The sequence below is a fragment of the Mus caroli genome, unplaced genomic scaffold, assembly GCF_978045245.1.
Source record: "Mus caroli unplaced genomic scaffold, Mus_caroli_1 scaffold_3, whole genome shotgun sequence".
Classification (NCBI taxonomy): domain Eukaryota; kingdom Metazoa; phylum Chordata; class Mammalia; order Rodentia; family Muridae; genus Mus; species Mus caroli.
In genome coordinates, this window is record NW_028227258.1 from 72,523,306 (window position 1) to 73,618,702 (window position 1,095,397).

The window sequence follows — 1,095,397 nt, forward strand, 5'->3', positions numbered from 1 at the left end:
AGATAAAAGCAGCAAGGCTGGGAGAAACCTGATGTGTCCGGGTTCAGGACATTGCTGCAGTGCAATGGAGAAGCACCTAAGGCCTTGTTGTAAGCACATAAAGGGACCAGACGCATCTGTGGCCTAGAACCGGGATGAATATAAAGAGCTCCTGCACCTGGGTGCCTTTGAGAGGTTACCATGGCAACAGCTCGCTAGTCCTGAGGTCTGTCCTTGGGTCCAGCAGAGGAGACTGGGAACAGCTCTCAAGGGTAGTATTTACCCTAACTCTCAGGAACTAATAGGGACAGACAGGACCAGAGGTGACTCACTCCACTCCACTTGTCATTCTGTCACAGGTGGAGGGAGGGAGGGAGTGTGGTCAGGAGGTTGCAAGAAGCAGAGAGAGAGAGAGAGAGAGAGACATAGGCTGGTGGTGAAAGGCTGGGTTGCGGGCCTGTGGGGAGCCTGGAAAGGCAGTGAGAACAGATGAGAAGCAGAATCTGAAGGGAGAAGTAACAGGCTATGGCCCCCGGGAAAGCAGTTTTGGGGACTGGCTAAAGGAATGATGTTTTCCACTTAAATGTAGAAGGCCCTGCAAAGGGTGTGGCGGTACAGGACTGTAGTCCCAGCCTCTCAGGCCCCAGAGGCAAGAGGATTGAAAGTCTGAGGTCAGGCAGGGATATACAGTAATATCCTGTCTCCAAATAAAAATGGCAAGAGGTGCCACTGGCAGTAAAACCTTTGCCTGCCACACAGGGCGTCCTGGGTCTGACGCTAAAGAGAAGGGGAGAGAAAAAGAAACAGGACAGGAGAGAGGTATGGGTGAGAGAAGGGAGGCAGGAGAATAAGAGAATGAGTGGAGAAGGAGGAGGAGATATTGATATCTGAGAGGAAGAGAGGTAAGGCCCGACTACCCTCCACTCCAGTGAGACCCTCACAAAGCTCCCAGGGACACTCTGAGGGCAGCAGCCCCCAGAGAAAGGATGGAAAGTCAAGGCAAACACCACAAGCTTCAACTAGGCAAGTCCCAGCACAGACCCTAAAGAGCCAGCAGGGCCCAGCGCAGCACCCAGTATCTCTGCTCCTAGAATCACTTTGCCCTGGGTGCTGTCCTTCAGCCCTCAAGCACCGGCAGGGAGGGAGCAGAAGGCACTGCCTCCAGCCCTTCTCACACTCCATCCCACACACTCAGAGGAGCGCCTGTGGTCAGTCTTCAGTGTCACTATAGGTTGTGAGAGTGACAGAGAGAGGGACCTTAAGGCCATGGTGGGTATGAGGCCCTTCCCCCATGGGACCCCAATGTACCTGGTTCCCTGGCCCTCCCCAGCATGCCCCTTGGGTTAATGGCTCTCCTGTCCTTCCTAGATTGGTAGTTGCAGATGCAGTTCCACTGATAAAGCCCTGAGTGTGTGAGAAGAGAAGAACCAGGCTAGAGGGACTCTGAGACTCCAAAATTTATTATCCAACAGACATGAGCTCTTGACATGGAAACCAGATGCCAGAGAGCCCTATACCAACACCGTCTAGGAAACCAAGGCAGGCCTATAAATCCCCATCTCCAGACCCAGCACCCCCACAGACATGCCAGCCTGTCTGCCTCTGGCCTTGAGCTTTCACCCCGCCACCAAGGTCACCACATCTGTATAAACAGGTCAATCTCTGAAGACCCTCGAGTGAGCAGCAAAAGCAGGGTTAAACCTGCCTTCCTTCTGAGGGACACTGGTCCAGAGAGACAGGGAATACAATTGTCTTTCCTGGAGCCCCCAGCCTACAACACTGACCTGTGTAAGGTAATGTGCCTTCAGTCTAACCAGAGCTCCTGCTGCTGCAGATTCCATGCATATTAAAGGGTCTACAGGCCTAAGGCCTCACTCCCTGGTTCTGATACACAATAGACTTTTATTTTCAAAAAAAATGTGATGAGTGGTCTTTTTTTGTTTTTGCGTGTATGTTTGTGTACCGTGTGTGTGCCTGGTGCCTACAGAGCCAGAAGAGAACATCAGATCCCTGGAAACTAAAGTTGCAGACATTTGTGAGCTACCATGTGGGTGCTGGGAATCAAACCTGGGGCTTCTGGAAGAGCAGCCTGTGCCCTCAGTGGCTGAGCCATCGCTCCAGCACCACACAGTAGACTGTTTAAACATTTGTGGAATGAGCCACCCTTTCTACCTGTCTTGTCTAGCACGGAAATTAAACAAGCCACTGCACTTAAAAGCCTTTTAACAGTGACATAAAAGCATTGCTAAATAATTCAAAATCGATTCCAGCACATTCTAGAGCCTCCTGTTTTGTTTTGAGACAGGGTTTCTCTGTTTAGCTCTGGCTATCCTGGAACTCACTTTGTAGACCAGGCTGGCCTCAAACTCAGAAATCAGCCTGCCTCTGCCTCCCAAGGGCTGGGATTAAAGGCATGCGCCACCACTGCCCAGTAAACCTACAGTTCTTAATCCCCTCCTTAACTGACCTGACCTGTGTGGTCACTGACCCCTACAGTCCCTGGGAGAGTTCCAGAGCTAGAAGCCCAGTGTGCTACCAATAGCGTAGAGGTTAGAACTGAGGGGGAGGGGCGTTCCTGAAGAATAACCAGGGGGATTCTGGGAATTCTTGAGAGCTAGTTAAATGGGTAGGGGGTCTGGGGTGTGGGGTGGTGACCAGGGGCAGGAGGGAGAAGTCTAGAGAAATGTGGAGCCAGAGCGCCACCTAGTGGCTCCCTCACCTCTGCAGACCCAGGTTAGCGTGTTCCCTGCCCTCCACAGCACGCTCCAAAAAAGGGATCAATTCTTGTGTGGCAGAAACAGGATGTCTGCTTCCTTGCTTTACTGACTCCATTCCCTTCAGCTCTCTTTCTGAGGATAAGAACACCACACTGTGGAGGATGACCTGGCTTGAGGCCACCCAACCTAGACTGTGAGACAATTGGTGGCTGGACTCAAGGCTAGGCTCCTTGGGGAAGGTGGGCGCACATGGGGAATGGATGGGAAGGCCGAGTGCAGTGCCTAGATTGTGCCTAAACACCAGCGTGGTGACTACAAGGTGTTCCTTGCATTTAGGGACCACCTCAAGTGACAGAGCCCTGCCATGGTGGGACAGCTCAGGTGGGGAGGTGAAAGCTGCAAGAGGCATGCATGGTGAGGGCTCCTCAGGCTTAGGGACAGCTGTCTCCACAGCTAGCAAAACCCCAAGGCAAGTCTGGAGCTAAGTCTCTAACCAGCAGCTCCAGCACAGGGTGGTAGGCTCTGCTGTGAACCCAGGATAGCCACAAAAAAGGACAGCTCTCTGGCTTCAGAATAAGAGTCCTCCCCAGCAGGCTCCCAGCAGGCCCCTACATGTCACTTAGTACCCAGGGCCTTTATCTTTGCATATGTCTGCTTAGACAGTTCAGCAGCGCCAACTATGGCCTTTTTTTTTTCTAGCAAAAGTAGTACCAGTGCAGGGCCAAGTGCGTTGCTCTCTTCTGTGAAGGACATTCAAGGGCACCAACGAGCCAGGAGGGGCCCGCTGGACAGTGGGAGCATAGCTGCTAGGGTCACATAACTCCAGGCATCTTGAGCTGGGTGCATGCCAAGGCCGGCTGTTGCAGCAGGACAGGGCTCAGCCTTGGTGGTAGTGGTGCGGATGGCGGCTGTGCTCTTCCCTGGGCCCCACAACTCTGGGGTTCCAGGAGTGCTTCTCCTTCTTTCGCGACCTATGGGGGAGACAGGGAAGGAAGCAGGAAATGGCCTTTAGGAAACAATGCCACATACTGAGATAGGACCCCCTAAGGAGAAGGAGCCCTGTTCTTCTGGTGGAGGCCAGCTCAGGTGACTGCCACCAAGCAAGGGAGGAACCTGGGCTCCAGGATGAATCCATTGGGGGAGACAAGGGGCCCTCTATGTACAGGCAAGGTGGGGAGGGGGTCCTGGCTCAAAGGGGAACCCCTCAGGACCACCGCAGCCCCTCATGGAAAGATGGGAAGTGTACCCAGAAGCCTTCTTTTTCTAAGGCCAGGGGATCAGAAATGAAGAGAGAGACTCAAGCTACAGACCTCTTCATTCAGGGCCCAACGCCTTCAAATCCCTCGGCTACTCCCTCCCCCGCCCATCCCCAATTCCCACCTCTTCTTCAGTGCCTTGTCCCCAAAGAAGTGGCCGAAGACGAAGTCCTCAAAGTCATCCACTTCATCATCGTCGCCTGTCTGTTTCAGTGCCACCTCCTCCAGGCTGTCCTCCAAGGCATCCACAAAATCTCTGAAGCGAAGCCGGTCGTGCCTGAAGACGCCATCTTCTCCAAAGTAAGCAGGTGAGAGGGGCAGCTGTTTGGTCAGCTGCCCAGCCCAGGGCAGCCGAGACAAGTATTCTCTCAGCACAGAGGCCAGCTCCTGCTGCCGCACAGGGGCCAGCTCCATACCAAAGAGGGCCAGGCCCTCCTGCCGGGCACAGTCGGCCACACCTGAACAGCCCTGAGGGGGCCGGTACTTGCGCCTCAGCAGCTCCTCCCAGGAGGACAGGGCGTCAGGGCTGTTGTCTTTCCCCCAAGAATGCTTCTGCCTTTCTCCAGATTGGGAGTTCCCATCTTTCCAAGGGTGTACCTTGGGGTCCTGTCGCTTGCTGTCCTTTCTGCTCCCAGATTCATCCGCCCGCAGTCTGTCCTCCCTCCAGCGCCCAGTGTGCTCCCGACCCTCATCCCTCCAGCTCCTTTTCCTCTCCTGGCCAGACTCCTCCTTCCTTGGCTTCCAGTGCTCAGCCTTCTGATCCCTCTGCCCACCGCGCCACTTCTCCTTCCCACTCCACTCCCTGGGATTCTGGGTGTGAGGCTTCTTCTGGTGCCAGGCTTCCGAGTCATTGGGGGACCTGCCAGTGTTGATACCCTGATTCTCCAGGCCCTGCAGTGTCTGGGCCAACATGTGACCGAGTTCAGCCAGGCCAGCATGAGCTGGGGCTCCCCGGCCAGCATCCCGCAAGCCCCTCTGCAGGTCACGGTGCACAGACCCCAGCAGCTGCCACTGTCTCTGCAGCTCCTGCCTTAGGGCCTTGGCCTCCGCCTCAAGCTGCTTATGCTGCTCCAATAAGCTGGGGTCTGGTTCCTGCCCTTTGTGGCCTTGTTCTTTAGTGGCCTTGCCATCCTGTGGACCTCCACCCCAGTTGAGACACACCCCATCCACACCCCGGACACAGTTAGCCTCTAGCCCTTGGAGTCGGGCCCTTAGCTGCTGCAGTTCTGACTCTAGGGCCTGGTGGGAGGTCTTGCCCTGCTGCAGGGCTTCCCGGAGCCGGGCATTCTCCTCCTCCAGCCCTTTGGGCTGGTGCAACAGGCTCTGAAGTTCTTCTTTCTGAGCCTAGAATGTAGTTAGAAACAGAAGAAAACAGAAGTCGTCCTTGTCAGGGTGGGCACAATGCCTTCTACCCCAATTCTATTCTATTAGAGTGGGCAAGGGCTAGAGATGCAGTTCTGTTGGTAGTGAGCCTGCGTAGTGCGTGCAAGGCCCTGGGTGTGAGCCCAGTGCTGCCTGGAGAGCCAGAACGGCTCCTCCTCTTCTTCACCCCTTGTCTGGGTCAGTTCCTGAGATGGTCGAATCCTACCCAGCATCTACGTCCTTACACAACAAACATATACTCTTTAGACCCAGCATAGCCACTAGCTAGCTAGCCCTCCCCGTCCCTCTTCCACCCCCTCTACCCAGAGCGGACACTGCGCATTGATCCTAGCACTTAGTATGAGCCTTGGCGTGTTCTTCAAATGGGAAGACCTTACTCATCACTCAGAGGTGACCTGGCATGTAAACCAGGCACACCGGCCCTAACACAGTCCTTAGCATGAGGGAGGCAAGCAAGACCAAGAAGATGCCCTCACTACAGTGGCAAAGGGCGAGGCTCCAGGGTCAGGTGACTAGGGAAAACTCCCTCTGGGGAAGCCCACTAGGACATACTAGGTAAAGGAGGCCAAATGAAGCCCCCCCCCCCCTCTTGCTAGGGCCCACCTGCAGCTGAGCCTGCAGCAGCCGGATATCCTGGTTCTCCTTGGCCAGCTTGTCCAGCAGAAGCCCCATGCTCTGCAGATTGGGGACACTGTCTGGTGGGACACTTGAAGCCTGCAGGTGCTCTATCTCATCCTGATGATAGAAGAGCAGCTACTTCGTGCTTCCTCCCAGGCAGGGCAACCCAGCTCCTCCCACCAGTGCTCCCCCCCCCCACCTATGGAAAACCCATACGCACCTGCCTGTTCCCCACAGTCTCTACCAGTTCAGTCTCTGGCCCGGTTTCTGGAAAGACCTGCAATTCGGCTTCCTCCATGGGTCCTGTGGGTTAGTGAGCACCTGAATCCCTGGTCCACAGAGCCCATCACCCCTCTCCTAGTCACCCCTCTTTCACTGAGCACACCCCATGGCCTGTCACACACCCCATGGCCTGTCGTCCTGCTGAGTTAAAGGGATAAATGGCACCCTGAACAGCTGACAAGTTCAACAGCTGAAGAAATAACATGCACCTCTGAACCTGAGAGCCTCTCCCCATACAACACACATTACCACCCAACACAGACAGAAAGCCAGGGCCTCTCCTGCTCACCAGTCTCAGGCTCCAGCAGTGCACCTGAAAATGAAGACAGTCTGGTGAGGCCTCAGGGAAGCAGGCAGAGGTAGGTGTGGACAGGGCAGCAAGGCAGGGCCAAAGGACAGACTGGAGGCCCAGCCAGTGGTACTCACCAGAGAACAGGAGGATCCCTAGGCCCAGAAGAACCAGGGCCCCCAGGAAACACATGTTGAGGGAGATGCCCAGCTCTCCACCTATACCCTCGCCCTTGGCCTGGTCCTCCACATCCACGGGTACCACGGGCTGGGCTGAGCTGGGCTCCCGGCCCCTCCGTCTCCGCAGACCCTCCAAATCTACATCAGTGTCATCGTCACTGCTAGAGCAGCGATGCTCTTTCCAAACTAGAGGAAGGGAAGAGGAAAGGGCAGTGAGACAGGCAGAGGTGACACAGGGACACAGGGAAAAGGAGGAAGGCACCAGGAGGCCCAGCCCTGGCCACAGAGAAGGCACACGAAGACTGCCCACTCAAGCTGCGTACTAACTGACCGGCCCTGTCCAGTCACTGACAAACATCTACAAATAGGAGCGGCTTCTATAAAATCCTTCTTCTTTCAGTAGGCCTCACATCAAGTTTCTACACAGGATCCCACCATCTTGGGCCCCCCGCTAAACTCCTTGGCCACTGTGCTCTTTTGGCTTTTCCCAGTCCTTTTCCCTCATAACCTCTTACCCAGCCCACTCTCCTGCCCTCCGAGGTCTTCCCAGCGTCCCAGGCTTGCCTCTCTGACTTATGTGTCCTCTAGTCACATTTTTCAGGGTCTCCCCCTCAGGGGGACATTCAACCCACTACCCTCCGACTCCATCTTTCCTAGTGTGTCCCCGTACCTTGGGTTCAGGGAGAGGCACACCAATGCCTTTCTGGTTAACCTCAATCTTCCCTCTCTAGCCCATGTCGGACAGTTCTCCACTTGATGGCCTTCATAGTCAGTAGACTCTCTTTGCAGGCCTCACAGTCCCTGCCTGAGGTCCCACCTCAGCCTCCCCTGGCTATTCGACAGAGATGGAGGGTGTGGGGAGGTGTGTCTCCTATCACCTCTGCCACTGCCTTAGACAGACTGGGGACTAGCCCCAGTCTTTTGTTGGTGCCATGTTCTGAAGTGTTTTTTCCTGACCTATTCTATGCTCAATACAGCTTCTCAAATGTCACCTCCACCTGTCCCTGTCTCTCCCTCCTTCTTACCCACCACCTGACTGAGCGGTCTCCTGCCCACTCCTTCAGGAACTGATGAATCGAATGTCCTTTCTGCATCCCTGATAGTCTGACTAGATCTGTGGCTTAGGCCAGTCAGCTTCTTACACAGTCCCTCCTGAGCCTTCCACCTTCCCTCACCATGGGTCCAGAGCCAGCACAAGGAAAGGACTCTGGAAATAAAGGGTTTGTTCGAGAACAGGTTTATGACCTGTAGGTCGAGACCCTTTAGGAGTCAAATGACCCTTTCACAGGGGTTACCTAAGACCATTGGAAAACACAGATATTTACATTATGATTCAATTACACATATGAAGTAGTAATGAAAGTAATTTTACGGTTGGAGGTCACCATAGCATGAGGAACCGTATTAAAGGTCACAACATAAACCGGGCAGTGGTGACACATGCGCACGCCTTTAATCCCAGCACTCGGGAGGCAGAGGCAGGCGGATTTCCGAGTTCGAGGCCAGCCTGGTCTAAAGAGTGAGTTCCAGGACAGCCAGAGCTACACAGAGAAACTCTGTCTTGAAAAACCAAAAACAAACAAACAAATTGGTCCTTCAACCTTCATTAGGAAGGTTGAAAACCACTGCTCTAGAAACAAGAAAAGAGGACACCCGGAAGAAAGGAAAGAATCAGCTAGCCATGGGCCCTCCTTCAAGCTCCCTAACTTCTCTTGTCTGGAATTCCAGACAGTTGTGAGCTGGCATGTGGGTGCTGGAATTGAACTCAGGCCCTCTGAAGAGCAGCTAGTGCTCTTGACGACAGAGCCATCCCTCTACCCCTCCATGCTTTCTAAAAGGTGGGCAACGGAAGGCAAGATGGCCCCTGACCTGCTCTGGGACTTGAGGGTAGGTTCTGTGGATGGATCTCACTCTCCAGGTCCTGTGTGTCTGGTCCGAGGCTCGTCACCACAGGAGTCTCCTGCGAATCTTCCTGGACCACTGTGTCTCCAGGGATCTCCGTCCCATGACTATCGGCTCCCAGAGTGCCCTGATGTGGACGAAGCTGTGAGACGTGCCCTCTCCACTCCCCCCTCACCCCCTCCACCTGCCCCAGGGAAGTACCTCACCTTGGCCGCAGACTCCTCTGTCAGAACAATAGTTTCTTTCTGGGAACTTTCCGTCTGGAAAAGCTTCTCTGTGATGGAAGATAAAGCCCAGAAAAACCCACAGCCCTGAACTGAACAGTGCAGCCCTTTAGCACCCACAGGCCCCAGCCACTTCAGAGAGTGGCAGCTCATAAGGTCAGACTAATAAGCAAATAACGTAGGTGATCACCCTTCCCCCCATTAAAACGATAAGAGGACAGGTTACACCCAACCCTCCATGAACCCCCATTACCTTCTCCATCCAAGGTCCCAGCTAATTCTTTACCATCTGCCTTGGAGGAGTCCCGAAGGGCCTGGGAGGCTCCCTCAGATTCTGGGTCCATCCTGGGTTCTGGGCCCAGAGTCTCCACAGGCAGATTCTGGCCAGAGGGAGATGAGAACTAAGATATTTTGTGAGACCATCAGGACAAAATCAGGAGCAGAGATTCCCCGATTGGATCTGAGGGGGCTAGCTGCACTCAAATATCACAGCCCACATCTCAGAAACTGCAGCCTGCTCTACCCTGGTGCTATCCAAAGTGGTTATTCTACTCTGCAACTTCCTACCCTTCCCCATTGCCCCAGAGGCCAGGTTTCTATGAACTCATAGCCCCAAGTAAGGATCTGGGACCAGAACATTCACCCAGCAGACCCTGAGAGAGGCCAACAGTATCTGGGACCCCTGCCCCTATCATCAGTGCTGCGCTCCTCATAAGCTAACAACCCAACCCAGACCCAGGTCACGGTTATGCTCTCAGGGACACCCCTGAAGAGAGAGAATTATTTCTGGACGTAGAGCAGAGTCCTCTCCTCTGCCCACCCACACATCCATCTTCAGTTCTCTGGCCTTTCCCATTGGCCTATATGCCCCCAGATCTCCCAGCAGCTACAGGCAGAGGCCCAACTACCCCCAGCCACAGCCAGCCTGACCCCATGGTGCTGGCTTGCAGCCTGACCCTTAGCTCTGACTACTCCACTTGGGCAACTTTTCTGCACACAACTCCTTGGCAGACGACACCTGCCCACCCCAGGACTCCGCTCTACGTCCAGAAATAATTCTCTCTCTCTCTCTCTCTCTCTCTCTCTCTCTCTGTATGTCTGTGTATGTGTGTCACTGTGTGTCTGTCTGTATGTGTCTATGAAGGCACACATAATACCACAGTATAAATGTGGAGGTAAAAAAAATCAACCTCAGTCAGGTGTTGTAGCACATGCCTTTAATCCCAGCACACAGGTGGCAGACGCAGATGGGTTTCTGCAAATTTCAGGCCAGCCTGGTCTACATAGTAAGTTCCAGACCAGTCAGGGCTATTCAGCAAGAAAAGGGAGGGGGATAACTCGCCTCAGTCCTCCCCCTGTGCCTCTTTTGAACATTATCCTCTGCTGTATTTGCAGAGGAGCTGGCCTTGGACTTGTGAGAATTCTCCTGTTTCCTGCTCCTATCTCATTATAGGAGCAGCAGGACTGCAAACACGCACGAGCATATCACAGTGTTAGTGGCTTTGGGGAGCTTAACTCAGGGTCGCAAGCTTATGTGGCAAGTGCTTTACCCACTAAGCCCAACTTTCCAGGGGGGAGGAATGTGTGTGTGTGTGTGTGTGTGTATCCACCTCCTCTGTCTCCTGGCCACTGTGGATAAAGCCATAAAGCCATGCATACCTGGCTCAAGGATAACTTTTTTTTTCCTTTGGGTTTTTCGAGGCAGGGTTTCTCTGTGTAGCCCTGGCTGTCCTGGAACTCACTCTGTAGACCAGGCTGGCCTCGAACTCAGAAATCAGCCTGCCTCTGCCTCCCAAGTGCTGGGATTAAAGGCATGCGCCACCACCGCCCGGCAAGAATAACTTTTGACCTCAGTATATTCCTTGGCAATTTCCAAATCACCTTTTCCTCAGGGTTACCCCTCCAAGGCAAGGATCACAAAACTGATTTATAATAAAGGATGAACAGGTGAAATACTTGGCCCAAGTCCCCCCGCTGTCAGCAAAGGCACTATGACAGGAGACCAGGGCCCACTGAGCACAGGGCCTATCTTAATTCCCACCATTGAGCACTGGTCCTTGTATTCTACTCTAAGGTCACTGCTGAGGTCAACTCCTCACCCCCAGTTGGTCTCCTAAAGGGCACCTCAAACCCAACAAGTCTAAACCGAGTTCTGTGGCTTCTCTAGCTCCTGGTGTTTATTTATTTAATTCATTAATTTAGTGACACAAGGTCTCATGTATCCCAAAACTTGCTGTGTAGCCAAGGGTAACCCTGACCTCCTGACCCTCTAGCCTCCATCTCCCAATTAATGGGCTTACAGCTTGCTCCACTGTGTCCAGTTCCTCCTAGTGGCTCTAAGGAAGTCTCTGAGGTCCCTTAGACACATGCTGCCATCCCTCTCTAGCTACAAGTGCCCAGCCTACCAGGCCTTCTCCCTTCTTGGTGGTACCAGGAGCCCTCTGGTTTCCTGCCCTAACAAATACCACCTGGAAAGCTAGAGAAGCTTTGAAAGCACTGTCCCTGTCCCCATCCAGCCACACAGGCTTGGTCCCCTGCCAGTGACTCTGAGTGTTAGGCTACTCTCCAACTCAGCAGCCCTGCACTGTCCGCTCATCAGATGACACATATGCTGGCTAATTTTATGTCAACCTGACACAGGCTAGAGTCATCTGAGAGGCCAGAACCCCAACTGGGAAAATGCCCTCATAAGATCAGGCTGTAACCAGGCCTATAGAGCATTTTCTTAATTAGTGATTGATGGGGGGAGGACCCATCCCATTGTGGGTGGTACCATCCTGGGCTAGTGGTTCTGGGTTCTAGAAGAAAACAGGCTGAGCAAGCCATGGGGAGCAAGGCAGTAAGCAGCACCCCTCCATAGGTGCATCAGCTCCTGCCTCCACGTTCCTGCCCTGTTTGAGTTTCTGACCTGACTTCCCTCAGTGATGGACTGTTACCTGAAGTATAGGTTCAAATAAACCCTTTCACCCACAAGTTGCTTTGGTCACGGTGCTTTATCACAGCAATAGTAGCCCTTAGACAATACCCTTGAAGAGGCCCTTCCAACAGAGTTTATAGCAGGTGTCCGTCCACCTTATCCTAAGGCTCTTCAGTCTCCTCAACATGGCTCGCCTTCATCACCTCATGACCTTACTCTTGCTGCAGTCACACCAGAAGTTCCTCTCTGCTTCCCTCAGCTGACCTATCTGGTCCCTTCTTCCCTGCTCAGCCCAAGCCCCAACAGCAGAGTTCCGTGCCGGATCTCCTCCCTGCACTGGAGCTCCATAAAAGCCCATAGGGACTCTGCAATGACCATTAGGACCAGGAGGAGAACAGGACAGATCCAGAAAGCAGTGTGGGAAGCCAGGCCAACCTAAGACTTCCTCAGAGGTCCCAATGAAAGGACAAAGGGAACTTTAGTTCTGTGTCCCTTGTTCATGAACAGGCTTGGCAATGCTGGTCTAGGGCTGCAGCCAGGGTCTTGAAGGAGTCAAGGTTGCAGTTTCTGGTGACTTGACTCTTTCCCCTAGAATGTGGCTATCCAGCCCAAGGCAGCTGAGTCTGAGGTATCCTGTGTTCTTTGCCAACATTGTCTGACTTAGCTCTCTGCTGATCTTGGCTACTTCTTCCTGTAAATAGCATACAGGACACCGTACCTCAGAGTAAACTTGCTTGGCATCAGTAGCCAGCTTGTGTAAGACTCTGGGTCCCAGCTGTTGCTTTGATCTTCTTCATTCCCTAATCCCTAGCACTCTCACTCCCACGACCACACCTTGCTGTGCAGGACCCTTACGCCTGCAGGTTCCGGACAAAGCAGCCCACCCCTGAAGGAATCCCCTCTCCCATGTGCTGCCCAGGCCCACTCTTCCTACCTCAGAGCCAGCGAGCACCCAGCTATTATCTGAGTCTGGGCAGGAGGCCATAGTTGTGGAGGTCCAGTGCAGCTAGAGTGGCCACCTGCAGAGAAAAGCTCTCTTAAGAAAGGGAGTTCCTGGGTGTGGAGGCCTACACTTGCTTTTAATCCCAGTGGCTCTTTGAGTGTGATGCCAGAGCAAGTTCCAGGATAGCCGGGGCAACACAGATGAGCTTTGTTCCAAAGAAACAACCAAAAGATGAAGAAGAAAGAAGAGGAAGGAAGAAGGAAGAAAAAGAAGGAGGAGGAAGAGGAGGAAAAAGAGGGGGAGGAAGAGGAAGAAGAAGAAGAAGGAAGAGGAGGGAAAGGAGGAGGAAGAGGAGAAAAGGAGGGAGAGGAGGAGGAAGCAGAGGAGGAAGAGGAAAAGGAAGAAGAGGAGTAGGAGGAGGGAAAGGAGGAGGAGAGTTCCCTTCAGGAGAGGCAGACAGCAGCAGCAGGATTTCAGGCCTCAAAAGATGGGCAGTCTCCTCAGAACCCCGGGCTGGACCCAGTCCTCCTGCCCCAGGTCCCATAGCTTTCCTGACGGTATTCACTTCACTCTGCTAAAAGCCACAGGAAAGCTACCTCATTCAAGGGTCCATAGGACCTTGGAAAACTGCACTGGCCATAAAGATTCAAAGAGGAACAAAGGCTGAGAAGTCCAACCCCTGGTGTTCTGGCTAGAGGAGGAATCTCAGAGGCTGACTGACTGAAGAGAGAAGGAAATGACCTGGGTCCCTTTCACAATACCTGGGTCCTCCATAGTCCCCAGTGTCCTCCCACAGAGCCCAAAGAGAAGGCCCACCAGCCTCCTCAAGGCCCAAGTGTCCCAGTACCCACCCACCATCAGTCCTCCACGCACTGGGGGCACTTAGGGCAGTGGTTCTCAACCTGTGAGTCGACATCCCACAGGGCTTACACACCAGATATCCTGCGTATCAGAGATTTACACTAGGATTCGTGACAGCAGCAAAACTACAGTTCTGAAGTAGCAACGAAATAACTTCACAGTTGGGGGTCACCACAACATGAGGAACTGTATTAAAGGGTCGCAGCGTTAGGAAGGTTGGGGACTACCGGTTTCGGGGTTCTCAGCACTGGCTGTGCAGGGCTCAGCTAGGATTACCACTGGAGTGAGCAGGAAGGAAGTTTTCCAATATTGTAGGGCCCAGTGGCCCACTTGGGTCACTCCCTCCCAACCTTAAATTGTACAGGTTGATCTCTGGGATCTTGAAAGTGACTGGGGAGAAGTGGAGGAGCGGGGTTGTGGCAATTACCATCGATAAATCACATTATGATCTGCAAAATGGGGGGTGGGGAACTGGGCCTCTGATCCTGTCCCTTGCTAATCATCTTGGAGGGCAGCTGGGGTTAAGGTATCACCCTCCACTTCCAAAGACCAGTATAAAGCAAGGCTGTGCCCTTGAGCCAGGGAGGTGCAACTGGGATCAAGCAAGAGGATGGAGTGACAGACAGCTAGCTGACCCACTGGCAGAAAAGGCAGAATGTGAAATTTAACTGTACCAGCCAAATGCTCCCCAACTACTCCCACTGGGTTTAAGTCCTGCGTGATTGCCTTAAAAAATCCTGTGGCTCCTGTTGGGCAAGATTCAAGCCCAAGATAGGTAAAGGACATCTAGTGGTGTCTTCCACAATGCTCATGTCTCCTAGACGCTGGTACCCATCCCACACAGGGACAAAACAATTGCAATGACTTCCCTATACCAAGTCCCCCTAAAAATACCTGAACTCCCCACCCCCTTCTTCTAGTGACACCCACACAGTCATCTTCCTTCAGCTTTCGGCTCTCTGCCCCTCCACTGTCCTGCCATCCCAGTTGCTGTGTGTGACTGCTAACAGGTGGCAGCAGGAAGGAAGTGGCCACAGCAGCTAGAGCAGAAGTCCCTGTTTATCCCTGGCTGTTTACAGCCTGCTCAGGTCCTCCAGAACTCAGCACCATGGCAACCAGGGTGATGTCAGACCCATCGTCTCCATGGAAATCGGCAATGGTATGGTATTTGGGTCAACAAGACAAACCTAAAACTGAAGCAGAAGCCTTCCTAGAACCCCTGCACTCGGGGTCCCAACCCTTGATACCAAAAAGCATCCCCGCTTTCCCAGGCCGGCACATCGGCACATTAATACCTTATTAGGAAGCCTGTCTAAGCAATCCAGCGCCCACTTAGCTGCCACCCTTCCCAGCTGTGATTTTAGGGCAGTCTTTGACCTCTATGAAGAAAACCCACCCACTACTCTCCCCTTTTCACTCAGGCAGGATTCCACAAAAACTTCTGCTGTTTCTAAAACACGGCTAAAAAGACAGTGTTCCCAGTCTGCACAAAACTGGGAAGTCTGGTTTGATACGCCCTTGATTGTCTCTAACTTCCTTCTCTGTCTGACCTTTAAAGGGAAGGACCTGGGACCACAAAAACTTGCCTGAGTTCCTGCTTCGGAATCATCTGTCTCACTCCTTCCCCGCCCTTCGGTCCTGTGTTGGGCAGTATGTGGACGCCGGGGCTGCCCACTCCTTTTATACAGCTTTGCCCTCTTTTGTTATCTGGGGATAAAGTGGGATCTGTAACGCCCCTTCCCGGTAAGGGCTTTCTTTACCTGACCCAGCTCTCGCTTCAGTCTTCAGCTTAATTTGTTGCAACCTCCCGTGGTTTCCAGCCCAGGAAGACAAGAGGGGAGTCACGTGGCTAGTGTTTGACCAGTGAAAAGTCGACTTCCCCGCGGGGGTGTGTGAGGGGGAACTTTTGACCAATAAAAAGCTGGACTTGAACGCCCAGGCAGGGAAGAGAAGACCTACGCAGGACCTCTCTCCCTTGGTTTATCTTTTGGTGGGCAATTTGGTCTCCAGCAAAGTAAATTTGGGGGACCCCCCCCTCTTTTCTCAGTGTCTAGTGTCTAGTAGGAAGACCTAAAACTGAAAGGTGCTGTCTGATGAGGCAACAAGGACCAGGTGCCATGTTGGGCCCAGGATAGACAGAGACAGCTGTAGGATGGGGGATGGGGTCCGGTGCAAGTTGTGGGTTTAGAAATAGCCCTCTCACCACTCCTATCCGCCCCAACGCAGACTAAGGATGCCACTACTTTGGATATGGAAGACGGCCAAGCATGGTGATGCCAGCTCCTGGGAGACAGAGGCAGGTGTGCAGGTGGATCTCTTGAGTTTGATATCAGCCAAATCTATATATAGTGAGTTTCAGGCCAGTGAGGGCTACGTAGTGAGATCCTGCTACACACGCACGCACGCGCGCACACATATACACACACACCCTGTGGGATGTCTTAGCTGGGTAAAACTTCCACGTGTGCACATGTTTGCACCTCAAGAGATCATACAGACACAAGGTAATAAATTTTTTTTTTTTTTTTTTGGTTTTTCGAGACAGGGTTTCTCTGTATAGCTCTGGCTGTCCTGGAACTCACTTTGTAGACCAGGCTGGCCTCGAACTCAGAAATCCGCCTGCCTCTGCCTCCCGAGTGCTGGGATTAAAGGCGTGCGCCACCACGCCCGGCTGGTAATAAATTTTAAAAAAAATTAATGGAGGAGGGAGGTGCTATAATCCCAGCACTGGAATGACTGAAGAAGTGGATGTTGAAGTCCAGTCTGGGCTACTAAACAAATCCCAAACCAAAACCAAACTAAAACAAAAGCAAAAAAACTCAGACAAACAAAAACAATGGAAGAACAGAGGCAGAAAAGCATCCACAAATTAAACTCAGGGCTGGATGTGACCCAGCAGTGGAGCGCTGTCTGTCATCTGTAAAATGGAAAGGGAAGCATTTAAGAAATTTCAAATTTTTATGTGGATGGGTGTTTTGCCTACATGGCTGTAACATTCTAGAGTTACAGATGGCTGTGAGCTGCCACGTGGGTGCTGGGATTTGAACCTGAGTCCTCTGGAAAAAACAAGAGTTCTTAACTGGTGAGCCATCCAGCCTGAAAACTCAAATTTAAAACCAAACAAAAAAGAACCCCACCTTACTTGTGTGTGGGGATACACACCAGCCGTGGGCACAGGGCAGAGGGCAAGCTGCCACGTCAGTTCTCTCCTTCCACCCCTGGGTTTCAGAGATTGAACTCAAATCCTCAGGTCAGCCCAAAGTATCTTCACCTGCTACCTCCTTGGGCACCCCAAATAAATGTTTGAAATAAAAACTCTGGACGCGAGGGAACTGAAAGCTTTAATCCAGAGCTCAGGCTCTGATGCCAGAGGCCTTGGCTCCAACCCCATCTGGCTTCCGACTAGCCCAAGAATTGCTCCAAAAGTGGAGGTTCCCACATTGAGGATCTACAAAGTGGAACAGGGAGGCTGGGAACCTGCTCAGCTCAGTAGCTTGAGCAGGGACAGCCTCAGGCTCTAGGCATCCCCCTAGCAGGGGCTCAGCCTAACGGTTCTGCGGATGAACAAAGGAGTCCTTGTTTGGATTTTCAAGTCATTTTATTAATCCAACCGTACAAAAAGATCCTGTAACCACATCCCTGCCAACCCACTTTCTTCCAAAAGGTAGCAGAGAAGAACAAGGAGATGGGCCCTCCCCGGGAGCATTTTACAAACCATGGAGACAACACAAAAGTAGTGGCAGGTAACATGGGCGAACAAAACCACAGCACAACACAAAGCTAAGTAGAGGGGCTGCCTCGTGTAGTTTAGGAATTGGGGAGCAGAGTAAGAAGCAGGTCCACCCTCACCCTCTTCAGCTTCCAAGGTTGCCAACTCTTGAGAGTCTTCTCTCTCCCCATGCAGGGAGCATGAGGGCTGAGACGGGACATCCCTGAGGGCAGCCTTCAAGGTCAAGCTGGGCACCTCAGACTCTCAGGAGGGCCACACCCAAGCCTGCCTTCCCCACCCATTTGAGGAATGGACTTTTAGGTTAGCTGGAAAGAAGAGCAGCTGAGAGAGGCTCCTGATCAGGCCTCGATCCCATCTCTGGCAGGGAGTGCTACAAAACCAAAAATAAACCCAGCCTAATTGCTGGATCACCAGGCCCATGATGACATCGCAGGATAAAAAAGGCTAAGCAGACCACTTCAGGTTCTTCCAGCTTGTGGTACCATGGCTTTGAGGGTCCTGCTGCTCGGCCCCATGTCCCCAAAGCCATGGCAGGGCCTCCCTTGGATCCTTTCATCAGGGGAAGGAGTGAGGTATAAGGGCTTCGTGCCTTCCCAAACGTTTTCCGGAGACAGAGGATATGAGGGCACCAAGAGCTGAAAAATAGCACTGTCCCACTGTGCACCAGATTGGGGGGGGGGGGAGGGGGGAGTGTTACACCTGCAGTCCAGACTTCCAGGGGAGCCCCAACTTCAAATACTCTGGTCACTCAGACCACGTATCCCAATTTTTGGCAAAACATGGTCACTGAGAGAAACAACCACAAGAGAAGCTGAGAGAGGACAATGACTTTGGTATGAGGAAGACATCCTCTCAGCATCTCTTACCTACAGTCTTGAAGCCCCAGACAGGCAACTGCCCTAGTCAGGAACTCTATTTCCTCAAGGTATTTGGTGCTCTGAGGGGAATGGAGTAAGTCAGGTGCAGGGGAAGCAAAGGGACAGAGAGAAAAAGAAAGAAATCCCCATTTGTCTCCAGAACCCAAGGAAAGGGGCTCTACCTCAGGGAGCCAAGAAACCTTGAACATTCGACTCCAAGAGCTACAGCAGCAGCCGTGGGGCTATACAGGTATTGTAGGCACGGGTGTTGGGGTCATCTGCGCACAGGACATCCTTGCTCTCTAAAACTTCCTCCAGCCCATTTTCTCTTGCAGCCTCTGGTTAGACTCTAGGAATGGCTCTGCTCAACCAGGCTTTGGCTTCCTGGATCTCTGAAGGTACTCAGCGCACAAGTTCCCAGAAAAAACAAAAACAAAACCAACAACAACAAAAGACAAGCAACCCAGGCTTTTCTGCCTGTCCGCCTCAGTTCCTTTTCTGCTTCCAGGAAACATGTTTCTGGCTCCATGGAGATGGGATGCCGGTGGTGGAAGACAAGGAAAGAAAGAGAGCCACTCTGCAGGAGCACGGTGGAAAAGGTGCACTTCCCCAGGCCATGGTACTAGAGTCACCCATCGTTAGCAGCCACCAACTGGCCCATGCTCTCTCGGATGTAGACAGACTGGATCTCCTTGGTCTTGAGGCAAAGATCACAGGCCCAGACGGCAGAGGCCTCCGTGGTCAGCAGGCCATAGGCACTCTCGGTCATGCCAGTGCACTCGCGGTGAAACCACTTCTGGCAGGAGGCCTCACACAGAATGGCATCCTGGTCATCATTCACCTCGCTACGGCAGGCACCACAGGGGTACACCAGGCCTGGGGGAGGCTGGGGCCCTGAGCCTCCCCCTGCCTTGCCGGGGGGTGCCAGACTGTTGGCATCTGGAGTGCCCCCACCTCGACCGCTGCTGCTAGGGGGGAAACTGGGCTGATTCCCATTGACAGCAGCAGCGGGGGAGCCCGAGTGGGGCTCCTGGGGAAAGGCGGTGGGAGCAGGTGGGTTCAAGGGCTTCCCACCATCCTCACCGCCAGGGCCAGGAAAACCAGGGTCTGGACCAGGGAAGGGACTTGTGTTGGGGGGCAGGCTGGGGAGTCCCTGACCAGGTCTCTGAAGAGAAGGACCAAAAGGTGCTCCTGGTTGGGTAAAGCGTTGGGGGAGAGGAGGAGGACCCAGCTCCCCTCTAGGAGGCTGTCCCATGGTCGGTGAGATCATGGGACCAAATCCACCCACTGGGCCTGGCATCACCTGCCCACCAGGTGGGCTAAAGTTTTGGCCCAGAGACTGGTTAAAGGGTTGACTGGGAAAGTTCATGTTGCCAGGGGGCGGGTAGCCAGGGCCCTGAGGGGGCATATTAAAAGCTGGACCCATAGGGTTGGGAGGAAAAGGAGGGGGCTGCCGACGGAGTGGCTGGGGACCCCCTCCTCCTCCAGTGCCGTAGCCTGGGGGTACCTGGCCTGCCATGCCCCCCTGTACACGAAAGCCTCCAAAGGGCACCGGACTGCCGAGGAACGGAGGGCCTGCGCCCCCCACTTTAGGGGCTCCGAAATCATCTTCAAAAGGGTTAGAAGCGACCAGATGATCCACCATGGGGGTCGGGGGTGGGGCGAACTCCGTCAGATGTGAATATGCAGGACCCTGGTGAAAACAGGAAGAAGATGGGAGACAGAGGCCAACAAGGAGAACACTGCAGACACAACACAGTCTTTGGAGGCTGACGCAGCTCAGACCCAAAACTCTGACTGACCTTAAGACAAGCTAGAGGGTGCAAGGCAAAAAGCCCACGGTGCAACAACCCCACGGTGCAACAGCACTGTTTAAAAAACCAAAACTCCAACAAGGCAGATAGGGTTGGAGGGATATCTCAGTGGTTAAGCACCAGAGTGATTCCCAGTACCCATGTTGGACAGATCACATCTCTGGCCTCTCACACATCATATAGCTAAATGCAACAACAACAACAATAATATCAAAAATCACAAAAAATACAAAACCCAGGTCTGACCCCAAAGTAATTAATTTTTAAAAATTTTAAATTTTGAGACAGTGTCTTTTATAACCCAGGCTGACCTTGAACTTCTCACTATCCTCACCCCCCTGCCTCTGTCTCTGGGATGTGTATATCTAGTTTATAAGGTCCTGGGGTTTGAACTCACGGTTTTGTGCACAATAGGTAGGCTGGCACTCAGAATATTTATTTGTTTGTCTAGAGAGTTTCTCTGTGTAGCCACCCTGGCTGGCCTGGCCCAGGAAGTATTTAATTTTGTAAAACTAGTATTTTTCTCAATTTTTATAATAGGAACAACGGTTAAAGCACTGTAGCATTATGACACTTAGAAAAGATTCAGTAAGCTGAGCCTGGTGATACATGCCAGTCATACCAGCAACAAGAAAAGCAAGGCTGGGCACCTCATCTCAAAAAAGTAGAATCCAGGCTAGAGAAATGGCTCACGGGGTTAGGGGCACTTGCAGCTCTTGCAGAAGCCCTGGGTTCTGTTCCCAGCACCCGCGTGGTAGCTCACAGATGCCTCTCCTCCAGTTCTGGGAAAGGGACCCCACACTTGTCCAGAGGGTCCCCAGCACTACAGAAACCAGTATGGCGGTGCACATCTGGAATCCCATCACTTTGGGAAGCCAAAGCAGGAAGATCATAAAGATCCAAAGCCATTCTTAGCTACACAGCAAATATGAAGCCTGTCTGGGACACAAGAGACCTTGCCTCAAAAAGGAAGGGAAAGGGGCTGGGCTAAACGCTGTCTTCAAGACAGAACTAGGATCTGAAAGGAAAAAGAAGGCAGAGTATCTGCTTTTTCTTGACCCTGCACCTGGTGGAAAGCACAAGAGGGCAGCCAAGTACACTGCTAGACAAAGCAGGAGGGGCTTCTACGAGACTCCCACCACAGACCCCCACTTACCTGAGTATTGGACTTTCTTCGCTTCTTTTCAGGGCTCTTCATTTGCAGACCTAGAAGAGCAGCAATGGGCAGACGGAGGCAAGTTTTCCTGAGGTTTCTAACAAGTCTCTTTCCTCCCAGCCACTCTCCAGACTCTAACTTCCACGTACACTTGCTTACTTATTTAAGAAACAGGGGTGAGATATGAAAAATGGCTAGTATGACTATTCTCTCAGCTACGTCTTCCTGCAAATCAAAGATAACCCAATCTCTTGAAACTACCAAGTTTGTCTCAATTCAGTGTCATCCAAAACCTGAAGTGTTCTGTGACACCTGTCTCCAACTACTGACCCTTCTCACCTGAGGCTACCTCCAGGCTCCTAGGCAACCTCCCCCATCCCCCAACCGTTCCATCCGAGGTTCCAGGGTCCCGGGCCTCGACAGCCCCTGCCCTTCTCTGCGCTCTCACCGGCCTTGCCCTGCTTCCTCCCGGTGCTGGGCGGCGCGGGGGGCGGTGCGGGGCCGCTGCCTCCCTCCAGCTTGTCCGGTGGGGGCGGCGCCGAGGCGGCCATGGATTAGGGACCCGAGTCAGCGTCGGCGGGGGATGGAGGCGTCCTCGGGCCGCACCATCGCCCGGAGGGGAGTCAGGGGCAGCGCAGCCCCCCCGAGCAGCAGCAAGCCCTAGCCACGCCGAGGGGGAAAGCACAGAGACGTTGCACCAACTGCGCGCCTGCTCCAGACTCACCGCCCGCCCGCAGCCACAGCAACCGGAACCGGAACTCCAATGGGTCACCACCACGGAACGCGGTGGGGAGGGAAAGCAGGGAAGGGCCCAGACGCCGCACCCAGGAAGGCTGGGCCTCGCCACGCCACTCCTCCGAAGTGCGCCTGTCGCCGCCCAGCTAGCCCGGTAGCAGAGTGGAACGCACCACTCGACAGGGGCCGTGCGAGCTGCGGGTGGGCCTGGGGGCGGTCCAGACACGCCCCTTCCCGCCGCGAGCCAGTCGCCTTGCAGACACGTCCCTACCGCACAGCCGCGCAGCTCCCCAAATCTCTGCAAACTGGTGTCTGCGGGCTGGCGCTGGCCTGGAGCCCACTGGACCTAGCCCAGATGGGGTCCGTCACCACCTTCCACAGACAGCCCCCATCAATCAGACTTTCCAAAGGTGTTGAGAGGTCGAGGTAAAAGAAATACGAACTTTAATGAAGACTATTTCCCTTTGGTATAAGACATCCAAACCAAAAATTTGGCGACCATTCCTGTCCAGAAAGCCTACATACAGAGTGAGCTTGCAAGGTTTCTGTGCTGGCCGCAGCTGCCCGAAAGCAGAAAGTAGGATCTAAAACTATCACATCCTAATCCCACAACACCGTTCAGCCAAATTTCTGCTCAGTTGTCTTGGCAAAAAAGAAAAAGGGGGTGGGGGGGGGAGTGGGGTACAATCCTGTCCTAGTTAAGGCCAGGGAGTAAAATCCCAACAGTTGTTTAAAGAAAATAAAAGTTTGGAAAAGTCATCGAGGTGATATATAAATGTAATTGATTATCATAATTCTGTGCTCAAAAGTCAGCAATGAAAAACAAAACCAGGAAAATAAATCTACAGCCCTAAAACGTATACATGTTTTTTAAAAAAGAGAGTGCAGTTCCAGACCTGCAAATGGTATTGGGGATTGTCTACTGCTTCAGTCTTATTGCCTCCACAAAACCCACACTGACTGTACACATACTGGAGGCCCAAGTCAGTCACACACACCCATCCCAAAGGAGGGAGGTGGGATGGGGTTACAGTGAGGGCTATACTTTGGCTGTAGACTATAACACACATGCAAACATGGGAGGAGCAGGCTTGAGAAATGTATACAGACCCCTTGGAGGAAAGGCATTGAGGTCAGGAGGCACCGAGCAAGACAGGTCTAGTCCTGCCCCTCCCCGCTACCATCAGGAAGAAGGCTCTGGGGTACTCGCTCTTTTTGGTTTTTGGAGACAGGTTCTCTCTCCATAGCCCTGGCTGTCCTGGAACTCACTCTGTTGTAGACCGGGATGGCCTCACAAATCCTCCTGCCTCTGCCTCCTGAGTGCTGTGATTAAAAGCGTGCGCCACCACATCCTGGCTTGGGCAATCTCTTAAAAGGCTGCACATCCGAAAGGCAGAGGAGGTAGCTGCCACTCCTGTCCCTATTCTCCCTAGACACAGGAAGGGGTGCTGAATAGGACAGGGCTCCAGAAGCCAAGGTGTCAGTAACCCCTGTCCACACTGAAGGGCCTGAGAACTCTGCATTAAGTATCTGCAGACCTATGATGGTCAAAGGCACAAAGTTTAAGGGGAAGCAGAGGGAGTGGGATATGTTACGCGGGATCTGGGGTACCCTGAAGACCCAGGAGTAAACCAGAGGTATAATTATTTCCCTTCCCCCAAAGGGCAGTTGCTCCACTGGGCCTATCATCACAGGGCATTTTCCATTATAAGAACCCACCCTTTGGGGGGAAAGGCATCAGGTTGGCACAGGCAAGGCCCAGACAAGGGACCACTCTGCACATTAATACTTTGGTGAGGTTTGGGCAGAGGCAGGATGCTACCCCGGGCTCCTTACTGAAACCCTCTTTCTCTCTCTCAAGTGGGCACTAAACCCGTGTCCTCGTTGCTCCCAGTTCCCACCCAAGGCCAGACCCACAAAACAGAGGTCCCACAAGTTAGAGAATACGGGAGACGGGAATGGAGAGCATCCTGTTGGAGAGGCTGAGAAGGATCACACTTTCCGATCCACGGGTTGCTGTAGGCACAGTTCGCTGCCCGCAGAGATGATGGGCAAGTGATTGTCCATGTGGTAGCTGATCAGGTGACTGACACTCTCAAAGCGGTGATCCTTTGTCCGAACCTGGGAAGCAGGGAGAGAAGGTCGGGTCAGAAGAAGAGCTCAGGAAGACCGAGGAAGGCGGGCCAGCAGCCCTGATTATCCAGGTGTCTTTACAGAAAAGACAGTCACATGGGTGGGAATGGGCAGTCAGTGAACTGGGCGAAGGGGAAGGAAACCAGAAATCATAGAAGCTGACAGTGAAAATTCTGACTTGAAGGAAGCTGGTGTCTCTCAAGTGACCAAACAATGCAAAACCAATGTGGAAAAAATGCTGAGAAGAGAAAAGAAACTGAGCAGAGCGGTGGCGGCACAGCCTTTAATCCCAGCGCTGGGGAGGCAGAGCAGGCAGAGTGCTTCAGTTCGAGGTCAGCCTGGGCTACAGAGTTCCAGAGAACTACACAGAGAAACCCCGTCCTGAACCTCACCACCACCCCCTCTGTCACACTTACCACACCTTCAGGGTCCACCAGCAGCAAGTGCTTGGGCTGCCCACTCTGCAGGCCGGTGAGCACATACTGGCCAGGCGTGGTCGTGCTCTCTCGCACCAAGAAGTCACCATTGAGCTGCAGCAGCGCCTCGGCCTCCCGCCGGCTCAGCTTCCCATGGAACCAGGGCTCCCCTTGCAGCTGCTCAGCCATGGACATGGACTGCAGTGGGGGTGGCACCCGAAGTGCATCTTCAAAGGGCTCTAGGGGTGTAGAGAGACAGACAGCTGGGAGAGGTGCCCCAGTATCACCTGTGACCCAGACTCAGTGTGGGAAGCCAGAACAGGCAGAAAAGAAGGAAGAACGGAAGGTGGGACTACAAGAGACTCACTCACTCATGTCAAAAAGGTCTCGGGGTGCACTGCCATTAAGAGAAGGATTTGGGGGCCCAGCCCCACCCCCAGCCTGCCGGGCCTTGTCTAGATTCTGGATGTTGACATAGGAGGGGTCATCGAAGAGTTCTCTGCCTGTTAAGGAAAAAAAAAAAAAAAGACAGCATCAATCCCAGCCCCGCCTCCTGTACTCATCTCTGTCCGTATCAGCAAACTGTGCTCACCTGGGCAAGGCGGCGGAGGCAGCATCTGTTTACGGACTTCGTGGTCTCCTGCAGCATGCTGCCCTATAGGCTACAGAAGAAGAAAATTGGGTGAGACCAAGGCCCTAGCCAGCCATTCCCACCCTGGCCTTAAGCATCTCCATCCTGGCTCCTTACCAGTGTAGCTCCCAAGTGGCTGGACATCTGGGCACTAGGCAGAGTGGGTCGAGCAGCCCCTTCCCGAAGCCTCATATCTACCACCCCACCAAGAGGGGGTTCCTTCCCTGGAAAGTCATTGTAGTACTGATGGTCAGGGGGCTCTTCTTCCTCCTCATCCCAAGCTGAACCATCAAAGCCAGCCATCCTGAAAAGAGAAGGATGAGAGAAGAGGCAGGTGTTAATCTGTAGCTAGGAGACCCAGGAAGGGAGAACAGTGATCACACACTAGGCACATACTATGGCTCAGCTCTGAGGCCTGATGCTATAACCCTGTAAGGCTGGCATTCCTTCCACAACTTAAGAAACAGCAATAAAAATTGGGGGTGGACTTTTAATCCCAGCACTCGGGAGGTAGAGGCAGGCGGATTTCTGAGTTCGAGGCCAGCCTGGTCTACAAAGTGAGTTCCAGGACAGCCAAGGCTACACAGAGAAACCCTGTCTCGAAAAACAAAAAACAAAAAAAGGGGGTGGGGGGTGAATGGGGGTGGAGAGATACACACAAGATCTCTTAACTGAAATTAAGAAATAACTCTCGTTTTTTTCATCTCTTTTTCCTCCCTCATGTGTAGACAAACCAGAAAAAAAATTGTGTCTGTTGTCATAGTTATTTGGACTTGCTTTAGCAGGGAAGTCAAGATACTTTGTGGTACTGTGGTACTTTAACTATTTAACTTTTTCTTTAAAAATAGGTATACAAAAATCATTATTTGTCTGAATTCTCCAACAGTTGCTCCAGCTGGATCCAAAGACAAGTCTGCAGACTTTATCTGGCTTTTTCCGACTTTGAAATCCATTCTCTCTGAAGACAAGTCGATCTTCATTTAGACAAAATGGCATCTCTATTTAAAGATTTTGGCTTTATATGGTACTGGAAAGAGCTAAACAAGATAGAATTCATGTATTTTAAGGAATTACTCATACTTGAAATTCTACAAATGGGTCTAAAACAGATTTCTTGGACTGAAGTAAAGGAAGCATCTCGGGAAGACCTTGCCATCTTACTGATAAAACATTGTAACGCGAATCGAGCCTGGAATATGACCTTCAAAGTCTTCCAGATGATTGGTAGGAATGTTACCACTAATAGGGCAACAGGAGAGATTGCTGCACACTCAACAATATATCGAGCTCATTTAAAGGAGAAGCTGACCCATGATTGTTCTAGAAAGTTCAACATCAGTATTCAGAATTTCTTCCAGGATGAATATGATCATCTTGAGAACTTTCTTGTACCAAACGGAAATGAAAACAATCCAAAGATGGTTGTCCTGCAAGGTGTAGCTGGAATTGGCAAGACTATTGTGTTGAAAAATTTAATGATTGTCTGGTCAGAAGGCCTGGTATTTCAGAACAAATTCTCTTATATCTTCTACTTCTGCTGTCATGATGTGAAGCAATTGCAGACAGCAAGCCTGGCTGAACTGATCTCCAGAGAGTGGCCTAGCCCCTCAGCTCCCATGGAGGAGATCCTATCCCAACCTGAGAAACTCTTATTCATCATTGACAGCTTAGAAGGGATGGAATGGAATTTTACCCAACAGGATTCGGAGCTGTGTGACAACTGCATGGAGAAGTAGCCAGTAAATGTATTGCTGAGCAGTTTGCTCAGGAAGAAAATACTCCCCGAATCATCTCTCCTCATCTCCGCTAGTTGTGAGAATTTTAAGGAATTGAATGACTGGATTGAGTACACAGATGTGAGAACAATAACCGGCTTCAAGGAAAACAATATTAATATGTGTTTCCACAGCTTGTTCCAAGATAGGAACAGAGCCCAGGAGGCCTTCAGTTTGATAAGAGGAAATGAGCAGCTGTTCACTCTATGTCAGGCCCCTGTGGTCTGCTACATGGTGGCTACTTGTCTTAAAAATGAGATAGAGAGTGGAAAAGACCCAGTCTCCATCTGCCGACGTACCACCTCCCTGTATACCACTCACATCTTAAATTTGTTCATTCCCCACAATGCCCAAAATCCAAGTAACAATAGCAAAGACCTGCTGGATAACTTGTGTTTTCTAGCTGCAGAGGGCATGTGGACTGATATATCTGTGTTTAATGAGGAGGCTCTAAGGAGAAATGGGATCATGGATTCTGACATCCCCACACTGCTGGATATTGGAATTCTTGAGCAGAGCAGGGAATCTGAAAATTCTTACATATTCCTCCACCCGTCTGTGCAGCCATGTTTTATCTGCTACATAGTGAAACGGAGCACTCTTGTCAGGATGTTTGCTTTATAGAAACACTCCTGTTTACTTTTTTAAAGAAGGTCAAAAAACAGTGGGTTTTTTTGGGCTGTTTCTTCTTTGGTCTTTTACATGAAACAGAACAAGAAAAGCTGGAGGCATTTTTTGGCTACCACTTATCTGAAGAATTAAGGCAACAGCTGTTTTTGTGGCTGGAACTCCTATTGGACACTTTAAATCCTGACATAAAAATAAATACCATGAAGTTATTTTACTGTCTGTTTGAGATGGAAGAGGAAGTCTTTGTACAGTCAGCTATGAACTGTAGGGAACAGATTGACGTTGTGGTTAAGGATTATTCTGATTTTATTGTTGCTGCCTACTGCTTAAGCCATGGTTCTGCACTGACAGACTTCTCCATTTCAACCCCAGATGTGCTGAATGAAGAGCTAGGCCAGAGGGGAAAGCTACTCATACTTTGGCATGAAATATGCTCTGTGTTCCTATGGAATAAAGATATCAAAATACTCAGAATGAATGACACTATTTTCAATGAACCGTTCTTTAAAATCTTATATTTTTATTTGAAGATGTCCAGCTGTATCCTTAAAACACTTGTGGCAAATAATGTTTCCTTTTTATGTGATAAGCGTCTATTCTTGGAATTGATTCAAAGTTACAATTTGGAGGAATTGTATCTCATATCCACATCCCTCTCCCACAGTGATGTGGAAATGTTGTGTGATATCTTGAACCAGGAAGAGTGTAAGATACGCATACTGCAACTGCAAATGACTGACTTTGATAAAGAATCCCAGGCATTTCTACGTTCTGAGATACAAAGAAATAAAATCTTGAGGATCGAAAATGGTGTGTAAGCAGAAGCAGAAATCAAGGGTGGAGATTCTGATGCAAGAACAATGGATGTATTGTGAACTCAAACTACTTCTGAATGAAAGAGAGGAGGATCTTTATTTTGTCCTATTGTGTAAAAATTACAGGTCACTAACACTGCAGAGACAGGATTTCTTTTTGCCACATTCAGATGAGTTTTACAAGATATATGTGGCTTCCTTTTCGCACTACAGTTTCAGACACTCATGCTAAAATGACTGTCTTATAATGATGTTTTTCTAACACAGGTTTCTTAAGCACCTAATAAAGGGTAAAGTATCTTTAATTGTTTGGAATCTTGTAACAAGAGTTTTCCTTTATTTTGTATTACTGGAGCTATAGTGTAGGTCCAGGCAATAATGATACCCAAAAGGTTGTGGGGAAATTTTAGTTGGCTATGCATGTGAAGCCAGTAGCAGCAGCATGAGCAACTGCTCACTCAGATAATGGAAACTATTGCTGTTTTTCTGTTTTGTATTAAAGAATGACATAAGCATTAAAAGAAAAAAAAAAAAAAAAAAAGAAATAACTCTCACTTTTGACAGCTATGCTACCTCCTCAGAGGCGTGGACGCACTATCAAACCAAGCAGATATCCAGAAGGATTTCACACACAACGGGCCTGCTGGTCACACTGATTATCTCTTGAGACTTGAAGAAAGAAGCCTGGGACTCTCGGGTAAGAGATGCTGGGACTTGGGAAATAGCTCAGTTCCTAAAGTGTGAGGATCAGAGCTCAGATCACCAGGATCCGTGTGTAAACCAGGCCACCTGTACAGTGGTGGCCACCTGCAATCCCAGCACCCTTGAGGCAGAGACAGGATCCGGAGCAAACTGGCTGCTGCTAGCCCTATCTGACAAGCTCCAGGTCAGAAAGAGATCCTGCCTCAATAAAGTGTGCCACACCAAAGGAAGACACCTACATCAACTTCAGACCTCTGTACCCACACACAACATAGGCCCCAAATGCACACACATACACGTACAAAAGAAAAAGGAAAAAGATATTCTCTTAAACCAGATTTTTTTCTTTTCTCTCTAATCCCCCCCCGTGCACCCACCCCTTCTTTCTTCCTTTCTCTCTCTCTCTCTTTTTTTTTTTTTTTTTTTTTTTTTTTTTGTTGGTTTCTCTATGTAGCGCTGACTGTCCTGGAACTCCCTCTGTAGACCAGGCTGGCTTCAAACTCAAACATCCTACTGCCTCTGCTTCTTGAGTGCTGGAATTAAAGGCATGGTATCAGTCCAGATACCGTAATGACCTTCAGAGGCAGGAGAACACAGAACAGTGAGTGGGGGAGCGAGTGCTCCGGGGTTAAGCCCACTGCTGACCTTGCAGAGGACCCAGGTGTGGCTCCAAGCACTCATGTGGCAGCTCACAACCACCTGGAATTCTACTCCCAAGGGACCCAGTGCCCTCTTCCGGCTTCCATTGGCACTGCATACACTCGTATACATGCAGTAAATTACACATATGATAAAATAAAAATACATCTCTAAGAAAAACGAAAGTGTACAAGAACACAGGGATGGGCCAAAAATGAACAACTTGAGAATTCAATGTTCATTCAGCCAGAAAAAGCAGTCTAGTGGAAGGTGCTGGGCTCTAACTCCACCCTAGGCAAACAAAAGGAAGAAACTGTCCCTGCAGCAGGCATGGCCCTCAGGTCTCTTGATGAGCCACTGGAGAGCTGACACAGCAGAGGAGGGACGCAGGGTCACACAGGTCATTACCTTTTCTGGACCCCTTGGAACTCAAGCATGGGAAGGCACCGACTTCCTAACCCATCTCGAGGCTCAAGAGCTGCCTCGCCGTCTTCCCAGCAGCTCACCTGTCATGGGGGGTGACCAGCTTCGGCGGGTTCCTGAGATACTGTTTGAAGCGCAACTCAAAGGCCTGTCCGATGGTGCTGATGACATCCTGAGCAAGCCCTTCAGGACACTCCAGGATATGGCAGGCTGGGGCACAGTGGAGACCACCAGTGAGCTCGGAGGCAGGGGGCTGGCACGACCTGTGGGAGGGAGCCCCCACCCCAATCCCTCCCAGCAGGGGAACCCTATCAAGTGTGACTGCTTCTCAGATAACTGGGCCCACCCAGTGCTGCCCACAAGCCTCACCTCTCTGATTCACAGGGTCTTTGGCAACATAGGCAACATACTCAGCTGTGTCCTGGAGAGGGTAGATTCAGGAGACCAGTTAGCTAGAGTTTACAGCTCCTGATACACTAAGACTCTGTCCCTTTCAGACATATCACAACCCTTGCACCCCACTTCTTTAGCTAGTATCTTCTCTCTCCCTCCCTCTTTTGGTTTTTCAAGGATTTCTCTGCATGGCCCTGGCTGTCCTGGAACTCAAGAGAGTCACCTGCCCGGTGAGTGCTGGGATCAGTGTGTGCCACCACACCCAGCCTCTAGCAAGCATCTTTCTAGCCCCAAGTGTCTTCTTCCCCACCCCAGTCTTTCCTCTGGTCCCCAACTCACCGGATCCCCACCGGACGCGAATGAGATAGATTGCATGTGATGGTTGGCAATGATCTGATGAGGGCGGGGATGGAGAAGGAGGGGGATGGTAAATGTCAGGCAGCCTCGGGGCTTGTGGCCCACCCCAGTGCAGAACCTTGGAGCCCCAGGCTCATTCTCTTGGTCTTTTACCCAGCGTTCTCCTGATTTCTTTCTTCTTTTGGTGGGGTGAGGTGCAAGGACTCACTGTGTAGCCCTGACTGGAACTCAAAGGCATTCACCTGCCTCGGCCTCCTGAGTGCTGGGATAAGGGTGTCACTATCCTCAACCTTTCTAGTTTCTTCCTCCTCTACTGTCCAGTTGTTCCTGAGGGCTCCGAGCTTTTGGTCTCTGATTCCCATTTGATGCTCCCGTAACTATCTCTGGTCCCTTTCAGCAGCCCTACCCACCTGTTTGCAGTCGGCTGCCATGAGGTTAAGGCTGCTGGTAGACACAGTGAGAGTGATTGGCATTCCAGCAAACTTCAGGTTACTCCTCCCCAGGATGGAGCTGAGTGGGCGGCTACAAGGCTGGGAAAGGGCCCAGAGTCTCAGAATCTGAGCTTTCCCAGCCTGAGGAAACACCTGTCCCGTCCACTATGCCCTGCAGTGCCTTCCCCCTGCCTCAAATACCCAGCCCCAACCACCACATATACCTTTCTCCTCCTTGTCGCCCCTTTGGCACCAGGCACAGCTTCACACACCAAACTGATGGCCTCCCTGGAGAAACAGGAGTACTCAGAACCACCACAGGCTGCCCTGCTGGCTGGGGCAGCCACAGAGCTGGGGGAAGGGAAGACCAGGCCAGACTCCCAGAGCACTCCAGGCTCTTTGTCGTGGTGGATTGAATTAAGGGCCTTTAATATTTGATGACACCGAGGGGCCGCTTCCTGGCTGATTGGGTTAGGGCTTCAATGGCTATAGCCCCACCTCTTCCCAGCCACCGAATGTTCCATTCCCTTCCCCAAAGCATCAGCATCCTCCTAACCCTGCCTTTTCTAGTCCATCTTCCCGCAATCTCCAAGGCTGGATAGAGAGGGAAGGGGTGCTCCAGACCAGAGCTGGCTCTTTTTAGTCAGACCTACTTCTTTGACTTTCAATTCTCTCACCGCCCATGAGAAGTCACCATCAGAAACACCACCAAATGCCCAACTTCCTCCTCCCCCTTACTGAGACTTCTGTAACTAGAGTAATCTTAAGACTACAGCAATATACCCGCCTTCCCACTAACCTGGTGACCTGAGTCCGGGTATTGAAGTCAAGGGCTCGCATTGACTGTAAGACCTCCACACAGCCCATGTACTGTAGGGGAAGGAGGGAAGAATGGATCAGCTGTCCCCATCCCCCACCCCACACGTGCAAGCCCTTTGCAGAAGGTTCTAGGGCTTTGCCTTATGTAGTCCTTACTCCCTAAGGAAAGTAAGTTGAAGTAGCCTTCCTACTGCCTGGGGCTACCACCCCATAGGTGTATGGCAAAGGGGAAAAAGGGAAGAAGACCACAATGCACCATGGGGGGGCCTGCGAGAAGAGTAGCAAACATTGGGTGGGATGGAGTGACATCTCTGGAAAAGGGAGGAGTCTAGAGGGAATAATCAAGAAGTCATTTTCATTCAACTTTTACAAAAAGCCTCAGATGTGCTTGGGCTCTGTGTGAACTGGGGGGGTCGGGACCAAAGGAGGAAAGGCAGAAGATTCACAGGCTAAATTAAGGGCAGAGACCTGAAGAAGGAATGCACCAGGTCTAAGAACTGAGAGAATGGCACAGATGTTGCTGGGGGAAGAGCAGGGAGTCCCCGGCAAATCTGGAGTGAGCCGAGGAACTGGACGGGAGGGAGTGGGAGGGGGTTCACTCACCCGAACCAAGTAGGAAACCCCAGGTCCCATGACTTTGTCGTTGGGATGCAGCCAGCCTCGTGTGGGCTTATTGACAAAGCTCCCGTGTCTGGTCCACTCCTCGCCCCCCAGCTGGCCCCCTTCTACCCGAGTCCTGCGCCCGCCGCCTCCACTCAGCTTGTTCATGTCCTGGAGGAGGGGCAAGAGGCCTGAGTCCCGAAGGGCTGCCCCTGCACTCCCTTCCCCATCTTCAGCAGCCTTTCCTGGCTCCCCTTTAGGCCCCAGGCGCCCCCCAGCAGGATTGGCCAGCTTCAGGTTGCTCATCCGGGGAAAGAAGGAACACAGGGTAGTCGGACTATCGTCCCCCGGCAGAGGAGGCAGAATGGGTCCCAGGGATGAAGCTGATGGGGAAGGTAGCTCCTCCGGAGGGGTAGACCCCGAAGCCCCCTCCTCCAGCGATGACAAAGACTCATTCCGAAGTGGGTTGTACTTCGGCTTGGGGGGTAGAAGATCCATGGCTGGGGTGAGAAGAGGGGCTGCTGCCCGGCCCGGCCCCCCTGCCAATTCAGGCAAGGGGGCCAGGCAGGGGGCATCCCCAGGCCCTTAGCCTAGTCTGACCTCGGCAGCCCGTTGATAACAGATGACCTGGGGAGGCGAAGGACTAGTGACCTCTGCTCTCCCAACTCAGACCTAGACAGTTTGAGACCACATCCTTGCCCAGCCCAGCTAGGAAACCTCTACTGCCTGAGGAGTACAGGCTGGACCCAGAGCTTACTGGCTCCTCCCCAGAGGCGGGGAACTAAGGAGAGAGACCAATCCCCAGGACAGTGCTGACTCACAGGCTCAGAGGGGCTGAGACACCTCCCCACACAATTTGTGCAAGCCAGGCCACTTTCCCAGCCCAATACAAACAACTGTCTGGGAAGGAGGAGGTGCCGGGCGCGAAAGAAAGATGGAAAAATAAGCAAAAGAGAAAAAAGAAACGAAGGAGTTAAGAGAAACTCTGGACCAATCCAAACCGACGTGGGCAAGCCAAAGAGAGCAGGAAGACAGGAAGGGATAGAGAGGAAACAGAAGCTGCTGGGCGGGGAGGGGAAGGGGGGAGATGTCCCCCAGAGTTTAGCATTTCCTTTCAGTCCTGGCTGAAGACGTGACTAGCCCCCTAGCCCAGACCACTCCCATCCCCACCATACAGTGAGTGTGGTAGCTCCAGGGAACCTGGGCCATTAGCATTCTCCACCACAACAGCTGTGGACCACAGTAGAGAACTAGGGAGGGAAAGTAGTCCCAGTGGATATAGTGCGAGGCCAAGAGGAAAGACAAGCTGAAATGGGAATAAAGGCCAATTTATTGGTGGTGCATTAGGGGGCTACCAGACAAGAGCTAGAGCAAGCCTGTTTCTACAAGTCACCAAGGACCAACAGACTTGGGGGGGTGGGGGGGTAGGGCTTCCCCGAGGATACAGAGAGATGCAGCCACCCCTTGGACCTACAGATATACTGTTACTCCTTACAGGCTGTAAACCACCTGACAGTGTACCTCAGGCTAGTGGAGGAGTTGGCCTTGGAAGTAGGGGAAAGAAACAAACAGAACTGGTGCCTACAAGCCACAAAGGGATAATAGGGTCATAAACAAATCTGTGTTAATAAAGACAGGAAGGAGAAAGGGATATTAGAAGTTGGAATCTGGCCATAAGTGCATAATAATACCAAACCCATATTTCTTTGCCCACAGTTTCCTGCCACAGCTCTGCTAAAGGCCATTCAGGAACTTAAAGAAAGTGACCAATCAAAATAGCTCCAGAATAAACTATCGCTTTATTCCCTTTAAAAAAAAAAAAGTAGCTGGGCGTGGTGGCGCACCCCTTTAATCCCAGCACTCAGAAGGCAGAGGCAGGTGGATTTCTGAGTTTGAGGCCAGCCTGGTCTACAAAGTGAGTTCCAGGATAGCCAGGGTTATACAGAGAAACCCTGTCTCGGAAAAAAAAAAAAAAAAGTAACCAAATACAAGAAGTAAAAGATACTTTTTGCTTATTTGCTTTTTCAAGATAGGGTTTGTCTATGTAACAACACTGACTGCCCTGAAACTTGCTTTGTAGACCAGGCTGACCAGGCTGGCCTCGAACTTACAGAGAACCAATCACCTGGGTTTGCCTCCACTTGCCTAACCGCTGCTGTGGCTGCGGAGGCTGCTCAAAGTGTCAACCTTCAGACCTCTTCAGTAGCACTTAGAGCAGCTTAAATACCACCCTTCATTCTTTCCCCTGTTCTTAGTCCCCATCCTAGGAAAGCTGTTACTGAACACCACATCTCTTCCTGAAAAGAAATGTTGTCATTCTGTTTGCTAAGACCTCAGCTCTTACACTCCCAATCACACAAACACACCATGGTGTCATCTTGAGAGATGGTTCTTCCTGGGAGCTTTCATATCCGAAGGCCAGGGATGAGCAACAGGTGCCCGCATTTGGAAGAAAAAGTCAACACGAGCCTTTAAATTTGCTTAGAGATTGCCTCCTGCACCCAAGGCTAGGTAGTGAGGGCAGGAGGAGAGCCGCGTTAAACACCTCGCTCCGCACAGCAGGGAGGAAGCTGGAGGGGCAGGAAATAGCAGGAAATGGCGAAAGCCTCAGGAATGTTTCCAGCAGGGAAGGTTAGGCAAGTGGGGCCAGGATGAATGCCAAACTGGAATATCTGGATAGGGGGAGGGGTCTTGTAAAAACAGCGGAAAGGACGAGAACCTCTTCTCCTGTCTCCAAAACAGTTTTTCTTTTGACAGCAGGAAAACTTTGGCTCCCGTTAGGCTCTCACAAACCAATGCTTAGTCCAATCCAGGCATGGGAAGGTGCCATCTATGGCTGTCTTTGGGATGGGGTCTGCTCCAGAAAGGAGTCAAGAGTCTCCTTTCCTTCATCCACTCTCCAGCTGTAAACGAAACTCAGTCCCTTCGACTTAATTCACTCTCGAAGGTTACGGGGGTGGGCGAAGAGGGGAGAGGGGCGACGCTGCTAATAAGATCACTCCTTACAACCACAAATTCAACCCCCACCTTATGGAGCACCAGAGCTCTGGAAAATTAAGCCCAAAGCTTAAAAACAAGGAGAGGGATATAGAAGCGGATGAAACGTCAGGAAATTAAGACCTGGGTTTTGCGGCACTGACCCAAGCCCAACAGGAAGGAGAATCCTGAGGGGACGAGGTCCCTAACAGGGAGTGCGGCACATTCCCATGATCGGACGTGGACAGTGGAAGGGGCGGGTCCCAAAGGGGCGGGGTCCCAAAGAGGCGTCACTTCTACAAAGTCACATCGGTCTTTCAAAAGCACGGTTTTCCCTCTTTTGGAAGCCAGGCAATGGATAGACTAGGATCAGCCGAGAATCCTGAAGAGGCATACTCAGAGAACAAGGAAGACTAATCATATGGTCCTGGGAAACACGTCTGGGGGTGCGATTCCCAGGGAAGTAAGACCACAGGGTGTGGTCGCGATCATAAGAGACAAGTCGGGGTTCAGGGAGCCCCTTGAAGTAGGAAGGTGGGACTTCCGGAGAGGGGTCTCGGGGGCGGGACTTATACAGCAAGACCGGAAGTAGGGTCCTGGGAGAGGGGTTCCGGAGTGGAAGAGGAGTTGGTCGCCACAGAAAGAAAGTCTAGACTTACCAGGGTCTCATGGAGTCTCCGCACCGCACCGCGGGCCGATCTGGTTCCGGATCACGCAACTGTCTGCTTAAGTCACCGCCCCAACTTTCACCCCAGCCTGGGCCTCCCCAGACAAACTTTATTACACTCACTTCCGGCCTCACTAACCCCTGACCCCCTACCTCGCTGTCCCTCCTTTACCCGTCTGCTTTCCAAAGTTGGCCAATGGCTGAGCGAGCAGGCTCAAGGGGCGCAGTGAGAGCCAATGAGAATCCTAGTTTGACCCAGCTCATTCTTCAGAAACCTGAGCACGGCTCTCCATTTACGACTTGAAGAGACGCCAAAGCAAGCCAATCGAGGACTTCAAAATGGAGCTGTCCCGCCTTCGGCTGCAGAAACCAATAGGAAGTGCGGGCGGTGTGTTTGAAAGCGAGGCCAAAGAGGGTGGGAGCGCGTGCTGCTGGGAGTTGTCCGGAGGCCAGCGGCGCGGGGCTGAGCGCCCTCCGACAGAGCAATCATGTCCCACAAACAAATCTACTATTCGGACAAATACGACGACGAGGAGTTCGAGTACCGGTTAGTGCCGGCGCGGGGACTACAGACAAAAGAGCACGCGAGGAGTTAGTTACCTAGGCCGGAGTGGGAGGCGGGGGATGGGGGCGGGGGGACAATGTAGAACGGGCGCGTGCGCAAGGAATTAGCGGGGAGTGGGGTGGGGGTGGGATTGGGTACAGCAGCAAAGCACATGCGCAAAAGGTGAACGGAGGATGTAAAACAATGAAAGGGAACTTGGAGTTGGCCGGCTGTTAAATTGAAGCGTCTTGTAGCTCTGATCAGTTTTACCTTTGGGAATTCACATCACTAGAGCAACTTTGTTGTGGCAATTTCCCTAATAGGAACTGCTCGCGTTACTGGAATTTCAAAGTCTGCTGGGAGAAAGAAGGTAGCCCGTGCAGAACTGAAAGTTTCATGCTCTTGATGAAAGGACGGTTCTAAGAGAGCCTCAGTGTTGGTGGTTTTTATTTTGTAAAAAAGATGAGTAGTTGTCAGCCTTGTTTTAGATAGGCGTTTACAGGACTTGGAGTGGCATGAAGACTGTGGACGTAGGTAGATACCTTTCAAATACTTGATCATTCATGGCGCGCATAGAGGTTTCAAGTGTTTTCTGTTAAGGTGCAAGGTAAGCTGGTACGGTAGCTCACACCTTTAATCTCAGCATTCTGGAAGCTGAGGCTGCAGGATTGTCATAGGGTCCAGCCCAGATCACACTACAGAATGGAACCTTGTCTCAAGTGCAAAGTACTCAGCTGTTTTCCACGTCTGTAACAATGTTACACTTACAGCATTTGCTTGGCTGGAGAAATGAGTGGCTTCATCTCCGGGAAGCTGTAACTCCAGTTTAGCCGTGGCATTTTTGTTTAAAGGAGGGGTTTGTTTGGGTTTCGTTTTGTTTTTGGTTTGTTTGTTTGTTTGTTTGTTTGTTTGTTTTGGTTCTGTGCATCGAAGTCACAGAATGGAAGTTCTTTTCTGACATTTGGACAACAATTAATGGCGTGAGACTCTTGTTACTATCACAAAGGAAGAAGCATTTAGTACATCTTCACTGAGCATGATAAAGTAAATCTACTTGAGGTAGCCTGAGTCAAGTCAGGTAATTTTTTTGCCATAAACTTATGTTTGGGAAAGCTTGGGATTTTCCAAGTGTCATAGCACATCCCTTAGAAGTATGAACATTTGCATGTTTGTCTTCATACCTGTTCCGTACCCCACTCCATAAAAGACCTTTCCACACAGTCTAGAGTGGGTAACCAGCTAGAGGCCTGTGAGGCCTGTGATCAAAGGAGAAACAACTATCATCAGTGTCTCATACCAGGAGTCACCCATCACATTGCTCATTTGTGGTTTTAATAACTCTTATGAAAGTGGTCAAAACCCATGGTGTTTTTATTTTGGTTTTGCTTTCTTTCTTGTTTTTGTTTTTTGTTGTTGTTGTGGTTGTTTGGTTTTGTGTTTTTGAGACAGGGTTCATCTGCTGCTGTGGTTGTCCTGGAACTTGCCCTGTAGACCAGGCTGGCCTCAACTGAGACCCACCTGCCTCTGCCTCCTGAGTGCGGGGATTAAAGGAGTGCCCACACTGGGCTAGCTACTTATTTTCACAGATTCTCTGTAGCACAGGATAGCCTGAAACTCCTGGTCATGCTGCCATATCCCCGAGTGCCAGAATCATGGCACATGTGCCACACTCCGCTCTCAGTATGTAGGTCAGTGTCTGACAGACTGACAGCTCTGACACAGTCCTCACTCACATCCCCATGTTTCTGTTACAGGCATGTCATGTTGCCCAAGGACATAGCCAAGCTGGTCCCTAAAACCCATTTGATGTCTGAATCTGAATGGAGGAACCTCGGCGTTCAACAGAGTCAGGGATGGGTCCACTATATGATCCATGAACCAGGTCAGTGAAATGTAGGGAGATTACAGAGCAGAGCAGTAGAGGGAGGAGGGCGTCAGTCATTGGAGGGGACTCTTTTTTTTTTTTTTTTTTTTTTGGTTTTTCGAGACAGGGTTTCTCTGTATAGCCCTGGCTGTCCTGGAACTCACTTTGTAGACCAGGCTGGCCTCGAACTCAGAAATCCGCCTGCCTCTGCCTCCCAAGTGCTGGGATTAAAGGCGTGCGCCACCACCGCCCGGCAAGGGGACTCCTTTTAAAGCCACATATACCCTGGTTATGGCCCCTGCAAATCACTGGATCTGTTCCAGATAAGCAAAGACAGTTAATTCTATTGTAATACTTCTGTGCATGGCAGAAAGGGCAGGCTCTCAGGCTGTGTGCACCTGCATGGTGTGAAGAGTTCGTAGCACTGCACTGCGCAGTAGCATGCACTATCGACTGCTCAGAATGCTGGGAGTTTCTTTCTTTTTTTTTTTTTTTTAAAGATTTATTTTATTATATGTAAGTACACTGTAGCTGTCTTCAGACACCCCAGAAGAGGGCGCCAGATCTCGTTACGGATGGTTGTGAGCCACCATGTGGTTGCTGGGATTTGAACTCTGGACCTTCGGAAGAGCAGTCGGGTGCTCTTACCCACTGAGCCATCTCACCAGCCCGGGAGTTTCTTTCTTAAATTTCACTATTTCTTTCAGAACCTCACATCTTACTGTTCCGGCGGCCACTGCCCAAGAAGCCAAAGAAATGAAGCCAGTGAACCGCCTTCCGGCCTCGAGCTTTCCACAGCTGTCCTCACTCCCTACCATCTTTCTGATCTTGTGATCATGTTGCTTTCTTATTTCTCACTTTGATATGTAAAGGATACACTGTTTGAATGTGCTGGTACCTGCTTTGCTTCTGGAGTTGAGCCACCAGTGCCACAGCCCTGTCAGATGAGTGTGACCTCAAAGCCCTCGTGCTCGGGACCCAGCAGGCCATATTTGTCATTTGGCAGAAGCATGTGAAATCAGATCATGGCTGTTACAGGGATGGTGTGAATTTGCTGATGTGGTTTTTACTATTGGGTATTGTATTTATGATGACTTATGGATTTGTGTTTCAATGTATTGGAAACTTTGCATTTTATCTGACAGATCTCTTCCATGTTACAAGCCTTGATTAAAGGAAGTTTTTTATAATCTTAGCACTGTGGTTATAAGATCGTCCCATCCCGTGCCCTCACTCCTTCATTTCCTCTGAGCCATCTCCTCTCCTGCACCCCAGTGATACACGATGGAATCATTCTGACTCTACACCCTTCAGGTGGATAATGGAAACTTGGCTCATTGCAGTGAAGAGGTTTAGTTGAATGTTGCAATAACTAATTTATAATGTTTGAACTGGACTCACTGTAAAAGCATTCACTGAAATGTATTTCACAGATTACTAGCCTAAGATAATGGTCTTATTGGTACAGCCTTGTCCCATCAAAGCAGATGAACTGATTTACATAGTCCAGTCGTGTTGTCGTTTATGCAGTCCCAACATTTGAACACCTGAAGAGCGTGCAAAGACATGGGAGTGGGATTAAGTGCTACATAGGACTCCAGCCTCTGTGAGTAATGGCTGGGGCTGAATTTCAAGTACTGAGACCTCCAAAGTCACTCCTAGAGTGGGCTGAAGACAAGGCTCTGCAGGTAAGAGCACCAGTGCTCTGTGAAAGGACCTGAGTTCAATTCCCAGTGACCATGTTGGGAGTGCTCAGGACCACCTGTAACTCCAGCTCCAGGAGACTGAACCACCCTCTTCAGGTCTCTACTGAGACCAGACACACCTGGCATAGATTCTCACCCAGAAGTTTAAAAAGTGGGGGCTGGAGAGATGGCTCAGTGATTAAGAGCACTGACTGCTCTTCAAGAGGCCCTGAGTTCAGTTCCCAGCAACCACTTGGTGGCTCACAATAATCTGTAACGGAATCTGATGCCCTCTTCTGGGGTGTCTGAAGACAGCGACAGTGTACTCACATAAATGAATAAATTTTTAAGAAGTGGTTGATGGGAGGAGAGAGGGCTCAGTGATCCAGTCATACACATGGTGCAGAGCATTTATACACGTCTAAGAACCTTTAAAAGGTGGCTTAGCAAGTGGGCATTCCTGCCACCACTGTGCCTGCCCGACTGGTGCAAGGAAAGCTCTACTGTAAGGTGTTCTCTGCCTAGAGCTGTGCGGTGGCACATGGACACACAAACCCTCTCCATGTTTGAACTCTTTTGTCTCCAAGTAAATCGTCACTGTTGTTTTTATCTTTTATTCCTAGTTCAACTGACATTATTTTAACTTTTTTTTTTTTTTTTTTTAGATGTATTTGGTTTTGTGACAGGCTCTCACTATGGACACCAGACTGGCCTTGCCTCTGCCTCTTGAGCGCTGAGATTGAACCTTTACACCACTATGCTATGCCTGGTTTCTGGTTCATATTGTATTAGTATTTTGTCCTCACATATATGTGTCCACATGTGATGGCTGGGCATCAGAGCCTGGCCTCGGCTGGCCTGGGACTCACTCTGTTAGAGTTGTAAGCTACCCTGTGGATGCTATGAACCCAACCCAGGTTCTCTAACAAGCAACAAGTGCTCTTAGCTGCTGAATCATCTCTCCAGCACCGTTAACTCACAAACCTAAAGGCATCCACATCCCCTGGAAATGTTCAGAGGGCAGACTCTGGGCACACTGTTCCATGGAATCCTGAGAAATGGGCTCAGCAATGTGTTAAAAGTTCAGTTGTTCTACCAAGCACATAAAAACTTGGAACATTTGTTTAAAAAGAAGTCAGGGGGGCTGGTGAGATGGCTCAGTGGGTAAGAGCACCCGACTGCTCTTCCGAAGGTCCAGAGTTCAAATCCCAGCAACCACATGGTGGCTCACAACCATCTGCAACGAGATCTGGCGCCCTCTTCTGGAGTGTCTGAAGACAGCTACAGTGTACTTAAAATAAATAAATAAATAAAAAGAAGTCAGATAACCTTTTCTTTTGTTGTTTTTGTTTTTGTTTTTCAAGACAGGGTTTCTCTGTGTAGCCCTGGCTGGCCTGGAACTCTGTAGACCAGGTTGGCCTGGAACTCAGAAATCCACCTGCCTCTGCCTCCCAAGTGCTGGGATTAAAGGCATGCACTACCACTGCCCCACTTGTTTGCTCATTTTGCGACAGGGTCTTACTGTATGCCTCCACCTCCCGAGTGCTAAGATTAAAGGTATGTACCACCACTCCCAGTTTAGTTTCAAAGAAGTATATAATACTTTCTGGTCACACTCATTCCCCTACTCATCCACACCCACCCACCTTTTAAACTAAGGAAACCCCACAGGACTTACTACTTAAGGCTGGTCTAACATTCACTGTGGCATTTCAAGATCGTGTGGGCACCCCTTCACCTTTCTGAACCTGTCTCCAATAACATAATTCTTTTTTTCAGTCCTGGGATATGAACCCAGGTCCTCACAATGCTAGACCAGTGTTCTAACACAAAGCCATATTCCCAGCAGGTTCCCCACATTTCATGAGAGCATATTTATTTGAAAAGATACTGTGGTTTAGCATGCCTCCAAGTCACAAGAGAAAATCCCAGGAGAAATGTAGATGTCAGACCCCATCCAAACCTACTGGGTCACAATTTACATATCGTAATCTCTAGGGATAGGGAGATGGTTCAGCAGGTAAGAGTAAGGCTCTGCCACCCAAATTGGACCACCTGGGATAGATCCTAGGCCCCACATAAAGGTGAAAGAAGGGACTCCAGAAAGTTGTCCTCTGGCTTCCATACACATGCTTGGACACTGCTGTCCTTTCTAGTCATACAATAATAATAAAAGCTTTTTTTAAAAAAACCCAGATGATTAAGCTATTTTTCCCCAGCAAAGCAAAGGGTGGAGGGGCACTGAAGTAGTAATGAAATCGGATGTTGTGAGTACCCAAAGTGAGTCCAAGGTACTCGTGCGTACCCCTCTCTCCAGGGACCCATCATTGGGAAGTGACGTTCTTCTGGAAACAGGTGGAGCAGGAAAGGGTTTTTACATTTTAAAGTCAGAGAAGTTTAAGTAGTTTTTCCCTTTATATTAGAAGCAAACGAAGGTTCCACACCCTGCAGCTCACACCTCATTGTCAATGCTAATAACATCTTCACCTTCCCCACGCCTTTAATCCCAGCACTTGGGAGGCAGAGGCAGGTGGATTTCTGAGGCCAGCCTGGTCTACAAAGTGAGTTCCAGGACAGCCAGGGCTATACAGAGAAACCCTGTCTCGGAAAAAAAGAAAAAACATCTTCACCTTCTCAAATTTAAGAGGCAAAGCCAAGCGGTGGTGGCCCACGCCTTTAATCCCAGAACCTGGGAGGCAGAGGCAGGAGGAGTTAATAAACCTGGTCTACAGAGCGAATTCCAGCTACACAGAGAAACCGTATTTCGAAAGAGGAGAGAGGGAGAGAGACAGAAAGAGAAATGTGATGCAATGAAGTGTAGTAACACATGCCTTGAATCCCACCACTCCCCAGGCAGTTCGAGACTAGGCTGATCTGTTTAAACAAGTTACTTCCAGGGCTATATACTGGGGCTCTGTCTGAACTGTTTTTTAATATTTGAATGAAACAGAATCAGACCTTCATTTTCTTCTAGTACTACAAAGCAGTACCCAACAGTCTTTAAAACATCTCCCAATATTCTCCCTTCGCGTTCCAGAACTCTTTAAGTCCCGCCCTCCATGGGCTAAGGCCAGGCCCCTATTTTTACTTCCGGACAGTGATGACTACATGGTGTTGCCAATAACAACTTAGCATTTCCTCTAGCTCCTCGATGAGGCGCGTGAGCGATTGCCGGTTAGAGCAATAGGACCACTGGTAGGAGTGAGCGACAGCCAGAATAACCAATCAACATGAAGCATTGTAAGGCGGGACTTTGAGTACGGAAGCTGTCCTAGGACATGCGGAAAGGAAAGAGCGAATGACCCTGTGCAAGGGGCAAAATAGAGGTGGGATGATACGAGATCAGTGATCTGAAGCCTGGTGAGAAAAAGAGATCCCGGGATAGAAAGGGTGCAGAAGTAGGTTGAGCCCTGGTCATTGGCGGAGGGAGGAAAGAAATGCATTTAAAGGGACCCTAAAGCCCAGAATAAGGTAGGCATTTAAAGGGACAGGTGATCCGAAGAGAAGAGACATTTAAAGGTGCAGACATACCCAAGATAGGGCAAATTTTAAACCTGCTCGGCAGACGGAGATATCTAAAGTGGTAGGTCTTGGGAAAACATGGCACTTTAAAGGAATAGGAATCGAGACGCTTTTAGGAACCTGGGGCTTAAGAGTATGTTAAAGAGGCCGGAGTAAGGGTGACTAAAGAAGATTGAGCCTTCCTTCCTCTAAGAAGGAAGAAGGTACACTCCTGACGTCTTAATTGTCCTTTCTGGCTCTTCCAGGTTCCCACAACCCCGGACTGTGTACTCAGGGTATGGCCTCCTGCATCCTGTAGACCTGGCGGCCTCTCAGTACTTACGGCCCCAATTTGGGGTTCTGAGTGGCTACTGGAAAGCCTTGCAAAAGAGCACAGAGGGCAGGACCATGGCATCTAGGGCCTCTGAACTGCCCCCAGGACCAGGGCGCAGCGTGACAGCAGGCATCATCATTGTTGGAGATGAGATCCTTAAGGTGTGTCTGGAACGGAAGAGGGGAAGAGTGTGGCATTCTATTGTCGTGGACTCTTTCCGGTGAAAGGAGGGAAACTGGAGTAGGAATCCCCTTTCTTGCCAAAGTCCGGCCCTGGAGTGAGTCCTAACATATTGGAGGAAAAGTGACCCTTCGGTTGAGTGTTTCTATTGAAAGATGGGTAGTAACTTCCCTACAACTTGCTACGAAGTATGACTGGGGGCAGAGTAGCCACATAACAAGTGACAGGTGGCACAGCGAGTAGAGGAAGCTCAGCAGGCTGGCTAGAAGGAAGGTACGAGAAGAAAGGACTTTATTCTGGCCGGCCGGGGTGCTGTTAGAGGATGTGGCAAGCATGGGTTGGCAACAGAAATAGTTACCCTGATCTTTTGTAGTGTCTACCAGAGGCTGGTCTGCACTTAACTATATCACATGTGGCCTTAAAAACTTCAATTCCATGAAGTTGGGGTTTTTATTACAGATCTCTATAAATTATGAAATAGCCTCAAGGAGGTTAGGAAACTTACCCCAGGTCACAAGCCTACAAAGTCCTAGGAACAAAGTGATACATGCCTTAACCTCCAGCACTTGGGAGGCAGAGGCAAGTGGATCTTTGAGAGTTTGGGGCCAGCCTGATCTACATAGCCAGTTCCAGAACAGCCAGGGCTACACAGAGAAACCCTGTCTCAAAATAAATTAAAAAAGGAAAATAGTGGACGAGATGGGATTCTAGCCCAATTCTTCCTTACTCCAGAACACAAACCTTTCTGAGACAGAGTCTGACTGGGTATCCCTGGCTGGCTTAGAGCTCTTGTTTTATGTTAACCAGACTGGCTTTAAACTCACAGAAATTCACCTGCCTCTGCCTCTGGGGTGCTGGGATTAAAGATGTATGCCACCATGCCAGGCTTAAAGATTTTTTATTTTATGTTTATATATCTGTATGTTGGGGTGGGGGGAGTGCCCACAGAGGTCAGAAGTTACAGATTCCATGGAGTGGGACTTACGGCTGTTATGAGCTGCCCAACCAGTCTGGGAACCAAGCGTGGGTCCTCTGGAACAGAGGCAAGCACTCTTGGCTACTAAGCCAGCTCTTTGGCTGGCTCCAGAACACAAACTCTTCATTTATTTTATTTGGAGACAGGGTCCAACACAAACTCTTTAACTACTCATCCCCCTGTCGAGAGAGAAAAGTAGAAGTTAAGGCTAGGAAAGAAGACAGGGCACACAGTATAGCCAGCCAGCTTTAATGATTGCAAAAGAATTTGAACTTTATTCTGTATGCAATTGGAGCCAACATGTTTCTGAGCACAGAAGTGATTCAGCGAACACAGTGACGCATTAAAAAAAGTTACTTATAAGGCAGGGAGCAGAGCATAGTGGAGAGGATTGAGGACTGGGGGGATGGAACACTGGGGGTGTGGGGGGGTAGGGGATGGATGTGTGGGAGGCTGGGGGCTGGCCCAGAGCCTGTCAACATCACCCAGGAGAAAGACTCTAAGGAAGTGAGAATGTGGAGGAGAGAGATTGGAGAGGTTTTAGAAGTGGGGTTGATTGAAATGAAAGGCCTAACTGACCATGACTACATCTGAGAGGTCACTGAGCAAAGTAACCAGGGTCGTGGTGAGGCTGCTCAGTATGAACCTGAAGCCAGGGACTAAAACTCAAACTGTTGGGGTCGGTGACCAAGTTCAAAGAGCCACAGAGAATTAATGATTGAGTCTATATCAAGTCAAGCTCAAAGTGCAGAACTGACTATGAAATCTATAAATCCAAGTGAGGTCAGGACGAATGACAGCCAAGGTGCCCCAGGGAGAATCCCTTCTTCTCTACATTCAATTTGGTTTCTCGTTCTTACTCCCATTCCAGGCTCCCTGGCAGTACCCACCTCCAAAACCCAGCGCTCCATCACTAGACAGATGTAGCTACCTCCCCATCTGCTCTTCATTTCCCAGTACTGACAATCTTGTCTTTCCCTTAATCCCTAGGGACACACGCAAGATACCAACACTTACTTTCTTTGCCGAACCCTGCGCTCCCTGGGGGTCCAGGTTTGCCGAGTCTCTGTTGTGCCTGATGAAGTAGCCACCATTGCATCCGAGGTCAACTCATTCTCCAGGCGCTTCACTCACGTCCTCACCGCGGGGGGCATCGGCCCCACTCATGATGATGTTACCTTTGAGGCAGTGGCACAGGCTTTTGGAGAGGAGCTCAAACCACACCCTGAGCTCCAAGCAGCCATCAAAACCCTAGGAGGGGAGGGTTGGGAGAAGCTGTCAATGGTGCCCTCCTCTGCCCGCCTGCATTACGGTACAGATCCTCGAACCGGCCATCCCTTCAGATTCCCGCTGGTCTCTGTCCGAAATGTCTACCTCTTCCCAGGAATTCCGGAGCTGCTGCGACGAGTTTTGGAGGGACTGAAAGGGCTGTTCCAAAACACAGCTGTGCAGTTCCACCTGAAGGAGTTGTATGTGGCCGCGTCAGAGAGCTCTATCGCCCCCATCCTGTCGGAGGCTCAGGCCCACTTTGGGCGTAGGCTTAGCCTGGGTTCCTACCCTGACTGGAGCAGCAACTACTTTCAGGTGAAGCTGATTCTAGACTCCGAGGAAAAAGAGCCTTTGGAGGAATGTCTGGCCTATCTGACTGCACGTTTGCCCCAAGGATCACTGGTCCCCTACCAGCCCGATGCTGTTGAGAAGGCTGGTGAGGCTGTGTACAAACTCGCGGAGTCAGGTAGGAGTCTCCTAGGGGAAAGCAGTGTGGACCAGAGTCTGGGTTCTGCTTTAGGTTTAATAATGCTTTCAGAGGCCTTCCCACAGATGCAGGAAAAAGGTTGCTTTGTTCATTTCCCCAATAACTATTGATACATCCTCTCACCAGCGCTGCGCTGGGGGGGTCACAGTTGGTATAGCTTGTCAGAACTGGCGTGCTCTACAAAACGGGTTAGCTGGTAAATGGGTGGTTGTATAGGTGAGATGTGATTCTGAAATGGATTCCAGAATTCCACACCAGAGAGACCAACTTTGATCTGGGGGAGGAGAAGGGTTCTCTGGACTAATGGCGGCACAAAACAATGTGGAAAGAGACTGACAGGAAGCAGGTGGGGCTGTGGAGAATGAAGGGAGCCAGAGCAGCCCTCAGTCTCTGCCCCGGAGGAAAGACTAAAAACATGGTCATGTGAGGGGGGCTCAGAGAGCAAGCAGGGAGGCAGAAGATGCAGGGCAGCACGGAAGAGTTTAGATTTACCCCCAGAACATGGGGACAATCATGAAAGTCTTTAAGCAAGGGTCACATGACTTCTTTGACAGCCATGGATACCTTGCTAGCCTTCTTGTATACCTAGCTGACGTTCTCTTCCCTGCCTGCATGGCAGGCTCTTGTCTGGGGAAGAAGGTAGCAGGTGCCCTACAGACCATCGAGACTGCCCTGGCTCAGTACCATCTCCCCCAGCTCTGCGTGGGCTTCAATGGGGGCAAGGACTGCACCGCACTCCTGCACCTCTTCCATGCAGCCGTGCAGAGGTAAGCCTACCCCCGGGAGCTAAGGCCTCAGAAAGACCCACCTGAAACCTCTTCAGCTCCCCACCCCAGAAAGCACAGCGTCAGCATGCACAGGTGGTGCTTGAGAGGAAGGTAGCTAGGTGATCAGCCAGTGCCGTTTCCCCCATACTCATTGAACATCTGGCACATGTCTGGCCCCAGGTCTAGGTGTGTAGTCAACCACAGGAAAGTCAACAGTCCAGCTGGGGAGGTGAGATTTACTGGCAGTCGTAGAACCTGGCGTGGTTGCAGCCCCAGCAGTCAGGGAGTGAGGTTGCTTCATCTGAGCCCAGGAGCTGGAGGCTAGCCTAGGGAGTGTTTTGTATGTGTAAGCACCTAGTGCGTGCGTTAGTCAGAAGAGGGTGTTGGACCCATCCTCAGTGCCAGGACTTACAGATGGCTGGGTTGTGGGCTCCCATGGGAATTCTGCAGATGGAACCCAGGTCTTCCGCAAGAGCAACAAGTGCTTTTAACTGCTGAGTGAACTCTTCAGCCCAGGAGTTTTGTTTTTGGTTTTTTTTTTTTTTAATATTTATTTTATGGGTATAGGAGTACACCATATTGTCTTCAGACACACCAGAAGAGAGCATCAGATCCCATTAGAGATGGTTGTGAGCCACCATGTGGTTGCTGGGAATTGAACTCAGGACCTCTGCAAGAGCAGTCAGTGCTCTTAACTGCTGAGCCATCTCTCCAGCCCTTTTTGGTTTTTTTAAGATTTATTTATTCATTTAATGTATATGAATACACTGTTGCTGTCTTCAGATACACGCATCAGATCCCATTACAGATGGTTGTGAACCAGCATGTCTTTGCTGGGACTTGAACTCAGGACCTCTGGAAGAGCAGTTAGTGCTCTTAACTGCTGAGCCATCTCTCCAGCCCCCATAAGTTTTTTGTTTGGTTTGGTTTGGTTTGGTTTGGTTTGGTTTTTCCAGACAGGGTGTCTCTGTATAGCCCTGACTGTCCTGGAACTCACTTTGTAGACCAAGCTGGCCTCTAACTCAGAAATCCACCTGCCTCTGCCTCCGGAGTGCTGGGATTAAAGGCGTGCGCCACCACACCCGGGTCCCATAAGTTTTTTAAAGCCCTATCTTTAAAAAAATAAAAAATAATCTCAGCTGGCTGTGGTGGTTCATGCCTTCAACCCTAACAGAGGCAGTAGAGGCAGATTGCTATGATTTTGAGGCTATCCTGGACAACCTAAAAAGCCAGTGAAACCCAGTTGTTATTTTTTTTCCCTTGGGGCAAGGGGAGTTTTTTAATCTTGTAATAACAAAACTGATGCTTGGGTTTGAGGTCAGAATGAACTAGGCAAACTGGCACATGCCTATAATCCCAGCCCTGGGGATGCTGAAGCAGGAATACTGCAAGTTTGAGGCCAGCTGCTGCATATTCAATTACCGCCCAAGCTCCGCAGCAAGACCCGGCCTCAAAGCAAAAGAATAAGAGATCAGGGTGGGCTTCTCAGGAAGTGGGTCTGAGTTTGCTGGGTGGAAAGGATAAGGAAGAGGGAGAGAGCATGGGTGCCAAAGAGACTCCTGAGCTCCCTGGAGAGCAGTTTCCTTCTCCATACTGGCAAGTCTGTGGATCCTTACTCTCCCCAGAAAATATCCTGATGCTCCAAAACCTCTCCAGATCCTGTACATTCGTAGCATCTCGTCCTTCCCTGAGTTGGAACAGTTTCTGCAAGACACCATCAAGAGGTATTGGACCCTAGAGGATCGGGCTCCCAGAGGGCCTTGGGAGGATCTACCCTGGTCCTCATCTCTGTTCTCTTCCTCCCTAAGGTATAATCTCCGGGTGTTAGAAGCTGAGGGTAACATGAAGCAGGCCCTGGGTGAGCTTCAGGAAAAGCACCCCCAGCTGGAGGCTGTCCTGATGGGCACTCGACGGACTGACCCCTACTCCTGTAGCCTCAGCCATTTCAGTCCCACCGACCCCGGCTGGCCTTCATTCATGAGAATCAACCCGCTGCTGGTAATGAGACAGGATTGTTGGCCTCCGGTCCCTAAACCTTCCCAATGCCCATTGTGAGAAGGCTAGAGCCAAGGTGCCCAGTCTTCCAAGGCAGGCAGTGCTGATCATTCATCCTTTTAACCAATTAAACTGAGCACTGATTAAGTGGCAGGCAGTGTGCTTCTCCCTGTGGAAAAAACAGTGACCTGGGCCTGTGCTATCCAATACGATAGTAGTCATTTGTTCATACTTAAATTGTAATTGAACTGAAATACAGATTATGGGGCTGAGGATGTAGTTCGTTTGGCATAGTGCTTGCTTAGCACACCTGAAAATCATGTACTTGTGCCTATAATTTCAGCCTTCAGGAGAATTAGAAGTTTAAGGCCAGGGCTGGCAAAATGGCTCAGTCAGTGAAGGCACTTGCTGCCAGGCCTGATGGCCTCACTTTTATCTCCAGGACTGATATGGCAGAAGAGAACTGACTCCCACAACTTGCCCTTTGACCTCACACATTCCCTGCCTCCCCCGCCCCCCCCCCAAAAAAAACCACAAATAAATATAATTTTTTTAAGGTTCAAGGAAAGCCTTGGCTACACAGTAAGCTTGAGGCCAGTCTAACCATCAGATGCTATTTCAAAAATAGAAAGAAAAAAGTACAAATTACTAAAACCACTGAGAGGCTGAGGTAGGAGGATTGTGTGAGTTCAAGCCAAGCCTGGTTGAAAAAGCACTGCCTCAAAAAACCAAAGCCCCGATTACTTACTTTCAGGAGATGAAATTTATGGCAAGAGACTCATAATGTCTTTTCTTTTGTTTTGTTTTGTTTTTCGAGACAGGGTTTCTCTGTGTAGCCTTGGCTGTCCTGGAACTCACTCTGTAGACCAGGCTGGCCTCGAACTCAGAAATTCACCTGCCTCTGCCTCCCAAGTGCCCGGTGTCATTTTTTTTTTTTTTAATTAGATAAAATTTAAATGTCAATTCTAAGGGCCAGGGATGGGCTTGGGTGAGTCCTTGCCTAGCTTGTATAAAGCTATAGGTTCGACTCCTAGTACCACATAACACGAGGATGTAGCTGAGCAGGTGAAGTGCCTCCTTAGATGCACAAAGCCTTGGGTTCAGGCTCTACCACCGTGCTTGCCCAAGCCTGCCCATCACCACTCTAAGTACAGATCGCTGGGGACTTGGGAGGACAGAAGTTCAGGTCATTCCCAGCTCAGCAGTGAGTGAAAGGACAGCCTAAGATGTATAAGGCATGCCTAGTACACACCTCAACTCCCAGCGGGTGGGAAGATAAGGCAAGAGGATGGCCATCTTGAGAACTGCATGAACTACACTATAGGACCCTGCTAGGAAGAAAGGAAGAGAGAAAGGAAAAGCAGGAAGGGAAGGAGAGAAGAAAAATTAGGCCAATATTTTATGTGTATGGGTGTTTTCTCCGCATGTATGTCTGGCTACCATGTGCATACTGAGTGCCTGAGGAGGCCAGAAGAGGGACTCAGTGCCCTAGAACTGGAATTACAGATGATTGTAGTCACTATGTGGGTGTTAGGAATCGATCCTCGGTCCTGTGGAAGAGCAATCAGTGCTCTTAACCTCTGAGCCATTTCTCCAGCCCCCAAACTCACTTCTTAAGTTATTCCTAGCCACATTTCTTTTCTTTTCTTTAAGATTTACTTATTTATTTATTTTATGTATTTATTTTATGCACAACTATAAGCTGTCTTAAGACACACCAGAAGAGGGCATCAGATCTCATTATAGATGGTTGTGAGCCACCCTGTGGTTGCTGGGAATTAACTTAGGACCTCTGGAGGGACCACTGAGCCATCTCTCCAGCCCTCTAGCCACATTTCAAATCCCGCAATATGAGGGAGCATGTGGCTAGACAGTTCTACTGTGGCAGAAAGCTCTAGACTTGAACACAGCCCTCATCATGTGGAATTTACTCCACGGAGGTAGGTGACTGGAAACGGAATCAGGCAAAGGATAAAGACTTTCTCCGGCTCTCTACTGAGCCCACACAGAGCATGGTACACTAGCGATCCAGATAGCAAGACTTCCTCAAGGCCAGGTGAACAAAAGTAACTGGGATGGGCCCATCCCCAGGATGGTGTGGTAGGTGTGGCTGAGGACAGGTCTAGTGACTGATTGTCATTTCCCAGGACTGGACCTACAGAAACATCTGGGAGTTTCTGCGGCAGCTGTTTGTCCCATACTGCATCCTGTATGACAGAGGGTAAGGTGGTTGATGGGCTGGGGTGAGAGGATGCTGGGATAGAGAGAGCCCACCCGTCACCCACATCCCCCACATGCTCCTGTCTCAACACTCCAGGTATACATCCCTGGGGAGTCGGGAGAACACAAGACAGAACCCGGCCCTGCAGTGCCTGAGCGCAGGAGGACACCCTGTGTACCGCCCAGCATACCTACTGGAGAATGAGGAAGAGGAGAGGAATTCCAGAATGTGATCTCACACAAGCTGGGGACAAGACAGAGGGAAGGGGGCTGGCCTGGGCTACCTGTCGCGTCAGTAAAGTGTACCTCACACCCCACTGTTGGTGCCTGTTGCTCTGGCTGTGCCTTCCTGCTCCGAGGTCAAGGGAGGCTGACAGATCTGAACTGGCAGTGCTCCCTCGGGGGTCCAGGAGTAACGTAGAACATACTAGAAAGGAGCTGCCCCAGATGGGTCTCAGTGTCAACCACAGCCAGAGCCCACCACAGGAGAAAAGGCAACCAGGCAGAGCACTGCCGGCATGGACGGGAAGTTGATCTTTCCTGACTGTGGAGGACAGAGGATGGAGCAGCCAAGCCCGCCTGCCCGCCCTAACCACCATTCCTGTCTGAAAGGCTGAGTCAGCCTGCTGGGAGGCCCAGAACCTTCTTTTGCTAGACCCTAGAGCCTTTGTTTTTAGTCATGAGGCCTGAAGGGGTGGGGACAGTGGATAAAAGGTCCCAAAGGCAGTGTCCACACCCTTCTGCTGAGCTGCTGTCCACATGAGGCCACCAACGCAGCCCCTGACGCAGGCCCTGCCCTTCTCTCTCAGAGATGCTCTTCAAGGCACTGGCCTCCAGGTGCCCATCATTAAAATGGGCACAGGTTGGGAGGGCATGTATCGAACCCTGAAGGAAGTCGCCTACATCCTTCTTTGTTGCTGGTGTATCAAGGAACTGCTGGATTAATGGTGGCAGGGAACACCCCCTGTCACCCCCTGACACCAAGACCTGCATCCCTCAGGTGGGGAGGGGAGGGCAGACTCTCAGGAGGTGTGGCTGCAGCTTCTGGGGTGGAGCCTGCAGCCCAGCTCTCCCATCTTTTCTATAGCCCTAAGACTCCTGGAGCCAGCTGGACTTCACCAAGGATGGGTTACAAAGAACTGAAGAGAGAACCACGAACCTTGCTCTGAGCTGTCCATCCGTCTGACCTGCCTCACCCTGGGGCATCTCTCCTCAGCTCCCATCTCTGCTGTGTTCCTGGTATGCATGAGCTTGGCTCAGACTCCATTGAGACTATGGCAGGATCTAATATTCCTCCAAAAATTGACACAGTGAGCCCACCAACCCGCGTACTTGAAGAACTAGGAATGGACTGCCCCTAAGATACCTGGTAATCACTCCACTATAAATATAATAAATAGGCCTCGAGGCCAAAAATTCTGAACGTTCAAAGGGGAATGAGGGCATGTGTGCTTGGCAAGGGCTTAGAGCCGGAGGGCAGGAAGAAGGGCAGATCTCGGGAGTAGTGACACCAAGAACTAGCTTTGCTGACTCTCTGTTGCCAGGATGGAAGAGCAAAACAGAAAAGCCATGTTCCTCCCAACCAACTTTTGTGCAGAGAGGACAGAATGGAGCAAGCCCTATTCTATGAGGCCTGGGATGCTAGGATGAGGACCCAAAGACTCAGCCTTTTCCCAGAAGATGTGACCTAGGCAGCTCCCTGTCCTAAGGAACACAGGAACACGGGAAGTGTACTCAGCTAGTCCCAGTTCCGATACACTAAGACACCCTAAGAGAAAGCACCCGTGAGTTCATACCACCCCTTCAAGCCTGTCACAGCACACGTGTGACAGGACATAGTCTGCGTGAGTGGACGGCCTCCTGACTTGCCCTTGGCAGCCACCAGCACTTGCTTTCTTTGAACTGTTAGCAGCCTGTGCACATGCGTGTACATCAACTTGTTCACACGCCATCCCCACCCCACCCCCACCCTTACCAGCAGTAGCACTCTTTGGCCTAGCCATTGCCCACCTCTCACCTGAAGCACTGACCCGGGGGTAGTATATAGCTCTCTGCCCCATCTCCTGGAGCCAGCTCTTCTTTGACCTTTGGCTTAGTTAGCTCCTTTTTCTCGGGGCCTGTCTGTTTTTATTGATTATCTGGTTGGTTGGTTGAGTTTCCGTGTTGGGGTCTGAACCTAGAACTTTGTACCTACTCCTCTCCCTATACCACAGCCTGATTTTTGTTGTCGTACAGATACTATATGTACTAGTTGTGGTAACCCACACCTTTAATTCCAGCACTTGGGAGGCGGAGGCAGGAAGATTTTGAGACCATCCTGATCTACAGAGCACATTCTTCAGTGAATAAGTGAATATGAATTGGATAATCAAATGTTAAAATTAGTGAAAGAAGCAAAAAAAAAAAAAAGATTTATTTTTTGTTTGTTTGTTTGTTTTTTCGAGACAGGGTCTCTCTGTATAGCCCTGGCTGTCCTGGAACTCACTCTGTAGACCAGGCTGGCCTCAAACTCAGAAATCCGCCTGCCTCTGCCTCCCGAGTGCTGGGATTAAAGGCGTATGCCACCACGCCTGGCTCAGGAATTTTTTTTTTTTTTAAAGATTTTTGACCTTTCAGGAAAAATGAAAAAACAGTGTCACTGACAGCTACAGGTGGTGGTAATGGCTCCTCCGTTCCCTTATTGGAGCCAGGGCTACACAATGAGACCCTACCTAAAAAGAAATGAACAAATACTTTCTAAAGAAATACTATATGCCTGGGCAGTCAGGAAGCAGAGACAGGAGTGTCTCCAGTGCAACACCAGCCTGGGCTGTACTTCCAAGCTATCTCTGGGTACATAAGAAATCTGTCTCAAAATAAATAAAGAAAACAAAAATGTCGGGATATAGTTCAGCAGTGGGATGCTGTGCAGGGCCCTGAGATCCCCAAGCAAGGTGTGTGTGTGTGTGTGTGTGTGAGTGTGTGTGAGTGTGTGTGAATGTGTGTGTGTGTGTGTTTGTGTGTGTGTGTGAATGAGAGTGAATGTGTGTGTGACTGGGAGGATCACATGGCAATGTACACCTAAAGAATTCTAAAAATGCAGGGTAGTGGCTCATACCTAAGACCCAAGCATTTGGAAGGCCATGACAAGAAGATTGCCTCAAGTTCTAGGTCAGCCTGGGCCAGAATGAAACCCTGACTCAACAATCAAACAGAAAACAACAATAAAATTCTAATAGCAACAGTTTCTCCAAGCCCCTGGTCCCTGGAGGTAACCATGAGACAATGTACACAAAGACAACATATTCACTGCTAACAAGTAGAGCTATCTACTGTCTACCAGTTGGGTGCTTTGGATAAGCAGGAGCCAGAGTCCTGTCCTTGTGGAGCTTGTGTTCCAGTCGGTGAGAAACCCCTGTCACACTGTAGAGTTACGTATACAGACATGTATATTTAACATGTACATGTAGACCAGGCTGACCTCAAACTCAGAAATCTGCCTGTCTCTGCCTCCCAAGTGCTGGGATTAAAGGCGTGTGCCACCACGCCTGGCTTGTTTTGTTGTTTTCATATACTGTTTCTCTGTATAGCCCTGGTTGTCCTAGAACTAACTCTATAGACCAGGCTATCCTTGAACTCAGAGATCTACCTGCCTCTACCTCCTGAGTGCTGGGATTAAACAGGTGTGCCACCATGCCCAGCTCATTGGTTTGATTTCTGAATCAGGAATCCTAGCTGCCCTTGAATTTGTGGCAGTCCTCTTGCCTCAGCTTCCCCAGGCCTGGGACTATAAGTTCTCTCAACACCTGCAACACGCAGCTCAGAAATGGCTGCCTGGTTGCTTCTGAGCCTCCTGCCCCAGAACACTGCGGGACTGAGAAAGGTCTGGCCCAGGCAGGGAGAGCTAGTGTGCAGGCAAAGATCCTACCTTCCCTTTGAACCTGGGGCTTTCCTTTCTCCTGAGCCCGCCCTCTGCCTGGCCAGCTCTTACTGCTCCCTAATTGAGCCCAGGCTTGCTGCTACCTTCTTTTCCTTAGAGTCTAAGCTGTCCAGTAGAAGTGGATCCCAGAGTCTGAGATCTGAGCACAAAGGCTTTTGCTAGAGGAGAGGATGTCTGGCAAAGGGAAGTGGCAGATGGAGGCAGCAGAGTCCAGAGCTGTATGCTGTGGGGACAGGTAGTGGGGGGCTGGCGGGAGGAAAGAAAGAGGAAGACTCATGGAGACTCAAAGAGAGCCACAGCTGGAGAAAGCTTTGTCACAGCTGGAGAAAGCTTTCCCAGGGGAAGACTTGTCACGCAGTCTGGAAACACTTTCTAGACTGGATGATGCTTTGATCCTTCTCACAGCCGGCTACTTCAAGCAGGGTGTGCTGCTCACATTTATAATGCAGTAATCCAGCAAGGGGATTACTAACAGTTTGGGGTTAGCCAGGGCTGCACAGTAAGTTCAAAACCAGCCTGAGCTAAAGAGTGGCCCAGTTTCAAAAAAGCAAAATATTTATTTTAGCCGGGTGTGATGGAGCACGCCTTTAATCCCAGCACTCGGGAGGCAGAGGCAGGTGGATTTCTGAGTTGGAGGCCAGCCTAGTCTACAAAGTGAGTTCCAGGACAGCCAGGGCTATACAGAGAAACCCTGTCTCGAAAAACCAAATATATATTTTTTTTATTTTATTTATATATGTGAGTATGCTTTCTTCAGACACAGCAGGGGAGGGCATCAGACCCCATTACAGATGGTTGTGAGCTATCATGTGATTGCTGGGATTTGAACTCAAGACCTCTGGAAGAGCAGCCAGTGCTCTTAACTGATAAGCCATCTCTCCAGCCCGAAAATAATTTAAAATAAATAAATAAATAAAAGTCACGTTGTAGCTCTGTCCCACTCACTGTGTAAATGAGACTGGCCTCAAACTCAAAGAGTTGCCTGTCTCTGCCGCCTATTTTTTTAAAAGTACACTTCAGGGTTGGCAAGATGGCTCAGTGGATGAAGGTGCTTGCTGTCAAGCCTCCTCATTCCAATCCCCAGGACAGGACACACATGATGGGAAGAGAGAACCAACTCCTGCAAGCTGTCCTCTGACTGCCACACCTGAGTGAGTGTCTGTGTGCTCAGGAGAAAAAGTAAACTTCAAAAGTAGGCAGGCTGGAGTGCGGTGGTGAGACCTAACTCAGAACCAACCAACAAACAACCCTACCCCCCCCCACACACACACACACACAGAACAAAAGCAGGAAAGATAACTAACGTTAAAGGGAATTATTTCACATTAACTTGAACAAACAGGCCCAAAAAGGGAAGCGATTCATCCCAAGGTCAGAAGGACAACACTCTTAGAACACTCAGTAGAACAGACATTCAGTGCACCCACGTTTCCACATCTCAACTTTAGGGCTTGCCAGGCGGGTAGCACACACACATCTATCTTCCCTTTGATTCTGGAAGCTGATGTGGGCGGTTTGATCCCGGGAGGTGGAGAACAGCATGAGCGATATAGTAAGACTCCTGTCCAGAATCAAAATCAGGATTCCTCGTTAACCTTCCTTCCTCGTATGATTGGTTTAATTGAGCCAGGCAGTATTGGCACTCAGCACTCAGGAGGCAGAGAGGTGGGCTGATCTACAAACCTAGTCTACAAAGTGAGTTCCAGGATAACTAGGGTTACACAGGAAAACCCTGTCTTGACAAACAGAAAAAGAAGAAAGAAAAAGAAAGAAAGAAAGAAAGAAAGAAAGAAAGAAAGAAAGGAAGAAAAGAAGGAAGGAAGGAAAGAAAGAAAGAAAGAAAGAAAGAAAAAAGAAAGAAAAGAAAAGAAAAGAAAAGAAAAGAAAGAATTTAGTGGGCCAGGAGGCAGAGGCATCCCTCCTAAGCAGAAGCTGATTCCCATCAAAGCTCCAAGATCACTGTGTCCTTTGCTCCTTGGACCAACTTAAGGTCCCATCTAAATACCTTTTGACTACAATGGTTTTCCTTACCAACAACTTTCCCATTTTTCTAGAAGAGAAAAAGACATGTGGCAACTTCTCCCAATGCTCTCAGCCCAAAAGAGCTACTCGGGTCTTGAACACTCTACCTGTGGCTTCAGGAGCCTAGGACAGGGTGGGTAGAGAAGCAAGATACCAAGACAGAGAGGGGAGTTACTGCCTGCCCTGGGCTCCTTGAAGCCCTCTAGCAGGCACAATAGATAGGGGACTCTTTGGGGTTGAAAGGAGCAGACTAGACCAACAAGCTAAACGTGACCTTCAAGAATCACAGCAAGAGAAAAGCCTTCTATCCAAAATGTCTGTAGATTACATTCCAGGTAGAACCAAGGGTGCAATGTGAGAGACAGAGTTGGGGGTGGAGCACAAAGAGGTAAGAAAGAAATCACAATAAGATGAATCTGAGGGCCAAGGGGGACAGCCCCACATTTTCACAGCAGACAGAGAGGAGAAGCTGGCAATCACTCCTGGGCACAGACACCCCTAGGCACAAGGAACAATGCTCTCATTTGCATTTCGTTTACATAGGAGTTATTTCCCCATCCCTAGGAAGAAGCCTCTGGCTTCTCAGACTTGAGCGTCTTTCCCCAGCCTCCTAAAAAGTATCCATTCCAACCAGTTAGCTACCCACAGCTCCTTATCTGGCCTGGTCTGAAGAACCGCTACCCTAACCGGTAACTGGAAGGGGTTTAGGAGCCTTGCGCCACCTAGTGGCAGGTAGGAAGCAGGCTGCGCGCAGAGGGGTTCTGTTTTGCCTGTCTGGGACGTGGAGTTTTGGAAAATGTTCCCCGGAGCTTCCTGAAGCTAAATTTACCTTCCCCAGCCCTGGGGGGCGCAGAGATCCCAGCGGCGATTAGCACTGCGCTGCAGCGGGCTCCAGCCGAGAGGCCCAGAATAGGCGCGCAGTTATAAATAGTGCTACCCGCAGGTGTAGGGGGGGAGTCGGCGGGAGGGGGTACCCTTGGCAGCCACCGCCTCTTCAGGTGGGTTGGGCGGTCGCGGTAGGGGTTCTGGGGGGCGGCGGGAGGGAGGGGGCTGCGGTCTGAGCGCCCCCAGCGGTTTCCTGGGCGGCGGGTTTTTCGAGGGAAGCGGAGGCAGCCGCGGGAAAGGGGCGGGGGAGCAGCGATTAGGTGGGCGCCTGGAGCAGACCGAGGCGCTGCTTTCAGCTCAGCGCCCCCACCAGAAACAGGCCCCCAGACTCACTTTAGGACCCTGACATGGAAAGCCTCGCCTCCAGCCGCACACTTCCTCCGGGACTCCGCAAACTTGTAGCTGCTCAACTCTTCTGTGTACTTGGACCAGCCAGTCTCGAAACCAGGCCGCCACTCAGAGTCACTATTCCCAGCTTTAGTTATAAAGTCCTTCTTGCTGGAGCTTTTATCCTTCTCAGGGCAAACATCTCATTCTCGGGGTATTTACTCACCTACTTCTCTCGTGCATTAAAGTCTAGAATCTAGAAAGTTGCCTGAAGATGTAAAGTCTGAATGTGAGGATGGGGGACGCTCACCAGGAAGCCCCTGCACACCCCACACTCGCCTTCCAGTTCTATAGCAGCTCAGGTGTATATGGGATTGATATGGGGGTCAGGGGAGACGCCAGATTCCCAAGAAAGGGGCGGGGTCCCACTAGCGCTTCTTGGCCTCGGTCTCTGGTTTGGCAGTTACGACCCAAAGCGGGGGAGGGGATTTAGACAGAAATTTCAAGTCGGTGTTCCCCCAACATGAAAGGGAACTAATAACTATTTGTACCACAAGGAAAAGAAAAACATGGAAACATGGAATGGAAAAGAGCCACTAAGGAACTAACAGTAGATTTCCAGGACTGCTAAAAAATGATAATCCAGCCGCAGAAAGATCCGGGTTGTGTCTAGCCAGAAGCAATTCCAGAGGCAGGGGTGGAACAACAGAGCGGTTCGCGTCTAAGTCCCTTAGAGCTAGTTGACAAGACCCTCACTCTTCTGGAGCCCTGGGCCACTTTCCTACCCTCTCCCAAATCTTTTTCCTAGGTCTTGTACCCTTCTCGTGAAAGCAGTTTTCCCTCCACTTTACTTAGGTGTCTAGTACTGTTGCCTAGCAAGGCTTACTCCCTGGTCAGCAGGACCCTGACAGTAGAAGGAAGGGAAAAACCCTAGTCCAGACACTTCTTGCTCGGAATCCTTCCGACGTGAAACAGCCCTGCGGGGCCGCTAGGAAAACCTGGAGCAAAGATCAGACTTGACCTAGGGCGTGCTGGTGTTGGGGGCGGGGGAAAGCGGGACAGAAACGATAGGAAAACCCGGAACGGATTGCTTGAGCCAGAGTTCCTCATGCTAGCCACTGGTCCCTATTGCCCCCCTAATTCTCCAGTGAGATAATGTCTGGGGTGAGGGGCTGTTTAGTTTGGCTTGAGCCCTCCGGGGCACCTCACACTTTCCGCCCCTGGCTGAGGGGCAGAGCAGCGGCCTCGAGGCTGAGTCATGTCAGGGGGGAGAGGAGAAAGAGGGAGGGAAGGGCCGACTCCACCCCTCCCCCTGCTTGGGGATCCCGGGTCAGCCCGGGTGAGGGCCAGGGCCCCCCTGGCACCGCCCATTGTGGTCCAACAGGTTGAGCTGGTGTCCTGCGGAGCCACCTGCTGGAAAGGGAAGGAGGCCCCCTGCGGAGGGAGCTGGGAAACAGAACAAGTCCGACCCGGTTCCGCCTGGCCTGCTGCTGCGAAGCCGAACCTGGCCCTAGAGAGCGGGATTTGACTCCGTTTGAAACGAGTGGGAGGGGCCCTTTTGGGGTCCATAGCATCGCCAGCCCAGTTGTAAGCGTCCCTCAGAGGCTACCATTCTTTGGGTCGGGCACTTAAATACGAATACCAGTTCTTCCCAAACCCACTTAAGCAAACATCCTAAAACACCCAGGTCTCTATCGTCACCTGGGGGTCTGAGTGAATCTGCGCCAAGATCCCTCCACGGTAGGGTCTCAGTTTCTCCACTAAAAGTACCGGCTGGTTGAAGGCAAAGCGCTGGGGCCCCAGAGGGAGCGCACCTCCCCCTTCCCAGACTCAGTCCCTCCCCTTTGAAAATGCCAAGGCAGCAACGGGCACTGGCTAGAGCGCAAAGGCTCCTTGCCCCGGGCACTGTTCCCTCCCCGCGGGGCGCCGTCACGCGTGGGGAGGGACCTAGAGTGCCCACAGCCTCGACTCCCCCGCTCCCTCGGAGGGGGATGGGCCAAGAGGCTGAAGCTCAATGTCTAGAGGTTCTCTCTCTTCCTGGGGCTCTGACCTGGTTAAAGCCCCTCGGCAGGACCCCACTCTTTCTAAATTTTAGGTCTTCATCCCCAGCAGCGTATCCGTAACCTCTCATACCATTCCCTCCCCAGGTGGTGACCCTACAGAAGCCCCTCTTGAAAGAGAGGAAGTCCCTGAGGGGGCTGCTCCATTCCCTGGCCACTGCGGACACTGTCTTCGGCCTCCCTCCCCTTCTGGTTTCTGGCCAGCCCAGGCTCCACCCACTCCCTGGATGAACCCTAGGCGCGTCCCACATGGGATAGGCGGGTGTTCAGGCCAATGGATGGGCAGGGCGGTGGCGTGCAAGGGGTGGAGCTGGGCAGCAGCAGAGGGCTGGACAGAGTCGGAGGCGGAGCTCCAGTTAAGGTGGACCGGAGGAGATAGTGGTAGAAAGCAGAGAGGGAGAGGGATCGCGGCAGGTGAAGGGAGTTTGAAGGGAAGAAGGGAAAGGAAAAGGGTGGGAAAGGCTCAGGGAGCGAAGCAAAATCTCGGAGAAAAGGGACGAAAAGGAGGGAGGGACCCATATGCTCCCTGCTGGAACTAGCTGTTGGAAGAGGTGGAAGTTTATGTCCTTATTGGGCGGAGGGAGGGGGTGCCTGGGGGGGGCGGATGAAAAACCAGGAAGTGACAGAGGGTGTTGCTAAGGGTGGGGGGGGAGTTTGGGGGTGGCAGGGGCGGGGGGAGGGAGGGGAGGGATGGGGGGAAAGCAAGAGAGAGGACAGGTGAGACAGCAGGACAGGTGAGGCGGGCCTTGGGGGGGGGCGAGTGGGAGCCAGGTGAATGTACAGCTCTCCGCGGCCAAGGGGGGGGCGGGCAGCAGGAGGAGGCAAAGGGTGGCGGAGGAGGAGCCCCCCAGCAACGAGCAACGAGCCACTGACCGCGGCCTTCTGACCAGGACCGGAGCAGAGTCCCAAGCCCCCCAGCCTGGCGGGGGACGCGCTTCTTCCTACACCCTGTGCCTCTGCAGCTCCAGCGAACGGACCCAACGGCTGAAAGGTAAGTGAACCCCACTTTTTGTCCCTTGGCTCGGGGTACACTAAACTCGAGCCTACTGCAGTGTCCTTCGTGCGTCCTGTGAGACCCCTGTACACACACGTACACACACACACACACACACACACACCAGATTTCAACCAGTCGCATTCCCTGTAGCTTTCCTGGGTCTTTGAAATTGGTTTTAACTTGGAGGAAAGGTAGAGAACTATGGACTATGGCCTCCCCCCAACTCTGAGCGGAGGGTCTCCAGAAACTTTCTTTGCACTTCTAATATCATACAGACCGTGAGCTACGGGATGGAGAGGGGGTGAGCTGCACTGAACTTACCCCCACCCCCAGTCGCTTTTGTGACTTTAGGGGGAGACCCCAGACCCGACCGAATGGAGGGAATGGAAACCCTGACGGACTCTAATTAGGACAACGCGTGTCCCCACCCACCCACCCAGCTCCGCGCCCCCCTGGCACGGTGGGCTGGACCCAGGCCAGTGGCACGGGGGGTGGGGGACAGCGGGAGGAACCGCGGCTTGGGGGAAAGTTACCGGCTGGACTATTCGGTTTCTTGCGCTTCCCGAGCCGCGTCGTCTCTCCAGCGGTAGTGCGGCTCAGCAGGACGACCCCTCTGCCCCTCCCGCTCCGCAATCACATTCCGGTCTCTCAAGCCTCAGGCCCACCGCCACCTTTTCAAAGTCAGCTTTTGCTCTCACAACTCCCGTGCGAGGGTGGGTGATAAGAACTCGACCTACCAGCGGTCTTGCCGCCGCCGCCGGCGCACCTGCCCTGAGCAGAGTGGGGGTCGCTGTGTGGTAGAAACCTAGTGCGCACCGCTGGCCGAGGTTGGCCATTCAAAGGGGTGGGGGGCGCTGCTTTCCATTTCCAGCTTTCTCTCCCCTCCTCCCACCCCACCCAAGTAAGAGAGCGACGTGTCCTGGCCAGAGCGGGGGGGGCGGGAGTGGGGGGGCAGCGTGGGCAGCGGGTTGTGCCCGGACACGTGCCTGCCCAGGCGCCCCGGCCCTGCTAGTGTTTGGAGAGAGGGCGGGTCCCCTGCCCCCCGCCCCGCACAACCCCCATGTATCAAAGGGCGGCTGAGACGTGGTGAGACCTCGGGGCGCCCTGGGGGGGCGGGGGGTAAGGCGGGGAGCCTGGGTCCGGAGCAGGGGAGGGGCAGAGGCGCCGGTGCTAGCTGACCCACAGGAAACGAGCACTGCTGACCTAGTTTGGGACACCGGAAGTGGGTGCTGGGGAGAAGGGGAGACCGGCAAGCTGTCCTGGCTTCCGGGCCAGGTGGAGGGCGTTCTTGAATTGACCCCCTCCCGAATGCCTTGGAGACCCCTAGCTGCAGCTGAGAACGGGAATGAGTCAGCGCAGCTATTTCTCCTTCCCCCAACTTATTCCCAGAGGAGGGGACCGTTTATCAAGGGTTGAGGGGAGTCAGATTGGGAAGTGAGGAGTTAAATAAACCAAGATAGGAACTCTCCGTTCCCTTGAGGCAGTGTGTGTTTTGGTGGGGGGGGGGGCCGCTAAGGCCTGGAGGATTATTGGGTTGCGTTTTGCTACCCCACACACACCAACTGGTTTGGTCACCCCTGTACCCTCCTGGCACTGCTTATGGAGCTGGCATGGAGTGGACATTAGATTGGGAGGAGATACTGGGCATAAGAAGTATTGTGTTGGGCAGGAGAAGGGCATATTTCTGACTTGGTTTGGATGGTAGTTAGTATTCCTCCTTCGTGGTAACAAGGACAGGGGGCTCCCCCCGGAGCAGCTGATGAAACAAGGAGAAATCTCTGCCAGTGTCTCCTGTCCCTGGCCCCCGGGACCCCAGCTCCCCCAGCGTGCCTGTTACATGGTTGCTGTAGGCACGCTGTTGCCTGCTGACACCCCCAGACACTGTCCCCCCTCCCTTGGGTACCACCATCCCCAGCCTGGGGTCAGGAAGGGGTTAATACCATCCGAAAGGGGCTCTTGGGAAGAAAGCAAGCAGTGCCCACTAGGCTCAGGTGTCAAGGAGACAGGCCTGCTCTAATGGGGCCCTCTCTCTACTACTCAGTCCAGGTGCGACAGCCCCGGTGGCTGGGAGACAGGTGCTGTCCTCTTCCCCCTTCCCCATGGTGCCCCCTGGCACCCACCGCCCCCAGCTCCTCCTTGGCCTAGTGCCTGCCCCAGGAGGGCGCGGCGGGCAGCGGGGGCTGGGCTAACAATGCACCATCGGGCCCTTTGTGTGCTTGCACTTGGCACCCTGGGGAAGAGTGGGGGAGGGGACCCAGCAGGCATGGGGGGGGGGGGTGGAGCACCTCTGGGGTGGGGACAGTGAAGGCTTGGGGAGAGAAGCTGAGAGTGAAAACAGGTGGGGAGGAAAGGGAAGTAGGTCAGATAGAGTGCTGGCCCCCCATTCCCAGCCAAGGCTAAGATGAATGGTATCCTGAATGGCATTGGTGTTGGTACCTGAGGCCCAGCTCAAGACCCATTTGGGGGTCAGAACTTACTGGGCCAGCAGACTGCTCAGGTGGAGGAGGCAAGGCCCTCCTTTTGATAGCTGAGAGAGGGAGAGACCCAGTTCTTTTGGCCCAAGGCCAAAGACCTAAGCCAGGGAGTAGATGGGCTCCAAACAGGGCACTGCCCTCTGATAGACGCCTCTGGGCCTGCTTCAGGGCTTCCTGCCTCCAGCCTGCTTGGCTCTCTGACCTTCCTGAGAGTTAAGACAGCCCTGCCACCAGGCCTTGGGGCTTGTGCCTGTTTTGGCCCAGGGCTAAAAAGGAGGGTGGGGGAGGAAGGTGGAGACAGGCAGATGGATGGGACCCTGGCATGGGGTGTGCCTGCTCTGTCCTCTTCCCCCCTCCTTCTGCTGAGTAAACCCGTGAGTAAACTTGACGTTTTGCCCGGACAGTTTGAAGTTGCCTTGCTGCCCCCCCCCCTCCAGTCCTGCCAACACCACAGCAGCCAGGTGCCAATGCAGGCCTGGGGGGCTGAGAAGAAAGCGTAGAATGACTGATCAAGAACTGGAGGGTGAGAGACCCCATTACCACCACCACCACCTAGCCAAGCTAAGGCCTTAGCAATAACCCTATGACCTGTCAGCGTTTGTCACAGAACTTCAGGGACCCCAGAAAAAGTGTCCTCAAAGTAGATATGTTATCCATCTCTGACCTCCACCTCCACTAGGGAAAGACACCCAGATGCCATCTGGCTTCCTGCGATGCCATATCTTTTTATGCTCAAAGGCCGCGCTAGTCCAAGTACCTTTAGCAAATGTCTCAGTGGGGCTAAAGAGGATTCCCTCTTTGTGGCCCACAGCCTGGGATGGGTAGGAAGCAGGTGACACGGGACCCTTTAGCCATCTCTTCCCTGAGGCTTCCTAGCTCCTAAGGTCTCTGCCCTGCCCTTACCTTGACTTCACACCTGGACCTAACCCCACACATGGCTTCCTGCGCTGTGTTCACCATCAGCCTAAGTCCTTCCTTGCCCCAGACTCTTCCTCTGCCTTTTAGCTTTCTTAGCTAGCACCTTCAGAGGTCCCTAAGCTGCAAATACCCATACCACATCCAGACATTGAGGGTACCTATGGCAAAAGATGGCCAACAAATGGAGCCAGTCACCTACCCACACACATACATTAATTGGATATCACTTAACATCACCATTTCCTCCTGTACCTTCGCAGGTCACCAGAATGGTGGGAGAAATGCCTTCCCAGTCTCTGCCACGCCTCAGAGTGGGGCTCCCCCAAGACCTTGCTTTCGACTTCATGTCTCTGGCTTCAGTTTCCTTCCTGTTTCCACTCCCCCCCCCCCAGCTCCTCCCCAACCATATACCCCTTTCAACAGACATCCTCTCCTCCTTCCTTCCTCCTTTCTTTCCCCTTTGCCTGGAGTAAGGGGGTCTTCTTTACCCACCATGGACTTACTAACCTGTCTTACACTTCTTAAATCGTGTTCCACTTAGAGAGATCTGTGACCATTCTTTCTCTAACCTACCAGCTAAGCTCTTGGGAAGAGAAGAACCCAGGGCTTCTTAAGGGAACTACAACTCCCAGTGTACATGCAAAGCAGCTGTGGTGCACACTGGGAGTTGTAGTCCTTGAGCTCTCAGTTTGGCCAAGTCTAAGAGTGTATCTGGGTAAGGGTAAAAGTCAGTACTGGAGTGGGTTGCAACAGAGACCCTCTGTATTCTCTTTACTTTGTTCTTGCCACTTCATTCCCATATGACACCAAGTATTGACATCCATCTCCCATTGCTGAGACTGCCCATCCTCACCTTAGGAGGAGCCCCACCCAAGAGATGCCCACACCCTGCCCTGATGCCCCTGGCAGGGGAAATGAGGGGCCCCATGAACTCTTTCCCTGCCCCCTGCCCTCCAGGCTAGTTCCCTCCCTTTATGGGGATCAAAGGGCAGGGAGCAGCCCCACCCTACTCCCTCACAGGCTACAGGCATTAGACTGGGGCTCTGAGGAATTGCGGGGACTTTGGTGCCCAAGCATTTGTAAGGGGAATGCTGGGAGATTGGCGCCTGGTGACAGGAGAGACACTGGTCCCCACCTTGGGGCGTGGATCCTTCGGTAACTGCTCATAGGCCTATCCATTCTCAGTATCAGCCCTAAGCAATATGCTTCCTCTTAAGGAGGTGGCTTAAGGACAGGGTCTTGGGGCTTATCTATAGGACCTCAGGGGCCCGGGCCCGCCTGCCTGGCACCAAGGCACAGAAGTGACCCTCCCCCACCCCAGGCCCACAGTTGGCATAGGGCATTGCGAGCAGGGGGTAGGAGGGAGAGGCGGGCAGGACTGCCAGCATCCTGGTGGGTAGCTGCCAGCCAGGCCGGGAGCCGGTGAGGAGCAGCAGGCCAGCGGCACTGAGCCAGCAGCTGTTGGGGGTAGCAGGGAGGGGGTATCTTCAGGGACATTTCTGTGATTCTCTCTGAGCCTAGCAGGATGACCTACTGTTTGGAGGATATTGGGGTACCTTCCACTCCAAGAATAAGAAATCCCAGGAGTTACATGACATTTTGTGGCCCACCCAGTTCATCTCAGAACTTTCCTGAGTTGCCCCCTGAGGCCCAGGCGGGTCCCACCCAACCAGCCAGGGTAGCGTAGCTTGCGCAAGGGGTGGGGCGAGGAGCTTCCCAGCATATGCCCCCTCCCGCCTCCTTCCTCTTTCGGTGCCTACAACTCCCCCAGTATGTCTACCCCTCCTCAGCCAGCTCTTGTCCCCCTGGTCACTGGGGTCTGGCATGAGTGCTGCCCCCTGGCCTGGTTGGCAGGGCTGGTGCCCTGGCGAGGAACTGTGGTATGTGAGTGGGTTTGGGGTGAGGCTATGAGGAGGGCGGGTGCTGCCTTGCCCAGCCCCTGAGGGCCCCAGCCTGGTACAAGGTGAAGAGAATCCGGACAGCTCCCAGAACAGGGCAAGAGCTTACTAGGGTCTGGAGGGTCTCTCTATGTTCCCCTAGTTCCACATACCCTGAGGGGCTGGGACCTAGGCACCTGTCACCCCTGGCACTGAATGTTCAGAGTTCCCCTCCTCCCGATTTGGCCAAGGCTGTCTTCTGTCCCCTCCCCTCCCTTCCTTCTCCTGGTCCCACCTCCAACAGCCTCTCCCATTGCTCCTCACCTCTGTCCTCCTGGACTGGGCCGGCTCCTACCTTTCCTACCCCTCACCTTTTTCCCCTTTTAGGACTGAGTAAGGACAGGCGGGGGTGGGGACAGCTGGGGCTCTGGGCACTGCAGGCAGAGACTCTGGGCCTTCTCCCACGCTGCCAGTCCTTCTGTAACCCCTCCCTCCAAGCTGGGGGGAGGGGGACAGCACCCAGAGGGTTAAGGCTGTAGGGGGAGGGGCTGGGCCAGGTCGTAGGCGGCCCCTTTGAAGGAGGGAGCTGGAGTGGGGACCAGTCACCCTACCCCCCCCCCAAGTTATCCCTCCTCCACCCCTCCCAACGTGCTGCCCCCAGGGGCCAGGAGGAGTTGCCGGCAAGGCCCCTCAGCGTTCAGGTGAGTAGGCCCAGCTCTGGCTCAGGAGGTCAGGCCCCAGGGGAGGCTCGGAGGCCTAGAATTGGCCAAGGGTTAGAGGAGGACTGAAAAACAGGCTAGGAAGAGGGTGCCCAGATTTCATTGGAGGCTTTAGGGAACAGAGGAGCTGAGGTGTTAGAGTGAGGGGAAGGCTTCAGAGTCTAAGGGATCCAAGAGGACCAAGAAAGGCAGAAGAAGGGTCCTACGGAGGCTGTGCTTGCTGGGCCAGGCCAGGAGGTTGGACAGGCTGGCAGGGAGCTGGGCTCCGGGGACCCGGCTGGGGTGTCTTCTGGGGCTTGGGGGGGCTCAGGTTTCTGCCTGCGGCTAAGCGGGTGTGGGGTTACCAGCCAGCTTGGTTACCCAGCCAAAGACATGGCTGGGGGGAGGGGGATACAAGGTAGACCCTGGCACATTGTGCAGGCTCCTTACCCCTAAGGAGAGCTGGTATTGCCCAGTCAGACTGTGCTGGGAGCCCTGATGACCAGGGTCTGTCCAAGCAGATAGTCAGTTACCTGGCTGGGGTGGGCACTCGGGAAAGTCCACTAGCTTCAGGGCTGGAAACTTTGACGGGCAGAGGCATTCACTGTCCCCCTTACCCCACATCCGCTCTCTCTGCACACTCCACCTCTGCCACCTCTTTTCTCCAAGTGGCTCCCAAGTTTTGGTCCTCTGCTTCCTCCAGAAGGCAAGTATGGGTACCCAAAACTCAGCCATCTCTTCATAAGACCAGGACTTGCAGAACAAGCCCTGGTCCTGACTCAGTTCCTCTGGCCTCTGTTCCACACAGGCATGGAGGGATGCTTGGAGCGTGGTAAAGGTTGGGCTCAGGAGATGCTTTAGTGAGAGAAGTAATAGGAAGAGGGAGAGAAACCCTATGTGGCGGTGCTTCCTAGCAGAAGTCCCAGGGACAGACACGGTGGAGGTCATATGGTGGGACACCCATAAGGGCTAAGGAAGGAAACCAAGGTTCAATCTCGTGCTGGGAAGACAAGGCCCACAGAAGGTAGGAAAGGGTAGAAAGAAGAAAAGAAGTCCAAACGAAAGCCCAGAAGTAAAGGGCAGCTGATGAGCCCCCAGAGGGGGCGAGGGAAGACTGGAAAAGAGGTGCCCCTCTCCTTTCTCCGCCATCTTTATCTTGTTCCATTCTCCTTGATGGGCTAAAGAGCTGTGTGCTAGACCTGATGTTACAGAAGGAAACTACAAGGGAGCAGCTGTGGTGTCCCTCAGTCTGGAGCCCCTGCACCAGGATCGGGGGACTTGGTGGGAGCTTAACCCCCACGGCACCGGGAAGCAGCCAGCTCCCCTCGCCTCCTTCCCCCTTCGTGGCTTGCGGTCTCTCTTCCCCGCCTCGGCCCCCAGGAAGTGTGAGTGCTGGGGGTGGTGAGGTTAGGAGGGGGGAAGCGCCACATGGGGGATGGGGAAGACTTGTAGAAGTTTAGAGGACCCGGAGGGGAGGGCTCCCTAAGTGTCTTGGGCATCCCTGGGCCCGGGACCTGTCTTTTGACCCCCTCTGTGGAGGCTCTTCTAATCCTCTAGTGAGGCTCAGCCACCTCACCTGCCTGAAACTGGGTAGTTCAGATATCTGTGCTTCTTGGACCCCATGAGTCTTGAGAATCTTGAGAAAGGACGGAAGGAACCATGGACGAAGGATTCCTGGGTCCCTGAGGACTTTGGATTGGCTGTCCAGTTTCCCTACCCCTCTGGTCCAGCCACAGGCCAAAGCCCTAGCTAGCTTCGTGCAAACTGGGTTCCAAAAAAACAGGAAGAGAACCTGAGGCTGGAGCCCGGGTGGGGGCAGAAAGGAGAAAGAGGGGGAGGGGTGGCCAGCCCAGGCACCAGGAGCACTGGGCAGTGCCTTGGGTCTCAGTCATCCCTAGCAGGAAGGCTTTTCAGCCTGGCCCTCACCCTCTCGCCCTCCAAGCTGCTGCTCCAGAAAAAACAGGACCAGGCACCTCTCTGGCTCCCTGGCGGAGCTGGGAGAAGGGGCCTTGGAATGGGGGGTGGGGGGTGCTCTGTGCGCCCACATCTATTTTTTACGCCACTAATCCTGCTTCTGCCGGCTGCCCCCCACACACACTAAGCCCCAGTCCCTAATCCCTAAGGTGGGGAGAAGGGGGGCCAGCTTTACTCAGCTGCCCCATTCAGGGCCTCCTAGGCCTGCCCTTCAGCTGGCTCAGGCCAGCAGGGTTGGCTCTCAGCTCTCAGAGCCCCTCAACCCTAGTGTGGAAGCTGCCTAAGGTCAGCATCTGGAAGATTCTAGTTGCCTTTGTCTAAGTCAGCCGGTGCCTCCCCCTTTCGGTGGTTTGATGGTGGACACACGCTGGCAGGTGCTTTAGGTACTGATGGTAGGTGATCAGAACTCTCACCATTGTCACTCTGAGTTTTCCCCCACCAAAGATGGTGCAGGCTTGACACAGGGCCCGGTTTCAAGAAAGCTGCCCACTGGCTTGGCCGGTCTAGCAGGCCTGACAATGAGGGGAGCCTGGGGGGGTGGTGTCGAGAAAGAGGGGAGTGATGGGGCGTGGCCCCCAGTTCTTTCCCCTACCAGGCAAACAGACCAAACAGACCTTGCCTGGTTCCCTGGCATAGCTGCCCCCCCCAACCACCACACACACCCATGCCCACAAGGTCTTAGCAAGAGGGGGCATGCCAGGCTGGGTGGGGATGGGCAGCCTACATGGGGCGTCAGGGGACTGGGCCCTCTGGGATATAGATGTGGGAAGGGTGCCCAAGGTGGGGTGGGCATACTGGCACCAGTGCCCCACCCTGGAAGAAAGAAGGGGAGGCCTCCACCCCACCAACTCCTCCCATATGATAGGGCTAGGAGTGCCCCCTTGGCCTGGTTGGCAGTAGCATAGTTCCAGGTGGCACCTCAGTTGGTATGGGTGCCAGGGCTAGGGGATTTCCCAGAACAGCCTCTCCTGCCCTGTATGCCATCTGCCTATCTAGTCCTTCCTCGATACATTGTGGCCATAGGTATTGGATTTGAGCCTAAGGAGTTAAAACACCCACCCTTGCCCAAGCCCTATGTGAGTTGGTGGTGAACTACTCTGAGCCTGTGACCTGACAGCAAGATCAGCCAATCGGTACAGTACACCTGCCGTACCAAGTTGCCACAGAGATCAGCCCTGGGGTGGGAGAAAGGAGGCAGGTTTACCAACGGGAATGGGTGGAGTAGGTAGGGAAGGAGGGTGAAGGATAGGGTGAGCCACGTGCCTCTGGGTACCCAGCTCCCAGCCAATGGGTAGCAAGGAGTGCCCCACTTGTGCCCCTTAAGAGGAACATGCACTTGGACCCTGGAGGGTGCCCACTGCTGCCTACCTGATTTTTATTTGTTCTTAAGTCCTGGGGCCATTAGCCTCTTGTATTATAGTAAAGTACTGGGAGTGGAGAGGACTCCCAGACTGCTTGGTCCCCAAGGGCGGGAAGTGGTTTGGGAACTTAGAGTGGGAACAGGTGAGATACCTAAGGCTGCCCAGGTGTAGCTTCCAGACAAGTGGATACCATTCACTCAGGGCTCCCAGGTAAGCGCTCTGGCTTTGGAGTGAAGGTGGCAGCAGGCAGGCCACTGTGGCAGTGTTATGTCCTAAAGAGGAAATAAGTAGCCCCTGACTCACACCCCTGTCCCCCAAAACTCTTTCCCATAGGTGACCAGGGTTGATCAACCAAACTGATGGAAGGATTGTCTGGACTAGCCTTTCGCATTGCAGTGGAGGAGGAATAGGCCTCTGAAAGGAAGTGGTTTGTCCTAGGTCAAGTAGCTCCCTAGTAACCTGGCTCCCTCAGGGTACATTCAGGGAAGGAAGAGGCAGGGCTGTCTCCTAGTCAGGCCGAGACCATATGTGCGCTGGAATCTGTCCTGAGGCCAGACTACTGACTGAGCCCCTACTGTGTGTGTTCGGCATTATGCCACACCTGGCCTGATTTACCCCTCGCCACAACCCCTGGGGTCAGCTGGAATTATCCAGTATTGCAGATGAGGAAAGAGGCTCCGAGATAAAAATCACTTGCTTAAGATCACAGAGCTAAGAATTCAAACTCAGGCCTGGCTGACTCCAGAGCCCAGAGCTGTTGCAGTCTCTAGTAGCTCTAGACTAACAAAGTATCAGGACTGACCTGCCTGCCGAGCAAGCGAGCCGTTTGCAGCTGTACTTCCCAGCCCCGGGTTGGTTTTTGTGTTGTGTTTTCGGTTTGGGTTTTTGATTGGTTGGTTAGTTTGTTGGTTGTTTCTGGTTTTTGTTTGTTTGAGACAGGGTCTCCTGACATAGCCCTGGCTGTCCTGGAATTTAACTCTGTAGGCCAGACTGACCTTGAACTCGTAGAGACCCGCCTGCCTCTGCCTCCCAAGTGCTGGGATTTAAGGCGTGTGCCGCCACTATGCCTGGTGTTCCCAACCCCTTCTTGTGTAACTGTAAAGTATAGGCCACACCAGGGACTGAGCTCCTGCTGTGTGTTAGGCACTGGGCCGTACTTGACTGCATTTACCCCCTCACCTTAATGACTTGTTCAAGGTCATTCAACTAAGCCACTCCACAATCCTTCCCTACCCCCTGTGACGAAGGTGGGCCAGGCCCTGCATGGAGAGACTCTAAGTTGGGCCAACGACTGGAATGAGAGGGGAGAGAGAGAGAGAGAGAGAGAGAGAGAGAGAGAGAGAGAGGAAGGGAGGGAGGAAGGGAGAGAATAGTTTAAGTGGGGAGGGGAGAGGAGGGGTGGGACTTAGCTTTTTGACAGTGATGCTTATCTGTGAGGGTACAGGAAGTACCTGCCCAGTGACACCCCAGCATATGGTAGCTGTTCCTTGGCCCATGCGGGAGGGAGGATGTGGGGAGCGGGGATCTTGAAGGAAAGATGAACTTTTGGTGGCTGGGGAATGTAGCTTGGGGAGGGGCATGGGGGGAAGAGGGTGGCTTCTTTTGTTTGTTGGGTGTACTATGCTTGTGACAGAACCCAGCCAGGCCTGGCCTCTCCCAGAGCTATGGGGAGGCTCCACTACACATTTTTCTGATGACAAACATGGGTCTTTTAGTCAGTTTTTCTTGAAGCCTAAACCAGGACTCCAGTACCTAGCCTCCCAGACCAGAGCATCTTCTAAAGGGATCAGGGGATGGGAACAATGAAATGCAAGTCTGCCTAGGATCACAGGAAGGCGGGCCTGCAGAAGCAGGGTAGAGCCATGTTAGAACCAGGAAGGTGGTCTGGATCTGCTGACTCGGGGTGACCCTATTCACTTGGCACTGCACCCGGAAAGCCAGTTGCTTGTCTGTCTGAACCGCAGTTCCCTTGTGCATGACATGGAAGGTGATTTGGGAGGGTATGGGCCAGAATAAGCGCTCTTTTAAAGATTTATTTAATTTACATATATGAGTACATCATCATTGCTCTCTTCAGACACACCAGAAGAGGGCGCCAGACCCCATTACAGATGGTTGTGAGCCACCATGTGGTTGCTGGGAATTGAACTCAGGACCTCTAGAAGAGCAGTCAGTGCCATCTCTCTTACCCTCACCCTCTGCTTGACCCTGCAGGAGAAGATGGGGAGCCCCGAGGATGACCTGATTGGAATCCCATTCCCAGACCACAGCAGCGAGCTCCTGAGCTGCCTGAACGAGCAGCGCCAGCTGGGCCATCTGTGCGACCTCACCATCAGGACGCAGGGTCTTGAGTACCGAACCCACAGGGCTGTGCTGGCTGCCTGTAGCCACTACTTCAAGAAGCTCTTTACGGAGGGGGGAGGGGGAACCGTGATGGGAACAGGGGGTGGTGGGACGGCTTCTGGGGGAGCAGGGGCCGGTGTGTGTGAGCTGGACTTTGTAGGGCCGGAGGCCCTAGGTGCCCTGCTCGAGTTTGCTTACACAGCCACACTGACCACCAGCAGCGCCAATATGCCGGCTGTACTCCAAGCTGCTCGGCTACTGGAAATCCCATGTGTCATCGCTGCTTGCATGGAGATTTTACAAGGCAGTGGGCTGGAAGCCCCCAGCCCAGATGAGGATGACTGTGAGCGAGCCCGACAGTACCTGGAGGCTTTCGCCACTGCCACCACCACAGCCTCAACCTCAGGAATGCCCAACGGTGAAGACAGCCCTCCACAGGTGCCCCTCCTACCGCCACCGCCACCACCACCTCGACCTGTCGCCCGCCGCAGCCGCAAACCCCGGAAAGCTTTTCTTCAAACCAAAGGGGCCCGAGCAAACCATCTGGTCCCTGAGGCACCCACAGTACTCACCCATCCCTTGACCTACGAAGAAGAAGAGATGGTTGGTAGATTGGGTAACAGTGGGGGCAGTGGGCTCGGAGATAGCTATAGTCCTCCCACAGGTGCCGCCTCACCTGCCGAGGGGCCCCTGAACTATGAAGTCTTTGAAGCTGAGGAAGAAGAGGAGGAGATGGCATACCCCCCAGGCTACGGGCTAGCCCAGAGTAACGAGCCTTCGCTATCACCAGAGGAGCTGGGCTCAGATGAAGATCCCATCGACCCCGACCTGATGGCTTACCTAAGTTCGCTGCACCAGGATGCCCTGGCACCAGGCCTGGATGGCCAAGACAAGCTGGTGCGTAAACGCCGTTCACAGATGCCCCAAGAGTGCCCAGTCTGTCACAAGATAATCCACGGGGCAGGCAAACTGCCTCGGCACATGAGGACCCACACTGGTGAGAAGCCCTTTGCCTGTGAGGTCTGCGGTGTCCGCTTCACCAGGTGAGCACCAGGTGGGGACGGCCCAGAATGGGCTGAGGGTGGCGTGGGGGCCAGCTCTCTGGTGGGTTCCTAGAATGAGGTGGGAGGCCAAAAGAGGCAAACAAGGGCATGATTGGGAGTGGGCTAGTTCCCAAGAAGATTGAACTGGAAGCAGAGGAGCTCATAGTGCCAGGGCCCATTGAGTTAAGGGCTAATCAAAAAGGGTCTCCTGGGGCAGCAGTGGGGAAACCACATTGAGGAACCAGGGTGGGTCAAGGCCAAGGGGCGTGGCTAAGATGGGCTGGGGATCCTATCCTGAATCCTGAGTGTCTGCCCTTTCCCCTGCTCGTACTAGGAATGACAAGCTGAAGATCCACATGCGGAAGCACACAGGAGAACGCCCCTACTCATGCCCCCACTGCCCAGCCCGCTTCCTGCATAGCTACGACCTCAAGAACCACATGCACCTGCACACCGGGGACCGGCCCTATGAGTGCCACCTGTGCCACAAGGCCTTCGCCAAGGAGGACCACCTGCAGCGCCATCTCAAGGGTCAGAACTGCCTGGAGGTGCGCACCCGAAGGCGCCGCAAGGATGACGTGGCAGCCCCTCACTACCCACCGCCCTCGACCACCACCTCATCCCCTGCTGGCCTCGACCTCTCCAATGGCCACCTGGACACCTTCCACCTCTCTCTGGCTCGATTCTGGGAGCAATCGGCCACCACGGGACCCCCAGTCACTACACAAGGGCCCCCTGAGGAGGAGGAAGAGGAAGGGACACCCACCACACCACAGGCCGAAGGTGCCATGGAGTCCTCTTAAAAGAGGGATGAATGGGCAGGCTGGAACAGCACAAGGCCTGGGACACCACGCCAAGCAACGGGGAGCACATAAAACAAGTGGTATCGGGGTCGGGGGTGCTGAACCTTCTTGGTATCAGAATCGAACGCCTCTTCCCCCCAGAGCCTTCATTCCAATTACAAGCTGAGGTTTTGGGGCACAAGCTCTCTAGATTGGGGTGATCACCCAAGGAGTTAAACATGAAATATATGTCTGTTTGTCTGTGTGTGTGTGTGTATATATATATATACACACACACACACACACACAATAAAGGTGGGGTCCCTGTCCCCAGCCACTACTGGGGAATTGAAGCAATAATCTATCTCTGATTTGTGGGGTCCCACTTCGGCTATGCGGGTTTCTAGGAGGCTGGGGCTTAGGACCAAATCCTTGCCCTACTCCCATGCCCCCTGGGTTTTGGCTGTGAGGGGGTGGACTGCCCCTCCTTCCTGGTTTCTGTTCCTTTTTCCTGGCCGTAAATTATGCAAAGGGGGGTGGCAAAGGAAGGGTAAGAGGGGGGAAACAAGGTAGAGGCTTGAAAGACTGGGGTGGCGGTGGGGACTGGGCCTGTAAGGACGGAGCCATCCCAGTCCCCCTCCACCCAGTTCCAACGCTGAGTCATGGGGTCCTGGAGAAGAGGAGGGCAGGGTGGCCTGATTGGCTCGCCCGCCCCTGGGGGTAGCAGAAGGTCTCCGCCCAGCTAAGGGAGCTCTCCACCTCTTCCCTCCCGCGTCCCGGGGCAGGGAATGTCTTGTTCCTGGCGCTCCCTCCCTGGGGCCAGAGGGCAGGGCGGGCCGGGCGTCTTACCCTCTTCTCCTCCCTACCTCCCCGCCCAGGTGCAAGCGGGAGCCGCCTCTGCTGCTTGCTGCCCCTGACTCACGCCGCCCCCGGGCTGGCGGGCGCTGGGTGTGGGATGGGGTGAGGGGTTGAGGTAGCCTTGTGGGGAGCGGGCAAGCTGGCGCCATCTGGTGGCCATGCCCTGTAAGGGCGAGCGCCTCCCCCCCCCCCCGCCCCCCAGCGACCACTTTTCATGAGCTAGAGTCACAGCCGTCCAGGCCTGTGAAGGGGTGCCCCCTTGCCAACACGGTGGCTAGGCAAGGCAACTCACTTGCCCCTGGGAAAAGTGAGCTGCGGAGCAGACCCAGAGGTAAGGGAACCTTCCCTCAGACCTTGCCTGGCACTCGGGACTGAGTCCACCCCTGTTCTGTACATAGCCTCTTCTGATGGTCTTGTTGAAATCCAATTTCACATTTTTAACTATCAATTTTCCTGGGGTGGGGAAGAGTCTTCACCCCACCCCTTCCTCGCTGGGTGCTGGACCCCCATTGCGGCCTGGGCTCTGCCTTGCACTATTTACCCCTTTGGCCTAGTGGCCCTTCCCCCTCCTGGAAAGGGGCAGGTTCAGGGGCCCGGTGCTCTCCTCTCCCCATGCACCTCCATGCCCATTTGCACAGCTGCCCAGGTACCCCCAACAGTGGGGAAGGGCCACACAGGGAGGGGTGGCGGGACCAGTCCCTGTATCTATTTAAAAAGTGATGATGTAATATATTAGGAGGGAGGTCAGGTACCCTGGGCCTCATCTTAGCATTTCAGGTGATAGGGGAGCCCAGGGCTGGAGAAACCTGGGGCTTAGTCCCAGAGAGTGGGGACAGTGGCCTCCACTCTCTCTCCTTGTGGCTTCCCCACTCAGTGCCTTAGTGGGGGAACACATTCCCCTCCCCCATTCCCTTCATCTACCCCTGCCCCCTGCCTCGGGTGTAAGTGACAGGAAGAAATAATAATAATTTAAGATTCATATTTGTGTCCACTTTTGGTTCCTTTATTGGGGGGGGGGAGGCGAGTGGGAGGGGTCGGGAGGTTCTGAGGCTGGGGAGGGGGCTTCTTTGGGGACAGTGGATTTCCGAAGTGGTGCCTGGGGTTCTGGGAGAAAAAGGAGGCCCACAAAGCCCAATGAGCTTCTGGGAGATGCTGTGGATGCTTCCTCTGAGGTCACTGCTTTCTGTCCTGGTTACTGGGAGGAGAGGAAGGACCAGTAAGGTCAAAGTCACTGGTGGGTAACCTCCGCCACCTTCCCTGCTCAGGCCCTAACTGCCGCCCTCCTGGCATCCATCCCTGTTCTTCCTTTCCTCTCCCTTTGTTTTTGTAACTTTGTTTCTGTTTTTTTGAGACAGAGTTTCTCTGTGTAGCCCTGTCCCTGTAGACCAGACTGGTCTCAAACTCACAGATCCGCCTGCCTCTGCCTCCCAAGTGCTGGGATTAAAGGCGTGCACTACCGCCCAGTGCTCTTAATGAGGACCTCTCCAACCCAGCCAGGGTATCAGCAAATTGCCCCAACTGCTCAAAGGCGATTGTCTCTGTTCCCGAAATTACTCATCCCTTCTTCTCTCCTACTGACCCAGAAAAAGACTTCAACTCTCAAACTTGTGGCTACCATATTTGCAAGAGAAAACAATGGGATCAGCCTTCCAGAAGCTGAGAGAGGACAGTCACTACACATTTCAAACCAGCCTGGCCTACAATATTGAGGCCCTGTCACCAAAGGCAAAAACAAAACAAAACAAAAAACAGAACAAAAACAAAAAAACCTCCTCTGACTAAGAACAAAGGCTTCACTATCACCTGCCCTTAACTCTACCTGGAAGTCCCTCAGCCTCCCAGGGCCAGTTTCTTTGCCCCACAGCAGACATTTCATCCTCTACCACCCACTCTGAAAACTATGTCACTCCCAGCCACCTCTCTGGTCTCAGCAGGTGTCCTTGCCTCCTACTCCCTAGAGAAATTGAGGCTGGAGCAGTCTCGAGTCTGTTTAGAAGGGTCTCCACTCTTCAGTCTCAGAGCAGCCCCTCTGGCTACCTCATGCACCGTCGCCTGGCCCAGCTCTTCCTCTGGTACCTTAGTCCAGGGCTGGAGGTTGAGCTTGTGCTCTCACAAAGCACTCTGCTACTACACTGCATTCATAGACTTCAATGCTCTTTTCCATGTCCTAAATGTACTAAATGCAGAAACATCTGTTGGTGCCATGTACCTTGTATGTGAAGCCAACTCTTTATCATCAGGCTTCCTTTTTTTTAGAGCCAAGCATGGTAGCACATAACTTTCATTCTATGGAGACTGAGGTAGAAGGGTTACAAGTTCAAGGCCAGCATGGACCACATAGTAAGAATAGGCGGTAGTGGCACATGCCTTTAATCCCAGCACTTGGGAGGCAGAGGCAGGTGGATTTCTGAGTTCGAGGCCAGCCTGGTCTACAAAGTGAGTTCCAGGACAGCCAGGGCTACACAGAGAAACCCTGTCTAAGAAAACAAAAAGAATAGGGAGGCAAAGGCAGGCAGATCTCTATGAATTCAAGGCCAGCCTGGTATATATAACTATGTTGGGCCAGCCAGAGGCTACATAGTAAAACCCTGCCTCAATAAAGTAATTAAGCCCTCTTTTTAATTGCAAATGTTATATTAAAGGAATCCTAAAATCATCTCCCTCTTTAGAAGCCACATTCTCTATTTCTGAGTCTTTATCAGTTGCTTTGTGATCTAGTTTTAGCCATCCTGATACCATGAAAAATGTTCCCACAAGCCATACATACCAGTTGTCTGGTCCCCCAGCTGTGGATGGAATGTTGGTCCCAGCTTGCTCATGGTTTGCCTTTCATGGGCTAAGCTCTCCTGCTCTCTTGAGCCTCTTCCCTCAGGTTCTGCCCCTGTCCCCCTCTTTCTGCCTCCTTAGCCTATTACGGTAGCTCCCAGTAATAGATTCAATTTCCCATTTCTCCTTACTTTAAAACTTTTTATTGTATGTGTATGTCTATGTCAGTATCTGCCACACGTGTGGGTGCTTGTTCAGAAGTCACACGAGATCCCGTCTGCAGCTTATGAGTCCCTCACCCCTTAATATGAATGCTAGGAAGGATTTTTTGGAAGAATAGCAAGTATTAACCCCGATGCCATCTCTGTCCTTGAATATTCATTATCTTTATGAATGTTTTGCTTGTTTATATGTGTGAGTTCTGTATGCATGTCCAGTGGCCACAAAGTCCAGAGGAAAGTGTTGGATCCCCTGGAATTAGAAATACTCATTAGCTGCAATGTGGGTGCTGGGAACTGAGCCTGAAAGTAGCCCAAGTGGTTTTGTTTTGTTTTTTGAGACAGGGTTTCTCTGTGTATATCTGGCTGTCCTGGAACTCAACTCTGTAGACCAAGCTGGCCTGGATAGCTATCCACCTGCCTCTTCCCCCCAAATCAAATACTGGGATTAAAGGTGTGTGCCACCACTGTCTGGCTATCAAGTGCTCTTACCTCACAGCTGCCTCTTTAGCGTCTTTCCTTCCTTTTGTCTTTTCTGGTTTTGCCAAAATGATCTGGTTAGCATGGAACTCACTAAGTAGCCTCAGACTTCTCTGATTGTTAAGCCAGGATCTCCCTAGGTAGACCTTACTGTTCAGGAACTCACTATATAGACTAAACTGGTTCTCCCCCCTCCCCCCAACAGACACACACTTATCTTTGAAGACCACAAGCTTGAGCAGGGTGTGAAACACCCGGCTAATCCCAGCTTTAGAGAAGGAGTTTTGAGCCATTCTTGGCTACATAGAAAAATCCCATTTCAACAAACAATAAACAAAAAGAACTTAGGCTGTGCTCTGTGTGTGTGTGTGTGTGTGTGTGTGTGTGTGTGTGTGTGTGTGAGAGAGAGAGAGAGAGAGAGAGAGAGAGAGAGAGAGAGAATGGCCTGATGATAAGAGTAAACACACCTTTAATCCCAGCATTCCGCTAAAGCAGATGCCTATCTCTCTGAGTTCAAGGCCAACCTGATCTACATAGAATGGAATTCCAGGCAAATCAGGTCTACTTAGTGAGACCCTGTCTTTAAAAAGTAAAATAAAATAAGATAAAAAATAAAAAAGCCCTATCTTGCATGTGCAAGGCTAGAACCCACAAGGGAGGAAGAAGAGGAAAAAGGAAGAGGGGTAAGGAAAAGAGAAGCAGACACAGTGGTTTATCCGTAATGCCAGCCTTTACTGTAATCCCAAACAGGAAGGACGGTAAACATTTGAGGCCAAGGCCAGGAATGACCCTCCCCACCTTTAATCCCAGCAATGAGGCAGTAAAAGCAGGTAGATCCCTCTTAAATTCAAGGACAGCCTGGTCTACACAGAATTCCAGGACAGCCTGGTCTACCCATTGAGACCGCGTCTCAAAACAGAAAGAGAAGAGATAAAAGTGAATGTGTCCCTTAGCCACCTAAGACCCCCCGGAGGCCAGGGAAGCCTCCCCCACCCCCCAGTCCTTCCCACCCTGCCTCTTACAGCGAGGTCCCACACCCAGCACAAAGCACACACACCCTTGGGCTTTATTTACCCTCCTAAATGTTTTACATTCTCCAAACTCAAAGGTCTCTGCTTCCTTGCCTCCCTTAGCCTGTGCCTAACAAACCCCAGGCTGCCCCAAACCCCAGCTCATTTCTCTCCTTTTCAGGGAAGTCTTTCTTGTAGATTGGTTGGGGTTTGGTTTGGTTTGGTTTGTACCCACCCCAGCCCCTTCCCCAAATAAGCTTTCTCTGTGTAGCTTGGCTGGCCTTGAACTCACAGAGATTTGCCTGTCTTTGCCTTCCTAGTGCTGGAAGTGTCTTCCCGAGTGCCACTCCACACCCTGCTCTGTGAAGTTTCTTTTTCTTTTTTGAGGGGGGATGGGGAGTTCGAAACACCTCGCCCCCACTACACACACTGTAAGCTAAGCTACTCAGGCAAGGGGGCAGGCTCTCGGGAAACTCTTTGTCTCCTCTGCCCTATCTCCTGTCCCTGCATTGAGGCAGACACTAGCCTGAGCAGATGTGACAGAACAGGTACCATTCCCACCTGTTTCCTGCTCTCTCGGGCTCGGAGGTGGACTTGTCTGAAAGGTTCGTGCCCAGGGCTTCCTGAAGCTGTTGTCGAAGTTTCAGCTCCTGCTCCGGGGCCTTTCTTCGAGCTGCAGCCAGCCACAGCTGAGGACCCTCTTCATCACTGGAGTCCCTGCAAAAGCCTACTGTCTCAATGACCTAAAGATATCCTGGAAGAAGGCCATTATTCCCACTGCCCCCCACATACTGCAGCGCCCCCATCTCCCAATCCCTGAGAGACTCACAGCTCCAGGTCCAGGTGCCCCTGGTTGGAGAGTGGAGCAGAACACACAGAGCAGGTGTTGTTTAGGAGCCGGAAACAGGTAGGGCAGTAGAGACCTAGAAGAGACCAGGAGGGAAGGAGGCTTGAGTTAACCCCTCATACCTTGTGCTCCCTAGTGTTTGGCCTTGCCCCCCACCCCCCAGCCCAGCCCTGGAAAGACCATCCTTATCAAGTATGCCCAGTAGGAAATTGTGCGGGGGGGGGGGGGGGGGGGCGGGGGGAGGGGGAGTCAAGGACATTATAGGGGAAAGGGGCTAAAGGAAGGCTGTTATGTAAATGAGAAGACACATAGTAATAGAACTATGTAAATGAGAAGATGCATTGTAATGGAGCTATGTAAATGAGAAGGTGCATAGTAATAGACCTATGTAAATGAGAAGATGTGTAGAAATTGAAGGGTACAGACATATAAAGGTATGGGAAAATACCATAAAGGAAGAACCATGGTTGATCATCATGTGCAAGTACCAAGACGGATGGGGGTACTCACCTCTGCAGCCTGGGGTACTGCAGGACACAAAGTTCTCCATGCCCCCTTTGTCTTCAGGCTCCCCACAGCCCATGCAGTAAGACTGCTGCAGCGAAAACGGGCCAAGCAATGGTCTTAGGAAAGGCAACCTTAGAAGAAAGGTAACCGATGTCAAGCTTAGCCTTTCCCAAACCCACACCAACCGCCAATGGAGAGGGAGGCCTTCCAGTGCCCTAACCACCATCTTTCTGACTCTAGCAACCTTTTCTCCATTGCCGGCCCCTCCCCCCTTCCCTTCACTCCTCACTCTCAAGAACCTTTAGCTCTTTGGGGCTGGAGAAATGGCTCAGTGGTTAAAATCGTTTGTTGCTCTAGCAGAGGACCTGGGTTTGGTTCCCAGCACCTACATGATGGGTCATAGTCATCCATAACTCGTTTTAGGGGATCCCATATCTTCTTCTGATCTCTATGAGTACCAGACATGTGTTTGGTACACACAGTATCCATGCAGGCAAAACACTCGTGCACATAAGTAAATCTTTAAAGAGAAATCTCATCCTCAGGACTGGAAAGGTGGCCCACCCAATGGAGAGCACTGCCTGCTCTTTCAGAAGATCCAATCCCCAGGATATTGGTTCTCTGCCAGCACCACACGCACACGGTGCATGCACCGAACAACCATTCACATTAAGTAGAAACAAACATTTTTTGAAAATAAAACTCTGCTCCTGGGTTGGAGAGATGGCTCAACAGTTAAGAGCACTGACTGCTCTTCCAGAGGTCCTGAGTTCAATTCCCAGCAACTACATAGTGGCTCTCAACCATCTGTAATGGGATCCAATGTCCTCTTCTGGGGTGTCTGAAGACAGCTACAGTGTACTCATATAAATAAATAAATCTTAAAACAAACAAACAACAAACAACCCTCTGGTTCAGGGTATGAAAGTTATGGATTAGATACCTTCTCAACCAAACATCTTGTCCTTGGGAGGCACAACCACCTATTGTGCCCTCTGGCTCTTGTTCTGCCTATTGCCACCCTGGGTCTGTAGGGAAGCACGCTAGGCTCACCGGATGGCCAGCACCTGGAGGATATTCATTTGGCCTTGGTCAGCTGCCCGTCGCCTCACTGCTCGCTGCACTGTCGCCATTATGTTGGTCCGATGGCTCAGAAGCATGTTGTAAAGGTAGGTGATCCTTTCCTGGGTTTGGGAAGGTGGGGGACAAGTGACCCCCAGTTCCCCCAGAACCCACATTAGTCAGCTCACAACAGGCTGTGACTCCAGTCCTAGGGGATCCAACACCTCTGGCCTCTGTGGGGCCACAAACACATGGAATATACTCACACAGGAAAAAAAAAAAAAGATATACCTAAATAAAACTTTAAAAAGTAAAAGAATCCCCTTTAACCGCCTGTCTGGGAGTGGGGGTGGGGGTGGGAGGCTGGAGCAATGGCTCAGGACTTAAGAGCACTGGCTGCTCTTCCAGAGGATCCGGGTCCCGTTCCCAACACCCACATGGAAGCTCATAACTGTAACTCCAGCTCCAGGAATCCTGACAACCTTACGCAGTTACACATGCAGGCAAAACAGCAATGCACATAAACTAAAAGTCAATAATAATAATTTAAATAGCTGTCTGGCAGCCTAACCAGACTCCGTCCTTCATCTTGGAGTCCCTGCACAGCAACCATCATATGGTACACCCGAGTGGGTCACACTGCCCTGCTGCTATGGTTTTTGCAAAGCTTTGGAAGCACTGACATGCCTCAGGGTCCCCCCCCCCCCCCCGGGCTCAAAGGATATGGTTCCTCCCAGCTCCACCCGAAGGCCCGGTCTTTGCTGTAGGCTCTGGTAGAGGACTAAAGACTGGAGCTGCCAGGGACTTCAATATCCTCAAAGCCAAGACAGCCAGCCACCAACTTAGCATCAGGGCCTCCTCACCTGTTCCCTGCTGGGGTAATAGGAGGCACAGATAGCACGCCGCAGCCTGCTGACATAGCTGCCAAACAGAGTGACGAAGAAACACAGACCGTACATGGTACCTGGGAGCACAGCACACAGTGAGCACTACCCAAGGCACTAGCCACACTCCTGGTCCACGTGCTCTCCTCCTCCCCTCTTCACTCCGAGTGAGGTAGATACCAATAAGGATGTAACCCTTAGCATCTGGTTCTGAGGGATGCAGGGTGCAGCGCGGCGACAATACACTGACGTTGCCTTGTTGCATAACATCAAACGCTGATGCCAGGTCACGGTAAATATTCCCTGAGTAGCCGGACCCTTCCACCGATATAGACACTACCACAGGGCCTGGCACAAAGATACTATGAGAGACACTCAAGATAATGGCCCAATCTCTGCCTGGAAAGTAGAGCCAGGCAGATCCTAGGCATAACCCACACCCTCATCTCTGATCCCTCAAGGTACCCTGAGGTCTGGCCTCCTTCCTAACACTACAATCCAGCTAGCTGACACTGCTATAAACTTTTTTTTTTTTTTTTTTGTTTTTTTGTTTTTCCAGACATGGTTTCTCTGTGTAGCCCTGGCTGTCCTGGAACTCACTCTGTAGACCAGGCTGGCCTCGAACTCAGAAATCCATCTGCCTCTGCCTCCCAAGTGCTGGGATTAAAGGCGTGCGCCACCACTGCCCGGCCTGCTATAATCTTTATGACCATCCCAGAACCATTGAAATGTTGGCTGAACACGGACAATGTTTTCCTTTGGTTTTAGAGACGGGGTCTCACTATGCAGCCTTGTCACTCAATCCTGCTGTCCTGCCCCAGCCTCCAAGAGCTGGGCTTACAGGGCAGGACCACACTCTCATGCTTACAGGTGTGCTTTACTTTTTTACTGAGTTTCAATTTTCCTTTTTTGTTTGTTTGTTTGTTTATTCATTTGTTATTAATGCATGTGCATGCATGCATAGGTATATGTGTGTGCCTGTGCGTGTGTTAGAGCATGTGTGTATGTGTGTATACATGTATGTATGCACGTGTATATGTGCGTGTGCTTGTGCATGTGTGCATTTGTGTGTGCACATTTGAGCATGTGTGTGCATGTGTGTATGTGCATGTTTGTGTGTGTGCATGTTTGTATGTATGTGCATGTTTGTGTGTGTGCATGTTTGTATGTATGTGCATGTTTGTGTGTGTGCATGTTTGTATGTATGTGCGTGTTTGTGTGTATGCATGTGTGTGTGTGTGTGTGTGTGTGTATGGCTAAGGGGGCATATGTGCCACAGCACGTGTGTGGAAGTTAGAGGATGATGTGACTTGATCATGAAGGTGCTAAACAAAAATAGTCTGACTCCTTACAGTAACCCAGTCGGCAGCCATTGCTCCATTGCTCAGATGAGCGACTGAAGCTCTGGGAGGTTAAGCAAGTTGTCCTTTGTATGTGGATGTGTGTGCTGGGGCTGAATCAGGGTACTGAATTGTGCTGGGACTCCGGCTCCGGCTCCCAAGCAAATTGCTTAAATTCACATTCCTACAAAGGACAGGGCTGGGATTTGAACCCAGAATAGTTCAACTTAGAGCTTGTGCCTCTAGCTATGCTGTTATGCTCTATCCTTGACCCAGATGGGAGGCAGAGGTTGGAAGAGTGGATAGCAGTGACATGAAGATCCCAGAGGGGGGAAAAAAAAAAAAAACAGGAAAAAAGCCGGGCGTGGTGGCGCACGCCTTTAATCCCAGCACTCGGGAGGCAGAGGCAGGCGGATTTCTGAGTTCGAGGCCAGCCTGGTCTACAAAGTGAGTGCCAGGACAGCCAGGGCTACACTACACAGAGAAACCCTGTCTCGAAAAAACCAAAAAAAAAAAAAAAAAAAAAAAAAGAAGATCCCAGAGATTCCCCCAGGAGAAGGAAGGAGCCAGGGACGAAGAGAATGCATGGCATGAGTGGACACGGGATGGGATGGGCACTCACTGCGGGCTACAATCTCGCCCTGGAGGTGGTACCGGGCCAGATCGAGTAGCCAGAAGACGCCATAGTCCAGAAAGACCAGGAGGAGCATGATGAGGAGATGGCGGGCGAGGTTAAAGATCTCCAAGGTATAAAACATCTGTTCCCGCTGGCTCAGGAACATGGAGTCTGAAGGAGGAGGTAGTCAGAAGTGTGTTCCCTGATTCTCCTGCCCACGTATCCCAGCTCCTGGGAGGTGCCTGCTCGTATCAAGTTCAGCTTAATTTAATTTAATTGCTCACCCAGAAGAGCACTCTTCTGGGGACGGGGCTTGATGGTTACATGGAAAAACCTTGCAGCTCTGCCTGGGCTCGGTATCTCATCCCTGGACCCTCTGTGTTCTTGCCTGACTCCTACCTCCTTTCCATATTAGGATGTCCACCCCTCCTGCCTTCACCTCAAAAAGCCTTCCCAACTTCACATCACTGTGCCATGTTGTTCCCTGTGTCTCCATCTCAGAATGAAGCCATCTCTCTTCCCTCTGGCCCCTGTATGCTCTAAAACAGTCAGAGATATACGGGGCTGAGGGAGGCCTGGGCTGCTCCAGAGTTCTTCCTTTCTGTCCTCAGCATCCTCACCTGGCTGGATGTAGTGTTTGGCCTCATGAGAACTGAGAGGCAGCACCGTAGGCATCCCTGCAAGGGAGCGTACTGCCTCCATGTCCAGGAAGCGCCTGGTGATATAGACATTGTCGAATTTGTCGGAGTTCAGATAATAGTACCGGTAACACAGGGCTCTGAGGAGAAGCACATATGAGATTCCTTGGCTTTCTTTCCCAGACCTCCAGGTACCCCAGGCTATGCTTTCTTGCCAGTTCCCCCCCACCCTAAATGCCATGGATGGTCAGCCCCACAGCCCTTCTCGCCCTTGGTTGACCCTCACTGGATGTAGAGAAATCCAATGAGCAGAGGCATGGTGTAGCCCATCAAAGACAGCGCCTCCCTGGCAGTGTACAACTTCATGCTGACAGCCTCCTGCAGGTCCAAAGCCACCTGGGACAGGCTCCGAGAGGAATTGAGGTCCACAGAGAAGTAGTGGGTGGCTGTCATGTTGAACTCAAACTCACGACGTAGCTTGCCAAGCAGCTTCATCACGGCTGGGACCGGTGAGGTCAGAGGGGACACGAGCCGAGACAGGTGTTAGGAAGACAGAGGGGCACGGTGTGGGGGCTGTCCAGGCTCCTGCCGGTGCAGGACTCACAAGCTAGAGCTCCTGGGGCCCAGACCTACTCTAGAAAACAGTGACAGCTTCCAGACACACAACACTAGATTTGGCCTAAGGCTCCGGCTTCATCACGAGTGAGCCACGACCTACGCTCTGGTTCCTCCCAGCCCACGTGACTTATGCTCCAGCAGGGAGGCCCTGTTCCTCCTGGATTCTGCTCTGGAGTCTGGCTTTAATGAGGCTCCTCCTCCACCCACTGGGCCTCAGTTTCTCAATCAGATCAACTTAGACATTAGTTTGGGTGACCCTGCAAAGTCCCGTCCTGCTCTTGCATCCCACTATAGATGGACCGGGAGACTTCAGCGCCAGTGGCCACAGTGAGGCGAACACTGGCAGGAGGAGGTCGGGGTGGGGGTGTCACTCACGAGTGCGGATGGCCGTTCGCAGGAAAAATTCGAGGTAGGAAGGTATGACACAGAATTTCTGGACCACTGAGAGGCAGGGGGGCTGAGGGTCAGGAGGAGCCAGCCTGCCTGCCCACCCCTACGGAAACTTCTTCTCAAGGGGCCGTCTGGACTTTCTGCCTTTCCCATCAGTCTCTACACGTGCTAACAGTTTTGGGCCTTTCTCTACTCTGCTTTCTTAGCATTGGTCCTTCCTTACTTCCCACCTTTTCCCTCCCTGACCCCAGAATCCTTATGAGCCCCACACTCAACACCTCTCTTATAGTATATCTCCTGTGCCCACCCTCTGACTGATCCTGCATTCTCACATCCCCTCCCCATCCCCTGCAGGGGATCCCCCGGCTCTCTCACAGCTGGCAAATCCACAGACCAGCAGTTTGTAGGGCAAGAGCGCATAACACAGGTGAGGGAATCCCGAAACGACCTTCATACAGTGGGTCTTGGCATCATCAAACACCTGTGAGCATTTTGAGTAAGGGTTGCCCAGCTCGGAGTTGCACACGTCACCAATATGAAGGAGCCAATACCACACATTCTGCAGGCACCTGGCTGTGGTCAAGAACAAACCCAGGGTAAAGCCACAGGTACTTCAGACCACAGCCCCCTCCCCAAGGGCCATTCTATATCAATTTCAACCAGCCTTTTTCAGTGACTTCAGTAAAACAACCCCACCACCACCACCACCACCACCACACACACACACACACACACACACACACACACACACACACACACAGAGAGAGAACTGGTCAGGGGTCAGATATGCTGTGTGGAGTGAGACCTGAGCAGGCCTGGAAAGGCACTTAGGATAATGAGATTGGGGGCATTTTGACCTCCCAAACCAAACATGCAACACACCTACCTATGTGTTTCACGGCATCTATGATGGACCGGAAGAACTTGCGTATCCGGTCACCCACCACTTTGGCCTTCTGGGCAATAGCTTTAATCTTAGACAGAGCACCTGAGGGACAAAGGGCAACATTGCTATAGGTGTCACCCTGCAGGAGCTGAGAGTCTCACCATTTCCTTGGGTGTGGGGGGGGGAGGAATAAAAGGGGGCTATCAGAGCCATCAGGGAGCCTGGATGCTGGGCTGTGAAAATGACCAGGTAGAGGAGGAGGCTGGAGGGCAAGGGGAAGAGGATTTAGCTGGACTGGAAAGTGGCTTTCCAGGTCCAGCCACTCTTAGGGTAGGACACAATTCCAGCAGAAAGCAACCAAACGCAAGCCCTGCAGGATGGGAGCCAATGGTTAGGCTGGGGTGGGCCTTACTGACAAGGGGCTGCTTGGCCCGCTCCAGCATTTCAGCCGTCTGGTTCAGGGCCAGCTCTGCCCCACAGGCCACAGCTTCACTTGCCCGGGTGAAGTTTTGCAGTGTGTTCGCACAAGGCCCTTGTAGCACCAGCCCAAAGGAAGCTACCAGTAGCACCAACCGGCTCTGCTCTGCGGAGACAGCTCAGTTACAGACCAGGGCCCCGTTAATCCTTAACAGGGGCTTTTATAATACTTCCCTCCCTACCCCAGCCGACCCTGCCCTGCTCCCAGGCTCACTGGAGAAGGCCTGTGGAAGCAGCAAGAGCACAGAGACTCGGACCTGCCTGGAGAACCCCATGCCCAAGCTCAGGAAGGCAGCCAAAGTGACGGTGGTCACCAGGCAGCCAAAGGGGCTCTGTCCTTCCCCTAGAAGCTCTAGGAGCCCAAAGGCGGTGGCCAAGGACAAACCCACGGTAAAGCCACAGGTACTCCGGACCACGGCCCGTGCTGTGCTGGACCCCTCCTCCATGGTCAAAACATCAGCATTGACTATGGCTGCTGGGACCCAAGGCCAGTGTGTCTCCAGGAAAGACCGGGAGAGTCTTCAGGTTCTATGGACCTGGAGTTCTTCATTCTCTGCTAAAGTTCCAAAGGCTTGTACCATGGGCGTGTCTCAGAACCCACTACCCAGTTGTTCTGAGGGCTCCCAGAGCTGAGGAGTTGAAGGACACAGGCCAGTTGTGGACTGTGTGTGAAGCAAAAGACAGGGGCGGCATGGCATTCCTCTCATCAACACTTCACAGCCTGGGGATCTTTGAAAAGATTTCCAGGATAAAAGAGGTTCTCAAGAATAGGCTGCTGGACCTTACAAAGGGTTACCGAGCACAGGAGCAACAAAGGAAACGGCCCCACACCAGTGAGACAGCCCTCAGATGCCAGCCTCATTCCAGCATCCCCCAGGCTCCTCTTTCCTCTCTCCTCTGCTATGGGGCCATCCACCTCCCATCCTCTCTCAGTTCAGCCCTCTTCTCTTCTCCTCCACTCTGGCCTTAACTCCTCTCCTCGGCATCCCTCTTTCTAGTGTGCTCCACGCCCCCACCACCAGGATTCCCTGGTGTCTGATCCTCTCAGAATCTCAGGGCCTGGGGCTGGAGAGATGGCCCAGTGGTTAAGAGCACTGGCTGCATTTCCAGAGGTCCTGAGCTCAGCTCCCAGCACTCCCATGGCGGCTCACCACCCTATATAATGAAATCTTATGCCCTCTCTGAGCACACATGCAGACAGAGCACTCAGATACATAAACTAAGTAAATAATTTGGGTGAGGAGTGTTTCAAGACCCCCAAACTTTGAGGGCTGGGAGAGATGGCTCAATTGTTAAAAACATTTACTGCTCTCCCAGAGGACCTGATCCAACACCCACATCAAGCAGTGTACAACTGCCTGTGACTGTAGCTCCAGGGGATCCAACACCCTTTGACCACCAGCATAAACATTATGTATGTAAACTCAGACACACATACACTCATAAATAAGAATAAAGTATTAACCTAGTGAACCTCACTCAGTTAGAAGAGGCTATGAGCTGAACTGTCCCCCCTTCAGTCATACAGGGGCTGCTCCTCTGGAGTCTTCCAGTTTCCTGGATCCGGTTCCTGTGGCGACAGCCAGGGGAGTTTCCAGTAACTGCTTTCCTGCTAGGAGCAGGCACTGGTGGGCTCCTGGCCATAGGCAAGTATGGGAGCTGAAGGGCATGGTTGGGGCAGGGCTGGAGCTAATCGCTGACTTTTGGCTTCACACTGTTCCTTCAGGTCTCTTTCAGCTCTTGGTGAATCCCATGAACATTTATGAGGAGCAGAAGGTGGTGGCGTTATACTGCTTGGCAAGTTAGTAATGGGTAAAAGCTGGGCGTTAGGGACCTGGGGGAAATGGGAGCTTGCTCCTTCTGTGCCCCAAAGGCCATAGCTTTAGCCTCCTCTTACACATTACTAACCAGTACCCCCAGAGCTCATCTCTCTAGCTGCATTTGTAGCAGAAGATGGCCTAGTCAGCCATCACAGGGAAGAGAGGCCCCTTGGTATTGCAAATTTTATATGCCCCAGTACAGGGGAATGCCAGGGCCAAGAAGCGGGAGTGGGTGGGTAGGGGAGCAGGGCTCAGGGAGGGTATAGGGAACTTTCGGGATAGCATTTGAAATGTATATAAAGAAAATATCTAATGCAAAATAAATAAATATTAAAAAAAGAAAGAAAGGAAGGAAGACAGCCGGGAGTGGTGGCACACGCCTTTAATCCCAGCACTTGGGAGGCAGAGGCAGGTGGATTTCTAAGTTCGAGGCCAGCCTGGTCTACAGAGTGAGTTCCAGGACAGCCAGGGCTACACAGAGAAACCCTGTCTGAAAAAAAACAAAACAAAACAAAAACAAAAACAAACAAAAAAATCAGATATATTTGGATACGGTGCCTCACACCTAAAACCCCCAAATTTATAAGGCTAAGCAGGAAGATGTCTATGAATTCAAGATTCCCTGGCCTACACAGTATGCTCCAGGCCAGTCTGGGGTGCCAAGGAATGGCTCTGGCTAGAGGTTTTTAGGTTACAAAATACCTACCACAACTCCACCTAACACATCTCTGTGCATTATTCTCAAAGACCAGAGAAGAAACAGGTCTCTCCTGCCCCTGTTCAGGAACCAGGAAAACTTGCCAGGAGGCATTTCACATCTCTCTTTATGGAAACTGATACCCTTCCCTAAATCTGTCCCAACCCAGGGGCACTAGCTTATTGAACACATAGAGTCTTTGGCCATGAGGTCGAGACTACAGAAGACTGTTTTCTTGTCTGACCTCTGTGCTCCTGTCCTGGGGACGACCTAACCTCACACGTGTACAAGTCCCTGGTGTGCTGACGAGTTAGGCCTTATTTGAAGGGGTTAAAGGGTCATGACTATTCTACATCAGGACTTCAGGCTCCCATGCTCCTAAAATGTCACCTCTCCTCGCTGCTCCAATCTGCCCCCACCTTGTCTGCCCCTTAGCCCTGGGTCCTGCAGTGAAAAGGGGTCGTGGCTTCTCTTCCACTCCTTTCTCCCCTCTTTTCCTCCTGCCTTGTTTTGAAGCAGTCTCTGATAGTTTCATCATATATGCATATAATGCATTTAGTCCCCGTCCCCTCCCTTTTTTTGCTTTTCCAAGCAGGGTTCTTCTGTGTAGCCCTGGCTGTCCTGGTATTCACCCTGTAGACCAGGCTGCCCTGGAACTAACAGAGATCCACCTGCCTCTGCCCTCTGAGTGCTGGGAATAAAGGCGTGCACTACCACACACTGGAGTGAATTTTTAGTCTTTTTAACACCACCTTCCCTCCCCTCCCCCCGCCCCACCCCCACCCATGAGACCTTTCTTCCCAATAAGCCCTCCTCCCCTTTGCACGGCTTCATTCTGTGTTTAATTAGAATTCCTTGAACAAACATGGGTAGGAAGCTATTTACTGGAGCAAGGGCAGTTTATCAGTAGCTACACCACTCCCTCTGGCCTCTCCTCCCCACCCCTACTCAGCCCACCACACCACCCTGTATCCTTTCCCCACCTAAACAAGGTCTCAGGTAGCCTCGGCTAGGCTTGAAACTCCTTGTTCTCACCTTGCAAGTGCTAGAGTTACAGGCTTCCCTTCTGTTTCTTCCGATGTCAGAAAGGGGAGAGGAAGAATTAGAGGGAAAAGGATAAAAATCTTTGTTTTGGTTGGTTTGGTTTTTTTTATGATGGGGAGGGGGCCAAAGTCTTAAGACACCAATGCCGTTATAATCCTTCACCAGTGCCCTTGGCATGGCAGGTTCTTTTGGGGGGACTCAGATGGGTCCCATAGCTTCTTGAGCCAACCGTAGGCTCCTCCTTTGAGATGTGCATCCACCCCAAGCCCCAGCAGGCTGCCCTTGTGGATGGAGAGTCTCAGGCCCGCTGCCTTCAGGACTTGCTGTGTACCTCATAGTCGCCCTCTCCCCTAGAGAGAAGTTGCACACTCTGGGATCTACACAGGAGAGGGCCTGGAGCAACCTGGCCAGCTCTTACAGTTCTGCCGAAATCTAGCCCATGAGGAACAAGGCAGGGTCCCTCCCTGTGACAGGCCCTAGAGGGTCTGGACTTGACCTGTGATGTCCTATGACTGTCCTCCTGTGCCTGCCGACACAAAATGTTACCCTTCACTTCCAGAACATTCACATTTCTGGTTTATTTTTTTATTAATTAAATGGTTGCTCTTGTAGCTGCGACCATCCTGGAACCAACTATGTAAACCAAGGGGGCTTTGAACCCACAGAAATCTGATCTGCCTGCCTCCCAAATTCTGGTTTTAAAGGCATATACCACCGTACCCAGCCCTCCTCCTCTTCCTCCTCCCCCCTCTGTCCTTTCTCCCCTTCTCCTTTTCTGGGTAGGGTCTCATAAATCTCAGACTGAGGATGGCCCTGAACTTTTGTTTCTTCTGCCTCCACCTCTTAGTGCTAATATTAAAGGCATATACCGCCATGACACCTAGGTTTGGGGTTGGGTTGGGTTGGTTTTGGTGCTAGGGGTCAAACCCAGGGCTTCATGAATGTCCGGCAAGCGCTCTATCAGCTGGGCTACATCCCTAGTCCTTTTCACTTGTTGACAGAGTCTCATGGAGTTGATCAGGCTGACTGTGGGCATGCTCTTCAGACTTTTCTATCCTCCAGCCTCAGCCTCTTGAGTAATTAAGGTGATAGACATGTGACACCAGACCCAGATTTCTCTATTTACAATTATTTACCTATTTAGTGTTGATGACTATAATACCTAGCCCTCCTCCCCGGCTACACGCGGGCTGGGTAAAGTAAAAGACTAGCTTTTCCCTTTGTGTGACGCTCCTGGGACATAAAACAGCGATCTGTCTGTCTGTCTGTCAGCTATTGTCTCAGCTTCAGTATTTGGTTTCCAGAAGGCCAAGACTACAGAACAAGTTTCTTTCTCTGCCCTGTAATGCGTAGATTGGTTTAGGCAAACCCAGACTCAACCCCCAGGGGCCAGGGCAGAACCAGGCTATTGTCCTTGAACAAAATCCAAGTTGTGTTAACAAGTGAGAAGGCAGAAGGAAAAAAAAAAAAAAACAACTGCTGGGTGGCATCCAGGGTCTGCCACAAACCTGTATGTCTAGCTGGAGCCATGGGGGAGGAGTGCAGCTGACAGGGCACAGGGTAACAGCAACTTGAAGACCTGGTGGGAAACGGGCATTGGCCAGGGCCCTGTGGACTTATGGGCAAGAGACTCAGTGGCCTGGGATCACCAGAGAAAGTGGGAGGGGCCGATCACCAGGGTCTATCAAGCACATCTAATGGTTTGGAGCCTATCCACCAAGTGTAAGAGGAAGACAGATTGAAAAAGGGAAAGGCCGTGATCCGAGTTATGCTTTTATAAGATCATTGTGGCCACTGAACTGGAAGGCAGTGAGGGAGGAAGTATGAAGACCAGTTAGACCACAGTACTGCAAAGATGGCTCAGTGGTTAAGAACACTGGCTGTTCTTCCAGAGGACCTGGGTTCTATTCCCAGCACCCACATTGAGCAGCTTACAGCTATAACTCTAGTCTAGGTAGGGATCTGAAACCCTCTTCTGGCCTCCATGGGATGAGTGTGCATGGTGCACATACAGGCAAAACCACTTATCCACGTGAAGTAAAATAAGAATTAAACAAGGGAAGCCTCAGTCCAGGCGCCTGGGGTAAAGCTCACCGGGCTTCCCATGTGCAGGACCCCAGCATTGCAACAGTAAGCTCTGGTCCCAGTGAGTGATCACCGGGGACTGTGGGAGGACAGTGCAAATGGTGGGAGCCTAAGTATTTGGGGTTGGCTCTGGCCATCATTAGGCAGAGACTCCATCTCCAAGGGGATCGTCTTGTACCCTGACTAGCTCATGCTGTTCCTTTGTCCTGGACTGCCATCTGTGTCTCCCAACAACAGTTACTCATCTCCCGGGCCCAGCTGACACGTCATCTCCTTTGTCCAGCCTTCCCAGCCCCACCCCTCCCTGCAGAAATACCCACGCCCTCCTTGGCTCTGCAGCCCTCTGCATAAGCCCCTCCCTGGTCCACTGAGCACGTCTGTCCTGTGGTAGTCATCTGTTTATATGTCTGTCTTTCTCTGTGGATTATGAGCCTCATGGAGCTCGCTGTCTCCATGCAGAGACCACATGTGCTTCTGCTGTAACCACACACACATGATTAAGGGCTACCACATGGGAAGCTTAAGGACGTGCACCGGAAATGTCCAGGGAGGACACTGCTGACTGCTCCTCTGACCACCTTGTCCACCAGTGCCCATTTTATCAACACGTTCCCTTTGCCTGCTCTGCTCCCTCATCACCTAACATAAATATGCATCCAGCTTGGCACCCACTCACCTCACAGGCACACTCACGCGTGGCGTGGCCATGACTTTTCTATCCATCCCTCACCATCTCCCCAGGACCTTGCTGAGACAGACACACAGCTGTGCTCCATAAATGGCTGGTAGATGAATGAATAAATGAATGAGTGGGGCCTGAGAAGTCGATCAGAGCAGGTGTAAATGGAGATAAGGGCAGAATAGATCCAGGAGAAGGCTGAGGCAGGTGGACGCCTGATAAATGGCATTCGAGGCTGTCTCCTTACTTCATCTCCCATGTTCTGGATCTCCCAATAGGCTTGGGGGCCATCGGCTGGGGTACCTCCCCTCACATCCGCTGTGCCAGTCTCCTGTTGGTACCCAAGATGCTGGGCAAAGAAGGCAGACTCTTTGTCATGGGATATGCTTTGGCTGCTATCTACAGTGGTAAGGAGTGGCTGCCCCAAAGTACCAGTTGGTGATGCCAAAGTAGTGACTCTGGGCAGACCATCCAGGGGGGTAGGGGGGAAGGGGTCGTCATGTTGCTGAAAGAGGAGAAAGTGTGTGTGTGTGTGTGTGTGTGTGTGTGTTCCAACCTGCTGCATTTCTCAAAGAGTGTCTTTCCACATTTTGGCCTCCTTCATTTATTTTGTCTGAAAAGACAAGGATTGAACAAGATCTCCCATAGACTTGCTATCATTATGGAGGCCCAGAAGGTGGCCTATGGTCTAGAAGGTGATCTGTATGCAAAGAAGGTTCTAGGGTGGCTCTAAGAGGGGATTGACTCTGCAGAAAGTCAATCTTACAAAGGCCTACTGGGCCTCTTCTGCTAGGGCCGGCGGCCAATCTAAGGTCCAACATCAACGAGGTGATAGCATCCCTGGGCTGCACCGTGGAGCTGCAGATCAACAACACCCGATCCGCCTGGCGAGTCTCCACAGCCCCTCTGCGGGCAGTGTTCAAGGGCATGGTGGTCAGCATCCTGTATAGTCCCTATCCCCAGGACTGAGTTGGGTTGGACTGGGAACATGGCCCTGGATATATGGCCCTCGCAGGGAGCTCCTATTATATTTTGTACCACTATCCCCAGACATTGCAGAGCCCTTCCTGATCTTGGGGTGTTGAAAAACCAGGAGGTCAACATACCATAGGGACAGACATACTTGCATATTTCCAGATACCCACATGGGCAGAACTTGCTCAGCTGAATGAAAATGTTAGGAAATTAGGAATATTGACTTTTGGAGTCCAGAGGATCAGAGAATGGAATATTTGGGGCTACTGGCTGGGGATGGTGGTGGGGTGGGTGGGAATGTTGGAGATGAGGATTGTGGGAGAGGAGGCCATGGGGCTGTGGGAGATTAGCATTAAAGAGCAACGTTCACAGTTATGGGAACCACTGAGCAATAAGGATGGAGGAAGAGAGAGACCCAAGGAAAAGCTGAGGGTCTGAGGAGTGTGGCAAGGCTACCGAGCATGTGAGCTGTGGGGAACTGGCAGGAGGCTTTTTGTCTCAGGCCTAGAGCCCTGTAGGTGTGGGTAAGAGCATTGCCAGAAGACAAATTGGGAAGCAGAGTCTTTTCTGCCCCCCTCTCTGCTCCCTCCCACCTTCCTGACCCCAGGGCAGCAAAGATTCATTGAATAAAGAGATTCAGAACATCTCGACCTCCTTTGAGGAGATGGATGAACAGGTGAAGAGTGATGCTGGCTACACATCTGAGGACTGGGACAAGAACAGAGAAAACGCAGAGATGTTCGGAACCTCCCGAGTCCGACCCTACCTGTCCACACAGATGACGTATGAGCTGAGGACCAGGCTACGTTGCACCCGTGAGGAGTATTCCTGAGCAGGGCAGGGGTGGGCAGACTTTGGGGCCAGGTTCTAGGTCAAAGCATGAGAACCTCAGACACTTCTGTCTTTTTTTGTTTTGTTTTGCTATAGATGTGGTAAATAAAGCCATACTCAGCTGCTACCGCTGGTTTGATAAAAAGCATAAAAACTGCATGCGACGCATCCACCTCCCGCTCCTAAACAACATGATCTGCGTGCCAATGAAGTTCAAGTTCCTCTGTAACATTGCCAAGGGTTAGTGGCAGGATGGTGGGGAAGGGACCCCTGGATTAGAGGAGATGAATCCTCGGGGACCACAACAGGTGTAAGGCAGGAGGAGCAGAGGCAGGTGTAGAGTGTATGTGCCCTGGGTACATAAGTTCACTCCCTACTGACGGCTCTGTAGTGAAGATGGGCTCCGGCTAAGCTCCGCATCCCATCTCTCCACTGGAAAGTCCTGGATAATAATAGTTCTCACCCCCGTAAGGGTTTTGAAACTTAATGGGCTGATGCATGCCAAGTCCTAACAGAAGTGGTACCCAGAGGAACTGCTCTAGAAATGCTGGATACCATGATTAGTATTTGGTATGGTTAAGGACAGATGTGAAAATGGGAATGAAGCACCAGGCCATGTAGCTGTGTGGGAGAACCCAGGGTTAGTAGAGGAGGCAGGAGTGGGTGCCTTGGAAAGTCAAGGGCAGAAACTCCTAGATGAAGAGGCTCAAGGGAGGGTAGCCAGGCCTGGGATGCTGCCTGGATGAAGAGGCCCTGACTTGGTCCTACTGTCCACCAGTGATGGAGATCTGGTGTTACAAACGCATCCCCGTGGAAGGCAACTTTGGGCAAACCTATGACTCGGTCAACCAGTCTATCCATGGACTGTCTGGAGAATTTTCAGCCAATATTAACCTTAAGGTAAGGGGTTGAGGTGTGGAAGTGGGAAGGGTGCAGATGGGGAGCAGGAGGGGAGGAAGGAAGCCATCTAGGCCAGGATCAAGACAGGAGAGAGGACAAGAGGAGAGGCCCAGGGAAGAGGTGTCTGAGCGTGAAGCAGGAGTGAGAGGTGACTAACCCGACGGATCACGCCAGCCTGGGGAAGGAACGGACATGTCTGGCTTGGGGGGTGGATGGATAGCCAGGCATGAGATGGTGTCAGTTAATGTGGGTGCAGGGAAGCAAGATTGTCACAGAGACTGGTGGACAAGTGAAGGGTCAGCTCCTGGCGGTCCTGGGAGAATGGAGGACATATGTAGGGTGCCAGTGGAAATGTGTCATCAAGAGGCTGGTGGTGTGCAGCGAGAGCGTAGCAGGCTGTTTGCACATGTTCCCTTCTCAGGAAGAGAAGCAGTCTTCAATGGTAGGTCTCAACACCACGAACTGGGAGCACATGGGCACCGAGGTGCGGGACTATGTTCGCCAGCAGGAGACCTATCTGCAGTGGGCTATGGGACTGCTGCACCTGCTTCTGTCCTGCACGTTCCTGCTGGTCTTCCATTCGTGAGTCACCCGCCCCACCTGCTGCCCCTTCCTTCACCCCAGGGGCAGAGCCCTGGTATAAGAGATGCAGGACCAGATACCCCTAATTTGGAATCTGACTCTGATTTGCCTGTTTTCACGGCTAATGGGCATATGGAGATTTTGTAAGAAGAGGCATTACCCGTTTTCCTACTGTCTTTAAAAAGGCAACCATCTTCATTTTTCTGCCTCCTCCAGCACCCATCCTAACACTGGCTTCCCCCGCCACACACACATTTAGCTCTGACTGTAGACTTTTTTTTCCCTTGCCCTTCTTATTCCCCTTGGCTCTGACTTTGTGTGCCATTTTTATCATCTAGTCTTGCTTTCATTCTCTCCTGCCTGCTGTGTTGGCAACTTCTTTCCTTCCATTTAGAACAAAGTCCACAACCCTACCCAGCCAGGTGTCCACCTGGGGCTGCCCTGGCCCTCACTGGGCTCAGGTTCTCCCACTGACTTCTGGACCTTCTCCTCTTCTCCTCCACCCTCCAGTGTCCAGGCTGAGCAGGAGATGAATGAGTGCAGCCATAGGGACCTTTGCTGTCTGTCCTTGTTCTTCAGGCTAGAGTGGCTCCAAGTGAATGATTAGGTAGCCAGGGCCCCGTGGAAGGACAAAGGTGAACAAGCCATATTGCTACCTTGGAGACACTCCTCGCCTAGTTGAGATGGTGAAAAAGACACTCAGAAAACACAAATGACCCAAGGGTCACAGTATGGACTGGCTGTGGGGACAGGCATGGGATACATGGAGGTTTCATAGGGGTGGCCATAGCTAAGCCCTGCAGAAGGCTGCAGGTAGGATCTGTGGTCAACGGAAGGACGTGTGGTGTCCTGAGCAAGGACCTCCGCATCTGCAGTTTACAGGCCAGTGGCTGGGTGGAGGGCTGAACTGAGGGTGGCTTGGCTAGAGTCTGGAAAGCTCTGCAGGAAGGGCCCTCAACAGGAAGGTGACCACAAGATGGATGAGGATGGGGGTGGGTGGGTAAAGGGGGGTTGGGGCCACAGGCACAGAGACCAGGCTAGGTCAGAGGTTAGGGAATGAGGACAGAGTAAGGCAGGGCAGGAAGATAGCCCAAAATGGAAGGAAGTGGAAAGACGCAGCTGTTCTGAAAGCCAAGCCTGGAGAGGGAAGGGAGAGTCTAAAGTCGCTGCCAGGCTTTCAACCTGGGTGAGATCACTCAGAAACAGGACAGAGCTGGGGGGAAGGGATGTCTTTAGCCCAGAAAACCTAACACTGCAGTGGTAGGTCTCTCCACAAGGGGGCGCCCCAGTCTATCGTTGCATTTCCTGAAGACTCCCAGTGGCATTGTTCTTCATAAGTGGGATTTATGTTTCATAGTTTGCAGTTTAACATATTTCTGAAATCTTAACATGTTTTCACAATTAGAGTTTTTCCTTAGGAAGCAAGTATTTTTCGGGACTTTGGGAGCTACAAAGAGAATACTCACATATATATGTACACATATGTCTACACACACAGCTCAAGGGAAGTCAGTGAGGGCAGGGTGTGCTGGAAAGATGGGAGGTGTCTGGATCTGAGTTTTGTTTGAGGTGTGGAGCAGATAAAGCTGGAGGGCATGGTGGAGATCTCCTTTAGTCTCGGCACTCAAGAGGCAGAGACAGGCAGGTGTCTACAAGTTCAAGGCAAGCCAAATAAATAAAATGAATATGGGAGCCATAGTCCTGAGTGATTCCTGCAATTTGGAGGGTTTCCTGACTCCATGCATCTATTTCATTCTTCCTGCAAGACAAACGTCCGCCCCTAACTCACAGACTGGCCACGCCCTCCCTTCCTCTGTCAGGCCTCAGCAATCGCATGGGTGGACATCTATGAACAACCAGAAGGCAGGGTGGAGCCTGCTTCCTTCATTCCTGGGTCACCTGTCCCAGGCTTCAGAGACAGGGATGCTCTGTGAATGCCGGTTGATGTGATGACTGTGTCTAACAGAAGCCGGTGGCTGGGTGTGGATGGGGAGACACTGATGCAGGAAGATGGAGACAGCCCCGCCTTTCCCTCACAGAGCCTTCTCCTACATGGACCACTACAACTGGGACATCCGCTTTGACAACATCTACATCAGCACCTACTTCTGTCAGATCGATGCACGCAGGAAGAAGCTGGTGAGGGAACTCAACTCTGCCTGCCAGAGGACACCTTATTGTGCCCCGTGTGGAGAATGAGGGCCCTTAGTATTTTTATCTATAATGATATTTAAAATGTTTTTGTATGGGTCTGTATGTGTGATGTGGCTGCTGGGAACTGAACCTGGGACCTTTGAGTAGAGCAACAAGCCCTCTTCACTTTTTTCAGGGCAAACAGAGTCTGTTGCCACTCCGCAAGGCAGAAAGGAAATCTGTTATCTTCCCTTTCAAAGCTACTATCCAGGCCTGGGAAATGCGCTATGTGGTGAGACTGGAGGGGGCAGTGGGTCTGGGGATGGGGGTTGGGGGGGGGAGCAACTTGCCAGTGGGACTCTGAGAGTGGAGGGCAAAGGGCAGAGAATATTCCAAGCTCCAAACCAGGGCAGAGGTACCCAACTCTGCCTCCCTGGGCTCCCTACAGATAAGAGAGCTCCTAGAGACCCTGCCTATCGTGCTGCTGCTGCTGGTGCTGTGCGCGACCGACTGGGCACTCTACTCCGTCTTTGACACCATCCGCCAGCACTCTTTCGTGCAGTATTCCTTTCGAAGTGAGCCTGGGGCCAACCCCCTCCTGCCTCCCATACCTCTTCCTTCCTTTTCTGCATCCTTTCCCTCTGTCCTCTATAGTTCCAGCTCTTACCGGAATCCCTCTCTCCACCCTGACCAGGCAGTCACAAGCTGGAGATAAAAGTCGAGGGAGACTCCATACTCGCCAAGCTTCTTCGTAAAACCATCGGTGCTCTGAACACCTCCTCGAGTACAGATGTGGAAACAAACAACATGCGTGAGCAATGCTAAAGGCTGGGATCTGTGGAGTCGAGGGCTAGGGTACGATCGGAATAGGGTGGGGTTGAAGACTGGACTTTTTGCAAGTGGAGTGCTTGAGATCAGAGCCCAGGCGAGCTTGGATCAGAGAAAAATGGTTGCCAGAGCTTTGAGGTCTTGCCTCCTCCTTGTCCAGTAGACCTTTCTGCCATAATGAAATTGAAATCAAGCAGCCTCCAGAGGTGGTGATGGGCGAGGGGGGAGGGGAGGGCAGATCATAAGTAGCTATGGTATTTACAGAGAAGCTTTGCAAGATGGAGAAGAGGCAGGGGAGTCAAACTGGAAGTCCACCCTGTACCTCCAGGGTAGGGAAATCAACTTAAGGCTGCCCTCAGCTGGTACTGACCAGATTGCTAATGGTCATCTTCCTTCTCCCCCAGCCTGCCTGCCTCAACCCATGGGCCTGAATGCCAGGGATTACTTCAAGGCCTCACTGCCAACCCTCCTGCTTGTGTGTCTCTGCCTAGCTCAGGCCTTTGGCTACCGACTCCGGAGAGTCATCGCAGCCTTCTATTTCCCCAAGGTGAACCGGCAGACAGCTCCACCCCTGAGCATGCAAGCTTACAACTCCCTACTACCCTACAGTGTCCTCCCCTGCCCTAATCACTATGGCTGGTTCCTCTTGCTTCCCACCCAACCCCTCAGCGAGAGAAGAAGCGGGCTCTGTTCTTCTACAATGAGTTCCTGAAGAAGAGATCAGCTTTCACTAAACTGAAGAGGGCCGCCATTATTCGGAGGGCAAATCAGCAGAAGGCTCCAGTAAGTCCAGTCTCTAGCAAGCCTGCCAGCTCTCTACAGGGTCTGCAGACTCTCCGAGAAGGGACACCCTTTTCAGGACACCCAGCACCCTCAGTGTCCCAGGCCCAGTGGAGCTGAGTGGGTCTGGCAGATACAGGGTAGGTCAGGGCTGCATCTGTCTTTGAAACTCAATACTCAACCCAGCTGCAGACATGCATGGGACTTTAGGAAGTGACAGAAAGGAGACGTGAGATTGGGTGGTCCGTTTGTAGGGCAACAATGACCCCATAAGAAAGAGCACACAGACAAGCCCAAGGTGGTTCTGGGAAATGGAGAGGAGGCAGGTGGCCAGGGGTCAGTGGGACTTCAGGAGGGAACATGCAGTCTTTGGAAGACACAGAACTGGAACTGCGGTTGAGTCCACACATTCTGAAGCTGAAGGAGCCAGGGGTCCTCACTGTGTCTTTTTCCCCCTTGGAAGAACAGTGTAGACAGGTCTGTGAGGCCATTCTGCAGAGTTGGAAGAGTGGTATGGTGGTTGGCTGCCAGAGAAGACTTGGTTTGAGTCCAGCTCCATCCCTGCCATGGTATGGCAGCTGTGTGACCCTACTCAACTGCCAGGTCTTGCTTTCTCTTCTCTGTAAGATGGTGTTAACCAATTCATTTGTTCAGTTGTTACAATGCCTGGGTTATACTTCATTGATGCTGGTACACACACACACACACACACACGCACCACCAAGCCTGATGACCCGAGTTCCATCCTCCAGGCAGAAGGAGAGGACTCCCCACAAGCTGTCCCCTGACTGGCACACATGCCCCAGGGCACACATGAACATCAGCAGGCTAGGATCCCTTGACCTGGTCCTGAAGTAGACTGAACTCGAATGGCTAGATGAAATAGGAGGGTATGTGTTCTAAGCTGAAGGAACAGTGTGTGAAAAAAAACTCAGAGGTCAAAGTGGATGCCAAGGTCAAAGGGCAAGCTAAGGGAAATGCAAAGTGCACAGATGTGGCAGGAGCCGTGGAGGCAGAGCAAGGCTGGGAAGAAACAGACCTCTGAGCACTTGAAGGGCAGGCCCAGCTCTGTTCTTCTCTGGCAGGCAGTGGCGGGCCCCTGGGATGTCTTAGGCAATGGCCAGGGAAGAATTCCTGGCAACTGTATGAGGAGGGTATTCGGAAAGTGAGACAGTGGAATGGCCGCAAAGCTTGGGACTTGGTTCCTGCCAGGTTTGACTCAGATCTGACTTAGGAAAGTTACACCATCTTTCTGAGATTTTTTTTTTTGGGGGGGGGGGGGGATTGGAGACAGGGTTTCTCTGTGTAGCCCTGGCTGTCCTGGAACTCACTCTGTAGACCAGGCTGGCCTCAAACTCAAAAATCCACCTGCCTCTGCCTCCCAAGTACTGGGATTAAAGGCATGCACCACCACCGCCCGGAGAGATTTTTTTAAAAAAAGACTTAATTAAAATGTGCACTTATTTAATGTGTATGGGTGTTTTGCCTATGCATATGTCTGTGTCCTCATGGGTGGCTGGTGTCCAGGTAGGCCAGAAGATCATCCAGTTCCCTGGAACTCAAGTGGCAGGCAGTTGTTAGCTGTGCGGGTGCTGGGATTCAAACCTGGGTCCTCTGGAAGAGCAGTCAGGGTTCTTAACCGCAGAACCATCTCTCTAGCCCAGTAAGGTGTAAATTGTGCCCTCCTCCCTTCTAAGCCTAAGAACCAAATTAAGCTGTTCCACAGGTGTACATAGTTGTTGTGGGTCATCTTTGGGGAGTGAGTTTGGGCACGCCAGGCTCCGCATCCCATCATGGAGGAGAAGACGACTCTTTAGATTTTCTTCAATATCACCCTCCAGGGCTCTTCTTGTCTACCCCAGTTTCCTCCAATATAGCATTGCCAGGCCTTGGGACTTCATACATTAAGAGCTGCCCAGTGCCCCTGACAACCCTTTCTGCTCAGCCCACTTGGCATTAACCAATCCACCTCATTTTCCAACAGCCCCACTACCTGGTGGAGGCTCTGTACCGCCGGTGTCCTCTCCTGCACCGCTTTCTGCGTCAGCGCTGTGTGGTGTGCCAGGCAATGGAGACGCCGGATTCCTACGTGTGCCCCACACCAGACTGCAAGGCCCTGTACTGCCGGTCGTGCTGGGACGACATGCAACGGCACTGCCCGGTGTGCACGCCACGCGAAGAGCTCTCATCATCCGCCCACAGCGACAGCAACGACGACGCTGTGTATGGCGATTGAAGGGATGCTGCCCGCCTTCTTGCTTAATAAAGTGTGAAGCACGCTCCTGCGGCTGGTGCTTCGCAGGGATCGGGGATTGGGTGAGCCGGAAGAACTGGCCCGCACAATCTTCACGAAGCCGGGCTACAGACCGGAGGCAGGATGGAGGGAAGGCGCGAGCCTTGTGGTGTCCAAACTGATCCCGGTAGCTGCCGGAAAGAGGCTGAGTTGAGCGGCAGGGGCGGAGCCTCAGACGGGGCGGGGCGGAGCCTCAGACGGGGCGGGGCGGGGCCTAGTTGCTGCGCTGCACCGAGCTGGTGTCCCGCAGGGCTGTGGCTGCTCCTCCACTCGTAGCCCCGCACCTGCTGCCCTCGTCCAGCCCGGAGCTCCGTGGCCATGCGGCTGGCGCTGCTCTGGGCTCTGGGACTCCTGGGCGCGGGCAGCCCTCGGCCCTCCCCGCCGTTGCCAAATATAGGTGAGTTCCCAGCGGACAGTGGGTCGAGGGGATGATTTGGAAAGAGGTACAAGGAAACCCGGAGGCAATGGGGTGCTGGGGTCTGCCGGAGCCTAACCAGAGGGCAGCCTGCGTGATCTGCTGACCAAAGCCTAGGGCCAGGTAATTTAGAGAAGGAAAGGAAGAGAAGGATGGGGAGGAGGAGGAGGAGGCGGGAGGATGGCGTCCTGAAGTCCGAGTTATCCCCGCAGACACTTTGAGTCTCCGGCACTGAAGAGCGTGCGCGGGGGGTGGGGGTGGGGGGCTCAGATCATGGAAAGAGTCACTCCTTAGGGCTGACGTCTTCGTCTCTCTAGGGCCTAGCTGACAGTTCTACTCTATGAAGTGCACGGACTAGGCACGGCTAGTGGGGTTTTAGTGAAAAGGATTATTTTCAGCCGTTCATTCCAGACCTGGGCGGCCAGCACCGCTCACTCGGGTGCGGTTGCCACCAGAAGCCTGGCGGAGCGGGAGGGGCCCGGAGGAGCCAGGGGAGGGAGCTTTCGCCAGGAAAGAGACTGGGACACCAACTCCTCCTTGGAACTTTCACTTCCCGCTGCTGTCTTGGGCTGGGGGCCGAGAGGGTAGGCGGGGGTGGAGTGTCCGGAGAGGAGAGGGCCATTGTTGGGGGGTGCTGGCGGAGGAAGCGGAGGCTGTTGGGAACGGGTGCGCCTGCCTGGGCATCAAGGCTGTTTAGGAGTGTTTGCACTGCTCACCCAAAGATGGGTGTTCCCGGCAGGCATCTCTACTGTGAGGGAAAAGGAAGGGCAAGTGGGCACCAGGCCACAGACTTCTCCTAGTCCTAAGAAAGGGCATTCCTGATTGGGTGGGGAGTGTGATTGGGAAGGGATGGGAACAAGGGAGGGCCCCCGAGAAAATCTTGGGATTGGCCAAAGGGAAGGCAAGGAGGAGCTGCAAGCTGGATACTCTGAACTTTGTTTGGGGACTTATGGGTGAAATCCGTAAGTTGGGGAAAAAAAAAAAACCCTCCTTCCCATATCCTCCTTTAAATCCTGGCACGCACTGCAGGACCGCTTAAGTCACTGATATAGCCTTCTGTGCTGAGGGTCGGTGGGTCTGAGGAGACTAGTGATTCCAGCCTTGCTAGGGATTTCCTCAGCAATCTCTTAGGATGTTCTGGGACCCTGCAGGAGGCACTGAGGAAGAGCAGCAAGCCAGCCCAGAGAGGACACTGAGTGGATCCATGGAGAGCCGGGTTGTTCAGGACAGCCCCTCGATGAGCCTAGCAGACGTGCTTCAGGTGAGGGACAGCCTGCTAATAAGATTTTCTCTTTTCTCGCACTCCACAGTATTAATCATCTTGAGGGTAACAGGTCCACCCTGGTCCCGCTCCTTTCCTTCAACCCCCCCCTCTCCCTGGCTACACTCAGCTCCATCCCCTCTGCACATACGTGTCTGCCTTGGCCCCAGCCTGTCCCTCCATCTCCATCCCCTCTGCACATACTTGTCTGCCTCATCCCCAGCCTGTCCTTCCATCACGTACACTGGGAGAGTTCTGACACTAAGCCTCCTCCTTTCCATTCACATTGTTCTCTTTTTCAGTAGGGGAGAGATTTGGAAGGGGACAGGGACAGACAGACAGATACACACTTTCTGAAGCTGAGTCAGAGGAAGGGCTGGGGCCTGTGCTGGGTCCTTCATGATGCTTCCTCTCTGGGCAGGAAGCCGAGAAGGGGTGGCTCAGATACCTTCCTTGACCTCCCCACATAAGCCCCTAGAACAATGCCCAGGCCAGGCAGGGTTTCCTGGACCCTCCCATGGGATCCCCCAACAAGTGACCTAATCACTGGTACTCTCCCGAGAGCCTGAGGTTTTCTGGTTTTATAGGATAGAAGTTGTGGGCAGGGCTAGGGGAGGTGACATGCCTCTGGTGTCCACAGACTGGTTTACCTGAGGCCCTGAGGATTTCCTTGGAGCTCGACAGTGAGAGTCATGTCCTGGAGCTTCTACAGAATAGGTAAGGTGGCAGGCGGGAATAATTACTGGGAGGTGATTTACATAACCTTTATTATGCAGTGAGGACTACACTCAAGGACTCATTAACAACAATCCTGTAAGGTAGATGCTATTACTTATTATCTTTGTTTAACATTTGAAGAAGTTAAAGCCCAGAGAAATTAAATAACTTGCCTGAGTTCGTACAGTTATAGATGTCAAAAATCATACTGGGACTCAGACAGGCAGGAGGAGGTGACAGCGCATCCTCAGACTCTGTGGCCTAGGAGGGACTGAGTAGTTAGTTTGGTGGCATTGCCTGGTTCCTAACATACCCTTGCCCACCTCAGGCCCTAGCTTGTCACCCCAATACCCTGTGAAGTGGCTCAAATCCTGCCCTCTTTTTCTCACAGAGATCTAATCCCTGGCCGCCCAACTCTGGTGTGGTACCAGCCTGATGGCACCCGAATGGTCAGCGAGGGCTACAGTCTAGTGAGTCAGGCCTTCTGGTGCTGTTTCAGGCCTGGGCAAAAGAGGGAAGGAAGAAGGGAGGATGGCAGCCCTGGAGGAAGTGGGAGGGTCCTGCCTGCCCTTGCTGGCAAGCTGTACTCTTGGGTTGTCTGGTCTCCCCTGTGGGCTGGTGCTAACTAATGTGGCTTCCCTGCTGTAGGAAAACTGCTGCTACCGAGGACAAGTGCAGGGCCACCCCAGCTCCTGGGTCTCCCTCTGTGCCTGCTCTGGAATCAGGTACTGTGGGTGGGTTAGCTACCAGGGGAGAGGATCCACACAGGCAGGGAGCTGAAATACTCTGACTCCCTGTCTTTTTCCTTAGGGGGCTGATCATCCTGTCCCCAGAGAGAGGCTATACACTGGAGCTGGGCCCTGGGGACCTTCAGCGTCCTGTCATTTCTCGGATCCAAGACCTCCTGTTGCCGGGGCACACTTGTGCCCCAAGCTGGCATGCCTCTGTGCCCACTCGGGCAGGACCAGACCTCCTTCTGGAACAGCATCACGCTCACAGGGTGAGGAGGCAGCCTGAGAGCCCAGACCCCAGGGATGGTTGCTGCTGCTGAGAGAGCCATCCCCATGTTTCAGACATGGTGTGAACACTTCCTCGCTTGCTCTTCCTAGCAACCCAAGAAGGCAGGTGCTGCCCAAAGCTCTATTTTCCAAGGAAGAAATCCTAATTTACAAAGATGGAGATTACACTACAGTGTGAAAATTAAAGTGAATTGATATGGCAAGTGCTTAGAACTGGTGCCTGGAACACTGTATGTGTCAGCTGTTATTTAATTGTTATTTAGTTGTTTTTGTTTTTCTGTTTGTCTGTTTGCCTCCTGAGTAACGGGATTAAAGGTCTGCTCTACCATACCTACCCATAATAGGTTTTGATTTGCTTTTGTTTGTTTGTGTTTAAGATAGGGTCTCTCTCTATATAGCCTTGGCTGTCCTGGAACTTAACCAGGCTGGCCTTGAACTCACAGAGATCCACCTGCCTCTGCCTGTGCTGGGATTAAAGGCATGCACCAACATGCCTGGCTTTAGTTAGTATTTCTTAAAATTGGGAAGCCAGGTTTGATGGTACACAACTGTGTCCTAGCAGCTGTTTGGGGATCAGAGGCAGGAGGATAGAGTTCAGTGCCAGCCGGAGCTGCACAGCAAGACACTGTCTCATAAAAAAACCAAAAGCTTGCTTTGGAGTGGGAAAATAGAGTCCCATTATGGGCTTCATAATCTGTCCTTGGCCCATTCTGGGCAGGTCTCTGAGCTCTCACACACCCCGTGAGGTCTTCATCATTTTAACTACTCAAAGTGGGTATGGACACAGCTTACCCAGCCCTGGCCCTGAGGAGACTCTGCCTGACACATCTCACTTCTTATCCACAGTTCAAGCGAGATGTAGTAACAGAGACGAAAATTGTGGAGCTGGTGATTGTGGCTGATCATTCAGAGGTGAGTGTGTTGACCCCATAGCCCTCTCCTGCTTCACTGCCCCACCCCCCACTTTCCCACATTTCAAGATAACCCCACTCTCCCCGCCCACCCCCCACCCCCAGGTCAGAAAGTACCCTGACTTCCAACAACTGCTGAACCGGACACTAGAAGCGGCTCTCTTGCTAGACACAGTGAGTCTGGAGCTGGGTAGGAGGCCCAGCCCTCCCTTACTGTGGCCCTAGCCCCATCACTATCTTACTGCAGCCCCGCCCCTTTTCTGAGCCTGGGCCCTTTCAGTTCTTCCAGCCCTTGAATGTCCGGGTAGCCCTTGTGGGCCTAGAGGCATGGACCCAGCACAACCTGATAGAAATGAGCTCCAACCCAGCTGTCCTGCTAGACAACTTCCTCCGCTGGCGCCGGACAGACTTGCTGCCTCGACTGCCCCATGACAGTGCCCAACTGGTGACGTAAGGATCCCAAACTCTGCTACCAGGGCCTGATGCTATCCTGTCACGGCTGAGTGTCCATCCATCCCTTCATCTCCCGTGAGGCTCTGACAATGATGGCTTTAGACTCTGATCTCTCACCTCTGTCCTGCAGTGTTACTTCCTTCTCTGGGCCCATGGTGGGCATGGCCATTCAGAATTCCATCTGTTCCCCTGACTTCTCCGGAGGTGTGAATATGGTAAGCTGTCTGCGGGTCTCCTCATTTCCCCATACACTTCTCCAGTGTTTGGGGCCTTTATTCATTGAACACTGTCTTCAAACTTGTCCATTCTCAGAGCTGTGGGGAAAGAAGGCAGAGGGCCACAAAGTGGCCTTTACTTATCATAGAAATTGTGTGTGGCCAGTTGATTGTAGAATACAGTTGTCACTTTATGACACCTTTGCATTTCTAGGGGGAAAGAGGCCCAAAGGCAGAGGTGATATTTGGGGGATATATATAGTGTGTGTGTGGGGGGGGGGCGGAGTTTAGCTAGAACTTAGGTCTCTGGCACCCAGGCCTGGACTCTCCTACTTTAGTCAATTAAGGAGGGAGGAATCAGTATCCAAGGCAGTGGATGAGGAGGGGATGGGAATAGTCGGGGTAGGCTGACCATTGTGTTGAATCCAGGCTGGGGTTGGACCTCGAGTATCTCTCCCCCCCCCCCAATGATAGGACCACTCCACAAGCATCTTAGGCGTTGCCTCCTCGATTGCCCATGAATTGGGCCACAGCCTGGGTCTGGACCATGATTCGCCCGGGCACAGATGTCCCTGTCCAGGTCCAGCTCCAGCTAAGAGCTGCATCATGGAGGCCTCCACAGAGTGAGTAACTAGGGATGGGGTGAGGTGGGGGGATGGGATGTTAGGGTGCATGAGGGTAAGGCAAGGTGTGAGAGCCTCTGCCTAGCTCCCCTGGTTGCTCTCCTCAGCTTCCTACCAGGTTTGAACTTCAGCAACTGCAGCCGACAGGCCCTGGAAAAGGCCCTCCTGGATGGAATGGGCAGCTGCCTCTTTGAACGGCAACCCAGCCTGGCCCCTATGTCCTCTTTGTGTGGAAATATGTTTGTGGACCCCGGAGAGCAGTGTGACTGTGGCTTCCCAGATGTGAGCCCCTGACCCCAAAGCCTTGCCCACACCCATCTGTGTCCTCGCCCTCATTATTCAGCCCTGAGTTTCCTGTGTAGCCTCCTGGCTTTGAGGGGCCCGCTCTCGTTCACTCCGTGCCTTTGATACCTGGGTTTGCTCCCTGGGTGGACGGGAGGGCTTGTGCGCAGGCGCTGCTGTGAGACTCGGGCCCCCTCTGAACCCTTGCCTACAGGAATGCACTGATCCCTGCTGTGACTATTTCACCTGCCAGCTGAGGCCAGGAGCCCAGTGTGCGTCTGATGGACCCTGTTGTCAAAACTGCAAGGTGGGCATGGACCTGGGACTAGCCCCCGCCACCGAGCTAACCTGCCAGGTGCCAGGCTCAAAGACTCATCCTGAGCTCTGACCCTGAGCTCCTGGCTGACCCTGCCCAGTACCTACTTTGATGCTCACTACCCTCCACAGTTGCACCCAGCTGGTTGGCTGTGCCGCCCTCCCACAGACGATTGTGATCTGCCTGAGTTCTGCCTAGGAGATAGCTCTCAGTGCCCGTCTGACATCAGACTTGGGGACGGTGAGCCTTGTGCTAGTGGAGAGGCTGTGTGTATGCACGGACGCTGTGCCTCCTATGCCCGGCAGTGCCAGTCACTTTGGGGACCTGGGGCCCAGCCTGCTGCGCCACTTTGCCTCCAAACAGCCAACACTCGGGGTAATGCCTTTGGGAGCTGTGGGCGCAGCCCTGGTGGTAGCTACATGCCTTGTGCCCCTAGGTAAGTGGGAAAAATGGGCTTTTCCTGAGTTTGTGGGCACCTTGGTGCTTCTTCTACCAACCCTTCTTGCCTTTCTCCCTACCCCCAGAGATGCCATGTGTGGGCAACTGCAGTGTCAGTGGGGTAGGAGCCAGCCTCTGTTGGGCTCAGTCCAAGATCGGCTCTCGGAGGTCCTGGAAGCCAACGGGACACAGTTAAACTGCAGCTGGGTGGACCTGGACCTGGGCAATGATGTGGCCCAACCTCTTCTGGCTCTGCCTGGCACTGCCTGTGGTCCTGGCCTGGTGAGTAGCCTGGGCGATTGAGACCGGGTGGGAAGCAGCCTCTGACCCATAACAAGCCAGATTCTTCAGGCCAAACAGTCTTGTTTCCCCACCCAGCTTCGGTTTCACGTCTGTAAAGGGGAGCCTCACAGCCCTGCAGGCCCCAGTCCCTCTAAGGCTTTGAGAATGTGATCTTTGCTCTTCTCTTTACGGAGCAGGTGTGCATCGGCCACCGATGCCAGCCCGTGGATCTCCTGGGAGCACAGGAATGTCGAAGCAAATGCCACGGCCATGGGGTGAGCTGGTGTGGAAGAGATGAAGGGGGAAAGGGAGCCCGCTGAAGGGAGAAGTCCGGACTTGGAAGCAGACATACCTTGGTTCCCATCTTTGCCACTTCCCGGGATATTTTATTAGCCTTCTTGGGCTGTTTCCTCTTCCAAGTGGACATAATAATGGTACCCATATCCTGGAGGGCCTGAAAGTGGCTAACTAGTGACCAGCATATTAAAAGTATTAACTTAGCCGGGCGGTGGTGGCGCAGGCCTTTAATCCCAGCACTTGGGAGGCAGAGGCAGGCAGATTTCTGAGTTTGAGGCCAGCCTGGTCTACAGAGTGAGTTCCAGGACAGCCAGGGCTACACAGAGAAACCCTGTCTTGAAAGACAAAAAACAAAAACAAAAACAACAACAACAGCAACAAAAGTATTAGCTTGCTGGCATTTCCCCTGGCATGGATAAAGACTCCCCCTCTCCAGGACTGCCTGTCTACCCATTCTCCGAAGCATTCCTGACAGTCTGAGAAGCTTTAGGGGATAAAAAAGAATTCTTGAAAAGCCAGCAGTGGTGGTACACGCCTTTAGTCCCAGCACTTGGGAGGTAGAGGCAGGTGGATTTCCAAATTTGAAGGCAGCCTGCTCTATAGAGTGAATTCTAGGAAAGTCAGGGATACACAGATAAATCATGTCTTGAAAAACCAAAGCAAAATAAAACAAAAAGGAAAGCCATACACAGGGAAGTGGTCCAATCTGACAGATGCCCTCATTGCTTGCCTTTTGTCCCTCTAGGTCTGTGACAGCAGCGGGCACTGCCGCTGTGAAGAGGGCTGGGCACCTCCTGACTGCATGACCCAGCTCAAAGGTAGCTAGAGGATGGGCCCGGGGTATTGGGAAGCTCTGACCGTCTCCTCTCTCCTTCGTCCCCTTCCTGACCCCTTTACTCTCTGTCCCTTGACTCTGTGACTCCTGAAGGTGTCTCTGGTTCCTCAGCTTCCTCCCTATCCCTGCTCCTCTCTCAGGAGAGAGTTCTTAGCCAGATCCACCCTCAGTTTGGACCTCTCTCCATAGCAACCAGCTCCCTGACCACAGGCCTGCTCCTCAGCCTCCTGTTGTTATTGGTCCTCGTACTACTTGGTGCCAGCTACTGGCACCGTGCCCGCCTGCATCAGCGGCTCTGCCAGCTTAAGGGATCCAGCTGCCAATATAGGTATGAACATCCTGTCCCTGCTGCTGTTTCCTTCAATCAGGGACAGTTCTGGAGCCCTGATTCTAAAATCCCCAAGCCATACAGTCCTTACCCCTTGCTTCTAAGTTCCAACTCTCAAATTCTGAGTTTTCTGACTACCACTCCTACACACCTACCTGTCATCTCTGTGTGTTTCCCTTAACTTCACCCCCAGATACAAGGGACACTTCTCTCAGGACCCCAAGGTAGGGGAAAGGTAGCCTTCTTCCAGGATGCTCAACCACACCCTTGAAGCACACACAACTACCCTCCAAGGGCCAAAGGGTTCATTTCTCCCAGATCAGCAGATAGGTGACTAGTCCCATTTTTTTCTTTGGCTTTCTTCATACTCAGGGCACCCCAATCCTGTCCTCCTGAACGACCAGGACCTCCACAGCGGGCACAGCAGATGACAGGCACTAAGGTAAGCCCTGGATGCCAGAGGAAAGAGGAGTCCACATTATTTGTAGAGGTAGCACTAAGGGTTCAAGACTCAGAAAGACTTGGAGTGCTCAGTCAATCCAAGGACTCAGGACCAGTAAGTAGCAGGCAGAGAAACAAGGACAGCCAGAGTGGGTGAGCCAGTCACCACCAGAAGGCTCTGCTGAGCTCTTTCAGCTGGCCCAATCAGTGGCTTTGAGAGATGGTTCTATCCATGCCCTTCACAGCGACCAGAGCCATGGGATAATGGGGCCTTGTGCAAAAGGACCTTCCGTGTGCTAAGATCTGATAAGGCCCAGGACATCATGTGTGAAAGGATGCCAAGTGCCCAGGGCCTAAGCCCTCTACCTTTAATGGCAAGAGGGTGTGTATGGAGTCAGCCTGCATGTCCCCTCCAGCACATGCCCCTCCCCGCATGCAGCTCAGTGACCTCACTGCCTCTGGGGCCCTGCTGCCCTGTCTGAGCACTAACCCCTTTCTGCCCACATCTGTCTGTTTCCTCTTGCCTACTCTGCCTGTCTGCTCCTCCTGCCTTCTCAGCAAGCTAGTGTGGTCAGCTTTCCAGTGCCCCCCTCCAGGCCGCTGCCACCTAACCCCGTGCCCAAGAAACTCCAGGTAAATCTGGGCTGGGCCTTGCCCTGGCTCAGGACAGGTGGGAGGTGTGGTGCCCAATCGCAGTTCTCATCCCTGCTTCCCCTCAGTGGTGTTCTTCATTAGGAGACCAGGGTGCCCCCCTCAGCCTTCAAAGTCCCAGATGCAGCAAAGGGTGAGCCTCCCGCCATGGTCTCTACTACCACCTGGTGGTTTATAGTAGGACTGCAGCCATCCAGGGACTCCGTGATCGATCTGCACCTTCCTTCCCCGGGGCTCTGCGCATGCTCCCATTTTCCTCTGGACACCCCCACCCCCACCCTCGGCTGAGTTTGCATGTCGACCCCTGGGTAGCGTCTGCATGCTCACTACCTTGGACCATGCTTTCCAAGCCACTGCTCCTCTCTTTGTTCAGGCTGCGCTGGCTGACCGATCCAATCCCCCCACTCGCCCTCTGCCCGCTGACCCTGTGGTGAGGCGCCCAAAGGTAACAGTGAGGGGGAACAGGACATTGCCTCTCCTACCTAAAGCAATGGTGACAATGGGCAATGGGAGACAGGTTGCCTCCCTCTGTGCCTGATGGCATGTATCCCAGTGGCACCTTTGGTAGTGACAGGTTTGTTTGGAGACAAAGGTGACCACTAGCACCGCTCTTAGAACCCCTACATTTGTGGGTGAGAAATATGACATCTTTCCAAACTGGCCTTCTTTCTCAGTCTCAGGGGCCTACCAAACCCCCACCCCCAAGAAAGCCACTGCCTGCCAACCCACAGGACCGGCACCCACCAGGTGACCTGCCTGGCCCAGGAGATGGAAGCTTGCCGCTGGTGGTGCCCTCCAGGTAGGTGAAGAGGGTGTTGCTGAGGTTAAGTGACTTGCTGCCAGCAAGGCATCTAGGCAGGAGTTCTGACCATTTTTCTTCTTGGCTTTTCTAAACTCCAGGCCAGCTCCACCACCCCCTGCAGCATCTTCGCTCTACCTCTGACCTCTGGAGATTTGGCTGCCTCCTGCTCAAGCTCTAAGACTCAAAGAAATGGAACCTCTGCCCCAAACACTAGAGAAGCAGGAGAACAGACAATTTGGTGTCCAGCCCTAAAGAACCACCAGGCACTGTTAAGCAATACCTGGGGATGCACTAAAATAACTGCAGCGGGATGCTGGGGAGGGGCTGAGGCCGGGGCTGGAGTAGGTGGCAGAAGAACATGGACACTGTCTATCTCTGCTCTGTTATAATAAATGTGAGATCTTGGAATGTGTCTGCTCCTGGAAGCTGGGTAGTTCCTGCTGTTTGCAGGTCTGGCCACTAGGAGACGCTGCAGGGTCAAACCAGGGCCTGTAGAAGAGGATCACTTCCCAGAAAGGGTCAACAAGAATGTGTCACTTAGGATGCCTCTGGCTTGCTTCTGCCCAGTCTGGGACCGATGGCCTCTGGACTCCAAGTTCTCCCCGGCAATGCTGCTCAGCCCCCACCACAGCTAGAGACAAATGACCTAAGTCGTCAGACCTGCATCCCCACCCTCTGACCAGTGGCTGGGAAAATGGATCTGACTGGCGTTCTCAGAGCCCTGAGCCTGGGTGGAGCAGGGCAGCGGCGGCTGCTTGGATTCCAAGGCTTCACACCTGCCTCCACCTCCCTGCCCCCACCTGAAGGTTCCAGAACAAAGGTGCTTTGTGCTTTGTACTGATTGCTACCACCTCATCATTTAGACCTCAGGACTGAGGCCTCCTGGGAGAGAGAAGGTGTGTGCGGATAAGGGGCAGGCTGTGTCCCACAATGGTCACCCAGCACGATGCTCTAGAGGAATGTCAGGGATGTCCCCAGAGCCACTTCAGTCCTTCCCCTTGTACCATCTGCGTGTACAAAGCAAAAGAACAATGCATGGAAGGTAATTCTGCCTCAGCCTCCAAAAGTATCTGGGGTTTCAGGTGCTGGCCATCGTGTGTGTGTGTGTGTGTGTGTGTGTGTGTGTGTGTGTGTGTGTGTGTGTACATGTCCTGCCCCCAAATAGGAACTTGCTGTGTGCTGACTAGAATGCTGGATTCTTCTATGGGTGTAATTCATGTGCCATCCAGCTCTGGCCTCCCAGACTTCAATGAGGCTTTCTACCTTGAACCAATGCAGACACAAAGGACAAGATCTAAACATAAACCGAACCGGCCCTCTTAGGTGGTGCTGCACGAACCGCGTGGCTGTAATCCCAGCACTGGAGAGGATAGGGCAGGAGGATCATTGCCAGTCTGAGGCCAGCCTGGCTTATAATAGAAGTTCCAGGCCAGCCAGACTTTAGTGTTAAGACCCTGTTTTAAACAAAATAAAGTACAAATAGGATTTGAAAGAAGACAGCCTTGGTAAAGTGCTTACCTGAGTTTGGATAACCAGCACCCGAGTAAAAAGCCCTAAGTTTAGTGGTTTATTTCTGTAACCCTTCCGTTGGTGGGAGGGGTGAGGTGGGGCTAGGAAACAGGAGTACCCCCCCCTCCTACCCCAACCCCAAGCTTACAGGACTGCAAGCCAAGCCAACCAGGGTTCAGTGAGAGACCCTGTCTCAAAAAATAAGGTGGAGAAGGAATAGAAGCGAGACCTCAACTCGCGCCGACACGTACACACACATAGAAAACCAAAACCCTCAAGCATTAATTCCTTAGTGTAATATCCACCATGCCACCCTCTTCCAGCAAAGTGAGATAACCAAGGGACGCTTTGGCTAACCTGGAGCGCTCGGGGCACAGGAAGCACAAAGGGTTAACAAGAGTTGGCGCTGGGTAGAGAGGCGGAGACGAGTTTTCATTGGTGGAAAGTTACCCAGGGGTGTGGTCTAGGAACCTCCACACCCCTCCTCCGTTCCGTACCCCCCACCCCCCTCCACTTTTGTACCTTTCTCGCCGGGACAGAGAAGTGGGCCGGGACCAGCCGGGCCAGACCAGACTGGACCCCAGGGGCGATGCGGCTGCTGCCCCTGCTGCGGACTGTGCTCTGGGCCGCGCTGCTCGGCTCGCGCCTGCCGGGGTGCTCCAGCCTCCGCCACCCAATCTACTGGAACTCCTCTAACCCCAGGTAGCACGGCCGAGCGAGGCCAGCGCCGAGCTGGGCCCGCGCGCTCCCAGGCTGTGCGCGCGCCCGCTGCTCGCCTTTTTGCAAGGCGCTGTCTGAGCCCTGCCCAGCCGCGCGATGGGGCTCCTTTGTTTGAGCCGGCGGGGGAGGGGCGAGGCGTGCCCGGGGTCCCCCCCCCCCGCCCGCACGTGTTGGGGGGGCGAGCGGAGGACCCTAATCTTGAGGGTGGTCGGTTGGAGTCTGAGAGCAGGGAGCTGAGGGGGTCTGGGCCGGTATTCCGGGTCCCGCCCCCCTTTTTTAGGGAGCCCAAACCTCCCGCGGGGCGGGAGCTGGGGTGGACCGCTGAGAACCAGGGAGGGATTTTTGCCCAAGAGAAAGAACGTGAGTTCCTCTCTGGTTCTGAGAGCCTCTCGGGCCCCTGATAATCTCTGCTTCCATCTTGATCTTATTTCTGTCCAATCCTGGCCCTGTTCTTCCATCTGATTCACCTGTGGGCCAGTCATTTGACCTTGCTCACCTCAGTTATGTCATCTACAAAATGGGCTAATAATCCCCAGTACCCTGGGAAGCAAGTGGACTGACTGAGGTCAGGCTTGTGGAAAGGAGTGCCGCTGTACAGATTTCAAAGCTTGTTTCTTCCCCTCTGCTGAGCTGGCTGCCTTTGAACCTCGGTATTTTTTGCTGTTTGCATCCTGCTTCCCATTCCTCCCTGCCTCTCTGCCTTCCCCATCTGTTTTCCTTTCTGATTTTCTACTTCAGACAATCTGTGGCTCTGTTCATTTATTCACTAACATTTGATAAGCACATACTCTGTGTGTGTGTCAAGACCAGTGCTGAGCTGCTGGGCTTTACCAATGAAACCCTGTCCCATGGGAGGCCGCAGCCTCCCGGGGAGGGCAGGCCTAAAGATAGTCGTTCCAATACCAATACCGGTTGATAAGCGCTATTGTCCTGGACTCTGACTTCTTCTATCTCAGTTCCAGACCAATCCCTCAGCCCCCCAGCTCTTGAGTTTCTAGTTCATTCACCAAATTCACAAGTATTTCCTGAGCTCTGGCTTGGCAGGGGGTGTTTCTCCACACCCAGTGTGATGAAGCATACAAAGATCCTATCTCCCCTCTGTTCCTGGTTCCTTCGCCTGCTAGTGGTCAGAGCCTAGCCCAGGAATCCTTCTAATCAAGAGTCGCCACAGCAGGTGGTTCTTGGCCACCCACTGAAGGATGTTTAGAGGCCTTTTCTAAATCATGCTTTGTTGTGTGTGTGCCTGTGTTGGACTCATTCGGTTGTGTGGTGCTGTGGGGGTGGCCTGTCTGTCCCGGCCCCCTCGGGCTGCTTCTGAGAGGAGAGGAAGAGAATCTTAATTGTGTGGAGGGGGCTGTCTTGATAATCAGCATCTACTTGTCTGCTTAAGAAAGGAAGCTGGACTGTGTGTGGTGGCCTGTAAATCCCAGTCTTTGGAAGGCTGAGGTCGCACATGGGGCTCACAGCCTCTGCGGACTCCACCGCCTCCAGAGGACCCTCCGTCAGCCCCTGCACTCACACATACCCACATACACATTCATGCATAGCTAAAAAAAAATGATAAAAGCCGGGCCTGGTGGCGCACGCCTTTAATCCCAGCACTCGGGAGGCAGAGGCAGGCGGATTTCTGAGTTCGAGGCCAGCCTGGTCTACAGAGTGAGTTCCAGGACAGCCAGGGCTATACAGAGAAACCCTGTCTCAAAAAAAAAAAAAAAAAAAAAGATAAAATGAATGAAGACTGAGGTAAAGCAGGAAGATCATGAGTTCAAGGCCAGCCTGGGCCATATAGTAAAATCTGTAAAAAGTGAAAAAGAGCCCACCTATTCATTTTCTTTTCACTGTGGGGGGCAAGAGTCTACCTCTCGCTGTGATGACACTGAAGACCCTCCCAGCTCCTGCTTCATGTCGGTAACTATTCTGTGGACATATATATCTGTTCCCTGCCTCGGTGTCCTGGCAACGTTCGTCCTCTTAGCAAGCACAGATGGTAGGCCAGGCCCCATGGGGGTGGGGGAGCAACAGGCTGCAGGGAAGGTGCCCCTATAGATAGGGTGTGGTGATGGTCTCCTCGACAGTAAGCAAGCCTTGTGGGCTGGGCACTGCAGCTTCTAGCCTCGCTAACACTGACACGATGGGCACACTTATTTATCAAGGAGAGGTTCAGTCTGGGAATTGGCGCAGGCGTGTAAGCTCAGCTACTTAAAAGGTTAGGACAGGAGGGTCGTAGATAGGTTCAAGGCCTGCCTAAACTATAGAACCTGGGCGATTTATCAATACCCTGTTCCAGGAAAAAAAAAAAAAAAGCTAGTTATAGCTCAATAATAGAACATTTGGTTCAATCCCAGCTACCAAAAAGAGGGGGGACATTTTTTGAAATGGGGTGGATCTCTCTTAGAAACTCATGCGTTCCTGAACTATCCCATCTCTAGTGGGTATGACAGAGGCAGGCTCAGACCCCACATGTGCCCCAGTGGTCCTAGGCTATGGCCCGTCAACCCACACTCCCTTGTGCCCACAGGTTGCTCCGAGGAGATGCCGTGGTGGAGCTGGGCCTCAATGATTACCTAGACATCTTCTGCCCACATTATGAAAGCCCAGGGCCCCCAGAGGGCCCGGAAACCTTTACGTTATACATGGTGGACCGGTCAGGCTACGAAGCCTGCATGGCAGAGGGGGCAAATGCCTTCCAGCGCTGGAAATGCTCGATGCCTTTTGTCCCTTTCGGCCCCGTTCGATTCTCAGAAAAGATTCAGCGCTACACACCCTTCTCGCTGGGCTTTGAGTTCTTGCCTGGAGAGACTTACTACTACATCTGTGAGTGCCTCTTGGGGAAGGTGGGGGAGAAGAGTGGGACTTTGCCTTGTGTCAGAGACCTCTAAAGTAAGGGGAAAGGAAAGGCTGTGGGGAAGGGGGCTGTGGCTCCTGATGCTTAGAGAGGTGGGTCGAGCCTGGGACGAGGTTAGGGAACAGCTCAACTGAGTCTGCAGGGAAGAGTGTGGAAGCCAGGAAGGACTAGGGAGATGCTGAGAGCTATGGTTGGGCAGGTACCTGATGTGCCTCCCAAAGGAAGAGGGCCTGCTACAGCCTATCACCAGGGGATGGTTTTCTTCTCTAACTTCTTCCTCCCAATTTCCTACAGCGGTGCCGACTCCAGAGAGTCCTGGCCGGTGCCTGAGACTGCAGGTGTCTGTCTGCTGCAAGGAGAGTGGTAAGTGAACCCAGGGCCTCCCAGGTAGTCCTTCCAGCCAGTCTGGGAAGGAGAAAAAGACTGGGGAGGAAACAGGAACATCAGACCTAAGGGGTCCAGACAGAGCGTCAGGCTTCAAACCCTTCTCAGCTAAGTCATTCCTATGGGAGCATCCACCACACCTTTTTAAAAGCTGAGCACAGAGAATGGGGTGTCCAAGGGGCAAAACCCTCCCTTTAAACTCTTAATTGGGCTTGAAGACTACTGGCTAGGAAGACTTGAAAGTTGGGGTTTGGGAAGGTAGTGGATGCTTTGGGGCCCCCTCTGGGAAAGGCCCAGAGCTGCAGAGGCAGCCCTCAGACCCAGCAGTTCTGTTCCTCTCCCTTCGGAGTCAGCTCATCCTTGGGAGTCCTGGAGAAAGCGGTACGATACGTCCGGGTGGCGGGGAGGACACGCGCCCAGCCCCCTGTCTCTCTTGCTGCTGCTGCTGCTGCTCCCCATTCTCCGTCTCCTGAGAGTTCTGTGAGCCAAGTACACCGTCGTCGTCGTCGTAGTCGTCACCTCAAGGAACCACAGCCCTTCCCAAGATCCTCTGTGGAAGGGGTTCCTGCCACCATACAGGCGATGCCAAACCAGGCAGACAGGATGAAGCTTTGATGTGCAAAGTCGGAGGATCTGAGGTGACCCTTGTAGGTGACTGCCCCCTCACCACAGGCTGAAGAGGGACCTGTAAGGCAGCTGCCGACAGTCCGGAGGTGCCCACGTGCTTTGATGGTCTTGTCTCCTCCCCTTGAAAGACTGGGATTTCAGGGGATCAAATCCTTGAGACACTGAGGGCCCAAGCCAAAGACCTGGGAACAGGTGGGCTCCTGGCCAAGAAGCAAAGGAGAAGCCATGGCATCTGTGCCCTCCAGGCCTCTTCCCAGGAGCAATTGTTGCCCCTTCCTGGGGGCCGCTCGCTTGTCTTCTGTGAAGACGGACTTGCCATGAGGTTGAATTTCATGCTGGTTTGTATTTTTTATAAAGTGTTTGGACCAAACCTTCAATATATCACCCGTTCTAGTGGGGCATGGTGGCTCACACCTGTAACCCCAGCACTGGGGGGATGGGGGTGGGGAGAGTGAGCAGGAGGCCAGATGGGTTTGGAGACCCTGTCTCAAAAAAAACAAACAAACAAAGCAGACCACCACCTTGGAGAGCAGTGAGCAGGCACAGCAGGTGAGAGTGCTCACCACAGAGCCTTGACCACCTGAGCCAGGTCAATCCCTGGAACCCACACGATGAAGAGAGAGAACACACCCCCCAAAGTTGTCCTTCGAACATGCTACACGGCGTGTCAATGGATATGCCGCACATGTGTACGCACGCGCGCGCGCGCACACACACACACAAATAATAAACTTAGGTTAAAAACCACCCTTCTTTGTGTGGCCTTCCCTTGTGGCTTCTTCCCTGACACCTGAGCTCCCTGGGGTCTCAGCTTGGCTTGGCCTGACCCCCATGCCAGCTGTGTCCAGGCCCTCCATGCCAGACATCAGTGGGCACCCTTCTGGGCAGTTTGGGATAGATGCCAGCAGCAGCTGTGGTGCTTGGCACCCTCTCCCACCTCTCCAGCCATCCTCCCGTGCTAGGTGGCAGATGATGTTGACAATCCACTCTGGCAGAGCCTACTCCGGGTACTGGGATAAAACGGGGGTGGGGGAGGGGGACAGAAAAGCACCTGGGTTTCAGAATGCGGGAGTCTTAGCGTCGTGCCCCCACCCCCTCCCCCCATCCACTAGGGCACTCTAGGCGGTGCCTGGCCTAGAACTGGGAAGGTGGGGTCAGATCAAAGCCTTCTTCCCCAGCGGCCTCTTTGTTCTGAGCTTTTATAAGGAGAAGGGGGTGGGGCTCAAGAGGGAGGGCTCCTTCACTCTTAGTCCGATACTGTTGCATCTTCTCTCAGATAAGACTGACATCCCCTAAGCCGACCCGGTCCATCTTTTTTAACCATAGCCTAGGTGAAAGCAGGGAGCGAGCACCCCTTCCCCTGTAACTGTGCTCTGCCCTTCCTGGTGCCCCGCAGGCTCCTCTGGCTAGGTGCCGGCCTGCCTGGCATGAAGCCAGCGATCGATAGGTGGATGTTGTGCTGATTAGTCCGACCCGGCTGCGGCAGCGAGAGGCGGTGTGTGAACATTATGGGGTGGGGGTTTGAGGGGCAGGCACCAAGATGCTGGGGATTGCGAAGCCTTCTCCCATCTTGCACACCCAGGTCAGACCGGTTCCTCTCTCTAAGGGAATGGAACCTGTCTATCACACGACACAGACTTTGGCTCTCACAGTTCGTTATAATTCTGTGGCTCTAGCCAAGGCCCAGGGTTAAGGACCGTGGCTGCAGGCAGAGTAGATTTTGAGTTAATAATCCCTTTATTCGAGGCCACTTTCAGAAAATGCCCTGTTATCAAGTGCATGTGTTAGGGTCCTGACCCTAAACTTTGATCTTTAGCAATTAAAAGATGTTTGTGTGAAGAAGAGAAGGCAGACTAAGAACTGTGGGAGGAGCTGTGGGCTGGGTCTTTTGGTCTGGCGTTGGAGTTCCGTCGCTGCCATCTTCCTGGAGGGCGTCTCTGTTGCCATGGAAACCAAAGATACAATTTCCTGGGTCCCTCAAAAGAGAAATCACAAGCAGGGCAAGTCCAGGGCAACCGTTTAGTGGCCCCTGCTCTGGATTCAGAAATACGGTGTCTCACCCACGTCCCCGTGGGTCTACCTCTTCATGGACCCAGAAGGAGTACTGGCAAGCAGCATCAATTCCATGAGCAATAGGGACTGGGAACCTAGTTGGCTTTTCTTGAGTTCAGACACATGGCCTCAGTTTCAGACTGCTTTTGACACAGACTCGCGGGTTTGCAGACAGCCCAGGCCTTTGCAGGTGCAAGGGCGGATACTGGGGTGGGCCCAAGAACCAGACTTAGGTAGTTGCAAACTAGCGCCCTCAGACTGTAGGCCTTCAGGCCAAGCCATCCCCCTCTTTTTCTGTTCCCTTCTTCACAGTGTGGACCCTGTACCTATGGCAGTTGCCCAGATACTTCCTGGTAGAAAGGTCTGATGGAATCCGCTTTTAGGACCAATCCAGGCTCTGGGCGGCCCTCCCACACCTGGCCCTACTCATGAGAAGTGTTCAGAGGCACAGTTCCAAGAGGTTAGGCAGGCCTGCAAGTTTTGGGGCGTCGCCAGTCTCCCCTAAATTCAGCGGCGCTAGACGGCTGAGGGTGGGGCCCTCAATTTACTAAGCCAACCCTAGTCTCAGCGGTACAGATGCAAAACCTTAACCTCTCCCTGCCTCCCTGGTTTGAGAGTCTCTTGCCTAGATTCTGCTCCACACTTACCAGGTTGCAAATTGCCATTCACATTCCGAATTGGTTTTTCTCTGTGGCACCCCCTTTTCTTCTTGCTTCTTTCATATTCTCTTCATCCATTCATTTATTGAGTGCTCTGTGAGCTCGATTGCCATTCTTTTAGCCACACTAGCTGGGGTCGTCGGGGGATCCCCAGCGGTGATGCAGTTGAAAACTGTGGACTCTGGCTTCAGAACAGCCAATAGAATCCCGGAACCTGGGGCATGAGGTCATCAGTGGCAATCTGCATTGGTTTAGGCCTGGGAAAGAAGGTCCCCATAGCAACCGACGGTGCGTCCAAGCATAACCTTGAGAGTGGTCATTGCTCCAGCTGCTGAGCTCTGTCTACTGTAGCTGCTTTAAGAAAGTAATGGGATGAAGAAGTTGGAGTGGTGTTCAACGTCCTAGGTTCTGTAGCCTTCGCCCAACCAAGCTCTTGTCTTACTTAAGATTCCTTTTCTCACGCAGAGCAAAGGTCAGAGCCACTTACCTTAAAAAGTCGAGGTTGGGGTTATTTGCAACAGCCCTGGTGCCTTGGGTGCAGAGTTACTGCCATGGGGAATGTCAATTCTGAGATCTGTGTGTTCATCTGCATATCGTCTGCATCTCATTTGCATTCTGTTCATTTAAGGTCAAATTGGGCAGACATCTCCACCTCCCTATCTCTGTCACTTGTCTGTATCTGTAATCTATCCCTTGGTGGCTCTGTATTCCTCTACTGTCCAATTCCATGATCCCCACCCCTCCTCCCACTTTCCAAAAATCTCCTGGGGGTAGGAAGTGGCAGAGACTAGCTAAAGGAGAAAGAATAAGGAGTCTGCCTTGCCTCTAGATGTTGGTGACAGATGGGGAGTGCTGGTCTATACTGCCTGGAGACTAAATTGGCAAAGCTAGTGGTGGGGGGAGGTGTCCCAGCTGGGTTGAAGGTCTCCAGGGCCAAATCACCCACATGCCTGGTGGGATGCTAGGACTAGGGATGCCGGGTTCCAGCAAGGAGCAGGCTTGTCCACCTGTCTGGTGCCAGGGCAGCTTCCTTCCCCCCAATTAAACACTAATGAGGTGTCATTTAACCCTTACCTTGCCTACTAGCTATCATGTATATGGAACTCAAATTCATGGTCTCACACTGATAAAAAAGAGGAAAAGAAAGCCTGTGAGGAAACCCAGACAAGGCACCTGGACACAAGAAAGGAGGCACAGATGCATGGGTGTGGTGGACAGAATATTCTCTGTGAACTCTCGAGGGATTCTAGGAATGAGTAGCCCTGTCTAAATGTATCCCCCCTCCCCTCATGGATTTACAATTATCTATTAAACACCTCTGCTACCTAAATACCAGACTGCAGGTTGGATGCTGAGAATGCATACTGGCAGGGGACAACACCCCTTCCCTTAAGAAATCTTCAACAAAGCCGGGCGTGGTGGCGCACGCCTTTAATCCCAGCACTCGGGAGGCAGAGGCAGGCGGATTTCTGAGTTCGAGGCCAGCCTGGTCTACAAAGTGAGTTCCAGGACAGCCAGGGCTATACAGAAAAACCCTGTCTCGAAAAACCAAAAAAAAAAAAAAAAAAAGAAATCTTCAACGAACGAGTACTGGGCCGTGGTGGCACATGCCTTTAATCCCAGCACTTGGGAGGCAGAGGCAAGTGGATTTCTGAGTTCGAGGCCAGCCTGGTCTACAAAGTAAGTTCCAGGACAGCCAGGGCTTTACAGAGAAGCCCTGTCTTGAAAAAAAAAAAGGAAATCAGAGATAAGAATTTGAGGCCAGCCTGGTCTACAGAGTAACTTCCAGGATACCCAGGGGTACACAGAGAAACTGTGTCTCAAAAAAAAAAAAAAAAAAAGGAAAGAAAAAAAGAAATCTTCAGAGATAGACCAGCCAGGCCAGCCATTAAATAAGTATAACGTCAAGTGCAAGCATTAATACAGAGCTACATACAAATGATTCGGGACACAGGGGAGAATAGGCTCTAAGAAAAGGTTTTGGTTGAGAAGATCACCATTGCCGGGGGTGGTGGCTCACGCCTTTAATCCCAGCACTCAGGAGGCAGAGGCAGGCAAATTTCTGAGTTCGAGGCCAGCCTGGTCTACAAAGTGAGTTCCAGGACAGCCAGAGCTATACGAGAAACCCTGTCTCGAAAAACCAAAAAAAAAAAAAAAAAAAAAAGAGAGAGAGAGAGAGAAGATCACCATTTAAGCCAGCAGATGTGTGTACATTACAACTCATGATGTTTCTGTGGTTTTCAACATAGTAAAGTTCTCTCTCTCTCTCTCTCTCTCTCTCCTCATGCCCTCGTGTAGAGGTAAACATACTGTGAAGGCATGTACCCACAGTCCTTAAGGTGCATCTCAACACAGACCTCCATATCTCGTGAACACATACTGTGGTTTTATTACAGATCAATGTTTGCTGTGAAGCTCTTGTGCAGATTGGCCTGAACCTGCCCAGCCCGGGGAGAGACGTGGAGAACTGATGTTGGCTCCACAGGAAAGGTGGGCAGACATCTTCACATCAGAGGGCAGACACCCACCTCCTGAAGTAACAGCAGCCTGGCCAAGGGAGACAAAGGGCTGGGCTCCAGGCTGTAGCTACTCCTCCACATGGTGGACCACTCTGCCTCTGCCTCCCCAAATGACATGGGCATCCACCAGGAGCCCAAGTCCCCTCCCCCTCCGCTTCTGTGTAAAAGAACAGACCAGCTCAGACCTGTCTGCTGGCTGGCTCTCTCCCTGGGGAGCTGATCCTTTCCAGGGGACAGGAGAGGGCTGGGGAAGGGCTCGCTGAGAGGTTGCCAGATACTCCACCCTGACTCTACAGCCTGCATTTCTCCCCACCCACTCTGGTCTTTGCCCAGGCATAAACTCCTCCATTGCCAGGGATGTCCTGATTGTTGGACAGAGGGTGGGGGCCAGAGCTCTAAGGAAGATGGGGGTCTGCGTGGTGATACCCAGTTCAAAGACTTCTGCCTCAGGTCTTCTAGTCTCCTCACAGCCACTTTCTAGAAGTCAAAACTTGGGAGCATTGGATCTCGGAACAGTTTGAGACTAGGAAACAGGTGTGCAGTCTGAGAAGGACAAGAGGGTCTGCGCCCACAGTTTGAAGAAGGAATTTTTCTTATTTATTTATTTAGACATGGTGTAGCACTCACTACCCTTGAACTCATAGAGATATACCTGCCTCTGCTCTGCCTCTTGGATGCTGGGATCAAAGTTGTGCGCCACCACACTAGGTTAAGACTTTTTTTTTTTCAATACGACTCTCTTTTCCTTCAATCTACTTCATCTTTTGCTATTCTCTAAGCCATAGGTCACATTTCTTTCTGTGATAGTTGTCAGGAAAGCTTTAAAATGAAGGAAAACAGTGGAAACAGATTCTGGGCTAGTCTAGGTGGGCAGAGCAAGGTAACCTCTTACTAATGATTCTGATGAAACCTCCATTAATCAAGCATCTCTTGAGCCCTAAGCACTGGGCTAAGTGCTTCCGAGAGAGTGTGGGTCTTGATCTTTGCAGCAGCAACTTCTCAAGCAAGGCAAGGTATGATTAGCCCCACTAGAGAGATGAGAAATGCAGACTCGGAGAAGCTAAACGCCAGGCAAGGCGCAGAGGACTACCTACTAGGTTCATGCTGACATTGTCCGTGTTTCCTCCTTCCCAATCTTTCTTCCAGTACCACCAAAGGTACATTCATCCCTAATGTAACACCCCAGAGATGTCACCTTCTACAGCCCCCTGGGCTTCCTAGGCCCAGTAGAGGAATCAGGGCATGGGTAGGAACTGGAGTTGTTACACTTTGACCCCTCCCCCCCAAGCCCTGCATCCTAATTTCCTGTATCCTTAGACAAGGGGCACTGTGTCCTCTGCAGTCAGTCCTATTGTCTTTATCCTACGTGTGTCTCCATGTCACCTCAGGGAATTCAGCATACCACAGGGCCCGGTAGACACACAGGCTCAGAAGTCAGAAGAATGCAGCACCTGGCCCCACCCCATGGTACCCAGGTGTCTGGGCTATTCACACAGGGGAACACCCGGAACACCCGTGACCCTGGGAAAGGTGCAGAGCCTGTGAATATTTCATGTCAGGAGCCGGCGGCTGCCGCTCCTGTTCACATCATGCCCAAGCTTCCCTCTTACAGGCTCCTTGTTTATTTGTTTAATGAATTATTTATCCAGCCCCCTCCCCTTGCAGTCATCCCCTCCCCCAGGCCCTAGCCTCCATGATTTATTGAACTAAGCTCAGCTCTGTGGTTGCTACTCCACGTCCTGGGAGCTGCCTTGGGCTACACAGCCTGAGTGCTCCTTGCGCCCTAGACCTGCTCAGCTTCCTGATTCCTTGGCTCCCCGGGGTAGGGAGAAGACAGTACCACGTCAGAATTTGGGGGGAGTATGAACTCAACCTTCCCAGGAAGGTCATGGCACCCAGTCCCAGGTCCAGTGGGGCCGGAGGCGCAGAGGATCAGAGCCATGGAGAGAACTCTGGCTTCACAGACAGCAGATTAGAGTCAGGCCTAAGAGTTTCACACTTAGGTGACCTACTTGACCTACTGTGGGCGATGAAACCAGGAAGGGATTTTATTAGTAGCAGGCAGCTTGATCATTATTATCACTTTGAAACAGAGTCTCATTTAGCCTAGGTTGGCCTCAAACTCATTTTGTAGCTGAGGATGATTTTGAACTTTTGATCCTCCTTGCCTCTACCTCCCAAACTCTGGAACTATAGGCACCACTCTACCTGATTTATTTTTTAAAACTTAGGCTGGGTGGTGGTGCTTGCCTTTAATCCCAGCATTTGGAGCAGAGGCAGGTGGATCCCTATGAGTTGGAAGCCAGCTTGGTCTACAAAGCGAGTTCCAGGACAGCCAAGGCTACACAGAGAAACCCTTTCTTGAAACAACAAACAAACAAACAAACAAACAAACAAAAAGACTGGGTATGTTGGTATATGACTCTAACCCTAGCAGCCAAGAGGTTGAGGCAAGTGGATCTCTGTGAGTTCAAGGCCAACCTGGTCTACACAGGGAGTTCTAGGACAGTCAGGACTACATAGTGAGACCCTGTCTCAAACAAGCAAACAAAATGCCTTATTTTATAATTTTATGTGTATGTTTTGCCTGCATGTATGCCTATGCACCATGTGTGTGTGTAGTGCCTGAAGAGGCCAGAAGAGGGGGTAGGATCTCATGGAACTGGAATTACAGGTGATTGTAAACTGCCATATGGGTGCTGGGAATCGAACCCAGGTCCTTTGCAAGAGTAAAAAGTGTTCTTACCTACTGATCCATCTCTTCAGTCCCTAACTACACTTTTAAAGAATGAAACAAAAGACAGCCATAAGAGCCGGGCGTGGTGGCGCATGCCTTTAATCCCAGCACTCGGGAGGCAGAGGCAGGCGGATTTCTGAGTTCGAAGCCAGCCTGGTCTACAAAGTGAGTGCCAGGACAGCCAGGGCTACACAGAGAAACCCTGTCTCAAAAAACCAAAAAAAAAAAAAAAAAAAAAAAAGACAGCCATAAGGACATATCCCTTACAGCAGTGGTCAGTATTGCTTTGTGAAACTGCCTGTATCCCATGTCACAGTGCTGTAGATGTGTGTGCACATATGTACTGGCTGGCAGCACCAGACAGATAAGCTTTTCCTACTGCAGGTCAGTCAAGAGTGACTGGAGTCACAGATAGAGACAAAGGTCCATGCCCCACTGACAGAGGACTCCTCCTGCCACACATCAGGCCCTAGGCACAAAGAGCAACTCATCCCACACACAGAGAGACCAAGTCCTTCAAGAATTCCAGTCCCGCGGGGCAGTGGTGGCGCACGCCTTTAATCCCAGTACTTGGGAGGCAGAGGCAGAGGCAGAGGCAGGTGGATTTCTGAGTTCAAGGCCAGCCTGGTCTACAGAGTGAGTTCCAGGACAGCCAGGACTACACAGAGAAACCCTGTCTTAAAAAACCAAAAAAAAAAAAAAAAAAAAAAAAAAAAAAAAGAATCCCAGTCCCAGCTGGGCAGTGATGGCTCACACTTTTAATCCCAGCACTGGAGGCAGACGCAAGTGTTTGAGGCTAACCTGCTCTAAATAATGAGTTCCAGGACAGCCAACAATATATAGAGAGCCTCTGTCTCAAATAAGTAAGTTAGTAAATAAATACATAAACTCCCAGTCCCCTTAGGGCTTTTGAGCAGCTGTAGCTAGAGATGCATATACTGCATGGTCTGTACACAGAACTGCTTCTTACCCTTGTGAAGTTTGTACTTGGCACAAAAAAAGTTACAACATACACAAAAAGAAGCTGGCATTAGCATTAGCTCACACTCCCTTACTAAGATGGGGCGACACATAAGCCCACTTCCCACCAAAGGAAGTTGCACGTTTTTTGTTTGTTTTTTTGTTTTTGTACAAAGTACCACTTGCCAAGAGTGCACTCTAGAGACAGAATCTTCATAGAGGGGCCCAAATCAGTCAGCTAACACTTCCATGGAAGAAGCCTGGATACCAGAGGATCAGTTCCCACAGACACAGGCCCCACAGAGTGTTCAAAGTCTGATTTTGGCCAGAGAAAAGAAAGATGGTCTTAAACCCAGGGTTAAACAAAGAGGGTCCCAGGGAAACAGTTCAAGGAAAACAGCCCCCCTTTAAAAAACTATTTATAATTATGTGTGGACCCCCCTTGTGTGTGTGTATGTGTGTGTGCACATGTGAGTATGTGAGTAGTACAGGTACCTTTTGAAGGTGTAAGATCCACCGGAGCTGGAGTTACAGGCAGTTGTGAACCATCTGGTGTGGGTCATGGGAAATGAACTTGGGTCCTCTTAGAAGATAGCAAATGTTCTTAACCTGTGAGCCGCCTCTCCCGCTATGAAGCTCTATGGATGAATATTGGTCAGAGAGGGTGGAGTACAACATTCTAAAGAGAAATGTCTTGGCTCTAGAGAATGGGGCCCAAATCACACAAATCTTTAAATTAAAGCCAGGTTTTATTATTTGTGTATTTTTCCAGTTATGGGGGTTGAACCTAGGCTCTCATACAAATGTCCTACCAATAAGTATATTCCCAGTTTGGAGCCCAGATTCTAGAAACAGAAATCTTACGTTTTCAAAAAAGAAAAAAAAAAATGGAATTCAAAGTTCTGGACCAATTCAGCACCCTGCACTGGTACGCTTGTGGGCAGGCTACCTGGTGACGCTGCCTTACAGAGAGAAGCTTACTTCTTTGAAGCAAAGGTATGGCACGGAGGGGCTGGGGCTGGGGCCGGGGCTGGGGCTCCCGGGAGTAGGCAGTTAGCATTATTTGGGTGAAGCAAATCTCTTTGGGAATGAAGAGAGCTGTTTGCAAAGTCCCTCACTCCCATCTCAAAGGGCCTCATTTATTTTCTGGCTCCCAAGAAGAGAGAGAAGGTACCTCCCAGGAGTGGAGAGGTACCCCCCAGGAGGACAGCACCCACTCTTGCCTAGCAGCAGGGAGGCATGGTACCTACTGTGCATGCGGTGCCCTTCCCCCAAGGCAGGCATGTGGTCAGGGCCTTGTACTGCCAAAGGTAAACTGACGGAAGTGCTGCTATCTTTCCTACCTCTTGAAGCACAACAAAACAGCAATGTGCCTGCCTCCCTGGGCACAGGTGCTGTGGGTTCTAAGAACCCAGTCAGGCCCGGTTCTGCTTTGTCTTTCAGTCTGGGCTTCTGGGAAAGAGACAAGATAAGGGGTGAATGCCTAGTAGATCTGTATTCTGGATCCCTCACAAAGAGGGTGGTATAAGTCAATCACATGGGAGAAGAGTGTGTCTGTATACTGCAGTGTCTCTGTCTAGGGGCCTATGTTTCCACCAATTTCTTCTCTATAGGCACCTTGTGTGCCTAGATTGGACTGTATGTCAAGTGTCCATGGCTCCTGTTTCTAGATATGGACACCTTTATTTTTTTTCTCTCCCATCGCTACGTGCATGGCATCTTTGTGCCTGTATGTCCCTAAGAAGACAACTGCTGTGGCAAGTGCTGGAATATAAGGTGCCCTCTGTCCTTAGAGAAAGCGTCTATGGAAGCAGGAATGAGCGTGCCTAAGGACATCACTGAGGGAATCGGAGGCAGTGAGGGGACCTCTGTGGGCTTTCCAAGAACACTGCTCCATTCCTGCCTGGCTCCAACTCGCCTTGGCAACTCACCACCACCAAATACCTTTGCCCTGGATTACCATAGAAGGCTTAGACTTTTTTTTTTTTTTTTTTTTTTGAGATGGGGTGGGGCGTGTGGGGGTCTTGCTATGTAGCCCTGCCTGGCCTGGAACTTGTTACACAGATCAATGTAGGTGCCCTTGAACTCACAGAGATCTGCCAGGCTCTGCTTCTAGCGTGCCAGGATTAAGGGAGTATAGCTACTGTGCCCAGCCCCCAGAAGGTGACACTCTGGGCTGAGGTGTTCTGCTTTGGCTTCAGGTGAGGGCCTTCAGGCAGCCAGCTGTTAGCTCCTGGTACCACCTTGAGGGCTTCCCCTTCTTGTGTCCATTTAACTCCTTGCACACATGGAAAGGGGTGGAGGAAGTAGAAGTCCGATATGGGTCTACTCTTGCTTATTCCAGACGTAGATCTTGGCTCAACACCCCCACACTCTATGGAGAAAGGTGTGGACCTACACCAGATGTATGTCCAGGTCTTGGCTTCCAAATCCTTCTGTGAACTCCAAGCTTGGGGGAGCTAAAGACGCAAACCTCTGCAGCAAGTCACCTAGGAGAGAGGAGAGGCGCGTTGTTCCTAAAGGGGCTACACAGTATGGGTCGCCCACGCGCGGCGCGCTCTGGGCTCAAGTGGGGCGGAGCCCCGCGTGAGCGCGCCAGGGGCGGGGCTTCGGGGGCGCGCCCAGAAGGGCGGAGGGAAGGATTGTGGGCGTGACTAAGATTGGGGGCTGGCAGCGGCGGCAGCAGGGAGCTGGGAAGCTGAGAAGCCGGGAGCGCGGGGCTCAGTCGGGGGGCGGCGGCGGCGGCGGCTCCGGGGATGGCGGCGGCTCCGCTGCTGCTGCTGCTGCTGCTCGTGCCCGTGCCGCTGCTGCCGCTGCTGGCCCAGGGGCCTGGGGGCGCACTGGGAAACCGGCATGCGGTATACTGGAACAGCTCCAATCAGCAGTGAGTCGGGGACCCGGAGAACCCGTGCGTCCCGCGTCAGTGATGGGGGAGCTGGTGGGCCCGAGAAGTCCTAGGGGAACCTGGCAGCATTCCTGGGAGACAGGCTTGGTACCGAGAGGCGAGGGAGAGGGGACGCACTATGTGGGCGTCTGTGAAACTCGGGGGTGTCTGAGAGAAGCTGTTGGGGCATAGTAAAGAGCGCTCTGGCCGTGCGGAGGAGGCTGTTGGGGGTCCCTAGCCCCATCTTGGTTTCTCTTCACACTCGCCAATGGAATAGTGTTCTCTGTCCCGTAGTCTCCCCCACCATCCACGCTCCTTTTGGCTAGGTTGAAGTCTGTGAGTACCGGTGTGCTGGGGATAGGCCGCTGCGTTTGGGAGCTGAAGGATGACCTGTTTTCAGCCTGTAATGTTGATGGGGTTCTGCTTAAGACTCTTGGTTTTAAAAGTGGGGTTCGGCATTAAGGCAGGAATTCCGATTCTCCACCTCCTCAGGACGAAGGGTAAGGGGTTGCTCTGGTTGTGTGAATAAGCCCTGCTGGGGTGAGCCGGGGCAGGGTCGCGAAGTTGGGGGGCCCTAGGAACGCAGGGTACTGGTGAGAAGGAAGAAGGCAGAGATGTCGGCATGTCTCTCTCTCTCTCTCTCTCTCTCTCTCTCTCTCTCTCTCTCTCTCTCACACACACACACACACACACACACACGCACTGAAGCTAGGGACGGCGTATGGCACTGAGTGTGAACGGGCGTGCGCGGCTGTCAGTGTGCGTGTGTCTGTGTGTGATTTGTGTGTCTGCGTCGGCGACCGTCTAGGGGTGGGAGCGGGCGGCGGGTCGGGGAGGGGGCTGCGGTCGGTGTCCGCGTGGCCAGTCTTGTCTGGGCTGGGGTGGCTCTTGGCGCCGCCGCGGTCTGGGCGGGTGTCAGGGCGGCCGTGTGGTTTCCTCCGGTGTGTGGCGCGGCGGCCCGGTGCCGGCTGCCGGACCGGGCCATCATTCTGCACAGTCCTTGCTGCCCTTGTCTTCTCCCTGCCGAGCTGTCGTGTGTATCACTCTGGCCACCTCAGTGTATTGGTAGGGGGATCCCTGGGGACACGGGGATCACTGTCACACCTGCCCGGGCGGTGGCGGCAGCTTTGCTTCTGACTCTCCGCCCTGGGGGCCGACTAGGGAACAAATGGTGAGACCCCAGGGGAGGGGACCTGAAGGGCCTCGACCACGACCCCCAACCTTCCGGGGGAGGGGCTCCTGCTTGCTGCTCTGCTCTTTGTTGTTTGGGGCTCTGCGCCTCCCCCTCTTTCTCCTCGCGCCCAGAGTGTCAGACTGGGGGTGGGGATGAGCTAATGACGCCCCCCTTTCGCTTCCCATGGAAACCTCGGGGGTGGGGTTGCAGCCCCTCCCCCCCGGAGCGGGACTCCATCCTCCCCGGGGGGCCCCGAGGGCTGACTCCCCTGCTGTATCTATCTTGCTCATCCCCCCCTTAAGATTTACACGTCCGACCCCCGCCCCGCTACAGTCTGGCACGAGCAGAGAGCTCGCAGGCGAGAGACCCTGGGTTCCCCGCCACCCTTGGGGAACCCCACTGCTGGTAGCTTGCCAGAGCCTAGGGGGTGTGGAAATAGCCTTGGGGGCAGCGTTGATCAGGTTCACCTCCCCCGCATACACCTGGGCGCAGGTGAAAGCTCCGGAACGGGATGGTTCCCAGAACCTCCTTTCGCCCTCTCCACTCCGGTGTGGGCAGGGACCGACGGAGGTAGGAGGCGGCGCACACGGGACCAGGAGGCCGCTGCCGCCCCCGCCCCGCTTCCCGGGCCTTTGTTGCCGCTGCGCCCGGGCTCCCCGGCTCTCTCACTGCGGCATCCGCGGCCCCATAAATCGTGAGAGCGACGTGCTCCAGAGCCGGGAGTGGAGAGGGCCGGGGAGCTGGGGGCGGGGCCGGGCTGAGCCACAGGCTCCCAGGCCCCCCCCAGTCACGTGATCTAGGTTCCTGGCTCCCACCTCCCATCACGTGTAGAGGGTCTCTGCCCCTTGGGGTCACGTGGGGAGGGTCTGCGACCCCGCCTCTTGGGGTCACGTGGGAGGGTGCTGGTGGGACACGTGCAATAGCCTCCTTTGACAGACCTGCAGTAGCCTCCTCCGACAGACCTGGGGCGTGTGGCTGGGTCCTGGCTATCTAGCCATCACCCCTTCCCCCAATCAGCCCCTTGAGTTATAGTCCCTGGAATAATCGAGACCTTTTCCTAACCTGGCCCAGAAACTAGGACGCGGTGGGAGCAACCTTATTGGAGAGAGTGGTGAGAGTGTGAAGCCGTGGGGTCTCCTGCGTCGGGGACTGAATGGGGGCGGAGTTGAAGGCCAAACACGTCTTTTCCCCCTCTCCAGAGCCTCATTTCTGCGAACTAAAACGAAGGTGTTGCTACTCTCCTCTAGAGCATCTTCTCGTGATCTCCCTACCTATCTAGGAAACCTTGCTGTTGCTGATGACTTTCATTCACACATTCATTCAACAAATATTTATTGAGACCTCTACTACGCCCGTGGTGGTCTGTTTTCGTCTGCTCGCCAGTGTGTCCAGATTTCTCTTCCGCGCTGTTTCCTCTGCTGTGGGCCTCTCTGGACCCGATGCTGACTCTTTGCCGTTTCTTTTTTCCCCAAGTCTTGCTTGGTTCTCATTCATTTCCTCCCTTTCCTGGTTTCTGGCTTCCCCTCTCTCTCTGTGCCTCCCTTCCTCCCTTTCCCCTTTCGGGCGAATCCGTCTGTGTTCGCCTCCCCTCTGTATATGGCAGAGTCTTTCCATCCCTATGTGTCTCGCTTTCGGCGAGACCTCGCTCTTCTCCGCCGCTGCAGATCAATAAACCTCCGCCGCCGCTGCTGTCGCTACTGTCGCAGGGTCGAGGGGCGGGGGTGACCGGCGCGCTGCTTCCCCTCCAGGCCGAAGCTGGCGGGGCGCGGGGGTGTCAGTGTGCAAGCGCCGCCCTGGGAGCGTTCCCGCCGCCGCCGCTGCCCACCCCCACCCCCCAGCCTTGGCGCGCGGACTCCACGCCGCGCACACGTGGTCGGGCCTCGCCTGCTGGAGCGGGCGGCGCGCAGCCTCGGGGACGCGCAGTAGAGGGGAAGAACCTAGTCTCTGCATTTTTCTCCACTCTCTTAACTCTACATCTTGGCTTCTAAAGCCGAGGATAGGGGTTTAACAAGTTCAGAGTCTCTTGGGAGCTTTTCTGTTCTCCGGGGTCTTGTTAGACACCCTGTTTACCTGCCCCTAATTGTCCCAGGGGGAGACGTTTGCTCCTTCTCCGCTCCCCCACCTCCCGTACTGTCCCCCGCGGACACTGAAAGCTGAAGGCTGAGTTCCGCGGGCCTAGGAAGCAGGGGCGCTGTTGATGTGAGAAGAGTCGGGATGCACCCGGGCGTTGCAAGCCGGGTGGGACACAGTAAGCCCTATAGAAGAACAGGAGAACGCCTTTCTGCGGAGAGGTAGGAGGCAACAAGGAGATGACATGGAGGGCTGAATGGAAACTCCCTGAAGGAGCAGGGCACACAGTCCCCAGATGCTAGCCCACCCCACGCTGAGAGCAGGAGGGGGGTAACCCTCGAGGCGTGGTTAGCAGCTGGGGCCTATGTGCACCTCCCTGCGCTGCTAGGCTAAGTAGGATGACAGATTCAATTAAAGAGGTTGTGCCTAACAGACAGGTCGGGTCTCCTAGGAGTTATGGTTTGGGATTCCTGGCACCCGGCCTTCTGCTCTCTCCACCAGATACCAACTGGATACAGCTACCTTGCCAGGAGGTTTTGAACCACATGGCCAGGTTGGGCGGGGGGGGGGTGCATTTCTGGGGCTTTTCTGCCGTCAATCACAGAGATAGGTAAGAGGAGGCTTCTTCTCTTGTCACTGTCACACAGCAACCACTAAATATACCCAGTTCACAGTCTTGAGGAAACTGAGGCACCACCTGTAGGAACATCTCTGGAGTTAGCTTAAAATCCACTGTAATGGGTGTGTGGTTGAAGGGATGGGGCAGCTGCAGGGAGGAGCTGCTTCCAAATCAAACCGGATACACGGGTGAGGCCAAGGGAACAAGGCCCCAGGGTAGCTATGGGGCTGCCCCAGGTCTGGCACCTTGTGCTGGCTAGCTGGCCGCCCCCTCCCCAGGTCCTTAGGGAAGCAACAGGAGCCGAGGGTTTGGGATGGACACACAATGCATGGGTGGTGCCTGGGAGCAATCAGGCCTTGTCTAACCCGTTTTCCTGCTCCCAGCGCCCCGTCGAGACTCCTGCCCACCTGAGTGCCAGGGACAGGGAGGGGCCCGAGTGACCCATCACTCCCATGGGAACCAAGTGGGACTGGTGGCATTCCTGATGACTCAAGAAGGCTGTGCCCGTTCTTACTAGAGAGTCCAAACACCAGCTGTTACCCATCTGCCTCGTTGCTAGTCTTGGGGGCCGGGCAACACAAGTACAGCCAACGATGTTGGGTAATGACAGGGAGGACCCTCAAGGCCTCATCCCGAGAAGAGGCCTCCAAGATCGTTTCCCTAATGTGTCTAATTATTGTTTGTGAAACAAGGTTCTGCTTGGTGACATGGGGAGCCAGTTCTTTCCCTCAGTGAGTTCTCAGGGTCTAGGGACCCCAATGGATTGACATTTACCCGGTGGCCCATGCTTCCCCGTGCCCACGACAGTCCCATAGCACTACCAACATGTGTGCATACTTGCCTTAAAGAAGTTAAAGACGACTTCTACCCGCTCTTCCACACATGTGGATTGAGGTGCCTCTGACATCCCTACACTGTTCAGTGCCACCACAAAGGATGTTCACAGCAACACTTAGATGGGACTGTCAGGCAGGTGAGACTTCCAGGGCATCCAGATCTGCTTCTCTGTCACAGAGACTCATCTGGAATGTGGCAGACACAGTCATCTTGTCTAGGCACTGTGCTATCATTACTCCACCTATCGTGGGGGTTGGGGGGACAGTGGCATCTAGGTGAAGAAAGGTGTGGAATGAAGCAGAAGTCCTGGCAAGATGACAGGTCAAACCTGAGCTCTTCAGCTCCCTGGTTTGTGTCAGGTTATTGGGGACCTAATGGTTTATGGCCTCAGGATGGAGGGAAATAGGACTCAGAAGCACAAAGATAGAGGTCTTGTCATGTAGGAGATTCAAGGCAAACCCCGAAGATTGTTGGGACCAGCTAAAACTGTCATAGGTGCAGCACACATGCAATTTAGCTCTTCTGAGTATCTGCCGCTTGTGAGTGGGTGGTGGACATTTTTGTGTTGGTGCCATAGAGCTTGTGCATGCATGTGCGTGAAGCCGCCATACATGTGTGTATGAGGGCAAGTCCTGTCGAACTGGCCTGGGGGGTGGACCTGCAGCAGCAAAAGGCATTCAGGGGGGGAGGGGGAGGGGAAGGGGGAGGGAGAGGGAGAGGGAGAGGGAGAGGGAGAGGGAGAGGGAGAGAGAGAGAGAGAGAGAGAGAGAGAGAGAGAGAGAGAGAGAGAGAGAGAGAGAGAGAGAGAGAGAGAGAAGAGCGCTTGGGTTCCAAGGAAGGAATCTCTCTACTTTCACCCTACCCTTCCATTCCTTCAGTCCCTCCTCTGGCCAGCTGAATTATGGGGAATGGTCTAAGGAAATCCGGGTCTAGGTCTGGGAGTCGTTGGGGCCTGTGCGTTTCTGTGGCAACCAGAGCTAGGTTCCTTCTTTCCTCCGCCCCTCTCCCTTTCCTTTCCTCTCCTTCCTTAAGAGGTAGGCCAGGCTTCCTTGTGCTTTTGCTACCCTCTGGTGGCCACCAGGGGAAGGACAGGCCCAAAAGGAGAGGACACAGGGGACTGGCACACTAGACCACAGGCACAGAAATGAGCTGAGAAAAGATTGTTGAAAAAGCCAAGAGAGTGAGGGACTGAAGTGTTATGATAAATATATATATATATATATATATATATATATATATATATATATATATATATATATATATATATATATAATATATATATAGTGTTCTAATGAAGGTCCGCGGGGTGTTGACAGGGTGTTGACATGGAAAGCCTTGGAGCATTGGGGTTTCTTCTCTGACCCACTTCATTTGTCCACAGCCTGCGGCGAGAGGGTTACACCGTGCAGGTGAACGTGAACGACTATCTGGATATTTACTGTCCGCACTACAACAGCTCAGGGCCTGGCGGCGGGGCGGAGCAGTACGTGCTGTACATGGTGAACCTGAGCGGCTACCGCACCTGCAACGCCAGCCAAGGCTCCAAGCGCTGGGAATGCAACCGGCAGCACGCCTCGCACAGCCCCATCAAGTTCTCTGAGAAGTTCCAGCGCTACAGCGCCTTCTCGCTGGGCTATGAATTCCATGCCGGCCAAGAATACTACTACATCTGTGAGTGCCAGGTCCTGGGTCTTCTGAATGACGGGGTGGGGTCCCGGGGTTCCCCAGCCAGCGGTTGTAGTGGTCACCAGGGATAGGCTTCAGGGTTTCAGCTCTGAGAAGTTGCAAGGCTGTGGGGGTGGGGTAACAGTCCCAAAATTGGATCGCAGAGCATTTCTGTTGGGATGGGCTAGCTACGAAGTCATGGTGACCAATGTCCAAAGAAAGATTGGAGCAGGGACTCGGGGACACAGCCGGATGCAGGCAATTTGGAGGGGGGTGAGAGTCTATGTGAAGGCCTCAAGGGCACCAAGTGAGTGAAAGAAATCTCCTCCCCAGCCACGCCCACTCACAACCTGCACTGGAAGTGTCTGAGGATGAAGGTGTTCGTTTGCTGCGCCTCCAGTGAGTAGCGTCGGTTTCCTACCACGTCCGCATCCTTGCCTCCCTGCTTTGGGGCTCCCTTGGCTTCCTGGGGATGGGGGCGGAGGGCACAGGCGACCGGGATGGCTCCCCAGCTGTAGCAGGGGGAGGGGGTCCTGGCCCTGACTTTCCCCTCCTCTCTCCCCACCCGCACCCCACCCCGCAGCATCGCACTCCGGGGAGAAGCCGGTCCCCACTCTCCCCCAGTTCACCATGGGCCCCAATGTGAAGATCAACGTGTTGGGTGAGTCTGCGCAGCGCCCTCTGGTGGCCACTGCTGGAATCGCAGCCCCCTTCCCAGTGCATGCTTCCCACCTCCCGCATGCCTTCCCTTGGGACACGAGCCCTTCCGGCCCCTCCCCCGTGGGTGGTCACATCTCTGGCTCCACTGCTGCTGCTGCTGCTGCCGCCGCCGCGTGCCCCCCGCCCCAGCACACAGCCCAGCCCTTACCAATCTGCCTATTTATCTTTCCACAGAAGACTTTGAGGGAGAGAATCCCCAGGTTCCCAAGCTTGAGAAGAGCATCAGTGGGACCAGCCCCAAGCGGGAACACCTGCCTCTGGCCGTGGGCATCGCCTTCTTCCTCATGACGCTCTTGGCCTCCTAGCTCTGCCCCTTCCTATGACAGAGAGAGGTGGGACAGGGCTGAGAAGGAGCAGGGAGCTTGCTGTGGGGCCTACATCCTTCTTCCCATGGTTGGGAGCGGGGTCTGCACTGTACATCTCTTTGGGCCTGCCCTCTTTGCCCACACACTCTCTAGGACAGGCACCGTAGTGGATCAGGCACAGGGACAGCCACAGGTCCCAGGTGGCCTGTGGCTTTGGTAATGTTTGGTACCAAACCTGGGGGCTATAAAGGCAGTGCTCAGGACTCCCTGGCCCCTGGTACCTTTCCCTGACCCTTGGCGCCCTCCCTCTTTGTCCCCCAAGAGGCAAGTATGCCCCAGAGAGAACAAACGAAGCATGGGAGGTGCCCCCTGTCACTCTCCTCTGGGGCAGAACATGGGGAGGGGACTAGGTGGGTGAGGGGTGGAGCCTCAGGCTGCCCCTTCCCCTGTTTACAGCAATAAGCAAGTCGTCCTCGTTCCACTCCCACATAGAGGACTGTGGTTTGGATTGAATCCAAGTTTACAAATAGACACCCCTGGGGGGGATCAGGCAGTGGACAGGGGTGGGCATCGGGGTGCCAGACAGGCATGTACAGACTCTATATCTCTATATATAATGTACAGACAGACAGAGTCCCTTCCCCTTCTTAACCTTGACCTATCTCAACTTCCCCTTCCAGACTCAGACTCCTTCCCCCACCAGGTTAGGCCCCCCCTTGGGACCCCCCTGGCCCCTCTTTTGTCTTCTGTGAAGACAGGACCTATGCAACGCACAGACACTTTTGGAGACCGTAACAACAATGCCCCCTCCCTTCCAGCCCTGAGCCGGGAACCGACTCCCAGGACCTTGCCCTGCCCACCCTATGTGGTCCCCACCCATCCTGGGCCTTTTTCAAGTGCTTTGGCTGTGACTTTCATACTCTGCTCTTAGTCTAAAAAAAAAAATAAACTGGAGATAAAAATACCTGAGTGTGTGTGGTTTCAAAGGGCCACGTCCCTCTGCTTCACTGGCTGAACCAATCCTGTGGGGCTCAGGTCCCGGGTGAGCAGGCATTCTAGGTCAGAGGTCACAGAGTGCCTGACTCTGGGGTCCAGCTCTGTGCGGAGAGAGGGACAGAGCTTCAAGTTGAGCCTGGCTGACTTTGGGCAGGTTCCTTAACCTTTCTAGGCTCCCACAGGGAAAGTGGTGTGAGTACCCGCTTCCCAGGCCCTGTGTCCCCGAGTTAGGGCTCAGGCTGGTGTGCTCTATGCTGTAGTCAGAAGCTTTTGGCTGGGTCCAGGGATTTCAGGAGATTTGTGATCCTAGATAGGAAAAAAAAAAGTTACATGGTTATTTTCACTCACCTGTGACAAGTTTAACATTCCCTTTCTGTACTTGGGCAACAGGCCACAGCAGCATAAAGAGTACATGTGACTTTGTAGCCAACAGAAATCCCAGATGTTTTCAGACCTGCTTTATATCTGAGAATATCATTTATGTGTCACTACTTTGAAATGATCATAGTTGTTAGACTTTACTTGTTTTTAACATGTTAATAAAGAAACATATATATTACATACCAAAAATGTAAATGTCTCTTAACTGTGTTTCAATAATGACACTTTGAGGTTTTATTCATTTGAAAACGTGCGCCCTGTTGGGGCCTGGGCTCCACATAACCACAGCATCGTGTCAGGAGAGTGGGAAGGACAGGTCATGTGTGAGACCATCACAGAAGCTGCTCAGAATACAGGGAGGTGACTTTCTCACAGCCCAAGGGACCTTACCCTACCCTTCTCTTATTGGCACCAAGGACAGGCTAGACCCTAGGTAAATACCTCTCCTCTGTGCTTCTCCTATGTGGCTGTCAGCGGTCTCCTATGTGCACTGTGACAGCGGTAGCCAAGTATGGTGGTACATACCTGTAGTCTAAGCACTCAGTGGAGCTGAGGCAGGAGGACTACTGCAAGTTCAAGGACAGACTAGACTCCTGAGTGTGACCCTATCTGAGAGTGTGCAGTCTCTGTAAGTTTTTGCTATCACCTAGCAGATGCTTGGAGTGGAGGACAGGCAGGGAAAGAACCCAGGGCAGATGGTGGACCAGTGTGACACACTACTGTACCAAAAGACAGGAAAGGCAGGCTCCAGTTTTCCATGCTCACAGTCGATACTCAAGGAACACCTGCCAAGAGCCAGGTTCTGGTGGGACAGAGAAGACATTGTCTGTACTTTCAGACACGATGATTTCCAGGTGTGGGCTGGACACCCGTAATCCTGCTGCTTGGGAGACTGAGGTAAGAAGACAGAGTTCAAGGATAGTGTGGGCCACATGTGCTTTGTCAAAACACGACCCGGGCCAGGATGGCTCCATGGCAAATCACTTGTGAAGGTCTGATGACTTGCATTTGATGACAGAAGCCGCATAAAGGCAGGAGAGAACTGTCAGATGGTGTCCCCTGTTTCTACTTATACTCAAGTGAGCGTGTGTGTGTGTGTGTGTGTGTGTGTGCGCGCGCGTGCACATGCACGAGTACGCACACACAACTGTTTTTTTTTAAAGATTTATTTATTTATTATATGTAAGTACACTGTAGCTGTCTTCAGACACTCCAGAAGAGGGCGCCAGATCTCGTTATGGATGGTTGTGAGCCACCATGTGGTTGCTGGGATTTGAACTCCGGACCTTTAGAAGAGCAGTCGGCGCTCTTAACCACTGAGCCATCTCGCCAGCCCCACACAACTGTTAAAGCTCCAGTGCTGGCTAGTTTTATGTCAGCTTGACACAAGCTGTTGTCATCTGAGAGGAAGGAACAACAACTGAGACTATGCCTCCATAAGATCCAGCTGTAGGCAAGCCTGTAAGGCATTTTTTAAATTAGTGATGGGTGGGGGAGAGTTCAGCCCATTGTGAGTGGTGCCATGCCTGGGCTGGTAGTTTTGGGTTCTATAAGAAAGCAGGCTGCGCAAGTTGTGACGAGCAAGTCAGTAAGCAACACTCCTCCAAGGCCTCTGCATCAGCTCCTGCCTCCAGTTCCTGCCCTGTTTGAGTTCCTGTCCCAACATCTTTCAATGATGGACTATGATGTGAAACCATAAACCAAAATAAACCCTTTTCTCCCCAACTTGCCTTTGTTTGTTTGTTTGTTTGTTTGTTTCTGGAGTCAGTGTTTTTCTTCATAGCCTTGGCTGTCCTAGAACTTGTTCTGTAGACCAGGCTGGCCTCAAACTCAGAGATCTACATGCCTCTGCCTCCCAACTGCTGGGATTAAGGACATGTGCCACCCAGATGTGTGTGTGTGTATGGGGGGTACCAACTTGCTTTTTGATTATGGTGTTTCATTGCAATAATGATAACCCTAACTAAGACAGCTCCTACTTAATTCCATATCTCTTAGGGTGTGCTGGCTAGTTTTATGACAACTTGACTCAAGCTGTAGTCATCAGAGAGGAGGGAACCTCAACTGAAAAAAAATACTTCCATAAGATCAGGCTGTAGGATATTTTCTTAATTAGTGATTGATGGGAGAAGGCAGCCCACTGTTGGTGGCACCATCCCTAGGCTGGTGGTCTTGGGATCTATAAGAAGCACTCGGGAGGCAGAGGCAGGCGGATTTCTGAGTTCGAGGCCAGCCTGGTCTACAAAGTGAGTGCCAGGACAGCCAGGGCTACACAGAGAAACCCTGTCTCGAAAAAAAAAACAAAAAAAAAAAAAAAGGAGGCTGAGCAAGCCATGATGAGAAAGCCAGTCAGTAGCACCCCTCTGTGGCAGCCTCTGCATCAGCTCCTGCCTCCAGGTTCTTGCCCTGTTTAACTTCCTGCCCTGACTTCTTCAGTGATAGACTATATACGACATGGAAGGACAAGACAAGTAAATCCTTTCCTCACCACCTGGCTCCTCATCACGGCGTTTTATCACAGCAATGGTAACCCTAACTAGGACAGGGTGTGTGATCAAGAATCAGTAATGCGCCGGGCAGTGGTGGCATAAGCCTTTAATTCCAGCACTTGGGAGGCAGAGGCAGGCAGATTTCTGAGTTCGAGGCCAGCCTGGTCTACAAAGTGAGTTCCAGGACAGCCAGGGCTGTACAGAGAAACCCTGTCTCGAAAACAACAACAACAACAACCAAAAAAACAAACAAACAAAACAAAACAAAACAAAAGAATCAGTAATGCGCACGCACACACACACACACACACACACACACACACGATGAGGAGCAGATGCAGTATAGCATGGTTAATTGCCAGGGGCAGTGGAAATAGCTGGGGAAATCCCATCTTTGCTTGGTCAGAGGAAGCCTGCTTCATGGAGGAAGTACACAATGCCAGCTAGCTCTCTTGTGGAGTACAGAAGGCCTTGCAGAGTGGACATCACCCGTGAGGGGACAGGGGTCAGGTGAAGACCCCTGAAATTTCTAGGCCAGGAAAGGCTGGTGAGGGATGGGGTGCTTGTGGTTTCACAATGTAGAATAGGTGTGTCCGTCACTATTCTATTGCTGTGAAGAGAGGCCATGACCCAGACAACTCTCATATAAGAATGCATGTGGTAGCTACTTCCACTTTACGGTCCATTATCATCATGGTGGGAAGCACGGCAGCGTGTAGGCATGATACTGAAGAAGTGACTGAGAGCTATGTCCTAATGCTCTGGCAGAAAGGGGGAGAGAGACTGGGCGGGGAATGGACTTCTGAAACCTCAGAGACTCACCTTCTCCAACAAGGCCACACCACTTAATCCTTCTAATCCTTTCAAACAATTCCACTCTCTGGTGATGAAACATTCAAATATATGAGTCTGTAGTGACATTCTCATTCAACCTACCACAGTAGGGCTTAGCAAGAGGGTAAAGATCCTTCCACCAAGCCTGAAGACCTCAGGGTGATCCCTGGAGAGCACATGGTAGCAGGAGAGAACTATGTTCTGCAAGTTGGCCTCTGACATCAGCAATACCCTGGACAAAATAAGTAAAAGAAAAAGTTGTTGTTGTTTTTTTGTTTTTTCCCAAGACAGAGTTTCTTTGTGTAGACCTGGCTGTCTTGAAATTTGCTCTGTAGACCAGGCTGGCCTTGAACTCAGAGATCCAGCTATGCTGGGATAAAAACTGTGCACCACCACTGCCCAGCAGAAAAACAAAATTTTAAACTCTAGAAATAGTCCAACTGTAAGGGGCTGTGGATTTGGGGATAGTGAAGTAAACACATCTTTGTTTTCTCATCCCTGTGGCCTCTTAGACGTTGCTCACTACTGTAGTAACACACACGACTGTCTAATAAAATTATTTTTGTTGCTACCTCATAACTATAATTTTGCTACTGTTATGCATCATGATGGTAAGTATCTGTATTTTCCAAAGATCTTAGGTGACCTGGATGAAAGTGTCCTTCGACCCCCAAAGGAGTCATGACCCACAGGTTGAAAACAACTGGTCTAACGTGTTGTATTGCTTGACTAGGGTCACACAGCCTGGCAAGTGGTAGGGCTGACAATCAAAGTGGGTCTCAAGAGCTAAGCTGTAGCCCAGTGGGAGAAGACTCGCTTAGGATGCATGAGGTCCTGGGGTTGATTCTCAGCCTCACAAAACCAACAGAAACAAAGTGGGTTTGACTATCACCATGCTCTAATCATTGGCACCTGTATCAACACCTGGAACCTTTCCCATAAATCTACACTGCCCTTGCCTGTGCTCATGGCTTGTTATTTCTTTGTCCTGTGATGAGAAAAAGTTCTGAAGACCCCAAGCCTACATGAGGTGGGTCATCCAGACCCCCCCCCCTTTTAAGATTTATTTTATGTATGTGCATACACTGTCACTGTCTTCAGACATACCACAAGAGGGCATGTGATCTCATTACAGATGGCTGTGAGCCATCATGTGGTTGCTGGGAATTGAACTCAGGGCCTCTGGAAGAGCAGTCAGCGCTCTTAACCTCTGAGCCATCTCTCCAGCCCTAGACCCTTCTTTTTACAGATGGGACAGAGAGAGTAGTAACTCAGGCACAGGCACTCAGGTGTCTAGTTCAGAGCCAGGACTAGAACTCTGTATACTGAGCCTTCATCTTCTCTTATGTCACACACAGTCCTCAGAGGGGAAAACGTCCGCAGTCAACAAGGAATGACAAGGAGGAGGTGCCACCCCTTCAAAAATCCTTTCCAGTTCCCTGACCCTGTGCATGAACATTCTCCCTCTCGGCCAGGAACAGTTCTAGTTCATTTGTTTTGTTTTGTTTTTTAAATTTCAAGTCCTTGTCATTTTAGATTTTTTTTTAATTTTTAATATTTTTTATTACATATTTTCCTCAATTACATTTCCAATGCTATCCCAAAAGTCCCCCATAGCGCCCCCCACATCCCTACCCACCCATTCCCATTCTTTTGGCCCTGGCATTCCCCTATATTGGGGCATATAAAGTTTGCAAGTCCAATGGGCCTCTCTTTCCATTGATGGCCGACTAGGCCATCTTTCGATACATATGCAGCTAGAGACAAGAGCTCCGGGGTTCTGGTTAGTACATCATGTTGTTCCAACAATAGGGTTGCAGATCCCTTTAGCTCCTTGGGTACTTTCTCTAGCTTCTGCATTGGGAGCCCTGTGATACATCCAATAGCTGACTGTGAGCATCCACTTCTGTGTTTGCTAGGCCCCTGCATAGTCTCACAAGGGACAGCTATATTTGGGTCCTTTCAGCAAAATCTTGCTAGTGTATGCAATGGTGTCAGCGTTTAGAAGCTGATTATGGGATGGATCCCTGGATACGGCAGTCTCTAGATGGTCCATCCTTTCATCACAGCTCCAAACTTTGTCTCTGTAACTCCTTCCATGGGTGTTTTGTTCCCAATTCTAAGAAGGGGCACAGTGTCCACATTTTGGTCTTCATTCTTCTTGAGTTTCATGCGTTTAGCAAATTGTATCTTATATCTTGGGTATCCTAAGTTTTGGGCTAATATCCACTTATCAGTGAATACATATTGTGTGAGTTCCTTTGTGATTGTGTTACCTCACTCAAGATGATGCCCTCCAGGTCCATCCATTTGGCTAGGAATTTCATAAATTCATTCTTTTTAATAGCTGAGTAGTACTCCATTGTGTAAATGTACCATAATTTCTGTATCCATTCCTCTGTTGAGGGACATCTGGGTTCTTTCCAGCTTCTGGCTATTATAAATAGGGCTGCTATGAACATAGTGGAGCATGTTAGTTCATTTGTTTTGCTGTGACAAAAATAAAAACAAAAACAAAACAAAACAAAAACCTCTAGTGAAAAAGAAGGTAGTTTCTTCAGTCTGTCACAGCAGGGGCGCTACTGTGGCAGGAGGTTGAAGCCCCTGGTCACATTACATCACCACCATGGTCAAGCACAGAGAAACCAAGTGTGAAGCCAGGAATGATGCTTCACACCTTTAATCCCAGCACTCAGGAGGCAGAGGCAGGTGGATCTCTGTGAGTTCCAGGCCAGCCTGGTCTACAGAGTGAGTTCCAGGACAGCCAGTCAGGACTACACAGGGAAGCTTTGTTTTAAAAGAAGAGAGAGAAGGAAAGAAAGTCAGGAACAAAGAAAGGAAAAGGAAAGAAAGAAGAGGGAAATCAAATGTCAGCACTCTCGCTTGATTTTATTTTTTATCGTTTAGGACAAAGTCTCATTATATAGAGCAGGCTGGCCTCGAACTCACAGAGATCCATGTGCCTTTGCCTCCAGAGTGCTGGGGCTGAAGGTGTGCACCACAGGATTCAGCTCTCTTAATTAGCTTTCTCCTATCTTGCATTGTTCAGGACCCCCTGCCTTGGAAATGCCACCCACAAAGAGCTGGGTGTTCCGACTTCAATTACTAGTCATGACAGCCCCACACAGACATGCCCCAAGGCCAACCTGATGGAGATAACACTTGATTAGGACTCTCTTCCCAGGGGACTCTAGGTTGTGTCTATTTGGCAGCTAGAATTAAGCAGCACAGGGCATTGATTTACAGAAGCAGGAGCAGAACTGGGGACCGGGCTCAGCACTTAGAAGAACACAGGCCAGGGCCATCCCAATGCTGCCCTAGGGCTTGGTCTTTGGCTGATTTTGATGTCCCCATCCTGAAGCACGGGAGCTCTGAGGTAAGGCATTCCCAAGCCAAGGAGCTGTCTGCACAGTAGGAAAGCAGGCTCCTAATGGGCAATATCCTGAGAGGCTTCTTCCTCCTTTAGCTTCATAGCAACAAGGACACCAAGAAGGGTCCCAAGTGAGTCTCGCCTATCCAACACTGTTGCACCCCAAAACAAAGCTGGCCATGGGCTTGGTTCGAAGTAGCCATGTTCTTCTCCCTTTTCTGCGTGAGAGTACGCTCCAACTCCGTCAGCGCCAGCGCCAGCGCCAGCCCCAGCCCCAGCTCCAGCGCCAGCTCCAGCCAGCTATGCTCAGGGCCAGGACAGGGCTCTTTGCAATCCAGGCCTGAGATCTGAGCCCTACTGATTATTATGGCTGGGAGCCCGCTCAGCCTGAAGTTCTGCTTAATATCCACCAGGTGGCGGAGCATTTGGACTGAGGGGTCAGCCATGGTATGTGTAGAGCTTGAGATGTTGTTAAGGTTTTTTCTTCTCCTTCTCCTCCTTCTTCTGTTTGTGTTTTTGTTGTTGATGTTTGTTTGTTTTATTTTGGTTTTTCTTTGATGGTGGTAGTTGTTTGTTTGTCTGTTTTGAGACAAGGTAGTTCTGGCTGTCCTAGAGTTGGCTATGTAGACCAGGCTGGTCTCTAACTCATAGAGATTCACCAGCCCTCCCAAAGCAGTATTAAGGTGTGTGCTACCAAACCTGTTTTTTGTTTGTGTGTTCGTTTATTTTTAATTGTTTTTTCTGTTTTCTTTTTAAAATTGAGACAGGCTTGTGAATTCCAGGCTAACCTTGAACTCCCTAAATTATGGAGGATGGCCTGGCCTCCTGATCCTCCTGTCTCCACCTTCTAAGTGTCATCATGGGACTTACAATGCCATGCCCACTTTTTATTTCAATTTATTTGTTTACCTATTTATTTACATATTTATTCCCTGGCTGTCCTGGAACTCACTCTGTAGATCAGGCTGACCTCGAACTCATATGCCTGTTCTGCCTCTTGAGTGCTGGGATTAAAGGCATGTATGTGCCACTACCACCGGATTCTTGCCCAGATTTTTTTTTTAAAGATTTATTTATTTATCATATGTAAGTACACTGTAGCTGTCTTCAGACACTCCAGAAGAGGGCACCAGATCTCGTTACGGATGGTTGTGAGCCACCATGTGGTTGCTGGGATTTGAACTCTGGACCTTCGGAAGAGCAGTCGGGTGCTCTTACCCACTGAGCCATCTCACCAGCCCCTTGCCCAGATTTTTGTTTGTTTGTTTAAAATATTTATTTATTTATTTATTTATTTATTTATTTATTTATTTACTATATGTTAGTATACTGACACTGTCCTCAGACACACCAGAAGAGAGCATCAGATCCCATTACAGATGGTTGTGAGCCACCCTGTGGTTGCTGGGATTTGAACTCAGGACCTCTGGAAGAGCAGTCAGTGCTCTTAACCACTAAGCCATCTCTCAGGCCCCTTGCCCAGGTTTTAAAAATTATTTATTTATATTTTAATTTTATGTGTATGAGTGTTCTAGCCCCATATGCTTATGTGACTCTGTGTGTGTGGGGTGTGTGTGTGTGTGTGTGTGTGTGTGTGTGTGTGTGTATTTGGTACCTATGGAAGTCAGAAGAGGGTGCCAGATTCCCTGAAACTGGAGTCAAGCCCAGGTCCTCTGCAAGAGCAGCAAATGCCCTTAACCACTGAGCCATCCCTCCAGTCCCCGCTTCCTCCCCCACCCCAGGGCCTTGCAGGACACCCCAGGCTGGAAGTGATTTGTCTGCATTAGTCTGGTGTGTGCTGGCATTACAGACACGTGCCACCACGCCTGGCTCTTTTGTTATTGTTTATTTGGACAGAGTCTTATACTGTAGCCCACTGAGCCACTGCCCACCCCTGGTTTGCGAACAATTTGTGAACTATGAAAGGGTGAAGGAGTGTCAGCCATGGAAGAGCAGGGGTGGGCTTGGACCAGTCCACATCTGTCCAGTCTGGAGCTGCTCAGCCCCCGTATCTTGTGCATCCCCCCCCCTCTCTCTCTCTCTCTCTCACACACACACACACACACACACACACACTGCTTTTGTGGCAGCTGGAAACCTCAGTTGAATGTGGTGGTGACATTTGAGGCATCTGGGATGGACACCAGGATGCCAGCTGGAACCAAGAGACAAGGACTGTGCCGTGAAGGAGCAGAGGGCATGGATGAAGATGGAGGTGAACATGGTGGGGAATAGGAGCTGGCACGGAGAACATGGGTGGGAGATATAGGGACACCCTTAGCCCCAGGACAAAAGACTGGGAAAGTGTGGGGCTGTCCCAAGGGAGGGCCAGACTTGCTGGAGCCCGATCAGCTAAAGACTCTTCAGGACCAGAGCAGCAGGGAAACCCAGGCTGTGGGTCTGCAACTTGATCTGGGAGTCCAGCTTCCTCTAGTCTCCCTTAGCTTGGCCAGTGGGGGCAGATAAGGCCCCTCCCCTGGAGGGTTAATACCAATCTCTAGGCCTTCGTAGCAGCATCTGGCCCCTGGTAATTGTAGGGTTGTCAAGCCTGGCTATAAAAGACTGGATAGGCCAGCACAGAAACCAGGGAGAACTAGACTTGCCCGACCCTGAGAGGCTGGGGTTGTCCAGGGAACACTGCTTAATCCACATTCTAACTCATAACTGCACACTCTGGTTCACTCCTGTTCCCAGAATCTCACAACTGCCCAACCCCCACCCAGCCAAACTCACTGTTCAGTGGGGAAAATGGGGCAACAACCCTGAAGGGGCCTTAGAAAGGAAAACATGGGCTTGTTTACACAGCTGAGGTGCAAGGGACCTCACACTATGCCAGAGGGACCAACTAGCTCAGATCTCCACAGACAGCCTCAGTCCCACAGACCACGGACATACCGCACACACAGGTGTGCATGCTCGAAGCACTTCCGACTGCAGCTTATACACACAAGGAAAGGGGTTTACAAGGTACCCAAGCCATACTTATATCCAGGGTCACACAGGCTGACACAGAAAATGACACAGTTGCCCATAAAAGTCAGCTGACAGTCCCAACAAAACAAACAGTGTGTGATGCCAACAAGGGCAGTGGCCAAACAAACTGGGCAAAGTCAGGAGTCTGGGAAAGGGCAGAAAGGGCAGAGGGGTATTGGAGCTGTGCTCCCATTCCTGGGATCTGCAGGGCCCAGCCACAGCCACACACAAGACACAAAAGCAACTCAGGCACCTCTAGAGAGCAGGGCTCCCTGCTTCTACCCACATATTCAGAGACACAGCCCACGGCAGCACCTTGATGCCCACAGACCTCCCTCCAGGGGCTGGAACACTCCTCCCACACACTGTTTTGCAGATGGAGAAGACAATGAAGGACTATCTGGAAGAATTTAGCCTGAGGTCAGAGAGACCTTCTGCCCACACCACAGACAGGCTTACCCAGTTACACACAGAGGCACAAACGCACACACACATCCAGACTTTGAGCCTCAGGGAAGGGCTGGTGGAGACTGACAGTGTCTGTCTCACCCACATGGGGCCATGCCCATGTCTGCCTACCTGGGCCCCACACAAGCCCATAAGGAAAGAGCCTACAGAGATGTCCCGTGGCCAAGAAAGCTGATCCTGTACTCCTCTGTGCACTGGGGACAGACAAATAGCTTCCAAGAGTGAGAAAAGGGAGTGATCCCTAGAAAGGCCTCCACCACGGATCTTGAAAGCCTGCCTTATTCCCTGAGTGCCAGTTACCCACACAGCTTGATTGGAGCTGTGCCTTGGGTTTAGCTGAGCCTCCTGGTGCAACCCTGTAAGTTCAGCACTTAGGAGCTGATAGGAGGGTGGAGTGTTCAAGGGCAGCCTCTGCTATACAGAGAGGCCAACCTGGGGTACATGTGATTCCCTCTCAAAAGAAACAAAACAATGCACACCTTTGGACACAGGACCCGGATTAGGGTGACTGTGGGTTGTCAGAGGTGGCTTTGAGAAGGATCTGAGGCCTTGGGATGGTCGACAGCTTGCTAGGTGGTACTGGAAGAAGAGCAATGGAGGCCCACCCTTACCGCAGGGAGATGGAGCAGCCAAAAACAAGCTGATCCAGAGGGCAGAGGCTGCTGCTTCATAGCGTCTACAGTCACAGGAACAGTCACAGGCAGAGCAGAGCACGCCCTTCTAACACAGAGTGCTTCTGTGAACAGCGGTCCTTGAGTGAGGTTACTCCTCACTCCCTAAGATGCCACATTGGCCCCACCCTGGCGGGAGCACCTTTCCCGGGGTTAATGAAGCTGTGAGAATGGAGTCCCCTGGAGAGTCTCCCATGAATCTGTGGCCCTTTGTCTGTCAGGCAGCCTGTCTGTTGGGGCCCACAGTTAATGAACCTCCTTCTCTGGGGCCACTGACAGCGAGCCCTGACATTAACAGTCTCTGAGATTTCCAGGTCTAGGAAGAGCAAGTGGGGGTGGGGGGATTGTGCCCCCCCCCACTCCATCCTGCCTGTAGCAGTTTGTCAGTTTGGAAGCTCTTTTCCTTTCTCCTCCTCCTCCTCCTCCTCTTCTTCTCCTTCTCCTTCTCCTTCTCCTTCTCCTTCTCCTTCTCCTTCTTCTTCTTCTTCTTCTTCTTCTTCTTCAGATTTGTTTATTTTATGTATGTGAGTACACTGTAGCTGTCTTCAGACACACCAGAAGAGGGCATCAAATTCCATTACAGATGGTTGTGAGCCACCATGTAGTTGCTGGGATTTGAACTCAGGACCTCTGGAACAGCAGTCAGTGCTCTTAACTGCTGAGCCATCTCTCCAGCCCTGGAAGCACGTTCTTAAGAAGGAGAGGTGCTCTATCTGGAACACCAGTTTGGTGAAGACTCCGTGGGCTTAGGGGCCCCACCCCGTTGCCTTGCCAAGTGGGCAGCTGGTGGCTCCCTGTGACCAGAGCTTTATTTCATTCCCGGTACTGGCGCATTTCAGCTTTGCTTGACATGTTCCCTTTAGGACAATGAACGCATCCTCAGACCACATTCAGTATTCAGATACTTCAGACCAAAGGCTCAGTCTATGCCCTGTCTCCCAACCCTTGCTCTCCCCGACTGTCCACTATATCGCATTAGATATAGTTAGTGGGCTTATTTGTACACAGCCCAGCCCACTATATATAATGTGTACTGTGTGTGGAAGTGGATGCTTTGACTGCTTGTATATCTGTACCCCACCCAAGTGCGTGGTGCAGATGAAGTCCAGAAGCTGGGTCCCTTGGAACTAAAATTACAGTTGGTAGTAAGTCATTATGTATCTAGGTGCCCGACCCAGGTCCTCCGCAAGCGCAGCCAATGTTCTTGGCCCCTGAGCCACGTCTCCAGCCCCCATCAACTGTCTTGTTTGCTTGTTTGTTTGTTTGTTTGTTCACAGCTGGTGTGATGCTGCACACCTTTAACCCCAGCATTTGCTTAACCCCAGCACTTGGGAGGCAGAGGCAGGTTGGATCTCTGTGAGTGCAAAGGCCAGCCTGGTCTACAAAGCCAGTTCCAGGCCAGCCAGGGTTATAAAGTGAGATATTGTCTCAAAAATAAAATAAAATAAAGAAAGTATAAAGCACTTACAGGTTTACTGTTTGTTGAGCTTCTCTCAACCTCTGTGTGGATGAAGATTTCTATCAGCTGTCAATTTTCTTCTGCTTGAAGGATTTTTTTTTTTTAAGAAAACATATCTTACAGTGAAAGCCTGTCTCTGACTGACTGTTTCAGCCTTTAAACGTCTGAAATTGCCTTTCTTCACTTTCTATTCCAAAGGCACTGACACAGATTTCCAGCTCAGTTGTCTCTTGCGCCATAGGCTTCTGGAGAGGGGGTCAGCTCCTTTCTAGTCTTCACGCGGTGAGCTTGCTCCTAAGTTTTTCCTCTTTGCTGGTTCTCAGCAGCTACAAAGACAACCTAAGGAAGGCAGAACCAAAAAGCAGCAGTACTAAGCGCTGTAGCTTTGGTCGGGAGCAGCCAGCGGCTAGGGTGCTCAACCTGAGCAGTGCAACCTCTGTAAGCATTTATAGGCAGCCATAGGACAGCAAACGCATCTACGCAAGCAGAGGGGTGAGTACAAACTTTCAGTAGCCACCTTCCTTAGATTGACCCTATGACGGCCTTTAGACATTCCATTGCAGTGAATGAAAATAGAAATTATAGCTGGGTGGTGGTGGCGCACTCCTTTAATCCCAGTACCTGGGAGGCAGAGGCAGGCAGATTTCTGAGTAGAGGCCAGCCTGGTCTACAGAGTGAGTTCCAGGACAGCCAAGGCTACACAGAGAAACCCTGTTTTAAAGAAGAAGGAGGAGGAGGAGGAAGAGGAGGAGGAGGAGGAGGAGAGAAAACAGAAATCATAAGCAGGGTGTGGTGGCTTCTAAGAAGCCTGACACACACGAGCACGTGCGCACACACACATGCTCATGCACACACACACACACACACACACACACACACGCCTATCCCCTCAACACACAATGTCCTGGAAGCTGGGCGTGGTGGCTCACACAGCAATTAAATCATAAAGGCACGTGGAGCAGGAGTTCAGCCTTAACCTTGTCTCAAAACAAAACAGAAAACAAATTAGGGCCAGCAGGGCTCAGAGGGTAAAGGGACTTGCCTGACCCTTGCGTTTGCTCCCTGGAACCCACATAGTGAAAGGAGAAAAGCAACTCACAGATTGTCCTCAGACTTCATACATGAGCTTGCAATCACACACACACATGCGTACAATAAGTAAATATTTTTAAAAAATTAAAAGCCACTCCTCCTCAACCTGGCTTTGTAGCCATAATAATCAGTAAATTTATTGCAGTTCTGTTTTACGGTGTATATTTATGGGTGTATTGCCTGCATTATCTGTCTGTGCATCCTGTATGTGCCGACTGCCCTGAGAGTCCAGATGAGGGCATGGGACTGGAATTACAGCCAGAAGCCAGAAAAGGATGTTGAATCCCCTGGAACTGGAGTTACAGATGATTGTGAACTATCACGTGGGTGCTAGGAATCAAAACCAGGTCCTTTGTAAGAACAGCAGGTGCTCTAACCACTGAGCTCTCTTTCCAGCCCCATGTATAGTCTTTTGTACAGTGTTTTGAGGTGGGAGGGGAGTAGAGACTGAGATAGGGGGATGAGTCCAGGGCCTCAAGTACTCACATGTACCAGACCAACCCTTCTTACTTGTTGTTCTTTTGAGCCAGCATCTTGGGCTGGAGAGATGGCTCAGCGGTTAAGAGCACTGACTGCTCTTCCAGAGGTCCTGAGTTCAATTCCCAGCAACCACATGGTGACTCACAACCATCTGTAATGGGATCCAATGCCCTCTTCTGGTGTGTCTGAAGACAGCTACAGTGTACTCACCATATATATAAAATAAATAAATAAAAATCTTAGAGAGAGAGAGAGACAGAGAGAGACAGACAGACAGAGAGAGAGACAGAGAGAGAGAGAGACAGCATCTTGTAGCTCAAGGTCAGTCTTAAATCCCTGATCAATCTGCCTCTGCCCCTCAAGTGCCAGGATCACAGGTGTGCATTGCTGTGCCCAGCTTGAATATATATGTATGTGTATATGTATGTGTATATGTGTGTGTCTGTGTATGTACATTATTTTCCTTCCCTTTCTTCCCACTAAACACTCTCTTATATCCCTCTATCTTGACTTAAAAAAATTAATAAACTTGGGGCTGGAGAGATAACATTAGTTGTTAAGAGCACTGGCTGTTCTTCTGGAAGACAGGGGTTCAGTTCCTAGGACCCACATGGCAGCTCACAACTGTCTGTAACTCCTGCTCCAGGGGATCTGATACTCTCACAGACCTAACAATTATTGATTGAATTACTGATTAAATAATCAATTATTGTTTGAATATGAGACATTAGGCATTTAATGGTTTTTAATGCTAGATTTTTAAAAATATTTATTAATTAATTTTTATGTATGTGTGTGTGCTCTACCTGAATGTACACCACCATGCCAGAAGAGGGCAACAGATCACTGAATAGATGGTTGTAAGCTACCATGTGGTTGGTAAGAGTTGAACCCAAGACCTCTGGAAGAGCAGACAGTGCTCTTAACCGCTGAGCCATCTCTCCAGCCCTAATAGAAGACTTTTTAAAACATTTCTTTCGGGCTGGTGAGATGGCTCAGTGGGTAAGAGCACCCGACTGCTCTTCCGAAGGTCTGGAGTTCAAATCCCAGCAATCACATGGTGGCTCACAACCATCCTTAATGAGATCTGACTCCCTCTTCTGGAGTGTCTGAAGACAGCTACAGTGTACTTACATATAATCAATAAATAAATCTTTAAAAAAACAAAAACAAAAACAAAAAAACATTTCTTTCAATACTTATAAGCCTTCTTCAGAAATTTACATGAGTTTCTCAGGACAGAGAGACAAATGGTTTGCCTTTGGGGGAGTGCAGGGTCTCATGTGAGCCTTGAATGGGCTGTGAGGCTGACCTTGAACTTGTGATCACTCTGATTGCACTTTCCCAGGTGTTTGCCACCACATCCAGGTGGATTGACCCCTCAAAGGTTCACTGCTAAGTGATATTTGGCAAAAGAAGAGCAGTCTTTGACCTAGGGCTAATCTAAAGAGGCAATATCATCCCGGAGTGTGGGCTGCTACACCAGCTAGCCAATCAGGAGATAGAAACCACACAGTACTTTGAGCAGGGGAAGTTTAATGTGAGAACTTATTAACCATAATAAGGGCTTACAGTAGGGAGGGGTTGCCTGGCAGAAGTCAACAGAACTCCAAAAGAATACGGGAATTGTCAAGCACACTTATAGTGCAGGAACTCTAGAAGCTGAGGCAGGAGAATTGCTTAATTCCAGGAGATCAAGGCCCACCTGGGCAACATAGTAAGTCTCCATAGTCTAAAATAATAATAATAAAAATAATGATAATAATTTTTTCAAGGAGAGCACGGGGAATGGCGGGTATAACGGCAGCCACTTCTCCAGTGGTCCCGCAGAGGAGTTTCAGCAAATCAGCGCGGATGCATCAGTAAAAGAAAGCACTTTTCGCCGGGCGTGGTGGCGCACGCCTTTAATCCCAGCACTCGGGAGGCAGAGGCAGGCGGATTTCTGAGTTCGAGGCCAGCCTAGTCTACAGAGCGAGTTCCAAGACAGCCAGGGCTATACAGAGAAACCCTGTCTCAGAAAACCAAAAAAAAAAAAAAAAAAAGAAAAAAGAAAGCACTTTTCTCAGACTGTCTCGCAAGCGCCCCCTCCGGTTTTACAGAGGCTTTGAAGTTTAGAGGCTATGCATCTGGAACCAGCCAAGAGTAGTCATGGCAAGACTGCCTTTCCGCGGTGGCTTGTGGGATGATGAAGGATTGGTGGCCCTGGTGAGAGCTCTGCTTTCGTTCTCCCACAGTTCTTAGCAAACGAGACTGGCTTCCCCGCAGGCTGCTGTTACTCATATGAAGCTGAAGACCTGAGGGACGCTGTACCAGTTTCCAAAGTCCCTTCTCTGTGCAACTCCTGTCTAGGACTCTGTGCTGCAAACTACAGCTGCCTTGGTCTTCCTGGGCTGCATTCCTTCCCTTCCTTCCCTCAGAGAGACTCACAGGCTGCATCTCCCACACCCAATCCTGGAATATCCACCCACGAAGCTGCGTGGTCTTGGGGCTTGCTTCATTCGTGTTTGCCCTCTCAAATAGCACCCCAGTTTCTCCTCTTCTCCTGTGTCTGATTATCAGTAACAGGAACTATTTATTTATTCGAGACAGGGTTTCTCTGTGTAGCCCTGGCTGTCCTGGAACTTACTCTGAAGACCAGGCTGGCCTTGAACTCAGAGATCACTTGCCTCTGCCTCCCGAGTTCTGGGATTAAGGGTGTGCCTCACTACTGCCAGGCTGTGTGTTTAGCTATTTAAGGCAAGAGAAGAAAATGGTCCCTGTACTCCATCGGGACACAGTCCAGAGGTTTATGGAGTGGGATACAGAATGGGCACAGTGAGAGAATACGTGCTTAGCGCTTTGGAAGCCTGAAGCACGCTCTCAGTGTCAAACACACAACAAAGCTGAGACTGTGTAAGTGGCTGCGTGGATAGGGACACTTACTGCTCTTGCAGAGGACCTGGGTTCAATTCCCCAGCCAGCTAGGAGACCTCCAGACCTAGGGGGTCTGACACCCTCCTACATGCACGTGGGACACTTACATACACTCAGGCTCACACACATTAAAAGATAGAATCAATACATACTTTCTTTAAAGACAATTCTAGTCTGGGTGTTGTGGTCCATGTATTTAATCCTAGCTCTCAGGAGGCAGAGTCAAGTGACTCTCTGTTAATTAAAGGTCAGCTTGGTCTATATAATGAGTTTGAGGCCAGCCAGGGCTGCGTAGTGAGACCCTGTCTCAGAAACAAACAAAAATAAAACCCAAAAATCAAACCCAAAACCATCAAGAACTCAAAACCACCTGTGATTTGGGGAGTCTTTCCTCCCCCTGCCACCATGACTCTGACTTTGTTTGTTTGTTTGTTGGTTGGTTTTTTTCGAGACAGGATTTCTCTGTACAGCCCTGGCTGTCCTGGAACTCACTCTGTAGACCAGGCCGGACTCGAACTCAGAGATCTGCCTGACTGCCTCCCAAGTGCTGGGATTAAAGGTGCGCACAACCATGCCTGGCTTTGTTTGCTTTTTTTTTTTTTTTTTTTGTTTTTCGAGGCAGGGTTTCTCTGTGGTAGCCTTGGCTTTCCTGGAACTCACTTTGTAGACCAGGCTGGCCTCGAACTCAGAAATCCGCCTGCCTCTGCCTCCCGAGTGCTGGGATTAAAGGCGTGCGCCACCACGCCCGGCTCTTGTTTGCTTTTTAAATAGACTTTGCCGAAGCCCTGCAATGCAGACCTAGGGGTTGGAGAGATAGCTCAGTCTTGAGGAATGCCTGCCCCAGAGGACCTGAATTCTGGTCCAAATACCCACACCAGACGGCTCCCGTAAGCACCCGTAACTCACATCTCCAGAGTATTCAATAGCTTGGGCTTCTGCTGATACCTGCATTCACGTGTGTATACCCAAAAGCAGATACACACCTGCATGTCATTTAAAAGAATATAAATAAGTCTTTTAAAAGAAGGAGGAAGAGGAAATGGGTGTGGCCTATGCATTTACTCCTAGCACTTGAAGGCAGAGGCTGGTGGATCTCTGTGAGTTTGGGGCCAGCCTGGTCTACAAAGCAAGGTCCAGGACAACAAGAGCTATTGAGACCCTGTCTGGAAAAAAACAAAAACAGAAAAAGAAAGGAGAGGATGTGGAGCGTGACGCTTCCCACAGAGCCCCTTGTAAGACCTATGATGTGGCTCAGTGGTAAAGATGGAGGCCTGGCATGTTGGGCTCTGGTTTTCATCCCAGTACCAGAAAAAAAAATAAAATAAAAAAATAAAACAAAACAAAATGCTTCTATATATCAAATTTTATAATCTGCCCCTCTTTTATAACAGGGAGGCCTTGTATTGTAATACACACATCATCCCTTTAACTGTCTCTAGTTAATTTTACTAGACCACAGCGATAGTTTTACACAGTTAAACGGGACCAAGCAACTTTGATGAGAAACCATAGTTGCTGCTGTTGATGGAGGATCTCGGTGGGGGAGCACTGCCTGGTATGTGCAGGGTCCTGAGTTCAGTCCCCAGAGCTACTAAACAAAACAAACTAAACAACCACAGCTCCCTTGACAGCTTTCCACAGCTCCCAATCCCACAGGCAAGCCCTCTGCTGGATTCTCTTCTATGCACCTTACATTTCCAAAGCTACAGTCTGCGAGGAAAGCTGTCTTCTTGTGTCAGTGTTAGATTTTAGCACCCTGCCCCAGGAAGGTGAGGGCTTGGTTTTTTGTCTTACCCCGACCTGGTGCAGGGCCGCACACCCACTCCCGATGGGTTAAATGAAACGATTTGGTTAGATCAACACTTAGCATTTAGTTGGTTCTGAAACTGTAACCACTCTCTCCCCACCGAGCGAGCCATGTGTTTGTCTGTGAGTCATTCCTTTCTTCAGCATTTTCTTTCGCTGGGAGCTAGTAATTAACAGGAAAGACCAACTACCCAAGAGAGACAAGGCCAGAGACTAGGAACAGTTCACAGGAAGGAAATGCAAATGGCTTTTAAATTTTTAAAAAGATGCTCAACCTCACACAGAAGATAAGTGAAAATTAAAACTACATCGAGAGAGCGTTTCTCATTTCTCAGCTTGGCAAGAACCCAGAAGTTTACAACACAGTCTGTTGATGTGGTCTTTGGGAACAGGCATTTTCCTGCATTGCCAGGGGGAAGCAGGAAGAGAATGGGGGATAGCAAGAAAATTATCATCTATGCATCTCCCTGCTACCCCACACTCTCACTCCATGGAGCCCATCCCTCAGCTGTGCTTGTGCACGTGGGCATGATGTGTGTGTGTGTGTGTGTGTGCACATGTGTATGTGCATCTGTGTGCATGTGTATGTGCATCTGTGTGCATGTGTGAGTGTGTGTGTGTGTGTGTGTGTGTGTGTGTGTGTGTGCTTACTCATTGTGACACTCGCTCACAATAGGAAAACACTGGAAACACCCAATGTGTCCCTCTCTGGAGGGCTGCTTAATTAAACTGAGGTATGTCCACAGAGTGAAACCCTAAATCACAGAGGAAGCTCCCCACTTCCCCCATGGAAAGACCTTGAGGATAGACTTTGAAGTAAGAATAGTAGACCAGGGCTGGTGAGATGGCTCAGTGGGTAAGAGCACCCGACTGCTCTTCCGAAGGTCCAGAGTTCAAATCCCAGCAACCACATGGTGGCTCACAACCATCCGTAACGAGATCTGGCGCCCTCTTCTGGAGTGTCTGAAGACAGCTACAGTGTACTTACATATAATAAATAAATAAATCTAAAAAAAAAAAAAAAAAAAAAGAATAGTAGACCAGATGGAAAATATAAGAAAAACAAGATGGAGGCTGGAGAGATGGCTCAGTGGTTAAGAGCACTGACTGCTCTTCCAGGGGTCCTGAGTTCAATTCTCAGCAACAACATGGTGGTTCACAACCATCTGTAATGGGATCTGATGCCCTCTTCTGGTGTGTCTGAAGACAGTGACAGTGTCATAGGACAAACTTGTAGAGTCAATTCTCTCCTCCTTCCCCCTCTGTGTGGGTTCCCACCCTCATTTATCTCCTTTTGAGGAATTAGTCTTAAAGGTGTGGAGGACCAAGGGTAGCAGCCTGTCCTTATTGTCCCAGAGTGAGGGCTGACAATGGCTAAAGGCTTTTGTAGGCCTGCCTTGTTATAAATGGAGCTCAGATCTGAACGTGCATCTCTGGACTTTGGATCCTCAGCTGTCTGTGGTGACACTCTGATCCTGTTTTTCAAACCCTCAGGGGACTAGGATGGGACTAACCACACAGGCACGTTCTCCAAACCACCTGAACATGACTGTCACCCTGCGGATAGCAGCACAGCTCACCAAATGACGGGAGAAGATGCCACAGCACATGCCAGCTTCCACACATCTTGGAAGACAGACAGCAGGGTGGGAGGGAACAGATTTTTGGAGAGAGGAACTAGCTCTAAACTGAGGCTGCAAGCTGAAGTTCAGCCGAAAGCGAGATTGCCAGCTTCCTCTGAAGCCAGGAAAGGCTAAGGGCTTTGAAGGAATGGGCCATCTCAAGGCTGCGTATAACCCAGGCTCGAAATGGGGGTGGATCTGGGCTGGGAAGGAGGAGATAAGGCAGTCAGGCTCCACGTCTTTCTTGAACACCCCCCTCCCCACCCCCCAGAAATGAAGCAACTATATCCCACAAGCTTTCTTGATCCCCTTGACCAGTCATGTGCCAGCCTCAGGGGACTTCTCCAAACATTAGCCTAGCAAGTTGTCCCCAGGCTAGACACGTGGCTCATTTGAATGCACAACTTCCTTTAGAAGGCTTGAGCTGGCTCACAACAGCCAGCGAACAGATCCACAGACAGGCTGCATTTTCTTCTTTTCTTTTCTTTTCATTTTATTTATTTTTAATGTATGCACGATCTGTTGCATGTAGACCACATGCCAGAAGAGGGCATTAGATCCCCTTATAAATGGTTGTGAGCCATCATGTGGTTGCTTGGAATTGAACTCAGGACCTCTGGAAGAACAGTCAGTGCTCTTAAATGTTGAACCATCTCTCCAGCCCAAATAAAATAAATTAAAAAAAAATAGGCAAAAGAGGGATGGAAATGTAAATGAAATAAATACCCAATAAAAAAAAGAACATTAAAAAAAAAAAGAGGGATGGAGTCAGACCTAGTGGCCTATGATTCTAGCTCCTGGTGAAACTGAGGCAGAAAGGTCCAAGTTCAAGGACAGTCTAGGCCATAGGTGAAACTACCTCAAAAAACCTAAAGCATTCGAGTGAGGCCGGAAAAAAATAAAATTAAATAAATAAGTAAATAAATCCTAAAGCCAACCAAACAACCAAAACATAAGAGAGCAAGAAACCAAGCTAGATCCATGTCTATTATATCAGAACTTGGGGAGGCAGAGGCCAGAACAACAGATATTCAGAGTTATTCTCCACTACAGAGCAAGTTTTAAGATAGCCTCAGCTACAGGAATCCCTGTCCTAAACCACCACAACAAAACCAAAACAGTTCAAACACAGGGAGAGATGTGGGACAGTGAGAGAACATCTGCCTGGCAACTGTGAGACCCAGGGTTCAATCCTAGCACGAGAAACAGAAGAGGCATTTGAGAAGCAGCCAGACCCCTGAAGAAAATGGCCCCCCAAACTATGGAACCTCCGCAACTGTGTCAGTGCCTTCTGAGCTGGTAACTGCTCCCTGTCCTGAGAGCTAACTGTATCAGGCCACACCTCTTCTGTCTGACTCTGAAGCACAAGCCAGGAAGCAATATTAGCAGAACAGTTAAGGTCCAACAACAGAGGGGACCAAATTCCCATTCGCTAACGCTAAACCTTCTCCCAGTCCAGGACTGTGTGAGCACTCCTGCCTACATCCTTTGTGACCGAGTGACATCACATGGCCACAAAATAAGGACTGGGTGGTGGCCAGGCCTGTGATCCCACCTGAGCTAGAAGCTGAAGAGGGTTACAAGGTAGAAGCCAGTTTGGGTAACTTAGAAAGATCTTTTTTTTTTTTTTTTTAAATATTTGTAAAGGCCAGGAATACCCTAACAGTGTTTGCCTAGCACCCATAGGGTCTACTTCATCGCCAGCACCACAGAAAGAAAGAAATGAGGACAAAAGGAAGGGAGCGAGGGAAAGGATAAAGGGTGGCTCGCACCTATAATCCTAACACTTAGCAGGCTGAGGCAGGGGGTGATTTTGGAGGGCTGAGCTCGAGAACAGCCTGGCCCACATTGTGGGTTTCACGTCAGCCTGGACTACAGAATAAGAACCCCTCTAAAAGCAGCAACAGTACCAGAAAGTGCTGCTTAAATATAATAATGTCTCATGTCCTCTCGAAAGAGAGTCATTCACACGACTCCCAGGCTTACACCAGCAAAGCCCACAGGAGTCTGCGCGTGGCTCGGCCGTGTGCCATAGCGCACCCTGCGTCACACATCACGCCACACACATCCCGAGCCATGTCCAGGAGGACTTTGTTCTGACACCAGTTTCACAAGATTTCAAGCAGCAGTGCAGGGTTCACCCAAGGGCAAACAAGCTCCAGAAACATCTACCGCTTAGAGACTTCCTTGTTTGTCTGAAACCCACGTCTTCACTACAACATGGTTTAGGACTTAGAGATGTCCATGACACACTCCCTCATGCTGGGATTTCTTTTCTGGAAAGGAGAAACTTCCGGTTGTCACTATCCAGTCATACTGTGACCACAGGGGAGGCCGGGGGGTGGGGGCGGGGTGTAGAGTGCAGATGTCACTGTGTGGGCACTGGCAGAGGCCACAGAGTCACTGCCTGCCAGGGGCAGCTCTATAGCCTTGGGATCTTGACGGTGTCTCCATGAGGACACCAACTCTGGCCATTGGAGTCACCTCAGGATTGATTGTCAGGCCATGTAAAATGCCTACGTGCCTGGCAGATCACATAGGATCAACATGCGGTCATAGTTACTGTCACTAGTAAAAGCGCTCTGTTTCCTGGATATTGATAAAGTATTGAGTCATGAAGGCCACAGGAATTCAGACGGTGTGGCTATCATCAATCTGTCCTTTGTAGAGGACAAACAACAGAACTCCTGGTTGGATTTCAGGTAAACAATTCTTGTTTGTTTGTTTTAATTTGAGAAGGGGGGACATTGGGCTGGCTCCGCAGGGAGGTTCTTGGTACCAAGCCCAAGGACCTGAGCTGACTCCTGAGAATCTTTTCTTTGCTTTTGTTTTGTTTTGTTGAGACAGGTTCTACAGAACCTTGGCTGCCCTAGAACTCATTAAGTGGATCAGACTGGTCTTGAACTCACAGTGACCTGTCTGCCTCCGACTCCTAGTGCTGGAACTAAAGCTGTGTGCCACCACATCTGGCTGGAAAGTTGTCCTCTGACCTCTACGTACCGTACATACCCTGACACAAACACACAGACAAATAAATACAAAATATGTAAATGTATGTGGGTATGGATTCCCAATATCACATCAGACATGTTTGTACTAGACAAGTCTTCGGTATCCCACAATTCCATTCAGCCACACAGGCTAAGCTGTATGAATGGGCAGCTTGGCTAGGCTGGGAGGAGATGGTGGTGGGAGCTCTAGGCCGAGCGAGAGCAATGGCCTGTGTACACAACTGCTAGCTGTGGAGCTGGGCACTTTATAGGAACCTCTGCAGCCTCCTGAGGGAGTCATTCCTTGTCCTGTACAGATGAGAGAGCTGAGACCTGAACACCTGTTTCTTCTGTGGCCACATCCTGGAGAGCAAGGCAGAAAGGGCGGGGGGGGGGGGCCGCAGGGGTCTGGCCCAGGTCCCTTTCAGCACACACAGGCTTACTGGATAATACCACCACCACCACCACCACCACCACCACCACTATTTCTCCTTCCTTCCTTCCCTCCTCCCTCCCTTCTTCCTCTGGGTCTCCTTCCTTCCCTCCCTTTAACATTCCCGGGGAAGGGGAAGCAGGCACATTGTGGGAGACTGAATTATTTGTCTGCATCAGTACTTCTCCGTGTTTCAGTGTCGTGTTCCACAGCTCTAGGAGCGGGTCTGGCTGCCAGAGTGTCACCATCCTTCATTAACTAAGGGCCAGGAAGTTTCACGATAAAGACAAGCCTACCGCAGATCTTTCCTACCCCACACAAACGTGGTCTCCGAGCAGATAAGATAACAAACGTTATACAGCACAGGTAAAGGGACAATTTTAATTTTACCAGCTCTCTTTTTGTATGGTGTGTGTGTGTGCGTGCACGTGAGTGATATATATTCCCTTTTAGAAGAAGATAACATCAGCAGGTCAGATCAAAAGCACCGCCCGAGCTCAGGGACCCAGCACGCTGCCAGGAACACAACAGCCAGGGAAGACCTGTCTCTGCTCCTCAAAGGCCTGGCCATAGGAAGGGACACATTCAGTTACATTTGAGAGGAGAAGGGACAAAGTGGCCCGGTGGGATGGATTGTTATCGCTGGGGAAAGACTTTCAGGAAACCTGGATGGACACGTGTGTGTGACAGGGGACTGCGCATCTGGCTTATCTCCGTTGTCAAATTTCATGTTGGTACACTCTAGTTAGGACGTGCTGTTGAACAGTATCACACAGACCTGCATCACTGTCCCTTGGGGCCATTAACTAATGATTTATAATATGGTGGTTTTTCAAAGATGCTAATTTCTCAGACTCACTAAACCAGCCCCCCAAGGCTACAGGACCTTTACGGGCATTCCAACACTACGAAGGCACACCCTGACCAACAACAGGTCTCTCCCCAACCCCATGTTTGGATGTTTGGGGCCTCCCGGCATCTCTACCTACTCTCATTAACAGGACCTCCAGGCCACACAGACACATGCATTACCAATGCCTGTATACAGTGCCAGACAGGAAACACGCTGGAGGATTTGAAACAATTTTAAAATGTGCCTTCAAATTTTACAGCTTACTTTACTTGCCCCGGGCGGAACCCAGCTTCTTATATAAATATCACCCCAAAGAGGCCTGGGTTATATCCCACCCAGCTCGGGGAGCTGGGCTTTTCTGTTAAGACTGAGATGGGGAACGGGTGGGGGAGGGGAGGCTTTGGTTGAGTTTGATTAGTTCGTTCCATTTCTTCCGTGTCTTGGTGGTCACTGACTTTCCTAATCATGTTTCTTTTATAGGCACTGCCAGTAGCCAAAGTGGGGTGGCATGGTCTTTGTTTCTAAGACTACTAACTAACCACCCAGTCAGCCTGAGACAAAAATCCAGGAGACTCTTGGTGGACCTCGGGAGAACGGGCTTTCCTAGCCTCGGAGTCAAACAGGGCCTAGGATCAGGGCGACCAGAGACAGGCGCCAAGTGAGGGCCCTGGGCTGAGATGAGCTACACCTTAGTTCCTAGCCTCTGGCCACATCCTCTACCCAAAGGCTCTGCAGATCTCATGACTCTCACCCGCTCTCCTCCTGACTCTTACAAATCTGCTTCCTGATAACTGTACCTCTTATCACCAAGGTATGATTTCATGCAGTAATATTCACACATTTTATTGTCGTTTTGCTTTATTTCTGGGTTCTGGGGATCGAACCTAGGACTTGCAAACCTCTGAGCCAAGCCCCCAGAGCCCTTACTCATTTAAACTCCGTATCTGTAGATTCTTCTCCATGCACTCAGCCATGGACAAATCCTTTTCAGGAAAAAAAAAAATGTGTCTATACTGAACATAGACAGACTTTTTTCTTATTGATACATTTGGGGGGGGGGGTTGAGACAGGGTTTCTCTGTGTATCCCTGGCTGTCCTGGAATTCACTTTGTAGACCAGGCTGGCCTCAAATTCAGAAATCTGTCTACCTCTGCCTCCTGAGTGCTGGGATTAAAGGCATGCGCCGCCACGCCTGGCTAATACATCTTTTTTTTAATCCCTCCCCCACCACAGCTTCCTCCTCATTTCTTTTTTTTTTTTTTTTTTAAAGATTTATTTATTTATTACATGTAAGTACACTGTAGCTGTCTTCAGACACACCAGAAGAGGGAGTCAGATCTTGTTCAGGATGGTTGTGAGCCACCATGTGGTTGCTGGGATTTGAACTAAGGACCTTTGGAAGAGCAGTAGGGTGCTCTTACCTGCTGAGCCATCTCACCAGCCCTCCTCCTCATTTCTACTCTACATCTCCTCTCCCCTACTTCTCCCTTTCCCTCCCTGTTTGCCCCCCACCAGAGAAGAGCAGGCCTCCCAGTGATAGTTGGTATTTCATTTTAGAAAGTAATTTGGGGGTGGAGTTTTTCAAAATAGGGATTCTGTGTTTAGCCTGGGTTATCCTGGAACTTGCTAGAAAACAGCTAGACCAAGCTGTTTAAGGGGGGGCTGGAGAGATGGCTCAGCAGTTAAGAGCACTGACTGCCCTTCTGGAGGTCCTGAGTTCAAATCCCAGCAACCACATGGTGGCTCACAACCATCTGTAATAAGATTTGAAAGTAATGCCGGGCGTGGTAGCGCACGCCTTTAATCCCAGCACTCGGGAGGCAGAGGCAGGCAGAAGTTCTGAGTTCGAGGCCAGCCTGGTCTACAAAGTGAGTTCCAGGACAGCCAGGGCTACACAGAGAAACCCTGTCTCGAAAAAACCAAAAAAAAAAAAAAAATTGATGCTCTCTTCTGGTTTGTCTGAAGACAGCTACAGTGTACTTACATATAATAAATAAATAAATCTTTTTTTAAAGAGTAACTTTGGGGGACTGGGGAGATGGCTCAGTGGGTAAGAGCTCTGACTGCCCTTCTAGAGAGTCTGGGCTCAACTCCCAGCAACCACATGGCAGCTCACACCTGTCTGTAACTCCAGTTCCAGGACTTCTGACACCTCACACAGACATATGTGCAGACAAACACCGATGTACATAAAAAAAAATCATTAAAGGAGTAATTTTTTAAAAAAGATTTATTTATTTATATGACACTATTTCTGTCTTCAGACATGTCAGAAGAGGGCATCAGATCCCATTACAGATGGTTGTGAGCCAACATGTGGTTGTGGAAATTGAACTCAGGACCTCTGGAAGAGCAGCTAATGGTTTTAACCACTGAGCCATCTCTCCAGCCCCCAAAAGAGTAATTTTTAAAGAAAAGGATGTAGTGATTTGTGTGTGTGTGTGTGTGTGTGTGTGTGTGTGTGTGCCAGTGTGGGCGAGTGGCATATGCATGTGTACGCAGGTAACTCAGGAAGCCAGCGGGGAGAACCCAATGCCTGGAGCTGGACCCCAGGTCCCTGGAAGAACAGCAACTGCTCTTAACCACTGAGCCGTCTCTCCAATGCTTGTTCTTATTTCTCTCACCTTTTCGGGTTTTTTGATACAACATCTCAGACTGGAGAGATGGCTCAGCCAGTGGATAAGAGCACTGACTGCTTTTCCAGAGGTCCTGAGTTCAATTCCCAGCAACCACGTGGTGGTTCACAACCATCTGTAATGGGATCCAGTACCCTCTTCTGGAGTGTTCAAAAAAATAAATTTAAAAATCTAAAAATAGAAACAAACTCTACCTAAATAGCCTTGGCTACTCTGGAGCTTGCTATGTAAACCAAGCTGGCCTCGAACTCACAGAGGTCCTTCTGCCTCTGCCTCCCATGTGCTGAGGTTAAAGATGTGTGCCACCACATCCAGCCTCCTGCACACAATACAACTACAATCCTTCTGCTCTCCGCTCCCCCTCCCCCAGATACCTAGGAGCACTCTGTACACACCGAAAGTACTCGCGTCTGTAACTGCCTCCCAAAGAGCTGTGTGACCCTTTGCATTCACCCTCCCTGCCAATTCTACTCCTGGCCCAATCTCAGTCAGCCACTGAGCCATCTCTTGTCATTACAGATTAGACTGTTCTATTCTACAGCCAAGTCCCCTTTTCCTGTGGGGCAATAGATGTCTGACACCAACCCTCCCTCACCCCCCTCACCCCCTGCCTTGCCATCTTCTAGTCTTATAGAACATTCCAGTGTGTCCTGACACACAGGGATCATGTCTATCAGGGGAGGGTTCTGCTGAAACAGGAGTCTGTGAGACAGAGTGAGGCTTCTGGGGGAGGGTCGTGAGTTTGTCCTCAGCCTAGCAGAGAGAGGTTGGCATAGAAGGTGGCTAAATGTAGCCTACAGTTGGAGAAATTTCACTTCAAGCTGTGCAAGGGGTTTGACTCCTTCTGATGCTGACCGATCAAACCCTGGATCTTCAACCCTGATCTCTTTGTTTTGGGTGCTCTCACCCAGGACAGAACTTAGCTTGTTCTGGCTTCCTGCAGGAGTGGGTTGCTGTCCTAGGAGGGGCTATAGCAAGTCACTTACTGAGAACCTGACAGCTTGTGTACTCGCTGGGGTCAGAGGTCACCGAGCAGTCAGGAGTGACGGCCAGACAGGCTGAGGAAGTTTCCAAGTTGACTCATTGGAAAGATGCTGTGCTCAGACAGAGCTGAAACCCTAGTACAAGCCAGCAAAGGGGCAAGCAGCCAAAGTCACTCTCTGGCCAGTCCCATGCAAGGTGGTGGCACCTTCCATGTGCCACTGGGACTGAAAAGTGACACATGGAAACAAACAGCTGCCGTGGGAACTTCCTAACAGAGGTGAAACGAGAAAGCTCCTGATGCCCCAGCTCCTGCCAGCAGGAACACCACGTGCCACACTGGAGGGAATAGCTGCCACCCTCAGCAAGCACAGACACACAAGCATGAAGCTCCCTCTGGGGAGGGTGGCAGGGTTTGAGTGGAACCTACCAGGACAGTGGAAGGCCCACATGTCAGTAAGCAGTGGAGAGAACCCATTAGGTTGCAACTTACTATTATGGGTTGTTATAAGAGCCACTATGAAACAGCTCATGGAAAGTCTCTCTGTGTGCCAGACCTGCCAGCCACCAAGCACTTTAAAACAAAATCTCACTTAATACTAAGCACAGGCAGTATATTCTTTTTTCCTAGAGGAGGAAGGGGGCGCCTGTGACTTACCCAGGGTCAGGGGTATACTGGCATGGGGATTTGCATTCCTGAGAGAAAGTCCGTCTCTAAGGCCCATGCTCTGCCGGGATAAGGCCTAAAGACACCAGTGACTGGAGAGCTGGTGCTACCCGTTCCCCCTGTCTCCACCCACCTCTGTCTCCCAGCCCCACTCTGAGAAATAGCCACACTTGCTTGAAGCTCTCACCTTCTCCTCTTAATGGAGTCCCCCCCCAATCCTGTTTCCTCATGCATCTCCTGGGTATCTCTGTGGCTTCCTCCCTCCTTATCTACAGCTTGGCTTTCCCAACCCAAAGGAAATCCTTACAACTGAGCCTGCAGGTGCAGGCCTGCAACCTCAGGGTTCCCTGGGATTCCCCTTCATCCTCAGGTTAGGTAGGGAATACCCTATCTCTCAGCCACTGTAAGTGTCCCGAGCCTGACTGCTCTCTATGCAACAGCTCTTGGTCACCAGGTTAGGTTGGGAAATGGCCTTATAGACCAGGACAGGTTGAGATGAGCCTCCTTCGCACTGACTGAACCGTAAGCGGGGCCTCTTCCTTCAGGACACCAGCCAGTCATTTGCCTCGCTGACTGAGTGCCTGTCTTGCCCTTCCCTCTTCTGACACCTCTCTGACTCCTTGAGGCAGGGAGCTTCCAGCTCTCCGGCCCTTCACATGGTGATTCAGGGGAGCGCAGTTAAATCCTGGGCTCATTTTCCACACCCTGAACTGAAGGAACTGTACCCAGATCTGGGCCCCAATTTGCAGCTTCTTGACAATTCATTCTTCAGGAAATTCCAAGCACTGAAATGTGACCTGCTAAAACGGAACTCTGTGTCCTTCCTGCAAACACAGATCAGCCCCACCACCACCACACACACACACACACACACACACACACACACACACACACACACACACACTGTATGCACGAGACCTCCATCCTGGCAGACCCTCATACCCACTACCTACTCCCTCTCTGATGGTCCAGGTTCGGGCTTGTCAGTGACTAAACTTGATCTGGGTCTCCCTTGAAGCAAGAAAAGAACTCACTGGAGGGAAATGGAAGCGTTAGCAGTTCACAGACCGGAAGGAAAGGGTCAGCCCTAACCTGCCTGAGGGATAGAACTCAAAAAACAGAGTGCAGCCACAAGTGAAATCAGGCCCATGACTGACTGCTGAGAAGTGAATTCTTAGCTCAGTGATTGAGCGATGGATTGAGCTTGTCTGGTGCATCGGGAGTCCTGCGGGCGGGGGAGGGGGGGGAGTGTATGATTGCCTGGGCATTGGGAGACTAGACCTGGGCAATCAACTAGTGATTCTTAATTTTCCTAACAGTGCCTACCACCACAGCTCCTGATGCTGAAAGAATGGCTCACCTCTTTACCACATGTACACACACACACACACACACACATCCCAAAGAGACTGTTTCTGAAATGGTCTCATGTCTATTCCTAGTGGGCTGCCCCAGGCCTCAGTATTTCTCTCGAGGAATGGGTAATGCAGGGCTCTCAAGCTATTGTCTTGTTACACACTCTGGCTTTACTACTTTCTAACTGTGTGTTGTCAGGAACACCGCCAGCTTCTCTGTGCTTCTATATGCAAAATGAAGACACCAGTATAGCCTAGCTCCTATGTTGATTTTAATAGTGAAAGAAGGGCCTTATTGAACACAAAGGGCTTCAAGTGAGCCCAGGCTGGAAAATGCTTCCATACACATGAGCTAACACTGTTATTATTCCCCAGACACTGGCCACTATCCTTCAAACCTCTCCCAGTTCTGTTTCCCTTTTGCCTAGGGAAACAGTCAAACCCATCCTGTAGGCTTGTTTTTGAGGCCAGCCTGGGGTGGCCTAAGGGCTCCTTCTCCAGTCCAGTTTAAAATGTCCCAGCTCAACTGGGGCTGGATAGGTGGCTCAAGGGTTAAGAGCACTTGTTGTTGCAAAGGACTCAGGCTTGATTCCCAGGACCCACAAGGCTTACCTTACCACCTCCTTGGGAACTGTGCTCGCATGTGGTGATTCATGCACTATACATAATAAAATTAATCTAAAAAATATTTTTAAAAAATGCCCCAGCATATTTCAATTCAGACTCCTTTCACGGGAGGACCATCCCAGAGTCTGTTTGGCACATTCCCTGACAGAAACACCCCTCCCGGCCCCCCTGTTCACCTAACCTTGTGTTCTACTGTATCCTTCTGCTCCAACCTCTCTGAGTAGTTCTGGTCCCTACCTTGTGCCACCCCAGCTGTGTCTCCCGCCTATGTCTCTTGTATTACCCCCACCATTAGGAAGTCCATCCACACTCCTGTTTAACAGCTAGCGCAGAACCTGCTGCGCAGAGCCAGTGTCCAGCATACTGTTAGTGCTAAGGCCGCAAGCAGGCTAGAGACAGACAACCAGAGAGGAGGCAGGAAGAACAGACAGGGGAGAGACAAGCATGGCTCCATGGGACAGACACTCTCCCCATCTCCCCCACCCCCACCCCCGACTCTTGCAGGTGCCAGACCAGACAGTAGAGCCCCTAGAGTCCCTCTGGTTATGCACTGTTCCTTCCCATGGCACCACTTTTCACAAGCTTTCCTACCACCCACTGTCTGCCAGACTGTGACCCCGATCTCTTGCTGCCATGGCCCTAGGGGATCTGTCACATCCTTACAATACAACAACTCTTCATGCTCATGAGCCTCCCCCTCCTACCATACTGTGTTCTAGAGTCTCCCTCCTCTCCTCCAGGAGCACAGTATCTAATCAGCCTGGAAAGGCTAGGACCACAGGCTGCTAGAGGAAGCCTCCTCCCCCAGGCATGCCACCGGCCTTCTTCCAGTCAACAGTTTATTCAGTTCCTGTATTTCCAGGAAGAGAGCATTCTTGCCTCCATTTCACAAGCAGGGTCTGAGGAGACAAAAGCAGCCATTAAGGATGAGAATAAATAACTTTCTTCAGTTTCCACAGCCAAGACACAAACTCGGACTCCTTGGCACCATCCTTCTGACTCACGTGGCATTGCCAGGCGCCCTCTGAATCATGGTCTCTTAGTAGGTTCCTAGTGCACAGGTGAGCACTATCAGGACCTCTGCCCACTTCAGCTGAAGGCCAGGCTGGCTCAAGCTCTGGGGACAGAGTCTCAGAACCCATGGCAAGAAGGTCCTCCTGTCCTAGGACCTCCCATCCAAGCCTGCTCTTTCTTCTGCATACCCACAATGCTCTGGTTCTGGGGCAGAGACCCTGCTCTAGTCCTTTCCTTCTCTGAACACAGGCTCTCCGTTTTCTCGTGGCAGCTTTCTCAAGGCACTTGGAAGCCTTTCTTTCACTCCTGGGACCTTGGATATGGGCAGTGGGCAGAAATAGCTCCTTAGGGCATAAGCTCCACCAGGGACTAAGACCCAAATAGCACCTTTCCTATCTGCACCTCATTCTCCTTAATTGCACAGGAGCTCTGCCTGAAGCAGTGTTTGTGGTGTCCCCAAAAGACCCAAGACATCAAAGGCACAGGTGAACAATACCATCATAAACAAATATAAGAGCTACAGCAAACATAAGAGCTTCCACCCTGGCCTCCTGAGCATCAAGCCATAACCTCTCAGGGTGTTTGCAGGAAGAGCCAGAGCTTGTGCATTTCAGAGGCAGCTTCCCTGAGTGATGTTCTCTGCTCTTCCAAACTTTCCACAGTGACCATCTTAGCCATAATTGGAAAAATATTATATGGTTGCTCACACCTGTAAGCCCAGCCTCCTCAGAGAATGAAACAGGAGGGCTGAAAGTTCAAAGTTAGTCTGGGCTACATAAAGTCAAGGGCAGCTTGGGCAATCTGGCAAGATCCTTGGCCTCAAACAAAATAGCAAAAGGGCCGGTGGTAGAAAGCTTGCTAGGTGTGTGTACATGAGAGGCTTTGGTCCAGCACTGAACAGCTGAGGCCAGCCTGAAGCCCACACCAAGCCCTGGGAGAGAGTGTGTTCTGGGGACCCTTGCCACCTTTCCTTCCCATAGCCCCTGAAGCTTGAAGGTGTTGTGTGACTCCTCCTCAGAAGGTGTGAGCACCTAGTCATACCAGACTGAGCGGCACTGGCAGTCCTGTGCGGTGAACCAAGGAGTTACAGGGTTAAGCGTGATAAAGGGTTAGGAGATGGAGGGTAACCCCAAAACAACTGCATCACCAAAACAAGCAAACAAAAAAAAAAAACAGAAAACAATACCCCAGCATGAGAAATCACCTCATCAAAGTCCCTCTTTTAGTTAGCTTTCTCTCTCCTGTAATCGCTAACATGCACACGCACGCACGCATGCACACACATAGAGACCAGAGACCATAAGCGATGGCAGGATTACATACACTGAGGGTGGAGGGCACACAGGAGTCCCCGGGTCTCAGGTAAGGAGTTAATGAGTCTTCCTCCACCTCCCAACTTTCCACAGGGGATATTAATATCCCCGATCCTGTCAGAGTGCCTTGTGGATGCGGTTAGCCACTCTGATTTCAAGAAGGTAAATGACCATGTCAGTCACACAGGATGGAGTTCTATACCAGCATCGACTTGTCAACCAGGCTCATGAGAGAGCAGACAGGTAGAGAAGATTGGACCTCAGACGTCCTCTGATTATGGGGTGGGAAAGGGTTTCTGGGCTTTGTTGTTGTTTTTGTTTTTTTGTTTTTTGTTTTTTATTTGTTTGTTTTTTGTTTTTTTGAGACAGGGTTTCTCTGTGTAGCCCTGGCTGTCCTGGAACTCACTCTGTAGATGAGGCTGGCCTCAAACTCAGAAATCCCCCTGCCTCTGCCTCCCAAGTCCTGGGAGCAGGCTAATTTCTGAGTTTGAGGCCAACCTGGTCTACAGAGTGAGTTCCAGGACAGCCAGGGCTACACAGAGACATCCTGTCTCGAAGGAAAAAAAAAAAAGAAAACAGAAAAAAAAAATAAAAAAGACAACTCTGTGGGCCGGAGAGATGGCTCAGAGGTTAAGAGCACTGACTGCTCTTCCAAAAGTCCTGAGTTCAATTCCCAGCAACCGCATGGTGGCTCACAACCATCTGCAATGGGATCTGATGCCCTCTTCTGGTATTTCTGAAGACAGCTATAGTGTACTCATACATATAAAATAAATAAATAAATCTTTAAATAAATTTTTTAAAAAAGTAAAAAAACAAAAAGACAGCTCTGAGTGCGGCCCCAAGCTGGGCGCCCATGCACTAATGCAGCCTTCTCAGGCATGGTGTCCGGGTCCTTCACAACATGATCCCTACACCAGCGCCTGTCTCCTCTCCTACCACTCCACCAGATTCAGTTTGATATTCTGGGATGTCGGCTATACCAGAGTGTTCTCTGCACATTTGTTCCTCTGTGTGTTTTCTCTCTCATGCGGATATGTGTGAATGTCTAAGTAACCTCTAAGACCTTTTCAGGTAAGATAAGGCTTTTGATTCTGACTAGCAAAAGCTTTTTTAAAAATTTATTTATTTATTTATTTATTTATATGTATGTAAGTACACTGTTGCTGTCTTCAGACACCCCAGAAGAGAGAGTCAGATTTCGTTACGGATGGTTGTGAGCCACCATGTGATGGTTGTGAGCCACCATGTGGTTGCTGGGATTTGAACTCCGGACCTTCAGAAGAGCAGTCGGGTGCTCTTACCCACTGAGCCATCTCACCAGCCCTTTTTTTTTTTTTTTTCAGTATGAGCACATGTCTGTAATCTCAAAAGTTAGGAGGCTGTGGTAAGTGGACGATGAGTTTAAAGCCAGCCCATGGACACCAGGGAACGTAGACCAGTATGAGAGGGTTTGTCTCTAATGCTGGGATTAGAATCTTGGTCCTCTAGATGGACAGCCAGTGATTTTAACTGCTATGCTATGTCTCTAGCCCCTTAACTCATGCCTGTAATCCCAGCATTCAGGAGGCAGAGGAAGACAGATCTCTGTGAGTCTGAGGCCAGCCTGGTTTATCTAATGAGTTCCAGAACAGCCAGGGCTACATATTAATGATACCCTATCTTTTTTTTTTTTTTTTGGTTTTTCGAGACAGGGTTTCTCTGTGTATCCCTAGCTGTCCTGGAACTCACTTTGTAGACCAGGCTGGCCTCGAACTCAGAAATCCGCCTGCCTCTGCCTCCCGAGTGCTGGGATTAAAGGCGTGCGCCACCACGCCCAGCTTTGATACCCTATCTTAAACAAACAAACAAACAAGCAAACAAAAAACCCCAGCAAGACAACACCCTCATTAGAAGCTCGTTTCTTTACCTCCCTGTATTTTCCAAACAGAAAAAATGTGCACACATTTACTCTGTACAGATGGTGAGAGACTGTAGACTTTACTTTTCTAAATTACCTTCAGAGTGAGGCAGAAACGCTCCAAATTCAGGGCCCACTGTTCTACTGCCTCATCCAAGGACCCAGAGATGCCCTGGGGCCTGAAGCATCCAGTCAGGCTGCTGAGTGTTGGTGGCTGCTGTAGTCTGGAAAAGTTGCCTTCGGCTAGGCAGTACTCTCTGTGGGAACAGGATCGCCCCACCCCCACCCAGCACACCCAGAGTTAACCCTACCCCCAAAAAATTCCCAGAAGAAATTCACAGATGGGTTTTCCCCAGACAGACAGCTCATACATATTTGCCACTTAGCACAGATGTTTGCCTGGGGATGGGAGTGCTGAGAGACAACGCAGGTACACAACTTTAGGGTAACAGGTAGCCCCAAACAAAGCCAGACACGCCGGGGCGAGCTAGAACTGAGACGCCCAGGAGGCTTAGATTTTATTCTGTGTTCTGAAGTCCCTCCTATTGTCTGTGTCCGCATCTCACAGAGCCGCATCTCCTCTCTGCCCACCAGGCGGCGCAGCGGTTCCAGGAGCACTGCGAATGTGTTGCGGGACTGAGTCTCAGCACTTAGCAAGATTGTTTTGCCAAGCGTATTTCCTCTACTACCCAAGTCCAGGAAAACATGTGCCCAAACCTAAGTTCACTATCGACTTCAGGACTCCCGGAGGGAGAGACTTTATCTTAGCCTCATCCTTGCGGCCTAAGGTGCAATACCCAGCCAAGGGGTAGCCAAAACAGATGAGCTACCTCTACAAGCGCAAAAACATGGATAGGATCAAGGCCTGAAGTGAAAATGCTGGAGATCATCCTAAGCCAGAGGCTCTGCGTCCAGTCAGTGCCCAAGTTTCAGCCACCCTCTCCATCCAGTTTGCTCCAGCCTCACACTCCGGCAAGCAGGAGGTGGGCACGTCCACCCTAGGCTGAGCCCAGGGAGATCGGCTGCCAGCAGAGGTGATCCGGACCAAAGCCGTCTTCCCCGGAGGCAATTTTTGGGCTATTTTCTCTAAAGATGTTCCACTGTCTAACTCTGCGAGTTTCTCAGCAGCCACATGTTTACACCTGTATAGTGAGTGGCATTACTCAACAATGACCGGCTACTGTTAGCGCTTGCGCCGGCCACTAAGCAGAGAACAGAACCAAACCCTATGAAGTAAAGGAACCCTCGTGGTGTGCGTGGGAGACTTTCACCTTGGTGTTCCTCCAGGTGAGCAAAAAGCGCGTGAGGTGCTTCCCTAGGGCAGCGGATAAACTTCGAACCCGGAAGGAGGGACGAGCCGCACGCATGGGACTCAGGCACGTCGCCCAGGGCAGGTTGCGCGCCGGTGGCGTATGCTTGAGTAAAGACGGACCCTGACCCTAGGGCAGGGTTAGGGGCGCGGCACCTTGTTGGAGTTCAGTAAATATTTATGGTGAGAGCGACAAGCAGGGCCCACCTCCTAGGAGGGAAGGAGGAAAGCCAGAGCCCTCCTCAATTCCTGGCTCCTCCCCTGCAGGCTCAACACCGAGCTGGCCACGGCGTCCTGGCCCGATGTAATTACAGGGTCTGCAGCCAAGCCTGGCCGTAAAAAAGCGGGATGAAACGGCCTGGAAGCCTCGGAAGCTGGGCCGGACCCTGCAAAGATCCCCGGGTCCGCGGCTTGTCCTGATGCGCAGCCGCAAAGAAGAGAGACCAGGGACAGAAACCCCCGCCCATCACACCCTGCAACGCACACGGGCTCACCGCCACACACGCAAACTACCAAGCACTCAGCTTTTGACTTTACGGCTCCAAGAATGCACTCAAGCCTAATCAAACACCTGCCCGCCAGCTCCATCTCAGGCGCAGACGCCGCCAACCCCTCTCCAGACAGCTGCTGAGTCGAGAGGTGAATTCTTGCAGGGTTGTTTACATGGAGCGGGGGAGGGGTTCTGAGCCTGGTACTGAGAGCCCACCGACTGGAAGACCCAAGTCAGACTCAAACACAGCCGCCCAAACTACCCCCACTCCAATCCACCCCCGCTGCACGCCCAAACACGTTTCTCCTCTTCTTCACACACTGTTCACAAACATTAGCATATGTATGTCAGGCGTTTCACACGCTTCCACACACAAGTGTCTTTACACCTACCCGCCATCACACGCATTTACACACGCCATATGTACATGTGTCAGGTCGGTTAGTTTGTCACTCTTCATGACCATATTCCCATATTCCATCTGCAAGAGCGCATTCGCTCAAGACACACGTGAAATGTATAAACAGGTCATTAGCGTAAGTTGGCGCTATTGCAAATATTAGGAACACCCCCCCCCCCCCTACAGCCCCTGAGCCCAACTATGAGTTCTCGCATAAAGTACTGATGGACTGAGTAGCCCTTATCCCTGGCCGCACATGTTACATGCTCGATCACACACAACGTCGCACTTTATTCCCGGCATCTAAGCGATGACACAATCTCTTGAACAAAGACAACATTGACAAACCCAACAAAAACAAACAGCCGCGTCTGTGTGGGGAGGGGCAGCCAAGCCAGAGTCAAGGCATGGGGGAGTGTTACGGGGGGGGGGTCACGAAAGAGTGTGAGAAGGCGAGTGCGCGGGCCTGGGTGTGAATCTCAAGAAAGGTGTGGTTATATCCCCCCACCTCATACCCTGACAAGATTGGCGCCCCGCGCTGCAAAACCGAGTCCTGAAGCCACTGGTTCCCAGACCCACACGTATAAGTTCTTCCATTTTTCCAGCTTGCGATGGCTTTCAGTCCCACAAAGCCAACAGAGCCTCACATAGACACCCCCACCCCCGTAAGAGAGCACACACAGCTATGAGAGGATCTGTGCAGACCCCGGAGCGCTCTCCATCCCTGAGATATGGGAGTCCTTCCTCCCAGAGCCTTTTCCCTTCCCCCACCTCCACCGTAGCCATCAAGCCCTGGGGCAGCGCGCGTCGGGCGGGGCGGGGGCGGGGCTGGTGTTGGAGGCGCCAGCCCAAAAGGCGGAGTCGAGCAGCGAAGAGGCCAGATTTGTGATCGTGGTGCCTACTGTACCGTGGAGAAGCCTGTGGGAACCTTACACTGCAGAGCTCTCGTCCTGGCCTGGCCCGGCCCCGCGCTATGGAGTTCCTTTGGGCCCCTCTCTTGGGTCTGTGCTGCAGTCTGGCCGCTGCTGACCGCCACATCGTCTTCTGGAACAGTTCAAATCCCAAGTAAGCCCTGAGACTCCCTGGCATCCTGGGTGCCGGGTTGGCAATGGCCTTTCGCAGGGTAACTGTCCCTGCCAACCCCTGGCCTGCGCCTAGGAGAGGTGGCCAGGGATGGGTTGGACTCTATAGCTCCCCACCTCTGTCTGTATCTCCCCTTACTACCTGGCAACAGCCGACCTGCTCATGCCTGCTTGCACAGGCGCTGGCTGTTTCAGACCTCTCTTTCTGCCCTCTGTAACCTCATCACTCTAAAGTAAGGATCTCCTGCTGGGTGCTCCTGCCTTAAGAATTGGAACGTCGGCCCTGGCCTCCGGGGCTCTCTAAGTCCCATGAAACTCCTGTGCACTCTCATTTTTGTGTGCCACTTGGGCGTTTGTATACTAACAGGCACCTATGGACGTCAAGAGTAAGCACAGCGCTCAGGGGGGCCCTGGAAAGAACCTCTGTAGGAATCTAAGTTTTGGGCATTAGGTATTCATTCTGTGTTTAAGAGACCCTGAAGAGTGCCTCCAAGGTTTGGGGGGGGCATAAATTAGGCACATGCTGTGCATGGGTCGACCGAGGGAGTGGCTGAGGTGGTCACACTAAGGGACTGGTAAGAGGAGTGTCTCTGGAAAGCTTAGGGAGGAGCAGAGTGGGGCTTCACAGGGCTACAAAGGCTGTAACAGGAAGGAGGTAATTTCTCCAGAGCAGGTTTTAGGGCTATGAAGCAAATGGTATTGAGAGGAAGACACTGTCGGGCCCTTTGTTCTTGCCCTTGAGTTTCTTCAAGTTATGAGAAGAGTGTTAGGGCAAAACCTAAGAGGGGGATATGGTGGAACAAGAAGAAGCCGCCCAGCAGCCTAGATGAGAAGTCGAGGCCACAGAATGCCATTAAATCCCTCCCAGATCCAGTGAGCCTGCCTCCCCTTCCCCTGAGAGAGATGCTGGGCCAGTTTCCACTGGCACTGCCTATCGAGGGTCTGTTGTCTAGGGCATGTCGGAGGGCAAGATAGAGCCAGCTGCCACCCTGAAGGCGCTGTCTTCCTGGCCCTGGAGTGCTGCTGCGGCCCGCCAGCCCTTGCGCCTGCCCCTGAGCCTGCCCCTTGCCTTCCTGACCTAGTCCTGCCCTAGTAGTGGGAAAGAGCAAAGTCCCTGTTTATGCCCATGCCAGGTGTCGGCTGAAGGAGGAGGAGGGGACGGGAAGTCATGAGTAGGGAGGGGGGAACCCTGGCCTTTTCCGTTCCCAAGCTCCCAGGTTTCCTCTCTTTCAGGAAGGAGCCTCTTCCTTGCCCCCCTCCCTGTCTTCCCCACCACTAATAGAACCCCCTTTTCCAAATGGAGACTAAGTGTCACAGGCAGGTTAAGTGTAGGAGATAGTACGCTAAGTATAGCTTCAGCCCTGGCCCTCTGGACACACACATAACCCTGTCTTATTTACAGCCACAGGAAAGCCAGTCTAGAGTGGAGGTCATGGGCGGTCTAGCCAGGCCCAGCTTGGGGGAAGAGATGAGGTGGCAATGAACAGGGCGGGTGTAGGGTTGCATAGGTGACTCAGGGTAGTGGGCATTAATCCTGGGCTCACCAGGCTCCAGGCAAAGGCAGTGGCAGAGAAAGGTGCCATGTGAGCTAGGCCCTGGTCCTGGAGAGACAGATACTCAGCTATCAGATTTCTCTGCCGCTTGTGCCCAGAGGCCAGCACTGGGGCAAACCAGTCCTGGGCTGCCCTGGGGTCCTGGGGGCTGCTCACTTTTGACGAGGTAAAATTTCACAGGCTCTCAAGAGCGCCTGGGCGGGTAGCGAGGTGGATGAGGCAGGAGTGAGTCAGTGCCCATCACGGGAATAGGGGAAAGACGCCAGGCCCAGAGCTGAAATACCTGTTCTGAAATGGCTTCTATGTTTATCTCTCCAGAGAGGAATTTTAAAAGCCTCCCTCTGCTTCTCTCTCTCTCTCTCTCTCTCTTCCCCCCCCCGTGGGGGAGGGGCCGGTAAGTCTCTTTCTAGAGGCTGCAAGCTGTTGCAAGGCCAGGCCTCTAAGGGGTCATGATGACTGGGTAGTGGGTGGCCACCGTGGAACCCCACCATCACCATGGGCACCACCCATGCCAAGGACTCGGGTTGAAAGCAAGTTGGCAGGCAGCTCTGCTGAGCCTCTCCCTGGCAGTGCTTGGGGGAATTCAGAGAAGCTGCCTGGCTTTCAGTGGGAGGGGGGAAGCACTTTCCTGCTGCTGAGACCCTACCCAGGCTGGAGCCAGGTGTCTGGAGCTCAGGGGGAGGGGCCAGTGGGCAGTCAGGCTGGAGCCTGCAGGGCTTGGGGGGACCAACCAGGGGAGAGGAGCTGGCTCCACCTGGGGAGGAGGGAAGGGCTGGGGCAGCCTCAGGTCTAAGAATCACAGTGTTTCATCAGGGGAAGGCGAAATTGTTACTCTTGGAGATAAAATCACAGAGATTTTCAGGAGTGAGAAAGTGGACCGAGGAGATCAGGAGGACATAAATCCGAGTAACAGTAACAGGAAAGGAAGGTTTGAGGGACACTGAGAGGGTTTGATTATCTGTGAATCTGTTGGTCTGGGCGTTGGGATGCTGAAGTACACTGGGAATCTGAGGGAGACTCAGTGTGAGGGGCGGGCGGGATGGGGTAAGACAGGGATGTGACAGGGCTCAGAAGGATGGGAAGGAGAAAGAGACCTGGGCTCCTAAGCACAGATCAGCCCAGAGTGCAGTCTATACACCAGCATTTAAAGAAGTCCCCGGGGAACAGTCATCAGTAGAATAGAAAGGAAAGTGGGCTACTGGGCTACGGAAATGTTTAGAATCCCTTGCTCGGGCGAATGCCTGGAGTGTTCTAGAAGGCACTTCGGTACCCGAGAGACTCTTGGTGGATGTTATTTGGATAATGAGTAAGAGATGGGTAGTGAGGGAACGAAGAAGTCAAGATCAGTAAATACGGGAGATGAGGTTCTGGAAAGCCTTTGGGACCCCAGTGTGAGATGTGAGGGACAATGTAATGCATTGGAAGTTCAAGGCTCTGGGCTGACTTCTGACTGAATGGCTTCCTCCTGCTTTGCCCGGGCTCAGGTTCCGTGAGGAGGACTACACGGTGCACGTGCAGCTGAATGACTACCTAGACATCATCTGCCCACATTACGAGGGCGACTCTGTGGCAGATGCAGCCATGGAGCGATACACACTGTACATGGTGGAGCACCAGGAGTATGTGGCATGCCAGCCCCAGTCCAAGGACCAGGTCCGGTGGAATTGCAACCAGCCCAGTGCCAAGCATGGCCCGGAGAAGCTGTCTGAGAAATTCCAGCGCTTCACGCCTTTCATCTTGGGCAAGGAGTTCAAGGAAGGACACAGCTACTACTACATCTGTGAGTGCACAAGGGGCAGGCCTCAGAGCACTGGTGGCCTCATGCTTAGTGGAGAGTCAAGTAGCTGAGAGCCTCCCCTTCAGAGTCTAAACTCAGTTTTCTCCCATTCGCATCAGGGATGTGGTGCGAGCTTCAGGTGTCTTAGGCACTCTGTTTGGTAAATGGGAACAAAGGTCAAAAACACTCCTAGCCCCTGTCCTCGAGGAAGCTGGGAAGGATCCCGAATAAATCAGCAGGGCAGGAGAGCAGTGTATGATAGACATGAACACCAGACATTGGGAAAATGTATATGAGAACCCTGTCTTCAGACACACCAGAAGAGGGCATCGGATGCCATTACAGGTGGTTGCAAGCCACCATGTGGTTGCTGAGATTTGAACTCAGGACCTTTGGAAGAGTAGCCTGTGCTCTTAACTGCTGAGCCATCTCTCCAGCCCCGACACTTGGGAAAATGACCCATGTGCCTGCCCGAGGTCAAAGACAGAAAAGGCCGAGTCCAGAATGACTGGAACAGGAGGGCACACGTACAAAAGGAGGGTGACAGCTCCTGGAAAGAGAGTACATGAAATAGAGTGCTGTGCTCGCTCAGAATGTGGGTCGGACAGATTCTTCAGGCCCAGATACTAGTGAGGGTTCAGACTTTCTCCTGAGGGCAGCAGAAACCTGTTGATGTATTCTGAGACCAGGCAGGCCAGGGGCTTTGTGAAGACCAGATCCGGGCCTTAGTCTTCTGGCTGAGTCTAGGTCAGCATGGTAGAATATGGTCCAGGGAAAGAGGGGGTTACACATGAACACCTCACCCAACTTCAGATTGGGGGCGTGAGATGGGCTGGGTGGAGGGGACAGAGTCCACGGCCCTGTCATTCCACTGCTAAAGCTGAGCGTTGTTCCAGAGAACGGGAGATGGGGCTGCACACTGGTCAGAACGTAGATAAATGCCACGGGTAGCTAGCTAGGTGTGGGCTCACCCTGTAATCCTGGTGCCAAGTTTCAGGTCAGTGTGCACCAAAGCGAGACCCTGCCTAAAACAGATTTGATAGGAATGTCCATCAGTGAAGAGCACTGGTCGATTCCTAGCCCCACGTAGCAACGACAAGTCCAATGGAGCTCCCGTTCCGGAGGATCCAGTGTCCTTTTCTGACCTCTGAAGGCAATAGGCACACAGCACAGGACCCAGACAAAGCATTCACAAGAGTAAAGTTAATTTTAAAATATTTTAAAGATATATATATATATATATATACATATACATATACATATATATACATATATATATATATATATATATATATATATATATATATATATATACACACACACCATTGCTCTCTTCTGACACACAAGAAGAGGGCATCGGATCACAACGGATGGTGGTGAGCCACCATGTGGTTGCTGGGAATTGAACTCAGGACCGCTGGAAGAGCAGTCCGTGCTCTTAACTGCTGAGTCATCTCTCCAGCCCCTTTAAAAACATTCTAGGATTCTTTTTTTGTTTGTTTGTTTTTTTTTGTTTTGTTTTGTTTTTGTTTTTTTGTTTTTTGAGACAGGGTTTCTCTGTATAGCCCTGGCTGTCCTGGAACTCACTTTGTAGACCAGGCTGGCCTCGAACTCGGAAATCCGCCTGCCTCTGCCTCCCATGTGCTGGGATTAAAGGCGTGCGCCACCACGCCCAGCTTAAAAACATTCTATATATAAAGATTTATTTATTGCTGGGCAGTGGTGTCACATGCCTTTAATCCCAGCACTCGGGAGGCAGAGGCAGGTGGATTTCTGAGTTCGAGGCCAGCCTGGTCTTCAGAGTGGGTTCCAGGACAGTCAGGGCTACACAGAGAAACCCTGTCTCAAAACTCAAAACAAACAAACAAACAAACAAACAAACAAAAGATTTATTTATTTAATTTATATAAGTACACCAAAGCTGTCTTCAGATGCTCCAGAAGAGGGCATCGGATCCCATTACAGATGGTTGTGAGCCACCATGTGGTTGCTGGGAATTGAACTCGGGCCCCCTGGAAGAAAAGTTAGTGCTCTTCACCACTGAGCCATTTCTCCAGCTCTAAAAACATTTTTAAAGATTAAATTTTAAAATCAGGTGCAGACGGGGGAAAGGAATTGAAGTGAGTAGGGACAGGTCTGGTGGGACACACCTACAGCCTTAGCCCTGGGGAGGCCAAAGCAAGGAGAGTTGGGAAGGTTAGTTTAAAGCTGACCTGGGCTACCATATAGAAACCTTGTCACAAGAGGGAGGGGGACACTGGAGAGGTGGCTCAGCAGTTAAGAGCACTGATTGCTCTTCCAAAGGTCCTGAGTTCATTTCCCAGCAACCACATGGTGGCTCACAACCATCTGTAATGGGACCTGATGCCCTCTTCTGGTGTGTCTGAAGACAGCAACAGTGAACTCATACATATTAAACAAACAAACAAACAAACAAACAAACAAAAACGAGCAAGCGAGCGAGAGAGCGCCAATGAGATAGCTCAGCAAATAAAAAGGCGCTTGCTGCCAACCTGACAACTTGGATTTGATCCCCAGCTCCCATGTGACTGAAGGAGAGAATTTGCTTTCCCAAATTGTTCTCTGACCTCTAAACATGGAACACACACACACTGAATAAATATTTTATACAGAGAAGGAGGGAGGGAGGGAGGTGATGCTTGCCTATAATTCCAGCACTCAGAAGGTAGAGGCAGGAGATCAGAAATTCAAGAGCATCCTCAACCGTACATAACATGTTCAAGGCCAGCTTGAGCTTCATGAGATCCTGTCATCCCAAAATTTAATTAAGTTTTTTTAAAAAGCAGTTACTGCACAATCCTGACAACCTAAATTTTGTCCAGAGCCCACATCAAAAGCCAGATGCTATAGTGTACATCTGTAATCCCAGCACTCTGATAGGGAGATGGAAAGCAGACACAAGAGACTTAGCCTTAGTGGGGTGTGAATTAAAGTGCACACCTTTAATTCCAGCACTTGGGAGGCAGAAGCATGTGGAATTCTGTGAGTCTGAGACCAGCTTGGTCTACATAGTCTGTCCCAGAGCAGGCTCTGTAAGGAGACCCTGCCTCCAATAAATAAATAAAAAATAAGCAGAGCAGCCGGGCGGTGGTGGCGCACACCTTTAATCCCAGCACTTGGGAGGCAAAGGCAGGCAGATTTCTGAGTCTGAGGCCAGCATGGTCTACAGAGTGAGTTCCAGGACAGCCAGGGCTACACAGGGAAACCCTGTCTCGGAAGAAAAAAAAAATTAAACAGGGCACGAGTCAGACAATTTTGAGCTCCTGTCTTAGCAAAGGCTCTTTCCTTACCATCCTATGGATTTATTTTACAGCCAAACCTATCTACCATCAGGAATCCCAGTGCTTGAAGCTGAAGGTGACTGTCGATGGCAAAATCAGTGAGTGTCAGGCCCTGTGGACCACCTCCTTCCATCCGTGCTGGGTGGGCGTGGTCTAGTGATCTGGGATGGGGGTGGAAGTTGCCTCTCTGCCTCCTGGTGCAAAAAGCCTGATCTACTTCCATTCTTATTTTTCAGCTCATAGTCCCCAGGCCCATGCCAACCCACAGGAGAAGAGACTCCAAGCAGGTAGGTAGCCTGAGCCAGTTTGGTCTGGGTCACAGGAAGGGGTTTGTTTAAAGAGGCTGAGGAGTAAGGTGGCTCCCTAGCCACATACGGGCTGACTAAATCCTGTGTGGCTGGAAGCCGATGCAAACACTTACCTTGTCTGTCTTTGCCTTCTCACCTCACAGATGACCCGGAAGTACAGGTTTTGCACAGCATTGGTTACAGCGCCGCCCCCCGCCTCTTCCCACTGGTCTGGGCAGTATTGCTCCTACCACTGCTGCTGCTGCAATCTCAGTGAGGGTGTACGCTTGCCCTGGCTTATGGATTGGAATGGGACTAAGGGGCAGGGATAAGTACCCCAAAGCCCCAGCCCTGGGAACCTCTCCCACTACATGCACAAGACGCCACCATGAAGCCTTAGAAGGTTCAGTATTAAGGGTTTTAACCGAAAAGAGTTTAACCAGCCCGACTGTGCCATCCCTGCCTCCACTTCAGAGGGATGGAGAAAGAAGTGGAAAAGGTCCTTAACCTGAAGTTTCTACCTTTAAGCCAAAGAAACAAGATGTGCAGACCTGGCCCATTAAGAGGGCTCAGTGGGAGAAGGGCTAAAAAGAGCCCGAGGTCATGCGGTTGGACACTGAACTTGGTAAAGACGTCCTTCTCCAAGGAAGCCATAATGTGCAGATGAACTGACTGAAGGAAAAGCTTGAGACAGCTTCCTGCGGGGGAGCCAGGTACAGGAGAGGCAGCTTGGGCTGACCCAGCATCTCTGCAAGATTTCCACCTGCTGGGCTGCCAGAGAGGTTTGTAGCCCGGCCCTGACTGTATCCTCCCCATCCCTGGGGCAACATTCCCTGGAGCTGTGCCAACAGGAGGACTGAAAGCAGCCTGGTTTTAGAGTGTAGATGTAAGGGCAGTGCCCGTGTGTACAGTCTGTGGAGTTTAGCTTAACGGGCAGGGCCCACATGTACAGTGTCTGTATATATATGTGCTGTGTCTGCTCATTTCTATGACTGCAGGGTTTTTTTTATACCGTGTTTTTGGATTCAAAATAAATTGATGTTTTTTTATGGACTTGCTTTTCTGCCCCACCATGTTGATTTGTGACCACAGTGTCCCCGCTGTGTGTTAGGCTGTGTGCTAAACAGAAGCAACGTGGGGGGAGGGGGGGCAGGTATAATGCACAGCTCCTCTTGCGGCTGAGGTGGGAAGGTTAAAAACTTGAGATTGCATGAGCAACTCAGACCTTGCCTCAAACTCAAAAATAAAAGGCTGGAAATGTACCGCAAGAAGTAGAGGGTTACCTAACATGTGTCAGCCCTGAGTTCAGTCCTCAGGAGCACAAAACATAAGTAGCCAGGCATGGTGGCTCTTGCCTGTGACCCCAACACTCAGAAGGTTGAAGCAATGTTGCCAAAATTCCAATGCCAGCCTGGGTTACAATGTGAGACTTTGTCTCACCAAAACAAAACCAAAAAAGTAAGTAAAAGACAAAATAAATAAATGGCTAGGATCAGGAAAAAAAATACATGACAAAACTTAGTTTTATTTTTTTATTTTATCTCTTTCTAAAAAAAAATACATGCTTCTTACCAGGCTAAAGGAGGAGTGTTTACTCCTGAGGGTTCTGCACAACTCCCTGCAAGAGTGGGCTATAGATTCCTCTCCACACCCACTCTTTGTTCTTCCTGTCCAACCTCACCAGCCTCGAGCGCTGGGCTTTGGCACACCATGCAGGTACTCATGCTGTCTGGGTGAGTCAGGGAGCTGGATGCCAGCTGAAGCATGTGCGCTGCCCCACCAGCAGAGCCGCGTGGGAGGCTGGGAGGGAAAGTTCCCAGCAGCAAGTTTGTTGGAACAGGGGGCCAGGGTAGGCATGTCCTTGGATAGGGCAGGTCGTGTAAGAGAGGACATCTGAAAGAGGATGGCAATTCCTGCTATTGGGGGACAGACTGGAAAGAGGTTTCAATAACCTCCAGGAAAACCCTCCCAAAGCTGGGTAACCAATGGACTGGGGGCTCCTTGAAGACCTGAGAGACTAAATTTGAGGTTTGTGGTCCAGCACACAAGAGCATACAAGAACACAGAAGTTGAGACTAGTGGTCTAGATGATGCAAGGGGTGCGCAGTGTGAGGAGGGGCCGGGCCGGGCCGGGGACAAATGCAGGGGCACTACTAAAACCACTAAACGCAATCTGAATGGCACGATCAGGACCCAGGCCCGCACATTACAGCAAACCACCCGGCCAGCACGCGGCGCTGGTTTGGCTGGGTCCCCAGTTCCGGTGAAGTTCGGGCGAGGGCGGGTTCCGGCGCGGTTCCACGGGGAGGGGCGGAGCTTCGCCTTCCGCAGCTCCTCTGAGCTGCTGGAACTCCGCGCTGGGCTAGGGAACCGGCTCCGGTGGGATGGAGGCGGGCGGCGTGGCAGACTCTTTCCTTTCCAGTGCCTGCGTGCTCTTCACCCTGGGCATGTTCTCCACTGGCCTGTGAGAGTGCGGATGGACTGGGCTGGGGCAGGAAGTCAAGAAATGAAAGCGGGCAAGAGACGTGGCTGCAATTTCTGGCTGCTTTTGGAACCCAGAATAATAGTGGAATAGGATTGGATGATCTGGGGTCCAAGGCGAGGCTGCCTCTTGGCCTGAGGGGGGGAGATCTGCTTGTCGTTCAGGATGACTAGCAAACACCGAGGAATCTTTTACCCACTCCTAACAATTTCCTTTGGATCCCTTCCAGCTCGGACCTCAGGCATATGCAGAGGACACGGAGCGTGGACAACATCCAGTTTCTGCCTTTTCTCACCACGGATGTCAAGTGAGAGTGTTGTTGGCTGTGATGGGAAAGGCTGCGGGAGGTGCAAGAGATCCCTGGGGACCCGCTGCAACCCCAGCAGCCCCTTGGACCCTAATCCTCCTTCCCTCACAGCAACCTGAGCTGGCTGAGTTATGGAGTCTTGAAGGGAGACGGGACCCTTATCATCGTCAATACCGTGGGGGCCGTGCTTCAGACTCTTTATATCCTGGCATATCTGCATTACAGTCCCCAGAAGGTAGAGGCCCTCCCTTGGACTCACCTCCACCCCACAGCTGGCCATGTTGGCAGAGCATACAGTTCTATTTCCTGGAAGCTTAGTGGGACGGCATTAATTCCCTTTCCTAGAAGGCCCTTGTGGTTCTCCTTGCCCATGAAGTCAACCCTTCAAAATGCACACAGAGCCACCCACCCTCCCCTTGTTCGAAATGCTGGTGGCTTACCCAGCCCCAGCCCCGTGGTGTCAGGATATCCTGTGCTCCCCCAACAGGCTCGGGGGAGAGGGCTATACTGTCTGGTAGTTCCTTTAGGGTTAGGACCAGGGCCAATGGCTAAGAATGGCCATTAGCTCTGCTTCCCCACTCAGTCATGCTAACATTTATTGGTCTCTTATTGTACATGTATGTGAAGCTCACATTAAAAGGGGAGGGAGATAAAAAAGATGGTTCTCCCCTTCCCTGGGGACCTCCAGTGTTGTGTGGCTGAGACTTCTCTCAAATAACTGAGTGGTGAGAGGCTGACATGAAGGCCGGGATAAAAGTTGATTTCCGCCGGGCGTGGTGGCGCACGCCTTTAATCCCAGCACTCGGGAGGCAGAGGCAGGCGGATTTCTGAGTTCGAGGCCAGCCTGGTCTACAAAGTGAGTGCCAGGACAGCCAGGGCTACACAGAGAAACCCTGTCTCGAAAAAAAAAAAAAAAGTTGATTTCCCCATTAGAGCATGGCGGAAGACAGGAGGAGGCAATTCCAGCAGAGAGATGAGTGTTCTGGGTATAGATGCATGTAAGACGCCTCTCCCCTGCAGCATGGTGTGCTCCTGCAGACGGCAACCCTGCTGGCTGTCCTTCTCCTGGGTTATGGCTACTTTTGGCTTCTGGTGCCGGACCTTGAGGCCCGGCTTCAGCAGCTAGGCCTCTTCTGTAGCGTCTTTACCATCAGCATGTACCTCTCCCCACTGGCTGACTTGGTGAGTAGGGGTGGCCAAGAGGTAGGGGAGAAGCGGAGAAGGGCTAGGCTCCCTGAACCAGGGACTGGCTAATACTGGGGCGGGGGGCGGGGCCCAGCTCTTGGAAGAAATCAAGGTAGCAGAGGTAGGTGAGTGGGATGCAGGAAAGGGCTGAATGAAAGACACACAACAGGGATTGTGGTCTTTTTTCCGTGAGGACATTCTCTGGGAGGACTCAGGAATGGTTCTATGAACCTGAACCAGGCACATTTTTGCCGTAGGCCAAGATCATTCAGACTAAATCAACCCAGCGCCTCTCCTTCTCGCTGACCATTGCCACGCTCTTTTGCTCCGCCTCTTGGTCCATTTATGGGTTTCGCCTCCGAGACCCATACATCGCGGTAAGCAAACTCTAGATAGGGACGTTGGGTCTACAAAGCAGAGAGTCTGGTCTTTCTAGCAGCTTTTTGATTGCAGGTGCCCAACCTTCCAGGAATTCTCACCAGCTTAATCCGCCTCGGGCTTTTCTGCAAGTACCCTCCTGAGCAAGACAGGAAGTACCGCCTCCTGCAGACCTGACCCCAGGCACCCGAGTGCCAAGTCGATACCAAACAGAGCTCCTGTTTCTGCTGGTCCTTGTGACCAGTTCCATAGCTGCAATGGGTTGTGAGAAAAAGATGGCTTTGAAACTAAAGGGACCAAAGATCTTTCCTTAGAGCAGATAGGACCTGTGGGATGAAATCACATTTTTACAGGAGATCATCTTTTCTCATTTCGGAGGCTGAGGTGGTATTAGTTGAATGTGCCTTAAAATAAATTGTACCCCACCCCTGCCTGCAGAGTGATGTGTTCTTCACCATTCCCAACCTGCCTGACTTGACAGATGGAGGGCCTAGTGCCTGGAGGCCTGTAGGATTGGCTCAGAAAAGGGATTTGAAAGAACTAGAAGTTAGGATTGGAGAGATGGCTCAGTGGTTAAGAGCACTGACTGCTCTTCCCAAGGTCCTGAGTTCAGTTCCCAGCAACCACATGATGGCTCACAACCATCTGTAATGGGATCTGATGCCTTCTTCTGGTGTGTCTGAAGATAGCTACAGTGTACTCACACACATAGAATAAATAAATATTTTTTGTTTTTTTTTTTTTTTGTTTTTCGAGACAGGGTTTCTCCGTGTGGCCCTAGCTATCCTGGAACTCACTCTGTAGACCTGGCAATAAATCTTTAAAAAACAAAAAACAACTAGAAGTTAGAAAGATCCAGGAAGACCTTTTAAAAAGAAAAGGAACCTGGCAGTGGTGGTGCACGCCTTTAATCCCAACACTTGGGAGGCAGAGGCAGGCAGATTTCTGAGTTCGAGGCCAGCCTGATCTACTGAGTTCCAGGACAGTCAGGACTGCATGGAGAAACCCTGTCTCAAAAACAAACTAACAAAACAAAACCAACTTGAAAGCTGTGAAGAATGGAAGGAAGTTAGGGACCCATGTTTCCTGCACAGCCTTGTATGGGAAGCCTGTAATTGCAGCACTTCCGAGGTTGAAGCTGAAGCAGGAGGACCACAGGTTGAGGGCAGCCTGGGTAGCACAGCAGGTTGGTTGTAGGCCAGGTTGAACTACTTATTAAAACCATATACATAAGTAAACAAACCTGTTTTGGGGATATAGTTCAGTTGTGGACTTCCAAGTTTGAAGCCCAGCATGACATAAACTAGTCATGGTGGGTTTAGCCTGTAATTAGACGTTAGAATCGAAATAATCCCCAGCCAAATGGCTGGGGTCAAGGCCATTCTAGGGTACATGGCATCCTATTTCAAACAGAAAAAGAAAATCTTGAGAAGGGAACAGAATACCATCAAAATGCAAAGCTAAGTAAGGCCTGATAAGGTGATTCTCCTGCCCACTCACTTCTTGACCTCTAGTATATAGAATCCCCATCCCACACCCCACCCCACCCCACCCCATCCCTATCCTCCATACTCAAAACTACATAAGATTAGAAAATAAAACTGCATTTTAATTCGGAATGAGGAAAGATGTCCAGACTGGAATGGGTTTAGGTGTCAGAAGCGCAGTCCCCTGCGTGCTAAATCAGCTCGGGCCTCCACGATCTGGCTCTGCAGCTCTCGGGCAGCGTCCTCGCAGTCATGAAATGTAGCTACGCGATAGCCCACCGTGCCCAGGGCATAGCAGCCAGCGGACACCAACAGGTAGGCAGGCAGTGGCCACAGGACCTCTCGGCAGGAGAAAGGCAACTCCAAGCCCAGTGCTCCCATGGTCAGGGCAGCCCAGGCAGAGCCCAGGAGAGCCAGTCCCCAAAGCCACTGTGTTAACTTCGTCATGTTGGCTGCAGAGAGAAAAATCAAAGCTATAAGGGTTCTTTCTACCGATCCCCGCTCTGCATCTGACATTTATTCCCAGTCGCCGCCACCCATTTCCATCTTTCCACTCTGCCCGCCACCTAAGCGTACCTCCGTGTGTCGCGCTGACAAGGCCCGCATCAGCATCCGGAAGTCCCTTTCTACTACCGCCCTTTTTCCGGGCTGCCTTCTGGGAACTGTAGTTCTTAGGACAATTTCGGCCGCGCTCAGATCCAGGTTGGTTATACACCGCTCTTCGAAAATCTGAGTTCAGAAGAGTTTTTGCCCTGTTTTGTTCTGGAGACCCACATCGATACCGGCTGGAACTTGTGGACAATCTGAGGATACGCCGAATCGCTGCGTTAAGATGGGAGTGTTAAGTCGCCCCCCTTAAATAAACTAGGTTCTCCAGGGCAGAAAGCCCACTCATTCAATTATTCAAGCATTCTTCCAACACACCCATCAATCAGCAAAGATGAACAGACTGCCTCACACCTGCTAGGCAAGTTCTCAACCACTGAGCCCTTTTTATTTTGAAACAGGATTTTACAGAGTACCCAGAATAAACTTGAACTCCAATCTGAGATCCTGTCTTGAAGAAATAGGCTGGTCATGTCAAATTGAACCGCAAATCACAGGCCCATATACCCGTGATTCCAAGGCAATTCAACAGAAGAAGAAAGAAGACCGTGACCATTACAGGATATGATAAAGGGTTGCTTGCAAGGGGATGGAGAGGTGGCTCAGCAGTTAAGAGCACTGGCTGCTCTACCAGAGGACCCTAGTTCAATTCTCAGCACCCACATGGCAGCTCACAGCTGTCTGTAACTCCAGTTCCAGGGAATCTGACACCCTCACACAGACATACATGCAGGTGAAACATCAATATGCAGAAAATACAAATAAATTATTATTTTTAATTTTTTTTAAAAAGAGGTTGGTTACCTTTAGAGATAACAGTTTAAATAAAACAAGGGGGTTTTCTTTAGCTTGATTTTTGGGTTATTTGGGTTTTAATATTTATGTGTGCGTAGATGTGGCTATCTGAGCGTATACTGGGTACATTTAGGTGCCTGCAGAAGCCAGAAGAGGATATCATATCCCCTGAAGCTGGAGTTACAGGCAGTTGTGAGCTGTCTGACACTGGAGCTAGGAACCAAACTCAGGTCCACTGGAAGAGCAGCAAGCACACTTAACAGCTGAGCTGTTTCCAGCCTGGTGTTAGCTTTGTTTTGAGACAGGGTCTAATGTAATATATTCCAGGCTGGCCTAGAGCATGGGATGTAGCTGAGGATGGCCCTGAACCCTTGTTACTCCTGCCTCTGCTTTCCCCGGGCTAGAATTAAATGTGTGTGTTAGCAAACCTTCCCTCAAGCAACTCTGTCGTCGGGAAAACGAGTCAATGAGGAGTGAGAAAGTCCTGGCGACATCCACGTGACCCCAAGGCTCAGGAGGCAGGGCTGCTCCAAGTTCAAGGCCAACATGAGCTACATAAAGAAGGCCCTGATTTAAAGGGAAAAAAAATCTGGTCTGAGTGGATTGAGGGTCCACTTGGAAATCACAAAGTGGAGATAGAAGTAGACTGTAACTCCAAGACCTCACACAGACCCATGTGTAGGCAAAACACCAGTGCACATAAAATAAAAATTAACAAATGTTCAAAGACCCATTGTTCAAAGCTTTGTAGCTGGATTGGAAATTTAGTTTACTTTGGTATGTCAGAAAGGAATCCAGAGGGGCTGGAGAAATGGCTCAGCAGTTAAGAGCGCTGGCAGCTCTTCCAGAGGATCCTCTGAGCTCCATTCCCAGCACCCACATGATGCCCTTAACCTTCTGTAACTCCAGTTTCAGGGCGTCTGACGACACCTTATGACTTCCCGAGGCACCAGACACATGCTCAGACATACATGCAGGCAAAACACCCATCCATGTAAAATAAAAGAGAAACAAACCAAAACCCTTATTTTCTCAAAGCCTTCAATGTTAACCAACAATTATTATTTATAAAACAAAAACAAAAAACATGTTACTGAGATGACAGACAAGAGTGAAATGTGCCGTTTTCTTTTTTTGTTCCCTTTCTTTCCTTTCCCTGAGACAGGGTTTCTCTGTGTAGCCCTGGCTATCCTGGACCTCTTGTTCTATAGCCTAGGCTGGCCTGAAACTCACAGAGATCCTCCTGCCTCTGCCTCCTGCTAGGTTCAAAGGTGTGCTCCACCACATGCTGGCCTCAATTAAAAAGTCATTTATTAATTTTTATTTTACATGCATCGGTGTTCTGCCCGCATGAAAGTTTGTGTGAGGGTGTCAGAGCTTGGAGTTACAGACAAGGGTGAACTCAGTCAGCTCTCCAGCCCTTCAGAATTTTTAATCATAATTTAAATTTGTTTTGAGAGTATAATTATGCTACTTTCCCTCCTCCATTTCCTTCCTCCAACCCCTCCCTTGCTCTCTCTCAATGTATGGCCTCATTTTATTTTTTTAGATTTATATTCTCCGTGTATCAACGGTATGCCTCTATGTATGAATTTATCACACATGTGCCTGCTACCCAAGGAGGTTAAAAGAGGCTGTCAGATCCCCTTGGACTGGAGTTACTGATGGTTATAAGCAAAGTGGCAGTGACTGAACCTGGCTCTGCTACAAGAACTGTACTTGATCATCTTTTGTTGTTGTTGTGATTTTTTTTCAAAACAGAGTTTCTCTATATATCCCTAGCTGTCCTGGGACTTAGTCCATATACCAAGCTAGTCTTGAACTCAGAGATCAGTGTTCCTCTGCCTCTGAGTGCTGGGATGAAAGGCATATGACATCACATGATCTTAACATCTATATAGAGAGAGAGCTGAGGCCTCATGAGTTTTCCTCCTTCCAGGTTAGCATGTCTATTAGGTCTCTAAGTGTGGTGGTTTAGCCAGTCGTGTTGATGAGGCTTCATGCAAGTAGCTTCTACATTTCTAGAAGATGAAATCTCACAGCTGATTCACTGGTCCTCTGGCGTTCTCTCTCTCTCTCTCTCACTCATGATTTATTTATTTTTCATTTACTTGCATTGGTGTTTTGCCTGCATGTATGTCTGTGTGAGGGAGTCAAATCACTTGGGACTGGAGTTTCAGACAGTTGTTAGCTGCTATGTGGGTGCTGGAATTGAACCCCTAACCTTTCATTAGAAGAACAGCCAGTGCTCTAAACCACTGAGCCATCTCTCCAACCCCTCAAACATCTCTCTTCCTTTTTTTTTTTTTTTTTTTTAAGTTTTCTCTCTAGCCTTGCTTTGTGGCCTGTACCAGGCTGGCCTGATGCTCAGGCTCCTGGGATCGCATTCAACTGAACTCTTCACATTCTTCCTGAGCTCATTTTCACACCAATAGCAATGTAAAAATTAAATATTAAATTAGCTAAAACTGCCGGGCAGTGGTGTTGCATGCCTTTAATCCAGGCACTCGGGAGGCAGAGGCAGGTGGATTTCTGAGTTCAAGGCGAGCCTGGTCTACAAAGTGAGTTCCAGGACAGCCAGGGCTATACAGAGAAAACCTATCTTGAAAAACCAAAAAAAAAAAAAAAAAAAAAAATTTAGCTAAAACTTAGAATACATTTAAGTCAAGGAGGTAAAGTAAGACTGTGTGTTAGGAAAATGAGAATCAGTGACAATTAAATCTTCCTTCTATGGCGAGTCTACTAGGAGGCCGTGCCAGTGGGCACAAAGGTCATCACCTAAATAAATAAATAAATAAATAAATAAATGAATGAAATCAGAAGGAAGGAAGGAAAGAAAAACAATCTTATATTATTTAGAAATAGAGATGAAAATCTTAGGAGCAAGCAGCAGCTTTGGGATGAGAGACAGGAGTTCAGCAGGGGAGGACAGGAGGGGGAGGGAGAGCTAGTTTTCATTAGATACTTGTAAAACTGACCCACTTCCATAACTATGTAAGTAAGTTCCTTTGTTAAAGACAGTTCCTTAAAGAAGAATGCCTGCCCGCGGTGACGACCTCCCTATGAGAACATGCCCCTCACAAAGGTTCTCCCCCATCCCTCTCCAGAAATACAAGCCGAAAGGAAAGGCCCTGTAGTATGCCCTGGATATGAAATGCCCAGGATGCTTCTAATCCCCACGGTCTTGTCCACACCCAAATGCTATCTTGCATGTTGGCTGCTCCAGAGTCTCAGCCTACAGCAGGAAAAGCAAGGCTGACAGAAGGGTGGGGCCTCAGGCCTACTCAGGAAGGAGGCAAACACAGGCCTGGCTAGACTCCTGCTACAAAACAGAGCAGAATTGGAGGCTACTGCAGCATGTTGTGACCATTAAACGGTGTCCCACAGGCCAAGATACACGCAGGCTGCCCAGTGAATAGTTATCTTTCTGCCAATGATCATTATTAAATTCTTTTTTATTTTTGAAGGGCTGAAGCTGGGAGGTAGAAAAAGATGCAGAGCACCAAGGTTCTGCTTATTTTCTTCAAGAAAAGGAAGGGCCGAAGGGACGGGAGAGATGCTCAGTGGTTAACAGCATTGGTTAAGCCCAGGGTTCCCGACACCTACAGCAGCTCACAGTCATCTGTAACCCCAGCTGCAGAGGACCCAATGTTCTTTTCTGGTCTCTGCAGGCTGGTGGTGGCCAGGCGTGCCTACAAAATGCTCAAAACTGTTTTATACCCTGGGACAAGGGACTGGGATACATATTTTGCACATCAAAGCAGAATTGACCTCCAGGTTCTCCCAACATCCTTCAGTCCCTACCTAGCATACCCTGTCTTCCAACCCAGGAGCTGGGCTGCCCTTCCCCAAGAGGCTCTTCCCTATATAATGCAGACATCTTGGTCTCCTCTCTCCCCCCTCCCTAACCCTCCCCTTCTTTTCTTCTCTCTCTGATTGCACCCTTTCTCTCCCTCCACTCCAACCTCCCCACGGTAACTTGCCTGGCCTCAGTCTTTGGGGCCAGTGAACTCACCTGAGAGCAGTTTTCCAATAAACCTGCATTTAATATAATCTAATCTGGCTTGAATTGACTCACTTCACTGGCTGAGAAATAACCTATCAATAACAATAAAATAAAAATAAATCTTTGGGCTGGAGAGATGGCTCAGTGGTTAAGAGCAATGAATGCTCTTCCGAAGGTTCTGAGTTCAAGTCCCAGCAACCATATGGTGGCTTATAACCATCTGTAATGAGATCTGACGCCCTCTTCTGGTGTGTCTGAAGACAGCTATAGTGTACTTACATATAATAATAAATAAATCTTTAAAAAAAAATAAATCTTTAAGAAGGGAGAAGAGGGCTGGAGAGATGGCTCAGCAGTTAAGAGCACTGACTGCTCTTCCAGAGGTCCTGAGTTCAATTCCCAGCAACCACATGGTGGCTCACAACCATCTGTAATGGGACCTGATGCCCTTTTCTGGTGTGTCTGAAGACAGTGACAGTGTCCTCAACATACATGAAATATATACATCTTTTTTTAAAAAAGGGGGGGGGAGAAGAAATTAAATGAGCAGTATCCTAATTCATCACATATTAGAGGTGGGATCTCAAGGAATATGGATTGTTGGGAGAACCTCTGGAGGGCCAGATGTGGCTGAGTGCAGAGGAAGGGCCGAGGGTTCAGTCCTCAGCACCAAACACAGAAAACAGAAAAATCTGCAACTAGTTTGCTGTTTAAAAAAGAAAAGTTAGATTTCAACCTCATACCTTATACCAAAATAGCTCGTCTGCAGGCTGGCGAGACAGCTCAGCAGTTAGAGCACGAGCTGCTCTGGCAGAGGACCTCAGTTCCCTTCTATTCCCAGGCCTGGAGGCTCACAACCTCCTGTAACTCCAGTTCCAGGAGATTCCATACCTCCCTCTGGCCTCAGAGCACTGTACATATGTGACACAGACAGACATGCAAGTAAAAATAAAACCTTAAAAAAATTACCTAGTGAAGAGACTGCAGACAACCGAGCATGGCGGGCAGGGCTCTGTCAGACCTGCTCTTCTCCCCCATCCCCTCTGCCTTACTGAAAACTATTAGATTACGTTCCTAAAGCCAGCCACCAAGACCCATTCCCTTATTCGGCCACTTCCTCCCCCTGAGGCTGACCACCAAGGTCCAGCTATCAAAGTACTGAAATCCAGCAAGCAAAAGCCCCCTTTGGCTCATCCATTCCACCTGTCCAATCAAAATTAAACATCTTAATGCGGGTGTGTGTGTGTGCGCATCTTTAATCCCAGAGGCAGATGGATCTCTGTGGGCTCGAGGCCAGCCTGGTCTACAGTAGAGTGAGTTCCAGGACAGCCAGGGGTGTTACGCAGAGAAACCCAGTCTCTGGAAAAACCAAACAAAAAAAATTAAAACACTTCATCCTAACACAGTGGGGGTTCCCCCTTTTGCCTTTATAAACCGCCATTTGCCCATGGGCCCTGTCTGTCTCCTCTCTATTCAGAGGCAGTCCTTTGTCCTCTGGGACAAATATTACCCCCTCCACTTGCTGCCTTCCCCTTCTCCTTCCTCCTCTATCTCTAATCTTTGCCTCTTATTTCCCGCACCCTTTGTCCCTCTGGGGCAGATAAGTCACCTTGGTGCTGAGAACTTTGTTTTGGGGTGCCCTGACCCAGTAGGAGGCCCCTTTCACCTAGCGCACTTTTAAGTAAATATGGGACCCAGATGTGATGACCTGGGCTTGTAATCTCGGCTTTTGGAAAGGTGAAGCAAGAGGCCTGTCGTGTATAGTCCCAAGCAACCAGGAGGCAGAGGAAGGCAGGTCTCTGTAAATTCAAGGCTAGCCTGGTCTACATATCAAGTTCTAGAACGCCTGGGCTACACAGAAAAACCCTGACTGGAAAGACAGAGGAGGAGGAGGAGAAGGAGGGGGGGGACCGCAACTGCAATAACAACAGCTATATGGAGGCTGGAGAATTGGCTCAGCAGTTAAGAGCACATATTGCCAGCGGACCTGGATTCAATTCCCAACACTTACATGGTGGCTCAGAACCATCATTAACTCCAGTTCCAGGGGATTTGCCCACGGTACACAGTCTTATGTGCAGTCAAAACACCTATCCACATAGTAAAGATAGTATCTGCTAAACACTTCCCAAGAACCCACACTGCCTTCACCGACCTTTCACTGATCAGAACTGTCTCAGAGAAATTCCTTCTGCTTGTGGTTGCTGGCAATTTTCTACCTTTCTAGCTTAGGTTTCAGAAGGAAACACATTCTAATCCTGAGGGCTCCTTGTCCTAGTCACTGAAGAGTGAGGAAGGTTTACTGTTAACCAGAACGCAGAGAAGCAAGGCTGGACTGCTGAGGCGGAGAAGACTTCAGGGATGCCCAGGAACCTGACTCCACTCTGGCAAGATGAGTAAGAGCTGTCTAGGTCGAGAGGCAGCGTGCAGAGGCAGCTTGCAAAGCTGAGGAACAGCTTGAACAAAGGCTTGAAGGTGTGACAGTTCATGCTGAGTAATTCTTGTGGCTGTCTCCAGAACTACGAATGCTTCACAGGGTGGAAATGGCAGGAGAGGCTGGGAAAACTGGTCAGGACCAGGTGATTGGGGACCCCTGTAAAACTATTGTGTTGTATTAGGGAGCTGGAGAGATGGCTCAGTGGCTAAGAGATACATACTGCTCTTTTGAAGGACCTGAGTCCAGCTCCCAGCACTTACATCAGCTAGCTCACCATTGCTTATAACTCTAACCCACAGGATCTATAACCCTCTTCTGATCTTCACAGACAGCAGTGTACATATCATGAATTAATTTTTAAAAATCTATTTTTTCCTGGTTTTTGGAGATGAGATCTCTCCATGTACTCCTGGCTGTCTTGGAGCTCTCTGTGTAGACCAGGTTGGCCTCAAACTCATGGAGATCTGCCTGCCTTTGCCTTGGAGTGCTTAGATTAAAGGCATGTGCCTCCACACCCGGTTTAATAAAGAAACAATTATTGTAAAGCACTCCTGGCAGCAGGCAAGAGCACTTAGGACCTGAGTTTAGTCCCCGGCACCTCCACAGAGTTCACAACCATCTATAACTGCAGGGGATCTGGTGGCCTCTTTTGTTCTCTGCAGGCACTAGGCACACACCTCGTGCACATACATTCCAGCAAGCAAAGCACAGACATAAAAGCAAATAAGTCAAAAAGGTATCGGTACAGGGGTGTACAGCTCAGTAGTAAAGAGCTTGCTTAGCATGCACAAATCCTAGGGTCAGCCACCAGCAGCTTGAGGAGATGTGTTTATGGTGAAGGTAAGGGTTTGGTCAGGGGTTCATCTACATACAGGTACCCACGGATGATTACTGAGTCCTTCAGGAGGGCTCCAGGTAGTCAGACTCTGTCCATCCCTGCCCTCGAGGTGAGGTCCCCACAGTTTCCTGGGGGTTACAACAGTCATACATATAATCAACAAAACACATACTGGGAAAATTACAGACAGGCTTTACTGGGTAATGACAAATCAAAGATGTCGTCCTGATTAGGGAAAGGGTTCAGGCGAATCAGGGTTCTCAGAGAAGTCGCCCTAAAGCATCCAGACAGGAAACCATGGCAGCCTTAGGGAGGACGGACCCAGAAATAGACCTGAGCAGTTGGCAGAACCATGGGGCTCATCTGAGTTTAGTGTTTTCAAACTGCCTCAAGGCAGAAGCTGGGTTTCCCCCGAAGAGCCCAGCGTGCCGTGGTATGCGACTGGTGGCTGTCCTGACTGTCCTGTCATAAACACCAGTGGGGTCTTTGCAAATGCCCACTGCCATCACAGAGACAATCGGCAGGAGGCAATAAGGGAATGAGGTTCGACACAACGTAGCACGGTGCTGGTTCAAACTTCGAAGGTCTGACACCCAGGCAGTTTATTTTAGACTAAACATGTCTAAATGTACAGTTTTGGGAAAAAGTTTCCTGGTAACAATTATCTCAATCCCGTGTGCACAATGAGGCTTCAGGCGTGACTACACTGAAATACTTTTGCAAAGTACATATGACGTCTTCCATAAAGATGGGTTTGACAGCTTAAGGGCCTAGGGGAGAATCTCCTGTGGTCTCTGTCATACATAGAGCACAGAAGTCACCAAGCTATTAAGCACGTGTAACATCTCCCCTAAGGATGGGTTCTGTTGACTAAGAAACAAAACTGAATATAAAGGTCTAGGGAGGGAGAGTCTGGGGGTTTGGTTGTACCATGGCCCTGCAGACTGCATAGATCACCAGGCTACAAACTACATCCACTCCCAGCCTTCTGTGTGGAAAACAGGTAGAGCTCTCCTACACTGAGACAGTGCTTCGTGTTTGACATTCCTGGGTTCCCTATTGTTTATCTGTAGGCACAAGAACCTCCTGCCACCTAAAACACCTGTTAGTTAAGGAAGTACAATGTTGTCCTAGTCTCAGAGACTCAGGGAGCTGCAGCCATAGGCTAGCCTGAGCTTGAGTCTGACCAGCCTAGACAACACAGCACAGTGAGACTCTCCTGTAAGAAATGAGCAGCTCTGAGCAGAGTGTAGATCAGTGGTGGAGTATTTGCCTAGTATCCACAGGTTCTGGGTTTGAAGCTTCACTTCTGCAAAAAAAGAAAAAATTAGTCAATTAGGACTTACCTACTAAGCCGATCTATTAAGCAGACAAATCCCTTCCTTTCAATAAGGTGATACTGTAAGACAGAGACAAGAAGCAAACAAATATTTATTATATCAGGTAGAGAGAAACATCCATCATAGAGAAGGCTGAGGCTAAGGGATGGTCACATGCTTGCAACCATCCTGGGCTAGGTCGCAAGCATCATGCCAGCTGGTACAATATAGCAGGATTGTACCCCAGGAAAGCTGAAAAAGGGCTGGGGAGGTAGCTCATCATGTCAAGGGGCTTGCCCTGAGTTTTATCCCTCGGACCCACAGTTAGTCCTCTACTCTACAGTGCAGAAGGAGAGCGCTGACTCCTACAGTTAATCCTCTACTCTCCACAGGCATACCGGACAGAGCACACACAAATAAATACGTGTAATACAAGACAATATTCAAGGGGCTGGAGAGAGTGCTCAGCAGTTAAGAGCACTGACTGCTCTTCCAGAGGTCCTGAGTTCAATTCCCAGAACCACATGGTGGCTCACAACCATCTGTAACGGGATCAGATGCCCACTTCTGGTGTGCCTGAAGACAATGGCTGTGTACTCATATACATTAAAAAAAAAAAAAATGGCCGGGCGTGGTGGCGCACGCCTTTAATCCCAGCACTCGGGAGGCAGAGGCAGGCGGATTTCTGAGTTCGAGGCCAGCCTGGTCTACAGAGTGAGTTCCAGGACAGCCAGGGCTATACAGAGAAACCCTGTCTCGAAAAACCAAAAAAAAAAAAAAAAAAAAAAAAATGTTGAAGCTGGAGGCCGGAGCCCATGGGAACAGCAACTGTGAGTGTTGACAATGTGCTGCCTGCCAGTCCCAAGATTGTGTAGTGTCGCGCAGTCAGGCTAGCCTTTCCTTCCTTTTGTGAAAACAGCGCATGAGTCAGGGTTCTCCCACGAATCAGAGCCAGTGGCAGAGAGAAGGGGCCTGGTAGACTGACTTTTAAAGAATTGGCTCAGCAGTCATGGAATCAGCCAAGTCCAGAGTCTGACGGGTGGTTCAGCAGGCCAAGGCCCAGGAAAGTTCCAGTATTTCAGCTCAAGTCCAGAGGCTGTGTTCCCGTTCAGCTCCCTCCCACTAAGGGACAGCCATGTCTTGTTCTAACTATCTGACCTTCAGCTGTTCAGATGATGCTGATCCACGACAGAAACAGCATCTGCTTTACTCAAAATCTACCAATCTGCTGGGCAGTGGTGGCGCACACCTTTGATCCCAACACTTGGGAGGCAGAGGCAGGCGGATTTCTGAGTTCGAGGCCAGCCTGGTCTACAGAGTAAGTTCTAGGACAGCCAGGGCTACACAGAGAAACCCTGTCTCAAAAAACAAAAAATACAAAAAACAAACAAACAAACAAACAAACAAAATCTACCAATCTATTTTTTTTTTCAAGCTGGGGTTGAATCCTGGATTTCTTGTGTGCTAGGTAAGTGACCTCCACTGGCCTCCTTCACTTTTTCCTTTTTCTATTTGTGTGTGTGTGTGTGTGTGTGTGTGTGTGTGTGTCTGTGTGTCTGTGTGTGTGTGTGTCTGTGTGTGTAGATAGTGATGTCAAGAATTGTACTTGATAGGCTCACAACCAAAAATGTAAGAGTTCGGTTCCCAGCACCCACAGCTGTCTCTCCAGCCACCTTTTTTGGCTTATACCACACCACACACACACACACACACACACACACACACCCCACTCCGAGTGAGCACGCAAAATTAAAAAGTAATAGTTAAAAAAAGAAAAAAAAAGAAAAACTAAATTAAAAAAATACAAAATAAAAACAATTGTACTTGGGGCTGTAGAGATGGCTCAGCAGTTAAGAGCACCAACTGCTCTTCCAGAGGTCCTGAGTTCAATTCCCAGCAACCACATGGTGGTTCACAACAATCTGTAATGGGGTCTGATGCCCTCTTCTGGTGTGTGAAGAGAGCTACAGTGTACTCAAATATATAAAATAAATAAAGGGGCTGGTGAGACGGCTCAGTGGGTAAGAGCACCCGACTGCTCTTCTGAAGGTCAGGAGTTCAAATCCCAGCAACCACATGGTGGCTCACAACCATCCGTAACAAGATCTGACTCCTTCTTCTGGAGTGTCTGAAGACAGCTACAGTGTACTTACATATAATAAATAAATAAATCTTTTTAAAAAAATAAATAAATAAAATCTTTAAAAAAGAGAGAGAGAGGGAGAGAGAGAGAGAATCATACTTAATCGCTCTTCCACCATATTCCTTGAGGCAGCATCACTCATGCAAACCTGGAGCTCACTCACTCACTCTACGGGGCTAGTCTTGCCTGCCACCCAGCTTGTTCTAGGAACCTCCTGTCTCCACCCACTAAGCCTGAAATCACAGATAGGCTACCACACCCATCTGGCAGTCTATATGGAACCTGAGGATCTGAACCCAGTTTTTAACTGAGTACAAGCGCTTCAGCCACTAAGCCATCTCTCCAGCACCCTGCCCCGCCCCCTTTAAGATAAATTAATCTCATCTAAAACTCAGTGTTAAAGTACTCATCTACCATGGTGAGACCTTAGTACCTGCCCCGCCCCAAAAGGTGTCATCATCATATAAGATACTCCTCAGCCCAGCCTGGTAGTGCACACCATAATCCCAGCACTCAAGAGGCAGAGGCAGGTGAATTTCTGAGTTCAAGGCCAGCCTGGTCTACAGAGCAAGTTCCAGGACAGCCAGGCACGCACAGAGAAACCCTGTCTTGAAAAAACAAAAACAAAAACAAAAAAAAAGACAAAATAAAAAGGAAAGAAAAGAATAAAAACAAACGTTTCTTAAATATAAGACTTCCGGGTCTGGAGAGATGGCTCAGCGGTTAAAAGCACTGGCTGCTCTTCCAAAGGTTCTGAGTTCAATTCCCAGCAACCACATGGTGGCTCACAACCATCTGTAATGGGATCTGATGCCCTCTTCTGGTGTTTCTGAAGACAGTTACAGTGTACTCATATACATAAAATAAATAAATCTTAAAAAAAAAAAGACTTCCCACAGGATTTAGATTTAATTCAAACCTTTATCCCTATAATCTAGGGTAGCTATTATTCAATTCATTTTACAGACAAGGTGTCTAAAGTGTGGAGAAACCACTCACTCTGTCCCTGTCACTCAATCTGCCCCGTCACTCAAATTTGCTCCTGTCACTCAATCTGCCTCTGTCACTCACCTGCTCAGTGTCAGAGTTCAAACTACACCTCTGAACTGTCTAATTCAAGGTGCTTCTCTTGGAGCTAGGATGTAGCTCTTGTGCTACTGTGCAGGAAGCCCTGGATCTACACCTGGTTCCAAATAATGTTAGGCCTGGTGGCTCAGACCTGCAATCCCAATACTGGAAAGGTGAAGGTAAGAGGACCAGAAACTGGTCATCTTTAGCAACACAAGGAATTCGAGGCTAGCCTGGAATACATGAGACTTTGATTCAAAAAGCAACCAGGGCTGGAAAAAACGGCACAACTCCGGTTGAGAGCACTTGTTGCTCTTACAGAGGACCTGGGCTATGTTCCCAGTGCCCGTAGGAGAGTTCACAACCATCTGTAATTCCAGTTCTAGAGGATTCAGTGTCTTCTTACAACCTCTGCAGGCACCAGGCACACAGACGGTGTACATAAATATACAGAGGCAAACACTTGAGCACATTAAATTAAGCAGCAATAACAAACTTAAGAAGCGTCTCTTTCAACCGGGCATGGTGGCGCACGCCTTTAATCCCAGCACTTGGGAGGCAGAGGCAGGCGGATTTCTAAGTTGGAGGCCAACCTGGTCTACAAAGTGAGTTCCAGGACAGCCAGGGCTACGGAGAAACCCTGTCTCGAAACATCCCCCCTCCCCGCCCCCACAAAAAAAAAAAAAAGAAGTGTCTCTTTCCCACTGTCTCACAGTGCCTACAAACCTAAAGTTGGCCTGGAGCACAGTCTAGAGACAGGGCTGGAAAGGGTGGGTCCCTGCACCTTGCGCTTACTAGCCTCACCCCTAGTCTCCCCACACAGGTGGATGCACACACCCAAGCCCCAGAAATCCTTTCAAAGTGCTTGAGGGCAGAGCTCAGGGCAGTTTACCTAGACACAGAGAATACAGCCCTTCTCTGCTGAGCCTGGGTCAGTGTCTTTGCTCTCCAGTTCCCCTAAGCTCACAGTGAAGCCTCTGCCTCTTGCCCTGGAGGCCCCCTCTGCTTTTCTTTCCAGGCTTTCTCAAGGTGTGAGACATTCTCTGGGAACCTTGAGGTTCCCTCCTCACAGTGAGGAAACCCATTTGGCTTAGGCTTTATTGCTTCGGGGGTGGGGTGGGGTGGTGGTGGTGGTGGTGATGGCTCTAATTAAAGTTTCTGGTGTTGTCCCCCAGTGTAGCTGGAGTCAGATCCTCTAGGAAAACAGAAGGAATTGTCCATAAAAAAAGAATGAGCTTTTACTTTTGAGTTTTCAAATATACATAACACAGAATAGCCCAGCAAATCCGGTGTGCCCGTTGCCACAGACCTTGAAGGGACATAATAGAACCTTAGTTTATCATGGGGATTTCTGAGTCCTATAGAGACTGTGTGGCTAGCACACTTGCCACACCATGCTAACTAACTGTTCATGTTGGGCTGGGGGAGATGGGTCAGTGGAGAAAGGGCCGGGTGAGGAGAGGAGTTCATATCCCAAAAATCCAGGTGGCCATGGCAACCTCCTGTAGTCCCAGCACCCAGGAGGCAGAGACAAGGGCGTCCCAGGACACGCTGGCTACCTTGACTAACTGGAGTCTGTGAACTCCAGATTCAGTGACGCTACCTCAATAAATAAGGAGAGGCTGGGGAAGACACTAGACTTTAACTTTGAACTCCAACTTTGCATGCCTACGTGTGCCTATCCACCCATCCGTGTGCTTGTGAATATGCATACATGTGAGGACACCACATACACTCTACATGTACAAGAAAAATAATTTGTTAAGTAGACGCATGCCTGTTTTTTTCTGACTGTCGCTGGAACCTCTATAGATTTAGGGACCTGGATCTCTCTCCAGTTGGCAAAGGATCTGAATCCCAGGAAGGAGCTGCTGAGACCTGTGGGGCCCAGGATTCCCACCTGGCACAGGCCTGAAGAGTGCGGAAGAGCCTAGCTGGGTGTGGCTGCCCCTTGGAGCCTAAGGGAAAGCTTTGAAGTCTTCACTCCCAGTAGCTGACCTAAAGCTGTTTGCTATAGGTATTTGAGAACGCCTAACTCTATAGCCAGTTAGGGGCTTCTCCCTGTGCCTCTGTAGGAACTCAACCAAGCAGCATCTATGGTACAGCTTGTATCTGCACATCTGGCTCTCAGCCCTAGAAAGGGTGGACTGAGGAACCAGATCCTGGCTCTGGCCCTTGAGCCCCCAGGAACTTCCATTTCCCTGGAAGGGAAGCCAAGAAATGTACCTAAAGGGGACAATTAAGTGCCCCGGCTGTCTGCCTTAGGGCTCTGGCCATTGTTTGCTTAGGAGGTAGCACTATTTGTAACCTGTCAAGGACTGTAGACTCCAGCAGTCCCCCAAAGAAGGCAGGGCTGCCAACTTCCCATTCTACCAAGGTTCCCACAGAGCCCACCACCCAGTGACTTCACAATGGATTTCAGTGTATCCTTCTCACAGAACCCTTTCCTTTGTGCCTCTGTCTCTCAGCTTCTCTGTCTCTATGGGTCTCTGCCTCTCTCTTGTTTCCCAACATCCTTCCCCAGGCCCTGGGGAGCAGAGCTGTGGAGGCAGGGGGCAGTGGGAACAGGACAGTGTCCGGTTCTCACCAAGGACAATAAGGGCCGGAAAGGGCTGGAGCCAAGGGCTGGCGCAGACCAGCCCTCCCGCCTGCCCTGGGCGCCCCCAGGTCCCGCCCTGTCCCATTGGTATGCCCTAAATGCCAGGCACTTTTCATGCTTGTGCCTGTCCCGGGGAGGGAGGCCAATCTAGCCCACTTGCCTCAGTCTCAGTGTCCCATTGCCTTCTTGAAGGGTGGTATCACCTTTGACTCCAAGGAGCATGTCAGGTCAGGGGCCAGAAGCCTCGGGCCAGACTACAGCGACTCCGCCCACGTATTATTTACTTCTGTTTCCGGAGTTGGGGGCGGGTGCCTGTGGGTGTCGCTGCCACGTGTGAGTGAACAGGAGGAAACATCTGCCTCCCTCTGTCCTCCGGGGAGTGGGGGTGGGGAGATGCCCTGCTCTCCCATAGGTCTTCTGCCACCCGGCTGGAGCAGAGTCCCAGGAACCCCAAATTCCTTTGTCTCTTTCACCTTCAGGTCTTGGAAGGCACCATATCCTCGGGTCCCTTTACCTAATGATGGTGATTAGAGACTGTGATATCTCTGTCAGGGTTAATTGGCAGGTCAGGTGTGTATAGCCTACAACTAGACACCACAGATAGGCTGAGTGTAAAGCTGCTATTGGCGCCGACCTGCCTTGTGAATCCACCCATTCCTGAGGGATGGGTCACTATCCCGAGGCACATACTGCCCCTGGTCCTACACAGTAGGTGACAGCAGATGCATCGATTCCTTAGCACTGCTGGGTCACCTCTGATCTTCCCCTCACATTCCTAAACCTTAGAAGTGGTATTTGTTAACTGCCTGACTCCACCCAAGCCTTCTGAAAGCCTCTGACCCTCAGGAGGCCATATCCCAGGGCTATGTGTCCTACCCAGTGCTCCTACTCCAGGCAAGGAGAAAATCAAGGTCTGACTGTACCACCTAGAACCTTCCCATAGACCCAGGACCTGTTTTGGACACCCTCCTTCAGAGGGCTCTACACGCCACACTTCAACCTCAAGTAGATGAGCTTTCAACTGCCACGCTCAGAAAGACTGATCTCTACTGAAAATTCTGCCCAATTCCTAGCCCAGGAACAGGAAGTGATGCTTCTAGCCTTCCAGTACGGTGCCTGGCCTCTTGAGTTCCCTAGATTGGCTTCCAAAGAATTAGAGCACCGCCTAGTCCTTTAGGACCAATATGCAGGGAGAGGTCGGCCTGAGTATCCAGGATAGATGGGCTCACAGCGCCCTCTGTCGGCACTTTATGCAAAGTGTGCAGTTCCTCCTCCTGGGCCAGGTAAAGAGTGATTGACTGGGCAGTGTGACCTCTTAATAATCCTTCACCAGACCTCCTTAAACACTTGGCTTCATCTTTACTGAGCCTTATTCCCTAACCTTTAGGTGCCTCTAAATGTGCAGGATTTTGTCCTAGAAGGGTTGAAGGATAAGTTTTTTCATTCAACCAACCTACTTCCCACTCTCAGGCACTACTGAGTATACAAAAGTGACCAAAATGGGTGGTTCCTAAAGTTTGGAGCATCCACTGGGAGAGGGGAGGGGGGACTTTGGTGCTCTAAAGGACAAGCACTGTGGACAGAGAGCTGCTTCTCATGACAGCACAGAGCAGGATCTGGGGCCACTTGCCTCATTTTCATCAAGACTTGGCTGAGGCTGTGGGCTGGCTGCTCTTTGATCTAACCTGAAAAGACTTATGGATTTCTTACTATCTTGAAGACAAGATAAATGGGGGAGGGAAACAAGATTGCCAGAGTGAAGAAGCAAGGGTCAGTGACCAACCCAGGGTCCTTACACGCACGCAGTGTGCACCCCCCCCACATATGTGCACATACCCCCCCCACACACACACACACACACACGCGCGCGCACGCACACCAGTTAGGTTCTGAAAGGCAGGTCCTCCTGTGTCATCTACTCTTTAACCTCTCTCCCCATAGGTTAAGACCCCGATCATTTTTGCATTCTTCTCCCACAATGACTCTTGTCAGTGGAGGGCGAGGATGCTGCAGCACCTGCCCAGCTCGGGCACTGGCAGATGAAGTCAACTGTCACAGTTCACAGACACAGCTACAAAGACCCAACTTTATTACTCATTCACAGTTAGTTTCTCTTCTTGCCCTTGCCAGTGATTTTGGCCGGTGTGAGAACTGGAGCTGTTGCCTGGTACAGAGTGGACGATATCTTGTTGATGTAGTACAGACCAACCATGGAGAAGATGAAGCTAGTGGGTGAAAATAAGTCATTATACCAATAGGCATGTTGCTACTAAGGCAGACACCAGCTTCAGGTAAAGAATTCAGATTTAGGCCTGGGAAACTAAGGACAAAAACGGGGAGGGGGGATGGCTCAGGGGTTAAGAGCACTGAACTGCTCTTCCATAGGTCCCAAGTTCAAATCCCAGCAACCACATGGTGGCTACAACCATCCGTAATGAGATGCCCTCTTCTGGTGTGTCTGAAGACAGCTACAGTGTACTTACATATAATAAATAAATAAAACTTTAAAAAAAATAACAGGGGGTGGGGGAACAGAAGAGGTGGCATATGGTGGGAAGGGAAGGGACGATTAACACCATAGGAAGATCTGGTCCCACAAGACACGGTGTCATTGTACCGTTTGCCCAGCTGTCAGATACGTACCAAGTGGTGACACAAACTCGGTGGATGAGGCCCGAGGCAAAGAGCGCCAACAGCAAGCAGAGGAGAACTGGGGAGACAGGAAGAGGGAGTGTCAATCAGGAGGCGCTCAAAAGAGCAACAGAAAAGTAGGAGCAGTCTAGAACCCTGTGAGGAACCTGCTTGAAAACTTACGTCATGGGGACATACACCTTTAACCCCAGCACTAGAGGCAGAGGCAGAGAGATCTCTGTGAGTTCGAGGCCAGCCTCCTCTACAGAGGGAGTTCCAGGACAGCCAGGGCTACACAGAGAAATCCTGACTAGAAAAACAACACAAACAAAATAGGTATGCCTTGACAAAAGCAGGGATTTCAAATGCCTTGTGCCTGAACACTTGTTCAGGACACGAAGGGAAGATATGAATGGCGTTTTGTTTGACTAGCTTGGCTCCATGTGTCATTTAACTTCCTAGCCCCCCAACCCCCGCACATACACAGAAGAAAGTGAACGCTGTGGTATATGCCTACACGTGCTGGGAAAGCCAGTCCAGAGGATAAGGCAGGAAGCATCACGTAAGCTCAGGAATCCAAGGGGGGGGCCAGCCTGGGCTACACAGTGGGAAGGCCAGCCTGGGCAACACAGTGAGATCCCGCCTCAAAAGTAAATCAATAAATACAATGTTCTAGAAGGGCGGAGAGCAGGCTTGTTCCCATGACTTAGGAAAGAGGATTATGGCCTCTCTAAGAGGACAGGATATGGATGAGAGGATGGAAGGGGCTAAGAGGTCCACTTGTCCAGCTGGAGCCAGAAAGGAAGGCAAAGAAGAGGATTTTTTTCTTCTCACTTCAAGACAGGTTTCACTGTGTAGCTCTGGCTGTCCTAGAACTTGCTCTGTAGATTGCCCTAGCCCTGAACTCACAGAGACCTGCCTCCCTCTGCCTCTAGTGCTGGGATTAAGAGCCTGTGCCATCCCTGTCTGGCTGAAAGACTCGGTTTTTGCCTTCCAACAATTTCTTTCAGCATATAAGAAACACATGGGACAGAGTGGAAGAGACAGAAGCTCTGGGCATTGCTGGGCGGAAGCTCTGGAACCTGCAACAGGGCCGTGAAGACATCAACCTGGAGCCAATGGCGGGCTTCGGGGTTTCTGGGTGAGTCTTTCACGGGGCTACAACAGCTTGATTTTCCCAGCACGTGGCTTTCCAAGTGGCTTGGTCCTGATGCTGGCTTTGTTTTATGAGCCCTATTCTCCATCAGATCTCTATATGAACCATCTAACAAGGATTTTCACACACAAAAACTGGTCTATCAGGGCTGAAGATGTGCCTCCGTTGGGAGAGAGCTTGCCTAGCATGTTCAAGGCCCTGGGCTCAACCCCCAGCACCTCATAAACTGTGGAGGCAGGAGGATCAGCCAGTCAAGGGTTTAGAGTCATCCACAGCCACACAGGAAGTTCAAGGCCAGCATGGGTTATTCTCTATTCTCCTTCTGTCAGGGGTCCTGCTATTGGTAACATCCCAGTGAACACAGACTTCACAATCTCCTCCAGCAGCAGTCAATAGTGCGGGCTCAGTTCCACATCAGAATCCCTCCGTGGGCTTGGTCTTGCTTTCTTTCCTCACAGGGACAAAGAACACCTTCTCCAGGATGCCTATCAGACATCAGCCCAGGCTTGACTGTTCACTTGAAACCTGTCCTGAGAGCAGACCAGATTGGCCTTTTTCTTTCTTTTCCTCTCCCTCCCCTCACCTCCCCCCTTTCCTTTCTGTGCTTCTCTTCCAGCTCCAATAAAATGCTTAATCTGAGAGCATCTTCTGTCTTCAAGATTGTGTTAAGCAAATGTATTTCTCCTTTACCATCTAAGCACAGGGAAATTCGGCATCATGTTTGGGAGAAGTTTTAAAAAAAAAGGAGTCCAGTTAACTATTGAGTTTCACTTACTCTCAGGGAAGATTTTTGCTTGGAAGCCTTTACCAAAGACCAGATTCTCCAGATTATTGAAGGCCTGGGTGATGTAATTAAGGAGAAACTCACGCAACAAGACAGGGCTAGGAAGTAGAGGGACCGCAAAGCCCTTGCCACCCACCCCCGCCCATGTTCTGTTCATACACCCCCGCCTCCCCTTCCAGAGCCAGGAAGATACAGTCAGGGAGAAGACGAAAAGGCCGGAGCCCAGCAGGCCCCCCTGAATGGTGAGCCACTCGGTGGAGGCCAGCTGGCGGCTGTAGATCTGCATGCCAGCGAAGAGCAGCAGGGACAGGAGGGAGGACAGCGCCAAGGAGGTCCCGGTACCGACTACTATAAATGAGAAAAAAGAGTCAGGCTAAGATTCACTCCCGAGCTTGGCTCACCAACCACTTCCAAGTGACCCAGCCCCCACCCCACGGCGACCTCCAGGAACCACCCGGTCCTGCACACCCAAGTTCCCGCCTGTCCGGAGGAAATGCTAGTTCCCAGGACACGTCAGCTTTACCGAGGCTACGGAGAAAAGAGGACCACCCCAACGCCCACCCCCGCTAGTGCAGCCCGGGCATCCCGCCGGTGCGGTTACCCATCACGCCCCGTCCGTGGTCCAATCCGTGTCCCTGGAGAAAGAGGGGAGCCAAAGCCGGCGCGGTTGTCTGTACGCAGGCGTCGGGGCCAACGTGGACTTGCTTTACTTCTTCCTCTACGCGCCTTGGGTGCAGCGCCCTCTTGCGGCAAGGAGGAAATAATGCTTCGAAGAGCATTCTAGGCCACCGCCCTACTTGGTCTCCAGCCTTCTGTAGCCAAGGCATCTGCTGTCTCTCTGGACAAGCTGCACTCACATCTTTTAGTCATGATCCCATGGCCTAGAGTCACCTGTGCCTTCATTGCTATTCATGTCATCTCCCGTACAACTTCCTCAGACCTCCCTGATCCACTATAATTGCCTCAACAACTCCCGAAGATATGTTCCACCCAAGATGTAGCACTGTCCACCTGGAGTTCTTCCTCTGAAACGAGCTTCTTGCTTTATGTGACTAGTATGACCAGGAATCGATGCAAGCTTCTAATAGGAGGAATGGTTCCTACCTCAAATACCCTTCCATGTTACCCACCCCCTAGACCGCCTTTGGAGAACCACGTGGGAAGAACTATTTCCCACCCCCTACCTCGACGGACGCAGTTCGAAGCTAGTCCCTGGAGCATGCGCAGTGACATCTCACCCTCCCCACCCCTCCCTTCACCCCACCCGGCTCCTGCATTAAGCCCCGGGTTCGCAGCAGCAGCCAGGATCGGGCACCCGGGGGCGGGCGGGCACAGTAGGGCCATGGCTGAGGGTGAGGATATGCAGACCTTCACTTCCATCATGGATGCACTAGTCCGCATCAGTGTGAGTTAAGGTGGGGTCAAGGGGAAGGGTGGGGATGTAAAGGGTCGGGGCAAGCCAGACCCTTGAACAGGTGGGGGTCCAGGAAGAATATGGAATATAGAGAAGGGATTAGTTAAGTCAGAAATGACTGGGAGGGCGGAGACGCAAGTGTGGAGGGATCCTGGGGACAGCCGAGTGGTGAGACTCCCGTTTGCTGGGGTGTAGGCAGCGAGAAGCTGCCCGGACCCAGCGGGTAGGCTTGGGGTAGCTGCCAGGCGTGCACCAGGACTATGAGAAGGGGCATGTGTGAGCTTGGATGTTTTCCAAGAAACTGAGGACAGGTGTGGCGGGACGGGTGGTGGTGGTGGTGATGAAAAAACCGCTCCTGGGTCCAGTTCCCAATTTGGACCCCTCCCGACCCCCCACCCTACCGCCCCCAACCCGCCCCCCCCCCGCTAGCTGCCGTGCAGCCTGCGGTTGCCATGGTAACCCGTGCCCGTCTCTCCCAGAGGCGGTGCCAACCCTGCTCCCCCCCCACCACTTCCTTCCCCCTCCCTCCCTCTCCCTCCCTCCTTTGTGTCAGCTGCGCCCCTGACCGGGATGGCTGCGAAGAGAGGGACCAAGGTGAGGTGTGGGGGTGGGGAATAGCCAGAAGACCCCTCACCAAAAGGGGGAGGGATACTTCCGGTGGGGAGGGGGCAGGTAGGCGGGGCGCTCCCTCCTCCCCCACCCCAGATTGGGCAAAGGGTTGAAGCAGGCCGAATTTCTCCACCAGACTGGGCCTGATAGCTCTAGTATAAGAAGGCGAAGAGGGATGGATTGATTTGGGGAGACTGGAAGAAATAGAATTGAAGAATGGAGGATGGGTGCTGGGGCGCCGGCCAGTGCCCAGCCGGTTCAGAGAGCTAGCGCACCCTGGCCGCGGGGAGCAGTCATGCGTCTAAGGGTTGCTAGAGAAAGGGGCGGGGGACAACACCCAGCTGTAGAATGGGTGGTGCCCTTGAAATAAATGCTATTAATCCAGAGATGGAGGGATGGAGACAGGTGAGGCGGGAGGACTGCCTGCCAGCACTGCTGCAGCGGGAGTGATGGGGGTGGGGCGCGATGGTGGGGGAGGCCAGAGCTCCAACTGTACCTTCTTGATGGGCCTTAAGCTCCCCAAGAGGGGAGCCGAAGCAAGAGACAGAGAGCTGGGGAGGTGTGTGAACCAACGAAGGCGGGTACTGGGCCAAAGCAGTAGGTAGCTTGTGCTGCCCTTCCTGGCAGCCAAGGGACCGGGCTGAGATTTGCCCAAGTGTCCTAGCTCTCACACAACCTCCTGGTCCCTCCACAGACAAGCATGAAGAACATGGAGAAGGAACTGCTGTGCCCAGTGTGTCAAGAGATGTACAAGCAGCCACTAGTGCTGCCTTGTACCCACAACGTGTGCCAGGCCTGTGCCCGGGAGGTTTTGGGCCAGCAGGGGTACATAGGCCATGGTGGGGATCCGAGTTCGGAGCCCACTTCTCCTGCTTCCACCCCTTCTACCCGCAGCCCCCGCCTCTCTCGGAGAACTCTCCCCAAGCCAGATCGCTTGGACCGGCTCCTTAAGTCAGGTGGGGCTGGGGCCTGTGGGATGGGGTGGGGATGTAGAAAGATGGAAGAGGGTCAGGGGCATCTGTCTGTCATTCTGGGGTGGAGCTTCTTACTGCTTGTCTGAAATTCTAATGAGAGTTGATCTCTGGCGCAATGAAATTCCACGTTTTAATTGACCAGATGTCACCCACCCCAGCCAGTTGTAATTCTCACCTGTGCCTCCTGGGTCCATCTACAGGCTTTGGGACATACCCTGGGCGGAAGCGTGGTGCCTTGCACCCCCAGACGATCCTATTCCCGTGCCCAGCCTGCCAGGGCGATGTGGAGCTGGGGGAGAGGGGCCTTTCCGGGCTTTTCCGAAACCTGACCCTAGAGCGAGTAGTGGAGAGGTACCGCCAGAGTGTGAGTGTGGGAGGAGCCATCCTGTGCCAGTTGTGCAAGCCCCCACCACTAGAGGCCACCAAGGGCTGCACAGAGTGTCGAGCTACCTTCTGTAACGAATGCTTCAAGCTCTTCCACCCCTGGGGCACGCAGAAGGCGCAGCATGAGCCCACGCTACCCACTCTCTCATTCCGCCCCAAGGTGAGCCAGTTCTTGCGCGGTCTGAAGTGGGAGGGGCCACAGTGGTGCTGAACCAGGGGTTGGAGATGACTGGCATGTGGAGTTCTAAAGAGGGCTAGGTAAGGGTGTGTGTGTGTGCGCGTGTGCGCGTGTGCGTGTGCGTGTGCGTGACAGGGACTTAGAGCTGGAGAGAGACAGCTCTCTGATTAAGAGCTCTTCCAGAGAATCACATTTATTTCCCTGTAATTGCAGCTCCAGGGGTACATCACCTCTGGCCTCTTCTGTTTCCTGCACTTACATGCACATTTCTACACATGGACACATACACATAATTCAAAATAAAATATTAAGAAAAAACAACAGGACAGCGTTTTGCCATATAGCCCAGGCTAGCCTTGAACTCATGGAAATCCCATTTTCTCGGTTTCCTGAGCACTAGAATTACAGACATGCACCATCACACCTGGCTGTCTATCAGACCATGTCTCTAACATCCACTAAACAGAAGATTCAACATCTATGGGTCTCTCATCTCAGCAGCTGCATAGAGATGAGAGAATCTACTCTGCTGTAACTATACCTGCAGGGCTGTTGATAGGATCACAGGAGATGTTTGTTATCTGGCTAAGCATGGTGGCGCGTGCCTGAGCCCCCAACACTTGGAAGGGTGAATAAAGAGACTTGGAGGTTAAAGGCCAGCCTGAGTACACAGAAAAACTCTGCCCCAGAGTTTTTATTAAAAAAAAAAAGTTATGGGGGACTTTTGGGATAGCATTGGAAATGTAAATGAGGAAAATACCTAATAAAAATATTTTTTAAAAAAGTTGCTTCTATGCAGGATGCTTTTCTAGGAGTTGGGCGCAATGGTGAACAAAGGTGAACTCTATCACCATTGTTATACTATGAACTTAGGAAGTAGATGGAGGAGCAGTGCTAGGCCATGGCTTGGTCAGTTCACAAATGCTTTAATGCCTGGTGTTCACCATTGGGTGGCGCTAGGGAGCACAATAACTAGTTAGCTATTTCCACTTCCTTCTCTTGACTGCTGGAGAGGGGCAAGCAATTGCTGGTAGGTCAGCATCCTTACACACACAAGTGGCTGACTGTTTCATTATCTTTTACATCCCTAGGGTCTGATGTGTCCAGACCACAAGGAAGAGGTGACCCACTACTGTAAGACATGTCAACGACTGGTGTGCCAACTCTGCAGAGTACGGCGTACCCACAGTGGGCACAAGATCACACCAGTGCTCAGTGCCTACCAGGCCCTCAAGGTAAAGACCCCCTACCTCCTCAGCCCTAGCACTAACACACACCACCACACACCTCCTACTGACTTGCTTCTTGCAGAGCCAGGATGATGCCCACCTCTTTCTTTGCCCTTAGGATAAGCTAACAAAGAGCCTGGCATACATCTTGGGAAACCAGGACACTGTGCAGACCCAGATTTGTGAGCTGGAAGAGACCATCAGGCACACTGAGGTGAGGAAGGGCATGGACGTGCGCCTTCAGTCCCTCGTGGGTGGCTATGTCCCATTGCCTTACTGCCAGTTCAGAGCCCACGGTTGGAGAGTGTGTGTTGGTGGAGGCTCTGGTTAAACTTCATTGGCAAGAACACCAGTACCCTGGGTTGGGCTGGAGCTGGGGCTGCAGGGAGCGTAGGAGGGCAATAGCTGGGGGCTAAGGAGCTCAAATATCCTTAGATTCAACATGAGCACAACCATGAAGCTGGGGTGGGGAACAAGCACCTTCTGTTGGGTTGTCTGGATTAGCGGGCAGTGCAGTAGATGGTGGTGATGGCACAGTCACCAGTGTGCTGCAGCTAGTGGTCCACACGTGGACATTAGTGCCGTCGTGGCGTGGCCTTTCTTATTTGGGTGAGAAATAAAAAGATTAAGACTATGAAAGAGCTAGAGTAAAATATGAGCAGTTAGTGTAATGGTGACTTCAAGTTGCAGTTGCTGGACAAACTGTAGGCTCGGAAAGGGCATTTACTGCATTTTCTGACGTGCATCCAGATAGGAGGATATTTTGGAAAAGGCCCTCCTTCACACACTGAGGTCCCAGAACAGTCTTGTTTGACGGATACTGGAAACTGGGGCTGCGATGTATCCAAATGACCAACTATTTAAAGGAGCTCTTAACGCCCACTAGTTTTTAGCCTTTCCCTGTTTGTCTCTTAGCAACATGGTTAGGATCGACTACTCCAGCCCATAAATCCACGTATCCCATCATTTCTTCACAAATACAGTGCCCTGGAATGGACAGGGCCTGTGGTGGGGCATGTGCATCTCCATCACGGGGGGCGGGGGCACATGAGGGCTGGAGAGACGAGTCAGTGGCTAAGAGCACCTACTGCCTTTGCCGAGGACCCAGGGTCAGTTCCCAGCAGCTACAAGGCAGCTCATGATCACCTGGAATCTGCTCCAGGGGCTCTGATACCGTCCTCTGGGCTTCAGGGGCTTCTACACACATGTGGTGTACATAAACACGCACACGCGCACACACACACACACAATCTCATATACACATACGCACACACACACAATCTCATATACACATACGCACACACACAAATGAAACAGATATTTTAAGGTAAAAAATATGTTGAAAGAGTAGGCATACCTTCTGCTGCATTAGTACACGAAGTTAAAAACGTAACTGCAGTGGTTTGGTGAGATGGCTCAGTGATTAACAACACTGGCTGCTCTTACACAGGTCCTGAGTTCAATTCCCAGCAACCACATAGTGGCTCAAAACCACCCATAAAGGGATCTGTTGCCCTCTTCTGGCATGCAGTTAGGGTGCTACTAAATTTATAAATAAATATATAAATAAATACTTAAAATGCAACTGTATGGTTTTAGAATAACTCCTCGGGTGTTATGCATGTGTGGATGTGTGTGTCTGTGAGTGCACCCCATGCGGAGGGGTGGCCCATGGAATGTGTGTGTCTGTGAGTACACCCCATGCAGAGGGGTGGCCCATGGAGTCCCAAGGTACTGATCTCCTGGACCTGTCATTACAGGTCACTCGGCTACCTTTGATAGATGCTAAGAAGTGAGCTCAGTCCTTGCTCGGTGCTTACTTGCTCTTCTCACTGAGCTATCTCTCCAGCACCTGAATTATTCTTTTAAAAAAGTTAAATTAATAAGGGAAGGAGAGTTGGCTCAGTGGTTAAGAGGACTGGCTGCTCTTCCAGAGGACCTGGGTTCGATTCCCAGCACCCACATGGCAGCTTGCAACTATCTGTAACTCCAGCTTCAGGGTTTCTGACACAGACATACATTCAGGCATAACACCAACGCACAAAAAAATATAAATAAATGATATATTTTTTAAATTATAAAAACTAATTAATTAATTAAACTTTTAAGTGGGTCACCATGTCTTATGCTGTGATCCCAAGACTGGATAAATTGAAGCAGGGGGATCTCTCTTCAGTACACAGTGAGTTCAAGGTCAGCCTGGGGTACATGAAACCCTGTCTCTTATAGAGATCCCCAAATAACGGCTGGAAAGAGAGATCAGTGGGGTAGGAGCACTGGCTGCTTTTCCAGAAGACCCAGAGTCAACTCCCAGCACCCGCATGGTGGCTCGCAAACATACGTAGTTCCAGGTTATCTGATACCCTCTTCTAGCCTCTACAGATAGCAGGCACACACTTGGTCCTCAGACACACATACAGGCAAAACCCCTATGCACATAAAAATACTTTTTCAAAGATCCCAGCCGGGCAGTGGTGGCGCACACCTTTAATCCCAGCACTTGGGAGGCAGAAGCAGGCAGATTTCTGAGTTCAAGGCTAACCTGGTCTACAGAGTGAGTTCCAGGACAGCCAGGTCTACACAGAGAAACCCTGTCTCGAAAAAAAAAAAAAAAAAAAAAAGATCTTAAGTAGATATAAAATTAACAGGACTCTTGTATTTTTGTTCTATATTCATTTTGGCTTCCTATATCAAGCGAAAAATCTAGGAAATAGAAGGGGCTTGCTTCCCTTTAGCCTACACTTACAACGTGAGCATTCAGACAGTTAGTACAAATGGTCAGGAGGTGACCATATCTGTGGTATAGGTGCTTTGCCAGTCATGATCCTGGCCCCATAGAGGGATAGATGAAATGAACAAAATTCCCCAGCATAGTATGGTGTGGTGTCTTGGGGGCGGGTGCAAGTGCTGGTGTAAGTCTCTTATCCATTGGGTGTTCCTCCTTGGACAGGTGAGTGGTCAGCAGGCGAAAGAGGAGGTGTCCCAGCTGGTTCGGGGACTAGGGGCTGTGCTGGAAGAGAAGCGGGCCTCACTGCTTCAGGCCATCGAAGAATGCCAGCAAGAGCGCTTATCTCGGCTCAGTGCCCAGATCCATGAACACCAGAGCCTGCTGGATGGCTCCGGTCTGGTGGGTTATGCGCAGGAAGTCCTTAAGGAAACAGACCAGCCTTGCTTTGTACAAGCAGCCAAACAGCTGCATAACAGGTACCGAGGGGCATGTCACAAGGGAAGGGTGCAGGCTCCAGGGAGATGGGCTCCGTGGGTGTCACTAACAGTAGCTAGAATACACGGGTGGAGAGCTGTTGCCTCGAGGGGTTTCATTTGGCCAGCCTGATGCTAGTTTCTCAAGAGTGAGGGAGTTCTGATGCAGTGGCTCTAGGGATAGGTAGGGTAGGATGCCAGGGAGGGGTTGATGCCCACCTGGCAATACTTGACCCTTGCCTACCCCGCTCTAGGATTGCCCGAGCCACCGAGGCCCTCCAGACCTTCCGGCCAGCTGCCAGCTCCTCCTTCCGCCACTGCCAGCTGGATGTGGGGCGTGAGATGAAGCTGTTGACCGAGCTTAGCTTCCTGAGAGGTAAGGAGCTAGCCAGGCCCGTGTCCAACCAGAACCTTCTTCCCTTTCCCCCCTGCAGCGGACCCGGGGGGCAGTGCCCACCAGGGACCTCCTGGCCTCCTGCCTGGCCTGGCCAGCCACTCCCACCCAGCCAACCCCGCCACACCCACACCATCCTACCGCGCTCAGCGCTGCTTCTCCCTCTCTCTTTGTAGGCTGTGGCCACCGCGGACTCTGCTCCGGAGCACCCCAGGCAAGTCAGCAGCCCTGTCCTGGGGGCCCTGCCACCCGCTGGGCCCCGCCCTATTCCTCTCCCTGTGCTCCCACACAGCCTGGCCACCCACATACTGCTTCCTTCTCTCCTAATGTACCCTGAATTCTTGGTCCTTCCACCTTCCTTCCTTAGACTGTTGCATAACCCTGGTCCTTCTGACCTTTCGTTATCTTGACCCTTGCCCTCTGAACTCCCATTCTCTTCCTCTTGACCTTCATGCACCGCTCGCTCGGCTAGCAAGCTCGCTCCCCTCTGCTGCCTTCCTGTTTTCCGTCTTGCTGACCCTGTTACCTCCCTCCCAATCCTTCTACCTCCCTCCCCGCTCAGGGCTCTCTTGCCTGGGTTCCAGTGGCCTTTGCCTGCCTCGTTCTGGGGCTCCTTCTTACCTCAAAGAGTCTCAGCCATGAGGGTCCTCAGAACTCATTTGGTCTCATGCTGTCATTTGACTGAAGAGAAAACTGAGACCCAGAGAGGGAAAGTGGCACACTTCAGGCCAAATTAGGGTAGTGGCAAACTAGGACCAGAGTTCGGGCTCCGCCCCTGTCCGGTGCTCGCCCACTTCTTTCTCCTTTGGGCCCTGCCTTGTCCACCCAGTGCCTAGAAAGTTCCTTTCCCCAGCTCCCTCACCTACACTCACCCCCCCGGCTCCCGCTGCTTCCTCTTTCCTGCCTGAACCACTCTCCGTGCCAGGTCCTGATTGACCCCCTTGTTTCTTCCAACAGTGCCCGAAGCGCCCGTCATAGACACCCAACGCACCTTTGCCTATGATCAAATCTTCCTGTGCTGGCGGCTGCCCCCTCACTCACCACCTGCCTGGCATTACACCGTTGAATTCCGGCGCACAGATGTCCCCGCCCAGCCAGGCCCTACACGCTGGCAGCGCCGGGAAGAGGTGAGGGGCACCAGCGCCCTTCTTGAGAACCCCGACACGGGCTCTGTGTACGTGTTGCGTGTCCGTGGCTGCAACAAGGCTGGCTACGGAGAGTACAGTGAAGATGTGCACCTGCACACACCCCCAGCCCCTGGTGAGTACACAGACAAGAGGCTTCATGTGGTGGACAGAGATGTTCACGCAGAGGGTATAGGATGGCCCAGGTACTCAGCTCAATCCCAATGGGCACCGGAAGAGCAGTGCAATACAATTTAATTTATATAATTTGTACAATTTAATGTGTGAGTTGTACTCACTTCCTCTAGAGCTAGACTGCCCAGGTTCTAAGCCCACCTTTGCCCCTTGACAACTGTGTCTTGAGCCACATTTTTCTCCTTCTTTGAACTTCAGAGTCCTCTTCTACAGAAGTAATAATAATATTTAATAGAGTGGTTTGGTAATGACACCATTATTAAATGGTACGTATAAAAACCTAGCTTCTAGTTGGGCGTGGTGGCGCATACCTTTAATCCCAGCACTCGGGAGGCAGAGGCAGGCGGATTTCTGAGTTCGAGGCCAGCCTGGTCTACAGAGTGAGTTCCAGGACAGCCAGGGCTATACAGAGAAACCCTGTCTCGAAAAAACAAAACAAAACAACCTTGCTTCTGACTTATAGCAAGGGCTCAGTCAATGTTAGGGAAGTGGCTTGCCAAGTGTGGTCAGCACTCAGGTGAAAGGGCTGGGTTGAGGGGTCAAGTATGGGAACCAAAGTGTGGGATGAAAGGTTCAGGTCAGCGGCGTTAGGAATGGGACCAGGTGGAACAGGACCATAGTGGAGATGGCCCACAGACAAATCATGGAGAATGGGTTGCAGAATCATTGAATTAGCTAGAGATGGGACACTGCTTTCTCTGCCCACCAGTCCACTTCGGCTATTCCTGGCTTCCCAAGTCTGTTTGGGATGCTTCTCTCTTCCCTACATCTCTATTTCAGTTTCATACGCCCTATTCCCCTGGGCCCCTGACAGCTCCTGGTGACTGAATTCCTTGACAATTTGTTCCCTGTGCCCAAAATTCCCAGTGTTTGTGCTGACACCCCACAGTCCCCAGTACCAGTGTGTCCCTGAAATCCTTCCTTCTGTCTCAACCTCCTGCTTCCAGTCCTGCACTTCTTCCTTGATGGCCGCTGGGGTGCGAGCCGAGAGCGGCTAGCCATCAGCAAGGACCAGAGAGCGGTGCGGAGTATCCCAGGGCTTCCCTTGCTGCTGGCTGCTGAGCGGCTGCTCACGGGCTGCCACCTGAGTGTGGACGTGGTCTTGGGTGATGTGGCTGTGACCCAGGGCCGCAGCTACTGGGCCTGTGCGGTAGACCCTGCCTCCTACTTGGTCAAGGTGGGCGTCGGGCTGGAGAGCAAGCTTCAGGAAAGCTTCCAGGGTGCCCCGGATGTGATCAGCCCCAGGTCAGGCCCTTCTGCAAGGGGGGAGGTGGGGGAAATGAAGCTCTGGGAAAGAAGCTGGGGTTGGCGAGGGTGGTGACGGGCCTCCAGACTTTCATAGGTGGGACTGGGGCTGGGTAAGAGCAAGGAGCATGGAAGCCAGCCCGAGAGGCTTGTGGACGGAAGAGATGTGGGCTCAGCAGAAGAGACTTTGAGGTTTTCAGAGTGTATGGTTGGAAAAAGGGTTAATAGAAGGCAGAGCTGTTACCTCTTCCTTCCATCTGTCACTCGAGCCCAGTTCAGCACCTGTCTAAGATCCCGTGTCCTAAGATTCCCATGAAAAGTTTTCTCCCTGAGACCTCCTTCACCTGCCTTGTCAACATCTCCATGTTCTTCCTTTAAACAAATCTCCACAGCCGTCCTTGCCTCTCAGTGTCTCATTCACATCCCCTCATTTCAGTCCTGAACCTTCTCTCCGAGCTCTCTTATCATCCAGCATCCCATTTCCTCAAGATGTCTCCTCCCCAGCACAGATTCCCTTTGGAATTCTGTCAACCGTACTCCTGTATCCTTCCAACATCCTGATGCCAAAGCATCCCCACCTCTCTTCCGACATCCTTACTCTGCTCCTGCCCTCACCCCACCTCGTCTTAATCACGGTGACCTCATCCTTCCAACATCCCCGGCTGCCAAAGCCGTGTCCCTAACCTGATTTCCCTAGCACCACGATTCTCAGCACCTTCTATCCTGACAAGACCCACATTTCTCCAGTGTGCTGTACCAACAGTCCATCTCTTCCTCCCCATGACACCTTTCTCACGCACTCACCTTTCCTACACAGACAAAAGCCTGGAGACTTACAGTCTAACCCCCCTCAACATGTATTCACCTTAATACCTGCAACCTCCTGTCCCCCAACATCCTTCCAACATCCCACCCAGCTCCCTGATCCCACCCCACTCCCTTCCTCTGCCTCCCAACATCTTTCTTCTGGATTCCCCCTCCTACAGATACGACCCAGACAGTGGGCACGACAGCGGTGCTGAGGACGCTGCCGTGGAGGCGTTACCACCCTTTGCTTTCCTGACCATCGGCATGGGCAAGATCCTGCTGGGTTCCGGAGCGAGTTCTAATGCGGGGCTGACAGGGAGGGATGGCCCCGCTGCCAGCTGCACAGTGCCCCTGCCACCCCGCCTAGGTATCTGTTTGGACTACGAGCGGGGACGGGTCTCCTTCCTGGATGCTGTGTCCTTCCGTGGGCTGCTGGAGTGCCCCCTGGACTGCTCAGGGCCTGTGTGCCCTGCCTTCTGCTTCATTGGGGGTGGCGCTGTTCAGCTGCAGGAGCCCGTGGGCACCAAGCCTGAGAGGAAAGTCACCATTGGGGGCTTTGCCAAGCTGGACTGAGCTGTTCAGGCCCCCTCTCAGACCTGAGTTCTGCTCCCCAAGCCTCTGGGCATCGAGTTTGTTTTCCCAACAGCTTCTCCCCCAGCCTTTCCCTAACCATGTGGCCCTGCCCCATACCTTGCCAGCGGTGTCTTCCCAGGGCTTCCCTTGACTAAGGGACTTTCCTCTGCTTATCTCTGGATGTCCTTCATTCTCTGTGTTACCTGTTGGCCTAGGCCGCAGACTCATCATGTCTCTGACCCAGGTCCCGCCCTTGGCATCGTAACCAAGGCATAGAAAGCCCTGTTCTGTCCCTGGCCTGTCCAGGAGGGCGCCTGGAACACTGGATATGACTAACAACTCTGCCCTTGCCTTGCCAAGCCCCCCTGCCCCACTGATGCTGACTGCAGCCTTGGCAGCCAGGCTTTGAGCCTCCCAGTGAGACAGAGGAGAACCTATCCTGATTTATTTGGGTCCCTATACCCTCCAGCTGCATGTCCCTTCTGTCCCTCTTCTCCTCTTGCATGCTTTACCTATCCAGCACCCATGCCAACGTGCCAAGTCTCCCTTGGGAACTCAGTTAAGGCTGGTGTCCCCATTGGGTTGGGCCAAGCTAGGCCTCTGGTGCCTGCTACTGCCTCCGTACAGTGGGCATTGCTAGGCCTATGCTGAGCAACAGCTGTAATTTTCATGGTTTATAAACAATAAACTGTGACACCAGGCACATTTCTGTTTTCCTAGAGTGAGACCATTCCTGATCATTTCTGGTCCGACCCATCGACACCCAAGGGTAGGAGGTCCTACTACACCTAAGGCCCAGACCCCAACAGACTCTCACCGCCAGGGGGCGCAGCACCGACTGCTTGCCTAGAACTTTACCTTGGGTATCTGGACCGCAGACATGGACCCTGAGGGGATGTAGCTGAGGGCGTGGCATGGTGTCGACCTAAAGGGGTCAGGGAACTAGAACCACTTCCTCATTCCCAGGGTGCCAGAGAGCCCACCCAGAGGCAGTGGCGGGTGGGGTGGCTGAGGGCCAGGGCCTGGTGCCAACAGCACCCGGATCTGTCCCAGCCCTGGCTTATCACGGCTGTGTTGACTCTGCTACTGTTATCTGTGGTCCAAGGATTTGCTTCACACCTGGACAGCTAAGAATAGAGCTGCCTTAAGGGCACTGTGCCAGTCGGAGAGGGGCATGGGCTGGCCTCCGAAGAGAGTCATGGGTGCGAGCTGAGGCCAGGTCTGGGGCAGGCCCACTGGAGCTTGCCTAAGTTTCGTTTCCTCCTTCCTGCAGGGCCGCCAGGCACAGGAGAGAGGCAATTCCTTGGTTCTTTCTCAGGCCACCTCTGTGTCCCTGTGTCACCTCTTCCCCATATCCCTGTTTTCGAATGCGGCCAGCCTTCCAACCCTCTGTGGCTCCTTGCCTTCGGGAGTCCTCCCCCAAAGGCCTCTTCCAGGCCCTTTATAGCCTCGTCCTGGCCGCTCTGACCCAAGAGTTGCAGATGAAAAACCACAGCTGGCATAACTAACAGGAGGCCATCTTTTATTCAACTATGTTTGGGTTCCCATCCCTGTCTTCAGTTTTCCAGGCCAGTCCTTCTGAGAGCCACCACTACCCCAGTGTCCCCCAGGGCAGGGCTGGGCTTCACCAGACTTATGTAGTTGAGGTCCTTGACAAAGGACGTGAGCAGCCTACCAGAAGTCCTGGCTCACCAGCCCAGATCAGAGTGCAGGGGTCTGGCAGTGACCACTGAGGGAGCGGACTGCCAAAGCTGCCCCAAGTGGGTGGGGTGACTTGCTCCTACAAGTTGGCAGAAGTGGTTGCCACAGCTGGGTTGGTATAAGAGAGGCTGCTACTGCCATTACCTGCCGAAACCTGAGTGAAGGGGAAAGAAATTCAGGGAAAAAGAATCTTCCAGGTAAAACCCTGAAGGCGCCTGGGGCCAGGGGCCTGGCAAGCTCTCAAGGGGTTAATTCCGAGTGTGCACCTGCTGGCCCCAGAGCTGCCAGGTGACTGTAAACACACAACTCCAAGGCCCCCTTCCCCCACCCCCCTCCGCGTGGCTGTAGGTCCCTAGCCCTCTTGTAGGCCCCGCCTATCTTTCTCTCCTTTTAGTTTTTGATCCTCTGGCCCAAAGAGCTGTGTGTGTGTGTGTGTGTGTGTGTGTGTGTGTGTGTGTGTGTGTGTGTGTGTGTATCTGGAGGAGGAGGAAAGTGGGGCAAGAAAAGGACGTGCTTGTCTCCTTCCCCACCCACTGGCTTTTCTGTCTCACTAGCCTTTCCGTCTCAGGTGGCCACAGTAATTATTTACGAGACTCCGCAGGGAAAGGCCTGAGGGAGGGAAGAGAGAGGGACCCTTGCTTTCCTAAAACTCCCTCAGCACACTCATCTAGCAAGAGAAATCTCTTCCGCCAGAGCCCTCCCACCCTACCCCAGCCCCCTGTATCTACTCTCCGACCCCTAGGAGGTCAGCGGGGAATGCAGTGGGCGGGGCTCCCAGGGGCACAGGATCTCCTCGCCTCACCTCTGGGCATCCTAATTAGTACAGATTGGTACAGGTAGACGACGGCGAGGCTTTTGGGGGAAGACTGGTAGTGCAGACACTTTTTTTCTGTTGTCTCCCATGGTCTCCCAGAACTCGACCTCCATTCCCAACCTTGCCGGGCTCCAACTGCTCACCTCTCTGGGGTTCCTTGGGTTTCCCAAGCTCCCCTTCATAAGGCCCCACCCTGCCCAGGTCGCTGGCCCAAGCTGCTGCGGGATACACTTTACCTCCTCATAGGGGCTACGCTTGGTACTGCCAGGGGGTACGTAGCGTCCGTGAGTGTGGTAGGTAGGGTATTCACTCATGGGATGGTAGGTGTCCTGGGTTGGAAAGATGTCCAGCTGCCCATAGCTCTTTCTGCGGCACTGGCACACTGCCTACGGAGACAGGAGATTGGACTGGCCAGCGGGGTTCCACTTACCCAGGGCACACCGCGCCTCGGAAGGCCTGAGACTTACCAGGGCAAGGAAATAGGCGATAGCCAAAGCAACCAAAATACAGACCAGCACCAGCAGGGCAATGCCCCAGCCTGGTACCCCAGGCCGGGACTGGGCAGAGGAAGGGGACTGCATCTCATTCACTAGAAGGGAAAACGGTGGTCAGGGAAGTCCCAAGGGAGGTGGATTTCCCACTCCTGGCACCAGAAGTAAACAGGCGGTAGAACCCCATACTATGGTGCCAGGCTGCAGCTGGGGCTATCACCTCACCTTTGACTTCTGAAATAGTCAGATTATAGTCATCTGCCTCCTTCTTATGCTGTATAAGCTGTGACTTCACGTCAGAGGCACTAAAAGTACCCTCCCGGAAAACCACGGTCGATTCTACCACCACGGAGCCTGGCCTGGTCACAGAAAACGGGGAGCTCAGATAGACTCTCGGCTTATAGCTCAGCACTCCTCTCCTCACCCCCACCCCATCCCGACACCACAAAGTCACGAGACTGCCCATGCCTCCCCCAAGTCAAATCCAGAACTGTACCTGAACTTGATGCTAGAGATCCCCAGAAAATCTCCGTTAAAAATCTGCAGAAACTGGGAGAAGAGGAGAAGACTCAGGAGTGATGTGAGAGCCATGCAGTCCTGAAGAGTTATGTCAGGGGACACATGGCAGAGACTAGGCTGATACCCACCAATCCAGAAATGTTCCTCTTCAGTTCTTGGTAGTAGTTGGAGCTGGGGTCTTCCAGAGAAGAATTAAATGGGTGATTTTGAATGTAAAAAGACAAGAAGAAGAAGGAGACCCCAACAGACAACTGGGGTGAACTGTTACTGGAGAAGGTAGAAAATGGTACTGTGCTATAGTAAGAGCTGCTGGCAATAGTGCTGTGGCTGGAGGTGGTGGCCATGGTAGGAGAAACAGGGTACTGACTTGGCACTGAAGGCTGAGTGCCATTGCTGACTGGAGTTGTAGCTATTGCAGATGTATTATAGACTAGACTGGTAGCTGAGCCCAACACAGAACTGGTAGGTAGCACTGAGGAGCCATTGTGGTCTGGGATGATAGCTGAGCCTGATGTCACTTTGGTAGTAGAGAATGGCCTGCTACTGTAAACTGGAGTGGTGGCCAAGTCTGATTCAGAGCTGTTAGTTGTAGTTGAGGTACCACTGTGGTCTGGACTGGTGGCTGAGCCCAGTGCAGAGCTGGTAGTTGTGACTGAGGTGCCATTGTGGTCTGGAGTGCTAGCTAAGTCTGATGTAGTCTTGATGTTTTGGATGGAGGCACTACTGTGGACTGGAGAGCTGGTGGAGTCCCTTAGAGGGCTGGTGGCTGGGGACGAGGTGTCACCATGGGCTACTGGAGAGCTGGTGGAGTCCACTGGAGCTGTGGTGGCTGGGGATGAGGTACCACTGAGGACTGCAGTACTGGTAGAGTCTTCGGGAGCTCTGGTGGCTGGAGAAGAGGCACTACTGTGGACTGGAGAGCTGGTGGAGTCCCTTGGAGGGCTGGTGGCTGGGGACAAGGTACCACCGTGGTCTATTGGAGAGCTGGCAGAATCCACTGGAGCTGTGGTGGCTGGAGCTGAAGAGGTGCCACTGTGGACTACTGGAGAGCTGTTGGAGTCTTTTGAAAGGCTAGTGGCTGGGGAAGAGGTGTCACTGTGAACTACTGGAGAGCTGGCAGAGTTCACTGGAGCTGTGGTGGATGGGGACGAGGTACCACTGAGGACTGCAGTACTGGTAGAGTCTTCAGGAGCTCTGGTGGCTGGAGAAGAGGTGCTACTCTGGACTGGAGAGCTGGTGGAGTCCCCTGGAGGTCTGGTGGCTGGGTCTGAGTTGCTGCTGTGGACTGGAGTAGTAGCCGACGTTAAGGAACTGCTGGTGTCCTGAGATGAGGTGACACTATTTTCCTCACTTGGAAGGGTAAGAAAACCTGAACCAGAGTGAAAGATGAGGGGTAAACTGTTTTTATGCTCACAGCAGCACTAATCAACAGAGTTGGACACTGGGTCGCTTTGGATAACATGTGTGATGTTTTAGTTCCGGCCAGAGCCAAAGTTGTAAAAACAACAACAACAACAACAACACCTACTGGGTTGATGAATAAAAATCAGAGCAAGAAGAAAAATATAAACTCTGAAAGCAAAGTAACCCCGGAAGGAAGGGGGATCATGTTAGCATCAGGTAGCCCCTGGTTTGCCTTCATCCTGACAGCCTCCCTCCCTAAGCAGAGGTCTCACCTCTGCCACCTCTGCTTCTGGCTCATTTATTCCTCTACTTGAGACAAGTATTCATACTGTAGCCTAAGCTGGCCTTGAACTCTCTGTGAACCTGAGCGTCCAGGGTGTGGGAACTATAGACTGGAACCACTGCACACGGCCCCATTCTTCCACTCCGGAGCTACTTCTCCTGACACAGCCTCTCTTCTCTACTCCCCACAAAGAGTATTTGCCTACTAGAGTGCCCACTCTCCTGAGGGGTCACCTCTTCTCAGCCTCCTTCCTTAGCCTCTTCCCCCCACCCCGGCCCATACTGGGCCATACCCGTATAGATGGCCATTTATGACTGTCATAATCTACCAGTAAGCAAACTCCACAGAAAGACTGGGAGTCCCACCTGAACAGCACAGCCCCTCCCCACCTTGCGCCTCTCACCTTTTAGACTTGCTAGAAGTAGCAGCAGAAAGAAAGGAGCCCGAATGCCCGGGGTCATGGTGGTGGTGAACAGGCGGGAAGGGGCTAGAAAACAGACTCAAGGCTGGCGCTCCGTGTGTGCGGTGGAACAGCGCTGGTGCCTGCTGCTTTATACCAGTCCCCCTCCCGCCCTAGGCACAGTCAGAGCAGGTGACAGGTAACAAAACTCCGCCCCCTCCCCTATTCTTTTCCTCCTCCTCCTCCCCAGTCATTCCTGTGTAGGGTACTTGGGCTCCAATCACTCAACCTTATGACAACCTGTTTTTTCTCCATTTGGCCTCCCACTTTTACCAACCGCTCCTTGACTACCCCAGGTGTGTATGTGGAAGAAACCTGGGGCCCCCTGGCTCTGGTTTTAGTCCCAGAGCGACCGCCAAGAAGAGGAAAGGGAACACAGAAAGGCCCTGGACAGCAAGACATGGGAAGTCCATCCCTAGGTCCCCCATCTCTTTTCCTATTCTCTCTGCGGGTCCTTGAACACCACTTCTCATAAGTTGAGAGGACATAAGGGGGCTGGATAATAGTGGACAGGTCGCTAGTTTTAGTCTCCCTCCCCGCAGCACCCCCCCCCCCGCCACTTCCCGGAACAGCCCCGCCCTTCTAGCCGCTCCCCGTACTCTGAAAACCACAGTCCCCGCCCCTGCCAGACTTTCCAGTAGCCTGGGTCTCTCTTTGGCTTTCTCCCGAGAAAGGCGGTGGGGGAAATTTCCACTTAAAAAGGACGAAACTTGGGCTCCACTGAAGCCTAAGGTCCTTCCTACCCAACCCTCCACCTTGAGTGGCAGGTTGACCGGCCCTTCTATCCGGAAACGCCTGCCCTCTAGTGGTCACCGCGAGCGTCGCACGGCGTACTCGCACCAGCCGATAGTTTGGCAGCACAGCCAAAGTTGAGACAGATTAACTAAAGGAAGTTAATTGTGCCTTGGCGAAAAGAATCAGTGCCTCGGACAGATAGGAAAGAATGCACACTGTGGGGGAGAAGCAAGGGTCATTACTTGGGCTACTAGACTTCTGGGGATTGTGTTTGCGGGTAGGGTAAAAGTGGTTGGACCCCCAAGGTATGTGGAAGGGGGCATCAAGTTGTGTGATGACATTGAATTGGGGGGGGGGGGGTAGGACGGGATATGTCTAGGTAGCTAGATATTTAGGAGGCAGAGATTAAGTAGGTGGGCCAATCGTGGAACATGAGAACGTTGAGATGTATCTGGGAAAGGAATAATATTTGGGGCGAACAAGCACGCGAAACAAGGCAAACCCGTGTGTGTGTATTTAGGGAGAAACGAAAGGTGTTCTGAAGGACAGAAACAGTTGAATTTGGGGAGGGCTTTGGGTTCACAGTAGCACGGACTGAGGATGCCAGGCCGGATCCCGCAAGCGGAGGTTGCGGAGTAAACCAGCAGGAGCAGTTACAACTGTAGTAGGCAAACAGTTCTTAGTCCCAACGAATACAAAACGGAAACGAATACTTTAAAAACATTTCGGGGGTGTAGGAACGGAGGCGTGGATCCCACGCTCCCGCCGTGTGTCCCGCCTCTGAGAGGCTTTGTCAGGCCTGCTCCGGGCGGAGTGGAGCCGCCCTACGTCAGCTCGCCCACAAGTATTTAGGTGGGCGGCACCAAACCCCAACTCCTAGGATTGCCAGGCAACAGCCATTCAATTCGGTTGCTGGGACACCCGTCACCATGGCAATGGCTCCGCGCCTCTCAGTCTGAGTATTTAAAGAGCAAGCGCGCGCACTGCTTTGGCGTTGGAAAGTGGCCTTCGGGGCACCAGAAGCTCCCCTCCTCTCCTCACCCTTTCCCTTTCGCCACCTTTCACTCTTCGGGTGTTCAGGCTCTGGCGCACCTCTAAGGTGACCTATACTCCCCAGAGCACTCCTGTCCCTGGGTTCCAGCGGCCCAGGTGGTAGGGAGCGGGATTCCAGAGCCCCGGGTGGGCGGGAGGGACGGGACGCGGTGCAGTGTTGTTCTTTCCCCTGCCAATATTGCACTCGTCCCGGCCTCCGGCCCCCCCGGCCCCCCCCCCCGGCGCCCCCTCACCCAGAGTGGGGCAGCCCCGGCCACCGGGCTTTCGATCTCTACCAAGCTTAGACTGAAGTGTCGCCGCTACCACGGTAAGTAAGTGGGGCTGGAAGGACCTTAGCCACCCTCCAACCTCATCCTTCATTTGGTCCTTTTCCCACCCCACCTCAACTTAGTCAAACTCTCCCTAGCTCTCTAACTTGCAACTACCAGCCTTTCCCCCTCAGGTTCCTTTCTGGGCCGGAAAAGGTCTAAAATAAACAATTGCACTGACTTAGAAAATAACTGAAACTTTATGGCAATGTGCTGTGGTCTTTCCTGGGGTTAGAACCTGAGTAATAATACCCCTTGAAAGTCTCCCAACCCCTGCACAATGGGGTCGCCACCCCTCTGGGGCTGAGCTCCCTGGTGGGTGCCAGAGAGCCATCCGTTAGGTTGAGGGGCTGTAGGTTAGACCCCAGGGTCTCCAGAACAGAGTTCAACGGCCAAAGGTCTCCAGTCAGGATCTGAGTCCCGTGGCCACCTCCTCACACTCTTCCCTGGAGCAGCTGCCTCCGGAATGGCTCAAAGTCCTCAGGCACTGTGTCTGCAGAGGGAGAATAAGTCAGGGTCAGAGGACATGGTTTTCCCAGGGCACAGGTCAAGTTGACCGCAGTCTAGAGGCTCACCATTGCATCGGTACTGGAGATTGGACCAAATGATGTTTTCTTGGGAGAAGCAGAATACACCGAGACGCCCCCCTCGCATGGACGTGTCAATAATCACCCCAGAATCCGCCACTAGCTGGGGACCCTCATAGAGCTTCACCCTGTTGGGAACAGGGGTATCATTGGTGCTAAGGTGCCAATGAGCACTGTGCCACTGTCCTGGGGTCTCCTGCACCCCTCCCCTGGGGCTCTCTAGTCCTGAGGGAAGGGAGGGAAGGCTGGAAGGGGAGGAGAGGTGCTTTTTCTCAGGCCTCGGGCCCCTAGCTCTTTGTCCAGCCCCTTTTGCATCTCAAAGCACCAGCACATTCCTAGTAAGGATTGGGTTGCTATGGCAATGAGCACAAAAGGCTGGGGGTGAAGTCACCCGCTTCCCAGGCTCTAGTCCACCACCCCTCATTTATCCTCTGCCCTGGCGCCCCACTGCTCTAGGTACCTTAAAGAGGAACCGGCTCAGCCCTGGGCTTCAAGGCTGCTGGCCACAGGAAGCCCCGCTTCTAAGCAGACCCCTTCCCTTCCCTTCCCTTCCCTTCTCCAGGCACTGGCACCAACTGGGGATACTTGGAGGGAAAAATCAAACCAGAGAGGCCTGCAAACTCAGGTCTCAATCGGCTCTTCTATAAATCATGGTCCCTTTCCAAAGTCCGATGCTGCTGGAGCAGGTTCTGGACACTTAGGGGCTGGAAGGGACAGGTTCTTCCACAGACTGCCCTGGTCTAGAGGCTCCCAGAGCACTGAAGGGCATCTAGCTCAACACCCTGGATCTAGAGGGGAAATTGGATGCAAAGGAAAGGTGTTCCTGATACCACCTCCTCCGTGTTGGGAAGGGAAACCGGAAGGAACTGGCTGCAAGCCCTACCAAAGACAGCAAGGAAGTGAGCAGAGGGAAGGCCACAGTCCCCAAGTCCCTGCTAGCTAGAGGGCACAGGAGGCTGAGTCTTGCCCCTGCCCCCTCTCCAGGGCTCAAGCCTTTTCCCTTACCGAATGTAGCCAACTTGGGGCCGGTGGAGCAGCCGCCATCTATAGGATGTCTTGTCTCGCCAACCCACATTCCGTGGGTCAGTCCACAGCAGTCGTACCTGATCAGGGGTGTGGCCAGTATGCCACAGAGCATTCCGGAGGTGCTCACCTGGGCCAGATATGGATGTCACTGCCTGGGAGTCATTGACAAAGATAGTGCATCAATCACAGGACCAGGGTGAAGGGAGACAAGAGACGGGAAGAGCTGGTGAGAAAGGAAGTCGGAAGGAAGAGGAAGAATTCTCTGGAATTCCACACAGTTGAACTCCAGAGCACATGTCTGGGTAGGGAAGCTCAGAGGCAGTGGGGGCCCTGAGGTGGGGCAAGAACAGCTTTAGGAAACTCACTGGGTTGGGGAAAGTGGGCAGCTGGGGATACCTTGAGCTGCAGCCCTGGTTGGGCCACTGCTCGGAAAGGCGTGGCCTGCCAGTAGGTCTGCTCCGTCTGTTTCCACATGACCACGTAGAAGCGGCCACTGTCCTGGTAACTGAAGAGGAAACCCGCATAGTCATCATCAGTGACTGTGTTCACGTGGAAGGTGCCTTCAAAGTCCACGCCGTTAAAGGCCGTGTACCCTGGAGTGGGAACAGAGAAGTGTTAGGGGCAGTACAGCTGCCAGGCGGCCTACTGTGGGTGGGTATGGGCGGGCGCAGAGATGCCTGCTGCATACAGGACTAGGAAGGCCCTGCAAATGCTCCGTCTACCCTCCATAGGAGCCTTCCCTTTGGAAACGACTGAGCCGGGTGTCCTTTACATACCAACTGCAAGACCCGGGTCACTGTTCATAGTCTGAACAATTTCCATGCCCTGGGGTTGATAAAGGAAGAAAGAGAAAAAGCCCTGATCCAGGCGCACAGTGACACCCCAGGTCCCAACAGGCAGCCAGGTCTGACAGCGCCTGCCCAGCCTACTGCCCCCGCATACCTGGTTGAGCACTACCCAGTTTGGATCGATCTGGGCGTCACCCTCGGGATCCAGGATCACAGTCTGATAGGCCCGGAAGTCTGTGAGGGTAACTTCTGCACTCTCTGGGCACACGTCCAGAGGGTCAACCACTGCGTCATTGTCAAAGTCATCTTCACAGACATCACCCACACCGTTGCCTGCAAAGAGCGACTGTCACCGCCAGGCTCTTCCTGAGTCCTCCCTACCCTTCCATCCTCCATTCCCTCCAGTAGGCTTGCCTTCTGAGCACAGCCTGATCAGCTAAACCATCTCTGGGACTCCAGTCTTACCATCTGAATCCTTCTGATTAGGATTGGGTACCAGGCGACAGTTATCAGGCCCGGGAGGAATGTAATCTGGGACACCGTCATTGTCATCATCCCCGTCACACTCATCTCCAAGCCCGTCATTGTCAGAGTCCAGCTGAGAGCTATTTGGCAGCTGAGGACAGTTGTCCTTAGTGTCCTGGTGCCCATCTCCGTCGCTGCTCAGAAGAAAATGAACAGATCCCAGCTGAGAGGGTGGGCTCCATCTTTTCCTTCTGTGTGCTCTCTGGGGCCTGCCTACCCTCCAACTTGGTTCCCTTGCTATCATTCAGAGGAGATGGCAATCCAGCAGTGGGAATGGAAGGTAGACAGTGAGAATGACTTCCTGCTCAGCAGGGGTGGTGAGTTAAGCTTACATTACAGAGACAACCAAAAAAGAGGAGAGGAAAAAAAAATATCCCTGGGAGACCCTGGATGTCTCGGCCCAGACCCTACCTGTCTTCGTTGGTGTCACAGACATCCCCCACCAGGTCGCTGTCTGCATCTGTCTGAGAGAGATGGGTCTGATGTCACCATTTCCTGATAACTGACAGGGTAAAGGACTGGGCCTCATCCCCCAATCCCCACCCTCCCTCGCCCTGACACTCCCCTGTACCTGGGTAGGATTGCTCATTTCAGGGCAGCTGTCGCAAGCGTCTCCCACTCCGTCTTCATCCCGGTCTGTCTGCAGTGGGTTGGGTACTTTAGGGCAATTGTCCAACCCGTTGGGGATGCCTAGTGGACATGAGAAACGATGCTGTTGCTGCTCGTGGGGCACACTCTTCTCAGTTGGTGGAAGGCCCGAGCTTTGTCAGGAAACCCGCTTGTACCTTGTGTGACCTGCCTACATCTTGCCTGACCACATCTTGTTCTCGGGCCAGTGATTATAAGCCTACTTTCCCCATTGCCACTGACTTCCAAGCTCCCAGCCTCTCCCCTTAGATCCCCCAGCCATCCCCACAGCCCCAGGCTTGCACCATCCCCATCCACATCGTTGTCACAGGCATCTCCTTCTCCATTGCCATCCGTGTCCTTCTGGTCGTTGTTGGGAACATTGGGACAGTTGTCGCAGGCGTCACCAAATGAATCTGTGTCTGAATTCTGCTGGTCCTTGTTGGGAAACAGTCGACAATTGTCCTAGACAAAGGGGTGGGGACAGAAGGGTCAGAAGTCCCCATACTTACTCTGTCCATGTCCTTGTCCTGTGTTTGTCCACTGCTTGGTGCTGTCCCACCCACTCAAGCAGGTACAGATCTCCACAGTTCATTTCATAGGGATGTTTCTAGAGAACTGCCGAGGGCCAAGAAGAGGCAGGATAGAGGGAGGGATTCACAGGAGAGACCACAACACGCGGAGAGCACAGGAGCTGAGAGGGGCACAGCATCCTTGGCCTTTAGATGTTTGGTTTTGGTGGTTTGTTGTTTGTTTTGAGACAGGTTCTCACTATGTAGCCTTTGTTGGCCTGAAATCCACTATGTAGACTACAGGGCTCCTGCTGCCTCAGCCTCCTGAGAACTGGGATTAGAGCAGCAGAGAGGGGGCCTGGCTTTTCTTTTGTTTTCATTTCATCTCTTCTTCTTTCCTTTCTTCCTTCCTTCCTTCCTTCCTTCCTTCCTTCCTTCCTTCCTTCCTTTCTTTCTTTCCTTAAGATTTATTTATTAGCTGGGCGTGGTGGCACAAGCCTTTAATCCCAGCACTTGGGAGGCAGAGGCAGGCGGATTTCTGAGTTCGAGGCCAGCCTGGTCTACAAAGTGAGTGCCAGGACAGCCAGGGCTACACAGAGAAACCCTGTCTCGAAAAACCAAAAAAAAAAAAAAAAAAAAAAAAAGATTTATTTATTTTTATGTATTTAGATCTTGTGTGCATTGGTGGTTTAACTGCATATATGTCTATGTAAGGTCCCCTGGAACTAGAATTACAGGCAGTCGTGAGCTGCCATGTGGATGCTGGGAATTGAACTAGGGACCTCTGGAAGAGCAGCCAGTGCTCTTAACCACTGAGCCATCTCTCCAGCCCACTTTCCTTTTCTTTTTGTTTTTTTTAAGATTTATTTATTTATTTATTTATTTATTTATTTATTTATTATATGTAAGTACACTGTAGCTGTCTTCAGACACACCAGAAGAGGGAGTCAGATCTCGTTATGGATGGTTGTGAGCCACCATGTGGTTGCTGGGATTTGAACTCTGGACCTTCAGAAGAGCAGTCGGGTGCTCTTACCCACTGAGCCATCTCACCAGCCCCCCACTTTCCTTTTCTTACATGTACTTATTTAAGTAGTATATGTATGTGGCCACACAAGTGCCACTGTGCCTATATGGAGGTCAGAGGACAATTTGTAACACTAGATTCTCTCCTCCCACTATATGAGTTTCAGGGATTAAACTCAAGTCACTAGACTTGGTGGCAAGTGCCTTTATTTGCTCTGAGCTACCACACTGGCCTTGGTTTTTTTGTTTTGTTTTGTTTTGTTTTGTTTTGTTTTTGTTTTTTTCCAGACAGGGTTTCTCTGTGTAGCCCTGGCTGTCCTGGAACTCACTGTAGACCAGGCTGGCCTCAAACTCAGAAATCCTCCTGCCTCTGCCTCCCAAGTGTTGGGATTAAAGGCGTGCACCACCACTGCCTGGCCCTTGTTTGGTTTTTAGAGACAGGATCTTATTCTGTAGCCCAAGCTGAGAATCTCCTGCCTCTTTCTCTAAGTGCTGGGATTACAGGCGTGCGCCACCATTGCAAATCTACCTCAAAGTTGTTGTTTTTATGGACGTACACTATTACTTCAGACATACCAGAAAAGGCATCAGGACCTCTGGAAGAGCAGTCATTGCTCTTAACTGCTGAGCCCTTTGTTTTGTTTTGTTTTATTTTGTTTTGTTTTGTTTTGTTTTGTTAAGACTCATTTTATTTTCTCTGTATGGGTGTTTTGCCTGTGCCCACATGAGTGCAGGGCCCAGAAAGGCCAGAGATGGAACTAGAGTTACAGATGTTTGTAAGCCACCCTGTGGGTGCAGAGTGTTTTGCAAGACCAACAAGTGCTTTTAACTGTGGAGAGCCCCACCCCATACCTCAACATTCTTGATACCATCCCCGTCAGCATCGTCATCACACTGGTCCCCGACACCATCGTTATCAGCATCTTCTTGCCCAGAGTTGGGTGTCAAAAGGCAATTGTCCTGAGGTTCAAGAGGAAGGGTATGGGTGAGTTCTGGGGAGCCATCCTGCCCTTCACTGCTCCCCCACAGCCGCTGGTCTCACCTGCTTGCAGTGCTTGTCGTTATCCATGCAGGGAAGAGCCTGGTCAGGATAGCCGTCTATGTCTGTGTCAGGCCCACACACGTTCCCGTTCCCTGCCCAGCCCACGTTACACTAGGCAAAAACATATGGTCAGCGTTAGCCATTGGGCCTTGCATCCCTGTGCCCTGCCCCATTACTCTCCCTGCTCTGGGCTCTGTTCCCCACATTAATAAGCCTCCAGCCTGTGCTTACCTCTTTCCCATGAAGGCACTGAGGTCAGTCCCTAAATTTTCACCAGTTTTATACATTTCTCCAGAGCCCTCCCTTTTTCCTCCTCATCTTAGATCTAGGTTACCTGGCATGACACAGCACCATTGCGTTCAAAGAGACAGTGGGCGTGGATGTGGCAGGGGCTGTGGGTAGGGCTGTGGCAGGTCCTTGCTGGAACGCAGCCCTGGCTCTGGTTCCCCAGGAAGCCCAGGCGGCAGGGACCACATTTGAAAGACCCCTAAGAGTAGGGAGGTGGAGTTAAGAAAGGTTGAGCTCCCCAGGGGCCCTGGCCGAGTCTCATTCTACCTGTGGAACCTCAGACAGCCACTCAGAACCGCACCTGCTATATCTATCTCCTTTAGGTTCTCAGGACAGACTTTTTTTTTTTTAATTTTATGTGCATTAGTGTTTTGCCTGCATGTATGTCTGTGTGAGGCTGTCAGATATTGGAGTTACAGTGTGAGCTGCCATGTGGGTACTGGGAATTGAACCCAGGTCCTTTGGAAGAGCAGTCAGTGTTCTTAACGACTAAGCCATCTCTCCAGCCCCAGGACAACTTTCTTTAAAGGCAGATAATAACCCTATTTTTCAAATGAGGAAACTGAGGCTCAAAATGATTAAATAACTTGCTAAAGGTCACAACTGGTAAAAGGCAGAATCAGAACCTAGCCATCTCGGCCAGGTTCACGGGAACACTCGAGTGGTGCCCAAGGGGGACAGGAAGAAGTAGGAAATTTGAAGAGGGAGTGACACAGTCTCCTTTCCCCAGTCATAAGCAGAGCAGGGCATTCAACTCACCACCGTGTTGGTGCAGATGGAATTTGGGTCACAGCCTCCGTTGTTACCATCATTACATTCGTCAATGTCATTGCAGACCTAAAAGGGCAGAGTAGAGGGGGATCTCATGGATACAGAAGTCACTAATGACAGGGCCGGGTGAGCACTGGCATGTTTAGACCCAAAGCCAGAGCTGGTGTAGGGGAGTCTCATCTCATTTTTCACAAATCCATACAGACTTTACCATCTGACCTGTTTGCTGGCTCGAGCATAGTCGATGCCCACACCAGACACTCGGGTGCCCTTGTACCCTGGAGGACAGGCCTCGCAGTGGAAGCCAGGCATGGTATTGATGCAGCTGGACCCCGGGAAACAGGGGTCAGTGTGAGCACACTGGGGACCAAATGAGAAGGCAGACGTCAGGCATTTTCCTGGGGAAGTGAGCAGCTGTGTGTGATCCTAAGAGCATCACTCCTAGTCCCTGGGCAGCGCTCTCAGCCCAACCTCCAGTGCTCCATTTCCCCTGGCTGGCCATCTCAAACTTCCCTACCTCTCCCCCAGCTCCTTCACCACATAGCCCTCTAGTCTACCCTTTATCTTTTTCCTCCTTCCTGTGCTTTCTGGCCTCTGATCTCTCCTGAATTCCTCTGCTTCTGAACAACTTTCACCCATTTTTTTTTTTACCCTCGAGAGCCCCGCCATCCCTCACCTCGTTGATGTCATCACAGTGGGTGCCGTTGCCCTGCAGGCCGGGTGGGCAGGGCCCACAGCGGTAGCCTGGGTACTCATACACTTCCATACAGTCCACGCCTCGGAAGCAGGGGCTGGGGCTGCAGTGTGAACGCTGCTCGTGGAAACCTGGGAGGTGGACACGGTCAGAGCCACCCTCGAGGGTCACTCTTCGGATGGCTAGAAAGGAGAAGCTGAAGCTACACGGTGGGGGGCATAAGCAGTGCTCTCTGGGGCCCTCCTCTCCCACTCACCGCACACCTGACACTCCATGATGGTGTTCCGGATGAGTGACATTTCCTTCACCTGACGAGTGAGGAGAAGTCATCTCTCTGCCACTGCCATCACACCCCACCCCAGAATCGCACCCTTGGCCTGCCCGCTCAAACCTGGTCTCGGATGTCGTCCCGAAGCTCCACTAGGATCTGGTTGAAGAGGGTGAGCTGGGTGACCAGTGCCTTGGTCTGCTCCCCTGTCAAGGGCCAGGGGATGGAGAGACTTAGAATCGGGGAGCCACTCTGGGCCCTCTTTGCACTGTAGGTCAGCTCTTGTCCCCGAAGCCCACACCACACCTTAGACCCCACCCATGACAGAGGACCACCCTTGCCTCTACCGCCTCTTCATAACTGACTCACCTAGAATGGATTGTAGTGCGCTGGTCACTAGAGAAGAAGTGAGAGCAGTCAGTGGGAGATACTAAGGAAGTGGGAAGGAAGGGGATCTAGAAGAAGGACAGCCCTGGACCCTCAAGAAAGATGAAGCAGTGCAGAGTATCAGGACAGAGGCAACCCACTACACAGCCTTGCGCATGGTAGGCAAGCACTCTTCACATAGCCCCTTACTGGGTCACAGCCGCCCCTTCCATTGGGCTAAAGGCCCTCTGGGCATTGCCTCATAGGAAGCCAGAAAAACTCAAGTCTTCATTCTCAGGCATAGTAGTTGCAGGAGGACTCCAAGTGAGAGGCAACCCAAAGTAGGGCCAGGCCCCCAGTACATTCCATTTCAAACCCTTCCCCCAAGCTGCCCCTTCAAGAACCCTTTCAAGTCTCTGGGAGAAGTGGGTGTTTGCTTAGGTAAGAGTCTCTAAGCATCCTTGTCACAGACCAGGATGAGAGGCCTTGGCTAAAGGTGCCACTCAATTGTAGGTGACAGCTGCCAAGAGCAACTATAAAAATCTTGAGACTAAGCCATTACCTTACTCCTTAACCCTAGAGTTCCCCGGAGTTACAGCCCTGCTGGATGATCTTATTTTTCTGATCTACACCTCCTACACACGAGTCAAGGATAAAAGACTTGGAGTTGGGGGTGGGGGGTGTTGAAAGCCTCAGGAATGGTCAAGCTAAAGGAAAGGGTGTTAACTGGGAGGAGGTCAGAGGATCTATTACCTGCATTGTGAATGGATTCATCTCCTTGGAATGGACATTCACTCAGGGCTCCTACCCGAGCCATGGATCCACCCAGAATAATTTTCATCGATTCCACAAAGCCCTAGGGGTCAGCAGGGAGGCAGGCGGATCGAGCAGCTCCTCTCGGTGCTACAAACCATTTTCCCCAAACCAGAGGTTCCTTCTCACCTGCATCCTCAGATAAGCCTTTTGTCCAGTTCTGATCTCCAGTCCACTGACCTCTGCTGGAGGGATCGGGGCCAGTGCTGGAAGGCCAGCATGTTGGTCACCCAGTTTACAGTCCACATACAGCTGCAGGCCAGGACTGGGTCGAGAAGGTCCTCGGAGTCGCAGGAGAGCCGTGTGTGTGCGCCCATCAGCCAGGCCTGCTTGCTGTAGGTTCACTGCGTGGACTTTGCCATCTTCCCGCTGGTACCGCACCAGCACTGCCCAGGATTGGAGGTCAGTATGTGCACTAGCCCCACCCCATGTTCCAACTGAATTCCATCATCTCTTCTATATACCAATATGCCACCCCATGGCTGTCTGTCTCTTTGGATTTTTGGAGACAGGTTTATCTGTATAGCTCTGGGTATACTGGAACTCACTCTGAGGACCAAGCTGGCCTCAAACTCAGAGATCTACCTGCCACTGCCTCCATCTGCCTGGAATTAAAGGTGTGTGGCATGACAGCTCAGAGAGAAACTACAAATTAGGTTAATTCCTAATGTGTATCTCTCAGCACCTTGTATGTAACAGGTGCACAATAAATGTTTTTCAACAAGGCGTTGATGTGACAAGCACTCACAGGACCAGGCATGTGGATCTCTGAGTTCCAGGCCGGAGCTACGTGGAGAAACCCTATCTTGAAAAATAAATACATGTATAAACAATGAAAGTAGTAAATGAATGCTTTTCAAATTGGCCTTAGATGACCTTATTCTCAATGTCTAGAAGACTGTCCTCTCCCAAGGTGGCAACTAGATCCGTACCCACTGAACTTTAGCAAAGATCTGAGTGGTGCTGCCATTGCTGGGACACAGAGCTGTCCCACCCTCCCTGAGCATCCCAGCATACAACCTGCCATACATCCCTATAAATACCAGCCTGACCCAACTGTTTGAGTTCCTCCATACCAGTATCCCTAGTAGAGGTCGTGGAGAATAAAGAGGCACCTGGGAGAGGGCATGAGGGAGACTGCTCAAGGGGTCATTGATGCTGGAAAGGGGTGCCCACCAGTCACCTTTGTTGATCTTGCCCACAACAGAGGCCTCCAGCCATCGTGTGTTGTCTTGGCGAGAGTAGAGGCCAAAGAGGACACCACCTTGCTTTGGAGGGAGGCGGAAAGTGGACAAGAGGTAGATATCCCCAGCAGTGAGTAAAGCTGTCCGGATCTTCTCTGCCACAGCTACCATCTGCCTGGATTCGCCCACTGTCAGCAGGTCAATTACTGGCCAGATAGGGATTTAAAAGTTAGTGGAAGTGGTTGGAGTCTGAGGAAGGCCTGCCCTCTCTCCTGAGCAATCAGAGGTGAGGCATCCCTAATTATCATCCTCCTGCCTCTGAATAGCATCCTCAAAACTCAAACTCGTGAGGGATGGTGGTACATGCCTGTAGTCTCAGGCTGAGAGGACTGCCTCAAGCAATCAGGCAGTCTCCGCTACATTAGAGCAGGCTACAAGACCCCATCTCTAAAAACAAAACCATTGGCCCTTTTTTTTGTTATCAAGGCAATGCTTCCCTCCCAGCACCTTCTATCCCTTCCAAAGCCTTGGGAACCTAGAGGCTTAGAGGCTTACAAATACCAAAGCCACCCGCAAACTTCCTATGTCCCACCAGGTGGCGCAAGGGAGACATTGCTGACTAGAGTCTGGAGTGGCACCTGGTGCCCACAGCTCAGGAACCATTGCTGGGTTTAGCACACTCCAAACCCTGGTGCTGGTCCTCCCATCCCAGGGGCTCATCACACACATCTTACAGCTGTCTTACAAAGCACTCTGACCCTCCCATCGCTATTTAGTCTTTCCCCCCTGGGAATGTAGGACCCAGCCAGCGTCTCTTCCTCCTGTGTCCTGGCCAATCTGTGGTTTCCCTTCCAGCCAGTAAAGAATCTTTGCTTGTGTCATCTGCTCCTACTACCTCTCCTACACCACCCATGGGCCATCCCCCTACCAGACCTCCGGGAGAGTTCAAGCTGCCCAATCCCCACCCCCGCCCTATCTTTTAGAAACCAAGAGCCAGAGTAAAGGGGTGGGGGGGACCAAGCCCAGGGTCCCCACCGTGCAGTCACTATCAATCAAGCTGCTTGCCCAGACTATCCTGTTGATGCTCTGAGACTAACTCAGTCGTGGAATCCTCCTGGGTCCATCCTGGTCTCAGTGCCTGACACTGCACCGATCTGCACTCACCCACCACTCTGGTGCCCACCCCTCCTACATTATCACCAACTCTTCACTCTTCGCAGTGTTAACTTTTCTCTCCAACCCATTTCAGGACCCTTCCCTCTCTCTCAAACTCACATGTGGTCTGTTATTTGCCTGGGGGCAAAAGAAAGGAGACAAAGAGGTGTCAAAGGGGATGAATGCAGGCTTACCCTGAAGGTCCTGACTGCCACATGTGTAAGAGCAGAGGAGGAAAAGAGCCAGGACACCCCAAAGTTCCGGCTTCTCCATGCCGCTTAGCCGGTTCACTACCCCTGGCAGGCAAGGCGACTGGGAGGGAAAAAGACTAGGCGGAGAGCAGGAGCAGGAGGGGGGCGGAGGGACTGAGGAGCGAGCTGGGGGGTGGGGGGAGCAGGCGGGTAGGGGGGGTTGAAACAAAGAGCTGCCAATCACCTTGGAGGCATCACCGGCTCCCGAAACCAGAGGCACTGGGAAAGAGTCCCAGAGCTTTCCTTGCCTCCTGCTCCACCATAATGATCCTCCTCAAAGATGCTTCCCTTTAGCCTGACATCTGGTTCTTGGGAGCTTTCAACTTAACAGCGCTACCAAATGCTACTGTTCTCTGCAAGCAATGGTTGGAAAAGTCAGAATCCCCTGCCTTGGGCAATTCTAGGTTCTAGGCATTATTTCACAGTTGGCGGAAATGGATGGCAGTGGACCATCCTTTGCTACAGTGCCTAGAAGACCACGACACGAGGCTTATTGATATGGCACAGCAAAAAACAAGTTTTTATTACAGTGTGTTGCGTCCCTGACATGTGTCCATTCCCCTCACTCTTGGGAAAATGGAAATCTGGAAGCGACCGACGAGAACTTGATGGCTTTCTAAGACATCAGAAAGGGGAAAGCATCACCAGAGGCTGGAGCCGTAAACTAGAAGACAGGAGCGAGGATGGGACTGGGGAACACTGGGTACCGCGGGATGGCCCTGTCCGGGATGAACCCGAGGGGAGCTGGGGACCGACCAGGAGTTCCCGTTACGAAGGCAACGACCCGCGAGCCGCACCTCCCCTTCCCCCACTCAGGCCCCAGCCGGGCCTCAGCTCGGGCGCCGCCACCGCCCCTGTTTTGTTTCCATGGCGACAGGCAGCGCGAGGCCCTCTCCAAACATAACGCGCAGTGGAAAACATGCGGCTCGGGGGACCCCCCCGCGGCGTCCGCTCGGGGCTGAGACCTGAGAGGACCCGGGGTTGTCGGGGCCATGTGCAGTTTGGCAAGTGCCCCCAGAGACCGACAAGCCGCACCAGATGCCCCTCTCCCAAGCCCTCCGTGTCGCCGGCGGTTCGTGGCTACGCTCGGCTGAGGCGCCGCGAATGTCCCAAGCGCGTCTGGACCGCGGCCCTGCTGCCTTACGGGGGCCGCCTCAGGACGAGCCCGCGGCGCTCCCCAGAAGGCCGATGCCCCACCTCTCACAGCCCCGCCGTGGCTCAGGCCGCCAAGAGCCACGCCTCCCCAGACCCCAAAGCCCCGGAGGCCAGGGAGGCGGGGACCAGGGGCGGTTCCTGGCGAGAGAAGGCCGACGCTTACGAGAAGGTGCTTCCGGGTCAGAGAGCGTACAAGATGGCGGCGCCCATGGAGCTGTTCTGCTGGTCAGGGGGCTGGGGATTGCCGTCGGTGGACCTGGATAGTCTGGCCGTGCTGGTGAGGGCTCATGCACGTGTCTTCTGATCTCTGGAGAGCCGGAGTGGGTGCTCGAGCTTTGCCGAGAACCCAGACGCAAGCGTCTTGAGAGAAACTGAGGCAGTCGAAGGCCGATATGGGCTCCGCGCCTCACGCCCTGATTTCCTAGGATCGATTTGTGTAGCAGTGGAAGTAGGCTTGGTCAGGGCTTCAGAAGATGGGTTTAGACCTTGCCTATCCATTTATTGGCTGGGTGACCTTGGGATAACCCCTTCTGGACGATCTCTTCTTTTTCCGCTATGAATCCACTGAATCTCGTTTTCATAGATCAGACAGCCCCACAGCCAGACTGTAGGAAGAGCTTTAGAGCTAGGCAGACTTGCTTCACTTCATTCAACGTCTTCGGGATTGTAAAAAACATTTATTATGCCTCTTAGAGTAAAAAACATTCCCTTGCAATACGATTTTGACTCTTGTATTGAAATTGTTAACAAAAAGGCAAACATGTAAGCAAATAATGAAACGATCACGTGTATTGATGTAAAGTAGAAACAATATAGAGACTGCCAAAGGGAATCAGTACTTCCAGGAAGAGGGAAGTTAATTAGGAAAAGCTTTGGTGAATAGGCTTTACAATGTAGATGGCATAAGGGTAGAAATCTTTTCCTAATGTTTAATCTTGGAAATGGACATATAAACATGTCCATGAACTGTCTGGTCCAGTTTGCCCATTTGTAAATAGGAATGACACCCTCTTTCCACCTCTCCTTTTGGTATAAAAGTGCTAAGTATAGACCATAGAACATAATTTACTGAGTCACGGATTCTTTTCTTGGTTTCTTTATGAAGCCATACCTTGGTTTCTCTACCGTCTGCTTCCTTCCCTGCAGACCTATACCAGATTTACAGGCGCCCCACTGAAGATACACAAGACCAGCAATCCTTGGCAGAGCCCTTCAGGTATCCCTGAGGGACGGGGATGTGCCAGGGGAGGAGCAGGGGACAGGAATGCAATGCAAATGCTGTGAGTATACTTCCTTCTCAATTTCAGGAACCCTGCCTGCCCTTCGAACCAGTAATGGGAAAGTCATCACAGTGCCACACAAGATCATCACCCATCTTCGTAAAGAGGTAGGTGGCTTGAGTGGGGGCTGACAATGGAGGAAACCCAGTCCGTGAAGTGTAACTTTTATTTATTGGCCACCAGACACAGGCCAGGCAAAAGCAGTGTGATCCAGAGCAGGGAGGAGCAGCATGGGGGATGCAGTGTGACTGTGACAAGCAGTTGGCCAGATAGTGAACTTAAGGGGCTGTGGGGTGGGATAAGCGGAGAAATCAAATGGGCAGGGAGGAAGAGAAATACACAAGCTGATGACACATGGAAAATAAAGAAGAGTAGAGAACAGCAGCTGGCTTCGGGGTAGACCGGAAAGGAATTTCTAATATAAACCGTCATGGTGGTACACGCATATAATCCCAGCACTTGGTAGAAGTGGGATGATCAGAAATTTAAAATCATCTTTGGCTACATAGTGTGTTTGGGGCCAGCCTGGAAGACATAAGAACTCCTCTCAAAAAAGAAAAAAGTCACTGGGCAGTGGTGGCACACACCTTTAATCTGAACACTTAGAAGGCAGAGGCAGGCAGATCTCTGTAGTTGAAAGTCAGCCTGCTCTATAGAGTGAGTTCCAGGCCAGCCCTGTCAAAGAAAGGAGTAAAAGTCGGGGGAGAGAGAGAGAGAGTGAGAGAGAGAGAGAGAGAGAGAGAGAGAGAGAGAGAGAGAGAAACACAAAGATTTCTAAGGACTATTTCTCTTCTCAAGTGCTAAGTTATGCTAGATACAGGACTCAGGATGGACAAAGCTTCGTGCCAGGTTTGGATGATTAAGAATTACAAGAGAGTAGAGGCCTTGGCTTTGTTATTCTGTCATTGACTATGATGTTGGATAGGTGATTTAACTTCTCAAAGTAATAAACTATTTGTTTTGTAAGCATTTATTTCTCTTCCTTTGGGGGGTGTGTGTGAGCACATGCCGTGGCATACTTGGGGAGGTCCTTGGACAACTTGGTAGACTTAAGTCCTTTCCTTCTGCTATGTGGCCTCCTGCAATGGAGCTCTCATCACTGAGCCTGACAGCAAGGACAGTTACCTGCTAAGGCAGCTCACCAACTACACTTCCTTACTTGTAAACTAGGGTGCTTAGGCAGGATGCTCTCAGAGGCCTGGCATTCACAGCGTTGTTTCAAGAGGGAACACAGAGTCAGAAATAGAATCCCCTTTCTCATTTCTACTTTCCAGGGAGCTGGGGAAGTAATGGAAGCTTAGCGGCCTGGAGAAACCGGATCCAGATACAAGCCAGCGTTCCTGGCAGGACCCGTGTTACTTGCATATAAACACAGCCTTTTCAGTTTCCAAAGGGTTTTTTCCTAAATTATTTCCAAACCCAGCCACATCGAGAGAAAAACATTACTGTCTCCTTCCATAAAGGAGAAACTGAGATTCAGGGAAATTTAAGAGTCATCTTCAAGAGGCTCTGCAGGTTCAAAGCTTTCTTAGTCTGTGGAGGGGGTACTAAGGAACAGCCTGAAGCCTGGAAAGGTGGGCCACACTAAGACAAGACGGAAATACCGGTGGGATGAAGATACAGTAGTGGTGCACAAGGGTTTGGAGTGAAGTGCAAGACATAGCCAAGAGCTTGCTGTGGGGGACAAGCTGGGGTTGGGGTAGCTGGATGTAAATTGACTGGGTTCAAGAAAGGTAAGGATGGTGCCCCCTGACTTCTGAGGCCCAGCCTGCAGCCGAGTGCCTCGTTGCTAGCTCTGTGGTGTGGTGTCTAGATCAGGAAGTTACTGTTAGAGAGCTGCTGTCGGCGGGCACCCCGCCAGCTTTCCGTGGAAAGTCCGGGAGCTGCTCCCACTTTGCGGCCAGGCCTTCTTCCCTCCCCGCAGTGGGTACAGGACCTTGACAGCCAGTGGGCTCCAAAGCCCAGGCTTTCTGCCAACAGCAACAGGCTACTCGCTGGGCTGAGGCAAGGAGACCTCAGCAGGAAAGACTCCTTCTTCTACCTCTACTATGCTTGAGGCTAGTGTGGGGTTACTGTTCCTTCCCTACTGGAAAAAAAAAAAAAAAGTGTCCCTGCAATCCTTCAGTATTCACCCCATGAACATTTCTTCCACAGAAGTATAATGCCGACTACGATCTGTCAGCTCGCCAAGGAGCAGATACCCTAGCCTTCATGTCTCTGCTGGAGGAGAAACTACTGCCTGTGCTAGTGAGTACGCCCAGACCTAGCCGTCACAGCCCGCACACAAGGGAGCAGAGCCACAGAGCCGTGAGACTTAGAAGCCCACCCCGTGACAGGCAGGTACACAGGCTCAGGCTTTCTCTTCCTCTCTGTCTACCCAATCCAGATCCATACTTTTTGGATAGACGCCAAGAACTATGTGGAAGTGACCCGAAAGTGGTATGCAGAGGCTATGCCCTTTCCCCTCAACTTCTTCCTGCCCGGCCGCATGCAGCGCCAGTACATGGAGCGGCTGCAGCTGCTGTGTGGCGAGCACAAGTCAGAAAACGAGGAGGAACTAGAAAAAGAGGTAACTTGGGGCTAGGAATGAGAATCTACAGTGGGAAGTGTCACAGCTCCCACAACCACATGCTTCGTGTCCCTTCCTCCAGCTATACCAAGAGGCTCGGGAGTGCCTAACCCTTCTCTCTCAGCGTCTGGGCTCTCAGAAGTTCTTCTTTGGGGATGCGTGAGTCTGACTCCAAGGGGGAATAAATGGATGTTGGAAGAAGATAGGGGTTCAGGTGTCAAAGCCTGGGCAGAGGTGTGAACAAGGGGTTCTTAGGACAGACACTGGCTCTGGTGACGGGGCGCTGTGTGTGTGGCTAGAACCTCCTTGGTGGTACAGGAGGGTGGGATGGGAGAGGAGCCAGGCACAGGAGGAGACTGCTGGGCTGGGCGCCACTCAATGTGTCCATTATACTGCCGTGGGATAGAGCTCCATTCAGGGCCAGGCTGGCGCCACCTGGGGAACTCCCCTTACCAAATGTAGAGCTAGGTGTCCTGCTCTTCCCTGGATGACCCCTGCTGCCCAGAGCCTACACCTCTGAAGCAGACTTTTTCCTCTTGCTCCATGTTGTCCTCTCTGCAGTTGTCCACTTCCATCCCGCCCTTCTCTCTCTCTCTCTCTCTCTAGCCCTGCCTCCCTGGACGCCTTTGTTTTTAGCCATTTGGCCCTGCTGCTGCAGGCCAAGCTGCCCAGTGGGAAGCTGCAGGCCCACCTTCGGGGGCTACACAACCTCTGCACCTACTGCACCCACATCCTCAACCTCTACTTTCCCCGGGATGGAGGTGAGGAGTGGTGGGAGAGAACAGAACAGGCTGGGGTCCACGGGGGTCTGGCTCTCTGCTCACCTCCCTTCCTCCCCTCCTAGATGAGGTGCCACTTCCACGCCAGACACCAGCAGCCCCTGAGACAGAGGAGGAGCCATACCGGCGCCGGACCCAGATTCTCTCTGTGCTGGCAGGGCTGGCAGCCATGGTGGGCTATGCCCTGCTCAGTGGCATTGTTTCTATCCAGCGGACAAGCCCTGCTCGGGCCCCAGGCACCCGGGCCTTGGGCCTGGCTGAGGAGGATGAAGAGGACTGATGGCGTTCCTGTTCCCAGGACTGATTTTTCTACTCGTGCATTCCAGCTGTCCCTCGTCTCCCCATGGTTGGAGCAGCCAAAAAATGGGGCGCTGTCCTCAGAATAAACCTGTTTACACTAACTGGGATCAAAGAATCCCTTCTTTCTGTGGCTGCTGCCATTCTTAGATGCTACATTGAGGATGCAGAGGTGCAGGTCTGCCCTCTGACCCTCGGGTTTTAAGCTGCTTCACCCTTAGACTGACTATCTTGCTCCTCCACACAGGTCCAGCTTGCCTAGGCATCCCCAACTTGCCTAGGCATCCCCATCTTGTGCTTCTTAAATGGTGAACTCACCCTGGACGTAGGCACAGCTTCCACAGGCAACCAGTGCACAGCACACACTTTACAACCATGGGAAGCTGGAGGGACTCTAGGGCTTCCCTCCCATACACAGCACATACTAGAAAAGAAAATGAGACATCCAAACCCTTGGCCCTGCCCCGTGTCACTGTAAGGTCCCCCAGGCCCTGCCGTGCCTCCTTTAGTCACAGATAGCCCAGGAGCGAACTCTCCCTTTAATGTCCATGCTAAGCCCAGGTGCCTGCTCAGGTGTCAGTTCCATCACTGGCGACGCCACAGGTAAGTGTGAATGGAGTAGCCAGGTGAGACGGTCTCCAGGAAGCCCAGGTCAGGATCACTGATGGTAAGAGGGACATCCTCCGAAGATCTGGAGAGAAGAAAAGTCAAGACTCAACCTGCTGGTGCCAGCCACCTCACACGGCCAGGCCCAGACCTGCCCTTGCACCCAGCTTACCGGTTTAACACGACCACAACTGCAGAGCCATCAGGGCGTAACAGTGCTACTGTTTCCAAGTCAGTGCTCTCACTGGCCACCAATGCCACTCTCTGGGATCCCTCAGGAATGAACTTGCTGAACGTGAAGATAGAAATCATCAGGACCCCAGGCTTCCCTGGGCAGCACAGCCAGACTCTTAGGCTGAGCCTCAGCTGTGCCACTGGGCCTTGGTCCTGTCCTGTGGCAGGACTCTAGCATCAGTCATCTGGGGATTATCTGTGGCTCTGATGCCACCTTGTCACTTCCCGCCTACATGGTGCAACAGAGGAGGAGTGTGCCCCTTCCAGGGTTGCCACCCTAGAAACCTTCCTGCTCCCTCATGGGACAGAATGATGTAAGCCTGATACAGACAGATGATAGGCCTCCTGTGGAATGGGGTGCCCGCTCTCTCTACTCACCTGAAGTGGCCAAGATGGTAGAACATGGGCTGTTTGTAAAATGTGTCTTTGGGGATGTCGACAATAATGGGGCTATCAACAAAGTTGCGGACCCAGTTGGGCCCTCCTTCAGGATTCAGGGCAAGGTTCCAATCCGTCCATCCAGTTACATGGTAAAGGAGGTTCTAGAGTAGAGGCCAGGGTAAAAAGATAAAGATGGCTATCTATCCCTAGAAAAGACAGCCAAGGATTACAGAAGGACTAGGAGTGGTTTGTTCCTCTGAAGGGACACTCTGTCTCAGCATCTGAGGATGTGAGGACTGTGAAGATGGAGGCATCTCAGGAGCTGAGAAAGCTGAGGTAGATATGCCTGCCAGGGACCAAACATGAAGAAAAAGACTGATGGGCATACACATCTGTGAAAGAGAGGATAACCATGGCATCCCACAGTTGCCCCAAAGAGAAGGCTGGCAAGCCAGCTGAGGGGGAAGGCCCATTTGCCTTTGTGAGATTAGGAAAGGGATCTCAGATGGTGTGCTTTGGGAAAGGGAGACAGGCGGCTCACTGTAATGATGCTGTGACTGTACTGCATCCCTCGATCCCAGGAGCCCAACCGAACACTCTGTTCCCAGAACTTGGAGCCCACGCAGGCCTCTGAAGCAAAGAGCATTGTGTTGGGGAACAAGCGGTGTGTCTCTCCTAAAGTAGCTTTGGCTGGAGCCAGGAAATCCATATACCAGTGAACAGCAATGCCATGAACATACTTAGCTGCCTCTGGATCAGAGAGCACCTGCATGGAGAGAGGAAAGGAGCAATAGGGAAGGGAATCACTGACCACAAGCCCTGCACAGAGCTGTGAGAGAGGAACTACATGTCCTGAGGAATGAGTGGTAGGACCCAGCAACCAGATGGCCTTACACTGACAGCAGTGATTCACAGGGCCCTGGAAAGTCCAGAGTGGGCAGAGCCCCAGGCAGCCAGACCCAGCCTAGGGTGTTCCAGGAGTCACAAGCTGGAGCTGGTAAAGTTCTTGCCATGCAGCTGAGGACCTGAGTCCCCCAGCACCCACACCTATGCACTGTCCCAGCACTGGGCAGGTAGGGACAGGTGGCTCCCTGGGGCTCAGTGACTAGCAAACCTAGCCTAATCATCGAGGGACTCAGTGTCAAAAACCAAAACAAAGAAAAAAGTATACCGAGCTCAGCTGCTCTTGATGAATTGTCAGATAAGGCCCACATATACACCTCCCTGCACATAAAAAAGGAGTTGAGAGGTCAGGTATGGCGGTATATGACATCAATTGCAACACTTGGGAGACAAGGGGCAAGTAGATCTCTAAGGAGTTGAAGGCCAGCTTGGTCTATATAATTTCAGATCAACCAGAGCTATCTGGTGAGATCCTGTTGTCTCAAAAATCAATCAATCAATTAATTAGTAGAAGTCAGGAGTGGTAGATGCCTACAATCCCAGCACTTACGAGTCAAAGCATGACTACAACTTCAAGGCCAGCCTAGTTTATATAACATGACCCTATCTCAACCCTGGCACCAGGGAACGTACTCTAAAATTGGAGCCAGTCATTTTGGATGGTAGATCTGGAGTCCATTGGAACACCCCTGGGAAGTTCTAGCGCTTACCACCTCTGCCCAGCGGGGTAGCAGCAGGCGCTGGTCATCTAGCATGAGTAGCTTCACATCATGGGAACTGTTGGCAAGGGCTGGCCCTAGGTCACGGGAAATGAAGTCTCTCTGGTGTTCAGGAGTGAAGCCCAGGCACTGGAAGGGGTACCCCGTGAAGAGCCCTGCCGTAGGTTCATTCTCCACTGTCACTGCCCAGAATCTTAGGCCGTACTTAGTGTAAGCATCCAGAAACCTGGCAAGAGAGAAAGGGCCTGAGTGATCAGGGCAAGAAAGTGGACCAAGACACGGGCAATAGGTAAAACTAACAAACTGAAAGGCACAGAATGTTGAAAGTGGAGCAGGTCAAGGGATACGATGTAGACTACGGTGTCCAGATCCCTGGGCCCCGATGATCCCTTACTTGACAAAGTAATTGGCCCAGGTCTGGTGAAAGATATCCCCTGGCTGACCCTTGAGCGACCCCTTCCCATTCACTCTTCCATTGGTCTTGAGCCAAGTGGGTGATGTCCAGGGACTGGCAAAGAGTGAAATGGGGCGTGAGGACATCTTCAGGGCTTGGTGAATCAGGGGTATCTGGAGACAAACAGTGAAGGGAGAGACACCCAGAGCTGGAACACATACTAGTTCTACCAGTGCATCAGGTCCAACCATCAGCCCTCACCCTCCTACCCCCAAGTCAAATAGGCTGCAGAATGTTCCATGTTGCTCTACAGACAGCTCTAACCTGGACCTTCCCAGCCCCAAGACGGCAATCCAATAGGGCTGAGGCAACTAGAATGCCCACCTTGAGCTTGGTGTCTTCTTCTGGGAGGCTGAAGTTGGATAACTGGAAGTCGTTAGGGGTGTCAGCATAGGTATAGACACGGATGGAGAAGTCACAACTGGCCATGGGTACCCGGATGATGTTATATTCAATTCCTGCAGGAATTGATGGCCAAGATAGGGAGATCTGAATCAATAGGAGAGTATGGAGCCAAGTGTACCATGCCTGTGATCCCATTCCTCCTGAGGGTGAGGCAGCCAGATCAATGTGAGCAGGCCAGCCAGGGCTACAAGGCAAGACCCTGTCTCAAAATAAGATAAGAGCCAGCTGTGGTGGCACACACCTTTAATCCCAGCACTCGGGAGGCAGAGGCGGGCGGATTTCTGAGTTCGAGGCCGGCCTGGTCTACAAAGTGGGTGCCAGGACAGCCAGGGCTACACAGAGAAACCCTGTCTCGAAAAACAAAACAAAACAAAACAAAAAACAAATCAAAATAAGATAAAATAAAATAAAACAAGGTGAGTATGAAAATTGGCTTTAATCAGTTATTAGTCCTCGATAGGCCAGGGTCTAGGTGTGGGCTTGTGGAGACCAGAACCTAAGTGAAACCGAAGCCCCTTCTGCACATGTATTTCCTAAGTACTCAGCAGAGTATTGAAAAAGGTGATCGTATTTCAGTGGCACTGAGTCAGGAACCATTGGCCTGGTACACTTGGTAGCATAATGCTTGTAATTCCAGCACTTAGAAACTAAGTCAGAAAGAGTTTCGAGGCAAGCCTGGTAAAGCAAGGTAGGGATGGGACAAAGGGAAAGAGTAAGAACTGAGAGGCAGGCTGGGGATGTAGTTCAGGTGGCAGAATGCCTGCCAAGGATGTGTGGCGCCCTAAGTTTGAGCTCCAATACTGTGTGAACTGGGCTTGCTAACGCACACCTGTAACTCCAGCACTCAGGAGACGAGGCTACACTGACTGGAATTGTCTGGAATACATGAGGTCTACTCCAAGTGCGTTAGAGAGGAGAGGGGAGAAGAAAAGGAAGGGAGGCAAATGTCCGGGAAAAGTATGGAAGCAAGAGCAAAAAGCCTGGCAAGACAGCTCAGTGGGTAGACCCCCGGCACTAGCCCATGAGTCCCATGGTGGAGAGTAGACACCCAAAAATTGTCTTCTGACCTCCCCCTCAGTCATGCACAGCACATACAAGAGATAATGAAATATAATAAAAATTAAAAAAATAAAATAAAGCCAGAGTATGAAAAAGGGCATAAGTTACAGTGTACCACCTTGCTCTGCCCTCCTCACCTTCGGTAGAGAAGTAGGATCTCAGTAGCAGCTTCTGAGTAGGTGGGGACAAAGCAAGGATGTTGAGTGCAGTGGCATCTGTCATGGCGCCTCCAAATCCTTTCACTTTCTGGAACTTCTTTTCTGGCTGCAAAGTGAGGAGTAGCCCTGGGAAAAGAAGAGGAAAAGTCAGAGTCCAGAAGAGGGCATGCTGATCACTGGTGTGACTTTGGGTCCAGGCTTAGAGGGACAGATAAAGTGGCTACCTCTGCCAGTGCGGTTGGCCTGGATGGCCCCGACACTCAGCTCCATCCGACGTCCACGTCGAGTGCTCTCGTAACGGCTGAAGGTACCCGGAGCCGGTAAGGTCACAGGGTCAAGAGAGTCACAGTACGATGCATTACAGACACAGACCACTGAGCTGTAGCCAAAGCTTTTGGGGATGCAGGGTTGGGCACCTAGGAGGCAGGGCACAAGCAGAGGCAAGCATCAAAGCGGGTTTATGAGGGAGTGGGCATGTTAGGTACGGAGACAGAACAACAATTTAAAAAAAAAAAAAATCCTTCCACCATACTCCCAGCCCAAAGATGTCTCAGGCACTCTAAAAGAGTTACAGAGTCCCTACTGAAATGTCAGCACCATAATGTAAGGCTACCAGAGGACTTTGCGGGCAGCGGACACCTTCCTGCCTCCATCTCCATCCTAGACTCACCATATGCCCAAGATACCGCCTGAAATAGGAAGAATCCGATGAGCCTGGCAGCCATGACACCAGCACACTTCTGAGAAGAAAATGTGGAGGAAAGGTTATAGTGTAAGACTCTCTCTACCCTGCAACCACCCTCCTGGCCAGAGTTTAGCTGCCTGTGGATGCTCACAGCATAGGCTCCCACCTTTATTAGTGATTAGACAGTGCCCGTAGGCCCTGGAGGCGGCCTGCATTCATTCACTCTGCTAGGGAGTTTGCTGCCCACTGCAAAGAAGACTCTCTTCACTCTTTACCCCCATCGATTTCAACCTTCAGCCCTCCCTCCATCTGTGCCCTCAAAGAGCCATGATGCCCTGAATTTAAAAAAAAAAAAAATTGAACTCACCGAATTCCATAATCTAGATAGACAGAATTCCAGAAGCAAGATTGACAAGGCAAATTGTAACCCTGCCCGCTTACCTTTCCAGAAGATCTTGGAAGCTGGAGCTACTCAGGATCCGTGAATGAGAAGACTGTGGAAGTTTCAGTGCCTTGGAGGGATAGAAGACCTACCAAATAAAACACAGAAAGATATCATATCTATTGGAACCGACTAGCACGACAAGTTCATTCCTGCTTAATGGCTTAAAGGGGCGGACAGAGTCACATGATGACTAAGCCGGTCACGTGATGCAGGAAGTGAAGCAATCGAAGCCATATTTGTAATGGGCAGTTGGGCTCTTCCAGGTTGTTCATTCATTGCATACCCTGTGAATTTTGGGGAGGCCTAAAGGATGACAACTTTAGGAAGAGAATTCTATCAAGGATTCTATGGACAGCTGAGTAGAGGCTCCTAAATCCAAGACAGAGAGGGCCACTGTATTCACATGCACATACCGACACACAGATATACATGATTTAAAAATAAAAACAAGGGGCTGGAGAGATAGCTCAGCGGTTAAGAGCACTGACTGCTCTTCCAGAGTTCCTGAGTTCAATTCCCAGCAACCACGTGGTGGCTCACAACCATCTGTGATGGGATCTGACGCCGTCTGGTGTCTGAAGACAACTACATGATACTCATGATATATATAAAAAATAAATAAAATCTTTTTTTAAATATTTATTTATTTATCTATTTATCTATTTATCTATTTATCTATTTATCTATTTATCTATTTATCTATTTATCTATTTATCTATTTATCTATTTATCTATTTATTTATTTATTTATTTATTTATTTATTATATGTAAGTACTCAACATTCAAACACACCAGAAGAGGGAGGGCATCAGATCTCATTACAGATGGTTGTGAGCCACCATGTGGTTGCTGGGAATTGAACTCAGGACCTCTGGAAGAGCAGTCACTGCTCTTAACCTCTGAGCCATCTCTTCAGCCCCAAATAAAATCTTTAAAATAAATAAATAAAAACAAAATTTAGAACCCCCACATACAGCTTGGCATTGGTGGCACCTGCCTTTAAATCCCGCACTCGGGAGGAAAAGGCAGGCAGATCCCTGTGAGTTCAAGGCCAGCCTGGTCTACAGAGCAATTTCCAGGACAGCCAGTCCTGTTACACAGGGAAACCCTATCTCGAAAAACAACAACAAACCCCACATACACACAATCTTTATCCTAAAGAGACTAGTGAGACGCATGAGTCAGACACTTACACGGAGTTACAGGCGAAGACAGACAGAAATGTTGAGAGGTATACTTACAAGACTCCTTGAGAGGAAAAGGGACCCTTCGCAGAAGACCAGGTGGGGGAGTCACAGTAAGTGCAGGGAGTTGCTGTCGGGCTCTGGTGAGCAGGATGGAGGGAGGGCGTAGTCCCCGCTGGCCCTTTCTGGATTCTCTTGCTTTATCATCAGATGCTGGCTGGAAAGCTATTCACCCTTCCTTACAGGAACCTGGAAAATGCTGTCTATCTTTGGTGGACACAAGAAGAGGGCTGTCGTCCGGGTTTCCTTGTGAGCCACATTAAAGTTGATGAATTGGCAGTGACACATACAACATGATCTGACTAAGTCCAGGTCTCTACGCCTGTTTCCACACTTGCCCAACACAGACATGAGCACAGTTTCTCAGAAGCATGACTGCAGTTAGCAAGAGAAGTCAAGGGAAGGGAAGCGTGTAATTACACATCAGGAGCTTTGTGCTTGCTGAGTGAGGTTTTGACATTCTTAGAATTACCACATACCCTTTAAAAAATTGATTAGTTATCTTCTTCAGCTCTGGCAATATTTAAACCACAGTTGCTTGGAGCTGCATTGGTTTGAATCCTGACAACTGGCAATCCTATACTGTTTGGTTATCACTTTAAGAATTGGTAAATCAGGGGGGCTGGTGAGATGGCTCAGTGGGTAAGAGCACCCAACTGCTCTTCCGAAGGTCAGGAGTTCAAATCCCAGCAACCACATGGTGGCTCACAACCATCCGCAAGGAGATCTGGCGCCCTCTTCTGGAGTGTCTGAAGACAGCTACAGTGTACTTACATATAATAAATAAATAAATCTTTAAAAAAAAAAAAAAGAATTGGTAAATCAGTTCCTCTATGCCTGCTCCTCATCCATCAGAGGAGGGACAAGCCACCTCCTAGGGCTCTTGTGAGGTTGAAGGGTAGCTAGGTATGGCTATGAGAGTGTTGCACACCAATGGTTGCAACCAAGCAGGCCTGTGTTTATGGGGGAAACCTTCAAGGAAACATTTGACCTGTTGTGGGCAGCCTCAAAGCCTTTCAGTAGCTATTATGTCAGAGGGATAAGTGCCAAGTTGTTATAGTAAACTGCACTACTGTATGACTATGGCTGTCTGTATTCACCCTCCTTAGACTTCCTGATTTCCAGGAAGTGTTGCCCAAGACCTGTTTATTTCATTCACCCACAATTCCACAGTTGTGACCTTAATATGTAATATACAACAAGCACCCTATATCTCTGCCCAGAGCTGACTTCTCTTTCCTTTCTTTCTCTTCCCCTTTCTCTCTCTGTCTCTCTCTCCTTCCTTCCTTCCTTCCTTCCTTCCTTCCTTCCTTCCTTCCTTCCTTCTTCTTTGTCTTCTTTTTTTTTAGACAGGGTTTCTCTGTGTAGCCTTGGCTGTCCTGGAACTCGTTCTGTAGACCAGGCTGACCTTGACCTCAGAGATCAGCCTGCCTCTGCCTCCTGTGTGCTGGGTTTAGAGGTGTGGACTACCACAACCCAGCCAAAGCTGATTTCTTTTTTTCTTTCTTTCTTTCGTTCTTTCTTTCTTTCGTTCTTTCTGTCTGCCTTTCTTTTTTTTAGATTTATTTATTTTATGTATATGAGAACACTGTAGTTATCTTCAGACACACCAGAAGAGGGCGTCAGATCACATTGCAGATGGTTGTGAGCCACCATGTGGTTGCTGGGATTTGAACTCAGGACCTTTGGAGTAGAGTGAGTAGGCTCCTTCTTTTCCATGTTAGGTATTTTAGGGACCAGACTTGAGCTGTCTGGCTACTACACAATAGCGTACTCGCTGAGCCTTTACCTTTTCTCTATTTGTAAAACACAAGTCTTTTTGCAACTGTTTTGGTTTGCTTTTGTAATACACAGCATAACTAAAACACAACTCGAGGAGGAAAGGGTTCATTTCATTTTACGACTCCTAGACACAATCCATCACGGGGGAAGTCAGGTTAGGAGCAATAGCAGAAACTGGAACGATGACTGTGCTCCATGGTTTGCTCTGCCAGCTTTCTTAAACCCAGGACTACCTACCTATCCAGGGGTCGAGTAGTACCACCCGGTGCTCTGGATCTTCTCATACCAATCAAATATCAAAAATATGCTCCACAGACTAATCATTAGATGAGAGTCTTCATCAGATGTCTAGGTTTGTGTCAAGGTGACAAAAATTAACTAGCACACCAACTAATAATGATAACAGGATGGTTCCGTGCAAATGCTGGGAAGGAAAAAGTTAACGCACCAAACCCAGTATCAATTCTGCCTGAAGTCTAATCAGAGAAACAGCAGCCCCAACCGGAGGCTAAAGGAAATCACAGCAGCCAAAGGCAAGTGGGCGGGACGCCATACGGGAGCGGGGCGGGGCGTGAGGAGGGGGGTGGGGCGAGGTGTAGTGTGAGGGTGGGTCTGTGGGAGGGGCCTGAGGCGACTGAGGCGTGAAGATAGAAGCTGCTAGAGGCGGGGGCTGGGCGTGAGATTCATGTCGGGGGAGCGTGAGGTGGGCGGGACGCGAGGCGAGTTTCCCTCAGTGCCTGCTGGGTTAGAGCTGCAGTACCAAAATGCGCAGGCGCGGAACTGGAGGCTAAGCTTTCGGTTTAGCCAGGAGGTTGAGGCTCCTTAGAAAGTGGGATCCCAGGCCTTCTCTTCGTTGTTTCTCCTGGGACAGAGTCGTGTAACTGACCCGCGTAGCCCACGTGAAGCCTAAGCTTGTTGTTAGTCTATAGTGTAGACTACACAAACAGGGGTTGAGGCGAGGGTGGCTGATGCGCCACTGTGTCTGTAGGGCCAAGCACTGCGAATAGGTTAGGAGAGGCGATTGGGTTTGCAGTGAGCTTACCCTGTGCGATCGGATCAAGATAACTGAGTTTACTCCTTAAGGAACCTCAGCACAGGGAAGATTTAAGTCTCCAGAAACTGCCCGGGTGAGGCAAGGTTCTTTACCTCCTACTTGTTTTTGTTGTCCTGGCTGCATACCAACCCTTCCTGAGGCTACACTCTCCTTGTGAATTATTCAAGAGCCCTTGCAGCCTGATATCATCTCTGGGCTGTGACTCTTCCTTTTCCCACTCCTGGAGGGCATCTTGCTGCTCCCGCAGTACTAAGAACCTAAAACTCTTTAGATTATTTTGCTGCCACTTTGGGGCGTTTTTGGTTTTAATTTTTGAGACAGGGTGTTTCTACCCTGTCCTGCCTGGCCTTGAACCCTCGATTATCCTGCTGCCTCAACCTCTCAAGTGCTCAGTGAGAGCCACCAGGACTGGCATACTAAATGTTAGCTAAAAATAGATACGCTTAGGGCGGGGGACTGGGAGGAGGGGGGTAGATACACTGTTAGGTTCAATGAGCAAATCCCTGATCTGGAACTTAGAGTCTAGGGTGATGCTAAAGGCGGGGGTGGGGAAGTGTGCTGGAGAGATGGCTCTTCCAGAGGACCCCAGGTAGTTTGTAGTATCCACATCCAGTATCTCCCAGCTGCTGCTAACTCCACCTCCAGGGGATACCAGCTCTCACGTGGGTATACACATAATGAAAATACATCTTAAAACTGAGCATAGCCCACACCTGAGTAAAGCAGAAAAACAGGCAGATGTCTGTGCATTTGAGGCCAGGCTAGTCTACATAGGAGTTCTTGGACAGCCAGAGCTATGTAGAGAGACTCTGTCAACAACAACAACAACAACAGCAATAATAATTGTGATGGTTTGTAAATGCTATGCCCAGGGAGAGGCACTATTAGGAGGTGTGGCCTTGTTGGAGTAGGTGTGTCACCGTGGGTATGGGCTTAATACTCTCACCCTAGCTGCCTAGAAGTCAGTATTCTGCTAGCAGCTTTCAGATTAAGATGTAGAACTCTTGAAAGGTGGTGGTGGCACACGCCTTTAATCCCAGCACTTGGGAGGCAGAGGCAGGCAGATTTCTGAGTTTGAGGTCAGCCTGGTCTACAGAGTGAGTTCCAGGACAGCCAGGGCTACACAGAGAAACCCTGTCTTGAAAAAACAAAACAAAACAAGATGTAGAACTCTCAGTTTCTCCTGCACCATGCCTACCTAGATGCTGCCATGTTTCTGCCTTGATGATAATGGACTGAACCACTGAACCTGTAAGCCATCCCCAATTAAATGTTGTTCTTATAAGAGTTGCCTTGGTTGAGTACTTGGGAGGCAGAGGCAGGTGGATTTCTGAGTTCAAGGCCAGCCTGGTCTACACAGAAAAGCCCTGTCTCAGAAAAAAAAAAAAAAAGAGTTGCCTTGGTCATGGTGCCTGTTCACAGTAGTAAAACCCTATCTAAGACAATAATAGTAGTTATCATTAATGTTAAAAAAGAAAAAAATGTAGGCGGGTTTCATTTTATATGCTTTATGGGGCATTGATCCCAGGGCCTCAAATGCTAGGCAAGTACTCCAACACTCAACTACATCCCTAGACTTAAAGTAATTAAAAATAAACTATTTGTTTATTTTTATGTATGCATCTACCTGTATGTATGTGTGTGACCATGCGAGAGCCAGCAAAGACCAGAAGACAGTGTCAGAGCTCCTGGAACTGGAGTTACAGATGGTTGTTGGCCATCTGGTGAGAGCTGGGAACCCAAGCCAGCTCTTGGAGAGTCACAGCACCTTTGAGCTGTGTTCCAAATGCTTGATTTAACAAAGGCAAGGTCTTTGTAGCTTTGCTGACCTGTAACTCACTAAGTAGGCCAGGCTGGCATCACATTCATAGACAGCTACTGCTTCTGACTTTGAGGACTGGAATTAAAGGACTGTGCACCACACCTGACCCAACAGCCCCCTGATTTTATTTTTATTTTTAATTTTTTTTTTTTTTTTTTTTTTTTTGGTTTATTCGAGACAAGGTTTCTCTGTGTAGCCCTGGCTGTCCTGGAACTCACTCTGTAGACCAGGCTGGCCTCGAACTCAGAAATCTGCCTGCCTCTGCCTTCCAAGTGCAGGGATTAAAGGCGTGTGCCCCCACGGCCTGGCTTTATTTTATTTTTTAATGTGTGTGTATGATTGGTTTTTCATGCATCTATGTTTGTGCATAGTGTACATGCTTTTCCCTCGGAGGCCAGAGGAGGGTATCAGATTCCCCTAGAACTGGAGTTAACTGCCAATTGGTTGTTAGCTGCCATGTGGGCACTAGAACGGAATCCAGGTAGGTTCTCTGGAAGAGCAGCTAGGGCTCTTAACCACTGAACCAACTCTCCAACTCCAGAGCTTCTAAACCTGACTCCCCCGAGTCCCATTCCCACAAGTGGCTCAGTGGGTGAAGACTCCCAACCTTGCTGACCTGAGTTTGATCCCTGAGGCTCATGTGCTGGAAGGAGAGAACAGACGGCTACATATTATCTTCTGACATCCCCCACACACACACACACACACGCATATGTGCACTGTGGTGTATATGTGTAAACACACTGACATGCACACACATGCATGAGAGGAGGGGTGGGAATAAAACAAACAAACAAACAAACACACACTAGTAAGCTAGAGATACCAGAAGTAGGACCGCTGGCTGCTCTTCTAGAAGACCTAGGTTCTATTCCCAGCAACCACATGGTCGTTCACAATTCTCTGTAACTCCAGTTCCAAAGGTCTGATGCCCTCTTCTGGCCTCCAAGCATACTGTGCACACAAGAGCTGGACAGGCATTTATGTAGACAAAGTATCTATCTATCCATCTATCTATCTATCTATCTATCTATCTATCTATCTATCTATCTATCTAAAAGTGTGTGTATATTGGGAAGCAGAAGCAAAATGGATCTCTGTGGGTTAAAAATGAGCCTGGTCTGTATAGTAAGTTCTAGGCCTGCCAGCAGTACATAGTAAAAATTAGTCTTCAAAAAACAAACAAAAAAGAAAAGAAAAGAAAAGAAAAGAAAAGAAAAGAAAGAAAAGAAAAGAAAAGAAAAAGAGTGGAGGGAACAGAAAATATTTCTCTTTTCTTTTTTCCTTCCTTCCTTTCTTTTTTTCCTTCCTTTCTTTTTTCCTTTCTTTCTTTCTTTCTTTCTTTCTTTCTTTCTTTCTTTCTTTCTTTCTTTCTTCCCCTCTCTCTTCCTTCTTGACAAGGTTTCTCTGTGTAGTCCTTGGCTGTCCTGGAAGTTCTGTAGATTGGGTTGTGCTTAAACTCAGAGAGATCTGCCTGCCTCCAGGGCTGAGGTGTATATCAGCACTGTCCTGAAAAAATATTCCTTAATGAGAGGGTAAAGGGAAGGTTAAGACTGGAATCAATCTTTTAAAAAAGGGGCAGGGTGGGGGAGCTGGAGAGATGGCTCAGCAGTTAAGAGCACCAACTGCTCTTCCAGATGTCCTGAGTTCAAATCCCAGCAACCACATGGTGGCTCACAACCATCTGTAATGAGATTGGATGCCCTCATCTGATGCATCTGAAGACAGCTACAGTGTCCTCACATATAATAAATAAATCTTTTGTTTTTTTGTTTTTTTTGTTTTTTTGTTTTGTTTTTTTTTTTGAGGCAGGGTTTCTCTGTGTAGCCTTGGCTGTCCTGGAACTCACTTTGTCGACCAGGCTGGCCTCGAACTCAGAAATCCACCTGCCTCTGCCTCCCAAGTGCTGGGATTAAAGGTGTGCACCACCACGCCGGCATAATAAATAAATCTTAAAAAAAAAAAAAAGACTGGAATCAAGTGATGGCATTATAAGTTTTTGGTGCTCAGCGACATTCTGCCTGTGGTAAAGTGGGCAGGAGATTGAAGACCACCTCAATTTATTTATTTAGAGATCAGCCTGGCTTCTAATTCTGAAACTTTTTTTAAAATCAGCTTTGAGGACAATTTTATTAGAGTTTCGAATTTACAAGAAAAGCCATTAGTAATATAAGCTGTGAAGCTGGGCAGCCTTCAGGAGATGGGAGCTGGAGAGGAGGAAGAGAGAGGCATGCATTTTTGACTTAGGCTAGCAATGTCCAGCAGTGCCGATGCAGCAAGCACTCATGAGGCAAAGCAGCAGCTTCCGGGGAGGGGCAGGACGCTTCAGTGGAAGAGTCTGGGAAAACAGACCTAGGCTGTTTCATCGTTGTTTCTTCGCTTGTTTTGGGATGATTGATTTTCGAGCCACATTTAATAACCGTGACCCAGGAACACAGAATTATCTTACCCCCAACTTCCGTATTCCAGCATGGAAGAAGGTTCATGGTTTCACAGAACAAAGAAAATCATACATCCAGGCAAATTTAAAATCCATCGATGGCCCCATATCTCAGCACTCGGGAGGCAGAGGCAGGGGGATCTCTCTGAGTTTGAGGCCAGCCTGGTCTACAGAGCTAGTTCCAGAGCTACACAGAGAAATCCTGTCTTAAAAAACCAAAACCAAAACAAACCAAAGTTGGCAAATATATAGGCAGGGTACTTACACGGAGAAGGGGCACTTTCCTGTAGGCCTCAGATGCTGTCTAAGCTTTTAGGTTCATGGGAGCTCATGGGATGCTAAATGAATAGATTCCAACAGATTAGTCCCAGGATGTTAGTCAAGTAAGGAATGGCTATTGAGGTGGCTGAAGGTAGCCCAATAGCCCAGTCTTTGCAGACCACTGCTGTTCTAAACAGTTGGTCTCTACAGACACAGCCTCTTTCCAGTTCTTGTTCACAGTTCCCCTTGTTAGGGAAACATCATATTTTGTACAGTCAAAGAGCCACATGTTATTTATTAAATATTACAAGGCCCCATAGGAAGGCTTATTCCCAGGATACTTGCTAAGGTTTTAGCTAGCATCCTAAAGCAGAAAAATATAGAAAGAAGGAAATGTAATTTGCTAGGTATGGTGATCCGTGCCATTGACCCCACTGTCTGGGCTGCAGAGGCAGACAGATCTCCATGAATTTGATGCCAGCCTGGTTGAGTTCCAGTTAATCAGAATGACATAATGAAACCTTCTCTTTTAAAAAGTTACATTTTTTTCTGAATTGGGACTCAGATAAGCACATAGATTTAACAGAGCTACATGGTATAAGTAACTGCCTTTGATACTATTTTAAATAATCAATTAGTCAATAGGGTTGGATAGAAGAGAACTATTTTTTTTATTTAAACTTTTATTTTTGTCTTTTGTTTTTTTGTTTTTTTTTAAGATTTATTTATTATATGTAAGTACACTGTAGCTGTCTCCAGACACTCCAGAAGAGGGCGCCAGATCTCATTGCAGATGGTTGTGAGCCACCATGTGGTTGCTGGGATTTGAACTCTGGACCTTCGGAAGAGCAGTCGGGTGCTCTTACCCACTGAGCCATCTCACCAGCCCAGAAGAGAACTATTTGTTTTGAGGTAGGGCTTCATTCTGAAGCCCATGGCCGGGCCTTGAATTCAGGAGTCTTCCTGCCTCCGTTTCATACGTGCTGGGATTACAGACCTGAACCATCATTTGGAGAGAAGGTGGCAGGCTGGCTGGGTAGCTAGGAAGATGGTGAAACAGAGATGTCATCATAGGACTGTTGTATTGGATGAGGGAAACCAAAATGAAGACCAAGCTTTTGGGATGTGTGAATGGATACTGGCAGAGTTATTACTGAGATGAGAGTAGGGGAAGACCAGATGTGAGGGCAGGGATCAAGAATTCCATTGTCGGGCTGGTAAGATAGCTCAGCGGTGTAAAAGCAGGTAAAGGATACCCAGAGAGTAAAGAAAGAAGAAAAACAGGAAACTGTGGTGTCTTCAAAGATGAGGAGGAAACTCACACGAAAGGTGCTGGTGCTGGATCTTGGTTGATTGCAGAAGTGAGTAACAACTTTGTAAAACCGGCATGACATGATAATGCTGGGCTGGAACCTTGCCACTCGGCAAGTGGCAACAGAAGAGTCAACTGTTCAAATTTGGAGAGCCTGAGAAACAGCTCAGTGGTTAAGGTCATCCAAGGGTCAGAGTTCAATTCTCAGCACCCACATGGCAGCTCACAATCATCTGGTAACTCCAGGTCTAGGGGATCTGAAGTCCTCTGGACTCTGCAGGCACCAGGGAAGCACTTGGTATGCAGACATACATGCAAGGAAAGCATTCATACACATTAATAAATACTTTTTTATATATTGTTTAAGGTTGGGGTTGGGGAAATAGCTCAGTGGGTAAGTGCTTGCCTTCAGCGTGAGGACCAAGCTCAAAGCCTTCAAACCTATATAAAGTCTGGCCCTGTAATCCCAGTTGGCTTGTATGGTAGAATGAGGATTTAGGAAACAGGGCAATCCCCAGCTGAGGAATAACTAGCCTGGCAGATGCAGCAGATAAGACAACAGAGATCCTGTTTCAAACAAGATGGGAGGCAAGGTCTAACATGTCCTCTGATTTCTGAACTTGCTATGGAACATGTACCATGTCGTGTGCAGTCTCACACTTACCAAAACACACACACACACACACAATGTTGTTCTGTGCTGTGCAAACCTGGTCACCCTAGTTTGATTCCCAGAACCCACTCACATAAAGGTGGAAGCAAAGAGCTGACTTCACACAGTTGTCCTCTGACTTCCACACATATGCTGGGGTGTGCATGCTAATATATCACACACACATACACACACACACACACTTCTCCAAAAAGCACCCCCAAAACATAGTTTCTTTAAAAAACAGGCAGTGATGGCACAGGGCTTTAATCCCAGCTCTTGGGAGGCAGAGGCAGGCGGATTTCTTGTGAGTTCTAGGATAGCCTAGTCTAGAGTGAGTTCCAAGACATCCAGGGTTCTGTAGAGAAAACCTGTCTCAGGGAGGAAAACAAAACAAAACAAAACAAAACAAAACAAGGAAGAGGAGAAGGTAGGGAGGAGGTGAAGACAATTTATGTGAGTACACTGTCCTGTCTTCAGACACACCAGAAGAGGGCGTCAGATCCCATTACAGATGGTTGTGAGCCACCATGTGGTTGCTGGGAATTGAACTCAGGACCTCTGGAAGAATAGTCAGTGCCCTTAACCACTGAGCCATCTCTCCAGCCCATTTCAAACATCTTTAGTAAATCCCAACACCACTTTAACAATAACAGAATACTCCAAGAGAGAAGGGAGAAATGGAAATTTATTGAAGGCTTACTCAGTGTTACAAACATTCATGTTCACAATGTTTTACAGGTCAGGCAATTAAGGTTAAATAACTTGCCTGAGGTCATGCAGCTAGAGGTGGCAAAGCTGAAAAGCCACCTAGATTCATGTCTCTTTTTGCCTGCCCTATCACCCCTTGGCAAGGCACAAATCGCTGTGTTCTTAAACACTCAGGCTTTTGCCCCCATACAGTGCCCTGGAATATCAGAAAGAGGCACTCTCATGCGGGGGGGGAGGTTACTAATTTTCCTCTGTCAATGCTGTAAGCAGGGGGCATTTCCTCCCACACCCATGCAGCACAGGACAGAAGCTCTGCCCTTCAGAGAGGCAGAGGCAAGCAACAGGAGCCCTCAAAGGCAGGCAGGAAAGGAACACCTTGGGAGAGTATAGAGCGGATTTCTTTTTGAGCCAGCCAGTGGTGCACAGGGCTGCTGAAGGCTGCTGGTCCTAACCAGCTGATGCTTATGGCTCCAGCATTGCTCTGATCTGTTCAGTGTAACATGCCCAAATCAGAGCCCAGTCTCCCGGCTGCCTCCATTGAGGCTGAGGCTGTGTGGGCGGATGCCATGCTCTAGCCTGCGGGCAGACAAGAGTCGCCTTAGGGAGGAGCCAGAGCTCAAATCACCACAGCTGCGAAGGTGGAGGCTCTCTCGACCTGGTCGTCCCCATGGGCTCCTGCGCACCTGGAAGAGGACAGAGAGAGGGCGATGGTACAGGCCAACTAAAGCGCCAGGCTTTTCTAGGGATGCTCCAGGTTCCCCTAACGCTTACTTGCTTATATCCATGGGCTCCAGTTCCTGTAGGGTCTGGGGACTTCCTAGACAGCTGGAGGAAACGAGTGACCAGGCCCCGGCCTGGCCAGCTTCCTTTCAGGTCCCCTAGAGAGTGGGCAGGTGTAGGACCTGAAGGCAGGGGAACCTTCTGGAAGGTGGGCACTGGGCGGCGTTTCTCGGCTGAGCGAGCACGTAGCAACTTGGGAGAAGGGCAGCGGGCTAGACGGAAAAGGCAGGCTTCAGAGCAGAGCCCTGCAGAGAGAGAGTAAGAAATGTGTGTGGGCTACCCAGTGCCCCCTCACCCTCCGGCTGCCTACCCACACGCCTGACCTGTGTCTGCAGAGGAGACAGAGGCAGCTTCTTCCTCAAGCACTTTGGTATAAAGGTCCCTGAAGTCAGCTGGGGAGGAGAAACAAGGACAGTGTGAGATTGCTAGATGAACACACCTCTCCTCCATCCGCATTCAAGGAGCGATCACCTCTGCCTACAACTAAATGCTATGATGTAGGAAGGTGGGCTCTTTAGTGCTGTCCCTCACTGCTTTTGCCTCCCCAGCTCTGTTTAGGGTCCCCACATGGGAGTTCGGGCACTTCCTGTGCGGCTGTGAACTGTTTCACTTTATCTCTTTAGTAACTCAGAGACCTGTGGTTGATCTGTTGCTATAACGGAGTGGTTATGTAGCCTAGGCTTAGGCGCTGTGGAGATGGTTTCAAAAACCAAGTCCTCCCACCTGGTTAGCTGTGAAGCCTCTGTCCCTGGGAGGTGAGCATTCAGAAAGGACACTGGGGGGTGGGGGGTGGGGGGTGGGGTGGGGAGGGAGGTAACTTCACCTCCTCCCTTAGGAATCTCACAGGGACCCAGTCCTAGTGGATTATCCTTCCCCAAACTAGGCTCACCGATGTCGCTGGAGGTGGTAATGCCAGGGTCGCTGTGAGACCTTGGCAGCAGCAGTGGTGGAGGGGGTGTCCGGTGAGGAGGCCGGTGTCCGGGTGGGGTGAGGGAACCTGAGCTATCACTGAAGCGTCGAGCTGGTGCTCGGGCAGGAGGGGGTGCAGCTGAGCGGCTGCCTCCTCGGGGGACCCGCCGCCTCAGCTCGGGGAAACAAGGTCCCACCCAGGGCGGCCAGCCTTCTAACCGGTGGCAACTGCGAGCAGCTGTGGGGGCACCCAGTGGGGGTGGGGCTTCAGGGGCTGAGCAGGAATAGGAGCGGGCAGCCCGTGGGGGTCGCCTTGGCAAGGGACTGTCTTCAAAGGGACCCCGGAGGCCGCAGTCCAGGCTAAGGCAGTAGCCTGCGCGGCTGCGCTGGATGGAGCGGAAGAGCACATAATCGACGGAGCGCACAGAGCCCTGGAGTTCCAGCAGGCATGAGTCTTCTGAGGGGCTAGAGCCCCCAGGGAGGTCGCCAATGGCGGACAACACCAGGGACCCACTATCCATGGACACTGTGGGTGGCGAGGGAGGGCGAGGTGGGATTTCATCAGGGCAGTTGCTTTTGCCCATTTTGACTCCAGCTTTTATCCTCAAGGAGACAGACAGGCCCAGGGTTCTAAAGCAGCTACTTTACTCCAAACCTTCAGCTGAACTTGGCTGGCTTTGTTTCCCCTCCTTCCGGCCCCACCCTGCCCTTGTCCACTCTGGCCCATTCTGCTCACCGTCCACAATGGAGGCCACCCGCTCACAGACACAGGAGCCATCGTGAAGCTGAGGGTCAAACAGAGTGGCCTGCAGAAGACACAGGATCGAAAGTCCAGCCTGTCACACTGGCATGGCCACTCCCATGTACTGGCAAAAGCTTTGGCGACCAGAGATTCCAGAGCAGCTTTGTCACTCTGTATGAATTCATTACTTTTTGTTTGATTGCTTTTTGTTCTCTTTTTTGAAGACGGGGTTTACTGCGTAGCTTAAGCTAGCCTTTCAACTCCTAACTTCCCAAGTGCTGTGATTGTAGGCAGATGCCACTCCAGCTGGCTTTGTATAAGTCGCGTAAGGGGGCATCAGTTTCCATATCTTTATTTTTTATTTATATTTTGAGAAGGTCCCTGAAGCCCTGGTTGGCCTAGAACTCTCTATGTAGACCAGGTTACCCATGGTCTTGTGGCGCTTGCTGCTTCTGCCTCTCCAGGGCTGGGATTACAGGAGTGAACCATCATGCCCCAGCTACACATCTTTAAAAGAGAAATACTAGCCGGGCGTGGTGGCACACGCCTTTAATCCCCGCAGGCAGGCAGATTTCTGAGGTTGAGGCCAGCCTGGTCTACAGAGTGAGTTCCAGGACAGCCAGGCCGATTCAGAGAAACCCTATCTCAAAAAACCAAAAGAGAGAGAGAGAGAGAGAGAGAGAGAGAGAGAGAGAGAGAGAGAGAGAGAGAGAGAGAGAGAGAGAGAGAGAGAGAGAAATACTAGTTCATCTCCCACCCACTTCAGCAGCTCTAGGACAGATCAAAGATGCCAGCAGGCTGGTATCCTTGCAAGCAGCCGTCTCGGCTCCATACACTGCTCCCAGCTACACCAAGCTCTTTCCTCACCTGGCTATCTCTTCGCAGCCCCATGACGGCCTCGTAAGAAGGGGGGCAGTCAGTAGGATACAAGGGCACTGGGCTATCCATGGAGCCATTATACGTGATGCTGGCAGGATGAGGGAGAGGATCAGGGTCTGGAAAATAACTCCTACTCCACAGCTATGCCTCCCAGCAATCCAGCCCCCCCCCCAGCAGCCCCTTGCTCCCCACCCCCACCCCCAGCCTTACCTTTGTGCATCTGTCTCTGAACTGCAGGTGTACTCTGGAGGGTAGTAGGGTGGTGGGGGCACAGGCGGGACAAATTCCTCCAAGTCCAGCATGGTGTGTAGGAGAGGAGCTGGAGGCGAGGAAGTACAGGCCAGAGGCCCTAGGGGGCCTGAGACTGACCGTTCAGGGGCAAGCTGCTAGAGAGCAAGCCTGGTTTCAAATTTCTTCCCTTTCTGCTATTTTTATGGCCCTACTTCCACCAAGAAGATCCAGTTCCACTCTTCCTCAGCCACACCCAGCTTCTTCATCCTGCCTCAAGCTGAACCTCCAGCTCTGGCTTTGTCCACCCATATATCTCTCCTTTTCTAGTTTCACATCTATCCATAATTGTCACCTGTTCCCTGTCACCATACATACGACTACCCATCCTTTATCCCCTCCTCTTCGTAGGACCTTCCCGATTCCACCCCATCCAGTCTTCCTCACTCTACCTTCAGCACTTAAACATCCCCACAATAAATATCCTCAGGTCACCTGTAGCTATGCCTGGCAGGCCCAGGCCCAGAACACACACACACACACACACACACACACACACACCTGTCTGCTTGGGCCTTGGCTCCCTTCTTACCATATGTAGCTATGCCTGGCAGGCCCAGGCCCAGAACACACACACACACACACACACACACACACACACCCAGCTCCCACCACACCTGTCTGCTTGGGCCTTGGCTCCCTTCTTACCATATGCACCAGATCCAGGGAGAAGATCTGGACACAGCAGACAATAGCAGAGAGGGTACAGATTATTGCAGCACAAATGGTAAGGCCACAGACACTGAAGAGCAGGTTCTGGAGAAGATAAAGGAGAAGAGTAAGGGTCCCGGGACAGGAAAACCTTACACACTTGAGCCTTTGAAAACTCCAGGAGGGGAGCAAAGGAGAAAAGGAGACCCAGAATAAGAGTGTAGGGGGAAAGGCTGGGGAGGGCTTCTTCACCTTGAGGGCCCCTCTGGCTTCATCACAGGTGGAGTTGAGGGCAACTTTCAGCTCCTGGCCCCATTCTGGGCAAGGTCTGTGTAGGGGGATAGGGGGGCAGCATACACAGACCTTCCCTTCCTGTGTGGGAGTGCAAAGGGCAAGGCAGCCTAGGTCAGAGCAAACTCAGGGCTTCCTCCCATCTCTCCTAACCCCTTCCTTCCAGGTCTCCCTCCTCAAATCTCACCATGGAGCACTCTCGGAAGTCCCGAGCCAGCTGAGCATTCTTACAGGAGAGAACAGAGCCAGCCATGCTAAGCATGACACAGAGCACCGAAAGCAAGGAGAAGAAAGAGATCTGAGGGAAAGAGGGTGGCATCTCAGGGCTGGGACCTTCAGCAGCATCCCTCTTCCACAGAATGAGCCACCCTCTTCTCCTATCAGACAGCTTCTGCCAGCCTTATACCAACTGGAAAGCTCCTCGGGGCATAGGGGGGGTATCCCCTCCGGTGCTGGGCACCTGCTTCCCAGTGGGCATCGGGTCTTGGCACCTACCACTAGAGTGAATGGCCGCTTCCAGGACACAATGCCAACCAACCCGGAGAACGCCAGCTAGGGACAGAGTGGGCACAGGCTCAGCTTGGCAGGGGAAGCACCTAAGTGAGCCCCTTGCCACAGGATGCACCCAGCCCTGCAAGGAGGGAGAGGACCGGGAGAAGAAGGAAAGACAACCATGTGGGCTTGCAGGTGAGGAGGGATGGGGCCTAAGAAGCTTCCCCCACCCCAGTACTATATACTCTTTGGACCCCACTCACCGAGAACCCAGCCCAAGATGGGCAGGACCTCTTGATGCTCTCGGTGGTGGTGACAGAGGAGGCCACCATGCTGAAGGTTATCACCAGGATGCCCAAGAGCACCTGGGCCAGCCCCAACGTGAGCAGGGCCTGGAGCCAGGGTCGGTGGAGGCGGAGGTGGGTAAGGCCCCGGGTACTGGGCCGGCTGGTCAGCGAGCGACTGGAGTCACTGGGCGAGGGCATCATGCCTGCCGCCCAGTTGCTCGCACCTCGCTCGGTCCCCCTTGATACTTGTGAGCATCTCAGAAGCACCCAAGCCCTGGTTCTTTATCCTTTCCACAGCCCTCGCTGTAAAGCCCACCTCCTGGCTAGGTCCTCTGGGGCATCGCCCAGGGACGCAAGCTGGAAGGAGGCCCAAAGGAGGGGCGTCACGAAGGGACAGTGAGGGGCTCCCTCCCCACCACCAAACGGGTACCGTGCCCGGGGAGGCGATGAGGACGCGAGGGCACCGGTTCATTGCATTTCCTTAATGAAGAGGGGTGCCGAGAAGGGCTGATCCCAGACTGAAGAGTAGCGTTCCGGAACCCAGGCAAGGGTGGGGAGGGCAAAAGCGAGAGGGATGCAAACAAGTCTACAGAGAGGGGAAAGGTCGGCATGCAGGGACTAGAGGTGCATTTGGCCATTCAGGGCCGCCTGGTGGGGAGAGGCCGCGGAAACTGTCTCCAGAGTCGCGGACCCGCTCCCCTCCCCACCATGCTCGGCTTCCTTAGCTCCTCCAGCTGCAGCAGGTCAGCCTGTGGAGGTGGGGGATGGTGGATGGTGCGTGGTGCGGAGGAGGGGTGTGGTGGGTGGTGCAATGCATCCCGGGAGCTGTAGTCTGAAAGCAACCCTGGGGAAGGGAGGAGATAGGGAGAGGCCCTCCTCCATCCCTAGCCTCGCCCTGAAGCCTGAGCAGTTAATGATCATTTCTGGGTCCATTTTCTGCCCTACGCAACGCCTCAGGTTCCTGGGATGAGGTGTTCACACCAAAGGGGACTGACTGCTCATCCATCATTAACAGAGGCGTGGCAAACTGAGCTGGGGCTCCCCCATGTCTCCGGCCTATCGGCCTGCCCACTTTGAAAAGTGCAACCCTCTCCTTGCAGAATGTTTCCACCCCAGCCCCTCACTCCATACAATGGCCCAATCTCCAGTAAAGATACAGGAAATGGGTGAGTTCCAGTTACACTTTTTTTTCTTTAATTTAAATAACGGAAGAAGACATCCTTGGCACAGCAGAAGGAAACTGGGGTTGGGGTTGGGGTTGTGTGAGAGGTGGCGGCAGCAGTGTGGCCAGATGGGAGATAAAGGCAAATAATGACTGAGTCACAGCGGGCTCTCCACACCTCAAGTCAGGCTTAAAGTCATGGCTGTGGAATGAAGAGCCCTACAGAAGTCACCAAGTGGTGATGGCTCCCTGAATCCCAGAAACTTCAGGGATAGGGGCTATCTTGGTTTCCACAGGTGACAGGGCCAGGGCATCCCAGCCGGTGCAGCAGGGGTCAAGGGGCCCTGAAGGCATTTTCAGCAGCTCCCGCAGCTGCATTGGCAGCAGCAGTTCGAACCGCAGGGTTGGAGAAGACACCAGCAGCAAATTCTTGCTGGGCCTTCTGAAAGCTGGCACCCGTTTGGCGGTACAGGGAGTGGATCTGCAAGAGGGAAAAGATTATAAGCGAGGCAGGCCCCTCCCATCCCAGGAGGATGGCACCACTCACCAGTCTCCTGCTGCTTTGTACCTTTCCTTCTGCGTTGGCACTCCCTCCAAACACACAAACTCACCCACCCAAGAAAGTCCATTAGTTGATAACCCACCCGCCCTGCCCCATTTCCTTAATGTTCCATTCAGCAGCCCCTAGGGACCCAATGATCTCACTCCCCAGCCCCACCTTCTCCCGCCCGGCCCTCACCCGCTTCAGCATCACGATTCCCAGCACTGCGATGCCGGTGAAGAGCAGGGCGACGAGCAGCATGAGCACCGCCACGGCAGGTTTGGATCCCACCACCACGAGAGCAGTCACCCAGCCGCTGTGGGAAGATGCACGGGTGAGAACGGACCGCTCCGCCGGGGCTCCGCTTGCCCCGCGTCCCCTAGGTCTAAGAACATGCTCCAGGCTCATCAGCGGTCAGGGCCTCAGCCAATATAGCGGCATCCCATGAACCAATCCCACTACATCTATTCTCTTCACACTTTTAAGTCATTTCTGAAGCATGTGCTCCTAGCTCTCCTGGCATCCTCGTGAAAAACAGATTCGAGCCAGGCGTGGTGGCACACACTTTTAATCCTAGCACTCGGGAGGCAGAGGCAGGCGGATTTCTGAGTTCAAGGTCAGTCTGTTCTACAGAGTGAGTTCCAGGACAGCCAGGGCTACACAGAGAAACCCTGTCTCAAAAAAACCAAAAAAATAATCCCAGCACTTGGGAGGCAGAGGCAGGCGGATTTCTGAGTTCGAGGCCAGCCTGGTCTACAAAGTGAGTTCCAGGACAGCCAGGGCTATACAGAGAAACCCTGTCTCGAAAAAAAAAAAAAACAAAACAAAACAAAAAACAAACAAACAAACAAACAAAAACCAAAAAACAAAAACCAAAACCCAAACCCCAAAAACCAAAAAAACAGATCCTTCTCACTTCTGGGCACTACCTTGATCTTTAGTCCATTGTGACATGGCCCAGGAAAATTAATCTTCAGCCTCTGCCTGTCTACTGCTGTCTTGGCTCTAGCCATAGAGTGCCCTGACTTCAGTTACATTAGCCTCTCCCAAGGAAAAGGCCCACATGACCCTTTGTTGGACAACCCCATTAACTGAGTTGCCCAGTGTGGGAGGAAGGGCTGAGGACGCATGGGAGCTCACACACCTGAAGCCCCACCCTGGGATGCCAATGGCCTGGAGGACAAAGAACACATCCTGGACGAAGAAAATGAAGAAAAAAACGAAGAAATTGAATGAACTATCACTCCTGCAAAGAGAAAAAAGCAAGTGTGGGAGAATTAGAAAATGAGGTTCAGAGCAGCTCCCATCACCTCTTACTGCATCTCACTGCAGCCCTTCCTCCCATCACCTTTCATTGCATCTCACTGCAGCCCTTCCTCCCACCACCTCTCACTGCATCTCACTGCAGCCCTTCCTCCCATCACCTCACTGCAGCCCTTCCTCCCATCACCTCTCACTGCATCTCACTGCAGCCCTTCCTCCCATCACCTCTCACTGCAGCCCTTCCTCCCATCACCTCTCACTGCATCTCACTGCAGCCCTTCCTCCCATCACCTCTCACTGCAGCCCTTCCTCCCATCACCTCTCACTGCATCTCAATGCAGCCCTTTCTCTCATCACTTCACCACAGCCCTTCCTCTCATCACCTCTCACTGCATCCCTTCCTCTCATCACCTCTCACTGCAGCCCTTCCTCCCATCACCTCTCACTGCATCTCAATGCAGCCCTTCCTCTCATCACCTCACTGCATGTCACTGCAGCCCTTCCTCCCATCACCTCTCACTGCAGCCCTTCCTCCTATCACCTCTCACTGCATCTCAATGCAGCCCTTCCTCCCATCACCTCTCACTGCATCTCACTGCAGCCCTTCCTCCCATCACCTCTCACTGCATCTCACTGCAGCCCTTCCTCCCATCACCTCACTGCAGCCCTTCCTCCTATCACCTCTCACTGCATCTCACTGCAGCCCTTCCTATCACCTTTCACTGCATCTTACTGCAGCCCTTCCTCCCATCACCTCTCACTGCATCTCAATGCAGCCCTTCTTATCACCTCACTGCAGCCCTTCCTCCCATCACCTCTCACTGCATCTCACTGCAGCCCTTCCTCTCATCACCTCTCACTGCAGCCCTTCCTCTCATCACCTCTCACTGCAGCCCTTCCTCTCATCACCTCTCACTGCAGCCCTTCCTCCCATCACCTCTCATTGTATCTCACTGCAGCCCTTCCATCACCCCTCTCACTTACCGGAAAGCCTTATACATTGGGCGGTACCAGCAGACAAAGGAGCAGGGAGTGAAAAGGAGCAGCCAGAGCATAGACAGCCCAAAGCCTGAGCCACTGCCGGTGTCCACACAGAACCTGGCCAGGCAGGCGAAGAAGTTCAGGAGAAGAGCCAGAGTGCTGCCTGAGGGGCAGAGAGGAACAGGGCATAGTGAAGGGACCCTCTGGACTGCAGTGAAGCCTGTCACATATACCTGCCCAATGGCCCTCATCAAATGTGGCAGCAGAGAGAGAAGATCAACCCCACAGATGAGGCTTGGGCTCCTTGCAAAAACTTTGAAAGAATTCAGAATACATTTATGCATGGTGACAGAGGGAAGGGGCAGGCTAAGAATATACATACAATAAGAAAGAACAGCCTACAGATTCTTGAATAGATGCTAATAAATGTCTTGCTCTCAGAGTTGTGTTCTGGGGCATTTAATAGATTAATCTGTAATGTCTGTCTCCCAAAAAGTTTTCCTACACTTACACATCCAGAGGTAGTACATGGTGGACACTGTCTTCTGAAATTCTTGGGGTATCTCCATAGAGATGTCTTGGAAAAAGCAAGGCTTTACAGGGCAAAAAGACGGTAGGGGAGGCCAGTTATTCTGTCGAGCTGTAAGGCACAAAACCAGGAAGACATCAAATATCAATGCAAGTCAATCAGAGCCACACTCACCTCTTCCTCCACTCCTGTCTTCTCAATCAAATAAAAAGAGGCAAATAGTGGATAGCGGCAGGCATGGGATGCATGCCTGCAGTCCCACACTGTGGAGGCTGAGGCAGGAGGACAGAGAGGCCCAGCCCAGTCTGGTCTACACGAGACTCTTTGAAGACAAAACAAACAACAAAGAAGTAACAGTAAGCAAATAGTTACTACTCGAAATATCAGAGGCTCCCAAGAACCTTGCCCAGGTTGATTTTATTCAGCCCTCACAATTCCTCACTTTGTAAATTGAGAAGAACATTCTAGAAAATAGGAAGCTGAAGTGTTCACTCTAAAGTTCCAACGGTTGGGGTGCGTATCAGTGGGTTGGGGCTGAGACACCCCAAGGGTGTATACCGCCCAAAGGGCTACAGAGAAGGCTCAGTGATCAGAAACACTTGCTGCTCTTGCAGAGGCCCAGAATTGCCTGCCAGGACCCACATGTGGGCTTACAACATCTGTGGCCCTCTTCTGGTCTCCAATGGACACGACATACATATGGTGTGCTGATACACGTGCAGGCAAAACACTCATACGCATAAGATAAAAATATTATAAAGAAACCTCTTAAAAACAACCCATTCTGTTGTGAGCCCATGGCTAAGAAGTGTCAACTATAACTAAACTCGAATTTAACAGTGTGACTGACAACCCCATGCTCCTTCCAATCTGTCACCCTCACCAGGCCTCACTTACTGCCTGCACCACCCAGGGCGACATGCTGCAGTTCTCGCTCCCGGCGGTCCAACTCCTCTGCCTTGCGGTTGAGTTCCTCCTGCTTCTTCAGCAGCTCAGCAGTGGCTGCTGCAGCTGAGGCCTACCCAGCATGAGAGAGGCAGCATGAGAGAGGCAGGCGTGAGAGAGGCAGGCGTGAACTTGAGGCCCAGCCCTGACTCTTCTCCCACCACCCACACACACTCTTTACCTGGGTGCTGTAGGAGCCGTAGTTCCTGGGCTCTGTGGGGCTGAGCTTTTTTGAGGACTGTACAGAGGGAGCTGAGGGTGGCGGTAGAGGTGCTGGGGCTGGGGCAGGAGGCTCGTAGGCTGGTGGGGGCTGCTGGAGACAAGCCTTAGACATCACCTAGTCCCTGTAACTTAGTCATCTAGTCTGTGTGCAAGCATTACCCAAGTCAGCAGCATATCCCTACAAGTTGGGAACCTCGTTAGGTTTTTTTTGGTTTTGTTTTTGAGAAGACAGGCACGTGGGTTGATCTCAATCTTACAATCCTCCTGCTTCAGGCTAAGCCCTGGGATTGACAGCTCTGTGCCACTTCCTAAACTACTTGTGTGAATGTAAGTTGGGCAACTCCATCAGAGCTGCAGCAGTCCTGCACAGCCTCTTACATCCAATGCCATCAGCAATTATCCACATCTAACTTTTCTAATTTTTTAAAATTACATTTACCTATTGTGTGTGAGAGTTCATGTGTGTGTGTACACTCTCTCATGGTATGCACATGGATGTCACATGACAACTTATAGGAATGTGTTCTCGCCTTCATCACCTTCTTGGGGGACTGGCTGAAGTCAGGTTTTAGTCTAGGCTGCAAACTGAGCCTTTACCCATTAATCCAACTAACTCTTTGTTTTTTGAGACAGGGTCTCACATGCCATCCTGATCTCCAACTTGCTACTAGCTAAGGGTGACTTCTTATACACCTGCCCCTACCTCTCAAATGCTAGGATTATATACCCGGGCCACCATACTGGGTTCATGTAGTGCTGAGGGCTAGGGTAGTACACTTGGTAGGCAAGCACTCGACCAACTGAGCTACATCCCCACAGCTCCCCCCTACCCTTACTTTCTTTTACTGCCCTCCTCATTTGCCCTCTGATCGCAGGGGTTTCTCAACTATGACTCGCCCCAACCTTGATGCTCTTCAAACAAGTCTTCCCTGGACTGACTTCTATAACTCAAAACTAGATGACCCTTTTGTCCGAGATTAGGTTTGGCTTGGGCTCCTTTGTCTCTCGGGAAGCTAAAAGCACATCACTTCATCATTTGGTTGCACTAACAAAGTCCCCAGTATGCTCAGACCAAGCTCATGGTACACTCGGCTTTCCCTGCTCTTCTGTGCTCCCTCTAATTGCTCACCTCTCGGTTCTCAAAGGGGTTGTAGACGTCCAGCGTGGCATACTGCTGGCTGGGTCGGTGCTGGATCACAGCTGGGTCCTGAGAGCAGAGACGGGGCTCAGCGGGCAATCGGTGTCAAAGGAATTCCTAGGAACTTCCCGAAACTGCTCGTGGTTCCAAGTACTGAGCCTTTGGTGCCACGCCGTTGTTCCCAACATTTGCCTTCAAGTCTATCACTCTACATAGCTAGAACCCGCTCATTAAAGGGGCAGAGCCCGCAACCCTTTAGCTCCCCATGTTCACTGGTCTCTAGCTACCGCCACCTTCACGTAGCGACACTTCTACCCTGGGTCGTCACAAATGGGAATAGCATTCCGACCCCACAGAACTGGGAATAGCAGACTGGCCAAAGAAGGCCGGCAAAATCACCTGAAAGGGATTGTCAAGCTCTCCGGAGTCGGGGAATGGATTCCCGGTGTCTCTGCTCTGAGCCATGTTTGCAAGTGAACCCGGCCGCCCCTGCCCTCCACGCCCCTGCCGCGGCAGTACGGCGGTGGCGGCCCAAAGAACTCCCTCCGGTGTGCTTGGTCCACTCTCTTCCCTGTGCTCCAATTGGTTGAAGCAACCGGAAGAGTCGCGAAGATTCCCGCAGTAGCAGTAGACTGCGCCTGCGCCTCAGTTGGGGGGAACGACGACCCAAAAGCGGGAAGTACCGCACGTGATATCCCTAAGCCAGTCTCCGCAGCCTAGAGTCACACTTCCTCCACGTGACTTCCTAGCAGGCAAGAACTACATATCCCAGGTAGCCTCATGTTAAGCAGCTCAGAAGGTATCTTTGCGCACAGGTCAGTGGCGGGAGGCTCAGTTTTCTTCACGGGTTTCTGGATCTATTGGAGGGCGTAACTTCAAGGCTACTGTCACTATCCATTTATTTACAGGGCCAAAGCTATTTCCTGACATTCACTACTCTAGATCACACAAGTTCTACCTGATTGCATCTATTTTAATTTTTACTACCTCAGAATACAAAGTGCATATAAGTGACTCTAAGTTGGCAGGACAAAGAGGCCTTTATACCCAAATTCAGATGGTTACCAATCATTTCACCCCTTCACCCCAGTACCCTCGAACCTCAAATTCCAGGGATTGGGGGGGGGTCAGATGAAGCATGTCATTTTATTTCACAAAGACTGTACAAAATCCCTTATAAAACATGGGGTAGACACCACCTGGTTACGTCATTCTGCCCCCCATCTGCCTCCACATGAGGGGCAGATGAGGTTGGGAGAGGGTAAATACTAGTATATACATGTCAGGGGTTGAATCGATAGGTACAAGTTCTGTCATATTTACACTATTCCACATATTCACAGGTACAAAGGAGCCAGGGGCTGGAGAGAGGGCGAGTTCTGGCTCTGTTCTTTTGTATAAAAAAGCACCAGTGTCCTGGATTGGACACCCACTGCTACACAAGGAGCAGGGGGCCCAAAGCCTGATTGTCACCGACTGATATCCCGACTGGAGTCCCACAACTTGGTGTTGGGTGGCTCAGTCCGAAGGCAGGCGAAGAAAGGATGCTGAAGGGCTTCACCTAAGGTCAGCCGCTTAGCAGGCTCATACTCTAGCATATTTTCAATCAGATCGAAGAGCTGGTGGTGGTCCTCTGCCTCTGAGGTCAGATACCGCTGGTGGAGGGCAGGAAGAGGGTAAGGCAATGCCTTACAAACTTCATTCTTTCTTTCCTTTTCAAGACAGGGTCTCACTGTGCAGTCGAGGCTGTTCTGGAGCTACGCACTGCAGCTGACTTGGAACACCTGCCTCAGCCTCACAAGAGCCTCTCGAGTGCTGGGATTGCAGGCCTGTGTCACCTACAACTCCCTGCTTCCTCTAAAGCCCTACTTTTGCTCTTTATAAAGAGAACCAAAGCTCAGTTTGCATGGAATTTGAAAGCTACCTTATCACATTATGTGGTCATAATATTTCTGATATTACAGCTCAACCTACCTTCCCACTAGCACAATTAATCCTTCATATTCGAAGTTTTACTTGTATATACTTGTCAACCTCATGAATCTTCCTTAGCTCCACATTAAAGTGTAAAGTGTAAGCTTTTCAAAGGTAGTTTATTCTTTTCTGTCTGACCTTAAGAATCCAGACAACTCTGGTTGTCTACAGAGGAGGTTATCTGTGAACCCTCGCTCTCCTCTGTCCACTGTTGACCATCTTCTGTCAATGTCCTCCCCCTCCTGCACTAACCTCCACTTATAAAATGCACTCCAGGGACCAACCACCCTAAGAAAGAAGCAACCTTTAGATGGTGGACAGTACTTCTCCCTGGCCAGGCTCACCCGCAGAGGTTTGCAGTTCTCACGAACGTAGCGCCCGGCTGAGGTGTTCTCATCCCAATCCAGGCGACCTCGATAAAAATATTTCTGTTTTCTGGAGGAGAAGGGGAGGTTTGTGCATTTCTATAAAATCCTTTCCCTTGTTTACCCAAGTAAGTGGGGGCTAAGGAGATGTCAATGAGAACAAGAAAATGATGCCTAACAGACAAATAATTCCATGAGGAGAGAAGCTCTAGTGCCTCCCGCGTAAGGGTCACCTTGTTTTTCTGATCATCCGAGAAGGGACAGGACCCAGGATCCTTTCCATCATGGCTAGATGCTCTCTGTTGTCATGGGTCTGGGAAACAAAGAGAGCAGAGCATAGGACGCAGCAAGGAGCGCTGGGGACTAGTTGCCATATGGGCAATATAGAGGACTGAGCAGGAATGTCCTCCGCAGACCAAGAAACCCAGCAGCCCGGGATCATCCACCATTTACCTGGAAGAGGGTGAAGCCAACGTAGTACTCAAAGATGATGCAGCCTATGCTCCATACATCGCATGGCTGTGACCAGCCCAACTCTGTAGTAAGGAGGAAAGAGGACTAAGATGCCTAGGATATGGCCCCCCAACCCCCCACATCCCACACCCTGGGCAGCCCTGAGCTCCCTTACCCAGGATGACCTCGGGGGCTCGGTAATGGCGAGTGGAGACAATGGTGCTATGGTGTTCATGGTCAAAGGTGGCACTGCCGAAGTCCACCACCCGCACGGCTGTGCTCTTCACACTGCGCTCATCTCGCTTCTAGGAGCAAAGCAGATGGGATGACTCTCCATCACACTGGGGCTCAGACACAGATGGGAGTGACTCTCCATCACACTGGGGCTCAGATACTAAGTTACTTCAGAGTCTGAAAAGGGTAGCCTGTTCCCTTATACCCAGAAAAACTAGGCTCCTAGTATTTTGTTGTTTAAAGCAGGATCTCCTTATGTATCCCAGGCAGGCTTTGAACCTGCAGCAATCCTACCTCAGAGCCTCCCAAGTGCTGGGATACAGGCATATGCCACCACACCTAGCTCTCACAGTAGCGTTGTAAGAGCAGGAAAGGAAGAAGACTAAGAAATGGTATGGAATAATGTGGAAGTCTCAAAAGTACCAGACCACTAGAGCCAAGTGTCTGGTGTGCTATCTGAAAATATGTCCTGTGTAGCAAAGGGTGAAGAAGACCTTTAGTGCTGATACCTCCAGCAGTCAAGCAATCAGTTTTCCTGCCACACAGAAATGCACATCTCAGAAAGGGAAGGTGGACACTTTCCAAACTGTCTTTCAATTTCAGTCTTCTTAAATGGTTCCCTTCTGACTTATCACTGTGGTATACTGCTTTTACCCAGCTGGAGCCAGACAGGAGGAAATTAGTAAAAGGGAAACACAAGAACCAAAAGCCAAGTGGTCCAGTGGTCTGCTCCTCTGGACAGAGGGCAGCTCCTGTCCATCTTACCTTCTCTAGGTTGTAGGTGAGTTCGTAGTCTGAATTCACAAACAGAATATTTTCAGGTTTGAGGTCCGTATGTGTCAACTTGTTATCATGGAGGACTGCAGGGGAGAAGGCTAGATCAGGCTTGATCCAGGTGGCTAGAACTAACTGCCAGCAACTGACCCCGTACTGAATACTAAAGACAAAGCTGGTGAGGAGGCAGGCCCAGACTACACTGGGGCTACTTTCTGCACTCCAACCAAATAAAATGGCTGGCCTAAGCGCTGCCCTTAGTAATATAAAGTGCACACAGAGTCCATCTGATAGACAAGCAGCAGTATACGTAAGTGGGAGCTTTTGTTTGGTCTTACGGTTGATCTCTGTGACTGCCTAACGATGCAGAGAAACAACTACTCTAGATTCTGAAGCTGGTGCCTCAGCTGAATGACCCAGGGTTCTTGCATCTGCTTTATAAAGAGCACCTCATTAGACAAACCTAAGACTCTAGCAAGAGCACCTCTGTGCTTGTTGTACAGTACTTTTCCTAAAAAAGGGATGAGGAAAAGACACTAAGTGCTGTGGGTTTGCAGTAAGAACAACTGGTGATGGTAAAGATGTCAGACAAGGCGGTAAGCGGAGGAGGGGCTGCCGTGACAGCAGCAGGTGTGAGAGTGGGCTGACTGCTTAGGGGCTTGCCTAGCTCACAAGTGTGCACAAGAGGCCTGATGGAGGAAAGGGCTGCCCCAGACTTCACCTCAGCCCACCCCACTCACACTTGACGGCCTGGCAGAGCTGGAAGGCCATGTGGCGCACTTGGTGGATGGGGTAGGGCAGGTAGTTGTTGTCTTTGAGGAAATCGAAGGTGCTAAGGCCCAGAAGCTCAAAGGAGATACACATGTGGCCATGGTAGTCAAACCAGTCAAACATCTGGACACAGAGGCTGGGGAGAGACAGGGGAAGTTGGATGTCTAATAAGTTCCCAAAGCCCAGCACCCCACCAAAACGAAAGACTGCATGGTTGTTGATTCCACAGTCGTATAAAAACATGCTAGCTAATGTCCCTGATAAGGACTAGGAATGTAGTTAAGTTGGCAGAGTGCCTACTTAGCATGCAGAAGGCCCAAGTTCAATCTGCAGCATTCCATATAACAATTATGATGGCATGAATCTGTAATCTCAGCATTCGGGAGGTGGAGGCAGGAGAATCATAAACTCAAGATTATCCTCGACTACATAGAAAGCTTGAAGACGTTTGCCTGGGCTACATGATACCCTGTCACTTAAAAAAAACAACCAACCAACCAAACAAACAAAAACAATTAAAATCATCAACAAAATTCAGGTCATCTAGAGAATGGCCAAAAGGAAGGACCAAAAAGTACTACCTGCTAAATTCTCCCAAACATATTTTTGTACTATTCTGAATAGTTCAAATATTATTCACTGTAATAGGGGGTTGTAACTCAGGAATACAGCACTTTCCTGTTATGTAAGAGGCCATTTCAAATCTCAGCCCTCAAAACAAGGAAAACAAAATCTATTTGTCAAGCAGGGGGTAGGAGGTGTACTTCTGCAATCAGAGCACACAGGAGTCTAGAGCCAGGGGGGGACCACAATGAATTTGAGGCCAACTTAGGTTATGTAGTATGATCCTATCTCAAATAAAAAAATTTTAAAAATGAAACAACAGAACAAAACAACTATTTGCTCAAGACCTATTAGCATGAAATTCCAAACAATATGGGTTCTCAGTTACCAAAGTCACCTTTTTTTGTTGTCTGGGTCTCACTCAAGCACAGTCTGACCTGGAACTTTCTATGTCCTGGTCACATCCTGGTCTCAAATTCATGAGCAACTATATCCCATCCCCATCCCCTGAAATTTAGTATCAGCCACTGTGTTGGCGAAGTTTATAGTGTATGTTAAATATTATTTGGGCTGGGGATATGGCTTCAAGTATTTGCCTAGCATGTACAGAAGTTTAATACCTGATACAAATAAAACTAGGTACACTTTGGGATGGAGAGATGGTTAAGTGGTTAAGAATACTGACTGCTGGGCTGGTGAGATGGCTCAGTGGGTAAGAGCACCCAACCGCTCTTCCGAAGGTCCAGAGTTCAAATCCCAGCAACCACATGGTGGCTCACAACCATCCGTAACGAGATCTGGCGCCCTCTTCTGGAGTGTCTGAAGACAGCTACAGTGTACTTACATATAATAAATAAATAAATCTTAAAAAAAAAAAAAAAAGAATACTGACTGCTCTTCCAAAGGTCCTGAGTTCAAACCGCAGCAACCACATGGTGGCTCAACACCATCCATCACGAGATTTGAGTCCCTCTTCTGGAGTGTCTGAAGACAGCTACAGTGTACTTACATATAATAAATAAATAAATCTTTAAAACAAACAAACCAACCAACCAACCCTAGGTACACTTCTATAATGGTAGGTAGAGACAACAGGATCAAGAGTTCAAGGTTATCCTTGCCGTTGGCTATAAGAATGAGCAGAAGCTAGCCTGGGCTAAATGAGGTACTGCCTCAAAACAAACAAACCAATCAACCATCACTGTAACAATCTTATTTAATTTTAGCCAATGAGTAGCATGCCAACAAAATTGTTACTGTATAAATACCCACAGATTCAGCACAATTCTAGAGCCTGTTCCTCTTCTTCTTCAGTTAGAATCAAGTCCTGTTGCACTTCAGGACAGTGTTCTACTACTAGCAGTCCCCATGTCTTCTTTCAAGGATTCTATTTTAACGATGTGAGCTAGTTACTGCATGACTGCGGATTTCTGAAGAGGCTACAGGTGCTGGGTCCCAGAGCTATTTTGTGTAATTTCCAGACAGGGCTTCGCTGCATAGCCCTGGCTGTCCTAGAACTCACTCTGCAGACCAAGATGGCCTCAAACTCAGAGATCTGCCTACACATGGCTCTGAGTGTTGAGATTAAAGGCATGCACAACTAGTGCCTGGCTCCCATAGAGCTATTTTAAATTTCTGTGTGGGTGCTGGGAACTGAACTCAAGTCTTTTTTTTTGGGGGGGGGGGGGAAAGGGTTTGAGACAGGGTTTCTCTGTGTAGCCCTGGCTGTCCTGGAACTCACTTTGTAAACCAGGCTGGCCTCAAACTCAGAAATCTGTCTGCCTCTGCCTCCCAAGTGCAGGGATCAAAGGCGTGCGCCATGACCGCCCGGCTTATCCCATCACTCTTAGGATGAGCCATCTCTCCCCTCATGTCAAATTTCTGCTTCAAGTTCCAGAACAGACTGTGTTTCTGTGTATTTTACTGGGGTTAAATTTAGGACCCTGTGAGATAGTTGGCTGGTACTCCATCCCTGGGTTACAATCTCTAGCTCCATTTCCATTTATGAGAAAAGATCTTTCTTACTAAAATTGCCCAGGCTGTCTTAAGCTTCCATCTGTCTTTCCTCCTCTCCCAAGTGGCTGGGATTACAGGCCTGCATCACCTACAGTGATGCCCACCAATGCCAGGCCCATTCATTCCCTGACTGCAGGTGTTGTAACACAAGCTGATGGATTAGAGACTATATCCTGATGCTCTGCCACAAGCACAGGATCAAGTTTAATGGGTGTGGCACATGCCTATACTCTCAGCTCTCAGTACGCAGAGGCAGAAGGGTCTCTGTGAACTTGAGGAATGCCTGTTCTACAAGCAGGTTCTGGCCAGCAAGAGCTACACAGAGAAAAACATGCCAAGAGAAAGAAAGAAACAGAGAGAGAGAGAGAGAGAGAGAGAGAGAGAGAGGGAGAGGGAGGGAGGGAGGGAGGGAGGGAGGAAGGAAGGAAGGAAGGAAGGAAGGACGGACGGACGGACTGGATGTATCCCCTGCCCGCCTAGTCCCAGCCTGGAGCCTTCCTTCTCGACAGAGCCCCTCGGCCTCCTCACATGTTCCTTTGGTTGCTTACTTCTTGTTGTCAGGATCTTTCTCATTGATTTTCTCCAGCACGTTGATTTCTAGTCGGGCTGCTTCCTTGTACTTCTCCACATTCTTAATGATCTTCAGGGCAACTCGTGCTCCACCCCTGTAAGGTAATAGGGGAGGCTTTTGTTGGGTTCAAGAACATCTCAGATTGAATGATCAGTGAGTGATTAATGGATCAGACTAAGAACTTCTGCCTGTCTAATCTCTAAACATATCCGATGCCCTGACAATCGTCTCTGCCTAACAGATGTGGAGTAAGCGGCAGGACATTAGTTACCTGCGATGGTCCACACACTGCACAACTCGGCCGAAGGTCCCTTCTCCTAAGGTGCTTACAATTTCATCTGAAACGAAAGAAAGCAGGGTCGGGGAAAGGGAGGGAGAAAAGGGGGGAATGAGGTGAACTGGAAGAAAATAGGGCACAGCAACCTGGGGTGAGGAGATGAAGGAAGGGGAACAGATATAGATGGCTGCAGGGGAAGAAACCCCTGTGTGATTCCCACCACCTTTAACCCAGGGGCCATGAGATCTGGGAGTGGACAACAGGTCAGTTCTCAACAGCAACTCAAACCACCCAGATGAGCAACACCACTGAGAAAGGCACAAGAGGCTGTGACCTGGGTTGGCATGGGACATTAGGATGGCTATGGGACCATTACAGGCTATAGGATTGTTACGATTTGGCTTGTACATCGCTCTTGTAGCCAGTCCCCGACGTGGTAGATGAGGTGGCCCTCAGCGTCGTCCTCTACACTCTTGGCTCTCCGGCTGCTGTGCTGCTGTCGGGGGGTGGGGGGGGTCGGAGCAAGCCAGGTGTCGGATCGGGGGCCGGAGGGAGACGGGGTGGGTGGTGTAGGGGTCACCGGTCACAGGCGCCCAGCCAGGGGGGACAGACGATGATGGGGGACAGTGGAAGGGAACACGTCAGATGTGCTAAGGCGGATCGGTGTGAGAAGAGAGAAGCGGCGCATAATCCCAAGTCCCCAAACCCAAATCAGAGCAGGGAGAGGCACGGGCAGAGCAGGAAAGTGATGATGTTGCCAGTGTTACCCACAGTCCCATGCTCTATGAAGCACATTTCTAGGCAGACGCAGTTTCCCCTTGCCCCCCAACCCAAAATTGCCCACTCAGGGGCCACAGACTCCAGGGCTTGGGAGACACAGGTCTTTCAAAACCAAGATCTTCATAAAAAAACCAGAGGCCCTAGGGGCAAAGCAGCTGCTCCCAACACAAGCCCAGCATATCCAACATATCACCGAGGGCATAGAGGATGTATGACCCTCCTACTGCCAAAGTAGGTCTGGGAACCCTCGAGAGTCAGAGAGCTCCCAAGAGGGTAGGCATACTTAGTGCCCACTCCAATAGTCATGCTCCAAAGCATGACTGAGAACAAGGGGACATTTTACTCATCAGGGTCCCTGAGGGACTGAAGAAGAATGGGGAGAGTAAAAGGCCTGGGCTGGCACTCACTGAAGATGAGCGGCTGAATGTCCGGCTACGTCTTCTCCGCCTTCTGTGTTTCCTTCGGCTGCTGCGCTGGCTTCGGTAACTGCTGTTCTCTCGATGGTATTCATAGGAATGCCGAAAGTCTGTGTCATAGTAGGCCTCTCCTCTGTCCCGGCTGTAGTCATTGCGCCTGTAGCTGCCACAGTATCGACGATCGTACAGCCGCCGATCGGATGAATGATCATCATAGCTGCTGTTGGATTAACAAATACCCACTAGCAATGTCAGTCCAGGCCACATTCACCGCCACAGCAGGCAATAGGGTCCTTTCTTAGGAAGAGCCCAGTGGTGCTTCCACACACCTACTGTCACTAAGACCTCCTCAAAGGCCCCTGCAGAAGTCCTCGGGGGCCCATCTCCTCCTCTCCAATGATCCAAGGGAACAAAGAACCAGGCTGCTCTCTACTGTTTCCAAATGAAATCCAGCCCTGCTCTAATCCAGTCCATTCCTCTCCATATCACTGAATTATTGAAACACTGCAGACCTAGCTTTCCTGTTAGCACATGAGTTCTTTTTAGCTGTTAGTCCACGGCATGCGCGCTTCCTGTCACCCAAAGACATTTCCGCCTGATTTTTTCTTTTCTTTTCTTTTTTTTTTTTTTTTTTTTTTTTTTTTTTTACAGGTTTCTCCGTGTAGCCCTGGCTGTCCTGGAACTCACTCTGTAGACCAGGCTGGCCTCGAACTCAGAAACCCGCCTGCCTCTGCCTCCCACTGCTGGGCTTAAAGGCGTGCACCCCCACCGCCTGGTGCCGCCTGATATTCACTAGTCCCACTAGTCAAGTTTCGGTATCCCTTTCTTTAATCAGACACGGCAGTGCACGCTTTTAATCCCAGGACTCTAGGAGAGGTGGCAGATGTTATCTCTGATTTCAAGACCACCCTAGTCTAAACAGAAAGTTCTAGGCCAGCCAGGGCTACACAGTAACACCTTGTCTAAAGAACAAAAGGAAAATGGCTAGAGATAGCCCACTGGTTAAGAGCACTGATCGCTCTTTCAGTGAACCTGAGTTCCATTTCCATGACCCACACAGCAGCTCACAGCTGCCTGTAACTCCAGTTCCAGGACTCCCATACTCTCTTCTAATGGACAAAGGCACCAGGAATGCATATAATGCAAGGTATACATGTGGGTAAAACACCTATACACATAAAAAATTTTTAAAAAGTTGTTTTCCCTGAACTACATATATCTAGAACCATTCCAACAATGCCTGGTGGGTGCAGCTTTAATCCCTAAGTACTTCCTCTAGAAAGCTCCTTTCAAAAAACATATTTTCCCCCATTTGAGAGTCTCATTATGTAGACCAGGCTGACCTCAAACTCAGTATGAAGCCCAAAGTAGCCTTGAGCTCATAATCCCCCTCCCCTCCCATCCCATGTGCCCACCACCAACCTGCCCCATCCCAGGTGCCCACCACCAACCCCCCCTCCCCTCCCATCCCAGGTGCCCACCACCAACACCCCCCGCCCTTTCTTTGCAATGGCAGGAAGTGAACCCCAAACCAAATCCGTGTCAGGCACATTCGTCCATACCTAGGCCCTTGGCCTTCAACCAGCTGCTGAGCCCACTGGCCTCATCATGTAACGTAACCAGTGACCTGCAATCAGTCTCTCTTACCTTCGGGACCGAACGTGGTAGCTGTCCTCCCTCCGCCGCCGCCTTGTCCGGTCACTGCTACTTGACCAGGAGCGACTTCTTCTTCGCTTATGCTTTCGGCTCCGATAGTGTTCATGGTAACTCCCCCGGCTACCTCGCTCTGAGGAATGGTACCTTCGGGGATGGGGCATCTAGAGAGGAAGGAAAGGCAGAATGGTAGGAACACTGAGTTTTCATAACCGTTCTCGTGGAATGCCTCTGACGCAGAGCTGCTTTCTGTCCCTACGTCCTTCAGCACACAAACGCCTCGCTTCCTTTCCTGGTAATAATCTTCCCTTTATGGACTATACAGCCACCTACAAATTTTGGCTGAGAACTCAAGAAAGTCAAATTCAGTTGCTCTACCTCAAACAAGGCTCCATGAAGACCTTCTGGTCTGAGCCACAGTTCACGACAGGTGACAAGTGTGTGGCTGATAAATACTGCCACAGTTCATCTCTGCTGCCATCTAACATGCGCAGCTGTGCCATCCTGAGTGCTTCACAAGCAAACAAAATAAAGCTTTAGTTTACATGGTTGTTTTAGTTAACAGCTCATCTTCTCTCCCCATCTAGACTAGGAGTGTCACAAGGGCAGTAATTTAGCTTCCCAGGATTTTACAGATAACTGGTAGCAAACACTAACAAGTTCTAGAGATCAGGATGTGGTCCCACAAATGTCTCTCACATGCCTGGCCAAATTTTTCACAAAGTTGTAAAACAGCACAAGGGAAGTGTGTCCATCCCAGCACCACTGGATTTATTAAGCAGGAAATAACTACACTGTTCCTTTTCTTTTGGGTTTGAGACAGGGTTTCTCTATGTCGCCCTGGCTGTTTTGAAATTGATTTTGTAGACTAGGCTGGCCTGGAACTCACAGAGATCCACCTGCCTATGCCTTCCAAACACTGAGATTCAAAGGGTGTTACGCTGCCCCAGCCCTTTTCTTTCTCTCTTTCTTTTATTGAGACAAGGTTCTATTATGTAACCCTGGCTGGGCTAGACTTGCTAAGCATATCTGGCAGAATTTGAACTCAGAGATCTTGTTAGCGTCTGCCTCCTGAGTGCTGGTATGAACGACTTGCAAAACCACACTTGATATATCCTAAGCTGGTGTCGATTTTGATATGTAGCCTAGGATGGCCATGAATATTTTCTGATCCTAATTCGGTTCCAAGTGCAGAAATTACAGATGGCTGGGGCTTACAAAGGCTGGAGATCAACCCAGGGCTTCATGCAAGTGACCCTCACCATATCAACTGAACTATATCCCTAGCCTACTAAGTACTTCTTAATTAATATCAGTAATAATTGGCCGGCAGCTGGGCCTCCATTAAATGAAACTGGTCTAATTAGGGTTCATGAGTCCTGTTTTGGTCAAAGGGGGAAATCAGAGCAAAATCACTGTCATATCCAGCAATACGACGAGCCTCGGGGGCAGTCTTGGCCCAGGACATGAGGTCTGTAGGTTTGACTCCAACATCTGGTCACCATTCTCGGCCGCTTCCTCACAACCTTCTTAAATTAAGGAAAGTGAACCTATGATACACTGACCTAAAGTGGCTGACAGGAAACCAAGAAGATGCAAGCACGAGGCTTTCCCCAGGAAACCCTATCTTGATTAACTTAACATAAATGCCATCTCACTTTGGACACCAACCAACAAAGCCACTGCATTCTTTCCTAGAAAAGCATATCTAGTCTAACTTTCTCAACTTCTAAACCCTGTTTCTTCCTTGCTTACTCAGAGAAGCTAAAATAATTCCCTAGTCTCAAACTCTTCCTCTACACTGCCATCTTAACACTTTTCGGTTCGTATTAAACCCTTGGTCCAACTTTTGCACGGCTGGGACCGCTCCGGTCTCTACCTCATCACTTCTACGGCTCTTCCAAGTTTACTATAGGTCTTGCTGCTACACCGAAGCACGTCGACCTCCCTCCCTCTCATCTCGCTACTCTGCTGCTTCGAAAGCCCGACACTCCTAATTTCTCCACATCCCGTTGCCGTCCGTCTGGCGGTAGCCATCTTTCCGCGGCCCCAAGGTCCGCCAGCCCGCGCGCTCACCGTTCTGGCGGCGAGGCCCGTGCGCTTGTCCCACAGGAAGTCCGTGATGGCGGCGGCACTGCGGCCGGAGTCCCGGCACCCCCGCGGCGACGAAGTGCGGTTCCACCCCCCAACCCGGGGCCCTGGGACCTCCCGCCCCGTTCCCGGGCTCTGCTCCAGTCCCGCCCGCCCGGGCTCCGTCCCCGCCCCCAGGATCCGCTCGGCGCCTCTCGCACCGCCCCCGCCCGGGGCCCGATCCCAGCTCGGTCTCCGGCTCTGGCCTCTCCGCTCCGCCGCCGCCGCCGCCGTGAGCGAGCACGCACGCACAGACGCACGCACGTCCTGCGTCACTTCCCAGCCTCTGATGGGCTCCGCCCCCCGACACCCGGCCCTTCGGGCCAGTGAGCCGCTTCCCCTGCGCCTTCCAGAGTCAGAGAAGCGCTGGGTGCGCCTCTTGGTTCGGGTCCCGAGGCGCTCGGAGCTTGTCACGTGTTTGTTGAGTCTTAGGTCTTTTTATCCTTTCCCATGACACCTTCCTTGCTCTTCACCAGAAGACAATTTGTGGCTTATTTAATATTGGCTGTTTTAAAGGATTGTTAGTTATTTACATTGTATCGCTGTTGAGCAAACCACTCCAGTGAGGCTTTGTGAAGTCTGGTTCTTCAAGCAAAACTTGAAAATATATACCCGCCTGCTTCCAAACGCCAGCAAAGAAAGGCTCCCTCTTTGTTCTGCACAAAAGTATTTCATGTTTGGGGCAGGTGCACAGACATAGAGGAAGGAGAATCAGACGCTGTGCGCCACCACTGCTGGGAAATCAAGGTTATTTTTGCTATATAATGAATTTAAAGCCAGCCTGGGTACACTGATACCCTGTCTCAAAAACAAAGGTTTTGTTTTGTTTTGTTTTGTTTTGTTTTATCTTTTGGGGTTTTTTTTGTTCTTGTTGTTGTTGAGGGTCTGGAGAGATAAGTTAGCAGTTATGAGCACTGGCTGTTCCTCCAAAGGACCTGTATTAGTTCCCAGCCAACCCCCACATGGTGACTCATGTGCCCTGTGACTCCAGTTTCAGGCCATTCGACATTCTTCTAGTATCCTCAGGCATTTCATGCATGTAGTGTACAGATATACGTGCGAGCCAAAATATTCAATGCACATAAGAAAATACAAATAGATAAATATGTATTAAAAAAAAAAACAAGGAGAAAACAGCACTATTTAAAGGTACTAGGAAGGGGCTGGAGAGATGGCTCGGCTCGGTGGTTAAAAGCACTGACTGCTCTTCCAGAGGTCCTAAGTTCAATTCCCAGCAACCACTTGGTGGCTCACAATCATCTGTAAAGGGATGTGATACCCTCTTCTGGTGTGTCTGAAGACAACTACAGTCATATACCTAAAATAAATAAATAATTCTTAAAAAGAAAAAAAATAAAGGTACTGGGTAATTGTCAGAAAGGAGAATTGGAAGGGAAACAAAATAACCCTCAGTTAATAAATATATTAAAGTTAAAGAAAATAAGAGTGAAACTGGGTGAATAGTCGAATGGAGACTAGACTGATTAGCAAGAAATAATTTAGAAATTCCTTGTGTTAAAAAGAGATCCAAGTTTCTGAGTTCGAGGCCAGCCTGGTCTACAAAGTGAGTTCCAGGACAGCCAGGGCTACAGAGAAACCCTGTCTTGGAGAGAGAGAGAGAGAGAGAGAGAGAGAGAGAGAGAGAGAGAGAGAGAGAGAGAGAGAGATCCAGGGGGGCTAGAGAGATGGCTCAGTGGTTAAGAGCACTGACTGCTCTTCCAGAGGTCCTGAGTTCAATTCACAGCAACCACATGGTGGCTCACAACCATCTGTAGTGGGATCTGATGCCCTGTTCTGGTGTGCCTGAAGACAGCTTCAGTAAATAAATCTTTAAAAAGTCAAAACAAGCCGGGTGTGGTGGCACACATCTTTAATCCCAGCACTTGGGAGGCAGAAGCAGACGAATTTCTGAGTTCCGGGGCCAGCCTGGTTTATAGAATGAGTTCCAGGACAGCCAGGACTACACAGAGAAACCCTGTCTTGAAAAAAACCAAAACATGAAAAAAATAAAAAATAAAAAAGTAAATGAAAAGTAAAAAAGTCAAAACAAAACAGGGAAACTAAAACAAAAACAGCAGAACTACGCAGTCCATCACCTGCAGCTTGTGTAATTACTCAGGGCTGGAGAGATAGCTCAGGGGTCAAGAGCACTGGCTGCTCTCCTGGAGTGAACCAAGTTCAAGTCCCAGCACCCACATGGTGGCTTATAACTCTCTCTAACTCCAGTTCTGGGGGCTCTAGTGCCCTCTTCTCACCTCTGCAGGCACCAGGCACACACATGGTTCATAGAACAGACGTAGGAACAAACGCCTCAGACAGATAAAGTAAACAAATACAATTTATAAGTAATTAAAAGTTGCTGAGACTAAGTTCAAATTTTTAGTGATTGGTAAGTTTCACTAAGGAGCTTAAATGTATTTCTTTTTCTTTCTTTCTTTCTTTCTTTCTCTTTTTTATTTTATGTATAATATAAAACCAGAAGAGGGCATCAGATCTCATTACAGATGATTGTGAGCCACCATGTGGTTGCTGTAAATTGAACTCAGGACCTCTGGAAGAGCAGTCAGTGCTCTTAACCACTGAGCCATCTCTCCAGCCCTTAAATGCATTTCTAAAACGGAGACACTTGGAAGGACTTTAAGAAAAATGAACAGTTTCATGTGGATGTAGAAAGTGTACTTGGAGACTGAGACATGAATTCGTCTAGGAGAATTTGCTGGAGACTTTTTTTTTCCTTTTGAGACAGTCTCTCTATGTAGCCCTGGTTGTCCTAGCACTTACAATATAGCCCAGGCTGGTGTCAAGTTCACAAAGATCCACTTGCTTCTGCCTTCCAAAGACTGCAACACCAAGTCCAGCAGACTTTGAAAATTATTAAAAACTTCTGAGACCAGGTAGAGTGGAACACATTTGTAATCCCAGCACTTGAAATACAGAGGAAGATGAGAAGTTCAAGACCAGCCTGAGCTACAGCCCATGTCAAAAACAAAATGTAAACTTCCTGAAATAATTTAGTTGGAGATTATGAGGGTTTATCTCAGGCAGTGGCTGTAAGAAGAGGAAAGAAGCCGGGTGGTGGTGGTGCATGCCTTTAATCCCAGCATTTGGGAGGCAGAGGCAGGCGGATTTCTGAGTTGGAGGCCAGCCTGGTCTACAAAGTGAGTTCCAGGACAGCCAGGACTACACAGAGAAACTCTGTCGGGGGGGGGGGGGGGGGAACAATCAACCAAAAAAAGTTGTTATACACATAAAGCCATTCTGTCCCTGACCCTCAGGAGGTCCCCAGGCTGCATATGCCCTAGTGAGTTTCCCGCCTCCAGAAGCAAGCTGCGCACACACACACACACACACACACACACACACACACACACACACACACACACACACACACACACACACACAGCACCCACCCATCCCCAGGACCCCTAAACCACGCCCTCTCGGGAAAGTGTGGGCAGCAGTTGGGCCAGCGGCCCGCCCCGCCCGGTCTCACGCAGCCCTCGCCAGGGGGCGCAGCTCTCGCACGTCTGTCGCCTGCACACGCCCCCTGTGCCCCGGGCGCACGCGGGTCGGAGCTCCCCTGCCTGGGCTGCTCTCCCAGGGACCTGCGCGCCCGCCATGGCCCTGGACCGGTTGGGGAGGCCCTACGAGTGAGGGCAATCATGGAGGAGGAGGCGCGGCCGGCGGCGGGGGCCGGCGAAGCGGCGACCCCTGCACGCGAGACGCCTCCTGCGGCTCCCGCCCAGGCCCGCGCGGCCTCAGGTGGTGTGCCGGAGTCTGCGCCCGAGCCGAAGAGGCGGCAGCTCGGGACGCTGCTGCAGCCGACGGTCAACAAGTTTTCTCTCCGGGTCTTCGGCAGCCACAAAGCAGTGGAAATCGAGCAGGAGAGGGTGAAGTCCGCCGGGGCCTGGATCATCCACCCCTACAGCGACTTCCGGTACGGGGGGCTCAACGGGGAGAGCGAGGGACACCAGTGCTACCGGCCGGGTGGAGTCACCTCCCCCAACCCAACCTGGGAATTCCTAGGCGGGTTTCCCCGAGGTCCTCAGTGTTTTGTCAGGTTAGGGAAGCATAAGGGAGAGCGAACATCAGGTAATATCCGAGGACTTGGTGCACCCAATGCAGGAACCTCATGGACCACAGAGAGCATCGGAGTTTGGAAACCTTGCCTCTTTTCAGTACTGTTTTCTGGGGGTGTGGGAAATTATATCATGCTCCAAAGCTGGGAGACCTGAGGAAGAAGCCTAGTTCCACTCTCTACCACGCTTTAACCACACACCGAGCACTTGCCCAGTTCAGTAGAACAGATCAGGGACGCTGGGAACGCTGGAGAAGAACAGGGGTCAGTCGGGTCCACGGCTCTGTTTGCTGTCCGTGGTGCTGAAGGCGGAATGCGGCTGGGCGGGGCGGGTACTCAGAAAGATTGGGGAGGAAAGCAGGGGCTCGGCCACCGCCCAGGTGTTTCCCGGAGAAAAGGGACAGAGAACGGGATGTAGCCATTTCACAGTCCCCTTCAGGCTGTATGTCTACATCAAGGTCGCTAGGGGAGAAAATCAGCCCTGCCCTTGGGGACGGTGAAGGACAGCTTTCAGTTGAAGAAATGAGGTGTGTCTCTGGAGCTTGGTAACACAATCGGAGGCCCAGACAGTATCTTCCATTCTCAAACATTCACTCCCTGTAAATAGTCCCCTATTCTGCGTTGTTCTTTCCAGTCCTCTTTATTATTTCGCTGTCACCTGCCTATCTGCTCTTCAGCAGATCCCTCCCCTCCCCCAGTTCACCCTCAGACATATCCCCAGAAGCCATATCCCCCTCAGAGTTGTGTTGCTTCGCAATCCTCTACCACATCACCCGCTGGGCTTGTGACTGCCTGTGAGTCAGGCTGTGAAGATGCTCTGATGGCGCGGCCAACCTTTCCTCCTCTCTCCCAGTGTCTCACAGTGTAAGATTTCTCCTCTGCAGCTGTGGAAGGGGAGGAAGAAACATCAGGGGTTTGTTGCTGAGCGCAAACATTCAAGTCTGAGGGGCATTCAGGGGTGGGTCTGGACTTGGGAACTAACAAGCTTTTTTGGAGGTTGAGAGGATTGATTTTTGCAATCAGATTCAGAAGGGACTGTGTTTAGGACTTACGCAGGGATTAGCCCTGAAACCATCATGTGTGTTCCAGTGTTTTTTGTTTGTTTGTTTGTTTGTTTTCCTCTGAATGTTGTCCCCTGCTTCCCTTCTGACCTCATATCTACAGTTTCTTCTGAGGCAATGTAGCTTGCCCTTGCGCATCTCAGCACAGGCAGTCTGGAGGAGGGAAGGGGTGCATAGCTCAAGCCTCGCTGCCTTGGGATCTCCCAGGGAATCCTCTATGTGGATAGCCCATCTGTGGAGGGGGATGGGCATCCCTGAAAGGCCCAGTTTAGATGAGTACAGGGTAGCCTCTTCCCGTCCCCACCCCCACCAAGGATGGCAGTTCCTCACCTACAGAAAACCAGCATCCCTGTTGCTCTCATGTTGGAGAACAGGAATGGAGTGGGGATGATAGAGAAGGGAAGGACAGCTTAGACTAGAAATAGAGACCTGGAGACAGGAAAAGAATTTCCAGAAATCTGGAGATGAAGAGTGTATGCACCATAGCAACAGCTACAGTGTAGACAGCACTGCTGAGCCCGACAACCCAGTGAGGTCAGCGCAGGCTCCCTAGTTTTAGAAAATTACTAAACAACCTTGGTGCTAGTATATGTGTGTGTGTGTGTGTGTGTGTGTGTGTGTGTGTGTGTGTGTGTGTGCATAGGTGTGTATGTAGCTGTGTTCATGTGTACTTCTTGAAAAAATGAGATTTATTGTATGGGTTTGAATGTTTTGCCTGCATATAAATCTGTGCATTATGTGCATGCAGTGGTTGAGGAGGTCAGATCCCCCTGGCACTGGATTAATGGATGGTTGTAAGCTGGCATATGGTTGCTGGGCACTGAAACTGGGACTTCTGCAAGAGCAGCGAGTGCCTTTAACTGCTCTCCAGCCTGTGTGCATGTGGGTTTTTGCTTTTGTTTGTTTGGCTTTTGTTTTGGTATGTTTGTTGCTGTTGCTATTTGTTTTGTTTTGTTTGAGACAGTTTTGTTTTGTTTGTTTCTCTGTGTAGCCCTGGCTGTCCTGGAACTCACTCTATAGACCAGGCTGCCTTTGGACTCAGAGATCCACCTGCCTGTCTCCTAAGTGGTAGGATCAAAGGCGTGCACCACCACCATCCGGCTTAATCTCACCATCTTCTCTCAAATCCACTATTCTCACTTTTCACGGGTGGGTGAAATGTGCTAGGAACTGAAGCTAGCTCTTCAGACACGCCAGGCACACACTTTGCCATTGAACTGCACCTTTATTCCTGCATTCGATTCTGTGGTACTGAATCTGCCAACAGGCCTGCCCATGTAAGTTTAGTTCCTGGGACCCACGTGGTGGAAGGGGAGAACTGATTCCTACAAGCCATCCTCTGACCTTCATATGTGTGCTGTGGCATGCATACATGTACACGTGTGTGCACGCACACACACTAGTATATTGCTATGTATTCTACTTCCTCATTCTCAGTGGGGAAGGAAGAGGAAGAACCTCTCTGTGCTTTTTTTCTTTTTTACTGATCTTTTTTTTCTGCTCTTTCTCCTTGTTCCTTTCTCTCTTCATTTAGAGGTTTTAGTTATTCGCCCCCTTGGTCCTTTGGGCCATCGTTTTTTGTCTCTTGATTCTAACTTGTAAATAAAGAAAATAGTATTGAACAGTAAAAATAATTTTGCCATAAAGTAACAATAAAATAGAAAGGGGCTGGGGCGGTAGGATAGATAGCCTAGCAGCTAAAGGTGTTTGCTGCACAGACCCAGGAATCCGAATTCAGCCACTGGAGCAGAGAAAGGAGCGTACAGGTCACACTCTGGCTTCCATATGCATCACATATGATGGATACACAAATAATAATAATAATAAGTAAAATAGAAAGGCTTAAAAATGTTTCATCACTTTTCTGTGTCCATTTTGGAGCTTTGTGTACATGGAATCATTTGATTTGTACCATTGTGTATCTCTCTCTCTGTCTCTCTCTCTCTCTCTTAAAGAATTATTTATTTATTTTATGTAGGTGAGTACATTGTCTCTCTTCAGGCATACTGGAAGAGGGCACCATGTGGTGCTGGGAATTGAATTCAGGATCTCTGGTAGAGCACCAGTGCTCTTACCCACTGAGCCATCTCTTCAGCCCACCATTGTGTCTCTTGCTTCTTTTGCTAAATGCTAAAATGTGAGACTCAGGAACTGGAGAGAGAGCTCAGTGGTTAACAGCACTCTCTGCTCACTCCTGCTGCCTAGTGTTCATGGTACTGAAAGGTACCCTTCATGCTACCAGAAGAGAAAGGTAACTGCCAGCCCAGCTACAAACCCTGTGCTCTACAGTGATGGCTGCCTGCCTGCACGATACATTGGTGCAATAGCAGCACGAAGGTTGTGGATCTAACTAACAGCTAGGTGATAGCTTTAAGGCTTGCTCCATGAGATGCAGCCCATGCCTGACACTGCTTAGAAGCCAAGAACCTGAGACTGGATAGGCCATGGAACTTTGAGAAAACCAAATACTGTTGCTCTGCTAAAGATGTGCAGGAATAAAATAGCCCTATGCACATCCAGCCATACTCATTGTCTTAGTCACTGCTCTATCGCTGTGAAGAGACATCATGGCCAAGGTGGCTTATAAAAGAGAGCAGTTAATTGGGGGCTGGCTTACAGTTTCAGAGACTTAGTCCATTATCGCAGCAGGGAGCATGGCACTGAAGCAGTAGCTGAGAGCTGCATCCTGTTTCATTGGTGGAAAGACAGAAAGAGAAGCTGGGCCTGGTGTGGGCTTTTGAAACTTTAAAGCCCACATTACTGACCTACTTCTTTCAACAACCACACACCTACTCACCCACCTACTGGACAAGATCATACCTCCTTTTTTTTTTTTTGGAGACAGGGTTTCTCTGCCCTGGCTGTCCTGGCACTCACTCTGTAGACCAGGCTGGTCTCGAACTCAGAAATTAGCCTGCCTCTGCCTCCCAAGTGCTGGGAAAGTGAGAGACCTTGGAACTCTCAGTCCTAAATGGCAGGTCTCAATCAAAAGCCTCTCCTGCAGGACTCAGGGAACTATGCAAAAGAGGAAGCAGAAAGGTCATAAAGAGCCGGAGGAGATGGAAGACACTAAGGAACAAGGCCTTCTAGATGCAAGAGGGCTGACACATATATGAACCCACAGAGATTTGGCAGCATCTATGGATATACACAGGCTCAAACCAGATGGGGTGCCAGCATCGATAGGGAAAGCGGGCACAAGTCTCCATCCCTAAGCCAGAAGCTATCTCCACTTGACAACCTCTCAAGGGGAAGGGAGAGGGGAACTCTCCAATGGTGTCTCCCGGGGTATACAAACCGTAAAGGCAGGCCACAGGTCAGCAGTAGATACCTAACACAAAATGAATTCAGTGACACTTTTGGAAGATGTTATCTTATAGTGTTTAGTCTGGGCATTTTCTTAACTTTATATGTTTTTTTTAAAATATAATACCAGATTTTGTATTTTTGTGGGATTTTATGTGTGTGAATGTGTACGTGTCTGCATCTGCCTGTGTGTGTGTGAATGTGTATATGTCTGTATGTCTGTGTGTGTGTGATTGTATCTGTGTCTGCATCTGTCTGTGTGTAATGTGAATGAGTGTGTGTCTGCATCTGTCTGTGTGTGTGAATGTGTATGTGTCTGCATCTATGTGTGTGTGAATGTGTGCATGTCTGCATCTGTGTGTGTGTGTCTGTATCTGTGTGTGTGTGAATGTGTGTGTGTCTGCATCTGTGTGTGTGAATGTGTGTGTCTGCATCTGTGTGTGTGTGAATGTGTGTGTTTCTGCATCTGTGTGTGTGTGAATGTGTGTGTTTCTGCATCTGTCTCTGTGTGTGTGAATGTGTGTGTCTGCATCTGTCTCTGTGTGTGTGAATGTGTGTGTTTCTGCATCTGTGTGTGTGTGTGTCTGCATCTGCTTGTATTTCTTGTGCTTTTTCTTTGGCACTTTTTTCCTGCTTGCTTGTTTTGTCCTATTATTTGTTTGTATGTTTGTTTAGTTGCCTGTTTGTTTTCTTCTTCTTCTTTTTTAATGACTTATTTATTTTACGTATATGTATACTGTAGCCATCTTCAGACACACCAGAAGAGGGCATCAGATCTCACTATAGATGGTTGTGAGCCACCATGTGGTTTGTGGGAATTGAACTCATGACCTCTGGAAGAGTAGTCAGTGCTCTTAACCACTGAGCCATCTCTCCAGCCCCACCTGTTTGTTTTTGAATGAAAGAGAGAAAGAGAGGGTGGGTCTTGGTAGGTAGGGAAGAGGGGAGGGTCTAGAAGGAGTTGAGGAAGGGAAACCCATGATCAGACCATGTTGTATGAAAAAATATCTATTTTCAATAGAAATTAAAATTATTTTTTAAAAAAGAAGTACTGACCGCCCTTGTAGAGGATTTGTGTTTGGTTCCCAGCTCCACGTGGGGGCTCACAACCTTCTGCAACTCCAGTTCTAGGGATCTGATACTGTCTTCGGGTCTGTGTGAGCACATGTGTACTTACATATGTTAGGGAAAAATAGCTCTAGATTTGCCCGATCTAGGCATTTGCCTTATAAATATAATATCTGGATCATGTGTCTTTTATAGGGGCTTATTAAACCATTAATTCCAACAACACCATTGCTTGTTTATACACAAGGGTACAGAGTTGCACAGAGTGTAAATACCTACCTGTACCAAATAATGCTCTTTTCACAAATGGTGGTTCCGTCTTTGCTCTCAGTGGATTTAAATGAAGGTTTTGTGTTGTTTTGTTTTGGTTTGGTTTTGGTTGTTTGCTTTTTTTTTTTTTTTTTTTTTTTTTGGTTTTTCGAGACAGGGTTTCTCTGTGTAGCCCTGGCTGTCCTGGAACTCACTCTGAAGACCAGTCTGGCCTTGAACTCAGAAATCCATCTGCCTCTGCCTCCTGAGTGCTGGGATTAAAGGCGTGGGCCACCACTGCCCGGCTGTTTTTGTGGTTTTGTGATCTTGGCCCCTCTTGGCTGTCTCAAACTACCGTCTGCCAATCGAGTTTCAGGAGTGTGACAGAACCTTGCTCTCTATCCCATGCCCACTTTAGGTTTTACTGGGATCTGATCATGCTGCTGCTGATGGTGGGGAACCTCATAGTTCTGCCTGTGGGTATCACTTTCTTCAAGGAGGAGAACTCTCCACCCTGGATTGTCTTCAATGTCCTCTCTGACACTTTCTTCCTGCTGGATCTGGTGCTCAACTTCCGAACTGGCATCGTGGTGGAGGAAGGTGCCGAGATCCTGCTGGCGCCAAGGGCCATCCGAACGCGTTACCTGCGCACCTGGTTCCTGGTTGATCTGATCTCCTCCATCCCTGTGGATTATATCTTCCTAGTGGTGGAGCTGGAGCCACGACTAGATGCTGAGGTCTACAAAACGGCGCGGGCCCTGCGCATCGTTAGATTCACCAAGATCCTTAGCCTGCTGCGGCTGCTCCGCCTCTCCCGCCTCATCCGCTACATACACCAGTGGGAGGAGGTGGGGTGGGGAGGTGGGCAGGGGGCGTATCATACTCCTCAGAAAGGTGCTATGGGTGGAAGTCCTGGTGATTCCATGGGGTGGGGAAGATGCCTGAGGCTTCCAAGTGTGAATTCTTTGCAAAGTTGGTGGGAGAGAAGCAGGCATAGAAGGAAGGTTCAGGGAATGAGGCCAGGGTGAGGGTGGGGTACAGAGCCGTGGCAAACACTTGAGGGTTAGTTGATTCTTGACTGGAGGATTGGGTGTGAATAGGCGGTGCCTCTTCCAGCAGCAGGGTTTAGTGGCTCAGAGCATACTCTGCCATCTTATCAGTTCTGACGGTGTTACCCAGCTCTTTTTATTTTAAGATAGGACCTTACTAAATCGCTAGAGAGGGCCTAGAGAGATGGCTCAGCAGTTAGGAGCACTGGCTGCTCTTCCAGAGGACCCAAGTTCAATTTCCAGTACTTACGTGCTGGCTCACAACTGTCTGTAACTCCAGTTCAAAGGGATCAGACACCCTGTAGCCTCCAAGAGCACCTGGCATGCATATGATACACAGATATATATGTAGGCAAAATACCCATATTCATAAACTGTGTTTTGTTTTATTTTTTGAGACAGGGTAACTCTAGGTAATCCTGTTCTGGATCTCGCTATGTAGATCAGGTTGGCCTTGAACAGAGATTCACCTGCCTCTATCTCCTAAGTGCTGAGATTAAATGTGTGCGCCACTATACCTGGCTCTTTTTTTTTTTTTTTTTTTTAATTGAAAGTGAAAAAGAAAAAGTTGCCTAGACTGGCCTTAAAATTCTGATCCTCCTGCCTCAGCTTCCCTGGTAACTAGGATTATAGACACTTGACACCAGGCCAGGTTAATGGCTATTTTTTTTTTTAAAATTCAGAGATACTGGGAAGGGGGGAGGGAGGGTCAAGAGGAATTTGCAAGGCTGGGACTGGAGGGGACCAGCAGAGAGGGGTTCCTGTCCACAGCAGTGCCTCCTCGGACTCCTCAGATCTTTCACATGACCTACGACCTGGCCAGTGCAGTGGTTCGCATCTTCAACCTCATTGGAATGATGTTGCTGCTGTGTCACTGGGACGGCTGTCTGCAGTTTCTGGTCCCTATGCTGCAGGACTTCCCGTCTGACTGCTGGGTCTCCATGAACCGCATGGTGGTGAGAAGCCCCCCCCCTCCCCCCAGCTCTGGTACTCCTGGGCCACAGGGAGCAGAAGGCAGGAGATGATCCAGAAGGGAAGCAGCAGACAGCAGATGGGATTGCAGGGAGGAGAAGGGTAAGGAACGTAGATAGATGGAGGAAGAGCTTGCTTGTCAGAGGGATCAGACAAAGAAGGGAACCTAGGCAAAAGCAAGGGTCCCCACCAACGGAAGAAACCCAACAAATGCCTGCCGAGAGGAGGGTCTGAGGTAGAAGGGGTACGCACAGAACTTAAAGGGAGAAAGGGGGGCAGGTCGATAATGAGACTCGGAGGGGCCCAAGCCCTGTTCTGCAACATCCTCTGCCCCCCAGAACCACTCGTGGGGCCGCCAGTATTCCCACGCCCTGTTCAAGGCCATGAGTCACATGCTATGCATTGGCTATGGGCAGCAGGCACCGGTAGGCATGCCTGACGTCTGGCTCACCATGCTCAGCATGATTGTGGGCGCCACGTGCTATGCCATGTTCATCGGTCACGCCACCGCCCTCATCCAGTCCCTGGACTCTTCCCGGCGACAGTACCAGGAGAAGGTCAGCAGGGACAAGGGAGGGGAGGGGTGGGCTTGGAGAAGGGCTGGAGATTTGTTCTGATGGGCCCCTATGTCCTTTCCTGCCTCATATCCATTTGTCCCATCTACCTGTGTGAAACACATCTGTGACTGTCCCTATGCCTCTGTCTTTGGACCCTCCCTCTCCTCTGTCCACATTTGGGTTTTTCTGTAACTGCGCAGTCTGCGCAGTCTTACTTGTATCCACCATTTTCCGTATATCCCTTGCGGTTCTGGGTGTACCACGTTTATCGCCTCTGAGTCCAACTTGTTCTGCACACCCTGAGCCCCACTGTTTTGGCCCCACATCTCCACATTCTTTTCCCACTGGCAACTGGTGTTACCTCTCCAGTACAAGCAGGTGGAGCAGTACATGTCCTTCCACAAGCTGCCCGCTGACACCCGGCAGCGCATCCACGAGTACTACGAGCATCGCTACCAGGGCAAGATGTTTGATGAAGAGAGCATCCTGGGGGAGCTGAGCGAGCCACTTCGGGAGGTGGGGCCGGGCTGGACCTTGTGGGAAGGGCTCTTCTAGGATCTGGGCTTCTGGATGTGCCGCCTGGGTTACAAGGGAGTGAGTGCTTGGGAGGGGAGACAAGCACTTGAGGGGAGGTGGCTTTTTGTGCAAGGTCTTATGGAACTGTCTCAGGGAGGTCCCCACACGGGTTGTAGCATCCCCATCCAGTAACCGATCTTGACAGGTGGACGGGTTTTCTGGAGACAGAGGAGCTTGGGGGCGGGGCATCTTCCGGCAGGGGGCAGAGCCTGTCTGATAGGCCCCGCCCATGTCCAGGAGATTATTAACTTCACCTGCCGGGGCCTGGTGGCCCACATGCCGCTGTTTGCTCATGCTGACCCCAGCTTCGTCACCGCAGTGCTCACCAAGCTCCGTTTTGAGGTCTTCCAACCAGGGGACCTGGTGGTGCGTGAGGGCTCCGTGGGCAGGAAGATGTACTTCATCCAGCACGGGCTGCTGAGTGTGCTGGCACGGGGCGCCCGCGACACCCGCCTCACTGATGGATCCTACTTTGGGGGTCAGCAGGCCTCGGGGAAGGTGGGGGGTCATGGACATTGTACAGACGGCAGTTGTTTTCTAGGACCAGGGCCTCTCCCGTTGGTGTTACACAAATCACAGAACAACCCTTACCCAAACCTCATTGAGTCCGATCCAGGCCTGAAGCTCTGTATTTTATTTTATCTTATCTTATTGTTTGAGACCAGGTCTATTATATAGCTCTGGCTGTCCTGGAACTCACTATGTAGACCAGGCAGACATCCACCTGCCTCGGCTTCCCAAGTGCTGGGATTAAAGGCATGCACCACCATACCAGGTGGCTGGGCTTTTAAATTTATTTTATTTTTAAAAGCGGAGAGTCTAGTGCATGGCCAGGCTACAAGCTACTGGGCCAGCAACTCTGTAGGATTATTAATGACAAAAATGCAAGGACCCCATTGTTGATGGAAACCCAGGGATGAAGCAGGGCTGTCCCACAGACTTAGGCTTTGTGGAGCTGTCTGAAAACCCAGGCTGTGGCTTTGGAAGAAGTGCAGACAACCACTGCCCAGAGTGACTTAAGGCTCATACAACCATCCAGCCGCCTAAGCAACCCCTACCTTCAAGCATCTTGTCAGTCCCACTTTGTGTCTGTTTAGCCTGCTTTTCTCCTCCCAAGTTAGGAGTCGGGTACACCCTGGGACAGAGCGATAGGACTGGGGTTGGAGTTAATGTGTAGAGTAACTGAGAAGAACATCTGGGGCTGGCAAACCTGTTTGTCTGGAGAGCAGCCTTCCAGATGTGCAGGTATGGAGACAGACAGTGCTTAGAGCAGTAAGGGACCTTACGCCAGGTAATCGTTCATTCTCCCAAGTATAAGGAGGAATCTGAGGGTGCTGGGTTAGCTGCTGCAGGCCTAATTGGGGGGTGGAATGGGAGCTCTGAGCCACTTCCCCACTTTTGCAGAAATCTGCCTGCTGACTCGAGGTCGGAGAACAGCCAGTGTAAGAGCTGACACCTATTGTCGCCTCTACTCGCTCAGCGTGGACCACTTCAATGCGGTGCTTGAGGAGTTCCCAATGATGCGCAGGGCTTTTGAGACGGTGGCCATGGACCGGCTTCGGCGCATCGGTGAGGCCTGTCTACTCTGTCTGCTCTGGGTCCTGGCTGGGCCTCATCTCATGAGCCTAGCCCCGGTGCTTTGACAGCACATCCCAGCCCACCCAGTTCCAGTCCATGCCTCCAGCAGGCTGTTAGCACTGTTGCTCACTAGACTTAGCCCTAGCGAGAAATAGCCGTGGAGTGTCTCCCCAAACCCTCATTCCTCGTGTCCTTCTGGGCACTAGTTCTTAACCTCGCAATTTTTTATTGCTACCACCTTCCTGCTTCTCTTGCAAAGCACTCTTTCCATATACCTGACTTCCCATCCCTACCCCTCAACCCCCCGGCCCCCCCCCCCCCCACACACACACCGTGGTTATCCGGCCTCCATCTTAGATGCCTTCCCTTTCCTAACTTCTTGGTCCTGGGACAACTTGTAGGCAAAAAGAATTCGATACTGCAGCGGAAACGCTCTGAGCCGAGTCCAGGCAGCAGCGGTGGCGTCATGGAGCAGCATTTGGTACAACACGACAGAGACATGGCTCGTGGTGTTCGGGGCCTGGCTCCTGGCACAGGAGCTCGACTCAGTGGGAAGCCAGTGCTGTGGGAACCACTGGTGCACGCCCCTCTGCAGGCAGCTGCTGTGACCTCCAACGTGGCCATAGCCTTGACTCACCAGCGAGGCCCTCTGCCCCTCTCCCCTGATTCTCCAGCCACCCTCCTGGCTCGATCTGCTAGACGCTCAGCAGGCTCCCCAGCCTCCCCACTGGTGCCTGTCCGAGCAGGTCCTCTGCTGGCCCGGGGACCCTGGGCGTCCACTTCTCGTCTGCCTGCTCCACCTGCCCGAACCCTCCATGCCAGCCTATCCCGGACAGGGCGTTCCCAGGTATCTCTGTTGGGCCCTCCCCCAGGAGGAGGTGCTCGGAGGCTAGGACCTCGGGGCCGCCCACTCTCTGCCTCTCAACCCTCTCTGCCTCAGCGAGCAACAGGGGATGGCTCTCCTAGGCGTAAAGGCTCTGGAAGTGAGCGCCTGCCCCCCTCGGGGCTCTTGGCCAAACCTCCAGGGACAGTCCAGCCACCCAGGTCATCAGTGCCTGAGCCAGTAACCCCCAGAGGTCCCCAAATTTCTGCCAACATGTGAAATCCTAGGTTACACTGGCCTTAGCTATTGGCACGCAATAACGTGTGCCCGAGGGTAGACGCCCCTTGGGGGAAGGCTGTGGGGGTCCTAACATACTGCCCTTTATCACCACAAAGCTGTTCTCTGTGTCCTCAGCTCAAAGCAGCTGCAGCCTGCTAATCCTAATCACATACCCATTTATCATAGGAACCCCGTGCCTACCATGTTCAAGGCACTGTGCTAGGCACTGTGTATCCACTGCCAAGTAGAAATGACTCGAAGCCCTTTAACAAGGGTGTCCCCAGGCCACGGTCCTGCCAGGCGCAGGCCTGGGCCCACAGCCCTGCCTTTCTTTATTAAGCACAAGTACTTGCTGCCTCCATCACTGCCGAGTAACTAGACGGCTGTCTCCCTGTCAGTGACCCTGCAGGTGGTGCCAGCGCGTCCTCTCTGGCCATCTCCTTTGTCATAGCTGGGTACCGTCAATTATCTAGTACAGCCAACAGATGTCTAGAGCCCTGAGTGTGAACATCGACGCTCTGACTGCCACCTGTGGGCCCTCCTTGTCCTCACCAAGTGAGAACCCAAGTCTGCTCACTGTAGTCTGCCCTCCGCAGCTCCTGTGTGGACGCACTACCTTTATGAGCTAGAAGCTGCTCTTCACTGTGCCCCCTGCCTCAGTGGTGTTGCCCCTAAAGCTAAGGGGCACGCGGCACCTCCTTACTTACTGTGCCAGCCTAGTTCCCCCCAGGTAGGGGGCCAGGGGCTGAATCCTCATGTGACCTTTTATCTTTCCCTCTTTGTCTTATTTATTCATTTATTAATTTTATTTATTCATTTGCTAATTTGACTTGTTCACTTATTCACTCATTCCTTTGTCTGTCCTCCCCACCTTCTGGTAGGGGCCTAGGGGATATCTTTGTGGTCCTTGCACAATGCCATCTGCAGCAATACTCAAATTCTGTGATGAGGTAGTGGGGGGGGGGCAGCAGGAGGCCTGAGCTTAGTTTTTTCATCCTCATCTGGGTTTGCTGTTGTGAAGAAGAGGGGGGTCTGGAGTATCCAATCCTAGGAAGGGTGGGCCAGTAGCCCCTCCACCTTCTCAGGGACAAGAATAATCCCCTGGCCACCCGCTCTGTCCCCTTTCAGAAGCACCCTGTAGCATGGACAGGTGGGGCCAGGATCACACATCTCTTTGGGTGGGAGATTCTAGGATTCTTTGCCTGTGGGAGTTTTTTTTTTTATAATTGCACCTAAACAGTTGGGTTTAAAAGAAAAGATTCATTTTTGCTTCTGATCTGATTGTGGGGACAAAGTGGTTGTGGAAGAATTTCATCTGACCCAGCAGATCAGTGGGCAGGAGAACAGCCAGATTAGTGGCTCGTAAGCTCGGCTCCATGGTTTGTGGCGTCAGTAAGAAAATAAGACTACTTAAAGTCCAGCTGGTCACTCATGCCTGCAGTCCTTACCCTCAGGAGGGTCAGGCAGGAGGATTTCTAGGAGTCTGGGGCCAGTCAGAGCTATACAATGAGACCTTGTATCAGGAAAAAAAAAAAAAAAAAAAAGCCAGTTTGGCTTAGTTCTCTCCAGTACCCATCTACCCCAATCTTCCCTAAAGTGTGGAGCTGTGCTCCTTGAAGGAGTATTCTACCCTGACTTGAGGCCATCAGGAGGTGACACTTTGCTAGAGAACTAGAGGTCATGAGGGCTATATCCGAGGACAGAGTGTTTTAAAATAATGGTTCTATGGAATTTGGATAAGTTTACCCAGTTTCTACTCCCCCATTCTAATTATCAGGACCCAGGAGGAATCGAATTAACCAGCTGGGCTGGGATTAAAGGCTCAGGGCATCTTAGAGTCCAGCTGAGCGGATTGAGACAGGGATATACAACTGATGCTGCTGGGTGGCCTGTGCGTAATTGGACGCAGACATTCAGGGCCTGTGTGAAGCACCAGAATGGGGCTAGATGGCAGATGTGGGACTATGGGAGGGGTGTGGGTTGAAAGAAATGGGGTGCAACTAGGTCAGAAAGGGGAGAGGCGTTTCAGGATATGGTCAGCACCCGCATAATGTTGGTATAGCCAGAGCCAGGTCGCCAGCCTGTCACCACAATCACCAGATCACCAACTCGGAGGAAGCCACGAAGCTTTCCTGGTGGAGGAAAAGGTGACAGTCATTGAAGAACCTAGGTTCAGCCATTACCCTCCACCACCTCAAGGCCACCTACCCAATAGGTGAGAAGGAAACTGAGGCAGTGGTTTGAGAGGATGTGTGTGGAGGGAATGTGCTATACTGTTTTTAAGCATTAAGCCTCTGCACCTATGCGGGACAAGGACAGATGTGGCCATGACAACTATAAATTTAGTTCCAGCTCTCCTGGCTTTGTCCTCCCACCTCTTCTTGCTCCTTGTCCTACTAGGTTGTGGTGGACACAGCAGCGATTTCTCAGGGGTCCTGTTTTCATTCCTTTCCTCTCAGCTTACCCCCCTGCTTAGAGTCCAAGACACGCCCATCTTAGTGACTCCTAGAAAACTCTTGGACCAGTGAGGACAGGCAGAACTTTTGAGTCAGGGCAGGAAGACAGGCTGGGGAGGAGAGGGCAAGGCTCACCACTTTCAATGCCAAATTGGACCCTTCGGTCCACATCATCTGCCCAGACAGCCTCTGGAGGCTCACGGTAGAGCAAGGGGAAGACTCCTCGGGACAGGTGGACCTGTCTGGCGGCCTGGGCAGAACGAGTCACAGCAATGACAGCAGCCCGAGGTCGGTAGCGAGACAGAAGCTGAGCTGAGCTGTATGAGGGAGAGAGGGTTAGCTCAAGAGTGTTGACCCAAGAAACAAGAGTTTGAATTATGGTTCCAGGTGTCACTGACAAACCATGTGGCCCTGGGTAAGTTATACTTCTCTGATCTCTGCCTTTTTCACTAAGTATTCAGAATAACTACCATGTTGTAGAGATGGCTCAGCCACTAAGAGCCCATGCTGGGTTAAGTTTTCAACACCAGTACAGCAGCTAACAATGGCTTTTAAGTCCAGTTTCAGGGGTCCTAACACCCTCTTCTGGTCTTCACCGGCACCGGACATGCAAATGGTGCTCAGACATACAAACAGGCAAAATGTCAATCCATATTAAAAATAATATTTAAAAGATAAGTGTAAAACCTGGGCTAGAGAGATGGCTCAGTCCTTAAGAGCTCTCTCTCTCTCTCTCTCTCTCTCTCTCTCTCTCTCTCTCTCTCTCTCTTTTGATTTTTAGAGACAGGGTTTCTTTCTCTGTATAGCCCTGGCTGTCCTGGAACTCATTTTGTAGACCAGGCTGGTCTCAAACTCAGAAATCCACCTGCCTCTGCCTCCGGAGTGCTGGGATTAAAGGCGTGGCCACCACGCCTGGCTCCTTAAGAGCTCTTAGTGCTGTTTCAGAGGACCTGAGTTGGTTCCGAGCATCCACATCAAATCGCTCACAACCAACTGCCTGTAACTCCAGCTCCAGAGGGTCCAACATCCACTTCTGACCTTAGCATCGTACACACACACATAGAAATAATAACAAACCCTCTAAAAAATTAGAAAGAAATGTAAAACCAGCTAGCCATGGTGACACATGCCCACAACCCCAGCCCTTGGGGTAGAGGCTGAAGGTTAAGTTCAAAGGCTACTTCAGCTACAAAGTAAGTTTCAGGCCAGCCAGGACTAATGCGACCCTATCAAACACATAACAAAAAAGGGTAAAACTGTCTAGAAGGTGTTATGTTTGTATCATACCCAACCTCCATATGTCACTTAACCACTTAACATCTTTTGTTAACCTGCACAACCCCATGGGGGTGGGGGTGGAGGGGTGACAGATGGAAAACTCACACAGACCCATGGAGCCAGAAGTGGCTTGTGAGGCCCCTGAGAGTTACTTAGGGTCTCACTGCTAAATTTGAGAGAAAAATCCTCAGCTCTCGGGCTTACAGGGCTCTTCAGCAACACCTCAGCCTACTGAAGACTTCTCAGTTCCAGTTCTTCAAACGCCTAAGGCAACCGTGCTTAGGTTATCACCAGCCAGGTCCCTGGAGCTCACGGGCTCTGGTTCTAGAGTACTCAAGAGCCACCTCTGCTGGCCTCTAGAGTCCATAGCTATCCCTTTTCTTGCCCTAAAGCAATACTTTTTAAAAATCACCCATGGTATCAGCCGCCCCTGCCCAAAGCCCTGTTTCCAATACGTTTCTCACCGGCCAGTCTTGGTCAGCACAATGATGGCTGCGGCACAGCACTTGAAGGAAGCCTCCACGGCTCCAATTGCAGTGACCTCGGTTGGGTCACGGCTCAGCGGCGCTGCCCGGCGTAGCTCCTCAAACAACTGGCGGTGGTACACAGCGGCCTCTGCCTCCCGGGCAATCTGCAGGCACCAGTAGGTCAGGTTGAGAAGAGTCAATGGGGTCCCAGAGGGGTCTGTGTTCCTGGCCCATCAGCTTTTCAGGACTGAGTTCCTACCGCATGTTGCATCTTTACAGCCTCCACGGGGAAACTGCCTTTGGCAGTCTCTCCAGACAGCATGATACAGTCAGCCCCATCCAACACAGCATTGGCCACATCGCTTGTCTCCGCTCGAGTTGGTCGAGCCTTAGTGATCATGCTTTCCAGCATCTGAATGACACAATGGATGGCAAAGCTGTAGAAGTCTCATTCTGATTGGGGACCCTGCCCATGCTATTTCTCTAACACCTGCACTCTTAGATTGCCAGGGTTACACTGAGACCCTGGAAGTTCATGTCATCATCATTTGTAACCAGACAACAGACAGTATCATATGGATCTAAGGTTACTCAGCACCTCTAAAGCCTAGCCCAAGGGTTCACTCCAGACCTGTGTGGCACAAACGACAGGCTTGCCAGCCAGGTTGCAGCGTCCAATCATCATCTTCTGAGCCAAGAAAACCTTCTCTGCTGGGATCTCAATGCCTAGGTCACCCCGAGCCACCATGATGCCATCGCTCACTTCTAGGATCTCATCAAACCTGGGTGGTTGGAGGAATCCAGGCTAAGGCAGAGTCAGGAGATGCCGGGGAAATAGCATGCACAAGAGGGGCAAAGGAAGGGAGAGGGCTGACGAGACCAAGGACCAAGCCTCACTTCTTCACGCCTTCATGGTTCTCGATTTTGCTGATAATTTTGATGCCCCGTCCTTCTGGCCCCAGGGCATCCCGGACTGCCACCACATCACTGGCTTTCCGTACAAAGGAGGCAAAGATGATGTCCACATTATGCTCCACCCCGAAGCGCAGATCCAAAAGATCTTGCTCAGACAGCCCAGGCAGGTCCACCTCGGCATTTGGCAAGTTCACACCCTTCCTGTTGCCCAAGAAACCACCGTGTTCCACTTCGGTCACCAGTCCCTCTGGGCCTGCAGGTATAGAAGAGCCAGTGTCTGCCAAGACTGAGCCGGGATATAGGCATGGCCGAGGGAGCTCTTAAGCTTGGATCCTCAAATGCCCAGCCCCAACCCAGGATGGCAGCAGGGTCCACTAGGCCAGGTGGGGAAGCAGACACTGCTAGGGGAAGGTGTGGGTGGTCTAGAGCAGACGGAACATAGAAACCCAAAGGAAGAGAAAGTGCCCCATTTTGGGGGCGCCTCATAAGATCAGAAAGCATTTCTGTACCAATTTTCCGCACCACTAAGGAGATGAGCCCGTCGTCAATGTAGATGCGGCCCCCCACTGCAACGACCTGGGTGATATTGTGGTAGTCCACCCACACTGTCTTTGCATCGCCCCTTGTCCGGAACTTCGGATCCACAGTCACCAGCACCTGTGAACCCTTCACAATTTCCACCTCCGACTCTGGACCCTGGAGGGGGTGGGGTGGGCAGAGAGGCCTGAGTTTCACAGCTGGGCCCTGAGCAGTGCTGACCCTCTCTCCCTCTCCAGGGCTCTCACACTCCTCCAGGCCCCAGACAGAGGCTTGCTTCTCACCCCCTGCAGGACTCCAGTGCGTATCTCGGGACCCTTGGTGTCCAGGGCGATGGCCACGGGTCTGTAGCTGAGTGGGGAGGTTGCAAAGCTCTCAGCCGCCTCCCGGATGTTGGCGATGGACTCTGCATGGTACTAGCAGTGAGAGAGAGAGAGCGAGAACACAAAACCAGGATTATAAGGCAAAGCGGACAGGACCTGGGGCATTCTCCAGCTCCGCCCTCCACGACTTCCCCACACCTCATGGGAGCCATGGGAGAAGTTGAGTCTTGCAATGTTCATCCCTGCCTTGATCATCTCCTTGAGGCGGTCCACAGAGCGTGACGCCGGCCCTGGAACCAGAGAGCCCACTAAGAAAGTCCTCCCAAACCTGACAGCCAAACCCATCTACAACATCGGAGAGACTCCCCCCACCCAGGAGTCCTTCGAAGTTCCTCTACTTCACAAATGCGTTTTGCCCACTCCGACCAGTATACACACCCTTGAGGAGGCAGTTTGTGGGGTGTCTAATCTCAGCCAGGCCTTAGGCACCTTTGTTAGCAAGTGACCTGATATTAAGTGCCACACTGTGGAGGTTACTGTAGGCTGTGAAGGGTCAGAGCGTGAGGCACTTTGACAGCTGAGGGGTCTCCCTGACAGAGCTGAGATCTGTCTCAGTCCCCAGCCTCATGGATCTTCAGCAGCGGCAATGGCAGCAGCAGAGCTTGATGGCACTCCTCTCCCTCTTCATTCCCAGCTTCCTTTTCTGCTGCTCGGGAAATGGAGGCCAGGGCCACTGGAGACAGTCAGTGTCCAGCGCTGAGCTACACCATCCTTTACTTATTCTCCACCCTTCTTCCCATCTATTCTTCCTTCTGAGACAGGGTCTCCTGTAACCCAGGCTAGCCTTGGATTTGCTCTGCTTCTGAGGATAACCTTGGGCTTGGTTCTCCTGTCCTCACCTTCCCTGCGCTGGGGTTAAGGGTGTGCTCTACTATGCTAAATTTATGTAGCGCTAGGGCCTGAGCACAGGGCTTCATGCACACTAGGCAAGTATTCTATCAACTGAGCTACATAGCCGCCCTCTTTCTCCTTGGGGTGTGTGTGTGTGAGTGGTGTGTGTGTGTATAGTATATGTGTGTGTGTGATATGTGAGTGGTGTGTGTGTATGGTGTATGTGTGATATATGTGTGTGTGTGAGTGGTGTGTGTGTATGGTGTATGTGTGATATATGTGTGTGATATGTGAGTGGTGTGTGTGTATGGTATATGTGTGTGTGTGATATGTGAGTGGTGTGTGTATGGTGTATGTGTGTGTGTGGTGTGTGTGTATAGTATATGTGTGTGTGATATGTGAGTGGTGTGTGTGTATGGTATATGTGTGTGTGTGGTGTGTGTGTATGGTATATGTGTGTGTGTGGTGTGTGTGTATAGTATATGTGTGTGTGTGATATGTGTGTGGTGTGTGTGTATGGTGTATGTGTGATATATGTGTGTGTGTGAGTGGTGTGTGTGTATGGTGTATGTGTGATATATGTGTGTGATATGTGAGTGGTGTGTGTGTATGGTATATGTGTGTGTGGTGTGTGTGTATGGTGTATGTGTGATATATGTATGTGATGTGTGAGTGGTATGTGTGCTGTATATGTGTGGTATATATGTGTATAGTGTGTGTGCAGGATATGTGTATGTGTGGCACATGTTTGTAATCTGTGAGTGATATGTGTGGTGTATGTATATGGTGTATGTGTGTGCATGTGTGGTATATGTGTGTATGTGTGTATTTGGTGTGTTGTGGTGTGTGTCTGTTTGGTCCTCAGCTCTCATTATTTCTACCTTTACTCCTCCATGATCCCGACTGTCCTTATACTTGCAAGGCCATCTGTGTGCAGATGACACCTTTCCTTCTTCTTATTTATTTTTGAGACAGGGTCTCTGTTTAGCCCATGTTGACCTCAAATTTACAACAATCTTCAGATCTCAGATGACAGTGGCTGGGGTGGAAAGAAGTGGATCATTCTAAATGCTTTGTTTGAAGGTGGAGCCATGGGAATTTCCTGATGCGTTGATAGACTGCATGTGAGTCACACGTTCAACATCCAAGGAGAACAAAGGTCAGGAGAGTGGTGGAGGTATAAAATAGGAATCAATAGCTGGGCGGTGGTGTCACACACCTTTAATCCCAGTACTCGGGAGACTGAGGCATGCAAATCTCTGAGTGCAAGGCCAGCCTAGTCTACAGAGTGAGTTCCGGGACAGCCAAGGCTACATGGAGAAATCCTGTCTTAAATAAGTGAATGAATGAGTGAATGAATGAATAGGAATCAGGCTCGTGCCTGTAATTTCCACACTAGAGAAACTGAGCCCTGCCCTCGCCCTCATTCAGCCCCTCACGCTCATCTGCCACCTCAGCAATGGGGAACTGAGGCAGAAGAGTCTAACCTGGGATACAGGACAAGAGACCCTCCATCAACAAGCTGAAAAGCCAAAAAGAAAAGAAAAGCCAGAGCAAGCAGGTATAGTGGGACAAGGCTGTAACCTCGTCAGGGAGGCTGAGGCAGGTTGACTGTAAGGTCACAGGTAGAGAGGGAGTCAAGGCCAGCCAGGGCGATCCAGTGAGATTGTATCAAAATAAGTAATACAAAGAAAGGGGCAGGTGAGATGGCTCAGTGGGTAAGAGCACCCGACTGCTCTTCCGGAGGTCCGAGTTCAAATCCCAGCAACCACATGGTGGCTCACAACCACCCGTAATGAGATCTGATGCCCTCTTCTGGTGCCTGAAGACAGCTAAGTGTACTTATTTATAATAAATAAATAAATAAATAAATAAATAAATAAATAAATAAATAAGTAAATAAATAAATATCTTAGGAAAGAAAGGAAGAAAGAAGGAAATACAAAGAAAGCTACAGATGTGGACCTCTCAGGACCTTGAATCCAACCTCAGCCCCACCCCTCCTAGTCTTCTCCGCCCCCAGTCTCTTCAGCTCCTCCAGGCTTCCTTTGGATCTGGGCGTTGTCTTCCCTTTGCCTGGACTTCTCTTCCTCCAGGTATCCACAGAGCCCTTCTTGCTCCCCCTTTCTTGCTGTCTTTTTTGTTTTCTCCTCTTCCTCCTTCTCTTCCACCTCCATTTATTTGTTTGTTTGTTTATTTTATTTAATTTTATTTTCAGAGTGTCATGTAGCCTAGACTGACCTCAGACTTGATAATAGCTGAAGATGACCCTGAACCTCTGGCTCTCCTGCCTGCACTGCCCAATGCTGGGACTACAGGCGTGTTCCAGACCAGACCAGCTTTTTATGATGGCTGAAGCTTCATTCGGGGAAGGGAAACCCTCTACCAACTGGCTAGTTCCCCAGTTGCATTTTTGTGATTTGGTTGTCATTGTTTTTGAGACAGGATTTTACGTTGTAACCCCAGCCGGCCTCACTTTCTTAGTGATCCTCCTTCCTAGGCATTCAGAGTGTTACAGGGGTGGGGGTGGGGGTGCAGCATCGTCATTCCCATCCTTTCCCCTAGCTGCCCTGGTCCCCGGTTAGGACCACAGTCTTCCTCTAGCTCTCATCCTTCATATTCCTGACTACCTTTTCTTTACTCATGACTTTCTAACATACTGAAGTAGCTTTTTATTTATTTATTTATTTATTTATTTATTTATTTATTTATTGGTTTTTCGAGACAGGGTTTCTCTGTATAGCCCTAGCTGTCCTGGAACTCACTTTGTAGACCAGGCTGGCCTGGAACTCAGAAATCTTCCTGCCTCTGCCTCCCAAGTGCTGGGATTAAAGGTGTTCGCCACCGCTACTTGGCTCAACAAGCATTTGTTAAACTGGGTGTGGTATCACATACTTATGATCTCATTAGGCTAATACAATATAATATGGGCTACATAATAAGCTTGAAACTATTCAAGGCTACCCGAGACCCTGTCTTAAAGACCCAGCCTCAAGTGGAGCAAGGTGGCGCATGCCTTTAACCCGACCCAGCTCTCAAGAGGCAAAGGTAGGTGGATTTCTGAGTTTGAGACCTGCCTGCCCAACAGCCAGAGCTACAACATAAAAAGACTCTGTCTCAGAAAAAAAAAAAAAAAAAAAAAGAAAAGAAGAAGAAGAAGAAACAAATACAACAACAACAACAAAAACCACCCGCAACACCACCACCACCTGCAAATCTCACAAATATTTGTTGAATGAATGACCATGGCAAAGATAGCACAGTAAGGAGACACCAGAACCATGCGGGCAGCCCGGTGTGGCGGCCCAGGGCTGGGTGGTCTTACCGATGGTGGCAATGATGCTGGTGCTCCGAGCGGCCACAGGCTCTGAGTCGATATCCAGAAGGCAGAGGTGTTCCAGGAAGGTGTCCGCCATAGCTGCGGGCAGTTGCTGCTGCTGGAAGAAGGCAGTGCCCAGCTCCTGGGTCAGCTGGGCCACACTGGCACGTCGCAGGTATCCTGCTGGCCCTGCGGTAGATGGGGACTCAGGATCCTGCACAGACAATCGCCTATCCCCCATGTGCTTCCTGCCAGTTCACCCTGTGTCTATTCAGCCCTCCGGTCTGTGTGAGGAGGCCTTCCTTCAATCTGAGTGTCACACATTACTATGTTTAGTCTCCAGGGTTCTGTGGAGCAGGCTGTTAGGCGTGCTCTATCCCAACTTTACAAGGAAGGAAAAAGACGGAGAGAGAAAATGCACTGTCTAAGAAAAGGGCATCTTCCAAGGAAGATGATTCAAATCTAGGTCTAGCTCAAAGCTGAGTCCTAACTATCCCAGCTACCAAGACCCTCCCCCACCCCGCCCCCTGCAGACCACTCAGCCTCAACACCCCCAGAAGCCTCCCTCGAGCCGGCATCTCATTCTCTAGGGAACCTCTCTGTTACTTTTCCTTGTTTACTTCCTTCCAGTTCCAGGCAACTCTCTGGCTTCCCCACTCCCCTCCCCCTCCAAGTTCCCTCCATCTATACAGTGCGGCTCCATCCCCTGTCTGCCCCCTTAGGGGGAAACCCCGTAGCTTGACCCAGCACCTTCCATACTGTTGCGTACCTGCTGTGTCTGTGGGTCTGCTTTATACTCTGCCTTTGACAGTGGGATGGGGCCTGGCACAGACGAGATCAGTCCTGGTTAAAGTATAACCAGCTAGCATCTCTCTTGCCAATGGAAGCCTTGTACACTGAGGGCCAGAGTCCAGGAACCACGGGAGTGCCCCGTGGCGTCCATGCTGCTGGATCCCCTTTGGCCTGTCTGCAGAGCCTGGATCAAAGGCTCAAATCAAATTTAACAGAGGCTGTAGTGGGCATCCTTCCCGCAAGGCCTCCACCCCCAACACTGATTCTACCCTAATTCTCCTCTCTGTTCAGTGGCTTCCCTTCCTCTTCTTACCTCCTGGAGCCCCACTTAAAGCAGACTTTGCTAAGTCTTTTTGGGACCTAAAGATCCAGGGCCAGAGCTGCTGGGGTAGCGCGTTCTCTTGGACAGACATGCTTCCAAAGTGTGGGACTGGGGCTGGCTGCAAGAACCACAGACTGGGAGGAGAGTGTACCGTAACTGCTGGTCTTATCTGCAGGAGCCAGAGAATAGAAAAGAGGCACACCCAGTCGGCAGCCCCATCCCCACACAGAGTCCCTTCTTGAGGGCTGTCGGTTGTCAGTCCCCACATCTTCCCTTCCCCTAGGTCGTCCGTTTTTCCTGATCACTTTTTAGTCCATTCATACTGTGGGCCCATCAGCTTCAATAGAGACTAGTTCATCGCCTGTGATACAATCCCTTTCTCTTTGTATTTTAGTGACAAGAATCTTAGGTATATTCTCAGAGCAAGAGCTTGAAGGTGGGGACTAGATTGTGGGAAAAAGGGAGGAACTTTTTCTTTTCTTTTCTTTTCTCTTCTCTTCTCTTCTCTTCTCTTCTCTTCTCTTCTCTTCTCTTCTCTTCTCTTCTCTTCTTTTCTAGATAGGGTTTCTCTGTGTAGCCCTGGCTGTCCTGGAACTCACTCTGTAGACCAGGCTGGCCTCTGCCTCCCAAGTGCTGGGATTAAAGGCATGCACAGGGGTACCCTTTGACAGAAGTTAGAGGGTATCTCAGTTTCTCGCATCTGTTCCTCTGTGAATCCAAAGATGAAACTATGAACAGTTCTAGGCACTAATTGATAAACTTGCTTAGATTGATGTTGACGAACCATATTAGTAAACACAGGAAGCCTGAGCACAGGGGAGTTCTTCAGCCACCGTGGGGACATCGCACCCAACTCACTCTTTACCAAGGCACCGGGGAGAGTGACCTTGCCTTGCTGACCACCATGAGCATAAGCTGCAGTCCTGCTGGCAAAATTCCCTGTAGCTACCCCGACCGACCGACAGACCACCTGGCGCTAACTTTTTTCCCATATCTCAGATGACCCTAGACTGGGGATTCTCCTGACCCCATTCTTGGGTGACTTTCAAGTTCAGTAAAGTTGCTAGAACAGTGGGATTCTCTGGGAAGGCTTCCATGACATTCTCACTATGACAATGGCCAGTGACAACCCTGGAGGATACAAGCAGATAGAAAGATGGAACCTTCGCCCTCCGTGAATTTTAATATAGTGTGTGTGGGGAAACGACAGACTACTAGCAAATAAATAAATGCTTTAAACTGGGTACGGGGTGTCAGGCATGGATCATAGTACTGGGTAGGGTGGGCGGGTGGGACAGTGATGTATCTTAGTCACCTATTAAATAAGATGAGGCTTTCTTTAATGTGATTCTGCTTAAGCTATTAAGGAGGAGAAGGCACCAGCAGGGGCAGAGGAAAGAGTTTCCTGTAGGTTACATACATCCCATAACTCTGAGGAAGAAAAGCTTTTTGTGTAAGAGGAAACTGGTTAGGGGGACGTGGCCATGGTAAACCTGGGCGCCTGAGCAAAGAACCACTGGTATGGCTGCCAGGGACATAATACAATTCAAGTTAGGTCTTAGGTAGCTCTAGCTGACCGATGGAAACAGTCATGGATTCAGGAGACACAGGTGAGCCTTGGGAGTTGCTAGGGTGGGAGGTGACAGGCTAGCCTGGGTGGCACTGTGGGGGAAGGGAGAAGTCTGTGAGATGTGTTTTGGAGAAAGGCAGACAGAGCAGAATGACTGTGGGGCTGTGCTGGTAAGAGAGGCTTTCAGTGCTTAGAGTGTAACATGGAGAAGAAGGCAGTGCCCAGCTCCTGGGTCAGCTGGGCTACACTGGCACATCGCAGGTATCCTGCTGGCCCTGCGGTAATAGGGGGACTTCTTTTGCTCTGGAGTCAAATGTCCGTCTACCTGCCCTTGCAGAACCAGCACCGAGGCACAGAGACAGGAGGAAGTCATCTTTCTCTGAGGGTCACCTTGGAAGATGTGACAGCTAATTCTGAAACACCCTGTATTCCTAGGATAGGAGAGCAAAGGGCTTTCCTGGGGAGGTGAGACATAAGGCTTCGGGCTGGGTGGATTCTCCCATGGACTCTGACCTGCAGTAGTCACAAAGGCCAACCAGGTCTAGGTGGGCCTTCTCTTGAGCCAAAGGATTAGGGAGGAGCTGAAGGGAGAAAGGGCACAGAGGGCTTTTCAAGGGGCCCCTGATATAACCCAAGCAAGTGGGAGGAGAGGAGAGCCTGTTGCCCATTGAGATAAGTGAGGAAGTAGGTTTAAGATGGCGGAACTCAAGGCTTTGGACAGGGCTGTGTTTGAGGTGCCAGTTAATCATTAAAATCCAGGGCTGACAGCTGAATATGCTCTGGCTTTCCTGTCATGACCAGGAGGGCCCAGGGAGCTGAGGAGGTGTGCCATGCATCTGGGGCTGCTCCAGACCCTGTCTCTGGCCCCTTCTTCTCTGATTTGGGGCAAGGAGCAAAAGGCTTTGTCCTTGACTTCTACAGAGTTTGGTCAGTGGAGAATGGCACCCATGGGAGACTGGATGAGGAGGAAGCTGGGGGGCACATGCTCCTACCAGAGGACACTCTCTGCCCAGATTCTCAGAACTACCCCTGCCTTTGGGGTAGTGAGTTCACTGAGGCTATCCTTGGCTGACACCCTGGACTTGACTGGTCCTGCTGTCCATATCTCTGCTGATAATTTTGTTTTCAAAATTATCCCTCTAGTTTGAGGGGATACTTCATTCCCCAGAGGAACTGAGTCCCAGGCTGAAAAGGATCTGCAGAGATAGTGCGGTGCCTGAGCCTGCCCTGACACCAACAGACTGTGTTCCTTGGCCCTAGGGACATCTATAGAGGGAAAGGAGAAGTCTGCAGACTGGTTGAAAAACAAAGTCAGATAGGAGGAAGGCAGTGTTCCTAGGGGGAATTGAGTATGGGGTTTCCAGGGTGTCCGCACTTAGAATACAGAACAACTATCGGTAGAGAGATATGGCAGATTCCAAGGACTGGGGACATGAGCCTCATGCCTGCGGTCAGGCACTGTCACCGGGCCTGTCAGTTTAGTCAATATAGTTTTCCTTATTTGAGTTTTACTCTGATTCTGAGTTCCTACCCCTCCTGTCAGGCCGAGAATTCCATCGCCTTTCTCGGCGCTCTCCTCACCCAGATGCAAGCGGAGGGCCCCTCATCAGTTCTCCATTCTCTCTAGAGGTTGTCACATGTGGGAATCATTGATACCTTTAGGTCACAGGTTTGGGGCCCCAGTTCTGGGTGCAACTCACAGCTTCTGAGAACCAGGACACTCTCCTCTCTCTCTCTCTCTCTCTCTCTCTCTCTCTCTCTCTCTCTCTCTCTCTTCCTCACCCACCCCATCTCTGCTTTCCACACACAACACACACGCAGGCACATCGCAATCACACACTTATGTGCACACACACCCCACACCCCAAGCAGCCAAGTGCAACTGTGTCCTCGGGCCCCAGGAGGACGCAGCTTTTCTAACACAGCTTTACTGTGCATATCAGCCCAAGGGCCTCGGTCGCCTGTGAGGAGCGCTAGAGAGCCGTGGTGTCGGGCAAGGCAGGGGATTAGGCGTCAGATGGTTCCTCTGTGAACGGAGATAGTCAACCCTGGGGAAGGGTTCAGGGTGATAAGTTGGGGGTTGCACGGGGTGCTATGATCTGCAAGCTCCCCAGCCGCTCCTCCCTCCGCGGGGGCTGGGTGTGTTCGAAATGCGTTTCTGCGTATTTGGGAGGATGTTTGTGCAGCACACGAACTGCACGGTCCACTCTGGTGCCGGATGGGGTTCCTGAGTCGCCTGTGTATCTCCTCAGAAATAGGCCATGCAGACACGAAGGACAAGATCACCAGAAGCACAGCAGGACAAACACCACCGGCCTTTTCACTCTACCATCCCCCCTTCCCCTTGCTCGACTCCCATCTCCCCACCCCCACCCCACTCCTGCCCCAGCTATCAACCCACCATGGACTCGTTTGCAGTGAGGAGGACTCAGCTCAGTTTTTGTCTGGGACTCCGTAAAATCCACCCACAGTACCCCTCAATTACCCAAGTCAGGAATCTGTTGGAATGGAGTTAGAGATTTGTTTCCACCGTCTGTGCCACCCCCATTTTCTTTAAATTTCTTTTATGTGTGTGGGTGTTTTGTCTGCATGTGTCTGTGCACCATGGGGGTGCCTGGTGCCAGCCAAAAGAGGGCATCGGATCTTCTGGAGCTGGAGTTACAGATGGTTGTCAGCTTTGCTGGCACCCTTAAGTAGACTTCATTTTCTTCTTTCATTCAGTTAATTTAGAACACACAGTAAGCCCTATCTTTTAGTGCAGGACTGTCATCTCAGCTACTTAGAAGGCTAGGGCAGGAAAAAATAATCACATGTCCAAGTCCCACCAAGGCTGCAGAGGGAGTTCGAGGCCAGCCTGCGAAGCTTAGCAAGCCTCTCTCAAAATGGAAAATGGCCCTGGTGAGACGCTTCAGTGTATAAAGATGCAGGGCTTAGAAGCAGTTCCAAGCCTGAGCCTGATCCCCAAATCCACATACCAAAAGGAGAGAACTGATGTCTACAAAGTGTCCTCTGACTTCCACACCCTGCTATGCACAGTGCACCCCTCCCCCACAGACACATTTTAAAAATGTAATTAAAAAAATCTAACCAGGCAAGCTGGTGCATGCCTTTAATCCCAGTACTCAAGAGGCAGAGGGAGTTGGATCTCTGAGTTTGAGGCTAGCCTGGTCTACAGAGTGAATACCAGGACTGCCAGGGTGAGCCTATCTTGGGGGAGGAAAAAGACTCAACAAACCGAGTGCAGTATATGGTGTGGTACATGGTGCGGTGCTTGATGCAGTGTGTGACGCAGTGCATGGTGCAGTGTGGTGCAGTGCGTGGTGCAGTGTGGTGCAGTGCGTGGTGCAGTGCGGTGCAGTGCGTGGTGCAGTGTGGTGCAGTGCGGTGCAGTGCGTGGTGCAGTGTGGTGCAGTGTGGTGCAGTGTGGTGCAGTGCGTGGTGCAGTGCATGGATCTTATTTGGCTGCTGCTGCTGCTGCATCCTTTGCTGACAATGGATCCAGCTCTCCAAGTTTTCATCATGGAGCAGGGACCATAGACTCTCCCAGAACTTCCCCAGCTCCCAGCAACAGATTGGGACAAATTAAGGCACTCTGCCTGTGCCACCGCACAGTGAGAGGCCCCAGCTGTGAACCCCCCAGTACCTACCAAGTTCCAGTGTCTCGGGTGTGATTTGCCCACCATTACTGATTTAAAGCTCACTTAATAAATTCTTATGTAAGGTTGGGAAACCGGGTCATTAAAGGGGATCATCGGGCCTTTCTGCGTATTCAGTGTGGTCTTTGAAGTTGTCTGTCTAGTGCTTCTCAAACAGGAGTTGCAGGAAGTTCAGGCCACAGTTGGGAAGAGGCTAGACCATGTCACAGCTGAGAGTGAAGCTGAATTGAATGAGCCCCAGCTTCAGGACCTTGAGGAGCAGTTGGAGCAACGACAGAAGGAAACCTTACTTGGCAGCAGGGGAAGTTCTGGTAGAGGCGGGGCTCCTGGAGAGGCCTGACCCATGGTCAGGACTGGAAGGAAAGAGGTGGCTCTAGTGTCTATATGACGGTAGCCAATAAAATGTAGAAAACAGAACAAAACTAGAAAGAACAACAAAACATAAGTTACCTAGATGGGGGCTGGAGAGATGCTCAGTAGCTGAGAGGACTGACGACTCCTCCAGATCCCAGGTTCAATTCCCAGAACCCATCTGAAGGCTCACAACCTTCTGTAACTCAAAGACACACCCTCGTCTGGCCTCCTCAGGTATCATATGCATAGATACATATGTAGGTAAAACATCCATGCACATAAAAATAAATAACATTTAACAAATAAAAGAACAGACACTGGGGCCCACGAGATGTCTCAAGAGGCAAAGGTGCTGCTGTCAAAGCCCAAGGACTGGAGCTCAAAGGGGAAAACCAATCCCAGAAGTCGTTCCTTTTGTTTGTTTGTTTGTTTGTTTGTTTGTTTTTGGGTTTTTCGAGACAGGGTTTCTCTGTATAGCCCTGGCTGTCCTGGAACTTGTCCTCCCTATACGTGCAGTGGTGCACACATGCACACAACTAAACAGACATCCAGACATTCAGAAGGAAGTAGACATTGGATGGAAATAGTCAGTGGATTCTCAGAGACAGAATATACCTCTGAGAAGGACTGGAGTCCTTTTCTAGCAGTTAAAGGAAGCAGGATTAGGGACAGAGAGGTGCTTGTGTGCTAAGAGCACCTTCTGCTCTTACAGAGGACCTGGGTTTGATCATCACACCCACGTAGTGGCTCACATCCCCCTGCCACCCTGGTTTCAGGGGATCTCTCACTCTCTTTTGTAGGCCACAGAGGAGCCCTGAGTAGGCACGTTGCAGACAAAGGCAGGGCCATGTCATGACCCTTGACCCTCAGGCTCTGAGGGACAGCAAAGCCTGCCTTGAGGGACCAAGCACAAGTGTTGATAGTGTCTGTGGAAAATGTCCACCGTAGCTTTCTACCCTGAATGTTCATGGCCTGAACTGTGTCCTACAGAGACTGATGCTACCAAAATAAGGTAAACTTTCCTCCTTAATCCAGCTGTCCCATTACCCTGCCTTCTTGCCTATCTGTATGCAGTAATGCCGCCTCTTCTTCAGCTGTACATAATGAACGTTGAGCTTCTGGAGTGCTGTGGGTTTCTCCATCAGAGAGCCTGTCCATCCCTTATTCTGGCTTTCGGTTTTGTCTCTGTTATTTCTTCTTCCTCCTCCTCCGTCCCTTCTTCTTGGTCTTTTTGAGACACAATTGCTCTGTGTTAACAGCCCTGGCTGGCCTGGAACTTGCTAGATAAACCAGACTGGACTTCAGCTCACAGAGATCCACCCGCTTCTATTTCCTGAGTGCTGGGATTGATGGTGTGCACCACCACATCCGTGTACTTCTGATATTTCTTAATCCCTCCACTTCCCTAGTCAGCTCTGACTTAGCTCTTCTGCAAGAGCACCAGGCATGCATGGTCTCCACACTCATCCAGCCAAGGAAAACATTCGCACACACACCGAGCCTGAGGAGAGAGGGAAGCTGGAGTAGATAAGAGGGAGGCAGCTTAATGTCTTATTAAATAGTAAATTGTATGGCCCCACTTGTCTTTCCTGAGATGACCATTTGGGACAAAGGGTTACTAGGAGTCAGGCTCTGAGGTTTATATAAGGCATCATGAGTCTGTGGGTCTGTGATCCCAGCGATCAGGGTCTGATTGTTAGAACGTAGGGTTTTTTTTTTTTTTCCATTTATGTACTTTTTGTTTTATACTTTTGTCTTTACAATTAATCAAAATAAGAAAATTCAGGTCACACCCTAATTTGGTGATATGGTTTTTTTTTTTTTTTTTTTTTTTTTGGTTTTTCGAGACAGGGTTTCTCTGTGTAGCCCTGGCTGTCCTGGCACTCACTTTGTAGACCAGGCTGGCCTCGAACTCAGAAATCTGCCTGCCTCTGCCTCCCGAGTGCTGGGATTAAAGGCGTGCGCCACCACGCCCGGCTGTGATATGGGTTTGTTAATGTGCTATGATCAGGGTTTCGATGGGTAAGCTGAGAGGACACAGAGGTGACATCTGCCCGAGTGGGGATGGTCTCTCAGAGAAGGTAACTATCAGCTGTGTTGGATGGTGCTTTGCTGGGGCCAACATGTGAAGGAGTGTTTTCCTGAAGTGGACACAGGTGGGAAGCTAAGACAGACTCAGGAGAGAGGATGTGCTGCTAAAGCAAGCACATGAAAGGACACGTGATGACGGATTCATTGCTAACGACACACATGTATTGGTCTGCCTTATAGTGTTGAGCTGCATTTGTCAGGACTCCATTAAGAGAAACAAACCTAAAAACTTCTGGTGGTGTGCTGTGATTTCTTGCCCCTTCCTCAGACTCAGGCTGATTGACAGAGTAACGTCAGTGAGAGACTCATAATTGAGGCAAGACCCATGGAGGACACATGGTGTTTGGAGGGTATAAAAGGACTCAGTGGACATTGACAGAGGCTGATCTAGGCTGTGCAATGCTTGTTGGTCTCAAATATTTGTGTATCTTTGCTTCCCTAAGAAAGGCACAACGAACGGAGAACTCCTGGCATCCCTTCTGGTCCCTCCTGATGATTTGTGCCAAGACTGAGGGCGGGTTGTCTCTGGTAGGTCCTGCCACCGCTGCTGATGCATGTTTGCTATCCCAATTCTGCTGAAATGGACTGCTGGTGTATCTGTGAAGTGTTTGTGAATGGACTGAGGTGCTGCTGTTAGTCTGTAAACTGAACTGCCGGTTTCCAGACAGTGCAGATCTAGAAGGGAAGTTAAAGCATTTAAGAACCATCATTAAAAACAGGCTTTGAGAGCTGGAGAGATGGCTCAGCGGTTAAGAGCACTAACTGCTCTTACGAAGGTCCTGAGTTCAAATCCCAGCAACCACATGGTGGCTCACAACCATACATAATGAGATCTGATGCCCTCTTCTAGAGTGTCTGAAGACAGCTACTGTGTACTTACATATAATAATAAATAAATAAATCTTTAAAAAAAACAGGCTTTGAAAAAATTAAAGTTACATAGCTGTTTGGTTTTTTTGGTGGTGGTGGTGGTGGTGGGTTTTTTTTTTTTTTTTTTTTTTTTTTTTTGTTTTGTTTTTTTTTGAGACAGGGTTTCTCTATGTAGCCCTGGCTGTCCTGGAACTCACTCTGTAGACCAGGCTGGCCTCAAACTCAGAAATCTGCCTGCCTCTGCCTCCCGAGTGCTGGGATTAGGATTAAAGGTGTGGGCCACCACTGCCCGGCTTAAAAAAAAAGATTTATTTATTTATTTTATGTATATGAATACACTGTATCTGTACAGATGGTTTTGAGCCACCATGTGTTTGCTGGGATTTGGACTCAGGACCTTCAGAAGAGCAGTCAGTGCCCTAAACCACTGAGCCATCTCCTCTCCGGCCCCACATAACTGTTTTCAAGACATGAATTCAGGTTGTGTAATAAGAGATTACAGAACACAGTAGGGGCTGAGGGTCTGGCTCAACTCTTGCCTGTGTGCCCCAGACTCTGGGTTCAATCTCCAGCACTGAAAAACAGAAAAACAAACACAAGGTGCCTCGAAGGTTCTACATTCTGTGGAAAGACACCATGGCCAAGGCAACTTTTATAAAAGACAGCATTTGACTGGGGGCATGCTTACAGTTTCAGAGGACGAGTCCGTGGTTATCGTGGTGGGGAGCATGGTGGCACAGAGGCAGGCATGGCATTGGCACAGTAGCTGAGAACTAGATCCTAACCCACAGGCAGAAAGCAAACAGACACTCAACATGGCCTGGGCTTTTGAAACCTTGAGGTCTGCTCCTAGAGACATCCATCATCCAACAAGGCCACACCTGATCCTTTCCAAGCAGTTCATCAACTGAGGTCTAAGCAGGCAGAGATCTGTGAATCCATGGGGCCATTCTCGTTTGAACCACCACACAAAGGTTTCAAGCAGGTTGAGCCAATGGTTTCTCATTGCTGGAGCTGTGTTTTCAGATACTCGAGGAAGCATGCCCATCATAACTCATGGAAAACACATCCTATGTACTTTAGGGATGAGACATTAATACTCAGTGAAGGCAGGTCATTGCTCTAATCACAGAACCATATGACCACCACTCAGCTTATCATCCAGAGGCTCCTGTACGGTTGGGGAAGGCATGTTCTTCCCATGGACTCCTTGAGTAACGAGTGTAACTCATGGTTAACAAGTGTTTCCCAGAGAGGTTAACCTATGTAGAGGAGAACCCTGAAGTGTCATGTCCTGGTTTAACTGGGCCAAGTATTCTGAGTTCTACTGGGAAGGTCATTTCTTAGAGGCTTCAGACTGGAAATAGGAAATTAAAATATTTAAATTAACTTATTTTTATTGCATTTCTTTAGTGCACGTGCCCTGGTGTGTGTGTGTGTGTGTGTGTGTGTGTGTGTGTGTGTGTGTGTGTGTGGAGTGTGTATGTGCATATGCATGTATGCACATAATTCAAGTGTCATGGTATGCCTGTGGAGTTCAGAGGACAATTTGCTGGAGTTGGTTCTTCCTACCACATGTGCTCTAGGGATCAAATCCAGGTCATCAGGTTGGGCAGCAAGTACCTACCAACTAAGCCACCCTGTTCACCCTCCATCTTGTTTTATGTGGTCCAGGTTGGCCTTGAACTTGCTTTGTAGCTCAGGTTGGCCCTCAACCCACAGAAATATTCCTGCATCAGTTTCCCAAGTGCTAGGATTGTGGGCATGAGCCACTGTACCCAGTCTGCTGCCCCTGTCTCTGTCTTCTATCTCCACACTGCTGTGTCTTTAATATGGAGTTTGTTAGGAGTGGGAGTAGATATAGGTAATTCTTTGGACCTAGGTGGATTTAATGTTTATGAAGATTTTCCCTCGGGACTGGGGAAATCGGATCACAGAAAGGGATTTGGTGACCTTAGCACCAGAAGCAGAATCTCAAAGTCACACTTGGCTTCATAGTGAGCTGGAGCCCAGCTAAGCCAGGCTATTATCTCAAGGACAACAAAACAAAGTAAAACTACCCACCACCACTTTGTTATTTTGGATGCTTTGTCTTTTGGGGGTGGGCATTGCAAAACTTCCTTCCTCAGGGCAGACACATGAAAGGCCCACCTACCCCTCTTCCCAAGGGTCCAATGACAAACTGAGGCGTGCTTCCAACAACCCGCACTCTGAGGGAACCAGTGACTTCCTTCCAGAGCGTAGATGAGGGGTTCCTCAGGACCCGTGAGGCAGAACTGGAAAGTCTTTATCCAGCATGGATGAGGGCTTCTGTGTAGCTGCCCAGGTACTGCCTCTTTAAGGACACATGCAATTAAGGCAGAGTTCTGTAAGTCAGATGGGAGGAAATAGGTGTATAGCCAGAAGATCTCTTGCCTCTCTATGCCCCTCTTAACTTCCTATTTCCAATCAGAATCCTCCAAGAAATGACCTTCCCAAGATAACAACAAGCCCAGATGAGCCAATGCTTTTGCAAGAGGCCACAGGTAAACTCCCCAAGATGACGTTTGCTTAGCTTGGAGGACAGTCATGTACAACATTGACTTAAGGGCTCTCTTGGCCTTAAACTCTGCAGTCTCTTATTGTCGTCTCTCTTCTTTGACTTTTTTTCTTTTTTTTTTTTTTTTTTTTTTTGGTTTTTCGAGACAGGGTTTCTCTGTGTAGCCCTGGCTGTCCTGGCACTCACTTTGTAGACCAGGCTGGCCTCGAACTCAGAAATCCGCCTGCCTCTGCCTCCCGAGTGCTGGGATTAAAGGCGTGCGCCACCACGCCCGGCTTCTTTTTTGTATTAAATAAATAAGTTTATTCAATACAGGACAATCTCCTCCAGCTACCTCACTGGCCTGCCTTGTCTTTGTCCTTGTCCTTGACAGAGTGTCTTGGTCATAAAAATGGGATTCCTATAAAATTACAGTTGACCTTGTTCAACCATTAGCAGTCAGCCACAACACAGAGGGGAAGGACCTTTGGTGGAGGCAGCCTGCAGTCCAAGGCAATCTGTCCTGCTTGAGCAACAGTTCCAAGAAAAAGAGAGAGCATTGCGACCTGCACACACCCTCTGCTGTAATCCCTGCTCCCTCATTCCCACGGCCCTCACCCATCCCTAAAAAAGGTCCCAACCATTGCCTCACCCCGCCCCACCCCCAACCTCCTGTCTGTGGTGTGAGCTAATGAACATCTTATATGTTGAGGTCAGACTCTAGTCTCTTTCCTGTCTTTTTTCCTCTTCACTCTGCACTCAGAACCTATTCTTCTCCCTGTCCCTGACCAGAGAACTGGAACTCTGACCCGGCCTTAGCCTTGGCTTTCTGACCAGCATCATAGGGAACATCCTCTGTCAGCCGGCGGGTGTCTCTGCCTCATCTCTTGCGAATTAAGTGTGCCAGTTTCAGGACAGCTACACTGCTAGGTAACGGGAAAGATCTCTGGGACGCAGGTGGGGGACTGGACCCCTCATTTCTAGGGTACTGTTAATCTCGCCAGGGGGAGAATAAGGACATTACCACAATTTTGGGCCAAAGTCAAAGCAAGGTTGATTTTTATTGGGGTGAACCTGAGAGCTGGCCAGTGGCTGCCTCCCAAGTCAGATTAAAGAGAGCAGCCCTGAGTCCATTTTTTGGAGCACTTTTAAGGAGTAAAATCACAAGTAGTTGCAAAGCAGGTTTACAGAAGACGATGAAGCGGTAAAGAAGTACAGAAAATCTCAAAAACAGACAAACAAGTGGGTCATCGCCATGTGGTTAACATGTGATGAGGGACGGTTAGGAAGGGTTTGGCTGCTCCTCAAAACAAGCCAAGATCATGGGTTGAAGTAGGTCATGTTCCAGAAAACAGAGAATATTAATTATTTATTTTTTTCTAGATTTTTTTTTTTTTCTAAATAGGGTTTTGGTTTGTGTGTGTACTCACAGAAATCTGTCAAACTCTGCCTCCTGAGTGCTGGGAATAAGGGCATGCACCGCCACACCTGGTTCATGGGGAAGAATCTTTTTTTTTTTTTTTTTTTTATTTTTGGTTTTTCGAGACAGGGTTTCTCTGTGTAGTCCAGGCTGTCCTGGCACTCACTCTGTAGACCAGGCTGGCCTCGAACTCAGAAATCCGCCTGCCTCTGCCTCCCGAGTGCTGGGATTAAAGGCGTGCGCCACCACGCCCGTCGGGGAAGAATCTTATCCAAGGTTACCTGCAATCCTTTTAAGCACTCCAAGAGTGGAGTGAGGCAATCTGGTCATTATCCAGCATGTACTCAAAGAATCATGGGAGGTGATTGCCAATAGACTATTTTGTAAGGGGTGAATATTTTCTGGTAGGGTTTCACTGGACCCTGAGTCAGGTAAAGGTATTACCTCCAGTCTTTTTGTTTGTTTGTTTGTTTGTTTTGTGGTTTTTCGAGACAGGGTTTCTCTGTGTAGCCTTGGCTGTCCTGGAACTCACTTTGTAGACCAGGCTGGCCTCGAACTCAGAAATCCACCTGCCTCTGCCTCCCAAGTGCTGGGATTAAAGGCATGGGCCACCATGCCCGGCTTTACTTTTTGTTTGTTTGTTTGTTTTGTTTTTTGTGGATTACCTCCAGTCTTAAGAGTATAATTAGGGGCTGGAGAGATGGCTCAGTGGTTAAGAGCACTGACTGCTCTTCCAAAGGTCCTGAGTTCAGATCCCACAGCCATTACAGATGGTGGCTCACAACCATCTGTAATGAGATCTGATGTCCTCATGCCCTCTTCTGGTGTGTCTGAAAACAGCTACATTGTACTTACATATAATAAATAAATAAACCTCTTTTTTTTTTAAGAGTATAATTAGGGTTAGAATCTCCTTTAAAGTCCTATTCATCCTCTGCCTTTTTTGAGCTCTGAGGATGACAGACAACAAAGTTCCCAATGTATTATAAGAGCCTTAAGGAACAATTGAGATAACTTAGCCATGAAGGTTGGGCCATTGTCCGACCCCAGAGAGATAAGGAGGGAATAATTTTCATTATTAATTTGTTAGCTACTGGGGGCTGAAGAGATGGCTCAGTGGCTAAGAGCACTGACTGCTACAGTGTACTTACATATAATAAATAAATAAATCTTAAAAAAAATTTGTAGCCGGGCGTGGTGGCCCACGCCTTTAATCCCAGCACTCGGGAGGCAGAGGCAGGCAGATTTCTGAGTTCGAGGCCAGCCTGGTCTACAGAGTGAGATCCAGGACAGCCAGGGCTATACAGAGAAACCCTGTCTTGAAAAACCAAAAAAAAAAAAAAATTGTTAGCTACCACTTAGGCCCTTTCTGCTCGGGATGAGTAGGGACTCAGGGTCTAAGTCAGGACTCCCTTGGCAATGCCCTTCTTTCATGGACATAGAGATGAAAGGACTTGGACACAGGAAGAGTTAAAGTAGGGGCCTCCTGGCCCAGGACTTCTTTCTTAAAGGCTTGTTCGTGTTTCCAAAGGAATGTTACAGCTATAACTGAGTGCGAGGGTTTGGCAATTTCAGCAAACCCAGGTATCCAAGGATGGAAATATCCAACAGTTCCCAGAAACTCCTTGGTTTCTGTGGTTGGAGCTGGGATTTGTGTTATGGCCACTATGCAGGCCTGGGACAAGAATCTTTTTCCTTCTCTCAGTTCATATCCCAAGTAGATAACCTGAAATAAGCAAACATGGGCTTTCTTCTTAGAAACTCTATAGCCTAACTGGGCTAGAGTTCCCAAAAAGCCTAGAGTGGCTCTCACACAATCCTTGTCTTTAGTAGCCAATAATAAATCATCCACAGATCGAAGCAAGGTTAGCTCAGGATACTTACTGTGGAAGAGACCTAAATCCTGGTGGAGTGATCCATCAAAGATGATGGGAGAGGTTTTGAACTCTTGAGGCTGCCTGGTCCAAGTTAGTTGCTCTGATATCCCCAGCTCAGGGTGAGTTCATTCAAAATGCAAAGATGACTGACTTAATTTTAATTACGGGTTGGAAAAGAATGTATCTTTTTTTTTTTTTTTTTTTTTTGGTTTTTTGAGACAGGGTTTCTCTGTGTAGTCGTGGCTGTCCTGGAACTCACTCTGTAGCCCAGGCTGGCCTCGAACTCGGAAATCCACCTGCCTCTGCCTCCCGAGTGCTGGGAATAAAGGCATGTACCACCACGCCCGACTAGAATGTATCTTTTTTTAAGTCCAAGGCAGTGTAAACTTTGTGGCCTGGTGATAAGAGACCGAACAAAATGTAAGGATTTGAATCAACCAGGTCAACAGATCTTACCATCATTCACTTCCTCCGAGTCGTGTCCTGGTCTGTAGTCTCCAGTTCCAGATGTTTGAGTAGGCAACAAGAGAGTGTCCCAGATAAACTGGTAAGAAGTCAGTATGCCTGCTTCAAGGAGATGCCTGATGTGATCCCCGAATCCCTTCCCTGGCTCCCAAGCAGATGAGTATTGCTTGACACAAGTGGGCATCACCCTAAATGTTAGTGACAGTATGATGGCAGGCACATGTTTGGTCAGGCCAGGAGAATTGTCCTCTCCCCAAACTGTAAGACTTTCCTGGATCAACAACTTTTCCCACCCCCCTTCCTGTGAATGGGTTGGATTTTGGAGGAGCAGATACGCCTCTCTTATTGGTCAGGTTAGAGTTAAAGCCTTAGCAGAAGCCGGGCATGGTAGCACACCCCTTTAATCCCAGTACTTGGGAGGCAGAGGCAGGTGGATTTCTGAGTTTGAGGCCAGCCTGGTCTACAAAGTGAGTTCCAGGACAGCCAGGGCTACAGAGAAACCCTGTCTTGAAAAACAACAACAACAACAACAACAACAACAACAACAACAACAACCCTGTCTCAAAAAACAAAACAAACAAACAAACAAAAAAAGCCTTAGCAGAGCCTCCCAGTTGCAACCTAGGAGTATCTCCTGAGAATTATATTGTTGCCTGGAGCTTGTTCAAGACATCCTGTCCTGGTAAAGGGTAGGGACATTCAGAAATAAAATGATAAACGAGCAAGTCACACATTCTCTGCTCTAGATTAACAGTATGATCAGTGGAACATTTATATTCTTGGGATCTCCTGGACTTCCATGACTGCTCCTATGTGCCCTTGGGGTTCCTGTAATACTGAACAGGTAGTTCCCTTGTCCACCAGAACATTTACAGGTTGGACCTGATGGTAGAAGGAGCCTCAACCTCCATAGCCAACCTCCATAGCCAATTTCCATAGCCAAGATTGACTTGGGTCCATGGGGCAAGGTTACCTGTTTTCATCCTGGACAGCCGTGTTCTCATGCTAAAGGTAGCCTGCCCCCAGTTGCTTCCGACTGGGAAATAAAGTTGCCAATGGCCAATGGCTAGGCAGGGAGACAGAGGCGGGACTTTTAGATTTCCCAGACAAAGAAGGAAAGGAAGGAGAAGGAACAAATTTGCCATGATGGGGAAGCAGAAAAATCAGACTTAAGAGCCCACTAATCAATATGTAAGAGTCTGGGAAGCGGCCCCAGAGGCCATTCTCCCAATTGGGTCTCAGGTAGCAGAGATGAAATATAGATTTAGCAAGTGTTAATTCAGGAATATTGGAGGTGAATGTGGTAGCCATGGCTTAGGAGTGGCCCAGCCATTGAGCAGTTAAGGCATATTAAATATAAAGGGTGTGTGTGTGTGTGTGTGTATGTTTACTCTTGAGAATCCAGAGAACTCTTGTGGATAGCAAGAAGCGCCATCACCTGATGGGAGCTAAGAGTGAATTCAAGGTTGCGCTACCTGTGCATAACTACATTTTTTTTTATCCTGGGGTGCATGGGCAGAGTTGAAAGTGGGTTAGAAGCCAGGCCGTGGTGGCACACGCCTTTAATCCTAGCACTTGGGAGGCAGAGGCAGGTGGATTTCTGAATTTGAGGCCAGGCTGGTCTACAGAGTGATTGACAGGACCGCCAGGGTTACACAGAGAAGCCCTGTGTCAAGTCAAAACAACAACAACAACAACAACAAAAAGAAAGAAAGAAAAGAAACAAAGAAACAAAATAAAATAAAACAAAAAACAAACAAACAAAAAAAGAAAGTGGGTTAGAGTGCAGCCACAGTGGCACAGCCGGTCTTTGTCAAAAGATCTTTGCTGTCTCTGCTGTCAAACACCTAGGTTATTTCTAATAGTTCTGACCCATTCTTTCCTGCAAACGCATCCATCTTTTGTATCTTTTTACAAATGTCAAGTGTTGGCCGAGTAACAAAGGCCAGGTTAACCAAGTCCTCTGGGTCTATAGGGGAAATAACGGATAGGTGTCCAAGGGGCATTCCAGAAAAGCTGAAGGTGATTCATCTCGGCTCTGTTTCACATCTGCTACTTTAGACAGGTTAGTGGGCTTTTGTTCTGCCTGGTTCATCCTTCTACCAGAACCTGGTGGTTCTCACTGAGTGACCTCTTGTCTCCCTTGGGATATCCAACCTGGCAGAGTGAGGCCAGTTGCCTCTACTATCCATCATTAGTCTTTGAAGCTGTTCCGGAGAGTGCTTAAGCTGACTTTGTGGCAGTCCATCCCCTATCTTTGGTAGTGAAGAGGGGATGGAGAATTTGTTGACAGTCATCCCACGTGGGGAGGTATTGAAAAATATAGGATCAATTAGAGAAATTAAGGAATTTATGTTGGGCTTAAAGGGGGAGTATTGATCTGATTTTTCCTCTTGTAGAAATCTGTAATGGAAAAGGGATAATGGGTAGCAATTGTCAGGAATGAGCCATAGGGGAGGGAGGACAGAAGGAGGTACTGCTCAGAAACAGGATTGGAGGAAGAGAAGGAGGAAGAGTTTCGAGAGTCATATGGCACCCCCTGGCAGGTGTGGAGAGGGGAAACACAGGGAGGTAGAGAAGATCTAGGGAGAAGGAAGACAGGAGAGATAGGGAAGAGCTAGGTGGCAGAGTAGAGGTTGAAGCAGACAGAGAGGAGAGGGCAGAGTGGGGCTGGAGATGGTAGCCAAGGGTTGTGAAGGAGGAGGTGAGCAGGGGAAGTGGGTAAACATGGTTATGTGGAGGGAGGAGACATTGTTTCTCCTGTGAGTCCTGCAGAACGGTTTTCAGAAGGGGTGCCCGGACCTCGGCTACAGGTCCTCAAAAGGTCCATCTGCCGACAGTCAGAGCTTGGTCATCTTGCTCATTTCTAACCAAACAGACCCTCATTCAGGAGCCAGGGTTGGAAGTTGCTTCTGTCAAAGGCAAGATGTTCCCATTCTGATCTGGATGGTTGGGTTTACTGAGGGTGACATTTACTGCTGCCCAGGCTATGTGAGAACCAAAAGTGCCCTGGGGTGGGGATGGGGCAGTCATTTCCAAATGTGGGCTATTCGGTTTCACAGAATGTTTGGAGATGACTCTTGGTGATAGGATATTCATAATCATCCTGGACAATAGATAAAGATAACCAGCTGGGCAGTGGTGGCGCACGCCTTTAATCCCAGCACTTGGGAGGCAGAGACAGGCAGAAACCCTGTCTTGAAAAACAACAACAACAAAAAAAGATAAACCAATTAACACAGAACACAAGAAGCACAAGAAATGGAATGGAGAGAGTAAAAATCAAAAGCAAGACATACAAAGACAAACAAGATTAAAAAAAAAAAAAAGACCAAGAACCTCAAGTGGGCATGTGACATCTCACTTTTTAAAATATCTGGGTTCCATCAAACCCTTCCATTTCCCAGATTGGGATCCCCACAGACCAGATCACGTATTCCCAGGAGAGGCCTCCATAGATGCTGCCTTCCTCAGCACAACTGTCTACCCTGATAGTTCATGAAACTGAACGCTCTCCTCAGAGCATTGAAATGCCTTTTTTTTTTTTTTTTTTTTTTTTTTTTGGTACGTGAACCAGTCACCTTCTATTGGACACTAGTTCTCAGTCAGTGTATGAGGGTTCAGCTAGTTGAATTCTTCCTAGGTCAGAGTGGGGCAGGCAGTTACACTTGGCCATGCAATGCTCTCTAGCGACCCTTCTTCAGTGGTACTTGTGTCGCCGCTCATGTTTGAGTTCCTTGGAAGAAATGTAGTAGCTGAAAAACACGTAGGCAGCCAGCACCATGTTAATCCCTGAGATGCTGCTTTTCTGAACATTGATGTCCTTGTTGTAATACCGGTCATCCCCTCTCCGAAAGGCTCCTGCAGTGCCACTGGCAGTGAAATCCCTCATCAATATCCAGCCTGGTAGCACTCCAAGTTTGACCTCCATGAGCTTCTTCTCCTTCAATGGCTTGAGCAACGCCATCTTGAAGTCCTGGTCTGGAAGGTCTGGAAGGTGTACACCTCCTGAGGCAGCCCTTCAACCCTGGAGCCCCAGAATGAAGATGCAGCTTTAGAATTTGGGTGGTCTATCTTGCTGGGGCCTCCAGAAAATGTGAATCCCACTGAGGGAGAACAAGTCCACTACCACGAGCCAGTCAGTGGTGGCACAAACCTTTAATCGCTGTGCTTGGTTGGCAGAGTTAGATGAATCTCTGAGTTCCAGGACAGCCAGGGCTACACAGAGAAAACTGTATCTTGAAAAATTAAAACATTTTTGAGCAAAATTTGACGTAAGCACCTGAGAATTGGCTAGTGACTGCCTCCCTTGGGTTAAAAAGAGCAGACTTAGGCAGAGGCAGGTGGATTTCTGAGTTCAAAACCAGCCTGGTCTACAAAGTGAGTTCCAGGACAGCCAAGGCTGTACAGAGAAACCCTGTCTCAAAAACAACAAGCAAACAAACAAACAAAGAGCAGACTGAGGGCCCTTTTAAGTAAAATCATAAGTAGATGCAAAGCAGAGTTACAGAAGACAATAGAGCAGTAAAGAAGTATGAAAAAAATATAAAAACAAAACAAAACAGCTGTCACCATCTCATCTCAGGTAAAGCTTGCATTCCTTCCCATCCCCACTGCCTTTCCACAGATGGGGTATGAGCCTTAGAAGAGGACTAAGGAAGCCCAGAAGGTTCATTGGGAATATAAAAACACACCTACCTGGGCTCTGGCCAGCATCTAAAAGAAAAAGACAGAATAAAAAAAAAAAAAAAAAAAAAAAAAAAAAAGCTCCACTTTTCTGAGTCAGGCCCCAAAGGTGGGCATCACAGCTGAACCTCTTTTAGACTGTACTAGGGGGCCAGAATTCTGAGAAGAAAAAGCACATTATCTAATCTATTTGCCTAGGAGTGGTCCTGTCCTGCCCCCCTTCCCCCCAGTCAGGTCCCAGACCCGCCCAAGTGGATCAACATTTAGGGAGGAGATAATGGCATGTCTCCACCTAGAGGTGATTCTGCTCCTTACAGTGTGTGTTCACGAAGAATGTGTCTACTAGGGCGCAGGTGTCTTGGAGAACCTGTCATTTTGTTTCATTGTCTCTTGCTTACTGTTCACATGCCAGGCTAGCTGCTGGGAATTTACCTCTGCTGCCCACTTCTTCATACGAGCATGGGTTTACAGGTGAGCGCTGCTACCTGTCTGACTCCACGTGGGTTGTGAGGATCTGAACTCAGTTCCTCAACCTGGTATAGCAGCGTTTTATCCACTGAGCCACTGGCCCAGCGCCCTCCTTCAGACTCTCACATAGTCTTTAGAAATTAGTTAGATACAGTTACCTTCATCTTTCACATAAAATCCAGAGGGGTAGCTTGGGGTTGGCCTGGCCAGATGGCTCATCAGTTAGGATCATGTGTGCTCCTGTGGAGGCCCTGGGTCTGAGCTTCAGTACCTAAGTCAGAAGGTTCAAAAGTGCCTGCAATTCCAGCTCCAGGAGACCTGACACCGCTGACCTTGTGGGGTACCTGCAGTCATGTGCACCCACAACAGATACACATGTGCATGTGTGTGTGTGCACACACACTTAAAAATAACAACAACAACAGAACAAGACACCTGCAATATACCGGTACCCTCAATTTCATTTATTTGTTTAGATATTACACATTCAATTAGAATTCAAATGGGGGCCAGGAAGCACAGTGCATGAAAACTGTCTGTAGGAGGCTTAGACCCAGAACTTTCACTTTATCTGGTTAAGGACAGAGACAACTACAATGAGAAACCCTGTCTCCAAAAACAGAAATCAAAACCAAAAAAGAAAGGAAGGAAGGAAGGAAGGAAGGAAGGAAGGAAGGAAGGAAGGAAAGAAAGAAAAACAGTGACCATAGGCTAGAGAGCTGGCTCAGTGGTTAAGAGCACTGACTGGTCTTCCAGAGGTCCTGAGTTCAATTCCTAACAACATGGTGGCTCACAACCATCTGTAATGGGATCCGATGCCCTCTTCTGGAATGTCTGAAGACAGCTACAGTGTACTCACATACATAAAATAAATAAATCTTAAAAAAAAAATTAAAGAGAGAGTGAGTGAGAGAGAGAGAGAGAGAGAGAGAGAGAGAGACTACATCCCAGAAACAACATATACTGAGATCTCCCTCCAGTACAATGTCCTAATGATGTAGAAACAGACTTGTGGAGTTTTTATGGTAACAAAGGAGGTTATACAACAAAGCATTTAAAAATGGGTTGTGGCCAGGCAGGGGTGGCACATGCCTTTAATCCCAGCACTTGGGAGGCAGAGGCCCGGCAGATTTCTGAGTTCAAGGCCAGCCTGGTCTACAGAGTGAGTTCCAGAAACCCTGTCTCCAAAAAACAAAAAAAGAACAAAAAAGAAAAAAGAAACTAAAAATGGGTCGTGTAAGCAAGGGTGCAGCGAGCTCACCAAACTGTGCCACTCTGTGAGTGGAAACAAAGGTGAATGGGGATCAGTCGGCCAAGGTTATCTCTCCATGGGGAAGGGGAAGCAGAGAGAAGCAAAATGGGAGAAAGCACGCAGCTTCTCGGACAGACAGGCTGAGCCCAGCTTGGACCTAACCTACTGGTGGAAACAGGGAAGTGGATTACTGCAGACAGGGAATCTCAACTGCAGGCCTCAGATCCTACCTGATCGCTTCTTATCCATTCCACTGGCGCAGTTAAGCTTTTGTTAATACATTCCAAAGGGTTTTATTTTAAGCCTATCAGGCTGTTAGGTCTGGCACATGGTGGGTAAGGAATTGCTTTTGGGGGACCTAAACACAGCCCCAAAGAAGTTGTATTTAGGCTCTGGACCTGCAGCAATCCAAACCCTTCACAGCCATTTTTGTTTGTTTGTTTTTTCAAGACAGGGTTTCTCTGTGTAGCCCTGGCTGTCCTGAAACTCACTCTATAGACCAGACTGGCCTCAAACTCAGAAATCTGCCTGCCTCTGCCTCCCGAGTGCTGGGACTAAAGGTGTGTGCCACCATTGCCCGGCTTGCTATTGATATTTTTTAAAAAAAGATTTTTTATTTGATGTTTACATAAAATATAGGTTTTTGCCTGCATGTGTATGTCTGCTGCCTGAACATAGTCAGAAGATGGTGATGGAGTCCCTGGTGTGAGCTTCTGCAAGAAAGCAACTGGTGCTTTCCCACCCTGAGACAGCTCAGCACGAGGCAGGGGGGTTTTAATCAGCTGCTTTTCAGGAATGCTGATTGACAAATTTCCCCCAGCAAGGCAGGGTTTCCTTTTGTAGCTCTGGCTGTCCTGAAACTCCCTATATGGAGACCAGGCTGGCTGCAAAATCAGGGCTCTGCCATCCTCTGTTGGGAGTAAAGGCTGTACTGGCTCTGATTGGCCTTTAATCAGTCAACTATTGGTGGCTCCTAATAGCAGCTGGTCACAAGATCATAGGATGACTGTACACTTGAAACTTCCAGTTAATAATTTATCATGTATCCATGATGAAATGGTGATAAGGAGACCTGACAGTTCTTCCAGACTGTCCGACGGGTAGGAAGGTGACCTGCCCAGCTCCATGAGCACAGAACTATTTTGTGCTCAGGACTTTTTTTTTTTTTTTTTTTTTTTTTTTTTTTACCTTTTAGAACTTTGTTCGGAAGCCGGGCGTGGTGGCACACGCCTTTAATCCCAGCACTCGGGAGGCAGAGGCAGGCGGATTTCTGAGTTCGAGGCCAGCCTGGTCTACAAGTGAGTGCCAGGACAGCCAGGGCTACACAGAGAAACCCTGTCTCGAAAAACCAAAAAAAAAAAAACAAAAAAAACACTTTGTTCGGTGTATCTCTTTATCTGGGTGTTCCTTCTGAAGAAAAGAAAGAAAGAAAAATAAGAAATAGAGACCATTTGTTTATTTAGGTTTTTTTTTTTTTTTTTGGTTTTTCGAGACAGGGTTTCTCTGTGTAGCCCTGGCTGTCCTGGCACTCACTTTGTAGACCAGGCTGGCCTCGAACTCAGAAATCCGCCTGCCTCTGCCTCCCATATTTAGTTTTTTTAAGACAAGATTTTTCATTGTAACCCTGGTTGTCCTAGATCTTACTCAATAGACCAGGCTGTCCTCAAACTCAGAGATCTGCCTGTCTCTGTCTCCTGAGTTAAAACAGAGGAAGTCTGGACATAGTGGCATACCCCTTTAGTTCCAGAACTTAAGAGGCAAAAATGGGTTTATCTCTGAGTTCAAGGCCCACCTAGCCTACCTAGAGAATTCTAGGTCAGCCTTTCTCAAAGAATCAAAAAAACTTTTTTTCTTTTTAATAAAAAAAAAGAAAGGGGCTAGTGAGATTGCTCAGTGGTTAAGAGCGCTGCCTGCTCTTCTGGAGGTCATGAGTTCAAATCCCAGCAACCACATGATGGCTCACAACCATCTGTAATGAGAAACAAATAAGAGAACCTAATGGTCCTGATGGAGTGGGGTCCCAGGTCAAGAAGGGAACCAGGGTTGGGGAAGGGGGGAAAGAATGTTACAGTTTTAAGTCAAAAAAAAAAAAAAAAAAAAAAAAGGAGAGAGAAGGCTGGAGAGATGGCTCAGCAGTTAAGAGCATGGGCTGCTCTTCCAGAGATCCTGAGTTCAATGCCCAGCAACCACATTGGTGGCTCACAACCATCTGTAATGGAATTTGATGCCCTCTTCTAATGTGTCTCAAGACAGCTACAGTGTACTCATATAAATAAAATAAATCTTAAAAAAAAAGAAAAGAAAGCCAGGCATGGTGGCGAAAGCCTTTAATCTCAGCACTCAGGAGGCAGAGGCAGGCAGATTTCTGAGTTCAAGGCCAGCCTGGTCTACAGAGTAAGTTCCCGGACAGCCAGGGCTACACAGAGAAACCCTGTCTCAAAAAACAAAAACTAAAACAAACAAAACAAAACAAAAGAAAGAAAGAAAAAGAAAGGAAGGAAGGATGGTAGGAAGGAAGGATGGTAGGAAGGAAGGAAGGAAAGAAGGAAAAAACACTCCCTGGGGTGGCAGTGGGCCGGTGAACTGGAAAATGAGCCGCTTAGGAAGCCACACACCAGTGAGTTCCGAGCCTTTGTGGGTTATTTACTTGGGGCAGGGCTTCTCCTAAATTTGCATGGCCTTGGCTTCTTTCTGCACAAGCTCCATTTGTAGCCCAGGCTTCCACCTTTCTCCCCTTACAGATGGAAATCTTGAAGCCTCTCTGGTCCCTATGAGAACCTCCTTTGAGAGCCATGGTCCCAGAAATTTTGGAGGGTAGGTAAAAATTGCTCCTCTAAATCTTCTTCCGTGGCATTGAAGGGTGTGGCTTAGGCATAAGAGTGACCGCAAGACTCCCTACTCTTTTGTCTTTTGGTTGGAGAGGAGACTTGTGGTTCCCTATAGTATGAGTTGGCTGGGAACTCTGTGTCACAGAGTCTTTGGTTTGAGCAGGCCTGATGGCCCATGCTTTTAATCCTAGAATTTAGCAGATTAAAGGCAGAGGCGGGCAGTTATCTTTGACTTTGAGTCTAGCCTGGTCTGTATAGTAAATTCCAGGATGGTTAGGACAGCAGCCAGGCCTACATAGTGAGGTCATGCCTCTGCTTCACCCCCAACCAACCCTGCCCCCCAAAAAGTTTAGTATTTGAAACAGTCATAGAGCTTAGATATCACAAATTTTACAATTTTAAAACATGGGGTTTAATTAAGAGTAACATTGTTGGGGTGTGGGGATCACCACACAACCCATGCATACACCAATCTCAGCTAAGGAAGAAGAGCTTATTAAATGCACACCATAGTACTGGATGTCCAGGTCCACAAGGAGGAAAAACCTAATTGTGGCACCAGTCTATCCTCAGGGTAGGCTTTTTATAGGAAAAGCCAAGTTCACCAGTTTAAAGGACAAGGAGAGGAGCAGTTGGCTTACTAGGCAAACATTATCAGCTAACCTTTAAGCTGAGTGGTCCTGCGTTCGGAAAGGGGGAGGAGTGGATAGGGATACGTGGTGAACAGGGGAATTTCAGAACATCGAGATAACAGAGCATGAGTATTATAATCATAACTTTTTGGCTTATTAGTAGCACTCTTCAGTGTCAGCCACATGAACAACAGTGAGCTCATGGATAGGTGCAGGAAGGGCTGCCTGGTGGTCAGCTCTGACTCAAGATATTTTAGACAGAACAGTTCATATTGAACTTTGATTTGATGGGTCCTATGTAAAGCTTTGTGGAATCTCTTAAAATTAGCAAATCTGGAGCTGGAGAGGTGGTTTAGCAGTTAAGAGCACTGACTGTTCTTCAGAGGTCCTGAGTTCAAATCCCAGCAACCACATGGTGTCTCACAACCATCTGTAATGGGGTCTGATGCCCTCTTCTGATGTGTCTGAAGATAATGACAGTGTACTCACATACATTAAAAAAGAAAAAAGAAAAGTTAGCAAACCTCATACAGAACAAAACAAGGAATGTGGTCAACACGTCCTTGAGCCAAGTCAATTTTTTTGTGTCAATGACTGGCAGGCATGTTACAGCAACAATATGAAATAGCTGGCAGGCATGGGACAAAATGGCTACAGCTATTCGGAGGTGTGTGTGTGTGTGTGTGTGTGTGTGTGTGTGTGTGGAGAGAGAGAGAGAGAGAGAGAGAGAGAGAGAGAGAGAGAGAGAGCATAACATACATGATTAACTCCTGACCTCAGAAAGCATGAGAGCCTGGAAAGCTATGGCCACGTGAAGAACCAGCCTGTGTCCATCTTATAAGAGAAACCAAGTTCACTTCAGCTTACCATTAAACCTCTTGTTTCCCAAGGATTGGGCTGTGTCTCCTCTGTAACCTTAACCACAATAGTTTTGTACTGCCTGTTCCAGGAATGGCAGTCACGTGCTTGTTTCATGGTATCTTGCAACACTACCTTTGTTTCAAAAGGTTGTGTGACCACCTGTGACTACCCAGTATGCTCACCTTGCCCCCATGTCTCTGTTTCAGGAGGTCATTAGGACCAACTTGCTCTGCACGTGTTCTGCTCCTGTGACCCTCCCTAGTTTGCTCATCAAATCGCACATTTGGAAACCCTTATCCCTGAGCTATGAAATCCTTGTCTTCTCACACCCAGTGCTGGCCTCTCAAACTCCCTCAGTGGGAGGCATCTCGTGTACGGGAACAAATAGTTTACTTTTTGGTACTTATTTATTTATTGTATGTATATGAGTATACTGTCTTCAGACACACCACAAGAGGGCATTGGAACACATTACAGATGGTTGTGAGCCACCATGTGGTTGCTGGGAACTGAACTCAGGACCTCTGGAAGAGCAGTTGATGCTCTTAACCGCTGAGCCATCTCTCCAGCGCCGAAGTAGCTTACTTTAACCAACTGCTTGCCTTAGTTCATTTGGCCATGGTGATTTGGGTCAGTGGTCTTTCTCCTCCCATCTTTGGGATCAGCACATGTTTGTCTAGGAGAGCCATCTATGTATGGTTTGTTTGGGGAATTATTAAACAAAAACAAACACACACACACACTGACCAGTGGTTTTATGTTAAGGATGCAGCAAGGGTAGCAGGGCTGGAAGAGGGCTCCTTTAGCAAGAGGTGCTGATTCAGTCCCAGCACCACATAAAACAGAGGGATGAACATCTGGAATCCCACTGCTTGGTACAGGAAGATGAGACATTCAAGGTCAGCCTTAGCTACAGAATGAAATCAAGGCTGCCTTAGATACACGACTCCTAACTATTTTTTAAAAAGTAATAATAATACGAGGAATGTTCTGGTAAGATGGCTCAGCTGCTGAAGGTACTTGCCACCAAGACTGGAAACCTGAATTTGACTCCTGGGCCCCACATAGTGAGAGAATGTCATGTTGTTCTCCAACTTCCCCCTGTCCACACAGATATACACACACCCAATAAATTGTATTCATTATCTTAAGAGAGATACACACAGCTATACTGATTAAGGTAGTTAAAAATATGTGAGTCAGCCAGGCAGTGGTGGCACACGCCTTTAATCTCTGCGCTTGGGAGGCAGAGGAAGGCGGATTTCTGAGTTCAAGGCTGGCCTTGTGAGTTACAGGACAGCCAGGGCTACACAGAGAAACCCTGTCTCGAAAAACCTAAGTGGGGAGGGGAAAGGATATGAGTCCTAGGAGCTGGGGAAATGACTTAAGGGTTAAGAGCACTGCTTGTTCTTCCAGAGGACCCAGGCACAATTCCCAGCACCTATGTTCCAGCTCACCATTGTCTATAATCCAGAGAATCAGATATCTTCACACAGACATACATGGAGGGATACCAATGCACATAAAAATAAAAATTAAAAATTAAATAATTTTTAAAAGTATATGAGTCCTTTATTGTCCAGCAACCATGAGGGGACTCATGACTCAAAGACGCTTAGTACAGAGGCACAGACCTTTAAAGATTCCAACTACAAAGACTGTAATTTATGTCCAAGTAGAGTGAAAGGTGAAAGTAACTCTGAAGCATGTATTTGTTTCTGGCACAACATTAATTATTTTAGGTGTAATGTGACAATTCTTTTTTATTTGCACCTTACTTCGGTTATTTTAGTTTATGCTAAGATTGTATAAACATGAATTGTTTTGGCTAGCACACCCAGGCCATAGTCAAGGTCATGGAAATCTCAAATGTGCTGCCAAGGCAGATGTGACTCTTGTAGTGAGGGATAGAGAGCCAAGAACTGTTTATGTAAATACAAAGAGAATTCAGGACAAGGTGGTGTTACCTTCATCACTTCAAAATAAACAAAAATTTCTAAAAATGAATGTAGCAAGACACAAAAAACCTTGCAGGAGAAACCCAATGGTAGGATGTATTTAACGGAAGGTAGTGTGCAGTTGTAACCTATCAGTGCCAAGGGCACCAAACATCCCGCAGACTCACCTTGCTAGTATATAACAGCGTAGTAAGCTATAAGTGTTTCCCTGAACTCTGTGAGACTCTAGAAGGCTGTTTAATCAGACAAGGGAGTCACAAGACCCCTAGCTTGCAGCTTGTATGTTAGACACACAGGTAACAGCCTCCACTTTGTGTCCATGCTGGAAGCAAGGGGGAAAAGGTCTTGCCGTGCTGTACCCTTAGCCTGGAAGGTCTCTGCAAACCCCGGCTATAGTGGGGCTTTCTCTGATCTGCCAGGGGCACAAAGAATGACTCAGAGTCTTCTACAGAGTCTAAAAAGATTAGGCCTCTCTTTAGGACAGTCTCCCGGCTAGGTCATCAAACAAGGCTCAGCTTCTTGAAGACAAATTAAAGACAAGTTAAATCCCTAGCACCCGAGCTGGGTGTGGTGGTGCACAGGTCAGGAGGCAGAGGCAGGCGAATTTCTGAGTTCTAGGCCAGCCTGGTCTACAAAGTGAGTTACAGGACAGCCAGGGCTACACAGAGAAACCCTGTCTCGAAAACCCAAAAAAAAAAACAACAACAAAATCCCTAGCACCCACATCAGGGGTTTAGAACCATCTAGATATCTAGATGAGGATCTAGCTCGTTGGCCTCTGAAGGCACCCCACTCACATGCGCTCTCGCTCTCTCGCTCCAAGGAAAGAAAAGAAAAGAAAAAGAAAGAAATGTAGTACACCTAATTGGCATCTTCAGCAACTTGGGCAATTGAGTTGTGAGTTGTGGGAAATGCTCAGCCACTTGGTACAAATTGGGGGAAGAGGGGACAGTTTTGCTTTTGTTGATATAGAGAGGGAATGAAGTTTTCCCCACAGACTCTCACAGGAGCTCAGATACAAAGTTGGACACAGTGAGCCGGACTCCTGACAGGCAATGCAGAAGAATTTGGTGTGTGGCTTATGTTTACTCTGAGAATGAAATGAAGACTTGTGTAGGTTTTAACATCTCATTGAATTTTACCAATGAAGACTCAGGAGCCAAATGCTGGTGAAAACCTGCTAGACTCAGAGAGGCAGAGAAAGCACCCAGTGGATTTCTCTCCACAGCTGGCACGCCAAAAGGAAACTCCTTCATACCAGCTAAAAAACCCTCAAATTGAATGTTGCTTACTTCCTGTGTGTGTGTGTGTCTATCCGTCCTGACTTCCTCTCACTCTCTATGGGTTTTTCCCATGTTCACTCCCTGTCAACTGGTTGCTTGCTCTGCCTCCTGACCTGTGGTTGACTTTATTTGATTCTGTTTATAATAAACAAAGCTCTTGGATTAACGGTGTGTGATAGGGCCAAGCCACACCACAACTGGAAACAGTTTTTCCAGTAAATAATAAGCAATAATACCAAGTTCTGTAAAATGTTCATATCAGTCTCCTATACACTCAGAAATTTGAATGTCCTGAGCAGTTTGTCATCCGAAGCTGATCTTTGGGTGGTGCTTATCAGCTTAGTGGCAATCCTGGCTTGGCAGAACACAGCAGTCAACCCGAAGGTGTCTGTCCACTGTTTGCACAGAACCTAGCAGCAAAAGAGGCATGGTTTGCATTAACACAATTCAATTGAGTTCGTCATTTCAGGGCCCCATCATCTTCTTGGAAACCTCAAAAGGTACTATTAGGAATGGTAGATATTTTAAACATTTTAAATGCCATATTCAGCTGAAGTGGAAATTTCTGGTTTCTTTTTTTTCTTTTTGTTGTTGTTTGTTTGTTTTGGGTTTTTTTGTTTGTTTTTTGTTTTTTGTTTTTCGAGACAGGGTTTCTCTGTATAGCCCTGGCTGTCCTGGAACTCACTCTGTAGACCAGGCTGGCCTCAAACTCAGAAATCCGCCTGCCTCTGCCTCCCGAGTGCTGGGATTAAAGGCGTGTGCCACCACGCCCAGCTAATTTCTGGTTTCTTTAGACTCAGTTATGGCATGTGATATTTTGCTGAAGCAGACACAGATGAGAGGATGTTTTGCTGAAGCAGACATGTGAAAGCATGTGATGTTTAGAAAGGAATATAAACACAGGTGAGTCACGAGGCTCTTGCATTGGTTCACCTTGCACTGAGTCTCTGATCTTCACTCGGTGTGAATTCATGGAGAGTAACCATTTTGATCCATGACCAACAGCTATTTGATATTGTGGCTGTAATATGCCTTCCAATCATTGAAAAAGAAAAATAACTTGACTTGGAACAGGGTTGTGCTGAACACACATACCCTGTTATGTTCTGTATGTCATGTGGTTTGTTAATCTTAAAATACTCCCCAACTGTAGGCATTCACTGAGGACCAAGCAAGACAGGTGTCAGCTTGAACTAAGGAAATGTGGGGAAAAAAAAAAAGATGGACCACCCTACAGCCTCCCTGCATCTGCATATATTCTCATTGTGACTTTTGTGGTTTTACAAGCTGGCCCTGAGAAATGTCCAGTGCACAGCTTTGAACTCTTGAGCCTGAACTGTTCCCCAGGCCCATCAGTCTTGGAATGTGAGTTCAATAAACCATCTCTGTTTTACTGAGATCAGTGTTTGTATGGTTTATGGGGTGACTCCTAGACCCCAACAGCCTCTGTCACACCAAGGCTCTGGAGCCAAATGGGAATCCTTTCAGGCCCCTGCAAGTGCTCACTGAGAGAAAGCATACAGAGAAAGAGGATGCTTGCACACAGAAGCCTCTACAGCTGGGCTGTGGATGTGGGCTCTGGAGAGAATGAGAAAGAACTTGTTTTGCAAAGTGTTTATCCGGGGCTGTCCTGCACAGTGCTCTGATCCCATGCCGGGAGCCCCTACTAAGACCTCTACTTGCTATAAATACAGCCCTGAGCTGGCCTGGTGGTTCACTCTGTCCTCTTAGGAGACTGAGGTAGGAGCCTTTTCTGGAGTTAGAAAGAGACCCTCCCTCACAAACAAACTCGATCGACCAAACCACAAATTACCTCAGCTAATTCAGCGTTGATGTCATGAGGTGAGTGTTCCTGAACTGTATGGGGCTGGGATGACTGGGCTAGAAGATGGGAAGACAAGATTCAAGATTGCTTTTGGCATTTGAGCTTAGGATTGTGACCTTTCATAGAGTGTTTTCTAGTACCAGAGCCTCTTATGGCCTGGTGCCTGTTTTGCTTGAGCTGCTCCCCTCCCATCTCCCTACTTCCATTTGTTTTTGTTTTTGATAATGGTGATGATGGTGTGTGTGTGTGTGTGTGTGTGTAGGTGCATTCATGCTGCTGTGTTCTTGGGGACGTAAGAGGACAACTTTACTGAACTCAGTTCTTTCCTTACACCAATGTGAGTTCCAGGAATTGAACTCAAGTCTCCAGGCTTGGCGGCAAGCACCCTTATCTATCAAGCCACCGACCACTCACTAGCCCAGTTTTTTTTTTTTTTGTTTGTTTGTTTGTTTTTGTTTGTTCGAGACAGGGTCTCAGGCAATCCAGATTGGTCTCAGGGAACTTGATTTCTTGACCTTCCCAGAACTGTTCTTCCAGGACTCCTTTTCCTCCTTCCTCTCTTCTGTACAACCCTTTGCTTCTTACCTATCAAGATAGACTGTGATCTTTCAGACTGTGAGTCAGAACAAGCATTCCTCCCGCGAGTTGCTCCTTAGCTGCAACAATGAAAAGGGGCAACCCATGCCAGGCGTGGTGGCACACGCCTTTAATCCCAGCACTCGGGAGGCAGAGGCAGGCGGGTTTCTGAGTTCAAGGCCACCCTGGTCTACAGAGTGAATTCTAGGACAGCCAGGACTATACAGAGAAACCCTGTCTCAAAAAAACAAAACAAAACAAAACAACAAAAAAGAAAAGAAAATGGGCAACCAATATAATAAAAATGATATTATAGGGCTGGAGAGATGGCTCAGAGGTTAAGAGCACTAACTGCTCTTCCAGAGGTCCTGAGTTCAATTCCCACCAACCACGTGGTGGCTCACAACCATCTGTAATGGGATCAATGCCCTTTTCTGGTGTGTCTGAAAGACAACTACAGTGTACTCATATAAATAAAATTAATCTTTTAAAAATGATATTATAGGAAAAAATGTACTTTATTTTTACTAATATGTCTCTGCCACAGGTTTGTATGTCCTGGAGGGGCTGAAAGTTTCAGGCAGTGTTGATCAGCCTGATGCTGGGCACTGGGAACCAAGTTCTGGTGCTCTGGAATATCTGGAAGCACTTCTTTTTTTTTTTTTTTTTTTTTTTATTTAGGATTTATTTAGGGCTGGTGAGATGGCTCAGTGGGTAAGAGCACCTGACTGCTCTTCCGAAGGTCCAGAGTTCAAATCCCAGCAACCACATGGTAGCTCACAACCATCTGTGATGTGATCTGACACCCTCTTCTGGTGTGTCTGAAGACAGCTACAGTGTACGTACGTATAATAAGTAAATAAATATTTTTTTTAAAAAAGGATTTATTTATTATTATACGTACGTACACTGATACTGTCTTCAGACGCACTAGAAGAGGGTGTCAGATCTCGTTACGGGTGGTTGTGAGGCACCATGAGGTTGCTGGGATTTGAACTCAGGACCTTCGGAAGAGCAGTCAGTGCTCTTAATCACTGAGCCAGCTCTCTAGTTCCACAACAATAAAGGCTTATTCCTATGTTTCCTCATGAGATTTTTTTTTATGATTTTACCTTTTAATTTATGAAATTAAATACACATTTATACATCTAAGATTGTGTGTATGTGTGTGTGCACGTGCGTGCATGTTTGACAGGTGCTAGTTGCTCACGCTCATCATCCTATCCTTTCAGGCTTTAGCCTGGTTTACACTCACCTAATATATATCAATGCTTCTCAGAAGACATCCCAGACAAACTCTCAAAAAGTTACAGTCATGCACAAAAATTAGTTGTTACCTGTGTTTTTGACCAAGTAATAAAAATTGGGGCTCCTGCAACCCCTTCCTTCAACCTGGTAGGTAAACTGAGTCTGAGCAGCAGGTTGAGCATTGTATTATACAGGTTACAACTGACAACTAGCAGTGAGGATCTACTAGTCAGATCTGAGGGGAGTCTGTGGAGCTTAAACACCTGCCCAGGGCTCAGAACCTTGTTCTGTTTTTTTTTTTTTTTATTGTTGTTGTTTTTGTTGTTGTTGTTTTGTTTTGTTTTTTGAGACAGGGTTTCTCTGTGCAGCCCTGGCTGTCCTGGAACTCACTCTGTAGACCAGGCTGGCCTCGAACTCAGAAATCTGCCTGCCTCTGCCTCCCAAGTGCTTAAAGGGATTAAAGGCGTGTGCCAGCACTGCCTGGCTTGTTCTACTTTTTTTTTTTTTTTTTTTTAGATTTATTTATTTATTATATGTAAGTACACTGTAGCTGTCTTCAGACACTCCAGAAGAGGGAGTCTGATCTTGTTACGGATGGTTGTGAGCCACCATGTGGTTGCTGGGATTTGAACTCTGGACCTTCGGAAGAGCAGTCAGGTGCTCTTACCCACTGAGCCATCTCATCAGCCCTTGTTCTACTTTTAGTAGCCCTTCTGATCACCTCTCCATAGAAGTTGGGGTTCAGCTTAAAATGAAAAATCGAGCATGTTAACTGTCTAGGGAGTAGCCCCACCTTTAGGTTTTTTAAGCCTTTAGTAACTTCTAGCAAGAAATCAGTGGGTGTTTTCCAGAAGGAGCTACAGGAGTGACCAGAGATCCTGGTGGTGCTTTGAGTTTTAGGTTACTTTGGACAAAAATAAAACACATTGCATAATGTGCAAAAAAAAAAAAAAGTTACAGTCTTTGCTGGGTTCATTTTCTTTGCCAGCTAAAGAATTAAAAGGCAGAAAAGATATGGAGTGTAGCAGGTAAGAGCCGGGGAAGTCTCAGACAAAGCAAACGGGAACAGACAGAATCCACAGTCACAGAAAGGCTTTTATTACAGGTGAGGAAACGCGCACACACACACACACACACACACACACACACACACTCACACACACACACACACACACACACACACACACACACACCAGCCACACAGACTCTCCACAAAGCCGAGGGAGGATTCAGGAATCAGGTGGTCAGTTTTTCCTAAAAGTCTCTGAGGGAGCTTCCTTCCCTATTTCAGGGTAGGCTAGTTTGAAAACAGACAAGAGGACCAATTGGCTCACAACTGTTGTGTAAATATGTCATGAACTGCCTTGAATCAACAGTGGCTATGCTCTCAGAAGGAAATGTTCACAAAGCCTTTGTTCTAACCTGAGAGACTTTTGCCTCTGGTCAGGACTGCGAGGAAGAAGCCAGTCATCTTGGAAGCCCACCATTGTTATTACTCAGTCACAGCCCTTTCCACGTCTGTCCCCCTATCAGGGCGTCTACCACCTAGTCCCTCAGTATGAGGTAACCATCTTTTTTTTTTTTTTTTTTTTTTTTTTTGGTTTTTCGAGACAGGGTTTCTCTGTGTAGCCCTGGCTGTCCTGGCACTCACTTTGTAGACCAGGCTGGCCTCGAACTCAGAAATCCGCCTGCCTCTGCCTCCCGAGTGCTGGGATTAAAGGCGTGCGCCACCACGCCCGGCTGAGGTAACCATCTTAATTTATTCTTTTGCATTTGGAAATCCAGTGGTTGATAGCTCTTCTCTTCTTGCACAGACTTGGCATCCTGACAGTTAATTGGGTATTACCATGAGTTTGTTTCATGACTATTTTTGTTACCCTGGCTTGTCTATGTTTCTTATGTTGTTACTGTCCAAAGGAGGTCTAAAGAAAACTCCATTTCCTCAAATTCTGACCAAAACTAGCATTCGTCAGGAACTTGTGAAGCCGGTTCCCCTTTACCAAAGGGGTTACTTCCCTTACGTGGGCAGAAGGGACAAAAATTATGCCGGCCTCCAGGCTCCCCCAGTATATCCAGGCTCTCACAGTATATCACATGTACTTGGCTCTTCTCAGCTCCCCCATTATCCTAAACGTCTCTATCTCAGGAGCTTCTCTTCCCTCACTTCACATTCTTATAACCTCAGCTATGCTGTTTTGGTCCTCCCTTAAGCTCCCTACCTTCTCGTATGCATGGTCTGTCCCCTCTGCGAGCCATGTTCAATCTACTATTTTCTCACTCTGTGAGTTGAAGTTTAGCCAGGTCTACAGTGCGAGTTCCAGGACAGCCAGGGCTACATAGAGAAACCCTGCAGAATAAACCAATGTGTAACGTTGATCTTGTCTAGACGCTTCAACCTTTTAGTCCGGAGTGGTAGTGGTCTCTTTCTTTGGGACAATGAAACATTTCTAATACTTCAAGGACAAGTCCATTAATGTCTGAGGTGGTTGGTAGTTTCAGGTCTCTTTCCTGATCGCGATGGGGTTTGGGGTGGAGTAAAAAGGAGTCAACGTGGTGGGCTGGCAAACTGTGAGGCCGAAAGTTCTAACATCTGCTTTGAGTTTCTACCTTTTTGCTTCAAGGGAGCCAAAGTACCTGAGGGAAAAGGTGTTGTTTTCTCTCATATAGTCATATAGTCTTCCAAGTAGCCTAAAACTCATTACACGACCCGTATTGGTTTTAACTCTTTTTTTTTTTTTCTCCACCCCCACCCCATGGCTTTAACTCTTGATCTTATTGCCTCACCCCTTCTAAGGGTTGGAAAAATGAGCGACTTCACCTAGCTAGAATCAAAGATGTAAGAAGTGATTTGCCAGAGTTGGAAATAGGAAGCTGCAAGGCTGGTTATTCCGGGATCTTAGAAACACTGTCAACCAGAAGCACCGGAAGAACTATAGCTAGGAATTAGATAGCCAACTTCCCAGGCTTTCGGTATGGGTGTACCTACACCACCGACCGCCTAGTGGGCTGATGGTCCGCGCGCCACCCTTTCATTGGCCAGTCGTCACAAGGCCCATGCTCACACGAGGTAATTTAGCCAATCAGCGAACTAGGCCGTACCCACCCCGAGACACAAGTCTGAGTTTCTTGCCGCCTAATCCGTGGCATGCCGGGAGTCGTAGTATTATATTTAGGTTCTGCCTCCTGAGCCTGGAGACTGGGAACTACAACTCCCAGAGCGCTGAGCGGATGCACGCTCAGCTTTTAGGTGTAAGCCGCAAACATCTTGGACCCCGGGAGAATCCGCGTTGAAGAACAGGTGAGAGCTATTGTTGGGGCTGGAGCTGAGGTTTACCCCTGTCTCGGGTCGGGTGAAGCTCCGAGGCACCAAAGGACCAGCCCGTGTTGGAGTTACGGGTCTTGAGGTCGGTGGGCCAGAACGAACGGTTTGCTTGTGCCTTCGTGAATTTCTAAACGCTGGCGTCTTCCTCAAGTCCTCCGTACGCCAGGCCTTTAGTTTACTCTTGTGAGTCCTCCCACGCCCACCTGTTGCTCGGAGGCCGGCTGCGGTTAGCACCAGTGCCGGGACAGATGACAAGCGCACAGCACCTTCGGCCCCAGTCCCCTCATTGGGACTATCTAAGAGCTTCCCTCTCTTTCCCCTACATGTGGACCCCTGGGTTCCAGCTTTGGCTCTTCGTCAGCTCAGCTCTCTTACATTCACTGAACCTCAGTTTGGTGTCTCCATTAACATTGTGACTTAAGGACCTTGCATCCCGTAATTCTCTGTTCCGAATTGTAGTGAACGCAACCTTGGAAGTAGAAAGCGTTCAGTTTTAGCCATTTTCGGTTTAAGTGAAGATCTATTGGATCTCAGTCACTCCGATAAACTTTTCATTTCCTGTGTGTTTTTTATGTAATCCTTGAGTTTAGAAGCGGGGTGGGGCGTTCTAATGCAGGAGGTAAAAAGCTTGGCTTGGGGGATACCTTAGGTAACTGCTACCAAGCATCTGCCTTCGGTGCTTGCTCCTGCAGGGAGTGCTTGGTGCCCCCACCCCCATGCACACCCAGGATGCCCCTGTCCCGCTGGCTGAGATCTCTGGGGGTCTTCCTGCTGCCAGCCCCCTGCTGGGCACCCCGGGAGAGGTGGCTTGGTTTCCTACAACGACCCTCCCTGGCATATGGGTGTCCAGTCCTGGGGGCCTGGCACAGTGCCCGCTGGTGGTGCCAAGTGTGGACAGAGGAGCCTCGGTGAGTGTGGTTGGGGTGCGGGGCTTCGGGGAGGGAAGCACCCGAGCCACCCTCTCATTTGTTTGTGTGTGTTTTTTTTTTCCCTCAGAGCATTTAGCTCCTCTGTCAGAATGAATGGGAATCAGAAATTGGATGTTTATAACCAAGAAAAGCAGAATTTCATCCAGCACTTCTCCCAGATCGTCAAGGTGCTGACTGAGAAGGAGCTGGGACACCCAGACATAGGGGATGCTATTGCCCGGCTCAAGGAGGTGAGGGATTCAGGACTGAAGAAGCTGGTAGAGGTGTGGATTCATGAGGGGTTTTGATAAGAGCGAAGTGACTACCTGAGTCTCTGGAGTAGATGGGTCCCTGCTGCACGTCAGCCCTCCTCCGGGATGTTTGGCTCCATGACTTTTGACCATCTAGACAGCTTTGCTTGAGAGTAGCCTTGGACCCAGTAAAGTTTGATTTCATGCCCTGAAACTATGATAGGATCTTAGTAGATACCATGAGGCTGTTGGCACTGAGGCCTGAGGGAAGTTATTGTATTGTTAGAAAGACTGTTCTACTGGAGTTACCTAGTTCCCTCCAGTGTCTTCAGACAGAGTTTCATGTTTTTTAAGCCCACATGGCCTCAGACACACAACCCCCACCTCAGCCTGCTGTGTGCTGTGTCAGTGACAGTACCACCGTGCCTGGATTGGGAAGTCTTTTAAAGACAGACATTTTTATTTTCACTTTTTGTACATTTGACGTTTTGCCTGCGTGTACGTATGTGTGAGGATGGTTGTGAGCTGCCATGTGAATGCTGGGACTCAAACCCAGGTCCTCCCGAGGGGCAGTGCTTTTCATTGCTGAGCCATCTCTGTAGCCTGGGGAGTTCTTACTGTATAAATGTTGTCTCATCTCTGAGGAAAAAACCCAAAGAGGAGAGTTTTCTTTGTCTATGCTGTGTCGGTATTAAAGAGCTAGCTCCTTAGTTAGTTAGCAGGGAGCACAGTTGAGAAGGCCCCAGGAGGAGGACGTTGGAGGGGTCAGAAATAGCCCTGAACCTTGCTGTCCCTTCAAAGCCTTCTTTTGGCTAACTTTGGAGAAGCCTCGTTTTTTCTTTTGTTTGTTTTCCCTAGCCAGGGCTGGCTAGAACTCATTATGTATCTGAGGCCAGCCTCAGACTCATGCAGTCTGCCTGCCTGCCTCCACCTTCTGAGTACTGAGATGATAGGTGTCAGTCATCCCTCCACACCAGGGCCCTTGTCTTTAACACAGGCTTGTTGGCAGGTGGTCCCAGTCCTCCACTTGGGGGAAGAATTGGGTGTATGTTATATAGCAGGTACTTGGGTGCCACAGGCCATAGGATGTTGGAGAAGGAATGAAGAGGGGAGTGATCCAGGGGCTCTCCAAGGGGGAGTTGGGGTTCAAAGAGGGAGAAAGGAAAAAAATCTCTTCAGGTCCCTGCTGTGTGGACCCTGATGTCTTCTCATCCTGCCTCAGGTCCTAGAGTACAATGCCTTAGGAGGCAAGTACAACCGGGGTTTGACCGTGGTACAAGCCTTCCAGGAGCTTGTGGAGCCGAAGAAACAGGATGCTGAGAGTCTTCAGCGGGCCCTGACAGTGGGCTGGTGTGTAGAACTGGTAAGAGCGGGCCAGAGGAGCAGAGGGTCCTGCAGTTGGGTTCCTTGATGAGGAGACTAAGCTTGTTTTTTGCTTGTGTTGGTGTTTCTGTGTCTCTTGTGTGCTGTAGTCACATTTAGGCAGTGTGAATCACTTCAGGGACTGACAGGCGGGCACAGAGAATTTTCAGAAATGTTAACCTTAAATCTCACCAGATGGTGGTGGTGGCCCACGCCTTTGGTCTCATCACTGGGAGCAGAGGGAAGTGGATCTTTTTGAGTTCTAGGCTAGCCTGATTTACAGAGTAGGTTCTAGGACAGCCAGAGCTACTCAAGAAACTCTTGTTTCAAATAACAGAAACCTTAAGCTTCCTGAACTTAAAAAAAAAAAAGAAAAGGAAAGAAGTAGTTTTGCCGGTTGGCCGATAAGTGCATTAGCTATCCGAGCAGAAGAGCCAAATTGGGCTGCCAGGGCCCTGTGACAATCCAGCTGTGGCAGTGAACACAATCTGCATGGTAGGTAGAGGCAGGAGGCCGGCTGGGCTGCCTGGCTCAGTGAGAGCCTGTTTGAAGGGAACGCATTGCTGTGACAGGCGAGACACCTGCATCTTCCTTAGGCTTCTGCTCCCTGGGCTCATGTTCACACTGATGCACACATCTGTGTGGTGGCTGGGACACGTGTGTAATACATATGGCCACCTAGTGCTGGGCACGGAGACAGGCAGGTCCCCAGAGCTTTCTGGCAAGCTAGGTCAGCCAGTCAGTCGGTGCCAGGCTCAGGCTCAGTGAAAGAAGGTTTGTCTCCAAAAAAGGAGGTGGAGAATGTGGAGGACACCTGATGCATGTATGTGCTCAGTCCAGACACCCGTGTGAACACGTGTGACACAGACACATGCACACAAGACTCAGAGCAGCGGCTCTGTCAGTGCCAGGCAGGCAATAACACTTGTGTTCAGTTCCTCACTATCCATATAACAGCTGTGTGCATCTGTAATACCCTTCCTGGGGTGGGGAGAAATGCAGGTCCCTGGAGCTTGTTGGCCAGTCTGATGCAGTTTCAATGATAGACCCTGTCTCAAAGGATAAGGTAGAAAGGCTGGAGAGATGGGTCAGTGGTTAAGAGGCACCAGGGTGGGCTGGTGAGATGGCTCAGTGGGTAAGAGCACCCGACTGCTCATCTGAAGGTCCAGAGTTCAAATCCCAGCACCCACATGGTGGCTCACAACCATCTGTAATGAGATCTGATGCCCTTTTCCGGTGTGTCTGAAGACAGCTACAGTGTACTTACTTATAATAATAAATAAATAAATCTTAAAAAAAAAAAAAAAGGGGGCTGGCGAGATGGCTCAGTGGTTAAGAGTGCCGACTGCTCTTCCGAAGGTCCCGAGTTCAAATCCCAGCAACCACATGGTGGCTCACAACCATCTGTAACAAAATCTGATGCCCTTTTCTGGAGTATCTGAGGACAACTACAGTGTACTTACATATAATAAATAAATAAATCTTTAAAAAAAAAAAAAAAAGAGGCACCGGGGTTCAATGGCTAATACCCATACGATGCCTCACAACCGTGTGTAACTTCAGACCTAGGGAATCTGATACCCTCTCTGCCCTCGGTGACCACCAGGCATGCACATGATTCGCAGACACTTGCAGACCAACACCAGAGCGTATGAAAGAGTGCTCGGTTTGGGAGCATGTGAACTGAAATTGGAATAATGCAGAGAAGATTAGCATGGCCCCTTTGCAAGGATGACAAACTTATGAAATGTTCATTCTCTTTTTTTCCTTTCTAGCTTTTCATTTCTATCAGATGTGTGAAAATACATAAAGATTGGTACCAAAAATATGATATACAAAATTTACAAAATGAGAAAGACATCTCAAGAGAACCCCACCCCCACCCCAAATGAGGAAGGCATCCAATGTTGACCTCTGACCTCCACATGAATGCATTTGTAACACATCTGCACACAACACACACATACAAACATCTTTGACATGTTCACTTACAGAATGATTTTCCGGAGCCAAGTGAAAGCTGCTTCCCTAAGATAGTGGACGTGCCCCCACCCCATGGCTCTAACTTGTTTCAGACCTGGCTCTTGAATGTCTGACTTTTTTTTTTCTGGGTGGGTGAGGGGTTTCCAAGGTTTTCATGAAGCTCAGGGTCTTGTCTATTATAAACACTCTTATCCCTTAACTACATCGCTGCCCTTTGGTTTTGGTTTTTGGTTTTTCAAGATAGGGTTTCTCTGCATAGCCCTGGCTGTCCTGGAACTTACTTTGTAGACCAGGCTGGCCTCGAACTCAGAACCACCTGCCTCTGCCTTCCAAGTGCTGGTATTAGAGGTGAGCTCCATCAGTGCCTGGCTGTTTTGTTTTTGAGACAGATTTTCACTGTGTACAGCTCATACATACTCAAGATCACCTTGCTTCAGCCTTCCGAGTGCTGGGATTATAGGTGTGTGCCATCACACATACTGATTTACAGTTTGTGGTGTTTGGATGATGTAATGATAGACTTCTGTTGAGAATCCTAGGGATGACAGGGTGAGTCAATAAAAGTTCTGGAGCCCTGAGTTTGATCTCTAGCGTCCATGTACGAAGATGTATACTGACTCCCAAAAGTCACCCTCTGACCTCACTGCATGCTGCGGCATGCGAGCATCCACACCGAGGCACACCTCCCTCACCCCTGATCAGTGGAGGGCTGGTAATGTTCTAGTGGGTAAAGTGAGTCCTATCCCAGAACCCAGGGAAGGAGGGAAAGGGAAAAACAACTCCTAGAAGTTGTCCTCTGACTCCTACTTGTGTGCTGTGGTGTGTACATACAATAATAGAAGCCCTTGCACACAATAATAATAGAAGTTTGTTAAAAGAGAAAAAAGTGCTTCATTTTGTTGTGGGGGTCAAAAGCCTTCCCTACCATATGTAAAGCCCCGCGTCCCATCCTCAGCACCTTTAACACAGTAAAGCCAGGTCGTTCAGTTAAAGCACTTGCTGTGTGACAGATGTGTAGCCTGACTGGAGCGGGAGGTGGTTCAGTGTTCAGGAGGTGGGCTGAGGACCCTGAGGTTGAGGCCAGCCTGGCCTTCATAGTGAGGCTGCCTCAAGGAAACAACCCAGAAGTGTCACGGGTGTTGTTCAGTCTTTCATCTCCTTAACGGCGAGCTCTTGGGAGGCACCACTCTGAGGTCAGGGCTAGGCTCTGGGGATATCAAGTGAGTCCTTTGCTGAGATGAAGAGCATTTGCCGGCAGGCAAAGTAGCTCAGTTGGTAGCATGGAGTCTTGGGTTCACCGCCCAGCTGTGTCCAGAAGCAGGCACTGCAGCAGACGGCTGCAATCTCAGCACCTGGGACGTAGAGGTAAGGGCAGAAGGGCAGGTCCTTGGCCATGTAAGGAGCTAGGCTCTCTCCAAAGGGAAAAGCCATTTAGCCAGGGAGGTGCTCCTGGAAGTGTGACTGTCAGCCCACCACTGCGGGGAGTCAGGGTGGCAGTTAGTGCAGATGCCATGCATGCCGGATGATGGGGACTGGTTTGTTCCTATAGCGAGCTGAGTCTGCTCCCTCAGACACCCCAGCACTGCCTGCCCAGAGGTGGCAGCACTCACTGGGAAAATGCCTCACAGTCTTGCCCATGCCAATCTGGTGTGCGCATTTTTTAAGTTGAGAGTCACTCTTTCCAAATGGCTGTAGCTTGTGTCAAGTTGACCTTAAACTCACCAACACAGTCACTTACTGGGGTAGAAATTCACTGATGCTTTGGACAAGAGCGAGCCACATGAAGTTGTTTTACACTCTCTTGGTACCGGGGACTCTAGAGCCTGTTAGAGGTGCCAGAGGTGTGTTTTAGTTCATTAGCCTGAAAAAAAAAAAGGATGCCTATGTGGTATCTGAGAGGAGGTCTGGTGACTTGATAGGGTCCCCACAGCCAACCTTTCTACCCAGTGTACAGCAGTGGTCAAAGCAGCAGCTGTCTCTGAGAGAGAGCTCCTCCCAGAGCCCTTCGGTCTTACCCTGTTCCTCTCCTAGCTCCAGGCTTTCTTCCTTGTGTCAGATGACATCATGGACTCTTCCCTCACTCGCCGGGGACAGATCTGCTGGTATCAGAAGGTAAGGCAGGCAGGAAAGTAGCAATGGGCCACAGGAGAGGTGGTTGGGGTGTCTGCTGTGATGGTTTGAATCTGGCCAGCAGTAACTTGTTTCACACTGTTCCTAACAGCCAGGCATAGGCTTGGATGCCATCAACGACGCTCTGCTTCTGGAAGCCTCCATCTATCGTTTGCTGAAGTTCTACTGCAGGGAGCAGCCCTACTACCTGAACCTGCTGGAGCTCTTTCTGCAGGTGCATTGCAGTGGGGCTGGGGACCCACACCTGTCTCCTGTAGCTCTAGCCTCTGTGGCACGTGCTCTGCTGTGCTAGACTGGGAAGTGTGCAATGGCAAGCAAAGGTAGTGAAGAAGGCAGTCATGTGATTGTGAGCATGGACGGAGCTGCTCTCTTCCCTCCTGCCTGCCTGCCTAGTTGTCAGCTGCTTGGGATGCAAGCATTTCCTGGTCCCGGAGAAAGCCTGGCTTAGAGACCGTGTGTTATTTTCTTCCCTAGAGTTCTTATCAGACTGAGATCGGGCAGACTCTAGACCTCATGACAGCACCCCAGGGCCATGTGGATCTTGGTAGATACACTGAAAAGAGGTGAGGCCACTAGCAATCATGTGTAGACAGAGACTTAAGATGGGCTGTGCCCTCATGAATGCATCTTCTCCCCTGACTCAGGTACAAATCGATTGTCAAGTACAAGACGGCTTTCTACTCTTTCTACCTGCCTATTGCGGCTGCCATGTACATGGTGAGTCGTGGCACCTCCACTGGTTTCTCTCGGGGACGCTGGGACAGAGGGCATTTACTGTGTGACGTGTGACCTCGGGCAAGCCCTCTGTCCCTCTGATACTGGAAAGTGAGCAGAGTTGAGGCCTCTGGGTGGTACATCTTGGGGGGTGGGGGGGGCAGAGCAAAATTGAGGCTGAGGCAGGAGACTGACTAGGTGTGGAGGTGGTTCATGGGTCAGGTCTTCGTTTCATTTTGTAAGAAGTTGAAGTTGAAAGTGGAACCGTAATGGCTGCAGCTCCCAGGGGAAGATGTTGTGTGGTCATGCTGCCTGCCCTGTCTCCTTCCTACAGGCAGGCATTGATGGGGAGAAGGAACACGCCAATGCCCTGAAGATCCTGATGGAGATGGGCGAGTTCTTCCAGATCCAGGTAGGCAGGTCCTGCAGCCCAGAGTGCATATTTTCTCTTCCCCGGCCTGGAGGCCTTCTCATCTCTCCTTTATGCCTGCTGCCTAGGACGACTACCTTGATCTCTTTGGAGACCCCAATGTGACAGGAAAGGTCGGCACTGACATCCAGGACAACAAATGCAGCTGGCTGGTGGTTCAGTGTCTGCTACGAGCCTCTCCTCAACAGCGCCAGATCTTAGAGGTGCTCGCGTGGGGCCTGGGAGTGGCATGTCCCTTTGCTAAGGGGATGGAGGAGGGGTGGTTAGGAAAGCAGGGTGATTTTGCTGTCCAGGAGACATTAGGCAACTAAGTGCAGTTTGGTGTTTGTGCTGAAGGTGGCTAGCAGGCAGAACCGCGGAGGTTTCGGACAGTGCCAGACAACGCATGCTGCCCAATAACTTAGCGGTGTCACGACCGGGAAACCCTAGAGGAAGTAGAATCCAGAGCCAATACCTGAACTTTGGGGTCGGGAGGCAATGCTTGATATCTTGGATCCCCAGAGAGGAGAGTTTTGCCAGTGGTCTGGAGTGAATGAATGAGTTGTGAGGGCCTTTGGACCCAGCCAAGTAAAGCTGTTTTCGTGTTTCCAGGAGAATTATGGGCAGAAGGACCCAGAAAAAGTGGCTCGGGTGAAAGCACTGTATGAGGCGCTGGATCTGCAGTCTGTTTTCTTCAAGTATGAGGAAGACAGTTACAACCGCCTCAAGAGTCTCATAGAGCAGTGCTCTGCACCCCTGCCCCCATCCATCTTCATGGAACTTGCAAACAAGATCTACAAACGGAGAAAGTGACCCCGGAATTGGAGAGGCTGGGAGGGAGGGGTCTCAATAAATTATTGTTCAACATCCTCTGGTTTTATGCTTGTGTCAGTCAGGAGTTCGCTTTATCCAGAATGCAGGGGTGGGAGAGGGCAGCTTGGAATCCAGGTTGGCAAAAGCATTCCTTGAGACCCAAAGCATCTGCTTTGTAGATGGGTGACATAGGCACAACGTCAAGTGTTGCGTGGGGGTTGAGGGGCGGTCCTGAGCTATGCCACGCCCATGCGTGAAGGGGTGCGGCTGCGCAGCCACAGTGGGTTTTGCCGGTGCCCCTCCCCTCCGCTCCGTTCCCTGCTGGGCGGGGACGCAGACGAGGTAGCCAAAGCGATTCCAGGAGGACTGCGGTGAGGAGGGCTCGGTCTGAGGGTGCGGATGGATAGATGCATGGATGGATGGATGGATGGATTGATAGCACAGGAGAGGAGCAGTTAAAAGAATAAAGAAATGGGCGATGGCTGGGTGATGGGAGACGACACAGAGTGAATGGACAAATCTTGGCGTTGCGGTGGGTGAGGACACAGGAGGAAGGCTAGAGCTGAACGGGGACTGGGACAGATGCAGAGCTGATAGCAGAATGCTTCCCCTTGCTCCAGCCCAGACCCCTCTCCTGCGTTGACAAACCAAACCCTTCGTCTTGTTCCCCACCATCCATCTCACTAGAGCATCCGGGCGGGGTCTCCTTCCTCCCAGGGTTAGGCTGGAGGACAGAGCTTGATTAGGAAGAATCGGTATATTCTGGGCCCTATTCTTTTTCAAGCATCGCACCCCCATATTCTGGGCCCCACTCTTTTTTTCAAGCTTCGCAGCCCCACAAAGATCAGAGTACAACTGCATTCTCTGATGACCCTCCTTTCTCCGTTCCCTGGAGGTTATGTTCCGCTCCACCTGCAAATACTGCAGTGGGAACTAATGGCCTGTCCGTGGTGATTTGAATCTCATTTAAATATTTCCCAAAGCAGCCAGATCCTTCCCAGGCCTGTTCTAGTCCTCAGTCACCTCCGGTGCCCTTACCCGTGATCTAGGTTTCAACCACCCCTGTTTTCTAGGTCTGCATCTACTCTGTCAGGTAGGTGGATGTGAGACGCTGGATCCTCTTGGTTCTCTGAAAGCCATACGTCGTCCTCCCTCGGCACCATGCTGTCCCCTCAGCGGGCTTTACTCTGCAACCTCAACCACATCCATCTCCAGCATGTCTCCCTAGGCCTGCACTTGTCCCGCCGTCCTGAACTACGAGAGGGGCCTCTGAGCACACCCCCGCCCCCGGGAGACACCGGGGGCAAGGAAAGCAGGGGGCCCTGCAGCGGGACCCTTGTGGATGCCAACTCCAACAGTCCAGCTGTGCCCTGCAGATGCTGCCAGGAGCACGGGTCCAGCATAGAAAATCAGCAGGACCCTTCCCAGGAGGAAGAGGCTGCTTCGCCTTCAGATCCAGGATGCTCTTCCTCTCTCAGCTCCTGCTCAGACCTTAGCCCTGATGAGTCTCCAGTGTCAGTCTACTCGCGAGACCTGCCTGGTAATGAGGATGCCAACCCTCAGCCTAGCATCTTGGAGCTGGGCTCTCCTCTGGCTCCAGCGGGCCCTAGCACCTGCTCTCCAGACAGTTTCTGTTGCTCTCCTGATTCTTGCTCTGGAATATCTTCTCCACCTGGACCTGACCTGGACTCGAACTGCAACGCCCTGACCACCTGCCAGGACCTACCTTCCCCAGGCTTGGAGGAAGAGGAAGACAGTGGGGAACAGGATCTTGCTACCTCTGAGCTCTCAGAGACCGAAGATGGGAGAATCGACGCAGGGAAAGCAGAGCCCAGTTGGAAAATTAACCCCATTTGGAAAATCGACACAGAGAAAACTGAAGCTGGGTGGAAAACCATCGAGGACAGTGACTCTGGTCGGAAAACAGACGAAAATACAAACTCGAGCTTGAAAACGGAATCTGGGAAATTGGCTTCTTGTTTGAACACCAATTCTGGTTCGAAAATAGATGCAGGGAAAACTGATGGGGGATGGAGAGGTGACGTCAGCCAGGAGCCGGTGCCCCATCGGACAATCACGTCCTTCCATGAGCTGGCCCAGAAGCGCAAGCGGGGTCCAGGGCTGCCCCTTGTGCCGCAGGCCAAGAAAGATCGCAGCGACTGGCTCATAGTCTTCTCGCCCGACACTGAGCTCCCGCCGACTGGGTCCCTGGGAGGTTCTTTGGCACCTCCTCGAGAAGTCACCACCTTCAAGGAACTCCGGTCGAGAAGCCGAGCCCAGCCTCCGCCAGTCCCGCCCCGGGATCCCCCGGCTGGGTGGGCTTTGGTCCCGCCTCGACCGCCTCCCCCTCCCGTCCCTCCGCGGAGGAAGAAAAATCGACTTGGGCTGCAGCCTATTGCAGAGGGGCTGTCGGAGGAGGGCAGGGCGGCCAGCCCCCGGGCTGGTGAGGAGGCATCCGCCCCGCAGGAGCCCGAGGAACCGCGCGCGCACGCCGTGGGTAAGAAGCGCGGACCCGCAGGAGGGCGGGTCCTGAGCCCGCCCCTGGTCCCCTCCTTCTGCAGTGTCCTTCCCGCCCCATCTCCAGGGCGCGCTCTGGGAAAGGGAAACTGGGTGGATCTTGGAGTGAAGGGACTAACTCTTTGCTCCTCTCTTTCCCGCCCCTCCTTGCCTGGCTGCCGGCCGCACTGCCCTCCCCCCCTGCACCTGGCCCCGCCAATCCCGCCTGCAGCCGGTCCCTCGCTATTCCCTCGGCCCCCGGTTTTCCGGTTCTCGGCCGACGGGCGCCCCCTGTTGGAGGGTGGGGGCGCGGGCGCACCCGGGTCCCTGCTCTTTACGCCTCTGACCGGGTGGTCCAATTCCCGGCTCCGGCTGCTGGGGGCAGCGAGTCCTCCGGAGGAGCAGCTCCTGCCTGTGCGCCTATCCCCAGTGGGAGCTTATTCTCCTCCAACTCGGGGGGCCTTGCCTTGCCTGGCCAGCCCCGAACTGGCACTGCTGCTATCCCCGCTCTTTCCCAGAAGTAGCACCTTCCCCGCCGCGGCGCCCCTACCCCGCCAGGTTCCCGCCCCCCCGCTGCCAACACCACCGTGTCCGCCGACCGCCCCTCGCTGGACCAGAAGGCCACCACCTCCGCCCAGGCAACGTAAGACGGACCCGGGCCAGCCCCGCGGGCCGCGCCTCGGCTCGCTGTCCTTCCAGTACTGGGCCAGCCTTTATCTGGGGTGCCTGGCTAGGTCTCGCCCTTGGAGTTGGGCAGGCTCCTTGCGGGCTCATTAGTCCCGGGGAGCCTGGTCTTGCTGGGGGTGAGGAGCGTGACTGCTCCCCTCGCTGCACAGAGGGCTCCACCTGGTCTGCCCAGCTTAAGAGGTCTATTGTTAGGGACCTGGAGTCACACCCTCTGTGGAATTCCTCCGCTAGGGAAGTTCTTGGCCTCGGTGGTTTGGACCTATTGTCCCCTCCCAGGAGATTCTAGCCGCATCCTCTCCATTACTCCCGCCGCAAGTAGGGTGAAGCTAGAGCCTAGCATTGACAAGGTGCAAGGTGACTACGTGGGTTCTCCAAGATTCCCCACCCTTTCCCGTCTGTCTGTCTTTTCATTGGTCGAGGCTCCCACGTGCTCGGTGTGGGTGCAGCCCTCGGTTTCCTCGCCCAGTCTTCTTCCTTCTTAAAGGCCCAGCTAGCTGGTCGGTGTGGCTCCCCGACTAACCAGAGAGGAAGGGCAATGGGAACTGAGGTGGGGGCGGCGAGGGCCGGGGTTTGCTCTATGCCCCAAGTGGCTATGTTCTTTCTTTCCCCCCTGACTCTCAAACTATGAGACCAAGGGAGCCGACGTCCTCTGTGTAACCCTTGGCAAAGAAGCGTCATCGCGTCCTTCTTCTGTCACTTAGTGCGCAGTTCCTGGTCGTTTGCCGGTGTTCCCGGGGCTCAGCGGCTGTGGATGGCAGAAGCCCAGAGTGGGACTGGCCAGCTGCAGGAGCAGAAGAAAGGTACTTACCCTTCCCGCCTTCTGAATGACCCTTGGTATATAGCTATCCACCCCAAACCCCCGTTGAAACCAGGGGCTTTGATGTGTCTTCCTTCCATCTCCACCCAGGTCTCCTGATAGCTGTCAGCGCTTCAGTGGACAAAATCATCTCGCATTTTGGGGCTGCTAGGAACTTGGTTCAGAAGGTGAGTTGGTTTGAGGGAGGTGTTGGAAGATTTACTGTAGTGCGGGGGAAGTGGAAAGACTCCGGAACACTTGGCTAGCCACGCCTCTGGACCCTCTTGCTTTGCACTTTGCACATTACTGCGCTGTTCCCAGGCTCAATTGGGGGATAGCCGACTGAGCCCAGATGTGGGGCATCTGGTATTGACCACCCTCTGCCCGGCCCTCCATGCTTTGGTGGCTGATGGGCTGAAGCCATTCCGGAAGGACCTCATCACTGGACAGCGTAGGAGCAGCCCCTGGAGTGTGGTGGAGGCATCTGTGAAACCAGGTGAGCCACAAGGGAGTGGGATCCGATGGGAGCAGGGCCCGGACCTGGCTGACCCTTGCCCCCATCCTCAGGTTCCTGCACACATTCGATGGGATCTCTGTACAGCCAGGTCAGCCGACTGGCCCCGCTGAGTAGCAGCCGCAGCCGCTTCCACGCCTTCATCCTGGGCCTCCTCAAGTGAGTGTGGCCCTTCCCCCACTGCTCTGCTGGCCTTCGGAAGCACCAGCATATCATGGCTAGGACACAGTAGTGGAAGCTGTTTCCAGAGACCTCCCCTCTCCAGGGTTTTCCCTCATTCTCCACCTCTTCCCTGAATTTACCACCTCTCCTCTCTCCTCCAGCACCAAACAGTTGGAACTGTGGTTTTCCAGCCTCCAGGAGGATGCAGGTCAGAAGCTGGGATGGGAGGGCATGGTACTGCGGGGTGAGGAGAGGACAGGCTCTCTTGCTGGTCCCTACTGAGGTCAGAATACACATCTAGGGGAAGAGTATGAGAAGAGACTCAGCCCAGGCTCTCCAGCCCTTCATATTTTTCCACTTGAGGTCTTCCTTGCCTTGGGGCCATCTCTTGTTCCCTACACCTGGAATAGGTCCCTTCCCCTTCTTGCTACCTCATAGCTTTCAATTCTCCTGTGGGTCTCTTCCTCAGCAAGGGTCCAGCTCTACCCTGAAAGGCAGGTCCCCACCCCTGTGTGTGTTCCCAGGCCTTTCCCTTTCTAGCCTATACAATGTCTCAGTTAACAGCACTAACTCGATAAGTCTCCCTCAGGAGGCAATGGTTCCACACGGGCAGAGAGATAATTGTCAGTCCTGTAGCCCAACTCTTCCGGCCTCCGTTGCGCACCCAGAGTGAGAGGCCTGAAAGATGTTTGCGGACACTGGAATTGGTGCAGGAGCTGGTCCGGGGCTGATGTTGGCTGCTCTTTTCCAGGCCTACTGTCCCTCTTGTATCTGCCCACCGGATTCTTCTCCCTGGCTCGTGGTAGCTGTCCATCCCTGGCTACAGAGCTGCTGCTTCTGCTGCAGCCACTGTCGGTGCTCACCTTCCACCTGGACCTGCTCTTTGAGCACCACCACCACCTACCCGTGGGCCTGCAGCAGGCTCCTGCCCCTTCATGCCCACCTCCCGCCCTCCAGCAGACTATGCAGGCTGTGCTGCACTGGGGGGAACGTTTGGCTCAGAGTCTCCGAGGGACTTCAGGGGAGACCACTACAGACTCTTCAACCCCTTCAGCACGCCCTCCACCAGGCAGCTGGTGGGATCAGCTGACCCAGGCTTCTCGGGTCTATGCCTCTGGAGGCACTGAGGGCTTTCCTCTTCTCCGGTGGGGACCCAGGCGTCATGGAACTACAGCTGAGGCGGCACAGGAGGCACCTCCGCCCACGGAACAAACCACACCAGGAAGAAGCGTGTGGTTGGGGCGGCTGTTTGGTGTGCCTGGGTGCCCCTCAGAAACTGAGAGTGGCGCCTTCAAGTCTAGGTATGTACACACCTGCGTTTTGTCCCTTTTCTGACCTTCCGGTCTCATCAGCGCCCCCCAGCGGCCAGTCAGGATCCTTTCAATAATAGGCAGGCAGTTGGTTTTTGTAGCCATGGGCTTTAATGGTTACATTCACAAATGATTACATTTTAGTGGCTACATGCAGTTCCCGATTTCAAGCTGAGTGGTGGTGGTGACGCCTTTTAATTTTTTTTTTTGACCGAACATCACATTGGCTGCTTCTGAAACATACCAGGAACGTCTCTTCATAGTATTCCAGCCCCTCTCTCTAGAAAGCTACTACCCCAACCACCCATTCAGCTAACTCTTTCACTTCCTTACAGTTCGACCTTGATTTAAGAATGAGGTCTTGGGCTGGTGAGATGGCTCAGTGGGTAAGAGCACCCGACTGCTCTTCCGAAGGTCCAGAGTTCAAATCCCAGCAACCACATGGTGGCTCACAACCATCCGTAATGAGATCTGACTCCCTCTTCTGGAGTGTCTGAAGACAGCTACAGTGTACTTACATATAATAAATAAATAAATCAAAAAAAAAGAAAAAAAAGAATGAGGTCTTCTCTAGTCAGGCAGTGGAGGCGCACGCCTTTAATCCTATTGAAGGCAAAGACAGGCAGATGTCTGAGTATGAAGCCAGCCTGGTCTATAGAGTGAGTTCCAAGACAGCCAAGGCTACTCGGAGAAACCCTGCCTTGAAAAACAAAAAGACAAACCAAACCAAAGTTCTTGATTTCACAGCTTGGCTTTTAGAGCTGAAAATATTTATCTCACTCTTTAGAAGAAAAAAAAAAAAAAGATATCTCTGACCCCAGTGGAGCCTCCTCATTGATGTCTGGGGACTTTGGCTCTGACTCCACACCTATGTAGACCCTGATGGATCGATCCATAGACCTTACAGCTGCCACTCTGCCCTCGGCTCTGATGTTCCCCTGTGTGCCACTTGGAGGATTCTTGGGTCCTTTTTCTGGGGTGGTATGGCTTTGGTGACCTACATTCTTCCCTCTAGGAGACCATCCAGCTGGTTGCCCCCAACAGTAAGTGTGCTGGCTCTGGTGAAGCGGGGGACACCTCCTGAGACTCCTCCAGAGGAGCTTGTGAGCTCACCAGGCAGCATGGTGCAGGCTGACAGGTAAGGGCTGGGAGAAGCTTCTGTGTGCCTGGGGGTTGTCTCCATAGTGTGGGCAGGAGGTAGTGGGAAAGGCTTGGTTTCTTCCCTGCCCATCACGGCTGCGGCACTAATTTCTTTGATCCTTAGCTTCTTTCTCTGGAAAAGAAGATGCTGGTTGCGGTGGCTGCAGTTGGGAGCCTGACACAGCAGGGTCTTGAGTTCCAGGCCAGTTGTGGCTCCTGCACAAATGTGGTGCACAGGACATGTATGCAGGCAAAACACAGTGCATATAAAAAAAAAAAAGCACATGAAAACCTTTTTTTTAAAATGTATTTATTTACTTTATGTATGTAAGTACACTGTTGCTCTCTTCAGAGACACCAGATGAGAGAGCATCAGATCCCATTACAGATGGTTGTGAGCCACCACGTGGTTGCTGGGATTTGAACTCAGGACCTCCAGAAGAGCAGTGAGTGTTCTTAACCCCTGAGCCATCTCTCCAGCCCCCCAAAAACTGTTTTTTGAGACAGGGTTTCATTATGTAGACCACGATGGCCTTTAACTCATAGAAATTCATCTGCATTGCTAAAGAAACATTATGCAGAGTCAGATTTATTTATTTATTTGAGACAAGGTTTTCTTGTATAGCCTTGGCTGTCCTGATACTTGCTTTGTAGACCAGGCTGTCCTTGAACTCAGAGAGATCTGCCTACCTTTGCTGGGACTAAAAGTGTGTGCTACCAAACTCTGGTTTCTTTTTTATACAGGGTTTGTTTATGTAGCCTAAAGTGGCCTTGAACTCAGTATGTCTCAGCCTCTCAAGTGCTGGTGTTAATGGTGTGCACTACCATGCCTGCTTAGACTTCTATTTTAAGGCCCTGTTTCTTCTGGGTATTTTCAGTCCATTTGAAATGAGCTTCTTTTTTTTTTTTTTTAGATTTATTATTATAATTAATTACACTGTAGCTATCTTCAGACACGGCAGAAGAGGGCGTCAGATCTCATTACAGGTGGCTGTGAGCCACCATGTGGTTGCTGGGATTTAAACTCAGGACCTTCGGTAGAGCAGTTAGTGCTCTTACATGCTGAGCCAATCTCTACATTCCCCCTGAATTGAGCTTTTTACATTACTTGTATTTATTTGGGAGGCAGGGTCTTACTATGTAGCTTAGGTTGCTGGAACGTGGAGACCTGAGTGCTGGCATTACTGGTATGTGCTGTCACACCTCACCTGAATTAAGTTTTGGACAGTCATCTTCTCAGGCACTTCTTTGTGCCAGGATAGAACAAATATGACCCCATTTTGTTCATACCCCACTTTTAAGAAGCACATAGTCCACTGGAGATGAGGGTGGCTGGCATGTCAGAGAAGCCTGGCCACACATAGTGGTATGTCTGTAGCCTGGCTAGGAGCAGACAAGGGAGCTGCAAGCCGTTGGAACCCCTGGGATCCCTGGCTTGGGGCTCAGGTGTTTTCAGTATTGGTTCTGGCATGTGTCTGGAAGGGAAAGTGGAAGTCACAGTGAGGGGACTTAAGTGTGGAGAGTGGAACTGTGGCACCTGACAGATGGATCAGCCAGCCAGCCAAGGACCCAGCGTGTCATTCCGAGGCAGTGACAACCCTTGAAGGGGCTAGAGTCTGAGGATGGGACACTTGGTTATGCTTCAGGAAGATCTGTGACTGGCATGTGGAGAGGGGAGGGGAAACCAAGAGAAGGTCTTGGAGATAAAGGATGCCATGTAGCGAGTGCCCCAGAGAAGCTAGAGATCCAAATCAGGGCAAGGTTGTCCAGCTGAAGAGCACAGAGGAGATGAGGGATGGATTGCCAAGAACAGAAGAGTGGGTGCTCACCCCACATCAGGAAGGCCATCTTATTTGCATATGCGTAATTTGAAACACCAGAGGGAAGTGCAGTTTCAAGTGAGCATTTCAAGAGTGGATTGTGGTTCAGGAGGGCCAGGGCCCCAGAGTCCACATGTCAATGGGTGACCCATATCTCCAGCAAGTGTTGGCTGAACCAGCAGGCCAATCTGCCATAGGACAGGCCAGCCCGGGGACCGGGACATTCTGTCCCTTCACCCTTCTTCTTGACTTTCCGCAGGGCAGTCCGGGCTCTCTGTGACCACACTGCTGCAGGACCTGACCAGTTGAGCTTCCAGCGTGGGGAAGTACTTCGAGTCATTGCCACAGTGGATGAAGACTGGCTTCGCTGTGGGCGGGATGGTGTGGAGGGACTGGTGCCCGTGGGATACACTTCCCTTGTTCTGTAGCTCAGAGCCTGCCTCCTTTCCCTAGGCTCATGAGTATTGTCCATGTGAACTTACCATGCCAGGGGCACTTGTCCTTCTGCAAACCCACATTTCTTCCCATATCTATTTCTGTGGACAGTTAAAAATAAACTTTCCTTCCTCCCTCACCACCCACCTGTGAGGTGAAATCTGCTCTTGCAAATATGTAGAAGGGACTTCCTGTCCACAGGATTCCTCTTCTCCATCTGCACAAGAGAACACTGTCCTTCCTATCTGCAAGTCAGTATCTATGCCACCTCCTCCTTCACCCAAGTGGACTGTGCCAGTATAGTACACATGCCTTTGCCCCCAACCCTGCAGGACCTGTGGTCTCCTCACTCTGTCTCTAGCCCTTGTTGCCTGTATTTAAGATGTACTCCTGCTGTGCTAAGTGCTGGACAGAAGCCTGGACACCCCTGGTGGGTGGGCCTGTGGCGTTGGTCTGCCTCTTTCCTTCTTTGTCCCAATAAAACGTGGGAGTTGAACAGATATGTGTCCCTGTGGGTTTCACCATATAGGTACTGCTGTGGGGGAGGGAAGTACTTTGATTGTAGTCCAAGGCAGATAATTTTTCCCTAGCCAAGAAAGTTTTTTTTTTTTGGGGGGGGGGGCACGGAGACAAGGATCTCACTACGTAGCCCTAGCAGGTCTCAAATTTGCCCAAATCTGTCTGTTTTTTTACTAGTGTTAAAGGTCTGCGCTATCACACCTGGCTCAGACAGATGCAGGTTTTGCAGGGTTTTTTTCTTTTTTTTTTTTTTTTTTTGGTTTTCCGAGACAGGGTTTCTCTGTGTAGCCCTGGCTGTCCTGGAACTCACTCTGTAGACCAGGCTGGCCTCGAACTCAGAAATCCGCCTGCCTCTGCCTCCCGAGTGCTGGGATTAAAGGCGTGTGCCACCACCACCCGGCTTATTTACTTACTTATATGAATGCTCTGACTGCATGTATACCTGAAAGTTAGAGCAGGGCATAGAACCCATCATAGATGGTTGAGCCACCATGTGGTTGCGGGGACGAACTCAGGACCTCTGAAAGCAGTTAGCTGCAAGAGCAGTCAGTGCTCTTAACCACTGAGCCATCTCTCCAGCTCCCAGGTTTTTGTTTTTTTAAATATATTTAATTTTTATGTGGGCAGGGGCACATCCATGCCATGGCTAACATGTGGAGGTCAGAGGACCGCTGTGGGAGTCTTTGTTTCCACCCCATCACTTTATCACAGTGGTTCTAATGCTGTGACCCTGTAAGTCAGTTCACACTGTGCTGACCCCCAGCTATAAAATTATTCATTGCTACTTCATAACTGTAACTTTGCTCCTCTTATGAATTGTAATGTAGGGCTGGAGAGGTGGCTTAATGGTTAAGAACACTGACTGCTCTTCCAGAGGTCCTGAGTTCAATTCCCAGCGGGCGGTGGTGGTGCACACCTTTAATCCCAGCATTTGGGAGGCAGAGGCAGGTGGATTTCTGAGTTCAAGGCCAGCCTGGTCTACAGAGTGAGTTCCAGGACAGCCAGGGCTATACAAAGAAACCCTGTCTCAAAACAAACAAACAAACAAACAAACAAACAAACAAACACAAAAAACAAACCCTCCAAAACCCCAAAACAAACAAACAACCCCCCCCCAAATTCCCAGCAACAATGGTAGCTCACAACCATTTGTAATGGGTTCCGATACCCTCTTTTGATGTTTCTGAAGACTGCAACAGTGTACCCACATACATGAAGTAAATGTATAAACCTTGCAGGAACAGGAGGCCTTCTAACCACTTAGTCATCTCTAACCCCTGGGACTTCCTTTTTCTCTATTTATTTTTGTATGTGAAGGGACACGTGTGCCTTACATATGGAGGTGAGACAACTTTTGGTAATGAGTTTTCTCCTACCACTGGAGGTCCTTGGGATGGACGTGGTTCACCAGTTTTGATGGAAAGTGCCTTACCCACCGAGTCAGCTCGCTGGCCCCTCTTACTTTGGTTTTAGAGCGCTGTTTCACTGGCCTGATGGAGCCTGAATAAAGACTAGGTACAATGGAGGCCTAGCCCTGTAATCATGCTTAACTAGATTTTGAAGTTAAAGGAAGGGTTGATGTTGAACTGACAGTTTTTCGTCTAACACTACCAAGCAAACTACCTTAGCATCCATTTTGGTTAGGTTAGTTGAGTTTCCTTCTAACCTTTGGGGGAAAAAAGCTAAACTCAAATGTCCTAGGGATTCATTATAAAGGATTGTCTAGATAGAGTAGTATTAAAAAACAAAACAAAAGAGAACAGAACACTATAATTATAATCACGCAACAGGAACGCCAGGGATAAACAGACCGAGGCCTTAGAAGTGAAGTGGGGTTGCGGAATTTTATCTTTGGACATTCTGAGTTAGTGATAAGAAATGTGCTTTGAGGGGATAAGATCTTTAGCCTGCCTAATGTTTGGCTGTAGGTGTCTGCACCTGCTTCTATCAGCTGCCGGATGGAGCCTCTCAGAGGACAGATATGCGAGGCTCCTGTCTGCAAGTGTAGCAGAATCAGTAATAAGTGTCAAATGCAGGCTGTATCCCATGATGTGGGTCTCAAGTTGGGGAATCATTGGTTGGCCAGTCCCTGAGTCTCTGCTCCATCTTTATCCCTGCACATCTTTTTTTTTTTTTTTTCTTCCTTTTTCGAGACAGGGTTTCTCTGTATAGCCCTGGCTGTCCTGGAACTCACTTTGTAGACCAGGCTGGCCTCGAACTCAGAAATCCACCTGCCTCTGCCTCCCAAGTGCTGGGATTAAAGGCGTGCGCCACCATGCCTGGCATCCTTGCACATCTTGTAGGCAGGACAATTTTTGGGTCAAAGGTTTTGTGGGTGGATTGGTGTCCCCCTCTCCCCACTGGAAGCCCTGTCTGGCTATAGGAGGTAATCACTCCTCTGCAGCTAGGAGACTTAGCTAGGGTCACCCCCAGAGACTCCTAGGAGTCTCCCCCATCCCAGGTCTCTAACTCACTTTAGAGATATCAACCTTCCCCACATCGATCATGTGGGTGCTTAGGGATCCAAGCTAAGCTTTCTCCACTGAGCTATCTCCTCACGTGTTTATCCTTCAAAGGGCCAGAGTTTTGAAGCTGAGGAGAAGGGTGACCCCGTAGGAAGACCAGCAGTCTCAATTAATCTGGACCCCTGAGATCTCTCAAACAATGGACCACCAACCAGGCAGCATACACCCGCTGATATGAGGCCCCCAACACATATACAGCAGAGGACTGCCGGGTTTAGTGTCAGTTAGAGAAGATGCACCTAACCCTAAAGAGAATGGAGGCCCCAAGGAGTGGATAGGTTTGGTGGGGTGGGTGGTGGTAGGGTGGGGTCATCCTCGTGGAGACAGGGTGTAGGAAGGAGGCATGGGATGGGGAACAGTCAGACGGTGGATCAGGAGGAGGATAAAATCTGGAGTGTAAAAACAAAAACAAACAAACAAAAAAAGGGCAAGAGAGATGGCTCAGTGGTTAAGAGCACTGACTGCTCTTCCATAACTCATGAGTTCAATTCCCAGCAAACCATATGGTGGCTCACAACCATCTGTAATAGGATCTGATGTTCTCTTCTGGTGTGTCTGAAGACAGCTACAGTGTACTCATATAAAACCAATAAATAAATCTTTAAAAAAAACCAAACAAAATCACAGAGTCTCTCCTGCTCTTTGTTCTTGTTCCTTCCTGGCTCACTTTGGCCATTTCTAAAAATGTACCAGTTTTTTTAAAATTTATATATATTTTTTTTATTTTTGGTTTTTCGAGACAGGGTTTCATTGTAGCCCTGGCTGTCCTGGAACTCACTTTGTAGACTAGGCTGGCCTCGAACTCAGAAATCTGCCTGCCTCTGCCTCCCAAGTTCTGGGATTAAAGGCATGTGCCACCACGCCTTTAATGTACTACTCGAACACACAAATAGTTGGGAGTCTCTTAAACACTGGTACTGAGATATTTACTACAGGTTATTTAACCTTCCCAAGCCTTCATTTCTGCTTCTTTAGAATGGAGATAACAACTTCAGACTAAAAGGAGGGCTGCCTGACTATGCTACTGTGGAGTTACTGTTTCAGTGCTGGGTCTACACACCTTACTCGAGAGCACTGCTCTGAAAATCAGAATATAGCACACAGGGGCTACTTACGGCAGACACTGTCTACACACAAAGTACAACAAATGCGGCCCTGGGCTAGGAAGTAGCTCAGTACTTGTATGGTGTGCACAGGGCTCTGGTTTGGGTCTTCAGCTTTCCTGAATAAAGACAAAGGGAGGCCGGCATGCTGGCACTCACCTTCACTCTCAGCACATTTTTGAGTTCTAGGTCAACCTGGTCAATATACTGAGACACTATCTCAAATTAAAAAGGTGGCTCTAAGCATAGCATATCTGACAAACAAATGTCGAATGTCTGTCCTGTGCTCTCTGTGGTGCTTACTGGACAGGCTGAATCCAGCTAGACAGACTCTAGAATAGAAGAGATGGCTCATGTGGGGCTTAGGCTTAGGAGAGTGATGAGAGCGTTTCAGAGAGCTTGTCCTTAGAAACGAGGTGAAGATGGTGCTGGAAGGTACTGCAGGTAGGAAAGAGGCACAAAGACTCCACAGTTAGGAAAAGTTGTTTCCATTTAATGCTAGACTTTCAAGGATTGAGATGCAAGCCTTTATGCAATTACATCCAATGTTAAAATTGGTAATACATAATTTACAAAGATTAACATCAAAACAATCATCTATTTAGATATGCTTTTCTGTAAAAAGGAAATATATTAGCAGCATTTATATTTTCCGCAATCACACAGCCTACAGACATGCAGACTAACTCTGTATCTATTTGCAGTGATGTAGTGCTTTGCCCCGCATTTCGAACACCAAAACCCACCTGGCAGCTGGGGGTTGTTTTTATTTTGTTATTATAAAATAACTGAAAAATAAAAAAGGCATTAATTTCTACACCAGTAAGAAAAACAAGTTTTTTGCACTTACCTAACATTTGATTGTCTAAAAAACATTTCAGTTTTTAATCTTTCAACAAAAGAAAGATAAAAATGACAGCGTAGTGTCTTTTGCTTCTGTTCTTGCATTTTACAAAGTTTTTTCTTTCTTATTTTAAAATTTTAGTGTTTAACACTATTAAAGGAAAACATTGAATTTAATCTCTTTCTTGTCATTTTCTTGCTTTTGACTAAAAGGAGACCCCCAAAGTGCCCTTAGTCCTCCCCCCTCCCCCTCCCTGCAATGAGAAACAAAAGAAACCACTCCAGTGGGCTTGGCCATGCGCTCCCCAGCGCCACGCGCGAGCATCTCATACCCAGGTCTCGTGGTAATGTACAATGCTTCTCTACAGTAAGAAAATACTCCAAACTATTTTCTTAATTTCTCTTTTTTTCTTTAATAAAATATTTTGCTTTTTCTCTGCTCAAGGGGATCTATGCCATCCCCTCTTTCTCTCTCTCTCTTTTCCCTTAAGAATAACACAGAAAGGAGAAAAAGAAAACCAATGGAATGAAGGTGGTCAAATGTCTCTACCTAAATGAGTCAGAGCGTCGTCATCATAAGGGGAAGGAAATGTACAGTTAGGACATCATTGGTCCAGTATCGGAAAAGAGTAATGAAGATGTGTTTACTAATGTATTGCTTACCAACCTCACAGCACACACATACGCACACGCGCGCACCCACCCCCACATACACACACTCGCACACACACACACATATATATACACATACACACATATATATATATACACACACACACACACATATATATATTTATACACACACACATAACTTGGCACATTTAAAAACCATCTTTTCTCTTATAAGAACATCTAGAATGTATGCATATGCATGTCTGAGAAGACAAAGCAAAGCTTTTTCAATTTTTACGTGTAAAGAGACAGTATGGTCTGGTGACTTCTGGTCAAGAGACTGGGTGAGAAGGCGACCCTGGCTATACCTCCTGATGATGAAGACATTCAGAAAGGTGGAAGGGAAATGGGACTCGTGGGAGGGACGGACACCGGAACTATACAGTTAAGAAAATAAGAGTAGTGTTTTAGTCGGTAACCTACACTTAGAACAAACACTCAGAGAGTGAACACTGCTCAACAGTTCTGTAGTGAGTTTTGTTAGGGGAGAAGTGTAGAGGGGCTTATGCAGTTTTACAAACCGTTTTTCTTTCTTGGATGTGAATCTTTTGCACAGCAGACACACAGGAAGAGAAGCAGCATGTGTGCTGGCGGGGACTGGGCTTTCTCAGGAGGAAAAAGTATGTTCGGCAGGTTATGAAGGGTAAACCAAAAATAATTACCAATACTGCCCTTGGGACCCCATGGGGGCCTCTCCGCCTCCCTGATTCTACTGACTCTACCCTGGGAACAGAGGTAGGAGAGTGGCAGCAGTTCTCAGTGCTCCGAGCAGCTGATTCATGGCCTAGTACTTTGACCTGGTTGGGCAAGAAGGAAGAAAGAACTTTCCTGTTAAAGGAACTTAAGAGAGGCCTCAGCTACTGTGTCTGTCTAGGTCTCTGACGTAGCTCTTAGAGCTAAGAGATAAGTGGGGCAGGGCTGGGATCGGGACCCTTCCCTTTGGATTTTGAATTTACACCTGGGCATAGGAAGCGGCTCCTTAGTGCCTGCAGGATCAGAGGGCAACCCAGAAAACCCCAAGCTGTGAGGAGTATCAAGTGCTGTAAAGTACCAATAGCTTCCCTCCTCTCTGTTAACCCTTAGGAGAAGCCAGAAGGAGAAGTAAACCCAACCGGCTCAGACAAGCCTACTTCCTTTCCCTTCCCACCAGCTCCGAGTTTTTAGAAAGTACCATGTCAGAAACGTGACCTCACTCCCCTTGCCTGAACAGAACTTTTCTGCCCCTGTCCATGTCCAGAGAGCAAGAGGCCGGACTTGATGGTGCCGTTGGATCCCAGGTGCTCGCTCGAGGTTCTCATCCTTTTGAGAGTCACTTCCGAAAGCTATTTTCTGGTATAAACAAAGTGCGCCTTCGCAGTTTCCTGCCGGACCCTTCCTCCAGCAGGTAGGTCACGTCAATGGCTGAAATCAGAACCAAGACAGCACATCAGATGTCACTCTTCCGCCCACACTCTGGGTGTGCACTCTAGAGAACTCAGGATTCATGCTCTAGAGCATTAGGTCTGCTCTGAGTCCTAAGGTCTTGTTTTGAAGTGTGCCCTGGCTCTCAAAAAGAAAAGAAAAATGGTTCTCTAGGGTTTGAAAGACACCATCTGATCTTAGCATCACTCCAAAGACATGACTGAGCCAAGTTTATGAAAGAATGAAACCATTTTCTTAGAACATGTTCCATGTTGGCATAATAATTAGACTTTGTTCTAAATCTGGACAAAACTAAGTGGTTTGGGTCTTGGCTCAGCGGTTAAGAGCACCGACTGCTCTTCCGAAGGTCCGGAGTTCAAATCCCAGCAACCACATGGTGGCTCACAACCATCCGTAGTGAGATCTGACGCCCTCTTCTGATGTCTCTGAAGACAGCTATAGTCTACTTATATATAATAATAATAAAGTTAAAAAAAAACCCAAAAACAACTCAGAGGTATAATGTATTCTCTATTACATCTAAGGTACTAGGTTTATTTTCCAGTACAGCACACATGCTCAGACACACACATAGACACACATACACACAGACACACACACACATAGACACACACACACACACAGACACACACACACAGACACACACACATAGACACACACACATAGACACACACACATAGACACACACATAGACACACACACATAGATACACACACAGAGTTGCTTTTTTACTTCTTTTTTATTTACCTCTCATTTATTTTCTAGCCTAATTATGAGCCCGAGTCTTACCATTTTTCCCAGGTATTTTCTCAAGGAGGTTGAGCAGGATCTGGTTGAGCCGTTCCCTCTGGCTGTGCCTTCGCTCCTCAGGTGTGCTGGCTAACTGGGCTTCTTGACTGCTCTCCTCTGGTTTCTTTTCAGTGTCCCCGATGTCCCCAGTGGCTCTTTCCTGGTCTGGCTCCTCAGGGCTGGGCACTTCCCTGGCTGCTTGCTCCTGACTAGCCAGCACCTCTTCAATCAAGGGCAAAGCATCATCTTCTTGTCCTAGGTCTTTTAGGGGTGGCTTTGAGCGTTCAGACTTCCAGGATGATCTGCCAAAAGGATGCGTGAATTCAGGGCAAGGCCAAACAAGGCACTTGGAGGGTGGGAAAATGACACCAAGGAGCCTAAGGATGGCCTGAGAGCCTGGAATCTGGCTTGAGTTACAAAATCTGAATGTTAACACTAGAACCCAAATCTTTCTCCTATCTTTGCAAACTTTTCTCTGAGATTTAATCTTTTCTTTTTATGTTCATTTGTGCATGCTAGTATTCTACCACTTAGAAGTTAATTTAATTTCCATTTTTGAAATTAAACCTTTCTTCTTGGTCTCAGAAATCTGAAGCAAAAATGAGATAAAATTCCATGAACACCCCTGGCCTGGTAAAGCTGCTTAGTTCCCTTTGATTGCTTTAGGAACACAATGGACACACAGCCTGTGATACCTGCAGTCCGACTACAGTAACCTCTGAATAGAAGTCTACTGTGCTTACATCACTTTTCACACCTGTGTCAATGTGTGCAAGCACGCCTGTGTGAATGTGTGCATGTATGCATGCACGTGTGTATGTATGTGAGTGTAGGTGCCCACGGAGGGCAGGAGGTGTTGGATCCCCTGGAGTGAGATTTACAGGTGGCCATGTACAAATGGACATGGATGGGTACAGGGAACAGAATTCATGTCCTCTATAAGAACAGTAAAGGCTCTTAACCACTGAGTCATTCCTACAGTCCCAGCAGTGGCTATTTATGCTCTTAACTGAGAGACAATAGAAAAAGCCTTCATGAGGAACATCCTTTTCATTTACAAAACAAGCAAAGACTGTAAATGTGAACAGTGCAATACTGTCTCTCACTCTCTCTTTTTTTTCAAGGCATGGTTTCTGTGTATAGCCCTGGCTGTCCTCAAACTCAGAAATCCGCCTGCCTCTGCCTCCCAAGTGCTGGGGTTAAAGGCGTGCGCCACCACTGCCCAGCTGACTGTATCTCTTTTAACAGATGCATCATCATTTTATGGAGAAAGTTCAGTTCATAAAGATATATTCTGAGTCCATCTGCAGTTCTGTTGCTCACCTTCTCTTTCTCTTATCTTTGCATCCCCCTATTCTCCCTAAGGATTTGTAATGGTACTGCATCTCTCCCACTTTCGTGATAGCATTACACTGGGCTACCCTACACAGAATAGCCAATGCCAGTAGTAAAGACAATGAGGAGCTACTGGCTTTCTTGTTCTATATTATCTCCTGGCTAACCCCTTAAAACCCTTATATTCTTCTAAGACTCACCGTCCTCCATTCCTCTTGTAGTTGTCTGGGACATAATGAGGCTGCAGAAAAACAAGGGGTGGGGAAAGAGGGAGGTAGACACATTAATGTTGGATCTGATCTGGGGTCACTAGTGTAAGGAAGGCAATTTGGGCGGCCTGCCTATCTATCTATCTATCTATCTATCTATCTATCTATCTATCTATCTATCTATCTATCTAGGGATGCTGACATCTTCCTTTTTTGCTTTGCTTTTTTTCTTTTTCTTTTTAAATTTATTTATTTATTTTATGTATATGAGTACACTATAGCTGTACAGATGGTTTGAGCCTTCATGTGGTTGTTGGGTATTGAGTTTTTAGGACCTCTGCTCGTTCTAGTTGGCCCTGCTTGCTCTAGTTGGCCCCGCTCAGTCCCTGCTCACTCCGGTCCAAAGATTTATTTATTATTATACATAAGTAGCTGTCTTCAGACGCACTAGAAGAGGGAGTCAGATTCCATTACAGATGGTTGTGAGCCACCATGTGGTTGCTAGGATTTGAACTCAGGACCTTCAGAAGAGTAGTCAGTGTTCTTACCCACTGAGCCATCTCGCCAGCCCCCTCTTTTCCCTTTTTTACCACCAGGAATCAAATCACTTTTTCTGTCTCATGCCCCTACCAAAATGTTTTATGCTGTTATAGGCTCATAGCAGTTACAGGATAGAACCTCTGTAAGCCAAAATAATGTTTTAAGCAGATTATCTCAGGAAGTCTGCCATAGCAAGAGAGAGCTGACTAAAACACTCTCACTTTAGAAGAACAAAAAAGGATGAGGAGCCTGTCAGTTAGGGTTTCATTACAACAAAGAAATGAAAATGACCAAAATCCTATATAGCAATGAATGAAAGTCATTGGTCTGTATTCTCAGCAACTAGAAAAAAAATACCCAGGGAGGAGGCGAGAACGAGAAATGTAAACATGAGCAAGTAGTCTACCAAGAAGCTACTTTTCAGATTCATTTAATGATCTTATCTTACATTTAAATTCATTCATTCATTCATGCATGCATCCATCCATCACATTATATTCGGGTGTACAAGCAGCACAGCTAAGGTGTGAAGGGTTCTCTCTTACTATGTGGGCTTTGGGATCAAACTCAGGTCTTCATGCTCTGAGGCAACTGCCTTTATCCACTGAGCCATTTGTCTACTCCCATGTCTTATGCATGGTCTGTTCAAGGCACTAAGTAGCCCCTTCCTAGCTGGCCTAGCTTGCCATACAGGCCATGCTGGCTTCAAAATCACCTGCTTCTGCATCTGCAGGAAGACTGGGATTAATGGTGTCTGTCTTCACACCCAGCCATGTCTTGTATTTTTGATTTAGACGTAAGAAAAATAAAACATCAAAGAGTTTTTACAAGTTAAGATTGCGTGGAGTTCCAGGTAAGCGTAGGTTCCATGGCGGCTGTGAGGCCAGCCTGCACTAGAGTAAGTCCTTGTTTCAGAAGCATAGAGAGATTACTTTTACAGGGACTATTCTTCACAACGCTTACTGAGACAAGGGCTCACTGTGTCTAACTGGTCTAGAACTCGCTATGTAGACCAGGCTGGACTTCAGCTCATAGAGATCTACCTGCCTCTGTATTCCAAGTGCACTGCTTCTTACAATTATGAATATGCGGACAGGTAGGTGTAGAGTACCAGGAGAGTACTCCGCAGATAAAATATTCATCATACAAGCCAGAGGATCAGGGTTCAAATCACCAGGACTCACATAACAAAGCAGGGTATGGCCCAGTGATGGGTGTATGGTTACTGGAGTTTGCTGGCTATCAGCATCAGGTATAGTGAGAGACCCTGTCTCAAGGGCTTAATGGTGGAGAGCAGAACAGGCAAGCCAGTCTCCTCTGGCTTTCTTACTTGAGCTTATACACACGTACACACACTATACATACTATTTTTTTTTTAAAAAGGAAAAGATAGCAAGGCCTCAAGCATTATGCAAGTAATTCCAGCACTGAGGGGCATTCAGCAAGTGAACTTAGAATTCACGATCAGCTGAACCAAGTGGTGGCGCCCTGCCTCAGAAGAAGAGCAAAGGTAACTTACTGAGAAGTCTCTTTTGGGAGTGAGCTTCTTGGGGAAATGATCAAAGGCATAGGGTTTGGTGCAGACCGGATAGCGATTCCGATGAATCTTGTAAAAAAGGTGTGCCGACTTGTCAAGCCGATAATCACAGATATACACATCTTGTTCCTTTATTCCTTTGGGTCTCCCTGTAAATTCAAACACTGTTACAGAAACTGACTTCCCAGGCTCAGAAATGAGAAGTGGCTCAGCTGCTAAGAGCACTGCTGCTCTTACAGAGGACCAGAGTTTGGTTCCCAGCACCCAGGGGAGAGGACTCATAGTTGTCTGTAAGTCTGGCTCCCAAACACACCAGTATTCACACACAAATACCTACACTTAGCCACATTATTAAAGATAGAATAGATCCAGGCCCAAGAGTGGTGGTGCATATCTTTAATTTTAGGAGGCAGGAAGATCTTTGAGTTCAAGGTCAAAGAGGCCTGGTCTACATAGAGAAGCCCTGTCTCAAAAAAAAAAAAAAAAAAAAAAAAAAAAAAGAAAAGGAAGATCTGAAACAAGGATAAGTAATTGGATTTTCCTTTGTTTCCAAAATCAGCCCAGTGGATAAGATCTATCTAAGAGAGAAATGACAGAGCCATTAGGAGGAGACACTGTAGTGATTAGCATTCTGTGGTTGTAAAGACAGTAGAGTTTAAAGTATTGCTACCCAAAGGAGTTGGAGCATAGCTGTGCAAAACAGTAACAGGCTGTAAAGAGCCCAGAAACTAGATTGAATGTGGCAGGGGTTTTTGAGCAAACCCTGAGGGACAGAATGGTTCATGGGGATGGCATGACACAGAGCATCCTAAGGACGAGGCAGCACACGACAAAGTGGAGACTTCCTTTTAAATTGGAGAGGTGTAAGCAGTTTGTCAGTATGGAACAGAATATTTATTATTGTAAAAAAGTTTTTGCTATGATACTGAAATAAAGATACAGATAGCTAAACTCTGGCTAACCATGGCAACAAACACACATCAAGCTAGCTATAAATTAGAGCTTCTGTAGATTATTTGATCTTTGTAAAACTCAGAAAAACCTGGTTTCAAATTAAGGAAACTTAGGCTTGGTTAGGCTTGGTCAAGTATTTAGGTAGTGACATGAGATGGACTTGGATTTTAAAATTCTGGGCCTGAGTGTTGGCCTGCTGACCTGAGTTCAAGCCCCTAAGCTTACATGAAGAGAAAAGGTGGCAGTGATGCTGTGACTACATAAGTACGGTAAAAGGGACGCTGAGCCTTGTGTTTACACACTAAAATGCCTTTATTAGTTGTCTATGGTGGTGCACAGAAACCTTAATCTCAGTATTACAGAGTCAGCGGTAGCTAGATCTGACTCTGGAGTTCAAGGTCAGTCTAGTCTACATAGACAATTCCAGGCCAGGTTAGCATAGTAAGATCATGTTTCAAAATGAATAAATAAGTAAATATACCGTGGTTTATTAAAAACAACCACAAAAAACTCAAGAGGGGGCAAGGATGGTGGCACACCCTTTAATCCTAGCATTTGGGAGGCTGAGGCAGAGTTAAGACCAGTCTGGTCTATAAAGAGTTCCAGAATAGCCAGGGCTACAGAGAGAAATTCTATCTTGAAAATCCAAAAGAAGAGTGGTTCTCTCTGATGTTTCACAGCTAGTGTCAGTATTAAGAGAATCCTTTTCAGTACTTTTAGATTTATCTTTTTTAATGTCTACGATGTTTTGTCTACATATATGTAAGTGTACCATGTATATGCCTGGTACCCAGGCGAAGCCAGCAGTAAGGTTTGGATTCCCTACAACTGGAGTTATAAATGGTTCTGAGCTGCCATGTGGGTGCTGGGAATTGAACTTGGGTCCTCTGCAAGATCAGTGCTCTTAAATGTTGAGCCGTCTCTCCAGTGGCAAAGTGACCTCCTAACAAGCCTCCATCATTTATTTACCTTTACAGTAGGTATAAAGGTCCAACACACAGCAGGTCCCAACTACAGCCTCCAAGGGAATGATCTCATAGAGGGGCACCCGGAACAGCTCGTTGTGATAGAACCGACGGGATGGAGAGTGATGAGTCTCATGCGGGCGGAAATAATGGTGACCAAAGGCAAACCGTTCTTCTCTTTAAAAAAAAGGAAAAAAGGGATAATGAGACAGGCAAGCTTATTAAGTCTACCAGCAACTCTACCTCAGTGCCTCTGCTGGAGGGAGGAGAGGAACCAGCACTTACTTTTCATTCTTCCAGAGCTTCTCGATTCTAAAGATGTCAAGTTTATCTCGGTTAATGTGCGATAAGAGTCTGTAGGACTGACGGACTGGGTGGCCATCAGGCGTGCGCCGACTGTCCCTCATCAGGTACACACAATCACCTGGAAAGGCAGGAAACAAAGGAGGACATTCATGCTGACCTCTGGATGGACTCCATAAGGAATCCTTCTAGCCAATGCAGGCTCTAAATGGATCCGAGGAGGGCAGGCAGACACTTCAGCAGTTAAATGAGCGAGAACCTCGGTTCAATCTCTATCCAGTATTACAAAGGAAATCAAGGGAAAATAAAGCCAGCATTGTGACAACTGTTTTCTTTTTTTTTTTTTTTTGTTTTTCGAGACAGGGTTTCTCTGTGTAGCCCTGGCTGTCCTGGCACTCACTTTGTAGACCAGGCTGGCCTCGAACTCAGAAATCCGCCTGCCTCTGCCTCCCAAGTGCTGGGATTAAAGGCGTGCGCCACCACGCCCGGCTGACAACTGTTTTCTTTTTTTTGGTTTTTCAAGACAGGGTTTCTCTGTGTAGCCCTGGCTGGCCTCGAACTCAAAGATCTGCCTGCCTCTGCCTCCTAAGTGCTGGTATCAAAGGACAACTATTTTTAATTCTACACTGAGAATTATAGATGATCTCTTTATTTTTTGTGTGTCTTTTTACTAGGTTTATCAGTATTTTTTTAAATTTTTTTTATTTTGCCTTTGAGACAGGTCTTACTCTGTAGCCCTGGCTGGCCTGGAACTCACTAAGTAGACCAGGCTAACCTCAAATTCAGAGATCTACCCTTCTCTGCCTCCAGATGGGATTAATGATATTGTGCCATTACACCTGGCCAACTAGGTTTAAAGTTACTATAAGGACTTTGGATACAGCTCAGTTCTAGGTTACTCGACCTGTATACTTGAAGCTTTGGATCAATCAGCATCACAGCAAACAGAAAGTAAGTGGACAGAAAACTAGTGTAAGTCAGGCAGAGTAGCTGATACCTCTCATTCCAGAACTTGGGAGGTTGGGGCAGGAGGACACCTGGGAGTTTGAGGCCTGGCCTGAGCTGAAGTCTGAAAAACCAAAACCCAGTAATAACAAGATACAACCAACAACAATAACACCTTCTCCCTCCTCCCAAAGAAAGGCTATCACGTCAAAGGAAGGGACTCATAAGGCCCACCCATTACTGAAGAGCTACTGACAATGGTTGCTAGAAGTGGGGCACAGAGTCACAGTCCTCAGGGTTACAGCCTACAGTAACCTTCCCTTGCTGAAGCAAACAATATATCCTTCCACACAAGCCCAGGCAGGCAATCCTAAGCATGCAAACATGTGCGCGAGTGCACACACACACACACACACACACACACACACACACACGCGCACACGCAATGCGGGGTGGGAAGGAGAGGAGTTTGAGCCCTTTTCCTTACCCTGACGAAGCAGCAAGTCATCTCGGAGTAAACAGATGAAGTAGACACAGCCGGGCTGGGCATAGTGGGGCCTAGGGATCATGGGTACCTCCTGATAAGAGCAGAAAGTCAATGGGGAAAGTATTACATTTGGCCTAATGATCTCAATCCAAGAGAGGAAAAGAATTAAAATTTCCGATCCAATAGTTTAAAAAGTCATTTTTTTTACATCATACATGTATAAAAAAGATGGAAACCTCTAGTCTTTAAATGCAGAGAAATTAAAGTAGATAACAAGCCTGACAGGTCCAGTGTCTGAGACAATGCTCTATGATGCATTAGTTCTGAGACTGTTGTGAAATCTCAGCAGCATCTGAAAATGTGTGCAATGGGGACTTCTCATGACAGTTTTGTCTGGAGCCCACCTGGAACAGGTGTGTACTGTTCAAGGCCAGGGAAGCCAAACACTCTAAAATGCATCCCTCACAGTAAATTCTCCAGTGTAATATGACAACATCACTATGGTTAGGAAATGCTGCCTAAAACAGGTTTCTGAGTTCGAGGCCAGTCTGGTCTACAGAGTGAGTTTCAGGACAGCCACAGCTACACAGAGAAACCCTGTCTTGAAAAACCAAAAAAAGGACAGGTACTGGTGGCACACATCTTTAATCCCAGCACTCAGGAGGCAGAGGCAGGCAAATTTCTGAGTTCGAGGCCAGCCTGGTCTACAGAGTAAGTTCCAGAATAGCCAGGGCCACACAGAGAAACCCTGTTGTCTTGAAAAAACCAAAACCAAAACAAAAAAAAAGAACAAACAAAAAAACCCAAAAAACCAAACAATGCCCCCCAAAACAAAAAAAGAAATGTTGCCTAAATTCTTCATGTTATGGGGGTGACTTAATCAAGATCATACACATTTACTGTGTCTGTACATGCATGTGTGTGAGGGCACTTGCTTGGCATGGCATACATGTGGAGTCAGAGGACAATAAGCAGTTCTCTTTTTCTACCTTGTGGATCTGGGATTGGACTCAAGTTGAGAGGCTTAGTAACAAGAGCTTTTAACCACAGAGCCAACCTGGCAGCCTAAGATCATATACACAAATACAGCAGGACCTCGGTAAGAACCCACCCACCTTGGTCAAGTCACTGACTCTTACTTCAGTAAGTAAGGCTGAGGGCAAAGGGTGTTTCTATTCTTTTCTCTTTTCTTCCTTTCAAAGATTTATTGATTTATTATATGTAAGTACACTGTATCTGTCTTCAGACACACTAGAAGAGGGTGTCAGATCTCATTAAAGATAGTTGTGAGCCACCATGTAGATGCTGGGATTTGAACTCAGGACCTCTGGAAGAGCAGTCAGTGCTCTTAACCGCTGAGCCATCTCTCTAGCCCACAAGGGCTATTTTCAACAAAACACTACCTGATAGAAATGGCACTTAGAACTCTATCTCTACCACTGAGAGGTTAAGGAAAGAAGATGGTGAATTTGGAGCTAGTCTGGGCTACACTGTGAGCTTGTACTTCAAAAATAGAATAAAACAAAATGAATCTCAGTTTTATATAGTAACCACCTCCACCTTCTACCCCTCCCCCTCCAGATGGTTTCTCTGTGTAGTAGGCCCTGCTGTCTTGGAAGTAGCACTGAAGACCAGGCCAGCCCTCACCTCAGGGGTCAGCCTGCCTGTCTTCAGAGTGCTGAGATTAAGGTGTGTGTGCCACCACTGCCTGGCTCTATACAGTACTATTTCTTTCATTTCTTAACTCTGGTTCAGCTTACCCTGTCCACAGGCCGAGGGTCACACTGCTCACAAAGGTAGTGCTCCACGTCCGTGTTCACACCCATGCAGTCGCAGTGCTGCCACACCTATGAGACAGGCACACTTGACAAGGCACTTACACTTAGACAAGTCCTGAGAACTAAGAATACTGGTGATATCAATAAAGCAGCAGACAGGGCAAGGTAAAAGAGGAATTATACCAGAAGGTTATGACTGAATTAGAAATAAATGAGAAAAATAAGAGGAAAACACAATGTGTGAATATAATTACAAAAATCAATTTTAATATATAGATCTGGACAAACAAAATTTGAGGTGAGGAGGAAAAATGAAGATGAATATACTACTGAATTATCACTTGTGATGTAACACTATTTATGCTACAGCCACTGGGACTGTCTTTATTTCCGTAAAGATTGCCTCTTGGGTTTACTTGGCGTTATCCTCTCAATAACCGGACATACTGTTCACAGCTCCATTATCACACCAGACAACAAGCGTACAGGAATGGAGGACTCTACACACTAAGTCCAGGCCGAGTCTTGCAGTAGCAGCCCTCTGTGGACAAACTTATATGCACTGAACCTGCCTGCTTCCGTGCGTTACACCGTGTGCCACTTCATGACTTCAAGGGAAAGCACGAGGTCAAATGCTACCCTTCTATGTGCAGCTTTTGTGAGAAACGTAGTTAAAGTGGGCAGAAGGAAGAGGAAAGGAAGCTGTTGCAAGTGGAAGATAAAAGAGGGGGAAGGCAGTATGGTGAACAGTAGAGGACAAACAGACGCTGGCCTAAGCCCCTGCGCAGCGCCCTGGCACTCACCATGCACTTGTCACACTGGATCATGAGGCCTTCATCTTTGTAGAGGCCGCAGATGCAGCGGATAACATCATCATCCTTCTCGTGCCCGCTCTCCTTCTCGGAGACTGAGGTCTCGCTGCTGTCGGCCTCACTGGCCGTTTCTCCCACAATCTCATCGATCTGAGCCGAAGCTTCATGCCGGGCGCTGTAATAGGCCTTTCGTAAGCGGCAAACATCTCTCCCAATTGGGGATTTACGTCCATAGTACTTCTGAAGAAAACAAAAGAAATCATTTTTGCTTTTCTCCTTTTGGTTTAAAAATAAACCTGCAGAGGCAGCATGATTTTCTTTATTATTCCATTTTGGCTAACAAATTGAACTATAATGAATTAAAATTAGAATTTACATGTTTCGTTTTTTTCTATTGCTTTGTTATTGAATTTCTGTCAAGAGCCTTACTATCCCATAAGATCAAATACACAGTGATCATTAAATTTTAATTAATGTTGCAAGCATAATGTGTTGTAGAAATTTTCCATTTACCTTTGTCTTGCAAATGCTTGGAGCACATAGTAAATGTCTGTGGGAGCTGGGTTAACAGAAACTATGCTGTAATTCAAGATTGACACTCAATAATCTCTTACCTCTTTAAGATCCTTTCTTATTCTGTATTTCAGCCTCTCTTTACACCAGAGCACCTTCTTTCCTGGTCACTACATAGTAATACTCTAAGCTTGTTTTTAGAGGCAGGGTCTTCTTATACAGTCTGGTATGGGCTAAAACTTGACCTCACCTTCTTGCTTCAGGCTTAAGTGATTTCAGGAATGACTCACTAAGCTTAGCTTCATATATACTTATTTTCATGAACAAAGCAATGCCAGATACACAATACATTGGTAAAATATTTACCTAATATAAAAGTTCAGGACAAAATTAGGGGTTTACAAAGATTAGACTGTTTTGAGAAACAACTCAACCATCTATTCCAGAGTTTCGTGTGCTGGTGCTGGGCTGAGATTAAAGGTGTGTGACTACATCTGGCCTTACCTGCTAACTTCACATATGTTTTGAGATAACGTACGTCATCATGCTCATACAATATGAGTACTTTTACTGACTGAATGAATTTTTGATTAAAAAATTATTATTGCCATGTGGGCATATACATGCCATGGCATGCACAGAGGTCAGATAATGACCCAGCAGAGTGCAATCCCCTCTTCCAACATCATTACATTGTGAGCTCTGGAATAAGTCAGGTTGCTAGAATTGCACAGTAAGAACTTTTACCTGAAGAGCTATCTTGCTGACGGAGAAACCACCTGCCACTTGTCCAAGACGGGTTCAATGGAAGGAACTCTATGTAGACCAGGCTGCCTTTGAACTCATAAGAGATCCTACCTACATCTGTCTCCCAAGTGCTGAAATTAAAGTTATATACCACTACACTTGGTCAGAATATATTTATTTATTTATTTATTTATTTATTTATTTATGGTTTTTCGAGATAGGTTTTCTCTGTGTAGATCTGGCTGTCCTGGAACTCACTCTGTACCACTACACTTGGCCAGAATTTATTTATTTATTTATTTATTTATTTATTTATTTATTTATTTATTTATGGTTTTTCGAGATAGGGTTTCTCTGTGTAGCTCTGGCTGTCCTGGAACTCACTCTGTAGACCAGGCTGGCCTCTGCCTCCCTAGTGCTGAGATTAAAGGCGTGCGCCATCTCGCCCGACTTTTTTTTCTTTTTTCCCAGAATATTTTTAATAAAGAGAATTTTATGTTACTTAGCAAAATGCAATACATACTCTTAAGAGTACTTAATGAAAATAAAATGTCTTGGGTCTGGAGTAATTAAGACTACTAAGCATTCTTGCATTGAAGGTTCAGTTCCTAGCTCCACATGGTGGCTCACAACCACCTCTAGCTCCAGTTCCAGGGGATCTGACAATCTCTTTTGACCCTAGTGGACATTGCACACATGTAGTGTGATTATATACACTGATAGAAAAAAATAAAATTACTGTCAGGCTGATAAGATGGCTCAGCAAGTAAAGGTACTTGCTAATTCTGACAACCTGACTTTGACCCTAGGGGCCCACAAGCCAGGAGGACAGAACTTAGGCCTTCACATGCATGTTATGACATGTATATATACATACAACATTGCTACGGATGTGCTCTAATTTAGCTTTGAATTAATCCAGCCCCCAAAATCGGGAATCTGTGTGTCTAAACACCAAAGGTCCTTGTCTCCAATTGGCTTATCATTAATCAATAAAGAGCCAATGGCCAATGGTTGGGCAGGTAGACTGAGGTGGGACCTTTGGATTTGTGTGGCCTAGGAACTAGAAGTGAGGAAGGTCAATTGCTATGACTGGGGGAGAAGGAGGAGCTGCAGGAGCCAGCCAGCCATGTCAGAATTCTGGTAAGTAGCCACTGGCCACTTCCGTAACTGGGCCTAAGGTAGCAGGGGAAGGTTCAGGAGTCTCAGAAATACCGGAGGGGAGCATTGCATTTGCTGGCAGAAGGTTTAAGAGTGCCCAGCATTGGGCTGGTGAGATGGCTCAGTGGGTAAGAGCACCCGACTGCTCTTCCGAAGGTCCAGAGTTCAAATCCCAGCAACCACATGGTGGCTCACAACCATCCGTAACAAGATCTGGCGCCCTCTTCTGGAGTGTCTGAAGACAGCTACAGTGTACTTACATATAATAAATAAATAAATCTCTTAAAAAAAAAAAAAAAAAAAAAAAAGAGTGCCCAGCATTTGAACTAGTCACAGTAAGTCAAATTTAATTGATGTGTGTGTGGTATGTGTGTGTGTGTGTGTGTGTTTCATTCTCAAATCCAGAGGGCTCTGGCAGGTGGCTGGGAGTGTGACCAGCTGGGAGCACAAAGTGGTGTAGCTAAACTCACCACTACACAATGTACACAATTAAGCCAAATAAACAAATGTAGTAATGAAAAGAAAATTACTGCCTTTCCCAAGAGTAAACTTAAATCTCATCAGAGCAGATTTCTTTTTTTTTTTTTTTAAGAGATTTATTTATTTATTATATATAAGTACACTGTAGCTGTCTTCAGACACTCCAGAAGAGGGCGCCAGATCTCGTTGTGGATGGTTGTGAGCCACCATGTGGTTGCTGGGATTTGAACTCTGGACCTTCAGAAGAGCAGTTGGGTGCTCTTACCCACTGAGCCATCTCACCAGCCCAGAGCAGATTTCTTATATTTGTATATTAAGTGAGTAAATACCTCAGCATTCCGAAAGACCTTAAGCATGTCAGCATCGAAAGCTTCCACTGTTTTGTAATACCCAATGAGGATCTGCTTCTCTATGGTGCTGAGATCCAGGGGGTCAGAGATCTTCTCATAATAGTCAGCATTTCTGGAACACAGAGCAAGCGGTTAGTTGGTGCACTGGCTTCTTTTCTGAGCTCTACAAGGCTGTCAGAAAAGTACACGTACTTTTTCTTTGGGGGAAGATTCAAAAGTGGAGCTGCAAGGGCTTGCTGGGAAGAATCTGCAGAAGAACACAAGGGTTAGTACAGATATTTAAAAGACAAGGGGGGAACCTTAGTCTCAATGTCTGCCTGCCTGCCTGCCTGTCTGTCTGTCTGTCTCTCTCTCTCTCTTGCTATCACTTGAGATGTGCTCTGTAGTTTAGACTGCTCTACAGCGCATGGTGAAAAGGGTACCTGGACTTACTGACTGTCTACCAGCACAGCTGGCTTGCATTATTTTACTAAACTTTTATTTTTCTTGGCTAACTGTGATGATCCCTGCCTGTAATCCCAGAACTCCAGAGGCTGACAATGTTGAGAGTTTGGCTGGCTTACACTGTTTCAAAGAAGAAAAAAGGACTTTTTTTTTTTAAAAAATTCTTTTTTAAAGGGATGCTGAGGATAGAACTGAGAGCCCTGTACATGCAGTGGGAGGCTCCAGCCTATGAACACCCTCTCTTTTCTTTGTGGAGATAGTAATTATTTTTATGTAAACGAGTGTTTGCCTTTCTTTGTGGAGATAGTAATTATTTTTATGTAAACGAGTGTTTGCCTAGCTTCATGTCCGCACATATATGCAGTGTTCCACATGTGTGATGCAATGCCATGTGGGTGCTGGGAATTGAACCGGAGTCTTGTCAAAGACCAGCCAGTGTTCTGTACCATTTAGTCATCTCCCCAGCAGTACAGTGTCCTTTAAAAATAACATTTTATGTTTTATGTGTATGGGTGTTTTAGGTGTATGTACGTTTGTGTACCACATGTGTGCATGGTGCCTCTAGAGACCAGAGAGGACCAGATAACTGAATGTCAATCACTGGCAGCTGTGAGCCATCATACAGGCTGGGGATTCAACCTGTATTCTCTATAGGAGCACATAGTACTCTTAATAATACTAAGCCATTGTTCTGGATCCTAAAGGTCTTTGAACTAAAAACACTAGAAAAATCCACACTGAAACTTGGGAGGGAAAAGGTAACTACTTTGAGGCTTGACAGTCAAACACTCACCCCCACATCACAAACAGTAATTTAAAAATTGAGGATTATGACGGATATAGTGCATATTTAAAATATAACACAGTGATAGTAAATAAAAATAGTTTCTCATGAAGAATGTGAGCTGTAACTATTGAAATAGCTAGGGTATTTAGGGAAAATTCTTGCTTCTGCTCATTTGCCTGCTAGTTTCAAAGGACTATGCAAGCAAAGAGAAATGTAAGTTTCTCATTCTTGTACTAATCCTGTTATAGGGTGACAAATCTTTTTTACTTTATATGTATTGGTGTTTTGCTTTCATATTTATCTGTGTGAGGTGGTCAGATCCCAGGCAACTGGAATTACAGACAGTGCTATGTGGGTGGTGGGAATTGAACCTGGGTCCTCTGGAAGAACAGACAGTGAGTGCTCTTAACCACTGAGCCATCTCTCCAGCACATCTTTATTTTAAATATTTATTTGTTTTGATGGGCATGAAAGTGCACCACCTGCATGCACTGGGATGATAAATCTTTTTACAACAAAAAGATTTCCATATCCACAGCCTCTCATAATTGTTTGTAATTGATATTCCTGTTGGTGTGGATTCGACTGAATTCCAAATAAGAATTTAGTAAATATTAATTTTTTCATTCAGTTATGTTGATACCCATAGCATTCAGTGAGGGACTTTTCTCATTTGCTATCTCATTTCTGTTTTCTGTTTTTTTTTTTTTTATTTGATTTTTCGAGACAGGGTTTCTCTGTGTAGCCCTGGCTGTCCTGGAACTCACTCTGTAGACCAGGCTGGCCTTGAACTCAGAAATCCACCTGCCTCTGCCTCCCAAGTGCTGGGATTAAAGGCGTGCGCCACCACTGCCCGGTGCTATCTCATTTCTGATGGTGTCCTGTGCAGTGAAGGAAAGCAGTGACCTGAGAGTAGCTCCCTCCATGTGAGTCAGACCAACCGGGTGTGGGAGAAAGGGAAGCTCCACCTTCCAGAGACACACTGAGACAGGGTGTCACTATGCAGTCTTGGCTGGCCTGGGGAATGCTTGCTGTCCTCAAACCTCCTAAATGCTGGGACTAAAGAACCACCATGGGCACCCCCCCCCTATTGTTTGTTGATTCTGAGAAAGGGTTCTCTGTGAAGCCTGTTTTTCCTGGAACTCTTGAACTTCATCCACCTGCTCTGCCTCCTAAGTGCGGGGATTAAAGGGGTGACAAAACTTACACCTAAAGTAACACTTTTTTTTTTTTTTTTGAAGATTTGCCATCTCTCCGCCCATTTTATTTTTTTGATGTTGTAAGGACTGCTCAGGGTCTTGCCAGTGAGGCTTACCTGCCAGCTTAGCTCCCTCCTTACTATATTCTTGGGGTTAAGAAAGGAATGTAAATAAATAAAACAATTTAAAAAAAGAAAAAAAGCCAACAAAATATAAAAGATGAAGAGTAGACAAAACCTAACTAACCAAAGCAAATTCTCAAAATGTAAGGACAGGAAGTAAGACAGATAAACCAAAGTCAATCCTAAGAAGCTACAATTATGGGGCTGGAAAAGTGGCTCAGTGGTTATGGGCACTGGCTGCTCTTGCAGACAACCAGGCCTCCAGTTCCAGGACATTACACACCCTCTTCCAGCCTACAGGAGCACCAGGCAAGCATGTAGTATAGACAACACCCCCCCTAAATAAAAATTAATTTGAATAAGCTACAAATATAATAAAATGTTTCACCCAGTTTCATAGTTTATGTCTCTTTTTAAAATTTTATTTACTTTTATGTGTCTAGGTGTTTTGCCTCTATGTGTATCTGTGTACCACATGTGTGCTCGATGTTTCTGAAAGTTAAAGGAGGACATTAGACTCCCTGGAAATGAAGTTACAGACAGTTGTAAATTGCTTTGTGAATGTTGGGAAATCAAACCCCGGGTCCTTATTATTTAATAAAAACAAAACATTTATTTCGTATGCATGTATGTGTGCCAACCTATGAATGCAGTGGTGCATGCATGGTCAGGAAGAGGCAAACTCTAGTTGTCAGGCTTGGTGGCAAGCACCATGAGCTATTGTGTAAACCCAAAAATCTTTCATTTTTAAACACCCCTAATTTTCTGATCAGAAAGTTACTTACACCGCTAAAATATTTAGCCCTAATTTATAGTTGCTTGTTCATTCATGACTGTGTTTAAAAGACATGTCTTGTAAAAGGAAAGGTGGGGGCTAGAGAGATGGTTCAACAGCTAAGAGCACTGGGGGTTCCAGACTATCTGGGTTCAATCCCCAGCACCCACATGGCAGCTTTAAATGTCTGTAACTCCAGTTCCAGGGGATCTGACACCCTCATACAGACACACATGTGGGCAAAACACCAATGCATATAAAATAAAAAATAAATAAATCTTAAAATAAAAAAGGAAAGGTATTTACATGAATTTTTTCTAAAAAATTTATTATCATTTAATTATCTATCTATCTATGGATGTTTAGCCTGAATACACATTTGTGCATTTCTTAGAGCCCTGTGTTTTTCCACCCGCTGTGCACTGTCGTGTCTGTGTGAGCCTGTCAGATCCCCTGGAACTGCATGTGGGCACTGGGCACTGGAAGTGGATTCTCTGGAAGAGCAGCAGCCAGTGAGCTTAACTGCTCAGCCTTTTCTACAGCTCTTCTTGCTTGAACTGGATTTACTGAGGGTTGTGAGGAGTCATGTGGCTGTTGGGAATTGAACCTGAGGCTCTGGAAGAGCAGCCAGTGCTCACAATCATTGAGCTATGTGTCTGCGTATGATGGCTCACATCCTCCAGAAAGTAGTTTTAGGAGATTCGATATTACTTGTGTCCACAGGCACCTATACTCAGGTATATATACCGACATGCAGACACATATAGCTACAGCAGTGGCTGGAATGATGACTTAGCTGTTAAGAGCAGCACTTGTTGCTCTTACAGAGGACTGTGGTTGGATTTCCAGCACCCATATGGCAGTTCACAATCATCATTTTTTAAAAAAATTATTTATTTATTTATTACATGTGAGTACACTGTAGCTGTCTTCAGACACTCTAGAAGAGGGCGCCAGATCTCATTACAGATGGTTGTGAGCCACCATGTGGTTGCTGGGATTTGAACTCAGGACCTTTGGAAGAGCAGTCAGTGCTCTTAACCGCTGAGCCATCTCTCCAGCCCCCCACAATCATCATTAACTCGACTTCCAGGAGATCTAATGCCCTGTTTTAATTTTCTCAGGTACGCCTGGCAATCTATTCTTACAACTCACAAAAAAGCAGAAGAAACAGATTTTACCAAGTCATCTCTTCATCCCTTCATGGTCCATGAAGATACACGTGCCATGCCTTGTACACAATTAACAATATTAATGTGCTGGGAGTGGCAGCATATTAACCCTAGCACTCAGGAGGCAGAGGCAGCAGGTATCTGAGAGGTGGCTCATGGGCTTACGGTTAGGAGTGCTGGCTGCTCTGTGTTCTGTTTTGGAGACAGGGTCTCACTATGTAGCTCCAACTGGCCTGTGCCTTTCTCTATGTGGCCCATGCTCATAGCAGCCTCCCTAGTGCTGGGAAAGGCATGTGCCGCTGCACTTGTAATTTACAACTGTGATATCATCTCATCCATGGAAATTACACTATCCTTTAGCTAAAAAGTTATTTAAAAATACATTACTTAATTATAAATAATAAACTCAAATTGATATGTTCAAGACTAGAGGTTATTTGCTCTACAATTCTTTATCTCTGTCGACAGGTAGAATGAGGGGCAGGAAGTTAAGCAGTTAAGAGAACTTGACTGAATTAAGAGAAGACTGAGTTTGGCCGGGCGTGGTGGTGCACACCTTTAATCCCAGCACTCGGTAGGCAGAGGCAGGCGGATTTCTGAGTTCGAGGCCAGCCTGGTCTACGAAGTGAGTTCCAGGACAGCCAGGGCTACACAGAGAAACCCTGTCTTGAAGAACAAAAACAAAAACAAAAAAAGAGAAGACTGAGTTCAATTCCTACTACCCGTATTAGTCAGCCTGTTCACTCTGGCTCCATGTGATCTGGTGCCCTCTTCTGACCTCCATGAGCACTGCATGCACACAGACAAACACCCTCCCTCCCAACACACAATTGTTTTAGAGAAATAGAAGAGGGGATTAAGAGACTCAACAGTTGGGAGAACTAGCTGGTCTTTCAAGAGGATTCCCAGCACACACAGGGCAGCTCATAAGCATCTATAAATCCAGTTTCAGGGGATCTGATGCACTTTTCTCTCTTCTGTCGAAGGCACCCCCCCCCCCATAAAACAAACAATAACCTAAAAATAATATAGAGACAAATGTTGACTCCATGTCCTAACTTTATCCTCCCACGATGCTGCTTGTTTGTGGTTCTTGCTCTTGGGGAAGAGTGACATGTGTACCTCTGTAGGAGATGATGCCATCACAGATCTCTTTGAAGATCTGTGCTAGGCGCGCTGCCCGAGCCACTTCCAGGTTTTCCTCTGCAGCTGCCAAGCGTCTTGTTCGAACAGATCTAGCCGTCTGCAGGGCAGAGAACTGGGTCATGAAGACATCTGCAAGGAGAAGGTGAAAAGCAATTCTAGGAAATGAAGAATTTGATATATCCTTTTCTTTTCCAGTTGACTCCTGCAGTTTTTTTTTTTTCCTTGAGGATATTAAGTAGAATTAGTGGGCAGATAGTTGCTTCTCTTCCCCTAGAGAAAAACCATAAAACACTCGTGTTTCTGTAGTGGTAAATGCTACATAGTGCAGTAGCTGTGTATGTGCAGTTCAAAGTAAGCCTGACCCACCTCACCCTTCCTTTTTTTTTTTTTTTTTTTTAAAAGATTTATTTATTTATTACATGTAAGTACACTGTAGCTATCTTCAGACACTCCAGAAGAGGGAGTCAGATCTCGTTACAGATGGTTGTGAGCCACCATGTGGTTGCTGGGATTTGAACTCCAGACCTTCGGAAGAGCAGTTGGGTGCTCTTACCCACTGAGCTATCTCACCAGGCCCCACCTCACCCCTCCTTGCATAATACACTGTTTTTTTGTTTTTTCTTTAAAAGTCACTCAGCAGTTGAGAGTGTGTACTGCTCTTGGTGAAGACTTGAGTTTCCCATATCAGGAGGGTCACAACCACCTCTAACTCCAGCTTCAGGGTATGTGATGTCTTCCTTTAGACTTATACACTTACATGTAAACATTTGTAGATGAGTTCATGAGTGAGTCTAGGCTACAGGCAGCACTCTTGCTTATAAGAGTGCTTATAAGCACTCTTGCTTATGGTCTTGCACTGCTGCTAAATATCTTATCAAAATGAATATGAGCAGGATGATGGTTGACTGGAGAGAGAGAGAGAGAGAGAGAGAGAGAGAGAGAGAGAGAGACAGAGAGAGACACAGAGAGAGATAGATATCTCGAGGACAACCGAACATGTGTGTATGTTCACTTAAGGACAGGCCTATCACTATATAATTTTGGCTGTGTTCTGCTTCAGTTTTCTGAATACTGGGATTATAAGAATGTGCTATCACATGAGGCTCAAATAATGCTTTTTATATTCATCTATTTAGTGTAGAAGCAAGCAATCACAGGGAATTGGTTAGTAATTTGGAACTCCTTTTGTTGCATACACACACACCGTCTTCTAAAAAGTGGTAGCCTGAAAAACAAGTGGTAGCCTGAGACACTTGTTTTGTTTTGTTTTGGTTTTGGTTTTGAGGCAAGGTTTCTCTGTGTAGCCCTGGCTGCCCTGGAACTCACTCTGTAGACCAGGTTGGCCTTGAACTCAGAAATCCACCTGCCTCTGCCTCCCAAGTGCTGGGATTAAAGGCGTGCGCCACCACTGCCCAGCTAGCCTGAGACACTTAACTGCTCTTATTAACTCTTGCACACCCCTCTCTGAATAACTCAGCTAGCACCTTGTAAGGCAGGACCCCTACTGGCATGGAGCTGCATAAACACCCACTCTTTGAACAATGGAATAAGTTTGTCTTTCCATTAAAAAACATCTAACTTAAATTTTTAAAAATTGTACTCCACTTATGAGTAAGCAGGCTGAGCTGGCCTAAACTAGTTTTGAATGCATGCACGGTTAATACAAAATGTATCCTTAAAGTGAATTTTTGGGGGGAAATCCCTATTTACCATATTATGCCTATGCACAATGGAAGGTGTGCAGGATTAAAATAAGATGTATCACAGGAAGGGGCATGTGATAAAAATGGTTATATACTTTGATCTGTCTGCTAAAATAGGTCCTCAAACTCTGATGCTCACAGCCAAACTCTTGTATCTCATAGCTGACTGAGCACCTGAGTACATTCTACTACTTGAGAAGCCCGATGGATGGCACGCTTGACAGTAATCTCACCTATTTTATCATTTGCTTTGAGTAAGCTGCTACTTTTGAAAATCCACGTGAGCCTTTAATTCTTTGAGTAAGAAGTCAAGAATATGGCAACACCGAATGTGTATATTCAGTAAGTGATTGTAAGATCTTATCTGTTTGGTTTGTAACTTCAAAGAGATTCCAAATTGCTGAAAGGATTTAAAATTCTGGGAAAATCCAATTTTCTCTGGGCTGGTGAAACTGCTAAATAAGCAAAGATGCTTGGTGCAGAGACTAATGACCTGAATTGGAACCACAGGACCCATGCAGTCGAAAGAGAACAGACTCCCGCAAGCTGTCCTCCAGCCTCCACATTCACCCTGTGCCAAATCTCCCAGTGTCCCGCGTGTGTGTGTGTGTGTGTGTATATAAAAACACCCCTTTCATTAAGTCCAAAACAAGAAACAAAATACTTTATGGGGCTGGAGAGATGTTTCAGCAGTTAAGAGCACTGACTGCTTTTCCAGAGGTCCGGAGTTCAATTCCCAGCAACTACATGGTGGCTCACAACCATCTGTAATAGGATCTGATGTCTTCAGCTGCAGTGTACTCACATACATAAAATATATAAATCTTAAAAAAAAAAAAAAAAAAAAAAAAGGGAGAGGAGGAGGGTTGGGGAGGATGAGTAGTTTATTTCTGTAAGACAAAGGCTCACTCTGTGGCCCAGGGTAGTTTCAAACTGTCTGTCTTAGTCTGTCAGTGCTCAGATAAGTTTCATTAAGTCATTTGCCTGGCTCTTTTTTTTCTTTCTTTTTTCTTTTCTTTTTTTTTTGGTTTTTCGAGACAGGGTTTCTCTGTATAGCCCTGGCTGTCCTGGAACTTACTTTGTAGACCAGGCTGGCCTCGAACTCAGAAATCCGCCTGCCTCTGCCTCCCGAGTGCTGGGATTAAAGGCGTGCACCACCACGCCCGGCTTTTTTTCTTTTTTAAACAGTGTAGTATTTCATTAGCTAGCTCAGGTTAGCCTCCAATGCACTGTAAAGCCAATGGTGACTTTAGATATTTTATCCTTTCAAAGAGAGTGCCATCATGTCTAGCTTCTCTCTTTCCTTCGTATTTTACTTATTTTTTTAAATGCTCATATATATCTAATTCTGTTTTATTTGTGTGTATGCATATCTATGCCTACATGCTGTGCCCATGAAGGGCAGAAGAGGGTACTGGGCGCCCTGGGGCTGTAGTTCCAGAAGGCTGTGAGCTGCTATAGCAATGATGGGAATGGACCGTGGGCCCTCTGGAGGAACAGCCGGTGCTTTTACCACTGACGCTCTCTCCAGTCTTCACGGATACATTTCAGTATCTTCTGGGAAGATAAGGAATAGAATATTCAAATTTTATTCTAAATTGTTAACTATTTCCTTCCTTCACACCTTTACTCATTTTTTCTTTCTTATTCCTCCCTTTATTGGAAAAAGACAGGGTCTGTGTGGACAGTCTGTGGCATGGAACTGGCCTTGAGCTCTAGGTCTTCCTGTTTCCCCTCTGAGCGCTAGCATCACAGGCATTACCACAGCCTGCACTAAACACCTCATTTGGACTATTTCATGGTCCAGGTTTAGTTACAACTTTAATCTGAGCACTTCTGAGACAGAGGCAAGTGGATTGCTGTTGAGTTCAAGGCTAGACCGGTCTACACCCTGAATTCCTAGGACAGTCAGGGCTAAACAGAGAATTCCTGTCTCAAAAAACAAAACAAAGTAAGACAAAACAAAACAACAACAGCCTGGTCTATACAGTGAGTACCAGAGTTACACAGTAAGACCCAGCCTCAAACGCACGCAAAGACAGACAGACAGACAGACAGACAGACAGACACACACAGAGGGACAGACAGACAGACATAGAGAGAGAGAGACAGACAGAGAGAGAGAGGCAGAGAGACAGACAGATCATTATCTCATCTGTTCTGGATACCAGTGCAAACAATGAAAGCTGTTTATTCTAACAGTCACTTAAAAAGTAATCTAGATGCTTCTATATATACAGTACTCATTTGAATATGGGAGAAAAGTATTTGAATTTATAGTTATGGGTTTTTTTTTCCTTCCCATAATGCATTTGGGATCATTGATCTGGTCCACACAAATAAAAGGAGTCTTAGTCTTCACATGTGAGTGGCACATGTGCCCTGACACTTGCACACACATTAAAAAAACCCAGGGGAGCTACAACAGGATATCATCATGCGGTCTTTCCAGCCAGGCAATGGTGGTGAAGATTTTAATCCCAGCACTTGTGAAGCAGTTTGAGGCCAGCCTGGTCTACACAGTTCCCAGGACAGCCAGGGATACACAGTGAAACCCTGTCTCCTAAGACAAAACAACAACAAATATTAAGCCTCCCGATGCTTTACCAGACTTAATGTTCCCGTCGTCCCTACAGAGGCCGTTCCAGCGGGTGTACAGCGATGCTGAGTGGATGTCACGGGTGTGCTTGACCTCCTCCTGCTTCTGATGGATCTTTTCCCAGTTCCGGACCAAGAACACATGGTGCTTTAGCACGAAGTTCCTGAAAGAAAAGAGGACAGTATTCCTTACTAATCCCTAAGACTTTATTACATGTCTACACTCTTAACTGCTGCCAAGAGGGATCGGTAGGGAGCTCAACAGTGAGTAGGGTAGACAGCTGCAGAACTGGGTCATCTCAGCAGTCAGGAGGGTGACAGAGAAGGTTCAGACTTGAAAGCCTGCCTGGGCTACAGGAGTGAGACTTGTAAAAGGCCAAACACCATTTTCCTATATTATCTACAAACATCTGCAAGAAGAGCAGAGATTTATAGAATGTTTATACAAATCTAAATCTTGTAACCTAGCTAGGCATGGTGGCACATGCCTTTAGTCCCAGAGGCAGGCGGATTTCTGAGTTCGAGGCCAGCCTGGTCTACAGAGTGAGTTCCAGGACAGTCAGGGTTACACAGAGCAACCCTGTTTCAAACAAAACAAAACAAAAAAAATCTTGTAACCTTCTAGTTTTAGATCTTGTAACCTTCTAGTCTCAGGCTTTCAAGTCCTGAAAATAAATAAGTATACCAGAACATCGAGCTATTTGTACAAATTGTGTGGTTTTGTCTTAAAAAATATTTATTTATTCATAAATTTATTTTGAGACAGAGTCTCACTATACCTCTGACTGACCTTGGGACTTTCTATTTATACCAGGCAGGTCTGGAATTCACAGATATCTGCCAGTCTCTGCCTCCCAAGTACCAGGATCTATTTTTATTTATTTATTTGAATTTTTCATCTGCATGTACATATGTGTAACATATATATGCAGTGCTCATGGATGTAAGAAGAGGGCCTTGGAACTTTTGGAACTAGATTAAGCAATTGTGAGTTAGTGTGTGCATACTCTAACCACTGAACTATCTCTGTTGCCTCTTCAATGCTTTCACTGGTTTTTTTTCGAGACAGGGTTTCTCTGTGTAGCCCTGGCTGTCCTGGAACTCACTTTGTAGACCAGGCTGGCTTCAAACTCGGGAATCCACCTGCCTCTACCTCCTGAGTGGTGGGATTAAAGGTGTACGCCACCACGCCCGTCCTGCTTTCACTGGTTTTTTTTTTTTTTTTCAAGACAGGGTTTCTCTGTGTAGCCCTGGCTGTCCTCGAACTCAGAAATCCGCCTGCCTCTGCCTCCCGAGTGCTGGGATTAAAGGCATGCGCCACCATGCCCGGCGCACTGGTTTTTAATGAAGTATATGCATGCGTGCACACACACACACACACACACACACACACACACACACACGAAACAGTATGTTGTTGCTACAAAAGGCCAGAGTTATTGAGTGCCCTGAAACAAACTAGGGTCCTGCGTACCAGTAGTACTCACTTTTAACTTTTGACATAGCTTTTCTGCTCATTTTAGATTTTTTTCTTATGTTTTTAAAAACGATTTATTTTTATGTGTACAAGTGCCAAGGAAATCAGAAGAGGGCAATGAACACCCCAGAGAAAAAGTTACAGTCAGCTGTGAATCACCAGGCTATGAGTTGCCCAACATGGGTGCTGAGAACTAAACTCAGGTCCTCTGGAAAGCAGCAAGTGTCTAGACCTCTAGTCATGGCTCTTGCCCTTTTAGCCCTTGTTAAATTATTATTACTATAATTAATGTGTGCATGCTTGCATGATATGTGTATAGGTAGCATATGGGCCACAGCAAGCACTTGGAGATCAGAGGATAGCTTTGTGGAATCAGTTCTCTCCCTCTGCGCCTTTATAAGGGTTCTGGGGAATCGAACTTAGGTCACCAGGCAAGTGCCTTAATCTGCTGAGCCATTTCCAAAGCCCTGACCTTGAGCTTGTATACTCCTGCCTATACCTCTCAAATTCTGAGATTACAGACTTGTGTTTATGTGGTACTAGGGATCCAATCCAAGGCTTCTTGCATGCTAGGCTAGCATTCAAGCAACTGAACCACATACCAGCCTTTGCTTACTTACAAAAAAAAAAAAAAAAAAAAAAAAAAAAAACAACCACACACACACACACACACAAACCCTACACAAACAACAACAACAAAACCCCTTTTATTGATCGTCATCATTGTCCTTGTCATCGTCATGTTCGGGTATGGGTATGGAGGGTTAGTGTGCCATGGCATACAAATGAGACTCTGTTCTCTCCTTATATGATATGGGCCCCAAAGATCAAACTCAAGTCACCACGAAGTATTCTAACCCACTGAGCCATCTGACTGGCTTTCTTGTTTCCTTTTGATGGGGACAGTTCTTATCAGAATAAACAAGTGCTCTTAATTGCTGAGCAATCTCTCTGGCCTCAAGCTTAGTTAGTTTCTTTCTTTCTTTTTGGGAGACAGGGTCAAAATTCAGACTGGCCTTGAACTCACAGAGATCTGCCTGCCTCTGTCTCCTGACTGCTGGCATTAAAGGTGAGCAGTCATGTATGACTCAAGCCTACCTTTTGTTTAATTTTTAAAATTTTGTTTATGTATGTACATGTGTGTGAGTGCATGCTATGTATGTACAGGTAACTGTGGTGACCAGAAAAGGCTGTCAGGTTCTGTGGAGCTGTAGTTATAAACAATTAAAACCTCCAAAATTATAAACTACAGACAGAAAAATACTCTTCATTTTTAATTTTTTTTTTAATTCTACGTTATGTGTGTATAGGCTTCTTATGTTTGTTGGTTGGCTGGTTTGGTTTTGGCCTGTGCAGCACATGCTGCCTGCTGCCAGGAGAGGTGTCAGGTGACTGTGAGTGCCCATGTGGATGCTGAGAATTGAACTTGGATCCTCTAAAAGAGCAGCCAGTCTAAGTTAGTCCCAAGTCTAAGTTCTAGGATCTCACACATAGCTGCACTTTAAATCCCAGCACTTGGAGGAAGAGGCAGGTAGAACTCTGAGTTTGAGGCCAGCCTGATCTACAAAGCAAGTTGCCAAGGCTACACAGTGAGACCTTGTATAAAATCAAAGTGCATACACTTTTGCCTACAGTTGGATTAACACTTCATGTAGAGAACAGTCCAAACTTCATAAAGTTCAGCAATATTTAACAAGCAAATCATACAATTTAAAAAGAAGACACTACCAAAATTCCATTTTACCTCTCTCTATTGGACATTGGCTTCATCTGTAACTGTGGAGTCAATCTTGTTGGGGTGTTGATGTTTTCACTGGGCTCTTCAGAGGGATGGCCTTTCTAAAAATTCATGTGGGGGGAGAACACAGGGAGGAAAAGGAGAATCTATCAGACATCATCTCTGAAATTATAAAGGTAGGGTTAAGACAAAAGTCTGTGGTGACCCTTGTTCCAGTGTCTGAAGGGGGCTGTGAGCAGTCTTTAGGGAAGCCATGAGGTCTTGGTTTACCCTTTTCTTCAGCTTGTGCTTGGACTTCCGCTTCTCTTTCGCCCGTGCAGACTTTCTATGCGTGCTTGAAGGCTGGCTGCCTTTATGGCTAGGGAGTCCGTTCATCCGTTGACTCTTGCCTCCAATGATTCCTCGACACTTCTCAAAACCACATTTACAAAGTTGCTGTAAACAAAGAGGATTTTTTTTAACATTGTACATTTCTCATCACAAGTTCAAATTGTCTGAGCAATTAGATCCCCAAAGTTAAGCCTGAATTAAGACATTTAAATGCAAACATGCAAGTAATCAATTGAAGTCTATTCTGGTGGCTTACGTCTCAGCACTTGGTAGACGAAGGCAGGAAGATCTGGAGTTCACCGTACAACAGAGGCTATCAGAGAGAAGCCTGCCTCAAATAAACCAAAACGGACGAAGAGGAGGCTGAGAGGACAGGGAGGGAGGAACTGACTCTAACAGTGAAGTGATGACACAGGCCTCTGACCTCAGCACTATAGAGGCAAATCAGGATACCTACGGTTTCTGTTACAGACTAATCAGCCAACCGATCAAACCGATCAATATGAAACCAGCCTGGTTTATATAGCAAGTTCTATAGCAAGACCCTCTCCTGAAAACTGAAAACAAAAAAAGAAAAGACTATACTTAAGTGTAGTGACACAAAAGGACGTGACTGAAGGATGACAGCAGGGTGCAGTAGTTTTCAGCATTCTGAGACGGTGAAACCCACATATTAAAAGAGTGAAGAGCAGACTTTCTCAGTGTGACTGGCTCTCAAGGGCTCCCTCTTGAATTTTAATCCTTACCTGTTTTTCTACATTGAAGGAATGGAAGTTGTAATCATAGGTAAGCTCTGTCCCAGCTGGCACATCCTTAAGTGCATACAGTCCAATACGGTACACTCCATTAACAGACCTATTTAGAATATAAAGAACAGAATTAAAAGTTGGGATTTCTCATCACAAGATAAGCAAGATAACATGCGTCTTATCATACCGTGATAGGTGAACAGCCCACCATCATACTTCAGTCTTGCTCTTTCCTTTTATTTCCTGTCCTTTTTTTTTTTTTTTTGGTTTTTCGAGACAGGGTTTCTCTGTGAAGCTCTGGCTGTCCTGGAACTCACCCTGTAGACCAGGCTCGCCTCTAACTCAGAAATTTGCTTATCTCTGCCTCCCAAGTGCTGGGACTAAAAGCGTGCGCCACCATGCCCAACTTTCCTGTCCTTTTTTAAGAGAATCAACTGCCATCAAGCCTTTAATTCCAGCACTCAGGAGCAGAGAAGCAGACAGATCTTTGTGAATTCTCGATCAACTTCAGCCAGGGCCTTGTACAGAATCCCTGCCCCATTTCCCTTCCAAAGACAAGTCTCACTGTGCAGTGCTGGCTGGCCTAAAACAGAGAGACCAGTCAGTTTCTGTCTTGAGGGCCACCCCAGCTTATTATCATTATTTGGCATGGTCTCACGTAGCAGCTTATGTTGACCCAAAGTCAAGAGATAGCGAAGGATGACTTTGAACTGTTGATCCTCCTGCCTCAACCTCCTGGGTACTAAGATGACTGGCCCATGTTATCACACAGGATTTATTTGTTATTGGTGATTGAACAGAGCCAGGCTTCTGTACATGTTAGCTAACCATCTTATAGCTGATCTGTATCTCTAGTCCCTTGTCTTTTTACAGAGCCTCAAATTCATAGTGAAGCACCCTCCTGCTTCAACCTGCCTAGTGGTAGGATTATAAACATGCATCACTATGTTTGCCCTTCCAGAGAGCACCCTCCTTCTCTCATAACACCCCCACTCCTATTCCAAACAGGATCTTGTTTGTAGTTCTAGTTTCCTTGAATTCTTTAGGTAGACTAGACTGGCCTCACCATCACAGATACCTGCCTTTCTTTGCCTCTTGAGTGCTAGGATAAAAGGTAAAGGCTACCATGGACACTGGTGCTCAGCTTTCACATGTGTAGTAGGGGTTAAATGTAGGACCTGACTGGAAGCACTTTACAGATACCTCCAGTCTGCTGAGTTAGCCACTCCCCACCCACCACCAAGTAACTTGGTTTACTGGGCACCTGTCTTGCTTCAGGCTTGTAAGCACTGAGATTACAGGTGTATATTAGCAGACCATCATCTTGCATTCTTCAAATCTGAACTTAAAAATTTTGTTGTTGGTTTTTTTTTTTTTTTGCTTTTTAAGTGTATCAGTATAAATGGATGCTATGTTTGTACAAGTGCCTGTGGAGGCCAGCAAAGGTGTTCCCTGGAGCTGGATTTACAGACCATTATAAACTACCATGTAGGTGGCTCTGAAAGAGTAGCAAGTATTCTTCCTTATCCTTTTTTAAAAACATGATTTATTTTATTTTGTGCGAGTAGGTGTTTTGCTTGCATGTGTGTCTGTGTGAAGGTGCTGGATTCCTTGGGATTGGAGCTACAGACAGTTGTGAGTTGCCGTGGGGGTGCTGAGAAATGAACTAGGGTCTCTGGAAGAGCATCTAGACTACTGAGCCTCCTACTAGTATTCTTTTGATGACCAGAACTACCTTTGTTTGCAGGGGTTTGCTGGATAGTTTTATGCTAACTAGACAGAAGCTCAAGTCTTTTAAGAAGAGGGAGCCTCAATTAAGAAAATGCCTCCCTGAGATCTGGCTGTGGGCAGGTCTGCAGGGAACCTTTGTAATCAGTAACTATGAGGAGGACCCTACTCCTTGTGGGTGGTGCTACCCCTGGGCTAGTGGCCCTGGGTTCTATAAAAAAGCAGGCTGAGCTTGTTTCTATAGAACAGCTTTGGGGAGCAAGCTAGTAAGCAGCGCCCTCCATGGACTCTGCATCCGCTCCTGCCCCCAGGTTCCTGCCCTCACTGCTTTTGATGATGACCTGCCACATGTAGCTGTGAGAGGAATAAACCCTTTCCTCCCCACAGTGCTTCTGGTTATGGTGCTTCACCACAACATTAGTAATCTTCACTGAGAGAAGGCGTGAGATCAAACTTAGGGTCTTCTTAGTGTATCTGAGGAAGTTACTCTTACTGGGAATGATTAGAAATTAATCTATCCCGCCCTTGAGTACTTGAGACAGTCTTACTACATAGGCCAGTCTGGCCTCAAAATCATGGTGATCCTTCTGCCCCAAAGTCTGATTATAGACAGGCGCCATCACACTAGGCTTCAGACATTTCTTTTTGAGGTTATCCGTACCTATTCTCTGTACCTACCCTACATCCAAGAAAACATGCTGTGCATCTTTCTGGAAACTTGCTGTCACATGTGGATTAGGACAGAACAAAGTTGGAAAACCATCTTTATTGAATAGCAGCTCGTCATGAAGCACGTGACAGTATTAAATTGTCTGAAATCTATGTCCTGAGTCCTTTATAAGATTTGAAATTTCCTGTCCCTAGAGGTGTAGCAGATGTGGCTGCTGTGTCACGTGTGAGTCAGTAGGTGGCAGAGAGAAGAGAGGCTATGTCTGCCCAGTATTCTGACCTGTGAACATCCGAATGATTAGTAGCCTAATTCCTTGAAAAAAGTGAGCCGGAGATCACTACCAGTACAGAGCCAGGGAGCTAGCCTGAGACTCCCGCACCAGGCAGACCTGGAAGGGCTCCCAGGACAAGCAAGTTGGAGACTAGAAGAGCTCTGCCTGGGACCAGAGGCCCCAGGTGTGAGTGAGACCAAGAAAGACAGCCACTTGGACAGGCAAGGAGAGGAGTGTATCTCAGATGAACATCAGAATGGTGCCATGGGAGCCCGATGGGGCTAGCCTGAGATGAACCCATCTTGTGCCACACTGGTCTGGGGGTACAGACCATGCTTGAGATGTCCCTGCCTGGTGCCATAATGCATGAGCAGGGCTTTGCACGTCTGAGACCACTTCTGAGATGGCCCCAGACAGAGAACTCAGGAGCCTTTAAGAGGAGCAAGTGAATGGTTGAGAAACGGAAGAGAAAGAGAAATAAGGATGTAGTCACAACTAAGAGAGGCAGAACTGGACACTTACAGGTAGTGAGGAGCAGCCTTGCATGAGTAGCCAGTGATGCCACCTGAGACCATGGTCGGGACCTGGCCTTTGCTGTCACCAAAGGGCACATCTGGGAGCAGTGGACTGTTAACACAGAAAGCCAGACAGACATCTCTGGTCTGAACTGCCAACCGTGGTCTTGTCAATGTCTGAGGGCTATGCAGAACTGGCCACTCTCCTCACCTGGGCATTGTGGGAGAGCTGGCTCTAGAGGTAGGAGTGCAGGATCCCTGACACTGACCCTAGCCAGGGTCAGTAGGACTTATGAGAGCAGCCTGCACATTACAGGAGAGCTTGATCTACCACTTATCTCCCTGTGGCAGCTTGGATGAGGGAAAGATACCCTCTTCCCCCATCCTTCTTCACCATCTACAGCAGGAAGGAGACCTGGACCTGGGATCATAGAGCAGAAGAGCTGGCCCTGTCCTTCACCAGGTGTAGCACTTAGAAGAGCATCCCCTGCACCTCACTTGGGCAGCACAGTATAGCTGACCAGGGTTGCTAGGGTTATGGGTGTGAGAGCGTGAGAGGCAACCCTGCCTCTTGCCTGCTGGCTGGTGGGATTGATGAGGAGGGAGAGACACCCTCCTTCCCTGCCCTCACTTTTGGCAGATGGGAGAGCTGGCCCTGAGATTCTGAGAGTGAGAGTACTGGCCATGTCCCTCACTGGCTGCAACACTTGGGAGAGCAGGCCCTGCACCTCACCTGGGCAGCAGGGTAGAGCTGGGCCTGGGTGTGGGGCTGCAGAGCATGAGCGATGGTGGGCTGACCGGGTCAGATACTCTCAGGTCCAGATCCAGGGCTTTGAATTGTCCCACTCCAACATCTACCCCATTGATGAACTGCTAGAGTGTACGAAGGGGCTGGTCCTACAGATCTAAAGCCTATCTCCGTGACATAGGGCATCCACAGGGTATCTGAGAGGAGTCCCAGTGAGGTGCCAGTATTGATAGAGTAGCAGAAGCTAGAGGACTTGTACCAGACCAACAAGTCATTATAATGAACATGTGCAGGCAAAGAAGTGTGGACAAAAGGGTATAACTGTGGGACACACTGTGACATACTACAGCTTCCACAGCAAGATTCTTTCTTTCTCTTTGTTCTAGGGGAGGTTGCAAGGGTGGGGGTCTTAGGGGGAGATGAGTGGGATTAAGGTATATGATGTGAAATTCACAAAGAACCGTTAAAAAATTTAAAGATGAAACTTTAAGTAAAAAAGAAAAAAGACTTGAACTTTGAGAAGACAAGTTCGTCCACTTTCTTCATCTAGCTGATCTCCTCCTGTCCTCTCTATGTGCTCTGTAGGAAGGCACACGTGACGTATCACTTTGGACAGGGTTTGATTCAGAAGATTCTGGCTTTCAATTCTCTGTATATAAATGATTTATTTTTATGTGTACATGTGTGTCTGTGTGAAGGTGGTGTCAGATCCTCTGGAACTAGAGTTACAGACAGTTGTGAGTTGACAAGTGGCTTCTGGAACTTGACTCAGGTCCTTTGGAAAAGCAGCCAGTGCTCTTAACCACTGAGCTATCTCTTTAGTTCTTCCCCCCTCCTCTTTCAAATAAATTATTATTTTTTTATGTATATGGGTGTTTTGCTGCATGCCTGCCTGCTGCCTGTAGAGGCTGGAAGAGGGGGCCAGATTCCTTGGGACTGGAGTTACAAGTAGTTGTGAGCCACCACATGGATGTTGGGAATCAAACGCAGGTCATTTGGAAGAAGAGCCAATGTTCTTAACCACTGAGCCATGGCTCGCTCTAGCCCCATGGCTTTCAACTCTCGAGCCTTGTCTCTCCTTATCGGACTGGGATCAAAAGCCATGTACTGTCACACCCACGTGAGTGAAACCTTGTTCTGAGTCATGGTCCCTGTAGTTCAGGGTGGCCTCGGGAGTGGGGAATGACTTGGAACTATTTTAAACAATTTTTAAAATTTATTTACCTTTATTTTACTTGCACTAGTATTTTGCCTGCATGTATGTATATGTGACAATGTCAGATTTTGGAGTTACAGTTGTGAGACGTTATGTGGGTGCTGGGATTTATGCCCCAGACCCCTGGAAGAGCCTAAACAGCTGAGCGCTGAGCTATCTCTCCAAGCTCCAACTTGGAATTTCTAATTCTCGGGCCTGCACATCCCGAGGGCTGAGATTATTGTACCAGTGTCTGTTTTGAGTTGCTGAGGTCCATCCTTGGTAAGCACTGTCCTGAGTGAACTGTATCTCAGCCCTTGATTACTTCTTATCTACTGTGCAGGTGTGGGTCTGAGACAGTGCTTTCCCAAGAATCCCACCCAAGCTGCTGAGCTCACAGGTCAATCCTATTTTATTTCTCCTTTTCTCACCACATCATTTAGTGAGGGCTTTCAGTATAGCAGAATATTAGACTTGTTGACAATGGCTGTCTTTCACATTGTTATTTATTTTCAGTTTTTACTGCACTTACTGAATGTGTGTGTGTTGGGGAGGGGCAAGGAAGAGCTCAGAGGATAACTTCAGGGAGCTGATACTCTCCTTCCACAATTTAGGTCCTAGGGATTGAATGCAGATCCTCAGGTCAGGCCGCCGCATGTGCCTTTATCCCATAAGTTACCTCACCATGACGATAGCCCTAGATTTTAAGAATAGTCCTGCTATTTTTGAGCAATTGTCTCCTATACCCAACTTGACATTAAATTATTCACAGGAGGATCAAGAAGCTGAAAGTCAGATTGGCAAGATGGCTCAGTGGGTGGAGGCAATTGCTACCAAGTCTGATGACTGGAGTCTCTAAGACTCACATGAAGGAGAGAAATAATGTCTACTGAGGGGTGCCATGATAGCCACAGGTGCTCTGTCATCAGCACACACATACACATACTGAGAAAGAAGTAAACACACACATCAAGTTCCTTGTCTTCAGGTAAATGAGTGGCTTAAGCCAGTCTGGGCTACGGGGAATCCTATCTCAAAAACAAAGAAAAACTCCTAAATTAAACAAAGTAAAGTATGTCTAACTTTATTAATGAAACATGGGCCTCAAGTTTCCTTTTTTTTTTTTTTAATAATTACATTTTCTTTCTTTTTTTTTTTTTTAAAGATTTATTTATAATATGTAAGTACACTGTAGCTGTCTTCAGACACTCCAAAAGAAGGAGTCAGATCTCATTACGGATGGTTGTGAGCCACCACGTGGTTGCTGGGATTTGAACTCTGGACCTTCGGAAGACCAGTCAGATGCTCTTACCCACTGAGCCATCTCACCAGCCCCGGGCCTCAAGTTTCTTTTGGTATATGATTTTATTTCTACACTCCATTTCTTGGGGTATATGTTCAGAGTTTCCAGTTATGTGATTTTTAGGAAAATGTGTTTTTGAAAGAATTTACCCTTTTCTCTAACTTTTTCTATATGAGAGTTCAAGGCAGAGTAAGTTCAAAGAGTGGCTACAAAGGAAAACTCTGTCTTGAAGAACCAAAAAAAAAATTGAATTTTTAAGACGATCCTATTAATTCATGACACATTTTTAATCCTAGGATTCAGGAGGCAGAGACAGAGGAATCTCGGCAAGTTGTAGGCCAGGCTGGTTTACATGGGAAGTCCCAGGATAGGTACAGTTACAAAGTGAGACCATATATCATCAAACAAGAAAAAGAGGTGTCAACTCTCATATCGAGGTCATCTCATTTTTATTTTTCAAACACTTATATTGTGTGCAGGCATATGTATATGTGTGTGCATACATATGGAGGTAGGGACAACTTCTAGGAGCTGGTTCTTGTTTTTACCATGTGGGTAGATCCATGAGAACATGGACGAAACCTCAGGGTGTTTGGTTTGGCGGAAAGCATCTTTATTTACTAGCTGAGCAGCCTTGTTTTGTTTTTTGTTTTTATGTGTGCCTCACTACACAGCTCTGGCTGGCCTGGAACTCACAAAAAGTCTACTGGATTTCTGAGATTAAAGGCATGCATCACTACACCTAGGTGCCCCTCCAATTTATTTCTTTTATTTTATGTGCGAAGGCTTGCATGTAGTATGTGCACTGTTTGCATACCTGGTACTCTGGAGGCTAGAAGAGAAGCCAGATATTATGGAGCTGGAGTGACAGGTAGTTATGCTCTTAACTGAACCATCTCGTCAGCCATTGAATGAATGAATGAATGAATGAATGAATAAATAAATAAATAAATAAGACAGAGTCTCACTATGTAGTCCAGCAGGCTGCCTTAATCTCAATATTCTCAGGTTTTAAGCTTCTCAAGAGCTAGGATTATAGATGTGTGCCTATGTGTGGAGTATATGTCTGTGTTGTGTATGTTCTTTCTGGAGGCAAGAAAACTGATGTCCTCTTTAGCTCTTCCAATCCCCTAAAGTAGATTATAATAGAAACTAGATCAAAATTTGTTTTGGAAGATGGGGAGGCTGGCTGTGGGAGGAGAAGGGTAAGCTGGGTATTGTAGCTCAGACTTGCAATTTTGACACTTGGTAGCAGAGGCAAGAGAATTGTTTTATATCTGACAACAGCCTGGAACAGATGTGCATGAGCTCCAGGCCAGCTAGTACTATATAGTGAGCTCCTACTTTGGTTTATTAGTCTTGAGATATGGACCCACTCTGTAGCTCTGGCTGGCCTGGGACTCATGCTGCAGAGCAGGCTGGCTGAGGCTGTGCCTCAGCTCGGGGAAGGCAGGCCTGATTTTCACTCGGCAGAGGTTGGGATGAGTTTCTGTGATTGCTAGGTAAGTGCTCCATCTCCAGTCTCTCAACTTCCAGAAATGTTTGCTATGTTTTGTTTTCACAGGGGTGTGAGTTTTGTGGATAAATATACTGGTTAAAAATTAATAAATACTCAGCCGGGTGGTGGTGCACACCTTTAATCCCAGCACTCGGGAGGCAGAGGCAGGCGGATTTCTGAGTTCGAGGCCAGCCTGGTGTACAGAGTGAGTTCCGGGACAGCCAGAGCTATATAGAGAAACCCTGTCTCAAAAAACAAAACAAAACAAAACAAAAAAAAACCCCAAAACATACTTACTTAAAATCTATGTATTTTTATGTATGGGAATTACACTTTATTAAAATTCATGACCTCTGTAAAAGCAGTGTGTGTTTTTAACTGCTAACCATTTCTCTGTCTTCAGTGATTCTTTCTTTTCTTTTTTCTTTTTTTTTTTTTTTTTTGGCTTTTTCGAGACAGGGTTTCTCTGTGTAGCCTTGGCTGTCCTGGAACTCACTCTGTAGACCAGGCTGGCCTCGAACTCAGAAATCCGCCTGCCTCTGCCTCCCGAGTGCTGGGATTAAAGGCGTGCGCCACCACGCCCGGCTCTTTCTTTTCTTTCTCAATTAGATTTGACCATTTAAGTGAAGGAATCTCATGTTTCACAGTCTTTTTTTTTTTTTTTTTTTTAAACAAATCCACTCGATAGGTAGGAAGTTTTCAGTATAATAGCTGAATAAAATGGCACATGTAGTTATCTAGCACCCAGTAAGTATTCAGTAAGTACTAGGGTCAGTGTTTCCATGCTTGCTGTAAAAGAAGTAAGGATACCCCCCCCCCAAAAAAAAAAAAAAAACCCAGCAAAAGTTACTCTGCCTAAAGGATCTGGTATAATTATAGGTCTCCGATTCACCTTTTCATGCTTTCTTACCATTTCTGCATTTCACAATTTGGGTCACAGCTGTGGTTGATGAATCTGGCCTCATTTCCCATGCGGTAACTGTCAATCACCATTCCGCTATCCAGGTTTAAACAGTAGTGGTCACTGTGATTATGATATTGTTCAATCATCCTGTTCCTGAAGAAGAGAAATAATTGAAAGCCAATTATTGATTAAATTGGAAGGCAGCTACTTTCACCATGAATGCTGAGTCACTAACTAATGATTAAAATAACATTAAAGTTTCTATCTTTGATTCTCTAGTTTCCCCTTGCAGATCTATCATTGTATTGGAATATCATTATTTACCTGAATTCCTGTTCGCTGACAACTTCCCCTAGGTATTCAATGATGAACTGGCCAGCTTTTAGGGGTTCTTTGGTTCTAATTCCCCAACCTTTTTCCTCAGCTCGAAATCGTTCCAGACACTGCACCCACTCATGTCTCTGTATCCTCTGGTTACAGCACTGCTCACCACAGGGGCAAGTGTTAGGGGAACACTCAGCAAAGATCATTCTAGAAAGTAATAATTGTAATCAATTTACACAGTACATTTTTACTGTATCCATTTTATATATTCAAATTATTTTAAAGTTTAATTAATGAAACAATTTTGCCCAGGGTAGGTAAATATCTAAAGATAAAAACGATACCTAATTCTAAAGTTAACTTTCTTTTTTTTTTTTCCTGACACAGGGTTTCTCCGTGTAGCCCTGGCTGTCCTTGAACTCAGAAATTCACCTGCCTCTGCCTCCCGAGTGCTGGGACTAAAGGCGTGCGTCACCACTGCCTGGCTAAAGTTAACTTTCTTAATTTTAGAGTGAGAACACAGACAACACTTTACTGCCATATAAAACTCACGATCCTCTAGTTTGTCTCAGGAGACTGGGCACATTTAGGGTGGTACGGCTGTAGATACGCTAGTCTTTTTGTTGTTTTCTTTTCTTTCTTTTGTTTTTTGAAACAGGATTTCTATGTAGTCGTGGCTGTCCTTGGACTTATTTTGTAGACCAGGCTGGCCTCAAACTCACAGAGATCCACCTGCCCCTGCCTCCTGAGCGCAGGGAATAAAGGTGTGTGCCACCATACTTAGCCCCTGAAGTGTGTATCTTATTCTGGATTTGAGTGTTTTGCTTGCATTTATAGATGTGTACCATGTGAGGCATTGTTCATGTAGAAATCAGAAGAGGCCATTTGGATCTTTTGGAGCTGGATTTATGGATGTTTGTTAACTACCACATAGGTGCTGGGAACTGAAGTCTGCTCCGCTGCAAAAGCAACCTCGACCCTCGACCATTGCACCAGCTTTTCAGCCACGACTTTTGATCTTAACTTACTTTCCTGAGTGCTGGAATTACAGGCAAGTAAATGAGACCCAACAAAAAACCTTGAACATAACAAATGAACAAATGTTTATATACAACTTCTTGATGTGTTTTTTGAAAACACAAGAGGGTAAGACATCTAAGTGAGATAAAGGTACTTGCAGTGTAGGCTTGGTGATCTGAGTTTGATATAAAGATGACAGAATCAACTCCACATGCTATCCCTGCACATCATACACAACAGTAACAGTATCCAACTTTGGGGAGGGTGCGGGACTGGGTCACAGAAGACAGTGTAGACTGGCCTCAACTCACACTGTGTAGCCCAGGCTGGCCATGAATTTCAGATCCTTTCTCTGCCTTCTTAGTTGCTGCAATTTTAGATCCGCATCACATGCTCTTTCAACATTTCTGGATCTTTTTATTTTTAAGACTGTGTGTGTGTATGTATGTACTGTGTGTCACTGTATGTGTATGTATACTGTGTCCAATTATTTTTGAGACAGGATGGATCCCTTACTAAAACCAGAGAACCAGATTGGCTAGATTTGGGTAAGTAAGCTCTTACTTGTCAGTAAGCTCTGAGAATGTGATCAATCACCCTGCCATGGCTGCCGCCACCACCACCACCACCACCACCACCACCACGTTAGAGAGTCACAGACACAAGACATGGGCATTTATGGAGGTACTGGGATTTGAACTCAGGTTCTAATGCTTGCACAACATGCACTTTACTAAGTGAGCCATCTTTCAAATTTACAGAGCATTATCATATATGGCACTGAAATGCACACTGAGGTGGGGCTGGGGAGATGGTTCAGTGGTTAAGAGCATTTAGTGCTCTCCCAGAGGGCCTGAGTTTGGTTTCTAGGTGGCTTATACCATCTATAACTCAAGTTTTAGGGGACTGAAAAACTTTTCTGGCCTCTTCAGTGTATTCATTCACACATTCATGCACACAGAGGGAGACAGAGACATACACGATATAGTACATATACTAACAACAAATGTAACTGGAAAAAATTTTAAAAGGAAAAAATTGTACAGAAATTTAAAAAGTCTTTGTAACACACACACACACACACACACACACACACCCCTGGAGTGCGTGTCGCGGTCTACATCACTTTCAGGAGTTGGTTTCTCTCTGTTTACCATGTGAGTCCAGGGACAGAACTTAGGTCGACAGGATTGGCAGCAGCTTCTTTACATTCTGCACCATCTCCTCAGCCTCAAAAGTCCATTACCTATTTAGAAGAATTGTCCTGAATCACACTTCTTACAGGACAATCTGAAAACAAATACAATTCAACTATGTGATGACTGATCCTGCTGCCAGGGAACAGGTCACATATTGTCTTAAAGTCAGCACTCAGGAGGCAGAGGCTGGCAGATAGCTTGAATTCTAGGTCAGCCTGGGCTACACAGTCTAAAATGTTTAATTTTGTGGACACTTTAAGATTCCTGCTATTGTTGGGCATGGTAGAATATACCTTCAACCCCAGTGGAGTTAGAGGCAGGTGGATATCTGTGAATTCGAAGCCAGCCTGGCCTCCAGAGCATGTTCTAAGACAGTCATGGCTACATAGAAAACCTGTCTCAAAAAAAAAAAAAAAAATCAACCAAACAAAACAAGATTTCTGCTCTCCTACCAAATATTTACACAAATTTAAAAATGTGAAAACAAAAAGCAAAGGCACTATAGACAACAAAAACTGGATGTCTTTCTTGTGCTGGAGGAGGGTAACAAAGGTATATGTGTGTGAGAGAGGACAGGGAAGGACTGGGAAGTGAATGTGATAGGAGTGTATGATGTGAAGTCCCCCCAAAATAAATAAAAATATTATGTTGGGGGCGGGGACAAATCAACACGTTAGACAGTTCTATCTAATGGAGACTTTATAATGTGTTATTTGATAAATCTATTAAGCCATACGATTGATTTTTTTCTTACACATTTGTGAACTTATCACATTCTTCATTTTGTCATCTGTATTATAGATTTCTTTGTAGTGAGCAGCCTAACATGACATTATTTGTGAGCATTGTAGTTTGGGGCTTTTTTTGGGGGAGGGGGGTTTGTTAAGTCGGCTTGTTAGTACTGAATATATAGGTGCCAGTCTAATGTGAAAAAGAAAATACCCATGCCAACAAAAGTGATAGAAAATAACCATTTGAAATGGCAAATGGTCACATGTCAGTTTTGTGGTTACATCTTAAGGCCACTTGGTCCTATCTTATTTTTCAATGTTACTAGGACAGCTCAGGATCTTCCCAGCTTGGCTCCCTCTTTTCTATGCTCTAAGGTTAAGAAAACTGCAAAAAGCCAACAAAATATAAAAGATAAAGAGTAAACAAAACAAACTAACCAAAGCAAATTCTCAAAATGTAAGGACAGGAAGTAATAAGACAGATAAACCAAAGTCAATCCTAAGAAGCTACAATTATGGGGCTGGAAAGATGGCTCAGTGGTTATGGGCACTGGCTGCTCTTGCAGACAACCAGGCCTCCAGTTCCAGGACATTACACACCCTCTTTCAGCCTACAGGAGCACCAGGCAAGCATGTAGTGTGCATATGGACATGTAGACAAAACCCCACACACATAAATAAAAATTAATTTGAAAAATTAAAATAGCCACAATTGTATAAAAATATTTCACATAGTTTTAAATTTTACTTGCTTTTTATTTTTTTAGAGACAGGGTTTCTCTGTGTAGTCATGGCTGTCCTAGAACTTGATTTGTAGACCACACTGGCCTCCAACTCAGAGATCCACCTGCCTATGTTTCCAAGTGGTAGGATTAATGACCATCACTGCCCTGTAAAATTTACTTATCATAAAAATTCAAAATGTGGGCTGGTGAGATGGCTCAGCGGTTAAGAGCGCTGACTGCTCTTCTGAAGGTCCTGAGTTCAAATCCCAGCAACCACATGGTGGCTCACAACCATCCATAATGAGATCAGACACTCTTTTCTGGAGTGTGTGAAGACAGCTACAGTGTACTTACATAAAATAAATAAATCTTTAAAAAAAATTCAAAATGTATGTATGGCTGGCTTCACACACACACACACACACACACACAAATAAAATGTCAGATTCCAATGTAGTATTTTGTCTGTGCCTCAGAAGTACAAGGGTACACACGGGTGTTCAGCACATGTCAAGCTTATTAGAGACATTTAAAAAAAATCACTGTAAAAGATGTTTTATTTATTTTATATTTATGGGTAATTTGCATGTAAACAATGTGCCTGCCTGTTGCCGATGGAAGTCAGAAACTACTGAGGCTGAAATTCCGGGCTCTTAACCTCTGAGCCAGATCCAATAATGACTCTTTTTTTCCTTTTTGAGACAGGTTTCTCCAAGTAGCCTTGGCCGTCCTGGAACTCACTCTGTAGATCAGGCTGACCTCGAACTCAGAAACCCACCTGCCTCTGCCTCCAAGTATTGGAAGGAAAGGTGTGCACCACCACATCCTGGCTCCCCGGACATTTGTAATAGTGAGACACTGAAAAGACATTAGTTGACCAAAACAGAAGAGGCCAATTTTGGCCTATCAACTTGACAGATGACAGAAAGTCATCAAAGTGATGATGGATAAATTTAAAATGTCTGTAAGTAGCTGGGCATGATTATTATCACAAAGTATAAAACTTGCACGCACACACACACACACACACACACACACACATAAAACCACAAAAAATAAATAAATAAAAGCAAGCCAGGTGGTGATACACAACTTTAATCCCAGCATTTGGGAAGAAGAGGCAGGAGGCCAGCTTTATATATACAACAAGTTAGAGGATAGTCAGGGCTACACAGAGAAACCTTGTCTCATAAGAACAAAACAACAAAAAAAACCAAGACAGGTTAAAAACTTAGACAAAAAGACTGTTTTGCGTTTGAGGCCAGTTTGGGCACATAGTACTAGCTCAGCCAAGCTAGTACTATGTGCCCAAACTGTCTCAAAAATAAAATAAAAATATCAGAATATTTGTGAGTGAAAAGTCAGTACCAAAAAAATACTCATAATTGGGGCTAGAAAAATATTCCCTCAGTAGTTAAGAGCACTTGCTTGATGCTCTTGCCAAGGATAGGGATTCAGTTGCCAGGAGACACAGGGAGGCTGACAACCACCTGTAATTTAACTCTTCCTGCATGACTGTCGTGTACATAATCTTACACACACACACACACACACACACACACACACAAAGTATTCTTTCCTAAAAACTCATTGCTTACACCAACATTATTACCAATAATAAAACTGTATTTATGTATAAACTATCTCATATGCATTTACAGTAGACTAAGTCAGGAAGGTCCCCACCTGGCATGTGCAAGCCAAGCTCTCCAGCTGACAGGGCACTGGAGGACTTCAGAAGCACTTACCTCTGGCAATGGTCATGATGTAAAGGATACTGGTATGTCTGTTTTTTTTCAGACAGGGATTAGCTATGTAGCCCCAGCTGGCCCAGAACTTACTTTGTAGAGCAGGACAGCCTAAAATTTGTGTGGTTCCTGTTGTCTTAGCTCTTCGAGTGCTAAGATTATATGTGTGTGCGCTGCCACACCCGGAATATTAGGATTCTTTGCTTTCTGTAAATTCATATGCATTACTAAAATTCACAAATTCTATCTTCCCTCTTTCCCTTTTTTATTAGGCATTTCCATTTTATGCCTGGTAGAGTATGCTTAAAATTTCAGCACTTGGGAGGCTAAGCGGGAAGAGCAGAGATTTAAGACAACAGAAAACAAATAGATCCCACTAAAAACAGCCACTATCTCCAAGTGAGTCAGCCCAGCACAGACATGGTTCTGATGATACTCTTACCCTGTCACAGCATCAGTGGCCACTGACCATGTGTATGCTTACACATGCTAATAGTTTCTTAGCATAGTTTCCCTTGAATAGTGTGCCTTTCCTTTGCACTGTCCCTACCAAATGTTGAAAGCTAGAAAGGCACTTAACACTTTGCTTGTTAACCATGTGATGGTGGCACCTTTTATCCCTGAACTTGGGAGGTAGAGTCAGGCAGATCTCAAGTTTCAGGCCAGCCTAGTCTACAAAGAAAGTTCCAGCGCAACCAAGGCTGCCACACAGAGCAATCATGTCTCAAGAAAATCAACTGACAAAATAAACAGAAAATATTTTGCATATTAGTAGATTACAACATCTCATATCATCCTCGGAAACTCCTCCCCCCCCCCCCCAGCCCGGGGAAGGTAGCACACAATTAACCATTCCTACGTCTCATCAATAGTAAGAAGATTTTAAGTTTAGGTACACAAGCTTCTTTCTGATGCTGTTTTCAGTCTGTTAGTATCAGTGTGCTCCTCTATGTAGAGGAAGGAAAGGTCACACTGCACACATACACAGTCCTCAGAATGTGGCTTTAGAGAATCAGTTACAGTACCTATTTAGGCATTCATCCCCACAGCCCTTCCTGGTGTCGTCATCTGGCTTCTTACAATTACAGGTGGTAGCCTCATAACCAGAAAGTGGTTTGACATCAACGTAGACATCTTAGAAGATAGAAAATAAAAGTTTTTGAACATACTGAATTATCTTTCAAGTGTCAAGACAGGAGGAACATTGATGTTTTGAAGGTGGAAAAAACATCTTCTAAGTTACTCACTTGAACGGATTTTTTTATACAGGGGGACATCTGGCTTTTTGTATAGCTAGGAGAAAAAAAAAACATTGATAAAGCATTTTGCTTCAAATGACAGTGTGGCATCAATTCCTAGAAATACAGGAAGTGTCTTCTGTTCATACAAAAATATCTGTAGGCTGCTGGGTATGATGGCTCTCCTCTATAACCCTTGGGCAGGAGGGTCACTGTGAGCTTAATGTAAGCCACACAGTAAATAATTCTGAGATTTTCTGACCTGAATATGACTGAGGAAAATACAGAGTGATCTTTTTTATTTCATCCTTATAAATAAAGGGTGACAGAGAATTAGAATTAATAAGTACTAACTGGTTTACAAAAAGTGACATAATCTTTTGAGCCACCATCTCCAGCCTTGGATTGCCTGACGTTTTCTATGTAAACCCTTGGATCTTCTGTGTCCCTTCCCGAGTGATGGGATTACAGGTGTGTTTAAGAACATCTGGCTTAGAGCAATACACTTTCAATTTTTTTTCTTTTGTTGCTGGATAACAATCGAAAAAAGCACTCTGAAGGCCAAAGCTATTATTGATTTGCATAACTTAAGATTCTATTTGCTCCTATGACAAGGGAAGGGGTTGGAAGTACAGGTAACGTAAAGGCAGCATGCATGTTCAAGCCTCAGCATGACCCCTCCCCCAAAGCACAAAATCCTGTAACCCCAAACACGTGTAACGTTTGTTTATAGGCAATTGTATGAAGATAGGAAGATTAACTGGCCTCTCGGCTATCACACTCATTGGCTGGAAATCTGAGGAGAGCAACATTAAGATGTTCACTAGGGTGTCTAATCAACAAGCAGAATGTGTGGCTGGTGCTTATCTGCAATTCCAGCACCGTGGAAATGAAAGCAGGAGGCTCAGAGGTGTAGGTCGGTGTTAGCTGCACAGCAAGTTCAGCACTAGCCTGGGTAATACGAAGCACAGAGCAAAGAGCTCTAATGTTTGAACTCAGGTGTGTAGCGACAGATACAGTAACTGACTAAACTCCATCATTCAGTAGTGTGTTACAATTCACTTCATCACTTTCCTTCAGTATATGCTGAAAGCCCCGTATCAATAACAAAAAATGAGGGGGAAAAATCCCTGCCTAAAAACAAAGCAAAGGCAATTCTTCTAACCAAAGATAATAAAAATGGACATAAATATCCAACTTTTTCATGTAGGCTCAGGGTTTTCCACCTGTACACAGTTCCCAAAATAATGACTGAGACCTAATAACTTATAAATCAATGCCTGGGCCATAAGCTACGGCTTGTCCCCACTAGCTCATATCTCCATTGGGCGGAGCCTACTCTATGTCTGCCATGAGGCTAGTTATGTTTCCTCAGTTTCCTGTGCCTGTCTTCCTCAGGGTCAGGGCTGAATCTCTCCATCTTGATTCTTTTCCAGATTCCTCTCTCTCTCTCTGTGGATGTCCCACCCTCTATTTCCTGCCTCAGCTAATAGGCCATCAGCTTTTTATTGACAGGTGACACTTCCATACAGTACACAAGAGATTCTCTCTACATTTGAGACTTGATTGTTGCGTTCTAGTCTAAAGGGAGATACAATAATCCACCCTTTTATATTTCATCATCTCTACACCCCTTCCCCTCCCCCCATATTAATACTCTTTAAGAATTCAGAGACCATCAGAGAAGAGGAGGCAGAGGAGACTGCACTGGCTTTGGTTTTCCAGCGTTAACTTTTGTTTGGAGACTATGTAGCTCTAGTTGACCTGGAACTCACAGCAACCTCTGCCTCTGCCTCCTGACTGCATGAGGAGCTGTCACCACTACACCCAAGGATAACTTTGACAGTATTTTAGCTAAGCTGAAAAATCTGCTATTTATTTCATTTGTATGAATACTTCTGTCCCCCTACGGTTGTTGTAAAGATAGAGCCTAGAACCTTTAACTAAATTTAAGGCCTGAGGATTCTTTTTTAAGTGTTGTTGGCAGTTCATCTACATTCTCTTAAGACCTGCATGAAATAGAATTCTTTTTTTTTTTTTGGTTTTTCGAGACAGGGTTTCTCTGTGTAGCCCTGGCTGTCCTGGCACTCACTTTGTAGACCAGGCTGGCCTCGAACTCAGAAATCCGCCTGCCTCTGCCTCCCAAGTGCTGGGATTAAAGGCGTGCGCCACCACGCCCGGCTATGAAATAGAATTCTTATAGCGCAAACTCTTTGCTACCAAAGCAATAAGAACAAAAGGTTGCCCATTGAAGCAGGAACTTACTGTAATTCTGAAGTATGAATAAAGGCTTTGCCCATTAAATATGTACACAAATTCATTTTTCTTAGTCTCTAATCTTTTACAAGGACAGTTCCCAATATATCCTAAGATTTCATCACATGGAACCAGAGGAAACAAACTTATCCTCCCTACTCCCTAACCCTCATCATTTAAAAAGAAAACCTGGTAAAAGAGCCCCTTTGTACCTGATTATGTTTCCACTGCCAGAGAATATCATAGGGAAGCTGGAAGTCAATTCTCTTCTGTCTGAGATACTTTCCTGAAATTAAGAGACACTGTCAGTTTCAACAACTACTCTCATACGCAGTCCATACAAAGAGAGCAAATAGTCACACTCAAAATATATTTTAAGCTTATCATCTCTAGAAAAATCAGATAAATGCTACAAAGGGGCTAAGGGCTGACGAGAAGGTCAGGGGTCAAGAGCTCTTGCTGCTCTTGTGGAGGACAGGGCATCTGTCAGTCCAGGTTCAGGGACCTGATGTCTTCTTCTGACCTCTGCAGGCAGTAGGTACACCAGAATGCACATAAATTCATGTAGGTAATACAGTCATACACATTAACAACAACAACAACAATCTAAAAATACTAACGGGGGAAGGGTACAGAAACCCAGGCTGGCTCATGGATAAAAAGTTATCTGCTATCCAGCTTGACTGACTGAATTCTATCCCTGGAGCAAACATGCTGGAGGAAAGAAACTGAACTTCTACAGTTGTTCTTTTGCTTTCACGCAGCACTGTGAAACATATATTCCCACATACAAAATTAAATTTAAAAAAAAAAAAAAAAACAAAAGAAAAGGGGCATACTTGAATTTACATAACTGAAGAATACATGTCACCCATGAAATGGCTCAGCAGGTAAAATACCTTGACCCTGGATCTGAAACTCATGGTGGAAGGAGAAGCAGTTCCTAAACGATGGCCTCTGACATATTATATATATGAAGAGAGAGGGCTCAGGCTTAAGACTGCATACTAGTCTCTAAAGCTCCTGAACTTGGATCTGAGCACCCATACAATTATATGTAACTCCAGCTTCAGAGGATCTGACATCCTTTTCTGGCTGCTGAACATGTAATATACTCACATATAGACACAACTACCCCACTTTAGTCACAGCACTGAGGAGGCAGAGGTAGGGGCAGGCAGATCTTGAGTTTAAGGCCAGGCTACACAAGGTATGGGAAAAAGTATATATAAATAGATTTAAGATGCTAGTAACATTTTCCTGCACCTTGAACTACTATTTTCTTTTTTCACTTCTTTTTTTTCCCTTCCTCTCTCTTTTTTTCTTTTGGAGACAGAGTTCCTCTTGTGTAGTCCTGGCTGTCCCAAAACTCAGAGATCCTTATGCCTCTACCTCCTGAGTGCTGGGATTAAAGATGTGCACTACCACCACCACTACCACCACCCAGCTTCTGTAGACTCTTAATACTGACAGAAAACAAATGTAATAGTCTAGACTCATCTTTAGAGAAGGGAACTGAGTCTTGTTCCTGTATGCATTCCTGACTGTACAGGAACTTATTATGTAGACCAGGTTGGCTTTGAACCGCATACACTGCTGGGATTAAGGGCAAGAGCCACCATGTGTGGTATTATTCTTTTGTTTGTCTGATTTTTGAGACACAGAGAACAAACTTTTTTTTTTTTTTTTTTTTTTTTTTTTGGTTTTTCGAGACAGGGTTTCTCTGTGTAGCCCTGGCTGTCCTGGCACTCACTTGAGAACAAACTTTTTATGAGAACAGTTGATTCTATTGTTTGCCTGCAATACATGTTTTCTCTAGAAAATGCAAAGATAGACAGAAAGGTTTTGAACTTCTTTAATAAAAAGTTTTTCCTTATAGGTAAGGATTCATTCACATGTGCGCCAATTGACCTTCAAACCAGAACTCTGTTCACAGGTCCCATCTAACATTTTCCTTGGACCAAGACACCAGGACTGACTCGAGGCATTACTAGCAATACTCACATTCCTCTTTGTCTAATGCATGCAATGATGACAACCAAAAAAAAAAAAAGGTCTATATGATCGTGAGTGCTAAAATTACCTACATGAAAGACCTTTCACCACAGCTAAGTATGAACTGAGCCATTAAAAATTAGGAGATGAGGGGCTCAGCCGTCAAGAGCTCTGACTGCTCTCCAATGATTTGCTTCCAAGAATCTAAAGAAATGTACTGGAGAGATGGCTCAGCGGTTAAGAACGCTAACTGCTCTTCCAGAGGTCCTGAGTTCAATTCCCAGCGACCACATGGTGGCTCACAGCCATCCATAATGGGATCTGGTGCCCTCTTCTGGCCTGAGGATGTATATGCAGCAGAGCATTCATATTTTAAATAAATCAAGTTTAAAAAATTAGGCTATGAACTAGATAATGGAAGCTTGAGGACTGAATTCTTGCACTTGCAACATGTGTTCAACATTTTCTCAGGTGACAAAGCCTTCAGTAGCCAGAACAGAGTACAATTGCTCTCAGAATGAGATGGAAAGCAGAGCAGTGATGGCTCAGCTGAAATGGAGTCAGACAGTGAAGCCCGAGATGTTCAAGGACTAGAGGTGAGGGGAAGTATCTTAAATTAGCAATGGTTGTGGTACACAGGCCTTTTAATCTCAGCTCTTCAGAGGCAGAGGCAGTCAGATTCCTACTGAGTTCCAGGACAGCCAGAACTGCAGTGTGAGTCCCTACCTCAAAACAAAACAAAAAAAACCTATGGTCATAGACTATCTCTGTTTGGGAGATAAAGATGGCTCAGCAGTTAAGTACACTTATTGTTCTTCCAGAAGATCCAGGTTTGGCTCCAAGCACCATTATCAGGTGTTATAAAATCTATAAGTTTCAGGAGATCTGATAATCTTTGATTTCCACAGGCACCTTATACAAGTGGCTCACATAAACCCACATAGGCATACACATAATATAAGTAAATAATTAAAAGTAAAAAAGCGGAGATGTGATTGTCCTTGTGAAGAGCTTGTAGGTCAAATCTTCACTATAGTAAATAAGGATATCATTCATTTGAAAGGATTACCTATACGTTGCAATAAAAGGCACTGTAGACTTCTTTGCAGGGCCGAATACAGTAGATATTACTACTGTTATAGACTGTAGAGCAGTGGTTCTCACACTTCCTGATGCTGAGACCTGTAATACAGTTTCTCATGTTGTGGTGACCCCCAACTATAAAATTGTTTCAATGCAACTTCTTAACTGTAATTTTGCTACTATTATGGCTCATAACATAAATATCTGATATGTGGAATATCTGATATGTGACCCTCAAATGAGTTGAGACCCAGAAGTTGCAAACTGCTGCTGTGGAGGGAAAAGGAAAGTAAGGGGAAACTATGAACTGTTAAAGAGCCAGAAATGGCCAACCAATCACTTTTGAAACTCAGTGAAAAACAACAAAACAAAAAATCAAAACCACAAAAACCCTGGTACTTGAGAGGGGCAGCTACTGTGATATCCCTGATGGTGTGGTTCTCAGACGTTAGAACTATTATCTGGCTGGACTGTAGACGAGCCCTGGCATGCTGGAGCAGAGTTTACTTATTCAGGTAGGAACTTTGAAGACAGAATACTGAGAGAAAGTTTTAAGTAGAGGCCTAGTTCATAAGGTTTAAGAGTGGATCAAGGAATCAATAAGAAAAGGACCATTTATGTAATGTTCCATCAAGAATCTGCCTTAATTCTGTTTAATCTGAGAATCTGAAAAAGCTGAGTTAAATAGTAGACTAAACTGCTTGGCAGAGGAAGTTTCAAGACAGGAGAGAATTCAGGCTGGTGTTTCTCAAGCAACTACAACTGGTCCAGAGTGTGGCACCACTGTGTGAAGCTGTGCAATTGCACTGGGACAACAGGAGGTGTCCTGAGGGTAAAATGCACCTGCCCAGAGGCTACATCTTGAGAAGATCCAAGCTCATTTGAAGGAAGGCTGCCTACAATGAAACAGACAGCTGCTGAAGGAATTCCTTGTCCTCCTCCAAAGCATTGACCCAGGGCAGGTAAGATGGCTTATATAGGTCTAAGTACTTGTTGTGTAAACTCAATGACCAGAGTTTGATCCCTGGAACTAATATAAATGTGGAAAGAGATAACCAACTTGACAAAGTTATCCTTTGACCTCCATATACATGCTGTGGGATGAACTTCCTTCACACAAACATGCACAACACACACATGCATACACGCACCCACATGACATATATATGTTGAAATGCAGCAAAAAACGGATGTCTTAGTGGTTGAGAGCACTGGCAGAAGACCCTAGTTCGATTCTCAGCAACCACATGGTAGCTCACAATCATCTGTAGCTGCCTTAGTAATAGGGAAATCTGACATCTTCTGGCCTTTATAGATACCTGTCATTCACTGAGTGCACAGACAAGTGTAGAAAAAATACTCAGACAGCATAATAACAACAACAAGCAAACTTAAACAAAAAGCAGGTACCTAAGGATGGCACATAAAAGCTGACAGAAGCTGGCACAAGGGGGCCAGGCGAGATGTCAAGTAGCTAGAAGACTTATGCACTGTTGTCAATTTGCTGGTAAGAAAGTAAGACTTAAGGAGTCATGGAGTTTTCTGTGTGATTTCAGAGAATAGGTGTGGCCAGGGAATGTGCAGTAGGGCTGGCATTCTTGCAAGGGGGCACTGGAGGGCCAGTGCTTCAAGCTGTGAAGGCAAAGCCTAAATTGAAATGGAGATTCCAGGAAATTGGGAATACCTGGACCGCGGCCTATCCAGTATGCAGAGGAGTGGGCGTGGGACGGAGCAGACTGGGAAAGAATCCCAATAGGTGCTATAGTAAAGATGGGGAGTGGGCTCTGCCCGTGTGACTGTAGTATGAGCCCCAAATGACAGAGAAGGAGTTGTAAGACTTCGTTTTTGCTCTGCTAGATTTTACTTGCTCGTTTGATTGTTCCTTGTTATGCTTAAATTCTTTCCTCTTAAAACAGGAATGTGCTGTTAATGTTGGAAATATGTAAACTGTTTTTTTTTTTTTTTTTAATTCATAGGTAAAGAAACTGACTTTATTCTTTTTTTTTTTTGAGATGAAGTTACACTATATAGCACTTGCTGGCCTTGACTTCACAGACACCCACTTGCCTCTTCTTCCCAACAGTTAGAATAAAAGGCATGCGCCATGCCTGACTAGAAACTGACTTTTATTTATTTATTTTTATTTTTTTGGGTTTTTTTTTTTTTTTTTTTCAAGACAGGGTTTCTCTGTGTAGCCCTGGCTGTCCTGGAACTCACTCTGTAGACCAGGCTGGCCTTGAACTCAGAAATCCGCCTGCCTCTGCCTCCCAAGTGCTGGGATTAAAGGCATGAGCCACCACTGCCTGGCTTGTAACTGACTCTTAATGTGCTAAAAGTTTTAAAAACTTCATGGTCTTCTAAAGTTGGATTGAATGTATTTTACATTATAATACGGGAATAAGCCAATGAACAAGAGGTAGAGTTATGATATCAACATTCATTTTCATTTCATTTTTCAATGGGATTGGGCCATTGGGATTGTCTTGATTATACAACTTTAATGTGAGAAGACCAACCTTAATTGTGGGTGGGACTAATTCCTAAGCAAAGGATCCTAGACTATAAAACGAGAGCAAGCAAGCTGAGCAAGTACAAGCACTGGTATCTCTGTTTCTCGACTATGGAGCAATGTGATCAGCGGCTCCAAGCTCCTGCTGCCCTGATATCCTGGCACTGGTGGACTGACCCCGAAAGCCGTGAGCCTATGAACCCTTTCTTTTTGTGCTGCCTTTCCTAGGATACTTTTCACAGCAGCAGAAAAAGAAACTAAGACCATCTGTATTCCTTTCCTTGATTACAGATCTTTTCCTTGAAGCCAGAGATAGTAATTAATTTCTAAAAACTGAGATGAGGGCTGGGCATGGTGTGCACATTTATATACACCAGAATTTGGAGATAAAGTCAAGGGGAAGAGGAGTTCAAGGTTATATGTATCAAGTTGAAGCTGGTCTAAATTATATAAGACTATCTTTTTTTTTTCTTGAGACGGGGTTTCTCTGTGTAGCTCTGGCTATATTGGAACTTGCTTTGTAGACCAGGCTGGCCTTTAACTCATCTGCCTTTGCCTCCTGAGTGCTGGGATGATAACACATGGGCCACCACTGCTCAGCTAAGACTTCATCTTAAAATAACAAAAATAAAACTCCCAAATAGATAAACAAACAATAAAAGTAAGATCCCTCTAAAGAATGTCTTTGATCAATTTCAGTTCATAATGTGTCCCAGGAGAACCTACGTAAGATTCTCATTTGGGGGTATGGGGTATGTGTGGAGAGAAGCCTTAGAGGTTAAGAGCACTGGCTATTCTCCCAGAGGTTCTGAGTTCAATTCCCAGCAACCACATGGTGGGTCACAGCCATCTTTAATGGGATCCAAAACCCTGTTCTGGTGTGTCTGAAGACATCGATAGTGAACTCACATACATTAAAAAAAATAATAATAAATTCTCACTTGGAAGAAAAGGAATAATGCCCATTACTTAGCTAATACCCATTTTAAAAACAAGAAAACCAGGACTGGTGTATAGATCAATCCTGGATGTCTCTAAATCAGTGTAGCTGTGGATGTCCCTGAGCTTCAGATCTTCCTGCCTTCACCTTGAGTGCCAAAATGACATGGACATTGTTTGCCTAGTCCTGCCCCTGGTTCCTGCAGTACTGGGGATCCAATCCAGGCTTCCTTCTTGTCAGGCATACACTCTACCAGCTGAACTAAATCCCCATAATCCTTGTCAAGATTTTGAAGAATCTGAACCCAGCACAACAGAGAATACAAGTCCTTTCCTAAGTTCACAATCCACAATCTCTTCTTACCAGTAAGTGCTGCGGGCTGATTACTCACCAACATGAATGGGCGCGGGGAACAACCCATACTCGTGCTCTCCTGGAGTATACTCCAACTTTTCTTTCTTTAATTGGATCAATCGGCTCTTTGGGCTGTGATGAGAAAATGAATAAGAAACAAAGCCAATCAAATTTCTTCCTGAGGCCAAATGACAATAAATGAAATCTGGTAAGATGGCTCAATGGCTAACAGCCCTTGCCACAGAGAATGACCATCTGAGTTAGAGCCCTGGGAACTCTACTGTTGAAAGGATCAACTTTTCAACACTTCTTTGTCCTCAGTGTGTATGTGTGCAAGCCCATTTCAATAAATGAGTACAAAGAAAAACGTTAATCTAAAAACCATACTTAAAAACCTCAGCAGTTAGCCGGGCAGTGGTGGCGCACGCCTTTAATCCCAGCACTCGGGAGGCAGAGGCAGGTGGATTTCTGAGTTCGAGGCCAGCCTGGTCTACAGAGTGAGTTCCAGGACAGCCAGGGCTATACAGAGAAACCCTGTCTCGAAAAACAAAAACAAAACAAAACAAAACAAAACAAAAAAACCTCAGCAGTTAATAGCATTGCCTGTTTTCTCTAAAGAGAACCTGGGTTCGGTCCCCAGAACCAATATCTGCAGCTGGAGAGGATCTGGTACCCTCCTATGGCCTCTGAGGTATTGTCAGGTACCTGCAAGCACCTGTGAATACACAGAAATAAAAATAAATAAATAAACTGTAAATTCAGGAAATCCCCTCTGAGAGGTTCTTTACTACTGTCTAAATTAAAAAAAAAAAAAAAGATTTTGAATTTCATCAGATCTGATTTTATCTTATTTGTTTAGTAACAGCCCTGGCTGTATAGGTAAGAAGGTCTGCAGTCATGGAGGCAATGGAGAAGGAGAGAAGTCACAGTTCAGCCTTATCTCCACATATGCACATGGCCACCTGCACTCATGCAGACATAGCATACAAAAGAAAACAACAAAAAAGGGGGTTATTTTATATGTGTTTTGCTTGTATGAGTTCAGTTGTCACATGTATGCTTGGTGCTTGCAGAGGCCAGAATCGGGTAATGGATTCTCTGAAACTGGAGTCTTCTGCAGGATCACAAAGTGCTAAGTACTAAGCCATCTCTGATTCATTTGTGTGTGTGTGTGTTTAAAGACTGAATTTCTCTGTATAGCAATAGCTGGCTGTCCTGGAATTCACTCTGTAGACCAGGCTGGCTTTGAACCAAGAGATCTGACTGCCTTCATCACTGAAGTGCTGGGATTAAAGGCGAGCATCACTAACAACCTGGATGGAAGAGGATTTTAAAATGAATTTCTTTATGATTATCAGTAAATGTTGGGTTAATACACTGTTTGGTTCAAAGTGGGCTTATAAAATACTAGTGCTGGAGACAATATTGTGAACAAAAGCCTAAACAAAATCCCCCGGGAGTCTCAAAATCCTGTTTACCAGGAAAAGCACTGCCTTCCTTATCTCCCCCTGCCCATAAAGGTCATCTACCTCAGGTAAAGAACATCTCGGGCTCAATTAATCAAAGTAGCCTGCACCTTGCCAACTATCTTATAAAACACGAATACTTTGCTGCCCAGTTGCTGTTTTCTGTTCCCAAGACAGTCTTTGTGATTTGATCCCCAATAAACTTTCTTACTACCCAGAGAATGGTTCAGCTTGGCATTTTCACATCTCTCACAGATACCTATTGTATGTGTATATTTTTCTTGGGGAAAATTTTTTTTTTTTTTTTTTGGTTTTTCGAGACAGGGTTTCTCTTTATAGCTCTGGCTGTCCTGGAGCTCACTTTGTAGACCAGGCTGGCCTCGAACTCAGAAATCCGCCTGCCTCTGCCTCCCGAGTGCTGGGATTAAAGGCGTGCGCCACCACGCCCGGCTCTTGGGGAAAATTTTTATGGGTCAAAAAAAAAAAAAAAAAGACTGGAAAGAGCAGGACTGTGCTGGACAAGTGCTCTATGAAGACAGTAACCAAGCCTTGGGCTCTTAAGTCTAATCTTTCAATTCTATATTTTTCAAACTGCCTATGCCTCTCGAGTGATGGGATTAAAGAAAACTTTAAAAATACTCCTGAACCTCCTGCCTGGCTTAATGACTGTTTCACTTTTTTTTTTTTTTTCTTAAAAAACATCCTGAAAACTGAGTTCAGGCCAGCTGTGGCAGCCCATGCCTACAATCCCAGTCCTTTGACACGAGGCTAGTTTTTAACTTTACCACGAACACCTCTTGGTGTTTAAAATCACCATCCTCCGTCCCCACTGCCCCCCTTCTTAAAAGACAGGTCAGGCAGATATAGTTCCCTATGTACTTGAGGTGGCTCTCACTGCTTGCTCTGCTGATCCTGTGTGGATTATAGACAAGCCCAACCATATTCAGGTATGAAGCACTAGATATCAGTCAGATCTGGGCTTTCAGCTTAAGGTATTTACCAAGAGCCAGCCTAAAGCTTTCTCATTAGAATACACAGCTGTGACCGCAGGGCCGAGCTGAATGGCTGGTCTACACTGCCAGTGCTCGACTCCATGGCAGTGAAGTAACAAAGGAGTGCTTAACAAGCTGTACCAAGGGTTTATAAAGTTCTCCAAACAATGCAGGAAAGTTTATTTATTTGACAAATTATGTAAGCAACAAAACTCCAAATACATTTATCTGAACAGACAGTGTTATTGAATTTCCTTCCTTCTTTCCTTCCCTTTCTGAGAACTGTCTCACTATGGAGACTGGCAGGCATGCACAGAATGATGCCCTTGAACAGTGACAATCTTCCTGTCTCTGCTCGGATTACAGGTGCACAGCATCACACCTAGTATTCTTTCTTACTTTTAAACAGCAAAGGAATAATTAGAATACAAACTACAGAATGGATCTTAGGGGAGGCTAAACATTAAGAATGATAATTGTAACCCTCTAACCTACTGCAGCATCATCATCAGTCTAGTGAATACAATGGTATCTGAGAGTGCTATACACATAAAATATATTACATATATAATGTATATTAGATTATATATAATATGTGTATGTGTGAATGCACATACAAATGTGATTCATTTTTTACCTTTTTAAAAAATATGGAGGGCTGGCGAGATGGCTTAGTGGGTAAGAGCACTGACTGCTTTTCCAATCTACCCATGGTATATAGACATACATGTGGGTAAAGCATTTACTGATACACACAAAATAAATCGTAAAAAAAAAAAAAAAAAAAAGGGGGCTGGCGAGATGGCTCAACGGGTAAGATGGCTCTTCCAAAGGTCCTGAGTTCAAATCCCAGCAACTAGGTGGTGGCTCACAACCACCCATAATGAGATCTGACGCCCTCTTCTGGTGTGTCTGAAGACAGCTACAGTGTACCTATTTATAATAACATATTTAGGCCAGTGCAAACAGGGACTGAGCAAGCGGAGCTGACTGAAGCGAGCAGAGGTCCTAAAAATTCAATTCCCAACAACCACATGAAGGCTCACAACCATCTATATAGCTATAGTGTACTCATATACATAAAATAAATACATAAATAAATCTTAAAAAATTATGGATGGATAACAGGTATTAGAAAATATAAGTTTACAGTCACTACTACTTACTCTATTGTTTTGTAAACATCAGAATACAACCCAGCTCTCTGGTATTTCTTCTTTGGAGGACGTGGGGCCTTCTTTTCTCGTGGGATGAGAGCCAGCACAGGTTGCAAGGTATTTTCAGGTTCAGAAGGTTCAGCAGGCGTTTCAAGAGGACTGGGAATTTCAACTGGTGTTTCTATAAAGCTAGAAAAAGTGTCTGGAGATGTTATTGTGAAAAATAATTATATATATTATATTATTTACTTATAAACATAAATATTTTATATATAATTACATTTCATATTTTATATAATACATATATGTGATCACACACACACACACACACATATTTTGGTAGAGTCTTGAGCCTCCCATTCCCATGTACTGATATTACAGCCATGCTTCAAGCATGTTGATGCCTACTTCTAATGTCTAATGCCAGAGTCAGGCACAGTCCTCTGAGCTGGAGGCCAGCCTGACCTATTCTACTGAGTTCTAGGTTAGACAGATCTACACAGTAAGACCCTGTCTTAAAGAAAGAAACATAAAGGCACATGAGTGAGGTGATCAGGGCCTTTCATTCTACTGCTTAGAAGTTGAAGCAGAGAGCTGAAGAGATGGCTCAGTGGTTAAGAGCACTGGCTGTTCTTCCATAGGTCCTGGGTTTAATTTCCAGCACCCACACGTCAGTTCACAACTGTCTGTAACTCCAGTTCCAGGGGATTTGACACCCTCACACAGACACACATGCAGGCAAAACACTGATGGAATAAGATAAACTTAAATAAATTCATTTTAAAAAGTTGATGCAGAAGGATCAGGAGTTCAGTCATTCTTGGCAGCACAGAAAGTTCAAGATCACCCTGAACCAGAAAACCAAATCAGTGCAGTCAGGTGTAAAGGCTCACACATGTAATCTCAGCACCCTCGAGTTATAAGTTTGAAGGTAGCCTAGCACAGGCTGTGTCTGAACAACAACAATCTTCAAATGCACAAATCTATGAACAATACTACTACCTAGGCTGAGGCAGAGGGATGCCAAGTTCAAGGCTAGCTTGGACAGCTTACTGAGACTTTCCAAAAAGTTAACAACGTACTAAAAATGGACTTGAGACTATGGATATAAAAACCATTCACATTTTTATGAAAAATATAAACTTGGTGTTTTGTTTTGTTTTTTTTCCCAGACAGGATTTCTCTGTGTAGCCCTGTCTGTCCTCAAACTCAGAAATCCACTTGCCTCTGCCTCCCAAGTGCTGGGATTAAAGGCATGCACCAACACTGCCCAGTTTGTTTTTTAGGTTTTTGTTGTTGTTGTTGTTGTTGTTTTTAACAACAAGAACCTAAGATATCATGAGAAAGACCTACTCAAATAAAACAAGGCAAAAGCATAACAAATTTACTGAAAGTCAATAATAAAAAAACAAACAAACAAACAAACAAACAAACAACAAGACAGTGAGAAGAGGCAGGGGTTCAAGAATTTCCAAGGTTATCTGGACTAAACAGAAAGTTCAAGGCCACCCTGAGATACATAGGACCCCATCTCAAACAAACCAATCAACCAAAATCCATCAAACTCACATGCATTAGAGATGAGTCATGTGTTAGCAAAGGCAGAACTAAGGGGGCAGAAGCATCATTAGTTTAATGCACCACTGGTTATATGAGAAACTGTCTTGAACCAAACAAAATGATGCTATCATGTTTGATATAATGAATAACATTTAAGAAATCTAGGGCAAGGGAGATGGTATACAAAATGCTTGCTATGTATGCACGAGAAACTGTGTTTGACACACAGAATTCATGTAAAGGTATGGCAATACATGCTTGCACTCATAACTAGAAAGGCAGAAACAGAAACAGGTAAGTTCCTGGGGTTTTCTGGCCAGTCAGCCTCACCTAAGTGCTAAGTCCCTGGGTACTTGTCTCAATAAACCAAGTGATGGCTCCCAGTGAAAGAAACCTGAGGCTGATCTCTGGCTTTCACATGTATGTGCATACATGAGCACTCCCACAGATGCAAACAAGCTACCCCCTCTCCTACCATAAAGAAATCTAAATAAGGCAAGGTAACAATGTAGCATACACCTTTAAACCCAGTACTCCAGATGTTGGGCAGGAGGGTCTCTGAGTTTGAGACCAGCTGACTCTACATAGCAAGTTTCAGTTGAGCCAGGGCTACATAGTGAAGATAGGAAGAAAAACTACCAACAAGGTGAGGGAAATCAGTATAGTGGCCATGCTATCTGTACTCTCAGAATCCGTGAGCCGAGATACAATGTTTGTTGAGAATTTGAGGCTAACCTGAATCCAAGTTTGAGACCCTGTCTGAAAAATAAACAGCAACAAAACAAAACCCTATCACAACAATAACAACAAAAAAGGTATTTTTGGTTCCAACAAAGATGGGGCAGGCACATGATTATTCATGTTAGCACCACTAAAAGCTGAAACAGTTATAAAGTAGACTATAAAAGCTATAAAACATAGCTACAAAATGGTACCAAAAGTTTCCCAGATATTCTATTTGCCTCTCATAAAAAAACTTAAAGACTTAAGTGGTTTTATTAATGTAAGGGCTAAAACAAATGTTTGTCTCATGAACATTTACATCACTGTAAATGTCTTTAGCCAGTGCAAAAAAAAGATTAAAAAAGACCAACTCTTAAGAAATGAAGAGCGGAGCTGGAGAGATGGCTCAGCAGTTAAGAGCACTGACTGCTCTTCTGAAGGTCACTGAGTTCAATTCCCAGCAACCACATGGTGGCTTACAACCACCGTAACAAGATCTGGCGCCCTCTTCTGGCGTGTCTGAAGACAGCTACAGTGTACTTACATATAATCAATAAATCTTAAAAGAAAAGAAAAGAAACAAGGAGCAAAAAGAAAAAAGAAGATTCGCTACAGAATAGCTTACAACTGCCTGTAACTCCAGCTCTAGAAGATCCAACACATATATACATAATAAAAATAATAAAGTTGGATGGAAAGACTGCTCAATTGGTTAAGTTGTTCCATGTAAGTACGAGGAACAGAGTTCTCAGCACCTAAGTAAAACAACATCAACAACACACCTTTTTTACTTCCAGTACTGGGGAGAGTAGTAAACCCTAAGGCTTGCTGGCCAAAGTCTCTAGCCGAATCAGCAAAGACCACGTCCAGTGAGAGATCCTACTGTCTTAAAAACTAAGGAGAGTGCAATTAAGACACCCGACATTGACCACTGGTTTCTGTACATGTGTACTTAAGAATGTATGTCTGTACATGCACACATAAGAATGTAGTCCTACACATATATCCACACATAAATACATATATAAAACTGTAATTAGAAGTGTGGAATTTAGCCGGGCGTGGTGGCGCATGCCTTTAATCCCAGCACTCGGGAGGCAGAGGCAGGTGGATTTCTGAGTTTGAGGCCAGCCTGGTCTACATAGTGAGTTCCAGGACAGCCAGGATTATCCAGAGAAACCCTGTCTCAAAAAGAAAAAAAAAAAAAAAAAGTCTGGAATTTTGGTTTCTTTAAAAAGCACAGAAATATTGTGTTTTTGTTTTAATCCAGATGTGGGGTATGGGGCTGCTTAGCAGCAGCTGACTATGATTTGCCTCGTGCTCTAACAGAGGCATGGTTTTGCCAGCTGCAGAGAGTTTCTGCAATTGTGTGACGTTTGGAATTCTGGGAACATTTCAGAAAGTATATAAATTTCAGAGCTCCAAGAGGCAGAATTTGTGGTTGGTGGTTGTTCAAGGGTGTTGATTGCAGTTTTTTAGTAATTGTGCTCAATGAAGAAACAAGAAGAAAGAAGTTAGATTCAGATCTTTCTACACAAAACAAAGACAACAAAATAAAACAGCAATGCAGACAATGTGGTTCTATGTAAAGGAAAGGAATACAGGTAAAAGAAAAGAAGAGTCAGAAACAGACCCAAACAGCTCGGGCTGATTACTTTCCTTTTTAACTTGTAAAATAACGCTCTTTGCTCTAGGAGATGGTCCGAGTTTGGTCCTCTGGTCAGTAGCTCCCTGCAATTGCACCTCATGGAGAGTCAACAACCTCTCTGGCCTCCACAGGAACTCATGTACAATGCATACCCAGAGGCTGGTTACATAGACTAAATAGTTCCCAAGAAATACATTTAGCCAGTAAATATATGAAAAAAGGTTAATATCAAAGCATGAAAAACAAACTGTCAAGCAAATAGAAAACAATACCAGCCAGGCATTCTTATATTAGAGAAAGCAAATTACAAACCAAAACTACCAGAAGAGATTAAAAGAGACATTACAATTTGATAAAAGGAACAATTAATTAAAAAATTCAAGTAATAAATATGGGAGCCCCCTAAGATCATAAAACAAACACAGAAGAAAACATAAAAGACCACCCAGGTCCTGACACAGTAATAGTATGGGACTTCAGTACTGTGTTCTCATGTTTAAGTTTTCTAAACTAAAACCAAGTAAAGGACCATCTGCACTAAGCATACTAAACATCAGTGGTTCTCAACGCTCCCAATGCTGTGCAGCCCTTTAATACCATTCTTTCTAGTGTGCTGACCCCAAACCGTAACAATAATCTGTTGTAGCTTCAGTACTTCTGCTACCAGTAAGAATCATAGTGTAAATACCTGAGGTGCAACCCCAGAGGGGTCGAGGTCCACAGGTGGAGAACTACTGGGGTTTTCAGATAGAGAATATACCACCCAACAGATAGGGAAGACACGGTTTTCTCAGCTGTACATGGAGCCTCTTCCCAAACCAAACACATAATCGTCAACAAGCAATCCCTCATGTATACGAGACCATGTGATAAAACAGGAACCAACAGTAAGACCAACCACAGAAACCATGAAAATATTTGAAGACCAAACAACACATTTGGATGAATAAATAACAGGTCAAGAAATCAGACGAAATTAAAAATTTCCTAGAGACAAATTGTAATAAAACACAAATTAACAGAACTTCATGCAGTCAAAGCAGTTCTGAAAAGAAAGAGCATAGCAATGAAGTGCTCATATTTAAAAATCTGAGGGAGCTGGTGAGATGGCTCAGTGGTTAAGAGTGCTGACTGCTCTTCCGAAGGTCCTGAGTTCAAATCCCAGCAACCACATGGTGGCTCACAACCGTCCGTAATGAAATCTAATGCCCTCTTCTGGAGTGTCTGAAGACAGCTACAGTGTACTTACATATAATAAATAAATAAAATCTTAAAAAAAAAAATCTGAGAGGGGTTGGAGACATGGGTTAGAACATAAGAACACCAGCAGTTCTTGCAGAAGATCCAGGTTCAAATGCCCGCACCCATGGCAGATTCCAATCATTTGTAACTCTAGTCTGAGGGACTCTGACACCATCACTCTCTGGCCTCTATAGGTACCAGGCATACACATGATATGCATGTGTGTGTACATATATACAGACGAAACACCCATACAAAATAAAGTATTTTTTGAGATATCAAACAACTTGATGATGTAATTCAAGGGGCTTTAAAAAACAAGTAGTGAATCCTAAACAGAGTAGACAGTGAAAAATAATACAGGTAAGAGAAGAAATTAATGATAAAGATTAAAAATCAGCAAAGGAGTTGGTTTATTGGAAGATTGAGATTAACAAATTCTTAGCTAATATGAGAGACAGTGAGAGAGAGAGAGAACACATAAATTAACAAAAGAATGTCATTACAAAGGCTCCAATAAAATAAAGAATGTTATTAGAGATTACTAAGAAAATTTATGATCTGGCCAGGCACAGTGGCATATGCCTTTAATCCCAGTAGTTGGGAGAGAGGTAAGCCAATCTCTGTGAGTTCAAGGCTAGCACTGTCTACAGAGTGAGTTAAAGGACAGCAAGGGCTACATATTAAGACACTGCTAAATAAATAAATAAATAAATCTTATAACGTAAAAAGCTAGGTAACTGAAAAGAAACAAAAGAATTTCTAAATGCATTTCCATCACATTTAAGTACAGATAAGTAATTTAAAGACACTCATTACAAGTAATGACATAGAACTAGAACCACAAGTCTCCCTCCAACTGAAGAAAAGCCCAAGACACTACACACCATGTTTATTGCTGCTCTTTCCAATGCTGGCCGATAACAAATAAATGGATAAGGAAAAACTGTTACATATATAAAATGGTATGTTACTAAGCATTAAAGAAAAGTGTAATTACAGTATGATTTAAAAATTGCATGTTATTAAAATGTACAATATTAAGATAATGTTCTTCCGCATATGAGAATCATAAAGTATATGTTCATATGTATACGAAGGTACATGTGCTACAGTATAACATATTGAGAGGAGAAAAATGGTGAATACTTGGAGGAAAAAAGGTTGAATGGAGGTCATGGAGAACTGAGTTATGAAAGAAGATATAAACTAAACTTTTGTAGTTTCAGTGTTTTGGGGGAGGGGTGATGGTTGATAAGTACATAAAAATATACTTGACAGCAAAAGTGGAAAAATCCACGGAGTAGTGGTGGTGCACGCCTTTAATCCTAGAACTTGGGAAACAGAGGCAGATGGATCTCTGTGAACTCAAAGCCAGTCTGATCTACAAAGTCAGTTCTAGGACAGCCAGGGTTACCACTTCTCCATCCCTCTCCAAAAAAAAAAAAAAAAAAAAAAAAAAGTGTAAAACTTAGCTACTCTAGTAAACAGAAGGCTCACTGAAGCACACAGACTTTGGCTCTGTTACTTTTGATACATGATCTGCAAGATTTTTAAACAAAAGTCTTAGTTACTTAAAAGAATTGCTTTAAAGTTAAAGCAATTTTGTACTCCTCCTCTTCCATATTCTGTATCTCCCTCCTGTCCGTCCTTCCTTCCTCTTTCCATGTGAGGATCAGACAACCATGCAAGCTTCCAAAGGAGGGAAGCAATCCACCAGCTCTGATGCCTGTGAGCCGCGATGACCACCAGTCTAGCACAACCATGAGGGTACAAGCTTGGCACACTTATCTTGGTGGTAACCAACAGCTCTCTTATGAGACCCTGTAAGATCTAGGAAATCATGTCTGGCACTGGATGAGTATTAGCCAACTATCCAGGGCTAATTAAGTAAGGTTCTTGGAGGAAATCCTACAACTGCTGCTTTATTAAACCAGCCGAATCCCTATCTACACTTTAACTACTTACCCTATACCTGTAACGTTTTTCAAAACATATATTCAATAATGGTTCTTAAACACTTTAACCTCCTTTGAGGCCCACCAAAGGTAGAGGGGGAAAAAAGGTATGGGGAAAGTGGACCTGTTTAGAAAGGTTCTTTGGAACAACTCCTGCCTGTTGTCTAGAAATCGGCAGTTCAGCTAAGCAGGTATCAGCAGCAGAAACAGAAGAGGCAAGAAACCGCAGCACACCACCAAAAGTTGTTTGTTTGTTTGTTTTTCTTTTCTTAAAGATTTATACATTTTCTGTATATGAGTACACTGTAGCTGTCTTCAGACACACCAGAAGAGGGCATCAGATCCCATTACAGATGGCTGTGAGCCACTATGTGGTTGCTGGGAATCAAACTCAGTACCTCTGGAAGAACAGTCGGTGCTCTTAATCACTGAGCCATCTCTCCAGCCCACCACCAGAAGTTTTATAGTGTGTTTCTATCTATGGAGTCCTCCCAACAAAAGGAGCTCAATTACACAGTGTAAGGCAGATCAAAACGTGTGTTGTTAACAAAGAATCCTTCATCACATGTCCTTTTATATGCTTGCTTTAGCAGAACATCCTTTTTCCCTATGTCTGCTTCGTTCAAAGTCTGTCTTAGCTTCTCATCTTTGTCCACTTCAGGAAAACATTTCTTCATGTGTTTGTCCCAGCAAAACACCATCCAACACAACCGACTTTACAAAGAACTCTTAAGTTTCTACTTCATATCCCCACATAAGTGTAACTCTCACCTGCCACCAAGGAAAGTTCTCTTTGCAACCAAACCATTACAGAAACCCACAACTGATCAAAGTAAAGAGTTACGGAGCCCAATCATGAAGGATCTACAATACAGGTGCTACATGGAATGCTTGGAATCGTTCGGCTTATTTCACTTGTATTTCATCTTTTTAAAAGTTTATCTAGAGCCAGTGTCTTAGTTAGGGATTCATTGATGTGAAGAGACACCATGACCATAGCAACTTCTATAACGGACATTTCATTGAGGCTGGCTTACAGTACAGTGGGTCAGTCCATTATTATTATGGCAGAAAACATGGTAGTATCTAGGCAGGCATGGTGCTGGAGGAGCTGGGTTAGGAGGAGGGTCTCATTGCCCATATCTACAGTGACACACTTCCTCCACACACTATTAGACCACACCTCCTAATAGTGCCATTCCCTGGGCCAAGCATATTGAAAGCACTACAGCAAGATGGCTCAGGAGGTAAAGCACCAGCTATGCAAGCCTGACACCTAAGTCTGATGTCCAGAAAGGGAAGTGACAGCGCAGAGTTGTCCTAGGACCTGGGACTACTCTGACAGGATAAGCCCATGTGCACAACATACAACAGAAGTAGTCTTTAAAAAAGTCTTAGTGTTTAAGGCCAAATAGTAAGTCATTAGATGTAAAACTGCCACTTGTCTACAGATAAACTTTGCTGTTTGCCTTTGTCTAATGTTAAAATGCATTATAAATACTGGTATTTAAGGCTACACTATTTCTTTGAGTAGACACCTAGGGTATCTCCATATACTTCATAAATTCTCCTTTATTTTTCCATCCCTTATCCTTACTATGAATTATAATGGCTATAGAGTACTAGTACTTCTTTGTGAGTTTATTATTTATACTGAGTGTATATTTTTATATACTCTCTGAGAAAATGTCTATACAGTTTCTTGGTCAATTCCCCGTGTTTTTTTTTTTTTTTCCTTATTGAGTTTCAGAAATCCTTTATAGTTATTGACCAAATAGTTTATCTCAAATGTTTTGGAAGGTATGTTCACTGCCATGTTGATTTTGTTGTTCGCTCGCTCATTCATTCATTCATTCATTCATTCATTCATTCATTCATATGAAACAGGGTGTCACTCATTCATTCATTCATTCATTCATTCATTCATTCATTCATATGAAACAGGGTATCACTCTATACTCCAAGGTGGCCTGGAATACATAGCAATACACTTGCCGCAGCCTCTTAAAGTCTGGGATTATAAGAATAGCCTACCATCCAAGCTACACTTTTCTATTTTTATAAAATATCATTGGGACTTTGATGGATAGTTCCCCAAATCTATATAGAACATTAGAAAGTTATGACATCTGAATAGTATTTAGCTTTCCAACCACCAACAAAGTTTGACTTGTGTAACTGCTGAGCCATCTCTCTAGCTCCTCTTCCTTTTTCGTGTGTGTGTGTGTGTGTGTGTGTGTGTGTGTGTGGTGTATGTGTACATGCATGAGAATGGGAGTGTGTGCATGCAGATCAGGGGTTCAGAGGGAGACAGGAAGAATCATGCTCAATTGCTTTTCACTCTATGTCTGCGATTACATTTCATTCTCCTGCCTAAAAAAAACTAAATGTTTTGGGGCTGGAGAGATGGCTCAGCAGTTAAGAGCACTGACTGCTCTTCCGAAGGTCCTGAGTTCAAATCCCAGCAACCACATGGTGGCTCACAACCATCTATAATGAGATCTGATGCCCTCTTCTGGGGTGTCTGAAGATAGCTACAGTGTACTTAAATATAATAATAAATCTTTAGGCCGGATTGAGCAGGGCTGGAGCAAGTGGATCGGGGCAGACCGAAGTGAGCAGAGGTCCTGAATTCAAATTCCCAGCAACCACATGATGGCTCACAACCATCAGTATAGTTATAGTTTACTCATATATATTTTAAATAAATAAATAAATCCTAAAACAAAGCAAATGTTTTCTGATATCATGTGATATATATGAATTCTTCATAGTAGTACTATTTCAAGTGTTGCTCATGGAACATATACATCAAATTTGCTTGGCGTTTGCTAGCCGTGACCATGTCTGAATGGGGGTGTAACTCAGGAGAAGGGTAGGTACTTGGCATGTGTGAAGACCCATCATCTAAAACTAAAAAGAAATGCAAAAATAAAAGAAAACCTGAAACAACCCCAGCAAAAAACAAAAGCAATAAAAAGAAAGGAAAAGAGATGCTAGAGGCTAAGGCAGAAAGGATGGTGAATTCAAGGCCTGTCAATACTATGAAAGCAAGGTCAAAGTCAAATCAAACAATGCAGTGAGACCCTGCCTATGAAGACAAACAAATAACAACAGAATCAAAGACAAATACCTGTATCTGGAATGCCATTAAATTAGCTGTGAGGTCCAGGACAGGTTTTTTTCCCCCACCCATCCCCCACTCCGCTTGCTTTGGCCCCGCTTGCTCCAGCCCTAGGATGGATATTTTAAGTAACCTTGTTGGTCTTTGACTTGGCCCTAACACTATGGATTGGATTGTTATCTTTTCTTTGTCATGTAGAGCCAAACTGATTCCAGTCCTGCTCTGACATCCAATTGTAAGTAATATAGTGACTCTGCTCTGTGAGGACATCAAGGTCTGAGAACTGTTTTATTCTGGAGTGAAGGGGGCCTGGGGATTGAACATAGGGTCTGTAGCATGAAACTTAAGAGCTCTATCATTGAAATACATCCCTTCTAAGTTTTGTTGTTGTCGTTTGCTTGCTTGCTTTTTGTTTTCTCAAACCACACTGGTCTTGAACTTGCTACACATCCAAGGATGATCTCACATTGTGGATCTTCCTGCACAGCCCTTCTTAGAGCTGGAATTTACAAGTGTACACCATCATGCCAGTTTTATGTGGTGCTAGAGATCAAACCCATGTTAGGCAAACCCTCCTTCAGCTGAGCTACAGGACCAGAGTGTGGATGTCTCCCCCATGTACTACAGGCTAACTCTGAACTTATTATACAGGTGAGGCTAATCTCAAACTTTTGAGCATAGCCATGTCTTGTTTCTTAGGCTGTATTTTTTGGCTTTATGATGCAGTCTTGCTTTGTAACTCTGCCTGAACTCTCATTACAACTTGCAATAATTCTCATACTCGGTTGTAAAAATGGCTCAGCAGTTTAGAGTTCAAACAGCTCTTTAGAAGATCTGAATTCAGTTCTCAGTAACATGTCAAGCAACTCACAACTGATTCTAAGTTCAGCCGAAGGCATCCGACACTCTCTTCTGGCCTCTGTGGGTACCTATATTCAAATGTACATAGCGACACAGGTAATTAAAACAACAACAACAACACCCCAAAGATCCTCCTGTCTACATCATAAGTGTGAGATTACATCCATAGACCACCTGTTATCTCTCTTTATATATTCTGGATACCAGTAAATTATGAACAGCGTGTCTTGTAAATACACCCTACCATAATGGAGTTATGTTTTACTTGTCAGGATGTTTTTTGGTATATAGAAATCCAAACTTACAATCCAGAATAACAATGTTTACTCTTATGGTTGCTGCTTTTGAGATTTCATAAAACAAAAACACTTAGGGGCTGGAAACATGGCTCATTGGGGGAAGAGCACTTGCTGCTCTTCCAGATGACAAAGGTTCAAATTCCCAGCAATAGAATCCATATGGTAGCTTACAACTATCTGTAACTCTAAGTCCAAGTAATCTGATACCTTCTTAGGGCTACTATGTTCAACACACACATGATGGAAAATACACACACACACACACACACACACACACACAAACACTACTGCCCTTTCATGTTACCTTTAAATCTCTTGGAAAATAAAACAGACTTTATAAATATCAGACAATTTTTCAGGAGCTGGAGAAACAGCTCAGAAGTTAAAAGGTCTGGCTATTTTTCTAAAGGTCCCAGATTTGATGATTCCTGTAACTCACAGGGCAGTTTATAACTGTTTTTAACTCCAGCCCCATGAGATCTGACATTTTCTGGCCTCCATGAGTATCAGGCATATATGTGGTACACACAGATACATTCAGACAAAACATCCATATACATTAAAAGAAAACAACAACAACAACAACAAAAACCCCAACAACCATGAGTTAAATTTGGGGATGGAGAGATGGCTCAGTGATTAAGAGCACTTGTTCTCAGAGAGGAACCAATTTCTTGCAGACAAATGGTGGTTTAACCCGCTTTAATTCCATTTCTAGGGGAACTTGTCTGACCTCCAAGGATACCAAGTCTGCATGTAGTGGCACATACATATGGGCAGGCAAAGCATTCACATATGAAATTCATACATCTAATTTAAAATTTTTAAAGGAAAAAAATTGTACATCCAGAAATTGTCAATCCAGACATTGTGGTACATTCCCTTTAATCCCAGCAGAGGTAGCCAGATCTCTGTAAATTGTAGGTCACATTGATCTACATATCAGGTTCCAGACCAGATTGGGATATGTAGTGAGATCCTGTCACAAAAACAAATACCAAAACCAAAAACTTACCCCAACCACAACCTCCCACCCTCCCAACAAACAAACCAAACACAAAACAAGAACAACACAAAAATAAAAACCAAGACAACCAAACAAAAATAAACTATGAGACTAGGGATATGGTTCAGTGAGGAAAGGTAGCTGCTGCCAAGCTGCCTTGAGTTCAGTTCCTAGAACCCACACGATGGAAGGCGAGAACCAACTCTTTTTTTCCTTTCACAGGTGTTGTTTTGATATTTTATGAAATAATGACCTTCCTGGACATAAAAAGAAACATCCAGAAACTAAAGAGAAGCTCAGTGGTTAAGAGCACTGGCTGCTTCTAGAGAGCCTAGGTGGAAGTCTCAGCACTCATGCATGAATGGGACTCTAGTTCCAGGGGATCTGATACATTCTTTTGGCCTCTGTGAACACCAGCATACAAACGCTGCACAGCCATACATGTAGGCAAATACTCATACATATAAAATTCATTAATTTACTAATTATTTTAGAACTTTTAATCCCAAACTGGGGTTTCTACCCCAACTTTGAGCGGATAAAAGACATATACAAGCCGGGCGGTGGTGGCGCACACCTTTAGTTCCAGCACTTGGGAGGCAGAGAGAGACAGATTTCTGAGTTCGAGGCCAGCCTGGTCTACAAAGTGAGTTCCAGGACAGCCAGGGCTACACAGAGAAACCCTGTTTTGAAAAACGAAAAAAAAAAAAAGACACATACAACCTTTATATTTACAAAAAGCCTTACATGAGAGCTGGGCAGATATCTACCCTTTATGCTATTAAAGTCTCTTTTTTATCAATAACCCTGAGTTATTATTTACTATGCTTCATCTGGGCTGCTCTTAATTTCAGAGCCATGTTTTCACAACTCCTAACCATGGCAACTTTTTCTTCCTTCTTATCTCCTCCCTCCCCATGGTTTTCCCCAGCCCACCCAACCTGGGAACCCTAAAACCAGATTATGTACTAGATGTTGGCATCTTTATATACCAATCGGAAATAATTTGGGGGCAACCAGGTCTAGGGGTTAGCATTACACTACACAGTCAAAGACCAAACCTCAACAACTAACCAATTTATTAATCTTGAGACAAGGGTCTCTCTGTAGTCCTAACTTCCCTGGTACTGGCTATATCTACCAGCCTGGCTTAAACTCAGAGATCCTCTTGTTTCTACCTCCTGAGTGCTGAGATGAAAAGCCTATGCCATAATAAGTGACTAAAGAAAAATTTTCAAAAATGTTAAGAGAAAACTTGCAGGGCAGCTAAGCCCCACATTTCTACAGCTGCCTGGAGGAAGGAGATGGAGAAGAGGAAGAAAGCAAGCCAGGCCTTTTTGAGTTATGCCCAATTCATGCCAAAAGCAAGGCAGAGTCAGAGGAGTGGACTGTACCAGAGAAAACATACTTTAGGTTCTGGCATTATACAAAAGAAAATGAGTGGAAAAGTCAGGACTCAGAAAAGGAAACAGACCCAAGAGTCTTTACAGAGGCTCTGTAGCAACTCCCTTTGAGCACACCATATTCAGTGAAATAAACCAGCCACAAATAGACATTTACTATATGATTTCAGTAATAAGCAGGACTTAAGAGTAGCCAAAAATCACAAAACAGAAAGCAGGATGTTAGGTTTTAGGGGGTGAGGAGGCAAAAGGGAGTATATGGAGTTATGAGATCCTGTCTCAGCAATATCCAAACTGTAGAGCAGAAAGCAAAATAACACAACCCCACCCCACCCCCAGCCCCCACAGTGAGTGTGAGAATGGAGGAGGGGAGGACAGGAAAGAAGGGATGGAGGAACTGATCAATGGATTGAAGCTGGGTATAGTGGCACATACTCACATCTTAGGCTGACATTTCTGAGAGCAAAGCTAGTTTACATTCTAGGCCAGTCAGGCTACAAAGAAAATGCCTCAAAAAATTTTATTTTCTTTTTTTTCTTTGGCTGTGTATCACAACAGACTTTTAAATTCATTTCCTAAAGGAGTTTTGTATTTTGAATCTTTAAGCTCTTTTACTGTGTGTGTGTGTGTGTATGTACATATGTATGTATGTATGTACGTATGTATGTATGTACGCATGTTTGCTTTTTTGGCCACCTTTATTGATATGTGGCTTACGATACACTGTCAGTACAGCTTAGATTATCCTTCCAACTCCAGATCATTCCCCTTCAGCTTGGAGTCACTGGCGTGCCCAAGTACCTCACCCAAACCATCTTCCCATCGTAAAAATCAGGTTTTAAGATTTGGCTACATAAATAAATTACAGTTCAGAGACTAGGTCACCAGGAAAGATGCTTGCTGCCAAGCCCAATGGGCCGAGTTTGATGCTGGGACCCACAAGCTGGCAGAGGCCCCATGAGTTGTCCTTGGGGTTACCCCACACCCGACATAGCATGCATGCGCTCACACAAGAAAAATAAGTCATAAAATAAAGAAGTTAACTACTGTTATTCAGATCATAATATTTTAAGAAAGATATTACCTTTTATTGTTTTCTTGCTCTTCTTCCTCTGGTACTGTCTTCTGCTTTTTCCTAGTCTGTTCTTCTAACAGCCAATTTTTCCTCTTCAACCCCTTCTTATGTTCTGAATTAAGGTTCACACTCTGAACCACAGCCTCGATCACATCAGTAACTGTGTCTGGACTTAGGTGCAGGGACATGTCTTCGCCTTCATTCAATTCTGGGTTGACAAATTGGGCAGCCTGGAAGGCTTGCATTGACACCACTGCTTGGAGGGGGCATTTCCGAGGTCGACCTGGTCTGCGTTTCACAAAATTGTTTCCTGTCCTGGCCTGCCTTTGAAGTTTTTTGGCTTTTAAAATTTTATTAACATGGTCCAGGTTTTTCTTGGTGGCCAAGATTTTGTCATAATTGCACATTTTCCGAGCTTGGCGTTGCATAGCTTCAACTACACTTCTCTTGATATGATGGGGGGAACACCTACTTGCTAACTTTTCAGAAAGAAGTGGGATATTATTACAAGAGTCATTCGGGACTGCAGGCACTAGAAGGCTGTCTGATTTACCTAAGGCTCGCTCCTTGCTGTAGCTATGGCCTGGACTGGAAGAAGGTGGTGCAGACACAGCTGTAATGGAAGCATCACCGTTTTTCTCCATGGACTCTTGCTCATCGTGTTGTACTATCTGCTGCAACAGACTGTCTACAGAATCATCCATTGAAGCAACCAATCTGGGACTTCTGGAAGGAACTCCATTCACTAAAAGAGACAACACAGCACACACAGATAAAAATTTGATCACTTCGTAATCTAAATTACTTTGTCTCTTTATGTTTGCTTCTCAGCCTTTTGAGACAAGGTTGTGCTTTGAAGCCTCTGCCAGCTCAGAATTCACTATGCAAATCAGACTGGCCTTGAACTAACTAATGACTAATCTGCCTTGCCTCTGCCATGCTAGGATTAATATGTAAAAAAACCCCAGCTTTTAACTTTATTAATTAAATCTTTATTTTGACTTATATATGTGTGTATTGCATGTTCATACAGTTGCCCATGGAGCCAGAAGAGGGAGTCAGGGCTGCTAAAGCTGATGAGCAGCAGAGCTCTAACCACCAACCCACCTTCCAGTCCGTATTTACTTTGTTAAGATGGATTTTCTGGAGCTCAAGATGGCCTTAAGTCTACCATATTTGAAGACACTCTATTAGTGGATCATTTTAAATTCCTAATCCTCATGTCAATGTCCCCACATGCTGCAATTACAAGTGTGTACCATGCCTTTCTATACTGACAAAAGATAAATATTAAGGGCTAGACAGAGACTGGATAAAGATCCAAACTTGTCTTTCTTTCTGAGCACTGAAGATGAAATTCAGAGGCTTGCCCATTTGAAGCAAGTTGTTTACCACTCAGCTAAATCCTGAGCAAGATGGGTTCTTCCCCTTCCTTCTCTAGTGCTTTTAAACAAGGTGTTGTACTGCTTCCAGGCTGACCTGGAATTCACTATAAAGGTTATCCTCCTCCCTTAGCTGCCTAGGTCCTAGAATTAAGTCATATACCATACCTGTGGCTTTTGTTTGTCTATATGTTCATGTGAATCCAAACTTAACATTTGTGTGGGGAGGGGAAGGAGGAAGGATGCTAATCTTGGGGTTTCTCATGAGATAGCCATCTTATTATTTTTAATTGAAACCAAACACATATCCTTTTTAAAAACATTAAATGAGGTGAACCACTAAGTCATTTCTCTAGCTCCAAGACAAAGAACTTTTCTAGGGATCGAGATTTTAAAAGTTGGACTGACTACATTTCACATCCTGAGAGTGTATGAACAAGGGTTAGAAGTTATAGCTTAAAAGTGGATATGTTTGGGTGTCAAGTTGACAAGGGGTGGTGTTCTGATGGGGTTCTGAGCATGCCTGTAGGAGATTATCTTTTTAAAAGAACTTTTGTTTAATTTTGTTTTTTTGTTTTTAAAAGGAGTCAGATCCCCTCTAGAACTGGAGTTACAGATAGTTGTTAACTGACAGGTGGGAGCTGAGAATTGAACCCAGGTCCTCTGGAAGAACCCAGATCTATTAACCCAGGGGCCAACTCTCCAGCTTTGATTTTTTGTTTTTTAGATTTATTTTATTATTATATCTTAATACACACTCTTGCTGTCATCAGACACACCAGAAGAGGGTGTCAGATCTCATTATGGGTGGTTGTGAGCCACCATGTGGTTGCTGGAATTTGAACTCAGGACCTTCAGAAGAGCAGTCAGTGCTCTTAACTGCTGAGCCATCTCTCCAGCCCTTGTTTAATTTTGTATGCATGATGTGCACGTATACATGGAACTGTGCATGCATGGAGATCACAGGATGACTTTCTGTCGTCAGCACTTCCTCCACTTTGATGTGGACGTGGAGGCTGAGCTCAGGTTGTCAGGCTCAAGCAGCATCTGCTCACCTGCGGGGCCATCTCTTCAGCCCAAACTTGGTTTAATAACTACAGCTATAATAAAGGGCTAACAAATTTATCCCCTGTATTAGTTAGGGTTCTCTAGAGAAAGAGAACTAACTGATTTAATGAGGGGGGATAACACATACATGTATATTTTAAATAGATTAGCCGGGTGGTGGTGGTGGCACATGCCTTTAATCCCAGCACTCAGGAAGCAGAGGCAGGAAAATCTCTGTGAGTATGAGGCCAATCTGGGACAGCCAAGGCTATGCAGAGAAATCCTATCTGGAAAAAAATTAAACAAATTGAACAGAAAATTATGGGGTATAAAATTTAACTTAGTGTGGATGAAGTATTTGTGCAATAGCTCATGTATGGAGAGGCCAGGGTGCCTCGTTATCATGTGGGGGGGGTCTTATAAGCCTTTAGGCTTAGTAGCATGTGCTTTTAGTGAACTATCTCATCCTTCCCTATTTTCCTTGCTTATATCCAAATCTTCTTCTTTTCTCTTAAAATGAAACAGAGTCTTATTATTTAACCCAGGTGGCCCCACTCCTGAACATTCACTTGTCTCCTCCTCCTGAGTGCTGGGATCCAAGGCCAGCTTGTTTTCTTCTTATTATGCTCTGTCAACCACCTTTGCTTGCACTTTTTATTTTCTCCTCTCCCTCCTCTTCCTTTGGCTAACATATGCTTTTCTCCTGTCTGTCTGTCTTTCTCTCTCCGCTTCCTATAATTCAGCTCCCTGTTTTTAGGGTCTCATGTAGCCCAGGCTGGCTTTGAACTCCTGCATCTATCTACCTTCCATCTGACAGAGCTACAGGCATGCAGTAGCACACTGTAGCTCTTTTTTTTAGGGGGGGGGGTAAGGGGGGTATCAATGCCAGGCTAGCCCAGACTAGCTAAGAAATAGTAGTTATCTGCCTGCTTTATCCTCTCTAGTGGTAGGACTATCAGCCTTAACCAATAACAAAAAGAAAATGTTTCTTTTTTAAACTGGTGAAGAAAATGTTATTCTTTTACTTATTTGTCCCCAGTTACATAGGCTTAAGCTTAAGGTCCTAAATGGTCATGGCATGTATCAGCCTCTAGAGAAGCAGAGAACAGAGGTAAGTAGCATTGAAATTTCAGGTATGAATCACATCCATGACCCACTAAAATAATGTTACTTCCCTCCCTCCCTCCCTCCCTCCCTCCTACGAATATATTAAAGGCTGGTTCCAAATTAAAAGTGTCTCTAGACCCTAGTGCTGGGATTATACGCATATGTCATAATACTATGCAAAGTACTGGACCTCTCTATGTACTCCAGGCTGGTCTTAAACTCAAAGTGCTCCTTTTACCCTAGCCTCATGCATGGCTCAGAAGTCTTGGCTGGGTGGTAGTGGAGCACACCTTGGAGTAGTCCCAGCACTCAAGAGGCAGAGGGAGGCGGATCTCTGTGAGTTAAAGGCCATCCTGGTCTACAGTACAAGTTCTAGGACAGCCAGGACTGCACAGAGAAATTCTGTCTTGGGGAGGGTAAAGGAAATCTTCGTCTATCCCAAGGTCAAGATTTTTTTAGTTTTATGGTTTTAAAATTTTCATAGAGACCTATATCAAGTTAAACTTTCCATGGAATACAGTCCTCTCTTCATAAAGCCAGGTAGCTGATATCTGAGTTAAGAAGACTTGTCTTCATGTTTGTGAGGAACATGCTGAAAGGACAGGAGTGCTAGCTCACACTGCAATCTTCCTACTTCTGAGGTTGAGACAGGACTTCTTTAATTTCTATCCCAGGCTGAGCTACACAATGATTCTAGGCCATCCTCAACTATACAATAAAACCTTGGGTCTTAAAACAAACAGCTGAACAACCCGTCCATAACACCAACAACACTCTAACCAGAAATGAATCAAAAAGCAATGTATAGGGTAATCCAGATAGCTCAGTGGGTAAAGGAACTTGCTACCAGGTCTCATGACCTGAGTTTCATCCCTGGAACCCACAACGTGAAAAGGTATTACTGACTTATAAATCGTCCTTTGACCTCTGTCCTGTGCCCTTGCCACGCAAATAATAAATAAATAAATAAATAAATAAATAAATAAATAAATAAATAAATAAGTAAGTAAATAAAGGACCTGTTTGTGCCTCACTTAGGATAGGTACAGAGGATAAATATTCCTTTTCTGCTTTTCCATATTACTTGGTTAATTGACCTTCTGAGGACAGGTGGTCCAGACTGACTTGTTAGGGAGCTGTTCAGGCCCAGGAGCTGACTGTCTATTCTTTCACTAATATCAACTGTCTTTTTGTGGGTATGCATGCTGTATGTACATGTTTGTGTAGGTAGTATATGCACAATACATGCAGGTACATGTATATAGTTACATGTTTGAAGAGGCCAGGGCACAATGTTGGGTGTCTTTTTCCATCTTCCCTTTTTTTTTGAAACAGGGTCTGGCACTGAACCTAGAATTCATCAATCTGAATACACTAGTCTGTCTCCACACCTTTAGCACTGGAGTCCAAGACATGTTTGCTTTATGTGGCCTTTGCATGGGTGCTGAGGCACCAACTCAGGGCTTTGTGCTGTGCGCAGGCACATTACTCCCTGAGCCATCTCCCCAGGCTATGGTTTACATTAAGCCATACATACGTCTTCAAATTTTGTTTCTAAAAGAATGAAACTACTCTAGTATTTTACGTCTGATATATACGTCTTCTGCTTTGTGTGTCACTGGTGATTTAACGTAGGTTCTTATGCAACATGACATGTATGAGCACGTGTAAGCACAGACACAGGGTAACATGTAAAAACACAGCAATGTAACTAAATAGATGTGCCACTGTGAAATCCTTATCACTCTACATTTTAAAAATACAATGAAATACATCTTAGAATCAGCCTGTCATTCAAAGCCATTTAACACTGCACATATAGGTTGGTTTGGAAAATCACGTTTTAAACAATGAAATTTCAGACAGGGTCTTGCAAAGCTGGCCCCAAACTCGTGGCAGTATTTCTTGCCTCACTCTCTCCAGTGCTGGGATTACCAGCTCACTTTGTACTTTTTAATTAAGTACTTAATGGGACATTTATCTTCAACTATGTAATGGGTGACCTTAAACTCCTAATTCTACTTCTACCTCCCAACTGCTCAGATTATAGGCAAGTAACAATGTAGCTAACAATAAAAATTTATTAAAGGGCTCAAGCCATATATTACAGAATACACTCTTTTACATCATGTCAAGTAAAAAAAATGTGTATGCATGTTAAGTCTGAGTATGTGCACAGATGCAGAGCTCTACAGAGGCCGATGGTCAGCTCCCCATGGTCAGGTCCTCTGCAGAAAGAGTACATGCTCTTAACTGCTAAGCCACTGCTTCAGTGCCCTCACATTTCTTTTTTGAAAGTAAAACTATTGAATATTTTCAATATACATTATCAGTGATACTGAGATGACAGGGCCACTTTAGTTTGCTTTACAATCTGTAAATTTGTTAATCTCAAATCCCAGATAGGAAACTATTGTGAAAATCTGGTAAAACAATAATAGCACTCACCTGTTGAAGAAGTACTCTCAGATGAAGACCTTTTACGAGTAGGGCTACAATTTGTGCTTTCTGATGATCGCTGGGAAGGTTTATCGGAAGCTGACTGGGAACCTGGGAAGAAAGAAAAAGAACTCATAGGACCACTCCCAACTACGTAAGTGTGAAAGCATGCTGTGTCACAACAGTGACCTTCAGCTGCTGTCACTGCCCTTCCCTGGAATACGAGATGGGTCAGCTCACAATAAAAAGAAGCAGAGGATAAACCATGCTTGATGTTGCTAACAGAATTTCCAAAATATCATAAAATTTGTATATCAGCAGAGAGAAAACTAGTTCTAAAGGTAAAATAAAAATAGTGATTTAGTTTTATGTACCATCACTATGAAAAATTAAAGTATTTGCTAATGAAAATCAAGTCTAACCTGTTATTTTTTATTAAAATGAACAATATAAATCAACAAACAAAATATAATACAACTAACTGAGAAATAACTGATGTGGGAAAGTCATATCCAACTTAGGCATCTCATTTAATGAATTCAGATAAAAAGGTAGGTGGTTGGGTCTCAAGTCCATTTTATACAATTCGCAAATTAATTTTTACATTCTGTTCTCTTCTATAGAAAATTCAAGAAGAACTGGTTATTAGCATATTTGTGGAATACATCTTTAATGGTACACACTTAAAGTTACCTCATAAAAACATTCAATTTCCCTTCAAAAAGTCTTTTAATTTTAGCAAAAACTCCAAATTTATGCAGCATAATTTAGTACATCTCTTGCTCAGGAGAAAATGATGTTCAGAAATTATTATTTTCCTGCAAAAAAAGTTATTTGTTTTTAGTACTTCTTCCCTAATAACCTAAAAAGACAGCTGTTGAAAATACATATTGATTTTTTATTTGCCAAAGATTTAGAAACATTCACTTTTTAAAAATGTATGTAAAATAAGCTTCAACATATAACTGGAGGCACAGAAGACAGGAAAGCAAAGGCTTGAAGAGGAGAGCATTCAGACTCGTCTCCAGGATCGGACTCTCTAGTGAAGACAGGATTTAATCTCTGAACAACAGCACAGCACCAGAAGAAACGACTGGAGCTAAGTTTCTATGATTTCCCTTTTTCTAGGAGAAAGTGCAGATTATGAACTTTGTTTGTTTTTGTTTTAAAGAGTTTCTTAAGTCACACCACTGCAGTCATTCTCTTAGTAGGCTACTGGCAGTACTGACTAGGTTAAGATGTCTAACTTGCCATTCAAGAGGAGATGTCAGATACTGGGGAAAATGATGTTGTAAACAGTGCACCTTACTTCTAAAATACAGTGATGGCTGATGTAAGATCTACTCAAGAATAAAGATTGTTTAGTCTTGAATTTCAAAGAGATACAAAAGGGATTTGAAAACTAGCAGTACAGTAAATCCCCATGGAGTGTGGCTCAGATAAAGAGTTCTCTACAGAGCTAAACAGTATGCTATAATAAAACACTGAAGAAGGGTCAAGGCATCAATGAAAAAAGAATTAACACAGAACGCTTCATATACGGACCAGATAGATACATTTTTCCTACCCAGACATGCAGACAAGACAGAAAACAACAGTGGCCGAGAAGCTGAGACATCATTGAGCTCTATCACCATTCCTGATGACTAAGCAAACAGTGTAGATTAAGTGCCAGGGAATAAATGGGGTTGGTTTAAGAGGGCTCTTAATGAAGTCTTCTCTCAGTTATAAACTACAGCTATTGGGTGTATTTTCCAAGCCTGGTGTCTGGATTGATACTATGGAGGTGGGAGGAAGGAGGTGTAAAGAAGAGCTCACTAGTCTGCCCTCTGGGAACTGATTGAAGGTTATACATGTCACCATGCACTACATCTCAGATGACATTTGTGCTTTCTGTTCTTGGGTTCTAACTTCAGTTTCTAGGCTATCTGTTAACTTTCCCCAAATTTCTTGGTCATCTTCAAGACACTCTTCAACTATACCTTTGATCATCAGGGTATCCTGAGAATCACCCTGCCTGGCCTCACCCACCTCAGGGTAAAAGAGGGAACAGGCACTTTCTTCAAAGCTCCTTCTTTTGGTGGCATCTGGAGCTGCTGAAGAGGCAGTGGGAGGTGGAATGGGGGTCAGATCCCCGGAGATCGTTATTGGCAGCACTGTACAGCAATTCCTGAGAAACTGAAACAATTGAGAGAGAGATGGCTTAGCTCACTTAGCTTCTGAGCCATTTTTCATTTTCTGAAAGTAATGGACGCCAGCAGCCTACTATTAGGATTTAACAGAAGAATGGAGTAAAAAATTCAGGAAGGCTTTCATTTTTCACTTTTAAAAGTATGCTCGAATCACTTTTCATAGAGTAGAGCTGTTAACAATAGTGCAATTTAGAGAATAAAATTGTATTGTATCCCTGAGATATGATCAAAAGCAGTGCTAATAGAAACAGTAAGAGGAACAGTGAAAAAACAGTGTTCAATGATGTAAAGTAAAAAGATTTAAGACTGGAAAGCAATGTTGCAACTTATAAGCAAGAAGTAGCAACCTGTTAAAGATGTACAGAGTATTTTAAAATTGGCTTAAGTCATGTGAAATCCATAAAAATCCATACTGCCTTAAGTTTCATTATGCAGCTGGGTAATTAGGGAAGAATAAGAGAATATTCAGAGAGAACTCATATGTCTATTCTAGCAGAAACCCCATTTTATCTGTGTTTCCAAATATAAGACAAAATGAAGTACAGAGTAGAGCACAGGACATTGTTAACTATATGGAGTATGGAGAAAAGCAATGTAGGTTTGATTCTTCGTTTTTTAGCAAATTAAGAATCAGGATGAAGGCAAATAAACATACCTAAGTCTGGCTTATTAAAGTTACTCTAAATCACAGGGCTGTGTTGCATTCCAAAATGGAATACTGTAATACTAATATTACCTTACAAAATCTACTGTGGCTTATAAATGTTACTGAATACTACATATGAAGAGGGTCCTAATATTGGTCATGGGCTATCTCTTTCTTGGGGAGAGAATGTCAATGACTGAGCCCAGGGTCTTGTGCACCACTACACTACAATCAACATTACTGTGAAATAACTTTTAGATGATAAATAAATATGTAACTGACACATTTAAGCCAACATTCACTATTAAAAATTGAAAAACAGACACTTATGGCCAACTAGGGAGCTGAAACCAACTTGTAGTTATTAAACATTCACTTTAAACATACCAAGTGAATACAATTAAAGATGTCCTCCTAAACAAGTATACCCAGGGCAGGCGAGGCCTTGCAAGACAGCTAGAAAGGCATCTGAAATTAGCCTTCCAATCTCACCTTAGCTTCTCTAGGGATGGGGGGATGATCTAAACCACAGCAATAACACCAGATACACCAACAGAGGAACTGGAATCAGGTGTCTGGGTTTCTGTTCTGTTCTTTGACAAAGGACAAAGCAATTTTCTGTTTTCCCTACTTATTTTTTTAGTTCTTCTAATTCATAGTCATTTTCTAAGGGGAGTAACTACTTTGTTGCTGTACCTAGCTTGGAAGAAATATTACCTGTTTCATTTATGGTAAAGTAAGATTTGCCAGCTAAGATGTGCAAAGATTCCATTCCTCACAGAATAATGTGTTGCTATGGATTTAAGTTCAGGAGAATCTGATACTGCCACACACACACACACACACACACACACACACACAGAGAGAGAGAGAGAGAGAGAGAGAGAGAAAGGAGAGACAGAGAGACAGACAACAACAAAAAAAGTAGAGATCAGAATTTTCCGTAATTTCCCATCTCTATTTAAAACAAACACATAATGAGATACCTTAGGAAATAAGGAATATAGATGGGAAATTTTCAGTTCATTGAATTTTTGGTTAAAAACATTACTGGGTTTTAGCAACAGCCCACAGCCTAGAAATTTAGAAACTACATACACATGAGTAAAGCAATAATTACACAGAGACAAAGAAGATGTGCTTAAATACACTGGACTTTTAATACTAAAGGTATGGTAATTCTTGGGAGTCAATTCTTTGTTTTGTTTTTTATTTTGTTTCTCGAAACAGAATTTCTCTATGTTACAGCCTTACTGGTCCTGAAAACTTGCTCTGTAGATCAGGTGGGCCTTGAACTTAGAGATGGACCTGCATAGCTGGGAGCCGATTCTCAATATTTGCTGGTAATAAGGCATTTGTGTAACGAATGAAAAGTACTACCAAGGAGGGAAACTCAAGTTATCACAAACTAGGATAATACATACAAGGATATAAGAACTAAAAATATGTGTAGAAGCCTTTTTAATTATAGGCTTTCTGAATTTCATTTGTCCATTATATGATAACTTATAAGACAAGGCTTTGAAAAAATATTTGTTATCAATTTAAACAAAAGGGAAAGCTGGTATAGATTGTACATACAAAGATGGGGTAAAATGCCAGAAAATTGAAAAGGGAAAAAAAGAACTCCCTGGATTAGGTATAATAATCCAATCTTACAGGCTGGAGAGATGGCTCAGTGGTTAAGAGCACTGACTACTCTTCCAGAGGTCCTGAGTTCAATTCCTAGCAACCACATGGTGGCTCACAACCATCTGTAATGGGATCCAATGTCCTCTTCTGGTGCATCTGAAGAGAGCAGCTGTGTACTCAATACATAAAATATATAAATCTTTAAAAAAAAAATGTTCTGGAAATGAGTTACTCATGACTGGCATACAGGCTGATAAAATGTCTTTAAAAATCTAATCTTATACAATCCACAGAAATAAGTGAAGACTAAAAAGCTGTTCTAAGGTTGATTTATTACTTATGAAAATATTGATCACATCTACTATAAAAATGAATACTATCTTCAGATATCTGGGTGTAAGCAAAGAGTCAAACTGTTGAAGTTATTACAAGCAATAGAGAAAACTGCCATTGGTGCTAAGTGTCTCTGTATGTAGAAAGGTAGAAAAATCACAAAGAAAACATGAACACACAGTCCAATGAGTTGACTCTAAACAAATTCGAAGTACTTACTGAGCAAGACTGATCCCTGAAGCCACACCAGAGAGAACTGACTCTCAGAAGTTTTTGGCTTATCTTCACATACATATTAGGGCATACACCGGGCCCCCTACCCCCATTTTTTTTTTTAAAGACAGGGTTTTTCTATGTAGCCCTGGATGTCCTGGAACTTGCTTTGTAGATCCACCTGTTGCCCACTGCCTTCCAAGTACTGGATTTATTTATTTTTTAAAGATTTATTTATTTATTTATTTATTTATTTATTTATTTATTATATGTAAGTACACTGTAGCTGTCTTTAGACATACCAGAAGAGGGCATCAGATCTCGTTAGGGATGGTTGTGAGCCACCATGTGGTTGCTGGGATTTGAACTCAGGATCTTTGGAAGAGCAGTCAGTGTTCTTAATCGCTGAGCCATCTCTCCAGCCCGCATGTACTGGGATTAAAGGTGAGCACCACCATTCCCAAATGTAAACAAAGATATATGCATATGTATGTGGACACACACAAAGACACACATTCTCACTCAGACATGAATAAAAATATAAAAATAATTGTAAAAAATAGCTATGCACGGTGGCGCAAAACTTTAATTCTAGCATATGATAGTCAGAGATAGGTAGATTGGCCAAAAAGCAAGGATATAGTTAAGATTCTCCTCTCAGAAAATAAACATAAAACACTATAAAACAAAGATCCAACCTAACTACTTCACTGAGGCCCTAACAATTCCACACTAAAATATCAACTTTAATGATGCTAAATATGAATTAGAAAAGAACACAGTCAACAAGCACGATGGCATCTACCTTTAATTCCAGCACTCAGGAGGTAGAGGCAAGCTATCCTGGTATACATGGTGAATTATTAGGCAGCCAGAACTACATAGTTAGACTCTTGACTCAAAACAAACAAACAAACAAATAAACAAGAAAATCTGGAATCTTCAGTCTAAATTTATATTAAAGGCTTTTTACAAATTTATATACTACATGTCATGTATACCTTATTTGGAATTTAACAATAGAGGCTTTTTACAATTTATAAACTACAGGTTTTGTGTATACCTTATTTGGAATTTAACAGTAAACACTCTACTAAATAGGAAATTATTTAAATGAGCAAAATGTCTGATGTTTCCAATGCTAGAAATATCTTTGGGCTAACCATGGAAGAATGTGCTAGATTTAAAATGATGCTTATTAGTGAGTTAAAAAAAAATACAGACTTATTTCAAAACAGTATTTCATACTAGATTTATAACAAATCACTTCTTCCTAATACAATTAAAGCACGGCACACATTTTAGTTCTAAGTGTGTGCAGTGTGCATATGTGCACTGGTTTGCATACATGACTGTGGGCACATGTGTACACTGGGATGTCTGACTGAGGTTGATGTTGGGACTCATTCCCAGTTGCTAATCAACCTTACTAACTGAAGTAGGGTCTCCTTAATCAAACTGAAAGCTTGTTGGTACTGACAGTCTTGCTTGTCAGATTGCCTGGAGACTCCCCATCTCTACCTGCTAAGGCTAGAATTATAGGCAGGCTGCTATGTCAGCCTTACATTCATGTGGGCATTTTAACAGTTGAGCTATTTCTTCATCTCTAATATTTGAAGACGTTGCTAAAGGTTTTGTTTGTTTTTTTGGTCCTGGATTTATGTTCTGAATCTCTTGAATAGCATTAAAAGTTTCTTGTCAAGTTGAAAATTGACAAAAAAGCTGGTTCTTAATAAAATCAGTGGTTTCTGACCATACAGTCCATATACCTCATCAGTTAAATGCACTGCAGGAAGGAAGGGTTCAGAGTCTATGTTCGTCGTTTTTAAGCTAAAAACAAACAACAGAACCCCAAACAAAGTGTTTTTCCTTCCTCTAATTAGAAAATTCTCTACAATTCCCAAGTTAGATTACATTAAAATGGAATTCCCTGGAAACCTCCCAGAACCATCACAATCTATTTTAAACCCTCACCTCTGCATGCTTATACTTTACTTATGGGTGTATCTACGATAAAACTCTAGAGAAAGTGTCAAAACCAGGATATTTTCATCAACTGATGTTTATCCCCTTCAGGTAAAAAAAGAAACAAAACTAAGTATGCTTTAAAATGAGAGAGAGGGAGAAAGGGACAGAGGGAGGGGGAGGAAGAAGGGAGAGGGAGAGACCGACAGACAAAACCAATGTGTCTTCAGAGTGATTCCAAAACAAAAACTAAGTCATTTGATTTATTCAGGAGGGACAAAATGGTGGAATGCCTGAAGTATAGAACATGTAATGTTTACATGCAGCCAATCATTTATACTGCTCCACGATCCACTCTTCATTGTCCACTTTGAAATCAGAATGTTCTGCCTCGCACAGCTGGTTATGAGCTAAATATACTACAGACAAGCTCAGTTTGATGGCATGTACCTAAAGTTTTGGTGGCACACTCCCATAATCCCAGCATTCAGAGGCTGAGGCAGGGGGACCCTGAGTTTGAAGCCAGGCTGAGCTATATTACAAAATCTGCCTTTAAACAAACAAACAAGAAAAACAAAAACAAAAAACAAAAAATGCTGTTTGTTATTCTGGTACACACCTTCAATCATAGCTCTTGGAGACAAAGGCAGGCAGATCTCTGTGTTTGAGGCCAGCCTGATCTAAATAGTGAGTTCTAGATCAGCCAAATCCTTGCAGAAAGACCCTGTCTCAACAAAGAAATCACTAAATTAAGTCTGGAGAGATAATTCAGGGATTAAGAGGACCCAGGTTCAAGTCCCAACACCTACACAGTAGTTCATAATCACCTATAAGTTGTAATTATCTGTGGATCTGATACCCTCTACATGCCTCTGAATGCAAGTGATGCAGACGTACATGCAGGAAAAATACCCATACACATAAGATAAAAAGGAAAATTAAAAGTGAACCTCTGTTAGGGGGTAGAGGAGTGGCTGAGGGTTGAGGGCACTTAGTGTTCTTTCAGAGGGCCTCTATTCACTTCCCAGCACTCATGTCAGCTGGCTCACAATCACCTGGAGATCTGATGCCTGGAGCTCTCTACTTGCAGCATGTCAGGGAATATTCAATCACTTTACCTACTCACAGGTTAAGTTAACCTTAGCCTTCATTACTATGTGTCATCTCCCCAGTCTATTCTTTGAAAATAAGTCAGTATGTGCAGTTAACATGCAAGGAGTCCCAGGGCTGGAGAGATGGCTCAGTGGTTAAATGCACTGGCTGCTTTTGCAGAGGTTTCAGGCTCTTTTTCCAGCTCCTACAGGCCAGTTAAAAACCATCTGTAATCCCAGTTCCAGAGGATCTAACAGCCTCTTCTGGCCTTGAAGGAGACAGGACATGTGTTTCAGACACATGCAAGCAAAACACCATATACACATTAAAAAAAAGATAAAAAAGAAATTCCACCCCTTGAAAGGGGAAAATCTTCATGCATCACTTCAAGTTGCTCTGTATAGAACTTGTGTCCTTTCATTTATTTAGCCAATCATTTAGTTCTATCAGCATTAACAATTGTGTATTTATTTTAAGGTTATACCCAACATTATTAGCATTATTTAGTGACTTGAATTGTTCCAAGTCTTGCCACTGAAAGTTGTGTCATGCCAGGCGGTGGTGGCGCACGCCTTTAATCCCAGCACTTGGGAGGCAGAGGCAGGCGGATTTCTGAGTTCGTGGCCAGCCTGGTCTACAAAGTGAGTGCCAAGACAGCCAGGGCTACACAGAGAAACCCTGTCTCTAAAAAAACAACAACAACAAAAAAAACAAACCAAAAAAAAAAAAAACAAACCAAAAAAAAAAAAAACCCAAAAAACAAGAAACAAACAAACAAAAACAAACCAAAAAAAAAAAGAAAGTTGTGTCACAAATATAAATTTTCAAAGGTGATGATTTTTAACACTGTGAGGGGGGCATTTCAACATAATGAACTTTAAGTTATATAAGAAAAACAACGATAAACCTTGGAGATCAATTTAAAGCAATGCTGTTTTAAAAACCTTTACAATTCAAGAATAGACTACCAACAAAAGCAACCACAAACAAACAAACAAAATCACACACACACAAACATGAACGCACAAAAACAGTAAACAAACCCATTAGAACTGCTATGAAAGTGTTAAAGCATGATTTAGAGGGATAAACTAATTTTTTTGAGTCATAGTCTTTGTAATCCTGGCAGAACTAAAGCTTGCTATGTAGACCAGTGTAGCTTCAAACTTACAGAGATCCGACTGCCTCTGATCCCACAGTGCTGTGATTAAAGGTGTGTGCCAGCATCCTAACTAGTACAATCCAGCTCTTCTCTTTTTTTAAAAAAAGATTTATTTATTATTATACATTAGTACACTGTAGCTGTCTTCATATGTGCCAGAAGAGGGCGCAGGATCTCACCACGGGTGGTTGTGAGCCACCATGTGGATGCTGGGATTTGAACTCAGGGCCTTCAGGAGAGCAGCCAACACTCTTACTCGCTGAGCCATCTCGCCAACCCCAATTCAGCTTTTCTTACTTAAGTTTTTTCACTTTCCATTTATTCTTCAGCCTGCAGAAACTCAACAGATTGCTCTCAAACTGAGACAATATAACTGATAAAGCCCAGGCTGATCTATAGGTCCCTTCTGTCCCTTGCCTCCAGGGTGCTTATAGGCTTGTGCATACTCCACATATGGCTAGTACTGGGCAATCTTGACAATAAAGTTAAGAAACCTCGAAGGCTGATGATGAAGCATAGAATGGTGCTTACTACCAAGTCTGATCCTAGAACACACATTAGAAGGAAAGAACTTACTCTCACAAGTTGTCCTCTGACCTCACCACATATCCTGAAGTGGGAAGCATGCCACAGCCTATATAGGTGCACTCACAGGATTTCAGTTTTCTCCTTTCACAATGTGGGGTCCAGGAATTGAACTCAGGTCATCAGATTTGGCAGCAAGTATCACAGGACTATGCTATTTTGCCACCACCTACCTTATTTCTTGAGATAGGGTCTCTTAATTGAGCATTGAGTTCATGGACTGGCTAGATTGGCTGGGCAATGAATGCCAGGGATTGGCCTAGGTCTCCTCCAATCTTTAGCTGTGATTACAGGCACATGCCACCACACTTGGATGGGTTTTAGGTCTATTAAGAGTAAGGCATCTCTCTAGCCCCTTCACCTAAGTTTGGACAACCCCTCCACCCAAGCAGGTCTTTGAGACAAGAACTTGTTATGCAGTCTTGCTATTTGCTATGTAGCTAAGCATGACCTCAAATTTTTTTGCCTATCTTCTTAGTGCTGCGAACTGTCCCCCCACCCTGCCCCCAGGTTTATGAGGGTTTTCCACATGTGTGTCTGTATATCACATGTGTGCCTGATACCTAAGAAGGTCAGAGGAGGGTGTTGGAGTCCCTGGAACAGGAGTCACAGATGTTTGTGAGCCACCATGGGTGCTGGGGATATAACTTAGGTTCTCTGCAACAAGTGCTCTTAACCACTGAGCCATCTCTTCAGTCCCTGTGTCGTTCTAACATGCCTACTGCACAGCACTCATCGTTAGGTGCACCCTCTCACATAGATTCTGAGACAGGCTAGACAGACAGGTAAGGGCACAGGGGAAGGGAAGAAGCTCATCTTAGGATCAGCCAAGAGTCAAGAATTCTAACACAATTAACAGGATTTGAAATGGAGGCCACATTTCTTTTATATACAGATACTTCAAATAATTGTCAAAATAGTAATGAATTGTGAGTAAGGCCTAAGCATATAGCTTTCTTTCTTAGTTATAAGCCTGTAATTTTCTAGAAATCTCACAAAAAGATTCCATTTATTAAAAAAAAAAAAGATATGTCTTAACTACCTTATGAAAACTTTGTGACCTATGTAAGGTTTTACACCGTATTGGATTGGACCCCATTCAAGGCACCTTTACAGCCACCTACCTACCAATATAATCTCACTCACAAGGGGGAGGACTGCAGTACAAACCCATTTTTAAAAACATATCAAACAAGACGTTGAAAAGGTTTTATTAAAATAACTACTCAGACTGTTGTAGACAGCAATATAGGGCTGTATCTCTGCCCTCTACCCCATAGCTTAACTTCTCTTTAAGATATAGATCCATGTCTCGTAAGATAGAAAGAAAGCTAAAGCTATTTTGTTTTGTTTGTTTTTGTTTTGTGAAGACAGGGTTTCACTGTGTAGCCTTGGCTGTCCTGGAACTCACTATGTAGACCAGGCTGGCCTCAAACTTACAAAGGTCTGCCTGACTCTGTAAGTCTCTGCCTCCCAAGTGCTGGGATTAAAGATATGTACCACCACCACTCAGCTTTTTCTTTTAGTTTTTAAAAATATGTATTTATTTTGTGTGTATGAGTGTTTGCACATATTGCACGTAGATGCACCACATGGATGCATGGCACCCAAAGTCAGAAAAGAATGCCATCAGATCTTCTGGAACTCGAGTTACAGCTGTATGCTAAAAGGTAGATGCTGGAAACTAAACTCTGGGCCTCGGCAAAAGTTGCCATCTCTCCAGCTTGCTAAATCTATTCACTATCTCTAATATTCTCCTCTGTGTAATACTTCATTTCACTTCATCTCAGGACCATTCAACTAAATGGCCCCAAATAAGTACACCACCCCAAATAACCACGCCTTTTCTTCTCCTAAGTAGTCTTAGCTCTCTACCTTGCAAGAGTCTGCTGTACAGGGATGCAAACAGAGGATATGATTCTGTTTGTTAATCTACTATTTCCACATTGCTGTCCTTGTCACTGCAAGAGCTGATTATCCTTCTCCTTTAAATCTTAACTCTGGGGGCAAAGAGTCTAGACCTTTACCCAAGCTAGGCAAGTACTCTACCACTGAGCCCCTGCCTCCCAAAGTCACTCTTGGTCCCCCACATCTCTCAAAAATCTCTTTTCTTGATTATTGTACTTCTGCAATGTGTGTGTGTGTGTGTTCCTTTCCAGTTCAGGATGTTCAAAATATCCTTTTTGCCCTACATTTCTCATGCCAACTCTTTTATCCTTAGGCTGTGTTAACTCTGTAGGTAATTAACTCTCTCCCATCTCTTCTTCTAATTATTCTATAATACTAACTACACAACAGTTCTCTCAGTTACATCATTATGTACTTGCTTACCCAACTCTATCATCTGACATCACAACAATGAGAAAGATAAGGTGTCAGACATCAGATCTTTGCTTACTACTGCATGTTAATAGCTAGAGCATTGCTCATGTTTCTGGAATTCAATAAATGAATGAAAAAATTAATGAATAAATAAATCTACAGGATTCTGTTTCTCCCAGTAACTGTTGCACATGCTGCGTATCCTATTTAAGTCTTTTCCGCAGGAGGTCATTCTCTGAATTAGTCTCCTCATTTCAAAGAATCCTATACCCCCTCTTTTGTACTTTTTATCATCTAAACAACAACAACAACAACAAAGTCGAGCACCCCAAAAAACAAAAGAAAACTTTTATTCTTCCTGGTTCAAGATAGGTTCATACCACAACACAAAGTCCCGCTGGGCCTGGAATTTGCTACAAAGACCAGGCTAGCCTTCAATTTGAAGTAATCTTTCTGCTTCTGTTTCCCAAATACTGAAATTACGGGGTAGGACATGTACCACCAAGCCCTTAACTTCACAATTAAGGAAACCTAATACAATTTTTGTTATTTATTCCTTTCTTCAACAGAAAAACAAGGGCCCCAAATTACAACACCTGGCAAATACTTGATAATTCAAAAACTGGCATCGGTTAAATATTTGTATAAAAAAAAAATTCTGTCAAAATAATTACAGAAGTTTTTCCCTCCACATCCAAACAGAATATTGGGGCAGTAGTGGTGCAACTGTACAACAGAGAAACCTAAAAAGATATTAAAAACAAAGAAACAAACAAACAAAAATCTTCTTGAGGGTTACATAAAAAAGGTGGGGGGGGGGGAGAGTCCAGCACATGGTATACATCTTTAATCTCAGCAAGAAACAATGGGTGGGTTCTCTATGAGTTCAATGATACATAGTGGGTTTTAGGACCGCCAGGTCTACACAGTGAGACCCTGCCTAAGGAATAAAAAACAAACAAGAAGAAATATTTTAGTTAGGGTGTGGTAGCACACGCCTCTGACCCCAGAACTCAGGAGGCAGAGCAAAGTGGGCTTTCTCTGAGTTTAGGGTCAGCCTGGTCTACACAGAAAGTTGTAGGACAGCCATGGCTGTTTAGAGTCTCTATCTCAAACTAAAAAACAAAAACGAACAAATTTTTTATTTTATTTTAATGGAGTTTAAGTGTTTTGCCTGCATGAATGGTCTGTGCACAATCTGCATGCCTGGAGCCTAGAGAAGAGGCTATCGCATACCCAGAACTGGAGTTACAACAGAGTCACTATGTATGTCTGTAAGCACCGAGCCGTTTTTTCCAGACTCCCTTTTATTCTTTTTTTTCCTCCTGCCCTTAGTCTACATTTTTTAAAGAAGTAAATCTAGACGGGTGGTGGCGGCGGCGCACGCCTTTAATCCCAGCACTCGGGAAGCAGAGACAGGCTGATTTCTGAGTTAGAGGCCAAGCCTGGTCTACAGAGTGAGTTCCAGGACAGCCAGGGCTACACAGAGAAACCCTGTCTCAAAAAACAAAAACAACAAACAAAACAAAACAAAAAAAAAGAAGTAAATCTATCTTTTCCACTAAGACATAATTTTGATCTTTCAAAGTTCATGAATAAAGAAAATTAGAAAAATATCTTCTTGTCTCTGAAGGTTCTAGTATACAAATGTTTATTTATTTAAAGGAATAAATAAATGAACACTCTTTGCTTACTGTGGTGAGCACTATAGTCACACGTAACTCTAACACTGTGCCTGGGTCACCTCTGGAAGATCAGACACGACAGCATCACACTTTACAGCTGAGTCTAGTAACCACCAGCGATAAGTTAGGAATATCCTTCATTTGAATAAGCAATGATTTCAGTTTTATCTCCACCTTCTCCATTCTCAAAAACCATTTTTCTAGGACCAACAAATGAACTACTTACTATGTTTCATGTCTTTTTGTATCTAACTGAAATAACTTTTATGGAGATGCCTAAAAGTACTCAGGGACTGAATATTCACTCAAATCTCAGTCCTGAAAAGTGTTCAGTGGTAAATCATCACCGAGACACGGGAAGTTTGGGTAACACAGAAGTATCTGTAACCACTCAACTAGCATACACTAACTACTAGCTACAGCTAACAAGCATCACAAGCCAGTTCTCACTGAAAGAACCAAGCACAAGCTTTTGTGCAAGGAAATTGGAGCATTTCTCTTGGTTTCCAATTTTTTTTTAAATGATACCTAAAAAAATAATTGATAGATAGATACACAGACAGACATTAATACAAATATATCACTTACCTTACTTCTTAAATAAAAGTAAAATAAAAATTTGGAGATTTCAAAATATATTTATAAAAACAAAAATTAATAAAGTATAAACTTATTAAAGAGGTCAATATATAAACCCAGAAACCAGTGGGAAAATAATTTATTATTGTAACACAAATAATAGACAACAAAATAACCCACTTACCTGCCAACGACTGTATTGCCCTTTCACTGGAAGGTAACGGTTCCTTTCTGTGAGGCCGATTTAGTGCAGTATCTTGTACAGGAAAGAGTCCAGGGCTGTCAGTTAATTTCTTCCGGCAACTGGAGTTAGGGTTTGAAACTCTGCAGCTGCCTATTGCACTTGTAAAAAGGTTCATATGTTCATCACTGCTGGCTGGCTCAGAATTGGGAGTAAATCCTCCAAGGGACAAACCGGGAGAACTTTCCGAGCAGTCAATTTGTAAAGGTGTTTGCAATCCCAAGGCTAAAGAACTTGATTCTGAAGGCTCTCGAGAAACCCACTGTTCTTCTCTGTTTATTAAGCTCTTTGAAGGAGAGAGATGAGGGCAGGACATGTGACACCTGTGCTTTTCCTTATGCTTATATCGATCTCCAACAGTATCCTTACCAAATCGGTAACGTTTCAAAGACTCCAAGACCGATCTGGAAGAGCCACTATCCATGGAAACCTGGGGCTGTTCAGAACGGTGCTCTCTGTGTTTGTGACGATGTCTGTGTTTGTGCTCCACCATCCAACCATAAGCCATCTCCGGAGGTACACTGGGGTAGGTGCTCATGGAAAGGAGAGGAGTCCTGCTGGTTGTAAGAAAAGCCTCCTGTCTAAGGAGCTTATGCTTTTTCTTATGATATTTGGTAGGATTGAGCAATAAATGACCAGCATGCATATAGGAGGGAGGTGGCAGTGGAGTGGTGAATGAAGGAGATGGAGGCGGTGGATAAAGAGTGGGGGGATACCTTCCATAATACCCTAATCCTATTGGAGCAGCTGTAAGGGGTGAGGGAGAGTAAGGCATGCCATAAGACGGATAAAATCCAGTACTAGATAAAGGAAAACTAAGGCTGTGCATAAAAGGCATTTCTGCCATTGCCTCCCTCATCTTAGGGGGCCTCCCTCGTTTCTTTTTTAAGTCAGGTTTCCGAATGTAGTGCAATGGGTCTAAGGGAAAAGAAGGATGTGTATAGAAACTATTAAAGTTGATTCGAAAAATAGTTGGCAGGAGGTCTCGGGGAATAAAATGATGGCTTCGATGGGTGATCCGAATCTCACTTAGACGACTTATCAGCTCCTCTAGTTCTGCGATGAAGTCTGGATCCTGCCTATTTCGAAGCTGGGGATATTTCTTTTTCCGTTTTCGCTTCTGTCTTTTCATCTTGTCATAGCTGAGGTAATCGTGGCTCCTGCGCTTACATTTGTGTTTGTGTTTTTCTTTGAGACTGTTTAGGACGGTAGAAGTTTCAGGGGGAATCAGAGAAATGTGCTCAAAAGAATGTCTCCTCTTTTTCTGTCCACAAAACTTCTCTGCCCTGTCTGATGTGCTATTATTATCTGTCCCAATGCCACTGTCACTGGGAATGGTCTCGTCACTATGAGACTCACTAACTGGGGAAGGAGTGGCTTCTTTCAGAGATGTGAGTTCACTCAAATGAGAGGGAGAATTTGGCAACAAAGTAGGAGGAGAGAGTCGCCTCCTGCCCTTGGAAGCCTTCTTCATTGCAAGAGTCTGAATCATACTGCCCTGTCTGGAGTGCACATGCAAATATGGCACTGAACTAGGTTCAACAAAGCCTGCGTCACTACTAACAGGGCTCTGACCTCCACTAGTCCCAGAAGACTGAGAGCAAATAGGTGATGGAAGGATCTCAGAGCTACTAGCAGGTGAAGGCAGTAAAGGGGGGAGGATCTGTCCTAATGCTGACCCAGCTGCCTGCTGAGCTGTTTGTTCAAGCACAGCAAGGCTGGCAGGGCTACCAGAAAGCAGGCCATTTAAGACGGTTTTTGGTTTCCGCCCCCTTCTCTTCCCTATGTAAATGGTCCCTTTCTTGCTGACATTGATTTGTTGCCCCAATTTAGAGCCAAATGTGGCAGCGAGACTTGAGACTGTATTGTGAAGCTTGGACTGCACTTTTCCTTTATTACTTGATTCTACAGAACTTGAAAGAATCTGATTCAACAGTTTTTTTCTCTTTAAAGTCTTCATTTTATTTATTTTGCGGATAATTGTTTTCATTAATTGTCCATTGTTTCGCTTGCTAATTTTTTTATCTGGTTCCATCTCAAGGTCACTCATACTGCAGACACTTTGCCTGTGACTGTCATCTAAGTCGTCTGTGTCCTGAAGCTGGTCCTCACTCTCAAAGAAGTCACTGCCACTTCTATGGTTCTCACTTTCAGACTCTAGCTTACTTGGACTTTCAGTGGCAACAAATGGAGCCACTGACAGGACAGGGGGCTTCATCTTCACTGGAGACCTCATCTGCCTCTTAGGCCTGCCTCTTTTTTTTGGAAAAGGAGATACAGACAAACTTTGTTTGAAGGAAGGAATTTCAATTTCTGGTTGTAAAATTGGGGGTTCTTGCTCTTCTTTAGACTGTAAAGAAAAAACTTTAGAGGCAGGTATTTTTAAAGTCCTTTTAGGTGGACCTTCCAGCTGAGGCATTTCCTTGGATTTAGGTCTTCCTCTCTTGGGCTTATAAATATCCGACAAAAGATCGCTAGTGACACACATACTGGAGGACAGTTTGTGAGTAATAAAAGACTTATGAGATGGTTTCTCGCTGTCAGTTAAAAGAGCAAGAGATGGAGCTGAAGACTTACTCAACTTTGGCAATCGGCGTTTAAGGAAGTCATGATCGACGAATGATGATGCTCCGATAGTTTTCATAAACTTCGCTGGCTCAGAACTATTTGATAGTGAGCTACAAGAAACATTCTTAAAAAGCTCTGATCTTTCTAAGTCTAGTCCTTTTGGAGACCGGCATGTGCTTCTTGCTACCACTTTAGTCCACCGAGGTTTTCTTCCTTTTCTTTTTTTCAATGGTTTGGACTGGAAACTCGAGCTTAGGCTTTCAGCAACCTGGCAGTGTTTGTCTGATGCAGTGACTGCACCAAGCTTTAAAAAAGGTTTGTTACTAAACAAACTAGTAAAATTAACAACGGAAGGAGTAATTGCATGAATACCAGAGTCAGAAGTCAAACTTGCCTTTTTTCCCAAGGAAGAACTTATTCTAGGAATATCTAGATGTGTATTTTTTGATTCATTTAGTTCTTTATCAATTCCTTTACATTCAATACTTATGCTATGACCTAATGACCTGTGACCAACATTCAAGTGGGTACTTTCAGCAATAAACTGGTTCTTTCCAATAGATTCAGAGATTTCTTCCATTTGTTCTGCTGTAGAATTTAAAAGTAATGGGTTTGGAACCAACTGTGAAGAAGTTTCAGGGGGACTCCTGGTTAAAGGATTAATAGACACAGGAGGTGACGAGGAAGGAAGATTGCTTTCTCCTACTGCACTGAAGGGAGATTTAGCTGTAGAGGCATCAGAGGCACCTCCTATTTGAAAGTCAGGAGAAGTGCAATACACAGGAGGCTGCTTTTCATGCTTTGAGGTTTCAAAGGCTCCCCTTTCACTAGATGAGAAATTGTCTTGCTGAATGCATGCTCCTTCATTAAACATTTCTTTCTCTAAATTAGTAATTTCTTTTCGGACTGAAAATTTTTCCAACATGCTTTCTTTACTATGCCGCATAACACTCTTCTCAAAAGCTTTGCCGGTAGCACTGTCTTTCAGAGACTCAGGAAGTTCTTGACTGTCATGATTACTTATGTTTGCACTACAGGAAGCCTTAAGTTGTTCCTGAGAGGGGAGCAGTGCTTCAGATTTAAGGTTTAAGGCATCTTTACTGCCCAGTTGTCCTGCCATAGGACAATTTAATAATTTCTTTCCAATGTCCTTATTAACCAATCCCATTGCTGAGCTTGCTACAATCTTCTTCGTAACATCCTTGGCCACTAGGCCAACTGTAGAACTCAGTTTCTTTCCCAACTCTTTATTAACCAGTCCAACTACGGTGCCAAGTCCTAATTTCTTGCCAGACTCTTTATTCACTAGCCCTGGAACAATACCAATGCCTAGCTTCTTTCCTGATTCTTTGCTCAGCAGTCCAACTGTAGTGATAGCCCCTGGCTTTTTGCCTAAGTCTTTATTAATGAATACGGCTGTAGTGCCAGTTCCCAATTTTTTCACAGAGTCCTTATTGATCAGGCCTACTGCTGCATTGAACATAGGCTTTTTCCCTGGATCTTTAGTTACCAACCCAACTGCTGTGCTAAGAGCTGGCTTTTTAATTAAGTCTTTATGAATTATTCCAGCTATAGAGCCGACACCTGGTTTCCTGATCAAGTCCTTGCTAACCAATCCAACTGTAGTGCCAGTTCCTAACTTCTTCGGTTTTGCCTTGGAAGACTTGGAAGGAGGACAGGTAGCAATGAGCTGTGCCAACTTTTCTGTTACACTAGTTCCTCCATTAAGTAATGCTCTGTCCTTTATATCAGGATCGCGACTGCCAACAAGAGATGGTGCTGCACTAATGTAATCTGCCATTTGTGAATGTACTGGAGAAAGCTTCTTAGACAAAGGATTACTTTCCCCCTGTGAATGAAGATGGATGCTTTCTTCAGCTTGGCAGTCGATGGCTGTAGCATCACCTGCTTTCTTGAACAATTTTGAAGAGTCCTAAAATTTGAACAAGAAAAATGTTTCAGAGAAAGCAAACTTTTAACTACCCATTATAATCTAACAAATTAATTAACTACATATCATATGCATACATACGCAGCAAAATATTTTTTGTTGGATTTAGTGTGTGTGTCTGTGTGTAATGAATCACTCATGTACAAGTACTCACAGAAGCAGAAGATTCACTGGAGCATGACTTACAAGCCGTTGTGAGCCACCCAATGTAGGTGCGGGGAAACAAACTAATGTTCTCTGGAAGAGCAGCAAACACTTTCAGCACTGAGCCATCTCTCTAGCCTCAGGAAAATACTTTTCAGAAAATTAGTGTTAGGTGGAGCATAGTGGTACATGCCTATAACCTCAATACTTGGGAGGCTGCGCCAGGAGTACTACTATGAGTTTGGGCTCAAAAGGAGGTATAACCCGAGTTCAAGGGTAGACTGAGCTATACAGTAAGAACATATGAAAAAGCCAAATCAATACAACAACAAAAGAAAATAAAACTAACTGGCAAGATGTAAACGTACTTGACACCAAGCTTGACAACCTGAAGTTAATCCCTAGAAAAATAACAAAGTAGAAGAAGGCCATCAACTCTACAAGTTGTCCTCAGAACTCCACCCACATACTGGAGCACAGATAACAACATACGCAGACAGACCCAAGTGAGTATAAAACAAAACGAAAGTACACTAATGTCATTTTTTGTTAGTTTATGCACTGTTATATCAAATGCTATCACTATTGTTTCTTTTTCTTTTTTGAGAAAAGGCCTTAACTCTATAGTCATGCTGGCCTCAAATCCTCAGTGTTCTGCCTCTTTCAGTCTCCTATGGAATTATAGGCATTTATCAAGACTTCTGGCTTAAGATATTTTCTTTGTTGATTGTCAATCATATAAACCTACATACTTATTTTAGATATATTTTCATGATTTTTGACATAGTAAATTAATACACTTTATCTTACTTCTGACTAATGATACGAATGTGGGCTGTTTTTTTGTTTTTGTTTTTGGTTTTTGGTTTTTGGAGACAGGGTTTCTCTGTATAGCCCTGGCTGTCCTGGAACTCACTTTGTAGACCAGGCTGGCCTCGAACTCAGAAATCCGCCTGCCTCTGCCTCCCGAGTGCTGGGATTAAAGGCGTGCGCCACCACACCCGGCTGGCTGTTTTTACTTTATTATTTATTTACTGTGTATGTCTGTGGAAGGACAACTTGAAGAAACTGGCTCTCTCCTTTCACTACATGGTCTCCAATGTTTGAACTCAGGTTGACATGCTTAGCACCAAAAGTGCCTTCACCAGCTGAGCCCTGCATCACCAGCTTTAATAGCAAAACTTTGGAACAATCCAAATGAGTAAATGAAATAGAATGAATGTATGATAAAGGACAAAAAAACCCTGAAAAGCCTTCTGGTATGGGCCGGTGCCCTGAGCAGACCTTGGGCATGAACCACAACAGCCAGAGGAAGCTCCACTTCCAAGCACTCTAACATGCCCAGGACCACCGGATCCCAGGAGTTTGGTCACACCAAGATCTCAGGGTCCCAGGATCCCAGGATCACAGAGACAGCTGAACTTTGAGGAGTTCTGATAAAACCAGAATCACAGGAAGGACGGCTCCAGTCAGATATAGTGAGGGCAGGCAGCACTAGAGATAATCAGATGGCAGGAGGCAAGCGTAAGAACATAAGCAACAGAAACCAAGGTTACTTGGCATCATAAGAACCCAATTCTCCATATCAAGTCTTGGATACAACATCACACAGGAAAGCAAGATTCAGATCTAAAATCACATTTCATGGTGAAAGAGGACTTTAAGAAGGACATAAATAACTCCCTTAAAGAAATACAGGAGAACACAGGTAAACAGCTAGAAGTCCTTAAAAAGGAAACACAAAAATCCCTTAAAGAATTACAAGAAAACACAACCAAACAAGTGAAGGAATTAACAAAACCATCCAGGATCTAAAAGTGGAAATAGAAACAATAAAAAAACCACAAAGGGAGACAACCCTGAAGTAAGAAAACCTAGGAAAGAGATCAGGAGTCATAGATGCAAGCATCACCAACAGAATACAAGAGATAGAAGAGAGAATCTCAGGTGCAGAAGATACCACAGAAAACATTGACACAACAGTCAAAGAAAATGCAAGAAGCAAAAAGCTCTTAACCCAAAACATCCAGGAAATCCAGGACACAATGAGAAGATGAAACCTAAGGATAATAGGTATAGAAGAGAGTGAAGATTCCCAACTTAAAGGGCCAGTAAATATCTTCAACAAAATTATAGAAGAAAACTTCCCTAACTTAAAGAAAGAGATGCCAATGAACATATAAGAAGCCTACAGAACTCCAAATAGACTGGACCAGAAAAGAAATTCCTCCCGTCACATAATAATCAAAACATTAAATGCACTAAACAAGGAAAGAATATTAAAAGCAGTAAGGAGAAAAGGTCAAGTAACATATAAAGGCAGACCTATCAGAACTACACCAGACTTCTCACCAGAGACTATGAAAGCCAGAAGATCCTGGGCAGATGTCATACAGACCCTAAGAGAACACAAATGCCAGCCCAGGCTACTATACCCAGGAAAACTCTCAATTATCATAGACAGAGAAACCAAAATATCCCATGACAAAACCAAATTTACACAGTATCTTTCCATAAATCCAACCCTACAAAGGATAACAGATGGAAAACAGCAGCATGAGGGAAACTACACCCTAGAAAAAGCAAGAAAGTCATCTTTCATCAAACCTAAAAGACAGCCACACAAACATAATTCCATCTCTAACAACAAAAATTAATAGGAAGTAACAATCACTTTTCCTTAACATCAATGGACTCAATTTCCCCCCAAAAGACATAGACTAACAGACTGGATACATAAACATGACCCAGCATTCTGCTGCATCCAGGAAATGCACCTCAGTGAAAAAGACAGACACTTCCTCAGAGTAAAAGGTTTGAAAACAATTTTCCAAACAAATGGTCCAAAGAAACAAACTGGAGTAGCCATTCTAATATCAAATAAAATCAACTTTCAATGAAAAGTTATCAAGAGAGATAAAGAAGGACACTTCATACTGGTCAAAGGAAAAATCTACTGAGATGAACTCTCAATTCTGAACATCTATGCTCCAAATGCAAGGGCAGCCACATTCATTAAAAAAAAAAAAAAAAAAAGACAGAAAAATGAAAAGAAAAAAAAAACTTTACTAAAGCTCAAAGCACACATCACACCCCACACAATAATAGTGGGAGACTTCAACACCCCACTCTCATCAATAGACAGACAGACCATGGAAACAAAAACTAAACAGAGACACAGTGAAACTAACAGAAGTTATGAACCAAATGGAACTAACAGACATTTATAGAATATTTCATCCTAAAGCAAAAGAATATACCTTCTTCTCAGCACTTCACAGTACCTTCTCTAAAACTGACCATATAAATGGTCACAAAATAGGCCTCAACAGATACAAGAAGATTGAAATAATTCCATGCACCCTATCATGTCAGATCACCACAGACTAAGGTTGGTCTTAAATATCAACAAAAACATCAGAAAACACACATATACATGGAAGCTGAACATCGCTCTACTCAATGATAACTTGGTCAAGGAAGAAGTAAAGAAAGAAATTAAAGGCTTTTTAGAATTTAATAAAAATGAAGATACATCATAATCAAAACTTATGGGACACAATGAAAGCAGTGGTAAGAGGAAAACTCATAGCTCTAAATGCCTCCAAAAAGAAACTGAAGAGAGAACCTCGCTCCATATATGACAGTGCTTGTTACTTAATATATGACTATGCTTGTTAGTGATAGCATGATAATTACTTGATTACAAGCATGCATTTATTTTTTAAAAAAAGCTAAAAAAAGAAAATTATTTTAAAATGTGATTGAGAGGGCTGGAGTGATGGCTCAGCGGTTAAGAGCACTGACTGTTCTTCCGAAGGTCTTGAGTTCAAATCCCAGCAACTATATGGTGGCTCACAACCATCTGGAATTAGATTTGATGCCCTCTTCTGGAGTGTCTGAAGACAGCTACAGTGTACTTACATATAATAAATAAATATATAAATAAATCTTTTTTTTAAATGTGATTGAGAATACTGTCATTTTGTATGTGTATCTGTTGTTTGTTTATTTGATTTCTTTGGGGGAGGGAGAAGGAGGTGTCCTCTTGACAGGGTATCTCTGTGTCATCCAGGCAGTCCTGGAACCCACTTTGTAGACCCGGCTGTCCTCAAACTCAGAGAAGCACCTGTGTCTACATCCCAAGTGCTGGGATTAAAGGTATACCGCCGTCTGGCATTGTATTTGATTTCCTTGAAAATCAGTAAGATAGTATTAAAAAGTATTTTGAGTTGGATATAATAATTCCTATAATCTGGCATATGGAAAGTCAAGGCAGGAAGATTGCTATGCATTTTAATTAATCCTAAGGCTACAGGTGAGGCCATGTTTCACAAAACAAAAAAGAAGAGACTTGGGAGATATTTCAGAGAATGGAATGTTTACTGCACAAACATCAAGACCTAAATTCAGATTTCAACACTTATGTAAATCTAGATGTACATCTGTAATTGAGCACAAGAGGCAGACAGGCAACCCTAGGCACTTGCTCTAAGTTCCAGTTAGAGCAATAGAAGACCACACTCAACAACTTTCGACTTTGAAGAGTATGCCCAGGCAAGCATGCCTACACATACACACAAACAGAGGAAGAAAATATTTTTGAAATATTGTTAAGAGATATTGATAAGTAAGAAACCATGTTAATATCATTCGAAACTAAATAAATTTGGCAAGTTAAGAAAAGAGCAGAGCTGGATATATAGATCAGAATAGTATCTACCTAAGACAATCAAGTTCATGGGAACAAGTGCATTTGTGGAGGCCAGAGAACAATTTTGTGGAGAGAGTTTTCTACCATTATGTAGGTTCCAGGAAATGGAGCTCAACTCACAAGTGCCTTTTTATACACTGTGCCATCTTACGTGCTTTATAATGTACTTTTCTAACCCTGTCTAAAAAAGAGCAAGCCAAAACTAGCAAAGGAAATTTAATTTCTTCAGAAAACACTACAATATAAAAATGTCAATAGCAATATATAAATTATATATTAGTAATTTCAACAGCAAGTTTTTCCTGCTTAAACTTAAAGAAATGTATAAGATTTCTTCTCACCTCTGCTGAGACAGGGTGTGTGTGTGTGTGTGTGTGTATGTATGTATGTATGTATGTATGTATGTATGTGTAATTCAGGCTGGCCTGAAACTTAAGCTCTTCCTAGCATAATGGATTTGTCTCCATACCTGGCTTTATTTATTCATTAATTCTTAAAATTTGTGTGAAGATGGCCACAAAGGCCAGAAGTGAATTTCATATTCCTTGGATCCTGATGTGGGTTCTGGAATCTGAACTCTCGTTTTCTGGTAAAGCAGTAAATTCTTTTAACTTGAAAACCATCAATCTTGCCTTAGATTCCATTTATAACTATTCCCAACATAAAAATGACCTCAAGAACACATTTCTGGTTTAATCTCGTCTTTTGGCATGTTGCTCTATAAATACCTATGTGGGGGTATGAATAAAAATGGCCCCCATTGACTCATACACTAGAAAACATACTTATCAGGGAGTGGCACTGTTTGAGACGGATTAGGAGGTGTGTGTCACTGAACGTGAGCTTTGAAGGTTCAAAAACCCATACCAGATCCAGTCTCTCTTTCTCTGCTTCTCTGCCTGCAAATGAGAATGTAGTTCTCAGCTACTTCTCCAGTACCACATTTATCTAACTGCTGCCATGCTCCCTGCCATGATGATAATTTACTAAGTCTCTGAAGAAAATGTAAGCAGTCCCCAATAAATTAAAAGAAAGTCCCTGCTTTCTTTCCCGAGTTTTCTTGGTCATAGTCTCACTTCATAGCAACAGAACAGTAACTAAGATACCCTTTCTGCTTGTTAGGTTAGGCTCAGGACCACCTGGACCGCAGGGACCTCTTTCTGTCTCCATCCTCATAACTGATTTTGTCTGTAAGCACCATACTAGTAGACTTCAAGTTCTCAGAGGTGTATCATGCCCCTTATAATACACATGTATTAACTAAAGTGGCCCTTCCTGCCTGCCTACTTTCCCCACATTCTGAGCTCACACATTCCTTCCTCACAATGTAGATTTTGAGAAAGAATCCTTTGTCTTCTGCACAGGAATCAGAGTCAGCCAGATTACAAGCACATTTTACTTTTTAAAAAAAAATTATTTTTATTTATGTGTATTATGTATGTGTTGGTTTGTACAAATGAGTACAGGGCCTGTGGAGGCCAGAAGAGGAAGCCAGGTACCATGGCTACAGGCAGTTAGTTACAAAGCATCAAACATGGGTGCTGGGAACCAAACTTAGGTTCTCTGGAAGAGCAGCAAATACTTTTAACTACTGAGTCATTTCTCCACCTCCATGCAAGCATATGTGTGTGGAACTTCTCCCTCCCTTTTGAAATCCAAAAGAAGGGATTCTCAACTTTGAGTCTGAGTTCTCCTAAGAGTCGCTACCATGCTGCATGTCTGGCTATGGCATTAGTAACCTTCCTAATAAATCTCTTACTCAGAGGAACCCCATAGCCCTCGAAAACCTGAGCCATTAAAGTGCCCAGTGATCAGACAGGAGACAACTCGTGTGTCACTATATATTCTACCACGACTCTCTCTACATGTCACATTCCACAAAAGCTGCCAGGCTTCAGGCTGGCAAACTGGCTCAGCAACTTGCTCATGATCCAAGTTCTATCTGTAGAACTTAAAGCTTCAAGGAGATAACTGACTCCACAATGCTGTCCTCTGATAGCTCTCCATAAGCTGTGGCACGTGTACCCTTATACACATACACACATGCACACACACACACACACACAAGTTCTAGGTTTTGTTATACATGCATTTAATTCTGGACTCTCCCTCAGAAATCTTCACTTAATTCCACGCAGCTATATTTGAAAATTAATTAGTAATTGCACTTACTAAGTAATCTAGTAATCTGTATGTGAGCAGCTCTGGAATGACTTACAAATTAAAATGAAATAAGAGATATGATTAGAAAACTATAAAAATAAGCATGTAAATTATTGAGTTAAATTAATGATTTTTAGGCTCAATTCTCAAGCTATGCCTTCTGACAGTTTGGTTCAATGATGACATCCGTTATCAAGAACAACAATGAAACAAACCATTCAGTCCTCAAACCTCATTCTGAACATAAGAAAACGATGACAATTAGAGCACACGCAGCCTTCCTATCCATTCTACAATCTAAGAACAGTAAGGACTGGAGAGATGTCTCAGCTGTTAAAAAGCCAAGAAAAATGAACTAGGAAACCAAACAAATATTTCATGAGTAACATCCTATTCGCCAGTGAATGGACATGACAGCCACTGACCAAACCCGGGCCCAACAAGTAACTTGTTCTAGACAAAGAGGAAGAGGAGGGATGTGGACAATGAAATGTAAAAATTGAAAAGTCACCTTAAGAGAAAAATAAATAGAATCTTACACTGTAGTTTCAAAACAGAAAAAATATGTACAACAGAAGCAGACTTAAGGACAAGAGAGATGAGGGAATATATTTAAGTCTATGCTTGCCTCCCTCCCACATTCCCTTTCTTTGGCATACCAACTTGTACTTTTACATTTTTTAAAATGCAGTTATTCATTAATCTTTTTACTTAAAATTTTATTTCTTTTATCTGTATGAGTATTACCCTGTATATGTGTGCATATATATTGATGTGTATAGGATATCCACGGAGATCAAAAGAGGATACTGGAGGGCAGATGGTTGTGAGCTGCCATGTGGATAATGAGAACCAAACCTGGGTCCTCTGCAAGAGCGGAAAGTACTCTTAACCAGTGAGCCATCTTTCTAGTCTCTCAACTTAGTAAACTTAAATTTGCTTCTTAAGTTTGGGTAGTTTAATTCTCAATGCTCAAAATTACTACTAAGTATACTTAAGAAATTTCCTACTTGTTTAATAATTCCTGTCATAATTGCTCAATCCTATGCAAAAGAGCTTAAAAGGAAAAGGTACTATGTTCCCTACTTTGGTTTATATGTATCTGCTTATAATCTAATCTCTTCTGTAGAATTCTGCAACCCCTGCCCATATAACCATGAAATGGATAAAGATCTAAAGGAAATTTAGCAATTTTGTTTTAATGTGACAGCTATTCTCTCTCTCTCTCTCTCTCTCCATAAATGCCAAAATAAAGAGAGTGAAGACAAACTTTTCTATATACACTGGACTAGAAGGAAGGAGTGCAGGGTCCAAGCAGATAGCAGAGAAGGACTCACCAGTCTTCCCGTCCCCACCAGAACCACACACAACACTGAGGCTGCAGAGACCACACCTCCTCATATAGATTCCTTGTAGTGCTTTAACAAGTAAATCCTATAACAACTGCATATGAAGTAAAAAGGAATGCTGTGAAAGAGGAATACTCTTGTACAGCCAATTCTATGAAGATCCATGCAGTTTTTAAAATTATAGACAATAGAAAACTTTTTATCTTTTACAGTTTCTAGAACTCAAGTCAATTTATTTTTAAATGTGGTCTTTGATAAGTAATCCTAACATGCAGCATCTTAAAGTCTAAATATCAACGTCTTCATAGTATTGTTTGGAACTTTTACTCAAAGTCACGCTCATGTGGGAACATCTCCAAGACGGACGGCAGCGTGGGAGAACTGGGCAGCGTGCGAGAAAATAAATAGGAATGGGAATGTCAAGGCCTGTGACACGCTGACATGACCACATCTATGGGTAATAGGTATAGGAGAAGAAGCTGCTTTTAAAGGCGTGGAAAACATTTTTTAGAAATTGAGAACAAATTATTTCTCAAAGTTAGGAGAGAGATGCCAATCCAGATGCAGGAGGCATTCAGGACACTAACACCCCCAGAAAAGCACCTCCCTGGCCATGTTACAACGGCACATACACCATGCCCTTCAGACTAGTGAGCCAAAGCTGTAAATGCCAGGAGACCTGCACAGGTGTTCTGAAGTTATGAAAGACAACTGCCAACCCAAGCTACTACTATACTCAGCAAAACTACCTGTCATAACTGGAAAGAAAAATAAAAACATTCCATTAAAAAAAAAAGGTTAAAGAAAGCTCTACAGAAAATACTTGAAGGAATCCTTTAGACTGGAAAGAAAACCAAATCCATCTACGAAGCCACAGAAAAGAATTATGCTAGTATAATAGTTCAGTGAGAAGGAAGAAGAAAAAAGACCAAACAATACAAAATCAACTAAATGATAGGCACCAACACACACTTTTCAATAACTCTTGAGATTAGTGCTTTTAACTCCCCAATCAAAAGAAAGAGACTGGTAGACTGTCAACTGCTCTAAGAAATGTATATTACCACAAAAGACGGACACTACCTCCTGTGGAAAGGTGGAAAAGGTGTTCCAGGCAAGTAGACCCGGAAATGAAGCAGGTGTCAGACAAAACAGACTGATTAAGAGAACATTCCATCAAAAGGAACATTAAGATTCCAAACAAATATGCTGCAAACACAGGTGCACCCAGTCTCATAACACAAATGACAGCACAAGTAAAGCCACAGGCTCATCGAGCACAATGGCAGTGGGTGACTTTAATACCCAACTCTCACCAATTGACAGGTACTTACAACAAAAAATAAGCAGAGAAACATCTGAGTTAAGTGACATCCTAAATCAAAGGATCCCAGCAGACGCCTGCCTGGAGAGCATCCCTCTCAAACACTGCACAACACATTCTTCTCAGAAGCCACTGGAACTTTCTCTAAAACAGGTCATATATTAGGTCCACAGCATAACAGAGGAAGAAAAATCCTAGAGCAGACACGGACTTACTGAGACTAAACAACACACTACTGAATAATGAATAGGTCCTTCTAGAAATCAAGAAGAAACTTTTATTAAAAATTGCAGGGTTGGTGAGATGGCTCAGTGGGTAAGAGCACCCGACTGCTCTTCCGAAGGTCCGAAGTTCAAATCCCAGCAACCACATGGTGGCTCACAACCATCCATAATGAGATCTGATGCCCTCTTCTGGTGCGTCTGAAGACAGCTACAGTGTACTTACATAAATAAATAAATAAATAAATAAATAAATAAATAAATAAATAAATAAATCTAAAAAAAAAAAGGATCTTAAAAGAATCACAAATCTAAACTTTTAAAAAAAAATTGCAAACAAACAAACAAACAAAAAAACCCCACAATACAGCAGCTCTGACAGGGTATGAGAAAACCAGTCCTAAAGTGAAAGTTTGGAGCTTTAAGTGTTTATATTAACATACATACAAACACCACAGAGAAATCAGCCAAATGTAATGATATACCTTAGGGCTAAGTTAAAAGAAAAACAAGTGAAACCCCTGAACAGTAGAAAGATGAAAATCATTAAGATTAGGGCATAAATTAACAAAATGGAATCTAACAAACACAAGCAATATACACTAAAAAATGAAACAAAAAAACTGGCTCTTTTAAAAAGATAGAAAAAAAAGTTGGTGCTTTAAAAAAAAAAAAAATTGGTTACTTAACAAGGTAAAAAAGCCTGAAACTAAACTAACCAAAAAAGAGATCAAAGTTATTTCAATCAGATCCGGAAAAGGAACCATTACAATGGATATCAATAAAATTCAGAATATCATTTAGGTCTTATCTTAAAAACGTATTCCACTAATTGGGAAATCTAAAAGAAATTAATTTCTAGATGCATTATCATCTACTAATGAGACTTTAAAAATGTAAACATATCTGTAGCAGTAAGATACAAACAGGAATTAAAACTCTCTCAGGAGGTAGTGGGGCATGCCTTTGGTCCCACTCTGGAGGCAGGCACTGGCAGATCTCTTAGTTTGAGGACAGCCTGGTCTATAGAGCAGGTTCTAGACAGCTATGGCTACTCAAGAAAACCCTGTCTCACTATCCCCAGCTCCCAAAACCCTCACTCAGCTAAAAAGTGGCAGACACAAATGGATTCAGTGGTGAATTTTACCAGATCTTCAAAGATAGAACACCAATGCTTTCCAAACTATTCCATAAAATAATGAGGGAAATGGCTGGAAAGATTGGCTCAGCAGTTAAGAGCTTCTACTGTTCTTACAAAGGACTAGGGTTTAGTGCTCAACACCCACACTAGGTGGCCACAACCACCTGTTACCAGCTCCAGTGAACAATCATATGTTTGTTCTCTTCTGGCATTTAAAAAGAAAAAAGGTCATTTACCAAGAGCAAGTTTGGTTTATTCCATCGATGAGGGAGGATTCAATGTGTAAGTCAACAAACTGATTCAAGAGTAGAAAGCTGGAGAGATGGCTCAGTGTTAAGAGCACTGACTACTCTTCCAGAGGTCCTGAGTTCAAATCCCAGCAACCACATGGTGGCCCACAGCCATCTGTAATGGGATCAGATGCCTTCTTCTGGTGTGTCTGAAGACAGCAACAATGTACTCACATACATTAAATAGATAAATCCTCATTCATTCATCATTCATATATATATTGAAATCACATAGCCATCTCAATAGTTACATTAAAAAACTTGACAAAATGCAGTAACTTTTCATGGTAAAAGTTCTGAAGAGTTTGGGCACTGTGGTATATGCCTTTAATCCCAGTACTCAGAAAGCAGAGGGAGGTGGATCTCTGTGAATTAAACGGCAGCCTATATAGAGTTCCAGGCTAGCCAGGTCTGCATAGTGAGATCTAGGAGGGGCTGGGGAGTGCCAAAGATGGAGGGAGGGAGAGGGAAACTTTTAATAGAAGGAATATTTCTAAACCTAGTAAAAGCTGTAAATGACAAACTATAGCCAACATTATATATTAAAGGGGGCGGGGACTTCAACAGCATCTCTATTAAAATTAGGATTAAGACAAGGATGTCCACTTTTTTCACTACTAGGAGGTCTTAGAGCACTAAGACAAGCAAATAAAAGGGATACAAATAGGAAAGGAAGAAGTCAAAGTATCTCTGTTTGAAGATGGTATGACTATATACCAAAGAATTCTTAAAGCCTCAATCAGAATCTTAGACACCTTAAGCTAAATGTATATATGTATATATATGTATGCATGTGCACATATATACATATATACATACGTGTGTGTGTATATATATATGTGAGTGTGTATGTGTGTATGTGTGTGTATATACATATATGTATATACACACATATGCGCAATAGCCTTCGGATATATCAACCACCACCACTCTAAGAAAGAAATCAGAGAAACAGTTTTACTCTCAGTATCTTAAAACAGGGGTTGGGGGATCCTAGGGAAATGTCTCACCAGTTAAGAACACATACTTCCTCTTTCAGAATATCCAAGTTCAGTTCCCAGGACTCATGGGGTGGACACAACCACCTTTAACTCCAACTCCAGGGAGATCCTACACCTCTGGCCTGCAAGGACATTTACACCATAGGCACATGCACAAAGAAACCAGAAGGAGGGGGAGAAATAAAAGTAGAAAGAACATGTGTTGAAGTAGAAGATAGAGCTGGGAATGGATGTGATAATATATTCTATACATATATAAAACTGCCAACAAATAAGTAAAAACAGAAAGTTTTGCAAATGATGTATCAAATCCAGACACCACAAGTAAAGACTGATGCTATGCACAGAGATACATGCTTACCATGCCTACAATCATAGCACCAAGAAGGCTAAGGCAGGATCTTGAGTGTGAGGAGAGCCTGGTATATACAGCAAGTCTGAGGTGAGCCTAGGCTCAAATAGTAAGAGCAGTTATGAATAAAAATAATTAAAAATTTTTTGTATTCAATGCTGAGGACTGCATACAAGTCTCAAGCATGCTACAGAACTACTTTACAAACTGAACTATATCCAAGCTCCCAAAACAATTTATGAGTTGAAAACTACACACATGGCAAATTGTTTATCAACTGCTTTAGATAATAATATCTAAAGGAAACTAAACAACCAAAGAGTTGGCAAAATGACTTTTTGGGGGAGGGTACTTGCCAGCAAGCTTGCGAACCAATTCAATCCCCAGAAGCAACAACCACATCCACATACTGTGGCATATACACATACATACATATACATACACACACACACACACACACACACACACACACACACACACACACACTCGAGGTTCAAAACTGCCTACAACCCCAATTTTCCAGGGAATCCAACACTTACTTAATTCTGGCTTTTGTGGGCAACAGGCACATGCCACAATTATTATTTATTTATTTATTTATTTATTTATTTATTTATTTATTTATTTATTTTTGGGACAATGTCTCACTATGTAGTAGTACTAGCCATCCTGGATCTCTCCATATAAGTCAAGCTGGCCTCAAACTCAGAGATCCATCCACCTGTTTCTGCCTCCCAAATAACTGAGTGCACTACTGTTGGACCTGAAAAATAACTTGGTTCCCAGCAGAGCTAAGGCTCGAAATCCCAGAGACCTTGAAGGGATGGTAGGTGGGCACCAGGCCCTGTTACTAGCTGCAGCCCTCCATAGATTTGTGGACATCAGTCATGTAAGGGCAAGGTCCCAAGCCCCTCCACATATAGAGGACATGACCATAGGCTCAAGACAGATCTCCGTTTTAATGAGGTACCTGAAGGCCTGGAGCCAATAAACTCTCCTTCCCAGACATTCCTCCCTGCAAAAGGTATTTAAGCTCAGGCCCACCCTGAGAAGTGCCATATGGATTTACATCCACTTTCTGCCATGACAATAAATGTCTTAAAACCACGGACTGCCTCTTTTCACTTGGATCTGCATGGGGTGCCATGGAAAAGGCCTTTGCCTACAGAGCCACCATCTAATCTCCCTTAGAAGGCCTCTCTGCACTCCCAGCCACAGCAGCCACCAAGCCCAAGTCCAAGCCAAACACCAAGCCAAGGACTCTCCCCGTGGAACCAGCTGGAGGGAGTCCTCCCCCAGGGCTAGATCCAGCGGGGGTGGGGGTGGGGGGGATGATGGTGACTCTGTTCTAGGCTCTTCCATGGCTTCCAGCAGCGCCTGGATGCCCAAGAGCCTGAGAACCAGATGGCTCCAGCCTTGCGGACCACCAAGCCAGCTCCAGCTGTCTGGCACCTCAGACTGCTTACCCACCCCCAGTGTCCTGGGGCTGCCCTTCAGCCCAACACCTGTCTAGCAACAGCATGGTCAACTCCCCGTGTCCTGCCTCTCCAGTGGCCATGCCCTGTGGCAGAGTGGACAGGGACCCCAGAAGCCTACACACTACCAAGGAGGCAGCTAGGTACTTTTTTGTTTGTATGTTGCTTTGAGTGAGGATATCCTGCACTGGTTTCCAGAGACGCTAGGACTGTTGATCTGCAGTGTGCCTTATGTGAATGTCTTAGAAAAAAACTCATTCGACAAAAGCTTTCAATTCACTATGTTAGTGAATGACATCCTTCCAAACATGCTAAAAGAAAGGTGCTATGATAACCTTTTATTTCTGAGCCTCAGTTTCATTTCTGTTACTATGTTTATCCCTTCATTATTGGAAATAGAAAGGCAAGATTCAAAAATTTACATTTCCAAAAAATAACCTCCAAGGTTTTTTTTTCCACTGTCACATTAGGAGCAACAATCTGAGTATGCCCCTATTAAGACATCATAATTTTACAAATAAAACTACAGATACACATTTATACCTGTAAGATGACTCAGCTGGTAAAGGTGCTTGTCTTGAAAGCCTGCCCTGAGTTCCATCCCCAGAAGCCATGTGGAGGTGGAAGGAGAGAACTGACACCCAAGTCGTCCTCTGACCTCCAGGTGCAGGATGTGGCACCCCCACACACACTCACAAACTGAGTAATTTCAAACTATAGACACAGATATATTAACTATGCTCTTAGCATTCCTTCTAGCCCATTTAGAAACAACTAAAGATTAGACTCATACTTCTGGGATCTGTACCTAGTATAGATAAAGATTAGTAGAGAAATCCAGGTATTGACAATGACTGTCCTGTTGCACAGTTCACTCACCCATTTGGAAGGGCAGTGCTCACTCTTCTCATCTGTCATCGTCCCACTTTTAAGTGCTTTCCTTGAGTGCTTGATGGTTGTCTTTATGGCAGGTCGACATACATAGTTCTCCAAGTTCTTTGGAGGCTTTTTAGTTCTCTTAGCCTGAAGGCCAATTTTCAATTTTAAATTTCCCTCTGAAAAGTTTGTTTCTTTCACTGAAAACTGTTGCTGTGCATCCGTCAAACCATCCTCCTTTCCTGCTTCTGTGCCCCTTTCTCGATTCCGCTTGCGAGGATCCTCTTCTTCTGTGGTACCCTCTATTTCTACTTCTCTTTTGCTGGCCAGAGTGCCAGGATTGATGGTAGAAGGACTCTTTCTTGAAAATCCTTCGGAATCAGAACCCAATCCTAACATAGCAGTATTCCTAGGGTCCATCACAAGTGTGTTATTGCCAAAGGATCTTACAAAACTTTTACAGAACACTGTTCCATAAAAAAATAGGATTTTCCAAAACTTGCAACCAGCATCTCTTTCCCTGCAGGACAGATCATAACAAAAATTTATCAGAAAATAATTAACATAAGAAAGGAGCAATAAGGACAGCAGAACAAGCACTCACACACATATTGTTTATACATACACATATATATGTATATGTATCTAACAGTTTTATATGTGTATCAGTTAAATTACAATGTCTTTAGAATACATACAAATCATTTACTTGTAAATTCACTTAAAATGTCATATTTCCTTTCATTGTTCTGTAGATATGAGTAAGCCACAATACTACAGCACAAATCACTGTTACAGCAGAGCCTGGAGGCCCATTCCTAAATCACAGCTCTTCAGGAGCTAAGACAAGAGGATTGAAAGTTTGAGGCTGGTTCAGGGAGATCCTTCTTTCTCTTTCCTCTTCCTCCTCGTGTGTGTGTGTGTGTGTGTGTGTGTGTGTGTGTGTGTGTGTGTGTGTGTATCTTGTTCTTTTTTGACAAAGGATCTCATGTAACCCAAGATAGCCTTGAACTTGTTATACAGCTAAGACTGATCTTTGCCTAGCACGGTGGTGCTCATCTTTAATCCCAACACTTAGGCAGAGGCAGAGAGGCAGAGAGGCAGAGAGGCAGAGAGGCAGAGAGGCAGAGAGGCAGAGAGGCAGAGAGGCAGAGAGGCAGAGGCAGGTGGATCTGTAAATTCAAGACTATCCTGCCTACAAAGCAAGTTCCAGGACAGCCAGGTCTACATAGAGAAACCCAGACTAAAAACCATTGCAAAGCAACCAAGAAGCTTCTGCAACTGATGTCCAAACCCAAATACAACCTAGAAATAAATCTGTTATTTTAATCTGTTTCTGCCTATAAAGTTCAAAACCCTCCTTCTTCAGCCTCCAGAATGCTCAGGTTACAATGAACATCACTATGCCTAGTATAAAAATTCAATTTTAAAGAAATGTATTTTCCACATTTTTAAACAAAATTCATTTGATTAAAAATGAATTATTTTACTAGCTTTTTGTCAATTTCAGTGTTCAACCATTTTTTAAAAAAGATTTATTTATTTTATGTATGTAAGTATACTGTTGCTGTCTTCAGACATACCAGAAAAGGGCATGGGACCCAATGGCAGATGGTTGTGAGCCTGGTGCTCATCAAAGACAATCCTCTAGAACTGGAATTACAAATGATCTCCGGTCACAATGTGGGGGCTTGGAATCCCACCTGAGTCCTCTGCAAGAACAGAAAGCTCTTAACTTTTTGTCATCTCTCAGACCCAAATAATTCAGTCTTCTTAAGGACTGACAGGCTTGTTTTGATGTCATATATCTATCTGGCAGAGCAGCTTATCTGTATCATTTGTCTGGCATGAGCAAGACCCTGAGTAGAATCGTCAGCAATGGCAAAAACATAGCTGTACGAAATGATGCATGCATATAATGCCCAAACCTGAGAGCTCTGAAGCAGAACTTCCAAGTTCACAGCCAGAAGGGACAGTTTAGTGAGACTTTGTCTCAAAAACAAAACAATAAACAGGAAGAAAACAACAACAAAACATATGACTAACTAAAGATCCAGGCCTGCAATCCTGAAAAAGAAACCTTATCCTTCAAACAATTTTTTATCAGTGTAAAATGTTTATACTTTAAGAGTGTCGGTGGTTCTGTAACATGCTTTCTCTCCATATAGAACATAAAGCTCTACTGGTTTTTGTGATAGATTCAGAACCCTGAAAAACAAGTTTTTCCACTCAATTTAGCAATGACAAAACTAGAACTAAATTTGATTTTAGTTTTAATTACCAGAATTTCTATGAATTATGCTCAATAATACAGAAATATTAAAGTTTGATAAAAGAGTACTTTCCTCCCCCGATGGAGGAGCTAGAGAAAGTATCCAAGGAGCTAAAGGGATCTGCAACCCTGTAGGTGCAACATTATTATGAACTAACCAGTACCCCGGAGCTCTTGACTCTAGCTGCATATGTATCAAAAGATGGCCTAGTCGGCCATCACTGGAAAGAGAGGCCCATTGGACACGCAAACTTTATATGCCCCAGAACAGGGCCAAAAAGTGGGAATGGGTGGGTAGGGGAGTGGGGGAGAGGGTATGGGGGACTTTTGGGATAGCACTGGAAATGTAATAGAGGAAAATACGTAATAAAAAAAATAAAAAAAAAAAAGAGTACTTTCCCCAAATCTAACAAATCACTGTTGGTTCATTCAATCAATATTATACTATCTGAAAGTTAAAATAAATAAATAAATAAATAAAATATAAAACCAACAGTCCCCAACCAAAACTTCTGGCATCAAATGTTCTAGACCATGGACTGCAGAGTTTTTGTTGTTACTGTTTTGACAGCATTTCATTATTGACCTTGAACTTGTGATCCTTCTCCTTCAACCTCCGAAGAACTGACCACTACAGCTAAAACAGGCATGCTGTTTTGAATGTCTGAAGTAATACAGCTTGTGAATGGCATTTTTTTCGGTTTGGGGGATGTGTTTCTATCCAGAATTAGAGTGCCAAGTTATGTATAACTTATTCTGTTTCCTTCTATAGTATATTTAATTTAAAATATAGTTACAAAGAAAAATAAAGATTTAAGAACTGTTGCCTTTCTGCTTAAAGAAGCAAATTCAACATTCATTTTAAATGTAGTTTTGTGGTTTACATGTTCAAATCTCTGGAACAATCCAGAACAAACTAGTGAAACTGAAAAGAAGTAAAAAGGATATGGGTCAGCTGATAAGAGTGCTTGCCTAATACATATCAAATCCTGGATTCTACCCCAGCTCTGGGAAGGTGGGGGCAGGACAATCAGAAGTTCAAGGTCATCCTTGGAGCAGGACAGCAAGTTCAAAGACAGCCTGGGACACATAAGACTACCCTACCCCAATAACCCTACCCCAATAAACAGAAAAAAAGTCAACACTAGCTTCATGGCATAGAACCCGTATACCATTTATGTTTATACCATTATGAACAAATTGGAAAATTAATTACATTAGTAGGATACACATTTATATAACTACAAAATATAATAATCTGACAATATGGTAGAATTATTTATGAATTTTTTGAAATCACCACAATAATTTACAAATGTTATTTGCTGTCTATTTGGCAACGTGCCACTAAATATCTAGGAAAGCAACATAAAGTTACCATCTCCAACTAGGGCACATATGAAGACCTAGACTTAATCCCTACCACCACATACAAAAAAACCAAAAACAAAACAATAACTGCATACAGTGAAATACTTCTGCAATTCTAACACTTAGGCAGGAGAGCAGGAGAGTTCTAGGTCATATATAGCAAATTCAAGGCAAACCTGGGCTACATGAAAGAGAAAAAACAAAAAACTACCTCCTCTACATATATGTAAAATGTCTGAATGGAAAAAACTCAAACTTGCTCTTCCAATCATACCCTATTTATTCTCTCAAGTGAATTCCTCTGTCTACTGCCACAATAATCCCATATACAAGTAACAAACAATAGATCTGATAAAATAAAAAGGCCAAGGACACAGCTCAGTGGGTTTGTCTTCAAATAATGTACACTCTCACACAAACATGCATTAATGAACACGTGAATACATATTACTACAGTGTTATGAGGCTGTGGGTATTACTTAGTACAGCATTTGCCTATCATGGACAAGGGTCAACCCCGGTACAGGGAGGGAGAAAAGAAGGGAGTGAGAGGAGGAGGAAGGCAGGCAAGCAATGCTTTGGTCTCTGGTACAAAATCACTACGACAATTTAACTATATGTGGAAGAACACTTACTGCTTAGATCCCTTTACTACTACCAGGAATGGGATGGAAATAACCATAGTTTGATAGAACACAATTTAGCAAAGGAATGTAAAACTTTATCATAAACTTTATAAGTACTACATGAGTCCTGATAGTAAGTTTAACATTTATAACTTACAATTAAAGTACCTAACATTTCACTAAGCTTTTACTATATGCAAAGCTCTACACTAATGCTTCACACATCTAACTTAAGTCTATCACCATGAGGTACTTACTATGACTTCCTTTTTTAGATGAAAAGACAGGCTTTATAGCCAATAAAAGAGTCAAATCTACCATTTAAGGATCAAACAGGTTGGCCTGGTTTTTCTTAGCTGCGTCATATTGCCTTTAAATAATTTTCAGACCTGACTTTTACTCCTCTCTGCTACATTTGGAATTCTATTAACCTTCCTAGTATTTCTCTAACCATTCATAGATCCATTAAATGTATGCATGCAAATGAGGAGAGAGGTGGACTAGGGAGTTGTACCTGAGTGTGAAAGGTACCAACAAACAAGTTTGCCCCTGAATATCTTCAAGGCCTGAGGAACGTTGTCTCAAAAAAGAAAAGCCAAAACAAAATTTAAAAAAAATAGTAAAACAAGTAATTATCTGTCACCAAATGACAATGACTGTGCTTATTAAAGTTTATCAAGCAAACTCAAAGAAGTTAAAACTCACTGAAATACCTGCCTTTTAGAGTTTGTATGTGCAGGATGGAGGACAACCTTAGGGAATCAGGTCTGTGGGTCCCAGAAATCGACCTTAGCGCAGATACTCAGATTAGCAGTCAGCACCTTTACCGGCTGAGCCATCTCACAAGCCCACTTAAAAACCAAACAACCGGGGCTGGTGAGATGGCTCAGTGGGTAAGAGCACCCGACTGCTCTTCCGAAGGTCCAGAGTTCAAATCCCAGCAACCACATGGTGGCTCACAACCATCCGCAACGAGATCTGGCGCCCTCTTCTGGAGTGTCTGAAGACAGCTACAGTGTACTTACATATAATAAATAAATCTTAAAAAAAAAAAAAAAACCAAAACCAAACAACCAAACAAAAACAAGATCAAACTATATATCCTTGACTACCCTAAAACTTGCTATGTATGTTGACCTCGAACTGAGAGGTTCACCTACCTCTGTCTCCAGAATGCTGGAATTAAAGTTGTATATCACCAAGCCAGCTCACTGGCTCACCAAAATTCCAGCCTACTGGAGGCAGCCCCCCAGCCCCTGTCCCACACCTTTTTTTTTTTTTTTTTTTGGAGACAGGCTCTCACTATGTAACTCTGGCTGTAGCCCCAATATGAACTACTTCTAAGGTGAGATGAGAGTCTGAAACAGGAAAACCAGAAATTCAAGGGCTATCTAGCCTGAAGTTACAAACATATAACTCCATGTAACATAAGACCTTGCCTCAACAAGGCAAAAAGCAAGAACCAACTCTGGGAAGCTGTCATATGACTTCCACGCTCTCTCAAGGTATATATGAAAACTGTGTGCATGCATAATAACATTTTTTTGAAAATTGAAATTCAGGAGGCAGCGGCAGGCAGAACTCTGAGTTCAAGGCCAGCCTGGTCTATTGATCAAGTTCCAGGACAATCAGGGCTACACAGAGAAACTGTGCCTCAAAAAGCAAAACAAACAAACAAATAAAAATTGAAATGCACTGGCCAGGTATAGTTGTGCATTCCTTTAATCACAGCCTTCAGGAGGCAGAAGCAGGTGGATCTCCGAGTTTAAGGCCAGTCTGGTCTACTGAGCAAATTCTAAATCAGCCAGGACTATACAGAATTCTGCCTCAAAAAACAACAAAGAAAATGTCTCTGTCCCTTTCCCTCAACATAGTAAGAAATATGAGAGCACTGGAAATCTGTAGTTAGTTGACTGATGAATGAATGCATAAATAACTGAAGGAAAGTGTTTAGGTCTTTGAAGCTGAGCGTACTGATTGACACCTATAATCTCAGCACTGTATAGCTTAGGTAGGAGGTCTGCCGTGACTTGTGGACCAGCTTGAGTTATATATAGTGAGTTTAAGGTTATCCAGGACTACACAATATGAGATGCTATCTCCAAACAAATAAATAAAATAAATAAATAGATAAATGGAGGTTGGGTGGAGGCTGTTTTAACTTTTTATTTACTTTTATATGTTTGAGTGTGAATAGTTGTATCACATACATGCCCAAGCCTGGTGGCCTAAGAAGTTAGGAGAGGAGTCAGATTCCCTGGAACAGAAGTTATGCCTGGTGGCCTAAGAAGTTAGGAGAGGAGTCAGATTCCCTGGAACAGAAGTTACGCCTGGTGGCCTAAGAAGTTAGGAGAGGAGTCAGATTCCCTGGAACAGAAGTTACAGATGATTGTGAGCCATTATGTGGGGGGTGCTGGGACCTGAACCTAGGTTCTCTCTGCAAGAGCAAAAAGTACTCTTAACCTATAAGCCATCTCTACAGCCTCAGAAAGAAGATTTTGAGTAACTCAGCAGTCTTGCTCAATAACACTTGTTAGGATAATTCTGAGACTCTCTTTTTATTACACTTATTTCCTTATATGGGGGTGGGCATGCATATGCAACATGGGTATCAGAGAACAACTTGAAGGAGTTAGTTTTCTCCTTTCACATGTAGGTTCCTTCAGGTTAGGTAGCAAGCACTTTTAACTGCCTGAGCCATCTCTCTAGCCCTTACTGGTTTTGTTGTTGTTGTTGTTGTTGTTGTTGTTGTTTTGCATTTAAAGGTTCATTTTATCTTAAATTATATGTGAGTGCAGGTACCTACATAGTCCAAAAAGCATCAGACTCCCCGGACTAGAAGTGGTTGTGAGATGTCCAACAAAGGTGCTTGGAGTCAAGCCCTGCTATGGCACTATGAGCTCCTAACTCCTGAGTCACCTCTCTAGCCCTGCTTACTTGTTTCTAGCTGATTTGAGACAGGTTCTCTTTATGCAGATCTGACAGGTCTAGGACGCTCCTTGTAGACCAGTCTGGCCTTGAACTCAGAGGTCTTGTGCCTCCCAAAGGCCTGTGCCATCACACCCAGCTTTTTATTATTTTTAAAGATTTACTTTGTTTTGTGTATATATGTGCTTTGCCTTTATACATGTCTAGGCACCACATGAGCAGGTCAGATGATGCAGAGGGTTGTGAGATGCCTGCCATGTGGGTGCTGAGAATCTAACCTGGATGCTCTGAAAGTCCAAGTGCTCCTCATAACCACTAAGCCATCTTTCTAGTTCTCCATTATGGAGGTTTTTGTTTTTAACAGTAACAGATTAACAATGTAAGCTTTAGAAATATGTTATGTGACATTATCTAACAATTAACTGTCTTTTTAAAAATTTATTTTATGTGCACTGGTATTTTGCCTGAATGTAAATCTGTGCGCTGGAGTCAGAGCCCCTGGAACTGGAGCTGCCATTGGGGTCCTGGATCAAGTTTAAGACAAAGCTGAGTTAAATAGTGAGTTTCAGGCCAACTTAAACTAAGAATGAGACCCAATTTCAAAATAAAACATAATTAGATAATTAAATAATCTCTTAAGAGTGACGAGAGTGTCTGTTCCCAGAACATTCTCTCAGCTTAAGAGCAGCCTTTGCTGTCACCGTCTTGCTTCTGCTCATGATGAACACCACACGGGTTCTAAAGTAGGAAACAAATCCAAAAGTACAATTTCCCAACTACCCATACATAGCGCTCATCGTCAGAACTTCAAAAATCAAACCAATATGGATTTCATTTTGTAAATAGCAAGATGCCTTGGGACTGAACAATTCTGCTCTTGTTCAATGTCTCCAATCCAACCCATTTCTTTGTGGTGATGGATTCCACTAGAAAATGTTTTTAACATTTTGTCAGTATGACTAAAACAATTGAAAAGTATCAACATGTTACTTGTAGCTTATGAATCTGATAAGAGCCAACAAGCTTTTCTGACTAATATGAGAACATCTAAAATCAGTGATGGCATTCTCTGGTTACTTTCGTTGTTAGAGGGGTTCCCTAGTGACAACATAGATTACCAGGAGTCAGCACACGGAAATAAATTCTAATGATCATTAAAAAGAGTATCTTAAGAGTTATATAAACCTATCTATGGAGATTAGTTTTCAATGTAAGAATGAAAGAGCAGGGGCTGGAGAAATGGATGTTCTTCTTCCAGAAGACTGTAGTTCCCAGTACCCACAAGGTGGCTCATAACCACCTCTAACTCCAATTCCAGGGAACTAAACCTCCACTTCTGTCCACATCGGCACCTGATATACAAATGATAAAGACAAACATGCAGCAAAAAAAAAAAACATACACATAAATAAAATTTTTCTTTAAACTGAAAAAAATTAAGAGTAAAAGTAATAAATACTAAAAATAAAATTCATAGATTCTTCAAACCTGTAAAATACAATGACAGAAATACAACTCTAAAATAGTAATTATATTTAAGTTAAATTCACCAGACTCTGCTATTAACAATTCTAATGACTCAGTTAACTAAAAAAAAAAAAAAAAAATTTCCGAGGCAGGCTTAGCATATGCCTATAATCCTGGCACTTGGGAGGTTTAAGAGTCAGGTAGACTAGAAATTCAAGGTTGCAATCCAACCTAAGTTACAGGAGACCCTACTTTTCCAGGTAATTATTAGGATGACAAGCAGAAAGGCTAATATTCTCATACAAAGAAAGAAACAGGAGTGGGGTGGTAGTTCAGCTGATAAAGTTCTTGCCTTGTAAGTGTGAAGCCCTGACTCTGAGCCCCAGTACCAATGTAAAAAAATGCCAGTGTGGTGCTTGCTTATGATCTCAGTGCTAGGATATACATAGCTGGAGCTACCACCTAGCCTACTAGTTGAGCCACAAGCCAGCACAAGCCAGTAAGAGACCCTATTTCAAATATCAGATAAACAGCAACTGAGAAGGAATGACACTTAAAGTCTTCTCCCACTTCCACTCACGAACACACAGATACATATATGCAAAAGAAAACACAAACATAAAAAATTACAGCTAGGCGGGCGTGGTGGCACACGCCTTTAATCCCAGCACTTGGAAGGCAGAGGCAGGCACATTTTCCTTTTTTGTGGTAACAAGGTTTAGAGTATCTATCTCGTTCTTTTTGAAGGCTGACACAGTATGTTTTTAAAATACTCAGCAGTTAAGAGCACTTGCTACTCTTGTAGAGACCAGCGTTTAGTTGCCAGTACGAGGTTGGGTTGTTTGATCCACCTTTATCTCCAACTCCAGGGGGATCTAATACCCTCTTCTGGCCCCTCAATGTACTCTCTCTCAGTCTCTCATCTCTCTGTCTCTGTCTCTCTTGCTTCCTTGTGCATACACCCACAAAAATAAGTATCTTTAAAAATTCCTTAGCCGGGCGGTGGTGGCGCACGCCTTTAATCCCAGCACTTGGGAGGCAGAGGCAGGTGGATTTCTGAGTTCGAGGCCAGCCTGGTCTACAAAGTGAGTTCCAGGACAGCCAGAGCTATACAGAGAAACCCTGTCTCGAAAAACCAAAAAAAAAAAAAAAAAAATTCCTTAAAATATTCAGACCACCATACTTAATTCAAATAGCAATATGAAGTTTTGTTTTGTTTTGTGGAAACTGCAACTATATACACAACTATATACACGGTCAGACTTCTCCACTATGCACAAACAAATGGGCAGGAATGGAAGTGGCCATGTCTTTATTAGCAAAGCACAGAGGAAACCTTAGCGGCAATGGAAGTGTTAATACTGTAAAGCCGATGCCCTGAAAGATATCTGCAAGTTCACAATGTAAAAACAGGACATCATCCTTTTCTACTTCTGGTTTTGGTGTGTTTGAAACAGGGTCTTACCATGTAACCCAGGCAACCTTTAATTGGATGGTCTAGGTCTTTTCCCATCCATAAGAATTTAAGCCCCTCTCTCCCCTGTGCCCCCCTGTGTGTGTGTGTGTGTGTGTGTGTGTGTGTGTGTGAGAGAGAGAGAGAGAGAGAGAGAGAGAGAGAGAGAGAGAGAGAGATCTTTAAGTATTTGTTTTTGAGACAAGATCACAAAATGCTACCTAGGCTGACCTCTAACTCATGGGCTTAAGTGATCCTCCAACATACATAGCTCATGTTGGCTTGGGCCTCTAACTCCTGGACCTAGAAGGCAGAGGCAAGATGACTTTCTTAAGTTTGAGCCTAGTCTGAGCTACATAGTGAATTCCAGGATAGCCTAGGCTATTATGTGGGATACTGCCTCAAAAAAAATTAATTTTGAAGTATGTGAAATACACAAAGGATAAAACATAGGCTTCTGTGAAAAAAAAATATGCTTATGCCTATACATACAGGCATATGGCATATATAACAAAGCAACATCATGGACATACTCATTAAGCATTGGAAAGAACACTAAACTTTTCACAAAGTTTTACAGAGGCCATTCTAATACAAAAAAGGGATGGAGAGATAAATATATATTAATGCGTATGCTGTGCTCAGCACTCACGTAGTACCCAACAACCATATGTTCTCAAGATCCAAGTCCCTCTTCTCACCTCCACAGATACCAGACACACACATGGTACACATGCATATACATAAAACATACACATAAAATAAAATAAGTCTAGAAAATAAAAAAGACAAAACACTCAAAACACTTTTACTAAGACCCCCACAGTCTATCCTGTTAAAATACCTTCTCCAAAATAAGCCTTTCTTTTCTTTTTTTTTTTTTTAAAGATTTATTTATTATATGTAAGTTCACTGTAGCTGTCTTCAGACACACCAGAGGAGGGCGTCAGATCTCATTACAGATGGTTGTGATTTACCATGTGGTGGCTGGGATTTGAACTTGGGACCTTTGGAAGAGCAGTCAGTGCTTACTTAACCGCTGAGCCATCTCTCCAGTCCCAAAATAAGCCTTCCTTAAACGTCTACTTTTTTTAAAGTACACTATTTTTTTTTTTTTAATTTCAAATAGTGGTTTCATGGGTAACTGTCAAATGATTCCTGAATTTCACATCCAGAAGGATTTTTTTTTTCATTTTTATATACCTCCAAATGTCATCAAGACCTTTTAACAGAAATTTCCTACAGGTAAACAGTAGTATCCTGGACTCGTGAAACCCCTTTTTCAAAAAACAAAGCAAGCTACTGGGATTAAAGGCATGCTCCACCACACCCAACATGAAGGCACTTTAAAAAAAATTTTTTTTTTTACTTTTATGAGTATGTGATTGTACCAAAATGAGTTTATGTCTACCACATTCATCCAAGAACTTGCAAAGAAAGCGTTGGATCCCTTGGAACTATAGTTATGGGTACTTGTGAGCTGCCATTTGAGTACTTGAGGACCAAGCCTAGTCTTTTACAAAAGCAGTTAAGTGCTCTTAACTAATGGCCATTTCTTTAGCCCCTGAAAGGATTTTAAGTATATAACCTTACATATAGTATATGCATTTTATAGCCTCCTAATAATAAACAAAGACCAGCAAGGTAGCTCAGTAAATATATGTGCTTCATATATGTGCTTCAGACCTGATTCTGAACAGAAACTACACAAAGATGGAGATGACCAACTCCACAAAGTTGTCCTGACTTCCACATGTGTACCATGACAAGCACATCCAGACACATATCAAGCACATACATGTAATAAATAAATTATTAATTAAAATAATAAATATTATCAAAAACCCTTTACAAGTTGTAAAATCTCGATTCATCCTAATCTGAGAGTCCCCAATATTATGCAAGTCATAGACTCATCTGGATTCAAATATCTAGAACAACAGACACTAAATACCATTCATCTTAAGTGTTCTCCATGTAGGAATAATGAAATGTGCTTATAACTAAACAAAAATCAAAAAGAATCAGGAAGATGAATTATCTGTATTAACATACAACTCAGAAAAAGACACTATTTCTCAAAGATGAGAATATATCCTTATCAAACACAGTCCACAATTATTTACTAACTGCAGAAATACATTTTGAGAAAATAAATTTCTTTTCCCTTTCTGGTGTTTTGAAAGTCTCACTCTACAGCTTAGGCTAGCCTAGAACTCACTATGTAGTCCAGGCTGGCCTTGAATTCACACTAATCTTCCTGCCTAGGCTTTTCTAAATGCGCTGATGGGTCACCATGCCTGTTAAGTTCTCCTGATGACACACTCAAGGTCTGCTCCAGCATTCACCTTCAAACTTAAATACATCTACACCTAAACACAACTCAAGAGAAAAGTGGGTATTTAAAAACAAGACCTTCTGAACAAACATTGGTGTGACTTTCAGTTGTAGTAACAACTGAAGCTCCTGAAAGCACACGTCGTAGCTGGGCACAGTGATGCATGCTCTTAGCCCCAGCCCTCAGGCCGGAGCCAGCCTGCTCATCTACACACTAAACATAAGGTCTCTATTTCTTCCGACTCTCAGGATGGATATAGACATATACATATCTCCTCTAGACTAGGAAACATCCCATGAGTACAGTAGAGTTAGCTCAAAGATCCTTTCCTCATTCTCCAAGTGGGGAATCTGTCCTACAAAATTAGCCTTTCCAAGAATTCCTACAGTCCAGCCAAGACGTTCCAATATCCAAAGGCACATATCAATAATTTACAGATCCCAAAAACAGTTTACTCATAAATGCCAAAAGAAACTGCCAAAGCAGCCAGGCAGTTGGCTCATGACTGTAACCCCAGAAGGCTATGTTAAGAAGATTACAATCCTCAAATTTGAGGCCAGCCTGGGCCACATAATGGGTCCTGGGCCAGTCTGGGCTATATAGAGAGTGAGACCCTTTTTCAAAACAACAAAAGGAAAATGTCAAAGAAGGTATACTCTATTACAAACATACCACCTGTTGGATGATGCTACTCTTGTGTCCATCTGCCTAGATTCTTTCTAAATTAAGTAGCTTTTTAATTCATATTCTCTCTCTCTCTCTCTCTCTCTCTCTCTCTCTCTCGTGTGTGTGTGTGTGTGTGTGTGTGTGTGTGTGTGTGTGTGTGTGAGTGTAGTGTGTGTGTGTGTATATAGTCATCAGCAGAGACTGGAAAAGGGTGCATCAGATACCCTGGAGCTAGAGTGGACCCCAGGCCTCCTGTAACCAGGGGCTGACCTTAAACTTAATGTGAAGCTTGAGCTCAGGCTCCTCCTGCCTCAGCCTCCAGAATGCTGGGATTGCAAGTGTGTGCCACATTCAGACTGGTTTTTAAAAAAGGGTTGGTAGTTTCAGTTCCACAGATTTATTTGCTCTCAGTATGTTCACATCTCCCCTCTTATGCATCCCTATCTATTCCAACAACCTAATCAACAGATCTTGATAATTCTTACCCCAAGACAGGAATCAATTATTTTGTGGGATGAATCCAAAAAGATCCTGTCACTGGCAGAAATAAAGTCAAGCTGCCCAAATAAGAGTGTGGCTCTTTGGTAGAATGCCTGCTAGCAGGGTTAATCTACTTCCCCTAACCCCCCCCCCCCCACACACACACCCAACCAACAACAAACAACAGCTATATAGATACAAAGTAGGCTGTGGAAGCAGTTTAACTTTTTTTTTTTTTTTTTTTTTTTGGTTTTTTTGGAGACAAAGTTTCTCTGTGTAGCCCTGGCTGTCCTGGAACCAACTCTGTAGACCAGGCTGGCCTCGAACTCAGAAATCCACCTGCCTCTGCCTCCCAAGTGCTGGGATTAGAGACATGTGCCACCACTGCCCAGCAACACATTGGAACTTTCATACATTCTAAGCTGTCAGAAGTGCTCCGCTTGCTTTGTAAACACAACGAAATTACAAATACCTATCTCATATAGGACAGTGTATATTCTATACATGTTTGACACTTTAAATTCTCCCAAGCATAATCTGACCAATCATATTTACCTACTTTCAAAATACACTTGTATTTGGCAATATCAATCTCCTGAGGCACTATGATAATATGGACAATACATTACTAAATTAGTAATCAAAATATCTCAACATTGCCACTAATTTAACACATGACCTTGGAAAAGTACCTCTTTATGCCTGGATTTCCTATTTTCCTCTAATTTTTACAGTTTAGGATTAGGAAGAAACTGAAAGAGTACTCTGAATATACAAACTTTATGCTAACATAAGCACTACTATAAATCCACACGGCCAAAAACATCTCCCCTTATTCTCAGCGATCACTCTGAGGATGTTGGTCTGGCTTTCATATTTACACAACTGACTCTATTCAAAGGCACAGACTGTGTCAAGTTTCTCCCCTTCCTGATCTTAGCATGCATGCTGTATTATCACACCATACTAATGCTAAAATACATGCACATTTATCGACCTAGAGAACACATGTCCCAGCATTTGTTTTTAAATAAGCTAACTTACAAAGGGAACGTCCCCGAATGCAGGCAAACTCTCCCTGAACACGCTCCATCCTCGCATTATACACATATAAACAGAGCAGCTATAAACCAACAGACCATCTGGTCTTCAAGACCGAAAACATTTCTTTCCAAGTAGAAACCAGCCAGTGACATTCATCAAACTTATTAACACTCAGATCACTATGTCACGTCTGCATATATTTCCGCCTTTCCAGAACACCACAGATCTTGTACAGGTAAACTACTCGCTGAAGATCATCTCCCTTGCTACTTTTGTCCCTTACTTAAACAGACATAAACTGGATCTTGGGGGATGCTCCAATCGGGCCTACCACACAAACTAACCTGTCAGGGGCACAAGCGACTCCGCCTCCACTCGCTTACTTTCCCGTCCCCCTCCCCCAAACCAAGAGCCCGCTGGTCAGGGACACCCCGTCACCCCGCCTAGAGGGACTTCCCGGTAAGCTCAGGATCCCTATCCCTGCTCTCCCCTCCCCCATCCTCACCCCGCTCTCCCGGAGGTCCAGGTCCGGGGGGGGGGGGGGTGACAGCGGATCCCGGGTAGCCAAGCAGAGACTACTTGGGGCCTTCAAAGGCCTGCTCACACCGCACTACTCACCGCGCGAGGCCGAGAGCGCCGAGTGCAGGCAAGTGGAGAGAGAGGGTGGCAGCCTGGCGCCTCGGCTTCCCTGGCTCCACACTGTAACCCTCCCCGCTTGTCAGGAGGCGGCCAGCGGGTAAGCGGACCGGCGGAAACGCGAGAGAGGAGAAGCCAAAGGCGTAGGTCGGGAAAGGGGAAACCGAGAGAAGGCGGGTCCGGCAACCGAGACCGGGATCGTCTCCCCCCTCCGCAAAGCGAACCCAAAATGGCGGCGGGAGCGGCAGCGGCGGCGGCAGCGGCGGCGGCAGCTCTGGGGAGGGAGGGAGCGAGCGAGCGAGCGAGCGAGCGAAGGGCGCCGCGTGCCCCCCCTCCCGCCTCCCACTCCTCCCTCCGCGCGCTCTTCCCGCCGCCCTCCCTCCCTCCCTCCCTCCCTCACCCGACTCCGGCCGCGCAGCGCGCACGCCGGCCCGCACGCTTCCGAGTGGGTCCGGACCGGTCGCGAGCTGCGCCCTCCAACCACCGCCTCGGGCCGCCCCGCGCCGCCAGCACCGACGCGCTCGCTCCGGGGCCTCGGGCTCGCGCGCTCCCGACTCCCTCTCGGCCCTCACGCGTACCTTCCGTGGCGCGAGCCCGAGCCTCCTCCCTCCTCCTCCTCCTCCTCCTCCTTCTCCTCCTCGGCTCGCCTCCCTCTCTTCCCCGCCCCCACGGCTACCAACGGCAGCCACGGCCGCCGCCGCCTTCACCCCCACCCCTCGAGCGTGCGCCTCCCACAATCCCCCCCGCGGGACGTTCCATTGCGCGCCCCTGCCGGGGCAGGGGAGAAGCGGGCACGCCCGCGCTGAAGAGGCTGGCCGCAGGGACCGGAATCTTTTGAGTAGCGAGCGAAGGTACCTAGGCGCGGACCTCCTGGGACGGGCCACCGCGACGCCGAGGCTTGCTGCCCGCTTCCGGCCGCGGGGCGGGTGGCACGGTGCCCCTCCGCTGGGCTGTGGTTGCAGCCGCGGCGACTGCGCGTTGGGTAGCTTCCTGCCACACGACCCGAGCTTGCTTCACAGCTGCAGGACGGGGTGCCTCGGATCCAGCCGCTGGCGGTGTGTGCGGGTCACCGGAGCAGGAGTCCTAGTGGTGGACTCATGGTAAGGAGACTGAGCCACACAGGGGATGCAATGATGAAGGAGGGAAAGGAGCGTGTATTTGAACTGCCCCGAGATAGGGAATGAGGGCTGCAGTGTCGGTGACCCTCCAAAAAGGCATCCTCCAGACCCGGGGCTGCGGACCTGGGACCCGAGGAGGAAGGGGCAGAACGGCTGTTTATATGTTAATGTAGTTTAACCTTGTTAAAGTCCCAGAGGGTACCTATGCTCTGTGATGCTTGTGTGATCCTTGTGCACTTCTCAAAGATTGTGCGAACTCGGTTTGCAACTGGCAGCCTGATGTTAGAGTAGTGGTTCGCAGCCTTCCTAATACCCTTTAGTACAGTTCCACATGGTGACTCCCTACCATAAAATTAGTTTTGTTGCTACTTCGTAACTGTAATTTTGCTACTGTTACGAATCTTAATGTAAACATCTGATATGCAGGATATCTGATATGGGACCCCTGTGAAAGGGTCGTTAGACCTCTCCTTGGGTCGCCACCCGCAGGTTGAGAACGAGTGTGTGAGGGGATGAAACTATGCACTGAGATTTTATTTCTGGATTTGATCTTTCAGGCCTTCAAAATTTTCCAAGTTATTTATGAGATGCTGGTAGTAAAAATTAGCTAACCCCAAAATATGCCTTCAGGGTTAGAGTATGAAATAATGAGATCATATATGTAAAGTAGAATTAGCTCCTGGGTACGGGGAAAAGGCAGAGTATTCTTGTTATCATTTACAGTGCTGTTGATGTTGATAAGACTTGTAGGTGTAATTGGTAGTTTGTGTTCTATTCATCTAAATTGCTAGTTAAACCAGACCTATGGCATTCATTGGCTGCTAGTATTTGTTTCCGTGTTGACATTGGATGAGTGAATTCAGGACATGAGATGTTGAAACCCGAACGTTTGATCTACTCATTTTTAGTCTCCCACAAAAAACAAAGCAAAATTTTAGAGGAATGGCACCTTAAGTTTCCTTTCTTATCTGTGAATTCTTACCTTTGTGATTCAGGGGAAATTTAAACATTACTGTGTTCCATTCATCTTCAGAACCCATTCAATTAATAGTCAGTCTTTTTTTGGAATAGGGGTTAAATTGTCTTTTGAGTGGTTTTTTGTTTGTTTTTTGTTTGTTTTAAAGAGACAATCAGCCTTAATTGCCTAGCTGTGAAGTTACTTTTGCTAACCAAGCCCTAGCTGATTCATGCAGCCTACCCAGGTTTACACAAATCTTTCTTCAGTAGCTTCCTGTGTGCAACTTTGTATAGGTGTGTGCTTGCATGTGTGCAGACTGTCCGACTGATTTACATGGTCTATCTCAAAGTACATGGAAATGTTAAAATCAGTGTCGCATACTTAAATACTAGAACTAGAAAGCTTAAGGCTATAATCTCAACACTTGGGAAGTGGAGGCAGGAGGATGGGAACTTCGAGGTCATCCACAGCTATGCAGCAAAGTCTTGACTAGCCTGAGTTCCTTGAGACAGTCTCAGAACAACAGCGGGGTTGGGGTGGGGGGCAGGTGAGAGAAAGTTAGAGTCTGAAGAGCACTGACGGACTCCTGTACTGTTCCTGTTGAACCCTTACAACAGGGAGACTTCCTTTTCCAAGCAAAGCTTGAAGTTCAAAGAAATCTGTAACTTGATCTTTAGACTTTAGTTTCCTGTCTCTTAAGAACCTAACTTTCCCCTATACCACACTGCCTTCTTTATTTGTATGTGTGTGTGTATGGGTGTTTTGTTTCCATGTATGTCTGTGCATCCTGTGTGTGTATGTGTGTGCGTGTGTGTTGCCCCGAGAGGCCAGAAGAGGGTGTTGGATCACCTAAGATTGTGAGCCCCTGCATGGGTGCAGGAGATGGGGGCGAGGCACATTAATTTTCCTTCTGTAGTCCCAGTGTTTCTCGAGGAACCCAAACCTGGGCAAGTAGGAGCAGAAAATGTAGCATAAATATGTTTGATTGTGCTGTGCGCATGTGCATGCACACTCTTGGGGTGCCAGAGGTCAACTTTAAATGCCACTATTGAGGAGCTAGTCTACTAGTTTTTCCTGTTTTGTTTGTTTTGGGTTTCTCTGTGTAGCCCTGGTATCCCTGGATCTCTGTAGACCAGGCTGAACTAAGATTCCCCCTGCGTCTACCTCCAGTGCTGGATTTAAAGGTGTGTGCCATTGTACCAGGACAGTAGTAGTTGTTGCTGTTGTTGTTGTTTTCTGAAATAGCTGCCTGCCTGGAACTCAGATGAGCTGGATTTGATTAGTTAATGGCCTGACTGTCTCCACATTACCCAGTCTTGGGATTATAAAGTATCTACCACCATGCCTGGCTTTTTTATATGCCTAGGGATTAAATTTTAATGACAAGCACTTTGATAACTGAGTCATATTTTTCAGCCAAAGCTGTTTTTTTTCTAACTGAAATTAATGAAGACAACTAGTCTTCACTAATTTCCATACAGTCTTTCTCAGTCCACACAATTGAGTGCTGACTTAATATACACAAGGCCTTGGATTTGATCCCCATTACTGCCAGCTCAGTTCCCTGCCCCAGAAATAGTCCTCTGTGCAATTATTTGGTTCATCAATGTGATTGTATTTTCTACTTATGTAGTTGTTGTTTTGAGACAGAGTCTCACCATGTAGTACTGTGTGGCCTGGAACTTGCTGTGTAGAAAACAGGCTGGCTTTGAACTCACAGATTAAAGGCCTACATATACATCCCCACACCTGGCTGTTCTTGCAAGTTGTTGGTTTTTTTCTTAAAAGTATTTTAAAGGGGCTGGAGAGATGGCTCAGGGGGTAAGAGCACTAGCTGCTCTTCCAAAGGTCATGAGTTCAATTCCCAGCAACCACATGATGGCTCACAACTATCTGTAATTGTATCTAATGCCCTCTTCTGGTGTATCTGAAGACAGCAACAGTGTACTCAGATAAACATAAAGTAAATATTTCCTTTAAAAAAGTATTTTTAAATGATATTGAAAATGTAATTTGGACCTAAGTGTTGTGGCTCATACTTGAAATCTCAACCTTTGGGAGGCAGGAGGATTGCTGAGAGTTCAGGACCAGTCTATATGAGTGTGAGACTTTACAGATGGGTAGGTAGACAGACAGACAGAGAGTGAGTTAGCTGGCTAACTAGCTGGGGTGTCTTTTAGTAGTAGAGCATTTGTCTAACATGTACCAGGCCCTGAGTTGATCTCTAACACCACTAAGATAAAAGCCAAACAAAATGTAATTTAGTATAGGTTAGTTTGGTTTGGTTTGGTTGGGTAACGGTCTCACAGAGTGTAGGCTAGCCTTGAACTTACTGTACAGTGGAGGATGACTGACTTCCGGTCCTCTTGCCTCCACCTTTAATGCACTGTGTTTACAGTGGACACCCCTGTACCCAATCTATGAAATGCTGGAGATGGAGCCCTGAGCTTTGCGCTTGCTATGCAAGTGCTCCTCCCCAGCCCTGGTTTGGTCTGCTCTTTTGGGATTGGGTGTCACTCAGTGCTATCCTAGAACTCACTTTGTAGACCAGGTTGTCCTTAAACTCACAGAGATCCACCTGTTTCTGCTTCCCAAATGCTGGTATAAAAGGTGTGGGCCATTATGGCCCAGCTTAATGAAGACCAAGAGAACTAAGTAAAACAGATAACAAGTGGAGTATGTAGAACCTTGTTCCAGCCTGTGACCAAGAGTTTTGAATCATACTCTCAGCAACAACCATGCCCTATAGCTGCCTCCTCCACTATAATCTACAACAGTGGTATCATTACTCCTTGCAGTAAAGGTATTCCAAGGCTAAATAAGTTTGGAATTTAAAGTAATATCTCTTAGCAGTCTTAGTAGCACAAACCTACCATCCTGGTACTGGGAGGTAGGGGCCATACTTGGCTACATAGCAAGCTTGAGGACAGCCTGAGCTATATGAGACTGCCTCAAAACAACTAAGTAGAAAAATAAAACACAGGTCTTTATTACAGTTTGAATATGTATTTCAAAGTTTATCATGAAATTAATGACTGCACTATTTCTCAAATTTCATGTTAAACCTAAGTTAGTAGTCAGCAAACATCTTGGGAAGTGATGCTTTTGGGCTGTAGTTTTCCTGTAGAGCAAAAGAGCCTTGGGTCCCTGCAGGTGATAGGGAAGCTGGTGGTTCACGCCTTTCCTCCCAACATTTAGGTGTCAGAGGCCAAAGGATCGCTGTGTGTTTCAGGCCAGGCTGGTCCACATCATGAGTTCAAGACTGCTAAGGTTACAGAGAGACCCTGTCTCAAATTGGAGGGGGGAGCAGTAGAGTTGTCTTGTTCACCTCTGTACCCTACATATAGCTGAGCATGTAGAAGTACTTCTCATGTTTCTTTATTAAAAAGTATACGGTGACTAAAAGAATATGGGATTCAAAGGAGTTTGTGACTCTATGGTTGTTTTTTTGTTTTGTTCTGTTTTGTTTTACAGTGTATTTATTTGGGGGCTGGAAAGGTCTCAGTGGTTAACTGCCCAGGCTTGAGGAGTGGGAAACAGACATACATGCAAGTGCCTTTATAGACATACAGACAGAACACTCATAGAAATAAAATGGGCAGTGGTGGTACACGCCTTTAATCCCAGCACTCGGGAAGCAGAGGCAGGTGGATTTCTGAGTTTGAGGCCAGCCTGGTCTACAAAATGAGTTCCAGGCCAGCCAGGGCTATACAGAGAAACCCTGTCTCAAAAAAACAAAACAAAAAAAGATAAAATAAAATGGAAATATAATATTTTATTAAAAAAGAATTTATGTATTCTACATGTTTGCCTGATAGTTGTGAAGACCAGAAAGGGGCACCTGACCCCAAAGTCACTGTGTCATGCTGAACATCAAACCTGGGTTCTGGGCCTCTCACCTGCTGAGCAGTCTCTCCACTATGGTTTGTAGCCATCTTGACTGCTAGAGGCTTCATCTTTGTTCATTGTATTCCCTGGTATTGGCACATAGTAACAAGTGAAATTTGTACAACTTTGTTGTTACTGTTGTTGTGTTAATAATTAGCACAGGTGGCAAGTAACAGCTATCAAGAGATTTCATTTACTCGGTCAGTGCTAGGTAGTTGTTGTTACATTGAAGTACAGGAATCTCTATCTGTGAAAGAATTTGTTTTCTGTAAATGCCAGGGTCAACAATGGGAGCTGGAGAGGTGGCTCAGTTTGGAGCATATTTTGCTCTTACAGAGAACCTGAGTTCGGTTCCCAACGCTCACATGATGTCTCACAGCTGTCTATAACTCCAGCTTCAGGGGATCCAGTTTCCTCTTCTCATCTCTTAGCACCAGGCATGGATATGATACACATGCACATATGCAGGCAAAATATTCATAGACATAAAAATAAGTCTTAAGATTAAAAAAAAATTAAAGTCAACCATGGTTCAGAAATATTTACTGGAAAAATTACAGAAACGAACAATCTCCATGTTAGACTGCTGTCCTGATCAAGTTGATGAAATCTTATGTTGTACCACTCCATCTCACCTAGGACCTGAACCATCTCTTTCTAGCATAGTCACACTACAATGCTGCCCACTAATCGTTATCTTGGGTATCAGGTGTGCTGTGGTTACAGTGACTTTGGTTGGCCCTTTCTGTTTAAAGATCCAAAGCTTAAGAGTGAGGATGCTGAAGGAGTTACAAAGACAAAGTTTGGAGCTGAGATGAAAGGATGGACCATCTAGAGACTGCCACACCCGGGGATCCATCCCATAATCAGTCTCCAAACGCTGACACCATTGCATACGCCAGCAAGATTTTGCTGAAAGGACCCTGATATAGCTGTCTCTTGTGAGACTATGCCGGGGCCTGGCAAACACAGGAGTGGATGCTCACAGTCAGCTATTGGATGGAACACAGGGCCCCCAATGGAGGAGCTAGAGAAAGTACCCAAGGAGCTAAAGGGATCTGCAACCTTATAGATGGAACAACAATATGAACTAACCAGTACCTCCCAGAGTTCATGTTTCTAGCTGCATATGTAGCAGAAGATGCCCTAGTCGGCCATCATTGGGAAGAGAGGCCCCTTGGTCTTGCAAACTTTATATGCCTCAGTACAGGGGAAAGCCAGGGCCAAGAAGTGGGGGTGGGAGGGAAGGGGAGAGGGGGAGAGTATGGGGGACTTTGAGGATAGCCTTTGAAATGTAAATGAAGAAAATACCTAATTAAAAAAAAAATGAGTGAGGATGCTGGTGTCCAGCATGGTTTACTCACCTTTAACCCCACCCAGCACTGGGGAGGCAGAGGACAACCAAGGGCTGCATAGAGAAACCCTATATTCCAAAAAATAAGATAAAATAAGAAGAGAGTTATAATGCTAATAATTCAGATATGGGGGCTGGTGAGATGGCTCAGCGGGTAAGAGCACCGACTGCTCTTCCGAAGGTCCTGAGTTCAAATCCCAGCAACCACATGGTGGCTCACAACCATCCGTAAGGAGATCTGATGCCCTCTTCTGGAGTGTCTGAAGACAGCTACAGTGTACTTACATATAATCAATAAATGAATCTTTTTTAAAAAGAATTCAGATATGCTAAAGAGATGGTATAAGGTGCTTCCTTTAAGTAGAAAGGTGGGGGTGCTAGTCCTCAGAGGCAGGAGAGCCAGGAGACAGACTCCAGCCTAATCTGTATAGTGACATCCCATTTGAAAAGAGAGGGTTCAGAAAGGGGAGAGGAAGGGAAGTGACCACACTCATGCAACTTACTATATTTACTATAATTCTATTTATTTAAATGAGGCATTTATTAAAATGCCTTAATTTATTCTTTGAAATTTGTTGTGGAAATGTATATAGTGAAAAAAGTGTATGTATTTGGTTTGATGCAGTGTATGGTTTCAGACTAACACTGGGTGTCGGGTCTTGTTTGTTTATTGGGATGGGGTAGATACAGTGTTACTCTGTAGCTCAGTCTCTTCTAGTCCAGGCTCTCCTCAGTCCAAGAACTCCTTCAGCTTCAGCATCCCAAGAGCTAGAATTAAAAGCGGCATGAGCCACTCTACCCTGCTTCTGATGAGATCTTGAGGACATACTTTATTTTAAATTTCTTTTCACTACCAAAAGAGTAGCATTTTCTAATTAAATATTTCTACCATACAAAAAACGGATAAATTTAGCATGTGGTATAAAGATAATAATAACCCTCATGGTATGAAATAATAACCAGTGTAATAAGGTCTGATTAGGGACTGTGGTTGAACACTCGCTCCTCAGGTGATGGTGCTGATGGGGGGGGGGGGGGGGTTAGGAGGTGGAGGTTCACTGGAGGAAGTAGATTGCCCAAAGATGGCCCCTGAATGTAGGTACAGTGTGACCAGAAAGAAGGCTCCTGTTTCTGCCACTGTCTATTGCCCTATCTCCTCCCTTTGTGCTCCATGATGGATTGTATGTCTCTGGAACCCAAGAGCAGTTTAAACCCTGTCTCCGCAATGCTTTTGTAAGAGTGTTTTATTACACCAACAGAAGAGGAAGGCCCATCTGTTAGTGTGATTGCTCTCACCAACAATCCCAAGAAGCAGGAGACAGAGTTTGAAGGATCTGTACAAGTTCAAGACCAGCATGGTTTATGTAGTTCCCTATCAGCTAGGGCTACATAGTAAGACTGTCTCAAACAAACAAACAAAAAAACCAAAGGAATAATAAAATAAATACTCATGTTGGATTACCAGTTCCCAGTGTTCCCCTAAGTGTCGCTGTTATTTCAGAGCTTACTCTTAGCATTCGCTTGCCTTTCCAGTCCAGTTTTGCCATCTGTGTGTGTCCTGCAGACAGTGAGTGACGTTTCAGAGGTTTCTTGTGGTCTGTTTTCTCGGGTAGGGTGTTATTTATTCCAGGCTGGCCCTAAACTATATAGCTGAAGATGGCCTTGAAATTCTGATCTTCCTGCATCCACCTACTCGGTACATGGTTTTGAAATTTAGTTTATTTAACAGGATACATAATAATTTTCATTCAGGGGGGCTGGAGAGATGGCTCAGTGGTTAAGAGCACCGACTGCTCTTCTGAAGGTCCGGAGTTCAAATCCCAGCAACCACATGGTGGCTCACAACCATCTGTAATGAGATCTGATGCCCTCTTCTGGTGCATCTGAAGACAGCTACTGTGTACTTAGATATAATAATAAATCTTTAAAAAAAAATAATTTTCACTCAGTAATAATTTTTGTTTGTTTGAGACAGGGTATCTCTGTGTAGCCCTGGTTGCCCTGGAACTCACTTCATTTGTTAGATCAGGCTGGCCTTGAACTCAGAGAGACCCACTTGCCTCTGCTTCTGAACTACTAGGATTAAAGATGTGCACTGCCTTGCCTGGCCAGTCTATATCTTCGACATTGACCCATTCATTATAGCTTCTTTCCTGCTATTTCTATGGGTCAGTGGATATTTTACTTTAGGTTTGTTTGTTTGTTTGTTTTTACAATTTTCAAATAACTCACACTCCTCTGCTATAAACATTCTTATATTTTCCAGTGTATATGCATATGTAGTTTTCTAGAGTAAATATGAGAAATGGAATAGCTGCATATTCATATGTCTTCAACTTTGTATATTGTGGCACTTCTTCATTAGCATCTCATTATGAAGGCTTTAATTTCATTTTCATGACTTGTAGTGATGTTAAACTTCCTGTATAATGTTTCCTAAGTGAAATGGTTTTTCTTGTCTTTTGCCTAGTTTGTTGATGCATAGATGGTTTTCATATATCTAGACAGTATCAGATTTTTATATTACTTATGTTTTTATTAAATAGTGGCTTACCTTTTTTTCCTCTTTGTCTTTTTTTAAGAGAACAAAGACCATGCTGACAGGAATAACAAGGCTTTTCTCCAGGGTCCAGAAGGTGAGTTTCCACAAACTGCTTTACTTTCAGGTAAAATTCTCAAGGTGGTGCGCACCTTTAATCCCAGCACTCGGGAGGCAGAGGCAGGCGGGTTTCTGAGTTCGAGACCAGCCTGGTCTACAAAGTGAGTTCCAGGCCAGCCAGGACTATACAGTGAAACCCTGTCTCGAAAAACAAAAACAAAACAAAACAAAACTTCTCAGAAGACTACGGCAAGATGACTGGGAGTTCAAGGCCAGCTTGGCCTGCCAAGTGAGAGTCTGCCTAAGCAACAGGCAGAGATAGTGAGCCTGAGGTAACGTGCGAGGAGGAGGGGCCATTTTTACAAACTGGTAACTTTGAGATAGCTGGCTATTTAGACACGCCACTTTTGATAAGAGACTAAAATTGTGTAGAGAATGGACTACGTGAGGAGGGTGGGAAGGTGGCGAGTTAGTCAGGAGGTAATGCCACTCAAACGTGAGGGCCTGTGCAGCACTCGAGTGAAAGCTGGCATGGGCTGAAACACCAGAGCTGGTAGGCTGGGTGTCAGTAGACCCCTGAAGTTGATTAGCTGGCTAGCCTAGCCGAATTGGTAAGCTGCAGGTCCACTGAAAACCCCTTAGTGAATGAAGAAGTAAGGCAGAAAGCAGTCAGGGAACACACTGGACATCCTCCTCTAGCAGCCACCACATGTGCGTGCATGAACACACACTTCCATGACACACACAAAGGAGGAGGACAAGGTAAAACCTTCATCTGGGCTGGGGATAAAGCTCCGTAAAATACTGACTGGACTCAGGAAATCCCGGGTTAGATTTCCAGTGCCACATAAACTGAACATGGCAGCAGCAGTGCTAAACAGCACTACTAATCAGGAGCGCAGACTTTGGAGGTAGCGGCAGGAGGATCAGAAACTCAAGGTCATCTTCAGCTATACAGCACATTTGGATCTAACCTGATTTACATGAAACTCTGCCCACAGCTCACAAAAGGTAAGGGGCTAGAGAGACGACTCACAAGTTCAGAGTGCACTCTGAACAAACCTAAGGACCAGAATTGGAATCCCCAGCATCCACAGAACAAGCAGAGCCTTCCACAGACACTTGTAACCCCAGGTCTAGCGGAATCTGGCAGGTTTTTCTGTCCTCCACACAACTAACACACACACACACACATGCACATACAATGAGGCAGACCTATACAAATAAAGAATAAGACCATAGTGAATTGGGCATAGTATCACAGTCCTGTCGATAATCAAAGCACTTGGGAGACTAAGATACAAGGATCAAGGCTGGCCAGGGCTCTATAGAGAAACCCTGCCTCAAAGTGAGCAAACGTGTTATACTACTGGTTTGTTTTAGTCTTTTTAATTATTTACCAAATATTAGTTGTTTCATTTGTTTGTTCATATTTGCTTTTTTAAAACAGAATTTCACTGTGTAGCCCCAGCTGGCCTGGAACTCAAAGGAAATGCATCTGCCTTTGTCTCCCAAATGGTGGCTGTAAAGGCACACACCACCACTCCCAGTGTGCTTTAGTGCCTTGGCTCCTCGTGACAGTGCACTGTCCTTGTTTTAAAGTTGCAGAAACTAGAGATTAGAATGGATAAGTAACCTACTGTGAAAACTGAAATTGTCAAACTTTACGGAGATGCTGACTGGTGACCTAACCAGTGTCCATGTGGTGTCCATGTTCTCCAGAGGCACGCAGTTCCAAGGTCATGAGAAAATGACCACTCTGACTACGTGGTACAAAGGCAGCACCTATGACAATCACCAGGCCTGGGTTTGCTGAGAACGGGAAATCCTAGAGGCCTGAGTCTGGAGGGTGAGAACTGAAGAAGAAAGGGTTGCTTGCAACAGATCCTAGGATTCCATGAAGAGTTCTTAGGAGTGGAACATTCCCCTTATCCAGTTTGGGATTGGGAGGAGGGGTTTGCTCTTTCCTTTCCTTTTCCTTTCACCCCTACACTGAGATTTATAAAAGGCCTTTGTCCATTTTAGTGAATCAAAGCAAAACAAAAATGTTACAAAAGAAATAAAAGCCAGTATTGGGGCAAGAAAGAATATTGGCTTGGTGTCTACGAGCACTGGCTGCTCTTGCAGATGACCTAAGTTTGGTTTCTAGCACCCATGAGGGCTCATAACCACCTGTACCTTTAGTTCTTGGTGGCCCAGTGCTCCCTTCTGGTCTCTTCCATACATACAGGCATAAAAGTGATACATATAAAAATAAGGGCCAGGTGTGATGGCTCACAGCAGGCAGAGACAGCAAATCCCTGAATTTAAGCCCATAGTGAGTTCCAGGTCAGCCAGGGTTCCATAGTGAGACCTTGTGTCCAGAATGGGTGTGTAGTTATAGAGTTGGCTCATGGTGAGGAGCACTGGCCCCTCTTTCAGAAGGTCTGTGATTGATGGCTCACAACCATCTGTAACTCCAGTTCCAGGTTGGCCTCTGAGGGCACACTTGTGGTGCACAACCTTACGTGCAGGCAAAATACCCATTCACATAAAATTAGAATGTATAGTTTCTTAGTGTATATGTTTTCAGTTTGGCTCAGGATGACCCTGCGTGGCTCATGGGTAGTGTTTGACGGACTGCATTATGTTCACTGTGGAACTAAGCTAAGGGAATTCTACATAGAGCTGTTTATCCTAGAACTCAGACTAGCGGCTTAGTTCCATTTATAACACTTTAAGATATAAGGAATCCATTTTGTTAGTTTTTTATTTACTGAAGGGGGAAAAAAAACCCTGAAGTCATCAGAGTACTGTAGAAATAGCACCACCTTGTGGCCATTGAGTATTTTTAGTTAATTTTATTTACATGTGTGGTTGTTGCCTGCGCCTATTTGTGCACTGTGTGCATTCCTATTGCCCCTGGAGGCCTGAACAGGGCGTAGATACTGGAGGGCATAGGGACTGGAGTTACTCATTTTTGTGAGCTGCCATGTGGGCACTAAGAATAAACCAGGGTCTTCTGGAAGACAGCCGATACTCTCAACACCTGAGCCAGCACCCAAGCCAGCACCTAGTTTTCTTAATTTAAGAAAATGTATTCCTAGCCAGGCATGGTGGTGCACACCTTTAATCCCAGCACTCGGGAGGCAGAGGCAGGCTGATTTCTGAGTTCAAGGCCAGCCTGGTCTACAGAGAGAGTTCCAGGACAGCCAGGGCTACACAGAGAAACCCTGTGTGGAGAAAAAAGAAAGAAAGAAAATGTCTTCCTGAATATGAGCATGTGGAGGGCGCACTTATGGAACTTAGTTCTTCTGCTTTTACACGGCTTCATGGTGACAAGTTCACCAAGAGTACATAACAAGCAGCTTTACTCCTGAGACTTCCCAGAGATGTGGCAGTTGTGGTGGCACATACCTGAAATCCAGGTGTTTGAAATGCTGAGGAAGGGATTCTGAGAATTTAAGGCCAGCCTGATCTATATAACAAGTGCCAGGACAGCCAGGGCTAAATCGTGAGATCTTGTCTCAAAACAACAAGACCGATGGTAGATGGAAGGAGCCTGGCGCCTTCTCCTGGTACTCAGGTGTGTTACTCAGGTGCTTTCCTGAGAGAGCAGCTCTTCCTTTGTCTTCTGTATGTTTAGTATTCTGGCTTTGCTGGTCCTGTATTTTCAAAAGGTTTTGCTGGCAAGAACAGGAGCTGGATAAAGAGATGGCAGTCTATCCTCAGCTCGCAGTGGATGTCCTTGGATGTGGTGGGGGCTGCAGCTGCTTGCTTCCTTCTTCCCTCCTTATATTTTGCTTTGTGTTTAATCTGTATGGGTGTTTTGCCTTCCTGGGTGTCTGCATATACATGTGTTCCTGATGCCTGCACAGGCCAAAAGAGTGTGTTGGAGCGCTTTGAACTGTAGTTACAGACAGTTGTGAGCTGCACATGGGTGCCAGGCATTGAACCTGGATCTTCTGGAAGAGTTAGGCCATCTCTCCAGCTTCCTCTCTTCTTTATCCTTCATTCCTTTAGCTTGAGATAAGCTATTCTGTAATCTAGGCTGCCACAGCAAGAGAGGATGGAGCTTAATAGCCACTCTCAGCTGGTTTTCATTTTCAACAACTGACAGTATTCCCACTCCTGGCTCTGTAGCCAGCTGTAATCTCCTAGCAGTGGGTTAGAGGAATATTTGAATTGTTTGGGAGATAAACCTGCCTCTGCTATAAATTTGAGTTATATTCTAACCTATTTCTTTGCACTGTTGGTTTATACTAAAATCTGCCACTAATATTTCAGACTTGGTGTGCACTTGGGAGGATGCTTGGAACCTCCATACATGCACGAGTGCATGCAAACACCAAGCACATAGTAATATGAAGGGCTGAGAGATAACTAGGCAGTTGTTTCACAAGCATCAGGACCAGACTCGGATCTCAGCACTCACATTATAAGCTGGGATCTCACATGCGACCACAGTTCCATCTATGAGAGAGGAGAATCACTGGAACTGCCATCGTCCAGACAGGTGGAGAAAAGTATGGATGCGCCCACCCACCGTCCCAACCCTAGGTCCAGGGAGAGTCATTACCTCAATGGCCCAACACTGTCTTCTGGCCGTGTGTGCACAGGCATGCTAGTGTGCTCCCAGGCATATGCACTAAGTAAGTTCTCGAAGAGGGTTGGCAAATGGTCAAGCAGGTGAAGATCCTTGTTGCCAAGCCACCTAGACTCTGTCCCAGCTCGCGTGATGGAAAGCAAGCACACCTCATTTCCACAGGTTGCCCTCTGCTTCCCCCACACTTCCCCAGGCTGTGCCCCGCATACCACATAGAGCATTAATGGATAAAGAAGTATGAGAGAGTTAATGTAAGGTATGAAAAAAGGCTTGGCAAAGTGTCTCATAGGGTTACAGAATGCGGTGCCAAGCATGGTCACCCACAAGATGATAAAGAAAGGTCCTTCCTGTTGTCCTTGGGAACCATAATATGATAGAGAGGAGAGGACCTTCCCTGTTGTCGTCAGGACCTACAAGATGATAGAAACAGGACCTTTCCCAGTTATTCTTTGGTTTCCACATGTATACATTGGCATGTGCACATCCATACAAACAAGCACAAATAAATGTATTTTTTAAAACATTTTATGTTGGGGTAGAGACAGGTGGATTTCTGTGAATTCAAGGCTAGCCTGTTCTACACAGTGAGTTCTGGGTCAGCTAGGGGTAAGTCCCTGTCTAAAAAATAAAATAAAAAAAGATTTTTAATGAAAACAAAAGGTAATGGAAAGAGTAGAGATTTTAGAGTCAGTCTTGGATATCGTGTTAGTTAGGGTTTCTCATATGGTGATTAAACACACAGACCAAAACCAGTTTGGGGCAGAGTGGTTTTGTATTGGGTGGCATGTGGAGACCAGTGTGCCGTGGAGGACACTGCTGCCCTGTGAAGCTCTCCTTGCTCACAGCTCCCTCTTCTGTTTCTCTTGAATTTCTCCCCTAAGCTGGAGGCTTCTGTGAAGGCTTACTGTCTTTAAGCTTGCTGGAGGGAGTTTTTCCTTTAGGAAGCATCTCATAGAGCCCAAGCTAGACTTGCCCCCCCCCCCCCCCCCGCTCCCACCGAGTGCCAGGATCATAGACATGCACCCTTGTGCCCTGCTAATTTGAGAAATTTTCTTAGTATTTTTCTCATATTTTTCTCCTGAAATGTCATTTAAATCTCCCACCCCCATTCCAGAAGTTTCTGAGTATGGTTAACTAGTTCCCCCTAGCTGGACACTTTACATGCTCCCTCATTACGTGTCCCTAATGACAGATTCTTACTGTGCCGGTCATAGCTAGCAAGGCCAGGCATGATACACTCAGCACTATGAGGAGAAGCAACCAGATCTTCAAGGCTAGACACAAGTCAGACCCTGACAGAGTGTAAGGGATGGGGAGAGTGGTCACAGGGTACTCATAACGTCTCCTTTACTCCCAGCACTCTTTCTGGAGGCAGATTAGAGGCAGCCAGACCCATCCAGGCTGTGAGCACGAAGCAACCATTTATTGCCAGCCATGCTGAAGCATATTGCACTGACCCTCACAGTGGAGGCTCCTGTGCCATTAGGAGCCCTGTATAGCAGTGGGACGTGGATTAAACACATTTTCTACGCTGCACATGGGTCCACCTGCCCTGTTCTTCCAGCTACTCAAATGTGGAGATAAGAGATTCACTGAGCCCAGAATTCAAGGCCAGCCTGTGCAACTAACCAAGACAGAAAAACACAAGTATGGCTAAGAGAGAAGGTTCAGCCGACACGTTAGTCTCAGTGCCTGGGAAGTGGAGACAAGAGTGCCATGAGCAGTTAGCTTAGCAGTGGCTGCGCTGACAGATTGGTTTCCGTTGTAAGACAGAGCCCTGGCGTAGCAGTATACATGCTAAAACAGATTCAGAAGCTAAAAGATGTGACTGGATTTAGTAAAGATCCGTTCTATATAGAACTAAAACATGTTTTAGTGTCATGATTCCCTGATAGAGACATAGCTTGAGACCTCAGTGTTACAACAAGCATTGAAAAACCAGATGATTCCAGAACCCTGAAACATTTTCTTTTGTAGTTGGACCCGAGGTGTTTTTTGCACATGAGTGTTCAAGCAACTCAGAACAGTCAGGCTCCAGCTGAGCGTCCCAGAACTGTTTCCCGCACCAGTGACAGTGACCCGGTAAGTTGCTGATGTGGGTGGGTTTCAGAGATTATAATTTGTGTTGCCATATTACTCCTTTTACATGTCAGGATACTGGTTTTTATATATTGTTGGGTTTTTTTTTGGTTTTTCGAGACAGGGTTTTTCCTTGTAGCCCTGGCACTCACTCTGTAGACCAGGCTGGTTTCAAACTCAGAAATTCACCTGCCTCTGCCTCCCAAGTGCTGAGATTAAAGGTGTGCGCCACCACTGCCCGGCGATATATTGTTTTTAACAAATCTCAATTGTTTGATTTTTAATCAATGAAGTCTAAGAAGCCAGATGCTGGGGTGAAAGCCTGCTAGCCCAGAGGAAGTACCCAGCTGACCTTCCTCTTCAGCTAACATCCCAGAAGCAATGCCTGTCTCTCATGCAGTCTCAAAAACTCTTTCAAGCCAAATGTCCCTCCCTTCTACTTCCTGTGGTGTCTCTCTACCCATCCTCCTGACTCCCTCGTCCTATTACTTCTTAATAATCCTGTGTCCCTCCCTGTCAGCTGGCTCTTGGCCTGTGGTTGACTTTATTTAATCCTGTTTATAATATTCAAGCAGAAAGCTCTTGGATTAAAGTCATGTGCTAAGGCTGAGCTATACCACAACTAAAAACAAGTGTTTTTCATTAACTAACACATCTTGGGGTTCACAGTGTGATCAAATCTCCTGCACCATACATATGCTCAGGTAGGTGAGACACCTGGGCTAGCACTCTTAACTCGCACCTTCCCTTGTTGCTCTGTGGTGCTGTAAAAATATAAAGTACAAAGCTAGTCCAACTTCTTTCTAATGTGATCTTAATAATGAATTCACCTAGTGAATCTTTCTGAATTAAAAATTAGCTAAAATTAAGCTGGTATGGTGCACACCTTTCATCCCAGCAAAAGCAGATGTCTCTCTGAGTTCAAGGGCAACCTGTTCTACATAGTGATTCCCACAGCAACCAGGCTTTGTAGATAGACTCCTTTTCAAAACAAATTGGCTACATTCAGTTCCTTCTGAGATAAGTTTCTCAGGAATTATGTCTTTTAGTTGGGCCCCACTTTCCTCAAATGAGCACTTGGTACATGTTTTACACTTCTGGTTTAAGAGCACCCTTCACGGGTCCTGGTTCTTCAGCCCTGCTGTAAACAAACATGTGGGGCCTGGGAAAGGTAAGCTTGTGGGGTAGGCTTGACGAGTATTCAGGTGTGTCACGAGTGCTGGTGCGTGCTTCAATCCCAGCACTGTTTTCCAATAGTCAGAAGTGTGACAGCACAGCCTTCCTTTCCTGGCAACTTTCCTGGTGCCTTGTCTGCAGGACTGTTCCTCCTTTGACTTTAAACCTTGACAGACTGGGTGCTTTCCCCATGCCCAGGGCTGGTGTCATCGCCTAGAAATAAATCAGTTGTGTGGTCTCTGTGCTTCTTTAATGTGAAAGAAGAGCTTCATGAGCCTTTTTTCCATGTTGTCCCAAACTCATTCTTTCCATCTTGATATGGCCGTAGTGTGGCTGTGTAGACATGTAAAGAGATGCAGATGCCCTGCTCCAAGAAATCATCTCAGCCGGGCGGGTTTAACTTTTGTCCTTAACAGTCACCTGGTCTCATGAATGCAAAATGAAATAAATTAAGGAAGTCCTCTGGAGTTTCCATGGAAACAGCATCATGCAGCTCTTGCCACATGACTGGAGCATCTCTTCATAGCTTAAAAGAATCCAGGTGGCAAAAACTTTGTCCCCATCAGCAGTTATTTCTGAAAAACTACTTTTCATCAGGCCCCTGGTTTGGGGTCGCCAGCACTTTGTTATATGTATATTTGTTGTGGATTTCTGCCTGTGTTATGTGGAGATCAAAGGACAAGTTTTGGAAATTTATCTTGTTCTACCATGTGGCTCCTGTATTTTGAACTCAGGTTGTCAAGGTTGGCAAAAGGTATGTTTATTCATGAGACCTGTCTTGCTATCCCAACACCCAATGTTTTAAATGAAAAACCTGGCCTGCTGGCACACATGTGTAATCTCAGCAGTCTGAAAGTTACAGCAGGAAGACTGACAGAAGATCCAAGCCAGCCTGAGCTACACAGCAAGACCATATCACAAAAAGGAACCCTTTCCCCACTAGCAGATGTAACTGTGTGCCCAAGCTGTGGCCTCTGCAGGCAGTGTCTGCTCTGTGTGGTGGTGGTGGTGGTGGTTAGCTGTATGTCTTTAGACTTAATGGGATTTTTATTTTGTTTGTTCATTTATTGATGCAAGGACTTTATAGCCTAGGCTGCCTTGCGATGCAAGATAATTCTCCTGCTTCAGCGTTTGCGTGCTGGGATAATAGGCAGTATATAACCACACCCAGCCTAGCTTCTTGTCCAAGTCTAATCACTTGTGCCCGCTTGTCCTGCTTGTGTGTGTTTCCAGGCTAAGCATGGGGAGCAGCATGAGGGCCAGCACTACAGCATCCCGCTCCAGGATCTGAAGACAGTGTTCCCTCACGGCCTGCCTCCTCGATACACGATGCAGGTACTCCAGCACAGATGGGGCAGGGGGTCCCACAGTACAGGGCTCAGATGGTGGGGACAGGGCTGAGGGGAGGTGTAGAGGCTTTGACATTTCTGAAAATCAAAAATCACCTAAGGACTCGCAGGCACCTCGTTTAGGATGTATCTTTTGTTAGCCACTTCAGTACGCTTCAGAACCAGGAAAGGATTCTTTTATAATCAGCACCTTTTTCCTTGAGTTACTGAGCAAGTTTCCAGAACTCTTGACATTTCAGATACTTATTCTAAGTGAATTGAAGGTAGGTGTGTGGACACATACCTGTAATCCCAGTGCTTAAGAGGCAGCAGTGGAAGACTGGAGAGATGGCTGAGCAGTTAAGAGCACAGGCTGCTCTTTCAGAGGTCTTGAGTTCAATTCCCAGCAACCACATAGTTACTCATAACCATCTGTAATGGGATCTGATGCCCTCTTCTGGTGTGTCTAAGACAGCTACAGTGTACTCATATAAATATAAATACATAAATCTTTTTTTAAAAAGTAATATTATAAAGAGGCAGCAGTGGAAGGATTGCTTCAAGTTTGGGACCAGTTTGGACTGCATGGTGAGTAATGGGCTAGCCTGGGTTACATACAGTATGGGGTCCTAATTCAAAACCTCATGTTTGGAGACAGACCTATCAGCCTACCACCCTGAGAGTAGAAGCAGGAAGAGCTTCAAGGTCATCCTTGCCTACATGAGATTTTTTTTTTTTTTTTTTTTTTGGTTTTTGATTTTTTGAGACAGGGTTTCTCTGTGTAGCCCTGGCTGTCCTGGAACTCACTCTGTAGTCCAGGCTGGCCTCGAACTCAGAAATCCACCTGCCTCTGCCTCCTGAGTGCTGGGATTAAAGGCATGCGCCACCATGCCCGGCGAGATCTTCTTGGGGGGGGGGGGGGAGAAGAGGAAAGGAGGAGGAGGAGGAGAAAGAAGAAAGGAAGAAGGAGAAGAAGAAAGGAAGAAGGAGAAAGAGGAAAGGAAGGAGAAAGAAGGAAGGAGAAAGAAGAAAGAAGGAAGAAGAAGAAAGGAGGAAGAAGAAAAGGAAGGAAGAAGAAAGAAGAAGAAGGAAGAAGAAAAGGAAGGAAGAAAGAAGAAGAAAGAAGAGGAGGAGGAGGGAGAGAGAGAGAAGAAAAAATCATGTCTGTGCTAAACAGGAATGATTTTCCAAATAAATCGTATGTATGTATGTAGTACGTTCAGGTGTACATATGGACATATATAGAGAACCCTGACATCAGACTGAAGTGTCCTTCCTCAAGAGACATTCACGTTTTACTGGCTTGTTTGTTTGTTTAATATAGGTGTTTTGTCTTCATGTTTGCCTGTTTAATATAGGTGTTTTGTCTTCATGTTTGCCTGTGTAGCACATGTTTTCAGTGCCAGAAGAATCAGGCATGGGTGCAGGATCCTCTGGAGCTGGAGTTAGACAGTTGTGAGCAGCCACTGAAGTGCTAGGAACTAAGCCTGGTACCTCTGCAAGAGCAGCCGCTCTTAACTGACTAGCTTCTCTCCAGCTCCCCCTTCCCCCTTTTCGTTTTTTAACAAGAACTGGGGCCTGGCCCTTGCTAGTAAGCCACTGGCTGGTGACAGAGCCTCAGGCATCCACCTCTCTAAGCTCTGCTGCCAGGGCTACAAGCACACTCCTGTGCCCTGATATTTTTTATGGGTGTTGGAGCTTAACCTCTGGTTCTCATGCGTACACAGAGACTTTGTCACCTGCACTGTCGCAGTCCCGGATTTTTCTTTGTGGTGTTGCTCTTGTTTTTTATTGGGGGACGGGGGTGGGGGTTGACTCGCATGGTATTTGCGAATTTGTTTTTGTTTGCGTGATTGGTATTGTTGCGGGCTCATTGTCCTGGAAAGGGTACGACTATGTTATCTTGGCTAGCCTCCAATTTGTAACAATGCCCCTGTCTCAGCCTACTTAGTGCTGGTTTAATAGTTACCTACCACCACACCTGGTTCTAGTATGAAGGATTTTCTCAATGTGTTTATTTGATTTTTTCTTATTGTCAGAGGTGGGAGCACTTGACGCACCTCATGTGTGGGTGTGAAGATAATTTGGGGAATTGGTTCTCTCCACCTTGTTATTCTAGAAATGACACTCAGGGCATCTGGCTTAGCAGCAAGCAAGTTGTAAGGACTAATATTAGAAAGGAAACAAGCTCGCAGTAGTGGCACATCCCTCCATCCCAGCGGTCAGGACAGAGGCAGGCAGATCTCTTAAGTTCAAGGCCAGCTCGGTGTACCGGTCTACAGAGTGAGATCCAGGATAGCCAGGGAGGGCTACACAGAGAAACCCTGTCATAAAAATACAAAAGAAGAGAAGAAAAAGGAATTAACTTCTAGATCATACAAACATTGTCATCAAAATTTTTGTTAGGATTAGAGGCATGGCATCAGTTAACTTTGTCTGGGAGCGAGACGTCTTTATATAAAAGCAACCATGCTGGATCTGAGGTATAGCTTAGTTGTAGGGTGGGGTGTATGCATCCATTTGCCTGGTATGGGTTTTATTCCTGCCGTCACAAAATAAAATATGAACAAAGAAGCAGCATCAGAAGGTAGCTACTTATGTTTCTTGATATGAAACAATAAACCTCAGATATCCACTAAAATGCATGGATTGATTTTCATATTTAACCCAAGCTCTCAGACCTGGATACAGGTGAGTTTAGGAATCTGGTTTGCTGTGTCTTAGTTAGTGTACATGTGGTTAGAAGGGCTAGGAGTTCCATGCCCACCATCTTTCTCCTGTTTGCTTAGGTGAAGACTTTTGGCGAAGCTTGTCTGATGGTCAGGAAGCCAGCTCTCGAGCTTCTGGGCTACCTGAAAAATACCAATTTTGCTCATCCAGCTGTGCGATATCTTCTTTGTATCCTTTTATGAGACAAGCTCATGCAATACAGCTCTGGCTAGCCTCAAACTTACCAGATCTGCCTGCCTCTGCCTCTCCTGAGTGCTGTGATTGAAGACTTGCACCAGAGAAATGCTGTTGGTGGGAAACATGTTGCTTCTGATGGTTATTTTGGTTTTGTTTTTGTTTTTTGAGACAGGGTTTCTCTGTGTAGCCCTGGCTGTCCTGGAACTCACTTTGTAGACCAGGCTGACCTCGAACTCAGAAATCCACATGCCTCTGCCTCCCCAGTGCTGAAATTAAAGGCATGTGCTACTCCCAGCTGATGTTTTCTTTAACATACACTTCAGATGGGGAGAAGGGGACAGGAAAGACCCTCAGTCTCTGCCATGTGGTTCATTACTGTGCAAAACATGACTGGCTGATTCTGCATATCCCAGATGGTAAGGACTTTCTGTCTGTCTTCTCTGTCAGGCAGTCACCTTGCTGTGGGCAGCACTGTGATTGCTTAGGAGACAGTGGCCATACTATACTACCCTTGCTGGTCTGAATTCTTGAGCTGAAGCACACCCACTCCTGCCTCAGCCTCGCAAGGGTCAGCTACAGACATATAACACTTTGGTTTAGGTTTGTGTCAATTACTATTTTGTGTTTGGAGTGTCCACAGATCTGCACCGCTCCTTGACACTTTAGAGCAAGTTTGGTACAAATTTGAGTCCTCATGCTTTGCATATATCCTCCTTTGTTCAGAGTTTAAATATCCACATTTTTTTTTTTAAGATTTATTTTTATTTATATGAGTACACTGTAGCTGTCTTTAGACACACACTGGAAGAGTGCATGGGACCTCATTATAGATGGTTCTGAGCCACCATATGGATGCTGGGAATTGAACTCAGGATCTCTGGAAGAGCAGTGCTCTTAACCACTGAGCCATCTCTCCAGCCCCAATATCCACATTTTCTAATTTGCCTTTAAAAATTAGCAGTAAGCAGAAACGGCAGTCCACTTGATGTCTTATGTACTGATTATAATGTAATGTCCGGTCTAAGGTCAAGGACATAGAGGGTCAGTCCCCAGTACCACCACACAAAAGAAAATATGTTCATTTGTTGTTGGTGGTGGGTTTTAATGTTTCTCATAATTTAAACAGTCATTTGTAAGGCAATCAGATGATTCAGCAGGTAAGAGCACTGGCTGCTCTTGCCAAGAACCCAGGTGCAGTTCAAAGCAGCAACACAGCCGCTCACATCTGTACCTCTAGTACAAAGGGACCAACACCTCTTCTGTCAGAACATCCATAACACAAAATGAAAGAAATCAATTCTTTTTTTACAAAATAAAAAACCAGTATGTCAAGTTTCTTCTGTTCCTAATTTGTTTTCTTATCCATTTTTAGCTCATCTTTGGGTGAAAAACTGCCGGGAGCTTCTGCAGTCCACGCACAACAAACAGCGCTTTGATCAACCCTTAGAGGCCTCTACCTGGCTGAAGAATTTCAAAACTACCAACGCGCGCTTCCTGAGTCAGGTGACAGCTCCGGAATTCCATGGGAAATGACTTTGTCTTCTTGGTACCTTGAGGAGTTGATACACTGTAGAGAATTGGCACTGAAATCAGGAATAAATAAGCCATTTTGTATCCCTTTCCTACTTATGGCTCACAGTGGGCTCATAACTTAAAGAGGTGGCTGCAGCAAGCTGTTTTCTTAGTGACTAGTGAAATAAAAGTCTAGACTGATTTTTATTGTTCCTGAGAAAACCTTGAATCTTTCACAACAGAAAGGTTTTCCTCCACATAAACCAGAAATGTGAGAGTAAAATTATTCACTCCAGTTTTGATTTATTCATTTGCTATGTAGATTGGGCTGACTCTGAACCTACTATGCACCCCAGGCTAGACTTAAACTTACAGTCCTTCTGCCTCAATCAGGAAAGCTAACCCCAGCGTCTAGTCTTAGAGTGAGCCCTACACTAAAGCCTTACCACTGTAAGTGGAAAGACTCAGAGACCATGTCTCAGCAGATGACGCTCTTCTCATGGTACCTCATACCCTGAGGTAGAATCCAAGGATCCACGTGTTGGGCAAGTTGTCTGTGACCTCCACACCTGCATCATGGCTCACATGCACCCTCGCGTACATACATACATACACATACACAGATAAATACATGTAATTTTTAAAATGTGAGTGCCAATACTTGGGTGTAGCCTGGGGAAAGAGCACTTACCCCCAACTGTCCCTCACCCCACACACAAAGCTCCAGGAGAAGTTAAAAGTCTTTCATTTCTGCATTGCATCTCCTGTGGTTCAGCTGACCCCTGTGCCTTCCAGATTTGGAACGGCTTAGGCCTAAGCCAGCAGCCTGTTTTATTTTCTTATTTTGTTTTTTCCGTTTAGATAAAAGTTCAAGAGAAGTATGTTTGGAATAAGAGAGAAAGCACTGAGAAAGGCAGTCCTCTGGGAGAAGTTGTTGAACAGGTACAAGAAACACCAAAACACCAGTTACACCATGTCCTAGCCAGAGCAGGCAGCAGTACAGTCCTGCCTCTCCCCACAGGGCCTAACCCGAGTGAGGAACGCCACTGACGCTGTTGGGGTTGTGCTGAAGGAGCTGAAGACTCAGAGTGCCCTAGGGCTCTTTCACCTCCTGGTGGCTGTGGATGGAGTCAATGCCCTCTGGGGAAGGACCACACTGAAAAGAGAAGATAGAACCTTGGTAGGAATGTAGAATTGTTTCCTCTGACTTTCTTCTGGATAAGATCTGAGGCTCTCTTCTGAGGGACCCAGGGAAGGTTTTGAATTATATGGAGATGGAACCATAGGTGACTGGTTAAGAGCAATGGCTGCTCTGGCTGGGGACCCAGGGACAGTTCCTAGCAGCCAGTGGACAGTTCACAACCATGTATCACTCTACTTCCAGGGTCTCTGCCATGGGCACATGCATGCATCCAGGAAAAACACTCATACACATAAAAGTAAATAAATCTTTAACAACAGCAATAGAAGACTGAATTGTAAAGCCAGCAGTGCAGCTGGTTGTAAGTACCACATGTGGTGCGTGCATGTGTAGTGTATGAGAGCCCAGGCTCCATCTCCAGCACTGCGGAAGCAGGGAAGAGAGACACAATGAACTAGCTTCAGACAAGAAAGTGACGTGTCTTAGTTGGCTTTCCGTTGCTGTGGTAAAACACCATGAGCCAAAGTGACTTATAAAGGAAAGGGACAGATCTACATCACACAGCCCACTGAAGGAAGGTAGGGTGGGAACTCAACTGAAGCAGAGGACCTGGAGGAGTGATGCTGAGTGACTTGCTCCCCCTCCCCTGTTCAGTTGGTTTTCTTGTCCTTGTGGGATGCTCCCCCTACCCCATCAACACTGATCCAGACGGCAGCACTTCCTAACGTTCACTCTTCCCCAAACACTCCTGGCTGTGTCAAGTTGACAAAAACTACGCAGCACACGATGCTGCCTGCGCCACCATGCAAGGCAAAGGAACCTGTGAGAAAGAGGAGGACAGAGGACACGCCAGGCTCTCTGCTTCCCTCCTGCTTCTAAGTGCTGTGATTTGGAAGGGAAGCTGTGGTCTCCAGGGCTCAGAAATGTTGAGGGTGCACTTGGTACAGTTGACCTCCCTCCTCCTCTCTGCTTCTTCCTCTCCTTCCTCCCTCCCTCTCTTATTCCAGAGGAAGTATGTTCATGTGCTATGGTTATAGCAGTTAAAAAAACTTTTTAAAAATCATTGTCAAGTCAGTTTTCTTAAGTAAGCAGCCAAGACAAGTCCTAACCTCTTCACTCTCTTGTTGACAACATGTAGATTGCCCCAGAGGAACTCTCCCTTGTCCACAATCTAAGGAAAATGGTGAAAAATGACTGGGTGAGTGCCTTGGTGCTCAGGACTTGCAGGAACTATGTGCGTCCTTACTGTTCGTTTGTCTTAAGAATCATTTACACTTGGACAGAGCGGCCCAGCAGAAAGCTCTTTACCAACAGAGCTTTTGCAGTAGTATGTGTGTGTGTCTGTTTGTCTGTCTGTCTCCCTGTCTGTCTTTGTCTCTCTGCTGTTTGTTTGGTTGTCTAAGATACTAATTTTTGTGGCGCGCTCTCACCGTGTAGTCATGGCTGTCCTGGAGCTCATAGAGGTCTGCCTCCTGGGTGTGGAGATTTAAGGCACACACAAGCAAGATATGATGGGCTCACTCTGGCTCAGGCTGGCTTAGAGCTCACGCTGCCTCGGATCTGAACTCCTCTGCTTCATTCAATTGTTTAAGTACTAGGAGTGCAGGAATCGCAGACAACATTGCAAATAGAAGCTATAAGACCTTGCTTATAAACTTGTAAGACCTATAAGTCTATTAATTCTCAGAGGCAGATCTAGAACTAATGACTGATTTTTTTTTTTTTTTGCCAGTTATTTTTGCTCAGCCACAGTGTTGTGAGACAGTCTACAGATGATTATGTACCATGTCTCTTACTTTCATCTTTTAAAGTTCCACTTTTTTCTTTTTTTTTCAGCATGGAGGTGCAATCGTGTTGAGCTTGAGCCAAACCGGGTCTCTCTTTAAGTCCAGAACAGCCTATTTGCCGCATGAGCTGCTGGGAAAGGTCACAGCCTGGAGAAGCCTGCTTCCCTTAGAGGAACCGTTCTGTCTACAGGCGGTTCTCAGCCTGGGTAGAGGGAGGGTCACCTGTCAGATGTCCTGCATGTCAGATGTTTACACTATGATTCCTAACAGCAGCAAAACAACAGTTATGAAGTGGCAACCAAACAGTTTTTTGTTTGGCGTCAGCACAACCTGAGGAACTGTAGTGCAGGGTCACAGTGTTAGGTAGGCCGAGGACACAGAGCTAAGGGACTGTCTCTTTCTTCTTTAATGTCTCGGGGTTCACATGCCTTGACATGTGAGTGGAGATCAAGGTACAATGTGCAGGAATTGTGTGGAATCTTTTTGCTTTTCTTTCTTTTTTTTTTTCTTTTTTTTTAAAGATTTATATGTAAGTACACTGTAGCTGTCTTCAGATGCACCAGAAGAGGGCATCAGATCCCATTACAGATGGCTGTGAACCAACATGTGGTTGCTGGGATTTGAACTCAGGATCTTTGGAAGAGCGGTCAGTGCTCTTAACCGCTGAGCCATCTCTCCAGCCCCCGGAATCTTTTTTATTTTGTCATAATTTCACAGAATTCCATATCCTATATACTTTTCACCTCATTTCTAGAAATGTCAGCTTTCCCATTTTTTGAAAGTTTCATCAATAGTAACATGAATAGAAACATTTGTTTTCTCTCCGATACTATTCTTTCTTTGCTAAGTGGTAGATTTGTTTGGGGCTTTGGAAATTTTTGGCAGCTAAACCCCAGTCCTGTGCATGCTAGACCGGTCGTGGAGCTGACTCCCCAGCCACAGTATGAATGTGTAAACTCTGAACCAGGCTCACTGTGTATCTCTGGCTGGCGTGGAACTCCCTATGTAAATCAGGCAGGCCTCAAAAAAAACTCACAGCGATCCCCCTTGGCCTTCCAGGCTCTAGGGTTCGCACACCCTGCTGGCTTTAGATTCTTAATTAGTGAGGGTAAGACTCATGCTGCTTTTTGCCTTGTCATTATTTAATGGTTTTGTTTTAAGATTTAAGATTTTTTTATTTTTTATTTTTTTAATTCTTGCCTTCATGTGTGCCATTGCTTTCTTTAAACACAAAAGAGGGCATCAGACCCCATTACAGATGGTTGTGAGCCACCATGTGGTTCCTGGGAATTGAACTCAGGACCTCTGGAAGAGCAGTCAATACTCTTAACTGCTGAGCCATCTCTCCAGCCCTATTTTATGTTTTTAGTTGGCTTATTTTGTTTTTGTTTTGAGACAGGCACTCACTATATATCCCAGACTTGTCCTGAATTGGTGGTTTCTGTGGCAATGCCCAGGCCCCCTACGCTCATTATCTCCTTGTTAAATAACATGTTTGTGGCAATGTAAGCACTCACTAGGCACTGTGTATACAGTCCTAGGTGAGGCAGAAGCTAAGAGCAGGGCACTGAGTGCGAAACCGAGTGATTGTAGAGCAGAGTAAAGAAAAGGACCCATCCTCAAAGCAGTCAGTCTCTGTTGATCTCCTTCTCAACCAACACTGCATCCCTTATCCTTTTTGTCTCCAGGAAGGATTTAGTGCCCTAGAGCCCTTTCTTCCCATCCTCATTCCCAACTATAATCCAAAGGAGTTTGAAAGTTCCTTCCAGTACTACTTAGAGAACAACTGGCTTCAACATGAGAAAGGTCAGTCATGTCACCATCCGCCTGCCAGGCTGCCCTCAGCATCATCTGCTGAGTCCCTGCACCAGGTATCACTGTGACCTGGTGCCTGTAGCTTTCTTGGGCTCACAGATCTAGAAAAGTCATTCATGGCCTCTTGAGTTCATGTTTCTGGACTTGTAAGAAAGTGATACATTTTGGCACCAGGAGCAGAGGGTGTTCACATCCTTATAGGCAGTAGGCAGAGGCAGAGAGACAAGGAGAGGCCTGGAGAAGGTATAGCCCCTAAGGACACTCCCATAGGAACCTGCTCCTTTTGCAGAGCCCAAAACCTACAAGTTCTCAGAGCCTCCCAAAATAGACCCACCAGCTGTGGACCGAGACACACACTCAGTGCATGATTTACAGCGGGCACTGCTGACTCAGACCGGGAGAGACGCTCACTTTCCCTCAGCAGTGATCCATACAATAAGAGAATATACAGATGTGGTTGGAAGATGGCTAGTGTTGGTGCTACAGAAGGAAGCATTCCAACCCAGCTGCTGGGTAGTTTCTGCAGCTCTGCGCTGCTGCTATCCTCACTGATGCGTGCACTTGCCCGGTGGGCTGCTTTCTTTATTATTTTTTGGCAGCATGAGCCCTGGCCAGAAACAAGGATTGTCTGTGCTCTACTCTTTTTTTATTTTTTATTTTTTTAATTCTTTCCTTCATGTGTGTGTGAACCACGTGCCCAGGTGTTTGAGGAGGTGGTAAGCCGCCGTGTGGGTGCTGGATGTGGGTCCTTTGCAACAAGTGCTGTTTTAGCCGCTGAGCTAACTCCAGCCACAGTGTGCTCCTATGAAAGACTGCTGAGCCACGCAGAGGAGTCGATACTGTGCAAGTGGCTGGCACCAGACCAGGTCCTCGCTGTCTTTGCTCTCATGCTCAGCAAGTAGTAACTCTTTTCCTTTTTCTTTGTTTTTTTGTTTTTTTGTTTTTTGTTTTTTTAAGGCAGTATCTTGCTGTGTACCCATGCTTATCTCCCCCTCCCCTCCCCCCCAAGTCCTCTATCTGAGGCTCCTGTGCTCAGCATGTACTGCCACACCGGGCTCTGGAAGCTCTTAACTCTTAATGCCAGATTTGATGGCTTGCATTGCAAACATTCTGGCTGTTCCCCAGAATGTAGAAAAGATATAGACAAAGTAAAGTGCTCTATCTCTTGAACAAGAAGAGCCAGTAATGACTGCCTATGCTCCCAGTTGACTCTGGGCTGCCTGAGACCTTGGCACAGATAATAGTTGGGTGTGAAGTCCCTACCTAGCATATGCAGAGCTCCGGCTTTGTTCAGTGAGCGCAGCAGCAGTGTGGTGAGCCAAAGGTGCTCAGTTGGGATTGGTTCAGGGGTCTCTTGTCTGGACAGGGAAGCTTCTGACATGGTCGTGTTTGGCTCCATTTCAGCTTCAACAGAAGAAGGAAGGAAGGAGCTGAGGTTCCTGAGTAACTGCAACCCCGAGCAGCTGGAGCGGCTCTGCGCCTCGCTGTAAGCAAGGACAGCAGGGGCCGCATGCTGGGAAGACAGGTTTCCTTCAGCTACTGCACATGAGGAAGTCCCAAGGTTCCAAGCTAAGCACCCTGACCTCACTGATGGACTTGAAACGATAGGATGTTGTTGTCCTACAGCTAACACCAGTTTTCTGTTCGGGTTTTTACATTAAAGAGATCTGCTCCTGAGTGCTGTATTGGATTTGCAACAAGAAAGGTTCTCACACTGGCCAGACTCAGTTTCTCTGGTGTTCTGTTTGCTGGCATCTGAAGAAACTCATTTCTACAGAAATTACTACTTCTGTCTTCTGGATTTAAGTCTGTTTAGGAGACCAAGATTTACAGCCGAATTCCTAATAGACAGGTAACTCTTCTCAATTCCTGTTTGTACTTTGATTTCGTGGAACATCGGTGAAGCTCCAGCTGAGTTCTGGCAGGATGGTGTGGCCAGCCCCTTGCCACGTCGTCCATGCCACGAGAGCGCCCATGATGTAGAGTGCATTGGCACTACTGCAGACAGAAGGGTATCTGTGTACACGCCTAACAGAAGTGAAGACACAGTCACTCAAATCAGAGTTAATCCTTTTTACTTTTGTATCGTTGTTTGCACACATCCAGAGGTCAGGACAATTGTGTAACTGAGCCCTCTCCTTCTGTGTTCATTGTCAGGCTTGTAGGTTACATGGCAAATGCCACCACCATCTCACTGGCCCCAGGAAGCTACCACACCCAGGCTGCTGCCGTGGGTTTGCCTTCTTTTCTGAAACCAAACCTCACGTAGCCCAGACTGAGCAGAACTTAGTGTGCTGGCAGGATCATCTTAAACAACCCCCACCTCCACCGAGGTGCTTAGGGTAGATAGAGGTGCCATGCCCAGTGAGAATCCAGATCCCATTTCCACATTTCTCATGCACTAGCCCTTGGCTTCTCTTGTTTCACCTTGCCTGGTGGGACAATGATGCTAAACTGTCAGGGCATTGTGAGCACCTCGTACTCGGCAGGCAGCTGTTGACTGCTAGGTAGTTTCTTCCTTGTCTTGGAGGTTTGACGCTTTATGTAAAGAATTCCCTGTGAGAACCTGAACACCCACCATGATGTTATCCTGTCGGTTCAACAAGAGATCACTCATATCTGATTCAAGACCAACTCCCACAACTGCAAGGGCTGTCAGTGAAAAAGTATCCCACAGTGCTGGGATGCATCCTAGGGACCTGACTTTGACTTTCCCAGACATTTTGAGGAAGGATGAAAAACTTTTTGATCCCTGAAACTGGTTGACATCTTTTATAGTCACACCAGGCATCTTGCGCCTCCCACTCATGCCCTACAGGGGAAAGGCTGTTTCAGTTTGTTTTAATGTAATATTTCATTGATTTTGTTTGTTTCTTTCTTTGTTCCTTGAGACAGATTTTCTCAGTTTAGCCCTAGCTAGCTATCCTGGAGCTCACTCCGTAGACCAGGCTGGCCTCAAAACTCACCTGCCTCTCTCTGCCTCCCAAGTGCTGTGATTAAAGGTGTGCACTACCACCACCCAGATAGTATTTTCATGTATTGATTATTTGGGAATCTCACATCATGATCTCTCCCACCTTCCAGTCCTCCCATGTTCGACCCCCACCCCATCCCACAAAGGGGATAAAAGCCCATTTTGTGTTGTTCATATACTCAATGGAGCATCAAAGGCCTGAGTCTCTCCATCTGCACTGCCCCACCGCCAAAAGCCATCAGCTGTTTTTTTTCCTCTCTCTCTCTTCTTTGATGACTTCCTTTTTTAGGCTGTTACTTTTTTTAAGGAGGCTGAGGATGTTACAGAAGCCTTCTATGATCCTCTTTCCCAACTCTGTGTGTGTAGTCGTCAGGAACACCACAAGAGCAGCTTCCTTGATCTTTACAGTCAGCGGGGACGTGGATCCCAGGTTTCCACATGGTTTCCTGGCAACAGCACAAACCAAAAGATGTCCACTTTGTGTCTCCCACATCAGCACATGCCAAGGACCTCCACCCACAGGTTGGCAGGACAGCCCACAGTCATCAATGTGGTTCACTGCCATAGCACAGGCAACTGACCAACAGGGCGTCCAGGAGAAGCAAGGAGCATGGAGGCCTATCAAGGAGGTCCAGTCGGGAAATGGCCTGTACACCTTGAATATGTCACTGTTCAGAGCCAGAGGGATCACTGGGCTGGACAGCTTGTTGGGGGCTGAGTACATCACTCTGCCCACACTATATTGAGTAAAGATTTGCCCTCTGTCAACCACAGCCTCTCTCACACCTATCATGGCTGTCGACTCTCCAGTTTTGCTTGCACTTGCTGCTTAGCTCCCAGTAACCACATGGTGGCTCACAACCATCTGTAACACATGTATGCCCTCTTCTGGTGTGTCTGAAGAGAGGGACAGTGTACTCACATAAGAAATAAACGGGGGGGGGGGGGGGAGGCTGGAGAGATGGCTCAGAGGTTAAGAGCACTGATTCCAGCACTCGGGAAGTGGAGGTCTGATTTCTTTTGAGTTTGAAGTCAGCCTGCTTTACACAGCCATTTCAGGCCAGCCAGGAGCTACATACTGAGACTCCATCTCAAAAAACAAAACAACAACAAAACAAATAACGAACCAAACCAAAGAACAAATGAAAACAGCACTGAAGTACAATCAAACTACATAAACACGCGAGAAAGGGACTACAATCTTTCCCAGAACCTAACAGAACCACTGGTTTAGCAGGGCTGGGACATTAAAGATGGGAAAAGGAAGTGAGTGGGAGGGTCCAGAAGAGTCGAGTTCCCCGTCGGGTTTTTTTATCCCCTCGCGTGAATTATTAGCTACAGGAGAGAGAGAGGCATCTGCGCGAAGAGAGACAGAAGCAGGTGAGAGGACCTTCCATGACCTTGGCCAGACCCGCTACACTCTGAGGCGCAGCAGGAACGGCGTGACCACGGCCGATCGCAGCAGCTTCCGACGTTCCAGAAGAGGAAGAGGCGGGCGTGAGCTGCGGCCTCGGACACCAACGAATCGGGAGGCCAACGGGAAAGCACGTGCTCGCGAACCAATCGGGCGCGGGAGCCGCCCCTCCGGCTGACGGGCCCGCGGCGGCGGTGGAGTGCCCCAGAGCAGCGGCGGTATGGCGGGCGGGGCCCGCGAGGTGCTCACGCTGCAGTTGGGACATTTCGCGGGTTTCGTGGGGGCGCACTGGTGGAACCAGCAGGTCAGGCCCTTAGCGGCAGCCCGGCGCTCCCCGCAGACAGTACCGGCCCTGCCCCTCCTTCCCCCTCCGCTCAGCCCTGTGAACCCTGCAGGATGCTGCGCTGGGACGCACGGCCGAGGACGAAGAGTCGCCAGGCGAGCTGTGCCCCGACGTCTTGTACAGAACAGGCCGGACACTGCATGGCCAGGAAACCTATACGCCTCGACTCATCCTCATGGATCTGAAAGGTGAGGCGATGGCGAGCTCAGCCAAGTTTTCCCGTGTGGCGTGAGAGGGCCCTAGCATCAGTTCACTTCAGATACCGGATTGGGCATAACCCCCGAGGATGCCGAAAAGGCAAGTTTACTTCAGGATCTGGCTCTGGAATTGTCAGTATAATGTTAAAGCTGCTTGCACTCACACCTACAGGCGGACCACAGCTTGTTTTGTTTCGGTTTTTTGTTTGTTTGTTTTCGAGACAGGGTTTCTCTGGGTAGCCCTGGCTGGCCTCGAACTCAGAAATCCGTCTGCCTTTGCCTCCCTAGTGCTGGGATTAAAGGCGTGCGCCACCATGCCCGGCTGGACCACAGCTTTTGACAGAAGGATGGATTCCATATTCCCTGTCCCATCTAATGTATATCTAAGCGCCATGTGTAGTTGGGCACGCCCTTAATCCCAGCAAAGGCAGGTAGAAGCTCTGAGTTCAAAACCAATTTGTCTGTATTGTAAACCACTCAGGGCTACAAAGGGAGACCTCATCTTGGTCGAGAGGAACTGCCACACCATGTTCCCTGACAGGTGATCAGTTTAGTCTTGATCACATGACCCCCCTCGGTTTGACCTTGCCTTTCATTTCTGGGCAGGTAGTCTGAATACCCTAAAAGAAGAAGGTAACCTCTACAGAGACCGACAGCTAGAGGCTGCAGTAGCGTGGTAAGTATCACTCCTGTGAGCATGGCCCACTGTGTGTACATAGACGGCTGGAGAGCTCTGCAGAGGGATGCTTTCTCTGCTTAATCTCTACTCTTTCAGGCAGGGGAAGCTCACCACACACAGAGAAGAAGCCCACCCAAAGAACCCAAACCTCCAGGACCTTCTGAGTGCAGAGGTGATGATGATGGATGGGGCTCTGTCCCAAACCTTTAAACCTGCTACAAGCACAGTAGCTCTCGGATGCAGAGCAAAGGGTTTCTACTCACTGTAAATGCCGGAGAGGAGTATTTTTTGCAAAAAGCACCGTTGTCTCTGAACTGGCGGGAACCCAAAAACTGGCTCAGAAGTTAAGAGTCGGGCCTGGCTGGGCGGTGGTGGTGCACGCCTTTAATCCTAGCACTTGGGAGGCAGAGGCAGGCGGATTTCTGAGTTCTAGACCGGCCTGGTATACAAAGTGAGTTCCAGGACGGCCAGGGCTACACAGAGAAACCCTGTCTCGAAAAAAAAAAAAGTCAGGCCTGTTCTTCCAGAACTCTGAATTGAGTTCCCAGTGTCCATATCAGGCAGCTCACAGCTGTAACTTCAGTTCCTGGGGTTCTAATACCCTCTTCTGGCTTTGGGTACCTCATGCACATGGTGTACGTAAACTTACACAGATACACACATATACACAGAAGTAAAGATAAGCCCATGGCGGACAAAAACAACCTGGAACTAAAATCTTCTCACCCCTCCCAGGGAGTGCGGAGTAGTGACGGTGCCTGGAGGGCCAAACTGATCCAGAATATCCAAAATGGCAAAGGTGAGATAGCCCTTGATGCTGGACACTGGACAGAGAAGCATCTTGGGCGATGGTTCATCGCATCAGCTGTGTCCTCCCACTAGTCATCCCTGCTACAGATTCCAAAATCCCTTATCCCCACAGAGAACAACATCAAAGTCTGGTCAGACTTCCTCAGAGTCCATCTCCATCCACGGAGCATCTGTGTGATCCAGAAGTACAACCATGATGGGTATGGGGACTGCGGCGGCTGTGAGGCAAAGCTTAGGTCCCCCCAACACTGGATAAGGCTGGGGTCCATCTCACCTGCCCTCCAGAACAGCAGACTGAGGAGTTGAATGCAGGGCTGAGTCTTTTATCATGGTGATTTTTGGCAGTGAGACAGGCCGGCTAGAGGCTTTTGGCCAAGGGGAGAGTGTCCTGAAGGAACCCAGGTACTTGGAAGAGCTGGAGGACAGGCTGCACTTCTATGTGGAAGAATGTGACTACTTGCAGGTAACTGTGTGGCAAGGTGGATGATGTTGGAGTACAAAGCCTCCTCGTCCTAAAGTCCCCCCCCCCCCCTTCTTTTGGTCTTCATCTGTCTCCAGGGCTTCCAGCTCCTGTGTGACCTCCATGATGGCTTCTCTGGAGTAGGTGCTAAAACTGCAGAGCTACTACAAGACGAGTATGCAGGGCGGGGAGTCCTAACCTGGGGCCTGCTCCCGGGCCCCTACAGTCTTGGGGTGAGTGGAAGCTGAAAGAGCAAGCAGCAGTTGTTGGGAAAAGAGGATCCCACTGTGCAAGTTGCCTGATGCAAGCCACTCCCATTTCTATTACCAGGAGCCTCAGAAAAACATCTATCGTCTCTTAAACACAGCATTTGGCCTGGTGCACCTGACTGGATACAGCTCCTTCGTCTGTCCCTTATCCCTTGGAGGGAACCTGGGCCTGCGACCCAAGCCGCCTGTCAACTTCCCTTCCCTACATTATGATGTAAGGCTCAAGCTCAGCATCTGTGGCATCTGTGGCATCTGTCCTGTGTTTTCTGTGGCTCTGTCTGTTCCCTCGCCCCTGACTCCATGTGGCTGTGTGTTGCCTAGCACATGCTGGGGAGCCCTTCATAACAGCAAAGAGGTTTTCCAGCTTGAACTTGGCCCCTTAGCGGCTCACGTTTGTCCTGTTTAAGGACAGTCTGATTTCCTTCCCTGGATGTCTGTCCTTCATGTTCTGCCTCCACCTATTTTCCACACCCAGAAGATGCAGTGTTCCCCTCCTGTCCCACTTGACAGGCCACTCTGCCCTTCCACTGTAGCGCCATCCTGGCGACAGCTCTGGACACGGTGACTGTTCCCTATCGCCTGCGCTCCTCAATGGTTACCATGGCTCACTTGGCTGATGTGCTGAGTTTCTCTGGGAAAAAGGTAAGGAGCTGTGTGAGGGGCTGACCCAAAGCTCAGAAAACCCTTTGTAACCTGCGCCCTCCCGGTGTTTAGGTGGTGACAGCAGAAGCAATCATCCCCTTCCCACTGGTTCGAGGCCAGTCCCTTCCTGACATCCTGACGCAGCTTGGAGAAGCCACCCCATGGACCTCCCTGTCTGCATGCGGAGATTCTGCTGGACATCGGTGCTTTGCCCAGTCTGTGGTGCTCAGAGGCATAGACAGAGCTAGCCACACCAGGTAAAGACTGCTGGGTCTTCCAGGCCCCTGTAAGTACTGGGCATGTCTGTTTCCCTAGCATGCCTTCTGACACCCATTTTCTGCTACCATGGACGCCTTACCTAGAAAGCTCTGGACCAGTTTACTTGATGGCCCAAGAATGTATGAATCTTAGCTTATATTCGTGCAGCCAAAGGTAAATGCGGTTTTGTCCTTGCAGTAAACTCAACCCAGGGACACCTCTGCCCTCTGCTCTCCATGCATGCGCCTCTGGAGAAGAAGTCTTGGCCCAGTACTTACAGCAGCAGCACCCTAGAGTCTTGAGGTCAGTCCATATACACCTGCCCTTCCCCAGGCCCCTGCAGCCCTGGCCCCCTGCTCATCACCTCTCTGTCTGCAGTTCGTCACATCTGCTGCTGACTCCCTGCAAAGTGGCTCCTCCATATCCACACTTCTTCTCAAGCTTCAGTCAGAAAGGGCTGGCCGTGGACAGTCCCCCCAAGGGCACAGGTAGGACATGAAGAAAGCGAACATTTGAGCTACATAGGAACAGTTTTACTCTTTCTCTTCCTGGATTAAAAGTGCAAAGAAAACCAAGTTCACAGTTCAGTGTTCCTCTGCTTGACTACGAGCCCCTGGGGAGCACACAGAATGGACAGCACACGCGTCACCGCTGTACCTCCCAGTCAGGTCTACACGTCCCAGAGCAGACCCCAGCCCACTCAGCCTCCCTCTTCTTTCCCTCTGCAGCAGTACAGAGCATCCCTGTGTTTGGAGCCTTGCGTTCAACTTCATCCTTGCACCGGACCCTGGGAGACTTGGCTGAAGAGCTCAGCAGACTTGACCTCCGGCGCTGGGCTAGCTTCATGGACGCTGGCGTGGAGCAAGATGACATGGAAGAGATGCTGCAGGAGTTACACAGCTTGGCCCAGTGTTACCAGGAGGGTGACAGTCTCTCGAACTGAAGTCCAGGGGAGGGTAGTGGGAGATAATTTATAATAAAAGCTGCCGTGCAGGAACCCAGTGTGTAGGGACCTGTTACTTGACATACGCATTTGTACATTTAAAAACACTGAGACCACCAGACTCCTAGGCAAGCCCCGAGCTCCCTCAGTGCTATGTACAGATTGGGCTTGTAGGGTCTTCACCAACGCCCCTGAGAGACGAGCTTTAGAGCCATCTCCATACTTGCTCCGTCCTCAAGGTCTCCACGAGTGAGGTGCGCTCCATCTCCAGTGCTGATGGCTGTAGGGTGGGTCCTGGCAGATGTCACTCGTCTAGCTCCTCTTCTGACAGCAGGTCCCCGTGGTCAGAGAGCTGGTCTGCGTTGCTGGTGCTGGTAGCATCGTCCTCGTCCTCAGAGCTGGCCTCGCAGGCCGTGTGGAAGAGCTGCATGAGCTCTCGGAAGCGGTGGGAAACCTAGGACAGGAAGAGGGCCATGCTCTTACAGTGGGTGGGCAGGCAGGCAGGCGGACGGGGACGGGGACGGGGCGGGGCGGGGGGCAGGGTTGCGTCTTATGTATAGGAAAGAGAACCGCGCACACGCATGCGCACACACACACACAGTATGTGTGTACCTTTAATTCCAGCAATCAGGAGGCTGAGCCAGATGGATCTCTGAGTTCAAGTCGAGACCACCTGCTCTACATTGTTCTAGGCTTTCCAGACACAGTGAAAATGCTGTCTCCAAAGAAACCCCTCCAAAGAAACCCTACCCCAGGCAGGTCAAGCCTTTTTCAGACCACTCTTTAAAGTTGCTGCCTTGATTGTGACTGTGACCCCAGCTGGTCCCATCCTCTCACCTCTGTTCCCATCATCACCTGCCCCTCCCACCTTACCTCAACAGGGGTCTTATTTCCCAACTGCTGAGAAATGACACTGAAGGTGTGAGGCTGTGCTCCCTGCTCCTGGCACATGGTGAGAATCACTCGGTCTGCTTCCCTGTAATCCAGGCAGGATGGTTAGCTCCAAGCTTTTTCGATCTGTATTAAATTCTGCAAATACAACCCATCTATACCTACCTTGTCCAAAGCACCACCTTCTCCCCAGTGGAGCTGACCTTGCTGTTGTTGGCACAAACGGTGGCTTCTGAGGCTTTTGGTAGCACCCCTTCTGGGCCCATGCCTTGTGTCCCACTGTCTTCAGCCAGGACCTCTCTGGCAGTTTTGGGAGCAGCCTCTGAGGCCCTGGCTCCTGATGACTTTTCACAGATAGGGGCCGCCACATGGGCTGCCTCTGCCTCAGCTCTGCTCTCAATGAGCCAATGCTGACTGCCTGCGTTCCCACAAATGTGTCTGCTCCCCATGTCTCTGGTCGTCACGGAAACAGGACTTGGGAGGGGAGCAGGGCGCTCCACAGTTCCTGGCAGCCTCTCAGTTTCTGATGCTTCTCGGTGGGCTGCAACAGCCTCTGAGTTAGCAGCACCCTCTTCAGGAGGTAAGGAGGAGGTGCTGAGGCAGGAGACAACTTCAGGCCCAGCCTGGTTTCTCCTGACAGAGCAGACTACAGCTCCAGTCTGAGGAGGAAGCCGAGGAGTCTCTGCTGAGCAGAGCGCTGGGCCCTCCAACAGCAGCTCCATGGGAGTCACTTCTGCAGGGCACAGCAAAGTACTCCCTACTGTCGACCCTGCTTAGAAGGAATATGAGATCAGGGTATGCACTGGGAAACACAGCCCTGGGGAGCTACAACAATGTAGTTCCAGTAGAGAGGCTGCTCGAGAGAATGGAGCCACTCAAAGGAGGCCAGGGTTGGTAGAATATTGATTACACAAGCCTAGGGAAAGACTTTAGGAATCTGTTTTATTGTTATTTTTGAGACAGGGTCCCACTATGTAGCTCTGGCTAGTCTGGAACTCACTGTGTAGACCATGCGTGTGAGAGACGGGAGTGGGAAAGGGAGTCTCATAGTCTGTCCACGACAGCATGGCACGCCCACCATTGCAAAGCTGTTACAGCAGCTGACATAGCTTGCTGCAGTGTGGGGAAAAGCAAAGGCAGGAGCAGCAGCCGTAGCGCGGTCAGTCACTCACCTGGAGCGGGGGCCTCTCCCTTTCGCGTGGTCCTGCCAGTCTTACTCTGGGTCACCTCCATGTTCTCTTGCTCCTCCTGGATTTCCTCTTCTAACAAGTCCTTGCCTTGCCCTGCTTCCTTACTGCCAGGCACAGTACTGGCCTCGTGGAGGGGGCCGCTGCCCACCAACTCAGGGGGCTCCTTGCTCTTGTAGGGTTTGCTGTCACAGACCTGCAAGGGTGACTCTAGGTTAAAAATGCTCTGACCTTCCTATGTCTCAGGCCTCCCCAAGGCAAGGCCTCTGCTGGTGCTCAGCAAGTCAGCCAGCGTGCTTTTCTAATGAGGACTCTATTTGTGATACCCTCAGCAAGTCAGCCAGCGTGCTTTTCCAATGAGGACTCTATTTGTGATACGCATCCGCTCACTGGGAAGATCCAAAGTTGTCTTTACTCCGTCTTGCTCACAGGCTTATTTGATGAAAAGAAAGGGAAAGCGAAGGAGACAACTGTAGGGCTACCTACACTGATGTCCCACAGAAGCACAGACTTCCTAGAGGACGTCCCCAGACAATCACAAGTCTATGAGGAGATACTTTAACTACAGCTTTACTCTCCATTTCTAGAAGCATTCGTTTTATTCATTTTATGCATATCATGGCTATGCATATTCATTTTATGCATATTCATGCCTGCATGAATGTCTGTGCACCATGTGCCTATGGTGCTGAGTCCAGAGGAAAGGACTGGATCCCCTGGAACTGGAGTTATAGACAGTTGTGAGCTGCCGTGTAGGTGCAGAGAAAAGAAGCAACGGCCCTTGGAAGGCCAGCCAGTATTCTTAACTGCTGAGCTATCCCTCCAACCACTAGTGTTCTGAGACAGGGGCTTTATGTTTGCTCCATGCTATACAGTGTTTGTTTCCCAGCCCCTGGTCTCTGTCTCCCAAGATGTGAACACCATATTCAAATCAAAGACTGGTTTTATTTTTCCTTTAAAAAAAAAAAGCCTACAGCACCCAGTATTCCCAGGTGGTCTCCCATTCAAGTACTAACCAGGCCTCGACCTGCTTAGCTTCCAAGACCAGACAAGATCAAGCGCATTCAGGGTGGTATGGCCGTAGGTCATAGACTGTTTAAAAAGGAAAATGCAGACAGGAAGTTGGGGAGCGTACCTTTAATTCCAGGACCTGGGAGGCAGAAGCAGGTGGATCTCTGTGAGTTAGACACTAGCCTGGTCTAGAGAGTAAATTCCTGGACAGTCAAGGATATACAGAGAAACCCAACTGTAATCCCAGTACTTAAGTAGTGGAGGCAGGAGTCCTAGGCTGACTACATGGTCAATACAGCAAGGGCTACATGAGGCTTTATCTTAAAAATTTTAAATCAACTCAGAAAAAAAGGGAAAAAAAAATCTAAAGCTGAAGATGTAGCTCAATCGGTGGAGTGCTTGCCTACCATAAAAGGAGCCCTGAGTTTGATCTCAGCTACACATAAAATTGAGTGTGGGATTTATGTCCAAAGTCCTAAAACTCAAAACATACAGACAGAAGGATGGTGAGTTTGGGGTCAAGCTGGGTTATGTAACAAGTCACTGTCTCAAGACCAAACAACAAGACAAACCATGACAACAAAAGGAAAAGTCTACCCATGTCCTTTGGCTTTGAGAGAGGGTGTTACCATCCCAGGCTGCCCTCACACTTATGATGTAGCTGAGCATGACCTAGAACTTCTGATCTTCCTGCTTTCACCTCCTTCTCATGTGGAGTTTACAGGCCAGGCATCTGGCTCCATTTTAGATTTTGTAGAAGGGTCCATTTATTTTATGTATGTGCACATGTGTGTACTGCATATAATCTGATGTATATGATCACTTTATAAATTCAAAGAGACACCAACCTGTAGTAGCAAAACAGCACCTATCAGGAGTGTTGGCACACATCTTCACTCCCAGCTCGCAGAGCAGAGGGAGGAGGATGTGAGGCCCCAAGCCCCATGCCAACAAAGCCAACAAAGCCAACAAAGCCCCAGCGTCTGCACAGTGGCAGTGAGGCCTGGGCAGTCCCCACACCAAGCGCCTTTCTCACCTTGCTGCTGCAGTGACAGTTTCTCCTTTTGCTCTTCTTCAGCTTAGATTCGGGACCTCCCTCATGGCAGGAACAGGAACAGTCCTTGGCTGCTTCAGGCCATTCGGTGTCCTACAACAAACCCCGGCTTCATTAGCCGCCCACTCCTTTCAGAAGTGAGAGAAACAACTGAGTTGACAGGCCTCCCACTCCTCCTTGAGAATGTACCACCTTACACTGAGGGGACACTGGTCACAGTCCCTTAGGAATCCCTGAAGAGCCTACAATGATCCAAAGAAAGAGGCATGCCATAGGCCCAGGACAAACTTAAGTCAAACAGATTTTAAAAAAGAAATGCACTGGGGAACTCCAGAGTAGATCCAGGTCACAGACTTTCTGACTCCCGGTGTATTCTCTAAACTCTTAGAAATGACTTTGTACAGTGACTACTCAATAAAGCCAAAACCCGAAAACCGTTATTAACTCGATGCACAAGTTCTCAAGGCCATTTATTTACTCAAAAGCTTTGCAGAGAGACACTAAAGAAATGTGGCTTTACGAGGCTAGAGAAGCTAGCTAGAGGGCTGGAGAGATGGCTCAGCGGTTAAGAGTGCTGCCGGTTCTTCCAGAGGTCCTGGGTTCAATTCCCAGGACCCACATGGTGGCTCACAACCATCTGTAAAGGGATCTGATGCCTTCAAGACAGCTACAGTGTACTCATATACATAAAATGAATGAATAGTTGTTTTTTTTTTAAGAGGCTAGCTAGAGAAACAGCTTGGCAGTTAAGAGAGTGGCTGCTCTTTCAGAGCATCCAGGTTTGATTCCCAGTACCCACATGGTGGCTCTCTGATAGCCTCTTCTGACGTCTATGGGCACCAGGCACAATATGGTTGGTACACAGATGTACATGCAGACAAACATGTAAGCATATAAATTAAATTTAAAAGCAAACAAAAGAAAACCCACAGATTTAAAGACTTCTGATTAGGCGTGGAGGGATTTTCCTTGGATCCCCACACTGGGAAGGCAAAAGTTGGCAGATTTCTGAGTTCCAGGACAGCTAGGGCTACACAGAGAAACAATGTATCAAACAAAACAAACCCCCCACACACCAAAAAAAAAAAAAAAAAAAAAGACAGGCAAACAGTAGATAGACAACATCTTAGGCCAGTGAGATGGCTCAGTGGGTAAGGCACCTGTCGTGAGTGAGGCTTGAGAGCCGGAGTTGAGTCCCTGGGACCCAAATGGCAGGAGAAAATCAACACCAGCTGTCTTCTACCACCAAAAATGTTCCATGGCGTCCATGCATTCCCCATACACACAACATACACGATCGTAAAACAACAAACACTCCCCAGAGTCGCCCACACCTCTAATTGCAGCACCAGGAAGACAGACAGCTAATCTCAGAGGCTAAACTGGTCCATATAGTAAATTCCAGGACCAGTTTAGCTCTACTTACTACAACAACAACAACAACAACAACAAATCTTTAGAAATAAATTAGTTTGGGGAAACTGAAGGGATGGCTCGGTAGCAAAAGCAATTACGTACTGATCTTGCAGAGAAATTAAGTTTAGGAGTCCGCAAAGTAAGAGGCACACAAACCGCCTCTTCCGGTCTCTGTGCGCACCTACATTCACACTGACATTTTCCTACACAGAAACACACTGTTCTCTAAGATTACTACATCTACTACATACACATATGTGCATACATGCACACTACCGTATGTATGGAGGTCTGAGCATAGGGACCTGATTTCAACCTCTTGTCACCAGGCTCTGATCCATCTTAGCCCAAGGCTTTCCTGGTCCTAAGTATGAGCAGCCTCTCCAACTAGAAATAAGTCATACATCAGTGTCCCAACACCGACAGCTGAAGGGTCTCACTCTGGCATTAGCTTGTCTATGCACTTCAGTTACATAAGTAAAACCCGCTGCAGTATTGATATGACAATTTCATGAACTAATTAATAACCTATACAATGCTGTCACATATAATACAACTGCTACATTTGCCAGTTGTAAATTATCATTATTTTTTCCAGGGGAAAAAGTTAAAAAAAAACCCAAAGGTAAGAAACATGGCAGCTCTGAGCTAGGATAAAAGCATGAAATACCTAGGGGTATTTTGTTTGATTGTCTTGTATTTGTTCCCTTTCTTTCTTGAGGTAGGGTTTCACTATGTAGGCTAAGCTACCTTTGACGCAGCACAATATGCCTGCCTCAGCCTCGAGGTGTAGGAATGCCATCATGCCTGGCTGTGACTCCTTCTAATGAGGCTTGATGGGTCCTCCTCCCAACTACTCTGGGACCCTCCACAGCAGCCTTACCTGTGGTTTGTGCCCCATAAGCATCTCCAACCTTAAGACTTGGAGCTATCCTATACATACCACTGATATGTACAAAGTAGAATTCACAGCGTGAAAGAAGCAGCAATTTCCCCCAAAGCATGCATACCTTATCTTGATGCTGAACCCCAATCTCTTTTCGCCTCTTGCTCTTGGAGGCTGTGGACACCTTGGCAGGCTCTTCTTCCTCTTCCACATCAGGGAGTATCACTTCTTCAAAGCCATCAAACTAAATGAGAGTTGGTGGCAGTGAGTAGACTTGGGGACCCAACCCCTGCCCCAGGCAGTCTTCCCCTTGGCAACCTATACCTCATACTCTTTCTCTTCAGTCCAATTGATCTCTTCAAAGTCACCCATCCTGCTAGCTGCTGGGCGCAGATGATCAAAAAAGATGGAGAACTCATCCTGCAGGTGGTCGTGGCCTCTGAGGAGCTGCCACATCTGTGTCTTGAGCTGGGGAAAGTTGTGAAGGCTAAGAAGACATCAGCTGAACATCCCTAGACTGCGCTAAACCAGTCTCCATGAAGCCCACATTCTGCCTTTGACAGAGGCTAACTTTTTTGATTTTTAAATTATTTTATTTTTAAATTAAGTGTGTGTGTGTGTGTGTGTGTGTGTGTGTACACACCGCAGCACACCTGTGGAGCTCAAAGGGCAACAACTTCTAGGAGTCAGTTCTCCCCTTCTACCATGTGGATTCCAGGGAGCAAACTCAGGCAGTGAGTGCGCACAGGCCACTGTGTGCCATGGAAAGTAATTAATTAGCACAAACTCATTCAGGTCTCAGGGGTTTAATTTAAGTCATCAGGCAGCTATCAAGTTTACCAGGTAAGCCATCTCATCGGCCCATGGATCCTATCTTTGATAAATAAGAATTGTCAAACTTTTCCCTGCTTGCTTGCCTACAGCAGTGGGAGTTAGGGAGGGAGGGAGAATATTAGTCACAAATACAATTCCCAAAGACAGTACTTTTCACTCCTGCCTGACTGGTCCCCTGCATAAGCAAACCCTTCAGCACCCACTTTCTTCAACGTCTCTCCTAGAGCACTGATGAGTGGCAGTCAGGCTCTGGATTGTCCCTGTGCTTCATACTATACTATAGTAGCTAAGTCAAAAAACACACTTGCTTTCTGCATTTCCTTAGTTTATGGTAATCCAGAGGGAAATGATATGGAACGCATTAGGCAGGCACAGAAGTAACATTTAGGAGGCAGGACATGGGTGCTGGAGACAAGAGCACTTGAGGGCCCAGGTTAGGTTCCCAGTACACGGCAGTTCACGACCATCTGTAACTCTAGTTCCAAGAAATACAATGCCCTCTTCTAACTTCTACAGGCACGAGGCATGCATCTGATGCACAAAGATGTGCACATAACACACGCATGCACATAGAATCAATAAAGCTAGCGGGAAGGAACAAGCTGCCGGGAAGCGGGACGGGGAGCACCTCGGCGATGTCCTGAGGAACGCAGTCTGCACAGCCCTGGAGAACCTTGATGATCTTCTGGTGGTGGGAGGGGTTCTCAGCAAAGCAGATCTCCAGCTGCCGGAGGAACTTCCGGCTTTTCTCAAAAGCCTGCTGCTCCTCAAACTATCAGAGCGGAAGGAAGACAAGAAAGGAGTCACTACACAGCTAAGCCGGACAGGAAGGCTCTGAGAAGAGCTAAGAGCAATGGGTCAGAGGCACTGCTCATGACAGGTGTCAATTTAAAACCCAAGAAATGGTTATGTGAAAGATTTACTAGATATGTATCTCTCTCATTAGTAGGAGGCTGAGACAGAAGGATTCTAAGGTCAAGGCCAGCATGGGGTTCACATGAGAATTATCTCAAATAAAACAAATAAGATATATATATATATATCTAAAGTTCTTCATTATTTTATTTTATGGATTATAAAATAAGATATTTAAACTTAAGTGGAACGTCAGTGTACAAATTACTTCTACATATAAGCTCATTTGATCCTCAATAGTAATGCCAGAAGGAAGATGGACATTAAATGTATAGTTAAGCCACCATCAAATGAGCACCAATCTGTCAAAATGATGAGGTTACTCTTTATTCCTGTTTCTTTTTCCACCTATCAGAAGAAGAAGACTAGCCTAGAAATGATATTGCATATTCATATTCATTCCCCCCAGCCCCCTTCTCACTCTCTGTGTCTTCCTCCCTCTGCCTCCCAAGCACAGGGATAGTACTTAGGAGTCACCACGCACAACATGTGTTTCCTCCCATTTCAACTCTTAGTCTCCAACTCTTTTTCTTTTTGAAGACAGGCTTTCACTATGGACCACAGAATCCAGAATTCTGAACAGGCATCAGACCTAGGCTGGCCATGAATCAGCAGCAATCATTCTGGCTCAGCTTCCCGAGTGCTGAAATTATAAGCATGTATACACACAGACACATACACACACAAGCACACACACAGACACACACATACACACACCAACACAGACCACACATAGACACTACATACAGACATACACATACACACACACCATCTTCTTGCTCATTTACAATTCTCTAGTCTCTTGCTTATCTTATCTTGTTCTAGTTTTCTATGAATAATTATCATCATAAAAGATAATGTACTATATACTTGACTATTTTTATAATCTTATGTTACAGACTTTTTTGAGACTGAAAACTCTTTTGAGGGCAGAGAAATTAATATCCTTTTAACTGCTATTGTAAGCCTCAAGATTTGTCTGACACTAAACAATTGCTTAGTATAAAGGAGATGGCGTATGACGGCACACGCCTTTAATACCAGCACTTGAGGGGCAGAGGCAGGAGGATCTCCGTGCAGCCTCGCCTAAACAATGAGCTCCAGGCCATTAGAGGCTACCTAGAAAGTCCATGTATTTAAGAAAAAAAATTTTTTTTTTTGGTTTTTTCGAGGCAGGGTTTCTCTGTGTAGCCTTGGCTGTCCTGGAACTCACTTTGTAGACCAGGCTGGCCTCGAACTCAGAAATCCGCCTGCCTCTGCCTCCCGAGTGCTGGGATTAAAGGCGTGCGCCACCACGCCCGGCTAAGAAAAATTTTTAAATGTACTTTTCACCAGTGAGGAGGGAGGGCAGAGTGTGACTTATCAAGATCTCCACTTGTACTACAGATAAAACCCTGTAAACAAACGGGAAATCTGGAACTGTCTTGATTGACTGCATTTGAGCCCCTCTGCCTCTGCCCCGGAGTCAGCTGTAAAGTCTTTGCCCGTCAAAGTGGACTTACGAGCCCACACGACAGGGCTTGCTCAGGCAGCAGGAAAGCAGCAAAGTCCTTCAAGAGCTGAGGCCAGTCTTGGAGAAGGGTTTGCAAGCTTTTGAAGAGATCCACAGCGTTGTGCATTTGGGTACTTGACTCAAATTCATAGATGATCTGAAGGAAATCTTCGTATTTGCCAGGGGTGTGCTGGAGAGCTTCTCGTACCTACAAGGAATACTTGCACTGGTCAGCATCCTTCTGTGGGCCTGCAATCCTAACCAGCAAGGGCACAGAAGGCAGCTGTGCTCACACGGCTCCGAGAGCTCCCTTCAGAGGCACTCCTCCGACCCAAGGAGTAACACCACACAGAACAAACAGCAAGGCACAACTCCTTTCCTCTGAGGGGCAACTGGACAGCCTTTAAACCTTTAAAAACTAGGGATTGATTTTCATAGGTTCTGACTTCAGCACTGCATCAACCAGGTAAAAGGCATGTGGATATGAATTCTAAGACACGAAATACCAAGGTACAGAATACACAAACTTAGAATGTTACTAAAATGATAACAGACAAGAAAAAGTCATGCCTACCCCTCGGAGGGCCTCCCTCTGCTGAGTTAACTAAGGAGGAAGCTGCACAGTGTGCCTAGACACACAAGACCAAAGAGCGCTCCCGAGCCCAGCTCTCCCAGCCTGCACACCCTGAATGCTCAGTAAAGGTCCTGTGTCAGCCCAATCTGGGAAGTCACAACTTGCCATTGAGGGAGGCAGTATCTTAATCTCTGGGTGAAAGAGAGATGAGATGAGTGAGGGTAGGGGGACCGATGACCAAGCCACACATCTCCTGCTGGCTGTTAGAGAACGCAGTGGCAGACACAAAGTCTATTGTGCACCTAGAGAAAAGACTTAGTTTTTGGTTGTTCTGGGGCTGACCCAGCCTTGCCCATGCTGGACAAGAACTCTGGTGCTAAGCCACCGCCCCCCCCCCCCGCCCCCCATCATGTCTAAAGCATCTTCCCCCAAAGCAGCAGCTACAAATGCTCAGAATGACAGGAATGGCAGCAGTTGCCTACCCTGGTGAGATAAGCCTGTGCGAACGCCAGGTCCTTCTGCTCCCTGAGTGGGTCCCGGTCGAGAATGTCCTCATCATACAGCAACAGCAGCTTGGAGGTGTCCTTGCTGGCCCGAGCCCGACTCCCCCGTTTGTTTCGAGCCCGATGACTGCTCCGTCCCTTTCCAGCAGCTTTGATGCTCTCCCCTTGGAGTAGTGAAAAAGATTCTTTCTCAATCCCTGAAACTGCCATCCAGCGTAAAGGCACCCCGTGCACTCCGACTAATATCACGGCACAGCTAGGGAAGAACAGCTAGGTCAGCAGCAGAGCCAGCCTCCACGACAGCACCAGTACTGCCCAGTGCACCACACGCCCTTCAACAGTCCCCGGGACGCAAGCTGACCACGAGCTCTGCAGCTGAGAAAGGAGGCCAAGGCTGGGGAGGGGAGAGGTGGCCTAACAGAAGAATACCACCTGAGCTACCTCAAATGACAGAAGAGAAGCTGAAGGAGGAACATGAAGGCCAAACAGCTCTTAGCCTCTAGCACACAAGAGGCAAGAACCACGGATAAACACAGGACAACCTAGTGTAAATCAGGTGTTGATGAGCATTTAACGCTCTGCAGAGGGGCGGCTCTCCTCTGTCTGGGGAAGGAAGAGAAGCTCCTGGAGACAAAGCCCACTCTGCACTCTGTCTCTGGGCAATGCAGCCTGGAGAGCTGCTGCACTTACCTGCGGGGGCTATGCTGGTCTCTATTTCTGGAGCAGTCTGAGGTGAGGCCAAGGTAGAAGGGGGTTTCTCAGCAGCATCTCCAACTGCTTCATCGTTCACTTCATCCTCTTTTTGCAAGGTTTCCATTCCTTCTGCCTCTTCTTCCTCCTCTTCTTCTGGCTCAGAGTTCTCCTCCTGGGAGTTCTCTTCCTCAGACTCACCCTCCTGACTCATCCGCCTTTCAGATGCCAGCCAAGTCAGTTTCTCCATTGTTTCCTAAAAGCACCATTTTGTTGAGGTTTTGTCTGCTGCTATGCATTGTAATGATGAAATGTGTACCAGAAGGTCTACTTATGAGTGATTTCTCCTGCTTGCCATCTTTAGTTGTGGAAATCTTGTTCTTTAATTTAAAGATACTGGTTGAATAAAAATGGCTACAACCAATGAGCAGAGGGAAGAGACATAGGCAGGCTCTTTAGTTACCTGCTTGTGCGTGGCAGAAGAGCCAAGACAGAGAGAATGAGGAAGAGGAGAGAGGAGCTGAACCATGAGCACACGGCCAGGAGAAACAGCAGCTGTTTGGGGAGCACCACAGGGCAGGCAGCCAGGCCAGCAGTTAGGAAAGTAGATTAGGGGGAACCCCAGTAATTATCAAAGCCAAATGCACTAAACAAAGCCTGGGTCTCACTCTTTTGTAAGGAACTCAGGATAGGATGAAACTGGTTGTACTACACCGAAAATGTTCCCAAGGGCTCCTTGCAGCTCCCGGAAGCTGAAGTACAGGAGCAGCAGCATGAGGCACAGATGCAAATCAGGACCAAAATGAGAACTAGAGAAGCCTGAGGTCCTGAACACAGCTTTGCTTAGCAACCTTTTACACCTTTTCTTTTTTTTTTTAAAGATTTATTTATTTATTATATGTAAGTAATACTGTAGCTGTCTGTCTTCGGACGCACCAGAAGAGGGCATCAGATCTCATTACGGGTGGTTGTGAGCCACCATGTGGTTGCTGGGATTTGAACTTCGGACCTTTGGAAGAGCAGTCGGGTGCTCTTACCCACTGAGCCATCTCACCAGCCCCCTTTTTACACCTTTTCTTCTCCTTCTCCTCTCCCTCTATTTATTGCTTTGCTTTATCTCTGTATGCCTGGGGATTGAATCAGGGCCTTGCACAAGTTAAGTACATGTGCTACTTTGGTTTGGTTTGGTTAGGTTTGGTTTTTCAAGACAAGATTTCTTTGGCTGGCCTGGAACTCACTCCATAGACCAGGCTGGCCTCAAACTCAAGAGATCTGCCTGCCTTTGCCTCCCAAGTGCTGGGACTTAGTGTGAAACACCATAGCCTGACAGGTAAACTAGCTCTACTGTTTAGCTATTCCTCAATTCTTATGACTATTTAACATTATTTTTAATTATTACTGTATAATTTTTAAGTTTTGCCTGCATGTCAATCTGTTCACCACATGCCTGCAAATGGCATCAGATTCCCTCCAACGGGAGTTACTATGGGTCGTGAGCAGCCATGTGGGTGCTGTGACTCAAACCTGCATTTGCTGGAAGAACAAGTGACCCTAACTGAAGAGCCATCTCTCCCGCATCTATGGGCTTTTCTTTTTAAAGTCAAACTTGCTGATGGCTGTGTACAAGCCCTGAGGAACATGTATGCCATTGCACTCGGGACGGGTCCGTGGAAAATTCATGATAGTCACTCTTTTATACCACGTGGTACTAGGGTGAGCGACAGGTAACTTTACCTGTGGCCTCGTTGCCATGAAGGGTTTTTGTTTGCTTATTTATTTGTTTTTGTGGCATGTAATGTATGTTCTAGGCAGTCAATGAGGCATCTCAACAGGTACAGACACCTGCTGTCGACTCTGACAACAGAGCTCAGCTCCTGGAACCCACATGATGGAAGGAGATAGCCACATGTCCTGGTCCTTTGACCTCTGCACATGTCATCGCATAGACTCACCATATAAATAAATGAATAGTGTAAAACATTTAAAAAAAAATTAAGTGTGCTCAAGTAATTCAAATTAACACTTCAATAAGTTCAATTCAAAGAACATGTCCCCATGGGCTGGTGAGATGGCTCAGGGGGTAAGAGCACCCGACTGTTCTTCCAAAGGTCCGGAGTTCAAATCCCAGGAACCACATGGTGGCTCACAACCATCCATAACGAAATCTGACTCCCTCTTCTGGAGTGTCTAAAGACAGCTACAATGTACTTACATATAATCAATAAATAAATCTAAAAAAAAAAAAAAAAAGAACATATCCCCTATAGACAGCAATTCACACAAAGGTCAAAATTATGTTCCACAGATCCTCAAAAGTCAAGTAAGGGTTTATGACTATAATGTAATAGAGTAAGCATTGTACCAAGTCCCCATTCTACTTGGAACCACTCTGGCCCTTACCTGGAGCTCTGGGACAGAGAGCACAGACTCCTCAGAAGCTGATGACAGTTCATCTTCTTCATCTTGGGTGAGGTCATCAAAGTCCTCCTCGTCCTCTTCCTCAGGCCCGTCCTTCTCCCCTCCAGTGTCTGGTCCTGCTGGGGTTCCTACAGACTGGCCGTCAGCATCGGCCGAGTCCTCAAGCTTCCCTGGAGGACCGCTCAGCCCTGCGCCCTGGCCCATGGAGGACGGAGTGCTTTTTGGCAGTCCTCTGCTTGCATGACTACTTGTTCGTCCCTCAGCAGCAGCGTCTTGGGGCACAGAAGGGGATTTGGCGGCCTGCGTGTCTTCCCTCTGCAGGACTGTCTGTTTTCTCATCTCACTGGCACTACTCAACTTCTCCCGTGGGGGGTCCCTGTCTAATTCCATAGAGCATTCCTCTTTCACTTCCTCCCCAAAGTCCTGCTTGGGAAAGTTGCTGGGGATTTCCACCATGCAATCTTCAGCTTCCATCTTGACCATATTTAATAAATCCTTCGACGGAGAGCTCAGAGAGTCCTGGAGATTCTGAGGCAATGGCTCCACAGCATGCCCACCATCTTCTGTTTTCACAACAGTCCAGCCACAGACACTCTTTTCGGAAGAGCCTTCCTGGCTTTCTGTTTTGACAACAGTCCAGCTGCAGGCACTGGATTCAGAGAATGCTTCCTGGCTTCCCGCATCTACTGAAGAATGCCAGGACTTGGGCTCCTCTTTGGAGAAGACAGTGGTACAGAGAGGAGTTAGCTCCTGGGGTTTTAATTTGGACTCAGGGTTCTGAAGAACATTTTTCCCTTCAGCAACATCCAACTTCACTTGGGCCTTATCTTCAGAAATAGATGTCACAGGAAGTGTCAGAGGATTGCTGGAAACAATTAGGGGGGAGATGGAGGAGGCCACAAGGGGCTGGTTTAATGAACAGGGGAAAGTAGTGGGGTTAACAAGGAGAGTGGTGATAGGAATGGACTGGGGACTTGGTGCCACAGCTGCAGTAACAGGCTGGATCATGTTACAGCCACCACCAAGGCTCACAACCTTTACTGTAGTGGCAGGAACTGTGAAGATGACGGGTGTTGGGTGGATGATGGGAGCAGGCTTCACACAGGAGGACGCCTTGGCTCCTTTTCTTCTTGTGGGCTTCCGCCTCACATATGGCTTTCGAAATTTAGAAGGGGCCAGAGAGGGCAGCATTAACTTGGGTGCAGAGGAAGAAGGAGGTGCTGACTGAGTCTCAGACAAGGGGAAGCTGGTCCTGGCTTCAGACCCACAAGGCATAGCAGGTCGTGCTTTTGGAGACTCAAACCCATCTTCTCCACGAACCCCCACTGAAGGGAACCCTGGAAGTGTCTGTAAGACAGCGGCTGGCTGGATTAGATGAGGAATCTGGACCACTGTGTTGCTTGGAGGAACTTCTGATGGAGTTGGCCAGGTTGCCACTTTCCCAGGGTTGAACACTGGCTGAACAGAGGGGCTGGGTTGGATAAGGAGGGGCTTCTGGACCAATGGCCGCTTCTGTCGCCAAGCCTTTCTGGAGAAACGCTTGGAACCCGGCTTCAGTTTGAGAACCACACCCTTGGGCAGCAGCAGTGGGTACTGAGGTTCATCCCCCAGGGCAGGGCTGGCTTTCTGTAAGTGCTGATCGCTGCTGCCCTCAGTGGCTGTGGTCACACTTCCTCCCTCTGTAGCGCCTTCCACTATGTTCTGCAGTTCATCCTGAATGGACTGTAGACTGGCCTGCAGGACAAGAACGCTCTGCTCTAGAACACAGCAGAAGTTAAAGGAAAGGAAAACTTAGCTTTCTGGATTCTGAGCACTACTGAAAGGGAGCCTCGACATATGGCTCCAAGACGGGTATTTCTCTGCATCAATTTTCTAAGACAAGAACATTTCAATTCTATGAACTCGTCCAGACTTTACTTTGGGAAATTATCATGTAACTCCTACAGGAGCGGTCAGTGACTTCTGCCTCACACAGATGTTGAAGGAAGGCCTGACCTTTAACCAGAAGGGAAGCCGGTGTTCTTCCTTCTCAAAAGGTGGCTTCCACTGATGTGGCTGGATCTCTTCACAGCACCTCACCAGAACTGGCAGCTGTTTGGTCTTCTTATAAAACTAAACATGAAAACACATAGTATGAGTCATATTCGTTCAGACTGGTGAATGGGATGGCTGAGAGTTTCATAAACACACAAATGTATCAGAAGTATATGCTAAATGTTTCTGCATTTCAAAAAAAGTATTTCTAATTAATGAAGATTTTGCAATTATTTGGTATCTAAATGCAAACATCCATTTTGATTACCATTAAAACTCAAACCTATCTTTCTCAATGACCCCCACTGTAGGGAAACATGGAAGTTTAGGTCAGAAAGAACAGAAGTAATGGATCAAAATAGTCTCATTAAATGTCTTCTCTTGCACACAGAGCTTTACCTCATTTTATACACAGAAACTACATTTTTTAAAAAAGATTTATTTATTTATTATATGTAAGTACACTGTACCTGTCTTCAGACACACTAGAAGAGGTCTCAGATCTCATTATGGATGGTTGTGAGCCACCATGTGGTTGCTGGGATTTGAACTCAGGACCTTTGGAAGAGCAGTCAGTGCTCTTACCCACTGAGCCATCTCTCCAGCCCCCCAGAAACTACTTTTAAGTAAGTAAGAGTGTTAACTGGAAAAGACACTATGAATCAAGCATGATGGAACCTGACTATAATCCCAGGGAAAGAGGAGGAGGAGGAAGAGAAGGAAGAAGAAGAGAGAAAGAGACAGATTATGTTAGTTTCATTTTAAAAGCAACTGGGCTAGGTGTGGTGACACATACATTTATGCCAGCACTTGGGAGGAAGAGAAAAAAGTGTCTCCATGTGGTCAATATACTAGCCTGGTCTACATAGTAAGCTCCAGGACAGACAAAGGTCCACAGAGACTCAGTCTCAATCAATCACTGAATAAATAAATGAAGAACATACACTGAGAGACATTGCCTCAAACAAACAAACAAGTTAGCTAATTACTAGAATAAATGGTGCAGTCAGTTGGCTTGAGCCTGGTACAAGGAGGAACAGACTTCCTCAAGTTGTCCTCTGACCTCATGTGCATACTGTGACATGTGTATGCTCCTACCCCTGTAAATAAGTGTGATTTTAAAAATAAATAAATAAATAAATCAGGAAGATTGACAGAAGGCTCAATAGTTAAAAAGTTCTGCTACTCTTACACTAGACGTGGGATCAGTTCCAAAACCCACAATGGGCAATGAAATCAATGCCATCTTCTGACCTCCACAGGCCCTGCACAAATATGGTGCACAAATGCTCAGGCACACACAGATGCACATAGAAAATGACAAAGCCTTTAAAAATGTGCACGCCTTTAATCCTAGCACTGGGGAGGCACAGGCAGGCAGATTTCTGAGTTCCAGGCCAGCCTGGTCTACAGAGTGAGTTCCAGGACAGCCAGGGATACACAGAGAAACCCTGACTTAAAAAACCGAAACAAGGACTGGTGAGATGGCTCAGTGGGTAAGAGCACCCGACTGCTCAAATCCCAGCAACCACATGGTGGATCACAACCATCTGTAATGAGATCTGACTCCCTCTTATGGTGTGTCTGAAGACAGCTACAGTGTACTTACATATAATAAATAAATAAATCTTATAAAAAAAAAAAAACAACAACAACCCCGATCTATTTTGGAAATAGTGAATGAATAAGGAAGGGTTCTAGGGACAGGGTTCAGTGAGACATCAGTGTCTAACCCTGAAGGAAGGAGGCAGAAAAGCAGGGAGAGGAAGACAGTCAGGGGTCCAGGACTGAAAGTTAGTAATTTAGGCCTAAATCCACACACCAAGAAGTCAGTTCCAACCCTGCTGAGTAATACCACAGTAAGCCTACCACCTTCCCAAACACCTGGGCTACGAGGAAAGGGGATAAAACACTTTTACAACAAAAGCCTCCCGTCACTGACAGCTGAGAGGGAAAGGAGGCAGAGGGAGTTTTCACACTTACTCACTCACTCACTTTAATCACGTTGTTAGGAGCTCTGTTCAGGTTGAGGTTCTTGATTCTCACCGTCAGCTGGTGAGCAGTCTTACAAGTTACAAGGTACTTGCTGATCAGAGGCTTAGGAAACTCAGTCCCTTCGAAATGCTTCAGTCCTAAAGCTAACAGACTGAGAGAGAATCAAAGTCACAGACGGTTCTACAAGGAGCTCTTCAAACTGCATGCTTCACAGCCTCCTCCCACACCGTTAGAGAGTTACAGATCACTGCATATTTTAAGAACCAAACATGATAAGCTCAATGACCCTGGATTAATCCCCAGCACTACTGAAAATAAATGTGCTTAAAGCTCTTTGCACTAACATCCTCGGTGACAGAAAGAAAACAAACAAACAAAAAAAAAAACAAACAAATACAAGCAACTGCATACTCTGAACACGAAGGTGGCTGAAACAGGAGATGCCAAAGTCAAGACCAGCCTGGCTCCTTGGCACAAGCAAACTCATTGGTTACAGTGCTTGCCTGACATAGGGAAGACCCTGGGATTGAACTCTCTCATGCCCTAGACTGGTTTCAAGAGAACACAGGGCCTGAGAAACAGCACTGAACAAGCAGAAATGAGACAGCATACAATTCACAAACAAGCAAAAGAGCATTACACATCAGAATAAGTCATCCCAGGCATGGTGGCACACTTCTGCAATCTCAACACTTGAGAGGCTGAGGGGGGAGGACTCCTATAAGCTGGGGGCTAGCACAGGCTACATGATATCACTCTGTATCCAAACCCCTCCCCCAAAGGTAAAAACCAAAAAACCAAATTCCAGTACCAAAATAAAAATACAAGCCCAACCAAACAAAACAAAAAGCCCTAAAATCACAGTTCTTAGGATGTGGAGGGTTCAAAGTTCAAGGTCATACACAGTTATATGGCTGATACAAGTCTAGCTTTGGATCCATGAGGGCCTAACTCAGACAACAATAAAGATATCATGAATAACTCAAGCATAAAATGACAATCTGAAGTTCTTGTGTTTTCTTTTGCTGTTGTCTTGTTTTGAGACAAGTTTTCCCTGTATAGCCCTGGCTGATCTAGAACTTTCCTTGTAGACCAGACTGGATTTGAACTTACAGGTCAGGCTGTATCTGCCTCCCAAATGCTAGGATTAAAGGCATGTGCCACCATCACTGAGCAATTCCCTGTATTTATGGCTGTTGGGTTTTTTTTGTGTTTGTTTTTGGGTTTTTGGTTTTTTTTTTTTTTTTTTTTGAATTTTAAAATTAGAAGGGGGAGCATCAGAAAATTAAAGGCTAAGAACAAAAAAATTAAAAAAAAAAAAAGACCCACGGTGTGTGTGTGTGTGTGTGTGTGTGTGTGTGTGTGTGTGTGTGTGTTGGAGGGCTGAGTGCTTAGGAGCACAGCCTGCTCTTGCAGAGGACCCAGCTTCAGTTAGCACCCACATGGTGGCTCCTAGGCCTTTGCTGGCCTCTGCCAGCACTGTCACGCACAAGCTGCACAGACATACAAGAAGGCAAGACATCCATACTCAAAAATAAAATCAGAATAAAGTTTTAACAGTATGTATGGCATCCCCTAGGAAAGACAGGACTGAAACAAATACACTCCTGTCTCTACATGGGTTTTCTTTGGTCTATGTCCTTGTCACTCACATCTCATTTGCCCCAGGCTTCTCAAACCACTGTCTCTGTCTTTCCCTACTGCACTAATGTCAGTTTCACTATACGTACTTGTCCTCAGCCTTGGTGAAGATGGTCTTATCCCGAGGATTATTGGCCTTCAGGGAACGTATTGGGAGGAGCTCCGGATACATGAAAACCTTGTTTGTGGCCAGGATCCAAGCCACTTGCTTTGGCAAACAGGGAAATTCACTGGCTGTAAGAAAGAACATCTGAGATAAATATAATCCAAGGACCAAAGAGTTTCACCAAGGCCTAAGTCCACACAGCACTCACACAGGCTCTTCCTCAGACTTGACCCCTCAAGTTTCCAGTCACTCCAACCTAACACTTGCTAACAGGAGGTCTGCCAAGCTGATTCTCTTGTCTATTCCTATAAGGTACACTTTCTCCACTGACACAGACACACAAGGCACTAAGAGAACCCACACACGCTGCTAGACTCACAGTTTCTTTACACCCAGGTGGTGGTGGTGCACACCTTTAGTCCCTGCACTTGGGAGGCAGAGGCAGGCGGGTTTCTGAGTTTGAGGCCAGCCTGGTCTATAGAGTGAGTTCCAGGACAGCCAGGGTACACAGAAAAGCCCTGTCTCGAAAAAACCAAAAAAAAAAAAAAAGTCTCTACAAGACAAAAATATCTTCAATAAGACTTTTGTTCTTTCCAGAACATTACAATTTGATTATTGGCTCTGGATGCCAGTGAGATGTCTCAGTAGACAAACCTGCCCCTGAGCCTGCTGATGGCCTGAACTCACTTCCTGGGATCCACATGGTAGAGGGAGAAAAACAACACCCAAAGCTGTCCGGTGTACTATGGTATGTGTGCTCCCTTCCTCTCCTCTCTCTTCGTGTATATGTGTGTGTGTGTGTGTGTGTGCACGTATGCGTGCAATTAGATCTATAAATATAATATTAAAAAATATAGAAAGTAGCAGTGACATACCCAATTTGAATATAATAGTGCTGTGAGAGTTTAGTCTCAAGTTAGAAATGGAACTATAAACATTTGTCACTCCGTATAGGTAAGTACTTTACCAATGAGCTACATGCCCGGTCTCCTTGAATGTATAAAAGACAGAGAGAATAAATTACAAATCTCCTGTGCCCTAAGAATTATAGCAAAAACATTAACGACTCGAGTCTTTCACTGCCAATCTCAAACTGGACTTGACACAGTCATCTCCTACCAGTCTTCTTGGCGGTTTTATGAGGGCTGCAGTCAATGCTGACGTGGGTGAAGTCTTCAATGAGCTGCATAGCTCCCATCCAGTTACAAGGCTGGAATAAGGTCTGGAACCTGGGGTTGAACTGCTGGTGAAGGGCAATGGAATTCTCAGCAAAGGTGCCCAGCTCTTTCTGGGGAGAAAGGACACAAAGGAGTTCTGAGGTAACTCCAGACAACCAATACCACAGTCCTCAAGCTCTTAAGGGGGAAGGGCCTTCCTGCCACAAGATCAGTCGTAGGCAGAAAGAAATCTTTAACTGATATCATACCATTATAAAATCTGTCTTTGGCCGCAGTCACTCAGGAACTAGATCTACATTCATTTGTCTTTTTTTTTTAAAAGTTATTTACTACAAGCATTGGTGTTTGGCCTGCATGTATGTCTGTGAGGGCATCAGACTCCCTGGAACGTGGAGTTATGGACTGTTGTGAGCTGCTGCCAAATGCATCCTGGGAATTGAACCCAGGTCCTTTGGAGAAGCAGCCCCATGCCCTGAAGTCTCGGGCTGTGACCCCCTCAGCCTTCCGTGCATGTTCTGCTCTCTAGGCACAAGGACGATTCAGCCGCTGAGCCGTTACAACGGATGCTAAAAGCCCTAGACTCAACCTCAGCAGTGTGGGGCGGAAGAATGGCAGGATGTTAGATTCCCCCACACACACCCAGCTTTTCAAGACTGTCTCGCTCTCTAGGCCTGAACAGACTAATTCAGGCTCCTCCATTCTCATTCACCAAATACTCAGTACAGAAAATAAACAGCATCACCACACCTCTAGACTTGGCTTTTCTTTTCTTTTCTTTTTTTTTCTTGGGGGGGGGGGTTGGTTTTTATTTTACTTTTCGAGACAGGATTCCTCTGTGTAACAGCCTGGCTGTCCTAGAGCTCACTCTGTACACCAGGCTGGCCTCGAACTCAGAGATCCGCCTGCCTCTGCCTCCTGAGTGCTGGGATTAAAGGCATGTGCCACCACCTGGGCTGCCTCCTGTTTTTTGTTTTTGTTTTTAATTTCATATGGTCTGGAAAGCTGGCTCAGCAGTTAAAAAGCACTTGCTGCTCTTATAGAGGACCCAAGTTCAGTCCCCACACCCATGAGGTGGCTCACGGAAAATCCATGACTCCAGTTCCAGGCGATTTGTCACTTGGTCTCCACAAGCATGAAGTACATATGTTGTGCAGTAGTAGGCAAAATAGTGATAGGCATAAAATAAATCTAATTTTCAAAAGGTTTTTGATAATATGTCAAAAATATTTTTTTTCATGATCTTCTGAACACAACATTGCCACAGAGGAAGTTTGTCATATTGGCAAGCACCATGAAACCACAATGGCTTTGTCCAGAGTTTTCCTCTCAGAAAGCCCCTCACAATGGAAACTTCTTTCTTTCCTCTTTGAGATAAAAGGAAGAATGAGAAAGGACTGCGGGGGGGGGGGGGGGGGGGGAGGAAGAAGGCAGAGTGGGGAGGAGGGAGGACCCGATAAAATGTATATATCTTTCAGGGGGCTAGAGAGAGGTTCACTGGTTAAGAACAAGCACTGCTCTTCTGGAGGTCCTGAGTTCAATTCCCAGCAACAACATGGTGGCTGACAACCATCTGTAATGAGATCTGATGTCCTCTTCTGGTGTGTCTGAAGACAGCTACAGTGTACTCGTATACATAAAATTAATAAATAAATAAAGAGAGGAGTATCAAAGGCCATGGAGCTCAGTGAGTGAATGCTTGCCTAACACACAGGAAAAGCCTTGGGTTATACCCACAGTGCCCATAAATTGGGCACAGTAGCGTGCATCTGTAACTCTAGTACTGATGGAGTCGAGGCAGGACAATGAAGTCAACTCAAGAGTCTGAGGCCAGCTCGAGCTACATGAGATCCTGTCTCAAAAAAAAAAAAAAACAAAAAACAAAAAATTCTCAAGATGAGGAAGATGCAATTTAAATGGTGTTCAAGTTTCCCCAGACTTAAGTGTTCTGTCAAGCAAACAGAGGAAGTCACAGGACAGGCAGTACAGTGAACAAACACATCCAGGAGAGAAGAAGAAGAAATGTAGATTACAACCCGTGCATAACATTAACAGTTTAACAGATTTCATACTTAAATCTTCCGAGTTATGGATGTATGGAACCTTACAAGAAATACTCTGGTGGTACTGGCCTCGGAGCTGAGGTTGGGGTTGGAGGTGGTGAGAAGGTAGATTTGTGTCAAGAGCTGAACATGCTGGGAAGGAAAAAAAAGACACATTATAATGTTTCCAACTGTACCACATGTATCTTGCTTCTCAGTGAGATGAGAGCAAAGCAGGATCTTGGCATATTTGAGTTATGTTCCTTTGGCCAAAACCAAACTCAGACACACTTGACCCTCAAACTAGAGAGACTAAGACAGAAACAAGAAAAACTAATACAGGCGGATATTTGAGTTTGAATGTAATACTAAGAATTCTGAAATCTCCAATCCTACACATTATTTCGGTCTTTATTTGATTTCCTACCTGACCCACAGGCCACGAACATAAAGTTCTCTCAAGGTCGTAGCAAACAGATAGTCCTATGGCCAACGGTTCCAACAGGAAGTAGGACAGCCACCTCTGACTTTACCACACTGCTCACTTCTAGCTTCCGTGCTAAGCCAAGAAATAATACAAATACAAACAAAGAGAGAAGCCTTGCCTGCTGCATCTGCTGCTGAAGCCTGCTCCTCTGTGCTGGGTTGAGGACCAGAGTCTGATGGACAGTCTCCTGCGGTTTCAGCTTCTCCACCTCAGGCTGCTGTCTGACTGAGGGTTTCTTCATCTTCAGCTGCTCCAGCAGCTCCTTCACTGTCCGGTGCCGCTCATTTAGTAAGTTGGCCAACGGCTCCTCAAACCTGTTCCAAAGAAGAATAGAACATGCATTTTCTCCTAGGTCCACAAAACAGCAAATTCCTTGTAACAACAAAACATGAAATCTGTTTTACTTTGATCACGATGTCTAACTATTCTTGATCCTTAAGCAAATATTTCCCTTGACTGTTAGCACTATATTCAAATAAAAGAAGTCTGAGCCGGGTGTGGTGGCGCACGCCTTTAATCCCAGCACTTGGGAGGCAGAGGCAGGCGGATTTCTGAGTTCAAGGCCAGCCTGGTCTACAAAGTGAGTTCCAGGACAGCCAGGGCTATACAGAGAAACCCTGTCTCAAAAAAAACCAAAAAAAAAAAAAAAAAAGAAGTCTGGTGTTAGAGGATAGTTTGAGCTCATATCTAAAATGCTTGAAGCCCTGGGTCAATCTCCAACAATTCCAAAGAATATTCTGAAATATTTTCCACCTTATTGTAATACAATTACTTCTCTGTATAAAACACACAGAGATAAGAAATGAAATGAAAATCTAGAAGCAGAGAAACAACAGTGTAATACAATACCACAGGCTAATGGGACCTCATCATCCTTGAATTATACTAACACATACTACTTTATGACTTCTTCCAAATTGGAGGGACTCTAGCTAACTCCAGTGTGGCAAGCATGGCTCTGGCAGGCCTTGCCCCTCTCTCCCATTCCTTCTAGCTTGCTAAAAACCATTATAGCTAGCCAGCAAGGTTGATTCCTTTACTTGGCTACTTCCTCCTCTTGAGGCTGACAAAGTATTTAAGTCCAGATATCAAAAAGTTCCCTTTGGGTCACCTAATTAAGATGTCCACTTAAAATTAAAACACCTCATCCTAACACAGGCTTTTCCCTTGTACCTTTATAAACCACAACTTGCCTATGGACCCTGTCTGTCTCCTCTCAATTCAGAGGCAGTCCTTTGTCTTCTGGGAGAAAGACTCCTCCCACTTTTCCCCTGTACCCTTCCCCTTCTCAGCTATCCTCTATCTCCTGTCTTTGTCCTTTATCCCTGCTCTCTGTCTCTCTGGGGCAAATAAATCTCCTTTGCGCTGAGAACTTTGTCTTGGTGGTCCTTGGCTGACACTCTTCCTAACACCAATAGAACAAAGTATATTCCAAAAGTATAGCACTTGGTCTCTCAGTGACCTGCTAAGCCAGCCCTTTCCATTCCAGCTGCCCTTCATTCATTTCTTTAAAAAAATCAAAGCCATAAATGAGGATGCACTAGAATGGAGAACACTTGTTTTGTAAGTATTAGTTCTGGGTTTTATTGTCAGCATCAGAAACAAACAAAAATAACAAATAAGTCTAGCAAGACCTTTCAACAATGTTTACAAAAAAGAAATACACTAAAATCTAAGACAGCTCAGATGAAGAGACATGAGTTGTTAGTTCAAACATTACTATACAACCGCCATGAAAATAACTTCTTTTTTTTGTCTTTTTTTTTGGTTTTTCTGAGACAGGGTTTCTCTGTGTATCCCTGGCTGTTCTGGAACTCACTTCAGACATTCAAATTCCTTTCTCATGCTTCCTGACCATACCAGAACACCCTGACCATAACTGCTACCCTACATCTTGTTCTGGATAAAAATAAAACAAAAGATAAAGGTGACAATATTCAGAAAAACAGCTGCTCACATGGCCAAGACCAACAAGTTATCAAATTCCCAGGAGCCTTCAATATTATAGCAATAGTTAAAAGATAAATTTTTGGCTTAGTCAGGGTTTCTATTCCTGCACAAACATCATGACCAAGAAGCTTGTTGGGGAGGAAACGGTTTATTCGGCTTAAATTTCCATACTGCTGTTCATCACCAAGGAAGTCAGGACTGGAACTCAAACAGGTCAGAAAGCAGGAGCTGATGCAGAGGCCATGGAGGGATGTTACTTACTGGCTTGCTTCCCCTGGCTTGCTCAGCCTGCTCTCTTATAGAACCAAGACTACCAGCCCAGAGATGGTCCCACCCACAAGGGACCTTTCCCCCTTGATCACTAATTGAGAAAATGCCTTACAGATGGATCTCATGGAGGCATTTCCTCAACTGAAGCTCCTTTCTCTGTGATAACTCCAGCTGTGTCAAATTGACACACAAAACCAGCCAGTACACTTTTGTAACAGGTTGAAGATATTTTCTTTTTTCTTTAGATTTATTTACTTTTATTTCCTGTGTATGAGTGTTATGCCAACATGTATGTCTGTGTACCACACTGTTGTATAGCAGTTTTCTCCAAGATCATTGAAGGAAGCTCTTCATGCAAGTTAGAAAATAATTCAAAAATAGCTTCAGGAAGTCCCTGAAACTGAACAACCTCACTAGACCCCTCCTTCCTAAGAGGAAACAATCATAAGGGCTAAGAGTGAGTCTAAGATAAGTCAAGCTGCAAACAGAAAGGATCAGCCAAGCATCTTAAGAAGCAGAAACCAGCAGAGCAGCCTGGAAGATTAGATCAACAGACCCACATAGAAAGAACACCCCAAACTGTTTAGCTGCCTGTAGTGTGCTCTTAGGTTTCCAGATTTGGTGAGCTGTCACCCACGCTGGGGTGAGTTTTGGGTGATTCAGCTGTCATTGAGTCATCTCTACTTCTGTAATTAAGCCCAATAAAACTCACTGGATCAGACTGGAGAGATGGCTCAGCAGTTAAGAGCACTGACTGCTCTTCCAGTGGTCCTGAGTTCAATTCCCAGGAACTACATGGTGGCTCACAACCATCTGTAATGGGATCCAATGCTCTCTTTTGGTGTGTCTGAAGACAGCTACAATGTACTCATATACATAAAATAAATAAATTTAAAAAAAAACACCTCACTGGTTCAACAAGTTGAACTTTGTTCATGGTATCTGTACTTTGGTCTGGCCTGGGCTCCCTATGTGGAATGAATAGACGTGTGTGTGTGTAATGAGTCTTGTGTCACAAAACACAAGGACATTGTGCTTGAGGGGGCCAAAGGAGGATATCATATGGAACTGGAGTTACAAACAGTTGGGATCTACCAAGTGGGTTCTAGGAATTGAACCTGGGTCCTCTGAAAGAATAGCCACTGCTCCCATCTACTGAGCCATCTCTCCTGGCCCACAAAAGACTTCGTAATGAACTTATCACTTCTCCTGGAAATAAAGACATAATCAAAGGTAACTGGAGGCATATCAGACACAAACAGACCAACAGAGACAAGCCATCAGGAACAATTGGTTAACTCCAGCTAAGGTCCCTAGTAATACTAGGGAATGGAAGACAGTAGAGGCTAGGCATTACTGAGAGAATGAGGAATGAGCAGTTGCTTCTGAGGTCAAATTTACTGAGCAAAGTAAGCCAGTGTTCCTGTGTTCCCAGGAAAGCTAAGAGGTTGACTCTGAGGGACACTGACTGATACAGGGCTTTAGTAGCTTTGCGGAGCCCCATGGTGGAACATGACACTTCAGAGCTAGGTGAGGGTATGGCCGGTCTGAATGATTAACAGTGCCATTAGACGAGAATGAAACAAAAGGAAGGCAGATAAAGGGGTCTTCCTAAGACACCCAGATGCAAATGTGGAATGGTCTGTATCAAGGAGAAACTCCTTTGGCAGTTTATAAAAGCAGGAAGAAAGATGGAAATGGACCTGTATTCTCAAGCCCTGGGCCCTTCCAGCAGCTATGTACAGCTGATGGAAAGATGTGGTCACATTGGTTCTCCCAGATCCTGGCATAATGAGTTCCCTTCCAAAGGAATTTAGCAACTCTGAGCCAAGCTCCTGAACTATTCTAAGGTATGCACAGATCACTTGTTTCTGTTGGCATCGGCCACCCACCAGATTCTAGAATCTGTCTATTCAGGCACTTCTTCCCTCCACCTATCTAACCATCCATCTCCCCTTGCCAACTCAAAAGTGTCTTTTGAGCCCTACTGAGCCCCTTTGGGGTACCCACCACATGGGCATCTCACTCCTATGCTCTTTGGGGTGCCCCCACATGGGCAATTCTACTTATAGAGACACTTGCACCTCTCCAGCTATTTTCTCCTCTACTTGCTCTACACAACTGTCTCCCTTTCTACTGGGTAAGTGTCACGATGGAGATGCCTGCTTTGTCGACTTTAATTATGAAAGCTACGTCACTGTGACAGAAAACTTATTCTAGCCTAACAGGGCCCCTATCACCTGAGAAAGTGACACCTCTTCTCTGAGACTTCAGGAATTTCTCTCTTGACCAGTCTCTTAGTGTGCCTGGGAAGAACCTGACTGAAATTCTTAACACCACACTTACCCTCTGCTCGCTCTCCTACAGCTCCTCCTACATCCTTGGATGTTCCTCATGGTACCCTGGGACCTGCTTGCTAAGGTCCATAGTTTCTCTACATGCTCCAGGTCTGCAGCACTTTTCCTGCCCCTTGTCCAAGAAGCTCCCGCTGCATATCTCCTTGTGCCCGCCTGGGCCTGACACTTCCTTACCTCCCTCCGCCTAGCTGCAATGTCCCAAAGCCTCTACAACTTGGAACATGGAGACTGGAGCTTTAGTTGTCCCTCCCTGTGGGAAGCCACATGTGCAGTTGCAGGGTGGCGCTGGCTTCCGCTGGCCACCACCCATACATAGGCAGTAAAGTTCTTTTGCCAAGATGAGGTTTTGAGAATTAACCAAAATTAACCAATCAGATAAGAGACAAGTTAACCAATCAGATGAGAGACAAGTTAACCAATCAGATGTAGGCATGCAAATGAGGTGAAAAGTATAACCCAAGCACAACCAATCCGGGTGTGAGACATGCCTCCTATATAAGCAGCACCAGTTCTGGGCTTGGGGTTCCTTTGCCTCTGAAATCAAGCTCTCCCAATAAACGTGTGCAGAAGGATCCTGTTGCAGCTTCGTTCTTGCTGGCTATTCTGGTGGGTGCAAGAACCTCCCTCCTTGTCCCTGTGGCTCACTGGTCTCTTAGCTACCTAGACCTCCCTGGGGTGGAGTTCTTTTTGAGCCCTTCCACCTTTTCTGCAGAAGGATCCTGTTGCAGCATTATTCTTCCTGGCGAGTCGGGCGCGCACAAGATCCATTCTTAAATCTTTATCCCGATGTTTTCTCGGCTTTACTCTCAAGAAATCTTTTAAGACTATGCTGCAAACTCATCTCAGAATTTGTAAATTCACTGGATTTCGTTAAAGACTCTATAAAATCTGTAACAAAATTTGGCTTCAAACTTAACAAAAGGCTTCTAATTAAAAATCTATGTGTGTGTGTGTGTATATATATATATATATATATATATATATATATATATATATATGAGTGAGAATGACCCAACTCTTGCCTAAAATATACTGTATACGTAACTGTTGGGTTTAACTCCTGTTTTAAAAAGGCTATTTATCAAGGCCAGCCTGGTCTACAGAGTGAGTTCCAGGACAGCCAGGATACACAGAGAAACCCTGTCTCGATAAAACAAAACGAAATAAAACAAAACAAAACAAAAAGGTTATTTATTAGCAACCAACCAAGTGCTCTCTTCCAATATAGCTGGTGACCTCATCAAAATGTAAGCAACTGCATGGCTGACCACCATCTTCACTAAGGTTAAAGGAAGGTACATGCACTATGTTGTCACCATCTTAAGATAACCACAGGGCATAATTCCTGCTGAGCCCTCAGTTTATTGCTGCATCTCTTTTTAGAGGAAGAAAGCAACACGTCTAAAATATATTTTGGATTGGTATTGATTTTTGCATGATGATAAAAATAAGTTTATAAAGGTATATACTTAGATTAACAAAAGTTAATTTAAGATTTATGGTTAACTACTTAGATCTTTCTTTTCTTTTTTTTCTTTTTTTTTTTTTTTTTTTTTGGTTTTTCGAGACAGGGTTTCTCTGTATAGCCCTGGCTGTCCTGGAACTCACTTTGTAGACCAGGCTGGCCTCGAACTCAGAAATCCTCTTGCCTCTGCCTCCCGAGTGCTGGGATTAAAGGCATAAGCCACCACGCCCGGCTTTTGCTAACTTTTCAACACCAGACTTTCTAAAAAATTTAGATAAATAATATGTGTTTAAAAATTATATTTGAAAAGAAGATTTATGAATTCCAGGGTCACAGCACCAGAAATCTGACTCCTCTTTCTAGCTCCCTTTGTTGAACTTTAGCTATTAGGATAAACTAAGTCACACTAAAAAGCCCCATGATAGATGACAGTTGGGATCTACCAAGTGGGTTCTAGGAATTGAACCTGGGTCCTCTGAAAGAATAGTCACTGCTCCCATCTACTGAGCCATCTCTCCTGGACCAGAAAAGACTTCATAATGAACTTATCACTTCTCCTGGAAATAAAGACATAATCAAAGGTAACTGGAGGCATATCAGACACTAACAGAACAACACAGACAAGCCATCAGGAACAATTGGTTAACTCCAGCTAGGGTCCCAATCTCTCAATTGGCCTGCCAATCCTCCCAAGTGCTGGGATCAAAGGCGGGCACCACCAACACCTGGCTTTTGTTTTTTGGTTTATAATTTTGTGTTTTTTGAGACAGGATTCTCCTTGTAGACCAGGCAGTCCTGGAATTTTCTCTGTAGACCAGGCGAGCCTCAAATTCAGGAATTCACCTGTTTCTGTCTCCCAAGTGCTGCAATTAAAGGCCTGAGCCACCACCACTCATCTACTTAATAAATAATGATCCTCAAAACTTTTTGGAGATCTGCTGAATATGGCTTTTAAAATGTTTAATGCAAAAAATTTTACTATGACTGACAGAGACCTCCAGATCCTAGCAGTGACCTCAAGGTCTCCAAAGAAGATGATGGGTCACAGAAGAACTCCACCCGGAACATGCTTTACCTGTGACAAGGACAGCTTCTACGAAACACTGCCCTTCACCTTGCCGACGACGGCAGGACCTCTACAAACTGTGGACCAAGTGCAATACTGCGGAGCTGACTGCCCCACTTTGCCTAGACAACACAGACTGGTCCTCCAAGCTCCTCCTCCACAGCAAAGTCTGTTGGATCTTTTGGGCCTGATGGCCAAAGGCTGTCCATAGAGCTTGACTGTCAGGTAGCCAGTAAGTATCTATTATGTTTAATAGACTCAGGACCTACTTGATGTATACTTATTGAATCACTGTCGGGTTCCCAGCTCCTACTATGACTCAAACACGTGAGTCTACTGACTTTTATGCAATGTGGATCTCAATAAAAATTGCACAGTGGTAATGCTAACATATGTAAAATTTTATCTTTTGATAAACTTAAAATTCTTGTAAGTTGAATGGAACTGACTTGAATTGTCTCTCCCAGGTAAAATAGACTCCATATAAGTACTGTCACCCAACAGCCTAAGTTTCCCATCTATTGCCTACTCCTGAGGGTAGGAGCTTTCTTTCTCCCCTGGTCTTGGGACTCCCTTCAGCCAACTACCAGGATCGTGGGCCAGGAAATTTCAAATGTACACCCTGGATTAAAAATTCCCCCCACATTCCTTAACTTTACCTTCTCTCTCTAGTGATCTGTCCCAGCAGATTTAAAATCAACTCGGCCAGCTCCAGGGGTCAGCGCCACAGCACCCTACCCCAGGGGTCCAGCCTCACAGGCTGCTCCAGCCAGGTCCGAGCTTCCCTGTCTCTTTTCCTATCTCTGCCCAACAGAGCTGGGACAGGAACCACAGAACCTGCTTGTCCTGACTTTGGCCAGCATTCAAGTTTTCTTGGGTCCCCAACTATGACACCCAGATGTCAACAGGAAGTGGTCACAGAGATGATGTCACCCCTCATCACTTCTACTCTAACTCTGTACATACTGGTTACTTACTAGTATATACTTCTGGCTCTTAGGACATCAGAGCAGGGTGTTTGCTCAACAATGCCTAAGTGGCAAATTAGATGTTAATGACGAACGAACAATGAACACAAGCATCATGCAGACATTCAGTGGAGGGGAGTTTCTGTGGCTGGCCATGTGAAGCTCTCCATACCGCTCCAGCACCACTCGCCTGGAGGAGCTGCTCGAAGGCCCAGCTATGCTTTCTCTCCTTTCCCAAACAGATACAGCCTTGTCTATAGCTGCTCTGCCCCAAAACAAGGAGAGAGTTTTCATTTGTTAGACAACAAACTTACCTCCAGGGCTCCCCATCCTAAGTAGGAGGCTGATTAAAGATTAATAATAATTTAAAAAACCAACATCAAACCTTTTCAAAATACATTAATCGGTTCATTCTAAGTCTCAGCCAGCATACCGCATACCGTAGGGCTTGAGGAGTGTTGAAGCTAGGCCGAGACTCTGTTACACGCTCCTCTTCCTCTGGGCCATCATCTTCCATATTTGAGAATCCCATTTCATCTTGGAACTGTGGGGGTGGGGGTGGGGGAAAGAGGAGGGTTTTCTCAAGGGAATGGTCCCTGTTTATAAGCCTCTCCAGCAATGAGAAACGTAAGTAAAACCTACAGAATTCAGGACTTTAATAATGTTGCGACCCAAAACAGAGCCGAAAAGGCTGGAGTTGGCTCAGGGGTTAAGAACACTCGTTGCTCTGCCAGAGGACCCAGGTTCAAGTCCCATCCCCACACGGTTGCTCACAACCATCTGTAACTCCAGTCCAGAGAATCCAATGGCCTCTTCTGACTTTCAGAGGCACCAAGCATGTGGTATACAGACAGACATGCAGAAGAACCACATACTCACTTAAAAAATAGAATTTCTCAGTTTTCAACAAGGGACCTCTTCTCTGCAACTGACAGAGACCATTACAGAAAACTACAACCAATCAAAATGCAGATCTGTGGAGCCCAGTCACAAAGAACATGTCTACAGCATACTCCTGCCCAGTGAAAAAGGACATATCACAACACACTCCTACCCAGTTGCAAAGGACACATTTCAACACACTCCTGCCCAACCACAAGGGAAATAACACACTCCCACATGTAAAGGTCAGGGAACATTGCAGGAAGGGAAGGAGAAAGACTAAGAACTAGAAGAGCAGCTAGAATCACTCAGCGTGGGTGCTGGGAACTGTAGTGTAAAGCCTCCGAGTCTGCCCTTGAGTGAAATGAGTCAGCAAAGCCTTTCCTATGTTCAGGTCAATCAAGAGAAACTGAGAAATTGTTAAGAGACTGTTTGAACCTTGAAGGAATGTTCTCTCTCTAGAGAATCTGCATTCAGGGCTACATGAGAATTTGCAGCTGCACTGTCCTTGGTCTTGCACGGACCTGGCAAATCTGGAGTTCTTACTTTTGATTATGGCTGGCCATGGTCAGAAGGGACTGAGATCTGTGTGCATCGTCTGCTGGTGCCCAAATTTGTGGACCACGAGGGAGAGGACTCTGACCAAGATTGGACATGAAAGAAGGTGGGCTTACAAAAAGGTAAACCCATCTCTAGGATTATGGCAGAGGTCATGGGCAATTCAACAGCTGATCTGTGTGATTTCTCAGGAGCAGAATTATTGCCTACGTCTACAAAAAAACTCAAATGTTTCCAGTAACAATGCAGCAAATGCCAGCAGATATTCAACATCCTCAAGGGTATGTAAAGATTGACTGGAAACCGACATATATAAAGATTTGAGGTGATTAAAGGAATCAGTGGTAGCATACGGAATGCATTCCACCTATTGTGAGACAGGTAAAAAACAACTGAGCTATACAAAATAGAATTATACCACAAAACGGGAAGGGCTAATGACAGCTATATTAGAAGCTGGTCCTCAATTACGATGGCTACATGATGGAGAGAGGAATAATCAGGCTAAAAAAATAAACATAACAAAGGATCATTTGCTAGGTGAGGGTCAATCTGCTGGCTGGTATAAGCAGATGCGACTTGATGATGCTACTACAGCACAAGGTCATTTAGTGGCTTTAAGGGCTTGGGGCAGAGTTGAAGAAGCAAGAAAAAGGACCAATCTTTTACTAAAATTACCCAAGGTCCTGTTAAGGTTTTCACTGACTTTTACAAAGATTAATCAGCAGTGCAAAGCCCAGCAGTGGTGGCACACACCTTGAATCAGAGGCAGAGGCAGGTGAATCTCTGAGTTTGAGGCCAACCTGGTTCCAGGAGAGCCAGGGATACACAGAGAAACCCTGTCTGGAAAAACAAAAAACAAAAACAAAACAAAAAATCCTTCAGCAGTACAAAGAGCAATAGCAGATTCAAGTTGTAAGAAAGTCACTACTTGAATCTCTGGCTTTTGAAAATGCAAATAAAGAGTCCGGAGCCAGATGGTGGTGGCCCACGCCTTTGATCCCAGCACTTGAGAGGCAGAGGCAGAGGCAGGCAGATTTCTGAGTTCAAGGCCAGCCTGGTCTACAGAGTGAGCTCCAGGACAACCAGGGCTCTCTCTGGAAAAACAAAAAACAAACAAAAAAAAATCCTCTAGGTGTTACAGAGGAATGGGTTAGAAACTACCGCTAATGATCAACCTGCTGCATATGGTGCAACTTCAGCTGGACAAACAGCTAAAGGTTTTAACTCTCAGAAAGAATGATGCTTTAACTGTGGGAAGGCTGGATACTTGAGGAAAAAAAAAGAATCTAGACATTTGCTTACTAAAGGAAATGCCGCATTTCAAAATAAACTAAATATACCACCAAAATTTTGTGATAGATGTGAAAAAGGCTGATAGTGGGCTAATGAATGTCAATCAATAAGAGATCTCCAAGGTGATTTTTTTACCATCAGGAAACCAGACAAGCGGAGCATCTCTGGACCCAAGAACAAACAACACAAGCCAATAATGTCGTGTCAGCAATGGACTAGTTCACCAACAAGGCAATCGGGAATGTAAACTCAGTTTTGGAGAAAAAAAAAAAAGTTTATTGTATCTGCAGGATTAATAGCTGAAGATTATCAAGGGGAAACTAAAATCAAGGCTTATGTCAGGAAAACAAACCATACAATTAGAGCCAGGTGATTGATTGTTCAATTACTATTATTAATCCCATATCACAAAGGTAAAGGAGCTCCAATAAATAGGACAGGAGGATTTGGAAGTTGTGGTGATTTGAATAGGCCTGGCCCAGGGAGTGGCACTTTAGGAGGTGTGGCCTTGCTGGAGGAAGTGTGTCACTGTGTGCACCCCCCACTAAAATTAAGGATGAAAGGCCAAACTGAAGGTAAATGATATTCAAATTAGCAGTGTAGTGGATACTTGGGACAGATGTATCTATAATTTCTGAAGAAGCTTAGAATCAAAATTGGCCTTTGCAAGAAGCCTCCACTTCCTTTATAGGTACTGCACCGATAGCTCCTGTGAACCAGTGTCAACTGGAGTAAATGCCCAGAAGGACAAGCAGAAAGGTTAAAACCGTCTGTGGTGGACACAGCCATAACCCTATAGGGAAGGGATTTGTTACAACAATGGGGAACTCAAATTAGTACTCCTTCAAATTAGTATTTCAGAAACAGCTCAGAAGATTATATTTAAAATGGGTTATATTGCTGGAAAAGGTATTAGAAAACAATTATCAAAGATGATCACATGATATTCGGGGCTGTCAATAAGCAGGGGAGAGAAGGAATTAGCTTTCCAAATTCAGACTAGAGGCCACTGTTCATAATATGCTAAAAGCCCTACCTTTAAAACGGTTAGATGGACATGAATAGATCAATGGCCCTGAACAAAAGAAAAATTACCAGCTCTTGATCAACTGGGGCAGAAACAACTGGATGCTAAACATACTGAGGAGTCTACTAGTCCTTGGTATTTGTAATAAAAGAGGAATCAGGAAAACGGAGACTCTTAACACATTTAAGAGTGGTAAATAAAGTAATGCAGCCTGTGGGTTCTTTGCAGACTAGAATTCATTTACTTTCTATACTACCTAGAAATTGGTCTACAACAGTTACTGATTTAAAGGATTGTTTGTTTGTTTGTTTGTTTGTTTGTTTTATACTATTCCCTGGCAAAAACAAGACAGGGAAAAGTTTGTTCTTATTGTGACCAGGTATAATGATGCTAAACCTGTAAAGAGATATCAGCGGAATGTTCTTCCTCAGGGAATGTTAAACAGTCCAATGCATGTGAATATTTTGTGCAACAATGGCTACAATATTCTGTAACCTGTTTTCTCACTCCATTCTTTCCCACTATAAGGACAATACTTTATTGGCTGATTCTGATACAGATCCCTTAGAAAAAAATGTTTAATGAAACACAAAAATATTTTACCTTACTGGGGACTACAGATTGCACCTGAAAAAAAAAAATACAGAAAGGAAAGTCTATAAATTATTTAAGATTTAAACTGAGTCAACAAAAAATTCAACTTTAAAAGGCTCAGATTTATAATAATTAATAAATTTCAAAAATTATTGGGAGATATTAGCTGGTTATTCCTTACTATTATATTAACTATTCAAGAGTTAAGTAACTTGTTTCAAACACTACAGGTTGATTCAAATTTAAACAGTTCATGAAAATTAACAGCTGTAGCACAAGAGGAAGTGGCCCAAGTACAACAGAGATTATAAGATACCTATATGTGGCAGATGAGATCATAAATATGACAATATTTTAGCTGTTTTACTATCTAATCATTCTGGAATAATTTGGCAAAAGGAAGATAATGTCTTAGAATGGACTTTTTTTTTTTAACCAACAGACTAAAAAATTAAAAACCTATATAGAAAAAGGTTCTGTCCGGGCGTGGTGGCCCACGCCTTTGATCCCAGAGCTCGGGAGGCAGAGGCAGGCGGATTTCTGAGTTTGAGGCCAGCCTGGTCTACAGGGTGAGTTCCAGGCCAGCCAAGACTACACAGAGAAACCCTGTCTCGAAAAAACCAAAAAAAGAAAAAGTTTCTGAATTCATTATTAAAGGCAGAATAAAACTTTGTCGGTCAACAGAATTTGATCCCACAGAGATTCTAGTCCCATACACAAAGGCTCAAATTACAAAATTATGAATTATGATGAATGAAGATAACTGGCAAGGGGCTTGGGAGAAATGAACAATAAATACAGCAAAAAAAAAAAAAGACTATAGTTTTTTAAAAGGACAGAATAAATTCTCCCATGAATATTAAAAAAAGAAAATCACTCATCTGCAAAGCTTTTACACCGTTACAACAATGCAGATGAATTAGGGAAGTCAGGTGAACACCCAGGAGACAGAAGTAAAGTAGCTCAAGTCCCTGTTCTTCTGCTCAAAAGCCGGGATAAGATGCAATTTTTAAGGTACTCTTAAGATTTTTCTGAAGCTCTGAATATAATTAAATTCTCAATATGCAGAAGTTGTTTTACATATAGAAACTGCTGAACTTGTTCCTGATAACTCAGAATTAACCTTGTTATGTTTGCAATTGCAACAGGCAATTAGAGGCAGAGAGTACCCATTGTATCTAACTCCTATTTGTTCTCACACTGGATTGCTACAACCACCTACACAATTGAAATAAATCAACTATCAACAGGAAATATATTAGAATCAAATTTTCAATGAAGCAAATCATGTTAATAGTAAAGGTCTGAAGAAGAGGTTTTCAGTGACATGGTGGCAAGCTAAGAAATCATTAAAACTTGTCCCAATTATTACCTGTAGAATCAAATCTCTTTACCTGCAGTTAGTAATCATAAAGGCAAACAAAGAACTGAAATTTGGCAAATGGATGTATTTCATTTAACAGAATTTGGAGGGCTAAAACTACGCATCATACTGATGCTTATTCAGGGTCTCAATAGTTAGCTGCCTTAAGGTCTGTATCGGCAGATTCTGCAATTACACATTTATTACAAACAATGGCTATTATGGGGGATCCTATCACAAATTAAAACTGATAACCTACCTGCTTATGTTTCTAATAAAATGAAACCATTTTTTTACATGATATTACATAAAATCATACTACAGGTATTCCTCATAACCCTATAAGACAACCAATTGTGGAAAGATCTAATCATACATTAAAAGAGATGCTTTTAAAACAAAAAGGTGAAACAATAAGAACCCCCAAAGATAGATTGAACAATGCCTTATTAACTTTAAAAGTTTTAAAAGCTAATAAAACAGGAACAACAGCAACTGAAAGGCAGTGGATAACAGAAAAAAAAAAATGCCTTATGGAAACAGGCAACCTCAGGAGGTAGGAGGTGGGGGGACCCTCCAGAATGTACCAGAGACCTTGGGAGTTGAGAAACTCCCAGGACTCAACGGGAGGGACCTTAAATGAAATATCCTACAGTGGGGAGAGGGAACGTGTAGAGCCCACCTCCAGCAGGTGGCATCAAGTGAGAAATACGGATGCCATTCCACAGTCTAAACTCTGACCCATAATTGTTCCTGTCTGAAGAACTACAGGGATGGAAGTGGAGCCTGAGGAAAAAAAGGTCCAGCGACAGGCCCAAAGTGGGACCCAGCTCAAGGGAGGCCCCAAGGCCTGACACTATGACGGAGGCTAAGGAGTGCTCACAAAAAGAGGCCTATCAGGACTATCCTCTGAAAGACCCAACAAGCAGCTGAAAGAGTCAGATGCAGAGATTTGCACCCAACCAATGGACAGAAGCTGCTGACCCCTGTGGCTGAATTAGAGAAAAGCTAAAAGATGTTGACGAGGACTGGCGAGATGGCTCAATGGTTAAGAGTGCCGACAGCTCTTCCGAAGGTCCCGAGTTCAAATCCCAGCAACCACATGGTGGCTCAAAACCATCCATAACGAAATTTGATGCCCTCTTCTGAGGACAGCTACAGTGTACTTAACATATAATAAATAAATAAATATGCTGAGGAGGAGGGTGACCTTGTAGGAGGACCAGCAGTCTCAATTAACCTGGACCCCCCAAGAGCTCTTAGACACTGTTCCACCAACCAGGCAGTATACACCAGCTGGTATGAGGCCAACACATATATAGCAGAGGGCTGCTGGGTCTAGGTTCAGTCAGAGAAGATGCACCTAACCTAACTCTTGACATAAGTCAAGAGACTGGAAACCCCAGGGAGTTCAGAGGTCTGGTGGGGTGGAGGGGAACATCCTTGTGGAGTCAGGGGAATGGGGAGGAGGTATGGGATGGGGAACAGTGAGAAGGTAGATCAGGAAGAGAATAAAATAAAATTAAAAACAAAACAAAGGGGGCTGGTGAGATGGCTCAGTGGGTAAGAGCACCCCACTGCTCTTCCAAAGGTCCAGAGTTCAAATCCCAGCAACCACATGGTGGCTCACAACCATCCGTAACGAGATCTGGCGCCCTATTCTGGAGTGTCTGAAGACAGCTACAGTGTACTTACATATAATAAATAAATAAACCTTTAAAAAAAAAACAAAACAAAAAAACAAAACATGAGAATGGAAAGCCGGGAAGGCATTCTGATGGGGTAGAGGATATGCCTTTATTTCTCCAGGAGGAAAAACCCTGTGGGCTCCAGCAAAACTAATTAAAATCTGACGTGAGCAAGAGAAGAAGGCTTGGCTGCTGATGTGGATAGCATGGCTTTAAGAAAAAAAAAAAAAAAAACCAAAGATTTTGAAGCAGACAGCTGATCACTCTCCATGGGACAGCTGAAGAAACTGGCTGACGGTGGGCAAACGATAGTTGACCATCTGGGAAACCTCGGGACACTACAACCTGCTTCTCGCCGGGCTGTCCGTGGCAATCGTACACATAATAGTCACAAATCATATTTATTGGGGCTTATATTTGTACTCCACCAACTGACATATTAGTAAATTGGGGAGACATGGGTATTTCTGTGGTATACAATGAATCTTCTTGGATACCTGGTCTTTAAGACCATCATGGACCTGCTCAACCTGCAGAGGAGGGCAAAGAAATCATAAATTATACTGTGGAAAGTAAAGGAATTTTACTTGTATGGGTAATGGAATTCATTGTTTAAATTTAACTTCTCAAATTTGGTTATCTAGAATTGCTCATAGTACTTCACAGAATTCTTATAGAAAAGTTCCTATTCTTTGTGCATGGATTTGAGGATAAATACCACTATTTCCGTAAATGTACCATCTTGCAAAATACAGATTACTAATAAAGACTCTGATTGGATACACTGACAGCAACATATAGGTAGGAAGGAATCCTCAGGTGCCAGTTAATAGCATCCGAGAAGAAGTCATTGCTTGGAGCCCTTATGGGTCCCCTTAAGTACTATACTCTTACTCAGAATTGAAATGGCAATTGTCCAATTCAAGTACAACTGTGGAGTTGCCTCTGATTCTAGATACTCTATTGAGTGGCATGGAGATGGAATGTCAGGCCCTCTATTACAATCTGGTAATTCTATCCAGGCTAATTTGCAGTAATTGGCAAGTGCCTTTCAGCACTTGAAGCAAGGAACAGAGAGTTAAACTTTTAATGATGACAGATTTCATTTGTCCTTTAATTTAGATCAAAGTCACACCTCTATGGCTTGTATGCCTTTGCCTTATCTGTTAATGTAAGGACCCATGCAATGGCACACTAATAATCCTAACATTACCTGTGCATGCTGTGCTCTTATGCCTGTATCAATGCTAGTATGTCTTTAGATGTCACTACTCAAAGTGGATACCAGTGAGGTTGTCAGGACCATATCAAGACTCACCCGTGATAATGCTACTACAGACCCTTGCTGAAAGAATATTGGAAAGATCTCAACAGATGGTGGGACTGGTAACTGCTGAGGTCCTGGGAACCATCACATTAATTGATACTGCTACCACATCTAGAGTTGCTCTTCATAAAGAAGTTCAAACTGCTGAATTTGCTAAAGACTGGAATACACATTCTCACAAAGTTTGGACTCAACAAAGACAGACAGAAAAATGTTTGGTGCAATAGACAAATTGACAGAAGCTGTAATACTCATCGGAGATCAATCAGAATTACTGCGAGAACAAATGAAATGTGACTGGAATGTCGTCACTTCTTATTGTGCTACATCTTTAAGATTCAAGGATGGCAAATATGATTGGGAAAAAGTTAAAATGCATTTGTTGGGTCATCCTAACTCTCTTATCAAATGATTTATGATTTGCAGCAAGAAATTATAGAAACATTTTCAAAGAAGCTGCCTGGAATAACAGGGAGAGATGTTACGGAACATCTTAAAGGTGGTGTAGCTTCACTTAATCCCATGAATCACTTTGATATGTTTCTTGCTTTTGTGATTTTTACAATTCCTGTGATGACTCTACTGGCTTTGAAATGTATGCTGATTTATTTGGATAAAACTGTCAGACAACTAGAAAGACAAAAGAGCATTTTTACTGTACAACTCCATAATCTCCAACAGAACTGTTATCCCTAACACTTAAAACAGAAAAGGGGAAGATGTCGTGATATGGATAGTAGTAAGCCTTTGTGCCTGGCTTTGAGAGAAATGTTTAGCAAAGCCTTTACTATGTGCAGGTCAATAGGAAGAAGCTGAGAAACTGTTCTGAGACTCTTTGAACCTTCAAGAAAAGTTTCTGTCTAAAGAACCTGCACATGGTGCTGCATAAGAACATGGGACTGCACTGCCCTTGCTCTTAAGCCACTCCTGACAAACCTGGAGTTCTTACTTCCAATTCTGGCTAGCCATGGTCAAAGGGACAAAGATCTGGGTGCGTCGTCTGTTCTCATGGGCAAGGGCCAGGGCAAGGGCAAGGGCAAGATAACCGTGGTATTTGGAACCTTTTTCAGCCCCAATTAACCTTGAATGATGTTGGACTAAAGTAACTGGAGTGAGCTACCTGGCTGTCAGTCTTTTCCAAGAAGACTAAACCACTCTGCTCCTTTGAGAAATGAAGGCTTAGCATCTCGGTGAGCTTCTCTCTGCTGAGGCACCTATGAGCCAACATCTGACCCTAGGTCCTCTGGAAAAGCAGCAGATGCTCTCAAATTCTGAGCCGTCTCTCCAGTTTCTGAACACAACCAAAAAATCTTCAAAGAGACAGATTCACCTGCCCCTTCCCTTTACAACCCCCCAGCCGAATCTCTCTTAGGAGGGTAAACTTTCCTGGGCTAAACAAATTACTGCTTCAAGTGAAAATTTACCTAAAATCAAGAGAAAATTATATATATATATATATAAAAGTCTGTGATCAGGATCCTAATGATAGCCTGCAAAGGTAGCCCGTGGGAAAAGCATGTAGGTAATCAAGAGTCTATGACTCAGAATTTTCTGGCTAATCTACTCCTAGGTGGCCCTGACCCGGGCAGATCATTCTGCTGAAAAGACAATTTCGAAGAGCAAAGGACAGAGATTAACTACTGAATTCCACTAACCGAATGACTCCAAAATCACTACTCACAGTCTCAAACAGCTCTTCCATCAGCCCATTCACTTCTTTTTCTGTAAAGAAGGAAAGGAGTTTGTTAGCAGAACTTAGGTCCATTCTGTAGTAAGAAAGAACTCTAAGGAGACAACAAATGCTGTTTCTACAAAGCATCTGACCAAGGCTCTATCCATCCACCATGCAGCAACTCAAAAACAGTTATGAAACATCAGCCATTTCTCAAGTCCTGCTCAAGATGCCTGAGACACGTGAAAGAACAAGATGGGAAGGAGTCTATTTCCATCAAGTTTAAAGTCTAGCAGGAAGACAAAGAAAATGTTCACTGATTTTATAATAAAAATGGAAGTATAATCCCAGGTCTCGGGAGGCTGATGTAAAACAGTTGTTCATAATTCACAACCATACTGGGCTGCTGCATTAGTCAGTAACAAACTCTGGCTGGCTACATAAATGACATTCTGTCTCAAAAGCAAACAAGACGAACAGACATACACATAGAGAGCTATCTGATAAAGCAAGCTGACCCCTGCCTGACTCTCCATGTGGCAATCTCTTCTGCTTGCAGTGGGTCTTCTCTGTCCTATTGCTGTTCACTACAAAAGTCTTAACCCTGCTTCACTAGCTAAAACATCTCATCTTAAGTACTTCCCTAAGCCTTGCACAGGACAACCTCTTTCAACAGACTGGGAATCTCTAAGTGACCCACCTAGTACCTACTGCTTTCTAAGCTCTTCTCTTTCTAGGCTCACTGCCTGCAAGACAAGGCCATGTCCAAATTCATTTTGGCATTCAAAGTATAATACGACCCTTGCCAAGTAGAAAATGACAAACATAGGGCCATACAGTGTACAAGCAAATAGCAGCTTTCTGCATATACAGCTAATTTAAACAACTACAGAAATGAACAAAGGAGACTTAATTGTCTTAATTTCAATTAGTCACAAACGTCTAAATCATCTAAATACTAAACAAAGACAAATGGAAAAGGCAATAAGAGACAAACATACTAGTGATTCTCACTGCTCGGTCAGTACGGAAATCCTCGGTGTCTGGTTCATCAAGATCTTCCAGGAAGTTATACTCTGGATCATCATCATCATCTGCCTCATCTAGGGGGAAATGTTTTAGATGGTTATTCCCAACTCTGACCTGGTTTTCTCACAGAAGGTCACACTGGGCTGGAATGAAAGGAATGAAGTTTATCAGGTCTGGGTGGGGGCTGGGTGGTTCACAAGATCTGCAGTTGGCTTGAGAGCCTGAGAGAAAAAGCCTTCTCCAAGTTTCAGTGTTGCAGCTCTTTCTGGGGGTAAAAAGGGCCATATAAACCTTTGGGAGAGAGCAGGGGTTTTCAGAGTGGGAGGTTTATTGGCTGGGGCTGAGGTGCTGGGAATGCTTTGTTTACATATAGAGGAATTTCAGGTACTTGATGTGTGTGTGTGTGTGTGTGTGTGTGTGTGTGTGTGTGTGTGTGTATGTATGTATGTATGTATGTATGTATTTCTCACTTTGGCTTTCTGAGACAGGATCTCACTGGGTAGCCCTAGATGAACGTAGGCTTACTATGTAGACCAGACGGCCCTTCTTTTTCTTCTGAAATTCAGGGATTATGGTCATGCACAATTGTACCACCATGCCCAGACCCCAACTCTGTACATGTACCTATAGAAAAACAAATGATAGAATCTTTCAACAAAACCTATATATAAATGCAGTTTTTATGTCATTGCCCTTCCTTATGTATATGTATGTCCAGAAGTCTTGGTGTGTATGGGAGTCTGGATGAGAAAGCCCCTCAGAGCCTCATATATTTGAATGTTTGGTTCCCAGTTGGTGCAACTATTTTGGAGAAAGATTAGGAACTGTGGCTTCCTTGGAGGAAGTGTGTCACTGGAGGGATGGACTTTAAAGTTTCAAAACCTCACCGCAGGCCCATTCCCTCCCTCTCCCCCCTCCCTCCCTCCCTCCCTTCCTCCCACTTTCAGATAAGACATAAACTCTTAGCTACTTACTGCTCCAGTGCCATGCCTGTCTGCCTACTACCACACTCTGACAGGATGGTCACTGACAATCTACACTGTAAACAAGAGCTCAATTAAGTGCTTCATGGAGCCTCTTCACAGCAATTTAACAAAATTTAAGACAGCTTGCATGTGGGGCTCAGAGAACAACTTTATAGGAGATGTTTCTCTTCTACCAGCACATGGATCCTGGGGATGGAACTCTGGTCGCTGGGCTTGGCAGCAGTCACCTTTACACACTGGGCCATCCTGCTGACCTGTGTCTTTCTTTCTTTTCTTTGAGATAAGATCACACTAAGTTACATAAGCTGGCCTAGTGGCTATGTAGCCCTCCTTGGAGGAAGTGTGCCTCTGGGGCGAGGGTCAAGGTCATGATTCTCCTACTTAACCTCCCAAGTGCTAGGATGACAGACACGTGTCAGGATGGCTCCCTTGCCACCCCTGACTTGTTGCACCTCCCTTCTCCTCTGAGCCTGGCTCCCTTCTCTCCTCCACACAGCACTCACTCTCAGCAAGCAGCAAGGCAGGAAGGGGAGTCTACCCGGATGACTCACACTGGGAGTCACATTTGTGCAGTGTCTCACAAAAATAACGTTTCGATTTCTTCTTTTCACATTATATTTATTGTGGGTGTACATGCCTGTGTGGGGGTGCCAGCATGGCATAGCACACACGTGTGAAGCACACAGTGGACAACCAGCACAAGCATGCTCTGAAGATGGTACTCAGGGCGTCAGGATAACAACAAGTCACTTTACTCAACGAGCTCTCTTCTGGCCCCAAACCAACATTTTATGGAAAGGTTATCTGTACAATGACATAGTGAGAGGAGGAACGAGGCACTTCCCAGACATTAGGGCAGGACTCTGTGTTAGGTCCTCAAAGCAGCTCCCAAAATGGCAGCACTGATGGCAATAGTCTGGAACAAACCTGAGCTCAGTGTTGCTAGGAAACAGAAACCTGAAGCGTTTCTCAGAAGCCCTTAGTCAGCACTGAGCCCTCTGCCAGGGCTGCCAGCACCTCCAGTCTGACAGAGCCCCAGGCTCTTCTAGAGGCTGAGTTGTGCTTCCCACCCTCCCATACGCTCCTATAAAATCCAATAAACTACTGGAGCTGGGCACTGCCCTCTGCAGTCCTTAAAGGTATCCCAGCAAGGGTGTTTCCTCTTTCTTTTCCCAATTAAAACTGTTCTTTCCTTTGACAGGAGTGGCTGTGTTCAGGATGTCTTGCTGTGCCCACTCACACCCTAAAATTGTGACATCTGGGGCTGAGTATGGACATCTTTTCCCTAGCAAATTCAAAACCCTGGGTCTGACTCCAACTCCACATATATACACAAGATGTTAGTTATGGAGAGTTATGTCTTACATGACAAAAAAGGCATGCAGCCAAACATATAACCAACCTGACAATATTCAGTACAGGCATGACAGAAGACGAGAGTCACACACAGAACCATCACCAGGACAGAAAAGTGTCAGCCTCTGTTAAATACTTCTCCTGAGTACCTAAGAGGGGGCCGAGACACTCGCTAGAAGGGACAATATATCACTTACTATGGTCTAATCCAAAAAAAGAAGAAGAAGATGATGAAGAAGAAGAGGACGAAGAAGAAGAAGTGGAAGAAGAAAAAGAAGAAGAAGAAGAAGAAGAAGAAGAAGAAGAAGAAGAAGAAGAAGAAGAAGAAGAAGAAGAAGAAGAAGAAGAAACAGGAGGAAGAGGAAAAGAGGAAAAGGAGGAAGAGGAAAAAGAGGGGGAGAAGGAGGAAGAAGAGGAGGAGGAGGAGAACGAAGAAGAGGAGGAAGAGGAGGAGGAAGAGGAGGAGGAGGGGGAAGAAGAGGAGGAAGAAGAGGAGAAAACAGCCAGAAATGGCAGGCCATGCCTTTAACTCCAGCACATGGGAAGCAGAGACAGAGGCCAGCCTGTTAGCATAAGGGGTTCCAGGCCACCAGGACTACATAGTGAAACCTTGTCTCAAAAAGACAAAAGGAAAGAGAATGTATGGATTATATGCTATTTAAAAAAAAAAAATCTAGTCAGGCTTGGTGGTGAATGCCTTTAATCCCAGCACTTGGGAGGCAGAGGCAGGCGGATTTCTGAGTTCCAGGACAGCCTGGTCTACAAAGTGAATTCCAAGACAGCCAGAGCTACACAGAGAAACCCTGTATCAAAAAAACCAAAAAAAAAAAAAAAAAAATCTCAATTGTATGAATAAGTAAAAGAAGCAACCCAAACATACATAAAAATACATATAATAAAATTCTTCTGTGGAAAAACATTCTTTTGTTTGTTTTAGACAAGGCTTCTCTATGGAGTCCTGGCTGTCCTGAAAGTTGCTCTATAGACCAGGCTGACCTCAAATTCAGAGATTCACCTGTCTCAACCTCCAGAATGCTAGAACTGAACATGTGTGCTGGCCTGGTAGAAAAACATTCTTATTTGAGATAACTATTGCTTAAATTAAATACACAGAGACTACCTGGAAAGAAATTAATAGCTAGACATGGTGGCACACACCATTAATCCCAGAACTTGGGAGGCAGACTCAGGCAGCAGCTCTCTGTGAGTTAAAAGCCAGCTTAGTCTACAGAACAAGGGGTCCAAGAGAGCTCACTGGATGATGCTTATATGCCATGGATGAAACCCAGAGTTCAATTCTCAACACTGCTTAAAACCAGATGTGGTCGTTTTAAGCCTCTAATATCTGAGACCCTGATTCAAATTAAATTCCAAAATTAAAAAAATGATTAAAAAGCAAAAAGCCTGGGCTGGCGAGATGGCTCAGCAGGTAAGAACATTGACTGCTCTTCCAAAGGTCCTAAGTTCAAATCCCAGCAACCACATGGTGGCTCACAACCACCCGAAATGAGACCTGATGCCCTCTTCTGGTGTGTCTGAAGTCAGCTACAGTGTACTTACATATGATATTAATGAATAAATCTTTCTTAAAAAAAGCCTCCTTTGGTGGTGCACACCTTTAACCCAGAGCCTGGAAGACAAAGGCAGGCAGTTGTATGGAAGTTTGAGGTCAGCCTAGTCCATACAGCAAGTTCGTGACAGCTAGGACTGCATTGGGGCTGGAGAGGTGGCTCAGCTAGAGTGTTGCTGCTCTTGCGGAAGACTGGCGTCTACTTCCCAGCACCCACATCAGAAAGCTCAGTCACCTCAGCTCCAGCAGCAGGGGATCTGATTCTGGGACACAGACACACATATAACTAGGAAGTGTAACAGAGGCCAGCTACATAGCTCTGCAGGTAAGGGTGCTTGCTGCCAAGGGAGACAGCCTGAGCTCAATCCTTAGGGCCTGAATGGTGGGAGAAACTAATTTCTGCAAGCTCATCTGTGATTTGTTTCTTTGTCTGTTTGTTTGTTTTTAGAGACAGGATGTCGCTGTGAATTCAAAGGCACCCAGGTCTACATAGCAAGTTCTCTAATACTCTTTGGGCTAGCCTAGAACTCACTCTGTAGACAGGATGGTCTTTAACTCACAGTGAGTTGTTGGACTTGCCTCTCATCTCAAGCCTTGGGATGAATAGTATGTGCCACTACACCAGCAACAGAATTCCAAGACCCCAGGCTGAACTTCCAGCCCAGTGCTTATTTGTTACTCTTTCTTTTCTTTTCTGGTTTATTTATTATTATGCATAAGTACACTGCAGCTGTATTCAGACACACCAGAAGAGGGAGTCAGATCTCATAACGGATGGTTGGGAGCCACCATGTGGTTGCTGGGATTTGAACTCAGGACCTTATCCACTGAGCCAGCCCCAGTTGTGGCTCTTTCAGAGAAAGCAGGTTTGATTCCCAGTACCCAAAAAGAGGCCATAAAGCACTCGAGCTCCAGAGGATGTACTTTCTTCTGGCAGCCACCAGAAGCAAGCTCCTGACTGGATGTAAAGCAGGAGAACTCGAAATCTATAGGTTCTGATGTCATTTCTAAGTGGAAAGCTCTATGGCGAATCACCTGCTCACAGAGAAATTAGCACCTCTTTCTACTGTATGAGAAATTGTACACGAGTGTCTGTGTGCGTGTCTGTGTATGTGTGTGTGATTCAGAGTTCTCTCCCTCCACCATGTGGATCCTAGGGATTACAATCAGATCATCAGCTTGGTGGCAGACTTCTTTTCTTTTTTTCTGGGGGGGGGGGGGGCGATATTTGAGAAAGGCTTTCTCTGTGTAGCCCTGGCTATCCTAGAACTCACTCTGTAGACCAGGCTAGTCTCAAACTCAGAATCCATCTGCCTCTGCCTCCTGAGTGCTGGGATTAAAGGCGTGGGCCACCACATCCAGCGGTGGCAGACTTCTTATCCTGCTGAATCTACATACTGAAATCATTGAAATCCTCTATATTGATTCTGGTATGTAAACAAAAGAAAAATTTTAAAAAGCCTATCCTTTTTCTGCAGGATTCCTTTTTTGTTTTTATTTCTTTGCTCATTTGATTTTGGAGGCTAGGGATGGAACTCAGCTGGCTCCACAGTGCTAAGCACATGTTCTACCCCTGAGCTATATACAGCCCCTGCCTCCACAATACCTTTTGTTTGAGACAAGTATCATTATGTTCCCCAGCCTAGCCTCAAGACTTACAGCATCTTCCTCTTTCAACTTCCCAAATATCTGAAACAAATCTGAGCCACTAAACCTACACACAGACACACACACACACACAGACACACACACAGACACACACACACACAGTAGAACACAGTAGATAACTGCAAACAAAATCACTCACCCTCGTTCTCCACATCATCATTTATGAGGCCCCCGAGCCATTGCTTCCAGTCCTCATCATCAGCTGTGTTTGGGTCATACATGTCCGGAGTGATGTCTGGCGCCTGAAGCTCAGCCTCTAGCTGGCCCAGAGGAACATCTTTCAGTGGCATCTTAGAACGTGTTCGGAACGCAATGAGACTATCCTCCATGGGCTGGGCGTGTAGAAGGAAAAGGCATTCAGGATGTGAAAATAATGCTTCTAAATTCTCCACACTGCACCCTCTGCAATGCATCCTATTAGTATATCTCTCCTCAAAACAGTGTAGGTTTACTGTCTTCCTAGCTAGGAATGGTGGTGTACGCCTTTGATCCCAGCGCTTGGGAGACAGATCTCTGTGACTTCCAGGCCAGCCAGGTCTGTATAGTGAGAGTGTTTTGTTTCCATAAACAAAAAAGGCATGACAATGTGGGTTCACTTTCTTGTGAATCTCCTTTTTATTTCCTGTAGGTTTCAGTTCTCTGAATTTTTTTTCTTTTTATTAAATATTTAATAAAAATCATAAAATCATAAAAGCAGTCTTTCACTACCACAAATTATGCATTGGAGTTTGCCGAGTTTGGAGAAATCACAGGGTCAGCACATCCCAAGTGCAATGGGTAAGTAAGCCTTGCCCCGGGAAAACCCCCTTCTTAATCATGGCACCTCTCCTCCTGTAAGTATGCTATTTTTTTTCAAATTTATTTTTTATTTCGCATGTGTGTGTATGTGTGTTGCCTGCATGTGCACCACACGTGTTCAATACACAAAAAAGAGGAAGTTAGACCTCCTAGAAATGAAGTTACATATGGTTGTAAGCAATAGTGGTGCTGGAAACCAAACCGGTCCTCTACAAGAGCAGACAGTGCTCTTTGGACTCCTGAGCCATCTCTCCAACCCAGTCATCAGTTATAAAATATACATTTTCAACAACATTTCTACGTGCTTTGAGGGATATAATTTATGTAACATAAAATCCATACTTTTAAAGGTTATAATTGAGTGGACTTTAATATACTCACAAAATGATATAATCAATTCTGAAGCACCTTCAATATTCTCAAAAGAAATCCCATACTCACAGTAGTCACTCCTTTCTAGCTCCTTCCAACTCTGACTAACCTCTAACCTAGCTCCTGTCTCTTTGTCACCTACTTACTGGAGGATTTATGTACGGGAAGTATACAATGTACACTTAGCCTGCTGCAGAGTGCTTGCACTTTACATTGAGTTCAAAGGTCATCCCACCTGTCCAGGGCCCAGGAGTGCTGCACCTTACCATACCATATTTTGTCTACTCATTTACCAGATCCTAGACAGAGAGGACATCTCTGATAGGACTACTATTGGCTGGAGGGATAGCTCAGCTCTTAAAGGCTAGGCTCACAACCAAAAATCTAAGAATTCTATTGCTTGACTGGTAGTGGTAGTGCAAAAGGCAGGCAGAACTCTGTGGGTTTGAGGCCAGCCTCACCTACAGAATGAGCACCAACACAGCCAAGGCTACACAGAGAAACCCTGTCATTAAAGAAAAAGGAAAAAAAAAAAAAAAAAAAAAAGACTTCTGTTGCTATAAACATTTGTGTGAAACTTTTGATTTCTGCTTTGTTTCCATTTGTTTTGTGGTGGGGGTGGGGGTGGGGGTGGGGGCATCTTGACTTTTAGCCCAGGCGAGTCTTGAATAGGTTATTGCCCTGCTGAAATTCTAAGACACTTTATTTTTTCCTATTTAGGGTGACAGCCTGCAAATCCCAATGCTCTTTCTGTTCCCATTCTTGCAGTGCTGGGGTTACAGACACACTAAACCAAGCCAGACTGGTCAGAGGGACGAGGGTGCTTGCTAGGCTCCGATTTCAGGTTCTCATGGCCGTGCAAAAAGCTCTCTTAACTACTGAGCGGTCTCTCCAACCTTCATACAAATTTTCACATTTTTCTATCTTTTTGAAGACTGGCATTGGACTTTGAATTGGATTGTGTGTAATGTGCACACTGCACTGGTAAGATGTTCCTCTCCCGACATTAATCCTTCCAGTCTAAGGGAGTCATCTTGTGCTTTCCTTAATTTGTTTCTCCATGCCTTAAAGTTCTCACTGCACAGGCACTTCCTCAGTGAGGTTTATCCAAGCCCATATCACCCAGGCAATTATGATTAGAATTCCTTCTGATCTCTTACTCAGCATGCTAATCACTGGTACAAACAGACGGATCTGCTCTCTATATGCCAGTTATATATGCTAGTCTGGGGAGATGGCTCACAAAGGCACTTGCTTCACAAGCCTGAGGACCAGAGTTCCAGCTCCACTACAAAAAGAAAGGGAGGGATGGTCAGAGAGACAGTTCTGTGGGTGAAAACGCCCTAGCTTGGTTCACAGCCACAGCGCCTCACAACTGCCTGGGACTCCAGTTCCAGGAGAACCAATGGCCTCTAAGAACAAAGAAAAGAAAGGTGAGTATGGTGGCAAGGTCTTGGTGAGTTCCTGGCCAGAGAATGGTGCCATCTCAATCAATCAATCAATCAATCAACCAATCAGCAATGAATAGAGAGAGACAGACAGACAGACAGACAGACAGACAGACAGAATATGCTTGTTAGGTTTAAGGGTATTTAGATGACGTCTTTGATGTCTCTTAAGTACAGTGTATCAAATGTAAATTTTTCTTTTGTATCTCTTTAATTTCTTTATCCTCCATTACTACTCTAGCTAAAACTTCACGCACTGTATTGAACAAGGGTGAAAGAGTGGACACCTTGTGTTGTTCCTTACCCTACTGGAATACACTGAGTCTTCTCCATTCACCATGATGCGGGGGAAAGGTCTGCTCATGCAGGCTATGATGCTGACACGTGCTCCCTTCATTGCTGTTCTCATTACGAGTTAAGCTTTTTTCAAAGATCTTTTTCACGTCTACTGATATGAGCATGTGCTTTCTATCTTTAAGTGCATTTAGAACATACATTAAATGTATTGATTTGTGCATGACGAATCATCCCCGCACTTCTGAAATGGTTCTAACATGATCTCACTATATCTTTGGTCTAGAACTCACTATCTAGAGCACCCAAAGAGATCCACCTGCCTCTATCCTGCCTCAAGAAGAGGCCATTACTTTTTCGTTATTATACATCCCCCTTAAGAGGACAGACTCCATGGGCAGTGCTCACCACCATCAGCATCCTTCACTTGGTTTGGAGTCAGAGTCTCCTGAGCCCAGGCTGGGCTCCCCTTGTTACCTAGCACCTACCTCCCTAAGCAGATGTCGGGCATTGCTATTGCTACTACAGTGTTAAGGATTTTAGGAATTGTTTGGTTTTTAGTTTTTGTGACCCAGGGTTTTACCACATAGTCTTGGCTAGCCTGGAATTCACTATACAGGCTAGACCGGCCTCAAACACACAAAGATCTACCTGCTTTTGCCTTTCCAGTACTAGGATTAAAGGCACGTGCCACCATGCCCAGCAAGGATTTTTCAAATCTATTACTCTGGGGGTTGGGTGGAGGGGCCTATGTGTGTCTGTCACACAGATGTGTGAGGAGCAGGAAGACTCTAGGGAACTAAATCAGATTGTCAGGCTTTGTTACCAAATAACTGTCACTTGGTGAACCTTTCTGTTAGCCTTCAATTGATTTACTTTTATGTTATAAATATACTTATTTTCGCCTGAACGAAATACACCATTTGTATGCGTTAATCTACAAAGAACAAAAGAGGGCGAGTGATCCCCGAATTGGGAGTTGTAGGCAGTTGTGAGCTAAATGTGGCTGAGTCCTTTGGAAGAGCAGCCAGTGATTCTGTTTATTTGGGTGGGGGGTTGTTTTGTTTTCTTCTGTTTGTTGCTCTGAGACAGGGTTCCCTGGCTGTCCTGGAACTCACTCCATAGATCAGGCTGGCCTCGAACTCAGACCTAAAGGAGTGCGCTACACCAATCTTGACATCAGTGTTCTTAATTACTGAGCCATCTCTTAGCTCCAGAATTTTATGTTCTTTAAACTGATTGTAGTTTGAAGCCTCTGATCAAAAATGCAGCTTGTAAATATTTTCAAATATTCTAGGTTTGTCTTCACATTACCTTTCTTTTTTTTTAATTTGGTTTTAGTGCTAGGATGAAAGGCATCTACCACTATGCACAGCTTATCTTGCTAATTTTAAATACTCTCCCACTGTTTATTCCTTTCTTAAAACCTGCCAATCTCAGTTGGGCATGGAGGTGTGTACCATTTATCCCAGCATTCTAGGGAGCTATGTTTAAGGCCAACCGGTCTACCTATCAAGTTCCAAGACTTTCTTCAAGGACTACCTACTATGACCCTGTCTTTAAAAACAGAAAGTAAGAAAAAAAAAAGCCAGACTGGGTGTCTTTAATCCCAACACTTGGGAGACAGAGGCAGGTGATCTCTCAAAAAACAAAATAATAATTAATAATAATAACAACAACAATAAGAAAAGTACTGCGTTTTTACCTGAAAAAGCAGCAGCACAAAGGCTGAGAATCAAAGACAAACAGTAATGGGACATCCACTGAAGAAGAAACTGTCATCCCCGTCAGCCCCACCACCTTATCTGAGCAGAAAGTAAATAACGGTAAGTTATTCTCTCGGCAACTCCCTGGCGATGCTTACCTGGAAAGAGTCCATGCAGACAGGACTAGAGGCCAGCTCCTCATCCACCGCATCTAGCTTCTCCATGAAAGCACTGTCTCTGCTCTGCTTTGGTTTGGGAGGAGGTGGAGGCCCCATGGGCACGACCTCAGCACTGATGTGCCTGAGGGCGGGGGTGGCAGCTTTTTCAACCTGATTAAAAAAGGACACTGTGTTAGGAAGAGAGGAGGGAGAGGGAAAGGCGGGTCTTCCACATGCACTTAACGGGGCCATTTTCCTCTTTTCTAGATGCAGACAGATGAATGGCAACTTCAACACACAGATCGAAGTAGCTATCCTCTTATTTCCAATGAAGCAAACAGAACCCTACTTGGCTTTAAAGATAGCATGTAAAACGTGAGAACTCAGAAAACCTCTCTGCCAGGACTGGGTCTCAGTCGTCTCTTAACTGCTCATTCCCTTGAAGAACTCTGAAAAAATGACAACCCAAAATTCCACTGATAGATCAGCTACTTATAAAAAGCAGCCAGTGCTCATCTAGTGTGTAAAGTCTCTCGTCTGACGCTGGTTACCTCGGACAACATGCCACTCTCCTCATCTGTCTCGGCCACTTCAGAAGACAGCCGCAGTCTGGATCTCTTCACTCCCCGTGGAGACGAAGCAGTGCTTTCAACATCACTTTCCAATAAGCTCTAAAACAAACCCAGGGCGCTCTCATGTGTGTGCCCCAACCTCCGCCCAGAGCACAAAATGTCACAACAGAATAAAGCACAAAATAGCAGTCATTTGGGGTTTGGGTTGGTAGGAGGGCACAGCAGAAGACTAGAAGAATGCAACCAAGCCTGGCAACCTGACTCCAACTCCCACCATCCACAGGGGAGAAGGGAAGAATCTACTCCTATCAGAATGTCCTCTAATCTCTACCACCAAACTGTGGCACACGCACACAAACAAACAAACAACCCCACATGCAGGTATATACATGCATATATACACACACACACACGTATATAATATGTGTCATAGAAAGAATATGTCATGCATATAATAACTGTATATGTCACAGAAAAAAATGAATTTTCAATGACTTAATAGCCTAGAGATGGAAAGATGGCAGGAATCAAATCTTTCACCTCATCTCATTATAAACTGTTAAAGGGTAAGGCATTAACAAAAAAACAAACATAAAGAAGAAGAAAACCTTTTTTATAAAAGGCCAACCATGGTGGCTCACACCTTTAATTCCAGCACTCAGGAGGCAGAGGCAGGAGGATCTCTATGACTTTGAGGATAGCTTGATATACCTAGGGAACTCTAGGCTAGCCACAGCTACATAATGAGACCCTTTCTCAAAAATAAAATAATTAATGACAACAACAATAAAGCTCATGAACAGGAAAACTCACACCGCAGTACATAAAGGTCTCTATCAGGGGATACATGAGGTCACACCAGGTGATAGGTATAGAGCTGATGGAACCATAAAGAAACAGTAGCTACTATCAAGACTTCAGGGTTGGGGTACAACTTGTCTGTTGGTTTCTCAAACAGGGCTTAAAACATATTGTTAGCTAAGGATAAAGTTGAATGCCTGACCCTCCCACCTGCACTTCCCAGGTACTTTGTGTTATATGTTATACTTCATAATTAAATTTAGGGAGTTTGAAGAACACAATAACACCTCACAGCAAAGCAATTTCTAGGAGAAGCAGGCCTCAATCATCTCTCTAGAATGGGTGACAACGCTAATTCCCCAAGTCAGCCCTTCCTATGAAGCCCAGCTTCACTCTCTACTAACAATGAGCACCCGCTGACCTCTTCAGCTGTCTCATCCTCCTCTTCCTCATCTGGCGAATACTCTTCATCGGAGGAGTCATCTTCTTCAAGGGGAATATCCACAAACTGGGGAGGCTGCTTTAATAGAAACACGCACACAAAAGTGGGGGTGGGGTTACAGAAAGACTGCTCAGCAGCCAAAGGCACAGCCCAGCAACCTGAGTTCACCCCTCAGGACCAGCATAGCAGAAGGAGAGAAGTAATTCCCACAACCGTCTGTCCTCTAACCTGCACAGGCCATGGCAGGTGCTCCCTACACTCACACACACGTGAATACATAAATATAAAGTAACGAAGACAAGAAATGGAATAGGGTGGGAGACTAGAAAGCTCGGGGCAGAATGCATGTTCCCTATGCATAAGGCTCTGGCTTCTAGCAGCAACAGCAGCAGCCAGATGGAAAAAAGAAAGAGGAGGGAGAGAAGAAGGGAGGGAGGGAGGGAGGGAGGGAGGGAAGTAGGGAGAGGAAGCACAGATCACACACATTTGGAAAATAAAGTGAAGATATTAGGGAGAAAATAATTCTATAAGTGTAATGTACAGCCATATCAAACAACACAGGCAGTATTTGTACAATTCCACAAGGTATGATGTTAGGTGTAACAGAATGGAAAAACCCAAGCCTGTAAATAAAAGAAGACAGGTCTACAAGATAGTGAATACAGAAGAAATAGTTAGATTTCAAAACTGATGAAGTATTTTGGAAAAAGAGTAACAATGACTGCTTCTAAGTTTACCTTAATTTCACTGGCTTTCTTAATTGGTGAAATATTCCAAGTTGGAATTACCTAATAAAAAGAATGCACGTAATAACATGAAGCTGTTTTCCTTTTACTAATAATCAGAAAGAGCCATCTGCTTAGTAAGTAGCTAGAGTGGGCTATAAGTGTTGACTGTCACTAAGCACAGTATACTAAAATATCTGCAGGATGTATAATCCCAGCACTTGCAGGGCTCAGAGGAAGAATGTCAAAAGCTCAGAAGAGCCTGGGCTACTCAGTAAGATCCCGGTCAGCCTGGGTCGTAACATGTGACCTGCCTCAAGCAACCCACCACCACACCACCAAAGCTTCACAGCTGGCAGAAGGGAGCACTACCCAAGGATGAAGCCCGGGCGCCCTTGACCCATGCCAGGGTACCACAGGAAAAACTGGGCGGGGCTCTCACACTCAGAATTCCATGTATATTAGGCAAGCTCACACTGAGCTAAGAGTCCCAGCCTACACAGAATTCTATCAAGAGGCAAACCCAGGCCACAGTCGTTCATGACTTCTTTCTCTGTGAATAACCTGGAACGAGATTCTACTTCCCAAGATAAAGAGAAACTCCAGAACACGTACCACTCCTTTCTCCACTACTTCCTTCAGTTTAGAGCGGGTCATCTTAGGCTCCTAAGAAGGGACATACAGTTATGATGTCATTTTTCAAGTCTGAGATGTGTCAAGTTGTTTACAAACACCTACATGGCCTCCCACACTTGGAAAGCCTGACAAGAAGCTACTCACAAACAGCGGCATGTCTTCTGTCTCACTGATGGCTGCCTTCATCATAGCCACAACATGTTCATTTGTGATTACTTCCTGGGGGGAGAGAGAGGAAATCCCACGTTAGGCCAAAGCCTTTGCCGTCAGGACTATAGTCAACTGTACATAACTCTGCAGCTAGAATTGTGGAGGATAAATAGTAGCTAGATTCTCAAAAAGCTTCAACCTGGGGTCAAGTGAGGCAACTAAAGAGAAAGAAGACAAATGCAATCCTTCAAACAATGTAACAGCAAATGGCCCCACTCATTACCTGCTACTGGAACCAGGAATATGCATACCAGGTAAGAGGAGGAAGAGAATTAGGTATCAAAGGCATTATTTTTTTTTTTTAAATCTTGCTAAGGATAGAACCCTGGCCACACTTGTGCATGCTAAGCAAATACTCTGCCCGCTCTCAAAGGCATTCCTTACATATGTACAAAGCACTACCAACTACCATAGCTGTTTTTCTGACGTGGTCCATTATTGATCTACTCAGTGGAAGGAAGTATAGGTAGCTCATCTTCTCGACACAGGTGTGTGCTGAGTGCAGAGAGGCAGCTGTCTCAGGATGTAAAACACCTTGCCATACACAGAAGACAAAATTGCCAATCACAAAGCAGGAGTGGAGGGCTTATGTATCTGCTCCCTCTGGAAGTTTCCGTGCAGACTGAGCAGCTGCCCACGGTGACTCACATGCAGGATGTTTCGGACATTGACTGCCGTCAGATTGTGCTGCTTGGCGCCATCCTCCAAGGTGCGGTCCAGCATGTCATCCAGTTTCGGGTCATACGCCATAGTCCCTTGCTCTGGACCCTTTCCATCTCGCTTCCTCTTAGTACCCTTTTTAGTTATTTTCTTTTTGTCACTTTCTTCACTGTCTTGCTCTTCTGCAAATAAGCCAAAAACATCACCAGGATCTCCTAAAATACTCCTCTAGGAACTTAGGTCCAAACCAGCAGTGAAAGAAAACCAACCTGGCTGCTGTCTGACTCAGAAAACCAAACAGCATGATGCAGCAGTGATGGTTTATCATGAAGTTGGTAATGGTACTATGAAACTAGGCATAACAGCTAACACTCAGCTAGGCACTGGTAGTGAGCACCTTCAATCCCAGAACTAGGAAGCAGAGGCCAGCTTGGTCTACACAGTGATTTGCACAATAGCCAGTAAGAGCTAAATAGTGAGACCTTGTCTTGAATAAAACAAAACAAGATAGCTAACACAAGCCAGGAAGTACTGGCACATACCTTTAATCTGATCTCTAGACAGAGACAAAAGCAGGCAGATCTCTGATTTTGAGGCCAGCCTAGTCTATAAAAAGAGTTACAAGACAGTCAAGGCTACACAGAAAAACCCTGTCTCAAAATAACAAAAACAAACAAACAAACAAACAAACAAACGCTCTTTCTCTCTCCCTCTTACTCTAGCCTTTCTTCTCTCTCTCCCTTTCCTCTTCTCTCCCTTTGGCCATGGCTGGTCTCTCTCTCTCTCTCTCTCTCTCTCTCTCTCTCTCTCTCTCTTTACCTTTTCTCTTTCCCCTGCCTTTCTACAATAAAGCTCTAAAAGAGAGAGAGAACTCTAGGAAGAAGAGAAAAAACTGACACTCATAAAACATATCCTGGCAACCTATTTGATAGAGACTATTAATTTTCCCATTGTTCAGATGAGAAAACTGAAACAGAGAAGAAGTATCCCTGCCAGATCTAGTGGCAAATCTCTAACACCTTGGGACAAGAAGGCAGGAGGATCACATATTCCAGGCCACAAGTGTACAGAGAGAATATGAGCTACATAAAGAACCTTGCTTGGGCTGGAGAGATGGCTCAGTGGTTAAGAGCACTGACTGCTCTTCCAGAGGTTTTGAATTCAATTCCCAGCAACCACATGGTGGGTCACAACCATCAATCCTGAAGTGTGATGCCATCCTCTGGCATGCAGATATACATACAGATAACACACTCATACATATAAAATAATTTTTTTTTTAAAGAACCTATGCTTTTCTGGGCACGCTGACCATGCACCTTTAATCCCAGAAAGAGGCAGGCAGATCTATTACTTCACAGCCAACCTGGTCTACATGGCAGGATTCAGTCCAGCCAGGGTTACACAGTAAGACTGTATGGAAAGAAAGGAAGAAGAGAGTAGAGAAATGGCTCAGCAGTTAAGAGCACTGATTTCTCTTCAATTCGGAGCATCCACAGGGTGGCTCACAAGTGTCTGTAACTCCAGCTCCAGGGGATCTGATGGCCTGTGGTCGCAGCAGGCACATATATACAAATTACCATGCAGGCAAAAAGCTTATCTCATATAGTTTAAAAAAGAATATGTGCCTAAACCTGCAAAGACTTGATGAATCAGGGTGGGAGGCATGGGGGGAGGGTGTCCCTACCCTCTCAGAGGAGAAGGGAATGGGGGATGGGGAGGGATTCTGTGAGGGTGAGACTGAGATAGGGGGCCGCTAGACTGGGATGTAAAACAAGCAAGCAAACAAACAAACAAATGAATGAATTCTACAGGATAATATATTAAATGAGACTTAGGAAAATATTTATAAAATATAAAAAATAAGAGGGGCTTGAGATCAAGCCTAACTGCCAAGCCCTGGAACCCACATGGCAAATGGAAAGAACCAATTTCTCCAAGTTGTCCTCTGACATCCATAGGTGCACCATGGCACCACTCCCTAAACAATACATATTCAACCCATACATACGTACATACATATATAAATCCTAATTCATTCAATTTGCTTAAGATCCCAAGATAGATGTATTTTACTGAAGAAAATACTGGAGATTCGATCACCATGGTAACAGTTAATTTATTAAATTGGTATAGAAACCTAGAATTTCTGACATATTATCTGATCTGTATGGATTAACAATTTCACTGCAGAGTCTAGAATTAGATTTGGTATGTGTTGAATATCTGGATATGATATCATTTCCTATACTAGCACTTCTAACATATATAACCTTTAATAAAAAAGAAAAAAGAAAGAAAGAAAAGAAAAGAAGAGAAAAGAAAAAAGAAAATGGAAGAAACGTAAAGAAATACAATGAATAAGATGGTATACACCAGAGCTGGAGAAAATGGCTCAGCGGTTAAGAGCACTGACTGCTCTTCCTGAGTTCAATTCCCAGCCACCACATGGTGGCTCACAACCATCTGTAATGGGTTCTGATGCCTTCTTTTGGTGTGTCTGAAGACAGCAACAGTGTACTAACATACATGAAATAAATAAAACTTTAAGAAAAAAAAAAAAGATGTACAATACCAATAATGATTGTTCATGATGAATAGAGGCAGAAGAACTAGGAGTTCAAAGCCAGTCTGAGTTACATGAGACATAGTCTTTAAAAAAAAAAAAAGCAACAACAAAACAAAAAAACAAGAGATCCACTCCTGGAAGCTTATATCTATAATCTCCCATAACCTTAAAGGCTGAGACAAGAGAAGTGCTTCAAGTTGAGATATAGGCCAGCAGAGGTGAGATCCTATCTCAAAAACAAATACAAAAATGAAAGGCTGGAGAGCTGGCTCAGTGGTTAAGAGAATATACACTCAAACTGAGGTTTGATTCTCAGAACCCCTATCAGGTGGCCCACAACTGCCTGTGATTAAAGTGACAGCTTTGGTCTCCAAGGGCACCCACATCACATGCACACACACACACACACACACACACACACACATACATGTATATATATAATGAACTAAGAGTAAAAAAAAAAAAATTTTTTTTTTAAGTTTTTTTTTGGCTTTTCTGAGACAGGGTTTCTCTGTGTAGCCCTGGCTATCCTGGAACTCACTCTGTAGGCCAGGCTGGCCTGAAACTCAGAAATCTTCCTGCCTCTGCCTCCCAAGTGCTGAGATTAAAGGCATGCACCACCATACCAGGCCTCCCCCCAAAAAAATTTTTTTAAAGAACACATAAACAAAGGTGCTATAATGGGTTTTTTTTTGTTTTGTTTTGTTTCTGACACAGGATCCTTGATATTTAGCTCAGGCTGGCCTTCAACTTCTGCAACTTCTGATCTTCCAAAGTGCTAGATTTTAGGTAAATGATACTACACTAGATATCAATCATATACTGAAGCCAAACATTCTAATTCTAGACCCTGCAGTAAAACTGTTTATCTAATCCATACAGATCAGATAAAGTCAGAAATCCTAGGCTTGGGTCTCAATTTCACATACCATGGTAATGGAGTCTCCAATATTTTCTTTTCTAAAATATGGCTAACCATGCATTAAGAATTTGACACAGGCCGGGCGTGGTGGCGCTCGCCTTTAATCCCAGCACTCGGGAGGCAGAGGCAGGCGGATTTCTGAGTTCGAGGCCAGCCTGGTCTACAAAGTGAGTGCCAGGACAGCCAGGGCTATACAGAGAAACCCTGTCTCGAAAAACCTAAAAAAAAAAAAAAAAAAAGAATTTGACACAAGCCGGGAGTGGTGGCACACGCCTTTAATCCCAGCACTTGGGAGGCAGAGGCAGGCGGATTTCTGAGTTCGAGGCCAGCCTGGTCTACAGAGTGAGTGCCAGGACAGCCAGGACTACACAGAGAAACCCTGTCTCGAAAAACCAAAAAAAAAAAAAAAAAAAAAAAAAAAGAATTTGACACAAATTATACGAAACAAAACTTATCCAAGTACTTTAAAGCCAATGAAATATACTACACAAAGATAATTTAGCAGCTGAGTGTAATGGCACATGCCTTCAGTCCCAGCACTCAGGAGGCAGAGACAGATGTATCTCTGCAAGTTCAAGGCCAGCCTGGTATACAGAGTGAGCTCCAGGACAGCCAGGGCTACACAGAGATACCCTGTCTCAAAATAACAACAATAACAACAACAATAATGTTTCATTATCATACCATTTGTGCTATAAAAAGGAAACAAGGAACAATAACTTAAACATATCCTCTGAACTTACACAAGAGAGAGGGAGGTAAAGTATCCCTGCTCTACAGAAAAGCAGCACATATAATCTGACAAGTGGGGAAACTTGGCTATAGGATTCTAACAAATTAGAAGAGATTATCACAGACATATCAACAAGGCAGATCCCTTTCTGGTATCTCTAGTTTGCTGCTATTTGAAAAACATGGAGTTACCAAAGATTAAGATTAACATAATCTATCTGCAACCCTGTAGGTGCAACCTTATGAATAACCAGAACCCCGGAGCTCTTGACTCTAGCTGCATATGTATCGAAAGATGGCCTAGTCGGCCATCACTGGAAAGAGAGGCCCACTGGACACGCAAACTTTATACGCCCCAGTACAGGTGAATGCCAGGGCCAAAAAGTGGGAGTGGGTGGGTAGGGAACTGGGGGGGAGGGTATGGGGGACTTTTGGGATAGCATTGGAAATGTAATTGAGGAAAATACCTAATAAAAATAAAAAAAAAGAAAAAAAAAGGATTAACATAATCTGAACTGAGCGTGGTGGCGCACGCCTTTAATCCCAGCACTCGGGAGGCAGAGGCAGGCAGATTTCTAGGTTCCAGGGCAGCCTGGTATACAGAGTGAGTTCCAGGACAAGCCAGGGCTACACAGAGAAACCCTGTCTAGAAAAAACAAAACAAAAACAAACAAACAAAAAAAAAGATTCACATAATCTTCTATGTTTAAGACAAAACACAAGGGATGCTGGAGAGATGGCTTAGAACACTAGCTGTTCTGTCACAGAAGCCAGGTTCAGCTCCCAGCACCGACACAGTAGCCCATTACTGTTTTAACTCCACTTCCACAGGACCAGACATACTCTTCTGGCCTCTACAGGCACCAGGCACACTCATATACATAAAATAAAAATAAATAAATCTTAAAAGAACCCCCTTATGAAAGCTGGGGTTTACTTAATGGGTAAAGTGCTTACCATACAAACATGAGACTCTGAGTTCAATCCTCAGCATGCACATAAAAATTAGGCACAATGGTGCTTTCCCTGGGTTCAGTGAATGACATAAACCTGTAATTCCCACAGTTTAAGAGGCAGAAGCCAGGTGTGGTGGCACACGCCTTTAATCCCAGCACGGGAGGCAGAGGCAGGCGGATTTCTGAGTTAGGGCCAAATTGGTCTACAAAGTGAGTTCCAGGACAGCCAGGGCTACACAGAGAAACCCTGTCTCAAAAAAAAAAAAGAAGAGGCAGAAGCAAGACAGTCAGACACCAAATCACAGATTTAAGAACCTCTCTAAGGCTGGGTGGCAGTGGCACATGCCTTTAATCCTCGGGAGAAGGGCAGGACTGGGCTAGGATATGTCACAGATGGTAGTTTGCCTAGCACACACCAAGCACTTCCTTACCCAGAAGCACAGAAGTGAGAAGTGGTGACACACAAGGGTCATAAATATCCCTGGTGACAACCTGAGTACCAGTGCAGTCGCAGTTCCATGACAACCTTTCTCAGAATACAGACACCACAGAGAAGGGGAAAGGGAAATGGACAACCCAGAGCAAGCTGACACTTGTTAGTCCCCAGTGCCTGATGCTCTAGAGGCAGAGGTGAGGGAGGAGCAGGGGCTGTATCTGTAACCTACAAGGTGTCTTCTGACTTCCAGACAAGGTGCAGCAACTCCAGCAGACTCTCCTGCAGGCTGTCCTCTGATCCTCATGCGGACACTGCCGCACAAGCACCGCGCACACACACAATAAATAAATGTTCAAAGAAGGACAATGAGTGCCAAAAGCCAGCTTCAACTACACAGAGAGTTGGCAGCTAGGCTGGGCTCCATGAGTCCCTGTCTCAAAAAGAAAAAAAAAAAAGCCCATGAAGCATTCTGATATATGTTTTTAATTTTATTTATTTATTACATATGTGTCTTCTTATTGAAAATCCCCTGTGTAAATGAAATCTGTGGGGCTTTTTTTGGTTGTTTGTTTGTTTCGATTTTTCGAGACAGGGTTTCTCTGGGTAGCCTTGGCTCTCCTGGAACTCACTTTGTAGACCAAGCTGGCCTTGAACTCAGAAATCCACCTGTCTCTGACTCCCAAGTGCTGGGATTAAAGGCGTGCACCACCACACCCGGCCCAAAATCTGTTTTTTAATTATACATTAAAACCTTTTAGGAAAAAAAAAAAATGTTTAAAGAAACTGAATTGATAGTATTAAAAATTCTTGCTCCAAAGAAAACCAGAATTGGAAGACTCACTGGTAGATTCTATGAAAGAAATCATCTGTGGTAGAAATAATACATTTCACTAGAAAAGTGGTTTTTTAATTATTTTTTGTCATTTACATTTACGTATTTATGGAAGGGGTGCCACAGCCTAGTGTCAGAGGACAATCTGTAGAAATCCGTTCTCTCCTGCCACCAGTGGGATGCAGGGATCCAACTTAGATCATCAGGCTTGGCAGCAAGCAATGTACTCTCTGAGTCATCTCAGGAGATTTAGTTTTTCACACACATACAACACACACACACACACACACCTACCTAAATAAAAAATAGTTAAGAAAAAAAGCCACAGCCGGGCGTGGTGGCGCACGCCTTTAATCCCAGCACTCGGGAGGCAGAGGCAGGCGGATTTCTGAGTTCGAGGCCAGCCTGGTCTACAGAGTGAGTTCCAGGACAGCCAGGGCTATACAGAGAAACCCTGTCTCGGAAAACCAAAAAAAAAAAAAAAAAAAAAAAAAGCCAGACTGTGTGTATAGGTAGCTTACACCTGTAATATAGAACTTAGAAGGACGAAACAGGATTACTGAGAGTTCAAAACTCTAGCCTAGGTATACAGTGAGTTCTAGGCTTCCTGGTCTACAAAACACAAACTGTCTCATTGAGACAACACTGAGAAGTACTCGTGAAAGCTTAGGCCCAACGAGAGAGACTAGAAGCAAGTCCCTAAAGGATACAAACAGGCCAAGGAACTACTGTAGTGAACAATTTCCCAACAGTGAAACCTCCGCATGCAGACCAACAACAAACAAGGAGCACAACTCAGCCTCTTACATAAAGCAGCTCAGAACAGCTAGATTCCCAATAGCCTGTCAGTCTCTGCTGCAGCTACAGCAACACCCAGCAGAAGGATGGCCGGGCTCTGGAAAGTGGAACACAGCTAGGAAAGCACAAGATTCATCTTGGAAATTTTACCCCTTAAATGTTCAGCACTGATGGACAAATAAAACCATTTAAATGCCTGCATCTCAGGGTAGTCTGCTACTAATCCTATTTCTCAATAAAAATCAGGCAGAGACTATTAATGACTGCTTCTATTTCTTTAGGGGATATAGGACTGTTTAGATCATTAACCCGATCTTGATTTAGCTTTGTACCTAGTATCTGTCTAGAAACTTGTCCATTTCATCCAGGTTTTCCAGTTTTGTTGAGTATAGCCTTTTGTAGAAGGATCTGATGGTGTTTTGGATTTCTTCAGGATCTGTTGTTATGTTTCCCTTTTCATTTCTGATTTTGTTAATTAGGATGCTTTCCCTGTGCCCTCTAGTGAGTCTGGCTAAGGGTTTATCTATCTTGTTGATTTTCTCAAAGAACCAGCTCCTTGATTGGTTGATTCTTTGAATAGTTCTTCTTGTTTCCACTTGGTTGATTTCACCCCTGAGTTTGATTATTTCCTGCCTTCTACTCCTCTTGGGTGAATTTGCTTCCTTTTGTTCTAGAAGCAGTCATTAATAGTCTCCCAACCAAAAAAAGCCCAGGACCAGATGGGTTTAGTGCAGAGTTCTATCAGATCTTCAAAGAAGACCTAATTCCAGTTCTTCATAAACTATTCCACAAAATAGAAACGGAAGGTACTCTACCCAACTCATTCTATGAAGCCACAATTACTCTGATACCTAAACCACAGAAAGATCCAACAAAGATAGAGAACTTCAGACCAATTTCCCTTATGAATATCGATGCAAAAATCCTCAATAAAGTTCTTGCTAACCAAATCCAAGAACACATCAAAACAATCATCCATCCTGACCAAGTAGGTTTCATCCCAGGGATGCAAGAATGGTTCAATATACGGAAATCCATCAACGTAATCCAGTATATAAACAAACTCAAAGACAAAAACCACATGATCATCTCGTTAGATGCTGAGAAAGCATTTGACAAAATTCAATACCCATTCATGATAAAAGTCTTGGAAAGATCAGGAATTCAAGGCCCATACCTAAACATGATAAAAGCAATCTACAGCAAACCAGTAGACAACATCAAAGTAAATGGTGAGAAGCTGGAAGCAATCCCACTAAAATCAGGGACTAGACAAGGCTGTCCACTCTCGCCCTACCTATTCAACATTGTACTTGAAGTCCTAGCCAGAGCAATTTGACAACAAAAGGAGATCAAGGGGATACAAATTGGAAAGGAAGAAGTCAAAATATCACTTTTTGCAGATGATATGATAGTATATATAAGTGACCCTAAAAATTCCACCAGAGAACTCCTAAGCCTGATAAACAGCTTCAATGAAGTAGCTGGATATAAAATTAACTCAAACAAGTCAATGGCCTTTCTGTACACAAAGGATAAATAGGCTGAGAAAGAAATTAGGGAAACAACACCCTTCTCAATAGTCACAAATAATATAAAATACCTTGGCGTGACTCTAACTAAGGAAGTGAAAGATCTATATGATAAGAACTTCAAGTCTCTGAAGAAAGAAATTAAAGAAGATCTCAGAAGATGGAAAGATCTCCCATGCTCATGGATTGGCAGGATCAACATTGTAAAAATGGCTATCTTGCCAAAAGCAATCTACAGATTCAATGCAATCCCCATCAAAATTCCAACTCAATTCTTCAACAAATTAGAAAGGGCAATCAGCAGATTCATCTGGAATAACAAAAAACCTAGGATAGCAAAAACTCTTCTCAAGGATAAAAGAACCTCTGGTGGAATCACCATGCCGAACCTAAAGCTATACTACAGAGCAATTGTGATAAAAACTGCATAGTATTGGTATAGTGACAGACAAGTAGGCCAATGGAACAAAATTGAAGACCCAGAGATGAACCCACACACCTATGGTCACTTGATCTTTGACAAGGGAGCTAAAACCATCCAGTGGAAAAAAGACAGCATTTTCAACAAATGGTGCTGGCACAACTGGCGGTTATCATGTAGAAAAACACGAATTGATCCATTTCTATCTCCTTGTACTAAGGTCAAATCTAAGTGGATTAAGGAACTCCACATAAAACCAGAGACACTGAAACTTATAGAGGAGAAAGTAGGGAAAAGCCTCGAAGATATGGGTACAGGGGAAAAATTCCTGACTAGAACAGCAATGGCTTGTGCTGTAAGATCGAGAATCGATAAATGGGACCTCATAAAATTGCAAAGCTTCTGCAAAGCAAAAGACACCGTCAATAAGACAAAAAGGCCACCAACAGATTGGGAAAGGATCTTTACCTATCCCAAATCGGATAGGGGACTAATATCCAATATATATAAAGAACTCAAGAAGATGGACTCCAGAAAATCAAATAACCCCATTAAAAAATGGGGCTCAGAGCTGAACAAAGAATTCTCACCTGAGGAATACCGAATGGCTGAGAAGCACCTGAAAAAATGTTCAACATCCTTAATCATCAGGGAAATGCAAATCAAAACAACCCTGAGATTCCACTTCACTCCAGTCAGAATGTCCAAGATCAAAAATTCAGGTGACAGCAGATGCTGGCGAGGATGTGGAGAAAGAGGAACACTCCTCCATTGTTGGTGGGATTGCAAGCTTGTACAACCACTCTGGAAATCAGTCTGGCGGTTCCTCAGAAAATTGGACATAGTACTACCGGAGGATCCTGCAATACCTCTCCTGGGCATATATCCAGAAGATGTCCCAACCGTAAGAAGGACACATGCTCCACTATGTTCATAGCAGCCTTATTTATAATAGCCAGAAGCTGGAAAGAACCCAGATGCCCCTCAACAGAGGAATGGATACAGAAAATGTGGTACATTTACACAATGGAGTACTACTCAGCTATTAAAAAAAATGAATTTATGAAATTCCTAGGCAAATGGATGGACCTGGAGGGCATCATCCTGAGTGAGGTAACCCAATCACAAAGGAACTCACACAATATGTACTCACTGATAAGTGGATATTAGCCCAGAAACTTAGGATACCCAAGATATAAGATACAATTTGCTAAACACATGAAATTCAAGAAGAACGAAGACCAAAGTGTGGACACTTTGCCCCTTCTTAGAAATGGGAACAAAACACCCATGGAAGAAGTTACAGAGACAAAATCTGGAGCTGTGACGAAAGGATGGACCATCTGGTGATTGCCATATGCAGGGATCCATCCCATAATCAGCTTCCAACCCTGACACCATTGCATACACTAGCAAGATTTTGCTGAAAGGACCCAGATATAGCTGTCTCTTCTGAGACTATGCTGGGGCCTAGCAAACACAGAAGTGGATAATCACAGTCAGCTATTGGATGGATCACATGGCCCCCAGTGGAGGAGCTAGAGAAATTACCCAAGGAGCTAAAGGGAACTGCAACCCTATAGGTGGAACAACAATATGAACTAACGAGTATCCCGGAGCTCTTGTCTCTAGCTGCATATGTATCAAAAGATGGCCTAGTCAGCCATCACTGCAAAGAGAGCCCATTGGAATTGCAAACTTTATATGCCCCAGAACAGGGGAACCCCAGGGACAAAAAGGGGGAGTGGGTGGGTAGGGGATTGGGAGGGTGGGTATGGGGGACTTTTGGGATAGCATTGAAAATGTAAACGAGGAAAATACCTAATAAAAAAATAAATTAAAAATCAGGCCGGGCGGTGGTGGCGCACACCTTTAATCCCAGCACTTGGGAGGCAGAGGCAGGTGGATTTCTGAGTTCGAGGCCAGCCTGGTCTACAAAGTGAATCCCAGGACAGCCAGGGCTACACAGAGAAACCCTGTCTCGAAAAAACAAAAACAAAAAAAAAATCAGGCAGAGATCTGGAGAAAAATTACTTGTGAAAAAGGCAATATTGTTGGGCTAAGGCATGGAGGCAAGGGCTAACTGTGTCCAGACTCTCATATGAACATTTGGCATCATATGTCATTTCCATAAGTACCTGAAATGGAAAATCTGTTCCTGGAAAGCAATGCTCAAAAAATATTGCAAGGTGCAGCAGGAGAAATGCTCTGCAGTTCAGAGAACTTGCTGTTCACAGAGAGGATGGGGTTCAGGGCCCACACGGTAACACACAGGCACTAGCAAGCATGCAGTCCACATATATACATGCAGATAAAATCCTCATTGCACAAAAGATAAAATAAATCAAAAAAGATATTTTAAAGTTCTTTGGTGTAAATGAAGCAGTAAATATCCACCTTGATATTTTAATAAATATTAATCCACTAATGGAAAAAATATATTCTACTCTGAAGGGGGGAAAAAAAATCAATCTGAATGAAACTTTCTTTTAAAGATTTATCTAATTATTTCATGTACGTGAGTACACTGTCTTCAGATACACCAGAAGAGGGCATCAGATCTCATTATGGATGGTTGTGAGCCACCATGTGGCTCACAGGATTCAGGAGGCACAGGCTTCTGCACACTCGGCAGGACCTCAAACGACTGAGCTATTTCCCAGCCCCCAAACTATATGACTTATAGACAAAATAGACAAAAAACAAAAGACAAGCCGGGCGTGGTGGTGCACGCCTTTAATCTCAGCACTCAGGAGGCAGAGGCAGGAGGATTTCTGAGTTTCAGGCCAGCCTGGTCTACAGAGTAAGTTCCAGGATAGCCAGGGCTACACAGAGAAACCCTGTCTCGAAAAACAAAAACAAAAAACAAACAAACAAAAACAACAGAAAACCTTTGTGATTGGAGGTGAAGTGACATGTGACAGCTCTGCATACCCATAATCAAGGCTCTCACACCGAAGCTGTATTGCAAGAGTTCATGGCCAACCTGATTTACATAGCTGGGAGCCAGCTGAGCCAGCGAGCTAAAGGAAAACAATATGAAATAGCTCTCCGTGAGTTAAAGGTAAAGTGTTGGGAAAAATAATATTGGTAGTATTAGAAGATAATCTCTATTATAAAATATAAAAATAGGAGCCCATGTTCTATTTGTAAATACTTAGCCAGATGGGGCAGCATACATGTGTAATGCCAACATTGGACCTTGAATTCAAGATCAGCACACCATACAAGGACAAAGGGACTGCTCCCTGTTCATTTACTAATTTACTAAATCAGTCACTTAGCCTTCCTTGGTCTTGCGACTTTAAGTGCTTGAGTTATAGACACTAAGATAGATTCCGCTAGACCTTACTGAACAACCCTCTTTCTTGCCTTTGCCAGGGTCTCAATACACAGCAGGCTAACTGAAAACCATGGCAGTTCTCCTGCTTTAACCTCCTAAACACTAGCACTACAGGTGTGTGCCTTTTCACTGAAAAGCTACATTTATGACGAAGAAATCGCAAGGGAAAAACTCTCATTAGAACACATAATCAAGTTTCCTATAAGATCCACAAGTGCATACTAAAGCCATGGGTGAGGACTGGGAAGCACGTATGCAGTCCATGTCAAACTGTCCCAAGTTATGCCATTACGGAAACCCTCAGCAAGAACAACCTACACTGAGAGCAAGTTCACTCTGAAGCACTGGGAAAACTCTATAGGAGCAACATCCTACAAAGCAATGAGGTGTTCAGCACTCCCCACAAGCGACCCTGGCGAGATAGTTCACGCGTGATCCCAGCATTCAGAAGACACTCAAGTAGAAGATCAGCAACTTCAAGGTCACGGGCTATAGTGATTTCCAGGCCAGTCAGGGGCACAGAGGAAGACTCTCCTCAAATCAAATCAAAAAGGTCAGTGAGGGGCTGGTGAGATGGCTCAGTGGGTAAGAGCACCCGACTGCTCTTCCGAAGGTCCAGAGTTCAAATCCCAGCAACCACATGGTGGCTCACAACCACCCGAAATGAGATCTGATGCCCTCTTCTGGTGTGTCTGAGGACAGCTACAGTGTACTTACATATAATAAATAAATAAATCTTTAAAAAAAAAAAAAAAAAAAAAGTCAGTGAGATGGCTCGGCACTTGCCACCAAGCCTGATTTCAAGCCCAAGCCCAAAGGACAGGAGCGACTTCTGCAAGCTGGCCTCTGACCTCCACACCACTGCCATGGAGCACAGCCACATGCATGAGAGGGCACAACACACACAAGAAACAGATTCAACAACAAAGATTTAAAAGTGCTTGGCAGGGCGGTGGTGACGCACACCTTTCATCCTAGCACTGGGGAGGCAGAGGTGGGCAGATCTCTGTGAGTTCGAGACCACCCTGGTCTACAGAGTGACCATGAATAAAGTAGCCTGTATGTCTAGGACAAATCACACAGGCTGTATGGATAAAAAAGATTCAGGCACATTAAAAGGTTATTTGTTTTTAATAAGTGGTAATAGGATACAAAGCCATAGCTATTCATCCTGACCCCTGAAAACAATTTGTTTCTTTCTTTTGGTTGTTTAGTTTATAACACGCCTTTAATCCAGCGACTGGAGAGTCAGAGACAAGTCAATTTCTATAAATCTGAGGTTAGCCTACTCTACACAGTAAGTTCCAGGACAGCCAGGGCTACATACTAGAGAGACCCTGTCTCAACTTAAATAAATAAATAAATAAATAAATAAATAAATAATTCCCACTGAAAGGGAAACTAAGGCAGAAGTATGCAAAAAAAAAAAAAAAAAAAAAAAAAAAAAGCCGGGCGGTGGTGGCACACTCCTTTATTCCCAGCACTCGGGAGGCAGAGGCAGGCTGATTTCTGAGTTCGAGGCCAGCCTGGTCTACAGAGTGAATTCCAGGACACCCAGGGCTACACAAAGAAACCCTGTCTCAAAAAAAAAAAAAAAAAAAAATTAGTATACCAAATCTGCAGGCACCTTGGCTCCCCAAGTGAAACCATACTTCAAAAACAAAGAACACACCAATGAACAAGCAAAGGACGTAACTGTGGAAATACACTCCCTGTCATTGCTCACTTAGAAACACAGGCTAAAGCTCCAATGCAGGACCACTGCATCACGGCTGCTCACTTCTTTCCTTCCTCCCTTTCTGAGGCACTGTCATTCCTGATCCTCCTTCAGTCTGACCATTTCTTTTTTTTTTTTTTTTGGTTTTTCGAGACAGGGTTTCTCTGTGTAGCCCTGGCTGTCCTGGAGCTCACTTTGTAGACCAGGCTGGCCTCGAACTCAGAAATCCGCCTGCCTCTGCCTCCCGAGTGCTGGGATTAAAGGCGTGCGCCACCACGCCCGGCCAGTCTGACCATTTCTTATGAAGGTCAGCACCCACCCACCATGACTTGCAAACACTCCTACTTACCAACCAAGAAAGAATGAAAATGCTGCTAAGATGCCTGGGGGGTGGGAAGGCTGAGAAACTGCTTTAAAGCAAGCATGCAAAAGTTCTGTGTTTAATTCCCAAAACAAAAAGGATTCAAACAAGAAAACATTACACAGCAATAAAAATGAAATCTACGATTTTCGACAGTATGAATGAAATTTTATACATATAACGCTGAGTGGAAAACCACCACCAAAAAGGAACACATCTGATCCCATTCATTTTATGAAGGCAAACAGGTTGAGTGACACATGCCACTAGAAGTCAGGATTTATTACTACCAAGGTGTAACTAGCAACTGAAAGGGAAGGCAAGGTTGACTCTCAGTAGTGAACTCCAGATGCTGCCACTATCCTGACAGACAATCCCAGCTATCTGATGTCATTATTTACATTCTATATTTACATTATATACATTACAGTTACTATTACACACTCTACACTTCCATAGTCTCTTGCTTTGGTACCGATAAAATTGTTTCTGCTTTGTTTTTTTGTTTGAATTAAAAAGAAAAAGCCTACCGGTTGGAATAAAGAGTCCACCGTCCTCCATCTCTTCCTCAGCTTGGCGAACCAGAGGTCCGAGTGGCTTGTCTTGAGGGAAGGCAGAACCATCTGGCTGGACTGACTTCCGAGGCTGGGCACCTGGTTTTGCAGACTGACTGCTGGATGACAGCAAAGGAACCTCCCCTTCGGAACGCATCTCAAGTTCTCCTAGAAGAATCGCAAACATTGCTCCACACTCTCTCTGCCCATGATTATTCATGTGCTCCTGCAAAAGTAGCATCTTTTCCTGAGACCTTTATGATAGACACCTTCAGGAAGCATATTAGGCACACAGGCTTTCCCTTCTCGTCAAGATGGGCTCCCAAAACAAAGAATGAAATGAAAACTCAGATCCAAATTATTCATCCCGAGTTCACAGAATGAATGATGCATAATTGCTATGACACTTCCTATTCAAATAAGCTTGGAACTCTGTTTCCCTAAGAAAATCAGACCATGGGGTGAAGATTTAGTTCAATGGCAGAGTGTCAGCCTAGTACATATGACACCCCTGGGCTCAGTTCACAGCATCAAGAAAACAGAAATCAGAATATAGGGTAGAGGGTATAAGAGGACAAAGGGACAGTTAGAGCTGACCATTAACACTACATTTCACCAACTATAAATGATATAAAATGTCCAAAGTAGGGGCTGGAGAGGTAATTCAGAGGTTAAGAACACCGGCTGTTCTTGTAAAGCTCCCAATTTCAATTCCCAGCACCCATATTGCAGTTCCTGAGCACCTGTAACTCCAGTTCCAGCTGATCTCTTCTGCCCTCTACATGCACAAGGCCTGCATCAGGAGCAAAGGCAGACACTGTGTGCTGGGAATGGGAAGGAACCCCACACACTCATTTGTTTGCATTCTTACTCCCTAATGGGTGAACCCTCTGAGAAAGATTCGAAGGATTAGGCTTTATGGGAGTGGGTGTGGAATTCTTGGAGGCAGAGAGTCACTGGAGTGGGCTCTGAGGTTTCATAAAAACCCATGCCAGGCCCAGTGGCTCTCTGCCTGCTGCCTGTGGATCAGAATGTATCTAGTTCTCAGATACAGCTAACTAAGCAGGCTGCCACACCCCCCACCATAATGAACTAACCCTCTAACTGTGAACTAACTGTAAGTAACCCCCCAATTGAATACTTTAAGAACTGCCTTGGTCATGGTGTCTTTTCACAGCAAGAGGAACCATAATAAAGACATACATAATTTTTTTTTTTTAATTTGTAAAAAGAAAAAAATGGGGCTGGAGAGATGGCTCAGCGGTTAAGAGCACCGACTGTTCTTCCAAAGTCCTGAGTTCAAATCCCAGCAACCACATGGTGGCTCACAACCATCTGTAATGAGATCTGACACCCTCTTCTGGAATGTCTGAAGACAGCTACAATGTACTTACATATAATAAATAAATAAATCTTTTTGAAAAAAGTAAAAAAAATGTCTAAGGCATACTGGCAGACATCTGTAACCCTAGCACTGTGGAAGCTGAGGCAGGATAGTGAGTTTAAGTCTTGGGCTATATAGCAAGGCTAGGTCTCAAAAAAAATAAATAAATAAAAGCAAAACAAACATTCCTCACTCTAATTTATTTTTACAGAGTAAATGAATAAATATACAAGGACTCATTCCATTTTTACTATCAGAAGACAATGTAAACAATCACGTGTCAGGGCAGGTAGTCTATGGCACGACTGATCCCAGCACTTGGGAGGCCAAATTCTGGAGAACACTGCAAGTTGGAGGCCAGTCTGATCTTCATATGGAATTCCGGAGAAAGAAAACAGGAATAATCACGTTGTCATAGAAAGACTGTAAGCAGCCAGGCATTGGTGGTGCATGCCTTTGATCCCAGCACTTGGGAGACAGAGGTAAGCAGATTTCTGAGTTGGAGGTCAGCCTGGTCTACAGAGTTCCAGGACAGCCAGGGCTACACAGAGAAACCCTGTCTCAAAAAAATGAAAAAATAAAAAATAGAAAGAAAGAAAGAAAGAAAGAAAGAAAGAAAGAAAGAAAGAAAGAAAGAAAAAGAGAGAGAGAGAGGAGGAGAGAAGGAGAGAAAGAGAGAAAGAGAGAAAGGGAAAGAGAGAAAGAGAGAGAAAGGAGAGGGGAGAGGGGAGAGGGGAGAGGGGAGAGGGGAGAGGGGAGAGGGAGAGAGGGGAGAGGGGAGAGGGGAGAGGGAGAGAGGGGAGAGAGGGGAGAGAGGAGGGGAGGGGAGGGGAGGGGAGAGGGGAGGGGAGGGGAGGGGAGGGGAGGGGAGGGGAGGGGAGGGGAGGGGAGGGGAGGGGAGGGGAGGGGGGGAGGGGAGGGGAGGGGAGGGGAGGGGAGGGGAGGGGAGGGGAGGGGAGGGGAGGGGAGGGGAGGAGAGGAGAGGAGAGGAGAGGAGAGGAGAGGAGAGGAGAGGAGAGGAGAGGAGAGGAGAGGAGAGGAGAGGAGAGAAGAGAAGAGAAGAATACATCTTTTGAAAAGGCAATTAAAATTTAAATAAAAGCAAAACCAAAAATTGGAGCTACTGAAAGAGGAGGAGCAATGCAGAGCTGGGGCTGTCCCTAGGTCAGAGCTAGGACAGAGCACACTCTGCCCCAAGACCAGAGCCTCAGCACTGGAATAAACAGATGGCTGGAGACAAGCCCTTCTCTGCCTCCTCTCTCTTTCTCTTCAAGTCTTCCTAATTCTGTCTCTTTGGGCACCACCTGAGAGGTAGGTGGAGTTAGAGTGTTTGCTCACCATACACAAAGGAAGCTCTGAATTCAATCCCCAGAACTAATTAGCAAACAAACAAAGTGATAGACAAGAAAGTGACTGACAGCAATTTCTGCTGTTCTAACAGACGACCTCAGTTTTGAGCAGCGCCCAGATGGGCAAGCTCATCACCACTTGCAACTCTGGCTACTCCAGGAGGCCTGAGGTGGGACATTGCCTGGAACCCAGGAATCCTGGGACTGCCTTGACAACACTGAGGAAGGAAAAAGACAAAGATGACTTCAGAGTCTATAAGCATAGTTTAACAATGTAACAACCATAGTGAGATGCTGATACTTTCATAAATTATGTAACTGTTCTGTATTCCTTCAATCTTTCTACAATCAATAGGATGTTGTTTTCCTAACTAGTAAAACAAAATGTTGAGCCAAGTGAGGTGGCTTACACTTGAATTTCTGCACTTGGGGGCTAAGGCTGGAGGCCAGTCTGGGCTAGAATGATACTCAGTCACAAAAATTACTTGAAAACAGGGTTGGGTACAATAGCAGGGCTCTTTAATCCCAGATCTCAGGAGGCAGAGGCTAGAGATCTGAGTCTGAGTTCAACTTGGTCCACACAGGAAATTCTAGTAAGAGCTCTATACTGAAACTGTATCTCAAAAAAAGAGAGAGCGAGCTCCAGCAAAGCACAGAGAGACAGAAACTGGTGACATTCCTAACTGGCACCTCACCACTTCTATGACTCCAGTTCTGGGGGATATGGTGCCATCTTCTAGCTTCTCTAGGGCAGACGGAGGGGTGGAGGGACTGTGCCAGCTTAGAGGTACAAGCCTACATATATACTTCAGCATATGAGAGGATCCAAAGTTCAAGACCATCCTTACATGGTTTGGCTTTAAGACGGGGTCTCGCTGTGTAGTTGCTCTGTGTTTCAAGGGGAGAACTGAGATAGCTCCTGTCACCAAGACATACTACTGGAGTTGGACACCAAGAACCCAGACGATGAAGAAGAGAGGTTGACCCCCAAAGTTGTCCTCTGATCCCCACATTAGAACCACAGAACACACACACCCACACACACCTCACTACACACAGATGCATAAACAGAATAAATTAAAACATAATTTAAAAACAGAGAAAAATAAAAATAGTATACTCTAAATTTTAATTATCTTGAATAGTTAATATTATTGAGTGATCACATAGACCACTGAAGTTCAAATCCAGAGCCACGAAAATGTAAAGCATGAGTCCCTACAGGTGACCCATGACTCACACGGCCCAGCCCTTGGCTTCTGACACAGTGCATACTCTGGCTTCAAATTCACATATAGGAAACCAAAAATTATGTATGTACATTTTGGAAAATATTAAAAAATTAAAACTCATCTTCAGGCATGGTAGCACGATATGCAATTAACCATAATTTTTGCACTCAGAAGGTAGAGAGGCAAGAGTCATTTGTTGAGGAACAGGCAGGACTACGAAGGGAATTGCAGACTAACCTGAGCTACAGTGGGAAACCTTATCTCTAAAATCCAAAAGAAAATTTAAAAAGAGGATAAAAACAACAGGAGGCTGAGGACATGGCTCAGAGCCCATGTCTAGTATGTACATGCCTTTAGATCTCTGTTTACCTACTGGAAAAACTACAATGTCTAAGTATGCAAATTAAAATTCTTTGACAACTGAAACCTAACCTGCCATTCACAAGTCACCTTTCCCTACTTCTTCCAAGCTACTACATCACCACCTATTCAAGTTGTTCCTACTCCAGGTGACCAAGGCTCTATTATGTCCAACTGCAATCTTCAGTGCCCTCAGTCCAAAGCGTTCCTCATCTCTGGAAACCCTTTCTCCATGTGCAAAGTCTTCCTTTAAACTACTGCCCTCGTCCCATGAGACCCACCTCATGAATACAAGACTAATGAAGTGCACAGTTCCCCTCTCCAGATATGCAGGATAAAGTCTAAAAGGAAAAGGGGAAGAAAAGGCTAGAGAGACAACTCAAAACTTGACAGCAATCATTGCTCTTGCAGAGAACCCAGGGTTGGTTCCCAGCACCATACATGGTGGCTCACAACCACTTGTAATGTCAGTGCGAGGGGTTCTGACACTCTGCTCTGGCTCCACAGTCACCAGGTACACACATAGTGCACATATACACATGCAAGTGAAATACCCATATAAATACATTGTTTTAATGGGGAGGGGATAGGTCAAAGAGAATATAGAGAATTGGAGAGGAAAAGAAATTCTCACCCCACTTGTAAGGTTCACAATTCCAAGCCCAAACCACAGCACTTTCCCTTTACAGATACATTTCTCTGGAAAGGCAACACAGAAAGAGAAGATGGGCGAGGTGATAGTGGCCCATGCCTTCGGTCCCAGGATTCAGGAGGCACAGGCAGGCAGAACTCTGTGAGTCCAGGGCCAGGCTGGTCCATAGAGAGTTCTAGCACAGCCAGAGCTACACAGAGAACCCGTCTCAAACAACCATCAAAACAACACAACTAAGTGACACACAGGTTACCTGTCTGTGCCTTACTGAAGTGCTTGGGGCCAATAAGAACATGTGTATTTGTGAGATTTATTAGTGATGGGATCTAAGCTTAAACCTGTAATTCATTTACTTCTCGTACACAGCGCTTGTGCAGTCTGACAACAGTCCTATACAATATTTTTCTGATACCTTGCAGTTTGGACATAGCTCCCCACAAGTTCAGATATGGGATTTTAAACTTACAGCATCCTGTTAGCACTCCAAAAGAAAAGTGTAGAGCGTTTTGGAACTTAGATCCTCAGACCAGAGATGTTCAACCTAAACAGGAAAGGAAAAGGCAAGCCAGACCTTTCATCCTTACCTCCTTCCATCTTGGCTTCTTCAGCAGGCTCTCCTGAAGGAGGCTCCTCTGGGACAGGGTGATCCCCTCGGTCTTCCCTGGTAACCTGCCCAGGCGTGAAGACAATTTTCTTCCCTTTCCTTGAGGCAGAGGCCTGGAGTCTCCCTTTATCCATGTGTACAGGAAGGGAATGAGAAGACTCCAAGGAAGGAAGGGGTATTTCCTGAGAGACGGCTACATCAACGGATTCCAAGACTGCTAAGTTCACATGCTGGGTGAGCATCTTCGAGTTCAAAGACAGCCCCTCTGCCCTGAGCTGATCGTCTCCATCCTGCATGGAGTGCCCTTCAGGGCACACTGCACTGTCCTGACTCTGACCCCAGGACAGGGACTCTGACCCGCTGTCTGGGAGCTGGTCTGTCTCTGGCTTCACAGCTTCCTCTAGGTCCAAGTCATCACCCTCCTGGTCATCTTGCTGCTGAGAAGACTCGGTCACTGAAATTCTTCTCTTCTTACAGGGCAACATTTTACAAGTTCCATCCTAGAAGCATAAAAAACAAGCCCTGATCACTTCAGTGGTAGTTAACAGTAGTGACATTTGCTCGAGTATCATTTCACACACCCCAAGTTCAATCATGAGCATGGTATTTCACACCGAATGCCTAAGACTTTTAGCAGAAGATAAGAAATTCATTACAGTACCTCAGCTCAAACTCCACACTGAACACTATGCTACCTTGACTAAGCCATACCTTAATCTCTTAAGCTTCTGTTACCTCAGACTTCATGTGATAGTGCAGGCCTCTTCCCAGCCTAGGAAGAGGCAGGTGGATCTCTGTGAGTTCAAAGCCAGACTGGCCCGGAACTGGCCACCTACACTCACATTCACATGCCCACACACAGACACATAAGGAAAATTTTTAAAAAGTCAATCTTATAGCATTGAATATCACTCTTCTAGTATCCTTGTCTTCCAGAGCTATGAAGTCAGTGAGAAAACAGAATCCATGACTGGTTTCTCTAGTATCCAGCATTATGTGGCATTGTAGACACTCTGTAATTCTTCCCTGAAGAGATGAATGAATGAAAGTGGCCTAAACAAAGTTAGGCTGCATTTGGACCAAACAGGGAGCATTTCCATAGGTACTGGAGGGTGAATTCCAGCCTGCTGTATATCTCAGGGTGATCGTGTGTTGTGATCTTGCTGCTTCCACTGACAGGTGTTTCAGCACATCTCTTTAATCATTTAGGAACCCAGAGTTTTATGCATGTAAGGCAAGCATCTACCTCTGACTTCATCCCCAGCCGCCGCCCCCCAACACACACACACACACACATACACACGTTGCATCCTTCTATGCTGGAAACCCTTACTTTCAGACATAGGGCCAAGACCAGAATAAGCCTCATTGGCAACCTTCTCACCTGAAAGATCACTCAAAACTACCAGAGAAAACTTACTCAGAGTTTGATCTATAAAGCTAATCTTAAGCCTCCGCAACTCAAGTTCTCTAGAGCATTAAGGAAGGCCCCTCCTGCTAAGAGCCCAGTTTCTTATCTTCGTAAAGCTCAATAACCAAGAGAAGATTCGCTGATCCTGACGGGGAGGATAGTAAATGAGTACGGAGGGGAGTGGGGATAACCTAGGTGATTCCTATTTTCACAGATGACTTCCTAAGGTTCACAGAGAAGGAAGCAGAGGGGAAGCGGGGAGAGAGGGGCAGCCAGGGGCCATTCAGTCAGAACTGTGAGAGGATCGCTCCAAGCGCTTCAAACTACCATACCTCCAAGAGTCTGCTCCCTTTTTGTTGTTGTTTGTGTTTTTGTTTTTTCGAGACAGGGTTTCTCTGTATAACCCTAGCTGTCCTGGAACTCACTCTAGAAATCCGCCTGCCTCTTGCTCTCCAGTGCTGGGATTAAAGGCGTGCACCATCACCGCCCAGCAAGAGTCTGCTCCTTGAAGGCCAGGAAAGGCTGACCAAGAGTGAGTGAACGCCACCGAGCAAGCAGTCCCCAGATCCCCCCTGAACAAGCATTTCACAGGAGTCCTAGCTCCACTCTCCACCTCAGCGCTCAACGTTAGCTCAGGTCCACACCAGCACGCACAGCCCTGCTACCCGATTCCCCTCCCGCACCGGGCACCCAGCCTCGGAGCAGACGCCCCTCATCCTCGGCACCCTTCCCCCGGGAGCCCCACGTCTAACGTGCTGCTTCCCGCCCCACCACACACTACCAAATACCCTCAGAGGCCGGCTCGATCCCGCGGAAACTCAGCTCCTACGCCAGCGGAAGTAACGCAACGGCACCGGCTGACGTGCGCGCCCCCGAGGCGCGTGACCTTCACGTCAAGGAGCATGCGCGAGACGTCCGGCGCCATCTTATTTTAGGGCCTGGTGAAGCCACAGCCCTGATACGTCAGTTCATGGAAAAAGTAACCCAACACGACAAATAGATGGATGAGGAGGAGGCAGACGTAGCCCTGATTTCGAGGCCAGGCTAGTCTACGGGACGAGCTATAGGACGGCCATGGTCACACACAGAAACACTGTCTCGAAAACGAAGAAAAAGTATGAAAGAAAGGGAAGGAGGGAGGAAGGCAAGTGTTGGGGGAGACTTCCTACTCTTCTCCAGTTACCGACCCAACTCAAAACCTGGGGGTGCGGAATCCTTGGTTTCCATAGTGTAAGTTGACAACTAGTCACCCTCCCCACTAAATATTTGGAACATAGGAAGAAAAGGAGAATTCCTAAAATTCAGAGAGATGCTTCATATAGCTGAGGTCAAAGCCAGATTTGAACTTGAGATATAGTAGTTATTCATATCTGCATAATAGTCTTTATTTTGCAAAATGGTCTCTTTTAAAAAAAAAAAAAAAAAAGCCGGCCGTGGTGGCGCACGCCTTTAATCCCAGCACTCCGGAGGCAGAGGCAGGTGGATTTCTGAGTTCGAGGCCAGCCTGGTGTACAAAGTGAGTTCCAGGACAGCCAGGACTATACAGAGAAACCCTGTCTCGAAAAAAAAAAAAAAAAAAAAAAAAAAAACCAAAAAAAATAATAATAAAATAAAAAAAAAAGATTTATTTATTTTCCGTATATTAGCACACTGTCACTGTATTCAGACACCCCAGAAGAGGGCATCAGATCCCATGACAGATGGTCATGAGCCACCTTGTGGTTGCTGGGTACTGAACTCAGGAGCTGTCAGGGGTGCTCTTAACCTCTGAGCCATCACTCCAGCCCGCAAAATGTTCTTATACCAGGTGATTTGGTCACCACAATAAATCCTGTGTACCAATGAATTTTTTTATCACTTTTTTCCAGTTTACAGATTCTAACCCTACAGGACAGATGAACTCACAAAAATACCCAAATATCAAAAGGAGTCAGGTATAAGATATTCCAATTCTAGCTTCTAATGTATAGACCCATTGCTCAGTAAAGAGCCTGGGCCATAATGTTCAAAAATTCATTTTTTTTTTCTGGGTTCAAGGCCAGCCTGGTCTACAAAGTGAGTTCCACTACAGACAGGGCTATACGGAGAAACTCTGTCTCAAAAACAAACAAACAACCCTAAATTTGGAAACTTGAATCCATACTGTGTGTATTTATATATGTATGTACGGATGCAGAGTTGACATTTGTTTTAGGTTGGCTATGGTACACTGTACCATGAATACCTCCCTGTTTAAAATCATCATGTCTTTTGTAGTATATGCTTTCATTTCCAGTTATCTCTCTTTAGCCTCCAAATACCAGGTTAACGAAAAACACAGTCTTTGTGGGTCTTTTCCTTTGAAGTAGTATAAAAGCAGTTTCCCAATTGAGTATAATAATTTGAAAAAAAAAAAAAGTTTTGAGTGTTTTGTTTTTTGTTTTTTTTTTTTTGGTTTTTCGAGACAGGGTTTCTCTGTGTAGTCCTGGCTGTCCTGGAACTCACTCTGGTAACCAGGCTGGCCTCGAACTCAGAAATCCGCCTGCCTCTGCCTCCGGAGTGCTGGGATTAAACGCGTGCGCCACCACGCCCGGCAAGGTTTGAGTTTCAGTGATGACAAAAATTATGCTTAGGAAAAATAATCAGGAAACTTTAAAAATCAAATTATTCATCTTTTCTAGTAGCTTCTCTAACTTAAAAAATACACTTTTTGGGGCTGGTGAGATGGCTCAGTGGATAAGAGCACCCGACTGCTCTTCTCACAACCATCCGCAACGAGACCTGGCGCCCTCTTCTGGAGTGTCTGAAGACAGCTACAGTGTACTTACATATAATAAATAAATCTTAAAAAAAAAATACACTTTTTAAGCAGGGTGGTCTATGACTGTAACACTAGCATTTGGCAGGTGTTGAAAGGAGTTCAAGACCAGCCTGGACTACACAGTAAGTTCAAGGTCAGTCTGTATTATCCAAGACCCTGTCAATAAATGTAATTAAAATTACTCTTGACAGGCCGTGGTAGCTCAAACCTGTAATCCTATCAATAGGAGATTTCCAGTCCAGTAGAGGCTGGCTACACAAATGAGTTGCAGAGCAGCCTGGTTGAGAGACTGTCTTTTTAAAAAAATCACAACTTCTCTTCTCTTGTCATTGGCGGGGGTGGGGAGGGAGGGGGCATTAAGAAACCAAAAACACTCTTTTGGTCACAGCTGGCCTGCTCTCAGAATCAAAACCCAAACCCTACAAAGGAGAAGAAAGGCGACAGGCCATTAGCAGAGACGAAGGAAGCTCCAACTGCGGAGAAAAGCCAGGTTCCAGGAAAGAGCCCCCACCTCGGCTACATGTTCCCCATGTCCTCAATCTAACGTCAGAGCCACCCAAGCAAGTGCAGCAGGGTGAACCGACTCATTATTATTATTATTGCATATTTTCTGGTGTTTTATACTCCAGAGTACTGGGTTTAAAAGCATGCTTTTTTTTTTAAGATTTATTTATTTATTATACATTTATTATACATTTTATACATATTATACATTATTATATATTTATTATACAGTACACTGTAGCTGTCTTCAGACACACCAGAAGAGGGAGTCAGATCTCATTACAGATGGTTGTGATCCACCATGTGGTTGCTGGGATTTGAACTCTGGACCTTCGGAAGAGCAGTCAGGTGCTCTTACCCACTGAGCCATCTCACCAGCTCGGCCTGAAACTCTTGATCCTTCTGCTTCTACCCAGTTTTCAATCTTTAGTCAGTTTCCATAAATGCCTTTACTGTTCCAGGAGTGCGCTAAAATAATAGCCATCAATACTGAAACAGTATAGAATTTTGCTTTTCTCAAGTCCTCGGACCCAGAAGGTTCAGCTTCTAGCTATATAAACTCAGGCAACTAGAATTACAGCTTCAGAAGACGCTAAAGCGACTATCTTCCTGCCCTTCTGTATTTGGAGACCTATCCAAGACTCTCCTTGACTCTCCTTCCTCACCGACTCGAGTGCTATAGTCACAAGGATGTGCGACTGAGCTCGCTAAACACCTACACTTCTTACTGGGCTTTGAAAGTTAGCCACAAACGCCCACAGCCTGTGAATGGGCGGAGATTCATCCTCGGAAAAACTCGGCAGTGGGCGGGGTCTTTTCTCGAAGAGCTTCCGGAATCTTTCGGGCAGAGGCGGAGTCTTCTGCCGAGGGCCGTTCGGAAAGAGGCGGAGCCTATCTCTCATCAGGACCAGTCTGACTGCACCTGCATCCTTAGCTCAGAGCATCCCTGGAGCATCTAAGAGGAAAGCGCAGCTAGCAACCAGGGATCTTACTGCAGGGGCAGTCGGCCATGCACCTTCCCCTCCCCTGATCTGGAGGTCTACAGCCGCGGCCTCGGTACTGACCGAGATTCCCAAAGTTGTCTGACCTCTGCAAGAGTGTTTCTATCAACAGCCTCTGATTACAACATGGCTGAGATCACAAATATCCGCCCCAGCTTTGGTAAGTAGAGCCTGACAAACTAATTTGGGGGCGATCAGTGCCGTTGCAATGCCAGATAGCTGAGGAATGGGCGGGGAGTGAAGTCCAAATGGGACCCTCTCACTGCCAACCCAGCCAGAATAGGGCCTGAGGTCATGAGTAGAAGGCTGTGGATAACCTCTGAATTTCAGCTGTGGGCTGCAGGCTCTAGCAAGGGCAGAGTGCCACCGAGGATAGGCAAGTCCAGGATGCTAAAACCTTGATGGTAAACCCTTGATGGTGCACTGTCAGCACGACTGGAGGTGAGAAATGGCAAGCTTGCGGAGGATGTGAACAATCTCCCCACCACCACCCCCTTTCTGGAGGAAGAGAGGTGAGGTAGGCCGAGCCCTACCCCTAGGGGCACGCAGGGCGATGCCCCTTCCTCCCCCTCCTACTTCTGAGGGCTGCAGAAGAGGAAAGTGGCAAGGGGGATGGGACATCAAGATGGCAGCGTGGAGACTATGGGCTGTATGGCTGGAAGCCAAGAGAGGCGGAGGCCTCCAGGGAAAGAAGGGTGCGGGGGTGGGGAGCACAAATGAAGCCACTCCTTAAGGCGGTCAGAGGGTTGCTAGGGCTGGGGTAAACTGCTAGCCCTGCATGCTTCATTCTGCACCATAATGGTGTAGTCTTTTGGGGTGTTACCAAATGGCACTTGGCCCTGCCAGCGGAGAGATGACGTGATGTCTATTTCTGAAGCTCCTGGCAGTGCCTGGGTGCCCCTTCCGGGGCCTTTGTTCCCCGTTTTCCAGGTTTGGCTTTTCAAAAAGAGGTACTCACCTGTGCTGGTGCTGGCCAGGGAGGCAATCCTGGCCTGGGGGAGGGGCTGGAGAGGCCCAGCCCGAGGGAGGCCACTTTATGTACAAAAGAAAGAATTATGTCATCTCGGAGCTGCTGGTCTGAGACGTAGCCCTCTGGGTTCTCAGAGCACTTTTACACTCCCTGGGGCAGAAAGTACTGTGGTAAATAGGTGGGAAAGAAAGCAAGAAAGGCTTGGCCAAGTCGTTTCCTCTTGGGGAACTCCTCCATAAGCATCCAGGAGCGCAAGCTTCTCATGCTGTGCTCCACACCACATAAATAAGTAAAATAAAATTGTCCTTCGATTGGAGGAATCAAGTAAGAGTTGTTGCAGAGTGAACCTAGAACCTTCATATTCCTTAAGAGAGTATATCCCTCAGACAATCCAGGTGTGAACATTAGGTTCCAAAATTTAGGGTAGAGACACAAGCCATCTTTAAAAAAATAAAATAAAAATGGCTTTCTTGGCCTCCTGGGAGGAAGAGAAGGCCTCCTGGGAGGAAGAGAAGGCCTCTTGGGAGAAAGAGAAGGCCTCCTGGGAGAAAGAGAAGGCCTCTTGGGAGGAAGAGAAGGCCTCCTGGGAGAAAGAGAAGTCCTCCTGGGAGGAAGAGAAGACCACCTGGGAGGAAGAGAAGGCCTCCTGGGAGGAAGAGAAGAACACTTGGGAGGAAGAGAAGGCCTCTTGGGAGGAAGAGAAGACCTCTTGGGAGGAAGAGAAGGCCTTTTGGGAGGAAGAGAAGGCCACTTGGGAGGAAGAGAAGGCCTCTTGGGAGGAAGAGAAGATCACTTGGGAGGAAGAGAAGGCCTCTTGGGAGGAAGAGAAGGCCACTTGGGAGGAAGAGAAGACCACTTGGGAGGAAGAGAAGGCCACTTGGGAGGAAGAGAAGACCTCTTGGGAGGAAGAGAAGGCCTTTTGGGAGAGTGAGCTGGGCCGGCTGAAAGAATGCAACCAGAAGATGATCTCAGAAAAGAAGGCCTTGGAGATCAGAGTAGAAGAGCTTCAGAAGCAGCCCCAGAAGATTCTGGAGCAGACAGTGGAAATATGGAAGTAGAAGGAAGCTGTAGCATTGAGGAAGCAGCAGGAGAAGGAGAACTCTATCCTGTCAGAACAGCTCAGCAGCTACAAGATTTTTTTTATCAGGAGAGACAAAAAGACCAAATCTCTGATGAGAACAAGGTGCTGCAGAGCTTCCTGGATAACAAAGACTTCTCTTCACCTCAAGGAGCTGCTGAGCCCTAAGTCTCTTCATTTCAAGTTGCTGCTGAGCCTAAAGTCCTGTGGCCCCAAGGAGCTGCTAAACCCGAGAGCCTGCCACGCAGAGCTGTTAGCCCAAGCTTAGTCTTTTATAAATACAAATCTTGTGATATGGGAAGACCTCTTCATGACAGGATCCCACCGGACTGGGAACAGCAGGAGCCTCAAGATTTGTATTGTCCATTTTGTTTAAAGATCATCCCAGGAACCAAGAAATGGATCTCCAAGAACAAGGCTCCTGTCCTTGTCATTGCCTAAGCACTCCAGCCTGCAAGTCTGTGCTGGGCCAGATTACTACTGGAATGTGGTTCCTACCAGAGGACGGCCTAGCCAGAAATCATTAGGGGTTCACAAAACTGCTGCTTGCAAAGCTGTCTTTCTGTAAGATGAAATTGAACGAACGCAGCAGCTGCCACCTTGTCACAACCAGACTCTCAGCCTGTCATCCCCAGTGCCCAGGATGAAGGTACCTGCTAATTCACAGCAGCTGGCTGACACTAAGTCACTGTCTTCTGAGATGCCTACCTCATTCAGTCAGGCCTTGGGTGCATTTGTGTTTGGGCCTCAATCCTAACCTTGAGGAAAGCAAGCAAGAACACAATGAAGTGATGAATTTCTTTATCTTCCTTGGGCCTTGCTACAGTCCTGCAAAACTGTACAGAAAAATATCCCGAGCCTTTGGTCCCCCCCCCCCCAGCAAGAACACACTCAGGACAACCGGAATCTTCTGCAACAAAGCTTTATTGCTTACTTCTCAGGAAGACCCCGACCCCAGAAAATGGAGTCGCTTATATAGCCCTCAGCCATGACGTTTCAGCACCTGATGTGGCATGACAGCTCCTGATTAGTTGCTCGCCCATCACCCCACTATTACGCCCCGAGAATGGGCAGTGATTAGGAGTGAGTTCACTCTCGCACTTGCGCACAAGGCTTGTTTACTAGTTAGGCACAGCAGAGGCCAACGCCATCTTATAATGGTGATTGCTCCTGGCACGCATGGCTCTCCACAGCGATTGCTCGCGGCAAGGCTCTCCACATCTCCCCCTTTTTATTTTATTAAATTGAGGCTGGACTAGGTCTGTGTAATTATGCCCATCCGCTGTGGCTCCTGTCTTAGGTCGTTCCTCCAATGTCACAGCCTTTCCTGTCATAGGGTAACCCTATCACCACCGACCCCGTGTCTTAGGTTGATCTGTGCATGAGGAAAGTTGCCCATCCCTGGATACCGCAGTGCTATGTGACAGTAACTACTAAATGACCTAGGGAGAACTCTACAAAAGAGGCCAGCCACCAATGTCAACTAATTTTTGAGCATAGATAGCCAGATTTTGGGGGAGGGCCCTTTCTCAATGGCAGCAAGTGCTTGAGCTATCACAACTTTGTCACGTGTTTGTTGGGTTCTGAGCTTGCAAACCAACCAGAGCATGAACACAAGTCCACAGCAGGTGGCAACACCAAATAAACCCACCCCACCCATTCCTTAAAATAAGAAAATGCAGATGAAATCCAGGAGGAGAGGCCCTCTGTCAATGACAGGTCCACTCGCGTTGAGTTGATCTTTAAAACTGCCACCCTCAGGACCTCAAGAGTCTCATCGAATCCCTCCGACCAATTTCCTGCAAGATACAAGGAAAGCTGTCTAGACAGATTGGCTACATATGTAAAATTTTCATATTGGACACTGGTAATACACAGAGCTTCCAGTTTTCTTTCACAACCCAACTGGGCCATCTGGTATAGAAAGCCTATCTGTTCCTCTGCCAGGTCAAGGCGCTGATTCAAAATCATCAGCCCTCCCTTTAACTTGGTACTAGCAGAAGTTTGGACAGTGATGGCATCAGCCAGATCTGCTGAAAGCTGATTTAAGTTTGTGCCTGATTGAACCGTACTAGCCATAGCGTACCCTGCAGCTGTAGCAGCAGCTGCACTGGCTGAAATTGCTATGATCACGGCAGCAGTAATTCCAAAATCTCTTTTTTGTCGAAACAGAGATAAGGTGGAAGGTGTTTCCACCGGAACAGGGATCCAACGTGGGATCCGTGCCACCATGGCATGGGCGTTCTTTGTTACATCACAACATTGAGATATCCAACAAGAATCATTGGAACAGACTTCAAATGAATCATTTGAAAGAATAAACAAGAAAGGGGGGTAAACACAGACTGGGGTAGATGGGTAATTAATCTGGTTTACCAAAGTTTTATTGAACCCAGTGATCTCTACACTGATATTAGTATATCCAAAAGAGTCCTGGGAGGCAGCATGTATTCCCCAATACTGAGAAAATCTTGAGATGGCAGTAAAAGCAGCCTTTCCAACTGCTCCTCCCTGGATAAAGATCAAAGGATTGAGTTCTGTACAACTGCCATTGACTCCACAAAGCACCCACTTGTGAAACGGATGCATTCTAAAGTCCTGTATGAAAAGTCCCTTTTTCATAACAAATTCCTTCTCTGAGTCATCTATCATGTTGGGAGAAAAGGAAAAGGTTTTACTCTGATCTGCCCGAGTGATGGAGGACTGACAATCAGACCAAGGCAGGATCAGCCCTGCATCTTCCAAGCTACAATGAGGGGCTATTTTTGGTTGGTGGGGACGTTCTTTGTCTGAAAAGTTAGGTGGTAGAAATGTACCATTAACCCAAATTGCCTCCTTCCAGAAGGTCCAATTTGTAAAGGTTATATCTGCGTTGGAAGTATCTTGGGTTGTGCTCACCCAACCTCCTCGGTGCTCATTAAACTTCCCCAAAGCTCGAGCTGTGAGGGTTGATACATTTTCCTGGTCCATTAATTTGAAAGCATAAAGAACCCTGTTCTAATAAAGAGCGATTTTCTCCTAACGGTGCTCGGGTGGGATCATAGGGTAGATACGGTAAATCTAATGTTTTATTAGTAGTAAAGAATTTTGGAAAAACTATAGCATTATGGCGAACTGGCATTGGTTTAGGGAAAGTCGAGAGAATGGCCCATCTCTGTTCGCCCCTCATACTAGGAACCTGAGACAAGTTCAGCATTGTCAGGATCAGGAGCAGTCCTCGGATGGTCAGCATCTTCCACACCATCCTTGATTACTATCTTGCGGGTGAGTCGTTCCGGCAGCCAAAATGGGTTGTCTTCACTCTGTGGAAAAACACAGACAGCTCCCCTGGATCTTATCAAAATAGGATCTGGGCCTTTCCACAGACCAGTTAAGACATCCTTCCATTTGACCATTTCTTTTGGTCTATCAGGGTCTGAGCTATGTCGATCAGCTGCAGAGCGACCTTGCTCGTCAAGATTCAAAAAATTAAGTGTAAAGAGTGCCATAGAGGGGCTGGTGAGGTGGCTCAGTGGGTAAGAGTACCTGACTGCTCTTCCAAAGGTCCGGAGTTCAAATCCCAGCAACCACATGGTGGCTCACAACCATCCGTAACAAGATCTGACTCCCTCTTCTGGAGTGTCTGAAGACAACTACAGTGTACTTACATATAACCAATAAATAAATCTTTAAAAAAAAAAAAAAAAAAGAGTGCCATAGATACAGCTACTCTTGGCACTGAGGGCAGAGTCTCATCAACTCCCCCTTTTTGTTTTATAAGATAAGACTTGAGTGTAACGGTGGGTACGTTCCACAATGCCTTGTCCTTGAGGATTATAAGGAAGGCCAGTCAAGTGAGTGACATCCATTTGATGACAAAATTGCTGAAATTTAGTAGAGATATATGCTGGCCCATTATCAGTTTTAAGAATTGTGGGCTTGCCCCAAGCACTCCAAGCTTCTAAACAGTGCTGTATAACATGAGAGGCTTTCTCACCTGTTAAAGGTGTAGCAAACATAACACCAGAGCATGTGTCAATGGAAACATGTAAATATTGATTTCTTCCAAAGGAGGAAATATGAATGACATCCATTTGCCAGACCTGTAATGGTCTGATGCCTCGGGGTTTACCCCTACATAAGGAGTAGGCAGGAATTGACAACAGTTTTGACATTGGGTGACAATGTCACGAGCTTCTTTCCTAGTTAAAGTGAAACGGCGGTGTAATGTTTCAGCCGTCACATGGAAGCATTTATGAAACTCCCTTGCAGCCTCTGCCTATGAGGACAGAGCAGCAGCCACGATTCTAGTGGCTTTGTCTGCCAAGTCATTTCCATGAGACATGGGGCCAGGAAGGCCAGAATGAGCCCTGACATGAGTAATATACACAAGATGTCTTCTATGTAACAAGGCTGACTGAATTTGCTGAAAAATGTGAGCAAGCTTGCTAGAGGGTCTAATTAAGCCAGCAACTTCAAGCATATTAACTGCATTGACCACATATAAGGAATCAGATAGAATATTGAGCGGTCCCGGAAAAGTATCAAGGACTTCTAGAACTACCAAACACTCTACAACCTGGGGTGATGTCTCATTATATTGTTTAGATGTTACTTGGCCATTTACTACATATGCACTTATGCCAGATTTGGATCCATCTGTATACACTACTACCCCATCCAGAAGTGGGTGTTTGGCTGTTATTACTGGAAACACTATGGCTTGGCTTAAGGGGAATTGTAAAATTGGATGTTTTGGATAATGATTATCAATTTGTCCTGAATAAGAGGCAACCAATACTGCCCAATCGTTAGTTGTTGCTGCCAGGGTTTGAACTTGAGCAGAAGTATAAGGCACGATTAGCATATGAGGTTCTTTCCCAAAATGAGTAATGGCTGCTTTTATTCCCCCTAAGTGCAAGTTGAGCAACTGCATTAGGATACCACTCAATGATTTTTGCAGGGGAAGCATTAGGATGGACCCACAATAAGGGTCCTTTTTGCCATAAGACTGCTGTTGGTAACTGTGCAGTTTTTAATATGCACAATTCAAATGACTTTGACTCCTCAATGCGTTGTAATTGAGCATCTTGTAAGGCCTTTTCTATCGTTTGTAAAGCTTGACATGCAGCTGGGGTAAGTGCTCTGTGGGAGGAGATGTGGGTATCTCCCTCTAATATGTCAAATAAGGGCTTTAATTCTGCTGATGGAATTTTCAAAAATGGTCTTAGCCAATTAATATCTCCTAGCAGTTTTTGGAAATCATTCAAGGTATGTAGTTGATCTTTGCGAATCTCTAATTTTTGAGGAACAATTTTGTCAGGATAAATGAGTGACCCTAGGAAGGCTCCCATTCAAGCAACTTGCACCTTTTCAGTGGCCACCTGCAATCCCCATTGCCCTAACATTTTTACTAATATAGGGTATGCATCTTGCAATAATTGTGAATTTTTATGGCAAATCAGAATGTCATCCATATAAATTATCACCTCTAATGATGGACAATGCTCTCTAAGTGACTTAAGTGCCAATTGCACATACAGTTGACACATGGTGGGACTATTCGCCATCCCCTGAGGTAGGACCTTCCATTGGTATCTTTGATCCGGCTCTAAATGATTAATGGCTGGGATGGTAAATGCAAATCTTTGCCTATCTTGAGGGCATAAAGGTATAGAGAAAAAGCAATCTTTAATATCTATAATTATAATTTCCCAATTTTTGGGTAAGGCAGAAAGCAATGGTAGCCCTCACTGAACTGGTCCAAATAGATGCATTTGTGCATTAATAGCTCTAAGATCATGTAATAAGCGCCATTTGCCAGATTTTTTCTTAATTACAAAAATAGGTGTATTCCAGGGTGAGGTAGACAGCTCTAAATGACCCAAATGTAGCTGTTCAGTAATTAGTTTTGTGGCTGCTTCTAACTTTTCAGAGGAGAGAGGCCATTGAGGAACCCATACAACTTCCTCTGTAAGTCATGGTATGGGCATGGAGCCCTCAACGGCCCCTAGAAAAAACCCAAACCTTGTCTCCCATTATTACCTTTTTGAGGGATAGGTTCAAGTTTACCCTGCTCTCCTTTCCCTAATCCCCTTCCTTCTTTATAGCCCATTTTCTTCATCATCTGAACAGCTTGTGGCGAGTATTCATTAGTCAAGGTCAGTCCTAGTGCCTGTAAAATGTCTCTCCCCCAGAGATTTACTGGGAGTGGTAAAACATAGGGAGTGAATCGTCCTGTTTGACCTTCAGGAGCTGTCCAGCTCAAAGAACGGGAACTAATAGTGGGACAGGACTGATAACTGAAACCTTGCAAAGAACGTGATGACTGAGTAACAGGACAAGTTTTTGGCCACCATTGGGAAGAGAGGATACTTTTATCTGCTCCTGTGTCTAAAATCCCTTTAAATTGTTTTCCTTCTATAACTAATTCTAAGAATGGCCTGGAGTCAAGAGGCATCACTAAGTAAGCAGAATCATTTCCAGTAGAACCAATCCCTCTGGTAGCTCGGGGGACACCAGAGGAAGGAAAACAGCCATGTAGGCTTGGCAAAATTATTAACTGAGCTATTCTATCCCCTTGTGAAATAGAAAAGACACCCTGAGGACAGGAACAGAGAACTTGAAGTTCCCCTTCATAGTCTTGATCTATGACTCCAGGGTGAACAATAAGACCTTGTAAGGTAAGGGAGGCCCGGCCCAATATTAGGCCGACACTCCCGGATGGCAGAGGCCCTTTATAGTCAGTAGGAATAGGCTGCACCCCCATTTGGGACATTAGCATGAATTGGGTGGTGGTACCCAGCTGATCCTTCTGTTGCCCTGCGGACTGTGGGGTCCACCTTTTGCCAGTCGAGGTCCCATATGTTTTCGGGCCCTGAGACCTGAGAGCCCTGTACTGGTTTTTTGGAATGGTCTCATTATCTACTGCTTGAGGGAATCCTGGCTGCAGGGGCCTGCCTCGAATGTCCCTGACTGAACGACAATCTCTAGCCCAATGATATCCTTTTCCACACTTAGTACACAGTCCTGGTGCTCTCCTTTTGACAAGGGCTCTACAGTCCTTTTTTAAGTGTCCCAGTTTGCCACAATTATAGCAGAGTTTGAACTCAGCCATGTCAGGGCGTTTTTGCCCTTGTAGAATGGCAGCTGCTAAAGCGGCATTAGTGAGTGGCCCTCCAAGCTCACGGCAAACCTTCAACCAGTCCTGCAGTCCCTTGCTCTTTCTAAGTGTAATAGCCACCCTGCATTCCTGGGTAGCCTGTTCATAGATCAACTGTTCAATTAAAGGCATAGCTGTCTCTGGGTCCCCAAAAATTCTCCCAGCCGCTTCTGTCATTCTAGCCACAAAATCTGAGAATGACTCCTGGGCGCCCTGGGTAATCTTGTTCAAATGCCCACTTGCCTCTCCCTTCTTAGATAGTGCCTTCCATGCCTTAACTGCAGCAGCTGAGATCTGAGCGTAAGCTCCCCAATGGTAATTTGTCTGGTTATTAGCGTGTTGTCCCTGACCTGTAAGTAACTCAAAAGTCCATGTTCCTTGGTCCCCTTCAACATTGGCATTGGCCCTTGCCTGTGCTTGGCAGGAGACTTGCCATAAAGCTTTCCATTCTAAATACATTCCCATGTTAGGAGATGCAGCCTTTACTACGGTCATCCAATTGCCAGGGGTCATTGCCAGAGTCGCAAGCCTTTCAACTTGGGCTACAGTAAAGTTGGCATTGACTCCATAGTTACGGACTGACTCCGCTAGTTCTTTAATCTGTATATACTCCACCGGGGTGTGAACGCATCTGCCCTCTGCACCTTCAAAGACTGGGAACGCTTGCTGCACTTTTCTCTGTTCCTCTTTTGAAATGAATGAGTCTGATTGATACCTCTGCACATAGGGCGGAGGTGTACTAGGACCCAGAGGTTGCAGATCTGAAGATCACATAGTGATTTGACATTTGTCTCTAGCTACTTTTGCTTTCTTTATGTTATTCTGTGACTGATTAGCTCGTCTTTCATCTAGCCGGTATCTTTCTTCCTCTATGTCTGTCTCCTCAGAGGAGCTAAGTTCCTTATCCAATTCTGAGCTACTGACAGCTAGTGCCTTGAACTCATCTAATGGCGGGTAGAGGCTCCTTTCCTTATGTGCCTCTCCAGTTCTTTCTCTCTTCTTCTCTCCCTTTCCATCCCTTTTTCTAATCTCTCCCAAGGCATTCTTTCCTTTATATCTCTTTTCCTCGGGCTCAAGGCCCGTGGAAAGGCCTATATTCTTCGGTGCACCTTGTTTCGTCCCAACTTTCAATCTCTCTCCCAACTCTGCCTCTGATAGACTGTCTTGAATTTCGTCCAAAACCTTCTGCCCTGCTTCTACCATTTGCTGACAATCCTCATCTGTTAAGCACGATCTCACCAATTACCATAACGGCATGATCCCTGCTTTAAGTTTGCCGTTCTGCTGTTCCCTAACCAGATCTCCTTTCACTTTGTCCCAAGAAGCGACAGTTAACGAACCTGAGCAAGCATACCATGGTGCCACACAGTCTATCTCCCTGACAAATGCCTCTATACTCTTAGTGGCGATTTTTAGGCCACACTGCTTCAGGACCGACCTTAATGCCACTACTACAGAGTGAGAAATTCCCATACTGCCGCTGTCCAGTCCTGACCGCGACTGAAACTGGTCGCTGTCCAGGCGCTGTCTAGGAGCTGTCCGAGACTGAAATTGGTCGATGTCCAGGCGCTATCCAGGCCTGACTGCTACTGGGAACCAGTCAGCAGTTCCAGCGGTGGAAGCAAAAGGAAACTGAAAGGGAAAGTGCAATCGCTGTGCAAACAATCAAAAGGGCCTCTAACTCTGGAGAAATTTCAAGACTATACTTACCTTGCAGAGCTGTAATGTCCCGCAGTTCTGGTTCCACCCCCACCCCACCCCCCCCACCCCCCACCCCGCGAACAAGGGATCTCCCTTGCTCTGGTGTGATGGTATAAAGTTCCCAGGTCTTCGGTGCCACGTATCCCGAGCTTTTGTCCCCGCCAGCAAGAACCCACTCAGGACAACTGGAATCTTCTGCGACAAAGCTTTATTGCTTACTTCTCAGGAAGACCCTGACCCCAGAAAATGGAGTCGCTTATATAGCCCTCAGCCATGATGTTTCAGCACCTGATGTGGCGTGACAGCTCCTGATTCATTGCTCGCCCATCACCCCACTATTACGCCCCGAGAATGGGCAGTGATTAGGAGTGAGTTCACTCTTGCACTTGCACACAAGGCTTGTTTACTAGTTAGGCACAGCGGAGGCCAGCACCATCGTATAATGGCGATTGCTCCCGGCACGCACGGCTCCCACAGAAAAATCTCAGATCTACTTGCTGTGATCAAAGATGTGTGCCAATCACACCTGGCTTTCTTAGGAAAAATGGAGGTGTGCAGAGGAAACAAGGCTTCCTTCTATCTAGAACACTTTCTGTTCCTTTCTATACATATAGCATGGGTTATGTCATATATGGAGATGTTTTAGTCTTACTCTGGCTCCTCTGGAATTCACTGTGTAGCCCAGGCTGGTCTGGAACTAGACAATCCTGCTGAGTCACCTTTCAAAGTGCTGAGACTGGTCCTGAGCCACTGCTGTAGTCTGTAGGCCTCTTAGTTGCTAATTAAGGAATTGTTAGGGGCTGGGGAGATGATGGCTCAGCTAGGGGGGTAAGAGTACTGACTGTTCTTCTGACTGTTCAAATCCCAGCAACCACATGATGGCTCACAACCATTTGTAACAACATCTGACTCCCTCTTCTACAGTGTACTTACATATAATAAATAAATAAATAATAAAGTAAAAACAAATGGCTCTCTCACTCCCAAGTAAGAGGTATATGTAACTGAACAGAACCCAATGTTCTCAACATAACAAGCCATCAGATCTCAGCGAAAGCATCCAGACAATGGATCTTCACACCCCTCAGCCCTTGTTCCCATTTGACCCCAAGGCTGGATCTTATTGTATTTCTTCAGCTTTGCTCTCTGTCTCTATCCTTGAAGTCTTGAGTTTCCCAGACCGAAATCCATTTTGTGATCACATGAAAAACCCAGGATTTTCTTCACAATCTTTTGCTTCTCAAACTCTCTTTTTCCAGCAGTCTCCTTTCTCTAATTGCAATTCTAGAGCCTTTTGAGAGTAGATGAAACAAAACCTAGACTTGTGGTTTCTTTACTTCCTGAGTTCAAGGCCAGTTTAGGGCTACTTCCTGAGTTCAAAACCTGACTGGACAAGGTCATGAGATTGGTCTCTAAAAACAAGAAGCCAGGAATGGTGGCTCAAGGCAGAGGTAGAAGTGTCATGAATTCAAAGTAAGCCTGACTGAGTCCAGTCAGCATGGGCTAGGTTGAAACCTTGAAAAAATAATGCAAAGTAAAAAAGTGATCCAAGCATGGTGGATCACACTACAGTCCTATGGCACTGGGAAGGTGGCGTTGAGAACATTCAGAATTAAAAGACCAGGGCAAGTATGTAGAACACTTGGGCTCACACCTAAAAAAATGAGTTCTAGCCTTAGAGCCCACATGAAGGTGGAAGGAGAAAAAGGACTCCACAGAGCTGTCATCTACCTTTACCCATACACTCATGGCATGTCACACACACACACATGCACACATAGTAATATGGTTTTTGAAATAATTAAAACAAAAAATTCAAGGCCAGTTTTTGGTTGTATAGCCATTTTGAGGCCAGCCTGGGCTACATAAAAAAAAAAATTGAACAAACAAATAAAAAATACTCAGGGAACTAAAGTGTTTGCTCAACAGTTAGGAGCACTTGTTGCTCTTACAAAAGTCCCAAGATTAATTGCCAGAGCCCACATGAAGGTCCACAAAGATCATAACTACAGCCCAGAGAAATCAGTGTCCTTTCCTGAGTTTCACAGGCACACAGGGGGTGCACATGCGTGCAAGCAGGCTAAACACTCGCATATTTAGAATAGTCACATAAATATTAAATAAAACAAAATTTAATATATTTTTAAAGAAATTATTTTATGTATATGAGTATACTGTCACCATCTTCAGACAGACCAGAAGAAGGCATCAGATCTCATTATGGATGGTTGTGAGCCACCATGTGGTTGCTGAGAATTGAACTCAGGACCTCTGGAAGAGCAGTCAATGCTCTTAACCACTAAGCTATCTCTCCAGCCCTATTTTTTTTTTAAGAAATTAAATAGTCTAATTTTTTTTAAATTCTGGTCTGAGCAGAGGCCAAAAGAATTGGGAATATCTCCTGTGTCTCCAGATCCCTAGACCTGTATAGATTGTCCCAAAGAGAATTGCCGCTCTGACCTTTATATTTGTTACAAAGTCCTTTAAAGTCCAGGCCATGACAGAGGATACACAGGTCAACATTCAATTAGATATGACCTTGAAAAACAAAAAGTAACCAATCAGGAGAATAAATTATTTTCTTCTTTATTGGTTGAATCATACATCCACTCTGTGTGCACAGACACAAAACACAAGACAACCTAGGATGTCAGTCCATATCATTTACCTTCTTTCAGAAAGGGTCTTTTTGTTATACTTTGGTTTGGTTTGGTTTGGTTTGGTTTAGTTTGGTTTGGTTTTTGAGACAAGTTCTCACTATGTAGCTCCAGATGGCCTGAAACTGAATCTGTAGACCTGACTGGCCTCAATCTCACAGGATCCATCTGCCTCTGCCTCCTAAATGCTGAGATTAAAGGTGTGCACCACTATACCTGACTGCTCATTGTCTTTCCTTCTTCATGGCTTTTTGTTTTGTTTTGTCTTGTCTTATTTGAGACAGTATCTCTCTATAAGATTATGGTTGTCCCTAACCTTGCTCTATAGATCGTATTAGTCTCAATCTCACAGAGATCCTCCTTCCTCTGCCTTTTGAATGCTAAGATTAAGGGAGTTTACCACCACACCTGACACTCATTTGTTATTTTTCTTCTGCATATAGAAGGCTAGCTGGGCCTTGAATTTCTGGAGATTCCTGTCTTCCAATAGGACGTATAGACATACAGATGCATGGGCTGTGCGCCCAGCTTTTACCCGGGTTCCCAGGATTCAAACTCACATTCCTGTGCTTGTGAGAGAAATACTTCTACTCACTGAGCCATCTCCCTAGCCCCAATTTGTTTGTTTGCTTGCTTGTTTGGTTTTTTGGAGATAGGTTCTCATGTAGCTCAGGCTAGCCTAGAACTCTCTCTGTAGGTGAGGATGACCTTGAATTCCTGATCCTCCCACCTCCACTTCTGAGCACTGCAATTGCAAACATGGAGATCAAACTCTGGTCTCAAGCAGTGAGGACGAGCATAATATAAATGGAGCTACATCGCTAGCCCCACAGCTACTTAAAGCATTCACTGAGCAGTGAGCTGGGCAGTGCTGGTGCATTCCCTGAATCCCAGTACTAGACAGGCATTGGCAGAGGATCTCTGTAACTTTGAGGCCAGCCAGGTCTGCGGAATAAGTTCTGAGAGAGCCAGGGCTACACAGCAAAAATACATCTTAAAATTTTATTTTATTTTATTTTATTCATTTCCTCCCTTTCCCTCCAAAGCACAGGGATAGTACTTAGGAGTCACCACGCACAACATGTGTTTCCTCCCATTTCAACTCTTAGTCTCCAACTCTTTTTCTTTTTGAAGACAGGCTTTCACTATGGACCACAGAATCCAGAATTCTGAACAGGCATCAGACCTAGGCTGGTCATGAATCAGCAGCAATCATTCTGGCTCAGCTTCCCGAGTGCTGAAATTATAAGCATGTATACACACAGACACATACACACACAAGCACACACACAGACACACACATACACACACAAACACGAACAGATACACACACAAACACAGACACACACATAGACACTACATACAGACATACACATACACACACCATCTCCTTGCTCATTTACAATTCTCTAGTCTCTTGCTTATCTTATCTTGCTCTAGTTTTCTGTGAATAATTATCATCATAAAAGATAATATACTATATACTTGACTATTTTTATAATCTTATGTTACAGACTTTTTTGAGACGGAAAGCTCTTTTGAGGGCAGAGAAATTAATATCTTTTTAACTGCTATTGTTAGCATCAAGATTGGTCTGACACTAAACAATTGCTTAGTATAAAGGAGATGGGGCATGACGGCACACGCCTTTAATCCCAGCACTTGAGGGGCAGAGGCAGGAGGATCTCCGTGCAGCCTCGCCTAAACAATGAGCTCCAGGCCATTAGAGGCTACCTAGAAAATCTATGTATTTAAGAAAAAAAAAATTTTTTTTTTAAAAATAAGTAACTTTTTTTTTTTTTTAAGATTTATTTATTATATGTAAGGACACTGTAGCTGTCTTCAGACACTCCAGAAGAGGGCACCAGATCTCATTGCGAATGGTTGTGAGCCACCATGTGGTTGCTGGGATTTGAACTCTGGACCTTCGGAAGAGCAGTCGGGTGCTTTTACCCAATGAGCCATTTCACCAGCCCCTTAAGAAAAATTTTTAAATGTACTTTTCACCAGTGAGGAGGGAGGGCAGAGTGTGACTTATCAAGATCTCCACTTGTACTACAGATAAAACCCTGTAAACAAACGGGAAATCTGGAACTGTCTTGATTGACTACATTTGAGCCCCTCTGCCTCTGCCCCGGAGTCAGCTGTAAAGTCTTTGCCCGTCAAAGTGGACTTACGAGCCCACACGACAGGGCTTGCTCAGGCAGCAGGAAAGCAGCAAAGTCCTTCAAGAGCTGAGGCCAGTCTTGGAGAAGGGTTTGCAAGCTTTTGAAGAGATCCACAGCGTTGTGCATTTGGGTACTTGACTCAAATTCATAGATGATCTGAAGGAAATCTTCGTATTTGCCAGGGGTGTGCTGGAGAGCTTCTCGTACCTACAAGGAATACTTGCACTGGTCAGCATCCTTCTGTGGGCCTGCAATCCTAACCAGCAAGGGCACAGAAGGCAGCTGTGCTCACACGGCTCCGAGAGCTCCCTTCAGAGGAGTAACACCACACAGAACAAACAGCAAGGCACAACTCCTTTCCTCTGAGGGGCAACTGGACAGCCTTTAAACCTTTAAAAACTAGGGATTGATTTTCATAGGTTCTGACTTCAGCACTGCATCAACCAGGTAAAAGGCATGTGGATATGAATTCTAAGACACGAAATACCAAGGTACAGAATACACAAACTTAGAATGTTACTAAAATGATAACAGACAAGAAAAAGTCATGCCTACCCCTCGGAGGGCCTCCCTCTGCTGAGTTAACTAAGGAGGAAGCTGCACAGTGTGCCTAGACACACAAGACCAAAGAGCGCTCCCGAGCCCAGCTCTCCCAGCCTGCACACCCTGAATGCTCAGTAAAGGTCCTGTGTCAGCCCAATCTGGGAAGTCACAACTTGCCATTGAGGGAGGCAATATCTTAATCTCTGGGTGAAAGAGAGATGAGATGAGTGAGGGTAGGGGGACCGATGACCAAGCCACACATCTCCTGCCGGCTGTTAGAGAACACAGTGGCAGACACAAAGTCTATTGTGCACCTAGAGAAAAGACTTAGTTTTTGGTTGTTCTGGGGCTGACCCAGCCTTGCCCATGCTGGACAAGAACTCTGGTGCTAAGCCACCGCCCCCCCCCCCGCCCCCCATCATGTCTAAAGCATCTTCCCCCAAAGCAGCAGCTACAAATGCTCAGAATGACAGGAATGGCAGCAGTTGCCTACCCTGGTGAGATAAGCCTGTGCGAACGCCAGGTCCTTCTGCTCCCTGAGTGGGTCCCGGTCGAGAATGTCCTCATCATACAGCAACAGCAGCTTGGAGGTGTCCTTGCTGGCCCGAGCCCGACTCCCCCGTTTGTTTCGAGCCCGATGACTGCTCCGTCCCTTTCCAGCAGCTTTGATGCTCTCCCCTTGGAGTAGTGAAAAAGATTCTTTCTCAATCCCTGAAACTGCCATCCAGCGTAAAGGCACCCCGTGCACTCCGACTAATATCACGGCACAGCTAGGGAAGAACAGCTAGGTCAGCAGCAGAGCCAGCCTCCATGACAGCACCAGTACTGCCCAGTGCACCACACGCCCTTCAACAGTCCCCGGGACGCAAGCTGACCACGAGCTCTGCAGCTGAGAAAGGAGGCCAAGGCTGGGGAAGGGGAGAGGTGGCCTAACAGAAGAATACCACCTGAGCTACCTCAAATGACAGAAGAGAAGCTGAAGGAGGAACATGAAGGCCAAACAGCTCTTAGCCTCTAGCACACAAGAGGCAAGAACCACGGATAAACACAGGGCAACCTAGTGTAAATCAGGTGTTGATGAGCATTTAACGCTCTGCAGAGGGGCGGCTCTCCTCTGTCTGGGGAAGGAAGAGAAGCTCCTGGAGACAAAGCCCACTCTGCACTCTGTCTCTGGGCAATGCAGCCTGGAGAGCTGCTGCACTTACCTGCGGGGGCGATGCTGGTCTCTATTTCTGGAGCAGTCTGAGGTGAGGCCAAGGTAGAAGGGGGTTTCTCAGCAGCATCTCCAACTGCTTCATCGTTCACTTCATCCTCTTTTTGCAAGGTTTCCATTCCTTCTGCCTCTTCTTCCTCCTCTTCTTCTGGCTCAGAGTTCTCCTCCTGGGAGTTCTCTTCCTCAGACTCACCCTCCTGACTCATCCACCTTTCAGATGCCAGCCAAGTCAGCTTCTCCATTGTTTCCTAAAAGCACCATTTTGTTGAGGTTTTGTCTGCTGCTATGCATTGTAATGATGAAATGTGTACCAGAAGGTCTACTTATGAGTGATTTCTCCTGCTTGCCATCTTTAGTTGTGGAAACCTTGTTCTTTAATTTAAAGATACTGGTTGAATAAAAATGGCTACAACCAATGAGCAGAGGGAAGAGACATAGGCAGGCTCTTTAGTTACCTGCTTGTGCGTGGCAGAAGAGCCAAGACAGAGAGAATGAGGAAGAGGAGAGAGGAGCTGAACCATGAGCACACGGCCAGGAGAAACAGCAGCTGTTTGGGGAGCACCACAGGGCAGGCAGCCAGGCCAGCAGTTAGGAAAGTAGATTAGGGGGAACCCCAGTAATTATCAAAGCCAAATGCACTAAACAAAGCCTGGGTCTCACTCTTTTGTAAGGAACTCAGGATAGGATGAAACTGGTTGTACTACACCGAAAATGTTCCCAAGGGCTCCTTGCAGCTCCCGGAAGCTGAAGTACAGGAGCAGCAGCATGAGGCACAGATGCAAATCAGGACCAAAATGAGAACTAGAGAAGCCTGAGGTCCTGAAGACAGCTTTGCTTAGCAACCTTTTACACCTTTTCTTCTCCTTCTCCTCTCCCTCTATTTATTGCTTTGCTTCATCTCTGTATGCCTGGGGATTGAATCAGGGCCTTGCACAAGTTAAGTACATGTTTGGTTAGGTTTGGTTTTTCAAGACAAGATTTCTTTGGCTGGCCTGGAACTCACTCTATAGACCAGGCTGGCCTCAAACTCAAGAGATCTGCCTGCCTTTGCCTCCCAAGTGCTGGGACTTAGTGTGAAACACCATAGCCTGACAGGTAAACTAGCTCTACTGTTTAGCTATTCCTCAATTCTTATGACTATTTAACATTATTTTTAATTATTACTGTATAATTTTTAAGTTTTGCCTGTGTGTAGATCTGTGTACCACATGCCTGCAAATGGCATCAGATTCCCTCCAACGGGAGTTACTATGGGTCGTGAGCAGCCATGTGGGTGCTGTGACTCAAACCTGCATTTGCTGGAAGAACAAGTGACCCTAACTGAAGAGCCATCTCTCCCGCATCTATGGGCTTTTCTTTTTAAAGTCAAACTTGCTGATGTCTGTGTACAAGCCCTGAGGAACATGTATGCCATGGTACTTGGGAAGGGTCCGTGGAAAATTCATGATAGTCAGTCTCTTTTATACCACGTGCTACTTGGGTGAGCGACAGGTAACTTTACCCCTGGCCTCGATGCCATGAAGGGATTTTGTTTGCTTGTTTATTTGTTTGTTTTTGTGGCATGTAATGTATGTTCTAGGCAGTCAATGAGGCATCTCAACAGGTACAGTCAACTGCTGTCGAGTCTGACAACAGAGCTGAGCTGCTGGGACCCACATGATGGAAGGAGATAGCCACATGTCCTGGTCCTCTGACCTCTGCACATGTCATCACATGGACTCACCATACAAATAAATGAATAGTGTAAAACATTTAAAAAAAAAATAAGTGTGCTCAAGTAATTCAAATTAACATTTCAATGAGTTCAATTCAAAGAACATGTCCCCTATACACAGCAATTCACACAAAGGTCAAAATTATGTTCCACAGATCCTCAAAAGTCAAGTAAGGGTTTATGACTATAATGTAATAGAGTAAGCATTGTACCAAGTCCCCATTCTACTTGGAACCACTCTGGCCCTTACCTGGAGCTCTGGGACAGAGAGCACAGACTCCTCAGAAGCTGATGACAGTTCATCTTCTTCATCTTGGGTGAGGTCATCAAAGTCCTCCTCGTCCTCTTCCTCAGGCCCGTCCTTCTCCCCTCCAGTGTCTGGTCCTGCTGGGGTTCCCACAGACTGGCCGTCAGCATCGGCCGAGTCCTCAAGCTTCCCTGGAGGACCGCTCAGCCCTGCGCCCTGGCCCATGGAGGACGGAGTGCTTTTTGGCAGTCCTCTGCTTGCATGACTAGTTGTTCGTCCCTCAGCAGCAGCGTCTTGGGGCACAGAAGGGGATTTGGCGGCCTGCGTGTCTTCCCTCTGCAGGACTGTCTGTTTTCTCATCTCACTGGCACTACTCAACTTCTCCCGTGGGGGGTCCCTGTCTAATTCCATAGAGCATTCCTCTTTCACTTCCTCCCCAATGTCCTGCTTGGGAAAGTTGCTGGGGATTTCCACCATGCAATCTTCAGCTTCCACCTTGACCATATTTAATAAATCCTTCGACGGAGAGCTCAGAGAGTCCTGGAGATTCTGAGGCAATGGCTCCACAGCATGCCCACCATCTTCTGTTTTCACAACAGTCCAGCCACAGACACTCTTTTCGGAAGAGCCTTCCTGGCTTTCTGTTTTGACAACAGTCCAGCTGCAGGCACTGGATTCAGAGAATGCTTCCTGGCTTCCCGCATCTGCTGAAGAATGCCAGGAGTTGGGCTCCTCTTTGGAGAAGACAGTGGAATGGAGAGGAGTTAGCTCCTGGGGTTTTAATTTGGACGCAGGGTTCTGAAGAACATTTTTCCCTTCAGCAACATCCAACTTCACTTGGGCCTTATCTTCAGAAATAGATGTCACAGGAAGTGTCAGAGGATTGCTGGAAACAATTAGGGGGGAGATGGAGGAGGCCACAAGGGGCAGGTTTAATGAACAGGGGAAAGTAGTAGGGTTAACAAGGAGAGTGGTGATAGGAATGGTCTGGGGACTTGGTGCCACAGCTGCAGTAACAGGCTGGATCATGTTACAGCCACCACCAAGGCTCACAACCTTTACTGTAGTGGCAGGAACTGTGAAGATGACGGGTGTTGGGTGGATGATGGGAGCAGGCTTCACACAGGAGGACGCCTTAGCTCCTTTTCTTCTTGTGGGCTCATATGGCTTTCGAAATTTAGAAGGGGCCAGAGAAGGCAGCATTAACTTGGGTGCAGAGGAAGAAGGAGGTGCTGACTGAGTCTCAGACAAGGGGAAGCTGGTCCTGGCTTCAGACCCACAAGGCATAGCAGGTAGTGCTGTTGGAGACTCAAACCCATCTTCTCCACGAACCCCCACTGAAGGGAACCCTGGAAGTGTCTGTAAGACAGCGGCTGGCTGGATTAGATGAGGAATCTGGACCACTGTGTTGCTTGGAGGAACTTCTGTCGGAGTTGGCCAGGTTGCCACTTTCCCAGGGTTGAACACTGGCTGAACAGAAGGACTGGGTTGGATAAGGAGGGGCTTCTGGACCAATGGCCGCTTCTGTCGCCAAGCCTTTCTAGAACCCGGCTTGGAACCCGGCTTCAGTTTGAGAACCACACCCTTGGGCAGCAGCAGTGGGTACTGAGGTTCATCCCCCAGGGCAGGGCTGGCTTTCTGTAAGTGCTGATTGCTGCTGCCCTCAGTGGCTATGGTCACACTTCCTCCCTCTGTAGCGCCTTCCACTATGTTCTGCAGTTCATCCTGAATGGACTGTAGACTGGCCTGCAGGACAAGAACGCTCTGCTCTAGAACACAGCAGAAGTTAAAGGAAAGGAAAACTTAGCTTTCTGGATTCTGAGCACTACTGAAAGGGAGCCTCGACATATGGCTCCAAGACGGGTATTTCTCTGCATCAATTTTCTAAGACAAGAACATTTCAATTCTATGAACTCGTCCAGACTTTACTTTGGGAAATTATCATGTAACTCCTACAGGAGGAGAGTCAGTGACTTCTGCCTCACACAGATGTTGAAGGAAGGCCTGACCTTTAACCAGAAGGGAAGCCGGTGTTCTTCCTTCTCAAAAGGTGGCTTCCACTGATGTGGCTGGATCTCTTCACAGCACCTCACCAGAACTGGCAGCTGTTTGGTCTTCTTATAAAACTAAACATGAAAACACATAGTATGAGTCATATTCGTTCAGACTGGTGAATGGGATGGCTGAGAGTTTCATAAACACACAAATATATCAGGAGTCTATGCTGAATGTTTCTGCATTTCAAAAAAAGTATTTCCAATTAATGAAGATTTTGCAATTATTTGGTATCTAAATGCAAACATCCATTTTGATTACCATTAAAACTCAAACCTATCTTTCTCAATGACCCCCACTGTAGGGAAACATAGAAGTTTAGGTCAGAAAGAACAAAACTAATGGATCAAAATAATCTCATTAAATGTCTTCTCTTGCACATAGAGCTTTACCTCATTTTACACACAGAAACTACATTTTTAAAAAAATATTTATTTATTTATTATATGTAAGTACACTGTAGCTGTCTTCAGACAAACAAGAAGAGGGCATCAGATCTCATTATGGATGGTTGTGAGCCACCATGTGGTTGCTGGGATTTGAACTCAGGACCTTTGGAAGAGCAGTCAGTGCTCTTACCCGCTAAGCCATATATCCAGCCCCCCAGAAACTACTTTTAAGTAAGAGTGTTAACTGGAAAAGACACTATGAACCAAGCACGATGGAACCTGACTATAATCCCAGGGAAAGAGGAGACGGAAGAGGAGGAAGAAGAAGAGAGAAATAGACAGATTATGTTAGTTTCATTTTAAAAGTAACTGGGCTAGGTGTGGTGACACATACCTTTATGCAGAAGTTGGACTTTATGCAGAAGAAGGACTTGGGAGGCAGAAAAAAAAGTGTCTCCATGTGGTCAATATACTAGCCTGGTCTACATAGTAAGCTCCAGGACAGACAAACGTCCACAGAGACTCAGTCTCAATCAGTCACTGAATAAATAAATGAAGAACATACACCGAGAGACATTGCCTCAAGCAAACAAACAAGCTAGCTAATTACTAGAATAAATGGTGCAGTCAGTAGGCTTGAGCCAGGTACAAGGAGGAACAGACTTCCTCAAGTTGTCCTCTGACCTCATATGCATACTGTGACATGTTATGCCCCTACCCTTGTAAATAAGTGTGATTTTAACAATAAATAAATAAATAAATAAACCAGGAAGATTGACAGATGGCTCAATAGTTTAAAGTTCTGCTACTCTTACACTAGATGTGGGATCAGTTCCAACGCCCACAATGGGCAATGAATTCAGTGCCCTCTTCTGACCTCCACAGGCCCTGTACAAACAAGGTGCACAAATGCTCAGGCACACACAGATGCACATAGAAAATGACAAAGCCTTTAAAATGAGCCAGGTAGTGGTGGTGCCCGCCTTTAATCCCAGCACTCGGGAGGCAGAGGCAGGCAGATTTCTGAGTTCAAGGCCAGCCTGGTCTACAGAGTGAGTTCCAGGACAGCCAGGTCTACACAGAAAAACCCTGTCTCAAAACACCAAAACAACAACAACAACAACAACCCTGATCTATTTTGAAACAGTGAATGAATAAGAACGGGTTCTAGGGACAGGGTTCAGTGAGACATCAGTGTCTAACCCTGAAGGAAGGAGGCAGAAAAGCAGGGAGAGGAAGACAGTCAGGAGTCCATGACTGAAAGTTAGTAATTTAGGCCTAAATCCAAACACCAAGAAGTCAGTTCCACCCTGCTGAGTAATACCACAGTAAGCCTACCACCTTCCCAAACACCTGGGCTACGAGGAAAGGGGATAAAACACTTTTACAACAAAAGCCTCCCGTCACTGACAGCTGAGAGGGAAAGGAGGCAGAGGGAGTTTTCACACTTACTCACTCACTCACTTTAATCACGTTGTTAGGAGCTCTGTTCAGGTTGAGGTTCTTGATTCTCAATGTCAGCTGGTGAGCAGTCTTACAAGTTACAAGGTACTTGCTGATCAGAGGCTTAGGAAACTCAGTCCCTTCGAAATGCTTCAGTCCTAAAGCTAACAGACTGAGAGAGAACCAAATTCACAGACGGTTCTGCAAGGAGCTCTTCAAACTGCATGCTTCACAGCCTCCTCCCACACCGTTAGAGAGTTACAGATCACTGCATATTTTAAGAACCAAACATGATAAGCTCAATGACCCTGGATTAATCCCCAGCACTACTGAAAATAAATGTGCTTAAAGCTCTTTGCACTAACATCCTCGGTGACAGAAAGAAAACAAACAAACAAAAAAAAAAACAAACAAATACAAGCAACTGCATACTCTGAACACCAAGGTGGCTGAAACAGGAGATGCCAAAGTCAAGACCAGCCTGGCTCCTTGGCACAAGCAAACTCATTGGTTACAGTGCTTGCCTGACATAGGGAAGACCCTGGGATTGAACTCTCTCATGCCCTAGACTGGTTTCAAGACAACACAGGGCCTGAGAAACAGCACTGAACAAGCAGAAATGAGACAGCATACAATTCACAAACAAGCAAAAGAGCATTACACATCAGAATAAGTCATCCCAGGCATGGTGGCACACTTCTGCAATCTCAACACTTGAGAGGCTGAGGGGGGAGGACTCCTATAAGCTGGGGGCTAGCACAGGCTACATGATATCACTCTGTATCCAAACCCCTCCCCCAAAGGTAAAAACCAAAAAACCAAATTCCAGTACCAAAATAAAAATACAAGCCCAACCAAACAAAACAAAAAGCCCTAAAATCACAGTTCTTAGGATGTGGAGGGTTCAAAGTTCAAGGTCATACACAGTTATATGGCTGATACAAGTCTAGCTTTGGATCCATGAGGGCCTAACTCAGACAACAATAAAGATATCATGAATAACTCAAGCATAAAATGACAATCTGAAGTTCTTGTGTTTTCTTTTGCTGTTGTCTTGTTTTGAGACAAGTTTTCCCTGTATAGCCCTGGCTGATCTAGAACTTTCCTTGTAGACCAGACTGGATTTGAACTTACAGGTCAGGCTGTATCTGCCTCCCAAATGCTAGGATTAAAGGCATGTGCCACCATCACTGAGCAATTCCCTGTATTTATGGCTGTTGGGTTTTTTTGTGTTTGTTTTTGGGTTTTTGTTTTTTTGGTTGTTTTTTTTTTTGAATTTTAAAATTAGAAGGGGGAGCATCAGAAAATTAAAGGCTAAGAACAAAAAAATTAAAAAAAAAAAAGACCCACGGTGTGTGTGTGTGTGTGTGTGTGTGTGTGTGTGTGTGTGTGTGTGTTGGAGGGCTGAGTGCTTAGGAGCACAGCCTGCTCTTGCAGAGGACCCAGCTTCAGTTAGCACCCACATGGTGGCTCCTAGGCCTTTGCTGGCCTCTGCCAGCACTGTCACGCACAAGCTGCACAGACATACAAGAAGGCAAGACATCCATACTCAAAAATAAAATCAGAATAAAGTTTTAACAGTATGTATGGCATCCCCTAGGAAAGACAGGACTGAAACAAATACACTCCTGTCTCTACATGGGTTTTCTTTGGTCTATGTCCTTGTCACTCACATCTCATTTGCCCCAGGCTTCTCAAACCACTGTCTCTGTCTTTCCCTACTGCACTAATGTCAGTTTCACTATACGTACTTGTCCTCAGCCTTGGTGAAGATGGTCTTATCCCGAGGATTATTGGCCTTCAGGGAACGTATTGGGAGGAGCTCCGGATACATGAAAACCTTGTTTGTGGCCAGGATCCAAGCCACTTGCTTTGGCAAACAGGGAAATTCACTGGCTGTAAGAAAGAACATCTGAGATAAATATAATCCAAGGACCAAAGAGTTTCACCAAGGCCTAAGTCCACACAGCACTCACACAGGCTCTTCCTCAGACTTGACCCCTCAAGTTTCCAGTCACTCCAACCTAACACTTGCTAACAGGAGGTCTGCCAAGCTGATTCTCTTGTCTATTCCTATAAGGTACACTTTCTCCACTGACACAGACACACAAGGCACTAAGAGAACCCACACACGCTGCTAGACTCACAGTTTCTTTACACCCAGGTGGTGGTGGTGCACACCTTTAGTCCCTGCACTTGGGAGGCAGAGGCAGGCGGGTTTCTGAGTTTGAGGCCAGCCTGGTCTATAGAGTGAGTTCCAGGACAGCCAGGGTACACAGAAAAGCCCTGTCTCGAAAAAACCAAAAAAAAAAAAAAAGTCTCTACAAGACAAAAATATCTTCAATAAGACTTTTGTTCTTTCCAGAACATTACAATTTGATTATTGGCTCTGGATGCCAGTGAGATGTCTCAGTAGACAAACCTGCCCCTGAGCCTGCTGATGGCCTGAACTCACTTCCTGGGATCCACATGGTAGAGGGAGAAAAACAACACCCAAAGCTGTCCGGTGTACTATGGTATGTGTGCTCCCTTCCTCTCCTCTCTCTTCGTGTATATGTGTGTGTGTGTGTGTGTGTGCACGTATGCGTGCAATTAGATCTATAAATATAATATTAAAAAATATAGAAAGTAGCAGTGACATACCCAATTTGAATATAATAGTGCTGTGAGAGTTTAGTCTCAAGTTAGAAATGGAACTATAAACATTTGTCACTCCGTATAGGTAAGTACTTTACCAATGAGCTACATGCCCGGTCTCCTTGAATGTATAAAAGACAGAGAGAATAAATTACAAATCTCCTGTGCCCTAAGAATTATAGCAAAAACATTAACGACTCGAGTCTTTCACTGCCAATCTCAAACTGGACTTGACACAGTCATCTCCTACCAGTCTTCTTGGCGGTTTTATGAGGGCTGCAGTCAATGCTGACGTGGGTGAAGTCTTCAATGAGCTGCATAGCTCCCATCCAGTTACAAGGCTGGAATAAGGTCTGGAACCTGGGGTTGAACTGCTGGTGAAGGGCAATGGAATTCTCAGCAAAGGTGCCCAGCTCTTTCTGGGGAGAAAGGACACAAAGGAGTTCTGAGGTAACTCCAGACAACCAATACCACAGTCCTCAAGCTCTTAAGGGGGAAGGGCCTTCCTGCCACAAGATCAGTGGTAGGCAGAAAGAAATCTTTAACTGATATCATACCATTATAAAATCTGTCTTTGGCCGCAGTCACTCAGGAACTAGATCTACATTCATTTGTCTTTTTTTTTTAAAGTTATTTACTACAAGCATTGGTGTTTGGCCTGCATGTATGTCTGTGAGGGCATCAGACTCCCTGGAACGTGGAGTTATGGACTGTTGTGAGCTGCTGCCAAATGCATGCTGGGAATTGAACCCAGGTCCTTTGGAGAAGCAGCCCCATGCCCTGAAGTCTCGGGCTGTGACCCCCTCAGCCTTCCGTGCATGTTCTGCTCTCTAGGCACAAGGACGATGCAGCCGCTGAGCCTTTACAACGCACGCTAAAAGCCCTAGACTCAACCTCAGCAGTGTGGGGCGGAAGAATGGCAGGATGTTAGATTCCCCCACACACACCCAGCTTTTCAAGACAGTCTCGCTCTCTAGGCCTGAACAGACTAATTCAGGCTCCTCCATTCTCATTCACCAAATACTCAGTACATAAAATAAACAGCATCACCACACCTCTAGACTTGGCTTTTCTTTTCTTTTCTTTTTTTTTCTTGGGGGGGGGGGTTGGTTTTTATTTTACTTTTCGAGACAGGATTCCTCTGTGTAACAGCCTGGCTGTCCTAGAGCTCACTCTGTACACCAGGCTGGCCTCGAACTCAGAGACCTGCCTGCCTCTGCCTCCTGAGTGTTGGGATTAAAGGCATGTGCCACCACCTGTGCTGCCTCCTGTTTTTTGTTTTTGTTTTTAATTTCATATGGTCTGGAGAGCTGGCTCAGCAGTTAAAAAGCACTTGCTGCTCTTATAGAGGACCCAAGTTCAGTCCCCACACCCATGAGGTGGCTCACGGAAAATCCATGACTCCAGTTCCAGGCGATTTGTCACTTGGTCTCCACAAGCATGAAGTACATATGTTGTGCAGTAGTAGGCAAAATAGTGATAGGCATAAAATAAATCTAATTTTCAAAAGGTTTTTGATAATATGTCAAAAATATTTTTTTTCATGATCTTCTGAACACAACATTGCCACAGAGGAAGTTTGTCATATTGGCAAGCACACCATGAAACCACAATGGCTTTGTCCAGAGTTTTCCTCTCAGAAAGCCCCTCACAATGGAAACTTCTTTCTTTCCTCTTTGAGATAAAAGGAAGAATGAGAAAGGACTGGGGGGGGGGGGGAGGAAGAAGGCAGAGTGGGGAGGAGGGAGGACCTGATAAAATGTATATATCTTTCAGGGGGCTAGAGAGAGGTTCACTGGTTAAGAACAAGCACTGCTCTTCTGGAGGTCCTGAGTTCAATTCCCAGCAACAACATGGTGGCTGACAACCATCTGTAATGAGATCTGATGTCCTCTTCTGGTGTGTCTGAAGACAGCTACAGTGTACTCGTATACATAAAATTAATAAATAAATAAAGAGAGGAGTATCAAAGGCCATGGAGCTCAGTGAGTGAATGCTTGCCTAACACACAGGAAAAGCCTTGGGTTATACCCACAGTGCCCATAAATTGGGCACAGTAGCGTGCATCTGTAACTCTAGTACTGATGGAGTCGAGGCAGAACAATGAAGTCAACTCATGAGTCTGAGGCCAGCTCGAGCTACATGAGATCCTGTCTCAAAAAAAAAACAAAAAACAAAAAACAAAAAATTCTCAACATGAGGAAGATGCAATTTAAATGGTGTTCAAGTTTCCCCAGACTTAAGTGTTCTGTCAAGCAAACAGAGGAAGTCACAGGACAGGCAGTACAGTGAACAAACACATCCAGGAGAGAAGAGGAAGAAATGTAGATTACAACCCGTGCATAACATTAACAGTTTAACAGATTTCATACTTAAATCTTCCGAGTTATGGATGTATGGAACCTTACAAGAAATACTCTGGTGGTACTGGCCTCGGAGCTGAGGTTGGGGTTGGAGGTGGTGAGAAGGTAGATTTGTGTCAAGAGCTGAACATGCTGGGAAGGAAAAAAAAGACACATTATAATGTTTCCAACTGTACCACATGTATCTTGCTTCTCAGTGAGATGAGAGCAAAGCAGGATCTTGGCATATTTGAGTTATGTTCCTTTGGCCAAAACCAAACTCAGACAAACTTGACCCTCAAACTAGAGAGACTAAGACAGAAACAAGAAAAACTAATACAGGCGGATATTTGAGTTTGAATGTAATACTAAGAATTCTGAAATCTCCAATCCTACACATTATTTCGGTCTTTATTTGATTTCCTACCTGACCCACAGGCCACGAACATGAAGTTCTCTCAAGGTCGTAGCAAACAGACAGTCCTATGGCCAACGGTTCCAACAGGAAGTAGGACAGCCACCTCTGACTTTACCACACTGCTCACTTCTAGCTTCCGTGCTAAGCCAAGAAATAATACAAATACAAACAAAGAGAGAAGCCTTGCCTGCTGCATCTGCTGCTGAAGCCTGCTCCTCTGTGCTGGGTTGAGGACCAGAGTCTGATGGACAGTCTCCTGCGGTTTCAGCTTCTCCACCTCAGGCTGCTGTCTGACTGAGGGTTTCTTCATCTTCAGCTGCTCCAGCAGCTCCTTCACTGTCCGGTGCCGCTCATTTAGTAAGTTGGCCAACGGCTCCTCAAACCTGTTCCCAAGAAGGATAGAACATGCATTTTCTCCTAGGTTCACAAAACAGCAAATTCCTTGTAAAAACAAAACATGAAAATCTGTTTTACTTTGATCACGATGTCTCACTATTCTTGATCCTTAAGCAAATAATTCCCTTGACTGTTAGCACTGTATTCAAATAAAGAGTCTGGTGTTAGAGGATAGTTTGAGCTCATATCTAGAATGCTTGAAGCCCTGGGTCAATCTCCAACAATTCCAAAGAATATTCTGAAATATTTTCCACCTTATTGTAATACAATTACTTCTCTGTATAAAACACACAGAGATAAGAAATGAAATGAAAATCTAGAAGCAGAGAAACAACAGTGTAATACAATACCACAGGCTAATGGGACCTCATCATCCTTGAATTATACTAACACATACTACTTTATGACTTCTTCCAAATTGGAGGGACTCTAGCTAACTCCAGTGTGGCAAGCATGGCTCTGGCAGGCCTTGCCCCTCTCTCCCATTCCTTCTAGCTTGCTAAAAACCATTATAGCTAGCCAGCAAGGTTGATTCCTTTACTTGGCTACTTCCTCCTCTTGAGGCTGACAAAGTATTTAAGTCCAGATATCAAAAAGTTCCCTTTGGGTCACCTAATTAAGATGTCCACTTAAAATTAAAACACCTCATCCTAACACAGGCTTTTCCCTTGTACCTTTATAAACCACAACTTGCCTATGGACCCTGTCTGTCTCCTCTCAATTCAGAGGCAGTCCTTTGTCTTCTGGGAGAAAGACTCCTCCCACTTTTCCCCTGTACCCTTCCCCTTCTCAGCTATCCTCTATCTCCTGTCTTTGTCCTTTATCCCTGCTCTCTGTCTCTCTGGGGCAAATAAATCTCCTTTGCGCTGAGAACTTTGTCTTGGTGGTCCTTGGCTGACACTCTTCCTAACACCAATAGAACAAAGTATATTCCAAAAGTATAGCACTTGGTCTCTCAGTGACCTGCTAAGCCAGCCCTTTCCATTCCAGCTGCCCTTCATTCATTTCTTTAAAAAAATCAAAGCCATAAATGAGGATGCACTAGAATGGAGAACACTTGTTTTGTAAGTATTAGTTCTGGGTTTTATTGTCAGCATCAGAAACAAACAAAAATAACAAATAAGTCTAGCAAGACCTTTCAACAATGTTTACAAAAAAGAAATACACTAAAATCTAAGACAGCTCAGATGAAGAGACATGAGTTGTTAGTTCAAACATTACTATACAACCGCCATGAAAATAACTTCTTTTTTTTTGTCTTTTTTTTTTTGGTTTTTCTGAGACAGGGTTTCTCTGTGTATCCCTGGCTGTTCTGGAACTCACTTCAGACATTCAAATTCCTTTCTCATGCTTCCTGACCATACCAGAACACCCTGACCATAACTGCTACCCTACATCTTGTTCTGGATAAAAATAAAACAAAAGATAAAGGTGACAATATTCAGAAAAACAGCTGCTCACATGGCCAAGACCAACAAGTTATCAAATTCCCAGGAGCCTTCAATATTATAGCAATAGTTAAAAGATAAATTTTTGGCTTAGTCAGGGTTTCTATTCCTGCACAAACATCATGACCAAGAAGCTTGTTGGGGAGGAAACGGTTTATTCGGCTTAAATTTCCATACTGCTGTTCATCACCAAGGAAGTCAGGACTGGAACTCAAACAGGTCAGGAAGCAGGAGGTGATGCAGAGGCCATGGAGGGATGTTACTTACTGGCTTGCTTCCCCTGGCTTGCTCAGCCTGCTCTCTTATAGAACCAAGACTACCAGCCCAGAGATGGTCCCACCCACAAGGGACCTTTCCCCCTTGATCACTAATTGAGAAAATGCCTTACAGATGGATCTCATGGAGGCATTTCCTCAACTGAAGCTCCTTTCTCTGTGATAACTCCAGCTGTGTCAAATTGACACACAAAACCAGCCAGTACACTTTTGTAACAGGTTGAAGATATTTTCTTTTTTCTTTAGATTTATTTACTTTTATTTCCTGTGTATGAGTGTTATGCCAACATGTATGTCTGTGTACCACACTGTTGTATAGCAGTTTTCTCCAAGATCATTGAAGGAAGCTCTTCATGCAAGTTAGAAAATAATTCAAAAATAGCTTCAGGAAGTCCCTGAAACTGAACAACCTCACTAGACCCCTCCTTCCTAAGAGGAAACAATCATAAGGGCTAAGAGTGAGTCTAAGATAAGTCAAGCTGAAAACAGAAAGGATCAGCCAAGCATCCTAAGAAGCAGAAACCAGCAGAGCAGCCTGGAAGAAGATTAGATCAACAGACCCACATAGAAAGAACACCCCAAACTGTTTAGCTGCCTGTAGTGTGCTCTAGGTTTCCAGATTTGGTGAGCTGTGTCACCCACGCTGGGGTGAGTTTTGGGTGATTCGGCTGTCATTGAGTCATCTCTACTTCTGTAATAAACCCCAAAAAACTCACTGGATCAGACTGGAGAGATGGCTCAGCAGTTAAGAGCACTGACTGCTCTTCCAGTGGTCCTGAGTTCAATTCCCAGGAAATACATGGTGGCTCACAACCATTTGTAATGGGATCCAATGCTCTCTTTTGGATTGTCTGAAGACAGCTACAATGTATTCATATACATAAAATAAATAAATTAAAAAAAACACCTCACTGGTTCAACAAGTTGAACTTTGTTCATGGTATCTGTACTTTGGTCTGGCCTGGGCTCCCTATGTGGAATGAATAGACGTATGTGTGTGTAATGAGTCTTGTGTCACAAAACACAAGGACATTGTGCCTGAGGGGGGCAAAGGAGGATATCATATGGAACTGGAGTTACAGACAGTTGGGATCTACCAAGTGGGTTCTAGGAATTGAACCTGGGTCCTCTGAAAGAATAGTCACTGCTCCCATCTACTGAGCCATCTCTCCTGGACCAGAAAAGACTTCATAATGAACTTATCACTTCTCCTGGAAATAAAGACATAATCAAAGGTAACTGGAGGCATATCAGACTAACAGAACAACACAGACAAGCCATCAGGAACAATTGGTTAACTCCAGCTAGGGTCCCAATCTCTCAATTGGCCTGCCAATCCTCCCAAGTGCTGGGATCAAAGGCGGGCACCACCAACACCTGGCTTTTGTTTTTTGGTTTATAATTTTGTGTTTTTTGAGACAGGATTCTCCTTGTAGACCAGGCAGTCCTGGAATTTTCTCTGTAGACCAGGCGAGCCTCAAATTCAGGAATTCACCTGTTTCTGTCTCCCAAGTGCTGCAATTAAAGGCCTGAGCCACCACCACTCATCTACTTAATAAATAATGATCCTCAAAACTTTTTGGAGATCTGCTGAATATGGCTTTTAAAATGTTTAATGCAAAAAATTTTACTATGACTGACAGAGACCTCCAGATCCTAGCAGTGACCTCAAGGTCTCCAAAGAAGATGATGGGTCACAGAAGAACTCCACCCGGAACATGCTTTACCTGTGACAAGGACAGCTTCTACGAAACACTGCCCTTCACCTTGCCGACGACGGCAGGACCTCTACAAACTGTGGACCAAGTGCAATACTGCGGAGCTGACTGCCCCACTTTGCCTAGACAACACAGAATGGTCCTCCAAGCTCCTCCTCCACAGCAAAGTCTGTTGGATCTTTTGGGCCTGATGGCCAAAGGCTGTCCATAGAGCTTGACTGTCAGGTAGCCAGTAAGTATCTATTATGTTTAAGAGACTCAGGACCTACTTGATGTATACTTATTGAATCACTGTCGGGTTCCGAGCTCCAACTATGACTCAAACACGTGAGTCTACTGACTTTTCTGCAATGTGGATCTCAATAAAAATTGCACAGTGGTAATGCTAACATATGTAAAATTTTATCTTTTGATAAACTTAAAATTCTTTTTTTTTTTTTTTTTTTTTCGAGACAGGGTTTCTCTGTTTAGCCCTGGCTGTCCTGGCACTCACTTTGTAGACCAGGCTGGCCTCGAACTCAGAAATCCGCCTGCCTCTGCCTCCCGAGTGCTGGGATTAAAGGCGTGCGCCACCACGCCCGGCTCCTAAACTTAAAATTCTTGTAAGTTGAATGGAACTGACTTGAATTGTCTCTCCCAGGTAAAATAGACTCTATATAAGTACTGTCACCCAACAGCCTAAGTTTCCCATCTATTGCCTACTCCTGAGGGTAGGAGCTTTCTTTCTCCCCTGGTCTTGGGACTCCCTTCAGCCAACTACCAGGATCGTAGGCCAGGAGATTTCAAATGTACACCCTGGATTAAAAATTCCCCCCACATTCCTTAACTTTACCTTCTCTCTCTAGTGATCTGTCCCAGCAGATTTAAAATCAACTCGGCCAGCTCCAGGGGTCAGCGCCACAGCACCCTACCCCAGGGGTCCAGCCTCACAGGCTGCTCCAGCCAGGTCCGAGCTTCCCTGTCTCTTTTCCTATCTCTGCCCAACAGAGCTGGGACAGGAACCACAGAACCTGCTTGTCCTGACTTTGGCCAGCATTCAAGTTTTCTTGGGTCCCCAACTATGACACCCAGATGTCAACAGGAAGTGGTCACAGAGATGATGTCACCCCTCATCACTTCTACTCTAACTCTGTACATACTGGTTACTTACTAGTATATACTTCTGGCTCTTAGGACATCAGAGCAGGGTGTTTGCTCAACAATGCCTAAGTGGCAAATTAGATGTTAATGACGAACGAACAATGAACACAAGCATCATGCAGACATTCAGTGGAGGGGAGTTTCTGTGGCTGGCCATGTGAAGCTCTCCATACCGCTCCAGCACCACTCGCCTGGAGGAGCTGCTCGAAGGCCCAGCTATGCTTTCTCTCCTTTCCCAAACAGATACAGCCTTGTCTATAGCTGCTCTGCCCCAAAACAAGGAGAGAGTTTTCATTTGTTAGACAACAAACTTACCTCCAGGGCTTCCCATCCTAAGTAGGAGGCTGATTAAAGATTAATAATAATTTTTTGTTTGTTTGTTTGTTTGTTTTTCGAGACAGGGTTTCTCTGTATAGCCCTGACTGTCCTGGAACTCACTTTGTAGACCAGGCTGGCCTTGAAATCAGAAATCCGCCTGCCTCTGCCTCTGCCTCTGCCTCTGCCTCTGCCTCTGCCTCTGCCTCTGCCTCCCGAGTGCTGGGATTAAAAGCATGCGCCACCACCCCGGCTAGATTAATAATAATTTAAAAACCATCAAACCTTTTCAAAATACATTAATCGGTTCACTCTAAGTCTCAGCCAGCATACCGCATACCGTAGGGCTTGAGGAGTGTTGAAGCTAGGCCGAGACTCTGTTACACGCTCCTCTTCCTCTGGGCCATCATCTTCCATATTTGAGAATCCCATTTCATCTTGGCACTGTGGGGGGAAGGGGGGGAAGAGGAGGGTTTTCTCAAGGGAATGGTCCCTGTTTATAAGCCTCTCCAGCAATGAGAAACGTAAGTAAAACCTACAGAATTCAGGACTTTAATAATGTTGCGACCCAAAACAGAGCTGAAAAGGCTGGAGTTGGCTCAGCGGTTAAGAACACTCGTTGCTCTGCCAGAGGACCCAGGTTCAAGTCCCATCCCCACACGGTTGCTCACAACCATCTGTAACTCCAGTCCAGAGAATCCAATGGTCTCTTCTGACTTTCAGAGGCACCAAGCATGTGGTATACAGACAGACATGCAGAAGAACCACATACTCACTTAAAAAATAGAATTTCTCAGTTTTCAACAAGGGACCTCTTCTCTGCAACTGACAGAGACCATTACAGAAAACTACAACCAATCAAAATGCAGATCTGTGGAGCCCAGTCACAAAGAACATGTCTACAGCATACTCCTGCCCAGTGAAAAAGGACATATCACAACACACTCCTACCCAGTTGCAAAGGACACATTTCAGCACACTCCTGCCCAACCACAAGGGAAATAACACACTCCCGCATGTAAAGGTCAGGGAACATTGCAGGAAGGGAAGGAGAAAGACTAAGAACTAGAAGAGCAGCTAGAATCACTCAGCGTGGGTACTGGGAACTGTAGTGTAAAGCCTCCGAGTCTGCCCTTGAGTGAAATGAGTCAGCAAAGCCTTTCCTATGTTCAGGTCAATCAAGAGAAACTGAGAAATTGTTAAAAGACTGTTTGAACCTTGAAGGAATGTTCTCTCTCTAGAGAATCTGCATTCAGGGCTACATGAGAATTTGCAGCTGCACTGTCCTTGGTCTTGCACGGACCTGGCAAATCTGGAGTTCTTACTTTTGATTATGGCTGGCCATGGTCAGAAGGGACTGAGATCTGTGTGCATCGTCTGCTGGTGCCCAAATTTGTGGACCACGAGGGAGAGGACTCTGACCAAGATTGGACATGAAAGAAGGTGGGCTTACAAAAAGGTAAACCCATCTCTAGGATTATGGCAGAGGTCATGGGCAATTCAACAGCTGATCTGTGTGATTTCTCCAGGACAGCCAGGGCTCTCTCTGGAAAAACAAAAAACAAACAAACAAAAAATTCCTCTAGGTGTTACAGAGGAATGGGTTAGAAATTACTGCTAATGATCAACCTGCTGCATATGGTGCAACTTCAGCTGGACAATCATTAGCTAAAGGTTTTAACTCTCAAAAAGAATTATGCTTTAACTGTGGGAAGGCTGGATACTTGAGGAAAAAAAAAAAGAATCTAGACATTGCTTACTAAAGGAAATGCCGCATTTCAAAATAAACTAAATATACCACCAAAATTTTGTGATAGATGTGAAAAAGGCTGATAGTGGGCTAATGAATGTCAATCAATAAGAGATCTCCAAGGTGATTTTTTTACCATCAGGAAACCAGACAAGCGGAGCATCTCTGGACCCAAGAACAAACAACACAAGCCAATAATGTCGTGTCAGCAATGGACTAGTTCACCAACAAGGCAATCGGGAATGTAAACTCAGTTTTGGAGAAAAAAAAAAAAAGTTTATTGTATCTGCAGGATTAATAGCTGAAGATTATCAAGGGGAAACTAAAATCAAGGCTTATGTCAGGAAAACAAACCATACAATTAGAGCCAGGTGATTGATTGTTCAATTACTATTATTAATCCCATATCACAAAGGTAAAGGAGCTCCAATAAATAGGACAGGAGGATTTGGAAGTTGTGGTGATTTGAATAGGCCTGGCCCAGGGAGTGGCACTTTAGGAGGTGTGGCCTTGCTGGAGGAAGTGTGTCACTGTGTGCACCCCCCACTAAAATTAAGGATGAAAGGCCAAACTGAAGGTAAATGATATTCAAATTAGCAGTGTAGTGGATACTTGGGACAGAGGTATCTATAATTTCTGAAGAAGCTTAGAATCAAAATTGGCCTTTGCAAGAAGCCTCCACTTCCTTTATAGGTACTGCACCGATAGCTCCTGTGAACCAGTGTCAACTGGAGTAAATGCCCAGAAGGACAAGCAGAAAGGTTAAAACCGTCTGTGGTGGACACAGCCATAACCCTATAGGGAAGGGATTTGTTACAACAATGGGGAACTCAAATTAGTACTCCTTCAAATTAGTATTTCAGAAACAGCTCAGAAGATTATATTTAAAATGGGTTATATTGCTGGAAAAGGTATTAGAAAACAATTATCAAAGATGATCACATGATATTCGGGGCTGTCAATAAGCAGGGGAGAGAAGGAATTAGCTTTCCAAATTCAGACTAGAGGCCACTGTTCATAATATGCTAAAAGCCCTACCTTTAAAACGGTTAGATGGACATGAATAGATCAATGGCCCTGAACAAAAGAAAAATTACCAGCTCTTGATCAACTGGGGCAGAAACAACTGGATGCTAAACATACTGAGGAGTCTACTAGTCCTTGGTATTTGTAATAAAAGAGGAATCAGGAAAACGGAGACTCTTAACACATTTAAGAGTGGTAAATAAAGTAATGCAGCCTGTGGGTTCTTTGCAGACTAGAATTCATTTACTTTCTATACTACCTAGAAATTGGTCTACAATAGTTACTGATTTAAAGGATTGTTTGTTTGTTTGTTTGTTTGTTTGTTTTATACTATTCCCTGGCAAAAACAAGACAGGGAAAAGTTTGTTCTTATTGTGACCAGGTATAATGATGCTAAACCTGTAAAGAGATATCAGCGGAATGTTCTTCCTCAGGGAATGTTAAACAGTCCAATGCATGTGAATATTTTGTGCAACAATGGCTACAATATTCTGTAACCTGTTTTCTCACTCCATTCTTTCCCACTATAAGGACAATACTTTATTGGCTGATTCTGATACAGATCCCTTAGAAAAAAATGTTTAATGAAACACAAAAATATTTTACCTTAGATCCTAAATAAAACTATATTTTAGCTGTTTTACTATCTAATCATTCTGGAATAATTTGGCAAAAGGAAGATAATGTCTTAGAATGGACTTTTTTTTTTTTTTTAACCAACAGACTAAAAAATTAAAAACCTATATAGAAAAAGTTTCTGTCCGGGCATGGTGGCCCACACCTTTGATCCCAGAGCTCGGGAGGCAGAGGCAGGCGGATTTCTGAGTTGAGGCCAGCCTGGTCTACAGAGTGAGTTCCAGCCAGCCAAGACTACACAGAGAAAACCTGTCTCGAAAAACCAAAAAAGAGAAAAAGAAAAAGTTTCTGAACAAATTATTAAAGGCAGATTAAAACTTTGTCAGTCAACAGAATTTGATCCCACAGAGATTCTAGTCCCATAAATAAAGGCTCAAATTACAAAATTATGAATTATGATGAATGAGGATAACTGGCAAGGAGCTAGGGAGAAATTAACAATAAATACAGCAAAAAAAAAAAGACTTCAGTTTTTTAAAAGGACAGAATAAATTCTCCCATGAATATTAAAAAAAGAAAATCACTCATCTGCAAAGCTTTTACACCGTTACAACAATGCAGATGAATTAGGGAAGTCAGGTGAAGACGCAGGAGACAGAAGTAAAGTAGCTCAAGTCCCTGTTCTTCTGCTCAAAAGCCGGGATTACATGCAATTTTTAAGGTACTCTTAGATTTTTCTGAAGCTCTGAATATAATTAAATTCTCAATATGCAGAAGTTGTTTTACATATAGAAACTGCTGAACTTGTTCCTGATAACTCAGAATTAACCTTGTTATGTATGCAATTGCAACAGGCAATTAGAGGCAGAGAGTACCCATTGTATCTAACTCCTATTTGTTCTCACACTGGATTGCTACAACCACCTACACAATTGAAATAAATCAACTATCAACAGGAAATATATTAGAATCAAATTTTCAATGAAGCAAATCATGTTAATAGTAAAGGTCTGAAGAAGAGGTTTTCAGTGACATGGTGGCAAGCTAAGAAATCATTAAAACTTGTCCCAATTATTACCTGTAGAATCAAATCTCTTTACCTGCAGTTAGTAATCATAAAGGCAAACAGAGAACTGAAATTTGGCAAATGGATGTATTTCATTTAACAGAATTTGGAAGGCTAAAACTACGCATCATACTGATGCTTATTCAGGGTCTCAATAGTTAGCTGCCTTAAGGTCTGTATCGGCAGATTCTGCAATTACACATTTATTATAAACAATGGCTATTATGGGGGATCCTATCACAAATTAAAACTGATAACCTACCTGCTTATGTTTCTAATAAAATGAAACCATTTTTTTTACATGATACTACATAAAATCATACTACAGGTATTCCTCATAACCCTATAAGACAACCAATTGTGGAAAGATCTAATCATACATTAAAAGAGATGCTTTTAAAACAAAAAGGTGAAACAATAAGAACCCCCAAAGATAGATTGAACAATGCCTTATTAACTTTAAAAGTTTTAAAAGCTAATAAAACAGGAACAACAGCAACTGAAAGGCAGTGGATAACAGAAAAAAAAAATGCCTTATGGAAACAGGCAACCTCAGGAGGTAGGAGGTGGGGGGACCCTCCAGAATGTACCAGAGACCTTGGGAGTTGAGAAACTCCCAGGACTCAACGGGAGGGACCTTAGATGAAATATCCTACAGTGGGGAGAGGGAACGTGTAGAGCCCACCTCCAGCAGGTGGCATCAAGTGAGAAATACGGTTGCCATTCCACAGTCTAAACTCTGACCCATAATTGTTCCTGTCTGAAGAACTACAGGGATGGAAGTGGAGCCTGAGGAAAAGAAGGTCCAGCGACAGGCCCAAAGTGGGACCCAGCTCAAGGGAGGCCCCAAGGCCTGACACTATGACGGAGGCTAAGGAGTGCTCACAAAAAGAGGCCTATCAGGACTATCCTCTGAAAGACCCAACAAGCAGCTGAAAGAGTCAGATGCAGAGATTTGCACCCAACCAATGGACAGAAGCTGCTGACCCCTGTGGCTGAATTAGAGAAAAGCTAAAAGATGTTGACGAGGACTGGCGAGATGGCTCAATGGTTAAGAGTGCCGACAGCTCTTCCGAAGGTCCCGAGTTCAAATCCCAGCAACCACATGGTGGCTCAAAACCATCCATAACGAAATTTGATGCCCTCTTCTGAGGACAGCTACAGTGTACTTAACATATAATAAATAAATAAATATGCTGAGGAGGAGGGTGACCTTGTAGGAGGACCAGCAGTCTCAATTAACCTGGACCCCCCAAGAGCTCTTAGACACTGTTCCACCAACCAGGCAGTATACACCAGCTGGTATGAGGCCAACACATATATAGCAGAGGGCTGCTGGGTCTAGGTTCAGTCAGAGAAGATGCACCTAACCTAACTCTTGACATAAGTCAAGAGACTGGAAACCCCAGGGAGTTCAGAGGTCTGGTGGGGTGGAGGGGAACATCCTTGTGGAGTCAGGGGAATGGGGAGGAGGTATGGGATGGGGAACAGTGAGAAGGTAGATCAGGAAGAGAATAAAATAAAATTAAAAACAAAACAAAGGGGGCTGGTGAGATGGCTCAGTGGGTAAGAGCACCCCACTGCTCTTCCAAAGGTCCAGAGTTCAAATCCCAGCAACCACATGGTGGCTCACAACCATCCGTAACGAGATCTGGCGCCCTATTCTGGAGTGTCTGAAGACAGCTACAGTGTACTTACATATAATAAATAAATAAACCTTTAAAAAAAAAACAAAACAAAAAAACAAAACATGAGAATGGAAAGCCGGGAAGGCATTCTGATGGGGTAGAGGATATGCCTTTATTTCTCCAGGAGGAAAAACCCTGTGGGCTCCAGCAAAACTAATTAAAATCTGACGTGAGCAAGAGAAGAAGGCTTGGCTGCTGATGTGGATAGCATGGCTTTAAGAAAAAAAAAAAAAAAAAAAACCAAAGATTTTGAAGCAGACAGCTGATCACTCTCCATGGGACAGCTGAAGAAACTGGCTGACGGTGGGCAAACGATAGTTGACCATCTGGGAAACCTCGGGACACTACAACCTGCTTCTCGCCGTGCTGTCCGTGGCAATCGTACACATAATAGTCACAAATCATATTTATTGGGGCTTATATTTGTACTCCACCAACTGACATATTAGTAAATTGGGGAGACATGGGTATTTCTGTGGTATACAATGAATCTTCTTGGATACCTGGTCTTTATGACCATCATGGACCTGCTCAACCTGCAGAGGAGGGCAAAGAAATTATAAATTATACTGTGGAAAGTAAAGGAATTTTACTTGTATGGGTAATGGAATTCATTGTTTAAATTTAACTTCTCAAATTTGGTTATCTAGAATTGATCATAGTACTTCACAGAATTCTTATAGAAAAGTTCCTATTCTTTGTGCATGGATTTGAGGATTAATACCACTATTTCCGTAAATGTACCATCTTGCAAATTACAGATTACTAATAAAGACTCTGATTGGATACACTGACAGCAACATATAGGTAGGAAGGAATCCTCAGGTGCCAGTTAATAGCATCCGAGAAGAAGTCATTGCTTGGAGCCCTTATGGGTCCCCTTAAGTACTATACTCTTACTCAGAATTGAAATGGCAATTGTCCAATTCAAGTACAACTGTGGAGTTGCCTCTGATTCTAGATACTCTATTGAGTGGCATGGAGATGGAATGTCAGGCCCTCTATTACAATCTGGTAATTCTATCCAGGCTAATTTGCAGTAATTGGCAAGTGCCTTTCAGCACTTGAAGCAAGGAACAGAGAGTTAAACTTTTAATGATGACAGATTTCATTTGTCCTTTAATTTAGATCAAAGTCACACCTCTATGGCTTGTATGCCTTTGCCTTATCTGTTAATGTAAGGACCCATGCAATGGCACACTAATAATCCTAACATTACCTGTGCATGCTGTGCTCTTATGCCTGTATCAATGCTAGTATGTCTTTAGATGTCACTACTCAAAGTGGATACCAGTGAGGTTGTCAGGACCATATCAAGACTCACCCGTGATAATGCTACTACAGACCCTTGCTGAAAGAATATTGGAAAGATCTCAACAGATGGTGGGACTGGTAACTGCTGAGGTCCTGGGAACCATCACATTAATTGATACTGCTACCACATCTAGAGTTGCTCTTCATAAAGAAGTTCAAACTGCTGAATTTGCTAAAGACTGGAATACACATTCTCACAAAGTTTGGACTCAACAAAGACAGACAGAAAAATGTTTGGTGCAATAGACAAATTGACAGAAGCTGTAATACTCATCGGAGATCAATCAGAATTACTGCGAGAACAAATGAAATGTGACTGGAATGTCGTCACTTCTTATTGTGCTACATCTTTAAGATTCAAGGATGGCAAATATGATTGGGAAAAAGTTAAAATGCATTTGTTGGGTCATCCTAACTCTCTTATCAAATGATTTATGATTTGCAGCAAGAAATTATAGAAACATTTTCAAAGAAGCTGCCTGGAATAACAGGGAGAGACGTTACGGAACATCTTAAAGGTGGTGTAGCTTCACTTAATCCCATGAATCACTTTGATATGTTTCTTGCTTTTGTGATTTTTACAATTCCTGTGATGACTCTACTGGCTTTGAAATGTATGCTGATTTATTTGGATAAAACTGTCAGACAACTAGAAAGACAAAAGAGCATTTTTACTGTACAACTCCATAATCTCCAACAGAACTGTTATCCCTAACACTTAAAACAGAAAAGGGGAAGATGTCGTGATATGGATAGTAGTAAGCCTTTGTGCCTGGCTTTGAGAGAAATGTTTAGCAAAGCCTTTACTATGTGCAGGTCAATAGGAAGAAGCTGAGAAACTGTTCTGAGACTCTTTGAACCTTCAAGAAAAGTTTCTGTCTAAAGAACCTGCACATGGTGCTGCATAAGAACATGGGACTGCACTGCCCTTGCTCTTAAGCCACTCCTGACAAACCTGGAGTTCTTACTTCCAATTCTGGCTAGCCATGGTCAAAGGGACAAAGATCTGGGTGCGTCGTCTGTTCTCATGGGCAAGGGCAAGGGCAAGGGCAAGATAACCGTGGTATTTGGAACCTTTTTCAGCCCCAATTAACCTTGAATGATGTTGGACTAAAGTAACTGGAGTGAGCTACCTGGCTGTCAGTCTTTTCCAAGAAGACTAAACCACTCTGCTCCTTTGAGAAATGAAGGCTTAGCATCTCGGTGAGCTTCTCTCTGCTGAGGCACCTATGAGCCAACATCTGACCCTAGGTCCTCTGGAAAAGCAGCAGATGCTCTCAAATTCTGAGCCGTCTCTCCAGTTTCTGAACACAACCAAAAAATCTTCAAAGAGAGAGATTCACCTGCCCCTTCCCTTTAGAACCACCCAGCCGAATCTCTCTTTGGGGGCTGAACTTTCCTGGGCTAAACAAATTACTGCTTCAAGTGAAAAAATTACCTAAAATCAAGAGAAAAATTTATATATACATAAAAAAAAGTCTGTGATCAGGATCCTAATGATAGCCTGCAAAGGTAGCCCGTGGGAAAAGCATGTAGGCGATCAAGAGTCTACGACTCAGAATTTTCTGGCTAATCTACTCCTAGGTGGCCATGACCCGGGCAGATCATTCTGCTGAAAAGACAATTTCGAAGAGCAAAGGACAGAGATTAACTACTGAATTCCACTAACCAAATGACTCCAAAATCACTACTCACAGTCTCAAACAGCCCTTCCATCAGCCCATTCACTTCTTTTTCTGTAAAGAAGGAAAGGAGTTTGTTAGCAGAACTTAGGTCCATTCTGTAGTAAGAAAGAACTCTAAGGAGACAACAAATGCTGTTTCTACAAAGCATCTGACCAAGGCTCTATCCATCCACCATGCAGCAACTCAAAAACAGTTATGAAACATCAGCCATTTCTCAAGTCCTGCTCAAGATGCCTGAGACACGTGAAAGAACAAGATGGGAAGGAGTCTATTTCCATCAAGTTTAAAGTCTAGCAGGAAGACAAAGAAAATGTTCACTGATTTTATAATAAAAATGGAAGTATAATCCCAGGTCTCGGGAGGCTGATGTAAAACAGTTGTTCATAATTCACAACCATACTGGGCTGCTGCATTAGTCAGTAACAAACTCTGGCTGGCTACATAAATGACATTCTGACTCAAAAGCAAACAAGACGAACAGACATACACATAGAGAGCTATCTGATAAAGCAAGCTGACCCCTGCCTGACTCTCCATGTGGCAATCTCTTCTGCTTGCAGTGGGTCTTCTCTGTCCTATTGCTGTTCACTACAAAAGTCTTAACCCTGCTTCACTAGCTAAAACATCTCATCTTAAGTACTTCCCTAAGCCTTGCACAGGACAACCTCTTTCAACAGACTGGGAATCTCTAAGTGACCCACCTAATACCTACTGCTTTCTAAGCTCTTCTCTTTCTAGGCTCACTGCCTGCAAGACAAGGCCATGTCCAAATTCATTTTGGCATTCAAAGTATAATACGACCCTTGCCAAGTAGAAAATGACAAACATAGGGCCATACAGTGTACAAGCAAATAGCAGCTTTCTGCATATACAGCTAATTTAAACAACTACAGAAATGAACAAAGGAGACTTAATTGTCTTAATTTCAATTAGTCACAAACGTCTAAATCATCTAAATACTAAACAAAGACAAATGGAAAAGGCAATAAGAGACAAACATACTAGTGATTCTCACTGCTCGGTCAGTACGGAAATCCTCGGTGTCTGGTTCATCAAGATCTTCCAGGAAGTTATACTCTGGATCATCATCATCATCTGCCTCATCTAGGGGGAAATGTTTTAGATGGTTATTCCCAACTCTGACCTGGTTTTCTCACAGAAGGTCACACTGGGCTGGAATGAAAGGAATGAAGTTTATCAGGTCTGGGTGGGGGCTGGGTGGGTTCACAAGATCTGCAGTTGGCTTGAGAGCCTGAGAGAAATAGCCTTCTCCAAGTTTCAGTGTTGCAGCTCTTTCTGGGGGTAAAAAGGGCCATATAAACCTTTGGGAGAGAGCAGGGGTTTTCAGAGTGGCAGGATTATTGGCTGGGGCTGAGGTGCTGGGAATGCTTTGTTTACATATAGAGGAATTTCAGGTACTTGATGTGTGTGTGTGTGTGTGTTTGTGTGTGTGTGTGTGTATGTATGTATGTATGTATGTATTTCTTTCTCACTTTGGCTTTTTGAGATAGGATCTCACTGGGTAGCCCTAGATGAACTTAGGCTTACTATGTAGACCAGACGGCCCTTCTTTTTCTTCTGAAATTCAGGGATTATGGTCATGCACAATTGTACCACCATGCCCAGACCCCAACTCTGAACATGTACCTATAGAAAAACAAATGATAGAGGACGAAGAAGAAGAAGAGGAGGTAGAAGAAGAAGAAGAAGGAGAAGGAGAAGGAGAAGGAGAAGGAGAAGGAGAAGGAGAAGGAGAAGGAGAAGGAGAAGGAGAAGGAGAAGAAGAAGAAGAAGAAGAAGAAGAAGAAGAAGAAGAAGAAGAAGAAGAAGAAGAAGAAGAAGAAGAAGAAGACGACGACGACGAAAGGAGGAAGAGGAAAAGAGGAAAAGAGGAAAAGGAGGTATAGAAAAAAGGAGGAGGAGAAGGAGGAAGAAGAGGAGGAGGAGAAGGAAGAAGAGGAGGAAGAAGAGGAGGAGGAGGGGGAAGAAGAGAAGGAAGAGGAGGAAGAAGAGGAGGAGGAGGGGGAAGAAGAGAAGGAAGAGGAGGAAGAAGAGGAGGAGGGGGAAGAAGAGAAGGAAGAGGAGGAAGAAGAGGAGGAGGAGGGGGAAGAAGAGGAGGAAGAAGAGGAGAAAACAGCCAGAAATGGCAGGCCATGCCTTTAACTCCAGCACATGGGAAGCAGAGACAGAGGCCAGCCTGTTAGTATAAGGGGTTCCAGGCCACCAGGACTACATAGTGAAACCTTGTCTCAAAAAGACAAAAGGAAAGAGAATGTATGGATTATATGCTATTTAAAAAAAAAATCTAGTCAGGCTTGGTGGTGCACGCCTTTAATCCCAGCACTTGGGAGGCAGAGGCAGGCGGATTTCTGAGTTCCAGGACAGCCTGGTCTACAAAGTGAATTCCAAGACAGCCAGGGCTACACAGAGAAACCCTGTATCAAAAAACCAAAAAAAAAAAAATCTAAATTGTATGATTAAGTAAAAGAAGCAACTCAAACATACATAAAAATACATATAGTAAAATTCTTCTGTGGAAAAACATTCTTTTGTTTGTTTTAGACAAGGCTTCTCTATGGAGTCCTGGCTGTCCTGAAAGTTGCTCTATAGACCAGGCTGACCTCAAATTCAGAGATTCACCTGTCTCAACCTCCAGAATGCTAGAACTGAACATGTGTGCTGGCCTGGTAGAAAAACATTCTTATTTGAGATAACTATTGCTTAAATTAAATACACAGAGACTACCTGGAAAGAAATTAATAGCTAGACATGGTGGCACACACCATTAATCCCAGAACTTGGGAGGCAGACTCAGGCAGCAGCTCTCTGTGAGTTAAAAGCCAGCTTAGTCTACAGAACAAGGGGTCCAAGAGAGCTCACTGGATGATGCTTATATGCCATGGATGAAACCCAGAGTTCAATTCTCAACACTGCTTAAAACCAGATGTGGTCGTTTTAAGCCTCTAATATCTGAGACCCTGATTCAAATTAAATTCCAAAATTAAAAAAATGATTAAAAAGCAAAAAGCCTGGGCTGGCGAGATGGCTCAGCAGGTAAGAACATTGACTGCTCTTCCAAAGGTCCTAAGTTCAAATCCCAGCAACCACATGGTGGCTCACAACCACCCGAAATGAGACCTGATACCCTCTTCTGGTGTGTCTGAAGTCAGCTACAGTGTACTTACATATGATATTAATGAATAAATCTTTCTTAAAAAAAGCCTCCTTTGGTGGTGCACACCTTTAACCCAGAGCCTGGAAGACAAAGGCAGGCAGTTGTATGGAAGTTTGAGGTCAGCCTAGTCCATACAGCAAGTTCATGACAGCTAGGACTGCATTGGGGCTGGAGAGGTGGCTCAGCTAGAGTGTTGCTGCTCTTGCGGAAGACTGGCGTCCACTTCCCAGCACCCACATCAGAAAGCTCAGTCACCTCAGCTCCAGCAGCAGGGGATCTGATTCTGGGACACAGACACACATATAACTAGGAAGTGTAACAGAGGCCAGCTACATAGCTCTGCAGGTAAGGGTGCTTGCTGCCAAGGGAGACAGCCTGAGCTCAATCCTTAGGGCCTGAATGGTGGGAGAAACTAATTTCTGCAAGCTCATCTGTGATTTGTTTCTTTGTCTGTTTGTTTGTTTTTAGAGACAGGATGTCGCTGTGAATTCAAAGGCACCCAGGTCTACATAGCAAGTTCTCTAATACTCTTTGGGCTAGCCTAGAACTCACTCTGTAGACAGGATGGTCTTTAACTCACAGTGAGTTGTTGGACTTGCCTCTCATCTCAAGCCTTGGGATGAATAGTATGTGCCACTACACCAGCAACAGAATTCCAAGACCCCAGGCTGAACTTCCAGCCCAGTGCTTATTTGTTACTCTTTCTTTTCTTTTCTGGTTTATTTATTATTATGCATAAGTACACTGCAGCTGTATTCAGACACACCAGAAGAGGGAGTCAGATCTCATAACGGATGGTTGGGAGCCACCACCTGGTTGCTGGGATTTGAACTCAGTACCTTATCCACTGAGCCAGCCCCAGTTGTGGCTCTTTCAGAGGAAGCAGGTTTGATTCCCAGTACCCAAAAAGAGGCCATAAAGCACTCGAGCTCCAGAGGATGTACTTTCTTCTGGCAGCCACCAGAAGCAAGCTCCTGACTGGATGTAAAGCAGGAGAACTCAAAATCTATAGGTTCTGATGTCATTTCTAAGTGGAAAGCTCTATGGCGTATCACCTGCTCACAGAGAAATTAGCACCTCTTTCTACTGTATGAGAAATTGTACACGAGTGTCTGTGTGCGTGTCTGTGTATGTATGTGTGATTCAGAGTTCTCTCCCTCCCCCATGTGGATCCTAGGGATTACAATCAGATCATCAGCTTGGTGGCAGACTTCTTTTCTTTTTTTCTGGGGGGGGGTGGGGGGGGCGATATTTGAGAAAGGCTTTCTCTGTGTAGCCCTGGCTATCCTAGAATTCACTCTGTAGACCAGGCTAGTCTCAAACTCAGAAATCCATCTGCCTCTGCCTCCTGAGTGCTGGGATTAAAGGCGTGTGCCACCACATCCAGCGGTGGCAGACTTCTTATCCTGCTGAATCTACATACTGAAATCATTGAAATCCTCTATATTGATTCTGGTATGTAAACAAAAGAAAAATTTTAAAAAGCCTATCCTTTTTCTGCAGGATTCCTTTTTTGTTTTTATTTCTTTGCTCATTTGATTTTGGAGGCTAGGGATGGAACTCAGCTGGCTCCACAGTGCTAAGCACATGTTCTACCCCTGAGCTATATACAGCCCCTGCCTCCACAATACCTTTTGTTTGAGACAAGTATCATTATGTTCCCCAGCCTAGCCTCAAGACTTACAGCATCTTCCTCTTTCAACTTCCCAAATATCTGAAACAAATCTGAGCCACTAAACCTACACACAGACACACACACACACACAGACACACACACAGACACACACACACACAGTAGAACACAGTAGATAACTGCAAACAAAATCACTCACCCTCGTTCTCCACATCATCATTTATGAGGCCCCCGAGCCATTGCTTCCAGTCCTCATCATCAGCTGTGTTTGGGTCATACATGTCCGGAGTGATGTCTGGCGCCTGAAGCTCAGCCTCTAGCTGGCCCAGAGGAACATCTTTCAGTGGCATCTTAGAACGTGTTCGGAACGCAATGAGACTATCCTCCATGGGCTGGGCGTGTAGAAGGAAAAGGCATTCAGGATGTGAAAATAATGCTTCTAAATTCTCCACACTGCACCCTCTGCAATGCATCCTATTAGTATATCTCTCCTCAAAACTGTGTAGGTTTACTGTCTTCCTAGCTAGGAATGGTGGTGTACGCCTTTGATCCCAGCGCTTGGGAGGCAGATCTCTGTGACTTCCAGGCCAGACAGGTCTGTATAGTGAGAGTGTTTTGTTTCCATAAACAAAAAAGGCATGACAATGTGGGTTCACTTTCTTGTGAATCTCCTTTTTATTTCCTGTAGGTTTCAGTTCTCTGAATTTTTTTCTTTTTATTAAATATTTAATAAAAATCATAAAATCATAAAAGCAGTCTTTCACTACCACAAATTATGCATTGGAGTTTGCTGAGTTTGGAGAAATCACAGGGTCAGCACATCCCAAGTGCAATGGGTAAGTAAGCCTTGCCCCGGGAAAACCCCCTTCCTAATCAAGGCACCTCTCCTCCTGTAAGTATGCTATTTTTTTTCAAATTTATTTTTTATTTCGCATGTGTGTGTGTGTGTGTGTTGCCTGCATGTGCACCACACGTGTTCAATACACAAAAAAGAGGAAGTTAGACCTCCTAGAAATGAAGTTACATATGGTTGTAAGCAATAGTGGTGCTGGGAACCAAACCGGTCCTCTACAAGAGCAGACAGTGCTCTTTGGACTCCTGAGCCATCTCTCCAACCCAGTCATCAGTTATTAAATATACATTTTCAACAACATTTCTACGTGCTTTGAGGGATATAATTTATGTAACATAAAATCCATACTTTTAAAGGGTATAATTGAGTGGACTTTAATATACTCACAAAATGATATAATCAATTCTGAAACACCTTCAATATTCTCAAAAGAAATCCCATACTCACAGTAGTCACTCCTTTCTAGCTCCTTCCAACTCTGACTAACCTCTAATCTAGCTCCTGTCTCTTTGTCACCTACTTACTGGAGGATTTATGTACGGGAATTATACAATGTACACTTAGCCTGCTGCAGAGTGCTTGCACTTTACATTGAGTTCAAAGGTCATCCCACCTGTCCAGGGCCCAGGAGTGCTGCACCTTACCATACCATATTTTGTCTACTCATTTACCAGATCCTAGACAGAGAGGACATCTCTGATAGGACTACTATTGGCTGGAGGGATAGCTCAGCTCTTAAAGGCTAGGCTCACAACCAAAAATCTAAGAATTCTATTGCTTGACTGGTAGTGGTAGTGCAAAAGGCAGGCAGAACTCTGTGGGTTTGAGGCCAGCCTCACCTACAGAATGAGCACCAACACAGCCAAGGCTACACAGAGAAACCCTGTCATTAAAGAAAAAGGAAAAAAAAAAAAAAAGACTTCTGTTGCTATAAACATTTGTGTGAAACTTTTGATTTCTGCTTTGTTTCCATTTGTTTTGTGGTGGGGGTGGGGGTGGGGGTGGGGGCATCTTGACTTTTAGCCCAGGCGAGTCTTGAATAGGTTATTGCCCTGCTGAAATTCTAAGACACTTTATTTTTTCCTATTTAGGGTGACAGCCTGCAAATCCCAATGCTCTTTCTGTTCCCATTCTTGCAGTGCTGGGGTTACAGACACACTAAACCAAGCCAGACTGGTCAGAGGGACGAGGGTGCTTGCTAGGCTCCGATTTCAGGTTCTCATGGCCGTGCAAAAAGCTCTCTTAACTACTGAGCGGTCTCTCCAACCTTCATACAAATTTTCACATTTTTCTATCTTTTTGAAGACTGGCATTGGACTTTGGATTGGATTGTGTGTAATGTGCACACTGCACTGGTAAGATGTTCCTCTCCCGACATTAATCCTTCCAGTCTAAGGGAGTCATCTTGTGCTTTCCTTAATTTGTTTCTCCATGCCTTAAAGTTCTCACTGCACAGGCACTTCCTCAGTGAGGTTTATCCAAGCCCATATCACCCAGGCAATTATGATTAGAATTCCTTCTGATCTCTTACTCAGCATGCTAATCACTGGTACAAACAGAGGGATCTGCTCTCTATATGCCAGTTGTGTATGCTAGTCTGGGGAGATGGCTCACAAAGGCACTTGCTTCATAAGCCTGAGGACCAGAGTTCCAGCTCCAGTACAAAAAGAAAGGGAGGGATGGTCAGAGAGACAGTTCTGTGGGTGAAAACGCCCTGGCTTGGTTCATAGCCACAGCGCCTCACAACTGCCTGGGACTCCAGTTTCAGGAGAACCAATGGCCTCTAAGAACAAAGAAAAGAAAGGTGAGTATGGTGGCAAGGTCTTGGTGAGTTCCTGACCAGAGAATGGTGCCATCTCAATCAATCAATCAATCAATCAATCAACCAATCAGCAATGAATAGAGAGAGAGAGAGAGACAGACAGACAGACAGAATATGCTTGTTAGGTTTAAGGGTATTTAGATGACGTCTTTGATGTCTCTTAAGTACAGTGTATCAAATGTAAATTTTTCTTTTGTATCTCTTTAATTTCTTTATCCTCCATTACTACTCTAGCTAAAACTTCACGCACTGTATTGAACAAGGGTGAAAGAGTGGACACCTTGTGTTGTTCCTTACCCTACTGGAATACACTGAGTCTTCTCCATTCACCATGATGCGGGGGAAAGGTCTGCTCATGCAGGCTATGATGCTGACACGTGCTCCCTTCATTGCTGTTCTCATTACGAGTTAAGCTTTTTTCAAAGATCTTTTTCACATCTACTGATATGAGCATGTGCTTTCTATCTTTAAGTGCATTTAGAACATACATTAAATGTATTGATTTGTGCATGACGAATCATCCCCGCACTTCTGAAATGGTTCTAACATGATCTCACTATATCTTTGGTCTAGAACTCACTATCTAGAGCACCCAAAGAGATCCACCTGCCTCTATCCTGCCTCAAGAAGAGGCCATTACTTTTTCGTTATTATACATCCCCCTTAAGAGGACAGACTCCATGGGCAGTGCTCACCACCATCAGCATCCTTCACTTGGTTTGGAGTCAGAGTCTCCTGAGCCCAGGCTGGGCTCCCCTTGTTACCTAGCACCTACCTCCCTAAGCAGATGTCGGGCATTGCTATTGCTACTACAGTGTTAAGGATTTTAGGAATTGTTTGGTTTTTAGTTTTTGTGACCCAGGGTTTTACCACATAGTCTTGGCTAGCCTGGAATTCACTATACAGGCTAGGCCGGCCTCAAACACACAAAGATCTACCTGCTTTTGCCTTTCCAGTACTAGGATTAAAGGCACGTGCCACCATGCCCAGCAAGGATTTTTCAAATCTATTACTCTGGGGGTTGGGTGGAGGGGCCTATGTGTGTCTGTCACACAGATGTGTGAGGAGCAGGAAGACTCTAGGGAACTAAATCAGATTGTCAGGCTTTGTTACCAAATAACTGTCACTTGGTGAACCTTTCTGTTAGCCTTCAATTGATTTACTTTTATGTTATAAATATACTTATTTTCGCCTGAACGAAATACACCATTTGTATGCGTTAATCTACAAAGAACAAAAGAGGGCGAGTGATCCCCGAATTGGGAGTTGTAGGCAGTTGTGAGCTAAATGTGGCTGAGTCCTTTGGAAGAGCAGCCAGTGATTCTGTTTATTTGGGTGGGGGGTTGTTTTGTTTTCTTCTGTTTGTTGCTCTGAGACAGGGTTCCCTGGCTGTCCTGGAACTCACTCCATAGATCAGGCTGGCCTTGAACTCAGACCTAAAGGAGTGCGCTACACCAATCTTGACATCAGTGTTCTTAATTACTGAGCCATCTCTTAGCTCCAGAATTTTATGTTCTTTAAACTGATTGTAGTTTGAAGCCTCTGATCAAAAATGCAGCTTGTAAATATTTTCAAATATTCTAGGTTTGTCTTCACGTTACCTTTCTTTTTTTTTAATTTTGTTTTTAGTGCTAGGATGAAAGGCATCTACCACTATGCACAGCTTATCTTGCTAATTTTAAATACTGTCCCACTGTTTATTCCTTTCTTTTTTTTTTTTTTTTTTGGTTTTTTGAGACAGGGTTTCTCTGTGTAGCCCTGGCTGTCCTGGCACTCACTTTGTAGACCAGGCTGGCCTGGAACTCAGAAATCCGCCTGCCTCTGCCTCCCGAGTGCTGGGATTAAAGGTGTGCGCCACCACGCCCGGCTATTGTTTATTCCTTTCTTAAAACCTGTCATTCTCAGTTGGGCATGGAGGTGTGTACCATTTATCCCAGCATTCTAGGGAGCTATGTTTAAGGCCAACCGGTCTACCTATCAAGTTCCAAGACTTCCTTCAAGGACTACCTGCTATGACCCTGTCTTTAAAAACAGAAAGTAAGAAAAAAAAAGCCAGGCTGGGTGTCTTTAATCCCAGCACTTGGGAGACAGAGGCAGGTGATCTCTCAAAAAACAAAGTAATAATTAATAATAATAACAACAACAATAAGAAAAGTACTGCGTTTTTACCTGAAAAAGCAGCAGCACGAAGGCTGAGAATCAAAGACAAACAGTAACGGGACACCCACTGAAGAAGAAACTGTCATCCCCGTCAGCCCCACCACCTTATCTGAGCAGAAAGCAAATAACGGTAAATTATTCTCTCGGCAACTCCCTGGCGATGCGTACCTGGAAAGAGTCCATGCAGACAGGACTAGAGGCCAGCTCCTCATCCACCGCATCTAGCTTCTCCATGAAAGCACTGTCTCTGCTCTGCTTTGGTTTGGGAGGAGGTGGAGGCCCCATGGGCACGACCTCAGCACTGATGTGCCTGAGGGCGGGGGTGGCGGCTTTTTCAACCTGATTAAAAAAGGACACTGTGTTAGGAAGAGAGGAGGGAGAGGGAAAGGCGGGTCTTCCACATGCACTTAACGGGGCCATTTTCCTCTTTTCTAGATGCAGACAGATGAATGGCAACTTCAACACACAGATCGAAGTAGCTATCCTCTTATTTCCAATGAAGCAAACAGAACCCGACTTGGCTTTAAAGATAGCATGTAAAACGTGAGAACTCAGAAAACCTCTCTGCCAGGACTGGGTCTCAGTCGTCTCTTAACTGCTCATTCCCTTGAGGAACTCTGAAAAAATGACAACCCAAAATTCCACTGATAGATCAGCTACTTATAAAAAGCAGCCAGTGCTCATCTAGTTTGTAAAGTCTCTCGTCTGATGCTGGTTACCTCGGACAACATGCCACTCTCCTCATCTGTCTCGGCCACTTCAGAAGACAGCCGCAGTCTGGATCTCTTCACTCCCCGTGGAGACGAAGCAGTGCTTTCAACATCACTTTCCAATAAGCTCTAAAACAAACCCAGGGCGCTCTCATGTGTGTGCCCCAACCTCCGACCAAAGCACGAAATGTCACAACAGAATAAAGCACAAAATAGCAGTCATTTGGGGTTTGGGTTGGTAGGAGGGCACAGCAGAAGACTAGAAGAATGCAACCAAGCCTGGCAACCTGACTCCAACTCCCACCATCCACAGGGGAGAAGGGAAGAATCTACTCCTATCAGAATGTCCTCTAATCTCTACCACCAAACTGTGGCACACGCACACAAACAAACAAACAACCCCACATGCAGGTATATACATGCATATATACACACACACACGTATATAATATGTGTCATAGAAAGAATATGTCATGCATATAATAACTGTATATGTCACAGAAAAAAATGAATTTTCAATGACTTAATAGCCTAGAGATGGAAAGATGGCAGGAATCAAATCTTTCACCTCATCTCATTATAAACTGTTAAAGGGTAAGGCATTAACAAAAAAACAAACATAAAGAAGAAGAAAACCTTTTTTATAAAAGGCCAACCATGGTGGCTCACACCTTTAATTCCAGCACTCAGGAGGCAGAGGCAGGAGGATCTCTATGACTTTGAGGATAGCTTGATATACCTAGGGAACTCTAGGCTAGCCACAGCTACATAATGAGACCCTTTCTCAAAAATAAAATAATTAATGACAACAACAATAAAGCTCATGAACAGGAAAACTCACACCGCAGTACATAAAGGTCTCTATCAGGGGATACATGAGGTCACACCAGGTGATAGGTATAGAGCTGATGGAACCATAAAGAAACAGTAGCTACTATCAAGACTTCAGGGTTGGGGTACAACTTGTCTGTTGGTTTCTCAAACAGGGCTTAAAACATATTGTTAGCCAAGGATAAAGTTGAATGCCTGACCCTCCCACCTGCACTTCCCAGGTACTTTGTGTTATATGTTATACTTCATAATTAAATTTAGGGAGTTTGAAGAACACAATAACACCTCACAGCAAAGCAATTTCTAGGAGAAGCAGGCCTCAATCATCTCTCTAGAATGGGTGACAACACTAATTCCCCAAGTCAGCCCTTCCTATGAAGCCCAGCTTCACTCTCTACTAACAATGAGCACCCGCTGACCTCTTCAGCTGTCTCATCCTCCTCTTCCTCATCTGGCGAATACTCTTCATCGGAGGAGTCATCTTCTTCAAGGGGAATATCCACAAACTGGGGAGGCTGCTTTAATAGAAACACGCACACAAAAGTGGGGGTGGGGTTACAGAAAGACTGCTCAGCAGCCAAAGGCACAGCCCAGCGACCTGAGTTCACCCCTCAGGACCAGCATAGCAGAAGGAGAGAAGTAATTCCCACAACTGTCTGTCCTCTAACCTGCACAAGCCATGGCAGGCGCTCCCTACACTCACACACACGTGAATACATAGATATAAAGTAACGAAGACAAGAAATGGAATAGGGTGGGAGACTAGAAAGCTCGGGGCAGAATGCATGTTCCCTATGCATAAGGCTCTGGCTTCTAGCAGCAACAGCAGCAGCCAGATGGAAAAAAGAAAGAGGAGGGAGAGAAGAAGAGAGGGAGGGAGGGAGGAAGGAAGGGAGGGAGGGAAGTAGGGAGAGGAAGCACAGATCACACAAATATGGAAAATAAAGTGAAGATATTAGGGAGAAAATAATTCTATGAGTGTAATGTACAGCCATATCAAACAACACAGGGAGTATTTGTACAATTCCACAAGGTATGAGGTTAGGTGTAACAAAATGGAAAAACCCAAGCCTGTAAATAAAAGAAGACAGGTCTACAAGATAGTGAATACAGAAGAAATAGTTAGATTTCAAAACTGATGAAGTATTTTGGAAAAAGAGTAACAATGACTGCTTCTAAGTTTACCTTAATTTCACTGGCTTTCTTAATTGGTGAAATATTCCAAGTTGGAATTACCTAATAAAAAGAATGCACGTAATAACATGAAGCTGTTTTCCTTTTACTAATAATCAGAAAGAGCCATCTGCTTAGTAAGTAGCTAGAGTGGGCTATAAGTGTTGACTGTCACTAAGCACAGTATACTAAAATATCTGCAGGATGTATAATCCCAGCACTTGCAGGGCTCAGAGGAAGAATGTCAAAAGCTCAGAAGAGCCTGGGCTACTCAGTAAGATCCCGGTCAGCCTGGGTCGTAACATGTGACCTGCCTCAAGCAACCCACCACCACACCACCAAAGCTTCACAGCTGGCAGAAGGGAGCACTACCCAAGGATGAAGCCCGGGCGCCCTTGACCCATGCCAGGGTACCACAGGAAAAACTGGGCAGGGCTCTCACACTCAGAATTCCATGTATATTAGGCAAGCTCACACTGAGCTAAGAGTCCCAGCCTACACAGAATTCTATCAAGAGGCAAACCCAGGCCACAGTCGTTCATGACTTCTTTCTCTGTGAATAACCTGGAACGAGATTCTACTTCCCAAGATAAAGAGAAACTCCAGAACACGTACCACTCCTTTCTCCACTACTTCCTTCAGTTTAGAGCAGGTCATCTTAGGCTCCTAAGAAGGGACATACAATTATGATGTCATTTTTCAAGTCTGAGATGTGTCAAGTTGTTTACAAACGCCTACATGGCCTCCCACACTTGGAAAGCCTGACAAGAAGCTACTCACAAACAGCGGCATGTCTTTTGTCTCACTGATGGCTGCCTTCATCATAGCCACAACATGTTCATTTGTGATTACTTCCTGGGGGGAGGGAGAGGAAATCCCACGTTAGGCCAAAGCCTTTGCCATCAGGACTATAGTCAACTGTACATAACTCTGCAGCTAAAATTGTGGAGGATAAATAGTAGCTAGATTCTCAAACAGCTTCAACCTGGGGTCAAGTGAGGCAACTAAAGAGAAAGAAGACAAATGCAATCCTTCAAACAATGTAACAGCAAATGGCCCCACTCATTACCTGCTACTGGAACCAGGAATATGCATACCAGGTAGGAGTAGGAAGAGAATTAGGTATCAAAGGCATTATTTTTTTTTTTTAAATCTTGCTAAGGATAGAACCCTGGCCACGCTTGTGCATGCTAAGCAAATACTCTGCTCGCTCTCAAAGGCATTCCTTACATATGTACAAAGCACTACCAACTACCATAGCTGTTTTTCTGACGTGGTCCATTATTGATCTACTCAGTGGAAGGAAGTATAGGTAGCTCATCTTCTCAACACAGGTGTGTGCTGAGTGCAGAGAGGCAGCTGTCTCAGGATGTAAAACACCTTGCCATACATAGAAGACAAAATTGCCAATCACAAAGCAGGAGTGGAGGGCTTATGTATCTGCTCCCTCTGGAAGTTTCCGTGCAGACTGAGCAGCTGCCCACGGTGACTCACATGCAGGATGTTTCGGACATTGACTGCCTTGTGTTGCTTTGTGCCATCCTCCAAGGTGTGGTCCAGCATGTCATCCAGTTTCGGGTCATACGCCATCGTCCCTTGCTCTGGACCCTTTCCATCTCGCTTCCTCTTAGTACCCTTTTTAGTTATTTTCTTTTTGTCACTTTCTTCACTGTCTTGCTCTTCTGCAAATAAACCAAAAACATCACCAGGATCTCCTAAAATACTCCTCTAGGAACTTAGGTCCAAACCAGCAGTGAAAGAAAACCAACCTGGCTGCTGTCTGACTCAGAAAACCAAACAGCATGATGCAGCAGTAATGGTTTATCATGAAGTTGGTAATGGTACTATGAAACTAGGCATAACAGCTAACACTCAGCTAGGCACTGGTAGTGAGCACCTTCAATCCCAGAACTAGGAAGCAGAGGCCAGCTTGGTCTACACAGTGATTTGCACAATAGCCAGTAAGAGCTAAATAGTGAGACCTTGTCTTGAATAAAACAAAACAAGATAGCTAACACAAGCCAGGAAGTACTGGCACATACCTTTAATCTGATCTCTAGACAGAGACAAAAGCAGGCAGATCTCTGATTTTGAGGCCAGCCTAGTCTATAAAAAGAGTTACAAGACAGTCAAGGCTACACAGAAAAACCCTGTCTCAAAATAACAAAAACAAACAAACAAACAAACAAACAAACGCTCTTTCTCTCTCCCTCTTACTCTAGCCTTTCTTCTCTCTCTCCCTTTCCTCTTCTCTCCCTTTGGCCATGGCTGGTCTCTCTCTCTCTCTCTCTCTCTCTCTCTCTCTCTCTCTCTCTCTCTCTTTACCTTTTCTCTTTCCCCTGCCTTTCTACAATAAAGCTCTAAAAGAGAGAGAGAACTCTAGGAAGAAGAGAAAAAACTGACACTCATAAAACATATCCTGGCAACCTATTTGATAGAGACTATTAATTTTCCCATTGTTCAGATGAGAAAACTGAAACAGAGAAGAAGTATCCCTGCCAGATCTAGTGGCAAAGCTCTAGCACCTTGGGACAAGAAGGCAGGAGGATCACAAATTCCAGGCCACAAGTGTACAGAGAGAACATGAGCTACATAAAGAACCTTGCTTGGGCTGGAGAGATGGCTCAATGGTTAAGAGCACTGACTGCTCTTCCAGAGGTTTTGAATTCAATTCCCAGCAACCACATGGTGGGTCACAACCATCAATCCTGAAGTGTGATGCCATCCTCTGGCATGCAGATATACATACAGATAACACACTCATACATATAAAATAATTTTTTTTTTTAAAAAAAGAACCTCTGCTTTTCTGGGCATGCTGATCATGCACCTTTAATCCCAGAAAGAGGCAGGCAGATCTATACTTCACAGCCAACCTGGTCTACATGGCAGGATTCAGTCCAGCCAGGGTTACACAGTAAGACTGTATGGAAAGAAAGGAAGAAGAGAGGGGTGCTAGAGAAATGGATCAGCAGTTAAGAGCACTGATTTCTCTTCAATTCGGAGCATCCACAGGGTGGCTCACAAGTGTCTGTAACTCCAGCTCCAGGGGATCTGATGGCCTGTGGTCTCAGCAGGCACATATGTACAAATTACCATGCAGGCAAAAAGTTTATCTCATATAGTTTAAAAAAGAGCCGGGTGTAGTGGCGCACGCCTTTAATCCCAGTACTTGGGAGGCAGAGGCAGGCGGATTTCTGAGTTCGAGGCCAGCCTGGTCTACAAAGTGAGTTCCAGGACAGCCAGGGCTACGGAGAAACTCTGTCTCGAAAAACCAAAAAAATAAAAAAGAAAAATAATAAAAGAAAAAAAAGAATATGCGCCTAAACCTGCAAAGACTTGATAAACCAGGGTGGGGGGCATGGGGGGAGGGTTTCCCTACCCTCTCAGAGGAGAACGGAATGGGGGATGGGGAGGGATTCTGTGAGGGGGAGACTGAGATAGGGGGCCGCTAGACTGGGATGTAAAGCAAGCAAGCAAACAAACAAAGTCATATTAAATGAGACTTAGGAAAATATTTATAAAATATAAAAAATAAGAGGGGCTTGAGACCAAGCCTAACTGCCAAGCCCTGGAACCCACATGGCAAATGGAAAGAACCAATTTCTCCAAGTTGTCCTCTGACATCCATAGGTGCAGCATGGCACCACTCCCTAAACAATACATATTCAACCCATACATACATACATACATACATACATACATACATACATACATACATAAAACCTATTTCATTCAATTTGCATAAGATCCCAAGTGGGAAGATTGATGTATTTTACTGAAGAAAATACTGGATATTCCATCACCATGGTAACAATTAATTTATTAAATTGGTATAGAAACCTAGAATTTCTGACATATTATCTGATCTGTATGGATTAACAATTTCACTGCAGAGTCTAGAATTAGATTTGGTATGTGTTGAATATCTGGATATGATATCATTTCCTATACTAGCACTTCTAACATATATAACCTTTAATAAAAAAGAAAAAAGAAAGAAAGAAAAGAAAAGAAAAGAAAAGAAAAGAGAAAATGGAAGAGACGTAAAGAAATACAATGAATAAGATGGTATACACCAGAGCTGGAGAAAATGGCTCAGCGGTTAAGAGCACTGACTGCTCTTCCTGAGTTCAATTCCCAGCCACCACATGGTGGCTCACAACCATCTGTAATGGGTTCTGATGCCTTTTTTTGGTGTGTCTGAAGACAGCAACAGTGTACTAACATACATGAAATAAATAAATCTTTTAAAAAAAAAAAAGATGCACAATACCAATGATTGTTCATGATGAATAGAGGCAGAAGAACTAGGAGTTCAAAGCCAGTCTGAGTTACATGAGACATAGTCTTTAAAAAAAAAAAGCAACAACAAAACAAAAAAACAAGAGATCCACTCCTGGAAGCTTATATCTATAATCTTCCATAACCTTAAAGGCTGAGACAAGAGAAGTGCTTCAAGTTGAGATATAGGCCAGCAGAGGTGAGATCCTATCTCAAAAACAAATACAAAAATGAAAGGCTGGAGAGCTGGCTCAGTGGTTAAGAGAATGTACACTCAAACTGAGGTTTGATTCTCAGAACCCCTATCAGGTGGCCCACAACTGCCTGTGACTAAATTGACAGCTTTGGTCTCCAAGGGCACCCACATCACATGCACATATACATACACACACACACACACACACGTGTATAAAAATAATGAACTAAGAGTCTTTTTGGTTTTTCTGAGACAGGGTTTCTCTGTGTAGCCCTGGCTATCCTGGAACTCACTCTGTAGACCAGGCTGGCCTGAAACTCAGAAATCCTCCTGCCTCTGCCTCCCAAGTGCTGAGATTAAAGTTGGAGGCCAGTCTGATCTTCATATGGAATTCCAGAAGAAAGAAAACAGAAATAATCACGTTGTCATAGAAAGACTGTAGGCAGCCAGGCAGTGGTGATGCACGCCTTTAATCCCAGCACTTGGGAGACAGAGGCAAGCAGATTTCTGAGTTCGAGGTCAGCCTGGTCTAGAGAGTGAGTTCCAGGACAGCCAGGGCTACACAGAGAAACTCTGTCTCAAAAAAAAAAAAAAAGAAAAGAAAAAGAAAGGAAATAAAGACTGTAAGCAGGCTAGGTGGCCCATGCCTTTAGCTCCAGCATTGGGAAGGCAGAAAGTGACCTGAGATCCAGGACAGTCTGGACTACAAAGATGGAGAGCAGGAGCAGGCAAGGGCACAAGGTGGACTGAGAACCTGCCCATCAAGCTGTCCTTGGTCTCCACATTCTCTTGTGCACCACCACACACATACACACAAACACCCCAGAGTCTGGCATCCCTTTATCCCAACACTCAGGGGGGAAAGGCAGCTGTCAAGGACAACCTGGTCTACAAAGTGAGCTCCAGGCAGCAAAGCTAAACAGTAAGACCCCCATTCTTTTAATTTACACTCAATCTGCCACTTCCGAGTACCCCCACTTCCATAGTCTCTCTCGCCATTTCCCCTCCCCTTCTCCCAGAGAGTGGAGCAGCCCTGACCCTGGCACATCAAGTCTGTAAATGGCTAGGTGCTTCCTCCTCCACTGAGGCCAGACAAGACAGCCAAGTGAGGGAACAGATTCCACAGACAGGCAACAGCTTTGGGGGTAGAACCCACTCCAGGTGTTCAGAACCACATGAAGACCCAGCTAGCTGCATATCTGCTAGGTGTGGAAGGGCATAGGTCCAGCCCTCAAAGATAATTTATTTTTTAGACCAGTCAAGTGCAGTTGTGACTAGAGAGAAAGTGTAGGAGCTTGCAGTCTCCTGACTCAACTTCCCAAAGGACAACATTACAGATACACACCACCACACCTGGGTACTTTCTGTATTTCTGAAATTTTCTTATCTGTTTGCATAGTCTTCAATTAAATGTTCTCATTTCAAAAGGGGTCCAAGTGGCACTGGAGATGTAGCTTAGTTGGTGGAGTTCTTAACTAGCATGCATAAGATCCTGGAGTGGACACCAGCAACCACAGAAACCTGGAGTAGGGTTCATGCCTGTAAGCCCAGCACTAGAAAGGAAAAGGCAGGAGCAGCTCAAGTTCAAAGCTAGCCTAAGTTACAAAGTTCAAGGCCAGCATGGGCTCATAAGACACTGTCTTAAGAAGGAAACCTGGGGCTGGTGAGATGGCTCAGTGGGTAAGAGCACCCGACTGCTCTTCCGAAGGTCCAGAGTTCAAATCCCAGCAACCACATGGTGGCTCACAACCATCCGTAACGAGATCTGGCGCCCTCTTCTGGAGTGTCTGAAGACAGCTACAGTGTACTTACATATAATAAATAAATAAATCTTAAAAAAAAAAAAAAAGAAGGAAACCAGCCGGGCGTGGTGGCGCACGCCTTTAATCCCAGCACTCGGGAGGCAGAAGCAGGCGGATTTCTGAGTTCGAGGCCAGCCTGGTCTACAAACTGAGTTCCAGGACAGCCAGGGCTACACAGAGAAACCCTGTCTCGAAAAACCAAAAAAAAAAAAGAAGGAAACCAAACTATTTGTCTCTTTCCTCAGTTGAAACATATTCCCTATGGCCATGGAGAAGTATCTACAGGTGATAGTGGCCCATGCCTTCGGTCCCAGGATTCAGGAGGCACAGGCAGGCAGAACTCTGTGAGTCCAGGGCCAGGCTGGTCCATAGAGAGTTCTAGCACAGCCAGAGCTACACAGAGAACCCGTCTCAAACAACCATCAAAACAACACAACTAAGTGACACACAGGTTAACTGTCTGTGCCTTACTGAAGTGCTTGGGGCCAATAAGAACATGTGTATTTGTGAGATTTATTAGTGATGGGATCTAAGCTTAAACCTGTAATTCATTTACTTCTCGTACACAGCGCTTGTGCAGTCTGACAACAGTCCTATACAATATTTTTCTGATACCTTGCAGTTTGGACATAGCTCCCCACAAGTTCAGATATGGGATTTTAAACTTACAGCATCCTGTTAGCACTCCAAAAGAAAAGTGTAGAGCGTTTTGGAACTTAGATCCTCAGACCAGAGATGTTCAACCTAAACAGGAAAGGAAAAGGCAAGCCAGACCTTTCATCCTTACCTCCTTCCATCTTGGCTTCTTCAGCAGGCTCTCCTGAAGGAGGCTCCTCTGGGACAGGGTGATCCCCTCGGTCTTCCCTGGTAACCTGCCCAGGCGTGAAGACAATTTTCTTCCCTTTCCTTGAGGCAGAGGCCTGGAGTCTCCCTTTATCCATGTGTACAGGAAGGGAATGAGAAGACTCCAAGGAAGGAAGGGGTATTTCCTGAGAGACGGCTACATCAACGGATTCCAAGACTGCTAAGTTCACATGCTGGGTGAGCATCTTCGAGTTCAAAGACAGCCCCTCTGCCCTGAGCTGATCGTCTCCATCCTGCATGGAGTGCCCTTCAGGGCACACTGCACTGTCCTGACTCTGACCCCAGGACAGGGACTCTGACCCGCTGTCTGGGAGCTGGTCTGTCTCTGGCTTCACAGCTTCCTCTAGGTCCAAGTCATCACCCTCCTGGTCATCTTGCTGCTGAGAAGACTCGGTCACTGAAATTCTTCTCTTCTTACAGGGCAACATTTTACAAGTTCCATCCTAGAAGCATAAAAAACAAGCCCTGATCACTTCAGTGGTAGTTAACAGTAGTGACATTTGCTCGAGTATCATTTCACACACCCCAAGTTCAATCATGAGCATGGTATTTCACACCGAATGCCTAGGACTTTTAGCAGAAGAAATTCATTACAGTACCTCAGCTCAAACTCCACACTGAACATTATGCTACCTTGACTAAGCGATACCTTAATCTCTTAAGCTTCTGTTACCTCAGACTTCATGTGATAGTGCAGGCCTCTTCCCAGCCTAGGTAGAGGCAGGTAGATCTCTGTGAGTTCAAAGCCAGACTGGCCTGGAACTGGCCACCTACACTCACATTCACATGCCCACACACAGACACATAAGGAAAATTTTTAAAAAGTCAATCTTATAGCATTGAATATCACTCTTCTAGTATCCTTGTCTTCCAGAGCTATGAAGTCAGTGAGAAAACAGAATCCATGACTGGTTTCTCCAGTATCCAGCATTATGTGGCATTGTAGACACTCTGTGATTCTTCCCTGAAGAGATGAAGGAATGAAAGTGGCCTAAACAAATTTAGGCTGCATTTGGACCAAACAGGGAGCATTTCCATAGGTACTGGAGGGTGAATTCCAGCCTGCTGTATATCTCAGGGTGATCGTGTGTTGTGATCTTGCTGCTTCCACTGACAGGTGTTTCAGCACATCTCTTTAATCATTTAGGAACCCAGAGTTTTATGCGTGTAAGGCAAGCATCCTACCTCTGACTTCATTCCCAGCCGCCGCCCCCCCCCAAAACACACACACACACACACACGTTGCATCCTTCTATGCTGGAAACCCTTACTTTCAGACATAGGGCCAAGACCAGAATAAGCCTCATTGGCAACCTTCTCACCTGAAAGATCACTCAAAACTACCAGAGAAAACTTACTCAGTTTGATCTATAAAGCTAATCTTAAGCCTCCCCAACTCAAGTTCTCTAGGGCATTAAGGAAGGCCCCTCCCGCTAAGAGCCCAGTTTCTTATCTTCGTAAAGCTCAATAACCAAGAGAAGATTCGCTGATCCTGACGGGGAGGATAGTAAATGAGTACGGAGGGGAGTGGGGATAACCTAGGTGATTCCTATTTTCACAGATGACTTCCTAAGGTTCACTGAGAAGGAAGCAGAGGGGAAGCGGGGAGAGAGGGGCAGCCAGGGGCCATTCAGTCAGAACTGTGAGAGGATCGCTCCAAGCGCTTCAAACTACCATACCTCCAAGAGTCTGCTCCCTTTTTGTTGTTGTTTGTGTTTTTGTTTTTTCGAGACAGGGTTTCTCTGTATAACCCTAGCTGTCCTGGAACTCACTCTAGAAATCCGCCTGCCTCTTGCTCTCCAGTGCTGGGATTAAAGGCGTGCACCATCACCGCCCAGCAAGAGTCTGCTCCTTGAAGGCCAGGAAAGGCTGACCAAGAGTGAGTGAACGCCACCGAGCAAGCAGTCCCCAGATCCCCCCTGAACAAGCATTTCACAGGAGTCCTAGCTCCACTCTCCACCTCAGCGCTCAACGTTAGCTCAGGTCCACACCAACACGCACAGCCCTGCTACCCGATTCCCCTCCCGCACCGGGCACCCAGCCTCGGAGCAGACGCCCCTCATCCTCGGCACCCTTCCCCCGGGAGCCCCACGTCTAACGTGCTGCTTCCCGCCCCACCACACACTACCAAATACCCTCAGAGGCCGGCTCGATCCCGCGGAAACTCAGCTCCTACGCCAGCGGAAGTAACGCAACGGCACCGGCTGACGTGCGCGCCCCCGAGGCACGTGACCTTCACGTCAAGGAGCATGCGCGAGACGTCCGGCGCCATCTTATTTTAGGGCCTGGTGAAGCCACAGCCCTGATACGTCAGTTCGTGGAAAAAGTAACCCAACACAAGACAAATAGATGGATGAGGAGGAGGCAGACGTAGCCCTGATTTCGAGGCCAGGCTAGTGTACAGGACGAGCTATAGGACGGCCATGGTCACACACAGAAACCCTGCCTCGAAAACGAAGAAAAAGAATGAAAGAAAGGGAAGGAGGGAGGAAGGCAAGGGTTGGGGGAGACTTCCTACTCTTCTCCAGTTACCGACCCAACTCAAAACCTGGGGGTGCGGAATCCTTGGTTTCCATAGTGTAAGTTGACAACTAGTCACCCTTCCCACTAAATACTTGGAACATAGGAAGAAAAGGAGAATTCCTAAAATTCAGAGAGATGCTTCATATAGCTGAGGTCAAAGCCAGATTTGAACTTGAGGTATAGTAGTTATTCATATCTGCATAATAGTCTTTATTTTGCAAAATGGTCTCTTTTTAAAAAAAAAAAAAAAGCCGGGCGTGGTGGCGCACGCCTTTAATCCCAGCACTCCGGAGGCAGAGGCAGGCGGATTTCTGAGTTCGAGGCCAGCCTGGTCTACAAAGTGAGTTCCAGGACAGCCAGGACTATACAGAGAAACCCTGTCTCGAAAAAAAAAAAAAAAAAAAAAACCCAAAAAATAATAATAATAAAATAAAAAAAAAAGATTTATTTATTTTGCGTATATTAGCACACTGTCACTGTGTTCAGACACCCCAGAAGAGGGCATCAGATCCCATGACAGATGGTCATGAGCCACCTTGTGGTTGCTGGGTACTGAACTCAGGAGCTGTCAGGGGTGCTCTTAACCTCTGAGCCATCACTCCAGCCCGCAAAATGTTCTTATACCAGGTGATTTGGTCACCACAATAAATCCTGTGTACCAATGAATATTTTTATCACTTTTTTCCAGTTTACAGATTCTAACCCTACAGGACAGATGAACTCACAAAAATACCCAAATATCAAAAGGAGTCAGGTATAAGATATTCCAATTCTAGCTTCTAATGTATTGACCCATTGCTCAGTAAAGAGCCTGGGCCATAATGTTCAAAAATTCATTTTTTTTTCTGGGTTCGAGGCCAACCTGGTCTACAAAGTGAGTTCCACTACAGACAGGGCTATACAGAGAAACCCTGTCTCAAAAACAAACAAACAAACAAACAAACAACCCTAAATTTGGAAACTTGAATCCATACTGTGTGTATTTATATATGTATGTACAGATGCAGAGTTGACATTTGTTTTAGGTTGGCTATGGTACCCTGTACCATGAATACCTCCCTGTTTAAAATCATCATGTCTTTTGTAGTATATGCTTTCATTTCCAAACAGTTATCTCTCTTTAGCCTCCAAATACCAGATTAACGAAAAACGCAGTCTTTGTGGGTCTTTTCCTTTGAAGTAGTATAAAAGCAGTTTCCCAATTGAGTATAATAATTTGAAAAAAAAAAAGTTTTGAGTTTCAGTGATGACACAAATTATGCTTAGGAAAAATAATCAGGAAACTTTAAAAAAGCAAATTATTCATCTTTTCTAGTAGCTTCTCTAACTTAAAATATATACTTTTTATGCAGGGTGGTCTATGACTGTAACACTAGCATTTGGCAGGTGTTGAAAGGAGTTCAAGACCAGCCTGGACTACACAGTAAGTTCAAGGTCAGTCTGTATTATCCAAGACCCTGTCAATAAATGTAATTAAAATTACTCTTGACAGGCCGTGGTAGCTCAAACCTGTAATCCTATCAATAGGAGATTTCCAGTCCAGTAGAGGCTGGCTACACAAATGAGTTGCAGAGCAGCCTGGTTGAGAGACTGTCTTTTTAAAAAAATCACAACTTCTCTTCTCTTGTCATTGGCGGGGGTGGGGGGGTAGGGGGCATTAAGAAACCAAAAACACTCTTTTGGTCACAGCTGGCCTGCTCTCAGAATCAAAACCCAAACCCTACAAAGGAGAAGAAAGGCGACAGGCCATTAGCAAGGACGAAGGAAGCTCCAACTGCGGAGAAAAGCCAGGTTCCAGGAAAGAGCCCCCACCTCGGCTACATGTTCCCCATGTCCTCAATCTAACGTCAGAGCCACCCAAGCAAGTGCAGCAGGGTGAACCGACTCATTATTATTATTATTGCATATTTTCTGGTGTTTTATACTCCAGAGTACTGGGTTTAAAAGCATGCTTTTTTTTTTTTTTAAGATTTATTTATTTATTATATGTAAGTACACTGTAGCTGTCTTCAGACACACCAGAAGAGGGAGTCAGATCTCATTACAGATGGTTGTGATCCACCATGTGGTTGCTGGGATTTGAACTCTGGACCTTCCGAAGAGCAGTCAGGTGCTCTTACCCATTGAGCCATCTCACCAGCTCGGCCTGAAACTCTTGATCCTTCTGCTTCTACCCAGGTTTCAATCTTTAGTCAGTTTCCATAAATGCCTTTACTGTTCCAGGAGTGCGCTAAAATAATAGCCATCGGGCTGGTGAGATGGCTCAGTGGGTAAGAGCACCCGACTGCTCTTCCGAAGGTCCAGAGTTCAAATCCCAGCAACCACATGGTGGCTCACAACCATCCGCAACGAGATCTGGGGCCCTCTTCTGGAGTGTCTGAAGACAGCTACAGTGTACTTACATATAATCAATAAATAAATCTTTAAAAAAAAATAATAGCCATCAATACTGAAACAGTATAGAATTTTGCTTTTCTCAAGTCCTCGGACCCAGAAGGTTCAGCTTCTAGCTATATAAACTCAGGCAACTAGAATTACAGCTTCAGAAGACGCTAAAGCGACTATCTTCCTGCCCTTCTGTATTATGAGACCTATCCAAGACTCTCCTTGACTCTCCTTCCTCACCCACTCGAGTGCTATAGTCACAAGGATGTGCGACTGAGCTCGCTAAACACCTACACTTCTTACTGGGCTTTGAAAGTTAGCCACAAACGCCCACAGCCTGTGAATGGGCGGAGATTCATCCTCGGAAAAACTCGGCAGTGGGCGGGGTCTTTTCTCGAAGAGCTTCCGGAATCTTTCGGGCAGAGGCGGAGTCTTCTGCCGAGGGCCGTTCGGAAAGAGGCGGAGCCTATCTCTCATCAGGACCAGTCTGACTGCACCTGCATCCTTAGCTCAGAGCATCCCTGGAGCATCTAAGAGGAAAGCGCAGCTAGCAACCAGGGATCTTACTGCAGGGGCAGTCGGCCATGCACCTTCCCCTCCCCTGATCTGGAGGTCTACAGCCGCGGCCTCGGTACTGACCGAGATTCCCAAAGTTGTCTGACCTCTGCAAGAGTGTTTCTATCAACAGCCTCTGATTACAACATGGCTGAGATCACAAATATCCGCCCCAGCTTTGGTAAGTAGAGCTTGACAAACTAATTTGGGGGCGATCAGTGCCGTTGCAATGCCAGATAGCTGAGGAATGGGCGGGGAGTGAAGTCCAAATGGGACCCTCTCACTGCCAGCCCAGCCAGAATAGGGCCTGAGGTCATGAGTAGAAGGCTGTGGATAACCTCTGAATTTCAGCTGTGGGCTGCAGGCTCTAGCAAGGGCAGAGTGCCACCGAGGATAGGCAAGTCCAGGATGCTAAAACCTTGATGGTAAACCCTTGATGGTGCACTGTCAGCACGACTGGAGGTGAGAAATGGCAAGCTTGCGGAGGATGTGAACAATCTCCCCCCCCCCCCCACCCCCTTTCTGGAGGAAGAGAGGTGAGGTAGGCCGAGCCCTCCCCCTAGGGGCACGCAGGGCGGTGCCCCTTCCTCCCCCTCCTACTTCTGAGGGCTGCAGAAGAGGAAAGTGGCAAGGGGGATGGGACATCAAGATGGCAGCGTGGAGACTATGGGCTGTATGGCTGGAAGCCAAGGGAGGCGGAGGCCTCCAGGGAAAGAAGGGTGCGGGGGTGGGGAGCACAAATGAAGCCACTCCTTAAGGCGGTCAGAGGGTTGCTAGGGCTGGGTGCATGCTTCATTCTGCACCGTAATGGTGTAGTCCTTCGCGGTGTTACCAAATGGCGCTTGGCGCCGCCGGGCGGAGAGATGACGTGATGTCTATTTCTGAAGCTCCTGGCAGTGCCTAGGCGCCCCTTCCGGGGCCTTTGTTCACTGTTTTCCCGGTCTGGTTTTTCAAAAAGGGGTGCTCACCCGCGCTGGTGCTGGCCAGGGAGGCAATCCTGGCCTGGGGGAGGGGCTGGAGAGGCCCAGCCCGAGGGAGGCCGCTTTGTGTACCACAGAAAGCATTACGTCATCTCGGAGCGGCTGGTCTGCGACCTAGCCCTCTGGGTTCTCAGAGCACTTTTACACTCCCTGGGGCAGAAAGTGCTGTGGTAAATAGGTGGGAAAGAAAGCAAGAGAGGCTTGGCCAAGTCGTTTCCTCTTGGGGAACTCTGCCTTAACGATACAGGAGCGCAAACTTCTTATGCTGTGCTCTACACCACATAAATAAGTAAAATAAAATTGTCCTTCGATTGGAGGAATCAAGTAAGAGTTGTTGCAGAGTGAACCTAGAACCTTCATATTCCTTAAGAGAGTATATCCCTCAGACAATCCAGGTGTGAACATTAGGTTCCAAAATTTAGGGTAGAGACACAAGCCATCTTTAAAGAAATAAAATAAAAATGGCTCTCTCACTCCCAAGTAAGAGGTATATGTAACTGAACAGAACCCAATGTTCTCAACATAACAAGCCATCAGATCTCAGTGAAAGCATCCAGACAATGGATCTTCACACCCCTCAGCCCTTGTTCCCATTTGACCCCAAGGCTGGATCTTATTGTATTTCTTCAGCTTTGCTCTCTGTCTCTATCCTTGAAGTCTTGAGTTTCCCAGACCGAAATCCATTTTGTGATCACATGAAAAACCCAGGATTTTCTTCACAATCTTTTGCTTCTCAAACTCTCTTTTTCCAGCAGTCTCCTTTCTCTAATTGCAATTCTAGAGCCTTTTGAGAGTAGATGAAACAAAACCTAGACTTGTGGTTTCTTTACTTCCTGAGTTCAAGGCCAGTTTAGGGCTACTTCCTGAGTTCAAAACCTGACTGGACAAGGTCATGAGATTGGTCTCTAAAAACAAGAAGCCAGGAATGGTGGCTCAAGGCAGAGGTAGAAGTGTCATGAATTCAAAGTAAGCCTGACTGAGTCCAGTCAGCATGGGCTAGGTTGAAACCTTGAAAAAATAATGCAAAGTAAAAAAGTGATCCAAGCATGGTGGATCACACTACAGTCCTATGGCACTGGGAAGGTGGCGTTTAGAACATTCAGAATTAAAAGACCAGGGCAAGTATGTAGAACACTTGGGCTCACACCTAAAAAAATGAGTTCTAGCCTTAGAGCCCACATGAAGGTGGAAGGAGAAAAAGGACTCCACAGAGCTGTCATCTACCTTTACCCATACACTCATGGCATGTCACACACACACACATGCACACATAGTAATATGGTTTTTGAAATAATTAAAACAAAAAATTCAAGGCCAGTTTTTGGTTGTATAGCCATTTTGAGGCCAGCCTGGGCTACATAAAAAAAAAAAAATTGAACAAACAAATAAAAAATACTCAGGGAACTAAAGTGTTTGCTCAACAGTTAGGAGCACTTGTTGCTCTTACAAAAGTCCCAAGATTAATTGCCAGAGCCCACATGAAGGTCCACAAAGATCATAACTACAGCCCAGAGAAATCAGTGTCCTTTCCTGAGTTTCACAGGCACACAGGGGGTGCACATGCGTGCAAGCAGGCTAAACACTCGCATATTTAGAATAGTCACATAAATATTAAATAAAACAAAATTTAATATATTTTTAAAGAAATTATTTTATGTATATGAGTATACTGTCACCATCTTCAGACAGACCAGAAGAAGGCATCAGATCTCATTATGGATGGTTGTGAGCCACCATGTGGTTGCTGAGAATTGAACTCAGGACCTCTGGAAGAGCAGTCAATGCTCTTAACCACTAAGCTATCTCTCCAGCCCTATTTTTTTTTTAAGAAATTAAATAGTCTAATTATTTTTAAATTCTGGTCTGAGCAGAGGCCAAAAGAATTGGGAATATCTCCTGTATCTCCAGATCCCTAGACCTGTATAGATTGTCCCAAAGAGAATTGCCGCTCTGACCTTTATATTTGTTACAAAGTCCTTTAAAGTCCAGGCCATGACAGAGGATACACAGGTCAACATTCAATTAGATATGACCTTGAAAAACAAAAAGTAACCAATCAGGAGAATAAATTATTTTCTTCTTTATTGGTTGAATCATACATCCACTCTGTGTGCACAGACACAAAACACAAGACAACCTAGGATGTCAGTCCATATCGTTTACCTTCTTTCAGAAAGGGTCTTTTTGTTATACTTAGGTTTGGTTTGGTTTGGCTTGGTTTGGTTTTGGTTTGGTTTAGTTTGGTTTGGTTTTTTTTTTTTTTAAAGATTTATTTATTGATTATATGTAAGTACACTGTAGCTGTCTTCAGACACTCCAGAAGAGGGCACCAGATCTTGTTAAGGATGGTTGTGAGCCACCATGTGGTTGCTGGGATTTGAACTCTGGACCTTTGGAAGAGCAGTCGGGTGCTCTTACCCACTGAGCCATCTCACCAGCCCTTGGTTTGGTTTTTGAGACAAGTTCTCACTATGTAGCTCCAGATGGCCTGAAACTGAATCTGTAGACCTGACTGGCCTCAATCTCACAGGATCCATCTGCCTCTGCCTCCTAAATGCTGAGATTAAAGGTGTGCACCACTATACCTGACTGCTCATTGTCTTTCCTTCTTCATGGCTTTTTGTTTTGTCTTGTCTTATTTGAGACAGTATCTCTCTATAAGATTATGGTTGTCCCTAACCTTGCTCTATAGATCGTATTAGTCTCAATCTCACAGAGATCCTCCTTCCTCTGCCTTTTGAATGCTAAGATTAAGGGAGTTTACCACCACACCTGACACTCATTTGTTATTTTTCTTCTGCATATAGAAGGCTAGCTGGGCCTTGAATTTCTGGAGATTCCTGTCTTCCAATAGGACGTATAGACATACAGATGCATGGGCTGTGCGCCCAGCTTTTACACGGGTTCCCAGGATTCAAACTCACATTCCTGTGCTTGTGAGAGAAATACTTCTACTCACTGAGCCATCTCCCTAGCCCCAATTTGTTTGTTTGTTTGTTTCTTTCTTTCTTTCTTTGTTTTGAGATAGGTTCTCATGTAGCTCAGGCTAGCCTAGAACTTGCTCTGTAGCTGAGGATGGCCTTGAATTCCTGATCCTCCAACCTCCACATCTGAGCACTGCAATTGCAAACATGGAGATCAAACTCTGGTCTCGAGCAGTGAGCGCGAGCATTCTATCAATGGAGCTACATCGCCAGCCCCACAGCTACTTAAAGCATTCACTGAGCAGTGAGCTGGGCAATGCTGGCGCATTCCCTGAATCCCAGTACTAGACAGGCAGTGACAGGAGGATCTCTGTAAGTTTGAGGCCAGCCTGGTTTGCAGAATAAGTTCTGAGAGAGCTAGGGCTACACAGCAAAAACACATCTTAAATTTTTTTTTATTTTATGTATATGAGTACACTGTAGCTGTACAGATAGTTGTGAGCCTTTATCTGATTGTTGGGAATTGAATTTAGGACCTCTGCTCGCTCCAGTCAACCCCACTTGCTCAGTCCCTGCTCACTCCAGCCCAAAGATTTATTTATTATTATAAATGAGTACACTGTAGCTGTCTCCAGATGCCCCAGAAGAGGGTATCAGATCTCATTATGGGTGGTTGTGAGCCACCATGTGGCTGCTGGGATTTGAACTCAGGACCTTCAGAAGAGCAGTCAGTGCTCTTACCTGCTGAGCCATCTCACCAGCTACCACCACCACCACCACCACCAAACTTTTCATTAGAGCAAGGAAGAGGCCTTGAATTTCACCATCTGCTGTTTCTAGTTCACTGTCTTGGGTTTTGGGGACAGAGGGAACAATACTGAAATGGATGCGAATGGAGGGCAGAGGTGTACTGGCAGTGAGCACATAAGGAAGCCTCCTTGGTCCTCCAGAACCATGACACTGCCTGTCTTCTCTCTACCTATCCTTGTTGTCTCTGGAACAGTCGATACATTATAAGTAGCAGTAGGTTCCCTCAGTGACAGCACACCATAGAGCCAAAGAACTGTGCAAACAGATGTCTCCCAGTCTTGGCTTTTAGACTTCATTTTCAAATTATGCTAAAAAAAAATACCTGTCTTGGGCCAGCAAGGTAGCTAGGGGGGTGGGGTGCGGGTGGGGGGGCTCTTGCTGCCAAGCCTGATTGATGAGCTGTGTTCCAGCTATGAGACTTGTGCCTGGTGGAAGGAGAAAACGGACTCCAAAACCTTATCCTCTGCCTTCCTCTTCCCCCTTCGCCACCCCCGAGTGAGTGTACATGCCGTTGAACACATTGCACACACAGACTTATCTACGAGATGTGGTGGCTCACATCTGTAATCCCAGCACTTGGGAGACTGAGACCTAATGTTTCCCTTGGTAGTTTCCTTCTGCCCTCTTTTCAGTCAGTCAGTCAGTCAGTGAGTGTTCACCTTCACTAAACAATAGCAAACGATCTGCAAGAAAGCTCCTGACTGGGCAGTGGAGAGCCATGTCTTCATATTGGAGCCATTCTGATTAGCCACACAGTTGTTTACACATAGACTTATTTAGCTTTTGTTAAATGTCAGAAACTCAGGTTTGCGAACGAGCAGGATGGGATTCTTGCCCCCGAACTTCTCCCTAAAAACAGTTATCTTACTGAGTGATATAAACAGGAGTATTGATAAGACATGGGCCTGCACATCATGTTTTCAAGTGTTAATAATGGCCTTTCTCCTTACCTATATTCCTTCAAAATGAAGACTGTTCATTTCCGGCTGGTTCTCAGCTTTCACCGAGTGGTGAAATATTGAGATAGAAAGGATTTCAGAGTTATGACACCCTGGGGAGGCAGCGGCAGGCAGATCTTTCCAAGTTTAAGGCCAGTCAGAGTTTCAGGATGAGGCCTAGGTTTTTTTTGTTTTTTTGTTTTTTTTTTATGGGTGTTTTGCCTGCAAGTATGCCTGTGCACCAACAGGTATATGCCCATAGAAACCAGGAAAGACCATCACATATCCTGGAATTGCAGTTAACAGAAGTTGTTAGCCATCACGTGGGTGCTGGGGATTGAACCGTGGGCCTGTAGAACCTGGGTCCAGTTCTCTTAACCACTTTGCTGTCTGGGCAGCCCCCAGGCTAGCCTTTAACTTTGCATGTTTGATTACACTTGCATGCCTGGCTTGACTCTTTTAATAGAATCCAGTGTCTTCTTCCTGCAGTCTGTGCTCATTGGTGCTGGTCTGTTCTACAAATTGTTCTACAAATGTTCAAACCCTCTTTGTGAAAATGCCTAAAGTATTCATGAGATAGGGTTTCTTTTTGTTGTTGTTGTTGGTTTTTTGTTTTGTTTTGTTTTGTTTTGGAGACAGGGTTTTTCTGTGTAGCCCTGGCAGTCCTGGAACTCACTCTGTAGACCAGGCTGGCCTCGAACTCAGAAATCCGCCTGCCTCTGCCTCCCAAGTGCTGGGATTAAAGGCGAGTGCCACCACCGCCCAGCTTGATACAGTGTCTAGCACTTGCACTCTGCTTTTTTTTTCTTTTCTTTTCTTTTCTTTTCTTTTCTTTTCTTTTCTTTTCTTCTCTTCTCTTTTCTTTTCTTTTCATTTTCCCCCCAATACAGGGTTTCTCTGTGTAACATTCTTGGCTGTCCCAGAACTGTTTGTAGACAGGCTGGTCTTGAACTCACAAAAATATGCCTGCCTTTGCCTCCCAAGTGCTGGGATCAACGGCCTATGCCACCACACCTAGCCTGCTTTTCTATTGTTAACAGTGCACTTTAAATTTTTTTTTAATCTTATTTCTTTTTTTTTTTTTAAAGATTTATTTATTTATCATATGTAAGTACACTGTAGCTGTCTTCAGACACTCCAGAAGAGGGCGCCAGATCCCGTTACGGATGGTTGTTAGCCACCATGTGGTTGCTGGGATTTGAACTCTGGACCTTTGGAAGAACAGTCGGGTGCTCTTACCCACTGAGCCATCTCACCAGCCCTTAATCTTATTTCTTTATTCATGTGTGCATAGACTTAATTATGTTTTAAAAAGTACATGAGAGCCGGGCGTGGTGGCGCACGCCTTTAATCCCAGCACTCAGGAGGCAGAGGCAGGCGGATTTCTGAGTTCGAGGCCAGCCTGGTCTACAAAGTGAGTTCCAGGACAGCCAGGGCTATACAGAGAAACCCTGTCTCAAAAAGAATAATAAAAAAAAAAAAGTAACATGTGGAAGTCAGAAGAATTCCCACATAGCTTCAACAGATTTGGCAGGACGCACCTTCACCCTGGTTTTGTGGTTTGTTTGGGTTTTTTTTCTCCAAGTATCCATACAGTTATGAATAGTATACCCATATATATAATCCAGAGTTTGGATTCTGGTGGCAATAGGGTCAGAAGGTAAATCCTCTCAATGGCATTAGCCAATCTGTAGTCCTAGGAAGATTTCTAAATTATAAACATCCTGATTATAAACCAGGGACAGCGTTGGTCCCATTCATTTACTCAATGGGTTCTTTGGTAATAAAAAGTCTCTATCCTAATGCCTTCCAGGGGCCTAATAAGTCCTCATTAAAATATCTAACTCAGGACAGAAACGTTTCATTATTGTCAGTGCTGTGCAGGATGCCCAGTGCAGATTCAATTACACTGCCGCCTACAAGAGGTAGACTCTGTGTTTACAATGTAAGCCGGGAGAGCCTAATGTCAGCCCAAGCCTGTGCTCACCTGATGTGTTATTCTTGCCTAGCTAAGGTTCTTGCCTATAGGTGGGCAGACTTTCCAGTCTCCAACGGGTTTTATATTTATCTTAGATGCCTGCAGTCATAGTGCCTGTATACCCTTGTTTCTAAAATGTAGGTTATTGAAGTCAACAGTGGACCAAGTCTGGTTTTGATGAAAGGTTTTTGGCTTGTGGTCATTTGTCCCCTGGCCCATGCCTGTGGCCCATGTTTGGAGCAGGTAAGCATGACAGTACAAACTGGACCAAAGCTGTTGGCAGCTTCTTGGCAGCTGAGAAGCCGAGACAGACAGAAGACAGCTCTGTTCTTACTAAATGTATCTAATGAAGAAAGCAGATGAACAAACTCAGGTCAGGGTAATAAGCAGATAGAAACCAAGGACGGTGATGAGTTTTGTTTACTGGGACAGGAGATGGCTCCCTCCTGAGGTGAGCCTGGGCCCATGGCCTTGAGGAATTGAGACTGTCGACCCTGCAGATGAGGGTATTTAGGAAGAATCTGGAACATGCTAGAATTGTAATTATTTCCTTAGTTCTTCAGACTTCCAGCTTTCCCCTAAGGTGTAAGAGGGACACTATAGGCCTTAGGTAGTAAAACCCATTTAGTTTCAATGAACTTAAGTCAGGCAGGTACAACTTTTAGGGGAAAGACAATCCTAGTGACAGGGAAGAGGGAAGCAGGGGAGACAGATCACTGCTCTGTGTCTTTAGTTATTTGTTTATCCAGCAGACAATACCTTAACATGCCTGCTATGTGTTTTAAACATTGCCTTACACCAATGAGCGAGATGACCCATCCTCATAAGGGCTACATTCCAGGGAAGATAATAAACAGGAAAATTATGGAGCCGAGTGCTATGGTTAGATGCACACAGAGGAAGCTAGGGCCAAAGATTAGTGAGTTTGAGGCCAGCTTTGCCCTATAGTGTAATTCCTTCTGTAGAGACAGAATCTCAGGTAGCCCAGGTTGGCCTTGAACTTGATACCTTGAGCCTTTCACCCTCCTGCTGCCACTTCCCTAGTGCTGGGACTGCAGGCATAACCACCATGCTTGGTTTTATGTGGCACTGAACTCAAACCCAAGGCTCACGCATGCTAGAGAAGCACTGTCTGATTGCACATGCAGCCTCTTTTTTTTTTTTTTAAGAGTACACTGTAGCTGTACAGATGGTTGTGAGCCTTCATGTGGTTGTTGGGAATTGAATTTTTAGGACCTCTGCTCGCTCTGGTTGGCTCCGCTCACTGCAGTTGGACCCTCTCGCTCCAGTCAACTCTGCTCACTCAGGCCCAAAGATGTATTTATTATTATACATAAGTACACCGTAGCTGATTTCAGACACACCAGAAGAGGGCGTCAGATCTCATTACAGATGGTTGTGAGCCACTATGTGGTCGATGGGATTTGAACTCAGGACCTTCGGAAGAGCAGTCAGTGCTCTTATCTGCTGAGCCATCTCTCCAGCCCGAAGCCTCTTTTTTTTTTTTTTTTCCCTGAGATGGGATTTCTCTGTGTAGCCCTGACTGTCCTAGGACCCACTCTGTAGACCAGGCTGGCCTGGAACTCACAGAGACCCACCTGCCTCTGCCTTGAGGTGGGCATATGTCAAATTCCTTTAATCTCAGCACTCAGGAGTCAGAGGCATCCAGATGTCTGTGAGTTCAAGGACAGTCTTGTCTACAAATGGAGTTCCAGGACAGCCAAGGCTATTCAGTGAGACCCTGTCGGAAGGAAGGAAGGAAGGAAGGAAGGAAGGAAGGAAGGAAGGAAGGAAGGAAGAAAGGAAGGAAGGAAGGAAGCTTGCTAGATGAGACATTAGTCAGGCTAGCTCTGGCCTTGCAACAGCCTCCCTGCTCAGCCTCCCTCGTGTTTGCAGGCATGAGGCCCTCATCATGGCTCAGTACTCTGCCATCTTCGTACCCACTCTGACCATTCAGTCACCCTTCCAGGATCAACTAAATTCAACACCATACCCTCTCCCCACACAGCTGCCAATCAGTAAGCAAGAGCTCAGCTGTTCCGAGTCTGTGCTGGGGATACTGGAATGCCTTCCTGAAACCAACCTCACAGCTCCTGCCATGTGCAGTGGTTGAGGTGAACAGATTTCCACGCAAAAGGTGACCTTCAAACACTCTGCTTTCTGAGACGCACACATCAAACTGAGCAATCAAATCTGCAAGTGCTATAAAGGTTTTAAAAAAGAAGAATCAGGCCAGGCAGTGGTGGCACATGCCTTTAATTCCAGCACTTGGGAGGCAGAGGCAGGCAGATTTCTGTGTTTGAGGCCAGCCTGGTCTACAAAGTGAGTTCCAGGACAGCCAGGGCTACACAGAGAAACCCTGTCTCGAAAAACAAAAACAAAAAAAAAGAAGAGGAGGAAGAAGAAGAAGAAGACGACGACGACTCAGGGAGTGTCAAGATGGCTTGGTGGCAAGAGCAAAGAAGGCTCTTCCAGAGGGCCAGGGTTCAATTCCCAGTATCCACATACAACCATCTTTAACTCCAGTTCCAAATTATCAAATACCTTCTTCTGCCCTCCATGGGCACCAGGCTCTGTTGGGCTGCACAGACAGACATACATGCAATGATAATAAATTTTTTAAAAGATCAGATGAGGCTGGGCAGTGATGGCACATGCCTTTAATCCCAGCACTTGGGAGGCAGAGGCAGGTGGATTTCTGAGTTTGAGGCTAGCCTGCTCTACAGAGTAGTTCCAGGACAGCCAGGGCTACACAGAGAAACCCTGTCTCGAAAAACAAACAAACAAACAAACAAACAAAAAAAAAGAACAACAACAACAAAGTCAGATGAGACACTACATAGGCACATAAAGAAACTAAGTGAGCCAGCCTTTCATCCTAGTACTTGGGAGCCTGAGGCAGGCAATCCCTGTGTGATCTAAGCCAGCCTGGTCTATATGGCAATTTGGAGGACAGTCAGGGTTACATAATGAAACCCTGTCTCAAACAACAGTAGCTTTGCAAATGTGCTCTGTGGCTTTAGCAGGAAGGCAAGGGTTTGGGTCACCTCCTGGGCAGGGAGCAGAAAAGCTCCAAAGCCCGGATGGGCTCCCACTCTGGGGCTGGAGTGAGGACTAGTTTGGCCCCAGGAGAGGCATACTCTTGACAAGAATGGAAGTCCTGTTTTGACATAACTCTGGTCTCTGTCTTCAGATGTGTCACCAGTAGCGGCTGGCCTCATCGGGGCCTCGGTGCTGGTGGTGTGTGTTTCAGTGACTGTCTTTGTGTGGACGTGCTGCCACCAGCAGGCAGAGAAGAAGCACAAGACCCCGCCATACAAGTTCATTCATATGCTGAAAGGCATTAGCATCTACCCAGAGACCCTCAGCAACAAGAAGAAAATCATCAAAGTTCGGAGAGACAGAGACGGCCCTCGGAGGGAAAGTGGACGAGGGAACCTGTTAATAAACGCGGAGTCTGGCCTGCTGAGCCATGACAAGGATCCCAGAGGGCCTAGCCCTGCATCTTGTATGGACCAGTTACCCATCAAAAGAGACTATGGGGAAGAACTGAGGAGCCCCATGACAAGCCTGACCCCTGGTGAGAGCAAAGCCACCTCCCCATCCTCGCCAGAGGAAGACGTGATGTTAGGCTCTCTTACCTTCTCCGTGGACTACAACTTTCCCAAGAAAGCTCTGGTGGTGACAATCCAAGAGGCTCACGGGCTGCCAGTGATGGATGACCAGACCCAGGGCTCTGATCCCTACATCAAAATGACCATTCTCCCGGACAAGCGGCATCGAGTGAAGACCCGAGTGCTTCGCAAGACGCTGGACCCCGTGTTCGATGAGACCTTCACCTTCTATGGCATCCCATACAGCCAGCTGCAGGACCTGGTGCTGCATTTCCTGGTGCTCAGCTTTGATCGATTCTCTCGGGATGACGTCATCGGAGAGGTCATGGTGCCATTGGCTGGAGTGGACCCCAGCACAGGCAAGGTTCAGCTGACCAGGGACATCATCAAGAGGAACATTCAGGTGAGGAGGAGGGGTATGCAGGGGAGGGATGGTCGAAGGGGGCATGCCAGATCTCAGCAGAGTGAGAGGAGGGTCCGGAGAAAGACGGTAGCAAAGACATGTGACAGAGAAGTTACTGAGTTCTTAGCTAAGCTGTGCTCAAAGGATAACAGAAGGCCAGGCAGGTGTGTTCCTCTATGAAGCAAATTCTGGGAGATGAAAGGGCAAGTTGCTTCTAAGCTACACTGAGTGCTTGGCATCCTAGTGCTACATCCAGCTTGTGTGGAACAGACTGGTCCACCAGCCCTGGACCCATTGCAATTTAAGGATAAAGGGGCCAACCTGATATTCTAGAACCTGTGTTCTTCCTTGAGGGAGCATACATCTCACTGCTGAAAAAGTATAAAAATTAATTCACTTTCTCCTCAGCTTCCTTTCCTAGGTGGGTATGAATGTTATGATTTTTTTTTTTTTTGAGATGGGGGTCTCTATATATAGCCCTGGCTATCCTGGAACTCATTAATAGGCTGGCGTCAACTTCACAGAGATCTGCCTGCCTCTGCCTCCCAAGTGCTGGGATTAAAGGCATGCACCACCGCGCCCAAATTTTCTATTTTTTGTTTTTGTTTTTTGTTTGTTTATTATTTGAGATAGGGTTTCTCTGTGTAGCCTAGAACTCACTCCATAGAGCAGGCTCAGTCAGAGCTCCACCTGCCTCTGTCTCCAGTGCTGGGATTAAATGTGTGTGTCACCACTGCTCCACAAGTTTTGAGACAGGGTCTCGTGTAGACCAGACTGGCCTGGAACCTAAGCTGGATTTGTGTCCAAAGATGTCCTTCAGCTCTGGCTCTCCCGGCCTCTGTTTCCCAAGTGCTGAGATTGCAGGTGTGCACCACCAAGTCCAGCCGTGGCCATGTCTTCCCGCTTTCCTTTTTGTTTTGTTTTGTTTTGTATGTCTTTTTTTACATTTGTATGTTATTTGTAAGTTACGGGGGTGGAGGGGCACATGTGTGTCACAGCAAGTCTGTGGAGATGAGAGAACAACTTGCAGGAGTTGGTTTTTTTCTCTCCATTCAGATCAGGCTTGAGAGCAAGCACACTTTCCCACTGAGCCATCGCAATGGTCCCTGAGCATTTCTTTGAAAAAATATTCTTAATATTATTTCTTTGGGGGTGTTATTGTCTGTGGGGGTGTGAGTGTGCACGCCTGCCTGAGGACACCAGAGGGAGTTGGATTCCTTGGAGCTGGAGTTTAACTGTCTGATGTGGGTGCTCGGAACTGAACTGAGTCTCTGAGAACAACATGAGCTCTTAACCACTGAACCATCTCTCCAGCCCCTGTGAATGTCTTTTTATAAGCATGTTATGACTTCAGTTTAGCGCAGCGCTTCACTTTCCAGGCCCTAACCTTTAACACAGACCTTTCGTCTACTCCTCTCCCTGGTTTGCATTGGGAGGAAGATCAGGGCCTCCACACTGCCCTTTCTCCCTCTCCCCGTTCAGAAATATTACTCTGGAATTAACGTCCTGAGTTCAGAGCATATACAACCACCCCTCCTGGCAGTTCATCCATGGACGTTGGGGGACAGAACAGGGCTGCTGGTACACACTGTTGCTGGAATTGACTGCCTGACACCTCAGCTTCTGTGTCCCAGCTGCAAGACAGTGGGCACCTAACTCCTCTCAGTCTGTTCCCCTCAGCTGACAACACTGCCTCCCCCATTAGGTCACAATAAGGAACCAGGTAACATGCCTGGCGTATTATTATCCTTAAGAAGTTCTCACCTTATTGGAGGAAAAAGACAGTTGTTGGCAGTGTTTGTTTGCAACCCAGAGGCCAAATGGTTGCTGGGAATTGAACTCAGGACCTTTGGAAGAATAGTCAGTGTTCTCAACCGCTGAGCCATCTCTCCAGCCCTGAGATTTGTTTTTTAATGTTGGTCAAGAATCTGGTGGAAGCCGGGCGTGGTGGCGCACGCCTTTAATCCCAGCACTCCGGAGGCAGAGGCAGGCGGATTTCTGAGTTCGAGGCCAGCCTGGTCTACAGAGTGAGCTCCAGGACAGCCAGAGCTATAAAAGAGAAACCCTGTCTCGAAAAACCAAAAAAAAAAAAAAAAGAATCTGGTGGAACAGCCTGGCGTGGTGGCACACGCCTTTAATCTCAGCACTCGGGAGGCAGAGGTTCTGAGTTCGAGGACAGCCTGGACTACAAAGTGAGTTCCAGGACAGCCAGGGCTACACAGAGAAACCCTGTCTGGAAAAACCACAAAAAAAAAAAAAAAAAAAAAGAATCTGATGGAACTGAAGATGACCTTGAACTCCTTGTTGTCCTCCCTGCATCCTATGTGCTAAATCCCATGGGGTTTAGGTGTGCACTAGCACACAGTGTCTGCAGTGCTAGAGTTAGACCCCAGGGCTCACATGTACGTGCAAGCATGCACGCTATCAATTGAGCTACATTTCCAGCACTTACTTTTATTGTTTTATTTTGTAACACATGAGGTCTTACTATGTAATTCTCAATGGCCTGGAGCTTACTACATAGACTGGGCTGGCCTAGAACTTACTATGTAGCCTAGGCTGCCTTTTTTTTTTTTTTTTTTTTTTTTTTTTAGATATTTTCTTCATTTACATTTCAAATGCTATCCCCAAAGCCCCTTATACCCTCCCCCCACCCCCGCCCTGCTCCCAATTCACCCACTCCCGCTTCCTGACCCTGGCATTCCCCTGTACTGGGGCATATGATCTTCACAGGACCAACAGCTTCTCCTCCCATTGATTGCCGACTAGGCCATCTTCTGCCACATATGCAGCTAGAGACTCAACTCTGCCTAGGCTGCCTTTGAGTTTACAATAATCCTCCTGCTTTTGCTGACTGAGTACTGGAATCCTGTACTAGCCAATTCTGACTTTGAGAACTGGGAATCATGGCAGAGGCTTGAAATCCCAGCTCTTGGTCGGTGAGATGAGGAGGCTTAGGAGTTCAAGGTCATCCTCAGCTCTCAGAAGCTGAATGTCAACCCAGGCTGCAGGAAACTGTCTCAGAAACACACTCGCACGCACACACACACACTCACACAAGGGCTGTGGATGTGGCTGAGTTGGTAGAGTGCTTGCCTATGAAGTACAGAACCTTAGGACAGATCCCTGGTCCCACATGAAATGAAAGTGGAGGGCGGTACCTACAACCCCAGTACTTAGGAGGTAGAAGCAAGAGATTCAGAGGTTCAAAGTCAGCCTTCCCTACAAGTTCAAGAACAGCCTAAAATACTTGACATCCTAGCTCAAAAGGTAAAAAGGACATAACAGGAAGGGACAGTGGAGACGACAGAAGGGAAAGTCCCCTCCTCTGCCTTCTCCTGCCTACTTTTCCTCAGTCTCTGCTCCTCGCTTTCCAGTTTTACAGGGCTCGAGTGCTCAGCCTTGTCTGTCCTGGAAGGAGGACTGTTTCCAACAGCACCCACCACTCTTCCAGGCCACTCTGTGTGCTCACAGTCCAGTACTGTGGGGGAGGGGTGGCTCTGTGCCGAGAGCTGCAGCTGGGAAAAGACTGGCCAAAAAGGAACTGATTCAGGCTGGAGACAAAGCAGCCTCAAATCCAGGGCACTAGGCAGAGAGCACAGACAATGGCATTTGCTAAACTGCCAGGAGTTCTTGGGGAGAGCCAAGTTTCTTCCCACTTTATTAACTCCTTTCATGAGGATGAAGCCAGGGCTAGGATCCTGAGCAATACATCGAAGTAGGAGAGGCCCCTACAGGACAGCAGAGCTTGCCAGACTCCCACACTTCCTGAGCCCTTATCTCTGAGCAGCACCCGGGAGTCTGTCCTTTATTCATCCCCAGGATCCCCAGCCAAAGAGACCCCAAATGCCGCCTCCAAATCCTTCTCAGGACAAAGTGTGGGCTTCAGCCAGAACTCCTCCAGACATTTCCCTCTCCAGCTCATCTTTAAAAGGCATCGTTTTTTGTAAAGAGGGGCCTGGGGGGATGAGCTGGGGCTCTAACTCTGGGTCTAACACACACTGAGCTACATCCCCAGCCAGGACATCCTCTCAAAGCTTGTAACTGCAACCAAACCCTCCTTCTAAGGTCCCTGCGTAGGAAGGCTGAGAATATGGCTTAGTAGGAACAGTGCTTGTCCAACATGCACAAAGCTACACAAAGGTGTGAGGCACACGTGTTTGTGTGCCCTTCTGAGTTACACACCAGTCTCTAGGGGAAAATTTTATTGAGACAGGATCTCACTATATAGATTAGATATCTCCAGCTATGTAGACCAGGTGTTTTAGTCAGGGTTTCTATTCCTGCACAAACATCATGACCAAGAAGCAAGTTGGGGAGGAAAGGGTTTATTTGGCTTACACCTCCATACTGCTGTTCATCACTGAAGGAAGTCAGGACTGGAACTCAAGCAGGTCAGAAAGCAGGAGCTGATGCAGAAGCCATGGAGGGATGTTTCTTACTGGCTTGCTTCCCCTGGCTTGCTCAGCCTGCTCTCTTATAGAACCAAGACTAGCAGCCCAGAGATGGTCCCACCCACAAAGGGCCTTTCCCCCTTGATCACTAATTGAGAAAATGCCTGACAGTTGTATCTCATGGAGGCATTTCCTCAACTGAAGCTCCTTTCTCTGTGATAACTCCAGCTGTGTCAAGTTGACACAAAACTAGCCAATACACCAGGCCTCTATCTGCAAAGTTCTGAGATTAAAGGTATGTGCCACAATGCCTGGACTATGGAATTGATTTGTTGTTGTTGTTGTTTGGTTTTTGTTTGTTTGTTTTTGTTTTGTTTTGTTTTGTTTTTGAGACAGGGTTTCTCTGTGTAGCCCTGGCTGTCCTGGAACTCACTTTGTAGACCAGGCTGGCCTCAAACTCAGAAATCCGCCTGCCTCTGCCTCCCAAGTGCTGGGATTAAAGGTGTGCGCCACCTCTGCCTGGAATTGATTTTTTTTTTTATTACGTATTTTCCTCAATTACATTTCCAATGCTATCCCAAAAGTCCCCCATGATTTTTTTTAATTTATTTTTGTTTTATGTGTATGGGTATTTTGCCTGCATGTATGCTTGTGGGCCTAATACCTATAGGGGCCAAAGAAGGGCATTGGATCCTCTGGAACTGAAGACACAGACAGTTGTGAGTGGCCATGTGGATGCTAGAAATCAAACCCAGGTTGTCTAGAAGAGCAGCCAGTGCTCTAACTGCTGAGCTCACTCCAGCCCTTGAAAATAAATTTTTAAGCAACTGCTTTGTTTCCTTATATTGTATTTAATAATCATAAGTAAACTCACATTCTCATCCTAAGCCTGAAACAGGAGGTACAAGCAGAGAGCTGGGAGAAGCCGACTGGCAGAGGGGACGACAGAATCATGAGATGGCCTCAGTGTTCCTTGGGTCAAGTTGCTTACCTGGGGCAGTGTCATGGGAATGAGAGGATCCTTAAAATCCCAGATTTGCATGTGACCGCTGGATCATCCAGTCCAGTATGGGGATTGAAGGAGAAAGAAAGCATGTTACTATCCCAGGGACACAGAGAGAGCTCTTTCCCCTCGCATTGTCTCATGGCTGTGATTTAGAGCTGTAGTGATCCTGCAGACTTCTGGTCCCACAAAAGGTTCATTGAGGGCACACAAGCAGGTTCTAGCTAGAAAAATGACTCTGAAGGAGGCGCTTAGCAAGTTACAGGGAAGTGGACCTGCCCTCCACAGGTTTCCATTGATCCGAGTGGATCCTTCAGGATCCTGGTTCTAGCCCACTGTACCACAGCAGAGGCCCTGTCAGACATAACTAAAATCTCTTCTCCAAGGCTCTCTGCTTGCTTGCTTCACAACAAGGTCTTTGCCTGACTGGGCCCAAGGACTGGGAAAACAGCTTAGCTCCCAGCCGTCAGAGGCTCAAAAGAGCCTTTGACAGTGCAGCCTGAACAGAGAATTCAATAGAAAGCAAAAGGGAGGGGGCCCAGGGAGCAAGGAGATCTGGCCCTCCCTGCAGAATGATGGATGGCAGCAGGTTATGGCCGCAGGCTTCATAGCACAGAGGCAGCTGAGTGGGGTGGCCATGCTGCCCAAGGAAAAGAGCCAGAAGAGGAGGAGGAGGAGGCCAGGAAGCGGGTTACTGTCTGAGGAATGATGTAGGAGAGAAAACCGGAAGTTGTCTATTTTCCCAGAGAACTAGGATGGGGCACAGGGACTCTGCAAGAACAGATAATCTGGAGACAGCCTTAAACAATAACTAGGAAACTTAGGCGGCTGAAACAGCTTTCAGGACTGCTGTTAAAGGTTTTGGTTTGAGAGAGGGTCTCCCCCAAGCTACTAGATCGAGGTTCAAGGTTGCCATCCCCCATCTTTAGGCTTTGGAGCAACTGGGTTTACGGGCATGTGCCACCGTGCACAGCTCTAAGCTGTAATCATATTTGTTAAGTAGGTTTGGTATTTGGTGGTTTTTTTTTTTTTTTGATAAGGACATATCCTCTTTAGATTGCTTTTTAATGTCTATGAGTGTTTTGTCTACATGTGTTTATCTATACCACACATGTGCCTGGTTCCCTGGGAGGCCAGAGAGAGTGTTGGATTCCCTACAACTAGAGTTATAGAGGTTGTGAGCCAACACCTCCAAACCCAGGAAAACATGCATTCTTCTCTTCTGAGCTGTCTCTCCAGCCTGGTTTTTGGAGTTTTGCGGCAGACTCTTGAGTAACTTTGGATGACCTTGAACTCCTGACCCCAAGACCTGTTAAACAGTGGGATTCCAGGTGAAAGTTTTGTTCAGCTCCTGTCTAGGCAGTCGTGTTGGTGAGGCTTCATGTGTGTGTAGCTTCTCTGATGTTTCTAGGACACAGTCTCACAACAGACTTCCCGGTTCTCTGGCTCTTACAGTCTGTGCTGAACACTCATCCGTTGAGACGGGGCTCCACGACTCGGCATTTGATCAGTTGTAATTTTCTGTGGTAGTCTTCTGTTGCAGAGGAATTGGCTTGATGTGGCAACGAGAACTGTGCTTTCCCAAGACCCTGGAGAACAATGGATTTTGACCTTGAATTTTGGATCCTGTCTTTTCCTCTCAGCCATGTTCAGTTTTCTATGGTGCTTGGGATCAAACGCAGGGCTTTGGGAACGCTCAGCAAACCCTCCACCAAGTGAGCGGCAGGCTCCTCCTTGGTATACGACTTTGTTTTTATTCCACCCTATTCTTTCTCCACAATTCAAGCCCCAAAAGTCTGTCAGTTCCACTAGAAGGCAGGGACATTTATGAAAGATGACAACTCCAGCAAAAACAACCCTTCTTCAATTAAATTGATCACCATTAGCCCCAAGGACAAGACCAAAATGCTTGTCTTTGAGAAGGAAATGTTTTCTTTTTTTTTTTTTTTTTGGTTTTTCGAGACAGGGTTTCTCTGTGTAGCCCTGGCTGTCCTGGAACTCACTTTGTAGACCAGGCTGGCCTCGAACTCAGAAATCCGCCTGCCTCTGCCTCCGGAGTGCTGGGATTAAAGGCGTGCACCACCATGCCCGGCTCAATGTTTTTTTTTTGGTTTTTTTTTTTTGGTTTTTCTTTTTTAATTATGTGTGTGTGCTTGTGTGGGGGTATGTGAGCATGTGTGGTTATGAACCATCTGATGGGGTGCAGGAAATCAAACTCAGCTCCTCTACAAATCAATAACCTCTCTCTTTCTCTCTCCTTCCTCTCTCTTTCTCTTTCTCTCATTTATTTTATGTGTATGAGTGTGTGTGCTTGGCTGTAATTATGTGAACTATGTGCATGCAGGAGCCCATGGAAATAAAAAGAAGGCATGGGATCTCCTGGAACTGGAGTTAAAGGCAGTTGTGATGCTAAGAATGGGGCCTAGGGCCTCTGCAAAAGCAGCAAGTGTACCTGACTGCTGAGCCATCTCTCCATCCCCAAGAACAGTCTTATTTTGCTTTGTTTGTTTGTTTGTTTGTGTGTAGACAGTCTCTATACATAGCCCTGGCTGTCCTAGAACTCACAGACATCCTACTGCCTCTGCTTCCAAGTGTTAGGATTGTGCCTCTGAGGGTAATGTTTTTATTTATGTGTGTATACTGGTGTGTGAGTGTCCTAGGAGGCCAGAAGAGGGCACCAGATCCCCTAGAATTGGACTCTCAGATACCGATGAGCCACATGACATAGGTCCTGGGAAGCAAACTCAGTGTCTCGGAAGGAGGAGTGGACATGCTGCACCGTCTCTCCAGCCCACCTGAGGATAACAGTGTGCAACAGATTCTCCTACTCTATCCCAAGTGCAGAGATCACAGGGAGTCTCCACCTCACCCACCTCAGCTGCTTGGTGTGTGTGGTTGGTTGGTTTTTAAACACGCTCTTGCTGTATAGCTCAAGCTGACCTCAATCTCTAATCTTCCTGCTTCAGCTTCCTAAGTGCTGAAATTACAGGAATATGCTATCACTTGTAGCAAAAAAAAAAATTCCTTCTGGCTCTGCCGTACAGGAATAAGCATCCCGTGTCTTCTTTGCACCAGTCACTAGCTAGGGAACCACGAACCAAGGCTAACGTGACTAAGAATTCTACTTTCATTTAGGAGCTATTTTTTGCCTTGTGTTTGAATGTTTGTCCACATGTAGGCACCTCATCCTGCAGTGTCCTCAGAGGTCAGAAGAAGTCATTGGTCTCCTGAAACTAGAGTACAGACATTTGTGAGCTGCCCCGTGGGTACAGAAACAAACCCAGCTCCTCTGCTAAAGCATTGCTCTGAGTCTCCAGCCGGCATGCCAGTTCCCTGTCTAACGTTTGCAATTAAACAAAATACATGTATGTTTCAGTGTTTTGCCTGTGTATGCACCACGTGTGTGCCTGGTGCCTGTGAAGTCACATGTGGAAGATGGGATTAGAGTCCCCGGATATGGGGACTGTGGATGACTGTGAGCCACCGTGTGGTTGCTGGGAATTGAACTCTGCACACCCCCCCCCAGAGCAACAAGTGCTCTTAACTACTGAACTGTCTCCTCAGCCTCTCCTCATTTAATTTTAATGAGTTGAAGCTAATGAAGACACATTCAGCTGGTAGCTATTCTAGTGAACAACTCCTTCTTGGTATTTTGGAGGGCATTTCTCAGAGGCATTGCTTTCCATGTGATTATAGCTAATTGTGAAAGTGAAATTAGGCTCTCTCTTTAGATTTTCTGAATACTTCCAAAAGGAAGCATCCCAGAAGCACACGGGTGGGCAAGGAAAACTGCTGCTATAATCAGACATGGATACATAGGCACAATCAAAGAGCCGATCATGACAGCGAAATAATAACAAAACGTGGGGCCGGAGAGATGGCTCAGAGGTCAAGAACACTGACTGCTCTTCCAGGGGACCTGAGTTCAATTCTCAGCAACCACATGGTGACTCACAACCATCTGTAATGAGATCTGATGCCCTCTTCTGGTGTGTCTGAAGACAGCTACAGTGTACTCATATATATATAAATTAATAAATCTAAAAAAAGAACAAAATGTGAAGCTTCAGTTGAGCAGAGAAAAAGCCATAAAATGTCAATCTGAAGGCTGGATAGATGGCTCACAGGTTAAGAGCACTGGCTGCTTGCTCTTCCAGAGATTCTGAGTTTAATTCCCAGCAACTACATGGTGGCTCACAACCATCTGTAATGAGATCTAGCGTCCTCTTCTGGCCTTCAGGCATCCATGTAAGCTATAATAAATAAATCTTTTTTTTTTTTTTAAGTCTACTAGTTCCTCCTGTACTTCCATTCCAAAAGCCAAAGGCTGCGGCTGGGGCAGTAGCTGGCCGAGAATGGATAAGGCTCTGAGTTTGATCCCCAGGACAGCCTTTCTATTTAGAAAAGGAGGGCCAGAAAGATGGAGAAGAGAGAAGGGGCAGGAAGCCGAAGGGATAAAAAACTTCTTTTTTTCCAGACAAGATCTCTACATAGCCCTGGCTGTCCTGGAACTCACAAAGATCTACCTCCCTCTGCCTTTTGAGTGCTGGAAGAAAAATCATCTTTTAAAAAGGGGGAATGTTTTCAAGGCTGGAGAGATAGCTAGTGGTTCTGAGCACCTAGCTCTTGCAGAGGACCTGGGTTCAATTCTCAGAACCCACATAACAGCTCACAACCTGCCTGTGACTCGTGTTCGAGAGGGGGTGCAGTTCCCTCTTCTTGTCTGACCTCTGCAAACACTAAGTGAATGTGGTCTACAAACATACATGTAGGCAAAGCACCCATCACATAAAATAGTAATAAAATAATTTAAAAAATAAAATAGAAGGCCGGGCGTGGTGGTGCACGCCTTTAATCCCAGCACTCGGGAGGCAGAGGCAGGCGGATTTCTGAGTTCGAGGCCAGCCTGGTCTACAAAGTGAGTGCCAGGACAGCCAGGGCTACACAGAGAAACCCTGTCTCGAAAAAACCAAAAAAAAATAAATAAATAAATAAAATAAAATAAAATAAAATAGGGTCTTGCTCTGGTAGGCCAGGCTGGTCTTCCCGCCTCATTTTCGAGTGCTGGGCTCTGTCTCCTCAGTGTACGATGAGTGCTGGGCCCTGAAAGGCAGCACTTAGTCTCCCAATTCCTGGACCGTGACACCTGATGTGTGCTATGAACCCAAACGCTGTTCATTAGCTAACCAGGAACTGGTGTGGTCCACTTCTCTACAGCCCTGGGGAGGCAGAAGGAGGATCTGATGAGTCCAGGACCAGTCGTGGTAAGTTCTAGGCCAGCCAGGGCTACACAGTCTGAAAACAAGCAAATGTTCCTAGGCCTGGGCGAGGTGTGGCATTGCGGTAACCCTGACGATGAGAAGCTGAGGCAGGAATGGAGTGAGGCCATCCAGGCCGGCACAGCAAGACTTGTAAGGTTCAAGTGCAAAATAGGACTAAATCTTAAAGCTGGGGAACCAAGAAGGAGGGCAGTGAGGAGCAGAAGGGGGTCGGCTGAGGAGAGGGGCACTGCAGTGCACAGGCAGGGAGAACTGACCAGCAGCTCACCTTGTGCAGTTCCAGCAGGCTCCAGGACTTGCCCAAGTCATGTAGTCAGGCAGGATGAAGAGGCAACCCCATCTCCTGTTTCCCACCATACAATTTCCAAAACACATTTGATTGTATGTGTGTGTGTGCTCACATGTATGGGGGTGCACATGCATGTGGAGGCCCAGGATTGAGGTCCAGTGTCTTCCTCTATTGGTCTCCACCTGATCTACCAAGGGAGGGTCTCTCTCCGAACCTTGAGCTCACCATCTAGACTTTGTCAGACACTAGCTAGCCAGCCAGCTCCAGGTATCCCAGTCTCTGTGTCCCATGTGCTGTGATTATAGGCAGGTCAGCCCTCACTCCTGGGCAGCAAGCACTTTCCTGAGTCATCTCCCCAGCCCTTTTTGGTTCTGAAATGGTCTCATCGTGTATCTCAGGACACTTATAACTCATTACATACCCTGGGCTAGCCCTCCTCCCAAGTGCTGAAAATTAGGTGTGCATCATGGCCTAGGCCATTCCTTGTTCTGTGCCTGAGGATTGAATCTAGGGACTCTCACATGCTAAGCACAAGCGCTACCACTGTACTACAGTCTCAGCCGTGGTTTTCAAAGACATTTTTTGAGACAAAGCCGCACTGTGTAGACCAGGCTGACCTCAAATTCACAAAGATCCACCGGCCTCTGCCTTCTGAGTCCTGAGATTAAAGGTCTGAGTCACCACACACAGCTCAAGGAAAAACATTTTGAGACAATGTCTATGTAGTTCAGGGGTTGAATTGACTATATAACTGAGGCTGACCTTGAACCCCTGATGCTCCTGACTTCTCAAGGACTGGCATTACATCTGTGTATCACAAAGCCCAGTTCAAGTCTGTGTGTGGAGGCCACAAGCTGACATGAATATCTTCTTTGGTCTTGCTACAACTTTTTTTTTAAGTTTGTTTATTTAGATATATTTTTAAAGTGTAGGAGTCATGCCAGTAGATCCCTTCATAGATGGTCATGAGCCACTGTGTGGTTGCTGGGAATTGAACTCAGGTCCTCTGGAAGAGCAGCCAATGCTCTTAACCACTGAGCCATCTCTCCAGCCCACCTTTTTTTTTTTTTTTCCTTAACATTTATTTCTTAATTTGGGGCAGGCAGTGCTTGCCACAATGCACAGATGAAGTCAAAAAGTAGCCTGAAGGGATCTGTTTTCTCACTTGGTACTTTCCAAGGTTTAGATTTGATAGTAGGCAGCTGGGGCAGTGGTGGCGCACACCTTTAATCCCAGCACTTGGGAGGCAGAGGCAGGCAGATTTCTGAGTTCGAGGCCAGTCTGGTCTACAGAGTGAGTTCCAGGACACCCAGGGCTATAGAGAGAAACCCTGTCTCAAAAAAATGAAAAAAAGAATTGATAGCAGGCAGCTGTTCTCAATGAGCCATCCTAACACCACCACCACTACCACCCCTTTGTGGGTTTTGTTGTTTGTTTATTGAGACAGGGTCTCTCTGCACACCCCTGGCTGTCCTGGAACTCACTCTGTAGGCCAGGGTGCCCACTGAGACCTCCCTGCCATTGCCTACCAAGTGCTGTGATTAAAGGTGCGCCACCACACCTGGCTCTTCTCTGTGTTTTGAAATGAGATCTCTCACTGAATCTGGGGGCTGACCAGTGAGCTCTAGGGATGGCCTGTCTCCACTTCCCAGCACTGGGAATCCTGGCACATGCTGCCAGGATGGTGATCTCAATTCTCCTTTGAAGTTTCACACAGATGCCAAGGAACCCAAACTCAGGTCCTCACGCTGTCAAAGCAAACACTTTACCAAGAAAGCACCTGCCTGGTCCCCAGTTTGTTTTTAAGTGTGTGTGTCTGTGTAAGTATATACCATGTGTGTGCAAAGACAATTGAAGCCCAGTGGTGGGGGCTGGATCCCTTGGAGCTGGAGTTACTGAGTCTCCAGCACTGACCCCTCCCCACCTTTAATCTTAAGAACCAAATTAGAAGCCGCTACATGCTGAACACAGCTGCTGTTTACAAAATTTGGTTTACCCAGCATTCCTAATGATTCTGTGAGGGAGGATTTCTGTTTTTCAGAGGAAGGAGCAGAAAAAGTTCAGGAATGTTTACTAACTTGTGACAACACACTGAGAAGGAATAGCCTGAACCAAGCTGACATAACAAAACACTGGGGTCTGGAGGCCAGGAGGATCAGTAGATCCAGGCCATCCTATGTATACAGAGTGTGAGGCCCTGTGAGGCAGAGAGAAGGAATGCGAGCAAGTGCATCCTATGGTAAACAGGCTTTCACTATGCAGCCCTGGCTGGCCAGGCTGGCCTCAAACTCATATGTCGACCTCTGGAGTCCTGAGATTTGACTGCCCAACTAGTGGTGGAGTACTAGCCTGATATTCAGGAGACCCTAAATTCCATCCCCAGACACACACACACACACACACATACACACAAGGATGGACATGGGAATCAGCTTTAAATCAGCCAGTGTAGGTTTCAGAGCTCTGGCTGTCTTGATGGTGCTGCTGTACCTCGCCTGAATCCACACCTCTTACTTGTCCCTGAGCACACCCACGTGCAGGCTCTCTTCCCTCTCCTCTGCACATGGCTTTCTAGTCTCCAGCTCTCCTGCCAGGATTCTGACCTCAGGTCTCTCCCTTACAGAAGTGCATTAGCAGAGGGGAACTCCAGGTATCTCTGTCATACCAGCCCGTCGCACAGAGAATGACAGTGGTGGTCCTCAAAGCCAGACACTTGCCGAAGATGGATATCACCGGTCTCTCAGGTAGCAGCTATTTACTTCAACCTGTTTCTCTGACTGAACCGCAGCCCCTCACCATGGCCCTGACATATTCCATGTCTAGAACCCTGCCCTTTTTCATGGTCCACCTACTCTTTTGTTTGTGTTTGCTCCCCATAACTAGCCAATAGGTTCCCAGCTACAGTGGTGCTTGGTAAACCAAGGGTATTCTAACCTCATGCATGCTGGAGCGGTTACTTCAGGTGAGAGTTATAAAAGAGACTGCAGTAATCTTTTCCTCCCTGTGGCCCTGACAGTGCTTCCTGATTTCTGCAGGCCTACACCTTGTTCTACACTCCTCACCTGCTTGTTTCCCCTGCCCCACCCCAGGTTAGACAGCCAGACTCATGTGTAGTCTGTGTACACTCATGGTGCAATCACTGAAGACCTGATGGTCAGTCAGCAAAGATGAGGACAACAGAGTCTCTTCCATCTAAACCTGTGTTCTCCACCTCCTTAAAACTGCAACCCTTTAACACAGTTCCTCACGTTGTGGTAACCCCTATCCACAAAATTATTTTCATTGTTACTTCGTAACTATAATTTTGCTCCTGTTATGAGTCATAGTGTAAATATCTGATATGCAGGATATCTGCTATGACCCCTGTGAAATGGTCCTTCAACCCACAAAGGGGTCGTGAACCACAAGTTGAGAACCACTGTTAGAATTCTAAACACAGAACCAGCACACAGCAGAGGACCGTGTCATAGGCCTGTCTCTCTTCTTCTTCTCTTTGGGGGCTCCAGATCCTTATGTCAAGGTGAACGTCTACTACGGCAGAAAACGCATTGCCAAGAAGAAAACCCATGTAAAGAAGTGCACTTTGAACCCCGTCTTCAATGAGTCGTTCATCTATGACATCCCCACCGACCTTCTGCCTGATATCAGCATCGAGTTCCTTGTCATTGACTTCGATCGCACTACTAAGAATGAGGTGGTAGGGAGGCTGATCTTGGGGGCACACAGTGTCACAACCAGTGGTGCAGAACACTGGAGAGAGGTCTGCGAGAGTCCCCGCAAGCCCATAGCCAAGTGGCACAGTCTGAGCGAGTACTAACCCTGGGGCCAGGTGGGGAGGCACATGGCGGGGAGAGGTGACAGAGAAGCTGACTCAAAACCTCATTTTAGTCGTAGAAGAAGATTTCTTACAGAACAAACCACACGAAGAACCTCACACTCCACACAGCTGCAGATTGGTTCTTAGCGTGAGGATTGCTTTCTTCTTTGCAAGGCACTAGACGATCTTTTGTTTTTAAAAAATGAGGGGGGAAGAGAAGGAAAGACCCCAAGTCTATATATAACAATGTAACCTTATACTTGCATGTCTAATACAAACAAGAAATTAGCCTAACCAATATCAAGTTGCAGATTTTAATCCATGAAAATTGTGTTTTGTGCCGAATTGTATTTGCTGATCCCCTGAAATTGGCCTCTCTTTATCAGGCTTCTCTGGGTTATTCCAGTCCCCCATCACTTCAGGAGAAAAGTCTGCCCTTGTAAAGCCCCGCGTTCCCGTCATCCAGTCCTTTTTTCTGTCACCTCTCACATCTCTGCTCTTTGGCTGAGTTCCAAATCCTGAGGTCTGTAGTAAGCAAAGAAAAGAGTTGGGTTCCAGGAGAAAGAGTAATTGAGAATGGGGTGTGTGCTGTAAAAGGCTAGCAGGCAGCCAGTGACTAGAGATAGCCCTGAGAGCACAGGAGAGGTGGGGCTGGACTTAGGACTCACTAGCTGATTTCTCTAGTTGCTATGGAGATATCACCTAGGGAGGGACCTGTGAGCACAGCATATCCTGAATGCGACTTGCAGGTCAGGGGACAGGGGAGGAAATAAGATGCCCACGTGGCCCTCTGTGGTAGGCTCTTCATCGGTGGTCAGCAGTGCTAGGTTTGAAAGGTTACACTGGCTTTTACTTTTCCAGAGCTGCTTCTGACACTCTGGTATCTCCACATTATGTAGCTGCCAACACAGGTTGCTTTCTGTTTCTTAAGGAAATGGGCCCCAGAAAGGACTCTTTTTCCCTGAGGTTTACAGTAATAGCTCTTAAGAAAGCCACGTGGGGCTGAGTAGTAAGATCATGTGAATGCCTTCAGAGCCCCACTCTCCTCAGCAGAAGCGCACGGCTGGAGAACTGGGAGTCTCCCCACACGGTAAAGGGTGGAAACCAGGGGCTGGTGAGATGGCTCAGTGGGTAAGAGCACCTGACTGCTCTTCCGAAGGTCCGAAGTTCAAATCCCAGCAACCACATGGTGGCTCATCCGTAATGAGATCTGACTCCCTCTTCTGGTGTGTCTGAAGACAGCTACAGTGTACTTACATATAATAAAAATAAATAAATCTTTAAAAAAAAAAAGGGTGGAAACCAAAGTTTCACCATCTCTCCACCACTGCACAACACAGTGCAGAGCTTGCACACTGTACTGCAGTTCAGATCCAGGTCTCCACATGGAGGCTTCGGGAACGAGGGGTGAGCGTGGATGGGCAGTGCTGACTTTGACAGCCTGAAGAGGATCTCAGTCAGATGAGAAACAGCTTGATCCGGGGCCTGAAAGATTAGCTGTAACTGAAGTGCCCACTTCCCTAAAGACCGTCACTTTCTAGCTTGCTTCTGAGAAGGGGTGGACAAGCTGACTTTCCATGGAGAGGGTTGGTGACAATGCCTTTGGTGGTTCCCCTCGTGCTTGTAGATCTGAATCCACTCTACTCCCCGCCCCAACCTTTCATTTGCTTTTTGTTTGGTTGGTTTTGCTTTTGCTTCTGTTTTTTGTTTTTGTTTTCTGCCAACTCTTGGCAAGGCAGAGCAGTGCTGTACAGGCAGGCAGCCCCACTGTGCTCTTGCTACTGATAGCTCTTCCATCCCATCATCTGACGCAGTGTCTCGCCATCAGCTGGGATCACACCACTAGTCCCCGTCCTTTAACCCATGGAATGTAAATATTGTATCATACGTAGAAGAAAATACTTTTTGTTTTCTAAAAAGGCATTTTGACATAGTTTAATGAAAACCCGGCAGGAGCATTCTAAGCCCCATTAGGGAAAAAAAAATGGAAATGGTTCCTCTTCGTCGCCTTAATGTGTAAAGATCAGAAGTCACTGAGCAGCTCCTCGGAGAAGTTGCCAAGTGACAGGTGGAGCCTGGCCTCTGTCCCGCTGTGTGTGCCTCTGTTGCTCCCCCTGAGAAGTCTGGGAAACAGCCTCACCGCGCTCCTCCCTTCCCCATCCCCCTGCAGCTCAATTCCTTGCATCCTCTGGATCTGCAGACCAGCGGGTGCTGGTGGGGGAGCCGGTACTTTCACAGGCTTGGGGCTGCCTCGGTGTCTGTCGGGGTGGGCAGTACAGGATTCCTCCCTCCTACCTCAGGCCTGATCCATCATGCCCTGGACGTGGTACCCTAGAGCTTCTTAGCTGACTCTGGCTTTCACATCTGTTCTTTACAGAGCTCGCTGATGTGGGTGGAGGCAGAATGCCTCTCCCTGTCCACTGAAAGACAAGAGAGTCACTTCCTAGCTTTTGCACAAGGCTCTTGTGGTTAGGAATAGGTTAGGGAAAGGTCACTCCTGATTTCCCAGCAGCCAATCTGTCTATGGAGATTTCTTGACTCTTTGGGAACTCTGAGAGCTATTCACAATATCAGAAGTTCCCTCTTGAGTTCTTCCTTTTTTTGGTTCTCAGCATGGCCACCGTGTACGTGTTTATGGACAATGCTGTGCTGGAGAGCAGACAGAAGGCTGTGTGGGACCAGGGGACCCTACTTAGGAGGGGGATAGGAAGACTTTTAACACTGGTCATAGTGACATTGCCCTCACCACGATCCCTCTCCAAAGTGGTCGTCTTTCTTTACCTTGTGTCTTCTCTTGTAAAAATAAAACTCAAAAAAAAAAAATATACAAGTGTCAAACTAAAAAGAAAAAAAAATGGAAAAAGCTAACATGAACTGTGTGAAATTGCATACTGCTGTGACGCTAACCTGCAATATGTAATGCTATCTTGTATGTGGACCTTGTTAATGCGCCACACACACGTGCAGAATAAAGACTGATTCTGATTAAATAGGCACAGTGGTGCAGCCTGGGTTTCTTGAAGCTGGGTGAGGACTGTGATTGTAGACAGCACTTCATCGCAGCTCTGGGTTACAGTCCTATAAAATAGGGGTGAGCTGTAAGGCCACAGCCACCAGCGGAGAGGACGGAAGGTTTTTGGTTTTAGACTTGTTTATTTTACGTGTAGGAGTGTTTGCCTGTTTGTATGTGCACCGTGTGTGTGTGTGTGTGTGTGTGTGTGTGTGTGTGTGAGAGAGAGAGAGAGAGAGAGAGAGAGAGAGAGAGAGGTAGAGTAGACTACATCAGGTGGTTGTAGACTACCGTGTGGGTACTGGGAAGAAGCCTAGGTTCTCTGCAAGAGCAACAAGCACCCTTAGCCTCTGAGCCATCTCTCCACCCCTGAGATGGTAGCGTATAGTACTGATGATTACTCTGCTCCTTTAAGTGAAGAGATTTATTCCAAAGAAAACCCTACTCCAGTGGCCCACCAAGCTTTACAGGACAGCTCAGCTAAGCCTGGCCCTGCATCTGGGCTATGCTCAGACACTACATTTTCTGCTTTCTTTCCCACAGGCCTGGCCTGCCTTCCCTGGTGTTCAGGGCGTTCTCCCTCTCAGGACTTCTCTCCTTCCCTCATCACCCTTCCTCTCAGCTGCACCGTTTGCAGTTTGTTTGCCCTGTTTTCTCTTACACTCTTTTGGTTTGGTTTGGTTTGGTTTTAGGGTTTCTCTGTGTAGCCCTGGCTGTCCTGGAACTCACTTTGTAGACCAGGCTGGCCTCGAACTCAGAGATCCGCCTGCCTCTGCCTCCCAAGTGCTGGAATTAAAGGCGTGTACCACCACTGCCCGGCTTCTCTTACACTCTTTTTTTTTTTTTTTTTTTTTTTTTTTAAAGATTTATTTATTTATTATATGTAAGTACACTGTAGCTGTCTTCAGACACTCCAGAAGAGGGCACCAGATCTCGTTACGGATGGTTGTAAGCCACCATGTGGTTGCTGGGATTTGAACTCTGGACCTTCGGAAGAACAGTCGGGTGCTCTTACCCACTGAGCCATCTCACCAGCCCCTTCTCTTACACTCTTAATAAAATTGTCCCAGGTCTCAAACAATACAAATGAAGAAAAGAATTTTTTTTTTTTTGGCAGTGCTCACGCTGCATTCTTTTTTTTTTTTTTTTTTTTTTAAGATTTATTTATTTATTATATGTAAGTACACTGTAGCTGTCTTCAGACACTCCAGAAGAGGGCGCCAGATCTCATTACGGATGGTTGTGAGCCACCATGTGGTTGCTGGGGTTTGAACTCTGGACCTTCAGCCCCAACAGGTAACCCACAGCTGGCGCACGCCTTTAATCCCAGCACTCGGGAGGCAGAGGCAGGCGGATCTCTGAGTTCGAGGCCAGCCTGGTCTACAGAGTGAGTTCCAGGACAGCCAGGACTACACAGAGAAACCCTGTCTCGAAAACAAAAAAACCCACAAACAAACAAAAAAACCAACACAGGTAACCCACTAAATGCGAGTCTCAGGGGATATGAGCCATTGCTAAACAAGAGTCCTGTTAAAGATGGTTAACAGGAGACAGGCATTAACCAAACATCACTGTGATAAATGTACACTTAGAACTCTGAGGTGCTCTGCAGAAACAGGAGACAGGACCGGGCAGTACTCCGGGGAGATGCTGAGAAGGTGGCTGTGGCCTCTCTGCCTCCCGAGGATGGAGGCTGGAGTGCCTCACTCTTTTTCTTGGTTTGTTTGATTTTTAGACTATGCTGGCTTCACGCTCACCGTCCCCTCCCTCCACTTCCTGACTGCTGGGTTTTCATCAGAAGGACTCATTTTCCTAATGTGCTGGGTGAACAGTGTCCCCACAAGGGACAGAGAAGACCAGCAGCAGAAACACCTGTTCTTTCAAAGTCACTCAAATCATTTCTTCTTTTCTTTCTTTCTTTTCTTTTTTTTTTTTTTTTTTTTTTTTTTTGTAGTTTTAAGACAGTGAATTGGAAACAAGGTTTCTTTGGAAAGTCGGTGGGATGGTGTTTTGCTGGGGCAAATGTGAAGGAACTTTTGGCTGAAGTGGACACAAGGGAGAGGCTAAGGCAGACTAGTGAAGGAACGTTTCACTGAAGCAGACACAGGAGAGAGGGCGTTCTGCTAAAGCAAGCATGTGAAAGGACACGTGATGAAGGATTCTTTGCTAATGACACACAATTGGTCCGCCTTACATCTTGAAGTTAAGCTCCATGTGTCGGGATTCCATAGAGAGAAACTCACCAAAAAACTTATGGTGGTGCGACACAGCTTATTTGGTGCTTTCCTGGACTTGGGCTGATTGACAGACTGACTGAGACAGACTCACACACTGTGACAAGATCCGTGGAAGACACGTGATGCTTGGAGGGTACAAATGGAACTCACCAGCTATTGTCGGAGGCTGAGCTTGGCTTTCGTGTAGCGCTAGCTGGGCAATGCTTGTTGGCCCTGGCCCCTCCTGCTGACTTGTGCGAAGGCTGAGGCCTGGCTGTCTCTGCTAGGTAGTGCCACCACTGCTGATCCGTGTTTGCTATCCTGACTCTACCCAACAGGACTGCTGGTGTATCCATGAAGTGTTTGCGAGTGGATTGAGCTGCTGCTGCTGCTAACATTGGCCACTTCAGGAAGACACTCTTTCACATGTTTGCCCCAGCAAGACACCATCCAAAACAACTAACTTCCCAAAGAACCCTTAAATTTCCACTTCAGCAGAGTATAGATTATGTTCTCATTATATAGCCCTGGCTGTCCTGGGACTCTCTATGCAGAATAGGCTGACCTCCAACTCATAGAAATCCTCCTGCCTCTGCCTCTGCCTCTGCCTCTGCCTCCTGAGTACTGGAATTAAAGGTGTGTGTCACTATGCTAACTAATTTTTTTCTAAATATTTATTTTTCTAAAAAAGATTTATTTACCTATTATCTATACAGTGTTCTGCCTGCATGTAGGCCTGCAGGCCAGAAGAGAGCACCAGATCTCATTATAGTTACAAGCCACCACATGGTTGCTGAGACTTGAATTCGGTACCTCTGGAAGGACAGCCAGTGCTCTTAGGCTCTGTGCCATCTCTCCAACCCACCAACTATTTTTCTTTTAAAGGACTGGGTGTTGGCCCTAGAGAGATGGCTCAGCAGTTAAGATCAGTTGTTGCTCTTGCAGAGGATATGGGTTCAACCACCCATATCCCAGTTTCAGAAGATCCAACATCCTCTTTTGACCTCTGTGGGCACCAGGCACTCTCATGATGCACTCATACACTTGGGAGAAATAGGCAAGGGGATGCTATGAGCTCTCTCTCGGCTAGCCTGAGATACAGAACGAGAAGTGAGACTCATCTCTCACACACATGGCATCCGATTACATAAAGAGGACAGGGTATGGTGTGACAGACTTTTCCTGGGAGATACACAACATACTCACCCCAAATAAGGAGCCTACTACCAAAGTCCAGGTTGGTGAACCAAAGAATTTTATTCTGGGATTACTTAAGGAGATATGGGTGAGGGATAACTTAACAAGAGCAGAAACGACGGAAAGACAGCTGCATCATCAAAGCCCACCCCAGCATGAGTGACAGCTCATGGGTGAAAGCTGGGGACCTGGAGCACAGTGCAGGTGAGGGGTCTTTCGGGGGGTGGGGGGGGAACTTGGTTGATCTGAGCGTCTCCCGAGCAGCTCTATTTCTGATCCTTTCCTGGTGCTAGTCTGGCCAGAGAGTAACTCTCCAATCTTTAGTGTTTACACATGGGAGGGAGGGTCCTGTAAATCTGGTCAGTTTTAGGGACTTCCTGAAGCTAGTTTAATTGTTTACTTTCAATTTTAAGGAGCTTTCCTGCAGGATGGAATTTTTTTGTTGTTGTGGTTTGGTTTGGTTTGTTTGGGGTTTTGTTGTTGTTGTTGTTGGTGGTGGTGGTGTTTGAGACAGGGTTTTTCTGTGCAGCCCTTGCTGTCCTGGAACTCACTCTGTAGACCAGGCTGGCCTTGAACTCAGAAATCTGCCTGCCTCTGCCAAAGGCCTTTGCCACCACTGCCCAGCAGGATGGAATGTTTAAATCTCAAGGAAGTGCTATAGGACACTGGTTCACAGGTAGCCCAGGCTGGCCTCACTCTATGTAGCCCAGGATGATATTTAGTTTCCCAGGTGTTGTAATTAAAGGTGTGTATTGTCTGCCAGACCTGACTTCAAAGAGCTATACCACCCCACCGCACCCCACCCCACCCCACCCCACCCCACCCGGGGTTTTCAAGATAGGGTTTCTCTGTGTAACAAGCTCTGGCTGTCCTGAACTTGATTTGTAGAACCAGGCTATATCAAACTCACAGAGATCTATCTGCCTGCCTCTGCCTCCCTAGTGCTGCCGTCATTTAACCTCAAAAGCAAATAAGCCAAATGTGCTGTGGTCTCGGCACTGGGGAGGCAAAGGCAGCGGATACCTTAAGCTCTCAGCTAGCCTGAGCTACAGAACAAGAAATAAGACCCATCTCACAAAACCAACAACCAACTCCCAGAGTGATTTCTCCCCGCCCCCCCCCCAACAAGGTGACATCATCCCCTAATTAATTTCTTCAAGGTTTCTATCAATTTTCCTCTATAGTCCTGGGCTGGACCAATCTCTGTCATAGGGATTTCTGAATCAATTTTGAAAGAGAGGAGGGGTCATTATGACTGAAGGACTGCCCTGAGGAGGATGTTCGAGCATCAATTGTTGGAGACGTCGAGTCCTTGGGGAAGTAAGTACTAGCGCTGGAAAGGAACAGTGTGTCCCTGGGGTGGTCATGCAGGATTGTGGGACACAACCTTGTTTCTTCCTGGACCTCCTGCCTCCCCCCTCCGGATACTTTTCTTGCCAATTCCTTGCCAAAGCCTTCCTAGGAAAGCCCCGACCTGGTCTCAGTGGCTTGCTGAAGCTTGTGACTGACAGAGGCAAGCAGCTACTGCGTCAGTCAAAGCCTCAAGAACAGTGGCTTCTGACATGCAAACAGCTCTTCCCCTACTCCACTCTCCTTATATTTTGGAGATGGGGTCTCATTGCAGCAAAGCCAGCCTCTGCTTTGAACCCCTGTCCTTACTGAGTGCCGGAGCTGCTGGCTTCTTCTGTCCCATGGCCTGGCAGCTATTTTTTTAAAAACAATTTTGAGCACAAAGACTTATAAAATTGATTGACTCTGTATTTGCAGTCCCACCACAGGTAAAGTGCTGTCGTCTGTGTGCAAAAGATGAGAACGCCACAGTGAAGGGGTTAATAGACTGCTCCAAACTTACACAGCTCACCACAAACTCACAAACTGCCTGCAGCAGCCTCATGCAATTCCAATTTTGTTAACTCAATTCCATTTCTGTGTGTGTATGCACACACACACATGCCAACATACACACGGGGAGGTTCATGGACTACTTTTGGAAGTTGGTTCTTTTTGTCTGCATCTGTGCACTGTGTATGTGCAGTGCCCGAAGAAGCCAGAAGAGGGCACTGGACCCCTGGAATTGGAGTTCAGAGGGTGGTGAACAGCAATGTGAGGAAAAGATACTGAATTTGGTTCCTCTGAAAGAGTAGCCTCCTAACTTCTGACGCATCTCTCCAGCTCCAGGGAGCTGGTTGTCTCTACCACATAGCAGAAACCTAACTCAAGTTGTCAGGCACGGCAGGAAGTCCCTTTATCACCTAGCTGGTCTTGTATTTTTCAACCATTCTTATGGTGGAGATTTAAGATACAAACAAACCCTAATGTACAGCTGCTTGCTGCCAAGGCTGAAGAGTGACCGAATCCCTGGAACCTTATGGTGGAAGCAGACAACTGACTCCCACATGTTGACTCCTGACTTCTATATGCCATGCCAGTCCCTCACCTGAAATGATCGATACGTAAATAAGTGTAATTTAAAAAAAAAAAAAAAGAAGTGAAGGGGGGGCATGGAGAGATGGCTCAGAGGTTAAGAGCACTGACCACTTGCTCTCCAAGAGGTTCTGCGTTCAATTCCCAACAACCACATGGTGGCTTACAACCATGGGATCTGATGCCCTCTTCTGGTGTGTCTGAAGATGTGAGACCCTGACTTAGAGCGTTTCTCCCTGGAAGGTAAAGCCCCTGGATGTTCCCCAAGCTTACTTTCCCTGATCTTTAAAAATACAGCTAGAAAGAAGCTCTTTGTTCTCTATAGTCAGCAAAAAGCCTTTTTGTTTCTATACTGTACAACCAGAAATGCCTGCCTTCCTGTGCTGAGGACATGGAGATAAAAATTCAGAAAGAACTCACTCCCGACTCCTGCCTTGTAAATTTCACCAAGGACACCCGGAAGAGAAGAACTCTTCCGAACTCCTCCCAACTCTTCCCAACTCCTCCCAACTCCTCAGCTAGCTGTTAAAAGCCCCCTACTGTCACACTCCCCTGCCCTGCACGCCGGAGGGACTTCATCCTCAGCTAGCTGATAATAAAACCTCTTGCAGTTTGCATCAGGTGTGGTTTTCTCTCGAGATGTTGGGGTGTTAGCCAGCTCATCCCGGGACTTGAGCGGAGGCCCAGAATCAGGGGTCTTACAAAGACAGCAACAGTGTACTCATATAAATAAAAATAAATCTTTTTTTAAGTGAATGGGAATTAATGGAGGTGAGATTGTACTCAGACTCTCCACACCCATGTCCTCAAGAACATCCCAGGTGACTGCCATCACAGACATTGTGTAGACTCACTTCCGTCAAGTGTCCTCTCAGACATTTCCAACCTAGCACTTAGTGACCAGTTACTGAATGGCTGACAGTCGGCTCTCTCCCCATGCCCCTACTCCCAGGGTGGATCTGAATCTCTCATCACATTTATCCGAATCTCTCATCACATTTTGCGTTTCAGAATCAGAATTTTTCACTCCACAGCACAGAAGCAAAGCTTCGAGAATGGTATGTCCCCTTCTTCTTCCTCTTCCTCTTCTTCTCTCTTCCTCTTCTTCTCTCTTCTTCTCTCTTCTTCTTCTTCTTCTTCTTCTTCCTTCTTCTTCTTCTCCTCCTCCTCCTCCTCCTCCTCCTCCTCCTCCTCCTCCTCCTCCTCCTCCTCCTCCTCCTCCTCTTCTTCTTCTTCTTCTTCTTCTTCTTCTTCTTCTTCTTCTTCTTCTTCTTCTTCTTCTTCTTCTTCTTCTTGTAGACCAGGCTGGCCTTGAACTCACAAAGGCAATGGACACAGTATCCTCCCAGAAGCTGGTTCAGAGCAAACATAATAAGCTTCATATTTCCTTTCTTATTCTAAGTCCAAGTCTCAAAAGAAGTTTGGCCGAGGGCCAGGCACAGAACTCCCTGGTATAGCACATGCCTAGCATTTGTGAAGCCCTGGGTTTGATCCCCGACACTGATGCAACAAAATGGAGTGGACATTGTGAGCTAGGGGTGTGACTCAGTGGTAGAGAATTTGTGTGAAGTATTTGGGTCCAGCTCAGAACTGGGAGTTGTTTGGGGTCATGTGGTAATGGTAATGGGCAGTGACCCACAAATTCTCTAAAAAATTGAAAATGGGCGTGGTCAGAGAGTCTAGACGAGGCTCTCCAAGTGCTTCTCTCTGTGTGTACACATTTGTTTGTGCAAGGAGTCTGGAGGTCAGCTTTGGGTACCGTCCAACCGTGTGTTTCCACACAGGGTCTCTTACTGGCCTACGGCTCTACAAGATGGCTAGGTTAATTGTCCAGCAAGCCCTTAGAACCTGCCTGTTTCTGTCTCATCAGCACCAGCATTGAGTAAGGATCACCACATACAGATTTTCGTAAATGTGGGTTTTAGAAACCAGGTCCTTGTGGTCAGACCAACTGAGCCATATTCCCAGTCTCTTGGCATCCTTCAGGGCAGGTGCATGAGAAGTCTTCCAGCCAGCACAGATGCAGCTAAAGGGCTGAGAGCAGTTTTTATGCTGCCCCCGTCCATGGTTCTGATCTTGTCCCTAACCTCCACAAACCTCTGAGGGCAGGTGTCCAGCCGGAGATGTTAGGGCTAATTAAATGTGTTCTGGCTCAGAACATATTGCACTAAATCTCCAGCCAGGGCAGGAAGTGGAGTGTCCCCAGCCCAGCAGCTTTTGTTCAGAAAACTGGGTGACTTCATGATGCCATCACGTGCGCTGAGGATCACACACACAGTTTTAAAAAGTGATTCCGAGACAAAACTAAAATTCCAGTAACTTTGTCTCAACACAACCTTATTTTAAAATTTGGTCAGCTGAAAAAAGAAGGAAGGGGGATGATAATAATACCTGCAATAGATTTATGTTTAAAAAAGTTGTAAAGAAAAAAAATATTAGGAATTTCAGAACATCCCAAGCATTAAGCCCTTTCTGTCTCGTCTGTCTGGTGGTTTTCTTCATATCGGTTTCCCCCCACCCCCCAGTGGTGGTGGGTCTTAGGAGGCAAGGCAGATGGATCTCTGTGAGTTTGAGGCCAGCCTAATCTACAGAGTGAGTTCCAGGACAGCCAGGGGCCAGGGCTATACAGAGAAACCCTGTCTCGAAAAACCAAAAAAAAAAAAAAAAAAAATTAGACTGATCTCACTAAGTTGTTCAGGCTGAACTTGAACTCCTGATTCCAAGTGTTCAGGTTACAGGTGTGTATCACCACGCCCATATTTGTTTGTTTAGTCAGTCTCATATTGCTTAGGCTGGCCTTAAACAGCTGGGGATGATTTTGAACTTCTGATCCTCCTGCCTCTACCACCTACTCAGGAGACAGGGGCACCCACACTATGCCTAGCTGTACGGAATTGAGAGCCTCCTGCACAGAAGGCAGCTGCTCTGTCAACGAGGCTGCCACCCCAGCACCCCAGTTCTCCTTTCTGACTGGAACTCATGTTGCCTACAACGGTCTTGAACTCCTGGCTCATGGAGTGCCTTCTCATAAAAGAGTCTATGTTCTCTGCCTGCCCAACTCAGCAGCAGCCTTCAGTTAAGAAGGAATCAAGGAATACAGGACTATGAAGCTGGTTTTAGTCATGTACAGTTTGACTGTGTTTTGCAAAGAGCTAAAGGCTGTGTTAATTCCTCCAGGCCTTATTTGATCCCAAGCTCCTACTGAACATGAAGCAAGTCAATTCAAGTCACCTGTCCCAAGGGGAAAGAGAAGATCCCCGCAGCAGAGGGAAGTACCCTCGGCAAGTGGCTTCTTCACGTAGATGGTGAAATATTGCCACATGGTAGAGACAGTTCACCAAGAGGCACAGGCATCATTCACACTCCACCAGAGAAATGTTCTCTGAAGGACTGAGTCCTACAGGCATGCTTGCTAATGCTGGGTCCTAATTTAAATGACACCTACCTCATAATTACTAGGAAGAAAATGAAATGAGTTTGTACAGTGAGAGCATCCAGAGATCCGGAGGGCACACTGAAGAATCTTTAATCAAAGAGCAAACATTTTGTGCGACCTCCTTTATGGTTACACCACCTAAATTTCAGCGCCAGTTAAGCTGATGAAACTCAGGGAACAATTTTAAATCTTCAAGTTGAGCGTATCTAACAGTAGTATAATCCAACATCTCCAATCTTGAACCATCTCTTAAAGTGACTGTCAGAGTTAACTCCTGAAAGTTAAAAAACAAAAAGATGTTCACTGGGAGTGGTGGTACCTGCCTCCCGAAGCCAGGTAAAGCCCACTAAGTCAGAAGCTAACCTGGGCTACCAACAAGCATCAGCCTTGTCAGGGCTACACATCAAGAGCCTGTTCCAGGAAACAAAAAATAAGTAAAATTCCTATTTTATTATTTTTTAATTGCACGTGTATGTGTGTGCACATGGAATGATCGTGGAGTGCAGGAGGCATCGCTGGAGCTGGTGTGACAGGCAGCCGTGGGTGTCCTCTGGAAGAGCAGAATGTACCCTAACCACTGAACCATCTCTCTAGCACATGTGTCCTTCTTTCTAACCTGAGAATGGAGGGGCTAGAGAGATAGCTAAGTAGTTAAAAGTGTAACTGCTCTGCTCTTGCAGAGGACCCAGGTTCAGTTCCTGACATTCACATCAGGGGGACTCATAATTGTGACTCACCTGTAATCCCAGTTCCAGGGAGGCTAATGCCCTTAGCCACCAGGCAAAAGTGTGGGGCATGCAAATTAACATGCACACAAATATACACATAAAATAAAAATAACTTTTTTTAAAAAGAATTATTTATTTTATGTTTACACTGTAGCTGTCTTCAGACACCCCAGAAGAGGGCATCAGATCCCATTACAGATGGTTGTAAGCCATCATGTGGGTGCTGGGAATTGAACTCAGGACCTTGGGAAGAACAGTCAGCACTCTTAACCGCTGAGCCATCTTTCCAGCCCATAAATCTTTTTTTTTTAATAAATCTTTTTTTAAAAATTGAAATTGTCAAGCCGGGTGTGGTGGCGCATGCCTTTAATCCCAGCACTCGGGAGGCAGAGGCAGGCGGATTTCTGAGTTCGAGGCCAGCCTGGTCTACAGAGTGAGTTCCAGGACAGCCAGGGCTACACAGAGAAACCCTGTCTCGAAACAAACAAACAAACAAAAAAATTGAAATTGTCAAAGTTCTAACACTACAAATTGTGTATTGCGTATTTTTACGTGCAAACTTGGGTTCGATGTCATCTCTCTTCAATTTGCTTCTTCCGTTACCTCTATGTTTGTACTTTCAGTTTGGTCTTGAACTCATTACAGAGAGGCTGACTTTGGGACTTCTTATCTTCTTGTCTCTACCCTCCAATCGCTAGAATGATATTTGTGCATCATTACATCTGGCTCTTTCTCTTTAAAATTAAAAACAAACTTTTTTTCAATGTGATCTTGGCTGGCCTCGAGCTTACTATTGTGGAGCAGGCTGGCCTCAGACTCACACAGATCTGCTTTCCTCTGTCTTCAGGATGCTCGAATTAAAGGTGTGTTCTACCATGTCTGCTTGGGGGAATGCAACTATAATTTTTTCAAATTCTTTTTTTTTTTTTTTTTTGGTTTTTCGAGACAGGGTTTCTCTGTATAGCCCTGGCTGTCCTGGATCTCACCTTGTAGACCAGGCTGGCCTCGAACTCAGAAATCTGCCTCCCAAGTGGTGGGATTAAAGGCTTGCCCCACCACGCCCGGCACTCAAATCTTATTTTTAATGGTGGTTCTTAAATGCTTTAACCTTCCTTGTAACACTATCCACCAGAGGTAGTGGAAAAGAAAGAATACATGGGAAATGGACCTGTTTAGAAAGGTTCTTTGGAGCAACACCCATCTGTGTTGTCTGGAAATCAGCGGTTCAGTTCACAGGTCAGCAGGCAGTGGCAGCTTGATCCTCTTGCAAACACTTCACAGATACACCAGCAGTCCAGTACAGTAGAGTGGGGTTAGCAACAGTGGTGACATGACCTGGCAGAGACAGCCAGGCCTCAGCCTCAGCTTGAGTCAACAGGAGGGACCAACAGGAACGCCAGAAGTTCTCCACCGTGCCTCTCTCAAGGAAGCCAAGATCAGTGAAGCCAGGAGACCCATGGCCAAGCGTAGCCTCCATCCAAACATCACGTGTCCCCCATGTGTCTTGCCTCAACACAGCTCTTGCCTCAGCATGTGCATCCCATCAGCCCGAGTCCTCGGAAGCAGCAATGAACTGCAGCACACCACCAGAATCCTTCGTTGTGCCTCTCTATGGCATCCGGGCAAATGCATCTCACCCATGCAGTGTAAGACAAACCAATGTGTAAGTATAGTCAACAAAGCATGTGCTTTCACGTGCTTGCTTTAGTAGAACATCCTCTCTCCTGTGTCTGCTTCAGCAAAATGTACCTTCACATGTTAGACCCAGCAAAACACCATCCAACCGACTTTCCAAAGAACCCTTGTTTCCACTTCGGGGAAGAAGGCAGTTTCTAGACAGGGTTTCTCTGTGTAGCCCTAACTGTCCTGGCACTCTCTCTGTAGACCAGGCTGTCCTCATACTTAGAGAATGCCCACGACTGCTGGGACTAAAGGCATGTGCTGCCACCACCACCCTGCTGGTGTTTTTTGTCTTTGAACCTCCTTTTATTTATTTATTTTGTGAGATCAGGACACATGACACAAAGACAGATGACAGCTTCCTGGTAGATCCTTGACATCACACTCAGGTTAGAGGGTGAACCTTTACCTTCACCTCGCTCACTTTTACCCACTGAGCCCTCTCCCTGGATTGTGGCACTGCTATAGGGGGAAGGTGTAAGATATCTTGACTGAAGCCAGGTTCTTGGCTGAGACCCCAAAGGAACACCCCAATGGTTAGGATCTCACTTCTCTGACCTGGAAAGGCCCTCACGAAAGCCTCATAAGCTTTATCGATGGTGGCTACGCTAGCTATTCCACCTCAGGGTCTTGGTGAGAGAGTGCAGCTTGTCATCTTCCACGAACATGAACGGTTCACTGATCTTCTCCCACGATGCTGTTCTGTCCTTCAGACAAGGTGTCCAGCTGAGTCAGTAGATGAACTGCCCCCTACCATTCCAGCTGCCTGAGCTGCTGAAAGATTTGGAAGACCCTCTCCCAGCACTAGGCAACCTGCTGTGCAGAATGGAGGTGGCAACAGGTCCCTAGAACCCTCCCTCAGAGCCTCTGACCTTTCCTGGATGCCATCTCCCAGGTCTAAGGGACAGACACTGTCACACTAGCTAGAGGGTCTGGTTCCCTGTATGCAAGCACTGAGGTAGACTTCAGACAATCTCCCCTGCCACACACACAAAATATATTAATATATATATATTGGAATGCAGTCACTATGTTAATACATAAACAAAGAAATGAAGGTGAAGGGCTGGCGAGATGGCTCAGTGGTTAAGAGTGTCGACTACTCTTCCAAAGGTCCTGAGTTCAAATTCCAGCAACCACATGGTGGCTCACAACCATCCATAACGAAATCTGATGCCCTCTTTTGGAGAGTCTGAAGACAGCTACAGTGTACTTACATATAATAAATAAATAAAATTAAAAAGCCTTTGTTCTTTAAAAAAAAAGAAATGAAGATGAAGCCATGCCCTCTGAGTATACTTTAAAAAAAAGATGATTCTAGACATTTCTACCCACTCATAGGTTAAAAAAAAAATCTGACACCTTGTTTAAACATCTTGTATTGTGCCACCCGGATGGCCTTCTTCCCGGTGGCACGTGATACTTTTCTACTATACCCAGGTTAGAACACCTCCCTACCAATTAGTTACTTGTAATTACTAATCTGGCTTCAACACGGTTTCAGTGCCTTTCAACTCGTCCCTGAATCTTCTCTTCAAGACTCCGGGAAACACTTGATTTTCATGCCTTCAGTTGGACCGACCTGACGACCTGAAGCTTGTGGACCACTGAGGAGGCCCTCGGCTCACACACACTGCACGCCCGGAGCTACCTAACACCAGGAACACAATTGTCAACGCAAACGAAGGGACTAGCCTATCCAGGATCCAATGTGTGACAGGGATAGCCTTAAAAACACTCACTGCAGTTGCCTCGTATAGAACAAATCCCTTCTTACAGGTCTTTCTGGCAGTGGTTTTCTATCGCCTTGACAATCTTCAGTCGCTGTGGCTGTCAGTGCCTTGCTAGGCCTGTGTCGACTAAAGCTTTAAGACTGCTCCATCCGACAGAGACACCACAGACCTTCAAGCCCTGAGTCTAAGGACTGCTCAGGTCAAGGGAACACAATTTTACTCAGACTCCTGAGTCTCTTCTGTTTGGACAATGACATTGGTTGAATGAAAGGCCTAAAAGCCATCAGGCCTCGCCTGACTCTTCAGAGGGGATATAAAGCTGGACAAGGCGTGTGGCACAGTGGTCCTAAGAAAGAATTTGTGTTTTTTTAATTGTGCTTTTGTTTTTCTGAGACAGGCTGTCATTCCATAAGCAAGGGTAACCTCAAACTCATGGGAGTCCTCCTGCTTCAGACTTTGAAATACTAGGATTACAGCAGTGAGCCACATGCTAGCCCAACAAAGGATTTCAGTAAGATTCCAGTCATCCAGCAATGGTCCCGGATCCAGAACCAGGCCGCACAGGTAAAGAAAGGCACACACGGGGGCTGGGGAGAGCCAAGCATGTTCAGAGAGAAATGCGCTTCTGTCTCTTCTCACCACCTGAGTGCCTTTGGGTCAAATGTGCAGTTCTGGGGCTCACTGTAGGAACACTGGTCTGGCCCTGCATGTTTCCGGCTCTGTCTTCTTGTGTGAGCAATGGCAAGATCTCCCTAACCCTCTGCACTCCACGGTCCACCACAGGAGTCTGCTCCGCAGACACCTGCTCGTTCCCCTACTCAATCTCTGCTCTGTCTCCAGGATGCACAGTGTGGCTACACAACGAAGAGGTCCTTCTGTGAGACAGTTGGAAGTTCAGGTTGAAGGGTGGTGGGGAGAATACAACACAACGTTCTGTTGTGAACTTAGTCAAGTGCACACGGTACACATACTCTCCTGGGTAGAAACCATTTACACAAATTTACATCAGCAACATAACCAAAACAATGGCTGACCAGATTCTAATGTGTGACAATTAAGGAGTAGACACAGCCCTGATGAGCTCATGCGTGGGAGTCACCGAGCACAGGGCTTTAGACAGTAAGTCAATGACAGCTCCCAGTAGGCGAGTCCCCTCGCCAGTGACATTTAGAATAACCACATAGCAGAGAGCAGACAGCATGCTCCCTGCTGCAGATTACTGGACTGCATGGGGGAGCACTGCAGTTCACAGCAGGCACGAGGAGCACTGCAGTTCACAGGAGCACAGTCCACTTCATTCAGGTGACCGAGTCTTTCTTCCTCCTGAAAGGTGACTTCAGCCTCTTCCATACGCTGCTCTTGGGTTTGGCCTTCTTCTCCATGGCCAATACTAGCTCCTTCTCTTTCTTACGGATCTCCCGGACGAGGGCGTGGAAAACATCGTCGATGTAGTAACGGTAGGCAGCTGAGGTCTCAAAAAAGGGACAACTGAATTCTCGAGCCAGAGACAATCCCTCTTCCTTGGAGACCTTCAAAGGCACAAACAGGAGAAAATGCATCGTGCAGAGCAGGTGGCAGTGACAACTGTCACAGCATAAGTGGCTATCCTTAGCAGCAAGCCCCTCCCACACTGGACGGTGCCAGTTGAATACACAGCCCTACACACAGGAGAGTACTACATGACTTCACACTATGATTCTACTTCTAGTGTACTTCAAGATGGTTTTTTAGGGTTGCCAAGTGTTTCAAATACAGATTTAATTCTAGCAATTTGATTCATAATCGGATCCTCAAGGTTTTCTTTAAACACAGACTCTTATATTCCAGGGTAGCCAAGCACATCTCTGAACTTCTAAACTTTCTGCCCCATGATGATGGAATTATAGGTTTGTGCCATGAGCCTGGTTTATGCAGGGATAGAGCCTAGGGAGTCCTCCATTTTATTTATTTATTTATTTATTTATTTATTTATTTATTTATTTTTTGTTTTTTTGAGACAGGGTTTCTCTGTAGCCCTGACTGTCCTGGAACTCACTGTGTAGACCAGGCTGGCCTCAGTCACACCTGCCTCTGCCTTGTGCATCACCATGTCCAGCCCCCTGAATGATGTGCAGACACTACCAACTGAACTATCCACAGCCTGCACTTTTTCTTTTCTGAGACAAGGTCTGTCATTGGCTGGAGCTTGCCAGCAAATCCAAAGAATCTGCTGCCCCATCCCAGTGCTGGGATTGCAAGCACACAGCGCCATTCCTAGGTTTAAAAACAAACCCAGAAAACCAAACTGAACCCAGGCCTCTTACAATCACTTTAGTGATGGGACTGGGATCTAGCCTTTCGAGGTAATAGTTATCAAGTAAATATGAATATTGATAATGGTAGTTTTCTTTACACTACTGCTTTTAAGAAAGAAAAGCATAAGGGAAGAAGAAACCTGATCCAGCCAGCACAGACCTGTCAGAAGCCAACATGAGGCTTTGGGCTACGGAAGTGCAGTACTTCCCCTGCTTCTGGATAGCGAGACTGCTTCTTGTTTTCTCCTCTAGGCAGTGAGGGTCTGACATACGGACTCCTAGAGGCTTCCTACGTCCCAGGAGACCTGTCTGCTATACACTTGGCAGGTAGCAGCTGTGGGTGCACACTTCACCACTCCATTCAAATCACTGCTAGACTGAAGGGCATCGCTTGGCGCAGCCTTTGATCCCAGAGCTTGGGAAGCAGAGGGATGGAACTTGCCAGTTCAATTCCAGCCTGGCCTACATAGAGCATTTCAGGCCAGCCAAGACAACTTAGTAACACCCTGTTTTGTTTTAAAAATAAAATCAGAAAAACCCTCAATCATTTCTCTTATTTCTGAAGTTTTAGTTTAGCTTTTTTTTTTTATATAATTTTTTAAAAAACATTTATTTATTTATTATGTGTAAGTACACTGTAGCCTGTCTTCAGACACTCCAGAAGAGGGCGTCAGATTTCGTTATGGATGGTTGTGAGCCACCATGTGGTTGCTGGGATTTGAACTCAGGACCTTCCGAAGAGCAGTCAGTGCTCTTAACCGCTGAGCCATCTCATCAGCCCCTTGTATATAATTTTTATTACTATTATTTTATGTGTATGAGTGTTTTGTCTACATGTATGTCTGTATACCACATGCATGGACGGTGCTCATGAATCCCGGGGTACAGACAGCTCTGAGCCCCACCATGCAGGTGCTGGGTAGGGAACACAAGTTCTCTGCAAGAACAGCCACTGCTATCAACTGTTCCGTTAGCTCTCCAAGCCTCTAGTTATAATTAATTATTATTTTTAAAGTACTCACTTACTGTGCATGTACACTGTGTGTGGGGCCTGCATGCCCCTGCACACGCATCACCGTCAATGGGCAACTCTGCGTGGCTCTTCTCTTGTTTTACCGTTATGTGGATTTTAGGATTGAGTTTAGGCCACTAGGTTTACAGGACACGGCAAGTGCTTTACTATCTGAGGTCTCTTATTAGCCCTAGCTTTTATTAATTTAAAATTTTTATTTTGTGGTACTGGGAATTGAACCCAGGTCCCTGTATATGCTAGACAGGAGCGCTACCACTAAACCACATCCAAAGATTTCTGAAGATCGATGAAATGAACAGCTCATGATTCTTTACTTAATGAGTGTTCTATTGCTATTTGCTTGTTTGTTGATTAACTACCTATGCCAGGGTCTATGTAGCCCAGGCTGACCTTAAATGTATGGCTTAGCCTCTTAAATGCTAAGGTTACAGGTACGTGCCGCAGATAGCTCATTAACTGTCTAAACTCCTGTGTACTGATTTCCAAAATCTAAATTTTACCTATAGTAAAAGAAATTAATAGAGGGACATGTCCAAGGCCAAGAGATGCTAATGTTCATTTTCTATTTTAGGGGTAAGCAATCTACAAACCAAAAAGCAAAATGACTACCCACAGTACTCAGACATTCCTTCCTCACCTGCCTCAGCTGCTTTAGGTCAGACTTGTTCCCCACAAGAACCACCGGTGTATCATCGGTGCGTCGGACCCGGTAAATCAGTTGTTTAAACTCCCGAACTTCGTGGAAACTTCGACGATCCATGATGGAGTAACAGATGATGAATCCTTCTCCTGCCCTCATATACTGATCCCGCATGGCTGTAAACTCTGCCTAGAAGGAAACAAAAGATCCAGAATGCATTGCTGAAGTGCAGACTTCCACACGCGCACTGGCTGCTTTGGAGTAAAGAAACAGCAAGTATGTCAGTTACCTGCTGTCCTGAGGCATAGCATGGAAAATTAAGAGAGACAAGCTAGTGACACTGCCAACAGAAGCCTGCTCCCTGTCCTAGAGACACTGCTCAGACGGTTCTGGCTTAGTACCTGTCCTGCTGTGTCCAGGATGTCCAGATTGGCAGGCTCATCATCAATGCGGATCCGGATTTTATAAGCATCTTCTGTAAGAGGGAAGAAAGGTCTGTTATAAGAACACAAGGCAGGGCTGGTGAGATGGCTCAGTGGGTAAGAGCACCCGACTGCTCTTTCAAAGGTCTGGAGTTCAAATCCCAGCAACCACATGGTGGCTCAAAACCATCCTTAACGAGATCTGACGCCCTCTTCTGGTGTGTCTTCTTATCACTGATGTGGATGTGTGTATATGACATGCATATGGGTGCATATGGAGGCCATGGGTCAGTCTGTGGAGTTGCCTCTTTCCTTATACCTTTATACACATTCTTGGGATGGAAATCAGGTCACCAGGCTAGCAGGGCAAATGCTTTTACCTGCTGAGTCATCTCATTGCTCCTAAGTTGTTTTTAGGTGCCTAATTTTCTCAGGATGTTATTAAATTCATTAAAATATATAGGTTAGGGTATATAATAGGTTTTTCTTTGTTCATGGTTGGTGATGTATCCTATTGCAGCTATAAATTTAGGCTAAAAGTGAACTCTGAGGATTTAAGAATCAGAGGCAAGAGTATCTCTGTGAATGCAAGGCTACGTCTGTCTACATGATGAACTCTAGATCAGCTAGGGCTACAAAGGAAGGTGCTGTCTTAAAAACAGAAAGAAAGAAAGAAAGAAAGAAAGAAAGAAAGAAAGAAAGAAAGAAAGAAAGAAAGAAAGAAAGAAAGGAAGGAAGGAAGGAAGGAAGGAAGGAAGGAAGGAAGGAAGAAAGAAAGAAAGAAAGAAAGAAAGAAAGAAAGAAAGAAAGAAAGAAAGAAAGAAAGAAAGAAAGAAAGAAAGAGCAAGCGAGCGAGCTGGGCAGTGGTGGTGCACGCCTTTAATCCCAGCACTTAGGAGACAGAGACAGGTGGATTTCTGAGTTCGAGGCCAACCTGGTCTACAGAGTGAGTTCCAGGACAGCTAGGGCTACACAGAGAAATCCTGTCTTGAAAACACAGAAAAGAAAAGAAAAGAAAAGAAAAGAAAAGAAAAGAAAAGAAAAGAAAAGAAAAGAAAAGAAAAGAAAAGAAAAAAGAAAGGAAGGAGGAAGGAAGGAAGGAAGGAAGGAAGGAAGGAAGGAAGGAAGGAAGGAAGGCAGGCAGAGAAAAGAAAGGGATTGTCTTAGTCACTGTACTATTGCTGTAAAAAGACACCATGACCAAAGAACGGTTATGAAAGAAAGCATTTAGCTGGGGACTTACCTACAAACAGTTAGTTTACTACCACAATGATGGGGAGCATAGCAGCATGCATAGCAGTAGATCAACAGCTGAGAGCTACAACCTTATACATAGGCAGAGAAAGGGAGGGGGAGGGGGAGGGGGGAGGGGGAGGGGAGGGATAGGGAGAGCACACACACAAGAGCCTACCCTCAGTAACACACTTCCTCCAACAAGGATATAACTATTAATCCTTCTAATCCTTTAAACAGTTTCAGTCCCTGGTGACTAAGCATTCAAATACATGAGCCTGTGGGGTCACTCTTATTAAAAGCACCATAAGAATTCTGAAAGAATTTCTTTTAAAATATTAAGCCAGGGGCCATCAAAGATGGCTCTGAGTTTTAACCTGAGTTAGATCCCTAAAACCCACATAAATAGGAGAGAATAGAACCCACAAAGTTTTCCTTTTGATTTTCACACATGTGCTGTGGCATAAGTCCCCCTCCACACATACACATCACACACATACTAAAGAAATATTTTAACTGTTGGGCATAGTGGTACACGCCCTTAGTCTCAATTATCAATTATTAAAGTACATGCAAGAGATAAGGCTAAATCATATGCACTAAATACTTAATAGTCACAATAATCCAATAGAGTATTATTATTATTATTATTTCCATTTTCCAGCAAAAGACCAGGTATGATGGTACAGAGGCAGGCCAGGTGTGCTGGAGCACATCCTTAATCCCACCATGGGATGAGGAGAGCAGAGGGAGGCAGACTTCTGTGAGTCTGAGGCTGAGAGTTACAGGTGAGACTCTGTCTTTAAAACAAACCAACAGCCAATCCTAAAACACTGGATGTCTTCTTCAAACCACAGTTAATTAGCGATGGGGCCAGAATGAAACTCCAGGGCTACCTGACTGAAAAGCCATGTGCATCTTACACACCTCAGCCCAGAATACTGGGTTAAAGGGTAGAGTCACTAGGCATCAATGCCTGTTTTTTTTTTTTTTTAAGTTTTTTAAAATTTTATTTTATGCATATGAGTGTTTTGGCTGAAAGTGCTTGTTGGATGCCTTAGAGGGCAGAAGGGGGCATCAGATCCTCTGAAACTCGAGTTACAGATGGTTCTGAGCTGCCAGGTTGATGTTGGGAACTAAATCTGTGACCTTGCAAGAACAGCCAGTGTGCTACATTCAGTGAAGCATCCCTCACAGTTTTATTATTTCCTAGAAAATGTTATAACCCCTTCACTGCAAACCAAGTTCTTTTCTGCACATTGCTGTTAGCTGTAATACTGAGGACTAAAGTCAGGGTGTTAGCATGTGGTACAAGCAGGATATATATATATATATTTTGGCTTTTTGAGATAGAGTTTCTCTACATAGCCCTGGCTGTCCTGGAGCTCACTTTGTAGACCAGGTTGGCCTCAAAGTCAGAAATCCACCTGCCTCTGCCAATGCCTCCCAAGTGCTGGGATTAAAGACGTGCACCACCTCCTGCAAGCAGGAATTATCTTAGCCCTTTAAAAATTTTTAATTTCACTTTGTTGTTGTTGTTTATTTTTTGTTTTTGAGATAGGGTCTCACTATGTAGCCCTGAATGGCCAACTTGACATGTAGACTGGGCTGACCTGGGACTCACTAAGATCTGCCTCCTCCTGATACTTTTTCCTTTGAATGTTCTGAAGAGAGAACCCAAGGCCTCTGAAAGACAAGCTCTATCAGTGAGCTCTACAGAGAGTTCTTTCTTACTTTGTTTCCTTTCGATGCAGGGTTTCACACTGTAACCCTTTCTAATCTTTAACTTGTGGCAAGACACTATGCCAGGTCTCATTAAGTTGATCAAGCTAGTCTTTAATTTGGTCTGTAGAACAGATGGTCCTTCAATTTGTTAGCCTCCTGCCTCAGCAGCCCAAGAAAATGTTTATTTTTGAGAGTCTTAAATAAACAAATCTAGCCCTTGAACTTACAATCAGCTGTGTATGCCAATGATCCTAGGACATGGGGAGTGGAGGAACACAACCAAGAGTTCAAAGCTGTCCTCAGCTACATAAGATCCTGACTCCACTCCTACCCTAAATACTACCCACTCCCAAAACATAAAGAAATGAGGTCTAGGAGCTGGAGAAATGGCTCAGCAGTTAAGAGCACTGACTGCTCTTCCAGATGCCCTGAGTTCAATTCCCAGCAACCACATGGTGACTCACAACCATCTGTAATGGGATCAATGCTCTTTTCTGGTGTGTGTCTGAAGACAACTACAGTGTACTTATATAAATAAGAATAAATAAACCTTAAAAAAAAAAAAAAAGAGCAACTCTACCCCCTGGGAGGCAGAGGCAGGCAGATCTCTGTGAGTTTGAGGCCAGCCTGGTCTACAGAGCGAGTTCCAAGACAGCTAGGGCAACACAAAGAAACCCTATCTTGAAACCAAAACCAAAAACTGGCTGCATATATCCCAAAATATTTCCCTTTCACATTTAAAATTGTTTGCACATGGGCACACACATGTCACACAGTGCATGTGGACTTCAGAGGACAACTTTCAAGAGCTGCTTCTCTTTCTACCATGTGAGACTGAAGGGCAGGACTCAAGTTGAACAAACTTGCCAGCCCACGACACAGGAGGCTCCAGCGGCAAGAGGAGAGCAGGGGCTGGGTCCCTTGCAGTAACCATATGAGTTCATGGGACCAAGCTCGGGGCAGAGTTGGTGACAGGGACCTTTACCGTCTGAGCCATTTCACTGGTCCCTAACATTTAAAAATCAATCCCCGGCCGGGCGTGGTGGCGCACGCCTTTAATCCCAGCACTCGGGAGGCAGAGGCAGGCGGATTTCTGAGTTCGAGGCCAGCCTGGTCTACAAAGTGAGTTTCAGGACAGCCAGAGCTATAAAGAGAAACCCTGTCTCGAAAAACCAAAAAATAAATAAATAAATAAATAAATAAATAAATAAAAATCAATCCCCGCTGCTGACTCTTTTTCAGAGATGAAGAAGCCTATGTAATCAATGCTTCCTGAATTACAGATCACTGTCTGTTAAGATTGCTAAGTTGCTTTTTTTGTTTTGTTTTTCGAACAGGGTTTCTCTGTGTAGCCCTGTCTGTCCTAGAACTCACTTTGTAGACCAGGCTGTCCTCGAACTCAGAAATCTGGCTGTCTCTCTCTCCTGAGTGCTAGGATTAAAGGTGTGCGCCACCACGCCAGGCAAGATTGCTAAATTTTGAAATCAATTTAGTGGCTGGGATTAACACTGGATTTTAACTTCAGTCACATGTCCATCTGTGCTTACATGTGAGTATACACATGTGGTCACTTCTGTAGTTGTAATTTTGTTTGTCCACTGTGTGCTCAAGACACATGCACATTGACTGCTGAATCTCACGATTCCGAGAGAGCAGCAGAACAGGGCAAAAGATGGACTGATTTGGGGTTCCTTCCAATGAGCCAGGTTTGCCTCACAAAACCCAAATGAGAGCTCACAGCTTTGTAGAACTCCAGTTCCCAAGGACCCAATGTCCTTCTGCTTCCGCAAACACCAGGCACACTGTGGGGCATAGACAAACATACCCACAAGATGAAAATAAATCCTAAAGAAGAGAGGGAGTTTATGAGGCAGGAGTACAGATCTGCAATAGTGTTTGCACAAGATATATACAGCCTTCAGCTCAGTCCACACCACGGCAGACAAACCAACGAAAGCGTCTTAGGGTAGAAGAACGTAAGAAAGCTGGGGAACATAGTTTGATAGCTGAGTGCTTGTCTACACAACCCCCAAAGCTCAACCCCAAGCACCACAAAGAAAAACAACGTTCAATGTCACTTCCAAAAATATACAGAAGAAATGAGGGATTGCTTCTGGAGTTCTCTTGGTTTTTATTTTGTTTCTTTAAAGATTATTTCTATTATTGTATATATGTTTGACTCTGTGTATGTGTGTGTATACATACCCACATGTGCCACAGTATGTATACAGAAACCAAGAAGACAACATTGTCGAGTCCAGTCTCTCCTTCCATCTTTCCGTGGGTTTTGCATAAATTCAGGTCACCAGGCTATTGGGGCACGCATCATTACCACAGATGCTAAGCCATAGTTAGGTTATCTAAACAGATTGCAGTGAAGAGAGACCTGAGGAGAGTGAGGTCCTTATTCAAGAGTTATCGGGTGGTACATGCTCCTCAGCCGCAGAGCCCTCACCTTCCCATCACAGTAAGTCCCAGGGTGCATCGGGTTCTTCAGTGGCAAATCCATAGATATGTCCAAGTTTGTTACTGTTTTTGCAGTTCACATCTCAAACTGTATGACGACCATTAAACTTCACTCTACTGCATGTTAGCTACCATGCTAACATAAAACTGTATGACGACCATTAAACTTCACTCTACTGCATGTTAGCTACCATGCTAACATAAAAAGACTATCAGTGGTGCCTGTTAATGAGGTAGAGATGAGCCCTGAGCAGTTGCTCAGGATTACATCACAGCACAAGAAAACAGATAACATTGGACACGGCCAAAGAAAATTCTGCCTATTTTGATTGTTCTACAAACCTGTATAGGAAACCAAAACAAAGGAGGCACATAAATTATCTACCCTTCTACCAAGGACTGAAGTCAGGACATGGGCCACTACACTCTGTGGCCTGAGCTCAAGGTCTGGGCTCTGAGCCCAACTGAGGTGACCATGTGACATTTTCCAGCCAATCTCTAGGTGTGGCTAGTTCTCACTATAAACAAGGGCAGAATAACTAGGTGGGTGTAGAAAGCCAGTCTTCCCACACCCAGGAGCCAGCAGTGCAGGAGGGCAGTAGTGACAAACACTCATCCTACAAGCAGAGGGTAGATACTGACCCGCCTGGCCACTTGGCACAGATCACTTCCCTCTAGTGAGGAAACACTAAAGCTGACACTTTGAATCTGGCCTCTGCACTGGGAGCACAGGGCAGCCTGGAGCTACTGCCTGGAATGAAGTTGATCCCAAGCCCTGGGTTGATTTTATTCATGGAGTTCCCATACCACAGTCTGAGTCTCTGCAACAGTGTACTAAGGTTGCCAGAGCAGAGCTGGGATGCAGTTCAGTGGTATAGCGTGGACTCAGCCTGTGTGCGGCCCTGGGCTTGATCCCTAACACAGAAATGAAGAACTCCCATGCAGTTCGATAAAAAGACAAGAAGTAGCCAGGCAGTGGTGGCACATGCCTTTAATCCCAGCACTTGGGAGGCAGAGGCAGGCGGATTTCTGAGTTTGAGGACAGCCAGGGCTACACAGAGAAACCCTGTTTTGGAAAAAAAAAAAAAAGACTAGAAGTATTTCTAGTTTTCCCAAACCCGCAGACACACGTGCTGAATAAAATGAGCACAGGCAGAGATCAGCTGGCTTTTGTTTGTGTTTTCACAGAGGATCTTACCATGTACTCTTGGCCAACCTTTATGCCACCGAGCCTGGTGCTGAATGCACACTCCTCCTGCCTTTGCTTCCCAAGTGCTGGCGTTACAGATGTCTGTCATCACTCCCAGCTCATGGCAGAGCTTTGTGCCCTCCTCAGCCCAACATTTAAGATAATCACTCAGAATCAAAACTGCCTCCTTATGATTTTGTAACATTTCAGTCGATAGCAGATAGCAGCTAATAACAACAATACAATCCACGAACTACAGAACTGCGCATGGGGTTCAGGCCTCTACTCTCAGATTAAGCAGAAGGAGTGTTATGAGTTCAAGGCTAGCTTGGGCTTCGACCTGCTATCAAGGAAGACAATATATATATATATATATATAACAATATATATATATATATATATATATATATATATATATATATATATACAAGCTGCAAGGATAAGGAAATAAAGGAAGAGCTCTGAGTGGAAGATTGGTTCTAAGAGTTCAGCAGGCTGGCTCTACTTGTTTTTCTGCTTCCTTTTGTGGAAGTTCAAACCAGCTGACTCATCCTTCAGGGTTAGTCTCATGTCAGACCCTGAACAGTGACAGTAAGAAAAGGTTTCATTGAGTGATCGTTAAACTTTTCCTTTAATCTAACAATACATTATATGTCCTTAAATAAAAAAGACAGTTTGTCTATCAACGTAATTCGAAGACTAAAGATAGCATAAATGTGCATATGAAGTCTAAAGTAAATACTCAAATGTTTATTCTTGTTTCTAAGTAAGTATGAATTACATACACAAACAAGCTTAGAATATAAATATTATTTTTTAAGCTCTAACTCTATTGAGATACTTTCCCAGGCTGTATCTGGAAATATAAACAAGGAGCTGACTTACCAATGGTGGGGTCATGGTCTTCTGGGAATCGGTGGCTGATGAACTGCATTGTCATGGCTTCAAAACAAGAGATGCAACTCAGGACAGTGTGACCAGGAAGTATTTTAGCTATCAATTTTGCACAAGAGCCAGTAACCCATCTGGTCTGAGGATTGCGTTTCAAACGTGTGTGGCAAACAGAAATGGTTACCTACCACTCTTCCCAACTCCACCGGCACCCAGCATCACTAGTTTGTATTCCCGGGAGAGCGCTGCAGGGCTGCTACAGCTGCTACCAACGGGGCGAGCTCCGGACTCCATTGTCCTCCCGGGCAGTCCTGGGCCCCTGGGAAAGGCCTCCTAGAGGAGAAGGCACAGAACATTCAATCCAGTATGGAAACAGTGGGCCACAGCTTGAGCCTCCTGCGTCCGTCCCCAAACACCGTGGCCTACTCTGCTCATTGCAGAACGCTAAGAAGCCCTACATCCTCTCCCTTCCCAACCAGTCTCAGTCCTAAAACAGATCATAGATGTCCAAACTTACTTTTTCCAGAAAACTAAAAAGAACTTGGAACTTCAGATTGAGGCAGCGCGCCAGTAGGAAGGAGCCGGATGAGTGCTGAGTGCTGCCTGACACCGCCACGTTCTTTCCCGGTGGCCGTGGCTCCCACACTTCACCACCTTTCCCGCCACCGTCACCCCCCGCCCTGTCCACCTGAGCCTGTACCTCTGAAACCAGCTCCGAGGTCGGGTGGTAACCCGCGTTCCTTCCCCAGCTGCGCCCCACAGCCCAGGGCCCCGCCCGGGTCCTGGAAGATGGCGCCGGTGGGCGGGGCGCGACCCTGAGCCCCGCCCCCACAGCTGACAGATACTCTGCTCCGCCCCACGCCTACCTCTAACTCGCAAAGCCCTCTGGTCACATATGAATCTCAAGGCTTGCACTTACATAAATGGATGTTCTATTAATCGAACAGATACTTTTAAAAATTTATTTATTTATTATATGTAAGTACAGTGTAGCTGTCTTCAGACACTCCAGAAGAGGGTGTCAGATCTTGTTAAGATGGTTGTGAGCTACCATGTGGTTGTTGGGATTTGAACTCAGGACCTTTGGAAGAGCAGTCGGTGCTCTTAACAGCTAAGCCATCTTTCCAGCCCCGAACAGATACTTTTAAAGTGATCAATTTAGGGTTATTTGCTGCTGGTGGAGAGAAAATATCTGTCACCAGATGTACAGCACAACAAACCCACACACCCTCAATCTTTCAAAAATACAGGATTACATTAGGGTAGGTATGGTACTTGCTACAAAGCAGCGCCTCATTTTCCAAAAATGCTGTCATATCAAAAGCTCTTGAAACCAAAACCAGATGATCGCAGTATCCAGTTATTCTAGTTGGAATTTTAAATTTTAAAACTATTAAGACAAATACAAGTCAGCTAGGATGGAAGCACACCCATATAAATCAAGCATTTGGAAGGTGTTTGTGCCAAGCAGTACAAGGGCCACCTTGCATACCAGCTAAATTCGACATCGGGTTGCATGAAACCCTGTCTTAAAAGCAGAGCTCAGGAGAAATTATCAGTAGTTAAAAACACTTCTTGCTTCAGCACAGAATCAGGATTCAGTCGCTAGCACCCACACAGTGGCCCACAACCATCCAGTTTCAGGGGATCCACAACCCTCTTCTAACCATTTGCAGGCATCAGGAATACAAATGGTGCACATATATACACATAGGCAAAAACATGCATATGAATAAATACACCTTTTAAAAAAGCAGATAGTTCATGCTTTAATTCCAGCACTCCAGAGGCAGGTGTATCCCTCAGTTTGTGACCAGCTTTAGACAAGTCAGAGAGATGGCAGGTCTCTTTTGACTTCTAAGCTAGTAAAGGCTACAATGTGAGACCCAGTCTCATAAAAAACAAATTAGCATAACTGGGCACTATCTTCATCCACTCTGCACATCACATGGAGTGAAACTTTCCTACATTATTCTTGCAACCTCCACTTCCCTTTTCTGCTGGAGCCAGGATATAGGTGAGCAGCTTAAGCTAGTCTACAGTGCCTGACCTTTCTGTCTCAGCATAACAGTGCTGAAGGGAGACCAGGAGGGAACAGAAAGGATGGTTTAGGGCTCTACTTCACAGGCCAGGCTGACTTCAAAACCATAGCAACCTTGCCTCAGTCTTCCAAGGACAATTATTATTTTATCTTGTTTTTAGGGTCTGAGTCTCATATATCCCAGGCTGGCCTTGAATGCAAAATCCCCCATCCTCCACCTCCTGAGTTCTGGGATAAGTGCTTTCATGTGTTGCTACAACTTTTGAAGAATTGGGTGTGGTCTCAGGCAGCTGTTTCAATCCCAGGTGTGAGGATATGGGGTTGCTTGAACTGACTGCAGCAGCTATGATTTGCTGATCCCATTACACATGGTTATAAGCTACCACGTGTTTGCTGGGAATTGAACTCATGCCTTGTGCTCTAACAGAGGCATGGTTTTACCAGCTGCAGTTTCTGCAATTAATTGTGTAACCTTTGGAATTCTAGAACTTTATTTATTTATAGTATATAAATGCTGTGCCTGATGGTCTGGGTGGGTGGCTGCTGGTGGTTTACGGCGGTTGGCTGTGGTTTCTTAGTAGCTGTGGTCAAAGAAGAAACAGAAGAAATTAGATTCAGGGATTTTCCTAATTTCTCTCCTATCTAGTGTTAGGGGCGAAACTGGGGGGATGAAGGGTGTGAAAAAGAACCCACAAAGCAGCAAAGGCCAGCTACAAAGCCCGCAATTAGATGCTTTACTAGAGTTGCCTCGTGCATAGTGTTTCTTCACAGAAATAGTGGTGACAAAAAAAAATGGTGTCTCAAAATACTAATTTCTCTCTCTCTGTCATAGGGTCTCTCTACATAGTACTGGCTCTCCTGGAAATCACGGTGTACACCTGGCCTAAGAGATCTACCTCCATGCCTAGCCTTCAAAATAATTTATAAAGAGAGCAAGGGGCTAGAGAGATGGCTCAGAGGTTAAGAGCACTGACCACTTGCTCTCCAAGAGGTTTTGAGTTCAATTCCTAGCAAATACATGGTAGCTCATAACCATCTATAAAGGGATCTGATGCCCTCTCCTAGTGTGTCTGAAGACAGCTACAGTGTACTCATATAAATAAAAAACCAACAGAGTGAACTAAGTAACCAGACACAGTAGCATATGCCCAGAATACCAACACTCTTGAGACAGAGGCAGAAACATCTCTCAAGGTCATTCTGGTCTACATATCAGAGTTCCAGGGTAGCTAGTGCTACAGGAAACGGTCTCCAAAACTCCAAAGGGGGAAGTGTTGAGGATGTATCTCAGTGGTAGAATTTTATCGAGCACAGAGTTCTAGGTTCAATTACCGAAAGCACAAGAGACAAGAAAACATTCGAGTACCTTTTAGGCAGTGGTTGTAACTACGCTGAGCTACACAGTAGTTAAAGGCCAGATGGAAGGTCAAACCTGGTAGGTATCCTTAACCCCAGAATTCTGGACTCAGAGGCAGGCAGATCTCTAGGAGAATGAGGCTAGCCTGTTTCATACAGTACTCCACCCAGGTGGCTCAGATATTAGTGGTACTTATCATGTAGCCCTGAAGAGCTTAGTTTGTTCACTGGAAGCACAGTGGAAGGAAAGAATTCATTCCTGAAGGGATGTCCTCCGACAGCTACACACATTGTGGAACAAAAGTGTATTCATTAATCTTTTAAGATTTCTTTTTCTCTGGATGTATTTGTAACTATATGTATTGCATGGCCCCCTTGGAGGCCAGAAGAGCATACAGTGAGACCCTATCTCAAAAACAAAATAAACCATTGAAGGGGAAAAATAAAAAATAGAAAACATGTAACTTAAAAATAATTATAAATCCTTTTATATTAAGGATATTTTTTCAAAGTTATCAGCGTAAGGGGCATATGCAAATGCAGGCGCATGTTATGTTCTTGTTGGGCAGGGTTTATGCTATGCATACAGAAGGATATTAAGGGGCTGGAGAGATGACTCAAAGGTAAAAGCACGACGTCAGGGGATCCAGCTTCAATTCCCATTTGCCACACAGCAACTCATATCTACATACATTACTCCAGCTCCAAGGGATCTGATCCCTCCCTCCCACACACATACATGCAACAAAACAACAATGCACATTAAAAAAATAAATAATTAAAGAGTTTATTGATATTAGTGTATGAACAGGCTAGGGAAGAAAAAGAGAAATGACAAGCAGAATATTTATACATTTATTTATAATGAAATTATGGTCTAATTATTTACAACATACAAGAAACCAGAGAATAAGTTTGTACAAAGCCAGCCCGCAAAGTATTCAAAAATGTGCAAAAATGACAGTCAGTATCTCAGACGCTCCTGGCTCACCACCAATTCCTTCACTTCCACAAATCAATATTTGATACAAAAAAGTTCTTTTGGCAAAACCCGCAATGCCAAGAAAAAAGGACAAGTTGCAATTCCAGTCAGAGTCACCGTCCTGTCGGTGGCACCACATCCCTCTTCTTGCTGCAGCCAGTTCTGAGAGAGACAGATGAGTGTTTCACGGTTTCTTTGACCGAGCTGGAAACCGGGAGCTTAGAAGGGCAGTGCCAACAGCAATGGCTATCTGAAACAAGTGTGCCTAAAGGTGCCAGCTTTGGATCATCCCAGTAAAGAAACAATGCAAAAATAACTGCATTTTCCTGTTCAGGATCCAGTTGTATTTGACCATTCTAAATTAGTAAAACAGCATTTTCCAAACAAAGACTCCAAATGGAAAGAAAGAGGGATGAGGAGCTCTTAGAATTACATGTAAGTATGGAAGGAAGGGTCTTAAAACCATTTCCCACTAATAAATAGTAAGGCTTTGTTTGTAACCAGTTATCAAAATTGACCCAATAGTAGTAAAATACAAATAAAACTTTCTTTACAACAGAGTTGAGGCTATTCATTTGGAAAAGGCTAGATCAGGTCAAACATATGTAGCAATGACTCTGTCCTGATATCTCACTGGACAAGCACATTTCATCAACTGTTAAAAAGCTTGATGCAAATTTGTGATTCTAAGTGAATTTTAACGGATGTTATGCCACTGCAGAAATAGGGTTTTAAAAAGAATGGCATCCCTTTATGACAGGGGACACTGTGTCCCTAACGTCTTCGAAGATCCGAGATGGCCCCCAGAACAGGTCCCAGAGTCTTGTTTAATCAAGTGCATGCATTATTGCTAAGAGAGTCACTGAGGGTCAAAGCTCTGTCCACTATTTTCTATGGGGCCATCCAAAATGGCATCTGCTGCTTAGCTCGTGGCTGTGATGAAGGGTACTGATAGCCCAAACTCCAGCCCTGTGGGAAGCTACTTGCATTTTTATGACCTCCATGTTCTTCCTCTTCATCAGAGGAGTCTGCAGCGTAAGCTACTAAGCCAAATCCCTTCTCTGCCGTTTTCATCTTCTTGGCTGGATAATCTAGAAGAGAGAACAACCCCAACCCCGACCCCATCCCCCACCAAGAAAAAATACCATAAATTCGTTAATTAAAAAAAAAGATGTTAATTATAAGTGGTTAGTTGGACACCATTTTGTAGCCACAGGGTCAATGGTCACCCCATAACGTTGATGATATCACGAAAAACAGCCAGCACCAGCAAATGACAATCCACCAGAACCATGTAAGAAAACAGAGAAAGAAAAAAGAAAAAAAAAAAGAAAAGAAAAAAGGAAAGTTAGCAAGTGAGTCTCTGGAGACTAACATTTCATCTCTTTTAAAGAGCTAAAAGAAAAGAAGAAAAGAAAACCGTTTTTTCTTCTTCTGTTCACTGTTATCAACTAGAGGCAGGGAATACAGCGTATCCCCATGCACAGGATGCAGAGTGCCGGGATGCTGCGGGGTGATGAGCTCAGCTCCCAACACATAGGAAAATTAACTTTTCCTAAATCTACACCTGATGACCCCCAATTAGACAAAATGACCGACAGGATTTTGAAATTACCTCCCAATCATTAGTATTTCCTAGGACTTTCATGCCACTGGGATGTATAAGATATAAATTAGGCAACTGTATTCCTGACACAGAATGGCTAAAAATGGAAAGCTATATACTGTCCTTACAAATTAAAAAAAAAAAAAAAAAAAAAAGTGTTGTTATTAGCCAGTAGATGACTGAAATTGGATTAATCTGGTTGACCACCAGGTTAGAAGACTAACCGTTTCCACCCCTACTTGTCATCCCACCCCCAGCTGCACTGTACTCACCATGGCTTCCGGCTAAGGCCCCAGACCCATTCCTTTCATCAGACTCAGTTTTTATTCCAGTCACTGGAAAAGCTGGTGGAGGCATCAACTGCCTGTCAAAAGCAGAACAGTTCTTCTCAGAGAGGTCCAGTATTTTGAATAACTTAGTCAAAATATCAATAGTAGCTGCTGATATGAGTAACAAAAGACCAACACCTTAACCATTTACCTTGGTCCTCCCCCTCTTTAATCATATAGTTAAGACTATTAAAAGAAGAATTCAGTTCCCTCCTCGACAGTTAAAGGCTCTTCCACTGAGCTATATGCCTCCTCACTACCACTTATGAAGGCTAATGTCATGAACAGGAAAGGAGAGTCCATATATGACACCCTAAACTACAAACTGATTCAAATATTTCTACCCATAATATGGGTGCTTTTCTTTTTAAATTTTACTTTATTTTTATGAGTATGTTGCCTACATACATGTGTACCCCATGGCAAGTTCCCATGGAGACCAGAAAAGAGTGGTGGATGCCCTGGGATTGAAGTTACCAGGGCTTGTGAATTTACATAAGGGTGCTGGGAACTGAACCTGGATCCCCTGATTGAGTCATCTTAACCTCTGAACCATCTGTCTGTCTGTCTATCTATCTATCTATCTATCTATCTATCTATCTATCTATCTATCTATCTATCTATCTATCTATCTATCTTATCTATCCAACACAACTCATTTTATTTTTTTGAGGGACTGTCTTCTGTAGCCCAAGATGGCCTCAAACTTGATGGTCTTGAACTCTTGATCTTCCTGCCTTTATCTCCTGAAGGGGCATCTACCACCACACCAGGCTCTATCATTCTGAAGCAGTAAGTGACTCGATTGCATTAACACTTCTATGACTGCCTAATTTAGGAAAATGCCCCAAACCCAGAATATAACTACCTTTTGAGACAGAGGTTGCTATCATATTACCCAGTTTTCAATGAACTGTTCTGTTCCAATAACTTACCTGTCCCTCTCTCGCTCTTTGCCTGAGGAACTTGCCGGCTTCGATCCTGCGCCTTCTATCTCATTCTGACTGGAGAAGCCTGTACCTAAATTAGTCATATGAATGGGTCCATGCTATGAGCAGAAAAATACAGTAGCATTAGCAAATCTACAACTGCTGCATTGACTTTAGCTCCTTACTGTAACTGTCAAGCGCCTCATCTCTCTGACAAACTGCCATCAACTAAAAAGGCATTTCACGTTCTTTGGGATTTGGGAAAAATAACTGAAGTCAAGAAGGGGTTCTTGTTTCTGTAGAATTTAATAAGGGGGATGGTGTAATTCATTGTTTAACCAACTGCTCTAAATCCAAATGGCTTCTAGAAACCTAGTGACATTAATTGCAAAATGCTTAGTTCTGAAGATGTCTCGAAGACTGTGATAAAACACAAAAGTGCCTTTTCTGGAATTATCCTATATCCTAGTCTTTCCTGACCTGGGACTAAAGCCAGGGCCTGTGCACTGCACATACTCTAACACTGCACCTCCTCCAGATCACCTTTCCTATGTCATGGTGTCACCACTCCATTTTCCCATGTGTCTCCTGGGGTGCAAGAGCAGGGTAGAGCTGAGAAAAATTGTCCTTTCTCTTTTTAAGGGGGCAAAAGAGAACAGCAAACTGAAAGCCACAGGTTATATAAAAATTATGAATTTGAAGATCGGCAGCTTTTAGGGAGTGGCTTTCAATTATCTCCGTTAAAAAAAAGACAAAAAAGGGTAAAACTTAATACAATTCCTGAGTGTTGGTCACGGGAGACTTCCCTCTAAACTGTATATCACTGACCTCGAAAACAAAAAAAAAAAAACTGGTAAAGTAAACTCACTCTTGCTTTAAATTAATTCCTCAAGAATAAGAACCTAGCATAACTGGATTTCAGAAGGGAAACTCCTATCTTATAAGACAGTTGATATGAATGCAAATTCCTATTTTAAGGGAGAACACAGCAGGGTAAGATAAGAAGGAAGAGTGGTGTTTATTTAACCTGGTATCCAAGCAGTCCAGAGTCCCGTTCATCAGGCAGCTCCTCTGTGAATCGCCTCTTCTGTGACTGTGGCTGAGCTGGGAGTGGGGGCTGGGGCTGGGGGCCAGCAGGCAAGGCAGTTTTGACAGGAGCAGCAGGAATAAAAGGAGCGCTTATTGGGCTCTAGGACCAAAGAAACCAAGGCGGAATAAAGGGTGAGACTTGGATGGATAAGTAACACTAAGAACAAACCTCAACAGTGAGTGTTTCACAGCTCTGACTCCCATTCTCCACAACTGTCAATTAGATCTCCTGCCCTGATTCTCAGGCTGACCTGGCATAGGGAGTAAGGGGAGACCACACAATACTCACTGACCAGGAAGTTCTAAAGCCTCAAAAGCCTAACATTACTGATAAACAGATACTTGCCGAATCTTCACATCCTTTAAGATTCTATCATTATGTCCCCCTTTATATAAAAAAAAACCAGAGTCTCCGTACAGCAAGAAATGACACAGCATTATCCACTATGCCTTTTTGCATTTCAAGTACAAAGAGCTGATGTAACTCAAAGCTAAGGGATTTTAGATCCTTCTTAAGAATAAAAAGTAAACAGCCTGGGGCTAGAGAGATGGTTGGCAGTTAAGAGCAGCTGTTGCTATGCTGAGAACCTTGGTTTAGTTCCCAGCACCCACATGGTAGCTCGGAAGTGCCTGTAAGGTGAGCCAACAACCCATTCTGACATCTTCAGGCACCCACACAACACTTATAAATATATACATACATGCAAAACATTCATACATACAAAATAATCTCAAAAGAGCTAAAATTAAAAAAGTAAAAATAGTTGTACTTGATAATACACGCACTTTAATTTCAGCACTTAGGAGGCAGAAGCAAGCAGATCTTTGTGAATTCAAGGTCTGGTCTACATAGCAAGTTCTAGGCCAACCAAGGTTATATAAAGACCTTTTCAAAAATATAAAATATTGATGAAGGATTATAATAAAATTTAGTTTTGGGGGCTGGCGATATGGCTCAGCAGGCAAGAGAACTGACTGCTCTTCCAAAGGTCCTGAGTTCAAATCCCAGCAACCAAACGGTGGCTCACAACCACCTGTAATGAGATCTGAAGCTCTCTTCTGGCACATCTCAAGTGTACTTATGTATTATAATAATAAATAAGTCTTTGGGCTGGAGTGGAGCAAGCAGAGGTTCTAAAATTCAATTCCCAACAACCACATGAAGGTTCACAACCATCTGTACAGCTACAATGTACTCACATACATAAAATAATAAAATAATCTTCAAAAGAATGTAGTTTTTAAGTCTTTAAATTTTCTATGTGTGGAATGTATCTGTGCACACACCTAGAGGCCAGGGAGGGCACTGGGTGTCTCTCATTCTCCAACTATTCCTTTGAAGCAGGTTGTCTCCTTGAACTTGCAAATGATTTCTGGCCTAGCCAGAAGTTGAAAGGATCCTTGTGTCTCTGCCTCCTAGGGAACTGGGGTTACAGATACGTGCAGCAATTTTTACTTTTTCTTACTGAAGGTAATTGAAAGGCACTCACCAAAAGCGTCATCCAAACTAAGGTCCTTATAACTGCAAAAACCCCTAACTGCTGGGTCATCTCCCCAGCCACTAATGACCTTTTTTGTTATAAACTGTACAACTGTGCTCATAGCCCAGAGGCAGATAGCTAGGTAATGGTTTAAGGCTATAGAGTTTATTCAGGCATGGACTCATTAGAAGGAGACCACATGGAAGGGCCCACCATTAATCCATTACTATGTTCTTCTAATTTTACCTTTCTCTTACAACTGAGGTTTGTAGATAATGTACAGATGGGTTAGAAGTCCAAATTTTTCCTAAAATTCTTTTATTTTATTTTATTGGGATTAGAAACAAGACCATGCACTCTACTACTACTGAACTTTGTCTTTACCTGATAAAACTAGACTCTAAGACTGTTAAAAACAGGAGTTAAAGTAAGATTTTTTTCTTAAGTCATATTCCCTTTAAAGTGTTAAGTTTTCGTAACCTTCGCTTCTAATACAGAAAATATAACAGTAGCAATATGGCCCATTTCCTCAAGTAAGATTTAATGAGATGAATTAACCTTATTAAGAAACAATAAAAGATGGCTGGGTCTAAGGGTACCTGCAAGCATCATAGATGGCAGGGAAATCATCTGTGTGAGATTAAGAATGAAAGCCAGGCAGTGGAGGTACAAGCCTTCAATCCCAGCACTCCAGGAGACAGACAGAGATAGCAAAATCCCTTTGATGGTCTAAAGAGCAGGTGGACTTATCCACTGTTACTTGTGCATAGTGCTCCTATGCCATACAAATTTCCTTTTAAGAGCCCATGAATAGATGGTTCAAGAGATTGTTTTTGTTAAATGCCACGTGCCACACAAAACCAAAGGTTCTTTTGTTTTGTTTTGTTTTGAAGACAAGGTTTCTCTGGGTAGTCCTGGCTGTCCTGGAACAAACTCGGTAAGCCAGGCTAGCTGGCTCTGCCTGCAAAGAGCTGGGATTAAAGGGATGTGCCAACACCTCCCAGCCAGAGGTCATTTTTCTAAACCACTGGTACCATCGTTATTCTAAGGATACTAATAACAACCCTGGTAAGCGATACCATCAGGCATTCCCTTCTGCATCTTTATACAGCCATTGTCTCCATTAGTAGAACTTTGAAAAGAGTCCTTAATTATGCTAAGATTCATATTATTGTGTCTGGGCTGATTAGTCTTACAAATATCACCCATTCCAGTGATTGAATATTCATATATACCACCTTTTATCCAGATAACTGATCCAAAAGCATGAAGACAATCCTCACCATGGCAAAACAACATTATACTGTTTCCTATTACAGGTGTGCTTTTTATCCCCATCTCTTGTTTACCACTCTAGAGACGGGAGGACCTGGGAGAATGGAGTCAAAAAATGAGGTGGACTAAAGTCTAATTCAATAACCAACTTTTATTCAGAGCATCTCACAATTTATACCTTGAGAGTTAAAGAGAAGTCACATGATTAGTGTTTAATCACAAGAGCTAGCCTTATGTGACAGAGAAGTCTCACATGGAAAAATTCTACAGACGTATATAAACAAGTAACAATAGCCAGTTTTAAAAAATAACCTATATTTAATAAATAATCTAAATAATGTAAATTCACTCCTATCTATCCACTATACCTGAGAGGGGCACGAAAGCATAATCCAAGAATAATTCCCTATTTTTCAAGAATCTGAGGTCCAAGGTTCTTGCTTTCCTGGAGTACTCTCACAAGCACTCAGAAAACTTACACACGCCATTCCTGGACCATGTTCCCACATCTCCCCCTTCCTTATTTTTTTTTTTTTTTTTTTGGTTTTTCGAGACAGGGTTTCTCTGTGTAGCCCTGGCTGTCCTGGCACTCACTTTGTAGACCAGGCTGGCCTCGAACTCAGAAATCCGCCTGCCTCTGCCTCCCAAGTGCTGGGATTAAAGGCGTGTGCCACCACGCCCGGCCCTTCCTTATTTTTAATAGGATATGCATAGTGGTTTTGAGATATACATAAATCTAATTGTCACCTGATTCATGAAAATATGGCGTATAATACTCTGCCAGCATGAACAGAGAACAAACTATGTTCAATGCTATTGTTCATACTTTTTATACTTTTTTTTTTTTTTGGTTTTTTGAGACAGGGTTTCTCTGTGTAGCCTTGGCTGTCCTGGAACTCACTTTGTAGACCAGGCTGGCCTCGAACTCAGAAATCCGCCTGCCTCTGCCTCCCAAGTGTTGGGATTAAAGGCGTGTGCCACCAAGCTAGTCTTGATGCCTCTACAAGGCATACTTTCTCGAGGATTTTTTTGTTTGTTTTTGTCTATTTTAGGACTTTTCCATTGTCTGGGGAACTCTGATACTGTCCTGGTCAGATGCATTAAAGGGGGAGTCATCTTGAGATTTCATTCATCAGGCAGGCCCTTTACATTGATTAGTCCCTAGACCTCATTGAACATATGTCTCCTTTAGGGAAATACGCTTTGGAGAAGCCGAAAAAGCATTATCCTTTAAAGTGCAATGTGGGGCCTGAGAGGATCCCTGCAAGCGGCACAGCCAGCAGTGAAACAATGTGGGTGAGGTAAGAATGAACTCAGCAGTTCTCTCTTGGTAGGTCTAGCCCTGCTTAGCAGGTTCTGGGCCAACCTTTTGGAATCTGCCCATGGGTGGTTTCTTTTAGCTATATAAATCACAGCACAATTTGGGAAAAAGTTTCCTGAAAACCATTAACTCAGTCCCAAATGTACAATAAAGTTTTAGCCATGTTTCCATAGAAACTCTTTGGTAAATACAATGTCTGTGGAAGTGGATTGGCTTGGCCCTGAGATAACATAAAAGTGACCTAAGCTACAGTAAAGTATAAGTGACAGGTCTCATAATGATGAGTTTCATGGGCTGAGAAGCAATGTTCAAGATTTAGAGAGAAGGGCTGGTGAGATGGCTCAGTGGGTAAGAGCACCCGACTGCTCTTCCGAAGGTCCAGAGTTCAAATCCCAGCAACCACATGGTGGCTCACAACCATCCGTAACGAGATCTGGCGCCCTCTTCTGGAGTGTCTGGGGACAGCTTCAGTGTACTTACATATGATAAATAAATAAATCTTAAAAAAAAAAAAAAAGAATTCAATTTAAAAAAAAAAAAAAAAAAGATTTAGAGAGAAAACTCCGGGATAATCAAACAATATTCTGAGGGATATGGGTCAGACCTGACAGCTAACAAAGGCTCACCAGGTTGTAAACTACACTCTTTCCCAGCACTCCAGAAGACAGGCTACATATCTCCTGGCTTCTCTAGTGTTATCTGTGTACACATGCACTATTTCCTTCTATAGTGAGATGTAAACTTAGCATAACAAAATATAGCACAATATATGGGAATATACATGCCAATTAAGTATTCATGGTATTCAATAATAGCTTTATCCTATAGACTGTAAGAGATTTCAGTAGCTTTATAAAAACTTCTTCCTGTTTTCTGGAGACAGGTTTCTCTGTGTTGCCTTGCCTGTCCTGGAACTTACTGTATAGACCAGGCTGCGCTCATACTCAAGAGATCTGCCTGCCACTGCCTCCCAAGCCCTGGGATTAAAAGTGTGTCTCACCACCACCCAACTGTAAGCTTATTAAATCGTTTGCTAGTACAAGTTGGACCATTATCATTTTTAGTTGTAATGAGTCATAGAAGGAAAACGTACAATTCCCTATATGACATATTGATATCTTTATAGGAGCCCGCAATATGCGTAGATAAAAGCATTGTGTATGGCTTTAGTAATTTTTTAAAATTATTTTATTTTTATTTATGAATACATTGTAGCTGTCTTCAGACACACCAGAAGAGGGCATCAGATCCCATTACAGATGGTTGTGAGCCATCATGTGGTTACTGGCGATTGAACTCCGGACCTCTGGAAGAGCAGTCAGTGCTCTTATCCACTGAGCCATTTCTCCAGCCCAGCTTTAGTAAATCTCAATACATATTTCTATATACCTGATAACAGAAAAAATCCTGGACATAGACAGTCATAGTTTCAGATGTCAAGCTAGTATCCATTAATTACTAATTATGCACTAGAAGCATGGACTAAAATAACGCCCTTACATTATATAGCAGAGTGGCTGTAACAGAGGCCTTGCTGAAGCCTACTGATTATCTCCCTCGCCAGAATCTGATCATTTATCAGATAGATGAAGGACGAGGACAAAAGTTAAAAACATAAAACATCAACAATGGTCATTCATTTTTAAAGATTTAAACTTCTGGCTTGATTAAATTAAGATCTGGGATTTTTACTGGGCAGTGGTGGTGAATGCATTTAATCCCAGCACTTGGGAGATAGATGTACAGGGATCTCTGAGTTCGAGGCCAGCCTGGTCTACAAAGTGAGCTCCAGGACAGCCAAGGCTACACAGAGAAACCCTGTCTTGAATTCCCCTGCCCCTAAACTCAAGAGTTTCAAAATTAAGGACATTTTAATTTTTAGCTCAAAAAGATCTTTTTACTAGGTGACAGGTTACTTAGAAGTACCTGAGAAACAATCATAGGCCCTTAAAGGAGAAAATGATTGAGCTTTCTATGCAAGCATTAAAGTATATATCCAGATGATAGGGTAAATGAAATAAAAATGTAAAAAATGTCAAAGCCGAACAGTTTCATGGAAGAATTTGTTGGAAAGCTTGATTGGTGTAACAGATTTTAGCCTGTACCAAAAAGTTATTTTAGGAGAAAATATTCAAATAATAAAATTTCTACTGAATGCTTACCCCCTTTGACCTCCAAAGGAATTTGAGAAATGCATTACTTTTAGATTTTAATTTACTCTTTTTTAAAATTTTCATCTTAAGCCTATTTACATTTTTATCATTAAAGATTTTATTTCCTAAAAATATGAATTTTAAAAATAAAGTCTCAGTAATAAATTTAAAATTTCTTATTTTGTTAAGGCTGGTGCTGTTCAACTGCCAAAGCTATAGTTAGTTTGCATTAACCATAAACAGTTAAAATGTCATATGAAACATTATTTCTGAGGATTTTTGAGGACCATCTATTAACTGTCCCTGACTTAGTTTCTTGCTTTTAAGCTCATGCTTGTAGAAGTCAAAGTAAAACAGCTATATTTTGATGGCTGTAAGCATAGTTCTGAGCACAGTGAAACGTTTGAGCATTTGTAATGTCTCTTACCTTACATGCCTTAGCTATCTTTAACAGTCTACAACAAGTCACAAATTTAAACACAATCAATCTTTGAGGAAAAGTCTCCAGATGGCAATTATCACAATAAAGCTTTGGGTTCTGCTGACAGAGAAACTGTTCATGCTAAGAGCCTAGGGAAGAGGATTTACAATAAGCATAAAGACGGTAGAACCATCTGACTCAAGAGCATGGCTCAGGATTGGGGGGTTCAAGCGAAGACGGGCTCCATCGAATAGCATTAGGTATTAGGTCATAACACTTTCTGGATAGAAAACAGGCAACATGCATATTCCTCCCACTGAAGAGCAAAGCCTGCTTGTTTAACAATTCTGGTTTCTGCAGACTGCACTCTACAGCTGATTGGAGTGGCACACTCCTTCAATCCAGCACTCAGAGGCAGAAGTAGATTGATCTCCGTGAGCTTAAAGGTATGGACTAAAGGTGGGACTAAAGGTATGGACTACCAACTTGGTCTACAAAAAAATAATCCCAGGATAGTCACAGCTCCTACAGCATCCATAGACACCTGAATGCACACAGGAAATCCTACCCTCGAGCCCGATACACAGATCAGAAGAGGTTGACAATACCCTGGAACTGGAATTACAGGCGGCTGTGGAAGCCTAATTAATATGGGTCTGGGAAGGAACACCAGGTCCTCTGCAAGAACTGAAAGCCATCTCTCATGCCTCGAGCTGGTTTTGTTTTGGTTTTTGTAGTGTTTTTGGCATGCAGTGTCTTGCTAACCTGAAACTCCCAAATCAAGCTAAACTGTTGAGAGGGCCCAGGATCAACCTGTCTCTGCGTTCCACCATTAATACCATAAACACATGCCACCACACCCAGATTTACTTTTTTTTTTTTTAATTTTTGAGGCAGAGTTTCACTATGTAGCCTTTGCTACAAGTGCTGGGACTAAAGGTATGGACTACCAGGCCCAGTCCTACATCCAGATTTTTTTAAATTTGGGTGCAAACTCAAGTCTTCATACTCCTGTGATAGGTACTTGACTGACTGCCTTCCAGTCCCTGAAATGTTTACTGTTGAGAATGGAGCGCTCAGAGCTGAGCAAAAGTGTCAGGTGTGTCATTCTAGCATGTGGGAGGTTAAGACAGGAATTTCAGGCATTTAAGGTCAGTCAGCATGGATTATATAAGAACACTTCAAATAACAAAATCATAAGGTGTCCCCAGGGGGAAAGGCACTTGTCACCGCATCTGATGACCTAAGTTTGGCTCTGGAACTTAGTCTGGAGCTCATATGACTGAAGGAGAGAAAGAACCCACGTCTACTCTTGTACATTGTTCTGTGACCTCCTCACCTACACGGTGGCATGCATGCGCACATCAATCCATATAATAAAAAGTAAACATGAGCTAGAGAGATGGCTCAATGGTTAAGAGCACTTGGTGCTCTTTCAGTGACCCCATGTGTAGTTTCCAGAAACTACAACTAGAATCAACTCCAGATTTAGGGGATCTGACCCCTCTCATAGCTACCACAGCACAAATAAACATGTGGTGCATGCATGTGTGTACACGTGTATGTATATGTGTACGTATACATCCATATATACACAAATATACATTAAAAAGAGAAGACCTGTTCAGTTCCAATGACTAAGAGATGCGTGCTGTATGCCAGCCTCTTTGCCTTTGAGAATTTTAGACCACAAAGCTAAGAACAGGGCACTAACACTAACCTGCCACTCACATCATAATTAAAAAATACAATCACATTCATTAGGTGTTCTCTACAGCTTTAACAAGAGTACTACGAGCACAGAGGCTGCGGACCGCCACAGTCTAGACCATTTGTCATTGAGTGCTTTATAGAAAGTCTGCCAATGTCCCCACTTGATACAGCTAATTAGGGGTAAGACATGTGAAACGAATTAAAAACTGTGGAAATGAGAGGACATATTATCCCAATATCCTCACTGAGTTAGTATAGGGACACAGAAGGCAGCAGGGCAAAAAGACAGAATAGGACTAGTGTCTAGGCAGCACCCTTTCCTAAGTTCAGCAATAGCATATTACATATCCCGGCATCCTACCTGTCCAGTGCTGGCTGGAGGTTGCACTTGTGTTATCGGATACTGTGTTGGCACAGGTGGGACCCCAGTAGGTAATGCTGGCAAGACTCCAGGTGCCAATGAAACAGCTGGTGGCACTATGCTTGGTACTCCGTAGGGAGGCTGAACTGGCTGCTGAGGAGGGGGAACAACAGGGTAACCAGACTGATAGCCATTGGATGGATAATATGGTGGTTGAGGAGGGATACTACTTATAGCAGAGGGTTGTGTATAGCCTGAGGGGGAAGAAAAAAAGCGTTTAATCAGCTGCAGCAGAATGAAACATTTTACCTGATTATTAAACAACACCTAGGAAGATAAACACCAAGGTTAAGAATGGCTTTCCTAATTACCCTAAGCTGAAAGGACCACCACCTGTTCCCTGACACAAGTAGTCTAGCCTCACTGACCACACTTAACCGTAATTATCAGTACCTTAATTATCAGTCACGTAATTATCAGTGTCTTAACATTTTAAGCCATACACACCTGGTAATGGTACAGCAGTATTAATTTGATTCACAAATCTAGAATACTCAGCATGAACCTAGAAAAATGGGCAAAACACAGTTAATAAAGACCAAGTGACAGGGAATGAAAATATTTCTGCTGATGCCCTGATTCAATGAGTTAAAGGGACTACTAAGCTATATGTAATCTGGAGCACAAAGTCATTCCAAGACCCACAGCCCAACATTAAGAGGAGGCTGGGGAATCCTGTGGAAAAGGGGAAGGACTTGAAGGAGTCAAGGAGACTACAAGAAAACCTACAGGATGCATCACAGAGACTGAACTGCCAACTAGAGCACATGGATGGATGGACATATGTAACACTTGTTCAGCTGGGTTATCATGTGGGAAAAGCACTGTCTCCGACTACACTACCTGCATTTGGACCCTTTTCCCCTATCTGGGCTGCACTGTCTAGCCTCAGTAGTAGATGCCCCTAGTGTTCCTGAAACTTGGTATTCCAAGGCTGGCTGATATCCATGGGAGGGGAGGGGAGGGGCTTTATCAGAATATACATAATGTAGTAATAATAATAAAAAAATATACTAAAGGTTGCCTATAGCCAATCTTAGAGAGGCATTTTCTCAACTGAGGCTTGCTCTCTCTGATGACCCTAGATTATGTCAAGTTCACATGCAATTAGCCAGTCAGCATTACTAAATGTAATGTTGATCTACTCTCTCACATCATGTGTTGCAGAGAGCTCACTAAAGTTAATACAATTATAACATATCTTTTTGTTTTGTTTTGCTTTGCTTTTTTTTCGAGACAAGGTTTCTCTGTGTAGCCTTGGCTGTCCTGGAACTCACTCTGTAGACCAGGCTGGCCTCGAACTCAGAAATCCACCTGCCTCTGCCTCCCGAGTGCTGGGATTAAAGGCGTGCACCATCACTGCCCAGCCTATATTTTAATTTACTTTTTAAAGGCCATGTCAAAGTCCAGTCTAGTTATAGGTCACTGCTAGAATACACAACTGTATACCTAGACCCTGATTTCAATCCCCAGCAAACTCACTGTTTGTAAGAGATTCTCACAGAGCTTCTTGGCAGCAGCCAGGCCTTCAGGTTTGGGATGACTACAAATAAGAATAAACCACAAAATCAAAAGAGCAAAGTCAGAGTCTTATCTTATGCTAATGTACATACTTACTTTGGTATATTCATTAGAGTTCAAATCTAGCACTCTGAAATCATTTAAATAGGAACATAAGATAGGCCAGCTTTGTTTTTGTGGCTGAGACAGGGTATCAATCACTATGTAGCTCTGGCTATCCTAGAAATGTGTAAATTAGGCTGGCCTCAAACACAAAGATCCACCTGCTTGTCTCCCCATTTGCTAGGATAAAAGGGACTTGTCATTCTCTACCCCATCCCCACTAGCAACGTAAGTCTTTTAGGTTAAAACTAATATACCACTGCTACAAATATTTTATAGCGCCAATTCTCTGGATACTGGTTCTTTTGACATAAAGAGACAATGGGAGTACTGGAGAAATGGTTCAGCAATTAAGAGCAGTTACTGTTCCTCCAGAGGAAGATTTGAGTACCACCACCGAGATGGTAGCCTAAAACCACCCCAACTCCAGTCACAGGTAACTCCGTATCCTCTTCTTTTTTTTTTTTTAAAGATTTATTTATTTATTATTATATGTAAGTACACTGTAGCTGTCTTCAGACAGACCAGAAGAGGACGCCAGATCTCATTACGGATGGTTGTGAGCCACCATGTGGTTGGTGGGATTTGAACTCTGGACCTTCAGAAGAGCAGTCGGGTGCTCTTACCCACTGAGCCATCTCACCAGCCCTCCGTATCCTCTTCTGACCGCTTCCTACACACAGCACACACACACAGTTTACACACATATGTGGTGGCAAACATTTAAACACAAATAAAACAGAGAGAGGAGGAAGTAGAGAGAAACTAATGCTGGTGCCACGTGTAATCTCAGCACATGGGGTGTAGAGACAAGATCAGAAATTCAAGGTCACCCTGGACTACACAACGAATTCAAGATCACTATAGTCTACAAGAGACCCTGTACAAAAAATTAAAACAAAATACCATAAGCCAGGTGTGGTGATACATGCCTTTAGCCTAGCACCCAGGAGACAGATGCAGGTGGATCTCTGAATTTGAGGCCAGCCAGAGATCCTGTCTTGAAAATACTATTTCCCCCACTCCCTTCACCCCCAGCAAACACCACAGCAACATCAGGTTTAAATCAGTGTCATAGGCATGGTCTGAGGGGTAGAACAGCAAGAGTGCTTGCCTCACTTATGGAATCCCTAGATTCAAACCTCAGGACCACACTTAATAATCATAGACAAAAACAACCTAAAGACTTGAATGCTAAAGCCACAACTAGCTCTTTTAATGCAGCCTTTAAAATTTCATTGTTAAAATGTTTTTCCCTTTTTTGTACTTTATGTACATAGGTATTTTGCCACTGTGTATTAAATGGGCCCAAGGGGGAAAAGTGGGTGTTGGATGGTCTGGGTCTGGAGTTACAGACTGGTTTAATGCCATTTGGGTGCTGCAAATACAACTCATGTCCTCTGAAAGAATAGCACATGCTCACTCACTGCTGGGAAACCATCTCCCCAGCTCCTATAACTCACATTACCCTCCCTATGTTTCTTAATTCCTCATGTAGGTTTTGGGTTTGTTTTTCTTTTCAGGTGGTCTCAAGAGACCTATGCAGGCCTCATAATCATTATGAACACAAGGACAACTGTAGCGACAACTCTGGAATTTTGGGCTCTTTAAAAAACACAGAAATAGCTGGGCGTGCTGGCACACGTCTTTAATCCCAGCACTCAGGAGGCAGAGGCAGGTGGATTTCTGAGTTCGAGGTCAGCCTGGTCTACAGAGTGAGTTCCAGGACAGCCAGGGCTACACAGAGAAACCCTGTCTCAAAAAACAAAACAAAACAAAAAAACACAGAAATATTATAAAAATGTGTTTTTATTTTAATCCCAAGTGTGGGGATATGGACGGGGCTTCTTCAGACAGTCTGAAGCAACTGACTGACTTGCCTCGTGCTCTAGCAGAGGTTTGGTTTTGCCAGTTGTAGACATTTTCTGTGACTGTGAGATTTAGAATTCTGAGAACTTTTCAGAGGGTAAATAAATTCGAGAGCCCTGATAGGCAGGGGTCGGTGGTTGTTGGTCCTTTAGGAAGAGGTTGATTACAGTGTGCTACTAGTCATGGCCAAAGAAACAAAAGGAAAGACTTTAGATTTAGAGAACTCTTCTCCCTCCCTGTGTTTCTCTCCTATTTACTGTTAGGCGATATAAGGAGGAGTAGAAATAAGAAAAACCCACAAGGTAGGGAAATCCATCTACAAACGACCTTGGAACCCTGATTCTCCAATCCCACATTTGCATGCAAGGATCACAGGCTAAGCACAGCAGGTTTCACATTAACATATTTTCTCACTTTTTTTTCAATGAACTACTCCAACTACTCCAGCCTATAATTACTAAGAAAGATTTCTATGTCCTCTGCTTTCATCCATACCTGATATAAATATACATGGGTTCAAAAGCCTCTCGGCCTGAGGCTGGCTCAATGCAGCCTGAGCCTTTCCCTCGTAGGAAGACTTTGGCACCAGTTTCAATCTGAATGTGTTGCAAATAAGAGCAGCCTGGACCTTCTACTTTCTCTTTAACATTAAAAGTGGGTACCGCATGTTCTAGACCCACAAATAGTTTATCTTGAACATAATGCATCTGTAAGGGAACAAAGTATTTTGATTAGTAAGAGAAAAACAATAATGAAATAATCTTGTAAAAAAACTATTCTACAAAGTAGCATAGCCCTCTACACACTTAGGACACTTCCACATGGATCCTTGAAAATTTCCACCATAATCTCCAAGATTTGCTTTGGAGACATTGTGTTGCTATAGCTCAGCTGTTCTGAAATTCACTATAAAGCCTAAGTTGGCTCTATAATCTCAACCCTCTTGACTCAACCAAAGGAGGTCTAACAGTGGTATCTTTTATACCACGTTGGCAAAGGGTAGACTCCTAAGTGCTAATTTTTTTCTTTTCTCTTTTGGTTTTTTTTGAGACAGAGCTTCTCTGTATAGCCCTGGCTGTCCTGGAACTCACTTTGTGGACCAGGCCGGCCTCGAACTCAGAAATCTGCCTCACAAGTGCTGGGATTAAAGGCATGCACCACCACTGCCGAGCAAGTGCTAATATTGTTAACTAGACTTATCTGGCAAGAGGAAATTTCACTTTTAAGAACTGCCTCGGGGCTGGTGAGATGGCTCAGTGGGTAAGAGCACCCGACTTTTACAACTCTAGAGAAGTAGAGTGGATCTCAGATTTTTTTTTAAAAGATTTATTTATTATGCGTAAGTACACTGTAGCTGTCCTCAGACACCCCAGAAGAGGACATCAGATCTCATTGTGGATGGTTGTATGCCACCTTGTGGTTGCTGGGATTTGAATTCAAGAACTTCAAATAGCAGTCAGTGCTCTTAACCAGTGAGCCATCTGGGCAGCCCGGGTCTCAGATTGTTGAGACCAGTCTTGTCCACATAGTGAGGTCCAAGATAACCAGGGCTACATAGTGAGAGCATGTATAGGGGGCACTAGGCGCACAGGGAGCTGAGCTTTTGAGTGTTGACAACCTCCTTTTAAGAAAATGCCTCTCACACAGGCTCTCCCTCGTCTCTTTCCAGAAGAAGAACCAATCCCTACTTTATGGGTATAAAGTGCTCATGATGCTGTCAAATTCAAATGGCTTTTTGCTATGCACAAACAGCAGTTCTTGTGTGTTGGCTACTCTACTGTCCTGTCAGCCCACAGAGCAAAGCTCCTCCAGTGGGAAGCAGAACTAAAAGCCCCTGATTCAGGGTAAGGGGGAACCATCCCAGTGAACACTTCAGATAGATTTTAAAAAAATAAAAAAGGAAGGAAGAGAGAAAGGTGGGCGGCAGGAAGGGAGAGACAGCTGAGCAAGCTAGGGAGAGCAAGCCAGTAAGCAGCAGTCCTCCACCGATTTCCACTTCAAGCTCCTACTTCCTGATCTTGTCTTCTAGTCACGATGGATTATAACCTGAGAGCTGAGATTTGTCTTTTCCTGCTCAAGTTGCTTTTGGCCACAAAATGCTAATTAGAAGAAGGCCTCTGCCATATGCCCAGCGGAGAGTTCCTCATGGATAAGAGTGGAGCTTAACTGGGAGAGTGCTTGCCTAGCACCCATAAATACAACATGGTAGCATGTGGTGCTAACTCCTGACATGTAAGGTGGAAGAGGGTCTTGAAAACAAAACAAAAGTAAGGTGGAAGAGGGGGATCAGAAGTTTCTGGTCATCCTTTGTTACACATAGAGTAGTCCAGTCAGGAGTCCTTAAAGCCCTATTTTGTTTTCCTGGCTGTCCTGGAACTCATTTAGAACTGAGAGGTCCACTTGCCTCTTTCCCCAAGTGCTGGATTAAAGTCGTGCCACCACACACCGGTCTTGTTCTAAGACCCTATCATAATGAAGTCTTGTATTATAATGAACACTTAATGTGGAGCTGGGGATATATCAGGCAGCAGAGCAGTAGCCCAACATGCATAAGACCCAGGCTTGACCCCTGCACTGCATTAAAAAAAAAAATGTGAGCAAGGCGTGGTGGCGCACGCCTTTAATCCCAGCACTCTGGAGGCAGAGGCAGGCGGATTTCTGAGTTCGAGGCCAGCCTGGTCTACAAAGTGAGTTCCAGGACAGCCAGGGCTACACAGAGAAACCCTGTCTCGAAAAACCAAAAAAAAAAAAAAAAAAAAAAAAAGCACAGTAGCACATACATATTCTAGCATGCATGAAGTAGAGGTAGGAACACCCAAAGTAAAAGTTACTGAGGCTAGCCTGAGGTACATGAGAAGAACTTATGGCATTTAGGGTAAGAGCACTTGCCTAGCATATTCTAAGCCTTGCTCTACCAAATCAGCACCACAAAACCTAAAATTCTTCATGTTCATGTACCTATCTTACCTACAAAATAATTATTCTAGTCACTAAGATATGTGAACAACAACACCACACACACACAAACACGCACACACACATACACACAAACACGCACACACCCACCAAACCAGAATAGTGTTAAGCATACCCATTTCTCTTCAATTTATGCTAAATGAAAACTAGCAAAGTATGCTGGAAAATGTTGGGTAGCACAGTGAGCCCTGTGGTTTTCTCCAGTAAGGGCTGCTCTCTCCACCCCTTTGTCTAGGAGGAGCGTATCAGCAAAGTCTTGCTTCATCAGACTCAGCCTTCTTGATCCTCCAGTTGCCAAGCTTTCAAATGCAAATTATGACTGTCTTCCCACTATACAATCTGTATGCCCTTTAATCTAGCTAACCCCTCCATTTTAAAATCCGATAACTATTAAGGTAAACATTTAGATGGCATTGGCCCATAATATTATAGACTACTTATAGCTTACACACTTTTAATTCCAAATCCCAGATAAGTCATAACTGTAGAACAAAGACCCTGCCTCAAAAAAATATAGATAGATAGATAGACAGACAGACAGACAGACAGATAGATAAGCAGGTAATTCTCAGGTTGGAACTTCAGAATTGTTTTTCTTCCTATGTATTATTGTGCAAAGTCATCTTTAGAGCACTAACAATCTCTTGCCAAAACCTACTCCGGACTGGAAGGAAGGCTTCTGGTTAATAGCAGGTGATAACTGAGCAATGGGAGCTGGCTGGTGATAGACAGTGACTGTTGCACCATTAAAAGTTGGACTTGTCCCTGTGGCAGCCTTCACCACTCCATTGGTGATTATTTCTTTGATTCGGTTTACAGCTCCTAGGGAAAAATTACACAGACCGTAAGATACCACACAAGGGATCTGTCACTAGAGTAGTTACATTGTATACTACTGTATAAAGTAACCATACCAAAGAAGGAATTGACTAATGCCCAATGTACCCTTATATAAACCTCAATTCAATTTCTACATTTCACAAACATGCAATGCCCGTCTCCATAAAGTTCATAAGCATTAGTTAATCAAGGACAGAAAGTGATGATGTCAGTTTTGTATTTTGCTTTGCAAGAAGTCACACAAGCCAAAAGTTACTTACTGTCTACTAATTCCCGTGTCTGTCCCTGAACATGAAGATACAATGGACGGTCTCTGTAAAAAGAAATATGAAAGATTAATCCCAGAGCTGGGGAGATAAGACTAGTTGGTAAAAGACCTGAATTTGATTCCCTAAAGCCCATTTGTAAAAATCCAGGTATGCAATCCTAGTACTGAGGAAGTAGAGAAAGGAGAATTCCCTGAGCTCACTGCTCAGCCAACTTGGCCTACTTAATGAGTCCAAGGCCCATAGAGAACCTGCCTTTAAAAATGTCTACTGGAACCAGGCACGGTACTACACACACTTAAATCCCAGAGCTCAGGGGCCAAAGGCAGAAGGATCTCAACTTTGTGACCAACCTGGTCTACATACTATCTTCTACAACAGCCAGAACTATGTAGTGAGACCATGTAGCTAAAAAGAAGAAGGGGGGGGGGGGGGCTGGGGATGGAGAGATGGTGGTTACAAGTAATTCCTACTCTTGCAGAGAACTTCATTCTGGTTCTCAGCTCCTATATATAACAAAAACGAAGGCAAAACACTCATGAAGGAAAATAAGTGCATTTAAAAGCAAAGAAAAAGCTCCAGAGGAACAAGAGCGAGGCTGTCCCAGGCTTCCCACCCATCTGAACACACATGCACACACAAAGGCTGTTCTCCAAGCCGGGTGGTGAGGGTCATGGTGCACACCTTTAATCCCAGCAGACATAAGAAGGATCTCTGCGTTCGAGGACAGCCTCGTCTAAGGCTACAAAGATAAATCCTCTCTCGAAAACAAGCAAAAAACAAAAAGGCTGATTCCTAACTGGTTAAAACCTAGAGTTAAATGGATCATGAGTTCTATTTTGCAAAAATTAACAGAAGCCATCAGTTAATTTCTAAAAACAGACTGAGGAACTACTAGGTAAAGCACTCGCCTAGCATGGTTGAGGCCCTAGCATGGTTCAATCCCCAGCACTGCATAACCTGGGTATAACCACAGGTACCTGTAGTGTGAAGGAGAGGCAGGAGGATCAAAGTTCATGGTCATCAAAGACAGGCTAAGATATGAGATCCTTATCAAACTCGTGGATATAAAACAAAAAAGTGGCCCGGCCGGGCGATGTGAAAGCAAGTGAGCCTGAATTCAAATTCCCAGCACCCACAAAAAGTGCTGGGCAATGCCAGGCTTGGTGGCTCACGCCTTTAATCCCAGCATTTGGGAGGCAGAGGCAGGCGGATTTCTGAGTTCAAAGCCAGCCTGGTCTACAAAAGTGAGTTCCAGGACAGCCAGGGGTATACAGAGAAACCCTGTCTCAAAAAACCAAAAAAAAAAAACAAAAACAAAAACAAAACAAAAAACAAAAAAAACTGGGCATTGAGTACCTGTGCTATGATTCCAGGTTGGGAAATAGAGACAGGCAGAGAGAGATACTACCTAAAAATATAAGTTAAAGAAAGATACTCTAGGGCTGGAGAGATGGCTCAGCAGTTAAGAACACTGACTGCTCTTCCAGAGGTCCTGAGTTCAATTCCTAACAACCATATGGTGGCTCACAACCATCTGTGATGGAATCCGATGCTGCCTTCTGGTATGTCTGAGATAGCAACGGTGTACTCATATACACAAAATAAATAAAACTTTAAAAAAAAAAAAAGGCCTGTGCACATAAACACACCTACACACATAAAAGAAGAAAGTAGGGAGCTAGTAATATGACTCAGAGCCACAAAATCCCGTCACACAAACATGATGAACTAAATGTGAACACCATGAAAGCTAAGCCCCGGAGGGGTGCCTGGTGTAGATCCTGGGGGTTCACAGGCCAGCCAGTCTAATCAGAATGGCGCCTTGGAGGTTCCATGAGAACATGTATCTCAAAAAGATAGGTAACAGAAAACACCCAATGTCAACTTGTGGTCTCCTTACATCCGAGAACTAACACACATTCTCCTTCCCCTCTCCCTTTCTTTCCAGCACTTTTGAAATGGATCCTGAAAAGGAGTCCAAAGTCAGCTTTGTATCAAGTTGGAGGACGGTCAGAGTTTCAAAGAGACCCTGTCTTAAAACTGACAGTATAAAGAGATCTTATATACTAATTAATAAAAGGGAAACTTAAAACTGAGATTAACTAGGTAACCATAGCCTATAACTGTAACAGAGTCAAGAAAGAAATGTGAAAGGTCTGGGAATTTAGCTCAGTGGTTTGAGCCTATGGTCAGTATGTAGACCACTAGGTTCAGTTTCCAATGGGAGATGGGAGTAGTTTTTTGTTGTTGTTGTTTTGGTTTTTTCCCAAGACAGGGTTTCTCTGTATAGCCCTGGCTGTCCTAGAACTCACTTTGTAGACCAGGCTGGCCTCGAACTCAGAAATCCACCTGCCTCTGCCTCCCGAGTGCTGGGATTAAAGGCGTGGGCTACCACGCCCGGCAAAGAGTAGGTCTTAAAACACAGTACAACCCTTTTGTGGGTCTCACTAAATAGCACTGACTGGCCTGGACCTCACTACACAGACAAGGCTTCATAGAGAAATTTACCTGCTTCTGTCTCGCACGCATAAGGTGTTTACTACCATGACTAAGACTTAAAGACTATTTCTATAGGAAAGAGGCAGGTATGTGTGGCTGTGTGTGTGATTCTGTTCCTATGTACAAGATACAATGAAAGCCAGTGGTTATGCCTCAAAAAAATGTGTGTATAAGCCTTTTCCATTCACATATGTCTGTAGGCCATATGCACACTTGGGCCCATGAACACCTATACTGGAGTTACAGACAGTTGTAAATCATAATGTGGCACTAGGCATTAAAATCAGGTCATCTTCAAGAGCAGCAAGGACTCTTAACCACTGACCCATCTCTAGACTAGAATGACCACTCTTTGGTTTTATGTTTTGTTTTGTTTTGTTTCTTGAGGCAAAGTCTCTCACTGAAACCTGAACCTTAACAATTCAGCTACTCGCTGGGCAGTGGTGGCTCACGCCTTTAATCCCAGCACTTGGGAAGCAGAGACAGGCGAATTTCTGAGTTGGAGGCCAGCCTGGTTTACAGAGTGAGTTCCAGGACATCCAGGTCTACACAGAGAAACCCTGTCTTGAAAAAGGGGGAAAAAAATGTTTAAGTATTAAACATATTATGAACTTTCATAGTTTTTATCATTAAAAAAATGAAATGAACTCTAACAGCGCTCCTCTTCAAGCTAGTAACCAAACACTCCTAGCACAGGTTACCTAAGAAAAGCAAACAGGACATGGCCTCCTGTCCGTCCCCAAACCACACGATACACACCCAGGTCCCACTTTGGCCTTCTCCTCAGTCGTCATGAACCGTCCCCGAGTTGACACGGCAGCCCCACTAAGCCGACTGATCTAAAAGAAGACACGACATTTTATTAAAAGGTAAACAAGACTAAGGCACAAATACATTTAACTATGAAATTTAAAAATCTAAAACACAATGTGGTGTAAGATATTTCAAGGGAAGACTACTTCCCCCGTTCATTTCACCAAGTACAAACTGACTCTATCGGGAATTTTGATGGTATCAAACCGAGAGAGGGAAGTCATCCACATCTGTTTCGTTACTCTCCTCTGCAGTTAGACCCAACCCCACGCAGGAATCCCTGTGGGCAGAAGCATCTTTCTGACCTGTCTTCCCACCCTCCCCAAAGTGCCCTGATTCCCACACACCTCATCTTGTGTCTGTCCTCGAGTCAGCAGGTTCCTGCATGTCAGAGGCACGTCATTGATTTCTACTTCAGCCACCACCAGGTCATCTTTGCTTTTATTGCTAGTTAGGCTTTTGCCAGGGGCCTGAAGCTACAAAATAGAAAAAACAATTTAAAAGTCTTTATAATAATTTTAGTTGTCTGATTCAGTTATCTCAAGTGCCACCTACTTTCCATTTTTTCTTTGCCTACCAACAAAATGTTTTTAGCTGGACTTTCTTCACAAATGGTATAAAAAAAGGAATAAAACTTCACTTAAATGGCATCAGAGGACTGGCAAGTTCAGTCAGTAAAGGCACTTGCCATGCACAATCTATCAGCCAAAGTTCAGTCAAGAAACAAACAAAAAACCCCAAATGACCAAAACCAACATAAAGTAGAGAAGAGACTCCATAGTAGTCCTACGGCACCCGTGTACATACGTACATACATACATACATGATATGCAGAGACATGCACACACACTTTTAAAAAATATTTTTAAGAAATGTCAAGGAGTTGCTAGAGACAGTCAGCCAGGTACGGTGGGACACACCTTTAATGGAAGCACTTGGGAGATAAGAGGCAGGTGGATCTCTGAGGCTAGCCTGGCCTACAAAGAGTTTATGGACAGCTATGGATATACAGAAAAAACGGGGGTAGGGGAAACCCCCTCACTGCTCTTCCAGAGGACCTAGGTTTAGTTCCCAGTACCTACATGGTAGCTCACAATCATCTGTGACCTTCAGTTTCAGGGAATCACTAGACAGATACATGGTGAACACATATACATGTAGGCAAAAGCCCATAGACATAATAACACTACATGATAGAGACTTAAGTCTAAAAGTTCCCATTAGTTTTAATTCTAGTACTGGGGAGGCAGAAGCATAGGAGGCACACTGTGGAGGAAGGAAGTATGAAAGGCAGAGAAAAGAGGGTCTCTGTAAATTCAAGGTCAGCCTGGTAGCCTTCCAGGGCAGAGAGAGCACTTTGTGGATAGACTGCCTCAAAACAAAAACAAAACAACAATAAGCAGTATGCTCCAGCCACCTAATAAAATGTTATAGTATTATACAAACTACAGACAAGAAGATAAATTGAAGGTCAGAGTTCTGATGCTTCTTCACAGATCACTTTGTTGACTACTTATGGAGTAAAATTGTAAAAAGAAGACAACAACCCATGCACCTCATTCAAGCACTAGCAGGCTGTATTTATGCAACTTTTTCTGTTTTTCTTTTTTTAAAGATTTATTTTATGTGAGTACACTGTAGCTGTCTTCAGACACACCAGAAGAGGGCGTCAGATCTCATTACAGATGGTTGTGAGTCACCATGTGGTTGCTGGGAATTGAACTCAGGACCTCTGGAAGAGCAGTCACTGCTCTTAACCGCTGAGCCATCTCTCCAGCACCTCAACTTTTTACAAACTTAACATTTTGTTACACTTTATGGCAAAGCAAAGCTTCAGTTTAAAGATTTAATTACACTGTGAATAGACGAAAATATCCAAATAACATTCTCAACTTGCCTGAGAACAATCAAAATACAACTTATCTCTCCACTTTTAGCTCATATTTAACTGTATTTAGTCATTAAAATATATATTTTAGATCTAATGAGAGATAACTTTTCTTGCTGCTGGTTTTTTCATCTCCTTTCTGGAGACAGGGAGAAATCCTCCTGCCTCTGCCTCCTGAACACTGGGATTAAAGGCGTGCGCAACCACTGCCGAGCTACAAGACATTTTTTAAAAATATTTTGGCTCTTGAGTGATCTCCACACAGCATGATGATGTGAGTTTGAATTTCCAAAAAGCACACATCAGGCATCTGTCATATCAATGCCCCAACAGCATGATGGAAGGCAGTGATGAGGAATCCCTGGCCTAATATAAACACAGAGGCAAACAGAGACCCAGACTCAAACAAGGTGGAAGGTGCAGACTGATACTAAGGCTATCCTCCGACCTCCCACATTCATCACAGCTATGTCATTTCCTGATGACAAACACTGTGTGTGTGTCATACCAACACACTCACTGAGGGTCAACAAGATGCTCAGAGCATAAAGGTACTTACTGCCAAGCAAGACAGCCTTAGTTCAATCCCTGAATCCCTCACATAGTCAAGCCCCAAATCTTATAACACTTGAGAGACATATATACAAATGAGTATTTTTAAAACACTGACTTGATATACCAGAACTTCATGGATCAAAAACATATTGCTTCAAATATCCATTAAAAAAAAAAACTGAGTTAAGTTTCTAAACACAAAAACTAGTCCATAAAAGTAACAAGACCAGCCAGGTGGTGGATGGGCATGCCTTATCCTAACACTTGGCAGGGTCCTATGTAGATGGCAGAGACCGATATCTCCCCATTAGTTCGAGGCTAGACCATGGTTCCAGGACAGCCAAGACTACGTGGACTTGTCTCGAAAAACAAAACAAGGGAACTACACCAATTAAAACTGCCTGACCTCAGGATGCAATGATGTGGCACAGCACTTGGGGGGTCAGAGGCAAGAGGTTATCTCTGCAAGCAGGCCAGCCTGGTCTAAGTATACAGAGTCCCTGCCTGAAACAAACCAAAAAAAAACAAAACCCATTGCCTTGCAGGAACAATTTAACTAAATACTCCCAAACGTGATCTTCACTCTAACCGTCTTCATCTTCATTAAGCCCAATGATTACGCAACTGAAAGGTGAAGAGAGGGGAGGAAAAAGAAAATCCCGAAGCGCAGAGCGTCTAGCGCTCGCAATACCTTCTCGGCCGCATTCTGAGATGGTTTCAGCTTCCCTTTGGCCATGAGCATAGCATTGATCTTGGCAGCCACGGCAGCGGCGGCATCCAAGGCTCCTGAAGGAGCGGCGGTGGTGGCGCCCCCGGGGCTCGCCCCGCTGCCAGCGACTTCTCCACCTGGGGCCGCTGGCGGCAGGAAGAGAAGCGGAGCTGGCGCTGGCTGATCCCATTTGCTGCGGCGCCTACAGGTAGGTAAAGGGAAATCCTGAGGCCCACGGCCTTCCTTTGTGTAGTCTCCCTTCGAACTCTCCATCCCGCGTCGCCTGCCATGGTCCCGAGACGTGCCCGAGATTCCTATCTAAAGCCCAGTCCCACTCCCCATATTCCGATCCCCTTACGAAACATTTCCTTTCCAGTCACTTCCATCCGGAGACTCGGCTCGGCCGAGAACGCTCTGCGTTCGCCTTCTCCTTGGCTCGCCCTTCTAAAACGCTCCGAGTTCCCTCCCTTCCCTCCCGCACCGCGGAAGGCCTCTTTCCGGGCGCCCGAGGCCCGCTCAACATTCTCTCCAGAACCCCGGCCTCGGCATCCGGACGCGTCCGACTAGATGGCCCGTCAGGCTCACACGCAGCCTCGCCGGCCTCCCTGCCCCGGGCCCGTGCTCGCTGCCCCCCGCCTGGCCCGCGAAGCCCTTACCCGCCAGCGGCAGGATGTGTCGCGCTCCCTGCGGACATGGCGGCCTGCTCCAGTCAACCACCCGCCAACTACCCACCACCGCCCTCCCGCCACTTCCGCCCAACGCGCTGACGCACGGCCTCTTCCGGCCGTGAGGTAGGGCGGGTCCGGTGAGGACTCTTGATTCCGATTGGACCCTCGGTGATTTAAAGCGTCTGGCGTCTCGGTGACGGGAGTGCCTGCCTGTCGACTCTCCGGCTTGCTCTCTTGCCCTTAATAAAAATGGTTGTTGGGTCTGGTTTAAAAGCGAGTTGCGGGCTAGGAGAATCCATTTTTATTGTGGGCAAGCGAGTCTCCTGGAAGACAAGTCTGAAAATGAAGCCGACTTTCTCCGCGTTCTCTTTGCTCACGTGGAGTCCCAGCCTGTAGAGGAGGAGAACTCTGCCGGCGACTTCAGCGCACTTCTCCATTCAGCTTATGAAAAAAGGAAATGATTCTTTCCAAAAGTCATTTGCACAACTTCCTTTTCTTTCTTTCTCTTTTCTTTTTGTTTTGTTTTGGGTTCCCCCTACCCCTTAGGGATAGGAAGCTCCAGTCAGCCCGCTGCATGGGGGGGCTGTTCTGGTGGCCTTGAGCAAAAACATTGGTTTTGGCAAAATCGTAAGCACTTGGACAACTTGTTATAAGACAAGTAAAGTTGGAGAAAAACTGCTCAGCGAGGTGGAGCTTTTTAAAAAAACCGAAGCTAGAGCCTGAGAGATAGCCCTGCAGACGAAGGCGCTAGTGGACAAACACAACGATCTAAGTTAGATCCCTGGAGCACACAAGGAAAGTTGCTCTCTGATCTAAGAACTGTCATGATGGATATTAAAAATGAAATCCCCTTCTCTGAGGGCTGTGTGTTTACACTTGGCTGCCTCTTCAATATACTGAAAAGCTTTGAATTCTAAGGAGTTTTGGGTGAATCTAAAAAACAGATCCTTAACGTTTATGCAAGTATTCTTCCAACAGAAAACAAACCAACCCAGAATGCTAGCTTATAGAAATACTTACATTCCGACATAATTCATAGAATAAAATTCACTTAAAAGCTAAATAATAGGGAGTTTGGGCACATAATAAATAAATATACATTTGTGGTAGGGATGAAGACACTGCTCTGTGGTGTCAACCACACTAGTGTGAGAGGTGCTCCCTTGATCTTTTAGGGCTAGACACTAGACGCCAAAGAGTCTTGGAATTTTTTGACTTGGGAAAGAATTGCAGGACGAACCAGTATGGAGCAGCGTTAAGTCCAAAGTTCAGTTGCCAACACCACACAAAGTAAATAAGTCTTGAGGAAACAGACTTGCCTGAATAGTTGAGTCATGTGCTCGACTAAAATCAGCATGGCAAAGCAACTTTGATTCTACATTCTTTCTTTCCTTCCTTTACCTCTCTCTCTCCTCTCCTCCCCTCTTCCTCCTCCCCCTCCTCTTTTCTTCTCTCTGTCCTCCCCTCTTTCTCTTCCTCCTCCTCCTCTTCTTCTCCCTCTCTGTCTCTCTGCCTTTCTCTCTTTCTCTAAGAGGTCTTGCTGATACTGTGTGAACCTACAACGGCCACTGGAAACCTAAGTACCTTTTATTCACCTGATACAGTTGTCGTCTCTGAGGCCTACTGCCTCCATCTGCTAACCCAGGCCTGGTCCTGAAAACTTTTAGCCTCTGTACAATCTTATCTAGGCCTAGCATGATTTCAGCCTCTGAGACTTACTGCTGAACATGTGTTCCCTTTCTAGTTCTTTCTGAACTCTGGCTACCTGGTTCAACTTGGCTGGATGGCTGGCTTAAAACTTCTCTCCTAGCTGACTGATTTCTTTCTACTTCTTTGTGAAATGCTCTGATAGGCTTTAAACTCACTCTGGCAATCTATTCTAATCTTCTGGCTTCTTCTCATTATCTATTTGGTTGTCTTTACCAGGGTCTAGCTTGTTCTCTCTTCAACCTGACTATGTAAAACTCTCCTGGTAAAACTGCCTCTGAATTCCATGAACTGATTGAATGGAACTGAACTAGAATTCTGAGATCAGAATGCTTCTGCCTCCTGAGTCCTGGGCTTAAAGCTTTTCCTTAATGGACCTAAGTTTTTCTTTAGCTCAAACTTGCTCTATATGTGGATGGCCTTGAACTCAGAGATCTGCTTGCCTTTGTCATCTCCTGGGATTAAAAGTATGTCTGTATTCCAGCTGGACCACACAGACCTAGAAGGTCTTTGGATGTGATCTCTTGCCAGAGTAGCCATGTTCTGAATTAAAATTCCTCTACAGGCCACTTTACTAAAGCAGTTTAGTTCCTAACACCAATTAAATAGGTATCCTAACACCCAGAGTGTAGTCCTCACCCCACATCAAGGAGACTCTTTGAAACAGAGATCATAACAGAACACCACAATCAATCAAAATTAAGAGTTAGGAAGCCCAGACTGGTATATCTACAAACACTCCCACATCTATGGCTCAGAGAACATTGCCAAAGAGAGGGTAGGGAGTTTGCTATGACATTGTGTCTCCTGAGAATGTCAGAAGCTACACGCAGAAATTCTCACCAACAGCTGAACAAGAACAACATAACTTCGTACGTCAGTTGCCTGTCTTAAAATTGGCTTTACCAGCACTCGGGAGGCAGAGGCAGGGGGATTTCTGAGTTCAAGGCGAGTCTGGTCTACAGAGTGAGTTCCAGGACAGCCAGGGGCTACACAGAGAAACCCTGTCTCGAATAACCAAACAAACAAAAACAAAAACCCAAAAAAATGTCTTTAAACTTGTGACCCTCCTGCCACATCTTTCCACCCTCCTGTCACATTTTTCCAAGTGCTAGGATTCTAGGCAAGTACCACCATGCCCAGCTACTGTTGTTGCTTTGTAACCATACCTTCTCTAACCAAGCTGATCTCAAACTTCTAGCCCCATAAACTGAAGTGCACTACTTCTTTTGTTGTTGTTGTTGCTGTTTGTCGAGACAGAGTTTCTCTGTATAGCCCTGGTTGTCCTGGAACTCACTGCCTGCCTCTGCCTCCTGAGTGTTGGGATTAAAGGCGTGCATCACCACGCCCGGCTCAAGTGCACTACTTCTTAAGAAGTAAATGTTGTAGGATATTGACCACACTGTGAACACTGAGATTGTGTTATTTACTGGAAAAAATGTACTGGAAAAAAAAAACCTGTTTTTAGTTGTGGTGTGGCTCAGCCTTAGCACTCATCTCTAATCCAAAAGCCTTCTGCTTTAATATTGTAAACAGGATTAAATAAAGTCAACCACAGGTCAAGAGGTGGACAAAGCAACCAATTGATAAGAAGTAAACATAGGTTTATTTAAAAAAAACAGTAAGAGAGAGTCAGAAGGACTGATAGACACACAGGAAGTAGAGGGAGGGGCACTGAGTTTGAAAGAGGTTGTTTGAGACAACTAGAGAGAGAGAATTCCTGATGGGACAACAGCTGAAGAGGAAGGTCATCTGGGTACTTTCTCTGCCTCTCTGAGCTAGTAGGCTTTCACCCTGGCATCTGGTTCCTGTGTCTTCATTGGTAAAATTGAACAGTTGAGATTTTGTTTTAAAAACAATGGCGCTCTAATGTCTGGCATGACTACACAGAGGAATCATGCCAGCTGGGAGGAAACCGAAAAGCATCAGATTTGATATGACACCTGGGAAGTCCTCAAGAAGAGAGTTAAGTAATATTAATAAGAAAAAACTTTCCCGATGGGAAATAAAATACAGGGTGTCAGGACCCCGTATAGTGCCCCTTAGGATGGCTTGAAAAATGAAGCAGAAAATGTAAAAATAAATGACTTGAGGTTGACATAATACCGATTATGGTTACTTTCAGTCTAGTAATTCATATTTTATCCTCAATAGACATAATGGGGTTTATGCTAAATATGAAAAATGGTTTAATAATGTGCCAAATATGAAAAGAAGATTGGTAAGATACAAGCTTTAGAAAGACTTATAGATTAAAATAAGTAAAAATACTTAGACACAGACAGAACAATTTAGACAAGAACCTACTGTGCCACTCATGATGAAACAGGAGGTGCAGCTCGAGGTTATAGAAAACCGACCCTAATTTATCCAGTTATGATACAAGACCTACCAGCAGATAACAGGCACAGCCAGGGTTATGAAGCAATCCAATGGAGTCCTATAGACATATTAGACTTGAGAATCTGCTTTTCATATGGTTTGCATTCACTCTATGTAAAGCAGATATTAAATTCATGGGCAGTTCAGAACAGAATTATCCTCAAGACTGGAAAGATTTGGCAACCACAATATTAGAAGCTAGTTCTCAGCTACAATGGCAAACATGGTAGAAAGAAGAAGCTAGGGCCCTAGAACAGTGAAATAGGATTAGAGGCACCGATATTTCTCACTGTCAGTTGCTATGTGAAAGTCAATAGCCTGAGTTACACAGACAGCTTGAATCTGATAATCACACCTTAGCTCTATGCCTTTTTAGCAGGTTTTTTTTTTTTTTTTTTTTTTTTTTTTTTGGTTTTTCCAGACAGGGTTTCTCTGTGTAGCCCTGGCTGTCCTGGAACTCACTTTGTAGACCAGGCTGTCCTCGAACTCAGAAATCCGCCTGCCTCTGCCTCCCAAGTGCTGGGATTAAAGGCGTGCGCCACCACGCCCGGTTTAGCAGTTTTTTTTTTAATTAGATATTTTCTTCATTTGCATTTCAAATGCTATCCCCTTTCCTAGTTTCCTCTCTGATAGTCCCCATACCCTCCCCCCCCCCCCCGCCTGCCCCCGTGCCTTTTAACAGTTTTAAATGCTTGGGACAAGATTGAAGAATCAGGAAAGAGGTCTGATTCATTAACTAAAATTATACAAGGCCTAAAAAAAGCCTTCAATAATTTTTTTGCAAAGAATGACTTTAGCTATAAATAGAATAGTGTCAGATTCAGAAGTCAAACAAGTATTAATCAAATCTTTGGCTGTTGAAAATGCTAATTCGGGCTGGTGAGATGGCTCAGTGGATAAGAGCACCCGACTGCTCTTCCGAAGGTCCAGAGTTCAAATCCCAGCAACCACATGGTGGCTCACAACCATCCGTAACGAGATCTGGCGCCCCCTTCTGGAGTTTCTGAAGACAGCTACAGTGTACTTACATATAACAAATAAATAAATCTTTAAAAAAAAAAAAAAGAAAAGAAAATGCTAATTCAGGGCCAGGCAGTGGTGGTGCACGCCTTTAATCTCAGCACTAGGGAGGTAGAAGCAGGCAGATTTCTGATTTCGAGGCCAGCCTGGTCTACAGAGTTCCAGGATGGCCAGAGCAATACAGAGGAAACCCTATCTCGCAGGGTGTGGTGGCACATGCCTTTAATCCCAGCACTTGGGAGGCAGAGGCAGGTGGATTTCTGAGTTCGAGGCCAGCCTGGTCTACAAAGTGAGTTCCAGGACAGCCAGGGCTATACAGAGAAAACCTGTCTTGAAAAACTCAAAAAAAAAAAAGAAACCCTATCTCAAAAAGCCAAAAAAAAAGAAAGAAAGAAAAAGAAAAGAAGAAAAAGAAAAGAAAAGAAAAAGAAAGAAAAAGGAAAAGGAAAAGAAAACAAAAGGCTATTTCACAATGCAGACAGGTGATTAGACCTTTAAAGGCAAGATCAGCACCAATAGAGGAATGGATTAGAGATACAGTTGATATTGGATCTCATGTTTATGGTGCTAATTTGATAGAAGTAATTTCTAGAGGTATTAAGAAAAATTAACAGCTATTGGATGGTGCAGAGGGCCCCCAATGGAGGAGCTACAGAAAGTATCCAAGGAGCTAAAGGGATCTGCAACCCTATAAGTGCAATAACATTATGAACTAACCAGTACCCCGGAGCTCTTGACTCTAGCTGCATATGTATCGAAAGATGGCCTAGTCGGCCATCACTGGAAAGAGAGGCCCATTGGACTTGCAAACTTTATATGCCCCAGTACAGGGGAATACCAGGGCCAAAAAGTGGGAATGGGTGGGTAGGGGAGTTGGGGGGAGGGTATGGGGGACTTTTGGGATAGCATTGGAAATGTAATTGAGGAAAATACATAATAAAAAATAATAATAAAAAAAAAGAAAAATCAAAATGGCAGGTGTTTTAATTGTGGTAAGTAAGGTCATTTGAAAAGGGGTTGTAGGGGAAGCATTCCTTAGAAACAACCTTTTTTCTAGATATAATCTAAAAAGAAGGTCCAAGTCTTGTGTTATGCAGAAGACTTAGCAAAGGCCAGCATTAGACTAATGAAATTCAGATCAGGGGCTGGAGAGATGGCTCAGTGCTTAAGAGCCCTGACTGCTCTTCCGAAGGTCATGAGTTCAAATCCCAGCAACCACATGATGGCTCACAACCATCCAAAATGAGATCTGATGCCCTCCTCTGGGATGTCTGAAGACAGCTACAGTGTACTTACATATAATAAATAATTCTTAAAAAAAAAAAAAGAAATACAGATCAACAAGGGATTAAAAAGAGGTACCACTGGGCATGGTGGTGCACACCTTTAATCCCAGCACTTGGGAGGCAGTGGCAGGTGGATTTCTGAGTTCGAGGCCAGCCTGGTCTACAAAGTGAGTTCCAGGACAGCCAGGGCTACACAGAGAAACCCTGTCTCGAAAAAAAAAAAAAAAAAGAGGTACCTATTGAACTGTGGGGTCCAGCGGAAAGATCACAACATTTGCCTAATACATGGTTTACTGTATTAGCAACCTATTTTAGATGGGAGTGGGGTGGAGGTGGGGGTAGGGGTGGCCAATACTGAGGAAGGAACCACAAAATTAGTGTAGCACCGTTGGCTATGAGAGAAACAACTATGAAAGCAAAAGGAAATCTTCATCATCAATTCATGGTACGCATGCAATGCCTTAGCTCTATGGTCATCAAAATAGAAACCCACTTGCTGGCAGATAAATGGCAGGGATAGCTGGTCATGGGAGACATGAATGGACAAAGCAAAACTTGGCAAAGACATCAAATTTTATGCAGCTCATACTGGCAAGAGACAAAACGTCAGGAAATAGCCGGGCATGGTGGCGCACAACCTTTAATCCCAGCACTCAGGAGGCAGAGGCAGGCAGATCTCTGAGTTTCAGGCCAGCCTGGTCTACAGAGTGAGTTTCCAGACAGCCAGGGCTACACAGAGAAACCCTGTCTCATAAAACCAAAAACAAACCAAAAACAAAAACAAAAACAAGTCAGGAAATAATGAAATAGTGGACAAATTGGCATCATGTTTAATTAATACTAATATACTAAAATTTGCCAAGGAACAAATTCAGAATGTATCTGTAAGAACGATAGATTGCACATTCAAACAACATGAAAGTTTACCCCTAACACTAAAAAATAAGGAAAAATGGAGAATCAGATTAAACCAGAACAATCCTGTGAGAATAACTATTATAAGGAATGCATAGCCCGGCAAAGGTTCACACCTTTATTCCCAACACTAGGGAAGCAAAGACAGGCACATAAGAATTACAGTAATTTCAAATTAAAAGCTGCTGGCAAAAGGCGGGCTGAAATTCAATGTGAATGTCCTTTGTGATCTAAGAATAAATACACTTGAACCTTGAGTTTCTACATAAAGAGATAGGGGAATATGAGTATGTTTATCCACACATATTAAGGTATATTTAGTTTCAAATTTTCAAAAGTATTTTTTAAATTTCAAATGAAAGATAATACTTTTTCTGTAGTCAAAACAAAACAAAACAAAAACAAAACCATTTTGCCCTAGGAAAAATATAATCTGCCAGAAATATAACCCCAGTTAGTGTTGGCGTGGCTTTTGGTTTTATCTTCCCAGGAGAGTAAAAACATCCAACTAAGGATGCCAAGGGCACTGGACACGGGAAACACCAGAGAAAAAGAGGGATTATCAGGAGAAAATGTCCTAAGAAAAAAAGTAAATTGGCCAAGTGGTATCACCCACCTCCAGCTGACAGGCCTGAAATCCAGGCTCAGGAGCCGGGACCCCCAAAAGCAGGCCCTTTCCCACCAGACAACCACAAAATTCAGCCGGCCGGCCGGGCCAGGAGGAGTGGGGCGGGTGAGCTGGGGGCACGACCTCCCTGCCTTCATTCTTCCTGCCAAGTGGCTGTCTACCACTGGCCGATTCCCAAATGTTTGTCTCTGCTGCCCTCTACAGACAGAAGTGACAAAGGGTCTTTATGTGGTCCCATTTCAATTAAAAATTAAAGCTGACTTTGGGATTGGAACATGACTTTGTCCTTCTCTAAACCAACGCATGCTTGTTAAAGGAAAATCCCGAATCCCTGTTTCAGATCAGAAGAGTCACCTAGTATGGGACAGAGGAAAACAAAAAAAAGGAATTATTCTATTACCATTAATCTTGTAGTCTTTTGATTTTCATTTGACTCTAAAACTTTACTTAAGGTATAAATATTATCCCAAAAACTATAAGATTATTATGTATATGAAACTTTCTATCGTGATGCTAGTAGTCATACACGGTACTAACTAATTCTAGAAATAAGCTTTATCTAGCTTCCTGTAGGTGTTAGTGTCTGAAGCAGATAACTAGGCGCAAAGTTTGTGTACCTCAGCTGTACTTAATAGATTATGGTCCTCAAACCCTTCGAGATCTGCTGAATAAGGTATTTTAAATATTTACATTTTCTTTTTTTTTTTAAAGATTTATTTATTATTGTACATAAGTACACTGTACCTGACTTCAGACACACCAGAAGAGGGCATCAGATCTCATTATGGGTGGTTGTGAGCCACTATGTGGTTGCTGGGATTTGAACTCAGGACCTTCTGAAGTCAGTGCTCTTACCAGCTGAGCCATCTCACCAGCCCATATTTACATTTTCTACAATAAACAGTGACCATTCCTCACAGTAACTTTGTAGGTCTTCAAGAAGATGATGATGCCCTGCAACAAAGCCACCTGGATTGTGGTATCACTAACCACTGGGAACACAGCCCTATGCCTCTTCTGCCACCAGCTCTGTGCAAACAGAGGACACCTCTGGGTTGACTGCTATGCTCTACCCAGCCAGGATTGACAATAAACTGAAGAACACCACCCAAAGATCCGCTTCAGACGACAAACTGCTCAGGACATTCAAATTGCTGAGTTCATATGAAATTGACAGAAACATTTTTTTAAATATTTTTTTATTACGTATTTTCCTCAATTACATTTCCAATGCTATCCCAAAAGTCCCCCATACCCTCCCCCCCAGTTCCCTACCCACCCATTCCCATTTTTTGGCCCTGGCATTCCCCTATATTGGGGCATATAAAGTTTGCATGTTCAATGGGCCTCTCTTTCCAGTGATGGCCAACTAGGCCATCTTTTGATACATATGCAGCTAGAGTCACGAGCTCCAGGGTACTGGTTAGTTCATAATGTTGTTGCACCTGCAAGGTTGCAGATCTCTTTAGCTTCTTGGGTACTTTCTCTAGCTCCTCCATTGGGGGCCCTGTGATCCATCCAATAGCTGACTGTGAGCATCAACTTCTGTGTTTGCTAGGCCCCGGACAGAAACATTTTACAAAAGTCTAGACTCAAACATATTCAATCCTAAAACTGCCAAATACAACCACGCCGGACATTGTGGAAAGCTTGGTGGCAATAGCTTCATTGTTGTAAGCAGGTCTACTGTGTTAGAGTTAAAACCTTTCTTTTCTTATTTAGACAAAAAGGGGGAAATGTTGCAGGATTATTTGATCACCCTGTGTCCCTGAGATGGTGTTGTTTACTGGAAAAACCTGTTCCTAATTGTAGTGTGGCTCAGTCTTAACACACGCCTTTAACCAGGAGCTTTCTGCTTGAATATTGCAAATGGGATTAAATAAAGTCAACCATTGACCAAGAGGCAGAGCAAGCAACCAGTTGATTAGAATTGGACATAGGATAATTATGAATAAAACAGAGAGAGTAAGAAGAAGTCAGGAGAGCCGGGCGTGGTGGCGCAAGCCTTTAATCCCAGCACTCGGGAGGCAGAGGCAGGCGGATTTCTGAGTTCGAGGCCAGCCTGGTCTACAGCATGAGTTCCAGGACAGCCAGGGCTACACAGAGAAACCCTGTCTCGAAAAACCAAAAAAAAAAAAAAAAAAAAAAAAAAAAAGGAGTCAGGAGGACAGATAGAGAGACACACAGGAAGTAGAATTGAGGGAGGCTGAGTTTGAAGGAGGTTGTTTGAGATGGAGACAGAGGGGGATTTCCTGATGGGACATAGGCTGAGGAAAAAGGTCAGCTAGGTGCTTTCTCTCCTTTGAGCTAGCAGGCTTTCACCTTAGCATCTAGGTCCCAAGTCTTTTTTTTTTTTTTTTGGTAAAATCAAACAAATGAGATTTTGTTTAGAAAACAAAAAACAGAGCTGGAGAGATGGCTCAGCGGTTAGGAGCACTGACTGCCTTTCCGGAGGACCTGAGTTCAATTCCCAGCAACCACATGGTGGCTCACAACCATCTATAATGGGATCTGATGCCCTCTTCTGGTGTATCTGAAGACAACATCAGTGTCCTCATATAAATAAAATAAATTAAAAATAAAACAAACAAACAAAAAAACCCAACAAGCAAACAAACAAAAAATAAGAGTCATCTCTCCAGACCCTCAAATTTTAGGTTTGGTCCTCAAGACCGGCCTGGGCAACTTTCAATACTCCTCAGAATAAAGACTAAAGAAGGCTGGGCATATAGGTCAACAGTCGAGTGCTCAAGGCCCTACCTTTAATCCCTAGCAACACCAAGTCACAGAAACCAAAGGCCTTGAGTCAGAAAGCTGTTTTGCACCATTCAGTATCACCACCACATCTGTGCTTCATCCCTGCAGGCAGAGCAGTGCAGGCTGTCCACAGACGGAAGGTGGGCTCTATAGCACACTGATTTAGAGAATTCATTCTATCTTCTCTCGTTTAATTAAGAATAATAAAGGGGTGAAAAGTAGGCATGGTAGCATACTTGTAATCCGAACACTCTTGTGGCTGCAGTAGGAAGGTCAGGAGGTCACTCTGGACAACAAAGCAACGTCTCCTGTCAAAAATACAACAAAAGTCAGGAGTCCGCTGTAGCACTCTGTCTCAGGAAGATAAACACCTGGCATCTGAAACGAAAACCTACTTAGGACAGGAAAGCTACTGTTCCCCCAAGTCACAGCCTGGGACGCCCTAAAATGTACCTGGCTCAAGGAAATGCATTCAGGGGGGCTGGTGAGATGGCTCAGCGGTTAAGACCGCAGACTGCTCTTCCATAGGTCCTGAGTTCAAATCCTAGCAACCACATGGTGGCTCACAACCATCCATAACGAAAGCTGATGCCATCTTCTGGAGTGTCTGAAGACAGCTACAGTGTACTTACATATAAAAAATAAAAAAATAAAAAAAAAGAAAATGCATTCAGCAACAGGATCATACCATCTCAGAGGTTTGGGGTTTGTTTTATTTTTATGTTTGTGTTCGTTTGTGTGCATGTGCGTGTGTGTGATTCTCTATGTAGCCCCGGCTGTCCTGTAACTCACTCTGTAGACCAAAAGTTTGGCTTCAAACTCAAAAGATCTGCCTGCCTCTGCCTCCTGAGTGCTGGGATTAAAAGCATGCAGCACCACTGCCCAGCTTCAGAGGTTCTAACAGCCAGGGTTCGGGCTGACTTGTAGGACTTGGGTAGAGTGTGGCTGGACCAGCCTTGGTGCTCTAACTTTGCAGTTAGGTGTTTCAGTGAAACTGACAGGGAAGGTAGCAATATTGACCTGGCAGCTCCCAGGCCTTTGCTCTGTTCTTCCTGTTAGACACACCAGTGGCTCATTTGTTTGCATGGCTGAGTAGCATTCTAGTGAATAAAGATGCCACAACTGATTGTTCTACTCACTTCTTGATGATGACTGGGTCCACCATTTGAATTATTTTCAATTTTTAGCTACCTCAAATAAAACTGAATATTTGTCAGACAAGTCCTCACTCTGTAGCTCAGGCTGGCCTCAAACTTCTAGAAGTTACTATCTAGGTTCCTGGAATACTGTAATTACAGGCATAAGCCACCATGTCAAACTCATGTACAAATCTTTTTGTTGTTTGTTTGTTTTGTTTTGTGTTGTTTTTGTTTTTTGAGACAGGGTTTCTCTGTGTAGTCCTGGCTGTCCTGGAACTCACTCTGTAGACCAGGCTGGCCTCAAACTCAGAAATCCACCTGCCTCTGCCTCCCGAGTGCTGGGATTAAAGGCGTGTGCCACCACTTCCTGGCTTCATGTACACATCTTTAGGAGAGCAAATACCATTTTCTTGTCTCTTAGGTAGATTAAGTAGAATGCCTGGAATATACAGTAAGTAGGTGCTTAAAAGTACTGGTCTGTGATGCACACCTTTAATCTAAACACTCAGGCAGCAAAAGCAGGTGAATCTCTGAGTTTGAGGCCAGTCAGGTGGACAGAGAGAATTACAGGATGGCCAGGCATACATAAAGAAACCCCATCTCAGCCGGGCGTGGTGGCGCACGCCTTTGACCCCAGCACTTGGGAGGCAGAGGCAGGCGGATTTCTGAGTTCGTGGCCAGCCTGGTCTACAAAGTGAGTTCCAGGACAGCCAGGGCTACACAGAGAAACCCTGTCTCGAGAAAAAAAAAAAAAAAAGGCAGAGGCAGAGGCAGAGGCAGAGGCAGATGGATCTCTGAGTTTGAGGTCAGCCTTATGTAGAGAGTGAGTTTCAAGACAACAAGGTCTACACAGAGAAACCCTGTCATGAAAAAACCAAAAAAAAAAAAAAAAAAAAAGGTAGTGGTGGTGGGGCAATGGGCTATGCACAGACAGCTTAGTCTCCAGTTGAGCTGACATCTCGAACCCTGGTAGGACCCAGTGGTGATAATTCACCTACATGGGACAGAAGGCGTTTCCTCATTTTTCCTGGACCCCTGGCTCCTGTCGAAGTTATGGCCCCCACAGCCCTCACAAGAGAAGCATGTGGCTAGTAGTCACATAGACAAAGTCCCAAGCTTCTGACCTTCAGCCTAGGCTCCTCTCAGTTACCTAGCAACAGCAAGATAACACAGCCCACTATAAGAGGGGCTGCTTGGCCCCTCCTCACTCGCTTACTCTCTCTCCTTGCTCTCTTAAGCTTTTACTTTCCTTACTCTCCCTCTTACTCTAGCCTTTCTTCCCTCTCTCTCCTTTCTTCCCTCTCTCTCCTTCCTTCCCTCTCTCTCCTTTTCCTTCTTCTCTCCTCTTGGCCATGGCCGGTCTCTCTCTTTCTACCTTTTCTCTCCCCCCCTGCCTTTCTACAATAAAGTTCCAAAACCACAGACTGTCTCTGTTCATCAAAGCCTGCTGTGCTTGGACGATGGGATAGGCTTTCTCAGGTCCATGGGATAGGCTTTCTCCTAACGAGCTGTATCTAACCTCCCGCCCCACAGAAAGCCTTCCTGTGCTCTAGCATGGACCGGACTAAGGACTCTCATCTGCATGGGAACCTCTCTCCCTCTGCCCTCTCTTTCCTTATCTCTAGGGCCAAGAGTGTCACCCTGGAGCCCCTACTCTGTTTTCATCTCCTCTGCCTTATCCAGTGTGGGATGCCGGAGACTGAGAACCGCCAGGGCTGAGTGGAAAGCTTCTAGCAGTCCTCCCGCGTCTGCCTGCCCAGAGCACAGGAACTCTGGCCAGATGTGGGCTCTCTCCCTCCCCTCTATTCCCCTATACCCACAGCTTCACGGGGGTGGGGGTGGTGCCGGAGACATACATGACTCAGCATTTAAGAATACTAACTGGGGGGCTGGTGAGATGGCTCAGTGGGTAAGAGCACCCGACTGCTCTTCCGAAGGTCCAGAGTTCAAATCCCAGCAACCACATGGTGGCTCACAACCATCCGTAACGAGATCTGGCGCCCTCTTCTGGAGTGTCTGAAGACAGCTGCAGTGTACTTATATATAATAAATAAATAAATCTTTAAAAAAAAAAAAAAAGAATACTAACTGATAGCCGGACGTGGTGGCGCACGCCTTTAATCCCAGCACTCGGGAGGCAGAGGCAGGCGGATTTCTGAGTTCGAGGCCAGCTTGGTCTACAAAGTGAGTTCCAGGACAGCCAGAGCTACACAGAGAAACCCTGTCTCGAAAAATCACAAAAAAAAAAAAAAAAAAAAAAGAATACTAACTGCTCTTCATAAAGAACCAGGTTCAACTCCAAGCACCCACATGGCAGCTCACAACTGTAACTCCATGAATCCACGCAAACAGACACAAATACACATAAATTATATATAAAAAAGTTAGCTGGGTGGTAGTGGCGCACGCCTTTAATCCCAGCATTTGGGAGGCAGAGGCAGGCAGATTTCTGAGTTCAAGTTCAGCCTGGTCTACAGAGTGAGTTCCAGGACAGCCATGGCTATACAGAGAAACCCTGTCTTGAAAAACAACCAAAAAGAAAGTTATTTTGTTTTATGTATTAGTGTTTTCCTACTTTTACATTTGTGTACCACATGCAAGCCTGGTCCTTGGAAGTCAGAGGAGGACACCAGATTCCCTGGAGCTGGAGGTACAGATGGTTTGTGAGCTGTCATGTGCATGCTGGAAACTGAAACCTGGTCTAGAACAATAGGAAGCTCGCCTCACTGTGGAGAGCAGCTGGAGTGCTGAAGGGACATGTGTTACTGACATGAGTACAGCGGTGTGAACTGCAGTACCTCAAACCCACAGGAGTGGCAAAGCCCGCTCAGGTCAGGCTCAGAGGAATTCCCTGGTAGTGGCGATGCTGACAGTGTGTACAGGAAGTAACCACAGCTTCTTCCTCAAAGATGACTGAAGCCCGAGACAGCCAGTCATGCCCAGTAGCAGGCACTTTACATGTTGAACCATCTCATTGTCCTTTCTGTTGTTATTTTGTTTTGATTTTGAGGCAGGAGCCAGGGTTGCACATGGTGACCATGGGGGCTCAAACTCCACATGTAATTGACAATGAACTTGAATTTCTAGTCTTGCCTTCACCTCCTGAGTCCTGGGATTCCTGACAGTCACCTCCACAACAGGTGTGTATGATGCTGAAGAGTGAACCCAGGGCTTCATGAAATAGCCAAGCGTTCTGCCAACTGAGCTATATCCTCAGCACCTTAAAAAAAAGTATTATTTATGTGTACAAATGTTTTCCCTGGGGCTGGTGAGATGGCTCAGTGGGTAAGAGCACCCGACTGCTCTTCCAAAGGTCCAGAGTTCAAATCCCAGCAACCACATGGTGGCTAACAACCATCCGTAACGAGATCTGGCACCCTCTTCTGGAGTGTCTGAAGACAGCTACAATGTACTTACATATAATAAATAAATAAATCTTTAAAAAAAAAAATGTTTTCCCTGACCGGGCATGGCAGCACAGGCCTTTAATCCCAGCACTTGAGAGGCAAAGGCAGGTGGATTTCTGAGTTCGAGACCAGCCTGGTCTACAAAGAGAGTTGCAGGACAGCCAGGGCTACACAGAGAAACCCTGTCTAGAAAAAACAAAAACAAAAACAAAACAAAAGAAATGTTTTGCCTACATGTGTGCCTGGTGCCCAAGGAATTCAGAAGAGGGTTTCAGCTCCTGTGGAACTGGAGTTACGAATGGATATGATCTGCTTGTGGATGCTGGGCATTGAACTCAGATCCTCTGCAAGAACAACAAGGTATTTTAATCTCTGAGCCATCTCTCACTTGCCTCCCTTTTTTGATGAAGGGTCTCATTTGGCTCAGACTGGGATCTATGACCCATGATGGCCATCACTTGCCAAGTACAGAGGACTGAGTCAGATCTCTGTGAGTTCGAAACCAGCCTGGTCTACATAGTTAGTTCCTGGCCAGTCAGAACTTCTCCCTGTGGCCCCGTCACAGGAAAACAAACAGTTCTCTGAGCAGTAGCAGCAGCATACACCTTTAATCCCAGCACTCAGGAGGCCTATGCAGGTGGATCTCAGAGTTTGAGGCCAGACTGGCACCTGGCTATTTTTTTTTTTTTTTAATTTAAGGGCTAAAGAGATGGCTCAGTGGTTAAGAGCACAGATTGCTCTTCCAGAGGTCCTGAGTTCAATTCCCAGATGGTGGCTCACAGCCATCTGTAATGAGAACCTATGCCCTCATCTGGTGTGTCTGAAGACAGTGACAGTATACTCAGATATAAAATAAAAACTTTAAAAAAAAGAAAAAGAGCCGGGCATGGTAGTGCATGCCTTTAATCCCAGCACTCGGGAGGCAGAAGCAGGAGGATTTCTGAGTTTGAGGCCAGCCTGGTCTACAAAGTGAGTTCCAGGATAGCCAGGGCTACAGAGAAACCCTGTCTCTAAAAACCAAAAAAAAAAAAAGAAAAACTTTAAAAAGTTTTTTAAATTTAATTTAATTTAATTTGTAGCCTAGAGTGTCCTTGAACTCTGATCTTTGTGCTTCAGTTTCCTGGTCTTCAGCTCTGTTTTCTAGTCACTTTTGTTATTGCTGTTTGTTCTGTAAGTATGTGTGCCTGCGTGTTTGTACTCTCTACACGAGCAAGTGCCTTCAGAGGCCAGAGGCACTGGATCCCCTGGAACTGAAGATACAGGCAGTTATGAGACACCTGATGTGGATGCTGGGCATCAAACTGAGATCCTCTGTAGGAGCCATCTCTGAAGTCTCTCAGCTTTGTAGTTTTAAGCACAATACTATCAAATATCTTTTGCCATATTTATCCCTAGTAAATATATATGTTTTGATGCTCTACCAGGTTTTGTTGAGGAGAGTTTAGCTACACTGCTTTGGCTCCCATGGGTCACATGCATGCACCTGCCCAGCTATCTGGATTCAAGAATGGAACACACACACACACACACACACCAAAGGCTGGGCACTCCTAAACCCTCCCCAGCTACCCCAGGCTCAATTGGGGAAGTGGCTAGTGGCTACCCATCTGAATTCTCACAAGGCTGATTGGTTTTTTTCTCCTGCAGTTCCTATGTCCCAACCTTCTCCCCTGAGTCATGATGATTTTTCTCTCTCCTTTTTCCCAGTTCCTAGCCCATGCAAATCTAAAGGTCCCACCCCATAACCCTTTGGCCAGCCATTGACCACTGGCATCTTTTTCTTTCTTTTTTCCTAAGATTTATTTATTTATTATATATATGAGTGTGTGTGTATATATATATGTATATATATACACACCATTGCTCTCTTCAGACACACCAGAAGAGGGAATCAGATCCCATTATAGATGGTTATGAGCCACCATGTGGTTGCTGGGAATTGAACTCAGGACCTCTGGAAGAGCAGTCACTGAGCCATCTCTCCAGCCCACTGGAATCTTTATTAATCCATTTAAAACCTATTGGGGACAAGGACCTTCAGCATTTGGACAAGAAGATTCCTGATTAAATCAAAGCATTAGAACCAATTCCCAACCCCTCACCTTTTCTGTCCAAATTAAAAAACAAACAAATAAAACAACAACAACAATAAAAAACCTCTTCTCTCAGGCATAAATTGAACATAACCGTATACAACTAACATCCAGCCCATCATATTTGTCAATTAGCTAAAGTACTCTTCCATCATATCCTAACTAAAAAATTTAAAATTCTATACCTGAATTACTTTTTGATTCTACCCTGTATCACCATCTGTAAACCATGCTTTCGATTCTATAGCGCTCCTCTCAAAGCTAAACAACTTAAGTTTGCTTATGATACTATAACTAGTCTTCAACCCCATCAGAAATTCAAGAACAAATTAAATATTACTTGAGTATATAGAAAGCATAAAAACATAGCTTCCGGCTGGGTGGTGGTGGCACACACCTTTAATACCAGCACTTGGGAGGCAGAAGCAGGCAGATTTCTGAGTTCGAGGCCAGCCTGGTCTACAGAGTGAGTTCCAGGACAGCCAGGGCTATACAGAGAAACCCTGTCTCAAAAAAACAAACAAACAAACAAACAAAAAACAAAACAAACAAAAAACCCCATAGCTTTCAAAACTTAAACAAATTGTACTCCACTGACTACCTGGACAGTCCCTATTTCTCAAAACATTGGAGCACCTGTTTTCAGCTTTTTGGTCCAGAGCCATCTGGCAGAACCTGAAGTGAAGTAGAAATATGAAGGACTAGCTTATCCTGTCTTGGCTAAGCAGACGACTATCCCACATCTGCGTGTTCCTTTTGGACAGTATTTTGTCTGCAGATGATACAGGCAATTTCTGCCCAGTGGCTACTTTGCCAGGATAAGAAACCTTGCCTAGAGGTAAAGATGCTCAATATCTTTCCTGAAGAGTGAAGAGGATACTGTCAGGAACAGACATGTCTCTATTCAAAATTTCTAATGACAATAAAATGATTAAATGTCAGATTCTATTCTATGTCACTTCTGACATTTGAAGACTATCTCTCTATACAAGGTATATCTGAACTGTCAAACTTTGACTACTTCCTAACTATTTCTTTCTTTCTTTCTTTCTTTCTTTCTTTCTTTCTTTCTTTCTTTTTTTTTTTTTTTTTTTTTTTTTTTTTTTTTGAGACAGGGTTTCTCTCTGTGTAGCCCTGGCTGTCCTGGAACTCATTTTGTGGAACAGGCTGGCCTAGAACTCAGAAATTCGCCTGCCTCTGCCTCCCGAGTACTGGGATAATTAAAGGCATGAGCCACCACCGCCCAGCCTAACTATTTCTAATTGAATAACATTGAAAACACCTTATTATAATTAAATCAGAATCTAATATAACCATGAGTTTACTATCCGGCTCGAGATCGTCTGGAATCAGTAGCAATTCCTGGAGCTGTTCTGGAAGCTGTCTCTGGACAGCATCAGGAAGTGGGGGCTGGACAGCAGGTCAGTTCAGCATCTCTGAGGATGAACTTGTCAAAGCTGTATATCCTGTAATATATGACTCTCTCAACCAAAATGTTAATACCGTTAAGGTATTTGTATGGATTGTGCAGGGTGCACAGATCAGTTAAGGATGAAATTTTGCTCCTTGATTGAGCAGGTGAAAGACAACTATCTTTTTCTTTTCTTTTCTTTTCTTTTCTTTTCTTTTCTTTTCTTTTCTTTTCTCTTCTCTTCTTTTTTCTTCTTTCTTTCTTTCTTTCTTTCTTTCTTTCTTTCTTTCTTTCTTTCTTCCTTCCTTCCTTCCTTCCTTCCTTCCTTCCTTTCTTTCTTTCTTTCTTTCTTTCTTTCTTTCTTTCTTATGTGAACCAGTCACCTTTTATTGGTTAAATAAATTTAACCAATAAAATACACAATACACAATAGTTCTCAGTCAGGGTATGAAGGTTCAGCCAGTTGAATTCTTCTAGGTCGGAGTGAGGCAGGCAGACATCTATTTTTTTATGAGTGCTTGTCTCCAGATTTGGGGGTAGGAGAACGCTCGTCGTCCCTCAGTATCTGTTTGTGCAGTTGCAGCCTGTCTGTGCCCCACGTGGTCAACAGTTGTCAATCTGTGTACCAGAGGCTATTTGTGGAGGCCTCTGGCCCTGCCCAGTGGGAGGGTTCAAGCAAAGTGGAAAGGGCACAAGCAGGGATGGGGAAGTACTTCTTTTGGTGTTGCTGCCCCAGGAGCCTCTGTTGCTCTGAGATGCTGCACTAGCTGTGCAGAGCCAAGCTGAGCTGAGCCAACAGAGGGCTGGCTTGTGAGCAAGCACAGAGAGTGCAGGGAGGCTTCTGGAGGTGAAGGCTTTGGGAGAGCACTCTCATCCCAGGCACTGTTCCTTTGGCAGATGTTTTCAGATGACAGAGTAATTCTCACACACCTTTATTCCTTCTGGATAGGATCTTATACAGTTTTGGGGTGGGGTGGGTCTGAAAGCCGGTGATTCCTATTGGCTTGGCCTGAGATGCCTCATCTACACGACAGGAGAAGGAACTTGTGGGTGCTGGTCCTATGTGACTGATGACCACAGTTTTCTCTAGAGGGGACTGTGACTACATGAAAAGGGCCTGGAATCAGGAGCAGGTGAAGCCCCTACTATCCCTTCTGGGTCTCCGGGGCTTCAAGCCCTAGCTCAACTTTACCAGGCTTCCTCTCACAGTCCACCACCCCACAGTATACAATTGTAAACTCTTTAATTCAGGATAGATGGTAGAGTATTTTACTTAAATACACAAATAAAACAGAGTGGATGTTAATTGTATATCATAGTTTATAATTTACATCATCATTATGGCTGTGCTCAATTTATGTCTGAGAGAAAAGAGCCTTTTTTATTGGACAAAAAGGGTCAGATGTTGGGGGTTGGTTCTAATGTTTGGGTTAATTCAGCTCCCAAAATCACACGAGAATCTGTGAGTTCAAAAGCTGAGGGTCCCTGCTCCCAGTTGGTTCTAATTGGTGAATAAAGTTTCTGGCAGCCAATGGCTGGGCAGGAAGACAGACAGACTTTAGATTTCGCAGCCAAGAAATGACTGTAAGAAGAAGGGACAAAATCGCCATGCCAGGAGAGAAATACAGTGCAGGCAGGAGGAGAGAGAGAGAGAGAGAGAGAGAGAGAGAGAACTACAGAAGACAGAATAACAATCATGTATAAACTGGAACAAGCAGTCTCAGGGGCCACTCCCCTGATTGGATATGGGGTAAAATATAGATTTTAGAAAGTGATAAACTTGTGATGCCAACCACTATATTATTCTGTTCCGAGATGCGGGCTGCCAGTTCAGGGCACTTTACTGCTACCAACCCGACACTGAAGAGATCTACAAACTCACTGGCACGGGGCCAAAAAGCATCACCAAGAAGATGATTGACAAACTATATAAATACACCTCAGACCGAAAGCAGTTTAACCTGATCCCAGCCAAGACCATGTCGGTCAGCGTGGATGCACTCACGATCCATAACCACTTGTGGCAGCCCAAGCGGCCCACAGTGCCAAAGAAGACCCAGAATCGCAAGTGACCACGGCAACCAGGACTCTGAGAGGTTGTGCTGACGGGATCCCTATTTATTATTTTCATCTACTTGGTAGGAAGTTGATGAGCCATGGACAGTTTTCTACAGCAGTTCCTAGAGAACACAGAAGATGCTCTCTCCCCTGCACACATGGATGCTGGGCATGACACATGCAGGAGTGAGTCCTGTGCTTTCATGGGCATGGCTGGCTGCCGTGGCCCTGCTGACCACAGAGATCCTCAGAATAAGGGACACCATGGAGTGAGATCCTGGCCTGTGGGCCCCTCACTTGAAGTTCTTCAGAATAAGTTAAATGTGATCTGCTCTCTGGCCTCCCTTCACCCCTGTGCACATTGCCTGATGCCCCATGTTGGCCAGCTGTAATCGTGCGTGATTATAGGGCCAAGGCTCATTCGGGTCAGGGTGTTTGAATGTCTTCATAAAAAGAGTTCGTATGGGAAATCTTTTTCATTTTAGAAATTGTATAATATTTATTGACTGTGTCTACTGCCAACCTTTATATCCAGTTCTAAGATTCTGAAAAAAAAAAAAAAAAAAAAGAAAAAAAAAAAAACCTGTTCCTTGCTGCTCAGAAAAAGTTTACTGAAAATGTCAGTTCACTAAAAGCACTGAAATCGGCAAAAAAAAAAAAAAAAAAAAGAAAAAGAAAGTGATAAACTCAGGGTTATCAGAAGGTAAAGTATTTTAGCCATGTGGAGTTAGGGAGAAACCCAGCTGTTGGGCTGTTAATGCATATTAAAAATAAGCTGGAGTGTGTGTCTTTCATTCGGGAATCCAGAGCTCTTAGGTGGGGTCCTGAGGAGGTGCAAGCACCCACTGGGAACATAGAGTGTAACTGTTAAATATTTACTGCTATAATGGTGTTTTATCACAGCAACAGAAACCCTAAAACACTGCCCGACTGGGTTGATGAGAGATTATGGAACTGAATTAGGCTGGGCTTCCTGCTCCTACCGTGTCTTGTTCCTCAAGAGTCCAGTCTGCCTTCAACGACAAATGTGATTCCCTTGCCTTACTTCTTTGAAGAGGCTAGCTCTGTCCTTCCAAATGTCTTGGCAGTTCTCTAGGAATTCCACAGTCCTCCAGCTCTGAAGGGCAAGAGAGGCATGGATCTGAGGAGGGGTGAATATTCAGATGGGCAAGTAGGGAGTCCCTTCCATATAAGGCTGGGACCACACCCGACCAGTATCGGTTCCGGGCTGTAATTGAGAGAGTAAATGAAGCTGGTAAATTATGGTCCTATGAGGTGATACAAACACAGGGATAACAAAAGCATTTTTATGGACTCTGGTTTCTCATTCTCCAGCAACTGTAAATGAAGAACTATGCTCTCTTCAGACACACCAGAAGAGGACACTGGATCCCATTTCAGATGGTTGTAGGCCACCATGTGGTTGCTGGGAATTGAACTCAGGACCTCTAGAAGAGCAGTCAGTGTTCTTAACTGCTGAGTCATCTCTCCAACCCAAAGAACTCGTTTCTAGAGAAGTTATCATTGTCTGTCTGTCCTGGTTTGCTTCCATTTATAGCTGTGGGGATTCCCAAGTGCTGCTTCTGGCACTTAGAAAGGAGGAAGAGATGATGGGAGATGCCTAAGGCATTTCATAATGTAGTGGGAAAAAAATGCAGTCTTGGTCTGGAAGGTGGTTCTGTCTTTAAGAGCATTGGCTGCTCTTCCAGGGGGGCTGGGTTCAATTTCCAACACCCACATGGAGACTATAACCATCTGTAATCCCAGTCCCAGGGAATATGACACCCTCTAGAAGACTCTTTAAGCAACAAACATACATGTAGTTAAACACCCATACACACAAAACAAATTTAAAAGCTAAAGAGTGTTTGGTTATTGTTGTTACTGTTGTTGTTTTGTGGCAGGGTCTCACTAGGCAGTCCTGAGTGGCAAAATTCACTATAGACCATATTGGCCTTAAACTCACAGATATTGTTCTACCTACCAAGTGCTGGGATTAAAGGCATATGCCACCACCATGCCCAGCTCTTTTTTTTAGGGGGGGGGGCGGGTGTTTGGGTTGGGTTTTTTTTTTGTTTGTTTTTTTGTTTTTTTGTTTTTTTGAGACAGGGTTTCTCTGTGTAGCCCTGGCTGTCCTGAAACTCACTTTGTAGACCAGGCTGGCCTCGAACTCAGAAATCCACCTGCCTCTGCCCCTCAAGTGCTAGGATTAAAGGTGTGTGCCACCACTGCCCAGCCCAGCTCTTATTTTATTTAAAAGATTTATCTTATGTGTATGAATGTCTTGTATGCATGTGCCTGGTGCCCTCAGAGGCCAGAACAAGGTGTCAGATCCCCTAAAACTGGAATTGGAGAGCATCATGTGGCATCATGTGTGTGCTAGGAACTATCCTGGGTCCTCTGTAAGAACAGCAAGTTCAGCCAGGCATTGGTTGCACACACGTGCCTTTGATTCCAGCACTTGGGAGGCAGAAGCAGCGGAGGTGGAGGCAGGCAGATCTCTGAGTTTAAGGCCAGCCTGGTCTAGAGAGTGAGTTCCAGGACTTTCAGGGCTGCACAGAGAAACCCTGTTTCAAAGAAGCAAACAAACAAAAAATCAGCCAGGCAGTGGTAGCACACACCTTTAATTCCAGCTCTTGGGAGGCAGAGGCAGGCAGATCTCTATAAATTTGAGGCCAGCCTGGTCTAGACCAGGTTCCAGGACAGTCAAGACTATACAGAGAAACCCTATCTCAATAAACAAACAAACAAGCAAAACCAAAACCAACCAAACAAAAACAAAAAAGAAAGATGAATAAAAATTTGTGTAGATATGTGTATATATCACATGTGTGTTGGTGCCTGTAGAGGCCAGAAGACAGTATTGTAACTCCCCCTCAGCTGGAGTTACAGGCAGTTGTGAGCCCTTTTTCTGTGGGTGTTAGGGACTGAACTCGGGTTCTATGGAAGATGCAGCAAGCACTCTTAAATGTTAAACCATCTCTCCAGCCCCGCCCCCTTCATTCTTCTAATCAAGAGAAAATAAATCCAGTATATCAAAATTGTTTAAGTCTTTTTGAATATATGATGTGTGTGTGTATTTGTGTGCACTTATGCATTTGTGCAGAGTTCAATGGAGAATGTTGGGTGATAGTCTTCACTAGCCACCTTAAGATGGTCTTCTTGTTCACCCATAGGTGACCCATGAGTTTCCCAGGTCCAACTATGTAGTGGTTTAAATAAGTATGTGCCCATAGGCTCAGATATTTAAACACTGGGAGTTCAGTTAGTGCCACTAACTGTGCTGTTTGGGGAGCTTGGAAACCTTTGAGAGGTGGAGCCTTGTTAGAAGAATGTCTCCAGGTGACAGGCATAGAGTGTTTCTGGTCTTGCCTCACTTCCTGCTCTCTCAGTGTCAAGCTCTTGTTACTGTGCCTGCTGCCTGACTCTATTCTTCCCCACCATGATGGACTCTAGCCTTCAGGAACCATAAGCCGAAAGAAACTTCCTTAATTAAGTTGCCTTGGCCATGGCATTTTCTCAGAGCAACAGAAAAGTGTAGTGAGAATTTTGGTTTCTTTAAAAACCACATGACTAAGAATGTGCTTCCGTTTTGATCCTAGGTGTGGGGGCAGGGGGCTGCTTCAGATTGAGCACAGGAGCTGACCTTGACAGGAGTGTGACTTTCCCAGTTACAGATAGTTTTTGTGACTGTGTGACAATTGGGATGCTGGGGACTTTTCAGAGGGTGTATAAATGCTAGGGCCCCAAGAGGGAGCATGGGTTGTTGGTTGCTGTGAGTTGTTGTCAGTCTCCATTTGTTAAGTGGTTGTGTGCAAAGAAGAAACAAGAAAAAGAAATTAGATATCCTGATGGCAAAGATCAAACTTGCCTCAAGGAACTCAATGCTCCTAAGAAAGGAGTGGCCTAACAATAACATCGCCCCTTCCTGACCCCTGACTTTACCCAGGAATCTCTTTCCTTTCCTCTCTGTCCCCTTTTCTCTTCTATCTAGTGCTGGAAGAAAAGGGGTGGAGAAGGGTGGAAGAAAGAAAAACTCACAACGTAGCCCAAGTCCTGCTACAGAAAAGTGACTCATGCTGCCTCCCATCTTCCTGGGAGTCCTAGGTTACAGGTGCTCTCTGCTGAGCACAGCTCTGCCTGCATAAGTTCTAGGCCTCTGAACGGGGACCCTCGTGCATGCATCTTATCTCCTCAGTAAACTCCCTCTCCAACCTAAGCTGCATGGTTTTGGTTTTATTCTGTGTGCAAGTGATGGGATTGGAGGATTGCAGCAAGCAAGGGAGCAGTGTTCTGCTGATCTACACTGGCAGCTGGGTCGCTGGAGTGCCTAGGCTGGCTATACAATTCTGGCCAAAACAGCATGGCCGTAAGAAATGAATAACTGACATGAGTCTGACTCAGACTATGACGTCAGGAAGTAGTGTAACCCCTCCGGGCACAAGCTCAGGCTGTGAAATCTCACCAACCCCCACCCTGGAAAGCTCTGCCCCACAAGAAAAGTTGTATAACACGCATCTTCTGCTCAGTTCTCTGTAGCTTCTCTCCCTAGCTGAGGTGTCTTTCCCAATAAATCTGTTGTGTGGGGTTTGTTGTGCTGAGTGACTTTGTGCTATTATTCCTTGACTCCTGACTGCTAGGACACCTTTCTCTTCACAGTTATAACACAGGTAGCCCTTGGGTTGCAGCTGAGTGCCTTCTGCCAACCTCATCCCACCTCTCTCTTGCTCAAAACTCCAACATTCTGTTTCCCAAAAAACAACTCTCTCACCTCTGGGGTTCTCATATGGGCTAGAGCTTCTCTGAAATGCCTCTCTCGCCCCACCCCCAGCACCCCAAGAGAACCGAGTATCAGATACTTCCTTAACCAGCAGAAGAGTGCTGAATTGCTCTCAGAATCCTTGAAAGAAAAATCTCACTCTTGTCTCCCCAGTCCATGCTCTCCCCAAGCTCCTGCCGTGGAGAGGGATGTGAGGAGAGAAAGGAGATGATCTCATTAGAGACGGTCTTCCAGCTGAGACTGAGCTCATGGGGAGACAGGATAAGGTGTGGTGAAGGCTTTGCTCAGGTTCCAGAACTCTACAGTGAGGCTTGGGATACGGAGGAATGTGGATATGACTGAGCTCTGAGTCCACCAGAAAAATGAAGTGGCAGTGGGGGTGGGACAGGTTGGCAGGACTGTTCAGTGATGTAGAGCAGACCTGAAGGTGTGGCCGTGGTCATCCACCTATGGCCTCACAAGTCCAATGTGCCCAGAAGGGCTACACAGGGAACTGCGACTTCCTCCGTCTCCTTTCTTTCCCCTTCTTAGCACCAAGGTCACATGGTACTGCACTGAATTCTGACCTGTGTTTTAGTTGGCAGTGTTCCCTTGGCATGATAACAGCTGTTCATTGTCCTGCTTCCTTCCATGACCAATGCTCCAAACTTCCCCTTGAAATGACAGTTATCATGCAAAGAACAAGGTATGGACTCACACGCTAGCTCCCTGAACAACGGACTATTTTCATCTGATTTAACTTCTGTAAGGAATTTTAATTTATATGTATGTCTGCATGTATGGACACGTAGCACATTCAAGCCAGTAGAGACCAAAAGAGGGGGTCAAATTCTCTAGAACTGGAGTGATAGATGACGGTGAGATACTAGATGGGTGCTGGGTACCACTCGCAGGTCATCTGCAAGAGCGAGAAATACTAACTCCTTAGGTATCTCTAGCCCTAATTTAAAACTATTGAAATAGCATTTGCCTGTGTGAGCATGGATGTTCAGTGTGCTACTGAATGCAGGCAAATGTCAGGACAACTTTCAGGAATCTGTTCTCTCCTTCCACCCTGTGGATCCTGACCACGCAGTGCACACTGTCAGGTCCGTCCGACAAGCAGGTACTTGATATCTAGTCCCAAACTTGTTTGTTTTTGTTTTGAGACAGGGTTTCAGTACCTAACCCTGTCTGGCCTGGAATTCAGTAGACAGACCAGGCTGGGTGTGCCAGCAAACCATTAAGCCTGTCACCATCTAATCTTATTTTGGAGATTTAGTAGTGCTGGGGGGTGCCTTCTGCTGTGCATGTATAAAGGTCAGAAGACAAGCCTGGGATGCCTGTCCTCTCCTACCTTTACGTAGTCTCCACGGGTTTATTTATTTATATATAGATTGTACCTTGTTGTACTGCCGAGTTTGGCCGTGGTGATCAGGTGATCCAGCTGCCTCAGCCATGCAGGTAGCAGTGACCACAGCTTCTTGGCATCTCGCTGAATTGTATATTTTCTTAACACTTTTTTGGGGGGAATTGTGTGTGTGTATGTGTGTGTGTGTGTGTGTGTGTGTGTGTATGTGTGTGTGTGTATGTGTGTGTGTGTGTGTGAGATGAGTGTGGAGGTCAAAGGGCAGCTTGTAAGTGGCATGTCTATCCTTCTATGCAGATCTTGAATTCAAACCACCAGGCTTGGCAGCAGGCCCCTTTCCCCAAACAGCCCCGATCTCTGGCCTGCCCCCATTAACATTTTAAGCAAAGCAGCACAGGGCCATTTTAATCAGAGAGACACAGGAAAGGCACAGCAACTGTGGGACTCTGGGTGATGTGTGTTCCTCTCTTTTTCTGACTCCCAGTCTCTAATGCCATATTCCTTCCCTAACCTCTTCTCACACCTCTCCTTTTCTCTGAGAGCTCTCTGCACTCCGGGGAGAGAAAAAAAAAAGTGTCTTCTGGTTTGGCTCCACATCTCTAGTGTTTCCCTTTCCTTCCCTATTCCATGCATGTTGACAGTGTGAACATAGCCCTCCCTTGCGCTGCCCCACCCACCACTGTTGTCCAACTGGGAAGCAGCAGGCTGTTCTACCCACACCCGTTCCTCTTAGGTGTGAGCATGGGCAGGGGCTCTTACAACCCGAAGCTCCAGACCAACACCCGGATTCCAAGGGCTCTTCTAAGAGCTCTCCTGAGACGACAGCGGCGGCGGGTGGCGTTGCTTGCCAGGCCGGAAGGCGGGCACTCCCTGGTTCCTCTGCTCTGCTGTGCTCTAGCAACCTCCACGGTCTTGCGATGACCACATCCAATTCTTCTGCCTCTCTGCCCACCCTCTTTTGGGTCAATGGCTCTGGAGACAGCGTGCTGAGTACTGACGGTGCTGCCATGCCTGTCCAGTTCCTTGTTCTGAGGATCATGGTTGCACTGGCCTATGGACTTGTAGGTATCATTGGCTTGCTGGGAAATTTGGCTGTACTGTGGGTTCTAGGTAACTGTGGTCAGCGTGTGCCCGGCCCGTCTTCTGATACCTTTGTCTTCAGCCTGGCTCTAGCAGACTTGGGGCTGGCCCTTACTCTCCCTTTCTGGGCAACCGAGTCAGCAATGGACTTCCACTGGCCTTTCGGAAGTGCCCTCTGCAAGGTAGTCCTGACCGCCACCGTCCTCAGCATCTACGCCAGCACCTTCCTAATCACAGCACTGAGTATCACGCGATACTGGGTGGTAGCCATGGCTGTGGGACCAGGTAGTCACCTCTCAGTCTTTTGGGCCCCTGTGGTTACCCTGGCAGTGTGGGTGGCAGCTGCCCTGGTGACTGTGCCCACAGCAATCTTTGGGGTTGAAGTTGAGTTGTGGGGCGTGCACCTCTGTCTTCTGCGTTTCCCCAGCAGATACTGGCTGGGAGCTTACCAGCTACAGAGGGTAGTTCTGGCCTTCATCGTGCCCTTGGGAGTCATTACCACCAGTTACCTGCTGCTGTTGGCCTTTCTAGAGCAGCAGCAAAGATGCAGGCCACAACAATGGCAGGACTGCCGGGCGTGGTGGCGCACGCCTTTAATCCCAGCACTCGGGAGGCAGAGGCAGGCGGATTTCTAAGTTCGAGGCCAGCCTGGTCTACAAAGTGAGTGCCAGGACAGCCAGGGCTACACAGAGAAACCCTGTCTCGAAAAACCAAAAAAAAAAAAACCAAAAAAAAAAAAAAAAAAAAAACAATGGCAGGACTGCCGAGTGGTAGCGCTCTCTGTCCGTGTCCTGGTGGCTTCCTTCGCCCTCTGCTGGGTTCCCAACCATGTAGTCACTCTCTGGGAAATTCTGGTAAGGTTTGACCTGGCACCCTGGGACAGTACTTTCTACATCTTTCATACTTACGTCCTTCCCATCACCACCTGCTTGGCCCACAGCAACAGCTGCCTCAACCCTGTGATCTATTGTCTCCTGCGGCAGGAGCCCCAGCAGGTCCTTGTCAGCTCCTTCAGAGCTCTCTGGTCAAGACTGTGGCCTCAGAGGAAGGCCTGCATGGAACAAATGGCCCTCAAGGAGGTAGGCGGGAGAAGGGTAGCCAGCACCCAGGAGAGTGGCTCTTCTAGGACACAGGCAAACACAATGGAACACCTGGATGAAGGATGCAGCCTGAACACTCTCCTTTCTGAGACCTATCAGGGGCAGAGCCCACAGATTCTAGAGAGGAGCAGCTGCTCTCTCAGTCACGCTGCTGTGTCCCCAGAAGTCTGATCTTTGATCATCAACTCTGGGTGTGACAGAATGGAGAAGCTGGAGTCCAAACAGGAGGTGGATCTGGCAAAGCTTATCTCTGGAGATGGCAAAGAGGAACTGAGAATAAACCAGATTGGTCACAGACTGTCTTGACCTTTCATGCAAGTACTTCACAGGATAACGTCCATCACCCGGTTTAGACTAACAGGTCATGTGTCTGTCCTCTCTTTCCTAGTCCCTTTAGAATAGGGCACCCGTTATGCCTCTTTGGTACCAAACCCAAAAATGTATTCTCTGGCCAATAGGCTTTTTGTCATCTTAGAGATGATGTAGAAGCCTTCCCTTCAACGTTTGTCTGTCGTTTTGCTGCCACAAGATGCAGACCCTGAGTGTATAGCCTTTGAGAATAGTGAATAGATCTGTCCCTTTCAATCAAGGATTGGGTAACAATCACAAGGGAAAGGCATGGGGGTGGGGGTGGGGAGTCGAGAGATACAGAAAAGTTTTGTAGGCTGAGGGTCAGAAACCAGAAGCTAGTCTCACTGAGTACAACTGCCCTTCATCCAAGCGCCAGAGCATGTGGGCTGGAATCTTCCCCCCACACAAATTATTCTAGAAGTCAGTTCTCTCCTTCTAAAATTGGAGGCAGGGTTTCATGACACCCAGGCTGGTTTCACACTGTAAAGCTGAGGGTCGCTTGGAATCTTTAATCTTGGTCCCAGATGCTAGAATTATAGGCATGTGCCAACAAGTTGAGCTTTTCAGATCATTTTAGCCTATTCTTCCTTCTTTCCTGTGCTTATGTATGCATGCATGCATGCACATCTGTGTTCACACTTATACGTGTGAGTATCAGAAGCAGACATAAGGTTTCTTCATTTCCTTGTTTTTGTTTTTATTGAGACAGGGTCTTACAACCTAACCCTAACTTGTCCTGGAATTCACTCTGTAGACCAGGCTGTTCCTTGAACTCAGAGATTCACCTGCTTCTGCCTCCCATGTGCTGGAATTACAGGCATGTGCCAACACACCATGCTTTGATTTTTAAAAAATTACACTTTATTCAAGTGTGTTCGGACAAGGAGACATGTTCCACATGCATGTGGCGATCAGGACAGCTTGGGGTCTGCTTTCCCTTTCCACCATCTAAGATTCTGGGAGTTTAGGCTATAAGGCTTGCTGGCAAGGGTCTTTACCCGGAGAAGCAGTTTTCTAAACCCTCCATGTTTATTTGAGTTTTCTTGTTTTTTGTTTGTTTGTTTTTTCTGAGACAAGGTTTCTCTGTGTAGCCTTGGCTGTTCTGAAACTCACTCTGTAGACCAGGTTGGCCTCTCAGAAATCCGCCTGCCTCTGCCTTCCAAGTGCTGGCTACAACTGACTGGCTACAAAGTTTTGTTTTTGTTTTTCGAGACAGGGTTTCTCTGTAGCCCTGGCTGTCCTGGAGCTCACTTTGTAGACCAGTCTGGCCTAGAACTCAGAAATCTGCCTGCCTCTGTCTCCCAAGTGCTGGGATTAAAGGCATGTGCCACCACGCCTGGCTCAAGAGCTCTTCTTAAATGGAATAAAAGGTTCAGGGCCAGCTTGGTCTAGACAGTCTCCAAAATAAAAGGATCCAGCAGTGCCATAGGCAGGGTTCCCGGTACTGACACCTTCCATGGAAAATGGAAAGAAGACAGAAAACACGGGCAGCTGGCAGACAGGTACAGGTGAGCCACTGAGGTCTCAGTGGTATCTTACATGTACTTGTTTATGGAATGAACAATGAAAGTCTCATGATCTGATCGCTCACTCTTGAACACGCACGCGCGCATGGGGACACACACACACACACACACACACACATAATAAAGTAAGAACCAGCAAGATGGTGCAGCAGGGAAAACACATGGCCTGTTAAGCCTAGCAACCTGAGTTAGATTCGCCAAAGCCACATAAAGGTGAACCGAGACCCAAGCATGCAAAGCTGTCCCTTAACCTCCACCCGCGTGCTCTGACGTCACCACACACCCTAACGCTATCAGAAATTAGAGACAACAGCAAAAACAAATACAGAGCATAGCTGGGGGTAAAGCACTTGGAGCACATGTGCTGATGCCTGAGTTCAAGCTCTAGCACCCAATATAAAACCACTGGATCCAAGTGGAGCTGGGGAGGAAGGCAGGAGCCCTGAGACCCTCTGGCAGTCTAGGCAAATTGGCATGCTCCACTTGGGTCTCAAAAAAACCAGGTGAAGGGCAATTAAAGTTGATACCAACATCACACTCTGCTAAGAGACAGACACTAACTAGAGGGGGCTCCCTTTGCAATTGTCTCCTGAGCAGAAGGTAGCCCTTTGGCTTCCATAGTCATTTACAACCATAATGAGCTAAGTTGCCTATCAGAAAAGACCTTGCTTAAGGGCTGCTTCAGGAAAGAAGGGGAGGCAGCAGATGGATGGGGCTCCTACTCCATCCGTCCCTTCAGGACCAGGCTCCAGAAGAGCAGCAGCTGTAAAGGCACTGCAATACATCCGGGCGCCAGTCTGGTTCACAGTCGCTGAGGAGCATTTAAGAATCACCCAACTCACAACATATTAAAGGACGGGAACAAGATTTAATTAGCCTCTTGATGTTTCATTTCCTCTTTATGATAATGTTTAAACTGGCTCCAAAATGCCAGGTCTACTCCTAGCCATTCAGGAAGGTGGGTAATCCTCCTGCGCCCGAGCATCTTTCCTCCTGCCCCCTGCAGGTCCTGCTGGGTCCGGATATTGCCTTTTCTGGGGGTATCTGCTTTACAGTGCCCAGGGGGTAAATATTAACAAAACCAACTCAAGGAACTGTGTGTAGCCCTAACTTGGAGGGGGCGGCATGGAGAAAGGGGGTGGCAAATGGAGCGCGGCATGCCCAGGTTTAGAGCCTCCTCTAAGGGAGCTGTGTGGTTTAAGCAAAAAGCTAGCTGGACCCTGGTTCTCAGAGCAGTCACAGGGCTTTCTTTGAAATGGCAGCGGGGGTGGGAGGGAGGACGGTGGGGGCAAAAATGAAGACTTTAGGTTCAGTAAGTGGGATTAGGGAGGGGGACAAGCAAGGGACAGATGATGACAGGAGGAAGGGAAAGGCTCTGGCTGATGCCAGACTGGGGCGGGGCTATGGTAATAAGGCAACGGAAGGAGCCCAGGCTCTCCCAACTCTGGAGATCCAGCTCAGGTTCTAGGTTTTTCTCCCCGTCCCTCTGGGTAAGGCTGGGAAACCGTCCTGCTCTTCTCCGGACTCTGTAACAGTCTCCACCTGATCTTTGCACGCTTGGGCCCCGGTGCTTAGCGCTGCCTCCAGCACAGCTGCTGAGCATCAAGAGGCTTGAAACTGAGGCATTTGTCAGGCAGAGGAAGTGGGGGCTGGTTTTTTGGCCTGGCAACTTTTTTGCACCCATTATGTAAAAGAAAAACACGGTGGGCTGGGCATACTGGCTTGCGCCTGTAATTGCAGCATTTGGGAGGCCGAGGCGAGAGGATTGCCTTGAATCCAAGGCCAGCCTGGGCTTCACTGCAAGACCTTGTCTCAAAGATAATAAATACTAAAGTAAATAAATAAATTTATAAAACAATTCCTATAGCCCAAGAATCCCATGATTAGAGAGAAAGTGCCTCCTGAGGGCCAGAAGCTGCTGGAGGGGAAGGATGCTTCCCACAACGCCTGCTGCCCACACAACTTCAATTCCCCTTTTCTGTGGGGTCCTGAGACCCTTCTTCTCACCCCGCTTCTCAGGTTGTGGGGCTGCGCATGTCCTGTCCCTGCCGCGTGGCCTAAGCGTAGGGCCTAGAAACAGGAAGCGGAATAAGCCAAAACCAAGAACTGAAACCACTTAACGCCTCTCCAAGAGACAGAGCGTGTACAGGCTGCTGCTCAGAGAACTAAGCCAGGGTGGGCATGAAAATGGGAGGGGCAGGGAGGGGAACAGAGGGGTGGCAAGAGCCAGATGTGCCGTCCAAGCACGGCATATGAATAAGATGCAAACGAGCTTTCTAATGTGTGCATCATTAACAGCCGCTGGAGGCTGAACGGCGCTTCATTTCCAGCCTTGCAATTTTAAGATTTTTAATAAGAGTTTGAGCAGCTGCGTCCATTCATGCCCTCTTCAGTTGAGGTAGTGACAGCCCCTTTTCAGAAACCGTGGTCACTGCCTGGCTGCATGCACCACAGTCCTTGGATCGGGCACTGAGTCAGCACCTCATGCGCTTCAGGTCTTTTCCCTGCTTGAGCGCTCTCTCTCTCTCTCTCTCTCTCTCTTTTCTTTGTTGTTACTGTTTGCTTTGTTTTGTTTTTTAACAATTAAATTTGCAGACAAATGGCTATCGCTGGTGGACATTAGGGTTGCATTGAAAAAAAAATCCCCCTCCCTCAATTCTTGCTTACGTTTCAAGTTTCAAACGTTGCCGCTATGGGAGATGAGGTGAGGGTTCGTAGAGGTTTCCCAACCCACCTTAGAGCTTCTTCCAAATGGCTGAGGAAGAGTTCTGAATAGGAGCCCCCTGGCGGTCAATGAAATAAGTCACTGTCTCCCTAATTCCTCAAGTTCAAAGATATGGAGCTAGAAGTGCCTACAATCTTCTTTTAAAAATATAAAACAGGTGTGGTTGGCTTTGGTACAAAAAAAAAAAACAAAAACAAAAACAAAAACTAAAAACCAAACATTCTGGTCCCTGTAGGTTCTTCCTTCCCCTCCCCCATACATTATGGCCGCCCTAGCCTCTGCTCCATCAACTCCAAGGAGCCAGATTTCCATGGAGGATGACAAGAAAGAAGAGCAGAAAGAGGCTAGGGGGAGTGGGGGAAGGGACATGGTCCTACCCACAGCCCTCCTTAAAGGGGTAGTAGGTTCTGTGGCCACAGATGGGTGTCACTGGGGTGGGTGTTAGGCTGTGTGGCTAAGGCCAAACATATCCCAGTGGTATTAGAGGAGAGGCTCTCCAATACTTATGGCTTGGTTCCCATGTCCCTGGCCCTTTAAATTACTCCCTGCCCGCCCCCTGTAACCATTAAACAATAAATAAATAATTTTTCCTAAGTAGGGGGAGAAGGCATGAAAAGTCGGCATCTGCGGTGTGGCTGTTGGAGGACACCAGGAGTGCAGTGGCCTCTATGTCCCCAAGTCCCTATGGCCCCTAGGTATCCAGGGGTCTCAGGAACTGGTAAGGACAATCAGCAGTTCTTTCAAGGTTTGCCCCCTTTACTAATGTTCTTCAGTGGGGCACCAGGCGGGGGTGGGGGAAGTGTCCCCTTAGCTCTCTGAAGCTGTGGGCTCCCCATCTCGGCTTTCTGTCTCTTCAGGAATGTCCTGCATTCGAGTGAAGTCTGGAAAGTGACAGAGAGGGTAGAGGTGATGCGTGAGCAGGCAGGCTCTCCCATGAGTAGCAGCACAGATTCACACAAAGGCCCCTAAGGGTGAGGGTGGGGCCACCTTGGCCGGATGACCCTCAGGCAATTAAGTCACCATTAGAACAGGAAACTGCCCGGCGTGGTGGCGCACGCCTTTAATCCCAGCACTCGGGAGGCAGAGGCAGGTGGATTTCTGAGTTCGAGGCCAGCCTGGTCTACAAAGTGAGTTCCAGGACAGCCGGGGCTACACAGAGAAACCCTGTCTCAAAAAACCAAAAAAAAAAAAAAAAAAAAAAGAACAGGAAACTCATTCCTTCTAGTTTCCTTACTATAAAGGTGAGGACGGCTTTAAGCTGTCTTGTTTTCAAATGGATTTCTACTACTTGTAAAGGTGGGGAGTCGCCAGCCAATAGGAAACCACCGCTTCTCAAGAGTTCTACCCCACCCCACCCCACCCCACCCCCAGTTTGTCTACTCACAGAGGAGGAAACCCTCCGAGTCTCTCCCAGAATTACCAAACCTCAGGAGCCACTTAGAGTACATTTTGAAGTCACAGTCCTAAGGGCTTGGACGCAGACTCCACGACCACTCCAGGGTCTCACCTCGCGGACTGTGAGGTGGAGACAGGCGGCTACTGACTTCTTCCTCACTACCGGTATCAGGGTCACTGCTGTCCTGCAGTCGATCCTCCGGGCTACCAAGTTCTTGCGCCTCTCGGTCATCAAAGGGTCGGTGGAGGGAACGAACAGTCACAGGCAAATCCAGGCGGTCATGGCCTCGACTGGGCTATGGAAGGAAAACCACCAGTCCAGGGAATGGGCTGTGTGCAGGCACAGGCGGGTGAGGGCAGTAAGACCCTCAGGCCCTAACACACCTTGTCTCGGGGTTCACCAATGACTCCCTCTCAATAGATCCACCACCCACTGAGGTCACCACTCTGATATCCTTAAACACTCTATATCTGCTGGGCTCAGTTGGTCCTTCAGTTGGCCTTCATATGCAATAACTCCACACTCATAATGCCCCACATAGACTAATAGCAGAAATGTTTGTTTGTTGGAAGTGCTGGAGATTTGCACAGGCCCCTGCCACTAAACTTAGCCTTAAGTTTCTTTGCAATTCAACTAGTACTTTTTGTCTGTATGTGTGTGCACTTGTGTATAAAGAAGCCAGAGGTCATGTTAAAACAGTTTCCCCAAGTGTCTGATTAAAGAAAGCAAGCTGTATATAAAAGTGCACAAAGGTCTGGCCAGATGACTGCCTCCCGCTAAGTCAGGGTTTCAGAGAGCAGCCCCTCACTGCCTTTTGAGGTCCTTTTTGTGGGAAAGGGTTTGGGTTGATAGAGAACAACTGTTTAGGGCTGGAGAGATGGCTCAGAGGTTAAGAGCATCCAGAGGTCCTGAGTTCAATTCCCAGCAACCACATGGTGGCTCACAACCATCAATAATGAGATCTGATGCCCTCTTCTGGTATGTCTGAAGACAGCTATAGTGTACTCAAACAAAATAAATAAATCTTTAAAAAAAGAAAGAAAAAGGAAAAAAGAAAACAACTGTTTAGATTGGTATGAACATCTGGACCAAAGATTGGGGCATTTGGGGCTCTCGGCTGCCTGCCAGATAGGTAAGTGCAAGAATACATCTCGTGGAAGGGCAGTCGGCACCTTGTTCAGGAGTTTAGCAAGGCACAAAGGGGTGGGACACCATTATGGGGTTACAAGTTCAGCATAGCTTGAAAAACATGGTGTGCAGGATACATTAGGTTTAGGAAACAAACTTACTTTTGTAAGGGTTGGAGACTTAGTAACAACATATAACAAAGTGGCTCCTTAGCAACAGTGTGGCTCCTTAGCAACAGTGTGGCTCCTTAGCAACAGTGTGGCTCCTGTTGGGTTTCATCGTCAACCTCCAGTGTCATTACTTTTTTTCTTATTTTCTTTTAAAGGCTAATTCACTTTTACTTTATGGGCATTAGGTTTTCCCTGCCTGTATGTGTGTGACATGGTGCCAGATCCCTTGAAACTATATGTGGGTGCTGGGACTTGAACCTGAGTCCTCTGGAAGAACAGTCAGTGCTCTTAGGAGCCATCTCTCCACCCTGAAAGGTGGTCGTGGCTAGAGGCAGCCTGGCTGTTTCTTTTACTTCTTTTTTCTTTTAAATGTTATATGTACTGTTGTTTCGCCTCCATGAATGTATGAGGGTGTTGGAAACCCTAGAACAGGCATTATATACAGTTGTGAGCTGCCATGTGGTTGCTGGGAATTGAACTCAGGTCCTCTGGAAGAGCAGTCAATGCTCTTAACCTCTGAGCCATCTCTCCAGCTCTCCAGCCCCAGATGTCATGTTTTGAGCATGGAGGTGGTGGTGCACCCCTTTAATTCTAGCACACAGGAGGTGGAGGCAGAGTTTGCCTACTCTGTGAGTCTGAGCCTAGAGTAAGTTCCTGGGCAGTCAAGACTACATGGACAAACAACTCCCCCTGCCCCCCTCCCCAAAAAGTCATCCACCTTGCTTTATGACACAGGGTCTCCTATTGGAGCTCACCAAAGAGGCTAGGCTGGTTAGCCAATGAGCTTCGAGGTGAACCTGCATCTGCCTCCCCAGCCTAGGGCTGTGAACATGTCCCATATGATGAGGCTTCTGGGGGATCAAACTCAGGCTCTCGTGTTTACATGGCAAGCCTTTAAGCAACCGATACAAATCTGTTGCCTGCTGTCACTTGGGCTCCAATCCCTGACAGCTAAATGTCCTTCAGGTTCTGCAGGCTCCTACTGTCATGAGTGTCACTACTCCAGGCGGCCTTACCTGGGGGGGATTGAAGCTCAAGTATAGAGCGTCGCCCGCTGGAAGGCTGCGGCGCCGTGGGTCCAGAGGCCTGCGAGCCCAGGGCGCTTCGGCCGGGAGTGGCTCGTTTTGGCCCAAGGCTGCAAGCTGCCGGCGGATCTCTTCAGCCTCCCGCTCCAGCAGGGCCCGGGCTTGCTCGCTCTCTCGGAGCCTGGCCTCCAGGCTGCCAGCTTCAGTTGCCCGCTCTTCCCCGAGCCGCTGGCAGCGCCGCAGCTCTTCTTGCAACAGGGTGTGTTGCCTCTGCAGTAGTGCCAGCTCCGTGGCCTGCTTCTCAGGAGTTACAGAAGCAACCGCAGCCCGGCCAGCTTCACCATCCCGAGAATTGGCTCGGGATAGCTTTTCCCACCGTTCAGGGCCCTCAGGGAACAGGGCTTCCATCAATCTTTCCTGCTGGACCACAACAGCCTGGGGGATGGGATGAAGCCAAAAGGTGCTTCAGAAACCATTTCTCTCCACCTTTCTCTCAATCCCGGGGTCCCAGAGAGCTTGGCTCCAGGGAGTACTTAAGCCTGTTAGGAGGGCTGCCATCTATCTGCATGGACACCTCTGTGGCTTCTCCCTTTCTTCCCCACTCCAGCCCTGGCTCACTGACCTGCAGGCCATGTAGAAGTCCATAGAGATTGATCAATGGCTGTAACACCTCCTGAGGACAGAGGAGAGGATGACGTAGTACCAAGGTTCAAGATGGGGTAAGTACCAGAAGTTAACAACTGGGTGTGGAAACAATGTCTAGAGACAGACTTAAAAGTATCATCCAAACTGGCTACAATTTCGCAGACAGAGAGCCAGCTTCCCTCTACCTCCTCTACCACAGAATTCCCATCTCACCTCCTGTGGTGACCTCAACTGATTTCCATTCCGATCCTACAGAAATGAACAAGAATGGGGAAGTCAGCAGGCACAGACCTGGGGGCCTTCCTCAGCAGCTGTCTACTGAAGATCCACCCAACACACACCATCCAAGTATTTAGGGGGTTCACATTTGGGTAGTGGGGCTTCAGTCAGCCATGTGGCATCCAAGGGACATCAAGGGACAGGCCAGCCAGCTGTGCCCTTTCTTTGGCCACTCCCTGGCTCTCCAAGAACCCACCTTCTGGCTGGAATCCGAGTCTGCTCTACAGAGTTCAATGGAGCCATTGAAGGTTCTGGCCTCTCCATCTGTTGCAGAAACGAGGAGGAGGAGGAGCAGAATATAAGTCTTCGGGGGCCCTGGGACCCCTCCTCCCTGATTAAGCCACTCCCCTCTTGCTTTCATGCCCTATACTCACTGGCAGTGACCCCAGGACAGCTACCGCTGTCAGAGTCCAAGGGTAAGGCTGGTTCTCGGGATGAAGTAGGCAGGTCCACACAAGGGCCCAACAGCAGGTCTTTCAGGCCTTCCACTGAAGGGAAAGAGGAGGAGGTGGGGACAGGAGACAAAACCCAGTGGGGGTCCACCCAACACATACCATCCAAGTATTTAGGGGGTTCACATTTGGGTAGTGGGGCTTCAGTCAGCCATGTGGCATCCAAGGGACATCAAAAATGCTTAAGAGTCAGCTCAGCCTGCCCCAGGGAGAGGCATCCGACAGCAAGCTCAGATCTCTGCCCTTTCCTTCCCAGGAATTAGACCAGGACAAACCCAAACCCTTTATGGGTTGTGGTGCTGAGTAAACAGCCTAGACTCTTCAGCGGCCCTCACCTTCACGGAGGGCATCCTTTAGCAGACGCTCGCCTCGGAGGGACTCAAAGGACTCAAGACGGAAAAGGCCCCTGGGCAGGGCGGGTGGGGGCATTCCAACGAAGCCAGCTTTTAAGGCCTGGAAGTGGACCATCTCGGCAAACAGCTCAACATTCTTCTGTAGCAGCTCCACCAGCGCCTGGTTTTTCTGCTGCAGTTTCGCTGTGGATAGGAACAGGTTGAATGTGGAAGGACCCAAGGACCCAAAGAGCTTGCGAAGGGCTGGCCATGGTCAGCATAGGAGCAGGCCAGGGTCAGTCCAGGGCCAGCAGAGGGGCAGGCCAGGGTCAGTAGAGGGGTAGCCCAGGGTCAGCAGAGGGGTAGGCTCAGGGTCAGCAGAGGGGTAGCCCAGGGTCAGTAGAGGGATACTCAGGGTCAGCAGAGGGGTAGCCCAGGGTAGCAGAGGGATACCCAGGGTCAGCAGAGGGGCAGAACTTAATTTTGGGCTTGAAGCACTCCCCAAAACAAAAAATCTTGTGTGTGTGGTGTAAATCACCATTACTTTTGTTTCTAAAAATCTATGAACAGGGGCTGGAGTTTTGGCTCAGTGGTTAAGAACACTGGCTGCTTTTCCAGAGAACCTGGGTTCAATTTCCAGCAACCACATGGTTGCTCACAAGTGTCCATGTAGCTCCAATTCCAGGGGATCTGGCACCTTGAAACACACATGCAGGCAAAGCACCAAAGTAGATAAACTAAAAGTAAATAAATCTTAAAAAAAAAAAAAAAAGGATGAATAAGGGTTTGAGTTAGCCACCTCATTCTCTCCGTGTTCCTTCCATTAGAGGCTGCTCACTTGAGTGAGCAGAGTAACTTGCAGTCAGACACAGCTATATGGCCTTTGGACTCTTTTTTTTGTTTTCTTATTTTTGTTTTTAAGACAAAGTCTTGTGTAGCTGAGGCTGGCTTCAAACTCCTTACATAGTTGAGGCTATCCTCTGTGGTATTTTGAACAAGATGTTTTCTGTAAGGCACTGGCATTTGAATACTTAGTACCTAGTGGGTGGCTGGGGAGGATTAGGGGGTGGAGCCTTGCTGGAGGAAGTATGTCACTGGGGGCGGGCTTTGGGGGTCTCAAAGGACTCAAACTTCAGCAGCTGTTCCAGGGGTCACGTCTGCCACCTGCTGTTCCCACTATTATGAACCCTAACCCCCTGAAACTGTAAACCCAAATGAAGTCCTTCCTTCTTTGAGTGGCTTTGGTCACGGTGTCTTATCACAGCAATATAAGAGGAATTAAGACAGCCTTGAATGCCTGATCCTATTACTATGGGTCCCAAATGCTGGCATTACAAGTGTACCCCACTGCAGTCTGCTCTCATTAAAAAACTAATTTATTTAAAATTATTTAACCTTTAAAAAATATTTGTTTTTCGAGACAGGGTTTCTCTATGTATAACAGCCCTGGCTGTCCTGAAACTAGATTTGCAGATCATGTTGGTCTTGAACTCACAGAGATCCTTCTGCCTCTGCCTCTCAAGTGCTGGGATTAAAATCGTGGGCCACCAAGCCCAGCGTTAACCTTTATTTTTAATCATATGGGTGTTTTGCCCACATGTATGTCTATGTACCATGTACATCTGTGCAACATATGCAGGCAATGCCCTCAGAGGCCACAAGAGGGCATTAGATGCCCTTGGGACATAGAGATATTACTCTATTTTAACACACACACACACACACACACACACACACACACACACACCCCTATTTGCCCTAATCTTACAAAATGGTAGCATACACTTCACATTGTTTTAAACCTGGCTTTTTTCATTTAACAGTTTATTTTGGGATAGACCTCTATCAGCCCACATGCAGCTTTCATTTTTCATCTAAGATTATTTCATTCTATGTGTATGAGAGTTTTGCCTGCACATAGGTGTGGGCATCACACATGTGCCTGGGGTGACTGAGGTGACCAAGGCCATTAGAGATCCACTACACTGGAGTTACAGACAATTGTGAGTCACCAAGTTGGTGCTGAGAATCACACCTGAGCCTTCCGAATGAGAAACCAGCGCTTTCAACCTGGTTGAAATTTGGTACAAACAAGTGGTGAGCCACCTCTTCAGCACCTCCCATCTTTCTGAGAGCAGCACGGTCTTTTGCGAGGATATGGTGTAAATCAACCCACTCCCTGGATGAGAACTTACTCTTGATCCTCCGGAGATACGCCTTATCCTCTGTCTCGATCAGAGGAAAGTCCTCCCTGGACGGGCACCTACAGAGCAACAGGCAGGTTGGGTGTGTGGAAGACACCAGCGATCAATCAGCTTTTCTCCTCTGCACATGTTCTGCAGGACCCTCCTCTCACCCCTTCGGTGGCCTTCGTCACTCTTTGCACTGATCCTCATCTCGCACTTACCCACTCAGGCTTATAAAAGTTATGAGAAGTCTGCGTCCATCTCTAGCTCTGATCGCTCTGCCGGGAGAGCCATTTTGTCAACTTCTTTGTTCTTGTTTTTGACTTCTGCTCTCCTGCGGGTTGCTGCTCTGACTTAGGTGGTGCCAGGGAGGGACCCAGGTGTCCAGACCACTAGGCAGGAGCTCTGACATTTGAGTTACAGCACTAACTAACTGTGCTGGAGGTTTTTGTTTTGGTTTGGGTTTTCCAGACAGGGTTTCTCCTGTAGTCCTGACTACCTTAGTCTGTAGACTAGGCTGGCTTCAAACTCAAGAGATCCACCTGCCTCTGCCTCCCACGTGCTGAAATTAAAGGCGTGTGCCACCACTGCCGGGCCTGTTGTAGTTTTTGAGACAGGACCTCAGCTCAAGCTGGTCCTATTGCCAGTGATATATGTGTGGCTGGCACTGTGTCATGGCTGACAGGTCTGCCACCACCATCCTGGAGGGGTAGCCGGGTTATCTGGATATAAATTAGAACTTTTCATGTGAACTTTCTGTCTTGACTCATCTTGTCTATCCCCAGCTTCTGCCCCAACCTCTCCTGATGAGTTCAGTCCCCAGGAAGTATGCCGACTAGGACCTGAAGCCATATGTACACGCAGGTACACACTCACAGGCGCTCACTCTGCTGGATGACACGGATCCAGGTAGTCCGGTCGTCTCGGGATGCTGCATGCACCTCATACATTTCAGGCGGTCCAGAACTAATCAGAAACATCCCTTTTGCCTGGTTGGCTATGTCTCTTACGATGAGATTCTGCAAGGATACCACTGAGGGCTTGTCCTGTCAGGGGAAAGGAAGAATTAAGCTGAGGAATCCTAACTGTTAATATCTGGGTTTTTGGTTCTAGAAAACCAAAAGGATTGACGGTGATGCAATACAGGCAAGAACCCAAGCATCGGAACCAGCCAGGACCATTTAGATGTGCACGAGTCCCTCAGTACAGTCTCTCTCTCTTTTCTGTCTCTGTCTCTCCTGAGTCTCTCTATGTAACCTAAACTGGTGTTGAACTCACTACAAAGCCCCAAACAGCCTCAGAGTTCTAACCCTCAGAATCTGCTTTCTCAGCACTGGAGATATAAGCCTGTGCCTGCTTTACTTTTGTTGTTGTTGTTGTTTTGGTTTGGTTTGGTTTGGTTTTTCGAGGCAGAGTTTCTCTGTATAGCCCTGGCTATCTTACTTTTTTTTTTCTTTTTTAAGATTTATTTATTTATTTATTTATTTATTTATTTATTATATGTGAGTACACTGTAGTTGTCTTCAGACACACCAGAAGAGGGCATCAGATCTCATTACGGATGGTTGTGAGCCACCATGTGGTTGCTGGGATTTGAACTCTGGACCTTTGGAAGCGCAGTCAGCGCTCTGAACTGCTGAGCCATCTCACCAGCCTGCTATCTTACTTTCTATGATATAGAATTAACAGCTGTAATAGGCATTTGACTCAGTAAGACTTTCTTGGGCTGGGTAAGAAAAGTGAGGGATAAGAGAACAGAAGAGGGGCTGGTGAGATGGCTCAGCGGGTAAGAGGACTGACTGCGCTTTCAAAGGTCCTGAGTTCAAATCCCAGAAACCACATGGTGGTTCACAAACCGCCCGGCCAACCAGAGGGAGCAGAGGTCCTAAATTCAATTCCCAACAACCATATGAAGGTTCACAACTATCTGTACAGCTACAGTGTGTACTCATATACATAAAATAAATCAATCTTAAAAAAAGAAAAGAAAAAAGAAAAAAAAAGAACAAAAAAAAAAGAACAGAAGAAGGCTCACCAGGGACGTGAAAATGTATTTCTGGTCCTTTTCCTGGAGAAACACAAGCACGTCTGTCATCAGCAGCAACAGGACATCTGGCCAAGACACAGAGTGGGAAAATGGTCAGAACCACAGGCTCAAAGCAACTGTTTGCCCCCTCTTCCGAGGACCAGGCACATCTTCTCAGACTCTGTCTCCCTTTCTTCCCCACAGGTCTCTCTCTTCCCTCCCACTGCATCCTTCATCTTTTCCTGACCTCCAACCTCACCATTCTTTTTTCTTTTTCAATGTTTCAAGACAAGTTTTCTCTGTGTACCCCTGGCTGTCCCAGAACTCAATCTGTAGACCAGGCTGGCCTCCAACTCAGAGATCTGCCTGCCTCTGCCTCCCAAGTGTGGCTACCACTGCCTGGCTCAACCTCCTCATTCATACAACATGGAAATAAGAGGGGAAGAGAGAGTTGCTCATGCTACCAGACAAAACAGCCTCCTGGGCCAGCAAGGAGCACAAAGGAATTCTTGCCTCACCTGTTTCACAATTGTTTTGTTTTGTATTTTAATCATCCAGTTTAGTCAAGTGTGGTGGTCCCAGCACTCACAAGATAAAGGCAGACTGGTTTACAAATCAAGTTCTAGGCCTGCCAGGGTCTACATAGCAAAATATTGTCTAAAAAGAATAAGTAGCCGGGCGGTGGTGGCACACGCCTTTAATCCCAGCACTCGGGAGGCAGAGGCAGGCGGATTTCTGAGTTCGAGGTCAACCTGGTCTACAGAGTGAGTTCCAGGACAGGCAGGGCTACACAGAGAAACCCTGTCTCGAAAAACCAAAAACAAAAAACAAAAAAAGAATAAGTAAAAAAGAAAAAGAAAAAACACAATAAAACCAACAATAATTAAAAAAAAATCTAAATCAGTCAATTCTGATTTTTTGAAGTTTATTTTGTATGTAGAAGTGTTTTTGACTGCATGCGTGTCACAGGCATGTAATCTCCACAGATGCTGAAAGAGGGCGCTGGATCCCCTGGAACTGGAGTTACACAGATGTAAACTGTAAGCTGCCACGTGGGTGCTGAGAACTGAACCCAGAGCCTCTGCAAAAAAAACAGCAAGTACTCCTAACCACTGAGCCATCCCTCCCTCCAGCTCGACTCGGCTTCCTAGACCAGGGTCTTCAGCCTCAGCTCTTGGGTGCCTGAAGTACAAGCCGGACCTGGTTGATCCAAGATTTTTCTAAGTCGTAAGATTTCCAGAACAAGGCAGGTTGTGTTCTTTGCGTTTAAGTTCCATGTCTGGCACCTGACTAGGGCAAGCACCTTTTTAGGTATTCTGACATACTCCTGTCTTTTTGTGAGAGAGAAGGACAAAGTAAGGTTCCTTGAAGGAGAGCAGACCGAAGGCCACCGTCACCCTGACCTCTGACTAATCTCGTCTCCCACCCCAGCCAGCCCGACTTCAGCTGCTCTCTCTTGCTCCACCCTCCGGGCTCTCAGGCTGTCATGGTTCCTGCACTTAGAGGAAGGGAGGAACCAAAGACCAATTCTTTAAGACCTGAATGCCACAGTCAAGAACACACAGTCACCCTTTGCCTGTGGGGATTTTTTTTACTAAACTGTGGACACAGAAGGGGAGGGCTTTCGCTAATCGCTCAGAAACCGAGCTCTCCAGCCTTGCTATTTTTACCCCTCAATGCTTTATATTCTTAGCTGCTGCGTGGGAGGGATGGGAAGGAGAGAGAGGGATGGAGGAGAGAGCCTAGTAAGGACTTACAGGACTCAGGCCCTAGGGGTAGGAATTTCACAGCATAGATGCGATTCTGTATGAGTTCTGGCTTCAGGTACCCCCATCCTTCACCTCTAAAGCTGAGGTTTAGAGGTGCTATTTTCTTGTCCTGATTTAGGGGCAAGGACTTTAACTGCAGATAAATTCTGAAAGGTGAGCCTGGGATAGTGCACTCTGACACCCCCTGCCCCCCACCCCAACACAGCCCTGAAGCCCAGTCGCTCTTCTCCAGTCTCTCAGTCCTTCCTGATGTTCAATTCTCATTCTGGGTCTCCAAGATGCATTTTTGTTAGGATTCTGGCTGGAGTTTACACCTCTGCAGCAATAGGTTTTGCCTCTGACTCTTCCCCTTGCAAGGCCAAAGGCTGTAAAAATAGTCCCTAAGGGTGACTGCAACTCACAGAGAATATCTAACTCTGACGTCCACTGGGAGGACCACTGACCTTTGAAGCGGCCTGTGGCTGTCTTCCAGAGCAGGCAGCCTTCATGGATAAGTTTTCTCCGTAAAAGTTCATCTCGGCCGAAGGGGCCCTTGCCAGGTACGGGGGTCTGAGCCCGGGGATCCATTCGGTTGTAAATCTCCTGCAGGCGGGCCTCTTTCTCCAGCTCGTGCACATCCTGGTCCACATTGGACAACAACTCCTTCACTAGCCCTAGGGCTGACGCCAAGTCTTGGTACTCTTCTTCAACCCCTGGTCCAGCATGAGAGAGAGTTCAACCAGTGCCACCCAAACCCAATTCTACCTGAGACTGCTCACCGCTCCCCACCAACCCTTCTGAGGCCCCTGGATACACCCAGGCAGGCCCCGCCCCCATGCTCTTCCTCACCATGGGAATTCTGCAGGATGCGGTTGATGAGCACAGGGTATTTGGTGATCCGCTGAGTCACCAGGAGAATGCATTCCTGAACTCCATGCCGCTTCAACACAGCTGAGCGGGTCATTTTCTGTAAGGGAAGATCAAAGACTAAGGGGACAAAAAGGTTGGAGCCCAGGCTCTGAAGCTGGCCTACCCTGGCATCCGCCCCATGTTGGCCTAGGCACAGCTTCTGGGAAATGAGTAAGAGAATGTCACAGATCTGTGGTGACGAGCAAACCAATGATGGTATGAAAACCAGACCAACATCCTCTTGCCCAGTGAGAGGTGGCCGTTGATCTAAGAGTGAGAGGGGGTGTAGTGTCACATGCCTTTAATAGCAGTGCAGGAAGGCAGGTTTTGAGTTTTGAGGCCAGCCACATCTATATAGTGAGTTCCATGACAGCCAGGGCGGCATAGAGAGGCCGTGTCTCAACAAATGAAAGATCTAGGAGCGCAGTCCACAAAAGTCTCGAGGGGCTGCCCTGTATAAACTCACAGCTCCCATACGCTACCCTGGGGATGGGAAAGTTTGGGTTTGAGCCGTGAGAAGCCTGGGCTTGGCCTTGGAGGTCCTTGCTCACCCGGATGAACTGTTGGAAGCGTTTGTCTCGAGCATACAGCTCCTTATAGAGCTTTAAGGCCTTGGTGTGGCGGCTGCAGAACTCTGAGTAGGTCTTGCGCATCTGCTCGGCATTGGAACCTGAGAACTGGAAGTCGGGAGAGCAGACTAGGTGAGCACTTCCTACAGAGCCACACCTCAGCCCTCAGCACACCTCTGGCCTTCAGTTAGGCTGCTTCCTCCTCTCCAGTTGTCCCCTGCTTGGCTTCCCTGATCACCAGAATTTGGCTGGAGCTAAGAACTGTTTAGTCCTAGGCCAGTAAGATGGCCCTTACTAGCAAGCCTGGCAACCTGAATTCAAATCCTGGGACTCACATGATGGGGAAGAACCAACTCCCAGGACTGCCTCCTGACCTCCACACGCTCACGTGCATTCATGAACGGGCTCAAGTGTGTCTTCTCCTACCTGGCTGATGAGCAAGTCACCCAAACGATGGATGACAAAGTTCCGGGTGCTGCCTGGACTTAGAGCCTGGCGCCGCCGTTCCAGAAGCTGATTAAGGAAACGTGTGTGAATGTCACTGAGCTCATCTACGCAGGGGAACAGGCCCTGGACCACTTCTGGCTCCATCTGCAACTCTTCCAGCATCCCAGTGCGAAAGAGGCGGGTCATAATCTTCAAGGTTCTCACATGGTGCAGCTCTGTCTGGATCAGCTCTACGGGACAAAGGGACATTTGTCCCTGCCGTACTCTACCTCGGGCACAACTCATGGGGCCCTATGTGGATCTCTTCCAAGTTAATGCTTGTGTGGCTGTCGTCTCAGACCACTTCCTTGTCATTTCAAGCAGTAGACTCTTTTAGGGCAAGAGTCCTGTGTGTTAGCGGTGTAGGTTTCCCAGTTCCCGGAACAGTGTTGGCCATGGGAGAGGCAGAATGAAGACTGAGGACTGACTTGAGCAAGAGATAGGAGTAGGGCTTTGGGAGCTGGGTGCAGTGGTCTGTACTCAGAATCTCAGAACTCTGGAGGCTGCGGCAGGCGGACCGAGAGTTTGAGACCAGCCTGGCCTACAGGGTGAGACTCTTATCTCTTAAATATAAAATTACAAAATTGTCAACGGCGCCGGGCAGTGGTGGCGCATGCTCTTAATCCCAGCACTTGAGAGGCAGAGGCAGGTGGATTTCTGAGTTCGAGGCCAGCCTGGTCTACAAAGTGAGTTCCAGGACAGCCAGGGCTATACAGAGAAACCCTGTCTCTAAAAACCAAACCAAACCAAACCAAACCAAAACCAAAACCAAACAAACAAAAATTGCCAACGGCACCAAGAAGTAGGTGTAGGTGTACAGGGACAAGTTGGTACTAGCCGGGGACATGGAGGCCAAGGATGGGATAAGGGTGTCCCAACAGGTAGGTGGCAGGGAGAAGACTCAGGTAAGCAAAGCCTGGTTTAAAAGAAAGGGGCCGCCGGGCGTGGTGGCGCACGCCTTTAGTCCCAGCACTCGGGAGGCAGAGGCAGGCGGATTTCTGAGTTCGAGGCCAGCCTGGTCTATAAAGTGAGTTCCAGGACAGCCAGGGCTATACAGAGAAACCCTGTCTCCAAAATAAATAAATAAATAAATAAATAAATAAATAAATAAATAAATAAATAAATGAAAGAAAGGGGCCGGGGGACCAAAGTGGCCTTAGCATACCGTAGATGACATCTTGCTTCTTCATCACTTCCTTTTTGTGCTGCTGCAGGAAGCTGCTGTCCACGGCAAGGCTCCAAGAATCCGCCTCGAAGTCCTTCTCATCCATCTCAAAGTCGCTCATCAGCTCGTTGTAGAACACCTCTACACCTGCGTGTGCATCAGTGCCGCTGGCACCTCAGAGCCTAGCTCTCCCGTCCCTACATCCTCTTCCTTCCCATCCCAGGCTTCTCACACCACCGTCTTGCCAACACCCTTCTCCCCAGGGCCAGGTCTGCTCACCTTCATCAATAAGGGATTCCACGGACAGGGTTCGGTTCCGCATGTTGAGGGAGTCTGTGGACTGGGAGAGGATCTGACGCAGCCCCAGAGGAGACTCATCATTGAAATGTCTGAAGGAAGTGGAGGCCGTCTGCATCACCCCAACTCGGGCAGGAGGTCCCTTCCCAGGTTGGGACCCAAGCTTGGGCTCCTAGGGATAGCTACTCTGTGCTGGAACTTATCTTTCTCGTATCTGTCTCCAGCTCTGAACTCAAGGGAAAGACATAGCGCTCTCATGGGCTTCGTACTCTCTCCTGCCAGACCCCCTCTGCCCCAAACAGAAGCTCACCCAGCAATGTTGGTAGTGGAAACACTTTTGGCCAAAGACAAAGAGGAGAGGCCCCGCCGAGAACCCAGGAGGGACTGCCGGAAGCTGTCGGAAGGGTAAATGGCAGACGTTGGCCGCTCTCTGGTGGTTGCTGTAAGGAAGGAGGCCAAGCAGGAGAAAGCTTAATTCCCTGGCTCTTTGCTCTCCCAGGCTCCTCACGGGAAACCATGGGGTACTGTCTGGCCTGTCCTCAGCTCCCTAAGAGGCAAAGAAAATTGGCAAGGCCCATCAAGGTAATGCTACTGTCCACTGTGCAAGCCACCACCATGAATTAAGAGCCTGTTCTTATATGTTCTTCCCACCCCCACCCCACCCCAGCCAAGTCTATAAGGAAACTGAAGGCTGGAAAGGTGAGAACTGTCTACAGTGATCCAAGCTGGGGAGAAGGAACCTGGGTACCACGCTTTCCCGAACTGACAGTGGACAGTCAGTCCCCAAATGAAGTATAGATAACCGGCTATCGTAACAGGATGTGGCAAGGCTCGAGGAACCTGCCATCCTTGTCCCTCATCCCTATGTGGACTAGCCTGTCTACATACTAAGCCCCAGAATAAGGACCATCCTTTATGGCACTCCCTCCCAAGGCACTTCCAAAAGGAGCTTTGTGTGTCTGGGTGTGACCTCAGGGGGGCAGCAGAGCCCGTGGGCTCAGTGGCTTGGTGGCCCTGTGAACTCACTCTTACTTCGAAGGGAGACAGACTGCAAGGCAGTGTTGTTCCTCAGCAGTGCAGCTTTCTGTTGCTGTGACACAGAGCAGAAGAGAGACACCACAAACAGCTGTCACCCAAAGACTGCCCTGTCACACACCCAGAGCAAGCCAGAACCTGGCATCCGCCCTCTTGGGAGAAAGTTGACCCCGCAGTTAAGGACATCGGGATAGGTAAACTGTGTGGCAGGGCTGTGTTTACACAGGCCGAGGGTCTGGGATGCCCCACGGCAAGGAGAGGAACACAGGGTGAGGGATGGGTGGAAAGGCCCGCAGGAATGGCACTGCCCTCCCCCGACAGCCCTCTGCCCACCCTGCCATCTAGCTCACCTTCTGCTTGACCTTGGTACAGTTGGCCAGGGTGTCTTTACAGCGGTTGTGGATGGTCACATTACATGCTGGCAGGGTGGGGGTAGAGAGGGTAAAGGGAGGGCTGGGGTGGTACTGGGGGTGACACACCCACATGTAAACACCCAACTCCCCAGGCCATATAGCTTGCAGACACTCTTCCAGCCTCCCAGAGTTGTTGGTCATTATCACACGTTTCCCCCCTCGCCCCCTCCCTTCCTTCAAGCAGGTATTGAAGTGAGAGGGGTCTGGTGTGGACCATCCAGGAGGTTGGGAAATCCTACAGCCCGGAGGACCAGAGGGAAGAAAGGTGTGTCTGCTGCTTGGGAAGAGCAAAGAGCACAAAGGAGATGACACTGCAGATGATCACGGGGGCTCCCAAGACCAGAAGCTGACAGAGAGCCAGAACTCACAGTGGTCCCCGAGGAAAGCTCCCCATTCACTTCACAGATGAAGAATCCCCTCTGAACGCTGCTTGCTTACCTAGGTCACCCAGCTACACTTCGATGTGCTCAGATCTAAAAGCCATACTCCTCCATGGATATGCCAGAGGCTTCTGCCTACTGCTTCAAAGTCTGGACCAGTGGCCCTTCCCTTTCCCATCTTGGCAGCCTTCTGCATTAACTCCATTCTGGGGGCCTTTTCTCTTGTAGGCCTGGGAAGTTCTGTTCCCCAGTAAGGCAAACTACAGCTCCCACACTCCATCTGCTTCCCCCCCCATCCCCCACCCCACCTCTCCATCAAGTAGGAAAGGAAAAAGGAGTAGCTGAACTAGCTGAGCCTGCACTCAGGACCATGGCTGTTCCCTTCCTGACAGGCCCTCAGCTCTACAGCTCCCCCCACCCCACCCCCAAACACCACAGGAAACTCTGCTAACTCGGGCAGACAATGCCCAACACCACGCTCACTTCCACAAATACAAGGCACATAGGGTGGGGCAGAAGGGGCCGACAGAAGCCAGGCTGTGGCAGTGCCCACCCCCTGGAGCTCCTTTCCCCTACCCACAACACCTAGTGTCTCTGAATCGAGCCCCCGCTTTCCACCTGCTCTCAAAATAGTGCTACCCACCTCCCCAGTTCCCCTGGCAACAAGCTTCCGGATTGAGTATTTTGCCAGGTCTCTAGAGGGATCTAGATTGGGGTTACCTCCTCATCCTTTTGGCTCTAGATCAAGTGGTAAAGAAGTGGGGGGGGGGAGGCCTCTCTGGTTCTTTTTGAGGGGGGTAGGCCTCCCTGGTTCTATCTGGGGTTCCTTTCCAACATCCCAAAGGGATTAGGAGGCTAGAGTGGCCTTGTGTTGGTCAGCATCAAGGTACAACACTCCAAGGAAGGCATGGGGGGTGGGGGTGGGGCAGGGCGGAGCTAGAGCCCTCTGCACTGGTATCCTAAGGAGGTCTGAATTCCTCTGTCTCCTTCCTGGGACAGGATAAAGGTTAGACATGGGCAAGATTAGGAGTTTTGAGCCCTTCCCTCCTTCATTCAGGTCTCTGCTAAATTTCTTTATCAGGGATAAAGAAATAGATAATCCCAGCCTGTCCTTGAATCTGCAGGCTTCTTTTCCCTCACATGCAACAGAAAGACAGGGGCAAGGAGTCCTCGAGTCTAAGCTGTCCAGGGAGATGGGCAGAGGCAGCTGCAGGCTGGCAGCTTCCCTCCGCTCCCTACTCCTCTCCCACCCTGCATTATAACACACATTCCTGCTCATTCTCCAGGCAGTTCTCCGAACTGTCAGCAGCTGTTCAAGGAGCGAGGGGGATACCCAAGCCAGCGACAGCTGCACGGAGAGTAACAACAGCCTCTGTCACCCCACACCCAAGAGACCAACCAGCTTATGCCACATTCCAATAGCCACCACCCAGTGTGGGCAAGGGTGGCAGGAGACCAAGCACCTGAGCATGACACTTGAGCCCAGCTGGGATCCGGAAAATAGAGTCCTTTAAAGGATCCAGGGTGGGAAGGACAGACGGACAGGAGAACTAGAGGTCGATGGCAACTGAGGCTAGGTCACCTTTGGGACCAAAAACTTACTAGGACAAATGAGGGCTTCCTTGGCTGTGATGCTCTTGTTACAGGCATAGCACATGGTCATGCCGGAGACAGAGATGGTGGTGAAGAGGTGGCCGTTGGTATAGCGGGCATCTTTAGCTTCCTTCATCTTCTCCTTTTCCCGGGTCTGTGGAAAGATTGAGAGACAGAAGTGAGGTCAGAAGACACTCAGTCAGGTACCTGGTGTCCAGAGAAACAGCAGAGGCATGGGAGAAATGCCTGCCTAGAGAGGCTGAAAGTGACACCAAGTGCTAAAGCATAACCGACTATGCACAGGTGTCTGAGGTGGCTGTCCAGGCATGACCAGGCCCTGGGCAGTCAGTCCCTGAGGCTTCGAGGCCTCTGACCTACCTGACCCCGGCGACTGGGCTGCCTCCTGTTCCCACTCATCTCCCTAGCTCTAGAGCTCTGCGTCCTCACTCTACCTTCCAGCCTTAGCTCTGCTCGCCCCCGGGCTGCTGTACGCTTTCTCTGTGCTGGGGGAAGATGCGCAGAGAGAGGGGAGGACCAGTGAAGCAGAGGGTGCCAGCTCACCAGCGCTTTCCAATCTATGGGAGTTAGCTCCTCTCATAACCATGACAACGGGTGTTGGAGCTGCTGTCTTCAGAGCAGTCATGGGGGAGCAGAGATGGCAAAGCAGGAGATTCCCCTATTAGATTGGCTGGGGGTGGGGGCCAGGATGCCTCTTCAGACACCATCAACTCAGAGGCCAGGATCCTAACCCTCTAACTCTTCTACTTACACTCAGTCAAAGCCCAAAAGAGATCCCTCACTAGCAGTGTGTGTGTGTGTGTGTGTGTGTGTGTGTGTGTGTGTGTGTGTGTGTGCAGCACTCTTGAGTACCCTCTTACCCCAAGTCTATGTTTACCTTTGCCTTTAAGCTTCCCCTACCTCCTCCAGCTTCTGTCAGAGTCCTTGACTTCTTTTCTGTTCCTCCCCAAGCTCCAAGAGCCAGAAAAAGGTGAAAAGACAATGTCAGCTGTGGTAGCCCATGCCTGTTAACTCCTGACTAAGACAGGAAGACTAAGACTATTGCAGCAAGCCTGGGCTATTGAACAACTGTCTCAAAACAACAACAACAACAACAACATGCATGTACATGCGCACACACTCGTGCACAAACAGCACTGAGGTGGAGGCAGGAAGCTTGGGAGCTCAAGGACATCCTTGGCTATATAGTGATATGAGGCCCAATCTCAAAACACACACTCGTGCACAAACAGCACTGAGGTGGAGGCAGGAAGCTTGGGAGCTCAAGGACATCCTTGGCTATATAGTGATATGAGGCCCAATCTCAAAACACCACCACTACGATCAAAAATCAAAACAAAACACAAAGCAAACAAACAGGTTAGAAGAGAGCTTAAGGACTGGAGAGATGGCTCAGCGATTAAGAACACTGACTGATCTTCCAGAGGTTCTGAGTTCAAATCCCAGCAACCACATGGTGGCTCACAACCATCTGTACTGGGGATCTGATGCCCTCTTCTGGTATGCCTGAAGACAGCAACAGTGTACTCACATAAATTAAATAAATACATACATGCATACATGCATACATACATACATACATACATACATCTTTTAAAAAGAAAAGAAAAGAAAAGAAAAGAAAAGAAAAGAAAAGAAAAGAAAAGAAAAGAAAAGAAGAGAAAAGAAAAGAAGAGAGCTTAAAAGAAAAGCAAAGGCACCCAATGATCCCGGTCGATTCCCAGGTCCCACACGGCAGAAGAACAGAACTAACACCCACATCCAAACCATGGCACGGAACCAGTAAGTCAGAAAAGGCAGGATAAATGGAACAGTGGGGCACGGCTTTAATCCCAGGACGAGGGGAGGAGAGGCAGGCCGATCTCTGAGTCTGAGGCCACCCTAGCCTACATAGCAAATTCCAAGCCAGTCAGAGCATCACAGTGAGACCCTGTATCTAAAGTAATTAGTTAAGTTAATTAAAGATGTTAGAGGACCAGCCAGGCAGGAGTAAAGCTCGTCTTTAAACCTAGCATTTGGGTGGCAGAGTCGCACAGATCTCAGACTTCAAGGGCAGCCTGGTCTACATAGTAAGTTCCAGGACAGGACAGCCAGAGCTACACAGAGAAACCTTATCTCTAAGGGGGAAAAAATGTTAGGAGACAAGGACATCAGTCAGGTGACTGGGGCTGAGAGTAGGAGCACCAAGTTGAGGACACTGGCTGGGACCCTAGGACAAAAAGTCACAATTCAGTGAAAAACATTCAGCCTGGGCCTGGATGAGCAGTCCTGCCCACGCCACTACCCACACTGGTAGCTAGAAGGGAGGATGGGAAAAGGGGAAGCAGAAAGGTGCTGAGTCAACTGTCCAGGGGCCAGAGAGCAGCGGACCACAGAGCCCTGGGCCTTGGGGTGGCCAGAGAGCAATGGACCAGAGAGCCCTGGGCCTTGGGGTGGCCTGAGGATGATGGAGCCCCAGTGCCTGGAGGCGGCCAGAGGATGATGGAACCCAGTGGTCTAGACAGAGATGACCTCCTTATGTCCCCCCGTCACGCTTTACCACCTCCGCCATAAATTTTTCCTTTCTCCCCTACTGTACTGTTGGGGTTTCATTTGGTAACTTTTGTTTTATTTTGTTTTAAGTCAGGGTCTCACTATGAAGCCCTGTCTAGCCTTGAACTAAAGGTAATCCTCCTGCCTCAGCCACCAAAGTTCAAGACTTGCAGGCGTGCAAGTCAGGGCTCTTCTTTTCATCTGACCTGCTCTCTTCTCTCCTTATCTTGGTCCTCTCTCCTGTCCGTCCCCCCACCCACCCACCCCACCCCCGCTCTTGCCACAGACACTCCTCCATACACTGCACTGTCTCTCTCAGCCATGCATCTACTCCTCTAAGGGATGATCCCCCTGGCTCCTCCTCTGAGGGACACTCCTCCTGCAGACTCTAGTATGGGCCATTTCAGCATTCCCTGCTCTAGTGGCTCCTACCTACCTGAATCGCTAGGAAAGTCTTCCACTGCTTGGCACTCCAGCTGCCTTGTGGGAACTCTTTAATTGTTTGTTTTTGTTTTTAAGATCAAAGTCACCTCAAATTCACCTCCTTGGACTTCAAAGGCCAAGCCTAAATATCCCTTGCCACATGCTCGCACGCTCTCTCTCTCTCTCCCCCCTCTCTCTCTCTCTCTCTCTCTCTCTCTCTCTCTCTCTCTCTCTCTCTCTCTCTCTCGCACGCTCTCTCTCTCTCCTCTCTCTCTCTCCTTCTCTCCCTCTCTCTCCACCTCTCTGCCCTCCCACGCTTCTCTAGGACACACCAATCTAGAGTATGAATATTTATGACAAATTTAAATAAAAACAAACAAGCAAGTAAAAGGAGACTAGCAGTCACCAGAACACGCACCTGGCAAGGGCCACTCCAGAAAGAACAGTGTGCTTGCAGACATATTCTAAAGCTGTGATAGGTTCCTACCGCACAGCTCTCTGTACTACCTGCCTGGACAATTCTGTTGGGAGTGGCCAAGAGACTGGGACCAGAAAGGGCTCTGATAGCCCTTTCCCTCCTTGCACCACTGCCCACACAGACCCAGCTTCTCTAGTCCTTGCCTTTCACCTACCAAAACTCACCCTCTCTCCAAGTGACCCCTGCTCTAGGTGGGCAAGCAGAGGGCAGCAGCCGCAGCAGCAACAGCACATCCCAGCACCAGCGATCCGGCCCTGGCACGGCCTAGCACTATTGTCCCAGAGATGGCTGGACTGAGCCCGTCCCAGGGCTCAAGCTGTGGAGAATGGAATAACATGGGAACTGCTTACTGGGAGGGGGTGGGTGGGCTGGATCGATTCACTGTCTCCCCTTTACACATAGCACGCAGAACAGCTCTTCACCTCCTCCATGTCACAGTATGTCCAGGAGAAGAAGCAATCGTAGCTAGGGATGGTGTACACCCTAGGAAGCCCAGACACTGGCAAGGCTGAGGTAGGAGCATGGTCAGTTCAAAGCCAACCTGGGCAACTTAGTAAGACACAATCTTAAAAGAGTATGTCTAAAAAGGACAGGGGATGTTGCTCAGGGTTCAAGGGTCTAATAGATATGAAGCACTGGATTTAATCCTAGCACCACAGAGGCAAGAAAAACCAGTCTTTCCTCAGTCCAAACATCCACCTCAGGGCTCAGGGCCCTTTCTGCTTGACCCAACCCTCTGCTGTCCAGCTCTGAATGTCCTCCTGCTTCTTCTTCAAAGATCTCGGAAGTCTTCCCTGCTCACGGGCACTATCCAGGCTAATGTTACACGTGGGGTTACCTGACTATCAAACTGAACAAGCTTGGGTGTTTTGGCATGCTCCTGTAGCGCCAGCACTTGGCGAGATGAGGGGCAAAAGGATCAGGAGTTCAAGGCCAACTTTCCTCCTGAAACCCAAAAGCCTTACCCATGTACAGCGGGCACCCAGTGTGTGCTGGGGAAGGGAGGTAAAAAAGCAAGGAACGGGGCTGGAGAGATGGCTCAGCGGTCGAAGAGTACTGACTGCTTTTCCAGAGGTCCTGAGTTCAAGTCCCAGCAATCATATAGTGGCTCACAACCATCCATAATGGGATCTGATGCCCTCATCTGGTGTGTCTGAAGAGAGTGACACTGTACTCACATATATAAAATAAATAAATAAATCTTTTTTTAAAGAAAGAAAGAAAGAAAGAAAGAAAGAAAGAAAGAAAGAAAGAAAGAAAGAAAGAAAGGGAAGGAAAGACAGAGTCTCCTGTAGTACTCCTGCTCTGGGGACACCCTTTACTGCCTGTGAGAACCATAGGAACTTTTGTGCCCTTTCCAGTCCTTCCTTTCCCTCTTCCTGGAGCACTCCCAAGCTGGATCTCCTACTCCCTCTGACTGAGTCCTTCCCTGGGGGGTCAGAATGTTAACTCAAAACCTCCTTCCATTTTCACACCAAGTCTTGGCCACTGTGGGGAGACAAGTTCTCCCCATCTTGTGCCCTAGGCTAAGAGAAAACAATGATTCACAGAAAGGCAAACCCAGGCTCTGGCTTCCCGGGCTCCTCAGGGTGAGTCAGTGCTGCTCTCCCAGTTCTCACCTCCCTCCTCTCTCCACACCAGGGCTTCTGGGAGATCTGTGTGGTGTTCACAATCACCACTGATTGTGAGAGACTGGCCTCAGCCTCTTCCTTCAGACTCTTGAAGGAGCCCACTGGGACTAAAAGCCCGTGGCTCCACCCTGGACAGCTGAGACTCAGGGTCACTGGTTGTTAAGGGGAAGAAGGGCTGTGGTTGAGCAGTGTGGAGCTTGCAAACTTGGTTTCAATTCCACAAGGGGAAATCTATGAGCTGGAGAGCGAGGAGAGACAAGATTCCTGATGCAAGAGTCCAGGAGGAGGACTTTGGATGGTCTGTGCGAGGCCCTGCTCCTTCAGACACCCCAGAGAAGGAAATGGGGAGACTGGATGCTGAGAGAAGGTAGCCAGATGCAGACAGTAAAGCCCCAGACAGAAACAAAAGAGAAGGCCATCTCGGAATACACAAAGGCACTTAGAAAACCTCTGCTTAATGAAGGATGGTAAACCACTGGACAGGGGACTGGGCAGCATCCTGGTGATGTGGGAGAAGGGCACGTAAGTCATAGGCAATAAAATCCAGCTAGAGACTCTGAGACCCAGTTTCCCTGGACCCCAGCCTGCTCCCCACCCAGCCACACCTGTCGGGCCAAGAGGGAGAAGGCAAGAAAAACGCAGACAGACGGGCATTTGTGCAGGCAAACAATAGCTGTGCCAGACTCCCTGCCCTCCTGGCACAAGGCAGGCCAGCTGAGTTGGGAGGGGGTAGCTGCCGTCTGCAGCCCTGCCCCCACCTCCCTCAGGAGACACAAACAAACCCAGAAGGGTCCAGCCAGCACTTCTCAGCCATTTCTCCACCAGCTCCAGAAACCACCACGACCAATTAATTCACTCAAAGCCTACATCCTACATCAACACAGAGGCTGAACTTTAAAATGGGAACTACTTCCTTACGTCCACTCAGCTTGGTAAGCACGAATTTTCAAAGATCCCCCCTGAGCATCTATGACGGAGAGACACACCCCCCAATACAAGAAGCATGGGACAATACTTGGGGATCACAGTTTGATCTGTGCCCTCCCTGACAGAAGATCACAGCTTTGGTACCAGAAACCAGACAGACCCTCCTTCACCTTCTCTGGTGCCCCTGGGTGTTTGAGGTGCTGCACAACTATCTTGCAGCCCCTAGGTGACCTCTCTAAGTCTTAGCTCCCTGGGCCCAGCTTTGCCGCTTTCTCCTCACCCAGTGCTTTGCTGAACACCCATGACCCTTACGGGCTTTTTGGATGCCCTCCAGACTTCAGCTTCCTCAAGGACCCAACTCCTCCAGTCTCCCAAACTGTCAGGATTCTTCTTTCCCTCCAGGGCTCCCCCCTCCCCAGCCCTGCCCTCCTGGCCCTGCAAACAAAGCCAGCCACCTCTCTGGAACTCAGAACAAAGGCAGCCCGCTCTCCCCGCTCCCCATCACACACAGGGTTCAGGAAGACCCATGGTGCTCCTGGCTTTGTTCTGTGGGCCAAGACTGTTAGGGCTCAGGAAAGTAGGGTGGAGAGATAAGGGGGCCTAAAGATGGAAAGAGCAGCTTTGAGGCTTGAGGAGGTAGGAAGTAGGGCAGAGAGAACTGAGGGGGCGGAGAACAGAAGACAGCCTGGAAGAACAGAAACAATGCAGAGAAAAGGGAAGCAAGCGTGGAGGGGCGGAAGGAGGGATCCTATGCAGATCCTATGCCGGGAAGGAGAAAGGGGCAGGTTACACTTGAATTCTTCCCTCTGAGAAGATATCTCAAAGTAAGGAAAGAGGTGGGGGAGGGCAGCGGATCTCTGGGTTGACTTTTCTCCCTCCCTCTTAGGTATCGGGGAAGACCACGTTCCTCAAATAATCTCATTTCCAGTGGGCCCCTCGACTTCCCACCACAGTATAAAAAGAAAGGAGACAGCTGGTGCGCTGGGGGGTGGGGGTGGAGAGGGAGATCCAGGGTTCGTGGCTAGGAACCAACTCCCCCACTTCAGTAACCACAGCTTTCCGGAGGTGTCCCTCCCCTTCCGACCAGCTCAAACTGACAACCTCCCTCCTTCCCCTGGTCTCTCTGCCCTCTCAGAACCACTCACTGGTCTCTGGGAGACCAGTCAGATTCACCAATCCCTCCTCCATAGCATAGTCACAAGATAAAAAAGCCAGGCGTCTGGATCTCCAGTTACTGTGTTATGGAAAAAGAAAAAAAGAAAAACAGGGGATGAGATGCCAGGTGTCTGGATTAGAGAAAGGCCCCCTGAGGATGTCTTCGTACAGCCCCACAGGTCTGCCTCTCCTCGCTCCCCCCCCCCCCAGTGGCTTTCCTTTTTAGGGTGGAACCAAATTTCCGTGCTTTCAAAAAGTTCCCCCCACCCACCCTGGCTTTACTCCAGGGTCTCGCTCAAACGGTTGAAAAAATAAACAGACTCTGGGAGCTGGGGCCTGGCCTGTCGTTAGGGTTTGTTAAGAGCCTGTCTGCCACCCCACAGTTCACACTCAGTCACCTCACCCTGGAGCTGCTCAGAGCCCTGCTAGCTTTCTTCCGGTGAGCAGACTCCCAGAGAAACCCTACAAAAAGCCTCAAACTGAGCTTCCCGCCCCCGAGGCTCTCCACCCCTACCGACCTTCTCCCAGTGTAGCAGTAAAGCAAGCAGCTAAAGCCTGGAACCTTGGAGGAAGGGAGAGGGCAGCTTTCCAGCCTGAAAATGATCTGCTTGGTTGGCTGGCTGCGGGAGGGTCATTACGCTCTCGCTAAGGACAGGGATTAAGATTAAAGCCCTTCCTGCCTTTGCTTTCCGAGAGAGCCTTATAATGTGAGTGTCCTGAGGTACAGGGAGGCGCCGTCTGCCTGAACCAGGCCCCCCTGGCTTCACTTATTCATCTACAAGTCCTCCTCGGCTTCACCACTTCCTGTGAGCTGAGGTGAGGAAAGTCATGGCATTTGGGAGGGTGTCTGAATACAAAGACAGGAATAAAGGACACTTGTAAAGGCGTGCTGGAGAGGTCGTATTGCAGAGTGTGCTGATAATTACACAGCCAGACTTCAGATGACAGGTTGAAGGGCCCCCAAGCCGAGGCGATAATCGAAATATGGCTGAGGGGAGTGGGGGAACTGGGTTAACCGAGGCGGCTGGAGAACCAGGAGCCTGGAAGCTGATGGAACAGATAAGGGTGGGAACTACTCTGGGTCCTGGCACCGAGACGCTCGGGATGAGAGAAGGCATCCCAGCTACACAAAGGCAGCTCGCTTCACCTGAGGGATCGGCTTGGCCTGGCGGAGAAAATGGGCGGCCGCTTGCTGTCTTGACCCCCAGCCACCCGCCCACCCCAGGCAAGAACTGAATCACAGCTGGAAAGTCCATCCGCAAGAAGAGGAGGAGCTGACTTTTGTCTTGGAGGGGCGGGAAGGTGGGGGAGGGAGCTTGGAAAACACCCCCTCCGGCCCCCTCCACCCGCTGGTGGGGACAAAGGGGGAACGACCGAGCCGGCGCTAGGGGGCACGGCCGCAAGCAACCCCCGGAACTGGGATGCGGAAAGGGGTGCCCAAGAGCGTCGTCCCCAGGAACCCGACACGCTCGCCCCTCTTTCCCGCTCGATCCCTTACCGGAGCAACTTTCTTCCGAGCGGCCCAATACACTCGGTCCCGCCGAACCACTGGTGACCCAGCTCAGCTCTCCTAGATCCCCGCACAGAAGCTGCGCGGGTGCTGGAGACGCGGGTCACGTTGCGGTCCTCCAGCCCCCTCCTCACGCGCTCGCAGCCCCACCCACCCCGTCCGGCCGCGGCGCGCGGACTCGGGCGCCCCAGAGCGGGCGGGGGGACGCGGGGCGCGGGGCGGAGGCCCAGAGGTCGGCAGGGCGCCCGGTCGCAGAGCCAGCCCACCTTGGTTGCCTGCTCCTTGCTCCGGTCGATCCGCGCGCGAGTGAGGGATTCGATCCGAGACATAATCCAACGTGAGCCGCGGGAGGACGCGGCGGCCCCTGGTGTCCAGCAACGGCGGGGGAGGGGTCCGGCCGCACGCGTCGGCCTCGGGGACAGGAAGTCTGAGTCCCCTCGCCCCTGCACCCAGCACCAGTTCCTCAAACCCTAGTCTCCTCCCCCACCCGGGCTCAGGAAGGGGAGAGGCGGAGCGGAGGCAGGGCGGGGTACCCGCGCACCGGACGGGACGCCGGGGTTAGTATCGCTGCAGCCTGCTGGACAGGGGTCCTTGGGACAGGTTCGAGGATCCCTTTTCCCTTTAGCGCTTAGGAACACTCTCTGACCTCAGCGACCTCCCTTAGCTCGGCTGTCCTTGAAAAACACCGGCGCCCATTCCGGGTAACTTCACTCTAAAGACCCTAAGGGGATTCTATCACCTTATCGGTAACTGGGAGACCTAAGCCATAAGGGCCCATCAAACAGGTTTGAGTACACAGACCGCTTTTACAATGTTGGACTGGTATGACAAAAGGGAGGGGGCAATGAAAAGGGAACTAGAAGCTTCATCGTTAACAGGCTTCACTCCCCCAAAAGAGTGAAGAAGGAGGGGACTCCTTTCCAAAGGCTAGGAGTCCACAAGAGAGGGTTTCCCCTCACCCTCCCCCCCCCCCCCCCCGCCCAGCTTCGCACCCCTCTGGGCCTTGTGGACCACACTCTGACCATCCTTCTCAGCCCCACCTCTGCCAATTACTTTGGCAGTGAAGGTGAGAAGACTCCACCTTTCCTGAGGCTAGCTGAGGAAATCCTTCCTTGTGTCCTGACACCAGTTTTCTCTGCCACAGGAGACTATAGAAACAACTTGGCCCTGTCTGGAAACATTTGAGCTTGCTGAGGAGTGTGGGTGGGTTTTCATTTCTCTGGACCCTTTGAGTCAACCTGAGTTTCCTGCCACTGGGGAAATTCTCCAGTCTGCTCCATTTCCACCTATCAAGGTCTCCCATTTCTCTGTAACAACCTGAGCACCCTGGGGCAAAGTTTTGTAAAAATTTAGGGTACTACCTAATCTAGTCCCAAAAGTGTGTGGTAAAGAGAGGAGATGGCCAGGCGTGGTGTTGCACACCTTTAATCTCAGGAGACAGAGGCAGGGGGATTTCTGAGTTCGAGGCCAACCTGGTCTACAGAGTGAGTTCCAGGACAGCCAGGGCTATACAGAGAAACCCTGTCTCAAAACACCGAAAAAAAAAAAAAAAAAGAAAGAAAGAAAGAAAAAAGAAAGAGGGAGGGAGATGAGGCCCAGCCGCTTCTGTTCTCTGTAGTGGGGCAGGGAGGGTGGTGTTAGGGCTGCAGGTTTCCAGCCCAGCCCTGCACTCCTAGAGTGCCAATTTTAGCCTCAGTCTCTAATTTGGGCTCGGCTGCCTCATCCGCCGGCTGTGCTGGTTGGTCTCCTCAGCTCCTCACCCTGGCTCTGCTCCCCTCCCCACTCTGCTCCTCTGACCTATCTCCTGCCTAGGAACTCCCTCATCTTTTGTGCCCATTCTCCTGTTTAGGGTCCTTATATAGTAAAGGCCAGGGAAAAAGAAACAATGTCCAGTTCAGGCTGGCCAGATGAGGCAGAAAGGACTTTCCCAGACCAATTCTGTTTTCTCTGAAGGAATCCTAGGAAGGCCTCAGGACCTGCCATGTTCCTACTGGCTCTGAGCCTCCAGACTTGCCCCGCTTGAGTGACCAGCCAAAGCTGAGAAATGTACTAACAGTCAGCTAGAGGTCAGAATCAGCTGCCTGGTTTGATTGGGGGGGGGGTGGCGGCAGAGACCTCTGCTGGGCTGGGACCTCACTTTTCTCTAAGGCCTGAACTAGAAATTGTTATAAGCCAAACCTCTTGAGTAACTAGTAAATCTAGGTTTACCCCCAGACTCTTTGAGGTCAGTACGTAAAGCCCATGTGGAAGGTCTATGGAAGAAGAGGGTGACCTCCTCCTCTAGCCTTTCACTGTGTTTCCCCAGCCTCAGCTTGCTGTCTGTTCCACCTACTCACCTCTCCCTTGTCTACCCTGTAAAACCAAGCCTTTAAAACTGTATTGAGTGCACTATGTCTTCAGCTTGACTCCATTTCTGTTCTCTGGAGCCTCTGGAACAATGAACGTTCTCCTTTCTTCTGGGGGTCTTCCCTTTCCCCAAACCCCTTCATTCCAGCCCCCACCCCCGTAATCCTACCAGTGACATCTTTGAGAAATTGTTTTTAATATATTTAAAAAATTAAAAACCTCTGCCAGAATCTAAAAGTAGCCAGTACTTTCTTTGGCTCATTCAACTTGAAAAGGGGGGGGGGGGCGGGGGGGAAGGTACCATTGCCATAGACAGCTAGAGGGGAAGGGTCTGGTTTCCAAAGGGCCATCGGAAGAACCAAGAGTGTTCCTAGCTGTCTAGAACCAGGCACACACAGTCCACAAATCAGCCTTCTTCTGATTAACTTGAGCCTTGAACTTGACTTGGGAATGTCTAAGGTGTACATGACCACTGTGGCTTCTTAGCAAGAGCTTGTGAAGAAAGGCTTTGGGGTTTACTGAGAGAGGCACCCGCCACTTAACATGATTGCTACACCTCTAAGTAGCCCAGCCTCTAGGTTATCTTGTCTGTGAAATGGTGATTAATGTATCACCATCCCTTATCTCTGCCGGAGCTATTCTAAGAAGTACAAGATGAGCGCCAGGAGTTTGGCCACCTATAGGATGCCAGTCAAGCAGGGAGACCCAAGCTCCCTCCTCCTCTCTATCCCTAGCAATGTGCAGCACTGGTACCCAAGCTGGGAACAGGGAGAAAGGGAACATGATGTAGGCACACACATTCAAGTGAGGGTATAGAGAAGACAGATGGAGAGATACAGAGATAGTCGGGCCTAGAGGCCCTGGTGAATACAGGCCAAGGAGCAGGACAATATGCTGACCTACGCTCGGCTTGCTCTTCTTGTTCCCTGTCCATGCTCCGGAGCCTCTACCCAGGTTCCCCTTCTTCAGGTTACTCAATGTCCTGCAGGGCTGCTAGGCCAAGGGTGAGCAAATGCAGTGTGACAGAGCCTGTGTCCTGCTGGGAGGGAGACTCAGCTCCTAAGGGCTTCCTGCTTGCTTTGTCTTCTAGCAGTCTGATTCCTGACCCTGTCTGCCTCCCCCATGTCCAGGGGTTTCAAGATTGTGATGTGTATGCCACATGTCTCCATCAGCTCCAACTCCCTCTCTGCAAAGAGTCCCAGCAATGGATCTGCTTACACCTTTCCCTTCCCTGCCCACCTATAGAGAGGGAATCCTGCCGCCTTCGGAGTCTGGCCTCTAGAAAGGCCCTGCCTTTGCACTTGCAACAACCTGACTCAGGAGACCCCATGATTCTGCCAGATGAATAGAATGGTGTCTCCTCCAGGTTTCTCTCCGTGCTCAGAGGTAACCTCAGGGTGGAAACCACATGCATACCTGAGGGAAAGGAGGTGGCTTTTTGTTTTGCAGTAAGTGGAACCTGCAGCCCCAGTGCTCAGAACGTTTGGGGCAGGGTGGTCAACCAGGCTGGGTAGTCATTGCCAGAAGAAAGAGGGGGAGAAGGGAAGAAGGGAAGGGAAGGGAAGGAGGCACAGAGGGAGGGAGGGAGGGAAGAAATCAGGAAGGAAGGAAGGGAGGAAGGGAGGAAATCAGGAAGGGGGGAGGGAGAGAAGAAGGGAGGGAGAAAAGGAGAAAGGAAGCCACCAATGGCTAGGTGTGGTGGTGCATGCCAGGAATCCTAGCACTTGAGATAGAAATAGAAGAATCAAGAGTTCAAGGTCATCTTCAACTCAATAATTTAAGGGTAGCCTGGGGCTGGTGAGATGGCTCGGTGGGTAAGAGTACCCGACTGCTCTTCCAAAGATCCCGAGTTCAAATCCCAGCAACCACATGGTGGCTCACAACCATCTGTAACGAGATCTGACGCTCTCTTCTGGAGTGTCTGAAGACAGCTGCAGTGTACTTATATATAATAAATAAATAAATCTTTAAAACATTTTTTAAAAAATTTTTAAAAAAGGGTAGCCTGAGCTATATGAAACCATATCTCAAAAACCACAAACAAACAAACAAACACTCAAATGAATGAATAATAAGGCCAAGTGTGATGTCTCATTGGTAGACTCTGGACTTTCAGCACTCTGGAGGCTGAGCCAGGAGGAGAGGCACAGCTGAGGCGGCTAGCTGGGTTACATCATAGCAAGTTCCAGGGGAGTCTGAGCTACAGAGGGAGACCTTGTTTCAAAACAGCAAAGAGTCTAAAAAGAAAGAAAATGGAAGGTTGAGGCTGCAGCCAAAGCTCCCTGCTTCCCAGGGCCAAGTGGTAATGACAGAGGAGAGAGTGGGACACCTTCACTTCCTGGCATCCGAAGGCACATGGCCACACATGTGCTACATACACTAATCACACACCTCGCAGCTCCCACTCTGCCTGTGGTCCTCTTTCAACCCCTCAGTTGCTGTATCCACCCATAAAATTACGAGTGTAAAAGCACTTGGGAAAGTCTAACACCCTCTGAATAAGGGAAAGGCACTGCTGTAATTATCATTCTTATGTCCAATGGGCAAGATGTCTGTTGCCCACCTTTTATCTATGGGTGGCCTAAAATGAGGCATCCCTGGGCCGTTTCTCAGCTCCTGCCCCCTTCCCTCTTCCAGCTGTCTGCAGCAGCTGTCTGCTAAGCTGGAGAGGAGGGGAATGGAGAAAGGCTGATTTACTGGGACACTCAGAGCTTTGGAGGTTCATCATGTATTCCCTTACAGCGAGGGCCCTTCCCCCGAGTCTCTAACAGGAGCTTTGGGGAGGGGTGGACGGGGAGGAAAAGAATAGTGGCTCTATGCCTCTGTTTCCCAGGCTGACTCCTACCTTGTCCCTGCCGGTCATGCCCAAGAGGAAGCTGAAGGTCCGTCGCAGGGAGGAGCCTGCCCAGGTCCCCGAGTCCTCTTCCAGCTGTTTACCACTGCAAAGAGACAGGGAAGAGATAAGGAAGGGAAACTGGAAAAGAAAACAGACCACAGGGATGGCAGGTGTCCAGGCCACGGAGATAGGAGAGTGAAAATAATCCCCACCTCTGTGGCTCTTCTGGATCAAGATGCTCAAGTTTTCCAGGCCCCTCTATTTATGAGAAAACTCCAGACTCCTCCCAGATCAAGGCAGCCTCCCGCTTCCTCTCCAGCTGAAGATGGGAAGGCCCGGTCCCTCTCAAACTGTTCTCCATCAAGAGTGGTTGGAGAGAGGGCCCTCCAGTGGGCATTTCCCCCTCTCAGAACAAGAGCCCTGTGTAGACCCTTTGCTGTTTGGAAACAAGCCCCTGGGCCTAGAGCCAACAAAGAACCGAATTTCCTGGGATTTCATCAGCCCATCCCATGAGCTAATCCCAACTGGAGCCAGGAGGTTGTGTCAGCTAGAGAATTTTAGGATCACAAATCAGAGCCCGGTTCTTAAAGGGCCCATGTTTTGCCCACACAGACGCACTGAGTATGAGGGCTGCCCTAATCGAATAAGGTTTCGGCCACACAAGCCAGATGAACAGGTGCTGATTTTGCATGCTTATTTGCATAGTTATTGAAATGTCCCGCATCCAGCTCCATTTCTAAGCTCCATTTCGGGCCCTGTCCCTCTGCTGAGAATTCCACAACCCTCAAATAGCTCTCCTTAGACTCACTTTCCATCAGCCGGTTATCTGCCATCCAAAGCCCACCCGTGGCACCCCTGTCCATCCAACAGCAGGATGGCCAGCTCCCCCATATGTCTCTGACAACAGTAAGCAAATCTCTCTCTGCTATTCGGCAGATTCTGTAGGGTTTGGCTACTCCTTTTCTGTCCCATCCCTTCAGGCTACTGCACAACAAGGCGGCAACTCAGGAAAATGGCCTCTCCTCAGAAGCATTGGGGGGGGGGGCAGTGTTTGAAGAAGCAGGGAGTCGTAGGGCTACAAAGCCCACACCCATCACTCCTCCATCCAGGCCTGTTGTGGGCTCTCAGAATCCCCCCAAACTCACCATTTGCTGAGGTCTGTGACATGGGACTGGGATGAATTACCTGCAAGGTATACAAGGAAAAGAGAGGAGTCTAGTAAAAAGCCAGACAAAGGCACCTAAGGCTGCCTTCCCAACCCCCTCCACCTGGATCAGGTTCCCAGGCTGCAGGTGCATGTGACGCCATTCCTGAGGGCAGCCACTGGGGAGCAAGGACAGAGGGCGGGGTCTGAGGAGAGCACAGCTGAACAACTTGTGAGCAAGCTAAAGTGAAGAGCTAGCTGGGACCAATCATGGTTCCTTCCTGTTCTGGTAAACAGAGAGGGCTGAGGCTCAGCGCTGGGCTCCCCATACTCCATCTTCTAAGCTTTATTCAGTTACTTGTTTGTGTGCACATCAGGGGAAGGGCAGGCATGTGGAGATCGGGAGTCTCTCCTTGCACCCCGTGGGTACCTGAGATTGAACTCAGGTTGTTAGGCTTGTGGCACCTTTACCCAATAAGCCCAGAGAGCCATCTTGCCAGTCCCTGCTTAGGTCATCTTCAGGACAAAGATGTGCCTTAAGTAACCATCCTCCATCTCTAGTGATGGGGAAGCCTGGAAAGACCCCTTCTATCCTCCGCCACTGGCAGGACAGTCTCAGAGATGCTGGTGTCCTGAATAAGATCCTTCACGTTAGCCAGGTGGTGGAGGCAGAGGCAGAGGCAGGCAGATCAGCAGAGCAAGTTCTAGGACAGCCAGGGTTACACAGAGAAACCCTGTCTCAAAAGCAAGCTCTTTAACAAACAAACAAGATCCCTCTCTTGAGCCCCTGGAGTGTATGATGTCAGTCGTCTGAACTCCAAACAGCTAACTCTGGCAGGGCTGATGACAGGAATGGCGAAAGGGACCACCATTTCCAAACTCCCTGCTTTCACTCACCATTTGGATCTGAGCAGTCCAAGAGGAGATTGATGCCACTCATGGACACAGCCTTGGACAGCATGCCAGTGACCGAGGGAGCCGAAGAGGCAGCAGATGGATAGCAGAAACTCTGACCCTGGAATTGTGTGGAGTTCTCACATGAAGCCCTTGCTTTGCCCACATCCGCAAATGTGTCTCCACCAGGCCTCCCAAGATTCTCCACTACCCCTCATCTGGGCTATTTCTCTAGAAAGTGTTAAGATAGTATCCGGCAGCTTAATCCATTAACCTGGAAAGAAAATACCACCTTATATATTTTCCATTGTTATTTTGTGTTTCTGTTGGGTGTGGAGGTCAGAGGACTACTTTCAGGAGTGGCTTTTTTTTCTCCTTTCAGCATGGGAATCAGGGATCAAACTCAGGCTGTGTTCTGCACAGCAAGCATCATTACCTGCTGAGCCCACCTGCCAACCTCTTTCTTTTCAACTTATGTTTGAGAAAGGGTCTTAGGTAGCGCAGGCTGGCCTTGATATCACCATGGAGCTGAGGACGATCTTGACTTGTTTTGGTTTTGGCTTTGTTTGTGTTTTTGAGACAGGGTTTCTCTGTGTAGCCCTGGCTGTCCTAGAACTTGTTCTGTAGACCAGGCTGGCCTCGAACTTAAGAGATTCATCTGCCTCTGCCTCCTGGGTGCTGGATTAAAGGCATGCAGTCAGCCTGTGCTACTGCATCCCATTTGTAAATTGGGATGTAGGGTATTGTTTTTTAAATCAACTCAGAATAACAGAACATATGTAAGGGCCACAATGTGATGTTTTCATTTATCATGCTTGCTTTTTCTTTTTTTTTTCTTTCTAATTTTAAATGAGATTTTATTTGTGTGTGTGTGTGTGTGTGTGTGTGCTCATGCCACAGCACACCTGTAGAGGTCAAAGGGCAACTTTCAGGAGCTAATTCTTTCCTTCCACAATATGTGTCATAATATCAAGCCCAGGTCATCAGGAGTCCTTAAGCACTGAGCCATCTCTTGCCCTCCTTCTCTGTCTCTATTTTTCTGTCCTTCTGTCTCCCCACCACCTGCCCCCATGCAGTGTGTGTGTGTGTGTGTATACACCACCAGATCTAGCTTGTTTGCTTTTTGTTATTTTGGGTTTTGTGCATGCATGAATGCCTGAGTGTATATGTGTACAACACGTGTGCAGGTTCCCAAAGAGACCAGATGATACTGGTTCTCTGCAAGAGCAGCATGTTGTATAAGTGGCTGAAACATCTTCCTAGCCATAGGTGCAATGGATGACCCAGGGCAGCAGCTGGAGCCACATCCCCAGCCCTGGGCAAAGGATTTTCTTTCTGTAAAGGATTCCAAAGGGCAGGAAATAAGATAACAATCGTCAAGTGGAATTACATGAAGTTTAAAAGCTTCAGCACAGCAAAGGAAACAATTAGAGTGAAGAGATGAGAGAACAATTAGAGCTACAAGAGAGAGAAAATCTAGACATACAAGTGACGGGGACTAATGTCTAGAATAGAAGGGGGAAACAGGAAAATAAGCAGTCCAGTCAACAAATGGGCAAGCAAACTGGGCACAAAAAAGTTCTACATCCCTAGCTAGCGGGACAGGGAACTCAAATCACACAGAGAGATTCTACCTTAGTCCATTCAAAGTGGGTATCCTCACTCTGAAAACCAAGGGGCTATGGGGCTGGAGAGATGGCTCAGCAGTTAAGAGCATTGACTGTTCTTCCAGAGGTCCTGAGTTCAATTCCCAGCAACAGCATGGTGGCTCACAACCATCTGTAATGGGATCCGATGCCCTCTTCTGGTGTGTCTGAAGACAGCTACAGTGTACTTATATACATAAAATAAATAAATAATTCAAAGAAAGGAAGGAAGGAAGGAAGAATGAAAAAAAAGAAAGAATGAAAGAAAGACATAAAGAAAGAAAAAGAAAGAAAAAAGAAAGACAGACAGACGAACGAACCAAGTAGCTGGAAAGATGCTCAGTGTTAAGAGCACAGGCTGCCCCTTGAGGACCCAGGTTTGAGTTCCAGCACCAACAGGATGTCTCACAACTGTAATTCCAGTGCCAGGTGATCCAATACCCTCTTCTGACTCCACAGGCACCAGACACACATGTGGGACATAGACATACATGCAGGCACACACATAAAAAAGCTGAAAATGGGGGCTGGTGAGATGGCTCAGTGGGTAAGAGCACCCGACTGCTCTTCCTAAGGTCCAGAGTTCAAATCCCAGCAACCACATGGTGGCTCACAACCATCCGCAACGAGATCTGGTGCCCTCTTCTGGAGTGTCTGAAGACAGCTACAGTGTACTTACATATAATAAATAAATAAATCTTAAAAAAAAAAAAAAGCTGAAAATGCTTTTAAAAGAAAACATTTATATACCCATACAATGTAAGTGTCAGTTGCTACTGAGAATTTTAGCTGGGCTGAGCTAAAAATTGTGCTGATTATCTTATCAGTTCTGTGTCCAAGCAGACACTTCACCAGTAGGTAGCCCATCTGCACAGACATTATCACTGTTCATCTATGGACTGGAGATATTTAGGAGAGGGAGAGGGGGGGGGAGGGGGAGGGGGAGGGGAGAGAGAGAGAGAGAGAGAGAACAACAAAGGTTAGGGCTGGAAAGAGATGGCTTTGCCTTTCTGAGTGATCACTGCTCTTACAGGGGACTGGAGTTCTAGTCCCAGAACCCATGTTGGCAGACAGCTCACAATCACCTGTAACTCCAGGTCCAGGAATCCAAGCCCCTCCTCTGCCCTTCTCAAATATGGTACTTAGTTGCATATACCCACAACACATGTATACACATTTAAAAAAAAAAAAAAGGCCAGGTACACTGGGTCGTGGCAGTACACGCCTTCAGTTCCAGCACTCAGGAGGCAGAAGCAGTCAAATCTCCAAGTTCAAGAGTAGCCTGGGGGCTGGTGAGATGGCTCAGTGGGTAAGAGCACCCGACTGCTCTTCCGAAGGTCCAGAGTTCAAATCCCAGCAACCACATGGTGGCTCACAACCACCTGAAATGAGATCTGATGCCCTCTTCTGGTGTGTCTGAAGACAGCTACAGTGTACTTACATATAGTAAATAAATAAAATCTTAAAAAAAAAAAAAAAAAGAGTAGCCTGGTTTATAAAAAAATATCCCAGGACTGCCAGGGCTACACAGAGAAACCCTGTCTCAAAAGCAACAAAACTGAGCGGGGTGTGGCAGTGCATGCTTCTGATCCCAGCACTCAGAGGCTGAGACAAGCAGAGCTCTGTGAATTTGAGGCCAACCTGGTCTAACATAAGGAGTTCCAAGCCAGCCAGAGATACATAATATAGAGAATCTGTCTCAAAAGAAAAAAAAAAAAAAAAAAAAAAGAAAAAAAGCCGGGCGTGGTGGTGCACACTTTTAATCCCAGCACTTGGGAGGCAGAGGCAGGAGGATTTCTGAGTTTGAGGCCAGCCTGGTCTACAGAGTGAGTTCCAGGACAGCCAGGGATATACAGAAAAACCCTGTCTTGAAAAACCAAAAAAAAAAAAAAAAAAGAATATGAAAGATTAAAATAAGCCAGGCAGTGGTGGCGCATGCCTTTAATCCCAGCACTTGGGAGGCAGAGGCAGGCAGGCAGATTTCTGAGTTCAAGGTCAGCCTGGTCTACAGAGTGAGTTCCAGGACAGCCAGGGGCTACACAGAGAAACCCCGTCTCGGAAAACCAAAAGAAAAAAAAAAAAAGAAAAGATTAAAATAAAATAAACAATTAAAAAACAAAGTGGCCAGGCAGCGTTGGTACATGTCTTTATTTTCAGCACTTGGGAGGCAGAGGCAGGTGGATCTCTGAGAATCTGAGGCCAGCCTGGTCTACAGAGGGAGTTCCAGATTAGTGAGGGCTGCGGGGAAAAAAAAAATCCTCTATCTAGAAAAACAAAAAGTAATAAACACAGCAAGGGCTGGTGCAGGTGATGTGTTGTAGTGACGATTGCACCTGGGTCTCATCCCTGTAACCCATGGAATGGTGGAAGGAGAAAAGGAATCTCACAGAGGTGTGTTCTGTCCTCCGTGAGCGAGCCTTGGTATGCTTCCCATAATAATAAACTTACAGGGGAAAAGTATAGGGTTAAAGATGTAGGGATGTAGTTGAGTCAGTAGCGTGCCTGCTCGGCATAACCAAAACTCTGGCTTCCACCCCTAGGACCACAGGGAACCAGCAAGGTGCTGCATGCCTATAATTTCAGCACTTGAGAGCTAGAGACTGGGAGATCAGGAGTTCAGGGTCATCGTCCTCCACATAGAGACTTCCACTCTAGCCTGGGCTACATAAGACTCTGTCTCAAAAAGGAAGTATAAATAAAATATGAGTGAATGGCTGTAACAATTGGCAACAACACAGAGATTAAATAAGAGTTGCTTGTAAGTTATGTTGTTGGGGTGAGGATACACCCATGTAACTTTTAGTACAGAGGAAGTTTAGGCAGGAAGATTACAATCTTTTTTTTTTTTTTTTTTTTTTTTTTTTTTTTGGTTTTTTTCGAGACAGGGTCTCTCTGTGTAGTCCTGGCTGTCCTGGCACTCACTTTGTAGACCAGGCTGGCCTCGAACTCAGAAATCCGCCTGCCTCTGCCTCCCGAGTGCTGGGATTAAAGGCGTGCGCCACCACGCCCGGCTGGAAGATTACAATCTTGAAGTCAGCCTAGACTCTGTCTCAAACAGAACAAAGAAAAAAAAGAATCTAGAACATTTTATAAAATGTCATCATTGCTTTAAAATTCAGCCATATGCCGGGCAGTGGTGGCACAGGCCTTTAATCCCAGCACTTGGGAGGCAGAGGCAGGTGGATTTCTGAGTTTGAGGCCAGCCTGGTCTACATAGTGAGTTCCAGGACAGCCAGGACTATACAGAGAAACCCTGTCTCGAAAAACCAAAATAAGTTAAAATTCAGCCATTAAAAACATATTACATTGTCAGTAAAATATACATTTCTGTTTTTTAAAAAAACAAATTTTATAAAGGGGAATGATAAAATTCATCATGATGTTACCTATGGCAGGAAGAAAATGAAGAAAAGGGGAGCCCCAAAGAGACATCCATGAATAAAGCCTGCGCTGACCAAAGCCTGTATAACGGATGGAGAAAACCAACACCTGAAAGCTATCCCCCTACTTCCACAGGGACACAGTGGCACGTGTGTGTATGTGCAGGCACATAATTAGATGAATATTAAAAAGGAAAAAGAAAAAAGTTAGTCTGAGGTTGGTGGTACACACCCTTAATCCCAGCACTTGGAGGCAAAGGCAGTCTGGAAATCCTTTATAGACCAGCCTGTTCTATAAGAAGTTCCAGGCCAGTCTGTGCCATCATCCGGTCTCAATAGACATATTTTTAAAAGGAAAGAGAGAGAGAGAGAGAGAGAGAGAGAGAGAGAGAGAGAGAAGGAGGGAAAGGAAGAAAATGTCAGCCAGTCAGCAGGAATGAAGCTATTGATGATGTTGTAAGTCTTGGGAAGTGTTTTTGTTGGTTTTGGTTTTGGTACTTATAAATCTCACATTAAAAAAAAAAGCCAGAGTTGGGGGTGGTCGTTCATGCCTGTGATCTCTACACTTAAAAGTCAGGACAAGCAGCACAAATTGGAGGTGAGCCTGGTCCACACTTTAAGTTTCAGACCAGCTAAGGCTACACAGTCTTTAGAAACAAAAGCAAAACAGAAAAAGTGCAGTGTGTGCCTGTAATTCCATAGCTAAAGAGGCAAAGGCAGGAGGAATGAAGGGGGTCAGCCTGGGCTACATAAGTAGACCTATCTGGAATAAAATAAACTCAAAAGCAAAGGGAAAATAGAAGAGTATCCGTAGCTGCCGTGAGCTGGAGAGCAAAGGGCAAGTTGTAGTTTAGGAGGTCAGAGCTGCAGAGGTGGCTGGGTGGTCACGAAAATGTTTGCTTTGCAAGTGAGAAGGCCAGAAATTCAGATGCCAGCAACCAGCCAGGGGTTGGCTGCATGCACCTGTGTATGAACACATGCATGCATGCATGGACACACACACACACTGTAAATTCCTTTACAGTGTGAAAAGGTCTATTGTGGAAAGAGATTGTGCTTATAAATACCTGTCTGTGGCCCCTGCCTAGCCCTAGTGAGTCAGACTTTTGGTCTGCAGGCTCTGGAGGAGTACCACAAAAAGGAAAAAGAAGAACCCAAACACTAGGGCCCAGAGACTATTAAGGAAAGGTCTTATACATCAGATGAGTGGGAGAAAGGAGCCTCAGGGGAACGAGAGACGAAATCACAATGCTAAAACGGGTTAAGTCATATGAGGGGAAAGAGGGTCTGGGCAAAAGAGGAAGAGAATCAGAAGAGAAAAACTATTTTCCAAAGTCACGTAACATGCCTGCCATGTTATCTGCCAGCCTCCAGGTTGGGCAGCCTAATGCGTTTCTTCTAATATAGCTGCAACTGTAAGGCAGTTTTATTTCTGATATGGAAGAAGAGGAGATCCATCCACCAGCTGCTAAGTGAGGAAGATCTAGGAGTTGAGAGTCTGCTCTTTCTGTTTTCTCACTTAAAACGGGGGTTTGGGGGTTGGGGGAGAAAATCTTGAGAGCTGTGGGTGGAGAAAAATAGGTGATGGAATAAGATGGGGTCCTGTTACTTCCCTGAAAGGCTGGGCACAAATGCTTCCTCTCAGCCTTTCTTTCACAGCTAAGAGACTCTAGCAGTAAGGGTCACATTAGGGCTCCTGGATAGCTGGGGTGTGAGCTCGCTCGCTGCGGGCGGTGGGGGGGTGGGGGGTCTTCATCCCTGAGGCTTGGGGCTGAGAGCATGAAAGACACTAGTTTACAAAGCCAGGAGGTTCTCTCAAGCCTGTGTGTCTTCGGTGGTCCTTAGATCCTGGGACAGCACTCCCCAGTGATATTCCTCATCCAGAAAGCTGAGCAATGGCTGGGTTCTCTCTACCTCCCTCTTCCCAGGGCCCTCCTTTATTGCTGGGGATTAAGCACAGGGCCTCACCCTTGATATACAGTGATCACAGCAGTCACCTACACTCTAGGCTCTGTATTCTTTCTCAATGGCGATTCCTATTAAACTCTTGTTAGAGAGTTACTGAGTCTTTCTGGGTACCACATGCCTAGTTTATTCCCACAGATAAGTGCAGTTCTAACTCTGGGAACTGTAGGGCCCACAGAAAGAAGTGGTCATAGCCTCCAGAGAGATAGAGGACTTAATAGAGGGAGGGGACAGAGATACCCGCATCAATTCAGAGAGACAGACTTAGAAATGAAGAAACAGTGTTACAGAAAGAGTCAGAGGCAGGCTTCCAAGCGACCGGGACAGCGCATATAGACAGGGAAGCAGACAGAGGGCCACAGAAGATAGATTCAGATGGGCGCAGATGGAGCCCGAGCCAGGTCCGGGCACAGAGAGCTAATGGAACAGAAGAGTACAGAGTGGTTGCTGGCAGGGAAGGATCAGGAGGGGGAGCTGGGGTCTATCTGTCATACCCGGTGAAAGGGTTGGCCACGCTGCTGCTCCTGCCCCTGCTGCTGCTCCTGCTGCTGAGCTCCCAGAGGGGTGCCCAATTCCTCGAGGCTCTGTAGAAAGGGGGCTTCCTGGGAGCCTGGGCATTCCGATGACTGCAGTCTCCTCCTGAAACATACATTGCCACCACAATCCTTATAGCCAGTAGTCAGTGATGGGCACCAGGAACGAACAGTTCCTCAGCCCAGCCCTGTTGTTTGCCCCCCCAGCCCAGCCCTTCCTGTTAGCCTAGGTCCACACAACTCAGACCCAAACTACGGCTCGGCCCCGGCACAGTTGGCTTCGGACAAGAGCGGCCCCTGCTGGTACAAAGGCGGTACTACCCTCCAGAAAGGACGGAGGGGCAGGGCAAGCTGAAGTCTCCTGGTTTGGTGTCAGGTGACAACATCTTTAACTCAGCGACGGGAAAGCCAGCGCTCCATCCCTCTGCACCCGAGGCACAGAATTAATGTGGTGACAATGAGACACCCAGAGAATCTAGGCAGACGTCACAAAAGACACTCAAACTGTAGGCAGACGTCACAAAAGACACTCAAGCCAGCCTTGTGGGAAGATATTGCTGTTCACCCAGTTCCCACAAAACCATCGTTGGGACAAAGTCCCAGGACCACCCCCACCCCCACTCCCCGCCGCCGCTACCCTGCTCCGTCCATGCTCATGCCCAACAGCTGAAGAATGCTGAACCACTCACCAGAGATAAGGGCATGTCTAAGAAGACCGTGCCCTCCTCAAGAGACTACTACTGGTAGCAGGGGCCCTGGACTCAACATCGGACTCATGTGAACAATCCCCTCCCCCGACCTTCTCTTTTTAACTTCCTCTATTTGGGGGAAGTGGTCAGGGATTTTCCAGGAGATAGGGAAGACATGGGTCCTTCTCCCCAAGCCTGCTAAGAATATGCAGACCTCTGAGGGAGGGCAGCTGTCCCCAGCCAAGCAGGGTGCCTGCCTCTATCAACTCAGTACGTAAGAGAGACCAGTCTGGGCTACCTGAAGCTCTGTCTCAAAAATAAACAAAAACCAACTGACAAATAAACATAAACCCCTGCTGTTTCTGGCTGCAGCTTTGTCCAAGAGACAGGTCTGCCTCGGTCTGAAGCCAGCAGCTTGGCAGACACCTGGGGAACCCACTTCCATCTAGAAGCCTCTTAAAAGTTCTCTGAGCCGGGCGTGGTGGCGCACGCTTTTAATCCCAGCATTTGGGAGGCAGAGGCAGGTGGATTTTGAGTTCGAGGCCAGCCTGGTCTACAAAGTGAGTTCCAGGACAGCCAGGGATACACAGAGAAACCCTGTCTCGAAAAACCAAAACCAAAACCAAAACAACAAAAAAAAAATTCTCTGGACCTATTTTCTGTCTGTAGAATGAAGAGGCTAGATTATATGATCTCCAAGTTGTCGTCGTCGTTGTTTTTGCTCCGTTGTGTGGGGCTATGGAACTCAGATGGTGCCCACCCAGTTGTCCTCCCAAGCCCACCTGCTGGTGGTGCTATCTGTGGGAATGAGTGTCACTGTGGAGACCCCTGTTTAAAAGCTCCATATTTCCCAAGCTTCTTCACAGGCTGGGCTGTGATTCTCCAGGAGAGCTTTCCACTCCGTTCATTCCTCAGAGATTCATTCCTCAGAGATCCGCCTCTCTCCAGAGAGATTGATTGGTGGCAGGGTGGGGGCGGGGCAATGACAACAGGATGTGCCTCTCTGAACACTCTTCCCAAGGTCTACAGATGGGCAAGGGAGGGTCAGAAGGTGCCCTGGGGACTCACCTGCTTATTGGGTCCTGGAACTCCTTGCCAGGCCCCCAACTGTGTCTTTTGAAGGAGTCAGTAGTGTGACTGCGGGCACGGAAAGCCCCGGACCTTCTAAGGAGTGAAGTGTGGAAGCCATCCTTGTTGTCCTCCTGGTTTTCCTCCCTCCCCTCCACTTCCTCCAGCTGTTCTCTGGATTCGACAGCAGCTGGGCAGCTCTGAGGGAGGCCATGAGGCACTGGGTCTTCATCTGTGAAGGACTCCCCTGGGACTGATCTGTTCATGGGAGGTACACGGAGACAGCCCTGAATCAAGAAGAAAGACGTGAGCAGACTACTGGAACCCTGGAGGCCATGGTGCTACAGGCCTGTAATTCTCCTCCTTCGAGAGGCTCATGGGGATGGCCCTGAGTTGGGATCAGGCTAGACTGGCTTGGATGTTGAGTTTCATATTAGCTTGTACTAAGAATGAGGCTGTCTTTTTTTTTTTTTTTTAAGATTTATTTATTGTTATATGTAAGTCACATTGTAACTGTCTTCAGACACACCAGAAGAGGGCATCAGATCTCATTACAGATAGTTGTGAGCCACCATGTGGTTGCTGGGATTTGAACTCAGGACCCTCAGAAGAGCAGTCGGTGCTCTTAACCGCTGAGCCATCTCGCCAGCCCCATGAGGCTGTCTTTTACTTCTTTTTTTTTTTTTTTAGTTTTATTTATTTTATGTATATGAATATTCTTTTTTTGTTGTTTTGTTTTGTTTGTTTGTTTGTTTCTCTGTGTAGCCCTGGCTGTCCTGGAACTAGCTCTTAGACCAGGCTGGCCTTGAACACAGAAATCTGCCTGCCTCTGCCTCCCAAGTGCTGGGATTAAAGGTATGCACCACCACTGCCCAGCTAGTGTTCTGTTTTCATGCTTGCTAGAAGAGGGAATCAGATTCCATTACAAATGGTTGTGAACCATCACGTGGTTGCTGGGAATTGAACTCACAACCTCTAGGAGAGCTGCCAGTGCTCTTAACCAATGAACCATCCAGCCTGAGGCCCCTGTCTTTTAAAGAAATAAAGAAGCTGGGTGTGGGTGGCACATACTTTTAATCCCAGCACCCTAAAAACAGGCAGACTGTTCTTCGTGAGTTTGAGACTAGCCTGGTCTACGTAGCAAGTTCCAGGCTAGCCAGAACTACAGAAAGAAAGAAAAGATCCTGAAGTGGGGATGTCTCCACAGCCATGCCACTAAGCATCTCTTACCCCTCCCTTTGCTGAGGCAGAGGCAGAGGCAGAGAATGCCTGCCTCAGGATCATGAGGTCCGCTGCATGCGAGGTCAAGTCTAGAACTTGGCTTTTCTAGCTCTTAATACACTGTTCTTTCCAGTGAAGAGAGCCTGGCTGGCAGGGGTGGCACATGTCTGCAGTCTCAGCACTTAGGAGGCAGACAGGAAAATCCAGAGTTCAAGGCCACTGTGCGCACTAAAGCAAGTTGAAAGCTAAAGGACACAGTGAAACCTTGTTTCAGAATGAAAACTATAAAGAGAAGTTCTTGTTTGCTCATTAATATCCCTCATGGAGCATCTATATAGAAGACAGCCATGCTAAGAAAAGCAGATACTGCAGATACTGAGTCTGTCCTTATAGGTGTGTGTGTGTGTGTGTGTGTGTGTGTGCACATAACTGTCAAATGCTGCAAGAGAAATTTTATCAAGTCTTTGGCCAGGATGTGTAAGGCAGTGCACAAGTTTAGATCCAGCCCTCAGGAGGCAGAGGCAAACCTCTGGGCCTTCAAGAAGAGCCTGATCTACAAAGTAAGTTCCAGGACAGACGACAAACAAACAAAAAACCAGATCCAAAACCAACAACACAGCAAAAACAAAAACAAAAACAAAAAAACCTTTTGTCTACCAGTGGGTCAGCACACATTACTAACTGGGAGTCTCTAGAAAGCAAAACAGGAGATGCAAGCTGACTTTGAGTGGGACTAGAGTCAAGCCAAGAGAAGAGAAAAACTACTAGGTTTGTAATGTAATGGAAAAAGGTCCTTATGTGGGCCTGGTGAGGTGGCTTGGTGGGTAAAGGCACTTGTCTGCAAGCCTGACTCTCTGAGTTCAATGCCTGGATCCTACAGTGGACACAGGGAACAGACTCCCGAAAGTCCTCTGACCTCCACACATGTGCTGTGGAACGGTGCGCAAACAAGTGGCTCCTTTATTATTATTTATGCATGTGTGGCTCAGCGTGCTTGAGGAGGTCAGAGGACACCTTCCAGGAGTTGGCTCTCTCTTTGTTCTCTCCATTGCTCCCTCCCACCTTCCCCCAGACTGCTTTCCTCAGGAAATGGCTGAAGGAACAAGGAAGTAGACACTGAGGTCACATCAAGTTACATCTCTGTTTCCGGTGACACATGTAGGAGATTCTAAAACAGGCGCTTGAAATGAAGTAACAGGGCAGGAAAAAACACTAAGCTGTCCCTTGATTTATCTTCCTGACCCCTTAATGCCCTGGACTGTCTCCACTTTTCTGGTGACTTCATTGACTAAGCTGCTCACCAATGACTAACAACTAGGGGGAGAACTTTTAAGTGTATGCAGCAGGGGGCGCTGTCGCTCAAAGCCAGGTGTAACTGTGGTTTAATTGGGTTTACAAGTACAACCTTCCTAAACTGGAATGGTCTTGGGCTTCTGTTACTGGCTCCTCCTCCTCTTTCTCTTCTCTCTTTTGTCTTAGAAAATACAAGAATGGCATTCCTCACTGTGGTGGTTTCAATGAAAATAGCCTCTATAGACTCTCATATTTTGAGTGTTTGGTCCCCGGTTGGTGGAACTGTTTTGGGAAAGAATAATGGGTGGGGTCTTGTTGGAGAGGTGTGTCACTGGGGGTAGGTTTAAGGTTTCCAAAACCTTCACCAGCTCCAGTGTCTCCCCACCTCCTCTCTCGGTCCTGCCTGTGAATCAAACATAAACTCTCAGCTACTGCCCTGGTGCCCCATTTTAATGCTTTCTTTTATAAGTTGCCTCAATCATGCTATCTCTTCACAGAAATAGAATCATGATTAAGACACGGGGGGATGAGGGCTGGCGAGATGGCTCAGCTCAGTGGGTAAGAGCACTGACTGCTCTTCTGAAGGTCCTGAGTTCAAATCCCAGCAACCACATGGTGGCTCACAACCAACTGTAATGAGATCTGATGCCCTCTTCTTTTTTTTTTTTTTAAGATTTATTTATTTATTATATGTAAGTACACTGTAGCTGTCTTCAGACACTCCAGAAGAGGGAGCCAGATCTTGTTACAGATGGTTGTGAGCCACCATGTGGTTGCTGGGATTTGAACTCTGGACCTTTGGAAGAGCAGTCGGGTGCTCTTACCCACTGAGCCATCTCTCCAGCCCCTGATGCCCTCTTCTGTCTTCTGTCAGAAGACAGCTACAGTGTACTTACATATAATAAATAAATAAATCTTTAAAAAAGACAAAAACAAACCAACAAAAAAAAAGACACTTAGGGTCTAGCGGGGGGACACATGCCTTTAATCCCAGCACTAGGCCTTCTGAGAGATCTCTGTGAATTCGAGGCCAGCCTGGTCTATAGAACAAGTTCCAAGACAGCCCGAACTACACAGCCTATCTTGAAACCCCCCCCCAAAAAAAAAGACACCTATCCACTTATCCTGCGAGAATGTCAAGGATGCTAAATACTGACGATAGCTGGGCACAGAGGTGCTCACCTCCCCCCCCCCACACACACACACACACACTAGAGGCAGAGGCTATCTTGGGCTGTGTAGAGAGTTACCGGGCAGCCAGGGCTACATAGAGAGACCCTTTCTCAGAGAAAGTGAATGAGAGCAACAGGCAGCATGCAAATAACATAATTCCCGTGCTAGGAACACATTCTATTGTTGCCACTGTTATGTTATTTAGGGCTTCCTGGAGTCAAGACCTAGAAAGACAGAAGCAGAAATAGGCATTGTGTAAGGTGACCTGCTGTTTCATCTTGAGACAAAAAGAGAAAATAAAAAGTCACAGTCAGACACTAACACCGCTGTGTGCAAAGTTATCAGAAAGAAGAGAAAAGAACAGCGTGTCTAATGCTCAGAGCCCTGGAAGGGAAGAGGGGTCCTTTAGGATAGATCATGGCAAACCTTAGGTGTCAAGGCCATATCTGTCCTGTTAACATTTACAGTGCTGGATGTCAAACCCAGGGGCTCACACATGCCAGGAAAATGTTCTACCACTTAGCTACATTCCTAGATTTTGGGTTTTGAGACAGGATCTCGCTATGTAACCCAAGTATTTCAAGAATTCATGGAAACTCACCTGCCTCAGCCTCTAAACTACTGCAACTATTTGTTTGTTTGTTTTTGTAATTTTTTTTTTTTTTACTGTGTAGCCCTGTCTAGCCTTGAACTCACAGAGATCCAACTGTCTCTGCCTCCTGAGTGCTGGGATTAAAGGCATGTGCCATCATCTCCCAACTAGTTGTTGCTGTTTTATAATTATTATTTTTAAAGATAGATTTATTTATTTATTATATGTAAGTACACTGTAAATAAATAAAACTTCAGACACTCCAGAAGAGGGCATCAGATCTTATTACAGATGGTTGTGAGCCATCATGTGGTTGCTGGGATTTGAACTGAGGACCTTTAGAAGAACAGTCTGTGCTCTTAACCACTGAGCCATCTCTCCAGACCCTGTTGTTGTTGTTGTTGTTTATTTTCTATGTTTGGGTATTCTGCCTGCCTACATGTTCCCTTCAGAGACTAGAAGATCAGATACCCCTAAGTCTAGAGTTATATATGGTTATAAGCCACCACCGTGTGGGTGCTGAGAATCAAGTCTGGGCTTCCAGTAAGAGCACCCCGTGCTCTCAACCACAGTCACCCAGCCCCGTGTTTTCTGAGACAGTGTCTCTCTATATAGCACAGGGTGTGCTGGAACTTGCTAGGTAGGCCGGGATGACCCTCAAACTCACAGAGATCTACCTGCCCTTGCCTCCTGAGTGCTGATGTCTTTTTTTTTTTAATTAAAAAAAAATTTTTTTAAAGATTTATTTATTTATTTATTTATTTTATTTTTATTATTTTTTTTTTTTTGTGGTTTTTCAAGACAGGGTTTCTCTGTGTAGCCCGGGCTGTCCTGGAACTCACTTTGTAGACCAGGCTGGCCTCGAACTCAGAAATCCGCCTGCCTCTGCCTCCCGAGTGCTGGGATTAAAGGCGTGCGCCACCACGCCCGGCTATTTATTTATTATATGTAAGTACACTGTAGCTATCTTCAGACACTACAGAAGAGGGAGTCAGATCTTGTTACAGATGGTTGTGAGCCACCATGTGGTTGCTGGGATTTGAACTCCAGACCTTTGGAAGAGCAGTCGGGTGCTCTTACCCACTGAGCCATCTCACCAGCCCTGTTGATGTCTTTTTAAAAATGTGTCAGCCGGGCGTGGTGGCGCACGCCTTTAATCCCAGCACTCGGGAGGCAGAGGCAGGCGGATTTCTGAGTTCGAGGCCAGCCTGGTCTACAAAGTGAGTTCCAGGACAGCCAGGGCTACACAGAGAAACCCTGTCTCGAAAAAACAAAACAAAAAAAAAACAAAAAAAAAAATGTGTCATGCCAGGCGTGGTGGCTCACACCTTTAATCTCAGCACTCGGGAGACAGAGGCAGGAGGATTTCTGAGTTCGAGGCCAGCCTGGTCTATACAAAAATGAGTTCCAGGACAGCCAGGGCTATACAGAGAAACCCTGTCTCGAAAAAAAAAAAGAAAAAGAAAACAAATGTGTCCTATGTAAATGGTGTTTTGTCAGCATGTACATCTGAACCGAGAAGACCACATCAGATCCCATGAGACTGTAGTGACAGATGGTTGTGAGCTACCAGGTGGGTGCTGGGAATTGAACTCAAGCCCTCTGGAAGAACAGTTATGCTCTTAATTACTGAGGCATCTCTCCAGCTCCTCTCGGCATATTTTTATTTCTTTATTATTATTATTAGTAGTAGTAGTAGTATTTTATTTTTTATTAGATATTTTCTTTATTTACATTTCAAATGTTATCCCCTGTCCTGGTTTCCTCTCTGAAAACCCCTATCCCATCCCCGCTTCCCCCTGCTCACCAACCCACCTACTCCTACTTCCTGGCCCTGGCATTCCCCTACACTGGGGCATAGAGTCTTCACCAGACCAAGGGCCTCTCTTCCCATTGACGACAGACTAGGCCATCCTCTGCTACATATGCAGCTGGAGCCATGTGTACACTTTGGTTGGTGGTTTAGTCCCTAGGAGCTCTAGTGGTACTGGTCGGTTCATATTGTTGTTCTTTCTATAGGGCTGCAAACTCCTTCAGCTCCTTGGGTCCTTTCTCTAACTCTTCCACTGGGGACCCTGTGCTCAGTCCAATGAATGAATGGCTATGAGTTACTATATTTGTCAGTAGTATTATTATTACTATTATTATTATTGTTGTTGTTGGAGGTGTGGAGTCAGAAGAGCACATTGTTGAACTAGCTCTCGCTCCCACCTCCCCGTGGGATCCGGGGTCAAGTCTCCAGGCTTGTTCCTCAGGGGCTTCTTGCTGGCCTGCTTTATTTTTAACATTTTTTTTGTGTATGTGTGTGCACACACGTGCCATGGAGCACACATAGAGGTCAGAGGACAGGTCGTAGGAGTCATTTCTCCTCCTGTCTTGAGGGTAGTGGGGAGTGAACCCAGATGTCCGCTTTGCAGCAAGTGTCTCCCCTTTATTAAGTTAACTCAATGGCCCTGTCTTTATTTTTAAATTGCATTTTGATTATTTTGTGTCTATGCATGTATGAGAGAGGAAGAGACCATGCAAGGGGGTGTGTGACACAGCACACATGTGGAGATCAGAGGACAGTTTGGGGAACTGATTCTCTCTGCCACCATGTGGGAGGGAGCTCAGGTCACTTAGCTTGGCACTAAGACCTACCAGGGCACCTCACTGCTCCTCCTTGTAGTCCTGGCTGTCCTGGAATTCACTCTGTAGACCAGGCTGGCCTCAAACTCAGAGATCTGCCTGCCTCTGCCTCCCAAGTGCTGGGATTGTTTTGTTTTGTTTTGATTTGTTTTTTGCGAGACAGGGTTTCTCTGTGTAGCCCTGGCTGTCCTGGGCTACTCTGTAGACCAGGCTGGCCTCGAACTCAGAAATCCTCCTGCCTCTGCCTCCCGAGTGCTGGGATTAAAGGCGTGCGCCACCAAGCCCGGCATATTTATTTTTATTTTATGCATATGACTGTTTCTTCTGCATATATGGATGTGCCATATGTGTGTGTTTAGTGAGTATAGAGGCCAGGAGAGAGCACTGAATTCCAGGGAACTAGAATTGTAGATAGATGCAAATTACCCTGGGAGCACCTGGAACCTGAACCTCTGCAGCATCGGCAAATATTCCAACCTCTGAAACACCGCCCAGCTGCCCTCAGTCCCACCTCATAGTTTTTAAATAGTTGGGAAAAAAAATTAAAAAGAAGTCATTGGGGCTGGAGAGATGGCTCAGTGGTTAAGAGCACTGACTGCTCTTCCAGAGGTCCTGAGTTCAATTCCCAGCAATCACATGGTGGCTCACAACCATCTGTAAGAAGATCTGACGCCCTCTTCTGGTGTGTCTGAAGACAGCTACAGTCTACTTAGATATAAAAATATATCTTTAGACTGAAGCGTTCAGGGCCAGAGAGAGCAGAACCGACCAGAGCAAGCAACCTTCATTCCCAGTAACCACATGATGGTTCACAACCATCAGTACAGCTACAGTGTACTCACATACATAAAATAAATCTTTAAAAGAGAGAGAGAGAGATTGAAGTTGGGCCTGCAGGTGTGTGCTTGTAACCCCAGCACTTGACAGGCTAAGAAGAGAGGATTGTCACCAGCTCCCTGTCAGGGTCAGCCTGGGCTACACAGTGATGAGTGTCTCCAAAAGACAGACAGAGGGGCTGCAGAGCTAACTCAGTGTCTAAGAGAATCCACTCCGCTTGCAAAGGACCAAGTTCAGTTCCTAGTTCACAACTGTCTGTAACTCTAATATCCAGGAGATATTTTGGCCTCTGCAGGCACCAGGCATGTACACGGTACACTGACATATATGCAGGAAAGCACTCATACACACAAAATAAAAATAAATAAAACCTCAAAACAAAAGCAAAAACAAAACAAGCAATAAAAATAAAAATTGGGGGCTGGTGAGATGGCTCAGTGGGTAAGAGCACCCGACTGCTCTTCCGAAGGTCCGGAGTTCAAATCCCAGCAACCACATGGTGGCTCACAACCATCCGTAACGAGATCTGACTCCCTCTTCTGGAGTGTCTGAAGACAGCTACAGTGTACTTACATATAATAAATAAATAAATCTTTAACAAAAAAAAAAATAAAAAAAAAATAAAAATTGCACAGAGGGGGCTGGAGAGATGGCTCAGCGGTTAAGAGCACCAACAGCTCTTCCGGAGATCCTGAGTTCAAATCCCAGCACCCACATGGTGGCTCACAACCATCCGTAATGAAATCTGACGCCCTCTTCTGGTGCATCTGAAGACAGCTACAGTGTACTTACAGATAATAAATAAATTAATTTTAAAAAAAAAGTGCACAGAGCCTGAGTAACAGCATTTGGGTTGACATCTGACCTCCATACACACATATATAGACAGACACACAGTAACACATATGTGTACACACACACACACACACGAACAAAAGTTCAGGATCTTTCTCAGCTACACTGAGTTATTTAGGTGACCAATATGGTATATACAGGATACTCTCTCTCTCTCTCTCTCTCTCTCTCTCTCTCTCTCTCTCCCTCTCTCTCTCTCTCCCTCTCTCTCTCGTTCTATCTATCTATATATATATGTAATATATATAATTTCCATAAAATTCAAATTTCAATACTCATAGGGTTTTTTTTAACATGCTCACTCATTCGCATATTGTCAGCAGAGTTCACTGTTATGACAGAGACCATATGGCTCACAAGCCTAAAATATTTTTTCCTTTGTCTTTATTGAAAAAGCTTTTAGCTGGGCATGGTGGTGCACGCCTTTAATCCCAGCACTCGGAAGGCAGAGGCAGGCAGATTTCTGAATTCGAGGCCAGCCTGGTCTACAAAGTGAGTTCCAGGACAGCCAGGGCTATACAGAGAAACCCTGTCTCAAAAAGACGCCCCCTGCCCCCCCAAAAAAAAAAAGAAAAGAAAAAGCTTTTAAGATCTGCTATGTACCAATCAGGCATTCTGTAACGGTTTTGGGGATGAGACATTGATAACCCACTTCCTAAATATCACCCAGAGCCCACAGAGAAGTCCACTGGAGGGGGTGTCCAGCAACCAGACATTTTCCTCTCTCTTTCACCCCTGGATTTGTCAGCATGTCAGAGCTTCGGTTGCTTGCTCAAAGCCACACATACACATACGCAGTTGAATGGAGATGATGGGACTGCAAAGCTGACCCATCACACTGTGAAACCTGCACTTTCTGAAACCAAAACAGAAGCTCCTGAAGAGAGCATGTGAAGTCACTCACCTCCCACCTGACTTCAGAGCCAAGCAATCAGGGCCAGGTGGCTCAGTGAGTAGATTGCTCACAGCCAACAACCCATCCCCAGGCTCCACCAGGTTTAGGAAAGTCATCCTCTGACATTCATGTGCACGGTATCATGTGCCCCCAATAAATGACTAAGTATACATTTAAAGTGAAAATAACAAATGGCTGCGGAGGTCACCCAGTGGCTAAAGATGCTTGTCACCAAGACTTGAGTTCAGGGTCACATTCACACAAATCAGTTGTAACTGCCTTTTTTTTTTTTTTTTTAAAGCCTGAGGAGGGGCTGGAGTGGTGAAGGGCACTGGAGGACCCAGGTTTGCTTCCCGGCACCCACATGGTGTCTCGCAACCATTTACAACTCTAATTCCAGGGGATATGATATTCTCTTCTGAACGTCTCGGGCACAAGGCATACAGGTGGCTCACATAGGTAGATGCAGACAAAACATCCATACACATAAATAAGTAAGTAAATAAATAAATGTTGGGTAGGCCTGGTAGTGCTTCCTTGCCTTTGATCCCAGCACTTGGGACCCAGAGGAAGGTAGATTTCTGTGAGTTCCAGGACTGCCAGGACTACAAAGTAAGACCCTATCTAAAAACAACAACAACAACAACAACAAAACAAAACATAAAAAAAAAAAAGAACAAAAACCACACAAATAAAAACTTAAAAATCTGAATAAGGGGCTGGTGAGATGGCTCAGTGGGTAAGAGCACCCGACTTCTCTTCCAAAGGTCCAGAGTTCAAATCCCAGCAACCACATGGTGGCTCACAACCATCCGAAACGAGATCTGGCGCCCTCTTCTGGAGTGTCTGAAGACAGCTACAGTGTACTTACGTATAATAAATAAATAAATCTTTAAAAAAAAAAAAAAAAAAAGAATTACGTTAAAATTAAAAAAAAAAAATCTGAATAAAGTGTTGTGAGGCAGGCCCTGGTTCTGCTAGCTGACAGTCCCAGGAGAGGACCTACTAGTAGCTGTCACCAGCAAGGATTATAGTAAATTCTTCAGAAACCAACTTGTTTGTTTGAGACAGGTCTCCCTTTGTGGCCTTGACTGGCCACAAGCCTGGCCTGAAGATGATCTTGCATTTGCACGCCTCCTGCCTAGACGTCCTGAGAGCTGTGACTGCAGGTATGCAGCTGTGCGAGAGCTGGGACTGTAGGTGTGCAGCTGTGTGCCAGGCCTGGTGTATGTGGTGTATCTAAATTCAGGGTTTTGATAGGCTAGGCCAGTACTCTCCATGCTGAGCTACATCCCCAGCCCCTGAAGCCTGGAACTTCGTTTCCTGTATCTGGCTCTGGGGTTCTGAATCTCTAGGGAGGTGGGACAGCAATGGAGAAAACCTAGAAAATCCAGGCAATAAAGCCTGAGGAAGGGCTGGGAGGTGGTGGCAGAGAAACCCTGTCTCAAAAAAACAAACAAAAACAAAAGACAAGGAAGGTCAGGGGGTTGAGGCATGTCTTCAATCTCAGGCCTTAGAAGGCAGAGGTAGGTAAATCTCTGTGAATTTGAGGACAGACTGAGCTACACAGAAAAAATGCAGGCCAGCCAAGGCCACAGACATCTGGTCAGTCACAGAAAATTTCTGGCTCTACAGAAAATGATGATTCAAAATTTAACCTCTCCTCAGCAGGGAAGGTCTGTTGGTTACCAGGCCAGAGGATCTGAATTTAGTCTTGGGACCCACATGGTAGGCAGAATGGAACTAATATATCTGTCTCTGTCTCTGTCTCTGTCTCTCTCTCTCTCTCTCTCTCTCTCACACACACACACACTAAATAAATAAACATAAAAGAGAAAGGCAAACCATTGGCCTACTTTTTGTCAACTTGACAAAAGCTGTGGGGAACCTCAGTTGAGAAAATGTCTCCACGAGACTGATTGGCCTGTGGGGCATTTTCCTGATAATTAGCGTGGATCTGGCCCACAAGTGAAAAGCAGAATGAGCAAGCTGGGTTTGTCGTGGCCTTTGCTTCAGTTCCTGCATCCAAATTCCTGCCCCGACTCCTCTACAAGATGTACTCTCTGTAAGCTGTACGTCGAACCTTTTCTCCCTCAGGGTGCTTATAGCTATGGTGTTTATCATAGCAACAGAATACCTAAGACAACCATGAGCCCACCAGTGAGAATTAGGGTTAGAACAGAGCTGGTTTTAGTGTCAGGAAGACCCCAGTACTGTTTTTCCTCTCTGATCCTGTCCACGGGCCCACTCATCTATGGCAGGAACGAATGTTCTGTCTTCCCAGTCAGCCTGCCTTGACTGACTGCCTGGTGTTCTGCATCTCTCTGACTTTCCTGTCAGTGCTGGAGAAGGGAACAGTACAATTCCCAAAATGCAAAATACAAAATGCAAAAAAAAAAGAAAAAAGAGGCTGGAGAGATGGCTCAGTGGTTAAGAGCCTCCACTGCTTTTCCAGAGGTCCTGAATTCAATTCCCAGCAACCACTTGGTGGCTCACAACCATCTGTTAATGGGATCTAATGCCCTCTTCTGGTGCACATGAAGACAGCAACAGTGTACTCACATACATAAAATAAATAAAATCTTAAACAAAAAGAGAATCAGCTATGTACCACCACACCCTGGTCACAGTTGAAAGCAGCCAATACTCAGGGTAATAAAAAGGAAAGAGGAGGAGGAGGAGGAGGGGGGAAGGGTAGAGAAGATCCATTCATCCAGCAACCAGTACTATAAACTGTAAAATACACTAAGACACAGACAAGAACCCAGAAGGATAATACATCAATGCAAAGATGGCCAGATGCTTGTGTGGCCAAAACCCATTTACCGAGATCAGCTTCTGTGACGAGTCTGAACAGGCATTTCCCTGCAGCGGTGGCCCATAGAGCAGTTATTGCCTTTACTGTTAGGAAATTCCAGAAGTTCCAAGCTGGGAAGGTAGCCAAGCATCCCCAGACCCTAATCCAACCACACACTCGGCTAAGTCACCGGGCAGGCATCTCAACACCACCCCGCCCCTCTCCTCTGTGGCACTCAAGGCTCATGCAGCAGTCTGGAATTTTGCTGTTTCCAAAGGTGATCCTCAGCTTTGTTTGGATTTAAGGATTCTGCCTTCCTCCCCAGCATACCCCACCCCTGGGCTTGTGACTATATGCTTCTCTACAGGAGCCCTGGGTCCTAGTCCAGGAAGCAAAACTTAGGATAAGAAAGCAAAGACCTGTCAAACGCAGCCAATCCTCGGCTCCCCACCAGGTTCTCAGCAGGCACTGTGGTGTCTGTGCCAAAAGGGTGGGCGGGGCAAGAGAAGGTCTGAGGTTCAGAGGGACATCTAAGGAGACTTTGGCCAGGGTGACACAGGAAATTAACCTGGAAGATACCAGGAAATGCTAAAGTAGCTGGTAGGGTGGGTAAACCCTAATAGGACGGTGGGACAGTCTAGACTCTGGAAGAGCTTGGCTTTAGGAACGAATGATTGGTCCTGAGATTGTCTTGAGTCTCACAGAGGTGCTGGGTTCCAGTCCCAACACCGTAGGATAAAAATGATAGTAGGGGTTTTTGTTTTGCTTTTGTTCTTAATGACAACACGACAGAGTTGGATGCCAAATGAACTTGACTTTGAAACCTAGTCCTACCTTACATCTTAATTGACATAGGTTAGTTATCTAAATCCTTTATACTTTGTACTCAAGACAAGGATTGAGTATGTTAACCCTACAAGATTCTAAAGATTAAAAAAAGAAAACATGAAAGAATTCATCAACATTTGATACATACGTTGTGTTCATTGATCACTGGCTGTTATTGGGACTCTTTACTTTCCTATTTGCATACGTGCATGCGTATACACATATGTGCACACAAACATATAGCATCTATAAACACACATACGCTGCCCCCTAAGCAGAAATGGGAAGTGAAAGTAAGATGCTGGTGCGGAACCTGTAACTTCTCTTGCCGCTTCCTGGGTGCTGAGCAGCTCCTGGCATGACATCCCTGCTTCCTGAGGAATGTCCATTCATCAAGCACGGACCCAGGAAAAGGAAGAAGAGACTCACCAGAGGTCCCGAGGGTGGGAAACCTGTTCTGGCCCTCAGCTGGTGACTTCAATATGGGCGCAAGTCCTGCTTCAGGCAGCCCCTCTAAAGGTCTATCCGGGCACCTCGGTGGGGATGTCTCTCTCTCGGTCCCTCTACAGGAACTGTGCATGGTCCAGAAGTTTGCATAGGGGCCATGGGGCACTCATTCCAGTACTGACCAGCTGCCTCTTCAACTGTTCAAGCCCTTCCCTTCCCCACCCTACTTCAAACACCCTAGACAGTTCTGTGGCCAGACCTTTAACCCTTTTGGTGCCATTGCCCTGTTCCAAGCGTTCCCTGGACAAAGGGTGGCCACGGGACTCAGTCTCCCGTGGAAGCAGGTGCGGGGAACCAGACTGGGGTCCCCTTGAGAGGAGAGGATGTTGGACTCTGACCACTGGGAACTTTTAGCTTCCCTCTAATGGGACAGGGAGAAGCTGGGGAGGGAAAGGGGAACATCAGCCCAGCGCAAGGGTCACAGCTGGAGTCCTACTTAACATTGAGGTCTTCCCCCAGGTCAGCAGGGTCCTCTATTCTCTCTCATGTTAGGCTTAAAAACTGTGCTTTGGTCCCTTTAAGAGGCAGGTTACAGTAGCGTGGGAGGAGAGGTTGTATTTATTTGAGCTGCAATTGCACAGGAAGGGAGATTATAGGCAGCTACAGGTAAGGAGGGCCCTAGCTCTGACAGCACCAGGGTGACCAGCAACTCAGCCAACATGCCAACGCATAGCATGGCTTGTTTTGGAGACCAGGCAGCAGGATATTTGACCAGCTCCTCCACCCTTTCCTTGGTAACAACTGAGGGGGTGTGGACTCAACCCTCGCCTCTTCCGCTAGGGCAGAGGGCAGCTTGGCACAGCTTGGCACTTGTGGAGGTGACAGGGAGCAAGCCTCTCTTAAGGAGCCTGTGGCTACTGGAAAGGGCTCGCTGGGAGATTTGCTGTCTCTGACAACGCTTGATTTACAGAGCCTTGGACAAGCTTCTAAGTGCTTCCTTTATCCCTCATTTGCAAACGGGAAGTATGGCTATGTAGTAGTCACTTAGTAAGTATGATGTGGGTCAGTGTGATGGCACACAGGACTCTGGGACAAGGTGGACTTGAGGTATCTAGCAAGTTCACACTAGTCTTATCTATAGAGAGACAAGTTTTGAGACTTCTTGTCTCAAAAACACTAAGTAAAAATAAATATGCCACACTGCCATCTGCTGGTGATCTTTGGATAAGCCCATTTACATTGTCCTTTGTGACCTATTGAATAAAGCAAACAAATGAGTTGTCTTCTGATCAGCTAGCCTTTGCTCTGAGGTCCTTGCTGTGGGTGAGGGGGAAGGCATCCAGAAGGAACGATGCATCCTTCCCTACCCCCCAACCAAATGTGGGAGAGGGACAGTGATTTGCTTTTCCCTGAGAATACAGGAGAGATGCTTGTGCCCTGGAAATCCACATTAAACAATCTTGATGAGGATGCAAGCTCCAAGACGGGGGAGGGGGGGGTGCGGGGGGGGTGCGGGGGTGCGGGGGGGTGCGGGGGGGGGTTGCCAGAGGCCAAAGCAGAGCGCTGAGCAGCCACAGTCTCCAAGTCCGTGTTATGTTACCCTCCATGCTCCAGCTGTGCTCTGGGGGAGATTAACTTCCTGTCTCTCCACTGAGCTGACCCCTGCTCTCCCTACTCCCCACTTTCTTCAGGTCTGGAGGCCTAGATGTGAAGGAAGCGGCAATGGAAGCAGCTGGCTCCCTCTGGTACCAATCTGAGCGGAGATGGGATGCTGTGGGAGTACTGAGGGCTGTCTGCAGAAGGTAGAAGAGACCTAGTACCTGCTGGCTCCAGGGCTGCTAGCTAGCCTTCTAGGGAAGAGCCCCCATTTGGACACCCAATCTCCAGGGTAATGAGGGGAATGCTCACCGTCCTTCTCTTCTCACAGATCGCATACGACCTGATTCAGGGTTCACACCTTTGAGGGTGTGTGTATGTGTGTGTTGGCAGTCATCCTATCTGATAGCCTCAAGGTGACAAGGGCAGTGCTGAAGCCAACTATTTCAGCTAAGCCTGTCTACAGACTTCAGAAGTGCTTACATTCTCCCCAGCCACTGCTGAAGGGACGCTCAAATTCCACCCTGACTCCAAGGCAGCTGATCTCTTGAGAGATGAAGAATCTAGTCTGGCCTCTTTTCAAAGGACCCATGACATCCACTGCCTTCACCACACATATTATCTGTGAGCTCCCGTTTCATCTGCTCTCCCGCCAGTGCCAGTTCAAACACCGTTGATCTGTACAAGGAAAAGGAGTGAGAGCCCCCCTGCCTTCTAGAAGAGACCACCCAGAGTGAACACTGAGAAAGAAACAGCTTGATGTCACCTGCCCCAGTCCATCCTGTTGTGGGCAGGAAAGCCCTCCTCCTGTGACTTAACTCTGTAACTCCAGGAGAAAGCATACAACCCTTCCCACTCTGAAAGGGAAGGGTTCAGTAGCAGACAAGAGCCTCCCTATGAAAGGCACTCCCCACTTGGCACACCTCTACACCTGCTCCCCCTGTCTGAGCATTCCCAGGTTCCCACCAGAATATGAGGAACAAGAGCCATCATCTTTCTTGCTTTCTGACCTGGCTGGCGCTGGCATGTCCAAGCTGCAGGGCCTGAAGAAAGGATGTGAGTTGCCTAAGGGCCACCCCATTGGGAGCTTCCCGTTGTCTCCAAGTCCGTTTCATCTTTCAGGGACCCAGAGGCTCCCAAGGCTGGGGAAAGGAAAGGTTAAACCGGTTAGGCAGGGGAGCTGAGGAGCGGTCGAAATGGGAAACTTGTTAGCAGAAACAAAGCCAGTGTTTGTTGGGTTCCCCTCCTGCCTGGGAGGCCTTTCTCAGACCACGGCATTCCTGTGTTGGACAGAGTCAGTTTACAGTGGAGAAGCCTCTGTAAACTGACTCTGTAAAAGCCAAAGCTGCCTTTCCCACTGGCTACTAGAGGGTCCAACGCAGCAGGAAACCCAGCACTTCTCCCTGGCATGAAAAGAAAACATTCGCCAGGCGTGGTGGCGCACGCCATTAATCCCAGCACTCCGGAGGCAGAGGCAGGCGGATTTCTGAGTTCGAGGCCAGCCTGGTCTACAAAGTGAGTTCCAGGACAGCCAGAGCTACACAGAGAAACCCTGTCTCGAAAAAACACCAAAAAAAAAAAAAAAAAAGAAAAGAAAACATTGCTGGGCATTTGGCTCAGGCCTTTATTCTCAGCACTCAGGAGGCAGAGGCAGGGGGATCTCTAAGTCTGAGGCCAGCCTGGTCCACAGAGGGAGTTTCAAGACAGCAATAAGGAGACTCCATCTCAACACACACACACACACACACACACACAAATAAATTCAAACTCAACAGAAGCCATTTCCTTTAATAACTTTTTTTTTTTTTAAAGATTTATTGCCGAGCGTGGTGGCGCATGCCTTTAGTCCCAGCACTTGGGAGGCAGAGGCAGGCGGATTTCTGAGTTTGAGGCCAGCCTGGTCTACAAAGTGAGTTCCAGGACAGCCAGGGCTACATAGAGAAACCCTGTCTCGAAAAACAAACAAACAAAAAAAAGGATTTATTTTATGTATATGAGTACACTGTCAATGTACAGATGGTTGTGAGCCTTTATGTGATTGTTGGGAATTGGATTTAGGACCTCTGCTTGCTCCAGTTGGCCCAGCTCGCTCAGTCCCTGATCACCCCAGCCCAAAGATTTTATTATTATAAATAAGTACACTTTTGCTGTCTTCAGACACCCCAGAAGAGGGTGTCAGATCTCATTACGGATGGTTGTGAGCCACCATGTGGTTGCTGGGATTTGAACTCAGGACCTTCATAAGAGCAGTCAGTGTTCTTACCCACTGAGCCATCTCACCAGCCCCTTTTAATAACTTTTATTTATATGTGCAGGTGCCTGCAGAGGTCATAAAAGGGTGTTAGAGCCACAATTGCTTGAGTTAAAGGCCACCTGACATAGATGCTAGTTCTGAATTTGGGTCCTCTGCAAGAGCAGTATGTGCCTTTGCTGTTGAGCCATCTCTCCAGCCCCAGAGCTGCCATTTAGTTTTTTAAAACTTAATTTTAAACAATGTATGTGGGTGGCATAAGCCTTTAATCCCAGCACTTGGGAGGTAGAGGCAGGCGGATTTCTGAGTTTGAGGCCAGCCTGGTCCACAAAGTGAGTTCCAGGACAGCCAGGGCTATACAGAGAAACCCTGTCTTGAAAAAACCAACCAACCAACCAACCAACAACAACAACAACAAAAAAAAACCTCCCAAAATTTATGTATTTGAGTTGTTTTTTTTCTGCATGTATCTCTGTGTACCAATCAAGCACCTAGTTCTAGCAGAGTCCAAAAGAGGCCATTGGAACTAGAGTTAGAGGTTATGAACCACCATGCTGGGAATAGAAACCAAGTCCAACAGAACAGCTAGTGCTCTTAACCACTGAACCATCTCTTCATCCCTAGAAACCACCACTTAAGAGCAGTGGTTCTCAACCTTCCTAGTGCTGTGACCCTTTAATACAGTTCCTTATGTGGTGGTGACCCCAACCATAAGGTTATTTTCATTGCTACTTCATAACTGCAATTTTGCCACTGTTATGAATTGTAAATATCTGATATCTGACCCCTGTGAAAGGGTCCTTCAACCCCCAGGTTGAAAACCACTGAGTTAGACTAGTGGGCTAAAAAGGCCAGTAAATTGATCAGGACCATCTCCAGCCATGGAGAGCCATGAGCACAAGGGTTAAAAGGAATCAGGCCGGGTGTGGTGATGTATATGAGTACACTGTCAATGTACAGATGGTTGTGAGCCTTTATCTGATTGTTGGGAATTGGATTTAGGACCTCTGTTTGCTCCAGTTGGCCCAGCTCGCTCAATCCCTGATTGCCCCAGCCCAAAGATTTTATTATTATAAGTAAGTACACTGGGCTGGTGAGATGGCTCAGTGGGTAAGAGCACCCGACTGCTCTTCCAAAGGTCCGGAGTTCAAATCCCAGCAACCACATGGTGGTTCACAACCATCTGTAACGAGATCTGACTCCCTCTTCTGGAGTGTCTGAAGACAGCTACATTGTACTTACATATAATAAATAAATTAAAAAAAAAAAAAAAAAAAAAGTAAGTACACTTTTGCTGTCTTCAGCCACCCCAGAAGAGGGTGTCAGATCTCATTATGGGTCACCTTTAATCCCAGCACTTGGGAGGCAGAGGCAGGCAGATTTCTGAGTTCCAGGCCAGCCTGGTCTACAAAATGAGTTCCAGGTCAGCCAGAGCTACACAGAGAAACCCTGTCTCAAAAAACAAAAACAAACAAAAAAAAGGAATCAGGCACATCTCTGGGAATAGCCCACACTTCAAGGCCAAGAGAGCCCCCTGGCTGCCCTGGAGCTGGAGCTTCCAAACCTGGGCTGCAAACTGACTTGTCTGTTGACACAAGACAAACACATCGGTGTGGCATTTGTTTTTATTAGAAAATTCATTTGGTAAGTGCCCCTAATCCAGGCAGGGCCTGGGTAGCCCCCATAATCCTCTACCCTCTTGAGAGGAGCTGCCAGGGGATGGGGGTGTCAGCCAGTGTCCAAAGGGCCCCTCCTGGACCCCAAAGAGTTCACATTGCTAATAATATACCAACAGCACCTTGGTGGGACCCTCCAGCCCCGAAGCTGTAGCTAAGGGCTGTCCTGTCTATATGGCTTCAGTGACAACGGGGAGGCCCTCTCCAACCTCCAGGCCTGCCCCTTGCATTCCGGTTGAGTTCGGGATAAGATTCAGGACAAAATAGCCACGGGCCAAGGGCCAAGAGAACACTTTTGACACCCTCTGGAGTCTAGAAAAAAACCTGGTTTCTTGGGAGAGAAGGGCCGAGGAAACTGCATTCAGTTCTTCTTGGGTTTGGGAGTATCGTATTTCCTCTTGCTGGAATACCACAGGAGCAGGGGGATGCCTATGGAGGGCAAGGTCATGACCCCAAAGGCTGCCCAGTCCAGCTGTGGAGGAAAACAAAGGCTTGCTTAGGAGTTTGGGTACAGATGCAGGAGGGAAAAGGAAGGAGGGAATGGTATGACTGGAAGGGAAGGGAGCAGCAGGGCCCAGGATGTAAGCAGGACTTTGCCAGCCTCTCCCTCAGACAAAATGGTTCTCTATGACTAGTCTCCTTTTCAAGCTGTGCAGCCAAGCCTCATCTCACCCAAATTCTAGATAGTGTTTGAGAAGGGGGATGCCCTAAGGTGGATGTCTCCACCTTGGGCTTCATACTTTACCTTCCATCTTTGTTAAACCCTTGTCATTCCTGGCTCACACCAGGCCTTGAGTCAATCTGAGCTGTTCTGAGTCTCTCCTCCCTCAGCTCCTCTTTGCCTGGCTAATCCTCTCTGGACTCAAAGCCTGGACAGGTGGTGCTGACTAAAGCCCCGCCAGGGTCCAGTGTAAGGCCTGACTGACCAGAGCATCCCCTTCCACGCCTTATAACATCAGGGGAATTTTGTTGCTCCTGCGTCTCTGCAGCCAAGCAGGTTGCAAACCGACTAAATGGTTGCTGATGAACCCCCTCATGTCCCTGCCTTCATTTCCCAGGAAGTGTTGGGATAGAACCCAAGGCCTGGAGCACACAGGGCAGACCGAGCTACAGCCTCAGCCCCCCAGGCCATCTGATGGGATGGACTGAGTCTCATTTGGAGCTCTGGGTGAATTAAATTCCCTCTCTCAGTGTTTAGTCAGCTCTGAAAAATTCTCTCCAAGCTCCAGCTGGGCTGGTGCTGTGTAACACTCAACTATCCCAAAACTTGGTGACCTCCACTGAATCTATTAAGGCCTCCAAGTGACACAGAACTCTAAGTCAGGCATCTTTCTACTAAAGGCTGAGCAGAGGGAAAGTCCAGGTTTGTGGCGATGGCAAATACTAGAAATGCTTACGAAATGGGGGGAGAATCTCCTGTCAAACTCCCGTTGAGCGAGGATTCCTCCCTGTCCAGGGGCGCTGGTGGAGCCAATCTGGAGAAGAAAAAAGCTGTTAAGGCAAGTTTCAAAGTCACCTTGTCCGAGAACAGGCTGTTCCAGCTGACACATTTCTGAGCATCAGACGTAGTCACCAACACACACAGGCAACAGTGCTTAAAGGACAGAGCTGCAGCCCAGCTGAGCATCAGTACTGGGAAAAGAATAGAAAAAAGCAGAGGGATGGCTCCCCAACACCCACAGAGTGGCTCCCCAACACCCTGAACTCCAGTTCCAGGGAATCCAATCCCTTCTGATCCCTTCAGGCACTAGGCACACATGTAGTACACACACATACAAGTAGGCAAAGCTGTCATATCCACAAATAAATCTAAAAAGAAAAAAGAAACAAAAACAAAAAACTTAAGCTTTTAAATTAGAAAGATGAAGCATGGTGACACACATCCTTAATCTCAGCACATGGGAGGCAGAGACAGACAGATCTCTAAATTAGAGGCCAGCCTGATCTACAGAGTGAGTTCTAGGACAGATAGGGCTACACAGAGAAATTCTATCTTTAAAAAACAAAAATAAATAAACAAGCATTTAAAAACCAGAGAGATGACTCCCTTTAGCATTCTGTAAAGTAGATCAGGAGCCAGGAGAGCTGAAGTCTCACACAGTGGGACTCACCACACAGTGGGTGTCTGTTAAACAGCTCAGGCCAGCTATGTAACTCAACCCAAAACTCAACCCACCAGACTTGTCTATAAGACAAGGTGTATAAGGAAGCTACAAGTCCTCCGCAATCATTTACTTATTCCTCAAGAGAAAACCCCCTGTCTACTTCACAGGGCTGACTGAGGCTCAGCTGAAGGACTAAGAAGGGCCCTGACTATGTTAAAGCCCCACCCAATGTACATTAGCAGAGCAGGGCTGGGACAGCTTCACATTCCTCTGCTTTCAAGAGGGGCCAAGAGTTTGGAGCTCACTGCAAACAACTCTGTTCTCAGGTGGCGGGTGAGCCTTTGATTTTTGTGTCTGTTAACCCACCAAGTACCAGGTAATGCTGGGCACAGGGGCTCATACTCGCAATCCCAGCACATGGGTGACTGAGGCCGGAATATCAGGAGTTCAAGACCAGCCTCATTCATATGTTGAGAGTTTGAGAAAGGCCAGCCTGGGCTACAGGAGAATCTGTCTCAAACTAAGCTTAAAAAACAAAACAAAGCCGGGCGTGGTGGTGCACGCCTTTAATCCCAGCACTTGGGAGGCAGAGGCGGCGGATTTCTGAGTTCGAGGCCAGCCTGGTCTACAAAGTGAGTTCCAGGACAGCCAGAGCTACATACACAGAGAAACCCTGTCTCGAAAAACCAAAAAAAAAAAAAAAAAAAAAAAAACCAAAACAAAAACAAAAAAAATTCAGCCAGGCCGTGGTGGCGCATGCCTTTAATCTCCGGTGCAGCTACCGGTTCTGAAACGTTATGATTGGACCCAGACTTCCTTAGGACCAGTGAGGCAAAGGACACTGTCAATGAGACAAAAAGGCCACCAACAGGTTGGGGAAGAATTTCTACCAATCCTAAATCCGATAGGGGACCAATATCCAATATATACAAAGAACTAAAAAATGAGGCACAGAGCTAAACAAAGAATTCTCAACTGAGGAATACCAAGTGGCTGAGAAGCATCTGAAAAAATGTTCAGCATCCTTAATCATCAGGGAAATGCAAATCAAAACAACCCTGAGATTCCACCTCACACCAATCAGAATGGCTAAGATCAAAAATTCAGGTGACAGCAGATGCTGGCGAGGATGTAAAGAAAGAGGAACACTCCTCCATTGTTGGTGGGATTGCAAGCTTGTACAACCACTCTGGAAATCAGTCTGGCGGTTCCTAACAAGATTGAACATAGTACTACTGGAGGATCCAGCAATACCTCTCCTGGGCATATATCCAGAAGATGTTCCAACTTGTAATAGGGACACATGCTCCACTATGTTCATAGCAGCCTTATTTATAATAGCCAGAAGCTGGAAAGAACCCAGATGTCCCTCAACAGAGGAATGGATACAGAAAATGTGGTATATTTACACAGTGGAGTACTACTCAGCTATTAAAAACAATGAATTTATGAAATTCTTAGGTAAATGGATGGATCTGGAAGATATCATCCTGAGTGAGGTAACCCAATCACAAAAGAACTTACATGATATGCACTCACTGATAAGTGGGTATTAGCCCAGAAACTTAGAATACCGAAGATTCAATTTGCAAAACACATAAAACTCAAGAAGAAGGAAGATCAAAGTGTGGATACTTCGTCCCTCCTTAGAATGGGGAACAAAATACCCATGTAAGGAGTTACAAAGATAAAGTTTCAAGCTGAGATGGAAGGAAGGACCATCCAGAGACTGCCCCACCTGGGGATCCATCCCATAATCAGCCACCAAGCCCAGACACTATTGCATATGCCAGCAAGATTTTGCTGACAGGACCCTGATATAGCTGTCTCTTGTGAGGCTATGTCAGTGCCTGGCAAATACAGAAGTGGATGCTCACAGTCAGCTATTGGATGGAACACAGGGCCCCCAATGGAGGAGCTAGAGAAAGTACCCAAGGAGCTGAAGGGGTCTGCAACCCTATAGATGGAACAACAATATGAACCAGTACCCCCAGAGCTCGTGTCTCTAGCGGCATATGTAGCAGAGGATGACTTAGTCGTCCAGCATTGGGAAGAGAGGCCCTTGGTCTTGTGAAGGTCATATGCCCCAGTGCCCCAGTACTGGGGAACACCAGGGCCAGGAAGTGGGAGTGGGTGAGTTGGGGTGGAGGGCAGGGGGAGGATATAGGGGACTTTCCGGATAGCATTTAAAATATAAATGAAGAAAATATCTAATAAAAAATTTGATAGTGTCTTTTGTCTTCCTTAGGACCAGTCCAGGTATATAGTTAACCTGTCTTAGCAGCTGCTGTGGAAATTTTTACAAGAGTTTTTAAGGAGAGACAGCCAGGGGATCTGATGTCTACTGGCTTCTATGGATATCCAACATACATGAAAGCGTGCACGCTTGCATACACACACACAAAATCACATACATAAAAATCAACCCATACACTCTAAGAAGAAACAAGGGAGTTTTTAAGGGAAGTAGAGCCCCGCCCAGCTTGGGTTTGGAGCACTTACCACAACAGGCCCATCCTCCTGGGCTAGGTAAGTAATCGTGGCAGAAGTGAAGTTGAAGTAGCCAGCTTTGAGAGGACGCAGGACCACTGTGTGGGAGACGTTGCTAGCGCTGGCCCAAGGGTTAAGGAAGAAGAAGAGATGCCGGAAGCCTAGTGTGGTGGTGTAGTCACTTAATCCCTGTGCCCAGGAGGCAAAGGTGGGCAGATTCTGTGAGTTTCAGGACACTCAGGGCTACACAGAAACCCTGTCTCAGAAACACAATGAAACAAAGCAGTAACAACCTTTCCATCCTGTTCATGCCGACCAGACCATGTGCACTCTTTGAAATTTAGCATATGGCATAAAACACTAATAACATATCTAATATGCTGGGAGTAGACCCGGGTCCTCTGAAAGAGCCACAAGTGCTCTTAACTGCTGAGCCATCTTTCTAGAGATACACAAACATGTCGGGGTTAGCTTTCTGCGCTGTATATTCAGAAGCTGAGTTCTGGGCTCCAGCCCCGACTGCAACCTGATCTTGGAGCACTGTGTCAAACTGTGTTCTGTGAGAATGCTCCCCAATATCCCTCATGGGCTAACAAAAGGCTAGAGCCTGTGACTGAGGAGGAGAGAGAGGAAGGTGGGACTGGAGATGGAGTAAGGGGGGCTCAGGTAGGGCCCATGAGAGGAAGGAGAGACTAGTGAATGTCACCACGAGGCAGGATGAACCAGGAGCACAAGGCAAGAAAAGCCGAGCAAACCTCAGCTGGCCAGTGATTGGGCATCTCGTTATTTATTTATTTATTTATTTATTTATTTATTTATTTATTTATTTTGGTTTTTCGAGACAGGGTTTCTCTGTGTTGCCCTGGCTGTCCTGGAACTCACTTTGTAGACCAGGCTGGCCTGGAACTCAGAAATCCGCCTGCCTCTGCCTCCCAAGTGCTGGGATTAAAGGCGTGTGCCACCACGCCCGGCTGGGCATCTCATTATTAATTTCCTAGCCAGGTTAAAAAAAAGTTCAGAACCTGCTCAGTACAGTGCCAGCAGATTGTAAATAAAATACCAAGTTTCTTCGTCTTTATTCCGGAGCTAAACAGAAAAGAATGGGGTAGAGACCCCTCCAAAAAAGTAATAAAATACACATGCCTTTTAGAAAATCTTCCACTGTTTTTTCTCTTGTTGGCTTGTTTCTCTCTGTGTGTGTGTGTGTGTGTGTGTGTGTGTGTGTGGAGACATGGCTAATCCCAGTTGCTGGGATTAAAGGCATGCACCGCCAGTGCCTGGCATATTTTCTGTTTTTGAGATGGGGTCTCACTGTATATAGCTGGCTGGCAGACCAGGCTGGTTATTGATCTAGAGTGCTACGATTAAACATGTGCACCATCATGCCTGGAAAGATTTTACTTATTTATATTTGGGTGTGTGTTCCATGAATTTATGTGCATGTGCACATGTATGTCAGTGCCTAGGCATGTTGGAAAAGGACCTGGAGTCCTTGGAGGAGAGGAGTTACAGATGGCTGTGAGCTGTCTGACAAGAGTGTTGGGAACCAGCCTTGTGTCTTCTCTAAGAACACAAATGCTCTTACCCACAAGAAAAAAAAAAAATCACCCAGTCCATGACACAAGTTCTTAAAAGTATAGTACACAGGATAAAAACAGAAGTAGCAAACAAAAATACAAAGAGACTATTTATCCTCATAGGAAAAATGTAGCCAGGCAGTGGTGGTACATGCCTTTAATCCTAGCACTTGGGAGGCAGAGGCAGGCAGATTTCTAAGTTTGAGGCCAGCCTGGTCTACAGAGTGAGTTCTAGGACAGCCAGGGCTATACAGAGAAACCCCGTCTCAAAAAAAAAAAAATAAATAAAAATAAAAAGAAAAGAAAAGTGTAAACATGTTGCTGAAGGGAAAGCCCAGAGGGTTAAGAACACTTCCTATTCCTTGGAGTTTGGTTCCGAGTATCCACATAGGACAGAACTTGCTGTAATCACAGCTCCAAGGCATCTGATGTCTTCTTGCCTACACACACACACACACACACACACACACACACACACACACAGAAAATCTAAATACACTTTAATACACAAAGCAGAGAGGGGAGAACTAATTATGTAATTCAATAGTTAAAAATAACTGTCACAGTGCAGTGGTGGCACGCACCTTTGATCCTAGCACTTGGGAGGCACATGCAGGTGGATCTCTGTGAGTTTTGAGGACAGCCTGGTCTACACAGCAAGTTTCAGGACAGCCTGGATTATGCAGGAAAATCCTGTCTTGAAAAACCAAAGTAATAACAATAATAGTAATAATAATAAAAAGCAGACACTAAGAGAAGATGCTAGCCGGGCGTGGTGGCGCATACCTTTAATCCCGGCACTCGGGAGGCAGAGGCAGGTGGATTTCTGAGTTCGAGGCCAGCCTGGTCTACAAAGTGAGTGCCAGGACAGCCAGGGCTACACAGAGAAACCCTGTCTCAAAAAACCAAAAAAAAAAAAAAAAAAAAAAAAAAAGAAAAGAGAAGATGCTAACACTTTACCTGGGGTCTCCATGGTGACATCCCACTGAATCTACTTTGAGAACACCTCAGGTATAGAGCACTTCTTACCCAATGTGTGTGAATACCCAGGTCTGTCTCCAGCAGTGCAAAGAAAAAAAGCACATTCAATATCCATTCATAGCCACAGATACCTTTATATGTCTTCATCTCCCTAACGGAGCTTGGGAGATACAGACAGCCTTAGAGCCTGAAGGAAGAAGGCACATTCACTCAGCTAACACCTCATCCTCCCCAGACAAGAAACAGACCACACATCCAGTCTGCAGCCCCCTTGATGTTTTCCAGGCAATGTTCCTCCCCCAGCCCTCACCACCCATAAAAAAAGGATACGGGGCAATCCGGTCCCATTTGACATTGAGCATACCGGAGACAATGCCGAAGTCTTCCGGAGGGAAGGAATCGTCAGATAATTCCACATCTAATGCAGCACTGAAAAGCAGAGGAAATAAAGAGTGAGGGACAGGGCTGGCGAGATGGCTCAGCAGTTAAGAGCGCCGACTGCTCTTCCGAAGGTCCTGAGTTCAAATCCCAGCAACCACATGGTAGCTCACAACTATCTGTAATGGAATCTGATGCCCTCTTCTGGAGTGTCTGAAGACAGCAACAGTGTACTCACATATAGTAAATAAGAGTGAGGGACATAAAACTAAGGGAACTGACCGGAAAATCCACCTGCTGGTCAAAAGAAACCCCCATAGTAAGTTGGGCCTGTTTTGAAGAATCCAGATCAAGGCCTGGATTCTGCTGCTCAGAAGTGAATCGCCCAAAGCTAATCCTGCTCTAATTCTAGACAGGGGAAGTAAGATATAAATGGGAAAGAAATAACAACAAAGAAGTGCTCATGGGAGCCAGCAGTGGTGGCCCATGCCTTTAATCCCAGCACTCGGGAAGCAGTCTGAGAGACAGACAGATGTCTGTGAGTTTGAGGCCAGCCTGGTCTAAGAGTGGACTCTCCAACAGCCAGTTAAGAAACTCGGTCTTGCCGGGCGTGGTGGCGCACGCCTTTAATCCCAGCACTCGGGAGGCAGAGGCAGGTGGATTTCTGAGTTCGAGGCCAGCCTGGTCTACAAAGTGAGTTCCAGGACAGACAGAGCTACATACACAGAGAAACCCTGTCTCGAAAAACCAAAAAAAAAAAAAAGAAACTCGGTCTTGAAAAACAACAAACAACAAAAAAAAGTGATTGTAAGTGAAAGAAGAAAGCTGGGAGTCCGCACCCGAGGTAAGAGGACAGATGTACACTCTGTCTGAATTTCCTTTTTCACAAGCTGAATTTATTCCTGCCTTTGAAAGCACCGGACAAAGGTAAGCCCTCTAGTATATTCATTCATTCATTCATTCATTCACTCACTCACTCAGTGCACTCGATACTGGAGGACTCCAAAAGAGAATTCACTCCCCAACAAAACGTTCTCTATGCCCACGTGGAAACTCGGAATTCAGAAGGAAGCTGGCGAACTCTAGGCCGTTACCTGGAGCCGACGTTGTAGATGTTATACTGCAGGGTCAGGTCCCTCCCTTCCACAGCGTATCTGTTGAGCAATGATTTGGAGGCCAAAAGCCTGGCTCCTTCTTCTGCTTGACTGACGGCTAACAGAGCCAACACCACAACCGCCAGCAGCCTCATCTTTGGAAAAAAGAGCAAAGTGAGCAATCGACCCAAGCATGGGGAAACACTGCCAGCCAGGCAGCTTGTGCGACGCCACACTCCAGCCCCGCCGCCACGTCGGCAGCAGAGAGCGCTGAGAACCGCCCAAGCCACAGCAGTGTGCACCACGCTGCCGGTCAGGCCGGGTCAGCGGGGACCCCCAACGCTCTTGTGTCTCCCAAACTCACCGTGAGTACCCCAAACGCCTCCCTGGGCTACAGACAACCGGAAAACAACGTCAGCCTCCGAAAGACCGGAAACGGATCTGACCGGAAACCCTGATGTCCCTTCCTGTGCCTTATGGATGTTGTAGTTCTGAAACAAGCCCCACCTTCCCCTTTGTGGTGGCTGCTACCCCAAAGGAGTGAGTTGCCTAGAGTCCTTGACTCTTTCCTGTGTGTCCTCCAATTTCTTCTCATTAATGCTTACCCCATGGAAAACCCCTCTGTTTAAGTAAACTAAAATGAAATAAACTGCATAGGCATAATTTCAAAGTTCAAAGAGTCTCCGACTTTGTTTTAAGGCTGAAGTAGCTAATACAGCCTTGCCTTGAATTCTTAGATTTCCAAGCTGCTGGTCACTGCCTTATGTAATTAGCACTTTATAGAGACTTAAGACAACTAGTAAACAGGGCCAGAGAGACCCTCGGCAGGTAAAGGCACTTGCCACCATGTCTGCCCATCTGAGTTTGAATCCTTGGACCCATTTAATAGGGCACCAACAAGTTCTCCTCTGAACTCTACATGTGCACACACACATGTGCATAAACACATGAACATGTAAACATGCTTATAGCACATGTGCAGGAGTGTTCTTCCACATCCCTTCTGTAGCACTCTTACATCCAGGATGTGTTTACTCTGCACCTGCTCTGTGCTCTGGCACTGCTATAGATGCTGGTGGGGTGATGAGAGAACCTTCTTCCACTGCGCCTGGCTCTCCTGGGACACCCTATGCTTCTTTTTTTTTCTTCTTCTTTTTTTGAGACTGGTCTAGAACTCAGAAGAGATCCCTTGGCTTCTATCGTCTAAGTGAAACTAGGATTAAAGGCTATGTCACCATGCCTGTTGTGTTTATAAAAAGATAAAGAGAGGAAATGGGTTTGGTGGATGTGTGGTAAACTGTGGGATAAGGGAGTGCCACCGGGGGCCCATGCTGAGGCATCCTTTCCCCTGAGGGACCAGCCACAGGACAGTATAGTATAGAATAGAATAGTTTATTCAGGGGCTGGCGAGATGGCTCAGCGGGTAAGAGCACTGACTGCTCTTCCAAAGGTTCTGAGTTCAAGTCTCAACAACCACATGGTGGCTCACAACCGTCTGTAATGAGATCTGACGCCCTTGCCCTCTTCTGGTGTGTCTGAAGACAGCAACAGTGTACTTACATATAATAAATAAACAAATCTTTAAAAAAAAAAGAGAGAAACTCTCTTAAAAAAAACGAATAGTTTATTCAGGGCATGGGAAGGGGAGCTGAGAGGTAGGAAAGAGAGAGAAAGAGAGAGAAGTAGAGGCTGGCCATCAGCACATGGAAAGAAAGAAAGAGTGGAGAGAGAGAGAGAGAGAGAGAGAGGTGGAGAGAGAGAGAAAGAGAGAGAGAGAGAGAGAGAGAGAGAGGAGGGGCAAGCAGCCCCTTTTATAGTGAGTCAGGCACAGGTAACTGTGGGGTGGAGCTTAAACAAAATGCTAACAATGCCCAGCCCTTAGATTGACCTACCCCCCATTTTGGAGGGGAGGGTTTCTTTATATACCTGAACTTTCTATGTAGATCAGGTTGGTCTTGAACTCTGAGATCCACTTGCCTCTGCCTCCTGGTGCTGGGATTAAAGGCGTGCACCATGGCTGCCTGGCTTGATTGACTTCTTACAACTATTTAATTTTTTTTAGAATACTTTATTATTATGTGTATGAGGGTTTTGCCTGCAAGTACATATGTGCACCATGTGTATGCCCAGTGCTCAAGGAGGTCAGAAAAGACAGCTATCACCTGAGTTAGGAAAAAATCCAATTGCACTTCCTGCTCCCACGTGTTCACTCTTTTGAGCTCGTTCTCTTGGTCAAGAGTACAGGGTGAAGACATGTCTCTCAAAAAAAAAAACAAAAACCAAACCAAACAGAATAAAGTGTGCTTTGTCCAGACTCTTCAGTTGGAATGGTGATCTTTTTCTTTGAAGACCCAAACTTTTTATTTTTGGTTTTTTGGTGTAGACTTGCCTGTCTGGAACTTTTCCTGGAGACCAGACTGGCCTCAAATATACAAAGATCCTCCTGCCTCTGCCTTTCAAGTATCCAAACTCTTCTTCCTTTCTTCCTTTCAAAAAGAAAAAAGAAAGAAAAGAATTTGGCCTTATTGTGGATTGCAAATTGCTCCTGAAAAAATACAAAGAAGAGATTCTAATTTTTGTTTTGTTTTGTTTTTCAAGACAGGGTTTCTCTGTGCAGTCCTGGCTGTCCTGGAACTCACTCTGTAGACCAGGCTGGCCTCGAACTCAGAAATCAACCTGCCTCTGCCTCCCAAGTGCTGGGATTAAAGGCCTATGCCACCACTGCCTGGCAAAGGAGATTCCATTAATTATCTAGGATACAAGATAGGTCTACAAAAAATTCGAACACAGAAGGTACAAATCAGGAGAGACCAATTAATAACTATTCAAATTTTGTTAGGAGACATTAATTGACTAATATCTATGATTGGGTTAACTACTCAAGAGCGAAGTAATTTATTTCAAATATTACCAAGTGATAAAGATTTAACTTGTCGCCGGGCGTGGTGGCGCACGCCTTTAATCCCAGCACTTGGGAGGCAGAGGCAGGCGGATTTCTGAGTTCGAGGCCAGCCTGGTCTACAGAGTGAGTTCCAGGACAGCCAGGACTACACAGAGAAACCCTGTCTCGAAAAACCAAAAAAAAAAAAAAAAAGATTTAACTTGTCCAAAAAAATTATCAGCTGAGAGTGAAAAGAAATTACAGAAGAAGAAATTACAGAATTCATATGTAGATCATTTGTATTCAAAGATGGCCCATTTTTTAGTTATTTTGTTTTCTACTAATTCTCCCACAGGAGTTCTTATGCAGAGTCAAAATTACATTTTAGAGTGGTTGTTTTTAGCATACAAACACAGTAAAAAAAATTAAAAAACAAAATAAAAAAGGTTTCTGAATTTATTCTAAAAGGAAAGGTGAGACTTCATCCTACTATTTAGTAGGAATAGACCTAGCAGAAATTGTGTTACCCTTTAATAATGCTGAAATTGTCTCATTATGGACAGAAAATGAACATTGGCAAGGAGTTTGCAATAAATTTTTTGGGAGAGATTAACAACAAATACACCACAAGCAAGCAGCCTCAGTTTATGAAAAGAACTTATTGGATTCTCCCTCTTACAGTAACAGGGACATCAATTTCTGGAGCCTCTGCATTCTTCTTTTTTTTTTTTTTTTTTTTTTTGGTTTTTCGAGACAGGGTTTCTCTGTGTAGCCCTGCCTGTCCTGGCACTCACTTTGTAGACCAGGCTGGCCTCGAACTCAGAAATCCGCCTGCCTCTGCCACCCTAGTGCTGGGATTAAAGGCGTGTGCCACCACGCCCGGCTTTTTTTTTTTTTTTAAGTTTTATTTATATGTAAGTACACTGTAACTGTCTTCAGATGCACCAGAGGAGGGCATCAGATCTCATGGTTGTAAGTCAGGGTTTCTATTCCTGGACAAAACATCATGACCAAGAAGCAAGTTGGGGAGGAAAGGGTTTATTTGGCTTACACCTCCATACTTCATCACTGAAGGAAGTCAGGACTGGAAGTCAAGCAGGTCAGGAAGCAGGAGCTGATGCAGAAGCCATGGAGGGATGTTCTTTACTGGCTTGATTCCCCTGGCTTGCTCAGCCTGCTCTCTTATAGAACCAAGACTACCAGCCCAGAGATGGTCCCACCCACAAGGAGCCTTTCCCCCTTGATCACTGATTGAGAAAATGTCTTACAGTTGTATCTCATGGAGGCATTTCCTCAACTGAAGCTCCTTTCTCTGTGATAACTCCAGCTGTGTCAAGTAGACAAAAAACTAGCCAGTACAGCCACCATGTGATTGCTGGGATTTGAAGAGCAGTCAGTGTTCTTAACCGCTGAGCCACTTCTTCAGCCCTGAGCCTCTGCTTTCTAAACTGATGTAAATAAATCAGAAATGGCAGGTTAGAAGTCAGGAAATATAAGTAAGCTAATTCAACGTGTTAGAGTCCACCAAAAGACCCTCACTCATAAAGACCACAGAGACCCACACCACTGCAAGAGTTTTTTTAATTGATCCAACACATTGGAGACCCTCCTCAGCATGCAGGCAAGAGGAGAGACCTGGAACAAAGAAAGAACACACTTTTTATACCTTGTAAGGGGCAGATTTAGGCAACAGGACTAGCTGGCTTATTCTCATTGGTGTAGCAAGTAACCCTTTCAGGCACTGGTTGGTTTTCATAGAGTGACTACCATTGGCCCAGTGACTCACTCTGCCTGCCTTTATGGTGGGTTATTATGATTGGTCTGCAAAGCAACAGTACATTTTGAACTTATGGGTCAGCTATTAACATCACAGCTATTAACATCATGGGGAATTCTAGCGACAAGGTCAGGGCAGTTTGTGGTTTTTCTCAGAATTCAGTGTGGGGTGGTGTAGGGGAATTTTTCTGGGAATTGCTAATCTTGTTTTGGCAGCCGCAGGCTTAGTCTGGTTATCTTGACCACCAGATTGGAATGTCCCTTCAGAGGGGGGTAGGGGTTGGGTGGTCTTGAATTTATTTTGGATTTATTTTGGATTCTACAAAAGTCCATATGATTCAGTTAAAAAATCAGAGCTACATGTCATTCCTATATTATTACAAGATTTTCCTGAACCTCTGAATATAGTTACTGACTCTCGAGTGCAAAAAGAGTTGTTTTGCATATAGAAAATTCTGAACTCATTCAGGATGATTAAACAGAGAGCACAGAATCATCTTTAGCTGAAGTGTACACACTACACATTCCATACATGTCTTAATGCAAACATGCGTATATCCTTTAAAAGCTTGTTTGTTCACAACAACCAGACACCAGTGAAGTTGAAGCAGCCCTGACAAGAGTCAACAGGTCCTCCAGAGCAGGAATGAGGATTAAAAAGAAAAAAGACAATTAGACAACATTGTAGCATGACCCCAGTCAATTCTGAGACTGAAGGCCAATTTAATTTTCCCAATCCACTTTCTATACCATTTTAATTACACGAAAGTATTAAGGGCAAGCAGTACAATAAGAAACTAGCAAGGCAGTAAGCAAATCTTTAAAAAGACAAAAAGTAGATTATTGAATCTATTTTTAGATCAGAGCATTATTTGTTTGTTTTTTTTTGTTTTTGTTTTTCGAGACAGGGTTTCTCTGTGTAGTCCTGGCTGTCCTGGCACTCACTTTGTAGACCAGGCTGGCCTCGAACTCAGAAATCCGCCTGCCTCTGCCTCCCAAGTGCTGGGATTAAAGGCCTGCGCCACCAACGCCCGGCTCTGATTTTTTTTTAATGTAAAGATTTCATTATTATACATAAGTACACTGTAGCTGTCTTCATTTGCACCAGAAGGGGGCGTCAAATCTCATTATGGGTGGTTGTGAGCCACCATGTGGTTGCTGGGATTTGAACTCAGGACCTTCGGAAGAGCAGTCAATGTTCTTACTTGCTGAGCCATCTCTCCAGCCCCAGATGCTGATTTCTGTGTGCCGTTGCAGTATATATTTAATCTCAGAAAGAGTTTCTAAGACGGGCGTGGTGGCACACGCCTTTAATCCCAGCACTCGGGAGGCAGAGGCAGGAGGATTTCTGAGTTTGAGGCCAGCCTGGTCTACAAAGTGAGTTCCAGGACAGCCAAGGCTACACAGAGAAACCCTGTCTCGAAAAACCCAAAAAAAAAAAAAAAAAAAAAAAAAAAAAAAGAAAGAGTTTCTAACCCTGTTTTTGATCATTTAGTTCCCAGATAAAAGACACCACCAAACCTTTTTTTTTTTTTTTTTTTTTTTTTTTTTTGAGACAGGGTTTCTCTGTGTAACCCTGGCTGTCTTGAAACTCACTCTGTAGACTAGGCTGGCCTCGATCTCAGAATTCCACCTGCTTTTGCCTCCCTAGTGCTGGGATTAAAAGTATGCGCCACCACTGCCCAGCCAAACCTTCATATTTAAGATAAGCCTTTAAAGCGCTAGAGCTGGGCAGATACCTACCCTAGCAGTTATTAGTATTACTTCCCTATCAATCATCCAGAGTTATAACTTGCTATGTTCTGCCTGGGCTTCTTTTCCTCCAATTGGTCAGCCCTCATGGCCATGTTTTCATGATTAACCTACCCCATGGTGGCTTCTCCTCTCTCCCACTTCTCCTCTCTCCTCCTGGTCTCTAGCCTCAGACCCCCAGCCAGGGAGCTGAAACCCTGCCTATCTCTCTTCTGCCCAGCTATAGGCTGTAGCCATCTTTACTGACCAGTCAGGGATGACTTGGTGGGCAAAATTACACCACTTGATCTAAGTGAGGATCTCCTCCACCCAGAGGCAGTATTTTGCATTACAGTGCATAGCCGGAGACCAACAGGAACTGTTTTAAATGAAGGAGCAAGGTTTGCACAACAAAAGCTGGTAAATGTGATAATTCACTCATAGGTCTCAACCTTGGGTACAGAATTTAGCGTTGCAGTACATAGCAACAGTCCAAACCTCAACAGAGCTCAGAGATCCTTAGCGGTAAGGAAACTGTCCTTGTCATGATTATTGGAACACCTCCTGTCTACCTTCACCTCTGCTTTGTTAATAAAGAGTTGAGCCGGGCATGGTGGCCCATGCCTTTAATCCCAGCACTTGGGAGGCAGAGGCAGGAGGATTTCTGAGTTCGAGGCTAGCCTGGTCTACAGAGTGAGTTCCAGGATAGCCAAGGCTACACAGAGAAACCCTGTCTTGAAAAAAAACAAAACCAAAATAAAATAAAATAAAATAAAATAAAGAGTTGATCAGGCTGTAGCTGGGCAGGGAGAGAGGGGAGACAGGACTTTAGATCCCGGTCAGGGGGTCTCAGAGAGAACAGGATTGTCCTCACAAGTCACACCTGCTGTGGTTTTTACTTTTCCTTAAAATTTAGGATTTATTTATTTATTTATTTATTTGTTAGTCTGTGTGTGAGTATCTGAAGAAGCTAGGAGTGGAAGATCCCCTGCACCTGGAGTTACAAAGGATCATGAACTACCTGATGTGGATGCTAGAAGCCAAACCCAAGTCCTCTGGAAGACCAATAAGAGCTGTTAACTTCTAAGCCATCTCTCCAGGCCCGTTTCTTTTGTTGTTGTTGTTGTTTAAAGCATTTTTCAGCCAGGCATGATGGTGGGTGCCTTTAATCCCAGCACTCAGGAGGCAGAAGCAGGTGGATTTCTGAGTTTGAGACCAGCATAGTCTACAAAGAGTTCTAGGATAGTTCCAGGCTACACAGAGAAACCCTATCTCAATAAACCAAACCAAACCAAACCAAACCAAACCAAACCAAACCAAACCAAACCAAACCAAACCAAAAGGCCAAAGCATTTTTCTCTGTGGTGCAGACTGTATTCAAACTCCTGAGTACAGGTGTGGGACTGTGTTCCTTCTGGCTGCTGGAGTGTGCAAACACCTCTTGGGCAGACTAAATGGGAGGGCACTAGGCTACATCCCATCCTTACTGTTGTGGGGTGCCAGAGTGCCAAAATGCAGCCTAAGATGGGGCCCCAGCCTGGGTGACAAGGCAGTTTGAGGCCAAAGAGGCAGGGGTTCTCAAACTCCCAGGTGTCTAGTCGTCAGTGGGAACTATGCATTGTCAGACTAAGGGGCCTTGTGGTCCAGCAATGAGCATGGGGCTGGGGAAGGCTAGAGGTGGGGGTGGGGTGGGGACAACACTCTGGTGGCACAGCTCTGTATGACAAAGGCTTCCCCACCATGACAGTTCTTGATGGGAGAGATAGTCCTTGTTTGTCCAAACTATTTATTGTTCATTGTGGAAAATGACTTAATCAGGGTGGACCAGAGATTGAATATCTTTTGCAGGAAGGAATGTCCAGGAAGGGAATGTCCAGGTCACTCAGGACGACCCATCTCATACCTCACGAGCATGAAGAACTTTGTGTTCTGTGCTATGGGACTAGTGGTCACAATATGCATGCACAATATGTAGGGTGTTGTGGTCAAGAGTTCTAGGACAGGAACCGGGTTGGAGAAACCCCTACCATTCTACCAAGGGCTCTGATACACTCAACCTGCCCAGCTTTTGTCTGGTGACACAGTTTCACCTGCCCACATTTTATTTTATTGGTGTTTTGCTGGCATTTATGTCTGTGTGAGAGTGTCAGATATTGGAGTTAGAGACAGTTGTGAGCTGCCATTGTAAGACTCTGATGAACCTTAATTACGAGGACCCTCTGAGTGAGTCACAGGGAGCTGGAATCAATCGATGTAAAGCAAGAATTTATTGTTCCAGGGTGCTGGGGTCGTCACAGACCTGAAGGAGAGGCAGTCTGTTTGGCCAGTTTTTATACAGTTTTCAAGGGTAGAATGAAGCAACAGCCACTAGGCACAATGTGATTGGCAGAACAGTGTGACTTTTATTTGTTTTTTTTTAATTTAAAGATTTATTTATTATATATAAGTATACTGTAGCTGTCTTCAGATACTCCAGAAGAGGGAGTCAGATCTCCTTATGGATGGTTGTGAGCCACCACGTGGTTGCTGGGATTTGAACTCCGGACCTTCGGGAGAGCAGTTGGGTGCTCTTACCCACTGAGCCATCTCACCAGCCCTTGTTTTTGTTTTTTCAAGACAGGGTTTCTCTGTATAGCCCTGGCTGTCCTGGAACTCACTTTGTAGACCAGGCTGGCCTCGAACTCAGAAATTTTCCTGCCTCTGCCTCCCAAGTGCTGGGATTAAAGGCCTGCACCACCACACCCGGCTCAGTGTGACTTTTAAACTGATTGATTGGTCTTTAGGGAATGAAGTAGCTCATCTGCAAGTGGCTAATGGTAGGTCTGCCCTGAGGAATTTGTGTGTCTATGTGCTCTGGGCTTGCCTCTTCTGCAGGTTGGTTCCCCCCAGTGGTCTGAGGAATGTAATTAGCCTCTCCCTTCCTGAGGGGAGGGTGCCTGTGTGCTCTATGACCTTTCTACTCTAGGAAGGGAGGGGTCTGGTGGAATTTTCCAAAGTTCCTGAGCTGACCTCTTTACCATGTGAGTGCTGGGAATTGAACTCAGGTCCTCTGGAAGAACAGTGCTCTTTTAGGGCTCCTCACAAAAGGGATGGCTATCAATGTATAGAAACTTATAGAATGCCAAATGGATTGGACCAGCAAATAAAATCCTTCCACCACATAATCAAAGCACTAAATGTACAGAACAAAAAGGAATATTAAAAGTTAAAAGAGGGGCTGGAGAGATGGCTTAGCAGTTAAGAGCACTGACTGTTCTTCTAGAGGTCCTGAGTTCAACTCCCAGCAACCACATGGTGGCTCACAACCATCTCTAATGGGATCTGATGTCTTCTAGTGTATCTGAAGAGAGCGACAGTGTGCTCACATACATAAAATAAATAATTAAAAAAAAAGGTAGGGCTGGCGAGATGGCTCAACGGGTAAGAGCACTGACTGGTCTTCTGAAGATCCCGAGTTCAAATCCCGGCAACCACATGGTGGCTCACAACCACCCATAATGAGATCTGATGCCCTCTTCTGGTGTGTCTGAAGACAGCTACAGTGTACTTACATATAATAAATAAATAAATAAATCTTTAAAAAAAAAAAAGGTAAAAGAGAAAAAGGTCAAATAGGGGCTGTAGAGATGGCTCAATGGTTAAGAGCACTGACTGCCCTTCCAGAGGTACTGGGTTCAATTTCTAGCAACCATGTGGTGGCTCACAACCATCTGTAGTGGAATCTGATGCCCTCTTCTGGTGTGTCTGAAAAAATAGTGTACTCACATACATAAAATAAAAAAAAGGCAGACCTATCAGAATTACAACTTCCCAACAGAGACTCTAAAAACCAGAAGATCCAGAACAGAGGTTAGAGACATGGGATGCTGTCCTGAGGGCTGCATAGGCTTCAACATAACAATGAGCACATTCAAAATAACCGCCAGGGGGGTTGGTGGATGGGTTTGGGCACTGTGCATTTAGATGCAGATGCTCAGATAGAAATTCTCTTGAGTTTGGAGGGTGGTCTGGTCAGCCTTCTCTGGTCTTTATGTTATGTAAAAACTGTTTTTCATCACCCCTGTTTGGTTAAAAAGAGAGCTGATCAGCTAATTAGCTGGGCTGAGAATAGGGTGGGACTTCTGATTCCAGTGTGTGTGTGGGGTGGTCCCAAAGAGATCAGAGAGAAAAGAGACCAGAAGAGTGCAAGGCCCTGGGAGGGACCAAGGAGTATTTACCATGAGGTCATGAGGACAAACATGGACCAGAGCGAGCCAGGGCAAGATCAGATGGCTAGTAATGGGCCTTTGTCTGGGTATTAACAGCCTCATCAAATTACAACAGCTCAGAACCTGACCAGGTTTGGCTTGCAGCTTGTTAATAAATATATCGCCGGGCGTGGTGGTGCAAGCCTTTAATTCCAGCATTTGGGAGGCAGAGGCAGGCGGATTTCTGAGTTCAAGGCCAGCCTGGTCTACAAAGTGAGTTCCAGGACAGCCAGGGCTACACAGAGAAACCCTGTCTCGAAAAACCAAAGGAAAAAAAAAAAAAAAAAGCACCTTCATACTTAGGGACTATAGCAAAACTATCCTTTTGGTGCACCTTCATACTTAGGGACTATAGCAAAACTACCCTTTTGGTGCTCACACTGTTCGGGCATTGGCCTTTGGGAGCTGTTTCAGTTTCATCTTTTATCCAAATCCTGACAGGATGCCATCACTGTGTAATTCTGTTGTTTTAATTTTATTTTTTTGACACAGGGTCTCACTGTGTATCCTTGGATGTCCTGAATCATACTACATAGACCAAAATAGACCAAAGTAGCCTTGAACTAACTCAGAGAGCCTCCTGTCTCTGCCTTCCCATTGCTGGAATGTTATTGGCTGATTTTTTTTGTTGTTGTTGTTTCAGAAATCAGCCTGCCTCTGCCTCCCAAGTGCTAGGATTAAAGGCGTGTGCCACCACGCCCAGCAGGCTGATTTTTTTATGCGCATGTATTTGCCCATATGGATGTCTGTGTACCACATCCGCGCAGTACCTGAGGAGACCAGAAGAGAGTTTAGGAGCTCCTGGGACTGAAGTTACAGATGGTCGAGCTGCCATGTGGGTGTTGGGAACTGAATCTAGAGGTAGAAGAACAGCCTGTGCTCTTTTTTTTTTTTTTTTTGGTTTTTCGAGACAGGGTTTCTCTGTATAGCCCGGGCTGTCCTGGAACTCACTTTGTAGACCAGGCTGGCCTCGAACTCAGAAATCCGCCTGCCTCTGCCTCTGGAGTGCTGGGATTAAAGGCGTGCGCCACCACACCGGCTCAGCCTGTGCTCTTAATGGCTGAGCCCCAAGCTGCTGTTTTTAGACCACTTCCTTATTTTACGCCCTGAAAGATTCTCTGGCCAGTCTACCTGCCCCAGTCTCCAACCAATCATCTCTCTAAAAGCCCAGTTCCTCTACCTCTAGCACCGGGAATTAAACTTAGGGCCTCGTATGTATCTCCAGTCCCTTCCTCCCTTATCTGGAAAGTGAATTTTACTTTGCCCTGGTCTTGTCTCGGCTTCTGGAGTGCTAGGATTCTAGGCACACTCCACCACGCTCAACCTGTTGTAACATTTCCTAGGTCTAGAACGCAGGCCACTTCTTACAGAGCTTTGCTTACTTTTACCAAGCAGACACTAACGCTGGCCTCTCAGTCTAAGCTCAGGTTAAGCTCACAGGGCTTCCTGAATGCCCTGGCATGCTGTAGAACGTGGTTGGCTAACTCTCCTCACCTAGTGTAAGTGCCATGTGGATCAAGGCTACTTTTTCTGGGATTAAAGGCGTTCGCCACCACTGCTCGGCAAGGCTCCTACTTCTTTTTTTTTTTTTTTTTGGTTTTTCGAGACAGGGTTTCTCTGTATAGCCCTGGCTGTCCTGGAACTCACTTTGTAGACCAGGCTGGCCTCAAACTCAGAAATCCGCCTGCCTCTGCCTCCCGAGTGCTGGGATTAAAGGCGTGTGCCACCACGCCCAGCTGGCTCCTACTTCTTAAGCTCTAAGGTTATCCCCTTTTAGCTGCCAGCTTTGAAGTCCTCAGGCACGCAGCTCAGTCTCAGCAATGACTTCCCTTAGTGACATTTTCCAAGTCAAAGGCAGCATTTAGGGCCAGCAAGATGGCACAGTAGGTAAAGGTGTTTTGCCACCAAGCCTAGTGACTCAAGTTTCAATTTTGGATACACCACGTATATCCAAGGATACCATGATTAAAGCAAAGAACCAACTCCCAAGTTGTCCTCAGTCTTTCATATGTGTTCCACAGCACACTTGTGCATTCACACACACATACACAATAAACAAAAAGAGGGCTGGTGAGATGGCTCAGTGGGTAAGAGCACCCGACTGCTCTTCCGAAGCTCCAGAGTTCAAATCCCAGCAACCACATGGTGGCTCACAACCATCCGTATAGAGATCTGGCGCCCTCTCCTGGAGTGTCTGGAGACAGCTACAGTGTACTTACATATAATAAATCTTTAAAAAAAAAAAAAAAGAACTGCAATATTTTTTAAAAGGCAGCTGACCTGGAAACTTCTAGTTATGTCAAATAATATATTTGGCTGGGGCACACAGGTGAAGGAATGTCTTGCTAAAGCAAACATGCTAATAGCTGTTTTCCTGAAGCAGAAGAGGGTGAGAGGATGTTTGGATATAGCAGACACTATATCCGCGGAAGGACACTAGATGAAGGGGTGTAAAAACGACCCCCCAGACTGTGGGAGGAGCTTTGGTTTGCTTTGACTTGCTAATCTTTGCTAATGACACACATGGATTGGTTTGACTTACAAGGCCTAGTTGAGCTCCACTTGTGGTTAACACTGCCATTCAGAGAAGCTCAACAAAGAACTGCTTATGAACTTCTTGCTGCTTCAGTAGCCTGGCAAGCCTTGCAGTTTCTTCAGGATTGAACTACAGCTGCTGGTTCATGTGTGGTGTCTGCTTGCCGAAAGGACTGAAGCTGCTGGTTTGTGCCTGCTGTCTGGCTGCCTAGAGGTCCGGTCTGTAGCTAAGTTGTATTTGGGGTTTGCTATGGGAATTGAACTGCTGACAAAGAAGATTGAGCTACTGCTGAACAGGTCCATCTCTCCCATATCCTAATAAATTTTCTCTTCTACTACCTCTGCTGGGTGGGGAGCCAGAGGAGAGGTTGAAGGTTTATTAAAGTAGGCTGCAAAAATTTTATGGCTACCAGCAGCCTTTACGTGCTAAGTTTCAAGCCAGACTTCCCGCTCCTTCATGTTTCCATTTTCTTCTCTTTTCTCTGGCACTGGGATTTGCACGGAGGACCGGGCTGGACCAGTCTTCCATTCTCCCAAGCATGGTTCATTCTTTTTTTTTTTTTTTTTTTTAAAGATTTATTTATTTATTATATGTAAGTACACTGTAGCTGTCTTCAGACACTCCAGAAGAGGGCGCCAGATCTCGTTACGGATGGTTGTGAGCCACCATGTGGTTGCTGGGATTTGAACTCTGGACCTTCGGAAGAGCAGTCGGGTGCTCTTACCCACTGAGCCATCTCTCCAGCCCCCTCTTTTTTTTTTTTAAAGATTTATTTATTTATTATATGTAAGTACACTGTAGCTGTCTTCAGACACTCCAGAAGAGGGCATCAGATCTTTGTTACAGATGGTTGTGAGCCACCATGTGGTTGCTGGGATTTGAACTCTGGACCTTCAGAAGAGCAGTCGGGTGCTCTTACCCACTGAGCCATCTCACCAGTCCCGCATGGTTCATTCTTACATCACCAGACAGCTAGCTCCACTGCCAAAAAGATGAGGCAAGCGTGGCACTCAGCCTTCAATCCCATCACTCAGCCACCGAGGCTGAGGGTTGTGCAAGTTCTAGGCCAGCTTGGTCTTCAGTGACATCTTCTCAGAACACCAAACCTAACTCAAGACAGACAGTGGCATGTCTTCAGCAAGGTTCCTCCCTCAGGAAAAAACAAACAAACAAACAAACCACCAATATAATCTCACAACAAAAATCACATTATTTATTTACAAAGGCCAGAGTGGGTATTGGGTATAAGAGGGGGAAGGGAAGGCATGTTCGAACTGATTGGGACTGTTCCCCACCTACAGCAGGATGCCTTTCCTTACCTGTCTCTCAGCCAGGTGTCCTCCAAGTACCTGGACCACACAGCAGAGAAAATGTGGCAAGAGCTTCCTCTGGTACTCATTAAGCAAAGCCCAGTTCCATACCAAAGGCATCTGCCATCCCACCTCTCCTCAAATACAAGTTTCTGGCCTAGGGAACCAGCAAAGAACTGAAAGGCAGGAGAGAAACTTCTGGAAGAGAAACTTCACTATTCGTTCACCAAGGAAGCCTCGGTGGCCAGAGTGCCAGTCAGAGCCATTATCACTCAGAGAAGTGCTCAATCTGCTTTCTGGATACCCAATACCCAGAGGCCCAGGGACCCGGCTCCCTCAATGCTGTGGTCTTCCAGGACATTGGCCCTTGTACCCACTTATCTCTGTTGACAAAGTTGTGAACCAGAAATCAACAAAGAACACACACCTCCCCAGCTTGCATGTACGCACACAGATTTTCTACAATGCTGAGAAACCCCATCAGATCTTCTGGAGAGTGGGGCTCAAAATACTGGAGCCTGAAGACTGGGTTCATTGGAATATGAACGTGAGCACAAATATGTCTGGAAACAGTGGAGCCAATTTGATTTCTCATGGGTCACGCTGTTCAGCTTTGCTGAACTCCTATCTTCAGTTCCAAGTCCATCAGACTCTCTTCTGTCAGGCCTGAGCCTGTCTTCTCCACCATGAAATCTATTGGTCTTTCTAGACTCTGTCAACTCCAACTTCCAAGCCTCCTGCCCAGGCTGTCTCCCCAAGTCCCTGCTTCCCAGAGCTCTCAGCTGTGGCTCTTGAGCACCAGTGTCCACTGGTCTGGTTTGATCTTGATAACCCTACTCAGACTGCTGACTCACTGCTGCCTTTGGACAGAAGGACAGGCGTTTTCTTCCCTGCCTCAGAGTCCCAAAGGGAGCCCGTGAAAAATTGCTATATGAACCAGTATAGGGGTAGAGAAAGAAAAACAGTTTCACCAGCACCTAGCCAAAGAGTGAGATTCAAACTGGTTGGGCTGAGGTGACGGAGGGAGAGGAGGGTAGGAGTAATGTAAGGCTGGCTAAATTCTAGTGGTACCAACGGAAGACTTCCGGTACGCCAGGTGGGGTCCTCCTCTCAGTCCCCTGGAGAAGAATGTGTGTTGCCAAGGTACTTGTGGGCAAGGAGATGTGGCCAAACTGACACACTGTGCACACTAGATAGCTCTGCTCCAAGAGGACCGGGAGAGATTTCATGAGACCTTAAAGGAATCAAAATCCTTGGAGAGCTTTGGGTTGGGCACAAGCCTTGGAAGTTGGAAGTCACCCTGCTGTTCTTGCTGTTCTGTTCGTAGGGGTCAAAGAAGACAGACTATGGAAGGTAGGGCTTGACAGAGGAGCCAGAGGCTGGCGCTGAGAGGTGGGGAAGGCAGGAGGGATCAGGAGAGCTGGGAGCCCAGGAGTCTCTCAATAGCGGCATTGATGTCCCCTCCTGTGGCGATCAGGGCCTGTAGGTTGGCCTCACGGTTAATAAAGCCCATGGAATTGAGTTGTTCCAGCTGCTGTTGAAATCTCACTTCTGGCATCGGCACCTGGAAGAGGCAGGACTTGGCAAGTGGGTATAGACCCATTCTCGGGCTAGCCCCTCCCTCCCTCCCTCCCTCCGTCCCTTCCTTCCTTCTTTGAGAATGTTTTGTTAAGTAACCCAAGCTAGGCTAGAATTTGCAATTCCCCTGCCTCAGCCTCCTGAGTGCTGGAATTACAGGCATGAATACTGGGCCTGCCTCCTACAGGAACAGTTTGAATTTGAGTGTTTACATAGTAGGTCCCTAATTCCCCATAATCAAGGCTGGCCCTTGAATCCACTTATGTGTCATCCTGCTGGCCCATCCACCCCCCCTCCCCTCAGGGCCTCCTGCTTGGTATAAGGAAAGTGAACTGTAATTGAAGGACAGAGAGTCTACTTCCCAAGTTAGTAAATAACTGTAACAATAAGACAGACCATATTTTTGTTAAACTTTCCAAGTCCCTGGTAGACCTGCATCAGCTTGTTCCTAAATGCTTTCCAGATGTTAACAGATGCTTCAAAGATCAATGCTGGGATAGAGATTCGGTTAAGAGCACTGGTTACTCTTCCAGAGGCCCCAGGTTTGATTCCTAGCATCTACATGGAGGCTCACAACTGTCTCTAACTCTAGTTTCTAGGGATCAGATACCTCTTCTGGCTTCTGTGGGCACTAGACACACACTCCGTACCCAGACATACATGCAGGCAAAACACTGGTAGGTATAAAATAAAAATTAAAAATCTGAGAGGCGCTAGGCAGTGGTGGCATACACCTTTAATCCCAGCACTTGGGAGGCAGAGGCAGGCGGATTTCTGAGTTTGAGGCCAGCCTGGTCTACAGAGTGAGTTTCAGGATAGCCAGGGCTACACAGAGAAACCCTGTCTCAAAAAACCAAAAAAAAAAAAAAAAAAACAAAACAAAACACCCCAAAACCAAAACCAAACCAAAAAAAAAAAAAAAAAAACAACAACAACCCCAAAAAACAAAAAACTGAGAGGCTGGGCATGGTACCACACACCTTTAGTCTCAACACTCAGGAGGCAGAAGAAGCAGGCAGATCTCTGACTTCAAGGCTAGCCAGGTCTACAAATTTGAGTTCCAGGGCTATTATATAGAAAAACCTGTCTCAAAAAACTAAGAAATAGGGGCTGGCGAGATGGCTCAGTGGTTAAGAGCGCCGAATGTTCTTCCGAAGGTCCTGAGTTCAAATCCCAGTAACCACATGGTGGCTCACAACCATCCATAACAAAATCTGATGCCCTCTTCTGGAGTGTCTGAAGACAGCTACAGTGTACTTACATATAATAAATAAATAAATCTTAAAAAAAAAAAAAAAACAAAAAAACTAAGAAATAAAAAAAGCTAAAATTCTAATGCTGGGCTGAATATGTAGCATGCACACATGCAAGCACAAACATACAGCCCAGAGCAGTGCAAAGGTCAGACAGGATGTCTGCTAAACATACCCTGCCAGACAGTCTTCACACATACTGCCAAAGGAAAGGTCAGAGGAGAGGCCCAGGAAAGAAAGAATGTGTGCGATTTTTTTTAACCCACCAGGAATAGAATTATTAACAGAACACAAGCCTTCTCGTTCCCACACACTCCTACAAATATCTCTTAGGAGCGCTTTCCTGTGGGGTGTCTGGGAAGCACCAGGCTGGATCATGAGCAAGAGGTCACAAGGAGCAAGAGGAAGGGCAGAGCTCGCTGCCCACCTGACTAGGAATATAGGGAAGAGTGACCTTGCCTAGGGCCTCACAGGCCCTACAGTGTCAGTCAAAGCCCTTCCTAGTGCTCACTGACATTTCTCTGTCACACATTTTGTACTGGATGAGTCTCAGCGATCAACCTGGCTCAGCCCTCCCCGAATTTACAAAGAGTCACAGAGGCAGAGGTCAGAGATGCCAAGCCACCTCTGTGCCTGCCTAAAGTCCTGGCCTTTCCTTTTCACCATCCACTAGCTGCGCGAGTGAGCAGCCAGCCACCTGACCTCTTTGCCCTTGGCTTTCCCCATCAGTGCCATACGGATACTGTGACTGCGTGGTACCTGGCATGTGCTGAGCACTGCCACTACTCTTACCCGACTTTAAAGCTATACAGACCACTTAGTTGTGGTGGCACATGTCTTTAATCCCAGCACGCAGGAGAAAGAGGCAGGTGGATCTGTGAGTTCAAAGCCAGCAGAGGGCTTTCCAGGACAGCCAGGGCTACACAGAGAAACTATGTCTTGAAAAAAGATTTTTGGGCTGGTGAGATGGCTCAGTGGGTAAGAGCACCCGACTGCTCTTCTTCCGTAGGTCTGGAGTTCAAATCCCAGCAACCACATAGTGGCTCACAACCATCTGTAACGAGATCTGACTCCCTCTTCTGGAGTGTCTGAAGACAGCTACAGTGTACTTACATATAATAAATAATAAATCTTTAAAAAAAAAATTAAGCAAAAAAACCCTGCAGAAACCTCACTTGAGGACACTTGCCCAAAGCTAATGCGTGGCAGACCAGGCCCTCCAGCCCAGTCTGCCTCCCGTGAGGCCTGTGCTGCTGCCTGTACTGCCCCTGCCTGTGATGCTGCTCAGGAAGCTACTGCCCTGGGTACCTGTGAGTTCCCACTTCCGGACAAAAGTTGGATCATCTGCTGCATGAGTTGTTGCTGGGCATTGGAACCCGCACTGGGAGGAGATGTGGCTGGCATGCCCGGGGAAGAAGTGGGGGCCTCTGCCGAAGATCCAGAGTTGCTGCCTGCCAGAGGTACCGAGGTCCGGGGTGTCCCAAAGGAGCCAAGGCTGGAGGCAGGAAAAGAACAAGAGTTAGGAGATGGCAGTGCAGAACATGGTGGGAAATGGACGTGGAGGGCAGTGCTTGTAACCTGGGCATTTGGGAGGTTGAGATAAGAGGACCACAAGCTTGAGGCTAGCCTGGGCTATGAAGGGAGACTTGGTCTGAAAGAAAAAAGGAAAAAAGAAAAGAAAAAGAAAAAAAGGAAAAGGAATGGAAATGTGAGATCCACAACAAAAGTCAGAACAAAATGGAAAAGCAGACCCAGCCCAACGTACAACGGTGTGTGTGTGTGTGTGTGTCCATCTTTGTGCACGCATGTAAGAAAGAAAAAGAAAACTTTAATAGCCACCAATGCTCCTTACCTGGGTACCAGCCCAGGGGCTTCAGTCTGGAGGGTCTGCAGTCCCTGCTGGATCTGCAGCAAGGCCTGCATGGCCCGGGGATTGGTGAGGATGGAGAGAGACTCTGGGTTTTGCATCTGTTGGGAAACAAGCAGAGAAGGCAACAGGAGAAGCAGGAAAGAGCCAGTAAGTACAGCCGGCGCCTGTCCATCACCATAACTCTGGCCCCCAGGCTTCCCCCTCTGTGAACCTCACTTACCTGCTGCAGAAACACGGGGAGCTGCAGGCGGAGCTGCTCCTGAAGCTGTGGATTCCCTGCGAACAGCGGCACATTCACCATCATCTGCAAATGTGAAGGGGTAGGGAGGCCTGGGTCATCCGACCCTGGGAAGCCCCCCCACAGCCGCAGACCCTCCTCAGCACTCCCACTACTGCAGCAAATATGACCAGCACTTCGAGAAATCTCAAAGTGCTCCACAGAAGCCCGTGTGGGTCAGTGACAAAAAAAAAAAAAAAAAAAAAAAAAAGGGCCCGTGTGCAGGGCCAGAAAACACAGCAGGAGTCAGCCTGCATTTGACAGTCACCCAAGCTACTACTTCAAGTCTATAGGGTGTCCCATGTGCCATGCCATGCTCCTGCAATCCTCCATCCCAGCAGGAAAGATGCTGTGGCTGCCACCATTTGCAGAGATGGGGAGGTTAAACAACTTGCTTAGTTCACATAGCTGTGAAGGAGCAGAACTGGGAGTAGGAATGTAGGCAGCCTGGCCCGAGTGCTTCAGCACCAGTGCGGAACTGCTCGGAACTGCTCCCCCGTAGCAACCCTTTCCCCAGAAGCACTTCCTTCAGCAGTTTCATACCTGAGCAGCAAAGTCAGGGTTCTGGGCAAGCGTCTGCATCATGGTGCGCATGTAAGGGGCTGAGATGACATTCTGCATCAGCTGGGGGTTTTCAGAAATCTGCTGGAGGAGCGCCTGCATTTCTGGGCTGTTGAACATCCCTGGAACAAAGAGGCAGAGACAAAACAGGAAGAAAGGGGTCCAAATGGAAACCAGACACCTCACTCCATCTACCTTACTTCAGACACTGAGTGGTCAGAAAACAGAGAAGAGGTCACGGTCAAATAGGCACCCAAGCACCATGAATGGGGCCAAGTGCTCCTCACTCTGAGGTCAGCTTACATTGATTTATCCTGGACTTGTCCCATCAATTCGGCTAAGGGCTAACTGGCTAGAAACCAAGCCTGAGTTATGTCCCTTGGACTGTGCCTGCAGTGAGCTCAGACACAGTGTGAGCTGGAAAGAGCTAAGCGCCGTGGAAAGCAATGGCTTTTAGACCTGCCTTAGCAGCAGATGCCTGCTTCGCAACCCCACCTCACTCGGGTACTGCAATGTTGCAGCTGAAGCCTGGACAGGAGATGTGGAGCTGCTGTTTGGTTCTCCCCTCTCCTGGAGACGGTCCAGATCCCCCAACACTTAGAAACAGCGTTTAAGCCACCGATCAAGAGCAAGTCCTCCCTCAGGAAATAAGGGAACTGAAGCACGTTAAGGGGAAAGGACTTGCCCAATTAAAGTAGCTCCCAGAGTGCAGGGAAGTCAGGGAACCAGAGCCTGTTCATTGTGCTGTCACAGTGCAGAGAATTCCCTGGGGCTTAGCAGCGTACATTTACCCTGAACATCTTTCTCTTCTGACATCACAACTGCCATCTCTGGATGGGTCCCGATTCTCCTGCAGCCCCTCCCCCTAATCCTCATCTCCCATTCTGACCCATTTACACTGGATGGTACCAGACATGTTCATGGAGCTGGGAGGTGTGGCCTGGTTTATTCATGAGCCATTACTTAGGTCTTTACCAGGGATGAGATGTGGTCAGACAAATCTTCCTCCTGTAAAGGGAGGGCCATTACCCCAGGCTGCTGAGCCCTTCTCTAGCTTCAATTCAGTCTCACCTGCTTTCAAAAACACTGAAGCAGTGTGGACCCCATTCAGTCCTGGGGCAGAAGGGCTGCCCTGGTGTGACCCCACTAAGCTCCTTCCACCCTAGGACATACCTGACCCCAGGCTAGCCGCATTGATCCCAAAGGGGTTCGAGACTGTCGGGTGCACCTGGCTGGTCCCCGATCCTCCGGTGCCCTCCCCACCGGACCCGGGGGCCTGGGAGGTGGGGGGCGAGGGGCTCCAGGGGTTAGGGAGGGGCTCTCGATTCTCAGTCCGAAGAGGTTGGGAGGATGAGTTGTCGGAGTTCCCGGCCAGGGAAGAGAAGGGATTGTTGCCAAACTGGGAGGAGGGAAAGGTTTTGGGTTAAGGACTGTAACAAATGAGGGACAAGGGAGAGGCTCCCTCTCTGCTCACTCCTAAGAGCTTCCCCTCCCCAGGGAAAGGAGAGACAGGGCACCAAACATCCTCATGTATTCTCTGTTCTCCAGGACTAGCTCCACCCTCACCGACCCTGCAGAGGACAGCTGACTGATGTTAGTGACCGGCAGCCAACGTCCTCAGGAAACCTGCCTTCTCCTTAGCTTGTGCTCAGTGTGGGCTTCTGCTCTCTGCTGTAACCCACAGATGCTCACATGCATCTTTTCCTTCAGGAATGAGGTATTTCAGCTCTTGGAGTTGTGAATAGGCAGAGGCGATGTCAGAGTCACCACAGCTCTGACACTAGTAGGTTCTCAGGAATAGCTCTAGGGGTGCAGGCTCTCATTTGACCCCGAGCTGTTCCAGTTCCCTCTTTCCCTGCCACCTGGGCCTAATCCTAAGCCCTAGAACTCTCTTCCTTACTTCCAAGGTCCCCAGAGAGGCACCTGAGCCATCCAGAAATGTCAGGATGGTACCCCAGGGGAGCACAGCTCTGGCGAAGGATTCCCTTTAGGCTTTCTCCATCCCCTGCCCTTTGGAAGGATCCCTTAGTCTGTCTCCCACACTCCCAAAGACCACTCAGGACTGTACCTCATCAGATGGCATGCTGCCCAAAGATAACACTAAACCTTTTCCCTCCATCACTCTAACAACCAGGCCAGAGCTCTGCCCAGGGACCTGTATGCCCAGGGGGCCATATGAGCCAAGCAGTTCTGGAGCCCCCCCTCACTTGCTCAGTTTTACAGGCTTTATTAAGACTTGAAGCAAAAGGGAGACAGCTGAGCAGCTTGGCCCCGCCCACCCATCCTGTTATTCAAAGTGGGTCACAGGGTCTCAGCTAACCAATCACCTACTCTGAGCTTTGGATCCTTGGCTCCAACAAATGCCCATTTCAATAACCAGATGGCCTCAGAAACCACAGCTTGAATCTTTACATTACTGTAGTCGGCCTAGTGTGTCCACCCCTTCCAGTTCCTGGCTGGCTCTGAACTTCCTGGTGGCCCTCAGATGAAATCTTCCTTGAACTACCAGAGTTGACTCCTCTGGTCATTTATTGAGTGCCTACTCTATGCCTGCCTGACATAGTTATTCTATCTAACATCCTTCTAATGCAGCAGTTCTCAAAAATGTGGTCCTATGGCCCCCTGAAAGATTAGAAAGTTTTCATATCTCTATAAAATGTCAATTTGTTCTTACTAATTTACTCTCTTATGAAAGCTGTGTATGTAGCAGGGGACATTCATCAGAATGAACACAGACTTGACAAGCTCACTGTCTTACAGTGTCAGACATTAACATTATCTGTGGCAAGACCACGCTTTCTTCTAAATCTGTTCTTTCTTTCTCACCTCGCCCAGATTTCAGCTTTAATTTCTGACAGTAAATATTGGTGGGTCCAACTCACAAAAAACGAACTTTAGGGCCCTCTATAACTTTTGTATGTTTGTTTTTTATAGTTTTATGTAGCCCAGGCTAGCCTTGAACTTTTAATCCTCCTGCTTCTATGTCTACAGGATTACAGGAGTGCAGTGTGGGGTGGGGCAGTGTCTCACCTGGAACCTGCCTCGCAGACCAGACTAGCTCAAACCTCCTCTACCTCTGTCTCTGAGAGCTGCCATGACAGGTGTATGCTCCCAGCTCAGCTCAGCCTCTATGAATTTTTAGAGTATTCTTGGGTCCTAAGACCAAAACTGTGAGAACTACAGCTATAATGGAGGATCTCTATTGTGAAAGTGAGAGAGTAACTCAGGAGAAGATACTCAAAACCACATTGGTAGAAAATGGCCAAGAGGGTATATGGGCCCAGGTCTGTGGATGCCAAATGCTTTGTTCTTTTAGCAAAACCAGGTTTTTTTTTTTTATGTTTTACTGTGCTTAGAATTAGCTGGAGTGCTTGTTGTCTTTCTCAACTATTCGATTTGGTTTGGTTTTTGAGACAGTATCACGTTTCTCAAGGTAGCCATGACCATGGCCTCTGGGATTACAGAGCACACAGCTGTACCCAGGTTTAGCGTTACAGGGGCTCAAACCCGGGGCCTTGTGCATGTTAGACAAGTAATCTACCAGCCAAGCGGCTTTATTAATGTGAGTCAGAATTTCATGTAGCTCAGGCTGACCTTGAACTGCAGATCCTCCTAGATACCAGGACTACAGATATGAGACAGTACACCCACGTTCATAAAGCTGGTTTGTTCTCTTTGGTGTTGCTAGAAGTTGTCCCTGGGACTCACACACACTAGGCAAGTGCTCCACCAGGGAACAATATTCTCCGCTTATAAAGCATTTTTCAAAGTGTGCAATCCCTGGGGCTGGAGAGATGGCTCAGTGGTTAAGAGTGACGGTTACTCTTCCTACGGATCTGAGTTTCGTTGTCAGCACTCATACATACGCTGGCTCCGAACCATCTGCAACTCCAGTTTCCGTGGATCTGAACCTCTCCTCTGGCCTCCACAGGCACTGCATGCATATGATGCGCAGATATGGAGACAAAATATCTATCTATCTCTATCTATCTATAAAATAAAAATAAATAACTGTTTTTGTTGTTTTTAAGTACAAAATCCTGACCATGGTGCCACATCCCAACAATTGGGAAGCCAACTTGTATTTCATGTTCTGGGATGAGCTGGGCTATATAGTGACACCTTGTCTTAAACAGGGCTCACTGAGCATTTACTCAAAGCAGAGGAAGGAGGATCTCTGAGAACAACCTGATTTACATGGAGAGTTCCAGGCCAGCCAGGGCTACATAGTGAGAACTGTCTCAAAAACAAACAAAACAAAAGCCTGAAGAGACTAACCAACCAGCAGCCCTAAGAAGAGTCTGGAACCCTGCTATTGATAATCCCCCCCAAGAGATTCGGATGCAAGTGAACCAGGGATATATCTGAGATATATGTTATACTGGTATATAGTGTGTGTGTATACATATGATATATATATGTATGTGCATGTATATACTATCTATTTATCTATAGTATGTATGTTGTATGTACGTATACACTGTGTATACGTGTACACACACACACACTCTGTAGCTTTTGACCCCAGGTTAGCTCCCTGGCCTTTAAGCCTCTGGTGCAAGAGTTTATCAAGAACAATGCTACTATGTTCGTTGGACACCATCTTACCTACTTCCCTAAGGTCCTCTGTTATATTCTGCCCCCATCAAGTTGGTTGTCCCTGGCTCTGCACTACTGGAAATGGCTTCACGGCAAGGCCCACCCAACAGGAGACTGGATAAGTGCGGAGAGCACTGGGCAGCCTAGGTTGGGAGTAGGGAGTCCTGACCCAGCCAGCCCTCCTGTTGCTTGCATCCTGGCCCCACCTGTTCCCGAGCAGCAGTGAACATGGGCTCCTGGATGTCCGTGTACATGCGGCGGAGGGCATTATACCCTCCCGGGACACTTTCCAGGTTGCTGAGGGCCCGGTCCTGGTTCCGCATCATTTCTTGCATCATGGCTGGGTTACGAGCAAGCTCCATTGTCTGGTGAAGGGAAAAATATGAGATGGGCCCTGGAACCAGAGGAACACCAAGCTAGGAAAAGGGACCCGAGGAAGGAGTCTGCACAAAGGAGCACAGGAACCACTCAGTGGTGGCAGGGAGCACTGCAAACCAGATCCCCTCTCTCTGTCATAATCTGGGCTTGATCCTTGCCTCCCTGTGGCTTTTTGAACCGAGGGACAGTGTTCCCAGATGGAGTTAGGCAGCAATTTCCGGCCTGGAGAGATGGTTCAGTGGTTAAGAGAACCAGGGTTCCTGAGTTCAATTCCCAGCATCCACATGGGGGCTCACAACCATCTGTAACAGGATCTTACAGACCTGGTGTGTCTAAATACAGCTACTGTGTACTCATATAAATAAAATAAATAATTCTTTATAAAAAAGCAATTTCCATTTCTCAGGCTCAGAGGACCTCAGAGGTGTCAGAGAGCATAGGAAAATGGGGGTGTGAAGAGGCACAGGGTACAACCTCCCCAAGCACCTGGAACTGTACCTGTTCCATAGTGATGACTCAATAAATACTCGCTGGATGATAAATTATTGGATGGTAAATGACCTCTTGATCAGAGTCCTGAAAGGCTAGGTATATCAGTCTAATAAGGTGTCTTAGAAGGTTGGAACAGATTAGGATGGAAGAGAGAAGTCTAAGGAAGAGGAATAAAGAGCAGTTTACAAAAGCCGGGCGTGGTGGTGCACGACTTTAATCCCAGCACTCGGGAGGCAGAGGCAGGCGGATTTCTGAGTTCGAGGCCGGCCTGGTCTACAGAGTGAGTTCCAGGACAACCTGGTCTACACAGAGAAACCCTGTCTTGAACCCCCCCGGCCCCCCAAGAGCAGTTTACTAGGTTTATGACATCCCTAAAGCTTGACACTGAGAGCAGCTAAGTGACCTAGAATTAAAGTCACACCCTGGATGTCACAATAACCACCCCAGGTAAATATTCCCGTCTACCTTCTGTAAGTATGAAAACGGGGTCAGAGAGGATCATGGACCCGTTGCCCCCTAATACCTAGGAGAAAACCATACAAACAGGCTTCTAGGCCAGTCTTAGCAAACCACACTGTTAGTCCTGGTAAATCAAAGTGGGTAGGGAAAGGATTCAGCCTGGACATCCTCTATTCCCTCCTTCTGTGTCTTCAGCCAACCCGAGCTGTCCGCAACACTGAGGCTGAGGGCTGTCTGCTTTAGAGCTGATGGCTTGCTCTAAGGACCTGCTGCTGTCAGACTTAGGTCTCTATAACCCCGATGACAAGACCACCTAGCCTGCCTTCTGGCAAATACCTTTAGTCCCATCACTCAGGAGGTAGAGGTAGATCTCTACGAGTTAAGGTCAGTCTCATCTATAAAGAGTTCCAGGACAGCCAGAGCTACATAGAGACCCTGTTGTAGTAAGAACACTGGAATTCTGGTTTCTTTTTAAAACACAGAATAGCCAGGTGGTGGTGATGCACACCTTTAGTCCTAGCCCTTGGGAGGACTAGCAGGTGGATCTCTGGGTTCAAGGTCAACCCGGTCTACACAGAGAGTTCCAGGACAAACCAGGGACACACAAAGAAACTGTCTCAAAAAACTAAAACTACCACTACCAACAAAAACAAGAACAACAAAACCCCCACAAATATTATAAGAATATGTTTCGTTTTAACCCCAGGTAGGGGCCTATGGAGCTGTGGGGCTGCTTCTCAGCAGTTGCCTATGATTTGCCTCGTGCTCTCGCAGAGGTGTAAGGTTTTGCCAGCTGCAGAGAGTTTCTGCCACTGTGTGACATTTTGGAAAGTTTTTAGAGGGTAGATAAATGCTAGGGCCCCAGGAGGTGGGTGGGTGGGCATTGACCGTTCAGGAGGGTTTGCGGTTTATTAGTACTTGTGGTCAAAGAACACAAAAGAAGAAAAAAAAAATTAGATTCATACATCTTTCTTCTCTATCCTTCTTTCTCCAGTGATAGGGGATGAAATGGGGGGGGGGGGTGCGAGGAAGAAACCATAACGTACAAAGACCAGCTACAAGCAAAGAAGAAACAAGAAGAAAAGTTAAATAAATTTAGGGATCTCTATCTCTTTCTCCCCTCTATTCTTTTTTCTCTCCTATCTAGTGTTAGGGGATAAAACTGGGGTGTAGGGGGAATGGAAGCAGGGGTGGAGGATGGCAATAAGGAAAAGAAGAACCCACAAAGTAGAAAACTCCAACTACACACTGTCTAAAAAATAAAGAAAAAGAAAAGAATAGACTATGATTTCCACTGGTGTCCTTCTCCACCAGGCGTGTTCAGCTGCTATGTTCCCAAACACTGTCTGGACCTTCCTACTGAGGGTCCTTGGCCTCAAACATTATTTTTTTCTTTCCTTGGTTCATCCAGTCTTCCTTTGGGTCTTAGCTTAGTGACACTTGTAGAAGACCTTCTATAAGCCCCAGAGCAGGGTCGGAGCCCTTACTATGTTCCTAGGGCATCATTATGTCCAGCACTGCCTGCACATCTGTCCCACTTGGCTTAGGGTCAAGGAGTTCCTGACCCATGTCTGTTCATAACCATATCAAGTGTTCAAAGCACACCAGCTCAACTCAATGAACAAGAAGAAGGAGCAAACCGGAAGCTCAGAACAGCCAACACCAGCGTCCGCCCTCCCCAGTCTTCTCCCAGACCCACCTGCCTCATGAGCTCTGGGTTGTTGAGCATGTGGCTGATCTCGGGGTTCCTTTCCATCAGCTGCTGCATCTGGGGATTAGCCATGATCATGTGGCGCATCAGATCGGGGTTTGACATCATATCCTGGACCAAGGGGTTCTCCATGATCTGCGACAGCATCTCAGGATTGGACATGAGCTGTCTCTGCATCTGTTGCTGCAGCTCCATAAAGTTGGCGGAGCCCAGGCCCAGGCTGCCCAGGCCCAGGATGCCTCCGAAGCCAGCTGTGGGAAGGAGCAGGGTCAGTCTCCCTCTCAGACCCTTCCAAGATCCAGCAGAGTCTCCAAGATAGGCCCTAATTGCTTCTCACATGTCCCTCCCTCTTCAGTCATTCCCACAACTCCAGGAAAGAGACCTCTATAAAGGCAGGGGCCAAGCTAAGCATAGCATTGAACAGAGAGAAGCAGACCCACCTTTCTCCATTCCCCTCTTTACCCAGGACTCCCCTCCCCCAACCCCATCTTTCCTTTTGTTCCTGAACTTGAGTCCATCTCTGAAATCATGGAAACCATCATAAACAGATCATTCATTCCCCACCCCAGCTTGGCTTAAGTTCCAACATCTGGAAGAGTGACTATGGTCATGGGACTAGGACTAGGGATCAGGGACCATTCTTCTTCTTTATCTCTGCACTCCACTCCCCTGGCCAATACAAAATTATGCTCTCCCCCACTAAAGGCTTACAGAGGATCGATGCAGTAGCACTTGAGGGCCCCTCTGCAGCCACTGGAGAGGGCCCCCCTCCACTGCCAGCATCTGAAGTTGTATTGCCAGAGCTGCAGGGCTGGACAGGGGCGGCGGCAGGTGAGGCAGGCGTGGTGGAGGGTGCAGAGGCAGAGTCAGGAGTAGATGGAGGAGAAGCAGCAGCAGTCACTGGATCTTGAGCCCTGAGGACAAAGAGTAGGGAAACCTGGCTGGAGTGTGCACAAGTGACAAGGTGGCCTTGGACTGCCAGCTCAAGCCACCTCCTGAGCAGCCTTGTCCCACCCTTACCCCAGGCTAGCAGGATGGTGGGGATCTAAGGCAACCTGGGAGTACTGTCAGGCTCCCCCAAAGGTAAGACCTTATCCATCTGTGCCAGGCCTGGCCGCTGAACAGGTGAGAAAGAATGGAAAGTGAGGTCACAATCACAATCAGGAGCAAGGGCAGCTCCTGTCCGTACTTACTTCTGAGGGGTTTTGATGACTAGGTGGACTGTGAGCCCGTCCTTGATGCCGTGCTGGCTCAGGGTGTCCCCGTCCTTGAGGATCTTGCCTGCGAAGATCAGGACCAGCTGATCCTGCTGAGCCTTAAACCTCCGGGAGATCTCCTCCTTGAACTGTGGTCAAGAGGCAGAGATCAGTGCAGAGGCCAACTGTACCCCGCTGCAGGACTTGACCTCAGTTCTGCCCCTCTAGCTACAAGAATCCATTCAATTAGTTCCACGACACAGTATCCCAACCCTGGAAAGCCCCTGCTGCTATCCATGACAGCAGCTTCTGTCCCACCACCCAATTCTCTGAGAGTGATACCTCACAGAGGCATGGGCAGCCCTCCCCATCCCAACTCCTTCAACTAGCCTTGGGCTCAGGCTGTCTCTCTTCAGCCTTCTCTGGGCTCTTCAGTCCAACTTCCTCATCACTATAACAGATAATCTAGAGTATTATTGAGATTTATTGAGGAATCTAGTGTGTTAGTTACCATCTCTACTTAATTAAATTTAATTAATTAATTAATTAAGAGACAGGGTCTCTGCATGTAGCTCTTGCTGTCCTGGAACTTTCTATGTAGACCTCGAACTCACATAGATCCACCTGCTTCTATCTCCCCAGGGCTGGGAATTTAAAGATAAGGATCAGAGAGGAGGTAATGTATCCGGGGATATAGGAACTCAGGTCTGGACATCAATGTCTTCATCAGACACATTCTCAATAAGAGCTGTTTTATAATTCAGCTTTTCCCAGGGGACTTAAAATTCTCGATTGAGAGAGCAGCAGTGGTACCAACGGCTACACTGGGGCGAGTTAAATTTTCTAGATTCTATCAGCATCTCCAAAACACAACACAACACATATTCTAACTATAAACAGTGCACTTGCTAAGCAAAAGATCCCTCTCTTCCAACCAGATGGCCTATTCTAAGCCCCGCCTATGTGCAATTCTGGAGCAGCTTCAAGCAGTGAGGAACACAGGCAATAGTCCCCCACTCATTCTACATTATTTTGTTGAGCACCTACTGCGCTCAGCAAATCCTGTAGGGCAGAAAACTGAACTACACAACCGTTTCGATTTGCGACAAGGAGGCTCTGTGGAGAGAGAGAGAGAGGGCACCACCACCACGCGACACTCCCGGGAGAGCATAGCCGCAGCTCGCTCGGGCCGCACTGTGCCTTAGCGCCTGGAACCTCTACCAGTGACCCTGGAGCACACTCCCCTCAAGCCTAGGATCCAAATGGAGCCCACAAACAAGGTGTCCCTTCCTCAAGCTCCCTCACCACGCCCCCAGCCCCGGTAGCGCGGCCAAATCGGCCCCTACCCGCGCCACGCTCCCCGGACTAGCCCCGGCAGGGCGCCCCCTACCCGCTTCTCCCGCCTGGATGCCCCTGTATTCCACCCCGGCCGGGGGCCCGTCCGCGGCGCCAGGCCGTCCCCGAGGTCTCCCTCTCTGCGCTGGCCCCTCGGTGCGCTGCTCCCGCCCTCCTGTCTCCTCCCAGCCGTATACTACCTCCTTGACCGAGGCTTGATCGCAGATCACGATCTCCTCCTTGTCCTTGGGGGTCTTGACGGTGACCCGAATCTGGGGCCTCGTCTCAGCCCCACTCGGCTCCGCCATGCCGCCGCCCGGCCACCCGCCAGCCCGCCCGGCTCCTCCTCCTCCTCCTCCCGGCCCGCCCGGCCCGGCCCGGCTCCCGAGCCTCCAACTCCCCCTCCCACCCCTCCCCAAGGCTCCGCCGCCCCCTCCGGACAGCCGCAGCCACAGCGCCCCGGGCGGCCTGGGGGAGCACTGCAGCTGGGGCGGCCCAGGCCAGAGCTGGGTGCGCAGCTGGTCCGGGCCGGACAGCGCGGAGGGCGGGAGATTCAGGGCCGCCCGCGGCCCCCTCCCGTTCGGACAAAGGACTTTCGTTGTCGCCGTCTTATCTCCGTTCCCTGGGGTCACTTGGTTTTCTTGAGAGGCGGAATCTGCCAGGCCTGGGTTCGTTCCTGGTTCAGGACGTCCTTAAGACCTCTGCGGATTCGAGCAGTCGTGGCCTCCGGGGAACCGCCCCGAGGGGGCCATTAAGGACGGTTTCAGAGACCTGGAGTTTGCCTACGTGGCTTCTCTCAGCCTTGGGAGTAAAGAGAACAAGACCCCACAGAATTGTGACTAGCGTACAATATTGCTTTAAAAAATGGTCAAGGATGTGCCTAACAGATACAGAGATTTATTATTAGATTGCGATTGACCAGTAGGCACGAAGGCGTCCTTCGCGTGGAAGAGGTTAAAAGTCCTTCCACCGTTGCCACTGTCCTTGCGCTCCCGCTTCCCACCCCCCCCACCCCCCCCACCCCCCCACAACCACATGGTCCGACTGGAAAGCTGAACTATGGTTCCCAGAATTCCTCGAGCGATCACGTGAAACTACGATTCCCAGAGGCCCTCGCGCGGGGCGGGAATTGGGCCAGAGCCTCAGTAGATGGGCCGGGTGACTACAACTCCCAGGCGCCTCCTAGCTGGGCTCCCGGGCCACCGGAAGCGGCTAAGGGAGAGCAAGGGGCTGCGACTGTAGGGGTGTGTGGGTGCAGGTCAGGTTTAAGAAACGCAGGCATGCTGCGTCCCAAGGCTTTGACGCAGGTGCTAAGCCAAGCCAATACTGGAGGAGTCCAAAGCACCCTGTGAGTGAACAAGAACCCAAGCAGCGAGCGCTGGAATGGGGCGGCGCGCGGCTGTCTGCAGTAGGGGTAGGGAAGAGCCCTACGCCGGGAGGTGGCTAATGTTGCAAGCTGCAGCTTCGGAAACCCTGCTTGAGGGCTTCCTCGGAAAGGGAAATGGACAGTTGATTAGCGTGTTCCTGGATTCTTGCTTCCTAAAAGCGCCAGTAGCTGGAATTGGAATAGGAACTCAGGCCTTTCACTCTTCCTGAGTTTGTTGATATCCTTCCCATTCTTGCCAGGCTGCTGAATAATGAGGGATCTCTGCTGGCCTACTCCGGTTATGGGGACACAGATGCCCGGGTCACTGCGGCCATCGCCAGTAACATCTGGGCTGCCTATGATAGGAACGGGAACCAAGCGTTTAATGAAGACAGTCTCAAATTTATCCTGATGGACTGCATGGTATGGAGTAAACTAGGCTGACTTCGAACTTGCAATGATTATCCTGCTTCTGCCACCTCAACCCTGAGATTGCAGGTGTGCACCATCGCACCTTGCCAAATAAAACATAGATATTAAAAAAGGAAGTGAGAGTAGGGTGCTGGCGTATATGAGGGTCCATCTCAGTGAAAAGGAGACATTTGTTAAAAGATATGAAGGACGATTGGAAAGGGGAAGAGAATTAAGCCGTACAGTGATCTTTTGGGGAAATTTTTTTTAAAGGTTTATTTATTTATTATTATATGTAAGTACACTGTAGCTGTTCTCAGATACTCCAGAAGAGGGCATCAGATTTTGTTACGGATGGTTGTGAGCCACCATGTGGTTGCTGGGATTTGAACTCGGACCTTTGGAAGAGCAGTCGGCGCTCTTAACCACTGAGCCATCTCCCCAGCCCCTGGGGAAATATTTCTAACAGTGCTTGCTATGGTGACTTATGCCTCTAGTCCAGTACACGAGAGACTGAGGCAGGATCTCTTCGAGTATTCGTTTTCTTTCTTTCTCTTTCTCTTTTGTTTTTCGAGACAGGGTTTCTCTGTGTAGACCTGGCTGTCCTGGAACTCACTCTATAGAATCAGGCTGAACTCTGAAATCTGCTAGCCTCTGCCTCCCAAGTCCTGGGACTAAAGGTATGCACCACCACCGAGCAGACTTTGCAAGTATTTCCGACAACAGTGATTGTCAAAGGGCCGAGGGTAGAGTGAGGCTTGGACAAAGATCAGTAAAGATGGAGCATCACAGAATGGGGAAAGGTTGTTGGGAGAAAGGGCTAAAGAGTCCTCTGAAGAAGGTGTTTGCAGCGGGGAAGGCCCCTTGGGAAGCTCTTCGCTGTCATGCTGGCAGCCCATTCTTTACACCCCTCTCACCCATTGCTGACTCACACTGGGTACTGAGTCCAGGGCTGGTGTCACTGCAGCCTAGCTAAGCTATAAGAAATGCATTTTAAGGGACGGATGTGGAGCTCAGTGGTAGAGCAGTTGCCTAGAGTGTTTGGGATTCTAGAACCCATTCCAAGAAACACAGTTTTTATTTTCGAGTCAGAGCCTAGTATACACAGTGGAGCAAGTTCTGTGAAACATCACTTCTCTCACATAGATGTGCCATGCCATTTTTATTGTTATTTTCAAATGTTGACCCACCCTAATTGATCTCCATTTTGAAAAGTTACACCATAGGAAAAGAAGAGACATAAGTTGGGTTTTGTGTGTGTGGTGGGGGGGGGGGTAGTTGTTTTTACCTTTTTAAGGTTTATTTATTTTATTCTGTATGTATGAGTTGCTTTGCCCAGGTGGTATATATGTGCCCCATGTGCATGCATGGCGCCCCCAAGGAGGCTGAAAGAAGGCATTGGAGCCCCTGAACTGCTGTTACAGATGATTGTGAGCACAGTGTTGGTGTTAGGATTCGAACTCAAGCCTACTGCCAGAGCAGCATACGAGTTGGGTTCCTGGTCCTGGTCCCTCACCTGCTGAGACAGTTCTCGGCATTAGAGGAGAGAACCTCAGTTTCTGGAAGACTTGGTTTCCCAGAATAACTTGGTTAGCACATGGCTCAGCTGAGCCTGGAATCCAGTTTCAGACCCCCATGTCTTAAATGCTGGGCAGAGCTCCCTAGCTGAACTTCCTGCTCTGCTAAGCTTGGGAGACAGTGTCACTAGGACCAGAGGAACCCTGGGGAAGGCAGGAACTAAGGATGTCAAGTAGAATGCCCCAAAGTATCATGTCCTTCCCACCAGGAGGGCCGTGTAGCCATTACGAGGGTGGCCAACCTTCTGCTATGTATGTATGCCAAGGAGACTGTAGGCTTCGGAATGCTCAAGGCTAAGGTGAGTGTATTCCTCTGTTACAAACTTTCTGGGCTGTAACTATCTATCTATGCATGCCCTTGCTCTGAATAAGGACATGGAGACTTAATTACGTTTATTATGAGCTTTGGGCACTATAGCTGGGCAGATTCTCAACTATTCTAACCCAACCATATTGGCTTGGCCTATGTCCCACCACATGACACATCACCTGTCCATCTTAGTCATGTCCTGGTACCTGCTACTTCATCCTTGTCCAGCTGGCAACTCCTCTCCCAGAATTCCTATCTCTTCCTGGAAATCCCACCTCCTACTTCCTGCCTTTGCTTTTTAATAAGCTGATCAAAAGGTGAGCGAGAGTGTTTACAAAATATGTAGCCAAATGAACCAAAGTCCAGTCTGCATTCAACTCTGCTGGCACAGAAATCACATTTGAATAATAATACAAAGACGATCTTCACACTGCACATATCATCCCAGCACTGGTCCAGCCTTAGTTCCTGTTCACTGTGTTCCTTACATGTCCCCTCTCTGGAGTTCTCAGAGCTCCTCACTCCGTGTCTAGGATGGGCTAAAGAGCAGTGGGGATGGGCTGGGGGGAGTTGGCCATTAAGTGTGGCCTGGGGAGCCAGTGTGGTTCTGGGATCCGTCTAAGCATAAGCAATGCATGGATTAACTGTGCTCCTGCCTCCTTGCAGGCCCAGGCCCTGGTACAGTACCTGGAGGAACCCCTCACCCAAGTAGCGGCATCATAACAGCGTGATGGAGGCTGGAGTAGAAAAGGGATGGTGATCGGGAGGGAGGGGAGGGGCCCTAGAAATTCTAGGGGCTCTAGAAATGCCATATCGGGCTAGGTACAGGAAGGAGGGCGTTTTGCTTTTTTCTGAATAAATTTTCAACTCCTACCTGTGTCTCGCCTGCTTTCTTGGGAGGAAGGTGTGGGGTGGTTTACTCAAGAGGATTCCCCTCTCCTGCAAAGGTGAGCTCTCTCATTCCCCATCACCAAATCTCAGTGGTTCTTGGCAGGGCTGCCCAGTGCCCTTGGCTTCTCCAGTGCTGTGTCTCACCTTACTCCTAATTGCTTTTTCCCCCCATTAATTTATATGTTTATTCTATTTACATTGCAAAAAGCTCCCTTCCCATCCTCCCAGAACTGCTTTTCTTTAAACAATTTTTTTGTTTGTTTGTTTGCTTGCTTTTTGGTTTTTTCGAGACAGGGTTTCTCTGTATAGCCCTGGCTGTCCTGGAACTCATTTTGTAGACCAGGCTGGCCTCGAACTCAGAAATCTGCCTGCCTCTGCCTCCCAAGTGCTGGGATTAAAGGTGTATGCCACTACACCCGTGTAAAAAAAATTGTTTAGATTATTTTATGTACATGAGTGTTTTGACTGTTTGTGTGTCTGCACTTGTGCCTGTAAAGGGCATCAGATATCCCTGAAACCAGAGTTAACAGGTGGCTGTGAGCCGCCACTGTATGCTGAGAACCTAACCAGGGTCTTCTGCAAGAGCAGCGGTGCCCTTCGCTGCTGAGCTCACTCCAACCCTCAGAGCAGAATCTCACCCACCCATTTTGTAGCACCTGGGATTAATCTAGAGGAGCAAAGACCTGTTCTTGCTGGGCACAGAAAATACAGAACCCTAGAGTTCACCCTTTCTAGTTTAAGGAGTGGGCCTGTTCCTTTCCCTACCTTTTCATGATCCTCTCTGCAGCATTTGTTTTAATTAAACAAAAAAAAAAAAAAAAAAATTGAGCCGGGTGTGGTGGCGCACGCCTTTAATCCCAGCACTCGGGAGGCAGAGGCAGGCGGATTTCTGAGTTCGAGGCCAGCCTGGTCTACAAAGTGAGTGCCAGGACAGCCAGGGCTACACAGAGAAACCCTGTCTCGAAAAACCAAAAAAAAAATTTTAAAAAAATTGTGTGTGAGCGTAGCAGACTCATCTCCGTTGCCTTTACTTATTTACTGTATGGGTACATGACTGTGGATAGGCTTGTCCCACAGTGCAAGCATGGCAGTCAGAAGATTGACCCCCAGAAGGCCTCAAGGTCTTCATCTTCAGATCCTGCACCCATATTCACCGTATCCAGCTCTTTCTGCTCTTGTCTCTGAGATCCATCCACGAAGGGAATAAATCTGTTTATTGTATGTTAGGAAGGGACCCATCTGGGCAGGTGGCATCCCATCTCCACCTGTGTGAGAAATGCTGCCCCTCCCTGGCCTGGGGCTGTTAAGGAGGGGCCCGATGCTTCCTGCTGCTACAGCTCCCAAAACTCTGCATTGTGGGGAGATGCTGTGCCCAGCTTGCATTTCTTGCCCAAATAGCCCTTCCCCTGATGCCCCGGTATGTGTCCTTAACAAAACCTGAGATGGGAAAGCTGAAGGCCGGTACATTTCTGCCCTACCGCGTGTCTACTTCAGCCCAGTGACAGCTCTCCTTCTTAGAACCCCCAAAACCCAGCAATGTACACTCGGGCTCGCCGCAGCCTCACCCACTGTTACCTCTGTGACCAGGCCCTCTTATTTGGGGGAGTGTGGGCCAAGAGCAGACACCTAACCTGTTTAACCTGTCTGACGTCATCATCGCTCCACCCACCTGTGCCCCAGGTGCCCAGCGGAGCTGGCTAGCTCTTCCTGTTCTCAGCTTCCGTCCTCTCAGCTCCCACAGAGTAGCTAAACGTGCCAGAGCTGAGCCTCTGGGGCTCTTCCTGGCCTCAACTGAGCCCTCTTGTCCTTTTCCCCTAATGAGAGAGGAGCCAGGTGCAGGTCTCTTAAAAGCTGAGAGTTGAGGCCATTTAAACAATAAACAGACTCGTGACCTCTGCACCTGCAAACGTCTTCACTCTCCATGCTGAGCCAAGATGGGGAATCGAACAGATGAAGATTATAATTTTGTCTTTAAGGGTAAGTTGGGGTTCTCGAAAAGGGAGAAGCCAGAGAGGGTGGGAGAGAGGCTATTTCCAGAAGAGACAGGGTCTCCCTTTTATTTTTATCTCTACCTTGGACATTCTCCCCCCACCCGACCCCAAGCTCAGCATTCCTTCTACGAGAGAAAGGCCATGAGGAGTAGGCAGGTCTGCTTACAGGTACAGATGTTCTGAAGTTGTATGCTCTCTATGAAGATGCGGATAATTTCTCCCTATTGCCAAATTATTCTTCCCTGCCCCGTCTCTAATAGATGCTCAAATCCCTGGGAATGTCAGTGAAGCCCAAGAGATGGAAGTCGGACTTCAGAAAGGACTTGCAGAGTAGAGGGAGAAGCAAGCTTATTTAAGAGACACATAGGGAAGTTGATACATAGGTAGTTGATACACCGGGACAATGCATTGACTCTCCAGCCGTCTAATGGATTCCACAGGACTCCTGGGCTAAAGCCTGTGCCATGCATGGCCTCTTGTACCACACAATCTTTGGAACCAGATACTAGGCACAGGGTTTGCCGGGCTTGTTTTCCCTCGCCTTCTGGTGCTTGGTCTCTCTGTGGGTCTTTAGCTCTCCTTCTTGAAGGCTAGGTGGCCGGGTGGCACTCTCCTTTCCTTTGCACCACACCCACAGCCTCTCCCAACCTCAGCCCCACCCTGGCCCAAGCTGGGGAGCCTGTACTCCTGGCATTTTCCCAAGGAATCTTGTGGGGCTGTGGCCATGGTATAGTGACTCCCGTTTGTTCAGGCCCTACTGGGTGCCACTCTCACACACTCATCTTACAGCCCTGGTGTGAGCTATATCACCGTGAGTGGTTACATGGCCTCTCTGCCACTTACCAGTTAGCTCAGATAAGAAGATAAGCAGGAGGAAGCAGGACTAGGCAGAGGATAGTCACCTGCCTGCCATGAGAGAGAGCTCAGAGCTACCCAGGGAACGGGGAGCTTTGGAGTAGCCTTGGAACACTGTCCCTGGGGTACCACATGGAGCTGTCCAGAGAGGTTTGACATCCCCATGTCCATGAGGGCTCATCTGTGAGCTGTCACTGCTACTGCCTTCCGCCCTGCAGTGAGGGGGCGGGGCAGATCCTTCCCCAAAGGTAGAGGTGAGCTGCACATCTATGTTTAGAGCAGTGTGACAGACCTACTAGCTGGGTGCCTTCTTTGTCTATAAAAATGGGCATGGTGGCTGGGCAGTGGTAGTGCAGGCCTTTAATCCCAGAATTGACGAGGCAGAAGCAGGTGGATCTCTGAGTTCAAGGCCAGCCTGGTCTACAGACTGAGTCCCAGGACAGCCAGGACTATACAGAGAAACCCTGTCTTGAAAAACCAAAATAATAATAATAATAATAATAATAAGGGCTGGAGAGATGGTTCAGTGGTTAAGAGCACTGACTGCTCTTCCAAAGATCCTGAGTTCAAATCCCAGGAACCACATGGTGGCTCACAACCATCTGTAATGAGATATGGTACCCTCTTCTGGTGTGTCTGAAGACAACTACAGTGTACTTACATATAATATAATAATAAATAAATCTTTTAAAAAGTCTAATAATAATAATATAAACAAAAATGGGAACAATAAAGGCATTTACCTCAGGCATTGTTGCGGGGCTACATAAAGTTTTTTGGAATGCCGGGCGTGGTGGCGCACGCCTTTAATCCCAGCACTCAGGAGGCAGAGGCAGGCGGATTTCTGAGTTCCAGGACAGCCTGGTCTACAAAGGGAGTTCCAGGACAGCCAAGGCTACACAGAGAAACCCTGCCTCGAAAAACCAAAAAATAAAAAAATAAAAAAATAAATAAAGTTTTTTGGATAATGGCTGATGTGATGGAAACACTCTGTAAACGTTAGCCACTGGCATTTTATAGAGGAGGACACTAAGATGTAGAGAGAGTTAAGTTGTTTGCCAAAAAGAGGTCACTAAAGGGGCTGGAGAGGTGGCTCTGTGGGTAAGTACCCACATGGTGGTTACAATCATCTTTAACTCCAGTTCCAGGTGATCTGACACTCCACCAGGCATGCATGTGGTATACAAACACACATAGAAGCCACATGCTCACTTACATAAAATAGATAAATCTTAAAACAAAATTAAAAGGCCATAAAGCCAGTAGGGACAGATACCTGCCTACATGTACAGATACTGCACACATGCATGCACAAAGGTACACTCCAGCATCTGCCTCTCACCCACAGAAGTGTCACCAGCCAACCTTAACCTCAGTCTTCCATGGAAACACACCAAATACCCAAGTCCTTCTTCCTCATCCTTCCAATTTACATACAGACATCTGCATCCTTCCCATACTCCCTAGTCCAGAAATGTGCACTCCAGGCCTTCCGTGCTTTTATCCTTTCTCACATGCCCTGTCTCAGTAACCTTTCCACATGTCCTCTGCCAGCAGCCCACAGCTGTTGCTCTTAACTGCGGTACCCTGCTGCCTCAGCAGCCCCTGTCTCAAACACTCCTGGCCCTTCTGTTCCCCCCCCTAGGCAGATGTCCTATGTACTGTGGCCAATCCTCTCAGTGTCTCTGCCAGAGGAGACAACTCTTTTCTTGCTTTTATGATCTCAGTTCCTCTTTCTGGTGGGACAGACTGTCGAGCTCAGGTAGGCTCAGAGCTGCTCTGCCCTGGCTTAGCCCTCCTCTCTCCACTCCCTCAGTGGTGCTGATCGGCGAGTCAGGCGTGGGCAAGACCAATCTGCTGTCCCGGTTCACCCGCAATGAGTTCAGCCACGACAGTCGCACCACCATCGGGGTTGAGTTCTCCACCCGCACTGTAATGCTGGGCACCGCTGCTGTCAAGGCACAGATCTGGGACACGGCTGGCCTGGAGCGATACAGAGCCATCACCTCTGCGTGAGCCTAGGCCTGGGGGCGTTGTGAGGAACCTGGGAAACCAGGACTCTCCTCTGGACTAGGTGTGGGAGGATGGGAGGCAGGAGACTCTGCCGAGTGTTCCCTGGGGTGGAAATCAGGAGGAAACAAGTGCTGTGACTGACCAACAGGGACAGATAGGATGTAACGATCACTAACACAAGCCATGGCCCCACTTACTAAGCCTCTCATGTGCCCAGGAAGATACAAAGCACTTCCTACCTGGCATTCTGTGGAGCTCTTTGAGTAATACAGGAAGAATGGATGCGCTGTAATCCTATCCATCCTTGTTTAAATTGGTGCATGGACTGAGAGCGCCCCCTCACTTCAGCACTGTGCTCTACTCTTGGCAACATGTCTAATCACAAGTGCCCAGGGCGAGCCGGACTTTGGAGTATGTTTTGTAGACCAGGTTAGCCTGAGCTCACATGTAAAACTAGAATTCAGTATGTAGTCCTGGCTGGTCCGGAACTTGCTATGTAGACCAGGCTAGCCTGGAGCTCACACAGATCCACTGCCTCTGCCTCCTGAGTACTGGAGGTAGTACTATAATGGAGAACATCAAAGGAATGTTCCACCATTCACAGTCACTATTTTTTTAAATTGTATTGGCTGATTGATTGATTGATTGATTGGTGGATTATATATTTATGTATTGTACTTGGAATTGAATTCATGGCTTCCCATGTACTAGGCACATCTCTAACTCAGAGTATTTATAAATAGTTTATAAAGCCTCAGAAAATTAGGCCTTGTGGCCATATCCAAAGTGTCTCCTGACCAGTATCAGGTTCAGCAGTCTGAAATGTGGTCTATCATGTTTGGTGGAAGATAGAACCGCAAGAGACAGGAAGCAGGAAGCAGGGGTTAGTGCTATGTACACTACAGGGCCACGCCCATCCTCCACTCTTCTAAGACTTGGTTGACTTGTTCATAAACTAGGAATAAGCCAGGGATGGTGGTCCATGCCTGTAATACCAGCTGAAACAGAGGATTGCCTTGACTTTTGAGGCCAACCTGGGCTATATCAAGTTCTTGTCTCAAAACAAAACAAGGAATAATTAGATAACATTGGTCTTAAACCTTTGAACTCTGAGGCTCTAGAAAGAGGCTAAATATCTGCAGGAATTTAAGCCAGGTACTGGTCCAAGAGGCAGGCATTTGGCTCACCTTTGGAAAGATGCCAGCACATGAGGCTACTATGTGATCTATGTGAGAAAGACAGCAAGGGGCATACCTGATCAGCATCCACAGGGGCATTGGTAGATGGGCAGGGCTGAAGTCAGGCAAAGGACTGAGAAAGAGGAGTGTTTTTGAAGAGCTGGTGGGAGGTTGGAGCAGGGAGGTGAAGCTTCAAAGGCTCTGAGACCAGTTTCCCTGCAGTACTTGGGAGCCTTGAGTGCCCTGAAGGGGTGGCGGTGGGATTCTGCCTGATTTCATACACACTGATGTCAGGCATTTAGCTTGATGACTGTGCTCCAGGGCTGAGCCTGACAGCCCTCTCTAGTCTCTGTCCATCCCTCCCTGCACCCCACACAGGTACTATCGTGGGGCTGTGGGGGCACTCCTGGTATTTGACCTGACCAAGCACCAGACCTACGCTGTGGTGGAGCGCTGGCTAAAGGAGCTGTATGACCATGCCGAAGCCACGATTGTTGTCATGCTCGTGGGGAACAAAAGTGACCTCAGCCAGGCCCGAGAGGTCCCCACTGAGGAGGCCTGCATGTTTGCTGGTGAGGGCCCCTCCCACTCTGTCTGACTCCCCTGCCCCCGCTCGTACACTTAGGGCCATGGATGGTCTGTCTTCCCTTATGTGGTTCACTGCTTCTGGCCCCTTTGGGAACCCATGTGTCTCCCCAGACTCCTTGCTGTGAGACTGTCTTCATTAGCAGCTGTTCACAGTTGGTTCTACAATAGTCCCACCCTGAAATACTCAGAGACCCTTGCAGACTACTGGTGGTCATCTCCTCAGATGTTCTCTGGGTTTGACAGCAAGCACTTCAATGCGGTGGGTTAGGGAACAACTTCTGGCTTCCTCTTGGCCAGTTATTAGACGTAGGCCATTGGTGCAAGTTCCTTCTTCCTTCTCCCTGCATTTCTAGGTTCATCTTTCCTAAATGAACCTACTTTATAGATTGTATGAAGGATTGAATAAGCTACTATCTATCAAGGGTTTGGCATATAGAAAAGAGACCTAGAAAGCAGTAAATAAATGTTCTTACTGTTTGTTGCTGTAGATCCATAACTAATATGTGCTTCCCTTCCTGGCAGAAAACAATGGCCTGCTGTTCCTGGAGACGTCAGCCCTCGACTCCACCAATGTTGAGCTAGCCTTCGAGACTGTCCTCAAAGGTGAGAGCCTGCCCGTTGGGTACTTACTCTATTCTGGGTAGGGACCCTGTCCTAACTCTCAGCTCACTGTGGCCTCTAGCCTACTCTGAGCCACTGGTCCTACCTCCCATCTCTCCACTCATCCTAGGGCTGAGGGAAGCAACCGGAGGGCCTCATGTTTTAGGGGGCTGAGTCTGGGTTCCGTGTTTACCCAGGAAGATAGACAAGACCCAGGTATCAAGAGTGCTTTGATCCAGCAAAAACTCTTCCTCAGGGTGGCCACCTGTGCTCCAAACAGTGTGGCACTAGGGGGCGGGACATTAAACTTCTGGCCTGATTATTTCCCTCTGTCCTTAGAGATCTTTGCAAAGGTGTCCAAGCAGAAGCAGAACAGCACCCGGACCAGTGCCATCACCCTGGGCAATGCCCAAGCTGGACAGGATCCCGGCCCTGGGGAAAAGAGGGCTTGTTGCATCAGCCTCTGACTTCAGCTATGACCAGCCCTGTGTCCTGCCTTCATCTCCACCTCCCTTACTGCAGGACTTCTCCCTACCCTGGAGTCCCTGTTCACTAGCACCCAGGGTCATCATGCCCTACCGTACAATCTGCCCACTACACCCCTCTCCATCACCTGGACCCCTTACAGGCAAGGGCCAGAAAATAAAGCTGTTTTGTATTGTGCCTGGCCACCCTGCTGCCTTCCATCTGTCCCTTGTCGGGCTGTCTGTGCCACCCTTCCGACTTTGACTCCTCCTCTGAGTCCCTGATCCCCTTCTCCACCCCTTTCTGTCACCCCTACAATATCCACTCCTCCCCCCTCCCCCCGCCCGCTTCTGGAGTTCCATGGGGTCTGGGGACGGTGCCAAGGGGGCAGGAGTTGCCTACCCATCCCTCTGCCAACCCCTCAGGCAGGTGGGGGATGAAGATTGTGTGGAGGGGAGGGGTATTTGGAAGGCGAAACAAAAGAAACCATCCTCCGGCTCCATCTGGTACCTAAAGCCCTGGTGCCAAGAACTGATGTCACTCCAATGCCAGGGGCATGGAGAAGGTACCAGCCTGGTATGTATACTGAGGAGGGGTTCCTAAGACTGAGAGGTAAACATCCCATCTAGTCTTTTTCCTGTCCCTAAACAGTTGGAACTGATATTGGAAAAGTAGGGGGGTCAACGTCTTTTTCCAGAGTGCCAAGAGATGGCCATCCAAGTAAGGGATGATGGCAGGCAACCCTGGAGATACCCACTTCCCACCCCAGAACACCACCACCCCACAGCAATTGCTACCCAAGATCCAGCTGGCACACAGTGAAAGACAAGAGCCTTAAGTAATAATACTTTTAATAAAATTAACTTCTCAATAGCACATTTAATACATTAACCCTCCCCCTTCTTGGTTTCTCTGCATTGTGTGCAACATCACTTTGACTTGATTAATTCATGGGTCTGTTTTATTTTCCACCTTTACTTTGCCTTTGAAATCTTCCTTGGTGATTTGTACGAGTCACTGGATGCCTCAAATTAAGTCTGACCACGATCCTACTCTACTTTCTACAGTGGAGAGACCATTTTCCCTGCCCCAGGGCTGCCTCCACCCAACCACTTGACCCTCTGAGCACTCACCCTCAAGTATGCTTGGGAAATCCTCCCCATTGCCAGATGCTATCATCTCCAACTACTGAGGGTCCTAGGCAAAAAGGGCAGGGGGACTTCTAGTCTCTAGATGGGGTGAGAAGAGTAAACTGGGGAGAGGGAGATGTGTTTGGGCTCTAGGGTCAAGAAGTGGCAATGTCAATCACTGGTATCCTGCTTGCTCAAGCTAAAGCCAAGAGGCCTCTCCCATTCCTGATCTGATTGCTAGCTGGGGCTGATGGAAGGAAGGCAAGTGCTTAAAAATGCCTATTTCTCATATGCAAAGCCAGGCTTCCAGATTTCTGTGGGGAAGGTGATGTGATGTGGCCCTATGGGTGATTCCTATCTGAACACAGCTGGGAGCTGTGACACAAGGGTTGCACAGAGGCCACCCAAGTTCCTGCACTTTTATCTGTTCTTGGGGGTGGGATGGGGTGGGGGAGTTCTCCCAGGCTCATAAGGACAATACTTGCACTCTACTTCCTGAGTCGGAAGTCTTTCGTGGAATGTTAACTTGAGACTCCACGAAGCCAGGAGTAGTGGTGCGAACCTTGTAGGCCCAGCAACTGGAGGCAGCAAAATGGCTGCTAGTTTTAAGGCCAGACTGAGCTAGAGACCCTGTGTCAAAAAACAACAAATGAACAAAATCCCCACTACAGATGTGAAGGGAAAACAGCGCTAGAAACTGCAATGCCGCTCTCATACTGCATGGGTGCTGGAGGCTGAGCTGATCAGCAGTTGCTGGCTCATTCACAGAATAGCTCCACCTGGCTCTTGAACCCACTGGTAGCAAGGTGGACCGAGGTGAATTCAAGGACTTCCTCCGGGTGGCCTGGGAGGGTTGGACATTAGGAGTAGGGGCTTCCTAACAGATGGCCAGGCTCAGCCCAGCCGCACCGAGCTTCGGATGACCAGTGTGTACCCTTGCAAAGACCCTGGGACAGAGCCTCTCCTGTACTTATCCCGCACTTAAACCTAAGGATTCTCAGAATCAACCCCAGCAGACTGGAAGCTCCCAATCTCAACTAGCAGCCTGCTCTAGCCCTGTCCCCAGGGGTAGGGCAGCTCAGCCACTGGCCTCTATTCTTTTTTTTTCCCCCATACTTTTATACATTCTACCGGGCTCAGGGGCCCACAATGCTACTAAACTTTAAGCTATCTTGAGTATCGTCTACTAAGTAACTAGTAATTCTTTTTCTTTCTCTAGGATTATATGAAATAAATTTGAATTATTTTGTAGTATTCTCTTCTTTTAAACCCCTCGGTTTTTCTTTCTCATTTTTTTTTTTAATTTTTTGGTTAAAAAAAAAAATCTATTTCTCTTAAGTCTCACACCTCTGAGGGTTTCAGTAGGCCTATTAGGCCTCAGTTCTGGCTTTCCCTCCTGACTGCCCCTGGCACAGGGTAGGGGAAGGAGGGACACTCCAGGACCCTCAGTCCTTAGTCCCAAAGCTTCTTCCTTTCTAGTTAATCCCTTCCTTTGTTTGGCTCTGCCGGCTCCCCTGAGGGGGAGGGGGAGGGGAGCCCACAGAATGAAATCCAATCTACTGGTGGGGGCCCCAGAAGGGACCAACTCCCCATCCCCTCTCCACCATCCACCCCAGGATGCTCCCCCAAGAAAAGCAAATGATATTTCTCCCCAAAAAGAAGTGGGGGAAAAAAAAGAACATAAACCCGAACATATATTAAAAACTTTTTTTAAGATTTAACTCTGAATACAAATGTATTTTTTTTCTTCTCTCCCTACATATATTCTAAACCTTCTAAAGTTTTTTTTTTTTAAGGATCACTTTATCATAAAATAAAATATCCTTTTCATATAATAAATTACCTAATAAAAAGTCTTTTTTTCATATTAGCCCAGGTTCTTTGCTACATTTATACGGTAATAAATGCCTTTATTAAAATAGAATATTAAATTATAAAGAACTGCTTTTTTTTCTTTTTTTGCTATTTTTGTTTCCTCTCCTCTGTTGGTCGCCCATCTCACTCCCCCATTGCTTTGTTTTGCTGCTCGCTCGCTCACTTTTGCGCTTGTTTCTAGGAAAGGCTCACTCAGCAAGGGTGGGATTGGATCTGCGGAGCCCCTAGTGTAACAGTCTTTTGCCTTTGTGGGTAAGGAGTGGAGAGGGGGAGGGGACTGACAGACAGACATCCCTTCTTCCCACCCCCCTCCCATCCCCTGCCCCTGGGCAACCCAGGGTGCCCATTTGGTTTGGTTTCTATTGTACAGACATCTCAAGATGGCTCACATTGATGGAAAGGAGGGAAGCTGCCACAGGCCAGTTTTCTGAGCTGTGACCTCCTTCCTCTCCCCTCCCAGGCTGGTGGTCTGGAGGGGAAGGCTGAGGAGAGGCAAGGTAATTCACAAGAGGCAAGAGAGAGAGAGAGACCTCCCTCTGCCCTCATCCCACATCCTTTCCCCATCCAGGAAGAGCGGGACTCCTAAGCTAGAGCTCAGAATATCCCACCCAATTATATACAAGCATCTCCTGGGCCTCCTGGTCATCCATCCTCTCCTGGCCCGGCCAGCGGAACCTGGAGAGTAGGAGGCTGCTGACAGACACAAGTGAGCAAGAGTAGTAGTGAAGGGGTGCTAGACCTATCACAATACCTGATTCCTGTAACAGGCTCCACCGCACCCCAATCCTGCTTTGCCCTGGCCTGACCCCTCATCAAAGATCTGGCCTCTCTCCTCAGCCAGTGGGTAAGACAGAGACTTCATGATTTGTGGCTAATAAGGACTCAATAATGGTTCAGCTAGGTGCAGAGAGAGGTCGGGGGTAGGCCACTGCAGGTGAGGGGAAGGGGAGCCCTCCAGACACATCTCTCTTGCCCCAGGACTTTTTCCTACTTTCGGCTTTCCCTTGCCTTGAGCAGAAGACCCAGGATAAAAACTGCTCCCTAAGCATAACGCCCATAGATGATAAAGGCGGGGCTCCAACCTTTCACATTCCCCATTACTAGTTTCCCGTCTCAAACTGTCACTGAGTCTAGAACTGCATTCCATCAAGAACTGGAACTGATTCTTTGGAGTGGGGGAAAAGGGCTGTCCACTACATGAAGAGGAATTGGAGGTGGGGGCTATCAAAACACTCTCCAGACTTCTCTCCCAGGAAGATGATATCCCCAAAGCTGGGCTAGAAGAGGTAAGAGGAATCAGGGATGGAAAGTAACATGTGGCTGGGGGCTGAGGGAGAACGGGACGGAAGAGGGAAAACAACAACAGAAACCAAAGGGCAGATCCAGAAACAAACAAACAAACAAAAATTGGGGAAAAGCCAAGCAAACAATTGAAGGGGGAAGAGAAGCCCCTTTCCAGATCTCTAGCCCAGCTTTGTAAGACGGGTAAGTTGTGAGCCCTTTATCGACATCCTCCATCACCCTGGATGATCTATGCAGATCTTTAATAGGCCCCCATCTCCTTATACTGTTGGGAACTCAGGATATGAGTGTGTGTGTGTGTGTGTGTGTGGGGGGGGGATATAAAGGGCCATGTTAGGAGATGGGAGGTCGGGACCAGAGGGCTAGGGAATCAGGAAGAGCACCTCTAGCTACAGATGGCAATTCTCCCTGTTCTTACCCCTCCAGAGAAGGGGCAAAATGACGTGTGGATAGGGAGAAGGGAAAGGTCAGGATGTGTGTCCTGGTGGCCACTTCTGGCTAAACAAAAGCTTCTCTTAGCTGCTTCCAGATTTAAGGGTGTGTTGAGGTATCAGAGTTGTAACTCTAGTAAAACTTATGGCCCCTCCCAAAGGGTAACCAGAGGCTCTGAAAATGGCCCCGCCCCCAGCCACTCAGGCCTCCTTGTCCCCACCCCAGCGAGTGAATATTTCCAAGCACCTTGCCCTGTAGTCACTGATTTTTCAAAAAGCCCTACAGGTCCAGGGCGGCACCCGAGGGAGTGGGCCCAGGAGACCAGGGACATGGAGCTTAGGAAAATATTCGGATGGCTTGTGTGGCGGTGATGTGGCAGACAGGACACTCTGGGTCCGTCCTCTCGCAGATGCGTACTGCACACTCCATGCAGAAAAGGTTGTGTCCACAGGGCACCAGGGCTGCTGTCACTTCACTCTCAAAGCACACCATGCAGTCCCGCCCGCCGCCGGGGCTCCGCAGCCCGCCCGTCCCCAGTTTAGAGAAACCCTGCAGTGGCTCTCCGGGTGGCCTCCGAGGGAGCCCGGTCAGCTGCTCTGGCCCCGCAGAGGTGGCAGGAGAGCGATGCGCGCCTGGGGGGCCCGCGCGTGCCTTGGCTGAAGAGGAGGAGGAGGCAGAGGAGAAGAGCACCGAGGTGGGCGTGGCATTCTCCTGGCCCGCCCACAGCGGGGGGCTTGTCTCCGCCACGCCATAGTACACGTCCTGCTTGCCCACGCCGTAGCCCGGAAACAGATATCCGCCGTAGCCGAAGTCCCCGCCCTGCTCGCCTAGGCGCGGGGCCTCAAAGGCCGAGTCCACGCCGCATTCGCCTATGCAGCCCAGGCTGTTCTGCCTGAAGGTGGAGAGCGGCTTACAGCCTGGAGCATGCACCCGCCAGGCGTCTGAGTAGCGGCTGTCCAAGGCAGCGTCAGGGCTGCCAGCCAGGAAGTCGCCGTCGCTGTTGTATTCAAGAATCTTGCCGGTGCGCACGGCGATGTGCGTCTCGATCTCCTCCCGCGCACGCTCCACGTTGCCCGGTGCGCCGGTTATCTCAAACACCGGGTCGCGGTCCCGGCTGGGAGTGATGATGTACGTGTTGGTCTGCTGCTGGATGCGTTTGATGGTCGCTCCCTTGGGGCCCACCACCAGTCCCACCACGCGGTAGGGTACTCGTACACGGATGGTCACTTGGCCTGGCAGAGCAGGGGCCACGCCAAAGGCGGCGCCAGACTTGTTGCGTGAGGCTCTTATCATGGAGAAGTGCTCAGCTGCAGAGATGATCTCCCGCCGGGCTGTGGCCACGTCTTCCCGCCTACCAGTCACCATGAACACTGGCTCCTCACCTCGCACAGGTGTCTTGATGTAGGTGTTAGTTTTAGCCCTCAGAGCCTTAATCTTGCAGCCTGGACAGAATGAGAAAAAAATTTACAGGACAAAGGAGTTTGTACCTTCCCCCAGAATCCCAGCTTCCCGAAAAATCCTTCAGTTGATCCAGTGACACCTTCAAGACCACAAATACAACCAACCCCCCAACTTGACCAATTGAATGCACTAGTTTGTCCTATGTTCCATTTGGGGCCTTCCAGATACATTCCTCTGAGACACCCTCCTTCAGAGCCTTTGAGAGAAGAAGCGGCTAGCTCAAAACCCTCACAAACTCTTCCCTTAAGCACCTGCCCGCACGTCCACTCCCTCCATCTCACCCTCCTCTCAGTGACCGCTCATGGTCTTTGCTCAAAGCTCCAATGCACTCATTAACCCAGTCTACTCATGTGACTTCCATTCATTAAAAGAGTCTGTCCTCTAGCTCACCCAGGGACATTGGCTACTGTGTGCTGCGACCTCCCCAGGCCCTCCTAGCATCCCTAGAAGTAGAGACCAAAGTCAGAGAAACACTAAACCAGGGGCAGCAGGAGGGAGGTGCCAGACCCTATAATCTCTGTGCTTCTCCACAGCACAAAGCATTAGCAGCACCTGATTCAGTGTGGGGGTGGGGGTGGGGGTTCAAGGGGTCAGAATCTCAAGGGAGAAGTAGGAAGACAGTATCATCCAGAGGACCTAAGGCCTGTCCTCTTGTACTCCCTGCCTGCAGCCCAGGGCAGGACTGAGATGTCCTGGAGGCTGAGGAGAGGGGAACTGAGCATTTCTGGACCCCAGCTCCTGCTTTGAAGGAGGATCAGGTTAGAGTTGGGAGGCTGGGAGAGGCAGGAAGAGAAAGAAAAGCAAGACAAAGAGAAGAGGAGGGGGGAAGCAGGAATGCCCGTCAGAAAAGTCTGCAGACCTCAGGCTGGGTGGACTTGCCTGGCTTTACAGAGCCTCTGTCTCTTACCCCTCCCTTCAGAGTTCAGGGGCCTTGGGGCCTAAGGCAATGGGCAGAGTGCCTTCATCCAAGCAATACTGTAGGGTGAGCAGAATACCTCTTCACATGTCCACAGGCTCTCTCCATCTCACTTTAGCCCAGCGCACAGACTGTACAGTAGTACACACGCACACCTTTGCCCCACTCTCATGGGCAGAATCCCTGAGTTCCTCAGGCACATCTCAGTGCTGGGTGCCCTTCCTCATGTACCCATCCAAAGCCATAAGGCTGCTCCTATAACTGCCCCAATCGTCAGTCAACTGCAGGCCTCTGGGGAGCTTGCTTGTTCTTTCTCCTCCTTCCTCCATTCCCAAAGTGTCTTTTCTAATCCTAATGAATTTGGTGGGACTTGGTGGGTTAGGAACGTACCTAACATATATTAGGAAGGAAAAATGTAACCCCCACTTCCTTTCAGACCTGTTGGCAGATAAGAAGTCCTACTTGTTGCTAAGCCCACAGCCTTGCTGCTTTAACATCTGGATGGTGGCTTGGTTCCTGAGGCTTGGAGGATAGAAGAAAAATACTTTCTGCCACCTCTGTTTATGTGCCACCACGATGGGCACCTAGGTTCTGGCTCCTAAGCTCCTAAGAATCCAAAAACTAACTTCATGGGTGAGTTAGGTGTCTTTGGGTGATCTGGAGTTTGGGAGGACAAACCCAAGGGAGAAAGCCTGAGGCCGGGCTGTACAGAACGTAGCAGCCTCAGCATCTTGGGTTCTGCAACCCTGAAGAAGCCTCCCTAGAAGTAGAGGTCAAAGTCAGAGAGGAAGCAGCAGCAGGAGGGAGGTGAGAGGATTTCCATCTGCTTACAGAATGGGAAAGGGAGGACTTCTGTTCTCTGACAATATTCTACTAGGACAAGCTCTACTTTTATGATGGGTTTGTGAAGGAAGCAGAAGAGTAAAGGACCCCAATAAACCCTGGTGCCTTCCAAGACCTCACCCAAGTAAAGTTATTAATATCCCCACCCAACACCAGGCTCTGAATCTCCAGGATTTGACAAGGAGGGGAAATCCAACTTTCTAAATCAGAAACCCCCAAGAGATTGAGGGAGGGGGCGCTGTGCAGGGGAGTGGCAAGTTCCCCTCCTCCACTCCAAATCCTCCAGCCCCAACACTGGGGTGGATGAAGTGGGATATGGGGTAGGGGCCCCAGCCTGCCTCCCCTCCACTGCCAGGAACTGGCCTTCTTCTTTACTCCCGCGGAATGCAGCCCCTCCATTGTTCCCCACCGTGGGACAGCTCCTCCCCCCACTCCACCTCCCAGCCCAGCCCCTTTGCAATATCCAAATCCCGCCCCCCCACAAGAAGCTAGGAAGAGAAGGGTCCCCAAGATCCAGGTTGTTCAATTTGGGTCCTTACCAACACTCCCACCCATCCAGGGATGCTGGGCTGGGAGGGTGTGGTAACATACTCCATTGGCTTAATTCAACACCCCTCCCAGCACACCCAGACACGCACCCCCCCCCCATATTCCAAGTGGAGGTTTCTGTCCTGTCCCCCTTCACCGACATGCCCTTCCTGCCCTGTCCCACGAATTCACTCAGAGACTTCTCTGCAGACCCCTGGCTCCAGGCCGTGGCCAACCCAGAACAAAAGCAAGACGGAGGAGGAGAGGCCCACGCCAGGACTGGTACACCTCCTCAGAAATTCCCCTCCCCAAACACAGGGGCCCTCCAACTTCGGTGTGTAAGCGACCAAGGGACCCCTCTTTGCCAAGGGCTCCCTCATCACCTCTCCCCAGACTGGGACCCTCCCCTGGGCCACACCCCCTTTCATTCCTACACTCAGCCCAACAAAGAGGCAGCTCCTCAGTCGGGCTTCATGGACTAGGTCTCCCTCAGAGTCCCCAACTCCAACAGCAGAAGGTCCCAGGAGTGCCCCCTCCCCAGTCTACAAGCAGATACTAGAGTAGGGGCTCCCAAGTAATTGCACATTCCGTCAGTCCTTCCAGCCAGGAGCGGACACCCCCTCCGCACAGACCCTGGGGTTGGGAGGCAGCTCCCCCTCCCCTTTCCTCTCCCAGTTCCAGGATATTTCTTTGTCTACGGGCGGAGCCCCAGGGGAGGAAGGGTCCCGAGAGTCGTCCCGACTAGGGGTAGCAGGGAACTTTGTGGCACTTGGAATCTGGGCAGGGGGCGGGGCCCCCTTTGTCGGGAAGGGACAGAGCCAGAGGCGCGCAAAGAAGGAAGCGATGAACTTTCCGTGCCGGGGACAGCAAGCCCCCACTCCAACCCTCGCAGTGTCCAGACGCCCGCTTACCTTGCCTGCCCACGATCTCGGCCACGTGCTCGGAGGTGGGCACGGGAACGCACTCCGTGGTGTTGCTGCTGCCCTTCAGTCGCAGCTCGGCCTCTTTGTAGAGCGCGCAGAGCTTGGCGTCGTTCGCCCCTTTGGGGGCGGTGGGGGGCTGGGGCGTCTGCGCCGCGGGGGCCGCGCTCGGGGCGGCCGGGGCCGCTGCGGGCGGCGGCGGCGGGGCCGGCTGCGGGGGGGCGGCCGGCTGCGCGGGGGCGCCGCCCCCCCCACCTCCCCCGTCCTCGCCCGCCGTGGGGGCGGGGGGCTCCCCCAAACCCAGGAGGCAGAGTTGATCAAGAGCCAGCTGAAGGGCGCGCTCGTCTTCCAGCAGCCCTCGGTCCTTAGCGCTTCCCCCGAAACATCCTAGTTCTCCAAAGCCCCCATTTCTTTCCATTATTCCAGATACCACTAGACTAGGCATGGCGAAACAAAAGCTGGGGGAGAGAGGGAGAGAGAGAGGTGGTGGAAGGGAGAAGAGGAGAGAGGAGGGGAGGGGAGAGGAGAGGAGGGGGTGTGTGGGGAGGGGGAACAAAGAGCTGGGGAGGGGGGAAGAAAGCGAGATAGAAAGATAGACCCACCCCTAAGCCCCCCTCCCCAAGCACCCTGTAACCTGACTCCCCTCGCCCCAGCCCCCGGGTGGGGGTGGGGGAAAAGAAGCAAAACCAAGAAAGCAGATCTCCTCTCGCTCCGGGGTGACGGGGTGGGGTGGGGGGCTGCGGGCCCTAGCCCCCACCCCTCCGCCTCGGACCCAGAGTCTCTACCCTCCGCCGAGCAGACGCCCCCTTAGGCTCCCGCACCGAGCCCCAGTCCCGGAGCGTCGCTCAGTGGCCCCCAATAGAGCCCAGCCCCTTCCAGCGCTCAAACTCTTTTGTTTTAAATGAACTGGATGGAGCAGCATGGAACTGACGGGAGGGGGGCGCGCCGGGGGCGCCCGGGGCATGCCGGGAGTTGTAGTTTCCCGCCCTCGGGCGCGGGGAGGAATTCCTCAACCCGGGCAAGAAGGGGATTGCGCCCCTCGGGCTCTGCCCACTGGTCACGGGAAAAGCCTCGGGTGGGTTGGGAGTTGTGGTCCGAGAAATTTTAGGAGCTGGCGGTATACGGGAAGGGAGCGGGTGTGGAAAGGCGTTTCTCCTCCGCCCGCGGGTCCCGGGCCTCTTTCTTATGGTAATGAGGGCCGGGGCGGAGCGGCCTCGTGGCTGCAGTGCCCTCCCTCCTCCCGCGCGCGATCGCGGAGTCCACGGGCTCGGGCCTCCGGGAGAGAGCTGGTGGGGCAGACAAAGCCCGCGGCCGCTACAGTGGGAGGAGCAGGTCTCTGCGCTGCGTGGGGGCCAGGAAGGGGCGTTCGGGTGGGGGTGGGACCCCCGGTAGAGGATGTGGTTCCCTCATTTCTTCTCGGAGGTAGCAAGCCCTTCCCCCTCCCCCAGCCCCCCAGTTCCGGGATCTCAGAGGCCACGACTGGGAGGTGAGTTAGTTCGTGCCCCCGTAGTCCGTGCAGTGACCCGGGGAGGATGAGGAGGCGTGGAGGGAGAGGATGGGGGTGGGGGCTGATCCGGGAAGCCAGAAGGGTCCTAGAGGCTTCGTATGACTTAGTTTGGAGCCTTGAACTTTGGGTAACAGGAGTGAGATTGGGGGCCCCTGAGAACCCAGATTTTTAAATTTTTTTTTTAGACCTGAGCCTCGAATATAGTGGAGGAAATCTTTTGTCCCTTAGGTCGGTCATTTCGCTGTTTCCCTTGCCTCTTTTATAAATCAGTAATTCATCCCTTTTGACCTTAGAAATATGGCGAAAGAGCTCAGAAATAAGCTTTTAAGATTTGACAGTTGAGAGGGGAGTTAGATGTACTGCATTCTTTTTTCTTTCTTTCTTTCTCTCTTTCTTTCTTTTTTGCCCCCCCCCCCACTCTGTATCTTCTGGTTTTGTTTTTTGATTTTTTTTGTTTTTTTTGTTTTTTTGTTTTTTTGGGTTTTTTTTTTTTTTTTTTCTCTTTCAAGAGAAGGGATGGGACCGCATCTAAAGGTTTTGAGGTCTGGCTCAAGGAGTCACCTCCCCAAGTTGGATAACAGTAGTGGGGTATGCTGGGTGGGTAGGATTCCCACCCCTGCCCGAGGGGTTTCCTTTGGGAAATCTGAGCTAGTCATGAGGAAAAGTTTTGCATGAAGCTAGGGCAGTAGATTGACAATGGGGATGTCTGGAGGCACAGTGAGGCCAAAGGCCAGGAGGGCTGAGCTCAGGCCCGGTCTCTATAAGCTGATTTTTGGAAAGTGCTTTTGCACAGCATTTGGGAAGGCTGGAGTCTGAGCTGAGTGGTGGGTGAGTATGAGAGTTGTGGCTCTCCCCCTTCTGTATAGACGGTGAAGGAGAACTTTGAACTGAGGGACCTGGCTAGCTAGCGTAGGGGAGGAGGTGCCCCACATGGAGGATTTTATGGGAGTGGATGCTCTCGCCTTTGAGCAGGAGTGGAGGAAGGCTTCTGACTCCTGTTCACCTCTCTCCCAGGAACCTGGACCGGGCGCTGGGAGTTTCTTTGGAGAAGTTTCTACTGGAGACCAGGTGACGGTGTGGCTAACAGCTGTTTGCAGCTTTTCTGTCCTCACTGAAACCAGATTCCCCCCAGAGTTTGCCCCGTCTCTGCTTTCCTCCTCACTAAACCAATTAAGGCAGGAGGTTAATGACCAAAAAAGCCTTGGGGATTTGGTCAGGGAGGAAAACAAAGGGCAGAATCTATGAGTGGAGAGAGGATGCTGCTGAAAGTGACAGACTGAAGGTGGAGCGGGCAGGGTGGCACCCCACTGGAATCTCCCTCCCCCCCACCCCGCCCCATACAACAAAGATACATCAGTCCTCAGGGTATCTTAGCAGCCCCCAAAATCACACTGTGACTCCAGACCTCCTCCAAGGCAGAAGAGAGCCCATGTGAGCCTGGCTCTTGGAGGGCAAGGTGTGTGTGAAGGACTCAGGTGTACCCACAGGAACAGGCGTGTGTTGAGCTGATAGATGCACGGTTGCTGTGGAGGCGAGGGAACGGCTCTGTTCCTGAGGCTCAGGCCTCCTTTGTTCGGGCTATTGCCACTCCGTCTAGGCTGCTGTGCACGTGGGCCCAGCTCTGCTTCCCTTTCCTGGTGTCCCTGCACACCTAGGGCTGTGAGGACAGAGGCCTGACTTAAGCCACTCCCTCCATTCTGCCCTGTGACCAAAGAGTGTGGAGGGTGTGTTTTGGTCCCCTTGGGACTCTGAGGATGTCTGTCTGTCTCTCTATCTGTACATCTCTGCCTCTGAGTGTGTGTCTCTTCGTTCCTGTCTCTCTCTTCCTTGCCCTCTCCTACCCTCCTCTCCTCTCCCAACTCCTGTTTTCTGCTGAGGAATCCAAGGACCCTGATGAGTTGTTGAATTGGCTGTGGGCACTGAATACTTCTGTGTGTTTGTGTGTTTATGCATGCATGGGTGCAGGGCAGGAAAGGTGACCCAGCGTGATGAGGACCTGGTGGAGGCCTGAGGATAGGAATGTGGGGAAGTCCATATTGGGAGACCCGTTTCCCTGTCTGCTCCAAGCACTCTTTGTGGGTTTTTTTTGTTCATTTTTGTTTCTTTTTCTATTCTTTTGCTCCAAGCACTCTTGAGTGCCTGTTTTCGGCTGTCCACACAGTGACTACCAAAGTAGAAGGATACACCTAACTCCAGTGCCCTGGGATGGGAGGAAGACACGGGAGGCTGTCACCAAATCTCATCAAGCAGGTTGGCCTTGGTTTATCATCCCCTGCCCATTACCCTGCCCCTCACAGGCTGCCTCGGTCTCTACTTGTCAGTTCAGCCTCCCTCATGCTTACGAGGTTTCCCTGGCCTTTTTGGCTTTTTCTTTTTCTTTTTCTGTTTTTTTTTTTTTTTTTTGAGACAGGATTTCTCTGTGTAGCCCTGGCTGTCCTGGAACTCACTCTATAGACCAGGCTGGCCTCAAACTCAGAAATTTGCCTCCCAATTACTGGGATTAAAGGCGTGTGCCGCCGCCACCACCGCCGGGCGCCTTTTTGTTTTTTAACTAAATTGTACTTCATTTATATATTACGGGTGTGCACCCGCTGTAGCACACCCACACGAAGGTCAGAGAACAACTTGTGGGAACAGGTTCTGTCTTCTTCCTGGGGACTGAACTCAGAGGGTCAGGTTTGGTAGCAAGTCCCTTTATCTTGACAGCCGCCTTTTTTGCCTTTTTTTTCTTTTCATTTTCTTTCTTTCTTTTTTTTTTTTTTTTTTTTTTTTTTTTTTTTTTTGAGGTGGGGTCTCCCGTAACCCAGGCTGGCCTGAAACACATTATGTAATCTAGTAGCTGAGCCTGGCCTTGAACTCCAGTCTCTACCTCATAACTACTGGTATTGCATGTGTGTGCCACCACACCTGGCCTATTTTCCTTTCTTAATACCTTATGTTGGAAGTACAGCTGGATGTCTAGCCTCTGCCTTTCTTGCTGAACGTGCAGCCAGTTTTCCCTCTTAGGCTGGAGTGCACTGGAGTTTAGAACAGTTTTCAGTGTGTTTTGTGTGTACATGCATGTGAGTGAGTGTGCGTGTGTGCGTGTGCCATAACACACATGTGAAAGGCAAAGGACAGCTTGAGGCAATTCTAGGGGTTAAATTCTAGGGGTCCACAGACTTGGGGGCCAGGTCCTTTATCCATGAGCCTTCTTGCCTGCCTTCAACTTAGTTCAGCTAATGAGAATATATTGGGTAAGAGTCTGCAGCCTGTGAACGGATCCCAGACCTGATCCCTGCTCTCACAGAGACTCAGGGAACTGGCCCACATGGCCAAGATAATAAGTGGGGGCAAAACCATCTTTGGGACTTGGAGAGCGAAGCCACCAAGGCAGGAGGGGTGGGTGGCTGGACCTTTGTGTCTCAGCCTAGCCTCCAAGCCCTTTGCAGCCCCAGGCTTAGACCTAAACAGACAGCATTTCTGCTCCCACAGCCAGATCCGCTGCACTATCCATGACTCCCCCCAGGGGAAGCAAGTCTGAGGGGCCGGGCTGGAGCCTGGGCCCCACAGGACAGCTGGCTAACAAGGCCCCTCTGGGACTCTGGTCTGGGCCCAGGCATTCAGGAGGCCGTGATACTGGAGCTGTGACAGTTGGTCCTTAGATTTCCCCACCCAGTGGCGCCAGCTCTGGTTTCTGGCTGGGTGGGGGAGGGGATTCGTTGCCCTCCTGGGACAGGAAGGCAATAGGCCTGGCCCCTCGAGAGTGTCCCTGTGAGGATGGGTCCTCCCTGGGGCCCAGCGCTAGGCTGGGTGTGAGTGCACGAGGTGGAACATTGTGTGCAGGATGTCAGAGCAGGAGTAGAAGCCGCTTGAGGCTTAACCCTGTCCAGTGGCCTGGACACACAGTCCAGAGACTCAGGGCGATGACTCTTCTGTCTTCGATACCATCCTGTTTCCTTTTCAGAAAAGGGAAGAGGCCGGGTGTGGTGGCGCACACCTTTAATCCCAGCACTCGGGAGGCAGAGGCAGGTGGATTTCTGAGTTCGAGACCAGCCTGGTCTACAAAGTGAGTTCCAGGACAGCCAGGGCTATACGGAGAAACCCTGTCTCGAAAAACCAAAAAAAAAAAAAAAAAAAAGAAAAGAAAAGAAAAGGGAAGAGGATATCAGAGAGGGGGTGAGGGAGGACCTACCATTTCTGAAGGCTCTCTTCTTACATCTTCAGACTTTATATTCAACCATACAGTATTATTTCATTACATGTATTCAGTGCTTGTGTGTACCATATCCTGAGTTGAGATCTGAGATTCTCCTTTTTAATAATATATTTATTTTACATACATTTTTCTTGGGATGTGTATCTGTGTAAGGGTTGTCAGATGCTCTGGAACTAAAATTACAGTCAGCTGTGAGCTGCCATGTGGGAGCTGGGAATTGAAGCCAGGTCCGCTGGAAGAACAGTTGGTATTCTTTTTTTTTTTTTTTTTTTTTTGTATTTTTCCCTGAGACAGGGTTTCTCTGTAGCCCTGGCTGTCCTGGAACTCACTCTGTAGAGTAGGCTGTCCTCAAACTCAGAAATCTGCCTCCCAAGCACTGGGATTAAAGGCGTGGGACACCACTGCCCGTCCAGTCGGTGCTCTTAACTGCTGAGCCAACTCTGTCTAGCCTAGAGGTTCTCTCCCTCTATCATGAAGGTTCTAAGGATTGAACTCTAGGACTTCGGCTTGGCAACAAGCACTTTTATCTGTTGAGCCATCTCACCTGACCTTCGAATGATTCGATCTTCATAATTCCATGGAAATGTAATTTCTACCAGTTCTTGACATAAGAAACCTGAGAGGCTCAGCGATGTTAAGTAACTTTCCCAGGTTACACAGCTGCTAAGTGGAAACTGCACTGTTCAAAAGAGCAAAAGAAAGAAAGAGAGAGAGAGAGAGAGAAAACAAACCAAACCTGAGAGCTGTCTGACTCCACTCCTGGGTCCCCAGAGGTGGGCAGTGACATTAAGGGCTTGGAGTAGTTTGGGGAGGCTTCCTGGCTGAGGTGGGTCCGTTGGAATCATTAAAAAAGAAATAAGGTTCGTGGGAAGGCGGAGACTTGGGAGTGTTTCTGGAGGTTGTGTCGGAAGTAACTAGGGAGGCTTGCGAGTTAGGCATTCCGGAGAGCAATGGGTACGTGTGGCCACCAGGTGGCGCTGCAGGACTCCTTTGCCTCCCACTGGTCTGGAGGGCCAGGGCTCAAGTCTGACTCCTTGTGGACCCGTTGCTCCATGCTCAGCCCTGCACAGTTCAGGCACCCAGCCGGCCCTCCGGTTTTTGGCATGGCATCTAACACGTGGAAGACAGGAAATCTTGATACCAGTCTATTCCAGATTCAGAATGGAAACCCAAAATAGAGCCCCCCTCCCCAAACAGCTTACTCTGCCTTCCTGTCCTGTGCCTTCCTGAGTTCCTTAGAGATACTGTTTAGGGAAATTGTTAAGGATACAAGCATTGAGTGCAACTGGCTGTGTCTGCATGGAAATAATAATTACCTAATAAAGATGTAAAAGCTTTCATCCGGTGACCATTGATTGAAGATTTGTTGTGCACATTGCTCTAGGCACTGGGGGGAAGCCAGTGTTCTATTGGGGTAGGGAACATAAATAAGTCGGTGGTGTCCTTGAGGCTCACTATGAAGTCGAGTCACTATGAAGAAAATAAAGCGGGGGATGGGGATGGAGGCAGGAGGAGTTGGGATTGTTTTATTTTGGGAGGGGGTGGGGGTTCCCTATTTTAGGGACCGCCTCTTACTGTGTAGTCCTGGCTGGCCTGGAACTCACTATGTAGACCAAACAGGCTGGCCTCCAGCTCAGATCTGACTACTTCCGCCTCCTGAGGACTGCTGGGGTTAGAGACTCTGCCACCACTCCAGCTCTTGTTTTATTCTGAGAGGTTCTCTTGTAGCCCCATTCTTGGCCTTGAACTTGCTATATTGCTAAAGAGGACATCAAAATCCTGGTCTTCCCAGTTCTGGCCTCCCAAATGTTGAGATTGCTTGCGTGTCTCACCACCCCTGCCTGAGAAAGGGTGGTCTCTGGGTATCAGGAGAGCAGCGGCGGCGGCGGCGGCAGCGGCGGCGGGGTAGTCGTCTCTAGCTGCTGCAGTACTGTTAGCTTGTTTTGTCTTTTTGTGCTTTCCTACCCAACATTCTCCTTTCTGTGTCTGAAATCCTTGACCCTTCTTCCAGCAGACATATAGAGTAACAGGCGCGCTAGCTCAAGACTCAAGAACCCTGACTTTTTAATTGTGGCTCTGTCTCCAAAGATTCACCACCCCCAGCTTCCCTTACTTCCGGTAAATGACATCACCACTCACCTGGGTGCTCAAGGCTGAAAACGGGGCCATCTGGGATTTCTGCCTTTCCTGTAACTTGCACCCAGTGCTTCAACAAAGCCTCTCAATTAACCTCACAATACTCCCTGCCTGGCTGGAGGGCTGGCTCTGGTTAGGAGGATGAGGACGGGCTGCTCTTCTAGAAGAGCTGGGTTCAGTTCCCAGCACCCAGGTGCTGACTCAGAGGATCCAGTGCCCTCTTCTGGTCTCTGTGGGCATCAGGCATACATCCAGGCAAAAATAAATAATTTAAAATTGAAAAAAATTCCGCCAGGCCTGGTAGGGTAACCTGTGATCCCAGCATTTGACGAGGGGAGGCAGGAGGATCAGGAGTGTCATGGAAGTTACATCTATGTACCAAACTTGAAAACAGTTTGGACTACATGAGACCCTGTCAAAAATATCTTTTAAAAACCCTAAAATGCTGCTCGAATGTTTTCTGTGGCCTTTTATGTATCCGGCTCCCTGTCATGTGGTTAGAATGTCCTTTGTGGCCTGGTCCCTGTCCACTTGTCCAGCTGGACCACCTCTCCTCCTTGCCACCATTTCCTTAGATAATGCTTGTTCATTTAGCAGGATGGAACTTGCCCTGGATGACAGCTCCTGGAAACCTCCCCTGTCCCTTTTGGGTGTCCCTTACCATTTTGCCACTCTGTACAGTAACTGCTTCCATTTGTGACCCCAGTGTGCTTAAAAACTCCTTAAGAACTGGGATTGGGGGCTGGTGAGATGGCTCAGTGGGTAAGAGCACCCGACTGCTCTTCCGAAGGTCCGGAGTTCAAATCCCAGCAACCACATGGTGGCTCACAACCATCCGTAACGAGATCTGACTCCCTCTTCTGGAGTGTCTGAAGACAGCTACAGTGTACTTACATATAATAAATAAATAAATCTTTAAAAAAAAAAAAAAAGAACTGGGATTGGGTCTAGTGCGCTGCCATTCCAGTATCTGGTAGTGAGGCACTTGCTGACCAGCAAGCAGCTGGACGCATTCATCCTTCCTTGCTCATCCCGTCACATACCAACTTCTGGCTGTCAAGGGGCTGCTCCCCACCACCTTCCCCCACTCCTCCCTCAGCCCTCAGACCCGAGAGGGGACTGTCTGCATGTAGCATCACTAGGCTCCTCCATTCTCCAGCACCCAGTCTGGAGCTCCAAGACTGTACGAATGCCGTTCACCGTTCATGGTGCTCCTCTGGCTAATGACTCAAAAGAGAACTCAGCACACCCTTTCCCTTAGCCCTGACAGGTGCTTAAACAAACTGCCTGGATGGCTTTCCCATACAGACCTCTGCTCTGGAATGAATATAGGTGCTCTGGCACCTCTACATGGCACAGTAGTGTAAAAGCTGTCATGGGACATCACCCTGGTGACTCTAAAGTCTGGCACACAGCAGGTGCTACTAACACATGTGTTGAGTCAAGGAATAGAAGAAGTATAAAAGGTCGTGTGATCCTGAACAAGTATCTATCCTTTGGCTGTGTGTGTGTGTGTGTGTGTGTGTGAGAGAGAGAGAGAGAGAGAGAGAGAGAGAGAGAGAGAGAGAGAGAGCACTCACGTCCACATACGCACGAGAGCCAGAAGACATCCAGTGTCCTGCTCCCCTGCTCCATAACCACCTTATTTCCTTGAGACGGGTTCTTCCTGGCCCTGAGCTAGGCTGGCAGCCAGCACACGCCAGTGATCTTCCTGTTATGTTACTGCTCACACGGCACTGAAGTTAAGGGCATGCGTGCTTTTGACATGTGCTGGAACCCTGAACTCAGGTCCTTGAGTTTGAGCAGCAAGCACTCTTTGTTTTGGAGATGGCCTCACTGCATAGCTGTGGCTGGCCAGGAGCCCTGGACCTTCGTTTTCTCTTTTGTGAAACGAAGACAAGAGGGGTGTGAGGCAGCCCCTGGCGTTCTGAAGTGTGGTGTTCTGACAAGGGTTTAGCAACCAGGAAGGAGAGGAGCCCTGCTTTGTAGCAATTGCCAGTTCCTAAGATAATCCTCTCCCCATGACTGACTACAGAGTGAGCGATGGGCTGTCACTAGCACGCACAAGCTATGAATCTCAAACTCAGCACCCCGAGTGATGTGGCTCCAGCTGGAGACCGACTCTGGATAATTTCTAGGTTCTGCATTCTGCTCTGGTCCCTGAGCTGCAGTTTCCCCGGAAGCCCGAGGGTTACATGTCAGGTTGCTTCCTGCACACAATTCCAGAAGTTGGCTCAAGTCAAACCACTTGGACGCTCATCCAGGTAGTTGACTGTACATATATCTCTGGCAGCATTCACAGACTACTTGAAACCTGTTGGTTGGCTCAAGTCCTGGTGTTCAAAGCTAGGCATGCAGGTATTGAGTAACAACTTGGGATTCTGTAGTTCTGTAGCCTACCTGCCTACCCTGGTAAGTAAGTTTGACTCCTTTGACCTCTGACCCTGCGATGTTAGTCACCCTTCCCTCAGAATGCCTCATTCAATCCCTAAGGTTTCTTCCTCACCTACCCTTCCTTGGTCCACCCAGCCCACTGTTTCTTTCCTTCTTCCTCTCTGCCTGGCTGTTCAAGTGGAGGCTTATAGGTTGTCGGATACTGTTCATTACGGATGAACCCTTCCCTGCATCTCCGAGCCTGAGTTCCGTGTCTCTGGAGTAAAGATAATAGCAGTTACTATGGGGGATTCTTGTGGCCACTGAGAAGCAACATGGAAAGTACTGATGACATTGAATGCACAGGAAGTGTTTAATAAGCGAGCCATGGTAGCACACGCCTTTGACCTTAGCACTCAGGAGGCAAGGCAGGCAGATCTCTGTGAGTTCCAGGGCAATCTAATCTACATGGTGAGTTCCAGGACAGATAAGGCTATAGCAAGACTTTGACTCAAAAAATAAAATAAAGCCGGGCGTGGTGGCGCACGCCTTTAATCCCAGCACTCGGGAGGCAGAGGCAGGCGGATTTCTGAGTTCGAGGCCAGCCTGGTCTACAAAGTGAGTGCCAGGACAGCCAGGGCTACACAGAGAAACCCTGTCTCGAAAAACCAAAAAAAAAAAAAATAAAATAAAATAAAATAAAGTGCCTAATAAATGCTGGTATTTGTTTTGTTTTTTTGTTGAGACTGGATCTTATTCCGTAGCCCAGGCTGGCGTCAAACTCACAGGGAACCTTCTGCTGCAGCTTTCTAAACGCTGGGACTACAGGCATGAGCTGCCAGGCCTGGATATGTTTGCTATTAAAATTTTTTTCATGTATTTGTGTGTGTGTGTGTGTGTGTGTGTGTGTGTGAGAGAGAGAGAGAGAGAGAGAGACATGGTAAAAGAACTTGTAGGAGTCCCAGAGTCTTCAGGCTTGGAGCCTTTACATGACCAGCCATCTTGCTGGTCCTGTGTTTGCTATTATTCAAACCTCAGTTTAGACCCTCAATGGACAAGGGGCTGGGTCTCTGTCCTCCCTTCTCTCATCCCCTTAGGAAGAGATCCCCACTTCTTCAAGGAGAGTGCTCACTGTTCTGTGAATGAATGGACTAATGAATCAACTGGGGGTGACTCCCTTAGACTGGCTAAGAAGGTGGCGCTTCTCTAGCCCTGCCAGCAGGTGGCGCCAGCTTCTCAGTCTGTTTCCCCGGCCAACTCCCTTACGCTGTTTCCCACACTACAGGTTCTCAACTTTCTCTGGGAAGATGGAGTCCTGAGAGCAGCAATGGGGTGCCCAAAGGACTGGGTGGTGCTAGAGAAAGATGTCATCGTGGGGAATAAAGGGCACAGGTCTTGAGAGCCCCAAAGTGAATCGCTAGCTCTCTTGGGGGATATGAAATGAGAGATGACACTTTAAGTCAATCTGTGAGTCAAAAGCTGAGATCTAGGAAACAGACACTTTGTGGGACATGATGTGGTGAAATCAGTCATCGAAAGAGGAAAGGGGAGGCCCCGTTTCCATGGCAGCAGTATTGTTTGTGGTAAGCGGGGGACTCCTGGGTCTCTAGTGCCCATGCACAGTGACTCACCACAGTAAAGGAAGGCTGTGGAGGGACCTGGTGCTGGGGACCGGATACCCTGTGGCTCCTGCATCCTTCCCTACCCTGGTCCCAGGCTTGTTACTAGGAAAGGAACTGAAGGTTGGAAGAACTGAGGCAGGGCAGAGGCCTCTGCGCCTTGCACTCCACACCCACGGTTGGTTCACCATCTTTAAGAATTACTGTCTCCAGTCAGGCATGCTGATGAATACTTTTGATTCCAGCACTCAGGAGACAGAGGCAGGTGGATCTCTTGAGTTTGAGGCCAGTCTGGTCTACAGAGCAAGTTCAAGGACAGCCAGGGCTGTCTTTAAAAAACCTAATTAATTAGCTAATTAATTAAAAATAGAATTACGGTCTCACTGGACAGGAAACTATCACGCCAGCCATACTGCACAGTGAGGGCATGAATGGTAAAGATTAGAGCCCAGGACATTGTTCCAAAGAAAGCAGACAAGGATGGACAGGCTTGGCTGTTGAGAGGATGGCCAAGAGCTGGATGGGCACAGGGAGGAGACACCACAGCCCCACTGGCAGGGTCCCTTTCGGGAACCCCATTTGGCAGACCTGCAAAATAAGAGAACCAGACTGGAAATTGTTATTTAAAGAAAAATTAGGAGCGTGGTGGCGGTAGCAAACACGTTTGAGCCCAGCACTCAGGAGGCAGAGGGATCTTTGTGAGTTCGAGGCCAGCCTGGTCTACAGAGTGAGTTCCAGGACAGCCAGGGCCACACAGAGAAACCCTGTCTTGAAAAACAATCAGGACTGGTGAGATGGCTCAGTGGGTAAGAGCACCCGACTGCTCTTCCGAAGGTCAGGAGTTCAAATCCCAGCAACCACATGGTGGCTCACAACCGTCCGTAACGAGATCTGGCGCCCTCTTCTGGAGTGTCTGAAGACAGCTAAAGTGTACTTACATATAATAAATAAATCTTAAAAAACAAAACAAAACAAAAAAAAAAAAACAATCAGACTGTAGTTCAATTCCCAGCAGCCACATGGCAGCTCACAACTGTCTGTAACTCCAGATCCAGAGGATCTGAAATTGTCACATAGACGCGCAGACAGAACTCCAATGCACATAAAAACAAATAAAGCTTAAAACTTAAGCCGGGCGTGGTGGCGCACGCCTTTAATCCCAGCACTCGGGAGGCAGAGGCAGGCGGATTTCTGAGTTCGAGGCCAGCCTGGTCTACAAAGTGAGTGCCAGGACAGCCAGGGCTACACAGAGAAACCCTGTCTCGAAAAACCAAAAAAAAAAAAAAAAAAAAAAAAAAAACTTAAAGAACAAATAAAATCAAGAGGGTTCAGAGGTGGCCAGGCAAACATGGTGCATACACATAAATGCAGGCAAAACCTACATACGAAGTCAATAAAGTTTCTTTAAGGAGATGTACTGAACAAACTATCTCTAACATCAGATTGAAATAAGTAAATGAAGGGGCTGGAGGGATGCTTAGTGGCTAAGAGCACTAAAGCTCTTCCAAAAGACCCAGGTTCAATGCCCAGTACCCACAAGATTTGATGGCTTAGAAAGTGTAATTCACACAGGTAGCATAGGCATATGCAGGCAAGACAGCAATCCACATCAAAACAAAACAAAAGGGGGCAGCAAGGCGGCTTAGAGGGTAAAGGCACTTGCCAGGAATGGAGGCCTGAGTCCCAACCCTAAAGCCACATAGAGCTGGAAGGAGAAAATCAATCCCATAGAGTTGTTCTCTGGCCTACACATGAGAATGATCTTTTTTTTTTTTTTTTAAAGATTTATTTATTTATTATATGTAAGTACACTGTAGCTGTCTTCAGACACTCCAGAAGAGGGCGCCAGATCTCGTTGCGGATGGTTGTGAGCCACCATGTGGTTGCTGGGATTTGAACTCTGGACCTTCGGAAGAGCAGTCGGGTGCTCTTACCCACTGAGCCATCTCACCAGCCCGAGAATGATCTTGATGGAGGTAAACTTCTTGGTCTGATGTAGGCTAGAAACTGCTGTAAATCATCCCAAGACAGCAAACCTCAATCAATTCTGCTCCATCCAAAGTCCTTTGTGAATGGTAGGGAGAGGGGGCATCCTATCTGCAGGCTCACCAACCTCCCAGCACTCGACAGGACCTGGGGGTTCCCAGGCTCCCCGCGTGGTTATCGGAATAGTTTCATTCTTGTTCAGCAGTAGAGGCCTCATTGTTTCAGAACAAATGGGGTATCCCCATCCTACCCCAGATCTTGAAGGAGAGAAGGCGAGCCTCTCTGTCTCTCTTCCCCTGCAGGAGAACTGGTACCCGTAGGTGCACATATTGTGTGGCATTAGCTCCTGGATTTGTTCTGTGGCTTGGAGGGACACATACCTCAGTGCATGTGTGAAGGTCGGGGTACAATCTGTTGGAGTCAGTTCTCTCCACCATGTGGGTCTCAGGGGGGTCCCAGGGGTCCAACTCAAGGCCATAAGGTTTAGCATCCTGTGCCTTAATCGGCTGAGCTTTCTCTCTGTCTCCCTTGTGTGTGTGTGTGTCTTGGTTCTTGGTTAGGGTTTTACTGCTGTGAACAGACACCATGACCAAGGCAAGTCTTTTTTTTTTTTTTTTTTTTTTTTTTTTTTTGGTTTTTCGAGACAGGGTTTCTCTGTGTAGCCCTGGCTGTCCTGGCACTCACTTTGTAGACCAGGCTGGCCTCGAACTCAGAAATCCGCCTGCCTCTGCCTCCCGAGTGCTGGGATTAAAGGCGTGCGCCACCACGCCCGGCTCAAAGGCAAGTCTTATAAAGGACAACATTTAATTGCGGCTGGCTTACAGGTTCAGAGGTACACTATCGTCAAGGTGGCAGTATGGCAGCATGGTGCAGGAGGAGCTGAGAGTTCTACACTTTCATCTGAAGGCTGACTTCCATGCAGCTAGGGTGAGGGTCTTATAGTCCACACCCACAGTGACACACCTACTCCAAGGACACATCCCCTAATAGTGCCACTCCTTGGGCCAAGCACATACAAACCATCAACAGTGTGTGTGTGTGCCTGCCTGCCTGCCTGCCTGTCTGTCTGTCTGTCTGTCTGTCTGTGAACCTTCCCGTGGTCCTCTTGCCTCAGGTTCCTGAGTACTGGGATTACAAGCTTGAACCTGGTTAAATCTTTGTTTCATTTTATCATTATTTTCTGTTAGTACATGATAAGGGCATGCTCCAGTGCAGGTGTGTCTGTTTATTTAATGGCAACTGGGGCCTATAAAGACAGAACAAAAATGTCAAGATCATAGAGAATGGGAAATGAACTAGATTCTTTTTTTTTTTTTTTTTTTTTGGTTTTTCGAGACAGGGTTTCTCTGTATAGTTCTGGCTGTCCTGGAACTCACTCTGTAGACCAGGCTGGCCTCAAACTCAGAAATCTGCCTGCCTCTGCCTCCCAAGTGCTGGGATTAAAGGTGTGCACCACCACTGCCCAACTATGAACTAAATTCTTGATGGGAGCAAGTACTTGAAAGCTGGAAGGCTGTCATGGAGGGCAGGTCTCCCCCAGTGAACCAGGAGACTCCTTTCATGAGTACAAAGGTGAACCAAGTGTCCTTTTAGAGTGCCAAAGGTATATGAACTTCACCGAGCTCTACAAAGTCAGTCCTCCCTGGAGATGGCTGGGAAGTGGGTGGCAGGTGCCTGCAGACCTCAGGGGTGCCCCAAGGCTTCGGAAGTGAGCACTAATTAATACTGGCTTCCCTAATTGGACCTAATGGACTTCTTGTGATGGGCAATTAGGAGGTTACATCAATTAGCAGTGAGAGGTGACAATCAGCCCTCCTCCCCTGGATAGGGCCCTTTAGGAAGACAGAGCAGTGAGAAGAAGCCTGCCCCCAGGAGAGGTGGTCCCACGGCCTGGTCCTACCCATGATGCCCTGGAGCTGGCTGCTCTCTGATTTCACTCACTCACATTCACTCGGATTTGACTGCTCAGAGGAGCCCAGGCTCTGGTCCAGTTCCACCTCTGGTCTCACATGGTGGCTCACAACCACGTGTAATGAGATCTGACGCCCTCTTCTGATGTGTCTGAAGACAGCAAAAGTGTACATATTTATAAAATAAAATCTTTGGGCCAGGATGAGCAGGGTCGACTAGAACAAGCAGAGGTTCTAAATTCAATTCCCAATAACCACATGAAGGCTCACAACCATCTGTACAGCAACAGCATACTCATATACATAAAATAAATAAATTTTTTTTTTTTTTGGTTTGTTGAGACAGGGTTTCTCTGTGTAGCCCTGGCTATCCTAGAACTCACTCTGTAGACCAGGCTAGCCTTGAACTCAGAAATCTGCCTGCCCTGCCTCCCAAGTGCTGGGATTAAAGGTACATGCCACCACTGCCCGGCTAAATAAATCTTTTTTTTTTTCTTTTGGTTTTTTGAGACAGGGTTTCTCTGTATAGCCCTGGCTGTCCTGGAACTCACTCTGTAGACCAGGCTGGCCTCGAACTCAGAAATCGGCCTTCCTCTGTCTCCCAAGTGCTGGGATTAAAGGTGTGTCACCATGTCCGGCATAAATCTTTTTTAAAAACAAACAAACAAAAAACAGGAATGTTGTGTAAAGTCTTCCAGCCTCACCTTAATTACTGAACCAAAATATACAAGTCCTTGACCATTGGAGGGCTTGTATGTGTGTGTGTGTGTGTGTGTGTGTGTGTGTGTGCATGCATGTGTGCGTGCATGCATGTGTGTGTGCATGCTTACATGCATTCATGTACAGTGAAGGATGGAGCCTCCAGCATGTAAGCCTGAACTTTACACTGAGCATTGCGTTGGTGGCTTCAAAGCCTCTTCCTCCCAAAGACAGGATCTCACGTTGGCCTCTATGGAGCTGAAGATGACCTTGAACTCCACCTCGTGAGTGCTGGGGTTACAGACGTGTACCACCACAAAAAGTTTACTTGGTGCCAGAAGTCGAAGCCAGGGCTTCATTATTCTATCAGCTGAATTTCATCCCCACACCCCAACTCCCTTCAAGCAATTGTGACGATCAGTGAAGGTTGAAAACACGGGATGGTCTAGAAGGATCCCCAAGCCTGGCGTAGCTCCTCTGCCTACAGTTGGGACAAGTGCTCATCACCACTTGCCTGGCCAGAAGCAGGTCCCTCTCCACTCACTCCGAGTCCTCCATAAAATGAGAACACTCCCTGTGTTATGCTCACTTCCCAAGGCTGCCCTGAGATGATGTTTTGCCAGCAGTAAGACTTGCTATAAAAGTAGGCAATTATATTGCTCATTCCCTGGATAAACATTTGCTAAGGGCCTAGCATTACATCCCATCTCCCTTACCCACCATGACTATGGAGCTGTAATGGTGGTGTATGCCTACAGAACACAGTCCTGAGTCATCAGACAAGCCGGGTTCTTGGGCCAACCTCTGGCTTGATTTGGATTTTGGCTCCTCCTGGGGATTGGAAGCAGCTAGAACAAGCCCTGACACAGAAGCGGCTCTTGTAACTGCTGCTATTGTGAGCACACCTGCATTGGGTGTGGAGGGAAGCCCAGGTGGGGTGTGCGGACAAAGCTCTGGAGGGGAACAGCAGTGAAGGCAGACAAAATGGGGTTGAAGCTAAAAGATGAAGAGCAGGGTGTGTGGCAGAAGGAAGGGGACATGCTGACACATTGAAAGGACACATCAAGGGGACCGGTTCCTGAAGATGCTGAGTTCAGATATGTTGGGGTCTTTCCATGCAACACACAGTAGGCCAGATTCTGGGGACAGGAGTGAGGCTCAGGTCTGTCCAGCCTCAGTCCTCAAGGAGGCACCCTAATAGGGGAAGGGGCATCAACAGGTAGCTTTACTACCCTGTGACGAGAAATGCTCAAAGCTTAATGGAGACTCTGAGCCTAGACTTCTGATACTTTTAGCTGAACCTCGATGATGGGTAAGAGTTGGGCTACAGCAGTTCTCAACATTCCTTGTGCTGTGGTGATCCCCAACCTTAAAATTATTTTCATTGCTACTCCATACCTGTAATTTTGCTGCTGTTATGAATCGTAATGTAAATATCTGCTATGCAGGATATCTGATATTCGACCCCTGTAAAAAGGTTGTTTGACCCCCCCAAAGGTCAAGACACACAGGGCACAGGGCGAGAACCACTGGTCTACGGGCAAAGCATGTGCTCTATCCTGAATGTCGGCTTAGATCAAAGCAAAAGAGGCTGGGATTGTTGGCATTGACAGGGCAAGTGTTGAGTCTAGTTGTGCAGGCAGAGCTTGGATCACAGAGGGCTTTGCAAGCCAGGTCGAGGAATTTGGACTTCCTCCCAAATACAGGGAGAATCTACTGTTGGTTTGAAGTCTTGTAGAAGCATGAATGAGTTTTTCTTTAGTAGATGCTCAAGGGAAAAGAAATAGGGCAGAAGCAAGGGTTGCGCGGCAGGAAGGGTACATCTTTTAGGGACGGCCAACGGCATCAAAGTCAGGGAGCTAAAGGGGGTGCTCAGGTGGAGAAAAAGGTTAGAGGAAGAACCTATGGCTTGGGGCTCCTTGGCCCAGAGAGATGGTGAGAATGAGGCTGAGAGCTGAGTGGGATCAGGGTGTCATGGGGACACATAAAGGACAACATCTGGATCAGGACGAGGAGTAGCACATGCCTGTAATGCCAGCTCCTGGGAGGATGAAGTAAGAACTGCCACAAGTCTGGGACTAGCCTGGGCTATACACTCCGTCTGAAGTCAGGAATGGTGACACGTGTCTGTGACCACAGCACTTGAAAGGGAGAGGCAGGAAGGAGTTGGGGCAGGAAGGGCAGGGTTCACTATTGTCTTTAACTACGCAGCAAGTTCAAGGCCATCTTGAGGTACAGAGTCTATGTCTCAAAACAAAACAAATATGAGATGTGGAGAGTGGCACGCACCTCCCAGATACCAGGATTCTGCAGGTGGAGTCAGCTAGAGCTCTGTGAGTTCAAGGCTAGTCTGGTCTGAATAGTGAACTCTTGGATAGTCAGGGCAACCAAACAAAAACCACACCTGAGGCCCTGAGCGCCATCTCAGGGCACAATACAATATGAATTTATGTAGCACAAATACAATATGAATTTATGTAGGACGCTGAGGTGGGGAAAGTCCGAGGCCTGGGAATCCATGGGGCCGATCTCTGAGCATTTCAAAGAGGGGAAGGGCACTGGGTTCTGGGCATTGGCCAAGCCTCCCGTTTCCTTAGCCTCTTTGGGGGTGAGCAAGTCTGGGGATAATCTCTGCTCCCAACCTGTTGGGAGTGGGTTCTGAGGAGCAAGAGAGACCCTCCTGGGCTGGAGACACAGGGCAGTGGGGTGCTGTGGATATATTGTTGACCCACAAGGACACCAAGCTTCAGACCAGCCCTACCCTATCTGGAGACTGAAGAGTTCAGGCTTCCTGCTTGTCCTGCCGCTTGGCTTGCCATGTTGGCCCCTTGCTTAGCCAGTTGTCTTATGTATGGCTGAGGCCTTCAACTCTGTCCACCCTCTAGTCCGTAGTTCCACTCACGCCCTGGCAATCCCAAGGCCTCCCACAGTGGCCGGTTGCCACACCCTGGCCTGCCAGCCTAGGACACACCTCCACTTCAGCCCCTCTTCAGGCGCCTCTCAGACGCCTACAGGCAACCCTGTGCCCTCCCTCTTCAGACTTTGGTTCCTGTGAAAATGAACCATGAATTTAACTCTTGGGAGAGAAATCATAGAAACCAGGAAAGGGGACCCCTGGGGAGGGGTTAGTGAGTCACGTCTTTATGGGCATTTTTCAGATTTTCCAATGGGAGTTTGGAGAACAACGGCCTTTTGGTTGCCAACTTGGATTTGCCTTTCAGCCATGTTGCTGCCTCAGCGGCCTCCCCCTCCTCCTCTCCCTCCTCCTCCTCTTCTCTCCACATCCCTTTCTCTTTCTCTCTCCAGGATCTGACTCTAGCTTTAGCTGGCTCAGAGCTTAAGGCCTGAAGCTGCATGACCCTGAGCTACAGTGATCTGGTCTCTGGGTGCTGGGTTTAGCAGAGCGCTCCACCAAGCCCCACCCATGCTGGATTTCCACAGGCTTAATTCTAACTACTTGTCTATACCTACTTCTAAGTTCTCCTTTGGTGTCTGGGATCCTCTCTTTTCCCTCCCATTGTAGACTTGTGCAAAGGGACTTTTGGGAAGTTCCTCCTGTGGTCTAGTTTTTGTCTCTCCTCAGCAGATTACCCATCTTGTCTCTGCTTCTGGGTAGACACATGGGGATAGAAAGTAGAGTTGGGGATTTTACCCCTGGGGTTACTCTGTCCAAATCTCCAAACCTTAAAGACAACCATGTCTTAGCCTCAGGAGTTCCCCCCCGCCCCCCACCTTCCTGCCAACCCTTCCTGCCCTGTCTGTGGAGGGCCAGGTACGGAGGAGGGTGAGATCAGGCTGCGGCTTCAAGAAGCTTTGCAGAACAGGGGCCTCACATTGAGGAAGTATGCAGAGAAGAGAGTCTGCAGCAGGTCCCTTGGGTCCTGGGCCCCATAGCTCTCAACATACCCTGTGCTAGCGCCTAGCCTAGTGCCACAGCCTCTGGAAGAGGATTTCAGCATCCAGTTCAGCTGGTGAAATGGGGAGGGGCACCTGAGGAGAGCGAGAAGATGGTGCTTTTCTCAAGAAGGTTCGGGAAGGCAGCTCCTGCCCCTAGTCCAGCACGGTCTGCAGACCCTGAGCCACTTGACTGTCCTTAGATGCTTCCTCAGGGGTCCTAGACTAGCTGTCAGTCATCTCCCAGCCCGCCCTGCCCCCCACCCCCAGCATCTGACTAATTCTTCCCAGCTTGTATGGCACATCCTGCCCCTGCTGTACCCATGCCAGCGACAGGCCACATCACATGGACTACATCTGGCTCCATTGGACACACCCTTCCTCCACTCTTCCTCCCCTTTTTCTCCCCTCTTTCCCAGGGCCAGAACTTCTCAGACACCCGCCCCCACCACCTAGGCTCTAATGGCACGCTCTCCCTCCTCCTGCCCAGACATCATCTTGACTTCCCCTCAGCGCGCCTTCCCTCACTCAGTCCCTGCCTCCTGGCAGCCCACTCCCCCCTTGAGAAGGGGGCACTCATTACACAGCTTCTGCTCCCCAGAGCTATCTGGAGCGCAGGGAAAGCCTGCAATTAAAATTCCCCCTTGTTCAGCTAGCTCTCCTGCCTGTTGCCAGCTGATATATGGTGCACAGGGGCAGAGTTGAGCCTCCAGGACTCAGGTGAGGGCCAGAGCGAAGTCTAAGGCTCACCTTCCAAGCCTAGTTGTTTTTTTTTTTTTTCAAGGAGGGTTGGGGCGGAGCCTGGAAGAGCCTCCAGCTATTGGCCTCCATCCTCCTTCCTGCCTGCCTAGCAACTGTTGTCATCGGGTAAATATTTGCCCCACCAAGATCTGGGACTGATGTACTGGAGTCTGCCAGAGTAGTTGTCCCTCTCCTCAATTCTGTCTACCCAGCTCTCCACTTCAGAGTCTGGGCCTGCACTGCAGATGTGGGCCAGGCCCTCCATCACGGCAGAATTCCCCACAGCCTTCTCTTTCCTTCCTCTGGCCATTCTTTCCCTCTTCCCTATGCTCAACTCTCGCTGATTCACCCTCTACTTCCTGACCCATCAGAGACTCTCAGAGACCGAGTAAGGGCTTAGCCCAAGTCAGAGGGTTCTCTTCCCCTGCATATCTCTCTCTCTCTCTCTCTCTCTCTCTCTCTCTCTCTCTCTCTCTCTCCTTCTGACTGTGGATCCTTTGACAGTGTTGGTGATTGCTGGGTCTTGGGATTCTATCCTCCAACAGGAGGTGTGTGTGTCCTGCATCGAAATGTCCCTCATTCCAGTAAACTCCTGGGAAAGAAAAGAGGCACTGAGCCCCATATAAGCCAGGCGTTCCCCCATTAGGAAGCCAGCTCCATATTTTACCTCCTCTGAGGTAGGCTTGAGGGAATCACAGGAAAGAAGCCACCCTAAACCTCCCTGAACCTGGGGGTCACATCTACCGAGAGAGCCAATTTTCACCCGTGACCTGACTCTCCAGTCAGGGTCTGAACTTCTGCAGTTCCGTTTTTTCTCTTTATCTGCCACTTCAGGCCAAAGTGCTTAAGGGTACCTTGTGAATTCTGAGCTTCCCAGACTTAAATGGCCAGTGGGTATCCCTCCGGGGCAGGCATTGGGCTGGGTTAGGGACGGTGGACAGGGTAATCTGGCCAACTGCACTAGTGAAGGTCCAGAAAGGAAGGCTTTGCAGCAAGACACCTGGGCTCCTCCCACGCTGAAGCTTGCTGGCTTCTAGGAGTGACTGTTGCTCAAACAATCGGCCCCCATCCCCCCACCTCAACCAGCTGATCTCACAGGGACCTAGTGCCCTCTCCCACTTGGCAACCCCTCTTCCCTACTCCTTCATGAAATCTCCCTTGCACTCCCTTATCCTCAAAAGACTTCCTCTTTCACTTCCCCAGGAGAGGGCAGTGGAGGCAGACCTAGGGAGTCTGGGGGCTGGACACAGTTGCAGAGGATACCCCGAAACTTAGAATACAAAACATCAGCCTCGGGGTCACCCAGGCCCTTCTAAGTTAGCCTTCTCAGAGAAGCCTGCCCATGTGGTCAGATGTCAGAGTGAAACTCAAGACCATATACAGTTGCAGGGCAGTGGTGGCTCATGTCTTTAATCCCAGCATTTGGGAGGCAGAGGCAGGCGGATTTCTGAGTTTCAAGACAGCCTGGTCTACAGAGTGAGTTCCAGGACAGCCAGGGCTACACAGAGAAACCCTGTTCTCGAAAAACCAAAAAAAAAAAAAAAAAAGATTGATGTATTTTATGTGTAGGAGTGGTTTGCCTGCTCGTGGGTGTCTGATACAAGTGGAGACCAGATGAAGGCTTCAGATCTCCTAGAACTAGAGCTAATGGATAATGGATGGCTGTGAGCTACCACATGGGTGCTGGGAATCAAACCCAGGACCTCTGCAAGAGCAACCATTGCTCTTAACTGCTGAGCCATCTCTCCAGCCAGCCCCAAACACATGCACGCGCACACACACCTTAAAATCAAAACCACAAAGCAGGATCTCACACATGTAATCCAAGATGATTTCATCTGGACATGGGGCTGTGCACAGCCTTCAACATCAGTTTTTCCGTCCTCCCTCAGCCTCCGGACTGCTGGAATGTGCCACCATGCCAGGCTTTGGTTGTCTGTCTGTCTGTTTTTGTTTTGTTTTTTGAGATAGTCTCACTGTTTAACTAGCCCAGGCTGGCCTCGACCTGGAGAGCGCTGGATTAGAGGGTGTGCCCCACGTTGTATTTATTTAATTCTACTTTTCAGTTTTGTCTGTATAGCCCTGGCTGTCCTGGAACTGTAGACCAGGCTGGCCTTGAGCTCAGAGATCCATCAGATTCTGCCTCCAGAGTGCTGGGATTAACGGCATGTGCCACCATGCCACGGCTTCGGGCTGGATTTCTAAGTAAAAAGGACCTCTCTTACTACAAAACTGTGTGCTTTAGCTAATTAATCAGCCACCCCAAGATTAGTGATAAACGTTCCTTTTCAGGGGAAACCCCTCAGTCGTGAGCAGAACAGAACAATGGTCCACCCTCGTTCCAGGCCTCACAAACATTTCGGTCACCTAGACAAGGATTCCCTGTCCCCGCCCCCACTTGACTTCCTGGAAATGTTGGGGGTTGCGGTGAACCGACCCTTTTCTCCTGCTGGCATCCTGCAGTTGTGGCGCTTCTGTTTGTTGCCTTGGCAACAGGGAAAGGAAACCCCCATTTAGGAGGCCGGGGAGGCCCCAGCAACCACACACACAGATACACACAGGCTCACATGCGGCCGCCCACACGCAATAGCGTGCGTCACTCGCCTTCTGTACTGCAGCCGCAGGCTGTGGAGGGAGCGGCCGGTCGGGGAGCAGCCGGAATGCCCGCCCCGATCCAGTCCCTGGAGGAAGGACAACCACGTGCCCCGCCCCCGTCCTGCCCTTTCCGTTCAGATGCCCACCCCTCCTCCACCACCATCACCTGCCCTCCCCTCTCCGCAAGCTGGTGGAGAGGAAAGCTGGAGCTGAGGAAGGCCTTCAGCCCCGAGCCTGATCTTTATTTTGATCTAGTCTGGTGTGTATTGTAGAGTGGTGAGTGCTGACATAGTCTAGGGAGCTCGAGGCACCCAAGTGGAGGGAGGGGAAGGTGATTTAGAACGCTGAGATGGAGCGCCTCCTAGATAGAGCCAGTTCCTGCGCACACTACAATTTGCTGTTGGGTTGGGTTCCTGTCTAGTGTTTAGGGCTTTCTTATGTCACCTGTCAGCTATGTGGCCTTGAGCAAATCAGTTAACCTGGCCAAGCCTCCCATTCTTTTATCTGTAATATGGGGATAATGGTAGTTGCTTGTGCTCCTCTGATTTTTGATTGTGAAAGGGTTGCCCTGCCCAGGTGTGAGTGTGAGTGCGAGTGGATTGGCCCCTCTCCTCCTGCTGCACCTACCCTCCTGGCTGGAGCAGTGAGATCAGCTGCCTCCAATTTCATAGGAAGGGCAATAGGGCAATGACGGGGGGTGGGGGGTGGGGGGGGCAGCTGGCTCCTCTCTGCTAGGGGCCAGTGGTATAGGACCAGAGCCTATCTGGGGGGGTCTGGCCCACCCCATCTGTCTTTTGATCCTCGGCGCTCAGATGCCAACTTTTTTTTTTTTCTCTGTGTGTGTGTGTCTGTGTCTCCTCCCACCCCCCAACCCCTCTCTCTCTGTTTTCCAGACAGTTTTTTTTTTTTTTCTTTGTAGACCAGGCTGGCCTCGAACTCAGAGATCTTCCTGCCTCTGCCTCCAGAGTACTGGAATTAAAGGAGTTAGCCACCATTCTGTCAGGAGGTTGTATTAAAAAAAAAAAAGTCAGAAAAGCATCTGGCACTCCGACTCAGGAGGCAGAGGCAGGCAGATCTCTGAGTTCGAGGCCAGCCTGGTCTACAGCCAGGGCTACACAGAGAAACCCTGTCTGAAAAGACAAAACAACAACAAAAAGATAGTCGTACTTAGTTTGTGTTGGCCTCAAACAGTTTATGCAGCCACAGATGGCTTTGAATTGATCTTTCTGCTTTCACCTCCCAGATACCAGGATTTCGAACCTGTGCTGGGCGACAGCCGCTCATTTCGAAGATAGGAAAACCTTTATTCCTCAGTGGTATGTTCCTTAACAGACAGGCACAAGGAATTACTGGAAAGGGATTCCAAATGTCCAGGCAACTAGTGAGGTTTCTGTCTCTGTTGCATAGTATATTGGAGAGTTTTGATGAGACTTCATTTAGATTAGAGGTCTGCAAGCTTCACAAATAGTTGTCAATCACTTGTAAGGACCATCCTTGCCCTGGCCCACCTCCACCCCAGTCGGCTAGGAGTTTGCATCACTCTTGAGACCCAGTGGGAACTTTGTTTTTTTTCCAGCCATTTTTCACAGCCTCTCAGAGTTTGGGGTTTCTGGCATACCAAGTATAGATAATATGCCTTTCTCACGGTGAAGATTAAACAGATGCACCTCCACGTGGCCCCAGCCCTGTCCCTGCCACGTGCAGCCTCTAATAGAATGGGCGAGATCTCCCACTGTAGGGGCAATAACGATGACCTTGCACACCTGATGGCCTCACCTCAGCAGTGTTTGGTCACAGACCCTGTGATCCGAGGAGGAATGACTCAAGGCCAGCCCTCAGGAACTCACTCTGAAGGGATTCCTAAGCCCTTCCCACCCTGTGAGGGAGCAAAACTGCCTCTCCAGTGGTCTGACTCCTCTCTCTCCTCCTACCCAGGATCACAGATAGCCAAATGCTAACATCTCAGCCTTTACAGCCAGACGAACCTGTATTAGAATTCCAGTTTTGCTACTAACCATATACATCAGACAAGTGATTCTTAGATGGGCGATGGTGATGTGTCCTCCCCTAGGGACATTTGGCAGTGTCTGAAGATGTTTTCTGATTGTCCTAACTGGGGACAGAAGTGCTCTTGGCTTCTGTCAGTAAGTTAGATTCTGAGATGCTGCAAACATCTCACTCAGCATAGCCTCTCCCATGAGAGTGAATTATCTGGCTGGAAACAGCTATGGTGCCAAGGTTGGCAAGTCCTATGTCACACAGATAACTTAGATCCCTGGGCTTCATTCTTTTTTTTTTTTTTTTTTCCAGTTTTTCGAGACAGGGTTTCTCTGTATAGCCCTGGCTGTCCTGGAACTCACTCTGTAGACCAGGCTGGCCTCAAACTCAGAAATCTGCCTGCCTCTGCCTCCCAAGTGCTGGGATCAAAGGCGTGTGCCACCACGCCCGGCCCTGGGCTTCATTCTTAACTGCAAAACAGAATGATGTATGCTTTGTGAGCCATTGAAGACACAGAAATACCTGGTACCCAGGAGTAGGAGGCATCCATAAACACTCCCTACATTAGTTATTATTAGCATGCCTGTGGTCCTCTGCTGAGCCCATTCCACCCATCTGGGCATAGCTCTTGCTAAGGCCAGTGTCTCTTTATTATTGTTGTTTGTTTGTTTTGAGATAGGGTCTCACTACATACCCTTGGCTGGCTGTAAACTCAAGATGTCCACCCATCTCTGCCTCCTGAATGTCATACTCCTGCCCCGATACTTGCTTTCCATCTTCTCCTCTCTGCTGCAGGCCCTGCAGAGCTGAGCAGCTCTAGCCCTCCCCTTAGGCTCAGCATCAGGTCTCACCTCCACCTCCCATTTCTCCCGTCAGTCCCCTCCATTCACACCTTCCCCAGGGCCAGGCCACAGCTTCTGCTGCTTCTCAGTTTGGACCTCTGCACAAAGTTACCCTGGCACAGGTCTAGTCCCTGCACCTCCCACACGGGCACTGGCAGAGGTGGTAAAGTGTGCCCTGGGTGTGGACAAGGCTGAGTATCTGAGCTGACTTCCTGCTGCCTCCTTGGTGTCTGATTAGGGCAATGGCCGACTGACATGAAGAATAGGAAGCAGATTTCCAACCCATGCAGTTATTTTGTGGTCCTCGGGACACACAAGTGTAAAGATGATAGAGGGGCTAGCTAGATGACAAGTAAAGGTCACAGCTCAACAAGCTTGGTGACCTGAGCTCAGTTCCCAGAACACACATGTGGGCAGAAGAGAACCTACTCCACAAAGTCATGCTTTGACTTTCTGCGTGGAACCTACTCCACAAAGTCATGCTTTGACTTTCTGCGTGGAATGTGTGCCCATATATGCATAGTGCTCACACACACACACACACACACACACTTAATTATAAAACAAATTATAGGAGCTGTGTGTGCTGGGACATGCCTTTAATCCCAGCACTCAGCAGGCAGGCAGATCTCAGAATTATAAAACAGGCACTGGGATGTGGCTCCATTGGCTGGGTACTTGCCTCCCATGCACAAACCCTGGGTTCAATCTCCAACATTGTACAGGCCAGGCATGGTAGCATACACTTGGAAAGTAGAGGCAGGAGGATCAGAAGTTCAAGTCCATGTACATGTGTATGTATATGCGTGTCTGTTTACCTGTCTGTGCACATGTATGTGTGTGTGTGTGTCTGTCAATGCACATGTATGGGTATTTGTGTGTGTCTTAGCACATGTGTGCTTATGTGTGTGCATGTGTGTGTCTGCAGACACGTCTTGCACGTGTGTGTGGGTATGTGTGTCTTGCACATGTGTGTGGTGCTAAGGAATGAGTCACAGGCCTTCCCCATGTTACACAATGCTCTACTGCTAAGCTATACTTCCAGCCCAGTCCATTCTGTTTTATTTATTTATTTTGAGGCAAGATCTCACTGTGTAGCCCAGGCTGACCTTGAACTCACAATGTAGAACAAACTAGCCTTGTACTCACCTCCTGCCTCTTTTTTTTTTAAAAAATATTTATTTATTATTATACATATGACTTCAGATACCCCAGAAGAGGGTGTCAGATTTCATTATGGATGGTTGTGAGCCACCATGTAGTTGCTGGGATTTGAACTCAGAACCTTTGAAAGAGTAGTCAGTGCTCTTACCCTCTGAGCCATCTCGCCAGTCCCTGCCTCTGCCTCTTAAGTGCTGGGATTAAAGGTATGTACCACCACACTTGGCTCCCCAGTTCATTTTGTCAGTGTTTTATTCATTATTGTATCCCTAGTGCCTAGAAAAGAACATGGCACACAATAGGTTCTCAATAAATATTTGTTCGAACAAGTACATTCTCCATCTCTGCTGGAGGCACATCTGTCACAGCCCTGAGCTGGCCTTTAGCAGGGAACTTTCTGTACAGTGTGTGTTACCTACTGTCAGAACTTCCTCGTACAGGTGGAGGAAACTGAGCCCCTAAGACATGAGGTAACCCACCCAAGAGTGACAGGCCAGATGCATTTCTTCCTTAAAGGGCACAGAGTGGTACCTGGTGTGTAACAGATACCCAAGGCTCAGTCCCTCATGCTCCTCCCTCATAGCACTCTCAGGAGGAGGAGTCAGAGGCGGCCAGGCACACAGAGCAGCGCCCTCTGGTCCTGATGGCAAGCACCAAATAACCCCTCTAACTCCATGTTGGATTTCAAGAAGCTCCGGCTCCCAGACTTCTGGGTTCCATGTGGAACTCATTATCCAGTTTTGTGTTCCAGGCTGCTCTTTAATATACATTCTTCTCGGTTTGGACCCTCCCCACCCTTCTCTGCCAGTGGGAAGAGGCTCTTGTGACACCAAGCAGGGGAGTGCGGCTCTGCGGCTTGCTTTGCAGAACTCCACGCCCTGGGAGCCCAGTCCCCATGTCTTTGTCTGCCACTTTGCTCATGTGACAGTTGACCAGGGAAGGCAGGTGCAGACTTCATGTCACAACAAGGAGAGGCATGGTTGAGAGCTGCTCATCTTCCGTCATGCCTGGCCTCTCCTGCTCTCTCCTGAAGCTCCTGGCATTGGTTTGTGCTTTCACAGAGGAAGGCAGACACTGGTCTTTGGGACACAGAATTAGGGATTAGGGTGGAAGGACTCCCTCTGAAGGTCAGGTTTAGGATTGAGGCCATCTTGATTGTAGGGGTGACACAGATACTTTGCTAAGAGCTCAGTGCAGTTTGGGATGAAAGCCCTCCTTCATACCTTCTCCACAAAATGGGGGCGGGTAGGATAAAAAGGGTTAAATGTGGTTTTGCTACTGAAGCCAGGAAGAGAAGCCAGGCCAGGGAGGGATGGGGGGGGGGTGAGTAGGAAGGGCTGAGACAGCGGGAACAGGGAACAGCATGAGCCCCACTGCTCACGTTCCACCAGTTCACCCACCCGCCTCTGCTTCTTGGTTAAGAAGTAGGAGAGGGAGAAGCAGAAGAAACGGTTTTTGCTGTTGTTTTGTCTGGGAAGTTGAATGGCAGCCACACAGCCCGAGGGACTACAGGGAAAGGAAGCCATGTCCTAGGTTCCCTCCCCTAAATGCATCCTGGGTCCTCACCACACTGGAGTCACCCTCACAGAAATAAGAACTCTCCTAGAACCCAGTGCAGTGGCACGTGCCTTTGATTCCAGCACTCTGGGGGCAGAGGCAGGCAAATCTTTGAGTTCAAGGCTGGCCTGGTGTACAAAATGTGTTCTAGGACAGCCAGGAGTACATAGAGAAACTCTTGTCTTGAAAAAACAAAGCGCCGGGCGTGGTGGCCAAACCTTTAATCCCAGCACTCAGGAGGCAGAGGCAGGTGGATTTCTGAGTTCAAGGCCAGCCTGGTCTACAAAGTGAGTTCCAGGACAGCCAGGGCTATACAGAGAAATCCTGTCTCGAAAAACCAAAAAAGAAAAAACAAAACCAAAAAAAAAAAAAAAAAAAAAAAACCCAACAACAAAAAAACAAAGCAGCAGCAACAAAAAAATCTCTTAGAGTCCCAACTCAAGCCCACTGCCTGGACCTGCAGGACCTGCAGGAACTGCAAGCTAATCAGCACCCTGAGAGCCTCACAGAATGGACAGGGGAAGGCACATGGCAAAAGGGGAAGGAACATGGCAGAAGGGGATGCCAGGACCAGTACGGCTTAGACTTAGGCTAGGGTTATAGGAGAGGACTAGACAGCTGATCTGGAGTCTTTGATGGAGGCAGGAGACCCCGGGACATGGAACCAGGGGACCAGGTTACTGTATTGGGAGATCATCTAGTCAGGGCCCACCCAGAACTGGCTAGACAGGCATGCAGTTGCTGAGGAGGGGGTAGCTTTGCTGTTCTTACTCTCACTGTTTAGGATGGAACCAGGATGGAGACCCTGCATTAACAACCCTCTGACCCTGTTCCTCTTTTCAGGCCCTTCTCGCAGCCACAAAAATCTGGAACCTGGTGTCCTGGCCATGTGCTGAATGCACGCACAGCTCTGGTATCTGTTTTAAATTATCCATTAAAATAAGTACAGTCCTGGAAATAAAAAATAAGTACAGTCTTGGACTTGGTTGGGTGGAGTGAGCTGAAGAAAGGGGCTGAAACGAGGGATTTCAGCAGCCCCTTTTTCCAGCTGTCTAGGTCCAAATGAAAGGGGAGGGGGGATGGGTGGGGCCAACTCCTGGCTTCTATTCTTGGCCTTCTCTTGGGGACTGAGGCTTATTTCTTAGATCTAAAACCCAATGTTTGGTTTTAAAGCCAAAAATACAAGGGAAGTACATAGGTTTGGGTTTTTTTGTTTTTTTTCCGAGGTCCTTGATCTTTGCCCCCAAATTTGAGGGCATAAAGTAATTCCTCAGTTACCTAAAAACACAGCCATTCCTTTGCCATTCCACTCTCCTGGATGGGCCGCTTCTGTGCGCGGGGGAGAGGTGACTCACTATTACTACTGAGGAAAGGGGAGCCAGTGGTGGAAGCGGGGTGAGTCACTGATGGGCAGCAGCTTCAGCCCTCCCCCAACTTCCTTGGCTCTCTGGGGATGCCTGATCCTCTCCCTCACTTTGCACCTACTTCCCCTGGTCCCTCACCACTACCCTTTGCCCACCTACTCAAATTCTTTGGCTCTGCTCTTTACCCCAGAAGGCCAAAGGCAAGTTTAGAGTTGAGTAGGCAGGAACCAACATTGTGAAGCCCCAGGCCAGAAAGGGGTGTTCTGCAGAGTGAGGGTTGGCATGCTGGCTCCTCCTCACCATACCTGCCCCCGCCCCTTTGGGTACAGGATGGCTCCTTTAAGAGCAGTGGATCCACCCCCTGTAGAGGAGGGCCTATTAGAGCCTCTGCCTGGCTGTCAGTGACTCAGTGTTCGCGGGAACGCTGCCTCAGCCTCAACACCAGCCAACCCAGATCCCGAGGTGCGCCAGCGCCCAGCCCAGATCTCCACGCCTGCCAGGAGCGAGCTTCGCCGGCTCGCTGTCCCCCTGAGCAGCCTCTGTCCTTCTGTCCAAGTCCCGCGCCCTTCTCGGGACCCCTGCCCAGCGGGCAGCACTGTCACCCTGCCGGCCATGGAGACCCCGTCACAGCGGCGCGCCACCCGCAGTGGGGCGCAGGCCAGCTCTACCCCACTGTCGCCCACTCGGATCACCCGGCTGCAGGAGAAGGAGGACCTGCAGGAGCTCAATGACCGCCTGGCGGTGTACATCGATCGCGTGCGTTCCCTGGAGACCGAGAATGCGGGGCTGCGCCTTCGCATCACTGAGTCTGAAGAGGTGGTCAGCCGAGAGGTGTCCGGCATCAAGGCGGCCTACGAGGCCGAGCTGGGGGATGCCCGCAAGACCCTCGATTCTGTGGCCAAGGAGCGCGCCCGCCTCCAGCTGGAGCTGAGCAAAGTGCGTGAGGAGTTCAAGGAGCTGAAGGCTCGGTGAGTGAGGCCCGGCCGGCCGGCACCAGGGAGGCAGCAGTCGCCTGTAACTGGCCATCTAGTCCCCTCCCTCCCCGGAACTGCCTCCCGTGGGTGACTGGCAGTGCCAAGGGTAATAGTCATGATAGGACATAGAAGGGAGGGGGTCTCTGTGAGAGGGTGGGGGATATAAAGAGTGGTGGGGGCATTGAGACCAAGTAGCGTTGGCGACAGGGCCTTACGCTGTCAAGGTGGGATTTTTCAGTCATTTGGAGCCTGGGGGATGGGCTTGAGGAAGGTAGAACAGGCTCTACCAGGTCTTGGAACTCCCGAACGCCGCCCGGGACACATCAGAATGGGTGAAAGGGTTTTATTAGAACTTTCTTGGTAGGTTTGGCACTTTGCCAATCTTGCCCAACGTGGCTCTGAACACATGATGTCCACTAAGACATAGCGCCCACACTGACATTTGTCCAGTGGTACTGTAGCGGAGTTACCAAGACTGCATAGCCCCTTTCTCTCATGGCTGTGTAAGCACGGCCTTCTCCTGGTTCTTTCTAGGAGCTGGGAATGTCTGGGGCTTTTCCTAGACTCTCAGGCCCACCAGAAGCACACCAGGAGATCTGCTCCCCCGCAGCTCCCACAGCCCTTGGCCTGCCTGGGCGAGGAATGCAAGGGAGGGTGGGGAGGGAGACCGGGCACAGAAGCTAATGGCTCTGGAAATTCTGTTATGCCTGAGTCTGGGACACCCCAGTCTGGGCCCTCTCTGTTTGGTGACTTAAGGGTTTTGGAAGCTCTGTCCTTTCCTTGCTCAGCCAGCGAGCCACTTTCATTTTCCTAGTTAAGCCAGACTTTACTCTGGCCCATCCTCTGAACTGTTGATGTCTTGATCTTATTAAACCTCTGGAATACAATGACATTTTTTGAAATGCAGCCGTTAGGGAGCCTCAGGCCACTCCCATTGCACCCATCCCTACCCCACCCTACCCCACCCTACTTGGCTCCACCTACTTTCTAAAAAGGCTTTCCAAAGCCTGGAAGTTTGGGCTTTTGCTCCCGGTACTTCCATTTCACTCTGTGCTGTGGTCTTTCCTTCTATGTTGTAGACCTAAGCCAAAGAGCGTTGGACATTGGACGTGTGCACAGATACCTAAGGGGCTGGTAGCTTTGACTTTTCTTCCTCTTTTTCCTTCTTGCATTATCTTCTGACAAAACCCACTGTGTATCTGTGGTTGGTCATTCTATTCCTTACCAGATTCCAGCCCTAGGTGGTGAGTATGGCAAGCCCATTGCTTCAAGTGTGAGCAGAGGTCATGTGCACAGATGGGTCCAGCCTTTCTTTCTGCTAACAGGAATTAGCTGTCTTTTCATCCACTAGGGATATGAACACCTTATCAAGAAATACAGCCGGGCATGGTGGCGCACGCCTTTAATCCCAGCACTCGGGAGGCAGAGGCAGGCGGATTTCTGAGTTCGAGGCCAGCCTGGTCTACAAAGTGAGTGCCAGGACAGCCAGGGCTACACAGAGAAACCCTGTCTCGAAAAACCAAAAAAAAAAAAAGAAAGAAATACATGAGGCAAGTTAGAGTAGAGGAGTCCCAGTGAGTTAACTAGTTAGTGATCTAAACTAGTTAAGTCAGCCACCAAAGCTCTTGCAGATTCTGGTGCAGAACTTGTATAGTAGATGTGGGGACAGAGACAGTGGAATCTATAGCTTCTTGTTCATCTAGCCATGCCATTCTGTGTCTCCTGCCCCCAGTGCAGCTGTCCAGCCTGGGACACCAGGTGGTGTGTACACACATTGGGTAGGGGCTGGGTGATGTGTGGACTTTTTATATTTAGCCACCTGCCTCTATTCTCCACTGATCGTAACTGAGGAGGCTGGGCTTCCGGGAAGGGGGGTGGGTATACACACCTAGGTCCCTGCTGGTGGGGTGGAGCGGAGGCTAAGGAACTGAGATGGGTGCCTGCCCTTCTGTGTTCATCATAGAAAACCACGGCTGCTGCCTCATTTTATAGCTGTTGAGCTCAGGCTGAGTCGGAGAAATGCCCTGGAAATCTGGGAAGGATGAAAGGCACTGTCCAGTAGCCCCTCCCACCAGGGCCTGGGTGGGGAAAAGTGACCAGTTTAATGTTTAATTGGAGCTCAGAGTTCAGGGTCAGGCTTGGAGTTAGACAGAACTGTGAGACCCTGTGACAATCTGTGGCACAGCTCAACTTGGGTCTCTCAACTGCACCTACAGGCCTCTGCTTTTCAAGGTGGATTGTAAGTTCCAAGGAAGAGGTGGAGAAGAGGGGGGACAAAACAACTCTCTCCTTCCCTCTCTCCTCCTCTCCTCAGGAGGTTTAGACATCTAAGCCGGGAGAAGGGGACAGTTGGAAGCGAGGGAAGGCTCACCACAGGCTTAGGGCTGGGCAAGCCTTCCTCCAGCTAGACAGCTGCATGAATGACTCAGACGCCACCCCTCCTACCCTAGTGGTTTTATAAGAGACAACAGGAGACAGGGAGTATAGACTGTCTGCATGTCTGCATCTTCTATCTTCTCTCCACAGCATCCTGGGGTCCCTTTCCCGCCTCCCCTATGTTACCCATAAAACCTTCTTGATTGTCCCTTGCCTCCTTCCTTGGAATCTCTGATAGTAACTCTAGCACACAGGAAGCAGAGGCAGGAGAATCACCAGAAGTTCTGGTTAGGCTAGTCTAGCTTACAGAGTTAGTTCAGGCTATATTTATAGTAAGACCTCGTCTCAAACCGAGCATCACAAAACAAAACAAAAGGATACAGGCAGTACTGTAGTTACTACCCAACTCACCACTCTTGTGGAACACTCAATACTTTTCTTCTCTGTGAGGAATGACACAAATGGAGGTCAGAGGGCAACATGCAGGAGGCGGATCTCTCCTTCTACAACACAGGGTGGAACTCAGTTGTCAGGCTTTGCGTCAAGGGCTTTTACTCACCGAGGAGGCATCTGCCAGTGCTCCATAAACTATCTTTTATTTTTCTCCAGATCTTTAACATTTTTATGTGTATAAGTATTTTGCCTGTATTTATTTATTTATTTATTTATTTATTTATTTTGGGTTTTTGAGACAGGGTTTCTCTGTATAGCTCTGGCTGTTCTGGAACTCACTCTGTAGACCAGGCTGGCCTCAAACTCAGAAATCCGCCTGCCTCTGCCTCTCGAGTGCTGGGATCAAAGGCATGCGCCACCACTGCCCAGCTTTGCCTGCATTTATGTATGTGTACAACATGCATGCCTGGTATAATAAAGTCATAAGGTGGTATCAGATCTCCTGAACTGGACTTGGATGGCTGTGAGGCACCATGAGGGTGCTGGGGACTGAACCTTGGTCCTCTGCAAGAACAAGTGCTCTTAACCACTGAGCCATCTCTCCAGGCACTTCCTCCAAATTTTTTATTTTGAAACAGGATCTTGTTTTGTAACCCTGGCTAGCCTGGAACCCACTGTGTATATCAGGCTTGCCTCAAACGTCTGCCTGTCTGTGCTTTAGGGGTGGCGGGAATAAAGACATGTGCCACCATGCCATGCCATCCCTACGCATACATTAATTAATTAATTAATTAATTTTTGTTTTTTTGTTTTTTTGAGACAGGGTTTCTCTGTGTAGCCCTGGCTGTCCTGGACTCATTCTGTAGACCAGGCTGGCCTCGAATTCAGAAATCTGCCTGCCTCTGCCTCCCAAGTGCTGGGATCAAAGGTGTGTGTCACTACTGCCTGGCTAATTTATTTATTAATTATTTTTTGAGACTGGGCTTTTCTGTGTAGCTTTGGCTGTTTTGGAACCCACTCTGTAGATCAGGCTGGCCTCCAACTCAGAGAGATCTGCCTTCCTCTGCCTCCCAAATACTGGGTCTAAAGGTGTGCGCCACCACTGCTGCCTGATCCACCCTACACTTTTAAGAACAGATAATTGGTGCTAGAGAAATGGTCCAGGAGTTGTGAGCACTTGCTGCTCTTCAGAGGACTTTATTCAGTTCCCAGCACTCACAGGTGATTTAAAACTGTCTGTGACTCCAGTTCCAGGGAATCTGATACCTTCTTTTAGTTTCCACATGTCTATAGGCAACCTCACAATACATTTTACACACATACGCACACATGCACACAGACAAATTTTTATTTTTTTAATTAAAAAAAAGAAAGAAAGACTGGTAGAATTGGAACCAGGGTTCAGAACAGGCACTGTACATAGGAAATTAGAATGGCAAAAAGGGATAGGGCGTGGCTCTGTAGTACAGTGCCTGCCTATCACCACACACACAGAGACACAGGCACACCCACACATTCACACACATATACAGAGACACAGACACACATACAAACACACAAGCACACACATACAGACACACACACACATCACACACACAGACATACAAGCACACACATACAGAGACACACCACACACACACACACACACAAACACACACACAGACACACACATACAGACACACATACACACACACAGACACACACATAGACACACACAAGCACACACATATAGAGACATACCACACACACACACAGACAAGCACTCACAGAGACACACCACACACACACATAGACACACAAGCACACACATACAGACACACACACATACATTGGGTTGTAGCTAAGGTTCAGTTGTAGAGCACTCGTCTAGCATGATTGGGCCTGATGTTCGGTCGCTAGTACCAGTTAGCTTTGGCAGCACAAGCTTGTAATTCCTAGAGCTTGAGAGGCTGAGGCAGGAGGAATATGGTGAATTCTAGGCTAACCCTGGCTATACGGAGACCCAGAGTGTGATCAGAGTGTGCTTCCATGAGAAACTGTTGGAGTGAGGCTGGAGAGAAGTGGGGACGATTCCCGACCCACAATGCAGAAGCACCTTTTCCCCCAAGACCTTTGTGTTCCATTGTCCCCTGCATTAGCAGACTTCTGAGACTCCAGTGCAGAGAAGCAGGGGGCTGCAGGCTGAAGTCATCACAGTAGCAGCACAGCATCGCTATGGAAGGCAGAGGTTTGTCCCACACTCTGCAGGGTGAAAGGTCAGGACATGAGCTTATGACTTCCGGTGGCCACGCCACTCTATTAAACTTTCTCTAGCATGAAAGACAGGTTCGAAGTCTAGCCAAGGCTCACTTCTGCTGCCTAGAGATTCTGAGGCCAATGACACATTTGCCTCCATCGGTACCTGGAAAGACCCAGAGCCCCGCTAGGCTATATATACATCATTGATCAGTAACTCTGGGAGTGTGGGGATTGTGCCTTCAGTCTCAAGACCTGGGATAGGAATCGGCTACCTAGATTGGAAGGAGGCTGTGCCCTTGGGCAGAACTGTTATGTCGATAGAGACAGGGTCTTTAAGGGTACCAGGCCCGCCGGGCGGTGGTGGCGCACGCCTCTAATCCCAGCACTTGGGAGGCAGAGGCAGGCGGATCTCTGAGTTCGAGGCCAGCCTGGTCTACAAAGTGAGTTCCAGGACAGCCAGGGCTATACAGAGAAACCCTGTCTCGAAAAACCAAAAAAAAAAAAAAAAAAAGGGTACCAGGCCCTAGGTGACCCCATTCACATTCCTAATAGAAGGAAAGAAGCTGGTGCAGCTACACCCGGGGGCTGAGGAGTACTTAAGGAGCCCAAGGGAAACAGAAAAGCCTGCCAGGCAGTGGTGGCACACACGCCTTTAATCCCAGCACTTCGGAGGCAGAGAGAGAGAGAGAGAGAGGAGAGAGAGAGAGAGAGAGAGAGAGAGAGAGAGAGAGAGAGAGAGAGAGAGAGAGAGAGAAAAGAGAAAAGCCATTCCCCACTAGGGTCCCCCTACTGCCTTCCCCTGGCCTCAAGTGGTCAGTGACACTACTCAGTAGCTCATTGTCAAGGCTGAAGCCTGGGCAGCTGGGAGGACGCTTTCTGCCTTCACCTACAGCTGTGCCCTCTGCTCTCCTTACAGCCTGCCAGCCCTGCCCAGCTCTAACAGCCACAGCTAGACATGAGACTATCTGGAGACCCAGACACTAGGAAGAGTCTCTTCTAGTCTCCCTTCCTTGGTCTGGGTAAATATACTGAAGGTGACCCAGGCCAGCTCTAACATGGGGACACTGGTGAATTTACAAGACCTGATATCTCTCAGTAAGATGTTCCACTAACAAAGTGACAGAGTGACAGATAGTGTTAGGTCATAGTTAAAACAGTTGTGGCCCTCAGTGTGAATGGTGTCCCTATCTCTAGGTTCACCCTTGTCCCTAAAATTGCTGCGTGACCTTGAATTAATCAACCCTCTCCCTTAATTTCCCTAACAGTAGAAGAAAGGGAGTTAGGACAGACCTGCACCTTGGGTTTCAAAGCAGTGCAATGACCCATAAAGTAAGGGAAAGTCCTCTAAATACCACGTGAGAGTAATAAAGCCAAGCACAATAGTTGGAATATAGTTAATAGCCAGTGCAGGTTGTTTTTTCTTTATTATTATTTTTTATAGAACTATTTCCCACAGCAGTGGGATTATAACCAGTCGTCTCCTTCCGGCTTCTCGGAAAGCGCCTGCTGGAGTTGGTTAATTATTATGACACCACTGTCTTGGCGTAGGCTTTGTTTTCACTGCTGTTGGGAAAATAAAGTCCAGTGTCTGCCTACCTTCAGGACAATAGGAAGGGCCCTACCGTGTAGCAGGATAGCCGCCTGTGGCACCGACTGAGCGGTTTCAGGGCTGGAGGGGAGGCTCCCAGGAAAGACAGAACTGATCTGTCCGACTGCCAGGGTCAGCTATCACATGCCAGAAGCCAGTGGGTGGTGCGCAGTGACCTTGCCTATTACCTGCCCCTCATATTGGTGTACCCAGCCAATACCCCGTGAGTCTTGGCCCTTACAAATCCCTTAAGAAAAGGGACAATATTTGGGAAGGGGATCACCCTACCTTACTGTCTAGTTATAGGAGAGGAAGCCAGAATCCTGCCTGCTGAAGCAGGGAATAATTCAGGCTTGGGATCCTGGGCCCGGAAGTGGGAGCTGAGTCATGGATGGTATGCAGGGTTCAGAGTGGATGGGAGACCAAGCGCTTGTCTGGTCAGTGCAGAAGCTGCTGAGGTGGGCTTTCCTTACATCAAGCCACAGCAAGAAGAATGAGTCTGGATTTGGTGGGGGACACCTAGAACCTCTTTAGGGCCACCTCAGAGAGCTAGATGACCCTTTTTAAAGGATAAGGCTTCTGGACAGAGTGGCCCAGGGTGAGGAAGCTTTTGGCAATGGAAAGGCCCCCTTTCCTCCCTGCGATGCTGACTGCCACCTCTGCCTGCCGGGAGGACCTGTTGCATTGTTCCAGGTTTAGCCGAAGTGCTGTGAGACCAGAATTTCAAAGCTTTCCTCTGCTTCCTCTCCTGACTTGGGGTGTGGCTCAGACTCCCTCCTGAGACAGTCAGGGTTAATAAGTGTGTGCGACCAGATAGAGGGTGCCTGATAAGTCCCAAGAAGTCACACAGCGGAGTGTGACACTTTCCGAGGAGTCCCTCGGGTCATTCTGCTTTGTTAGGACACCCTTACCTTCCTGCTGTCTCACTTTTATCTGTCCTCGGGCCCTACCCTGACATCTCGTGACAATACAAGCTTGACTGCTGGAATAGTAGACTAGAAAGAAGAGAAGTGGAGGTCAGCAGGAGACTAAAGGGAAGGCAGGAGTCGGGAGAAGCTGCTATTGGGTGTCTAGGACCCCTATGCTCTGGCCTCTGGCTCCAGGCTTCTCTTCTGTACAATGCCACGTTGATATATCCAGCAGCTGTGACTCAGGCCTGGCCCCTTGCCAGGCCCAGTGCCTCTGCTGGAGTGGTGTCTGGACATGTCAACAGACCTCCTATCCTGTTCTGGGCACCAGAGCCCTACCAGACTCTCCCTCGTCCTGGAATTAAGACTTGCCTTTGTTTGCGGGGAAAGGCAACTGAGATCCTGGCTGCTCTGGAAGCAGATCTGAGGCCTCAGATCCCATTAGAGTCTAGGCCTGTCCAGTAGTCTACCAGAGGAAGCTGAGCTTTGCCAACCACGGGCACACATGCCTGCATGGGGAAGCCTGAGGTGGTCCAGACCGTGGCTCTTACTGTGTGTTTTTCTTTTTTCTTTTCCTTCATCCCTTCCTTTTCTCTTTCTCTCTTTTTTTTTCTCTCTTCTCTTCTCTTCTCTTCTCTTCTCTTCTCTTCTCTTCTCTTCTCTTCTCTTCTCTTCTCTTTCTCTCTCTTGTTGTTGTTGTTTTGAGATAGGGTTTCTCTATGTAGCCCTGGCTGTCCTGGAACTCATTCTATATACCAGACTGGCCTTGAACACTCACAGATCTCCTCCTGCTTCTGCCTCCCAAGTGGTGAAATTAAAGGCTTGTGCCACCACCTCCCAGCCTTAACCTCGCGGTTTTCAAATGACAGGCATCCAGAGTTTCACAGGACAGGTTTGGAGGATGTGGCTCAGGAATACCTGCCTTGCCCACTTCCATCCTTGCTCAGCATGCCAGAGTGGGGCGGCCCACATCCTGCCAGAATTTGAAAGTGGTCACAGACCCACTGAACAGCCAAGAAACCAAGTAGTGGGCAGTGGTTTTCTTGGATGGCTGCAGAGTCCAGAGCTGGTGTAAGCTTTGAAAGTAGTTAAGGGTGGTAGATTCCTTAGGCCTTGGTCGTTTTGACGGGGGTCTCCCAGCATCACAGAGTGAGGACTTCTAAAAGGACTGACTGTGTATCCCCATTGCTCTCTGCAGCCCATGTGCCTCCTATGACTTCCTTCTCTTTCACCTTCCTCACACTGCCGAACCATCTCCTCCCTTCTCTTTCTGTCCTGGAGTTAGACCCAGGACATTACCCCAGCCTCTAGGTCCGTTTCTTTAGTGTGTCCCTGAGTGTTCTGAGTGTACTCCGGTGACCTGGTGGGTCGGTTTGTAGTGTCTAGGGCTTTCCTGTCTACATCTGCGAGAGAAAGTGCAGAAATTAGTCCAGAGGTTAGTCCAGAAGCCCTGAACACTAAACTTTAAGGTATTAAGAGGACATATACAAAAACTCAAAGATCCCGCCGGTAAAAACTGGGCTGAGGTAGAGCTCTGAACATGCGAGAACGGGCGGGCGGGGTTGCTGTGCTAGGCCAGATATAGAAAGCTTTCTGTATTTAATACACAGTACATGCATCATTCATGTCTACATAATTAAGATAAAGGAAACTGCATTGTTAATGGGAAAAAAAATAGGGTCTGGGGATGTAGTGTGCCTAGCATTTACGAACTTCGGGGTTTGGGTTTGATCCCAGCATCCCACAAACCACGTGTAATCCCAGCACTTGGAAGGTAGAGGCCGGAGGATCATTTAAGGTCATTCTTGACTACTTAGCAAATTCGGGGCACCCTGGGATACCTGAGACCCTGTCATGAATAAAAATAAATAATAAATAAACCAATATGGGTCTAGGTCGAGCAGCAGCTTGGGCAGGGTAGGGCCGGAAGTTAGCCAGGTAGAGGGTTGCAGTCCCAGGAGGACCCTGGCGGGGAGCAGCACCTCAGTCCCCTGCCCAACCACAGGGGGTCACCGGGTCTTTCCGGAACTCCTGAGGGCGCGAGGCCTTGCTCTCTCTGGCCCAGCCATGGGGAACGCGGAGGGCCGGTGAGGCAGGCGGCGGGCGGGCGGGGCGCGGGCCGGGCCGTCATCCCCTCCTGCTCCTTATTTTTAGCCCCACGTAGAGTCTAGGCCGCTGGTCCCTCCCCAGGACAGGGGAGGAAATGCAGGCCACTCCCTCCGGGCTTAGACTGTTGCTCCGGGCAACCAGGCCAAACAGGCTGCGCGCGGCTTCCATATCTGGCATCTGAGGTGGCTGAGGAGGATGACTCAGTGGGCGGGTCAGCGCCTGGCCCCGTGCCCAGCCCAGCCCTTCTGCCACTGCTGCCTTTCTTCCCTAAAGCAGCCCGGGGGACCCCAGCCTGGCCCCCCACCCCTCACCCGCGTCGGCTTCTCACTTACCTTGCTCCTGACTGCTCTGCTCCCCTCCCCCATGCCCCTCCGTGTGCCAGGATTGCCCACCGGGATGAGTTAAACCGGATACCCAACCCTTCTGGCCCCGGCCCCTGGAGGCAGCAAGGGATGCAGCCACTCCTTTGCTCACGCAGAGCATGGCACCGGGCCTGGCACAGGGTATAAGCAGGCAGGGTCTCACTGACCCCCTGAGAGCACTGGACCACTTCCCGTCCCCTGCCCTGGTATTGTGGCTCTGAACATGAGTCACAGGAGGAGCCCCGGTTCCTACCCCTTCCCAGCACCCCTGGTCTGCCCCACCCAGTCCTCCATACCAACCCAGCACAAATCCAGCTTTCCCACTACCACGCCCAGTGGGCTGGAACTGGACCACACCTCTATGCAGACACAGCCAGCCACCTAGTCCTGTCCGGTGTCTGCACCTCTTCCTAGGAGAGGTCTAACTCTCCTAGGAAGGAAATGGTGTTTGATAGAGGACAGCTATTTACCTCAAATTTTTTTCTCTCTTTTAAAAATCTGTTTTAAATGATATCAAATAACTGTTACAGTGTTAAACATGTACCCTGCATTACTATACATGGAATATGGTTTTTTTTCTTTTCTTTATATTCTCTCTCTCTCTCTCTCTCTCTCTCTCTCTCTCTCTCTCCCTCTCCCTCTCTCTCCCTCTCTCTCTCTCTCTCTCTCTCTCTCTCTCTCTCTCTCTCTCTCTCTCTCTCTCTCCCTCTCTCTCTCTCTCTTTTCCCCCGAGACAGTGTTTCTCTGTATAGCTCTCGCTGTCCTGGAACTCACTCTGTAGACCAGGCTGGCCTCGAACTCAGAAATCCGCCTGCCTCTGCCTCCTGAGTGCTGGCTCTTTTTTCTTTCTTTTTTTAAGAATAGTATGTCACGGGCGTGGTGGCGCACGCCTTTAATCCCAGCACTCCAGAGGCAGGCGGATTTCTGAGTTTGAGGCCAGCCTGGTCTACAGAGTGAGTTCCAGGACAGCGAGAGCTATACAGAGAAACCCTGTCTCGAAAAACCAAAAAAACCATAAGAATAGTATGTCACTATGTAGTCCTGGCTGGTCTGGAACTCTATGTAGATCAGGCTGGCCTTGAACTCCCTGAGATACGGCTGCTTCTGCTTCCTAAGTGTTGAAACTACAGTTGTATATCACCATACCAGACTTAAAGCATAAGTTTAAAAAAAAAATTTTTTTTTAAAGGAATTTTCGGGGCTTGGTGGTGCTGCTTTAATCCCAGCAGTCAGGAGGCAGAGGCAGACTGCTCTCTGAATTAAGAGGCCAGCCTGGTCTGCAAAGTTCCAGGACAGCCAGGGCTACACAAAGAAGATTAGAGAAAGGGAGAGGCGGCATGCCCTACCCCCCCTTTCTTAGGGCGTGCTTGTGGCTCTGTCTATAGAGCTCCCAAGGTCTGAGTCATGAGCCCATGGGTGATAGTGGCTTCTTCCCCCTAGATGGGGCTCCTTATGCCTGACTAAGAAAACCACAAGTTCTTCCTTGATAATGTGTGCTTGAGGTTTCCCTCAGCTGCAGGGTGTGTCTTAGTCCTTAATGGAGTCTCTTCAGCGCTGGGCAAAGCACTGGAAGGGACCAGAGGGATGGAGGAACAGCCCCTTGGATTTTGCTCAAGGCATAAACACAAGCTCTGCCTTCTGCAGGGCCCTGGCTGGAGCTCTCAACCCCTTGCCCTTTCTGTATCACACTGGTAATAGCATCCATCTCTAAGGGCAGTTGGTATTGTCATCATTACAGTGGTGCCTGGCACGCAATAAGCTCATGACAAGTATTTGCTGTTACAGCCATGTTCCACATAACAATGTTTCTGTCAGTGACAAGTCATGTACCATGAGGGTCCCAAAAGCTTCTCTCATCTTGTGGGATCACACTGTGATGTTTGCACAATGATGAAACTAGTTAATAACTTCTCACAACACAACTCCGTGGTTATGAGACACATGGCTAGATTATCATTAAAAACCCAGCCCTGTGCATGCACTCCTGGAGGGACAGGGCTTTTGTACCACTTCCCAGTACAGCCAAGGACAAGGGGAACCCTGGGAATTCCACCTCTAGTGCCCAAGGAGTCAGGGCTAGGAGGTGTCTTCGAGGCTAGGCATCCTCAGCTCAGTCAGAGATGAGTTTGTTGAAAGGGACCCACTCCTGCTCTGGCTTATTTCTGCAGTCTCTCCACCCACAGAGCTTAGGAGGGCAGTGGTGGGTGGGGGTGGGGGAGTGTGAGAATGTCAGCTTGGACACTGCCCCTGCGGCTGTCTGCCAGGCTCAATGTTGGCCACGCACCCTCCTCTACGACTCAGTTTCCTCATCTGTAAAAGGGGGAGATTGAAGGACTTGGAGCTCACCAGAAGCGCCCCAGCCGGCTGGCCTGCAGGATGGAGAGGCCCCTCTGGGAAGCCGCTGCCAGCCTTGGAGCTGGCCCAAGGAGCTCAGATTCTGTCTCTGCAACTTGCTGCCTGCACCCGTGTTTTTTCTTCATTTTCTTTCCTCCCCTGCAGCTGTCTCAGCTTCGGAAAAGTTCTGAAGTCATGGAAAGTTGGGCTGTGCTTCTAGCCAGGGCTGGGCCGGATGGCAGCCAGAACCTGAGCTGGGGTTTGACTTTATTTTTAGCTTTTCGTGCTAAGATGGAGGAGGAGAAATAGTCTTTGGTTCGGAAGGGCCTCTGCAAGAGAAAGACACCATGGCATTAAATCTTTTGTTTTGTGGTGTGGAAGGAGCAACACACAGCCTGGGGAGCAGCCTCCAGGACTCTGCACTCTTCCCTGACCCTCTGTGGTCCTCCAAGACCAGTACAACCTAGGTGGAGGACGGAGGACAGGACTCTCTGAAACCTCCTTAGTTTCCAAGTCTAGCCTTTTCTCTGCTGCTGCAGGTGGACTGCTAGGCCTATAACTGCTTAGAGACTTGGTAGCAAGACAAACATGTTGACAGGGCTGCTCTTCCTGAAGTGGGCCCCCCTGCCTTACTTGCTCACCTAGTTCCCTTTTTAATTTTTGGATGTATCATGTGGGTGCAGAGCGAGAGAGCGAGCGAGCGCTGGTCTGCTGGAGGTAGAGGTCAGAAGACAGCCTCCGCTGTGGGTCTTTTACCCTTCCTCTTGCTTGAAACACAAGTTTTTTTGTTTGCCGCTGTACAGCCAGGATCATTGAGCCGCAAGCCCCTGGGGATGTTCTCTGGAGCTCCTGTCTCACCTCAGAAACGCTGGGGTTCCACAGGCAGGCGCTATCCTACCCAGCCTTACGTGACTGGGGATCCATACTCAGGTCTTCATGTTTGTGTGGAAGTTCCTGACCCAGGACCATCTCCCCAGCCCTTAGTTTTCATTTTGCTGTGGTGGGCTCCTCATGATAATCCTGCAGATGCTACCAGTACCTGCCCCGTCCCAGGGTCTACTGCTCCCCCTCCCTCTAGTACTTATGAAAGGATTACGGCTGGAAAGTTCTCAGGCTTTCCAGAGATTTTCAGGAAATTAGGACTTCTCTGTTTCTCTAGTTCACTAGCAGAAAGAATCAGGAATGTGGGGGAGGCAGAGGCATTCCCGGGTGGTAGAGACTAACTAAATAGCTTTGTCTACTTTAAGGGTAGGGTGTGGCTCCATAATGGAACCCCATGGATCTGGAGTCCTGGGACAGACATCTGGAACAGATGCCAGAAAGCCAAGCAGTAGGGAGGATTTAGTCTACTGTCCGGGATCTGAGGGAGGATTCCTCTGCTGTGTGGGGATCAGGGGTCTTAAGACTAAATCCTAAGAAGAGAAAGATCTCATATACTTCCCTTATCCTTGTCCCTGGTCTCCCTAGGGAGACGTTTGCCCCCAAAGTCCCACATAGGCTAATTTGAAACTCCAACTGGAGATGGGGCGGCAGTGGTGGTGGTGGTGAGGGGAGCCTTAGGGTGTGCGTGGCCAAGACACTCAATTTGTCAGCTCCAGGGAGGGAAGCAAGCTGAATGGGGAAACGGGTGGAGTGCAGGGAGGAAAAGGTTAAGGCCCTGTGTGGGAAGGGGTAGGAGACAAAGGTGCCCTGTCTATTTTAGAGGGAATAGGAGGCAAAGAGAGCCAGACATTCATATCATCTGATCTAGCTTCGCCATTGGCCCCAGGCACGTTCTTGGGCCCTGAGTCATGGGAAGGGTAGAGAAGAAGAAGAAGAAGGGGCTTTTGGGAAATCTCAGGGGTGGTGAGAACCCAGCCTCAGAAACTGGTGGGTGCCAACAATCCTAATGTAAGGATGCCCTCTTCTGACAGCTGCGGGGACCGCAGAGAGGTCCCATCCCAGATGCACTCCTGAAACCTGCTTTTCTTTTTCTAGCAACACCAAGAAGGAGGGGGACTTGTTGGCTGCGCAGGCCCGGCTCAAGGACCTGGAGGCTCTTCTCAACTCCAAGGAAGCTGCCCTGAGCACTGCTCTCAGTGAGAAGCGCACGTTGGAGGGCGAGCTCCATGACCTGCGGGGGCAGGTAGCCAAGGTAGGCTGCTGTCCTGTGACCCCAGTGACCCCACCTGGTCTGACATATCATTCAGTCCCATTTGCCTGCTCACCTTCACTTCGCCGGTCTAGAGCACTGCTCATCCTAAAGCAACCCACAACCCAGTTCTGGTTCCCCTCCTCCTGTCTCCCTAGACAGCGCCAAGCACTTCAGAGGAGAGCTGTCCACTGAGGCCATAACAGAGTTGGTTTTTTGTTGTTGTTGTTGTTTTGTTTTTGTTTTTTTAAAGATTTATTTATTTATTTTATGTATATGAGTATGCTGTAGCTGTCTTCAGACACACCAGAAGAGGGCATCAGATCCCCATTACAGATGATTATGAGCCACCATGTGGTTGCTGGGAATTGAACTCAGGACCTTGGGAAGAGCAGTCAGTGCTCTTAACCACTGAGCATTGTCTCCAGCCCCCATAACAGAGCGCTGATAGCTAATTCTACCTAGGTGTGCTGCCTGTGTGTCAGTGTCTGCTACTTTCCAAGCTCTCCTCTCCACATCTCTGCTCTCTCATGCTGCTCAGGAGTGAAGAAGTTAGGGACACAGTTCCCTGCCCTCCTGCCTCCCCAGCTCTTCCAGGCCCACAGCTACCCAAGATGAATGCCTTAGCTTGGTGCTTCCTCTGAAAACCGTTCTCCAGGGCAGTTAAGGGTCTCTCCTCCTGGTCTAGCCCTTGCCTGTGGGCCCTACTCCCTCCTGCACACCAGCAGCACTTCAGCTCCAGCAGGACCTGTCTTCCTGACAGTTTAAGATGATGTCTGTACCTGACCTGCCACTGCAGCCACTCATGTCCCTTCCCAGCCTCCACTCACTTGCCCTTCCCAGGCCTTCCAACCCCCACCCCCCATGCTTTGTTCCCGTCTTCCTGCTCCTGCTGCAGTCTATGTGGACCTCCTTCATAGTAACTGCTGCTCCAAGAAAGGGAGATCCTGCACAGGGGAATTTACTATTAATTTTAAATTCTTTGTTTTTTCACTTTTTTTTTCTTTTGTGGGCCCCCGACATGCCCCAGCACACATGTTAAGACCAGGGGACAAGTTGCAGGAATCTGTTCTCTCTTTCTGCCATGTAGGCTCTAAGGATGGAGCTCAGGTTGTCCGGGCCTGATGGCATGCACCCTCATCTGCTGGGCCATCTTACAGGCCCTCACCCTTGATTTCATAGTGCCACGGGTAGAATGTAGGTGTCCTTTCTCCCCCCCCCCCCCGTGGGCACTGAAGGCCTTCCCTGCCTCTAGACCTGCTCTCCCTGGGGACAGCCATCACCTGGTGGCATCTTCTTTGGCATTTCCTGAACTCCCTCCCTCCCTCTCCATGAACTTGGCTTTCTCCCTTTCAGCTTGAGGCAGCCCTAGGAGAGGCTAAGAAGCAGCTTCAGGATGAGATGCTGAGGCGAGTAGATGCTGAGAACAGGCTACAGACCCTGAAGGAGGAACTTGACTTCCAGAAGAACATTTACAGCGAGGTAAGCGTCCCGCTGTACAGGTCTGTCTGACTGTGGACAGCTGGGAGGGGTCACCTAATGCCAGGCTAAGCGAGGGCAGCCCGTGCCTGGCCTGTGGAGTTAAGACTTCTGGTCTTAGGTTCTAAGGAACCATTGCGATGTTCTAAATGTTCTAATCTAAGTGTCTCCCCTTAACCCTTTCAGGAACTGCGTGAGACCAAGCGCCGGCATGAGACGCGGCTTGTGGAGATCGATAACGGGAAGCAGCGAGAGTTTGAGAGCCGGCTGGCAGATGCCCTGCAGGAGCTGCGGGCTCAGCATGAGGACCAGGTGGAACAGTATAAGAAGGAGCTAGAAAAGACATACTCCGCCAAGGTACTGGCCTCATCCCGGCCTCTCCCCAGTGCTGCCCTGAGGACGGGTGGGTGGTGGCAGGGGACCAGGGATGCCTTCCTCAGGCCCCCAGCTCCAGGTTCCTGCTCTCATAACTGTGTGCTCCCTGCAGCTGGATAATGCCAGGCAGTCTGCTGAGAGGAACAGCAACCTCGTGGGGGCTGCCCATGAGGAACTGCAGCAGTCTCGAATCCGCATTGACAGCCTCTCGGCCCAACTCAGCCAGCTCCAAAAGCAGGTGACACCCTCAGTTTACCCCTCCCACCTCCACTCTGGTCTAAGCAGATACTGCAGAAGCCCTGAGAAGGGGGTGGGGGACTCCAAGACCACATGCTATGGTTTGGAATCTGATGCCTGTCTGGCTTTCCGGGGTTCTCCTTTAGCTAGCCCTGACCCTCAGAGCCTCTATTTTACTGTGCATGAAGGGTTTTTCGTGTTTGTTCTGTGCCTGCCGGGGATTGAACCAGAGGCCCCCTGTGTGGTAGATAGGTGCTTTCTCACTGAGTTACAAACCCAGCCACGTTCCCTACTTGGAAACAGAGCTTCCCTTGGACTGGACATGTAGCTCAGTTTAGTACAGGGCTTGCTTATCATGCACAATGGCCTGGCTTCTATCCCCAGGACCACAGGGAGCTGGGTAGTGCATGCCTTTTATCTCAGGTTGAAGTATCAGAGATTCAAGGTCACCCTTAACTATACAGCAAGTCTGAGACCAGCCTAGACTATGGGAGGCCTTATCTCAAAAAAGAAAGAAAAGAAGCCAGGTTGTAGTGGCATACACCTTTAATCCCAGCACTTGGGAGGCAGAGGCAGGCGGATTTCTGAGTTCGAGGCCAGCCTGGTCTATAGAGTGGGTTCCAGGACAGCCAGGGCTACACAGAGAAACCCTGTCTCAGAAAACCAATAAATAAATAAATAAATAAATAAATAAATAAATAAATAAATAAATAAATAAATAAGAATGGAAAATGCTGAACATTCTTGTCCTCCAGGACTCCCAGGTCTGTCATGACACTGCAGTGTGCAATGTTACTTGTGTCGATATTATTTTAGCTGGCTACACTATCTGTGACAAAAGAAGATGGGAGTCTAGCCTCGGAATGCTAGGTTTCAGATAGACATTAGGAAGGGCTTCCTGGTCACTGGATAAGGCCCTGGTGGCTCTAGAGAGAGCCTACAGATCCTGAGTGTCCCTCTGCCTTCCCCTGTGCCCCTCCCTCTTCATCGACATCAGCCCTTGGGAGCTCATCAGACCCTTTGTCTTCCCCACCGCAGTTGGCAGCCAAGGAGGCAAAGCTGCGTGACCTGGAGGACTCTCTGGCCCGTGAGCGAGATACCAGCCGGCGCCTGCTGGCTGAGAAAGAGCGAGAGATGGCCGAGATGCGGGCGAGGATGCAGCAGCAGCTGGACGAGTACCAGGAGCTGCTGGACATCAAGCTGGCCCTGGACATGGAGATCCATGCCTATCGAAAGCTGTTGGAGGGCGAGGAGGAGAGGTGAACTAGGAGGGGTCTACAGACCTTGTCAGGGGCCTCTGGCCGCAACTACCATGACTAACCCCGCACCGTGTCTCCACCTTCCCCAGGCTGCGCCTGTCCCCTAGCCCTACCTCGCAGCGCAGCCGTGGCCGCGCCTCCTCCCACTCATCCCAGTCTCAGGGTGGAGGCAGCGTCACCAAAAAGCGCAAGCTGGAGTCTTCTGAGAGCCGGAGCAGCTTCTCGCAGCATGCTCGCACCAGCGGGCGCGTGGCAGTAGAGGAAGTCGATGAAGAGGGAAAGTTCGTGCGGCTGCGCAACAAGTCCAACGAGGTGGGCTTGTGAACCAGGTGGTCTTTTCAATGGCTGGGAGCCCTTGGTTCTCGTGGAGCATGAATCTCCCTATCTGAGAATTTGGAGTGTGTGGTAGTCCTGTCATCTTTAAATTGTTGGGAAGATGCACTATATAGGTGTGGGTGGCACAGTATGACCCTTGAGCCAATAGACTAGGTTTGAATGCCAGAGGTAGTGGTGACCTGGCTGCCTTTCTTTCTTTCTTTCTTTCTTTCTTTCTTTCTTTCTTTCTTTCTTTCTTTCTTTCTTTCTTTCTTTCTTTCTTTCTTTCTCTCTCTCTCTCTCTCTCTCTCTCTCTCTCTCTCTCTCTCTCTCTCTCTCTCTTTCTTTCTTTCTTTCTCTCTTTTTCTTTTTTCTTTTTTTTTGCGATGGGGTCTTGCCCAGGTTGGCTTTGATCTCCCTGGATTAAGTTGTTCCCCTGCCTCAGCCTCCATAGTAGCTGGAACTGCAGGTGCACACTGGCGCCTAGCCTCCCTGAGCTGAGTGAGATAATCCAAGAGTCGGTTGAACTCCCTGTCCTCCTTCCTCCACCCTATTTGCAGGACCAGTCCATGGGCAACTGGCAGATCAGGCGTCAGAACGGGGACGATCCTTTGATGACCTATCGATTCCCACCGAAGTTCACCCTAAAGGCTGGGCAGGTGGTGACGGTAAGTGGAAGGGCACTTGGGACTCTGGCTGGGGTGAAGTTGGCCTCAGGACAGGAGCATTAAAAATAAGGACATTTCTTAAACCATCTTTCCCCAGATCTGGGCTTCAGGAGCTGGGGCCACCCATAGCCCCCCTACTGACTTGGTGTGGAAGGCGCAGAACACCTGGGGCTGTGGGAGCAGCCTTCGCACCGCTCTCATCAACTCCACTGGAGAAGTGAGTATGTTGTAGCCAGTAGCTTCCTGGACAAGGATCCCCCTGGTGGCCATAATGGGAACTAGCTACCTCCAACCCAAGGGAACCTGCCTTGGGTTTAGGATCACTTTCCTGAGCCCAATTCCCACCCAGTAAGCAAGCCAGAAGTCTCCCCAGTAGAATAATGGGTGGAAGTCAGCCAGTGAGTGTTAATAGCAGACTCCAACTTACAGAGCACCGAGCTCTGAGTTGTGTCCTTTTTGCGCATGCGCGTGCGCACATGTGCACGTGTTCATCCTTAGCCCCGGCATCAGAGGTTGGAACAAGGTTGTATAAGGGCCCAGGACGGTTCTAGGTGGTTACTATGGGTAGACAGGCTGCCCAGCCCTCACCCCCTGACTCTTGGGCCTGGGCTTATGTCCCCACAGGAAGTGGCCATGCGCAAGCTGGTGCGCTCACTGACCATGGTTGAGGACAATGAGGATGACGACGAGGATGGAGAAGAGCTTCTCCATCACCACCGTGTGAGTGGCAGCCGCCGCTGAGGCCCAGCCCACAAGGGTAGCCCTGCCAGCCTAGGGCAGCTCTCCCACCTCCATGCCAAAGTCTTTTCATTAAAGAATGTTTTGGAATGCCACTTGCTGCCCTGGCCTTTCTTCTCTCTCCTCCCTCTACCTTGAACAGGGAACCCAGGTGTCTGGTAAGGAAGGGAGTGGGGACTTGCTGATGCCATGGATACTCCACGGTGGCAGTGGACAGGGTTCTGGATTTGTGTCCTGGGAAGGGGCTGGGAGGACAGAGGTGGCCCCAGCCCTGCCTCTCTTCCTCATTCCCATTGCATGCACACTTCTCTCCTCTCTCCTTCCACCCTATTGCATGCTTCTCCTCAGATTTCCCTGCAACAATGTTCTCTTTCCTTCCTGTCCCCTCACAAATTAAGCCTCTCCATCTTCGCTTTTCCTCTTGATTGTCCCATAAGTGTCTAAGATTCAGGAGAGAGTTAAAGCCACAGCTCTTTATTTCGAAGGCTTCCTGGCCATTTCCCCCATCATGCCCTTCCTCCCAGCCACAGGTCTCCCAAGTCCCCAATCACTTGGTTGTCTGGGTGCAGACAGTGGTCACCTTCCTGCCCAATGGCCAGGAAGCTCCAGGAGCCCACAGCCTAGGTGCCGGTCCTAAGAAGTCAGTCCCAAACTCGCTGTCCCTCCTGAGCCTTGTCTCCCTTCCCAGGGTTCCCACTGCAGCGGCTCGGGGGACCCCGCTGAGTACAACCTGCGCTCACGCACCGTGCTGTGCGGGACGTGTGGGCAGCCTGCTGACAAGGCTGCCGGTGGCGCGGGAGCCCAGGTGGGCGGATCCATCTCCTCTGGCTCTTCTGCCTCCAGTGTCACAGTCACTCGAAGCTTCCGCAGTGTGGGGGGCAGTGGGGGTGGCAGCTTCGGGGACAACCTAGTCACCCGCTCCTACCTCCTGGGCAACTCCAGTCCCCGGAGCCAGGTGAGTCATGTCTGCCCTACAGCAGGACACTGCTCACTGAGCAGCAGGGCAGGGAGGCCCAGGGGAGTGGGGTCCCCCTCCTTGCAGCCCCTCTTGCATCCTGCCCCTCCTGTCTGAACCCCAGACTCGAGGTCAGGGCAAGGCCCAGAGTGTGAGGGTTGGGGAGACAACCCCCTTTGGGGTCAGGGAGGGAGAGGAAGGGCCAGCCACTGCTGCTCACACCTCTGCCTTCTCTTCTCTCTTAGAGCTCCCAGAACTGCAGCATCATGTAATCTGGGACCTGCCAGGCAGGGCTGGGGGCAGAGGCCACCTGCTCCCCCCCTCACCACATGCCACCTCCTGTCTGCTCCTTAGGAGAGCAGGCCTGAAGCCAAAGAAAAATTTATCCCCTGCCTTTGGGTTTTTTTTTTTTTTTTCTTCTATTTTTTTTCTTTTTCTAAGAGAAGTTATTTTCTACAGTGGTTTTATACTGAAGGAAAAACTCAAGCAAAAAAAAAAAAATCTTTATCTCAATCCTAAGTCCTTCCCCTTTCTTTCCTTGTATCTGCCTTAAAACCAAAGGGCTTCTCTTGGAGCCCTGGGAAAGGACTGCTTTTTATAGAGTCTAGATTTTTGTCCTGCTGCCTTGCTTTGCCCTCATCCCAGGACCCTGTGACATGGTGCCTGAGAGGCAGGCATGGAGTTCTCTTCACCAGCCTCCTCCAACAGCTGGCCCACTGCCACGCCAGCTGCAGAGAAATGGGGCGCAGAGAGGATGACTGAGAAGGTCAAGCCCCTCCCCGGCACTACATATGGCCGAGGCTCCTCTGCCTGCCTTACCCTCTTCCTGCCCTTCCCTAGCCTGGGGCGAGTGGATTCCCAGAGGCAAATCTGCCTTGCTTGCTTTTTCTATATTTTATTTAGACAAGAGATGGGAATGACGGGGAAGGAGAAGGGAAGATCAGTTTGAGCCTACCTTTTCCTAGCTTCTGAGCCTGGTGGGCTCTGTCCCAATGATGGAGGGCAATGTCAAGTGGGATACAGGGAAGAGTGGGGGACGAAGGCTCCCAGAGATGGGGAGAACCTGTTGGGGCTGGTGAGAAGACTAGAGGTGTGGTGATTGGTGGCTACAGCAAACACTAAGGAACCCTTCACCCCATTTCCCATCTGCACCTCTGCTCTCCCCTCCAAATCAATACACTAGTTGTTTCCATCCCAGATGCTGTGGTGTCTCTTTGTTGGGTGTGACGTGTGTTTTCAGGGGCAGATACATGCACACACAGGTGCCACACATTCACTATTCACTACCCAGCTATAAAGGTGTGTATTGGGTACTGAGGGGGACTTCTATAAAGGTCAGCACATGTGGGATGAGCGAGGGGTGTCCTTCCTATCCCTCATCCATCCAGCACCCTTTAAAAGGGGCCAGCAATCCACATGTGCATCAGACACAGGAACACAGACAGGCGGAGGGTAGAGTAGGGGCCAGAAGTAGCAGAGCTTCCCTTGCTGCCCCTGTAGTCGCAGTGCTCTGGATGCTGTGATTGCCTCGGGAGGCTGAGATACTCTTAGGAAAGGAAAGGCTGGGGGGTGGTGAGTGTGAGGCTAATCTGGTATTCACAAGACCCTGTTTCAAAAGTCTTTCTTGGAGCCCAGCAGTGGTGATGCACACCTTTAATCCCAGCATTTGGGAGGCAGAGGCAGGCTGATTTCTGAGTTCAAGGCCAGCCTGGTCTACAGAGTGAGTTCCAGGACAGCCAGGGCTACACAGAGAAACTCTGTCTCAAGAAACCAAACCAAACCAAACCAAACCAAACCAAAAGTCTTTCCTGGGAGAAGAGCTGGGTGTTCAGTCAAAAGTGATTAAGGGCTGGAGCAATGACTCTGAAATGAAGAGGACCTGAGTTGGGTTCCCAACCCTCCAGTCCAGTAGCTCCGACTGCCTGCCTGTAACTCCAGCTCGAGGACATCCAACGTGTCTCCAGAATGCCAAGTATATGTACTTCACATATGAGCACCCCCCCCACACACATACACCCACATTCACATCCACACACAATCAAACCTTTTAAAATCATTGAACCAGTCATGCTATTGCATGCCTTTAATTCCAGCACTCCAGAGTCAGGTGGATCTCTGAGTTCAAGGCCAGCCTGTTTTACATAACAAGTTCCAGCAACCAGGGCTTTACAGGAGAGACCCTGTCTCAAAAACAAAACAAGAAACAACCCCAAAGTGATTGAGTCCAAGAGATGTCTTCATTGGTAAAGACACGTGCTAAACCTAAACCCCACCCCTGAGACCCGCATGGTGGAAGGAGAGAGCTAATTCCTGCACATGATCTTCTGACCCCCACGTTGCCATATGCGGTGTGATACCATTCTTGGGGAGACTGAACAAATTACTTATTTTTAAAATGAGAGAGAGAGAACCCAGCTGATATTCTTCAACTGACTTACCAGAAGGAAAAAGGAAACCTTGTTCTCCTCTACCCTGTTATAAAAACCAACCCTACCAACTGAATGTTTCTCCATTCTAGATCCCGTGTGTCTCTCTATCCGTCCTCCTGACCTCCTCTCTCTATGGTTTTTTTTCCCTGTGTTCACTCCCTGTCAACTGGTTGCTTGCCCCACCTCTTGACCTGTGGTTGACTTTATTAATCTTGTTTACAATAAACAGAAAGCTCTTGAATTAAAGGTGTGTGCTAGAACTGAGCCACACCAAAACTAGAAACAGGTTTTTCCAGTGTCCAGTCTTGGGGTTCACAATATGATATGACAATGACTACTTACCTCAGACAGAAAAATGACAATAGATCAAAGTAAGGGCCACTAAAGCCCAGCTTGGTGAACCAGTGAAGTTTATTGGGATAACTGACAGAGAAGAGGTGAGGGGTTAATGAATCAAAGATGGCTGCCTCACCAAAGCTCGCCCAGCATGGGTGACAGCTCAGGAGAGCTGGGAACCTGGAGCTCAGCCCACAGCTGCAGGTCAGAGAATGTCCTTTCCAGGTGACTCAGCTTCCGGGCAGATCAACTAGTCTCTGCCCTTGAGCAGCTTAGTCTGAGTGTTTCAAAGTAGCCCTTACTGCTTAGATATCTTGAGGACAGAGACAGCTCCCTGGTCAGTTTCAGGAACTTCCTGAAGCTATTAAGTTAATTACTTTCTGAACTTAACAAGTTATCCTAGCAAGATAGAGTGTTTCATCTTCTGTCAGACAAGCAGGACATCCTGCTGCTTTAGACCCAGCCCTTTTGAGACAATGTCTCACTGTGTATAGCTGGCTATCCTGGAACTCCCTGTGCAGACTCCCTTAATCTCCCAGAGATCTACCTGTCTCTACCTCCCTACGGCTGGGATCAGATGTGTGGTATCACCATGCCTGGTCCTAACAGTCTGTGTGTTAATAAACTTCCCTCCAAGATGATAGGATTATTTAAATAATTATTTTTATTTCAAAGTTCTGTGTGCACGCTTCGCATGCCCACACGTGTGCACACATGTGCATGTGAGAGCATTTCCCCACAGAGGCCAGAAGAGGATGCTAGATCCCTTAGGTTGTATTTAACAGGCAGTGTGAAGTGGAGAATCAAAGTTAGGTGTTACCCAAAGTCTGAACTCTTAACTGCTGAGCCGTTTCTCCAGCTCCAAGATGGAAGGTTTAACTCTCAAAGGAAATTGCTACACATTGCCCCATCCACAGTAAACAAATGTAATTTTAAAAGTCACTTTAATTCTTTGAGAGGGCCATCTGTAGGCAGGAGCACGTTTCTAACATCCTGGCTGCCCTGGTCCATACCCAGCATGGAAAAAAAAGAAAAGAAAAAGACATCATGATGTGGCCCTTATCTCTGTAATCCCAGCACTTAGGAGACTGGGGTAGGAGGATTGCCATGAGTTTGAGACGCTGTTTCAAGCAAGCAAGCAAACAAACAAACAAACAAACAAACAAAAAAACAAAATAAATACATTTAGGGGCAGGCTGGGGGAGAGGAAGAAATTAATGAAAGGAGAAAGGGCGCTGGAATCACACTGAAAGTCCTTGGCATCTCATAAGCTGAGGCTCCACAGCCTCAGGAGAAGGGAGAGGAAGAGGTAGAAGTTGGTGAGAATCCAGCCGGGTGTGTATCCTCTGCCAGCCTGCCAGCCCTGCGCAATGGCAGCAAGGGGTAGGAGAACAACTCACCGTCCACTCTTCTGGGATGTACAATATACATACATGCACTTTCCAGCTAGGGCACCAGGGGGCGCCTAGAGTCTCACCACACCGCCTCCCCACCCCACCCTGCCCCTGGCATCAGGAATGGGTAGGGCAGGCTCAGAGCAGACTGGGAACCTGAGAAAGGATAAAGCCTGAGGCCTTACCTTCACCTGCACCCACGGGTCTCAAAGCCAGCTCTTGCCAAGCGCCAAAGGCCATTAAGGCAAGTGGTAAAATACCAAGGTAAACTGGTCTTGAGGGTAGATCCGCAGTTATGCTCTGAAACCCTTGGAGATAGACACAATTTAGCATTTGGGCCTCAAAAGATTACTTTGTCTATATTTTTGTTAAAGACTGTAATACTGGCATTCATTAATTTTTTTATTATTGTCCATGTAGTACTTGACCATGATAGAGAATACAAAATGAAAAAAAAAAGAAAAGCAATTGAGATGTCACCATCTTAAGTATATTTACTTTCCAATTTTCTTGGCTTCTACTTCTTCTTCTTCATCATCTTCTTCTTCTTCTTCTTCTTCTTCTTCAAGATTTATTGTATGTATGTATGTATGTATGTGAGTACACTGTTGCTATCTTCAGACACACCAGAAGAGGGCATCAGATCTCATTAAGATGGTTATGAGCCAGGCGGTGGTGGCTCACACCTTTGATCCTAGTACTTGGGAGGCAGAGGCAGGTGGATTTCTGAGTTCGAGGCCAGCCTGGTCTACAGAGTGAGTTCCAGGACAGCCAGGACTGAACAGAGGAAAAAAAAATGGTTGTGAGCCATCATGTGGTTGCTGGGAATTGAACTCAGGACATCTGGAAGAGCAGTCACTGCTCTTAGCTGCTGAGCCATCTCTCCAGCCCTACTTTTTTTTTTTTTTTAATGTTGCTCCTTTTAACTTTCTTTGTTCTTTTTCTTTTTTCTTTTTTTCCTTCGAGACTGGGAATCAAACTCAGGTGTCAGGCTTAGTGGCAAGTGTGCTTATGTTCTGAGCCATTTACCTATGTCGTTGGCTTAGTTCTGAGCCAGTCCGTCTCTGCAGTAAGATATGACAGGAGAAGGGTGAGGCAGTGGGTCACATTGGGTCCGAGAGCAGAAAGAGGCCATGGCTGACACTTGTCTGCGCCTCTCTTATTTTTTCTTAGAGGCTCATCGTATGTCTCTGGCTAGCCTTGAGAACTCACTGTGTAGTTGAGGGTGACCTTGATCCCACCTCTCTTCCCTGAGTTTGAGGCTCCCAGTCAGGAGCCACACCAGCACAACTGGTTTCCATGATGCTTGGCCCCAGGGCTTTGTAGATGCTGGGCAAGCCCTTGGCTAAACTTCTGCCTCACCCACTTTGCTCTTTTCCTTTTTATTCACTCTAGGGGGCGCTGCCCACCTTAGTTGAACATCTCTAGAGCTGCCCCACTCCAGACATACAGAGGTGTGGTTCAGGTCGCTCCAAACAAAGGCAGATGGACAGCAGAGAGCATCACACTGGCTGTGGTGGCACACACACAACCAGCACTTGGGAGGCAGAGGCAGAGGCAGGTGGATATCTATGAGTTCAAGGCCAACTTTATCTAGTGATCAACCTTATGCAGGCCACCAGAGATACATAGTGAGACCCTGTCTTTTTTCGTTTTGTTTTGTTTTGTTTTGTTTTGCTTTTTTCAAGACAGAGTTTCTCTGTATAGCCCTGGCTGTCCTGGAACTCACTCTGTAGACCAGGCTGGCCTCGAACTCAGAAATCTGCCTGCCTCTGCCTCCCACGTGCTGGGATTAAAGGCATGCGCCACCATGCCCGGCTTTTTTTTTTTTTTTTTAAATGTAATACTGTTTATTTAACTTCAAAAACATTTCAGTATTCTGAATATACAAAAAATAACAGAATGTTGCAAGTTGCGTTTAGGTCCAGAGGGTTCTTGGACTTCCACTGATACAGTAGTTCTTTGCTTTGCTGACAACGATGAGTTCTACAGTTTCTTTAAAAAGTTTAAAACTAGCCGGGGGCTACACAGAGAAACCCTGTCTCAAAAAACAAAAACAAAAAAGTTTAAAACCTACTGCACTTAACTAAAGAAAAAACTCCAAACACTTCTCATGCTGTCCTACTCCTCCACAACTAAGAATGTCAAATGTCAGCCGGCACGCCTTTAATCCCAGCACTCGGGAGGCAGAGGCAGGCAGATTTCTGAGTTCGAGGCCAGCCTGGTCTACAGAGTGAGTTCCAGGACAACCAGGTCTATACAGAGAAACCCTGTCTCGAAAAACCAAAAAAAAAAAAAAAAAAAAAAAAAGAATGTCAAATGTCAGCAAAATGCTGACAACAAGACAACCTGGAGCCAAAAGATGCTCACCGCAGTATCAACAGGTCCAGCCTCACAGTGCACGCCCTGGGCTATGCCCCCTCCAAAAGGCATCTTCCCCTCACAGCCTCCACGCCAAACAAGGAGCCTCAAGAATCTGGCTGGGTTGTTGTGTTCTCTTTACAAGCTATAGATATGTACAGTTGACAGCTCAGGATTTCTGGCCGATAGCCATATAGTTAACACTACCTTACGAGCTGAGAACAAAATCCAGAAACGTCTTCAAATGCCTTGTCACACCAACAGCAAAGTGCACTGAGTGAGGAGGACCCGAGAGTGCCTTTTCATTTTAAAAATGTTTGGAGCTATGTACAACTTTGATACAGCTTCAGGGCACTCTGGACACCACAGCCACTTCATGTAAATCACTGACACTTTGAGAAACTACAATATGATCCTGATCAAATTTTGTAATTAAACCTAACAAGGGCAATAGACACGACTCAAATAAGAGATGTGTCAATCACAGCGCTCTCCTACTCTAAGGTATTCACATGAAGACAGAGTTTTTATTCATCTTCCTCCTCTTCTTCTTCCTCTTCTTCCTCTTCCTCCTCCTCCTCCTCTTCTTCCACCTTTTTCCAGGCAATTTTAGCACCTTGGCCCCCTCAAACTTCCCTTTAGACTTACAGTCAGCGACATCCTTCTCATCCTTCTCCTTCAGCTTTGCTGCCTTGGTGACGTAGGCTGCTTTTCACTGTAACTGAAGTTCTTCCATATCTCACCCAGATTTTTTTTTTTTTTACCACATCTCCAATGGAGATGCCAGGGTTTGTGGATTTGATCTTGGGTAGGAATTCAGAGCAGAATAAGAAAAATCCAGATGGAGGTCCTTTGAGGCATTTGGGTCCTTCTTCTTGCCAATCATAGCTTACTTTATTTGCCTTTGCCATTTCATCAAACTTTTGATTTCTCTTTGCTAGACACGGTCTTTCACCTCTCAGAGCACTTCTTGGAAAACTCCGCAAAATTGACTGCAACCTCTGGGTTTTTCTTCTTGTGTTCTTCCCTGCGTGTCTGCATGAAGAAGGCATAAGCAAACATCTTGACCCTTGGCTTCTTGGGGTCACCTTTAGCCATCCTGGCTGTATTGTTTGCTAGTCTGGGCAGCGCAGGGCATGCCTTTAATCCCAGCACTAGGGAGGCACAGGCAGACAGATCTCTGAGTTTGAGGGCAGCCTGTTCTACAGAGTGAGTTCAAGGACAGCCAGAGTTACACAGAGAAACCCTGTCTTGAAAAAACAACAACAACAACAACAAAAACAAAAAGAAAGAAAGTAAGGGAGGACAGAAGGGAGGAAGGTAGAAAGGAAGGAAGGAAGGTAGGAAGGAAGAGCCAGGCAGTGGTGGCGCACGCCTTTAATCCCAGTACTTGGGAGGCAGAGGCAGAGGGATTTCTGAGTTTGAGGCTAGCCTGGTCTACAGAGTGAGTTCCAGGACAGCCAGGGCTATACAGAGAAACCCTGACTCGAAAAAACCAAGTAAGAAAGAAGGAAAGAAAGGAAGAAGGAAAGAAAGAAAATGGATCTGTAATTGTACCAGAAGGGCCTGAACTTTCCATATGTCTTTCCAAATGCCAGAATTCTTGTCAGGTTTTGCAGGCAGGAAAAACAATATCAATGGGAAGGGCCAGGCATGATGTTTAATCCCAGTTTAATCCCAGCACATGGGAAGCAGCAGCAGAAGAATCTCTAAGAGTTCCAGGCTAGCCTGGGCTAAGTAGCAAGACCCTGCAAAAACAACAACAAAATCAAACACACACACACACACACACACACACACACACCACCACCACCACCACCACCACCACCCAAATCAACAGGAGTAAAATCAATAGGAAAATGAGAACTGAGACCCAGCTGAAGGAGGCTGGGGGTTTGCCAGCATCTTGGATCAGCAGACTTCTGGTGTGCCAGGCAAGAGGGGGTGGCATGTGCCAAGTGAGGGATTGCTATAGTTGAGAACTTCTCTGAGGGCTTTGGGGTACCAGCTGAGACAGTTCCTCTCAGACCATGTTTACAGACTGAGGGAAGCAACAGAAACGGATTTCTTTGTCTCTGATGGATCTTGAAGGCTGGAATCTTAGATCTCTGGTGGCTGAGGAAGGAATGGAATGAGTTATCCTGCCTGCAGCAGCTGTTAAAGGTTGAGTCCTGGAAGTTGGTCTGCCTTTGGTGAGTCTTGAAGCAAGGGTATGTGTGAGGGCTGAGCACTGAAATCACCTGTGCCTTTCATTATAAAGCTCAGACGAGAAAGAGTCTTGAAGCCGAAGGTATGTCTGAATTTACTGAGAAACCACCTGGGTCTCATTGGCTGAAAGGGGTATGCAAATAAGGTGAGACTTAGGACCAACCAGCAAAGAGCCCTCAAACTTAAAAAGTTTCCTGCTGGGGCTGGTGAGATGGCTCAGTGGGTAAGAGCACCCGACTGCTCTTCCGAAGGTCCAGAGTTCAAATCCCAGCAACCACATGGTGGCTCACAACCATCCGTAACAAGATCTGGCGCCCTCTTCTGGAGTGTCTGAAGACAGCTACAGTGTACTTACATTAAATAAATAAATCTCTTAAAAAAAAAAAAAGTTTCCTGCTGTGCGTGTGCAGTTGCTGTGGGTCTGTGCAGGCTTGTTTCAGTGCCTTAGGCTCTGACTGCCAATTCTGTTCAGCAGGGGTTTCTGCGGCTGGGTCTTTTGTTTCCTTTAAGTCAGCTGCTGTTTTGACAGCTGTCAGCAGCCAGCTCTTTGCCCCGAGGGAATTCAGTTCCATCAGTAAGAAAGTCTGGCACCAGATGAGTTTCCTATCAGGGACCCATCCTCTCCCAACTCTCATTGTACAGTCCCCACCAAACTCCAAACTGAAATCAGCCCTTCTTTCTTTAAGTTGTTGGGAGATTTTTTTCTTTGTTATTGTTTGCTTTGTTTTTCCAGACAGGGTTTCTCTGTGTATCCCTGGCTGCCCTGGAACTGGCTCTGTAGACAAGGCTGGCCTTGAACTCACAGAGATCCACCTCCCTCTTCCTCCTTACTGCTGGGATAAAGTTGTACTCCACCATGTTCTCAGATGTCTTGCCAAATCTGCACGATAAGTAGCTAATGCAGTTGGTTCTGTGAGACAGAGCCTCACTCTGTAGCTCCGGCTGGCCTGGAACTCATGGAGATCCCCCTGCCTCAGCCTCCTGAGTTCCGCGGGATTTCCAGCATGAGCCACTATAGTAAGCATATTTGTTTTTCAGATTAAGAGAGAGTTTCCTCCTCTGAAGTTTATCTATCTCTAGCTACACATATGCAAACATTTAATAAACGATGCTTGGTATAGAAGTGCCCCAAGCTTTATGAAGGTATATATATATATATATATATATATATATATATATATATACACACACATATATATACACACACACATATATATATACACACACATATATATACACACACACATATATATATACACACACATATATATACACACATATATATATATATATAAAATGACATGCAATATGATGTTTTAAGATATGTAATCATTGTAAAACAATTATCAAGCTAATTAACTGTGGGCAGCTATTTTTTCAAAACTGAGGGGAGGCTTCTTACGGTTGAGGAAGTAGATGAAATAAGGTTCAAGCAGTAAACAAGGTCTCAGGACACTCCTTAAACCGAGAAGATCTACAAGGCAACATAAGCGGTAAGAACAGCTGGGCAGAAGAGATTTGCAGACCCTCCAGGCCGTGCACGGAGCTCTAGGTGTGCAATGGTCAGGCATGCAACCGTCCTCAGCCCTTCCCCAGCTGGGGGTGGCTTTTAGCTTGTGCAGCTCCTTTGAGTCACTGAAGCTTCTATGAGGAACTCTCCTCGTAGAAGTAACATATAAGTTACTTGTAAGTAACATCAGTAAACTCGCCGCTGGCTCATCAAAGAAACTCTTTTTTTTTTTTTTTTTTTTTTTTTTTTGGTTTTTCGAGACAGGGTTTCTCTGTGTAGCCCTGGCTGTCCTGGAACTCACTCTGTAGACCAGGCTGGCCTCGAACTCAGAAATCTGCCTGCCTCTGCCTCATCAAAGAGACTTGGGCAGAATAACTTCTTTCTCTTGTTTTTTTTTTTTTTTTTTTTTTCGTTTTTTGAAACAAGGTCTCACTTTGCAGCCCATGTTGACCTGATCTTGTTATATAGACCAGGCTAGCCTTGAGCTCACAGAGATCCATCTGCCTCTGCCTCCCAGTTATTAGGATTACAGGGATGAGCCACCACGCCTGGCAACTTCCTGAGTGCTGAGGCTGGAAGCCACAGAGGTCTCTTTGATCCCCACAGCCAACCTTGTAACAACTGAAGGGAGGCAAGAGGGTAGATAAAATAACGGGTGTTGGTTCAAGATCTGGAGTCTGACCCCAAGTGGTTTATTTTAGGCATGCTTAAATTAGCACAGCACAATTTGGTTTAAAACCTTATTCTGCTAATCATTAACTCAATCCCGAGTTCACAACAAACCATTCCTAAATAGCTTTGAAAACCAAAGTGAGCTAAACACAAACCAGGCATGACGACAGCGAACTCTTTGTGAGGTCCACGAAGATAAGTTCTATAGATTGAGAAAAACAAATTAGCGATAAGGGAGAACCTAGTGCTGGAAAAGTCTCTGGCTACACAGAGCAAAGGTCACCAGCCTTCTGGCCACATAAGGCTGTGAATTCCTTCCCTACGGGAACAACCATGTGTTTAACATTCCAGACTCCTCTAGTGCTTCTCTGTGAGCACACAGACCTGTGTGTGGCCTACAGGAAGCTGAGGCTGAGCCGTGTGAGGGTGGCACGTCCCTGGGGTGCTGCACATCTGTTCCATCTTCTCATGTGGTATGGGGTGCAGTGGTGGTTTGAATAGGAGTGGCCCTTATAGACTCTATTGTAGGCACTATTAGGAGGTGTGGCTTTGCTGGAGGAACTGTGTCACTGTGGAGGTGGATTTGAGGTCTCCTATATGCTCAAGCTGTGCCCAGTGTGACAGACAGTCCCCTTCTGCTGCCTGCAGATCAAGATGTAGCACTCTCGGAGACCCCTCCCGCACAGTATCTGCCTGTGTGCCGCCATGCTTCCTGCCATGAAGACAGTGGACTGAACCTCTGAACTGTAAGCCAGCCCCAATTAAATGCTTTCCTTTATAAGAGTTGCTGTGGTTGTGGTGCCTCCTCACAACAATAGAACCCTAATTAAGACAGACAGCAAACTAGAACAAGTTCCCTCCACCCACATCATGTATTCACAACAGCCTGTGACTTCAGCTTCTAGGGGATGTGTTAGTTAGAGTTTCACTGTTGTGAAGAGACACCATGACCACAGCATCTCTTATAAAGGAAAACATCTAATTAAAGCTAGCTTACAGTTTCAGAGGCTTAGCACATTATTGGCATGGTAGGAAGCATGGTAGCAAACAAGGCCAATATGGTGTTGGAGATGGAGCCGAGAGGTCTACATCTTGATCCACAGTCAGCAAGGAGAGACTGTGTCTCACACTGCACTTAGCTTGAGCATAGGAGACCTCAAAGCTCACCTCCAAAATGGTTATCTCTACCTTCTACTAGTGCCATTCCCTATGGCCAAGCATGCAAACACAGGAGTCTATGAAGGAGTGGTCTCCTGAGTCATTGCTGTCTCTGAGGCTCACTGCCTCTGTCTGCTAACCCAGGCCTAGTCCTGGAAGCCCCTGGCCTCTGTACAATCTAACCTAGATGGCTTTGACCTCTGAAACTTGGTGCTGAGTGAGCTCATCTTTTCTTGTTCTTTCTGAGCTCTGGCTGGCTGGTTCAACTCCACTGTCCTGGCTCAAACTCCTCTCCAAGCTGACTGATTCAAACTGGCTTCTCTCTTGGTCTCTCCTGAATTGCTCTGCCAGACCTCAACTAACTCTAGCAATCTGTTCTAATCTTCTGGCTCCTCATTCTCTGGCTTGTTCTGTCTTAATCTATGTCTACCTTGTTCTCTGCAACCTGCCTCTGTAAGACTCTTCCAGTAAAACTGCCTCCTTTTTTCTCTCTCTGCACTGCTCTCCTAGGTAGCTTCCCTTTCCTCCCTCTTGTGAGAGTTGGGTGTATCCATTCTGTCAAGTCTTTCTCTGATTTGTCACTTTGTCTGCCACTCAATTAGATATCACATTGAAACATCGGTGCTTACTGCTACAAAGTAAAGTTACCTTCATTGTTTAGGATTAAAGGTGTACACCAAGGATGTGTCCATATCCCAGCCAGAGGACTTAAAGGTGTATGCTAAGGGCTGAACCACACCATAATTAGAAACAGGTTGTTTTTTTCAGTAAGTAACACAATCTTGGAGTTCATATGGTAATCAAATATCCTGCAACAAGTCTATGGGGGCCATTCCTATTCCAATCACCACAGGGGATTTGATGCACATGGGTGAGTTAAAAATAATAAATACATCTTTAAAAAAAAACAAAACAAAACCCCAAATGGTGGCTGGAGAGATGGCTCAGCAGTTAAGAGTACTGACAGCTCTCTTAGAGGTTCTCAGTTCAATTCCCATAACCATATGGTGGCTCACAACCATCTGTAATGGGATCTGATGCCCTCTTCTGGTGTGTCTGAAGACAGCTGCAGTGTACTCATATACATAAAATAAAGAAAATTTAAAAACAAACAAACAAACAACAACAACAACAAAAACAGATTGAGGGCTGGGTAGATGGCTCAGTGGTTAAAAGCTCTGGCAGAAGACCCGGGTTCAGGTCCTAGCCACCAGGTGGTGGATATCAAGTTCCAGGGGATCTGATACCCTCTTCTGACATCTGCAGATTCCTGCATGTATGTGGCACACCACATACATATATGAAGGCACACACATACAAACAAACAAATAAATATGAAAAAAGAAAAAAAAAGGAAAGAAAGGCAAAGAGAAAAAGAAAACACCATCTGTATTCCCAGATCAAGACATTAATGTATTCCTTGTGTAAGGGGGCCACTTACAATAGGAAAGAGACACATGTCTGCTGTCTGCTGTGTCAACCTCGGATGTGGCGGGGCGCATGGGGAAAGAGAGGGAGATATTAGGTGCTGCTTGCAGGATGCAAGTGGCAGGGAATGGAAATGGCACGTGTGCTCAACAGCCTTTCCTGGGACTTCAGTTTAGGAAGCTCAGTAGCTACCCATCCATTCTTAAAACAAAGCAGCCTGAACTGAATCAACACAGGCCAAATCAGTGCCTAATGGACAGGCTCACACGAGCCACTGAGAAAGTCCTACAAAGAGCAGAGACTGGAAGACAACAGAAGAGGAAGAGGCTTAGAGGCCCTGCTGTACCCTGAGCCACATCACCAGCCCCAGTAATTCCTTCCTTCCTTTCTTTTCTTCTTTCTTTTATGAGATGGGGTCTTACTGTGTGGCAGTAGCCCTGGCCGGCCTGGATCTCACTGAGTTCCACTTGCCTCTGCTTTCTGGATGCTGGAATTGAAGGTGTGTGCCACCTTGCCTTTTAAAAAGAAAAATGAATGTTAAAGCAATCAAAGGGATTAGCGAAGGGCCACACAGACAAGGGAGCTGTCTGGGTCACCAAGAAAGAATGTGGCAAGGTCTGTGTCACGCTGGTGTTCCTTATGGGGTGGGGGAGGTTAAGGAAAAGTCAGATGCTGTGAGTTTTGGGTGGCTCCAGAACTTTCACTGCCGTTCACCAATAAGTAAGGTAAAATGTAGAGATGCTTAACAGCCAGAGCACTTCCTGTTCTTACAGAGGACCTGGGTTTGGCTTCCAGAACTCACATGGTGGCCCACAACCTTCCATACCTCCATTTTCGTGGCATCTGGTGCCCTCTTCAAATCTCTGAGCGTGCCAGTCACATGCAAGTGACATGTGACATACATACAGGCAAAAGACTCACACACATAAAAATAAAATAAATACATTAAAAAATAAAACAGTACAGGTGGAAAAAAAAGCTTAAGCTTAGGCCATCAAGACGGCTCAGTGTGTGAAGCATTTGCTGTGCAAGCCTGACAAGCCATCACCGGAACCCACATAAAGGTGGAAATGATGCCACAGGGTATCGTCTGATCTCCACATAGGCACTGTGGCATGTGTGTACCCCACATACGCATCACACACACACACACACACACACACACACACACACACACACACACACTAACAGACTTAGTTTGGGGGCTAAAGAGATAGATCAGGGAGCTGGAGAGATGGCTCAGTGGTTAAGAGTACTGACTGCTCTTCCAGAGAACTCAGATTCAGCGTCTTACAGTGATCTGGAAAACTATAGTTTCAAGGGATCTGAAGGCCTGTTCTGGCCTCTGAGGGCACAAGATACCGACAGTGCATTTAAGCACACATAAGTGAAACATTTATATACATCAAAGCCAGAAAATGAGGTGAAATAAAGTAGAGATTGTTTGAAAAGGAGCGTATGCTGGGGATGAAGACTGTCCGTGCGACTAAGACCCTTTCAACCGCCAGGTGTCGCTGTCGGAAAGGAAAGAGCTACAGAGCTAGCTGGCCAGAACTGGGGCCTCCAGCGGGGTTGCTTAGACCTGTGAGCCTAAGCTGAGCTGAACAGTGCATGCTGGCCCTGAGGAGACAGACCATCCGAGGGGAGATGTGAAGTATCCTCATAGCAGGATGACAAAGCCAGGTGGATTGTGGAAAAAACAACCATGGATTCTGGAGGCAAGATGCATTAGTGTACCATCCATGCTATACCCAAAATTGCTCTTTTTGTAAGGTTGGTTTGGGGGGATTTTTGAGACAGGGTTTCTCTGTGTAGCCCTGGCTGTCTTGGAACTCACTCTGTAGATTAAGCTGGCCTCAAACTCAGAAATCCACCTGTCTCTGCCTCCTGAGTGCTGGGATTAAAGGCGTGTGCCACTACTACCTGTTTTTTGTTTGTTTGCTTGTTTTTTTTTTTTTTTTTTTTATATATGTATGAGTGTTTTGCTTAAATGTGTGTCTGTGCTCTCTATGTGCCGGGTACCTTCAGAAATCAGAAGAGCCTGTTGGATCCCTGGAGCTAGAGATGTGAGCTGCCAAATGAACGGTAGGAATCTGAATCGTGTCCTCTGGACGAGCAACAAGTACTCTTAACCACTGAGCCATCTCTCCAGCCCCAGGAAACATATATATATATATATATATATTTTTTTTTTTTTTTTGAATGAGAGGTGTCCTACACAGACTCCTAACTTGTCAAGCTCCTGAGACTAAGTGGCTACTACTGTGGCTAGTGGCCCAGGACTCAGAAAACATCTGTATCCTCTTTTTATAGCTCAGAGAACACTATGAGAAAAGTGGCAGAGAGAATGTAAGAGATGGAGCAAGGATTGGAGCGCTGGGAGCTACTTACTCAGGAGGAAAGGTCATTAAAACCCAGGAAGTAGAACAAACTTACAAATCCTAGGAAGCACCAGAAATGTACAAGATCGACAAGGCCTCCTCCCAAGGTGATGCAAGCCATAACGGCACCTGGGTAGAGGTGCAGACCAGCTGAGCTGCCGAAGAATTGCTCAGAGATTCCCGGGGTGCAACTTTTATGGCTTCTCTTGCTGGGCTGGGAAAAGCCCAACACAGTCTGGTGATAGACTCATGATAATTGCTCTCTGCAATGACCTACCTTGTTACATAATCTCTGGGAGGGAGGGACCTGATGAGTCTGTTAAGTTTCAGGGATTTCCTGAGTTTTGGTTATCCTCTCTCCAGGATGGACGTGTTTCTGTTTGGAAGATATTGCAACACAACAAAGCTGCCTTTGAGTTAACATCTGGTCAGGTAGTCCCTGACTGATGGAGATTTGATAGGTCCCTCATCCCCCAGGCATACACAAAGCAGTAAGGACTGCTGAGAGACGCTCTCAGACAGGCTGAGTTACCTAGAAGCTGAGCTCAGTACAAGTGCCAGGAAGAGGCCCAGAGCACCGAGGTATGTGGAAAGCACGCTCTCTAAGACCAGGTGCTACATGCAGGTTGTGAGTGTGCTCTGGGCTCCCAGATTTTGAGCTGTCACTCATGCTGGGGTAGGCTGTTTGCTCCTGTAAGTAACCCTGAAACCTCTGATAAAGCTCACTTATTCACAGACTTGGACGCTGGTGGTAAGCACACTTTGGTCTGTCTTTGATTCCCTATTTGGAGTGAGTAGACATTTTTTTTTCACATTTCCCCAGAGTGTTACACAACAGTCAGGCTGTGTCTCAGGAGAGTTGACCAGCCATGAGTCAGGACATGAGTGCAGAACACTTCTTCTTATTACAAGAAGAAAATTTCCCTCTAGGACCAACTAAAGGCTTTACAGCAGCAGGAATCTATGCAAATTAAAACCAAATGGTAAGACATTTGACAGACAGACAGACACACAGACACACACACACACAGATGTCCACATCAGGTAATTTTGTGGGACAGAATCCTGACCATCCCCCCCCCCTCGCCCCCCAGCTGTCCTGAAGTTCACTGCGTGGACTAAGCTGACCTTGAACTCACGGAGATCCACCTATTTCTAGTTCTGCCTCTCAGTTGTTAGCACTAAAGGTGTGTGCCACCATGCCCAGTGGCTAGCTGGCTGATTTTTAAAATTCATGACTAGACTCTTGGGACTGTGGTTACCAGCTCAGGTGTCCACACAGACCCCTGGCCTCTTCTCTTCAGACTCAACGTCCCCACTCAGAACTGCTGCTATGTTTCCTGTGCTCCACCACAGGCTGCCCTTGCCAAAGTCTCCAAAGCCCCACAACACAGTCCATTAACCCAATACCACATCTCTTCTCAGTCTTCCCTTCACTTGACCTTGTTTGCCCCAGGTGACTCACCCTTCTTAGCCAATTTCGATGATTCTTCCTCTCTCCCTGCTTACTGGGCCTGTCTGCACTCAAATCTGAGAGGCTTCCTCCAGGCCAAGGGCTTTGGATATCATGCACACAGCAGTAACCCACAGGTCGTTTCTTTGCTTTAGACCTTTGTTATCCATTTGAAAGTCTAATGGCATCTCAAGGTTAAAGAGAGGAAGCCAGCATGAGGGCTCCCACCAGTGATTCTAGCACTTGAGAGATGGAGGCAGGAGAGCAGGAGTTTAAAGTCATCTTTGGCTACATGGCAGGTCTGATCCTCAACTTTCAAATGTTCCTACAAACTTTGCCATCAGCCCCATGACACCTTTTGTCCGGTTTCCCAGGCTTCGAATCCCCGAGGCATTCTGGATTCTGTTGTCTCTTCTGTCCCACCTCAGCTCACTGGAAAGATCAATCTATTTTAAAAAATATTTATCTTATTTAATTTATATGTATATATCTGCTCATATGTATGCATACATATATATAGGTTCCTGTGAAAACCAGAAGAGAGTATCAGATCCCTGGAGCTGGAGAGACACATGCTGTGAGCCACCAGTTGTGGATACTGGGGTCCAAACTTGGGTCCTCTGTAGGAGCAGTATGCAGTTGTTGTTTTTAAAGATTTATTAATTTTATAGTACCCTGTAGCTGTCTTCAGACACAGGCATCCGATTCCATTACAGATGGTTGTGAGCCACCATGTAGTTGCTGGGAATTGAGCTCAGGTCCTCTGAAGGAGCAGTCAGTGCTGTTAACCGCTGAGCCATCTCTCCAGCCCTGCAGTATGCAGTTTTAACATTTTTTTCTGTGCAGGGAAGTATGTGTGTGTGTGTGTGTGTGTGTGTGTGTGTGTGTGTGTGTGTGCACATCATGGGTGCACCTGTGTGTGCGTGTAGGTGCACAGAGGCAGGGGAAAACGTTAGCATTATCCTCAGGAAGCCAATTCACCTCCTTTAAGACAAGGTCTGTCATTCACCTAGAGCTCACTAGTTAGTCTAGATGGCTGCCTATCAAGCCCAAAGACCCTCCTGTCTCTGCCTCCCCAGTGCTGGGATTCCCAGAATGCATCACTGCACCTATAATTTTCTTTAAAGGATTTATTTATTTATTATATGTAAGTACACGTAGCTGTCTTCAGACACCCCAGAAGAGGGTGTCAGATCTCATTATGGATGGTTGTAAGCCATGTTGCTGGGAATCGAACTCAGGACCTTCAGAAGAGCAGCCAGTGCTCTTAACCGCTGAGCCATCTCTCCAGCCCTGCACCTATAATTTTTATGTTGATTCTGGAGATGTAGGTCGTGTTCTTGTGTTTATGAGGCAAACACTTCACTGACTGAGCTATTTTTCACTGTAGCTCCTGAAGGATCCTGAAGGATCTAGGTCTTAAGAATTCTAAGAAAGCATTCTATCAAGGATTTTTTTCCTTCCTTTTCTTCCTTATTTTATTTTCTCCTTCCTTTCTTCTTCCTTTTTTTTTTTTTAGATTTATTATTAAATTTTCCTTTTGGGGTTTAATTTTCTTTTATAGGTTTTTGCCTGCAAGTATGTCTGTGTACCACATGTGGTTCCCACGGAAACCAGAAGAAAGTGTCAGATTCCCTGAGACTGGGATCAAAGGCCTGTGTCACCACCACCCGGGTTTCCTTTTCTTCCTCTCCTCTCCTCTCCTCTCCTCTCCTCTCCTCTCCTCTCCTCTCCTCTCCTCTCCTCTCCTCTCCTCTCCTCTCCTCTCCTCTCCTCTCCTCTCCTCTCCTCTCCTCTCCTCTCCTCTCCTCTCCTCTCCTCTCCTCTCCTCTCCTCTCCTCCCCTCCCCTCCCCTCCCCTCCCCTCCCCTCCCCTCCCCTCCCCTCCCCTCCCCTCCCCTCCCCTCCCCTCCCCTCCCCTCCCCTCCCCTCCCCTCCCCTCCCCTCCCCTCCCCTCCCCTCCCCTCCCCTCCCCTCCCCTCCCCTCCCCTCCCCTCCCCTCCCCTCCCCTCCCCTCCCCTCCCCTCCCCTCCCCTCCCCTCCCCTCCCCTCCCCTCCCCTCCCCTCCCCTCCCCTCCCCTCCCCTCCCCTCCCCTCCCCTCCCCTCCCCTCCCCTCCCCTCCCCTCCCCTCCCCTCCCCTCCCCTCCCCTCCCCTCCCCTTCTCTCTCTCTCCCTCCCCTCCCCTTCTCCCCTCTCCTTCTTTCTTTCTCAGTGATCTTAACCACTGAACATGTCTCCAGCCCCATTATCCTCCTTGTTTCCCTGGACAGGATGCCTCACTGGACCCAGAGCTCACTCACTGGGCTAGACTGGCTGGCCAGCAAGACCGAGGCATTTCCTGCCTCGACCTCGGAACTGGATGATAGGGGCTCACTACTGCTATACCTGACTTTTTCACATGACTGATTGGGAATCGAACCCAGGTCCTTGAGCTTGCATGGTGATTGCTTTCCCGCCTGAGCCAGCTTCCCAGCCTTTTCTTTTTGAGACAAGGTCTCCTGTAGCCCAGTCTGGCCTTGAACATCCAGTTTGTGTGTATGTGTGTGTGTGTATTTTGTTTTGTTTATTTGTTTTGAGACAGGGCCTCACCAGACAACTCTGGCTGGCCTGGAACTCACTATGTAGACCAGGCTAGCCTCAAACACACAAAGATCTGCCTGTGTCCGCTGGAACTAAAGGTCTGAGCTCCCACATATTATTGCCTTGAACTTCTAATCTTTCAGATTCCACATCCCAAGCTGGGGTTATACTTCCTTTCCTTGTCACAACATTGATGGCCATCAGAAGTAGGAAGGGAGGGTGTCCAGGGCCCCCCCCCCTCTCTCTCTCTCTCTCTCTCTCTCTCTCTGCCTCTCCAGAGCCTGATGACAGAGAAAAGAAGTTTTGTGGGGATCACCGAGAAGAGTCCCTCTGCCTGTCCAGACCGACTATGGGGGGTGCCCCTACCCCCAACACACACAGCTCCGTCTCAGGCCTTTTCACTTCTTGGGCTTGTTCTCCACACCTCGTTCCAGTCAGTGCCAGTTGGCACTCCTTCCTAGAGACTGAGGTCGCACGAGTATGGGGGAGGGGAGGTAGTGGGCAAGAGCCCAAGGGGAACAAGGGCCAGGACGTGGGAGTTGGTGGTCAGAGCTGGGTAGCCAACAAGGTAGTCCTCATGGAGTGAGGAACAGAACAGGCAGGGAAGTCTGGGGACTTTTGGGAAGGTGGGTGGGGTCTCACAGGGCTGCTTTCCTCTACATTCACCTCTTAAGCTGCCCCTGGCTAATTCTCTCTGGTCTCTTTAAGAGCTGCCTGGGAACTGGGGCAATGGAGGGGGCTGGCAGGCCCTCTCCCCCACCATGCCTGCCCTTGCTCGCTCCGCCCCTGCCTGGTACAGACTCTGCTGGAATTCTCGGACGCCTGGGTTAGGGGTCTGTACTGCTGGGGGTAAGGTGTGAAAGTGGTGGGCAAGGGACTCGTGATCCCCAGGGGTGGCATGGGAGTGGGATGCCAGGACACGGAGTGTGCGATTGCCTGCTTCAGGACATCATAGTGTGTGTGTCTGTGTGTGTGGCCTCTGCCAGGGCATGGGGGGCAGGGCATTCCCAAGAATGATTCTTCAGTCAGTTTGCCTGGGTCTCTTCACCTCCCTCCCAGTCAAATTTCCCCCAGAGACCTTCCTTTGCTAAACTCCATCAGCTGCTCACTGCCCTTCCCACAATGAACAGTACTGGCTACCCCTCCTCCCCACAGCTGGAGAAACTGAGGCAAGCAGGGGAAACGGAAGGCATTCATCGCAGCAGAGGCAATGGCTCTTTTCTCTTCCTGTGAGAGTTGGGAACAAGAGAGTTTGGTGTCAGGTCACTCAACGGGTCCCTTTCCAACCACAGCTACTCCAGAACTAAAATCCCTCTTCTTGTGTTTGGATAACTTAGCTCCAGCGTACAGCTGGGAGGAAACGGACGACATGGAGCCCAAGAGACGTAGGCACCCCTTTCCTTGGATCACTGTGGCAGACAGTCCCTTCCGAGCCTTCCACAGACGGGGCTCACCTACTCTGGGAATGAGGGTGATAGTGTCTCAGAGGCAAGGACCTCGATGGGGGTGGGTTCTGCTCCAACCTTGCTTTTTCCTCAAGTGCCTGAGAGAACCCAGCGAGGGGACAGAAACCCCAGACCTAGAAGCAGGGTGGTGAGAGTGGAAGTTCAGCAACAGGAGCACGCAGGTGGCCCTGCTGAGTCTGCTTCCTGAGAGTGCCAGCACATGGCGTGTCCTCTTCATCCCACCCTGGAAGGAAATGCTTACCCCATCTCAGCCTAGACTCAAAAGGGAACCGGGATTGGCCTGCGAAGCCCGCTGCCCTGCCTGGCCCCTCCAGGGCACTCACTTCCTTTTTCCTAAAAATACTACGAACTCTGCAGAGGAGCCAGGCAGCTCGCCATGGCCTGAAGAGTGAGCCCTCCTTTGACTTATGGAAGTCAGAGAGAGCAAGGGTCCAACCTGGGATCACACAGCAAGTTATAGATCGCCAGGTTGGTACCCAGAAACCCTGTTTCTTAGGACCATGGTGTCCAGTGGGCAATCCTGAACCCCTAGAAAGCCAACCTTTAGAGTTGGTCTTTCTCAGTTCCTCCCTGTCTTAAAGAAAGGCCCTGTGGGGACAGAAGGAGTTCTGATGTCAGGGTAAATCAAGAGCAGGCAGCTTTTAAAACTTCCCCCAAACCTCTGCTTACCTCTGTTGTTTCCCAAACAAGAAAGAATCCAGGTCACGGTTGTTTCTAATCTCCTGTTCCTATTTACTGGTAGGCTTTGGGGAAGTTCTTTCTGAAGTCTGCCTCCTGTCTGCCTCTTACATCCCAGTTTTTGTTTTTATTTTTGTTTTTTCCTTCGAGTTGGTCTCAAGGGGTATTGCTGAGGGGTTTCTGGAGACACCACTTTCTTAGAAAGGTGGTTTAGGAAGGGAATGCCAGACCCGAACCTGTGAAGAGTAGCCCCTCCCCCAGGGGTCAGGCTATTAATGAAGATGGTTTCCTAAGCATCTTGGTGGAGACCCCTGCATACATGTATTTATGTTTGTATACATCCTCATTGGTAAACTCCCGTTGTAGGTGGTTGGCTAGCATCCAGGTACTTCTTCCTTATGCATTTGCAGTACTTAGGAAAGCCAGAGATAAAGAGAAACTGGCCATAAAAGGGCTCGCCTCACTGGTCTCCTATACCTGATATCTGCACACTGGTGCCCGCCTGAGGGTGGGCAAAGGAGCAGAGCAGGCACCCAGGGGTTGGAGTATCCCCCACCCCTTGCCACATCTGGGGTCCTGCCTCCACAAATGAGAATCCAGGAGCCACAGAAGTGGGGCACAGTGGGACAGGAGAGGAGGAGGAAGAATATGGGGAGATTCTAGTCCCTCCCACTTAGAGATGCGGTCGCCATGGTGACTAAGGACCAGTGAGGTGGGATGGGGTTGAAGATGGGGGTGGGAGGGTGGCGGGAAGGAGGCACTCGGAGACCGGAAAGCCAAGTGCCTGGCATTCCAGGGGGAGGGAAGCACAGCGGAATCCCGAGCTCCAGGTAAGAAGCAGGGAAGCCGCTGCCGACAGACAGTGCGGAACAGAGGGGCGGGCCATTGTCTGGCGCTGACTCTGCCCTGAGGAGGGGCAAGACAGAGAAGTCAGACCATTGTGTGTAATGCTCAACGCAGATTTCCAGCACTAGCCAGACTGAGAGAGGGAGCCCAAGAGGCACTGGGTAAGGGGTTAGGTTGATGGAGTGTGTGTGTAAATATGTGTGTGTGTGTGTGTATGGTGGTAAGAATTCTGGAGACCTGCAGGGACAGGAAAAGGTATGGGGGGTGCTAGGGACACAGACTGGGGGCATCTTAGTGACCCCCCTCCCCTGCCCCACAGTAGGCATTCAAATCCATATAAGTTGATTTGACTGGCTACAATCATAAAAAGGGGGCAGGGTCATGGGTTGAAAGGGGAGCTGGAAACGGTTGTTTCCCAAGACCCTGCTCTCCTAAGGGTTGCCCCAAAGGCTAGCAAGAGGAGGAGGCTGGGGACACTGGACATGCCAGGTCTCTGATGAAGCTAGGGGTGGCTTCAGTGCTGACATTCTTCCTCTGAAGAACCCGTGCAAGCTGGGGCAAGGGGTCGGGTGAGGACCTGACCCTCCACAGTCCATCCCTCCTCACCCCCCACCCCGCTCTCCACCTCTACTTTTGATGATCAAGTCCCACAGGAAGGGGCTACTCTTCTCTGTGGTTTCGGGGTTAGGGGAGGACTTGGGGGGACTGGAATCTGACAGAAGAGCTAAGTCTGATGCTGTGATTTCCTGGAGCTAACATGGTCCTGGGGTTTCCCCAGGCTGAGCTCCAGGGCTTACAGGAGAATTGGCTTGGGAGAGCAGGGGCAGGGAAGATGGCATTTTTTTTCCTCTATAGTAGTGACTCCCAACCTTCCTAATACTGTGACCCTTTGATACAGTTTCTCACATGGTGGTGACCCCAACCATAAAATTATTTTCATTGCTACTTCATACCTGTGATTTTGCTACTGTTATGCTTGGCATTGTTAATGTGTGTGTGTTTCTGATAGTCTTAGGTGACCCCTATGAGAGGGTCATTTGAACCTTTCTCTGCCCACCCACCCACACCCTATAAAGGGGGTCGCACCCCACAGGGTAAGAACCACTGTTTTCCTGCTGCCCTTCCTGCCTTGGATGCTTTCAGCCACTGGCCCTGCTTCCCTCGTTTGTGTAGTGAGGGAGGGTGTATGGCTTGCCAGCTCTGAGTGTCCTGGAAGCAGAGCCTGCTTACACCCTTTGTGGGGCTCAGTGTGAATGAAAACGTGGTCCTCTTTTTAAAAAATGATTAAGGCTTTCTCGAGGCAAGCAACAGCAGGAGGGAATACCCAGCATGGCCTCTTCTGAAGGCAGGACCCTGCATGAGTGACAGGTGAGGCTCAGGGGTGTGAGAGATGAGACAGCTGGTGGGGCCATGTCCCTTTCTCCCCCTGCCTCTCTTGAAAGGCACTATGAGAGAGTGGGTGGCACCCCAGGACCGGAAGCACCTAGGCTGAAGTTGACATCAGATGGCCTCTCTTTGGGGAGATTTCTGTTTCTTCTGAGTGAGGAGTCACCCTGTGATTGGTTCCTGGCTAGAGGAGAGAGAGCCCCTGCTCCTCCCACCCTGATGCCTGCCTACTCCCTCTGTTGAGCAGTTCTGAGCTGAGCTAATGCACTAGGGCAGGAGATGGGACTGAATAAGCCAGCCATGTAGGGAGAGCTTCCGAATTAGACAGGTCTGAGGTATAGACGGACGGACGTCAGGCTGTCCAGTCACCCCTGCTGCACTTCTGTTCTCTGTGCAAGAAGACTGTAGTGGAGCCTGCATGCTGAAGTTGGGAAGCCTGAAGCCCCAAGTGTGAGCTTCTCACATTGTCCGAGGGTCTGGGAGAGCACTTGGTCTCGTGAGGAGGCCCAGGGACAGGGAGAGAGTAGAGAAGGATGGCATTGGAGCTGCTCCTCTGGTTCCCCGGTCACAGCTCCTCCCTGTGACCCAGATAGGCCAATCTGTCTCCAAAGAGAGGCCCTGGGGTGGTGGCTTCCCAAGCCTGATCTAGAGGTCAAGGAGACTCAGAAGTTTATGTCAGCACAGGGAGATTGGCAGAGTCCTCACAGTGAGCGGAGAGCTTGGGGGGGGGGCGGGGGGAGGAGAGGGTCTTAGCAAGCTTTGACAGATGAAGCCATCAGGAGGGTCTGTGTGAGCCCAGCTCCTGGGCCACACCGGAGAAAGGAAGCAGAGGCGAAAGCATGAAGCGAAGGCCAAGCAGGCTCTACCGAGGAATGCTTTCTGTCTAGGAGCTGTAGCTGGAAGGGTGGAGGACAGCCTACAGTGGGGACCATCCTGGCAGAGGATGGTGTTTACAGTGAAGACAGGGTATGTCCTGGAGGTAGACCAGCCTTGGGTCACTGTGCTCTTTAACCTGAAGTCAGCTGACCTGGGAGAGTGGGCAGCAGCCCAACCACTCTTTATTGGCCTAGGAGCCCTTGGTTACTCATTAACCCTGCATTACGAGGTCTTCCTGGAACCTTTGGGGAGGAGGAACCAGCCACCATGCCAGCTGGGTGCCTCAGCTCCAAAGCATATCCCAAGAAGCATGCGCTCAAATGGGGAATCTCTCCAATTTCCCACTGAGACGTCAAATTACTAGGGCTTCCTCAGCAAAGTCATAGGAAAAAAAAAAAAAAAACTAATACAAATGTAGGATTTTTATTTTTATTTTTTTATTTTTTATTTTTTTGAGACGGGGTTTCTCTGTGTAGCCCTGGATGACCTGGAGCACACTCTGTAGACCAGGCTGGCCTCGAACTCAGAGATCTGCCTGCCTCTGCCTTCTGAGTGCTGGGATTAAAGGTATGCCCCGCCATCATGCCCAGCTTTAAATGTGTTATCTTTCAAGAATGTGATTCCACTGGGTGTGGGAGGTCAGGAGGTCTCAGTATGTGGCAGTGGGGGAGCCCCACAATGGGGTCAGAGAGAGAAGGAATGGGAGAGAGACGGTGTCATACTGAGCTCTCTTGAGCAAGAGGAGTCTGCAGCTTGGGCTGGTTAGACTGGAAGTGATGTACGGGAGAAACAAGGGCATCACTGAACTGGCCTAAAAGGAACTCTTAATTTCTGGATAGACTAAGGAGGGAGGGAGGTGTGTCTCCTGCAAGGCCTTCAAGCCTCACCCCCACTCCCCCCCTCCACCAGTCTCCCCGCCCTGATCCACCAACTTCCGCCCAAGCCAGCCAGGATCTGTCACAACTCGAGGTAGAAATTCTGGTTTCCCTGGCCTGAAACCCACACTGGCTCTGGCAGGATGGGTGCCTGGAGGGCCGCGCGCCCGTTCCAGCCAGGCTGAGCCCGCTTGCCTTGCCTGGACCCCCTTCTTTGCCTCGGATGGCACCCTGATTCAGGGTTTGAACACAGGACTTCTCAGTGTGGCTGGCTCAAGGGTATGTGAGATGAGGTGGGGCGGGGGAGGGGTGTGAACCTGCATTTAGTGGTCATGGGGGAGGCTGATTGCTGAGCTCTGGGGAGGCAGACAGGGGGGCTGGAGAAGTTGAGAGTCTGCCAAGGACTCCTGCCCAGGCCACTCCCAGGAAATACAGAGGGCAGCCCTGCCACAGTGGTAGATAAACTGACACGCCCCTATCCCTAAGAAGAAGGCTAGATGGGCCCCGATTAAGCAAGAGTCAGAGCCCCTTGGGGCTGAGGAGAGGGTAGGCTGTCTGCCTGGGTTGGGGTGAGTAGCGGGTATAAGGTGTCACAGCACAGCTGAGTGACAGGCCAGCCTGGGGAATCTACCTTTTGCATACAGGAACTAGTTCCCTAGAAGCCCTTTGCCCAGGGCCAGAGATGATCAGAGCTCTGGAGCACGGGGCCAGGAGATGCTGAGGGGGCAAAGTGGAAAGGAATTTTCCTGTGAGCCAGGTGAGAAATGGCAAGGTAGTTTTTTTAATGGTTAGGCGACACAGCACAGCGTGGGCCACAGCAGCACCCTATGCAGAGGGCAGCGGGAAGCACCTTCGAGGCTGGGGATGGATGGAAGTGAGACTCCGAGGGCCCTTCCAGAGAGGAACTTCTGCCCCCGGGGCTCTCCTATTGGCCCTCGGGAAGGGTGTGGTAAGCATGGCTAACCCGAAAGTGCCTGTTTCCTCAGAACCATCTGGTGACCGTCTCCAGCTGACCATGGCCCTACCATCCCTGGGCCAGGACTCATGGAGTCTCCTGGGTGTTTTTTTCTTCCAACTCTTCCTGCTGCCATCACTGCCACCTGCTTCTGGGACTAATGGTCAGGGGCCCATGCCCAGAGTCAAATACCATGCTGGTAAGTGTCTGGTACCTGGGAGGTATGGATGGCACTGTAGAGATGAAGGGGCTGAGGAAGGAGAAAGGTGTGCCAGAGGGGACAAAATGGCACGGAGAAACAGAGATGCCAGGGAGCCTGGGAGGGGCTGGGAGAAGGAGAGGCCACCTGAGGCACAAGTTGATCTGTAAGAGAAGGAAGGGTCATTGTGACCCTTCTCTGCCAACTCAGTGGTTTTTCTTTCCCTCAAATGTCACAGTCACTAAGCAAGGAGCCTTAAACTCCTGACTGCTTTTACAGTACCAGGACCCGGAAAGCTAAAGCTCGCTCTAGATTGTCTGAGGAGCTGGAGGGCCCAAGCCAACTGCAGAGGTCATACCAGGCCAGATCCTGTCCAGGAGACTGGGCGTCAGAAGGGATCCTAGCAGCTCACCCAGCCTCAGTGGTTTCTTGAGGAGGCTGAGGAGGCTGTTGGGTTACTAACACCTTTAGTTCCAGGAAATGCCCCAGGGGAAGTGCCACACACACACACACACACACACACACACACACACAAGTAAGGCTCTTCTGTTCACGGATGTAGCTTAGCATCCTTCTGAGGCAAAATGGTAAAGGAGATGTAGCAGTTGGTGGATAGAGGCATCTCTGGGTGGGATGGGAGTGCAGGTACAAACAAGCCTGCGTTTCAAGGGGAATTACAATGAGCTCTCTTCAGAGTTCAGGAGAAGCCAATCTATGCAGTATCTTTTCCATTTTGTCTTTGGATTCCTCTTGGTTCCCAGACTTCCTGAGGCCAAAAGAGTAACATAACAACCAGATTGTCCTCTGACTAAAGCAAAAGTCCCAATGTGCTCACTAGAGACTTATCTGAAGTGCTCCTTCCTCCTCGCTGATGTGCCAGTGTGTCAGGAACCCACACAATCACGTGTGTGTATGTGCACACATGCCACCACCAAGATAGGTAGTGAACATGCCCTACAACATATCCAGACTGTCCAGGTGGCACCCAGGAATGCCCACACTGATGGGGCTCAGAAACCGAGAGGAAGCAGTCTTTTCTGCTGTAGTGGGCATTGTTGGTGATGGGCAATTGCTATCGCAGAGTGAAGGGAGGAGACAGAGGAAGCAGGGGTGGCAGGGATCTGTAACTACGACAAATCTTGAGGCAGATAACAGCTATCTCCGTTGTCTGTGGCTGAGAAGCCCTCCTGTGTCTACCTGTTAGCTCTTTCCTCTCCCATCCTGCCTTTCTGCATCCCTCCAGGCCTGAGACTGCATCTTCTTCTTTTTTTTTTTTTTTAATTTTTTATTAGGTATTTTCCTCATTTCCAATGCTATCCCAAAAGTCCCCCATACCCACCCACCCCCCACTCCCCTACCCACCCACTCCCCCTTTTTGGCCCTGGCATTCCCCTGTACTGGGGCATATAAAGTTTGCATGTCCAATGGGCCTCTCTTTGCAGTGATGGCCGACTAGGCCATCTTTTGATACATATGCAGCTAGAGTCAAGAGCTCCGGGGTACTGGTTAGTTCATCATATTGTTCCACCTATAGGGTTGCAGTTCCCTTTAGCTTCTTGGGTACTTTTTCTAGCTCCTCCTTTGGGGGCCCTGTGATCCATCCAATAGCTGACTGTGAGCATCCACTTCTGTGTTTGCTAGGCCCCGGCATAGTCTCACAAGAGATTGCATCTTCTAACCTCACTTCATATTCTGTCTGTGTCTTGAGCAGGTTCTCCCCTCCAACACCCCCAACAGTACCCAAACTACCACTACCCTGTCTTTGGCACTTTTCTCTTCTGAGAACTCAATCCACAAAGTTCAGATGCCCTGCTGTTGGAGGGTGAAGGAAATGGGGGGGGGTGCTGCCAGTGAAGGGGGGCAGCTGCTGAGGCCTTCCACCCCTCCCCCACCTTTGCCTCAGGGGTCAGCTCCTCCTCATCCTCTCCTTGTCATTGCCTCCCAACAGGAGACGGGCACAGGGCCCTCAGCTTCTTCCAACAAAAAGGCCTCCGAGACTTTGACACGCTGCTCCTGAGTGACAATGGCAACACTCTCTATGTGGGGGCTCGAGAAGCCATCCTGGCCTTGAATATCCAGAACCCAGGAATCCCAAGGCTGAGGAACATGGTGAGGAGGCCAGGGGCCAGAGTCCAAGACAGCAGCTTCCCTGGACCAGTTCTGCTTCCATATGAACAGCCGCCACCTGCCACTCTGAGTCAGCACTGACAGCAGGGACTGCTGTGGTCTCACAGTAACCCCAGCCACTCAAATGGCTGATATGGAAATCACTGGCATAGGAGATTTAAAACATTGACTCAAATCAGTCAGTGACTCAAATAATTTGATGTGCACCTACGAGAGAGAGAGAGAGAGAGAGAGAGAGAGAGAGAGAGAGAGAGAGATCCCTGATTCTTGTGCTATCCTCTCCCTAATGGCAACGATGTTTAAGAGAGGGGGTGGGGGAGGAAGAAGGCACATCTCATGGATCCTTCTCAGTGTGTGGTCTCTTGATCTCCTGAACATGCAGGGTATAGGTAAAATTCCAGAATCGTGGACCAGGAGCGTCTTTCAGTGGCAGAATAATATTTCATCTAGAGTGCTGGAAAGCCTAAGTCTGATATCTGCACCTCCTCTGCAGCTTCTTTAAGGGGTTGACAGGCTCCCCCCAGGAAATGTGTGGTTTATAACCACTGCTGTGAATGCCAGGCACTTACACATGCATTCTGGCTGTAACCACTAACAGGTTATGAAATGGAGCCAGCGTGCACAGTCAGTTGGTGGCCAAGCCTAAATTTGAACTCAGATCTGTCTTGTTCTACCCCAGAGCCACGTCCCGATGAATCCTAATACTATGCAAGTTATAGTCCTGATCAAATTGGCATATGACTGCCTACCAGAACGTCACTAAGAGCTTACTGGTGGCTTTACATCAGAGCTGGGGTGTGCGGGGCACAGGAGGTGGTGGTGGCTTACAGAAAAACCAAAGAGCTCCTTTCCTTTCATCTACCCCTTTCAACTCTCCACTTTAGATACCCTGGCCAGCCAGTGAGAGAAAAAAGACCGAATGTGCCTTTAAGAAGAAGAGCAATGAGGTAAACGCAGGTGGGGGCAGAGGGTGGGCGACAGAACCCTGGTGACAGAGACCATCCCTGGTGACCACAGGGGTGGGCCCAGGAGGGCCTGTTCCTGTGATTATCCAGTGGGTCATGTTCTGTCAAGTTTCTTGATCTCAACCCTCCTCTCCACTGGGGATGGGGGAGCATCCTCTAAGATCCCAGGAGACGGGCAATCGGCCTGACAGCCTGATTTCTTTGCTTCTCTGTAGACACAGTGTTTCAACTTCATTCGAGTCCTGGTCTCTTACAATGCCACTCACCTCTATGCCTGTGGGACCTTTGCCTTCAGCCCTGCCTGTACCTTCATTGTGAGTTGTCAGACCCCCATCACCCCCACTTGCTCACAGCCCTCCCCCTCCTGACACCTCTCTTCACACCCATCCCAGCCTGTCCTCCGTAGCTTTGGGAATCTCTGGTCCCTGCGGATCCTCGTAAGATTCCCAGCCCCAGACCAATTTCCCTCTCTGTCCCTTTTACTTCCTCATGCTCCTCATCTCTCAGACGTGCGACCCTGGCATTCTGGGCTCCCAGCCTCTTCCCCCCTCTAGGAACTCCAAGATTCCCTCCTGTTGCCCATCTTGATAGACAAGGTCATGGACGGGAAGGGCCAAAGCCCCTTCGATCCTGTTCACAAGCACACAGCTGTCTTGGTCGGTGAGTGTGGGGCTTTCCTGGCCCTCTTGAAACTTGCCTTTCCTAACAACTCTGGGGAAAATGAGATATGATGGTTTTCCAAAGAAAGGGACGAATCAAATCAGGAGCCTCCAGGAGCGGGATCGGAGGGAGAACAGACAGCCTAGCCACTACCCCTTCTGAAACTGTCCCCAAAGGGGTGCAAGCAAATGCATGTAGGTAGATACAAGGCCGAATGGCCTAGCAAGGCACCAGGTGAGCCCTGAGGTTCAGCCACTTGTTTAACCAGCCTGCATGGGGGATGACTCTCCCGAATGACCTACACATGGAGCTGAGGCGGCTACAACAAAGAAGTCCTGTGCCTCTGCCTAGACACACATCACAGACCTCCCACCCTGGTTTCCTACAGGAGGTGGCTATTGCCTTTTGAGCAGACTTAAAAGATAAGCAGGGGCCCAGGGTTTGTGAGCACAAGACAGTGATTTCTCTGGGATTGGTGTTTGAGGAAGGACCAGGAACGGGCTGGCAAGAGCTCAATACAGAAGACTACATAGGTCATTGCCTGTGGGCAGAGGGATCTAAGAAGGGTGTCGGGTGTGTGTGGGGGGCAGTATGAGCTCTGCTTTGGGGTTCTGTAAGAGGGGACAGGATAGAAGGAAGGTGTGTCTGAGGAGGGCAGGCAGCTGTCCCCTGATACTTGCTTTTCCCCACTTTCCCTGGTCTTAGATGGGATGCTTTATTCTGGCACCATGAACAACTTCCTGGGCAGCGAGCCCATCCTGATGCGGACACTGGGATCCCAGCCTGTTCTCAAGACTGACATCTTCCTACGCTGGCTGCACGGTAAAAAGCCCCTGACTCCCAGTCAACACAAGTTTGGGCCCCTTTCCTGACGCTAGGTTTGGAATTTGTTTTCATTCACGCATCTCTCTTTTGAAAAAAAAAAAAAAAAAAGAATTAAAGCACTCCAGCTGGCTGGTGTGGTCCATACCACCCAACATTCGGGAGGCAGAGGCAGCATCAGGTGGGTCTCTGTAAAGGGAGGCCAGCCTGGTTTACACAGTGAGTTTCCGGCCAGTCAGAGCTATAGTAAGATCCTGTCTCAAAAAGGAAAAAGTACATATATGTCTCAACAGGCCATGGGATGGGAAACAACCTCTGCCCTGGCCCTCGGGATCCACCCTACAGAGTCTCCAAGCATCTTGAGTGTCTGGATGCTCAGTCCCCTGAGCCTATCTGTTCTGTCCCTGCAGCGGATGCCTCCTTCGTGGCAGCCATTCCATCCACCCAGGTCGTCTATTTCTTCTTTGAGGAGACAGCCAGCGAGTTTGACTTCTTTGAGGAGCTGTACATATCCAGGGTGGCTCAAGTCTGCAAGGTCTGCCCCCATCCCCCAAGCCGCACCCCCAACGCCCCCCTCCCCAGGAGGGCTGGCCGCTTGGAAACCAATGGGAATGGGGATGAGGTGGGTTGGGCGGGTTCACTCGCAACAAGGCCTTGACTCCATCCGTTCCCCTAGAACGACGTGGGCGGTGAAAAGCTGCTGCAGAAGAAGTGGACCACCTTCCTCAAAGCCCAGTTGCTCTGCGCTCAGCCAGGGCAGCTGCCATTCAACATCATCCGCCACGCGGTCCTGCTGCCCGCCGATTCTCCCTCTGTTTCCCGCATCTACGCAGTCTTTACCTCCCAGTGGTGAGCAGCAAGGCAGGGAAAAGGAGGGCTGCGTCCCAGGGAGGCGGGAGCGGATAGAGCCTACTTTACATTCCGTGCTTTGCATAGGAAGGAATCTGAGCATCACCAGACCCCCGGAACCGGACTGTCTCTCATGTGTAGGGAAGAAACAAAGCTCAGAGACTAGCTTCATTCTGCCTGGAAGGAAGCTTACAGGAGGCAGACACTAAAAATCAGCAAAATACCCAGCATCACGCTGCATGCCGTGTTCTCAGCACTCGGGAGGTGGAGGCAAGAGGCTAAGGAACTGGAGGCCAGTCTGGGCTACACAGAGAGAGCTTGTCTCAAACAAAATAAAACATTGATAAAACAAAGACGTGGTGATGAGGAAGGAAGTACAGGAGTTCAAGGACTAATGCCTCAAAAATAAACAAGGGCTGGGGATGTAGCTCAGTTGGTAGAGCACTTGCCTAGCATGCACTGAGCCCTGGGTTGGATCCCAGCACCACCTAAGTCAGGGATGGTGGTAGATGGGAAGAAGAGACAGGAGGCCATCTTCTGCTCCATACTGAGGATAGCCTCAGCTACTGGGGACTGTCTTAAGACAAACAAACAAAACCAATTCACTAGGCTAGGAAATGGAAGTAAAAGAAAAGACCAGAAAGGCAGGACAAGGGTCTGTAGCGCTCAAATGCTATTGTAAAACTAAACATGGGCTGATGAGATGGCTCAGCTGTTCAGAGCACTGATGGCTCTTGCAGAGGTCCTGAGTTCAATTCAATACCCACATGGTGGCTGACAACCATCTGTAATGGAATCTGATGTCCTCTTCTGATGTGTTTGAGGACAGCTACATATACTGTACATATAGTGCATATAGTGTACTTATATACATAAAATAAATAATTAAAAACAAAAGAAAAAGAAAAAAGTAAAACTAGACACAAATTTAGCACTAGCTTCCTAATGGCCATAGGTTATCGCTAGGAGCGAGAAAACAGGAAGGACTTGCTCAGAGAACAAGAAAGGTCCAAAGGTCCCACAGCCACAGTCTGGCATCACAGTGTTTAGACACCTGCCAACCATGTATCAGGAAGCGAAGGTTTCTGGTGTGCAGGGTCTATCATCAGTGAGATGCAGAACTGGGAACCCAGTCAGTGTGTCTAGGAGACTATGAGAAGACGTACTAGTTCGCCACAGACCAGCAGAAGAGACAACCGTGGCTCATTCTCTGAGGACCACGAAGCCGGTTCTACCACTCTTCCTGTGGGCACAGCCCAGCCTGGGCAGGACAGGCAGGGGCCACCCCAGGGCCTACCTATGCCCCAATTAATCCTCATTAGGAGCAATCATATTTCAGATCCTGCGATGGGCTTCCAGACAGGCCTTAGGCCAGGGTCAGGGAACTCTGTGGGGCTGTCAGGTCCTTATCACCATCAGCAAGGAAAAAATAAACCTCCAGAGGTTGGCCTGGCTCCTACCCTCCAGGCCGGCTGGGATTCCACTGGGGCTGGAGAGGCAGCCAAGGGAACCACAGTGACTGTCTTCTCTGGCTGTCTTCAGGCAGGTTGGCGGGACCAGGAGCTCAGCAGTCTGTGCCTTCTCTCTCACGGACATTGAGCGAGTCTTTAAAGGGAAGTACAAGGAGCTGAACAAGGAGACCTCCCGCTGGACCACTTACCGGGGCTCAGAGGTCAGCCCGAGGCCAGGCAGTGTGAGTACCACCCATTCCTCCCAGCACCATCATGGCAGGGTAAAGGTCCACACACCCCACCCAGCTGCTCATATGCCACAGATGTCTGATAATACCCTACATCCAGAATGATTGCCAGGACCACCTCTTTCCCAGTGCTGAGCACCAAATCCCTGGCTTTATCACCAAAGAATTAAGAGCACATGGGCCAGGCGCCACAAGTATAGTTTTGGGCATCTTCATCACCATTTCAGTTATTTTCAGGCAGGACCTCATGTAACTCAGGCTGGCCTTGAACTTCTGGCTACCCAGTCTCCACCTCCCAAATGCTTGAATTTCAGGCATGTGTTACCATGTCCAGCTTTTCACCTGCACGTTTTCCAGTAACCTTTTATTATTATTATTTTGTAATCTGAATTATCTGTACACATAATTGAAATGAATCAAATGGCTGAGCACAATGGAGGCCGTCTGTAATCCCAGCAGTCAGGAGGATGCAGGGGTAGGGAATTCAGTGCACATTCAAGGCAACCTCAGAGACACCTACAGGACAGGTGCTGAAGCCCCATTCCCATCCAAGGCTGGCCTCAAACTCACCTCCTGCCTCTGTCCCGAGGGTGGGATCACAGGTGTGTGCTGCCTCTCCCCGGCTCTTGGCTCTCGCTGGCATATCTCTGTCCAAACTCATGCTCACTGCCACAACATCGGTAGCTTGAAGTCAGTTTCAAAGGCAGTATGCATCTCAGAAATTAGCAAATTCTGCAAATCAGCCTTCCCTTCCCTCCCTTCCCCCATGTTCTATTTCTAACCCATGTGAGCATTAAAAGGTGGCTTTTCCCCTGAGTTCTGGAATCAAACCCAGGACCTCACATCTGCCCCAGCAAGTGCTCTAACACCAAGCCACAGTCTCCACCCCTAGGGATTTTTCAGCTATCATTTTTATTTATGTTTATTGTCTGTGAATGTGTGTGGGTGCACGGGTAAAGGTGAGCGGACAATTTTGGGGAGTTGGCTCCCTTCTACCATCGTCCAATTGCCTCTAGAGCCATCTCCCCAGCCCCTGTCACTGTCACTCTAATTTAGGCAGGATTACTATAGATGACTCACTCACGGCTGAGCGAGGTAGTAAGCCATGATAACCTTTCCTTCTTATAGACCTTCTGTTTACCTGGGGTGAGTTGTTAGCCTGGTCTGTTTTTTGCTTGCTTTTTCTAAGTTCTTATATTCATTCAACTTCTTCCCTGATCTCCTGGAGTTAGACCATTGGCTCCTTAAGCAGTTTCACTTTCTAAGAAAGCCTCAGATAGGCTGCAGCCCAGATGGCTGACCTCTGCGTCCATCCGTCAGGCCACAGTTTCCCTTCCTCCTCTTCTTGGAGTGTCCCTTGGCCACTCTCCAACAGCGTAGCTTCTGTTTCTGGCACACATTCCGCCGTGGCTTCATCTTTCTTTCCTTTTCTATCTTCCTCCCTTCCTTCTCTCTTTTGAGACAGGACTCCTGTAGCTCATGGTGGCCCTGAACTCGATGGAGTTGAGGGTAACCCCAGTTTCCGATCCTCCTGCCTCCGTCATGAGTACCAGAAGTGTAAGCACGTACCATCGTGCCTAGTGCCCATGGTGTTGAGGGTTGCACCTTGAGCTTCCTGCATGCGGGCAGGCATTCTACTAACAGAGCTGTTCCCAGCATCTGCTTCACCTTAAACTACCTCATTTTAGTACAGGCTGTCCTCTATAGAGGCCTGAGAAAATAAAGACATAGGCAGGTAAAGTTTTGGAGATGTTGAAAGCAGAAGCCCCCTTTATTTCACTCTTACTGTTGATGGTTTGGCTAGGGATATGTCGTTAAGGAGCTGAAACCATTTCCTGCAAACTTTGCAAGGCTGACTCTGTTACCTGTTTTGGAGATTTCCCAAGCTGTCTGGAGACCTAACCTTTTGGATATAACTTGTTTTCCCTCACTGGACTCTTTTAATATTTAAATCACGTAGTTCTTTGATTGTTTTGTTAGGGAGAGAGGGCCAGCTGTCAGCAGGAAGCTGACATTCCCAGCTATAAAGCAGCAAGCTGACAATCCCAGCAACCACATGGTGGCTTACAACCATCTATCATGAGATCTGACGCCGCTCTACCTGCCGAGCCACCTGGTCAGTCCTCGTGCTGAATTGGGTGCCCAGTGGACCACATTAGCCTGGACATTTCGTTTATTTTCTTGGCTTTTCAGAGCTTTTCTCGTGCTCTGTGTCTTAGTCACTGTTCTATTGCTGTGAGGAGACACCGTGGCCAAGGCAGCTTATAAAAGAAAGCATTTAATTGGCAGCTGGCTACAGCTTCAGAGTGTGAGTTCATGGTTGGAAGCGTGGCAGCAGGCAGGCACAGGGCTGGTACAGTGGTTGAGAGCTTTATATCTGATCTATAGGCAGGAGGTAAAGAGACCTGGGCCTGGCGTGGGCTTTTGAAACCTCAAAGGCCACCTCAAGTGACACACCTCCTCCATCTAGCCACACCTCCTAATCCTAAACCGTTCAACAGTGTAGGGCAAGGGGAGCCAAGCATTCAGAGGAGCCTGTGGGAGCCTTTCTCCTTTAGGTCTCCCCCACACAGGTAGAGCTTGGTGGTAGAGCACTAACCCAGCCTCCACATGGCCTTGGGTTCCATCCCCAAAACTTCAGAACAGAAAAGTCTGCTTGAACTGTTTGTCCCTGTTTTTCATTCGACAAATATTTATTTTACACGTGCTACTGTGTGATGCTACAGTAGACTGTGGGATGCAGGAGCGATTGAGTCAGAACGCAAGCCTCCCCATTCTGGAACTTACTCTTGAAAAAGACGGACTTCCTTTTATTTCACATGTATGAGTGCTTTGCCTGCATGTATGTTTGTGTAGCATGTGTGTGCTTGGGGCTTGAGGAGGTCAGAAATAGGCATTGGGTCCCCTGGAACTGGAGTTGTAGATACTGTGAGCCACCGTGTGGGTGCTGGGCACTGAACTCAGATCCTCTGCAAGATCAGCTAAGTATTCTTCACTGCTGAGCCAGCTGTCCTATTTTAATTTATTCTTTTGAAAGAGGCTTTGCTGTGTAACTTAGCCTGGCTTCAAAATTGTAATTCTCTTGCCTCTCTCTTTCAAGTGCTGTGAGGACAGACATGTGTTCCTGCTCACAGCTCAGAACATCTAAGATACTGTAAAGCTGTACTTCTCAACCTAGGGGTCTCAACCCCGGTGTGGGGGAGGGGTCAAATGACCCTTACACAGGGCCCACAAAAGGTGATTGGGAAACACAGGTCTTTATGATTCATAACAGTAGCAAAACCACAGTTATTAAGTAGCAATGAATAATTTTATGGTTGGGGGTCACCACAACTGAGGAACATGTATTAAAGAGCATTAGGGAGGTTAAGAACCACTGTTATAAAGCTAGAGAGATGGCTCATTGGTTAAGAGCACTGACTGCTCTTCCAAAGGTCCTGAGTTCAAATCCCAGCAACCACATGGTGGCTTACAACCATCTATCATGAGATCTGACGCCCTCTTCTGGTGTATCTAAAATACAGCTACAGTATACTTACATATAACAATAAATAAATCTTAAAAAAAAAAAAAAAGAACCACTGTCATAAAGGGGTTTTTTGCTGTGTGTACATATACACATATTTGTATGTATATGTGTGTATATATATGTGTGTACATGTATATATGTATGTATATATGTGTACATGTATATATACGTGTATGTGTGCATGTGTATATTGTGTGTATGTACTTGTGTATGTATGTGTACATGTATATATGTGAATGCATGTGTGTATGTGTGTACATGTGTGTGCATATATGTATTGTGTGTATTACTTATGTATGTGTGCATGTATATATACATGTGTACATGTGTGTGCATGTATGTGTCCATGTGCATGCATATGTGTATTACATGCATGTGTGCACATGTGTGTATGTGCATGCATGTGTACATGCATGTTATAGGCCAGAGGTTGATGCTCTGTTTCTTCCTCATGTGTTTCCCCATCTTTTACTCTCTTTCTTTTTATTCCATTGCCCTGGCTGGCCTGGAACTCATTATGTAGATCAGGTTGACCTTCATTTCACAGAGATCTACCTGCCTCTGCCTCCCATGTGCTGGGTCCACAATGCCCAGCTTTGCATCTTGTTTTTTGAGAACATGTCTCACTGAACCTAGAGTTTGTTGATTGACTAGACCAGCTGGCCAGAAAGCCCTAAAGAGCCTCTCCTTTCCACGCCCCAGCACTGGGGGGTGCAGGCACACATGCACTTGGCTTTTATGGGCCTGCTGGGAACCCAAACACAGGTCCTTATGTGTATACACTTCCCCAGCCTCTTCACACACTTCCCCAGCCTCCCCATACACTTCCCCAGCCTTTCCACACACTTCCTCAGCCTCCCCACACACTTCCCAAGCCTCCCCATACACCACAGCCTCCTCACACATTTTTCCAGCCTCCCCATACACCACAGCCTCCTCACACATTTCCCCAGCCTCCCCATACACCACAGCCTCCTCACACATTTTTCCAGCCTCCCCATACACCACAGCCTCCTCACACATTTCCCCAGCCTCCCCATACACCACAGCCTCCTCACACATTTCCCCAGCCTCCCCATACACCACAGCCTCCTCACACATTTTTCCAGCCTCCCCATACACTTTCCCAACCTCCCCACCTCTTCCCCTTCCCCCCCCACCCCCAGACAGGGTTTCTCTGTGTAGCCCTGGCTGTCCTGGACTCACACTATAGACCAGAGATCTGCCTGTCTCTTTGTCTCCTAAGCACTGGGATTAAAGTGTGTGCTGACACCATCTAGCTACCCAGTTCCCAAATTTTAAAAATATGGTCTGTTTACTTCAGTCAAGATCCAAATAAGATCTACAGATTGTGATAGAGTGTTCTATTAAGTGTCTTGTAATTTATATTTTATTTTCCTTATAGATGTATTTCTATAGCCAGGCTCTTTATTTTTGTTTATGTGTATGTATATGTACCTGTTTCTGGGTGTGCCACGTGTGAGAAGTAGCCTGCAGAGGCCAGAAGAGGGTATCCTCAGTCCCCGGGAGCTGGAGTTATAGTGAGCCATGCAGCATTGGTGTTGGGAGCCAAGCTCTGGTTCTGCAGAACAGCAGCAAACATTCTCAATCCATGAGCCCCGCCCTTGCTCCAGCACTCTTTGTTGTTCACTTTACTTCCTTGTCCTACAGAGTTGTGCAGTGTCCTACAGTGTCCAGTGCTGTTCTGCAGTGTAGTTTACCTAGAGAGGGCGTGTGCCTGTGTGTGTGTGCCTGTGTGTATGTTTGCATGTCTGTGTGTGTGTGTCTGTGTGTGTGCATGTATGTGTGTTTCTGTGTGTGTGTGTGTGTGTGTGTGTGTGTGTGTGTGTGCGTGCATGTGTTTATGTCACAGAGTCTCAGATAGCCCACACTGTTCTGGGACTCTCATCTTAGCTAAGGACGACGACCTTGAATTCCTGATCCTCTTGCTTGTGCTTCCTAGGTGCTGGGTTTACAAGCTTGAGTCACCATGCCGGGTCACTGTTCTTATAAATGCGCACTTGTTAGATTAGAGACTTGGTCAGAGTCGGTCGGATTTGAAGGTGAGCTGGCTGCTTTACTGAGGTCGGCTACGCCTCCCGTGGGATGTGTGGTACCTGCCTGTTCTCTTCATGTAAGGGCTCCTCTTAGTTCAGGAACAAGATAGCTCCCTCTCCCTCTCAGGAAGACGGGAAGAGGATGAGATATTCTCTGACATTTTCTTCTCTTTGAATTGAATTGTTCTTGTTTCCTCTTTGGTGTTTTTTGTTTGTTTGCTTGCTTGCTTTTTCCTCTCCTTCCCTCTTTCCCCCCTCACCTCTTTTTTCTCTCTAGTTATAAATAAATAAATCGGGGCCTAGAAAGATGTCTCAGTTCTGGGGGATCCAACACCTTCTCTGGCCTTCCTAGGCATCAGGCATGCACACAGTACAATAGGAAAAACACCCATATACATAAAGATAAAGTTAAAAAAAAAGTGTGGGAAACCCTGGCTCGAAAAAACAAAACAAAACAAAAAACCCAAACAAACAAAAAGAAAAGTGTGGGAGAAGAGGAGTGTAGAGTCAGGTCTCTATTATATAGCCCTGGCTGTCCTGGAACTTGTTCTGTAGACCAGGCTGGCCTCAAACTCACAATCTGTCTTCCCAGTCTTGGGATTAAAGGCGTGTGCCACCACACGTGGCTTCCTCTTAGGTCTGTGTTTCTTTTCTTTCTGAGTGGTTCAGCTTGTCTTGTTTGCAGTTTCACCCACAAATCTGGTGGTCCTTGGCTCTGTGCTTACCCACATAGAATGTGGTGGCTCACTCCTGGAATTCCAGTACTCAGGAGACTCAGGCAGACTGAGAGTTCAAGGCTGGCCTGGGCTATACACCAAGGCCATGACTGGAATTTTTAAGTGTTTGAGAGGCTGGAGAGGTGTCTCAGTGGTTTTGAGTGCTTAATGTTTTTTGCAAAGGACCTGAAGTTGGTTCCCAGCATCCCTGTCAGGTAGTGCCAGGGGATGGTATACCTCTGGCCTCCACAGGTACCTGCCCTCACTCACACATATACACAGAGACAAAGTAATAAGTGAAATAGTTAAAAATATTTTTTAAAAATTTCCATAGGAAGAGGCAAAAAAAAAAAATAGGCACATGCATTCATTGCTGGCACAAAAATGGGATTATAGATGTCCCCTCACTTTACAGAAATTTGTGGCTCTGAGATGAAGTAATTTGTGTAACCTCACTACACAGCTTGTAGGTGACCGTTGGGACTGGCCTCAGGAGATGCTCGTGGGAAGGAAGGACAATTAATTAAATCTTGAGCAAAGACTCTCACCAGTTGTCAGGGCCTTGAAGGAACAGCCGGTCTAACACCCTCGGGTATGAGTGAAAGAAAGAGGGCTCAGAATGGAGAAGGAACTCCCCCAAGTCACGCAGCAAGTTCACGCAAAACAGCAACACCGCCCGTTTCTGTCACACCTCCGTCTTGTCACCCACTGCCTCGCCAGGGATCACAGACATAGTAAAGCAGGGTGCTTGACTGAAGGAGCATTCCCGTGCTTCGTGCTGGCATTGATGCAGGCACTGAAGAACAGGGCAGAGAAAACAGCTGACCTAGTCCGCAGGGCATGCTGGCCCCGCCCCGCGCCGGCCCCGCCCCTCCCCGCTCTGGCTACTTTTCATGAATTAGGCATTTTCAACCTCACAGAGAGCCTAGGAGCTCTGGGTCTGAGTGTTCTCACCATCTGAGGAAAGAGGGCAGAGGAGGATGGGAGAGGGAGGGGTGCACCCACTCAGGAGCTGACACACTCTACTTCCCTCCTCCTCCAGTGCTCCATGGGCCCCTCCTCTGACAAAGCCTTGACCTTCATGAAGGACCATTTTCTGATGGATGAGCACGTGGTAGGAACACCCCTGCTGGTGAAGTCTGGCGTGGAGTACACACGGCTTGCCGTGGAGTCAGCTCGGGGCCTTGATGGGAGCAGCCATGTGGTCATGTACCTGGGTACCTGTGAGTATAGGCTTCCAGAATATACCTGGGATGACCTGAGCAGGGGCGCAAACCCAGGCTGAGGCAGGAAGCCTTTGAGTCCATCCCCGTGTTCAGCTCATAATTTAGCAGAGAGTTAGTGTGTGAGCCCCCTGCTGGACTCAGGAGGCGCAGTGCAATGGCAAGACAATCTGGTCTCTAGCCTTTCTGAGCTTTCAGTTGGCTGGGGAATATAGACCCCAGTCTATATTCCAGTCTTAGAAAGCGCTGTCCACCTTCTGGGAGGAGCCATATCAGAGGCAGGAGGAGAGGGTGGGAAGGAAAGCGGGACTGAAGGGGTCATCAAGGGTGACCTGGAGAAGGGTAGAAGCCATACCTTCCCAGCCCCCCACTTTCATGCAGCCCATGCTGGATTCCAGCTTACTATGTAGTTAACACCGACCCTCAACTTCGGATCTACCTGCCTCTAACTCCCAAGTGTTTGGATAGATTAAGACCCTGTTCTAGAAAAGAGAAGAAAAGAAGAGAAGAGAAAAGAAGAGGGGGGAAAAAAGAGCATGGCATGGTGGTGCATGCTTTTAGTTCCCGCACTTGGGAGGTAGAGGCAGGCAGATCTCTGTTAAGTACTGGGCCAGCCTAGTCTACTTAGTGAGTGTCAGGCCAGCCAAGGGCTACATAGTGAGACCAGACTCAAAAATAAAAGAATTTACAACGTTGGCAGCTAGCCTGAGTAGCAGAATGAGACCCTATCGCTAAGCAAGGCAGACCCACCCTCCCTTGTCCCAGCCCTGGGCAGGATCCCCTCGATCTGCATCCCCACCTCCAGGATCCCCTCGATCTGCTCCACTTGACTTTCTAATTTACAGCTAATGCGCTGTGCAGTTTTCTCATTCACAACAGTTATGGTCTGCCTCCACCCACTCCACAAGCCTGGGAATTTTTGTCTCTGTTTTTCCTACTGTATGCTCAGCACAGGCACAGCAGAGACAATGAATGAGCCCAGTGTCTTCCTCCCAGGAAAGTGCATGCCCTCGGTTGGCTGGCAATGGAGCACACTCCCCAGCCAACTGTTCCTCTTCTGGAATGACTGTTAGACCCATCCCTCTCTCCTGAGCCCACCCTCATTCTTAGCTCATGACCCTGGTCCTCCTGCTTCCTAGAGGACACATAGGTGTTTGGATAGGAGCTCCAGCCTCTCCCAGCCCAGCCTTCTTTTCCCTTCTCAGCTTGATCTGCCAAGGGTCTCCTGTCTTGCCATCTTTGAACCACCCTGCCCTCTGTATCGTTAGTCTTTCCTGTTTATTGAGAAACAGTGGGGCTGAGGACACACCCTGGCAGCCAGAGTGCTTGTCTGCAGTTCCTAAAGCCCTGAGTTCAATCCCCACCACCTCATAAAACCAGACTTGAGGCATGGTGGCGTATGTTCATAATTTTCCTACCTCAGATTTCTGTGTTCTAGGAAGTTGAAACCATTAAAAGGGTGGTCAGGAGCAGGGTTTGGTGTGGCAGGATAGTAATCCTAGTGACTTGGGAGGCTGAGCCAGGAAAAGTGCATGTTCGTCCAGCCTGGGCTTCTAAGACCCTGTCTCAAGTAAAAAGAAGGCTGGGAATGTAGTTCAGGATCCTAGCTTGTGAGAGGCCCTGGATTTAACCCTTCCTTTTCCCCCTCATACTAGAAAAAAGACACAGATGACTCAGTTGTAGGGACGTGAATTGAGATGCTCAGAACACACGTAAAAGCTGGGTGCTGCCCTGGGTACCTGCAAATCCAGCAGTGGGGGTGGGGCAGTCGGGATTCCTGGTGCTTATTGACTACGAAGCCAATCTAGGTCACGGGGAGCTCCAAGTTCAGTGGGGGATCCTGTCTCAGCAATACAGTGGGGTGTGACTGAGTAAAACACATAGCCTGACTTATGTCCTCCACATGCATGTGTGCATGCATGTCTGACACATATGTAACAGCACACACAAGGAAAGGAAGATTGCCATGAGAGCCTCCCCATTCCCTGGGCCATGGAGGGACTGAGTGGCCTGCGTACCCTGTGGCCATCTTGCTAAGGAGGAATGTGAGGGCAGTGACAGGAAGAAGTTCTACCTTGTCTCTGTCTCTGCAGCCACGGGGTCCCTGCACAAGGCTGTGGTGCCTCAGGACAGCAGCGCTTATCTCGTGGAGGAGATCCAGCTGAGCCCTGACTCTGAGCCTGTTCGAAACCTGCAGCTGGCCCCCGCCCAGGTGAGAAGGGACCTGAACAGAACACAGTCCTCTTGTGGAGAGCAGCTGGGGAGCCCGGGCAGGGTGCTAGGGCTCCTGACACCCTCCATCTCTTTGCCAGGGTGCAGTGTTTGCAGGCTTCTCCGGAGGCATCTGGAGAGTTCCCAGGGCCAATTGCAGTGTCTATGAGAGCTGTGTGGACTGTGTGCTTGCCAGGGACCCTCACTGTGCCTGGGACCCTGAATCAAGACTCTGCAGCCTTCTGTCTGGCTCTACCAAGTGAGTGCTGACCCTGAATGGCGACTGAAGACAGTCTGCTTAGATTTTCCTTCTCCAGCTTCTGTTACTGTTCCCCCCTACCCCCCCCAAAGGGCACCAACACTCTCACTCCCAGATTCCAGCCCTCTGGGTCTGGGTCCCACAGGTGACCTTCCTCAGGGCAGCTTTGAAGCTGCCCTTGCTTTCTTCTACCCGGTCTTCCTCTCTTCTTCCCTTTAATCTGCCAGCCCCCTGCCCGGCTCTGGTCTGTTTTTAAGAGCTGAGTTTGCTTGCTTTGTCTTCTCAGGCCTTGGAAGCAGGACATGGAACGCGGCAACCCGGAGTGGGTATGCACCCGTGGCCCCATGGCCAGGAGCCCCCGGCGTCAGAGCCCCCCTCAACTAAGTGAGTGTGGGACTGGAGAAGGTAACCAGGCACTTGGGGAACTTCAGGCAGGACTGACTTTTCTGCCCCATAGCTTCTGTAGCACCTGCCTAGGCTGCAACCTAGATTCCCGAGTCACGATGTGAAGTGGACTGTGGACAGGAAAGGCCTGCTGAGCTGGAGGGCACACTAGGGTTCAGGTTGAGGTCAATGTAGCCTTGGTGTCTGAGTTGGAGTTATTAATGCAGCTCGGAACAGGACGGATCTTGGCTGATCTTAGAAGCTAAGGGTTGACCTGGCTAGAAATTATACAGAGTAAAGACTGAGGGCTAGTTTGGAGTTTAGGCTGGAGACAGAAGAGGGTTGAGACTTGAGCTTTGGAGTTGAACTGGAATCCAAAGACAGATGGGCATGGTGGTCCATAGCAGGAATCCCAGACACCAGGATTACTAACCTGGGCTACAGAGTGAGACAGATGTAAGTAAGGCTCGCTCTCCCACCTTCCTTTCTCCCTCCCCACTGAACATGTCCACCTCTTTGCTCTTCTCCAGTTAAAGAAGTCCTGACAGTCCCCAACTCCATCCTGGAGCTGCCCTGCCCCCACCTGTCAGCACTGGCCTCTTACCACTGGAGTCACGGCCGAACCAAAATCCCAGAAGCCTCTGCTACTGTCTACAATGGCTCCCTCTTGCTGCTGCCACAGGATGGCGTTGGGGGCCTCTACCAGTGTGTGGCGACTGAGAACGGCTACTCATACCCTGTGGTCTCCTATTGGGTAGACAGCCAGGACCAGCCCCTGGCGCTGGATCCTGAGCTGGCGGGCGTTCCCCGCGAGCGTGTGCAGGTCCCGCTGACCAGGGTCGGAGGCGGAGCTTCCATGGCTGCCCAGCGGTCCTATTGGCCCCATTTTCTCATCGTTACCGTCCTCCTGGCTATCGTGCTCCTGGGAGTGCTCACTCTCCTCCTCGCTTCCCCACTGGGGGCGCTGCGGGCTCGGGGTAAGGTTCAGGGCTGTGGGATGCTGCCCCCCAGGGAAAAGGCTCCGCTGAGCAGGGACCAGCACCTCCAGCCCTCCAAAGACCACAGGACCTCTGCCAGTGATGTAGATGCCGACAACAACCATCTGGGCGCCGAAGTGGCTTAAACGGGGACACAGATCCGCAGCTGAGCAGAGCAAGCCACTGGCCTTGTTGACTATGCCAGGCACAGTGCCACTCTGACCAGGGTAGGAGGCTCTCCTGCTAACGTGTGTCACCTACAGCACCCAGTAGGTCCTCCCCTGTGGGACTCTCTTCTGCAAGCACATTGGGCTGTCTCCATACCTGTACTTGTCCTGTGACAGGAAGAGCCAGACAGGTTTCTTTGATTTTGATTGACCCCAAGAGCCCTCCTGTAAAAAATGTGCTCCAGGAGACCATGAAAGGTGTGGCTGTCTGGGGTTCTGTGGTGACAAACCTAAGCATCAGAGCAAGCTGGGGCTATTCCTGCAAACTCCATCCTGAAAGCTGTCACTCTGGAAGCAGCTGCTGCTTTGAACACCAGCCCACCCTCCTTCCCGGGTCTCCAAGAGTCTCTCTGGAGTTGGCCCCTTGTGTTTCCTTTACCAGTCATGCCATACTGTTTGGGAAGTCATCTCTGAAGTCTAACCACCTTCCTTCTTGCTTCAGTTTGGACAGATTGTTATTATTGTCTCTGCCCTGGCTAGAATGGGGGGCATAATCTGAGCCTTGTTCCCTTGTCCAGTGTGGCTGACCCTTGACCTCTTCCTTCCTCCTCCCTTTGTTTTGGGATTCAGAAAACTGCTTGTCACAGACAATTTATTTTTTATTAAAAAATATATAAGCTTTAAAGAAAGCTTATGGTGTGCTGTGCTGTTTTTCTTACAGCTAAGTTCCCACCTGTGTGGAGGATCAGGTCTGCCCCAGCCAGCCCTTCTCTGGTCTCCAGGCAGAGCTAGGACTGTGTGGACCAGCCTCAGCAGTGCGTGCGTGCGAGACTCTCTGGCTGCCACACCTGCTGTTCCCAGCACTCCCACACTCATCGTGACTCCAGCTCAGCTCTGCCCCCAGCCGCAGTTTCTGGCGGTGCTCCACAGCCACCCCCACCCTAGCCTTATCCGTCTGTCTGTCTCCACACTTCCCCACGCTGCCTTTTCCTCTCTCTGCCAGACACGGCAGCCTGCCTAACCTCTGTTCTCTAGTGTAATTCCCAGCAGGGCCCCCCCACTTTACTTAGCTGGTTCTCTCCTTCTGACTGCAGGTGCACACAGGCCATGCAAAACTGAACACACAGGTTTAGGGGCATCTATCTGTGAGCCCAGCATTCAGGAGGCAGAGGCACAAAAACCCAGAGCTGAAAACTAGCCTTGGCCAAATAATACAGAGGCCAACCTGGGCTACAAGAATGTCTCAAAACATCAAAACCAAAAAGCCAAAAACCTTCTCCATAACTCTACCTATGTAGTCCGTACTTAGTTTCTCTTTCCTATTACCACTGAACAATGCCAGAGTCCACTGTGGCCTCCCGTTTCCCCCTCCCTGGCTCTCTTTGAGCCCCTGTGGTATCGTTCTCCCCACTTTCTGCTCTGTGACCTCTTTAAGATCGACATTAAGTCTTTAACAACAGCTTAACTGTGACCTCTGCTCACAGCTACCTATTCCTCACCAACCTTCTACTATAAAGTTTTTTAAAAGTTCTTAGAACCAGTGAGATGGCTGGACAAGCAAAGGTGTCTGCCACCAAGCCTGTTTGACCTGAGTTCAGTCCCTGGGACCCACACACTGGACTGAAACCTGAGCTCTACAAATGTGATGTTGTACCTATATGTCCACACATGCACACATGAATGGAGGGTGGAGAGATGGCTCAGCAGGTAAAAGCACTGCCTGTTCTTGCAGAGGACCTGGGTTCAATTCCTGGCAACCACGTGGTGATTCAAAATGGTTAGTAACTCCAGTTCTAGACATACATGTAGGCAAAACATAAATACACATAAAATAAAAAAAATAAGTCTTATTTTTTGTTTTAAATTGTGGCAAGTCCACATTCCATAAAATATATACCCTCAGCCACTTTTAGGATAAGATTTAATGGCCTTGACTAAACTCACAGTATTATGGGACTACTGTATGACAGAACTCACTATTATGTGACAGTACTCACACTTTCCTGTGGCACTATTGTGTGACAGTACTCACACTGTTGTGTGACAGTGCTCACACTGTTGTGTGACGGCTCTATGGCATTTCCATCTTAGAAACTCTACATTCAGAAAACAGCAGTGGCTCCCCTCTCTTTCATTTTTCTTGTCTCTTATTTATGTAATGTATGAGTTCTCTGCTGCATATACATCCTCAGGCTAGAAGACTGTATCAGATGGTTGTGAGTCATCATGTGGTTACTGGGATTTGAACTCAGGACCTTCAGAAGAGTGGTCAGTGCTTTTTATCTAACTGCTGAGCCATCTCTCCATGACAGACTAGACAGCTAGGAGCCATCAGTTGCTGGGATTTGAACCGGGGTCCTCTGGATCCACAGTCCATGATCTTAACCACTGAGCCACTGCTCCTGAAAGAAAGATGAAATTTCAAGACCTGTAAGTCATATAAAGTACTCAGAAATTGCTGGTTGTTTGTGAGCCTAGAGGCTGCCTGGGGCTGAGAACAAAGAAAAACAAACCCGGGCATGCCTCATCGTTAAAGCATTCCAGGGAACAGCTTGACCATAAAGATAAAGAGGAATGAGGACATAACAGGGCTATCTGAACTGAGTCAGCAACTCACAGAACCCTGACACCCTGACCTTCACGTATTCGTTTTGCTGACATGTAATCTTTCTGCTGATGTTTGAATAAGCCAATAGTGTGTCGCTATGCTGAATTCCACACTCCTAAGCCCTTTACCCCATAAAAACCCCCAGCTTTTGAGCCTCGGGGTCGAATCCACTGTCTCCTGCATGAGATATGTTTCGATCCGGAGCTCCGTCATGAAACTACCTCGTGTGTTTGCATCAAGAAGGATTCTTGTGTTTCTTTGGGTGCTCTCTCTCTCCCGAGACTAGGGTGGGGGTCCCCGAAAGTGGGTCTTACACTCCAGCACACCAGATTCCAAGATTTAACACCAGTGTCCCAGCTTCTCCTCCTCCTCTTCCTTCTTCTTCTTCTTCTTCTTCTTCTTCTTCTTCTTCTTCTTCTTCTTCTTCTTTGTTTGGTTTTTCAAGACAGGGTTTCTCTGTGTAGCCCTGGCTGTCCTGGAACTCACTTTGTAGACCAGGCTGTCCTGGAACTCAGAAATCCGCCTGCCTCTGCCTCCCAAGTGCTGGGATTAAAGGCGTGTGCCACCACGCCCGGCATGTGTCCCAGCTTCTTAATCTTAAGTGGAGAGCCACACTTGGTCCTGAGGCTTCCAGACTTGTACTGAGCAACCCAACCTGCATCCTGGGGGTTCCAGCTTGTAAGGGACTTGTCATAGGACTCCTCAGCTTTCATAATCATGTAACCCAGTTTCTCTAATAATCTATCTACCTACCTACCTACCTATCTACCTATCTATCCATCTTTGTATTCATGCATCCATCCTTTTTTCTCTGTGTGGAGAGCCATGCCTAATATATCCCTGTCTCCCCCGTGTTGATGCATAAATACACTTTGTTTTCCCATTCAGTGTCCATGGATGCTGAGCCTGCTCCCATGTTCCGGCTACTGAGAACAACATTGCTATGAGCAGAAAATATACGTCCTCCCAATTCTTTTGATCATACCCAGAAACAGAGTTAATGGATCATACTGTGGCAATTCTATTGGCTTTGGGGAGGACTGCCCTGTGCTCCTCACCACTTCGCATGCCCTACCGATTGTAGGCTTATATTTTTCTCAACTTACTTTAAGAAGGGTTCAACCTCCCCTATAGCCCTCCACCCACCAGAGGTAGTGGAAAAGAAAGGTATCAGGATACGGGGGGAAGTGGACATGTCTAGAAATGGTTCTTAGAATAAGATTCAATGACATTGACTAGACTCACTCACACTATTGTGTGACACTATTATATGAGAGTGCTCACACTACTGTTTGGCAGTACTCACTATTGTGTCACAGGACTCACACTATTTTGATTGGGGTGACTCCAGTCTTCATTGTTCTCAGTCCAGTCCACTAGCAACCATCTAACATGAACCGGCAGCTACAGCCCAGTCCACTTGGCAGACACCACACACGAATCAGCAAAGCAATTCAATCCTCCACTCACCAACCAGCCTGAGTCTGCAAAAGCTACAGGCACCTCATGACAAGTTCTGTGGCGAGTTTCTCTCTATGAAGTCACCACAGGCGAAGCTCAGCAACGCAATGTAACAAACACATGCGAGTCGTCAGCGGAGGCTAGCGAGGCGGAGCAAAGTGAACCAATGCTCCAGCTCCCACTATCTGCGGGGTCATATTCACATTCCTTCATCACACATCCTTTCACATGTCTCCTACAGCAAAGCATCCTTTCACCTGTGTGCTCAAGCAAAATATCATTTGCCACAACTGACTTTCCAAAGAAACCAGGAGTGTCTACTTCACACAGGCTCTGATAGTGTCACATTCTTTTTTGCCAACACTTGTTTTTTGTCTTCTATTTCTTAGAGCCATTCCAGTAGGTGTTATAAGGTTCCTAGTTGTGGGTTCTTTGTTTTTTTTTTTTTTTTGTTTTTTTTTTGTTTTTTTTTGGTTTTTCGAGACAGGGTTTCTCTGTATAGCTCTGGCTGTCCTGGAACTCACTTTGTAGACCAGGCTGGCCTCGAACTCAGAAATCTGCCTGCCTCTGCCTCCCGAGTGCTGGGATTAAAGGCGTGCGCCACCACGCCTGGCTTTTTTTTTTTTTTTAAGATTTACTTATTTTAATTTATTTTTTTAAAGATTTATTTATTTATTATAAGTAAGTACACTGTAGCTGTCTTCAGACACTCCAGAAGAGGGAGTCAGATCTCTTTGCGGATGGTTGTGAGCCACCATGTGGTTGCTGGGATTTGAACTCCAGACCTTCGGAAGAGCAGTTAGGTGCTCTTACTCACTGAGCCATCTCACCAGCCCTATTTTTAATTTTTTTAAAGATTTATTTATTTTATGTATGAGTACACCATTGCTCTTGTCAGACATACCAAAAGAGAGCATCGGATTTCATTATAATGGAATTTGATTGCTGGGAATTGAACTCAGGACCTCGGGAAGAGAGGTCGGTGCTCTTAACTGCCGAGCCATCTCTCCAGCCCCTTAAAATTTATTTTATTTTACTTATATGAAGACTCTGTAGCTGTCTTCAGACACACTAAAAGAGGGCATCAGATCCCATTACAGATGGTTGTGTGCCACCATGTGGTTGCTGGGAATTGAACTCAGGTCTTCTGGAAGAACAGTCAGTGCTCTTAACTGCTGAGCCATCTCTCCAGTCCCTAGTTGTGGGTTCTTAAGTGTTGCGGCCCGCCCGTGGTCCACAACACGAACGGTTCACTGAGAATGGCAGTTCCCTGCAAAGAGAGGAATCTAGACGGGGCGGAAGAAACAATGGAGTCAAGACAACATTCTGATCAAGACTCCGTTTAATATTTCCAGACACCCAGTTTATAAAGGAAGGGGGAGGGAACCCAATTTCCCGCCAAGTAACTCAGGGTCCAGTAGCAGGACGAACACGTGTGTGACTCCAGGCAGCAGAGGCAGGTTCCAGCAGTGGGCGTGGCAGGACGAATGAGCCGGTAGCTCCACCCTTGAGCAGGCAGGTTCCAGGCTGGGGGGAAGGGAGGCCACATTTCCCCCCATTAGATAACAAAACAAAAATAAAATAAAAAAAGGGGGTGGCCTGTGGCAGAAAAATTATCTATGTTCAATAGTTCTGCCTGAGTTCCTAGGGCTAAAGAAAAAACTTGTTTCCGTGGGGTTTCCTAACTTTTCTAATGGTAAACTGTATCTGGCTAAGACTGTCTTTAAGGCACTGACTGAATAGCAGCACTGGGCTGTAGGCTCTGACTTTATAATGCTAATTAGTGCTGAATAGGTAGCTACCTGTTTGCCTTTTAAGTAGGGCGTTGGAACCCTGGCTGAGTTTAACTAAACAATTTTAGAATAACACTGAACTGATAATTATCCACAATTTTGGGTGACAGGCAGGGGAACAGTGAGAAGAGATTAAGACTGGCTGGCTCCTAGTACAAGGCCAATTGGCTTTTTTATTTTTTGGGTGGGAGGCAGTGAAGGGCTTGCCCTTACGACAGCAAGGTCTCCAATCTCTCTCCCCCCTATTAATTAAGTTTAAATAGGCAATGCTTAACAGAGGTGATCAAATGATTTTCTCATCCGTAGATGAGTGGGCCTTTAACCTTGACTTGGGTGGACATTAGCCTGATTCCTCCCGTGAGCATTGTAACAACTCACATCTGTGGCTCTTGGTATCTTTTGGGGAGGGGAGGCAGAGCCTTAAGTATTTTTGGTTTTTAGCTGGAATCGGATACCAACCTCCGTCAAATCAGGTGTGTCGCACAGGGAACTCAGAAACGGTCAAACTGGACCTTCCCTCCGCAGTAATCTCCTGCGCCAAGCGGTACCCATACTGTATTCATATGATTATGAATCAGTATCGCAATTCTGAGTTATTGCGAGGTCTCTATATGAGACTTGTCAACCTCAGATTTAGCAAGGCCTAGACAAGAATTATGTCAGTATTAACACCATTAATTTTGGTTAAACTAGGAGCTGAAAGTCTTTCCTCTTCATCTCTGTTATTCCCAGTAACCTGAGGAACTAAGGACACCTTTCAGTAACAGCAAGGGTGAAAAGCCAGAGGCCAGCTAAGGGACTAAGCCTATATCTATCAAAATAAGAACTAATCTTTGTAAATATATATGAAATTTCTACTTCCCTAGCTCTCCTGGTAAATCTAAATCTTATCTTAGACTGAAAAGCCACATGCTGGGATGTCCCTGGAAGGGAGATTAGCAGAACCATCTGTTTGCTCGTAGGGGCGGGGCGGAGAACCGGAGAATGTAGAGAGAAGGAAGAATTCTAAACAATGAGAGTGTAGCAATGTAAATTTTCTGTTTGGAGAAGTCAAGGTACTTTATTTAGATGCAAATTGTAAAGCTAAAGTTAATCTCCGGCCTCTTGTAGGGGAATTGGCTCAGAGGAAACAGTGTTTTTTGAGAGCTTCCACTCCCAGCTCAAGAGGAATTTTAGTCTTTAGAATGATACTTACGAGGAGAGACAGAATCTGTGTTTACCTGACGAATTAATCTCTCTGGTAGCCACCGTGCTTCATCTTCATCTCGTGAAAAAACACAAACCGAGCCTCTTCCCCAGATTAGAACTGGATCTGGACCCTTCCATTTATTAGTCAGGGCGTCCTTCCATTTTACCAATGCATAAGAATTAGAAGTAACTGGGTGCCAGTGGCGTTCCGCTGCAGACTGACCTTTAATGTCAGTTTGCAAAAAGTTTAGGACAAATAAGGTAAAGGCAAGATGAGCCTTTGGTGACCTTGGGGGATATGCTCTGAATTAACTTTGCTAGGTAATTTAGAATATAGGAATCTCTAATAATTGAACTGAATATTAGACCAGTTTAAGATTGAGTTAGAATGGCTGGTCACACTGAAGAAGAGTGAAAAATCATTATGACTCTATTAAATGACTAATTTTACTAAGTCTGAATATACAGTCTTTGATGTACTATTGCCATAAAGTTAAAAGGCTAGAAGCTAGTCTAAACTGGAAAAATGACAAGCAAGGATGGATCTAAAACATGAATTTAATCCTTTAGTCCTTTTAATCAGGACACTGAGTTAACTTACCTGTCAGCTCAGCACACGAATTACCAATATGCTTCTGTAGAGTTCTGTGGAGAGAACTTGTTTTTCCCTTTCCTAATAAGGTAGCTGTTTTAGGATCAATCTATAAGCCAATAAGTAGACCCTTTTAAGATACTAAAAAGCATTTATTAAATTTGACATTTAAATCTCAAATTTTGAAAATAAAGGTATGTTTTAAATAGTGTGCATGGAAATGCACTAAATAGTATATATGGGGATACAATTTCTCTCTTTTGTCTTTTAAGAGGTTAAAGTTTAAAATTTTACAATATCTAACCTTTTGAATTAATAACTTTTTGGACAAAACATTTTAAATATTTGGCTGTAAAGGGGCAGTGACTAATTGCACTTTCAATTATTTTTCTTAAGGAACGGTTGTAACTAGAAAGCTTGAAAAGTTATTAAGAGTCACACGTGCATAATTTATTTATATATTAACTAGAAATATGTATAAGCAATTGTAAATTTGAGAATTAATAGTATCTGAGGGACGAACAATTTTAAGTAATTATGAGCTCAGAGATATAGCATTGACTATTAATATATAAATTAAGGTTTGATTGTTCAGCATTTTAAAACACCATCTACAGCACACAACCAGATTATTTGTGCTGGAATAGGGGCAACTGTGTCTTAAGACTCCGCCCCACAGCAGCTAGTTGGGCCCACGTGGCCAACGATCAGCTGGGAGGATGAGAAAAATGACTTTACAATAATGTTTTTTCTGGCCAAAGAATTGTCTTGGGCACAACTAATTTTTAATTACCAATTAACAACAATTATAAAAGCTTTCTTTATTTCTTGCAAAACCCCTTGCAGCAAACCAAAACACCAAATAACAAAAGGATACTGTCTCTGAATCTTTTGGGTGAGAGCAAGGATTTAAGGTAAACTTCCCTTGAGAAGCATTAGTTAATAAAATATTTTCCACGTAGGAAACAATATATACTGAAAGATTAAAACTTTTGGCTTCTTGTAAAGAAGCAGAAACAATAAACATTTTTCTTACATAATGTAAAGCTATATTAGCCATACATAGAGGCAAAATTTTCTAGTGATTACCAGTTTACTAGAAGCAAAAATCTTTGAATTTAAGCATTATTTTAAACATCTGAATAGATCTGTAACACTGTTAAAAAGAAATTTTCTTGAACACAGGGAAAAACTTTTTTAGGCATTGTTTGCAAAACAAAAGAAAGTTCACAAGCCGCTCTGGGACTGCCCAGAGCCCTGTATTGACTCAAAGGTAAAATACTTTTTAATCTGAGCATTAATCTTAAATTTGCAATCAAACTGCAAGCTGCAGTCAATGGAACAATGGCAGTTTTAACCATAATTTTTAAGTTTTTGTGCAAGGTTAGGATAATATCTACAACTTTGGGAAAGCAAAACCTATGTTTAAAACAATTTATCACTGTTAAAATCAATATTAGAAGCATTATTATCATATTATGAAGTTTGGATATCAATTAATACCTATGAATACCTATTAAAGCAAGCTTTAACGCTTTAATAAAGAGGCATTGCTTTATATCTTATCTTAAATTTTACTATTTAGGATAGGAACCACATTAATCATTATCTAAACTAGAAATATCTAAAGAGACTCAGTCTCTGAAGCTTAATCTCAAACTTTAACTCGCTTCAGGGCCTCACCAACTTTTTCCCAGGTTCCACAATCTATCGTTTCTTCTTCTTTGAACCATGGACAACAGCTATCTATCTTATCTAAAAAATTTCTTACTAATTGTACTTCAAGCCTTACTCCTTTTTCCTTAAGCAACTCCTGAAAACTAAACACAATCGCCTGATCCATGATTTTGAACCCTTCTTTCTTCCACCTAAGCAGTTTTCTAAAAAACTGCGGCACACCGCCTGTCTCCGTATCTAGTTCCGATTTACGAACTGCTGACCCCAAGCAGAACCAGTGTTGGGTCAGCACTGCTTCAAACTTGTTCGTATCCTACCGCATCCTCAGCAACACTTTACAAAACTGAAATTTTTTAGGCTAGCGCTAGCATGTGTACCTGTCCGTTGCTCCGATGCTCCTCCGATACGAAGATTCTTTCCTTTCTTGTGGAGCTCCACACAGCAGTCGTTTCTCTTAACATCCCTCTGTCATTCTTCAGGTCCCTGTTCAGGCGCCAACTGTTGCGGCCCGCCCGCGGTCCACAACACGAACGGTTCACTGAGAATGGCAGTTCCCTGCAAAGAGAGGAATCTAGACGGGGCGGAAGAAACAATGGAGTCAAGACAACATTCTGATCAAGACTCCGTTTAATATTTCCAGACACCCAGTTTATAAAGGAAGGGGGAGGGAACCCAATTTCCCGCCAAGTAACTCAGGGTCCAGTAGCAGGACGAACACGTGTGTGACTCCAGGCAGCAGAGGCAGGTTCCAGCAGTGGGCGTGGCAGGACGAATGAGCCGGTAGCTCCACCCTTGAGCAGGCAGGTTCCAGGCTGGGGGGAAGGGAGGCCACACTTAAGATTTAAAATTCTTTTATTTTATGTGCCTGACTGTTTTGCCTACATGCATCATGTATGTATATGTATGTGTACCACCTGCATATCTGGAGCCTTTAGAGTCAGAAGAGGCTGTCAGATCCCCTGGACCTAGAGATAAAAGTAGTCGTGAGCACCATGTGGGTGCTGGGACCCAAGCTTGAGGCACGCATCCAGCTGCAGGCCGCTTTTCTCCTTCAGTTATTTACATGTGCAGCTCTTGCAGAGAACCCAAGTCCAGCTTATGGCACACATGTCAAGAGACTCACACTGCTTGTAAACCCAGTTCTAGGATATCTGACTCCCTCCTCTAGTACACACACACACACACACACACACACACACACACTTAATAAAATAAGCAAGCAAGCAAACATACAGACAAACAGAAGCCGGAGAGCTGGCTCAGCAGTTAAGAAAGAGAACTTGATGCTCTTCCAGAAGACCCCCAAGGGATCGTCTGGGCGGTGGTGGCCTTTAATCCCAGCAGTTGGGAGGTAGAGGCAGGCAGATTTCTGAGTTTGAGGCCAGCCTGGTCTATAGAGTGAGTTCCAGGACAGCCAGGGATGGAAACCCTGTCTCCAAAAAACCAAAACCAACCAACCAAACAAAACCCCCACAACAACAACAAAAAAAACCCAAAACAAACAAAACAAAAAAACAAAAAACAATAGAACCTGGGACTGGAGAGATGACTCAGAGGTTGAGAGCACAGAGGTTGGGAGTTCAATTCTTAGCAACCACATCATGGCTCACAACCATCTATAATGAGATCTGGCATCCTCTTCTGGCATGGAGGCATATATGCAGGCAGAATACTGTGTAAATAAATCTTAAAACAAAACTAACAAAAAAACAGAAGCAGCAAACTCCTTTCTTTTGAATCTTTGTAAGAAAAGGTGCTCTTAACTGATGAGTCATCTCTCCATCCTCCCTCTAAAAATGCTTATTTTATTTTTAGTTATGTACCTGTGTGTGTCTGTGTTTGGGTATAAACATGTATGAGTGCAGATACCGAAAGAGTCCTGCAGTGGTCACCAACTTTCTAGGATGTAGAGTTACATGGGGTTATGAACCATCCAATGTGTGTGCTGGGAACCAAACTCAGGTCTTCTACAAGAACCATAAGCATTCTTACTGCTGAACCATCTCTACAGCTCCTGTGTTCAATTCTCTGGATAGGAAGCCAAGAACATAGAATTTGATGCTAACCCCATATGATGGTGTGTTTAGGCTTGGCCCATGGGTAGTGGCACTATTAGGAGGTGTGGCCTTGTTGGAGGAAGTGTGTCACTGTGGGAATGGGCTTTGAGGTTTTATCCTCAGGCTCTACACAATACAGAAAAGGCTTCTTCCTAGCAATAGAAACCCGAAGACATCCCAACTACCAGTAACAAACTCCCACCTTGTTATACTTTCTGAATCTCATATAACTTAGGCTGGCCTCAAACCCATGACAATTACCTGCTTTAGTGTGTCCCAAGTGCTAGGATTACATGTGAACTACCACGTTCATTAAAAGTCCCTCTCTCAAGATGGCCTAGTCGGCCATCACTGGAAAGAGAGGCCCATTGGACTTGCAAACTTTATATGCCCCAATATAGGGGAATGCCAGGGCCAAAAGAATGGGAATGGGTGGGTAGGGAAGTGGGGGGCGCTATGGGGGACTTTTGGGATAGCATTGGAAATGTAATTGAGGAAAATATGTAATAAAAATATTAAAAATTTTAAAAAAAGTCTCTCTCTCTCTCTCTCTCTCTCTCTCTCTCTTTAGATTAAACCTAGGACCTTATGATATATGCTGGACAAGTGCTCTACCATTGAACTATGTTATCAAGCAATTTTTATACTTTTGAGATTAAAAAAAAGCCCAAACTGTCTGTACTGGCTGGTTTTGTGTCAACTTGACACAAGTTGGAGTTATCACAGAGAAAGGAGCTTCAGTTGAGGAAATGCTTCCATGAGATCCAGCTGTAAGGCATTTTCTTGATTAATGACCACGGAGGGAGGGCCCATTGTGGGTGGTGCCATCCCTGGGCTGATAGTCCTGGGTTTTATAAGAAAGCAAGTTGAGCAAGCCAGGGGAAGCAAGCCAGTAAGTAACATTCCTCCATGGCCTCTGCATCAGCTCCTGCTTCCTGACCTGCTTGAGTTCCAGTTCCTTTAGTGATGAACAGCAATGTGGAAGTATAAGCTGAATAAACCCTTTCCTCCCCAACTAGTTTCTTGGTCATGATGTTTGTGCAGGAATAGAAACCCTGACTAAGACATTGTCCTTGAACTCACTAGGCTTTGAACTTGTAATCCTCCTACCCCATCCTTCCAAGTAGCCAAGATTATAGGCTTGTACCATTACTCCTGGCAAGAGGAGCTATGTGGTGACGTGTAATGATAAAAATCTGTTACCTTCTAAGAGACTGGAGTTTTTTCTGGACCTCACAGCCAGAGTTAATAATATGCCTTGAAGTCACTTAAGACTTAACACAAATATCCTGCCGTGTGCTCGACCTGTTGGTTTAACCTGCCTTTAAGAGAACAATGTAACAACCAACCTCAATAGCCTTGGATTCCACTCTGAGCTAATGCATAGCTGTAACCTTAAATTATGTACTCCTCCACATCCCTGACCCAGAGTAACATGTCTCTGTGTCCTAATAACCATTTGCTGAATACAGCACAAATAGAGATTGGAAGCAATCTTATAAAATGAATATTCACCATTAATGTACACAATATTTGGGTAATGCTTGATAAACAGTGATGTTTATAGTAGTTTGTTATGTGGGTCAGTTGAAGTCTGTGTTTTAATCTCTTATAAAACTCTGTTAGAGGTTTCTGTAGAGTGTCCCATTTCTTCCCCATGTGATGCTTTCTGTGATGTTCCATGAAGACAGAGCAAAGCCCCTTGCCAGGGACAGATACACACAGACATATTCACACAGACTTAGACTCAAATTCACAGGACATCTTTCAGGCAGGCATAGACTCGAACAATGGACAGACAGAAAGATGAAAGACACAGGGAATAAAAGTGGGGAACGCAAATCTGGGCTTGCTCTTCATTAAAGACACCAAGAGGAAGTATTATGGGGTTTGTGACCCCTGGGAAAAAGCCATACAATCAATGGCATAGACTCAATCCAATTACCATTGAAAGACTTAATGACTAGCTGCCAGCAGAGTGGATGAACAATCTCTGAGCCAGATTTGAGATTGCCACGAGAATGGAATTGAAGGAAGAATTTTAAAAAGGAAAAAAACCACAAGAAGACCTTCAGTATCTATGAAAACAAGCAAAAACTGTTCTGTTCTGTTAAGTTAAGAGGTTAAACAATCTTTGGGTATCTGCATAAGAAAGTCACAGAAGCAAAAAAGCAGTCATAACAAGTAGATGGTCACAGCTGTACATTTTGGGGTATAGCTCATTCAGTCAGGGTAACTGGGAACTCATCTTACAGGGACCAGAGTCAGAGACAAATGGCTAGTGAACACTAAAACCATCCTTAGCAGAAAACGGAGTTTCTTTAGCCATCACAGAAGTGCTTAAATTGTAGCGCTTTTGTTTCATTTTTGCATTTAATCAATGTGTTCAAACCAACCACAAAGATTCCTTTCTTGTTCCCTTTTCTTTATTCTTTTTTTTTTTTTTTTTTTTAGATTTATTTACTTATTGTATGTAAGTACACTGTAGCTGTCTTCAGACACTCCAGAAGAGGGCGCCAAATCTCGTTACGGATGGTTGTGAGCCACCATGTGGTTGCTGGGATTTGAACTCTGGACCTTCGGAAGAGCAGTCGGGTGCTCTTACCCACTGAGCCATCTCACCAGCCCCCTTTTCTTTATTCTTGAAAATTTCATACAACATGATTATATCTACACCCATTCTTTTTCTAGTTTCCCCCAATTATTTCCAACTCATCCCATTCTGACCCTCATGTCCTTTTTATGATGACCCACTAAATCCAGTTAGAGCTGCCTGTATGTGTGTGGTTGCATGGCCATTTACTGGAGCCTATGAAATCGACCAGTAGCCACATATGCTTTAAAAAGAGGAGAGAGGCCAAGCGTGGTGGTGCACACCTTTGATCCCAGCACTTGGGAGGCAGAGACAGGTGGATTTCAGAGTTTGAGGCCAGCCTGGTCTACAAAGTGAGTTCCAGGACAGCCAGGGCTACACAGAGAAACCCTGTCTTGAAAAACCTAAATAAATAAATAAAATGAAAAGAGGATTTATTTACTTAATATCTATAAGTACACTGTATCTTCAGACACCCCAGAAGAGGGCATCAGGTTTCATTACAGGTGGGCGTGAGCTGTCAATGCTCTTACCCACTGAGCCATCTCATCACCTCAGTAAAGGGTGGGCCTGGGCAGCACCTCTCCATCTATGCCAGAATAAGAGGAGCTTTCCTAACACTATTCTGCCTCAGAGCCCTTGCAGCTTCTTATTAAATTCAGAATAAAATGAAAAGAGCCTTAGGAACTGTGGGATTTGCTTCCAGCTCCTTTGCCACTGAGCCCTGAGAGCATCTGCTACTCCCTTGGGCCTACCCTGAAAGTCCTAGGTGAAGCAGAGATGAACAGACAGCTGGCCTTAGTGAACTAGAGGTGAAGGTCCTTTGGGTTTTCAGTGTCATCTACCTTGACCATTGTCCCCCACAGGAACTTTTCCAGTATCCCATAGCCTCTTGACACAGCGCTGCTTTGTGAGCTGGGAGCTCTGTCATCTTGGAAATCCATTCACTTAGTCACTGGGAGCTACTGAAGCATTGTGATGTGTTGAGTACATGAAAATGAGCAAACTGGGTCCCATTCTTGCCTCTGTGGAGCATGAAAGACAGAGAGCACACAAACACAACAGCATCCAGTACAGCTGGGCACAAGGACATCTCCTGCTTGAGTCCCCGTGTGACAAACACGACTCTGTCCTTGACACAAACATCTGAGTCACTATCACAACCTCTGCCAGTCACAAGCACCCAGCTGATTAAAATAAGATCCAGGCCCAGTACATGCCAAGGTGCTTATGTATGCTGTTGCCCACAGTGGTTGGAAGAGGGTATCAGATGCCTTGGAGCCCGGGTTACAGGGAGCTGTGAGCCAATTGATATGGGAGCTTGGAAGGAAAGTTGAAAGTTGAGATAAGAATCGTGGTTACAGAAGACTGTAAAGAGGTGTGGGGGGGGGAGAAGGAGAGAGAGAGAGAGAGAGAGAGAGAGAGAGAGAGAGAGAGAGAGAGAGAGAGAGAGAGAGAGAGAGAGAAACAGTGAGGAGTAAGAAATTTGTGCACAGGAAGGCCATCACAGATCGCATGATGTGTTGTATATTCCTCTGACCAAGCCAGCTCAGTCAGTCAACAGGGATCAAGGGAGTGATCTAGGATTGAAAAGAAAAAGAAAATAGATAACATTATAACAGGACTCCACCTAGTGCTGAGGCTGAAGCGGGTTTATCTTTTTCCAGTCTGCTTTTATATCATTGTAAGGACATGCAAAGAATAAGGTGAACTCTAGGTCAAGGGACAGACAAGTCTGGTGGTGTTCAGGGGCTTATCAAGATGATGATCAAGAACTTGAGCCCAAAGCTGGGCGTGGTGGTGCACGCCTTTAATCCCAGCACTCGGGAGGCAGAGGCAGGCGGATTTCTGAGTTCAAGGCCAGCCTGGTCTACAAAGTGAGTTCCAGGACAGCCAGGGCTATACAGAGAAACCCTGTCTTGAAAAACCAAAAAAAAAAAAAAAAAAGAACTTGAGCCCATAATAAATAAATAAATCTTAAAAAAAAAAAAAAAGGGCCGGTGAGATGGCTCAGTGGGTAAGACCACCCGACTGCTCTTCCGAAGGTCCAGAGTTCAAATCCCAGCAACCACATGGTGGCTCACAGTCCCTCTTCTGGAGTGTCTGAAGACAGCTACAGTGTACTTACATATAATAAATAAATAAATCTTAAAAAAAAAAAAAGAACTTGAGCCCACATCCTTGTCCTAGCCAATGTCAAATTCCTGCCAAATTTCTAGAAGGCAGCCCCAAAGCTCTCCACATTTCCCCAAAGCTAGAAGGGACTCTGAGTTTTCCCCCAAGCCCCCAGAAAGAAATGAATGTTCAGAGGCCATCACGATGTCTCCTGCCTGTAATCCCAGAACATGCCATGGTGAGGTAGAACCACTGCTATAAATCTGAAGTTACCCTAGGACCATGGTAAGTTTCAGAATAGCTTGGGCTACAATGTGAGACCTTGTCTCAAAACAAAATCACCTGGTACCCATTAATTACTACATTCAAACTTTGTTTTTATGTATCAGTATAATTGAAAAAAAAAAAAAAAAAAAGACAGACTGTGTCGTAGTTTGCTTTCCATTGCTGTGACAAACAACACGACCAAAAACAATTTGGCAAAGGACTTATTTGATCTTTTCTTGGATCTTTTTTTGTTTTTTTTGAAAAAGTCTCTTTATATATTCATGTAGGTCCTGGAACTCACTATGTAGATCACGCTGGCCTTGAACTCACAGGGATCCTTCTGCCTAGCCTCCTATGTTCTGGAACTAAAGGCTTGTGTAATCACACCCAACCTGGATTAACTTAATCTTACAGGTTACAGTTCATAATAAAGGCAAGGCAGGGCAGGAACCCAGAGGCAGGAACCCAGAGGCAGAAACTGACACAGAAACTATGAGAGAGTATATAGTGATTTCTCCTTGGGCTCACATTTAGATTGCTCAAGGGTAGCACAGCTCACACTGGGCTGGGCCTTTCCACATCAGTCATTAACCAATAAAATGCTATCAAATTGGCTTACAGGCCAGTCCACTGAAAGCATTACTCGATTTACATTTCCTCTTCCCAGATGAATCTAGCCAGCATCAAGCTGACAAAAACAAAACAACAAAATCTTTTTTTGGGGGGGGAGTGGGGGGTTCGAGACGAGACAGGGTTTCTGTGTGTATCCCTGGCTGTCCTGGAACGCACTATGTAGACCAGGCTGGCCTCGAACTCAGAAATCTGCCTGCCTCTGCCTCCCAAGTGCTAAGATTAAAGGCACGCCCGGCAAAACAACAAAATATTACCAGCATAGACTGAAAAGTATAGAACAAACAAACACCTTTTAAAAATCTATATATGTGTAAAACCAGACCCACAGCTGGTGTCACCGCTGTTTCTCCAATTTGAGTTACTATATCTGAAAATTAGCTACCTTATCGTGCCTTCCTTTATCTCTACTGTTTGGGCTCCAAAAATGAGAAAAGCTACGGAAAAACTAAAGATTAGATTTCCCCTCCTCTCTACTGAAAATTCGAATTCTAAAATTTAGGTTTGAATATAAAGATTCCACTAGATCTTTAAGCAAAAGGTGACTTCACTGTATTGTCAAGAAGAGTCCCAGAAACCAGGAGTGGAGGAGCAGGTCTGCAATCTTAGCACTTGGAAATCTGAGACAGGGGAATTAATGAGTTGGACGCCCCCCAGGTCTTGGTAGCAAGACTTTTCCCAGAAAGAAATGAAAGTAAAACAAAAAAAAAGGAGAGAGAGAGAAGTAAAGAAGAAAAAGAAAGAGAAAGGGAGGGAGGGAGGGAGGGAGGGAGCAGAGTCCTCTGCCTCCGGGGTTTAAGTGTCAGCCAATTACGAAGTCCCCTAGCAGGACTCGTTTGCGTGGTTGGCTTGAGGGCATATAGAAGCTAAAGGAGGCGGGGCTAGTTCCCTAATCCAAGATGGCCGAAGAGGCGCTTCTAGAGGGAGGCTCAAAGGCTGATAATGCCATTGGTGGAATTACCGCTGCTTCACAGTGGGAGGGAATGACAGCATCTCAGTTTCCGGTTCCGGCAATACCGGGATCCCAGTGGATATGGAAGAAGATGCGAACCGAGTCTGGCTGTCGCTGGGACTGGAGGGTAGCGCGGGGGCTGCGGTCTAGGAGTCCCAGTCTCAGACGCGGCTAAAGCGCTGGGGTCTGAGAAGGAAAGCGACCACGGTGCTTGGGTGCCTTGAAGGATCAGAGATACCTAAGGTTCAACCTGTCGAGGAGGCAGTGGATATCTGTCTGTTCTGCGGGGCTGCATCGCCATGGGAAGCCTCTCTGCAGTTTTGGCAACGACAGGCAAGTCCCCCGAGGCATCTCGTCCTGGCCGAGGAGCATGAGAGACTGACAGCTAGAGAAGCCTGACGAGGGGTATGCCCGGGGACCCTGAATTGGCCGTGCAAGAGCCTGACAGAAGGTGCATAAAGGAGGGTGTCACGTGGAGTGTGTGGAGGGGATTGTCATGTGGTGTGTGTGATGGAGGATCACGTGGAAATCTATTGAAGACCAAAGAAGACTAGGTGGGAACCTCACCACGCCGGAGGGAGGAGGCTGTCTTAGATTGGGAGGCGACATAGTCAGGACCTAGTGAAGGGCAATGAATAGTTAGCGGGACAGTTAATTCGCGTTTATGTGGGTGACAGCTCCTAGAATGCAGAACCTGAAGTGGCAGAGAGAACGAAAAGAGGGTGCTGGGAAGTATTTGTTCTGTTTGAGAATGGCAGTCTGGTGTCTGGTCAGGAGTTATCGCCGCACGGTGACCCGATGTGGTGGGAGTGGCTGATTGGAATGGACCAGTTAGTCATCATTGTGTCCACGACCAAGGATGGAATCAGAGGACTCTAACCTGGTCCTAATGATGCTGGGATCTGAGAATAGTTACAGTTCTTATAAAACTGACAAGCTGGAATAAGTAAAGCAATGCCTCTCACATTTTACAATCCATGTATTATCTAGAGATGATGTTAGAGTGCTGTTTCTTATCAGTAGGTTTACAGTATGGCCTGAGTCCCCTCTGACCCCCAAGACAGGTTTTACTGTGTAAACCAGGCTGACCTTAAACTCCTGTTCCTCTTGCCTCAGCCCTTTTGGGCTAGTGTGATAGACTCGTGCTACCACAGCTAGGTCTGCTCTTGTATAGACAACTATATTGTCCATGCCATCTGTGGACCACTCTGGTTGGTGAGGACTTAGAGTAACCCAGCTCAGTAGAACCTTGTGCAGTAAGGGAAATACTTTACTGTTAGCAAAATCCTTCCACAGTTGTTAACTCCAAGGGCCAATGATCTAGCTCAGTTGGTAGCACACAGCTCAGAATAAACTGGGCAAGCATTATCGTGGCTCACATCTATAATCTCTGCGTTTAGGAATTGCAGATAACAGGCTCAGAAGTTCAAGGCCAGTTTGGGCCACTTGAAACTCATACCAAAGCCGGGCGTGGTGGCGCACGCCTTTAATCCCAGCACAGAGAAACCCTGTCTCAAAAAAACCAAAAAAAAAAAAAAAAAGAAACTCATACCAAACAAACAACAAAACAGCAGCTAAGGCCGTGGGTTTTGTTTATGTGAGGAGAGTGGGTTGTAACATGTGCATATTTGAGCTAGTCTACTTTCCACTTCATTTGATAACTTCAAGCATAAAACGCTCCCTAGTCTGGGTGATCTTCTGTTGGGATGTACAGAAGGCACTTAATGATTCACAAACATTGCTTTTGTTGTTGATTTGGTTGGTTTTTTGTTGTTGTTGTTTTGTTTTGGTTTTTTTTTTTTTTTTTTTGAGACAGGGTTTCTCTGTGTAGCCCTGGCTGTCCTGGAACTCACTCTGTAGACCAGGCTGGCCTTGAACTCAGAAATCCATCTGCCTCTGCCTCCCAAGTGCTGGGATTAAAGGTGTGCGCCATCACTGCCCAACTCTGTTGTTGTTGAAGATTTATTTATTTATTTATTATATGTAAGTACACTATAGCTGTCTTCAGACACTCCAGAAGAGGGCATCAGATCTCATTACAGATGGTTGTGAGCCACCATGTGGTTACTGGGATTTGAACTCAGGACCTTTGGAAGAACAGTCAGTGCTCTTAACTGCTGAGCCATCTCTCCAGCCCCCTCTGTTGTTTTTTTTAAAGCAGGATTTCTTGTAACCCTGGATGGTCTTGAACTTGCCATAGTCAAAGATGACTATAGACTCATGATCTTCCACCTCCCAAATGCTATGACTATAGGCCTGGGTCACCATATCATTGTTATTGTCGTCAGGCCATGCTGGGGATTAAATTTAGGGCTGGGTACATGCTAGGCCGTCACTCTGTCAACTGAGCTACAACCCTAGCCCCATGAACAGAAAATCCAGAATTGGAGTCCAGTACCACAAATAAGGTCAGAGAAAAGGGCCAGAAGATGGATGGACCGGCTGAACCAGAAGCAAAGAAGGCTGAGGAATGATGGCATTCATTTTTCTACAAAGAGGATTTTCCAGCAGATGAAACAAAAACTGATATTTCAGCAGGACATCTGGAGGCTATAGGACATTGGAGCAAGCTGAGATCCCACTTTCAGGGAGAAACTTCCCCTAATCCAAGGGTATAGCACCCTCTCGGCCCTCTAATATGGTGCCTTATTGATTGGGTCATGACCTTTAGGGGTTCCTCCTGTGACTGTGACATTGTAGGATGACAGACGGGCCTTGGGAAATCCTGGCTTCCTTCTGGGTTGGAGAAAGGGGAACTGGAGCAGTGAGCTCTGCCTCAGGATTGCTCATCAGAGATGCTAGTAGTGGGTGATTCAGCGGGACAGGTTAAGAAGGTGCCCAGGTAACCAGGTCTTAGAACAGAGTACCTCATCGCTCTGCCCTTCTGCCCTGCCTAGCATGCAGTTAGTGCATGCCCAGCAGGAGGCCCCTGCTTGAGCCCTGCTGTGTGTTTGTCTTGCGATGACACCATGCCTGCTCAGCCAATAAGCTCAGTCACTCCACAGGAAAACTAAGAAAGAGAAGGCAGTCTTGGCTTCTGGGATAAAGCTGAGAGAACTGGCAGTCTCTAGGGTGTTTACACTGCCTCCCATGGGAGGAGTTAGTTTTAATTTAAACAGAGAGAATTGCACTGAGATGTTTGGCTCACTTGGCACAGAAGGCACGTGGAGTAGAGCTCTTGGCTTATCTTGCCTTCCCTGCTGTGCAGCGGCTGCATGGCACTGCACTGGTCACATTTGACTGTTAGAATCCTCAATTTGCTCCCTTCCCTGAAGTATTTTTGTTGTTGTTTTGTGGTTTGCACACTCAGGGTTAGCCAGATGCAAGCAGGTCCTGTAGCTCTCTAGGTTCCTGAGAGGAAACTGCTCGGGTGGCTCTTCTCTTTTTGAGGGACTAGCTAATGGCCAAGGAGGACTTAGACCTTTGGCCTGTTCCTGACTTTTACTCCTTTTCCTAGAGAGTGGGGAGGAGGGTGAGGATGCCCTGTGGTGCGAAATCCCTCTCTACACTCGTCTCGATACTTTCTTCTAACGTAGACTGGAGAAAATATAGATTATGGGGGTGGGGTGGGTTCAGGGATGGTCAGAGCAGCCGGCACGGGGGACAGAAGTGAGGTAAGCAGGCAGCAAATGTTAGTAAGGTGACCCCCACTGAGCATGAATGGATGACAAAGGTGGCTGCTTCCTCAGAGGAGCCCGGAGTGTTCCAGCCTCCAGGAACTCCCCCATGGCACACAGTGACATCCTGCTCTCCATGTAGGCCTTGAATCATGCCAGGTGGATGGATTGTCCACAGCATTCTAAGCATGCCCAGCAGATGAGACAGAGAATGGTCCCTATTCAGGACTGTGATGGCAAGACCTAGGAAAGAGACAAAATTCAGAATGGTTGGTCCTACACACCGAGTAGGGGCTGATGTGCGGGGTGGTCAGCATTGCTGTGTGGTGCGGAATGATTTCAGAAGGGCTTGTCAAAGACAGAAGTGCAGAGACAATGCACTGGGTCGTGGACGCACTGAGCCAGGCTGTTTGAAGGCTAGGCTTCGCTGAGGTGAGTGTCCTGAGAGATACAGCCCGAGAGGTGGACTTGGCAGCCTAGGCAGGAGGGGAAAGCAATGCCGTCCTGACCTTCCTCACATCTCTCGCCTGCCCAAACCCCAGGTCTCCGGGCACAATGGAAGACAAACGGAACATTCAGATCATCGAGTGGGAGCACCTGGACAAGAAGAAGTTCTATGTGTTTGGTGTTGCTATGACAATGATGATCAGGGTCAGCGTGTACCCGTTCACCCTCATCCGCACCCGCCTGCAGGTCCAGAAGGGCAAGAGCCTCTACCACGGGACCTTCGATGCCTTTGTCAAGATCCTGCGAGCAGATGGAGTGGCGGGCCTCTACCGGGGGTTCCTGGTCAACACCTTCACGCTCATCTCCGGCCAGTGCTATGTCACCACTTACGAGCTCACCCGGAAGTTTGTGGCTGACTACAGCCAGAGTAACACAGTCAAATCACTGGTAGCCGGGGGCTCAGCCTCCCTCGTGGCCCAGAGCATCACGGTGCCGATCGATGTTGTCTCCCAGCATCTGATGATGCAGCGGAAGGGTGAGAAAATGGGTCGCTTCCAAGTACGCGGAAACCTAGAGGGACAAGGGGTGATTGCCTTTGGCCAGACTAAGGACATTATCAGGCAGATTCTCCGGGCTGACGGCCTCCGAGGCTTCTACAGGGGCTACGTGGCCTCGCTGCTAACGTACATCCCAAACAGTGCTGTCTGGTGGCCCTTCTACCACTTTTATGCAGGTAAGCAGGGGCTTGGAAGGAGAGCACTTACTGGTGGGGCGGGACACTGTTGCTTCTGGCTGTTTTTAGAGTGGAGATGAGTACAGAGAGGGGACCAGATCAGCCCCACTGAGTGTTGGGATCACGGGTGTTCACCCCCAGCCGAGCCCAGCCGAACCCAAGTTTTGCTAGCCCTGTTTCTTCTGCTTAGTATAATATTCCATCTCCACTTTGTGGTAAAGCTAAACTCTGTACTGACCCTTTGGGAGTACACTCTGTCAATCTGTTTTTTTGTTCTTGTGGTTTTGTGAGGCAGGGTCTCTCTGTTTAACCCAGACTGGCTTTGAACTCAACTGTAGTCCAGTGAACTTAATAGCAATGCTTCCACTCCGTAAGTGCTGGGGTCACCTCAGCAAAATCTTCGTAGGGAAGCTAGGGATGTAGCTCAGTTGAGGAGAGCTTAGCCAGCATGCACAAGGAAGGGTTCATCTCTAGGCCTGCAGAAAAGCCACACTAACTAAGACTAAAGCGAGTGCCCAGGAAGGCATTTTCTCTGGAGGCTGCCTTTGACCTCTGCCCTCACCTGATTTTGTGAATACTTAAAAGAGTTCTGTTTCCCCTTGTGCCCCGTTCTGGAGCATTGCTTGCCAAACCTGTCCAGAGGTCTCAGCCTACAATCTGACTGTGAGCCTCCCGTGTGTCCTGCTAGGAATGCAACACAAGGCCTTGCATGCCCACCGTATACTTAGGCAGCTGCTTGGCTGCTGAGCTGCATCTCAGCCATTTAAAAATTAAACATTGGTTTTGTTTTTAAAATAGGCTCTTATTCTACAGCCTTGGGTTGCCTGAAACTCAGTATGTAGCTGAGCCTGACCTTAAATTCTGAGCAGTTTGCTTCAGCCTCTCAAGTACTAGGCTACAAATGTGGCTGACCTGCTTAAGTTTTTTTTTTTTTTTTTTTTTTTTTTTTTTTTGGTTTTTTCGAGACAGGGTTTCTCTGTGTAGCCCTGGCTGTCCTGGCACTCACTTTGTAGACCAGGCTGGCCTCGAACTCAGAAATCCGCCTGCCTCTGCCTCCCGAGTGCTGGGATTAAAGGCGTGCGCCACCACGCCCGGCGTGCTTAAGTTTTATTTTGAGGCAGGGTTCTGCCTCTGTCTCCTCGGCTGCTGGAGTTCTAGGCTCACACTACCATACTCAGTGTGTTGAGTATTGAGACTCAGCTTCTGAGATTGGGACTCAGGTGACCAAGGCTGGCCCTAAAGTACTGATCCTGCTGCCTCTGCCCACCTGGTGCTGGGGTTACAGCCATGTGTCCACCACCCAGTGGTGGTGTGGGCCACGCTGCTTGGCGCTTGGCGTTGGATTTCTCGTCCTCCTCCCTCTGTCCTCTGAGCACTGGGTCTAAAGGCTTGCACCATGTCTGGTTTATGCAGTGCTAGGGATCAGCTCCTGTGTTTGAGCTACCCACATCCTTAGGCCCCCGTCTATACTCTTGAGACATCTCACTAAGTAACAAGGTTGGACTTGAACTTATTCCATAGTCCATGCAGGCCCTCAATTTGTGATCCACCTGCTTCTGTTGCCCAGGAGCCCAGTTTACATGTGTGTAAAGTAATTCCTGGGGTGAGAGGGGAGTGGTTCTATGCCCCTCTGTTCTCCAATAATTGCTGGAAGTTTCTATGCTCACTGTAACTTCTAAGTAAAGATACAGACACCTGGTATTTTTATTAACAAGTAGCAAGCCTAAGCTAAGCAGGCTCTGAGATTTTCTAACCCGACTGGGCTGCCACCCAGACCAGATGCCACATTACTTGCCATTCTGGTCTTGCCCTGGCTTGCTCTGGTCCATGTGTGTCCTCATGGCTGCTCTCTCACTGTGACTTCATGTCGAATCCTCTTGGTTCCTCCACATGGTCTCCCATACTGCCTTCTCCTGGTCCCTCTCACTGGGGCCCCCTCATTGAGATCAGAAGTCCCGCCCTACTCTCTTCTGCCCAGCTGATTGCCAATCAGCTCTTCATTAAACCAATCAGTCTTCTTGTCCCAGGAAAGTGGCAGCTTGCAGGAACAGGGTCAGTGCATCCAGGCCCAGGAAACAGGTAGTGCAGGTCCCAATGCTGCCGCCTAATGACTGCAAAATGCCTCCTTCGGGAGAGGAAGGGTGCCCATGAGGCAAACGCCATGTCACCCTGTTTCTGTTGACATGCTTGACTTGGGGTTGGAGGGGGGGGGTGGAACACAGTTAAGAACTGGGGAAGAGGTGGCTCCAGCAGGCTTACGGAATTCTCCATGTCATCTGGGACTTGGAGGCTGTGACCTCTGCCCTGCCAACCTTCTTCCTACATCTGTCTAGCCTCAAACTACCAAAACCAAAGGCATGAGAAAGAATTCGTAAGGACCTGACTGACTAGGAAACTGAGAGGAGATCTCTGAGATGCTGAGTCTGTCTGTGTGACCTGGGGAAAAACCTAAGACCTGGGTGTCTTAGGGAAAAGCCTGGGTTTGTGTAGTGTCCTCCAGGTCCTTGGTCACTCACCTCCAGTCTCACCCACTGCCCTTCCCAGTGGCTCTGTTCTAAGTTGATGGTCTTACTGCCCCCGCCCCCCGCAGGCATGTCCCTGCCTCAGTGCTTTTGATAACTGTTACCCTGTGCTTAGGAAGCTCTTTGTCGGGGCACGCGTGGTTCACCATCAGGGCGTTTCTGAACTTCACTTTCCAGGAAGCACCATGACTGCTTTGTTGAAAGTCACAGCTTGCTTTCCCTCTACCCGTGGAGTCCCCGAGCCCCGCTTCCTTTCCCATTTTTACCGTAGCTCTAGTGTGCCCCTCTGACACGCGCTGTGCTGTGCTTACTGTCCCTTCTCTCTCACTAGAATGTGCACTTTCCGAGGGCAGGCATCCTAGGCACTTTTTTCTGTTCATTGCATGGCCCTCAGGACCCAGGGTGGCTCGCAGAGTCTTCGCTGAGTAAATGAATGAACTCTTGTCTTTTACCTCAAGAGAGGGTAAAGCAGAGACTCTGCACAGGCACACTTCCCAGGGGCACTGAGGAAACAGGCCTCAGTGCCTAGAACCCCACAGTCATTGGCACTTGGAAATCCAAGTTTCTCCTTCTTCTCTTGGCCTAGTGATTGAGCCTAGAGACTTACACAGGCTAAGCAGGTACTGGGCCACTGAGCTACACTCCTAGTCCTTGTTTATTTGACTTTTTTTGTTGTTCCTATTTTGTGAGATATGGCTGGCCTTATAAAAATTACAAGCATGCACCACTATGCCTGGCTTTCTCTCTCTTTTTTTTTTTTTTTAATTTAAACAGAATGTCATGTCTCAAGTCACTGAAGATAACCTTGACCTTCTGACACCCCCACTCCTACCCCCAGTCTACTTCCAGAGTGCTGGGATTACAAACGTGTGCCACCATGCCTGGCTTTCTGTGCTGGGGCTCAAATCCAGAGCTCCATGCGTGGTAGACTCTGCCTTCTCGGCTCCATGTATGCTAAGCGAGTCTCATGTAGTCTGTATTGGCCTGGAAGTCACTGTGTGGCTGAAGATGAACTTAGACCCCCCCAACCCCACCTTCATCTTCCAAGTACATCACCATCCTGCCTGCATTGCTTGCTTGCCTTGTTGTTTTGAGACAGGGTTTCTCTGTATCTCTCTGGCTGTCCTGAGCCTAGCCTTGGAATCAGGGATCCGCCCATCCCTGGAATTAGAGTCATGCTTCATCGTGCCCAGGCAGTTTTCTTTCTTGGTATGATCTGATCCTCATTGTAAGACTTCCTACTTTAATATTAATTGCTTGTATTTATAAAAATAGGTACACAGTCCAAAACTCCAAGTGACTTTTGAAGGGCTAAGGATGTGGCTAACTTGGTAGAGTGTCTGCCTACCTGGCACAGGTAAAGCCCTGGGAGCCATCGCCAGCAGTGTGTGGCCCAGCTGTGGTGCCACGAGTCTATAATCCCTGGACTTTGGAAACGACAGGAGGGTCAGGGCTCCTCCTCTGCTACATACTGAGGTCCAGGCCAGCCTGGGCTACATGACACTTTGCCTTCCCCTGACCCTCTAGAAGTAAAGAACTTTGAAAAGGTATGCAGAATACAGTGAACAGCCTTCCTTCCATAGAGACCACCGTGTCCCTTATAAATGGCTACAACCAGAATGACTTCAAAAAGCTCCAAAGACATATAATGTGCATCTCTAGTGGATGCAGGTAGAAGCAGGAAGAGAAAGGTATAGGAAGGGCCGAGGGCTTGTCTCCGAGTGCAGGCGTGAGAGGGCAGATGGGTGGTACCTCGTATCTTGAGGCCTTGTCTTTCCCTGGATTCCAGAGCAGCTGTCGCGCCTGTGCCCTCAGGAGTGCCCTCACATTGTCTTTCAAGCCATCTCTGGGCCCCTGGCTGCAGCCACTGCCTCCATCCTCACCAATCCCATGGATGTCATCAGAACCCGTGTGCAGGTAATGCCGGCCTCCTCCCCACCCTGAGTCAAGAAGCCATTAGAAGGAAGACCTGTAGTCCTCCATTGTCCCTGTGACCTCAGTGTACCCTGACCCTGGTGTTTAATCAGCCTAGTGATCATCCAAGCCCCTCCCTGTCCTTATCTCTGCAGATACCAGTTGAGCCCTTGAAAGTCTCTAGCTTGTTTTTTCTCGTTGTCTGCCCCTTGCATAGCTACCCACTTGCATGCCCAGCCTCAGGAGCTCTTACTGCTTTCTTCTAGCCTTCAGCTGGAATCCGTTCCGTACTCTATTCGCCTAGGCCCTGAGTGACCCCTTCCTCACCTTGCAGGCCTGTGGTGAATACACTCAGTGATTTCATAGTAATTTCAGGTGTCTGATTTTCCCACCAGGCCCTGAATCCACAGGGAATGAGAGACTGAACTGAGAAAGGTGGTCTAGTGGAGAGGAAGAAGAGGGACAGTTGAGGATGGGAAACGAGAGAGACACAGATGTCTTTTCCTTTCAAAACCGTTCCATTTCTTTGCTGTGTGTGCGTGTGAGGGGGATATGGTATGAGCAGGAGCTAGGGGAAAGCCTGGGTGGGTGGCTGAGCTCTGGCTTTGTACTGTGTGTGCTCAGGGAACCAAACTCAGGCTCCTTTTGTTTGTGTTTCTACAACCCTTAAGGACTGGTTCTCAGTATCTCCAGCTGGATTTGAGCCCTGTAAGTAGCTGGAGGGCCTTGACCTCCTGACCCTCCCATCCCTCTGGAGAAGTGGGGTTAGAGGCATGCCTGGTCACACCTGCTTTTAGAGGCACTGGCCTTTTCAGCAAATACTCAACCAACTGAGCCCCGCCCCAGCTCTTTTTTTTTTTTTTTTTAGTTTTTGAGACAGGGTGTCATGTAGTCCAGCCTGGCCTCCAAACTGCTGTTGTAGCTGATGCTGGCCTTGAATTCCTGCTCTTCCTGAGTTCTGGGGTCACAGGAAAATGCCGGGTGTTTGGTCTTTTGTTGTTTTTGAGACAAAGACTTATAGTTCAACAAGGCTGTCCTCAGATTCACTTAGTAGCTGAGGGTGACCTTGAACTCTTGATTCTCCTGCCTCCACCCTCCATAGAGTGATTAAAGGTGCCCATCACCAGCCAGCTAAGAAACCTGCATGGGTTTTGTTTGTGTCTGTTTTGTTTTTTTTTTTTGTGTTTTATTTTGTGTGTGTGTGTACACGATATAGTGTGCATGTGGACCAGAGGTTAACTCGCAGTAGTTGGTTTCTCTCTTTCTACTATATGGGTTCCAGGGCGTTGAACTCGGGTGGCCTGGCTTGATGGTAAACGCTGAGCTACATCGCTGGCCTGGCAGACTCTTTTTAAAATACGTTTCACAGGTTGTACTCTTTCGACTTTTCCAGAACCCTAACAACTCCTGGTGCTGCCCAGGAATTGTAGTCGTATTCTAAGGCCGACTCTGTAGACAGCAGCGAGAAATAGGATCTAAGTACGGTACATTATATGGTACATTATATGCAGAGGGTAGATTTTGCTGTGTCAAGTCTTAGGTTTCCAGCAAGAGGGGCTCTCACTGTGAAACTAGGGTGACTTAGGAAGAAAGGTGGAGAATCGAGAGAGATACATGGGAGAAGGGTTCCGGGGGTGGTGAGGACAGGAGGAAAGAAAAGGAACCTTAACAGGTTGGGGTACAGTTGATTTTTGGGGCTACTAGAGTGTCCAAAGAGAGGAACAACAGATAGAAGTATTCTTGACCCTAGGGAAAAGTGCTTCTTCCAACATTTAAAAGTCACTACTCTGGCTCCTGGCTGGGCCTCCAGTGTCTTTACCTTGGAGAATCAGGGTTGGCCTCATTCTTTCCTTACCCTGCCTTGGGTGTCCTAGGAGCCAACCCAAGGGATTGCCCATAGGCCCCCTGCTCTAAGGCGCTACCAGGCCAGAGGCATGGGCTAAGCTGAACTTGCCCTGGCCAGGACTAAGGGAGGTTGTGGAAGCAGAGTGATCATGTGAGATGTCAGAGGGGAAGAAGAGGTGTGGAGGAGGTGATGAGGAAGGCAGGGCAGAGCAGCGAGCTGTGGTAGACCTCGTGAAGGCCACACTGGGCAGGGAGGGTCTGAAGAAGGAGTCCTTTGCCTTGCTGTGGCACAAGTGCTCTGGTGTGGGCTCTGTAGTTGTGATTTGGGAGTAAGGAAGGAGGTAGGACTGTGAGGAGAGAGGGAAGAGGTCCTTGTCCTGGCTACTGCGTGTGACCCAACAAGAAGAGCAAGAGGCTTCTAACCCTGAAGCCTGGAGAGACTGGGATGAGCAGAGCCAGCCATGGCTGGGGAGAGCTGCTTAAGGGCCTCACTGGGGGAATGAATGCAGCCTCCCAGAGACAGAGACGCACCTTGTCCGCAGGCTCACGGCCGGAGAGCTTGCCTGAGGGCAGTGGTAGCTGGCGCTCAGCACCGTCTTGCTGGGCAGAACTCTTGGCAGTCTGTTGTTTGAGACAGGATTTCATCTTGTACCTCTGACTGGCCTGGAACTCACTATATCAACCAGCTGGCCTACAATTTATAGAGATCCACCTGCCTCTGCCTCTCCAGTGCTAGGATTAAAGACGTGTGACACCATGCCCGGCTCTATTGTTGACATTGTAACAACCTTGTGGCACAGGGTCTCTCTCTCTCTCTCTCTCTTTCTTTCTTTTTTCTCTCTCTCTCTTTATGTATATGAATGAGTATGCTGTAGCTGTCTTCAGACACACCAGAAGAGGGCACTGGATCCCATTATAGATGGTTGTGAGCCACCATGTGGTTGCTGGGATTTGAACTCAGGACCTCTGGAAGAGCAGTCAGTGCTCTTACTTAACCTCTGGAGCCATCCCTCCAGCCCAGGCATAGGGACTATCACCATTTTCTATTTTAGAAAACTGGGGTAGGCAGGGTTAAGACCCAGGTAGTTCTGTCACCAGAGCTAGGAGGAAGTCACTGTGCTGCCCAGAAAGCAGAGGCTAGCCCTCGGAGTCCCTCCTCGAGCTGAAGTGCTATTGAGGGTGTGCTGAGCAGTGGTGACAGCACAGTTGGTGGCTCTTCACTGTGGTGACTTTTTCAGGTTGAAGGCAAGAGCTCCATCGTCCTGACCTTCAGGCAGCTGATGGCAGAGGAGGGGCCTTGGGGCCTCATGAAGGGCCTCTCGGCGAGAATCATCTCGGCTACACCCTCCACCATCGTCATCGTGGTGGGCTACGAGAGCCTCAAGAAGCTCAGCCTGCGACCTGAGCTGGTGGACTCGAGACACTGGTAGAGAGCGGTGGATGGAGAGGCTGTGGTTTCACACATTACTCTGGGCCAGGGCAGAGCAGAGAGGATAACTGCTCCTGTGAACGCCACCACCACACACCCATCCTGCTCCAGGTTGTCTGTCAGGGATCAGAGAGGAGACTTTGGACTGCTCCTTCTGCAGAGGTTCTGTGCCTGGCTTCCCTCATCCCCATCATTTGACTTCTCCTGCAGACCTGGGCCCCTCACTCGGTCCTTATACTCAGTCATGGCCACAGGACCCCGTTAGCCCCTCACTGGCGCCCCTCTCTGACCTTCCCTCAGGCCTGGAGAAGAGCTGCTCCTCGTTTGCTTGTCCCCTGCTTCTTCTCGAGCCTCAGGCCAAGGCTCTGAGTAGCTGCCTGGGGTCTATTTATTTTTTTATGCCTGCTTATTTTAAATTTGGGACCTGAGTTGTTCACTGCTTTGTCCTGCCTTTGGGGGACAAATCGGAGCAGCGCACACTCTGCAGGGCGTTCGTCTTCTTGGGGAGTTACTAGGAGGGAGAAACGCTGAGGCTTCCTATGTGTAGCTGAACATCTGTGAATGAGCCAACTAATCCTGATAGCTCAGTCTGCTGTCAGACCCCACTCCTTGGAAAAGTGGAAAACTGTGACACAGATCCTAATTTTTTATCCCCCTTCCCTGTCCCTCAGGCCCGGGAACCTACAGACCACATGAGCTGCTGGCCTTCATTGGCCCAGGTGACTACAGTAGAGGGGCACAGTTGTAAGTGGGTCAGACTTACTAGAGAACACTGTCCTTGGAACTTTGCCCTGAAGCCAGGTTGAGAGAGAGCCACTGGCTTGGATGTGCGTTCCTCACTCTTATCTCCTCAGGCCAGCTGAGCCGAGCCCTGGAGGCACCACGGAGGTTCTGAGCCCGAGGCAGCAGTGCCACAGGCACACCCGCCACCCAGATGAATCGCAACAGGTGTCTCACAGTGGGACTCTGGAATATGAACTATCCTTGTTTTTCTTGTCCTTGGTTGTGAAGTGTCATCCCAGTCATGGTACCCTGTGCTGGCAACAGAAAAAAAAAAAAAAAAAAAACAGTCAGGAAGGCACCCAAGGCCAGGTCCACCTGGTTACCAGCTTCTTACTGCCAAAACCACTGATGCTTCCCTCAGGAGCATCCCTCTTCCCTGCCTCTACTTAGCCTGTGTTGGTGGCAGAGAGGCACAGTGAGGAATGGGAGGGAAGAAAGCAGGCAAATCTTGCTCTTCAGCCTGGGAGATGCTTTCGACCTTATCAGTGGCCCCATGCCTTGGGAAATGCCATGGTGCCAAATTGGAAGGTGCTAACTGAAGCCTTCATGTTTCTCACGGCTGCTCCACATTCTTCCATCCTGACTTGACCCAGTCTCCACACACACCTCCTACTACTCGCTGTAGTCTGTATTTGTTTCCTTCTGAGCCCTCTACTTTTATTCGTCTCAGCATTTTGGTTTGTTTTTTTGAGACAGGGTCTCATATATCCCAGGCTGGGTTTGAATTCATTATGTAGCAGAGGGTAGCCTTGAACTCTTGATCTTCCTCCACCTCCTGAGTTCCAGGTTTACAGGACGCCACCAGGCCCCACTTCCTGCACTTTATTGAGAGAGCCCTTCAATCTTGCCCATAGTCATCTGAAGGGTGAAGCCCACAGATCATTTTAAATCCTTTCGCTCCTCACCTCTACCTTAAGAGCAATCAATACAGTGGAGCAAGGACCCCTCTCAGGCTTTCCCTATCAACACCTTTGTGACCGGACGGCTCTGCTCTTGTTTGGTCTTTCCTAGGGGCAGAGTGTGGACATAGGTTCCTCCCACCTTTCATGCCTTAGGTTACTCCTTCCCGACTTTCTTTTCTTGTCCCGTGTTTAAGCCTCCCTTTCTTGTCCTTTCTCCCTTTCCTTCTTTCCCCTTGTGTTTGAAAGGACCTTGGATATAAAGGTAAAAGGCACCCCCGTCGGAACTCCTACTCTCCCAAGGTCAGGGTCTGGGATTGGCCTTGGTGAAGATGAGCCAGTGGGCGGCCATTTTTCCAAAACTGGAGACCAAAACAGCTAGAAATGTTGACCCATTGGTCAACACACAAATTAGAAACTCAGCAAGACAGGAAGGCTGGATGCAGGCACATGGGAAAGAATGCACATTCAGCATTAGCTAGAAATGAACTCGAGGAGATTAGCTGCGAATATTGACTGTTGCACTGTATGAGATCTTTGAAATGTAATTAAAAGTTTTTATTGAGCCCCTAAACCCCGGCTTTTGGGTTTTGTTTTCTGCGGGTTTTTCCCCCGGAGCTGAGAACTAATTCCTGGTCTCCGGCCACTGCCCCGCCCCATCCGGCTCCGTGACTGGCATCCCCCGGCCTCCAATCGGAGGTCCTGTTGGGAGGAGCTGCAGGGCCAGTTCATTTTGGCGGTTCAATTTCAACATGGCTGAGGTGAGCCAAGATAGCGAGGCTGCGGAAAGGGGGCCTGAGGGCTCCTCTCCGGAAGCTGTGCCAGGGGACGCGACCATCCCCAGGGTGAAACTCCTGGACGCCATAGTAGACACTTTCCTCCAGAAGCTAGTCGCCGACAGGAGGTAGGTGGCGACCAATGGGGAGAGGTGGCCGGAGGCTTGTCGCCCGGATCGTAAGTCCCGCGAGATTCGCTTGGCGCAGTCACGTGGGCGACTCGCCGCGGGTTGCGGAGGAGTAGAGGAAAGGCTGGGTTGCAGTTGCTGTCTTCTCCAACCTCCCGCAAGGCAGCAGCCTGGGGCCCGCGGCAGCCTTAGGGCAGCCGACGTCCTTCCCCGGAGGTCATTGCTTACGTAGACCTAACGCGCCGGGTGAGCGCAGAGCTCTCTCTGCTGGCTGGAGCGCGCGGGAGGTGGCGAGCACTGAGCCTGCAGTCTTTTGTTTGTTTGTTTGTTTTTTGAGACAGGGTTTCTCTCTGTAGCCCTGGCTGCCCTGGAACTCACTCTGTAGACCAGGCTGGTCTCGAACTCAGAAATCCGCCTGCCTCTGCCTCCCAAGTGCTGAAATTAAAGGCGTGAGCCACCACTGCCCGGCTAACATTCCCTTTTTTAAAATGTTAATTTGATTCGGTCATGTTTATGTCTAGGTATTTTGCCTGCACGTATGTATTTGCACCATGTACATGCTTAATGCCCACAGAGGTCAGAATAGAGTGTCAGATCCCCTGGAAGTGGAGTTATGGGTGTGAACCACCATGTAGATGCGCAGCAAGATCAACAAGTGCTCTTACCACTGAGCCCTGGACACTCCTGGTTTTGAGGCCTTTCACACCAGCCTGTAAGGACAGCCACTCCAGAGGCCGAGGGACCCTGGATAACAGTGAAATGCCACAAAGAGACCGTCTCTTTTTGCAGTCTGAGCATCTTGGCTTCCGTGTTTGTGTGTGTGTGTGTGTGTGTGTGTGTGTGTATACCTATGGGGCATTGAACCTAGATCCTCTGTATGCTCAGCAGCTTCTCCACCACTGAGCTGTAACTCCAACCCTTTTCAAAGATTTATTCACCACCACCACCCCCCACCCCGCCCCTGCACTGGGTGGAAGGATGGGTGGCTCAGTGGTCGAGCACTTAATTCTTTTGCAGAGGACTGGAGTTGGAGACCCAGCATCCAGGTCCATTAGCTCATTCTGACTGGTAAAATTTAAAAGATAAGTCTTGGGGTTGGAGAAGTGGCTCAGTGGTTAAGGGTACTCTATGCTCTTCCAAAGAATCTAAGTTCAGTTCCTAGGACTCAGGTCCAGCAGCTTACATAAGTCTTACACAACAAAACCTTTTTCTAACTTTTTATTTTGAGGCAGGGCCTCAATATGTTGTCAGTAGGCTTGACTTGGACTGATAATTCTGTCTCAGGCTCTCCAGTAGCCGACGACAGGCCCACAACATCCTGCCTGCAATGGTTTCTGCATGGACCTTATGATCAGCTCTCCCCTTACCTCCTAACACATACCTTCCTGCCTTCTCTGTATTTGGTGCTGCTGATATATAAAGCATCCAAGTTACTATTCAGTAGGTAGCATACTGTAAACAAGATAACCACAGGGCGTGCTAGCATAATTAACACAGATAAGAAAATAAATTAAGAGCTGGGCGTGGTGGCGCATGCCTTTAATCCCAGCACTTGGGAGGCAGAGGCAGGCGGATTTCTGAGTTCCAGGCCAGCCTGGTCTACAAAGTGAGTTCCAGGACAGCCAGGGCTATACAGAGAAACCCTGTCTCGAAAAACAAAAAAAAACAAAAAAACAAAAAAACAAAAAAACAAAACAAAAAAAAAAAGAAAGTAAATTAAATCCAAAGGTAGGGCTGGAGAGATGGCTCAGCAGGTAAGAGCACTGGTTCAGTGTTCAATTCCCAGCAACCACATTGTGGCTCACAACCTTCTGTAATGGGGATCTGATGCCCTCTTCTGGTGTGTCTGAATACAGCTACAGTGTACTCGTATACATAAAATACGTAATTCTTAAAAAAACAACAACCAGCCAGGCAGTGGTGGCACATGCCTTTAATCCCAGCACTTGGGAGGGAGAGGCAAGCGGATTTCTGAGTTCGAGGCCAGCCTGGTCTACAGAGTAAGTTCCAGGACAGCCAGAGCTACAGAGAAATCCTTTCTCAAAAAAATAAAAAAGACTGCAGGCTCAGTGCTCGCCACCTCCCACGCCTTCCCGCTCCAGCCAGCAGAGCTCTAGTGACTTCCACAGTGACTAGAGGAAGACTGGACATGCTGGCTTCAGGTGGACCTCAGAGTCTTGCCCTGCTGACCTTTTCGTTGGCCTGGCTGAGGCCCAACTGCCAGAAGTGCCGATGTTAGGTTTCACAATATAAAGACGTAGTTGCACATGGCCCTGCTATCTGCACTCCCCTGCCTTGCTCTCCAAAAGCGAAAAAAAATTTTTTTTTTGTCCTGGCAGTCTCCTGGACAGCCTTTCTCTCTATCTGCAGCAAGCAAGGGATTCCTTTTCTGTGTCTTGTGACATTTGAACCTGCCAGAAGAGACTGCGTTGGTGGTATTAGTGGAGCCCAGGCTAAAGGCCAGTTAGTACTATTCAGAGAGAAGCCAGGTCTCCCACCCTCCCACCAGTACACAGTGCAGCCAGCAGCTTGTTACAGAGGAGTAGGTCCCATGAAGCTGAGGGAGCTAAGGTCTTACCATATCCGGTAATGATCCAGTGCTATGGCCTGGGATGTTCTAGGCAGGGTGTGATTTATATAGTTATGTTAAGCCCAAGGAAAGAGTGAACATCAATTGTGCCTCAGTTGCTGGCATTTTAAACTAAAGAAAGGCAAGGAGGTGAGGGCGATGGGGCTCAGTGGTGGGTGGGGCTCAGTGATGGAGCTGCTGGGAGGCCTGGGGCTCTACCTCCAGCCTTGGAAGTACCAAAGCTGGTTGGCATTCAGGAAACAGTTCTACACAGAAAGAGTGGTTTTATGTATGAGCCATAGAAACTCCCTACCCACTCTGCAGGTTCAGGTGATCTGGTTGTGGTGAGAATTCATTTCTGAGTGCAGATCTGCCTGTCCAGATCTCCCCTTACTCTGTCTTCACTGTTTCTGCCTCTGTCAGGCTGCATCATCTTAGTCTTACCTCCCAAGTCCGTCCTCTTGAGTCACCCTGTGCAGGTCTTAGTCTCTGCTTCAATCCCTTTGGCCCTTCTATAGTTCAGATTCTAGCTGGCTCCATCACATCCCAGCTGAGCGGCCTTGGACAAGCTCTGTCTACCAGTCTTGGTCATCTGTGTATTGGGGGTGATGGTAATGAATGGTCATCACAAGGGTCCTGTGAGGACTTGGTAAGCTAACTCACCTAGAGTGCTTAGGACAGGGCCAGGTACCAGTCAGTCGTCCAACCATTCCCATGACAACTGCATCTTTGCCTGTGTACACAATACATAGCCCTTGAGTCTGCAGCCACCTCCTTAATATTCCAAGCTCAAGCTTATTTCCCTGAAGTCTGGTCTCTACCTCCCTATGTGTGTGTGAAGGTCGGAGGATAACTTTCGCGACCATTTCTCTGTCATTTCTTTCTACCGTGTGAATCACAGGGGTCAAACTTGAGTCAAACTCAGATCACCAGGCTTGGCAGCAATTACCTTTACCCATTCAGCCTTTTAGAAACATGATCACTCACTAGCTGAGACTTGACCATTAGATTAGGCTAGCAGGCCATCAGTTCCCAGGAATCCCCCCAGCTCTGCCTCCTGAGCCCTGGGACCTTTTTTTTTTTTTTTTTTTTGTGGTTTTTCAAGACAGGGTTTCTCTGTGTAGCCCTGGCTGTCCTGGAACTCACTTTGTAGACCAGACTGGCCTCGAACTCAGAAATCCGCCTGCCTCTGCCTCCCGAGTGCTGGGATTAAAGGTGTGCGCCACCACGCCCGGCTAGCCCTGGGACTTTTACATGGGTGCTGGGTGCCAAGCTCAGTCCTTATGTTCAGGTGGCAAATGCTATACTGACTGAGCTGCCTCCCCAGCTTCCCCCTCCTCCCTCAGTTGGAGTCGTGCTTTAGATTTGTGTCAGCAAAGTTGGCCTGCTATGGTGTCATGCTGCTAGAGCTCGATAAGTTGTTTGTGTTTGGTGGGTTAGTGTTTGTTTTTGAGACGGGGTCTTGTGTAGCTCAGGCTGGCCCTGAACTTCTACTAATCTTCCACCTTCTCCATGCTGGGATTATTTCAGTCTTCAACGTATGTGCCACTGCGCCTGGATTTATTTATTCATTTCTGAGGACTGAACCCATGGCTTGGTGCATTCTAGGCAATTGCTCTGCATCTTCAGCTGGAGAATCCCTTCTAAGGGACCAGGGCAGCTGTAACTGCAAGTGTCATTGGACAGCCTGAGTGTTTTGTATCTATAGCTTTCAGATCCTTGCTTCTTTTGTCAGTCACTGCTGCCCTCTAGTGAGCAAAGTGTGGAACTGGTGACTTAAGAAGCCTGTTGTGCACGGTAGCATAAAGTAAGCCTGGCTTTTTGTGCTAAAAGTTTGGGGGTTTTGAGACCCATCTCTCATTTGGCCCCTGCTGGCCTAGAACTCGCTGTGTTTCCCCTGCCTCTGCATCCTGATACCGGGCTGCAGAAGTGCACCACCTCACACTGCTTTTGCTCCCTTGGCCCTGTGTATCTTGTGACACTGCCCAAGAGTGTTAGATGTTTGTTGTCCGGGCCATTTCTACCATTCTTGGTGTATGTGTAAAACAATAGGCTGTAACTGGGCATCTACATAGGGAACTCCAGGACAGCCAAGCTCACATAGACCTTGTCTCAAAACAACAAAAACAACAACAACAAAACTCAAAAACATGCAAACAAAAACCAGGTTGACAGATGACTAGTTTTCTCTGTTCTCTACAGTGGGTGTGTGATCCCCAAGTCCAGATCTGCTGCCACCCACTCCACCCCACTCAACCCTCCCTTTTTTATATCACCCAGGCTAGCCTGGAACTAAATATGTGGACCAGACTGGCCTTGAATTGTAGAGGCTTCTTCTGCATCTGCCACCATGCCCAGCTCTGTAGCCCTGGCTTTTACATGGGCACTGGGTATCATTCTTATGTGCACATGGCAGGCATGTTACCGGCTGAGCCATCTCCCCAGCCTCTGAAGTTAAATGTCTGTAAAGTGAAACTTTAGCTCCTTCACAGCGAGTCCCTTTGTTTTCACTTTCCGGGTTGCTGCACGCACAAGCTCCACCTCTGAGTTCCGGTCTGGTCCTTATCCTGGGTGTTCTGTGCAGGCAATGAAACGCTGCTTCAATGAGTTCAGATGACACGTGCAGATTGAGAAAATCTGCTGGGTTAAAATCAGCCATACTGTGCTCACCTCTAATTAATTAACTCCTCCCTCCCTCCCCTAAGGAATTATTTATTTAATGTATGTGAGTGCACTGTAGTTGTCTTCAGACACACCAGAAGAGGGCATCACATCCCATTACAGATGGTTGTGAGCCACCATGTCGTTGCTGGGATTTGAACTCAGGGCCTCTGGAACAGTAGCTCGTGCTCTTAACCACAGAGCCATCTCTCCAGCTCTGGCCTCAGGAATTTCCATGTATTTATTTTTTTAAGACAGGGTCTCACTGTGTAGCCCTGGCTGGACTCGAATTAAAGGTCGCCCCCACCTATGCTGAGATTAAAGGCATGCATACCACAAACAGCCTTTTACTTATTTGTTTTTTAATTCTGTTTTGTTTTTTGAAACTGTGTTTCTATGTAATGCAGACTGGCTTCACATTTGTTATATAGCTGAAGCTGTGAACCCTTGATCTCCTGGCTTCAGCTGTCGAGTGCTGTATTAACTAGAAATGCTTTCTCTTTTTCTTTTTCTTTCTTTTTTTTTAAGATTTATTTATTTTATGTATGTGAGTATACTGTCACTGTCTTCAGACACACCAGAAGAGGGCATCAGATCCTGTTACAGATGGTTGTGAGTCACCATGTGGTTGAACTCAGGACCTCTGGAAGAGCAGTCAGTGCTCTTAACTGCTGAGCCATCTCCCTAGCCTGAAATGCTTTCTCTTAAGAGACAGGTTTTGGGGGCTGGACTTACAGCCCAAGGGAAGGGCACTTGTGTAGAATTCAGGTGGACCTGAGTCCCCCAGCCCTGCAAAAGGCTGAAGAGAAAGGTTTTGCTTGTATTGCCCTCAAATTCCCAGGCTCAGCAGATCCTCCTGCATCAACTGTGTATAGATACTTTTTAAAAAAAAATTTATTTATTTAATGTCTATGCATGTAAACCTGCATGCCAGAAGACATCAGCTCCTGTTACAGACGGTTGGGACATGTGGTTGCTGGGAATTGAACCCAGCGAGGACCTTTGAAAGAGCAACCAGTGCTTTTGACCACTGAGCCATCTCTCCAGCCCCACACAGATACTTTTATTTAGAAATTTTAAAAGAAAAATCTGGCCAGGCCATGGTGGTGCACACCTTTAATCCCAGCACTTGGGAGGCAGAGGCAGGTGAATTTCTGAGTTCCAGGCCAGCCTGGTCTACAGAGTGAGTTCCAGGACAGCCAGGGCTGCACAGAGAAACCCTGTCTCAAAAAAAAAAAAAAAAAAAAGGAAAAGAGAAAGAAAAAGAAAGAAAAATCTGTTTGAACAGCTTTGGAAGCCCTGAGGCCTCAGGCTTCATCTCTCCATTTTCCAGAACACTAGAAAGCTCATCTCAGTTTTAAAGCTTAGTTTGTGGATTTCTTTGTTGGTGGTGGTGTTTTTGAGGCAGGATCTTGTTTTGTGGCCCAGGCTGGTCTTGAACTTATGATCCTCCTACTGCCTACTATGTAACAAGGTTTTACACACCACCAGACTCAGCTAGTCACTTGGGCTTGGGGGTTTTGTTTTGTTTTAAGAAGGGGTCAAGCCGGGCGTGGTGGTGCACGCCTTTAATCCCAGCACTAGGGAGGTAGAGGCAGGAGGATTTCTGAGTTCGAGGCCAGCCAGGGCTACACAGAGAAACCCTGTCTCCAAAAACCAAAAAAATAAAAAAATAAAAAAAAAAAGAAAGAAAAGAAAAGAAGGGGTATCATACAGCCCAGGCTCATCTGAGTGATCCTCCTGCCTCTGCTTCCCGAGGTGGTACCAAAGTGCTATCATGCTTTGTTTCATGTGGTACAGGGGACTGAACACAGGGCTTTGTGTGTGCCAAGTAAGCACTCTCCTAACTGAGACAGGTCCCTAGCCCTAGTAGGAGGTTTTTAATTTCTCTTATTTTGTTTTGGTTTTAAGACAGGGTCTCTGTATACAGTTCTGCCTATCTGGAACTCATTAAGACCAGGCTGGCCTTGAATTTGCAGAAATCCACCTGCTTCTGCCTCCTAATTTCTGAGACTAAAGGTATGCACCACCCAGCTTTTTTTTGTTGTTGTTTTCTTTTCAGGGGTATATACTCTCATGCCTGGTTCGTTTTTCTCTCTATCTGTCTCTTTTTCTCTCTCTCTTTCTTTCTTTTCCTTCCTTCCTTCCTTCCTTCCTTCCTTCCTTCCTTCCTTCCTTCCTTCCTTCTTTTTGCGCTCTCTCTCTCTCTCTCTCTCTCTCTCTCTCTCTCTCTGTCTTGTCTCTGTGCCTGTGTCTCTCTCCTGTTTCTGTGTGTGTGTTTGTGTCTGTCTGTCTGTCTGTCTTGGATGGCGTTTATCCCAGATTGGCCTCAGACTCCTGTGTGTGTGGCTGAGGATAACTCCTCATCCTGGTTCTTCAGCTCCTGACTCCTGATGCTGGGGTCACACGCAGATGCTACCAGCGCTGGTCTTTGTAGTTCTGGGACTGAACCTAGGGCTTTCTGCATGCCAGCCAATCACTCAACAACTGTAGCTCCAGAGGATCACTGGAGCCCAGAAGTTTGAGACAGACAGACAGACAGACATAAAAACAGGGGCTGGAGAGATGGCCTGTTGCTCTTGCAAAGGGCCTAAGTCCAGTTCCCAGCACCCAGATGGCAGTTCACAACCATCTGAAACTCCAGTCTCAAAGGGTCTGATGACCTCTTTTGGCCTCTTCGTCCAGTAGACACGGACATGGTGCACAGACATACATGCAAGCAAAACACCCATACTAAGATGAAAATAATAAAATTTCAAAAAAAGAGGGGAAAGGGGGGGGGGACACAGTGATAAAAGACACCCATGTCACACGTACACAGAGAGAGAGACAGAGAGATCACATGATGGCTTCTTGGGCTTGGGTGAGCTCTTGCCCCTCTTCCTCTTCCCTACCCTGCTTCCCCCAGATTGTTTTCTTTTTCTCTTCCTTTTTTTTTTTTTTTTAACTTCTCCATGCAGGGCCTTGAAGCCAGGGTCTCAAGCATGTTAAGCACACACTACTGCTACATCCACAGGCCTGCCTCTCCCCCCCACCCCCCCATTTTTCTTCAAGGTGCATGTATTCACTGGGTGTTTGCTGTGAATTACATCCTCCTGCAGCTGCAAACAGGGCGAGAGAGGTAGCAGCTAACACAGGTGCTCACTTGAAGGTGGCACTGAGCAATGTCACAGACCTCCGCCATCTGAGGGTAGACATTTTTGCCTTAGTATCCTTGGGCGGCTAGGCTCAGATCTCAAAAGGACAAATCAGAGGGCAGATGCTGGGAAGCCTTCCAGTCCACAGCCCACAGCGAGGTTCTAGGCATCTTGTTTTCTTCCTAGTTGTGCCAGTCTGAGGCTCTGAAGAGGACTGTGTAGGGACACATGATGCCTGCCCTTGAGGGCTGGGATTGAAATAGGTAATTGTGGTTTAAACATCAGGGATCCTGTTCATCTTCCCAGCCCACTCAGGCATCCGGGTCAGGCCGGGCACATCTCTCCTTGGTCCAGCAGTGGACAGGACCCACGGCAGGCAGGGGTGAAGCAGACTCTGCCCATGGGTGTCACTTGACCTTCTTGTTATTGAGAATCCTGCAATGTGAAGGGACACTTTCTACAGAACCCCATGTCGGGTATTTTAGTCACCCGGTGCCAGTGTGGGAATGGCTCAGATGCCTTGTGGATTTCTTGAAAACTACACTCAGGGAAGGAAAGTGATGTTTTAGAAGGCGCCCATGGCCATGTGTTGGCCAGACATAACATTATACTTTCTTATAAACAATGTAATATCCTTGTGGAAAGAGATGCTGGAACCTAGGTGCCTCACAGCATTGTGGGGACAAAGCAGTACGGAATCTAAGCAAAGCAGGCAGCTAGGATGAGGTGTGGCCCGGGCTGCCTGACTGACTACAGGCCTGCTCCACTTCTAGCTGACCCTTCCACTATGGTCCTCAGGTCTGCTTGGGTGAGAGAGCCTTTCCACTCCAGCCTCCCATGGCCCTTCTGTCTGTGCTTCCTTCAGGATAGAGCAGGCTCTTGGCCTTGACCCTCTTAGTGTGTTTAGGAAACCAGCAAGCTCTGCACTGAGAAAGCATGCTGGCTTGTAAGGATAACACCGCCTGAGTTCAAGTCCTGCCTTCATGGGTCAGTGGCTGAATGGTCTTGGCGACCACTTTATTGTCACCAGCTTCGGTTTCCTTTCTCAAATGGGGTAGCAGCATCAGTGCCACCCGGATTGCCCTACAGGCTTCTGAAGTGTGAAGTCCCTGCCTCACAAAGAGAAACCTCCCCAAGCAGCCCCCACTGCTGCAGGGGCCTAAAACAGTCAGTCACCTGGCTTCTCACAGCTGGGGACTTTCTTCCTTTTGGAAGGCAGGTGCTTAGAATTCAGCAGTGGGATCTGGCCTGCAGGATTTGCCCCACCAAAAAGAAAGAAAGGAAGGAAGGAAGGAAGGAAGGAAGGAAGGAAGGAAGGAAGGAAGGAAGGAAAGAGAGAGAAGGTGCAGAGCGAGATAAGCCTGACCCAGAGAGACTCTCATATGTGGGCAGGGGGAAGACCGGCCAAAGCTACACGAGACCCTGTTGAAATCAACAAAGACAATAAACCTCCTAATAAAAGCAGGCCATTGTGGTGATTTGAATGATGATTTAGTTACTTTCCTGTTGCTGTGTCAAAGCATCATGGCCAAAGAAAGAACTTGCACAGGGCGGGGGCTGTTTTCCAAAGGGGTAGTTAGAGTCCATGACCATGGCAAGCAAGCATTTAGACACATAGCTGTAACTGAGGCTGAGCTGTAGCTGAGGTTGTACCTGTAGCTGAGGCTGTGGCTGTAGCTGTGGCTGTAAGATTACATGCTAATCCACAAACAGGAAGCAAGAGGAGAGACATTGAGAACGGTGTGGCTTCTAAAACCCTCGGTGACCTCCCACAAGGCCAGACCTCTTAATCCTTCTCAAACAGTTGTACAAACTAGGGACCAAGTGCCACACCACCTCCAGTAGGATCTGTGTGACAAGTTCCACAGAACTGAGGCGATTGACCTCAAAAGGGGGAGGCCTCCTGGAGCCGGTTGTGGAACTCTCTGCTGGAGAAAAATTATTGAGCTGTAGTTCTCATGGCAACCTTAGCTGTTTTGTTTTCTCTGATTCCTTTTCTTATTTACATGTTCCTGGTGGCCTAGGCCAAGATCTTAAGTGAGAATAATGGGTAAGAAACCATCCCTAGAGATGGGGCCACTAACATGGCCTTATCCCCAGGGAAACCAATGCTTTACTTTCTAAATCATTTACAAAACTATGACGATAGATTAAAAACTTTCCCAACAATAACATTTCATGTGGCTACACGTGTGTCATCGGAGGTAGATTTTGGTATATGGTAAAGAAAGCCTTAATTAGAATAAAAGTAGTTTAAATTTATGTGTTGAAGATTTATTTTTTAAAAAAAGTCAAGCATTAGATGTTAAATAATAATTGACCATGGGGCTGGAGAGTTAGCTCAGTGGTTAAGAGCACTGTCCATAAAGATTTATTAACCTGCTTCTGGAAATAAGCCACTAGCCTTGGACGACAGCCCCCACTGAATACATCCTTTTAGAATTGTTATATTTTGATGGTTTATAATGATGTTACTGTTCTGTTTGTGATTCACTGAATACATAGTTTCAGAGTTGCAATGCTTGGATGATTTTTGTGCTTTACGGTGCCAAATGATGTTTGTTTGTATCTGTGATTGTTTTATTGGATACAGTTTCTAAGAGCTGTAATGTTTGGTTTTTAATGTATAAAATCCCCTGCTTGAGAGCTGCAAAATACACTTAGACTGCCTTTGTGTTTGTTTGTTTGTCACTGCCGAATCCTTACCCACCTATCTTCGAGGACCCTCATTCCAGGGATCCCCATGCCTGACTGGGGTGGTCCAAGGCAACCATGTTTCCAAACATAGGCGCCTATGGGGGCCATGTTCCTTTGTGGTGGTTTGAATAGGAATGGCTTCCATGGGCTTGGATGTTTGATGCTTGGTCCCCAGTTTAGTGGAACTGTTTGGAAAGGATTAGGAGGAGTGACCTTATTGGAGAAGGTATGTCACGGGAGTGGGCTTTGAGATTTCAAAAGCCCACACCAGGTCCCCCCACTTCCTGCCTTTGGATCAGGATGTAAATCTCTCATCTATGTCCCAGTGCTATGCCCGTCTGCTTCCCACAATGATGGTCACAGACGCTATACTACCCACTGGATCCAGGAGCCCCAAATTAAATCCTTTCTTTTACAAAACTTGCCTTGGTCATGGTGTCTATTCACAGCAATAAAACACTAACAAAGACATCATTCAAGCCACCACAATGACCTGCTTTTATTTTTATTGTGTTTTTTTTTCAACAGGGTCTCCTGTAACTTGGGCTGGTCTTGAACTTAGTGTGTAGCTCAGGATGACCTTGAACTTCTGATCCCACCTTCTGGGAATCAAACAACAGCTTCACGCATGTCATAGGCAAGCACTCCTCCAAGGGAACCTCATCTCCAGGCCCTAACCTACTTGTAAATACTGCTAGAGCCCTAGTTGGGAGGAGAAGTAGGCCACCTGTGACCTGAGGACAGATCGGCATCCACAGCCATTACCCCAGTCTCAGTGACAAAACTGAATCTGTGTTAAACACAGAGGTGACTGGCTGGGTGCTGATCATCCTGACGTTGCCTGTCTCCTTCCTGACAGCTACGAGAGGTTCACCACCTGTTACAAACACTTCTACCAGTTGAACCCTGAGGTGACGCAGAGGATCTATGACAAGTTTGTGGCTCAGTTGCAGACATCCATCCGCGTGAGTAGCACGGTGGCCAAAAGGCCCATTTTCTTTTTTTTTTTTTTTTTTTTTTTTTTTTTTTGGTTTTTCGAGACAGGGTTTCTCTGTGTAGCCGTGGCTGTCCTGGCACTCACTTTGTAGACCAGGCTGGCCTCGAACTCAGAAATCCGCCTGCCTCTGCCTCCCGAGTGCTGGGATTAAAGGCGTGCGCCACCACGCCCGGCTAAGGCCCATTTTCATTAGCTTTTGCTCTACATTCAGGTCCTTAAAGATGGCAGCCTGTGCGCTGTCTCTGTCTGCTCATCTCCTAGAACTGCCATCCAGTGCAGTAGGTGTAGCACCAGGTAACCCTGCCCTCCAAACAACGTGGACCTTAAAAGTCCCCTGCTCTCATTGCCAGCCAAGGCAGTGTGTGCTCAACCAGGGCAAGACAGCTGTCACTCACTTCACACCCCCAGCTTCTGAAGAGACCTTTAGTAACCTGAGGCATAAACTAGGTATAATAGCAAACTAGTTTAATAAATGTTACTATTTTAGATTTTATTCTTAGTTCTAGAAACCACACACAGTAGAGACACTGGACTATTCAGGAGGGGGTGGGGGGGTGATCAAAATTAGCGTAAATCTTCCAAGTTCTGTTAGCAGTACAGGTGCTTCCTTCCCCCGAGGGCCTGTGTGAGGTCTTTCTTCCTCTCTGCTCAGGAGGAAATCTCAGAAATCAAAGAGGAGGGGAACCTAGAAGCTGTCCTGAACTCCCTGGATAAGATCATAGAAGAAGGCAGAGAGCGCGGAGAGCCAGCCTGGTGAGAACTGGGGAGAGGGTTCGCCAGCAGGGGGCCTCAGTTCTGGGAGGACACTAACTCTCACCCATATCTGAGTTCCTGGGAGCCCTGAGCAGAAGGGAGGGCTGAGGGCTGGGGCCAGATAATGAGGTTTGGTTCCATGGACAGACTAGATGACCAGACACATGGCTTTGATTGTTTATTCAACAAATAATTAGGAAGTATGTCTGCTCTGTGTGGTTGAAAAGGCCAGAGATTCAATAATGAACAGGCTGCCCTCTGCAGCTGCTGTCTGGACACGGCCATCTGGTGTGCCATGTGCAGGAAAAAGTGGCCAGGGTGAGGAGTGGAGGGCAGGAGGCCATCATGAACAGAGTGGCCTGGGCTCTAGGAGCCTTCTGCTTCCTGCCCATACCTGACAGCTCCCAGGCTAGAGTTACCGTATACCATTTTTTCTCTATAGTATTAGTCCTTGGGCATGCTAAGGCAGGATTCTACTGCTTCTAAGCTATATCCTTAGCCCTCTCTCTACATTTTATTATGATACTGGGTCTCAGTTCCCTCTGCCGGGGCCTGTAGACATGGCTCAGTGGTCAAGAATACTGGCTGCTATTCTTACAAACCAGAATTTGGTTCCTAGCACCCATGTAGCTGTTTCTAACCGTTCTTAACTCCAGTTTAGGGAATCCAAAGCCCTCTTCTGGTTCCACCAGCACCAGGCACTCATGAGGTACATACACATCCACACGTGCAGGCAAAACACCATACACGTAAAATAACATTAATTATTTTATTTATTTAGAGATAAGATTTTACTGTGTATCTCTGGCTGTCTTGGAACTCATTCTATAGACAGACCTGGCCTCCAACTCCTGGAGATTCTCCTACCTTTGTCTCTGTCACCCAAGTCCTGGGACTAAAGGTGTGTGCCACCACCTCCTGGCTAATAAAAATTATTTTTAAAGTTCACTCACCTGGCCTTGAACTCACTAGGTCAGGTTGACTGACTTTTTTTTTAAAGACTGACCTCTTCTCCGTCTATGAACATTTTCCCTACACTTGAGTCTGTATACTTTCTTGCTTGGTGTATCAGAAGAGGGTGACAGTTGGAGCTGGAGTTGCCAACAGTTGTAAGCCTGTTTGGTGCTGAGAATCAAACTCAGGACCTCTGGAAGAACAGCCAGGGCTCTGAATCTCTGAGCCATCTTTCCAGCCATAACCTATGAAGTTTTTTATTGTTGCTGGTTTAGGCTTTTATTAGACAGGGCCTTATTATATAGCCTGGGCTACCTTGGAACTTACTGTGTAGGTGAGAAATCACAAAGATTTGCCTGGGATTAAAGTGTACACCAGTAGACCTGATCTGTAGGCTGTCAACCTTGACCCTTCTGCCATAGCCTCTCAGGTACTATGGATTTCTGTGGACCACCAGGCCCAGCCTGGAGATCTTTTTTGTTCTTGTCTTTGCACACACCTTCAATCCCAGCACTCAGGTGGCAGAGGCAGACAGATCTTTGTGAGTTTGAGGGCAGCCTGGCCTACATAGTAAGTTCCAGACATCCAGGGCTACACAGAGAAAAAAAAAAAAACAACGAAAAAATGATAATGGCATGGCTCAGGCTGAACCCCACAGGCTGCAGCCTGCAGGCGAGTGCAGAAGGGAGGCTGGAACTAGAGTGCCCGTGGTGTGATGCTATTGACAGAGGGGCCATTATCCAAGTAGGTAGCCCTCTGCGGGTCAGTTACCAATTGGATGCTGTTTGAGGGTCCTCTGGCTCACCCAGCCCAGAGAAGTAGCCAGAAGAGCAGCTCCACGCTCCCTCCTGATCCTGGCTGCTGCAGTTCTCGCAGGGTGGATGCCACAGGCAATGTCCCACACACGTCAGCAAGGAGCTGAAGCTTTACCACTGAAAAGAATTTATAGAAGCTTGCTTGCTTGCTCACACACTGACTAGTCTTGTTCCCTAAAACATCCATCCACACCTACTTGTAAGCCATACTGGTCTTATGGCTACTTTGTGGGTTCTTCTTTTTTTCACCACTTTACTTCTTCCCTTTCATCCCCCTAACACTAGGCAGGAGAGAAAAAGGGACAGAGGGGCAGGGGGCCATGCTATCAATAGACTACTTCCTGTGATTAGGGGTGTCGAGTTCCTTGGGACAAGTTTGATCTTCGCTGACAGGATACCTAATTTCTTCTTTTTCATCTCTTTGCACATGACTACGTGACAAACCACAACCAACAGTATCCAAGTACCACCCGACCAACCAGCCAAAGAAGCAACCCGACTCTTGGGGCTGTAGCATTTATATATCCTCTGAAAAGTCCCCAAAATCCCAAATGTCACACACTCACAGAAACTTGCAGGTTTACCAGCTGGCAAGACCACACCCCTGCTAGAGCATGAGGCAAATCATAGTCACCTACCAGCTCTTACAGGGTCTGTGAGAGTTTGGCTATCTCTGAGGAGCTACCAGTCTGGGAAAGGTCACTTTGCCTCTGCCCCTGACCTCCCTAACTCAGATAGTGTATCAGGTAATGTGCCAGCCTGGACACATGGTCACAAAGACAGAGGCAAGGTCTGCAGAGTGTGCAGTGCTGGGGATGGGAGAGTGGGGAGGAGCCGGCTATAGGCAGGGAGGCCGAGGGCAGGGAGCTGGAGTTTCCATCAGGAGCAGGGGGGAGGTAAAGGACCCAGAAGAGTCCTGGCCTAGCACAAGACTTGAAGCAGAACTGTCCCTGATTGGTTGAGAGAGAAGCCCCCTGTGTGCTCAGATTCTTACCCCTGCCCCCCAGGCGACCCAGTGGAATCCCAGAGAAAGACCTGTGTAGTGTCATGGCACCCTACTTCCTGAAGCAACAGGATACCCTGTGCCATCAAGTTCGGAAACAGGAAGCCAAGAACCAGGAACTGGCTGACGCGGTCCTGGCCGGGCGCAGGCAGGTGGAGGAGCTGCAGCAGCAGGTTCGGGCCCTCCAGCAAACATGGCAGGCAAGTGATTTTCTCTTGTCTCAGCCTCCCTGGGTTGGGGGCTTCCTCCCTCCTAGCCTAAGGGATCACACTGGGAGTGGGCTGTGCCAACAGCAGAGTCACTCGGCACCTTTGCTGGTACCTGTGAGATTAGCTCCTCCGTGCCTGTGCTGAAGTCCAGGCACGGCTCACGTTCCTGTGCAGCTGCAAGGTGAGTGTGGGCAGAGAGGACGAGCCTGGGCCTCTGTACGAGTGGAGCCCACGCCCTGTGCAGTGGTACAGCTATTGCTGCGTGCGGGCACTGCCAGTGTCCGTAAACAGTGCATTCCTAGCCCTCAAATAGCGGCTCACAACTGTTATAACTCCAGTTCCAAGGAATCTGCCATCTTCTGGCCTCTGGCACATGGAAACAGGTGGCAGCAAGCATGTGTCCCTTGGGGAAAGCCGACTTATGAAGCTGGTCCCAAGGGACTTTTGAGGCAGTGGAGCTGGGAGGTGCAGGTGGCAAGTGTGATGGGGTGGTGAGATGGCCTCTTAGTGGCTGCAGTTCCAAGGGTCTCAGAAGGGCCTGAGTGACAGTGTTACTATCAGGTCCTCTTCATCTGTCACAGCTCCCCAGTCTGTGTCTAATCCACTGCGTAGTGGACACTTACTATCTAAGGCATAGACCATCCTGATTCTGGGGATCGGGGTTTCCTGGTTCCTTCTGGCTTTCACTTCCTGTGACCAGTGAGCTACAGCCTGCCCTAGTCTCAGAGAGGTAGCAGCAGGTGGGAGGCCTGGCCCTAGCCCCTCCGGTCCCCAACCCCCTAGCACTGGCTCTTAGGTACTTGGAGCCACTTGCCCTCCATCTTCATGGGGCTCCTTAGCACTCCCTTTCCCCTGGATCATAAATTGTCCTAATCATAGCCCCCCAACCTGTCAGCCCAGCCCAGCTCAGCTCTCATCCTGGCCTGGTCTGAAGCACAGCAGGGGCCTCGGGTGTTCGCTGTGGGACCAGTGTGGGAGCTCAGAGCACTTACCCAGCATGCCTAGGCCCTGGGTTGGAGTTTGAGCACTAGGGGGGCTGTTTCTCCAGTGAGGGCAAACGATCTGCAGCCACTTTAGGGAGCCATTATTGAATGTGGAGAGGCCCAGGAGACGTGGCTAGGGCATCTAGACTGCCATAAATACCTATGGGTGGTCGGGACTTCCACTTGGCCTTTCCTGGCACATGCCACCAAGACCAGTGACAGGAGCCACAGAGCTTTGGCACTGTTCTAGAGGTACCTGGGCTGGAGCCATGCCTGGTGTCGCACCTCACACGACTATTCCTTTCCCTTGGTTCCAGGCTCTACACAGAGAACAGAGGGAGCTGCTGTCAGTGCTGAGGGCGCCCGAGTGAACAGCCGCTGGGCTCCAGGGCCCAGCCCTATAGAGCGCCTGTGGAGCCAGTTTCCAGGCAGTAATGGAGTCCCCACCACCGCTTAGGTTCTGCTGGGGCCACACTGCCTTCAGATTCCTGCCGCCATCTTCTGCCTGCAGGATTGGGACTCCCATCCTGGCATCAGACACCAGGCTTTGTCTTCGGGAGTTGCAGCCAGCGCTGCCCCATGCCCTTCTGATCCCCCCCCCTCCCCGGATAGGATTTGGGCAGGGTTTCAGTCTCCACTGATTGCCGCCTTGTTCTCCCTGACTGATTGCTGCCTTGCTGGCTAGCCCAAGGGCCCTGCCATGTTCTCCCCACATCCGTAAATAAACTTCCTTTCCCACACTGTAATCTGTGAGGAGGCTTCCTTGCCAGGTGTCTGAGGGCTCTGGAAGCCTACAGCCTAGAGCGGGTTGTTCAGATGTCACCCGTGCAGAGACCCGGGCTTCCTGAGGTGAACTGTCACCGTGGCCAGTGCCGCCCCGTGCTGCTCTCTGGGGCACAGGAGAGTGATGAGGCCTGCAGGTAGCTGAGCAGGAGGACTTACCTTGTCCCTCCCACCCCACTCTTGCCCCAAGGCCCATGAGTGGGAGGGCCAGTCAGTCCTTCCTAGGGTGGAGCAGGCATTCCTCTTTCCTGCCTGAGAGCCTCACCTTAACCAGGGGCCGCTTGGTTAGATCTGTCTGTGTGACCCTAAGGACAGAAAAGGCACCATAGTGGTCTCTCCTCTGTCTCCATAAACAGCCTAGGCCCTTCTAGCTGCTCTTCAGAAAGCCCCAGGGTTTATCCCTCTGGGCACGCTGCCTACCTGGCCCCTGTTATTTGAATTCAGGTTGGTGAGTGAGTTACCAAAGACAGGTCAGGGGTAGGCTGGGGAAACAAGGTATAATTAAATTTTGATCGCTTTGGAGCAAGGAAATTCAAAAACCAAATGTCCCTTTTTCTTTCCGCATTACCACCCCTAATAATGAGTGGCAGGACTTGGGGAGTCAGATATGAATTCTCTCCTTTCCAGTGGAAAGTATCCCAAAATATCCTTACTAACTGTAAAACAAATTGGCATAGAACCAGCAATACCTGAATAATTAAAATTAACAACACATTTTCCTTTAAAATATGGATTACTCTCTCCTGCTAAAATATTAGTATTAATAATAACCAGGGCCATGGTCCCAAGTAGTAGGATGAAAAAGTGGAGGATCAGGCAAATAAGTCCAATAAAAATCAGAAGCATAACAAAAAGTGATAAATATTACCTGCAAAACCAACAGAGAAGCCAGGCATGGTGGCACACGCCTTTAATCCCAGCACTGGGGAGGCAGAGGCAGGTAGATTTCTGAGTTCGAGGCCAGCCTGGTCTACAAAGTGAGTTCCAGGACAGGCAGGGCTATACAGAGAAACCCTGTCTCAAAAACAAAACAAACAAACATGAGGGCAAGTCTAGTAAAAGCGAAAGCAAGTCCCCTCTCTGCCCGAGTCCGGCAGGAAGGTCTCATCATGCGCAGGCGCACTCGTCATCTTCATCGTTGGCTCGGACTGGGCCGGGCTCTTTGCATTGTTATTATTGGGAGGCGAATAAGGTCTGATAAGCCTATCTGGGATCCAGATCGGGGTCTGCATCCTGTGGGAAGATACAAGCAGAGCCTCTGCCGGGTGACAAAAGAACATCCGGACCTTTCCATGTGGAGGATGACACGTCCTTTCACTTTACCAAGGAATATACAGGACCTAAAGAGTCCCAGTGTCTTTGGGTTCCTGAATGACTCTCATTATTATTATTTTTCTTCCCCTGGAACTCACTTTGTCAACCAGGCTGGCCTCGATCTCAGAAATCTACCTGCCTCTGCCTCCGGAGTGCTGGGATTAAAGGCGTGCGCCACCTCGCCCGGCTGACCCTCTTTATTCTTATTTAAATAATTTAATACAAAAAGTCAATGAGACAAAAATCTAACGAGGAGAAGGACTTTTTTTTTTTTTTTTTGGTTTTTGGAGACAGGTTTCTCTGTGTAGCCCTGGCTGTCCTGGAACTCACTTTGTAGACCAGGCTGGCCTCAAACTCAGAAATCCTCCTGCCTCTGCCTCCAGAGTGCTGGGATTAAAGGCGTGTGCCACCATGCCCGGCGAGAAGGGCATTTATAATCAATCTCCTTGTTGCAATTTAGTAATTTGAAGCTTAAGGACCTGATTTGACCTTTCAATAATAGCCTACCCCTGGGGGTTATAAGGAATTCCAGTAGTAATGTCCTGTGTTAAACTTTTGACACAAATCAGAACTTTTTTTTGATGAATAAGCGAAGCCATTATCTGTGTTGATACGTTTAGGGAGGCCCATATAAGCAAAAGCACCAAAGAGATGTTGAGCTACATCCTTAAAGGCGTCCGCTGTTCTGACAGAAGCAAATAAACCAGAAATGTGTCCACAGACACATGAAGAAAGGACAGTTTTCCAAAGGAAGCATCGTGGGTTACATCCATCTGCCACAGTATGTTAGTTAGGCCTGAAGCCTCCAGGATTCACTCCCAGTTCTGCCACAGGGACAGTAGTTGGCAGGCAGGCAGGGCAGGACTTTGACGGTCTGCCTCGCCGCCTCTCTAGTCTGAGAGAACTTCTGTCGACATGCATTAGCATTCTGATGATGTAAAGCAGGAAACAGCTGAGCTTCCTTTACGCGTCTAGTAAGGGCAAGGGAGTCAAATAACCCACATAGGAATGTCCAAAGGGCAAAGGGCTATCTAAAGAGGTGTGAGCCCATAGCTGCCCCACAAAGCACGGAGCCTGATGCTGCAGCAGCAAGGTTTGTAACTGCTGCAGCAACTCAGAGAAGGTTTATCAAAATCAATAACAGCAGTCTCAATTACCGGAAAAAGTCGAAAAACATATTGAGAATTTGTTTATATATTACATGCTTGAGGAAAAAAATTCAAAAGCTTTAAGAATGGCAGATAACATTTGAGCAGAGGCATTATCTAATCATCTAATATAAAACCCTTAGTCATCTCTTCAGATACCAAATCAGCCCTGCCTGTGGGAGAACCATCAGTGAGCACAGTAACAAGACTAACCAAGGGGACACTTGAGTAATTTTTTGGAGAAATAACCTTTTGGGTTGAAAGAAATTGAAGCAAGGGATTCTTAGGCAAATGATACAAAATTTGACCCATAAAATGCAAAAATTAAAGAGCAAAGGAATCAGAAAAATGAATCAATCCACCTGCTTGCTCTGCAATATAAGGTAATGTTATAATATCCAAGTCTTTCCTAAAGTTTCTCTAATTCTTTTTCTGCCTTTGACAATTAACTTAGATATCAAATCATAATAAGCAACCAAAATTTTGGTATTAGTAGATGGCATATGTACCCATTCCAAGGGTCCATGAGCTTGCCAAATGACTCCAGGAGATGATAACTATGGGTTTAAAATAACAAATTGGCAAGGGAGCTGGTTATCCAACTTCATCAATGCTGAGTCAAAGCTTTATTCACCCAAGTCTAATGCTTGCTTGGCCTCAAGAGTCAGGAGTTAGCTGTCTAGGAGATGCTGGGGCACTATCTCCTTTAAGGATATTAAACCGGCTTCAATTCTTCTGTGTTTAACTTCAAATAAAGCCTCACCCAATTTATTTCACCAGGAATTTTTGAAAATCATTTAAGGTGTTTAAATGAGAAGTATCTAGAGCAATCTTTTCATGAGAAATCGGAGAAGTCTCTATTTTTCACCCTAAATAATTGAAAGGAGGGTCTTTCTGTATTTTGTCAGGAGCTATTTTCAGTCCATAATATGCCAGTTCTTTAATCAATCTAGAAAGATACTTAAATCTGAAAATTTGGATGAGCCAAAAGAATATCATCCATATAATGATGTAACATCGCTTCTGCAAACCCTCAACTAAGTGGCTGTAATGCCATGGCCACAAATTTTTGACACAACGTGGGACTATTCTTCATTCCCTGGGGCAACACCTTCCAGTGATATCTTTTGTAAGGTCTTTGTAAGTTTACTGAAGGCAAAAAAAGCAAAACGCTTTCTATCATCAGGATGAAGAGGAATAGGGGGGAAAAAAAAACCTTGTAAATCCATAACAAAAAGGGAATATCCCAAAGGAACAACACTGGGGGATGGGAGGTCAGGCTACAACGCCCCCATGGCCTCCATAGCTTCATTAATCTTTCTTAAGTCTTGTAACAATCTCCATTTTCCTGATTTCTTTTCAATTACAAAAATAGGAGTATTCCCTGGACTCGTTGATTCCTTTATGCGTCCCTGCTGTAACTGTTGTTCCACTAATTCATAGACAGCCTGGATCTTTTCTCCATAAATGGGCCACTGATCAACCTAAACTGACTGATCAGAAAGCCAAGAGATTTTATCAGCTGTAACATCAGCAACCTACCCCACCCTTCAAAAAAAAAAAAAAAAAAAAAGAGGAGGAGGAGGATCCCAAGCCATGTCTCTTCTGTTTCTGTCTGGGAGTGCAGACTGAACCTGTCCCTGCAAATTATTTCCTAGACTCTTTCCAGGTTCAAAACCCATTCTTTTTGTATTTGCAACAGCACTGTATCCTTGGAGGAAATCAAAAAGGTACCTATCTGATCCAACACATCGCATCCCCAGAGCGTAAAGGCCAATGAAGGAATAATCAAAGGCCAGAGGTCCCTGCATGCTCACCATCCTTCCAATGAAGGATGAACTACAAGCCACATTAGAGGCCATGCCTACTCCAGTGAAATTGGATGCAGTTTCCTGAGTTGGCCAGGCATTGGGCCAATCCGTTCCTGAAACATGAAACATCAGCTCCTCTGTCTAGCAATCCTCCATAGGTGCTCCCTGTACCAATAAAGTTGTCTTGTCTTAGTAATTTCTGGTACCCAAAATATCATATTACTAGACCCAAAGGCAGTATCACCTCTTTCTAGGGCAGTAATAGAATCTCCTTTCCTAATCAATGGAAGGAGATGCAACTGAGCAGTTCTTTGTCCTGAATGAATTCGTAAGGTGTGATGATGGGGAGCTATGATAATCCGAGTTTCACCAATCTAGTCAGCATCAATAACCCCGGGAATTGCATGAATCCCCTGAGGAGATGTGGAACTCTGACCCAAAACAAGACCCATAGAGTCAGATGGCAAGGGTCCATAGACTCCTGTAGGATCATCCAAAGTGGCCCATTTGCCAAGGCCTGCATAGAGAGGGAAGCCTTTATCCTCCCATTCTTGGGGTTTTATCCCCTTAGACTGCAGAAGCCCTCGAATTTCAATCTCATGTCCAACTTTCCACAACAGAAATTGGCCTCCTGAAAGACAGGATCTTGACAATGTTTGCCAGTCAGAAGGAGGCATAGGGTACCTGCTAGATTTTCCACAAGAGATAAAACATAAGGAGCAGTAGGCTGGGATTTAGACACTCCCTCCTTTAAGTCTTTAATTAACTTGTAAGTTATGGGCTCCCATTCAGGCTCCCATTCTCAAATAGGATAGGAACGCATTGAAATAGAGGATCCCGTTTTCCTAGATTCTCTGGCAGCAGCAGCCAATCAGGACTTAGGAAGTCCACGCTGAGCATTAGAGGGGGGCCAACCAGGATTATGACATTTAGCGGCTTCTTCCTCCAAATCAAAGGCATCCCCTAGATCTAGGGGTTCACCCTCATTTTCAGAAGAGTCAGGGGAAGTACTCACCATGTACTTTTTTGCAGGAGAGGGAAGAGACCCATGTTTCTTAGGTTTTGAAATTAAAGGTGTACACTCTCCTGCCACACTCCCGGCAGTGGAACCAGAAGGTGAGTTTGGTAAATCAGTGACCCATGCATGATCAAAAGCTGCTTAACCACAAACCAATAGCTAACCACATTTTCTGAGGCGGCGTCATCCTCATCTGGATGTCTAAGCATCCATTGTTTAATGCCTATCCCTACCTTTTTCCAGGCTTCCTCATCTAATGTACCTCTCTCGGGAAGCCAAGGACTTAACAAACTGCATGAATTCATTAAAATGTTGTTGCTCAAAATGAATACCCCTTTTAATAATAATTGTCAGGAGCCATAATGGGACAAATTAATAACTAGCAGGTGAAGCCTGAAATGGCTTGCTTCCGATTATTACATCATCTATGACAGGTGAGCCCTCATTAAGCAAGGCTGTAAGGGACTCATTTTGGGAAAGATTCCTGCTATTAATATGCTTTTCCTGTTATTATTAAACATATTTAACAATCACTGGGCTGGTGAAATGGCTCAGCAGGTAAGAGCACCCGACTGCTCTTCCGAAGGTCCTGAGTTCAAATCCCAGCAACCACATGGTGGCTCACAACCATCCGTAATGAGATCTGATGCCCTCTTCTGATGTGTCTGAAGACAGCTGCAGTGTACTTACATATAATAAATAAATAAATCTTAAAAATAAATCACTAGCCAGGCATGGTGTGGCGCACGCCTTTAATCCCAGCACTCGGGAGGCAGAGGCAGGCGGATTTCTGA

The 1,095,397-nt window shown here is 47.6% G+C and overlaps 46 protein-coding genes, 2 long non-coding RNA genes, 3 other non-coding genes and 3 pseudogenes across 145 annotated transcripts; 29 read left to right on the forward strand and 25 right to left on the reverse strand.

Annotated features, from left to right (window-relative positions):
• Positions 1–1,421: 1,421 nt before the first annotated feature.
• Positions 1,422–15,411, reverse strand: Pbxip1 (PBX homeobox interacting protein 1). 4 transcript variants are annotated; one of them, XM_085835728.1, is made up of 11 exons: positions 15,311–15,411; positions 12,681–12,765; positions 9,116–9,209; positions 8,812–8,879; positions 8,573–8,732; positions 6,662–6,889; positions 6,525–6,548; positions 6,174–6,256; positions 5,939–6,070; positions 4,077–5,296; positions 1,422–3,667 (listed from the first exon to the last, which is right to left on the reverse strand). In XM_085835728.1, exons 2-11 carry the CDS (start codon positions 12,729–12,731, stop codon positions 3,574–3,576), a joined length of 2,154 nt encoding a protein of 717 aa, XP_085691854.1. In that variant the 5' UTR covers positions 12,732–12,765; positions 15,311–15,411; the 3' UTR covers positions 1,422–3,573. The 4 variants fall into 4 exon arrangements, with proteins under 4 accessions (XP_085691854.1, XP_021013308.1, XP_085691853.1 ...); XM_021157649.3 differs by having other exon boundaries at positions 9,083–9,209; XM_085835727.1 differs by having other exon boundaries at positions 15,137–15,376.
• Positions 15,412–17,137: 1,726 nt separating this feature from the next.
• Positions 17,138–22,174, reverse strand: Pygo2 (pygopus family PHD finger 2). Of its 3 annotated transcripts, none has more exons than XM_021157351.3 (3): positions 21,556–22,174; positions 21,108–21,157; positions 17,138–19,830 (listed from the first exon to the last, which is right to left on the reverse strand). In XM_021157351.3, the coding sequence occupies exons 1-3, from the start codon at positions 21,656–21,658 to the stop codon at positions 18,766–18,768; spliced, it is 1,218 nt and encodes a 405-aa protein (XP_021013010.1). In that variant the 5' UTR covers positions 21,659–22,174; the 3' UTR covers positions 17,138–18,765. The 3 variants fall into 3 exon arrangements, with proteins under 3 accessions (XP_021013010.1, XP_021013012.1, XP_021013013.1); XM_021157353.3 differs by having other exon boundaries at positions 21,832–21,942; XM_021157354.3 differs by lacking the exon at positions 21,556–22,174 and adding an exon at positions 21,447–21,549.
• An 81-nt stretch (positions 22,175–22,255) lies between these two features.
• On the reverse strand, positions 22,256–36,520 carry Shc1 (SHC adaptor protein 1). Of its 3 annotated transcripts, none has more exons than XM_021157350.3 (13): positions 36,242–36,520; positions 32,610–32,777; positions 31,987–32,057; positions 31,412–31,475; positions 31,167–31,286; positions 30,739–30,792; positions 30,376–30,427; positions 30,090–30,216; positions 25,140–25,326; positions 24,984–25,053; positions 24,763–24,894; positions 24,392–24,630; positions 22,256–23,963 (listed from the first exon to the last, which is right to left on the reverse strand). In XM_021157350.3, exons 2-13 carry the CDS (start codon positions 32,772–32,774, stop codon positions 23,835–23,837), a joined length of 1,410 nt encoding a protein of 469 aa, XP_021013009.1. In that variant the 5' UTR covers positions 32,775–32,777; positions 36,242–36,520; the 3' UTR covers positions 22,256–23,834. The 3 variants fall into 3 exon arrangements, with proteins under 3 accessions (XP_021013009.1, XP_021013008.1, XP_021013007.1); XM_021157349.3 differs by lacking the exon at positions 36,242–36,520 and adding an exon at positions 34,973–35,827; XM_021157348.3 differs by lacking the exon at positions 36,242–36,520 and having other exon boundaries at positions 32,610–34,375.
• Positions 25,965–28,245, forward strand: LOC147005600 (NACHT, LRR and PYD domains-containing protein 4B pseudogene; annotated as a pseudogene).
• Positions 36,521–36,612: 92 nt separating the features above from the next.
• Positions 36,613–41,675, forward strand: Cks1b (CDC28 protein kinase regulatory subunit 1B). 2 transcript variants are annotated; one of them, XR_015046701.1, is made up of 4 exons: positions 36,704–36,796; positions 38,548–38,675; positions 39,365–40,345; positions 41,008–41,675. XR_015046701.1 is itself a non-coding variant. In XM_085835729.1 (3 exons), the coding sequence occupies exons 1-3, from the start codon at positions 36,738–36,740 to the stop codon at positions 39,415–39,417; spliced, it is 240 nt and encodes a 79-aa protein (XP_085691855.1). In that variant the 5' UTR covers positions 36,613–36,737; the 3' UTR covers positions 39,418–39,852. The 2 variants fall into 2 exon arrangements, 1 of the variants encoding a protein (XP_085691855.1); XM_085835729.1 differs by lacking the exon at positions 41,008–41,675 and having other exon boundaries at positions 36,613–36,796; positions 39,365–39,852.
• A 1,895-nt stretch (positions 41,676–43,570) lies between these two features.
• Flad1 (flavin adenine dinucleotide synthetase 1) lies at positions 43,571–52,388 on the forward strand. Of its 5 annotated transcripts, none has more exons than XM_021157341.3 (8): positions 43,571–43,702; positions 44,110–44,338; positions 46,324–47,068; positions 47,709–47,856; positions 49,482–49,580; positions 49,665–49,854; positions 51,999–52,072; positions 52,169–52,388. In XM_021157341.3, exons 2-8 carry the CDS (start codon positions 44,252–44,254, stop codon positions 52,302–52,304), a joined length of 1,479 nt encoding a protein of 492 aa, XP_021013000.1. In that variant the 5' UTR covers positions 43,571–43,702; positions 44,110–44,251; the 3' UTR covers positions 52,305–52,388. The 5 variants fall into 5 exon arrangements, with proteins under 5 accessions (XP_021013000.1, XP_021013001.1, XP_021013005.1 ...); XM_021157342.3 differs by having other exon boundaries at positions 43,606–43,740; XM_021157346.3 differs by having other exon boundaries at positions 43,623–43,668.
• A 252-nt stretch (positions 52,389–52,640) lies between these two features.
• Positions 52,641–53,502, forward strand: Lenep (lens epithelial protein). Its single transcript, XM_021157347.3, has 2 exons — positions 52,641–53,071; positions 53,159–53,502. The coding sequence occupies exon 1, from the start codon at positions 52,831–52,833 to the stop codon at positions 53,014–53,016; it is 186 nt and encodes a 61-aa protein (XP_021013006.1). The 5' UTR covers positions 52,641–52,830; the 3' UTR covers positions 53,017–53,071; positions 53,159–53,502.
• An 8,449-nt stretch (positions 53,503–61,951) lies between these two features.
• Zbtb7b (zinc finger and BTB domain containing 7B) lies at positions 61,952–77,588 on the forward strand. 3 transcript variants are annotated; one of them, XM_021158748.3, is made up of 4 exons: positions 61,952–62,001; positions 62,175–62,275; positions 73,798–74,969; positions 75,304–77,588. In XM_021158748.3, the coding sequence occupies exons 3-4, from the start codon at positions 73,804–73,806 to the stop codon at positions 75,770–75,772; spliced, it is 1,635 nt and encodes a 544-aa protein (XP_021014407.2). In that variant the 5' UTR covers positions 61,952–62,001; positions 62,175–62,275; positions 73,798–73,803; the 3' UTR covers positions 75,773–77,588. The 3 variants fall into 3 exon arrangements, with proteins under 3 accessions (XP_021014407.2, XP_021014406.2, XP_021014405.2); XM_021158747.3 differs by having other exon boundaries at positions 61,954–62,018; XM_021158746.3 differs by having other exon boundaries at positions 61,996–62,275.
• A 119-nt stretch (positions 77,589–77,707) lies between these two features.
• Dcst2 (DC-STAMP domain containing 2) lies at positions 77,708–89,863 on the reverse strand. 2 transcript variants are annotated; one of them, XM_021158542.2, is made up of 15 exons: positions 89,734–89,863; positions 89,284–89,454; positions 88,872–88,973; positions 88,361–88,558; positions 87,971–88,036; positions 87,264–87,477; positions 86,960–87,117; positions 86,346–86,510; positions 84,564–84,731; positions 84,363–84,463; positions 83,491–83,621; positions 82,441–82,568; positions 81,913–82,006; positions 81,645–81,800; positions 77,708–77,804 (listed from the first exon to the last, which is right to left on the reverse strand). In XM_021158542.2, exons 1-15 carry the CDS (start codon positions 89,792–89,794, stop codon positions 77,783–77,785), a joined length of 1,935 nt encoding a protein of 644 aa, XP_021014201.1. In that variant the 5' UTR covers positions 89,795–89,863; the 3' UTR covers positions 77,708–77,782. The 2 variants fall into 2 exon arrangements, with proteins under 2 accessions (XP_021014201.1, XP_021014200.1); XM_021158541.3 differs by having other exon boundaries at positions 89,563–89,863.
• Positions 89,864–89,948: 85 nt separating this feature from the next.
• On the forward strand, positions 89,949–104,938 carry Dcst1 (DC-STAMP domain containing 1). Its single transcript, XM_021158297.2, has 16 exons — positions 89,949–90,181; positions 90,869–90,994; positions 91,075–91,149; positions 95,952–96,080; positions 96,467–96,606; positions 97,256–97,463; positions 97,576–97,719; positions 98,258–98,379; positions 98,801–98,961; positions 101,001–101,100; positions 101,291–101,386; positions 101,543–101,669; positions 101,789–101,905; positions 102,327–102,469; positions 102,592–102,705; positions 104,687–104,938. Exons 1-16 carry the CDS (start codon positions 90,040–90,042, stop codon positions 104,936–104,938), a joined length of 2,196 nt encoding a protein of 731 aa, XP_021013956.1. The 5' UTR covers positions 89,949–90,039.
• Positions 104,939–105,208: 270 nt separating this feature from the next.
• Positions 105,209–115,689, forward strand: Adam15 (ADAM metallopeptidase domain 15). Of its 7 annotated transcripts, none has more exons than XR_015046702.1 (24): positions 105,209–105,392; positions 106,562–106,671; positions 107,312–107,388; positions 107,780–107,858; positions 108,037–108,113; positions 108,199–108,388; positions 109,254–109,319; positions 109,424–109,492; positions 109,599–109,768; positions 109,902–109,986; positions 110,461–110,609; positions 110,717–110,891; positions 111,106–111,198; positions 111,339–111,643; positions 111,732–111,927; positions 112,125–112,202; positions 112,970–113,042; positions 113,249–113,387; positions 113,760–113,829; positions 114,074–114,210; positions 114,387–114,461; positions 114,853–114,924; positions 115,154–115,278; positions 115,380–115,689. XR_015046702.1 is itself a non-coding variant. In XM_021157577.2 (23 exons), the coding sequence occupies exons 1-23, from the start codon at positions 105,314–105,316 to the stop codon at positions 115,420–115,422; spliced, it is 2,595 nt and encodes an 864-aa protein (XP_021013236.1). In that variant the 5' UTR covers positions 105,209–105,313; the 3' UTR covers positions 115,423–115,689. The 7 variants fall into 7 exon arrangements, 4 of the variants coding, with proteins under 4 accessions (XP_021013236.1, XP_021013237.1, XP_085691856.1 ...); XR_015046703.1 differs by lacking the exon at positions 114,074–114,210 and adding an exon at positions 114,548–114,612; XR_015046704.1 differs by lacking the exon at positions 114,387–114,461.
• Positions 115,690–117,304: 1,615 nt separating this feature from the next.
• On the forward strand, positions 117,305–141,219 carry Efna3 (ephrin A3). Of its 8 annotated transcripts, none has more exons than XM_085835733.1 (5): positions 117,318–117,492; positions 139,259–139,548; positions 139,876–139,941; positions 140,126–140,203; positions 140,437–141,219. In XM_085835733.1, the coding sequence occupies exons 1-5, from the start codon at positions 117,380–117,382 to the stop codon at positions 140,565–140,567; spliced, it is 678 nt and encodes a 225-aa protein (XP_085691859.1). In that variant the 5' UTR covers positions 117,318–117,379; the 3' UTR covers positions 140,568–141,219. The 8 variants fall into 8 exon arrangements, with proteins under 8 accessions (XP_029330778.1, XP_021014409.1, XP_085691859.1 ...); XM_021158874.3 differs by lacking the exon at positions 117,318–117,492 and adding an exon at positions 132,930–133,177; XM_085835732.1 differs by lacking the exon at positions 117,318–117,492 and adding an exon at positions 134,254–134,348.
• A 38,744-nt stretch (positions 141,220–179,963) lies between these two features.
• On the forward strand, positions 179,964–188,143 carry Efna1 (ephrin A1). Its single transcript, XM_021158972.2, has 5 exons — positions 179,964–180,154; positions 183,209–183,504; positions 186,836–186,901; positions 187,040–187,090; positions 187,255–188,143. The coding sequence occupies exons 1-5, from the start codon at positions 180,063–180,065 to the stop codon at positions 187,365–187,367; spliced, it is 618 nt and encodes a 205-aa protein (XP_021014631.1). The 5' UTR covers positions 179,964–180,062; the 3' UTR covers positions 187,368–188,143.
• A 1,256-nt stretch (positions 188,144–189,399) lies between these two features.
• Positions 189,400–191,875, forward strand: Slc50a1 (solute carrier family 50 member 1). Its single transcript, XM_021158473.2, has 6 exons — positions 189,400–189,554; positions 189,802–189,879; positions 189,991–190,114; positions 190,900–191,061; positions 191,322–191,441; positions 191,518–191,875. The coding sequence occupies exons 1-6, from the start codon at positions 189,475–189,477 to the stop codon at positions 191,617–191,619; spliced, it is 666 nt and encodes a 221-aa protein (XP_021014132.1). The 5' UTR covers positions 189,400–189,474; the 3' UTR covers positions 191,620–191,875.
• A 1,155-nt stretch (positions 191,876–193,030) lies between these two features.
• Dpm3 (dolichyl-phosphate mannosyltransferase subunit 3, regulatory) lies at positions 193,031–209,007 on the reverse strand. The gene is made up of 4 exons (XM_021158868.2): positions 208,901–209,007; positions 202,958–203,010; positions 193,506–193,732; positions 193,031–193,381 (listed from the first exon to the last, which is right to left on the reverse strand). The coding sequence occupies exon 4, from the start codon at positions 193,374–193,376 to the stop codon at positions 193,098–193,100; it is 279 nt and encodes a 92-aa protein (XP_021014527.1). The 5' UTR covers positions 193,377–193,381; positions 193,506–193,732; positions 202,958–203,010; positions 208,901–209,007; the 3' UTR covers positions 193,031–193,097.
• Positions 209,008–210,812: 1,805 nt separating this feature from the next.
• Positions 210,813–214,055, reverse strand: Krtcap2 (keratinocyte associated protein 2). Its single transcript, XM_021157815.3, has 5 exons — positions 213,913–214,055; positions 213,505–213,659; positions 213,303–213,366; positions 211,384–211,450; positions 210,813–210,965 (listed from the first exon to the last, which is right to left on the reverse strand). Exons 1-5 carry the CDS (start codon positions 213,914–213,916, stop codon positions 210,845–210,847), a joined length of 411 nt encoding a protein of 136 aa, XP_021013474.2. The 5' UTR covers positions 213,917–214,055; the 3' UTR covers positions 210,813–210,844.
• Positions 214,056–214,599: 544 nt separating this feature from the next.
• On the forward strand, positions 214,600–226,334 carry Trim46 (tripartite motif containing 46). Of its 5 annotated transcripts, none has more exons than XM_021157813.3 (10): positions 214,600–214,716; positions 216,029–216,290; positions 216,509–216,852; positions 217,962–218,105; positions 218,218–218,313; positions 221,050–221,303; positions 221,555–221,676; positions 222,652–222,954; positions 223,961–224,258; positions 225,245–226,334. In XM_021157813.3, the coding sequence occupies exons 1-10, from the start codon at positions 214,654–214,656 to the stop codon at positions 225,636–225,638; spliced, it is 2,280 nt and encodes a 759-aa protein (XP_021013472.2). In that variant the 5' UTR covers positions 214,600–214,653; the 3' UTR covers positions 225,639–226,334. The 5 variants fall into 5 exon arrangements, with proteins under 5 accessions (XP_021013472.2, XP_085691860.1, XP_029331324.1 ...); XM_029475464.2 differs by having other exon boundaries at positions 214,641–214,726; XM_029475463.2 differs by lacking the exon at positions 214,600–214,716 and adding an exon at positions 215,218–215,319.
• Positions 226,335–227,156: 822 nt separating this feature from the next.
• Muc1 (mucin 1, cell surface associated) lies at positions 227,157–231,396 on the reverse strand. 2 transcript variants are annotated; one of them, XM_029474894.2, is made up of 7 exons: positions 231,254–231,396; positions 229,292–230,448; positions 229,141–229,193; positions 228,870–229,003; positions 228,621–228,742; positions 228,390–228,539; positions 227,157–227,493 (listed from the first exon to the last, which is right to left on the reverse strand). In XM_029474894.2, exons 1-7 carry the CDS (start codon positions 231,309–231,311, stop codon positions 227,419–227,421), a joined length of 1,749 nt encoding a protein of 582 aa, XP_029330754.1. In that variant the 5' UTR covers positions 231,312–231,396; the 3' UTR covers positions 227,157–227,418. The 2 variants fall into 2 exon arrangements, with proteins under 2 accessions (XP_029330754.1, XP_021014034.1); XM_021158375.3 differs by having other exon boundaries at positions 229,292–230,532.
• Positions 231,397–233,587: 2,191 nt separating this feature from the next.
• On the reverse strand, positions 233,588–245,368 carry Thbs3 (thrombospondin 3). Its single transcript, XM_021157338.3, has 23 exons — positions 245,273–245,368; positions 243,923–244,129; positions 242,869–243,125; positions 242,680–242,782; positions 241,930–241,956; positions 241,684–241,766; positions 241,549–241,600; positions 241,275–241,423; positions 240,818–240,958; positions 240,587–240,664; positions 239,874–240,026; positions 239,540–239,650; positions 239,350–239,457; positions 237,265–237,424; positions 236,904–237,022; positions 236,744–236,796; positions 236,273–236,466; positions 235,962–236,140; positions 235,796–235,844; positions 235,416–235,612; positions 234,999–235,171; positions 233,982–234,121; positions 233,588–233,899 (listed from the first exon to the last, which is right to left on the reverse strand). Exons 1-23 carry the CDS (start codon positions 245,349–245,351, stop codon positions 233,841–233,843), a joined length of 2,871 nt encoding a protein of 956 aa, XP_021012997.1. The 5' UTR covers positions 245,352–245,368; the 3' UTR covers positions 233,588–233,840.
• An 871-nt stretch (positions 245,369–246,239) lies between these two features.
• Mtx1 (metaxin 1) lies at positions 246,240–251,513 on the forward strand. Its single transcript, XM_021157707.3, has 8 exons — positions 246,240–246,761; positions 247,631–247,700; positions 247,792–247,871; positions 249,919–250,011; positions 250,151–250,333; positions 250,416–250,492; positions 250,940–251,094; positions 251,178–251,513. Exons 1-8 carry the CDS (start codon positions 246,249–246,251, stop codon positions 251,390–251,392), a joined length of 1,386 nt encoding a protein of 461 aa, XP_021013366.1. The 5' UTR covers positions 246,240–246,248; the 3' UTR covers positions 251,393–251,513.
• Positions 251,514–251,745: 232 nt separating this feature from the next.
• On the reverse strand, positions 251,746–257,622 carry Gba1 (glucosylceramidase beta 1). Of its 3 annotated transcripts, none has more exons than XM_029475315.2 (12): positions 257,455–257,622; positions 257,180–257,259; positions 256,999–257,068; positions 256,553–256,744; positions 256,308–256,454; positions 255,031–255,164; positions 254,647–254,819; positions 254,244–254,478; positions 253,172–253,396; positions 252,628–252,791; positions 252,188–252,304; positions 251,746–252,100 (listed from the first exon to the last, which is right to left on the reverse strand). In XM_029475315.2, the coding sequence occupies exons 3-12, from the start codon at positions 257,051–257,053 to the stop codon at positions 251,995–251,997; spliced, it is 1,548 nt and encodes a 515-aa protein (XP_029331175.1). In that variant the 5' UTR covers positions 257,054–257,068; positions 257,180–257,259; positions 257,455–257,622; the 3' UTR covers positions 251,746–251,994. The 3 variants fall into 3 exon arrangements, with proteins under 3 accessions (XP_029331175.1, XP_085691861.1, XP_021013365.1); XM_085835735.1 differs by having other exon boundaries at positions 257,180–257,348; XM_021157706.3 differs by lacking the exon at positions 257,180–257,259.
• An 11,074-nt stretch (positions 257,623–268,696) lies between these two features.
• Entrep3 (endosomal transmembrane epsin interactor 3) lies at positions 268,697–274,812 on the reverse strand. 4 transcript variants are annotated; one of them, XM_085835736.1, is made up of 12 exons: positions 274,033–274,812; positions 273,773–273,829; positions 273,465–273,575; positions 273,239–273,358; positions 272,984–273,091; positions 272,258–272,430; positions 272,036–272,135; positions 271,163–271,232; positions 270,407–270,952; positions 269,841–269,909; positions 269,509–269,729; positions 268,697–269,420 (listed from the first exon to the last, which is right to left on the reverse strand). In XM_085835736.1, exons 1-12 carry the CDS (start codon positions 274,255–274,257, stop codon positions 269,247–269,249), a joined length of 1,974 nt encoding a protein of 657 aa, XP_085691862.1. In that variant the 5' UTR covers positions 274,258–274,812; the 3' UTR covers positions 268,697–269,246. The 4 variants fall into 4 exon arrangements, with proteins under 4 accessions (XP_085691862.1, XP_021014001.1, XP_029330705.1 ...); XM_021158342.3 differs by having other exon boundaries at positions 269,509–269,762; XM_029474845.2 differs by having other exon boundaries at positions 272,258–272,433.
• Positions 274,813–275,223: 411 nt separating this feature from the next.
• Positions 275,224–281,450, reverse strand: Scamp3 (secretory carrier membrane protein 3). Of its 2 annotated transcripts, none has more exons than XM_021157229.3 (9): positions 281,237–281,450; positions 280,829–280,906; positions 279,659–279,787; positions 279,430–279,550; positions 278,515–278,643; positions 278,007–278,166; positions 276,904–277,005; positions 275,958–276,075; positions 275,224–275,699 (listed from the first exon to the last, which is right to left on the reverse strand). In XM_021157229.3, exons 1-9 carry the CDS (start codon positions 281,300–281,302, stop codon positions 275,553–275,555), a joined length of 1,050 nt encoding a protein of 349 aa, XP_021012888.1. In that variant the 5' UTR covers positions 281,303–281,450; the 3' UTR covers positions 275,224–275,552. The 2 variants fall into 2 exon arrangements, with proteins under 2 accessions (XP_021012888.1, XP_021012887.1); XM_021157228.3 differs by having other exon boundaries at positions 279,659–279,790; positions 281,237–281,438.
• Positions 281,451–281,964: 514 nt separating this feature from the next.
• Positions 281,965–294,027, reverse strand: Clk2 (CDC like kinase 2). 4 transcript variants are annotated; one of them, XM_021157225.3, is made up of 13 exons: positions 293,762–294,027; positions 291,680–291,849; positions 290,024–290,249; positions 289,245–289,329; positions 288,831–288,897; positions 288,537–288,653; positions 285,378–285,544; positions 284,629–284,723; positions 283,805–283,934; positions 283,630–283,712; positions 283,410–283,489; positions 283,156–283,246; positions 281,965–282,492 (listed from the first exon to the last, which is right to left on the reverse strand). In XM_021157225.3, the coding sequence occupies exons 2-13, from the start codon at positions 291,847–291,849 to the stop codon at positions 282,307–282,309; spliced, it is 1,497 nt and encodes a 498-aa protein (XP_021012884.1). In that variant the 5' UTR covers positions 293,762–294,027; the 3' UTR covers positions 281,965–282,306. The 4 variants fall into 4 exon arrangements, with proteins under 4 accessions (XP_021012884.1, XP_021012883.1, XP_021012882.1 ...); XM_021157224.3 differs by having other exon boundaries at positions 289,245–289,332; XM_021157223.3 differs by having other exon boundaries at positions 290,024–290,252.
• A 3,340-nt stretch (positions 294,028–297,367) lies between these two features.
• Positions 297,368–310,269, forward strand: Hcn3 (hyperpolarization activated cyclic nucleotide gated potassium channel 3). The gene is made up of 8 exons (XM_021157382.3): positions 297,368–297,752; positions 303,996–304,425; positions 305,421–305,582; positions 305,937–306,155; positions 306,525–306,671; positions 306,969–307,209; positions 308,136–308,300; positions 308,711–310,269. Exons 1-8 carry the CDS (start codon positions 297,478–297,480, stop codon positions 309,409–309,411), a joined length of 2,340 nt encoding a protein of 779 aa, XP_021013041.1. The 5' UTR covers positions 297,368–297,477; the 3' UTR covers positions 309,412–310,269.
• Positions 310,270–310,651: 382 nt separating this feature from the next.
• Pklr (pyruvate kinase L/R) lies at positions 310,652–320,802 on the reverse strand. 3 transcript variants are annotated; one of them, XM_029475304.2, is made up of 11 exons: positions 320,703–320,802; positions 319,604–319,786; positions 315,586–315,677; positions 315,349–315,480; positions 315,037–315,223; positions 314,510–314,780; positions 314,244–314,394; positions 313,872–314,024; positions 313,610–313,776; positions 312,003–312,184; positions 310,652–311,543 (listed from the first exon to the last, which is right to left on the reverse strand). In XM_029475304.2, exons 1-11 carry the CDS (start codon positions 320,800–320,802, stop codon positions 311,437–311,439), a joined length of 1,725 nt encoding a protein of 574 aa, XP_029331164.1. In that variant the 3' UTR covers positions 310,652–311,436. The 3 variants fall into 3 exon arrangements, with proteins under 3 accessions (XP_029331164.1, XP_021013043.1, XP_021013042.1); XM_021157384.3 differs by lacking the exon at positions 320,703–320,802 and adding an exon at positions 320,367–320,415; XM_021157383.3 differs by lacking the exon at positions 320,703–320,802 and adding an exon at positions 320,348–320,358.
• Positions 320,803–339,232: 18,430 nt separating this feature from the next.
• Positions 339,233–339,499, reverse strand: LOC110290572 (ATP synthase F(0) complex subunit f, mitochondrial pseudogene; annotated as a pseudogene).
• A 16,821-nt stretch (positions 339,500–356,320) lies between these two features.
• Positions 356,321–365,095, forward strand: Fdps (farnesyl diphosphate synthase). 3 transcript variants are annotated; one of them, XM_021158241.3, is made up of 11 exons: positions 356,332–356,447; positions 357,164–357,379; positions 357,468–357,630; positions 358,853–358,993; positions 363,007–363,087; positions 363,197–363,319; positions 363,580–363,668; positions 363,750–363,822; positions 364,154–364,231; positions 364,318–364,452; positions 364,841–365,095. In XM_021158241.3, exons 2-11 carry the CDS (start codon positions 357,201–357,203, stop codon positions 365,039–365,041), a joined length of 1,263 nt encoding a protein of 420 aa, XP_021013900.1. In that variant the 5' UTR covers positions 356,332–356,447; positions 357,164–357,200; the 3' UTR covers positions 365,042–365,095. The 3 variants fall into 3 exon arrangements, with proteins under 3 accessions (XP_021013902.1, XP_021013900.1, XP_021013903.1); XM_021158243.3 differs by lacking the exon at positions 357,164–357,379 and having other exon boundaries at positions 356,321–356,447; XM_021158244.2 differs by lacking the exon at positions 357,164–357,379 and having other exon boundaries at positions 356,441–356,553.
• On the forward strand, positions 360,652–360,758 carry LOC115030675 (U6 spliceosomal RNA). Its single transcript, XR_003836281.1, has one exon. It is a non-coding gene; the product is annotated as a U6 spliceosomal RNA (small nuclear RNA).
• A 243-nt stretch (positions 365,096–365,338) lies between the features above and the next one.
• Positions 365,339–374,901, forward strand: Rusc1 (RUN and SH3 domain containing 1). Of its 4 annotated transcripts, XM_021157971.3 has the most exons (11): positions 365,339–365,412; positions 366,115–367,538; positions 367,770–368,180; positions 368,926–369,024; positions 369,132–369,208; positions 369,342–369,516; positions 369,588–369,693; positions 369,858–369,904; positions 370,448–370,997; positions 372,022–372,144; positions 374,226–374,901. In XM_021157971.3, exons 2-11 carry the CDS (start codon positions 366,203–366,205, stop codon positions 374,392–374,394), a joined length of 3,093 nt encoding a protein of 1,030 aa, XP_021013630.1. In that variant the 5' UTR covers positions 365,339–365,412; positions 366,115–366,202; the 3' UTR covers positions 374,395–374,901. The 4 variants fall into 4 exon arrangements, with proteins under 4 accessions (XP_021013630.1, XP_021013631.1, XP_021013634.1 ...); XM_021157972.2 differs by lacking the exon at positions 367,770–368,180; XM_021157975.3 differs by lacking the exons at positions 365,339–365,412; positions 366,115–367,538; positions 367,770–368,180 and adding an exon at positions 368,252–368,771.
• A 4,104-nt stretch (positions 374,902–379,005) lies between these two features.
• Positions 379,006–509,446, reverse strand: Ash1l (ASH1 like histone lysine methyltransferase). Of its 8 annotated transcripts, none has more exons than XM_029475227.2 (29): positions 509,426–509,446; positions 494,873–495,001; positions 493,293–493,809; positions 473,664–478,221; positions 459,083–459,184; positions 453,108–453,843; positions 438,209–438,388; positions 434,622–434,716; positions 427,916–427,989; positions 425,457–425,502; positions 425,235–425,343; positions 418,787–418,993; positions 418,469–418,615; positions 409,628–409,736; positions 408,822–408,986; positions 408,558–408,652; positions 405,346–405,500; positions 401,012–401,164; positions 395,583–395,637; positions 395,370–395,502; positions 392,131–392,379; positions 391,310–391,396; positions 389,550–389,640; positions 388,100–388,238; positions 387,819–387,991; positions 385,878–386,044; positions 383,810–383,850; positions 382,275–382,576; positions 379,006–381,464 (listed from the first exon to the last, which is right to left on the reverse strand). In XM_029475227.2, exons 3-29 carry the CDS (start codon positions 493,707–493,709, stop codon positions 381,373–381,375), a joined length of 8,877 nt encoding a protein of 2,958 aa, XP_029331087.1. In that variant the 5' UTR covers positions 493,710–493,809; positions 494,873–495,001; positions 509,426–509,446; the 3' UTR covers positions 379,006–381,372. The 8 variants fall into 8 exon arrangements, with proteins under 8 accessions (XP_029331087.1, XP_029331088.1, XP_029331086.1 ...); XM_029475228.2 differs by lacking the exon at positions 509,426–509,446 and adding an exon at positions 509,149–509,171; XM_029475226.2 differs by lacking the exon at positions 509,426–509,446 and adding an exon at positions 508,971–509,034.
• Positions 412,212–412,341, forward strand: LOC115030749 (small nucleolar RNA SNORA17). Its single transcript, XR_003836344.1, has one exon. It is a non-coding gene; the product is annotated as a small nucleolar RNA SNORA17 (small nucleolar RNA).
• On the forward strand, positions 509,073–538,494 carry Dap3 (death associated protein 3). Its single transcript, XM_021158630.3, has 13 exons — positions 509,073–509,670; positions 518,471–518,524; positions 525,050–525,154; positions 527,561–527,662; positions 530,445–530,553; positions 530,886–530,978; positions 531,935–532,065; positions 532,936–533,016; positions 533,096–533,254; positions 534,354–534,413; positions 535,052–535,141; positions 536,691–536,808; positions 538,222–538,494. The coding sequence occupies exons 1-13, from the start codon at positions 509,668–509,670 to the stop codon at positions 538,305–538,307; spliced, it is 1,191 nt and encodes a 396-aa protein (XP_021014289.1). The 5' UTR covers positions 509,073–509,667; the 3' UTR covers positions 538,308–538,494.
• Positions 538,495–541,335: 2,841 nt separating this feature from the next.
• Positions 541,336–545,866, forward strand: Msto1 (misato mitochondrial distribution and morphology regulator 1). Its single transcript, XM_021157591.3, has 14 exons — positions 541,336–541,509; positions 541,601–541,736; positions 542,352–542,421; positions 542,521–542,596; positions 543,160–543,223; positions 543,347–543,434; positions 543,580–543,697; positions 543,793–543,927; positions 544,025–544,177; positions 544,474–544,605; positions 544,678–544,862; positions 545,062–545,166; positions 545,242–545,351; positions 545,592–545,866. The coding sequence occupies exons 1-14, from the start codon at positions 541,426–541,428 to the stop codon at positions 545,804–545,806; spliced, it is 1,671 nt and encodes a 556-aa protein (XP_021013250.1). The 5' UTR covers positions 541,336–541,425; the 3' UTR covers positions 545,807–545,866.
• Positions 545,382–694,354, reverse strand: Gon4l (gon-4 like). 13 transcript variants are annotated; one of them, XM_085835737.1, is made up of 40 exons: positions 694,293–694,354; positions 692,081–692,600; positions 686,506–686,693; positions 685,792–685,866; positions 685,627–685,677; positions 685,024–685,074; positions 684,258–684,356; positions 683,017–683,136; positions 682,466–682,636; positions 677,662–677,854; positions 603,060–603,253; positions 602,346–602,420; positions 602,181–602,231; positions 601,578–601,628; positions 600,820–600,918; positions 599,577–599,696; positions 599,026–599,196; positions 594,389–594,581; positions 588,642–588,743; positions 587,650–587,690; positions 581,600–581,623; positions 577,674–577,777; positions 569,276–569,471; positions 568,737–568,823; positions 566,573–566,741; positions 565,437–565,581; positions 563,707–563,857; positions 561,673–561,789; positions 559,660–561,411; positions 557,260–557,515; positions 556,549–556,733; positions 555,503–555,700; positions 553,714–553,857; positions 552,576–552,719; positions 552,376–552,495; positions 549,932–550,042; positions 547,870–548,080; positions 546,863–547,466; positions 546,680–546,782; positions 545,382–546,260 (listed from the first exon to the last, which is right to left on the reverse strand). In XM_085835737.1, the coding sequence occupies exons 2-40, from the start codon at positions 692,583–692,585 to the stop codon at positions 546,111–546,113; spliced, it is 7,521 nt and encodes a 2,506-aa protein (XP_085691863.1). In that variant the 5' UTR covers positions 692,586–692,600; positions 694,293–694,354; the 3' UTR covers positions 545,382–546,110. The 13 variants fall into 13 exon arrangements, with proteins under 13 accessions (XP_085691863.1, XP_085691865.1, XP_085691864.1 ...); XM_085835739.1 differs by having other exon boundaries at positions 694,286–694,324; XM_085835738.1 differs by lacking the exon at positions 694,293–694,354 and adding an exon at positions 693,837–694,135.
• On the reverse strand, positions 548,852–548,970 carry LOC115030768 (5S ribosomal RNA; annotated as a pseudogene).
• LOC147005602 (uncharacterized) lies at positions 629,416–658,478 on the forward strand. Its single transcript, XR_015046708.1, has 3 exons — positions 629,416–629,701; positions 655,226–655,376; positions 658,278–658,478. It is a non-coding gene; the product is annotated as an uncharacterized LOC147005602 (long non-coding RNA).
• On the reverse strand, positions 644,892–646,559 carry LOC147005603 (GON-4-like protein). Its single transcript, XM_085835751.1, has 2 exons — positions 646,293–646,559; positions 644,892–645,463 (listed from the first exon to the last, which is right to left on the reverse strand). Exons 1-2 carry the CDS (start codon positions 646,521–646,523, stop codon positions 645,251–645,253), a joined length of 444 nt encoding a protein of 147 aa, XP_085691877.1. The 5' UTR covers positions 646,524–646,559; the 3' UTR covers positions 644,892–645,250.
• A 3,167-nt stretch (positions 694,355–697,521) lies between the features above and the next one.
• Syt11 (synaptotagmin 11) lies at positions 697,522–727,043 on the forward strand. Of its 2 annotated transcripts, none has more exons than XM_021158451.2 (4): positions 697,522–697,801; positions 708,444–709,267; positions 722,856–722,979; positions 723,739–727,043. In XM_021158451.2, the coding sequence occupies exons 1-4, from the start codon at positions 697,768–697,770 to the stop codon at positions 724,047–724,049; spliced, it is 1,293 nt and encodes a 430-aa protein (XP_021014110.1). In that variant the 5' UTR covers positions 697,522–697,767; the 3' UTR covers positions 724,050–727,043. The 2 variants fall into 2 exon arrangements, with proteins under 2 accessions (XP_021014110.1, XP_029331389.1); XM_029475529.2 differs by having other exon boundaries at positions 722,856–722,976.
• Positions 727,044–741,446: 14,403 nt separating this feature from the next.
• Positions 741,447–753,170, reverse strand: Rit1 (Ras like without CAAX 1). 3 transcript variants are annotated; one of them, XM_021157717.3, is made up of 6 exons: positions 753,067–753,170; positions 752,555–752,699; positions 752,361–752,417; positions 744,842–744,915; positions 744,438–744,629; positions 741,447–742,002 (listed from the first exon to the last, which is right to left on the reverse strand). In XM_021157717.3, exons 2-6 carry the CDS (start codon positions 752,658–752,660, stop codon positions 741,772–741,774), a joined length of 660 nt encoding a protein of 219 aa, XP_021013376.1. In that variant the 5' UTR covers positions 752,661–752,699; positions 753,067–753,170; the 3' UTR covers positions 741,447–741,771. The 3 variants fall into 3 exon arrangements, with proteins under 3 accessions (XP_021013376.1, XP_029331299.1, XP_085691879.1); XM_029475439.2 differs by lacking the exon at positions 753,067–753,170 and adding an exon at positions 752,884–753,060; XM_085835753.1 differs by lacking the exons at positions 752,361–752,417; positions 752,555–752,699; positions 753,067–753,170 and having other exon boundaries at positions 744,730–744,912.
• A 3,364-nt stretch (positions 753,171–756,534) lies between these two features.
• Khdc4 (KH domain containing 4, pre-mRNA splicing factor) lies at positions 756,535–784,401 on the reverse strand. The gene is made up of 14 exons (XM_021158249.3): positions 784,181–784,401; positions 783,507–783,726; positions 780,720–780,848; positions 780,319–780,398; positions 777,052–777,104; positions 776,610–776,773; positions 773,471–773,682; positions 770,966–771,026; positions 769,931–769,988; positions 769,424–769,677; positions 760,637–760,798; positions 759,616–759,728; positions 758,624–758,715; positions 756,535–757,836 (listed from the first exon to the last, which is right to left on the reverse strand). The coding sequence occupies exons 1-14, from the start codon at positions 784,216–784,218 to the stop codon at positions 757,637–757,639; spliced, it is 1,836 nt and encodes a 611-aa protein (XP_021013908.1). The 5' UTR covers positions 784,219–784,401; the 3' UTR covers positions 756,535–757,636.
• On the reverse strand, positions 776,116–776,243 carry LOC115030725 (small Cajal body-specific RNA 4). The gene has a single exon (XR_003836322.1).
• A 27,639-nt stretch (positions 784,402–812,040) lies between the features above and the next one.
• Positions 812,041–813,556, forward strand: Rxfp4 (relaxin family peptide/INSL5 receptor 4). Its single transcript, XM_021159180.2, has 2 exons — positions 812,041–812,778; positions 812,962–813,556. The coding sequence occupies exons 1-2, from the start codon at positions 812,041–812,043 to the stop codon at positions 813,472–813,474; spliced, it is 1,251 nt and encodes a 416-aa protein (XP_021014839.1). The 3' UTR covers positions 813,475–813,556.
• A 3,956-nt stretch (positions 813,557–817,512) lies between these two features.
• Positions 817,513–874,936, reverse strand: Arhgef2 (Rho/Rac guanine nucleotide exchange factor 2). 11 transcript variants are annotated; one of them, XM_085835755.1, is made up of 27 exons: positions 874,863–874,936; positions 861,315–861,601; positions 859,519–859,663; positions 852,037–852,154; positions 851,141–851,180; positions 850,005–850,098; positions 836,149–836,293; positions 834,104–834,171; positions 833,751–833,808; positions 833,029–833,158; positions 832,701–832,810; positions 832,422–832,568; positions 831,197–831,447; positions 830,753–830,878; positions 830,142–830,259; positions 829,757–830,005; positions 827,554–827,630; positions 826,395–826,564; positions 825,528–825,595; positions 823,336–823,536; positions 822,923–823,036; positions 822,745–822,812; positions 822,483–822,518; positions 822,247–822,297; positions 821,616–822,059; positions 819,413–819,596; positions 817,513–818,786 (listed from the first exon to the last, which is right to left on the reverse strand). In XM_085835755.1, the coding sequence occupies exons 2-27, from the start codon at positions 861,578–861,580 to the stop codon at positions 818,713–818,715; spliced, it is 3,552 nt and encodes a 1,183-aa protein (XP_085691881.1). In that variant the 5' UTR covers positions 861,581–861,601; positions 874,863–874,936; the 3' UTR covers positions 817,513–818,712. The 11 variants fall into 11 exon arrangements, with proteins under 11 accessions (XP_085691881.1, XP_085691880.1, XP_021013465.1 ...); XM_085835754.1 differs by having other exon boundaries at positions 833,745–833,808; XM_021157806.3 differs by lacking the exons at positions 861,315–861,601; positions 874,863–874,936 and adding an exon at positions 859,879–860,000 and having other exon boundaries at positions 833,745–833,808.
• Positions 874,937–880,334: 5,398 nt separating this feature from the next.
• On the reverse strand, positions 880,335–889,486 carry Ssr2 (signal sequence receptor subunit 2). Its single transcript, XM_021157857.2, has 6 exons — positions 889,393–889,486; positions 889,029–889,183; positions 887,887–887,985; positions 885,011–885,119; positions 881,801–881,878; positions 880,335–880,875 (listed from the first exon to the last, which is right to left on the reverse strand). The coding sequence occupies exons 2-6, from the start codon at positions 889,181–889,183 to the stop codon at positions 880,765–880,767; spliced, it is 552 nt and encodes a 183-aa protein (XP_021013516.1). The 5' UTR covers positions 889,393–889,486; the 3' UTR covers positions 880,335–880,764.
• Positions 889,487–903,386: 13,900 nt separating this feature from the next.
• Positions 903,387–919,613, reverse strand: Ubqln4 (ubiquilin 4). The gene is made up of 11 exons (XM_021158218.3): positions 919,419–919,613; positions 917,881–918,032; positions 917,399–917,601; positions 916,676–916,938; positions 913,854–914,012; positions 910,222–910,447; positions 909,031–909,170; positions 908,431–908,514; positions 908,193–908,308; positions 907,649–907,835; positions 903,387–905,073 (listed from the first exon to the last, which is right to left on the reverse strand). Exons 1-11 carry the CDS (start codon positions 919,524–919,526, stop codon positions 904,921–904,923), a joined length of 1,791 nt encoding a protein of 596 aa, XP_021013877.1. The 5' UTR covers positions 919,527–919,613; the 3' UTR covers positions 903,387–904,920.
• Positions 919,614–920,356: 743 nt separating this feature from the next.
• Positions 920,357–923,755, forward strand: Lamtor2 (late endosomal/lysosomal adaptor, MAPK and MTOR activator 2). Its single transcript, XM_021158339.2, has 4 exons — positions 920,357–920,566; positions 920,845–921,007; positions 922,782–922,871; positions 923,549–923,755. Exons 1-4 carry the CDS (start codon positions 920,499–920,501, stop codon positions 923,603–923,605), a joined length of 378 nt encoding a protein of 125 aa, XP_021013998.1. The 5' UTR covers positions 920,357–920,498; the 3' UTR covers positions 923,606–923,755.
• A 1,707-nt stretch (positions 923,756–925,462) lies between these two features.
• On the forward strand, positions 925,463–931,667 carry Rab25 (RAB25, member RAS oncogene family). The gene is made up of 5 exons (XM_021158585.3): positions 925,463–925,750; positions 928,436–928,631; positions 930,189–930,382; positions 930,921–931,001; positions 931,338–931,667. Exons 1-5 carry the CDS (start codon positions 925,708–925,710, stop codon positions 931,463–931,465), a joined length of 642 nt encoding a protein of 213 aa, XP_021014244.1. The 5' UTR covers positions 925,463–925,707; the 3' UTR covers positions 931,466–931,667.
• Positions 931,668–933,907: 2,240 nt separating this feature from the next.
• On the reverse strand, positions 933,908–941,315 carry Mex3a (mex-3 RNA binding family member A). The gene is made up of 2 exons (XM_021158584.3): positions 940,862–941,315; positions 933,908–937,644 (listed from the first exon to the last, which is right to left on the reverse strand). The coding sequence occupies exons 1-2, from the start codon at positions 941,313–941,315 to the stop codon at positions 936,539–936,541; spliced, it is 1,560 nt and encodes a 519-aa protein (XP_021014243.1). The 3' UTR covers positions 933,908–936,538.
• An 822-nt stretch (positions 941,316–942,137) lies between these two features.
• LOC147005604 (uncharacterized) lies at positions 942,138–945,151 on the forward strand. Its single transcript, XR_015046709.1, has 2 exons — positions 942,138–942,356; positions 943,392–945,151. It is a non-coding gene; the product is annotated as an uncharacterized LOC147005604 (long non-coding RNA).
• A 19,531-nt stretch (positions 945,152–964,682) lies between these two features.
• Positions 964,683–994,086, forward strand: Lmna (lamin A/C). Of its 5 annotated transcripts, none has more exons than XM_021157127.3 (14): positions 964,683–964,787; positions 970,930–970,999; positions 971,313–972,418; positions 986,710–986,866; positions 988,220–988,345; positions 988,529–988,699; positions 988,830–988,955; positions 989,993–990,213; positions 990,303–990,525; positions 991,089–991,196; positions 991,294–991,413; positions 991,821–991,916; positions 992,623–992,889; positions 993,135–994,086. In XM_021157127.3, exons 3-14 carry the CDS (start codon positions 972,063–972,065, stop codon positions 993,159–993,161), a joined length of 1,998 nt encoding a protein of 665 aa, XP_021012786.1. In that variant the 5' UTR covers positions 964,683–964,787; positions 970,930–970,999; positions 971,313–972,062; the 3' UTR covers positions 993,162–994,086. The 5 variants fall into 5 exon arrangements, with proteins under 5 accessions (XP_021012786.1, XP_029331080.1, XP_029331078.1 ...); XM_029475220.2 differs by lacking the exon at positions 993,135–994,086 and having other exon boundaries at positions 971,313–971,481; positions 971,780–972,418; positions 992,623–993,102; XM_029475219.2 differs by lacking the exon at positions 993,135–994,086 and adding an exon at positions 965,772–965,844 and having other exon boundaries at positions 964,684–964,787; positions 992,623–993,102.
• A 21,626-nt stretch (positions 994,087–1,015,712) lies between these two features.
• Positions 1,015,713–1,039,414, forward strand: Sema4a (semaphorin 4A). 5 transcript variants are annotated; one of them, XM_085835760.1, is made up of 16 exons: positions 1,018,529–1,018,618; positions 1,018,961–1,019,205; positions 1,019,913–1,020,080; positions 1,022,029–1,022,189; positions 1,023,092–1,023,154; positions 1,023,388–1,023,486; positions 1,023,727–1,023,832; positions 1,024,538–1,024,654; positions 1,025,065–1,025,189; positions 1,025,331–1,025,503; positions 1,027,046–1,027,196; positions 1,034,547–1,034,727; positions 1,036,821–1,036,939; positions 1,037,040–1,037,197; positions 1,037,484–1,037,581; positions 1,038,112–1,039,414. In XM_085835760.1, the coding sequence occupies exons 3-16, from the start codon at positions 1,019,942–1,019,944 to the stop codon at positions 1,038,702–1,038,704; spliced, it is 2,283 nt and encodes a 760-aa protein (XP_085691886.1). In that variant the 5' UTR covers positions 1,018,529–1,018,618; positions 1,018,961–1,019,205; positions 1,019,913–1,019,941; the 3' UTR covers positions 1,038,705–1,039,414. The 5 variants fall into 5 exon arrangements, with proteins under 5 accessions (XP_029331337.1, XP_021014249.2, XP_085691886.1 ...); XM_029475477.2 differs by lacking the exons at positions 1,018,529–1,018,618; positions 1,018,961–1,019,205 and adding an exon at positions 1,015,713–1,015,773; XM_021158590.3 differs by lacking the exon at positions 1,018,961–1,019,205 and having other exon boundaries at positions 1,018,309–1,018,618.
• Positions 1,039,415–1,056,692: 17,278 nt separating this feature from the next.
• Slc25a44 (solute carrier family 25 member 44) lies at positions 1,056,693–1,071,421 on the forward strand. 5 transcript variants are annotated; one of them, XM_021157804.3, is made up of 4 exons: positions 1,056,693–1,057,109; positions 1,060,818–1,061,455; positions 1,065,772–1,065,894; positions 1,068,975–1,071,421. In XM_021157804.3, exons 1-4 carry the CDS (start codon positions 1,057,066–1,057,068, stop codon positions 1,068,977–1,068,979), a joined length of 810 nt encoding a protein of 269 aa, XP_021013463.1. In that variant the 5' UTR covers positions 1,056,693–1,057,065; the 3' UTR covers positions 1,068,980–1,071,421. The 5 variants fall into 5 exon arrangements, with proteins under 5 accessions (XP_021013463.1, XP_029331147.1, XP_021013461.1 ...); XM_029475287.2 differs by having other exon boundaries at positions 1,056,695–1,056,991; positions 1,065,767–1,065,894; XM_021157802.2 differs by having other exon boundaries at positions 1,056,696–1,057,109; positions 1,065,767–1,065,894.
• A 72-nt stretch (positions 1,071,422–1,071,493) lies between these two features.
• On the forward strand, positions 1,071,494–1,089,275 carry Pmf1 (polyamine modulated factor 1). Of its 2 annotated transcripts, none has more exons than XM_021157801.3 (5): positions 1,071,494–1,071,751; positions 1,083,675–1,083,780; positions 1,084,465–1,084,565; positions 1,087,403–1,087,537; positions 1,088,847–1,089,275. In XM_021157801.3, the coding sequence occupies exons 1-5, from the start codon at positions 1,071,600–1,071,602 to the stop codon at positions 1,088,884–1,088,886; spliced, it is 534 nt and encodes a 177-aa protein (XP_021013460.1). In that variant the 5' UTR covers positions 1,071,494–1,071,599; the 3' UTR covers positions 1,088,887–1,089,275. The 2 variants fall into 2 exon arrangements, with proteins under 2 accessions (XP_021013460.1, XP_021013459.1); XM_021157800.3 differs by having other exon boundaries at positions 1,071,521–1,071,751; positions 1,087,342–1,087,537.
• The last annotated feature ends 6,122 nt before the right edge of the window (positions 1,089,276–1,095,397 follow it).

Coding starts and splice junctions, on each gene's coding strand:
- Msto1 (XM_021157591.3), top strand. CDS start 541,426: ATGGCGGGCGGGGCCCGCGAGGTGCTCACGCTGCAGTTGGGACATTTC. Junction 541,510..541,600: donor CGCACTGGTGGAACCAGCAG/GTCAGGCCCTTA, acceptor TGAACCCTGCAG/GATGCTGCGCTGGGACGCAC. Junction 544,606..544,677: donor TGAGTTTCTCTGGGAAAAAG/GTAAGGAGCTGT, acceptor CCCGGTGTTTAG/GTGGTGACAGCAGAAGCAAT.
- Rusc1 (XM_021157971.3), top strand. CDS start 366,203: ATGCTGTCCCCTCAGCGGGCTTTACTCTGCAACCTCAACCACATCCAT. Junction 369,905..370,447: donor CAGCCTCCAGGAGGATGCAG/GTCAGAAGCTGG, acceptor GCTCTTTTCCAG/GCCTACTGTCCCTCTTGTAT. Junction 372,145..374,225: donor AGCATGGTGCAGGCTGACAG/GTAAGGGCTGGG, acceptor GACTTTCCGCAG/GGCAGTCCGGGCTCTCTGTG.
- Khdc4 (XM_021158249.3), bottom strand. CDS start 784,218: ATGTCCGCAGGGAGCGCGACACATCCTGCCGCTGGCGG. Junction 771,027..773,470: donor CCCATGTATATTTATATCAG/GTATGGATGAAA, acceptor TCTTATTTGTAG/TCATCCCAAACCTGAAGGCC. Junction 769,989..770,965: donor GTGAGAATCTCTTACAAACA/GTGAGTTTGCTG, acceptor CCATTTTTCTAG/GTTCATGCTGAGTATTCTAG.
- Hcn3 (XM_021157382.3), top strand. CDS start 297,478: ATGGAGGAGGAGGCGCGGCCGGCGGCGGGGGCCGGCGAAGCGGCGACC. Junction 297,753..303,995: donor CACCCCTACAGCGACTTCCG/GTACGGGGGGCT, acceptor TGCCCACTTTAG/GTTTTACTGGGATCTGATCA. Junction 307,210..308,135: donor TGATGGATCCTACTTTGGGG/GTCAGCAGGCCT, acceptor CCACTTTTGCAG/AAATCTGCCTGCTGACTCGA.
- Flad1 (XM_021157341.3), top strand. CDS start 44,252: ATGGCATCTAGGGCCTCTGAACTGCCCCCAGGACCAGGGCGCAGCGTG. Junction 47,069..47,708: donor GTACAAACTCGCGGAGTCAG/GTAGGAGTCTCC, acceptor CCTGCATGGCAG/GCTCTTGTCTGGGGAAGAAG. Junction 52,073..52,168: donor TGCATCCTGTATGACAGAGG/GTAAGGTGGTTG, acceptor TCAACACTCCAG/GTATACATCCCTGGGGAGTC.
- Slc25a44 (XM_021157802.2), top strand. CDS start 1,057,066: ATGCCCGGGGACCCTGAATTGGCCGTGCAAGAGCCTGACAGAAG. Junction 1,061,456..1,065,766: donor CTTCTACCACTTTTATGCAG/GTAAGCAGGGGC, acceptor CCTGGATTCCAG/AGCAGCTGTCGCGCCTGTGC. Junction 1,065,895..1,068,974: donor TCATCAGAACCCGTGTGCAG/GTAATGCCGGCC, acceptor TGACTTTTTCAG/GTTGAAGGCAAGAGCTCCAT.
- Slc50a1 (XM_021158473.2), top strand. CDS start 189,475: ATGGAGGCGGGCGGCGTGGCAGACTCTTTCCTTTCCAGTGCCTGCGTG. Junction 189,880..189,990: donor TTTCTCACCACGGATGTCAA/GTGAGAGTGTTG, acceptor CTTCCCTCACAG/CAACCTGAGCTGGCTGAGTT. Junction 190,115..190,899: donor TGCATTACAGTCCCCAGAAG/GTAGAGGCCCTC, acceptor TCTCCCCTGCAG/CATGGTGTGCTCCTGCAGAC.
- Dcst1 (XM_021158297.2), top strand. CDS start 90,040: ATGGCATTCCTCTCATCAACACTTCACAGCCTGGGGATCTTTGAAAAG. Junction 98,962..101,000: donor TTCCTGCTGGTCTTCCATTC/GTGAGTCACCCG, acceptor TTTCCCTCACAG/AGCCTTCTCCTACATGGACC. Junction 101,387..101,542: donor CCTGGGAAATGCGCTATGTG/GTGAGACTGGAG, acceptor GGCTCCCTACAG/ATAAGAGAGCTCCTAGAGAC.
- Rxfp4 (XM_021159180.2), top strand. CDS start 812,041: ATGACCACATCCAATTCTTCTGCCTCTCTGCCCACCCTCTTTTGGGTC. Junction 812,779..812,961: donor AACAATGGCAGGACTGCCGG/GCGTGGTGGCGC, acceptor AAACAATGGCAG/GACTGCCGAGTGGTAGCGCT.
- Mex3a (XM_021158584.3), bottom strand. CDS start 941,315: ATGCCTAGTCTAGTGGTATCTGGAATAATGGAAAGAAATGGGGGCTTT. Junction 937,645..940,861: donor CGAGATCGTGGGCAGGCAAG/GTAAGCGGGCGT, acceptor CATTCTGTCCAG/GCTGCAAGATTAAGGCTCTG.
- Efna3 (XM_029474918.2), top strand. CDS start 117,380: ATGCGGCTGCTGCCCCTGCTGCGGACTGTGCTCTGGGCCGCGCTGCTC. Junction 117,493..120,028: donor TGGAACTCCTCTAACCCCAG/GTAGCACGGCCG, acceptor TTGTGCCCACAG/GTTGCTCCGAGGAGATGCCG. Junction 120,719..121,088: donor TGTCTGCTGCAAGGAGAGTG/GTAAGTGAACCC, acceptor CTCCCTTCGGAG/TCAGCTCATCCTTGGGAGTC.
- Ssr2 (XM_021157857.2), bottom strand. CDS start 889,183: ATGAGGCTGCTGGCGGTTGTGGTGTTGGCTCTGTTAGCCGTCAGTCAA. Junction 887,986..889,028: donor ATCTACAACGTCGGCTCCAG/GTAACGGCCTAG, acceptor TCTGCTTTTCAG/TGCTGCATTAGATGTGGAAT. Junction 885,120..887,886: donor AAATGGGACCGGATTGCCCC/GTATCCTTTTTT, acceptor CCCTTGGGCCAG/CGCTAGCAACGTCTCCCACA.
- Pmf1 (XM_021157800.3), top strand. CDS start 1,071,600: ATGGCTGAGGTGAGCCAAGATAGCGAGGCTGCGGAAAGGGGGCCTGAG. Junction 1,071,752..1,083,674: donor AAGCTAGTCGCCGACAGGAG/GTAGGTGGCGAC, acceptor CCTTCCTGACAG/CTACGAGAGGTTCACCACCT. Junction 1,083,781..1,084,464: donor AGTTGCAGACATCCATCCGC/GTGAGTAGCACG, acceptor CTCTCTGCTCAG/GAGGAAATCTCAGAAATCAA.
- Scamp3 (XM_021157228.3), bottom strand. CDS start 281,302: ATGGCTCAGAGCAGAGACACCGGGAATCCATTCCCCGACTCCGGAGAG. Junction 277,006..278,006: donor CCAATGTATAAGGCTTTCCG/GTAAGTGAGAGG, acceptor TTCTCTTTGCAG/GAGTGATAGTTCATTCAATT. Junction 276,076..276,903: donor ATCCCAGGGTGGGGCTTCAG/GTGTGTGAGCTC, acceptor ATCTTCCCACAG/CGGCTGGGTGACTGCTCTCG.
- Lenep (XM_021157347.3), top strand. CDS start 52,831: ATGAGGCCACCAACGCAGCCCCTGACGCAGGCCCTGCCCTTCTCTCTC.
- Lmna (XM_029475218.2), top strand. CDS start 972,063: ATGGAGACCCCGTCACAGCGGCGCGCCACCCGCAGTGGGGCGCAGGCC. Junction 990,214..990,302: donor TTGGAGGGCGAGGAGGAGAG/GTGAACTAGGAG, acceptor CACCTTCCCCAG/GCTGCGCCTGTCCCCTAGCC. Junction 990,526..991,088: donor TGCGCAACAAGTCCAACGAG/GTGGGCTTGTGA, acceptor CCCTATTTGCAG/GACCAGTCCATGGGCAACTG.
- Rab25 (XM_021158585.3), top strand. CDS start 925,708: ATGGGGAATCGAACAGATGAAGATTATAATTTTGTCTTTAAGG. Junction 925,751..928,435: donor TTATAATTTTGTCTTTAAGG/GTAAGTTGGGGT, acceptor CCACTCCCTCAG/TGGTGCTGATCGGCGAGTCA. Junction 930,383..930,920: donor GGAGGCCTGCATGTTTGCTG/GTGAGGGCCCCT, acceptor CCTTCCTGGCAG/AAAACAATGGCCTGCTGTTC.
- Dap3 (XM_021158630.3), top strand. Junction 534,414..535,051: donor AAATGGTGAAAAATGACTGG/GTGAGTGCCTTG, acceptor TTTTTTTTTCAG/CATGGAGGTGCAATCGTGTT. Junction 535,142..536,690: donor CGCATGAGCTGCTGGGAAAG/GTCACAGCCTGG, acceptor TTTTGTCTCCAG/GAAGGATTTAGTGCCCTAGA.
- Mtx1 (XM_021157707.3), top strand. CDS start 246,249: ATGCGGCTCGGGGGACCCCCCCGCGGCGTCCGCTCGGGGCTGAGACCT. Junction 247,872..249,918: donor TCACCCATCTTCGTAAAGAG/GTAGGTGGCTTG, acceptor TTTCTTCCACAG/AAGTATAATGCCGACTACGA. Junction 250,334..250,415: donor AGGAGGAACTAGAAAAAGAG/GTAACTTGGGGC, acceptor CCCTTCCTCCAG/CTATACCAAGAGGCTCGGGA.
- Gon4l (XM_085835737.1), bottom strand. CDS start 692,585: ATGTTGCCCTGTAAGAAGAGAAGAATTTCAGTGACCGAGTCTTCTCAG. Junction 577,778..581,599: donor AATCTGTAGTCCCCAGTAAG/GTAAAATATTTT, acceptor CCACCCCCACAG/TTCCAAGATGAAATGGGATT. Junction 561,790..563,706: donor CTCCTAACAACGTGATTAAA/GTGAGTGAGTGA, acceptor TTTCATGTTTAG/TTTTATAAGAAGACCAAACA.
- Muc1 (XM_021158375.3), bottom strand. CDS start 231,311: ATGACCCCGGGCATTCGGGCTCCTTTCTTTCTGCTGCTACTTCTAGCA. Junction 229,004..229,140: donor ATCTCTAGCATCAAGTTCAG/GTACAGTTCTGG, acceptor TTCTGTGACCAG/GCCAGGCTCCGTGGTGGTAG. Junction 228,743..228,869: donor GACTATTTCAGAAGTCAAAG/GTGAGGTGATAG, acceptor TTTCCCTTCTAG/TGAATGAGATGCAGTCCCCT.
- Dcst2 (XM_021158541.3), bottom strand. CDS start 89,794: ATGGAGGAGGGGTCCAGCACAGCACGGGCCGTGGTCCGGAGTACCTGT. Junction 86,511..86,959: donor CAAACACTACATCCAGCCAG/GTGAGGATGCTG, acceptor CTCCTCCTTCAG/ACTCCATGTTCCTGAGCCAG. Junction 77,805..81,644: donor CCCGAGAGAGCAGGAAACAG/GTGGGAATGGTA, acceptor CTCTCCTCCCAG/TAACCAGGACAGAAAGCAGT.
- Arhgef2 (XM_085835754.1), bottom strand. CDS start 861,580: ATGAACAGATCAGTCCCAGGGGAGTCCTTCACAGATGAAGACCCAGTG. Junction 831,448..832,421: donor GAAGCAAGATGTCATCTACG/GTATGCTAAGGC, acceptor TTTGTCCCGTAG/AGCTGATCCAGACAGAGCTG. Junction 823,037..823,335: donor AAAGGATGCCCTCCGTGAAG/GTGAGGGCCGCT, acceptor CTTTCCCTTCAG/TGGAAGGCCTGAAAGACCTG.
- Rit1 (XM_021157717.3), bottom strand. CDS start 752,660: ATGGAGTCCGGAGCTCGCCCCGTTGGTAGCAGCTGTAGCAGCCCTGCA. Junction 744,916..752,360: donor AGACCATGACCCCACCATTG/GTAAGTCAGCTC, acceptor TCCCTCTTACAG/AAGATGCTTATAAAATCCGG. Junction 744,630..744,841: donor TCCTGGACACAGCAGGACAG/GTACTAAGCCAG, acceptor GTTTCCTTCTAG/GCAGAGTTTACAGCCATGCG.
- Pklr (XM_029475304.2), bottom strand. CDS start 320,802: ATGTCTGTCCAAGAGAACGCGCTACCCCAGCAGCTCTGGCCCTGGATC. Junction 314,025..314,243: donor CTGTCGTTTGTGCCACACAG/GTCTGGAGTGAA, acceptor TGTGTCATTCAG/ATGCTGGAAAGCATGATCAC. Junction 312,185..313,609: donor GTGCTGACCAAGACTGGCCG/GTGAGAAACGTA, acceptor TCCCTCATACAG/CTCAGCTCAGCTTCTGTCTC.
- Entrep3 (XM_021158341.3), bottom strand. CDS start 274,257: ATGATGCCCTCGCCCAGTGACTCCAGTCGCTCGCTGACCAGCCGGCCC. Junction 273,092..273,238: donor AAGCCAGAGGGGCCCTCAAG/GTGAAGAAGCCC, acceptor TATCTTCTCCAG/AACCTGCTCTTCAGTGTCTG. Junction 269,421..269,508: donor GAGCCCATGGATATAAGCAA/GTAAGCGTTAGG, acceptor GTCCTCTTCCAG/GTGCGCAGGAGCCCATGGGG.
- Gba1 (XM_021157706.3), bottom strand. CDS start 257,053: ATGGCTGCCAGGCTCATCGGATTCTTCCTATTTCAGGCGGTATCTTGG. Junction 254,820..255,030: donor AAGAAGACACCAAGCTCAAG/GTGGGCATTCTA, acceptor GTTTGTCTCCAG/ATACCCCTGATTCACCAAGC. Junction 253,397..254,243: donor TACCCCGCTGGGCAGAGGTG/GTAAGCGCTAGA, acceptor CTCTCCATGCAG/GTGCTCTCTGATCCAGAGGC.
- Trim46 (XM_021157813.3), top strand. CDS start 214,654: ATGGCTGAGGGTGAGGATATGCAGACCTTCACTTCCATCATGGATGCA. Junction 216,853..217,961: donor CTCTCTCATTCCGCCCCAAG/GTGAGCCAGTTC, acceptor TTACATCCCTAG/GGTCTGATGTGTCCAGACCA. Junction 221,304..221,554: donor GCCAAACAGCTGCATAACAG/GTACCGAGGGGC, acceptor ACCCCGCTCTAG/GATTGCCCGAGCCACCGAGG.
- Thbs3 (XM_021157338.3), bottom strand. CDS start 245,351: ATGGAGAAGCCGGAACTTTGGGGTGTCCTGGCTCTTTTCCTCCTCTGC. Junction 240,027..240,586: donor CCATCTGCACCAACACGGTG/GTGAGTTGAATG, acceptor CCCTACTCTTAG/GGGTCTTTCAAATGTGGTCC. Junction 236,797..236,903: donor AAATGAGCAATCCTACCCAG/GTACAGGGGAGT, acceptor CATCTCTCTCAG/ACAGATGCAGACAGCGACCT.
- Efna1 (XM_021158972.2), top strand. CDS start 180,063: ATGGAGTTCCTTTGGGCCCCTCTCTTGGGTCTGTGCTGCAGTCTGGCC. Junction 180,155..183,208: donor TGGAACAGTTCAAATCCCAA/GTAAGCCCTGAG, acceptor GCCCGGGCTCAG/GTTCCGTGAGGAGGACTACA. Junction 187,091..187,254: donor GGAGAAGAGACTCCAAGCAG/GTAGGTAGCCTG, acceptor CTCACCTCACAG/ATGACCCGGAAGTACAGGTT.
- Adam15 (XM_021157577.2), top strand. CDS start 105,314: ATGCGGCTGGCGCTGCTCTGGGCTCTGGGACTCCTGGGCGCGGGCAGC. Junction 105,393..106,561: donor CCCGCCGTTGCCAAATATAG/GTGAGTTCCCAG, acceptor GGGACCCTGCAG/GAGGCACTGAGGAAGAGCAG. Junction 113,830..114,386: donor AGCAGATGACAGGCACTAAG/GTAAGCCCTGGA, acceptor CTGCCTTCTCAG/CAAGCTAGTGTGGTCAGCTT.
- LOC147005603 (XM_085835751.1), bottom strand. CDS start 646,523: ATGGCAGTTTCAGGGATTGAGAAAGAATCTTTTTCACTACTCCAAGGG. Junction 645,464..646,292: donor CACAGGCTTATCTCACCAGG/GTAGGCAACTGC, acceptor TATTCCTTGTAG/GTACGAGAAGCTCTCCAGCA.
- Lamtor2 (XM_021158339.2), top strand. CDS start 920,499: ATGCTGCGTCCCAAGGCTTTGACGCAGGTGCTAAGCCAAGCCAATACT. Junction 921,008..922,781: donor TTATCCTGATGGACTGCATG/GTATGGAGTAAA, acceptor CCTTCCCACCAG/GAGGGCCGTGTAGCCATTAC. Junction 922,872..923,548: donor TCGGAATGCTCAAGGCTAAG/GTGAGTGTATTC, acceptor GCCTCCTTGCAG/GCCCAGGCCCTGGTACAGTA.
- Shc1 (XM_021157348.3), bottom strand. CDS start 33,104: ATGGATCTTCTACCCCCCAAGCCGAAGTACAACCCACTTCGGAATGAG. Junction 30,428..30,738: donor TCGCGTCCGGTGGGGATCCG/GTGAGTTGGGGA, acceptor TACCCTCTCCAG/GACACAGCTGAGTATGTTGC. Junction 23,964..24,391: donor TGGTGGACCCTGAAGGTGTG/GTAAGTGTGACA, acceptor CCTGCTTCCCAG/GTTCGGACAAAGGATCACCG.
- Fdps (XM_021158241.3), top strand. CDS start 357,201: ATGCCCCTGTCCCGCTGGCTGAGATCTCTGGGGGTCTTCCTGCTGCCA. Junction 358,994..363,006: donor TGGGCTGGTGTGTAGAACTG/GTAAGAGCGGGC, acceptor TTCCTCTCCTAG/CTCCAGGCTTTCTTCCTTGT. Junction 363,669..363,749: donor GGTAGATACACTGAAAAGAG/GTGAGGCCACTA, acceptor CCCCTGACTCAG/GTACAAATCGATTGTCAAGT.
- Dpm3 (XM_021158868.2), bottom strand. CDS start 193,376: ATGACGAAGTTAACACAGTGGCTTTGGGGACTGGCTCTCCTGGGCTCT.
- Zbtb7b (XM_021158748.3), top strand. CDS start 73,804: ATGGGGAGCCCCGAGGATGACCTGATTGGAATCCCATTCCCAGACCAC. Junction 74,970..75,303: donor TGCGGTGTCCGCTTCACCAG/GTGAGCACCAGG, acceptor TGCTCGTACTAG/GAATGACAAGCTGAAGATCC.
- Pbxip1 (XM_021157649.3), bottom strand. CDS start 12,731: ATGGCCTCCTGCCCAGACTCAGATAATAGCTGGGTGCTCGCTGGCTCT. Junction 6,549..6,661: donor AGGGATCCTCCTGTTCTCTG/GTGAGTACCACT, acceptor CTTCATTTTCAG/GTGCACTGCTGGAGCCTGAG. Junction 3,668..4,076: donor GACAAGGCACTGAAGAAGAG/GTGGGAATTGGG, acceptor TCTCCCCCATAG/GTCGCGAAAGAAGGAGAAGC.
- Sema4a (XM_021158590.3), top strand. CDS start 1,018,534: ATGACCTGGAGCACACTCTGTAGACCAGGCTGGCCTCGAACTCAGAGA. Junction 1,023,487..1,023,726: donor GCCCTGCCTGTACCTTCATT/GTGAGTTGTCAG, acceptor TCCCCCCTCTAG/GAACTCCAAGATTCCCTCCT. Junction 1,034,728..1,036,820: donor GGTCATGTACCTGGGTACCT/GTGAGTATAGGC, acceptor CTGTCTCTGCAG/CCACGGGGTCCCTGCACAAG.
- Krtcap2 (XM_021157815.3), bottom strand. Junction 213,367..213,504: donor TTTTCGTCTTCTCCCTGACT/GTATCTTCCTGG, acceptor TACATCACCCAG/GCCTTCAATAATCTGGAGAA. Junction 211,451..213,302: donor AGCAAAAATCTTCCCTGAGA/GTAAGTGAAACT, acceptor CTGTCTCCCCAG/TTCTCCTCTGCTTGCTGTTG.
- Syt11 (XM_021158451.2), top strand. CDS start 697,768: ATGGCTGAGATCACAAATATCCGCCCCAGCTTTG. Junction 697,802..708,443: donor AAATATCCGCCCCAGCTTTG/GTAAGTAGAGCT, acceptor CTCTGTCTTCAG/ATGTGTCACCAGTAGCGGCT. Junction 722,980..723,738: donor TATCACCGGTCTCTCAGGTA/GCAGCTATTTAC, acceptor TGGGGGCTCCAG/ATCCTTATGTCAAGGTGAAC.
- Clk2 (XM_021157222.3), bottom strand. CDS start 291,849: ATGCCCCATCCCCGAAGGTACCATTCCTCAGAGCGAGGTAGCCGGGGG. Junction 285,545..288,536: donor AAAGATCCTGACAACAAGAA/GTAAGCAACCAA, acceptor GTCTCTCCCCAG/CCTCTGTGTCCAGATGTTTG. Junction 283,247..283,409: donor CGGATGATCAGAAAAACAAG/GTGACCCTTACG, acceptor CTTCTCCTCCAG/AAAACAGAAATATTTTTATC.
- Pygo2 (XM_021157351.3), bottom strand. CDS start 21,658: ATGGCCGCCTCGGCGCCGCCCCCACCGGACAAGCTGGAGGGAGGCAGC. Junction 21,158..21,555: donor GAGGAAGCAGGGCAAGGCCG/GTGAGAGCGCAG, acceptor CTGCTCTTCTAG/GTCTGCAAATGAAGAGCCCT. Junction 19,831..21,107: donor GAAGAAAGTCCAATACTCAG/GTAAGTGGGGGT, acceptor TGTTTTCACCAG/GGTCCTGCATATTCACATCT.
- Ash1l (XM_029475230.2), bottom strand. CDS start 493,709: ATGGACCCTAGGAATACTGCTATGTTAGGATTGGGTTCTGATTCCGAA. Junction 418,616..418,786: donor GTCAGCGAACAGGAATTCAG/GTAAATAATGAT, acceptor TCTCTTCTTCAG/GAACAGGATGATTGAACAAT. Junction 408,653..408,821: donor AGCACAAGCTGAAGAAAAGG/GTAAACCAAGAC, acceptor ATGAATTTTTAG/AAAGGCCATCCCTCTGAAGA.
- Cks1b (XM_085835729.1), top strand. CDS start 36,738: ATGTCCCACAAACAAATCTACTATTCGGACAAATACGACGACGAGGAG. Junction 36,797..38,547: donor GACGAGGAGTTCGAGTACCG/GTTAGTGCCGGC, acceptor TTTCTGTTACAG/GCATGTCATGTTGCCCAAGG. Junction 38,676..39,364: donor CTATATGATCCATGAACCAG/GTCAGTGAAATG, acceptor TATTTCTTTCAG/AACCTCACATCTTACTGTTC.
- Ubqln4 (XM_021158218.3), bottom strand. CDS start 919,526: ATGGCGGAGCCGAGTGGGGCTGAGACGAGGCCCCAGATTCGGGTCACC. Junction 914,013..916,675: donor ACCCAGAGCTCATGAGGCAG/GTGGGTCTGGGA, acceptor TCCCTTCACCAG/ACAATGGAGCTTGCTCGTAA. Junction 907,836..908,192: donor GCCCCTGGGCTGGTACCCAG/GTAAGGAGCATT, acceptor TCCTGCCTCCAG/CCTTGGCTCCTTTGGGACAC.